The sequence below is a fragment of the Jaculus jaculus genome, chromosome 9, assembly GCF_020740685.1.
Source record: "Jaculus jaculus isolate mJacJac1 chromosome 9, mJacJac1.mat.Y.cur, whole genome shotgun sequence".
NCBI lineage: Eukaryota > Metazoa > Chordata > Mammalia > Rodentia > Dipodidae > Jaculus > Jaculus jaculus.
This window is the reverse complement of record NC_059110.1, coordinates 81,752,906-82,861,849: the sequence shown is the minus strand read 5'-3', so window position 1 is coordinate 82,861,849 and position 1,108,944 is coordinate 81,752,906. Positions and strand designations below refer to the sequence as shown.

The following is a 1,108,944-nucleotide window of genomic DNA, read 5'->3' as shown; positions in this document are numbered from 1 at the left end:
CTTTATGTCTCCTTTTTAACTTACTGGCCTCTGCTACTAAGTATTTTCATTCTCACGCCGAAGCCCAGTCATCTGTACCTAGGATCCACATATGAGAGAGAACATGTGGCGCTTGGCTTTCTGGGCCTGGGTTACCTGACTTAGTATACTACTTTCCAGGTCCATCCATTTTTCTGCAAATTTCATAACTTCATTTTTCTTTACTGCTGAGTAGAACTCCATTGTATAAATGTGCCACATCTTCATTATCCACTCATCTGTTGAGGGACATCTAGGCTGGTTCCATTTCCCAGCTATTATAAATTGAGCAGCAATAAACATGGTTGAGCATGTACTTCTAAGAAAATGAGATGAGTCCTTTGGATATATGCCTAGGAGTGCTATAGCTGGGTCATATGGTAGATCAATCTCTAGCTGTTTTAGGAACCTCCACACTGTTTTCCACAATGGCTGGACCAGATTGCATTCCCACCAGCAGTGCAGAAGGGTTCCTTTTTTTCCACATCCCTGCCAACATTTATGATCATTTGTTTTCATGATGGTGGCCAATCTGACAGGAGTGAGATGGAATCTCAATGTAGTTTTAATCTGCATTTCCCTGATGACTAGTGATGTAGAACATTTTTTAGATGCTTATATGCCATTCGTATTTCTTCCTTTGAGAACTCTCTATTTAGCTCCATAGCCCATTTTTTGATTGGCTTGTTTGATTCCTTATTATTTAACTTTTTGAGTTCTATGTATATCCTAGATATTAATCCTCTATCAGATATATAGCTGGCGAAGATTTTTTCCCATTCTGTAGGTTGCCTTTTTGCTTTTTTCACTGTGTCCTTTGCGGTGCAAAATCTTTGTAATTTCATTAGGTCCCAGTGGTTAATCTGTGGTTTTATTGCCTGAGCAATTGGGGTTGTATTCAGAAAGTCTTTGCCAAGACCAATATGTTGAAGGGTTTCCCTTACTTTTTCCTCTAGCAGTTTCAAAGTTTCCCGTCTGATGTTAAGGTCTTTAATCCATTTGGACTTAATTCTTGTGCATGGCGAGAGAGAAGAATCTATTTTCATCCTTCTGCAGATATTTATCCAGTTTTCAAAACACCATTTGCTGAAGAGGCTGTCTCTTCTCCAGTGAGTATTTTTGGCATTTTTATCGAATATCAGGTGGCTATAGCTACTTGGGCTTACATCTGGGTCCTCTATTCTGTTCCACTGATCTACATGTCTGTTTTTGTGCCAGTACCATGCTGTTTTTGTTACTATGGCTCTGTAGTATAGGTTAAAATCAGGTATGTTGATACCACCAGCCTCTTTTTTGTTGCTCAGTATTATTTTAGATATTCGAGGTTTTTTGTGATTCCAAATGAATTTTTGGATTGTTTTTTCTATTTCCATGAAGAAAGCCTTTGGAATTTTGATAGGGATTGCATTAAATGTGTAGATTGCTTTAGGTAAGATTGCCATTTTCACAATATTGATTCTTCCAATCCAGGAACAAGGGATGTTTCTCCACTTTCTAGTGTCTTCTGCAATTTCTCGTTTGAGTGTTTTAAAGTTCTCATTGTATAGATTCTTTACTTCCTTGGTTAGGTTTATTCCAAGGTATTTTATTTTTTTTGATGCAATTGTGAATGGGAGTGATTCTCTGATTTCATCCTCTGTGTGTTTGTTGTTAGCATATATGAAGGCTACTGATTTCTGTGTATTTATTTTGTATCCTGCTACATTGCTGTAGGTTTTGATCAGCTCTAACAGCTTGCTAGTAGAGTCTTTAGGGTCCTTTATGTATAGAATCATGTCATCTGCAAATAATGATAACTTGATTTCTTCCTTTCCAATTTGTATCCCTTTTATGTGTGTCTCTTGCCTTATTGCTATGGCTAAGACTTCCAAAACTATATTAAATAGAAGTGGGGACAGTGGACACCCTTGTCTTGTTCCTGATTTTAGTGGAAAAGCTTCCAGTTTTTCCCCATTTAATAATATGTTGGCTATAGGCTTGTCATAAATAGCCTTTATTATATTGAGATATGTTCCTTCTATTCCCAGTCTCTGTAGGACTTTTATCATGAAGGGATGTTGGATTTTGTCAAATGCTTTCTCTGCGTCTAATGAGATAATCATGTGATTTTTGTCCTTCAACCCGTTTATGTAATGTATTACATTTATAGATTTGCATATGTTGAACCATCCCTGCATCTCTGGGATAAAGCCTACTTGGTCAGGGTGAATGATCTTTTTGATATACTCTTGTATTCTGTTTGCCAATATTTTGTTGAGAATTTTTGCATCTATGTTCATGAGGGAGATTGGTCTGTAAGTTTCTTTTTTTGTTCTATCTTTGCCTGGTTTTGGTATCAGGGTGATGCTGGCCTCATAGAAGGAGTTTGGTAGAATTCCTTCTTTTTCTATTTCCTGGAAAAGCTTAAGAAGCAATGGTGTTAGCTCTTCCTTAAAAGTCTGGTAAAATTCAGCAGTGAATCCATCTGGGCCTGGGCTTTTTTTAGTTGGGAGATTATTGATAACTGTTTGGATCTCCATGTTTGTTATAGGTCTATTTAAGTGATTAATCTCATTTTGATTTAATTTAGGTAGGTCATATATATCAAGGAAATCATCCATTTCTTTCAGATTTTCATACTTTGTGGAGTATATGCTTTTATAGTATGTCCCTATGATTTTTTGAATTTCTCTGGAATCTGTTGTGATGTTACCTTGTTCATCTCTGGTTTTATTAATTTGTGTCTCTTCTCTCTTTCTTTTGGTCAGATTTGCTAAGGGTTTATCAATCTTGTTTATCCTTTCAAAGAACCAACTCTTTGTTTCATTGATTCTTTGGATTTTTTTTTTTTTTTTTTTTTGGTTTCTATTTCAGTAATTTCTGCCCTAATCTTTATTATTTCTTCCCGTCTACTGATTTTTGGTTTGCCTTGTTCTTCTTTTTCCAAGGCTTTAAGGCGAAGCATTAAGTCGTTTATTTGCGACCTTTCTAATTTCTTTTTTTTTTATTATTTTTTTTTATCTTTTATTTATTTATTTGAGAGCGACAGACACAGAGAGAAAGACAGATAGAGGGAGAGAGAGAGAATGGGCGCGGCAGGGCTTCCAGCCTCTGCAAACGAACTCCAGACACGTGTGCCCCCTTGTGCATCTGGCTAACGTGGGACCTGGGGAACCGAGCCTCGAACCGGGGTCCTTAGGCTTCACAGGCAAGTGCTTAACCGCTAAGCCATCTCTCCAGCCCTCTAATTTCTTAATATAGGCACTTACGGCTATAAATTTACCTCTTAGAACTGCCTTCATTGTGTCCCAGAGATTTTGGTATGTTGTGTTCTCATTATCATTTGACTCTATAAATTTTTTGATTTCCTTTTTGATTTCTTCATTGACCCACTCATCATTTAGTAGTGTATTGTTTAGTTTCCATGATTTTGTGTATGCTCTATAGGCTTTCTTGCTACTGATTTGTAGTTTAATTCCATTGTGGTCAGATAGAATGCAAGGAATTATTTAAATTTTCCTGAATTTGTTAAGATTTGCTTTGTGTCCTAATATATGGTCTATTTTAGAGAATGTTCTATGTGCTGCTGAAAAGAATGTATATTCTGCAGCCTTTGGATGAAATGTCCTGTATATATCTGTTAGGTCCATTCCTTCTATGACCTCATTTGGTCCAGATGCCTCTCTGTTTATTCTTTCCCTGGATGACCTGTCAATTGATGAGAGTGGGGTGTTAAAGTCACCCACCACCACTGTGTTTGGTGTTATCTGTGACCTTAGTTCTAATAGTGTTTGTTTGACAAATTTCGGAGCCCCCATGTTAGGTGCATATATGTTTAGGATTGTAATGTCCTCCTGTTGGAGTGTACCCTTAATCAATATAAAGTGACCTTCCTTATCTTTCTTGACTAACGTTGGACTAAAGTCTACCCTGTCTGATATTAGGATAGCAACCCCTGCTTGTTTTCTAGGCCCATTTGCTTGAAACACCGTCTTCCAACCTTTCACCCTAAGATAATGTCTATAATTCTGACTTGTTTTTCTTTATTATTTCTATTTCCCTATTTATGTCTTGTATTGCCTTCTTTATTTCATTAAATTGGTGTCCTGCCTCTTCTTTGATTCCTTTGATTTCCTCTTTGATTTCCTCTTTGATTTCTTCTTTGATTGTTTTCATGTGTTCTTTGACCTCTTTGAACATATTTATAATTATTCTTTTGAACTCTTTCTCAGGCATTTCCTCTAACTCTTTCTCACTGGAGGACATTTCTGATGCATTAATACTTTTAGGTGGATTTATATCATCTTGCTTTTTAGTGTTTCTTGTGTTATAATGCATATATTTTTGCATCTTGGATTAAGTTAATGCTTAGATTTTCTAGCTAGCTGTGTATTCTTAGCTGTATCAATTGATTTGATGTAATATATTTTCAGGGTAGGACCTTAAGGTGTTAGGTGTGGCTCTTAAGACTCTCAGAGTATCTACAAAGATGTTCTTAGGGGTTGAGTTTCCCTGCTATAGGAATATTCAAGCAGGCTGAGTGGAATAAAATACAGGTAGATTCTAAAATTTAACCAAACACTGTACACATTCAATCAAAAACAGCCCGAGTATGTATGCAAGAGTAGTTATTATAACGACCAGATCCTCTATCAACAAAGAGGTTAAGATTTCTGGTCTGTTGAGGGATCCAAGTCAGCTTGTGACCAAGTGAGACCCTTCCCTGGTGCAATCCCAATTACCTTGGATGATTTTGGTCTCAGTCAAGTTGCTGCCTGGGTCGTCGGGCTGCTGTTCTGATTTCTGGAGCTGGGCACTTGCTTTTCCTGCGGGGCAAACTGAGCCGCTGCTGCTGCCTCTGCTGCTGCTGTAGCTGCCACTGCTGGAGCCACCACTGCTGCTGAAGCTGCTGCTGCTGTGTCCACTGCAGCTGCTCGCCCTGAAGCTGCTGCTGCCACGTCTGCCGCTGCTGCCACTCCTGGGTCTGCTGCTGCTGGGGCCGCTGTTACTGGTGCTGGAGCCGCTGATGTTGCTGCCGAACTCTGCTCCTGCTTGGGCCCTGCTGTCAGCCCAAGTTGGCGTGGCCGGGTCCCGGGCCGCTGCTCTGTTCGCCGGAGCTGGGTTCAGGCGTTGGGGGAGGGGAGGGAGCCGCAGCTGCTCTGGTTCTCTTGCTGCTCCAAGCGTTCTTCTACCTCGCGGTCTGCTCCTCCACTGCTCGCTGCCGCTCTCCCCTCACGTGTCCCGAGTTGCGGAGAGCGCGGTGTGAGGGGAAAATCCCGCACCTGGCTTTTCCTGCGGCTCGAGCCGAGTCTGGCGGCTTTCTGGTGCGCCGCGACTTCGGCGGTTGGCCAAGCTGCCGGAGCCGCTTTTCCCGCCTGTGCAGGCTCTGGATGCTCTGGAACTCTTCTACTTCTCTGCTGCCACTTCAATTTCCTATACACCTCACTTTTTAGTAAAAGTGTGTATTTTGCTGAGTTTTTTTGGTCTTTTTCCCCCCTAGGCTGCTTTGGCGTGGTACCTACGCCGCCATCTTAACTGGAAGTCTCCTAATTTAATTATTTGAGAGAGAGAAAGAGGCAGAGAGATAGAGCACGCCAGGGCCTCCAGCCACTGCAAACGAACTCTAAGCGCATGCACTCCCTTGTGCATGTGGCTTATGTGGGTCCTAGAGAATTGAAACAAGGTCCTTTGGCTTTGCAGGCAAATGCCTTAACCGCTAAGCCATCTCTCCAGCCCCTAATGCATGCTTTTAATCGCAGCACTCTGGAGGCAGAGGTCGGAGGATCTCTGTGAGTTCTAGACCACCCTGAGATTGCATAGTGAATTCCCTTCTCAACTCCACTGCAAGGTCATGGATATACAGGCCATTTTGTGAATGGAAGAGTGCATTGTAAGGAGTCCTACCCTTCCTTTGGCTCTTACATTCTTTCCACCACCTCTTCCACAATGGACCCTGAGGCTTGGAAGGTGTGATAGAGATGTTTCAGTGCTAAGTACTCCTCTGTCACTTCTTTTCAGCACGATGGTACCTTCAAGATCCCTTGCCATCTGAAAAGAGAATTTTTTTAACCAAAAGTGAGAGTAGCATTAATATATGGTTATGAACATTAAGAGCAGTTTGGTAGGCATAATATGTACATTTAGGCAGAAACCATCAGTCGTTACACCCCCAGGACTCATGACTTCCCTGTCATAGGTTTTCAGGAGCAGACATATATTCCTGTGGAGTGGACCTCCACAAAGGATATGCACCGCCTTTGTACTGGCTCTCTCCAGGAAGTAACCAGATCTTGCCCTCTGGGAACATGTATCTAGTTTGGGAAACTACATTTACTCATTCACTCAATAAATATTGATTGACACCTGTTCCTGTCCTGAGTCTTTTTCTTGGCACTTGGGATCCAGAAGTGACAAAAGAAAACAAGATCCACAGGGAGTGGTGGTGCATGCCTTTAATCCCAGCACTCGGGAGGCAGTGGTAGGAGGATTGCCCTGGGTTCAAGGCCACCCTGAGACTACATAGTGAATTCCAGGTCAGCCTGAGCTAGAGTGAGACCCTACCTCGGAAAACCAAAAAAAGGAAACAAGATCCTCTGCCTTGCTGAGTAGAGGGAAACAATATAAACAGATGCTGGTGTGGTTTTTCTCAGTGACATGTGTAACGAGGGAGCTGAATTGGGTGACTGGACTTGGTGGGAGGCCTTTAGTCAGTGGTCACAGTCATGGCAGACCCTCGAAGGAAGCTATGTGTGTGGCCTGAAAGTCAGGAATTACTGCAAAGTAATTGATACAGGAGGATGACTGTTCTGGGTACAGGGGAAAATGCAAAAACACCAAACAATCAGCAGAATGCATGAGGCTCAGCTCCACCCTCCAGGTGCTCATGGAGAGAGCTTGTCCCTGCAAGAAACAGTCACTAGCAACTCCAAGTGACCGTGTGTGACTCAAGGATCGGTGCCAAGGAAGGTTTGAGGTTTGAGAAGGCGTGGGAGGCAATTTGAGCTAGGGAAACTCAGAGGCATGGGTGCCAGTCAGGTGCAGCTGAAGGCCTGCAGGTGACAGTGTATGGAAAATGATGTGGCCTAAGGTGGGGCTGAGCTCAGGGCCTGAGTGCCAAGCCACATACTCCGTTTCAGGAGCCAGGGAGCCATTCGAGGACTTTAAGGAACCTCCTAACTCCCTGCTTAGATTCAACTATAATGGGGATTTTGCCACAACTGCTGCTGCTTTTCTCTCCTGAAGAGCTTCAAAGCAGACATCAGGTGTGCCTCCGTGTCAGCAGCCAGAAACAGAGGTGTTCTGATAACTCCACAGCGCCATTGTCATAGTTAATGGGGTTCCTTCTTTCTCTTTTCTCTTCCTTCCCATCTTTCTTTTTTTCATATCTCACTCTTCCTCCCTCCATCTGTCATCTATTCCTTCTTGCCTCTCTTTTAATGCTGGGAATGGAACCTAGGGCCTCTTGCAGGTAGACAAGAGCTCTATCACTTTGCAATATATACATATATATATATGTATGTATATATATATATATGTGTGTGTGTATGTATATATATATACATATATATATACATATATATATATGTATGTGTGTATATATATATACATATATATATATATACACACACACTTTTTTTTTTTTTTCGAGGAAGGGTCCCACTCTGGCCTGGAATTCTCAGGCTGACCTGGAATTCACTCTGTAGTTTCAGGGTGGCCTCGAACTAACAGCAATCCTCCTACCTCTGCCTTCCTAGTGCTGGGATTAAAGGCATGCACCACCACACCTGGCTCTTTACATTTTTTTAATATTTTATTTTGTTTACTTATTTATTTTGAGAGAGAGAGAGAATGGGCGTGCCAGGGCCTCCAGCCACTGCAAACAAACTCCAGATGCATGTGCCCCCTTGTGCATCTGGCTTATGTGGGTCCTGGGGAATCAAACCTGGGTCCCTTGCCTTTGCAGGCAAGTGCCTTAACCACTAAGCCATCTCTCCAGCCCTGTCTTAATTTTTTTAAAATATATATTTACTTTTTATTAATTTGCAAGCAGAGAGAAAGAGAGACAATGGGCACGCCACTGCAGTGTTACTGCAAAAGAACACCAGATGAATGTTCCACATTATGCATCTAGCTTTATGTGGGTACTGGAGAATCAAACCTGCGTCATTATGCTTTGCAGGCAAGTGCCTTAACCACTTAGCCATCTCCTCAACCCTTTTTTCTTTTTTCTTTTTTTTCTTTTTTTTTTTTGTTGTTTTTCGAGGTAGGGTTTCACACTAGCCCAGGCTGACCTGGAATTTGTTATGTAGTCTCAGGGTGGCTTTGAAGTCATGGCGATCCTCCTACCTCTGCCTCCTGAGTGCTGTGATTAAAGGCATGTGCCACCACGCCTGGCTCTCAACCCTGTCTTTCTGTATTTTTAAATTATTATTTTATTTTATTTTTAATTTAATTTATTTTTTTGTGGTTTTTCAAGGTAGGGTCTCACTCTAGCCCAGGGTGACCTGGAATTCACTATGTAGTCTCAGGGTGGCCTTCAACTCACAGTGATCCTCCTACCTCCCCCTCCCAAGTGCTGGGATTAAAGGCATGTGCCACCACACACACATTATTATTTGACTTTTTGAGAGAGAGAGAGAATGGGCACACTAGGGCCTTTCAGCTACTGTGAACTCCAGATGTGTGCGCCCCCTTGTGCGCATGTGTGACATTGCATGCTTGCATCACGGCATCTAGCTATGTGAGGCCAGAAGATGTGAACATGCATTCTTAGGCTTCACTTTGTGCATCTGGCTTTATGTGGGTACTGGGGAATCAAACCTGGGTCAGTAGGCTTCACAGGCAAGCACTTTAACCACTAAGCCACTCTCCAGACCTTTTTAAAAAAAATTTTTTTTGAGGTAGGGTCTCACTCTAGCCCAGGCTGATCTGGAATTCACTATGTAGTCTCAGGGCAGCCTCAAACTCACAGTGACCATACTACCTCTGCCTCCTGAGTGCTGGGATTAAAGGCGTGTGCCACCATGCCTAGCTCACCTAAAACTGTTTTTATTGCCCAGGCTGGCCTTGAACGAAGAAGTGCTGGAATTATAAGACTCTAACCCTAATTTATTTATTTATTTATTTATTTCTCTCTCTCTCTCTCTCTTTCTCTGTTTGGTTTTGTTTGTTTGTTTGTTTTTCGAGGTAGGGTCTCACTCTAGCCCAGGTTAACCTGGAATTCACTATGTAGTTTCAGGGTGGCCTCCAACTCATAGCGATCCTTCTATCTCTCTGCCTCCCGAGTGCTCAGATCAAAGGCATGTGCCACCACACCCAGCTATTTTATTTTTTTAGTCCCACTTGGTTGTGTTACCCGAGTCTTGGAGGGGGTGATACAGGTGTCCCATATAGGACATAGCACTCTGCGGTCACTTATTCTCAGCATTTTGATTTGTTATTAGACTTTGCATTAACCACTGCTCCACATGGGGTGAGGGGGAACCTTTTCTGACCAAGGTTAAGAGCAACAGTAGTCTGTGGATATAAATAAAAATATTTAGAATGCAAGCCTCTTGGTTCTTAAAATGGTAACAGTGAAAAATGCCTGAATCACAGGCTTGCCAAAGACTCATCAGAAGCTCCAGGGTACCCAAAGCAGTGCTGCTTGGAGCATGGCACATTTCCATGCTACTCATATGGGGAAAGAGTGCTGTGAGGGAGGATGGCAGTATTGTCGAGAGCTATTTCTGGGGCTGGAGAGATGGATCAGCAGTTAAGGTACTTACTCGCAAAGTCCAAGGACCTGGGTTTGATTCCCCACTACCCACGTAAAGCCAGGTGCACAAAGTAGCACGTGAGTCTGGAGTTTGTGATGGCTAGAGGCCCTGGTGTGCCAATTCTCTTTCTCTCTCTCTTTTTAATTCTTTTTTTCAAGGTAGCATCTCACTCAGGCTGACCGGGAATTCACTATGTCATCTCAGGGTGGCCTTGAACTCATGATGATCCTCCTACCTCTGCCTCCCAAATGCTGGGATTAAAGGTGTGTGCCATCATGCCCAGCTCACTTTCCTTCTTTCTTTCTTTCTTTCTTTCTTTCTTTCTTTCTTTCTTTCTTTCTTTCTTTCTTTCTTTCTTTCTTTCCACTCGTCTTTTGGTGTGGTTTTTCAAGGTAGGGTCTTGCTCTAGCTCAGGCTGATCTGGAATTCACTATGTAGTCTCAGGGTGACCTAGAACACATGGCAATACCCCTACCTCTCTGCCTCCTGAGTGCTGAGATCAAGGGCATGTGCCATCACACCTGGTTCACTCTTTCTTAAATAAATAAATAAATAAATAAATAAATAAATAAATAAAAGCTATTTCTGCACATTCTGGCTTAAAGATGTGACTCTGCCATGTTGTGGCTTCGTGTGTGTGTGTGTGTGTGTGTGTGTGTGTGTGTGTGTGTATGTTTTCATGTGTGAATGAAGGCACATGTGTGCCACAGCACATGTGGAAGTCAGAGGATAAGTTCAGGTGTTCTTCCTCTTTGAACAACATTGCATTCACCAGCCTTTCTGGCCCATGAACTTCCAATGAATGTTCTAGTCCCTTCCTCCTTCTTGCCCTAAGCATGCTGTACGTGGATTCTGGGGATCTGAACTCACGTCCACACAGTGGCACAGCAAGCTGTTTATCCCCTGAGCCAGCTCCCCAGCCCTCACGCTCTTTCCTCAGATACAGAACGGCACTCCCTCTCTCCGACTTCATCTGTACCCCTGTCTCTCTTTTTAAAAATATTTTATTTATTTAGAAAGAGAGAGAGAGAAAGAGAGAGAGACAATGGGCACACTAGGGCCTCCAGCCACTGCAAACCAACTCCAGATGCATGCTCCCTCTTGTGCATCTGGTTAACGTGGGTCCTGGAGAATTGAACTTATGTCCTTTGGCTTTGCAGGTCAGCACCTTAACGGCTAAGCCATCCCTCCAGCCCCTCTGTCTCTATAGCAGCTCTTTGTCTTTCCCTCTCCTCTATAGGTTTGTGTGTTTGTCTTTTTGTTTGTTTTTTGTTTTTTTAAGTAGGGTCTCACTCTAGCTCAGGCTGACCTGGAATTCACTTTGTAGTCTCAGGGTGGCCTCGAACTCACAGCAATCCTCCTACCTCTGCCTCCTGAGTGCTGGGATGAAAGGTGTGCGCCCCCACAGCTAGCTTGTGTGCCTGTCTTGTCTGTCTGTCACCTCTCTCTCATCTGTCTTCTTCCATCTTTCTTAACCTCTATTTCTCTTACTTTTTTTTTTTTTTTTTCCTTCAGAGTAGGTCCTTGCTCTAGCCCAGGCTGACCTGGAATTCTCTATGCAGTCTCAGGGTGGTCTTGAACTCAAGGTGATCCTCCTACCTCTGCCTCCCGAATGCTGGGATTAAAGGCGTGCGCCACCACACAGGGCAAGCATGGGCTTTTTCCATCTGTGCAGCTCTCTGCCCTGCCTCCCATCCCTGGAGCCCCTCAGCATTGTGTCTGGGACCTCTGGCTCAGTCCCGCGACCTCCCCTGCTGGCCAGCCCTTTGTCACCATGCTGCGCTGTAACCCATCTCTGCTATCTGAGGGAGACTGTATTTCACTGTTTCCATCTTCTGCCCTCTCTTCCTGGCTGGTGAGAGCAGCTCTTCTCAGCTTGTCCTGTCTACTTCAGTTCTTCTCCATTTCTGCTGCTGCTGCTGCTGCTGCTGCTGTTGAGACAGGGTCTTGCTGTATAGTCCAGGCTGAGCTTGAACTCGTGATCCTCCTGCCTCAGCTTCTGGGAACACAGGCTCGTAGCACTATATGTGTGTCTGTGTCTTTGTGTAAATTTCATCCCCACAGTATATGCTGGGCAGCTATTTCATGCCAATGCCATCTGAGCCCCTTAGGGTATAATGATGACCAAAACAGGGCATGTGCCAGCCTTTAAGGAACATTCGCTCTGGTGGGGAGACACACCAGACAGAGAAGGGACTGGGGTTGGAGGTGGAGCTCAGTGGTAAAGTGCTTGCCCAGCATGCCTGAGGCTCACAGTTCCATCTCCAGGACCACAAAAAGAGAACAAACCAAACAGATAGGCAGGTGACCTTGCCCAGCTCATCCCACTGGACACAGGAGTCAGCCAGGCTTCAGGAAGGGACTTAGGGCTTGGGCCTGTGAGTACCAGCTGGCTCTGCCTGAGAGCTCCTGGCAATTCTGTCCCTAAATACAGTCCATCCCACTCAGGAACGACATTCAAGGGCTTAACCCATTTGCTCTCTAAACAGCATTCATTTTGAGCCAGGCTGGGGAAAACAGATGTAAAAAGAAAAAGGCTATAGTCCTGAAGGGTCCCAGTCTAGTGCTGGAGGGGAAATCAAGTAACATCTGTTGGAGCCAGGACACCAACCTTGGTGACTAGAGGCAGCAGGGGGAATCATACAGAGGGTTAAAACTGATTTGAGCAGCTATGATAGTCTCTAAAACAAAAAAAAAAAATTTTTTTTGAGCCAACATTTGAAAAGGAAGATATTTGATGTAAAACCCAGGATTTCCAGCTTCTTTTGCAAACAAAAATTCAGACCTATGCCCACCTCCCCAGGTTCCTCTCCATGTGGCATTAAGTGGCTGGAGCTGTGTCAAGGCTATCCCCCTGAGTGTAGCCTGTGATCTCTGGGTCCCTCCCACATCTTCCTGTACCCCTGACATGACATCTAAGGTCTAGCTTGTCCCAGATCTGGGGCTATGACTCTGCTTGTCCTGGAGGTGTTTTTCTATGCTGCTTCCATCAGATGTGGAGGAAAAGATGATACAGCAGAGGGATGTGGCCGTGCTTGGCCTTGGAGTTTGTGGCCAGTCCTTATATCCACCGGGCATCTCTGCTATGGGCACCACACAGTGGTGCATTACTTATCCCTTCCTGAGTAGCACCACCCTCACTGGCCATGGCTTCCAGGCCCCTTCCACGCCAGCAGTGTCAAGAGCCATGTTTCCAACAAGGATAGGGTTTCTGACTAAGAGACGTGTGATACAGAGAGAAAGAGACAAGTACTCTGGAAGAAGCTGTTCTTAGTCGTTCTCAGCATACATTTATTGAGTGTTCGCTGTGTGCCAAGGGGTGTGCCAGAGGCTAGGAACAGCAGAGGGCCGGGAAGAGCCTGCGTTAGATGCTGTGTTATCGGTGACACTAGGTGACCCTGGTGAACACAGAAATGGATTCACCCTCAGGCACCACCCTAAGACTTGGGCTGGGCCCTGGACCTTGCCTTCTTAGATGCTCCTTCGAGCAACAGATTTTTTTTTCTGTCTCCAGATGGCGCAGCACACAGGCCAGTCCCTACACGTTGCTCTAAGCACATATACACCCTGGCACACCTAGAACACATTTTGTATCTACACACACACACACACACACACACACACACACACACACACACGTGTCATCCAAGAGGCAGTGTGGAGGGTGCCATCCCAGGGGCTGGGATTTCAGTCATCACTATAAACAGGCCCATAGTTTAGAGATGACCCTGGCCAAGCCTCTTACCAAAATGTAAAAGACATAAAAGTGGGCAAGGGAAAAACGTCTTAAGGCTTTGCTGAGAGAAGGGTTCTGAGGGAAGTGGCGTCAGCAGCATACACCTTACCATCGTTACTTGGCCACAAGTCTGTGGATGTCCTGTCATGTGGGCGGGATGTCTCATTCCCTGTACTATCTGCTCTCTTCTAGAGTCACAAATATAAAGCCACTGTGGTTGAGCGTCTGCTAAGTGTCAGGTACACTACTCCTAGCTATGTCCGCATTTCAATCCTGAGAGGGCATGGCTGTCTCCATTCTCAGACAAGGAAACTGAGGCGCGAGACTTGCCCAAGGGCACCAAGAGAGTATGTGGTGGGGTCTCTAACCTTTGCTTTCCCCTCACTGTCTCCTCAGCATGGGGAGCTGAGGCCTCCTGAGAAGTCAAGGTCAGAGAGCCGCCCGTGATCCTGGTCGTGTGAATGACTAACATCAGAGGCCAAGGGGCACAGGTGGTGGCTCGGTGCTGATGGGGAGAAGCCAGAGCCTTGACACCGTCCTCACTGGGAATGCTGACTCCCCTGGACACTCAGGAAGTTCTGCCACACCATGGGGTTGGGAGTGAGGCAGACAGCACATTCTGACCCTTGACCCCTTACACCAGCAGAGGGCTTCAACTTGAGGATACACACACACACTTTGGGGGTCCCTGGGCTGCTACCCTCTCAAGCCCATACTCTATATTTGGAGAAAATGGTTCCCACCCTCAAGTTGAATCCTAGTAATTGGCACAGATAAGGCACCTCAGTGGCCCAAGAGCCCAGGAGAGCCCATTGTATTGCCCTTCACAGAGAGAGGGGTTGCTGCTCAGTTCTGTTGAGACTTTGCAATGCTCTCTGCAAGGGCCTCCTCATCACAATTGTCACAGCTTATCCCCATCCCTCACCAGCCACTCCAGCCTCTGTATCTGCTCACATTCACCCAGGCTGCATGCCTGAGACCCCAGCACTCAGGAAACTGAGGCAGGAGATAACAAGGCCAAGATGGTGCGAGCCAGTCTCAAATAAAACAAAAGACCTCCAAAACCTCTACTTAGCTGAAGTTTATGCGGCTTCCTGCGAGTCCTGACCATATGTCCACAGTATGGGAGATCATTTTCCGTGTCCATGGGGCCTGGGCTAGTGTGATGCCCTCCCTCTGCCTGGACCATATATGGCATGACAAGGGTTTGTGTAGAAGTTCTTTTGACCAAGATTATAGTGGGTGAGAGGTGAACTGGACCAAAGCAGGAAGGAACCCCAAGGGCGGGCATCTTGTTTTTGGCATTTGTGAGAGTTGGAAAGAGCTCTGTGAACAGGCCCCAGCAAGAGATGCAGGCAGAGACCAAGAGGACTTGAAGAAAGCCAACCACAGTGTCTAGACCACAGAAAATGGCTCCTGGCAGTGCCCGTCATTGCTAATTGAAACCACAGAGCCACGCATCACTTCCTGTTTCTTCCAACCCAGGAACATGAGGACAGGGTGGGAAGACAAGAAGGCCACTTGGTGGCCTCTGCCTGTGTCCAGCCAGTGCTCTTATCCCCACTTTCTGGGCACTCTGTGTGTGGTTGGGTGACCAGAAAATCACTCCCTCAAGTACCCATCAGCTGTGGACAGCTCACGCACACACCTGAGGAAGTCTTGGCTCCCAGGCATAGAGGTCACCCTGAGCTTGCTCCCCTGCCTCAGGCTGTTGCTGCCCTCCTGGAGGCCCAGAACCTCCTGGGTTGCTGCTCCCAGTGGAACGTTCTCACCTAGAGGCCTCGGATGCTTCAATGACTTCAGATCCACATGACAGTCCTGGTTCTTACTTTGGATGTTTTTCTACCTCTGTGAGCCTGTCTCCCCAACTATAATATAGGGTCGGAAGCTGGGTGTGGTAGCAAGCGCCTTTAATCCCAGCACTAGGGAGGAAGAAGTAGGAGGATCGCCGTGAGTTTGAGGCCAGCCTGAGACTCCATAGTGAATTCCAGGTCAGCCTGGGCTAGAGTGAGATCATACCTCAAAAATCCAAAACCAACAACAACACATAGCCTGTTAATGCTGTACCAAGTAAGGGCAGAATTATTAGGGAATCCCCCACTCACCCAGCTTGCCACACTCCTGTACCCTGCTCCCACTCCCATGCCTCTAATCCCCATGCATTCTTGGCCCTGGGCTGTTTTCCACACTCATGTCTAGTCTTCCAATCCCATGATCTTCCCTTACAGCGCCACACTCAAGGATTGTGGCCACGAGGACATGTTGGGGAAGGAGGGACAGGGACAGCACAGGCTATGTCTGACCAACCTGTGTATGTACCCAAAAAGGAAGGGGTTTTTCAAGCCAGTATTATCCTCAGAGTGCCCTTCTCTTCACCAGTGGACCTCAAACTCCGGGAGGCACCAGAATCAAGGCAGAGGTGAGACCTGGAGTCTTAACATGCCAGGAGCTTCTGCAGATGGCACTGGGTCGGCTGTGATGTGGGGGAGAGGTCGACCCAGCTTGAGACATGACTCAGCGGCATTCCACAACCTCGGGGATGTTTGAGACAGCATCTCACTGTAGTGAGCTCAGGCTCGCCTCAGGCCTGCCATCCCTTACCTCCTGAATGCTGGGATTACAGGTCTGTGCCACCATGCCAGGTTATGCCTAAATTCCCCCCCCCACCTTTTTTTTAAGGTAGGGTCTCACTCTAGTCCAGGCTAATCTGGAATTCATTATGTAGTCTCAGGGTGGCCTCAAACTCACGCTGACCCTCCTTGGCCCTGCCTCCTGAGTGCTGGGATTAAAGGCGTGCACCACCATGCCCGGTTTATGTCTAACTTTCTAAAGAACTACCAGATTCTTTGCCTTAGCAGCAATACCATTCCCGCCAGCAATGTAAGAGGCCTCCGATTTCCTCACATTTTATCGAACACTTGTGGTTTCTTTCTCTTTTTTGAGACAGGGTCTCATACAACTCAGACTTGTCTCGAGCTCACTATATAGCTAAGGATGACTTTGCATTTCTGCTCCCCTGGCTTCACCTCCCAAATGCTGGGGGGGGGGGTAGGTGTGGTGCTGGGGACCAAACCTAGGGCTTCAGGCATGATTGGCATGCACTCTGCCAAGAAATACTTCCCCGGCCCATTTTTGGGAACGGTCTCACTGCGAAGCCCGGCCTGGCCTCAATCTCGAGAGGCTCCTGCCTTTATCTACTGTGTCTCTTCTTGGAGAGCCACAGTGGTCATGGTCATGCGACGCGCTTGCTGTGAAGAAACTGGCCTGGCCTTAACTCGGATCTCTCACACTTGACAAAGCTTTCCAAACTAGAAGAACCATTAACATATCACAGACCAGTGTTCTAAGAAGTGGTTTGCAAAATGTTGATACAGTTCTTTGGGGGGGACTGAACCCAGGGCTTGCACTACTAAACATGAACTCTACCACTGAGCTGCGTTCCTTAGCTCATTATTTGGGGTTGTGATTTTAACATTTGAGCAGGCTGGGGCCTATGAGATTCCATGTGCCACTGTTAGTACTGAGCCTGAACTTTGCTTCTCTGCCTGTGTCCTACACCTTGCTGCTTGGCCTGTGCTTCTCCAGGGATTGCCCATGGCTTGCACTCAGGAAAAACCCTTGGTGTTGTGGGGAGGTGACAGGAAATCCGTATAGATGACACGAAGGGGCTAGCATTAGCCTGTTTGGCTGGGACAGACAGCAGGCTGGGGAGGGAGGGGGGGACAGCCCACACCTTTTCACAGCCCTATTTGGGGTGGTGGAGGATGGGAGGACATCAGATCTTTTCCTTGCTCATGCCCCTCCCTGGGCAGGTCACCCAGAGAGTTGGTGTGTACTCAAGCACAGCTGGGCTGGTCAGTGACAGAACATCTCGTCCTGACTCTTCCCGTTAAGCTCAAAACAAGCATATACAGTGGTCAACTGATATGCTAGGAGGGGCATCCCTTACCAGGAGGAAATGGATTTATTGCTTTATAAAAAGAAATCTCTGATAAATCTTAGGAGAAAAAAAACTACAGACTTAAAAATCAACTCACTTCTTGGCACCCCACATTTCTGGGGGCTGTCAAGATGGGTGTGTTGGTAAACCAGGCAGGTTCACCATGTGAACAGCTCCAGGACTCTGATGGAGTCCACCAGCAGAGGGCGCTGTGACTTCACGGCCCAACACACAAGCTCCCCACATGAACAAGGCTGGTACTTGGGTCCTAGGCCTTCTGTAGGCCTGGCTGGCTGCTGGCCTGGTCAGTGAGAATAAAGGCAGACTCTGGAGCCCACCCCCCCCGCCCAACATGTACACACACACACACACACACACACACACCCCTCAGTCACTCACCAGTTCACTTCCCTGCTTATGCCTGGACCTCCATGTCTGTCAGCCACAACCCTACTTCCAACCCACAAAATAGCTATGTGTGTAGGGAGTGGCCTCGTGGTGCCTCTTCCTCTCCCCTCAGGTTGCAGACTGGCCCGAGGGTGGCAGTGGACACATGCTCCTCTCACCCTGAGGGAGGCGGTGAGGGGCGACCCATCAGCCCTGTCCATGGCTCCTGAGGCTTTGTGTGACCATCTTGCCCTCCAAGCCTTTCCCAACCAGACCTGAGGGGCTTCTCCACAGGCCTTCAAAGACAGTACAGGCCACAGGGAGCTGGGATTACAAAGGGGTTAGCACCAACAACAGGAAGCGGGTCCTTCCTTCCTCAGGCAGCCGCAGACTGGACAGGGGAGGTAAGGGGCCAGGAGAGGGGGTGCAGACAGTGCAAGCCTTTGTCCTCAGGCAGGCGTGGTCAGTGGGCATGCAGCCAAGGGGCAGGTGGTGGTTGAGGGTGATGGCAGGCCCCCGTTTTGGCAAAAGGCAGAATCCAGACCTTTGAGAGAAAGAGCCTGCTTGCTGAGGGTGCCCTTGGCTCTTCTTATAGGCACCATGGAGACCCGAGACCCCACAGTCCTTTGGGGTCACAGCCAGGCCAGGGCAACCCGGCTTTCAACAGTGAAAATCACCCATCCGGGGCCCTCTCCTATCTGTCCACCCCAGAGCTCTGCAAAAGAAACAGGGCCTTGTGAGGAAGTGTGGGCTCCAGTGTGCTGAAGGAGAGGATCTTGGGGTGTGTGGGGTCCTCTGGGGTGGGGAAGAGGACATCAGCCAGTCACTGAAGCACGGGCAGAGGCCACAGCTCTGAGATGGTGACTACACGAAAGCCTCTCGGTTAGAGGAGCCATTGATCTTCAGGAAGAGCGTGTCGTCGTCCCTCTTCTGCTGCAGCTGCCTCTCCAGCTGGCGCCGGTAGCAGATCAGGTACAGCGGCAGGCAGAAGCCCAGCAAGCTCATGATGAGCAGACCCACGTTCACCTGGGGAGGTGGGGGAATGGCTGCTTACAAGGGGTGGGGACAGCAAACGCTACCCTGCCTTTACTACAGAGCCAGGCAACACCTTCCCACCCACTCAGGTTTGGGGAAAGGATGTGGTCATAGGAGGAGAGAGGGAAAAACTAAACAGTGAAGGTTCAAGAGGTCCCAGGGCCACCCTTCCACATTCCAGCACCTGAATTCCCCAGTTCTCCACAAGTCACTTGGCAGTCCTTGGGACAAGTCTGGTTGAGAATCTTGTTCTTTGGTAAAGACTGGGATTGACCCCAACACCAGACAGGCCATTTTTTTTTTCCCTTCAGTGTGGCCACCATTCACAAGGGACCCTTGGCTTGATCCTACCCAAAATTCCCACGCTGCCTGTTTTGGGGGCTCCACAGCCCTGGGTGAAGCCTCTAAGCTTCCTGGTGGCAGAATGGAGAGATTCTTCAACTGTTCTTACCCACAGAGGGTCTCCTTGGAGGGGACCCATCATGGCCAGAAACAGTGGCTGCTGCAGGAGAGCAAAGAGTGCACTGACCAGAGACTGCAGTCCAGTGAGGCTGCCGAACTGGGTGGAGGGGTACCTGTTGGGCAAGGAACATGGTCACAGGCAATTTCATTCACAGGCTCCCGAAACCCTGCCTTGACCTTGCCCAGGTGTACCAGTACCCATGGTTGCACCTTTGGTGCCTGAAGGGAAAGGTAGGAACAGACTGGGGTGCTGGATGGCCTCTGGGATATGCTCTGCTAAGGCCCCAGACTCTGGGGAGGGCCTCTCCTCACACCCAGATGCGCCTTGGGCCCATGGGTGTCTGGCCAAGCTGAGTGGAAAGCATGGTGCCAGCAGGAGTCTGCGGCTTGGGAAACGTGCCCAGGGAGCAGGTTGGAGGCTGGGTCATGCTCGGCTGTACCCTCCTCTGGAGAAGCATTGTGTAATCATGGAAACTCAGCATCACAGCCCTTGCCCGATTCCCTCACGCCCTGCCAGGGCAGCCACAACTTCCTCCAAGACTGGGGGGGGGGGAGGCGAGGAGGGGGACAGGCAGACCTGGGATGACCCTTGTGGGATGCTGCTGAAACAGCGAGGAATTTCTGGATTCAACCTCAAGTTTTGCTTCCCCAGAGCCAAAGGGGCATGGTGGCACACACCTTTAGTCCCAGCACTCGGGAGTCTGAGGTTGGAGGGCTGCCATGAGTTTGAGGCCAGCTGGGGCTGCACAGTGAGTTCCAGATCAGTTTGAGCTAGGGTGAGACCCTGCTTTGACATTAAAAAAAAGTAAAAAAAAAAAAAAAGAGCTTTTCTCATGGCCAAAGACAAAGTATGATGATGATGTTTGGGTTCTAGATTTTGGGCCAGGCTCTGGGCCAAAGAAGAACAGCTGTGTGGTCTCTTGGAAAAAGATGTAGGTTTCATTGTAGCTCAGGTTCAAGAAGGTTATGGCCACCCAGGCATGGTGGCATACATCTTTAATCCCAGCACTTGGGAGGCTGACATAGGAGACGAGCCATGAGTTAGAGGCCAACCTGGAGTTACAGAGTGAGTTCCAGGTCAGCCTGGGGTAGAGTGAGACCCTCCCCGCAAAACAAACAAACAGGGGCTGGAGAGATGGCTTAGCGGTTAAGGCACTTGCCTGTGAAGCCTAAGGACCCATGTTTGATTCTCCAAATCCCACCTAAGTCAGATGCATAAAAGTGAGGCAAGTGCACGGTTGTACATGCCCACTGGGTGGCGCAAGTGTCTCAAGTGCATTGCAGCGGCAGAGGCCCTGCCCCGCCAATTCTCTCTCTCTCTCTCTCTCTCTCTCTCTCTCTCTGTCTTTCTCTCTCTATCTCTAAGATAAAATAAAATAATCAAACGAAGATTATGGCCAGCAGTGGGCCCTTTAAGGACTGAAGTGAGGACAGCCTAGCATGCCTGGAATCAGTTATCCATGTCACTGCCCCTACTGAGAGCCATCTGAACTTTAATATTTAGTTCCAGACAGCCAGAACCCAACCCTGTTCCAGTGAGCAGCCAGGAGCAGGACCAGGACTTGATGAAGAGTAGCCCCTGGGGCCCTAAAGCACTGGCCTCAGCTGAGGGACTGACTTCGTGCTAAATGACGAGGCTTGTGGGCACCCAACTGTCCACCCACTGACCTACCTGCTGCCAGCTATGTGTGACTTTTTCTGACACAACCAGCAGAAACCCTGATACCTCTCCCCACCCCCGATGCAAGACTATGAACCATGCCAGGGTGGCCGGCCTAGCCTCAGGGTCTCAATCCCATCAGCAGCCTCCTCGGGCCAGATCTACCAGACCACCAGCAGCTTCCAGGACTTACACGGCCGCATATAGGCCCCCCACAGCAGAATGGATGAATCCTCGCACGATTGTGTGCAAGACGAAGGAGAAGATCTGAGGGAGGAAGGGAGAGAGAACAGGGCGTGAGCAATGAGCAAGAGGCCCCAGGGCCTCCCTCGGTCCCTGCCCTCTGCTTTTTTTGGTTTTCCGAGGTAGGGTTTCACGCTAGCCCAGGCTGACCTTGAGTTCACTATGTAGTCTCAGGGTGACCTTGAACTCATGGTGATCCTAACTCTGCTTTCAACCCTTTGCTTCTTAGGGTTGAACAGAAGAGCACAGGCAACCTGGAGTGAGCTCCCACCAGCTCTCCAGTGCAGACTGGTCAGTTTGCAGAAATTTTGTAACCAGTTGCTAAATAATTGTGTGGGTTTTTTTTTTTTTTTTTTTGGTTTTTCGAGGCAAGGTCTCACTCTAGCCCAGGCTGACCTGGAATTAACTATGTAGTCTCAAGGTGGCCTCGAACTCATGGTGATTCTCCTACCTCTGCCTCCTGAGTGCTGGGATTAAAGGCGTGTGCCACCAACGCCTGGCATAATAATTGTTATTAAACATTAAATTAAGCCAGGTGTAGTGGTGCATCCTTTAATCCCAGCACTCGGGAGGCAGAGGTAGGAGGATTGCCATGAGTTCTAGGCCACCCTGAGACTACATAGCGAATTTCTAGTCAGCCTGGGCTAGAGTGAGACCCTACCTCGAAAAACAAACAAAAAAATTAAATTTAAAAATAAAGATTAAATTAGGGGCTGGAGAGATTGCTCAGTGGTTAAGGTGCTTTCCTGCAAAGCCTAATGACCCAGGTTCAATTCCCTAGTACTCACATAAGCCAGATGCACAAGGTGGCACATGCATGTGGAGTTCATTTGCAGTGGCTAGAAATCTCAGAGCACCCATATACATATTCTCTCTTTGCTTGCAAATAAATTAATAGTAAAAATATTTATAAAAATAAAAAAAGAGGGCTGGTGAGATGGCTTAGTGGTTAAGTGCTTGCCTGTGAAACCTAAGGACCTTGGTTTGAGGCTCGATTCCCCAGGACCCACGTTAGCCAGATACACAAGGGGGCGCACGCGTCTGGAGTTGGTTTGCAGTGGCTAGAAGTCCTGGCGTGCTCTCTCTCTCTCTCTCTCTCTCTCTCTCTGTTGCTCTCAAATAAATAAAAATAAACAAAAAGTTTTAAAAGAAAGAAAGAAAGCTGGGGGTGGTCATGCACACCTTTAATCCCAGCAGCACTTGGGAGGCAGAGGTAGAAGGATGGCCATGAGTTCAAGGCCACCCTGAGACTACATAGTGAATTCCAGGAGAGCCTGAGATAGAGTGAAACCCTATTTCGAAAAACCAAAAAATAAAATAAATAAATAAATAAATAAAAGAGCTGGTGTGGTGGTACATACCTTTAATCCCAGAATTTGGGAGGCAGAGGTAGGAGGATCACCATGAGTTTGAGGCCACCCTGAGACTACATAGTGAATTCCAGGTCAGCCTGAGCTAGCGTGAGACCCTACCTCAGAAAACCAATACATAAATAAAAAAGATAAAATTATGTAACTACAACTAAGGTGACATTAAAATGAAGATAATGAGTATTCAAAATGCATTACTTCTGAATTTTTTCACTAGTTTTACTACTATCTGTGCTGCAAAGGGGTTTTCTCTATATTGTATATGTAAGGTAGAAGAGTGTGTTTCTCTCACACAACTCCATACTCAGTGACATTACATTGGGAGTTTGAAGTGAGCCAGGACAAATGCTACAAATCAGGGTTCCAGACCCTTCCATGCCCACCATAAGCCTATGAATAAATATATACATGTATACTAATACAGCACTGGGTTGGTGGCTATTAACTATAACCCAGTCTTCTCTGTTCATCTGAGGACCTTCTCAGAGGTCTCTTTGCCTCGGCACTCAGGCCCAAATGGCAGGTGACTGTCCTTACCTCTATAGCAAAGCTCCATCACAGGCTCTGGGACGCTCCATCCTGGGAAGGCCACTACTGGCAAGCTTAGCCAGCTCTGAAAAGCCCTTGTTAGTTAATAGTGCTTGAGAAGCACCAGCCATCCACTTTGCAACCCCAGGACCTTGTGTTCCTTTTATCCACGGTCTTGCCACCTTGCTTAGCAGCTAGGACCTGATCTCAGGAATGTGGGTGGCAGAAGGGGCCAGAGTTGCCCTTGGCAGGGTTGAAAGAGGGCTCTGCCCAAATACGCATACACATGTACACGTGGATTTGAACAGACTCCTTGGCTTCAAATCACTGTTGCCCTTTCACAACTTGTCCTTCAATAAGAATTCAGGCCAGACATGGTGGCACACGCCTTTAATCCTAGCACTTGGGGGGCAGAGGTAGGAGGAGTGCAGTGACTTTGAGGCCAACCTGAGATTACATAGTGAATTCCAGGTCAGGCTGGGCTAGAGCAAGACCCTACCTCAGAAAGAAAAAAAAAAAAAAAAAGATCTCAATAAGACAGAGTTGGATAAATAGCTTAGCAGTCATGGTGCCTGCCTGCAAAGCCCAAGGACCCAGGTTTGACTACCCAAAACCCATGTAAGCCAGATACATAAAGTGGCGCATGCATTTGGAGATTGTATGTAATGGCTAGAGGCTCTGGTGTGCCCATTCTCTCTCTCTCTCTCTCTGCCTCTTTCTCTCTTAAATAAAAAATTAATTAATTAAATATATTTTTTTAAAACAAAGAGGGCTGGAGACATGGCTTAGTGGTTAAGGCACTGGCCTGTGAAGCCTAAGGACCTATGTTCAACTCTCTAGATCCCATGTAAGCCAGACGTACAAGGTGACGCAAGCACAAGGTCACACGTGCACACAAGATGGTGCACACCTCTGGAGTTTGCAGTGGCTGGGCCCCTGGCATGCCAATTCTCTCTCTCTCTTACATGCGTGTGTACACATGCTCTCTCATAAAAATAAAAAAAAAATAGAATTCAATATGACAAAAAGTGACCAGGCACAGTGGTGCACACCTTTAATCCTGGCACTCAGGAGGCCGAGGTGGGAGGATCACTATGAGTTCAAGACCATCCTAGAGAATTCTAGGTCAGCCTGAGCTAGAGCAAGACCCCATCTCAAAAAAAAAACAAAAAGAAAAAAATACGACAAAAAGCAGATGGCTCCCTTCCACTGAGCACTGTGTCTTAATTGGACAAAATGGTCCGAGCAAGGGCCTGTGAGTCTATGCCACCTGGACCTGGTAAGAGTCTCCCATGGCTTACTCCGGTCTGCATGCCCAGTATCAGCAGGTACACTTGACAGTTCCAGTAGATGCGCACACCTGTGGGCTCAATGCAGTGCAACACCTGGCACCTTGTAAACACTACTGACTGCTAGAACATTTCACAGACCACAGGGTGGAGGCAGGCAGGTACAAAGTCGGCCTTGCTTACAATCTCTAACAAATCAGGTTTCCAAAAACTTCAGAAATCTTATACAAAACCAGGTAGGCGGGCTGGAGAGATAACTTAGTGGTTAAGTGCTTGCCTTTGAAGCCTAAGGACCCCAGTTCAAGGCTCGATTCCCCAGGACCCATGTTAGCCAGATGCACAAGGGGGCACAAGCATCTGGAGTTCATTTGCAGCGGCTGGAGGCCCTGGTGCGCCCAATCTCTTGTCTCTCTCTATATGCCTCTTTCTCTCTCTCTCTGTCTGTCGCTCTCAAATAAATAAATAAACCAAAAAAAAAAAATTAAAAAAGCAAACAAACAGGTAGGCATGGTGGTATATTCCCATAATTCCAGTATGGGAGGTCAGGGTTGGGAGATTGTGAATTTGAGGCCAGCTTAGTCTACATAGCAAGTTCCAAGACTGCCTGGGAAACATAGTGAGACCTTATATTCAAAAATAAAATATAGGGCTGGAGAGATGGCTTAGTGGTTAAGGCTCTTGCCTGAGAAGCCTAAGGACTCAAGTTGGGCTCCCTAGAACCCATGTAAGCCAGACACACAAGGCCACACATGCACACAAGGTAGCACATACATCTGGTGTTTAACTGCATTGGCTAGAGGCCCTGGCGCACAAATTCTCTTTCTCATAAAATAGCAAATAAACTAATAAATAAATAAAATATAAATAAGAAACCTTATATAAAGGAATTAGGCTTTTTTTTTTTTTTTTTGAGATAGGGTCTCATTCTAGCCCAGGCTACTAGAATTCACTATGTAGTCTCAGGCTGACCTTAAACTCATGGTGATCCTCCTACCTCTGCTTCCTGAGTGTTGGGATTAAAGGCATGCACCACCATACCTGGAGGAATTAGGCTTTTTTTTTTTTTTTTTAGAAGAAAGGTTCTTTATTTTTTGGGGGGGGGTCATTTTTATTTATTTATTCGAGAGCAACAGACAGAGAGAGAGAATGGGCGCGCCAGGGCCTCCAGCCACTGCAAACAAACTCCAGACCTGTGCACCCCTTGTGCATCTGGCTGACGTGGGTCCTGGGGAATCAAGCCTTGAACTGGGGTCCTTAGGCTTCACAGGCAAGCGCTTAACTGCTAAGCCATCTCTCCAGCCTGGAATTAGGCTTTTAAACCCAGATAAAATGCCATAATTATAGTCACACTCTGTTCTCTCCAGAGCAAAGGCCCTATGGACACTCTTGTGCCAGGGGCAAGATGTTCCCAAGATGTTCTCTCTTTTTTTTTTTTTAAATTTTAAATTTATTTATTTATTTATTTTTTAGTAGGAGCCCTGTTTTGAGACAGAATATCAAGTACTCAAAGTTGCTATGTAGCCAAAGATGGCCTTGAACTCCTGATCCTACTGTCTGCCTCCCAAGTGCTTGGATTACAGGCATGTACCACCAGGCCTGGCCTTGGCCAAATCTCGTTGGACATCAGATTCCAGATGTTTGGGAAAACGCTAAACAAGTAACCACACAGTTCCAGGAAGCAGACAATGGCAGTACTCATGGCATGCAAGGTGTCCAAAGGACCAAGAACAATGTGCCTTCATGAAGAACAGGTTTCACTCCTTCACCCTCCTGTGGAGCGTGAAGCCGGACACTCCCCACCCCATAAAGAACATAAATAATGGCAGCTGATTGGTTAAATTGAATGAATGAAGTCGCATTTTGTGTGGATGGCTTTAACACTACAATTTTTTGTTGTTGTTGTTTTGTTTTTCAAGGTAAAATCTAGCTTTAGTCCAGGCTGACCTGGAATTCACTAGGCTCAGGGTAGCTTTGAACTCACTACCACCTCTGCCTCCCAAATTCTGGGATTAAAGGCGGACGCCTCCACGACCGGCCCTAACACTGTACAATGCTGTATGGGGCGGATGCATGTTTGCATATGTGTGCAGGTCTATGTGCACATACATATGAAGATTGGAGCTGACTGTTTTCCTAAATCACTCTCCACCATATTTACTGAGACAAGGTCTCCTCACTTGAACCCAGAGCTCACCAATTCAGCAAGTCTAGCTGGCCAGCTTGTTCAATTTCCAAGCAGTGGCATTACTGTCACCACACTCATCTGGCAAACAGGGGTACTGAGGATCCAAACTCAGGTCCTCCCATTTGAATAGCAAGCCCTCTATCCACTGAACCAACTCCCCAGCCCGAGACACCCCATACTTTTTAGCATCTGAACACCCGTTAACCTTGTTCCATACTGCCCCTGGCCTCTTCCCTATCCCTACACCTACCTGCAGAGGCAGATTGGGAATGAGGCAGGTCACCCCAAAGCCCACCAGCAGCAAGTTTGTGAAGGCAAAGGCCCGTGTGGCATTGGTGACTTTCTGGATCTGCCTGTCACGCTTCTGTTTCTTTTCACCTCTGTGGGGAAAAAGTACACACAGAAGTTGGGGGGCTCCCTGGAGGAAGGGGGGCCCTCCCAAGAAGTCAGGCCTCAGGGGTCCCAGCACATGACCTGATTTGACCATCACAGGTTACCTGAGCACGTCTTAGAGGCTGTGTCAGGGCTAGAGCAGCCCAGGGACATTCCCTGGGCTGCCTTCTCAACTGAGCATGAGGTCACCTATGTGAACGGGCTGAGCACCTGGAAGATGGCCTCCACCCACCCACTGCTCTGTAAGGACTGAAAGAGCAGCACGTGCCCCAGTGAGAACACAGCAAAGTCCAATCTTGCAGGAAGCTGCTAACAAGCCAGATAATAAGCCAAATAAGACAGTGAGTGGATTTCCCCACGGGGGCAGGATAGGGTGAAGGGAATAAACACACAGCAGATGGAACCAGGATGGGCACAAACCATCTCTTGGCTGTTGGGCCTGACCTAGATAACAGAGTAGTCTCTGTAATCATCTCCTTGTGGAGGGACTAGTACCAATTCCAGTCGTACCACCCACACTGGCACCCCAGGGAGGATCACAGGTGAATGCCTCATGCTTGAAGGTGGGCAATGAGTCCTAAGCCCACTGCTTCCTAGCTATGTGGCCTCGGTCAGGTGACTCAAACACCTAGCTTCAGTCCCCTCATCTGGGAAATGGGCACAACACTGGTGTATACCACAGCACAGTGTCACAAGTACTGAGGTATTATGTGCTTGGCACTGGGCCTGATATAATAAATAACAGCTTATTATGTGAAGGTGGAGTCAGAAGATAGCATTTAATTCATTCTCTGATCTTAGAGCCCAGGCCTTCCATGAAGTAGGGCTCCAGCACCTTGTTTAATCCTCACAATTAACTTGTCTTTAATTCAGCTGGTTAGAGTGATTAGACCAGGTGCAATACACCCTGGAGGCAAGTGACTTCTAGGTGGTCCTAGAGTGAGCCTTGTGCGGAGATCTGAGCACCATCCTGGGGTCTTGATCTTTCCTTAGCTGTCTCTTCTGCTTTTGTCTCAGTGTCTTTCAACCTCTCATATTAGAGAATTTCCTTAAGGGGTGAGAGAAATATGTGCTGAGCTTCACAAATGAGACTGTCCCCTGCCACTTGCAAGGGTCCTGAGCACTCACATCTCCTGCTTTCTATAAAACTGAACCTGCCAACCCAGGCCTTGCCTAACATGCAATGCCACTCGGTTGTCTTTCTCCAGGGCCACGGCCTTGCCTACGCACTGGGTGGTGTCTTTCTCCTCCGGCTCCTCAGAGGTATCTTCGCACTCCTTCAGCCTCCAGTCCATGATGTAGCCGATGACAGGGGCTGTCAGCAGGCAGAGCAGCTGGAGTGCGCCAAAGATGGAGGTGTAAAGAGCGACTGGGGAGGAAAATGGCATGTCATGGAGGCTCCTGGCACAGAGCCCCAGAGAACAGCTTGGGTGTGATCTAAAAGTGTAGGTGCCAATAGGCCCTTTTGAGATTTGCATCAGAACCCCCTTGTCACTGTACATCTTGAGGGGAGCCCAGAGACCATAACCTCTGAAATCAAAGCTGGACCAAGGGGAAGGTCACCCAACTTTTTGTTCCAAATCCTCACTTCTTTCCCAGAAACAGCTAATGAAATGCAGTATGTCACAATGACTGACCCCCCCACCAGAAGTTCCAGGAAGTCACTCTGACTTAGGAACCACAACATTACCAATGCCCATGACTGAGGCTTTGTGTGTGTCCGGCCATTCCTTTTCTGCCTCTAGAAATATACCAGGAAGGCACCACTCACAGCTCTGAGGTAAGGGCCTTCCATCTTCACAAGGATTCAAAATTATGCTCCGGAGGGGGGGTGCTCAGAGAAAAATAGCTGAATGCTAAATGCCCCATCCTTACCCCCAGCAGTTTAGCCAAGAGGGATTTTGGAATTCAAGGTGAAAGTCTCTGGGCTGAATGGAGACTGGATACAAGAGGTGTTGCAATGCACTCTAACAACCCCTTGCTTACCCGTGGCCATCACTGCATCAAGAAAGCAGAGGTGGAAAAGCACAAAGGAGAGAGGTCAGCGGAAGAAAACGTACAGGCAGTTACAGGCAGGTGGGGGCAGGAGGAGGGCTAACTAGCTCAGCGACCCACGCATTCCATTCCCCACAAGCCCCTCTCAGAGCGCTCAGGGAGCCCGAGCCCGAGCCCGTGCCAGCACACAGGGCACATCTGAAAAAAGAGACAGCCCAGCCCCCTGTTGCTGTTTTCCTGGCTGCCGGTGCCTCGTCACAGGCAGGCTGGTGAGTCAGTCAGGCCTGTGGCCCTGGCCAGGCACCATGATGGGGAAGCGACATGCTGTGTGCAGTACAGAAGGCCTGGCAGAATCACAGTCCCCCACCACCATGTGGCCCTGAAGGGACACTGCTGTCACTGCTACCTCCTGCTGTGTACTCAAGACAGGAAAAGGTCAGTGGGTCTCCTCTAGACATCTGACCAAGCCATCTGATACTGCAGGTCTTCCCTGATAGCCAGAACTGGTTCTTTTCACCCCATTAGCTCCCTGACCACTAGCAGGCCACTTGGGGGGTGGGGCAGAGCCAGATCAGTGGACACTGAACACCGGAGCAGTGGCAGGCTGGGGAGACGGAGCTCCTGTCTACCTCAGACCAAGTTTCCTAGACTGGTCTCTCATGCGCGTGCACACATGCATCTCATATGCAGCCAGACCCAAAATCACAACCTTCCTACCTCAGCCTGCCTAGTACCTGTGATTACAGGCTTGTGCCATGGTATCCAGCTTAAACTTGATTGTCTTTTTTCTTTCTTTCTCTTTCTTTCTTTCTTTCCCCCCTCCCCCACCCTTTTTGGTTTTTCAAGGTAGGGTCTCACTCTAGCCTAGGCTGACCTGGAATTCAGGCTGACCTGGAATTCACTATGTTGTCTCAGGGTGGCCTTGAACTCATGGCGATCCTCCTACTTCTGCCTCCTCAGTGCTAGATTAAAAGCGTGTACCACCATGACCAGCTTAAACTTGATTTTCAAAGTAATAAAAATAAATTGTTGAAATAAATAAGAACATAAAAAGTTGAAAAAATTCCCCTTGGGCAGCAACAAAAGATTTTTTTATTTGAGTAAAAGACAAGATTGGGCTGGGCAGAGGTAGGAGGATCGCCATGAGTTGGAGGCCACCCCGAGACTAAACAGTGAATTCCAGGTCAGCCTGGGCCAGAGTGAAACCCTACTTGATAAAAAAAAAAAAAAAAAAAGACAAGATTAAGCTGGTTGTGGTAGCTCATGCCTGTAGTTCCAGCCCATGGGAGGTTGAGGCAAGAGTATCACCAGAAGTATTAGGCCAGATTGGCCTACCCAGCAAGTTCCAGGGAGGCTGAGGATTGCCATGAGTTTGAGGCCACCCTGAGATTACAAAGTGAAATCCAGGTCAGCCTGAGCTAGAGTAAAACCCTACCTCAAAAACCAAAAAAAGGTGTTTTCATGGGTAGGGCCGGACATGGCTCAGTGATTAAAGGCACCTGCAAAGCCTGATGATCTGGGTCTAATCCCTCAGAACCCACATAAACCAGATGCACAGAGCAGTACATGCACCTGGAGTTTGTTTGCGAAGGCAAGAGGCCCTACTGTGCCCATGCTGTATCTCTCTCCTCTCTCTCTGATTGTAAATAAATAAAATATCTAGGGCTGTAGAAATGATTTAGTGGCTAAGGTGCTTTCCAGCAAAGCCAAAGGACCTAGGTGTGATTCGCCAGTACCCACGTAAAGCCTGATGTACACGGTGGCGCATGCATGCATCAGGAGTTTGACTGCAGTGGCTGAAGGGCCTGGTGTACCCATTCTCTCTCTCTCTCTTTCTATCTGTCACTGTCTGTCTCACTCAAATAAATACTTTTTTAATTTTTTAAAAAAAAAACCTGGATGGTGGCATACACCTTTAATCCTAGCACTTGGGGAGGCAGAGGTAGGAGGATCGCTGTAAGTTCGAAGCCACTCTAAGGGTGACATAGTGAATTCCAGGTCAGCTTGGGCTAGGGCAAGACCCTACCTTGAAAAACAAAAACAAAACTAAACTAAAAAAATGAGTTTCACGGGTAGAAATTTGGGAAATATCACTAGACTAAATGAAGTTGAATAGGTCATTTTCTCCAATAGGGCCCCTGAGGCCTTTACTATGTCCATACCCACTATGTGTTTTTGTTCATGATATTCAGCATTTCTCTACTTTGCTTTCCTACCAAGGAGCCAGTATTACCTGGCTCACTACTACTTTTGTCCTTCAGTGAAAGCAGGTGCTCTTATCCCCGTGCAAAGCTGGTATTTGGCTCTTTGCAAAGCCCTATGGTATCTTCCTCTGGTAAAAACAAGTCAGCCAACAAAAGAAAGTTGCAGGCCAGGGAGGCTGCCAACAAAGAGGATTTGCCCAATGTGTTTGTCCCGCCTGTTTGCCCTCTCGCTCAGGGATGACTAAGGCTGACTCAGCCCAGGCCCTGGGGAAGTACTGACTTTCTCTGTCACAGCAAAGCTTCTCGCTCATCAGCTGAAGACCGGCTGCTGCTGTTTTCCTGTGGGTTATCAGTTCTGTTTCCCGGAGTGAACAAGTCTCAACTGGATTATGGGCTCCCGGGAACCTCTGCCTTTCCCGGTTCCAGGGGCGGGATGCAGGCTAGGTGGGCCCCATGCCCCAGAGCACTCTGATAAGACCGAGGTCCTTCCAGCAGCCCCCAGGGACTCCAGGTGCCAATCAGGGCTGTGCAGCACCCAGGTGGAGGCCTCTGCTCTGGGCGGTGTCTACGTTTACAGACAGCCCTCAGCCCTCCCCTCCAGCACTGGAAACATACACCCCACACCCTAAACACATGCAGCTATTTTAGTCCTTCCCTCCCTCCTCAGCCGGGAAACCCTGATGGGGACATGAAAGAACAGTCAGGCTGGCAGTGACCAAACAGTCCTAAGGAGCAAGCAGGGCCTCAGACACTGCCATTTCACAGCCCTGCTGTGACAGCTCAGCCTAACACCTTCCAGCCCTTGGCCAACAAGGCTTCACTAAGGTGTTTTGTTTGTTTGTTTTTCATTTTTCAAGGTAGGATCTCAATCTAGCCCAGGGTGATTTGGAATTCACTATGTTGTCTCCTCAGTGCTGGGATTAAAGGCATGTATCACCATGCCCAGAAAGACTATGGTTTTTGGTTTTCTTCTGTTTTGCTTGGGTTGGAATCACTAAGGAGATGGAAGTGACCGGGTCACCCTTTCTTGGAATAATGCACCAAGGCCCAGAGGACACTTACCTGTCTTCTGGTCACCGCTCACAAGGAATTCCAGGATGCTGTTCATGGCCCCCATGTAGAAGATGAGTCGCAGCTGTGTGACGCACATGGTGACCAGGCTGAGCAGCAGGATGGGGCTGAACACACTGTGCATGAACGAGGGGGCTGCTGTGGGGAGAAGGCGCAGGGCTCAGGACCAGGGGATGTGGCTCCCCATCATCCAGAGACCAGTGAGGATGAGGGAGGGAGGCATGAGGTGCTGACCCAACATTCCCTGCTGGAGGCAAGGCAGGAGCTGAGGAGGGGCCCAGGAGAGGTTCGTGGTGCAGCACCATCAGATTCCCTAACCTCTCTGAGCCATAGTGCGCTTGTATGTACAACTGGACCGCTGCCCCACCGCCCCTTTGGGATGGAGTGGGAATTCAGCGAGGCTGACTACACGGCCTGCCTCAGCCAACGATGCCCCAGTCAAGGGGGCACTGGGCTGCACGTGACATGCGACAAGGATGTCTCGGTGGACGTCTCAGGCCACATGGCAGGTACCTGCAGTGTCAGGCTGGCACTTCACCTCCAGGTCGACAGTGGACAGGCACAGCTTGTGGCCCTCCTGTAGAGCAGCTTGCTCCTTGGCACTCCTCATGGAGCTACCCACGCTCAGGCGGCGCCCCACTGTGGTCACCTGCTTGTAGAACTGCTTCCCTGTGATCTTGTGGTCAAAGCCAAGCCAGCTGAACTTGATCTTCACCCTGGAGGCCACAGGAGGGTGTCTGTTGGTGCTGCCTGGGTCCCCGGCTGGTTGAGGGTGGGGCAGAGAGCATGCCTACTTACGTGTAGTCCATGTCCTCCGGCCCTGGAAAGGGTTCCAGTGGCCAGTTGAAGAAACAGTTGAAGAAAACCAGCCCGGAGCAGCCGGCCCACACCACGAGGATGACAATGAAGGAAGCTCCCGCGTCGTAGATGAGCTGATAGATACAGGGGGTGATGAACAGGCAGAGTTAGTGGAGGAAGCCAGAGTGGACAATGGGCAAGGCATAGTTGGCAGACCTACTCCCACTGTGTACATGAGGAGGCACAGCCCTGTGAGACAGAAGATGGCGTAAACACAGAAACCATGCATTCCAGTAATCACAACTTCTCTGTCCCCAGTGTATTACTGGCTCCATATATACACAACTTGGCTCATGCCACTATCACTGTTACTTCTGACTGGCTCACAGTGACAAGCTCTGGCTGAGATTCTTCTTTTTTTTTAAGTTTTGTTACTTGTTTTTACTTTATTTTTATTTATTTATTTGACAGAGAGAGAGGGAGGGAGAAAGAGAGAGAGAGAATGGGTGCACCAGGGCTTCCAGCCTCTACAAACAAACTCCAGACACATGCGCCCCCTTGTGCATCTGCCTTATGTGGGTCCTAGGGAATCGAACCGAGGTCCTTTGGCTTTGCAGGCAAATACTTTAACTACTAAGCAATCTATCTAGCCCAGATCATTCTTTTTTGTTTTTTCTTGGTTGTTCTACACACAACTTTACTAGACAGTTCCTTTGGTGGATGAGGTGGGGTACTCAGCCAAGTGGCTACAGCTGGGTATTGTGCCCACTTCACACTTCAGCAGTAACTCAGCATGATATAGACTGTCCGCGGTCAGCGGGGCAGGAGCAGTCACTTCTCCAGGGGCGCATAGTTGAACAAGTTCTCAATCAGGCCCACGTGTGCAAGCAGCATGCAGCAACAGCAGTAACGCTTCAGGCCAAGCGCATCCAGGGCATCCCTTCCATGTGTTCGGCCTGCAGCAGCCCCAGGGAGGCCTCCCACTTGTTGCTGATGATCTTGCCACAAGTGAAGCAACGCACCCAGATCATTCCTTATTTTATCTTTTTCTTTCTGTTTTTGTCACTTGTTGTCCAGGCTGGCCTCAAACTTGTTATGTAGTAGCCAGCGTTAAACTCTTGATTCTCTTGCCTCGACTTTCAAAGTGCTAGAACTATAGATATGTACCACCATGCCCAGCCACCTTGCTTTCACCTACCTTCAGCCTAGCTCCTTAGGATAGGAACCTGCTAGCCTGGTCCACTGATGTTTTCCTAGGACCCTGAAGAGTATGACAGGGGCCCCAAAATGCTGAAGGTTTAAACAGACGAATATCTCTCTTTTTGATCCTCTGTGAAATGGGTGTGACACTGTCCTCACAGGGTGTTTTGGTGGGGTTAAGTAGATGTGATCCTTGAATGGGTATGACACTATTTTCACAAGATTTTTTTTTTTTTTTTTTTTGAGGTAGGGTCTCACTGTGGTCCAGGCTGACCTGGAATTAACCATGTACTCTCAGGGTGGCCTCAGACTCACTGCGATCCTTCTACCTCTGCCTCCCAAGTGCTGGGATTAAAGGCATGCGCCAGCATGCCTGGCTCACAAGATGTTTTTTGTTTGTTTTATTTTTATTTATTTATTTGCAAACAGAGACAGATAGAGAGAAGAGAGACAGAGAATGGGCACACCAGGGCCTCCAGCCACTGCAAACAAACTCCAGACACATATGCCCCTTGCGCAGCTGGCTTCCGTGGGTGCTGGGGAATCGAACCTGGGTCCTTTCGTTTTGCAGGCAAATGCCTTAAGTGCTAAGCCATCTCTCTAGTCCACAAGATGTTTTGATAGGGGTAAGTGGATGTAATCCTGAGAGAAGGCTGAATACCTGGCCTGGCAGGTGGGCAGCCTGCAGTACATATTAGCATGGACTGTCACATTTTTTTTTCTCTCCCTCTCCCTTCATGTACTTACTTATTTAATTCATTTGTGTGTGTGCACCAGAGTTTATTGCCACTGCAAACAAATGCCCATCCTGCTTACAAGATGTGTAGAGAACTGAACCTGGGATGGCAAGAATGCAAGCAGGTTCCTTACCAGCTGAGCCATCTTCCCAGAGCCCTGGCCCCTTCTTTTCTTGTTAGTACTGGGGATTGCATTTAGGGCCTCCTGCATGGTAGGCAAGCGTTTTACCAATGAACTATCTACCAGCACTTTAATTTTCTTCTACTCCTTCTAATTTATTTTTTATTATGAGACAGGGTCTTGCTAAGTTCCAGGGTACCCTTAAACTTGTTCTGAAGCCCAGACAGGCCTTGAACTTGCCACCTTCCTGCCTCAGCTTCCTGAGTAGCTGGGAATCCAGGCCTGTGCCACCAGCCAGGCTTGTCACCATTTCTTTCCAACACTTATGTGAGGGTCCCCAAAGCACTGGCACAGAGCTTCTCAGCTCCCTGGGGAGAAGGCCAGTACTTAGACACTGAAAAGATAAGAAACTTCTGGTTCCTGCACCCTCAGAAGCAAGAGAAAGTCCATAGGACGGCTGGCCAGAGCCTGCCACATGTGACTTCCTGTCCCCCCACACCGCTGAGAGCAACCCGGCCTTAGTGCTGGTGCCCCTGCTGACACCCCCACACCTCGGCAGCATTGGGGAGGGCACTGAGTCTGGTGGACTGGGAGGCACTCGCTTTCTCCTGCGCCCATGTGATTTCTACAGACTCAGAATCCTGCCTGGGAGGGAAACAGCTGAACCAACTTGGCCCATAGCAGACCTTTGGCTACCGGAGAACATGAGCCCAACAACAACAGGCGGGGGGCTCTCAGAACCGGAGGCGAGCTCACTCACCCTCTTTCCCTTCCCTACAAACATACTCGATCCCCTCACCCCACCACAGGTCCAGTGGTTTGCTTTTCATGCTTCTGTGGTGCCAGGTGCATCCTGCCCAGGTGGGAGGGGCAACAAGGAGCCATCCATAGCACCCACAATTCTCTCTTCAGAGATGTTACGGCAGCTTTGGCAGAAGCCTTTGCCCAGATGCCAGAACCAAGCTCATGTACAGGAAACTGCTGGCCGCACCCCTACCTTGATTCCCGGGAAGGTGACTGCTGAGGACGCATAGGATCCGATCATCAAGGCAATAAACGTGGACCGAAGGTCACCGAACATGTTGGGCAGCTAAGGGGATGGAAGGAGGAAATGTTGAGGTCACAGGTACGTCCACCTTTCCGACACTGCAACATGAGGTTGTCATCTACAAACTGTGAGCTAGAGTTGCAAAGAGAAAAATCACACACACACACACACACACAAATCTCATAATGTTTAAAGTATGTTTACCATCCCACACTGGGCTGCATTCATAAGCTATTTTCGGTTACACATGGCCCATGGGCCACGGGTTGGTTTCACCCGAGGGAGGAGGGAAGGGAAGGGAAGGGAATGGCCAGGCATTGTCAGACTTCACTCCTCACCTGTCTCTCCTCCAGTGCAATTCCCAAGGACGCAGTCCAGGCAATCACGACTGGCCACAACCCTTCCCTTCCTTCCCCAGACAAGGGTGGATGAGAATAAGGAACACAATGCACCTCGGGATGTAAAGAGATCCTGACTTTCTGGCACTCCTTCCCTCTCCTCTCCTGGCACAGGCCAGGGACCTTCCTGTCTTCGTGAAGCGCCACAAAGCAAAGCTGTGAGCCTCAGCACCCTTCAAAGGCAGAAAGTTTCTTTAAAAAAAAAAAGATTCTATTTGGGGAAAAGAGCATCATTTTATAAATAAAAATACCAATCCCAGAAGGAGCAGATGTCAGCAAAAGCTGCTTCTGGTTTTGAGAGTAGATTTTTAGAAGGTGCCAATCAGAGTTGTGATGAGACAGCCTTGGTTCCTGCCTCTGAATTTTAAGCACACGTAGAGGGTTCTCTCCCACTTGATAAACCACTTGCCTGTGAAGCCTAAGAACCCCTGGTTCGAGGCTTGATTCCCCAGGACCCATGTTAGCCAGATGCACAAGGGGGCGCATGCATCTGGAATTCGTCTACAGTGGCTGGAAGCCCTGGCATGCCCATTCTCTCCCTCTCTCTCTCTCTCTCTCTCTCTCTGCCTCTTTCTCTGTCGCTCTCAAATAAATAAATAAAAATAAAAACAAAATTAAAAAGTTAAGTACCCCATTTTGAAAATGGACAAAAGATCAGAACAGGGCTAGAGAGATGGCTCAGTGGTTAAAGCACTTGTCTATAAAGCTTAAGGACTTGAGTTCAATTCTCCAGTACCACCTAAAGCCAGCTGCACCAAGTGACACATGCATCTGGAGTTTGTTTGCAGCAGCTGGAGGCCCTGGTGCACCCACTCATTCTCTCTCTTACTCACCCTCTCCTCCTCCCTACCGCGCATGGTGGCACACACCTTTAATCCCAGCACTCAGAAGGCTGCAGTAGGAGGATCGCTGTGAGTTTGAGGCCTGCCTGAGACTACATAGTGCCTCTTTTTCTCTCTCAAATAAATAAAATATTTATTTTATTATTTTTTTTTTTGAAAGAGAGTGAGAAAGTGAGAGTGAGAAAGAATTGGCGTGCCAGGGCCTTAGCCTCTGCAAACAAACTCCAGACGCATGTGCCACCTTGCGCGTGTGTGCCATTTTGTGTGCATTTGCCACCTGCGTGCACGCATCACCTTATGCATCCGGCTTCTGTGGGCTCTGGGTAGCTGAACTTAGGTCCTTAGGCTTCGCAGGCAAGTGTGCCTTAACTGCTGAGCCATCTCTCCAGCCCAAAATATTTTAATCTTTTTGTAAATATTTTATTTTATTTATTTGACAGAGAAAGAGGCAGAGGGAGAGAGAATGGGTGTGCCAGGGCCTCCAGCCACTGCAAACAAACTCCAGACGCATGCGCCCCCACCCTTGTGCATCTGGCTAACGTGGGTCCTGGGGAATAGAACCAGGGTCCTTTGGTTTTGCAGGCATGCAAATACTTTAAATGCTAAGCCATCCCTCTAACAATATATATATATATTGTTATATATATATATAACATATGTACATATACATATATATGTATACATACACATACATATATATAATTTTGGTTTATTTTTACTTATTTATTTGAGAGTGACAGAGAAAGAAGCAGAGAGAGAGAAAGAATGGGTGTGCCAGGGCCTCCAGCCACTGCAAATGAACTCCAGATGCACGCACTACCTTGTGCATCTGGTTTACATGGGATCTGGGGAATCAAGCCTTCAACTGGGGTCCTTAGGCTTCACAGGCAAGCGTTTAACCACTAAGCCATTTCTCCAGCCCTTTATATTTTTTTAACAAGAGAAAGAGATCGGGAGAGAAAATTGGCAGGCCAGGGCCTCCAGTCACTATAATCGAACTCCATACGTGTGTATCACCTTGTGCACATGTACAACCTTGCACATGCATCACCTTGTGTGTCTGTCTTACATCGGATCTGGGGAGTCAAACATGGGTCCTTAAGCTTCACAGGCAAGCACCTTAACTGCTAAGGCATCACTCCAGCCTGAAAAGCCAAAGGACCCAGGGTTAATTCTTCAGGACACATGTAAGCCAGATGTACAAGTTGGCACATGTATCTGAGTTTGTTTGCAGTGGCTGGAGGCCCTGGTGCACCCATTTTCTCCCTTTCTCTCTCTCTCTGCCTCTCTCAAATAAATAAATATAAATAAAAATAAAATCGCAGCACTCAGGAGGCAGAGGTAGGAGGATCGCCATGAGTTCAAGGCCACCCTGAGATGACAGAGTTAATTCCAGGTCAGCCTGGACCAGAGTGAGACCCTACCTCGAAAAACCAAAAATAAATAAATAAATAAATAAATAAATAAATAAATAAATAAGAATATAAAAAACATGGGGGCCTGGAGGGATGGCTTAATGGTTAATGCAAAGCCAAAGGACCCAGGTTCAATTCCCCAGGACCCACCCACAGGGGTGCACCAGCTGGAGTTCACCTGCAGTGGCTGGAGACCCTGGCATGCTCTCTCTCTCTCTCTTTCTCTGTCAAATAAATAAATATATTTTTTAAAAAAAATATATGGGGGAGCCAGATGTAGTGGCACATGCCTTCAGTCCCATTACTCAGGAGGCAGAGGGTTGCTATGGGTTCAAAGCCAGCCTGGGTCTATAGAGTGAGTTCCAGGTTAGCCTGGGCTCCAGTGAAACCCTACCCCCCACCCCCGCAAAAAAAAAACAAAACAAAACAAGGGCAAGTCCATACTGATTAGTGGTGGCCAATGGCTATGGAACAAATAGGGAGCCAGTACCAGTGGGTACAAGGGTTCTGTTTGAAATGACATAGTTGATTGTATTGATGATTGTACAACCCTGGGACTACACTAAAACCCACTGAATGTACACACTTCAAGTTGAACTGAATGATACATGAATTATAAGCCTATAATGCTGTTAAATATGAGTAAGACTGTTTGGGGAATCACGGGACCAAAATGGAATGTGAATGAATCTATAGTGCATGTCCAACTAAGGCAAATGACATGAGGTCAGGCACACAAGATTTTCCCTGTCATTTTAGATTGCTTGGGGAAGGGTGGGAGCAAGGATAAGTGAGGGCACAAGAGACGAAGAAAATGTGATATGTTCGTATGAGCATCCGGGACTCTCCGTGCACCTGCCTCGAAGGTATGCTGTGGTTCAAGGACGTGCTCAATTCCCGAACTTGCATATTTGGGCTGTTCCGTGCTGGTTATACCAGCAAAGCAACCTTGTCAAAGAGGCATCCCTGGGGCCATATCTACCTCACGAAAAATCTGAAAATGATGTTGACATATGTAGGAATTGGGAAATGGTCCTGCTGAGGATTCCAGTCCAGCCAGCAACAGGTAAAGAAAGGAGAGAGGTCAGAGATGTCAGAAGAGCAGGTAAAGGCCAAGAGGCTGGTCTCCGTGCAGGGCCAAGCCAGGTAAACATGACTGCTCTTGAGAATGAACTGGTGTGCGCACAGCTATTGCTTCCTTGAGGCAAATTCCCCACATTAGAATCACCTCTGGGTAAAAATTTTTCAACAGGGCTAGAGCATGCTCTAGACAGACAGCTTGCTAGCCAGTCCTTTGCACTCTTTGGTCTTCATCTCAAGCCTGCTTCAACTCTCACCCAAGCTAGAGACCAGTGGACCGCTAGGGGCTTGAGGTAGACACACAGCCCCCCCCCCATCTCCGGAAGTCTCTTGCACTAGGCGCAGGACAAGGAAGAACAGCAACCTGAGAAGAACAAGTCACAGTCCCCCTGTCCATGGATGAGACCCTTTGCCCATGACCTGACAAATGCAGCGACTAGCCAGCTTCTCCCTTCCTTCAACATTCTGTTTTGGTTGCCACTTATTTATTTATTTTTGAGATGGGGATCTCACTGTGTAATCCAGGCTAGAGCTGAACTTGCAGACCTCAGTTTCCCATGCAGCTTCCTGTCTGCAACATTCTCATCAATGCCAAGAACATCATTGTCCCCACGTGTTCTTTTGGCCAGTAAAGCCATTCCTAGGATAGCAGAGCCCTAGGGCAATTTACATTAGATGTTGTATTTTATTTTGATTTTGTGTTTTGTTGTTTTGAGGTAGGGTCTCACTCTAGTGCAGGCTGACCTGGAATTCACTATGTACTCTCAGGATGGCCTTGAACTCATGGTGATCCTCCTACCTCTGCCCCTGTGAGTGATAGGATTAAAGGCATGCGCCACCACACCAGGCTCTAGATTATTTTTTTTCTGTTTTTTTAAAAATATTTTATTTTATTTATTTGACAAACAAAGAGGGAGAGTGGGGGAGAGAGAGAGTGCACACGCCAGAGCCTCCAGCCACTGCAAATGAACTCCAGATGTCTGCGACCCCTTGTGCATCTGGCTAACATGGATCCTGGGGAACCGAACCTGGGTCCTTAGGCTTCGCAGGCAAATGCCTTAACCACTAAGCCATCCCTCCAGCCCTCATCTCTCTTTTTTCTTTTTTTAATTTTTATTAGCATTTTCCATGATTATAAAAAAAATCCCATGATAATTCCCCCCCCCCAAACTTTCCCCTTTGAAATTCCATTCTCCATCATATTACCTCCCCATCACAATCATTGCACTTACATATATACAATATCAACCTATTAAGTACCCTCCTCCCTTCCTTTCTCTTCCCTTTATGTTTCCTTTTTAACTTACTGGCCTCTGCTACTAAGTATTTTCATTCTCACGCCAAAGCCCAATCATCTGTAGCTAGGATCCACATATGAGACAGATATGTGGTGCTTGGCTTTCTGGGCCTGGGTTACCTCACTTAGTATAATCCTTTCCAGGTCCATCCATTTTTCTGCAAATTTCTAGATGTTGTATTTTAAAGTACAAATACACACACACATTCCTTTGCAGTGGGTGTAGGCCCTGGCATGCCCATTCTCTCTCTATCTGCCTCTGTCTCTCTCAAATAAATAAACAAATACTTTTTGAAAAATAAAAGAGGGGCTGGAGAGATGGCTTAACAGTTAAGGCACTTGCCTGCAAAGCCTTAGGACCCAGGTTCAAGTCCCCAGTACCCATGTAAAGCCACATGTACAAGGTACCACATGCATCTGGAGTTTGTTTGCAGTGGGTAGAGGCCCTGCACATCCATTCTTTCTCTCATTCTCTTTCTCCCTCTTTCTCTCAAATAATAAAAAATAAATAATTTTTTTTAAATAAAAGAGCTGGGTATAGTGGCACTTGCCTTTAATACCAGCACTGAGGAGGCACAGGTAAGAGGTTTTCTGTGAGTTAGAGGCCACCCTGAGACTACATAGTGAATTCCAGGTCAGTCTGAGCTAGAGTGAGACCCTATATTGAAAAACCAAAAAAAAAAAAAAAAAAACCAACAACAACAACAAGAAAGAAAAAAAAACGTAAAAGAGGACTGGAGAGATGGCTTAGCGGTTAAGGCACTTGCCTGTGAAGCCTAAGGACCCATGTTCAACTCTCCAGATCCCACGTAAGCCAGACACACAAAGGTGAGGCAAGTGCAAGGTCTCATATGCTCACTAGGTGGCACAAGCATCTGGAGTTCTATTGCAGTGGCTGAGGCCCTGGCCCACCAATTCTTTCTCTAAAATGAAATTTAAAAAAACTATTTTTTGTTTAATTAAAAATAAAGTAGGGTGTGGTGGTATACCCCTTTAATCCCAGCACCTGAGAGGCAGAGGTAAGAGGTTTGCTGTGAGTTCGAGGCTACCCTGAGACTACTCCAGGTCAGCCTGGGCTACAGTGAGACCCTACCTTAACCCCCCCCCAAAAAAATAATAACAATAAAATAATTAAATAGGGCTGGAGGTATGTCTTAGTGGTTAAGGCACTTGCCTGTGAAGCTTGAGGACCCAGGTTCGATTCTCCAGGCCCCACATAAACCAGATGCACATGGTGGCACATGCATCTGGAGTTCAATTGCAGTGGCTAGAGGCCCTGGTGTACCCATTCTCGCTCTCTCTCTCTCTCTCTCTCTCTCTCTCCCTCTCTGTGTCTAATAATAAAAATAAAATCTTAATAAATAAACAAATCACTGGGCATGGTGGCGCATGCCTTTAATCCCAGAACTTGGGAGGCAGAGGTAGGAGAATCACCATGAGTTCAAAGCCACCCTGAGACTACCAAGTGAGTTCCAGGTCCGCTTGGGCTAGAGTGAGACTCTACCTTGAAAAACTAAAATAAATAAATAAATAAATAAGTAAGTAAGTAAAAGAGGAGCTGGGTGTGGCGACACACGCCTTTAATCCCAGCACGCAGGAGGCAGAGGTGGGAGGATTGGCATGAGTTCACAGCCACCCTAAGACTACATAGTGAATTCCAGGTCAGTCTGAGCTAGAAGGAGACCCTACCTCAAAAAAAAAAAAAAAAAGGTGAAAGAGGACTGGGGATATCCTCTCACAGCCTGGTGTGATATTTCAGTTTGGGCCCCAAGCCAGCTGCCCTTGCTATTCATATTCCTTTTTTTTTTTTTTTTGTTCCTGATATAGGGTCTTGCTGTAGTCCAGGCTGACCTGGAATTAATTTGGTAGTCTCAGGGAACCTTGAATTCACTGTGATCCTCCTACTTCTGCCTCCCAAGTGCTGGGATTAAAGGCATGCAACATCACATCCGGCTCCCTTCCATATTCTTTATAAAGCATCCTGTCTTGATTCCCACCCACTGGAGATTTCTTAAATCCCTTCAGATGCTCAATTTAGACTCATCCGCCTCTTACCTCTCCTACCCTTGGCTGACCTCCCCGTGATCCAGGGCCACACCACACAGCCATGTACATTTATTTGTCTGTGGATTCATCCTTGATTCTCCTCAGATCGGGGTCTCCCTCACTGGTCTGGCTGTCCCTCTTACTCCTCCTGCCTCGGCCTAGCCTGAGCTACACATTATGGGGCTGCTGAGAAGCAGTGAGGAGCAGACTGCCTTGGAGAGGCCTCCAGGGCATACTGGAGGGGAAGCCCTGCTGCCAAGTAGGAAGCTGGAGACGTGCAGCAGTAACAGATGCCAGGGAAGCACTCCACACAGGCTAGCTCCCGCCTCAACCACACTTAGGTGGGGCAGTGCGGGCCCCTCGCCTGGTTCTTGGGATTTTGTTTTTGTTTTGTTTTGTTTTGTTTTCATAGCCATTCTGCGGCCACTCTGCTAGGAAAAAATCTGCCCTGCTGGTTTGAAGCGCTGGACCTCCACGCAGGCCGTCCCTCACTCGGGGGAAGCCTGGGATGACTCACTGTCTCTCGGCCCCTTGGCGGTACCATAAACAGGCTGTACTGTGTAACATTCCCAGAGGGGAAAACAGCAGCTGCAGGCAGCTCCTCCCCTGGTGTTCAAGCTACTGGACGAGAGTCCCCAGAGGCCATAGCCCAAAACAGAGAGTTTCAACAGTCTCCTTTAGAAGACCCTAAGATGCCCAAAGGTGTGTGCCTCTCTCCCCAGGAGCTCCCAGGGCAGGCTATGTGAGGGGGGATGCGCACTAATGTTCCAAAAACCATCCTTCTGAGTGTGTCAGCCCTGTGGACACACCTTAGCCTTTGGGAGATGCCACACATAGCTTGGGTAGGCTCTGGAGCCAAGCAGTGGGTGGGGGCTAGCATTCTGGCTCAGTGGCCCCTTGCAGAGGGGATTCTCATCCTCAGGTAGCTGGTGTACACACCCAGAATTCTGAACAGCCTGTATAGAGCAGATCCAGGTACCAGTCTGGACAAGCAGATTCAGCAATGCTGGGCTGTTCCCTAATCCAAACACCTAGCGCCCCACAGCACATGTCACCCAGGAGAAGGTCCTTGTGGTCACCTTTCCGCTTCAGTGGTGAAGGGGTGGAGAGGGGGGGCTGCCTTCCCCAGCCACTTCCCTCCCCACCTGCCAGACTCAAGTCTCTGCTGATACACTTTCTGTCAATCTCTGCACATGTCACATGCTGAAGCAAATTCATGAGGTGGAACCCTCTGATGGCAAATGTTTCCCAAGCCAATGGCAGTCACCTGACTGCTGGGGGTTCCCAAGGCATAGACAGAAATAGTAGAAAACAGAGGCTGAGTGGGCTCCTGTGGGCAGCTAGGCAGTCCCTCCCCTGCCTACAGAATCAAGGTCTGCCGAGAAGGAATGCTGAACTCCCATGCCCTCACAGGCGGGGGCCACTGGCTTCCCTGCCCTTTCCTGAGGTTTTTAAGGATATTGTGCATCCTAGTCTCGAACTCTGATCCAACTCCCATGAGATCATTTCTCCCTCAGGTTTAAAGTCAATCTTCAATGAAATGGGAAAAGCCCACAAAGAAATTTTTCCTGAGGGAGCCTGGCAACATTTTGAAACCCCTTTTCTGTGAGGGTTTAAACTCAGAACTCCCCACCCTGCCCACCCTGACACGGGTCAGGGTAATGAAGTGGAAAAGATATGCTCACAATTTTGGCTGCATCTGCTCCCATCTCTAAGCAACCCAGGCCCTGGATTGTGGGGTGGCGGCCCAAAGACGCTGGCCGGTGTTTGTGCTCCGGCTGATGGAGCGAGTTAAAGGGCTGTACAAATGCAGGGCGTTGAGCAAACACACTAGAGTGTGCTGACCAGATGTCCAGTGGGAGGTTGAGGCTCCACACTTAGGGGAGCGTGACTGCACCCGTGGACTGGCCTGCCACCTCCCTCAGGGAGGCCCGGGCCTCGTGCTCTCGGGACCCGGCAGCCAGCCTTGGCTGCTAGGCAGCCCTCTAAACCTCCATGCTAGGGGGAAGAGTCAACCAGAGTGTAACCCCCACCCCACCCTGGCTCTGATGGGCTGGCTACAGGCCATGTCCTCCTGGACTCCTCTTGGAGAGGGCATTTTGCCAACTTGGGGCCTACTCGCCATCAATGGGGGTAACAACAGCCCACAATCCTGGTCTTCTTTAGATTACATCCCATGCCACACAAAACCCTCTGGGGGCTTCAGAAAGTCCCCAGATTAAGGTTTCTATACCAGCACATTCCTTCACATTCCCAGGTAATCAAGGAGCCTTTCTCTAAGGGCTGAAAGCAATTGTAGGAAATTTGATTTAGGGAGCTCTTAACAGTAACCCTGAAGACTCCTTTGTCCCCAAAATGAGAGCATGGGTGGGAGACACAAACAGAAAATGTCACTGCACTGCCAGCACTGCATCTCCAGAGCTGGTCCTGACAGTTCTGCTTTTTAAAGGCCTGGGCTGTGTCAGAACCAAATTCGGCTCTGCTCAGCAGAAGCCTTGGCCAACCCAAGGACATTGCCCAACAGCTCCAGCCTGTCCTCACTGACCTGCTTCCCATTTCCCTTTGGGTCTGTTCTTATGAGAGATCAGGCCCCAAGGGAAGCCTCACAGGACAGAGGGGTGTCCTAGAAGATCCCTTCAGCCTGGGGTTGTGTCTATGTGTGTATATGGAGATGACTTAAATAGTGATTCAGCAGCCTCTTGGAGCCTTTAAACCAAAGGTTGGCAAATGCTTTCTGTAAAGGGCCAGACAGTAAATATTTCAGGCTTTGTGAGCCATATGGTCTCTGTCACGACAGCCTGATGGCCACCATGGCACAAAAGCAACTACAGGCAACACGTGCTCAAACAGGCATGGTGAGGTTCCAGCAAAGCCTTGTTTACAAAAACAGACAAGGTCTGTTTTTGGCCCGGAGGTAGCAGTTTGCTGACCCCTAAGTTCTAGGTCCAAGAATGGAGATCTCAGAGGACAAGCATTCAGCATCCCTTATACAGATCCCTGTTAACCCATGCTTTCCATAATGATCAGAGGGGTTTATGGCCCATTCACCATCTGGCCTGGGCAACCTCTTTCCTTCTTTGAAGGAAAGCCAGGAGCTATCAGAAAGGTACACACACAAGTTGGAGAGATTGCTCAGTGGTTAAGGTGCTTGCCTGCAAAGCCCAAGGACCCAGGTTCTAGTCCCTAGGACCCACATAAGGCACAAGGTGGCACATGTGTCCAGAGTTCATTTGTAGTGGCTAGAGGCCCTGGAGTGCCCATTCTCTCTCTGTCTCTGTCTCTCTCTCTGTCTCTTTCTCTCTCTTTCTCAAACAAGGAAGGAAGGAAGGAAAGAAGGGAGGGAAGGATGGAGGGAGGGAGGGAAGAAGGGAGGGAGAAAAACACACACAAATCTGGGTATGAGGGCTCATGCCTTTAGTCCCAGCACTCCGGAGGCTGGGGTAGGAGGATCATTGTAAGTTCCAGGTCATCCCGGGCTAAAGTGAGACCTTGCCTCAAAGAAAAAAAAAAAAAAAGAGGGCTGGAGAGATGGCTTAGCAGTTAAGCGCTGGCCTGTGAAGCCTGAGGACGCCGGTTCGAGGCTCAGTTCCCCAGGACCCACGTTAGCCAGATGCACAAGGGGGCGCACGCATCTGGTGTTTGTTTACAGTGGCTGGAAGCCCTGGCGTGCCCATTCTCTCTCTGTCTCTCTTCTCTCTCTCTCTCTCTCTCTCTCTCTCTCTGTGCTTGCAAATAAATAAAATAAATAAATAAAATAGTCACTGCAGTTAAGAAAAAGGAATTTTTTTAAAAAAAGAAAAAAAAAAGGGAGAGAAAAGAAATGCTCACATACCCAAGAATGGTGAAAGCAATGAACACTCCCACAGGCAAACTCCGCTGAGCAGCACATATGAACTATTTGCATGGGGACTGGGCCCACAGATTTCTAAAATATATCCGTAAACCATGGAGAAACCTAAACACCCTACCAACACAGTCCTTACTCTCTCAGCAAGATTATTTGTATTCCAAAGAACACTTACAAAGCATGAAAAAAAAAAAAAAGATAAAGAACTCATAGAAAAATAGACACATGACACAAAGAAGCAATTCACAGAAGAGACACAAATGACCAGTAAGGAGGTGAGAGGCCAGGCATGGGGTGTGGAGTGCTAGGTCTGTGTGCCCAGCACTTGAGAGGTGGAAGCAGAAGGATCAGGAAGGTGTGGCCAACCTGGGCTATACATGGAGTTGGGAGCCAGCCTGGACTACTTGATACTCTGTCTCAAAATTAATCTCAGTACTCAGGAGGCAGGGGTAGGAGGATTGCTTTGAGTTCAAGGCCAACCTGAGACTACAGAGTGAATTCTAGGTCAGCCTGGATTTACAATGAGACACTACTTCACACACACACACACACACACACACGCACGCACGCACGCACGCACGCACAAAAGAGGTGAAGGGGGATGCTGTGTCTCACTCATGGTCATATTGGCTAATGTTTAAAAGATGCATGACATGGTCTTGGAGGGGGATGGAGAAAAAGGCACTTTCAGACATGTTGCTAGAACTGTATCAATAGCCTTTTTAGAAGACCACTCAACAATATATATTAAAATTTAAAACATGCTAATCCTGTGGCCCAGGAAGTCCACTTCCAGGAATTTATTTTACAGAAATACATGCACAGGGACGTTACCTTCAGCAACATTCATAAAGAGGAAAAGTTGGAAACCAACCCAATCATCCATTAGTAGGACATTAGTGAATAAATTATGATAAATCTATATCTTAGAGTAAGATGGAACTGTTTAATGAGGGCCACCACAAGAGTTTAAAATAAGAAGTATTGAGCCATCTCCCCAGACCAGTATTTTTTTGTTTTGTTTTGTTTTTGTTTTTCAAGGTAGGATCTTAATCTAACCCAGACTGAGCTGGAATTTACTATGTAGTCTCAGGATGGCCTAGAACTCAAGGCGATCCTCCTACTTCCGCCTCCTGAGTGTGGGGTTTAAAGGCATGTGCCACCATGTCCAGCTTTGTTTTTTTTTTTTTTTTTTTCAGCCTTGTTTTCTAATAATTAAAATATTTTTGGAAAGCCAGGTGTGGTGGCACACACCCTTAATCCCAGCACTCAGGAGGCAGAGGTAGGAGGATCACTGAGAGTTCGAGACCACCCCAAGACTACATAGTGAATTCCAGGTCAGCCTGAGCTAGAGTGAGACCCTACGTCAATAAACCAAAAAAAAATTTTTTTTTGGCCAGTTGTAGTGGTACACACCAATAGGAAATTGCTAAAGAGGTGGAGTGGCCTTAAACTCACAGTGATTCTTCTACCTCTGTCTCTCAAGTGCTGGAATTAAATGCATGTGCCACCACGCCCAGCTAAGCCTTTCTCTTTATTGTGTGTTTTTTGTTTTCTTTTTTTCCAGGGCCTTGCTGTGTAGCCCAGGCTGACCTCAAACTCATGATCCTCCTGTCTCAGCCTTTTAAGTGCTGGGGTTACAAATACATCATCACACATGGCTTATAAACTTGCTTAGAGGGACTCACTGTATGGGTTTTTTCTTTTACCTATCTATCTATTTATCTATCTATAAATATTTCATTTATTTATTTGAGAGAGAGAGAAAGAAAGAAGCAGATAGAGAGAGAAAATGGGCATGCCAGGGCCTTCTAGGCACTGCAAAGAAATTCCACATCCATGCGCTACCTTGTGCACCTGGCTTTATGTGGTTACTGGGGAACCAAACCTGGTCCTTTGGCTTTGTAGGCAAGCACCTTAGCCACTAAGCCATCTCTCCAGCACTTGGTTTTTTTTTTAAACAGATTTTTTTTGTTGTTTGTTTTATTTTATTTATTTATTTGAAAATGACAGAGAGAGAAAGAGGAAGAGAGAGACAGAGAGACAGACAGAAAGAGGGAGAATAGGCGTGCCAGGGCCTCCAGCCACTGCAAACAAACTCCAGACGCGTGTGGCCCCTTGTGCATCTGGCTAATGTGGGTCCTGGGGAATCGAGCCTCAAACCAGGGTCCTTAGGCTTCACAGGCAAGCACTTAACCACTAAGCCATCTCTCCAGCCCTGTTTTTTTTTTTTTCCCCCCCTTGGTTTTTCGAGGTAGGGTCTCACTCTAGCTCAGGCTGACCTGGAATTCACTCTGTAATCTCAGGGTGGCCTTAAACTCACGGCGATCCTCCTACCTCTGCCTCCCGAGTGCTGGGATTAAAGGCATGAGCTACCATGCCCAGCTTCCTGTTGTTTTTTTGATACAAGGTTTTATGTTCTCAAACTTACTATGTAACTGAGGCTGTTGTTAAACTCCTCGAGCTCCTGTCTCAACCATAAGGGATAGAACAAGCGTGTGCCTGTTCCTATATGCAACCATCTTGTTTTGCTTTGGTGTTTTTTGTTTGTTTTTTTTTCTTAAGACAAGGCCTCATACTATGGTGCAGGCTGGCAACCAACTCAGTAGCTGTTCTGATTCTGCCTCCCAAGTGCTGAGATTACAGGCATGGACCACCACATCCAGGATGGTCCACGGGGCCCTGTGTATACCAAGCAAGCACTCTGCCACCGAGCTCCTAGGCCCATATTTATCTTATGCTGTCTTAGGACATTCTGAAGCTTAAGTTCCTCAAGTCCTGACTATGTCATTCTTTCATCTCTGAAACAGAGACCTGCCCTAACAGAGACCCAGCATGACTAGAACAACGGTGGGGATGCCAGATTTTTATTTTTCATCTTGATGAAAGGGTTGGTGGTTTTCACGCTGTCCAAGAACAAACAGAACCACGCATGACTCCTGTTTCACAATGGACACAACCTAGTTTTGTGTGCTTTTGACAGTGTGAACATATTTCCACAGTTTCAACATTTGTTTTCCTCGGGGATTTTGAAAGAGGGAAATACATCTATTTTTTCTTTTAAATCTACCTGGTTAAAACAATAGAGAAAAATTGGGCAAGGTGGCATACCTTTAATCTTGGCAGTTGGGAGGCTGAGGTAGGAGAATCCATGCCCCAGCAGAAGTTAAGCACCCGAGCCCCAGATTTTGGTGTGCTGACTGCCCCTCAGACCCCCCCCCCCCATGCACACACACAGAGTATGCCGCATATACCACCTGGGCTGGGCTTTTCTCACTGAACACCGACTCTCCACGTGCATGGACCTGGGCCCAGACAGCTAGTCCCCCCCACAGGACAAAGCACAGGAAAGGGGAACAGTGGAAACATTGGAGCTGGCCTCTGCTCATGGCTTGCAGACAGGTCCCAAAGATGCCAGCACCTCTTTTACACTCTTTTACCAAAGAATCAAAAGTCCCCAGAGCCAAACAAAGGCCTCTCCACAGCACAGCTCCTGGCTCAAGGGCAGAAGGGGACACAATAAGCCGGAGCCACGCAAACAGTACCGTTAGGTATTGTATTCCAAAACCTCTTTCACAGGCAAACTGAGTCGGGGAGATTTCCCTGTTGGACGAGTCTCTGAATGACATCTTTCTAACCAGGCCTGTAGAGAGCTCCCTTCTTTCCTCTGCGGAAGATGTTTTGTTTTTTGTTTGTTTGTTTTGTTTTGTTTTCTTTCCGAGGCAGAGTCTCACTGTAGCCCAAGCTGACTGCAATTCACTATGTAGTCTCAGGGTGGCCTCGAACTCAAGGCTAATTTCCTACCTCTGCCTCCTCAGTGCTGGGATTAAAGGTGTGTGCTACCACACCCAGCTCTTTATTCCTTCCTTTAAAAATATTTTATTTATTTACTTATTTATTTCAGTGAGAAAGAGAAAGAGGCAGAGAGAGACAGAATGGTTGTGCCAGGGCCTCCAGCCACTGCAAAGTCCAGATGCATGTGTCACTTTGTGCATCGGGCTTACATGGGTACTAGGGAATCGAACCTGGGTCCTTATGCTTTGAAGGAAAGTACCTTAGCAGCTAAGCCATGTCTCTAGCCCTTTTATTCCTTCTTTAATGTTTTTCTGTCCATCACTTTCCTTCAGACTGCCCCCACCTCCAACCAAAAAAAGCCTATTTTGTGGCACTCTGGTTGTCCCAGAAGGCAGTACTCAACACCCCCAGGAAACAGTTCCTCCATCTCAGCCAGGCTGTCTACCAGTGCTCCTCTGAGTTTTTCTCTCTGTTCTGGCAATGGTCAGGTGATTCCAAGAGAGGTTTGGCTGGAGAGATGGCTCAGCAGTTAAGGCGTTAGCCTGCTAAGCCTGACGACCCAAGTTCATTCCTCAGTACCCATGTAAAAGTCAGACACACAAAGCGGTGCATACATCTGGAGTCTGTCTGCAGTGGCTGGAGGCCCTGGCACACCCATTCTCTCTGTCTTTTTTTTTTTCTTAAATCTCTCTCTCTGCCTACAAATAAGTAAATAAAAATATTAAAGAGAGAGAGAGGTTTGTCTGCTGGTTGCACTGTCAGCCAGATCTCCAATGGTGACAATGGCACAGAACAGAAAACAGGAGTGAGTCTTTTTCTCCCTGCTCCTGTCTTCCCTGCGTAACGAAGAAGCAAGATGCTTCATCAGGGCCAAAACCAAGGGCAGAGGCAGCAGCAAGTCACCTCAAGACCTGTGTCCTGCCTGCTATCAGGACCTACCAGATTGTCTCGGCTGCTAGGCCCACGACTGCACCCACAGCCGCTGCACTGCATGGCACATCTAAGCGTACACAATCAAATGGAAGGAAGGGAAAGAAGTGGAAACCAACAAAAGCTTCCTAAAATTGAAAAACAGATTACTTGGGCTGGAGGAATGGCTTAGTGGTTAAAGCACTTGCCTGCAAAGCCAAAGGACCCAGGTTTGAATCCCCAGGACCCATGTAAGCCAGAAGCACAAGGTGGCGCAGCATGCACCTGGAGTTCACTTACAGTAGCTAGAGGACTTGGTGTGTCCATTCTCTCCTTCTTCCTCTCTCTCAAATAAATAAATAAGTAAATAACATAGCCCATTCTCTCCCTCTACCCCTCAAATAAATAAATAACAAAAAAATTTTTAAAGCAATAGCAGATCACTCAACCAACGAAAGATACTCTTTAACATTCTCCATGCTTACTGTTAATGAGGTGAAGGTCATGCACATCCCACCAAAACCGTTCAGAGCCAGGGCGATGAAGATGAGCACAGAGAGAGCTGCGGGGAAACAGACATTTGTAAGCAGGGAACTCCACTGAGCTTCACGAAGGCCAGCTCTGGCCCAGTGTCCCAGACATAGCAGGCTACAGATAAAGTGGATATAGGACCCACCATCGAAGTTAGCACCTGACACCTGGGTAACAGCCTCTTCCTCAACTTCCTCCTCCTTCCTGCCTTGTGCAGTTTCATATAAAAGACACACACACACCCTCCTTTTCCTGCTAACCTAGCAGCAAAAGCAAGTGGCCCCCAAAAAGCTGTTCAAAGACATCAAAAACCTAGGCTCGCTGGGCATGTTGGCACACGCCTTTAATCCCAGCACTCAGGAGGCAGAGGTAGGAGGATCACCTCTGAAACCACATGGTAAATTCCAGGTTGGGTTGGGCTAGAGTGAGACCCTACCTAAAAAAAAAACAAACTAGGGCTGGAGAGATGGCTTAGCAGTTAAGACGTTTGCCTACAAAGCCTAAGAACTCATGTTCAAATCTCCAGGTCCCACATGGCCAGATGCACAGTAATGCAATCACACAATGCCACACGTGTGCATGTGTCTGGAGTTCGCAGCAAGCTGAAGGTCCTGGCGTGTCCATTCTCCCTAAGCTCCCCCTCAAACATAAAATTAAAATTAAAAAGAAAAAACTAGACTCAGGCTGGAAAGAGGGCTTAGTAGTTAAGGTACTTGCCTTAGAAGCCTAAGGACCCAGGTTCAATTCCCCAGAACCCATGTAAACCAGATACACAAGGTGATGCATGTGTCTGGAGATCATCTGCAGTGATTAGAGGTTCTGGTATGCCATTTTCTCTATCTATCTATCTACCTCTCTCTCAAGCAAATAAATAAAGTATTAAATAAAAAAAAATTAAAAAAAAACTAAGCCGGGTATGGTGGTGCACACCTTTAATCCCAGTACTTGAGAGGCAGAGGTAGGAGGATCACTGTGAGTTTGAGGCCACCCTGAGACTACATAGTGAATTCAAGGTCAGCCTAAGCTACAGTGAGACCCTACCTCAAAAAAAATAAAATAAAATAAAATAAAGCCAGGTATGGTGGCGCACGCCTTTAATCCCAGCACTCGGGAGGCAGAGGTAGGTGGATCGCCATGAGTTTGAAACCACCCTGAGACTCCATAGTGAATTCCAGGTCAGCCTGGGCTAGAATGAAACCCTACCTTGAAAAACCAAAAAATAAAAATTAAAAAAAAATAACTGGGCTCCTAACAATTAGTGGGTAGTCTTGGCTAAGATTTTGGTGAAACACATGTCTTATTTTAGTATTTGTTTTAAAAGCCCATCAATCAACAACTCCTTGGACAGGAATAGGGACCACATGATTTCCAAACTGTCCTTAAAGCTGTCTTAAGTTACCTTGAGGTCTGAGCTGAGCTGGATATGGTATGTCACATCGGTAGTTCCAGCCTTTGGGTTCAGGCAGGACAATCACCAATTTGAGGACAGTCTGGGCTACAAGGCAAGACCCTGTCTCAACAATCCAAGGACTAGCTACATCTAGGACACCTAGCTCAGTGGGAATGCTTGCTTAGCATGGGCAAGCCCTGGGCTGAATCCCTAGCACCACACACACACACACACACAAAGGAAGAGGGCCTGGCTTACTATTTCTATGCCATGAAGACTACATGGTAGCTGGCCTGGTTCTTTAAAGTTCATCTCTCAGAGTGGCATCAGTGAGGCTGCTGGGGACATGACATACCCTGGGAACTCCTCTTACATTTCTACTTGAGGTGATTATTCTTTCTTTTTTTTTGGGGGGGGGGGTTGAGGTAGGGTCTCACTCTAGCCCAGGCTGAACTGGAATTTCCCATGTAGTCTCAGGGTGGCCTCGAATTCAGGGTGATCCACCTACCTCCGAGTGCTGGGATAAAAGGTGTGTGCCACCATGCCTGACTTGAGGTGATTATTCTTATTAGCCGTGGATTTGAAAGTGTGAATCTTAGCCACGAGACCACCAGTGGCTGCTCGGGTCAGCCATGAGGGGGGAGTAGGAGCCCAACAGGTGTTGCCTGTTGAACAGGGGTACCAGGCCTGGCAGAGCACACAAGAGCAGGTGGGCCAGGGAACACCTCTGGGTGATGGACTTTTCCCCAGTCCCTGACAAAAGGGTAAGAGAAAAAGCATACTCACAGTTTGGGTTACTCGCTCCATATGCAATCAGCAAGCAGGAGACAGCAAAGCAGGCACTAAAACCAAGCAGAAGCGGGGTGCATCACTGACGGTCATGTGGCTCTCATGAGGGGGGTGCGCTGTGTACCACTTTAGAATATTCATAATCGTTACTTCCTTTAATAATTCTAAGGAGACCAGGAACATCCCTTGTGGAATGTACAAAATAATCCAGGAGGGTAATAAATGACTAGGAATTTTATTTTGGTGATGGGAATTGAACCCTGGACCTTTTGTATGCTAGGCACGTGCTCTACCACTGAGCTACATCCCAAGCTTAATTTGTTTTGGGAAAGGATCTCATGTAGTTTACTATGTAGCCAAATATGACCTTGAATTTCTGATCCTCCTGCCTCTGCTTCCTGAATGCTGACATTACAGATGAGTACCACCATACCTGTTTTATTCAGTGCAGGGGATTGAACCTGGGACTTTGTGCATGCTGGGCAGGCACTCTATCACCTGAGCTACACATCCCCACCTCACCTAGCCTCATTTTACACTTAAAAAAAATCTCAGCTGGGTGTGGTGGTACACGCCTTTAATCTCAGCAGTCTGGAAGCAGAGGTAGGAGGATCGCTGTGAGTTCGAGGCCACCCTGAGACTACATAGTGAATTCCAGGTCAGCCTGGGCTAGAGTGAGACCCTACCTTGACCCCCCCCCCAAAAAAAAGGCCAGTCTGTTGTTGGGCTTGCCTAAAAAAAAAAATTCATTCTTTTTAAGTAACTTTATTTATTCTTACTTTTTATTATTTGCAATGCTGGGGGATGGAATCCAGGGCCTTATACATGCTAGGCAAGCACTTTACCATTGAACTACATCCCCAGATCCTTTAATTTCTTATTACATGTATACATTTAACATTTTTTATTTATTTGAGAGAAAAGGAGGCAGGTAGAGAATGGGTGCACCAGGGCCTCCAGCCACTGCAAATGAACTCAAAAAATATGTGCCACCCCGTGCATATGGTGTACAGGGGTACTGAGGAAACTGAACCTGGGTACTTGGGCTTCGCAGGCAAGTGCCTTACCCGCTAAGGCATCTCTCCAGCCACATATATATTTTGTTTGTTTGTTTATAGAGGTAGGTCTCGGTCTAGCCCAAGCTGACCTGGAATTCACTCTGTATTCTCAGACTGGCCTTGGACTAACAGTGATCCTCCTACCTCTGCCTCCCAAGTGCTGGGATTAAAGGTATGTACAACCATGCCCAGCCCCTATTATTATACTTTTTAATGTGTACCCCAGACTGGCCTCTCACTCCTGATCCTTCTGCCCCTGCCTTTACAGCAATTTTCTACTGGCATGAACCACCACAACTGGTATATATAATGATATATATATTTGAAAATATGTTGGGCATGCTGGCTCACTCCTTTAATCCAAGCATTTAGGAGGCTGAGGTAGGAGGATCATTGTGAGTTTAAGGCCATCCTGAGACTACACAGTGAACACCAGGTCAACCTGGGCTCCAGTGAGACCCTACCTTGAAAAAACAACAAAAAATTAATAATGGAATATGTGGGCTGGGAGCATATAGCTCAATGCTAAAACATTTGCCCAGCAAAGTACAAACCCAGAAAGTTTGGTCCCCACAAAAGAAAGAAAGAAAAAAGGCAGGGAGGCATATACATATTAAGTTTACAATTGCATGCTCTGGTATATGTTCAGTCTTTTTGTTCTGGTGGAAGTGTAAGGCCAAACAGACACTGGAAACCAATGTTCTTAAAGACACGCAATTCCGGAGTCCCCCAGGTGGGCCTGCGCTTGTGTTACGCAGTAGGAGCTCCCTGTGAGGACGACCCAGCACCTGCTGATTCAGTGTGAGGCAGAGAGGGTGGGGACCCTGCCCTGGGAAGGCATTTGGAGAGCCCTTCAGTGCACCTGCTAGCACATTCCAGGATTGTCCTGTGTCTGCTAACCCTTTCCAGAACTCCTTGCATCAGGGAATGCAGCCCAGGGGGATCACCCGTCTTCACCCTGCCCTCAAGGACCTCGCACTGACCTGCCCAGCAGCCTGAGCTTCCTGGGACCGTACTTGTCCATGATGATGCCCAGGGGCAGGGTGATGGCACTGAGCAGGAAGGAGCCCACGGTGAACGCCAAATTTAGAATCTCCTCCTGGGCCTGGCAGGTGAGCCAACCATTCATCCAGCTCACCTGCTCGTGCTCGGACTCTGCGGCGCCCCCAACCGTGCCATTGGTGACATTCTCTGTGTGTAGAGAGGAAGAGAACATGGCAACATGGCAAGAATTCTCAAAGATCAGAAAGGCAGCTGCACCCTCAAAGTCACCCCGCTGGGAAAGTCAGAGTGGGCTTTGCCTCCTGAGGCGCTGATGTCCCACAGCAAGCTTGGCTGTCCATTTGACAGCAATAAATGCAGAGGTTCCAATAAAGGAAGGCAGGGTCTCACTTTAACCCAGGCTGACCTGGAACTCACTCGATAGCCCCAGGCTGGCCTTGAAGGCACAGTGATCCTCCTACCTCTGCCTCCTGAGTGCTGGAACTAAAGGCCTGCACCACCACACCCAGCAAGACATGTTTGCTCCTCAGAAAATGCAGTCTCGTCCATAATTTCACAGGCCCCATGTATCCTTTGACATACTTATGAGCACTAAGTTAGGATTGCCATTCCAACATGGTGTCACACATCTACGTGGAGGATCAGGAGTTCAAGGGCATCTTTTGCTATATAGTAAGTTTGAGGATAGCCTAGGCTACCTGAGATCCTGTGCTCCCCCCCAAAATATAAAGACTAGCTGGGCATGGGGCTCACACCCTTAATCCCAGAACTCCAGAGGTTGAGGTACCAGGATCACCATGAGTTTGAGGCCAGCCTGGATCTGTTTGTTTGTTTGTTTTCAAGGTAGGGTCTCACTGTAGCCCAGGCTGACCTGCAATTCACTATGTAGTCTCAGGGTGGCCTCAAACTCACGGCGATCCTCCTACCCCTGCCTCCCGATTGCTGGGATTAAAGGTGTGCACCTTTTTGTTTTTCTAGCAGTGTCAATCAGGCTGTCTTCTTCCACTTGTTGAGATACACCGTTGTTTTTCTTACTGGCCTCATTGTGTTGTTACCCTCTACCTTTCGTGAACAGGCCAGCACCTGGTATGTAAGCCATACATGCACTGTAATTTCAGCCTGAGGGTCCTCTCCATAGTGCAACCAGTATCAAAACCACACAAACTAGGCACGCATGCTGGGGCACACCTTTAATCCCAGCACTCAGGAGGCTGAGGTAGGAGGATCGCCATGAGTTCAAGTCCACCCTGAAACTACATAGTGAATTCCAGGTCAGCCTGGGCTAGAGCGAGACCCTACCCCGGGGAGGGGGGTAGAATGAATATATATATGGAGGGAAAGTGCTGTGACAACTGAGGGCTGGAGGAGAGGGACAAACTGTGAATGGGACTGAGGACTCTGGCCTTGATGGGACTGCTAGTTAGGAGCTGCTGACTAATTCTGTACAAGCAAACCAACTGATTAGACGTGGAGCATCAAGGAAGCTCTTCCTCCGATAACGGCCTGTCTCCCAACTGCAGCCTTCTGGCGCCAGCGCTGACAGCTAAGGTCTGTAAAGGCCTGCCCATGTCTCTCAGGGCTGCCCCAAGGTCACCCAGAAGAAAGCACTTGGGATGATTCATGCCATATGCCAACCTCTGGTCAATGAGCCCTGCAAGAGGCATGCTGAAATCATGTTGGCTGATCTGGGCCCCTGGGTTCTAATTTCAGTTTCTCTATTGTGTATCCTTGGGGAAAATGACTTGATCTTGCTGTACCTCAGTTTCCTTATCTATAAGAGGGACATAATGTAACAATACAGTATACCTCTAGAGCTTTGGGGAAGATCCAGGAGAAAATCCAGATAACATTCTAGAGCTTCCACAGGCACAGAAAGTGCTCCGTAAATAGTAACTATTGTTATTACCTTTATCATTCTTATTGAAGCTCAGGATGGGGGCAAGGATTTATCAGGATGGTAGCAGGGCTTGTCCTAGTGACAAGGAATACAATACTGATTCAGTGTGTGGCAGCAGGAGTATGTGTCTAGTCACCCGCCCGGCTCGGAGTTCTGGGGACAGGGAATGTGTTCTAGTTACTGTGTCCTCTACTTCAGTAGACCCTGGCCACGGTAGCTGTTTACTGTGTGAACAGAAACGATGAACTAGATCCCAGTGGTTAAAAAGATCAAGAGGGGAAAGGAAATGGGACTTGTAGAGCCACGCTGAAGACAGAAGGATCTGGAGGGATTAAAGCCACAAGATTAACTGCTGAAACCACGGAAACAAAACCTTCCAGGCCAGATTCCCACCCCAGCCACATTCGCTCACCTTTCTTTCTTTCTTTCTTCTTCTTTTTTTTTTTTTTTTTGTTTTGTTTTTTCGAGGTAGGGTCTCACTCTGGTGCAGGCTGACCTGGAATTCACTATGTAGTCTCAGGGTGGCCTAGAACTCTCGGCGATCCTCCTACCTCTGCCTCCTGAGTGCTGGAATTAAAGGCATGAGCCACCACGCCTGGCTCATTCTCTCACATTTCTACAAGTCCCTCACACTGGCAGCCAAAACACATGGCAACCAGGGTCCTGTGGGTCTGATTGGTCCCATGTGTTGCTGAGGCTGGCAGGTGTGGGCAGAGCCCATTCATGGGGAGCTAGTTTCAATGTCAGCCCTGCCACCAGCAACAGGAACTGCACCTGTGGTGAGGAACCTGACAATGACCATTTCCAGGTTGATGTACGTACATGAGCCAACCAGCACATGTGACAGAGTAAACAGGTGGAGGGAGGGCACTCCAGCCCGGCACAGCCAGCCTGTGAGATCTGATTACGGTCAGAGTCTGGAACCAGTCACTGCACGTGTGGACATGGAATGCCATGGGGAACAGGAGAGAAAGGAGGAATGGAGGGCGAGGAGCAGTGCCTCGAAGGAGAAGAACTCCCTCCTAAGGCCTTCAAAGTGCAACACAGCTGGATTTCTGAATCCATGGCTTCTTATCAAGAGACAGAAAAAAGTACCCACTCCACTGCCGTGGCATGGGCTGGGCTTGTGGCTCAGTGGTAGAGCATTCATCTAACATGAATCAGGCCCTGGGTTTGATCCCCAGCACTGCAGTGGGCAGAAAATTCCAAGATAGATATATATACATGCATGCTCAAGGCAGTCTCCCTGATATGGTAGAAGCAGGCACAGGCACAGGAACATCTGAAATGGTTTGAAGATCAGGTCACTCTATAACTGGAGAGGGGGCCTTGGAGGAGGGGGGCTGACGTGAAGGGGAGGGTGTTTTCCTCTTTCATCCTGTAGCTATTCCCAGGAGCAGGGATCTATACTTCAGGCCACCAGCCTCTGACTTGAAATCCTTCTGCCAATGGGACCATCTGGCCCTCTGCCCTCCTTTCAGGCAATAAGCAGCCGCTCTTATCTTCCTAGGGAGCAGTGTGAGTGTCCCTAGCTCCTGGAAGGAACTGAACCTTCAGTGAGTTGAGTTCTGTTGGCAGAAAATAGCCCCCATGAATCATTTTGGCCCCAGTAGATGCCCAAACAGTCACACCCGGGCTGCTCCCCTCCCTCTGCCCCCACCTGGCCATAGTGGGCCAGCGGGGAGACAAACAGGGAAGCACTTAGAAAGTGCCAAGCCCTGGGTGGACTCCACTCACAGTTTACAGCTCAGATTGGCCCGGCCCAGCCTGTCTGGGGTCTTACCTGCACCTGTTCATTAAACAGATGCCTCCGCAGTGGGCAGTCAGAGCGGCTTAGGGCCAGCCCAGCCAGTGAGGGCAAACCAAGAAGACAGGCAAGAAACTGGTATGGCCAGAGTCTGCTGAGAACAGGACTCCAGCTGCCAGGGCCAGAGCGGGAAGGGAGAACAATGCCCTGCACTGTTGGCCCCACTCAGAAGACTCACAAACAAAATCTTCACAAAGAAAGCAGGGCAGGAAGAGGGTGCTGTGACCCTACTCAAGGCTCCCCTCCGTCCCTCTGGGGAGACTAGGCAAACAAAGAGACTCAGGAGACTCCAGAAGAGCTCCCTAATGTGCTGAGAGAGCCAAGAGGTGAGAAGACCCTTCTCTGGCTGGCCACTGGGCTGAGCCTCTGCCAGGTGCCAACACCTGGCTGGCCCCGCTGAGGGCACCTGCCCCAGCATCTCCTCCCTCTCTCCCATCCTTACTCTATCCGGCAACAGGAAGCAGCATCTTGGTCCAGCAGGGGGGATGTGGGTAAGAGGTCAGCTCAGCCATGGAGCAAACAGGAGGCAGGCCACCGGGTCAGATCACAGCCTCCTTATGGAAGTCCCAGCAGCAGCAACAGCCTCCTGTTACTGTGCAGAATGCCTGGGCACAGTTGCCACTCTGCACACTGGGGTTCGATGCCTATCCCATTTAGTGACCTCTCACTGGGACCCCACACTCCACAGAACAGCATGAGGAGTTTCGGAGCAGGTAGATGGGTTGCCCGGGGGCTGAAGGAAGAGCTAGACTTGAACCCAGGAGGGCAGCACCCAAAAGTCTTGCTTCACCTTCGGGCTGGTGCTGCCCTCCTGGGTTACAGGCCATTGAAAGCTGGGAAGGTTAAAGCTGGGAAAAGGCTGACACACAGTGTTGGGGCAACACCAGTATCTCTTACTATTCCAGTGAGAATAGATTATTCCACAGCTCTCCCACAAGGTCCCTGAAAGCCAACTCAAACTAGACAGGACCCTCAAGGGGCACTAAGAAACCACAGGAGTATGGAGGAAAATTAGGTCATGAAATGAGGAGGAGGAAGGTAAAAGTGGAGATAACCCCAGGCATTCTTTTTTTAATAATGTTTTATTTATTTATCTATTTATTTATTTATGTGAGACAGAGAGAGAGAGGCAGATAGAGAGCAAGAAAAGGTGCACCAGGGCCTCCAGCCACTGCAAACATGCATGCACCACCTTGGGCATTTGGCTTATGTGGTACTGGGGAGTCAAACCTGGGTCCTTAGGCTTCACAGGCAAGTGTCTTAATTGCTAAGCCATTTCTCTAGACAAACCCCCTACATTTTTTAAATTTGCTTGCAAGGAGAAAGGGGCTGGAGAGATGGTTCAGTGGTTAAAAACACTTGCTTGCAAAGCTTAATGACCAGGTTTGACTCCTCAGTATCCACATAAAGCCAGATGCTCAAAGTGGTGCATGTATCTGATGTTCATTTGCAGCACAAGCTGGAGGCCCTGGTATGCCCATTCTCTCTGTCTTCTCCCTCTGTTTGCAAATACATAAGTTAAAAAAAAAATTGGGGCTGGGGAAATGGCTTAGTGGTTAAAGCATTTGCCTGTGAAGCCTAAGGACCCTGGTTCAATTCCCCAGGACTCACATACACGGGGGGGGGGGGGGCAATGCATCTGGGGTTTGTTTGCAATGGCTGGAAGCTCTGGCATGCCCATCTCTCTATCTGCCTCTCTCCAATATGTAAATAAAATATTTTTAAAAAAAGAAATATAAAACTAGCTGGGCGTGGTGGCACATGCTTTTAATCCCAGCACTCGGGAGGCATAGTTAGGAGGATTGTTGTGAGTTCAAGGCCACCCTGAGACTACATAGTGAATTCCAGGTCAGGCTGGGCTAGAGTGAGTGCTGGGATGACAAGTTTGCCCCACAGCACTGGCTTGTTTTTACTTCTTAAACCTACTTCGAAAATAAAAAGGTAGGGTCTCACTCTATAGCTCAGGCTGACCTGGAATTCTATGTAGTCTCAGGGTGGCCTTAAACTCATGGCAATTCCCCTACTGGGATAAAAGCTGTGCACCACTATCCCTGTCCTCCCCCTTTTAAAATTCTTTATATATATGTTTTTTGGGAGGGGGGTTCGAGGTAGGGTCTCACTATATAGCTCAGGCTGACCTGGAATTCACTATGTACTCTCAGGGTGGCCTCGAACTCACAGCGATCCTCCTACCTCTGCCTCCTGAGTGCTGGGCTAAAGGCGTGCGTCACCACACCTGGCAAATTTTGTATTTTTATTTATTTATTTATTTATTTCAGAAAGGGTGTTAGGAGAGAATGGGCATGCCAGAGCCTCTTGCAGCTGCTGAGAATGGTGCTACTTTTGTGTGTCTGGCTTTACATGGATACTGAGGAATCAAATGGAATCATTAGTTTTTGCAAGAAAGTACCTTTAACCATTGAGCCATCACCCCAGCCCAAGGGCATTTTTTTATTTTTGGTGACAAATCTTCAGGCTGTGTGCACCAGCCTTTAACCCTCCCACTCATTTTTATGTTTTGTTTTTTTTAACTCAAAATACACTGGGGGTGGGCTTCGGGTATGTACCTCAATGGTACAGTGATTGTCTGGTATGTGTGAAGTCCTGGGTTTGCTCCCTAGCACTGCAAAAATAAACTGATTAAAGAAGTAAAAACAAACCAGTGCTGTGGGGCAAACCTGTAATCCCAGCACTCAAGAGGCTGAGTCAGGAAGATCAAAAGTTCAAAGCCAGCCCGAGGTATAATAAGACCTGCCTGTCTCAAAACAAAGGCTGGAGAGATGGCTTTGCGGTTAAGGCACATGCCTGTGAAGCCTAAGGACCTCGGTTCAATTTTCCAGGTCCCACGTAAACCAGATATACATGGCGGCATATGCATCTGGAGTTTGTTTGCAGTGGCTAGAGGCTCTGGAGTGCCCATTCTTGCTCTCTCCCTCTCTCTGTCTCAAATAAATAAAAATAAAATATATTTTTTTAATTTTTTTAATTTATTTATTTGAGAGCGACAGACACAGAGAGAAAGACAGATAGAGGGAGAGAGAGAGAATGGGCGCGCCAGGGCTTCCAGCCTCTGCAAACGAACTCCAGATGCGTGCGCCCCCTTGTGCATCTGGCTAACGTGGGACCTGGGGAACCGAGCCTCGAACCAAGGTCCTTAGGCTTCATAGGCAAGCGCTTAACCGCTAAGCCATCTCTCCAGCCCAAAAATAAAATATTTTAAATAATAATAAAGTAGAACAAGCCAGGTGTGGTGGCACACGCCTTTGATCCCAGCACTGGGGATGATCGCTATGAGTTCATGTCTACCCTGAGACTACATAGTGAATTCCAGGTCAACCTGGGCTAGAGTGAGACTCTATCTTGGGGGAGGGGAGGGGAAGTAGAAACAATCTGAGCAATAAAATTGAAGGGTTGCCAGTCATGGTGGTATTGGTCTTTAAACCCGCCACTTAGGAGGCAAAGGTGTTCAAGGCCAGCCTGGGATCACAGAGCAACTTCCAGGTCAGCCTGGTCTAGAGTGAGACTGTACCTCGAAAGACCAAACAAACAAACAAAAAGTGAAAGGTTAAATTTTCAGATATGTCCACCCCAAGTTTATGGCTGTGGAAGGAGCCCATAAAAAGGGAGGGACTTGAAGGAGCAAGGAATTTTCTTGAATCTGGCTTGGCCCTACTTTTGAGAGGGCAGCAGCCTCTCTGGCCTCTAGAGACCCAGGGACCAGCTTCCTGCTATAGGGCATGCTCCCCACCACCATAGGCAAAGTGACCAGAGTGGTCAAGAACCCAGAACCAGAGTCTACCTTGGTGCTCATAGCCAGGCTGACCTCCAGCAGAGACCTTTGAAGATTTCCACCTTCACTGCTGTTTCCCCACCCACGCCCAGCATGTGGTAAGCCCTCAAGAGTTCACAAGAGCCTCTGAGAGGAGCACTGCGTTCTGCCTCCCTGGCTTCCTTCCTGCCTTCAGAATGAAATCTAGTCCTCCCCGCCTCTCACCCCACTGGAGTCCTTACCCTTCCCACCTTCCCAGCCATCTCCTGCTGTGCCAGCCCTTTCTTGCCTCTCCTGAGGGTGTGGCCGATTAACCTCTCCCATCCCTCCTCTCCCAGGCTTCTGCCTTAAATTCAGGAAGGCCTCCCACCTAGCCACAACCAAATCCCTTCTGCGGGTCTCGCTCCCAGCACCCTGCATTCCATGGAGTCTGTATGTGATGACTTGCTTGCTTGGCACCCCCAGTCCAGCACCTCAGTAAATGTTTCCTGAGTGTGCGGTTCTATCAAGAGGAAACAACATCCATGAGGTCATCCGCTCCCCAAGCTGACGCTGCCAATGTGGGCCTACGGGCCACAGAGAGGATGGAGAAAGAAGAAACAGGTCATGGGAGTGGGGGGCTACAGTAGCCATATGGAGAACAAAGACACAGCCTGGGAAGGCTCCATTCTTCCTAGGCTACCAAAAGTCCACACCAAAAGTCGAGGGAGGCATCCAGCCACAAACACAACAGGGAGGTATCCGGCAAAGCTCATGAAATGCCCAGTCCCAGCTCCCAAGCTGGTCCTGTCTGTTTGATGGGCAAAGTAAACAACGTTAAGGGACAACAGAGAAGCAAGGTAGGTCTTTACTTCTCCCATATCTCACCAGGCTGGAACTCCACATTATGTCTGCAACCAGATTCTGGCTGGAGTCCCAACAGAGTTCCCAGAACCTTTCAACAGGTTCAGGCAAATTTTCTTTAGAGAACAAACACAAGCATGAGTCTTAAAAGTAACAACAACAACAACAAAAAAAAAAAAGCCAAGAAATTGACATCCCCATCAACAGTACACTGGTCAGCTCTTTAAAAGTCTAATCCAATCAATTCAGCCACCCATCAAGTTTGCCAACATTAGCTCTAAGCACAAACCCTGACCCTAACTTTGCTGGGCACTCCCATTCAAAGGCAGTGCAAAAGTTTCTGGTCCCCAAAGACAACAGGTTACTTGGACTCCAAGAAACAAGGAGCCAGGGGGCCCAAGAGATAAGCTGTGTGGAATCAGCAGGCTTTCCCAGTGGGGATGCTGGGTCAGCAGGTTTGCCAGATACTGAGACTTAAGAGCAAAGGCTCGGGATAAGAAGTTGATGTTCAACCCACAACGCTGACCCTTCACCTTCACTTTGGTTTGTAGGAGTGACCTGTCAAGTCTCTCAAGGACTTAAATACCAACTCAGCGCGCTGTGTTGGCACAATCTCTGCACTCCTCCCACCCACAGGAAGGAAGAAACCAAGGTTGCAGTGGGAATGCAATGACCAGTTTCGTGATGCCCATTCCTCACAAGACATTATGCCAGTGGACAAACTGCAGAAAAATAAAACTAGGGCTGGAGAGCTGGGCGTGGTAGCACATGCCTTTAATCCCAGCACTTGGGAGGCAGAGGTAGGAGGATCACGGAGAGTTCGGGGCCACCTTGAGACTACATAGTGAGTTCCAGGTCAGCCTCAGCTGGAGTGAGACCCTACTTCCGAGAAAACAAAACAAAACAAAACAAACAAACAAACAAACAAAAACCTAGGACTGGAGAGATGGCTTAGCAATTAAGGTGTTTGCCTGTGAAGCCTCGGGACCCAGGTTCAATTCCCCAGAACCCACAAAAGCCAGATGCACAAGGTGGTACATGCATCTGGAGTTTGCAGTGGCTAGAGGCTCTGGCGTACCCATTCTCTCTATCTGCCTCTCTCCAATATATAAATAAAATATTTAAAAGAAAAGAAATCCAAAACTAGGTGGGCATGGTGGTGCACACCTTTAATCCCAGCACTCGGGAGGCAGAGATAGGAGGATTGCTGTGAGTTCAAGGCCACCCTGAGACTACATAATGAATTCCAGGTCACCCTGGGCTAGAGTGAAACCCTACTTGAAAAAAAAAAAAAATTTTTTTAAAGAACAAATGAAAATATATACCTACAATCTGATTCTCCTGGCAACACAGCAAGTCCCCCCCCCCCAAAAAAAATCTGACCACAGCAGTCTTCTGGTTTGTGTATTAGAAGGTTGGTCTGGGGATGATGACTTTTTTTTCCTCTCTTTTTTTCCTGCTTTTAAACCCTCTGAGTACCCCATAAGAGAGGAGAAGAAAAGACAAATACTCCAACCTGTTCCAGAAGAGTCATTCATTTCCTAACATGTCTAGGGCAAAACAGAAAGATTGTTTAGGGAACAAGGTCTGACTCTCCCATCTCTCAAAATTTCTTGCTGATGTGGAGGAAAGACCTGCCAAGAACCCTTAGGCTATTAGGAAATATTTTTTGAGTGCTAAAGGCTAAAGGTTGGTTATAAATGATACACTTTCTGTGTTCTCCCAAATGACCTCTACATTCCCTCCCTTTCTTCCAGTCTTAATCTCTCCTGCTAAGTCTGTGGTATACTGAGACACGCTGGAAACCTCTGGACAGATCAAAGAAAGAAAATAGGGTGAACTAGACTCAGGGCAGGAGCAGTGGGAGCTGGTCCAAAGCTTTCTCTTTCTGCTGAGTACCAGAGGCTGGGTATGGTGGCACGGGCCTATAATCCCAGCACTCAGAAAGATGAGAGGGGAGGATGGAGGATGGGCAGTAGAAGCAACCTGAGCAACATAGCAAAACTCCTCAAAATAAAACCAAAAGAACTACAGAAATAAAAGGCATGCTGGTGGTGAGTCGGGGAGTCAATTCTGGGCTATCTCCATCCATGGGACGGAAGCGCTAGAGAGAGATGACGTGAGTTCAACTATGATGCAGGCACTGATGAGGCAGGGTGAAGACAAAAAGCATTTCCTACCAAGGTTGCCTAAGCAGGAAGGTACAGGCTGGGAACTGCTTTGGCCGGGTGGGCTCACCCCACTGACCTGCAGGAACCAGATGGAAAGGTAGGGATAAGAGCAGACTTCAGGTAGCCAAGCATCCTCAGCCTACCTTCACTGATAGGGCAAGGATGAGGGAGAAAACCTGGCACCCTTTCCAGAACTGTTCCCCTTCCTATTCCTCCCCATGGGGCTTTTGGAAGGCCACTGGTATGTTCTCACATAGTTCATGGGAGGAAATGGCCTTTGGAGAATCATAAAAGCAGAAAAGAAAGAAAGAAAAAGAAAACAGATAAGAAATTGTATCCAGCAAGCCCTTGAGACTCCATAATGGCCTAGCTGAAAAACATGCAGATTCCAGATGAAACCATGGGTGGAGGCAAAGCCACTTCCTCTCTCTTGCTGCACCCGACTCTGAATCAAGAGTTCCTCTTTCTGACAACCAAGAAGCAACATGTTTACTGCAAGGCAAGCAATGTTGCAGGCCCTGGGGAGGCCAGGAGGCCAGCAATGTTCCTGGCTGATAGAAAAGAAAAGTCTCCTGTATGTGATGATGGCTGTATGTACCCGGAAAAGCTGAGTGAGGATCAAACAGGCCTTTTTACCCGGAGACACTGAGCAGTGAGGGGGCATCACTGACTTAAGTCTTCACCACCACCCGTTCTCTCCCAAAGCCCACTTCCAAGGAACCAGCCCCAAACCGAGGCGCCCATCTCACCTGGCTCTGTACACAGGTAGGAGTAAAAGCCCTCCGACTTAAGCATGATGAGCAGCGAGCCCCAGCCCAGGAGGACTGCCGAGAAGAGGAGGTTTTCCAACACAGCAGTGCAGGCCATCCACCAGCGGCGCCGATGGGCAGTGGCCAGGGTGGGCGCCATGGTGCGAGGCGGCCCGGCTCCGGCTCTGCAGCAGCCACCTGCGCACAGATCTCAGCGTCAGCACCGCTTCGGCCGCGGCCCGGACGGCTGCCCCGGCCGCTGCTAGCGCAGGGCGTCAAGCTTGTCACCTCTCCTTGGCCCGAGCTGTAGGTGCACGAAGCAAAGGAAGGAAGCCCTAGGCTTCCCCGGGATCTGAACCACCTCTGCTTGCTCGTACTGCTGTACTTCGGTCACGTTGGAGCCCACTGGCCGGGCAGATAGAATTTTTCCTCAGCTCACCCTCAGGTAAACTGAGTCATGGAAGCGCGAAGGGACTAATGCATGCTCAAGGACATGGACCTGATCATAAGCCCTAGCAGGACTGACATGGCTAGCTTGGGGGCTGGAAGGAAAGGCAGCTGGAGGTATGGCCACCTGGACAGAGACACACCTGAGGGCTGCCACTCCCAGGGACCCTGACAGTCCCCCCCCTCCCGCCCGCGCCCCAGACCCTTCCCCAGTGCCGGTTTCTTCAACCATAAGATCAGCGCACCGAGTCCCGGAACGGCCCGCCCACGGCGCGCTCATTGGCCCGACTGCACAGGAACCGCCGCGCCATTGGTCACTGTCTAGGTCGCTAGGCGCTGCGGCCACGCGAACCCCGCATGGGAGAGGCGAAGCCGGTTCAAACCGGCGGCGCGAGCCTGCAGCGCGACCCCCGACTCCTTGGGTTGTTATCCTCTACAATTAGCCCGTTTATAAGGAAGCAGACCCTCATCCCTCCGTCTCCCCAATTCCCTTCTCTATCCGTCATCTCCTCTGGCGGCTCCTCGTCTGTCCGGTGTCTTTCCTCTCATACTCAGACATCTCCCCTCTAAATTCCTTCTGGCTCGGAGCTGCGGTCCCCGCACCCACCCGGATCCCCGACATCCTGCTCACCCGGCTCTAACTGGTGTGTATCGGGCCCGCCCGGCGCCTTTTAGGTCCCCTTTATTTCCAGCTCTTTTATTCCGACCCTAAGATGAAAAACACTGCCGTCCGCTGATTGGCTGAGTGGGGGCTGGAAACAGACGTTGGCCAATCACCAGCCTCCCGCCCGCCCCCCGGCGAACAGAAGCCGGTTCCGGCCGGACTTGGAGACAAACAAGAGACTTGAGGGAGGGGGGGCGGGGGAGGGCAGCTGAGACTGGTCCCCTGCTTTACTGCCTTAAACTGGAGTTCCCCTCTGCAAGAAGCCCTGCGGGACATCACCCCATACCCTCTCCACGGCCCTGATCATTCGCGGGCTGGACGTTCCGGAGTCCCTCGGACTTCTGCTTAGCTTGCCCTGCAGTCCCTGTGCACACTCAGCTCGGCTCCAGCACTCTGCTCTTCTCCGGTTGGCGACTTAGACCCATTTATGTCCCTGTCCCCTGCCCTGCAGAGCCAGACCCGATACTCTGGCTCGGCGCGGATCATTCAGCTCTGGAAGCCCCCGTGACCTCCCCACGCAGCGCGGTCGTCCCCGCTTCCGCGGGCTCAGTTGCTCGTTCTTCACTCTCTGGCTCCCGCCGGCCCCCATCCAGGAGCTGTTTCCCCGACCGTGGTCCAGGCGAGGTGTACGCCATCCCCGCTTGCTTTCTTCACTCCTTATCCACTCACTGGTCCCTTCCCTTGCCCTTATGTGCCAACTCCTTGGCTCATGATCGATGTCACTTGAGGATCTGCAAGCAGGAGTTTGTAGTTTGTTCAATTTTAGGACGGGGCCTCTCCCCTGTGGTCCTTTATCCAAACTCCACCACCCCCATCCATTTTCCCTCTCTTCATGATAGTCCCCTTCCAGACTCGTTCTAAGACCGGTCATCTTAGTGTTCCCCTACCCTTTTCCCGTTCCCAAACGTCTTTCTCTTCCACGTGAGGGTTCTCTCTGCAAGGTGGTGGCCTGGACATCAAGCTGTTAAGTTGGCCTTCAGAGAAGGAGTCTAGAGCTCCGGCCTCCCTGTGTGGACCAGCCGAGCCGGACCTGACCTGAGCACCTGCCAGGGCAGGGGGCTGGAGGCCTGGCTACGTCTCCCTGGCCAGAGCCATCAGCCTATCCTCGGAAGACCTTTGGTGACCCCCAGATTCTGCATACTACTCCAGGTCCCTGGGAATCAAAGCACCCTGGCTCCATTTCCCTCTGTCTGTCCGAGTGCGCCCCCTGCTGCCCTGAACTGCTAGCTTTCCTGGGTGAGTCCTCTCCCAGACAGCTCTGCTGACAGTTTGGGGAGTCTGGATACCCACTGCGCAAAATCTCACCCACTCACCCAGGGTATGACCTGTCACGTGGCAAATATCCAGGCCTGTTCCCTAAGCCATCTGCTTGAGGATGCTCTCCTGGCCTCCCTAAAATAACGTTTTCTGCCTTAAAATTGCTCCCCCCATTCGCCTTCAGATAATGTGTTGAAGTTAGATACCGTGAGCCACCCAGTCAACAAAACCCAGCTAGATATCAGCTGTGATTCACTCTCCTTCACCTCATCCCGCCGTCCCAGTACCCCCATGAGTCCTGTCTATCGAATCTGTCCGTTTTTGTTGCTGGGACACAAGTATTCATCCAGGCCCCAATCTCTGCATGTCATACCCATCCTCCACCGCATCCCAGTGAGCTACGGGAAATGTAAACTTGACCTTGGTAAATCTGACCTCTGTTAAACTCTGCAGAAACTACGATTTGTGCTGGAAGATAAAGTTCAAATTCCCCAACATGACACACATGTTCCTACACGCCGACCTTTTTCCTCCCTCTGGAGGTGCTTGCCCTGCCTGCTCCTGGATGCTAGAAACACGTAGACCTGCCTGTGGTTCTTGTTCTCCTCACTCACCTGGAGTCTTTTCTTTTCTTCTTTTGGACAGCGCCTCCTCTGGAAAGCCTTCCCCAACCACCCTTCATAAAGCTCTTTGCCCATTTGTTTTTTCTTTTTCTTTTTTTGAGCGTCTCACTCTAGCTCAGGCTGACCTGGAATTCACTATGTAGTCTGTAGTCTCAGGGTGATCTCAAACTCATGGTGGATCCTTTTACCTCTGCGTCCCAACCATGCCCGGCTATCTATTTTTTTTTTTTTATTTGAGAGAGAGAGAGAGAAAGGCAGATAAAGAATGAGTGTGTCAGGGACTGGCAAATGAACTCCAGATGCATGCAGCACTTTGTTCATCTGGCTTATGTGGATACTGGGAATAAAACCAGGGTCTTAGGCCATCTCTCCAGCCCCCACTGATAATTCTTAATTTTCAAAATATTTTTAGGCTACAGAGATGGCTTAGTGGTTAAGGTGCTTGCCTGCAAAGCCAAAGGACCTGGGTTCAATTCCTGAGTACCCATGTAAAGCCAGACGCACAATGTGGCACATGCATCTGGAGTTTGCTTGCAGTGGCTGGAGGTTATGGTGTGCCCATTCTCTCTGTCTGTCTCCTATCTCTCTTTCTGGTTGCAAATAAATAGGTAAAAACTCCAAAATGAGTTATGGGGAAGATATTGAGTAAAGGAAAGGTGGAGGGACAGCTAATCAAAATCTAAGAGGATATAAATAAATCATATGGAAACCTACTTTTTTGGACAATGGAACAGTCAGGAGCCATAGCTTGTGGCTAGAAATTTTTCAGTGCCAGGGATGGGATATCTTCCAGTGAGTTGTTGGCTAGGGAGGTCCCTGATGCCCCCAAAACATTATAGGCCATTGTTGAGGCCCTTGGTTTCCCACCAGGAATAGATGGTAAGACCCTATTGCAGAAGACTTCATATACTTGGGCTGTAAGGCCACTGAGAAATCCTGCTGGAACTGAGTTGATAACCTCCTCCATGTAGACCAGCTGACAGAAAGCTGGAAGAAGCCATTCTGCATGCAGTTCAATGGGAGAGAGAGAAATCACCAGTGAAGATACTCAACGGTGGACATTGCAAGCCTTATATTTGGCCAGCCAGGCCAAATGCCCCAACGGGTGCAATAGTGGCACATCTGTCATGGTAGAAACCAACTGCCCTCTAACTGGACTGGAGGCCTGCTCCATGGGAGGGAATACATCCCTGATACTGAAAACTTAAAACAGGGATAGTCATGAGCCCTAGGGGTGTAATGTCTGCTGCTGTCTGGCTAAATGTATTACTATGTTTATCAAACTGCTCAGTAAGCATTTCCGTTAATGTTCACACCCTTATATTAATGCTACTCTCACTTTTGGTAGAGAATCTTCTCTTTTTGGATGGCAGTGACCTTGGGACGACTCAGAAGGTATCATGGTGATGGAAAGAAATGACCACAGTGCTCAGTACTGCAATATCCCTATCACACCTTCCAAGGCTCAGGGTCTAATGTGGAAGAGGTGTTGGAAAGAATGTAAGAGCCAAAGGAAGGTCAGGACTCCATACAACATGCTCCCTCCAGACACAAAATGGCCTGGATATCCATGGCCTCACAGTGCCTGACACTACCTGCATAAGACCATCATAAGAGGAGGAAAAGATCATGACATCAAAAGTAAAAGAGAGACTAATTGAGATGAGGAGGGGATATGATGGAGAATGGAGTTTCAAAGGGGAAAGTGGGGGAAGGGAGGGTATTACCATGGGGTATTTTTTATAATCATGGAAGTTGTTAATAATTTAAAAAAAAATGAAAAAAAAATTATTATACCAGGCATGGTGGTGTCCTAGCACTTGGGAGGCAGAGGTAGGAACATCACCATGAGGTCATGGCCACCCTGTGACTACAAAGTGAAGTCCAAGCCAGCCTGGGCTAGAGTGAGACCCTACATCAAAAAATAAAATAAAGGGCTGAAGAGATAGTTTAGCTGTTAAGGCACATGTCTGCAAAGCCTAAGTATCCTGGTTTGATTCTCCAAGTCCATGTAAACCAGATGCACATGGTGGTGCATGCATCTGGAGTTTGTTTGCAGTGGCTAGAGGCCCTAGAGAGCGCTCATTCCCTCTCTTGCTCCCTCTCTCTCTCTCTCTAATAAATAAATAAAAATTTAAAAAAATCTTTTAAAAAACAAAAAAATCATTTATAAGGAGAGAGAGATTGAGATTGGGCATGCCATTGCCTCTTATCCCTGCACATAAACTCCAGACACATGGGCCACTTTGTGCATCTGACTTTATATGGATCCTGAGAAAAGGAACCCAGGATGCTAGATTTTGTAACAAGCCCTGATTGTTGCTTTATGATGTGTATCTTTCCATTTTTTCCATTGACGATCAGCTCTGGGGGCAAGAATGTATCTTAGTCACATTTGTATAATCAGTCCTTCATACTGAAGTAACCCAGTGAGGTGGTGGCTCATACCTTTAGTCCCAGCACTTGGGAGGCTGGGGTAAGAGGATTAAAGAAAGTTCCAGGCCAACCTGGTTCTATGGGGTGAGTTCTGGGTCAGCTTGGGCTAGAGTGAGACCCTTTCTTGAAAAACTACATACATTAGCTGGGCATGGTGGTGCATGCCTTTAATCCCAGCACTTGGGAGGCAGAGGTAGGAGGAGCGCTGTGAGTTCAAGGCCACCCTGAGACTACATAGTTAATTCCAGGTCAGCTTGAGCCGGAGTGAGACCCTACCTCAAAAAACAAAAACAAAAAAGAAAAAAGAAAAAAACTACATACACTGGGTGCAGAATATGAACTAGTGGAATGAAAACATAGGTGAAAAATACAAGGTCATAAAATCCCAAGCTGTTAGAATGATAGCAGTACTAATGATTACCCTCTTTATATATTATTTATTTATTTATTTGACAGAGAAAGAGGGAAAGAGAATGGGTGCACTAGGGTTTCCAGCCACTGCAAACGAACTCCAGATGCGTGTGCCCCCTTGTGCACCTGGCTAATGTGGGTCCTGGGGAATTGAGCCTGGGTCTTTGGCTTTGCAGGCAAATGCCTTAACCGTTAAGCCATCCCTCCAGCCCTGATTACCCTCTTTTAAGAGCTAAACATTCACTAAACAGCATTTACTAGGTGTTTAACAGCTTTTTAAAATATATATATTTTGCTTTACATCTTTTGTGTCAATCTCTGCAACCACCCTGAAAATAGGAATTATCTTCATTTTCCAGCTGAAAAACCTGAGGCTTTAGGTAACCTTTCCAAAATCATGAAATGAGAAGTTATAGCTGGTCGTTGAACACAGATCAATGTGAATGAAACTCTTGGGTTTTTTGGGGGGAAGTGCAGAGGCTGTAACACCATGATCATTGACATAAAGAAAGAAATCAGATGTGGTAGTGTTTGCACCTGTAATTCCAGGGATCAGGAGTTCAAAGCCTAGTCTACATTGCAAGTTCTAGGAAAGCTTGAGTTACAAGAGTGAGACCATGTCTCAAAACATAAAAATAGCCAATTTTAAAAAAGAAATCGGGCCAGGCATGGTGGCACACGCCTTCAATCCCAGCACTCTGGAGGCAGAGGTAGGAAGATTACCGTGAGGTCGAGGGTCGAGGACACCCTGAGACAAATTCCAGGTCAGCCTGAGCTAGAGTGAGACCCTACCTCAAAAAAAAAGGGAGCTGTAGAGATTGCTGAGTGGTTAAAGCACTTGCCTATAAAGCCTAAGTACCTAGAATCAATTCCCCAGTACCCATGTAAGCCACATACACAGATGGCACATGTGTCTGGAGTTCATTTGCAGTAGCTACAGGCCCTGGCAGACCCAACCTCTCTACCTACCCACCCAATAAGTAAAGCTGGATGTGGTGGTGCACACCTTTAATCCAGGCACTTGGGAGGCAGAGGTAGGAGGATCACTGTGAGTTCAAGGCCACCCTGAGACTCCATAGGGAATTCCAGGTCAGCCTGGGCTAGAGTAAGACCCTACCTCGAAAAACCAAAAAATAAAATAAAATAAAGGCTGGAGAGATGGCTCTGCTGTTAAATGTGCTTGCTTGTTTGCCAAGCTTGAAAGCCTGACAACCCAGGTTCAATTCCTCAGTACCCACCTAAGGCCAGATATGCAGAGTGGCACATGTGTCTGGAGTTTGTTCATTTACAGTGACAGGAGGCCCTGGTGCACCCACACTTTCTGTCTCCTTCTTTGTCTTTCAAATAAATTTTAAAAATATAAGTGGAAAGCAATTGAGAAGACACCTCACATAGACCTCTGGCTACATACATGCACACACCCACAAAATACCTGCACCCCATGGTAGTTTGAAAGTATGTCCTTCCCCTGCCCTGCGCCCCCATAGACTCAGGGGTTTTATTAAAGCTTGTAACTTGGATTTCTAGCAATCTGGCTGGAAGAGGTGTTACTGGGGGTGCGGATCCTGGGTTCCAGCCCTAACGTGTGTTTGGGGGTGGATCTGAATCCCAGCCTGAAGGTGTAAGGGAGCAGTCTGGGCTCTGCCCACGTCCCTGCTGCTTTTGCTACCCTTGTGTGCATGCTTGTGGCTGGCTGGTCGTGGTTTCTCTGTTTGGATCTGTGAGAGGGGGCCAGCCTCTTCTGCCATTATGAAACTCCCCCTGGATCTGTAAGCTTCAAATAAATCCCTCCCATAAACTATTCTGTTTGGACATTCATCCCAGCGATGTGGAGCTGACTACAATAGCCCCCTACAGCCCCCCACCAAAAAAAAAGAAAACTGAATACACCCAGAACATTGTGGCTCACACTGTAATTCCAGTACTGTACTCAGAAGGCTGAGACAGGAGGATTGCCATGAGTTCCAGGCCAGCTTCAGCCTGGGTATAAGCAAGACCCAATCTCAAAACAAAATTGAAAATAACCAGATAATCTACAGAAAAAATGCAAATCTCTGATAAAAGTAGAGTCTTGCTCTAGCCCAGGCTGACCTCAAATTCACTATGTAGTCTCAGACTGATCTCAAACTCACAGCTATCCTCTTAGCTCTGCCTCCCAAGTGCTGGGATTAAAGGCGTGAGCCACCACACCTGGCTCTAAAACAACTGTTGTTGCTGTTGTATTTTTGAGGTAGGGTGTCACTCTAGCCCAGGCTGACCCGGAGTTCACTATGTAGTTTCAGGGTGGACTTGAATGATCCTCTTGCCTCTGCATCCTGGGTGCTGGGTTTAAAGGCGTGTGCCACCACACCAGCTTGAAAATTCTTTCTGGGATAGAGAGATGGCTTAGTGGTTAAGGTGCTGGTCTGCAAAGCCAAAGGTCCCAAGTTTGATTCCCCAGGACCCACATAAAACCAGATGTACAAGGTGGCACATGAGTCTGGAGTTTGTTTGCAGCAGCTAGAGGCCCTAATAAGTCCATTCTCTCCCTCTGTGCCTCTTTCTCTCTTTCTCCCTAATAAATAAATAATTTTTAAAATTATTTTTTCTTCCCTTTTTTGGTCCCGGAATTCAGTATGCAGTTTCAGGGTGGCCTCAAACTCATGGTGATCCTCCTACCTCTGCCTCCAAAGTGCACCTATGCCACTTTTTGTGTCAGGCTTTCTATGGGTGCTGGGAATTGTACCCGGGTGAGCAGGCTTTGCAAGAATGCCTTTAGCCACGGAGCCATCTCCCCAGTTCACATACTTAATATGTTTTTTTTTGTTGTTGTTGTTTTTCAAGGTAGGGTCTCACTCTAGCCCAGGCTGACCTGGAATTCACTATGGAGTCTCAGGGTGGCCTCGAACTCATGGCAATCCTCCTACCTCTGCTTCCCGAGTGCTGGGATTAAAGGCATGTGCCACCACACCTGGCAACATATCTAATATTCTTGAATAATATGATATTTAGCTGTGTGCAGTAGCCTATTAGAAACGTTTGTTTAGCTGAGCTTGCTGGCTCATACCTTTAATCCCAACACTCAGGAAGTAGCTGAGGTAAGAGGCCTGTTGTGAGTTCAAGGCTAGCCTAGGCTACAGAGTCAGTTCCAGGTCAGTCTGGGCAAGAGTGAGTGAGACCCTACCTTCAAAAACAAAAAGGAAAGCCGGAGTGGTGGCGCATGCCTTTAATCCCAGCACTTGGAGGCAGAGGTAGGAGGATCACCATGAGTGCCAGGCCACTCTGAGACACTATAGTGAATTCCAAGTCAGCCTGGGCTAGACTGAGACCCTACCTCAAAAATAAAAAAAGAAAAGAAAAGAAAAGAAAAGAAAAAGGAAGGAATGTTTGTTGAATCAATCTTTATCACACAACATTTAGGTTGTTTCCCATTTCAGAAAAGAAATTTTTTTTTTGCAAATTCAGGGAAGAACAGTATTAGGGCAGAATGGAGAACAAGAGAGAAAAAGTCCCTGCGGTAATCTCCTCCCCCTTTATGACCCCACCCTGCAGGGTCTTTGCCCAGGCCTTCCAGACCTCCCACCACCAGGGCCCGCCGCTAGCTGGCCTCTAACCTTTGCCTCTTCCCAGGCAGAGGCTTTACTCTTGGCCAGAGATCATTTCCCGGCACAAAGGACAACTTGATTCCGGGTAGCTTTGGTGTCCCCTCCCCACAACCCATCCATAGTCTTCCCACTCTCCAAGCTCACTCCTCAGGGCTGCGATCTGAGCATGACATTCTCATATACGGGCTCTTCCTGCCCCTCTTCAGCCTGCTTCTGGGGACCCCGTCCGGGGGAACTGTTCCTAGAGACGGGCTCCTGCACAGTCTCTAAGCTCTCAATGCCATCCCCCAGCCCCCTGGATGCTTCCTGTGCTGGCCTGGCCCCCGTGGACTCCATGGCACCAGGGGCTGAACTGGAGCTCTGGCTGGCAGAGCCACAGGACAGCCCAGGACTGCCCTGGTTCCGGCCGAGGGCACGGCGCAGAGGCTTAGGGATGGCAGTCTTGATCTTGGGCTCCGCCTGGTCTTTCTGGAAGTTGCCCAAACGGCGGAAGACAGAGCGGACAGGGCTCTCGGCCTTCTGTGGTCCCGCCAGCATGTAGATGGTGGCCACGGCGCCGGGGCTCTCCTGGAGGCTGCCGTCGGTGGTCTCCACGCGCCCCGCCGCTGCCGGGCCACCAGCCGGGAGTTGGTGGTGGCTGAGGACGGCGCCGTCCTCGGGGCTGGCAGCAGCAGAAGCCTCCTCTTCTGCTTTCGTTTGCTCGGGGTCTGTGGACTCCCCAGCGTCCTGGCCTTCAGGACGTGGCTGCACCCCCCTGGAGAGTCTCTTGGGCTTTCGAATAGGGCTGGAGAGCTCCCCAGGGCTTCCACAACTCTGCGGCGCAAACTTGGTACCTTCGGCGAAGGACACCGACGGCCGCTTGGCCCGGGCGAGGCTGGAGGTGCGCGGAATAGGGAAGGGTGTGGAGGCATCCTCTGGGGGCGGGAAAGGGCCTCCGGGCACGCTGGCCTCTGGCCGCTCTTCCTGGGCCACAGCGATCATCCCTGGCAGAGAAGTGGAAGAGCTGGGCTGCAGCGGGCAGGACCACTCCAATTCATCCTACCTGTAGCCCAGCTGTTTCCCGGAAGTCTCAAAATGGAGCAGGAAAAGAGTGAGAAGGCAGAGAGGCGGGGAGGGGCCAACTCAGAGGATACTACAAGGAGTAGATACCACTCTTCGCTTCGAGGGGCCGCTTTGAACCACTGCTACACTCCCACATGTGCCTTGCCTCGGGGCCTGTGTACACTGTTCCCTTTACTGAAAACACCATTGCTGGGCTAGAAAGATGGCTTAGCGGTTAAGGGCACTTGCCTGTAAAGTCTAAGGAACTAGCTTCAATTCCCCAGTACCCACGTAAGCCAGATGTACAAGATGGCACATGCATATGGAATTTGTTTGTAGTGGCTAGAGGCCCTGGTATGCCAATTCTGTTTTCTTCCTCTCCCCCCCACTTTTTCTCAAATAAACAATTTTTTTTTGTTTGTTTGTTTTTGTTTTTCAAGGTAGGTTGTCACTCTAGCCCAGGCTGACTTGGAATTCACTATGTAGTCTCAGGGTAATCCTGAACTCACGGCGATCCTCCTACCTCTGCCTCCTGAGTACTGGGATTAAAGGCATGCGCCACCGTGCCCGGCTAAATAAACAGTTTTTTAAAAACACACTATTGCCACATCCTAATTTCCCCTTGGCTAACTCTTACGTTGATTCTGCTAGACTCACCACAGCTATGATTAATGCAGACATATTCCCTGACTCTAGTCACCCTGGACGTGGCTAGATCATGAATTCAGCCCTCCTTCTACAACCTCCATCAAAGCACGAATCACTCTGGCCTTTACTGCCCTAATGACATATCTGCTTACTGCTCACAGACTACCAGCTTGGTGAGGACAGGAATTCTCTACTCTGTACTGTGTCTCTGGAGCCAGGGCAAGACAACGGCACAGGATAAGCGGCCGGCACACATTTCCTGAAGGAATACAGAAGGCAGTGAGGTGGGCAGGACCGCTTGGGCTAAATGGGCTGCTACAAGGTACCTTCCTGGGGTGGCATGAAGTAGGTGTGACCCTCATCCTCTGCTCCGGAGTCGGGATCAGAAGAGAAGGAGTCATCAGAGGCCCAGCCGGCAGAGGGTGGCTCGATGAAGCTGTGGTTGAAGGGGACTTCCGGGTCGTGGTGAGACACTGTGGGGGTTCCAGGTCATGTGCAGAGCTTCCCAGGAAGGCTTGCTCCCTCCCAGCCCCTGACCTCCAGTACCCCTTTACCTGTCACCCAGGGTAGCTTGTAGTTGCTGAGGGAGCCACAGGGCAGTGCTGAGCCCAGGCTTGTCAGTGCCCCCCAGACCTGCTGCTTCATCCTGGACAGGGCAGCTCCATCTCTTGCTGGCCTGAGGGGCGGGAGAGGGAGAGCGGTTTGTGCACAAGAAGCAAGGCCGCCTGTGTCAGCCTGGCAGGATGTGACAGGTGACTACATCTACTTCAATGCTTCAGTGGCTCAGTTTTTCGAGGTAGGGTCTCACTCTATTCTCAGGATGGCCTCGAACTCCCTGCAATCCTCCTACCTCTGCCTCCCAAGCGCTGGAATTAAAGGCGTGCACCACCATGCCTGGCTAGTATTTTTTATTTTATTTTATTTGCAAGGAGAGACAGAGAGAATGGGCGTGTCAGGGCCTCCTACCACTGAAGGCAAACTCTAGACGCATGTGCCACTTTGTGCATCTGGCTTTAGGTGGGTACTGGGGAATCAAACTCGGGTTGTCAGCCTTTACAGGCAAGCACTTTAACCACTAAGCCATCTCTCCAGCCCTCAGCATTATTATTTTTTTTTCATGGCGCTGAGGATTGAATCCAGGTCCTGGCACATGCTAGGTTGGTACTCTGTCACTAAGCCACAATCCAAGTCCATCAGTGGCTCCATATTGATGATGATGGGGGGGTGAAAGTAGAGTGCCCAGGATCTAAATCACAGACGCTATGTGGTTCTAGTCAGGCAAGCCTGGAAAGTACTTTGGCTCCAACTTAACTTCCTCAGGTCTCAGTTTTCTCGTTGATGAAATACAGACAAATCTTACCTATCACAGCACCTCACACAATACCTGGGACCAGTCAGGGGTTCCCCAAAATGTAGTTTTATGACTGTCAGCCTAGAAGAGTCTCAGGAAACCTACACTTATCCCAATTTTGTCTATCCTGATGCTGGAAGGGACCACTCCACTTGTCCCCATTCCTCTGACAGCCACTGGGCAAGTCGTTGTATCCCTGTGAGGACTGCTTCGCCCCTCTCAGGGTTTATGCCATGAGGCAGGGGCAACAGGATCGGTTGTCTGTGAACACCAGCAGCCCAGGAGGACTCATGTGCAGGACTGGGGCTTGAAGTTAAAGAGGGGGTGGAGCTGGGTGTGGCTGCATACACTGGTACCCCAGCACTCAGAAGACTGAGGAGGATCCCTACTTCCAGACCCTATCTCCAAAAAGAGGGTCTGGAGAGATGGCTCAGCAGTTAAGGTGCTTGACTGCAAAACCTAATGACCCCAGTTCAATCCCCCAGAACCCAAGTAAAACCAGATGCTCAAAGTGGTGTATGCGTTTAGAGTCTGATTGCGCCCATACTCTTTCTTTATTTTTTCTAAAAATATTTTTATTATTTATTTGAGAGAGAGAGAGAAAGAGAAAGGCAGATAGAGAGAAAGAGAAAATGGGCATGCCAGGGCCTATAGCCACTGCAAATGAACTCCAGATGCATGCACCCCCTTGTGCATCTGGCTTACATGGGCCTTGGGGAATCGAACTGGGGTCATTAGGCTTCGCAGGCGAATGCCTTAACCAGTAAGGCCCCACCTGTTCCCTTTCTAACTCACACACTCTCTCTGCTTGCAAATAAATAAATACAATCAAAAAAATATAATGCTGGGATGTAGCTCAGTGGTAGAACACTTGCTTTGCATGTCCAAGGACCTAGTTTTGATCCCAAGCAACAGAGGTGGTGGGAGGGAAGAGCACTGGACAGAGGCTAGAAAAATCCAGGTAGGGACTTTGTGTGAACCTCGACTAGCCAGGACACTATGAGTCTCAGTGTTCTCTGCAAATTGACGATGGCAGCCTTCTTCTTTTTAAGGTAGGGTCTCGCTCTAGCCCAGGCTGACCTGGAATTCACTATGTAGTCTCAGGGTGGCCTTGAACTCATGGCGATTCTCCTACCTCTGCCTCCTGAGTGCTGGGATCAAAGGGATGTGCCACCATTGCCTGGCTTTTTATTTATTTATTTATTTATTATTATTATTATTTTTTTTTTTTGGTATGCTGACAGTCTTCTCACAGCCACATTTCCTGTTCGCTTTTATAGGCTTACCCTTTCCTGGGCACATGAGGTCCGGTCTCCCCTCCCTGCTGACCTGTGCAGCTACTTCTCTGACCGCCAGCCTTGTAGGGCCTTGCTCAGAACTCAGCTCCTGCCACAGGTTTCACACTGCGTGGCCTGGTGCCCAGGGCCACTGCTCAAGCCCACGTGAGTCAGGAGCTTTCCCACAAAAGACTTCCAGAGAAGAATAGGTGACTCCAGGCCTCAGCACCTGCCAAGTACCTCTACTACTTGTGACAAGCGTGCAACAAGGCTAGCTCTTCCCCATCCCAAAAGGAACATAGGAAGCAGTGTCTAGCTGTTTACCTGTCCTTAGGGTGCAGTCGTGTGGCCCAGCGGCAGCAGGCACAGCAAGCAATGCCCAGGAGGAGCAACAGCACAGGTACCAGGATGCCCGCAATGAGAGCATTCTTACCATGGCGGCCTGGGGACGTAGATTATGGTCATGTATCAAAGGCCATTAGGACTCCCACATTTTTTTTTTTTCCAGGTATGGTCTCACTCTAGCTCAGGCTGACCTGAACTCACAGTAATCCTCCTACCTCTGCCTCCCGAGTGCGGGGATTAAAGGCGTGCGCCACCATGCCTATCTAGGACTCCCTCGTGTTACGTTTCATTTTTACCCCTATCTGCCTCCTCCCCAGAATCTTATACCTCCCCTTCCTTCAGTAGGCCTCTCTGTTGGATCATCCCCTTGGGTGACCCAGGGCCCACTCTATGCCTTGGGGCTGATTTCCAGGCCATGCTGGAGTCCAGTCCTGCCTGCTCATTTCCTGGCTCTCTCTGATTTCTCAGGATCAGAGCCTCTGTTACATCTTCAGGGGGCCCCAGAGCACCCCCACACAGTTCAGACATACAGGCATGTATCTCTGAAATGGACCCAGCTTCTCTTGTAGCTGAGGCCTCTCGATCCCATGGAAAAGGGCAGACTTTCCCCGCCTCCTCCTTCCATCTTACCCAGCTGACAGGCTCCAGACACAGGGTGGCACAGCCCCTCTGGACACTGGCAGGGGATAGAGCAGTTGTTTCCATGGAAGCCAGATGGGCAGGAGCTGTTGCAGCTAGGAGTAAAAAGAAAAGGTGGGCCAAAGGCCAGGTGAGAAAGGGGCACAGCAAGGGTCAGGCAGATTTCTAGACAGCTGTCCCACCCTGTGGCTGGTGGGCAACTTCCTTGGATGGTGCTCAGACAGACCCCTCTGACTTCTAAGCCACATTCTAAGTGTCTTGGAAGTGTCTGGGACAGTCTATCAATGTGGATACCTTGGGCAGGACCTCTGATGATCCTCATTGGCCTCGGCCTTGACCGGGAGGAAGCAAGGAGCACTGCATCCAGAGAGACGCTCTTAGGGCCTCGAGATCTGAGCCTGGCTTTGCCCTCTCTGGACCCCAGTTCCCTCCTCTGTGAAACAAGGTCTCCTCCCCTTGACACTGTGCTGTTCTCTAGAGGGGAGGCCTGCCTGGAGACAGTGACTGCTCCCTATCTGAGGACTAGAAGGACAACAGTGCGGTCTGGAACCCACCTCCTAAGTAAAGTCGCAATCTCGTCAGGAAGCCAGTCCTGTTTTCTATTTTTTTCTTCATGTCCCTTTTAAAAATTGTTCTATTTTTTCTTTCATTTTTTAAAAATCCTTGGGCTGGAGAGATGGCTTAGCAGTTAAGGTGCTTGCCTGTAAAGCCTAAGGACCCATGTTCGACTCTCCAAATCCCACGTAAGCCAGATGCACAGGTTGCACATGCCCAGTAGATGGTGCAAGCATCTGGAGTTCGATTACAGTGGCCGAGGCCCTGGTGTGCCAATTCTCTCCCTCTTTCTCTCTAAAATAATTTTTTAAAAATCCTTACTTATTTACTCTCCCCGCCCCAGGACCCAGTCCTCACCTAATCCCCCAGTAGCCGGCACTGCAGACGCAGTCCCCGGTCACAGCATCGCAGGTCCCCTGAACACAGGCAGGGCAGGTAGAGCTGCAGCCCTTCCCAAAGGTGCCAGAGGGGCAGAGGCTTTCACACCTGGGTGGAGTCAAGAGTCAGAGATGGGGAAGGCAGGAACACCCAGTCCCCAATGGGGTCCCTATAACTTCCCCTAGGCTCCTTGCCTGGGTACTCAAAGGGCCATTCCTTGCATTCCTCCAGGTGGCCTTGAAGCTGAAGCCAAACCCAGCAGGTGACAGACTACAGATCCCCGGGCAGGAGAAGAAAGAGGGCAGGGAGCCTAGGGGTGAGGGTCCTTTTCAGAGCCTTCTCAAGACCATCCCCCTCCCACCCCAGCATTCTGGGCAGGGGGCAGCCCCTGCACTGTGTAAACATGTACATTATGGCAAGGGCAGCTCCTCCAGGGGAACAGATGCGAGGAGGGTTCTAGCAGAAAAGTGTGCCCCAAGCAGGGCAGACCCTTACTTGTGTCCTATCCAGCCTGGGTCACAGTGCTGACAGTGTCCAGTTTCTGTGTGACAGGGCTCCCCAAGCCAGCAACGAGGGCACTCCTGGCTGCAGCTCTCACCAAAGGTGCCAGGTGGGCATGGCTGCTTGCATTGTGTCCCATTCCAGCCTGCTCTGCAGGCCTCACAGCTGCCTGTGACTGGAGAACATGTTGTATTCGGCTTGCAGTGGCCACAGCTGGTAAGAGAAGAGGTTCATGGGGGCACTGGGGCGAATGGAGTGTTACATCCTCCAATCTGGACACTGCCCAGTCAAGTCTTCAGGGCACTAGAGAACACTGGGGTCTCAGCTGGTCACTCAAGCTGAAGGCTCAGTTTCTCTGTGCTGTACAATGAGGAAGTTGGACAGATGATCTCTGAGGGCTCTCACAGGATGCCACCTTTCCATTCTGTACCCATGCTTTGTGACTCACCCTTCCCTGGGCTCCAGGAGCTACCAGCCCAGTCCAGGCAAACAAGCTAGCACCCATCCTCCACTTCCCTCCCACCCTCTTCACCTTGTCCCCATTCTCCCTTCAGTCCCATGCCATTCCCAAAAACAAGACTGGGTGGTTTGTCTCCTATTCCATAACAGGCAGAAGACAGTGACACGTGCCTGCATTAGAAGTTATCAGGAGGACTGGAGAGATGGCTCAGCAGTTAAGGTGCTTGCCTACAAAGTCTAAGGACCCAAGTTTGACTCCCCAGGACCCCAAGTAAAATTAGGTGCATAATGTGGTACATGTGCCTGGAATTCATTTGCAGTGGTTAGAGATCTTGGCATGCCCATTCTCTCTCTCTCCAAATGCCTCTTTCTCTCAAATAAATAAATAAATAAATAATATATTATATATAGAAGTTATCAGTAATCTGATAGCAGTCTGGGCAATGGCATCAAGATCTTATCTTTTTCTTCTTCTTCTTTTTTAATCTTATTTTATTTATTTGAAAGAGAGAGAAAGACAGAGGTGGGGGAGGGGGTGGAGAGAATGGTCATGCCAGGGCCTTCAGCCACTGTAAACAAACTCCAGATGCATGCACAACCTTGTGCATCTGGCTTACATGGGTCCTAGGGAATTGAACCTGGGTCCTCTGACTTCATAGGCAAATGCCTTAACCACTAAGCCATCACTCCAAACCTTTTTCTTTAAAAAAAAAAAAAATTTCAGTGGATAGGAATAGAGAGATGGCTCATGAGTTAAGGCACTTGGCTGAGAAGCCTAAAAACTCATGTTCGAATCTCTAGGTCCCAAGTAAGTCAGATGCACAGTGACGCAAACAAGCAATGTCGCATATGCACACAAGGGGCGCATGCTGAAGACCCTGGTGCATCCATTCTCTCTCTTTCTCTGCCTCTTTTTCGGTCAAAAATAAATTTTAAAAAACATTCAGTGGATAGCATGTGTGCATGTGCATAGGTTTGTATCCTGGTTTTTATGCGGGATTTGGGAATCCAAACTCAGGTTTTATCCACTGATCCATCTCCCCAGCCTTCAAGAATCTATCTCTTCTCAGCTGAGGTAGGAGGATCACCATGAGTTTGAGGCCACCTAGAGACTAAAAAGTGAATTCCAGGGCAGCCTGAGCAAGAGTGAGACCCTACCTTGAAAAAACAAAACAAAGAAAGAGCCAGGAGTGGTAGCACATGCTTTTAATCCTAGCATTTAGGAGGCAGAGGTAGGAGGACCCTGTGAGTTCAAGGCCAGCCTGAGATTACCTAGTGAATTCCAGGTCAGCCTGGGCTAGGGCAAGACCCTACCTTGAAAAACAAAAACAAAAGCAAGAGCCCAAAAAGTTCCAGGCAAGTTTGGGCCTTTTGGTTGAGTTCAAGGCTAGTCTGAGCTATATGATAGCAAAAATAAATTACCTTAATTTAGCTGATCCTGACCAATATTTAAATTTATTTATTATTTATTTGAGAGAGTGTGTGAGAGAGAAAGAGGCAGGTAGATAGAGAGAACAGGTGTGCCAGGGCCTGCCTCTAGCTACTGCAAACAAACTCCAGATGCATGTGCCACCTTGTGCATCTGGCTTTATGTGGGTATCGGGGAATAGAATCAGGGTCCTTAGGCTTTGCCGGCAAGCATTTTAACTGCTGTGCCATCACTTCAGCCCTTAATTTTTTTTCTTATTTATTATTTGAGAGAAAGAGACAGATATGGGGGAGGGGAGAGAGTGTACTGATCAGTATTCAGGAAAAAACAAAAACAAAAACAGAGCTACAGAAATGGCTTAGCAGTTAAGGAGGTTAACTGCAAAGCCAAAAGTCCCAGGTTCAATTCCCCAGGATCCACATAAGCCAGATGCACAAGGTGACACATGCATCTGGAGTTCATTTGCAGTGGCTGAAGGTCCTGGCACAAACACTCTCTCTCTCTCAAATAAATGAAATAAAATAAAATATTTTTATTATATTTTTATTAAAATTTTCAGAGAGAGAGAGAGAAAGAATGAGCACACCAGGGCCTCAGCCACTACAATCAAACTCCAGATGCTTTCGCCACCTAGTGGGCATGTGAGACCTTGCACTTGCCTCACCTTTGTGCTTCTGGCTTATGTGAGATCTGGAGAGTCGAATGTGGGTCCTTGTGCTTTGCAGGCAAGCACCTTAACTGCTAAACCATCTCTCCAGCCCACAAAAAAAATATTTTTTTAAATAAAGGAAATACTAGTGTGTATTCTTTGTGTGTATTAGTAAAAAATAAGTTTGTCTGGTTAAACTTTGATTTCAGTTACATCAAATATGTGTTACATGTGTAAAGTGGGGTGTAATTTCTTGCTGTGCATGGAGTTAGTCAATGGTTGAAAGTCACTGAGTGCTAAAGGGAACTTGCCATTCTTTTACTGTTTGCTCTTCCTTCTTTCCTTCTTCCTTACTTTCTTCCTTCTTTCCTTCTCTCCCTTCTTCCTTTTCTCCCTCTCTCTGCCTCTCTCTCTTTTTTTTTTTCAAGGTAGGATCTCACTCTAGCCCAGCTTGACCTGGAATCCACCAGGCACCCGTGGCTGCGTCGCAGCGTGGTGCGCTGCCATCCTCCACCCTCTTCCTCCCAGTGCTGGGATTAAGGCGTGCGCCACAACACCCGGCGCTCTCTCTCTTTCACAGTACTAGGGCCTCCTGCATGCTAGGTAAATGTTCTACTACTGAGGCACAGCCACAGTCCCACCCTTTTTCTAAGTATGGTTTGTTACTAATACTAGACAGGATCTCTCTAGGTAGCCCAGATTGGCCTCTCATTTGTAATCCTTCTGCCTCTGTCTCCCCAGTGCCGGGACAATGGTTTGGAACTTGTTACGTACACCAAACTGAGCCAGAATTTCCACCTCAGCCTTCCCAGTACTAGGTTTGCAGGCATGGCCACCACTGCTGGCTGGATAAGTGCTTTTTTTTCCCCCTCTTTTCTTTTTTCCTTTTTTCTCTTCTTTTATCTTTTTAGTACTTTTTAATACTAATGGATGAAAGGAGTAGGTGCACATAGACCAGGGGCATCGAGGTTTATGTTTTTTTCTTGTTCTTACATCCTTGCCTTGTGTATATTTTGGGGATAACACTGCAGTCCCTCCCCCCCCCACCTGTCTCACTGCATGCCCACCTCTGCCCATGGCTCCCCACCTCCTTCCATTTCCCAGGCAGCCTGCTCACCTTTCTCCACACTGTGCCCCATAGCGGCCAGGGCTGCAAGGCAGCTCGCAGCGGGGGCCCTGGAAGCCGGGTGGGCAGGTGCACTGGCCGGAGGCAATGCTGCAGTGGCCACGTACACACTCACACCTGTGCTGGCACTCACGCCCCCACCAGCCCTGCAGGCAGGTGCAGCGGCCTGAGTCCTGCACACAGGGCGACGTGTGACAGCTACAGCGGAAGCTGCAGCGGCGGCCCCACCAGCCTGGTGGGCATAGGCAGGCACCAGTGGCTGGGTTGCAGCGTGCTGCAGGGTTGCACTGGCAAGGACGGTGGCATGTGGACGACCACCAGCCCGGGTCACAGTGGCACGAGCCTGTCACTGGGTCGCAGCGCCCATGAGGGCCACAGGTGCACGTGAACTCACAGAGTCTGCCCCAGCGGTCAGGCTGGCACTGGCACACTCCCGTGGCTGGCTCACATTGGCCACGTGGATGGCAGGGACAGGTCTCTCGGCAGTCGGGGCCCCAGTACTGGCCAGGGCAGCCTGTGGGGGTGTGGTGGAGAGACAGAGAGAGAAGTGGGCGCAGGGTGCAGTACAGATCCTCACCCTGCCCCTTCCTCAAGGAAGAAAAGCATTCGGGCCCACCCTTCAAGAGCCCAGGACAGACTTGGGACATCTGGCAGCCTATCCTTCTGCACAGCTCATTTCCTGCCCCAGATTCACAATGACAAAACCCTGACAAAAACCTTGGCCCAGCCTCCCACTTCACACTCCAGAACACAGATCCTGAGTCAAACAAAGGTGTTCCCAGGGTCACACAGGTGGATGGGATTTCATTCCTGTCCCCCTCTGCTGAGCTGTCCCTGTCCCTGGATCACCATCACGTGTATGCTGACTTCCAGGGTAGCAGGAAAGTCCAGATTGCCCTGTACTCCCTGGCCAACCTGGGGATCCCTGGTGCCTGCCCACTCAGCCCTTTCGCTCCCACTCTTCCTTCTAGAAAGGTCAGAAAGCCTAGCTCCAAGCTCCATCCACCTTCCGTGTGCAAGGCAAATGTGGGGAAGCCCGAGGATGCAGCCAGCCTGTACACAGTGGTGATCACAGAACATAACTGAGACATTAAAAAGGTGCCTGGTAGCAGGGATTTTTGAATGTGGATGGAAAACAGAGAACTCAGCCTTTGCCAGGATGTACCACTTCCCACTTCTGAGCACCAATTTCCTCATTGAAGCTCAGCAGACTCCCAGCTCTGTCATCCTAAGGTGACATGCCTAGCCGCTTTGCCCACCTCCTCCCCCATGCCCAGTCCTGCCCAGCAATGTCCTATGGTTGAGACTCACGGGAGCTGCACTGGGCACCGAAGAATCCAGGTTTGCAGCGACAGAGGCCTGGTTTCACACACACCTCATCTTTCCCGCAGGCATCTGGCCCCTCACATATGGCTGAAAAACACCCCATCCACATGGAAAAGACTGGGACCCAAACAACTAGGGGATGCTCCTGTCCCAGGAATGTCACCCATTCCTGGGGCTCAGCACCCACGAAAGCCATCTTCTTAGGGCTGTGAGGTGTTAGGATGTACCCTGGTTCAGGGCTCAGGAGGGAAGAGAGGGCAGGAAGGGTTGTCACTGGGCCGTGCCCTTATTTCTCTTTGGCTGGGGATCTGCCCTGGCTACTTACGGATGGTACATTCTTGATTTTTCTGCCTCCAACCTGGGCAGCACTGGAGCTCAGAGGGGCTGTGGGGCAGAAAGGGGGTCAGCTAGGGGTAGCCCGGCCTCGAAGGATGGGTCACTCTGGCTGAGGAATGAGAGTCTTGCTCAGCACCATGGGGGGAGATCTAGCGCTGGTGTCACAGTCCATGGGAGACACGGCATCCATGTCCCCAATCCTTCTCCTTTCCTTCCCTGGCCTTTTTTTTTTTTTTTTTCCCAAGGTAGGGTCTCACTCTAGCCCAGGCTGACCTGGAATTCACTATGTAGTCTCAGGGTGCCTCGAACTCACAGCGATCCTCCTACCTCAGCCTCCAGAGTGCTGGGATGAAAGGTGTGCGCTACCACGCCCGGCTTCCTGGCCTTACCACCTGCCCTGATGGAACACTGTCACTATCAAGCTGTCCCCTCCCTTCAGACCCATGACCTCTTCCCACTAGTCAAGCACCATCTCCATCAGACTTCCATAAGACCCACCTGCTGCCTGGGCAGACATGCTGTCCATTGGGGTCCAGCTTGGACCCCCAGGTCCCCGGAGTCCAGAGCAGCAGCAGTGGAGGCAGCAGCCCCAGCCCCATGGCGGCCGTGGATAGGAAGGCCTGAGCTCATCTTCCCCCACAGCTCCCAACCCCCTCCCTGTTTCCTCCCAAGGCTTTTCCTGAGGAAACCAGGCTCGAGGGCGGGCTGCCATGAGGCACCTCCCTGAGAGGGAGGGCGGGTGCTCAGAAGGCCCAACACTGAGAAATGAAAGGAAAAGGAAGGCTGATGGGGAGGCCTAAGTGGGCTTATGGGGGGCTGGATACTGGAGCCAGGCAAAGGAGTGAAGAGTCCCCAGCCCAACCCCAGCTGCCCGAGGAGACCCTGTGAGGAGAGCTCAGTGTGCCTGTGCTCTGGAAGGGCTGCGAGGTTGCACAGACCACTGACAAGACAGACAGACAGAGAGCAGTTTGGGGGTTTAATGGGCAGTTGCTTTATTACATTGGCTTAGGGCAGCTGTACAAACCCCAGAGATGAAGGCGTCTCATCTTTTATCTCACAGATGGGGAAAGGAACTCAGAAAGGACATCTTTACCTCCTGCGGCTGCGAGGTCGTGGTACAGGGTTTCCTGAGGGGAGGCAGGCTGAAAACCTGCCTGCCAGGCCTGGTGCAGAGCTACGGGAAGCTTCATCCTCACTTGAAGTCACATTAACCACCCAGAGCCAGACCCCAAAGTCAAGCCTCTACAACAGCTGAGGCCTTTCGATCAAACTGTTCACTGAGAGCACAGAAGGCCCCATCAGGAGTTGGGGGCCGGAGGGCTGTCCACAGGCTCCAGGTAGGACTGCTGGGGGGCCTCCTCTCCTTCCCCTAGCTTGCTGGGAGTGGTGTTGCTGGTCTCTGCTTCTGAAGCCTCCGCTTGAGTCGGATACCACAAGCCAAAGCTGGAGGGAGAGCCAAGAGGGACTTTGCGCCAGGAAACAGAGGTGTCAGGGACATGGGCTAGAGGCAGGAAGTGGTAAGAAAGAGGATCCAGAGGAAAGAAAGGGCGGCATGAGGTCATGGGGAGCTGAAGGGGTCCAGGGCAGAGATGCAGCAGGGATGTTAGAACTCACAAGAGCAGGGTGAGAGGAACAGAGCAGGAAAGGTCAGCCTCTCCCCCAATGCCCCATCCCCACACTTCCCTCTCTCCAACATACAAACTTTGTATTCTGGACCCAGGAGCCGGGATGGAATCCTCTTCCTTATCACTGGACAGCACGAGCCATGAGCCATCCTCATCATCACTAAGACAGACAGAGGAGAAGTGAGCTAACCCAAGCACTGCTCATGTGGAGCCTTCTGCAGGGTCTTCAGAAGTATCAGGGTGATTGCAGAGCCCCCAGGGCTGGGAGGAGGGGAAACTGGGGAGACGAAGGACATCTTGAAGCAGACAGCAGGCCCCTAAAAAGGCTGCAGCCACAGCCTCACGCCTCTAGCCAACAGACCCAGCCAAGGAAGGAAGCCGAGAGATGAATGGGGAGAAGCAGCAGCGTCAGCAGCTTTTTGTAGCAGAATGTACAGTCGGTGTAGGACACGCAGGAAGAGTGAGAGCCAGAGGGAAGGGTGGCAGCTGGACAGCAGGCTCAGGGAGGTGACCACATGAGATCGAGAGATGCAGGGGGTGGCTAAGTTGGTTCACCAGGGTCAGCAGAAACTGGCTCAGTGGGTATGAAGGCAGGGTCTTACCTGCTTTCTTCTTCTTCTGGGGTCCCTAGCATCTTGGCTTTGATCTTCCTCCGCTGCTTCTTGACAGCCACCTTCATGGCTTCAAGCAGAAGCCCGGGGACCCTGTGATCCGTGAGCAGCTCCCTACAGGAGATGGGGAGGGGCAGGGAGAAAAAGCAGATGCCAACAATGTCTCAACCAAACACCTGAGCTCTGCTCACCCTGGAAACATCTGGACCACTCTACAACGCTAAAACCTCTGACTTTAGCTTTGTTGACCCCTCCTAGGACGACCTCCCTGTCTGCCGCTGGTGTAACCCTTTGTACTGCCCTGGTTGAGTGAAGTTCCAGGAGGGCAGGCCTATGGACTGCAGTGCCCAGGCATGCCTTGGCAAGTGTCACTGCTGATATATTAGTGACCCAAAGAATGAGGTGGGGTGACCGGAGGCCCCTGACTTCCCAGCCCCTTACCGTTGGAAGTAGGCCAACTCCTCCTTGAGCAGGAACACGTTGGCTTTGAGCTCATTGCGCCCCTGAATAATCTGCTCAAGCTCCTCCCGGCTGAAGCTGCACTGCTCTGACTCTGGGAGGCGCCCTAGCTGCGGCGGCGCATCCACCTGTGCAAGGTCATGGTGGGAGGGTAACCTCTTGGAGCTCCCCCCTAAATCCCAGCATCCCTGGGGAGAGGTGACTAGAACACAGGAGGAAGTGTCCGGGAGGGAAGTCTGGGGAACAAGGTGGCTACTCCAGTAGAAGACAGAACTAGTACTGCTGCAGCTAGCTGGGGGAAGGGGACTTAAGGCTGCCGGAGGGTCAAACTTGTATACAGCCTTCCACCGTACCAGCTATGCAGCCACCACACCCAGCCCAGTGTCCAGCAAGCGTCAGACTCTGAGTTCTGGGATGGATCTCCTCTCACCGGGTCGTCTGAGGTTGGAGGCTTGGGCCCCTGCCTCTGCTCTTCCGCTAGCCGGAGAGCGCTTTCCAGCGCCGTCCGGTGGTCCTTCTCGCGGTCCTCGGCCCCCCGCAGTTGGGTTTGTACTGCTGCCAGCTTGTGCCGCAGTTCCGCATTCACCAGCAGAAGGCGCTGCAGCTGCTCCTGCAACTGGGGGCGGGGCGAGAGAGCCGGTGGGCGGGGCTCCAAACCCGTCCCCGCCCCGCCCCGCCCCGCCGCCCGCCCTCACCGCTTCGGTCTCTTGGCTGCGTTGCAGCAGGTCTCGGCTGTGTGCCCGGAGCTCGTCTCGCTGCCTGTCGGTCACCTCCTTGAGCTGTCGCAGCAGCAGACGCTCCTCTGAGGAAGAGGCAGTCTGAGGAACGGCGGGGAGCAGGGGCTCCCGCCCGCCCCGGGACGCCGGGACTCACTCACCCCGCGGTGCGGAGCCCAGCTCCCTGCGAAGGCGCTCATTCTCCTCCCGCAGCCACCGCAGCTCCAGTTCGGCCTGCTGCGCGGACACTTGCAGCTGGGGAGGCCGGGGGACCCTGGGTCAGGGTGTGCCGGCCACGCGGGGCCAAGCGGAGGGGCCGGTGACTCACCGAGTCCGGAGCGGGCCCCACGGCCGCCTTTTCCAGGAGCTCCAGCGCCCGCACCACTAAGGGCACCAGCCCAGCCGCTGCCTCCGGCCCGAACCGGCGTGCCAGTTCTTGCAGCTCCGTGCCCAGGGCCCCCGCTAGGTGGTACACGAGTTCTGCGGCCGACCCTGAGACCATTGGAGGCCCCCGGCCCGATGGCCCAGGAGCCACCCTCCTGGGCTCCATTTTTGCTCCCAGAGGCCAAGGGCCACCCCACCCTCCACTAGGGCAGGAAAAAGCCAAACAGTTCCGGCCCAGGAAGTTTAGGGCCGTAAGGGGCGGAGTAGAAGAAACAAGGGAGGAGCTACTGTGGGGGAAGAGGGGACCAGTGCCCTAGGACCCTTTCGGCCTGGTCATGGTCACAGTCAACCTTCAAAGTCACTGGAAAGTCACCTGAAGCTCAGGGCTGTAAGTGGTCAGTTTGGGTGAACCCTCCCTTTAGCAATGGCTCCAGGCTCCACCCCGTCTGTAGTCCAAGGACTCCACGCAAGAGGTGCGATATTGAAGGTCAGTGAAGTGAGCAGTTTGCTCTACCAGGAATGACAAACCTTTTAAAGAGGGATAGGTAGGTGGTGGTGCACGCCTTTAATCCCAGCACTAGGAGGCAGAGGTAGGCGGATTGCCATGAGTTTGAGGCCACCCTGAGACTCCATAGTGAATTCCAGGTCAGCCTGGATTAGAGTGAGACCCTACCTCAAAAAACAAACAAAAAAAAGAGGGATAGGAGAGCCGGTGGTGGCACACGCCTTTAATCCCAGCATTTAGGAGGATCAACGTGAGTTCAAGGCCACCCTGAGACTAGAGTGAATTCCAGCCTGGGCTGGAGTGAAACCCTACAACACCTGCCCCCCCCCCCCCAAAGCTCTACAGCCACAGCTATGACCTGATCTCAGAACCCTGCATAAGTTATACCAAGTGATTTTGAAGATGAGACGTTCCCAAGTATTTGCAGGAGTAGTGTGGGAAAACTAACCCACCTCAATGAGAACCCTGAATCGGAAGAGGCCTCATACCCCCACAAGGCTGGGTCCAGTACCTTGCTATGAACTGTCCCAGGCCAGCCTCCCTGACCTTACCTACACCCAGAACTTGAGAGAAAGGCATGAAAAGCAAGGCTGGAGAGATGGCTTGAGCCTAAACACCCAGGTCTGATTCCCCAGTACCCACATAAGCCAGATGCACAAGGTGGGGCATGTATCTGGGTTTCATTTACAGTGGCTGGAGGCCCTGGTGCTTCCATTTTCTCTCTCTCTCTCTCAAATAAGTATCTTTTTTTTTTTTTTTTTTGAAGCATGAAAACACAAACTCCTGTTTATACAAAATTTATTAAGTTTGTTCAGGATCACAAGCTATCAACACAAGCACAAAACAAAAGGGGCCAAGCTGCTGAATGTCACCAGCTTGTCTGTGGGGAGAGAGTAAAAGGCTCCATCCAGCCTGGAGAGTCTGACACAGGAGGAAGCCGGGAGATAACTACGCATAGAGGTCTTCTCGGTCTGCAGAGTAGACCTCACCCTCCTGCAGCAGGGCAAAGTTGAGGAAGTGGGAAGGCCTATGCACCTCATGATAGAACTCTTTGGGATTGGCCAGCTGGAGCTCGTACTTCATGTTGGGATCATGGCGGACACCTTAGGAGAGAGGGAAACAGTGAAATGTGAGCAAAGGTCTGCCGGCCTTGTGCCCCTGGGCCATTTCCAGTATGGTTAGGCTCCAAGTGCTACAGGTGTTGACCTCACCTATCTCCAACTCCTCCACCCATGCCCCCTTCCTGTGTTGCCCTCACACAAAGCCCACTCACCCATAAAGTTGTAGTTCCAAGAGGACTGGGCAGGGACCATAAAGAATCCCAGGAAACGATCAGAGAGAAGCATCTGGACCCTCTCATAGTGTGAGGGTAGGTAACCTTTGGGGTTGTTGCCTTTGTCGGTATTCTGGCGACCCCACTCATAGCCACTGGGGGTCAGCTTGTAGGCTGTCAGGGTGCAGGAGCCTGGTGTGAAGCTGGGGGAGGGACGTACGGGTAAGTGTCAGGCACCACTCCAGGTCCTGGCTTGCAATGTCTGCCCACAACACTTCCTTTCCCCTAAGGTGCCCAGGCTCACCTGCAGGTGATGATGATGGTCTTCTCACCATCCCAAGAAGGGTTGTCAGCCATGATCTTGGCATGGGTGGTGACATCCTGGGGTGACAGCTGGGGGGACTCATTGGGCTGTGTGTGGATCCAACCTAAAGGTTCCATCTCCTATAGGCCAATGACAATAAAGAGCTGTTCAAGCTATGTGCAGACAGATCCGACGTAGGAGAGGAACACGCCTGCTTTCCCATCACCTCTGAGATGGCAAGAAATTGGACTCCCCAGCTGTGTTACTACCACTCACCTTGAGGTACTCATGCTGGGGCAGCTGGCTGGGCAGATGCACAGTCTGGTGAGTGCCCCACTGTGGCACCATCACAATACATCGGATCTCCTTCACCTGGGGATTATCTGGTGGACTCACCCCATACAGGTATCCTGCGATCTGAAAAGGTCAGGAGCTAGTCTTAGTACCATCCCAGAATCAATTTGTCTCTTTCCCTTCTCTCTGAACACAAAGTGAGGTTTCTCAAATATAGTCAAAACCACCTATAGCCCGGCATGGTGGCGCATGCTTTTATCACAGCACTTGGGAGGCAAAGGGAGGAGGATTGATGGCTGTGACTTCGAGGCCACCCTGAGATTAGTGAATTCCAGGACAGCCGGAGCTACAGTAAAATCCTACCTCAACAAACAAAACAAAACAAAACAACAACAACAAAACCCTGAGGTTAAGCCATCTGGGTGCTTATTCAAACTATTACCCACAGATTTCATCTCAGACTGTCCCCGTTATCAAACCTCCTGGCTGGGGTCCACAAGCTCCATGATGAGTTATTATACATAGTATAATATCCAGAAACAAACAGAAGTTTCACAAGCTGAATACATTGGGAAATTACCACCGTGTGGTATTTAACAAGTTTTTTTGTTTATAGGGCTGGTGAGATGGCTCAGTGGTTAATGACACTTGCTTGCAAAACCTTGTGGCCTGGGTTTGATTTGCCAGCACCTACATAAAGCCAGACAAAGTGGCCGATGCATATGGAGTTCATTTTCAGTGGTAGGAGGCCCTGGTACATCCAGTGTCTGTGCCTGCCTATGCCTTAAAGACTCCCCTCCTCCTGGCCCCCAGGTAGGGCGTCATTCTAGCTCAGGCTGACCTGGAATTCACTATGCAGTCTCAGGGTGACCTTGAACTTATGGCAATCCTCCTACCTCTCTGCCTGCCAAGTGCTGGGATTACAGGCATGTGCCACCACGCCCAGCTTTTTTAGAGTTTATTTCTACAAGTGTCCGAGGAAAGGAATCCTGCTTTCGTGCCTCAATAGCATAAAGTATACTTAATCACAAATTTGATACAGGCCATCTATTATAACATATGAATGTATTTCATACTCTCCCAAAAATTTCTAAGTCAATACTATATTTTCTTAATTACCGTAAGTTAATAAAATGTTCAATATCTCTTGACAGACAAAACCCTTCTTGCTGCTTTGTCTTTTTCAAGTTATTCATCTATGAATCTTGAAAGCAGAGTGTCAAGTCCCAGGGATGATCGGGTGAGTCTGGGCACACACTGTGGCTTCGTTGAGTGCTTACTCACCTGGGCACGGAGGTCAGATATGCAGATGAACTTCTTCAGCACATTCTTGGGGAGAATGTACGTATAACCAGTCTCCTTGATGTCATCAGATGAAACATAAATGTGATTGGTCCGCAGGTGCAGGTTAGCAGCAGAGATGGCCCTGGAAAATAGAGCGGAAATGCGATCATCTCTCAGGGAAATGTCCATAGGCCCTCATCCTGGTCTCTTGCCCATCACAGTACCTGACCCTCCATTCAGTCTTTGAAGAGAAGGTCTGGGTCTCGTAGTTGCTGGTGGTAGATGTTATGATCTCGTCACCATGCTTGTTGACAGTGCGAGTCTGAGTGGCAGTAAGCTGTGACTGCTCCTTGGTCTGCTTCTCAATCTCAGCGATCTGCTGCCGTTGCTGTGATGGTGCTGAAATCTCCATTCCTAGGATGATGTCTCGGATCTCTGACTGGGTCAGGGATGCCACGTTCACACTGTAGTGACACTGTGAGTTAAACAGGATTCTTCCTTCCCCCTTAATTAAGTCACTTTTGCCTTGATGACAAGGATATGACTGGGTAGACAGGGCAGCCCATACACTGTCCAGATAATCAAGTGACACTTCTCAGGAACACATACAGTAGGAATACATTCCATTCCCAGCAGCATGGTACAACGTACGTGCACACCTGTGGCTACATGAGACAATTTTTTTTTTGGTTTAGTCTTTCAAGGAAGGGTGTCACTTTAGCCCAGGTTGACCTGGAATTTACTATGTAGTCTCAGGATGGCCTTGAACTCATGGTGATTTCCTACCTCTGCTTCCTGAGTGCTTAAGACAATTAAATTTTTTTTTGTTTAATTTTATTTATTTGAGAGTGACAGAGGGACAGAGAGAAAGGCAGAGAGAAGAGAATGGGCACAACAGGGCCTCCAGCCACTGCAAACAAACTCCAGATGCATGTGCCCCCTTATGTATCTAGCTAATGTGTATCCTGAAGAATTGAGCCTCGAACCAGGGTCCTTAGGCTTCACAGGCAAGCGCTTAACCGCTAAGCCATATCTCCAGCCCAAGACAATTAAAAGAAATCTTTTTAACTTTTTTTTTTTTTTTTTCAAGGTAGGGTCTCATTCTAGCCCAGGCTAACCTGAAATTCACTCTTTATTCTCAGGGTGGCCTCAAACTCACAGCAATCCTCCTACCTCCTCATCCCAAGTGCTGGGACTAATAGTGTGCACCACCATGCCCAGCTTATTTTTATTTATTTATTTGAGAGAGAATAAAAGGCAGAGAGAGAGAGAATGGGTGTGCCAGGGCCTCCAGCCATTGCAAAGGAACTCCAGATACATGCACCCCCTTGTGCATCTGGCTTATGTGGGTCCTGGGGAATCGAATCAACGTCCTTTGGCTTTGCAGGCAAACGCCTTAACCACTAAGCTGTCTCTCCAGGGCCGCCCCCCCCCCCGAAACATCATGCTGGAGAGGTGGCTCAGCAGTTAAAGGCACTTGCTTGCAAAGCATGACAGACCAAGGTTCAAGTCCCTAGTACCCATATAATGCCAGAGGCACAAAGTGGTGCATGTATCTTGAGTTGGCATGCAGTGGCAGGGGGCTCTGGAGTGTCTCTTTCTCAAATAAATAAACAAATTTAAATTAAAACAACAAAAAGAGAGAGCCAAGAGGGATGGCACACACCTTTAATCCTAGCACTTGGAGGCAAAGGTAGAAAGACTGCTGAGAATTCAAGGCCAGTCTGGGACTATAGAGTGGGAACTAAAGAGTTCCAGGTGAGCCTGGCCTACAGTGAGGCCCTTCCTCGGAAAAGCATATACAAAATGGAAACCTCAAGCTGGGCATGGTAGCACATACCTATATTCCCAGCACTTGGGAGGCTAATACAAAGGCATTGTTGGGAATTCAAGGCCAGCCTAGGATATGATAAAACCCTGTCTGCACGTGTGTATACACACACACACACACACACACACACACACACACACACACGAGAAATGCCCTGTTCAAAATGTCAATAGTACCTCAAAAAAAAAAAAAAAGGCCAAAAGTGAGTCCAACCTCTCTTCCATAGGCATCTTTTTTTTTTTTTTTTTTTTTTGCGGGGGGTGGGATGGGGGGTGGGGGTTCAAGGTAAGGTCTCACTCTAGCCAAGAGTGACCTGGAATTCACTATGTAGTCTCAGGGTGGCCTCAAACTCATGGCGATCCTTCTACCTCTGCCTCCCAAGTGTGGTGCTGGAATTAAAGGTGTGTGCCACCACACCTGACTTTAGTATTTTATTTTATGAGACACACAGAGAGAATGGGTGTACCAGAGCCTTCAGCCACTGTACACGAAAACTCCAGACTCATGCACTATCTTGTGCATATGGCTTATGTGGGTTACTGGAGAATTAGAGGGAACTGAACCTAGGTCCTCAGGTTTCACAGGCAAATGTTTTATCTGCTAAGCCATCTCTCCAGTCCCTTCTTTTTTTTTTTTTAATATTTTTTTAAATTTTTTATTTATTTATTTGAGAGTGACAGACAGAGAGAGAAAGACAGATAGAGGGAGAGAGAGAGAATGGGCGCACCAGGGCTTCCAGCCTCTGCAAACGAATTCCAGACGCGTGCGCCCCCTTGTGCATCTGGCTAACGTGGGACCTGGGGAACCGAGCCTCGAACTGGGGTCCTTAGGCTTCACAGGCAAGCGCTTAACCGCTAAGCCATCACTCCAGCCCCAGTCCCTTCTTTTTATTTATTTTTATTTTCTTTGGTTTTTCAAGGTAGGGTCTTGCTCTAGCCCAGGCTGGCCTGGAACTTGCAGCAATCCTCCTACCTTTGCCTCCTGAGTGTGGGCATTAAAGGCATGCCCAACCATAAGCATCTCAAGACAATCTTTCTCTCCCTCTCTGTCTTTCATCTCATGTAGCTCATGATGGCCTCAAATTTGCTATGTAACTAAAGATGACCTTGAACAACTCCTTATGCACTTTCCTCTACCTTCTAGGTGCTGGGATTACAAGCCTGCACTACTACACCCAGCTAAGTTTCTTTTTTCGTTTTTCAAGGTAGGCTCACCAGCTCAGGCTGACCTGGAATTCACTATGTAGTCTCAGGATGGCCTCGAATTCATGGTGATTCTCTTACCTCTGCCTCGTGAATGTTGGGATTAAAGGCGTGTGCCACTGTTCTCAGCTTGACAAACTTCTAAGGCTAAAATGTTTCAACCCCATATACTGAGCCACTCACCCCCCCCCCCAACTCACTTGTTTTTCTTGCCATAGTCAGCTAAGATCAGATCCTTGAGCTGCACTTCCACCTTGATCCACTCCTCATCAGTCAGGGTGGGCCAAATGTGGTGGGGTTCTGTAATAGTAGTTTTGTCTGGCTTTAGAATCACCTTGGCCCGGTCATTGTTCACATGCAGGGCACGCAGAATCAGGATGAGACGGGAGAAAGCCTAGGAGATATGGAAGAGCAGGGAGAAATCAGCTGCTTCCAGATGTCCCCTTTTCTCTATGCTAGCCTTTCAAAAAACTCAAAAACTAATTTCATAAAGAGTTCCTGTTGCCCCATGCGGTTTGTGGGAAAGCTCAGGCACAGGATCTTTTCCTGACCCATACCGTGTAGGATGAGATCGTCTTGAGCCAGTCATCATACAAGTTGAAGAGAACCATCTGGGGCTCAGTGGCTTTGAGGATCAGATCCCCAAACTTTTCCACTTTGAGACAAGCCTGGAATGGGAGTTGGAGCTCTGATCCTTTGATCACAATGTTGGGAAAGTCCAGTAAATGTACCTAAAATGAGACAAGTCCAGGATTAGGAAAAAGACTAGAGGTCTCAGGCTCCCTTCCTTCTCCTTTACCCACTCTCTCTCTCTTACCTCCAGTGGATCCAGCATGCCCTTCCTGGTGACAATGATCTGCTTAGGCTGCTCCTCCACAGGCAGAGATCGGATCAAGGCAGCCACTTCTTCAGCTGTTTTCCACTTGGCCAACTAACAACCGAGAGAGAAAGAAATTGAGTCTACTCTCCCTGAGTAGCTAGAAGAAAAAATCCTACTTTTGAAATGAACTTCCTAATGAACATGTTGAATGTTACATTCAGGAGGAGAAGTGTCAAATAACCTGTGTAAGACAACATGTTTACATGCTTAACTGTGTGTTGCAAGTCAAACAAAAGAAATTAAGACTACTAGATAGTGAAAAGCTGCACAAGGGCTGCAGATATGGCTCAGAGGTTAAGGCACTTGCCTGATGGTCCAATGTTCCATCCCCAGTATCCATGTAAAGCCAGATGCATTAGGAGGTGCGTGTGACTGAGTTAAGTTTGCAGAGTCAAGAGGCCTTGATGTGCCCATTCTCTCTGCTTATAAATAAATAATAAAAGTGTCTTTTTAGGGGCTGGAGAGATGGCTTAATGGTTAAGGTAGTTGCCTGCCAAGCCTATGGACCTAAGTTCAATTCCCCAGTTCCCACGTAAGCCAGATACACATGGTGGTGCACCTATCTGGAGTTCATCTGCAGTGGCAAGAGGCCCTGACAGACACATTCTTTCTCTCTCTCTCTCAAGTAAATAACTAAAAAATATTTTTAGAAAAATATTTTTTTTTAAAAGCTGCAAAAGGAAATAAACATTAATAAACAAGACTAATGGGCTGGAGAGATGGCTTGGCGGTTAAGCGCTTGCCTGTCAAGCCTAAGGACCCTGGTTCGAGGCTTGATTCCCCAGGACCCATGTTAGCCAGATGCACAAGGGGTGCATCCGTCTGGAGTTCCTTCGCAGTGGCTAGAGGCCCTGGCGGGCCCATTCTCTCTCTCTCTCTATCTACCTACCTACCTACCTACCTATCTGCCTCTTTCTCTGTCTGTTGCTCTCAAATAAATAAATTTAAAAAAATAGATAAGACTAGTGAACAAAGGAAAGAGAGTTTATTCTAATTTTTTTAAGGTATGGTCTCACTCTAGCCCAGGCTGACCTGGAACTCACTGTAATCTAAGGGTGGCCTCCAACTCACAGCGATCCTCCTGCCTCTGCTTTCCCAGTACCGGAATTAAAGGTGTGTGCCAACATGTCTGGCTTTATTCTGATTTTTTTTTCCTTTGAGGTAGGGTCTCATTCTAGCCCAGGCTGATTTGGAATTCACTATGTGGTCTCAGGGTGGCCTCGAACTCAACAGTGATCCTTGTGTGTATCACCATGCCCAGCTTATTCTGATTAAAAAAATATATATACATACATACATACATACATACACGGCCAGGCATGTCTCTCCTCTCTCTGCTTGCAAATAAATTTAAAAAAAATTTTAGCCAGGCATGGTGGCACATGCCTTTAATCCCAGCACTCGGGAGGCAGAGATAGGAGGATCAGCCTGGGCTAGAGGGAGACCCTACCTTGAAAAACAAACAAACAAAAAGCTATAAATATAAAGAGGAACTGTAGTTGAGTATGCACAACTCAAGTTAGGGTCTATTAAACCAGTGTACTGGTTCCATTAAGAAAGATGACTTCTGGCGCTGGAGAGATGGCTTAGTGGTTAAGCACTTGCCTGTGAAGCCTAAGGACCTTGGTTCGAGGCTCGATTCCCCAGGACCCACATAAGCCAGATGCACAAGGTGGTGCATGCATTTGAAGTTCGTTTGCAGTGGGTGGAGGCAGTGATGCTCTCATTCTCTCTCTATATCTGCCTCTTTATCTCTCTCTCTGTCACTCTCAAATAAACAAACAAACAAACAAAGATGAAAGCCCAGCTAAAGGGTAAGAAAGGCTTTATACTCTCTTGGAGCTCCTAGAAGAGAATGCTGTCTTTCAATAGAAAGAGGAGGTATTTTCAAACAGAGAAAGAGAGAGAGAGAAAATGAATTGTCTTACTCTGTCCTTCCAAGAATGAGTGATAGCAAGGTTCTAAGGCATAATAACATTTAAATGCTAGCACTTAAGCTGCTCACCTGCCCCAAACGCTTTTGTCCAGCCCACACTGACGTGTGGATTATCTTGAGGAACAGCTGCCCTGTGCGCGGGTTGAAGATGAAGATAGCCCCATTGATGGGCTTGGTTGTCAAGTTCCCCTCAAAGGTCTAAAGAATGATTACATTAGTTAGCATGGCCTAGAAATAACCACTATGACTTCATCCCTCTGTGTGTGTGTAAAATGCATGTAATTGTCTTACCCTCCCAGAGGGGGACCCACATGCTCACACTGCTTCTAACACTCACCTTGTGGATAGTCACTCTGTAGACATTGGTGTCATCCACAAACCAAATAATCTGGTTGGAGAACAGTTCACCATAGTTCTGAGAAGACAAATAAGGCTCGGTAGGCTCAGATGAATAGAGCTGTAGCCCTTTGCGGATCCGTTCACGCAACACATATAAGGCAGGATTCGCCTTCATGATCTTGGCCATAGCCTGCTGTATAAGAGGCTTGCTGCCTGGGAACCAATTTCCATAAGCACTGTAAGGATAAAGGATAAAGGCTGAGAACTCCAAGAACAAGGCAAAGTACAACTCTATAAAGAAACTAAGAAGCGGGGCTGGAGAGATGGCCTGGTGGCTAAGGGCACTCACTTGCTTGCAACACCTGGTGGCCCAGGACTGATTCTCCAGTATCCATGTAAAGCCAGATACATTAAGTGGCATGTGCCTCTGGAGTTCATTTGCAGGAGTTCATTGGCAGGAGGCCCTAGCATGTCTACACTTTCTCTCAAAAAATAAAATAAGGGCTGGAGAGATGGCTTAGTGGTTAAGCACTTGCCTGTGAAGCCTAAGAACCCCGGTTCAAGGCTTGATTCCCTAAGATCCACGTTAGCCAGATGCATAAGGGGGGTGCACGCATCTGGAGTTCGTTTGTAGTGGCTGGAGGGCCTGGAGCACCCATTCTATTCTCTCTCTGCCTCTTTCTCTGTCGTTCTCAAGTAAATAAATAAAAAGAGGGCTGGCAAGATGGCTTAGTGGTTAAGGCACTTGCCTGCGAAGCCTAAGTATCCAGGTTAAATTCCCTATTACCCACATAAGCCAGATGCACAACGTGGTGTATGCATCCACAGTTTGTTTGCAGTGGCTAGAGGCCCTGGAGCATCCATTCTCTCTTTTGTAAAGAAATGAATAAATAAATAAAATATATTTTTAAAAAAGGGCTGGAGAGATGGCTTAGCAGTTAAGGTGCTTGCCTATGAAGCCTCAGGACCCAGATTCAATTCCCTAGTACCCACATAAACCAGATGCACAAGGTGGCACATGCATCTGGAGTTCATTTGCAGTGACTACAGGCCCTGGTACACCCATTCTTTTATCTGCCTCTTTCTCTCTCAAATAAATAAAGTATTAAACAAAAAGGAAGAGAAAAAAGAAAGAAACAAAGACTATAGGCCAGCTGACACAATAATCTGCTAATGTAATACACACTGAGAGAAGAGTCAGTGACCTGAGCAAACTGTCTGCATTAAAGTACAGGGCTAATGGAAAATACATGCTAAGACCTAACTCACCTGTGCAGGTTATAGGCCAGGTCAATGGCAATGAGCACACCTGTGGGCGAAGGGTAGATACTCATGTTGTCTGTGGTATAGTCCAGGAACTTGGCCCGGGCGTAGCGCTCAATATCATGAGAATCATAGTCTCCCCAGCGCAACTGGATGTCAATCCAATACTTCTGAGTAGTGGTACTGTCCATCACATCTCTAAAGATGGAGAGGTCAGGCTTTCAGAAAACCACAAGATAACCAATGTCCCCAGAATCATAAGAACTCCAAATCACTACACTTAAATCCCAAAACCATCTCCCCTGCCTATTCCAGATCAGTGAGACCCCTAAACCACCAGCTGAGGGGGCAGATGGGTTACACAGGAAACACAGGCTCGAAGTTTATAAGAAAGTCAGCAAGGAGCTAGGAATGGTGGCATGTATCTATAATCCAGCACTTGGGAAGATGAGGCAAGAGGATCTTAAGTTCCAAACCAGCTTAGGCTACATGGTATAGATCCTAATGTATTCAGAAAAATAAATAAATAAAAGGAGGCAAGGAGAATTAAGCAGTACTTCTAGAAGAACAATGAGAACTCCTAGATGCCTACAGCTGGGCTATAAAATGCTTACTTGGAGTCAGCCAGCAATGAGGGCCGGGAGACATTCCACTTATAGGACGCAAAGAGCAGTATATCTGCACAGGAAGAGTTCATCTTATAGGACTTCCGAGGGTGGATAGTCTCCTTTTGTACCGTCTCAATTTCCAGTGCATCCAGTTCCTGGTCAAAGACCTGAAGGTAAAGATAGAAGGGTTGTCACATGTTATGGAAACCCTCTTATGACGAGCTGGCAGGATTTATATGTGACAATAGGAGTCTCTTCCTCCCAGCTTCCATGCCTGATGAGACTGTGATCTCCTCACCCCTCAATCGTAACCCACCTGACACAAGTCCATCACAATGCTCTCATGGATCTTTTGCCACAAGTGAGCTCGGAATATCTGGATGAGAGAGATCTTCAGTGTGGGGATCTTGCCATGCATGAAAATCCCTGTCAAGTCCAGCTGCACCTGGAAGCCTACATACACCTGCCAGGAAAGAGAGGATGCTGGAACTTAGGACAACATGAAGGCAATGGAAATATTTTTCTCTTGGTTTTCATCCCATGTCTAAGAATCACACTTACATTGGCTCGATTGATGGTTGGGGACCACCAGAGAGTGAATCTACGATTGGGAATCTGGTTCAATCCTGACCGCTGAGCATTAGTTAGCTTCTTCCACTTCATCGATTCCTCAAAGCCACTGGCTTTCTCCCTAGGGAGAAGAAGAACAAATTGAGGTACTCTCCCGCCACCTCCAAGGCTGTCCTCCTGGGAGACAGCAGACCACAGAAACAGAAGTGATGTGCTCAGAGGATTGTACAGGTCTCAGTACAGAGCCTTACCAGAACAGACCCTCCCATGTAGGAAAGTAAGTGCCCTTGAAGAGTGTGTGTTCCAGAATGCCTTCCACACCACCCAGGGCCTGGATCATGTCTGTGCGATAGTTGTTTAGGTTCCAGAGTTTCCCATCATGCCGCTGATGTGTCCACCAGAAAGGGTTCTGCTTCAAAACCTAAAATGGTGAGGCAGGTATGAACAGGCTGCTGGGTACCTACTAACCCAGGTGCAGAGACTGCCAGATGCTGTCAGGTTAGGAGAAAGTCTCTTCACTACCTTCCACATACCTGGTACTGCTTGAAGTCAGTTCGGACACGCCAACCCTTATCATAAGCCAATGTATGGCGATCCTTCTGGAAGAGAGTGTTGATTCGAGGAATGCCACGATCCCATGAATCTTCTAGATCTTCTAAAGTCAGCCGTCTGCCCAGGAAAATATAGTCAACATACTTTCTCATGCAAAGAGAACATTCCTCACTGGTCAGGAATAGAACCTGTCTGATCTTAAAAACATGACCTCCACAAGATTCAGTGTTGTGCCCTAACCCCCTGATTAGTATGCCTTCCCAGATGCCCACCTGTTTTGAGCAATGGCCTCCTGTCTCTTGAGTGCATACTCAGCCCAGACCCTCTGAGAATCAATGAACTCGCTCTCCCATGGCTGTATGTAACGATACAGGTTGGGAATCAGCTGGTCCTCTTCATGACTCATTCCTGAACGAAAGTGTGTAATACCTACATCTGTTTGCTTGGACCACCTGTTTTGGGCAACCAAGATAAAAGAAAAAATTAAAATTGAAAGGATAAAATTACCCCCTTCCCTTAGGGTCTTAATAACCATGTAGCACTACAGATTGGCAATCAAGCCCTACCTGAGGTCAGACTGGGGAATGAGCACATGGCCCATCGAGAGCATGCCGAGTCCACCCAACTCCTTAGGGGTGTAGAATACGACAGGAGGGAATCGACTTGGCATCTTGGAATTCAGTCCAATCTTGATACGTGTCTGAATCTTGTTCTCACACTTTACCAGCAAGTCTAGGAGTTCCTGTGTGTTCACCACAGCCTCCCGAAAATATGTCATGAGGCCAATGAGTGCTGTATTCCACTTATTCACAATCTAAGGTTAGTGGGAAAGAGTAAATTCCAGATGAACAACATGGATAAGGAGACTTCTAATTATATTCCTAATACTCAAGAAGTAGAGCTGGAAGTGGTGACCCAGCACTTGGGAGGCAGAGGTAGGAGGATCACTATGACACTGTGAGTCTGAGGTCAGCCTGGGACTACAGAGTGAGTTCCAGGTCAGCCTGGGCTAGAGTGAGACCATGCCTTGAAAAAAATGAACAAACAAAAAATTAAACAAGGTGTGATGGCGTATACCTTTAATTCCAGCACTTGGGAGACAGAGGTAGGAGGATAGCAGTGAGCTCTAGGCCATCCAGAGACTATAGTGAATTTCAGGTCAGCCTGGGCTACAGTAAAACCCTACCTAAAAAAAAAAAAAAAAAAGGCTGGGCGTGATGGTGGTGCTCACTTTTTGTGTTTTTTTTTTTTAATTTTTAAATTTTTTATTTAATTTATTATTTAACTTTTAATTTTTAAATTTTTATTAACATTTTCCATGATTATAAAAAAAATCCCATGGTAATTCCCTCCCTCCCCACCCCCAAACTTTCCCCTTTGAAATTCCATTCTTCATCATATTACCTCCCCATTACAATCACTGTACTTAAATATATACAATATCAACCAGTTAGGGTCTCACTCTGGCCCAGGCTGACCTGAAATTCACTATGTAGTCTCAGGGTGGCCTTGAACTCACAGCGATCCTACCTCTGCCTCCCACCTTGAACTCAAGGTAATCCTCCTACCTGTGCCTCCCAAATGCTGGAATTAAAGGTGTGCTGGAAAGATGGCTCAGTGGTTAAGGTGTTTGTCTGCAAAGCCTAACAACCCAGGTTCAATTCCCTAGTACCTACATAAAGCCAGATGCAAAGTGGCACATGTATCTGGAGTTCATTTGCAGTGGCTAGAGGTCCTGGCATCCCCATTCATCCCCCCCCCCTTTTCTTGCAATAAATAAAGAGGATATTTAAAATAACTTTTATAAAAATTTATTTAATGACACAGAGAGGGAAACAGAGAGGGAGAAAGAATAGGCATACCAAGGCTTTTAGCCACTGCAAACAAACTCAGATGCATGTACCATCTGGTACATCTGGCTTAACATGGATATGGGGAATCAAACCTGGGTCCTTAGGATTTGCAGGAAAGCCCTTTTACCACTGAACCATCTCTCCAGCCCTTAAAGCACTCGAGAGGCAGAGGTAGGAGGATCGCTATGAGATCTAGGCCACCCTGAGAATACAGAGTAAATTCCAGGTCAGCCTGGACTAGAATGAGACCCTACCTTGAAAAACAAAAAACAACAAAAATTATTTATTTGCATACAGAGAGAAAAGAGACACAGAGAGATAATGGGCATACATACCAGGGCTTCTTGCCACTGCAAACAAACTCTAGATGCATCTGCTACTTTGTGTACATGGCTTTACTTGGGTACTGGGGAATCAAACCTGGGTGGTTAGGCTTTGCAGGCAGGTGCCTTAACTGCTGAGCCATCTCTCCAGCCCTGGAGCATGCCTTTAATTCCAGCACTTGGGAGGTTTTTTCTCCCTGCTTGGATCTGTGCTGGGGGTGGGGGTGGGGTAGACAACAGGGGGAGGGGATGACACTTCTTCTGCCATTATGGAACTTCCCCTGGATCTGCAAGCTTCAAATAAATCCCTTCCTCCCATAAACGGTACCTGGTTTGGAAGCTCATCCCAGTAACATGAAGCTGACTGCTACACTAACTGACCCTTGTCAAAGTCTCATTTAAACAGTCCAGACTTATTTAAATTATGACTAGAACTAAAGAGAATTGTTCTGTACTAGTCTGTGTACTGAAATACAGCTAAAGCAGCAATGATTCTAATAAAATGGGAAGGAAAGAAGAACAGAGTCTGGGCCTTAGCAGTAAAACATACCTATAGTCCCAGCCATCTGGCAAGCAGGAAGATTACCTAAGCCCAGAAGCTCAAGACCAGCCTAAGCAACAAACTGAAACATCTGTCTAAAAAAAATCAGAACACATGAGACCCTACCTTGAAAAACTAAAAATTGAAAAAAAAAAATCAGAATAGGTAGGAATATGGTTCAGTAGTGGAATGCTTGTCTAGCACATGCAAGGTCTTGAGTTCGATTCCCAGCATGGCAGAAACAACACAAAGGGAGCCAGACACCTACAGCCCTACAGAAGATTTTCCTCTTAACAACCAAGATTATTTTTGGGGGGGCGGGGGTGGTGGGTTTGCTCTAGCCCAGGCTGACCTATATTCTCAGGCTGGCCTCAAACTCATGCTGCTTCTCTTACCTCTGCCTCCCAAGTGCTAGAATTTCAGGTGGGTGCCACTTACACCCACCTTCCAAGATACCAGGGCCTCCAGCCACTGCAAAAAAAATGGCAGACCCATGTGCCACCTTGTACGTGTGGGATTATGTGGGTACTGGGGAACAAAACCTGTGTTAACTGCTAAGCCATCTTTCCAACCTGTCTTTTTTATTTTTATTTATTTGAGACACCAGGGCCTCTAAGCCACTGCAAACCAACTCCAGATGCATGTGCTACCTTGTATATCTGTAATTACATGGACACCAAGGAACAGCACTCAGGTCCTTAGGCTTTGCAGGCAAGCACCTTAACTGCTGAGCCATCTCCTCATCCCATAACCAAGATATTTTAAGTGGCCTTACTCTATACCACTTAAGGAATCTAATACTAAGCCGGGCGTGGTTGTGCATGCTTTTAATCCTAGCACTTGGGAAGCAGAGGTAGGAGGATCATCATGAGTTTGAGGCCATCCTGAGAGTACATAGTAAATTCTAGGTCAGCCTGTGCTAGAGCAAGACCCTACCATGAAAAACCAAATATATATATATTTTTATTATTATATATTTTATATTATTATATTTGTTTATAATTTATCTAATATAAATTATGTACGCATATAATATATATATATAATTTATATTAAATTTTTTTTTTCAAGGAGGGAGATAGAAAAATAGAGTGAGAGTGTTTCGGTGTACCAGAGCCTCTAGCTGAGGCAAACAAACTCCAGATGCTTGCAGACAAACACCTTAATCACTAAGCCATCCTTCCAGTCCCTCCACCTTTTTTTTTTTGAGACAGGAGGGTCTCTTACTGGCCTGGACCTTGCCAAGTAGGCTAGACTGGCTGGCTAGAAAGCCCAAATATTTAAGATCCTTTTTAAAATTATTTTTATTTATTTAAGAGATAAAGGGGGAAGAAAAGAGAGAGGGAGAGGAAGAGAAAATGGGCACGCAGGCCTCTAGCCCCTACAATGGAACTCCAGACATGTGCTACATGTGCTTCTGGCTTATGTGGGTACTAATGGGGTGATTCCTGGGTCCTTAAGCTTCAAAGGCAAGAGCCTTAACCATTAGGCCATCTTTCCAGTCCAAGATTCTGTTTAATTTCTCACCATGTATCTATTATTAACCTCGATCCAGCTGCTCTCCTCTGGGGCTCAGGCATGTCTTCCTCTACTTGCTCTTTACCCTGCCCCACGAACTCCCATGTCACTGCTCCAGCAGTGATCTTACTTCTCTGTGGCACTCTGGATGCTACTATCTCTTTCTTAATTTAATAACTCAACTTGTTCCTATTCTAAATACTTGCCTTGTGCTAGGTATGATGATCCACACCTATAGACCCAGCACTTGGGAAGGACAGATAACAGCTCAGACTAGCCCAGGTTACATGAGACCCTGTGTCAAAAAATAATATAGAAAGAACAAAAAACTGGCCTTGCTTTCATCTCCCACTAGGTGGCATCTAATCTAGTTCCTGCTCCATCACGGAGATAAGTGTAGTTGTTGTCTCCACTCACCTCCCTTCTGCTGCCATCTGGCTTCCATCCGTACTATTTCTGAAACAGCTCTAAGGTCACCAATGACGTCCTAATGGCCAACTCCAATGGCTACTATTCAGTCCTTATCTAACCGAAATGCTCTTAGGCAACAGAAGCTGTTAAGCACCTCCTCCAAATCCGGACATTTGTTCCTGGCAGCCCTGGCTCTTACTTCCCGACACTTTCCCATCAGGTCTCGTCCCACTGTATCTTGGTTTCCCAAGGCTCTAAATATGTCCCGCTATACCCTCTGAGGTGATCTTGCTTATTCTTGAGCTCTCTAATCTTTATGCTGACAGACTCCTAAGTCTACAGCTCTCCTCCTGCCCAACTGAGTGGTATGAGAAAATGTCTAAAGTCATTTTTGTTTGTTATAATTAGGGGATGTTACCGGCATTGGATGGATAGAAGTTAGGCATACTAACCACAATGTACATAGAAGCTCTCACAATAAAGCATCTGGCTCAAAATAACAACAATGAGGCTGGGTATGATGGCGCATGCCTGTAACCCTAGCATACGGGAAGCTAAGGTAGATGGAATGCCAGGAGTTTAAGGTTAGTCTGGGCTATAGGGTGAGTTCCAGGTCCATCTGGGCTAAAGCAAGATCCTGCATTGAAAAAAAACAAATAAAAATCAACAGTACCTTCCAAGGCTCAGAGTCTAATGCGGAAGAGGTGGCGGAAAGAATGTAAGAGCCAAAGGAAGGGTAGGACTCCTTACAACGTGCTCCTCCAGATACAAAATGGCCTGCATATCCATGACCTCACTGTGCCTGACACTACCTACACAAGACCATCATAAGAGGAGAAAAAGATCATGACATCAAAATAAAAGAGAGATTAACTGAGAGGGGGAGGGAATGTGATGGAGAATGGAGTTTCAAAGGGGAAAGTGGGGGGAGGGAGGGTATTACCATGGGACTTTTTAATAATCATGGAAGTTGCTAATAAAAATTTGAAAATTAAATTAAATTTAAAAAAAAGAAATCAATAGTAGGCTGGAGAGATGGCTTAGTGATTAAGGCACTTGCCTGTGAAGTCTAAGGACTCATGTTCAACTTTCCAAATCCCTCATAAGCAAGACACTAAAGGGTGAGGCAAACACAAGATTGCACATGCACACTAGGTGGTACAAGCATCTGGAGTTTGATCTCAGTAGCTAAGGGCCAATTCGCTCTCTCCATAATAAAAAGAAAAAAATCAACAGTGATGGAGGGAGAAGAGAGGAGGAATTTAGGGGATGGTATTGTATGTATGTAAGTAGATGAACAGATTACTGGGGGTGAAATGGCCTAAGTGAGGTCAGGAGAAGGGATTGAGTAAAGGAAGGGTGGGAGGAGGGTTAATCAAAATTTAAAGATACTACCAGGCGTGGTGGCACACGCCTTTAATCCCAGCATTCAGGAGGCAGAGGTAGGAGGATCACCAAGAGTTCAAGGCCACCCTGAGACTACATAGTGAATTCCAGGTCAGCCTGGACTATAGTGAGACCCTACCTCGAAAAACAAAACAAAACAAAAAAAAAATCTGAGATATTGTGAATAAGCCATATAGAAACCTACCTTTTGGTAATGGCACACCCAGCAGCCATAGACTTATTAGAAAAATTTCAGTGCCAGTGATGGGATACCTTCTGGTGAGATTTTGGCCAGGGAAGTCCCTAATATCCCCCAGACTTTGTAGGCCATTGCCAAGGCTCTTGGTTTTCCACCAGAAATAGATGGTTAAGACCCTACTGCTGAAGATTCCATATGCCTGGGTTGCAAGGTCACTGAGAAATCAAGCTGGAGTGGAGCTGAAAACCTCCTCTCTGTAGACCAGCTGACAGAAAGCTGGAAAAAGCTGCACTGCACACACTCTGACAGGAATGAGAAGTCATAAGTGGTAAAAACAGTGGACACTGTAAGCCTTAAGTTTGGCCGACTAGGCCAAATGACTGAATGGGTGCAATAGTGGCATGTTTGTTATGGGGAAAACCAACTGCTCTCTAATTGGACTGGTAGCCCACTCCATGGGAGGTACATGCCTGGTACTGAAACCCTATTCAAAAAAGCCTATGGCAGGAAAGGGAATGAGCCTGCTTTTGTCTGGCTAAATGCATATATTGTTCTCACCAAAATGCCTGGTAAGCATTTTACTTAACGTTTGTAACCATATATTAATGCTACTCTCATTTCCGGTTACAGAAGCTTCTCTTTTCAGATGGTGGTGACCACTGGGATGACTCAAAAGGCAACACAGTGCTGAGAAGAAGTGACAGAGGAGTATTCAGCACTGAAATATCTCTATTATACCTTCCAAGGTGGTGGAAAGAATGTAAGAGCAAAAGGAAGGGTAGGACTACTTACAATGCAATCATTCAGACAAAACTTGGCCTTGGTATCTGACCTTGTAGTGCCTAGCACCTACCTTCACAAGACCCTCATGATAGGAGTTTAAAGATGATGACATCAAAATAAGAGAGAGACTAATGGAGAGAGGGAGGAGATATGGAGAGTGGATTTGTGAAGGGGAAAGTGGAGGAGGAGAGACAATTATCATAGTTTTATTGTCTGTAATTATGGAAGCTGCCAATAAAAGAAAAAAAAAAGTTAAGAGCCAGGTATGGTGGACAAAGTCTTTAATCCCAGCACTTAGGAAGCAGAGATAGGAGGATTTCTGTGAGTTCAAGGCCACCCTGAGACTACATAGTGAATTCCAGGTCAGCCTGGGCTCCAGTGAGACCCTACCTTGGGGAAAAAAAAAATTAACAGTGACAATGCCCATGATGTCTCAGCTAGGTGACTTCATCATCCCCACCATATATAAACAAACAACTTGGCATGCCCACAGACCCAGGTACTCTAGAATATGAGGCAAGAGGACCACTTGAGACCAAGACCAGAGCCTGAGCAACAGAGCAAGACTCCATTTCAAAACAGGAGAAAAAGCCAAGCATGGCGGCACACACCCATAATCCCCACGCTCCAGGATTCCAGGCCAGCCTGAGCTACAGTGAGACCCTACCTTGGAAGAAAACAAAACAACAACAAGAAACAGGAACAGAAGCATTGCCACAAGTTCAAGGCCAGCCTGTTCTACATAGTGAGTTCCAGGCTAGCTAGCGCTGTCTCATTAACAAAACATCTTGAACTTCTTCCTATACCTTTGTAGTCAGTGGCTAGAAGATACCTATCTACTCACCCATGTTAAAACTAAATAGTAGGCTGCAGAGATGGCTTAGTGGTTAAGGCATTTGACTGCAAAGCCAAAGGACCTCAGTTTGATTCCCCAGGACCCACATAAGCTAGATTCACAAGGTGGCCTTTAGAGTTTGTTTGCAATGGCTGGAAGCCCTGGTGTGCCCATTCTCTCTCTCTCTCCCTCCCTCAAAAAAAAAAACTGATATACAAATAAAATTTTTAAAAGAGAGAGAGAGAGTGGGTGGGGAGGGAGGGAATTACCATGGAATTTTTTTTATAATCATGGAAAATGTTAATTAAAATTTAAAAATTTAAAAAAATAAAAAAGAGAGAGAGAGAGATGATGCAGTAGTCACTCCCATGCTTAAGACTAATAGGATTCTTTTCTTTTCTTTTTTTGGTTTTTCAAGGTAGGATCTCACTGTAGCCCAGGTTGACCTGGATTTTACTTTGTAGTCTCTCAGGGTGGCCTTGAACTCATGGAGATTCTCCTAGCTCTGCCTCCTGAGTGCTGGGATGAAATCATGTGTCACCACACCTGGAAGAATGTGAGGATATGAAAATCTGGAACACAGGAAAGCCTATTTCAAAACTAAAATAAAGGGGCTAGAAAGATGACTCAGAGTTAAAAGCACTTGTGTTCAAAGCCTTAAAGGCTTACAGCCTGTGTTTGATTCCAAAGTACCAGATACACAAAGTGGTGCATACACCTAGAATTTGTTTGCAGTGCTGAGAGGCACACAGGCTTGTGCTCTTGCTCACTTTCTCTCTCTACTTGCAAATAAATAAAATAGTTGAAAATAAAATAAAAGAAGCCGAGCATGGTGGTGCATGCCTTTAATCCCAGCACTTGGGAGGCAGAAGTAGAAGAACTGCCACAAATTCAAGGCCACTCTGAGACTACACAGTGAGTGCCAGGTCAGCCTGGGCTAGAGCAAGAGCCTACCTCAAAATAAATAAATAAATAAATAAATAAGTGAATAAAAAATAAAAGGCTGTGCCAGGCAAGGTGGCGCTTGCCTTTAATCCCAGCACTCAGGAGGCAGAGCTAGGAGAATCTCCATGAGTTCAAGGCTACCCTGGGATTAAAGTGAATTCCAGGTCAGCCTGGACTAGAGTGAGACCCTACCTCATAGAAACCAGAAAAAAATAAAAATAAATAAAATAAAAGGCTGGGCATGGTGGCACATGCCTTTAATCCCAGCACCCAGGAACACCACTGAGTTCAAGGACAGCCTGACACTACATAGTGAATTCTAGGGCAGTATGGGCTACAGGAAGATCCTACCTTGAAAAACCAAAATAAATAAAATAAAATTCCTAGCTGGGCATGCTGGCTCATGCCTTTAGTCCCAGAACGCAAGGAGACTCACTGTTTGAGGCTAGCCTGGTCAAAGAGTGAGTGCCTGGGCTAGAGAGAGACCTTACCACGAATGGAAAAGCAAAAACAGAGGGCTGGAGAAATGGCTTAGTGGTTAATGTGCTTGCCTGCGAAAGTTAAGGAGCCAGTTTCGATTCCTCAGTATGCACTTAAGCCAGGTGCACATGTTGGGGCGTGCACCTGGAGTTTGTGGTGGCCGAATGACAGCTGTGTAGTGGCTCACATCTGTAATCTTAGCAATGAGGAGGCTAGGGCAGGAGGATTACTGGAACTACCTAGCCATCCTTGGCTACAAGACCCTGTTGCAATTATAACTATCCCCACCCACACACAATATAAATGAGATATTCCACTGTAAAGAAATACACCAAATTAAAGAAAGAGAGATGACTTAGAGATTAAGGCACTTGCTTGCGAAGCCAAAGGACTCAGGTTCGATTCCCCAGTACCCACATAAGCCAGATGCACAAGGTGGTGCATGAATCTGGAATTTGATTGCAGTAGTCACAGGCCCCTGACATACTCTTTCTTTCATTCATTCTGTCTCTCAAATTAATCAATAAAATATAAAAAAAGAACTTTGGTTATAATATTTTATTTTTTTGGTTTCTCCAAGGTAGGGTCTCACTCTTAATCTAGGCTGACCTGGAATTCACTTTGTAGTCTCAGAGTGGCCTTGAACTCACAGAGATCTCCTACTTCTGCCTCCCGAGTGCAGTGATTGAAGGCAACCCTGGCACAACACAGCCGGAGTCAAGGCCACCCCTAAGACCACCACAGAGTGAATTCCAAATCAGCCTGATTACAATGAGACTCTACCTTGGGGGGAAAAAATGAGAGCAAGAAAGAACAGAATGTTTTAGACTAGAGAGATGGTTCAGTGCTTAGGTGTGCTTCCTGTGCAAGCATGAGTGCCTGGGGGATAGAGTTCAAATCTCCAGACCCCATATAAACCAGTTGGACATGGTCATTGTGCCTCTAGTCCAGCAAAGGAAGCAGAGACCTGAGAATCAACGGAACCCAGCAAGGTCTGGTAACAGTAAAAAGAGACCCCAGCCAGACATGGTGGTGAACACCTTTAATTCCAGCACTTGGGAGGCAGAGGTAGAAGGATCACCTTGAGTTCAAGGCCACCCTGAGACTTCAGGGTTAATTCCAGGTTAGCTTGGGCTAGAGCAAGACCATACCTCAAAAAAAAAAAAAAAAAAAAAAAAAAAAAAAAAAAACTAAATAGGTAAATAAAAAAGAGAGACTACAGTTTAAAAACAAGCCCAGAGAGAAGAGCGATGGAATACCCCAGGTTCTACCCAGACCACCTCAAGTGAGTGTAAACCCGCCACAGGCATGCCTTAAGCACATATACACATGCATAACATGCACACACTTATGCAATTTTTTTTAAAGCCATGTTTTAAATTTTTGTACTTGGCTGAAAATTCTTTACTCCAGGTCCATAAAATATCCAACTTCCTAATTACTCTAGTAAACCTTGTCTTCTTTTTTCTTTTATGAAAAAGCAAGATAGCAAGAGAGACAGAGAGAGAGAACTGGCATACCATGGCCTCCAGCCACTACAATTGAACTCCAGATGCGTGTGCCACGTCACCTTGTGCATCTAGCTTATGTGGGATCTGTAGAGTACAACATGGGTCCTTAGGCTTAACAGTCAAGCACCTTAATTGATAAGCCATCTCTACAGTCTGATTTTCTCTTTTTTAAAATTTGCTTATTTTTACTTCTTATTTGAGAGTGTCAGACAGACAGAAAGAGGCAGAGAGAGTGAGAGAGAATGGGTACACCAGAGTCTCCAGCCACTGCAAACCAACTCCAGACGTGTACGCCCCCTTGTGCATCTGGCTTACATAGGTCCTGGGGAATGGAGCCTTGAACTGGGGTCCTTAGGCTTCACAGGCAAACACTTAACTGCTAAGCCATCTCTCCAGCCCTGATTTTTTCTTTTTCTTTCTTTCTTTTTTTTTTTTTCAACGTAGGGTTTCATTCTAGCCCAGGCTGACCTGGAATTCACTATGTAGTCTCAGGGTGGCCTTGAACTCAGCATAATCCTCCTACCTCTGCCTCCCCAGTGCTGGGATTAAAGGCGTACACCACCATGCCTGGCTTCTTTTTTTTATTGCCACATGCATACCAAGCTAGTTACATCACCGCACCTCTGGCTAAACTATAATGCCCTTCTTCATCACTCATGCCAACATCATTTACACATTATTTCTGTTGTCTGGCCTAAATGTAAGATAGGAGGATTAACTTAAAAAGGGAAGTTTATTTCCTTCCTTGTGCTATTATATTCCAAAAAATGTGCCACAAGAAAATTGCAATAATACTAAGATAATAAAAAGCATCCTAACCAGGAACCTTAGATCTTCTAAACCTTGTAAATCCCTAAGAATACACAATTACAAACATTCAGATTATTCTTCCTCAATTCCAGCTGCCTTAGTTGAGCTTTCTGAAACAACTAAAGGGTAAAGAAACACAGCGGGGCTGGAGAGATGGCTTAGCGGTTAAGTGCTTGCCTATGAAGCCTAAGGACCCTAGTTCGAGGCTTGATTCCCCAGGACCCATGTCAGCCATATGCACATGGGGAAGTATGTGTCTGGAGTTCATTTGCAGTGGCTGGAGGCCTTGGAGCGCCCATTCTCTCTCTGTCTCTGTCTGTCTGTCTGTCGCTCTCAAATAAATAAATAAAAATGGACAAAAATTTTTTTAAAAAAGCCCAGAGAACTGTTTTTGATGATATGCTATCATACTGGCTAGAATATAAGCTATATGACTTAAATACTAAACCTAAAATGCTAAGGTAAAATGTAAAATTGGTGCTTTTTGTTCAAATAAAGGAATCCAACTTCTACTTTTGCCTTAACTTAGAAGTAACACAAATTCACAGATGCAGGCTGCTAAATTCCTCAAGAGAGTTTTCAGAAAATAAACCTACATTGATCTGACATTCTGAGCTACTGTCCCATAAAGTACAGAGATGAGTACACCAAGAAGAGTCGGGAAGGAGCTCAAACCAGAGGGAGAGTCCAAAGGGATGCAAGATGAGCACAGGATGTGAGGGAAACTGGGGCTTAGGCCTTACCTTGGTAAAGGTGGTAGAGCCAGAAGCCATCAGAATCTGACGCACGCGGTTGTGGAAGCGCTGCATTGACTCATCATCCACACGCAGAAAACACTGAGCTGTCCGCTCCTTAGTAACCTAAGCCACAAGGTCAAGGTCAGCTTGTGACACACTTCTACAGAAGCAAGGACAAACTTTGTAAGGCAGCTATGCTCACTATTACACCACCAATGCACACCAAGGACTATCTCTGATCACTAAGCTCTATCCACCCAACAAGGCTCAATGTGCTGCCAGTGAGAGGGTATACCTACGTTCCTCACCCCATTTATCCTGGAGCTACAGGGACAATGTTACTCCTTATGCCCCTCATAGGTTGTACCTCATTCTGTAGGTTCCAGACCCCGTCCTTGTGAGTGAATTCCTCATAGCTGGTACGGCATTTGGGCAGAATGCGGCACTCGAAGCCACACATGTTGAAGAGTAGGTTGGGGTTGTCTTTACTGTACACAGACACAAAGCTATTCTCCCACTGCACTGTAGTCACTGAGCGTGGCAGCCGGTTTTTGATGTCCCAGAACACTGCCCGACCCCTGTCCATAGAGAACATATATGTGGTCACATCACTGTGATAAAGACCCTTCCTTCCAAATTTCAGACAAGTGATTCCAACAGGGCTACCCTCCTCCCGCCCAGGACACAATGTCCTCAACGTTAATTACTTTTGGGTCCCCCAGGTTCCTATGGCCCCAACTCAGACTCACAAATTAACATCATGTTTCATGAGACGCATGCGGGCATCTCGGGGCCAACACTTCTTGTTGTTGTAGCCAACAATGTTTTCATTGTTGGGATCTGGGTGTTCTGTCAAGTAACGTTGGATCAGGTCCCGAGCCTCATCTGCTGTGAACCTACAGTAGAGAAAAGTACAATGCTGAGGCCCAAATTAGCTGCATAGGTACACTCCAGGCTTCATTTCCCTTTAAAATTCTAACCCAGGGGTTGGAGGGATGGCTCAGCGGTTAAGGCACTTGCCCACAAAGCCAAAGAACCCAGGATGGATTCCCCAAGACCCACATAAGCCAGATGCACAAGAGGGCAAATACATCTGGAGTTCATTTGCAGTGCCTGCAGGCCCTGACACACCCATTCTCTTTTTCTCTTGTCTACCTGCCTATTTCTCTCTCAAATAAATATTGAAAAACTAAATATTAACATTCAATTCCGCTGGGCATGGTGGCACACACCTTTAATCCGAGCACTTGGAAGGCAGAGGTAGGAGGATTGCCGTAAGTTAAAGGCCACCCTGAGTTGACATAGTGGATTCCAGGTCAGCCTGAGCTAGAGCAAAACCCTACCTTGAAAAAAAAAAAAAAATTCCAACCCAGCTATGAGTTAACTAAGCACAAGAGCTGCTGTCACAGGCAGGACATGCCTTAGGGCTATACAAGGCAAAGAATGCATCCAAGCCCCTACCTGAAGAAAATATGGATACGATCAATGTATCTACAGAAGAGACGGATGGGGTGTGCAGCCTCAGTGGCTATGTCCTGAAAGCTGAGAAAGTCATTCGGCATCTGAGGAGGCCCAGCCATCTCACTGGCCCGGTGCAATCCCAACACAAGCAAGTCCATCACCAAGCCATAATACTGCACAATGAACGAGGCAAACTGCAGGCCTCTGATGATCCCATATGAATTCGTATGGTTCATGTCCTAGAAAGAAAAACCCACAACTCTTAGCCATGGCCAAGGGTGGCGATGTCCCAGGATTCTCCAGGATCTAGCCTCTTCTACTCTTCCTTTAACAAATCCTAACTCAGAGGGCCGGACAACCCTATCCCTAACACAATTTCTTGCTAATATGCCCTTATAGAAGTACCTTATAGTTGATGACAACATTGTTCTTAGCTGTCATGTAGTCAGCAATGTTGTGGTCCACAATGAGTCGCAGCAGTCTGTTAAGCAGGGTCAAGTCAATCTTTTCATACATCTTCTCAAAGCGTGATTCCAGCATGACATTGCACTCACCTTCACTGGTCTCCCACACATCCTGCAGGTTATTGATGCCTAAAAAACAGGAAGAACAAGACCTCAGGAAATTAGAAATTTCCTTCCAGGACTAGAACTCACCAGCTATTTGAACATTCCAAACTCTAATCCCATTATCACCCATTAATTCACCCTGACTTCAGTATGTCAACTCTGCTCCACTTAACAATAATACTGTTAGATTGGAGTAAAAGAGTAAACCAGGGCTGGAGAGATGGCTTAGCAGCTAAGGAGCATGTCTGTGAAGTCTGAGGTCCCAGGTTTGATTACCCTGAGCCCAGATGAACATGGTGGCACATGGGTCTGGAGTTCATCTGCAGTGGCTAGAGGCTCTGGTACACCCAGTTTCTCTCATAAATAAATTATTTTTAAAAAGAGCCGTGTATGGTGGTGCACACCTTTAATCCCAAAACTCAGGAGGCAGAAGTAGGAGGATCACTGAGAGTTCAAAGCCACCCTGAGATTATGCAGTGAATTCCAGGTCAGCCTAGTGTTAGAGTAAGACCCTACCTTAAAAAAAAAAATTAATTTTCATCTATTTATTTGATAGAGAAAGAGAGAGAGAATGTGCATGGCAGGGCCTCCAGCCACCTTATGTACCACCTTATGCATCTGGCTAATGTGGGTCCTGGGCAACCGAACCTGGGTTCTTTGGCTTTGCAGGCAAACAACTTAACCGCTAAGCCATCCCTCCAATCCCCCACCCCAATTTTTTTTTGAGGTAGGGTTTCACTCTAGCCCAGGCTGACCTGGAATTCACTATGTAGTCTCAGGGTGGCTTCAAACTCATGGTGATACTACTACCTCTGCCTCCCAAGTACTGGGATTAAAGGCATGTGCCAACATCCTGGCTCTCAAAAAAATTCTTTTTTAAAGAGTAAATCATCAGGTGTGGTGACATATGCCTTCACCATTAATCCTAGCACTCAGGGGGTAGAGGTAGGAGGATGACCACGAGTTCCAGGCCACCCTAAGACCACATAGTGAATCCCAGGTCAGCCTGGGCTAGAGTGAGACCCTACAATGAAAAACCAAGAACAACAAAAACTTTTTTGATGTAGAACTCAATTTCCCCACCTTCTCAGGACAAATTCCAGCAAAATTTTACCTTGGCACCACTTGTAAACAAGCAGTGGGGGTGGTTCTGTGTCAGCAGGCTTGATCCACGGTGGGAAAAGACGGCGCTTGTCTGCTTCATACCACAGATACTGGTCCAGATAGGCATCAGTTATCTTCTCCAGTGGTTCCACATCATACACTGGCACTAGGTGGCTATAGAGATCCATAAACTCTATGCCCACCTATGGGATAAAGAAGCTGGCTCACATCCATCCATACACCACCTGAGACAACCTGGCACACTTGAGTGCCAAGAATGAGTAACAGAGACCAAAAGAAAACACGGAGGCTGGGCATGGTGGCTCACACCTTTAATCCCAGCACTCGAGTGGCAGCGGTAGGAGGACCGACAAGAGTTCCAGGCCACCCTGAGACTCCACAGTGAATTCCAGGTCAGCCTGAGCTAGAGTAAGACCCTACCTCGAAGAAAAAAAAAAGAAAAAAGAAAACTTGGGAGACATCTTACTCACCTCTTTAAAGGCTCTCTGTGTGAGCAGGTGACGCTTGATGCGGGACAAGGCCTCATGGGGGTTGTCATAGGCTTGCTCAATCAGGCCCAGCTCCTCTCTCTGAGACTGGTTTAACCTAGACTTCACGCTGACAAAATGACAGAAAAGGTGATGAGAAAAGAAAAAAATACACCAAACCCAGGAAAGACCAATTCCTTTGCCACTCTCACACCAGGAGCCCTTTCAGCCCACTACTTACCTATAAGCTTCCTTAAGGCGCTCCAAAGCTAAGATGAGCAATTTGGTGTCATGTTTGTAGGAGAGTGGGGGAAATGGGATGGGAGAGAATCTCCGGCTTTCCAACCAATGCACAGTAGTGGTATACACTGCCACAGCTTCCTCTGCTGTGATATAAGGCCCATCCTATAAAGCATAAGTGAAATTAAGTCTCCCACTCTAGACCAAACCCAGGACAAGGCAAGGTGCCAACTCCCACACCAAGCCCAGACCACTGTGCCCAACCTTCAGGTAATTGTGCTGCCGCTCCTGTTCTGCCTTCAGGTACAGACGGGTGAGGCGGCCCAGGTTCTTTTTACAAACAGTTTTGTCTACAGTGGCCCCACGGCGGATCCGTTCTCGGTTGTAGTGGGCAGTGTTGGTCCACCAATCTGCCTTAGCCTTCACATATCGAAGGATCATATTCTCTATAGGTGTTGGCAGCCCTGGAACCTGAAATTACAAGAGGCACAAGGAAAAAGTAATGGAAGGTGGAAAGCCCCCTAAAGTATGAGTGTGGTAATCCCAATCCTTAGAGCTGAAGAAAAGCCTACCTTCCACGGAATGTTGGCTTTCCAGCAGCGCCAGGCTTCACTGAGGTGCTGCAGAATTGTCCGGGCCTTGTTCTGTTTGATACCCTCAGGCATCATGTCCAGAATGTCATGCATCACAGCTGCCCGAAGTTCAAGATCAAAATGGGACTCCACTCGTTGCTTTGTTACTGTCTTTGCCACTCCCTTGGAGTGACGACCTAGAAATGAAGGGATGGACCAAAGTAATGACATCAATAAATAATAACCAAGTGTCCATAAGATCATACAGGAAAAGACAAGCTACCTCAGATATTCACAACCATACTTCTGAGGAACTTCTACTCCTATAAATGCACGATAGCCTCAAAAGTCAGAGAGAAGACCAGAAACAGAATACTGACCAGACTCATTTGAGAACTTAGAAGGAACCAGGAGAAAGGTGATTCCATGGTTCGAGATATAAGGACAAGGGGAATCACTCAAACAAAGGCAAGACACAGATAAGCATACATGATATACTTATATATTTTATTTATCCATTTATTTTGAGGTAGGATCTCATTATAACCCAGCTGACCTGGTCCTCAACTCTATTTCCAGGCTTATCTCAAACATAGCAATCCTCTTACTTCTGCCTCCCAAGTGAGGGGATTAAAGGCATGTGCCACCAGACCCAGCTCTTATTTATTTATTTAAGAAGGAGGGACGAAGAGAGAAGGGGACAGAGAGATAGAGAATGGAGCCGGGCATGGTGGTGCATGCCTTTAATCCCAGCACTCAGGAGGCAGAGGTAGGAGGATTGCCATAAGTTCAAGGCCACCCCGAGATGACAGATAATTCCAGGTCAACCTGGACCAAAGTGAGACCCTACCTCGAAAACCCCCCCCCCTAAAAAAAAAGAGAGAGAGAGAGAATGGGGGCACTAGGGCCTTTAGCCATTGCAAAGGAACTCCAAACGCATGCACCACCTTGTGCATCTGGCTAATGTGGGTCCTGGGGAATCGAACCTGGGTCCTGCTAAGCCACATCTCCAGCTGTGGTGGTTTGATTCAAGTGTCCCCAATAAACTTAGGTGTTCTGGATGTTAGGTTCCCCAGCTAATAGCAACTAGAAGTTGAAGCCTCCTGGAAGCAATGTATTGTTGGGGGTGAGCTTATGGATGTTATAACCAATTTCCCCATGCCAATGTTTGGCACACTCTCCTGTTGCTATTGTCCACCTTATGTTGGCCAGGAGTGATGTCCACCCTCTGCTTGTGCCATTGTTTTCCTCTGCCATCATGGAGCTTCCCCTCAAACCTATAAGCCAAGATAAACCGGTTTTTCCCAGAAGCTCTTCTTTTTTTTTTTTTAATTATTTAATTATTTATTTGAGAGCGACAGACACAGAGAGAAAGATAGAGGGCGCGCCAGGGCTTCCAGCCTCTGCAAACGAACTCCAGACGCATGCGCCCCCTTGTGCATCTGGCTAACGTGGGACCTGGGGAACCGAGCCTCGAACCGGGGTCCTTAGGCTTCACAGGCAAGCGCTTAACTGCTAAGCCATCTCTCCATCCCCAGAAGCTCTTCTTGCTTGGGTGATTTCTACCAGCAATGCAAAGTGGACTGCAACACCAGCCCTTTTAAAGTATTTTTAATACATTTAAAGTATTTTTAATACATTTTATTTATTTAATGACCTACTCTTGAAGATGAGACAAGTTGGACAATCAAACCCACTCACCTTCAAACTGCCGGGCCAGGAGGTTCCCCAGCCATCGCTCCAGCAATGGGGTAATTCCACGCATGAAAAACAGCCAAACTCGCCAGCCAGCAGCCCAGAAGCCACAGCCAGGACCCTTCCCTACAGGACCCTAAGAACCAAGTAAACATCAGTAACACAAGTTAGCAATTCATTTAGGGAACAATGGGAAACTGAATGTCGATGGAAAGGAGAAAAGTAATCACTCTGCGACCTCATAATCTAAGAACATAAGAGGAACTTCAAGGAAGAAACCAGAAAGTGAGTCTATGTGGACTTAAAGGTAGGTTTTGGGGAAAAGAGCTGACAACAATAATGACACATTCAGCTCTTCTCACCAACATAGATCCCTGAAAGCAGCTCTAACTACATGTTACAAATGAAAAAGCTAGGGCTGGGGAGATAGCTCAGCAGTCAAGGTGCTTGTCTGCAAGGCCTAAGGGTTTGCTTCCCAATACCCATGTAAAGCCAGATGCACAAAGGAATATGGCGTTTATGTGCCCTGGTGTGTGCATGCATTCTCTCTCACACACACGCTCTCTCTCCCTCCCTACTTGTCAATAAATGCAAAAAGAAAAAAAGAAAAGAAAAAGCCAGCCAGGCATGGTGGCACACACCTTTAAACCCCTTGGGAGGCAGAGGTAGGAGGATCACAGTGAGTTTAAGGCAACCTTGAGACTACTGATTGAATTACATGACAGCCCAGACTACAGAAAGACCCTACATCAAAAAACAAAACAAAACAAATTTAAAAGCTGAGACTGGAGAAATGGCTTAGTGGTTAAGATGCTTGCCTGCAAAGCCAAAGGACTCAGTTTTGATTCCTCAGGACTCACATAAGCCAGGTGCACAATTGAGGTGGTGCATGTCTCTGGAGTTCATTTGCAGTAGCTAGAGGCCCTGGCATGCCCTTTCTCTCATGTAAAGCCAGATGCACAAAGTGACATATGTGTCTAGAGTTCATTTGCAATGGCAAGAAGCCCTAAGTCCACCCATTCTGTCTCTGCTTGCAAATAAACAAAATAAAATATATATTTTAAAGTATGGATGGGGTGGCAGGAGATGGCTTAGCAGTTGAATAGGCACTTTCAGGCTGGAGAGATAGCTCAGCAGTTAACACATCTGCCTGCGAAGCCTAAAGACTCAGGCTTGATTCCCCAGAACAATGAAAGCCAGATACACAAGGTGGCACATTTGTTTGAAGTTTGTTTACAGTGACTAGAGGCCCTGGTGCACTCGTTATCTATCTACCTTTCTCTCTGTAATAAATAAATAAAACAACATTTTCTGTTGTTGCTCTTTGTGAGCTAGGGTCTCACTCTAGCCCAGGCTGACCTGGAATTCACTATGTAGTCTCAGGTGGCCTCAAACTCATGGAATCCTCCTACCTCTGCCTCCAAAGTACTGGGATTAAAGGCGTGTGCCACCACAGCCAGCACACAAAAAAAATTTTTTTAAGACATCTTTAATCCCAGCACTTGGGTGGCAGAAGGGGATCACTTTTGAATTCAAGGCCACCCTGAGAATACAGTAAATTCCAGGTCAGCCTGGATCAGAGTGAAACCCTACCTAAATAAAAAAAAGCACTTACTTGCAAAGCTTGTTGGTCCATGTTCAATTCCCAAGACACCATATGCAAAAAGCCATATGCAAAAAGGGGTACAAGCGCCTGGTGATCATTTGCAGAGATGAGACCCTGGTGTGCCCATGTATGCACACACACGTTAATGTGAACGCGTGCGCAATAAAAATTATTTAAAAAAGAAAAAAAAATTGAAAAGGCCGGGGCTGGAAAGATGGCTTAGAAGTTAAGCACTTGCCTGTGAAGCAAGGATCCCAGTTCAACGCTAGATTCCACAGAACCCACATAAGACAGATGCACAAGATGGAGCATGTGTCTGGAGTTCGTTTGCAATGGCTAGAGACACTATTTGCCCATTTTCTCTCTCCCTCTGTCACTCTCAAATAAATATAAACATACATACATACATAAAAACAAAATAAAAAAAATAATGGCCAGAAATAGTGGCACATGTCTTTAATTACAGCATTCTGGAAGCGGAGGTAGGATGATCACCATGAGTTCAAGGCCACTCTGAAACTGCATAGTGAATTCCAGGTCAGCCTAGGTTATAGTGAGACCCTACCTCGAAAAAAGAAAACAACAAAAAAAGCCAGGAGCAGGGCATGGTGGCACACACCTTTAATCCCACCACTTAGGAGGCAGAGGTAGGAGGATTGCAGTGTGTTCAAGGCCACCCTGAGACTACATAGTGAATTCTAGGACAGCCTGAGCTACATACAGTGAGACCCTATCTTGAAAAAACCGGGGGGGGGGGGGGGGCAGGCACGGTAGTGCATGCCTTTAATCCCAAAAATAAAGTAGCCAGGCGTGGTGGTGTACTCCTTTAATCCTAACTCTTGGGAGGCAGAGGTAGGAGGATAGCTGTGAGTTCAAGGCCACCCTGGGTTCAATTCCCCCATACCCACATTTCCCTTAAAAACTGAGTGTGGGGCTGGAGAAATGGCTTAGCGGTTAAGCACTTGCCTGTGAAGCCTAAGGACCCTGGTTGGAGGCTCAATTCCCCAGGACCCATGTTAGCCAGATGCACAAGGGGGCGCACGCGTCTGGAGTTTGTTTACAGTGGCTGGAAGCCCTGGCGCCCCCATATTCATTCTTTCTCTCTCTTTCCCTCCCTCTCTCTCTATGCGTGCGCGCCGTGTGTGTGTGTGTGTGTGTGTGTGTGTGTGTGTGTGTGTGTGTGTGTGTGTATGCCTCTTTCTCTGGCACTCTCAAATAAATAAAAATAAACAAAAAATTAAATAAAATAAAATTTTTAAAAATTGTGTGTACACATGATTTGCACAGGAAAAGGAATCTGAGAAAGTCATCAGTGGACAATGTCTCACCGTGTTGAAGCGGTAATAGATGAGATGTTTCAGGTCCTTGCACATGCGGATCTGTCGCATCAGCTTGTATTTATACCGATACATGCCCGTCAACTGCCCCACATGGGCAAATATATACTGCAATCCATCTGCCAGCTATAATACAATTACCATCAGATTTTGAGCTTGAGCCAACTCCATGGCTAACCAACTTCAGCCAGCCTCCCCACCCAGTCAGGGAAGCCTGGCCTCACCTGGAAAGCATCCACATTGCCCAAGCGATACTGCACATGACTATCCACAACCAGCTTGGTTAACCGTAGGACTTCCCTACACAGATGGAAAGCATTCCCAAAGCGTGATTTCTTTCTTTCCTAAAGATGCCAGGAACAGAAAGAGCATGAATAAGCAATAGTCTCCACAGAATATATGCCATAGTGTTATCACCCCCAAGCCCAGGAGAGCATGAGGCCCAATGCAGGCACCTTGGTGGTGAGCGTCTTGACAGGTTTGAGGTTGAAGTTATAGTCAAGGTGCAGGTAGTTGAGGTTTTTCCGGTGAATGAGAAGGTTGAGCATGTTGTAACCCTGGCGGCAAACCTGCAGTCCCACCTCCACCCAGTCTAGCTTTGTGGACTGAAAGAATTTGGTAGCTTTGAATGAGCGGAATAGATACCTAGGAGAACAAGGAGATAAGCTGAAGTTAGCATCCTGATTACTTTGGATCACAGGCCGTGGTGGGGTCCTATGGCACCTTACCTCTTCTTTTGGGCCTTAGGGGGCCGATGCTTCAGGGCATTCAGCACATAGTACTTAAGCAGCTTCTGGTAGGAGACTCGCACTTTCACAGGCTGCCCAGCAGGACAATGCTCTCGGTACCTAATTAAACAAGCCCATCAGAGGTTTGTCCATCTCTCCTTCCAGATACACTGGAAAAGGCTGTATGCTCACTTAGATAGAGCCTTTGCTCCTATATGTCCACTGACATCCTCCTAGGTGGGAATCTTACCAGTTCTTGACAAGGGGTATGTCCAGGGCCCGGCGGGTGCGACCAGAGCGTAGGTTGAAGGGTCGTGGGGCCCAAAGCAGGGCAATGCCATTAGCTGTATTGTCTGTATAGAGGGGTGTGTCCTTCAGGAAGGGCTCCACAAACTCTGGGAGCTCAAATTCCTCATCATCATCTGGCAACGGTTCCTGGCTCTGAAAAAAGAATTAACCCCCCGCACCCCACACACATAATGGTTCATCTCCAACTTAAGTGAGCACAAAGCTGAGCTGAAAAGGAAAGCCTGGGGACAGGCACAGTGGCTACAGATGCCATGGAAACTGGGCTGCCTGACAAGAAAAGCCCTAAAGGACCACAGCAAAGGAGCCAGGGGAGAGGAGAACAAAGCAGGGCCAATAAGAAAGCAAGTCTCCCTCCCAAAGGAGACCCAGTCTCAAGGGGAGAAGGAAATACTAGAATCACTTCATGACCCATCTCCAAAGATTGGGTTTAGGGAAGAAGGCCTATAATCCAGCACTTGGAAGGCTGAGACAGAAGGGCCAAGAGTTCAAGGCTAGCCTGGACATGTAACTAAAAGGCAGAACACTTACTTGGCTAGCATGCAAAAGGCTCAATCTTCAAGACCACAAAAAAGTAAAACTGTCATTTCTTCTCACCTTGACCGAGTGCCTATGGGAGATTGGGTTGATCAAAGGATCAAAGTAGAAAGCTGGCAAGTCAGGATCCTCAGTTTTGATGAATACAACATTAGGTGTGTGGTACCTGCAATGAAAGGAAGAGTCAATCACAGTTCTTTTACCCTGGTCCAACACACATACCAGCCTTTCCAACAGCCGTGTCCCAGCTCTCTCTCTCACCAGGTGAGGTGGACATGGTGTGGAAGATTGTTGTATAAGTAAGGGAAGGCAATCTTGTACTCAGTGCGAATGGGCTGACGGATGATGATCTTGTTAATATCATTGAATTCATTCCAGTCTTCATCCCTAGAATGCATAATAAAAGTTTAGCAGATTAGATTTAATCCTCCCAAGATAATATAAAAATCTATATTCTCTCCAACTTACTGTAGGTTGATGTCTCGAACAAGAGGTTCAAATTTGGGTCCTCCAGGAATGGCCATATTGAGAGCCTTAGAGGTAAAGAAGGCCTTCAAATCAAACAGATAGAAGTAGTTGTCATCTACCAAGTCTGTCAGAAGCTGATTGGCCAGGCGGTAGAGAGTAGACATCATAGGCAGTGTGAACTGCCAGCGCTGGTAAGTGGAGCCATTAACATACCTAGGGGAAAAAAAAAGAGAGGCCCACTTCAAGTAGGCATCTATGCTAGCTAAATCACCACCTACTACTGCTCTTGCAGAATTCTTTTTTTCCCCTCAAGACAGGGTCTTGCTGTAGCCCAGACTGGCCTGGAATTCACTATGTAGTCTCAGGCTGGCCTTGAACTCATGGCGATCCTACTACCTCTGCCTCCCAAGTCCTAAGAGTAAAGGTGTGCATCACCACACCTGGCCAGAAGTCTTGTTTCTAGAAATTTCACAAGAGTGAAAGTTGCACTTACTTCCTACTGTCTCTCAAAGGCTGGTGATCATAGAACCAGTCTAACACAGGGGCATCCTCCTCAGGGTCCAGCTCTAGCTGAATGGCTTCCAGTGGCTCCACATCTAAGATGTTGTCAGCATAGTCCAGGGGTGGTTCCTCGTCATCAAAAGGGGGGAAGCGCATCCTCTTGAAGTGCCTCCTGTCTCTCTTTTCTCGACGCATCATAATCCACATTGACCTAAAAGGCAAGAATGCCACACAACAGTTTCTACCCACTGATCCTCAGCCAACACCACCACTACCACACACCAAATTCCAACCCTTCTCACCCCCACTGGGAGATGTAGACTGGCTCAATGACCCAAGGAATCTCATTGACGAAGGAAATGGCTCCAGTGATGTGGTACAGCACAGGCACATCCCGAATCTGTTCCCACGGCATGGGCATGTTCTCCAGGAGCTTGAGGACCGCATGAGGCATGTATTTCAGCGCACTATCACATTAGCAAAAGAGATTAGAAATGACAAGGTCATCTATTATTTGCCCCATGCTGATAAGCCACATGGTTATCACTTCATGTTCCACAGAAAATCTGGCCTTATAGCCCTAATTCCCCAACTTACGTCACAGACCCTCTATGACCAGGAGCCAAGCCTCCTCACTGCCACCTACATCTTGTAACACTCTTTCCTCTTAAACGTCACAGCATCACAATGTTGGGATTCAGTCCTCCTGCCACTTTATTCTTATTTATTTAATTGTTTTTTCATTCTTTGGGGGAGGGTTTCACTCTAGCCCAGGCTGTCCTGGAATGCACTTTGTAGTCCCAAGGTGGCCTTGAACTTAGGGTAATTCTACTTCTGCCTTCCAAGTGCTAGAATTAAAGGTGTGTCCCACCTGAAATTCACTATGTAGTTTCAGGGTGGCCTTGAACTCACAGTGATCCTCCTACCTCTGCCTCCCAGGTGCTAGGATTAAAGGCATGTGTCACCACGCCTGGCTCTCTCTCTCTTTTTAAAATTTATTTACTGAGGGCTAAGAAGATGGCTCAGCTGTTAAAAGCATTTGCTTGTAAAGCCTGATGTCCTGGGTTCAATTCCAAGCCACCATGTAAAGCTGGATGCCAAAAGAAGCACAAGCATCTGATGTTCATTTGCAGCAGCAACAGGCACATACCCTCCCCCACTCCAAAGGGCTGCACATAAATAATTATGTTAAAAAAAAAAAAAGTAAGGGACTGGGAAGATGGTTCAGCAGTTAAAGGTACTTGCTTGAAAAGCCTGCTGGCCCAGGTTTAATTCTCAAACAAGCTACCTACTGTAAGCCAGTTACAAAAAGCAGCACAAATCAGACCTGGTGACACGTGCCTTTGATCCCAGCATTTAGGAGCAAAAGTAGGAGGATCACTGTAAGTTGTTTTAATACTTTTTATTTACTTATGAGAGAAAGAGGAAGAGGGAGGGAGGGAGGGAGGGAGAATGGGTTGCCAGGGTCTCCAGCCACTGCAAACGAACTCCAGATGCATATGTCACCTTGTGCATCTGGCTTATGTGGGACCTGGGGAATCAAACCGAGATCCTTTGGCTTTGCAGGCAACTGCTAAGCCATCTTCTCCAGCCCTACTGTGAGTTTTTTTTTTAAATTTTTTTTTTGTTTATTTTTATTTGAGAGCGACAGAGAAAGAGGGGGGGGGGAGAATGGGCGTGCCAGGGCCTCCAGCCACTGCAAATGAACTCCAAACATGTGAGCCCCCTTGTGCATCTAGCTAATGTAGGTCCTGGGGAATTGAGCCTTGAACCAGGGTCTTTAGGCTTCACAGGCAAGCTCTCAACCGCCAAGCCATCTCTCCAGCCCTCTACTGTGAGTTTTTTTGAGGTCAGCCAGGGACTACAGAGTAAGTTCCATGTTAGCCTGGGTTAGAGTAAGACCCTACCTTGAAAAGAACTTTAAAAAAAGTAGTAGTGTGGCCAGAGGCCCTGGTGGCATACACACACACACACACACACACACACAAATAAATTTCAAATAAATAAAGTTTGTTGGAGCCAGCGTGGTGGTGCATGCCTTTAATCCCAGCACTCAGGAGGCAGAGGTAGGAGAACTGCTATGAATTCGAGGCCACCCTGAGACTCCATAGTGAATTCCAGGTCAGCCTGGACTAGAGTAAGACTCTACCTTGAAAAACCAAATAAATAAATAAACAAATAGAAGTTTACAGATAGAGCTAAAGAGATGGCTTAGTAGTTAAGGCACTTGCTTAGGAAGCCTAAGAACCCAGGTTCAATTCCCCACTACCCATGTAAACCAGATGCACAAGGTAGCATATGTGTCTGGAGTTCATTTGCCGTAATTAGAGCCCATGGTGCGCCTGTTCTCCTTATCTACCTTTCTGTCTCTCTCTGTCAAATAAATAAATAAAAATAAAGTATTTTTTAAAAAAGAATATTTAAAGAAGATGAGTGTGGTGGTACACAACTTTAATCCCAGCACTTGGGAGGCAGAGGTTGGCAGATCACCTTAAGTTGAAGGACAGCCTGAGACTACATAATGAATTCCAAGTCAGCCTGGGCTACAGTGAGACCCTACCTCCAAAAAAACAAATGTGTATGTATGCATATTTGTGTTAGTACAGGCACAAATGCATGCAGGTGTGCATGCATGCACCTGTAGAGGCCAAAATTAAATGTGAGGCCCTAGATCACTCTCCCCTTTATTAAGTGAGGCAGGATCTCTTATTTAAACCCAGAACTCACCAAATTCTGCTAGTCTAGCTAGCCAACCTGCCCAGGAGATGCGTCTCCATTCTGCAGCACTAGGATTGTAGGTGGGCCACCACACCCACTCAGCTTCTGTATGGGTGCAGTGCACTTGGGCATTTTGTCCACTGAGCCATCGCCCCAACCCCATTAATTCAGCAGTTATCTTTGAAGACAGCTTCTAGGCTGCCTCACATTGTATTCCCTCTGCACCTTCCTGTAAATAGCAGTGAAATATTTCCTGTACTTTTCTGTGAGCCTCTCTCATCTATCATACCACTATTGTGTGGTCCAGAAAGGAACCATGTACTACTGTCTGTTCACAGCTAGAACCCAAGCACCAAGCCATTCTCAAAAATAATAAGAAGAAAAAGAAGAACTAACTTTTTTAAGGTTATTTATTTATTTAAGGTTATCTCACCCCATAGCTCAAGCTAGCCTCAAAGTTGTGATCCTTCTTACCTCCTCCATCCAAATGCTGTAAATGAACTCCAGACATATACATTACTTTGTGTATCTGGCTTTGCATGGGTCCTGCAGAATCAAATCTGAGCCATCAGGCCTTTACAAGCAAGTGCCTTAACCACTGATTCAAACCTCACAATTCTGAAAACTACAAAGTTAAAGGCATCCACAGTGCACATACATACCAATCTTGGCTTCTGACAGTTCAATTAACAGACACTTTGTGAAAGCACCAGCAGGACAAACTAAAGCAGTAAATGGCAAAACTGCAAAAATGTAAAGCTTATCATAGAATTCCAGCGGGTCTAGCCTTGCTCAGCCCTAGACAGGCTGCCAGAGAGTCATGTTTCCAAAATAATAGTGCATCTATTCCATAGGGCTGGAGAGATGGCTTAGCGGTTAAGGTGCTTGCCTGTGAAGCCTAAGGACCCAGGTTTGATTCCCCAGTACCCACATAAACCTGATACACAAAGTGGCACATATGTGTGGAGTTCATTGGCTGTGGCTAGAGGCCCTGACACACCCATTCTCTATCTGCCTCCACTCTCTCAAATAAACAAAATATTAAAAAAAAAAATAATGCATCTATTCCAAAACCATGACCTGAATAGAGGAGAGAGGCGGAACTCTACATGAAAATTATTCCAGAATGTGGCTTACCCCAAATAGACCCTTTTGTCATGGCGAAACTTTCTGTTGGTCATGTCTCCATGGTCTCGAATGATCTTCCTGACATGTTCTGGGGGCATGTCTTCTTTCTGAGCATCCACAAACCCAAATTTCCGCTTTTCTGCGTAGCGCTTGGCCTGCAACTGCTGCCATTTTCGAGCTACGAAGGCACCTCAGTTTAAGGGACTGCACAACCTTAGCCTAATTATCCCCAGCTTGCCCTAGGATAAGCTCCGTGACATGCTGTGCGGGGCAGAAGCTCTCTGTCATACCCTGTCATCTTACTCCCCCACCCAGGGCACAAACCCCTGCCTGACATTCGTTACAGATGTTCAGGGGTTTGTACCGGGAGTTGCGTCTCCACCACTATTATCCCACCCCGGCATCCGATCAGCTCCCGGAGGACCCAGTAAATAAACCAGGCTCGGTGGGGTTCACAGAGGAAGGAGGGCGGACGCGCACCCCCGCCCCGTGCCCCGGCCCGCGCGCCCCGCTTCCACTCCTTCCTCACCTTTCTCCTGCAGCTTCTCCTCCGACATGTAGTCCGGCAGCGGGGCTAGAGGGCCAGGCACCGGGTTGCCCGGCCCTCGGTAAGGAAATACTCCGGCCATGCCTGGAGGATCTGAGGAGCGGGAGAGAAAAGTGAACTGGCAAGGCCCAGGCCCACAAAAGGCAAGCTGGAACGCGTCCAGAGAGCGCAGGCCTGCAGTCCGGAGGAGGGCGGGCCGTGCAGCCCGACCCGACCCAACCCTTCGGAGCGCTCGGCCTGAGCCCACCGCGCCTCCCGCAGCCCGGGCTGGAAGGCCCAGCTACCCACCCAGCGGCCCCTCGCGCAGGCAGCAGCCTCCCAGGCGGCGTAATGGCGGCAAGCGTACGTCCGCTCCGCGTTCCCAGCTCCAGGAAGTGCGCAGCCGGGGTTCAGAAGTTCACCCAATAGACGCCGAGGAGCTCAGACGGATTAGCGAGGTCACCAATTAGAGCTGCTCGGTGCGCCGATGGGGCGGGCCTATTAGCAGAATAGACTTCAACGCGAGGGGGCGTGGTCAGGGTAGGCCCCGCCTCTGGCGCTTCTGAACCTGAACTAGAGGCTTCTTGGTGCACTCATCCTCTAATCGACTTATGGCTTACCTTGCAAGAAACCAAAGCCATCAGAATTATTTATGAGGGCTGGAGAGAGACTTAGCGGTTAAGGTGCTTGTCTGTGAAGCCTAAGGATCCAGGTTCGATTCCTCAGGTCCCACGTAAGCCAAAGCCACGTAAGCACAAGGTGGCCATGCATCTGCTGTTCGTTTACAGTGGCTGGAGGCTGAGGTAGGAGGTAGGAGGATGGCTGTGAATTTGAGGCCACGAATTCCAGGTCAGTCTGAGCTAGAATGAAGCCCTACCTCTTTTGTAAGGCTTTTGTAATGCCCCCTAATGGGTTCAGGAGCAAAGCATGTACGCTTGCATGCAAATCTGAGATTGCTAAATTCACTAATGGAGAGTTTGCCTATAACACGTGAGGCACCAAATTTGATGCGTTATGTCCATAAATAATGAAATGAAATAATTTTTGTGTGTGTTTGCATGCACATGATCACACCTGTGTGGGCATGAATGTGGAGGCCAGAGGGCAATGTCTATATAGCTCCTCATTTATTTATTTATTTATTTTGGGTTTTCAAGGTAGGGTCTCACTGTAGCCCAGGCTGACCTGGAATTCACTATGTAGTCTCAGGGTGGCCTTGAACTCACGGTGATCCTCCTACCTCTGCCTCCCAAGTGCTGGAATTAAAGGCATGCTCCACCAGCTCCACTTTATTTTTATGAGACAGGATTTCTCCCTGACCCAGAGCTCACTGATCCGGCTAGACAGACTAGCCTGCAAGCTCCATAGATCTTCTTGTCTGTGCTTCCTCAGCATATTACATGGGTTCCAGGGTTCCAAACTCAGATCCTCATGCTTTTGTGGCAAGCATTTTACCCACTCCAGAACCAAAATGAATTAAATTGTAAAAGTAAAAATCCTGCCTCAGGAACTGGGGAGATAGCTCAGTGGATAAAGCACTTGCCTTGAGACTGAGTACTTGAGTTCAAATTCTCAGCTCCCACGTTTAGGTCAAGTGTGGTGGTACATGCCTTTAATCCCAGCACCAAGGAGGCAGAAGTAGGAGGACTGCTGTGATTTCAAAGCTAGCCTGGAACTACACAGTTAGTTCCAGGTCAGCCTGGGCTAGAGTGAGACCCTACCTTGAAAAAAAAAAAAAAAAAAGCCAGGCATGTTGGCACAAGCCTTTAATCCCACTCAGGAGGCAGAGGTAGGATAATTGCCATGAGTTGTTCAAGGCTACCCTGAGACTACACAGTGAATTCCAAGTCAGCCTGGGCTAGAGCAACACCCTACCTAGAAAAACAAAAACAAAAAAAGAAAGAAAGAAAAGAAAATTTTAGGGCTGGAGAGATGGCTTAGTGGTTAAGGTGCTTGCCTGCAAAGCCAAAGGACCCAGGTTCAGTTCCCCAAGACCCACATAAGCCAGATGCACAAGGTGACACATGCATATGGAGTTCATTTGCTGTGGCTGGAGGCCCTTGTGTGTCTATTCTCTCCTTCTCTTTCTCTCTCTCTGAGTCTTTCTGTCTCTTAAATAAATAAATAAACAACAAAAAAATAATTAACAAAACAAAACTCGTCAATCTACTGGAGGACATCTATTCAAACTACCCCAAAGGATCACCATGAGTTTGAGGCCAGCCTAGGTCACAGAATGAGTTCCAGGTCAGCCTGGGCTACAGAGAGACCATGCCTTAAAACAAACAAAAAAAAAAAAAAAAAACAGGAAAGGAAAGAAAAGAATTTAGGAAAAATAATTTTTTTAAAAAAAGGGGGTTGAAGGGCTGGAGAGATGGCTTAGTGGTTAAGTGCTTGCCTGTGAAGCCTAAGGACCCTGGTTCAAGGCTCGGTTCCCCAGGTCCCACGTTAGCCAGATGCACAAGGGGGCGCACGCATCTGGAGTTCGTTTGCAGTGGCTGGAAGCCCTGGCGTGTCCATTCTCTCTCTCTCCCTCTATCTGTCTTTCTCCCTGTGTCTGTCACTCTCAAATAGATAAATAACAAATGAACAAAAAATATTTAAAAAAAAAAAAAAGGGGGTTGAAGCCGGGTGTGGTGGTGCACACCTTTAATCCCAGCCCTTAGGAGGCAGAGGTAGGAGGGTCGCTGTGAGTTCGAGGCCACCCTGACACTACGTAGTGAATCCAGGTCAGCCTGAACTAGAGTGAGACCCTACCTTGAAAAAACAAAAAAAGGAGGGGCATTGGGGCTGGAGAGGTGGCGTAGTGGTTAAGGCATTTGCCTGCAAAGCCAAAGGACCTTGGTTTAATTCCCTAGTACCCACATAAAGCCAGATGCACAAGGTGGCACATGTGTCTGGAGTTCATTTGAAGTGGCCATAAGCCTTGGCATGCTTTTTTTTTTTCCTCTCCCTCCTCTTAAATAAATTCCCTGATACCCCCCAAACATTACAGGCTGTTGTCAGGCTCTTGGTTTCCCACCAGGAATAGATAGTAAGACCCTATTGCTGAAGACTCTACATACTTTGGGCTGCAAGATCACTGAGAAATCAAGCTGGAGCTGAGTTGAAAATCTCCTCCCTGTAGACCAGCTGACAGAAAGCTGGAAAAAGATATGTTGCATGCAGCCCTATGGGAGAGAAAAGCCATCAGTGGAGATAAACAACAGTGGACACTGTAAGCCTTAAGATTGGTCAGCAAGGCCAAATGACGGAATGGGTACAATAGTGGCATGTCTATAATTGGGGGAACCAACCATTCTCTAACTGGAATAGAGGCCTGTTCCTGGGGAGGCAATACATGGCTGGTACTGAAAACCAAGTCAAAAGCTTATGATGAGGAGGTTATGAGTCCTAAGGTGTAACATCTGCTGGTATCTGGCTAAAGGCATATATTATATTCACCAAACTGCCCTGTAAGCCCTTTTTTTTTTTTTTAGTTTTTCGAGGTTTTTCTCACTCTGGCCCAGGCTGACCTGGAATTCACTATGTAGTCTCAGGGTGGCCTCGAACTCATGGTGATCCTGCTACCTCTGCCTCCCAAGTGCTGGGATTAAAGGCATGCACCACCACGCCCAGCAGTAAGCACTTTTCTTAATGTTCATATCCATACATTAATGCACCTCTCACTTTTGGTTAGAGAAGCTTCTTTTTTCAGATGGAAGTGACCTCTGGGATGACTCAAAAGGTACCATAGACAGGAAAGATGGCTCAGTGGTTTAGGTGCTTGCATGAATGCCTAATGACTTGGATTCAATTCCCCAGTACCCATGTAAAAGCAGATGCACAAAGTGGCACATGTGGCTGGAGGCAGAGGTAGGAGGATCACCGAGAGTTCGAGGCCACCCTGAGACTACATAGTGAATTCCAGGTCAGTCTGGGCTAGAACAAGATCCTACCTTGATTTAAAAAAAAAAAAAAGTAGGTTCACCAGTTAAGGCAACTGCCTGCAAAACCGAAAGACCAGGGTTTGATTCCTTAGTACCTATGTAAAGCCAGATGCACAAGATGGAACAATGTGTCTAGAGTTTGTTTGCAGTGGCTAGAGGCCCTGAAATGCTATTCTCTCTCTCTTTCTCTCATAAATGAAATGAAAAGAAACAAAACACAATAGAGGATTAAGTCTCTTTGGACTCTGTCATGTTGTAATACATCTATAAGAGAGAACTCTGAGGCTGGAGAGATTGCTTAGTGGTTAAGGTGCTTGCCTATGGAGCTGAAGGACCCAGGTTCAATTCCCCAGTATCCATGTAATCTGCACAAGGTGGCACATGCGTCTGGAGTTTGATTTCAGTGGCTAGAGGCCCTTGTGCCCATTCTCTCTCTCTTTCTCTCTCCCTCAAATAAGTAAATATTTAAAAAGAGAGAACTCTGTAATTTCTACTTTCAGAAGCTCTTCTAGCTTTCCTTCCTAGGGCTTAAAAATCTGTCATACATGACATCAACAGCACCTCCTAATTTTAAATTTTCCCTTGGGACATGTAATTAGTAATACTTCATATTACCTCAATAGAGAGGGAAGTCTCAAAAAAATATCAACACTCCCCAATTTTTATGGAGCCTTTACTCAAGAAGTAGCATTCTTTTTTTTTTTTTTTTTTTTCAAGGTAGGGTTTTGCTTTTTTTTTAGGCTAACCTGGAATTCACTTTGTAGTCAGGGTGTCCTCAAACTCATAGTGATCCTCCTACCTTTGCCTCCTGAGTGTCAGGATTAAAGGTGTGAGCCACCATGCCTAAGAAGTAGCATTCTTTTCCTTTGTCCATTATCCACAGGACAAATATGGAAGACTGAGCATGTATTGATAGAAATAAAGCTGAATGCTTTGGGACTGGGGATATGGCTCAGTTGGTAAAGTGCTCCCTTCACAAGCATGAAGATCTGAGTTCAGTTCCCACCACCCATGCACATAGTAATTTAATTGCATAGTAATTTATTAATTTGTAATAGGCATATGTTCTCTACCCAACAAAGCCCTTCTCTTCTGCTGGAATACAAAGACCTTATCAGCAAATTTCTTGGCAAACATGGAGCCAGTCTTAAGGTCCATTTCTCTGGCCATGGTAACTTCTAACAAGTACCAACCTAGTGACCAGACTCATGTTAAACATAGCCTCTGCCAAACCATTTTGTTAGTTGTTTGTTTTGCTTTTATAAAGCAGGGTCTCACTCTAACCTGAGACTCTATAGTCCAGGTTGGCCTTGAACTCACAGTGATCCTTCTACCTCAGCCTCCTGAGTGCTAGTATTATAGGCATGTGCACCACACTTGGCTTAAACCATGCAGTTTAAAATTTTGGGGGCTTGGAGAGATGCCTCAGTGATTAAAGGCACTTGTTTATAACACCTGACAGCCTGGGTTCAAACCCCAGTACACACGTGTAGTGTTTTGATTCAGGTATCCCCCATGAACTTATGTGTTCTGAATTCTAGGTCTTCAGCTAATGGCAATTTGGGAATTAAAGCCTCCTGGAGGCTGTGTATTGTTGGGGGTGGGCTTGTGGGTGTCATAGCCAGCTTCCCCATGCCAATATTTAGCACACTCTCCTGTTTCTGTTGTCCACCTGATGTTGGCCAAGAGGTGATGTCCACCATCTGCTCATGCCATTGTTTTCCCCTGCCATCATGGAGCTTCCTCTTGAGTCTGTAAGCCAAAATAAGCCCCCCCCCTTTTTTTCCCACAAGCTGCTCTTGGTCGGGCATTTTTTGCCGGCAAGGTGAACCTGATTGCAATACCATGTAATGCCAGGTGCACAAAGGGGCACATGCATCTGGAGTTTGTTTGCACTGACAAGAGGCCTTGGTATGCCCATACTCACTCTCACTCTCTCTGCTTGCAAGTAAATAATAAATAAAATATTTTCTAAAAAGTTGGAGAAGGAGGTTGGAGAGACAGCTAAGTGGTTAAGGCACATGCCTGCAAAGTCTGACAACTAGGGTTCAATTTTCCAGTACCCACATATAGCTGGATGCACAAAGGGGTGCATGCATCTGGCTAAAGGCCCTGGTGTATCCATTCTCTCCCTCTCTCCCTCTCTCTCTCTCTCTCTCTCTTTCTCTCTCTCTCTCTGTCTCTCTGTATGTCTTTGTTTGCAAGTAAATAGATAATATTTTTAAGGGCTGAAGAGATGACTTAGTGGTTAAGGTGTTTCCTACAAAGCCAAAGGACCCAAGTTCAATTTCCCAAGACCCATGTAAGACAGAAGCACATATGTCTGGAGTTTGTTTGTAGCAGCTGCAGGCTCTGATGTGCCCTTTTTTTTTTTCTCTCTCTCTCTAACCGCCTTTTTCTCTCTCTCAAATAATTAAATAAATAATTTAAAAACATTTTTTTAAGCTGGGTGTGGTGTTGCATGCCTTTAATCCCAGCACTCGGAAGGCAGAGGTGGGAGGATTGTTGAGAGTTCCAGAAAATTCTGAAACTGTATAGTAAATTACAGGTCACCCTGGGCTAGAGAAAGACCCTACCTCAAAGAATAATTGGGGGGCTGAAGAGATGGATTAGCAGTTAAGGCACTTGCCTGAAAAACCTAAGGATCCAGGTTTGATTCCCCAGGACCCAAATAAGCCAGATGCACAAGGTAGCATGTGTCTGGAGTTCATTTGCAGTGGTTGGAAGCCCTGGCATGTCCATACTCTCTCCCTGACTCTTTCTGTCTGCCCCTCTCTCTCTCATAAATAAAATGAGGGGATGAAGGAGAGGATCAGGTGGCAGGAGAATTAATCAAAACTTAAGATGTTATGAAAGAGCCATACTTTTACTAAAAATATATATGTCAAAAAAGAGCTGGGCACCATGGGATGTTGTTTACAATCATGGAAATTGTTAATAAAAATAATTAATAATAATAATAATAATAAATACATTAAAAAAGAGCCAGGTGTGGCGGCACACGCCTTTAACCCCAGCACTCAGGAGGCAGAGGTAGGAGGCCACTCTGAGATTACATAGTAAATTCCAGATCAGCCTGGGCTAGAGCAAGACCCTGCCTCAAACCCTCCCCCCCAAAAAAGAGAGCTTGGCCAGACATATCCTGTGAAGGTAGATAATGTTGTACCTAAAAGCCATAGATTCATATTAGGACACAAAGCAAATTTTAACAAATAGAGGAAAATTGAAATCCTTGCACTCTGTCTGATCACAATGAGATTAAACTATAAATCAGCAGCAAGAAAAGCTATAGCGTATATACAAAATCCAGGATACTAAACAATATACTACTAAATGATGAATGGGTCAATGAAATTAAGACAGAAATAAAAAAAATTCATAGAATCAGCTGGGTGTGGTAGTGCATGCCTTTAATACCAGCACTTGGGAGGCAGAGGTAGAAGGATCACCCTGAGTTTAAGGCCACCCTGAGGTTGAATTCCAGGTCAGCCTGAGCTAGTATGAAACTCTACCTCAAAAAAAAAAAAGAAAAGAAAAGAAATTAGAAAGGTCACAAGTAAACAACTTAATGCTTCACCTTAAGGCTTTGGAAAAAGAAAAGAAAAGCAAACCAAAAATCAGTAGATAGGAAGAAATAACCAATAATAGGGCAGAAGAGCCAGACATAGTGGTGCACACCTTTAATCCCAGCATTTGGGAGGCAGAGGTAGGAGGATCACTGTGAGTTTGAGGCTACCTTGAGACTACATAGTGAATTCCAGGTCAGCCTGAACTAGAGTGAAACCCTACCTCGAAAAACAACAACAAAAATATTGGCAAACAGAATACAATGATATATTAGAAAAGTCACTCACTCCAACCAAGTAGGCTTTATCCCAGAGAGGCAGGGATGGTTCAACATATGCAAATCAATAAATGTAATACATTATATAAATGGACTGAAGGACAAAAATTACATGATCTTCTCAGTAGATGCAGAAAAGGCATTTGACAAAAATCAACATCCCTTCATGATAAAAGTCCTACAGAAACTGGAAATAGAAGGAACATGTCTCAACATAATAAAGACTATGACAAACCTACAGCCAACATAATACTAAATGGAGGAAAACTTGAAACTTTTCCCACTAAAATCCAGAGCAAGACAAGGATGCCCACTGTTCCCACTTTTATTTAAAATAGTACTGAAAGTCTAAGCTATAGCAATAAGGCAAGAAACACACATAAAAGGGATACAAATTGGAAAGGAAGGGATCAAGTTATCATTATTTGCAGATGACATGATTCTATACATAAAGGACCCTAAAGACTCTACCAGCAAACGGTTAGAGCTGATAAACACCTATAGCCATGTAGCAGGATACAAAATAAACACTCAGAAATCAGTAGTCTTTCTATATGCTAACAACACACAGCAGATGAAATCAGAGAATCACTCCCATTCACAATTGCATCAAAAAATATAATAAGATGCTGTGCATACCTTTAATCCCAGCACTTGGGAGGATTGCTGTGAATGCAAGGCCACTCTGAAACTACATAGTGAATTCCAGGTCAGCCTGGGCTAGGGTGAGACCCTACCTCAACCCCCCCCCCAAAAATATATATATGTATATAATAAATCATAGTGTTGGGAAAAAGTGACAGGAATGCTCAGCACTGCAATATCTATATCACACCTTCCAAGGCTTAGGGTCTATTGCAGAAGAGGTGCTGGAAAGAAGGTAAGAGCCAAAGGAAGGGTAGGACGCCTTACAATGTGCTTCCCCCAGACACAAAATGGCCTGGATATCCATGACCTCACAGTGCCTGACACTACCTATACAAGACCATCATAATAGGAGGAAAAGATCATGACATCAAAATAAAAGAGAGACTGATTGAGAGGGTGTGGTGGTTTGATTCAGGTGTCCCCCATAAACTTAGGTGTTCTGAATGCTAGGTTCCCAGCTGATGGATATTTGGGGATTAATGCCTCCTGGAGGGAGTGTATTGTTGGGGGCGGGCTTAAGGGCTATATAGCCAGTTACCCCATGCCAGTGTTTGGCACACCCTCCTGTTGCTGTGGTCCATCTTCTGTTGGCCAGGGGGTGATGTCCATCCTCTGCTCATGCCATCGTTTTTTCCTGCCATCGTGGAGCTTCCCCTCGAGCCTGTAAGCCAAAATAAACCTCTTTTTCCCAGAAGCTGCTCTTGGTTGGGTGATTTCTACCAGCAATGTGAAGCAGACTGCAACAGTAAAGTGGTACTGAGGAGTGGGGTTGCTGCTAGACACCTGACTGTGTGGCTCTGGCCTTTTGGAGCTGATTTTCAAGAGTACTGTGAGAGGATTTGAAACCTTGGCCTAAGAGATGCCTTGCAGTGCTGTAAGTACAGCTTGATGGTCTATCCTGGTCAGAGCTGAAAGACCTGAAGAGCTGAAAGACCTGAAGGCAGTAAGAACTATGGACTGTGAGGTTTGGCTTATGAGAGTGAGAAAAAGCTTTGCCTGGACTGGGCTAGCAGTTTGTGTGAGAAGCTTGCTCTTATGCCCATGTCCTGAGAAATTGTGCAGGGTTGCTTTGCATAGAAATGAACTGGTGTGTGCAGAGGGATATGGCACAGAAAGAAAAATCTGGGTGAACTGCCACCCATTCAGCTGCAACTGAGAAATTACAACCTTTGAGACTGGGCTAGCTGACCTGCGCTGGGGCAACAGAAAGAATGTCGACTCTTTTGAAGGGGCCTGAGTGCTCAAGGAGTGTCCTGTTCTTCAAAGTCTGCTTTTTTTCCCCCCTGGATTAACAAATTGGCACCCTACCTGGTATTGTGGAGTATAAGAAATGCTGGAAAGAGGGTCATTGAGTTTGCAACACGGTCTTGTGTTTTGGAAATGGCAATGGGCAGTGTGAAGCAGATTTGCTGGTTGCCTGCATAGAGACCCCATGGGGCCATGAGGATGAACCGTGGTTTGCAGTGGAGACCCAGTGGAGATGCCGGGACCACGGGATGGCTGCCAAGGAGCTGCCGGTCCCGATGAAGTTTCCCAGGACTGTGAGTAGCCTAGCTGGAGGGGCGGAATTGGAATGCCAGAGACTTGTTCCTCGTTAGAATTATCGGACTTGAAGATTTGTCACTGGCTAGAGTTGCTGGACTTGAAGCTACAGAGTTTGATGTTTGCCCTGGTTGTTTTAAATCTTGTATTGGTTGAATGTTTCTTTGTTATGCCCAATGTCATCTTTTGCAGTGTGAATATTTATTCTGTGCCATTATGGGTTTTCTGAGGTTATATTTTGGTATTATGGCTCAGTTAAAAGATCTTGAACTATGGGGATGTATGAACATCATTGGAATTGATAAAAACTATGGGGACTTTTAAAGTCAGACTGAATGCATTATATTTTACATCATGTATGGGTATCAGTTTATGGGGGCCAGGGGCGGAATGTGGTGGTTTGATTCAGGTGTCCCCCATAAACTTAGGTGTTCTGAATGCTAGGTTCCCAGCTGATGGATATTTGGGAATTAATGCCTCCTGGAGGGAGTGTATTGTTGGGGGCGGGCTTAAGGGCTATATAGCCAGTTTCCCCATGCCAGTGTTTGGCACACCCTCCTGTTGCTGTGGTCCATCTTCTGTTGGCCAGGGGGTGATGTCCACCCTCTGCTCATGCCATCGTTTTTCCCTGCCATCGTGGAGCTTCCCCTCGAGCCTCTAAGTCAAAATAAATCTCTTTTTCCCAGAAGCTGCTCTTGGTTGGGTGATTTCTAACAGCAATGCGAACCGGACTGCAACAGAGGGGGAGAGGATATGATGGAGAATGGAGTTACAAAGGGGAAAGTGAGGGGAGGGAGGGCATTACCATGGGATATTGTTTACAATCATGGAAGTTGTTAATAAAAAAGAAACGAGTACAATGATTGTGATGGGGAGGTAATATGATAGAGAATGGAATTTCAAAGGGGAAAGTGTGGGGGGGAGGGAGGGAATTACCATGGGATATTTTTTTTTTAATCATGGAAAATGCTAATAAAAATTTAAAATAAAGAAACGAAAAGAAAAAAATATAATAACATACCTCGGAATAAACCTAACCAAGGAAGTGAAAGATCTCTATAATGAAAACTTTAAAACACTCTAGACTAGGAAATGGAAGGACATCCCATGTTCTTGGATTGGAAGTATCAATATTGTGAAAATAGAAATCTTACCAAAAAAAAAGAGAAATCTTACCAAAGCAATCTACATATTTAATGTGATCCCCATCAAAATTCAATGGCATTCTTTATGGAAATAGAAAAACAATCCTAAAATTCACTTGGAAGCATAAAAATATCCTTGAATATCTAAAATAATTTGAGCAACAAAAATAAAGCTGGTGGAATCACCATACCTGATTTCAACCTATATGACAGAACCATAGTAACAAAAATAGCACTGGCACAAAAACAGACATATAGATCAATGGAAAAGAATAGAGGACCCAGATGTAAGTCCAGGTAGTTACAGCCACCTGATATTTGACAAAAATGCCAAAAATACTCATTGGAGAAAAGACAGCCTCTGCAACAAATGGTGTTGGGAAAACTGTATGTCTATCTGTAGAAGGATGAAAATAGATCCTTATCTCTCTCCATGTATAAGAATTAAGTCCACACAGATCAGGGACCTTAGTATCAGACCTGAAACTCTAAAACTGCTAGAGGAAAAAATAGGGGAAACCCTTCACCATATTGGAATAGGCAAAAAATTTTTAAGTATAACCCTAGTTGCTCAGAAAATAAAACCACTGATCAACCGCTGGGACCTCATGAAATTACAAAGCTTTTATACAGCAAAGGACACTGAGTAGAGCAAAGTTTGGCAACCTACAGAATGGGAGAAAATCTTTGCTATACATCTGACAGAGGATTAATATCCAGAATATATAAGCAACTCAAAAAACTACATAATAAGAAATCAAGCCGGACGTGGTGGCACATACCTTTAATCCCAGCACTTGGGAGGCAGAAGTAGGAGGAGCACCATGAGTTTGAGGCCACCCTGAGATTTCATAGTGAATTCCATGTCAGCCTGAGCTAGAGTGAGACCATACCTCGAAAAACAAAACCAAAAATCAAAACAAAACAAAAGGGCTATGGAACTAAACCGAGAGTTCTCAAAAGAAGAAATACAGATGGCATATAAACATCTAAAAAAAAAAGTTCTAGGCCACTCTGAGACTATATAGTGAATTCCAGGTCAGCCTGGGCTACAGTGAGACCCTACTTTGAAAACAAAAATAAATAAATAAATAAAATTAAAATAAAAAAAAAAGTTCTACATCTTCAGCCATTAGGGAAATGCAAATTAAAACTACTTTGAGATTCCATCTCACTCCTGTCAGAAGGGCTACTATTATAAAAACAAATGACAATATATGCTGGCAAGGATGCAGAAAAAGAGGAACCCTTCTACACTGTTGGTGAGGATGCAATCTGGTCCAGCTATTGTGGAAATCTGTGTGAAGGTTCTTGAGACAGCTAAAAATAGATTTACCATATGATCCAGCTATAGTACTCCTAGGCATATATCCTAAAGACTCGTCTCACTACCTTAGAGATATTTGCTCAACCATGTTTATTACTGCTCTATTCACAATATCTAGGAAATGGAACCAGTCTAGATGTCCCTCAACTGATGAGTGGATAATGGAGATGTGGCACATTTATACAATGGAGTTCTACTCAGTGGTAAAGAAAAATGAAGTTATGAAATTTGCAGGAAAATAGATGGATCTGGAAAAGATTATACTTAGTGAGGTAACCCAGGTCCAGAAAGTCAAATGTCACATTTTCTCTCTCATATGTGGATCCTAGCTACAGATGATTGGACTTCTATGTGAGTTGGAATAAAACTCAGTAGTGGAGGTCAGTAAGCTAGAAAGGGGATATAAAGGGAATAGAAAGGGAGGGAGGGACTTAATAGGATGGGCTTATATATGTGTAAGTAGAACAGATTGCTGGGGATGGAAAACCCTAAGTGAGGTCAGGGGAAAAGATTAAGTAAAGGAAAGTTTGGAGAGGGCTAATCAAAATCTAAGAGAGTATAAATAAATCATATGGAAATCTACTTTTTTGGACAGTGGCACACCCAGAAGCCATAGATTTTTAATAGTTTTTCAGTGCCAGGGATGGGATACCTTCCAGTGAGTTGTTGGCCAGGGAGGTCCCTGATGCCTCCAAAACATTATAGGCTATTGTGAAGGCTCTTGGTTTCCCACCAAGAATAGATGGTAAGACCCTATTGCTGAAGATCCCACATGCTTGGGCTGCAAGTTCACTGAGAAATCCTGCTGGAGCTGAGCTGAAAATATCCTCCTTGTAGACCAGCTGATAGCTGGAAAAAGCTACCCTGCATGCAGTTCCATGGGGGAGGGAGAATTCAATAATGGAGATAACAAACAGTGGATACTGCAAGCCTTACCTTTGGCCAGCCAGGCCAAATGAGCCAACAGGTGCAATAGTGGCATGTCTGTTATGGGAGAAACCAACCATTTTCTAATTGAACTGCAGGCCCACTTCATGGGAGGGAATACATGCTTATTACTGAAAACCTATGATGGGGGAAGTCAGGAGCTCTAGGGGTATAAAGTCTGCTGGTGTCTGGCTAAATGTATATTCTATGCTCAGCAAACTGCCTGGTAAGCAGTTCTATTAATGTTCATACCCATTTATTAATGCTACTCTCACTTTTGGTTAGAGAAGCTTCTCTTTTCAGATGGTGGTGAGCTTGAGATGACTCAGAAGGTACCATAGTGCTGAGATAAAGTGACAGAGGAGTGCTCAGCACTGAAAAATCTCTATCACACCTTCCAAGGTTCAGGGTTCATTGAGGAAGAGGTAGCAGAAAGAACCAAAGGAAGGGTAGGACTGCTTACAATGAACTCTTCCAGACACAAAATGGCCTGCATATCCATGACCTCACAGTGCCTGGTACCACCTACACAAGACCATCATAATAGGAGGAAAAGATCATTACAGCAAAATAAAAGAGAGACTAATTGAGAGGGTGAGGGGATATGATGGAGAATAGACTTGTGAAAGGGAAAGTGGGGGAGGGGAGGGAATTATCATGGTTTATTGTTTATATATATAGAAGTTGTCAATAAAATAAAAAGAGGGGCTGGATCATCTACTACTGGAAGGCGCTATATGAGCTACCAGGGTAAAGTGGCCAATATCTGTCCAAGCAACTCAAAGTCTAAGCGACTCAGAAGCAAACAACCTGAGATGATGCTCACACAAGTGTATTAGTGACACACACCCATAGTAACCAGCTGCTCTTGGATTGACTAACAGAACCACTCAGTGGAAAGGAAGCCATATCTGGAACTGGGAAACAAGTCAGAATTATAACCAGATAATGATTCTGCTTTCCATTGTCAAACTCCCACTAACCTTGGACTATAAGAGGGTCTACACCCTTTGAATTCTCTCTGGATCAATAATAGTTAGCCCATTTAACCAGTGCTGACTTCATTCTCTGTTGGAGAATCAGGAGCTATACCTGTGGAGATACATGACCCAGCACACTCCACCCCAGCCCCAGCTGAAACCACAGAAGAATCAGGGAAATGAGCAAGAGTGCTGCTTTCTTAGTGAATCTGATATCAGCACAAGGGTGATGGAGAAAGATACTGAGGATACTCCTTACCTACCAAACCAGAGATCCAAAGGCTCCTAAGTGCCCATCATGGTAGTAGACTTACATGCTCCCAGCATGGCTCAGGGAATCTTGTAGAAGAGGGGGCAAAAAGAATGTTAGAGCCACAAGTTGGGACATTTTGCAGAGACATTGCCTCTCCCCTCCATAATGCATGACCCATAATCCCCATGGGGTTGACCTGCATCCCCAACAAGGAAGGCCTCTCCAGAAAAGGGGCAGGGAGGAGGGGAAGGATGGTACCAACATGTGTTGTTTACATACTAAATATGTCCATATCTAATAAAAAAAAAAAACACCACCACACCCAGCTCTTTAAAATTTTTGAAAATATTTATTTGTAAGCATAGAAAGATGGGGGTCTTGAAGCCGGTTGTGGTGGTGCACTCCTTGAATCCCAGCATTCAGCAGGCAGAGGTAGCAGGATTGCCCTGAGTTCAAGGCCATCCTGAGACTATATAGTAAACTCCTGGTCAGCCTGGGCTAGAGTGAGACCCTACCTCAACCGCCCTTTGAATTCTCTCTGGATCGATAATAGTTAGCCCATTTAACTGGTGCTGACTTCATTCTCTCAGAAAAAAAAAAAAAAATAGAGACAGACAGAGAGCTAGAGAGAGAACATGGGCACACCAGCACCCCTAGCTGTTGCAAATGAACTCCAGATGCATGACCCACCTTGTGCATCTGGCTTTATGTGGGTACCTCAGAATTGAACTCCAATCATTTGGCTTTTCAGGCAAGCACCTTAACTGCTGAGCCATCTCTCCAGCTCTCCCTCTTCTAAGTTCTCATATAGCCCAGGCTCCCCTTTAACTTGCTATGTAGTTGAAGCTGACCATGAATTTCTTTTTCCTGACTTTGAACTTCTATATCTTATTTTTATTTATTTATTTAAAAGAGGCAGAGACAGAGACACACACAGAGAATGGGTGTGCCAGGGCCTCCAGCTGCCGCACAGGCACTCCAGATGCATGCACCACTTTGTGTGTCTGGCTTACATGGGTCCTGGGGAATCGAACCTGGGTCCTTTGGCTTTACAGGCAAGTGCCTTAACTGCTCATCCATCTCTGCAGCCCACTGACTTTGAACTTCGAATCTTCCCGTTTCTACCTTTTTAGTGCCAGGATAACTGGTAAATTTATGTGATGCTGAAGATTGACCCCAGGCTTTGTGTATGATGGGCAAGCACTCTACCAACTGAGATGTATCCTCAGCCTTGTTTTTGTTTTGTTAAGGCAGGTCTCACGTGTCTCAGGCTCTAATCTCTACTTGTTATGTTTTCCCTTTGCTCCTGTTTTTGTGACTCTGTGATGGTGATCTCACGCAATCCCTCATTTTGTTCATGGTTCTGTTCTTTTTCTTTTCCTCACTCCATCTGTGTCTCCCTTTTCTTTGTTCCTTCCTTTGGATGCTATCTAATTGTTCCGACCGCCCTCCTTTTTCTCCCATTGATTTTCCTCATTGTCCCTGGCTTGCTCTTGTCTCGCTGTGCCTCTCTGATTGGGATTTCTCATCTTCCCACCAGCCTCTGCCTGTTGTTCCTGTCAGCCCCGTCTTTGTGTTATGCACAGCAGCTGCTTGTGTTTTCTTTCTGCCTGTCTCCAGCTTAAATAGTCCCTGCTTTTCTACCAGGGCATCTTTCCGTTGACTTCTTCCTTAGGGCCCTCGCTCTAATCCCTCTTCCCCATTTCCACCTCTCTTCTCACTCTGCTAATGTCTCCATCCACTACTATCACTCCCATCTTCCAGGTTTGCTTGTCACTCACTCTTTTTATAAACTTTTATTTATTTGAGAGAGTGAGAGAAAGAGAGAGAGAGAAAGAGAATGGGCATGTCAGGGCCTCTAGCTGCTTCAAGTCAACTCCAGACGCATGTGTCACCTTGTGCATCTGGCTTATGTAGGTACTGGGGAATCAAACCTAGGTCCTTAGGCTTCACAGGCAAGTGCCTTAACTGCTAAGCCATCACTCACTCTTAATATTTTTTTTATTTTATTTATTTATTTATTTGAGAGCGACAGACACAGAGAGAAAGACAGATAGAGGGAGAGAGAGAGAATGGGCGCGCCAGGGCTTCCAGCCTCTGCAAACGAACTCCAGACGCGTGCGCCCCCTTGTGCATCTGGCTAACGTGGGACCTGGGGAACCGAGCCTCGAACCGGGGTCCTTAGGCTTCACAGGCAAGCGCTTAACCGCTAAGCCATCTCTCCAGCCCTCACTCTTAATATTACACCGCATATACTAGCCATGATTACCAGCCACCACTGCAGTGCCTTTCTGGACCCCTTTAATTCCCATTTCTCTTGTCCTCTTTGTTTATGACCACTTACCAGTGCTGTGATTTGGATTCCTCTCAGCCTCTGTAACAGTCTTTCTCAATATTTCTGCCAAGGTCTTGCTCTCCCTCCCTTACCCTCAATCTCTCTTTGCGTCTATCTTCCTAATGCAACCAATCATCCTCTTTCCTTCTCTCCATCCCTGTATTTACCCACATCTGTCTCTGACATCCTCTTTGTCTTTCTTTCCCTCAGCTTCTTAGCAGTATTTTATTTTTATTTATTTCAGAGAGAGAGGCAGAGAGGGAGAGAGAGAATGGGCATGCCAGGGCCTCCAGCCACTGCTAATGAACTCCCGATGCATACACCCTCTTGTACATCTGGCTTATGTGGGTCCTGAGGAATCGAACCGGGGTCCTTTGGCTTTGCAAGCAAGTGCCTTAACCATTTAGCAGTATTTTTGTTGTTGTTGTTCATTTTTGAGGTAGGGTTTCACTCTAACCCAGGCTGACCTGGAAATCACTATGTAGTCTCAGGATGACCTCACAGCGATCCTCCTACCTTAGCCTCCCGAGTACTGGGATTAAAGGTGTGTGCCACCGTGACCACCCGGCTTAGCAGTATTTTTTAAGACCTTCCTGTCCCCTGGTTTTGTTCCTGTACCTTTTCTGTGGATGATTCACTCCCTGGCTCACTGTTTAGTCCAATAGCGATAATCTGCTCTACACTTCCCTGAACCTGAATGTTCTGACTGAGAAGGGAGAAAACTTGCACAGTAGGTGGAATGCAACAGACGCAGGGAAGACGGAGTTCCAGAAGAGGCTCAGTTAGTTGTCTTCATGTCTCTGTAGCCAAGAGGGAGGCTCCTTGCCTCGCTTCTGCTCTGCCTCTTCCCCATTCCTCAGTGAAATCCTAAACCTGGAAAGCTCCACTCCAGGCACCCACATTGGGTGCTGAGTCCCTTCTAAGGCTCTGGGTTTCAGTACTGTCCAAGAAAGACCAAGACAGACAGACATAGCCAGTGTTCATTCCCCTAAAAGTCTGTAATTTCTTTGAAAAGATCAGAAGATACACACATAAAAATTGAAATGGCTTTTCTTTCTTTCTTTTTAATTTTCAAGTTAGGGTGTCACTCTAGCCCAGGCTGGCCTGGAACTCACACTTATAGTTCCAGGCTGGCCTTGAACTCACAGCGATCCTCCTACCTCTGCCTCCCAAGTGCTGGGATTAAAGGTGTGAGCTACCATGCCTGGGCTGAAACAGCTTTTCACAGTACAGTAGAGCTAAGGACAAACTCAGTATCTGTAACATGGCTTTGAGGACAAGAAGTAGCAACAATTGCAGTGTCCTGGGTTATTCCGCCAGCTGGCAACTATCATGTCCATGCCTACTGGCAACAGATAATGGCACTTGTGCCCTCCTCTCACTGCCAGAATTGGTCTCCACTTGCCAGTGTTTGGCACATTCTTCTTCTGCTGATGTTGGCAGAGAGGTGATGTCCAGCCTCTGCTCAAGCCATGTTTCCCATCATGGCGCTTCCCCTCAAGTCTGTAAGCCAAAATGAACGCTTTTTTTTCCCCACAAGCTGCTCTTGGCTGGGTGTTTTCTTTTTCTTTCTTTTTTTTTTTTTTTTGGTGTTTCAAGGTAGGGCTTCATTCTAACCCAGGCTGACCTGGAATTCACTCTGTAGTCTCAGGGTATCCTTGAACTCAAGGCAATCCTACCTCTGCCTTCCAAGTGCTGGTATTAAAGGTATGTGAAAGGCATATGCCACCACGCCTAGCTCTTTTTGTTTTTGAGTTAGGGTCTCACTGTAGCTCAGGCTGACTTAGAATTCACTATGTAGTCTCAAGCTGGCCTTGAACTCAGCCTCCCAAAGGCTGGGATTAAAGGCATGCACCATCACGTCAGGCTTGATCAGGTGTTTTCTGCCAGCAATACAAAGCTGTAATACCTCCATTTCCTCATGCCAGTCAGACCTCTTCCAGGGCTGGCAAAGAGGAAATTGCCATCTCTCTAGCTCCTTTGACCGGAATCATCCTTGATGACAGGCTGGCCACCACAATATATCCTGGAACCCCGAGTCTCCTTGTGCCCAAGAATAGGTGAGTGGGGCCGAGGCTGTAAGACATCACTGACCAAAATGTGGAAACCTGTTGACATGCTCATGGCACCCACAGTGACCAGCCCAGCTCCACTAAGGATGATCAAAGCAAGAGGCAACTGATGGCGCTGCCTGAACAGCCACAGACTCATCCATCCCAGAGGTACCAGGCGGAAGAGGGCTAGGGTGGTCAGGGTGGCCCAGCTGGTCACCCTAAAGGCCAAGGATGGGGCCTGGTGGGAAAGCAGCAGCAGCTTCCGCAGGTGCAAGCAGATGGAGTTCAACTCCAGGAGCAGAGACACCATAGCGAAGCCCACGTAGTGGCCAGACAGAACGGCGATGCTAAGGCAGCTCACTACCTAGGAGTAAGGTTCAAGTTCAGAGGACCTTCCAGCACCTGTACCCATCATATTCTAGAACCTCTCAAGGATTTTATGAGACTCTCTCCAAACTGGACTTTTATGCTTATATCTGGGGGAGTGGGCTGCTGAGTAGCCTTGGCCCAGCAGCTGTCTTACCCTGGACTCAGCACCTTCCCCCCAACTTCCATTCCCGGGCTCTTGTGCTTCATCTTCATCCCCTCTACCAGAGTTCCTCCTCCCTCTCAGCAAAACTCCATCTGCCATGTTTCTGTGATCAGGTGGACACTTAGGGGGCATCTAAACTCCTTGGACATTTTTTTGCCCAGACTCCCAGATGTGGCCAGTAGTCAGCCCCTCCCCCAATAAAGCCTAAACCTGGGAGGACAGGGTTCCTGTTGGCTCTGTGGGAACCCTGAGGACAGAAGGCTGAAGAGTGGCTGGGGATTGAAGGTTGGACAGGCCTCTCCCTTAAGAAAGTCTCACCATTAAATGGTGAATGAGAAGGTCCCAGGTCTGGCCTAAGGTCTGATTCCACAGCATGTCAGTTCCATCGGCCAAGAAATAACCTGTGGGCATAGGGAAGAGGTGTCAGGGCTGGATAAGGTGGCACATGCCTTTAATCCCAGCAGTCAGTGAGGCAGAGGTAGAAGGATTGCCTTGAGTTCAAGGCCACCCTGAGACTCCATAGCGATTTCAGGTCAGCCTGGTCTAGATCAAGACCCTGACTCGAAGAAAAAAAAAAAAAGTGAAGAGGTGTCAGGTGCCCTCAGACCTGGTGCACAGCCCAGAGAATTTCAAGCCCCATGTTACCCCAGTTCTTTAGTTTCTCACAGTAAACCTCCAAAAACATTTGCTCAGAGGAGACCTGAAATTCCATGGCAAGGTTGCCCTCAAGTTCCCAGCCTTCCCTAAAGACTCACCCACAGATATTGCCACCAGTGCCAGTGCCCACGGTGGGTGGCCATGAATTGGGTCCATGGCCATCTGAGGATACAGCAACAGCCTGGGGAAAATGAGGGAGCTAAGGTCAGTTTCTCCAAAACTTAGGTCCATTTTACCACTCAGTAGACCCTCCCACCCATTTACACCCCATCCCAGTCAGTCTTTGAAGATCTGATCCTTGCCTCTATTCCAAAGGTGCCTGCCGGCTGTTCCAACCCCAGCCTTTCAAGCCCTCACCCTCACTCTCTCCCGTGCCTCTAGAACACACAGGCTCCGCACCCGAGCAGGGACCCTGCCCCTGTGAGCAGGCTGTGCATCAACGAGACGCAGATGTTCCGCCACTTCCAGCTGTCTCGAGCAGCAGATTCTGGGGTGGGCAGAAGCTGCAGTCCCCAGTGCAGCCCCCGAAACGCCACGAAGGAGGCGCCAGTCACGAGAAGTCCCGAGGGTGCCATGGTCCTGCCGGGACGAGGATACTTTGGTCTCCTGCAAGGTCTCGGTGGAGTAGGCAGTGTGGCATAAGGCTGTGTCCCGGGGCCCCTTGGCTTACCTGGTCTTCCTAACTTTCCCCGGCTTGTCCACGCCATCGCTCGGCTGGGCGGTGATTGGAGCAGCCCTGGAGCCACCGCCCATGGAGCCACAGCAACCCACAGAGTCCCGCCCCTGCCGGGAGAGAGGGGTCTGGGGGTTTTTGGGCACCAAGCCTGGCAACCGAGCTCAGGGGGCATTCCGGGACATCAGTAATTCTTCTCCAATTCCTTGTGTGCAGCACCCACCAGGGTTCCAGAAACAGGTCTAACTTAACAGTCTAAGCTTACCTGACCCGCCGGGGCTCCGCCCATTAACTTTCACCTTCTAGTCCCTGCTCCCTCCTCTCTCACCTACTTACTGGTCATCACTCCACAGCCATCCTCCACACAGCCTCGAAGCTAGAGGCAAAACCAACCCCCCGCTGTCCTGAACTTACCTGTGCAGGTGGGAGTAGGCGATGCCTCACTTCATTGGAGCCGCCCTTCTATTTCCTGATGTTTCCAGTCTTTGGCAGATAGAGCCTAAACCTGCAATTCCAGGACTTCTGCCCCTTACTTCCCACAGCAGATAGCCATTTTGGGGCAGTCCACTGGGAACCCCCTCCTCCACGCACTTGCTACCCCCACTCCCAGGAATTTTTCTGGTAGAAGAGCAAATTTGGCTGCCACTAATCTTGTATTCTCCCTAGGGCTTGATACCTACTGGGAGAGTAGTGGCCCATCTTTTCCAAACGGAGGGTAAGGAACAGGTCACCTCAAGGAAGGTGTAAACTCAGAATGAAAAAGTCTTTCCAGCACTAGGGCTGTTCTAGACCCCTTCAGCTCTGACGCTGTCTCCAACCCCTTAGCCCCTGAGGTTTCTATGATCGGCTTGCCTTCTCTAATCCAGGCTTCTTTAGTTGTCTAACAGCCAGCAAGTCAGAGACTGCTTCCTGTGTGCAGAGAGGGTGGGTGGCCCTGGCTACTCCTAAGTAAAGCTTACAGTGTAGCTGTGGTAGATTGCCCTCCTAGCTTGATTAAGACTCAGGGATTGAACCCCAGCACCACACCCACTAAGTTCATAAAACAATAATACCCTATGCAAACATTCACACCAAGGGCCTATGTGTCCCATCTTTCCACCCCTATTTCTCCAAAGTTTTAAAAAAATATATATATCAATCTTGGGCTGGAGAGATGGCTTAGCAATTAAGGAGCTTGCCTGCAAAACCAAAAGAACTGGGTTCTATTCCCTGGGACCCATGTAAGCCAGATGTACAAGGTGGTTCAAGAATTTGGAGTTTGTTTGCAGTGGCTGGAAGTCATGGCATGCCATTCTTTCTCTCTCTCTGCCTCTTTCAAATAAATCATTTCCATTTTTTTTATTTTAATTTTTTTGTTCATTATTTATTTATTTATTTTACAGTGACAGAGCGAGAAAGGCAGATAAAAAGAGAGAGAGAATGGGCGCACCAGGGCCCCCAGCCACTGCAAACTCACTCCAGACGTGTGCACCCCCTTGTGCATCTGGCTTACGTGGGACCTGGGGAATCGAGCCTCGAACCAAGGTCCTTAGGCTTCACAGGCATGCTCCTTAACCACTAATCCATCTCTCCAGCCCATTATTTCAATTTTAATCACAGTATTATAAATGCAATACACAATTATTGTAGAAAATGTGGAAACAACAGAAAAAGAGTATAATTACAATTGCTTTATTCCACCATTCAAGGATAACCAATATAAACATTTAATACATCTTCAGTATTTCTTTTAATACATGTATTAAGCTGGCTGTGGCGGCACACGCCTTATTTCTAGCATTTGGGAGGCAGAGGTAGCAGGATCACAATGACTTTGAGGCCACCCTGAGACTACATAGTGAATTCCAGGTCAGCCTGGGCTAGAGGGAGACTACCTCAAAAAAGCAAACCAAAAAAATGGTTGAGCAACTAAATCACAGCTGGGCGTGGTTGCTCATGCCCATAATCCTAGCACTGGAAAGGTTGAGATAAGAGTTCCAGGTCAGCCAAGTAAGCTTGGGTTAGAGGGAGACCCTGCCTCAAAAACAAACAAAACCTACCACACATTAAATCACAATGTGCCTTTTTTTTTTTTTTTTTTTTTGGCTGCTTCATGTGTGTATGTGTGGAGGCCACTAGAGAATGTCAGTATCCCCTTCCATTACTCATCATATTGCCTTGCCATGTGTCACTGATTCTGGAGTTTGCTGATTTTCATCTTCTGTTCTCCCTAGGACTGGGGTTACAGACATGTGTGGCTACACCCAGCTGTTTACATAGGTGTTAGGAAATCGAACTCAGGGTCACAGGCCCCCTTCAAGCCTTCATACTTACATAGGGAAGCACTCTTAATCTCTGAACCATCTCTCCAGCCTCACAAAATACTTTTTTTTTTGTTTGTTTTCTTTGAGGTAGGATCTCACTGTAGCCAGGATGACCTAGAACTCACTCAGTAGTCTCAGGGTGGCCTTGAACTCATGGCGATCCTCCTACCTCTGTCTCCCAAGTGAAGGGATTAAAGGCATGTACCACCACGCCTGGCTTAAATACACTCTTTATAACCTTCTTAATATTCAAAGAACATTCTTCTTCCTAGTCAAATTTTCTACACAGCAGTACCCCACCATCTGGATGGACATACAATAATTTACTTAAGCCAATCCCTTATTGCAAATTTTCTTAACCAGCAGAAAAGGAACAAATTTCCAACCAAATAGTTTCTTTCAGGCTAGAGATGGCTCAGCGGTTAAAGGCACTTGCTGGCAAATCTTGACGGCCTGGGTTCAATTCCCCAATCCCCATGTAAACCCAGCTACACAAAGTGGGGCATGCATCTGGAGTTTAATAGCAACAGGCCCTGCCATGCCCATTCTCTCTCTCCCTTTCTCCTTGCAAATAAATAAATTAAAATATTTTAGGTCTGGTGTGGTAGTACATGCCTTTAATCCCAGCACTTGGGAGGCTGAGGTCAGCCTGGGCTAGAGTGAGACCTTACCTTGGAAAAAAAAATTTTTTTTTTCAAGTAGTTGCTTTCCATTTTTCTCCACTGCAGCTCTGAGATGAACATTTTATAACTAAATCCATAAGATGAATTTCCAAGCACAGAATTACTACTAGGCCAAGAGACATGGAACCTCTCATGATGTTACATTAATACTGCCACACACAATGTATGGGACTAATCATTTGCCAAATTTAGGACTTATTTTTCCCTGTAATAGCATGGTAAGAGGAAAAATGCTTTCAGTGCTATATGGCTGCCTTTAATTACTAATGAATATTTTTTCTTTTTTTTTTTTAAGCATGATCTCATGTAGCTCAAGCTGGCCTCCACTGGCTATGTAGTTGAGGATGACCTTGAATTTCTGATTCTTCTGCTTCCAACCTCCCAAGTGCTGGAACACCACACCAGATTTTCATGCAGTGCTGGGGATTGAACCCAGAGATTCATAAAACACTCTACCAACTGAGCTACATTCCTAGCCAAGAATACTTTTTTCTCCCATAGTTTTACACTTCTACATTTCTCTTCGAATTTCCTGTGAATGTCCTTTTGCAGCTGGCTCATGCTCCTTGAAGTTGCTTATATGGAAATTACAGGGTAGAAAAGAGCTAGGAGGAAGAGGATGATACTTCACTGTGGTCCCATATCTCCAAAGGAGGCAGAGGGCTGGAGAGAAATGGTGAGGTGGCTGGAAGTTTGTCTTTGATGAAGGCCGGCTGTTCTCCCTCCTGATATGCTCCAGGATTTTATGGGCCTCTCTGCCCAATGACCAGATAAAGAGTCTGTGGCTCCCGGCCTGGTCTTTCACTGGTCTTCTGCCTCCTTCTGTGTTTCCAGGCTGCCCTTCCTTACCTCTGCTCCATGTTAGGTGAAGATATAGAGCCATGTGACCTGGTGCTGGAGGGACACACAGTGGCCAGTGAAAAGAGGAGGGGGAAAAAAAGGATGGACAGCAATTGTCCAGGGACAGAGCAGTCTTTGTTGCAGTGTATAAGTAGATAGCCTATCCACCCCCTGTCACAGTTCCTCCTACATACTATCCTCAGCTTAGGTTGAAGCAGAGCAGGATTCAATGATCTATCTACTTTTCCCTTTGTCTTTCAGTTTCTCAGAAATGGAGAGTAAGATAGAGCTCCCTGCATACCTCCACCCACCTGATAGAACAAATAACTTCCTGAACTTGGCCATTTTCTGTTAGGGAGTCTGGGTCAAGGCTTGACCCACATCTAAGCCAAGCCTAACCCTAGAGTAAGAATGGATCAAAAGCCTGGGGTGGCAGGTTTCTACTGCCTTATGTCCACAAGGGGCTCACATCCCATAGCCTATCTCCTCTGGTTGCTAGAAGAGACAATTTCCAGCCTGCACAGTCCTGAGCTGAGTCTCACAATCCTGAAAAGCAAAGCCAGAACACAAATGGCAGTGGTCACTAGAACCCCATTGGGGGCTACAGTCCTAATGTGGGTGGGGAGAAAGCCTTGGGCCACCCTTACATGATGAGAAATCTGTGTAGGACTGACCTATTAGCTCCTAGCATTGGTCTAACCCTGAGCCCCCAGCCTCAGGGCTACAATCGGGTATGAGGAACACCGTACATGAAGAGTTGCTCTGCTCACACCCACAGAGGTGTGAGTCAGTACAGGTGGATTTTTAGATTCCCTCCTGCATATCCATCTGTGGAGAAACAGACAGGGAGAAGGACCCCAAACAGGTAAGAACCCATAAGCTGAAAATCTACAGCAGTCTAAGACAGGGAAAAGGTAAGAGTAGTCAGGGAGGACTACTTGGACGGGAGTCTCAGTGCCACCTTTTCCCTGGAGAGTAGACTCACTTTTTCGGACCTCACCTGGAATGCAGGGAAGAATGGGAGATAAGGAAGGAAGGTCAAGGGGGAGACCTGGGAAAAGGGTAGACAAACTTTCCTTCTGTTTCTTCCTATTGCCACACAGAGACCAACTAACCTTGTGTAAGCTACAGCCACCTATTCCCCAATTCAACCAGTGTCTCTAATCAAAATCTTCTCTCTTGCTGGGCCAATGTGAGTGAAGCTTCTCCAGCCGAGGAGAATGAGCTACTACCCCGCCTGTTCAGACCTTCCCAGCTCCAGTTCTATCACCTTCCAGATGATAAGGAAAGATGTGACTCCTCCTCTTCCTCCTCGAAGCCAAGGGCAGAGGGCAACAGTTCTTCAACTGGCAGCTTTAGCTGGGTCAGGACATAAAGCTTGCCACTGAAGAACTACTGCGGCTCAGCCAGGTGAGGATGTGGGAGGCGCAGGTTCCTAAAGGGAAGGGGAAGAAAAAACAGAAAAGATCTTAGTAGATGGATCACAGGGATAATGTCCCACTGGCCACTGAAGCCCAGCTCTAGAGAACCTTTAACTGGGCCTGCAGAAGGAGCTCTTCAGAAAGAAACAAGAGGTGGATTTCAGTTTACTTCCCATGGCCCTCTTTACAGACCAGGAGGTACCAGAAATCTTTAGTAACTCCAAGCTCTATGGCATTCAGAGAAAGCAGGGTCTAAAACCCAGGTCCCAGGTGAGAAACTGGACTTCAGGTCTAGAAGTGAGTTCAGTGGTCTGCTCAACTGACTTGTTCCCATGGAATTCAGCTGGAAGAAGGGTTGGGGTGAGGGGGGGTTGACTGGGGAAGTGTGGAAGGGAGGAGGTCTAGAGTTTGGAAGAAGGTCAGTGGAGGCTCTGGGGAGTATGAGGGAAGGACAGCCGACCAAAAGTTGGGGAGGGGGGAGGTACAGGCAGGGTGGTTGGGCAGCTTCCTCAGGACTCTCAGATGCCAGGCATTCCGCTTGCACATTCCGGGTACATCTGGTATGAATTCCAGGCTGTCTGCCGGCCCCTCCAAGTCTGAACTTTGTTCCAAGTTCCAAGCCCCGCCCCCACAGTTCCAACGCATGAATCAGCAGGAAAAGCCGGGCCCTGCAGCATGGCCCAGGGAGGGGGCTGGGGGCGTGGCAGGTTTGAAGGCTGTATACTGGGGAGGGTCAGTTCTCCATTGACACTCAGTCCAAGTGCATGGACCATGCCAGACTGAGGGGCTAAGGGGATTTTGTTTTGGGATTTCTATATTCAGAGGGTTAGGGTGGGGTGGAGGGGTTTTCAAATTCTGAAAACCTCTTGGGAAGCATAAACTTTGTGCTATCTTCTTCCACCTAGGTGATCAGTCTAACTCTGTCCGTCTGCTCGAAATGGCTCTGGTCAGCCTACATGATTGAGCGGCTGCTCAGAGTTTGTGCCAAGCAGGTGCCCTTGGCCGCAGGGCGGGGTGGGTCCAGGGCACTGACCCTCTGACCAGCTGCTCCATCAACCCTCTGGCACCATGACAGCTTCTAGCCCAATCTGACAGCCAGGACAGGCCAAAAGAGTTGGGAGGTGGGAACTAGGGCCAGAGGGAGGTGGGGACGATAGCCTAGCCGGAGGCCATGGGGAGGGGCCAAGAGTTGGCTGGGAGGTGGGAAGAGAGGGAGCCCAGCGATGACTAAACCCAGGCGCCCCACCCAGCCAGTCCGCTTCCCAGGCGGTCAGGGCCAGGCTGGGGCTAGGGGCCTCACCACCCGACAGGCTGGGGGGAGGTGCAAAGGTGACCTTCTCTCTGTCCAAGACGGCCAGTTAGTGTGGGGGGGGAGGTGTTAAGAGTTTCCAGGCCCTCCTCCTGCCTGCTCCCCCCCCAGCCCCCGCCCAGCCGCGGTGAAACCCTAACCTTTGGGTTGCATAAGGCCCCCCGCACCGCCGCCCCCTACTCCTTTCCCCTCCCCCCTTACATAACATCCCCGGGAGGGAACGAGAGGAGGGACCGGCCCGCCCAGCGACCCCTTCCATGCCAGGGAACTGAACTGGCCCAGACCCAGTCAGCGCCGGCAGACGCAAAAGGCTCCCCACCAGCTCATTCGTCCAGATCCTCCCCAGGCCTCGTGGTCGGCTCCCATCACCTCGGACCAGAGGGCGTCGGGGTTAGCCGCCCCCGGCCCTCCAGTCCCTCATCTTTCCCCCAGCGACTCCGCCAGATCTTCCGCCACACTACTCCTATCCAGACTCTGTCCTTAAACCCTGACACATGGCTTCGGCTGATCCAAGCCCTTCCCGCCCCACACCCCGGTCCCGAGCCCCCCTGCCCTCGCCACCCCCTCCCCTCCCCCAGAAGGGCAGGGTGTGGTCGCCAGGACCCCACTTTCCCCCATCACCCCGTTCCCACGATTCCCCCTTGGATGACTAGCTTCCCAGAACACACCCACCTGGTTGCTGGGTGTGGGGCTTGCTGAGAGTAAGGGGAGCAAGCCACTACGTCCGCTCCCCACGGCCGGCGGCTCGGTCTCTTCCCAGCCGCCCAGCACACACCGGCTCCAGTCTCCGATCAGCTGGCGGCGTCGTGACGCACAAGCTGCGATCGCACTGGCCCTGACCAATCACTGCCCGCTGCTGGGCTGCGTGACCACACCCACTCGGAGGCGCCAGCACTTCTTTCCCTGCTCCCGCCCCTCCGGGCGTCTGGACTCGGATTGGCAAGAAGGCCACCTCCTTTGCTTGGAGGAGATGTGCTAAGCCACGCCCACCAACCCACCAGCTGGCCAATAGACGAAAAGGTGTGGCTAGCCCTCGGCGCGAGAGATTGGCTAAGGGGAGATCTGCGTCACACCCGAGTCTCGAGAGCAGGAGGAAGTGAAGGCGTGTGTTTTTGCAGTGCACACTGGTCAATGAAGTTCTCCACTTTCACACTCTCCCTCCCAGAATGCAGTGCGCTCTGTGAGTTGGCATTTTTAAACTGATAGCTGAATCCATCCCGGGGAAGTCCTTAAAGGGATACAGCCCCTCCTTTTTGGAGCCGGGACTGCTTCTTTTAGACAACCTCCAAACTGATTCGCTGGCCTCCTGAGCTCTCTAAGGAAAGGTGGAGCGGGCGAAGCAACAGGGAGTGAGAAGAATTAAAGATGGAAATCTTCCCCCGGGGCAGCAGGCTTCCGCTGGAGAACTCCCAAGGGTTTGGGGTGGGAGGTTGGGGAGGACTGCTCACCTCGCACAGCCCCAGCTTTCACTGGGATGGGGGTGCTGTCTAACCAAAAGTGTTTTCTATGTCCCAGTCGCAGAAGAGCTTCACAGCTTCTTGAGGGGAAATTTCCTTCCTAACAAAAGGCTCATAGCACAGCCCCTCTGCTGACAGTCGAAAGCGAACTCTGGTCAGAAATCAGGGGATAGGCCGTACCAAAGTGCAGCTGATCAGAAATCCCATCCTTTGATTAAACCCGTTCTGATTGTGTCGTCCCCCCCCGCCCCCCAGCGCTGGACTGACTCAGGCCTACTTAGGGAAGCGATTTCAAAGGTAGAGACCAATGAAGAGACTGCTCCTTCCCCCAGGGGCCAATCAGAGTCCTAGAGGGCGGGGGATGGGTAAAAACTGAAATGAACCCAATGACTTGGCAAAAGCCGCTGAATTGCGTATTTCAAGGGGCAAGCCTAGGACCACCTCATCACTTGTCCGCCCCCACCTCCATCACCAAAGAGAAACGCGTGGACTTTTTGCATAAGCTCCAAATCGAGAGTGAGGCCAACTGAGCCGAGAGAGGAACCTGCAGCGTGACATATTTCCCCCTGATAAATATGGGCCCCACTAGGGGATAGCTATGGTTCCTTCGAATTTCTCAGGTCTGCACTCAGAACCTTGTGCCTTTAAGGAGACTTCCTGCCATCCTCCTCAGTAACAGCTGATTGTTGAAAAGTGTGACCTCAGGGGACAAATCAGCTGTTACCACATCCTCCTTCTTGCTTCCCTTCTCCATCTCTCCTCCCCACCCCCACTACAGTGAGGGAAGGAAATGGAGTCCTAAGTGTGGGAGACAGCATGTATGATCTTTCCTCTTCTCCGTCACTTCTAGATTGTCGTGTGCTCCACCCCACCTCTATCTGCTCCTTGGTTCTTCAAAGATTCAGAGGAGATTGGAACCAGAGGTATTTCCTGTCAACACAGGCTTCTCAGGTCCGCCCTCTCCCTCACTGTTGGAGAGGCCCGTTATGGTGACCAGCTGGGTGCGTGGGTGTCCCCCTGAGAGGGTACAGAGTACCTGAGGTGCAGGCCTAAGCGGAGAGAAAAAGGGAGAAAGAAGGCAAACTTTGGAGCTTGGAGCCCTGTTTCTTAGGCCTGTATCAGTTGCACTGTTCTTTTTTTTTTTTTTTTTTTAATATTTATTTGGGAGAGAGAAGAGAAAAAGGCAGGTGGGGAGAGAGAGAGGGAGGGAGAGAGAAAGAGGGAGGGAGAGAGAATTGACACGCCAGGGCCTCTAGCCGCTGCAAACAAACTCCAGACGCCTGTGCCACCTAATGCATCTGGCTTTACGTGGGTCCTGGGGAATTGAACCTGGGTCCTTTGGCTTCTCAGGCAAGTGCCTTAAACACTAAGTCATAACTCCAGCCCTTAGTTGCACTATTCTTCCCCACACAGAGGTCTGCTAAGTAATGGGCTTTGCCCACTTACTCTACTTCTAACTTCTCAGGTGCCTCTCATCTTTTAACATCGCTGGCAAAGGTGCTAACTTTTTTTTTTGGGGGGGGATCTCCCTCTAGCCCGGGCTGAGCTGGAATCCACTATGCAGTCTCAGGGTGGCCTTGAACTTACGGCGATCCTCCTACCTCGCCTCCAAAGTAAGTGCTGGAAGCCCAGGCTCAGTGCTAACATTTTTATTGCCGAGGGACTGCAAGCAAAATACAGTGGCCCTAAAGGCCAGGGTCTTTTGTTAGGAAGTCAGGCAGAAAAACTCAGGTAAAATATATTGCCCCAACTCTGAGCTGGGAGTTAGGGTCACTTCAGGACAAGCCTAGTGTGAAGTCCCAGGATTGACTTGGCAGGGTTAGGGGAAATTGAGCAGGGCTCTAGCCAAGCTTGGAAGAAAGAGGAGTTTCAAGCAGCTGCCCCATTCTCCATTCTCCTTCGCATAGAAATCCTATTCCCTTCTCAGTCAGGGCTTTGGAGTGGCCCTTCTCCATTTTCTCCCACTTCCCTATCTTTCTGCCACCCCTTCCAGGCCCCAAGTACAAGGCTGGAGACTTGGATTACTCAACCTAAGCACTGTTGACTTTTTTTTTTTGAGATAGGGTTTCACTCTAGTCCAGGATGACCTGGAATTCACTATAGAGTCTCAGGTTGGTCTCCAATTCATGGTGATCCTCCTATCTTTGCCTCCCAAGTGCTGGGATTAAAGGCATGTGACACCATGCCTGACCTACTATTGACTTTTTTTTTTTTCAAGGTAGTGTCTCACTCTAGCCCAGGCTGACCTGAAATTCACTGTGGAGTCTCAGGGTGGCCTCGAACTCACAGCAATCCTCCTACCTCTGCCTCCCAAGTGCTGGGATTAAAGGTGTGCGCCACCACGCCCAGCTCCTACTGTTGACTTTTGAGCCAGAGAATTTCTTGGAGGGCTGCCCTGTGCACAGTAGGAAGTTTAATACCATCCTGGTCCTTGATGCCAGTAGCGCACACTCACAATTATACCAAACAAAAGTGTCCCCAAATGTCTGTTGGGGAGGGTCCATATCTACCCTAGGTGAGAACCACTGAGTTAGGCAAATTTGGATTCATTTTTGTATTAGTTGTGAGCTATTGGAAACAATTTTCCTCACCTAAAATATAGTGTGAAAAAAAATTCATCTTTTAAAAAATATAGCTTATTTCTTTATTTGAGGAGAGAAAGAGAGAGAGTGTGTGAGACAGAGAATGGGCACGCCAGGGCCTCCAGCCACTGCAAACGAACTCCAGACGCATGCACCTCCTTGTACATCTGGTTTATGTGGGTCCTGGGGAATGGAACTGGGGTCCTTTGGCTTTGCAGGCAAACGCCTTAACGGTTAAGTCATCTTCTCCAGTCCCAAATTCAGGTTTTCTTGTAGAGATTTAAAAAACTGAGAGCTGGGCTTGGTGGCACATACCTTTAATCCCAGCACTCAGGAGGCAGAGGTAGGAGGATCACTGTGAGTTTGAGGCCACCCTGAGACTACATAGTAAATTCCAGGTCAACCTGGGCTAGAGTGAGACCCTACCTTGAAAAACAAAAAAAAAAGCAACAACAACAACAAACTGGAAACCGCTTAGCATAGTACTTGGCCCACAGTTGGAGCACCCAATATTAGCTTCCTTTTTACTGACCTCACTTGGTATGGGATGACTGTCCCCAGGGCACCTATAGCCTCCCTATGACTATCTTTTCGAAACACAATTTTGAGATTGGCAAAAGGGAATTTGGTGTCCAATTCCCCAAAGCCTAAGGATATTTGAGTGGGATCCAGGAGCGCACATGTGGGATGAAGGAAAGGGAAATTAGGAGAACTGTCACACAGCATCATCATCGCTGTTATGTTGTGTGTGCTGTGCATGCAGGCATGTGATGTTCACTTTGTACATGTGCATGTGTCTGTGCGGGGGTGAGTGTACATTTGTGCACATGTCTGTAGAGGCCAGAGGACATCTCGGGTGGCATCATCAGGTACGAAGTCCATCTCTTTGAGACAGGATCTCTCACTAGCCTGGAGCTTACCCATTAGCCTTGGGGATCTGCCTGTCTTCAACTCCCTAGCACTGAGATTACAGGCTCCTGCCACCACACACAGCATTTTTATATAGGGACTGGGGAAAAAATAAGGGCTGGAGAGATGGCTCAGTGGTTAAGGTGCTTACCTGTGAAGCCTGAGGACCCAGGTTCGATTCCCCAGTACCCATGTAATCCAGATGAACAAGGTGCCACATGCATCTGGAATTCGTTTGCATTGACTGGAGGCCCTGGAATGCTCATTCTCTCTCTCTTTCTCTATCTGCCTCTCTATCACTCTTTCATATGAATACAAAAAATAAATTTAAAAAAATGAGGACTGGAGAGATGGTTTAGCAGTTAAGGCACTTGCCTGCGAAGCCTAAGGACCATGTTCAACTCTACAGATCCCATGTTAGCCAGACACACAAAGATGAGGCAAGACAAGGTAGCACATGCCCAGTCGGTGGCAAAAGAGTGTGGAGTTTGATCACAGTGACTGAAGCCCTGGCACACAAGTTCTCTACCTCTCCTCCTTCTCTGTCTCTCTCTCTTTTGCTCTCTCTAAAATAAGAAAAATTCTGAAAGAAATGAGCCAGATGTAGTGGCACACACCTTTAACTGCAACACTCAGGAGGCAGAGGTTGGAGGATTGCTTTGAGTTCGAGGCCACCCTGAGACTACACAGTGAATTGCAGGTCAGCCTGGGCTATATATAGTAAGACCCTACCTTGGGAAAAACAAACAAACAAACATATTTTAGGGCTGGAGCAGTTAAGGCACTTACCTGCAAAGCCTAAGGACCTGGGTCCTTATAAATAATAATATAATACAATAAAAATAAAAAAGATTTTAAAAACTTTTTTTTAATTTATGAGAGAAAGAGGCAGTTAGACAATGTTCATGCCAAAGCCTCCAACCACTGCAAATGAACTCCAGATGCATGCACCACCTTGTGCATCTGACTTTATGTGGGTCCTGGGGAATCAAACCCGGGTCCTTTGGCTTTGCAGGCATGTACATTAACTGCTGAGCTGTCTCTCCAGCCTCTCAGTTTTATTTTATTTTGTGTGATGAGATTTATTGAGTGAACATGATTGGTGAGGTTGGACAGTGGGAGCTCATGAATGCAGAGCATGTCACTTGTCGAGGGGACCACAATTAGGGATATGCTGACCCCACAGCCATCAGAGATGAGCCACTTCCCAGCTACCATATCTTCAAAGTCATCTGCACTGACTGACGAGGTGAAGCCCCGCTTCTTTGAGATGTGGATCTTCTGGAGGTCAACAAACTTGAACTTGGCTCTGCGCAGGGCCTCAATTGCCTGCTCTTTATTCTGCAGCTTGGTGTGGATGGGCCTGATAACCTGGCCCATATGAAGCCTGGCCACTGTGCCCTGGGGCTTCCCCAGAGCACCCTGCATACCTGCCTGGAGCCTAAATTGGGAGTAGTATGAGATCAGAAACATGGATATTCAGCTGGGCGTGGTGGCGCACGCCTTTAGTTCCAGCACTCGGGAGGCAGAGGTAGGAGGATTGCTGTGAGTTCGAGGCCACCCTGAGAATGCAGAGTGAATTCTGGGTCAGCCTGAGGTAGAGTGAGACCCTACCTTGAAAAACAAAAAACAAACAAACAAAAAACCCCCAAAATATGGATATTCATCAGAAAACTGTCTCAAAGGTCCCTTAGGGCAGTCAAAACCTAACAATGGTTTGAGTCCCAGTACCCATGTACAGCCAGATGCACAAAGTGGTACATGTGTCTGGAGTTCATCTGCAGCAGCTAGAGGCCCTAGCGTGCCTATTGTCTTTCTCTCTCTCCTTAGAAATAAGTAAATAAAAATATATTTTAAAAAGGTTACATACACTACCCAAGGAGGCTGCTGTTTGCAGCCATTGCACACCAAGTCACCATGAGTAAAGGAACCTGGTCAGCTTAATTGACTGCAGATATTTTATTTTTTGAGGTAGGGTGTCCCTCTAGCACAGGCTGACCTGGAATTCACTATGTACTTTCAGGGTGGCCTCAAACTCATGGCAATCTTCCTACCTCTGCCTCCCAAGTGCTGGGATTAAAGACAAAGGCATGTGCCACCACGCTCAGCTTTAATCCCAGCACTTGGGGCATATATATATATATATATATTCACCAACACAGACAGATAGATAGATAGATAGATAGATAGAATGATAGAGATAGAGAGAGAGGCCCCTGGTGGGCCTCTAGCCACTGCAAATGAACTCCAGATGCATACACCACATTGTATATTTGGCTTTACATGGGTACTGGAGAATTGAACACAGGCCATCAGGCATTGCAAGCAAACACATTAACCGCTGAACCATCTCTCCAGCCTATTTAAAAATTTTTAAAGTTTTTTAAAAATTTATTCTAGAGAGTCAGAGAAAGACACACGGAGAGAGGAAGAGACAGAGAGAATGAGCAAACCAGGGCCTCTAGCTACTGCAAACGAACTCCAGATATATGTACCACCTTGTGCATCTGACTTATTTGGGTCCTGGGGAATCAAACCAGGGTTATTTGGCTTTGCAGGCAAACACCTTAACTGCTAAGCCATCTCTCCAGCCCAGCCCATTTTTTAAAAAAGTGTTTATTTATTGATTGGAGAGAGAGAGGATAAGAGAATAGGCATGCCAAGGCCTCCTGCTTCTGCAAGATACATGTTTCACTTTGCGTGTATGGCTCTGTGAATACTTTGTGTTCTGGGGAATCAAGCCTGAGCCATCAGGCATTGTAAGCAAGTGCCTTTAACCCCAAAGCTATCTTCCAGCCTTTTTTTTTTTTTTTTTGAGATAAAGTCTCCCTGGAATTCAATCTAGTCTCAGGCTGGCCTCAAACTCATGGCAATCCTCCTACCTTTACCTCCAAGTGTTGAACTTAAAGGCATATACCACCATGCCCAGCCAGGCTTTTTATTAGTTTTAATATTTTTATTTATTTTCAAGGAGAGATAAAAATGAGACAAAATGGGCACTCCAGGGCCTCCTACTACTGCAAAGAACTCCAGACATATGTACCACTTTGTGCATCTGGCTTTACATGGGTACAGGTAATCAAATCCGGGGTGTCAGACTTTGCAAGCTGATGCTGAGCCATCTCTCCAGTCCCCTATTATTATTTTATTATTGGTAGTAATACTACTAGGAAATTGAATCTAAGACCTTCTGCATGTGGATACCCTCTATCACCGAGCTGTACCCCTCCCCACACTCTAAAGCATTATTTTTCAAGACATGCCTTGAAGAATCAGTCATCTTTTTTTTTTCCCTGAGGTAAGGTCTCACTTTAGCACAGGCTGACCTGGAATTCACTGCGTAGTCTCAGTGTAACCTCAAACCCCCTGTGATCCTCCTACCTCTGCTGGGATTAAAGGCATGGGACACCAAGCCTGGCTCATGTTTTTTTTTTTTTCTTTTTCTTTTGTTTTTGTGGGTTTTGTTTTGTTTTGAGTATTTCAGGTAGTCCAAGGCTTGCCTGCAACTCCGTATGTAGCTGAGGATTACTTTGAATTCATTATCCTCCTGTCCCCACCTCCCAGGCTTATAGGCATGTGCCACCACACCTGGTCTGTATGGTGTTGGGGATTGAACTCAGGGCTTTGTGCATGCTAGGCAGGCGTTCTAGCCACTGACCCACATCTCTGATTTGTGCATCAGAATAATCTAAGGTACTTGATAAAGTTCAGGTTCTTAAGTAACATTCCATATAGACTACTGAATCCTAAGTACACCCTAAACCAGACATGGTGGCACCTTTAATCCCAGCATTTGGGAGGCACAGGTAGGAGGACCTCTGTGAGTTCAAGGCCACCTTGAGACTAGTGAATTCCAGGTCAGCCTGGGCTAGAGCGAGACCCTACTTTGAAAAAACAAACAAAAAACAGTATACCCCAAAATTTGAAAATCCCTTCTGGGGGTTTTGGAGCTAGGGACTTAGTTCTGTGGTAGAACATTTACTTAACTACCATCACGAAGCACTGGGTTCAATTTCCTGGATCAAAAAAACCAAAAACATGTCTCTAGGGTTCATATAAAAGAAAGTGTGATGTCCTGAAATCTCAATGTACCAGGGAAGTTAAATTAGAAGCCGGGCGTGGTGGCGCACACGTTTAATCCCAGCGCTTGGGAGGCAGAGGTAGGAGGATCCTTGTGAGGTCAAGGCCACCCTGTGACTACATAGTGAATTCCAGGTCAGCCTGGGCTACAGCGAGACCCTACCTTGAAAAACAAAACAAAACAACAACAAAAAAGAAGTTAAGTTAGGTACATTCAAGGTCACTGCTGTAGTTCAAGATACCACCACTAGAGGGCAGAACGCACACAGAATTAAAGCAGGAAAAGGTAGTGCTTGCTCAGTCTAGATCAACTGAGACTGGAGCAATGACCACGTGGACTCTATTCTCTTGGTACTGAGAAGGTACTACCTCTTGACCATCTAAACCGGTTCAGAAGGACATGTAAGCGATACCTGTAATCTCAGCACTTGAGATGATTTTGTGTTCAAGGCCAGCCTGGACTACATAGACAGATTCTGACTCAAAAATATAAAAATAAATAAAATTTAAAAAAGGATTTAACCTAGGAAAGGGTGAAGAGTGCCAAGGGGCGGGGGGTGGGGGGGGATGAAAGAAAAGAAAAGAAAAAAAAAAAAAACTCTGTCTTCTGGTTTCAGATTCTCATACCAAATTTGGAGACTGGGAATTGTCACATGCCATTATTGTCACTATTGAAAAAACAATAGTGCACAGCTAATGAATGCAGAAACACTGGTTTTATTTGTTTATTTATATGAGAGAGATTGTTTGAGTCAGAGAGAAACAGAAAGTGATATCGACAGAGCGAAAGAGGAAAAAGAGGGGGTGAATATGGACATGCCAGGACCTCTAGCCACTGCAAACAAACTCCAGACACATGCACCACTTTGTGCATCTAGCTTTACGTGGATACTGGAGAATCAATTCCAGGCTGTCAGGATTTGCGAGCAAATGCCTTACCTGTGGAGCTATCTCTTCAGCCCTATTTCTTTTCTTTTTGTGTTTTGTGTTTTTTGAGGTAGAGCCTCCCCAGGGCTGGGATTAAAGGCGTACGCCACCATAACTGGCTTATTTATTTTAATTTTAATTTTTTTGATTTTGATTTGTTTTTGTTTTTTCAAGTAGGGTTTCACTATAGCTCAGGCTAACCTGGAATTCACTATATAGTCTCAGACTGGCCTTGAACTCATGGTAATCCTACCACCTCTGCCTCCCAAGTGCTGGAGTACTGGTATTAAAGGCATGCACCACCATGCCCACCTTGCTTATTTGTTTGTTTATCTATTTATTTATTTTTTGGTTTTTCGAGGTAGGGTCTCACTCTGGTCCAGGCTGACCTGGAATTAACTCTGTCATCTCAGGGTGGCCTTGAACTCATGGCAATCCTCCTACCTCTGCCTCCCGAGTACTGGGATTAAAGGCGTGTGCCACCACGCCCGGCTTTGTTTATTTATTATTATTATTACTATTTTGGTTTTTTAAAAAGTTTTTTTTTTTAATTTATTTGAGATCAACAGAGACAGAAAGAGGAGAGAGAGAGAGAAAGAGAGAGGGAGGGAGGGAAAGAGAATGGGCACACCAGGGCCTCCAGCAACTGAAAACAAACTCCAGACATGTTTCCCCCTTTGTGCATCTGGCTAACATGGGTCCTGGGGAATCAAGCCTCAAACCGGGGTCCTTAGGCTTCACAGGCAAGCACTTAATTGCTAAGCCATCTCTCCAGCCCTGTTTTGGTTTTTTGAGGTAGGGTCTCACTCTAGTTCAAGCTGACTTGGAATTCACTATGGAGTCTCAAGGTGGCCTCAAACTCATGGTGATCCTTCTACCTCTGCCTCCCAAGTGCTGGGATTAAAGGCGTGAGCCACCACACTTGGCTCAACCAATTTGTTTATTTATTTTTAAACAGGGTCTCATGTACTGTCCAGGCTGGCTTCAGACTGTGTAGCCAAAGATGATCTTGAGCTCCTGGTCCTCCTGCCTCAGCCTCCTGGGAGTACAGATGTGTTTCGCCGTGTCTGGCTTGAACACCTGAGATAGAGGCCTGAGAATGACTTTTTATTTTATTTTATTTTTGGTTTTTCATGGTAGGGTCTTATTCTAGCCTGGAATTCACTATGTAGTGTCAAGCTGACCTTAAACTCACTGTGATCCTCCTACTTCAACCTCCCAAATGCTGGGATTAACTTTTGGCTCAACTTTCTCACAGTTTCACACAAGACCTTGAACAAATTTACCAAAAGGTAGTAAATTAGCTTTCCCATCCTAAAAGAGGTATAAAAATTGAAGATAACCTTTTTTTTCTTCTTTCTTTCTTTCTTTTTTTTTTTTTTTTTGAGGTAGGGTCTCACTCTGGTCCAGCCTGACCTGGAATTAACTCTGTAGTCACAGAGTGGCCTTGAACTCAAGGGATCCTCCTACCTCTGCCTCCCAAGTGCTGGGATTAAAGGCGTGCGCCACCACACCTGGCACCTTTTTTTCTTTTTAATTTTTAAAAAAATTTTTTTTTGGTTTTTAGAGGTAGGGTCTCACTCTAGCCCAGGCTGACCTGGAATTCACTATGGAGTCTCAGGGTGGCCTTGAACTCACGGCAATCCTCTTACCTCTGCCTCCCGAGTGCTGGGATTAAAGGCATGTACAACCATGCCCGGCTTTCTTTTGATTTTTTAAAAAAATATGTTATTTATTTATTTGAGAGAGACAGAGAGAAAGATGTAGAGAAAGAGAGAGAGAATGGGCACACCAGGGCCTCCAGCCACTGCAAATGAACTCCAGACACATGTGTCTCCCTGTGCATCTGGCTAACGTGGGTACTGGGGTGCATCATATCCCCTCCCTCTCTCCATTAGTCTCTCTCTTATTTTGATGTCATCATCTTTTTCTCCTATTATGAGGATCTTGTGAAGGTATTGCTAGGTACTGTGAGGTCATCGATATCAAGGCCAATTTGCTAGGATTAAAGACGTTTGCCACCATGCCTGGCAATCAAAATATATTTTTATTTTTTTTGTTTATTTTTATTTATTTATTTGAGAGCAACAGACAGAGAGAGAAAGAAGCAGAGAGAGAGAGATAGAGAGAAAATGGGCATGTCAGGGCCTCCAGCCATTGCAAATGAACTCCAGATGCATGTGCCACCTTGTGCATCTGGCATGGGTCCTGGAGAATCAAGCATTGAACTGGGGTCTTTAGGCTTCACTGGCAAGCGCTTAACCACTAAACCATCTCTCCAGCCCCAAAATATTTTTTTCAAAAAACTTAAAATAGCCAGGCATGGTGACACATGTCTTTAATTCCAACACTTGGGAGGCAGAGGTAGGAGGATCGATGTGAGTTCAAGGCCACCTGGAGACTACATAGTGAATTCCAGGTCATCCTGGGCTAGAGTGATGAAACCCTACCTCGAAAAAAAAATTATACTAAGTTGGGTATAGTGGTGCACTTCTTTAATCACAGCACTCAGTAGGAGGATTGCTGTGACTTCAAGGTGAGCCTGAGACTACATAGTGAATTCCAGGTCAGCCTGGGCTAGAGTGAGACTTTACCTCAAAAAATATATTTATTTATTTGAGAGAGAGAAAAGAGAGAGAATGAGTCCACCAGGACCTCCTGCCACTGCAAAAGAACTCCAGATACAGGTACCACTTTGTGCATCTGGTTGTAAATGGCTATTGAAGGGCTGGAGAGATGGCTTAGTAGTTAAGGCACTTGCCTATGAAGCCTGAGGACTGAGGTTCATTTCCCCAGTACCAGCGTAAGCCAGATGCACAAGGTAGCACATGCACCTGAGTTTGTTTGCAGTTGCTGGAGGCCCTGGTGTGTCCATTCTCTCTCTCTCATAAACAAATTAAACAAATGGCTACTGAGGACTCAAACCCTGTCCATCAACCTTTTCAAGCAAGCATCTTTAACCACCAAGTCATCTCTCCAGCCCCCAAATAAACTTCAATGAACTCCAGATACATGCACCACCTTGTGCATCTTATGTGGGACCTGGGGAATTGAGCCTGGGTCCTTTGGCTTTACTAGCAAGTGCCTTAACCATTAAGCCATCTCTCCAGCCCATCTTTTCTTATTTTTTGAAGTAGTCTCATTCTAGCACACCTCTAATCCCAGCACTAGGGAGGCAGAGGTAGAAAGATTGTCATGATTTCAAGGCCACCCTGAGGTAGTAAATTCCAGGTCAACCTGGACTAGACTCTACCTTGAAAAAAAAAAAAAAAAAGAGAGAGAGAGAGAAAGAGAGAGAGAGAGAGAGAGAAAGAACAAAAGCAAACAAACAAATGAAAGCTGGAGAGATGGCTTAGTGATTAAGGCATTTGCCTGCAAAGCCAAAGGACCCAGGTTCAACTCCCCAGGACCCACGTGAGACAGATGCACAAGGTGGTACATGCATCTGGATTTCATTTGCAATGGCTGGAGGCCCTGGTGTGCCCATTCTCAATCTCTCTCTCTCTCTCTATCTCTTTCTACATCTCTCAAATAAATTAAAAAAAAAAATAATCGTAAAAGAAAGTGTATAAAGGGGGCTGGAGAGATGGCTTAGCGGTTAAGTGCTTGCCTGTGAAGCCTAAGGACCCTGGTTCGAGGCTGAATTCCCCAGGTCCCACGTTAGCCAGATGCACAAGGGGGCGCACGCATCTGGAGTTCGTTTGCAGTGGCTGGAAGCCCTGGCGCGCCCATTCTCTCTTTCTCCCTCTATCTGTCTTTCTCTCTGTGTTTGATGGTCTCAAATAAATAAATAAAAAATGAACAAAAAATATTTAAAAAAAAAAAAGAAAGTGTATAAAAAACCAAACAAACAAAAGGAGTGGTGGTGAAGATTAAACAAAACAAAATATGCAAAGTGCTTGGTAGGTTTCTAGCTCCATAACTGTGGGTTGTAAATTACAACTGTCCAAGATCATGTGGCTAAGCACATAAGGGGCTCCAGAAAGTTACTTATTTAATTAAAAAAAAAATTTTTTTAAGATAGGGTCTCCCTCTAGACCAGGCTGACCTGAAATTCACTATGTAGTCTCAGTGTGGCCTCAAACTCATAGAGATCCCTCTACTTTGGCCTCCAGAGTGCTGGGATTAAAGGCGTGCACTACAACACCTGGCCTTTTTAAATTTATTTATATGACAGAGCGAGAGAGAGAAAAAGGAAGAAATAAGCGGGGGGGGGGGGGGGGAGAAAGGAGGGAGGGAGGGAGAGAGAAAGAAAAATTACACTTTAAAATGGCTTGGGGGCTGGAGAGGTGGCTTAGCAGTTAAGCACCTGCCTGTGAAGCCTATGGACCCTGGTTCGAGGCTCAATTCCCCAGGACCCACGTTAGCCAGATGCACAAGGGGGCGCATGCGTCTGGAGTTCGTTTGCAGTGGCTGGAGGCCCTGGTGCGCCCATTCTCTCTCTCTCTCTCTGCCTCTTTCTTTCTGTCGCTTTCAAATAAATAAAAAAGTAAAAAAAAAAAAATTTAAATGGCTTGGAGTGTGGTGAGGGTGGAGCTAGAGAGATGGCTTAGCAGCTAAGTGTCCTTCCTGTACAAGAGTGAGGGCCTGAAACTGCTTGAGTTCAAATTTCCAGATGCCACGTAAATCAGCTGGGCATGGCCACAAGCACCTGTCATCCCAGTCCTGCAGAGGGCAGACACCCAACAATCAACAGAGCCCAGTAAGCTCTAAACAAGACCCTGGAGCAGTTCACCAGATGCTTCCCTTTGGCCTCCACAGTGACCCTGCCTGCCGCAGGCCGGTTTATGGGACACTGAAAGGGCACACACACATGAATTCACCACACACACACACACACACATTAAAAAAAGAAAGAAAGAAAACGTCAGGGGGAGGGCTGGAGAGATGGTTCAGCACTTAAGGCACTTGCCTGAAAAGCCTAATAACTAGAGTTTGATTTCCCAGTATCCACAATAAAGCCAAATATACAGTGGTGTATACACCTGAGTTCTTTTGCAGGGGCTGGAGGCCCTGGGATGCCCATTCTCTCTCTTTCTCTCCTACCTCTCTATGCTTGCAAATAAATAAAAATAGTAAAAAAAAAAAAAAAAATGTCAGGGGGAAGCTGGGCATGATGGCTCATGCCTATAATCACTTTGAGAGGCTGAGGTAATTGAGTCATCATCTTTTTTTTTTTTTTTTTTGGTTTTTCAAGATAGGATCTCACTCTAGCCCAGGCTGACCTGGAATTCACTATGGAGTCCCAGGGTGGCCTAACTCTTGGCGATCCTCCTACCTCTGCCTCCCGAGTGCTGGGATTAAAGATGTGTGCCACCACGCCCAGCAGGTCATCATCATTTTTAAGACCAGTCTGATCTATAGTGAGTTTAGGACAGCATGGGCTACTCAGTGAGACCCCATCTCAACAAAACCAAACTAAACAAACAAACAAAAGATGACATAGGAACCTTGTATGGCAGCACATGCCTATAATCCCTGCACTCAGGAGGCTGAGGCAGGAGGATGACTGTTAACACACCTTGCCTTTAGTTCTAGCACTCGGGAGGCAGAGGTAGGAGAATGCCCTGAGTTTGAGGCCATCCTGAGACTACAGAGTGAATTCCAGGTCAGCCTGGGCTAGAGTGAAACTCTACCTCAGAAAACAAACAAACAAAAAACTTAAAATAAGATTGGTATGGTGTCACGTGCCTTAAATCCCAGTGCTTGAGAAACAGAGGTAGGACGATCACCATGAGTTCAAGGTCAGCCTGGGCTATAGTGAGACCCTACCTCAAAAAAAAAAAAACAGGGCTGGAGAGATGGCTTATCTGTTAAGGTGTTTGCCTACAAAGCCAAAGTCCCAAATTTGATTCCCCAGGACCCACATAAGCCAGATGAACAAGGTGGCGCATGAATCTGGAATTCATTTGCAATGGCTAGAGGCTCTGGCACATCCATTCTCTATCTGCTTCTTTCCTTCTTTCTGAAATAAATAAATAAAATTTAAGAGAAAAAGAAAAACAAAAACAAAATGCTGGGCGTGGTGGTGGTGCACACCTTTAATCTCTACATTTGGGAGGCCAGGGTAGGAGGACTGCTGTGAGTTGAGGCCAGTCTAAGACTACAAAGTGAATTTCAGGTCAGCCCTGGGCTATAGTGAGACTTTACCTCAGAAAAACAAACAAACAAGAATGACACGGGTGGGCTGGAGGTTTAGCTCAACAAGGCCCAGGGTTCATTCTCCAGCACCATGGGAAACTAAACAACTAAAATGATGGTTAAACTATTCAGACAGTTACCTATGAGTTATCTGTCAGACAGATTGACAGGGAAAGGGATTCTAGTTGTTCTTAAGAAAGAAAAGGAAAGAAGGGAGGAAGAAAGAGAGAGATGGAGGGAGGGATGGAATAGAGCAGGGCATGATGTCGCATGCCTTTAATCACATCACTCGAGAGGCTGAGGTAAGAGTTTGAGGCCAGCCTGGGGCTACAGAGTGATTTCCAGGACAGCCGGGGCTGGGGTGAGACCCTGCCTCAGAGAACAACAGCAGCAAAAAGAACAGATAGACTGTTGTGATGAGACATATTGTTTTTTCTCATGTTTGTTTATTATTTTTTTTTTAATTTTAAGAGAGGGTCTCATCTAGGGTGGCCTTGAACTCATGGCAATCCTCCTACCTCTGTCTCCGAATGCTGGGATTAAAAGCATGTGGCACCACGCTTGGTTCTAGCCCTATTTTTGTGGTACTTAAAAAAAAAATTACTTTCTTTTTTTTGGGGGGCAAGGTTTTACTTTGTAGAAGGTTTGTGAAAATTGCTTTGTAGAGTATGTTGGCCTTGAACTTGCAGTGATCTGGTTTTGCCTCCTAAGTCTTTATTTTTTTAAAAGTGCTTTTAAGGCTTTCCACTTTTGCACAGAACTTTTGTACGACTCAAAAGCCAAACACAGGGCTGGGGAGATGGCTCAGCAGTTAAGGCTCTTGCCTGCAAAGCCTAAGGACCTGGGTTTGATTCCCCAGTGGCCAGGGAAAGCCAGATGCACAAAGTGGCACATGCATCTGGAGTTCATTTGCAGCAGTTGGAGGCTCTGGTGCACCCATTCCCCCCCCCTCCGCCTCCCTCTCTCTGCTTACAAACAAATAAATAAAAATATTGAGCCAGGCGTGGTGGAACATGCCTTTAATCCCAGCACTTGGGAGGCAGAGGTAGAAGGATCGCTGTGAGTTCGAGACCACCCCTAGACTATATAGTAAATTTCAGGTCAGCCTGGACTAGAATGAGACCCTACCTCAAAAACAAAAAGAAACAAACAAACAAACAAAATGGGCCGGAGAGATGGCTTAGCGGTTAAGGCACTTGCCTGTGAAGCCTAAGAACCCAGGTTCAATTCTCCAGGTCCCACGTAAGCCAGATACACATGGTGGCATATGCGTCTGGAGTTCGTTTGCAGTGGCTAGAGGCCCTGGCACACCCATTCTCTCCTTCCCTCCCTGTCTCTGTCTCTAATTAAAAAAAAAAAAAAAAAAAAAAAAGCCAAACACACACACGTATTTGTGGCAGAAGCAACTGCGGTTGGTTTCCGTTCCGTCCTGCTCAGCACCCTGCCCCCAGCCACAGTGCCATCTGCAAGGCTGAGCCACACTAGCTGGCTTTGCAGCACCCAGAAGAGCATTTCCTCCCAAGGATTCCAAACCCTCTTCACAGACTATTGGGAGGGCCAAGTGGTAAGTCACTGATGAGGTGCTGGGTGCAAATTTACACAAACCTCCTTGGTTTGCAAGGCACCATGGCAGCCCAGTTCTGAGTCCGGCTGTGCTGACCCTTGGCTTTAAAGGCGGGCATCTCTGAGCAGTCGCACTGGATCTGTGTCCTGGTGGGTGCAGGAGAAAGCAGGGAGGGGAGGAAGATCCAGTGGCCTGGGCAGGATCCCCTCGGGGCCTGGATGTAGCTAGATTCCCAGGGAGTGAGAGGAGCTGAGCTCGAGGAGGCCGGGCTCCAGGGAAGGGGGGGAAGGCGGGGTCTCTCGCAGGGCCCTTTCGAGCCACGTGCGGTTGTTTCCGTGTCTGGGCGATCACGTGACCCGCATCAGCTGACCCGTCACGGCGGAGTCCGGCGCTGGCGCCCCGCGCTCCTTGCCGCGCCGCGCCCGGAACGCAGGATCCAGCGGAGGGGTAAGAGCATCCCCGGCCCCCGCCGTCACCGTCACCCCAGCCACCTGCATCCCAGGCCCTGCCCCTCGCCTATCCCAACCCGCCCGGCCTGGCACCCCGGAAGCTCCCGCGAGGAAGGCTGTGGCCAGGCTGAGCCTCGCGCTGCCCCCGGGCGGCCCGGACCGGATGGCCCAAGGGAGCTGGGGGCGGGAAGCCGAGCTCAACGCCGGGGCCGCGGGCTGGTCCCCAGCCCCTAGCCCTGACATGGAGGAGCTGCTCCGGAGCGTGGAAAGGGACCTGAACATCGATGTCCGGCAGCTGGCCCCGGCTCCGGGGGGCACCCACGTGGTGGCCCTAGTCCCTGTGCGCTGGCTGGCCGGCCTCCGAGAACACCGGCTGGGACCCTGTCCCCGGGCCGAGGGCCTGGGCGAAGCGGAAGTCAAGACACTTTTGCAGCGCTCCGTGCAGAGGCTGCCCCCGGGCTGGACGCGCGTGGAGGTGCACGGGCTGCGGAAACGGAGACTGTCCTACCCGCTGGGCGGGGTCCCGCCTTTTGAGGAGGGGTCCTGTAGCCCTGAGACTGTCACTCGTTTCATGCAGGAGGTGGCTTCCCAGAACTACCGGAACCTGTGGCGCCATGCGTACCGCACTTATGGCCAGCCCTATAGCCATAGCCCTGCCCCCTCAGCTGTCCCTGCACTGGACTCAATAAGGCAGGCTCTGCAGAGGGTCTATGGTTGTTCCTTCCTGCCGGTGGGTGATGCCACCCAGTGCCCATCGTATGTCAGAGATGGGTCCTGCCCACCTCGGGGCAGCCCTGCCTGTCCCAGCCTTTTGCGGGCTGAAGCCCTGCTGGAGTCGCTGGAGATGTTGTATGTGGTACACCCTTATGTGCAGTTCTCCCTGCATGATGTGGTCACCTTCAGCCCTGCCAAGCTGACCAACAGCCAAGCCAAGGTGCTTTTCATTCTCTTTCGAGTGCTGAGGGCCATGGATGCCTGTCACCGCCAGGGCCTTGCCTGTGGGGCCCTGTCTTTGCACCACATTGCTGTGGATGAGAAGCTTTGCAGTGAGCTCCGGCTGGACCTGAGCGCTTATGAAATGCCCATCCCGGGTGACCACAAGGAGGATCCAGTACAGAGAGAGGAAATGGGCGTTACATCTGAACAGGAGGTGGCAGGGAGACCTGGGTGTTCCACCTGCCAAGAGGAGCTTAGGAGCCTAGTGCTAGACTGGGTTCATGGCCGGACCAGCAACTTCCACTACCTCATGCAGCTGAATCTCTTGGCAGGTCGGAGGCAGGGGGATCCCAACTATCACCCCGTGCTGCCCTGGGTGGTGGATTTTACCACGCCCCGTGGGCGCTTCCGAGACTTGAGGAAATCCAAGTTCCGTCTCAACAAGGGGGACAAGCAACTGGACTTCACCTATGAGATGACGAGGCAGGCGTTTGTAGCCGGGGGTGCGGGCAGTGGGGAGCCACCTCATGTTCCTCACCACATCTCAGATGTGCTCTCTGACATCACATACTATGTGTACAAGGCTCGTCGCACGCCTCGTTCGGTCCTCTGTGGACACGTGCGAGCGCAGTGGGAGCCCCACGAGTACCCTGCCACCATGGAGCGTATGCAGGCCTGGACCCCTGACGAGTGCATCCCCGAGTTCTACATGGATCCCTCTATCTTTTGCTCCATCCACCCTGACATGCCCGACCTGGATGTACCAGCCTGGTGCGGCTCTAATCAGGAGTTTGTGGCTGCCCATCGAGCACTGCTGGAGAGCCGAGAGGTGTCCCAGGACCTGCACCATTGGATTGACCTCACCTTTGGCTACAAACTCCAGGGCAAGGAGGCTGTGAAGGAGAAGAACGTATGTCTGCACCTGGTGGACGCCCACACTCATCTGACTAGCTATGGGGTGGTACAGCTTTTCGATCAGCCACACCCCCAGCGCCTGGCTGGGGCTCCTTCCCTTGCTCCTGAGCCTCCACTCATCCCCCGCCTGTTGGTCCAGACTGTCCAGGAGGCCACAGGCCGGGAAGATTTCCTAGGACAGCTCACAAACGGGGCGGGCAGACTGATTTTGGAGGCCACTCCATGTGAGGCCGGCTGGACCAGAGACAGGCCCATGGTAGGGGAAGATGACTTAGAACAGGCCACAGAAGCTCTGGACTCCATCCCCCTCCCTGGGAAAGCAGGTGAGCAGTTGGGCTCGTCCTCCAGTCAAGCTGCCCCTGGTCTCCTGTCTTTCTCAGCAGCCTCAGTCTCTCGATCAGGGCGCCGGAGCAAAGCTGCCGGCTCGGACCCTGCAGAGGGTGAAGAGGGGAAGATCATTCTTCCTGAGGGCTTCAGTCCTTTGCAGGCCCTGGAGGAGCTGGAGAAAATGGGCAACTTCCTGGCCAAAGGCCTAGGAGGCCCATTGGAGGTGCCCGAGCAGCCCCAGGCCCAGCCACCTGTGCAGCTGCAGGACTTCTTCGATCGGGACATGCAGGCGCTGGGCGTCCTGTTGGCTGAGATGGTGTTTGCCACGAGGGTCCGGACGTTGCCACCTCAGGCACCTTTGCGGCTACGCTTTGAAGCTGTTCAGAGTCTGTACGCGCGCCACACCAAGGAGGTCCCTGTGTCTTTGCAGCCTGTGCTGGATGTGCTGCTGCAGCTGAGCGCACCCGAAGGCCCCGTGGCAGTGAGGAAGGGCAGGCTGGGCCCACTGTTTGATTATAGGCCCATCTCTCAGGGATTGCCCCCTCCCTGCCCAGCCCAGCTTCTCAGCCCCTTCAGCTCTGTGGTACCCTTCCCTCCGTACTTCCCGGCCCTGCACAGGTTCATCCTCCTATACCAGGGGAGGCGCGTGGAGGATGAGGCGCAGGGACGGGAGCTGGTGTTCGCCCTGTGGCAACAGCTGGGTGCGGTGCTTAGTGACATTACTCCTGAGGGCCTGGAGATCCTGCTGCCCTTCGTGCTGTCGCTCATGTCTGAGGAGCACACGGCTGTGTACACAGCTTGGTACCTGTTTGAACCTGTTGCCAAGGCCCTGGGCCCCAAAAATGCCAACAAGTACCTCTTGAAGCCTCTCATCGGTGCCTATGAGAGCCCCTGCCGGCTACACGGCCGTTTCTACCTGTACACGGACTGTTTCGTAGCTCAGCTGATGGTGCGGCTGGGCTTGCAGGCTTTCCTCACCCACCTGCTGCCCCACGTCCTGCAGGTGCTGGCCGGGGTTGAGGCCTCTCAGGAGGAGAGCAAGGCCCTAGTTGGGGCCACCGAGGATGAGGAAAGTGAGCTCTCAGGGTCTGGGCCCAGCTCCTGCGCCTTTGGAGAGCAGATTCAGATGGATGGGGAGCCTGGTGCATCCTCAGGCCTGGGGCTCCCAGACTACACATCCGGTGTCAGCTTCCATGAGCAGGCCGACCTCCCTGACTCAGAGGACTTCCAGGCTGGGCTCTACGTGGCCGAGTCTCCACAGCCGCAGGAGGCTGAGGCTGTGAGCCTGGGCCAGCTGAGTGACAAGAGCAGCGCTAGCGAGGCCTCCCTGGGCGAGGAGCGGGGCGGGGATGACGGGGGTGTCCCCACGGACAAGAACAGCCTGAGGTCAGGCGACAGCAGCCAGGACTTGAAGCAGAGTGAGGGCTCAGAGGAGGAAGAGGAGGAGGATGAAGGCTGTGTGGTGTTAGAGGAGGAGGAAGGAGAGCAGGATGAGGTCACCGGGGCATCTGAGCTCACTCTGTCTGACACGGTGCTGTCCATGGAGACCGTTGTAGCTGGTGATGGTGGGAGAGACAGAGAGGAAGAAGAGGAGGAGCCTCTTCCTGAGCAGACAGAAGGCAAAGAACAGAAGATCCTCCTTGGTGAGTCCTCAGGCTTGGGGGTGTAGGTCAGCCCCTCCCCACTTCCCCCAGATCCACTGCTGCACAGATGGAGTTCAGGTCCAGGAGAGGAGAGGCCACACGGCGGACAGTCTTATAAAGTAATATGTTAATGCAAATGCATGAATGGAAAGTGAGGCTTAGATGCAGCTTTCAGGGGTCAGAGAAGGCAGCCTTGAAAGTGGGGACATTTTGGGCTGGTTGTAGCTCTGTGGTAGAGCTCTTGCCTAGTATGTTTGAACCCCTGGGTTCCCTCTTCAGTGCTATAAAGACAATTGAAAGAAAAACAAAAAAAGGAGAGAGGGAAGGAGTTCTGGGGAGATAGCTCAACAGTTAAAGGCCCTTACAAAGCCTGTCAGTGCAGATCTGGTTTCCCAACCACCTACATAAAGCCTGATGTGAAAAAATGGCACAGGTGTCTGGCATTCCATCTGCAGTGGAGCCCCCGGTGCAGCCATACCAACTCACACATACACACACGTGAATAAACGAGCAGATAACAGAAAGGGATAGTTAAAGATCAAGAAGGATGGGGAAAATATTCCAGGTAGCAGGAATGGTGGGGTGTGCAAGTCTGAGACTTTCATGCTTCCATTTGAGGCACAGTTTGCTTAGAGAGGAAGAATAGGTCCAAGAAGAAGTAGCTAGAGCCAAGCCCACATTGAGGATCTTGGGAAAATTCAGTGCAAAGGTAACCTTCCTACAGGTTGTGCCTGAGGAGCCTGCAATAGCCAGTCTTAGAAGTCCTGACTGGGGACCTCTGCCACTACTAAATGAAAGTGGGGGGTCGTATGGTCAGGCCCATTGGCAGAGCCAAGCCGAGGCCAGAGTTGGCTCAGTGGGGTGTGGTTCTGTGGGTGTGGTGGGAGGAGTGGTGAGCACTGTTATCTGATTAGCTCAGGGCCTGCTCCTGCCTTGCAGATACAGCCTGCAAGATGGTCCGATGGCTGTCTGCCAAGCTTGGCCCCACAGTGGCCTCTCGCCATGTGGCCCGGAACCTGTTACGCTTGCTGACGTCTTGTTATGTTGGTAAGGCCTGTGACCACTGCCAGAGACTAGGTCTCTTCCTCTCTGACACCCACCTTCAGCCTTCTTCAGGGCATCTTTCCCCACTTCCCTCATCCTCTGCCACTTTGTGGGCAGATCTTAGATCCCAGTCTGTAAGTTCTTTCCTTAGGTTGGGAACAAGGTGAGCCCCCAGCTAGAATGAGCAGGAGCTCCCCACAGTCCTAGACGATCACCCTCTCTCCTGCCCTCCACTAACGTCTCAAGGCTGCGGGCCCTTCCTTGGCAGGGCCTACTCGGCAGCAGTTCACAGTCAGCAGTGGTGAGAGTCCCCCACTGAGTGCTGGCAACATCTACCAGAAGAGGCCAGTGCTGGGCGACATCGTGTCAGGACCTGTACTCAGCTGCCTCCTCCACATAGCCCACCTGTATGGAGAGCCGGTTCTCACCTACCAGTACCTGCCCTATATCAGCTACCTGGTCAGTCACTGGTTTGGCAGGCCTGGAGTGGGGGGAGGCTGGGGACCCAAGGACTAGCCCAGGATTTCTGGGACTTCCCAAGGTCATGAGGTGGCCCTTATTTATTCTGTGGCCCCAGGTGGCCCCAGGGAGCAACTCCAGCCCCAGCCGACTGAACAGCCGCAAGGAGGCAGGGCTGCTGGCTGCGGTGACCCTGACTCAGAAGATCATTGTGTACCTCTCCGACACCACGCTCATGGACATCCTGCCCCGCGTCAGCCACGAGGTCCTGCTGCCTGTGCTTGGCTTCCTCACCTCCCTTGTCATAGGGTAGGTTTGGTAGGGGTGGGGAGAGAGGCCTGCCTGAGGGGCTCCCTAGGAGGAAAGTTCAGGGATAGGAGGAACACTGAGCTGTTTGTCAAGAGCCCTGGTTCTTGGCTAGGCATGTGGCTCAGTGATGCAGCACTTGCCTGGCATTCAAGAGGCTCTAGATTTAAACCCCAATACCTTAAAAAAAAAAAAAAAAAGTCCTGGTGTTCTGGTGCTGATCCTAACTCTGACTCAGCCACACTATTTTCTTGTGCCTCAGTTTCCGTCATCTGGTTTGTAGTGATTAGCCTGAGAGCTTCTTGCATTCGAAGTTCTTGGTAATCTGGTCAGATCTTTCAGAGATGGGCTTTGAGAGATCAGATCATGATTCTTTTTTTTTTTTTTTTTGAGGTAGGGTCTCACTGTAGCTCCGGTGACCTAGAATTCACTAGGTAGTCTCAGGGTGTCCCCAAACTCACAGTGATCTTCCTATCTCTGCCTCCCAAGTGCTGGGATTAAAGGCATGTGCCACCATGCCTAGCTTCATGAATCTTTTTTTTTAAATTTATTTATTTGCAAGGGGAGAAAGAGAGGAGAGAATGGGTATGCCAGGGCCTCCTGCCACTGCAGACAAACTCCATACACATGTACCACTTTGTGCATCTAGCTTTACATGGGCACTGGGGAATCAAACCTGGACTATCAGGCTTTGCAAGCAAATGCCTTTAATCGCTAAGGCATCTCTCCAGCCCGGAGCTCATGAATCTGTTCCTAGGTTCCCAAGTGGGGCCCAAGCCCGGACTGTCCTGTGTGTGAAGACCATCAGCCTCATCGCCCTCATCTGCCTGCGCATCGGACAGGAGATGGTCCAGCAGCACCTGAGCGAGCCTGTGGCCACCTTCTTTCAGATCTTCTCCCAGCTGCACGAGCTTCGGCAGCAGGTGGGCAGAGCATCCCGCCGGGGTGGCCTGGGCCAGGGTTGTGGACTTGCTGACTCCCCAGCTTCCTGCCTGTAGGATCTGCAGCTGGAGTCCCAGAGCTGTGATGAGAGCCAGTTGCCAGAGGCCACCTTCTCTGATGGGCAGCGGCTGCCGGTGGACCCCACCCTGCTGGATGAACTGCAGAAGGTGTTCACCCTGGAGATGGCATACACCATCTACGTGCCCTTCTCCTGCCTGTTGGGTACTGCCCCATGACGTTCCCTTGCACAGCCTTGCTGACTACATCTCTTCCCCAGGGAGGGCCCCATCTCCGACTCCAGAGTCAGCAGTGGGTTTTTCTTTATTTATTCACTTACTCATTCATTAGGTTTTTTTTTTTTTTCAGACAAGTCTTATGTAGCTCAGGCTAGCCTCAGACTTGCTACATAGTTGAGGATGATCTTTAATTTCTAATCCTCCTGCCCGTTTCTAAAGTGCTAGCTTGCCAGAGTATATCAACATACCTGGGATTGAATTCGGGAATTCATGCTTGCTAGGCAGGCATTCTCAATTGAGCTGCACCCCTAGCTCCCACTTTTTTTGAGACAAGATCTTGGGTAGCATTCTGTGTAGCTGAGTATAACCTTGTACTGCTGATTCTCCTGCCTCTCCCTTCTAAGTGCTGGGATTACAGACATGCACACATGCCCAGCTAACAATGAGGTTTTTGTTTGTCTGTTTTTTCGAGGTAGGGTAGGGTCTCACTTTGGCTCAGGCTGACCTGGAATTCACTATGTAGTCTCAGGGTGGCCTCAAACTCTCTGTGATCCTCCTATCTCTGCCTCCTGAGTACTGGGATTAAAGGCATGCACCACCACACCCGGCTCTAACAATGAGTTTTAAGCACAGGGTGTTTGGGGGGTTGAGGGTCAGATCTAATGGATATGGCTTTGGACTCCCAAGACCTAAGCCAGCAAGAGAGATGAGGAACTGGCCATAGCAGCTCTGGAGAAGGCAGGAAAGTTTGATAGTCTCAAGGAGCAATCTGCAAGGATGGATAATCTGCCATTTTTGTGGTGTCCCTTATGGGACAGACACTGTGCTGGCCTTTACCATGAATAGCATATGAGCAGCCCTGTGGCTGGATGTGTTATTTCTCCAACAGAGTTCCCAGCTCTGGGAGGCAAGGCATCATCTGTCTTATTCACTATTCTGTTTCTGATACTCAGCATGGTGCCCAGTGCAGAGGCCATGCCCATGTGTGCTACTGACCTGAAGGAATCCACATTTTATTGGGTAGGAAACTGAAGCTCAGAGACAAGGACTTAATTGCCCAGAGTGGCCCAGCCAGTTTCTTTCCTGGCTTCTGTGGTTCCTAAGCCCTTGGATGAATGGTAATAGCCACGTGCCATCATCCCTGATCTTAGGACTTTTCCCACTTCTGTTTAGGTGACATCATCCGGAAAATCATCCCCAACCATGAACTGGTTGGGGAACTGGCGGGGCTGTATCTGGAAAGCATCAGCCCGAGCGCTCGCGCCCCTGCCGGCATGGAACCCACCATGCTCAGCACCGGCCCTGAGTGGGATCCTCAGGGTGGGAGCTGTTCCCAGGATGATGGCCACTCAGGGACCTTTGGGAGTGTCCTGGTTGGAAATAGAATCCAGATCCCCAATGATCTTGAGCCTGAGGGCCCTGGGCCACTGGGCTCCACCTCTGGGGCGGGTGCTGGGGGTCTCAGCAGCCGGAGTGAGGACAATGCCCTGAAGAGGGAGCTGCCACGGAGTGCCCATGGGCTGAGCGGGAACTGGCTGGCATACTGGCAGTATGAGATTGGTGTGAGCCAGCAGGATGCCCACTTCCACTTCCACCAGATCCGCCTGCAAAGTTTTCCAGGCCACACAGGGGCTATCAAATGTGTGGCCCCCTTGAGCAGTGAGGACTTCTTCCTGAGTGGAAGCAAGGATCGTACTGTGCGCCTCTGGCCGCTATACAACTATGGGGATGGCACCAGCGAAACAGCTCCTCGCCTCATCTATGCCCAGCACCGGAAGAGTGTCTTCTACGTGGGCCAGCTTGAAGCCCCACAGTATGTAGTGAGCTGTGATGGGGCTGTGCACATCTGGGACCCCTTCACAGGTGAGTGGCCCTAGGTGAGGCTTGTTCTCCAGCAGCTAGACCATGCCTTGCTGGGCCACTCAGGTAGGGCCTTAGTGAGGGTTAATAATGGCGTGTTTTTTGGGAGAGATGTAATGATGCTGAGCACAGGAACAGCTAGGGCTTAGAATCCTTGAGACCTGAGTTTGAAACGTGCAAGAAGCCAGATGTGGTGTTGCACGCCTTAATCCTAGCACTTGGGAGGCAGAGGTAGGGAGATCACTGTAAAAAAGAAACATGCAAGTCACATTTGTTGCTGGGAGTATCTTGCGTTAGTCTGTAAAATGGGAATAAAAACTGGGTGTATGGGTTGGAGAGATGGCTTAGGAGTTAAGACGCCTGCAAAGCCAAAGGACCCTGGTTTGATTCCCCAGGACCCATGTAAGCCAGATGTACAGGGTGGCACATGCATCTGGAGTTCATTTGCAGGGCTACAGGCCCTAGCATGCCCATTCTCTATCTGCTTCTCTCTCTCTCTCAAAGAAATAAAATATTTATTAAAAATGGGTGTAGAAGATTATGCATGTAGGGGCTTGATTTCACAGGCAACATGTAGCAGATAAATGGCAAGTGGCTGCTTGATCATTTATTATAAGAAATATGGGGCTGGAGATAGGGCTTAGCAGTTAAGGTAGTTGCCTGCAAAGCCTGAGGACCCAGTTTCAATTCTCCAGGACCCAGGTAAGCCAGATGCAGAAGGTAGTGCATGCGTATGGAATTCGTTTGCAGTGGCTGAAGGCCCTAGTGCCGCCCATTCTCACTCTCTCTGTGTCTAAAATAAGTAAGTAAAATAGATAAATAAAAAAATGTAAAGAAAAAAAAAGTATTGTTGGAGAGGAGAAGGGAATGGAGTAACATTGAGGAGTTGGTGGTAGTGTCTGGTTAAGGGATGCTTGGTTGCTTTTTTTTTTTTAATTTGGTTTTTATTGACAACATCTATAGTTATAGAAAACAAACCATGATAATTTCCTCCCCTTCCTCACTTCCCCTTCACATATCCATCCATCATATCCCCTCCCTCTCTCAATTAGTCTGTCATATATATATATATATATATATATAATTTTTTTTTTTTTTTTCTTTCCGGGAATGCTTGCTTTATGTGGGTGGGAACCTGGCTTGGCTACAGAAGCAAGAACATGGGAGAGTCTAGAAACCTCCTTACCGTTTTCTGAGAGACCCTAGGGGAAAGAAGGCAGGTGTGGGTTAAGTCAGAGGACTTGAAATGGCCAGGGCTGTTTTGGTCAGCTGATGGTACCCTTTCTTCCTAGGGAAAACCCTTCGCACGGTAGAACCATCAGACAGCCGGGTGCCCCTGACTGCCGTGGCTGTCATGCCTGCCCCCCACACCAGCATCACCATGGCCAGCTCTGACTCTACCCTGCGCTTCGTGGACTGTAGGAAGCCTGGTCTGCAGGTCAGGGGTGGGCAGTTCCCCGGGCCTTAACCCGCATCTCTGGCAGTTGGCAAGGAGGACACTGTACAGTTGTGGCCCTGGGGTGGGGCTCTGGCCTGGGATGGTCTCAGATTCTGGGCTTTTTTCTTTCCCCTGGACGTAGCAGGAGGCCACGTGGGCTTGAGTGGGCCTGTGGGAGGGTGGCTGGCACGGGTAGGTGACACCTCAGCATAGTCTCCCTCTGCCTGCAGCACGAGTTCCGCCTGGGCGGCGGGCTGAACCCTGGCCTCGTCCGCTCCCTGGCAGTCAGCCCCAGTGGCCGTAGCGTTGTGGCTGGCTTCTCTTCAGGCTTCATGGTGCTCTTGGACACTCGTACAGGCCTGGTTCTACGTGGCTGGCCAGCCCACGAGGGGGACATTCTGCAGATCAAGGTAACAGACATGACCCCCCCTCCTGGCCCTCACGTCTGCTCACTGCCTGGGGGAGGACAGCCTTCAGCTGGTGTCCCTCACACCTGCTCAGGGACTGACAGCTGGGGAAGGGTGGCCCTTGTAGGCCAACTGGGGCGCCATCTGTGAAGTAGTTAGGCCAGGGGCGGGGACCAGGGACAGAACTGACCCCTGCTACACCACAGAGATGTTCTAATGAGTAACCCTTGTCCATATTTGTCTTGCTTGGAGGATCAGGGGTCGGGCCCTGTCCATGACCCAGTTCAGGTTAAATAAAGCTCAGCTGGGAGGCTGTTTACTGCCCCCAAACCACTGAGCAGAGTCCATACCCCCTGATGGGCTGCTCTGGTTGGATTAGAAACAGACCTGGGCATGGGAAACCTGTTCTAGTCTTCCCATTTTCTTTCTCCTCCTCCCTTCCCCCCAGGCAGTTACTTATTCCATCTCAGGCTGACCTGGAACTCACTCTGTAGCTCCAGGCTGTCCTCGAACTCAGGGCGATCCTCCTACTTCAGCCTCCGGAGTGCTGGGATTAAAGGTGGGCACCACCACACCCAGTTTAGTTCCTCATTTTCAATAGCAGGTGTCAAGGAGCTGCTCAGTTAGGTCTATGATGGGAGGATGGTGCTGCTTGTGGAAGATTTCTCCCGGTAATGTGTCCTCTCCTCCCCAGCGTGGGTGGAGGGCAAGGGGCATGTACTGCTGTTCCTGCCAAGGACAGGTTACCCTCAGTTCCCTCTCAAGCTCCAGTGGTCTCTGAGTTGCAAGTGTCTCTAAATTTTGACAGTCCAAGGAAGTGTCAGGAATGTTCTGGGGTCAGCCTCAGTGTTAATCCTGATTTAGCTCCTCTGAGCTTGTTTGCTCCTCTGTAAAATAGAGACAGTGGCAGCATCTTCCTCATAGACTTGTTAAAGATTAGATGTAAGCCAGGTGTAGTAGTGCACACCTTTAATCCCAGCATTCCGGAGGCAAGAGGTAAAAGGATCACTGAGAGTTCCAGGCCACTCTGAGACTACATAGTGAATTTCAGGTCAGCCTGAACTAGAGTGAGACCCTACCTTGAAAAAAAAAAAAAAAAGATTAGATGTGGTCATGCCCCAACACCATGTGGGTTTTATATATATATATGCTTATTTATTTATTTGAGAGAGAGTAGGTGTGTCAGGGTCTCTAACCACTGCAAACGAACTCCAGGCACATATGCCACCTTGTGCATCTGTCTTACGTGGGTCCTGGGGAATAGAACCTGGGTTCTTTGGCTTTGCAGGCAAGTTCCTTAGCCACTAAGCCATCCCTCCAAACCAGTAATTATATATTTTTTTCTTTCTTTTTTTTTTTTTTTTTCAGTTTTCTGAGGTAGGGTCTCACTCACTCAAGCTGACCTGGAATTCACTATGTTGTCTTAGGGTGGCCTCGAACTCACTGCAGTCCTCCTACTTCTGCCTCCCAAGTGCTGGGATTAAAGGCATGTGCCACCATGCCCAGTTCTTAGTTTTTTTTTTTTTTTGTTGTTGTTGTTTTGAGGTAGGGTCCTGCTCTAGTCCAGCCTGACCTGGGATTCACTGTGTAGTTTCAGGCTGGCCTGAAACTCACAGCGATCCTCCTACCTCTGCCTCCCAAGTGGTGGGATTAAAGGTGTATGCCACCATGCACAGCCTTGTTTGTTTTTTTTTTTTGGTGGTACTGGGCATTGAACCCAGAACCCTGTGCATGCTAGGCAAGCACTGTACCATTGATCTATATCCCCAGTCCCACCCTTTTTTAAACATTTTATTTATCTATTTTATTTATTTGAGACAGAGAGAGAGTGAGTAAGAATGGGTGAGCCAGGGCCTCCAGCCACTGCAAATGAACTCCAGACACATGTGCCACCATATACATCTGGCTTTCATAGGACCTGGAGAATCGAACCTGGGTCCTTAGGCTTCACAGGCATATGCCTTAACCTCTAAGCCATCTCTTCAGTCCCCTTTTAGGTTTTTTGAGACAATGTTTGACTGTGAAGCCCTAGCTGGCCTGGAACTTACTATGTAAACCTCAAACTTGCCTCCTGAATGCCAGGGTTACAAACATGCCACCCTGCCTGGCCAGTGATGGCTATGTTAATGATAAGACACCATCATCATATATCACGTGTCTGTTTACATGGTTAATAGGATGTGGCATTCTCAGTCTGTCTTCCCTGAGCAGTGTGGGAGAAAGGTTGCTCAGTGAGTAGACAGGATACCCTGAGCCCCCGCTGAAGCTCTTTCCCACCTTCCTCCCCCACCCCCGTCCACCACAGGCAATAGAGGGAAGCGTCTTGGTCAGCTCCTCCTCTGACCACTCCTTGACTGTGTGGAAGGAGCTGGAGCAGAAACCCACGCACCACTACAAGTCAGCATCCGACCCCATCCACACCTTCGACCTGTACGGCAGCGAAGTGGTCACTGGCACTGTAGCCAACAAGATTGGCGTCTGTTCCCTGCTTGACCCGCCCTCCCAGGCTACCACGAAGCTCAGTTCTGAGAACTTCCGTGGCACACTCACTAGCCTGGCCTTGCTGCCCACAAAACGTCACCTTCTACTGGGCTCAGACAATGGCATCATTCGCCTCCTGGCATAGGCCCTGATGGGAGCTGGCTGGGCAGGGATGACATGATATCCTTGGGTCTAGTCCCTTGCCTTTGATCCCCAAGTAGTTATCTCTCCAGCCAAGCCCCAAGACCTTGGGTACTCAAGTGGCCTGGTAGCTGGGATCTCCAGCCCCTGGATCCCCAAAGCAATGAGGGCTACCAGAGTAGTGTTGCTCATGGCCTGGGGAAATGTGGCTCCAGCAGAAGCAAGGAGAGGAAGAGAGGAGAGGTCACTGCCCCAACTCTGCAGAAAGGGGAGAGACAGGGGTGGGCCTTGCCTAGCTGAGCCCCTGGGGACTCTGCTTGCCCCTGTCCCCCAAAGATAGGTGGCCATGACCCAGCAGTTTAGGATGTCAGTGTCCACTCAATCAGGCCTTCCCAGTTTGAGACCAGGAGGGGGCAAAAGAGAGATGAGATGAGCTAGCTGGTTCCTACCAGGAGTGACTCCATGCCTTGCCTGGCCACCATAACCACAGTGTTTGTGCCTTGAGCTAAGGAGGCAGCCTTTGGGAGCAGTGCCCCTGAGGGGAGGGGGCCAGAAGAATCATTTTTGCATCTTGGGTCCCAGTCAGGGGACTTGGAGACCCCAGCATCTCTGAGTCTTCATCTGGAGCAGAAGTGAGATCTGCTCTGCTGCCTCCTTATCTATTTGCAATAGATGTAAATATGATCAATAAATCCTTTGGAAGAGCCATGGAGCTGAGAGGCTGTCTTGTCTTGTTTTGTTTTGAGACAAAGTCTTGCTATGGTGCCTAAGCTGGGCTCAAGTGATCCTCCTGCCGCAGCCTCCCAAGTACTTGGGGTTACAGGTATGTGTCACCAGTCCCAGCTTATGGGTTGTCATTTTGTTGTTTATGAGATAGTCTTGAGGCCTAAGCTGGCCTTGAGTAATTCAGTATACAGACTAGTCTTGAACTTGGGGTAGTCCTCCTGCCTTTGCCTCCATAGTGATAGGATTACAGGCATGAGCCATTGTGCTGTGTGCATGTATATATATGTGTGTGTGTGTGTGTGTGTGTGTTTGTACATGGGTCCATACGTGTGTGCATAAGTGTACATGTGGAGTCTCCAGGGCAACATGGAGGGGTGTTTCCCCTCTTACTTCCCATCTTGAGACAGGGTCTCTTCCTGAACCCAGAGCTGACCAATTTGGCTAAATAGGCTAGCCAGCCAGTCCGAGAAATCCTCTCCACCTCTCCAGCACTGGGATTACTGGTACATGCCACCCACTGTGCTTGGCATCTCACATAAGTGTTGGGGATTTGAACTCAGGTCTTCATGCTTGCAGGGCAAGCACTTTACCAACTGAGCCATCTCCCTAGTCCTCCTCCTCCTCCTCTTTTATTTTTTCCTTTTCTAGTAAGTCCCATGTAGCCTACGCTGGCCTCAAACTTGATGATAGGTCGCTGAAGTTGACCTTGAACTCCTAATCATGGAGTTCTTCACCTCCCGCGTGCTGGGATTGCACACGTGTCTGTGTCTTGATGGTAGCACGGGGGAGAGGCCGAAATTCAAGTTTCCAGGGCAGTGAGGAATGGGCTAAGAGCAGGGCGGGAGGCGGGGGGGGGGGGGGCAGTTTGACATTGCTCTCCAGGTGGCCCAGGGTACAGAACTTCTGGTTTGGGTAGCTTCTGGCCAGTTTTCAGAACCCTCACCCTTGGGGAGAATAAGCAGGCCCCTCCTGAAGAGGTGGGACCCAGGGAGAGCCTGCCTCTGCACCTGTCTCCACCCACTGCCCTGGGGCTCCGACTGGAGGTAGCCAACCAGAACCCCGGGCTGGTAAGGACGTTTTCTGCATCATCTGCAGCCTCCTCTTCCCTACCCTTGGGCAGCAGTTGGGGGAGGGAAGGGCTTTGGGAGAAGGAATCTGGATGTGACTATGGCCCAACTTTGGGCTCTTGGGCAGGTGACATAGCCTCCCTGAGCCTAATCGACCAGGGAATAGCCCCATCGTGTGGTGTTATTAGAAGGTTTGCCATGATGCTCAACCCCCTGTGTATCTTGTTTTTTTTTTTTTTTTTTTTTTTTTTTCCTGAGGTAGAGTCTCACTCTAGTCCAGGCTGGCCTGGAACTCACTATGTAGTCTCAGGGTGGCCTTGAACTCATGACGATCCTCCTACCTCTGCCTCCCGAGTGCTGGGATTAAAGGCGTGCACCACCACGCCCGGCCCCCTGTGCATCTTGGATCCATCCTCTTGGCTGGCCAGACCCAGCCTCCTCATATATCTGCCCTTGAAACAACCTTTTCCAGGCTCAGGTGGGACCCAAGTCCATGGGGGCTTTGGGTGGTCATTGTAAGATTAGAAGCCCTAGGGTTGGAGAGATGGCTTTGTGGTTAAGGTGTTTGCCTGCAAAGCCAAAAGACCTAGGTTCCATTCCCCAGGGCCCACGTAAGCCAGATGCACAAGGTTGTGCATGTGTCTGGAGTTCGCTTGTGGTGGCTGGAGGCCTTGGTACACCCATTCTCTCTCTCTCTCTCTGCACTCTTTCTCTCAAATAAAACATTTAAAAAAATATTAGAAGGCCTGATGGAAAAGGGGCTTCTGTATCAATGTTTAACCGGATGTGCGGGTCAATATTTACCAGCAGAGAAAGCAAGCTGAACAGAGGTTGGCTAGGAGCAAAGGTCCTGGTGGGAGGGGAGAGCTAGGCTGGCTGGCGGGGCTGGGTAGAGAGTGGGAAGCATCTAAGTGGGGCCAGAGGAACAGCGCGTGCCGCGGCAGGGAGCCTGCAGAGGTAGGATGGAGGGTGGTGCATTCTGCCTCTCAGCGGAGGAGGTGGGGAGTGGCCCACTCGGCTAAGAGGTCTGGGCTGAATTGAAGAAGGCCTGTAGCTTTATAGACCCCTGGCGTGGTGGTGAGCGGAGATGGGAGCGCAAGGAGGGATCCCTCAGAACCTCAGAACTAGAGGCCTTTTCTTGCCAGAAAGATTCAAATACTTACATTGGGGGCTGGGCCCTTAGCTAAGAACCCTTGTGTGTGATGAGGCTGATGGATCTTCCAGAAGAGTTGGCCCCTGCGGCAGGGTTGAGGCTCTAGACCAAGACCTTCCCATCCCCACACATCTGCCTGGCTTCCCCGAAAGCACCCTGGAGCAAAATAGGTTCAGAGTGGAGATGAGGCCTGTGGTTCCCGTAAGTCCAAAGGTGTTTGGACCAGAGTCATTCATTGGGCTTTGCTACTAGATCAACAAAGCAGGTTTCTGGCCGCCCTGCCAACCCTGCTCAGTGCGCACAGGCCTGTCCTCTCTTGTGGGCAGGGCCTGTCTTGCGTGAGAAAGGCTGATAAAACAGACAGCAGGTTGGAAGTGAGGTCTGGGATGGTAGCCTTTCCTGGAGGCTTGGCACTGAGTGCCAGGCACTATACTTGGCTTTTTTTCCTAGGTAGGAACTCACATTAGCCCAGGCTTACCTGGAATTTACTATGTAGTCTCAGGGTGGCTTTGAACTCACAGCAATCCTCCTACCTCTGCCTCTTGAGTGCTGGGATTGAAGGTGTGCACCACCATGCCCAGCACATACTTGGCTTTTAAAGAAAAAAAAAGTTTTTTTAATTTATTTGTAGAGAGGGAGGGAAAGAGAGTGAGTGCAAGAAAGAGAGAGAAAGAAAGAGAATGGACTTACCAGAGCCCAGTGCTGCTGCAAATGAACGCCAGACCCATGTATCACTTTTTGCATCTGCCTTTGCATGGGCACTAGGGAATTGCACCCAGGTTGTCAGACTTCACCAAGCAAGTGCCTTTAACTATCTCTTCAGCCCCCATACTTGGCTTTTAAATGGTAATCTTTTTTTTTAAAATTTTTATTTATTTATTTGAGAGCGACAGACACAGAGAGAAAGACAGGTAGAGGGGGAGAGAGAATGGGCGCGCCAGGGCTTCCAGCCTCTGCAAACGAACTCCAGACGCGTGCGCCCCCTTGTGCATCTGGCTAACGTGGGACCTGGGGAACCGAGCCTCGAACCGGGGTCCTTAGGCTTCACAGGCAAGCGCTTAACCGCTAAGCCATCTCTCCAGCCCCCATACTTGGCTTTTATACAGCTCTTATTTTGGTCTTTATAATCCAAGTGGGAGGAGGATGGATGTCTGCAAGATATTTTACAAGATCAGGCAAAGCCCAAGAGATGTCAAAGTCTGGCAGGAGGCAGAGCTTAGATTCAATCCAGATCTGATCCATAATAGAAGGCCTGGAAGAATGAGGACTAATAACCCCTGTTGATCAAAATGTCCTCACTGTATGAAATGTGAAAAATCAGAAAGTGTCAGGTGTGGTGGCGCATGCCTTTAATCCCAGCACTCGGGAAGCAGAGGTAGGAGGATCGCCGTGAGTTCAAGGCCACCCTGAGACTACACAGTGAATTTCAGGTCAGCCTGGGCTAGTATGAGACCCCACCTCAAAACACCCTCCCCAAAATCAGAAGCTACAAGGGTGCAAGTGGCGGGGAAATAAATCCCCCCACCCAGATTGAGAACCATGGCCGTGTTTTGAGTATGGGTCTTGGTTCTGCAGCTTGGAGGGGGCAGTGAACCCGTGAGTAGGAATCCATCGCCTGGTGTGAGACCAAGGTGGGAACTGAGTCTTCCTAACGCTTGGACGCAGGAACATGGCGCTGCTCCGGGGGCTCCTGGTGCTCAGCTTGTCCTGTCTGCAAGGCCCTTGCTCCATGGTGAGGCTGGGCTGAGGGCTGCGTGGGAAGAGAAGATGCTGGGGCAGGACAAGTGTGGGGGAGGCGAGCCGGGTGGAGGGGGAGGAGTGCTGGATCTCTGGAGGGCTTGGCTTTGAGGGGACTCCCCTGTCCTGTTTGCCTCTTCCTTAACAGTTCTCTCCTGTGGGCACCGTGGGGCTCCTGGGCCAGCAGGTATTGTGAAGAATGTTGGGGGGGGGGTGACCCAATGTCTCACCTGTGGCTTGGGAAGGGTGGGGACAAGCGGGAAGGGTTACTGTCCCATCCACTTCCTCCTTTCTGCAGCCAGTTATTGAGCAGACCCAGCAGAAGCTGAGCCCACTTGCCCTCCTCAAGTCGGGCAACCAGGTACAACCAGGTGGGGCTGGGGAAGAGTGGGCAGAGGGAAGAGGGCCAGTCACCAGGGGCCAGGGCACTTGGGGAAGTATGGCCGCGGGGCTGGGGCTCAGGGGTTCCCAAGGGGCCTTCAGCACAGGGCAGTGAGGATATTGAGATCCTGGCACTGACCCATCACCCCAGTGACCCCTGACCTGTGCTTCTAGGTGCTGAAAAGGTCTCCAGGAGACTGCAAGAGTACCCCGACTGCAGAGGAGACCCACAGGCTGGCCCGGGCCATGATGACTTTCACTGCCGATCTGGTCTCTAAGGTGGCCCGATCATCCACCAGCCCCAACCTCATCCTGTCACCTCTGAGTGTGGCCCTGGCACTGTCTCACTTGGCACTAGGTACTGCCGCAGCGCCTGTCTAGCAGAACTGGGAGGTCACCAGGCACCTGGTGCTGCAGAGGTTTGCTTTTGCAGTGGCCATTGCCTCTATCTGGGTCATGTGGACATTTGGTCAAATTCAGATGTCTGAGCTGTCACTAACTTCTGCGAGTCAGATTCTCAAGGGCATGGTCTGAGAATGTGCTTAGAGACAAGTGATTCCCCTCCACCCCCCGGAGGTAGGGTCTTGCTTTAGACCAGGCTGACCTGCAATTCACTCTGTAGTCCCAGGGTTGCCTCAAACTCACAGTGATCCTCCTACCTCTGCCTTCCAAGTGCTGGGACTAAAGGCATTTGCCACCATGTCCTGCTTTATGCAAAAGTTTGAATCCCCCACTGGACACGAGAGACTCACTGAGGGAAGCTAAGGTCCAGAGAATGAGGGTCCTTTGATTGAGGTGGGGACACCTAGCCTGTCAGCAGCAGAAATCAAAGCAGAACTCAGGGGCTGAAGATACAGCTCTGTTGATACAGAGTGCTTGCCTCACATGCATGAAGCCTTGAGTTCTATTCCCAGCACCACATAAACGAGACATCATGGGTGCAAGTCTGTACTTCTATTTATTTATTTATTTACTTAAGAGAGAAAAAAGGGGGGGGGGAGAGAGAGAGAATGGGCACACCAGGGCTTTCAGCTACTGCAAATGAGCTCAAGATGCATGTGCCATCTTGTGCATCTGGCTTACGTGAGTCCTGGGGAACCGAACCAAGGTCCTTTGCGTTTGCAGGCAAGTGCCTTAGCCACTAAACCATCTCTTCAGCCCCAGACTGTAATTCTAGTACTCAGAGAGGTAGGGGCAGAAGCTGGATGTGGTGGCACGTGCCTTTAATCCCAGCACTCAGGAGACAGAGGTAGGAGGATTGCTGTGAGTTCGAGGCCACTTGAGACTACATAGAGAATTCCAGGTCAGTTTGGGCTAGTGAGAGACCTTACCTTAAAAAAAAAAAAAAACAGGCAAAGAAGGTGAACTCTGGAATCCTGTCACTTAGTGCAGTGGGTGTGGAAGGAGCGCCATGGCTCGTGGGCCTGTCATCATGGGAATACAAGAAGGCTGGAGCAGACAGTGGGGAGGGAAAAACTCCTGGCCCGGCCTCAGCACACATGGTTCCTTTCAGGTGCTCAGAACCAAACGCTGCAGACCTTACAACAGGTGCTGCACATGAACTCTGAGGCCTGCCTTCCCCACCTCCTAAGCCACCTCAGCCAGAACCTGGGCTCTGGGACACTCCGACTGGCTGCCAGAATGTACCTGCAGAAAGGTAGGTGTCCATGTCAGAGAGCTTTCCAGGTAGTGCCCTCTGGCAGACAAGGCTGACCAAAAGGAGCTTGGTCTCAGGTAGCCAGGTAAAGCATTGGTGACTGTGGGTCCCTGATCTTGAGATCAATCTGTGGTTCTTTGTGTGCAGGATTTCCCATCAAAAAGGATTTCCTGGAACAATCAGAAAGACTTTTTGGTGCAAAGCCCATGAAACTGACAGGAAAGCAGGAGGAAGACCTCGCGAACATCAACCAATGGGTGAATGAGGCCACAGAGGGGAAGATTGAGGATTTCCTGTCTGAGCTTCCAGATAACACGGTGTTGCTTCTCCTCAATGCCATCCATTTTCAGGGTGTGTTCCTCTTCTCAATCCCTCACCCTGACACCCCTACCCTGCCTTGATGGCTGAGTGCAGGCTTTCTTCTGAGAGTACTGGGCTTCACGAAGCAGGAGGCTGGGTGTGTGAGGAGAGGGGCTAGGAGCTGGCTCTGAGGATGCTGAAGATAGAGTACTCCAGGAGGAAATGGGTTGCAAAGCCCCAGTGGAGGTTCCAGGGGAGGCATTGCAGGGGATGGAGAAACAAGCTAAGCTCCTCCTGGGAGACTGGTTTCTATTTCTCATCCCGTGAATGGGTTCTCTGTGGGATGGGTAAGAGGTTAGGCAGTCTCAAACTATGTGGCTTCTGCCCCCGCCTGGTCACAGGTTTCTGGAGGAGCAAGTTTGACCCAAGCCTCACCCAGCGAGACTCCTTCCACCTGGATGAGCAGTTCACGGTGCCAGTGGACATGATGCAAGCACACTCCTACCCTTTGCGCTGGTTCTTGCTGGAGCAGCCCGAGATACAGGTCACCCTGGGTTGCCCCAGAAGGCAGGACTTCGTCCCAGGAGGTGGGGGCAGGCTATGAAGCAGTGACAGTGGTAATGAGGGTGCACCATCTTTCTTGAATCATGTTCCTGGGGTAGGTAGCTCCAGAAGGCTCTACGATGGCTCCATCGCTGCTAAAGATTCTTTGAAGTTCGTTTACTCAAGGAAAATGTATTGGGCTCTACTATGTGCCAGATACTGTAGTGTTTTTTTTTTGTTTTTTTTGTTTTTTTTTTTTGAGACAGAGAAACAGGCAGGGGAAGAGAGAGAGAAAATGGGCATGCCAAGGGTCTCCAGCCACTGCAAATGAACTCCAGATGCATGTGCCCCCTTGTGCATCTTGCTTACATGGGTCCTGGGGAATTGAACCTGGGTCCTTTGGCTTTGCCATTTCTCCACCCTCCTTTTTTTTCTTTTTTAAATAATTTCCCCCAAATTGGGGGAAATTATTCCAGGCTGGAGAGATGGCTTAGTGGTTAAGGTGCTTGCTTACAAAGCCTAAGGACTCAGGTTTGATTTCCCAGTACCCACATAAGTCAGACACATGTGGTAGCACATGTGTCTGGTATTCTTTTGCAGTGGCTAGAGGCCCTGGTTGTCCCATTCTGTCTCTAAAATAAATAAATAAAAACAGATTTGGACTTCTGGTTAAGATGGTGGCATAGGTACCACGCCAAAGCAGCCTAGGGGAGAAAAAGCCAAAATAAATAAATAAATAAATAAATAAAGCAAGAACAAATAAAATAAACAAAAAACTCCTTTAAAGCCAGGTGTGGTGGCACATGCCTTTAATCCCAGCATTTGGAAGGCAGAAGTGGGAAGATCACCATGAGTTTGAGACACCTTGAAACTACATAGTGAATTCCAGGTCAGCCTGGGCTAGAACAAGACCCTACCTCAAAAAAACAAAGGAAAAAAAAATTAGTTATTTATTTATTTGGTTTTCTGAGGTAGGGTCTCGCTCTAGCTCAGGCTGACCTGGAATTCACTATGTAATCACAGGGTGACCTTGAACTCTCCACTATCCTACCCCTGCCTCCCAAATGCTGGGGTTAAAGGTGTGCGGCACCACGCCCGGCTAAAAAAATTTTTTTTAAAGTTATTTGAGAGAGTGAAAAAGAGGCAGAGAGGGCTGGAGAGATGGCTTAGTAGTTAACCGCTTGTCTGTGAAGCCAAAGGACCCCGGTTCAAGGCTTGATTCCCCAGGACCCATGTTAGCCAGATGCACAAGGGGGCGCACGAGTCTGGAATTCATTGGAGTGGCTGGAGGCCCTGGCGTGCCCATTCTCTCAATCTCTCCCTCTCTGCCTCTTTCTCACTTTGTTGCTCTCAAATAAATAAATAAACAAAAAAATTTTTTAAAACGCAGAGATGGGCTGAAGAGATGGCTTAGTGTTTTAAGCGCTTGCCTGTGAAGCCTAAGGACCCCGGTTCGAGGCTCAGTTCCCCAGGACCCATGTTAGCCAGATGCACAAAGTGGTGCACGCATCTGGAGTTCATTTGTAGTGGCTGGAGGCCCAGGTGTGCCCAATCTCTCTCTCTCTATCTGGCTCTTTCTCTCTGTCGGTCACTCTCAATTAAATAAATTAAATTAAATTAAATTAAATAAATAAAAATAAACAAACAAAAAGGCAGAGAGAGGGAGAGAGAAAGTGGGCATGCAGGGCATCCAGCCACTGCAAACAAACTCCAGACACATATGCCATCTTGTGCATCTGGCTTATGTGGGTCCTGGGGAATCGAGCCTGGGTCCTTTGGCTTTGTAGGCAAGTGCCTTAACCGTTAAGCCATATCTCCAGCCCTTTATTTATTATTTGAGAGAGAGACAGACAGACAGACAGACAGACAATGGGTGCACCAGGGTCTCCAGCCATTGCAAACAAACTCCAGATGCATGCGCCACCTATGCATCTGGCTTTCTTGGGTATTGGAGAATCGAACCTGGGTTTTAGGCTTCACAGGCAAATGCCTTAACTGCTAAGCCATCTCTGCAGCCCTAGTCTATATGTTTTAATATAGCATAGCAGAGACCAGGGCTCTGCTCTTAGAAGGGAAGAGGCACAATATCATGACCATTTCAGACAGTGACAAGTTCTATGAAGGGCCGCAGCGGGAGGGGGGAGATTACGTGTTAGTGACTGGGTCAGAGAGAATTCTTTGAAGAAGGGGACATTAAGCTGAGATCCACGTGACTTTTGGTGATGAGAGTTTATTACAAGGACGTGCAAGTTGTAGGGCACCATAGAGCCCACCCTGGAACTCACAGCCACTCTGGGTCTCAGCACTCCTCAGCCTGGGAGACTGGATCTGATCAGTCATGAAATCCTTCTAGAAAGATCTGAATGGGCTGGATATCTCAACAGCCTGTACAGAATGTGCTGATTGGGCTCAGTTCCGTGCCATTCTATCTCAGGTAAGGCCTCCCTTGCTTCTAACCTAAATGTGATCACTTGGCTGGGACACTGATCCCCTGGGTAGCAGCTATGGCTGTGGTAGATGTGATGGCTAGTTGTTTTTTTTTTTTTTAGTTTTGTTTTCTGAGGTATGTTCTCGCTCTAGCTCAGGGTGACCTGGAATTCACTATGTAGTCTTAGGGTGGCCTCAAACTCTCAGTGATCCTCTTACCTCTGCATCCCCAAGTGCTGGGGTTAATGGTGTGTGCTACCACGCCTGGCTTTTTTTTTTTTGGGGGGGGGGGTTACGGTAAGATCTCACTGTAGCTCAGACTGACCTGACCTAGATTTCTCAGGGTGACCTTGAACTCATGGTGATCCTCCTACCTCTGCTGGGATTAAAGGCGTGCACCACTATGCCCACCTATTTTTTTTTTTTTTTTTTTTTTTTTTTTTTTTTTTTCATAGTAGGGCTTCCCTCTAGCCCAGGTTGATGTGGAATTCACTCTATAGTCTCAGAATGGCCACGAACTCTCAGCGATCCTCATACCTCTGCCTCCCAAGTGCTGGGATTAAAGGTGTGTGCCATCATGCCTGGCTTTGTTTGATTTTTTTTTTAGATATTTAATTAATTTATTTGAGAAAGAGAGAGACATAGAGAGAGAAAATTAGCATGCTAGGGCCTCTAGGCACTGCAAACGAACTCCAGATGCATGTGCCACCTTGTGCATATGGCTTACATGGGTACTAGGGAATCAAACCTGGGTCCTTAAGTTTTGCAGGCAAGTGCTTTAACTGCCAAACCATTTCTCCAGCCCCTTGTTTGATTTATTTTGGGGGGTGGAGGTTTCAAGGTAGGGTCTCACTCTAACTCAGGCTGACCTGGAATTCACTATGTAGTCTCAGGGTGGCCTCGAACTCATGGAGATCCTCCTACTTCTGCCTCCTCAGTGCTGGCATTAAAGGTGTGCACCACCATGCCTGGCTCCCTTGTTTGATGTTTTTGAAAAATATTTTATTTATTTATTTTCATGCAGAGAGAGACAGAGAGAGGAAAGAGAGAGAGAGAGAGGCAAACACACACATACACACAGAATAGGCACTCCAGGGCCTCCAGCTACACTATAAATGAACTCCAGATGCATGCACCACCTTGTGCATCTGGCTTTCTGTGGGTACTGGGGAATCAAACCTGGGTCCTTAGGCTTCACAGTACCTAATCTGCTAAGCCGTTTCTCTAGCCCACCAGCCCTATCTTAATAAGACACCTGAAGCCGAGCATGGTGACACACACCTTTAATCCCAGCAAGCACTCGGGAGGCAGAGGTAGGAGGATTACCACGTGTTCAAGGCCACTCTGAGACTACATAGTGAATTCCAGGTCAGCCTGGGCTAAAGTGAGACTCTACTTTGAAAAAAAATAAATAAATAAAACACCTGAGTCCACGGGGCCATACATTCAAACCACCACACATGGAGAGCTGAGAGGCATCAAGCATTATGTCCTTCATTCACCTGTCAACATGCAAAGGGCAAGTGACGTGACTCCTTTTTACAAGTGAAGTGAAGGGGCAGTGAGAACATGCACACGCCTAATCAGGATGGGCTTGAACCCTAGACCCTCTGTCTCAGGAGCATTGCAGCACATGCTGGCCCAAACCCTGGTGAGACTTGGACGCTTCTTGGTTGCTCATGTTCTCCTCTCCTCTTATCTGTAGGTGGCTCATTTCCCCTTTAAGAACAACATGAGCTTTGTGGTCATGGTGCCCACTCACTTTGAATGGAACGTGTCCCAGGTTCTGGCCAACTTGAGCTGGGACACTCTGTACCAGCAGCCCTTACTGCGAGAGAAGCCCACCAAGGTGCGCTTGCCCAAGCTACATCTGAAACACCAGCTGGACTTAGTCGCTACCCTCAGCCAGCTGGGTAAGGAGGCTGGGTATGGGGTGGCCCCAGGTGGGCAGGGTGGGTGAGAATTCTCCAGCTGGCAGAGCTGAGTCAAGGGTGGCCCTGTATCCTGGATGAGAACATTTAATATGTTCCCCTAGACTTTCTGTCCTGGGTAGAACTGGGGTGACCAACTCCACAGCCTAAGACTGAGCAGTGCAAAAAGTCCTGGGTGAGGAGTGCAGTGTAAACCAAGTGTGGTGGTGCACGCCTTTAGTCCCAGCACTCGGGAGGCAGAGGTAGGAGGATCACTGTGAATTCGAGGCCACCCTGAGAAAACAGTGAATTCCAGGTCAGCCTCAGCTACAGTGAGACCTTACCTCAGAAAACCAAAAAAAAAAAAAAAAAAGAAAGAAAGAGTGCTGTGTGGGATCTGAGTCTTGCTGGCCACACACACGCAGGCTAGCCTGGAAGGGGGAAGAGGGAAGCTGGGGTATCGAGCTGTTATATAGACGCATCTGGAAGGAGAGTGACTCAGTGGGTAGAGTGCTTGCCTAGCAGGCACAAAGTCATACGTTGATGCCCAGCACCACATACACTGCGCATGGTGATGCCCACCTGAGATCCCAGCACTGAGGAGTTGAAGACAGGAGAATCAGAAGTTTAAGGTCATCCTCAACTGTATAGAAAGTTTGAGGCCAACAGGTATCCATGAGGCCTTGACTGACAAAAAAGAAAAGGGTTGAGCATGGTGGCAGTCGCCTTTAATCCCAGCACTTAGGAGTCTGAGGCTGAAGGGTCACAGTAAATTCAAGGACATTCTAGGGATATAGAGTGAATTCCAGGTCAGTCTAGGCTAGAGTGAGACCCTACCTTAAAAAAAATTCATTAAGCAACTTCTTTATTCCCAGGACTATAGTAAGTAGTGCTGGTACTTTACTGTATAGCTCTCACTTTATTTTATTTTAAAATATACTTATTTATTTGAGAGAGAGAGAGAGAAAGAAGAGAGAGAGAAAGAAAGAAAGACACAGAGAAAATGGACACGTTAGGGCCTCCAGCCCCTGTAGCCCCTGCAAACAAACTCCAGATGCATGTGTCCCCTGTGCATCTGGCTTACATGGGTCCTAGGGAGTCCTTTGGCTTTGCAGGCAAGTGCCTTAGCCACTAAGCCATCTCTCCAGCCCTAGAGCTCATTTTAATGGGTGGGCACATGAGGAATCAGTTACTTAAAATCCATCGTAAGTGTTGAGAGTGTCTCCAGCTCACCTAGGAAAATACTGAACAGGGACCGAGTCCGGACTCTGGGGCGGGGATTAGGGAAGGCTTCCTAGAGGAAACAGCGTCTAAGCTGAAACTCCAAGGTTCAGCAGGTGTTAAGCAGGAATCTGTGAGTTCAGGATGCCAGACAAGTCCAGGTATCCTGGGGGCAGTGCTGACCAGCCATCTGCTGCTCTGGGCAGGCCTGCAGGAGCTGTTTCAGGACCCAGACCTGCGTGGGATCTCTGACCAGAGGCTGGTGGTATCCAGTGTGCAGCACCAGTCCACCCTGGAGCTCAGTGAGGCCGGAGTGGAAGCGGCCGCAGCCACCAGCACGGCCATGACCCGCATGTCCCTCTCCTCTTTCAGCGTGAACCGCCCCTTTCTCTTCTTAGTAATGGAGGACACTGTAGGCCTGCCTCTGTTTGTGGGCAGTGTGAGGAACCCCAACCCAACTGCACAGCCCCAGCTTCAGGAGCAGCAAGATTCCCCTAACAACAGGGACTCCTTCCACAAGAAAAAAGCCTTTCTCCACAGAAACAAAGCCCTGGGCCCAGATTTGAAACTTGCATCACCCCTGGAGGAGGAGTACCCCCAGTTTAGCAGCCCCAAGTGAGGTGGGGCCTGTCTAGCAGCCTCCTGAGTCCTTGCCTGGAACAGCCTCTCAACTCCTGTGGCTTTTCCCAGCCAGCTTTGTGGGATGGGGCGGGGAGAGCCTGGGAAGGCAGCCTGGGAGGAGAGGAGACTTTCTCTTCCAGCAGCTCCCCGGGAATTGTGTGGGTGGGTGGGGCCAGGAGGAGGGCGGGCATCAGGAATCTTTACTTCTTCCAAAAGGGTTCAGGGTGTGTCCTTTTGGGGGCTGGGTGGCAGGGTGATTTCGGATCCAGTTTTGGCTAGAGGTAGGTTAGATGAGTCCTTAAATCTGCTGGATATCTCCACGTTTGTAGGCAGATGTGGGAGAGCCTACCTTTGGACATGTCCCCCGAACACCCGGCTGGGAAGGGGACAAACAGACACTAGTGGAGGGAGAGTGTTGTCCTGAGCTCAGACACTGTGCCAGCCTCTGGCCCTTGCTGGGCCTGCGTTCTTCCCCAGGGCTGGAGGTTGGCCTAACCTGACTCTAGATTATCACTTGCTAAGGACCTCCAGGCCTGCCCATATCCCACCGCCGCCGTCTCCCGCTGGTCCTTTGAGATGCCAACACTGCCAGGATAGCCCTCCTTCCTGTGTCCTGTTGTCTTCCTCTGCCAGGTAGCTCAGGGGCTAAGGCAAGGAAGGACCCCATTAGCTCCCTAAGGCTCTTTTGTAAAGTTTTTGTAGTGGCTTTTATGCCACCAGAATAAAGAATGAATGGGCCTGGAGGGTTTGACGTCACTGTTCTGGGCATGGTTGGGAGCAAGTGGGGGTGGCGGGGGGCAGCCACAGGGCAGACTACGCTGAACCCTCTCTGTGCCACGTTTGGTCTCTGGCCACTTGCCAGCCTTCTCTAGGGCCACCTCCATGCCAGCCTGGCTCAGCTCTTTGCTCTTCCTTCTCTGCATGCCTCAGGCAGCCAGCAACAAGGGCAGCTCAGAATAGCGCCAGCCTCCCAGTTTTTGAGAACTGGCAATTAGGTAGCTAGCTGAGTTTCTAATTACACCCCATCTGCTCTGTCACGAGCTGGCGCCTGCCAGCCGGGGGCAGGGTGACAGCTGGAGACTGGCAGAGGATTTGGGGGATCCAAGCTGGGGGTACCTTAATGTAGGGCAGACAGCCTTCTCTGGGAGAGCTCAGGAGCTGGGGGCAGCATGGATGTCCACAAGGGTGGGGAGGGGTTGGTCCTCTGAGTGTGGCACATGAATGCAGGGTGTCCATGTGGCAGCACCTACCTTGATCCCTGCTAAGCTGGCAGTGTAGGGGGGCATGACACATCAGAGGGTGAACATCCATGGTGTGGATGTTGAACAGTGAAGCAGGCAGGGCAGGGAAGGAAGGCCTTCCCAGAAAGTGACATCAGAGCAGGAGTTAAAGGAGTTGAAGGAGAGTACCTCAGAAGTCTCAGGAGTGTCCATGAAAGGTTCTAGGACCATGGGGATGACTTGGTCGTTGTTTGTCTATTTATTTATTTCATTTATTAGAGAAAGAGAGGGAGAGGCAGATAGAGGGAGAGTATGGGCGTGCCAGTGTCTCTAGCTGCTGCAAACAAACCCTAGACACATGCGCCACCTTGCATCTGGTTTACATGGGTCCTGGGGAATTGAACTTGGGTCCTGTGGCTTTGCAGGCAAACACCTTAACAGCTAATCCGTCTCTCCAGCCCCACCCCACCCCCGCTTTTAATATTTATTTATTTATTTGAGAGAGAGAAAGAGGGAGAGAATGGGCATGCCACGGTCTCCAGCCACTGCAAATGAACTCCAGATGCATGAGCCCCTGGTGCATCTGGCTTACATGGGACATGGAGAATTGAACTGGGATCCTTTGACTTTGTAGGCAAACGCCTTAACCGATAAGCCATCTCTCCAGGCCCAGACCTTTCAAAATATTTTATTTTTATTTATTCATTTGCAGAAAGAGAGAGGGAGAGAGAGAGAGAATGGGTGCCAGGACCTTCACCCACTGCACACGAACTCCAGACACATACCTCACCATGTGCATCCCCAGACCTTGTTAAACAAATATTTTAATTTCAGTGTGTGGTGCACACCTTTAATCGCGGCACTCAGGAGGTAGAGGTAGGTGGATTGCTGTGAGTTCAAGGCTACCCTGAGACTACATAGTGAATTTCAGGTCAGCCTGGGCTAGAAAGTGAGACCTTACCTTGAAAAAAAAAAAAAAAAATATATATATATATATATATATATATATTCCTTAACTGCTAAGCCATCTCTCCAGCCCCAGCCCCTTTTTAAATTTTTTGTTTGTTTGTTTTGAACTCATGGCAATCCTCCTGCCTCTGCCTCTCGAGGGCTGGGATTAAAGGCATGTGCCACCCCATGCCTGGCCTCCTTTTTGAATATTTTTATCTATTTATTTGCAAGCAGAAAGAGATAGAGAAGAGAGAGACGACCAAAAAAATGGGTGCTGCAGGGCCTCTAGCAGTTGCAAATGAATTTCAGATGCATGTGTCACTTTGTGCATCTGGCTTTATGTGAGTACTGGGGAATTGAACCCAGGTTGTTAGGCTTTGCAGACAAGTGCCTTAACTGCTGAGCCATCCCTGCAGCCCTTTTTTGTCGTTTGTTTGTTTTCAAGCTAGGGTCCCACTGTAGCCTGGCTGACCTGGAACTCACTATGTAGTTTCAGGGTGACCTCAAACTCATGGTGATCCAGTGATCCTCCTACCTTTGCCTCCCAAGTGCTGGGATTAAAGGTGTGTGCCACCATGCCTGGCTGTACCACTTTTTGTGTCTGACTTATGTAGGTGCTGGGGAATTGAACCCCGGGCCAGCAGATTTTGCAAGCAAGCACTTTTAGCCATTGAGCTATCTCTCTAGACCTGGAGGAAGACTCTTCTTAAGGTAATAATTTGAAAGGAGAGATGGCTGATGTAAGGAGCTGACTAGAAAGATGAGTGTCAAGGAAGAGGCAAGGGCCCTGAAACAGAAAAGGTTTGGGTCATTGGAGAAGCAGGAGGAAGGCTGTGTGACTCATGTGAGACAAGAAGAGACAACAAAGATGAAGCGGAAGTAGGTGGGGGCCAGCTCCGTGTGTCTTTTCAGGCCACAGCCAAATACAAAGGGAAGCTGAAGAAGGCTGTTCTACTTAAAAAATAAATTAACTGTAAAATGCAAAGTATCATAGTTATTCATAAGCTTAATGAATTTTTTTCAAGCACCAACTGCTTCTATACAACCAGTCCTAGAATAACCTCATTCTCCTACCTTCTGGTGACATTCATCTCCTCAGTGCCTTCCACCATTATTATTATTATTATTATTGTGGTAGGATCTCACTCTAGCCCAGGCTGACCTGGAATTCACTATATAGTTTAAAAAAAATTTTTTTGTTGTTGTTCATTTTTATTTATTTATTTGAGAGCGACAGAGAAAGAAAAAGAGAGAGAGAGACAGAATGGGCACAGCAGGGCCTCCAGCCACTGCAAACGAACTCCAGATGAGTGTGCCCCCTTGTGCATCTGGCTAACGTGGGTCCTGAAGAATCGAGCCTTGAACTGTGGTCCTTAGGCTTCACAGGCAAGCGCTTAACCGCTAAGCCATCTCTCCAGCCCTCACTATATAGTTTTACAAGGGTCCTAGGGAATCATTTGGCTTTGCAGGCAACTGCCTTAACCACTAAGCCATCTCTCCAGCTCTTGTTTATACATCTTTAATATCAAGGATGTGATTGAATATATTAGGCCAGGGATGAAAGTGTAGATTTTGGAGCAAAGAGATGCATAAAGTCATGAAATGAGCAGCTGGGTAGAATTCACGCTTAGCATGTGCAAGGTCCTGGGTTTCATCCCCAGTGCAGAAAGAAAAAAAAAATATTATTGAACTGGAGAAATCTCTCTCTTTATTTTTATTTTTCTGAGGTAGGGTCTCTACCCAAGGCTGACCTGGAATTCACTATGTAATCTCGGGGTGGCCTTGAACTCACAGTGATTCTCCTACCTCTGCCTCCCAAGTGCTGGAACTAAAGGTGTGTGCCACCATGCTCGGCAAAATCTCTTTTATGTGTTTATCTTTTTTTCTTCCAAACTTTTATTAACAACTTCCATTATTATAAAAAATAACCCATGGTAATACCCTCCCTCCCCCCACTTTCCCCTTTGAAATTCCATTCTCCATCATATCCCCTCCTCATCTCAATCAGTCTCTCTTTTATTTTGATGTCATGATCTTTTCCTCCTTTTATGATGGACTTGTGTAGGTAGTGTCAGGCGCTGTAAAGTCATGGATATCCAGGCCATTTTATGTCTGGAGGGAGCATGTTGTATGGAGTCCTACCCTTCCTTTGGCTCTTACATTCTTTCTGCCACCTCTTCTGCATTAGATGCTGAGCCTTGGAAAGTGTGATAGAGATATTGCAGTACTGAGCACTGCAGTCATTTCTTTCCATCACCATGATACCTTTTTGAGTCATCTCAAGGTCACTGCCATCTAAAAAGAGAAGATTCTCTACCAAAAGTGAGACTAGCATTAATATAAGGGTATGAACATTAACAGGAGTGCTTACTGGGCAGTTTGATAAGCATAGTATATACATTCAGCCAGACAGCAGCAGACATTACACCCCTAGGGCTCATGACTACCCCTGTTTTAAGTTTTCAGTATCAGGGATGTATTCCCTCCCATGGAGTGGACCACCAGTCCAGTTAGAGGGCATATGGTTTCCCCCCTAACAGGTGCCACTATTGCACCTGTTGGCTCATTTGGCCTGGCTGGCCAAATATAAGGTTTGCAGTGTCCACTATTGAGTATCTTCACTGGTGATATCTTTCTCCCATTGAACTGCATGCAGAATGGCTTCTTCCAGCTTTCTGTCAGCTGGTCTACATGGAGGAGGTTATCAGCTCAGTTCCAGCAGGATTTCTCAGTGGCCTTGCAGCCCAAGTATGTGGAGCCTTCAGCAATAGGGTCTTACCATCAATTCCTGGTGGGAAACCAAGGGCCTTGGCAATGGCCTATAATGTTTTGGGGGCATCAGGGACCTCCCTGGCCAACAACTCACTGGAGGATATCCCATGCCTGGCACTGAACATTTTCTAGCAACAATCTACAGCTTCTGAGTGTTTCATTGTCCAAAAAGTAGGATTCCATATGATTTATTTATATCCTCTTAGATTTTGATCAGCCCTCCCTCCACCTTTCCTTTACTTGATATCTTCCCCTGACCTCATTTTGGGCCTTTAAAAAAAAATAGTTTATTTATTTATTTGAAGGAAAGAAGCAGATAGAGAGAGAGAAAGAATGGGTGCACCAAGGCCTTTAGTAACTGCAAACTCCACTTGTATGCACCACCTTGTACATCTGGCTTTATGTGGTACTGGGGAACCAATCCTGGATCCTTAGGCTTTGCAGGCAAGCACCTTAACCACTAAACCATCTCTCTAGCCCTGGAGAAGTCTCTTAAGGGGTGATGACTGTTACTAGACAGAAAAAAATGGAGCTGGGGAGATGGCTCAGCAGTTAAAGATATTTACTTGCAAAATGTGTCAGCCTGGGGTTTGAATCCCTAGTACTCCCATAAAGGCAGACACACAAAGTGGCACATGCATTTGGATTTGTTTTCAGCAGCAAGAGGCCTTGGGACATCCATACTCACTCACTCTCTCTCTGTCTTTCTCTCCAACAAATAGTAAAATCTATTTGTCTGTACATTTATCTATCTATTTTTTTAAAGGTAAACTGGGCGTGGTGTTGCATGTCTTTAATCCCAGCACTCAGGAGGCAGAGGAAGGAGGATCACTGTGAGCTCAAGGTCACCCTGAGACTGCTTAGTGTATTCCAGGTCAGCCTGGGCTAGAGTGAGACCCTACCTTGAAAAGCCAAAACCAAACCAAACCAAACCAAGGGGGGGAAAAAAAATAAAGAAGAAGAAAAAAAGGTGTGCTTGATGTAGGGGAACAATGGAAGCTGTGAAAGGATTCCAAAGAGAGAGTGTCCACTCTGCTGCCTGCTGCTAAGAACAGAGGTTTCTGGTATGGGGTCAACACAAGGCCACTCCCGAGGTTTCAGAGGGAAGGTGAGGGTATGGGTGCATGGAGGTGGAGAAGAAATAAGAACTGAGTCTCTGGACACAAAAACAGACAGTCTTACCAGTGTGGCTGAGAAAACCCTTAGCTGTTAAGGCGCTTGCCTGCAAAGCCTAAGGACCTATTTTTTTGTTTGTTTTGTTTTTGGAGGTAATGTCTCACTCTGGTCCAGGCTGAGCTGGAATTCACTATGTAGTCTCAGGGTGGTCTTGAACTCACGGAGATCCTCCTACCTCTGCCTCCCAAGTGCTGGGATTAAAGGCGTGCACCACTGTGCTCAGCTGTCATCACTTTTTTTTTAATCCTTTCTTTCCAAGTAATCTCTCTTCTATTTTTAATTTTTTTTTGTTTTTATTTATTTATTTGAGAGCAACAGACAGAGAGAGAAAGAGGCAGATAGAGAGAGAGAATGGGCACGCCAGGGCCTCCAGCCACTGAAAACGAACTCCAGATACATGCACCTCCTTGTGCATCTGGCTAACGTGGGTCCTGGGGAATCGAGCCGCAAACCAGGGTCCTTAGGCTTCACAGGCAAGCGCTTAACCACTAAGCCATCTCTCCAGCCCTCTCTTCTATTTTGATGTCATAATTTTTTTTGTCTGTTTGTTTTTGAGGTAGTGTCTCGCTGTAGCCCAGGCTGACCTAGAATTCACTATATAGTCTCAGGGTGGCTTCGAACTCATGGCAATACTCCTACCTCTGTCTCTCAAGTTTGGGGATTAAAGACGCGTACCACCACGTCAGGAGATGTCATCATTTTTTATTTTTATTTTTTATTTTCTTTGGTTTTTTGAGGTAGGGTCTTGCTCTAGCCCAGACAGACCTGAAATTCACTATCTAGTCTCAGGGTAGCCTTGAACTCACAGCGATCCTCCTACCTCTGTCTCCTGAGTGCTGGGGATTAAAGGCGTGCACCACCGTGCTCAGCTGTCATCACTTTTTTTTTAACTCCTGTTATGCAGGTTTTGTGTAGGTAGCATCAGCCACTGTGAGGTCATGAATATCGAGGCCACTTTGTGTCTGAAAGACAGCATTGCAGCAGTCCTCCCCTTCCTTTCATTCTTACATTCTTTTATTTATTTATTTATTTATTTGGGAGCGACAGACACAGAGAGAAAGACAGATAGAGGGAGAGAGAGAGAGAGAGAATGGGCGCGCCAGGGCTTCCAGCCTCTGCAAACGAACTCCAGACGCGTGCGCCCCCTTGTGCATCTGGCTAACGTGGGACCTGGGGAACCGAGCCTCGAACCGGGGTCGTTAGGCTTCACAGGCAAGCGCTTAACCGCTAAGCCATCTCTCCAGCCCTCATTCTTACATTCTTTTTACCACCTCTTCTGCAATGGTCCCTGAGCCTTTAGTGCTAAACAATCCATTGTAATTTCTCAGCACTTTGGTGAGTTTTGAGTCTCACCAGTGGTCACCACCCTCTGAAAAGAGTAGCTTCTCCAACCAAAAGTGAGAGTAGCATTAATATATGGACATGAAGGTAAGTATTTAGAAGGCATTTTGGTGGGCATAATATATCCATTTAGCCAGACAACAGTAGTCATTTCCCTTAGGGCTTATGACCTTCTAAGCCATAGGGTTTTGATTAGGTTTTCATTGCCAGGCATTAATTCCCGCTTGTGGAGCAGGTCTCAAGTCTAATCGTTTCCCCCATAACAGATATGCCACTATTGCACCAGTTCGTACATTTAGCCTAGATGGCCAGTCGTCGAGCTTGCAGGGTCCACTGCTGGTTAAGACACTTGATGATTTCCCTTCCACAACAGGCTGCATAGGTCTTTCCAGCATCCTGACAGCTAGCCCACAGGGAGTTCCAGCTCAGCTCTACCTTCATTTCTCAGTGATCTGCAGCCCAAGCATGTGGAGTGTTCAACGATAGGGTGTTACCATCAAGTTCAAGGCAACAAGGAGCCTTGACAATGGCCTGTGATGTTTTAGGGGGCACCATGGGGCTTCCTGGCCAACAGCTCACTGGAAGGTATCCTACCCCTGGCACTGAAGTTGTTCAAATAACAATTTTGGTTTCTGGACACAACATTATACACTTGGCTATTACATGTGTTCTGGGGATCAAACTCAGTCCTCATGCGTGCAGGGTAAGCATTTTATGACCTGAACTTGTCCGCCTTTTTCTGAGGTCCACCACAGAGTTACACATGACTTTGACACTCTTTGCCACATCGTTCTTCAAAGTGGCCATGTTGCCATAAACCGCTAGTGCACAAGGTAGTCACATTGTCCCATTCTCAACAACACTTAGTATTGTCAAATATTTAAAGGTTGCCAATGTGAAGAGTATGAAACAGAATTTCCCATGCTTTTAATTTGCATCCTCCTGATGATCACTAATTGTAAATAAGCCTTTTTTTGTTTGTTTTTCTAGGTAGGTCTCACTCTAGCTCAGGCTGACCTGGAATTCACAATGTAGCATCAGGATGGCCTGGAACACATGGTGATCCACTTGATCCACTTACTTCTGCCTTTCATGTTCTGGAATTAAAGGCATGTGCTACCACACCCGGCATTAATCTTTTTTTTGGCAGTTCTGGGAATCAAACTAGAACCTTTTTATGTGCTTAGTGCTCTACTACTGAGTGATACTCCCAGCCCCATAAAATCTCTTTCTCTAAATGTATTGGCTATTTGGAATTCTATGAATTACCTGGGCCTGTTTTTCAGTTAAATTTTTTTTTAAATTTTCTGTATTTTTATTTATTTATTTGAGAATGAGAGAGAGGGAGAGAGAGAAAGAGAGAGAATGTGTGCGCCACGGCCTCCAGCCAATGCAAACAAACTGAAGATGCATGTCCCCCCTTGTGCATCTGGCTAATGTGGGTCCTGGGGAATCGAGACAGGGTTCTTAGACTTTGTGTGCAAGTGCTTAACCACTAAGCCATCTCTCTAGCTCTCTGTTGAATTTTTTGTTTTCACATTGACTAATAATGATTTTTTCTCTATATTTCCTTTCTTTCCTTTTTTTTTTTTTTTTTCAAGGTAGGGTCTCACTGTAGCCCAGGCTGACCTGGAATTCACTCTGTAGTCTCAGGGTGGCCTCGAGCTCCCAGCGATCCTCCTACCTCTGCCTCCTGAGTGCTGGGATTAAAGGTGTGCACCACCACGCCCGGCTGACTTTTATTCTTAAAGATTTTATATATTTATTTATTTGAGAGAGAAAGAGGCACAGAGAGAGAGAGACAGACAGACAGACAGACAGACAGAATGAGAGAGAATGGGCATGTCAGGGCTTCTACTCACTGCAAACAAACTCCAGATGCACGCACCTTGTGCATCTCTCTTATGTGGGTACTGGAGAATCAAGCCTGGGTCCTTAGACTTTGCAGGCAAATACCTTAACTGCTAAGCCATCTCTCCAGTCCTTATTTTATTTATTTTTGAGGTAGGGTCGTCCTCTAACCCAGGCTGACCTGGAATTCACTATGTCATCTCAGGGTGACCTTGAACTCTCAGCAATCCTTTTACCTCTGCCTCATGAATACTGGAATTAAAGATGTGTGCCACCATAACTGGTTTCTTAATTTTTTGTTTTGTTTTGTTTTTGAGACGAGGTTTCACTATGTAGTCCTGACTGGCCTGGAACTCACTCTGTAGCCTAGGCTGGTCTTTTTGTTGTTGTTGTTTATTTATTTATTTATCTGAGAGAGATCGAGAATGAAAGAGGCAGAGAGAGAGCCACTGCAAACGAACTCCAGATGCGTGCGCCCCCTTGTACATCTGGATAACGTGGGTCCTGGGGAAAGAAGCCTTGGACCGGGGTCCTTAGGCTTCACAGGCAAGTGCTTAACTGCTACGCCATCTCTCCAGCCCCCTAGGCTGGTCTTGAACTCACAGCGGTCCTGCTACCTAAGCTTCTTTGAGTGCTGGGATTAAAGATGTAACTCACCACACCACCCTTTAAAGAAAAGCACTATTTGTTTTTTGTTTTGCTCTGTTTTATTTTTCTTATTTTATTTTATTTATTTATTTATTTATTTTTTGTTTTTTCAAGGTAGGGTCTCACTTGGGTCCAGGCTGACCTGGAATTAACTCTGTAGTCTCAGGGTGGCCTTGAATTCATGGTGATCCTCCTACCTCTGCCTCCCGAGTGCTGGGATTAAAGGCGTGCGCCACCATGCCTGGCCTATTTTTCTTTTTTTTTAATAATTTAATTTAATTTAATTTAATTTAATTTATTTATTTGAGAGTGACAGAGAAACAGGCAGATAGAGAGAGAGAGAATGGGCACGCCAGGGCCTCCAGCCACTGCAGAGGAACTCCAGATGCATGTGCCCCCTTGTGCATCTGCCTAACATGGGTCCTGGGGAATTGAGCCTCGAACTGGGGTCCTTAGGCTTCACAGGCAAGCGCTTAACCACTAAGCAATCTCTCCAGCCCTCTGTTTTATTTTTCAAGGTAGGGTCTCACTCTAGCTCAGGCTGACCTGGAATTCAGTCTCAGGGTAGCCTTGAACTCATGGCAATCCTCCTACCTCTGCCTTCCAAATGCTGGGATTAAAGGCATGCACCACCACACCTGGCTTGCACTATTTGCTTTTTGAAAAAATATTTTATTGTCTGGGTATGGTGATGCACACCTTGAGAGGCAGAGGTAGGAGGATCTCTATGAGTTCGAGACCTCCCTGAGTCTACATAGTGAATTCCAGGTCAGCCTGGGTTAGAGCAAAACCCTACTTTGAAATATATATATATATATTTCATGGGCTTCTCTATATTCTCTCTATATCTATATCTATATCTATATCTATATCTATATCTATATCTATATCTATATCTATCTATCTATATATATCTATATCTATATCTATATCTATATCTATATATATCTATATCTATATCTATATCTATATATCTATATATATATATATAGAGAGAGAGAGAGAGAGAGAGAGAGAGAGAGAATGACAATGGGTGTGCCAGGGGCCTCTAGCCACTGCAAACAAACTCCAGATGCATGCACCACATTGTGCATCTGGTTTATGTGGGTACCGGGGAGTCAAACCTGGGTCCTTAGGCTTCGCAGGCAAGCTCCATAACTGCTAAGCCATCTCTCCAGCCCACTCTTTGCTTTTTCAAGCACAATGCTATCTCTAAAAGTCTACATAAGAAAGAGATTGTTGTAGTCAGGTTCATGGTTGCTGGGATGAACATCCAAACCAGATACAGTTCAGGCGAGGACAGAATTTATTTCAAGCTTCCAGATCGAGAGGGAAGTTCAATTTGTGATGGAAGAATCTGCTTCCATACATCCAAGCAGACAGAAAACATCACCAGCCAGCAAACACCAAGAGCAACAAGCACAAACCTGGCAGCAAGCAGCTGGGGGTGGCGGGACCCAGGCAGAATTCAAACCTCCCGCATAACTTTTGGCTGGAATTTAGATCCACCTTCAACACACCTTAGGACTGAATCCCAGGCTCCTCCACCTCCAGCCAGGCAGCTGGAGAGCTAGAGAGCTGAAGAGCTGGAGACTTTTTTTTTCTTTTTTTCCAAGATAGGGTCTCACTCTAGCTCAGGCTGACCTGGAATTCACTATGTAGTCTCAGGGTGGCATCGAACTCACAGTGATCCTCCTACCTCTGCCTCCCGAGTGCTGAGATTAAAGGTGCGTGCCACCATCCCCAGCTCTGGAGATGTTTTAATAGAATACCTGAGTCTATGGTGGACATACATTCAAACTACCATAGAGATTAATACCACCTGTCTGTAGAGAGTAGAACTGGATGATAGATCAGAGTGGAAGGAAGATCTTCATTCTTTATTGTTTATTGCTTTTGACTTGTGAATTATGTACAAAATACTTATTTAAAAATACATAAGTAGGGCTGGAGAGATGGCTTAGCAGTTAAGGCATTTGCCTGCAAAGCCAAAGGATCCTGGTTCTACTTTCCAGGACCTACGTTAGCCAGATGCAAAAGGGGGCACATGCATCTGGAGTTCATTTGCAGTGGCTGGAGTCCCTGGCACACCCATTCTCTCTCTTTCCCCCTCTTTCTCTCTCTCAAATAAATAAATGAAATGAAATAAATACATAAAAGCTGAGCACACTGGCAATACCTGTAGTCCTTTGTACTTGGGAGATCAGGGCAGAAGGATCCTGGAAGCCCATGAAATATAGACCGACTGGGACAATGTAGTGAGACCCCCATCGCAACAACAATAACAACAATAAAGAGATTAAGGGGCTGGAGAGATGGCCCCATGGTTAAGACACTTGCCTTAAAAGCCTAGTGAGGTCTAGAGAGATGGCTTAGTGGTTAAGTGCTTGCCTGTGAAGCCTAAGGACCACAGTTCGAGGCTCGATTCCCCAGGACCCACATAAGCTAGATGCACAAGGTGGTGCATACATCTGGAGTTTGTTTGCAGTAGTTGGAGGCTGTGGTGCACCCATTCTTTCTATCTGACTCTCTGTCTGTCTGTTGCTCTCAAGTAAATAAAAATCAACAACAACAAAAATATATATTTAAAAAAAAGCCTAACAACCTGGGTTTGATCTCCCAATACGCATGTGAGCCAGATGCACAAAGTGGCGTATGCGTTTGCAGTTCATTTATAGTAAGCAGAGGCCCTGGTACACATCCTCACACATTCACTCTCTGTATCGCTCTGCTTGCAAATAAATAAATAGTTTTTAAAAATAGATTAAATAGGTTGAGAATACAGCTTTGTAGTTGAACACTTGCCTATTATATACAAAGTCCTGGGTCAACCCTTAGTACAATAAAAAAAAAAAAGTTGACTCTGGCTCAGCCTGACCTGGAATTCACTATGTAGTCTCAGGGTGGCCTCAAACTCACAGCAATCCTCCTACCTGTGTCTCCTGAGTGCTGGGATTAAAGGCGAGTGCTATCATGCCTGGCAAGAACAAATTTTTTGTTGAAGTGTACTGACCTCTGACTTTTGCCACTCTCCTTCATATAAAGGTGAACCTTGCCCACTGGAAGTTTCCATCTGGGAACCAAGCTCTGCTCTCTGTGGCTGCTTTCAAAAGGGAACACTTTTAGGTCTCCTTAACTTTTCTTTCTTTCATTTTCTTTTTTCTTTTTTTTTTTTTGAGGTACGTTCTCACTCTAGCCCAGGCTGACCTGGAATTCACTATGTAGTTTTGGGCTGGCTTCAAACTCACAGTGATCCCTCCACCTCTGCCTCCCAAGTGCTGGAATTAAAAGCATGCGTCACCACGTCCAGCTTCTTCTCTTTTTTTAAATCGTTTTAGATTTTTTTTTATTGTTAGTGAATAGAAATAACATTAATTTTTATATATTGGTCTTGTACTTTGTGGTTTGTATACATGTGTGCATTATATACATAACATATTTGTGGGTGCAAATATAGTAGTTAGAATCTGAATACTTCTTCTTATATTTCTTTCTTTTTTTTTCTTTTAGTCCTTACTCATTTTTATTTTATTTTTTTGTTTGTTTTGTTTTTTTTCTCAATTTTTATTAACATTTTCCATGATTATAAAAAATATCCCATGGTAATGCCCTCTTTCCCCCCCCACTTTCTCCTTTGAAATTCCATTCTCCATCATATCCCCACCCCATCTCAATCAGTCTCTCTTTTACTTTTGATGTCATGATCTTTTCCTCCTCTTATGATGGTCTTGTGTAGGTAGTGTCAGGCACTGTGAGGTCATGGATATCCAGGCAATTTTATGTCTGGAGAGAGCACGTTGTAAGGAGTCCTACCCTTCCTTTGGCTCTTACACTCTTTCGGCCACCTCTTCCACATTAGACCCTGAGCCTTGGAAGGTGTGATCGAGATGTTACTCAGTACTCCAGTCACTTCTTTCCAGCACCATGATACCTTCTGAGTCATCCCAAGGTCACTGCCATCTGATAAGAGAAGATTCTCTACCCAAAGTGTTAATATAAGGGTATGAATATTAAGAGAAGTGCTTACTGGGCAGTTTGATAGGCATAGTATATACATTTATGCAGATATCAGTAGATGTTACACCCCTAGGGCTCATGACTACCCCTGCTTTAAGTTTTCAGTATCAGGGATGTGTTCCCTCCCATGGAGCAGGCCTTTAGTCCAATGGGAGGGCAGTTGGTTTCCACCATGATAGATGTACCACTATTGCACCCGTTGGCTCATTTGGCCTGGCTGGCCAATTATAAGGCTTGTAGTGTCCACTGTTTTTTGTTTTTTTTTTTTTGGTTTTTCAAGGTAGGGTCTCACTCTGGTCCAGGCTGACCTGGAATTAACTCTGTCATCTCAGGGTGGCCTTGAACTCATGGCAATCCTCCTACCTCTGCCTCCCGAGTGCTGGGATTAAAGGCGTGCGCCACCACGCCCGGCTGTAGTGTCCACTGTTGAGTATCTTCACTGGTGGTATCTCTTTCTCCCATTGAACTACATGTAGAATGGCTTCTTCCAGCTTTCTTTCAGCCCAACTTCTTTTTAATTTAATTACATTAATTTTTTAAAACAATTTTAATATTTATTTATTTATTGGAGAGAGAGAGAGAGAGAAAGAGAGAGGTAGAGAGAAAGAGTGAATGGGTGTGCCAGGGCCTTTAGCCACTGCAAACGAACTCCAGGTGCATGTGCCCTCTTGTGCATCTGGCTTATGTGGGTCTTGGAGAATCGAACCAGGGTCCTTAGGCTTTCTAGGCAAATGCCTTAACCACTAAGCCATTTCACCAGCCCCAGATTCTTCTTCTTTTTCTTCTTCTTTTTTTAAAAAAATATTTTTAGTATTCTTTTTAATTTTATTTTTTGATATATTTATTTATTTATTTTATTTGCAAGCAGAGAGACATAGAGAGAAGAGACAGAGAGAATGGGTGCACCAGGGACTCTAGCCACTGCAAATGAACTCCAGATGCATGTGCCACTTTGTGCATTTGGCTTTACATGTGTACTGGTGAATTGAACCTAGATCACTAGGCTTTGCAGGCAAGTGCCTTAATCGCTGAGCCATCTCTCCAGCCCTTTTAATAAATATTTTTATTATTTATTTATTTGCAAGGAGAGAGAGAGAGAGAGAATGGGCACATCAGGGCCTCTAGCCACTGCAAAGGAACTTCAGATGCATGTGCCACTTTGTGTATCTGGTTTTATGTGGGTAGTGGGGATTCAAATTTGGCTTGTTAGGTTTTGCAGGAAAGTTCCTTAATGGCTGAACCATCTCTCCAATTACCCCCCCCACACACATTTTTTTTTTTTTTAAATAAGGTATCATTCTAACCTAGGCTGACCTGAGATTCACTCTGTAATTCCAGGCTGACCTTGAAGTCACAGTGATCCTCTTACCTCAGCCTCCCAAGTGCTGGGATTAAAAGTTTTGGCAGATTTCTCTAAATTATTTATTTATTAGAGAGAGAGGGGGGCAGATAGAGTACAGAGAGAATGGGCATGCCAGGGCCTCTAACCCCTGCAAACAAACTCCAGACACATGTGCCACCATGTGCATCTGGCTCACATGGGTTCTGGGGAATTGAACCTTAGGCTTCATAGGCAACTGCTTTAACTGCTTAGTCATCTCCCCAGCCCTTATACTCTCTCTCTCTCTCTCTTTTTTTTTTTAATCTTATTTATTTGAGACAGAGAGAGAGAGAGAGAGAGAGAGAGAGAATGAGAATGACCCTTGTACCTCAGGAGTGTTGGAATTAAAAGTGTGTGAATCTGGGGCTGGAGAGATGGTTTTTGTGGTTAAGGTGCTTCCCTGGAAAGCCAAAGGACCAGGTTAGATTCCACAGGGCCCACATAAGCCAGATGCACAGGTGGCACATGCATCTAGAGTTCATCTGCAGTGCTAAAGGCCCTGGCATGCGCATGCCCATTTGCTCTATCTGCCTCTTTCTCTCTCTCAAATAAGCAAAAACAAAAATAAAAATAAAAAAATAAAGTGAAAATCTCAGTTTTTATGTGGGTTCTGGGAGCTGAACTCATATATGCATGACAAGTGCCTTAACTACTGAGCCATCTCCCCAAGTCTTTTCTTTCTGTTTAATTAATTGATGAAGTAATAATTTATTTTGGGGTTGGAGAGATGGGTCTGTGGTTATGTATGCTTCCTGCACAAGCATGAGAGGCCAGAGTGGGCCTGAACCCACCCAAGTTCCAATCTCCAAAACCCACGTAGACAGCTAGGAATGCCTATGCATGCCTGTAACCCCAGTCCCTCAGGGGAGCAGAGACCCAGGAATCACACCAGCTCTCACCAAAATAAATAAATAAATAAATAAATAAAAGGCAAGCTCTGGGATTAATAAGAGACTGGCTCAAACAAGATGAGGCTAAAGAGCAGTGGAGCTCTGGTCACCATAGGCCAGCCACAGGGGAGCGCATGGGGTGCTGCAAGGACGCATGCACATGCATAGACCACATACACTACAAGCAAAAAACAATTTACTTTTGACTATTTCATACATGTATGCAATGTATCTATTTTGTTTGTTTGTTTGTTTTTCGAGGGAGGGTCTCATTCTGGCTCAGGCTGACCTGGAATTCACTATGTAGTCTCAGGCTGGCCTTGAACTCACGTTGATCCTCCTACCTCTGCCTCCCGACTGCTGGGATTAAAGGCGTGCATCACCACGCCTGACCAATGTATCTATTTTTTATAGATTTCATTTAATTTATTTGAGAGAGAGAGAGAAAGGGGCATACCAGGGCCTCTAGCCACAGCAAATGAACTCCAGACACATGTGCCATCTTGTGCATCTTGCTTACTTGGTTACTGGGGAATCAAACCTGGGTCCTTAGTCTTTGAAGGCAAGCACCTTAACCACTAAGCAATCTCTCCACTCTAATGTATCTTTTAATTGTGTGTGTGGTGTCTGTGCACATGCATGTGCTCTTTGTGGTGCCCTATAAGCTCACCTGCAGCAGGGGTCACTTGCCTATGGTGGACAAGATGAATGTTGAGTGACCCTTTCTGTTGCCCTTCTGCTTGGTCTTGTTTTGAGCCAGAATCTTTCTTTTCTTTTCTTTTTTTTTTTCCCCCAAGGTAGGGTCTCACTCTCTTACCCAGGCTGACCTGGAATTCACTATGTAGTCTCAGGGTGGCTTTGAACTCATAGAGATCCACCTACCTCTGCCTCCCAAGTGCTGGAATTAAAGGCATGGGCCACCACACCTGGCCAGAATCTCTTTTTTAGAAATATATTTTATCTGGGCGTGGTGGTGTACGCCTTTAATCCCAGCACTCGGGAGGCAGAGGAAGGATCACTACAAGTTTGGGGCTACCCTGACACTACCTGTCTGTCTGTCTGTCTGTCTGTCTATCTACCTATCTATCTCTCTCTCTCTCTATATATATATATATATAGAGAGAGAGAGAGAGAGAGAGAGAAAGAGAGGGAATGGGCATGCCAGGGCTTCTAGCCACTGCAAATGAACTCCAGATGCATGTGCTACCTTGTGCGTCTGGTTTATGTGGGTCTTGGGGAATCAAACTGGGGTCCTTTAGCTTTTCAGGCAAATGCCTTAACCACTAGGCTATCTCTCCAGCCCTTCTATATTTATTTATTTATTGGAGAGAGACAGAAAAAAAAGAAAATGGGCACTCCAGGGTCAGCCACTGCAAAGGAACTCCAGATGCATGTATCACCTTGTACATCTGGTTTACATGGATATTGGGGAATTGAACCTAGATCCTTTGGCTTTGCAGGCAAGTAATTTAACCACTAAGCCATCTCTCCAGCCTCCTATAATTATACTTTTTTGAGGTAGGGTCTCTAGCTCAAGCTGCCTTGGAATTCACTGTGCAGTCTTAGGCTGGCCTCGAGCTTTCGGTGATCTTCCTACATCAGCCTCCTGAGTGCTGAGATTAAAGATATGTGCCACCACACCTGGCCCCTATAACATATTTTTGTTGTTTAATTTTTTAAATTTTAATTAATGAGGTAGGGTCTCTAGCCCAGTTTGATCTGGAACTCACTGTGTAGTCTCAGGGTAGCCTTAAACTCATAGTGACCCTCCTATGTCTGCTCCTGAGTGCTGGGATTAAAGGCATGTATCACCTTGCCTGACTCCCTATAATGTAAATTTTTTTCAAGGTAGGGTCTCACTCTAGCCCAGTTTGATATGGAATTCACTATGTAGTCTCAGGCTGGTCTCCAGGCTGGCCTCGAATTCATGGTGATCCTCCTAGGCCTCTGCCTCCCGAGTGTTGGGATTAAAGGTGTGTGCCACCATGTCTGACTATAATGTATTTTTAAAAATATTTTTTATTTTTATTTATTTATTTGAGAGAGAGATAGAAACAGGCAGTGCGGGGAGAGAGAGAGAGGGAGAGGGAGAGAATGGGTGCGCCAGGGCCTTTAGCTGCTGCAAAAGAACTCCAGATGCATGCACCACGTTGTGCATCTGGCAAATGTGGGTCCTGGGGAGTTGAACCTGGGTCATTTGGCTTTGCAGGCAAACGCCTTAACTGGTAAGCCATCTCTGCAGCCCTAATGTATTTTAAAAAATTATTACTTTTTATTTAAGGGAAGGAAAGAGTGTACTTATGTGAATTCCAGGGCCTCTTGCACTGCATACAAACTCCAGATGCAAGTGCCACAGTGCACATCTGGATTTATGTGGGTTATGGGGAATTGAACCTGGGTCTGCAGGCTTTGCAAGCAAGCACCTTTAACTGCCAAGCCATTCCCCCACCTTCCTATAATGTATTTTGATCACATTCACTCCCCATTACCCTCTTTTGTCCCACTACTGCTGAACCCCTTTTTCTCAACTAGCTCCCCCCTTTGATACATGTATGTCACATGTAGTTTAATTAGGAGGAAGTTATTTACCAGAGTGCAACTTCTCAGTGGCTACACCACTGAAGAAAATGTCTCCCCTGCCCCCAGCACATCCCTTCATTTTCCAGCCAAGGAGAGGAGAAAGCCATGGGTGTTATCAGAGCCAACAACCTGAAAGTGTCCCCACTCCACCTGCCTGCCTCCCAGCCCCTCCTCAACACTCATGCTCAGTCTCTTCTCTCAGGTGAGGCTGGCCTAGGTGCCCTCGGGCTTGGGCATCAAGCTGGGAGTCCCAGCTAGCAGAGACAAAGGCCAGGGACCCAAGGAAGATGGGAGACATGGTGGGTCTTAGGAATGTGCAATGGAAGGGCAGCAGCGAGTTAAAGTTAACACTACACAATGATGCAATCACAGAAACCAAATTGAGTGCAGGTTGCTTTAAGAAAGGAATAGCTGTAATCTGAAGCCGGCTGGACCGCTGGGTTAAGAAGCAGAAAAACAGCTGAACTGCTTACTGGAGCCCTTCTAAGTGCAGGCGGAGAGGGACCCAGGGAGTACAGCTGCCCCAACCGCAGGTAACACAGCTGTCGGGACGGCTGGCTTTGCTGGTCTGGGGAAGACCAGAAAAGCTTTCTGGGCTGGGGGTGCTGGGGGAGACAGAGTTACCTCGAAAGGAAGAAAAAAGAAGGGTACGAGGAGGTGGAGGCAGGGATATAAGAACCCCTACAGCTTGGGCACCAGAGGGAATGGATGCGAGAGAGGAAAGAGTCAATTGGGGGACCCTCAAACCCCACTGTAACAAGAGTCTAGAAGGACTATATTTGTTTTAAATTTATTAAATTTATTTATTTGCAAGGAGAGAGAGAGAGGGCCACTGCAAACATACTCCAGACACATGCACCACTTTGTGCATCTGGTTTTATGTGGGTACTGGGGAATTGAACCTTGGTCCTTTGGTTTTGCTGGCAAGTGCCTTAAGCACTAAAACCATCTTTCCAGCCCTGGAAGAACTTTTGAATGAAGTGAATGGGAAACAAGGCAGGGGGAAATGACAGACTGAGAAGAGAGCTAAGTTCTGGGGCTGAGCAATACCCTACTGGGGCTTGCAGCCCCCGAGGGCAGGGACGCCCAGGGGACTCACCAGGGCTGGTGAGGAGGTGGTCCTCCTGCAGCCCAGCCTGGGTTCACTGACTTAGTTTGCTGTTGCTTTTTTTTTTTTTTTTTTTTTACAACCAAAAGGAATTTCTAGCAGGCTGAGCCCTGCTTGAAGGCTGGGACGGGGGGGGAGGGGGGGGGGGGGGTGGGGGGGGCAGCTAGGTCCTCGGTCTAGCCCCCGCCCTCTGTGTTTTGCCAAATGAGCTGGGAGACAACTGAGGTCACCGCCCCTTGCAAACAATACGCACTACTTAGCCCAGCCAGGGTGTGGGGTTTGGGGGTCTTGGATCTCCTTCTGCACCCTCTCCCCTCCTCGAGGTAAGCCACAGAAGGGAGTTTGAGCCAAAGAGGCAGATTTTCTTTCTTCTTTTCTCTTTTGTTTTTCAAGGTAGAGTCTCACTCTAGCTCTGGCTGACCTGGAATTTACTGTGGAGTCTCAGGGTGGCCTCGAACTCACAGCGATCCTCCTACCTCTGCCTCCCAAGTGCTGGGATTAAAGGCGTGCGCCAACACACCTAGTTTCCTTCTATCTCTCTCTCTTTCTTTCCTCCTTCCTTCCTTCCTTTTTTTTTTTTTTTTTGTGTGTGTGTGTGCAGTCAAACCATTTTATTAGACTTAAGGCAGGGAAGGGCTGAAGAAATGAACAGAATCTTGTGTCCTTCGCAGGGCAAATCTCCAGGTTCCCCTTGTTGCTGAAAGTGAGGCAGGTTTTCTGAACCCTTATCAATGTCTGATTTTTAGCTATCTCCCAATTTTGCCCCAGTCTGGATTGGGGGACTAAGGAACTCCTGTCCCAGGGCTTGTCTTTCTGCTACTGGGAGGTACAGAGTTGGGGAGCCCTGAACGGGTTCTTAAGGTTCCAGAAAAAAAATGTTGTGTGGGGCTCATAGTATCACCATGGGTGGGTCAGAGGCGACTCCCGGAAACTTTTTCTGAACCAGAGGAAAGGGAGGTGCCCTCCCTGGTGCTGTTCACATGCCCACTGCCATGTGGCTTGAAGGCCCTGTGGTTCTTGGAGGAGGAGCGTCAGTGTTTGTCTCACAACTTGGTTTAATCTGAAACACATGTATTGGCTCACATTTATCCTCCCAGCCTGGCTGCAAGGTCACACCATCCCAGTCCCTGTGCCTCTAGATGTGAGGCAGAAAGGAAGGCTGACCTCCAAGTATGGGGAGCTCTCCACCTCTTCCCAGCTCCTCCCCCATCTGGTAGGCCAGAAGTCTGGGTTGGACACTGCCCTTTGGACAGGATGGCATCATTGTCCCTGTGCCCCTAGCCTGTCAATGGCTATCAGCCCAAGTGACCAACAGTTGCCTTGCATGGGGCACTGCATGTGGCCCACAGGGATCTCACTGCCCTCTCACTATCTACCCTGGTAGGGGGCTTGGATGTCTTCTCTTTCTTTATCCCTGTGGCTAGAGGTGGAGGTTTCAGACATAACACTACCTGTCCCAGTGTGTAGCTCTGGGCCAGTGTTGGACTCCTGTGCTTTCCCCTGCCTGCCCGGTCTCCTCTTCAGTCCTCAGCCTAGCCATGTGGTGACAAGACACAATCACGTGATCTGTGACTTAGATTCTCTAGGGACTCAAGATGGTCCCATCTGCAACTGCATTAGAATTTCCTTGCATAGGACACTAGGGTGACAGTCTCCTTCCTGCTCTCAGTTTCTACCCGGCCAGAGAGACCAGAGCAGATGGCTTTCCTCTGGCCTTGCTGGCTGTGCACCTCCATAAAGCAGCCTCCAGAGGCTCTGCTGAGGAAGGCTCCTGGCTGCTCTGGGTGGGGCTGGCATGCGAGATCTTGAGCCTCATCCCACTTGCTTTCCCGTTGTCTCTGGTACTTTCTCCGGGAGCCGCTGGGCAAGCATGTGCAACAGCCCCTGGCTGCAAACCCACGGGCTCTCAAGCTTCCACCCGGCATCCCCCAGAGATGTGGGTTTAGAAAGACAGCCAGGCCACTTCTGCTGCTGGTCAGCCATAAACTGAGTGAAGTCAGGGATCTTTTCTTTTGTTGCTTTTCATGCACCTCTGTGCTGCCTAGTGGATCATCATACTTAATTTAAGGACTTTAGCCAACAATGGCAAACCACACTCCTGACTGTTCTGATGTACTTTGTTCTGGGAAGTCAGAAGAGTTACTGGTGTGGAGGTGGGTAGGGGAGGGGCAGGGTATGTGTACAAAAAGTATAATAACGGAGCCCTGGAGTCCTTTGGGGGGGGGTATTGGAAAATGGAAGGAGGGCACACAGTCTAAAGGTTCTAGCTGATTCCTTTTCAACTATGGAACCAGGAGGCATGTGGGTAGATCTTACTTGTGAACCTCTCAACTGCCACCCTCCCCCCCACTGCCGTACCCTTAGACCCTGACTCCAGGGAGGCACGGAGCGGAGGACAATGCAGGACAACCTGGGGGCCTGGACCCAGGAAGGCTCTGGGGTTTAAGGGCTATTTTCCTGCTGGGAAATAGGAGAGGGAAGGGGACGTGGCTTCTTGAGGAGAGGCTGGGCCCTGTGATGCTGGCTGAAGGGGATGTGCTTGGCCCTGGAGTTATTTGAGTCTTTACTGGTCCCTGGTACTGTTGAGTGCTGCTAAGACATTATCTAGGTGAGTGTGGTGCTATACACCTGTAACCATATGGCTTCGGCAGGAAGATCACAAGTTCAAGGCTAGCCTAGGATATATAGTAAGACCCTGTCCCAAAAAATAGTTAGGCATGGTGGCTCACACCTATAATCCTAGCACTTGGGAAGTTGAGGTAGGAAAATTGCCATGAATTCAAGGCCAGTTTATGTTATTCTGGGCTAGAGTGAGACCCTACCTTGAAAAAATACATACATATTCTAAATTTTAATCCTTATAACATTAAGTAAGAATTACTTTAAAGGAGAAAATTGGGCTGGAAAGATGACTTAGTGGTTAAGGCACTTGCCTGAAAGCCAAAGGAGCCAGGTTTGATCCCTCAGGATCTACCTAAGGCAGATGCACAAGGTGGCACACGCATCTGGAGTTCATTTGCAGTGGCTAGAGGCCCTGGTGTACCCATTCTCTCTCTCTCTCTCTCTAAATAAAAAAAAACAAATATTTTGAAGGAGAAAATTTATCACCTAAGGAGTAATTAAGACCCAGAATAAGCCCAGCACAGTGACATAGCAATATTCAGGAGGCAGAGGTAGGAGGATCATTGTGAGATGAAGTCCAGCCTGGAAATATAAAGTGAATTCCAGGTTAGTCTGGGCTAGAGTGAGACCCTAACTTAATAAAACAAAACAAACAAACAAAAAAAGACCCAGAATCAAGATTTTTTTTTTTTTTTCGAGGTAGGATCTCACTCTAGCCCAGGCTGACCAGGACTTCACTATGTAGTCTCAGGGTGACCTCGAACTCATGGTGATCCTCCTACCTCTGCCTCCCGAGTGCTGGGATTAAAGGCATGTGCCACCACGCCTGGCTTTTTTAAGTTTTTAAAAAGATTTTTAAAAATTTATTTTATTTGCAAGCAGAGAGAGACAGAGAGGGAGAGAAAGAGAGAGAGAGCAAGTGAGCATAGGCATTCCAGGTCCTACAGCTGCTGAAAATGGACTTCAGATGCTTGCACCACTTTGTGCATCTGGCTTTATGTTGGTACTGGGGAATCAAACTCAGGTCATTAGGCTTTGCAGGCAAGTGCCTTAACCACTGAGCAATCTCTTCAGTTCCAGAATCAAGATTTAAACCCAGGTAGCCTGACCTTAGACTGTATCCTCCTAATCAAGAAGGGAATTGCTCTTGAAATTGAAATAAAGAGAATGAAGCCACGTGTGGTGGTGCATGCCTATAATCCTAGCCCTTGGGAGGCAAGGAGAGAGGTTTGATGATAACCTGGCCTATGTAGCAAGACTCCATCTCAAAAACCAAAGCAAAAGAAAACAAACAAATAGAAGAGAATGAGTTACAGGTTTCAGCCAGAGGAATTTCAAGAAGATTTAGATATATATTTTTTTTAAATTTCAAGTCAGGGTCTTTCCCTAGCTCTGGTTGATCTGGAACTCACTCTGTAGTTCCGGGCTGGCCTCAAACTCACTACAATCCTGCCTCAGCCTCCTGAGTGTTAAGACTAAAGGCATGCACCACTGTGCCTAGTTGAGTTAGAGAACTTTTCGGGGCTGTACCAGATGCTTATGTCCTGGGACTTTACAAAGGAGGCCTGGGCTCTGCCCTATCTCTTTTATGAGACAGGGCTCCAAATGCTATCAGATGAGCTGGCTGATGCCTGCAGAGAAAGGCCTTGGGATGCATCTGTGCTAGAGTGTGCTTCTTAGGGGCAGAGGAACCCAATGCTGGGTTCTCACTGCTCTGGAGCTTTGGGCTGGGAGGTTGACCTCTGCATAGGAAGTCACAGATGAGCCAGGCATGGTGGTGTATGCTTGTAATCTCTGCACTTGTGAGGCTGATGTAGAAGGGTCACTGTGAGTTTGAGGCCAGATTGAGACTACATAGTGAAGTTGACCACCTGGGTGAGAATGAGACCCTATCTCAGATGAAAACTCAGCTCATGGTACAGAGGCAAGTACAGGGTGGCAGGACATGATGGGAGGGAGTATCCTCAAGCCAAGAGTTCACTTCTAAGGCCCAGGGGGCTGGGGGGAAGGTACTTGCTCTGCCTATCTATTGCCCCTGTATATGGTTGTGTGGCCAAGGGGGGAGTGGGTGGCAGGCAAGGGGCATGGCCTTCCCCTCTTGTTTCTCTTGCAGCACCAGGATGCAGGCACTTGTGCTACTCCTCTGGACCGGAGCCCTGCTTGGGCACAGCAGCTGCCAGAGCGTTGCCAGCAGCCCTGAGGTCAGTGGGGGTGGGTAAGTGGGGCAGCAGCTGTTCCAGCCCTGCCGCAGCAGGCGGTGCAGGGGGACAGCACAGACAGCTGGCACCCGAGTTCCAGGCCAGGCTCCATTCCTGCAGGCCTCGGTTTCCCCAGCAGCAAGGCAGAGAAAGTGTCTCGTCTCCCCTTTCAGAAACAGAAGTGCCTCTGCTGTGTGATGGGGGTGGGAGTGTGAGAGCGGGAGGGACCGACACACAAAGGACCAGGCAGTCAGACACACCAACTAAAGCCCAGCTACTTAGCTTCTGAGTTTGAACTGTGGCTGTGTCTCTCACTGGCTTAGTGACCTCAGAAAAGTCTTCAAGTCCTTCTGGCTCCAGTCTCCGTTTCCTTACAGGGCCATGTGGCCGTTCATTTATTTCTTACCTACTGAACTCCTACCGTGTGTGTGTGTGTGTGTGTGTGTTGAATCAAACCCAGGCACGGTAGGCAGGTGCTATAGCACTGAGCCATGCCCCTACTCATGAACATTTACTGCGAGCATGGTGCGGGATGGTTTCTTTTGTGTGTCTGCATGTGTACGGGTGCATGTAGGGGTCTGAGGACCACCTTGACTGTCATTCCTTAGGTACAGGCTACATTTTTATTTATTTATTTATTTGTTTGTTTTTTTTAAAGGTAGGGTCTCACTCTAGCTGAGGCTGACCTCGAATTCACTATGTAGTCTCAGGGTGGCCTCGAACTCACAGTGATCCTCGTACCTCTGCCTCCCGAGTGCTGGGATTAAAGGCGTGTGACACCACACCTAGCTTGAATATTTTTTTTACATATTTAATTTATTTATTTGAGAGAGAGGGAGAGAGAAAGAGGCCGATAGATAGAGAAATAGAGAGAGAGAGAGACAGAGAGAGAGAGAGAGAGAGAGAGAGAGAGAGAAAGAGAGGGTGTACCAGGGCCTCTAGCTATTACAAATAAACTCCAGATGTATGCGTCACCTTGTGCATCTGGCTTACGTGGGTACTAGAGAATTGAACCTGGGTCCTTAGGCTTCACAGGCAAGCAGCTTAACTGCTAAGCCATCTCTCCAGCCCCAGGCTACCTTTTAAAAAAATATATATTTTTTTTATTGACAACTCTATACTTACAGATAACAAACCATGGTATTTCCCTCCCCTTCCCCACTTTTCCCTTCATAACTCTGCTCTCCATCATATCTCCTACTTCTTTCTATTAGTTTCTCTCTCTCTTTTTTTTTTTTTTTTTTTTTTTTGAGGTAGGTACTCACTCTGGCCCAGGCTGACCTGGAATTTACTATGTAGTCTCAGGGTGGCTTCAAACTCACGGCGATCCTCCTACCTCTGCCTCCCCAGTGCTGGGATTAAAGGTGTACGCCACCATGCCCGGCTATCTCTCTTTTAATTTGATGTCATCATCTTTTTCTCCTATTATGAGGGTCTTGTGAAGGTACTGGTAGGCATTGCAAGGTCATGGATATCAAGGCCAGTTTCTGTCTGGATGCATGTAAGGAGTCCTAATCTGCCTTTGGCTTTGACATTCTTTCCGCCACCCACAATGGACCCTGAGCCTTGGAGGGTGTGATAGAGATGTTCCAGTGCTGGACACTCCTCTGTCACTTCTCAGCACTATGCTGCTTTTTGGGTCATCCTAGTGGTCATCGGTCATCACCATCTGAAAAGAGAAGCTTCTCTAACTAGAAGTGAGAGTAGCATTAATACATGACTATGAACATTAAGTGTAGTGCTTACAGGGAAACTTGGTGAGAGTAATATATGTATTTATCCAGACAACAGCAGGCTTTATACCCCTAAGGCTCATGACCTCCGCTGCCATAGGCTTTTGATTAGGTTTTCAGGACCAGGCATTTATTCCCTCCCATAGAGTGGGCCTCCAGTCCAATTAGAGAGCAGTTGGTTTACCCCAGAGCAGACATGCCACTATTGCACTCATGCCTTAGCCACTGAGCCATCTCTTCAGCCCTATTTTTTTCCCCCCGAGGTAGGGTCTCCCTCTAGCTCAGGCTGACCTGGAACTCACTCTGTAGTCTCAGGCTGGCCTTAAACTCACAGTGATCCCCCTACCTCTGCTTCCTGAGTGCTGGGATTAAAGGCAAGTGCCATCATGCCTGGCCCACAAGTGTTTTTTTTTTTATTTAATTGTGTGTGTGTGTGTGTGTGTGTGTGTGTGTGAAAGAGAGGGTGTGCACATGGTGGTGCATGCTTTTAATCATAGCACTAGGGAGGCAGAGATAGGAGGATCTCTGTGAGTTCAAGGCCAGCCTGGGACTACATAGTGAATTCTAGGTCACCTTGGGCAAGAATGAGACCCTACCTCAAGACGAGAGAGAGAGAGAAAGAGCGTGTGTGCAAGTGTGCTTGTGTTCCTGTGTGTGAGTGGCATACAAGTGGAGGTCAGAGGACAATCTCTGTGTCAGTTTTCACCTCTTCCCCTTTGCAACAGGTTCTCCTGTTGCTTGGCATGGTGTATCCAGGCTAGCTGGCCTGCAAGCTTCCAGGGGTTCTCTTGTCTCTGCCTCCCATCTTGCCATAGAGGCTCTGTGATTACCGATGTGAGGTACTGTGTCTGGCTTTATGTGGGGTCTGGGGATCTGAACTCAGGTCCTCACGCTTGTGTAGCAAGCACTCTACCCACTAAGATATTTTCCCAGCTTGAGAGTGTTCAATGGAATCAGCCCTTCTGGGCTGTCTCTCCCCAGCAGAGAGCTCATGCGTCCATCACCAGGGAGATCACCAGGGAGGACAACCTCATTCCAAGCTTAGACTAAACGGCCCCCAGGGCCAGACGACAAGCCTACACTCAAAGCCAGGAGGCGACATCATTCACTCAACTTTCCCGCTGGTCCTTGTACTCTAACGCAGAGCTCTGCAGCCCCTGACAGCACGGGGGAGCCAGCGGAGGAGGAGGACCCCTTCTTCAAGGTCCCTGTGAACAAGCTGGCAGCCTCAGTCTCCAACTTTGGCTATGACCTGTACCGCACGAGATCCAGTGAAAGCCCCGCTGCCAACGTGCTGCTGTCCCCGCTCAGTGTGGCCACGGCGCTCTCTGCCCTTTCGCTGGGTGAGTGCCACTACAGAAGGCCCCAGGTTTTCTCTCTGCCCTAGGTGTCACCCAGGGGAGAAGGGAGATGGGGAAAATGGCCCAGGGAAGGGGTCCTGGCTGTGCATGGACCTACCACTTGTTGACATGGTGACTTCAACACTCATTCACTGGTTCCTGAAATGAGCTTAGTGTGTGCTTGCCATTTGCCCAGGTTCTGGGGGTATTGCCACAAGCAGGCCCAGGGTCCTCCCCAGAATACTATAGGTGAGTGACAGGAGATGTCTAAGGACTAGTGCCTCTCATCCTACCCTTCTCCCTTTGGCCTACTTCAGGAAAATGCCTAACAGTGCAGTCACTGTTTCTTTCAATATCCTCAAACCCTGCCAACCTGCAATGTCTGTATCACTGGCCTACTGAGGCTCTTAGAAGACCAAAAGGTCAAGGAGTATGGGACCTCTGTCCTGATATGGTCAATGGGCAGTTATCAAGGGGCTCAGCCTTTTTCTTTTTTAAATATTTTATTTATTTATGAGAGAGAGAGAGAGAGAGAGAGGGGGGGGGGAGGGAGGGAGGAAGGAAGGGAGAGAATGGACACACCAGAGCCTCTAGCTGCTGTAAACAAACTCTAGATGCATACACCACCTTGTGCATCTGACCTTACGTGGGTACTGGGGAATCAAACCTGGGTCTTATGGCTTTGCAGGTCAGTGCCTTAACTGTTGAGCCATCCCTCCAGGCCCCATCCTTTTCTTCCTGGCAGGCGCAGAACAGCGAACAGAATCCATCATTCACCGAGCTCTCTATTATGATCTGATCAGCAGCCCTGACATCCACAGCACCTACAAGGACCTCCTCACCACTGTCACCGCCCCGCAGAAGAACCTCAGGAGTGCTTCCCGGATTGTGTTTGAGAGGAGTCAGTTGACTTTTTTTTTTTTTTTTTAAGACAAGATCTATGTAGTCCAAGCTAGCCTCCAACGACAATCCTCCTGCTTCCACCTCCCAAGTATTGGGACTACAGGCATGTGCCACTGTGCCTGGCAGGCTGTTGCCTTCTAGCCTGGGTGGCTTGAGGCTGTGGGACTCTGCCCCACACTGGAGTTTCTATTTAAACAACAGATCATATGTGTACAAGCCAGGCCTGGCACTGGTTGGTACATGAGCTCAAAGAGGATCAGAAAGAGGAAGTGGGCTGTTGGACACAGAAGGAGGGTGTGGGGAGGGCCGCAATATGAAGAGGGCCAAAATGAGAGAAATACATTGTTCACTGTCCAGCGCCTGAGGGAAGCCAGCAGATGCCCCAGCAAGTCATGGGGCAATGCTAGGCAGGAAGTTGGGCCTGCTGAGTGGTGAACTGGGACCTAAGCCTGGCAGGCTTTCAGAGAGGGCACTGATTCTGTTCTCATACACTAACCTCCACTCCACATCTTCTCAGAGCTGCGTGTAAAGTCCAGTTTTGTGGCACCGCTGGAGAAATCATATGGGACCAGGCCCAGAATCCTCACTGGCAACCCTCGCGTGGACCTTCAGGAAATTAACAACTGGGTGCAGGCCCAGATGAAAGGAAGAATCGCCAGGTCCACAAGGGAAATGCCCAGTGACATCAGTGTCCTCCTCCTTGGTGTGGCTTACTTCAAGGGTGAGGGCTTCCCTACTTCTCTTTGGCCAAGGGTGGTCAACTGGTTTTGGAGGAGGGTCTGAGAACTGCACATGCTTGTAGAGGATCTGTTGATCATCTACTAAGTGTCTATGAAGTGTCTGATAAATGTCCAGAGTGTAAGAGCCTGACTGGGGCTGGATGGTTAGATTTCTGGCTTTTGAGTCAAACAAGGTCTAATCCTGGCTCTGCCTTTGTTAGTTGCAAGACCCCGTCAAAGACCCTGGCCTTGTTGCCTCATCTTTTTCTTCCCCCAAGGTAGGGTCTCCATTGTAGCCCAGACTGACCTGGGATTCATTTTGTAGTCTTAGGGTGGCCTTGAACTCATGGCAATCCTCCTACCTCTTTACCTCCCGAATGCTGAGATTTAATGCAGGCACCACCACACCCTGTTTCATCTTTTTTTTTTTTTGAGGTAGAGTCTCACTCTAGTCCAGGCTGACCTGGAATTCACTATATAGTTTCAGGGTGGCCTTGAACTTATGGTAGTCCTCCTACCTCTGCCTCCTGGTAGTCCTCCTACCTCTGCCTCCTGAGTGCTGGGATTAAAGGTGTGTGCCACCACACTTGGCTTGTTTCATCTCTTCAAAATTTTTTTGTTTTATTTTTATTTATTTGAGAGCATGAGAGAAAGAGAGAGAGAGAAAGAGAGAATGCACGCATCAGGGCTTCCAGCCCCTGCAAATGAACTCCAGATGCACGTGCCAACTTGTGCATCAGGCTTATGTAGGTACTGGGGAATGGAGCCTTGACTGAACCGGAGTCCTTAGGATTCACAGGCAAACATTTAACGGCTAAGCCATCTCTCCAGCCCCTTGTTTCACCTTTTAATATTTAAAAAAAAAAAAAACTTATTTGCAAATGAAGAGAGAGCGAGAGAGAGGAGAGAATGAGAATGGGCATACCAGGGCCTCTAGCTATTGCAAATGAACTTAACCATGAAACCACCTCTCCAGCCCTGATTAAAAACAATTGAGAGAGGGCTGGAGAGATGGCTTAGCGGTTAAGCGCTTGCCTGTGAAGCCTAAGGACCCCGGTTCGAGGTTCGGTTCCCCAGGTCCCACATTAGCCAGATGCACAAGGGGGCGCACGCATCTGGAGTTCGTTCGCAGAGGATGGAAGCCCTGGCATGCCCATTCCCTCTCTCTCCCTCTATCTGTCTTTCTCTGTCTGTCGCTCTCAAATAAATAAAAAAAAATTAAAAAAAAACTGAGAGAGAGAGAGAATGGGTATACCAGGGCCTTTAGCCTGGGCTTCAAACAAACTCCAGATGCATGTGCCACCTTGTGCAGCTGGCTTATGTAGGTCCTGAAGAATCGAGTCTGGGTCCTTTGGCTTTGTAGGCAAGTGACTTAACCACTAAACCATCTCTCCAGCCCTCTAGTTTTTTTTTTTTTTAAACAATTATTTATTATTTGAGAGAGAGAGAGAGAGAGAGAGAGAGAGAGAGAGAGAATGTGAATGTGTGCACCAGAGCCTCTAGCCACTACAAATGAACTCCAGTCGCCAAGTGCTACCTTGTGTATCTGGCTTACATGGGTACTGAGGAATTGAACTTGGGTCCTTAGGCTTCTTAGGTAAGCACCTTAACTGCTAATCCATCTCTCCAGTCCTCTTTTCTGGGGAAGTTTTCAAGGTAGGGTCTTGCTCTAGCCCAGGCTGACATGGAATTCACTATGTATTCTCAGGCTGGCCTTGAGCTCACAGGAATCCTCCTACCTTGGCCTCCAGAGTGCTGAGATTAGATGTGTGCATCACCACACCCAGTTTATCTTAAAATTTTTTTTTTCATTTATTTATTTGTAAGGGGAGAGACAGACAGAATAGGTATGCCAGGGCCCCTAGCCACTGCAACTGAACTCCAGATGCATGTGTCACCTTCTGAATCTGGCTTTACATGGGTACTAGGAATTGAACTGGGGTTGTTAGACTTTGTAGGCAAGTGCCTTAACAACTGAGCAATCTCTCCAGCCCCTTACTTTTTTTTTTTTTTTTTTTTGAGGTAGGTTCTCACTCTAGCCTAGGCTGACCTGGAATTCATTATGTAGTCTCAGGGTGGCCTTGAACTCACAGTGATCCACCTACTTCTGCCTCCAAGTACTGGGATTATAGGTGTGTGCCACCATGCCCGATTCCTTTTTCTTTTCTTTTTTTTAATGTTTTTATTTATTTGAGAGAGAAAGAGGCAGAGAAAGAAAAGGAGAGAAGTCGGGCATGGTGGTGCATGCCTTTAATCCCAGCACTCAGGAGGCAGAGGTAGGAGGATTGCTGTGAGTTCAAGGCCATCCTGGGACTACACAGTGGATTCCAGGTCAGCCTGGGAAAAAAAAAAAAAAAAAAAAAAACACCACCCCCAAACAAAAGGAAGGAGAGAGAGGTGGCGGGGGAGAATGGGCATGCCAGGGCTTCCAGCTGTTACAAATGAATTCCAGATGCATGTGCTACTTTGTGCATTGTATATGTGGGTCCTGAGGAATCAAACCTGGGTCCTTTGGCTTTGCAGGCAAGCACATTAATTGCTAAGCCATCATTCCAGCCTTACATTTTAATTAAAAAAAATATTTGTCAGGTGTAGTGGTGCATGCCTTTAATCCCAGCACTTGGGAGACAGAGGTAGGAGGGTTGCCATGTGTTGGAAGCCACCCTGAGACTACATAGTGAATTCCAGGTCAGCCTGGGCTAGAGTGAGAACCTACCTTGAAAAAATATATATGTATGTATGTATATGTATATGTGTATATGTGTATGTATGTATGTATGTGTGTGTGTGTATATGTGTGTGTGTGTATATATATATATGTATATATATATATATATATATTACTTGAGAGAGAGAGGGAGGGAGGGAGAGGGAGGGAGAGAATGGATGCACCAGGGCCTCTGGCCACTGGAAACAAACTCCAGATACATGTGCCACCTTGTGCATCTGGCTTATGTGGGTTCTGGAGAATTAAACCAGATCCCTCGGCTTCACAGGCAAGTGCCTTAACCATCAAGCCATCTCTCTAGGCCACCAGCCTTAAATTTTAAAAAATTATTTATTGTTTGAGAGCAAAAGTGTGTGTGTGTATGTGTGTGTGTGAGTGAGAGAGAGAGAAAATGGGTATGCTAGGGCCTCTAGACACTGTGAACAAACTCCAGACGCATGTGCCACCTTGTGCATCTTGCTTACGTAAGTACTGAGGGGTCAAACCTGGGTCCTTAGGCTTTGTAGGTAAGTGCCTTAACTGCTAAGCCGTCTCTCTAGCTCCCCCACCCCCTGCACCCTTTTCTGGGTTTTCAAGGTAGGGTTTTGTGTGAGCCCAGGCTGACCTGGAATTCACTATGTAGACTCAGGCTGGTCTTGAACTCAGCAATCCTCCTACCTCTGCCTCCTGAGTGCTGGGATTAAAGGCATATACCACCACACCCAGCCAGACCACCTTAAAAAAGTTATTTATTTGAAGGTGATAGAGAAAATATGAATGGGTGCACCAGGGCCTCTTGCCACTGCAAAAGGACTCCAGATGCCTGCACCAGTTTGTGCATCAGGCTTTATGTGGGTACTGGAGAATCAAACCCAGACCATCAAGCCTTGTAAGCAATTGTCTTAACTGCTGAGCCATCCCTCTAGCCTTGTTTCCTCATCTTTTTCTTATTTTTTAAATATTTTATTTTTATTTGAGAGCACGAGCGAACAAGATAGAATGGGAATGCCAGGGTCTCTAGCTGGTGCAAATTAACTCCAGATGCATGCACAACCTTGTACATCTGGCTTACATGGGTCCTGGGGAATCAAACCTGGGCCCTTTGGCTTTGCAGGCAAGTGTTTTAACCCCTAAGCTCTCGCTCCAGCCCAGTTTCCTCATCATTAATATAAGAACCACACATCAAATTCACAGGCCTTTTTTTTTTTTGGTTTTTTCGTGGTAGGGTCTCACTCTAGGCCAGGCTGACCTGGAATTCACTATAGAGTCTCAGGGTGGCCTCGAACTCACAGCAATCCTCCTACCTCTGCCTCCCCAGTGCTGGGATTAAAGGCGTGTGCCACTACGCCCGGCTATCACAGGCATTTTGTATAAGTCCTTTTGTTTTCACAGCAACCCAGTGTGTCCTATACCTGGGAAGACCCAGCAGGTGCTCAGTACACTGCTGTTATTTTTCTACCATTCTTCTAGGCAGGGGTAATGTGCTCAGAGATCATGCCATAGACCTTGTGTGACCTGCCCTATTCAGATAAGGGCTTAAGAGCAGGGAGGTGGTTTGAACAATTTCTCTCCTAAAATGCTGTGTCCATCTTACCAGGTGGCAGTAAGAGTGGACCCCTAAGCTTGGAAGAGACAAGACCAAGGGCTTTCTGCTCCAAGTGCTGTCCCCAGGGGGTGAATTGTAGGCCCAGGCCCAGCATATTACCTTAAGCAAAGGGGTTTGGTACTCCAGATGAGAAGCAACAAAGTTCATTTATTTACATGTGAGCTTGCTGGGGGAAGATAGAGTGCTGGACATACCATGGTCCGAACCAAATATGCTGAAATCCAGCAGCTTTTCCACGTGTCAATGTTACTGATAACCAAGGCTCTGGTAGCCAGTGGGTAATTTTCCACAATGTGTTTTGGAGACACAGCATGGTCCATCCACATCCTTTCTGGTGACTGCGGCTCAGGACCCTCCGTCTGTTTCATTCCAGGGCAGTGGGTAACGAAGTTTGACCCTAGAAAGACTTCCCTCCAGGATTTCCACTTGGATGAGGAAAGGACTGTGAGAGTCCCCATGATGTCAGACCCCAAGGCCATTTTACGCTATGGCTTGGATTCTGATCTTAACTGCAAGGTCTGTAGGGGTGGGTAGGTGGTGGGTGGTGGGAGAGGCCAGAGAGGCATAATGTAATATGGGAACAGAATGGCCTGTGAGAGGTAATGGCCACCTGAAGGTTGCTGCCTGTGTGACTGGGCAAGTTACTTACTAACAGTTCTGAGCCTTTCCTTAAAATGGGCTGAGGAGAGGCCATCAAAGTGTGTCCTCTCGGGGCATGTTATAAAGAGTAAGGTAATGAGAAATGGGCCCTCAAGATTTGGCAGAGTTGGGAATGGTGGCATACACCTGTAATCCCGGCGCTCAGGAGGCTGAGGCAGGCAGATCAAGAGCCCAGCCCAGGTTACATGATGAGAGAATCTCAAAAAATCAAAATGAAAGACTTGACACTTGCTGAGGATGTAGTTCAATGGTTGAGCATTTGCCTAGCATGAGCAAGGCCCTAGATTAAACCCCCAGTACTGCCAAAAATAAAAAACTTTTTTTTTTTTTTTTGAGGTAGGAACTCCCTCTAGCTCAGGCTGACCTGGAATTCACTATGTAGTCTCAGGGTGGCCTCAAACTCACAACGATCCTACTACCTCTGCCTCCCAAATGCTGGGATTAAAGGCATGAGCCATCACACCTACCTCAAATGTTGATTCATATTTTCTCCCCTCTTTCCCCATAGCTCAGGCTGACTTTGAACTCTATATAGCGGAGGATGACCTTGAATTCTGATCTTCCTGTCTCCATCTGGGATTATAGGCACGCACCACCATGCCCAGTTTATATGGTGACGGGGATTAAGCCCTTGGCTTCACGCATCACAGGCAGATACTCTATCAACGGAGCTACATTCCTAGCTCAGTATCTTTTCTTACAGCTTGTTAGAATTAAGAGCTAAAGTTTGAAAACCTGTCACAAACTCAAATGCTGACATCCTAAGGCTTTCAGTGTATCCTACTTCTAATTCTAAATCAGTAGTTCTTAACCCTTTTCAGGTTATAGTCTCTTTGAAAAAAGGACAAAAGTGCCATTTGTGTAACATGAGCACATTTCTGTATATGACTTCAGAGGGCTCTGGGGCCCCTAACCCTATTTGTCCCATGGGCTTTAAGAACCTCTGTTGAAAGGATCCATTTGTTGCTTCTGCCAAGCCCCCATTTCTGACCAGCGCTCTGCACAAGTAATCAGTGTAGCTTTGGCAGGAAACAGAGACCTAACATTTAATCCTAGCTCTTAGAGCCACAGGAGAGAGTTCTTTCAGCAGGTAATTTCATTGGTTATTATGGGGAGAAGAAAATAGCCTACTTTTTAAGGATCATCCAGAGGCAACTTGCCCCAGGCAGAAGTAACCTAGGGCAGAGTGTTACACAGGCCAGAGACTGGGGAACACAAGGCCCAGTCCCCAGCACAGGACAGGGGAAGGCAGCTCTAGGCTTTTGGGCTCAGAAGACCTAACCCACATGCTTCCTATCTGTTGTTTCAGATTGCCCAGCTGCCCTTGACCGGAAGTACGAGTATCATTTTCTTCCTGCCCCTGACGGTGACCCAGAACTTGACTATGATAGAAGAGAGCCTAACTTCTGAGTTCATTCATGACATAGACAGAGAACTAAAGACTATCCAGGCGGTTCTGACTATACCCAAGATGAAGCTGAGTTACGAAGGGGAAGTCACCAAGTCCCTGAAGGACATGAGTATGTTTGCAAGACCACTTTGCTCTTGGCATCTGGGGTGGGGTTGAGTCTTACAACCCAGGGGTCCCATGGTCTTGTGAGGTGGCCCTGGGTGTTTCCCCATAGTACTGGAGGAGACTGAACTGCCTTCCTAGCAGACTCCATGCTAGCTACATCTCATGTGTGGCAGCTTAGAACACTGCATCTCGGGACAGGTCTGTGGCCTCACGTGCTATGTGCTCTCGGGCAAGTCCCTCAGGCCTTTAGAAGCTCGGGGCTGTAAATACCCCCCAAAGGTCCAAGCAAGCTCTGCTCCTAGCTTGCTTGCTTTTTTTGAGAGTCCACATAGAGAAATCAGGATTAGGTTCTTTGTGTGTGTGGGATAAGGTGGGTTTTTAACAGGAATCTTTCTCCCTTTCTGCAGAGCTACAATCCTTGTTTGAGTCACCGGACTTCAGCAAGATCACAGGCAAACCTGTCAAGCTCACTCAAGTGGAACACAGGGCTGGCTTTGAGTGGACTGAGGAGGGGGCAGGAACCAGTCCAAGCCCAGGGCTCCAGCCTGTCCGCCTCACCTTCCCCCTAGACTACCACCTGAACCGACCTTTCATCTTTGTACTGAGGGACACAGACACAGGGGCACTTCTCTTCATAGGCAAAATTCTTGACCCCAGAGGCACTTAATGCTCCAGTTTAACAATGCAGTGCCCAAGAAGGAAGTCCTAAAGGGCAGGGGTGGCAAATTATGCATTTCAGGAAGGCTTCCCCTAGTTTCAATGTATCCTTTGCAATAAACCAACTTTTTCCTTAACATTTGCTGCTTTATTCCTCCTGTTTCAAGATATGCTAATTTTAAAATGAAGATAAATTGCCCTTTAAAATTTGTTGGTCCTATACTTATAGCCTAGCTCTATTTTTTTTTAATTTTTATTTATTTGAGAGCGACAGACACAAAGAGAAAGACAGAGGGAGAGAGAGAGAGAATGGGCATGCCAGGGCCTCCAGCCTCTGCAAACGAACTCCAGACGCGTGCACCCCCTTGTGCATCTGGCTAACGTGGGACCTGGGGAACCGAGCCTCGAACTGGGGTCCTTAGGCTTCACAGGCAAGCGCTTAACCACTAAGCCATCTCTCCAGCCCCCTAGCTCTATTTTTTGAATTTATTTATTTAAATTATTTATAGAGGGAAAGAGGAAGAAAGAGAGAGAGAGAGAGAGAGAGAGAGAGAGAGAGAGAATGGGCACATCAGGATCTCCGGCGACTGCAAATGAACTCCAGATGCATGTGCCACCTTGTGCATCTGGCTTATGTGGGCACTGGGGAATTGAGCCTTGAACTGGGGTCCTTAGGCTTCACAGGCATGCACTTAACCGCTAAGCCATCTGTCCAGCCCTAATTGTTTTTTATTAACAATGTCCATAATTGTAGATAAGAGCCCATGTAATTCCCTCCCTACCCTACTTTCCCCTTTGAAACTCCACTCTCCATCATACCCCTTCCCCCTCTCAGTCTGTCTGTCTTATTTTGATGTCACTTTTTCCTCCTATTATGGTTTTGTGTAGGTAGTGTCAGGCACTGTGAGGTCATGGATATCCAGGCCATTTTGTGTCTGGAGGAGCATGTTGTAAGGAGTCCTATGCTTCCTTTGGCTCTTACGTTCTTTCCACCACTTCTTTTGCAATGGACCCTGAGCCTTGGAAGGTGTGATAGAGATATTTCAGGGCTGATCACTCCTCTGTCATTTCTTCTCAGCACCATGGTGCCTTCTGACTCATCCCAAGGTCACCGCCATTTGAAAAGAGAAGCTCTAACCAAAAGTGAGAGTAGCATTAATATAAGCGTATGAATATTACAAGAAGTGCTTACAGGGCAGTTTGGTGAGCACAGTATATACATTTAGCCAGACAGCAGCAGACGTTACAGCCCTAGGGCTCATGACTATCCCTGTTGTAGGTTTTCAGTATCAGGGATGTATTCCCTCCCATGGAGCGGGCATCCAGTCCAATTAGAGAGTGGTGGGTTGCCATGATCATAAAGTGATCATATAGTACTCTGCGTCTGCGTTGTGAGAGTGGTTGGCTACTCCATTAACAGACATACCACTACTGCACCCTGGATGGCCAAATTTCAGGCTTGCAGTGTTCACTGTTGAGTATCTCCACTGGTGATTTCTCTCTCTCCATTGAATTGCATGTAGTGTAGTTTTTTCCAGCTATCTGTCAGCTGGTCTGTAAGAAAGAGGTTTTCAGTTCAGCTCCAGCAGGATTTCTCAGTGACTTTGCAGCCCAAGTATGTGGAGTCTTTGGCAATGGGGTCCTACCATCTATTCCTGCTGAGAAACCAAGAGCCTTAGCAATGACCTATAATGTTTTGGGGGCATTAGTGACTTCTCTGATAGCTCTATTTTCTTTTGAGGTAGGGTCTCACTCTAGTCCAGGCTGACCTAGAATTTAGTCTGTATCCCAGGCTGGCCTCAAACTCATGGCGACTCTCCTACCTCTGCCTCCAGAGTGCTGGGATTAAAGGCGTGTGCTACCATGCCCCGCCTGGCTCTTTTAAACTCTACTCTTTTTTACTCTAGCCCAGGCTGACCTAGAATTCACTATATAGTCTTAGGGTGGCCTGGAACTCACAGAGATGCTTCTGCCTCTGCCTCCCAAGTGCTGGGATTAAAAGCATGCACCACCACACCCATCTTAAACTCTACTCTTTAAAAAAAGATTTATTAGGGCTGGAGAAATGGCTTAGTGGTTAAGCGCATGCCTATGAAGGCTAAGGACCCTGGTTTGAGGCTCAATTCCCCAGGACCCACATTAGCCAGATGTACAAGGGGACGCATGCCCCCCGTTTGTAGTGACTGGAGGCACTGGCACACCCATTCTCTCTCTCTGCCTCTTTCTCTATCACTCTCAAATAAATAAATAGAAATAAAAAAATATTTATTAGAGACAGAGAGAGGGAGAGAGAGAATGGACATGCCAGGGCCTGTAGCTATTGCAAACGAACTCTAGATGCATGCACCATCATGTGCATCTGGCTCATGTGGGACCTGGAGAGTCGAACCTGGGTCCTTTGCAGATATGCTCCTTAACTGCTAAGCCATCTTTCCAGCCCTAAACTCTACTCTTTTTGAGACAGGGTTTCTTATTGGTCTAGAGCTCATCAGTTAGGCTAGAGTAGCTGGTCAATGAGCTCTAGGGATCCTCCTGTCTTTGCCTCCCCAGTGCTGGGATTACAAGTGCAGCCACCAAGCAGCACTTTATGTGGTACTGGGGATTGAATTCAGGCCCTGTGCTTGCAAGGCAAGTGCTTTGCCCACTGAGCTTTCTTCCTAGCCCCAATAATTCTTTTATAAAGCATTTAAAGGAAGCTTCAAAACATATATGAGCTGGATAGATTGCTAGTGGTTAAAGGTACTTGCCTGCAAAGCCTGATGGCCTGGGTTCTATTCCCCAGCATTGCTGTAAAGCCAGATGCACAAACTGGTGCATGTGTTGGATTTTGTTTGCACTGGCAGGATGCCCTGGTATGCATGCTCTCTCTGCTTCTGTCTGTCTCTCTCTTTCTCAAATAAGTATATATGGGATCTGCTATGTCAAATTCTAAAAAAATAACCTTTAGAGAAGAGTACTTATTTTACAAAGTTTAACAGGGCCTTTTTAATTTTACTTTTATTTTTTTGAGATAGGGTCTCAAGTCTAGCCCAGGCTGAACTGGAATTCACTATGTAGTCTAAGGCTGGCCTTGAACTCATACTGATCCTCCAATCTCTGCCTCTGAGTGTTGGGATTAAAGGCATGTGCCACCATGCCTGGCATAATAAAGCCTTTTCTAGGAATATGAAATCTGTCAAAAGTTTGGAATGGAATAATTATAGAATTGTCTGCAGGTTTTTTTGTTTTTTTTTTTTTCCTGAGAAAGCTTTACCAAAAAATCTTGCTGGTCACTCCCTTGCCACAATGAATTATTTACAGAGGCAGGGACCAAACTCTTCCCATTTCCATTCAATAAATGTTTGAATGTTAACTGTATTCCAAACACTCAACTTCCTGGAGATGCTGGCAGACATCTTCTAGTCTATTCATTCCCTAAATGTAATGCCATGGCAACCAATAGACATTTCTTAGGTATGACCTGGTGGGCAAGCTCTAAATAGCAGTGTATATAGACCTGGCATTCTTTCTCACTAACACATCCCCACTATTTGGTCACCAGTGATAATGATCAGACTCAAAACCCCACAGCTTTCTGATTGGGACAGGGGCAGGGCACACACACTGCTGCACATCCTCATGGGTGAGGAGAGCCATCCCCACCATCCTCTCTTCCCTTTGAAACCACAGTGATGCCCATCTCCTCGGCATTGGGGGAAGGCTACTGGGGATCAAAGTTAGGGCCTCACACACTCTACAGTGAGCAATATCCCCAACATCTAATCAGTATGTCTGCTGCCTCCTGGATCCTTCTCTGTACTCATGCCATCTATATTTTTCTTTATTTAAAAATATTTTATTATTTATTTGTGTGAGAGAGAGGTGGGTGGGGGAGAGAGAGAATGGGTATGCCAGGGCCTCTAGCTACTGCAAGTGAACTCCGGATGTATGCACCAGCATGTGCATCTGTCTTATGTGGGTCCTGTGGAATGGAACTTAGGTTCTTAGGCTTTGTGGAAAGCACCTTAATTGCTAATCCATCTCTCCAACCTTGCCTATATTACTTTTCTTTCTTTTTTTTTTTTTGAGGTAGGGTGTCACTCTAGACCAGGCTGACCTAGAACTCATAATGTAGTCTCAGAGTAGCCTCGGACTCACGGCAATTCTCCTACCTCTGCTTCCTGAGTGCTGGAATTAAAGGCATATGCCACCATGCCTGGCTTCGTCTATATTTCTTGCACAAACTTGAGGTGATCTGTCAGAAATAAGTAGTCTAAAGCTAGGTAGGCATGGTGGCACTTCCTTGTAAAGCTATGTGAACCTTGAGAGGCTGAGGCAGGAGGATGGGGAGTTTGAGGTCAGCCTGGGTTACATATTGAGACCCTATCAAAAGAAAGAAAGAAAGATGAAAGGAAGAACAAAAGGTCAGTAAGTCTATTTTCAGGTTTGCCAACAAACAGAACTCAGAAAGGAGGCATGTGTTATACAGTCATGATTTTATTAGTGTTTACACCACGAATCTGACAAGATGAGTTAATGGAAACCAGAGAATAAGGAGTGGAAGCTGAAAGGAAACATACCGAGTTGCCATCCCAGGAACAAACTGCCCAGCAATAAAGCGGCCCCGCATTTCTTGGTGTGCTGTCAAGTTCTGCTCCCCCAGTTTTAGTGAGGGATTTGAGGAAGCAGGGTACTCTAAGTGGAATGTGTGTCTCTTGGGGTAAAAGCCATAGTGATTTCTAGTAGCATAATTATTTTCCAAATACAATACTACAACTACTAGGAGTTTAAGTTCCCATTGGAGTGGTACATAGCACTTCATTACTACTAGAAACCATAGGAAATGTTCCATGGAAAATAGACTCTCATCATTTAGTGAAATGGAATCTAGAGCCAGGCATGGTGTGGCGCACGCCTTTAATTCCAGCACTCTGGAATCAGAGGTAGGAGGATCGTCATAAGTTTGAGGCCACCCTGAGACTACAGAGTGAATTCCAGGTCAGCCTGGACTAGAGTGAAACCCTGCCTCAAAAAACAAAAAAGGAATCTAGCCTAAACCCCAGGCTAGCATGCAGCCACCTGGAGAACAGCCTTCAGGTACTAGTTGCCAGTCTTCCCTGAGGACTGGAGTTTTTATTAGAGGACTGCTAACTACTTCAAGCAACATCCATCAGAACAGGTGCGTGTCTCTCCAGTAGTCATGGTTTGGAGTCCTTCTTGCTGTCACACACTAAGTTCGGGTCTGTGGGTCAGTCTTGCCCTTTGTGATGACAGATCATCATATAGGCTATACCAAAGGCCCCACAGGAATGGGTGGCAAGTCCAATAAACAGGATTTCATCTCCTGGAGCTCCTGGATCTCGTCGCTCTGAGGACCACAGTGTACCAAGAGGACCGTTTCTGCCTTCTCTATGGTGCTCAGAGCCTCAGGTACTGCAAACCTGAACCAAGGGAGGGAAGAGGGTTGTCAGTGCACTTGGCCAGTCAAGCAGATGTTCACTGAAGACCCACTCCCTTTGTGGAGGACACAATTTTAGGTTTAATCTTCAAAGACATTCTCATACCAATGCTCACCAATGACAATTTTCTTTCACAGTAGGGTCTAGCTCTAGCCCAGGCTGACCTGAAATTTACTATGAAGTTTCAGGGTAGCCTTGAACTCACAGTGATTGCTGGAATTAAAGGTGTGCACCAACACGCCCGGCTACCAATGACAATTTTATAAAGAACTACTGGAATTAGAGAATGTCCAAAGATCTCAGTGGCAAAAGTGGGTGAGGCATCAGCTTAACTTTGCTCTTGTTCTCTCCCCTTGCTTTCCCTTCTTTTCTTTCCTTCCATCCTTTCCCTCTTTTTCTCTCAGCAGGTTCTCATGTAGCCCAGGCTAGCTTCTATGTAGCTGAGGATGTCCTTAAATTTCTGATCCTCTCACCTCCACTTCCCGAGTGCTGGGATCACAGACATGTGCCACCATGCTCAGTTTATTTGTTCATTTTTTTGTATAGTGCTAGGGATGGAATCTAGTCTCTACTATTGAGCTACCACCCAGACCACTCCTTTAACCTTTAAAGCAGGGTTTTACTGACAAGTTGGGTAACTACTGTGGAGACTGTCCTTCATTCTACAGGAGGTTTAGAAATATGTCCAGTTGGCCTCTATTTTCTAGATGTTGGTAGCAACTGACGTCACAGCAATCAAAATTGTCTTCAGTCAGTATCACATGCCATCTGAAGGCAAAATCCATTCTGGTTGAAAACAACTGCTTTAAAAGGAATAGGATGCAAGCTGGGAAAAAGCAGAGCCCCTAGAGTTGAAGGTGCTGGAAATGAACACGCAGGGAGGTGTGATTAAGCAGACAGGAATGTGAGGGAATGTAGGCTAGAGGGTGGTGGCGCTGCTTGGCAAGCTCACTTTAGATCTACGAGCTTTCCCCACATCTCTGGAGGAAACTCTCATGCCAGGCCCAGCTCACTGGAGCATCTCAAGAAGGAGCCTTTCCAAGGACCCTGAAGTGCCAGAAATAGAACCCAGAGCCTTGTGTATGTTAGGCAAGCATCCTGCCTCTGAGCTACCTCACCAGCCCCTTTTGGGAGGAAATTCTAAAGCTTCAAGTCAGTCAGTGAAACAGAAGGCCAAGACCTGTCTTAAAGAGGAATAAAGAAGTTTCATCAGGCTTAAAAGCACATCGGAAAAAACCTCACACACAGCTGTACCTAGTGAAAAGAGGAACAGTATGTGCCCTGGCAAAGGGCTAGGAAAAGGGAGACATACCCATTGAATAAGATTTGGGCCAGTTTGAAGAGCTCATGGCCCATTTCAATACTGGATGGCCCATAGCGGGCCTCAACCACTTGGAGACTATTCTGCAGATGGGTGGCAGACCTTTGCCAGTCTCCTGCAAGAAAAGAAAATCTTATTCCAGACAAGAACCACAGTCAGCCATGGATGAATTCTCAGGAAGTGAAAGCAGCCTTGGTTTAGACAGAGAACCAAATAGATAAGGCAGAAAATGAAAACATGTCCGTACCTAAGGCAGCATAGGCTTGGGCCAAATCATCTTCTATTGCCCCCACCATGGTGTGCTCGGCAGACAGGAAGCTCTCAGCATCTTGACGGCACCCCAACAACTGTAGAATGGCTTGTTCTATGACTCAAAGGAAAAACACCTTACACAAACCCAGGCCTGGACGTGGGAACCCAGGTCTCAAGTTCTGTGCCAGCTGGGCTGATTGTGGAAGCTCCCTTGTCACCCTTGATTGTCACCGCCTCACAGCATGCTAATAGAGTTGTTGATTTCAGTAGAAAAAGGTGCCAGGTGATGCCACTCCACATTTACTCTGGGTCCCAACATCCATTTGCCAATATAGCCAACTCTACAGTCCACTTGTGGTCATGTTTCTACTTTCTTTTTGTCATTTTAAAAGATTTATTTTTATTTATTTATTTGTTACAGACAGAAAGAGGGAGAGAGAGAGAGAGTGAGCAAAAATGGGAGCTCCAGGGCCTCTAACCACTGCAAATGAACTCCAGATACATGTACCACCATGTGCATCTTGCTTATGTGGGACCTGGAGAATCAAACCTGGGCCCTTAGGCTTCTCAGGCATGCGCCTTAACTGCTAAGCCATCTCTCTCCAGCCCTATTTTCTTTTATTTTTTTTAAATTTATTTTTTGGGCTGGAGAGATAGCTTAGCGGTTAAGCACTTGCCTGTGAAGCCAAAGGACCACGGTTCGAGGCTCAAGTCCCCAGGACCCACATTAGCCAGATGCACAGGGGGTGCACATGTCTGGAGTTCGTTTGCAGGGCTGAAGCCCTGGCGTGCCCATTCTCTCTCTTTCTCTATCTGCCTCTTTCTCACTCTGTCTGTCGTTCTCAAATAAATAAAAAAAGTAACAAAAAAATTTATTTTTAATTGACATTGCTTTTTCAAGATAGGATCATATACAAAGCAAATGCTGGCCTCAAACTTCTGATCCTTTCCACATTCTGAGAGCTGGTATTACAGGCTTATATCACCATGCCTAGTCTTTTTTATTTATTTTTTTATTTTTTTATTTTCATGCCTAGTTTTATATGGTACTGGGAACAGAACCCAGGGTCTCCTGTGTGCTAGGCAGCACTCTCCAAACGGAGCTGAATCCTAGCTTCTGTGTCACATTTCTCTTACCTCGGAAATCTAGCCTAAAGCTCAACTTCCCAATCTAGGCTAAACAGGTTAAATACATTCACACATTGTCAAGGTCTACTTTTCAAGGGCAATGCCAACTTCCACAAATCCTTTTCTGAAAAGCTCTTTCTGGCATTCTACCACTGAGCCACACCTCCAATCCAAAGCAGGATCCATGGCTGCTTTCTAGAAGAGACTGGCTCTGATGAGGGCAGAACTACCACCCTAGGAAGTTAAGTCATTAGGCTGAGGAGTTAAAATAAATGACACTAAACTTGAAACTAGGCAAAGCTCATGGAAGTTAGATAACCCTTTGGTCATAAGGCAAAGTGGAACTTAGCTATCTGATGTCTCAGAGAGCAACAGCTCAAATCATCTGAACTTTTTCAAGGATTCCAGACTAACTGAGCTGGTTAGGGTTTGGTCTCACTGGTCTATATAGCCATCTTGTGGCTGGTTCTGGGATAATTAAATTCAATTCTTCAATTATTACTGAGTATTCCTGAGTGCATGATAGCACAATAAATAAAAGGGAAAAGGCTAGAGAGCCAAAGCAAGGAGTCAGTCTTACTTACCTAGGTTACCATTTCTGAGAAGCTTCTGGGCTAAGGCAACCTGCTGCTGAAGGTCCTGTAGGTGAGAGACTAGCTGGTCCCTGTGGAAGAACTTCATACAGGATCTGTTGCCACAGCTCAGCACATCATCTCCCTGTGGAAGTCAATTCTGTCTTTATTCCTAAACCAGTATTTCATGAGCTTATATTGTAGGAACACTGACCTGAAGGGGAAAAGACTCTGGCAATAATATAACGCAACTAAGGCTGAGTGAATTTGGTCTGATAGCAATTTTAATGAAAGGAGTAAATGATTCTGCCCAGAGATTTAATTTCTGGAACAGAATGGATGGAGTTTGTGATTCCTTTGCATCTTGACAGCCCCTCTCAGCTCTTTTTGAGTACAAGTTTTTGGATGGCAAACATAACTCCAATGGTTATAAAGAGAAAAGGCAAAAGAAAACCAATCTAAAAAGCTAGGTAAAGGCTGGGGAAATGGCTTAATGGCTAAAGGGGCTTGCTTGCAAAGCCTTGGTGTCATTTCCTAGCACCCATGTGAAGATGAACCCAAGATGGTGTGTGAATTTGGAATTTGTAGCATCAAGAGACTCTGACACGCACACATGTGCATGCATATGCACACACAATGGAGAGATGGCTTGGCAGTCAAGGCACTTTCCTGCAAAGCCTAATGACCTGGGTTTGATTCTCCCAGGTAAGCAAGATGTACTATGGCACATGTGTCTGGAGTTCTTTTCCACTGGCAGGAAGCTCTGGTGCACCCACACTCATTCTTCCTGTTAGGGTCTCTTTATCTCTCTCTTATGAATAATGAATTAAAAGCTGGGTGTGGTGACATTCTCCTTTAATTTAAAAAATTTCCAGCACTTGGGAGGAAAAGGTAAGAGGATCACTGGAAGTTTGAAGGCAGCCCTGGCTAGAGTGAGACCCTACCTAAAAATAATAAAATAAGAAGCCAGGCATGGTGGCGCACACCTTTTATCCCAGCACTCAGGAGGCAGAGGTAGGAGGATTGCTGTGAATTGGAGGTCACCCTGAGACTATGGAGCGAATTCCAGGTCAGCCTGGGCTAGAGCAAGACCCTACCTCAAAAAAACCAAAAAATAAAATAAAATAAAATAAAAAAAATAAAATAAGGGCTGGAGGGATGGCTTAGCGGTAAGGTGCTTGCCTATGAAGCCAAAGGACCCAGGTTCAATTCCCCAGGACCCATGTAAGCCAGATGTACAAGGTGGCAATGTGTCTGGAGTTTGTTTGCAGTGGCTGAAGGCCTTTGTGCAGCCATTCTTCCCCCCTCGCCCCCCCCAAAAATAAAAAGTTTTAAAAAATAAAATAAAATAAAGCTGGGTGTGGTAGCACATGCCTGTAATATCAGTACATGAGAACAGTTAAATGGATCACAAGTCTGAGGCCAATTCAGGCAACATAGTAAGCTCCAGATCAGCCTGAGTGACATATAGTGAGAAGAAACAAGAGAGAGAGAGAAAAAAAGAAAGCATAAAATCATTTTCAAGATATTTTATTTATTCATTTGTGTATATGTGGTGGTGGGGAGTTTGAGAATGAATATGGAAGTGCCAGGGCCTCTAGCCACTGCAAGCAAACTCCAGATGTATGCACTGCTTTGTGCATCTGGCTTTACATAGGTGCTGGGGAATTAAACCCAGGTTGTTTCTGTAGGCAAGCGTCTTAACCTCTGAGCCACCTCTCCAGCTCAATAAAATCATTTTATTAAGACTGTAGAAAGCGCCAGGTATGATGGCGCATGCCTTTAATCCCAGCACTTGGGAGGCAGAGGTAGGAGGATCACCATGACTTCAAGGCCACCTTGAGACTACATAGTAAATTCCAGGTCAGCCTGGGCTATAGGGAGACCCTGCCTTGAAAAACAAACAAAGAAACAAAAAGACTGTAGAAAGCCAGGAGTGGTCAGGCAGGTCTATAATTCCAGTTACTCAGGAGCCTGAGGCAGGAGGATCTTGATTTTGAGGCCAGCTTGGGTTTAGGCTATGAAGTGAGTTCAAGGGCTAGACTTGGCGTGTTTTTTCACTTATATGCAAAATATTACTAAATCCAACCTTACTCTGACAGTTTGTAAGGACAGATAATATGTGGGAATGATTTACTAAAATGGAAGTGATACTGCTACTCTTGGCCCTACAAGCCACTGATGGTTTCTCTTTCATTATTTATTTCCATGTGTGTGTGTGGGGGGGCGCACGTGCATGTTCACACACAGGCATTTGTAACATGGTGTGAGGTGTAGGCACACTCATGTGATGCTCTTTGTGGTGCTCCATATGCTTCCTGTGGTGGTCCGTGGGCTAGAGTGTCAAGTGTCCTGCTCCACTGCTCTTCCACCTGCTCTTATTTTGAAACAGTCTCTCTCTTTCCTGTTTCCAGAGCCTGTGGGATTTCATTGATTTTTCAGGTTTCTGCTCTCTGGCAGTACAGGGGTTATAAGCACACACGGCCATGTCCAGCTTTTTATGTGGGATTTGGAGATGTGAACTTGGGCAGACTCAGGGCCCCTCTGGTCTTCATGCTGGCACAGGAAGCACATTAACCTCTGAGCCATCTCTCCAGCCGATCCTCTTTAAAAGAAAACAAACAAAAAAACAGGGCTAGGCAGATGGCTTAGCAGCTAAAGTGCTTGCCTGCAAAGCCAAAGGACTTAGGTACAATTCCCCAGGACCCATGTAATAATAAATATTAATATTTAAAATTAAATAATTAAAATAAACAAACAAAACCAAAATATTTTTTAAAAAGTTCTCCTCATTTATTTGTTTGAGAAAGAGAGAGAGAGAGAGAGAGAATGAATGGGTGCACCAGGGCCTCTAGCCACTGTAAACAAACTTCAGATGCATGCATCACCTTGTACATCTGGCTTACGTGGGTCCTGGGGAATCAAACTTAGGTCCTTAGGCTTTGCAGGCTAGTGACTTAACCACTAAGCCATCTCTCCAGGCCTCTCCTTTTTTTTGTTTAAAATTTTTTTTATTGTTAAGCCAGGTGTAGTGGCGCATGCCTTTAATCCCATAATCCCATCATTTGGGAGGCAGAGGTAGGAGGATTGCTATGAGTTGAGGCTACCCTGAGACTACATAGTTAATTCCAGGTCAGCCTGGTTCAGAGTGAGACCCTACCTCGAAAAACCAAAAAAAAAAAAAAGAAAGAAAAAATTATTGTTTTATTTATTTATTAGATACAGAGGGAAAGAGAGAGAGAGAAAGAGAGAGAATGAGCACACCAGGGCCTCTAGCCACTGCAAAAAAACTCCAGATGCATGCGCCACAATGTGAATCTGGCTAACATGGGACCTGGAGAATTGAACCTGGGTCCTTAGGCTTCGTAGACAAGCACCTAAACCACTAAGCCATCTCTCCAGCCTCCCCCCTCCTTTTTTTCATACACACACACACACATACACACACACACACACACACACACACACAATTTGAGAGCTACAGACAGAGAGAAAGAGAGAGAAAGGGCACCCAGGGCCTCCAGCCACTGCAAATGAACTCCAGACACGTGCGCCCCCTTGTGCATCTGGCTAATGGGATCCTGGGGAATCGAGCCTCGAAATGCGGTCCTTAGACTTCACAGGCAAGCGCTTAACTGCTAAGCCATCTCTCCACCACCCCCCCTTTTTTAAAGGTAGGGGCTCACTCTATCCAAGACTGACCTGAACTCATTCAGTAGTCCATTCAGTAGTTGACCTTGAACTGACATTCCTCCTACCTCAGCCTCTTAAGGGCTGGAATTAAAGGCCTAAATCACCATAACCAGCTCTAATGGTTCCTTTTAATGACAAATAACATGGAGGCTGGATCACTGACCTAAGGGAACAGTTCAGAAGAGAAGGAGAAGAAAGTTCTTGCCTTTAATCTCAGCACTCCAGAGGGGGAGGTAGGAGGATCACCATGAGTTTGAGGTCTCCCTGGGCTAGACTGAGACCTTATCTTGAAAAAAGCCCAAATAAGCCAAATATAGAGATCTTCCAGCTCTGGAGACCCTCCTCCATGAGGAGTCTGTGTTCTCACTGCTTTTTTTTTAAAACTATAAAATTTTTAAACTTTTTTTTTTGAGGTAGGGTCTCACTCTAGCCCAGGCTGACCTGGAATTCACTGTGTAGTCTCAGGGCGGCCTCAAACTCACAGCAATCCTCTGACCTCTGCCTTCTGAGTGCTGGGATTAAAGGAGTGCGCCACCACAGCCGGCTTAAAATAAACTTCTCTGAACACTTAAAACACACACTCACACAAAGGAGAGGGGGAAGAAAGATTTACCTGCATGAGTGTTCTGCACTTGTTACAGCGGAAGGCATTCCACTTGGGCTCTGCAGCTGCTCTGAGCTCCTGAGAGTGACAGGCCACACAGCTGCAGTCAAAGAAGTACTGAGACCTCAGCTTCTGCCTCCTTTCTGCAACACCCATCCGGCTCTCCTGGGGTCCTGGGGAGGAGAGAGCGCTTGGAGCCGCTACTTACAGCAAGAGAGCCTGACCTTCTATACAAGCCTTGAGCTTGGCCAAGGGGCCCACATATCACGTGGCAGGTAATCTTTACTCATCTGTTGGTGTAACTGAGCTGGGATTGTGGCTTAGTGGTAGAACACTTACTTAGTATGTGTGAGGTTGGGTTTCATTCCCTAGTATTGCAAAACCAACAAAAGAAAACACTGGTGGAAGTGGATACTGAACTAAGCTTCTGAATTGCTGGGCAAGAAGGAAAAGAAGCTGGGAAGGTGGTTGTAGCCCATTTTCAGGAGAGGCAGTTTTCCTGGATTAAGCATTGAGAGACACTGTAGCTTAGTCACAACAGACTTCTTACCATGGCAGGAAGTGTAATGTCTAAGGATGCATTGCCTCTTCCAGGACACAAGCAGAGGACAGGTGGAGGCACCTGCTCCCTTACTCATTCCTGCTCACCCTGTCATTTGTGGGTGGAGAAGGGCAGGCCAGTGTTGAGGGGCTGGCTAACCGTAGCAGTGGAGAATCTCTTGCCCTCTTCTAATCTGCTGTGTTGCCCGGACGGTGGCGGCAGTGCTGGTGAAGGACACACTGGTGTTGGGGCTGCAGGAGTGGTTCAGGAGGCTGACAACGGGGAAGATGCCTGTGGCAAGGCGCACCTGCCTGCTGTTCGTAATGATGCTCTCTTTAGACCCTGAAAGCACAAGAACAGAAGGAAAAATGTAGCAGCACATTAGCCCTGTCTTGTCATCCAGCCCTCAGAAGATGAGCTGAGCAGCTGGGCCTGAAGCCCATCTGAGTCACGGCTCCACAGCCGGATCCAGTAGAAATGGGATGGAACATGACTCATAGCAAACGCTGGTCCCCAGGAAGCAAAGTGAATGAACACATGAAAAGTCCACTAGGACCTAACCATTATGTCTGTATGGTACCCAAAAATCCCAAGATCAGAATTTATAAAAAATAATCAAAAGGGATTATCAGTAGGGAGCTTTCTAGACAACTTCACAATGTTCATAAGGACACAGAAACAACAATACAAACTGAGATGACTTCCCAAAGGTTTTTAAGAGTCCAGGCACTTTTGTTTAACTGGTTTTTAGTTTGTTAATGGGACAAAATACTCTATACATGTGTATAAAAAGTCATTTCCTTACGCACACTTCTGCATTCTGCCTCTTGTCTAATCTTTGTAGAAAACCAGTCAGTCAGCAGTAGTTTTCATGCAAGCAAATTCTCTGGACTAGCTTTCCCCAAGGCAGTCTCCTGTCCCAAACAATCTCCTTGCAGCACAGTTAACCAGCAATTTAACTACACAACTGAAAATCTGGAAGGAAGAAAAAGGCCTCCAGGAGTAAGGCTGCTGTCCACCAGAGCTCAGCTTACAGACACCTGTGCACTCTTTGTACTCATGAGCAGGCCTCTGTTTGTGTTAGGTTTCTGTGACTATGATGAAAGATCTGAGCCCGGCGTGGTGGCGCACGCCTTTAATCTCAGCACCTGGGAGGCAGAGGTAGGAGGATTGCCATGAGTTTGAGGGCCCCCCCCCCCCGAGACTATATAGTGAATTCCAGGTCAGCCTGGGCTAGTGAGACCCAACCCTGAAAAACAAAACAAAAAAATGATCTGAGAAAATCAATGTAAAAAGAGGAAAGGTAAGCTGCATTCCTGTATCCTAGCACTTGGGAGGCTGGGGATAAAGTTCAAGGAATCAAGTTCAAGGCCAGTCTGGGCTAGCTAGCTGATAGGGGCTCAAAAATCAATCAAAAACAAATACAACAAAATAACAACAGAGGAGTAGGGAAGAAAAATTTATTTTAGTTCACAGTTCCAGAGGTTTCAGTGCAGGGTAACTTGGGCCTGTGGTGGGAAGAGACTGCTCACCTTGTGGAAACCAGGCAGCAAAGAGCGAGAGGGGCTGGAGAGATGTTGTAAGATTAACAGTATTTCCTACACCAGCATCAGGGCCTCAGGAGGTCTGAGACTGCCTGAGTTTGATTTCCCAGAATCTACATAAAATAGCTGGACATGGCCACACATACCTATCACCCTTGTCCCGTGGAGAGCAGAGACCATAGAATTGCTAGGGCTCTGGAAAACTGGATATTCCAGAATTAGTAAGAGACTCTGTAAACAAAGGGATGGACAGAAATGGAGGAGGGAGTGCTGGAGAGATGGCTTAGTGGTTAAGGTGCTTGTGTGTGAAGCCTAATGACTTACATTCTATTCTCCAAGTCCCATGTAAGCCAGACGCACATGTGCACAGTGGGCACACGTGTCTAGAGTTTGATTGTAGTGACTGGAGGCCCTGGCATGGCAATTCTCTCTCACATTAAAAAAAAGGCCAATCTGTTGGGCTTGACTCAAAAAGAAAGTAGGAAGGAAAGAAAGAAAGAGGAGGGACACCCAACACCCTCTTCTGGCCTCTGCACGCACATATAAAGGTGTGCACATGTGCATCCTCATGCACACATCACACACCATACCACACATGCAAGAAAAAATGAGGGAAAAGAGTAAATATCTGCCAGACATGGTGGTGCATGCCTTTAATCTCAGCACTCATGAGGCAGAGGTAGGATGATCGCCATGAGTTTGAGGCCAGCCTGAGACTACTTAGTGAATTCCAGGTCTACCTGGGCTACAGTGAGACCCTACTTCAAAAAACAAAAACCACAACAAAAAAAGAGTGAGGGTCCCAATATACCCTTCAACAAGTTTTCACTGGGCTCCGCTTCCCAGAGGTTCCATCATCTCCAAATAATGGTGCAGACTGGTAACCAAGGCTTAAGCAAATGGATCTGTGGGGGAAATTTAAGATCCAAACTATGACAGTTTGTTTCCTCTTTAGATACAATGCTAATTGCCTTAGTTGGTTATGCAGTTTCTCTGGCCACAAAAGCGCAGAAGAGGATGAGCGATGTGGGAAGAACAGGGTAAAGAAGGATGCAGAGATCTCTTATGAGTTTGGCAAACTAAAACATCAGTTCCACTCAAGTTGACCACACTTGTGACATTTCACTTAGCCAGAGGCTTCTAGAGGGACTGCATACCGACAAGGGGTTTCACAATAGCTATACCCACCACAGGTATAGCCATGGCATCTATAATCTCAGCCACCCAGCAAGGCCTATGTTCACAGCCTTGGTTTCAGTACGAGGAAAACCATGTTTCCAATAGCTGGGTGAAATACAAAAGATAGTGATACTTGAAGGGAAACATTCAGTTTTCTAAAAAAGAAAAATAAAATAGCACGACCATCAGATAATTGTGGTATCATGGTGCGTGTGCCAGGAATCTCAACAAATCATTTGCCAAAGAAATAACTAGTCTGGATACAAATGTAATGAATAAAGAAAATATCATGAACCACATGTGAAAATGTTCTCTAAAGGAAAAAATTAAATACAGGAATTATGTTGTCTCTCTGCAGACAATTCTATTATCCGTTGCTATGGGGGACAAGAACAGAACAAGTAAATACAATTCACTGGGAATCCAAATGACTCAATTTTACCCAATAACTCTACAAACTGTATTAAAATCTTTCACCAGAGCTTCTCCTAAGAGTTTAGCTGATTTCAGTCTCCCTCCCGCCACTTACAAGGTCCACCTTCTGGAATATGTGCTAATGAGCAGTGAAAATGCTAAAAGGTAGGCAGCAGGAAGGAGCCAGCACAGGGCATGAACAATTTGTAATCTGAATAATCAGCCTCTGCATAATTAAAAGTTGACTTGCATTCTCGACTACTGATAACTAGCAATCTGCATTAGAACAGTTGCTAAAATTTTCCCAGAAAAATGATCGCAACACAGTGAGTAATGTCAGCTCCGTGAATTATTTATAGATTATCCTCTAACAGAAGCAGGCTCAAGAACCAAGTGAAGTATTTGTGTCAGAGTTTAATGTCTAATTATTTTTTAAATTATTGATTTTGAAAAATTACTCAATATTTTGCATTAGTCAGCTATTATAACACAGAGAATATTATATATCCTATCAACCAAATTTAATGTGACATTTTGTATATAAAAATAAGAGTAATCAGGAAAAAAAAATAAGAGGAAAGCTGGGTGTGGTGGCTCATGCCTTTAATCAGCACTTGGGAGGCAGAAGTAGGAGGATTTCTGTGAGTTTGAGGCCACCCTGAGAATACATAGTTAATTCTAGTTCAGCCTGAGCTAGTGAGACACTACCTGGGGAAAAAAATAAGAGGGAGTGATTCTTTAGGAAAAGTACACCATACTCATATCCCTATTTCATTTAAAATAGGATTCAAGAGGGCTGGAGAGCTTGCTTAGTGGTTAAGGCGCTAGCCTGAGTAGTCTACTGACCCATGTCTAACTCCCCAGATCCCACATAGGCCAGACACACAAGGTGACACATGCACAAGGTCACATATGCGCACAAGGTGGCACATGCATCTGGAGTTCGATTACACTAGCTGGAAGCCCTGGTATGCCAATTTTCTCTCCCATTTAAAAAAAAAAGGCCAGTCTGTCTCAGGGGAACAAAAAAAGAAAAAGAATTCGAATAGTGGTTGGAAGATGGTTTAGCAGGTAAGGGGCTTGCACAGCAAGCACGAGGGCCTGAGAGGTCTTGATTTGCCAAGTTCAATTCCCCAGTACCACATAAACAGCTCGGGGTGGCCATGCGTACCTACAACTTCAGTCCTGCTGGGGGCAGAGACATGAGAATCACTGGGGCTCACTGGTAACCAAATCTGGCTGAAAACAGCAGCTCAGTGAGAGACTCCATCCTAAGAAAACAAGTGAGCAAGAGAGGACACCCAAAATTCTCCTCTTGCCTCTGTGTGAGCATGTGGGGTACACACACACATGTATGTATATACTATATGCCACACCCACCACACACATATAAAAAAAAAACAAAAAAACCAGGATTCAAGGAAAAGAAAACAACAGAAAGGTTTATTTACAGTGGGTGGAAGAGATTGCCCAGCAGTTAAGATGCTTGCCTGGAAGCCTAACCACCTGGGTTTGATTCTCCAATAATCATGTAAAGCTATATGCACAAAGTGGTGCATGCATCTGGAAGGTCCATTTTATCTGCCTTTTCTCTCTCTCTGCTTGCAGATAAATTAAAAATATTTATTTTTATTTTATTTTATCTTCGAGGTAGGTCTCACTGTGGCTCAGGCTGACCTGGAATTCACTATGTAGTCTCAGTATGGCCTAGAATTCATGGTGATCCTCCTACCTCTGCCTCCTGAGTGCTGGGATTAAAAGCATGTGCCACCACATCTGGCTCAGTAAAAATATTTTTAAAATATTTATTTATAGCACTTCTGGAATATAGCCTCTCTGGTATATATTTTGCAAAGTGAGAAATTTGTGCTTATGTCAAGTAACCAAGGACCCCAACAAAAGGCTGTTGAAAGTGAAAACAGAAGGCAGTGAATGAAGCTGCCCAAAGCCTGATTATAAAGGCTTGTTAAGACACGGTTCCAAATACAACCCAGATGAGGGACCTTCTGGCTGACAGAACCACACACGTAGGCAAAGGCCTGGAATGTCATCAGTGGCCAGGTCTATCCCTGGACATGGGAACCAGAGGAGTTTAAAAGAAACTTTGATTTAAGAGGCTTTATGCAAAGATAATAACATGCATTTTCATAAGTTTTGTCAAAGTCTATCCTAGCTAACACTTTAATCCCTCTTCTGTGCTACTAATGAAACAGCTGCTAATGAAATTCAATGAGAACTCCAAACTGTGAGATGTTGGAACCCCAAAGAAATAATAAAAAGGGATATAAAAAGATTAGAAATATGATCAAACTAAAACAAAATTAGAGTAAAAAAAAGTGCACATTGCTGGTGGCACATAACTGGTACAATTTACCTGGAGGGCAAATTTGCAATGTGTATCAGTGCCTTAAAAATGTTCACATAAAGATATTCTTGGATCTTGACTGTTTTATTATAAAAAAAAACTAATTAAAATTACAAAAAGAATACATAGTGGATATGGAAAAATTTTAAAACTGAAAAATCACAAAGACAATGACAGCCATCTATAATCCTGTCAGTCAGAGGAATATTTTGATGGACCATCTCTGTGGTCTCTTCTTAGTCTTTTTTTTTTTGAGACAGGGTCTCTCTACATAGCTCAGGCTGGCCTTGAACTTGCTATTCTCCTGTACCAGCCTCCTGAGTATTGAGATTTCAGGCATGATCTATCATACCTGGAATATATGGAAAATTTTAAATTTTTATTCATTTCCAAGGAAAGAGAGCACCAGGGCTAAAAAGCTGCTAGATGCATGGGCCACTTTGTGCATCTGGCTTTAAGCGGGCACTGGTGAATTGAACCTGGGTTGTTAGGCTTTGCAGGCAAGTGAGCTGAGCCACCCCTGTATACCCATATATGGAATTTTTAACATAATTAATGACATGGTACACATGGCGATTTGTAAGTTAGTTCTTTTCCTTTAGCCTGTTTTTGCTGTGGAATATCCTTATTTCTCTGTCAATTTGGATGGATAACTTTGCTGGTAAAATAATCTTGGTTGACAGTTATTACCTTTAAGAACTTAGAATACATCATTCCAAACCCTTCTTGCTTTTAAAGTTTATGTTGAGTAATCTGCTATTATCCTGATGGGCTTACCTTTGTATGTGACTTGATGTTTCTCTTTGCTTTCAATATACTTTCTTTGGCTTGTGTGTTTAGTAGTTTAATAATACAGTGAGAAAAGGTTCTTGTTTGATGTTCTAAAGGTTTCCTATATCTGTAATGGTCTCTCCCTATTTGGGGGGATTTTTCTTTTATGATTTTGTTGAAACTACGTACTATGCCTTTAGAGTGAAATTCTTCTCCTTGTACTATACCCCGAATTCTTTTTTTTTCAACTTTTTATTGCCAAATTCCAGAATTATAGACAATAAACCATGATTGTTCCCCCTCCCACTTACCTCTTCACAAATCCACTCCCTATCATATCTCCTCATTCTCTCAGTTAGTCTCTTTTATTTTGATATCATCATGTTTTCCCCCTATTATAAGGATTTTGTGAGGGTCGTGCTAGGCACTGTGAAGTCATGGACATCAAGGTCAATTTTTGTCTAAATGACTGCATTATAGACAGTCCTACTCTTCCTTTGCTTTTACATTCTTTCTCCACTTCTTCTGTAATGGACCCTGAGCCTTGGGAGTGTGACAGAGATGTTTCAGTGCTGGATATTCCTCTGTTACTTCTCAGCACTATGGTACCTTCTAGGTCATCCCAGTGGTCACCACCATCTGAAAAGAGAAGTTTCTCTAATGAAAAGTGAGTGTAGCATTACTCTAAGAGTATAACATATGAGTATGAATGTTAAGAAAACTGTTTACAGAGCAGTTCAGTGAGCATAATATATGTATTTAGCCCATGCATATTGTATTTTAACTTTTTGATTTTTGTTCCAGGCAGGGTCTCATTTTAGCCCAGGCTGGCCTCAAGCTCACAGCAATCCTACTTCTGCCTTGTGAGTGTCAGGATTAAAGGCATCTGCCACCATACCTAACTTTTTTTTGGTTTTCTGAGGTAGGGTCTCACTCTAGCTCAGGTTGACCTGGAACTCACTAAGTAGTCTCAGGGTGGCCTTGAATTCATGGCAATCCTCCTACCTCTGCTTCCCGAGTGCTGGGATTAAAGAAGTGTACCACCACGCCTGGTTTAACTTTTTTTTTTTTTTTGAGACACTGTTGTTATATAGCCCAAATTGACTTCAAACTCTCAATCTTCCTGTCTCAGCCTCCAGAGTGCTGGGATTACATCCAGTATACCACAATTGGCTTTAATTTTTTAAAGATTCTTTAAAATAAAAAAAATATTTATTTTTTTTTAAATTTATTTGACAGCGAAAGAGGGAGGGAAGAAGGGAGCCAGGGAGGGAGGGAGGGAGAGACAGAGGGAGAGAATGGGCACACCAGGGCCTCCAGCCACTTCAAACGAACTCCAGACACATGTGCCACCTTGTGCATCTGGCTCACGTGGGTCCTGGGGAATTGAACCAGACTCCTTTGGCTTCACAGACTGAATTCCAGGTCAGCCTGAGCTAGAATGAGACCCTACCTCGAAAAACCAAATAATAACAACAAAAATAATACAATCAAAAATATATGTATTTGTACTGGGTGTGGTGGCACATGTCTTTAATCCTAGCACTTGGGAGGCCTAGGTAGGAGAGTTCGAGGCCATCCCAAGACTACATAGTAAATTCCAGGTCAGCCTGGGCTAGAGTGAGACCCTACCTCAAAAAACAAAAACAAAATTTGCATTTATTAGAAAGAGACAGACAGATAGTGAGTGTATATGAGTGTGCCAGGGCCTCCTGCCATAGCAAATGAACTCCAGATACATGTGCCACTTCATATATTTGGCTTTATGTGAGTACTGGAGAATCAAACCCAGGACCATCAGAATTTGCAAACAAGTCTCTCCAGGCCTTTCTTTGTTGAGAAAAGACAGTATATAGCTCAGGCTGATTTCTATGTACATAGCAGAGGATGAACCCATGAGAGCTAATCCTATGAGTGCTTGGACGATAAGTGTATGCCACCATGCCCAATTTTAGGGTTATTTTTATTAAATTTACTGTGTACATGGTATGTGTTTATGTGTGTAAGTGCAGGTATGTACATGTGAAAGGCAATACTACCTTGCATTGGTTATTTTTGGTTGTTCCAGATAGAGTCTCACTCTAGCCAAGGCGGATCTGGAATTCACTCTGTAGTCTCAGGCTGGCCTTGAACTCATAGCAATCCTCCTACTTCTGCCTCTCAAGTGCTGGGATTAGAGTGAGCCATGTGCCCTGCTCCACTGGTTCTTGAATACTGGTGTCTCAGCCTCCCTTCTCACCATAGGTTCACTGGGATTACAGAAACTTAAAACAACAGTTTTCTGCCTTTCTGCTTTTTACATGGAATCTGAGGATTTGAACTCAGGTACTGTGATGGTTTGAAAATGTATGTCACCCATAGCCTGATTTTTTTTTTTTTTTTTCTTTTTCAAGGCAAGGTCTCGCTCTAGCCCAAACTGACTTGGAATTCACTATGTAGTCTCAGGGTGGCCTTGAACTCACAGCAATCCTCCTACCTCTGCCTCTCGAGTGCTGGGATTAAAAGTGTGTACCACCATGCCCAGCTTATTATTATTTTTAGTTATTTGAGAGAGAGAAAGAGGCACACACAGAGAGAGAATGGGTGCGCCAGGGCCTCCAGTCACTACATCTTCTGCATCTGGCTTACATGGGTCCAGGGGAATTGAAGCTTGGTCCTTTGGCTTTGCAGGGAAGTGTCTTAACTGCTAAGCCATCTCTCCAGCCCAGTATTTTTTTTTCCTCCGAGTAAGGGTCTCACTCTAGCCCAGGCTGATCTAGATTTCACTATGTAGTCTTAGGGTGGCCTTGAACTCATGGCGATCCTTCTACATCTACCTACCGAGTGCTGGGATTAAAGGTGTGCGCCATCATGCCTTGTTCCTGTTGTCTACATAAATTTCCACTTACCTTTTACTAGATATTTTGTGGGAAAACTATCTTGTTTGCTTTTTGAAACAGGGTCCTAGGTAGCCCAGGCTGTTCTTGAACTCACTATGAAACTAGGCTGTTCTTGAACTCCTGATCTTCCTGCCTCTAGCTCCCAAGTACTGGGATTTTAGATATGTACAATCATACCTGGCTATGATTTTTCATTTTTCCCAACATATACTTTGTGTGTGTGTAGACTATGTGTATGTGTGGCATATGCATGTTGTATGTAGATGTGTGTGCCTTGTGCATACATGTGCAAAGATCAGAACTTCAAGGTCATCCTCCTTGACATACATAGGAGTTTGAGGCTAGGCTGTGACACATGAAAGCAAAGATCAGAGAACTTTGGGTGCCTTTCTCTGTAGTTCCTTTATTTCCTTGAGATGAACTTTCTCCTCAACCCAGAGCTGCCAGTTTCGCTCTGGTCTCCACACCAGTAACTGACAGGTGTGGCCATGTCCAACTTCTACATGGGTATTAGGGAATCAAATTTGAGTGGTCACAGGCCCTCTCAGGTCCCGATGCTTGAGTAGCAAGCACTCTTACCTGCTGAGCCATCTCCCCAGTCCAACATGTGTAATGGTATCTTACGTGAAACTTTATTAGTACAATTTTATTTCACTCAGAAATAGATCCTGTGCATCCATCCCTGTAGAACTGCCATGTTCCTTTTGGAGACATAGTGCTTAGTGTATTGTTCTACCAGGGTTTGTAGTAATCATCCAACAGCTGGCTAGTTTCCCAGGAAGGCTGTGACAAGCAGGGCTTCAGTGAGCCCATCTTGTGTTCTAGCTGTGAAAGAGGCTCAGAGATGGGGCTGTCAGTGAAAGGACAAGGGCTATGGCATGTTCTTAGTAATTCATCATGGCCTCTTTCAAATATGTTTCACTGGATTTTCTTTCTTTTTGTTTTTTTAGGGTAGGGTCTCACTCTAACCCAGGTTGACCTGGCACTCTATAGTCCCAGGCTGGCCTTGAATTCACAGCAATCATCCTACCTCTACTTCCCGAGTGCTCAGATTAAAGGCCATGCCAGGCTTCTTTTTTTTTTTTTCTTTTGTTTTTTTTCAAGGTAGGGTCTTACTCTAGCTCTGGAATTCACCATGTAGTCTTAGGGTGGTCTCGAACTCAAGGTGCTCTTCCTACTTCTGCCTCCTGAGTGCTGGGATTGAAGGCAATCACCACCACACCTGGCTAAAAAATATTTTTATTTATTAGCAGGGAGAGGGAGAAGAAGAAGAGGAGGAGGAGGGAAGGAGGAGGAGAGAAAAGAAGAGACACAGAATGGGCATGCCAAGGTCTCCCGCAAACTAACTCCAGATGCATGAGCAACTTTGTGCTTCTGGCTTTATGTGGCTACTGGGGAATCAAACACGGGATTGTTAGGCTTTGCAGGTAAGCAACTTAACTATAGCACCATCTCTCCAGATTCTCCCCTTTTAAAATTTTACTTATTTGAATGAAGAAAGAGAAAGTGAGAGAGAGAAAGGGGCAGATAGAGAATGGGTGCACCAGGGCCTCCAGCCACTACAAACGAACTCCAGACACATATGCCTTGTGCATCTGGCATATGTGGATCCTGGGGAATCAAACCTGGGTTCTTTGGCTTTGCAGGCAAGTACCTTAACTGCTAAGCCATAGCTTCAGGCCACCCCCCTTTAAATAAGTATTCTTATTTATTTTTGGAGGGTGGTAGGAAGGAAAAAAGAGGAAGGAGGGAGGGAGAATGAACAGTCAGAGCCTCTTGCCACTACACATGAACTCCAGATGCATATGCCACTTTGTGCATCTGGGTTTACACAGATCCTGGGATGGCAGGCTCTGCAAACAAGCACTACTGAGCCCTCTCCCCAACCCATATTGGTTTCTTCTAGAATGTATTACATAGGATACAGATGAAGGGGTGCACAGCATAAGACATGGTAAGGGCTCTCAACTTCCAGGCCCTCCTGGGTATACCACTGAGAATCTCCATATGTTCAGCTATCCAAAAGTGCCTAACGTTTTTTGTTTGCTTGTTTTTTTCAAGGTAAGGTCTCACTCTAGCCCACGCTGACCTGGAATTCACTATGGAGTTTCAGGATGGCCTTGAATTCACTCCAATCCTCCTACCTCTGCCTCCCAAGTGCTAGGATTAAAGGCACCACACCTGGCTTTTCTTTTGACGTTCCTAACATTTTTTTTTTTTTTTTTTGAGACAGTCTTGCTATGTAGCTTAAGCTACTTTTGAACTTGCAAACCTTCTGCCTCCACCTCCCAATACTGGGATTACAAGTGTGCTACTACCATGATCAGCATAGAAGCTTCCAATTTTTTAAAAAAAGGTGTGTGTGTGTGTGTGTATGTGTGTGTGTGTGTGTGCACGTGCACACGTGCGCATGTGTGACACTCAGAGGACAGCCTCAAGTGTTGGTCCTTGCCTTCCACTTTGTTTGAGACGGGATACCTTGTTAACCACTGTGCTAGCCAGGATGGTTGGCCTGCATTTTTGTTTTTATTTTTTGATGCATGAATGTATGCATGTGTGTGTATGCGAAGCTTCTAATTTTTAGATATTTCACTTTCTAAAAAAATTTGGACTGGGTGTGGTGGCGCATGCCTTTAATCCCAGCACTGGGGAGGCAGGGGTAGGAGGATCACCATGAGTTTGAGGCCACCCTGAGGCTACACAGTGAATTCCAGGTCAGCCTGAACTACAGTGAGACCCTACCTCAAAAATCCAAAAAACAAAAACAAAAACAAAAACAAAAAACTGAGGGGCTGGAGGGGTTAAGGCACTTGCCTGCAAAGCCTAAGGGCCCATGTTCAGCTCCCCAGATACCATGTAAGCCAGATACACAAGGTGGCACGGTATGCACAAGGTGGCACACATGTCTGGAGTTCGATTACAGTGGCTGGAAGCCCTGGTGTGCCAATTTTGTCTCTCTCTCTCTCTCATTAAAAAAAAAAAGGCCAATTTATTGGGCTTGCCTCAACATTCCAGAGCCTCTTGGTGTAAACAAACTCCAGTCGTATGTGCCATTTTGTGCATCTGGCTTGATATGGGTGCTAGGGAATTGAAACAAGCCAGCAGACTTTGCAAACAAGCACCTTTAACCACTAAGCCCAGTCCAATTTATTTTTTGTATTATTTATTTATTTATTTCCAGGTCAGCCTGGGCTAGAGTGAGACCTTACCTCAAAAAAAGGGGGGGGGGGAGTGCTGGAGAGACTGCTTAGAAGTTAAGGCATTGTCTGCAAAGCCTAAGGATTCAGGTTCAATTGCCCAGTACTCATGTAAGCCAGATGCACATGGTGGCATATACATCTGGAGTTTGTCTGCAGTGGCTACAGGCCCTGGTGTACTCATTCTCTCTCTGTCTCTCTATCTGCCTCTTCCTCTCTCTCTCTCAAATACATGAATAAATAAATAAAATATCAAAAACAAACAAACAAACAAAAATCTGGGCATGGTGGCGCTCATCTTTAATCCTAGCACTGGGGAGGCAGAGGTAGGAGGATGGCTGTGAGTTCGAGGCCATCCTGAGACTAATAGTGCATTCCAGGTCAGCCTGGGCTAGAATGAGACCCTACCTTGAAAAAAAAAAATCCAAAAAAAACGAAATAAATTTCCTTTTTTTCCTTCCTAGTCTCAGGGTGGCCTCGAACTCACAGTGATTCTCTTACTTCTGTACTTCTGCCTCCCGAGTGCTGGGATTAAGGGTGTGCGCCACCATGACTGGCTTAAGTTTCCCTTTTTAATTTTTATTTATTTACAAGGAGAGAGAGAGAATGAATGAATGAGACTGGGCATGCTAGAGCCTAGTACCATGTTCTACTGCAAATGAAGTCCAGACACATGTACCACTCTGCAACGGTTTTACATGGGTACTGGAGAATCACACCTGGGCCATCAGGCCTTGCAAGCAAGCACCATGTACTACTGAGCCATTTCTCCAGCCAGGCTTTTTTTAATTTTTTATTTGAAATACAGAAAGGAGAGAGAATGAATGGTCAGGGTTTCTAGCCACTACAAAGGACCCCAGTTACATGTGCCACTTTGTGCATCTGGCTCTATATGGGTACTGGAGAATCAAACTTGGGTTGCTGGGCTTTGCAGGCAAATGCTTTAGCCACTGATCCATCTATCTCTCCAGCCAGTTTTTGTTTGATTTTTCGAGGTAAGGTCTCACTCTGGCCCAGGCTGACTTGGAATTCACTGTCTCTCAGGTTAGCCTCAATCTCATGGCGATCCTCCTACCTCTGCCTCCCGAGTGCTGGGATTAAAGGCATGTACACCACGTCCTTTTTTTTTTTAATGTGTGGTATGTGTGGTGTGTGCATATGCATGTGCTGTTTGGCCCCATGGGCTTGCCTGTGCAAGCCAGAGGAAAGCATACTCCTCCATCATTCATCTGCTTGTTTTGTCTTTTAATTACTAAGCCATATTTCCAACCCGCCATTCATTCATTCTTTTTAATATATTATTTATTTATTTATGAGAGAGAAACAGACAAATAGAGAGAATGGGCACGCCAGGGCCTCTAGCCACTGCACAGGAACTCCAGACACATGTGCCCCTTTGTGCATGTGGCTTACGTGAGTCCTGGGGAATCGAACCCAGGTGCTTAGGCTTTGCAGGCAAATGCCATAACCACTAAACCATTTCCCCAGTATACCCCCCTCATGGCCCCCCCCTTTTTTTTTGTTTTTTCAGGTAGGGTCTCACTCTAGCCCAGGCTGACCTGGAATTCACTCTGTAGTCTCAGGGTGACCTTGAATTCAAGGTGATTCTCCTATCTCTGCCTCCCGAGTGCTGGGTTTAAAGGTGTGCACCACCATGCCAGGCTTGCCATGAATTCTTTTACTGACTCCAGAGTTTGCTGTTCACAGGCCCCAGTGACTCTCCAGTCTGTGCTTCCTACAGGGCTCGTGTTACAGGAGTGTGTGGTCATGTTCAGCTGTTTAGTAGAGATTTGAACTTGGGCAGTCTCGGGCCCCCTCAGGCCCTCATGCTTGCATACAAAGCACATTAACTGCTATCTCTCCAGCCCTCCAGCCCATTTTCTGATAGGGTCCAGCTATGTAACCCAACCTAGTCTTTAACTTATGATCCTCCTGCTTCTACCTGCTGAGTACTGGGATTATACCACCATGCTGCTGCATGCTCGAAAAAATTATTGTAGCTTTATTGCTGTTATAAAATGTGATAATGCCAAAATCCTTCAATAGTCTTACAAAAAAAAAAAAAAAAAGCTATTTTCACCTACGTACCTCACATGAACTTTGGAATACTATCAGGTTTGCAGAAAAACCCAATTGTGATTTTGCTTCAAGTTGCATGACACTGACTAGGCTAATGGGGGAAAACTGCTGCTTTTACTGTTTCAGTCTTTCCAATAAGATGGCGTGGGGGCTGGGGCGATGGCTCAGTGGATAAATGCTCATCACACAGCTCTGAGTAGTTGAATTTCCTTCCCCACGGGCCCTGGAAGCTGTGGAAGGCTTCTGTAGCCTCAGTGTGCCTGCGGTGAGAAGGGAGGAGGAGGCAGAGAATCTCCCGAAGCTTGCGAACCAGGAGGTACCCAGCCTCAAAAGCAGGTGGAAGGTGAAGATGGGGCCAAGAGCTGTCTTCTGACCGCTGCATACACACTGCACCTTGGAATGTATGTGCCTATACTCACACATACTAAATAAAAATTTAAAATATTATTTGAAGCGTGGAGGCGCACGCCTTTAATCCCAGCACTTGGGAGGCTAAGGTAGAGCTAGAGGGAGAAGCAACCTCAAAAAACAAACAAACAAAAAAAAACCCAAAACTAACAAGAATATTCTTTGCAAATGTGTGTATGTGAGCATCAGGGTTTTTTTGTGAACAAATACCAGACAGGTGAACCACTGTTTTCATCTGGTTTTACATGGGTGCTGGGGAACTTAATTGAGGCCCACAGGATTTGCAAGTAAGTACCTTTAATGACTGAGCCATCTCCCCAGCCTAAATTTTTAGATTCACGCATTTTAAATATTCTATTTAGTTGTGTGTATGGGTGAGAGAGAGAATGGACATGCCAGGGCTTCCAGCCACAGCAAATGAACTCTAGACATATAGGTCACCTTGTACATCTGGCCTTACGTGGGTACTGGGGAATTGAACTGGGTCCTTTGGCTTTGTTGGCAAACGCCTTAAGTGCTAAGCTATCTCTTCAGCCCTACAATATTTTTTTTTTTTTAAGCAAAAGAGAGTCCTGGTATACTCATTCTCATTTTTTCCCCTTTCTCTAAAACAAGTTAAAAAATATTTTCTTGAGGTAGAGTCTCACTCTAGCCCCGACTGACTTAGAACTCACTCTGGATCACAGACTGTCCATGAACTCCCGGCACCACCCCACCTGGCTCTATGTTAATATTTTGATGGAATCCCCCCTCCCCCCAGATATCTCTTTCTAGTGGTAAATGGTATTAATCTTTTGGTGACTTTTCTCTCCTCCACACCACATACTTCCTTCTCTGGTGTTGGTTTTGTTTGCATGTTGCATGTGTGTGCGCTTGTGTATGCGTGTCCCTGTGCATGCGGGCACACGTCTTCCTAGTTGTTTTCCACGTTACTCCTTTAGACAAGGTCTGTCACTGAACCCAGAGTCCACTGACTCAGCTAGACAAGTTAGCCAGCAAGTCTTGGAGGGCCTCTTTTCTTGCCTCCCTGGCACTGGGATTGCAGGCCTACACTGCCATGCCCGGCATTTTACTTGGGTGCTGGGGATACAAACTCAGGTCTTCTGTTATAGAGCCATCTCCCTGGCTCTGTTAAATCATTGTGTGGTCCCTCCATACCATCGATTTCTCTTTTTTCTTCAGTACTAGGGAATGAACAGGGGTCCTTGTGCATGCTAGGAAAGTGCTCTACTACTGAGATACATCCCTAGTGCTCTTTGTAGAATCTCACTAAATTGCCTAGTTTGGCCCTGAACTCCCTGTGTAGTCCAGTCAATGCTTGATTCTGGGAGCCTCCTGCCACTCAGTCTCTTGAGTAGTTGGGATTATAGGCCTGTGCCACCAGGCTTGGCTACTGATTTCTTAATTAGTTTTATGAAATTTTTGTTTACCTGAGGAATTTATTAATTGCAGCCTGTGGACTAAATCCTGCTTGTTGCCTTTTTTTTTTTTTTTGTATAGTCCATGGTCTAATAATGAATTTTACACTTTTAGGTGTCTGAGAAAAAAAAAAAAAAAAGGGCTGGGGAGATGGCTTCGCGGTTTAAGCGCTTGCCTGTGAAGCCTAAGGACTCTGGTTCGAGGCTCTATTCCCCAGGACCCACATTAGCCAGATGCACAAGGGGGCGCATGCCTCTGGAGTTCGTTTGCAGTGGCTGAAGGCCCTGGCACGCCCATTCTCTCTATCTATCTGCCTCTTTCTATCTCTGTCTGTTGCTCTCAAATAAATAAATAAACAAAATAATTAAAAAAAAAAGAACCAAAAGAATAATTCTCCTCAATGTGCCAAGTTACAAAAAATCCTATTTCACTGTTTGTAATACATTTTTTTCTTTTTGGTTTTTTGAGGTAGGGTCCTGCTCTACCAAGGCTGACCTGGAATTCACTATGTAGTCTCAGGATGGCCTTGAACTCACAGGGATCCTCCTACCTCTGCCTCCAAGTGCTGGGATTACAGGCATATACCACCATGTCCAGTTGTAATAAATTTTTTAATGAATTAATATTTTTATTTATTTATTTGCAAGGAGAGAACACGCATGCATGGGGGGGGGAGAGAGAGAGAGAGGGAGGGAGGGAGGGAGAGAATGGGCACACTAGGGCCTTTAGCCACTGCAAACAAGCTCCAGACACGTGTGCCACTATGCCATCTCTCCAGCCCTATAATAAAGTTTTGTTGAAGCCCAGCCATGCTCACTTGTCTGTGTATTGTCCACAGCTGTTCTCATACTTCATGGCAGTGGAAGGTAACAGTTTGTAACAGAGACCCTGTGGCCTGAAAGATCTAAAATATTTACTATCTGGTGCCTTGCAGAAAGTTTCTGACTTCTGATTTATGGGATACAAGTTTTGATAGATGGACATATCTATTAAATCCCCTAGCTTATTATGCTATCTCCATTTCTAGATCCCTAATATATTTGATCAGTCAAAGTCAGAATGGTGTATTAAATTTTCTCACAACCACGAGTTTTTTCCAAGCTCCTCCTTGTGTACTTAAATATTTTTGTTTTATAGATACAATCTCTGTTTCTGAGAGCTAAGGCTGATAATATATTTCCGAGCAGAATGTCTCCTTTATAAAAATAAAATGCTTTCTTTGTTTTATTAGATATTTTACCTTGAGTTTTGTTATTTCATATTAATAACAATAGCCTGGGTTTACTTGTGATTCTTGATATATCTTGTCCAAATATTTTGTTATAGCAGTCACTTTTTAAAATTGAATATATAAAGACTAAATTTTTTGCTCTATTCTGAAAGACTCTACTTAATGAGAATTTATCCTATTTATATTTGCAATTATAAACTCATTTTAAAGAGCTTTTTAAAAAAGTTATTTGAGAGAACGAGGCAGAGGAAGAGAGAGAGAGAATGGGTGCACCAGGGCCTTTAGCCACTGCACATGAACTCCAGAAGCATGCACCACCTTTTGCACCTGGCTTATGTGGATCCTAGGGAATCAAACTGAGGTTCTCTGGTTTTGCAGGCAAGTGCCTTAAAAGCTGAGCCATCTCTCAAGCCCTATAGACTCATTTTAATTGCCTATCTTTTACTCTTTGAGGGAGATTCTAACCCATTTTAAAATTTACTAGTAGATGGCTTAGCAGTTAAGGCACTTGCCTGCAAAGCCTAAGGACCCAGGTTTGATTCCCTAGAACCCACATAAGCACATGGTGGCTAAGATTTCTGATTTTTTAAAAAGATATTTTATTTTACTTGGTGGGGAGAAAGAATGGGTGTGCTAGGCCTCCAGCCACTATAAATGAACACCAGACACATATGCCACCATGTGCCTCTGGCTTATATGGGTTCTGGGGAGTCAAACCTGGGTCCTTAGGCTTTGCAGGCAAGTGCCTTAACTTCTAAGTCATCTCTCCAGCTCCTGATGATTTTATTTTTAAATATTATTTATTTATTTATTGAGAGAGAAAGTGAGAGAGGCAGTGTGGTGGTTTGATTCAGGTGTCCCCCATAAACTTAGGTGTTCTGAATGCTAGGTTCCCAGCTGATGGATATTTGGGAAGTAAGGCCTCCTGGAGTCCTGGAGGGAGTGTATTGTTGGGGGTGGGCTTATGGGCTTTATAGCCAGTTTTCCCATGCCAATGTTTGGCACACCCTCCTGTTGCTGTGGTCCACCTTATGTTGGCCAGGGGGTGATGTCCATCCTCTGCTCATGCCATCGTTTTTCCCTGCCATCGTGGAACTTCCTCTCGAGCCTGTAAGCCAAAATAAATCTCTTTTTCCCAGAAGCTGCTCTTGGTTGGGTGATTTCTTCCAGCAATGTGAACCAGACTGCAACAGTAAAGTGGTACCGAGGAGTGGGATTGCTGCTAGACACCTGACTGTGTAGCTTTGGCCTTTTGGAGTTGATTTTCAAGAGGAACGTGGAAGGAGTTGCAACCTTGGCCTAAGAGATGCCTTGCAGTGCTGTAAGTATAGCTTGATGGACTATTCTGGTCTGAGCTGCAAGACCTGAATGCAGTAAGAACTATGGACTGTGAGGTTTGGCTTATGAGGGTGAGAAAGAGCTTTGCTTGGACTGGGCTAGCAGTCTGTGTGAGAAGCTTGCTCTTATGCCCATGTCCTGAGAAGATGTGCAGGGTTACTTTGCGTAGAAATGAACTGGTGTGAGCAGAGGAATATGGCACAGAAAGAAAAATCTTTGGGTGAACTGTTGCCCATTTAACTGCAATTGAGAGATTACAACCTTTGAGACTGGGCTAGCTGACCTGCGCTGGGGCAACAAGAAGAATGTAGACTCTTTTGAAAAGGCCTGGGTGCTCAAGGAGTGTCCTGTTCTTCAAAGTCTGCTTTATTCCCCCCTGGATTAACAAATTGGCACCCTACCTGGTATCGTGGAGTATAAGAAATGCTGGAAAGAGGGTCATTGAGTTTGCAACATGGTCTTGTGTTTTGGACATGGCCATGGGCAGTGTAAAGCGGGTTTGCTGGTTGCCTGCATAGAGACCCCATGGGGTCATGAGGATGAACTGTGGCTTGCAGCGGAGACCCAGTGGAGATGCTGGGACCATGAGATGGCTGCCAAGGACAGCTGCCGGCCCCGATGAAGTTTCCCAGGACTGTGAGTAGCCTAGCTGGAGGGGCGGAATTGGAATGCCAGAGACTTGTTCCTGGTTAGAATTATCAGACTTGAAGATTTGTCACAGGTTAGAGTTGCTGGACTTGAAGCTACAGAGTTTGATATTTGCCCTGGTTGTTTTAAATCTGGTATTGGTTGAATGTTTCTTTGCTATGCCCAATGCCATCTTTTGCAGTGTGAATATTTATTTTGTGCCATTATGGGTTTTTTGAGGTTGTTTTGGTATTATGGCTCAGTTAAAAGATCTTGGACTATGGGGATGTATGAACATCACTGGGACTGATAAAAACTATGGGGACTTTTAAAATGAGATGAATGCATTGCATTTTACATCATGTATGATTATCAGTTTATGGGGGCCAGGGGCGGAATGTGGTGGTTTGACTCAGGTGTCCCCCATAAACTTAGGTGTTCTGAATGCTAGGTTCCCAGCTGATGGATATTTGGGAAGTAATGCCTCCTGGAGGGAGTATACTGCTCTTGGTTGGGTGATTTCTACCAGCAATGTGAACTGGACTGCAACAGGCAGGTAGGGCGGGAGAGAGAATGGGCATACCAGGGCCTTCAACTGCTGCAAATGAACTTCAAACAAATGTGCTACCTTGTGCATCTGACTTATGTGGGTCCTAGGGAATTGAACCTGGGACCTGTGGCTTTGCAAGCAAGCCCCTTAACTGATAAGCCATCTCTCCATCCTCCCCCGCCCCCCCCTTTTTTGTTTTATTTTCCAAGGAAGGGTTTCATTCTAGCTCAGGCTGACCTGGAATTTGCTAGTCTCAGGCTAGCCTTGACTCACAGTGATCCTCCTATCTCTGCCTCCCAAGTACTGGGATTAAAGGCATGCACAATCACACCTGGCTTTCTAGCCTCCCTTTAAAAAATCTTATTTATTTATTTAGGAAGATAGGAAGAAAAAGAGAGAAGAGAGAGAGTTTTTTTTTTTTCAAGGCAGTCTCATTCTAGCCCAGGCTGACTTGGAACTCACTCTGTAGTCCAGGCTGGTCTTGATTACATAGAAATCCTCCAACCTCAGCCTCCACAGTGCCAGGGTTACAGGTATGAGCCACCATTTGTTAAAAATTCATTAACACAAGTTCCAGTTAAGATGGCAGCGTAGGAACCATGCCAAAGGAGCCTAGGGGAGAAAAAGCCAAAAAACAACAACAACAACAACAAAAAAAAACCCAGCAAAATACACTCGTCTACTAAAAAGTGAGGTGTATAAGAAATTACCAATGGCAGCAGAGAAGTAGGAGAGATCCAGAGCATCCAGAGCCCACACAGGCAGGCAGAAGGGGCTCCAGCAGTGGTGGCCCCAGGTCGGTGGAGCCACAGCTGCCAGGCTCGGCTTGATCTGCAGGAAAAGCCAGGTGAGGGGGATTTTCCATTCACATCAGAGCTCCTTGCAAACTCAAGAAATGTGAAAGTAGGACCACAGTGAACAAAGTAGAAGCAGATCATGAGGTAGAGGATCACGTGGACCAGCAGAAGAACTAGAACCACCATCCACAGCCATTCCACCCCCACCACCAGCGTAAGTACCAGAGACCTGGGGAAGGGAGCTCAATGAACCCAGCACCAGTGACCAGAGCAGTGACCCAGCTACCGAACCAGCCTACTTGAACCCACTGTGCACCAAAGAGGGACCCAAACAGGAGTGCAGCATAACTGAGACCAAAATTATCCCAAAAGGTAATTTTGGGCTTGTTATTTGTTGCAAACTTCCTGATTTGTAGTGGCTTTGTTTCCTATTCTGTTGTTCATTAGGGAAGGGTCTCACTTGGTCACAAGCGGACTTAGAACCCTCCACAGACCAGAAATCTTAACCTCCTAGTTGTCAGGATTAAGGGTGTGGGGCAACACACACCCTAAGGGATTGAGACTTTGTTAGAGAATCTGGTTGTCATAATATCTACTCTTGCATAATAAATACTCTGTGCTGGGCTGGAGAGATGGCTTAGTGGTTAAGCGCTGAGAGCTTTAAGTGCCTATATTAAGAAATTAGAAAGGTCGCAAGTAAACGACCTAATGCTTCACCTTAAAGCCTTGGAGAAAGAAGAACAAGGCAAACCGAAAACCAGTAAACAGGAAGAAATAATAAAGATTAGGGTAGAAATTACTGAAATAGAAACCAAAAAAAAAAAAAAAAAAAAAAAAAAAAATCCAAAGAATCAATGAAACAAAGAGTTGGTTCTTTGAAAGGATAAACAAGATTGATAAACCCTTAGCAAATCTGACCAAAAGAAAGACAGAAGAGGTACACATTAATAAAATTAGAGATGAAAAAGGCAGCATCACAACTGATATCAGAGAAATTCAAAAAATCAAAGGGACATATTATAAAAACATATACTCCACTAAGTATGAAAATCTGAAAGAAATGGATGATTTCCTTGATTTATATGACCTACCTAAATTAAATCAAGATGAAACTAATCACTTAAACAGACCTATACCAAGTATGGAGATCCAAGCAGTTACCAAAAATCACCCAACTAGGGCTGAAGAGATCACGTAGCAGTTAAGCACTTGCCTGTGAAGCCTAAGAACCCTGGTTAGCCAGATGCACAAGGGGGTTCACGTGTCTGGAGTTCATTTGCAGTGGCTGGAGGCCCTGGCATGCCCATTCTCTCTCTCTCTCTTTCCCTCTCTGTCTGTCTCTCTCAAATAAATAAATAAAAATAAACAAAAATTTTTAAAAAATCTCCCAACTAAAAAAAATCCAGGCCTAGATGGATTCACTGGTGAATTTTACCAGACCTTCAAGGAAGAACTAACACCATTGCTTCTTAAACTTTTCCATAAAATAGAAAAAGAAGGAATCCTACCAAACTCCTTCTACTAAGCCAGCATCACTGTGACCAAAACCAGGCAAAGATAGAGCAAAAAAAGAAAATTACAGACCATTCTCCCTCATGAATATAGATGCAAAAATTCTCAACAAATATTGGCAAACAGAATACAAGAATATATCAGAAAGATCATTCACCCAACCAAGCAGGCTTCACCCCAGAGATGCAGGGATGGTTCAACATATGCAATTCGATAAATTTAATGCATTATATAAATGAACTGAAGGACAAAAATCACATGATCACCTTATTAGATGTAGAGAAAACATCTGACAAAACCCAACATCCCTTCATGATAAAAGTCCTATAGAGACTGGGAACAGAAGGAACATATATCAATATAATAAAGGCTATTTATGACAAGCCTACAGCCAACATATTACTAAATAGGAAAAACTGAAAGCTTTTCCACTAAAATCAGGAACAGGACAAGTGTGTCCACTGTCCCCACTTTTATTTAATATAGTACTGATTCCCTCTCATGCCTATCAGATTGGCTACCATCATGAAAACAAATGACCATAAATGCTGGTGAGGATGTGGAAAAAGAGGAACCCTTCTACACTGTTGGTGGGAATGCAATCTGGTCCAGCCATTGTGGAAATCAATGTGGAGGTTCCTAAAACAGCTAAAGATTGATCTACCATATGACCCAGCTATAGCACTCCTAGGCATATATCCTAAGGACTCATCTCATTACCTTAGAGATACTTGCTCAACCATGTTTATCGCTGCTCAATTCACAATAGCTGGGAAATGGAAGCAGCTTAGATGTCCCTCAACTGCTGAGTGGATAATGAAGATATGGCACATTTATACAATGGAGTTCTACTCAGCGGTAAAGAAAAATGAAGATAGCCAGGTGTGGTGGCATACGCCTTTAGTCCCAGCACTCGGGAGGCAGAGGTAGGAAGATTGCCATGAGTTCAAGGCCACCCTGAGATTACAGAGTTAATTCCAGGTCAGCCTGGGCTAGAGTGAGACTCTACCTTGAAAAACCAAAAAAAAAAAAAAAAAAAAAAAAAGAAAGAAAGAAAAGAAAAAGAAAAATGAAATTTGTAGGAAAATGGATGAATGTGGAAAGGATTACAGTAAGTGAGGTAGCCCTGGCCCAGAAAGCCAAACGTCGCATGTTCTCTCTCATATGTGGATCCTAGCTACACATGACTGGACTTCTGTATGAGTAGGAAGAAAATTCAGTAGCAAGCTAGAAAAGATATATAAAGGAAAAGAGAAAGGAAGGTAGGATGGTATTGTATATAGGTAAGTAGAAGAATAGATTAATGGGGGTGAAAAAGCCTAAGTCAGGTCAAGGGAAGAGACTGAATAAAGTAAAGGTGGATGGAGGGCTAATCAAAATCTAAGAGGATATAAATAAATCATTTGGAAACCTACTTTTTTGGACAATGGAACACTCAGGAGCTGTAGATTGTTGGTAGAAAATTTTCAGGGCCAGGGATGGGATATCTTTCAGTGAGTTGCTGGCCAGGGAGGTTCCTGATGCCCCCAAAACAGTATAGGTCATTGCCGAGGCTCTTGGTTTCCCACCAGGAATACAAGGTAAGACCCTATTGCTGAAGACTCCACATACTTGGGCTGCAAGGCCACTGAGAAATCCTGCTTGAACTGAACTGATAACCTATTCCGTGTAGGCCAGCTGACAGAAAGCTGGAAGAAGCCACTTTGCATGCATTTCAATGGGAGAGAGAGAAATCACCAGTGGAGATACTCAACAGTGGACACTGAAAGTCTTAAATTTTGCCAGCTAGGCCAAATGAGCCAACGGGTAAAATAGTGGCATGTCTGTCATGGTGGAAACCAACTGCCTTCTAATTGGCCTGGCGGCCTGCTCCATGAGAGGGAATATATCCCTGATACTGAAAACTTAAAACAGGGGTAGTCATGAGCCCTAGGGGTGTAACGTCTGCTGCTGTCTGGCTAAATGTATATACTATGCTTATCAAACTGCCCAGTAAGCACTTCTCTTAATGTTCATACCCATATATTAATGCTACTCTCACTTTTGGTAAAGAACCTTCTCTTTTCAGATGGCAGTGACCTTGGGACGACTCAGAAGGCATCATAGTGCTGGAAAGAAATGACAGGAGTGCTCAGCACTGCAATATCTCTATCACACCTTCCAAGGCTCAGGGTCCATTGTGGAAGAGGTGGCAGAAAGAAGGTAAGAGTCAAAGGAAGGGTACGACTCCTTATAACTGGCTTCCCCCAGACACAAAATGGCCTGGACATCCATGACCTCACAATGCCTGACACTACCTACACAAGTCCATCATAATAGGAGGAAAAGACATGACATCAAAATAAAAGACTGATTGAGTGGGGATGGGGTTGTGATGGAGAATGGAGTTTCAAAGAGGAAAGTGGGGGGAGGGAGGCCATTACCATGGGATATTATTTACAATCATGAAAGTTATTAATTTAAAAAATGTATTATGTGCTATAAATTTTATGCATAATAAACTAAGTTATGGCCTATTATAAAAAAATTCATTAACACACAGTGAAAGCCCAGCATGGTGGTGCATACCTCTAATCCCAGCACTAAGTTGGAGGCAGGAGGATCATGAGTATTCCTTGGCTACATAAGGAAGTTTGAGGCCAGCCTAAGTTACATGACACTCTGCCTCAAACAGTCCTCCCACCCCCTGGAAAAAAATAAAATCACAAGAAAGCACCCAAACCAAACACATAGAACTGTAGAGTTAGGTAAGACAAAACTATGCATTCTACAGAAAAGAAAACTGAGGCATATTAAGATGAAATAATTCTCATCTAACTTAGACTGGCCTTGAATTCCTCATCCTCTTTTTTTTTTTTTTTTCTTTGAGGTAGGGTCTTGCTCTAGTCCAGGCTGACCTGGAATTTACTATGTAGTCTCAGGGTGTCCTCAAACTCACGGCGATCCTCCTACCTCTGCCTCCAAGTGCTGGGATCAAAGGCGTGCGCTCCTGGCTCCTGATCCTCTTCTTCATAAGTGCTAGGATTATAGGCATGTGTCCACAGTTTCTGAGTGGCACAACAATAACATAACTGTGTTTTCTCACCAGGTAACTGGTTTGTTTGAATGCTACTATTTTCCTTTACAGTTCTTTCTTCCCAGACATCAGCTCCAGTGAGAATGACATTAATATTGTAAGACAAAACCCAGGCTCCTCTCTTACCTGTGTGCTGCATGGACGTTATCGCCTGAGCATTGCACTGGAGCTGCAGCATGTGTCGCAGCATGGCCACTCCCCAGACTGTCAAATCTGCACACAACCCGGGGGTCGCTGCTCCTTTCAGCTTGGGGGGTGTCAAGCCCGTGCTGAGCACCCGAGGGCTACCTGTGTCGAGCTGCTTGCACAGGGCAAAGACACTGAGTGCACACAGGAATTTGTGCTCTGGCCTATGATTCTCAGTGTGGGGCAAAAGGTTGAAAACAGCATTGTAATTACTTTCGTATTTCCCATTAACATCACATCCGGGAATTAGGATCTCATCGCTTTTGCCACTCTCCTCACTTTCCCCCTGGCTGTAATTAGATGTCTTGACCAGGTTCTTGTTTTCAGGTAAGAAGTCCTTGTTACCAATCTCATCACGCAGCCTCCTTACGATTTTGTGAACATCCTCAAATCTAGCCAAAAGAGTCAATCTCAGGGCAACATGGCAAAAGACACCGAGCGTGAGCAGCAGCCCCCCCAGAGAGCACTCTGTGCCGTGGTAGCCCTCCCAGGCCTGCTGCATACACTCCTGGCTGCAATACTTTGCGTAGCTGCATCCGCTGCAGGGCACTGTGGCCAAAGTGTGCTTCAGACACCGGTGGCAGTGGAGGTCCCCAGTGGTAACTCTGGTATCCCACTTGCTTTCTAGGCTGTGATGCAGTGGTGGCATTTCTCCTGGGTCGAGGACACTGACAAAAGCATTTTCCTTCACCAGGAGTTCTCCTGGGAGAATATCTTTTGTGGCCACCAGACAGCGACCCTTTAGAGGGTCTGTGCACAAGCTGACAGAAGGTGCGGCATTGGAGACTTGTTTGCTCTCTTCCCCTAGGTCCATCTCCTCAAAGGCTTCGGTGAGAGCTGCCGGGAAGGGTTCTGGGAGCTTCTCCTTGTCTTGTACCTGCATTTTCAGATGACGGAGGGTTTTCTGCAGAATATGACAGGAGGCAGCTGCCGGGGCTGGTGTGGCAGCGAGGTTATTTTCAAGGTCACTGATGGTCTGATTTGCTTCCTGTAGTCTCCCCAGGCTGAACAGGCATTCTGCTTTACGCAACATCATTTTAGGCTGCAGTCTTTCTGGATACCCATGCATCTGCGCTCTGGTGATGTCTTTAAGACATATCTGAAAGCAAAGGAAATTCCAAGATGAGCCTAGGTTCCTACTTTTCACTGTATACTGAGAAAACTCTTCCACAAATCTATAGGGATGTAAAGGGCTATTAAAAGTGGAATAGGGGCTGGAGAGATGGCTTAGCGGTTAAGTGCTTGCCTGTGAAGCTTAAGAACCCCAGTTTGAGGCTCGGTTCCCCCAGGACCCACGTTAGCCAGATGCACAAGAGGGCGCACACAATGGAGTTCGTTTGCAGTGGCTGGAAGCCCTGGCGCACCCATTCTCTCTCTCTCTCTCTCTCTCTGTCTGTTGCTCTCAAATAGATAAATAAAAATAAACAAAAAAAAGTGGAATAGTTACAACCAAGAGCTTATGTCTTTAAATTACATTCTACTCTGTTTTTTTTTTTTTTTTTGAGGTAAGATCTCACTCTAGCCCAGGTTGACCTGGAATTCACTATGTAGTCTCAGGGTGCCCTGCAGTTCATGGTGATCCTCCTACCTCTGCCTCCCGAGTGGTGGGACTAAAGGTGTGCACCACCATTCCTGGCCCTGTAATCTTTTTTTTTTTTTTAATTTTTATTTGCATTTTCCATGATTATATAAAAAAAAATCCCATGGTAATTCCCTCCCTCCCCACTCCCCACACTTTCCCCTTTGAAATTCCATTCTCCATCATATTACCTCCCCATCACAATCATTTTTTTTTTTTAATATTTAACGGGGCTGGAAAGATGGCTTAGGAGTTATGACACTTGCCTGCAAAGCCAAAGGACCCAGGTTTAACTAGCCAGGACCCATGTAAACCAGATGCACACACAGGGTGCACGCATCTGGAGTTTGTTTGCAGTGGCTGGAGGCCCTGCTGTGCCTATTCTCTGTCTTTCTCTGTCTTTTTTCTATCTCTCTGCTTGCAATTAAAAGAAAAAAAAAAAAGCTGGAGCCAGGTGTGGTAGTGCAAGCCTTTCATCCCAGCACTTGGGAGGCAGAAGTAGGAGGACTGCTGTAAATTCGAGGCCACCCGGGGACTACATAGTGAATTCCAGGTCAGCCTGAGTTAGAGGGAGACCTTACCTTAAAAAACAAAACAAAACATAAGAATACTGGGCATGGTGGCACATGCCTTTAATCCCAGCACTCAGGAGGCAGAGGTAGGAGGATCTCTGTGAGTTTGAGGACACCCTGAGACTCCATAGTGAATTCCAGGTCAGCCTGGACTACAGCAAGTCTCTACCTCAAAAAACCAAAAAAATAATATTTATTTGAGAGGGGGGGAGGGGGAGGGGGAGGAAGACACAGACGCAGAGAGAGAAAGGATGAATGTCGGGAGCTGCAGCTGCTCTTTGACCGTGGGAACTGCAGCTGGTCTTGGGTCTCCAGGCACAAGAGGCCTTATTGTACGGCCTTGGTAAAGCAAACTTCAGACACAGAGGCATTAACGGCCTTGGTAGAGCAGACTTCAGACATGAAGGCATTGTTTTGAGAAAGTTTTATTTTCTGTATATAAGCTTGTGTCTGCCTGAATAAACTTGAGCCTTGATCAGAACTTGTCTTGGCTCCATTCCTTGTGTTCTTGTCTCAGGTTCATTCCCACTCCCTCCTTTGGGGTCTGTTTTGATTTGTGCCACAGGCCGGCACAGATGGTCATGCCAGGGGCTCTAGCAACTGCAAACAAACTCCAGATGCATGTGCCATTGTGCATCTGGGTTAATATAGATATTGGAGAATTGAACCCAGGTCATCAGGCATTGCAGGAAAGTGCCTTAACCACTGAGCCATCTCTCCAGCCCCATTATTATTATTATTTTTGTTTTTTGTTTTTTTTGAGGTAGGGTCTCACTCTGGTCCAGACTGACCTGGAATTAACTCTGTCATCTCAGGGTGGCCTTGAACTCATGGCAATCCTCCCACCTCTGCCTCCCGAGTGCTGGGATTAAAGGCGTGCGCCACCACGCCTGGCTCCGTAATTATTTTTTAAGGTTAAAAAAATACATACAAGGGCTGGAGAGATGGCATAGCAGTTAAGCGCTTGCCTGTGAAGCCAAAGGACCCCGGTTCGAGGCTCAATTCCCCAGGACCCATGTTAGCCAGATGCACAAAGGGGCGCATGCATCTGGAGTTCGTTTGCAGGGCTGAAGCCCTGGCGTGCCCATTCTCTCTCTCTCTCTCTCTCTCTCTCTCTCTCTCTCTCTCTCTCTGCCTCTTTCTCACTCTGTCTCTCGCTCTCAAGTAAATAAAAGTAACAAAAAAAAAATTTAAAAAACCATACAAAATTATAGGAAGTCAAGAGGGTAGACTCTGAAGTCATATGTGCCTCCAATTATGAATAAGAGATTGTGTGATCTTATGCAAACAACTTAATTTTTCAACCTTTCAGACTTTTCATTTGAAAAGTGTATAATCCCTCACACCATGCTATTATAAGGATGAAATAAAATTCCATATCCAAAGGGATGAAGGGAGCCCCAGGAGCATTGCATGTGCTCAATAAATGACCATCATTGTCAGAAGGAAAACCGAGAGTCAACATGGGGTTAAATGTTTTACAAACTATGCTAATCCCTGACCTTAGTAGTTTTGGATCTAGAGTTAGGTTTTACTTATTTATTTATTTCGAGAAAGGGTCTTACTATGTAGCTCTGACTGGCTTGGAACTTACTGATAGCCTAGGTGGACTTGAACTCATGGCAATCTTCTTCCCTCAACCTCCTATTGGGATTAGAGGTCACCATGCCTAACCAAAGTTAGATTCTTGCTATTCTCACTTCTTTTAAAACATAAGTGTAGGGCTGGAGAGATGGCTTAGCGGTTAAGTGCTTGCCTGTGAAGCCTAAGGACCCCGGTTCCAGGCTCGGTTCCCCAGGTCCCACGTTAGTCAGATGCACAAGGGGGCGCAAGCGTCTGGAGTTCGTTTGCAGAGGCTGGAAGCCCTGGCGCGCCCATTCTCTCTCTCTCCCTCTATCTGTCTTTCTCTCTGTGTCTGTCGCTCTCGAATAAATAAATAAATAAATTTAAAAAAATATGAGTGTATTTTTTAAGAGAATAATTGAAAATACAACATCCTTTAACTATTTTATTGTCTTAGTTTGTTTATATTTTTGCTTGTGTGTATAATGTTTGTGTGTTATATGCACATGTATATGCCTTGTGACATCCCACAAGGTTGTGTACAGTGGTAGAGTGGAATAACCCATGTCCCGCTCTGTCACTATTCCACCTGGTCTTATTTTGAACCAGTCTGTTTTACTCGTTCTGGATATTTTGAGGCTCTGATTATTTTTGGCTCTCTGCTCCCCAACTAAAGTGGGGTTATAGGCATTCATACATAGTCACTCCCAGCTGTGTTACATGGGCTCTGGACTGCTCTTCTCTTTTTTTTATCTGAGGGCAGTAGGTGTGAACACGTGACTGACAGCCCTTAGCTGTAGACGATGATTTGAATTTCTATAGAATGCTGAAGCGGATGTATTCATGGCATTTTAGAGCTTGTCCTTTGACTCCTCTATTACCACTTCAGAGACCTTATAGGTATCTTCCTAAAATGTAAGTCTGATGTTTGTCATTTCCTGTTTTAAACTGCACTGACAATATTTTCAACTTTTTTTCTGGCATGTGCGTATGCAGATTATGTGTTCCATGTGCCTGTATGAGGAGGCCAGAAGAGAACGTCTGGTGTGCTTCAATTATCACTCATTTGCATATTGCTTAAAGCAGGGTCTCTCCCTCCGTCCAGAGCTGCTGTCCATCAGTGACTCCAGTAATTCTCCAGCCTCTTCCTGCTCCCCTAGAGTGGAGATACAGATGTGTGTGGACATACCCAGTTAAAAAAATTTTTTTTCGAGGTAGGGTTTCATTCTAGCCCAAGCTGATGTGGAATTTGCTATGTAGTCTCAGGGTGGCCTTGAACTCAAGGCAATCTTCCTACTTCTGCCTCTCAAGTGCTGAGATTGAAGGCATGCAGCACCATGCCTGGCTAAAAAATTTTTACTTATTTATTTGTAAGCGGGGGGGGGGGCGGGGGGAGAGGGAGAGGGAATGAATGGGCCTCCAGCCATTGCAAACTCTGACACAAATGCCACTTTGTGCATTTGACTTTACATGGGCACCGGGGAATAAACCTTAGTCATTAGACTTTGCAGGCAACTATCTTAATTGTTAAAGTCATCTCTCCATCCCCCAGCTTTAAAAAATTTATTTATTTATTTGAGAGAGAGAGAGGCAAATAGAATGGGCACACCAGTGCCTTTAGCCACTGCAAATGAACTCCAGATGCACGCACCACCTTGTTGCATCTGGCTTATGTGGACCTTGGAGATTCAAACTTGGATCCTTTGGCTTTGCAAGCAAGTGCCTTAACCACTAAGCAGTCTCTCCCAGGCCTCCCCCTCGGCAGTTTTGTTAATGTGACTTCTGCGGAGTCACACTTAGCAGTCTCCATCCAGTCAGGCCTTCATGTTTAAGTAGCAAGTATAACTGCTGAGCTGTCTCCCCAAACCTCAACATATTTTTTTGTTGTTGCCACAAGTAAGGTATAAAAAGAAAGCCTCTCACATTAAGCCTACCTCATTCATAAGCACTTAAGGGTACTTCTTACTTTCATACCCACAATGCTTGCCAAGGGAGAGCTAGATACTACACGGATGATCTTACAAATGCTCTACTTACTTAGGAGAAGCAAACTAACAGTAAACAGCTGGACACATGTGGAATCTGAAGTACTATTAGCTACATCACCAGATGACCTGACACTGAGAACTGCTGACCTACTGGATACAGTTCACGCCTAGGCAGTGTGTGCTGTAACCTTTTCAAGGTCCCCTCTGATAGCTGAAATGAATCTGGAGAAAAAAAATCAGTTTGGGTTGCATTGCAATTAGTTTCGTGTTGCTAGCAAAAAAGCACCTAAGAGCACCTTATGGGAGGAAAGGGTTTATTTTGGCTTACAGATTCGAGGGGAAGTTCCATGATGGCAGGGGAAAATGTGGCATAAGCAGAGGCTGGACATCACCTCCTGGCCAACATCAACAGGAGAGTGTGCCTAACATTGGCAGGGGGAAGCTAGCTATAATACAAGTCCGGCCTCAACAACACATGGCCACCAGGAGGGCCCAATTCCAAAATTGCCACCAGCTGGGGACCTAGCATTTGGAACACATAAGTTTATGGGGGACATGTGAATCCAGCCACCACAGGTGGAAAGCAATGTATTTCCAATTCAACTAGTTTCAGTGTGTGAAGAAGGAAGGGCTCGTCCTCCAGTGAAGCCACAGGTGTGACACCGAGCACCCTGATACTCACCTCATACTGACCCAGATGGAAGAGGGCTGCAGAGCGATTGGCATAGCACAGTGAAATATCCTCAGTGTTAGGCCTTGAATGTGAAACTCCCTGAGAAACAATGAAAACACTGGTTGAAGGTAAAAATGGAAACCAGCGTCTCTAGTCTTTTCAGGTAACGGGGGCCTCCTGCTGAAGGCTACATGAAATTAGCAAAACTCTGGAACCTCTGGGTTCCAGCTGCTTCACTTTCATTTGTGATTAGCATGAGTGAGCAGCGAAGAACTGCTTGACCCTTTGAGTACAGCAGCACCAGACATAGTTCAACCACAAATAACCCCAGAGGGAAATGAAAGATGAGGAAAACACTCGCAATCTAAACTCTGCATGTAACATGCACTGGGAAATGGAGCAGTTCAGTGGTTGAGTACTTGCCTACCATTTACCAGGCCCTAGGTTTGAGCCCCAGCACAACACAAAAGTATGCAAGTAAATAAATAAATAAGAAAGAAAAACAAAAAAAGGTCTTCAAAGGTACCCTACATCTAGAAAATCTTGGTTTTCTTTTTTCTTTCTTTTTTTTTTTTGTTCATTTGCTTTTTTGAGGTAGGGTCTCACTCTAGGCCAGGCTGACCTGGTTCACCATGTATTCTTAGGCTGGCCTAGAACTCATGGCGATTCTCCTACCTCTGCCTCTGAGTGCTGAGATTAAAGGCACGGGCTACCATTCTTGGGTAAAATGGAAATTTTAAAAAATAAATGCTGGGACAAGTAGACATATTTTCCTTTCATGAAAAATTAAAAAGTTAGTTCAACTGATGAGTAAAACCCAAAGGGTTCATCTTTTGGGAGTGCTGAGGATTGAACCCAAGATCTAATACCTATTAAATACACGCTCTAAAGCCAGGCGCAGTGGCTCATAGCTAAAATCCCAGCACTCAGGAGACTGTAGTAGGACTGCGGTGATTTCAAGCCAGCTGGGCTACACAGCTCCAGTTCAGCCTGTGCTAGAATGAGACCCTGCCTCAAAAAAACACCTAAAAACCCAAATCCAGAAAAACGGAATACATGCTCTACTACTGAGCTACCTCATTGCTCCCAAAATGAATCAAACTTGTTTTTGGTTTTCCAAGGTAGGGTCTCACTGTAGTTAGTTCAGGCTGACCTGGAATTCCCGTATTTTGTTAGAATGGATGTTAACTAGTTCTTTCCTGGGAAACAATTCAGCATCAAGTATTAAAGGCCTTTAAAAAATTCTCTTGAGGGCTGGAGAGATGGCTTAGTGGTTAAGGCATTTACCTGCAAAGCCAAAGGACCCAGGTTCGACTCTCCAGGACCCACGTAAGCCAGATGCACAAGGGGGCACATGCATCTGGAGTTTGTTTACAATGGCTGGAGGCCCTGGCGTACCCATTCTCTTCTCTCTCTCTCAAATAAATAGACAAATAAAAATATTAAAAAATTATCTTGAGGGCTAGAGAGATGATTTAGCAGTTAAGGCACTTGCTGCAAAGCCAAAAGACCTAGGTTCAATTTCCCAGGACCCATGTAAGCCAGATCCACAAGGTGGAGTGTGTATCTGGACTTTGTTTGCAGGGCTGGAGGCCCTAGTGTGCCCATTCTCATTCTCTCTCTCTCTCTCTCTCTCTGCTTCTCTCAAATAAATAAATAAAATAAAATTCTCTTGACCCAGCAATTACCCTATTACTAATTTATCCTTAAAAAAAATCAATTGCACACAAATAATTACACAGGAAGATGCTTGTTATAGCATTATTATACCCCAAAATATGCTAACATTAGATGTTAAATTAAGTACATTCGTTCTCTGTAATGGAACACTAAGCCAGCCATAGCAAATCATGTTGTAGTGGAAAATTTAATAACATGAGAAAATGGGTACAATAAATTGTTGAAGGGAAAAGCAGGTTACAAAACAGTAAGTGCAGCATTATCCCAATTTTGTAAAAGAAAAACACATTTTCACAGGAAAAGGTCTGGCTGGATGGATATAAGCAAAAATGTTAACAGTACTTATCACTGGTTATAACTTTTTTTTTTACTCTTTACACTTTGCTATATTTTCCAAAGTAACATTTATTACATTTACTGACAAAACCAACAAATATTACTTTAAAAAAGAAAGGAAATAGCAGCTCTCTATAAAATTGCAAAGTACCATAATCACCAAAATACCAACTTCATGGAACAGGAAGTGCATCCCCTCTGCATCTAGAGCAAACCTTAATTTTCCCTCCGCCCCCCCGCCCCCAGGGCAAGAGAGCCTCACAGAGGCCAGGTGGTGTCAGAGTCTCTCTGGAGCTCACTTTTCCTCCCACATGTTCTCCTTGCACATCTTTTTATGTGATCACTTTACGATCTATGTATACAAGGCTGAGATTAGCAATCACCAAAGCTCACATTATTCCATCAAATACTTTGCACTATCAGGCTTTCATCAGTTTATAGAAGCTGCTGTTGTAGGTTTGCTTTTGGAAATTAAAAAAAAAAAATTTGTATTGATTTATTTGAGGGGGGGCATGGTCATGCCAGGGCCTCTTTCCACTGCAAGTGAACTCCAGGCGCATGTACCACTTTGTGCATCTGGCTTTATGTGGGTATGGGGAACAGCACCAGGGCCATCATGCTCTGCAAACAAGCAGCTTTAACTGCTGAGCCATCTCCTCAGCCCCAGTTTTTGGAAGATTAATTACAATCCTTTGAGTATTGGCTATTGGGTTTACCTGTTAAAGATTAAGAGTAAGGGCTGGAGAGAGAGATGGCTTAGTGGTTAAGGCGCTTGCCTGTGAAGCCAAAGAACCCCAGTTCAACTCTCCAGAACCCATGTAAGCCAGATGTACAAGGGGGTGCATGTGTCTGGAGTTCCTTTGCAGTGGCTGGAGGCCCTGGTGTGCCCATTCTCTTTCCCTCTCTCTCTGCCTACCCCCAAATAAATAAATAAAAATAAAGTCAAAAAAAAGTTTAAGAGTAGAGGTTCAATCTTCAAATTTAGACTTATTTTTTCCACCAGTGCTGGGACTCAAACCCTGTTAGGTAAGTGCTATACCACTGAATTACACCTTCTGCCACTTACACTCATTCTTTTTTTTTTTTTTTCCCACACAGGGTCTTACGTACCTAAAGCTAACTGACACTGTCCTTGAACTCCTGATCCTCCTCTAAAGAGCTGGGATTTCAGGAGTGTGCTACCATGCCTGGCTCAACTCTTTTTTTTTTTTTTTTCCTTGAGGTAGGGAGTTGCTCTAGCCCAGGCTGACCTGGAATTCATTATGGAGTCTCAGGGTGGCCTTGAATCATCCTACCTCTGCCTCCCAAGTGCTGGGATTAAAGGTGTGCGCCACCATGCCTGGCTTCAACTTATTCTTTGTTTTATTTTTTATGTTTATTTTTGTTTTTTTGAGGCAGGGTCTCTCTCTAGCCCAGGCTGGCCTGGAATTCACTTGGTAGTCTCAGTGTGGCCTTGAACTCACAGAGATCCTCCTCCCTCTGCCTCCTGTGTGCTGGGATTAAAGGTGTGCATGACCATGGCCAACCAATTTATTCTTTTAATCCATGAGATCATAGACCAAGGGACTGACATATTCATGTATCTCTCAAAAAGTTTTAGAAAGAGAGCCAGCTTGGTTTCCCACCAGTCATAGCTGGTAAGACCCTATAGCTGAAGACTCCAAGATCACTGAGAAATCCTGCTGGAGCTGAGCTGAAAACTTCCTCTATATAGAACAGCTGACAGAAAGCTGGGAAAAGCCACACTGCATGCAGTTCAATGGGAGAGAGAAAAATCACCAGTGGAGATACTCAATAATGGACACTGCAAGCCTTCAATTTGGCCAGCCAGGCCAAATGAGCCAACGGGTGCAATAGTGGCATGTCTGTTATGGGGGAAACCAACCGCTCTCTAATTGGACTGGAGGTCTGTTCCATGGGAGGGAATACAGCCCTGATACTGAAAACCTACAATGGGGTAGTCACGAGCCATAGGGATGTAACATATGCTGCTGTCTGGCTTAAATGTATACACTATGCTCACCAAACTGTCCAGTAAGCACTTCTCTTAATGTTCATGCCCATATATTAATATATTATTAATGCTACTCTCACTTTTGATTAGAGAAGCTTCTCTTTTCAGATGGCAGTGACCTTGGGATGACTCAGAAGGCACCACGGTGCTGAGAAGAAGTGACAGAGAAGTGCTCAGCAGTGAAATATCTCTATCACGATATCCAGGAGCTCGTAGTGCCTAACACTACCTACACAAGACCATCATAATAGGAGGAAAAGATGATGAAATCAAAGTAAAAGAGAGACTGACTGAGAGGGGGAAAGGTTTGATGGAGAGTGAAGTGTCAAAGGGGAAAGTGGGAGGAGGCGGGGAATTACCACGGGTTGTCTGCAAGTATGAAATTAGTCAATAAAACAACAAATTTAAAAAGGAAGAAAGAAAAAAAAAAAAAAGAGCAAGCCAGGTGTGGTGGTGTACACCAGCATTTGGGAGGCATAGGTAGGAGGATGGCTAATGAGTTTGAGGCCAGCCTGGAGCTAGAGTGAGTTCTAGGTCAGCCTGGGTTAGAGTGAGACCCTACCTTGAAAACAAAAACAAATAAACAAAAAAACAAGAAAAAAGACTGGTGTGTTGTTACACACCTTTAACCCCAGCATTCGGGAGGCAGAGGTAAGAAGATCACTGTTTGAGGCCACCCTGAGGCTACATAGTGAATTCTATGGTCGGCCTGGGCTACAGTGAGATCCTACCTCAAAAAACCAAGAGAAGGGGCTGGAGAAATGGCTTAGCAGTTAAGTGCTGGCCTGTGAAGCCTAAGGACCCCAGTTCAAGGCTCGATTCCCCAGGACCCACGTTAGCCAGATCCATAAGGGGGCACATGCATCTGGAGTTCATCTGCAGTGGCTGGAAGCCCTGGCGTGCCCATTCTCTCCCTCTCTCTCTGCTCCCCCTCTTGTTCTCAAATACATAAATAAATAAATATTAAAAAACATTAAAAAAAACAATAGAAAAAAAACAAGAAAAAAGTTATAAAATTATAGAAGGTATTCTATCAGAGGACTTTATTCCCATTTCTATTATGGAAGCAGGTCAATAATAATAGTAAGATTGTTTGGTGAGTGGCTGTGTATGGGCACATGTGCATACACAGCATATGGGGAGAGGTTGAGGACAACCTCCTCGGATGTCAGCAATCACTTAGCTTGTTCCTTGTTTTAAGGCAGGTTCTCTCATTCTTTACTGTTGTGTTTAACAGGTTAGCTGGCCAGAAAGCTTCTGAGAGATTCTTCCATTCCTGATTCCAATCTCCTCATAGGCACTAAGATTATAGCTATGTACTGTCCATCTTTATTTTATTTTTTTATTTTTATTTAAGTGAGAGAGACAGAAAGAGGCAGAGATAATGGGCATGCCAGGGCCTTCAGCTGCTGCAAGTGAACTCCAGATGCATATGCTACCTGCACGTCTGGCTTATATGGGCCGTGGGCAATTGCATTGCATCTAGCCCTATGGGAGACAGAAGTCATCAGTGGTGAAAACAGTGGACACTGGAAACCTCAAGTATGGCCAGACAGGCCAAATGTCTGAACGAGTGCAATAGTGATCTGTCTGCTTTGGTGGAAACCAACGGCTCTCTAATTGGACTGAAGGCACACTCTACGGGAGAGAATACATGCCTGGTACTGAAAACCTAATCAAAAGCCTATGGCAGGAGAGGTCATGAGCCTTAGAGGTATAAAGCCTACTCTTGTCTGGATAAATGCATATATTACTCTCACCAAATTGCCCTGAAATCACTACATTTAATGTTCATACTCATATATTAATGTTACTCTCACTTCTGGTTAGAGAAGCTTCTCTTTTCAGATGGCGATGACCACTGGGATGGCCCAAAAGGCAACATAGTGCTGAGAAGAAGGGATGGAAGAATATTCAGCACTGAAACATCTCACACCCTCCAAGGCTCAGGGTCCATTGCAGAAGAGGTGGTGGAAGGAATGTAAGAGCCAAAGGAAGAATACCACTTCCTACATACAACTGTCCAGACAAAATTTTGCCTCAATATCCATGACCTCACAGTGCCTAGCAATACCCACACAAGACCCTCACAATAGAAGAAAAAGACGATGACATCAAATTAAAAGAGAGACTAATGGACAGAGGGAGGGGATATGATGGAAAGCAGAGTTATGAAGGAGAAAGTTAGGGGGAAGGGAGGAGAGGGAGATACCATGGTTTGTTGTTTGTAAGTATAGAAGTTGTCAAAAAAAAATATATATATATATAATTTTTAAAAAGCTGGATGGGGCTGGTGAAATGGTTTAGCAGCTAAGCACTTGCCTGTGAAGCCTAAGGACCCTGGTTCAAGGCTCGATTCCCCAGGACCCACATTAGCCAGATGCACAAGGGGGCACACGTGTCTGGAGTTTGTTTGCAGAGGCTAGAGAGGCCCTGGCATGCCCATTCTCTCTCTGTATCTGCCTCTTTCTCTCTCTGTCTGTCACTCTCAAATAAATAAATAAAAATGAACAAAAAATAAATAAAGCTGGATGGGTGTTTGCAGTGGCAAGAGAGTTGGTGTCCTCTCTACCACATACAAATAAATAAATGAAATTTAAAAATAAAATCAAAATCAATACTTAAAAAAATCTCTTGACTGATTTTATAAGTTCACTGACCACCTTCAATATGTAGAATTCAACTTGTTTGTGGCTACACAGAAGTTCACCTAAGTCATTCTAGTTCAAGTCAACTCTGTAGCTATCTATCTGTTCTCTAAACCAAGAGCAACACGCTAGTGTTCTCATCAGTCATTCAGACAAAAATAGCATACAATTCAACGAGAGTGAGAAACCCAGCAGAGCAAAGCAAGGGGCTAATAAACCTGTTGTTACTAGGTATCTGAAGGAATATGGGAATAGAAGTTTCTGGGTGAAATTCAGGACGTGTGGACTATTCTTTGAGTATATAATCACCAACAAAATTCTACCTTATTTTCCAAATCCAATCCACAAATGACAGAGAAAAATAACACTGGCTATGAACTTTAGGGATATGAGGATCTTCTGAAGAAGTACGCCTGGCTTACCTTAGAGTACAGCACTGCGGCGTCCGTGTACTCCTTCTCCTGGAACTTTCTGTTTCCTTCTTCTCTGTAGAAAAGGGGAGCATCGTAGTCCTTTTTGACCAAGTAACTTCCAGAAAGTCTTTTTAAAACCATCTCATCCTTGGGTCTTTGTGAAGAGAAAGGAAAAAGGAAAGAAGCAGCAAACATTTATATTTTGAGAAAGGCTCTGAAGCATGCACCTGGAAGTCAGAACGCAGGCTGAGAACACGGGGGGGGGGGGGGGGGGGGGGGGGGCTGGCACGCACGCCCGGCTCTAAGGTTTCATTCTTTAGCTCCACTCACCTGCCAGTGAACCCTGGGATTATACATCATAAAGAAGCTTGGGTGTGGGGAATGATACAACACATGGTGTCTTTGTACCAGGAGTACTCCCCACTTATACTGTGCTAAAAATACTTAGGAGTTATGCATGATGGCACATGTCTATAAAACTAGCACACAGTTAATCTGAAATTCCAAGTGGACTGGCATAGCTATGAACAAAAAAGACTAAGGTATGGTTAGACTGCCAGGTATACAATGATTTAAAAAATATATATTTTGTTTGTTTTTTGAGGTAGGGTTTCACTGTAGCTCAGACTGACCTGAAATTCACTATGTAGTCTCAGGGTGGCCTCAAACTCACAGCAGTCCTCCTACCTCTGCCTCCCAAGTGCTGGGATAAAAGGCATGTACTGCTAAACCCTGCTAAAAATGCTCTTAAATTGGGCTTGGTGGTGCATGCCCATAATCCCAGCACTTGTGAGGTAGAAGAAGTAATCAGAAATTCAAGGTCAATTTTTATAAGTTTGAACAGAATGGGATACAGGAGACCTTGCCTAAGAAAAGAGAAAGAGGCGGGTGTGGTGGTGCACGCCTTTAATCGCAGCACCTGGGAGGCAGAGGTAGGAGGATTACCATGAGTTTGAGGCCACCCTGAGACTACATAGTGAATTCCAGGTCAGCCAGCCTGAGCTAGACAGCAAGGCCCTACCTTGAAAAACTAAAAAAAAAAAAAAAAAAAAAAAAGAGAGGGAGAAAGAGAAAAGAAAATCCTAGTTTTATTTATTTCTTCCACTAATCAATTAGAGAATGTAATTGGGGGGCTAAAGCCTTATATACAACAACAAAAAAAAAACCTTCAACAAATAAAAATAAATCTAGCAGGAAATGTGCAAGACCTATATAAAGGAAACTATAAAACTTTACTTAAGGACATAAAAGATACCCTAAATAAATGGCAAAACAACCCTTTGCTTGGATGAACAAATTTAATATTGTAAAAATGTCAACTCTCCATAAATGAATCTATAAATCTAACACAATCCCAATCAAAAACTAACAACATTTTTTACGGAACTTCACAAGCCAATTCCAAAGTTCACATAGGGGAAATGTACACAGTGTAGTAAATATGTTCTAGAAAAAGAAGATCACAGCTCTATTCAGAATGGTGCTTGGCCAAAGAGATATCAAAGTCACAGGTATGCTTGCATTTTCACATCTGAATGCCCCTTTCCCCTCCTGCTGGTAAATCTCAGTGGAGAAAGTGTCCCTAGGGTTGACCACAAGATGGTGTTAGGTTTGGGCTTTCCATACAGGCTTGGCCAATCGGAGAAGGTGCACATCTTTGAATGACAAGATATGTGATCTAAGGCTTTTCTACAACTTTTCACTGGAGCACTCCGGAAAAATGGCCTCTGTCCCTGGGTTTAGCAAGGTACCAGGGTGTGCCCAGGGCTGAGAATGGTTACAGTGTATATCAAGTGCAGACTATGAGAGATGAAGAAATATGAAGTCTGATGACATCCTGAGTCTCCAAATACATACACCCCAATCTGAAAACAGATCTGCTTTTGAAGACCTTAGTTTTACAGCTACAGATTTCAAATTTTAGCTGGGTTTCTGTTACTTGAAACGGAAAGAGTTCTAAGATGAATAAAGTCAAAATAATTTAAACCTTTGCGTTTGGCACAGACATAGAATTTAGAAGCAAATGTGTAGTAAACAAATTTAATTTTTGTTAAGTAAGGAATTTTGAAGAACTAGGGTCAGGATGGACCATTTAATAAATGCTATGGACAAACTGTCTATCTGGAAAGTTAGAATATTCCCTAACATCATACACAATACAAATAGTGAATCATAATACCACATTCTAAAACAGATGTAACTTAACAAGACCTCCTTCCTGCCTTTCTTCCTTCTTCCCTCCCTCCTTCCTTTCTTCATTTAGTTTGGACAACCATGTAAAAAGCTGAGCATGGTCTGGGCATAGTGGCGCACGCCTTTAATCCCAGCACTCAGGAGGCAGTGGTAGGAGGATCACTGTGAGTTGGAGGCCATCCTGAGACTACATAGTGAATTACAGGTCAGCCTGGGATAATGTGAGACTCCCCACTTCAAAAACAAAGAGGGCTGCAGAAATAGCTTAGCAGTTAAGGTGCTTGCCTGTGAAGCCTAAGAACCCAGGTTAGATTCCCCGGGACCCATGTAAGCCAGATGTACATTTGCAGTGGCTAGAGGCCCTGGTGTGCCCATTCTCTTTTAATCTCTGTCTCTCTCTCATAAATAAATAAATAAAAATAAAAAATATTTTAAAAGTTAAAGGTTATAAAAAAAAAACAAAGAGAAAAACAAAAAAGGTATATGGTAGGCTGGAGAGATGGCCCAGCAGTTAAGGCACTTGCCTGCAAAGCCTAAAGACCTAGGTTTGATTCCCTACTACCCAATGTAAAGCCAGATGTACAGATGTATCTGGAGTTCGTTTGTGGTTGCTAGAGGCCCTGGCTCACCCATTCTCTTGTCTTTCTCTTCTTGCAAATAAATAAATAAATAAATAAATTAAATAAATAAATAAATATTTTTAAAAAGGTTTTTGGCTGGGTGTGGTGGCACATGCCTTTAATCCCAGCATTTTGGAGGCAGAGGTAGGAGGATCGCTGTGAGTCTGAGGCCACCCTGAGACTACATAGTGAATTCCAGGTCAGCCTGGGCTACGGTGAGACCCTACCTTGAAAAAAAAAATCTAATCAAAACAAAACAAAAAAACAAGAGCCAAGTGTGGTGGTGCACGCCTCTAATCCCAACACTCATGAGGTAGAGATAGGAGGATTGCTGTGAGTTCAAGACCAGCCTGGAATGATAGAGCAAGTTCCAGGTTACCCTGGGCTAGAGTGAGACCCTACCTTGAAACAAACAAACAAATAAGCCAAAACAAACCAAAATCCCCCAGATGACAGATATGGCTGTATGAAAATCAAAACACACACAATGTATTAACTATCATACCATGCTACCCGAGGGAGATTGGTTCCAGGCCCCCAACTAAAATCTGCAAATACTCAAGTCCCTCATTTAATATGGTGCAGAATCTGCATGTAATTAATACATATCTTAATACTCAGGCATATTCCTTAAATCATCTCTGCATAACTTATGTAGATACATGTTGGGAGGCTGTTGGGGTCAAGCTCAGAGCCTTGCGTATGCTGGAGAAAAGCTCTACCACTGCCTATAACCCACCTTTTCTACACTACCCACAATACTTGTACAATGTAAGCACACGTAAATGGTTGTTACACTGCAATGTTCACAGACTAGTGACAACAAAAAAGCCCATGTTCAGGACAGATGTATCATAAGGCTACATATATATAGCACCAATGATACATACCAGATACAAAGGAAATCATGCTCAGACACTGAGGGCTGAATAGAGGTTCAAGATGTGTGCCATGATGGGAAGCTTCACCTGGTAGGTCTATATATCAGCCAAAAATGGGCAAAGGACACAAATAAGCAATTCAGAGAAGAAATACAAATGAAGTGCAACATCAGAAAAAGCACCACTTGGGCTGGAGAGATGGCTTAGTGGTTAAGCACTTGCCTGTGAAGCCTAAGGACCCTGGTTCGAGGCTCGATTCCCCAGGACCCACGTAAGCCAGATGTACAAGGGGGCGCATGCATCTGGAGTTCGTTTGCAGTGGCTGGACGCCCTGGTGCGCCCATTCTCTCTCTCTCTGCCTCTTTCTCTCTCTGTCACTCTCAAATAAATAAGTAAATAAAAATTAAAAAAAAGAAAAAGCACCATTCAACTAGTAATTATAAAACTGCAGATTAAACATGGGATTTATCATTGTTGTTCTTAAGGCTGGCAAAATTAAAGGCTTTCTTTGTTATTTTTTGTTCATTTTTGTGTGTGGTACTAGGGACTGAACCCAAGAACTACTGCATTTAATGCTGGTGAGGACATGGGAAAATGACTCTAATCTATTGTTCATAGTAAACTGGTAAGGCCTTCTGGGAGGCAATTAGACAGCATCTATTCATGTGAAGATGCTCATAATCATTGATGGAGCAATTCCTTGTCTAAGAGTCTATCTTAATTTCTTTTTTTTTTTCTCAATTTTTATTAACATTTTCCATGATTATAAAAAATATCCCATGGTAATACCCTCCCTTCCCCCCTCACTTTCCCCTTTGACATTCCATTCTCCATCCTATATCTTAATTTCTTAAATACGTTTTCAAAAACACACATAAGGATTGTTTACTACAACACTATTTGTAATAGTGAAACAAAACAAAACAACAAAAAAGAACTTCATTACCCATCACTGGGAAAGAGAACAACTAAATTGTAACATAATTATACTATTCTAGTGATATCACATGGCCGTTAAGAAAATGAAGATGAGATAGTGAGAAAACCTTGTAGAACAATGAGCATAGTATAATCTAACAAACAAAAGGAGATGTATTTATATTCAAATGTATGCAAATACACAAACGAGACTGGAAAGGTCTTTCACTGTTCCCCTTAGAGAAGAGTAAGGATATAGACCAGTCAACTGAAAGCTGGAAAAAGCTGCACTGCATCCAGCCCTATGGGAGACAGAGGTCATCAGCAGTGAAAACAGTGGACACTGCAAGCCTCAAGGTTGTCCAGACAGGCCAAATGACCAAACGGGTGCAATAGTGGCATGTCTGCTCTGGGAGAAACCAACTGCTCTCTAATTGGACTGTAGGCCTGCTCTATGGAAGGGAATATATGCCTGGTACTGAAAATCTAATCAAAAGCCAATGGCAGGGGAGGTCATGAGCCTTAGGGGTATAAAGCCTGCTCTTGTCTGGCTGAATGTATGTATTATTCTCACCAAACTGCCCTGTAACACCATACTTATTTTTTTGTTTGTTTGTTTGTTTATTTGACAGCGACAGAGAGAAGGAGGCAGAGAGAGACAGAGAGAGAGAATGGACACGCCAGAGCTTTCAGCCTCTGTAAACAAACTCCAGCTGCGTGTGTCCCCTTGTGCATCTAGCTAACGTGGGTCCTGGGGAATTGAGCCTCGAACTGGGGTCCTTAGGCTTCTCAGGCAAGTGCTTAACCATGAAGCCATCTCTCCAGCCCATTTTTTTGGTTTTGTGAGGTAGGGTCTCACTCCAGCCCAGACTGACCTGGAATTCACTATGGAGTCTCAGAGTGGCCTTGAACTCACAGTGATCCTCCTACCTCTGCCTCCCAAGTGCTGGGATTAAAGGCGTGCGCCACCACGCCCAGCTAATTTTTTTTTTTTTTTTGAGGTAAGGTTTTACTGTAGCCCAGGCTGACCTAGAATTTACTATTTAATCTCAGGATGGCCTTGAACTCATGGCGATCCTCCTACCTCTGCCTCCCAAGTGCTGGGATTAAAGGCATGTGCCACCACACCTGGCTTAATGTTTATATTCATATATTAATGCTACTCTCACGTTTAGTTAGAGAAGCTTCTTTTTTCAGATGGTGATGACCACTGAGATGACCCAAAAGGCAACACAGCTCTGAGAAGAAGGGACAGAAAAGTATCCAGCACTGACACATCTCTATCACATCTTCCAAGGTTCAGGGTCCATTGCAGAATAGGTGGCAGAAAGAATGTAAGAGCCAAAGAAAGGGTAGGACTCCTTACATCCAACTGTCCAGAGAGAAATTTGCTTCGATATCTGTGACCTCACAGTGCCTAGCAATACCTACACAACATCCTCATAATAGGAGAAAAAGATGATGACATCAAAATAAATGAGAGACTAATGGAGAGAGGAGGGGATATAATGAAGAGTGGAGTTGTGAAGGGGCAAGGGGGGGTTATCATGGTTTATTGTAAGTATAGAAGTTGTCAATAAAAAAATAAAATAAAAGAGGAAGGAGAAGCATGTTATGGTTTGGATATGAAATATCACTCCATATCTCATTAGCTGGAGACTCACATAAGGTTCAGAGGTAGGGCTTTCAGAAAGTGATCCAATCACAAGGACTCTGACCTAACCAATAGATTAATCCACTGATAGGGTGATGTGATGGCCTAACTGCCAGGAGGTCTATTTGGAGCAGGTTTGTCATTGGGGTGTGGCCTTGAAGGGTCTACCTTGTCCTTGGTTTCTCACTTTCTCTATATCCTGGCTGCTATGAGATTCTGATTTCCTGCAGACTCAAAGCAATGGAGCCACACAACCCTGTGACCATGGACTGAAATCTTCACTCATTAACCAAACAATCCCTTCCACCCTTAAGTTTTTTTTTCTTTCTTGTTTTGTTTTGTTTTCTTGTGTGTAGCATATTGCATGTGTATGTGCCCTTGTGGTGTCCTGTGCACGGCCTATGATGGGGGACATTCATTCGCCTACGGCGGCCGGAGTGGCAGTGTCCTGCTCCATTGTTCTTTTACCCATTCCTGTTTGAGCTGGAGTCTCTTACTGATCCCAGAGCTTGCCCTATTTTTCTGCAAGTTCCTGTGATTCTCCAGTCTCTTCTCCTCTCCCCTACAGGACTAAGGTTATAGGTGCATGTGGCCATGCCAAGATGCTTAATGTGGGTTTTGGAGATTCAAACTTGGGATGTATCAGCCCCCTCAGACTCTCATGTGTGTGCAGGAAGCACATTTAGCCACTGAGCCATCTCCCTGGCCCTGCCTTTAAATTGTATCAGGTATTTTGTTTGTCACAGTCATGAATGAAAGATACAGAAAACTGACTGCTGTGATTTTACCTGATGGCATGGTTCAGGAGACTTGGAACTGGTGTGGGGGTGGTATCTGGAAAAGTCTGTAGAAATAGGCTAGAGAAAGCCTTGAGTGCTATCAGCAGAGCTTAATGGACTATTCTAGTAGGAGCTCCGAAGACATTCTGTTGAAACAAATTCAGATAGTACAGACTATGCATATGAGGTTTCAGACAAATTAGTGTTACAATGTGGCAAAGGACTTATCTACATTTTTGTCCATGTCTAAGGTCTTGGTAGGAGGCTGAGATTTCTGGTGATGATTAATCAATCTGCTTGAGGGAAGTCAAGGCAGTCCAAAATTCAGGTTTCGCATGGGTACTGCTGCCTGTATTCAGCCAGGCTCACAGTGCGAAATATGAGCAAAGGAGCAGAAGAGATCAGAAACATTTGCAGTTTTGTCAAAAAGAAATCACATTAGTTATCTTTTGTGTTCTTCAGACCAAAGACATGACAGAAACAACTTAAGGGTGGGACGATTTATTTGGGCTTACAGTTTCAGGGAATTTTCATCCATAACAGCAGGGTGGAGCAGTTCTGTCCATGGTGGCAGAGTGCAGGAGTGTGTGAAAGAGGCAGCTGTTTATCATGGATCAAGAAATTAAGCCGGGCGTGCACGCCCTTAATCCCAGCACTCGAGAGGCAGAGGTAGGAGGATCACCATGAATTCAAGGCCACCCTAAGACTACATAGTGAATTCCAGGTCAGCCTGGGCTACAGTGAGACCCTACCTTCAAAAACAAAAACAAAAAAGAAAGAAGAAAGAAAGAAAAAAACAAAGAGATGGGCCAGAGGCTGGAGAGATGGCTTAGCAGTTGAGGTGTTTGCCTGCAAAGCTAAAGGACCCCGGTTTGATTCCCCAGGCCTCACATAAGCCAGATACACAAGGGGGCACATGCACCTGGAGTTTGTTTGCAGTGGCTGGAGACCCTGGTGTGCCCATTTTCTCCCTCTTTCTTCTCTCCTCCATGTCTCTTCCTCTTTCTCTCTCTTAAATACATAAGTAAGCTCATATATATACATACACACACACACATACACACACACACACACACACACACACCCCTACACACACACACACGAAATAGATTGGCTAGAAACAGGGGGTTTGAACTGTCACCCTTGAGGCTCACTCTTTTTTTTTTAAAAAAAAAAACTTTTTAAAGACTCAAAGGAAGTCTTTATTTATTTGCAAGCAGAGAAAGATGGGGGGGGGAGAGACAGAGAATGGGTGCACCAGGGCCTCCAGCTGCTGCAAATGAAATCCAGACACATATGCCACTTTGTGCATCTGACTTTACATGTGTACTAGGGAACTGAACCTGGGTTGTCAGGCTTTCCAGACAACCACCTTAACCACTGAGCCACCTCTCCAGCACTTCTACTCTTCTTTTATTTTTTTATTTTTTTTTAATTTTTTTTTGTTCATTTTTATTTATTTATTTGAGAGTGACAGAGAGAGAGAGTAAGAAGCAGAGAAAGAGAGAGAAGGGCGCGCCAGGGCCTCCAGCCACTGCAAACGAACTCCAGATGCTTGCGCCCCCTTGTGCATCTGGCTAACGTGGGTCCTGGGGAATCGAGCCTCGAACCGGGGTCCTTAGGCTTCACAGGCAAACGCCTAACCACCAAGCCATCTCTCCAGCCCCCTACTCTTCTTTTAAAAATATTTTATTTATTTGTTAGAGAGAGAGATAGAGACAGAGAGAGACAGAGTTTGGGTACACCGGGGCCCTTGGCCACTGCAAATGAATTCCAGATGCATGTGCCACCTTGTGATTCTGGCTTTACATGGGTACTGGGAAATCAAACCTGGGCTGTCAGGCTTTGCAAGCAAATGGAAGGCCCACCCTTAGCGATCTACTTCTACCAGCCAGGTCCGACCTCATAAATGAGAGACCAAGCATTCAAATCGCCAGACTGAGGGAAACATTTCAGAGTCAAACTACAAAAGGAGTATATTTCAAGCTCTGGACAAGAAGATTGTGGCTACTAACAAAGGTAAATGGCGCTAAAAAGAAATCAACGGCTAGGGGTGGTGGTGCTTTCCTAGAATCCCAGCTCTTGGCATTTTCTCTGTTTATAACTTTTGGCAGCTTGGATTTGATTTCCCTAGGTGTGACTTTACTTATACTGCTTTGGATTTACTGAGCTTCTGGAATTTGTGAACTAATATCTTTTTTTTTAAATCAATTTCAGAATTTTTTTTTTTTTTGTGGGAAAAAGAGGTTTATTTTGGCTTGTAGGCTCGAGGGGAAGCTCCACAATGGCAGGGAAAACAACTGCATGAGCAGAAGATGGACATCATCTCCTGGCCAACATAAGGTGGACAACAGTAACAGGAGAGTGTATCAAATACTGGCAAGGGGAAGCTGGCTATAACACCCAAAAGCCTGCCCCCAACAATACACCGCCTTCAGGCAGACCCAGCAGACAGATCTTGCCACCAGCTGAGGACCTAGCATTTGGAACACATAAATTTATGGGGGACACCTGAATCAAACCACCACATTCTGCCCCTGGCCTCTCCAAATTGATAATCATACATGACGTACAGTGCAATGCATTCACCCAACTTTAAAAGTCCCCATAGTTTTTAACAATCGTAGTGACGTTCAAACATTCCTATAGTTCAGGGTCTTTTAACTGAGCCAGAATCCCAAAAGATACCATAACGACACAGAATAAACACTCACACTGCAAAAGATGGTATTGGGCACAGCAAAGAAATATGCAACAGTACAAGATTGAAAACAAACAGGTAAAACATCCAACTCTGTTGCTCCAAGTCTCATAGCTCTAACAAGTGACAAGTCTCCAAACATTTCCAACCAGTGACAAGTCTCTGGAATTCCAACTGCACCCCTCCAGCTAGCCTACCCACAATCTTGGAAAACATCATCCCGTGCTGGCAGCTCTCCTTGGTGCTTGTCATCTCCATGGGGTCTCCACTGTGACCATGGCTTATCCACATACTCTACCAGGCCTCCACTCAGGTAATCCAACAAGCCTGCTTCACACACTGCCCATGGCTCAGAATATTTTTTGGAATATTACACCTTCCCTACCCTCTGTCTGCTTTCTTGAGACTCCAATTATAAGTATATTAGGACTGAAGAAATGGCTCAGCAGTTAAGGCGCTTGTCTGCAGAGCCTAATAACCCAAACTAGATTCCCCAGTGACCACATAAAGCCAGATGCACAGGGTAGTGCATGTGCCTGGACTTCATTTGCAGTGGCTAGAGGCCCTGGTACACCCATTCTCTCTTTCCCTCTAGGCTGGGTGTGGTGGTACATGCCTTTAAATCCCAGCACATGGGAGGCTGAGGTAGGAGGATCGCTGAGACTACATATATAGTGAATTCCAGGCCAGCCTGAGCTAGAGACCCTACCTCAAAAAACAAACAAACAAAAAAGTATGTTGGACTATTTGCTACACAAATCTTTATATATTGTGCCATTTCCCCCTTTTGGCTTTTCTTCCTGTTTTCATTTTATTCTGTTTTTCCTTCATATGTAAACTACTTTACTAATCCTATATTCTACCATTTTCAATTTGCTATCAATCTTAAATGATCAAAATACATTGTATACATGCATGAAATTGTCAAAAATAAAATAGGAAGAATGGAGCTGGAGAGATGGCTTAGTGGTTAAGCGCTAGTCTGTGAAGCTTAAGGACCCTGGTTTGAGGCTTGATTCCCCAAGGACCCATGTTAGCCAGATGCATAAAGGGGCACATGCATCTGGAGTCCGTTTACAGTGGCTGAAGGCCCTGGCGTGCTCTCTCTCTCTCTCTCTCTCTCTCTCTCTCTCTCTGTCACTTTCAAATAAATAAATAAGAATAAACAAAAAAAATTAAAAAAATAGGAAGAATGAGAAAATTAAAAATTTATATCCTATAAAAAATGAGGGCTGGAGAGATGGCTTAGCAGTTAAGTGCTTGCCTGTGAAGCCCAAGGACCCTGGTTCGAGGCTCGATTACCCAATACCCACGTAAGCAGATGCACAAGGGGGCGCACACTTCTGGAGTTCGTTTGCAGTGGCTGGAGGGCCTGCAGTGCCCATTCTCTCTCTCTGTCTCTCTCTCTGCCTCTCCCTCTCTGTGTCTGTCGCTCTTAAATAAATGAACAAAAACAATAAAAAAAAAATGAAATGAGCAGGGCATGGTGACACATGCCTTTAATCCCAGGACTTGGGAGGCAGAGGTAGAAGACTCAAGGCTAGTCCAAGACTACATAGTGAATTCCAGGTCAGCCTGGGCTAGAGCAGACCCCTACCTCAACTCTCCCCCCACCCCCAAAATGAAATGAGTTCCTAATTTCACTTACAGTATTTTTCAGTTCTTGAAAGTACATTTTGGGGTGGGGAGATGACTAAGTGGTTAAAGTCATTTGCTTGTAAAGTAGACCAGCCTAGGTTCAATTCCCCAGTAGCCATGTAAAGCCAGATAGATAGTGGCACATGTATCACCCAGAAACAGTCTCTCTCTCTCAAATAAATAAGTAAATAAATAATATTTAAAAGGTTTTTATAGCTGGTTGTGGTGGTGTACAACTTTAATCCCAACACTCAGGAGGACCACCAAGAGCTTAAGGCCACCCTGAGACTACATAGTGAATTTCAGGTCAGCCTGAGCTAATGTGAGACCCTACCTCAGGCGTGATGGCGCACACCTTTAATCCCAGCATTCAGGAGGCAGAGGTAGGAGGATCGCTGTGAGTTCGAAGCCACCCTGAGACTACATAGTTAATTCCAGGTCAACCTGGACCAGAAGACCCTACCTTCAAAAACCAAACAAAAAGTTTTTTTTTAATTAAAACTGAAAAGGAAGAAATAAAGTTATCATCATTTGAAGATGACATGATTCTATATATAAATGACCATAAAGACTCTACCAGCAAACTGTTAAAGCTGATAAACACCTACAGCCCATGTAGCAGGATATAAAATAAATACACAGAAAGCAGTAGCCTTCATATATGCTAACAACAAATATACAGAGGATGAAATCAGAGAATCACTCCCATTCACAATTGCATCAAAGAAAATAAAGTACCTTGGAATAAACCTAACCAAGGAAGTAAAGCATCCCTACAATGAAAACTATAAAACACTAAGCAAGAAATTGCAGAAGACACTAGGAAATGCAAAAACATCAAAAACATCCCTTGTTCCTAGATTGGAAGAATCAATATTGTGAAAATGGCAATATTACCAAAAGCAATCTACACATTTAATGCAATCCCCATCAAAATTCCAAAGGAATTCTTCATGGAAATATAAAACACAATCCAAAAATTCATTTGGAATCACAAAAAACCTCAAATATCTAAAATAATACTGACCAACAAAAATAAGGTGGGAGGTATCACCATACCTGATTTTAACCTATACTACAGAGCCATAGTAAAAAAATAAAAAAATAAAACCAGCATGGTACTGGCACAAAAGCAGATCTGTAGGTCAATGGAACAGAATACAGGACCCAGATATAAGTCCAGATAGCTATAGCCACTTGATATTTGATAAAAATGCCAAAAGTACTCATTAGAGAAAAGGCAGCCTCTTCAGCAAATGGTGCTGGGAAGAAAACTGGGTATGTATCTGTTGAAGGATGAAAATAGATTCTTCTCTCTCTCCATGCACAAGAATTAAATCCAAATGGACTAAAGACCTTAACATCAGACCTGAAACTCTGAAATTGCTAGAGGAAAAAGTAGGGGAAACCCTTCAACATATTGGTCTTGGCAAAGACTTTCTGAATATAACTCCAATTGCTCAGGCAATAAAACCACAGATTAACCACTGGGACCTCATGAAATTACAAAGATTTTGTACTGCAAAGGACGTTGAATAAAGCAAAACGACAACCTACAGAATGGGAAAAAACCTTTGCAAGCTATATTATCTGATAGAGGATTAATACTTAGGATATACAAAGAACTCAAAAAGTTAAATAATAAGTAGTCAAACAAGCCAATTAAAAAAATGGGCTATGGAGCTAAATAGAGAGTTCTTAAAAGAAGAAATATGGATGGCATATAAGCTTCTAAAAAAATGTTCTACATTCCTAGTCATCATGGAAATGCAGATCAAAACTACATTGAGATTCCATCTCACTCCTGTCAGATTGGCTACCATCATGAAAACAAACGATCATAAATGCTGGCAGGGATGTGGAAAAAGAGGAACCCTTCTACACTGTTGGTGGGAATGCAATCTGGTCCAGCCATTGTGGAAGTCAGTGTGGAGGTTCCCAAGACAGCTAAAGATTAATCTACCATACGAGCCAGCTATAGCACTCCCAGGCATATATCCTAAGGACTCATCTCATTTCCTTAGAAGTACATGCTCAACCATGTTTATTTGCACTCAATTCACAATAGCTGGGAAATGGAACCAGCCTAATGAAGATATGGCACATTTACACAATGGAGTTCTACTCAGCAGTAAAGAAAAATGAAGTTATGAAATTTGCAGGAAAATGGATGGACCTGGAAAGGATTATACTAAGTGAGGTAACACAGGCCCAGAAAGCCAAGCGCCACATGTTCTCTCTCATATGTGGATCCTAGCTACAGATGACTAGGCTTCTGCGTGAGAAGGAAAATACTTAGTAGCAGAGGCCAGTAAGTTAAAAAGGAGACATAAAGGGAAGAGAAAGGAAGGGAGGAGGGTACTTAATAGGGTGATACTGTATATATGTAAGTACAATGATTGTGATGGGGAGGTAATATGAAGGAGAATGGAATTTCAAAGGGGAAAGTGTCAGGGGGGAGGGAATTACCATGGGATTTTTTTTATAATCATGGAAAATGCTAATAAAATTTAAAAGAGAAAAAAAAGGAAAAAAAATAAATAAAAATTGAGAAAAAAAAAATTTTCTCATTCTCCCTGTGACCCAATGAGAAGGAGAGCCAAGAATAGAACCACCAGATAGTTAGAGCCTTTACCTGTGAAGGGTTCTGCTCCTAAATTCTGCTCTCATGTGGAAGATGTAGAGAAGCACCTCTGGCTGGGAAAGGGAAGCGGGCAGGATGGACATGCCTGTCTGCCTGTCATTTTCCTAGCACTGCTGTAACAAAGTGCCACAATTTGGGGATGTTAGAATAGAAATGTGCTGTCTCCTGGCCCTGGGTCTCAAGATGTCAGTAGTCACAGATGAGTCAAACTACGCGACGATGACCAATTGTGGGCTACATGAGGGCCTACACCTATTAAATCTTCTCTAACGTAACAATGATTATCCCATTTATCCAGCGCTGACTTCACTCTCCATTGGAGATTCTGCTTTCCTTTGTCAGATGGATGCAGAACCTGAGGAGAGAATCAGCCCATCATACCTTACCAGTACCCCAGCTGAAGTCATAGAGTAACTGGAGAAATTAGCAAGAGTGCTGCTTTCGTGGTGCACCTGGTACCAGCATAAGGGTGAAGGAGAGAGACACAGAGAACACTCAACTCCTACCAAACCAGATTTCCAGAGACAAAGAGGCTCCCAAGACCTCATCACTGAAACAAACCTGAAATGAAGCCAACATGGCTCAGGGAAATTCGTGGAAGAGGGGGGCAGAAAGATTGTTAGATCCACAAGGTGGGACATTATGCACGGAGACATGGCCTCTTACCCATAACTGATGGCTAACCCCACAATGCACAACCCACATTCCACAACGAGGAAGGTCCCTGTGGAGGAGGGAGGACAGGGGGAAGCTGACAATTGTACCAATATGGTTGTATATACACTGTGTACATAACTAATAAAAAATAAAAAATAGCCGGGCGTGGTGGCGCACGCCTTTAATCCCAGCACTCGGGAGGCAGAGGTAGGAGGATCGTCATGAGTTCAAGGCCACCCTGAGACTACAGTTAATTCCAGGTCAGCCTGGACCAGAGTGAGACCCAACCTCGAAAAACCAAAAAAAAAAAACCAAAAAAAAAAAAAACTTATTTGCCAGGAGTGGTAGTGCACACCTTTCATCCCAGCACTTGGGAGGCAGAAGTAGGAGAATTGCTGTAAGTTCAAGTTCAAGGCTGCCCTGAGACTACATAGTGAATTCCAGGTCAGCCTGGGCTAGAGTGAGAGTCTACTTTGAAAAACCAAAGAATATATATTATTTATTTATTTACTTATTTTCTGGGGAGGGGTGAATGAAAGAGGGAGGGAGAGACAGAAAGAGAGAGAATGGGCACACCAGGACCTCTAGCTACTGCAAATGAACTCCAGACGCATGTGCTATCTTGTGCATCTGTCTTATGTGAGTACTAGGGAATCAAACCTGGATCCTTAGATTTTGCAGGCAAGCACCTTAACCACTAAGCCATCTCTCCAGACCATTAAAAAAAGTATTTAGGGCTGTGAAGCCTAAGGACGCAGGTTCAATTCTCCAGGTCCCATGTAAGCCAGATGAATATGGTGGCACAAGCATGTTGAGTTCATTTGCAGTGGCTAAAGACCCTGGTGTGCCCATTCTCACTCTTTCTCCCCTCCCCATCTCTAAATAAATTAATAAAAATAAAATAATACCTTTTAAAAAGTATTTATTTATTTGACAGAGAGTAGGGGGGAGGCAAAGAGATTTTTTTAAAAAGAAAGGACACCTGTACATCTAGGGTAGGGCTAAGGATGTGGTTAAAAAAAAACTAACTAACTAACTAACTAACTATGGGCTAGAGAGATGGCTTAGCGGTTAAGGTGCTTACCTGTAAAGCCTAAGAACTCATGCTCGAATCTCCAGGTCCCAAGTAAGCCAGATGTACAAGGATGCAAGTATGCAATGTTGCACATGTGCACAAGGGGGCGCATGTGACTGGCGTTCATTTGCAGTGGGTGAAGGCCCTGGTGTGCCCATTCTCTCTCTCTTTCTCAAATTAAAAAAGAAAGAAAGAAAGAACATCTGGTCCTCACTACTGCTCTTTTTATAACTTTTTTTTTTTTTTTTTTTTTGTGGTAGGGTTTCACTCTAGTCCAGGCTGACCTGGAATTCACTGTGTAGTCTCAGGGTGGCCTCGGATTCTTGGCAATCCTCCTACCTCTGCCTCCCAAATGCTGGGATCAAAGGTGTGTGTCACCAAACCCGGCCTACTTTTCTTTTTAAAATTTATTTATTTATTTATTTGTTTTTGAGAGAGAAAGAGGCAGAGAGAGGGGGTGAAAGGAGGAAGAGGGGAAAGAAAGGGCATACCAAGGTCTCTCACCGCTGCAAACAAACCCCAGACGCATGTGCCCCCTTGTGCATCTGGCTTACATGGGTTCTTTGGCTTTGCAGACAAGCACCTTAACCGCTAAGCCATCTCTCCAGCCCTTTAAATTTTTGTTTAATAATTTTTTTAAATTTATTTTTAATTCATTTATTTCTTTGAGAGACAGAAAGAGCCAGAGAGAGACCTTGTTTACTTTTCAATCAATCAAAAGCCCCCCAAACCGCCAAGAATTCTGCTGGCTTTTGTTTCTTCCATAATGGTCCTTTCGCTGAGGCTCAGTCTGCAACTGACTGCAGGAAGGAAAGAGAATTTGTCTATCTAGTCCTTGTTGCCATATGATAGCTTTAAACATATGTTTATTATAGTACACATTTTTTTTAGTAGCCTGGGAGTGTAGCTTGCTGTAACCTATCATTCTTACCCAGAAGCAAAATTTCCACATGCAAAATCTGAAAGAAAACTAACATTCATAGTACTATAACAGACAAGACTTGAGAATGAGTTTAACGTGAGGTGTGAGGAGAAGACAAAGATCAGTTATGAGTCCCAAGTTTCTAGGTAGTAACTGGACAGATTTTGATGCTGTTCAGAAAGGGGTTCTATAAGATGATCTCACACAGGACGGGGGAATATCCTGAGTTTTGTTTTTCCTTTCTTCTTAATTTTATGAGGCAGGATCTCATGTAGTTCAGGATGGCCTTCAACTCACTATGTAGCTGAGGGTGACTTTGAACTTTTTATCCTCTTTCCTCTACCTTCTGAGTGCTGAGATTCCAGGTATGTGCCTCCATGCCTGGCTCATGAGCTTGTGTTTGTTTTTTTTTTTAAGTACAGAATGGCTCGTAGGCTTCTAATTTAGGAACTGAACCTTGGATAGTACAAGGCACTAAGATAGGGCCCACTGGAAGTTTGAAGGTAAGAAATTGAGGTTGCTTTTTAATATGTTGAATTTTAAGTATCTTTGAGATTTTCAAGTAGTTGGCTGGATTCAGAGATTTGAGTCTCAGAAGAGAGGTCTGGGCTAGAACTATATTTTCATAGTATATAGGAGGGAATTGATATCACAGGACTGAGTATGGTTACTCCAGTGGAGAATACACAGTGAAAAGAAGAGAGAGTCCAGGCTGGAATCTTAAGGAACTCCAGTATAAGTCTTAATCTTTAATTTATTCCTGTCAGTGTCCCAAAAGTTCAAATGATTTTTGATGATTATTACACTTTTCTGTTAGTAAATCACATTGGCAAAACTTTGCCTATCATCCCAAATTTCATCAACAGTTCCTCTGCAAAAGAAATCCACCAATCTGGTAGAGCTTTGACATTTTCCACAGTATTTTTCAAATTTCAGGTTTTGACTCAGTGAGTCATGAAATTAATTTGGTGGGTTTTGATTAGCATTTTTTAAATAAGGTAAGTAGAAGGCAAAACATCAAAGTACATCACATGCATTAAGCATTTGCACACGCTTGCTTGAAGAACTTACCCAGCTGTATAGCTTTAAATGCTACACACAACTCCCAAGTCTGTACCTCTATCCCAGGCCTCTCTCTGGAGCTCCAAACTCATTTAGATCCCTCCATGAACACATGAACTTCAAATAGAAGCCGTGATCTTTCTTCTTCTCACAGCATTGTCTGTAGCTTTCCCAGGTGATGGCAATGTCATCCTTCTGCCTTCAACTGTTTGTGCCCAAATCTCTAGTCACTTTTTTGTTTGTTTGTTTTTTCGAGGTAGGGTCTCACTCTAGCCCAGGCTGACCTGGAATTCACTATGTAGTCTCAGGGTGGCCTCGAACCCTCTGTGATCCTTTGCCTCCCAAGTTCTGGGCTTAAAGGTGTGTGCCACCACGCCTGGCCTTTTTTTGTTGTTGTTTGTTTTGTTTTCCGAGGTAGGGTCTCACTCTAGCCCAGGCTGACCTGCATTTCACTATGTAGTCTCAGGCTAGTCTCGAACGCATGGTGATCCTACCTCTGCCTCCTGAGTGCTGGGATTAAAGACATGCGCCACCACATCCGGCTTCCGGCTTTTGGGGGAGGCCTAGAGTCATTTTTGACATCTCACATTCTCTAATACAACCTAACTCATCTCAGGGCTGATATTAAATCTGCCTCAGGGGCTGAAGAGATGGTTTAGTGGTTAAGACTCTTGCCAGTGAAACTGAAGAACATGTTTGAATCTTCAGGTTCCACGAATGCCAGATGCAGTGAGGCAAGTGTGCTAATGCTGCACGTGTGCACAAGGGGGCGCACGTGTCTGGAGTGTGCTTGCAGCAGCTGAAGGCACAATTCTCTCTCAATAATAATAACAACAAATCTACCTCAGAATCTAAATGCTTCTTCCCATCCTCACCACACTCTTCCTGGTCTAAGTACCCTCTCCTCATCTCCCCTGGGAGAACGCACCTGCCCTATAGGCCTTCTCTGCTTCCACCCTGACTCCTCCTGCTGATCCTCCACACAGCAGGTATGATTTGTGCCAGCAGCTCTCCTCCAGCCCCTACTGCCCCTCTGACATTATTTCCTTTGGCTTTTCCTTGATTGACTCTGTTGAAATACACCAGCCCTTCTTGCTGTTGCTTAAGCTTGCAGGCATACTACCACATAAAGATGCTTTCCTGCTGGGCGTGGTGGCGCCTGTCTTTAATCCCAGCACTCGAGACAGAGGTAGGAAGATCCTGTGAATTTGGGGCCAGCCAAGATTCTTTCCTGAGGGTCTTTGTTATTTTTTTGTTCCAATTTTAACCTGTGCTTCAGAAGCAAGTACATGACTTTTTTTTTTTTTTTTTTTTTTTTGGTTTTTTGAGGTAGGGTCTCACTCTGGCCCAGGCTGACCTGGAATTCACTCAAACTCATGGCAATCTTCCTACCTCTGCCTCCCGAGTGCTGGGATTAAAGGTGTGCGCCACCACGCCTGGCAACTTTTTTTTTTTTAAATATTCTTATTTATTTATTTTGAGAGACAGAGAGACAGATAGAGAGAGAATGTCCATGCCAGGGCCTCTAGCCACTGCAAGCAAACTCCAGATGCTTGTGCCACCTTGTGCATCTTGTTTACGTGGATCCTGGGGAGTCAAACCTGGGTCCTTTGGCTTTGCAGGCAAGCGCCTTAACAGCTAAGTCATCTCTCCAGCCCGTAAATATACAACTTTTGTGCTCATGGATGCATTATAAGCTTCCAGCATAATGACTGGTACAAAACAGATGATCAATCATGTTCACTGAATAAATAAAACTTCATAGGCGATCTATAATGTTCAATGAATGAAACTATGGAATCCACTGTTTTCTATATATGTATCTACCAGGTTGTATTATACAATATATAGCTTCTTTTATTTATTTATTTAAGAGACAGTGAGAGAAAAGGAGGCAGATAGAAGGAGAATGGGCATGCTAAAGCCTCTAGCCACTACAAACAAACTCCAGATGCATGTGTCACCTTGTGTTTCTGGCTTTATGTGGGTACTGGAGAATTGAACTCAGGTCCTCAGACTTTGTAAGCAAGTGTCTTCATCCCTGTTTTTTTTTTTTTTTTTTTCCTTTTTCCCTTTTCTGTGTGTATGTGCACACGTGTGTGTGGTTTTTCAAGGTAGGGTCTCACTCTAGCTCAGGCTGACTTGGAATTCACTATATAGTCTCAGGGTGGCCTTGAACTCAAGGCGATTGTTGCAGTCAGGTTCTCATTACTAGTAGAAATTACCCAACCAAGAGCAGCTTGTGAGAAAAAGAGGCTTATTTTGGCTTATAGGCTCCACAATGGCAGGGGAAAACGATGACATGAGCAAAGGGTGGACATCACCCCCTGGCCCACATAAGGTAGACAATAGCAACAAGAGAGAGTGCTGAACACTGGCATGGGAAAATTGGCTATAACACCCACAAGCCCGCCCCCAACAATACACTGCCTCCAGGAGGCTTTAATTTCCAATTGCCATCAGCTGGGGAAACAAGCATACAGAACAACTAAGTGGCGGACACCTGAATCAAACCACCAAAGCGATCGTCCTATCTGTGTCTCCCAAGTGCTGGAATTAAAGGCATGTGCCACCATGCCCTGCTGCTGCTTTTTTTTTTTTTTTTTAAAGATTTTATTTTTATTTGTTTGAGACAGAGAGTGGGAGAACTCCAGAAGTATGTGCCACCATGTGCATCTGGCTTACATGGGACCTGGGGAATAGAACCTGGGTCCTCAGGCTTCGCAGGCATATACCTTAACCACTAAGCCAGCTCTCCAACTGTTCTGTGTTTTTTTTTTTTTTTTTTTTTTTTTTTTTTTTGAGGCAGGGACTCACTCTAGGAAAAGTTGACCTGGAACTTACTCTGTAGACCAGGCTGGCATCATACTCAAGGTGATCTTCCTACCTCAGCTTCCCGAGTGCTTGGATTAAAGGGTTGCACCACCACTCCTGGCTTATTTATTTTCATGTGTGTGTATATGGGCACATGAGTGACTTCTGCACTGCAACTGAACAACAGACACATGTGCCACTTTTTTTTATCTGGCTTTATGTAGGTCATGGGGAATTGAACCAGGGTCCGCAGCCTTTACCAGCAAGTACATCTGACCACTTAGCCATCTCCCCAGTCCTGAGATGTGTATTTTACTTAGGACTGTAGTCCATAGAATTTGAAAATTACTGAGGTTAGACTATGTGACCTTCAGGATCCTTTCCTTTTTTTTTTTTCTTCTTTTTTTTGTTGTTGTTGTTGCTATTTTTTCAAGGTAGGGTTTTGATCTAATTGAGGTTGACCTGGCAGTCAATATGTAGTTTCAGGCTGGCCTTGAACTCATGGCCATCCTCCTAACTCTGCCTGCCGTGTGCTAGGATTAAAGCACATGCCACCACACCTGGCTCCTTTCCAACTTTGAGCACTTCTGAATTTCTTTGGGCAGCTAGGTATGCTCCACAATATCCTTTAAGAGACAGCAAGGGGGCTGGAGAAATGGCTTAGTAGTTAAGTGCTTGCCTGTGAACCCTAAGGACCCTGGTTCAAGGCTCGATTCCCCAGGACCCAAATAAGCCAGATGCACATGCATCTGGAGTTCATTTGCAGTGGCTGAAGGCCCTGGTGTGCCCATTCTCTCTCTCCCTCTGCCTTTTTCTCTCTCTGTCTGTCTCAAATAAATAAAAATAAAAACAAAAATACTTTTAAAAAAAGAGACAGAAAGGCTTATAGTGTAGGGACTATAGCAAGGCAATGGATTATTGAACTATAAACACAGACATCAAAAGAACAAAATAGCCGTGCATGGCGGCACACTCCTTTAATCCCAGCACTCGGGAAACAGAAGTAGGATCACTGAGAGTTCGAGGCCAGCCTGGGAGTACACAGTGAATTCCAGGTCAGCCTGGACTAGAGTGAGACCCTACCTTGAAAAAAAAAAAAAAAAAAAAGAACAAAATAATCATGTCTACCTGTTCCATAAATAGACTAAGGGGAAAAACAGTGAAAACAGCAATAGCAAGAACAGCTAAATGCCTGAAAATATAAAAATCTGAAAAATCCAAAGTTAACCTTTCCATCTGTTGTTTCCTTCACATTGCTGGGGCAAAACACCTGACTAAAACCAGCCAAAACCTGGTGAGAGTTTATTTTGGCTTTCAGTCTCAAGGGGAAGCTTCATGATGGCAGGTAAAGAGACTGGACATCACATCTTGCCATGTAGGCTTATAACACCCCAAAGTCTGCCCCTACCAACACACCTCCTCCAGAAAAACTCCACCTCCCAGATTGCCATCAGCTGAGGACCAAGCATTGAAAACACATGAGTTTATGGGAGACATCCAATTCAAACCACCACACCATCAAAAAGGTACCACTTTAGATCAAATGACAAAAGAGAACATTTCTGAGATCAAGGTTTTCTCTAAAGTTCTCATTTACTTACTGAAGAAGGGAAGAAGTGTGAAGAAAGATATCACTCAAAGTTTCTGCGGTAGAAATTGTGACCTGAGTAGTCTTGGGGAGTAAAGACCATTTGTGAAGTACATAGTATTTCCATTCATCCGAAGGCAGATCCATGATACCCTAGATCTAAAAAGTGAGTAAGAAAACAAGAGATTCAGATTTCTCTGTCTCAATTCTAGATTTCATCCCAGCAAGTATGAAGCACTTAGAGTCAATTCTTGTAATCTTTTTTCTATGACTGTTTATGTGTTGAAGGATCTATATTCTGTCACATCCTGTCATTCAAAAATATTTACTGAGCCAGGTGTGGTGGTGCACATCTTTAATCCCAGACCTCAGGAGAATGAGGTAGGAGGATTGCCAAAAGTTCATGGCCAGCTTGGGGCTACAGAATGAGTTCCAGGTCAGCTGAAGTGAGACCTTGTCTCCAAAAAAATAAAAATTAAAAAAATTTAAAAAAAGAAAACTTATTGAAAGTCTTTGTTCCTAAAACTATGCTACATGGTGGCTATACAATCACAAATCAAACAGTAGTAAAGGGCTGGAGAGATGGCTTAGCAACTGAGGCACTTGCCTTCAAAGCCAAAGGACCCAGGTTCGATTCCCCAAGACCCACGTAAGCCAGAAGCACAAGGCTGCTCAAGCATCTGGAGTTAGTTTGCAGCAGCTAGAGGCCCTGGCCTGCCCATTCTCTCTCTGATAAATAAAAATAAAATGATAAAAAAAACTTTGAAAAAAGTAGTAAAGTTCTTCTAGACCTCCATCTATGTGAGTTGCTCAAGTCCTAGATTTTTCCTTTTCACTAATTCTAGCAACTATTAAGTACTGTTGAGTTTTCTGCGTCAGTCCCTACTTCATTCTCTCAGTTCATACCCTCACTTTGTCGTCCCAGAGTCAGAGCTGGTCTCCATATCCTCAGCCCATCATCCTCTAGGTGAGGTCTAATGTCAGTCTTCTGTCTTAAATTCATCAATGTTCCTCCTAGCATGTAGAGAAGCCCAGGACAAACCCATTATTATCTGATCCTGGTGTTCTTTTTTATTCTGCTCTTCCTCTGTATCCTTCCATACTGATTGTAGTCTTGGCTATTTCCAGCTTGCCTAACGATTGATTTCATTTCTCCATCTTTCCCGCTCTTGGCAGGTCTCAGATGGTGCAGGCTCTTGGACCTCACTAATGTAGCTGAGCATGACTTTGATTTATCAATCCACTGCTTCCACTTCCTGCGTGCACCACCAAGTCTAGCTCTCCAGTTGTTTTGTATAAGCCTTTCATGGTTTCAGGAACATTCCTCCCCTCACTTGGAGTTCACCTGGTAAATTCCTACACGTATTTTCTTAAATTTTCTATTTATTTATGAGAAGGAGAGAGAGAGAATGAGTGCGCCAGGGACTCAAGCCATCAAACAAAGTCCAGACATGCACTACCATGTGCATCTGGCTTACTTGGGTAATGGGGAATCGAACCTGGATCCTAACACCTCACAAGCAAGCGCCTTAACCGTTAAGCCATCTCTCCAGCCCTCTCCCTGCTTTTTCATCTGTGATTCCACCTGGGGCCTACACCACGTTTGGGTTTCTCACTGCAGAAACTCGGATCAGACTCTCCCGGTCTCGAGGGCAGGGGCTGGGTTTTATTTACCTTCCAAAGACCTCACAGTGCCAAGTTCAAGGCCTGGCACAGGCGGGGGGTAGGGGCACGCCCTGCGTTGATGAAGGAACCAGGTCGCTGCTCTGACTGTATACAACAGCAGCAGAGTTATCAGGGACCGGCTCCGACGGAAACCGGAGTCTCCATTCCGTCCTCTGCCAAAGGTGGGCTAGCTTCCGACAGCTGGCAGGGAGGGCTCCCGGAACTCGGCCGCGGCAGCCCCAGCCGCACGGGCGCACGGTTTGGCGCGCCGCTGGGCTCAAGCCCCGCCCCCAGGCCCCAGCCAACCTGCCACTGGGCCTTAGAGGCCGGCCTCGCGGCGGGTCACGTGACCCGACCGCCGCGCCCGGGCCAATGCGCTGGCGCCTGGGCGCCTGGGCCCGCCCCCGTGCCGCGCGCACGTCGGGGGCGGGAGTGGCGCGCGCAGCTTCCCGGGCCAATCGCTGAGCACCCCGCTGCAGCCCGGGCGGGAGCTGCGCGGAGGAAGGGCGCGAGCGCGGGAGTTAGTGCCTGCGGCCGAGCCATGGTGGGACACCTGAGCGAAGGGGCCATTGCGGTAAGGAGTGGCTGCAGCGGGGCCGGAGGTCCCCCGGGGAGGGAAGGGAGCCGCGGGCGATGGGCAGGACGTGGGGGAGGCGCCTGCGGGCGGTGGGAGCCGCCGGGGTCGAGGGGTTTGGGGGGTCCTCCGCTGTCCTCTCCAAATTCACTGGGCATTCTTCCCGTCCCCTCTGCCGTGCTTCTTTTACATAAAACAAAATAAAACCACCCTTCGCCACCTCCCCTCGGCGCCAGACTCTTCGCCCCGTCCACATCCAAACTTTCCACGAGTTGTGTCTTTTTCTCCTCTATTTCATTTTTTTTAGACATCCCTTTAACTCTCTTTAGTCCTTTCCAGTGAGACATCCCCATGGTCACAATAGCAAACGCTGACTATGGTCCCCAAGTCGCTACATCCGACATTTTTTCAGTTTTCACTTTACCTGAAATTTCCGCAGAGTTTGGGCCTGTTGATCATTATTTCCTTCCTTTCAATTTATGCTAGTCAGAAATAGAGTCATTCTGCCTGCATAGGGTAACATTCTGGCTGCCTAGCCTGTTGCCACTTGAAGTATATTTTATCTCCTCATAGAGTTCTTAAGGCCATCCACATTAGCACCATCATTTCTTTCCTGAAGGTCACTTCCACCTAACATAACCCTCTTCCCGTCATTCCTTCTTAAGTCTTTCCTTCTTACCAGCCCCCTTTTTCTTTTCTTTTTTTCCTTTCCTTTTCTTCACTTTCCTTTTCCCTTTCCAGCACACTCTTCCCTTTTTCGAGATCCTTGATCATTCTTTTCTTTTGTTTGATGGTGATTCTTCATGCCTTCCTCACAGGTTCACAGTGTTCAAAATCAGCCCAGTTGTGACTGACTGAATCCACTTGTTTTTGAGACCCTAATTCTTGTTTGTTCACTTACATGTATGACTTTGGGCTACAACCTAAACTTCTGTAAGACGAGGGTGTGATACCGAGTCCCTGCTGCATAGGATATGTTGGAGCACTGGGTTTCTACATTTTAAGTATTTAGCCTACTGCCTTATGCAGAGTAAATGCTCAGTGTGTATTTCCTATTAGTCATCATAGTGTAAATTTGCATATACTTGCTAATTTTATTAATACTACTTTCTGTCTCTCACTAGATTGTAAATTCCATGAGGCCTGCAATCATGTCTTTCCTCCCCCCCCCCAAGCATACCATCTCCAGTGATACCAGCAAGGCTGGCAAGTGTTAGGTGCCCAGTAAATGTTTGCTAATTGTATAAATAAATGATGCTGTGGAAAGAAAAGAACAGAGTTGTATGGAGGAAAAAAGGTAGCTTGGGGGAAAATAGGAAGAGAAAGAACAGTTGTCACAGTGGACATTTGAATAAATTAGGAATGTATAAATGCTAACACGTGTGTCCTGGGGAATCAAACCTGGGTCCTTTTGCTTTGCAGGCAAGCACCTAACCGCTAAGCCATCTCTCCAGCTCCAGTATTTTTTTTTTAAAAAAACAACAATGTTTATTTTATTTGAGAGAAGGGGAGAGAAAATGAGCATGCCAGGGTCTCCTGCTACTGCTAATGAACTCCAAATACATATGCTACTTTGTGCATGTGGTTTTTAGGGCCTTCAGGCTTTTGTAAGCAATCATCTTTAACCACCAAGCTGTCTCTCCACCCCCTGAAATTAGTATTTTTATTTTTCAAGGTAGGGTCTTGCTCTAGCCCAGCTGACCTGGAATTCACTCTAGTCTCAGGGTGGCCTTGAACTCACAGCAGTCCCCCTACCTCTTCCTCCCAAGTGCTGGGATTAAAGGTGTTTGCCCTACTGAAATTAGTGTTTTTGACAATTTCCAATGTTAGTACTTAAATTCACTGTAATGTGTATTTTTGATAATACCTCCATTTTATAGCAAAAGATGTTAAAATGCAGAGGCTGAATAACTTGTCCATGGGATGAGGCTTTGAATATGTATGCCCTTGATGGTTATATTTTGCTGTCTTGTGATTTTATTAGCACTGTCAGTTTGGAAGAGGTTGATTAGAGGGCTGGGCTCATTGGAAGAAGTGTTTGCCTTGCAAGCCTGAGTACCTGAGTTCAGATCCCAAACCCCATGTGAAAATCAGATGCTGTGGCTGGTTCCTGTAATCCCAGCATGCTTGTGGTGGGATGGGAAGTGGAAACAGAGTTTCCCGGTAGTTCCAGGACCAGCTAGGCTAGTGTGTGCAGGTGAACATCAGCAAGAATGAGAGACCCTGCTTCAAATGACATGCAAGGCAAGGACCATACCTGAAAGTTGTCCTTTGATCTCAACACTCATGTTGTACACATGACCTCCACACATGCACTTGTACACACATGCATCATACACTCACACCAAAAAATAAAACTTAAAAAAAATATATTAAGGTAGATGGCATTACTGAGGAATGGCACTCAAGGCTGTCCTCTGGTCTCCACATGCATGTGCATATATGTACAAGGGCACACATGCATATGTGCATACACGAATACACACACACACAAAAGAAAAACTTAACATTGGGCTGGAAATAATGGCTTAGTGGTTATGGCACTTGTCTGTGAAGCCTAAGGACCCAGGTTCGATTCCCCAGTACGCATGTAAGCCAGATGCACAAGGTGGTGCTGGGGTTTGTTTGCAGTGGCTGGAGGCCCTGGGGTGCCCATTCTTTGCATAAATGTATCTGCTTCTTCTCCCCCCTCAAGTAAATAAAAAATAAATAAAAACAACGAAGGATTATCTGCACGTGATTTTAAAATCAAATAGAACAGAAAAGTGCTTAGTGAAATTCTTGATCTTTTGGCCCACCTTGCCTAGTTTTTTTGATGAAACAGGATTTTACCATGGTAGCTCAGGCTGGCTTTGAACTCAAACACTCTGTTTAGAGCAGTCTGGCTTCCAAGTTATGGCACTCCTGCCTCAGCTTTCTAGGTGCTGAGATCAGAGGAATGAGCCACCATACCCCAGCCCTGAAACTACCTTTTTTTTTTTTTCCTTCCCCCTTGAGGTAGGGTTTCACTCTAGCTTAGGCTGACCTGGAATTCACTATGTAGTCTCAGGGTGTCCTCGAACTCACGGTGATCCTCCTACCTCTGCCTCCCAAATGTTGGGGCTAAAGGTGTGCACCACCACGCCTGGCTAACTTTTTTTGTAAAATATTTATTTGCAAGCAGAGAGGGGTTGAGAGACAGAATGAGAGAGAGGGAATGAGCATGTCAGGGCCTCTTGCTGCTGCAAACGATCTCCAGATACATATGTTACTTTGTGTGTGTGGCTTTACATAGGTATTGGACAATCAAACCCAGGTCATCAAGGTTTGCAAGCAAGTACCATAACTACTGAACCATCTCTCGAGCCACTTTGGTTTTTGTTTTTTTCTTTTCCAGCCACTTTCATTATTTTGGTGTGTATTTGTTTTCAAGGTAAGGTCTCACCCTAGACCAGGCTGACCTGTAATTCACTATGTAGACTCAGGCTGGCCTTGAACTCATGGCGATCCTCCTACCTCTGCCTCCCAAGTGCTGGGATTACAGGTGTGTGCCACCACGCCCAGCCTGAGATTCATTTTATCCAAGGTATTGTATGAAATTAATTCTAACACTCCCTTATCTCTTTGATTTATAAATAGTGATGACTGTTTTCATTGTAGATACTGAAAAAAAAATTGGGTTAGCTAAAGGATTGTCAGTTTTACTAATCTTCAAAGAACCAGTCTTTGCCCCCCCCCCATTAATTCATTTTGTTTAACTGATTTTTGCTTTAAAAAAATTTTGTTTGTTTATTTGAGAGTGACAGAGAGAGAAAGAGGCAAATGGGGGGGGGGGGGGAAGAATGGGCGCGCCAGGGCCTCTAGCCACTGCAAAAGAACTCCAGACGCGTGGGCCCCATTGTGCATATGGCTTATGTGGGTCCTGGGGATTTGAGCCTTGAACCAGTGTCCTTAGGCTTCACAGGCAAGTGCTTAACCGCTAAGCCATCTCTCCAGCCCTTTTTTAGCTTCTTATGGTAGAAACTTAAATCTTTGATATTGGACCTATTTTCTTCTCTGTAATCCCCCTCTGTCACTTTTGCTGCACCCTTTTTCATTCAACACTTGGGGGTTTTTAGAGATATGTTGCTTTATTTCCATATATTTGGGGTTTTCTAATTTAATTCTGGTGTGACCAGATAAATGTCCCTGTATGATTTCTGTCTTTAACCTTCACCGAATTCCTAGCATGTGGTCTATCTGGAGGCAAATGATCCAGATGCATGTATGAGTGTTTTCAGTAGTTGTTAAATGATGTTACTGGGTCAGATTAGTTGATGGTTCAAGTGTCCTATGTTCTTCATATATAATGCATGTGTGCGTGCATGCATACAAATATATGTGATGTTTTTATTTATTTCCCCTCTCAACTCCTGAGAGAATGCTGGAACCAATTGTAATTCTGTATTTGTCTATTTTTCCATTTAATTTTTTCAGTTTTTCTTTATGTATTTTGAGACTCTTAGTACTATGTTTTTACCTTGCTGTATTATTATTATTATTAAGTGTTTCTGTCTAGCAGTAAATATTTTTATTTATGTGAGTGAGAGAGAGGGGGAGAAAATGGACATGTCAGGTTCCCCTGTGGCTGTAAACCAAAGAAATAAACAAAAGGGTGGCCTTGAACTCACGGTGATCCTCCTACCTCTGCTGCTGGGATTAAAGGCGTGTGCCACCACACCTGGCTAACAAGCAACTACTTTTAACCACTGAGCCATCTCCCAGCCCACCTAGCTTTTCTCTTTTTTTTTTTCCCTTGGTTTTTCAAGGTAGGGTCTCACTCTAGCTCAGGCTGACCTGGAATTCACTATGTAGTCTCAGGGTGGCCTCGAACTCTTGGCGATTCTCCTGCCTCTGCCTCCCAAGTGCAAGTGCTGGGATTAAAGGCATGTGCCACCACGCCCAGCTCATAGCTTCTCTTTTAATAGTACATAATTGTTATCAAATTGTTGTTTCTTTTATTTTTCAAGGTAGGGTCTCACTCTAGCTCAGGCTGACCTGAAATTCACTATGTAGTCTCAGAGTGACCTTGAACTCATGTCAGCTGGGATTAAAGGCATGCACCACCACACCTGGCTTATTTTATTTTACTTTTTTTTTTTTTTTTTTTTGAGGTAAGGTCTCGCTTTAGCCTAGGCTGACCTGGAATTCTCTTAAGTAGTCTCAGGGTGGCCTCAAACTCACAGTGATCCTCAGCCTCTTGGGTGCTGGGATTAAAGGCATACAACTGTAGTTTTTTTTTGGCTTTTTGTGGTAGGGTCTCACTCTAGCCCAGGCTGACCTGGAATTCACTATGTAGTTTCAGGTTGGCCTTGAATTTAAGATAATCTTCCTACCTCTGCCTCCTGAGTTCTGGGATTAAAGGCGTGTGCTACCATGCCCGGTTGAATTGTAGTTTCTTGAAGTTTAGTTGGAATATAGAAATGTGTATTGATCCCTCTTGGATTAGAAATACTCTACCAACTGTGCTAAATCCCCAGCCATGTTTGTATACTTATAATGTTTTTAAACAGAGAGTGAGAGAGAATATGTGTATGTGTGTGGGCACACCAGAGCCCTTTCCACAGAAAGGAACTCCAGACACATGCACCACTCTGTGCATCTGGCCTTATGTGGGTGCTGGGGAATTGAACCAGGGCTGTCAGACTTTGCATGCAAGTGCCCCCACCCCCATTAAAATAGAAATAAAAGTTTACTCCGCATCCTAGGCTAACCTATCTTGAAGTGGAACTCATTTTGAAGCTCACACTGGCCTTGAACTTACAGGAATTCCTCCTGTCTCAGCTGTAATTCTAGTATTGGAATTATAGTTGTGAGCCACAATGCCTTTTGAACCTTGCTTTTTAAAAAATACATTTATTTGGGGCTGGAGAGATGGCTTAGTAGTTGAGACATTTGCCTGCAAAGCCAAAGGATCCCAGTTCGACTCTCCAGGACCCACATAAGCCAGATGCACAAGGGGACGCATGCATCTGGAGTTCGGTTGCAGTGGCTGGAGGCTCTGGCACGTTCATTCTTTCTTTTTCTCTCTCTGCCTCTTTATCATAAATAAATAAATAATATATATGTATACATGTGTGTGTGTATATATATATATATTTATGTGTGTGTGTATATATATATATGTATACACACACACACACACACACACATATATATATAAATAAATAAATAAAAGAGATTTTAAAAAATTTACTCAAAGCAAGGCTCAGGGCTGGAGAGATAGCTTAGCGGTTAAGGTGCTTGCCTGTGAAACCTAAGGACCCAGGTTTGATTCCCCAGTAGCTACTTAAGCCAGATGTAAAAGGTGGCATGTGCATTTGGAGTTTGTTTGCAGCATCTGGGGGTCCTGGTGCACCTATTCGCTCTACCTGCCTCTCCTCTCTTTTTCCCCCCTGCCTCCCTCTCTTTCAAAAAATTAAATATTTTAAAAATAATATCTTTATTTTTGTTTATTTATATGCACAGGCATGTGCACCATCTGTTCTTGCTGCTGCAAGCACCAGTTGCATATATCACTTAGCATTTGGCTTTACATGGGTGTTGGGAAATTGAATCCAGGCTAGCAGGCTTTGCAAGCAAGTGCCTTTAACCATAGCCATCTCCCCAGCCCCTTGAGTGAATCTTTTACCTAAGTAAGGCTCTGTGGTTATTTTTTAAATTATGAGTTATTAATTTGGGGGAATCACAAATTGTGGATTTTCTTTGAGGGAGATTGGGATCTAGGAAGGAAAGCTAGAACAGAGTCTACAGTCTTAAAAATGTGAGCAGTAGAATCTAGGAGCTTGTGTAGAGACAGGAGAAGTCAGCATGGCATCTGCTATGTGTTTTCAGAGAAGTTAGAGGACAAACAGTGTGGCTGAAGGAAAAAATGAGAGGGCAGCTATCAAAGCAGAGGCCAAGGGATTAAGAGGAGAAATGAGTAATTAAGAGAGTTATTCTCATGATTTCTCTGAGTTTAAAGAAATTACGCAGGTAATAATCCTAGGGTTGTTGAGAGCACTCAAGTGGTAGATCTTACACACACAGTAGATTCAGAAACCAGAGGAAAATCATGCATGTAATCAGAGAAAAGTTACCCTAAGCTATAAGGCAGAAAAGCCATCCAAACCAAGAAGCAGTTTTATCGGCTGCCCCTCCCTCCATCCAGTCTGGCTCACACATATCCCTGTGACCTGAATGAAGAGAGGTAGGCAGGCCAAGCCGAGCTGAGTTCGCCAGGAAGAAGACAGGAGCCTTTATAGGCAAGGGGCCATCCCACCCGGGCGGCCTGTCTAGGTAGCGTGCTACATTAGGCAGCAAGAGCGCCGTAGAGGTTAGACATGAGTTCCATTTCTGCTGTTCTTGTGTAGGGGCGAGATGGCATGCGGGATGGTATTTCTTGGTTCTGTCTGGACCTCAATCCCTTATTGAAACTGCCTGAAAAAGAAGCTAGCTGTACCCTGAGAATCCAGGTCAGCCTGAGCTAGAGTGAGACCCTATCTCGAAAAACCAAAAAAAAAAAGAAGAAGAAGCTATTTTTCTCCTGTCCTACTTCATTCCCCCATGCTAACATCCTGACTCCATAACTGCTGTTGGAGGGAACCCCATTGTACACTGCTCTAACTTCTTCAGGCTGAATGGGGCCATAGGATGCCTCAGAGGGAGGTGCTACTCTAGAGGCCCAAGAGAGAAACTGGAGAGCCAGCTGGATGTCTTGTTGCCATCTGTGTGTAGGTTTTTTCTTTGTCCCTGAAAACAAAGCCCTTAGAGCAACAAAAACAAACAGTTTGAGACAATAGGAAAAGGTATTATGTCATTGGAATAAGGCAGAAGTTTAAAGTGGAAGCTTGGCCAAGAAAATCAGGATCACTATTGGGAAACTTAACTGTTTGAAAAGAACTTTAAGTTTTTGTTACATTAAGAAGCCTCTTGATACTTGCCTGCAAAGCCTAAGGACTGGAGTTGCATTCCCCAGGACCCACCAAGATGTACAAGGTGGAACATGTCTGGAGTTTGTTTGCAATGGCCCTGGCACACCCATTCTCTCTCTCTCTCTCTCTCTCTCTCTCTCTCTCTCTCTCTCTCTCTCTCTCTCTCAAATAAATAAATAAATAAATAAATAAAATTTAAAAAATAAAGTCTCTTGATAGGAGCCTAGGTCTTTTTGTTTTTTGTTTTTTTTTGTTTTGTTTTGTTTTTGTTTTCCAAGGTAGGGTCTCCTTCCAGCCCAGGCTCACCTGGAATTCTGGAATTTACTATGTAGTCTCAGGGTGACCTTGAACGCACAGCAATCCTCATCCTACCACTGCCAAGTGCTGAGATTGAAGGCGTGCACCACTGCACTGGCTGGAGCCTAGGTCTTCTGATGAACCTGTGTAGGCTTGCCTGTCTTAGCTGGACTGATTTTTCCCTTAGTGGCCCAGACTTTAGAATTAATATTTATTTACACTAGAGGTAAACATAACATTGGCCCAGGGAGCCAGGAAAATGGAAATCTCTGATTTAGCTAGAAACTGAGTGGTTTTCTTTTTTTAATTGAGGTAGGGTTTCACTCTAGTCTAGGCTGACCTGGAATTCACCCTGTATTCTCAGGGTGGCCTCGAACTCACGGAGGTCCTCCTACCTCTGTCTCCTGAGTTCTGGGATTACAGGTATGCACCACCATGCCTGGCGCGTTTTACTTTTTTGTGGTGGTTTTGTTGAGACAGTCTCACCATGTAGCCTGGCTTGGCTGGCCTGGAACTTGCTATATAACCCAAGCTGATCTTGGTATTTAGGATTCTTCTGTTTCAGTCTCTTGAATTCTGGGATTACAGACATGTGCCAACATGCATGGCTATGTGTTATTTTTAGAAAGTATTTGTCATCTGGAAATATTGACTTAATGCATTTTGTAGATCTTCACATTTGATGTATTTCATTAAATCAAAAATTCACATTCATGTTGGAAATGGTGACACATGCCTGAAATACCAGCACTTTCGAGGCTAGGCATCAGGAACTTGAATTTAAGGCTAGGTTGACATACATAGAGCCATACTCTACCTCAAACAAACCAAAGCAAAAATAACAATTTTAAATTCACTAATACTAGCACTAATTTAATAACAACTCTTAAATATTGGGCTGCTTTAGAGTAGTGAATATGTGTTCAAGTTTGACAGGAAAACTGCTATTGATAACAAATATTGTTAACTTTCTTTGAAAATAAGAACTTCCATGATTTGTCCAATGATAAAATTTAAGACTCTGAATAGATTCTTGTGACAGTGTTTTCTTTAGTTTATTTGAAAGCCCAAACTAAAACTAATGTCAATTTTTGTGAATTGAGTGAATATTTTATAAGAATCTATTTTTTCCTCTCCTATAGGCCATAATGCAACAGGGAGATACATCCATAAAACCTATCCTCCAAGTCATTGTAAGTATCTAAATATGTGTCAAGCAAACCATTTTTAGACTCAGTTAAAATTACTAATTCCATTTGGTGAAAGCAGTTTTGTCTACTTCAGGAAATTATCTTTGAAATCACAAGAAAATAGGCCAGTCCACATTGTAACCCTGAGAAAGTAACCAGACCTTACAAAATATTTGAATTATGCTGCTAAAGTTGAGCATGGTTACCCATGCCTGTAATCCCAGCATTCCAAAAGCTGGAGCAGGAGCGGCGCAGACGCCGGGGGTTCAGAGGCGGCCTGTCCTCTTCCGAAGCTGCTAGATGACTAGCTGTGCACTGGACTGCCACTGCTCCTCTCTCAGCTCCCTGTCCTTAGCTCTTATCTCTTCAGGTCCCGCTTTATATTTGACCTCCAGAGAGATACATCTAACATGAACTTTTCTACTTATAAAATTCTTTAACTCATCCATCATTTAGAGCATTCTAAAGTTCATAGGAATTTCAAACAGGAGTAGAAGTGAGACTCCAGAGTCTGCGACTCCTGCTGTCCTAGGAGTGGAGATGCCTCGATTCCGCCCCTGGTCATCATGTCCACTGGCTTATCTCTCCTTCCATCTCTACCCTAACTAGAAGCTCCTGTAGGGCAAGGATTCTTTTTGCAGGCTTCTTGTGCGGTACTTTGCATATGTTAGGAGCCTTATATAAACATAATTTGGGGATGGATATAGAGATACAGGAGAGAGAACACAAAATTATTGCCAGTTCACTTGATATACAAATTATTTTTGGTTTGTTTTGTTTTTGAGACAGGATCTCACTTTAACTTAGACTGGCCTTGAGCTCACAGCAATCCTCCTACCTTAGCCTCCTGTGTGTTGGGATTAAAGGCGCGTACCACCATGCCCAGCTTATGTTTTAATAAGGCTGTAGAAAGAAGTTGGTTAGCAAATCATCAGACCCAGTGTTCTTTCATTTGTATTTAGATGTCAAGAGAATGGGGAGGCAGTTCATTTTGTGTAATAGCAAACCCACTCACCTTCCACATAGGTTTATTTACCCTTAGGGATTGGGCAGAGGACCAATCTAATGGCTAATGAATTAACTTTTTTCTAGAACATTCGCCCCATTACTACAGGGAATAGTCCACCGCGTTATCGACTGCTTATGAGTGATGGATTGAATACACTGTCCTGTGAGTATGATATATAAATCTAAAGACTTTGCATATTTAAATAATGAAAGCACACCTGCCACCTACTTAGCAGTGATTGGCCTCACGAAGTCCACATTTGCTTGGCTGTGTGCTTTGTTCAGCCTGAGTCACAGCTGGCAGAAAGCATTCTGACCATAGGCTGGACGTAGTGGAAAGCTGCCATTTGCCTTAATTAATTTTCTCTAACTGGTGCTCTTTGTTTTCTTTGATTAATTTCCCCAAGGACAGTATGGACACTAAGTGAATATGATGGGTTTGCTGTCCTAAACTTGCTTTTTTAGGGCTTTTATTTTTGTGTAAAGACAGGAGAGCATTTCCAGAATATTTCCAGAATATCTCTAGTCACAGTGTTAAAGACCTAGAAAAGATTTTCTTTTAGTCTTTTTCATTAAACCTGGATGACAATAAAAATATGATTTGGGACAAATGTGACACAAGCAGATTATACTGCTTTCCTCTATGGGCTGAGTAGTTTTACTTTAATATTTTATTTATTTATTTGGTAAATATAGAGCAGGGGGTAGGAAGGGAAAGAGGAGGAGGGAGGGAGGAAGGGAGGCAGATAGAATGGACGTGCCAGGACCTCTAGCTACTGCAAAGGATCTCTAGACACATGAGCCACCTTGTGCATCTGGCTTTATGTGGGTACTGAGGAATCAAACCTGGATTTTTGGGCTTTGCAGGTAAAGCGCCTTAACTGCTAAGCCATCTCCCCAGCCTAGTAGTTTTACTTTAAGTAGATGTATTTAATGATTTTTCTTTGTGATCAATTTTCTGATTCTTAAGACTGAAACATTCTGGTAGCTAAAATTATCTCTCTCTTTTCAGCTTTCATGTTGGCAACACAGTTGAACCCTCTTGTGGAGGGAGAACAATTGGCCAGCAACTGTGTTTGTCAGATCAATCGGTTTATTGTTAACACTCTGAAAGATGGAAGGTATGTGTTTTGTTTTCTGTTTATTTGTATTGTAAAGTGGGAACTCAGTTTTGAACAGAGAAATACATTGGATGTCAAAATTCAATTAGGAATTTTTAAAAAGCAAATTAAGTTTTCAACCAAGAATTTATAGCTAGTTGTTCTGAACTCAGGTGACTAAACGTTGCACCAAAGGAAAAGAGAGAGAGAAACCATTTGGAAATCCCACAAGAGATTAAAGCAGAGCACATGGCTATACTTGGCTCAAATTTTTCAGTACTATGTTTAGTATCTTAATGAAGAGGTCACTTACTATAACAAAAAGATATTTAATTATGTAATTGTGTTGTTCTTGCAGTCTTGAATCCTTCAGAGTAAATGTGATATTTAGCCGATGTAGAATATGTTAAGTACTTGCAAGATGTTATATGCCAGAAATACAACAGTGAACTGAGTTGTTATTCCTAGTGCTAAAAAAATGATTTCCTTAAAAAAAGAGAAGAGAAAAAGAAAAAAGTTAGGAGGAATTTTACATGCTATTTTTTTCATTTTTTAAAGCAATCTTTTTTTTTTTTTCTTTAAAGCCCTAAGATTTCTATATTTGTATTTATTTACTTGAGAGAGAGAGAGAATATGGACCTGCCAGGGCCTCTTGCCACTGCATATGATCCCCAGTCATGCCACTCTGAATATGGTTTTCCATGGGTACTGGGGAATTGAACCCAGACTGTCAGGCTTTGCAAGTAAGTGCCTTTAATCACTAAACCATCTCCCTAGCCCTCATTTAAAAAAAACAAAATGGGGTCTGCAAAGATGGCTTAGTGGTTAAGCGCTTTCCTGTGAAGCCTAAGGACCCCAGTTCAAGGCTCCATTCCCCAGGACCCACGTTAGCCAGATGCACAAGGGGGCGCACACATCTGGAGTTCATTGCAGTGGCTGGATGCCCTGGCGCATCCATTCTCTTTCTCTTTCACTCTCTGCCTCTTTCTGTCTGTAGCTCTCAAATAAATAAATAAAAATAAAAATAAAAAAATTGGGCTGGAGAGATGGCTTAGTGGTTAAGCACTTGCCTGTGAAGCCTAAGGACCCCAGTTCAAGGCTTGCTTCCCCAGGACCCACATTAGCCAGATGCACAAGGGGGCACACACATCTGGAGTTTGTTGTAGTGGCTGGAAGCTCTGGTGCGCCCATTCTCTCTTCCTCCCTCCCCCTCCCCCGCCTCTTTCTCTCTCTGTGTCACACAAATAAGTAAATAAAAATGAACAAAAAAAAATTCAATTGCAACATTCAGTGAAAACCCATGAGAAACAAATATGGTAAACATTCCCATATTCATCAATGTATGTTATATGATCTTTGTATTTCCAGATAGCTTTTTTCATTGATATTGATTGGATATATTTATTCTTTTAACCTTTAGCCTTTATTAATTTGGATGTCTTTTACAATATTTGGTCTAAGATTTATTTTAGTTTAGTTTAGTTTAGTTTAGTTTTTACCATAAGATCTTGCTCTAACCCAGGCTGACCTGGAATTCACTATGTAGTCTAAGGGTAGCCTCTAACTCATGGCAATCCTTCTACCTCCGCCTCCCGAGTGTGTGTTCATTTTTTGTGTGCTGAGGTTGGAACTCAGAGCCTCAGGTCTCTGCACACATTGTACCACCAAGCCGCGTCACCAGGTTTATTCTCGTGCTTTATAGTCAATAGTTAGGTTTCTCCATAGTTTTTAGCTTACCTTGTAAACTATTCTTGTTTTGTGGCTCAGTTTCAATTTACCTACAGTTAGAAACATCTTTTAGCCATTTTTTTTTTTTTTTTTTTATATAGAGTCTTGCTGTAGGCCAGACTGACCTGGAATTCACAATGTAGTCTCAGGGTGTCCTCAAACTCACAGTGATCCTCCTATCTCTGCCTCCCAGATGCTGGGATTAAAGATATGTGCCACCACACCCAGCTATCTTAGCCATTCATATAGGGAAAATTTGTGGATATAAAAGTGCTTATCTAAAACTGTTTATATTTGATTCTCAGTTAAACCAGTTGGATGTAGAATTCTAAGTTGACAGTTAAAATGATGTGTTCATGAAGACTGTGATACTGCTGATAAATGTGTAGTTAGGGACTGTGGAGAGATGGCTCAGCAGTTGAAGGTACTTGTTTGCAAAGGCTGCTAGCCCAGGTTACATTCCTCAGTACCCACATAAAGCCAGATGCACAAAATGGCATGTGCAGCTGGAGTCTATTTGCTGTGGCTAGAGGCCTTGCCTGATACTCACTCGCTCGCTCTTTATATTTCTCTCTCCTCTCTCTGCTTGCATTAAATGATAAATTTTTAAAAAGATAGGAAATGTATAGTAAAGCCAGTTCTTCAGTACGAGAATATAATGTACATGTACTCACAAAGTTATCTAGGTCAATTGCTCAATGTGGTCTTCTGGAACAATCGAGACATGGTGAGCCAGGTGTGGTGCACGCCTTTAAGCCCAGCCCTTGGGAGGCAGAGGTAGGAGGATCACTGAATAAGAGACCAGCCTTGAACTACAGAGTGAATTTCAAGTGAGCCTATGCTAGAATGAGACCCTACTTTGACAAAAAGAGAGACATGGTGAACATGAGCTATAGGAAGCTTTTGTTGTCTCTGAACATATCACTTTTCTAAGTCAAAGAAGTATATAGTAAAATAACAAAAATATAGTACTAGGGCTGGAGAGGTGGCTTAGCAGTTAAGACAGTTGCCTGCAAAGCCTAAGGAACCAGGTTCAACTCCCCAAAACCCATGTAAGCCAGATGCACATGGTAGTACATGGATCTGTAGTTAATTTGCAATGGTGAGAGGCCTTGGTCCACCCATATTTTCTCTCTCCCTTTCTCTATTAAATAATAACTAACTAAGTAAATAAAACTTTAAAAAACATAATACTAGCTGGGCAAGGTGGCACATGCCTTTAGTCCTAGCCCTCAAAAGGCTGAAGTAGGAAGATCTCTTGTGTGTTCCAGGCCAGCCTGGGCAAGAGTGAGACTGCCTCAAAACAAAACAAATAAACAGGGCTGGAGAGATAGCTTAGAGGTTCAGGTGCTTGCCTGCAAAGCCACAGGACCCAGGTTCGATTCTCTAGGACCTATGTAACATAAGCCAGTTGTACAAGGAGGCACATGCATCTGGAGTTCATTTGAGAGTTCAGGCTAGAGGTCCTGGTGTGCTCATTCTCTCTCTCTCTCTCAAATACATAAATAAAATAAAATATTTTTTAACTTAAAAAAAAAGAACCAGAAGATGTGTGTGTGTACATATACACATACATATGTACGAACAGTAGGTAATATTATGTATCTTACATGCATGGTAGTACAGTAGATTTGTTTATACCAAATCACCAAAGATCCTTAAGTAATAAGCTACTCTGTAATTTTATGACAGAATTTCTTTGATTGTTTTGTTTTGTTTTCCCAAGGTAGGGTCTTGCTCTAGTTCAGGCTGACCTGGTATTCATTTGTAGTCTCAGCATGACCTTGAACTCACAGTGATCCTCCTACCTCTGCCTCCCTAGTGCTGGGATTAAAGGCGTGCACCACCATGCCTGGCTGTGTATGATGTTTTTTGTTGACAAAAATGTCAGTATGCAATATAGAACTCTGCTTATTTTTTTTAAAGATTTTATTTATTTATTTATTTATTTGAGAGTGACAGACACAGAGAGAAGGACAGATAGAGGGAGAGAGAGAGAGAGAGAATGGGCGCGCCAGGGCTTCCAGCCTCTGCAAACAAACTCCAGACGCGTGCGCCCCCTCGTGCATCTGGCTAACGTGGGACCTGGGGAACCGAGCCTCGAACCGGGGTCCTTAGGCTTCACAGGCAAGCGTTTAACCGCTAAGCCATCTCTCCAGCCCTGACTCTGCTTATTTTTTATGAGATATAACAATATCTTTGCCATGGTAGGTTTTGCGTACTTGCTATAATGCCTTATGAGAATAAAGACTCCTGTATACCAGGCAAGTATTCTACTAATAAATTATATCCCTGCCCCTTTTCAAAAATTTATTTTGGGTTGGAGAGATGGCTTAGAGGTTAAAGTGCTTGCCTGAAAAGCCATAGGACCCAGGGTTTGATTCCCCAGGACCCACGTAAGCTAGATACGCAAAGTGGCACATGCGTCTAGAGTTTGTTTTCTGTGGCTAAAGGCCCTGGTGTGCCTATTCTCTCTACATATCTGCCTCGTTCTCTTTATCTCTTTCAAATAAATAAATCAATAAATAAATTCTTTTTCAAAAAAGTTTATTTTGAGGGCTGGAGAAGTGGGTTAGCAGTTAAGGTGCTTGCTTGCAAGGCCAAACAACCCAGGTTTGATTCCCCAGTACCCAAGTAAGCCAGATGCTCAAGATAGCACATGTGTCTGGAATTCATTTGCAGTGGCTAGAGGCATTGGCATGCCCATTCTCTCTGCCTTTCAAATAAATAAATAAATAAAAATATTTTTTAAAGTATTTTAAAATAATTTTATGTTGAGGGTTGGGGAGATGACTCAGCAGTTAAAGGTGCTTGCTTGCAAAGCCTGCTACTCAGGGTTTGATTCCTTTAGTATACGGATAAAGCCAGACTCACAAAGTGGCACATATTTCTGGAGTCTATTTGCAGCAATAAGGGTACACATATTCTCTTACTCTCTCCCTCCTCACCTTCTCAAATAAATCAAAAAATTTTTTTGGAATCAAGGTTTTGCTCTAGCTCAGCCTTGTCTGAAATTCACTATGTAATCTCAGGGTGGCTTCAAACTCCTACCTCTGCCTCCCAAGTACTGGGATTAAAGCCATGTGCCACCAAGTCCCACCTAAATATTTTTTGAAGTAGGGTCTCACTCTAACTTGGCTGACCTGGTCCTCACTCTTTAGTCATAGGCTGGCCTCAGACCCACAGTGATTCCTAGTCTTCTACCTCCTGAGCGCTGTGATTAATGGTGTGCACCACCATACCTGGCTTATTTTTGTTCTATATAGCATTTAGTTATTTAAAATTTTTACCAATGTTTCTTTAAATATATCTTCATCTGCTTTTTTAAAAATGTATGTACTACATATAATGTGGTGGTGTGGTAATGAGGTATATGCACGTGTACATGCAGATGTGTGGGCCTGTGCACCTGCGAAGACCAAAGGAGAATGTCAGATGCCCTCTATCATTCCTCCCCATGCTTCCTTGAGACTGTGTCTCTCTAAGGCAGAGCCATGCTTTTTTTCTTTTTTTTCCAAATCCTTGAGGCTGAGTATAATATTCTTTCTACAATCCAGCGAACATTTGCTTAAGCTTATCAGTAAATTTTCAAAAATGCATCTCTCTTCTGACAGGACCAATTCATATTTTTAAAAGCACAACCGACACATGAGGTCTTGTGCTCGTCTGTCATTTTCACGCCTGCCCAACAGCTCCGGGTCCACAGACCAGTTAGGGATAAACTAACCCCACTTCTGCTGAAGAGAATTCCTGGAAAAGCCTTGCATTCAAGACAAATCCTCACATCATCCTGGGGGAGAAGAGTATTCCAGAACATGGGGAGAGATTAAAAGAAATTGAATCTAAATTCTTCATTAGTTTTGTCCAGAGTGGCCTTGGTACCTCCTGCTGGACGACATCTGCAGACCTTTTGGCTCTTCTTTCTGGTGGCCTCACCTACAGGCTGTACAGGGGCTGAGTGGGCAACAGCCCTTAAAGCCGGGAGGGCTTCCTGCCACTCGGCCTCCATCTGAGCCCTGTAGTCCCCAAACATGGAGCGCATCAGCTGTCTCTTCGCGGGCAAAGGGGTTCTTTCACTGCGCAGGATTCGGATTGCCCCAGTAGCCTGCTCTTTCTGCTTAGCGGTGGGTTTCTGCATCTGGAGGCCCAGCTCCAGCTGCTCCACGCACCAGGCGAGCTTCCGGGCCAGCTGCTCCGCCCTTGCCTGGGCTTCCGCGCTGGGTGCAGATGCCTCTGCAGCGGGCATCTCCGAGGTCTTCCTGCCTCCATCAGCTACAGAGGCCAGAGCCATGCTTTTCATGAGCCCCTGTGATTCTGTTTCTTACAGGACAGACTATAGATGTGCATGGCCATACTAAGTTGATTAAATGGGTCCTGGGGAAATAGAACTCAGGCTCTCTCAGACTCTCCCTCCCCAGACTTTCATACTTACCATAAAGGCTCTTAACTGCTGAGGCAACTTCCCAGCCTTGTAGCTCTGTCTTTGAACATATACTTAATTTTTTCAGAGAATATGATTTTTTTTTTGTTATTTTTATTCTCTTTTCTAGAGAGTATGATTTTTATTTAAAGTGACACATAATGCTAGGACATGAAGCAGGAGGATTAGGTTTTTAAAAATTATTTATTGGGGGACTGGAGAGATGTCTTAGCGGTTAAACGCTTGCCTGTGAAGCCTAAGGACCCTGGTTCGAGGCTCGATTCCCCAGGACCTGCGTCAGCCAGATGCACAAGGGGGCGCATGCGTCTGGAGTTCATTCGCAGTGGCTGGAGGCCCTCTCTATCTGCCGCTCTTTCTGTCACTCTCAAATAAATAAATAAATAAATATAAAAAACATTTAACTTTTTAAAAATTTATTTATTTGAGAGTGACAGAGAGAGAGGCAAATAGAGAGACAGAGAGAGAATGGGCGCACCAGGGCCTCCAGCCACTGCCAGTGAACTCCAGACGCTTGCGCCCCCTTGTGCATCTGGCTGACACGGGTCCTGGGGTCCTTGGGCTTCACAGGCAAGCGCTTAACCGCCAAGCCATCTCTCCAGCACAACATTTAAGTTTTTTATTTATTTGAGAGAGAGAAAGAGAGAGAATGTGTGTGTGTGTGGGGGGGGGTGTCGGGGCTTTCTGATAATGCAAACAAACTCGAGCATTTATGCCACTTTGTGCACCTGGCATATTGTTAGTACTTGGGCTTGAACCCAGGCTGATAGGCTTTTCAAGCAAACACCTTTAACTGCTGAGCCATGTCCCCAGCCCCTATTTACTATTCACTTTTTAAAAGATGTATATTTAAAGTTTCATCTATCTATCTATATGTACGTACGTACATACATACATACATACATACATACATACATACATACATACATACATACATATATATATTTGGGGGGGGGAGAGGCGCGCCTTCAGCTGCTTGAAACGAACTCTGGACAATGAGCCACCTCCTGCATCTGGCTGATGTGGGTCCTGTAAATTCAAACTTGGTCTTTGGCTTTGTAGCAAACGTTTTAGCCACTCAGCCATTTCTTCAGCCCTTTATTTACTTTTGAGACTTGGTTTCATGTAGCCCAGACAGGCCTCGAACTCACTATGTAGTTAAAAATGACCTTGAGGGCTGTCATAATTCATCAGCCAGCACCACGAGGAAGTAAGCACAAAATGAGCCGCCAGCAGCAGGGACTCAGGCAGAGCTCAGACTACTCTGCATACCTTTGGACTAGATATCAGCGCCGCCCCCAGTGACACCTCTTCCAGCTAGGTGGCTGGCAATCCACATTACAAGCTTTATGTGTGTTGGGGGACATACATTCAAGCTATTACAGTAGGTGAGTACTTATCAACTGAGCCATATCCCCAGCTCCAGGGAAATTATAAGTTGGTGAGAATTTCAAATATGATGCCAACATGGACTCTGTAACAACATCCTGTTTCAGAAATAAAGTAGTATACAATATAATTAAGCAATAGTGAAAAATTATAAAGAAGGAACATAATTTCTTTAACCTGGAAATCAATAGTAGTATCGGTTAGTGAACACCATCCCAGATATCTCCATGCATGTTTATAAGTGACTGGTGGATAGCTAGAATTTTTTTTTTTTTTTTTTTTTTTGAGGCAGGGTCTCAGTTAATGCTAGGGTGACCTGCAACTCACTCTGTAGACCAGGCTGGCTTTGAACTCATGGCAATCCTTCCATTTCAACCTCTTGAATGCTAAGATTAAAGGCATGAGCTACCACACCCAACTGTAGAAATAATTTTGATAGCATATGATAATGCAAGTACTAATTTTTTACTCTCTTTCCTAAATTAGTCTAAAAGTTTGAGCAAGGTAATTTGCGTTCCAGAGATGGATGGTGGTGATAGATATGTCCTAGAAGTCATATTAGTTGTCAGAACCCAAGTAAGGTGAGGAGGGTTTATTTATTTATTCATTCATTCATTCTTATTTGTTTGGGGTTATTTGTGGGGGGAGGGGAGGGTCTTGCTCTAGGCTCAGGCTGACATGGAGTTCATATGTAGTCTCAGGGTGCCCTCAAACTCAGCATACTTATGCCCCCCCAAGTGCTGGAATTAAAGGTATGCGACACCATGCGTGGCATGGAGGAGGAGGGTAGTTTTTTAAGTGGCACAAAGTTTTGGGGCATGAGTGTGAATGGGATCGTGCGTGAGAGGGTGATGGCTGTGGTCTGGTGTAGGTCCTCAAAAGTCCAGGGCAAGCTTCTGTGTGTCTAAGCCCCGCAAGTGAGGAGGACATCTGGGGTGAGATGATTGGGAAGGCAGCCGCAAGTTGTTGAGACTTGAGTGTGGTGAGGATGAGGGAGAGGGAGGCCATGCAGAATAAGGAGGATGTCTGTATGTGGAGTGGCCACAGACAGCATGGAGTGCTGGGAGCCAGTCAGGGAGAGGACACTATTTTTTTTTTTGTTCATTTTTTATTTAGTTATTTGAGAGTGACAGACATAGAGAGAAAGACAGATAGAGGGAGAGAGAGAATGGGCGCGCCAGGGCTTCCAGCCACTGCAAACGAACTCCAGACGCGTGCGCCCCCTTGTGCATCTGGCTAACGTGGGACCTGGGGAACCGAGCCTCGAACCGGGGTCCTTAGGCTTCACAGGCAAGCGTTTAACCGCTAAGCCATCTCTCCAGCCCGAGAGGACACTATTGTTAATGAATGTTGGTGGCTTAGATGTTGGTGGTGGAGCCCAGTCATTGTGTGGCAGTGGAAAATGGTGACAGAGAATTGGTTACGTATGGGGGAATTTATGTAATCAAGAAATATATTAAGAATAATGGCTAATCAAGCCAGAAATCTGTGGTGTTGGTTTGGAGTTGGAGGTGTTAAAGTGAGACCTTTATTGTTTTCATTGTATAGATATAGCTGGGCATGATGGCTTATACCTTTAATACCAGCACTTGGGAAGCTGAGGTGGGAGGTTTACCATGAGTTCAAGGCCATGTGTTACAGAGTGAGTTCCAGGTCGGCCTGGAATAGAGTGAGACTGTGCCTCAAAAACAAATGAGTGTGGATGAAAGGGCATGTTGCTGTGGGCGCTGCATTCCCTGGGTCTGCCTCCTGAAAAGGCTTTGCAGCAATAGTGCAATAGCAGCCGCCAGCCCACGCGGCCCTGGAGTGGAGTGTCTGCGGTCTGTCTACAGCCGCAGAACCAGGGCTCCTGCAGGATGGCTTGCGGCAGGCTAGGAGAATCTTTTTTGGGGAGAGGGGGATTTATTTTATTTTTGACACAGGATCTGTGTAGCTCAGGCTGCCCTTAAACTTGCCACAGTCCTCTTGCTTCAATCTTTCAAGTACAGAATTATAGGTGTGAGCCCCTGTGCTCAGCTTGGGCTTAGAGTCCGTCTGTCTTTCTTTCTTTCTTTCTTTCTTTCTTTCTTTCTTTCTTTCTTTCTTTCTTTCTCTCTCTTTCTCTCTCTCTCTCACTCTCTCACTCTCTCACTCTCACTCTCACTCTCTCTCTTTCTTTCATGTTTAAAAACTCAGTGGTAAATAAGCCTTATTAGAAGAGAGATGGGGTCTTGTCAGGAGAAATTGGTTCTCATTAATATCTTCAAATTCCTGAATTAGTATAACTTAAAAATCGAAACAAGTAATTCAGAAGTCTAGCATGCATGAGTGAATGCATGGGGAAGCAGAAAGCTTTTTCTTATAACAAGATGCCATATAACCAACACAGGATGTATTTTGTAATTAGAAAATCATTTGGCAGCTGGTATAATTCACGGAAGAAGCACCAATAGGTTATTATTATTATTTTCTTTTGAGGTAGAGTCTTGCTTTAGCCTAGACTGACCTGGAACTCTGTAGTCCCAGGCTGACCTCAATTTCATGGTGAGCCTCCTACCTCTGTCTCCCAAGTGCAGAGATTAAAGGTGTGTGCCACCATGCTTGGTGCTATATCTGTTTTTCATGGTGGCTATAACAGGCTATCACAGCTTTGGTGGTTTAAGAATAACAGGAAGCTGGATGTGGTGGCCCACACCTCTAACCTCACCACTCTGGAACTGAAATAATGGTGTCACAAGGAGTTTGAAGCCAGCCTGGGGCACATGAGACCCTGCCTCAAAAAAACAAACAAGGGCATGGTGGCACATGCCTTTGATCCCAGCACTTGGGAGGCAGTGGTAGGAGGATCGCTGTTCAAGGCCATCCTGAGACTGCATGGTGAATTCCAGGTCAGTCTGAGCTACAGTGAAACCTTACCTTGAAAAACAGAAACAAAATAAGGGCTGGAGAGATGGCTCAGTGGTTAAGGCACTTACCTGCAAGGCCAAAGGACCAAAGTTGAATTCCCCAGTACCCACATAATGCCAGATATACAGGGTGGCACATATGTCTGGAATTTGCAGTTGCTAGAAGCCTTGGTCCACCTATACTCTTTCTGTCTGCCTCTTTCTCTCAACTAAGCAAGTAAATAAATAAATATTTCAAAAAAATAGCAATTTGGACTGGTAATAGCTCAGTGGTAGAGCATTTGCCTAGTTTGTACAAGGCCCTGGGTTTAATCTCCAGCACTAGGGAGAAAAAAAAAAAAAATCAGGAAATTGCTGAAAAATAAGAAACAGAAATTTATTCTGTGGCTGGGGACCAAAAGTTGAAGTCTGTCTCCGTGGGCTGAAACAGTGTCAGCTGAACTGTGCTCCTCCTGAGCCTCTTGGAAGAATTTGGTCCCTTGCTCTTTGGTTTCTAGAGGTGCCGGCAGCCCTTGACTATGGTTGCATCATTCCATCTATGCCTCCAGGGATCTTGCTGGCTTCTCCTTTTCTGTCTTTTTCAAACTGCCCTCAGTGGTTTTTTTTTTTGGGGGGGGGTTCAGTTTTTTGAGGTAGGCTGTCCTTCTAGCCCAAGCTGACCTGAAATTCACTATTCATTCTCAGGATGGCCTTGAACTCACTGTGATCCTCTTACTTCTGCCTCCCCACTGCTAGAGAGTGCCTGCCCCCCTCAGTTTTTGTTTTACAAGGTTACTTATGATTATACTGTGGTCCATCTATGATACTCTCCCCATTTAGTCCTTAAATGAATCAGATTTGCCAAGTCCATGTTTGCCATATATTCACAGGTTCCAGACATTAGGATGTGGATCTCTTGTAGAATTATTATTCTGCCTACAACAGGTACTAAAATAGTTTGCAAAAATTTGATGAGGAACAGGTTTTTTGTTTTTGGTTTTTTTGTTTTGTTTTGTTTTTTGTTTTTTGAGGTAGAGTTTCACTCTAGCTCAGGCTGACCTGGAATTCATTATGTAGTCTCATAGTCTCAGGTTGGTTTTAAACTCATGGTGATCCTCCTTCTGCCTTCCTAGTGCTGGGATTAAAGGCATGCGCCACCACGCCCTGAGAGGAGCAGGTTTTTTACTTGTAGGGGTAAAACTTATTTGCAACAGCATATTTATTTATTTATTTGCAAGCAGAGAGAGAGAGAAGAGAAACAGAATGGGTATACTAGGGCCTGTAGCCATTGCAAGCAAACTCCGGATGCATGTGCCACTTTGTGCATCTGGCATTTTGTGGGTACTGGGGATTGAATCTGCGTTGTTAGGCTTTGCAGGCAAGCACCTTAACCACCGAGCCATCTCTCCAGCCCCATAATTATTAATTATAAAATGAAAAGAGGTAACTTTGTAGGAGAGAGACCTGGAAAATCCTCCCACCTGAGTACTGAACATGGTCTGGCCCTGTTTACCTTCTGAGATCCGATGTGGTTGGGCTTGTTCAGGTGGTGTGGTCATGAATGACACCTGACAGTCTGAGCTGGTGAGCTTTGGCATGAGCTCATGTAAGTAATTAGATGAAGGGAATGGTGTCACTTGATAGGCTGTACAAGAGCATAGCATCATGTTCTTGCTAAGATGTTCAGTCATAGGGACATCTTGGTAAATTTTGAGATATTCTACAAAAGAACTGGCCTTTGATCTCCAAAGTCTCAAATATAAAAGTAAAGAAAAATGAAAAAGCTCCAGAGTGGTCTAAAGAGAGATGATGGTATATTGTGCCAAATGGACCTGGACTGGATTCTTTTGCTGTTAAGGACATCATTAAAACAGTTGGTGGGGGGCTGGAGAGATGACTTAGCACTCAAGGTGCTTGCCTACAAAGCCTAACGACCTAGGTTCAGTTTCCCAGTACCCGCGTAAACCAGATGCACAATGGTGGCATATACATCTGGAATTTGTTTGCAGTGGCTATTCTTTCTCTCTGTGTTTTTTTAAATTTTTCCTCTCTCAAATAAAATAAATAAAATATTTAAAAAGTTGATGGGACTAGAATGATGGCTCAGTGGTTAAAAGGAACTTCTGGCAATGCCTATAGACCCAGGTTCAGTTTCCCAGTGTCCATGTAAAGCCAGATGCACAAGGAGTTTGCAGTACTTAGAGGCCCTGGCACACTCATATTCATTCATTCTCTGTCTCTCCTTTTCTTGCAAATGAATAAAATGTATATTTTTTAAAGTTGATGGAGTCATGCATGGTGGTGCACACCTTTAATCCCAGCACTTGGGAGGCAGTGGTAAGACGATCGCCATGAGTTTGAGGCTACCCTGAGCATATGTAGTGAATTCTGGGCTGGCCTGGGCTACAGCAAGACCCTACTTTAAAAAAAAAATTTTATTAACAACTTCCATGATTATAAAAAATACCCCATGGTAATATCCTCCCTCCCCCCACTTTCCCCTTTGAAACTCCATCCTCCATCATACCCCCTCCCCATCTCAATCAGTCTCTCTTTTACTTTTGATGTCATGATCTTTTCCTTCGATTATGATGGTCTTGTGTAGGTAGTGTCAGGCACTGTGAGGTCATGGATATCCAGGCCATTTTGTGTCTGGGGGGAGCATATTGTATGGAGTTCTGCCCTTCCTTTGGCTCTTACATTCTTTCCACCACCTCTTCTGCATTAGACCCTAAGCCTTGGAAGGTGTGATAGAGATACTGCAATACTGAGCACTGCAGTCATTTCTTTCCATCACCATGATACCTTCTCAGTCATCCCAAGGTCACTGCCATCTGAAAAGAGAAGACTCTACCAAAAGTGAAAGTAGTGTTAGTGTAAGGGTGTGAACATTAACAAAAGTGCTTACTGGGCTGTTTGATAAGCATAGTATATACATTTGGCCAGACATCAGCAGACGTTACTCCCCTAGGGCTCATGACTACCCCTGTTTTAAGTTTTCAGTATCAGGGATGTATTCCCCCCCATGGAGCGGGCCTCCAGTCCAATTAGAGGGCAGTTGGTTCCCTCATATCAGACGTGCCACTATTGCACCCGTTGGGTCATTTGGCCTGGCTGGCCAAATATAAAGCTTGCAGTGTCCACTGTTGAGTATCTTCACTGGTGATTTCTCTTTCTCCCATTGAACTACATGCAGAATGGCTTCTTCCAACTTTCTGTCAGCTAAGACCCTACTTTAAATTTTTTTTTTTTTTTTTTATTGTTTAGAGAGAGAATTGGCATGGCAGGTTCTTAGCTATTGCCCTTGAACTCCAGACACTTTCACCACCTAGTGGGAATGTGCTACCTTGTGCTTGCATCACCTTTGTGCATCTGGCTTACATGGGATCTAGAGAGAGAGATCAATCCTGGGTCCTGAGGCTTCACAGGCAAGTGCCTTAACCACTAAGCCATCTCTCCATCCCCAAGACCCACTACTTTGAAAAACCCCCAAAAAAGTTGGTGGCATTTGACTGGGTTCTGTGGATTGGAGATGAAAGTATTATATAAATATTAATTCCTAGTATTGATGGCTGTGTTGTGATAGGTAGGAAATTGAACAAATTTTGAAATTTTCACACTATGTTGAGTTTTTTTTCTCAATTTTTATTAACATTTTCCATGATTATAAAAAATATCCCATGGTAGTACCTCCCGCCCCCCGCTTTCCCCTTTGAAATTCCATTCTCCATCATATCCCCTCCCCATCTCAATCAGTCTACTTACATATATACAATACCAACCTATTAAGTACCCTCCTCCCTTCCTTTCTCTTCCCTTTATATCTCCTTTTTAACTTACTGTCCTCTGCTACTGAGTTTTTTCCTTCTCACGCAGAAGCCCAATCATCTGTAGCTAGGATCCACATATGAGGGAGAACATGTGGCACTTGGCTTTCTGTGCCTGGGTTACCTCAGTGTAATCCTTTCCAGATTCATCCATTTCTGCAAATTTCATAACTTCATTTTTCTTTACCGCTGAGTAGAACTCCATTGTACAAATGTGCCACATCTTCATTATCCACTCATTAGTTGAGGGACATCTAGGCTGTATAAAATATGTGCCAGGGCGTGCGCACATCTGGAGTTCATTTGCAGTTGCTGGAAGGACGAGCACGCCAATTCCCTCTCTCTCTCCCTTCCTCCCTCTCTTTGTCGCTTTCAAAGAAATAAATAAAATTAAACAAAAAAAATAAAAAGAAATAGGCAGAGAGAGAGAGAATGGGCATGCCAGGGCCTCCAGCCATTGCAAATGAACTCCAGATGTATGTGCCCCCTTGTGCATCTGGCTTATGTGAGACCTGGAGAATCAAACCAGGGTCCTCAAGCTTCACAGGCAAATGCCTTAACCCCTAAGCCCTTTCCCCAGCCCTCTGGTGAGAATTTGAAGCTGAGTGTTCGGCTACATCAGAACTCATAAGTCCTCTGTGCATTGTCTACTTTTATAGATGTTCAAAATCATCCAGAATAAATATACTTAAAAAAGAATGAAAGGAAGCTAAGAGGATTATTTTTAAGGCAGGATTTATTATGTAAGAATAAAAGAATAGTTCAATATTAATCTGTTAAAATAATCCACAATCTTAAAGGATTAAAAACAATATGATTATATAAAGCTTGAGTAAAATCTTTTTTAAAAATATTCAAGAGCCATTTCTATAAAACCTTGAATAATGTAAGGATCTAAAATCAGTCCTGAACATGATAAAGCACATGTACTTACATGATAAATTATTTTGCACAATGAAATGAAAATCATTTCCATTACTATCATGGCCCAAAGAAGGCACTCTCTTACACCAATACTGTCAATATTGTTTTTGTTAGTATTGCTTTAATTGTGCTTGCTGATATAGCATCATTTAAAAGAAAATAAGAAGCCAAGCATGGTGGCATATGTCTTTAATCCCAGCACTCAGGAGGCAAAAGGAAAAGGATCACCGTGAATTCAAGGCCACCCTGAGACTACATAGTGAATTCCAGGTCAGCCTGGGCTAGAGTGAGATCCTACCTCAATAAACCAAATAAGTAAATAAATTAAATTAAATTAAAAGCTGGGCATGGTAGTGTGTGCCTTTAATCCCAGCATTTGGGAGGCAGAGAGAGTTCTAGGCCAGCCTGGGAATACAGAGTAAGTTCCAGGTCAGCCTGAGTTAGAGTGAGACTCTACCTCGAAAAAATAAAATAAACAAATAAATAATATAGGGTTACAGGGATGGCTCAGCAGTTAAGTGCACTTCCTGTACAAGCTTAAAGGCCTAAGAGGGCCCGAGACCACCCGAATTCAAACCTCCAGAACCCACAGAAAGAGCTGGGTATGATCGTATGCAGCTGTAACCCCAGTTCCACAGGGAAGCAGAGACATGGGAAGGTATAGTTCACAAAAATGACAGCAAGCTGGGATGAGTAAGAGACGCTGGCTCTTACTGGGTGGGCGGGAAAGCAGCAGAGCAGGACACCTGGCTTTCTGCTCCAGCCACAGGCCAGTGTGCCCCATCTGTGCAGAGCGCATAGGCACTGCAAGGACACACACGGGTCTGTAACCCCAGGGACTCAAGAGGCTGAGGTAGGATGATCACAAGTTCAAGGCCAGCCTGGGCAACTTAGTGAGGTTCTGCCTCAAAATAAAGTAAACTGAGAATTGGGGATGTAGCTCAGTGGTGGCAGAACACGTGCCTACCACTACCAGTACCACCCTCCCCCAAAAAAAAGGGGGCTAGGGAGGGAGATGACTGGACATGCAAACTGGAGGACCTGATCTCCTCTGAGTTCAATTCCTCAGCATCCATGATAATCAGCTGGGTGTAGCCATGCCTAGACTGGGGAATAGAGATTCCAGATAATAGCTGGGGTCTGTGAAAATGGCAGCTCTGGGTTCAGTCCAAGAAACATGAGGATGAGTGACAGAGTCAGACAACTGATAGTCTCCTCTGGCTCCCACGTGCGCACACCCTGCATGAACACACCTCTGTAGACACCACATATACTGCACATGATGGATAAGCAAAAGATATCTACACAAGGGAATAGTACAGGCACAAACAGCAATGAAGCCAAGTGTGGTGGCACACCCCTTTAAGCCCAGCACGCGGGAGGCAGAAGTAGGAGGATCGCTGTGAGTTCAAGGCCACCCTGAGACTACACAGTGAATCCCAGGTCAGCTTGGGCTACAGCAGGACCCTACCTAAAAAAAAAAAAAAATAGGGCTGGAGAGATGGCTTAGCGGTTAAGCGCTTGCCTGTGAAGCCTAAGGACCCCGGTTCGAGGCTCAGTTTCCCAGGTCCCACGTTAGCCAGATGCACAAGGGGGCGCACGCGTCTGGAGTTCGATTGCAGAGTCTGGAAGCCCTGGCGCGCCCATTCTCTCTCTCTTCCTCTATCTGTCTTTCTCTCTGTGTCTGTCGCTCTCAAATAAATAAATAAATAAAAATTTAAAAAAAAATTTAAAAAAATAATAAATAAATAAAGCAATGAAGTAGTGGTACCTATTCTACCCTGGATGAGTCTTGGAAAGCACTATGCTGAGTGGAAGAGAGCCGTCACAAAGGACCATATACTGTGATTCCATCGATACAAAAGCCCAGAGTAGACAGACCTAAGGAGACCAAACAGAGTAGTGGTTGTGAAGGACTGTGGAAGGCAGAAGATTTAAGGATGGTAGCTATAAGGCACCCAATTTCTTAGATCTTTTTCCTCCATCTGGTGCTAACGGTTGAACCTAGGGTCTTATGCACGCTAGGCAAGTATTTTATCACCAAGCTATATCCCCAGCCCAGGTATATGGGTTATTTATGTAATAAAATATTTAAAATTGTAGTAATAACTGTACAACTCTGTAAAAATGTTAAAAAGTTTTATAGGGCTAGAGAGATAGCTTAGCGGTTAAGATGCTTGCCTATAAAACCAAAGGACCCAGGTTTGATGCCTGAGACCCCTCAGGACCCACCTAAGACAGATGCACAAGGTGGCACATGCATGTGAAGTTTGTTTGCAGTGGCTAGAGGCCTTGGTGCACCCATTCTCTCTCTCTCTCTCTCAAATAAATAAATAAAATGTTAAAAAGTTGTACACTTTAAATTAATAAATTGTATGTAAATTAAGTATCAATAAAAAAGTCTCCCAAAACAAAAACTCTATGGCACTGACACAGAAACAGCCAGTCAGATCAGGAGAAAAGATGGAAATTCAAACTAGCTAACAGTCTCTACATCTGCTTTTGCCACCAACTTTCCATAAGTAAATTTTGGAAACTTTAAAAAATTTAAAAATAGGTCTGCAAATACAGCTCGGTTGGTAGAGTGCTTGTCTAGCACTCATGAAGCCTTGGTCTGATCCTCAGCACCACACATATATGCCCATATATATAATCCCATCACTCAGATGGAAACAGGATCAGAAGTTCAAGGTTACTGTCATTTACACAGCAAATGTACGGTCCACCTGGGAAGTATGAGTCTGTCTAAAACAAACAAGAGCAGCAAAAAAAAAAAAAGCAAAGAATGAAAACTCAAACTCCCCTGATGGAACTCCTATGGCCAGTGTTCAATTCCCCAGCCACCCACATAAAGCCGGACAGGTGTTTCATTCATTTCCAACAGCAAGAGACCCTGACATAGCCATACATAGACAAATAAGTAACAGTTTTAAAACCCAATGGCTCATCACACTCTGAATAAAAATCTAGGTTCCAAGAAGATGGAGAAGTGGAGAAAGGGTAAATGTGACCAACTAGGTTTGCATCTGCAAGCCAGACACAATAAGGGTTTGTAGTCCCAGCTGTCTTCTGGCAGATTGGGAAGTGGAGACAGGAGAGCTCCTACAGGATCCCAGGCCAGCTAACCTGGCACCGTGGTAAAGAGGAGACCTTGCCTCAGACAAGGTAAAAGGCCTCCAATGTGCTTTCCTGCGCACATATACAATGACGCACATGCACACACACACGTGTGCATGAAAACTACAGTCAACAAGTATAAGGAACTTCATCTCGCTAACAAGAAAGTATAAATTGAACTAAGATGACTGGGAATTAATACAAAGAACCAAGCCAAGTGTGGTGGTGCACACCTGTAATTTCAGGGCTCAGGAGGTTAAGGGAGGACTGTAATATCAACTTAGGCTAGCTACACAGCAAGGTTGGCCTGGGCTGCAGTGAGAACTTGTCTCGAAAATAAGCAATAATGGGCTGGAGAGATGGCATAGCGGTTAAGCGCTTGCCTGTGAAGCCTATGGATCCCGGTTCGAGGCTCGGTTCCTCAGGTCCCACATTAGCCAGATGCACAAGGGGGCGCTCACGTCTGGAGTTCGTTTGCAGTTGCTGGAAGCCCCGGCGTGCCCATTCTCTCTCTCACTCTCTATCTGCCTCTTTCTCTCTCTGTCACTCTCAAATAATCAAATAAATAAATTTTTAAAAAAAGAAAATAAGCAATAATAAGAGAAATAAAAATCTGGATGAGCACCTAAAAAGCAAGGAGTAGACATATTTACACACACAGACTCTCAGCAGAGGTAGGGAAGAACCATGCTAAAGTGTGAAATAAGGTAGAGCCATGAGAGTGGAACTGGATCCCTAACAGGAGAGTCTCAGCACGGGCTTTCCTCACCCCAGCAAAGCACCCACCCTCTTCCAAACCTTGTCTTAGAAGACAGATAGAAAGCAATGCTTATAGCACTCAAAGGTAGCCTGGAGTGGAAGATAAAAGGTCCCAAGTGGGAAAGCTGGCAAGAAAGTATGTCTAGCCTAGACTATGTCAGAGCAAATATGAAAAACTGTCCACATTAAGCACACACAAGATAAAAAGAATGGCAACAATTCAGCTTAATGTAATGAATGAAAGGAAGAAATCAGGAAAAAGACAAACCAGCCTAGAAGAAAGCACTAGCCAAGAGAGGAAGGGATACTTCCTCAAAGCTGATTCATAAAGTAAACATGACTATGAATTCAATAAAACAAGAGCCAAAAGATGAGCTGAAACAAAGGACAGAAGAGGGAGCTTGACAAGCCAAGAAAAACCCGCAACAAAAGTAACACCATAGCCGGGCGTGGTGGCACAGCCCTTTAATCGCAGCACTCGGGAGGCTGAGGTAGAGGATCTGAGTGCCAGGCCAGTCTGAGACAAGTGAATCCCAGGTCAGCCTCAGCTAGAGCAACGCTGTACCTAGAAAAAAAAATAAAAGGTGTTTTTTCAGTTTGTGTTAAGTCAGGTAAAAGCTTTTTTAAAAACTCAACATAGTGTGAAATTTTCAAAATTTGTTCAATTTCCTACCTATCACAACACAGCCATCAATATTAGGAATTAATATTTGTCTACTTTTGTCTCCAGTTCACAGAACCCAGTCAAAAAGTAGGGGAAACCCTTCAATGTTGGTCTTGGCAAAGACTTTCTGAATACAACCCCAATTGCTCAGGCAATAAAACCACAGGTTAATCCCTGGAACCTCATGAAATTACAAAGATTTTGCACTGCAAAGGACACAGTGAAAAAAGCAAAGAGGTAACCCACAGAATGGGAAAAAATCTTCGCCAGCTATATATCTGATAGAGGATTAATATCTAGGATATACAAAGAACTCAAAAGGTTAAATAACAAGGAATCAAACAAGCCAATCAAAAAATGGGCTATGGAGCTAAATAGAGCATTCTTAAAGGAAGAAGTACGAATGGCATATAAGCATCTAAAAAAATGTTCCACATCACTAGTCATCAGGGAAATGCAGATTAAAACTACATTGAGATTCCATCTCACTCCTGTCAGATTGGCCACCATCATGAAAACAAATGATCATAAATGTTGGTGGGGATGTGGAAAAAGAGGAACCCTTCTACACTGCTGGTGGGAATGCAATCTGGTCCAGCCATTGTGGAAATCAGTGTGGAGGTTCCTAAAGCAGGTAAAGATTGATTTACCATATGACCCAGCTATAGCACTCCTAGGCATATATTATCACCTGATATCCAGTTTTGCTCTAAAATTTTTATTTATTTATTGAGAGAGCGAGATACAGAAATAGGTAGTGAGAGAGAATAGATGCTCCAGGGCATCCAGCCACTGTAAACAAACTCTGGATGCATATTCCCTTTTGTGCATCTGTCTTACATAGGTCCTGGGGAGTTGAACCTGGGTCCTTTGGCTTTTCAGGCAAGTGCCTGTACTTCTAAGCCACCTCTCCAGCCCACTTCTCTGTAATTTTGAAGTAAATATCAGGCATTGTTTTCATCCAGAAATATTTTAGTGTTTGTATGTGTATGTATGCAGTATATATAGTGTGTATGTGTGGTGTGTGGAGGTGTACACGCCCTTGTGGTGCCCTGTGTGCTCTCTGCAGGCCCTGGGCTTTGCATGCCTGTAGTAGCTGGAATAGACAGTCGGTGTCCTGCTCCATATCTCCCTGCCTGCTCTTTGAGGTCGAATCTTACTGATCCTGAGCTCTGCTGATTCCCAGATCTCTGGTCCCCTGTGGGACTGGGGTTATAGGCAGGTGTGGCCACGCCCACTTTATGTAGGTCCTGGAGATCCAAATTTGGTGGTCTTAGGCCCTCATGCTTGGCACAGGAAGTGCACTTAACCACTGAGCCATCTTTCCAGTCTCAGTATATATTTTTTTATGCTAACTCTTTTTACCAAAAAAAGTACCATTTGTACTTAAAATAAATATACAATATTCAGTTTCCAACTATTCATATATAGATGTGTAAACATTTACATGTCTATGTGCGATTAAAAGTGCTTACTTGCAAAGCCTGCTGGTCTGAGTTCAGTTCCCTGGTACCCATGAAGTCAGGTGCACAGGCTGGTGCATATATCTGGAGTTCATTTGCAGTGGCAAGAATGGTGTACTATTTTCTCTGTGTCTCTCTGTCTTTCTCTGTTGGCAAATAAATGAAAATATTTAAAAAATTAAATTAGGGTAATGTTAAATAAGTGATAAACCTTTTATTTCCTGAAGACTCTGGGTAATTTTGAAAGGTAGTTCAATATTTACTATGCCTGTCAGATATCTGTTTTTATTTTATTTTATTTTATTTTTTTAATTTTTATTAACATTTTCCATGATTATAAAATATATCCCATGGTAATTCCCTCCCTCCTCACCCCCACACTTTCCCATTTGAAATTCCATTCTCCATCATATTACCTCCCCATTACAATCATTGTAATTACATATATACAATATCAACCTATTAAGTATCCTCCTCCCTTCCTTTCTCTACCCTTTATGTCTCCTTTTTAACTTACTGGCCTCTGCTACTAAGTATTTTCATTCTCACGCAGAAGCCCAGTCATCTGTAGCTAGGATCCACATATGAGAGAGAACATGTGGCGCTTGGCTTTCTGGGCCTGGGTTACCTGACTTAGTATACTACTTTCCAGGTCCATCCATTTTTCTGCAAATTTCATAACTTCATTTTTCTTTACCGCTGAGTAGAACTCCATTGTACAAATGTGCCACATCTTCATTATCCACTCATCTGTTGAGGGACATCTAGGCTGGTTCCATTTCCCAGCTATTATAAATTGAGCAGCAATAAACATAATTGAGCATGTACTTCTAAGGAAATGAGATGAGTCCTTTGGATATATGCCTAGGAGTGCTATAGCTGGGTCATATGGTAGATCAATCTCTAGCTGTTTTAGGAACCTGCACACTGTTTTCCACAATGGCTGGACCAGATTGCATTCCCACCAGCAGTGCAGAAGGGTTCCTTTTTTTCCACATCCCTGCCAACATTTATGATCATTTGTTTTCATGATGGTGGCCAATCTGAGAGGAGTGAGATGGAATCTCAATGTAGTTTTAATCTGCATTTCCCTGATGACTAGTGACGTAGAACATTTTTTTAGATGCTTATATGCCATTCGTATTTCTTCCTTTGAGAACTCTCTATTTAGCTCCATAGCCCATTTTTTTTAAAATTATTTATTTATTTATTTGAGAGCGACAGACACAGAGAGAAAGATAGATAGAGGGAGAGAGAGAGAATGGGCGTGCCAGGGCTTCCAGCCTCTGCAAACGAACTCCAGACGCGTGCGCCCCCTTGTGCATCTGGCTAACGTGGCACCTGGGGAACCGAGCCTCGAACCAGGGTCCTTAGGCTTCACAGGCAAGCGCTTAACCGCTAAGCCATCTCTCCAGCCCATAGCCCATTTTTTGATTGGCTTGTTTGATTCCTTATTATTTAACTTTTTGAGTTCTTTGTATATCCTAGATATTAATCCTCTATCAGATATATAGCTGGCGAAGATTTCTTCCCATTCTGTAGGTTGCCTCTTTGCTTTTTTCACTGTGTCCTTTGCGGTGCAAAATCTTTGTAATTTCATTAGGTCCCAGTGGTTAATCTGTGGTTTTATTGCCTGAGCAATTGGGGTTGTATTCAGAAAGTCTTTGCCAACACCAATATGTTGAAGGGTTTCCCCTACTTTTTCCTCTAGCAGTTTCAGAGTTTCCGGTCTGATGTTAAGGTCTTTAATCCATTTGGACTTAATTCTTATGCATGGCGAGAGAGAAGAATCTATTTTCATCCTTCTGCAGATATATATCCAGTTTTCAAAACACCATTTGCTGAAGAGGCTGTCTCTTCTCCAATGAGTATTTTTGGCATTTTTATCGAATATCAGGTGGCTATAGCTTCTTGGACTTACATCTGGGTCCTCTATTCTGTTCCACTGATCTACATGTCTGTTTTTGTGCCAGTACCATGCTGTTTTTGTTACTATGGCTCTGTAGTATAGGTTAAAATCAGGTATGGTGATACCACCAGCCTCTTATGTTGCTCAGTATTATTTTAGATATTCGAGGTTTTTGTGATTCCAAATGAATTTTTGGATTGTTTTTTCTATTTCCATGAAGAAAGCCTTTGGAATTTTGATAGGGATTGCATTAAATGTGTAGATTGCTTTAGGTAAGATTGCCATTTTCACAATATTGATTCTTTCAATCCAGGAACAAGGGATGTTTCTCCACTTTCTAGTGTCTTCTGCAATTTCTCGCTTGAGTGTTTTAAAGTTCTCATTGTATAGATTCTTTACTTCCTTGGTTAGGTTTATTCCAAGGTACTTTATTTTTTTTGATGCAATTGTGAATGGGAGTGATTCTCTGATTTCATCCTCTGTGTGTTTGTTGTTAGCATATATGAAGGCTACTGATTTCTGTGTATTTATTTTGTATCCTGCTACATGGCTGTAGGTTTTGATCAGCTCTAACAGCTTGCTAGTAGAGTCTTTAGGGTCCTTTATGTATAGAATCATGTCATCTGCAAATAATGATAACTTGATTTCTTCCTTTCCAATTTGTATCCCTTTTATGTGTGTCTCTTGCCTTATTGCTATGGCTAAGACTTCCAAAACTATATTAAATAGAAGTGGGTACAGTGGACACCCTTGTCTTGTTCCTGATTTTAGTGGGAAAGCTTCCAGTTTTTCCCCATTTAGTAATATGTTGGCTGTAGGCTTGTCATAAATAGCCTTTTTTTAAAAAAAATTTTTTTTTTTTTACATTTTATTTATTTATTTGAGAGCGACAGACACAGGGAGAAAGACAGATAGAGGGAGAGAGAGAGAATGGGCGCGCCAGGGCTTCCAGCCTCTGCAAACGAACTCCAGACGCATGCGCCCCCTTGTGCATCTGGCTAACGTGGGACCTGGGGAACCGAGCCTCGAACCGGGGTCCTTAGGCTTCACAGGCAAGCGCTTAACCGCTAAGCCATCTCTACAGCCCATAAATAGCCTTTTTTATATTGAGATATGTTCCTTCTATTCCCAGTCTCTGTAGGACTTTTATCATGAAGGGATGTTGGATTTTGTCAAATGCTTTCTCTGCGTCTAATGAGATGATCATGTGATTTTTTATTTTATTTTATTTTTTGAGGTATGGTCTCACTCTAGCCCAGGCTAACTTGGTATCCACTATGTAGTCTCAGGCTGGCCTTGAACTCAGAGCAGTCCTCCTACCTGTGCCTCCCAAGTGCTGGGATTAAAGGCGTGCACTGTTTTTTGTTTTTTTGTTTTTTGGGGTTTTTTTCAAAATTATTTATTTATTTATTTATTTGAGAGCGACAGACATAGAGAGAAAGACAGATAGAGGAAGAGAGAGAATGGGCGCGCCAGGGCTTCCAGCCTCTGCAAACGAACTCCAGACACGTGCGCCCCCCCCTTGTGCATCTGGCTAACGTGGGACCTGGGGAACCGAGCCTCGAATGGGGTCTTTAGGCTTCACAGGCAAGCGCTTAACCGCTAAGCCATCTCTCCAGCCCTTTTTTTGGTTTTTTTGAGACAGGGTCTCCTGTAGCTCAGGCTGGCTTGAACTCTCATCCTTGTGCTTCCATTGCCTGCTAAGTACGCCTGCAGATTACAGGCACAACCATACCCAGTTTTGTAGTTAGCTGTTCTAAAGTTTAGAGAGGGCTGGAGAGATGCCTTAGCGTTGAAGCGCTTGCCTGTGAAGCCTAAGGTCCCCAGTTCAAGGCTCAATTCCCCAGGACCCACGTTAGCCAGATGAACAATGGGGTCCACATTTCTGGAGGCCCTGGTGCACCTATTCTCTCTCTCTTTCTCTCTCGCATTCTTTCTGTCTCTGTCTGTCACTCGTAAATAAATAAATAAATAAAAATTAAATAAAAAGAAAGTTTAGAGAGACTTGATTAGATTCCCAGAAGAAAAAAGAGCTTATGAAGAGCTCCTGCCTGTGAGAAGGCAGGAGGGAGTAAAGCCCACCTAGAGACACAATATGGGGTCATTTATAGGTACTGAAAGTGGGCTGAGCTAACCAGCCCTAACACCTAGTTTTGGGGCTGAGCTAACCAGCCACAATGCCAAGTACAGTTTTAGTCCTTCCAGAAATCTTAATTCTAAGAAAGGGGAACTCCTTCTTAGAGAGCGGGAGCTCCTTGGGAATTCCTTTAAGGCAGCAAGAGATAAGGAAAAGCCAGATCCTTCTCTGACCTCTAACGAAGTGAAGACTGCAAGGGCAGCTCAAGTTCTTTCCCTGCTTGTCTTTTTGTGGGGCCTGGTCACCCATAGACTGCTTCAGTTCTCCTGAAGAAGTGACCCTAACTGCTGTTAGGGAGTTGGGGCAATGATGATGGATCTGTGTTCTTTGAGCTGAGTGGGGTCATCTGGTGTGATAGTTGAGAAACTTCTCCAGTGGTCCTATCTAAGGAATGCCAAGAATACAGGAAGACATTCCTGGATTTATGCAGTAAAGGTAATTTGTATCTAGTTTTCAGAAACAGACCATGTCAGGCTTACTTTATTGAAGTAGCATAACCCTGCCTGATAGGCTAACTCGTAAAGGTAGGACAGACTGATTGTAAACTGCAGACATGATCACGGCATTCTCCTTCCAGTACGTTTTGAACAATAGCTGTGCTCAGTGAGCATAAGGGAATGCTTGCCTTACTGGGGTTCCAGTCAAGTAGAAGGAGATGGTAGAACTAGCTCCAATTAACATGTAACTCAAAACTGAGAGAAGTGTTAGGAAAGAGAAATCATGGCTATAATAAAGAATGGGCAGGAGATGCCTTAAGGTGTCCCTTGCCTGGTATGGTGGCTTGCACCTTTAATCCTAGCAGAGGTAGCAGGATCACTGAATTTGATGCCAGCCTGGGACTACAGAGTGAGTTCAAGGCCTGGTCTAGAGTGAGACCCTACTTTGGGGATGGGGGGAATGTCTCTTGAAGTGATGTTTGAGACTTGAGATGTAGCTCACTTAGGTAGAGTACTTGCCTAACATACATAAGGCCCCTGGTTTGATTCCCAGCACTGAAAGGGGGGGGGAAGAGGTTTGAGATGAAAGCTAAAAAGTATTAAATGAAGCAGAATGAAAAAAAAAATACCACAGTGGAGGACCACGTGTAGGCCTTATAGCAGGAGAGAATAGCATATGCTAGGAAGTGAAAGGAAACAGCTGGACTAGAGGGCAGAGAGCTTGGCAAGGCCAGACAATATAAAGCCTCACTGGCATGTGTAAGGTCTCTTTGGAACGTCACTGAACGTTTTTTAGAAATCTTTGTGCATGTGAGAGAGAGCTGTATGTGTTTTCATTTGTGAGCATGGGCACACATGCCCATGTGGAGGTCAGAGGACAGCCTCGGGGGTTGGTCCTTGCCTTCCATCTCAAGGCAGTCTCTTGTTCACTACTGTATGTACAGGCTGGCCTGTGAACTTCAGGGAGGCCCTTGACTTAACTTGAGTTCTGGCTATCTGAATTCAAGTCCTCATGCTTATGTTGCAAGTGGTTTAACCACTGAGCATCTCCCCAGCCCTACCGAGAGCTTTCCGTTGCTTAAAGATGTGCCAGACGTCTGAGCTTTTAAAGATAAGTAATAATTGAAATTTTAAGTTTCTATTGTCATAATTGATTTTCACTCTGAACAAGTAATTGTTCAGATAAGTACATGCTTCTAAAAACAAATCTCTTTGTGCTACATACTCTGTGTCTAATAATCTAAATTATTGTCAGTGGCTCCATGAAGATAATGATATATAGCAAGTGTTTGTTACTTTAATTAAGAGATTAGATGGGAAATGGATACCTTATAGTCTTAAAAGCATTGATAATGGTGTATTGAAAGTCAAGGGAAATAGTTACATAGGAATTTATATGTTTCTCAAGTTATTTAACAATGAAAATTGTTGATTAAGAAAAATGGTTTTATCAAAATGATCGAGGAAACCCTTTTCAGTAGAGTGTCATCTGAAAGAACTCAGAATTTATTCTGACTTGTTTTCTGTTTGCCTGCTTTTGTAGGAGAGTAGTTATTTTGATGGACTTAGAAGTTTTGAAATCAGCTGAAGCGGTTGGAGTAAGGATTGGAAATCCAGTACCCTATAATGAAGGTAACATACGCTACATGTTTTTAACCTCAATTGAATACCACTTTATAGCCTCAGTATTTTTCCATTTGAAATGGTAGTTTTAGTAAAACAGTGATTTGAGAATTGGTCACTTCTTGTTTTTGTTTTTCTGGTTTTTTGAGGTAGGGTCTTCTTCTAGCGCAGGCTGACCTGGAATTCACTGTGTAGTCTCAGGCTGGCCTCAAACTCATAGCAATCCTCCTACCTCTGCCTCCTGAGTGCTGGGATTAAAAGTGTATGCCACCACATCCAGCCACTTTTTTTTTTTTTTCAAGGTAGGGTTTCACTGTAGACCAGGCTGACCTGGAATTCACTGTGGAGTCTCAAGGTGGCCTCGAACTCACGGCAATCCTACCTCTGCTTCCCAAGTGCTGGGATTAAAGGCGTGCGCCACCATGGCCAGCTTTTATTTTTTTTAATACCAAAGAAATTATGTATGATAGGCCAGGCATGGTGGTGCACACCTTTATTTCCAGCCCTCAGTAAGCAGAGGTAGGATCACTGTCCTTTCTCAAGGCCGTCCTGAGAGTACAGGTGAATTCCAGGTCAGCCTGCTCTAGAGGAAGACCCTACCTCAAAAAAAAGGGGTAAAAACAGATGCATGAATAGAGGGAGAAATTTGGGGGCTGAGGATGTGGCTCATTGGACAAAGCACTTTCTGCACGTGTAAGGACCAGAGTTGAGATCTCCAGAAAATGATGGGGTATATGTGGTGGCCACCTGTAATTCTGGCCTGCTGAAGGCAAAGATGGAATCTCCCAGGCAACCTGTCTAGCTAGACTAGCTGAATGGGTGAGCTGTGGGCTCAAGTGAGAAACCCTGCAGAGGAGAGCCGTGAGGGAGACACTCTTATGCAGCCTCTGTCCTCCACAGGCACAGCCCCTGCACGTGCACACACGGAAATGCACTAGTCCAGACTGCCTTCAAACCTAATGTTGACCTCGAACTCTTACCATCCTCTCTCCACCTCCTCAATACTAGGATTACTGGCATGGCAAAGTTGTTAATGATTTTTATTTTCCTGTGGGACACATAGAACAACTTGAAAGTTTTTTTAAAAACAGTATTTTTATTTGTGCCCTGGTGTTCTGCTTACTTGTTCTGTTGGTGGAAAGGATATTGGAACCACTTGACTATAATTTCAGGCTTCTCTGTTTCTCTGTATTTTGAAGCTGTTATTAAATGTGTGAATGTTGAGGGTTAGTATGTCCTTTTGATGTACTGACTCCTTTATCATTATGAAATGACTTTCTTTACCCCTGGCAAAATTTTGTTTTGAAGTAATGTAGCTTTGATAGTAATATAGCCACTTCACCTTTTCTAAATTAGTGTTAGCTTTTCACATACCTTTATTTTTTAATTTAGTTATGTCCTTAGCGCACTGTTGATTTGCATTTATTTTATTTTGTGTGTGTACAAGTGTATATGCGTGTTTCACGTATGTATGAGTGCACATATGTGCATGCCTATGGAGACCAGAGAACCTTGGATGCCATCACCTAGGATTGCTATCCACCTTTTAAGACAGGGTCCTTCACTGGCTAGGCTCTCTCTTGCCCCATACTTGAATGTTTTTGTTTTCTGAGGTAGGGTCTCACCCAGGCCGACCTGGCATTCACTATGTAGTCCAGGCTGGCCTTGAATTCACAGTGATCCTGCTACCTTGGCCTCCTGAGTGCTGGGATTAAAGGCATGCACACCACACCTGGCCAAAACTTGCATTTTGTATTGGCAGTGTATAGGTATATCTTACTTTTGTCCAATTTGATAAATTCTGCTTTTTCACTGAGAGGTTGAAACTATATATATTTAACATAACTGTTAATGTGTTTTAAGTCTATTTCTTTGGTGTCTTTTCTTTATTTTACTTCCTTCTTCCCTCCCTCCCTTTCTTTCCATACTGGGTATTTAACCCAAGGCTTCATGCATACTAGCCAAGACTCTACCACTGAGCTATATGCTTAGCTCTGGATTAATTTTTGAAATTTTGTATTAGCATATCCAATTATACTTAACAGGTTTTATTATAGTTTTTTTTATTTTTTATTTTTTAATTTTTATTAACATTTTCCATGATTATTAAAAAAAATCCCATAGTAATACCCTCCCTCCCCCCATCATTTTCCCCTTTGAAATTCCATTCTCCATTATATTACCTCCCCGTCTCAATCATTGTACTTACATATATACAATACCAACCTATTAAGTACCCTCCTCCCTTCCTTTCTCTTCCCTTTATATCTGTTTGTAGCTTACTGGCCTCTGCTGGTGAGTTTTTTCCTTCTCACCCAGAAGCCCAATCATCTGTAGCTAGGATCCACATATGAGAGAGAACATGTGGCGCTTGGCTTTCTGGGCCTGTGTTACCTCACTTAGTATAATCCTTTCCTTTTTCTGCAGATTTCATAACTTCATTTTTCTTTACCGTTGAGTAGAACTCCATTGTATAAATGTGCCACATCTTCGTTATCCACTCATCAGTTGAGGGACATCTCGGCTGGTTCCATTTCCCAGCTATTATAAATTGAGCAGCAATAAACATGGTTGAGCACGTACTTCTAAGGAAATGAGTCCTTAGGATATATGCCTAGGGGTGCTATAGCTGGGTCATATGGTAGGTCAATCTTTAGCTGTTTTAGGAACCTGCACACTGATTTCCACAATGGCTGGACCAGATTGCATTCCCACCAGCAGTGTAGAAGGGTTCCTCTTTTTCGACATCCCCACCAACATTTATGATTATTTGTTTTCATGATGGTGGCCAATCTGGCAGGAGTGAGATGGAACCTCAATGTAGTTTTAACTTGCATTTCCCTGATGACTAGTGACGTAGAACATTTTTTTAGATGCTTATATGCCATTCGTATTTCTTCCTTTGAGAATGCTCTATTTAGCTCCATAGCCCATTTTTTGATTGGCTTGTTTGATTCCTTGTTATTTAACCTTTTGAGTTCTTTGTATATCCTAGATATTAATCCTCTATCAGATATATAGCTGGCGAAGATTTTTTCCCATTCTGTAGGTTGCTTTTTCCACTGTGTCCTTTGCAGTGCAAAATCTTTGTAATTTCATGAGGTCCCAGGGATTAATCTGTGGTTTTATTGCCTGAGCAATTGGGGTTGTATTCAGAAAGTCTTTGCCAACACCAATATGTTGAAAGGCTTCCCCAACTTTTTCCTCTAGCAGTTTCAGAGTTTCAGGTCTGATGTTAAGGTCTTCAATCCATTTGGACTTAATTCTTGTGCGTGGCGAGAGAGAAGAATCTGTTTTCATCCTTCTGCAGATATATATCCAGTTTTCAAAACACCATTTGCTGAAGAGGCTGTCTTTTCTCCAATGAGTATTTTTGGCATTTTTATCGAATATCAGGTGGCTATAGCTACCTGGACTTATATCTGGGTCCTCTATTCTGTTCCACTGATCTACATGTCTGTTTTTGTGCCAGTATCATGCTGTTTTTGTTATTATGGCTCTGTAATATAGGTTAAAATCAGGTATGGTGATATCACCAGCCTTGTTTTTGTTGCTCAGTATTATTTTAGATATTCGAGGGTTTTTGTGATTCCAAATGAATTTTTGGATTGTTTTTTCAATTTCCATGAAGAATGCTTTTGGAATTTTGATAGAGATTGCATTAAATGTGTAGATTGCTTTAGGTAAGATTGCCATTTTCACAATGTTGATTCTTCCAATCCAGGAACAAGGGATGTTTCTCCACTTTCTAGTGTCTTCTGCAATTTCTCGCTTGAGTGTTTTAAAGTTCTCATTGTATAGATTCTTTACTTCCTTGGTTAGGTTTATTCCAAGGTACTTTATTTTTTTTGATGCAATTGTGAACGGGAGTGATTCTCTGATTGCATCCTCTGTGTGTTTATTGTTAGCATATATAAAGGCTGCTGATTTCTGTTTATTTTGTATCCTGCTACATGGCTGTAGGTTTTGATCAGCTCTAACAGTTTGCTAGTAGTCTTTAGGGTCCTTTATGTATAGGATCATGTCATCTGCAAATAATGATAACTTGATCTCTTCCTTTCCAATTTGTATCCCTTTTATGTGTGTCTCTTGCCTTATTGCTATGGCTAAGACTTCCAGAACTATATTAAATAAAAGTGGGGATAGTGGACACCCTTGTCTTGTTCCTGATTTTAGTGGAAAAGCTTCCAGTTTTTCCCATTTAGTATTATGTTGGCTGTAGGCTTGTCATAAATAGCTTTTATTATTATAGTTTTTTATGTGTGAGAGAGAATTGGCATGCCAGGTCCTCCAGCCACTACAGTCAACTCCAGACGTGAGCACCATCTTGTGCACATATGTGACCTTGCATGCTTGTGTCAACTTGAACATTTGGCTTACGTTGGATCTGGAGAGTTAAATATGAGTCGTTAGGCTTTGCAGAAAGCACCTTAACTGGTTCAGCTCTATTGTAGCATTTTAAATATTTTATTTATATTTATTGATTGATTTAACAGAGAGAAAGAGGCAGAGAGAGAGAGGATGGGTGTGCTAGGGTTTCCAGCCTCTGCAAAGAGACTCCAGACACATGCGCTACCTTGTATACATGGATTACGTGGGTTGTGGGAATCAAACCTGGGTCCTTTGGCTTTGCAGGCAAATGCCTTAACTGCTAAGCCATCTCTCCAGCCCCTATTATAGCATTAAATTTCATAGCCAGGCATGGTGGTATACACCTTTAATCCCAGCACTCAGGAAGCAGGGGTAAGAGGGTCACTCTGAGTTCAAGGCCACTCTGAGACTACATAGTGAATTGCAGGTCAGCCTGAGCTAGAGTGAGACCCTTCCTCAAAAAAACAAAATTAATTTAAAAATAATTATTTATTTACACGTGTGTGTGTATACGTCTACATGGGTACGTGGGCCAGGGCCTCTCACCACTGCAAGTGACTGCTAGATGCTTGCACTACTTTTTGCATCTGGCTTATGTGGGCGGCTGGAAACTGAGTGCAGGCACGCAGGCTGGCTTTGCGCTTTGACGGTGGAGCCATCTGTATGCATTGTTACATTCAATTTTTTATCTTTATATTTTATTCTTTTTGAATGTTTATCTATTTAGAGGACAGGTGTGCCCAAGACCTCTAGCCATTGCCAATGAACTCCATACTCAAGTGCTACCTTGGGCAACTTGGTTTATGTGGGTCCTGGTGAATCAAACCTGGGTCCTTAGGCTTTGCAGGCGGGCGCCTTAATGTCTAAGCCATCTCTCCAACCTTTATTGTTCTTTTTTCTGTTTGATTTGTTTTTGTTTTTTGAGGTAGGGTCTTGCTGTAGCCCAGGCTGACCTGGAATTACTGTGTAGTCTCTGGCTGGCCTCAAACTAGCAATCCTCCTCCTACCTCTGCCTCCCAAATCCTTGGATTAAAGGAATGCACTACCATGCCTGCCTATTTTATTCTTCATATATATATAATTTATTTATTTTTTAGAGAGAGAATTAGCCCGTCAGGACCTCAGCCACTCCATTTGAACACAAGATGCTTGCGCTACCTAGTGGACATGTGCTACCTTGCGCTTGCCTCAAGTAAAGCCAAATGCACTAGGTGGCACATGTGTGTGGAGTTTGTGTGCAATGGCTAGAGTCCTGGCATTCTAGTTCTTTCTATGTCTTCCTCTTTCTCAAATAACTACATTATTTTTTTAATGCATAAGGATGAGAAAAGATTTTGCTGTTTAGAATTATTTGCTATTGAATTTTATTGGGGTTTTGGGCTTTAAATATATATATTTGGGCTGGAGAGATAGCTTAGCAGTTAAGGGGTTTGCCTGTGAAGCCTAAGGACCCAGATCCACATAAGACAGACATACAAGGTGGTGCAAGTGTCTGGAGTTCAATTACAGTGGCCGGAGGCCCTGACGTGCCAGTTCTCTCTCTCGTTTTAGCATGCATATGTATGAATGTATATATTATATATATGTCATGCATGTATGTGTGTGTGCATATGTATTTAAGTATGCCATAACCTTGCCACTGCAAGTGGAATGCCTACTCCATATGCTTGCAACACTTTTTAGCTCTGGCTTTATGTGGGTGGCTGAGGAACCTGGGTGAGTGGGCTTTGCAAGCCATCTCCTAGCCCTGAATTTTATTGTTAACAGACCAATAACATTTTTTCTTGGGCCCACATGGAAATACGGTGACTATGCCTTACAGTGTATTTCACCATATCAATTGTTTTTAATTTTCCCATGAAGGCAAGGAGACTTTCACGTCAGTGGGCAGAAAACTAAAGTTAGATTTATATCATCCAGAACCTAATCCCAAATCTCTGATACATCATGAGACCAGTAAAATTAGTTAACTAGATCTAGCCCAGAAAGATATGAATTGCAGAATGTGCATTATGTTTCCACTGCTACATGAAACAAAGATACAGAAATAAAACGGCAAACACAGTTCATGCTTCATATACTACCAGATTGAATGGCTTTTATTGTCTCGTACTTACCACTATATTTCTGTCAGTATGTGTGTACATAACTTCTATGTGCCTGTACTGTTGCTAGTAATATTTTACATGGATTTAAGTATATTACATAATACTTAGCATATTAGCATTATTGTTGGTATTAGTTGGAATTATTGTTAGCCTGATTTTGCCTGTTTTTTGCCAACAAGACTAATAATTATATTGACTCTCTGTTCTTTGTAGTTGCTTGTAGAAGCTAATTTTTATGACTTTGTATATCCCAATGTATGTAAGTTAATTTTTCTTTCCCCATAGTTCAATAATAGATAACAGATAGCTCATAATAGATAATAAAAATGCCAGGTATGAGGAATCTGAATGTGCTATAAAATTTCCTTTTCCCTTCTGGCTCAGAACCAGTGTAGAGTCAAAATAGAGCTGGAGAGTTTAAGAATTATGGTCTTGGAGCCAGGTGTGGTGGCACATGCCTTTAATCCCAGCACTCAGGAGGCAGAGGTAGGAGGATCACCATGAGTTCAAGGCCACCCTGAGACTCCATGGTGAATTCCAGGTCAGCCTGGACTAGAGTGAAACCCTACCTCGAAAAGTTAAAAAAAAAAAGAAAGAAAGAAAGAAAAGAAAAGAATTAATGGCTTGGGGGCTGGAGAGATGGCTCAGCAGTTAAAGTGCTTGCCTACAAAGCCTAACGACTCAGGTTTGATTCCCCAGTACCCATGTAAAGCCAGATGCACAAAGTGGTGCGTGCATCAGCAGTTCATTTGCAGCAGCTAGAGGCCCTGCTGCACCCATATTTATTCATCCTCCCCCCAGACATGGTGGCGCACGCCTTTAGTGCAAGCACTGGGGAGGCAGAGGTAGGAGGATCACTATAAGTTTGAATCCAGCCTGAGATTACATAGTGAGTTCCAGGTCACTGGACTAGAGCAAGACCCTACCTCGAAAACCAGGGTGGGGGAAAGGTGTTAGTCCATTTTACTGGAATAGTTAGATTTGCAGGTGACACAGCACAGATAATCAGAAACTGAATTTCTGCATTACTGCTTCATTCTATCATTCTGGCTTTTAGAAAGACTTTAGCTATAGACTGATATGTTTCAGGTCTGGTATGGCAGCTGCTGTGTGGCAGTGCATTAATTGAAGGACAATTGTTGCTGTTTAGAATGCACCTGAATTCTTGCCATCTGTTTGGTTTGAGGCTGTCTCTTTGTCTCGTGCCACCTTTGCAAATGTAGTCCAAAGCAAAGGTTAAGGATTGATTACTCTATTAAATGGATTAGTAGCTTTTCCTAATTGCCAGATTTTATGTTCTATGTAATTAGAGTTATTGCTGCTGGGATTGTTTGCTTATAATTAAAAATAGTGAAGTGCATGGACTTGGATAACCCTGAGTTCAAGATTAGGTTCTCATGTTCAAATGTGGAATTTCTGTCTCCCAAGAGGAAATGTGACTTCACTTTGGTGCCAATGGACAGAAAATTCGACCTGTTCTACATAGGAGAAGTTTGGAATGCACTTAAATAACTGGTTTTTACACCTTGATTTTAAGGTGGAGAGAAATTGATCATGAATCTCTAATTTCAATCTCAAACCAGTAGGTGCTTAATATTTTTTATTTAATTAATACCCATTTGGATATCATGGGTTCTATTAATTACAGAATGAACTTAGGATCCCAGTCCATTGTCATCTTACTGTCCTTGGACTTTTCCAAGGTACAGTATGGGTTTTATGCAAAATTCCAAGCTACCATGTAACTTTTTTAAAATTGTAACTAGGAGGGGGGATAGTTCCGTGCCTTTTTAGTGTTGTCCATTGTGGTCCAGAAATGCCAAACCTTTTTAACAGTGGTACAACTTTGAGTCCTAAGCTTGGTGACTATGCAGGCTTGAGTTTCATGGCATTTCAATTTTGCCATTTATATAGGAGAGCTATTGTATGTGAAACAGCCCAGAATCGCAAATGTCACATGTAGATGATATAGTAACTTTAAAAAAATACCTGTATTGTATTTGAAGACTGCCATAAATTTAAAATTTAAACCTATGTATTTCAATTTGGTATGTTCAACAATAATGTAAAATCTTTTTTATATAATAGTGTAATCTCAGTTCAAAAGTTAAGTGAAAATATAAAACCCGAATGATTTCTATATATAGTAAATTGAACTGTAAAGGTAACTTGTGTGTGATTAAGTTTTGTGTACATTACATGTATTTTTTTTAAGAATCTATTAAAATCTGGGTATTACATGTAAAAAAAAAAAAGGATTAGGTTCTCTCTGTAAGAGTGTAGTATTGTCTCCATCGTGGTGCAGATGTTTGGTTACCAGAATCACATACAGAACCTGTAACCACTCAGAAAATACTGGTTTTAAGTAGAGACTTGCTAGATTAGATATATGCTCTATTAATAAGACTCAGGATTGTGTGTGTGTGTGTGTGTTGTTTGTTTTTTGAGGTAGGGTTTCACTCTACCCAGGCTGACCTAGAATTCATTATGTAGTCTCAGGGTGGCCTCACACTCAAAGCAGTCCCCCTACCTCTGCCTCCTGAGTGCTGGGATTAAAGGTGTGTGCCACCACGCCTGGTTTAAGATTCTGGATTGTGGGCTGGAGAGATGGCTTAGCGGTTAAGGCGTTTGCCTGCAAAGCCAAATGGTGTTGGTTCAGTTACCCATGATTCATGTAAGCCATATACACAAGGGGGTACATATGTCTGGAGTTCATTTACAGTGGCTGGAGGCCCGTCTCTCTCTCTCTTTCTCTCTCTCTCTCTCTCTCTCTCTCAAATAAATAATAAAATAAAGTTTAAAAAAAATAAGATTCTGGATTGTAAGGTTGTCATTGTACTATGTGCTATTGATATTATGAGAATTTAACTAAACAACATACATGTTAGAATAGAATACAAGTAAAATACACCCTCACGGCTGGAGAGATGGCTCAACAGTTAAGGCACTTGTCTGCAAAGCCTAATGACCCAATTTTGATAAATAAGTTATACACATACATAACATACACACACACTTAAATTTTCTTTTTCTTCTTTTTTCTGTGTGTGTGGGGGATTGGAGGTCTATGTTGCCTGTGCTAGCCTTGAATTCCTGGCTTCAAATGATTCCTTACTTTAACCCCCTTGAGTAGCTGTGACTTCAAGCACAGGCCATTGCACCAAAGAACTGTTCCCACTTCTGCCCATCCCTGGTTGTTTTCTACTTTATCTTTCTGTGAATTTGAAACTGAATGTGTGCTGCCAGTGCTGTCCAGTGACCATGTTTTATTCTGTTTGGCCAAATGTGTGTGCAGATAGTAGGCAGGATCCTGAGAATGGAGCTTCCTACTTCAGATGATTTTTAGACTGTAGACAAAAAAAGCGGAGAGGGTTTTTTTGTTTGTTTGTTTTGCTTTTGGTTTTTTGAGGTAGGGTCTCACTCTAGCTCAGGCTGACCTGGAATTCACTAGATAGTCTCAGGATGTCCTTGAACTCATGGCAATTCTCCTACCTCTGCCTCCCAAGTGCTGGGATTAAACGCGTGTGTCACCACGCCCAGTGACACACGCCCAGCAAGTTAGACTTTTGCTTTGAGAGCCATTCACAAAGATGAAATCAGATCCCATCCATTGGTGACATTAATCCTTTATTATTTTTTATTTATTTGAGACACACACAGAGAGAGAGAATGGGTGCGCCAGGGACCCTAGCCACTACAGACAAACTCCAGATGCATGTGTCACCACCTTGTGCATTTGACTTATATGGGTCCTGGGGAATTGAACCTGGGTCCTTTGGCCTTGCAAGCAAGCGCCTTAACTACGAAGCCGTTTCTCTAGCCCTATTATTATTGTGTATCAGAGAGAGAGAGAGAGAGAGAATTGGTACGCCAAGGCCTCCAACCACTACAAACTCGTGATACGTGTGCCACCACCTTGTGCATCTGGCTTATGTGGGTCCTGGGGAATTGAACCTGGGTCCTTAGGCTTTGCAGGCAAGTGCCTTAACTGCAAAGCCATCCCACTAGCCCTATTATTATTATTTATCAAAGAGAATTGGTACACCAGGGCCTCCAGCCACTACAATCGGACTCCAGATGTGTGTGTCATCTTGTGTGCATGTGCACTTGTGTCATCTGTGTGTCTGGCTTACATGGGACTTAGAGAGTCAAACATGGCTCCTGAGGCTTCACAGGCAAGCGCCTTACTCGCTAAGCCATTTCTCCAGCCCCCATTGGTGATTTTAAAGCACAAGGTGTGCATCTTACAATTGAAACCTTCTTCAGCTTTGTAAACATTTGTATAAAGGGTGAGGTGCAAATAAATACTTTTATGGCGTGGCATTTTCTTATTTTCTGCTTGAGCAACGTGTTCATTTCCATTCCTCTCCTTTTAATCTTCCTGTTTCTTTGACACAACTGCTTCTGAACTCCATTCTTGTCTCTCCCTGCTGTGACAGTTCACCAGCACCTCACAGTGCCTGAGACTCTTTCAACTCTTATTTTCCACCAACTGTCAGTTGCAAAATAAGGTTGCATTGTTTGAGAGGAAAGGGTACAATCCTTTGTGAATGTCTCCTTTTCCTTTGAAGCAGGAGCACTTGAGAGACAATTGAGCCGCTTTTAGGTTCTCCTTACCACCCAGCCCTCTTTTCTGATACATCCTGCCACAAACATACTGGTCTGTTGATGCCATCGATTTGTTGCCATGGAAATGGTGCTAGTGTCACAGATGCAGACCAGTGACTTGACTGCAGGTTCTTGTAGAAGTGGGCAAGGCTATAGGAGAACCTCGTGAAAATTGAATGCTATCAATTATAAGCGGGTGAAAGCTAAATGGTGCCAGTCTTTACTATATGAAAACAAAGAAGTGAGCCTCTTGCTAACTCAGGGCATAGAGTTGACAGTTGGATATCCCAGCATGAATTCTAACCTATAAGAACTAAAAGATGGATAGTTTCCCAGAGAATTTCTTCTGCTTGAGTTTAAATCTTTCAACTCAGTTTGCACTAAAATGGCCTTTCTGTTTTGATCTCCAGGACATGGGCAGCCGCAAACAGTTCCTTCCCCAGGCCCAGCAGCTGCTCCACAGGCCAGCAAGCCCCAGCCACAGAATGGAAGCTTGGGAATGGGTAAGATGCCACAGGAGGATATTAGTGGTGTCAGGATTTGAATAACGTTTTGAAGTTTAATCTGGAACTACAGGGAATTTTCAACATTCCCTTCATAGCAGAATTGCAAAGAAGAGTTCTCACAGTGATGAACTCTTAATGGTGTGTGGTTGTATCTCTAGTAGTTTCTCATGTGTATATTTTAGCCCTTGAGTTTTTGTGCATTTAGGTTCTCACCTTTTAACTATCTAGGATCCACTTATTAAATCTGGCTTGTCTCCAAGCTTTCCCACTTGGAGCTCCCATGGGTATTTATAATTTACCTGGTGACCGAGTGGTTTCTATTGGCTATAGTTCTGTTTCTCTGTCTTTTCGTTGCACTGTCTGTGCAGCAGATTTTGAGAGGCCTTGTGGAATGATTTTGTTGAGTTCCTGGCCTTTGTTTTAGGAATCAATATCATATCTATCTCATGCTTTCCTCCCTTCAATTCGAACTTTTCTTTCTTTCTTTTTTGATTTTTCAAGGTAGGGTTTCACTGTAGCTCAGGCTGACCTGGAATTCACTCTGTAGTTTCAGGCTGGCCTTTAACGCACATCAATCCTCCTATGTCTGCCTCCCAAGTGCTAGGATTAAAGGTATGCGCCAACATGCCTGGCTTCTACTTTCTATTTTTTGATGCAAGTTTCTAAAAAAGATGTGTGGTTAAAGGCATCACTAATGTTGCTGTGAATTTTGTAGGGCATATGGCTTTTGTTTTTATCCACCTGTAATATCTGTGACTCTTGTCACCTTCGTTACCTCCCCCCATAGGGCATCTACTTTACACAGCACTAACATTATGTCTTTTGAGAGAGTAGTGGGATAGAATGTCTAAAAGCCCCTTTCTTAGGTCAAAGTATAAGCACTGGATTATTTTTTCCTGTCCCTCCACAGATCTTCCTTTCCATTTATTTTTGCCTTTTTTTTTTTTTTTTTTGGTTTTACGAGGTAGGGTCTCACTCTGGTCCAGGCTGACCTGGAATTAACTCTGTCATCTCAGGGTGGCCTCGAACTCATGGTGATCCTCCTACCTCTGCCTCCCGAGTGCTGGGATTAAAGGTGTGCACCACCACGCCCGGCTTATTTTTGCCTTTTATTGAAATTTAGTTCTTTAAAAATTTTTATTAGCATTTTCCATGATTATAAAAAAAAAAATCCGGGCCTGGAGAGATGGCTTAGCAGTTAAGCGCTTGCCTGTGAAGCCTAAGGACCCCGGTTCGAGGCTCGGTTCCCCAGGTCCCACGTTAGCCAGATGCACAAGGGGGCGCACGCGTCTGGAGTTCGTTTGCAGAGGCTGGAAGCCCTGGCGCACCCATTCCCTCCCTCTCCCTCTATCTGTCTTTCTCTCTGTGTCTGTCGCTCTCAAATAAATAAATAAATACAATTTAAAAAAAAAAATCCCATGGTAATTCCCCCCCCCAATGAAATTTACTTTTGCAAGCAAATGCCTTTAATCACTGAGCCAACTATCTTCCCAGCTGAAACTAATTAATTAATTATTTTTATATTTTTGTTTTTTTGAGGTAGGGTCTCACTCAAGCCCAGGCTGACCTGGAATTCACTAGATAGTCTCAGGCTGTCCTCGAACTCACAGTGATTCTCCTGTCTTTGCCTCCCAAATATTGGAATTTTCTAAACTGAAGGATAGCTCCCCGACATTGGAAATGAAATGAATGCATGTTTTTGTGTGTGTACCACCAAGCAACTTCCCTGCTCTTAAAATCGTGTGTTCTATGTTCTGTGTATGAGGCACAAGCTCATTCCCAGCAGACTACCTGTTCTTACCTTACATCATCTTGAGCACTGTCACTGCTGGGGGGGGGGTACCTCTCCTGACTCGCTGGGCCACTCTCGTGTGCGTTTCTTACAAAGTGCTATACATACCTGGAATAGTGTGGTCAGGCTATGGAGACTCAGTAAATGGATCTTTTATCTTCAGTCAGATTCTAGCCTGAAGAAATGTTTTAGTAGAGAATGTAGAACAATACTGAAATCAGATTTTCTGAACTGGAAGTTGAAGCTTTACCGACAACTGTGTAAAGGATGTCATTGACCAAGAGTCTTAGATTCCTGCTCTTTCCATGTGGGGGGCAACCGTGTAGCTCGGAGAAAAGAGGCAGAGGGTCATAGTACGAGGCCACGCATGTGTATCTTGACCAAAAACTGATTTTACTCTTTGTTTCCAACTAAAAATTTCCCTGTAATGGGCTGGAGAGATGGCTTAGCGGTTGAGCGCTTGCCTGTAAAGCCTAAGGACCCCGGTTCAAGGCTCGGTTCCCCAGGTCCCACGTTAGCCAGATGCACAAGGGGGCGCACACGTCTGGAGTTTGTTTGCAGTGGCTGGAAGCCCTGGCGCGCCCATTCTCTCTCTCTCTCTCTTTCTCTCTGTGTCTGTCGCTCTCAAATAAATAAATAATTTTAAAAAAATTTCCCTGTAAATTTCATTCTAGACTTTTCCGTGCTGTGTCATTGTTTTGGGATTATACATTGGTGAGAGGTGTCCCTCGATGACATTTGCCTTTCTGGTCCCTCAGTTTGCTCAATCAAGAAAGTTGATTTTGGGCTGGGCATAATGACTCATGCCTTTAATCCCAGCACTTTGGAGGCAGAGAAAGGAGGATCGCTGTGAGTTTAAGGCCCCCCTGCGACTGCATAGTAAATTCCAGGTCAGCCTGAGCTAGAGTGAGACCTTACCTTTGTGAGGAGGGGGCTTACTATGAAAGTTAAACAGGAGCTGGGGAGATGGCTCCACTTGTAAAGCCTACTAGGCCCAGTTCATTTCTCTAGTACCCGTGTGAAGCCAGATGCACAAAGTGGTGCATGCATCTGGAGTTTGTTTGCAGCAGTAAGAAGCCCTGGCTGACTCATCCTCCTTCGCTCCTTTCTCTCTCTCTCTGTCCCTCCCTCCATGCTTATAAATAAATAAAAATTTTTTCAAGTTAAATTGAATGACTGCGGGGCTCCTCCCCAGCAGATAGGTAGTGCTGAGGAGGGCCAGGCCCGCTGGAGAAAAAAAACACTGAGTGGGGAGTGTTGTGGAAACAGGAACTTGCTTTATTGTTAAAAGCAGTTGCCTTGGGGATGAAGGCGGGGATTTTAGGATGAGGAAGAGGTAAGGGCCAATAGTAAACTGTGACTATTGAAATGATAATTCCCACTCCTGTGCAGAAGTAGGTCAGAAGCCATTAGGCATCTTGCTGAGTCCACAGGTCACCAAACTAGCAAGGCTCAGGAAGTTCCACTAGACCTCACGCCCGGGCCTCTCAAGGCACAACAAATGACTATCTTTTTTTGTGTTTGTACAGGTTCTTCTGTAGCTAAAGCTTATGGTGCCTCAAAGACCTTTGGAAAGCCTGGTGGAACTGGCCTGTTGCACCCTTCTGGTGGCACACAGACTAAAGTGGTACCGATCGCCAGCCTCACCCCTTACCAGTCCAAGTGAGTTGTTGCACTGAGTTGTTGACAGGTGCAGAATGCACTGAAATATGGTATAGGAAGTGATTGTGGGCTTCTGTATGGCTGCTGTGTGACTTGAGGGTCACCACACAGAATGCATCCCTTTTTTCTGAACTAGAGGAAGATGCACATTGTGACAGCCTTTAAACTTCAAAAAGAGTGGCAAAAATGCTTGATGCTTACAGAATCATTTGATAGTCTTGTGAATAAAAATGTTTGTGTAGAGCTGGAGAGATGCTTAGCGGTTAAGCGCTTGCCTGTGAAGCCTAAGGACCCCGGTTCGAGGCTCGGTTCCCCAGGTCCCACGTTAGCCAGATGCACAAGGGGGCGCATGCGTCTGGAGTTCATTTGCAGTGGCTGGAAGCCCTGGCGTGCCCATTCTCTCTCTCTCTCTCTCTCTCTCTCTCTCTCTCTCTCTCTCTCTCTCTCTCTCAGTCTCTCTCTCCTTCTCCTCTCTGTCACTCTCAAATAAATAAATTTTAAAAACAAATGTTTGTGTAGCCTGGAGGAGTGGTGCTCACCATTAAGGCAAAGGTGAGTAAGAGGATCACCGTGAGTTTGGAGCCACCCTGAGACCACATAGTTAATTCCATGTCAGCCTGAGCTACAGTGAGACCCTACTTTGGAAAAATAAAAAATGTTTGTGCTACTTCAGAAGGCATCTTAAGCGATTTTGGGTATAAAAATGGTTAATGTGACTTAATTTGGCCAAGTTTTTTATTTTTTTTAAGGTAAGGTCTCACTCTAGTTCAGACCTGGATTTCGCTATGTAGTCTCAGGGTGGCCTTGAGCTCATGGCGATTCTCCTACCTCTGCCTCCCAAGTACTGGGATTAAAGGCATGCACCACTATACCCAGTTCACAAGTATTTATTTTCTATTACTTTTTCACTAAAAATTAGTTGGAGGGGCTGGAGAGATGGCTTAGCAGTTAAGGCTTTTGCCTGCAAAGCCAAAGGACCCTGGTTCAATTCTCTAGGACCCACATAAGCCAGATGCACAAGGGGTGCATGCATCTGGAGTTTGTTTGCAGTGGCTGGAGGTCCTGGCACACCCATTCTCTCTCTCTTTCTCAGATAAATAAACAAGTAAATAATAAAAGATATTTTTAAAAAATAATTGCAGCAGTGAAAATTACTAAGTTCTCTCTTTTTTTTGACTTTTTTTTAGATGTGTTTTTATTTTTCTTCTTGTTAAAGTTACTTGTTAAAATAGGGAAGATAATTGCCCCAGTGGAACTATAAGTAAGAAAACTACTGATGCCCAGTCTTGCATTCAGGATGGTTCTGGGGCTCGATTATTTTGAATGGCCTCCATCAAAGGTCATACACTTAGATAAGTTCTCTTTTGGTGGCCAACAAACATCATGTGCTGTAGCCTTGTTTTCATATTTGACATGCATTAGAAATGAGACAAATTCATCGGTTATATCAGTGCCCATAATTGAAAATGGTTTAAAATATAATTACTGATGTAACTGCATTTAATTTTTTAAATTTTGCTTAGAACCTTCATTAAGCTGATATTGTTGCCTTGGTGATGGTTTTGGAGAAGGGAGCAAGTTTATAAGTTTGCTTATTTGACAGGAGAGTGAGTTAGTGTTGAATCACCATACATGTTTTATTGTTTGCTTATTCTGTAAACTGTCAAACCTGCATGTCATCTCAGGGGTTTAATTAGCCAGGTTAAAATACAGCTAACATTGACAAATAGAATGTGTGTAAGAGAAGAAAGGCCATAGGAATGTGGTTGGTTTTTTTTTTTTTTTTTTTTTACTTGATCTTTATTCTGGATCAGAAAGACTCCAACTGCTGTCACCTGTTTGGGTTTCAGGTGGACTATTTGTGCTCGTGTCACCAACAAAAGTCAGATCCGTACCTGGAGCAATTCCCGAGGGGAAGGGAAGCTTTTCTCTTTGGAACTTGTGGACGAAAGTGTGAGTATGCTAACTGGGGACCGAGGGTGCTGTGGTCCTAGAAGCAGGGTTCTGCTCCAAGGCCTGTGGGGTGGCAAATAACAGTAGGCCAAAAAGAAAATGATAAATTAAGTCTTGTGTCCTAAAGAAAAACGTTTGAGGCAGAAGAAATGAGTTTTCTAAACGTTTAAGTATCCTCATGGGCAGGGGAGCTGTAGAAGAAGCCCTGGGATGGTGCTGCCGTCGGAGGAGCAAAGCAGAGCTTTGGGCCCCCAGAAAGCAGGCAGCAGCCACTTGCACAGTGAACGGTTTGGGAAAATGTGTTTTGACCGTGTATGCTTTATTTATGCTGGAGGTGAGACGGAACATTCCCAAACTCTGCTCCTCTTATTCTTCTGTTCCGTGGTACACATTGCAAACGTTTAACTGTGGTGGCAGAATCAGCTCCAGAACCTAATGTTCTGCAAATTGTCAGTCTGATCTGCAGTTGGCTGAGATTTCAGCCATTTATTTAAGTTTCTTATCCATCTGTAACATATTGCCTCACAGAAAAGTAGAAGTGAAAATCGAATCATAGGCAAGTTGAAAGCATGACTTGTTCTAACATTCTGGGCAACAATTCCTGACGTGAAGTAACCGTCGTTGTCTAGGATGCAGGCGTGAGGAAGATTGCTGAGTCATCCCTGTTCAGTGTAGAGCTTTTTGTTTTGATTATCAGAATATTAAATTCCTCCTGATTCTGTTTTAAGGTTTTTAAAGTTTTATTTGTTTATTAGAGAGAAAGAGAATGGACATACTGGGGCCTTTAGCCTCTGGAAACGAACTCCAGATGCATGTGCCACCACGTGCTTATGTGGGTTCTGGGGAATCAATGGTTAGGCTTGGCAGGCCTAACCATTAAGCCATCTCTTCAGCCCTGTTTTAAGGGTTTTTTGTTTTGTTTTGTTTTGGTTTGGTTTTGTTTTTTGGAGGTAAGATCTCTCTTGCCCAGCTCAGGCGGGCTTGGAATTAATTCACTCTGTAGTCTCAGGATGGCCTTGAATTCACAGCGTTTCTCCTACCTCTGCCCCCTTAGTGCTAGGATTAAAGGTGTGCACCACCATGCCTGGCTTTAAGTTTTTATTTATTTATTTATTTATTTGGATTTTGGAGCTAGGGTCTTGCTGTAGCCCATGCTGACCTTGAATTCATTATGTAGTCTCAAGGTGGCCTCAAATGCACAGTGATCCTCCTACCTCTGCCTCCCCAGTGCTGGGGTTAAAGTCGTGTGCCACCACATCCAGCTTTGTTTTAAGTTTTTTGTTTGTTTGTTTTTTGGTTTTTCGAGGTAGGGTCTCACTCTAACTCAGGCTGATCTAGATTTCACTGTGTAGTCTCAGGGTGGCCTTGAATTTACAGTGATACTCCTACCTCTGCCTCCCAAGTGCTGGGATTAAAGGCATGTGCCACCACACCCGGCTGTTTTAAGTTTTTAACTTGAGGTAATTAAAGCCGAATTGTGAACTCAGCTGGTTGAACCTCTCTTGTTTTATCAGAGCTGATGGCTTGATATGTGACTACAAGATGTGGGCTTCTGGATATCTGTAGCCCTCTCAGGGTCTCTTTTGAGCTTTTGCTGCTGCTCTGAAGATGACATTTTGATGCCAAAGTGGCTGCTTTTCACCACACAATGTTGGTAGCAACCACACAGTTCTAATGTGCACTCACTTGCTTCTGCAGGGTGAAATCAGAGCGACTGCTTTCAATGAGCAAGTGGACAAGTTCTTCCCCCTTATCGAAGTGAACAAGGTAAGGTAGTGTGTTGACTTAGAAGTGACACCCTTGGGTGGTTCAGTGAGCCACATGGGGACTGGTTGTTTGTAGAATCACAATGTGGTGGGACAGGGGTTTTATGTCCAGTTTAGTGCATTTTCTGGCATTCCTTGGTTTGACCTCTTTTGCAGGTATATTATTTCTCAAAAGGCTCCCTGAAGATTGCTAACAAACAATTCTCAGCTGTTAAAAATGACTATGAGATGACCTTCAATAATGAGACTTCTGTCATGCCCTGTGAAGATGATCATCATTTACCTACAGTTCAGTTTGATTTTGTAGGGATTGGTGACCTAGAGAACAAGTCTAAAGACTCCCTTGTAGGTAAATCCAGTCTTGGGGATGGTTAGCTTTATTTTCAACTTAAAGAGATGTGTGAGGGCTGGAAAGATGGTTTCATGGTTAACACACTTGCCTATAAAGCCAAAGGACCCAGGTTCTGTTCCCCAGGACCCACATAAGCTCGATGCACAAGGTGGCATATGTGTCTGGAGTTCATTTACAGTGGTTGAAGGCCCTGGCATGCCCATTCTCTTGCTCTCTCTCTCTCTCTGCCTCTTTCTATCTGTCTCTCAAATAAATTTTAAAAAACAGAAAAAAAATTTAATTTTTTTAAAAGAGAGGTGTGTGACTGCCATGCTGGCCATTTTTGATCAGATTGTAAGAGGAGCCTTTACCTGTGCTGCTGACATTGTTGTCGTGTTTTAGACATCATTGGGATCTGCAAGAGCTACGAAGATGCCACTAAAATCACAGTGAAGTCCAACAACAGAGAGGTCGCTAAAAGAAACATCTATTTGATGGACATGTCGGGGAAAATGGTGACTGCCACTCTGTGGGGAGAAGACGTAAGTACTTGCATTGGGCAGAAGGCTCCATGGTGGGTTGTCTTGTCCTTCACAGGTGGCAGTGGGCTCTGCTGCCTAGCAATGACGTGAAGTCCATTATCTGTGTGAGATGTGCTGTGAAGCTCCTCCACCTCAAGGAGAGTAGAGATGGGGTGGTTTCCATGCAGCTCTGAGCAGGTTTTGTTGCACGAGGGGGGGTACATGGTGTGTATGTGCGTGTGGAGGCCAGAGGTCGGTGTCAGGTGCCCTCCTCTATCACTCTTCTACCTTATTTCCTTGAGACAGGGTCTCACGCTGAACCTGGAGTGTACCATTTTTCCCTTCGAGTGGCTGACCAGCAAGCCCCAGCAATCCCCGTCTGCACCTGCCTCAGTGCTGGAGTTCTAGGCATGCACATCAGAGGCTTTTTTAACTTAATTTTATTTTTTGTAGAGCCTCGCTTTGTAATCTCAGGCTAGCATTGTCTTGAACTCACAGAGATCTTCCTACCTCTGCCTCCCGAGTGCTGGGATAAAAGGTGTACACCACCACACCTTGCAGAGAGAGAGATAATGGGCACAACAGGGCCTTTAGCCTCTGCAAACAAACTCCAGATGCATGTGCCATTTTGTACATACAGTTTTACGTGGGTACTGGGGAATCAAACCTGGCTCGTTAGACTTTGCTGGCCTTTTTTTTGCCTTAACTGCTAAGCCATCTCTCCAGCTCCATGCCTAGCTTTTTAATGTGGGTGCTCAAGATTGAACACAGGTCCCCATGCTTGTGTAAGACCCTGGCGCTTTGAGCAGATTCTTGAGTGTGAGTCAATCTTAGTACATTCCAATATTGACTATGTTCACTCCACTATTAACAGGTTTTTTTTTTTTAAATGAGAGAATTGGCACACCAAGGCCTCTAGCCACTGCAGTCAAACTTTGGACTCGGGTGCCACCATGTGTGCGTGTGTGACCTTGCACACTTGTGTCACCTTGGGGGTCTGGCTTATATGGGATCTAGAGAGTCAAGCATGGGTCCTTAGGCTTTGCAGGCAAGCACCTTAACCACTAAGCCATCTCTCCATCCCTGTTTTCTTATTTTCTATAAAAATATCCTGTGAGTTCTACCAATGATACTTGTGGGTTTGGTGCTTGTTTTGCAGGCTGACAAGTTTGATGGTTCTAGACAGCCTGTGATGGCCATCAAAGGAGCCAGAGTTTCTGATTTTGGTGGAAGGAGCCTCTCTGTTCTCTCATCCAGCACTATCATTATGAATCCTGACATTCCCGAGGCCTATAAACTTCGTGGATGGTAGGTTTTGTAGGGTTCAACCAAGGGATTATTTGAGCCCAGGATTTGAGAAGAGTTGGTTACCATCAGCATGTGAGCTGTCTGCCAAGCAGAAGCCTTTGTTATTGGATGGAGCAGTTCCTATATTTCTTGGAGGCATATGCCTTTTGAGATGATGGTTTTAAAACCCTTAAACTGACAAACCCATAATCCCTTGACAAACTTGGACAGTCAGAGGAGGCAATTAGAATGTAAGTGCTGCATGCTGACCTCAATGCCACCAAAGCGGGCTGCAGCAGGCTTCAGCAGCTGTGTGCTGAAGTACTGTGCTGGGGGGCCGGGGGAGGCATCACTCTTGGGTTAGAGCCGTGGGTGTCTGGTTGGGGGGAGGGGGTGTGCTTTCTTATTCTGCTGAGCCTCTAGTGCTGGTCGCATCCTCTAGTGTGTATTCACTGGACTCTGATAAAGCGGGGTGGGAACAATGGGCTTTTTGTTGGCATTACATTGTTATTCCCAAAGCACTCAAGGGATGTGGAGAGCCTGTTCCAATTTCCTCACCATATCTAGCTTTTTAAGGCATTAAAAACTGTGCGTTAAAAACAGCACTTCAGCTAGAGACATGATGTGTAAGAATTGGTATGGTCAAGGAAAATACTTTAAGAAGCCCAGGCTTAAATAGTTTGTATAGCTGCAGTCACAAGATGTAGTATCTGGTTTCTGGTTGTCTGAGGGTTAAGTAACTTAAGAAACAACTCATGTTTCATACTCTTCATTTTTGCTTTAAAACTGAGTACACCAGTAGCAGTAGTATTTGCGTAGTTCCATAGACCATCTCCTGGGGTGTTATGTCACTTAGGCCATCCTCAAGCACAAGGTCCACATATCTGCGTCACTGTTCAGTAGCTGGCATTGCATTAAATGGTAGTACCTGTTAATAGTCTGGCCAGAAGCAACCAAGACTCTGGTTTATTCTTACTGCTTGATTTCTTCCACCTCCTCCCTGGCTCTGGAGCACAGCCCCAGGTTAATTGTGTGCCCAGCATTAAGGTGTTCCTATTTCCCTGTCAGTACCCGCGATCATAGGCAACATAAAAAGACATGCCTGCCTGTCCCCTGAACAAAATGACCTCGCATTGATTGGGAGGTTCAGTACACAGATCCCACCAGGCAAGGATTAGCAATGGTGAGATCTTGGCTTGGCTCTGACAAAGTAGAATTTTTATTGTCACAAGGGCTGCCTCTCTCTTTGCTCTGTTGACTCCTGATGAGCTGCCTTTGGTGGCAAATGTCTCCTTGGAGTTTTTAGAACCGTAAACCTGTGTAGCTAGTGGTGATGAGACGGATTTATGGGCCTTGCTGCACCTCTGCGACGGGTTTAGCTGCTCACCTGACAGTGAGAAGGCTCCTCTGCATCTTAGGGCAGCGTCGTCATGTAGACGGTCTCTTTAGGAGCCTACTCTATGTGTGGTTAGCTTTTAATTGTCTCTTGTGTGGTTGATGTTTGGTATGTTTATAATCTCAGGCTGACTGCTCTTTGCCACAAGTATGTTCCTAAGCCATCCCTGGCCTCCTCTCTCCTTCAGATCAGCTGAGAGATGGTCAAAAGTATAATTAATTTTTTTTATTAACAACTTCCATGATTATAAAAAATATCCCATGGTAATGCCCTCCCTCCCCCATTTCCCCCTTTGAAACTCAATTCTCCATCATATTTCCTCCCCCTCTCAATCAGTCTCTCTTTTTATTTTGATGTCATGATCTTTTCCTCCTGTTATGATGGTCTTGTGTAGGTAGTGTCAGGCACTGTGAGGTCATGGATACCCAGGCCATTTTGTGTCGGGGGGGGGGCATGTTGTAAGGAGTCCTACCCTTCCTTTGGTTCCTACATACTTTCCTCCACCTCTTCCACGTTAACCCTGAGCCTTGGAAGGTGTGATAGAGATATAGCAGTGCTGAGCATTCCAGTCATTCTTTCCAGTACTATGATGCCTTCTGAGTCATCTCAAGGTCACTGCTATCTGAAAAGAGAAGATTCTCTACCAAAAGTGAGAGTAGCATTATTATAAGGGTATAAACATTAAGAGAAGTGCTTACTGGGCAGTTTGATAAGCATAGTATATACATTTAGCCAGACATCAGCAGATGTTAGACTCCTAGGTCTCGTGACTACCCCTGTTTTAAGTTTTCAGTATCAGGCATATATTCCCTCCCATGGAGTGGACCTCCAGTCCAGTTAGAGGGCAGATGGTTTCGCCCATAACAGACATGCCACTATTGCACCTGTTGGCTCATTTGGCCTGGCTGGCCAAACATAATTCTTGCATTATCCGTTGTTGAGTATCTTCACTGGTGTTTTCTCTTTCTTCCATCGAACTGCATGCAGAATGGCTTCTTCCAGCTTTCTGTCAGCTGGTCTACATGGAGGAGGTTATCAGCTCAGTTCCAGCAGGATTTCTCAGTGGGCTTGCAGCCCAAGTATGTGGAGTCTTCAGCAATAAGGTCTTACCATCCATTCCTGGTGGGAAACCAAGGGCCTCAGCAATGGCCTGTAATGTTTTGAGGGCATCAGGGACTTCCCTGATCAACAGCTCACTGGAAGGTATCTTATCCTTGGCACTGAAATTTTTCTAGCAACAATCTATGGCTCCTGAGTGTTCCATTGTCCCAAAAAGTAGGATTCCATATGATTTATTTTTATCCTCTTAGATTTTGATTAGCCCTCCCTCCACCTTTCCTTTACCCAATCTCTTCCCCTGACCTCACTTTGGGCCTTTTCACCCCCATTAATCTATTCTTCTCCTTACATAAATACAATGCCATCCTATTAAGTACCCCACTTTTCTACGTTACTGGACTTTGCTACTGAGTTTTCTTCCTGCTCACACAAAAGTCCAGTCATCTGTAGCTAGGATCCACATATGAGAGAGAACATGCAATGTTTGGTTTTTCTGGGCCTGGGTTACCTCACTTAGTATAATCCTTTCCAGATCCATCCATTTTCCTGCAAATTTCATAACTTCATTTTTCTTTACCACTGAATAGAACTCCATTGTATAAATGTGCCACATCTTCATTATCCACTCATCTGTTGAGGGACATCTAGGCTGGTTCCATTTCCCAGCTATTGTGAATTGAGTGGCAATAAACATGGTTGAGCCCGTATCTCTAAGGTAATGAGAAGAGTCCTTAGGGTATATGCCTAGGAGTGATATAGCTGGGTCATATGGTAGATCTATTTTTAGCTGTTTTAGGAACCTCCACACTGATTTCCACAATGGCTGGGCCAGATTGCATTCCCATCAATAGGTAGAAGGGGTCCTTTTTTTCTGCACCCTTCATTTGTTTTCATGATGGTCCAATCTGACAGGAGTGAGATGAAATCACAATGTAGTTTTAATCTGCATTTCCCTGATGACTAGAGATGTAGAACATTTTTTTAGATGTTTATATGCCATCTGTATTTCTTCTTTTGAGAACTCTATTTAGTTCCATAGCCCATTTTTAATTGGTTTGATTTCTTCTTATTTAATTTTTTGAGTTCTTTGTATGTCCTAGATATTAATCCTCTATCAGATATATAGCTGGCAAAGATTTTTTTCCCATTCTGTAGGTTGCCTCTTTGCTTTATCACAGTGTCTTGCTGTACAAAATCTTTGTAATTTCAAGAGGTCCCAATGGTTAATCTTTGGTTTTATTGCCTGAGCAACTAGAGTTAGACTCAGAAAATCTTTGCCAAGACCAATATGTTTAATTGTTTCCCCTACTTTTTTCTCTAGCAGTTTCAGAGTTTCTAGTCTGATGTTAAGGTCTTTAATCTATATGGACTTAATTCTTGTGCATGGAGAGAGAGAAGAATCTATTTTCATCCTTCTACAGTTACATAATCCAGTTTTCCCAGCCCCGTTTGTTGAAGAGATCGTCTTCTCTCCAATGAGTAGTTTTGGCATTTTTATCTAATATCAGGTGGCTATAGCTACCTGGACTTACATCAGGGTCCTCTATTCTGTTCCATTGATCTACATGTCTGCTTTTATGCCAGTACCATGCTGTTTTTGTCACCATGGCTCTATAGTATAGTTAAAATCAGGTATGGTGATACCACCAGCCTTACTTTTGTTGCTCAGTATTGTTTTAGATATTTGAGATTTTTTGTGATTCCAAATGAATTTTTGGATTGTGTTTCCTATTTTTGTGAAGAATGCCATTGGAATTTTGATTGGGATTGCATTAAATGTGTAGGTTGCTTTTGGTAAGATTGCCATTTTCACAATATTGATTCTTCCAATCCAGGAACAAGGAATGTTTATCCACTTCCTAGTGTCTTCTGCAATTTCTCGTTTGAGTGTTTTAAAGTTTTCATTGTAGAGGTCCTTCACTTCCTTAGTTAGGTTTATTCCAAGGTATTTTATTTTATTTTGATGCAATTGTGAATGGGAGTGATTCTGTGATTTCATCCTCTGTGTTTGCTGTTAGCATATAGGCTACTGATTTCTGTGTATCTATTTTGTATCCTTCTGCATGGCTGTGGGTGTTTATCAGCTCTAACAGTTTGCTAGTAGCGTCTTTAGGGTTTTTATGTATAGAATCATGTCATCTGCAAATAATGATAACTTGATCTCTTCATTTCCAATTTGTATCCCTTTTATGTGTGTCTCTTGCCTTATTGCTATGGCTAAGACTTCCAGTACTATATTAAATAAAAGTGGGTACAGTGGACACCCTGTCTTCTTCCTGTATTTAGTAGAACAGTTTCCAGTTTTCCCCATTAAGTAATATGTTGGCTGTAGGCTTGTCATAGATAGCCTTTATTATGTTGAGATATGTTCCTTCTATTCCGAGTCTCTGTAGGACTTTTATCATGAAGGGATGTTGGGTTTTCTCAAATGTTTCCTCTGCATCTAATGAGATGATCATGTGATTTTTTTTTTGTCCTTCAGTTATTTTATATAATGCATTAAATTTATCAATTTGCATATATTGAACCATCCCTGCATCTCTGGGATAAAGCTTACTTGGTTGGGGTGAATTATCTTACTGATATATTCTTGTATTCTGTTTGCCAATATTTTGTTGAGAATTTTTGCATCTTTGTTCATGGGGGAGATTGATCTGTAATTTTCTTTTTTTGGTTCTATCTTTGCCTAGTTTTGGTATCAGGGTGATGCTGGCTTTATAGAAGGTGTTTGGTAGGATTCTTTCTTTTTCTATTTTATGGAAAAGCTTAAGCAATGGTGTTTTTCCCTGAAGGTCTGGTAAAATTCCCCAGTGAATCCATCTGGGCCTGGTCTTTTTTTAGTCGGGAGATTTTTGATAATTGCTTAGATCTCCATGCTTGTTATAGGTCTATTTAAGAGATTAATTTCATCTTGATTTAATTTATGTAGGTCATATAAATCAAGAAAATCATTTCTTTAGGATTTTCATGTTTGGTGGAGTATATGTTTTTATAGTATGTCCCTATAATTTTTTGAATTTCTCTGGTATCTGCTGTGATGTTGCCTTTTTCATCTCTAATTTTATTAATTTGTGTCTCTTCTCTCTTTCTTTTAGTCAGATTTGCTAAGGGTTTATCAATCTTGTTTATCCTTTCAAAGAACCAACTCTTTGTGTCATTGATTCTTTGGATTTTTTTTGGCTTAAAGTATAATTCATTTTAATAATAATTTAACACAAATCAATCTAGCTTTAATATTTGCATATGTAAAATCTCACCAAGAAAGCAGATAGTTCCTTCTGATGAACTACTTTGGGTTATGTAACCAGTTAGATTCTGTATTGGGCTTGAAAGGTTTTTCCATCACTTAAACATTTTTGGCTAACATGCTTAATTATTACATTTTTATTTATTAGAGAAGGAGAATGTGTGCCAGGGTCTTTAGCCACTGCAAACAAACTCCAGATGCATACGCCACCCTGGGTTTATATAGGTATTGGAGTGTTGAACCTGGATCCTTAGGCTTTGCAGGCAAGTGCCTTAAGCACTAAGCCATCTTTCCAGCCCTAAACAATACATTAAATATCCCTTTCTGGGGCTGGAGAGATGACTCAATGGTTAATGCAGTTAAAATACTTGTCTAATGACCCATTCAGTTCTCCAGTATCCACGTAAAGCCAGATGTACAAGGTGATACATCGTTTTCAGTGGTTGGAGGCTCTGGTGTGTCCTTCCTCTCTCTCTGTCTCTCTCTCTCTGTCTCTCTCTCTCTGTCTCTCTCTCTCTGTCTCTCTCTCTCTCTCTCTCTCTCTCACTGCTTGCAAATAAATAAAGTGTTTAAGTATCCCTTTCCATACTGACATGTGTCAGTGATGACAAAAACACAGCTGTTAACTGAGATGGGCATTTAAAGCCCAAACAACTATACCAGAGTTCTGCATTATTGGGGTATTTTTTGTTTGTTTATGTATTTATTTGAGAGAGAGCTAGAGCCCGTGCCAGGGCCTCTGGCTTACATTGGTACTGGGGAATCAAATCTGGGTCCTTCGGCTTCACAGGCAAGAAACTTAAGTCATCTCTCCAGCCCCTTTATTTGTTTGTTTTGGTTTGTTTGTTTGTTTGTTTTGTTTTGTCTGTGAGGTAGGGTCTCGCTTTAGCCCAGGCTGACCTGGAATTCACTATGTAGTCTCAAATTCATAGCAGTCCTCCTACCTCTACCTTCTGAGTGCTGGTATTAAATGTGTGTGCCACCACCTTGCTTTTTGTTGAGTTAATGTATTTTGGGCTCAGGCACAGTTTAAGAAATTGGTTTGTGGTACTTTGGCACTGTCTGTCTTGACCAGTGGTGTGCAGCAAAGCAAATGAAATGAAAAAGTAAAAATATGTGCTGGGCCTGGGGCACACGCCTTTAATTCCAGCACTGGGGAGGCAGAGGTAGGAGGATCACCGTGAGTTCAAGGTCACCCTCAGACTACATAGTGAATTCCAGGTCAGCCTGAGCCAGAGTGAGACTCTACCTAGAAGGATGAAAAGAAAAGAAAAAAAAAAGGTAAGAGCATGAGCATGTAGACTTCAGTAGACTAAGGTACAATAGAAGACACTAGCCAGCCCACATGGCCAGGACCCGTGTGAAAGTTGGTGGGGACAGAGAGCTTGTGTCTGGTATATTATAACTATTAGAACCTTGGAGAAGCTTGTAGAGTGCTTGCCATCATCACCTATTTCTTTCAGGTTCGACTCAGAAGGACAAGCCTTAGATGGTGTTTCCATCTCTGATCTTAAGAGTGGAGGAACAGGAGGGAGCAATACCAACTGGAAAACTCTGTATGAGGTTAAATCAGAGAACCTGGGCCAAGGTGACAAGGTATCCCATGTTCCCTTCTTTCTTCACAAAAGTACAGAAAGCACGAGAGGGTTGAGCTTTGAAATCTGCTCTGTTAATTCAGAACTGTCATTCTCACCTGGGCCTCTGCCCCGAGCACAGTGCCCAAGGGAATGTACCAGGGGTCCACACAATTGCTGTTTTAATGGTTTTCTCACAGTTTCTGTGCACTGGTTGAGAGTCAATGCCAGAGCAAAGAGGCTGTGCTCATGTTGAGGAGCGCTTGAGAAATTAGTCTGTCACCTTCGTGGGTTTATATGTAGCTCATGTGATTTCTGAAACTGCGGAATGAATGGTTCCCCTTCATCGCTTCGCAGGCATGGGAACTAGAATCCACGAAACACTCGTACGGGAGGGCGAACTTTGAGCTGCGTGTTCCATTCCTGAGTGTGAGCTTGGTGCTGTGAGTCTCACTGACGTCCTTTTCTCCTGCAGGCAGACTATTTTAGCTCAGTGGCAACTGTGGTGTATCTTCGAAAAGACAACTGTATGTACCAGGCCTGCCCAACTCAGGACTGCAATAAGAAAGTGATTGACCAGCAGAATGGGTTATACCGCTGTGAGAAGTGTGACCGGGAATTTCCCAATTTCAAATATCGCATGATTTTGTTAGTAAGTGAAATGTGTAGATGAATTCTGTGGGATTTATTGATTTGCTACCACATGCCAGGCACTGGACACAGACAGCAGAGCCAAGATGGTTCGTGATGGGGAGCTTGTGGATGAGTAAAGTGCTAAAGAGCCTGTTCCTGTTGTATAAATAAGGAAGCAAGGGCCTTTCACTCAGCTGAATAGCCATTACTTTCCTGCTCCTGAAAGCTTCTTGTATGCCTGAAAGTTACATTGAGACCCTCCCTCCGATATCAGTGCTCCGAGTACACTGTACAATTACAGTATTGACACTTGCCTCTGTTAGAAGGTAAATTAATTTGAAATAGCATTTCTGGGCTGTGATCGTATAGTGGTTAATACTTTGCGCTGTGAAGTAGCATTTCTGGGGAGCAGTAAGTGCACTTATACAGGTGGTGTTTCTTATGGACAGTCATTTCTCCATAGCAAAGCTGACATCACAGGAGTGTGTGCCCGTGTGGCTTATTGCTGTTTTGCATGGTTTTGGAGATGTTCTGTTTTGTTTCTGAGACAGAATCTCACAATATAGCCCAGGCTGCCTCAAACTTGTGGCAATCTTCTAGCCTCAAGTCTTCAGAGAGTTGGGATACAGGTGTGAGATACCATACCTACCTATTTCTTTGTATTTTAAAAGCCTATAAAGTGAAAGGTGTGCTTTTATGAAGAGATTAAAGTACAGGAAAGTGTGTGCTTTCATTTTATTAGAAGCTGACAGTCATATATCAGAAGCCTTAAAAATGATTCTATTTCTGGGCTGGAGGGATGGCAGTTAAGGTGTTTGCCTGCAAAACCTAAGGACCCAGGTTTGATTCCCCAGTACCCACATAAGCCGGATGCACAAGGTGACACATGGGTCTGGACTTTGTTTGCAGTGGCTGGAGGCCCTAATGGAGCCATTCTGTCCTCCTTTTCCCTTACTGTCTGGCAAATAAATAAGTAAAATATTTTTTTTTTAATTTGTTTCTATTTTCTGAGACATTGGCAACCTAGAAATAGTTTGTTCTAAGGAAATAGTAAAAGGCGTTACAGCTGTATAAAGTAGTCTGTTACACTGGTGTTTATATTGAGAAGTTGGATGCAAGTTTTGTCCTTCATATTCTACTAGATTGAATATTCATAGTAGGAACTATGAAGGCCTTAGAATTTACCACTTACTTTTTAACAGTTTCAGCAGTTAAAATGTTTGAAAACAGGAGCTGGAGAGATGGCTTAGTGGTTAAGCCTAAGAATCCCGGTTCGAGGCTCGCTTCCCCAGGACCCACGTTAGCCAGATGCACAAAGTGGCACATGCATCTGGAGTTCATTTGCAGTGGCTGGAGGCCCTGGCGCGCCCATTCTCCCTCCCTCCCTCTCTCTCTCTCTCTTTCTGTCGCTGTCAAGTAAACAAATAAAAATAAACAAAAATTAAAATTAAAAATATTTGAAAACAATCTGTAATGAAGACTGCTAAATGAAAAAAGCACATACTCAGGCATTATAATTGGAAAGAGGAAATGTGAAAGACTATCTTTTTTTGAACCAAAATTTCTTTGTGCAGAGTATTAAATACGATCTTGTTTCTAAAGTAAAATTATATATATGTATATACTTATACATATATATAATATAGTGGTACTCATGTGTGTTCAATCAAAGGCTATGCAATAATGAGAAACATTAATGAGACAAGTGAAGACATTTCTGCATTTCCATGTTTCTTTGAACATCAATAACCACCAATTTAGCCAATCATGTTAACAACTTTTTTTTTTTTTTTCAAGCTAGAGTCTCTAGCTCAGGCTGATCTTGAATTCACTATGTTGTCTCAGGGTGGCCTGGAACTCATGGCAATTCTCCTACCTCTGCCTGCTGAGTGCTGGGATTAAAGGTGTGTGCCACCATGCCTGGCTAACACACACCTTTAGTCCCAGCACTCGGGAGGCAGAGGTAGGAGGATTACTGTGAGTTCAAGGACACCCTGAGAACATAGTGAATTCCTGGTCAGCCTGGGCTAGAGAGAGAGCCTACCTCAAAAAAAAGAAAGAAAGAAAGAAAGTAAGTAAGTAAGTAAGTAAGTTAGTTTGAGTATCTCATATAATTCATTGGATGCTATACTAAAAGTGAAAGACAGGAAGGGTGATTGAGTGGCTGCACTTGTACATACATGGGGAAATTGTTACATCAAACCATCATAAATAGAATATTGTATGTAAATGTAATGTTAATGTTTCCCCTTAAAAATTATTTAAATAAAATAAATAATAAATTATTTTAATGAGTGGGATAAGTTAACCTCCATTTCCTTAATATGCCTTCCTTTTATTATTTCTTTGCTAAAATATATTGTGGGGGGGTTTGTTTGTTTTTCTAGGCAAATATTGCAGATTTTCAAGAGAATCAATGGGTGACTTGTTTCCAAGAGTCTGCAGAAGCTATCCTTGGACAGAACACTGCTTATCTCGGGGAATTAAAAGAGAAGGTCGGCGATGTAATAGTTCTCATGTTATATACCACTGAGCTCTGTTTTGCTGTTTAATGTTTGTTTTGTTTGTTGTGTTGATTGTTGTATATAATCTCTGATTATAGTGCCTGTTTAGAGCTCATCTTCCTTCTGTCCATTATGGATGCACTTAACATGAGGGAATGAGTCAAGGAGCATAAAAAGCTTTTGATACAGTGCATGCATATTATAAGCATTACAAGTCTGTTATTCACACATCAGAGCAGTGTGACTGCAATCACTCAAGATCAAGAATGTGTCTTCTGAAAAACCCCAAAGTCCAGATGTGCCTCTTTTTTGTTGTTGTGTTGTTTTTCAAAGTAGGCTCTTGTTGTAGCCCAGGTTGACCTAGAATTCACTGTGTAGCCTGGGGAAGTACTCATAGCGATCCTCCTACCTTTGCCTTCCAAGTGCTGGGATTAAAGACGTGTGTCACCTCGCCCAGCTGTCCTTTTTTTTTTTTTTTTTGTACTTTTTCTGGGGAGTTGCAGAATTGAGGATTGGTGCAACAGGGCCTCCAACCACTACAATCACATTCCAGATACGTGCACCACCATGTGCAACCTTGCTCACTTGCATCACCTTGTGCATCTGGCTTACATGGGACCTGGAGAGTCAAACATGGGTCCTTAGGTTTTGCAGGTAAGTGCTTTAACCGCTAAGCCATCTCTCCAGTCCTAGGTGTGCCTTTTTAACATAGTAAACACCTTCCAGGAAAGTTGAGTGAAATTTTGGGGTAAATGCATTTAGGAGGTGCTTGCTATTTCACGTGCTTCAGATTCAGTTCTTATGAAGTGACTGTTTCATAAGATAACTTCACTTGTGCATGGTGGTTCACACTTGTGGTTCCAAACAGAAGGATTACCCAGAGTTCAAGGCCAGCATGGTCTGTATTGTGAGATCAAAGCTACCATGGGGCTGGAGAGATGGCATAGCAGTTAAACTGCTTGCCTGTGAATTCTAAGGACCCAGGTTTGATTCCCCAGTACCCATGTAAACCAGTTGCATGAGCTGCGCATGTGTCTGGAGTTAGTTTGCAGTTGCCAGAGGCCCTGGTGTGCTCATAACTCTATCTTCCTCTTTCTCTCAAATAAATAAAAATAAAATACTTAATTTTTTGAAAAAGCTAACCAGGCGTGGTGGCACATGCCCTTAATCCCTGCACTTAGGAGGCAGAGGTAGGAGGATCGCCACTAGTTCTAGGCCACCCTGAGACTATTCCTGAGGGAATTCCAGGTCAGCCTGGACTAGAGTGAGATCCTACCTCGAAAAACAAAAACAAAAAAAAAAAAGCAATCCTGGATCATATAGCAAAGCCCTGTCACCAAAATAACTTTATTCATTTCACATTTACAAATCTGCATTCTAGATTTACATAGATTACATACTGTAGTGCAGAGAATAGAATACCAGTTATGCTAAACTTAAGAAAAATACTTGCTAAATTAAGACATTAAGCCTAAACTAGGTGTAGTGACACATATCTTTAATCCTAGTACTTAGGCTGTGGTAGGAGGATCACTGTGAGTTTGAAGTCAGTCTAGGCTACAGAGTGAGTTCCAGGTCAGCCTGGACTAAAGTGAGGCCCTACCTCAAAAAAACAAAACAGGGGCTGGAGAGATGTGTTAGCAGTTAAGGTGCTTACCTGCAAAGCCAAAGGACCCAGGTTTTATTCTCTAGGACCCACATAAACCAGATGCACAAGAAGCACACATATCTGGAGTTTGTTTTCAGAGGCTGGAGGCTCTGGCATGCCCATTTCCCTCCCTCTCTTTAATAAATTAAAATAAACACACAAAAAACAAACAAACAAACATAAAGAGGGTTGGAGAGATGGCTTAGCAGTTAAGGTGCTTGCCTGCAAAGCCAAAGGTCCCAAGCTCAATTCCCCAGGACCCATGTAAATGTGATGCACAAGGTGGAGCATGCGTCTGGAGTTTATTTGTAGCAGCTAGAAGGCCTGGTGTGCCCATTCTCTCGCTCTTGCTCTCTTTATGCCTGTTTTTCTCCCTCTCTCTCCAATAAATAAATAACAGAATATTAAAAAAAAAAAAAACACACATAAAGATTCAGAAGCTGTATTTTCTCTAGGCCATGAAATTTGGAATCCACCTAATATTACACACACACATACACACCTTTCCCAAATTGATTAGAACACTTGTAAAGGCCACAAAGAAAAGAATTTCCTGTTTGGTATATTTTTTCTGTTCTCAATTCTGTCTGTTTGCTTCTGCTTTAGCCTTCTTTTTGAATTATCCATAGATCTCTGAAGATGGTCCCAACAAGCCTTTTTATAGAAATAACTGGAATTGACTTTTTAAGTGTGGTAATATCTTTTATCTGTTTTGCCTGGTCCTCTATTTTCATATCAGATTTTAAGGCCCCTGGAAGCCTTTCAGGATTTTTTATGAGCTTATTCGATGTGACTGTTCTTACTACTGGTGAATGAGGACAAAACTCTCCCCTCAGGACCCTTGATGTTGTTGTAGTATGCTCCCATGCTTTCTCTAATCCTGAAGAGTAATGGTAACTGGTATAATTTTATGAAGATTTAATATGTTATTTTATTTATATGTTGAAAGACCATGGCTGAGAAGATGTCTCAGCAGTTAATGGCACTTGCTTGCAAAGCTGCTGGCCCAGGTTCATTTCCCCAGTACCCATGTAAAAAGCCTGATGTACAAAGTGGTACAAGTGTCTGGAGTTTGTTTGCAGCATCAATGGGCCCTGACACACTCATAATCTCTCAAATAAAAAGTCCAAAGAGGCACTTAGGAGGCAAAGGTAGGAGGATTGCTGTGAGTTCAAGGCCACCCTGAGGCTTACATAGTGAATTCCAGGTCAGCCTGAGCTCTTAGTCCAAAGAGTAACTTTTTGGGTTGGGGGGGCGGTAAGTAACATCTACCAAAAAAACCACATGATAAAGCCATTTTATGTTTCCTAATTCACAAAGGTACTTATATAAACTAATTTATATAAAGCTGTATGTTCATGTGATATTATGAGAGAGAAAATTTATGCACCAGGGCCTCCAGCTACTGCAGTCAAACTCCAGATGCATGTGTCACCTTGTGTGTCTGGCTTACATGAGATCTGAGGAGTTGAACATGGGTCCTTAGGCTTCACAGGCAAATGCCTTAACCACTAAGCCATCTCTCCAGCCCAGTTCCTGTGATTTTTATACAAAATGCATTCTATATCTGTTCATGGTGGTACAGGGCTGTAATTCCAGCCAGTCAGGAACCTGAGATAGGATCAAAAGTTCAAGACCAGCCTAGGCAATTTAGTGGGACCATATTTCAATTTTAAAAAGGACAAAAAGGGCCAAGGTTGTTAGCTCAGTAGCAGAGTATTTACCCAGCTTGCATGAAGCCCTAAGTTCAGTCTCCTGAAAAGTGCTGGAAAGGTATGCATTCTCATATCCCTCTCACTTGACCAGAGTTTTAAATATTTTAAAATGTATTTTATTTATTTGAAAGGGTGTGAGTGTCTACAGGCATGCAAGGGCCTCTAGTCACTGCAAACAACGCCAGATGCATACACTTTGGACATCTGGCTTTACTTGGGTGGTGGGGAATCAAACCTGGGCTGGCAGGCTTTGCAAGCAAGTGCCTTTAATCACTGAACAATCTTTCCAGCCCCATAGTTTGTTTGAAGGCTTAGTGGTTAAGGTGCTTACCTGCAAAGCCTAAGGACCCATGTTCGACTCTCCAGGTCCCACAGAAGCCCAGACACACAAGGTGACTGGTGCACACACCTGGAGTTCTGTTGCAGTGGCTGGAAGCCCTGGCATGCCAACTACCACTTTCTCTCTCTTTCTCTCTCCCTCCCTCCCGCACCCCCCCCCCCCGTTCTGAACTTTCCTTGACCCTTGCCCACTCCATGTGTCTTCTCTTGTTGCACAAGCAAATCTGTAGCTATAAATACAGAGGCTGAAATAATTGACTGTGATCAACTTGAACATTTTTTCTTTTTCCATTGTGACCATTGTGAAGTATTCAGTGACATTACATTCACATTGTCATCCGACTGTTACCATTGTCCATCTCTAGAACCTTTTCATTTTCCCAAGCTGAAGCTCAGTACCCACTTGAACAGTATAGCTTCTCATTCCTCCCTCCTCTCAGTACTGGCCACTCTGTTCTGCTTCTGTGAATTTGGTTATAGTCTGTTCTTTGTATCTTCAGATTCAACCAGTTATGAATCAGAAATATTGAAGGGATAAATTACACCTGTATTGACCATGTACAGATGGTTAGGGGGTTTTTTTGTTGTTGTTGTTTGTGTGGTCTTTTCAAAATAGGGTCTTTCTCTAGCCCAGGCTGACTTGGAAATCACTTTGCAGTCTCACACTTTTTTGAGGTAGGTCTTACTCTAGCCCAGGCTGACTTGGAACTCACTTGTAGTTTCAGGGTAGCTTTAAACTCAGAACGATCCTCCTACTTCTGCCTCCTTAGTGCTGGGATTAAAGGCATGCACCACCATGCCCAGCTCTCTTTAAAAAATATATATATTTAAGAGAGAGAGAAAGAAAGAGGCAGATAGGGAGAATGGATATGCCAGGGCCTTCAGCCACTGCAACAGACTCCAGAAGCATGTGCCACTTTGTGCCTCTGCCTTACATGGGTACTGGAGAATCGAACCTGGGTCCTTAGGCTTAACAGGTAAGCACCTTAACTGCTAAGCCATCACTCCAGCCCTGTTTGTTTGTTTTTTTTCTGAGTTTTTTTTTTAAGATTTATTTATTTATTTGACAGAGAGAATAGGTGCACCAGGTCCTCTAGCCACTGTAAACAAACTCCAGACACATGTGCTACCATGTGCATCTGGCTTACATGGGACCTGGAGAATCAAACCTGGGTCTTAAGGCTTTGTAGGCAAGCACCTTAACCACTGAGTCATCTGTCCAGCCTGAGGTTTTTTGTTGTTTTTTTTAAATATTTTTTGTTCATTTTTATTTATTTATTTGAAAGTGACAGAGAGAGGGAAAGACAGAGAGGGAATGGGCGCGCCAGGGCTTCCAGCCACTGCAAACGAACTCCAGACACGTGCTCCCTCTTGTGCATCTGGCTAACGTGGGTCCTGGGGAAACGAGCCTCGAACCAGGGTCCTTAGGCTTCAGGCAAGCACTTAACCACTAAGCCATCTCTCCAGCCCCTGAGATTTTTTTTTAATGTGGGTGTATACATGTGAGTGCAGGTGTGTATGGAGGCCAGAGGCTGACGTTGGGCATCCTCCCTTATTGCTCTCACTGAACCTGGAGCTCACCAGTTCAACTAAAAAAGGAAGCCATGCTCCTCCTTTATTGCTCTCACTGAACCTGGAGCTCACCAGTTCAGCTAAATAAGGAAGCCATGCAGCCTCTGTCTGCTTCCCCAGTGCTGGGACTACAGTAGCATAAGGCCACATACAGCATTTTAAAAAATTTTTTTCATTTTATTTTATTTATTTGAGAGAGAAAGGAAGAAGGAGAAAGAGAGAGAATAGGCCACTAGGGCCTTCAGTCCCTGCAAACAAACTCTAGGTACATGCACCACCTTGTGCTTCTGGCTTACATGGCTCCTGGAGAATCAAACCTGGGTCCTTTGGCTTTGCAGGCAAGCACCTTAACCACTAAGCCATTTCTCCAGCCTCACATACAGCATTTTACATGGGTGCAAGAGATTCAAACTCTGGTCCTTGTGCTTGCCCTAAACCTGTTGAGCCATCTTCCCAGTCTTAGATTTTTTTTTTTCATATCATTATTCACTAAACAAAGAGAAAGAAGGTTTACGGGTACATTGTGACCTTTTTCTGCTGCAAACAAACTCTATGTACCACTTTGTGCAACTTACAGTATTTACATTGTACTTGGTATTGTAAGTAACCTACAGATGAAGGTGTATGTATGTTCTGTGTAAACACTGCCGTTTTATATAAGGAATTTGAATGTCCTTGGATTTTGGTATCCACTGTGGGTGGGGGATTCTGGCACCAAACCAATCCTTTGCAAACACTGAAGAATTATACTTTAAAAGTCAAGTGGTTTAATTTAAAAAATACATTTTTTCATGTATGTAGGGGATGGGAAGCATGCCAAACAAATGTGTGTCCAGCTTTACATAGGTGGTTGGACAATTGAACCTAGGCCAGCAGGCTTTGTAAGTAGTCACCTTAAGCCACTGAACTGTCTCCTCAGTCCCTTGGTTTTGTTTTAACAGAGTTTTTGTTTGTTTGTTTTTGTTTGCTTGCTTGCTTTTTTGTTTTGCTTTGTCTTAATTTTACTGATTCATTTTAGGGGTGGAGAGGGAGAGAATGGACACAGCAGGGCCTCCAGCCACCACAAACTCGAGATGCATGCACCCCCTTGTGCATCTGGCTTACATGGGTCCTGGGGAATCGAACCAGGATTCTTAGCCTTCACAGGCACATGTCTTAACTGATAAGCCATCTCTCCAGTCCTTTTTTGTTTGTTTTTTTGAAGTGGGGTCTCAACTCTACTCCAGGCTGACCTGGAATTCACTATGGAGTCTCAGGGTGGCCTTGAACTCACGGTGATCCTCCTACCTCTGCCTCCCGAGAGCTGGGATTAAAGGCATGCGCCACCATGCCCGGCTTTTTTTTTAATTAATTTTTTTGTTTTATGTTTATTTATTTATTTGAAAGTGGCAGAGAGAGAGAGAGAGAGAGAATGGGCACGCCAGGGCCTCCAGCCACTGCAAACGAACTCCAGACGCCTGTGTGCCCTTGTGCATCTGGCTAACATGGGTCCTGGGGAATCGAGCCTCAAACTGGAGTCCTTAGGCTTCACAGGCAAGTGCTTAACCACTAAGCCATCTCTCCAGCCCAGCAGGTGTATTTTCAATACTCTTACAGGACATTGGAGAGATGGCTCAGCAGTTAAAAGGCACTTATCTACAAAGTCTCTTAGCCCAGGTTCAGTTCCGCAGTACCCACATAAAGCCAGAAGCACAAAGTAGCTCATGCATCTGGAGCTCAAATGTGGTGGCAAGAAGCCCCGGCCAGCCATGGTGGCACACTCCTTTAATCCCAGCACTTTGGAAGCAGAGGTAGGAGGATCACCGAGAGTTTCCAGGTCAGCCTGAACAACCATGAGTCGCTACCTTGAAAAAAAAAAAAAAAAACAGGCCCGCCATATCCGTTCTCTATTTGTCTCTGTCTGCTGGCAAATAAATAAAATAGAAGTGTATTTTAAAATAGTCATAGTCATTTTCAGTAGTTTCTATGTGTTGTTATTACAGAACGAGCAGGCATTTGAAGAAATTTTTCAGAATGCAAACTTTCGATCCTTCACATTCAAAATCAGGGTCAAACTGGAAAACTACAATGTAAGTAAGGGTTCTGCGGTGCAGCACAAGAGCGAGGGGTGGGCAGTGGCTGGTGGCCGCCCACAGAAGCACTTCCATATCAGTGCCCGCAAACTCCATACTGGTGCCGGGCATACTGTGTCCCTTCCTCATGGGATCTGTCTGCACTGAGGTGCCACTACCAACCCGTCTCAGATGTGGAAGTCGACTTAATGCTTCTGTGTCATGTCTGAACATCTAGGAGGGAAATGCTATATGGCCTTTTCCATTACCATCTGAGTGTGTGTGTGTGTGTGTGTGTGTGTGTGTGTGTGTGTGTGTACACAATGACAAAAAATGATGGTCTGTATAGTGGACTTGCATTTCCTATGAATTTAGGTTCCAAAAATCAGTATATGAAGCAAACTTCACATGTACTTAAAATTACCTTGAAAATTCTTTAAATTATCTATAATGTCGTATAGCTGTACAGTCATAATACGGCATGTCACTGCCGCACACCCTCACCTGATCCTACAGCACCCTGTCAGAACTGTTGTTTCTCACTCAGTCTTACTGAGGAAAGATGGAAGGGTGTAGGCACACAGAGAACACATCTGAGCCCTAAGTCATGTGCTAGCAAGTGGCAGAGCCAGTTTGCAACCTGGGTCTGACTCCCAAGCTCGGTTCTTAACACGCTTGTGGACCCCCGGCTGCTCAGCTCAGTGAGGACTGAGCAGGCAGAAGTCTGTGAGCACCTGGGTAAGGGTGGGCTGGATGTTGCCCTGTCCGCCGACACCTTCAGGTGCAGGGTCTGCATAGTTAGAATTATTATCAGACCTTTGTACCTGCTGACAGACGTGTTAGTTGTTAAGTAAGATGTCAGTGTGGTGGAGTGGCAGGGGGTCCGGTGGGTGAAAGGGGGTTTGGTGCCATGCTGTCCTGGGGTGGACAGGGATGTGAAGAGCAGGGCAGTCCCCTCTTCTGCTGCAGGTGCTTTTTCTTTGACTCGAGATGCTGGCTCAGAGTTGGGCACCTGGGGACCTGAGGGAAAGGGTCTGTGACGGGAGGTCTGGCCACTTTCCCAGCCACAGGTTTCTGGGCTCTTTCCCGCAGTACTTTATCTGTGGAAATTTCTAAAGTCTAGTTCTTCCTGCTGGGCTCACCAAAGCCACTGAAGCAAAGGAGGTTATCACCGCTGCCCCACGCCAGGCTCCATCACTCACAAACCGCTTTTCTGTCTTCAAAGGATGAGTCTCGAATTAAGGCCACTGTGATGGACGTGAAGCCTGTGGACTACAGGGACTATGGCAGAAGGCTGATCCAGAACATCAGGAAGAATGCGGCGATGTGAGGAGGTGGTGCTGGCTGCCGTCAGAAAATAAAGAGCTGAAATGGGATGGATTTCTTCCCACCCGTGTGACACCTAAACGACCCAGTGCGGAGCCTCTCAGGGTGGACTGGCCCCTCTTGGGACCCATTGGTGGGCAAAGGACGATGTGATCAGAGGACAGTGGTAGAAACCACTAGACCCAGGAGTCAATCTGGAGGGAGTATGATACCAAATCCCTTACTATCTTTTGTCAGATTTTTTATTAAGACTGTTATCTTTAAGCAGGAATTATGTCACAAATAATTGACCCTAACTCTAGGTGATGAGGTAAATTATGTAACCTGGGTTTTGCTTTTCCATGGTAACATTGTTACAACTTGGGTTCCTCCTGGGGGTGGGGAGGAGCGCAGGTGTTCAGGAGGAGTGTCCTCTGGGATTCAAAGGCTTGCTCTTTCCAGAGGTGCCACTTGGTTGGTAATGCTTGGAATGGCAATAGGGTAGAATTATTAATCAAAGGCCTTTCTTTTCTATCTGAAGACTGTTCTTCCTTCAGGGTTTAATAGATTTAATAGACTGAGTCAGATGGGTCTGATATTAATCAAAATTGTCTCTCTGAGGACGACTGATAAGCATTGACTTGCTGTCCCCTGGGGATATCCAGGCAACTACAAAGCATCACTCGAGTTTTCTCTTCAATTAATGTTGAATTTTGGTTGGCAAATGTACACTTTTTGTACCTGTACATATTTCTTGATTAAAGCTATGTTAAGTAGGAAGGGTTTTGAAAGGAGCAGCCCTTTGTTCCCTTGCTTTGTCTTAATAAACATATATATATGTACATATTCTTTGCTCCTGGATCCTACTTTATTTGAATGCAGAGGGTTCTTGTAACTAGAAAGCAATTAATTACTCCTCATAATAAATACTCACTTGGGGGAGATGTTAACTCATTACAAACTGGGAGATAAGGCTGAGGCCTGGAGATTATTCTTACTAATGGTTGCAACCCTGAAATGTATCCTTAAAAGAATGAAAACAAAAAAGAAAACTCCATTGTGCCCAAGAATGCTGGTGATTGGCACTTTGGGATTTTATTGATGTTTACGCAGCAGTCTAACATCAGCCAGGCTTTGAAATGTGTACAGACAGTGAGCAAGTAAGAAAACAGTCATTACGCTTCTGGGCTTTTCAGCCAGCAAGTGCACGATTGCTCTGTGTGTTCCTAATCATATTAATTATCTATCTGGTGGCTGCAACCCACTGCTTAGCATTTGCTGCACAGTGCTCCAAGTACCCAGGCAGTGTTGCAGTTCCCCACAGCTGCAGGCCTGGCTTTCAGTGTGTGCACGTATGCCATCTATAGAGGCTTTGTGGCAGCCTGTGTACTTTTTCTTGTTGTGGTGACAAGATACTTGACAAAAACCATGCAAGGAAGGAAGAAGGGGTTGTGTTGGCTCATCGTCTCAGTGTACAGTGCGTGACAGGGAGGAAGGTGTGGCAGAAACAGTGGCTCTGGCTGCAGCAGCAGGAGTGTGAGTCACATTGTGTCTGTAGTCAGGAAGCAGGGAGAGATGAATGCTGATGCTCAGCTTGCTTTCTCCTCTCTCTCTCTCTCGCTCTTGCTCTCTCTCTTATTAATTAATTTATTTATTTTGGTTTTTCAAGGTAGGGTCTCACTCTAGCCCAGGCTGACCTGGAATTCACTATGTAGTTTCAGGCTGGCCTCAAATTCAAGGTGATCCCCCTACTTCTACCTCTCGAGTGTTGGGATTAAAGGCGTGCGCCACCACACCCAGCACATGGGAAGGTGTCACCCACACTCAGTGTGAGTTTTGCCTTCTCAGTTGAGCTTTTGTAGAACCCCAGCACTCAGAAATGTACCCAAGGGGAAGCAGAGGTAGGAGGATCGCCAAGAGTTCGAGGCCACCCTGAGAATACATAGTGAATTCCAGGTCAGCCTGAGCTAGAGTGAGACCCTACCTTAGAAAACCAAAAAAGAAAAAAAAAAAAGAAGAAATGTACTCAAGGTGTGTCTTCCATCTCCTAGGTGATTCTAAGTCCAGTTGGGTTGACAGTGAGGATTAACCTAACCATCATACCAGACTATTGCACCCTCAGTTTGTTTTTGAAATAGGGTTTCGCTAATGTCATCCAGAGAGGCCTTTAAGCTTGAGATCCTTCTGCTTCTACCTTCTAAGTGCTGGGATTCCAGGCATGTACCTTGCTATTTTGGGAGGAACCAGCCCACCCTAGGTGGCATGGATGACTCCCATTGCTGAGAAGAGATGTCAGGGGACTTTGCAGGCTCACGAATGTGGAGACCACAGTCTTCCTTAAACTTGGAGTTGGGAATTGGACTGCACTAGATTCTCTGGCTGAAGCCTCCATGATTTTTTCAGAAGCTCTTTTCTGTCTGACCTTGCTTATAAAGCATTGACTAGAAAATTACAGTCTTCAGCACTGTTCCGGATTGACAAATTGTGGGTTGGCAATGGTGATCTAGCTTTCAATCCAGTAACCAGTCTTTTATATCTCCTCCTCCCAGCATTCCCTCTTCTCCTCAACGTGGGTCTGTCTGCCCAGTGAAGAGGATTGACCAGCAAAATACCAGGATGTGTCCTGAAATTGCTGGACCTATTCCCAGTTTCCCACTAGGCACTGTGATGAAAGCAACATACGCAGATGTGTTTAGAAGTCCAGGGAGAGGAGGGAGAAGGCTCCCTGGAGGGAGGATGCTTAGCCGATTTCCCTAAGAAACAATCACATCACCAGCTGAGCAGCCTCAGAATTGGCTCTACTGTTAGGCTTTTAAGAGATTTACATCCCAAAGGGTTGCCTAAGTAGATTCTGGCCCACTGTTTTTAGAATTCTCCTGAATATAGTTTTACCTCAGAAGGGTGTCCATGTTGTATTTTTTATCTGTCACAGATCAATGTGAGTACCATGATATCAGTGTTAAGCAATTAAAAAAAAATCACTTTGCCTTTATTTTAAATGGTTCTTGAGTTCCCTCCAGTCTCATTGTGTGACAGTAATCTGATTTCTGTCCATATTCTCAGTGTTTTATGCTTTCCATTAAAGTTTTGCTGATCTCTAGCATGCTCTTCTGACTTTTTTGAACTACTGGGTCAGAAGTGGTCCATCTTCAAAAAGTATAAATAATATTGATCGTGATATTTAATACACTAATGAAACCCATGGATATTGACTACATAATTAATATACTATCTAAAAGTGAAGTTTGGCAGCCCAGTATCTAAGGTTGATATTGACTTGTGTATCTCTGGCGATCTGCCTGCCCAGGCTTGATTTATAGAAAGTGCAGCAGGTTCCTTGGCCTCTCTTCCCACCTTGCACTTGTTAGAAGGCCACTCTTCCCCTAGCAGGTTGTTTCTTTGTGTCAAAGGCTGTTTTTCACTCTTTAATTTAGTTTCCATCTTTTTACATGGCTTGGTACCTTAGTTTTATAATCTACTCTGTAGATAGAATTCTGGCCTTTACAAACACCTTTGGAAATTATTGTTTTCTCAGAATGGAGTTCAGATGGTTTAACTTTATTTGTTCAAAGAAAAAAAAACCTAACCAAATGAGTTTATTATTAAGTTGATGTTAAGCACTGTTGCTGTTTGTTAAAGGAAAGGGCGTGATTCAACCCTCAGTCATTTCTTACACAATTAATCCACATTCATTGTTTAAAAGAAAATAGCTGGGGGCTGGGGAGATGGCTTAGTGGTTAAGGCACTTGCCTGCAAAGCCAAAGGACCTAGGTTCAATTCCCCAAGACCCAACATAAGTAAGATGCACAATGTGGCACATGCATCTGGAGTTTGAAGCAACTGGAAGCCCTGGCATGCCCATTCTCTTTCTCTGTCTCTGCTTCTCTCTCTCTCTCTCTCTCTCTCTTTCTCTCTCAAACAAATAAAAATATTCTTAAAATTTTATCTATTTGCAAGCAAAGAGAGAGAGAATGGGCACACCAGGCCCTCTAGCCATGGCAAACAAACCCCGGGTGCATGTGCCACCACCTTGTGCATGTGGCTTACATGGTTCCTGGAGAATCACGCCTTGGTCACTTGGCTCCACAGGCAAACGCCTTAACCACTAAGCCATTTCTCTAGCCCAAAATTTTTAAAAAATAAAAAGATTTTTTTAAAAAGCTGGGTGTGGTGGTACACACTTTTAATCCCAGCACTTGGTAAGCAGAGACAGGTGGATTGCTGCACCCTCTTATATAGTGACTTCCAGGTCAGCCTGGGTTACAGCAAGACCCTACCTCAATTTAAAAAACAAAAAAAAAGGTCTGCTGATAAGAAAAACTCAAATCAGGGCTGGAGGGATGGCTTAGTGGTTGAGGTGCTTGCCTGCAAAACCAAAGGACTTCCATTCGATTCCCCAGTACCCACGCAAGCCAGATGCACAAGATTATGCATGCATCTGGAGTTTGTTTGCAGTGGCTAGAAGCCCTGGCACACCCATTCTCTTTCTCTCTCTCTCTCTCACCTGGTCTCTTTCCCTCTCTTAAATTAATAAAAAAAAGAAAAGAAAAGAAAAACTCAAATCAATTGAGCCTGGTGGTACACTTCTATAATTCAAGCTATTAGGGAGTGTGAGGCAGGAGGATTGCAAGTTCGAGCTCATCCTGGGCAACTTACTGAGACCTTGAAATAAGCAATAAACAGAGGGCTCCAGATACAGCTCAGTGATAGAGTGCTTGCTGAGTATGTGCAAGGTTGTAGGCTCAATCTCCACTCCCACAGAAACAGAGGGGGGCACCCGTAATCCTAACAAGCAGCAGTGACCACTTGCTTAGCTGCCTTCCCACTTGCTGTGTAGAACTGTTTATAAATAGGGGCTGGGTGTGTGGGTGGTAGAGCATGCATGAGGGGTATGGGTGGCTTGGCATGCATGAGGCCCTGGGTTCCACTCCCAGGGCCATATCAAAGACAAAATGAGATCATTGCATATGTACCATTCTGCAACACCTAGCATTATAGGATAGACATCTTTTCTGTTTCAACAAAAGATGTACACTGCTTTAAGTGGTCTTGGCTATGTAGGTGTGTAAATTTATGGAGCTGAATCACCCTTGCCAGCTGCTTAGACTTCCTGGATTGTTTGCACAGACTCAGGTTCTACTTGACCTAGCACTTCTCTGTTAGGATCTCTAGTTGCTTTTCCATTGATAACTCCCCTTGCCCTGTGCAAGGGCTAGGAGGGAGGCCATGGGAATAGACCCTTGCAAGCAAGTCGGTTGATTCCTGCAGGGAGGATGAGGAAGGGGCTTGGGAGCCATTCATAGTTTCATCTGGCCTAGCCTTCAGATGGTGCTTATATCACCAAGAGGCCTAAGCCCTCATTTTCCACCATTGTGGCAGAAATGGCCTCCCAGGAACACATTTGACTTGCTTGAAGAACCAACCCAAAATCACCCTTGGTCCCAACCCTCGGGAGAGTGAGGTAGGAGGATTACCATGAGTTCAAGGTCAAGCCTGGGACTACAGAGTGAGTTTCAGGTCAGGCAAGGCTACAGTGAGACCCCTACAACCAAAAATAAAAAAAGCAAATCAACTCAATTCTTCTAAAGCTGATAATTACTCTTAAAACTTTGTTACAGGGCTGGAGAGATGGCTTAGCAGTTAAGCACTTGCCTGTGAAGCCTAAGGATCCCAGTTTGAGGCTCAATATCCCAGGAACCATGTTAGACAGAGCCACATGGTAGCACATGCATCTGGAGTTCATTTGCAGTGGCTGGAGGCCCTAGCACACCCATTCTCTTTCTCTCTCTGCCTCTTTCTCTATCTGTCGCTCTCAAATAAATAAAAAGAAAATATTTTTTTTTAATCCTTGTTATATTTGTGTTGGTGTTTAAAAGAGAGAGAATAGAGTGCGCCAGGACCTCTAGCCACTGCAAACGAACTCCAGACACATGCACACCACTCTGTGCATCTGGCTTTACATGGGTGTTGGAGAATTGGACCTGGACCTTCAGGCTCTTCAGCCAAGCACCTTAACCACCGAGCAATCTCTCAGGCTCCCTATCATGGTGGTTTTGATAAGTTATTGGGAAAAAGAATCAGTTGACTTCCTGGAACATCTTTTCTAGCCTTCTGCTGTGTGTGTGTGTGTGTGTGTGTGTGTGTGTGTGTATGTTCTAGGGATCAAATCCAAGGCCTCTCATCTACTAAGCATGTGATACCTTTTTTTTTTTTTTTTTTTTTTTGAGGTACGGTCTTTCTCTAGCCCAGGCTGACCTAGAATTCACTATGTAGTCTCAGGATAGCCTTGAGCTCATGGCAATCCACCTACTTCTGCCTCTCGAGTGCTGGGATTAAAGGTGCACGTCACGCCTGGCTTCTTTTTACCTTTTTGGAGACAGGATCTTGCTGTGTAACCTTGGCTGGCCAGGAATTGAAGCAATCATCGTGCCTTTGTCTCCCTACAGGTGTGTGTTACCACACCCATCTAAGAAAGGGTAACTGATCCCCAAGAACTGTAGTAGACAGAAAGATGACTGAGACGAGCGTTAGCAAAGACTTCACAAAGAATTGAGTTATCTGAGACATGTAGTGTAGCCTTGATTTAGGTCAAGGACTGTCTGTGCATGGAAGGGCACATGCCACACCTGATCAGTCACTATACTGGTCACTGACAGGAAGTTATGTGGATGCCATGTTAGGTAGAAGGCTCCCAAAATAGGTGGTTGCCTGTATGAATGTATTAACTGTCACCAGACCCCTAACTTGTCATGAGACTCTAGACTACCCACCTTGCCATTTTCAGTTTTTATTGCCAGCTTCTTCATGGCTATCACCTTGTAGACCTAATGCTTCCCCCCACCCTCAGCTGTTGATATATCCCAAAATGTATAATTTTCAAGAGAGCAATATATTTGTTCCAGTATCAAAAAGACCACATGAGAAACTTAATCCCACCTGCCTTGTGTGAAATATTTATGTCCAATTCCAAAGTGATCACGTAAACTTTTAATAATGGTGAGCCACTTATAAAATTGTACCTGCTCCCTAGTGTATTTCCCAGTTGGTAATTGGAAGCTTGTGCTGTCATTAAAAATGACAGCTTCCTCAGATAACGTGCTCAGTGCTTATAAAATGCAGATAACCCAGCCTATATTTAACTTGTGTGGTACAGCTTCCCTTCAATGGTTAGGTAACCAGGGGCTGGCGCCTGCTGAAGCAGGAGTGTTCGCTGCAGGGAGCCGCGGCGCTGTGCTCATGAATACCCTGCCCTGAACTGGAGCCAGAACAACCAGGGCTTTTTAAAAATAAGCCTCCATCGGACTCTCATCTCCTCTCACCATTGACACTGCTGTTCATGTTGAAGTTTATTTATATCTTCAGTCAGCCATGGTGCAGAGGTCATTTCTATTGGCCTAAAATTTTAGAAGCTTATAGGTTTGCCTAGGAAAGCTGATCTCCCCAGCACCTGGGCTTGCAATGCAGAGCTAGCCTTCTGCGAAAGTCACCCTGCTCCCATATCAGCCTTACTCCCCAGCCTCCTTATCTGCCATTTATTGAAAATCTGAATAGTTTGATAAGGCACATCTCCATAAAGGAGCACTCCTCTTTGAATGGCCTCTCTAGGCAGCAAGCATTCCATAAAGGAGCCACTAATTTTTTCTTTTTCTTTTTTTCAAGGTAGGGTCTCACTTTGGTTCAGGCTGACCTGGAATTAACTATGTATTCTCAGGGTGGCCTCAAACTCACATCAATCCTCCTACCTCTGCCTCCCAAGTGCTGGGAAAGGAAGGGGGCTTGTCTCACTTAGCCATGGTTTAGGAATCCAGCAGTCAATTTAGAATATGGTAGCAAAAAAAAAAAAAAAAGGAAGAGCTAGAATATAGTAGCATCCTTCCTTATAACCATGAAACCATTTCTTTTGTCTCATATCAGAGTCTGCTTAGCAATTAAGGAAGTTGGTATGTGTCTGCCCTTCCTGTCTTGCTCTCCATCTTTAAGAGAAAGATTTGTTCCCATGCTTTTTTTTTTTTTTTTTTTTTGCATGTGAAAATCATTATTAAAGTTACCCTTTAAGGATCAAACCCAAGCTGAGCCTTCCTGGTCAAAAGCTGAGCTGTGGGAAAGCAGGTCGATTTGCAGTGGAGGCACGCACAGGCTTTCCGGGAAGATGCCTGTCAGTCAAATGGGGCTCGCAGAGCGAGGGCCTGAGCGGGCTCTCCCCAGCTCCATCTGAGGGCGAATTGAAGGTGTTAGCAGGCTTAGGCGGGCAGCAGCCCTCACCAACGACGCGCTCGCACTGCCGCATGCTGCACGTGCTCTTAATAGAACCTTTAGCTCCTGGAGCCAAGTCTCATTTTGTGTGTGTTATTAAAGTGCGGGTGACTAGGAAAAAGCAGAGCCCTCTTAATTAGAGAGCGACATTCTTGCACAGTAGTAGTGTTCCGTTTGTGGCATAATTGTCACAGCAAATTACCAGTTAAGTTAAATATTGAGCTGGTAGCTCTCGCAGCTTCAATTATTTGCCTCCCCCCGCCCCCACCCCCTCTGCCCTCACCATCACCTGCTATCCTGCACTTCTCACTTGATCTTCTGCCAAGTGGTAGCTTTTAAGTGAGGCTTAGAGAAGATACACTTTACAGCAGGAGCAATAAATCTGGCTTTGGACAAGTTATAAGATGCCAGGAACATCTGAAGGAGGGTGGGTGCAATTTTTGCTCCGTGAATGGGGGTCAACGGGTCATCTAACTCCAACTATAAAACCACTTGGTCCGTCAGTATATCTAACCTAAGTGTCTCCAACATGAAAGCACTACTTTCAATGGCTCAAGAAATGCAAAGGAAACAGAAAACTTGGTCCCTTCTCTCAATTTTATTATTATTTTTATTATTATTGGCTTTTTTCAAGGTAGGGTCTCATTCTAGCCCAAGCTAACCTGGAATTCACTATGAGTTTCAGGGTGGCCTGGAACTCATAGCAATCTTCCTACCTCTGCCTCCCGAATGCTGGGATTAAAGGTGTGCACCACCATGCCTGGCACATTTACAATTATTATTTTATTTATTTATTATTACTAGCATTATTATTTATTGTTTCAAGGTAGGGTCTCACTTTAGCCCAGGCTGACTTGGAATTCATTATATACTCTCAGGGTGGCCTTGAACTCATGGCAATCCTCCTACCTCTGCCTCCTGAGTGCTGGGATTATGGCGTGTGCCCCCATACCCAGCTCACTTATTTTATTTATTTATTTATTTGAGAGAGGGCCTCCAGCCACCGTAACTCCACACACAAGCACCACCATGTGCATCTGGCTTTTGTAGGTCCTGGGGACTCGAACCTAGGTTCTTTGCAGGCAAGCGCCTTAACTGCTAAACCATTTCTCCATCCCAGAATATTTTTTATAAACAAGGCAAGTAATTCCAAGGAGGCTGACTACGTGGTGTAAGGGGAAAGACCAGTAAGGGGGAGTCGTGCAGCTTGTGAGCTGTCATCCTGAAGGTGCAAAATATGGGCGGGCAGGAAGAAAAGAAACGAGGGACTGTGCACTGTGTGGGAGAATGTAAGGTAGGCTCAGGTGATACCAGGGAAATTAGCTGGGTTTCTCAAGAGATAGATCTTTATAGAAAAATAATAAATGAGATGGTTGAACATCAGGAGAATGGCCTAGACCCTGATTTCCTTGGAGCTTATTACTTAAGCCCTGTGGAATGCAGGTCTTTGTGGTGTCCTTAGTTGTTCATTGACCTTTCGTTCCTCATGGAGCTGGTGTTCGAGCAATCCAGGTACACAGGAAGATTGCTCTGGTGCAGCCGCCTCAGCTTAGCCAACTGAATCGCAGAGGAAATCCTGCAGGGGATGTTATTGGAGTGTTGTACACTCAATTCCTCACAAGCTCCATGCTGGGCTGCTCATGTCCTTTGGACAAAGATAGACTAGCTCCCTCTCTTGTTGATGGAATGAAAATTCTCTGGCATTATGGCTCATGTGATAACTTTGGTGGCAGTGGTGTGGGGATAATGAAGAGTCTCTTAACAGCTCCGGCTAAACCCGGTAATGTCGCTCTGTCAAACTTCAGCTGATTGTGGGAATCTAACCTAGTTTTATATTCCTGAATGTCTGAAACCCGCTACGGTCATCTTCAAAGCTCTAATAAGGAGGCAGCCCTCATTCGTCTGTTTCCTGGAACATAATTATTATAAGCTGGTTCTCATTTCTTGATTTCAGAATTGTGCCTCTTTCAGTTGCAAGACCCCCAACCTGAGGTCAGTTTTCTTCCTTAGGCTTGGAAGTCAAAATGATTTCAGCCACATCACCCATCTCAGGCTCTTAGCCACCAATATGCTGGTTTAGCACCCCCAAAGGAAGCGAACTCATTTTACTCTGGAAAAGGGGAAATGAATTTGCTTCAGGAACTGCCTAGACCTAATTAGTCTGGAAGCAGGGTTTGTTGTATAGGGCGCATGTGCACATGCCTGGTTCTGTGTGTGTGTGTGTGTGTGTGTGTGTGTGTGTGTGTGTGTGTGTGTGCGCGTGTGTGTGTGTGCGCGCGCGCGCGCATGTGCACTCACACGTGTACCTCGGTTGCATATTTGCCGCTTGTTTGCTCAGCAATGATGGCTGGTCTACCGCTTTTCCACTTCTTAAGATGGCTGGTGGGCATGGCCACGATCCACACCCATAAAACCCCCACATTCACTCCCCAAATGGAGAAGTAACCTGGTGGGATATGACTGTCGAGAGAACTTTCCATAGGCGTGGATGAATCAAGAAACAGGGGGCATGTGCTGGGGCAGAGGAAGAGGAGTTGGGAATAAGGAGAAAAAGAATCAGTGGGGAGAGAGGACATCTTAACCTAAATTAAATAATGGAAATGACAATTAGGAGCAGCAGTAAGAGCAAATGATTCGGCAGCCAGAACCACAAGACCATGACAAATGACTCTCCTGGGAATGGGGCTACCTCCTCTCCTGGAAGTCAGGGAAGGGGTCTCTCTACTAACCAGGGGCAGGAGGCAGAGCCTGCGACTGCCTGATTTAGCCTGAAAGTTAAAATCGCTGGAGCAGTTTATAGAAACACCAGAATGAGCTGCAGTGCACAGTCAGTAGCAGAATCCAAAGATGATGGCATAAATGTTTCAAATGTGCTCAGGGTAATTAGTTTTGAATTACCATGTGCATATTTTAAACATTTAAATGATCATCCCAGGTTTTCGAAAACATATTCACGAGGAGGTCTGATGTCGCTCCCCCTCCCGGTGTGGCCTCCCCACAGGAGACAGCCGGGACGTGCTGGGATGGAGCCAGGTGAAGCAGAGCTGCTCTGCAGCTCCAGCAGGGAGAGGTGAGCTGAGAGAGAGGCGCTGAACCCCGGATAAAGGCAGATTAGGCCGCAGCCCCAGGTCCTGACTCAACTACTTGCCCTGAACGTCCCTTCCTCAAGCCAATGTCATCTGTGCCAGATTTTCAAAATGATTGGTTCCGCTTTTAAGTTTTCCGTTGTGCATGAAAAGGTAATTCCATTTTGAGTAGCTTCCTTCTCTCACCGTCTTCCTCTCACTTGTTTATTTTCTGAAGCCTCAGTCAGCTGGGAAAGTTGAAAAATGATTAACCAAGTAGGAACTGCGTTTGGTGTTTTAAGAGTGACCTTGTCCACCAGTCACTCAGGGCAAACTGCCTTAGCAACACCAGTCCTCCTGGTATTTGGTCAGCATGCAACCAGCAATTTCTAAAACCTCTAATTCTGGAAGCAGTGGAAAGGAATTCCACAGGAGTTGGGGGAAGAAGTGCCCTCCCTCCATATCTTACAAAGCCCCTTTCAGCCTTGGGAGAGAATGTTTAACGTCTGGTCTCTAACTTTATGTACCTGAATTTAGAACAGTTTTGGACATGCGGCCCTGCAGTCTTTTCTTCCTGTAATTCAACATTTCTCCAGCAGGTGGAGCTGGGAGATAAAAACTATGAGCGGGTGCCTGGTTGCTTTGAGTGGGAGCTATCTCTGCTGAGATCCTGATTGAATGAAAATTGTTCATTATGCAAACTGTCTGGTTCAGTACACAGAGGCAGCCCCCAGGCGCAAACCCCAAGTAGTTGCTTTTTCTCTCCCCAGATTAAAACATATGAACTGCTTTGATGTAATCTTATAACAAAGCCTAATAGAAATTTTATTTCTTCTGAAGTTGCCTGTCATTTCTTATTGCACCCCCTCTTCTGTCCTATTAATACCCTTACAGTCAAGGATATGCAGCTTTGAGTTTAGACCGTATTTGAGGATGAGAACATTGTGCTTTCCTCTGCAGTGGCTTGGGTTTTTTAACTACAGTTACACACACTGCTTGCAAGATGTTGAATCTCTTGGTTGTCTTCCCCCTCCCCTTGCTATTTATCATCTTAATGGAATGCTACAGAATATCACATTATGCAATGTGTTCAAATTGATGAATTATATTAGAAAAATATTAGATAGGAGTTCTTAATGGTAAGTGAGTTTTTGTAGACATATTTCCTCATTAGTAGATCAACTGCTTGCAGGGGAGAAATTGTAAGGATTTGGGAATAAAGTTATATTTATGACCTATTTGGCTAATTAAAATTAAAGCATAATTTTAGCATTAAGTTCCTGCAAGACTTTGCAGAGAGGGTGGAGAAAGAAACTTGCCCAAATCCAGTTACTTTTAAATGTCAGTTGCCATAACAACTTCACATGAGCCATATTTTTACTTGAAAATTCCTTTTAGGATTCGGTTGCTATAATAATTTGCCTCGGCTCTTTTTAGGAGGCATATTTTCCTATTTTCCTTTTGTGATCATTTCAAGGCTTTCATTACTGTAACAGAAATGACCGCGTAAACCTCAACTCTCCATTTTTCCATGCTCAGGAACAGAATGCTCTCCAAAATAGAAATATAGGCTACGAGAAATTCTTTTGCAGGGAGGACTCTCCAGGCCATGGGGAAAGGGTGAAGCTCTGGGATTCATTCCTATGGGTGCTAGAGTCCTCCGACAAGGATTTTTACGCCAACACTTTTTTTGTTTGTTTTTTGAGACAAGGCCTCACTATGTAGCTCAGGCTGGCCTTGAACTTGATGCAATCCCTTCAGCTCAGCTTCCAGAGTGCTGAGATTACAAACATGAGCCATCACCCCTGACCCAACAAAACACTTTGAAGCATGACGATTAGCTCTTCTTTGTGAACTTGTAGGGATTTTTGTTTATGGTGCTGCAGACTGTACCCAAGGCCTCATACATGCTCCACTTCTGAATTACATACTGACTTTGTGCTGTGTCCTGGGCATTTTGCATGAGGGAAGGACCAGTCTGCCCTTCTCAAAGAAGGATGAGTCCTCTCACAAGGCCCATAGGCATGTCGTTCAGTAGAGCCACTGGGGCTTGACGACTGAATGAAACAATCCCCCAAAGCATCTACTTACAAACAGTGTAGCGGCAGAGTCAAATACAGTGCCCTCTCTCTGTATGCGGATGTTAACCTTAATTCTTCAGACAATACAACCTCAGAGATGCACCTGTGACTAAGGTCTCTTCCAGTCACAGGCATACCAGAGGGGATGAGTAATGCCAGACATCCGCATCTCTCCCGGGCCAGCTCTCATTGCTGAGGGAAAGCTTGTGATCCCAAGGAAAAGGATTCACAAGTGGGAAGAACATTTAATTCCAAAAGGTTCCGTCTCCTGGGCTGAACTTGGCTCTTTCTGGTCTCTTGTGTGTCCCTGGTAGAAGTGGTAATCCAGCCTCCAGCTTTAGTGACACCCCAGCCCGTCATCTTGTTCCTACCATGGTCCCTTGTCTCTGTGTGTCTTTCCTCCTCCTTTCCCAACTATTTGGTGGGGTTTTGAGTGGTTTATTTATTTATTTATTGCATATGTGTGTGTATGTGTGTGCATACTTGTGAGCATGTGTGTGTGTGTGTGTGTAGGTCAGAGGACAACCTTAAATGTCATCCTCAGAACACCATTCACCTCCTTTGAGACTAGACCTCTCATTGGCCTGGAGCTAAACTAGCTAGCCATCAGGCTCCAGGGATCCTGCTGTCTCCACCTCCCAGCACCAGGACTATAGGTGTACACCACCAAGCCCAGCGTTTTACAAGGGTTTTGGGGATTGAACTCTGGTTCTCATGCTTGCAAGGCAAGCATTTTACCACCCAAGCTATCTCCCCAGCACCAGGTTTTTTTTTTTTTTTTTTTTTTGAGACAAGGTTTCAGGTATCCCAGACTGGGCTCAAACTCACTATGTAGCTGGTGGATGACCTTGAACTTCTGTTCCTCTACCACCTGAAAGAGGGGATTACAGGCATCCACCACCACAACCAGTTTATTGCAGTGCTGAAAATTGAACCGAGGTTTTCATGCAATGCTAGGCAAGCACTCAACCAAATGAACCACATCTCCAGCCATTGAGTGGCCATTTCTTTTCAAGACCAAAACTTGCAAAGGGTCAGTGAGAATCCCGTGAAGAGGTTAGTGGAGGAAAGAGGACACCTGACTGCTCTTCCACTCTTCCACTTCCCTCCTCAGGTCCCATGCTGGGAACCCGCTCCATCTCCTGACCTCCTCGCCTAGCCAGTGAGGATAACATCTGTCTTTTCACCTCAAGGGTGGGAGGGAAGATCAAACACAATAACTTGCGAGGAGAAAGCATGAAGCATTCTGTGGCAGTGTCAGGGATGCTAATCGCACCGGTGCCCCCTTACCTGCCGTTTCACCTTCTGTGCTCTCATTAGCCAAGGTCAACCGGAGTCTGAAAATATCAAATGACAAATTCCAGAAATAATGCACAAGTTTTAAGTTGCGCCCTGTTCTGAGGACTACTTGAAGGCAAGCACGCCCTGCTGTAACGTGATAGCTGAGCTGGCCACTGGCCGACGAGCAGGTGGGCAGCGTGTGCAGCGTGGACACGAGAGAGAAGGATGATTCACTTCCTCCCACAGGACGGAGCGGGCCACTGTCAGAGTTCATTATGTTGCTCTGAATGCTTTCCCTGGGACCAGTGACGAGGCCAGTAGCTGCCTCGTGCTATGTCACGATGCCTATGTCCTTTGCTTCATGTCATCATACGCAATGAGCCACCAAATCCTCTCATGCCGTTATAAGGAAAGATATGGGAAAAATAGGAGAGGCCATATATACATGACTTCTTTGTAGTTTTATATCACTATAACTGTCTTTATTTTGTTATAAGTTCCTCGTTGAATTTTATTATTGGTATGTATATATGTATAGGGGAAAAACAGTATATATATGCCTGATACTATCCAAGGTTCCAGGCATCCACGGAGGTCTTGGGACACATCTCCCATTCCCATAAGGGAGATGGCTACTGTATTTTCTCCTCTGGGCAAGAAGACTTTGGAGACTGGCGCTCACGTGGGAGAGGAATCTACCAGGCTAGAAACACGAGCTGCTCTTTTCAAATCTCGGCCCGGTGCCTGTGGAAGAGACTTTGATGAAGGTCTGTATCTGTTTGGGGATGTTCAACATTTTGATTGTTCTGTGCACGTCCAGTCCACTGAAATGTAATACTTGACATTTCTCGAGAACCAGTCATGTGTTTTGTTTTTTTTAAACCAAGTGTAACTGAACTATATGTTCAGAGAAATGGAAATAAAACACTGCTTGGTTTAGATACAAAACTGGCGTCTGCCTCATCCTCACCCTGCAGGCTCTGAGGACATCCAGCCTTTATGTGCATCCCAGCCTGTGGGGGGGAGGAGGAAGACTGTTCCTGTGCAGCAAGGAAGGGGGTGCAGGGGGGAGACAGCATGACAACTTCCCAGTCAGACAGATCTGAGTTCAACCCGGAGGAGTCCCAGGACATGAAAGCCCTGCAGAAAGCTCTCATTTGCCTGCCCTTAGCATTCACCTTCCAAGGGAGCTGGGGAGATAACTCAGTGGTTAAAGGTGCTTGTTTGCAAAGCCTGCTAGCCAGGGTTCAATTCCCCAGCCACCCACATCAAGCCAGAGGGGAAAGTGGTGCAATCTAGTGTTCCATCTGCAGTGGCAAGAGACCCTGGTGTGCCCACACACAAACACACACAGATGAAAAACAATTACTGGGCTGGAGAGATGGCTTAGTGCTTAAAGGCACTAGCCTGCAAAGCCTAAGATACAAGCTCAGGTCCGATTCCCCAGTACCCATATAAGCCAGAGCACAAGGTGGAACATGCATCTGGAGTTTGCTTGCATTGGCTGGAGGCCCTGGCATGCCAATTCTCTCTTTCTCTCCATCTCTCATTAAATAAAAATAAAATAAAGAAAAGCTATCAGTCTCATGGTGATCCCGCCTTCCATCAGCACCACCCCTCCCCGCTTGGGGTGCCTGTCTTCCCCATGGCGGAGCACCTGGTTTTGGACTTCACTTTCTCAGTGGTGTTAGTGATGGGTGAGGACGGCTGAAGCCGGGCTGGGCGGACCCTCGGACCTGGATAAGCTTCCAAGACCCTCCTGGTGTGCCAGGAATCAGGCCCGGGGTTGGGCCAGGCCCAGAGGTATGGGGGCTCTCCCCATGCCCTTCTCCTTATGAGCTCTGTGGCGGGATGGTGTACTGTGGACCTCAGGTTGGAGTGGGCCTGATGCCCCAGGTTGGCTTGGAAACTTTGCACCCCGAGGGCGAGGCAAGAGCCAGGGTAAACAGTAAGTCCGAGGGGCCTCCCCGGAGCCCTGCGCTCCCCACCCAGGTGCGGTGGAGGTGGAGAACCTGGAGCCAAACCTGGAGGAGTCCCGGGACATGAAAGCTCTGCAGAAAGAACTAGAACAATCTGCCAAGCTTCTGAAGCAGAAGAGGATCGCGCTGGGGTACACCCAGGCCGATGTGGGGCTCACCCGGGGGTTCCTTTTGGAAAGGTGATCAGCCAGACGGCCATCTCCCGTTTTGAAGTTCTGCTGCAGAAGAGGGTGGAGGAGGCTGACAAGGAAAACCTTCAGGAGACATGCACGGGGGAGACCTGGTGCAGACCCGGAAGAGAAAGCGAGCCGAGAACCTAGAGCCTAGAGAGCCCGCTTCTGCGGTGCCCGGGAGCCCGCTTCTCCGGTGCCCCGGAGCCCGCCCGGCAGCAGATCGGCCTCACTGCTCAGCAGCTGGGGCTGGAGGAGGATGTGCGCCCACTGTGGCTCTGCAGCAGGCGTCAGAAGGGCAAGCCATCAAGCAGTGACCATGCCCAGCGAGAAGAGTTCGAGGCCACAGGGTCTCCTTTTCCAGGGGTGGGCTGCATCCTTCCCTCTGGCCCTAGGGGCCCCCATTTTGGTACTCCTGGCTATGAGCACCCCACAATCTACGCCACTGTCCCTTTCCCAGAGGGTGAAACCTTCCCCTCTGTTCCTGTCACTGCCTGCTCTGGGTTCTTCCATGCATTCAAACTGAGGTGTCTGCCCTGCCCACAGATGGGGGAGCAGAGGGAGGAGGGAAGGAAAGGTAACCTAGGCTTTTAAAGGGATTGAGAGGGTGGGGACAGGAAGTTTAGAGGGAGGTGGTTGGAGGGAGAATGAAGTTTAAGGATGCTCTTGATTTTTTTTTTAATATTTTTTTGTTCATTTTTTATTTATTTATTTGAGAGCGACAGACACAGAAAGACAGATAGATGGAGAGAGAGAATGGGTGCGCCAGGGCTTCCAGCCACTGCAAACGAACTCCAGACGCGTGTGCCCCCTTGTGCATCTGGCTAACGTGGGACCTGGGGAACCGAGCCTCGAACCGGGGTCCTTAGGCTTCACAGGCAAGCACTTAACCGCTAAGTCCCCAAGTCACTCATTACTTTGTTTTTAAATAAAGCAGGCTGGGACACAGAAGAAAGAAAAGAAAACAAAAGAAAAGAAAAGGGAGAAAGAGAGAGGGAGGGAGGAAAGCTAGATATTACTTGTGTCTTTATTATTGATCCAAAAATCACGGTTACTTCATTGCTGGAAAATTCCCAGTGACATGTAGAGGATCCCGTGAGAGGTTGACTAGTCACACAAAGCCTTTGTCTTGGGAGCAGATCTCTAGGTAGCTTTGTTGTTACAGTGGGTTTGAATGGTGGCTTTTCCAAAACTATGTTTACCTAGGGGCCAAGGAGATTGTTCAGTGGTTAAATATGTATGTTTGCAAGCCTGATGACCTGAACTTGATTTTCCTTAGTACTCACATAAAGCCAGACACAAAGTGGCATACACATCTTTAATCCCAGAGTGTCTAGGGCAATAAAGGCTGAGCCAGGAGAATCTGGAAACTCACAATCAGCAGCAACAAGATTGGCTCTCTTTCAGGAGGGTGGAAGGAGGGGAGAAACACCCCAAGGTTGTCCTCTGGCCTCCACACACACGCACCCAGACACAGACACACACATATACATATAGATAATAAAAATAGAAAAATAGGGCTGGGGGAATGGCTTAGTGATTAAGGCACATGCCTGCAAAGCCAAAGGACCCAGGTTCAACTCCCCAGGAACCACATAAGCCAGATGCACAAGGTAGCACATGCATCTGGAGTTCATTTGCAGTGGTTGAAGCCCTGGAGCACCCATTCTCTCATTCCATCTATCTGCCTATTTCTCTCTCTCTGTCTCTCAAATAAATGAAAAAATTTTTAATAGAAAGATATTTCTAGGGCTGGAGAGATGGCTTAGCAGTTAAGCATTTGCCTGTGAAGCCTAAGGACCCCGGTTCGAGGCTCGATTTCCCAGGACCCACGTTAGCCAGATGCACAAGGGGTTGCATGCATCTGGAGTTTGTTTGCAGTGGCTGGAGGCCCTAGCATGCCCATTCTCTCTCCCTCTCTCTCCCTCTTTTTCTGTCTGTTGCTCTCAAATAGATTAAAAAAAAAAAAAAGTTCCACCTAGAACTTGTAAATATGATCTCACACGGAGAAGAGATCTCTGTTGATACAATTTGTTAAGGATGTCAAGTGTCCTTATGCAGGAACATGGACACACAGAAGGTGAGGCTGCGTCTCAAGCCAAGGACTGCCTGCAGCCACCAAAATCTAGGAGGAAGGCGTGGCACAGAGTCTCCTTGGAACTTCCAGAATGAACCAACCTTGCCATAACTTTGACCTCAGAATTCTGGTCCAGAGTGAATAGAATGAATTTCTATCATTTTTCACCACCTGGTTCATAGCTGTTTATCTGTGCAACTGCGCAAAACTCAGCCTGTCCTGCCATCTTGAATTTTCCCCAGCCAGGTCAGTGAGGGAAGCAAGACTCACTTGGGTTTCCATCACATTCGTCAGCATTTAAGATCCCTCGTTGCTGGGCTGGCTTGGAAAAACCATCACCACACTGCCCAGCACTTGCTCCTCTTTAACCCACAGGGCTTCCTGCTGCTGGCTTTCTTCCCTGTCAGGTACAACTGTATTATGTGCTTAGTGAGTTTTTTGTTGTTGTTGATTTTTATTTATTTATTTGAGATCAATAGACAGAGAGAGAAAGTGGCAGATAGGGAAACAGAATGGGTGCGCCAGGGCCTACAGCCACTGCAAACGGACTCCAGATGCATGTGCCATCTTTTGCATATGCCTCACGTGGGTCTTGGGGAAAGCCTCAAACCGGGGTCCTTAGTCTCCACAGGCAAGTGCTTAACTGCTAAGCCATCTCTCCAGCCCCTGTTTTTTTTTTTTTTTTAATCTTAATGATATCTTGGTCACAGCACCAAGGAATGTGAGGTGATCAGCACTAGACCCAGGTCCTATGTGGAAAAAATGCACATCACCCACAGAGAGAACATCTTTTAAACCACACTTCAACAAAGAGAGAAAAAATAAATTAAAAAAGAGACTCTTGGGCTGGAGAGATGGCTTAGTGGTTAAGGCATTTGCCTGAGAAGCCAAAGGACACAGGTTCAATTCCCCAGGACCCACGCAAGCCAGATGCACAACGGGTACATGCATCTGGAGTTCGTCTGCAGTGGCTAGAGGCCCTGGCGTGCCCATTCTGTCTGTCTGTCTCTCTTCTCTCTCTGCTTACAAATAAATAAATATTTTTAAAAGATACTTTCTTAATATATATATATAATTAAAGGACTGGAGCCAGGCATGGTGGCTCATGCCTTTAGTCCCACTCAGGAGGTAGAGGTAGGAGGATTGCTGTGAGTTTGAGGCCACCCTGAGACTACATAGTGAATTCCAGGTCAGCCTGGGCTACAGCAAGTCCCTACCTTGAAAAACCAAAGGGGGGTGCTGGAGAAGATGGCTTAGCAGTTAAGGTGTTTGCCTGCAAAGACAAAGGATCCCAGTTTGATTCCTCAGGACCCACATAAGCCAGATGCACAAGGGGGCGCATGCATCTGGAGTTTGTTTGCAGAGGCTGGAGGCCCTAGTGTGCCCATTCTCTCTCTCTCTCTCTCCCTCCTTCTCCCTCTTTCTCTCAAATAATTTAAAAAAAAATTTTTTTATAAAGAGTGGAATGTGGTGGTGTGTGCCTTTATTCCCAGCACTTGGGAGGCAGAGGTAGGCAGATCATGATAAGTCCGAGGCTGCCCCAAGACTACATAGTGAACTCCAGGTCAGCCTAGGTTAGAGTGAGACCCTACCTCAAAGAGAGAGAGAGAGAGCTGGGCATGATGGCACACACCTTTAACCCCAACACTTGGGAGGCAGAGATAGGAGGATTGCTATGAGTTTGAGGCCACCCTAACAGTACTTAGTGAGTTCCAGGTCAGCCTGGACTAGAGCAAGACCATATCTTGAAAAAAAAAAAAGAAAGAAAGAAAGAGAGAGAGAGAGAAAGAGAAAGTGGCAAAAAGCACATACAATCAACAACATTCAGCCACCAGCAATGAATTTAATCTGTTTGGACCTGGGCACAGCTGTTTTCTTTTCCTTCCCTCCATATCTAACTCTGAACCGTGGCGGCCAAGTGCCCATTGTCATTGGCGGTGACTTTTCATGTTAAAAGACACTTTCATGAGAGTTGGCACCATGTCCCGCACCTTGGTGGGTATTGTTCCCACAACAAAGTTTTTAGTTAACGAGTTTAAGGGGTTTTGATCTCAGAAGCACTGGTGAGATAAGCCGGCAGGACCCACAGTGGCGTGCCTTTGGAGACACGCATGAGCCAGCGCTGTTTTCCGGAGCTGCAGATCAGCCCAGGAGGGGCCTGGAGGCGGGCCCCATGGAGGGATGGGGATGCGGGGTGACCCCACCCCACCCTCTGCCACCCGCACACAGCTCCCTGCCTTCTCCGGGAAGGACGATGTAACCCCTGAGTGTGGAGCTTTGAGCTCTGGGGGGCCTGGTCCTGCTTTTCAGATGGAAGCCGCTCTTTTCCTGGGCAGCCCAGGATTAGCATGGAAATAGAGACATCATTCTTTAGGGACCTCTGCTGACATCTTCCTCATGCCTGAGTATTGGGGAATCAGTCCCTGGGCGGTGCTGTAAGGACGGACGATCCATTCATCCTGTCTCCTGGCAGGCGGCACCCAAGGAGCTCTTGTGCCGGGGGCCCTGTTGCCAGTGCCACACGCCGTAGCCATCACGGATTCTCCCAGCCGGGTTTGAATGCCTGAGGAGCAGCTTCGGATCTTCAAAACTAATAAGAACCTTTCAGGCCTTTTCCTTTCATTCTTCCCCCACTTCTTTTTTCTTTCATTTCTTTTAATATTATTTTCTGTGTAAGAGCACCAAAGTCTTGAATGCTGCTGAAAATAAAAGGGCTGTCAAATGCCAGAAAAGAAGGGAGAAAATCCAGTGCTGCCCCCAACAGCAATAACTGCACGGTGTGTCCCTGCCCTCCTCCAGCCCAGCAGGTGAGCCCTACCTGTGCCAGCCTAATTGCCACCCGTCCACAGCCCTGCATGGCAACAAAGAACTTGAGCACCGGGGCACTCTTTAGATGACGCAACATTTAAACAACATCCATTTACCTTTCATGCACTTCTGCTTCACTTCTTAATTACGGGCAGCATCTGATTTCCAAAGAAGCCTTTTACCTATGGAATTCATGTCCTCACCCTCCTGTGGAGAGGCTGAAACCTCATGTGTACAGTGGTTTTCCAGGACAGATGATGATGGGCAAGAAGGCTGTGATCTGCAAGGCTGGCAGAGGGCTGCTGTCTTCCTTTTCCGTGGACAGGCTGCATGCTTAATGGAGTCCCCAGCTATGGGGAGGGAGGGGGTGCTGTAGTGAAATGCAGGGAGCGGCGGCGTGAAGTGTAAATATGATGATTGTTGTCTCTTTCATGGGAGGTAAATAAATCAGTTCCATGTAGATTCGAGAGGTGGCTGTGAGGCTGTGTACTTACACGGGCATCACAAGCCTGGCCTCTTCAGAGTGCTTCAGACATTGATTCATTACGCCTTCTACCAGCCCATGGAGGGAGGGAGGGAAGAGGGAGAATTATTATCCCGGCTAGAAACCGAGGGACTGTGAGGTTAAGAGCAGTAAGTTGGGAGGCGAAGGCACAGCCCCAGCAGCCCATCCGGAGCTCCCGCCAGTAGATCATGCTCCACTTAGAAACGAGTAATTGTCAGGTAACCTATTTTTCAGGGTCTAATTTCAGCATATGAGGGCTTTGTCTCTTCTGTATCTGAAAAAAAATGTATGAGCTTACAGAGCAGGAAAATCATTACTTTAATCATGTACCATGCTTGTTTGGGAGCTAAAGGGTCCACGAGTGAGCAGGAGCGCCTCACCCACTACTCCCCAGCCCCTCCTGAATGGAGGACTTGTGTGGGAAATGCATTGTATCTGTGGAGTCATGAGGCCTATCGCTTTCCACTGGGTGCAGATATGGATTGGACACTGTTTCATCATGAAACATGTGTTGACCAAGTGTCCCGGGGAAAGAAGGGATCAGCAGAGGAGATGTGACCAAATGCTTCACTCATGGGTTCTGCTCAGCAGCAGGCGCTGGACAGTGGCGACACTGCTAAGGCTTGCAAATAGGTCAGAGACAGTTTCTGAACTTCACTCCAACTGTGTTTGTTCAGGTTTCGTTTTTTCAGAGTAGGGTCTCACTGTAGCCCAGGCTGACCTGGAATTCACTAGGTAGTCTCAGGGTGGCCTCGAACTCACAGAGATCCTCCTCCCTCTGCCTCCTGAGTGCTAGGATTAAAGGTGTGCCCAACCATTCCAACTATAGAATGAAGAAGCTGAGCTGTGTTAGAGCCCAGGAGGGTAGGTGGCACATGGCAATGATTTCTCTGCAGCATCCCTTCTGCATTGACAGTGTGGGGCTCTCCTCACCCCAAACCTTACAGCTCTCTGGGGCACCCGAGAATGGGAGGTGAGAGCAGGCAAGCCGCTACCAGAGCTCTGTCATGTGGGTTATCAAGGAGCCATTGAACAGGGGAAACTGCCTTCAGTATCCCCAAAGACTAATTTCCTCCAGCCCCAGCATGTGTGACAACCTCCAAGTCCCAAGTGCCAGGGTGGCTGTGCTCAGCGTCGCTCTGATGGCAAGCAAGGATGCCAATGCAGAACCTCCAGGTGCTCAGGAAAGAGAAGAGGTGCCTGAAATGCCGGGCTCCTTCCCCCAAGGAAGGCATATCTGGGCATACCTACCCGGGCACCGCTTCCCACTCCTTGCTGGTGGAGGAGAAGAGGAGGACCTGCCTGCTGGGCCTGAAGGCCACAGTCCCCCTCCCCCCGCATCAGTCTCAGCTGGATTGGGTGGGGCCTGTGGGGCCAGTAAAGGTACGCAGCACCCGCTCGCTCGCTCGGGGCCTCGCCACAGTATTTCCACTGACGCATGCTCCCTGCTTTTTCTATCCCTCCTCTTTCTTCTGTCCCTTCTCCTCCCCCTTCTCTCTCTTCCTCTTATTCTCACTCAGCCTCTCTGCTGAGTTCTGCATTGACATCAGCACTTCCAAAAACAACAACAAAGGGAAGTAGGTCACTGGCGGAGTGAGGCCGGAGCTGGCCCTGGGCGGCAGCGGCTGAGTCTGGGGTATAGCCCATCTCCTGTAGAGCAGAGGTGCCCCTCCAAAACTCCATGCTTACTGCCTTGCAAGGTTGCCTGGTTCCCCACCCCCATACACTCAGGAAGAGGCAGAGGCATGTGTGTGTGCCTATGTGTTGGCATGTTGGCTTGCAGGCAGGTCATGCTGGAGTTTCCACTCCAGTCCCTGTGGTCCCAGTATAGCATTGGGGGATCAAAAGACCTGGGGTGCATGCTGGGAATAGGAGACGGTCTACAGAAGCACATGTTCATTGACACACATGTGCACAGGCCCACAGCACCGTCTTCTCGCCTTGTTTCTCAGGGACTTCACGCAGAATATTGCCTCTGCTCTCTATGGCCATGGAACTCCCAGTTCTACTTGAAAGATTACCCAACACGCTAATTGGGACTCCTGCTATGATTAAAAAGAAATTTCCGATTAGAGCCACCATGCCATAGAGCTCAGGAAGAAAACAGCTCTTTAGAAACCCAGCAGGGGTACACTTCAGTGGTTTTTTTTTTTTTTTCCCTCTAACTTCGAAAGAAGTTGCTTCTTGCTGTTATTTTGCCCATGAGGAGACAAGTTCAGTCACCAGGTAAGGCCCAAAGCATAAAGAAAAGGGCATATTTGCCAAGAGATAAAACAGTAGCATTTCCCAGTGCTTTTTCACATGAGGACCATAATGGAGTTAGTTATATCTGCAAGGCTAGAGCCTGCCTTGCCAGCACCTTGGGCCCTCAGATTGGCAGGTGCCACGTTTGGCCTGGGTCGGCCTTCACCCAGGATAAAGCCATTCTGAGCAGCCAAGGGTGAGGAACACATTTCAATCCTGTTCCCTGAAGCGATTGGCTCCCAGCTCCTGCGATGCCCACAGGAGGCTGGGGGAGGGGAGGGCTACAGCTGTGGTCAGCAGGAGGCAGGCTCTTCCGAATGATCCACTCCCAGGGCTGAGGCCAGCACTTTCAGATCTCATGAGCTTGGGGAGGAAGGCCCCACACTGTATAGCTCCCCTGGGCATCTTACCTTTTAAAGCACCTCCAGTGTAAGTCCCTTCATCTTGTTTTCCAGAAGACCTCCAACACCCATCCCCATTGACATTGAACCCAAACCCTTCTAAAGGGGATCTATTTGACATTATGTAAATAAAGCATTTACTTAATATTAGATTCATGAAAAGACCCAAGAAAAGAACATCAGTGTTTGCTGATGGAAACCTATGGTTGTCCTTAAGGGTAATTGACTAGTTATTGAAGATAATTGTTTGCAAATAACGGAGGGGCGGGTAATAAAGAGGAAGGATAGGACAGAGGCAAGCAGCCCTAGGTTTGAATGAGGATGGGTAAGGTGAGGACGGATGGCATGGCCAACTCCCCCAACACCACCATGCATAGCATTTGGGATCACGCATGACGGTAACATTCCAGATATGATTTGGAAGGACCTTGGGTTGCCAGTGTTTTCTCTGGCCAACTAGAAGCCCTGGGAAATAGCACTCTGCCATGTACCAACACCATTAGTTTATGAAAGGATGTTCTTTTTAGAGCATCCCTCGCCAACAAAATAAAAAGATGCACTTTCAGAATAAGGGATTATCTTTAGATTGAATAAATTTGGCTTAATGAAAAGCCCACTGCATTAATGTTTCATCGCAAATCAGTTGAAATTACAATCACAGGCGCCCCTTGTCTGCAAATGAGTATTTGGAAAACACTGTTCCTGGGGCTCTGCTTCCCCGGGTTGCACGGCTTCTAGAAGGCAAGGGAAGCAGAGTGCCTGGGCTTCTGTTATCCTGCTGTCTTCAGGTTAACCTTTTCAATCCCACTCCCTCACCTAATTTCCCTTGTGTGGGACAGTGAGGAAGAGACTGATCTAAACCAAGCTGGAGCTGGGCATGGTAGTGCATGCTTGTATCCAGCACTTGGGAGGCTGAGGCAGGAGCATTGTGAGGTTGAGGGCAGCCTGAGCTGTGTACTGAGTTCAAGAAAAGTCTGGAGTACATACCTAGACTCCATCTCAGAAAAGAAAGAGGAGGAGGAGGCAGGGGGGAGGGGAGAGGAGAGGAAGGGCTATTTTTGCTACAGCCTTTGCTGCTCTTGATACTGATTTTGCTGTCAAGGATAAGCCACCCCAAAGGGCACAGCGCCACCTGTGTGTCAGGTGGAGATGTACAACCATGCCCAGAATTAGTGGAAAGGTAATTAATTTCAGAATATGATGAAAAGTTCTCTTGGGCACTGGAGAGATACCTTAGCCGTTAAGGCACTTGTCTGTGATGCCTAAGAACTCAGGTTCAATTCCCTGGAACCCACATAATCCAGATGCACAAGGTGTTGCATCACATTCTAGAAGGTTTCTGGATATCTACTCTTCCCTTATACTCTTCTCCTCCAGTGTTCCATTGGGACTCTGGAGAGATGGCTTAGTGGTTAAAGCGCTTGCCTGTGAAATCTAAGGACTCAGATTCGATTCTTCAGGTCCCAGGTAAACCAGATGCACAAAGGTGGCTCATGTGTCTGGAGTTTGTTTGCAGTGGCTAGAGACTCTGATGCACCCATTCTCTCTCTCTCTCTCTCTCTCTCTCTCTCTCTCTCTCTCTCTCTAATAAATAAATAAATAAGTTAAACATTTTTAATTTAATTTAAAAAAAGAACCCTGCCTGTGGATGAAGATGCAGCTCAAATAGTAGAGTGCTTGCTAGCATGCACAAAGCCCTGGATTGAATCCCCAGCACCAGACTCAAAAACAAAACAAGAGCTGGAGGAATGGCTTAGCGGTTAAGGCACTTGCCTGCAAAGCCAAAGAACCCAGGTTCGATTTCCCAAGCCCCACATAAACTAGATGCACAAAGTGGTGCATGCATCCATCTGGAGTTCATTTGTAGCAGCTGGAGGCTCTGATGCACCCATTCTCTCTCTCCATCAAATAAATAAATAAATTTGGGGGGTGGGTTTTCGAGGTAGGATATCACTCTAGTCCAGGCTGACCTGGAATTCACTATGTATTCTCAGGGTGGCATCAAACTCATGGTGATCCTCCTACCTCTGCCTCCCGAGTGCTAGAATTAAAGGCGTGCACCACCATGCCCGGCCTAAGAATAAAAATATTTTTAAAAAATCATAACAAAACCAGAGGTGGTGGCCCACACCTGTAATCCCAGCACTGAGGGTGGGTGAAGGCAAAAGGACCAGAAGTTCAAAGTCATCTTCAGCTTCATAGCCATTGAGAGAGAGAGAGCAAGAGCGAGTATGAGAGCTCCAGGGCCTCTTGCCTCTATAAATGAACTCCAGATGCGTGCACCACTTTGTGCATCTGACTTTACGTGGATGCTGGGGAACTGAACCCAGGCTGTCAGGCTTTGCAAGCAAGCACTTGAACTACTTGAGCCATCACTCCAGCCCAAGATTTTAATATAAGGAAACTTGACTAATATAAGGAAACCTGGCTCAATGCTCTTTGTGCTGCGTTTCCCCCCTAAGGCTGGGGATTGAACCCTGGGTAGTGAACATGCTACGCAAGCTCGCCAAGCACTGAACGAGATATCCCAGCCCTCTTCATTCTCCTCTCCTTCTGTGTGTGTATGGGTGCACCTGTGCCGTGCCGTGGAAGTCAGAGGACAACCTCAGGGTGTCAGTCCTCACCTTCCACCTTGTTTGAGACAGGATCCCTCTTGTTTTTTGCCACTGCAAATGCCAGACTAGCTGGCCATTAAGCTTTGGAATTTTCTGGATCTGCTTCTCATTGCTGTAGGTGTGCTAGGATTACACACATGTGCACGTGTGTGCATCTGGCTCTATGTGGGTTCTGGCAATCTAAACACTAGGCATCAGATTTCCTTCTTTTGTTCTTTCTTTCCCATTCTTTCTTTTATTACTACTACTACTAGTATTTGTTTTTCAAGGTAGGGTCTCACTCTAGCTCATGCTGACCTAGAATTCACTATGTAGTCCCACGGTGGCCTTGAACTCATGGCGGTCCTCCTACCTCTGCCTCCCAAGTGCTGGGATTAGAGGCATGTGCCACCACGCCTGACTCTTTTTTATATTTTATTTATTTATTTGCGATCAGAAAGAGATAGAGAGATGAGAGACAGACAGAGAATAGGCATGGCAGGATCTCCAGCTGCTGCAAACAAACTCCAGACACATGTGCTACATTCTGCATCTGGCTTTACGTGGGTCCTGGGTAATCGAATCTGGGTCCTTTGGCTTTGTAGGCAAGTGCCTTAACTGCTAAGTCATCCAGCCTTCTTTCTCTTTATTTTTCTTTTCTTTTCTTTTTTTTCGAGGTAGCCCACTCTAGCCCAAGCTGACCTGTAATTCACTATGTAGTCTCAGGATAGCCTTGAACTTGGTGATCCTCCTATGTCTGCCTCTGGAATGCTAGGATTAAAGGCATGAACCACCATGCCCAGCTTTGAAGGGACATTCATCTGGAAGGCAGCTAAGCTCACCACATACAACATGGCTGGCAGAGGGACCGTCATCTGTAGTGTGATGTGGAAGGGACAGAGAGGATGGCAGCAGGAGGGGGCAGTTTGTAGGTTTGGAGTTCACAGCCCCCGAGCCCTAACAGTTGGCAGCAACGGGGATTACACAGTAACTTCCAGAATGCCCAGGCTCCACCAAAGCCCTGCATTGCACACACTAAGACCCACCCAGAGCGGGACTAAGCCTCTCTCCTGGCCGGCTCTGGCCAGTCCATAAGGCACAGGTGACAGCGCCAGCCCTGGGGCCATCTCCTGGAAGAGAGGCAGGTGAGAACATTCAGAAGTCTGTGCCCTCTACAGCAAAGTGTCAGACGCTCGCTAAGCAGGCGGCACTTTAAATGACTCAGATAAAACAGTGAGAGACTCTCCTGGTGGCAGGCTTGTGAAATGAGGGGTCAAAGACCTCAGCGCCTCTGAGGCTCAGACGTCTGGATATAGAATAAAAACACCTGGGAGACCCCGGTGACCCTTTGTGAGGGGGAGAATGTCAATGTGTTCCAACTGGCTGAGGGAGCACAGAGCCTCAGGCCCTCACCGGACAGGAGCTGCATCACAGCCTCCTAGGAATTCTCTACTGCCTGGGAGTCAGAGAAATCCCTTCAGGGCCTAGGGTTAGTGGTAAACACTTTGGCTCAGTGCTCAGATCTAATCTGTCCTCTTATCATTAAGCACCCTGAGGATGGTTGCCTGCTTGTGAGGAGGTGGCACAAAGCCCCATCCTTTACCCATTCTGAGTGACATCTGTATGACAAATCCCTGTGCTCCTCTCCTAATGGCTATCCTTATATCTAATAAATGGGGATTCAGGGCTGAAGAGATAGCTTAGCAGTTAAACGCTTACCTGTGAAGCCTAAGGACCCTGGTTCGAGGCTCGATTCTCCAGGACCCACGTTAGCCAGATGTACAAGGGGGCACATGCATCTGGAGCTCATTTGCAGTGGCTGGAGGCCCTTGCACACCCATTCCCTCTCTCCCTTTGCCTCTTGCTCTCAAATAAATAAACAAAAAATAAAATAAAATAAATGGGGATCCAGTTTTCCACCAGCTACCTCCTCTGCTGGAAGGTAGCCTGCATGTCAGCAGCCTGCCTCATTCACTCAGGCAGCCCACAGCCTGGCTGGGACTTGTCACGTTGTTGGAGTTCAGAGCTGTTGACTATGTGAATGCCCCACACTTGGCTGCATGAGGGAGAATGGTAAGATGCCATGCCTGGCTAAGGTGTATGTGAAGTGCCTTTCCATGGTGCCCTCCTGTCTATCTGCTTCTCATTCACTGGCCACATGACTGCCCTGTGGAGCTGTGCCCTCTCTTCTCATGTGCCACTATGTGGGTATGCCCTTTGTGTCTTGCTCAGAGACCATCTCCCTGTGCCCATCCAGTACCCGCCCTCGACTGATTTGTCTTGTTAGCCCCCTGTCACTAAGAAAGTCTTCTGCGGTGACTGTCCCTGGACTCTGACTGGAATGGTGAGCAGCCACCTAGATGCTGCCATCACAGGACATTGTTGTCATGCCCGTGACTGACCTAAGAGCAGTGGGTAGGGGGAGGTGACACAGAGACACCAACGCCTCCTACATGTTTAGGTCCCTAGCCCTGCCACTGCCTTCGTCCTCCAAGCGGGTCTCCCGGGAAATGACACTTACAGAGATTGAAGAGTTTAATACATGTCTCGTTGCCTCTCTCTTCCGAGGCTTTCGGAGGGAGCAGCAGAAGCCGAGACTGGCAGGGGCTCCGAGCTGCCTGGGCAAAGGATCGTGGGGTGGCATGGTGCCTCAGCCAATTTGGAAAGCACAGTGACCTGAGCACATTTTGCAGCAGCAATGTCAAATTCTGCCGTTCAGGCATGCCATTAGTGTGCACGCTGCCACACAGAAACCAGTGACACAAAGGCACAGCCTTCTCCACCCTCCTGGTGCTTAGAAACTAACGGCTCTAATGAGAAATGAGAACTGAAAGGAGAGATGGGGGGCGGGCCAGAGCAGTGCAGGCTGGCGCTGTGTGTTGGAGGAGGTTGACCCACTTCTTTTGGAGGTAAGGGGCCCAATGAAATGTCACTTAAATTAGCCACCGCTCCCTACACTAGCTCTCCTTGTCCCCACCTCTCATTGCTCTGAGAGAGCCCAGTCAGTGTATGCCCTGCAGTTACTTTATTTTTTTCTCCTCCCCTGAGGCAACATTAGGCCCTTTGCCCACTGGACTTTTAAGGCTATAAACTACCCAGATTTTAGTAGTCTCCTCAAGATACAAGAGGCTAATGAGAGACAAAGAGAGAGAAGTATTCATCACTCAGGGCTTTCTTTTCTGGCTTTTTGGTTGTGCTGTGAGTTATTTAGCCAACAATAGGTGTTTATGTATATATTTTAGAGCTTGTATTTATTAACCGCCTGTAAAGGGGGAGGGAGACCTAGAGATTTATATGGGAGGTACAGTGAGTTAAAAGGGAAAATTAGAGGAGTACAAAGAGATAGGAGGGTTGAAGAGATGGCTTAGCGGTTAAGGCGTTTGCCTGCAAAGCCAAAGGACCCTCAGTTCGATTCCTCAGGAGCCACGTAAGCCAGATGCACAAGGGGGCGCATGCAGGACCCACGTAAGCCAGATGCATAAGGGGGCACGCACATACATCTGGAGTTCGTTTGCTATGGCTGGAGGCCCTGGCGCGCCCATTCTCTCTTTCTCTCCCTCTCTCCCTTTTTCTCTCTCTCCCTCTCAAATAAATAAATAAAAATAAAGTAGAAAAAATGCTTTAAAAAGATAGGAAGCATGGAATTATAAAGGATATTTTAATGCACAGTCAGAGATTGTTAAGATATTTTCCAAGTAGGCAGAAGGTAACAGAAAATTGGCCCATTATGAGCTGATAGTAGGGGATTGGTGACATGGATGCAGTAATGGCTGATGGGCTGAACTCCTGCTTAAAGAGAGGTGAAGTGAGGAAGATGGGCTGAGAGTTGCTGAGCTGAATACAGCCACAGCCAGGTCATGAGGCCTCAAAACAGGTGTTGGAGGTGACTCAGCAAAATGCACGCCAGCCCATACTTGATCAAAAAATGTACATATAAGCCAAGTGTGATGGCACATGTCTATAACTCCAGCACTTAGGAGACTGATGCAGGATGATTGTGAGTTTGAGGCCAGCCTGGGCTGTATGGAAAGATCCTGTGTCAAACCAAAGCAGCACACAAATAAGCCAGGCGTGTAGTATAGACCAGTAATCCCTGCATTTAGGAGGCAGAGGCCGGAGAAGGAGTTCAAAGCCAGCCTATGCCACGTAGTGAGTTTGAGAGCAGTCTGGGCTACACAAAAGACAGAAAAATATAGCCAGGTGTGGCAGCAAATGCTTTTAATCCCAGCATTTGGAAGGTAGAGGTAGGAGGATTACTGTGAGTTCGAGACCACAATGAGACTACATAATGACTACATAATGAATTTTAGGTTAGCTGGGCTAGAGAAAAACCCTACTTTACTCAAAAAACCAAAGGGAAAAAGGGAAGGAGAAAGAAAGAAAGAAAGAAAGAAAGAAAGAAAGAAAGAAAGAAAGAAAGAAAGAAGAAAAGAAAGAAAGAAGGAAGGAAAGAAAGAGCTGGAGAAATGGCTTAGCAATTAAGGTGCTTGCCTGCAAAGTCAAAGGACCCAAGTTTGCTTCCCCAGGAATCCCACATAAGCCAGATGCACATGCAACTGGAGTTCATTTGCAGTGGCTGGAGGCCCTGGTGCACCCATTTTCTCACTCTGCTAATCTCTCTCTCAAATAAATAAATAAATAAATAAAATACAAACAGAGAAAAACAAACACAAAGAAGTCTGGTTTCCTCCAGGTCAGTGTAGAGGATCCCCACAGCCCAGGTGGGGTCTGGCCCAAGAGGGGAACTTAGTACTAACTCAAGTGAGTATTTGTGGAGGATTCCCAACTCACTGTCTAGCTAACTGCCCCCGCCCCCCCCCTCCCAAGCCTGTCCTGATCCATGGAGATGCCTTCCTCGATCCTTCACTTCCTCAGACCTGCTCATAGGATCCAGGGCCCAACTGGCCATGAGGTTCCGGATGATTAGCTAGGGGAGGAACATTTGCTACTTGGGATTCTTCGTTCCCTGGTAGCAAAGATGCCTGCTGGGAGGACCCAGAAGCATGCCATTGCTAGTGATCCCCTGGAGCAGGGGCCTTGAGCAGCAGGTGTCTGGCCAGCTGAAGGTGGGGCTATGGGGATAGGAAAGCCAGGAATGCAGGCTGGAGAGACTAAACGTTATGCTTATGCGATCCATTCCGAGCTTGGAAGCAGCAGGTGTCTGGGAATGGGACTGTGGCCCAGGCAGATTTCCAGCGAGTGCTCCAGCTTGCTGGCATGAAAGGAGGATCTGGCTGAGCACAAGAGGCAAGTGGTGATGATGAAACCTACTGTTGAGGAACAGCGGCTGGGGTGCCTCGGAAAGCCACGTGCCCGCGGAAAGGCTGCGGGTGGGGAAGAGCCCAAGTGGGGAGCCACACATTTGCCCCACTTCAGGTCTTTGAGTGAGACCCTCTACCAAACCTCCCCCTTGCCAGCTTGTCTCCCAACATCCCAAGCAAACAGCATGCCTGTCCTTAATGTATGGTTGTTTGTACAGACCCCAGAGGCTGAGCTAGTGTGAGCCTCCAGCCTTTAGCCTGGAATCCTCCCCGCGTTCCTGCTTCCTGAGACCACGGCACTGTCTTCTCCTCCTGGGAGCCTGCTCTGACTCCCCAACCCCAGTTGAGACCTGTGTTTTAGACGCTAACATGGGCATCAGTTCTATACTGAGAATGCTTGTTTCCACAGCTGCGCTCCTCGCAGAGCCACGTCTTCTCATTGTTATGTCCCAGAGCCTGGACAACAGCTGGCACGTGGAGGCCTCTGACTAGTACTTGTTGAACGAACAACAACAGGGAGCTGGTTAAACTCTCGAGTCATGGGAGGAGCTTGCATGGAGACTCATGGGCAACCACGTCCCCAGCAGGGCAGGTTCTGTCCTCCTGGCACTCCAGAGTACAGGGCTGCCTGGTGGGAGACAGCAGAAGGGGAGGAGGAGGTCCCTCCTGGGGCTTGCTAAAAGTCCTGAGCAAAAATGGTAGACTGTTCTGTTCCTTACCAGGAACAGAAGGAGATGACCTCAGCCCCCTGGGGACGGACAGGACTCCACAGCATGCCCTGCTCTAAATGACACAGGGAAGTGGCTGGGTCTGGTGGAGACAGAGGCTCTGCTTTAGCCTCTGACGTGTCAACTTGTTTTATGTTTGGGACAATGGTGTCATTGCAAATGTGTAACATATGAGCTTCTGAGTGACAAATGATGTCACCCACAACAGAGCTGCCTTGTTCCTTCTACCTCCTAAGAGAGAAAGCTTCTAAAAATATACCTAGAGTCCTGGTCCCACTACCCAGCCTGCAATGACAGTTGGCAACTGAGATGGTACTAGGTGGACAGAGATGGAACATTTAGCAGACATTAGAGCTTCTCCTGCTGCCATTCTACTTCCACCTTACAGGACTTGCTAAGCCTCTTTAAAAAATTAATAAAGTAGTTAGACTTTTGATTTTCCCACGGAGGGCCTTGCTGCCTGAGGTTGGAAATGAAATCAACAATATAACAACCTTCTTGGATTCTAAGGGACAGCCAGGCCCTGGCACTGGCCTGGGTCAGAGCAGAGAAGGCCCAAGAAGACTTGTTCTGCAGCCACCAGACAGGGAATCTTGTATCAAAAACAATCCTCAGACCAGGCATGGTAGTGCACGCCTTTAATCCCAGCACTCGGGATGCAGAGGTAGGAGGATTGCTGTGAGTTCGAGGCCACCCTGAGACTTCATAGTGAAGTCCAGATCAGCCTGAGCTAGAATGAGACCCTACCTGGAAAAACAAAAAACAAAACAAAATCCTCAGCTCCTTATCTGGGAAACAGATTCTTTTCTGTGAAGCTAGAGAGGTGGACATAGCCTCCAGGCCCTTGCCCTCTGCTGTCCTGATCAGTCCCTGGGTTCTTGGAAAATGTTTGGAGCCCAGGAACTGGCTGTTCCTTCTCAGCAGCTGCCCAGCCTCCCTTCTCCCCACCCTAGAACTGCGGCTCTTGGGAACAGGCCGGGAAGAATCCAGGACCAATCTGCTCTGAGGAGAGACACAGAGATGGTGCCGACCCCGTGCAACCAGAATGTGGGAAATGAATCATGTTCTGTGCGGGTGAGGGAAGGACCATGGAAGAGAGAACAAGTGTGTGCGTGCATGCGTGTGTGTGTGTGTGTGTGTGTGTGTGTGAGTCAGTGTGCCCCTGATCCCTACAGTGCCTCTTGCCAACAAGTGTTCTGTGTTCTCAGAGCCAAGCTTGGCCAGGCTCGCCCACCCCACCAAAGCCCAAGATCTGCCACCCCATCAGGAATGCGGGGTTAGAAAATGAAAAACAGGGTTCTTGTCCAAGATAATTTTTTTAATGATTATTTTTCTCTCTTAATTGGATTCAGCGTTTCTTGCTTGTCACACGCAACCCTCTCTGGTAGGGAATTCAGGTTTGAGTAAAGCGCAAAAGACACGGTTACCTTCCAGGGACTCCTGGCTAACAGCCCCTCTTCCTGACTAGGCTTGCCCACTCCGTTCCCTGCATGGTGCCTGTCCAGGCTCCTGACCCCTGAGTCTGGCCCTCTAACCTCTGCCTGTCCCCCAAGGTGTTCCCCAGAACGGTCAGGAAGGATGGGGCCATAGTAACGCAGAAGTGCCTGAGATGGTTTCTGAAATGCCCTCATATTCATCTTCTGCTAAGGCCACCAGATGCTCCCTTCTGCCAAGCCACACAGGGCTCTCCCCGAGTCCCCAGCCAAAGGGCCAAAAAGACTCAAGTTGGAATTCTGTAGCTCAAAGCCTGGGCTCACGGTGTTCCTGGCCTGGCTAGCAAAAATGTAAGGATGATGCTCTTGTCCAACTCACTGGAATAACACTGTGGATACTGCCTTACCTGCTGGCTTAAAAGCCCCAAAGCTCCCTCCCCATCTTCACCTAGCTAGCCCCCAGCACCTGGCTCCTGACATCTAACAACCTGCTCCCCACTTCTCACCCTCACACACACAGCTTCTCCAGTAGGAGTGACAGGGTACTCCAGGGCGCCAGACGGGCATGTGCTGCATATCAAAACAAGGTGATGTTCTAAGTATCTAAGAATATTGGTCCCCTAAAGTGATTCTCACTGTATTTTCTCCTTAACTCTTCCCACTGACACCTTGCCAATGGCAAGCCCAGGGACTATTGTTGCTAGGTGGGATTATAGGCAAAAATCCCATAACTTTTCTCTCTCTAGAAGTCACCCATACAATCTTTAGTTCAGCAGATAGAAGTTTCCTGTATAGTTTATAAACATGGTAAGACATACAGTTTGGTAAGGAAGTGGGTTGAGGGAACCTGTGCATTTGTGTGTGTGTGTGTGTGTGTGTGTGTGTGTGTGTGTAGTGTGTATGTGTGTATGTATATATATATATTATATATATATATAAGTGGACATAAGTATAAAACTGCACCTTCTGTAAGAATCTCATTGCATGTAAAGTTCTAAATTTCAGCCTCTGATGATCTCTCCTTTGGTAATTGGTTCTTTGACCCCAGCAGGGTCTGCCAGGGTTGCCTGAGACATCAGGAATGAGAGGTGTTACCCCCAACGGTGGGACTGAAGGTGACACTGGGTTAGATTGGAACAGGTTGGCCTCAGGCAAGGCCAAGATGCCAACTGGTTGGGTGCTCCAAGATTGCAAGTCACCCCAGCCAGCTCTGGGAGAGCCTTGTTTGTTCCAAGTCCTGCTTCTTTCAAGAACGGTGGGGCCCTTCAGCCCCCTCCAAATGACCAGGATTCCACAGAGCCTGGCTCCTGGTAGGGGCACTTGTCCCATCACTGCTGCTGAAGGATTCACTTTATGTGCCTTTTACCACCGTGCTGGAGTGGATGTTGTCCATAGATGCTGGCAGGGGCCTGGCTGGGACAGCTGGGTGAGATGTGTCACCCCTCCCATCTAGGACTGTACACGTTGGGTTTATAATCCACCGGGTAGGGTCCAGACAGCAGCAGAAGGCTCCAAGCCTTTTTCTGAAACCCAGCAGATCCTGCACTTGTTAAAATAAAAAAATAAAGAAGGAGGAAAGCAATTCTGTTCCTTGCTGGACATATGGCAGTGCTGGGTGAGGGAGCCCTGGGTCCTCAGCGGAGAGTGATTGCCAGCCCCAGTACCCAGGCCAGGAGTGAGACCCCTAGGGGAGTGCCAGAGGAGGCCTGCTGCACCCCGCTGGGGGCACGGATGGGGGTCCTGCGGGCACACTTGCCCTTCCTCTTGGGCCGTACTGTGGGCATGATGTCAAAGCTGAACTTGTGCTGGTAGTCGGGGGCGTAGTCCTGCAGCTCAGGGGGCTGCTTCCCGCTGCTCGCCTTAGAGACCTGGTTGCGGTTCCTGTGGCTGGTGCAGTTCTTGCCGGGCTTCTTGTAGCCCGGCCTGGAGCCAGGCGGATGGCCGTGCGGGTGGCCCCGGTCCCTGGCAGGGCCATGCGGCGGGTGATGCTCTTTGCGGGCGGCCCTGTCGGTGGTGGTGAGCGTGTGCGACTTGATCTGGTGGGGAGACGCTGGCCCCGTGCAGTTCCGGAAGTCCTCGGCCCTCAGCAGCTTCAGGTCCTGGCCTTGCCGCGGCTCGGGGAAAGAGCAAGGGACGGCCGAGCTGGAGCCGCGGAAGCGCTGCAGCCATTCCCACAGGGAGCGCGCGCGGCAGCCGCAGTCCCAGGCGTTGCCATTGAGGCGGAGGAACTCCAGGGCCACCAGGGGGGCCAGGCAGTCACCCTGCAGTTCAGAGAGGCTGTTGTTGAAGAGAAAGAGGGTGGTTAGCCGGCGGAGGTCGTGGAAAGCCCTGTGGTGGACCCACTGCAACTGGTTTTCATGCAACAGCAGCCGGTCCAGGTTCACCAGGCCCCGGAAAGTTCCCTGGCCCAGGCTCCACAGCTTGTTGCCGTGCAGAAACAGGTGGCTGAGGTTGACCAGATCCACAAAGATGTCATCCTGCAGGTACTCGATGTGGTTGTCCTGCAGGTAGAGGTACTGCAGGCTGTGTAGACCCCCGAAGATGCCTGCGGGCAAGGCGCCCAAGCCGCACTTGTAGAGGTAGAGGGCGTGGAGCTTCACCAGGCCCTGGAAGGTCTCCGGTGCCAGCGTCCGCAGCTGCCGGTTGTCGCCAAGGTCCAGCTCCTCCAGATGCACAAAGCCCTCGAAGGTGTTGGGGTCGATGGAGGTGATGTTGTTGGAGTAGATCCACAGGGTGACCATGGCGGGGCTGAAGTGGCCCTGCTGAAGGAGGGTGATGCGGTTGTTCTGAAGGAAGACGCGCTCGCTGTCCTCAGGGATGCCCTCGGGGATGGCGGCAAAGTTGTGCGCCTGGCAGCTGACTGTCATAGGCGCTGGGTAGCACACACAGTCCCGAGGGCAGCTACCGCCCAGGGGCAGCTCCCCAGCCAGCAGCAGCAGCAGCAGTTCCACACAGCACCCTGGCAGGAAGAGAGACAGCACAGCCAGTCAGGGGCTGCCCCAGGAAGTGGAAGACAGATGGGGTACACAGGGCGGGATGGGGGGCTGGCATTTGGCTCTCCTGGCCCACTGCGATCATGCCTCTGTACTGCATTCAGGAGTCTCTTAGACAAGGAGGTAAAGGCCCCATCACCTCATGCTGTGCCCCTAGAGCCTCTAGGCACACCCCGAAAGATTGAGCTCCCCCTGCCCCTTGGACTTGGTTAGCCCTGCTGTGGGGAGGAATACACCCACGGACAAGGCCTCCAGCTCTGCCACTTGCTACCCATGCGTGTGCATGTGTGTGCGCATGGGCGTGTGTTTAAGGTGGGTCTCACTCTAACCCAGGCTGACTGGGAACTCACCGTAGCCCAAACCGGTCTTAAAGTCCCTTGTTCACTTTTTCTGTGCCGTCACAGTCAGTGATTCTAACAAAGGAGATACCCACGTGGACTCCTGAGCAAGCACTTTACTTAAGTGATTGCCTCAAACAAGGAAAGTACGGGTGCATGGCACGGAAGCACACCTCAAAAGATGCCTCCTCGTTGACCTTGTGTTCCATACTTCAAATACCAACACTCCCTCTGTGCCTCAGTTTCCTCATTCCTAAAATATGGCTCACTGAACCAAGCGGAGGCACAGAGAGCCCAAGACTGTGAGGGACGAGGGGAGGCCCCGGGGCTGTTGTCGGAAGCTGCTCTGGGGTTGGCGAAACTGGAAGACCAAGGCTGGCCCCCTCCAGTCCAGCTTCTGACCCTCTGCCCTCTCCCCACCGTGTTTGAGCTCCTAGGCTGTGGTTGCAAAACCATGCCTTGCCTCTTGACTGTCCAGAGCATTTCCTCTGCAGCTTCCCTCTAATTGGGCATTAATTAGGCATTCGTTAATGGACCCTTAAAATAATTTATTTTCAGATGTGTCCAGCCTGTGGTCGGGTAATAGCCCCACGCTCATTACTGGAGCAGCCTCATTATGGACTGTCATTACCTGCCTTTTTCCAGTGTCACAGCTGCCCCAAGTGGCCCAGGAGGCTGGCCGGAGAGGTGGAGACAGGCTCCAGGCCTATAGATGCCTACTCTGGAGGGCCAGGCAGCCATGAACCCCTTTGCCTGGGTTGGCCTCTTGCTGTTTCCCTTCTAGTTTGTTCAGCCAGGCCTCTTAGGAGAACCAGGGTGCCTGGGGCAGTTCAGCCAAGTCTTCTTGCTGCCAGCTGTGCCCAGGGCAAGTGGGACAAGAGAAGGCATCCTCTTAGCTACTCCTGGGCTGGCCACCTTCCCAACCAGGCTCCCAGACCTCCTGTTGCCCAGGCTCATTGACTGCCTAGGCTCCTGGCTGAGCAGGACTCACCTCTACTACCACCCACTCGTTCCCAATAGAAACAGCAAACAGTGTCGTAAGTGACAGCTCCCAGCTGTTGGGAGTTATGGGCTCCCAGAGAGTGGCAGCTGCTTCCCGTCCCCCTGTAATCACCCAGCTTCAACTAAATGTTTCTAGCACATAAAAATCATCTCACATAATTTAGTTTTTGCATAATTGGGTTCAGTTGCGATTGCAGAGCAATTATGACCTCGGTGGCGGTGGTGGCACAGCATCAGACCCTTTTTGAGCTGGGCCACACTCTGAACACCCTCTACAGTGCCTTCAGACACTCAGCCACTGGGCAGCCTGCAGGCCAGGCCGGGCCTGCAGTCGTCTCTGCCTCAGTTTCTCCCTCCAGAAGATGCCTAAGATCTAGATGCTCATTCTGCCAGCCCTCCCCCTTAGAGGCCTGAGTGTGGCCTACAGCCCCCACTGCCCACTTCTACTGTCCAGAGCCCCCAGCCCTACAGAGGGAGGCAGACACACAAGAGGCTGGGAGCCTGGGCACCAAATCCAACCAGCCGGAGGGGAGCCCATCCCTTGCCTTCAGCATTCACATTTCAGGCCTTGGGTGGGGGGGGGGGCTGACTCACACTAGCTTTACCTTCTATAGGTCCCCCTCCAATCTCCTCACTCAGCTTGAACCCCTCTCCCCTGCCCAGGCTGCTTTGGTCTCTTCCCAGTCACTGCCAGGAAGCCCAGACTCTAGGTTCAAGGGCATTCATGGTTGTCAGAATGCTTGTCCTACATCTCAGGCTGGAGGGGCCCCAGACAGCCTCTGCTGGGGGTCTTGCGCAGACAAAGCATTTCCTCTCTGCAGTCTGTAGATGCAGGGGGCGGGGTTGTAGCAGGCTTAGCAATAATACCACTTGACATTTGTACAGCTCATTGGAGTTTACGGAGTGCTTCTGCCTGCATCCCTCTGAGCCTCTGACCTGCCCTGTGCGGTGGGGCTGTGAGGTGAAGCTGCTCTCCCCACCCACTGTGACCACTTGTTCAGAAGCATCTGGGATCACGGGGAGAGATGCAGACAAAGCGCGGGCCTCCAGGGGATGCCCATGCTCAGGGGAAACTGGCCTCCCTTTAGGCAGCACAGCCAAACTGGCCCAGGCTTCAACTATGGCTCAGTAGCCAGTCGAGGAGTGCACTGGGGTAGGCGGCAGATGACAGGACAGGGTGAAGGCAGGAGGGGGCTTTTCTCTAGGAGAACAAGGGACCCCAGCTGACTTGGTGAAGGACTAGGTTCAGGTCCTCAGTTACCACAAGGACCACGTGAGACCATCACTTCCTTACACAGGCCAGAGCAGGGCAGGTTGCCCTCTGACCTTTGGGACTGCCCACATGCCAGGGCCCCACCAAAGCAGTCAGACCCTCTGTCCCTCCTCATGAGGGAGCCTCAGTCAAGTTTGCATCCATGCCCCTGAAAGCCAATAGTACGATTCCAAAACCTTGGGCTAGCTGTCTCAGGCAGCCCCGCCCACTTCTGGCACCCCGCGCCTAAGCCAGCAGGTACGTGGACGGGACTGTTTACCCTGCAGGTGTCTTCCCAGGGGGGCAGGCGCTGTGTCACCGGGGCTCCGCCAGTGCCCCTGCAGGAAGCCCTTGGGAGCCCCGCCCCCACCGGCTGCTTGATTAATGTACTAACAATGAGGCCAGAGCCTTCGCTGTGCATTTTCAGATTACAAATTAGCAGGAATCTGTCTCTGGAAGGACCCTAGCATCCCTCTTGGCGCCTCCTTAGAACCCGCCTGGGTGGGGCCGTGGTCCTGCCCGAGTGGGCTGAAGAGAGATGGCTAGCTTCCTGTCCCCTCCCCCGCCCCTGCAGGTTTGCCCTCTGCTGCTGTCAGCTCTGCTACTCCCAAACTCCCTGCCTCCCACGAGTCTGAGCTCCCCGCTTTACAGCCTCATTCATTCCTTCCTCTAGTCACATGGAATCCCCAGTCCGGGAGGGAGACTCGCAGGTGTCAGTGTGAGGAGGACCCAGCAATGAGCCTCAGGACAACTTGCAGGCCACAGTGCACAGGGTAGGTGCGTGTAAGAGGATACTGGTCAGGTAGCTTTGTTAGGCAGTCAGCTAGGAAAAGGCGCGCGAGAGAGAAATCTTAAAGGATGTCACACCACCGGTGTGCTGCAGAAGAACTGGAATCCAGTGTCTGCTCCGGTTTCATCCAATCAACTCTCTCTCACACTTTACCCAGGTGTGTGGGGACCCCTTTTCTGAGCCCAGGCCAAATGACTCTGGTACTGTATCCAGTTATCCCAAACTCTTCCAGAAAAAGTCCCCTGGTCCCAATAAGTAGAGACTTACTGGGGGACACCCTCTATCCTTTTCTGGCTTCTTGGCTGTTCACCTCTCCATGCCTGAGTCTGGGGGTCGGGTCCCATCGCCAGTAGGACCATGTAATTCCCACTCTGGTGGCCTGGCTACCAGAGTGGGAAATCATATATATATAATTTAATTTTTGAGAGAGAGAGAGAATGAGCATGCCAGGACCTTCAGCCTGCTGTGAATGAACTCCAGACATGTGCACCCCTTTGTGGCACATGTGCGACACTATGCACTTGTGTCATTGTGTGTCTGGCCACATGGGGCCTGGAGATTTAAACATGAGTTCTTAGGCTTTGCAGGCAAGCGCCTTAACTGCTAAGCCACCTCTCCAGCCCTAAATATTTTATTTTTAAAATTTATTTATTTATTTATTTATTTGGGAGCAATAGACAGAGAGAGAAAGAGGCAGAGAGAGAGAGAATGGGTACGTCAGGGCCTCCAGCCACTGCAAACGAACTCCAGATGCATGTGCCACTTTGTACATCTGGCTTACGTGGGTCCTGGGGAGTCAAGCCTTGAACCAGGGTCCTTAGGCATCACAGGCAAGTGCTTAACTGCTAAGCCATCCCTCCAGCCCCTAAATATTTTATTTTTTTTTATTTATTTGAGAGCAAAAGAGAGCGAAAGAAAGAAGAAAAGAAACATATATAGGGAGAATGGGTGCACTAGGACCTCCAGCCCTGCAACCAAGCTATAGACGTATGTGCCACATTGTACATGTGGCATACATGTATCCTGGGAAATCGAGCCTGGGTCCTTTGGCTTTGCAGGCAAGTGCCTTAACTGCTAAGCCATCTCTTCAGCCCAAAGAGCTTTTTTTTTTTTTTTTTAATATTCTTATGGCCTTTTGATTTATTTGTTTATGTTTTTAAAAATTATTTATTTATTATGGAGAAAGAGGCAGATATATAAAGAGAAAGAATGGGTACGCCAGGCCCTCTAGCCATTGTAAATGAACTCCAGATGCATACATGGGTCCTGGGGGCTTTTTAGGCAAGTACCTTAACTGCTAAGCCATCTCTCCAGCCCCTTTTGATTTTTTTTTTTTTTTTTTTTTTGGTTTTTCGAGGTAGGGTCTCACTCTGGTCCAGGCTGACCTGGAATTAACTCTGTAGTCTCAGGGTGGCCTTGAACTCACGGCGATCCTCCTACCTTTGCCTCCCGAGTGCTGGGATTAAAGGCGTGCGCCACCACACCCGGCTTCCCTTTTGATTTTTTAAATTAATTTATTTATTAGAGAAAAAGAGAGAGAATGGGTGTACCAAGGCCACTGGCCACTGCAAATGAACTCCAGAAGTATGTGCCATCATGTGCATCTGGCTTCTGTGGGACCTGGAGAATTGAACCTGGGTCCTCAGGCTTTTCAGGCATGCACCTTAACTGCTAAGCCAACTCTCCAGCCTCCCTTTTGATTTTTTTAAAGCATAAACCTTTTTAGAAAATCCCTTTTGTGGCCTGGCGTAGTGGCACACACATTTAATCTCAGCACTTGAGAGGCAGAGGTAAGAGGACTGCCATGAGTTTGAGGCCAGTCTGAGACTACATAGCGAATTCCAGGTCAGCCTGAGCTAGAGTGAAACGCTACCTTGAAGAAAAAAAAAAAAAATGCCGGGCATGGTGGCTCACACCTTTCATCCTAGCACTCCGGAGGTAGGAGTAGGAGGATTGCTGTGAGTTCAAGGCCAGCCTGAGACTGAGACTACATAGTGAATTCCAGGTAAGAATGGGCCAGAGCAAGACCCTACCTTGAAAAAATAAAAAATAAACTAAAACAAACAAACAAAAAAACCCTTTTGGAGCTGGAGAGATGGCTCAGTGGTTAAGGTGCTTGCCTGAAAAGCCTAAGGATCCTGGTTCCATTCCCCAGTACCCACTTAAAGCCAGATACACAAAGTGGTACATGCATCTGTAATTTGTTTGCAATGGCTAGAGGCACCCATTTTCTCTATCTGCCTCTCCCTTTCCCTCTCTCCATAAATAAATAAATGAAGAAAAAAGGAAAAATAAGAAAAGAAAACCCCTGTTCACGTTTTTTTTCCCAGGCCCAGACCACGTGGTAGATCCATTCCCCTGTCCTTGGTTTGAAAACTCTCCCTTATTCCCCTGACTCCCTTAAATAAATGTAATAGTTATAAAATTATCTTTCTCAGTCTATTTCAACTCTTTGTTAAAAACAGATTTTCTGATGGGGAGGTAATATGATGGAGAATGGAATTTCAAAGGAGAAAGTGGGGGGGTAGGGAGGGAATTAACGGGATTTTTTTAATAATCATGGAAAATGCTAATAAAAATTTAAAAAAAAAAACAGATTTACAAAAACAGGGTTTGGAGTTCAAGGACTTTCCCTGAACCCCCAAAACCCTATTACATCTGGACAGTGTGGGGAAAGTGGAAGGCCATGGTTACAGACGGCCCTGTGTCACGTGTCAACGTTGTTCTGCCCCTGATCCACTGAATGACACTGGCAGTTCCTCTACCCACTGGGAATATTTCTCTGTGAACCTGGGCTGACAGGTCCCTGCCCTGTGCAGCTGTCTTAGCACTTGGTGAGAGGACATACAGGTAAGGTCATCCTTCCTGCAAAGCCACACCCCCTCTGCTTGCCTGGGACCTTGAGGCAGAAATGAGCAGCCTGAGCATGAGCAGTCATTTCAGCCCGATGTGCTTAGGAATGTTCCCGTGGGGCCAGACCTGGTGGGATGGGTGGGAAGACAAAGGCAGCAGGTACAGCATGTGCAAAGGCACTGAGGTGGCATGCCCCTGTTTTTCCCCAGCCCCTCTAATGAGACAGAGCTCCCAAGGAGATTGTAACCTCAGCACAGCTAGGTGGGGGAAACCCAGGGAAGGGATGGCCAGAGACCTTGGGCACTGTGACCAGCATTGACAGAGCCTGTGTCTCAAATCTAGGCCAGGCAACCAGTGTGGCAGGGGCCCGGCAATTTCCTGACCCTGGAAGTAGGAAGAGAACTAACCAAGGAGGGCCTGGCTCTACCTGTGACCAGGTTCTTGACCTGGATTTCTCCCACCCTACACACAGCCCTGTGGAGTAGCACTGGGCACAGAGGAGGACACTAGGTACCCAGAGCATCAGAGCCTGGCCCAATGTATGGCTCGAGGGCAGGAGATAGGGTGGGCCTTACCCGGCTTCCTTTAGTCTAAGGCAAGGCAGCTTCAGCTGAGGTCTAGTTGGCCCTCTCAGGTCCCATGGTATCAGGATATTCACTTAACTTGCTGATGCTGAAAAGGTTCCCTTTTGGGGATTTGAGAGATGGCTTTGCAGTTAAGCACTTGCCTGTGGAGCCTAAGGACCCTGGTTCAAGGCTCAATTCCCTAGTACCCATGTAAGGCAGATGCACAAGGTGGTGCATGAATCTGGAGTTTGTTTACAGTGGCTGGAGGTCTTGGTGTGTCCATTTTCTCTCTCTCAATCTCCCTGCGTCTTTCTTTCTCTGTCTCTCTCACACAAATAAATAAAATAAACAAAAAATTAAAAAGAAAAATGTTCCCTTTTTGCGCCAGAGCAGAGACGATGCCATGGCCGGCTTCCTCAAGCCCCCCTCTCCCCAGGGCAGGTCAGTGGGACTGCCATGTGGCCAATCTCTCCTCTAGCCTGCAGCCCGCCCTCCCCTGTGCCCAGCTGGGCCAGATGCTCCTCTCTGTGCAATCAATGCTAACCGAATGCTCTCTGCCGGGTGGATGACGGCCTCAGGCCAGGCTGACTGCTCTCCCGGGGCTGCTGGCGCCTCAGGCCACTTGGCACTTGTGCCACTTATGTTCTAAGCACAGGCCCCTTCCTGGCTCAGCTCTGGAGACAAGGAAGTTGGCCAGGGCATACTTGGGCTCCTCTCATCAGCCGCCACTACTAGACACATGTGGTGGGGGCAAGACGACCAGCAGCAGCCTTCTGTTTGAGGCCCAGGGCCTCACTAAGAAGAGCACAGCTGTGGAGTCCAAGGCCTGGGTCCAACCCTCATTGCCTTGTGTGATGCTAAACGGGACCTTCATTTGCCTCATCTGTGCAATGGGATCACTAAAAGCTCCAGCCCGATCGCCGTGCGTCTCCCGACACCAACACCCCCTTGAGTAGCCTACAACTCAACTGTCCAATGTAACCCTCCCAAACCAAGCTCTGCTCTCCCTCCTCGACAGCCTCCTCCACCCACGTCTTCAACTCTGCCAAAGGTGGCCCCTTCTTAGTTGCTCGGGATAAACACTAGTGCCAGGATGGCTCTGCTCCTTAGCCCACGCCCACACCCTGGAAATCCTGTTGGCCCAACTTTAGAATTTATCCAGCATCCGTGTACTTCTCACAGCCATCACCATCATCACTCATCTAGACTGTTGCAATGGCCTCTTATAAGGTCCCCTCGCCCCCGTCCCGGCTCTTGTCCCTACATCTCCTCTAACAGCAGCCAGGGAGGCCCAGGAAACGTCTGCGTCACAACATGCTGCTCCTCCTCCATGCCAGCCCTCCATGACTTCCACCTCACCACAAGCACCTCCAAGTCCATACCACAGCCCAGACGCTCTGCCCCTCCCTGGCCACGGTAGTGCCGTTGTTGTCCCTCCACATGCCAGGACCTCTGCCTCTTTCTTGTATCTCTGGGTGTGCATGTGAGTGTGGGTGCATGCCATAGCGTGTATCTGGAGGTCAGAGGACAACTTTCAAGTCCCTCCTGTCCTGGCATTGTGCCTCACTTGATCTGGAACTGATGATGTTCACTGAGAGCTTCCGGGAAGTTCTCCTGTCTCCGCCTCCCATCTTGTGGTCAGCATGTGTACCACACAGTCATTTACTTGTTTGCTTTCTGTCTCCTGCAGTCCTGAAAAGTGTGCTCCCTGCGCACAGTAGGTGCTCAGTTCCAGTGATTGGGTAAGGGGAGCACCTTCCTAAGTGGTTGAGAGGATTAAGTTATGATTCTCAGAAAGTTCCAAGCTCAGAAGACCCTAGCCCCAGGGCGTGGCTTGTAGTGAGCACTCAGTAAACACAGTCTCCCAGAAGGGCTAGGAAGACAGCTCAGAGGACTTAGAACTCATGCAAAAATGCCCAACATGGTGGTGTGCGTTTGTAAACCCAGTAGAGGTAGGGAAAAGGAATCCCTGGAATTTGCTGGCCAGCCAACCTAGCCAATTGACAACTCCAGGCCATTGAAAGACCCCAATATATACATACATACATACATATATATACATATATATATGTGGAGATATATATATATATATATATATATATATATATATATATATATATATATGGTGTTTTATTTTTATTTATTTATTTATTTGACAGAGAGCAAGAGAGAGAGAATGGGCACATCAGGGCCTCCAGCCACTGCAAACTGTCACATGCGCCACCTTGTGCATCTGGCTAACATAGGTCCTGGGGAACCAAACCTGGGTCCTTTGACTTTGCAGGCAAATACCTTAGCTGCTAAGCCATCCCTCTAGCCCTTAAAATATTTATTTTCATTTATTTGAGAGAGAGAGAGAAAAAGAGGCAGCTAGAGAGAGAATAGGCATGCCAGGGCCTTCAGCCACTGCAAATGAATTCCAGATACATGTGCCACCTTGTGCATCTGGCTTGTGTGGGTCCTGGGAAATCAAACCTGGATCCTTTGGCTTTGCAGGCAAGCACCTTAGCTACTAAGCCATCCCTCCAGACCCCCAAAAGCCTTATTTTCAAAATTTATTTATTTATTTTTTTGTTTTTCAAGGTAGGGTCTTGCAGTAGCCCAGGCTGACCTAGAATTTACTATGTAGTCTCAGGGTGGCGTCAAATTCACAACGATCCTCCTACTTCAGCCTCCTGAGTGCTGGGATTAATGGCATGCTGCACCATACCCATTTTCCAAGACCCTATTTAACCTTTTTTTTTTTTTTTTTTGTTTTTCGAGGCAGGGTCTCACTCTGGCTCAGGCTGACCTGGAATTCACTATGTAGTCTCAGGGTGGCCTAGAACTCACGGCGATCCTCCTACCTCTGCCTCCCGAGTGCTGGGATTAAAGGCGTGCGCCACCATGTCCGGCTTTAACCTTTTTTTTTATTTTTAAAAAATATTTTATTTATTTATCTTTTTATTTATTTTATTTATTTGAGAGAGAGAGAGGGAATGGACATGTGAAGGCCTTCAGTCACTGCAAACGAACTCCAGACACATGCACAACTTTGTGAATCTGGCTTACGTGGGTCCTGGGGAATCAAACCTGGGTCCTTTGGCTTTGCAAGCAAATGCCTTAACCACTAAGCCATCTCTCTAGCCCCTTATTTATCTGTTTGAGACAGGAAGAGGCAGAGAGAGAGATTGAGAATGAGCACACCAGGGCCTCCAGCCACTGCAAACATGTACCACCTTGTGCATCTGGCTTTATATAAGTACTGGGGAATCAAACCTGGGTCATCAGGCTTTGTGGGCAAGCACCTTAACCACTGAGCAATCTCTCCAGCCCCTATCCACCTTCATATATATGTGTGTGTGTGTGTGTGTGTGTGTGTGTGTGTGTGTGCGCGTGCGTGTGTGTGTGTGTGTATGTATATATATATATATATATATATATATATATATATATATATATATATATATATATATTTATGGAGAAATCTCTGGGTGCAGGGAGAGGAGGGACCAAACAGGCAAACATTCATGTGTCCTGCTCATCATATCTTTTTTTTTCTCAATTTTTTTTTGTTTTTTTAAATTTTATTCTATTTTTTTTTAATTTTTTTTTTTTGTCCATTATTTATTTATTTATTTGAGAGCGACAGACATAGAGAGAAAGACAGATAGAGGGAGAGAGAGAATGGGCGCGCCAGGGCTTCCAGCCTCTGCAAACGAACTCCAGACGCGTGCGCCCCCTTGTGCATCTGGCTAACGTGGGACCTGGGGAACCGAGCCTCGAACCGGGGTTCTTAGGCTTCACAGGCAAGCGCTTAACCGCTAAGCCATCTCTCCAGCCCTTTTTCTCAATTTTTATTAACATTTTCCATGATTATAAGAAAATATCCCATTGCCCATCATATCTTGATGCAGTGCCTGCAGCCCAGGAGGCAGGCCTGGACCCAGCCAGAGTCTGTGTGTCACATGTGGATAGTTCATCATGTGTATATGTTATGCATGTCTGTGTGGACATGTAACATGCATGCCTGTGTGGAACACGTGCACACAGGGGCAGGTATATGGGCCAATGGCTGTGTTCGTGTTCATGGCATGTGTATGCACTTTAGTATACACATACAAGCACACATTTGTCTCTTGGGCCAGTGGATGATGGCCCAGGTATCCTTCTTCCTGCAATGTCCTTCAGAGAGCATAGCACCACCAGAGAGCAGCACCACATACCCTGGTGGGGTCTGAGATGTCCCCATCTTTTGCCGTCAGCCTGGGACCTCCTCCAACACTGCATTGTGTGCCCTGCCCAGTTCCTCGGGATGCTGGGCTCATGCTCGCCTAAGGAGAGGGCAGTTCCCTGTTGGAGCAACCTTTTGGCTTTCCTCTACCTGGGCTGATCCCCTAGAACAGGTCTAGCTGCCAGCTCTATGATAATAGGGCTGCCAACTTCTCACAGAGCCTCATAGGATCCCCACCCTTTGCCCATCAGGTGCACCACGTCCTTGCCATGAGGACTGTAGGTGGGGTGGGCTCTGCACCCAGGCACAGCATGGACTTGAGACCATCCCCAGTGGGAGGGAGCTCATTTCACCTGGGCCACCTTGGGCAGGCCATAAAAATCTGCTGAGGCCTTTGTCTGGAACGAGGCAGCGCTCCATGAGCCTGGCTGGGCACTGAGTATGGGCTGTATGGGAGGCCCAGCCTAAGAGGGATGATTATGTCACTGCTTATGTTAGCCAAGGGACCGCTCCCACGGCCTTGGCTTTTACCCCACCGCTCATTATGTTCCCAGCATCCTGGAAGACCAGATGCTGAGTGGGGTTTAATCCAGGGCAGAGGACTAGGTCAGGGGACAGGCACCTAGTTGTCCATTCTGTCCTCTCTCCCAGTCCATTATTTTTTTTTCAAATTTTTATTAACAACTTCCATGATTATAAAAAATATCCCATGGTAATACCCTCCCTCCCCCCACTTTCCCCTTTGAAACTCCATTCTCCATCATATCCCCTCCCCATCTCAATCAGTCTCTCTCTTATTTTGATGTCATGATCTTTTCCTCCTCTTATGATGGTCTTGTATAGGTAGTATCAGGTACTGTGAGGTCATGGATATCCAGGCCATTTTGTGTCTGGGGGTAGCATGTTGTAAGGAGTCCTACCCTTCCTTTGGCTCTTGCATTCTTCCCGCCACCTCTTCCGCAATGGACCTTGGAAGGTGTGATTGAGATATTACATTCCAGTCCATTATTCCCATCTGAGCCTGGTAGCTCTCTGCAGGAAGCCCCTTTGGTGGCTACAGTACCCGCCACCTCCAGCTCCTAACATGTGCCCTCATGTTATTCAAATCTGCTTCTTGGGCTGGAGAGATGGCTCAGAGGAGATGCCTACATGGGGTGCAGAGGACAGGAAGTAGGGGTTGGAAGGTCTACTAGACCCTAAGGGCCCAGGCCCTGGCCAGTCTGAGCAGCCATTGACACATGGACTGAGCCAACCCTTGGCTCCTTCTGGGTATTTCAAGTGTCCCTCGTTGTTGCATTTCATTGGTCAAAATCAAATGCAGGGCAAGTGTGGTGGCACACTCCCTTAACCCCAGCACTCGGGAGGCAGAGGTAGGAGGATCACTGTGAGTTCACGGCCATCCTGAGACTACAGAGTGAATTCCAGGTCAGCCTGGGCTAGAGTGAAAACCTACCTCAAAAAAAAAAAAAAAAAAAAATCAAGTTTAACCTGGCCTGCCATGTTAGGAGAAGGAGTCAGGTAGAAGGGAGAGTCTGTGGACATCCAGAGCCCACTCATGGCACAGGAAGTTTGATGTGAAGGAAATAGAGAAATAGGGCAGGACCTGCAGGGGCGTGGGCCAAGGGCAGCTAATATTTTTTTCTTCTTTTAAATTATAGTTTTTATCTTCAATTGCCACTTAGTAACTGTACATATTTATGGAGTACAGTGTGACATTTCAAAACATGTATACAATGTGTAATGATCAGATCAGGGCAATTAGCATACCCATCATCTCAAACATTCATCATTTCTTGGTGTTGGGAACATCCAAAATCCTCTACTAGCTTTAAAATAATTTTACAATTAATTGTCAACCACAGCTATCCTACTGTGCAGTAGAACATCAGAAGTTTTTCCTCTCCAACTGTACCCATTAACCATGCTCTCCACCCCCCACACCCACCCAGTGCTTGTTTTTTTTTTTTTTTTCTTGAAATGGAAGAAATAGAGCCTATGTGCATGCCAATGAGCATGATTCAGGGGAGATAGAGAGAGAGAAAGGACAGTAGGCAGGAAGGGGTAGAAGAGGCCCAGAGCTGAGAAGGAGTGCCTGCCTGCCCACTGTATGGGGGGACCACAGAACAGAGAGATGTGATGGAGTTAGCCTCAGACAACTTCTGTTTTCTTCATGAAGAAAGTGGGCTCCTTGGCTGAGCATGGAGATAGAGATGAGGGGGCAGTCCGAGGAGAAAGAGACGCTTGTAAGAAAGAATGATCCGTGTGTGGTGGTGAGCCCCAGTCACTCTGCAATGGAAGAGATATGCCAGGGGCTCCAGCCAGCCTGGTGGGGTGGGGGGGGGAGGGCTTCTCCAGCAACATTAACACTCAGATGAGGTAGGGGCAGGGAATGATCAGCCAGAGCTGGGGTTTCTATTGAATCCGCAGAATCAACGGACAGGAAGTTGAAGGCATTTGCAAGCACAGGTTTTTACTCTCACCGACCGGCCCCTGCCCAAATGCTCCGTCACTCCGGCTGGACTCGGTGCGGCGGCTTGTGCTATAGGACACATGACAACCAGGCTCTCCAGGCCTCAGATGCCATTCTCCTTTGACCAGCAGCAGAATCTCTTCCAACCCTGTGGAGCCCAGCAGAGTATCTCAGGTCTCTGGCCTCCAGTGCTTCGTAGTCCCCAGTGGCCCAAGTGCCATGCATTCTCCATGGACACACATTTGCCCATCCCCAGAACCCGGGGCCTGGGTGCACTGACCGAGGTCACACTTAGCTTGAGCTTCCGATGTGGGCCCTAAGCCTTCTTTTGACCCATCAGCTTTTCCTCATGCATCATTGTTTACTTTCATTTCATTTTGTATTTTAATATTTATTTATTTGAGAGAGAGAATGGGCACACCAGGGCCTTCAGCCACCTTCTGCATCTGGCTTACATGGGTCCTGGGGAATTGAACCAAGGTCCTTTGGCTTTGCAGGCAAGCACCTTAACCGCTAAGCCATCTCTCCAGCCCTACTTTCATTTTAAAATAATGCTTGCCAGTTGTGAGAAATGTGAAAAATATCGAAGTAAAAAGGAAGAAAAATCACTACATTCCCATTACCCTTGACAACCGTTGACAGGTTCTTGCTGTACCTTCTTTTCAATACTTCCTTCATTTATATAGGGCTGTATAAATTTAAATAAAAATTTTATTTAAAGAAATAAAATTGAGCTCATGCTTGTATATGCAGCTCTGTAGTCTGCATCATCTGCCTCCACCCCGACACTCTGTACTGAGGAAGCCGCACGGCCCCACAGGCAGAGCGGCCCTGCCCAGCACAGTGGTGAAATGAGCACTTATCAGTCCTCCCAGGGCCACACAGAACTGCACCTTGTAAAAGTGGAGAAAGGGGGCTGGAGATGGCTCAGTGGTTAAGGCGCTTGCCTACAAAGCCAAAGGACCCAGGTTCAATTCCCCAGGACCCATGTAAGCCAGACGGACAAGGTGGTGCATGCATCTAGAGTTTGTTTGCAGTGGCTAGATGTCCTGTTGTGTCCATTCTCTCTCTCTCTCTCTGTGTCTGTCTGCCTCCCTCTTCCTCTCTCTCCCTGTCTCTCTCTCCCTCCCTCCCTCCCTCCCCCCTCCCCCCCCCTCCCGTCTCTCTCTCGGAAGTGGTGTTGCATGCCTTTAATCCCAGCACTTGGGAAGCAGAGGTAGGAGGGTTGTTGTGAGTTTGAGGCCCATCTGAGACTACAGAGTGAGTTCCAGGTTAGCCTGGGGTAGAGCAAGACCCTACCTCACAAAACCAAATAAATAAATAAAGGTGGAGAATGGGTAAAGAAATGGCTTAGAAGTTAAGGTGCTTGCCTGCGAAGCCTTAAGGACCCAGGTTTGATTCCCCAGTATCTACATTAGCCAGATGCACATGGCGGTGCATGAGTCTGGAGTTCATTTGCAGTGGCTAGAAGCCCAGGAGCTCCCACACTCTATTTATTTATCTATTTATGAGAAACAGAGAGAGCTCTGTTTCTCATAAATAGATAAATAAAAATAAAATACTAAAAAACAAGGTAAATAAAAATAAAAACAAACAAGCAAGCAAAAATCATGGCAGAATGGTGGTTTACACAATTCTGTAATGCCAGCAAAACAAACAAAACAAAAAGAAAATCATGACAGAAAACAGTAAGATGTATTGGTCCACATGGGAGGGCGAGCTGATAGGAAGCTTGGGTCTGGGCTGAAGAAATATCACTGCATACTTGCCAGGGACTTTTGATTTACGATATCCTGTCAATATTGCCATTCTAACTTCTTTTTTTACCTCTTTCTTTCTTTCATTTTTTCGAGGTAGGGTTTCACTGTAGCTCAGATTGACCCGGAACTCACTATGTACTATCAGGGTGACCTTGAACTCATGGTGATCCTCCTACCTCTGCCTCCCAGGTGCTGGGATTAAAGGTGTGCACCACCACGCCTGGCTTCTTTTCTTTTTGAGGTAGGGTCTCACCATACCTCAGGCTAACTCTGTAGTTTTAGACTGGCCTTGAACTCACAGCAATCTTCCTGCCTCTGCTTTCTGAGTGCTAGGATTAAAGGCATGTGCCAGCATGCCTAGCTTTAAATTATTTATCTACTTATTTTAAATATTGTATTATTTATTTATTCATAAGTAGAGAGAGATAGAAGAGATTCTGACAGAATGTATCAGCCGGGCCTCCAGCTACTGCAGACTCCAGAGACACATGCCACTTGTGCATTTGATTTTACGTGGGTACTGGGGAAATGAACTCAGTTTGTTAAGCTCTACAAGAAAGTGCCTTAACTGCAGAGCCATCTCTCCAGCCCTTATTTATTATTAAATTGCTTTTTTGTTTCTTTTAAGACAGGGTCTCACTTAGCCCAGGCTAGTCTTGAACTTACTGTGTAGTAAAGGTAGATCTTGAATTCCTGATCCTCCTGCCTCTATTTTGTTCTATTAATTCCTTGAAATCAACAAACTTAATAAAACTGGAATGAATATTCTTGTGCACATAACTTTGTCCAAATTCCCAATCCCTTCCTTGTGACAAACTCATTGAGTTAAACTCCCCTTAATGAACACTGACCAGAAAATTTTAAAAAGTTGAGTTCAGAACCTTTAACCTTAAGTTTCATGTCCACAAAGTCTCTCCTACTATGGAGGCCTTCAGAAAGTCAACCCACCCTTTCCTCTGGTGTCTTCCCATCCAGACTAAGCTACACGGAGGAGACAAGACCTCTGTCTCAGTTGAAGAGAAGATTGTGGGCCAAAAAGGGGCCAACACGTGTCCAACCTTCTGTGTGTAAGACACACTCATCCTGGGGGCATTTACACACACTTGAATATTCTCCCCTAAATTATCATGGAGATATTCATATCTTCATTTTACTATTGAGAAAAATGAGGCTTGGGCTGGAGAGATAGCCTAGTGGTTAAGGTGCTCGCCTGCAAGGCCTTAGGACACACTTTTGACTCCCCAGATCCCACCTTAGCCAGACATACAAGGTGCCACCTTGTGTGCATGTGTCTGGAGTTCGATTGCAGTGGCTGGAGGCCCTGGCACACCAATTCTCTCTCTCTTTTGCTTCCTCACTCTCTCTTTTTCAGAAAGAAAGGAGGAAAGAAATAGAGAGAGCAAAAGAAAGAAAAGAAAAATGAGATTCAACAAACTACAAACATTTGCCTAAGGTGAGCGAGCCAGAGTCAGGTGTGGTGACACACACCTTTAATCCCAGCACTCATGAGGCTAAGGTAGGAGGATCACTGTGTGTTCCAGGCCAGCCTAGGACTACACAGTGAGTTCCAGGTCAGCTGAGCTAGAGTGACACCCTGTCTTGGGTGGGGGTGATGAGTGAGCCAGGATTCAAATAAAATGGATCTATATTATCTCAGGATGGGAGAAGAGACGTCTCTCTTTGGGGCCGTTGTTCACTCACAAACAGTCTTTGGCATCCCTCCTCCCAAGAGCTGTGCCTTTCTCCCTTGTCAATAACCTCTCCCTCCTCTCGGCTCCATTATTTATTTCCTCTCCTTGGACTTCTTGCTTAGGAGGCTGAGAAATGGACAAGGCAGATGGGGAAGGAAGTGGAAATTCTGTGTAATACCCTGTCTGTATCACAAAACTTGTCTTAAGTGCCAGCCCCAGGGATTTGCTGGAGTTGGTGCGACAGAGGTGGGGCTGAAGGTCAGATTAAATTGGACTAGTAACCCCCAGAGGGATACTTGAAAGAGCTTGCTAAAGAAAGCGTTTCCGGCAGGGACTCGAGGTGGCCGAGGCAGGCTGTGGGCTGCAGGCAGGCCGGCCGGCCAGGTCAAGCCTGCTTAGCAGGGCCCAGTGGTGACAGGTCTGGGTTCACAGGAAACTTGAAATCTTGCCTTTTTCTCCCAGTAATGAGTTGGTATAAAAATGGATCTTGAATAAAATTGTCTGCAGTTTTCAAATTTCAAACTGCATTAGTCAAAATATATCAAATTTCCATGTACTGGCTTACCACCTGCTCAGAATCGGATCCCTTTTCAGCTGGGATATATTGAAATATGAATCACCCCCTGAGAGGCAAAATGGAGCACAAGGGAGGGTAAGGCCCTCTTAGAACGTGCCAGTGGGGCTGCAATCTTGGGTTCTTCTGGGCTCCCCCATCTTCCACCCAACACTGACTTATTTCCTGGGTAGCCCAAGCCCTAGGACGTCTCCCTCAGTCTCTGATCCCTCACTCAAGCCCCTCCCTTCTGGGCAGTCAATGTCACAAAGGGCAGAAGATAAATTTTAAAAAATATTTTAATGTATTTATTTGCAAGAAAAAAGAGACTGGGCATGCTGGGGCCTCCAGCTGCTGCAAAAGAACTCCAGACACATGCACCATTTTGTGCATGTGGATTTATGTGGGTGCTGGGGAATCGAACCCAGTTGTTAGGCTTTGCAGGCCAACGCCTTAACTGCTGAGTTATCTCTCCAGCACAGAACAGAATCTTTTTGTGTCCTCGAGCGTTCTGTGAGCGCGTACTTTGTGCCGGACACTCAGACTCATCAGAAAGGCAGATCTATAGTCCTACAGCTATACCCATTGGTCACCGTTTGTCCTCATCTGTTCACCTTTCCTGTTTGTTTGTTACAGGGTCTCATGTAGCCCAGGCTGGCCTTCAACTCACGATGACCTTGACTCCTCCACGGTCCTGGGATTACAGGTGTACACCACTCACCATGTTTAGCTCCTGCTCACCCTCTTAAGTGAGGCATGCCTCTGCTGTCTCCTCCCATCTTGCTGGTTCCTGCTCCTTGATCATCTCTTCCTTCCTCTCATCCTACACGTTCCTATTCCTCTGGACTCACACCTGTAGTCACACCTATTCTAAAGTGAGCTCACCAGCTGTTTTCAATACCATCCCTCTAGGGGATGCATGCCTTAGTCATGAACTCACACCAGTCTACTTGACATTGCCACATGGATGCCCTCAGTGTTTTCCACACAAGCTTCCCCATCCAACACCTGACACTGTCATTCTTTTGTTGCTCAAGGTGAAAATGCAGAGGTAGAGCTGGGGAAGTGGCTCAGTTGGTGGAATGCTGGCTAGCATGCAAGAGACCCTAGGTTTGAGCCTCTCTACACTGGAGAAACTGGGCACTGTGGCAAGCCTGTAAGCCCAGCATGCAAGAGGTGGAAACAAGAGGATCAGAAATTCATGATCAGGGCTGGGGAGATGGCTTAGCGGTTAAGGAGCTTGCCTGCAAAGCCAAAGGATCATGGTTTGACTCTCCAGGACCCACATAAGCCATATGCACAAGGGGGCACATGCATCTAGAGTTAGTTTGCAGTGGCTGGAGGCCCTGGCGCACCCGTTCTGTCTTGCGCTCTCTCTCTCTCCCTCTTTATCTCAAAGAAAGAAAGAAAGAAAATATGTTTAAAAAAAAAAGAAATGGATGGTCAACACTGGGCCTGATGGTGCACACCCTTAACCCTAGCACTTGGGAGGCAGAGGTAGAAGGATCACCATTAATATTAGTTCAAGGCCACCTGAGACTACATAATGAATTCCAGGTCAGCTTGGACTAGAGGGAAACCCTACCTTGAAGAACCAAAAAAAAAAAAAAAAAAAAAAAACAAGAAAAAAGAAAAAAGAAAAGAAAAAGAAAGAAAGGAAGGAAGAAACATGATCAGGACTGGAGAGATGGCTTAGCAGTTAAAGGCATATGCCTGCAAAGTCAAAGGACCCACCATGTTTTGATTCTCCAGGACCCACATAAGCCAGATGCCCAAAGTAGCGCATGCATCTAGTTTGTTTGCAGTGGCTGGAGGCCCCGGCATACCCATTCTCTCTTTCTCTCTCTCTCAAATAAATAAATAAAAATAAAAATATTAAGGGCTGGAGGCATGGCTTAGTGGTCAAGGCATTTGCCTGCAAAGCCAAAGGACCCAGGTTTGATTCCCCAGGACCCAGATAAGCCAGATGCACAAGGTGGCACATGCATCTGGAGTTTGTAGCAGCTGGAGGTGCCCATTCTCCCCCCCCCCGTCTCTCACTCAATAAATAGATAAATAAAAAAATTAAAATAAGAGCCAGAGGTGGTGGCACACGCCTTTAATCCCAGCACTCAGGAGGCAGAGGTAGGAGAATCACCGTGAGTTCAAGGCCACCCTGAGACTACAGAGTGAATTCTAGGTCAGTCTGGGCTAGAGAGAAACCCTACCTCAAAAAACCAAAATAAATAAATAAGTAAAAGAAAATAAAATTAAAATATTTAAAAATAAAATGAATTTTGGTCTGGAGAGATGGCTTAATGGTTAAGACACTTGCCTGCAAAGACAAAGGACCCAAGTTCAATTCCCAGGACCCACATAAGACTGATGCACAAGGGGCGCATGTGTCTCAAGTTTGCTGGCAGTGGCTAGAAGCCCTGGCATGGCCATTCTCTCTCTCAAATAGTAAATAATAAAATCTTTTAGGAGCCGGGCATGGTGGCACATGCCTTTAATCCCAGCACTCAGGAGGCAGAGGTAGGAGGATCGCCATGAGTTCGAGGCCACCCTGGACTACAGAGTGATTTCCAGGTCAGTCTGAGCTAGAGTGAGACCCTACATCGAAAAAGAAAAAAAAAAATAATAATAAGAGTACTGGCTGTGGTGGCGCATGCCTTTAACCCCAGCATTCCAGAGGTACAGTGTTGCAGTCAGTTTCACATTGCAGGCAGAAATCACCCGACCAAGAGAAACTTTTGGGTAAAAAGGGTTTATTTTGGCTTATAGACTTGAGGGGAAGCCTCATGATGGCAGGGCAAATGATGGCATGAGCAGAGGGTAGACATCACTCCCTGGCCAACATCAGGTGGACAACAGGAACAGGAGAGTGTGCCAAACACTGGCAAGGGGGCACTGGCTATAATACACATAAGCTCACCCCCAACAATACACTCCCTCCATGAGGCATTAATTCCCAAATCTCCATCAGCTAGGAACCTAGCATTCAGAACACTGAAGTTCATGGGGACACTTGAATCAAACCATCACATAAGGTAGGAGCATTACTATGAGTTTGAGGCCAACCTGAGACTACATAGCGACTTCCAGGCTGCCCTGGGCTAGAGAAAGACCCCATCTTGAAAAACCAAAATAATAATAATAATAAAGAGCTGGGCATGGTGGCATATGCCTTTAATCCCAGTTTATCCTCAAAAACAAAAACAAAAACAAAACAAACAAAAAAAAAAACAAGCCAGGTGTGGTATGAGCCTTTTATCCCAGCACTTGGGAGGCTGAGGCAGGAGGATCGCTGTGAGTTTCAGGCCAGTTTGAGATTACATAGTGAATTCCAGCTGGGCTACATCCTACCTTGAAAAAAGTAACTAAATAAATAAAATAAAATAGTAAAGGCAGGGGATGTGGGTCAGTGATAGAGAGTGTGGACGGCCTTGGATTTGATCTCCAGCACTGCAAAAACAAAACATGGCAGGCTGGAGAGATGCCTTAGAGATTAAGGCACTTGCCTATGAAACCTAAGGACCCAGGTTCAATTCACCAGGATCCATGTAAGCCAGATGCACAAGGTGGCACATGCTTCTAGAGTTCGTTTGCAGCGGCTGGAGGCACTGGTACACCAATTCTCTCTACCTCTTTCTCTCTATCTATCTCCCTCAAATAAATAAAAAGTTAAAAACAGACAAACAAGCCAAAAGAAGGGTAAGACTCCTTACAATGCACTCTTCCAGACACAAAATGGCCTGGATATCTATGACCTCTTAGTGCCTGACACTACCTACACAAGACCATCATGATAGGAGGAAAAAATAATGACATCAAATTAAGAGACTAATTGAGAGAGGCAAGGGAGATGATGGACAGTGGAGCTGCAAAGGGCAAGCAGGGAGGGAGGAGGGAATTATGATGGTTTATTGTCTATAATTATGGAGTTGTCAATAAAATAAAATAAAAAACAGGGGACTAGAAATACTGGCTTAGTGGTTAAGGCACTTACTTGGGAAGCCTAAGGACCCAGGTTCTATCTCTCAGTACCTATATGCACAAGGTGGCACATGCATCTGGAGGTTGGTAGTGACTGGAGGGCCTGGCATGCTTATTCTCTCTCTCTCTCTCTCAAACTAATAAATAAAAACAAGGGCTGTAGAGATGGCTTAGCGATTAAGTGCTTGCCTGTAAAGCCTAAGGACCCCGGTTCAAGGCTTGATTCTCCAGGACCCACGTTAGCCAGATGCACAAGGGGGCGCACGCATCTGGAGTTCGTTTGCAGTGGCCAGAGGCCCTGGCGCGCCCAGTCTGTCTCTCTCTATCTGCCTTTCTCTCTCTGTGTCCATCGCTTTCAAATAAATAGAAATAAACAACAACAAAAAAAAAATTTAAAAAAAAATAAATAAATAAAAACAAACAGAAAGTACAATCATGTTACTTTCTTGCTTGTTATCTTCTGGAGGCTTCCCTTTGTATCAAAGTAGGACGCGACCCTTTATCATTCCACAGTGTCCCCATGGCCTGTCCAGCCACCTCTCCAGCACCGTCCTGGATCACCTTCCCCATCACTAGCCATACCAGCCTCTAGGCCACAACAAGCTCATTCTGCCTCAGAGGTTGTCCTTTATGGAAAAAGTCCACAAATACTACAACTAAGTACTATGAAATTTACTGTTTGAAAGCATATACTTCAGTGGCCTGTGATATAGTCCCGATGCTGTGACAACCACCACCTCTCTCTAGTTCCAGCACATTTTTATCATCCCAAAGGGAGACTCTATGCCCATTAACAGTCACCCCCTTCCTTCCTCCCCAGTTCCTGGCAACCCCGAATCTCCTTTAGTCTCTGTGAATTTGCCTGTTCTGGATAGCTCAATCAGAATCACATGCTGTTTGCCTCCGAGTCTTAGCACTGGCTGTTCCCACACGGTCACTCGATCCTGGTGGGGCCTCTCTGCAAGACCGAGTCCTTCTCCGCAGTCATCTCAGATGAGGCATCGCTACATCGCTGCCCTGTCTGCCGACGCCCCCCTCCTGCCCCCGCCACTCACTGGGGATTTCATCAGAGCCCTGCTCCACTTATTTCCCCTTCAGCATGCCACACTCCCCAGGAGTGTTTTGTTTAATCATTTGCATGTGTTTATTGTTTTTTCCCTCTCAGCTTGTTCCCTGTGATATCTCCTCCCAGTGCCAGGCACCTGGGAGGCCTTCAACCATTTTTGGTGAGCTGAATGAGCCAATACACTCTCGGGCACTCTGGATGGAGCCATCGCCAACGCTACGGAAGCACAGGTGAGATGGACCTGGAGGGCAGAAGAACAGCAAGGAGAGTCCTCTCGGAGGGAAAGGGAGCTTGAGTGGTGTTCCCCGAGGACCGGGAAGAGCATTCTACGGAGAAGGACCTGCATGGGCAAAATTCCAGAGACCAGACAGAGAATGTCCCTTAGGAGTCATAGGATGTCTTCCTGAGTTCCACTTCCTGTCCCCAATGTTTCACTCACCTTCTGCAAAAGGGAGGTGACATGTATGTCTCAGAGCTCAGTTGAAGGAAAACATAAGGTACAGAGGAACGAGAACAGAGTGTCTTTTGTTTGCTTCTTTGCTCTCGAAGTCCTCCTACCCAGGTTCTAGCATGTGTAGGTACCTCACAGACACAAAGAAAAACAGACTAGTGCCCAGGGCTCTGATTTTGCATCCTTTTGCAGCCAGCTTGGTGAGAGATGGGAAGGCAAGCAGGGGAGGAGGATGCATATTACTGGCAACTATATTTTAAGCGTCATGGGAAGGCCCGATTCCCTGAGTTCTTTTCCTTGGAGGCAGGCAGGGTCCGGATGGACTTAGTCCCTCCCCTACTCCCATCACTTCCCTTATCTTTCCAGACTGAGCTACCAGATCCTCTGGGCACTGGGCTGTCTGAGTCCACAGTCCTTCATTCCTCCTGATTGAATCAGGCCCAGCTGGTCCAGGCCCTGTGGCTCTGGGAGTCCAGCCGAGCTCCCAGGAGGGAAGGTCCTTCCCCAAAGCCAGGAGGCTCAGGAGGATAAATTCAATTGTGCACAAGGCGGGAGCCATTAACCTGTCTGTGGACTGAAGCATCTCCCCCCACCCCACCCGTCTGTTCCCTTTTGCTGGTAGAGCTGTCCTGGCCACCTCTGTGGAATCCCTGCCACTTCCCAGGTTCCTGCTGCCTCTAGTCGCACCCCTCCTCCCTCTCCTCTCTGAGACCCATGGCTCTCATCACCCCAGCCCCCAGAACCAAAGGGGACCTTGAGATGAAGAAAAGCAAGCCCATAGGGAATTGGCTTAACCTTAGAGGCTCTCGGCCCTGCACATCTCTCAAGCTTCAGGTATGATCTCATGAGCAAGAGGTCCTAGATATGGGTGGAAACATTTCAACAGAGAATTCTGGGGTCTTGAGCACTCAGCACATGGTCTAGAGCTGTGCTGCTTAGGATAATTTTTTTTTTTTTGGGGGGGGTTTAGAGGTAGGGCCTCACTCTAGCTCAGGCAGACCTGGAATTCACTATGTAGTCTCAGGGTAGCCTTGAACTCATGGCAATCCTCCTACTCTGCCTCCTGAGTGCTGGGATTAAAGGTGTGCACCACCATGCCCGGCTCCACTTAGGATAATTGAGATGTGGTTATCTCACAGATTCATATGAAAAAGAATGCAAAATGCTTCATGAATACCTTTGATATTGATTACATGGCTAGCTAATGTTTTAATATATCAGAATATATATATATATACATAAAATTTTTTATCACAGAGAGAGCAAGTGTGGGGGGGAGACAGAACTGGCATGCCAGGGTCTCCAGCCACTGTAACTGAACTCCAAATACAGGTGTCATCTTGTCACATGGGTGACATTGCACACGTGCATCACATTGTGTGTCTGGCTGACGTGGGACCTGGAGAGTTGAACATGAGTCCTTGGGCTTCACAGGCAAGCACCTTAACTGCTAAGCCATCTCTCCAGCCCAAATTATATATATTAATTTCAAGATATTTGTGTACCAGGCCTGGTGGCACATGCCTTTAATCCCAGCACTTGGGAGGCAGACGTAAGAGGATCACCATGAGTTTGAGGCCACCCTGAGACTACACAGTGAATTCCAGGTCAGCCTGGGCCACAGTGAGATCCTACTTCAAAAAACAAAAATATAAAAAGACACATTATTTCCAAAATTGGACACAGCACTAAGCTTTGGGCCTATTCTGCCACTGTACAAACTACAGATGCCTGCTCAATAGCTGAGAGGCACACTTCAGTATGTATGAAAAGTGAATAAAAATCCACATAAAACAAATATTCAAATAGTTTCCATAGGAACACAGATAAGTGTGACCCCAGCTCCTAGCCTTCCACACTGCTGCACTGGTGCCCGTCCTGCTCTTACAAAGACATTTCAAGACCAGCAGTCATGGAGCTGAATGGTCCCCCCAGATCCCTTAATTCAAGCTAAACTTGCAGTTAACAGCTACAAGAATGGTATGTACACATCGATACCAGCAGAGACATGTGTTTCTAAATTACTTTCACCTGTTGCTTTGTGCCTTCCTAATGTAGCTACTAGTACGTTCAAAGCACGTGCCGCTGGCCTTCCTGTTGGACAGAAGTGGTCCTGAGTGAGGGACGTGGGTTCTGGCAGCTCGCTCCTTGCTCTTTGGGGGGGACGGTAGGGAGAGATGAGTGGGGCCCTCTAAGGGTGCTGCTCGAAGGAAGCCAGTCCTGGACGCCCTTCTACATGAGCACTTGAAAGTCACGGAGGCTAGGCCCTGAGGCTGGGCCAGGAAGGGCCGTGGCCTGGAGCCAAAAGGCTTTGCTGTCAGTCCCTCCTTCCTCTAACAGGCAGTGGACCACCGGGAACTACAGATTCTGCCACGGGCAGGGGAGACCCAGGGGCCACTTTCGTGACTGGCGCTGTCATGGGGGGCAGCAGGGACCTGTCCAGGAGGTGCCTCTGAGCAGAGAGCAAACAGAACCCCAGGAAAGCCAGCGTGGTAGATTCTGTCAGGAACGCTGCAGGGCTGAGGAGAGGGAGGAAGAGAGAAAAGGAAGGAAGACAGGCCTGGAAGATGGGTGCCGCTCAGTAGTAGAATGCTTGCCTGGCAAGCAAGGCTCTGGGATCGTCACCAGAGAGGAAGGGTGGGGGGGTACATCTAGGTGCGCTGGAAGTCCAGAACCTCCTGCTGAGGCGCGTAGACAGGGAAGCTGCTGGGGTAGCAGCTCCCCACGGCAGTGGGGAGCTCTGGATAGCGCCATATGGGAACAAACTGGTAGTCTAATGGAAAAGGAGGGGCTGTCCTGGGACTTCTGGGCAGTCCAGGCTAGGGCCACAACCGGCCTTTCTATCGTCCCTTGCCTGATACTTCCGGGAGCCTCTGACAGGTATCCACCATGGGGGGGTAAGTGGGCAGGGAACTGAGCGGGTTCAGAGAGGCATCCGCCCAGGATAGATTGGACCTGGGCTTCTTCCAGAGCTGGCATCCGAGTGCGCCCAGGCCAGCGCTTTGTGCTCACCCCTAGGCCCTTGCTCTCAGCCCTGCCTCACAGGCAAGTGGGGGTCCTCTGCCCCAGGAGCATCCATTCTCATCTGGGCTGGGCTTAGCAATGACCACTTGCCTAGATGAAAGACTATCGCTCCTGCCTGCTCCTTGCCCAGAAAGGAGTGACTTGCTCACTTTCCCCGCTTCAAAGCCAAAGACAGCCTTTCAAGCTCTTCCCTCCAGCTCGCACCTTCCACTCGAGGATGGCCGGCTCGCTTATGCAGCCCAGATCATGCACGGCTGCGAGGCTAATGAATGATCTGCGCTTCCGCTCAGGTCAGCGGCCCCCACCAACCTCCTCGGTCCCCTTCTTGATGGCTCATTATTCCAACATTCCCAGGAGATGGATGGAATTTTCTCCACCATCACCTAATTACATTCCAACTCAACATGAAGCTGAAGCGGTGACATGTGTCCAAGCCACACTCAATTCCCAGTAAGCCCGAGAATGCTCACACAGAGGGTGTGAACGGGGATGTTTTAGTCTTGAAGTATGTACTACCTGAGGAGGCTCTGAAATGAGCCGCCCTCTCCTGTCAGGAGCAAACCCTACCTGGGAAATGGAAGGAATGGGGGACTGAAGATGCTGCAAAGGGGCAGGTGGGGGATGTGGGAAGAACATTTCCTGTCATAGCGGGGGGGGGGGGGCGGGAGGTTCTGATGGGATCTAAGGAGTGCTCCAACATCTCAGTGCAGGGGACCCCAGACTGGACTCTTTCTCCATGCTCAGTAGAGTGTCTCAGTGTATTCCCAGCCCAAGAGAGTCCCTGTGATGGGGGACTGCAAGCTGCCTTTGGTCCTGTCTGTGTGGCCCTAAGACTTGGGGACTTCACCTACCCACAAGTACAGCCAAGGGACACTAATGCTGGATGGGAGAGGACAAGACAGTTCTCTTCCCTGTGGTTCTTGTTAGTTCACACAGTGATGGGAACTAGAGCTCATGCAGGTTCCAGGGTCATTTTAACTGGTCCCAGAATTCTAGAACCCCAGCACTATACAGCTTTCCCTTGCTCCTTCTATCCCCTGGGCTGATCCGTATCCCTTCTCTTTCCTTCAGCTCCTCACTCGTCTCTCTCAGACCCAGAAGTCTCATGTTCACCTCTTCACCTCTCATCTGAAGGTCTCAGTTCACATGTTTATAACTAGAGTCAATCAAGCAGGGGAAGAGAAAGGGTAAGGTGGACAGGTAAGATGATGCAGGTGGCAACCTGGAGGCAAGATCATCAAAGGTCCTGCATTACAGTCACTGCTGCCCTGAAGGAAGGGTGGGCTTGAGTTATCAGGTTTTTGGATTTTGCCAGAGGCAGGGATTCCAGATTTTCACATGCAATTGGTTGGTACCATATTCAACAAACAAAATTGTGTGGGCGATGAATTTGAGGTCACCCTGAGACTACATAGTGAATTCTAGGTCGGCCTGGACTAGAGTGAGGCCCTACCTCGAAAAACCAAAAAAAGAAAAATAAATAAATAAAATACTACGTGGGGGAGCTGGAGATGGTACAACAGTTAAAAGCACTTGCTTGCATGGTCTGGTTTTAATTAAACCCACGTAAAGCCCGATGCACAAAATGCTACGGGAACTTCCAGGTAAGGCGGCCAACTAGCAGCTGCTTGTGTGAAAGCAGGGGAAGGAGAGTGAATAAGAAAACAGAAGTCATCCTAAAGAAATACAGGGAAAACTTCAGAAATCCATAAAGAAGCCGGGTGTGGCGGCGCACGTCTTTAATCCCAGCACTCAGGAGGCACAGGTAGGAGGATCACTGTTGAGTTCAAGGCCACCCTGAGACTACATAGAGAATTCCAGATCAGCCTGAGATGAGACCCTAACTCAAAACACACACACACACACACACACACACACGTGTGGACACACCACCACTCCACCTGCAGCCTGGATTCTGCCAGAAGCCGTGGCTGCTGACAGCTGCTGGCACTGTCTACTGTGCCCCCTGGCTCACTTGGCACCTTAAGTTCCCTGCCCGCCAGCCATGGCTCCCGCTGCAGGTAGACACACCCAAGTCTCTCAAATGGACAATAAAGCCCTGCCTAACTGAATACCCCTAGCCAACGACCTCTCTCCACCCTTCACAGGAAAGCTTTGTGAAACATCTGTCTTTGAGGAGCAAGTCGGCTTCATATCCCCTCTTTCTTGAAGCTTTGCTCCCGGGACTCCACCCCCTTCTCACATAGGAACCCCTGCCAGTGTCCAAACCCAGCATTTTCAGTCTCCACTTTGCAACTGTCCCTGGGAGCAAGCGCCTCCCTGCCGCCCCGAAGTCTCCTTGGCACACTACTCTTCTGGATAGACTCAGCTTTTCTGGGCACTCCTTCTCAGATGTCCCCACCCCTGGGGGACAGGGGTGAGAGACACTAGTCCCTATACTGATGTGGATGACTTCAAATTCATCATTTTAGCCCTCTCCTAGCTCCAAATCCATACTAGCAATGCTTTTTGTTCGTTCGTTTGTTTCACAAGGTAGGGTTTTGCTGTAGCCCAGGCTGACCTGGAATTCACTATGTAGTCTCAGGTTGGTCTCGAACTCATAGCAATCCACCTACCTCTGCCTCCCGAGTGCTGGGATTAAAGCTGTGTGCCACCACGCCCATCTCTATCAATGCTTTCTCCATGTGTTGTGTCGAGTCTCCCTGCCTCTTGCCTAAAAACAAAGTCACCTTTCTGGGTCACCAGTAGCTCAGTCTGTTAGAAACCTAGGACTCTGCATTGTCCCAGTCCCCAGAGTCTAGGTTACCAATCTGGTACCTTGTACTTCCAAAACTTTTTCCTGTTGTTGCTGCCTCCTTACCTGCCTCCTGTCTTCACTCCATTCCACCTTCTCCATCTAAGAAGTTACTCTAAAACTCAGCTATGATGACATCACTCTGAATCTATGCAGCCGTCCTTTCAGGAGCATGTGTGACCCACAGCCCAGTGTCCTGGCCTCTTCCATGTTCGCTCCCATCTCCACACTGGGGCCATGCTATCCCTTCCACTTGGGATACCTCTCCTTCCCTCATCCACCTGGCCAATTCCCACCTATTCATTAAATTTGGCCCAGGCCAAAGAGTGCTGTCCTCCTTCCGGGCTTAACCCATAACGGTGTGTTCATTCAACATGGCCTCAGAATTGTCAGTCTGTGTGTAGGCATCCACAGCTGCCCAAGAGACTAAATAGACAAATGAACAGTGCCAGACCACATGTAAAGATAGAGCTCGGACCCACAGTGTGCTGCAACCATCCCACTCTGCATAGTAACCAACCCAGGAAGCCAGCCTGCTCTCCACAACCTACAACCTGACCACCGTGTCTAGAGAGAGATCCAGAAAGCCAAACAGCAGCCCACCTCACAGTCAGCTTGAAATGGCGAGGTCATGACCAGCATCCTTAATTTTTGCTGTTTTGTTTTGAGGCAGGTCTCACTCAAGCCCAGACCCACCTTGAACTTACACTGTAGCCCAGGCAGGCCTCAAGCTCACAGTGGTCCTCCTACACTCAGCCTCTCCAGTATTGAGATTAAAGGTATGAGCCGCTATGCCTAAAAGTTTTCTTAATTTCTTTTTTGTTTGTTGTTGTTGTTTTTGTTTGTTGAGATAGGGTCTCACTCTAGCTCAGGCTGACCTGGAATTCACTATGTAGTCTCAGGGTAGCCTCGAACTCACGGTAATCCTCCTACTTCTGCCTTCCAAGTGCTGGGATTAGAGGTGTGTGCCACAATGCCAGCTTCCTTAATTTTTATTTTATTTTTTATTTCCTTATTTGAAAGAGAAAGAGAGTAAGTATGGACATACCAGGGCTTCCTGCCATTGCAAACGAATTCCAGACATATGTGCCACTTAGTATATCTCACTTTAAGAGAGCATTGGGCAGTCAAATCCAGTCCATCAGGCTTTACAAGCAAGTGCCTTTAACCGCTGAACAATCTCTCCAGCCCAAGTTTCCTTTATTTAAAAAGTTTTTTAAAAAATATTATTTATTTATTTATTTGCAAGCAGAGATAGAAGAGAGACAAACAAGGCTGGAGAGATGGCTTAGTGGTTAAGGTGTTTGACTGCAAAGCCTAAGGACCCAGGTTCAATTCTCCAGGTCCCATGTAAACCAGCTGTACAAGGTGGAGCGTGCATCTGGAGTTCCTTTGTGGTGGCTGGAGGCCCTGGTGTGCCCCCCCAATAAATAAATAAAAATAAAATCCTTTTTAAAAAGCAGAGCTCTTGCTTTTGCGGGTCTGGGTTAGTTCCCAGGAGAGCAGGTTGGTGCGTAAATGGCATTGGCCTCACGTTCTCTTTCAAGCATGCCCACTTGTCCTCCTGCTTTCTGCCATGGTGAAGCAGCGCGAAGCCTCACGGGAAGCCTCAGAGGGCCAATGGTATTACACTTCCCAGTCCCTAGAATCATGAGCCAAAATAAACCTATTTCCTTCATAAATTAACCAGTCTTGGGTAGTCTGTTATAGAAATTGAAAAAATGGCCAGGTGTGGTGGTGCACACCTTTAATCCCAGCATTTGGGAGGCAGAGGTAGGAGGATCACTGTGAGTTCAAGGCCACCCTGAGACTACATAGTGAATTCCAGGTCAGCCTGGGCTAGAGTGAGACCCTACCTCAAAAAAAAAAAAAAATGCCGGGCGTGGTGGCGCGCGCCTTTAATCCCAGCACTCGGGAGGCAGAGGTAGGAGGATCGCCGTGAGTTCAAGGCCACCCTGAGACTACAGAGTTAATTCCAGGTCAGCCTGGACCAGAGTGAGACCCTATCTCGAAAAACCAAAAAAAAAAAAAAAAAAAAAAACAAGGGCTGGAATGATGTGGATGGAATGATGATGGCTTAGTGGTTAAGGCATTTGCATGCAAAGCCAAAGGATCTGGGTTCGATTCTCCAGGTCCTATGTAAGCCAGATGCACAAGGGGGTGCATGCATCTGGAGTTCGTTTGCAGTGACTGGAGGCTCTGACACGCCTATTTTCTCCCTCTCTCTTTCGCTTTCTCTCTGCCTCTTTCTTGCTGTCAAATAAATAACTAAAATATATTGAAAATAAAAAAAATGGGGCTGTAAAGATGGTTTAGCAGTTAAGGCACAAGGTTATACATGCATCTGAAGTTGGTTTGCAATGGCTGAAGACCCTCTGGCACCCATTCTCTCTCTTTCTCTCAAATAAATAAATAAATAAAATATCTTTAAATTAAAAAATAAATAGAAAAAGTGGACTAAGATAGGACTTAAAACAAAACCAGTTCATTAACTTACGGCTCTACTGGTCAAATAGACTCAGCAGGATAGCTCTGTCCCCAGTGGGGATGGGTGTCTCACATGGTTGCAGTCAGAAGAGTGAAGTCACCTGGGGACTAAATTAAGATGCTGGACCTCAGAGCTTCTTTCGTCCTCTCCCGGGGCCACTGGCTTCTCCTCTCAAGGTGGTATCTCTTTTAAAGTAGCTCACTCTTTTTCAGGGTCTCCCAGTCCCCCAAACAACATAAGCAAGACTGCTAGCATTATTTTTTTGAGACAGGAACTCATATAGACCAGGTTGGCCCTCAACTCCATTTGTAGCCAGAGCTGGCCTTGAACACCTGATCCTCCTTCCTCCACCTCCTGAATACTGAGATTACAGATATTCAACACTATACCCAGTTTAACATAAGTGAGGTTGTCAGCCTTTATAAGGGTTAGAGCCAGAACTGTCACAAACTGCCACTGCACTCTACAAGCTATATCCAGTTTCAGAGCCAGGTGACTTCACTCTTCTGACTGCAACCTATAATTCCAGCACTTTTGGGAGGTGGAGGTAGGAGGGTCAGGGGTTGGAGGCCAGCCTAGATTACATGAGATATTGTTTCAAAAGACAAACCTGGTCAACAGCAACAAAGCCCACAAAAAAGGTCTGGAGAGACGGCTTAGCAGTTAAGGTGCAAAGACAAAGGACCCAGATTCAATTCCCCAGGACCATGTAAGGTGGCACATGTGTCTGGAGTTCATTTGTAGCGACTAAAGGCCCTAGCATGCCTATTCTATCTCTGTATCTCCCTCTCCCCCTCTCTCTCAAATAAATAACAATAAAATATTTTTTAAAAAAGAAGAAGGCTGGAGGGATGGCTTAGTGGTTAAGGCATTTGCCAACAAAGCCAAAGGACCCAGGTTCGATTCCCCACGACCCACTTTAGCCCGATGCACTAGGGGGCTTATGTGTCTGGAGTTCGCAGTGACCAGAGGTTCTGGTGCGCCCATTCTCTCTCTCCTTCTTTCTCTATCAAATAAATAAATAACTTTTTTTTTAAAAGAAGAAGAAGATCGAGAGAGAAAGAACCCCAAAACACACAACCAGCCAGGCGTGGTGGTGCACATCTGTAATTCCAGCACTCGCAAGGCAGAGGTAGGAGAATCACCATGAGTTCAAGGTCAACCTGAAACTACATTATCAGCCTGGGTTGAACGAGACCCTACCTTGAAAAGCCAAAATTAAAATAAATAAATAAATAAAAACACACAACCAACCAAACAAAAAAGAATAAATAAATTTTCAGACACAGTCCAAACTGGACATGGGAAGGAGCATCATAACAACGTAAGCAGCAACAGGGTGGGGCCATCTTTGGAGACCAGCCACCCCCCATCTCTTCCCATTGATGCTGTGATCTTGACTCTGTGCCCTCAGCGCCTGGCAGGGGTCCTGACCGAGTGGTGCTCAGTGATGCTTAAAAGCCATGGGAATGGATGAGAGGTGGCACAGCCGACAGATGGACAGGAGGGCTCCACGCAGGCTTCTGTGCCGGCAGCCCCGCCACCACGTGTAGTTCACACAAACACTGCTCTTTGCTGCTGAAAGCTCCTCTATTTTTAAACCTCTCAAGCAGCAAGTGGTGCTTAACATTTCTTGAATCAGGGACCCCTTAAGGAATCTCATGGCAGCTGTAGAAGACCCCTCCCTCCCTAGGGAAATGCTACCATAGCCACACAGTTCTGCAGCAGGTTCATGACCGATGCCCTTCCCTGAGCCCTTACTGATCTGTTACTGCGATAGCATACTACCCCCTTAGCGCCACTCAAGAGATGGACATTCAGGAGTAACTAGAAAGTGGCAGGACTTGGACTCTGAGAAGGCAGGTTTGGGAATAAAGTCCAGATTGTTTTGACCACAGTACCACATGATGTGGGGGGGGGGGGCCTGGATGTTCTGAGGTGTGACATCCAGGTTAAAGAACTCCTTCTCAGGAAACCTAGTGCGGTGGCACACGTTTAATCCCAGCACTGGGGAGGCAGCGGAGGAGGATCGCTGTTAGTTCAAGGCCATACTGAGACTACATAGTGAATTCCAGGTCAGCCTGGGCTAGGGTGAGACCCTATCTCAAAAAAACCAATAATAATAATAATAATGCAAAAATAATTCCAGTTGGATCAGGGTACAATAACTCACACCTGCAATCCCACTCAATAGCTCTCAGAAGGCTAATATAGGATTGCCATGCATCCAGACCAGCTTGTGAGCCGCAATGTAAGACTCTCTCTCTCTCTCCCTTCCTCTCTTTCTCTCTCTCACACACATATTGCAAGTTCCAGGCATGACTGGGCTACAATGTGAATTCAAGACCACCCCCAGCAACTTAATGAGAACCTCTGTCAAAAATACAAAAAATAAGCCGGGCGTGGTGGCGCACGCCTTTAATCCCAGCACTCGGGAGGCAGAGGTAGGAGGATCTCCGAGAGTTCGAGGCCACCCTGAGACTACATAGTGAATTCCAGGTCAGCCTGAGCCAGAGTGAGATCCTACCTTGAAAAACCAAAAAAAAAAAAAATAGGGCTGGAGAGATGGCTTAATGGTTAAACTCTTGCCTGTGAAGCCTAAGGACCTTGGTTCGAGGCTCGGTTCCCCAGGTCCCACGTTAGCCAGATGCACAAGGGGGCGCACACGTCTGGAGTTCGTTTGCAGAGGCTGGAAGCCCTGGCGTGCCCATTCTTTCTCTCTCCCTCTATCTGTCCTTCTCTCTGTGTCTGTCACTCTCAAATAAATAAATAAATACATAAAAAAGGAAAATATTACTTTAAAAAATAGCCGGGCGTGGTAGTGCATGCCTTTAATCCCAGCACATGAGAGGCAGAAGTAGGAGGATGGCTGTGAGTTCAAGGCCAGCCTGAGACTACATAGTGAATTCCAGGTCAGCTTGGGCTAGAGTAAGACCCTATCTCAAAAAAAAAAAAAAAAAAAAAAAAAATTGCAAAATAGAGCTGGGTGTGGTGGTGCACTCCTTGAATCCCAGCACTCAGGAGGCAGAGGTAGGAGTATCGTCGTGAGTTTGAACCCACCCTGAAACTGTATAATGAATTCCAGGTCAGCCGGGGCCAGAGACAAACCCTACCTCAAAAAACAAAACACAAAATCGGGCTGGAGAGATGGCTTAGCGGTTAAGGAGCTTGCCTGCAAAGCCTAAGGACCCTGGTTCGATTCCCCAGTACCCATATAAGCCAGATACACAAGGTTGTGCATGTGTCTGGAGTTCATTTGCAGCAGCTGGAGGCCCTGGTGCACCCATTCTCTCTTTCTGTCTGCCTCTCTCTCTCTCTCTCTCTCTCTCATAAATAAATAAAAATAGAAATATATTTTAAAATGCAAAATAGAAAAAATAAGGCGAGGGCTATAGCTCAGATCTCTCTGCATCTCAAGATTCCACTTCCTGGTCTAAATACCCTGCCTGACAGCAAGGACCTGAGGATACCCACATGCCCAATGGTACAGAGCACACCACACCGTCCCCTCACCTGGCCACATGCCCTTCTCACCTTGAAGCTCTTCCTCTGAACTGCCACGTCTTCTCCCCTCCCTAAGTTCAAGGCTTCCTTCTCCCTGAAGCCTTCTCTAGCCCTACACCGCCTCACGGCAGCTTCTACTTGTCCCTTCTCCTGGTAGGACTCCCATCTCCTGAGTGCTAACTTCCCACCTACACTATGGGCCCCTTGGGAGCTGCCAGTCTTTCTCACCTTCCCAGGCAAGCGCTGGTACCCACACTAACACTGCGGGAACCTGCCCGGCTCCTGTGCTATCCTGTCTCTGGTGCCTGAATCTTCAGTCCCAAACCTGAATGGGTTCCAGTATGGGCGGGCCACAGAGGGGCTGGCAGGGCCAGACTTGTCCCCTTTATGTAGGGAAGCAGCAGCTGAGATGCAGCTGCCTCACTGGGATAGCTTGTGTCATCTGTCTGCTTTTTGTGGCATTCTCAGAAAATATCATGTCATACAAAAGCTGTGCCTGTTTTGTTTCCCTACAACAATAAAGACTTGACAAAGAATGTGCTAGTATCTGTAGGATAGAAAGTTTCTATAGGAAATCATAGGACACAAGAAATACCAGCTTTTCTTTCCTTTTTTCTTTTTTTGGTTTTTCAAGGTACGGTCTCTAGCCCAGGCTGACTTGGAATTCACTATGTAGTCTCGTGGTGGCCTTGAACTCACAGCAATCCTTCTGCCTCTGCCTCCCGAGTGAGCTGGGATTAAAGGTGTGAGCCACCACGCCCAGCCTTAAAAATTTTTAATAGAGAATGGGCATGGCAGGGCCTCTAGCCACAGGAAACAAACTCCAGACACATGCACCCCCTTGTGCATCTGGCTTACACAGGACCTGGGGAATTGATGTTGGGTCCTTAGGTTTCGCAGGTAAACCTTAACTGCTAAGCCATCTCTCCTGCCCAATATTGGGCCATCCAGTCAATGGTGCTCAGCTTATGGTCAGGAAATCAGAAAGCTAGGTGAAAAACTGCCATGGTTCCAAGGACAGAGGTCTCAAGCAGTCCTCCTCCATCATTTCTGAGGGCTGGCCCCAGCCCCTCAAAAACTCAACGTAAGGGTCACCATTGCTGTCCTACAGGTCCTGGACCAAGCGCTTTGCATACAATACTACGTTTAGGTCTCTCTACTACCACACTCGCCCAGTGCCTTACAGTAAATCTCCAGGCCTGGTGTGGTTGCACATACCTGTTATCCCAGCACTCAGGCTGAAGCAGGATGGGCAGCTGTACAGTGAGTGAGTTCCTGCACAGCCTGGAGTATAGCATGAGACCCTCTTTCAAAAAGCCAACCAATCAAACAAATGAACAAAACCCTTCCACTGCAGAGATGAAAGCACCAAAGCTCAGATGCAGATGATGATTAGAACCACTGTGTCAGGGAGGTGTTATTAAGACATTTGAGGATAATTTAATGAAAGGACAACTAATTGACATGGGTGTGGGCAGGTAGTCTGGGGGTATAACTCAGTGGCAGAGCAGTTGCTTCGCATGTGAGAGACCCTTGGTTCAAAAAAAAAAAAGGATTTAGGGCTGGAGAGATGGCTTAGCGGTTAAGCACTTGCCTGTGAAGCCTAAGGACCCCAGTTCGAGGCTCAGTTCCCCAGGTCCCACGTTAGCCAGATGCACAAAGGGGCGCACGCGTCTGGAGTTCGTTTGCAGAGGCTGGAAGCTCTGGCGCGCCCATTCTCTCTCTCTCCCTCTATCTGTCTTTCTGTGTCTGTTTCTCTCAAATAAATAAATAAATAATTTTTTAAAAATTAAAAAAAAAAAAGGATTTAAAAATCAGGTATGGAGGTGGGTGTGGCAGTGCAAGCCTTTAATCCCAGCACTTGGGAAACAGAGGTAGAAGAATCGCTGTGAGTTTGAGGTCAACCTGGGCTGGGCTGGAGTAAAACCCCACCTCAGAAAAGGGGGGGGGGGCTGGAGGGATGGGTTATCAGTTAAGGTGTGTGCCTGCAAAGCCAAAGGACCCAGGTTCCATTCCCCAGGACTCATATAACATAGATGCACAAGGTGGCACAGGCATCTGGAGTTCATTTGCAGTGGCTGGAGGACCTGGCGTGCCCATTTCTCTCTGTCTCTCTTCACTCTCTCTGACTCTCTCAAATAAATAAAACTTTAAAAAAAAAAAAGGAAAAATTAGGCCTGGTGCTGTGGCGCACACCTTTAATCCCAGACTCGTGAGGCAGCAGCATGCACTGTGGGCTACAGAGTGAGTTCCAGGTCAGCCTGAGCTAGAGCGAGTCCCTACCTTAAAAAAAGAACAAGGTGGGGGAGGTAAGCTGAGTCCTGGATTCCTCCTGTCTCTGCTTCTGGGCTGCCCCACGGACCAAGCTGCTCCCACTACCATGCTTTTGCCAGTGTGATTGACTCTATTCTTCGGAACTCTGAGCCAAAATAAGCACTTCCTCCTTTGGGTTGCTTTTTGTCAGCCTTTCTGTTGCAGCAATGAGAAAACTAACACACCTGGGGTCCCTCACCACCCTGAGTGCTGGCACCCCTTCTCCAAGCTCTGCAATCTAACGCCCGCCCTGCTTCCTACACACTTCCGATTCCAAAAATGGACTTTCCACTTCTTTGAGAAGACACGTTGCAGGAGGTTGAGGAAGCTGTGGTTGTACAATTAACCCAAAGCCTCTCATTAGCATCTTGGCCTAAAAGGCCCCAAACACCCACACAGAAATCACCCTGACTGGCTTCCAGCATGGGGTGGAGAGTTTCAGCAAAGATGTGGGCTGATGCTCAATCTGCAGTTCAGGGCATCAGCAGAGAGCCCAGCTCCTTTGGGGACAAGGGGATTAGGCTGGACCCCTGTGACAGGAGCTCACAGTGAGCTAACACCACATCATCTCAGCGAACCTTATGCCATTTGCAGATTTATTAAATCGAGAGCCAATTCGTGTCACAGTTTCTTTCAAACAGCTCTACCTTGCAGGTGTGCAAAATTTATTTGAGATAAAGAAAACTATTATGGAGAGAGAGAACACACAATCTTCAAAGCCCACCTCTGAGACCAGGAAGAAATAAAAACAGTAGCCCGTACAAATGTGCAATTAAGTTTCCAAATACTTGGGAGCCATGAGAAACATCATCCCCGCAGAGAGCAGGTCTTTAAGGCAATTTTCTTGAACTCTATTCAGCACTCACTCAAAATGCCTTTTAAAAATAACATATGATTTTCCTCCCTCTCCAAATTCACCCTTGTTCTTGCTCTACCAGGCAAGAATAAGCCAGCTCTGGAGCGAGAGAAATGGAGTGGCTCATTTTGATAGGGGATGATGGACTGTGTTTCCAGGAAGGCAGATAATAAAGTCAAACAAACATCTCTGCTCAGTGGTACAGGAGTCTTGCTGGGCTGTGGGGAGGCCAAGGGGTCTTTGCCTACTTGGACAACACCATGGCTAAAGTTGGCTCTAGGAAGCTATCTGCCTACAGCCTGGGCTGGGCTTAACAAATGCCCAGTCTCCCCAGGTGGAGATTTGGTTCCCTGCAAGAAGGAGAAGGCTCAGTTCCGCTGTAAGATTTGCTAAGAATGAAAGGCTCTCCTCTCTGCATGAGGTTGAATGAGCTACAAAGAGGCGTAAGAGAGTGTAGTGTCGGCTCTGAGGAGGGAGATGGGGCCCACATCCCAGCCCCGCCACGCTGCCGCAGGAACTGAGCAGGTAGCTTAGCTTTCCTAAACCTTAGCTCTTGTGCTGCTGGGAAGCTGTGTGGTTTAGCTGCAAGAGCAGCTAGTGGGCTATCTCCTTTATCTTTCCTTCTTCCTTCCTTCTTTCCCTTCTTTTCTTTTTTCCTTTCTTTCTTTTTCCTTTTCTTTTTGAGGTAGGGTCTCACTTTAGTCCAGGCTGACCTGGAATTCACTATGTAGTCTCAGGGGGGCCTTGAACTCATGGCAATCCTCCTACCTCTGCCACCCGGGAGCTGGGATTAAAAGCATGTGCCACCACGCCCGGCTGGCATAGTGGGCTATCTTCTTTAAGGGCAGGCACAAACCACTGTAGGTAGGACTCATGTCACTGTCCCAGTTGTGAATTGGCTACCCTCTAGCAGCTGGGGCTGACACCATGCATTGAGACAACACCAGTCATGGTTGGGAGCCCAGCCTTTGGATCGGAGTGATTTAGCGTTTATGTGCCCTTGGACATGGCCCTTTAAGTCTCTGACCATTACATTTTCCGATCTGCAAAATGGGAGCACTAATGATATAAGATTTAATGAGCTAATCTATATAAAGTGCTTAGCTGGTGCCTGGCCCATCGTTAAGTGCAAATGTGCAATACGCAATTATTTTGTTATCATCATAGCTCCCTTAGATTGGCCTCCATGTGCTAAAATTTAATAAGGTTTTGTTTCGTTGTATTTATTTTTGCAGTTACTTTCTATTTATGGCAAGTAATACTGAGTCTCCATTTACAGAAGTGTTATCAAATTTCCTTTTAGATACATTTATTTAAGCTAAAGTGGGTCAATCTACAGAGAAAACAGAAAGTGAAAAAATAGTGCAGGTGCTACACAGATGGGTGAGACACTGGGAAGGTGTGAGTCGGAGACTAAAATTTGGGGGAGCACACAGATAATAACCAGTGTACAATGCCAGAAGCAGACCCCTCCCCTAGCCACAATAAGGTGCTTCTGAGGCCAGCAACTGTGATCTTAACACTGGTTGACCTTGTGCCTGCCTTTCCCCACCTTCAGGGGCTGTTTCTTGGATCCACCATCTTGTCTGAGGCAGAAATCCTCAGATCCCCTGAGGATGACTTACTCAAAATGAGAGACCTGTGAAGGGCTCTCCAAGCCCCCTGCCTGCCGGAGACCCAGCAGCTAACACAGGCACTCCAGTCCCGAGGCGGGTGTGGCTTGAGCTGTGGAGATGGGTGCTGGGAACAAGGGACTGGGGGGGTGGGGTGAGGTTTCTGGGGAGGGAAACCAATTGCAATCTTGTACAACTTCTAAGGAGAGACTCTGAACATGCAGGAAATAAAAACACCCTCCTGGCTCTCGCCAAGGTGTTACAACTCAGTCCCTGTTGCCAGGCAACCATGCAGGTGCACGATAGGACAAGCAGAGCTCCTGCAGAACCAACCAGCGCCCTCCCGGCCAGCACAGGTAAGGAGGGGGGCGCCGGCCTGCATCCTGCGTCTGGCCCCTCCTCCTGTCCTCTCCCAGAGCAAGGAGCCGCGTTGCCTCTGGGAGCAGCTGCTGGGCTCCGCTGAGCTGCATTTAATCCCACCATTACCCCTGCTTCCTCTGCCGCCTCCAGGCGTTGGTTTATGGGCTATGAAATCAGTGGCCAAGAACCCTGACCTGGTGGAATCAGCCTTCCAGCTTCCACCCTACTCCTGCCCAAATCCAGGACGGCAGAGCACCCTAAGAATGGGGACAGGTGGCACCTTCCTTTCTATGATCTGGGCTTCCCTTTGGCACAAAAATGCATTCATTCTCCAGTCCCCAGTGGAGATGCTAATGGAGCATCCTGGGAGAGATCTGTTGGACTCCTGGGTACCAGTCCAAGTGGAAGGATCCAGGTGGATTCTGCAAGGGGCCTCCCAGCAACAGCAGCCAGGCATAGCAGCTCAGACTATTCCATTGAATTTCAGCTAGCCCCTTAACCTATCAGTTTGCTCAGGAAATGGGAACCACTTTATATGTCTGCTGTGAAGACTTAGAACATTTAACATAGCACAAATACTTTACTCTCCATTCGTATCAGCTAAACAGGTCCATTGGGATGTGAAAGCTGTGGCCCCAGGGCACAAGCCACCTATAGTCACTGGGGAGATTCCTGAAGGGTTAATGAACCACTGGCCTGGGACCACTGACCTCAGTAGACCATAAAACTTTCTGGGAGCTGGGTTGCACGCCTTTAATCCCAGCACTCAGGAGGCAGAGGAAGGAGGATTGCCATGAGTTTGAAGCCATCCTGAGACTACATAGTAAATTCCAAGTCAGCCTGGGCTAGAGAGAGAGACCCTACCTCAAAAAAGAAATCAAGATGAATAAGCCATATGGAAACCTACCTTTTTGGATAATGGCACACCTGGAAGCCACAGACTGTTACTGAAAAATGTGAGTGCCAGAGATGGGATACCTTCCAGTGAGTTGTTGGCCAGGGAGCTCTCTGATGCCCCCAAAACATTTAGAGGCCCTTGCCAAGGCTCTTGGTTTCTCACTAGAAATAGATGGTAAGACCCTATTGCTGAAGACTCCGCATATTTAGGCTACAAAATCATTGAGAAATCAAGCTGAAGCTGAGCTGAAAACCTCCTCCATATAGACCAGGCTGACAGAAAGCTGGAAAAAGCCACATAGCATGCAGCCCTATGGGAGACAGAAGTCATCAACAGTGAAAACAGTGGACACTGTAAGCCTTAAGCTTGGCCAGACAGGCCAAATGACCGAGTGGGTGCAATAGTGGCATGTCTGTTATGAGGGAGACCAACTGCTCTCTAATTGGACTAGAGGCCCACTCCATGGGAGGCAATACATGCCTGGTACTGAAAACCTAATCAAAAGCCTATGGCAGGGGAGCCTAGGAACGTAACAACTGCTCTAGTCTGGCTAACTACATATATTATGCTCACCAAAGTGTCCTGTAAGCACTTTACTTAACATTCATACCCATAGATCAATGCTACTCTCACTTTCGGTTACAGAAGCTTCTCTTTTCAGATGGTGGTGACCACTGGGATGACTCAAAAGGCAACACAGTGCTGAGAAGAAGTGACAGAGGAGTAATCAGCACTGAAATATCTCTATCATATCTTCCAAGGCTCAGAGTCCATTGTGGAAGAGGTGACAGACAGAATGTAAGAGCAATCGTTCACACAGAAATTGGCCTCAATATCCACGACCTCACAGTGCCTTCACATGGCCTTCATAATAGGAGGAAAAGATGATGACATCAAAATAAAAGAGACACTCGGGAGGCAGAGGTAGGAGGATCACCATGAGTTCGAGGCCACCCTGAGACTACATAGTGAATTCCAGGTCAGCCTGGACTAGAGTGAGACCCTACCTAAATAAATAAATAAATAATAAATGAGAGACTAATGGAGAGAAGGAGGAGATGTGATGGAGAGTGGATTTGTGAAGGGGAAAGAAGGGGAGAGGAGGAAATTATCATGGTTTATTGTCTATAATTATGGAAGTTTACAATAAAAAAGCTAAAAAAAAAAGAGTTATCAGGCCACCTGGACAGGCAATTAGTAAACAAAAGAAAATAAATGCCTTACCTTCCCCCCTTCATCTCTCCCAAAGATCCCCCCCATTCCTCACCCTAAATATCTCTGCTCTCTCCCACATTCAAACATAGCAGAGCAGAGGAGAACATGGCAACTTCACCCTGGGAAAGCTCCTGTCCCTCCAATAAAGTGTAGTCTGGGCTGGGCATGGTGGCACATGCCTTTAATCCCAGCACTCGGGAGGCAGAGAGGTAGGAGGATCGCTGTGAGTTCAAGGCCACTCTGAGACTACATAGTGAATTCCAGGTCAGCCTGGGCTAAAGTGAGACTCTACCTCGGAAAACAAAACAAACAAACAATAGTCTGGGCTGTCTTGCTTTCTCTCTTGTATTTCTTACATTGCTGTATTCAGTTCCGAATTCTAACAATTCCCAGTCAGATCACCATGTGTCCCAAGCTCTCTGCCCCTCTCTTCCAGCAAGCTATGCAGGTGTGACCCCTGCATTTGCTGTCCCTGGCACATTTACAGCAAGAGGAGATGGGCAGTGTGGACACTCACAGGTACTTCCTGACACATTCCCTCCTCTCTAAAGAGCTGTTCTCCTAGGAGGCTTCAATAGCTGGCATTAAGACCCCCACTTTCCTAGGACAATTGCCACTTACTCACAAAGCAAGGCCAGCCACAGCATCCCCTCCCCGCTGGATATAGGTGGGAATAGGCCAGTCAACTCCAGTGCTGTCCAGTGGGCAGCCCTTCTTTTTAGGGAGCACTCCTCCCCCTCTTCTCCCCCTATATTTCCACTTCTCACCAGGTAGGTAGACTAAGTATGAAAGTGCTTATTTGGGAAGAATAAAGACTGTGAAGGAAAGAGGTCAACAACAGTGAACCTCTTGCCCGCCCCCCAGCAGATTACACTGTTAGTTTGAGAGGTGCTTCAAAATCCCTGCACTTCAAAACCAAGATAGGTTGCCAGGCATGGTGGCACATGTCTTTAATCCCAGCACTCGGGAGGCAGAGGTAGGAGGATCACCTACCTCAAAAACAAAACAAAACAAAAAGAAGGTGCTGGAGAAGATGACTTAGTAGTTAAGGCATTTGTCTGCAAAACCAAAGGACCCAGGTTCAATTGCCCAGGACCCTTGTAAGCCAGATGCACAAGGAGGTGCATGCATCTACAGTTTGTTTGCAGTGGCTGGAGGCCTTGGTGCACCCATTCTCTCTCTCTACTTCTTTCTCTCAAATAAATAAAATACATTTAAAAAATAAAAAAATACATTAAATTAAAAATCCCTGCACTTCAAATCCTCTTGGCACACATATAGGTTTCAATTTTGTGGAATCCTGGGCAGGCTTTGACATTGATGTCTGCATGGGCTTTAAAGCTTCTGCTTGACAAGGACAAGCAGGCACCTTAACGTGTAGGCCACGGCACTGCCCTCTGCTTTGAGTGTCTGGCTTTTCCTCTCGTTTCTTTTCAGTTTTCTATACATTTCAAATTTTCTATAAATGACATGTGTTACTTTTATAGTTTTAAAAATGCCAGGCATGGTGGCGCATGCCTTTAATCCCAGCACTCGGGCGGCAGAGGTAGGAGGATCATTGTGAGTTTGAGGTCACCCTGAGACTACATGGTGATTCCAGGTCAGCCCAGGCTAGAGTGAGACCCTATCTCGAAAAAAATAGGTAAAAAGAGGCCGGGGATACCATTCAGTGGCTAAAGGCACTTACTTGAAAAGCTTGCCAGCCTGGGTTCAACACCACAGCACCCACGTACGAGCAAACACCAACATGCAGCAACAAACGTCCTTGGAATACCTACACACACACATACGCACGCACGCGCACACACACCCCCTTGTAAAAATTAACATTGTAAAAAAAAAAAAAAAAAGGAGGGTTGCAGAGCTGGTTAGGTGGTTAAGGTGCTTGCCAATGAAGCCTAAGGATCCAGGTTCAAGTCTCCAGATCCCATATAAGACAGATACACATGATGGCACATGCATCTGGAGTTCATTTGCAGTGGCTGGAGGCCCTGGGGCAACCATTCTCTCTCTCTAATAAATAAATAAAAATAAAATATTTTTTAGAAAAGGAGAAGTCGGGTGTGATGGCATATGCCTTTAATCCTAGGACTCAGGAGGCAGAGGTAGGAGGATCACCATGAGTTCAACATTACCCTGAGACTACATATTGAATTCCAGGTCACCTGGGCTAGAGTGAGACCCTATCTCAAAAAACTCAAAAAAAAAAAAAAAAAAAAGCCAGGTATAGTGGCACCCACCTTTAACCCTAGCACTTGGGAGGCAGAGGTAGGAGGATCGCTGTGAGTTAAAAGCCACCCTGAGACTACATAGTTAATTCCAGGTCAGCCTGGGCTAGAGTGAGATTCTACCTCAAAAAACCAAATAATAAATAAATAAATAAAAACAAAAGGAGACAGACAGAGGAACAATGGAGCAAGATACCTGACATTCCTCTCTGGCCACCAGCCACCATAGTGTGTCACATGGGCACACACACATGCATACACCACACACACATACCACATTGCACACACATACCACCAGCCACCATAGTGTGTCACATGGGCACACACACATGCATGCACCACACACACATACCACATTGCACACACATACAAGCCAAAACAAAAAATAAAAAAAAAAGGGGGGGCTAGAGAGAAGGCTTAGTGATTAAGGCACATGGCTGCGAAGCCTAAGGACCCAGGTTTCATTCTCCAGGTCCCACGTAAGCCAGATGCACATGCATCTGGAGCTCTCTCTGTCTCTAATAAATAATTTTAAAACATAAAAAATGAAATGGGGTATGGTGGCTCACACCTTTCATCCTGGTAATCAGGAGGCTGAGGTAGGAGGATCACCCATGGGTTCAAGGCCAGCTTGGGTTATTATAGAATGGTTTCCAGGTCAGCCTGGGCTGCAGTGAGATGTGCATCAAAATACCAAAAGAAGGGCTGGGAAGATAGCTCAGTGGTCAAAGGCACTTACTCACATAGCCTGCTGGCCTGGGTTCAATTGCCCAGTCCCATGTAAAGACAGATGCACAAGGTGGCATATGCATCTAGAGTTTGTTGGCAGCTGCTGGAGGCCCTGGCACACTCATCCCCTCTCTGTCTTTGTCTCTCTCTGCTTGCAAATCAATCAATATATATGTATATTTTAATGGTAGTGTCTTACTCTAGCTCAGGCTGGCCTAAACTCACAGAGATCCATCTCTGCCTTCCAAATTCTGAGATTAAAGCGTGTATCATCACGCCTGACTATATATACATTTTTTAATACCCCAAAAAAAAAATTAGGACTGGTGATGTAACTCAGTAAGTGCTGCTTAGCATGCACAAAGCCATGGGTTCAATCCTCCCCACCCCTACAACATATAAACTGGGCCAGCACGCACACACACACACACACACACACACACACACCTGTAATTCCCAGCCCTTGAGAGGTAGAGGGAGGAAGATCACAGGGACAAGGATCTTCTCTGCTACATACAGAGTTTGAAGCCAGCTTGGGACACCTGAGAACCTGTCTTAAAACAAACAAACAAACAAGTGAAAATAAGCAAAAAGAAAAAGGTTAATTAGTCGGCCAGCTCAGCAACCATTTAAATCCTTATCAGAAGCAGAACAGGGTTTCCCAGGGAACTAGAACTTGCCCCTTCCCTAGCTTCTTCCTGGACCCACGCTGGCACTGATGGAACAAAGCACTCTACGTGCGTCCCATGTGACCTCCTCAGCAGGGAGTGGCTGGGTGCATCATGGGCGGCAAAAGACCAGCAGCTTCCTGGGGGCCTTCCACCAGGGCGCCATGAAGACAGCGCCTTCTTACAAGGCCTAGCAGCAAAGGCCACTGCTGTCAGCTTAGTCCTCCCGAGGCTTTAGCCTCATTTGCAACCTGGCTGACCAGAACCTATCCCAACTCAGGCATTACTCTGGGAGCTCTGTCCATGTCTTATCGACCACTCCATTTCCAAGGAAGCTCTAGAACTTTAGAGAAAATGAGGCTCTACAAGATACAAGAAGAGGAGGGGGCGGGGAAGATGACTCAGCAGTTAAAGGCACTTGCTTATAAAACTTAATGGTCTGGGTTCAATTTCCAAGGTACCCACCCGAAAAGCAGCACAAGCATCTGGTGTTCACTTGTAGTGGCAAGAGGCCATGGTATGCTAGCGTGCACACACATACAAACACATATAAAAATTGAAACAATGATTTTTTTTTAAAGGGCTGGGTTTGGGGTCAAGGAGATGGCTCAACGGTTAAGGGTACTTTCTTGCAAATCCTGCAGGCCTGGGTTCAATGCCCCAGTAGCCATATAAAGCCAAATGCACAAAGTGATGCATGCATCTGGAATGTATGTGTGTGTATATTATACTGGCTTTTTCTCTTTTTTTAAAATTAATGGCTTATTCATGTGGTGTCACACTCCTTTAATCCTAGCACTCAGAAGGCAGAGGTAGGAAGGATCTCAGTGGGTTCGAGGCCAATCTGAGACTACATAGTGAATTCCAGGTCAGCCAGGGCTAGAAGGAGACCCTATCTCAAAAAAGAGAAAGAGAGAGAGAGAGGGAAGGTCAGTAGTGGTGGCACATGCCTTAAATCCCAGCACTTGACAGGCAGAGGTAGGAAGATTACTGTGAATAAGTTCGAGGTCAGCCTGGGACTGCAGAGTGAGTGACAAGTCAACTTGAGCTAGAGTAAGACCCTAACTTGGAGTGCGGGATTGGAGAAGGAAGAGCTGGGAAGACAGGAGATGGCTCAGTGGTTAAAGGCCCTGCCTTGTAAAGCCTGCAGGCCTGGGTTCAATTCCCCAATACCCATGTAAAACCAGATGCAAAAATTGGGCATCCATCTGGCATTTGTTTGTAGTATCAAGAGGCCCTGGCATATCCATATGCACACACATACAAATAAATTTTAAGATAGTTTTTAAAAAGATATCAGAAAGCTGGGTGTGGTGGTGCACGCCTTTAATCCTAGCACTTGGGAGGCAGAGAGGTAGGAGGATCACCATGAGTTAGAGGCCACTCTGAGACTACATAGTAAATTCCAGATCAGCCTGAGCTAGAGTGAAACCCTACCTTGAAAAAAAAAAAAAGAAGACAAAGATATCAGAAAGCCAGGTGTGGTGGCGCACACCTTTAATCCCAGCACTTGGAAGGCAGAGGTAGAAGGATCACTGAGTTCGAGGCCAGCCTGAGACCATATATATATATATATATGTATGTATGTATATTTACACACACACACACACACACACACACACACACACACACACACACACACATATATATGTGGTGAATATCAGGTTAGCCTGGACTGGGCTAGAGCAAGACACTACCTTGAAAAAAGAAACAAAGATACCAGAGCCAAACATGGTAATGCATGCCTTTAATCTCAGCATTTAGGAGGCAGATGTAGGATAATTACTGTAAACTTAAGGCCAAGTAAGTGAGGTGTATTTTTTTTTTTGTTTTGTTTTGTTTTTTGAGGTAGGTTTTGCTCTAGCTAGGTAACCTGGAGTTTACTATGTAGTCTCAGGGTGGCCTTGAACTCACAATGATACTCCTACCTCTGCCTCCTAAGTGCTGGGATTAAAGGCGTGCATCTCCACGTCTGGCCCAAGTAAGCACTTTTAACTATAGCTATCGCCTCCGTTCCCTAATAACCCTTTTCCTTTCTTTTTTTTTATGAATTTTTTTAATTTTAATTTTATTTTATTTTCACAATTTTTATTAACATTTTCCATGATTCTAAAAATATCCCATGGTAATACCCTCCCTCCCCTCCACACACTTTCCCCTTTGAAATTCCATTCTCCATCATATTACCTCCCCATCTCAATCATTGTCCTTTCTTTTTTCTTTTTTTTTTTTTTTGGTTTTATTTGAGGTAGGATCACTCTAGCCCAGGCTGACCTGGAACTCACTATGTAGTCTCAAGCTGGTCTTGAATGCACAGTGATCCTCCTACCTCTGCCTCCCAAGTGCTGGGATTAAAGATGTGTGACACTACACCTGGCTCCCCTTTTCTTTTTTTTTTTTCTTTTTTATTTATTTGAGAGCAACAGAGAGAGAAAGAGGCAGATAGAGAGAGAGAGGGAGAATGGGCGCGCCAGGGCCTCCAGCCACTGCAAACGAACTCCAGATGCATGCACCCCTTTGTGCATCTGGCTAACGTGGGTCCTGGGGAATGGAGCCTTAGGTCCTTAGGCTTCACAGGCAAGCGCTTAACTGCTAAGCCATCTCTCCATCCCCCCTTTTCTTTTTTAAAAAATATTTTTCAAATACATTTTTTAAGGCCAGGGGTGGTGGCACATGCCTTTAATCCCAGCATTTGGGAGGCAGAAGTAGGAGGTCAGCCTGAGCTAGAGTGAAATGCTACCTCGAAAAACAAAAAACAAAAAAGAAAATAATATATATGCAAGTGAGAGAGAAAGACATAAAGAGAGAGAAAAAAAAAAAACACATGAGCATGCCAGGGCCTCCACCCAATGCAGATGAACTCCTGTGCGCCATCTTGTGAATCTGGCTTATGTGGGTACTGGGAATTGAACATGGGTCCTTAGGTTTCACAGGCAAGAACCTGAACCACTAAGCCATCTTTCCAGCCCCATCATCTTTTTTCTAGATTGCATACTTGAAGCCACATGAGCTCCAAGTAGGAAGTGGCAGAGTTTGAGCCAGATCAGACCTTTGTCTCAGCTTCCTGCTTATGACAATGTCTTTCTCACTATCACATCCCTAGTTCAGTACCTGGCACACAGCTGCCACCCAATAAACATCAAACGAACTAAGGCAAGGAAGGAGATAGCTTCTATATCCCCGCCCTCCAGCTGCCATTGGACTTGTCTAAAGCCCAGGGCTGGACACATTCAGCTCATCTGGGCAGAAGCTATGGGAAGGACGGTGTCACAGACACACAGCCCCACCTTGGACGGCCTGCAGGAGGTCCTCTGTTTCTGCGCACAGAGGTAGACGCAGCCCACAGACCAGCCCTGAAAGTGCATCAAGGGTCAGCCACTGGCTAAATCAGGGGAAGGGGGAAGAAGGTAGATCCGGAGGAGACAAAGTGAAAGGCCAGGGAGAAGCAGTGACAGGTCACACTGTTCACCTGTGTGTGCGGGGTCCCCTTGCTGTGAGCTCCTTGAGAAAGAGCTGCTCTTCATAGGGCTTCATTTTTATTTATTTGTTTATTTTGTTTTTTTCAAGGTAAAGTTTTGCTCTAGCCCAGGCTGACCTGGAATTCACTCTGTAGTCTCAGGGTGACCTCGAACTCAGCATCCTCCTACCTCTGTCTCCCGAGTGCTAGGATTAAAGGTGTGTCCCATCATACCTGGCCAAGAATATATTTTTTTTCCCAAGGTAGGATCTCACTCTGGTCCAGGCTGACCTAGAATTAACTATGTAGTCTCAGGGTGGCCTCGAACTCTCGGTGATCCTCCTACGTCTGCCTCCCAAGGGCTGGGATTAAAGGCGTGCGCCACCATGCCCGGCTAAGAAAATTTTAAACTTCTTTGAATGGAGGATTCTTAGCTGGGCCTGGTCCTTGTAATCCCAGGACTCGTGAGATAGGTAGAGGAAGATCAGGACAAGGCTGAAGCTAGCCTCGTCTACACAGCAAGTTCCTGCTTCAATCTCACCACATGTCATAAAGAAACAGTGAATGAAGCCTCGGGACGAAGGCTCTGGAGGCATTCCTGCAATGCCTCTGCGCACGGAACAGTGTCCGTTTTTTCAGGGAACTGTGGATGCCTGAAGCTGACCAAGTGGCCCTGTGGGAGCTCCAGACGCCCGGTCGAGGCCCGGCGGTGGTGGCAGCGGGGAGGGGACGGACCGTGGGTGACAGTCGTGAGACAAGCAGCCTCGAAACTTCAAAGTCTTTTCACTTCCCCAAACCTCCACAGAGCTTTGCGTTAGGTGTTCTCTAAATTCCTTCCAACCCTGGAATTCTGATGATTTCTTTGGCTTTCATCTTCTGTGGGCCTGAGCGCTCCCCCAGGCCTGTGGGAAAATCAGGGGAAAGGGAGCCTGTGTGTGCTGAACACCTATTAAGTGCAGCACACATTTGTCAGACTTGCTATTCAATTTTCCCAGCAGCCTTACGGGGCAAGTAGCCTTTGCTCCCTTTTACAGATCAAAAATTTTGCCCTTCAGTGAAGGTGCATGGTAAGTGGAGGGACCTGGACTTGAACGAGGGTCTGTCGAACCGCACAAGCTAGGATCTAGGTGCTCGCTCCCCTGCGTGTCGGCCCCACAGCACTGACGCTCGCCTTCTCACACCCACTGTCAACTCGCCCTTGAAAACATGGCTCTGCCTCCACCTCCTGTCCTCAAGCCACTCGTCTCCAACTCTGTCTCCAGGGCCTGCTAGCCACCTGGCAGATGGGAAACGAAGACCCCGTTCCCATCCATCTGGATCAAATTCCATTGATCCTAGCTCCTTCTGGGGCCACTGGCCCATTGGGGGGGACAATTAATGGCTGTGGCTGATTACGGGACACTTATGCATGGAGCAGCGTAAGCTAGGTTTGTGTTCCCAGCTTAAAAGCCCAGATTAATCGCCCTGGGCTGGTTCTGTCACACACAGGGATATATTTTCTTCTTGGAATTTACAAGTAGTTCCATCTGAGAAATAAACAACCAGAGATAAAAATTACATTGTCACAGTGCAGGTGTGATAGATGTAGGAAGCAAGCTGCCTTGGTCACCGAGGAGGCACTCTGCCGGCAGAATCCACCAAATGAGACCGGGAGGAGCCCCCAGGTAAGGGGAATGAGATGCTGATGGGATCTCCCCCACTCAGGAAGCAGGGAATCTCTGCAGTTTACATTTCATCACTGTAAATCACAGGGTTCCCAGGTCCGCCTCCAGAGCCAGGGTGAGGGGTGATTGACAGAAGACCTCCTTGACAGCACCGCCTCTCAGCTGCAGGGACCCTGGCCTGCCCGGAAAACACAGCTGAGGAGCAGGAGGTCCCTTGACTGTAGCCTTGGCAGCTCTCTCTGTCTACCTGCAGAAGAAAACCATCCCTGGGGGCTGGAGAGAAGGATCAGTGGTTAAGGTACTTTCCTGCAAAGCCTAATGACCAGCGTTCAATTTCCCAGTAAAGCCAGATGCACAAAGTGGCACATGCATCTGGAGTTCCTTTGCATTGACTAGAGGCCTGGTACACCCATTCTCTCTCTCTCTCTCTCTATGCAAATAAATAAATAAAAATTTAAAAGTAGGCTAGAAAGATTGCTCAGCGGTTAATGCACTTGGCTCAGTGAGTGGTTAAGGTGCTTGCCTGGAAAGCCTAATGACCCACATGAAGCCAGATGCACAAAGTGGCCCATACATCTGGAGTTCATTTGCAGCAGCTGAAGGCCCTAGCGCACCCATTCTGTCTGTCTGTCTCTCTTCTCTGTATCTCTCTCTGCTTGCAAAGAAAGAAAGAAAAGAAATGAAAGAGAGGGGGGGAGAAAGAAAGAGAGAGAGAGAGAGAGAGAGAGAGAGAAAGGAAAGGAAAAGAAAAGAAAAGAAAAGAAAAGAAAAGAAAAGAAAAAGAAAAGAAAAGAAAAGAAAAGAAAAGAAAAGAAAAGAAAAGAAAAGAAAAGAAAATCAACCAGGGGAAGGCTACAGGAAGACCAGAGATAATAAGAGTAACAATAATGAACATTTGTTAAGCACTTACTGAGTGTTCAGCACCATGTGAAGAATTCAACAAGAATTAGCCTACAGTTTGGAGCGATGGTTTAGCAAATAAGGCACTTGCCTGCAAAGCCAAAGGACCCAGGTTCGATTCCCCAGCACCCGCATAAATCCAGATGCACAAGGTGGAGCAAGTGTTGAGTTCATTTGCAGTGGCCAGAGGCCTTGACATGCTCATTCTCTCCTCTACCTGCCACTTTCTCTTTCTCAAATGAATTAATAATAATAAAAAAAAGAATTAGCTTGCATTAATTCTCATGACAGCCTTACAAAGAAGGTAGGATTATTACCTGCACCTTTTTACTGGTGTGTGTGTGTGTGCATAGTATATGCATGTATATGTGGACATGTCCTGAACGCACACATGCAGAGGCCATATGAGGATGTGAGGTGTCCTCCTCTGTCACTCTTCTGACTTATTTCCTTGACACAGGGTCTCTCACTGAAACTGGAACTCCCTGTTTTTTTCAATTAGACTGGTTTGGTCAGCAAGCCCTAGTGGTCTGGTTTCTGCTACCCCTCCCTCCCACTCAGGTTACAAGCATGCCTGGTCATACACAGCTTTTTACATTGGTGCTGAGGGATAGAACTCAGGTCCTCAGCCCCCACTCCCTTTTTGTCTGAGATAGGGTCTCCCTCTGGCTCAGGCTGACTTGAAACTAACTATGTAGTCTCAGGGTGGCCTGGAACTCTAACCATCCTCCTATGTCTGCCTCCCTAGTGTAGGGCTTTTTTTTTTTTTTTTGTGGGTTTTTTTTTTTTTTTTTCTTTTTTGAGACAGGATCTCATGTAGCCAAGGTTGACCTCAAACTTGCTATGCAATGAGGATGACCTTGCACTGATCCTCCTGTTTCTACCTCTCAAGTGCTGGGATCACAGGCATGCAACATCATGCCTGCTGATTTACAGAGAACAAAACTAAAACTCAAAGACGATAAGTGACTTGTAAGAGGTTTCTGGGGCTGAACTGAGTGGTGGCTCCCAAAAATATTGGTCCACATCCAAATTCCTAGATCCTGAGAAGTTAACATTATTTAGAAAAATGGTCTTTACTAAAGAATCTTCTCTTTTCAGATGGCAGTGACCTTGGGATGACTCAGAAGGCATCATGGTGCTGGAAAGAAGTGACCAGAGTGCTCAGTACTGCAATATCTCTATCACACTTCCCAAGGCTCAGGGTCTATTGAGGAAGAGGTGGCGGAAAGAATGTAAGAGCCGAAGGAAGGGTAGGACTCCTTACAATGTGCTCCCCCAGACACAAAATGGCCTGGATACCCATGACCTCACAGTGCCTGACACTACCTACACAAGATGATCATAATAGGAGGAAAAGATCATGACATCAAAATAAAAGAGAGACTGATTGAGATAGGGAGAATGGAGTTTCAAAGGGGAAAATGAGGGGAGGGAGGGTAATACCATGCAATATTTTTTATAATCATGGAAGTTATTAGTAAAAAAAAAATCGGGAGAAAAAAAAGAAAAAGGGTCTTTACAGATATAATTAAGAATCTTGAGAGAGCTGGGTGTGGTGGCGCACACCTTTGATCCCAGGACTCAGGAGGCAGGAAGCAGAGTTAGGAGGCTTGCCATGAGCTCGAGGCCAGCCTGAGACTACATTGAAAAACCAGAAAAAGAAGAATCTTGAGAGAGAGCATACTGGATTCCCTAAATGAGCCGTACATGTAATGGCAAATGTTCCTATAAAAGACAGAAAAAACTGGGTATGGTGATGCACGCCCTTACTCCCAGCACTTAGGAGACTAAGGTAGGAGGATCACTGTGAGTTCTAGGCCAGCCTGGGACTAGAGTAAGACCCTACCTCCAAGAACAAAAAGAAACAAATGAAAGATGGGCGAGAAGACAGAGGAAAGCCATGGGAAGACAGAAGCAGGGGCTGGAGCAACACAGGGAATGCAAATGACCACCAGGAGCTAGAAGAGGCAGGAGCAGCTTGTCCCCAGTGTCTGCAGAGAGGGCACAGCCTGCAGTGTGATTTCAGATGTCTGTCCTCCAGGACAGTGAAAGAATAAATCTCTGTGGTCTTGAACCACCGAGTTTGAGGTGATTTACAGCAGCCCTAGGAAACTACTAGAATCCCACTAACGAATGGCAGAACAGGGCTCTGGCAGTCTGACCCCGGACCTGGGCTCTAGCTGCCGTGTGAAGCTGCCATTCTGACTCCGCTGTGACTTTGCTATGTGACCTTGTAGAAGTCACAGGCTCAGCTCTCTAATCTGCTAAAGGAGGAGTGTGGACAAAATCAGCGTGTGACTCCAGGGCTGCCTCACCACAGACGAGAGGGGTTCTGAGTAGCACTGCTGGAGGGAACAAAGGCTTAGCAAGCTTCCTGGAGACTATGATTCGTGTGGAGCTTTGGCCCAAATAATATCCCCCTCCTTTAAAAAGATATTTTAAAGCCAGGCGTGGTGGTGCACACCTTGAATCCCAGCGCTCAGGAGGCAGGGGTAGGAGGATCGCCATGAGTTTGAGGCTGGCCTGAGACTACATAGTGAATTCCAGGCCAGCTTGGGCTAGAGTGAGACTCTACCTAAACATATACAATTTATTTGCAAGCAAAGAAAAAGAGGGAATCGGTGCACCAAAGCCTCCCTCCACTGCAAACAAACTCCAGATACATGTACCACTTTGTGCATATGGCTTTATGTGGGTACTGGGGAATTGAACCCAGGCCATCAGATTTTGCAAGCAAGTACCTTTAATCACTAAACCACCTCTCAGTCCTCCTGCCCCCCAAGGCAGGGTATCACTCTAACCCAGGCTAACCTGGGACTCTGTAGCCTAGGCTGGCCTTGTACTCATAAAGAGCCTCCTATTTCAGCTACCTGAGTGTTGGGTTTAAAGGCGTGAGAAACCACACCTGGCTCACCATATGCTTTGATGGAACCTCCTCATGGGATGTCCCATGCGGACCTCATGGTCTGGTTCAGATCCCAGCATGAGCCAATGACTGTCGTCTCACAACTTTGACTCAAACTGTTTCTTTCTGGGACGAGGAAGAATGGCAATGTGAGGCTGCTTCAGCAAGCTGAGAAGAATGCCAACTCCCCGGAAGTTAAGCCATGATGTGAAGGAGAAGAAACCAGGTCCTGTCAGGGTGTGGTGGAAACCTACAATCCCAGCACTCTGGATGCTGAGGCAGGAGGATCTTGAGTCCCAGGCCATACTGCATAGTGAGACCCTGTCTAAAACAAAGATCCTGGCGCTCAAGGTGGGAAGTTGAGGTAGCAAGACCTTGTCTCAAAACAACATAAAAAGACGGAAGCACATGCCAATAAGACAGGCTCACTGGTCAGCCAGTCTGACCAAAACAACATCTCCAGGTTCAAGAGACTTGGTTTCAAGGGGAAAAAAACATGCAGAAAGTAGAGGAGGACACCTAGTATTCTCCTCTGGCCTTTGCATGCATGAGCACAGGGTATACAAGCATGCACACACATGCATACAACACACACACCAAGAAAAGAAAGGAGGAAAAAAGAGGGGAAAGGAGGGAAGAAGGAAGAAAGGAAAAGAAAGAAAACAAGGAAAGTAAAAAAGAAGAAAGGAAGGAAAGAAGAAAACAGAGAGAGGGAGAAAGGAGGGAAGGAAGGAAGGAAAGGAAAGGAGAAAGAGAGCCACCCAACAAGTCCTGGTGGCAGTGTGTAATCAAGTTGCACCTGAGAGCTGGAGGGATGGCTTAGTGGTTAAGGCGCTTGCCTACAAAGCCCAGGTTCAATTCCCCAGCACCCACATTAGCCAGATGTACAAGGGGGCACATGTGCCTGGGGTTTGTCTGCAGTGGCTGGAGGCCCTGGTGTGCCCATTCTCTTTCTCTGAAATAAATAAAATAAAAAGTTGTACCTGAGGATGAACTTTTACTTCCAAAAGCCCATGAGATTCCTTTTTGTTCTAACAGTTTTGACTTCTTTTCTTTAAAAAAAAAAAAAGGCCAGGCATGGTGGCACACACCTTTAATCCCAGCACTGGGGAGGTAGAAAAATTGCCATGAGTTCAAAGCCACCCTGACACTACATAGTGAATTCCAGGTCAGCCTGAGATAGAGTGGGACCCTACCTCAGAAAAACAAAACAAAACAAAAATTATTTTAAGCCAGGAATGGTAGCACATGCCTTTAATCGCTGTACTCGGGAGGCAGAGGTAGGAGGATTGCTGTGAGTTTGAGGCCACCCTGAGACTACAGAGTGAATCACAGGTCAGCCTGGGTTAGAGTGAGATCCTACTCAAAAAAAAACAAACAAAAAATATTTTATTTATTTATTAGAGAGAGAGAGAGAGAATGGGTATTCCAGGGCCTCTAGCCACTGCAAACTCCAAACTCCAGCGCATGCATGACCATGTGCATCTGGCTTATGTGGGTTCTGGGGAGTCGAGCCTGGGTTCTTAGGGTTGGTAGGCAAGCACCTTAACCACTAAGCCAGCTCTCTTTTTCTTTTTTCTTTTCTTTTCGTGTGTGTGTGTGTGTGTGTGTGTGTTATCTGCATGTGTATAAGCACATGCAGATGTGTGAGTGGGTGCACATGTCTGGAGGCCAGAGGACGACCTTGGGTGCTATCCTGAGGAATGCAATCCACCTTCTTGAAACAGGATCCCTCCTTGGTCTGAGGCTCGCCATTTAGGCTAGACTGGCTGGTTGTGGAGCTCTAGGGAATCTACCTGTCTTTGCCTCCCCATTGTTGGAATTACAGGTGTGAGCTGCCACTCCTGACGTGGGTACTAGAGACCAAACTCAGGTCCTCAAGCTTGCAAGACACATCTATTGATCTAACTGAGCTATCTCCCCAATACCCTCCTTTATTTATTTATTTTTTGTTTGTTTGTTTGTTTTTTCGAGGTCAGATTTCACTGTAGCCCAGGCTGACCTGGGATTCACTATGCAGTCTCAGGCTGGCCTTGAACTCATGGTGGTCCTCCTAACTCTGCCTCCAGAGTGCTGGGATTAAAGGTGTGTGCCACCACACCCGGGTCTTTTCTTTTTTCTTTGCTTTTCTTTCTTTCTTGTTTTCTTTATTTTTTGGTGTGTGTATTTTAATGTTTGTGAGTGTGGGTGCTTACATGCCATGGCATAAATGTGGAGGTCAGAGGGCAACTTTGGGTCATCAACTTGTACCTTGTTTGAGGCACAGCCCTTCATTGTTTACTGCTGAGTTTGTTGGGATACCTGGCCATGAGCTTCTAGGAGATTCTCCCATCTCTGTTTCCCTTCTTCTTCTTGTAGGGCCCTGGGATTACAGATGTTTGCCCTATAGCATCTGACTTTACAGGAGTTCTGAGCAGCGAGTACTTTACCTGTCTACTGAGCCATCTTCCCAGTCCTCTCTGAGACAGGGTCTACTGGACCTCAACAAACTCAACATGCAACTGAGGATGACCTTAAACTCTTGAGAGCCTGCCTTCAGCTCCGGGTGCTGAGATTACAGGTACCAGTTACCGTGCCATGCTTACTTTGGAGCTCTGTCATTTTTAACCTGAACAGGGCCTCTATTTCCTTTCCTTTCCTTCTTTCTTTCTTTTTCTTCTTCTTTATTATTATATATACTTTTCTAGACAAGGTTGCCATATATAGCTCAGGTTGATCTAGAGCTCACCACATAGCCTAGGATGGCCTAAAAAAATCAGGATCCTTCTGTTTTGGCCTCAAGTGTGCTGGGATTATAGGCATAGACCACCATGCTCAGTCACGCTGGGCCATTTTCAAAGAATTCTTCTAGCTCTGAAGCTACATAACCCAGGGCCAGAAAATCATAGTAGGCGTAGATGCCTGTGGTGCCGATGCGGGTTCTAAGGCATGCACACATGCATACTTTCCATGCAGGATCTCCCATCGTCTCTGACTAGAGATCAGTTAGCTCCCCCTCCTCATGATGCGGATCATCTCCCTTGAGAGGCAGCTGGCATGCTCACCAGGATGCCTCAGCACTGGGGAGCGTACCTGGCACCTGGCCAGGACTATTAACTGTTTGCTAAGTCAGTGAACAAATGAATGAATGCTGAATGCTGTCAGCACATATAACTGGGGGGGGGGGGGTCTGAGCATCTCTAGTGGGCTCAGGACCACCTCCCAAGGAAGTATCTATCACTTGAGGCAGACTGAATAGAAGGAATTACCCAGGTCGGGGCAGGTGCCTTGTAGACATCACAGTCTTCATGTTGGGAACTCTTAAGTGTGTGCAGGGAGACTGATTCTGTGAAAAACAGAAAGGTGATCAGCCAACAGGAAGAAAAGTGGTGTAGGTGAGGAAGGAGGGAGATAGGCAAGGGCTAGCTAGACCTCTTTTTAAAATTTTTTTGTTGTTCATTTTTATTTATTTATTTGAGAGTGACAGAGAGAGAGAGAGAGAAAGAGAGAGAGAAAGAGAGAGAGAATGGGCACGCCAGAGCCTCCAGCCACTGCAAACGAACTCCAGATGCGTGTGCCCCCTTGTGCATCTGGCTAACGTGGGTCCTGGGGAATCGAGCCTCGAACCGGGGTGGTTAGGCTTCACAGGCAAGCGCTTAAACGCTAAGCCATCTCTCCGGCCCATAAACCTCTTGAGATCTTAAAAGACCTGTTAAAAATGAGGACTGAGGGGATAGAGAGATGGCTTAGCAGTTAAGGCACTTGCCTGCAAAGCCAAAGGACCTCCTTTCAATTCCCCAGGACCCACGTTAGCCAGATGCACAAGGGGGCGCACGCGTCTGGAGTTGGTTTGCAGTGGCTAGAAGCCCTGGCGCGCCCACTCTCCTCTCTTTCTCTCTGCCTCTTTCTCTCTGCCTGTCGCTCTCAAATAAATAAATAAAAATAAACAAAAAAAATTAAAATAAGGACTGAGAGCCGGGCATGGTGGTGTATGCCTTTAATCCTAGTACTCAGGAGGCAGAGGTAGGAGGATTGCTGTGAGTTCAAGGCCAGCTTGAGACTACACAGTGAATTCCAGGTCAGCCTGGGCTGTTGGTAGAGGGCTGGAGAGATGCCTCAGTGGTTAAGGCACTAGCCTGCAAAGTCTAATAACCCCAGTTCAATTCCCCAGTACCCATTTAAAGCCAGATGCACAAAGTGGCACAAGCATCTGGAGTTTGTTTGCAGTGGCTAGAAGCCCTGGCATGCCCATTCTCTGTGTCTCTCTTCTTTCTCTCTGTGCTTGCAAATTAATCAATCAATAAATAAACCATTTATTTTTATTTATTTATTTATCTAGACAAGCCCAACAGACTGGCCTTTTTATGAGAGAGAGAACAATTGACACACTGGGGCCTCCAGCCACTGCAATCGAACTCCAGATGGGTGTGTCACTTTGTGCATTTGGCTTATGTGGGATTTGGGGAGTCAAACATGGTCCTTAGGCTTCATAGGCAAGCACCTTAACTGCTAAGCCATCTCTCCAGCCCATAAATAATAGTTTTAAAAAATGAGGATTGAGGGCTGAAGAGATAACTTAGTGGTTAAGGAGCTTGCCTGCAAAGCCAAAGGGCCTAGGTTTGATTCCCCAGAGCCCATGTAAAGCCAAATGCAAACAGTGCACATGCACCTGGAATTCATTTGTAGAGGCTAGAGGTGTACCCATACTTTCTCTCTCTCTAAATAAATAATAAAAAAAGAGGACTGAGGCCTGGAGAGATGGCTCAGCAGTTAAGGCATTTGCCTGCAAAGCCTAAAGACCCAGGTTCAATTCCCCAGTACCCATGTAAAGCCAGATGCACAAAGTAGCACATGCATCTGGAGTTCCTTTGCAGTGGCTAAAAGACCTGATGTGCCTATTCTCTCTCTCTATCTCCTCTTGGAAATAAATAAAATATTTTTTAAAAATTAAAAATGAGGACTGAGTTGAGCTGGGTATAGTGGCACATGCCTTTAACTTCAGAACTTGGAAAGCTGAGGTAAGAGGATCATCCATGAGTTCGAGGCCACCTGAGACTACATAGCAAATTTCAGGTCAGGCTTGACTGAGACCCTAACTCAACCCCCACACACAAAAAAAAGAATAAGGTCTGAGCCAACCATGCTAATATTCAGCTATAATCCTAGCACTTGGGAAGTTGAGACAGGGGAATGGTGAGTTTAAGTCTAGCCTGAGCAAGACCTTGTCTTGTCTCAATAAACAGGCAAATGTAATCTAAGAACTGTGGGCAGCTGGGCATGGTGGCACACACTTTTAATCCCAGCACTTGAGAGGCAGAGGTAGGAAGATCTCTGTGAATTTGAGGCCACCTTGAAACCACATAGTGAATTTGAGGTTAGCCTGGGCTCGAGTGGGACCCTACTTTGGAAAAAAACAAAAACAAACCAAAAAGAACTGTGAGAAGCACTAAAAGCTTATAAGCATCTAGTGTTATGATCAGATGATGTTCCTAACATCTCCTAACTACAGTGAGGACACTGGAGGCCAAAGAAGCAAGCACCTTGAACACCAATTAGAAGGCTACTGCCATGTTGCAAGCAAGAGACATAGCCCCAGGTCTTAGCAGGCACCAATGGGACATGCACAGGAAGGGGACAGATTCAGACAATGTGCATCTGCAGGTGACAAAGGCCATTGGTAGACAATGACAAGGGAGAGGATGAATCAGTGGATGCTCTTCATGGAGCAAACCAGATTCCTCCCCGTCCTAGATTTGGACACTTCTATTAATGTGGTCAAAAATTATAGATGCTTTTTTTTTTTGGAAGGCACATCAAACTTTCTGACTCACTGTGCTTGCAGGCAAATGTTTCCTCATCATAATAACCCTTACTGGGACAAGAAGTCTCTACTGTGAGCACACAGAGATTGGAGCCCGTGCCAAGTGGTTGCATCACAGCCTAAAGAAAGCATTTCCAGGACAGCTGAGGCTCCAGAAGCATGGGGCGGGATGTATTTCAAGGAGAAGGATAAGGTAGTCATGGGCAAGGGGCACACAAGCTTTCCTTCTTCCAAGCTAATTAATTTTCATCCCCCTCTCACCTTTTTGGGTTTTTGAAAAAACTACTTTATTATTTATTTATTTGAGAGAAAGAGAAAGAGGAAGGTAGAGAGAGAATGGGTGCGCCAGGGCCACTGTAAATGAACTCCAGACATATGTGCTACCTTGTGCATCTGGCTTACTTGGGAACTGGGGAATCAAACCTGGATTCTTTGACTTTGTCAGCAGGCACCTTAACTACTAAGCCATCTCTCCAGCCCTATCTCTTTTCGATTTTTCGAGGTAGGGTCTTGCTCTAGCCCAGGCTGACCTGGAATTCACTGTGTAGCCTCAGGGTGGCCTTGAACTCACTTTGATCCTCCCACCTTTGCTGGGATTAAAGGTATGCACCACCACGCCTGGCTCACCTTTTTGTTTTTTTAAGACACTTTCTCTTTCTGTAGCTGATGCTGGTCCCAGACTCCTGATGGTCCTCCTGCTTCACTCTCCCTAGTGCTTGGGTGTGTGACCCACCAAGCCAGACACCGGCTAGCGAATTTTTTGTTGTTTGTTTGCTTTTGGTTTTCCAAGGTAGGGCCTCACTCTAGCTCAGGCTGACCTGGAATTCACAATGTAGTCTCAGGGTGGCCTCGAACTCTCGGTGACCCTCCTACCTCTGCCTCCTGAGTGCTGGGATTAAAGGTATGCACCATGTTCACTAGCTAATGCATTTAAAAAAAAAATTATTTGCAAGCAGAGAGAGGAGAGACAGAGAAGAGAGACGGAGAGAGAATGGGCGTGTCAGGGCCTGTTAGACAACACATTTTTGAGACCCAGAAAGAAATAAAACTTATTCCAGCACTTGGGAGAAGCAGGACAATAAGGAAATTAAGAGGTTAAGGTTGTTTTGTTTTTGTTTTTCACTCTAGCCCAAGTTGACCTGGAATTCACTAGTTTCAGGTTACCTCAAACTCACAGAGATTCTACCACCTTGGCCTTCCAAGTGCTGAGATTAAAGGTGTGTGCCACCACGCCCAACTCAAGGTCATTCTTGACACAGCAAGTTCAATACCAACATGGTCTACATGAGATCCTGTCTCCAAACACATTAAACAAAAACAAAGAGAAAGAAAGAAAGAAAGAAAGAAAGAAAGAAAGAAAGAAAGAAAGAAAGAAAGAAAGAAAGAAAGAAAGAAAGAAGGAAGAAAGGAAGGAAAGGGGGGAAGGGTGGGCTGGGAAGATTGCTTAGTGGTTGAAGACACTTGCTTGCAAACCTGCCAACCCAGGTTCAATTCACAAGCAATGACCCATGTAAATTGGATGCAAAAAGTGGCCCAAGGGGGCTGGAGAGATGGTTCAGCGGTTAAGCCACTTGACAGCAAAGCCAAAGAATGCAGGTTCAGTTCCCCAGCACCCACATAAAGCCAGATGCACAAGGTGATGTCTGGAGTTCTTTCGCAGTGGCTAGAGGCCCTAGCACGCCTATTCTTCCTATTTGTCTCTTTCTCTCTCTCTCTCTCAAATAAATAAATAAAATATTTTAAAATATGTTTAATTAAAGGCATGCACCACCACACCTGGCAATAATTTTTTTTCTTTTTAATTAGGGCTTGGGAGTGTAGTTGTAACCAAAAACTGGTAGAATACATGCTTAACATGCATAAAGTCTTGGGTTCAATCCTCAGGGGTGGGAGGAAAGCTTCCTGGACAGTTGTTTTCTGGTCATCATGAACACCCACATGCAATAACAGGCAAGTCATTGGCATACTTAGCGCAGGGTTCCATATCTTGATTTACAAGTTCTTACAATAAGAAACCAATGAACTAATAGAAACAAGGAAGGGAAGGAAAGAGAGAGAGAATAGGAAAGAAAGGAGACAAGGAACTTTTAGAAGCAGGGTCTTACTTTGTAACCTAGACTGGCCTCGAACTCACCATTCTCCTACCTCCACCTCCCAGTGTTAGGATTACAGATGTGAGCCACTATGCGGGCCTTCAGACACTCTCGAGTCAGACTATTTCCACAGCTGGACCTTTCTTCTATCTGTGGCACTGTCCTGTTGTTTGCTAATGTGGCTCTGAGCTGTTTCCAGAAGAGGAGATAGTTTGCACCCAGCCGCCTGTCTTCTTTCTTCCTGGCTCAGATTGATTGCCCCCTGGTGACGTGCAGCCACCTGGAATGAAGGGTCCCAGCCACACGCAGGGGAAGAGCTCCTCTCCGGGTTGAGAGAGAGCCAACCTGCGCGGGATTTGGAGGCCTGACCTTGGCCAATTAGTATCTTGCTTGGTGTAACCAACCAAGTCACAGATCCAATTGGATTCAGCAAACATTTATCGAGCACCACGGTGCCAGGTGGTTTCTGTCCGTTCTCTGAGTGCAGTGAAGCTCGTCTCTGCAGATTAGAGTTATTTGTCTTTCAAGGCAAACAAACAAACAAAAAAAAGGTAGGTTTTAAGTACCTGTAAGAGGCAGTAATGGATGCTTTGGGGAGGGGGTGGGCATGGGCTAGGTCAGAGAGAGAGAAGCTGAAAAATGACCTGTGAGTCAGGGTAGTCAGGGTAGCAGTGCCTGGCCAGAGACGGGGAAGAAAAAGTGGACTGAGAAGCCAGAAGAAGCCTGGGGACCTTTTTATTTTCTTTTAAAGCCCCTACCACTTTCTTTTTAATCGGAAAGATAATACATGCACATAGTAAAGAAGCTTTTTATAAAGGAGCACAAAAGGGTGTACAGTGAAAAGTACGTCTCCTTTCCTCTCAGCCTCCAGCCCTCAGAGTCGTTCTTCAGAGGCATCCCACTGTTAACAGTTTCCTTTTGTGTCTTTCCAGAAATTTCCTATCACGTACAAGTAAATCTTTCTTTTTAAAGCTCGAATGGTATCACAGTGTATTACCCTGCTTTCCACCTAGCAGTGCATCTTGGCACCCAGCCCACATCAGTGCAGAGCCACCCATTCTTTGGAGTGGAGAATCCCAGTGCAAGGAGGTGCTGCGTTTTAACCAATCGATCCCCTGCTGATGAGCACTCAGGTTGTTTCCAGTGGCTGCTGTGACGAGCGAGCAACAGTACTATTCACGCTCACTTCTGCCCACAGGTGCGAGGGTGTCCCCAAGACACATTCCTGGTACATTTAGAGCTGCAGCTGTGACTGTGTCTCCAGGACAAGAGTTGGTGTGTACTAAGCCCCCAGTCACCCTTCTTTGACCACTCAGGACCCCTGTTCCCTTGCTGACCGCATTACAGCAAGCGCCTGGGATGCATGCAGGGAGAAGTGCTTTCCTGGACTAAGAGGAAGCCAAGTTGTGTAGTTGGAGGTCCAATTAGGACGAAGAGGACACAGATAACCCCCAAGTTGGAGCTAAGAGCATACATGAAGAGGGATCGAAGTTTAATTATACAATCAATGCCTGGCACATGATAAATGTTCCATCATCATGGGCTCTTGTTGGTAGTATCATTGCAATTATGACCCAGAAGAAGCCCCACCTTGCCAGGGACTAGGAAAGCTCCCAGGGCTGGACTTGGCTGTCCAAGTGTCCAGTTACTGCACAGGTACAGAACCAAGAGCCTGCTCAGCGCTGGGTGATGGACGGGCGCTGAGACAGTCAGTTCCCACTTATCACAGCTTGGCATCTGGAACTCCCGGGCCTTGCCAGTACCTAATAAACACCATACTTCATGCCTTGCCATTGTCCCCCACGCTTTCCCTGATGCCTGCCGACAGCGGCTGCCACTGCACACAGTCAGCAGTTCACTCTAACGCTTGTGTCTTGGTGACCTGCTTTTTTCTTTAGTGAATGCAGCCTAACTGATGTTATCATGACATAATGAAAGTACAGTTGTGTGTTACTGGAGGTAGGAAAGAGTAGGGTAAGGCTATCAAAATTATATATCCAAAGAAAACAATGAAGCCAGGTGGAATGGTTCACATCTATAGCCCTAGCATTTGGGAGGCACATGCAAGAAGATAGTGAGTTCAAGACCAGCATGGGCTACATAGCAAGACCCTGCCTTGAAATAAATAAATAAATGAATAACCTTCACTTTGGGAATCAGTCAGACCTGGGTTCAAATTCTGTACCTGACATAGCTATGTAACCTTGGGAAGTCATTTACCTTCTTCCAGCCTTAATTTTGTCACCTGTTAAGTGAACTAAGAGCTTGTTCTAATAGGATTACAGTAGGGAGTAAGCAAGATAATGGATTATTTATGAATTTTTTTATAGATGGGCCTTATTCCAAAAGTGATTTCAGCCAGCTGCCATAATGTATGTAAAGTGCCTGGCACATAGTAGCAACTCAATAAAGCATCCATTTCCTTCTCCTGCACTTCTGTCGGAGCGCCCACTTCAGACCCTAGCACCATGTCACAATGATGCTGTCACTTCAAACACTTCTGGAACTTCCTTGTGAGAAAACTGACTCAATTCTTTTTGTTTTGTTTTGTTTTGTTTTTTGAGGTAGGGTCTCACTGTAGCCCAGGCTGACCTGGAATTCACTCTGTAGTCTCAGGGTAGCCTCGAACTCATGGTGATCCTCCTACCTCTGCCTCCCCAGTGCTGGGATTAAAGATGTGCGCCACCACGCCCGGCCCATGGCTCGTTCTGAATCAAAACAATTTTCAGAAATCCCAACAACAGAAGCAAATCACATCCGGCAAATTGTCCATCCCCTTTATTCACAACACACAGCTTCAAATTACTTTTGGCCTTTTGAAAAAAAAAAAAAAAAAATCAAACCCACCCTCAAAGGTCAAGGTTTTACCACTGCCGAGGCTATTTAAGAGGAAAATGCTGAGAGATCTGAAGCAATTTCGGAAGAACGTGTCAACTCTTGAGCAAGCTTAACAGAACTGGAAGAAGAGCAGCCCAACCCCCAAGCCCCACTAGTCCTTCGAGCCAGCCCGTTCTTTGGGACACTCACCTTCCACTCTTTGCCCCTCCCTTTTTATTGGCAATTAAGAAAATTTTTATTGAGAAGTGAAAGTAAAAAGTGCCCTGCAGCTAGGTGTGGTGGCCTAATTCTTTAACCCCAGCACTCAGGAGGCAGAGGTAGAGGATTGCAGTGAGTTCAAAGCCACCCTGAGACTACATAGTGAATTCCAGGTCATCCTAGGATAGAAACCAAAAAACAAAAAGCAAAACAAAACAAAACAAAATGTGCCCTGCAGTTGGCAGGGGTCCCAAAGGGTTTGCCCTATTCTGCTTTTATTTATTTATTTGAGAGAGACAAGAGTCAGACAGAGGGAGAGAGAAAGAGTGAATAGGCCCGCCAGGGCCTCCAGCCACTGCAAACAAACTCCAGACACATGTGCCATCTTGTGCATTTGGCTTATATGGGTCCTGGGGAATTGAACCTAGGTCCTTTGGCTTTGCAGGCAAATGCTTTAACCCCTAAGCCATCTCTCCAGCCCTTTTAAAATATTTTGTTCTTATTTATTTATTAGAAAAAGAGAGAGCGGGCTGGAGAGATGGCTTAGCGGTTAAGCGCTTGCCTGTAAAGTCTAAGGACCCCAGTTCGAGGCTCAATTCCCCAGTACCCATGTTAGCCAGATGCACGAGGGGTCGCACGCATCTGGAGTTTGTTTGCAGTGGCTGGAGGCCCTGGAGTGCCCATTCTCAACCTCTCTCTATATCTATCTATCTATCTATCTATCTATCTATCTATCTGTCATTCTCAAATAAATAAAAATGAACAAAAAATTAAAAAGAAAAAAGGAAAGAAAAAGAGAGAGTGAGAGAATAGACATGGCAGGGCCTCCAGTCACTACAAACAAGCTCCAGATGCATGTACCACCATGTGCATCTGGCTTATGTGAGTACTGGGGAATTGAACTTGGGTCCTTAGGCTTTGCAGCCAAGCACCTTAGCCACTAAGCTATCTCTCTAGCCCCCATTGTACTTTAATTTTTAGAGAGAGAAAGAATTGGGCCTCAGCCACTGAAAGCTAACTCCAAAAGCTTATGCCACCTAGTGCCTCACCTTTGTGCGTTTGGTTTACTGGGCATCTGGAGAGTAGAACATGGGTCCTTGGGCTTTCCAGGCAAGTGCCTTAACAGCTAAGCCATCTCTCTAACCCCCATTCTACTTTTTTAAGGGGCAAAATGCACCACACTGCACCCAGCTTTCACTGTGTGTGTCTAGTCTTCATGCTGGGAGACTAGGGAGGAGCCTTTGAGAAGTGTGTGCCCTGGGGCAACTCAAGACAGTGGGCATCGGGGCAAGATGCCCAGTTGAAAACAGTGTCAGAGATGGAGGATTGTGTGGCCATCCCTCCTCTTGTGGGGATGGTGAGAAAAGAGCCCATGGATTTGGGACCACAGATGGGGTACCTTGGGGAGCAGTGTCTCCCCTTGCCTGAGCCCATTGTCTCCTTGAGACCGCCTTACTATGTTCCCCAGGCTAGTCTCAAATTCCAGGGCTCAGCTGCTGCTCCTGCCTCAGTCTCCCAAATGGCCCTGAGCACATTTTGTAATAATAGATAGGAAACTCCCAGTAGAAGTCTACTGGTCCCCTCAGAGGGCAAAAGCAGGTATGCTAACCAGAGCTTGAATATCCTTAGCGTCATACCAGATACATTAAAGGTGGGGTGGCCAAGGGCCCACTCTACCCTCCTGGCCAGGTTGGGAGCTTGTTACTCCCCAGTCCCAATCTGGGAGAAGTCCCCATTCATACCTAATTTCCCAGAGGCCCAAATACAGTGAGGTCAAGTGAAAAAACCCTGGGTTTCATAGTCAGCAATGCTGGATTCAGAGCCCAGCTCAGTTTGGCTTGATGACACACTCCTGTAATTCCGGCATTTGCGAAGAGACAGGAGGGTCAGGAGTTCAAGGCTAGCCTGAGCTACATTAGACCCTCTCTCAGAACAGCAATATAACAAAAAAAAAAAAAAACCCTAAAAAAATCCAATCTCAGTAACCTCATACTACACAAGCCGACCCTGCTGCCTCCCTCCGGCAAGCCTCAGTTTCTTCCTCTAAGAAACAGGAATGGAATACCTACTTAGGGGAGGAATGGCCGAAACAAGGCTGTTACATTGTAATGGTTAACCTTTCTCTTTCCTGTGAGGAAATGCCCGATAGAAGCAACGTAACAGAAGGGCTTCTCTGGGCTCAGGTTTAGGAAGAGCAGAAAGGCATGGGAGTGAAGTGTCCGGCAGTCGGATGCATGGTGTCCTCAGTCACAAAGCCTTAGAGGTGAGTGCTGCGGCGGAGCTTGCTTTCTCCCTTTTTCTTTTTTTATTACTTCAATCTGGGACCCCAGTTCATGGATGGTATCACCCACACTCAGGGTGGGTCTTCCCTTCTCAGTTAAACCACTCTGGAAAGACCCTTACATATGTAGCCAGAGGTGTATTTCCTAGGTGATTCCAGATTACCCATCATAAATAAATTAAAGGATTCTCCGCCCCCTCCCCCCTGCCAAAGATGGCAGCCAATATCCCCAAGGTGGGGGGAGGCAGGTCCCACATGTGGACCATGTGGTTCTTCTGCTATTGAAGGAAGTCTGGGACCTGCTCCAAGCCCTGGGGACGCAGGAAGTCCCTGAAGCCCTGGAGCAGCTGAGCTCTAACTGCAACTGGAGAGAGGAGGGGAAGGCCTAGCACTGGCTCTGTGGGGTCTCTCGCTCTCCCTCCTGCAGGCTATCTCATAGGCAAGGGCCTCTTGTCGCAGGACGTCCCCCACCTGTGGGAGCTAATAAAGCATAAAAGCACACTGACCCTCAACACCAAAGAGTCCTCCGTGCGTTACCATCCTATTCAGATGGCTTGCTGTAAGATCTAGTCAGTTCAAGAGAAACAAGTCCTTATCCTCCTGCTAATTAGTTCAAATCGATTGACCTTACAAGTGAGTCTAATGGATAACTGGTAAGAGTCCGCCAGCATGCCAAGCAGCCCATGCTCTTAACTAGCTGTCATTTAAGCACCTGAGCAAGGCACATTAACCCAAATTTCTCAGAACACATTCAAATAGGCTGTAGAGCCCTATCTCCACGGTTGAGCTGAACCAATTGCTGGGTCTATGGTCCTGCTTAAAGGCCCTGGTGCTGTGAGGTTGGGGGGGATAACACTAGAGCAAATTCCTTAGGGCAAGACAGGGCACTGAGGCTGTGACAAGAGTCTCTGGGACCTGCCCTGTGTGATCTGTGCTGGCTCACACAGCCCACAGGACAAGGGGCTGAAATCCCAGAGCCGGCAGAGGAGCAGCAGGAAGGCAATTTTCCTGGTCCTCAGGATCTGGCTTCCCCTTGTCCTGTGCTCTGCATCTTCACTCAGCCATTTCCCAGCAAAGCTGGAATCTGCCTCATCAAAGCCATCTCTGAGGCTGGGTCACCTCTCGCTTCAAGTGAGAGCTGATGTTCAGCCAGTGTCTGAAATGGAAACCCATACAGACAGCAAATACCAGAACATGGCCAGAAAATCTTGCCAGGGTATGGGGAACAGCGGTTCTCCCCGGTGGTCCCCTGGGGAGAGCTGGCTGCTGGCCAGAAATGTCTCCTGGCACCTCAGGGGGACCGCCAGCCACCCCTAGCTTTTTCTCTGTTCTATTAATAAACCTCAGCTGAGATCTTTCAGAGCCCCTTCCTCAGGGTTTGATCCGTGTTGCTTTGCCTTATCAGCCCAGCTTTTCACAAGCACTTAAATTCATGAGAAAAGGGAAAAAGTGAAATCAGATAGAAATGCAGGTCTGTTTGCTGTTTTCTCCAATGAAATGGTTCTGAGTAAACAGCAGACGCCTTTGATGAAATCCCAGCAGGCTTAAACAATAAAGCTGGTTACAAACTCAATCTGGCGGAGATATCAGATCTGAAATTGTTACAAAAAAACATGTCAACATTTTCTAATGCTTCTAAAAAAAATTCTTGGGATGCCCACCATAGAATTTGGGTCAGGGAAATGGGACAGGACCACCCCAAGACCTCTGCTCAGGTCCCCATCACTTTGTACACCAAGAGCCCAGGAGCAAGCTGCTCCTGGCAGAACCCTGCCAATTTCAGGGGTGTAAATGTCCACTTCACAGGCATTGCCTAGGCTAGGCAGGGGACCAGCCTACCTCATGTGCGTCACTGCACCATCCTGACTACACCATCCTCCACCAACCTCCATACTTCCACCTTTAACTCCCTACCTTCCTCTCCCCACCCTGCTACCAGTGTAAGCTTTTAAAAATGTAAATCAGATCATGTCATTCCTTTGCTTAAAACTCTGATGCCATCACACAGCACTCAGAATAAAATCCACGTTCCCCGTAGCCTACAAAGTCCTAAGGGACATGTGAGACTGCCTGCTTCTTCCCCAACTCACTTCATTCGGCCTCCCAGGCCCTTCTTCCCCATCCTAGAGCACACCAGTTTCTTTCCTGCCTCTGGATCTTTGTACTTGCTGTAAAAATTGCCAGGGATGATTTTATCTCAATCCACTGTTACCCATCAGGTCTCTAACCACCACAGCAAATGGTGTCCTTTCCCCGGCCAAAGCACAATATCGTATTACACTTTTACTCTCTGAACTAAATACAACTGTGGCTGAAATCATCTTTGGTGTCTACTTAACTGTTGGTCTCCAGAAAGCAGCCTGTCTGCAACCTGGACTTGTGTGTCTCCTGCCTGGCAGCCTATGCCTGGCACACAGTAGGTGTTCAGTGCTGCCTCGATGAAGAAGTAGCAAGATCAGCTCTCTAGGCTAAGGTCTAGGATATAAGCCAGCCTTGCCAGTCTCTGTCCATGCGTATCCCATCCCTGGATGCCCACTCAAAAGCCCTCGTCAGGGGCTGAAGAGATGGCTCAGCGGTTAAGCGCTTGCCTGTGAAGCCTAAGGACCCAGGTTCGAGACTTGATTCCCCAGGACCCACGTCAGCCAGATGCACAAGGGGGCGCACACGCCTGGAGTTCGTTTACAGTGGCTGGAGGCCTGGTGCACCCATATTCATTCTCGCTCGCTCGCTCTCTCTGCTTCTTTCTTTCTCTGTCGTTCTCAAATAAATAAACAAAATTTTTAAGAAAAAAACCCTCGTCGGGGCTGGAGAGATGTCTTATCGGTTAAGGCACTGCCTGCAAAGCCAAAGGACCTAGGTTCAATTCCCCAGGACCCATTTTAGCCAGATGCACAAGGGGCCCATGAGTCTGGTGTTCGTTTGCAGTGGGTGGAGGCCCTGGTGTGCCCATTCTCTCTCTGTCTCTCGTCTCGCTTGCTCTCGCTCTCTCTGCTTACAAATAAATAAAAATTACTTTTAAAAAAATAAAAAAATAAAAGCCCTCCTCATTAGGCTACTGGGCCTTGGAGATGAGTTCTGGCTTAGGCGGGGTGGGGTCACCAGCTAGGCCTGGGCCTCCTCCCCACTCTCTTTCCAAGTCCCTTCCAAACTGCTCACTGGCGGCCTCCTAGCTTGGAAGTGGCAGGGGCGCGCCAGTGGAGGTTTCGTCCCAGGACTTCTTGGAAAAGCATGGGTCTCGGTTGGGCTCTGGGGGTCCTGACAGCGGCATCCTCAGGCCACGGGGCACCCGCCCCCTCCCGGGGCCACCATCGATCGCTGCCGTTCCCGGCCTCATTACGGAGCAGTGCAGCCGGGGCTGGCAGAGGAGCCAGACGGCTGCGGAGGGGGCGGGGAGGCCTCCTTGGCTCCCTGGCCCGTATTAAATATTTACTATGTTTTGTTTGGCCTTTGGGGGAGGGGCGGGGAGGGCTGCCGCATCGATCCCGAGCTGCTGGGCGAGGCCGGGCGAGGCCCTGGGGCGAGGGCGGTGCCCAAGGCCGAGCGTCCCGCCCGCGACGGTGCCCTGCACCGCCGCGCTTCCCTCCACCCCCGGACGAGCCCGGCAGAGCTGGGTTGCGGCGCCCCCGGGGTGCCCTGGGACTGCGGACCCTCCCACCCCACTCCCGAGTCCCAACCCGGTGCCCGCCTCCCCCGGGACCAGCTGAGCCGCAGCACGAGCCGAATCTCACTGGATCCCAGCAGCAGTCACGAGAGAGACCCTGACAGATGTGGAATCTGAGACAGAGACAGAGATGGGCTCCAGAGATCTGCTCACCAAGGTCGCCCGGGCCACTTTCCTACTAGAGGAGGCCGTGCTGGGGTGCGGTACCCCACCAGGCCCGGTGAGCAGCAGAGAAATGGGGAATGGATGTTGGTTGGCGCACGGGGCTCAGAGTGCTCTAAAACTGCCTGATGGGTGTGTCCTCAACCTCCCAGGCCCGTTACACACCGTGTCTCGGGCAAATGCGTAGGCATCCGGGAGAGACGCTTCCAGATGCACACTCCGCACACCCTCCTCCTCCCTCCACACACAATTAGGTGGAAAGACAGTCACCCTAGAGAACTACTCACATCCTATTCCCCACATTAGGCATACACTTGCCCAGCCTTGACCCCCATTTCTGTACACATGTGTCTATACATGTACACATGAAGGAACGTCTGTCCTACCCCACTGAGCACCTACCTATGTGTATAAACACGTACAAGCCAAACGCGGTGGCTCACACCTGTAATCCCAACACCCAGGATTCAGAGACAGGAGGATCACTAGGTGGAGGCCAGCCTGGGCTACATAGCCACACCTTGTCTCAAACCCCACAAATAAAAACCCATACACACTCAGAATTGCCCTGTCCCTATATCTGTGTGGGTATATACTAGCACACATTTACACACCAAGCATAGTAAGACCACCTTTGCTCCTGCACATGGTGGTGTATGCACAGGCATACAGAACTCCATCTCTCTTCTCCCTACACATTTGTGCATACACACTGACATGCCTATCCCTACCCTATACATGTGTACACACACACACACACACACACACACACACACACACACACACACTGACTGCAGGCGGCTGGGGAAGAGCTGCAGCCTCCAGCCCTGCTTCCTATTTAAAGAGAAGTGTTGCTAGAAAAGGAACAAAAGCAAAGCCAGCTATAAATAGCCACCTGCCTCCTGCTTTTCCTGCCCTCAGGCCTGGCCTTGCCTCCTCTCTCCTGCCTAGGGCCCAGAGCAGTGATGGCAAAGCCTGGGAGTGGGCAGTGGGGCCCTGGAGGCCAGGCGGCCAACCACAGAGCACTGGAACAGGCTAGGAGCATTGGGCCTGGGTGGGCACAGGGACACAGCTCTAGGCCACCTGCAGCTAGTGAGTCCTGGGTGTGTGTGCCCAGCATGGAGGGAGGGAGGCCGCCTGGGCCAGGGCTGCTGCCTCAGCAGAACTGGAAGGCTGGCAGCTGTGGTGGGAGGAAGGCAGATCTGCCAAGCCACTGCTGCCCTGGTGCTGCCTTCCAGGCCAGGCCTTTCTGGGTTAGTTCCTGCATGGCTCCTGGAACCAGAACCAGAAATGCTGATAAAAGGGGCACGGGGCTGGACAGGGTGGTACATGCCTGAGGCATGAGGATTACCATGAGTTTGAGGCCAGCCTGGGCTAGAGTGTGAAACTAGAGGAAAAGAAAGAGAACACTGGGTGTGTACCTATAATCCCAATACCTAGGGGATGGAGTCAGGAAGATTAGAATTCCAATGCCAGTCTCAGCTACATAGTGGGTTCTAGGACAGCCTAGACTATATGAGATCATGTCTCAAAAAAAGTCAAAAACAGGGCTGGGCGTGGTGGCGCACAGCTTTAATCCCAGCACTCAGGAGACAGATGTAGGAGGATCACTGTGAGTTCGAGGCCACCCTGAGGCTATATATAGTGAGTTACAGGTCATCCTGGGCTGGAGTAAGTCCCTTACCTCAATAAAACAAAACAAAACAAAAAAAGTCAAGAATAAAAGAGAAGCAACCTAGGACATGAGAAAGTGTCAGGCCAGGAGGGCAGAGGGACAGGAGTCTGCTGTGGGTTCTACTCCACCACCTGCACATTCCTACAGCCTTGAGCCAAGTCCTAACCACACCACCCAGCCTCAGGCTCAAACCCCTCTTGGAGGAGTGCTGGAATGGAGCATGACAAAGGCCTGGCAGACCCTTGGAAATGCGACTGGCCAAGGGATGAAAGACTTTGAAAGGCTGCCCTCTAAATGCGAGACTTCCATAAAAAAATAATAATAAATAAGAATGCATAATTTGTTCTTCATTTACTGTGTGCCAGACACTGGATTAGCTTCACCGTATTTTTTTTAATTTTTTTAAAATTTTTATTTATTTGAGAGCGACAGACACAGAGAGAAAGACAGATGGAGAGAGAAAGAATGGGCGCGCCAGGGCTTCCAGCCTCTGCAAACAAACTCCAGACACGTGCGCCCCCTTGTGCATCTGGCTAACGAGGGACCTGGGAAACCGAGCCTCGAACTGGGGTCCTTAGGCTTCACAGGCAAGTGCTTAACCGCTAAGCCATCTCTCCAGCCCAGCTTCACCATATTTTAAAATTATTTGTGGGCATGTCACCCACGCGTGTGCATGCGCATGTGTATATGTGTCCGTGTGGGCACGTGCAAGCTCCTATGTGGTCAGATGACAACTTTGGGGTTGGTCCTCTTCGTTGTTCCGCCTCATTTGAGGCAGAGCCACTGTCCATGTCACCCTGTTGTTTGTAGTGAATTTCCCGGAAATTCCCCCGTCTTCACCTCCCATCTCAGTTGTCAAAGTGCTTGGATTACACAAACAGCTTCTGGCTTTTTTTTGTTTTTCAAGGTAGGGCTTCACTCTAGCCCAGGGTGACCTGGAATTCACTATGTAGTCTCAGGCTGGCCTGGGACTCACAGCAATCCTCCTCCCGGTCTCCTGAGTACTGGGATTAAAGGCGTGCATGGGGGCTGGAGGAATGGCTTAGTGGTTAAGGTGCTTGCCTGCAAAGCCAAAGGACCCAGGTTTGACTCCCTAGGACCCATGTAAGCCAGATGCACAAGAGGTACATGCATCTGGAGTTTGTTTGCAGTGGCTAGACCCCCCCCCCATTCTCTCTCTCTCTCTCTGTGCCTGCCTATTTCTGTATCTCTCTCTTAAATTAAAAAAAAAAAAAAAAAGGCATGCACCACCACACCCTGTGCAGCTTCTGGCTTTTTTAAAGTGGGTTCTGAGGATTGAACTTGAGTACTCAAGCCTGAGTGGTGAGCATTTTATCCACTGAGCCATCTCCCCAACCTTATTCTGCCCTATTTGATCCCCCTAGGGATGAGGCTCAAGGGCTCACTCAAAGATTACACAGACCCCCTAAAGCGTAAAGATGGCGTGCAAAGTGGAGACTGGGGGAGTTTGTTTCTCGGGTTAGCTTTTGTGGCCAGTAGAGTCCTGGCGTGAGCTCAGCCGCTGCATCTAGGCTAGCCCAGGAAGGATGGGATGCAGGGTCCACACCTGGTTCTGTTCTAGAAGGCGGTCCACCCCCTCAGTCCCTGGTTCTCTGAGGAGCCTTTCCACTCCAGCCCTGGGGGAGGGGAGGAAGGGAGGAGAGGGCTCAGGCAGACCTACTTCCAAGGCTTTAATCCTTTTTGCTTAAAGGATTCTTTTTTTTTTTTTTTTTGCTTGGGGAAGACTTGGTCTGATCAGAGGAGAGACGCAGGGAGCTGACAAGCTTCGGAGGATGGAGGGTGGTGAGGAGAAAGAAATACATATTTATTACCCTCAATTATTAAAAAATAGATAGTACCAGATCTTAGGTCCTGGCAGACACTGCAGCATTTGTTCAAGGACTATTTTCTTTCCTTTTTAAAAAATTTTTTTTATTAATTCTGTTGAGATTGTAACATGGTTAGCTTATTAGTAAAATACCTTGGCCAGTTCCCAGCGGGGCAGATCAGCCAGCTAGCTACTAGTGAGGTATACAGGGCCATGACCTTACAGAGGAGGACCCATATCCCAATTCAGCAAAGAGAGGAGGGGGGCAGGGGGGGTGCCTATGCTCTCATTTTGGTCTCCTCAGCTGTTTCTATGCCTGGCTGCTCTCTGGGAACAAATCTCTCACCATTAAGAGGACTTTCCACAGGATCACTGCTGTTTTCAAAGAGTGGGGAGAAAGGAATCAATGGTTCCCAAACAGCTCTTAGCTGGGCTTCACCAGGGGCACTACCAACGCCCAGGACATACCCTTTTCCAGAAACTACTGGCCTATTCAGGGAGCAAGGCATGAATGCAGTGTAGAGATGCCAGGGTACCTGAAAATGTCTGGAGGCTCACTGATGCCTGACCCTTGCAGTCGGCCAGACAGGTCTCTTTGCTGTGGACCCCACAGTAGGGCAAGGTGAAGTTCAAATGAAGAAGAGTGAGGAAAAGGAACAAAGAGGGTAGCCCACCGAGAAGCAAACTGTGCCATTCTCTGTGGTACCCGAAGTCTCCACAGGTCCTGACACACAGTGGGCCTCAGTGCCATAACTGCTGAGTAATTCAGGGATGACACCAAATAGAGAATAGCAGCAGGGACCAGCAAGACCCTGCTGCTTGCCAGGAAGGCACTTTGCTTCAAGTCCTCTTTGCCACCAACTCCCAAAACCCAAGAGGAAGGGGGCATTAGCATCATCATTTCCTTTCTTTTTCTTTTTTCTTTTTTTTGTAAGAGAGGATCTCATGCATCCCAGGCTGACTTCTAACTTGTGCCTCCACCTCCCCAGTACTGGGATCACACAAGTGTGTGCTTCCATCATGCCTGATGTTAGCCCCACTTTTCAGATGGTGAGAACAGGGCACAGGAGCATTTGGCTCAGGTCAGGCCACTGGTGACAAAATGGGGACCTGATTCCCACCCATCTGGTTCTGCAGCCCTAGCGCCTGGCTTGATCTATGGAGCTCATAGGAGAACTCGGCAGGCTAGATGTCAGGTCCAGAGAATCACACAGGAAGCAATGTCCATCTCATTTGTCCTCAGCACTGAAGGAATGGGCCAGGGCTGGATTCCTTTCCTTTTATTTTTTAAATATTTCATTTATTTATTTATTTGAGAGAGAGAATGGATGCACCAGGACTTCTAGCCACTGCAAATAAACTCTGGATGTGTGTGCTACCTTGTGCATCTGGCTTTACGTGGGTACTGGAGAATAGAACCTGGGTCCTTTGCCTTTGTCGGCAAGTGCCTTAACCACAAAGCCATCTTCGACCCTGGGTTCCCTTTTCTGATCAGGAACCCTGATTCAGAGAGAAGAGGCAGCTAGGAAGTCAGGGCAAAGGCCCACAGTTAACAAGTCCTTCAATCCCATCTCATGTGTACAAGCAACTTAACCATGCAAGGACACTTTCCACGGCACTCTTCATGCAGCATTATGAGCTTTTTCCTGTCCCTGACAAAGAAGGTGGAGAGCTCAGATCAGAGTCAGAGACTCTTCCTCCAAGCAGGGGTTCCCTCCTCACGAGGTGACCTGTCTCCGCAGAGCCTGAGATTCCCGTCCCTCGGCAGCACTGGCACAGGTCTATCCTGGCCACTCCTGAGACTCAGCTCTAGATGACAGGTGGCAAAACTTCAAAGGGCCAGTGGCTGGCAGGAGGAAGATGGCACAGGAATTCTGTAGAGATGGAAGTTACCACAGCTACTACTGATCTTGATGGCAGGCTCCCTGGGCGCCTGTTCTGGGTCAGGCCAGAACTTTATAGGAGACATCTCCTTTGATCTTCCCAGTCCTGTGAGATTGGAACGGTCACAAACCCCGTTTCACAGGTGAAGGAACTCAAGTCCAAGAAACAAGGGAACATGTAGAATTTGAGCGTGGCTATTCAGTACTTAATCACTGGGCCCAGACACTGCTGGCTTGGCCGCTGACCCTCCCTCCTCAGCCAGGAGCACAGCTGGGGAGGCCACCAAGGAGGATTTGGGAGAGGCTACAGGGGCCAAGCAAGAATGTGTTATGTTACCAGCCTGCCTGTTTTGAGTGAGCATCCTGACTGAGTGCTGTCAATGCTGTGTGACACAGAGCAAGTCTTCCCACAGCTCTCTGAACATCCGTCTTCTCAGCTGAGTGATCAGCCCCCTTTAGCACCAAATTTCAAAAAGAATCTACAAATCTCTCAAATCCCTGTTGTAAACCAGATGTGAAGGACACGCCTCATACCTAACCCTCAGGACTTTTCTAGTGTCACAGGTCACTCCATCTCAAAGACAACCAATGTGCTGTAATCCTCTCCTTTGGTTTCCCCACAGCCTGCTTCACTGGAGACCAAGGCCATGTTTGAAGCCCCAACAGGCATGTACATACACACACACACACTCACACATGGTCTCTCCTCTCTGATTGTTGGATGGCTTTGGGGCCTGTTGGTGGGGCCAATAACGAATGTCACCAACCTTTCATGATGGCCTCCACCCACTTAGCTCTCAGCAGAAGCCTTGAATCCTTCTCCCTTCCCGCCTCCCTTCTTACAGGACATAAAGCACAAGGGTCAAGGCTGCCAGATATTTCTAAAAGTGGTTTTGCCAATCTGAGGGGACTTTACATTGTTACATTATGGAGCATTTTGTAAACATTAAAACTAAGGCATAGTCAGTCAGTCATGGTGGCACATGCCTTTAATCACAGCACTCAGGAGACAGAGGTAGGAGGATCACCTTGAATTTGAGGCCACCTGAGACTACATAGTGAATTCCAGGTCAGTCTGGGCTAGAGTGAGACCCTACCTCAAAAAAACAAAAACAGGGCTGGAGAGATGGCTTAGCAGTTAAGCGCTTGCCTGTGAAGCCTAAGGACCCTGGTTCAAGGCTCAGTTCCCCAGGTCCCACATTAGCCAGATGCACAAGGGGGCGCACGCGTCTGGAGTTTGTGTGCAGTGGCTGGAAGCCCTGGCGCACCCATTCTCTCTCTCTCCCTCTATCTGTCTTTCTCTCTATATCTGTCACTCTCAAATAAATAAATAAAAAATGAACAACAACAAAAAAAAATTTAAAAAAAGAAAAAACAAAACTAAGGCTTAGCCAGGTGTGGTGAGCCAGCACTCAGAAGGCAGAGGTAGGAGGATCACCTTGATTTTGAGGCCACCTGAGACTACATAGTGAATTCCAGGTCACCCTGGGCTAGACCCGACCTTGAAAAACAAAATAAAACAACAACAAAAAAACTAAGGCTTTATGACCCCACAGTGAATACTATATCCCTACTGTGGATGACCTCCAGGGTCACAGGAACAGGGGTGAGGGGATAAAAGTCTGTTATAATTTATGTAAAACAAAATTAAGGCTTTGGGATTAGGGATGTGACTCAGTTGGTAGAGCACGTGCCTAGCATGTGCAAAGCCCTGGGTTTCATCCCAACCCGGGAGTTCCATCCCCAGCATCAAATAAAACTGGGTGTAACAGGAATAGATGGTAAGACCCTATTGCTGAAGACTCCACATACTTGGGCTGCAAGGCCACTGAGAAATCCTGCTGGAACTGAGCTGATAACCTCCTCCATGTAGACTAGCTGACAGAAAGCTGGAAGAAGCCATTCTGCATGCAGGTCAATGGGAGAGAGAGAAATCACCAGTGAAGATACTCAACAGTGGACACTGCAAGCCTTATAATTGGCCAGCCAGGCCAAATGAGACAAGGGTGCAACAGTGGCACTTCTGTCATGGTGGAAACCAACTGCCCTCTAATTGGACTGGAGGCCTGTTCCATGGGGGGAACTACATCCCTGATACTGAAAACTTAAAACAGGGGTAGTCATGAGCCCTAGGGGTGTAACATCTGCTGCTGTCTGGCTAAATGTATATACTATGCTTATCAAACTGCCCAGTAAGCACTTCTCTTAATGTTCATACCCTTATATTAACACTACTCTCACTTTGGGTAGAGAATCTTCTCTTTTCAGATGGCAGTGACCTTGGGATGACTCAGAAGGCTCAGGGTTTATTGTGGAAGAGGTGGCAGAAAGAATGTAAGAGTCGAAGGAAGGGTAGGACTCCTTACAATGTGCTCCCCCCAGACACAAAATGGCCTGGATATCAATGACCTCACAGTGCCTGACACTCCCTTCACAAAACCATCATAATAGGAGGAAAAGATCATGACATCAAAATAAAAGAGACTAATTGAGATGGGGAGGGGATAAGATAGAAAATGGAGTTTCAAAGAGGAAAGTGGAGGGAGGGAGGGTATTACCATGGGATTTTTTTTTATAATCATGGAAGTTGTTAATAAAAAAATTTTTTTGAGGGCTGGAGAGATGGCTTAATGGTTAAGCGCTTGCCTGTGAAGCCTAAGGACCCTGGTTCGAGGCTTGATTCCCCAGGACCCACTTTAGCCAGATGCACAAGGGGGCGCACGCGTCTGGTGTTCGTTTGCAGTGGCTGGAGGCCCTGGCGCGCCCATTCTCTCTCTATCTGTCTCTTTCTCTCTCTGTGTCTGTTGCTCTCAAATAAATAAACAAAAATTAAAAAAATTTTTTTTGAAAAAACAAAAAACTGGGTGTAAGCCGGATGTGGTGGCGCACACCTTCAATGGCAGCACTTGGGAAGCAGAGGTAGGTGGATCTCTATGAGTTCAAGGCCACCCTGAGACTGCATAGTTAATTCTAGGTCAGCCTGGATCAGAGAAAGATCCTACCTTAAAAAACAAAAACGAAAACTGGGTGTGCCTATAATCCCAGGACTAGGGAGGTACAGACAGGAATATCAGAGGTTCAAGGTCATCCTCAGCTACATAGTGAGAATGAGGACAGTCTGGGGATACATGAGACCCTATCTCAGAAAATAAGAGAAAAAAAAAAAAGCAAAACTAATGGTTTAGTGAGCATGGTAGCATATAACTATAATCCTGTACTTGGGAGGCTAAGGCAAGAGTTCAAGGCCAGCCAAAGCTACGTACCGTTATTTGTAATACCTTCTCACAAATAAATAAAGAAACAAAACAGAACAATACAAAAGCTAAGACTTAGCTGAGCATGGTGTCACATGGCTGTGGTCCCAGCTACTCAGGAAACTGAAGCAGAAAGATAACCTGAGCCAAGAAATCCCAGGCTCGTCTGGGCAACGTAGGGAGACCCTCCTCTTAAAACAAAAGCAAACAAAGCCCCGAGGCTCAGCGTTGCTGACACGGAAAGGTGCTGGGGACACACACAGTTGGTTAGGAGACAGGCACGTTTACAGGGCTGCAGGAGAGGAGTGGTGGAGCTGAGCTGTACTCACTGTTTAGACCGTGAGATTATAGGGATTTTCCTCTTTCTGCCAGCCTATGGCTTTCCAGTGCTTTCTGCCATTGGTATGCATGATTTGGCACATTAAAAAATTACGCTAGCTTAGTGGTTAAGCGCTTGCCTGTGAAGCCTAAGAACCCTGGTTCGAGGCTCGGTTCCCCAGGTCCCACGTTAGCCAGATGCACAAGGAGGCGCACGCGTCTGGAGTTCGTTTGCAGAGGCTGGAAGCCCTGGCGCGCCCATTCTCTCTCTCTCCCTCTATCTGTCTTTCTCTCTGTGTTTGTTGCTCTCAAATAAATAAATAAAAAATTTAAAAAAAAATTACGCAGGGGGCTGGAGAGATGGCTTAGTAGTCAAGGCATTTGCCTGCAAAGCCAAAGGACCTTGGTTCAATTCCCTAGGACCCACGTTAGACAGATGCACAAGGTGGCTCATATGTCTGGAGTTCGTTTGCAGCGGCTGGAGGCCCTGGTGCATGCATTGTCTGTCTGTCTGTCTGTCTGTCTGTCTCTCTCTCTCTCTCTCTCTCTGTCAAATAAATAAATAATAAATAAAATACTTTTAAAAAATTACTCTAGGATTAGATAGAATGCTTAGTGTTTAGGCACTTACCTGCGAAGCCTAAGGACCAGTTTCGATTTCCCAGAACCCACATAAGCCAGATGCACATGGTGCATGTGTCTGGAGTTCCTTTATAGTGGCTAGAGGCCCTGGAGCACCCTTTTATTTTCTCTCTCTCTCTCTCTCTCTCTCACACACACACACACACATAAATAAATGGGGAAAAAATACTCTGGGGCTGGAGAAATGGCTTGTGGTTAAGGTGCTTGCCTACAAAGCCAAAGGACCCAGGGGGCTGGAGAGATGGTTTAGTGGTTAAGCACTTGCCTGTAAAGCCTAAGGACCCTGGTTTGAGGCTCGATTCATTCCCCAGGACCCACATAAGCCAGATGCACAAGGTTTGCAGTGGCTGGAGGCCCTGGTGCGCCCATTCTCTCTCTGTGTCTCTCTCCCTCTTTTTCTCTGTCACTCTCAAATAAATAAATAAATAAAAAGGACCCAAGTTCTATTCCTCAGGACCCATATAAGCCATATGCTCAAGGTGACACATGCCTTTCAAATTTATTTGCAGCAGCTGGAGACCCTGGCACTCTCATTCTCTCTCTCTTTTTCAAATAATTTTTAAATAAATTTTTACTTATTTATTTGAAAAATGGGTGGGCAGAGAGAAAGCATAAGAAAGATAGAGAATAGGTGTGCCAGGGACTCCAGACAATGCTAACAAACCCAAATGCACGTGACACTTTGTGCATCTGGCTTATGGGGGTGCTGGGGAGTTGAGCCTGGGTTATTTGGCTTTGCAGGCAAGCGCCTTAACCCCTAAGCCATCTCTCTAGCCCTCAAATAAATAAACTTTTTAAAGTCACTCTAGCCACACGTGGTGGTGAATGCCTTTAATTCCAACATTTGGTAGGCAGAGGTAGGAGGATTGCTGTTGAGTTCGAGGCCAGCCTGAGACTACATAGTGAATTCCAGGTCAGCCTGGACTAAAATGAGACCCTACCTGAAAAAACCAAAAATGATGATACTACTACTAATAATAATAATGATAATAACTACTCTGGCTCTCTCTCCTTGCTGCCACTGCACGGAAGTGGAGGCTCTAGGGCTTTCAAGATTGGGCTTCACCAGTAAGCAGGTAACCCGCCACCATGCCAAGGATGGCATTGCTGCTGGAGGTGTGATGGACATGAACACTGTTTTGCAAAAAGTGAAGAGCACCCTCATCCACAATGACCTAGCTTGTGAATTCGTGAAGTCAAAAAAGCCTTACACAAGGGCCTAGCCCCATCTCTGTGTGCTTGCTCCCAGCAGTGATGAGCTGGTGGAGGCCCTTTGTACTGGGCACCAAAGCAGTCTAATTAAGGTTGATGACCACATGAAGCTAGGGGAGTAGGGAGGCCTCTGCAAAATTCATTGAGATTTTGGAAAAACCCCACAAAGTGGTTGGTTGCAGTTGTGTAGTCATTAAGGACTATGGCAAGGAATTCCAGGACAAGGATGTCATCCAAGAGTACTTCAAATGCAAGAAATGAACAAATAAAAATATGGCTCTAAAAAAAACAAAAAGGGAGAGGGGCTGGAGAGGTGGCTGAGTGGTTAGGCGCTTGCCTGTGAAGCCTAAGGACCCCGGTTCGAGGCTTGATTCCCCAGGACCCACATAAACCAGATGCACAAGGTGACGCCTGCATCTGGAGTTCATTTGCAGTGACTAGAGGCCCTGGTGCACCCATATTCATTCTCTCTCTCTCTCTCTCTCTCTCTCTCTCTCTCTCTCTCTCTCTTTCTCTCTCAATCTTATTCTCCCTTCATCTTTCTCTCAAATAAACAAATAAAAATTAAACAAAAAAAAAAAAAAGGAGAGCCGGCATGGTGGCACATGCTTTTAATCCCAGAATTTGGGAGGCAGAGATATTAGGATTGCGGTGAGTTGGAAGCCACCCTGAGACTACAGAGTGAATTCCAGGCCAGCCTGAGCTACCTGGAAAAACCAAAAAAGACCAAAAAAAAAAAAAAAAATCACCCTGAAACAAAATAACAAAAACCAACAGTTCTTAGATAAATATTTGTCAAATGGAGAGAAGCCCCTGTGTGCCTTGTGGCTGGCAAGGTGAGAGTAGTCCAGCTCACACACCATAGATAATCTGTAGAATGTCACAATCTGTCACATGGCCTGACATGCATGAGCCATGGCCCGGCTGGCTTGACTGGGCTCTTCTTTCTGAGAAATACAGCTAGGAACACCAAAAACAGAACACAAGGCAGTGTTTTGTGGGAGAAGACACAGAGCAAGACACAGGTGGCTGTACTGAGCCACCTGCAAGGTGACAGACAGTCCGGGGATGTGGAAGGCTGGTAGAGGCAGCAGAGCTAAGTGAGTAGAGAAGAGGCCAGGAGGGGAGCTGCAGAGGCTGTGCTCTGAGCACCTCCTTTCTGGGTGTTTGCAGGGAGCGCCTCCCCCACCTTCACTCATTTCCTTGTAACACTCCCTCCCCCACTTCCAATGCAGCTCTCTTAAATCTCTGCAATTAATTGTGTACAAAAAGGCAGGAGCACCAACCTCTCAAGAGCCATGGACCAGTTATAGGAAGATAAAAACCACTACCAAGGGCTGGAGAGATGGCTTAGTGGTTAAGTGCTTGCCTGTGAAGCCGAAGGAACCCGGTTCGAGGCTCGACTACCCAGGACCCATGTTAGCCAGATGCACAAGGGGGCGCATGCATCTGGAGTTTGCAGTGGCTGGAGGTCCTGGCGTGCCCATTCTCTCTATCTCTCTTCTCTATCTCTTTCTCTCTGTGTGCTTGCAAATAAAATAAAATAAAATAAAGTAAAATAAAATAAAATAAAATAAAATAAAATAAAACACTACCAAGCCAGGCATGATGGTACATGCCTTTAATCCCAGCACTTGGGAGGCAGAGGTAGGAGGATCACCATGAGTTCGAAACAGCCTGAGACTACAGAGTGAATTCCAGGTCAGCCTGAGCTAGAGTGAAACCCTACTTCAAAAAAAAAAAAAAAAAAAGAAAAAGAAAAAAAACACTACCACTGGGCTTGAGAAATGGCATGGGTTTAGCAGCAAAGCCAAAGGACCCAGGTTTAATACCCCAGTACCCACTTCAAGCCCAATGCACAAGATGGTGCATGTGTCTGGAGTTCATCTGCAGAGGTTGGAGGCCCTGGTGTGTCCATTCTCTCTGTCTCGCAAATAAATAAGAGAATAAAAAATTTTAAAAATGAAAATAAAAAACTACCCCAACAAGCCATCAGTCCCCCACCCCAAGCCAGTGGCTACCCCATGATCCAATCTGGTGATAAAACGTGTCCATTAGCAGCCTTCTGTTTATGGTCCTGAGCACTGCCCACCTCTCTGCCTCTGCTCAGAATTTCTATTGAAACCACAGGCCTGGGCAGAAACTGGGGAGCCCTCCTGCCAGGCAAGGCAGGCCAGGAACAGTTCAAAGGAGCAGGTCAAGTCCACAGATGGGAGAGAAGACAAAAGTGGAGTCTTCTCACGCCAGGCATCAGCCGAGCTCAGCTTCGACGAGCCATTTTACCTCCTCGTGTTTGGTCCAGCCTCATATAAACCGTGCACATCTCTGAAGCCCAGAGTGCCCGCCAGAGGGTTTCGTTTGCCACGGAATCAATAGTACAAATTTTGTTTCTTAAAAATCTGCCAAGTCCAAACCTAAACTCTCCAAATGAGAGTGTTGTGTTTTTCTTTACCCCCACGCAGAGCCTGCCTGCTGGCCGCCTCGGTGGTCTTCACGGCGGTCTCGCTGTGCCTGGGGAAGCCTGGAAGAGCCGCTGCAGCCCGGGCCTGCCCTGCTCTAGCCTCTACTTCTCTGGCTTGGAGCTAACCAGACCCAGCTTTCCTGCTTTCCGGGGACACGGTGCAAGGAACACAGTGGGACTCCCTGCACAGACCCTCCTCTCAAAAAAAAATCCTCCTGGCTCCTGGGAATTTCTTTTTTCTCTAAAAAGCTCTAAATTTATCCAGGTGTATATAGCCCCAGCTACTCCCGAGGCTGCAGCAGTATGACGGCTTGAATGCAGGAGTTCAAGGCCAGCCTGGGTAACATACTGAGACCTCGTCCTGGGGCCGGAGAGAGGGCTCAGTAGGTAATGGTGCTTGCTGGCAAAGCCTTGCAGTCTAGGTTCGATCCCACTGTACCCACGTGAAGCCAAGTTTAGGAAGTGCACTCATACAAAAAGAGATGTCCCAAATAAACAAAACAAAACCTCCAGTTTTTCAGCTTAATTTTATAGTAACAGAACAATTTAAGCATCACATTTTCATACCGAGTCTCTTGTATTTGAACCTCTGTGTAGAATCACTCAGTCAACATTTATTAGCCAATAATCTCGCAGAGACATGCATTTGTTTGTAGATTCAACACAATTTACTGTATGCCATTGAGCTACATTTTATTTGGTGGCAGATGCTGTTTTAGTCAGGTTCTACAGGAAACAGACAGCACCCTAGACTGAGTAGTCTGATGAATATGCGCGTGTAAGGTAGACACAGGGAGTCAAGAACCCTTAACATTGAGGCTAAAGGAAGGGAGGAAGGGGAAGAAGATCTTACTGAACTCGGGAAGAGCTGAGGAGTGGTGCTGGCAGGAGCTGGCAGCCGGGGCCTGCCCACAGTCCGAGTTTGTACCATTTAGTCACACTGCAGCCTCCCTTCCAACCCTTCCTTCGCTTGAGGCTTTCTCTAGCAACATTGCTGGCTCTGCTCACCTGAGAGCAGGCCAAAAGTACCTGGAATTAAAACCTCCACAGGAGCCAGGCTTGGCTAGTGCCTGGTGGGAGGTGCAGTCTAAATATGCCAGCTCATTCCCTCGCCCCCTCCAGGCCGCCTAATAGAGGTACCCCAAAGTCCCTTAGTCGGCTTCAGTGCTGTGCCCACTGTGGGAAGCTGTGTGACAGGAACCCTTTTTGGCTTGTTGCCTTCTCTGTATCAGTTCTCCATTTGCCTCCTGGCACTTCCTAATATTGCTTCCCAAATACACTACTTGCCTAAATCTGTGATGCAGGCTGCACTTCTGGGGACATCTGTGGGAGGGGTACAGAGAGCCCATGGTGGCTCACCTCTGCTTGAACCAAACTGGAAACAAGAGGGCATGAGAGCCCATTGTTGAACTTGGACAGGGTGGAGAATGGGCTTAGAGGACAACTGGGGAAGTGGTGGTAACCAGCCTCCTCGCTAAACGGAAACTAGCACTGGCAGGGAAGGCAGATGACACAAAAGTAATTGCAGTTAAGTGGAGTGAGTATCGTGACAGGGAGGCCCAGGACGTCGCCCTTAGTTCAGGAATGGATCCCCCAGAGGAGGCAGGGTGTAAACTGCCACCTGAATAGAAGTGATAGGGAAGAGGTAACAAGGAGTATTCTGGGCAGATGTGCTTGTGCAAATCCTTAGAAATGGGAGAGAACATGATTCAGTGGCATGGAAAGAAGCTGAGTAGAACTGGAGCTTAGAGTTCAAAGCAGGGAGTGGAGAGAGGGAAAGGAAGTGTGGGTGGGGCAAGGTGGGAGGGAGAGGGTCAACCAGGCCTTCTAGTTCCTGGGCTGGGAGATGCATGAAAGATCGATGATACCAGACATCAAGATGAAGAGGAAGGAGCAGCTTGCTGAGAGCCAAGGGCAGCAGTGGGGGTACAGCTGTGGGCACCCTAGACTTGAGGGGCCAGGGAGGCAACAAGTTGGAAGAATTGGGTTTCAGATGGCTGTGGATATCAGAAATAGCATCTCGGGCTGGAGAGATGGCTCAGCGCTTAAGGTGCTTACCTACCTGCAAAGCCTAAGGACCCAGGTTCGATTTCCCAGTATCCACCTAAGCTAGATGCAAAAGGTAGCACATGTGTCTGGAGTTTGTTTGCAGTGGCTGAAGGCCATGGAGCACCCACTTTCTCTCTGTGCATAACATATGTGTGTGTGTGTGTGTGTGTAAAATATGCCTCTTCTTTCAAATAATCACTTTTTTTTTTAAGCAGCAGCGAGCTGGGCGTGGTGGCACACGGCTTTAACCTCAGCACTTGGGAGGCAGAGGTAGGAGAATTGCTGTGAGTTCAAGGCCACCCTGAGACTACATATAGCCTGGACTAGAGTGAAACCCTACCTCAAAAAAAAAAAAAAATTAAATTAAAGCACAAAAAAAAAAAAGAAAATACCTGTGATGGTTTGATTCAGGTGTCCCCCATAAACTTAAGTGTTCTGAGTGCTAGGTTCCCAGCTGATGGAGATTTGGGAATTAACACCTCCTGGAGGTAGTGTATTTTGGGGGTGGGCTTATGGGTGTTATAGCCAGTTTCCCTTTGCCAGTGTTTGGCACACTCTTCTGTTGCTATTGTCCACCTTATGTTGGCCAGTGGGTGATCTGCTCATGCCATCATTTTCCCTGCCATTGTGGAGCTTCCCCTCGAGCCTGTAAGCCAAAATAAACCTCCTTTTTTCCAGAAGCTGCTCTTGGTTGGGTGATTTCTACCAGCAATGCAAACTGGACTGCAACAATGGCCATTACAGCCACAGGCATGTTGAGGCCCCTAGAGCAGTATAGGGAGACAGGGTCCAGGTACTTCCCAGGGAGGTTCCACATTGGAGAATGGCAGGAAAGATGAAGCTGGAAAAGCAGGCCAGGAGGAGCTGCTACGAGAGGGCTCAGTCCCGGGATGCAGCCATCAGGGAAGTCAGTGGAACCAGTCCCACCAACTGATCCAAGGGCCACCAGTAGGCCCAGTTGAGAAGGAAAGTGCTGGATCAAACCGGAGGGACCACAGAGGAGTGAGGGGGGAAGCTGAAAGTCTAGCTCGTAGGAGTGTAAGGTAGGCGGAAGCAGAGAGGCTGCTTGGAGGGACAAGCCTTTCTGGGACTCCGGGAGGAAAGAGGGAGAGGTGACCTGTCACCAGGGTGCCAAGTGAGAAGAGGAAGCAAGCCACCCATGCCCAGCCAGCACTCAAACCCTGGGCTTCAAAGTCAGGTAGTGTGATCTTGCTGACACACTAGTACCCTTCCAGTGTGCACTGCCTTACTGGAAGGGACCACAGGGGAACTCAAGTCTCTAAACTAGAGGGGGCAGCCAGGGTGGCAGTGGGCCAAAGGAGGAAGCTCCTCCCCCAGCTCTGACCAGAGCTCCCACCCTAATGAGCATTTATGTGTTGCATGTCCTGGGCTCTGGCACTGGGGAACATTTGAAGAAAGAAACAGCTCTGCTGCTGAAAAGCATTTCGAAGATAAATCTAATCACATCGCAAACTGAGGCTCAAAGAGGAGGAGGTGTGTTCAGGGTCCCAGTAAATCAGCCACAGAGATGGTACTTAACCCAGTTCTAGGACTCCATCTCTGAGGTCCTTTCTGTGACCTCACTGTACCCCCAAAAGAAAAGGGTACCAGCAAGGCCAAAGCCAAGGTTGCCGCAGGGCTGTGTGTGGTCAAAGAGCCCAGCAAGGAACAGGGAGACAGAAAGTAAACACACAGCATGTTGCATGCAGCACATGCCAGCGAGACTCCCTGGCAGGCTAGCAGCTGCCTGCGGTGCAAGGGCGGAGCCTCTCTCCTCCAGTATCCCGCAGGCTCAGGCTGCCCCACACTGGCTACTGAGTGACCTCCCCCTGTCCTGTCTCCCCTGAGGCTGGCCAGCCTCAGTCCCTGGCACATCTCACCACATGCTCTTTCCCCCCACCCCCCGACCTGTTCAGACAAGCCCATGAATAGAACATTAAAGGCAAAACCTTCTAAAAGAAAAAGCAGCTCCCTGGTAGGAGTCGTCCCACTAAATGTCAAATGCAGAGCAAGGCTTCCTGCCTTGTGTGCTTCTCGCTAATGGAGGCACCTTGGCCTCCCTATCCCATCATCTAGTCTCCCTATAAATAAATCATCGTAAGAAGAATGCCAATTTTCCCCCAAGGGCCTCATGAATCTCTGTACATAAGCCTATGTAAAGGCCTTCTTTACTATCGGTTGGCTCAGGAGCCCAGAGAGAGATGCTAAAATCTACCCTGATGACTTGGAGGCAGAAACAAACTTTCATGCCACTTGCATAGGCTGAGAGTTGGGAGTCCGGTTTTCCTCCTGACTCAGAGAAGACTTTGGTCTATTTCCTGCACACTAATGTTATTGTCACCATGATGCTACTACTACCCTCTGGAATGGAGCCAGAAAGCTGCCAAGAGGCCCCATCTCTGGGGGCCGCAGTGGTCTGCCTTCTGGCAGACATGTGATGAGTCGTGCCCACCCACTCGCTTCGAGGGTGAGCCACATGCCCACTCAGCAAGCTTCGTGCCCAATATGTGGTGCACATAGTGCTGGCCTACCCACTCCTGAGGCCCCCCAACCAAGTGGCTCACCATCCTGCCATGGCACCAAGCCAGGGTAGTGGATGGAGGACGTGGGTGCCAACATCTGCTCCAGTGTGCTCAGAAGCATAGCATGGAAACCTGTTACATGTTTGCCAGGTGTGTTTCTGCATGTGTGTGTGTGTGTGTGTGTGTGTGTGTGCGCGCGCGCGCGCGCGCGCGCATGGGCGCATGCGCACACACACACATACCACAATACCTTGTGCCAATCCCATTTGCTGTGCCAGCACAGAGGCCCCCGAGTGACTCTCATGAGTTGATAGCAGGGATTGTTTGCAGTCTCTTCTCCAAACTTCACTGACTGATGAGACAGTAATCACAGGCTCGGGAGCACCCACAGTACTTGTTAGATCAGACATCGTCTTACTGCCATGTAAGAAACTCACTCCAAAGTGGAATTCTGCTCTTGCCAACCTCACGATCAGCTAGACTCCCTGCCTCACTGTATGTGGGACTCTGCCATAGCTGGGAGGGCACAAGAGAAGCTCCGACTCTTGCAGGTACCATCCTGACTGCCAGGATAGGGCTGGGCCATGGGAGGCAGAAGGCAGTTACAGGTGGAAGGTTTTGCCTCATCCAGCTTGTCAGCTGCTATTGCCCACCCCAGTAGCATGTAGCTCCCCAGGCCACTCACCAACCAGCATGGAGTGTGGCTGTGTTGGACAGTCCAGGTCAGCCTAGAATGGAGTCTTGAGAGAACAGCCTGTGGGGAAGGCTGACTCCATATAGACTGCAGCTCCCAAATCAGCCACGGCCTTTGTCAGGGCTATGAAAGCAGACCAGAGAGCTCCTGGCTAACTGCTCCATCTCTGCCAACGATGTAGCAGCACAGGTGAGGAGTGTGGCCGCCCACACTGGAGTGGGAGAGAGTAGAAGACGGGACATGACACAGCGGCTCAGGACTCTGGGTCTCAGCCAGGAAGCCTCCCGGGTGATGCGGGAAGGGGGTACACGGAAACTACCAGGACACAAATGATTCAGCAGCATCAAGCAAAACAAATGTCACAGAAATCAACACAGATGGGCATGTGAGACAATGAAGCTTAGGGGTTGAGAGTGGAGAGAGATACAGTGTGGGCTCTGCAGACAGGCTTGGGGCTGCAGCCTGATGCATCAGTGTGCAAGCTGGGGAACCCAGGACAATGTGCACCCAAGCAAGCTAGGAGGAATAATCCACTCCCTGCTGCCCATTTACAGCTGGTATCCATAACTCCTCCAGTCGGTCCCCTCCAAGCATGCTCTATGAGATCCAAGGCAGTTTGCCTCAGTCTAGTGATGGTCACTAAGCCAACCATTCCTCCTTGCCTTGCTCATCAATATCTAAGAAGGCCCTTGTACTGGGGCCCTTAGCCTTGGAGCTGATGACTCCTGAGGCCCTTAATGTTAGGGCCCTCTGCCCAAAGTCTTATCCCTAACTCACTTTCTCCCTCTCTCTCCCTCTCCCTCCCTCCCTCCCCCCCCCTCTTTCTTTTTCCATGCTTCTAGGGATAGGACCCATGTGCATGCTAGGCAAGTGGTCTTCCACTGAGCTATATTCCCAGACCGTGACATATTTTTTAAATATTTTATTTTTATTTATTTATTAGAGTGAGAGAGAGAGGGAGAGAAAGAGAGTGAGAATGGGAATGCCAGTGAACCCCAGATACATGCACGACCATGTGCATCTGGCTTATGTGGGACCTGGAGAATTGAACCTGGGTCTTTAGGCTTCGCAGTCAAGCGCCTTAACTGCTAAGCCATCTCTCCAGCCCAGACCTTGATATTTTTGTGACAGGGTTTCACTATATGATCCATACTAGTCTCAAACTCATTTTTTAAATTTATTTATTTATTTATTTATTTATTTATTTATTTATTTATTTAAGAGAGAGAAGGAAGCAGATAGAGAAAGAAAGAATAAGCACACCAAGGCCTCCAGCCACTGCAAATGAATTCCAGATACATGTGCCAGCTTGTGCATCTGGCTTATGTGGGTCCTGGGGAATCAATCCTGGGTCCTTTGGCTCCGTAGGCAAGCACTGTAACCACTAAGCCATCTCTCCAGCCCTCAAGCTCCATTTTTAAAAATATTTTTTATTTACTTATTTATTTGAAAGAAGAGAAAGAGACAGACAAGCAGAGAGAATGGGCATGCCAGGGCCTCTTGCCACTGCAAACAAACTCCAGACATATGTGGCACTTTGTACATCTGGCTTTATGTGGGTACTGGGGAATTGAACCCAGGATGTCAGGTTTTGCATGTGCTTTTAACCACTGAGCCATCTCTCCAACCCTGGTCTCAAACTGGATTACAAGCATATGCTTCCATATCCTGCTCCCTGACTCACTTCTGCACATGGTGGCCTGGCCATCGCATCCCAGGGAAAGGGCTGCTTCCGGCACTCAGCACTGAGGTCCTGCCTTCTGCCGTCCCTGGAGGCTTTGTTCCTGTTTCGCCAGCTATTTTGCTTCCTCGGCCATCTGTTCCCTCCCTGTCATCTCCTCTCCGCTTTAACCTTAACCACTACTTCACTACAGATGGTACCAAACAGACCCGCTTTTGACATCTTTCAAGATGCCTGCTCCCTCCTCAACTTATCAGCACGAGCTCCTCTTCCTCAGGCCCCATCCCAAAGATGTGGCCAGAGCTTTGAGGTGGATGCACTCCATAAGCCTCCCCCTTATTTAGGCTCTATCTGTTGTCAACCCTGCCCCAAGTCAAGGGGACACCTATCCCATCCCCTGCCTTTCCTTTTTCCTACTGAGACTTCCTTTTGTCACATGTGGACAAGAACCACTCTTGGCTCAAAATACACATCTGCTCTGGACCTTTCTCTGGTCTCCATGGCAGTGCTGAATGCTGGAGCTGGAGCTGGGGCAGAGTTCAGGATATCTGGGGCTCATTCCTATAGTGGAGGAACCAGTGCCCTTGCTGAGAGTTTGAGCCCTGGACAGTTTCCCTCTAGAAAATGGACCTGGGGGCTGGGGAGATGGCTCAATGGCTAAAGGCACTTGCTTGCAAAAGCTGCTGGCCCTGGGTTCAATTCCCCAGCACTCACAAAAAGCTGAAAGGGCATTTGTATGCAGCAGCAAGGAACCTTGCTGTACACACACACACACACACACACACACACACACACACACACAGACGCGCGCGCAAATAAATTCTCAAGGAAAAGAGGGCTGGAGAGTTGGTTAGCAGTTAAAGGTGCTTGTTTATAAAGCCTGCTACCAAGCCAGGCATGGTTTAATCCCAGTACTAGGGAGTCAGAGGTAAGAGGATGGCAGAGTTCAAGGGTATCCTGAGACTACATAGTGAATTCCAGATCAGCCTGAGTTAGTGTGAAACACTACCTTGTAAAACAAACAAACCAATAAAAAAACCTGCTACCCAGGTTTGATTCCCCAGTAGCCATGTAAAGCCAGATGTACAAAGTGGCATATGCATCTAGAGCTCTTTTGCAGTGGCAAGAAGCCCTGGCCCACCCACTGTCAGTCTGTGTATTTCTCTGTCTCTCTCAAATAAGTTTTTTGGTTTTTTTCACTCTAGTCCAGGCTGACATGGAATTCACTATGTCATCTCAGGATGGCCTCGAACTCATGGCAATCCTCCTACCTCTGTCTCCTGAGTGCTGGAATTAAAGGCATGTGCCACCACTCCGGGCTCTTAAAGTATTTTTTTAAAGTGCCTTTTCTACTTTTAAAAATATTTTTAGGGATGGAGAGATGACTTAGTGGTTAAGGCATTTGCCTGCAAAGCCAAAGGATCCAGGTTCAATTCTCCAGATGGTGCACACACACCTTTAATTCCAGCACTCAGGAGGCAGAGGTAGGAGGATTGCCATGACTTCGAGGCCACCCTGAGACTAGTGAATTCCAGGTCAGCCTGAGCTAGAGTGAGACCCCACCTCAAAAAAAAAAGAACACTTTATTGCAAGTAGAGAGAGTGTAGACACACGAGGACCTCTTACTATTGCAAACAAGCTTGGGATGCATGTGCCACTTTGCCCATCTGACTTCCAGGAATAGAACCTAGGCCAGCAAGCTTTGCAAGCAAGCATCTTTAACCACTGTGCCATCTCCCCAGCTCAAGAAACACTAAAAAAAATGAGAGATGGCGCAGTGGTTAAAGTGTTTGCTTGCAAATCCTGCCAGCCTGGGTTCACTAAAAGAAAACGGACCTGAAGACTGGTAAGGAACTGTGAGCTCGCAGGGAGCATGGTGTGCTGCTGTCCCTTGCCTTTGTTCTGGCTGCTGAAAAGAACATGCACACATGGGCTTTACTTAGCAAGTACCCCTCCTCTCTGCTGGGGTGTCCCCTAAAATTCCTCCTCTTCATTTCACTTTCCTGCAAGCAAGCCCGTTTAACCACTGAGCCATCTTCCCAGGCCCAGTTTTGCTGTTCTGGAGTAAGGACTAGGAGCCGTGAGGAGAGAGGAAGCTCTCTACTGATGAAGGAAGCATTTTGGTGAGGTTTGGTTCCACCAGGCTGCCTTCCTATGTTGGGACATAAACAGGCTGGGGAGTCTGAGAGCCCACTTCAGTGTCTAAATCTGGGCTAAAAAGCCTGATATCTCAGCCCTCTTGAGAAAAGATCTCATGTTTCCTCTCTAAACTTTCTCCACAGTAGACAGAGTATCTTGGTTATCTGTCCCTCCTCTCCACTGGAGCTAAGTTAGGCCATATTGGCCACCATGCTGAGTCCTGGTTGCCCTCAAAGAGGTACAGAGAAGAGGCCTGCCACAGAGAGATGCAGCCATCACCTAGGGAACCTCTAGATGAAATCTACCAGCCACCTGATAGCACCATGTGCCTTTTCTCCTTCTGATTCCTTTCTTCCCACAGAGTAGAAGCCCAATTCAACTACCAAGCCAGCCTATCTGGCTATGGAAACCAAAAGCACAAAATACATCTTACTGGGTTACAGGACTTAATCTAGCACTTGCTGAATTATTCAGGGATGGCATTAACTTATAAATGAGTGTGTTTGACTGATTTTGTGGTTGATGTACAGATAAATTCTAATGAAAGACAGCTACAAGATTTTAAATTATTAATTAGACTGCCACTTAACAAAGCCTATTTGGCACTCTATTTCCTTGCTTAACAAGACAAAAACTTTAAGGAAAGATTTTGTATTGGCCCAGAGGCTCTTGATTTACATTCTGTTTTTATAGCTCTAAAAATGAAAACCATAGATCCTGCCCCGAAGCAAACTATTCTGGCACGGCTAAACCCCCAGCAGGCTGCCCTACCCTTTCTGCATGGCGGTGGATGGCTCAGGGCCTCACTTCCCTGTTGTCGCTCATGTCTCTTGACCAGAAGCTTGCTTTTTATATCCCTGCTTCTGCTAGGGTAGGCGAGGAGATAGAAACGCAGGCAGGGCCAGCTGCACAAGCCTTCAGATACCGGCACTGTCAGCAGTTAGATCCCACTGGGGCTGTTCTGGCTCAGAGGTAGTGGCCAGGGGAGTCCATTTATTGAGAGATAAGGGCAGTACCCCCAACGCCCCAAAATGGCCTGCCAGGGATGGCTTTTTTTTTTTTTTCCAAGGGAGGGTCTCACTCTAGCCCAGGCTGACCTGGAATTCACTATGTAGTGTCAGGGTGGCCTTTAACTAACGGTGATCCTCCTACTTCTGCTGAGATTAAAGGCATGTGCTACCACACCCAGTTTAAGGGATGGCTTTTTTAAGACAAGCAAAAGACAGAGAGATGGCTGTTATGGCTCAAAGCCTACTCCTTTCCTCAGGAAGGATACTTTCTTCCTCCTTCAAACCATTTTCCAAATTATAAACTATTAAATTCACTCAAGTCCAGGGCTCTGCATTCGATAAGCAACAGCCATCTCATCTCAACCCATCCTGTAACACTGCTGTTTAGAGCCTTTGGGAACAACTCTTAAAAACAGAAACTTCAATGGCCACTTCCCTTGGCAGTAGCCCGAGGCGTACTTTTGGCTTCCAACACACACCTAAAACCCACACAGAGAATCCAAGTGTCCTCTACATGTGTGCAGAAGAGAGAAATCTAAGGTATCAGATCACGGACTCAGAGAGAAAACTGCTCTAAAAGGACCAAAACAAAAAAAGAATTTGCCCACACAATGTCCCAGCGCAGGCTCTAGGCCATCCAAGCCCAGACAGTGTTTCTCAGCTCTGCTTCCCTCAGGCTAATCCAAATGCAAACCAGCACTGGTGGAACCTCTCTTGCTAACCTCTCCCTAGCAGGAAGGGAAAAACAGCCTAAGTGGCAAACACACACACACACACACACACGCACACACACACACACACACACGCACGCACGCACGCCTTACGTGACTACCAAGCCTCCAGTGGCTACCTCTTCACAAGGGTAGGAAGTCTTTCCCCAGGGAGTACTCCCAGAATGCACTGGGCTTATCTAGGGTTGGGCCTTTGGTTAGCAAAGATACCAGAAAAAAGGTCCTGGAGACTGCTGGTGCCTCCCTGGACATCTAAACCATGTAAATAATGTGTTGTGGGTGCTTTGCGGCTCACTTTTAACTGTAAACTGACAAGAGACCAAAGACCAAAAGGGAAATGAGGTGTCAGTTCCCTATTACCTCCACCTCAGAGCTCCAGCCCAGATGTAGTGGGCCTTTAAAAACTGCCTAGGAAGTCTCTCCCATTGAGGCAAATTTGTATGTTCCAGGCCCTAGCTGCTCACACGTGGCCTGTCTTCTGCTCTGCGAAGAAGTACCTTTTCTGTGCAGAGGTACTGGCCAGCACTGGCTCTGAGGCTAGAAGGACTTTCTATGCCTTTCTGCAGGGAAAGAACTGGGGTGTATCTCCAACGACTGCAGACAGTTTTCCCACACCACCGAGAAAAGCGGTTTCCATGCACTGCACTGGCCCACGTGGAAGGCACAAGTCACATCCAAGTTTGGGACTACTACCCTACGGGGCAACTTTGCCTCCGCGGTGGGGGGGGGGGGTCGGGGGCGACGTGGGACCACCACTCAGCCTTCCCTGACCCCAGAGAAGGCGTGGCTTCCTCACCCACCGGTCTGACCTGCTTATCTGGGTCTCCTCTCCAATCTCCCCATATCTGCTTCTCTCCCAGCATCTCGCAGCTTGGCTTCCCCTACCCCCGCCCAACCCCCCTACACACCTCCGCCACCTCCCCCTGCCCGTTTTCTCCTTCCCCATCCTGCTGTGAGGTCAGAATCCTGTGCTTACGACACCTCGGTCTGTTGCCATGGAAACAAGGGCGGATTAAGGCTGGAGCGCGGAGCGCAGGGATCAGGCCCCTCCGCTACCTGAGCTCCCGCCTCCGAGGGCTCCCGCCGGGCCCGAGCTGCCAGCGGCGGGCACCGCGGCTCGTCCGCCGCCAGGCCGAGGACAGGCACGAGTGTGGGGGTGGGGTCCCCTGTGGGACGCCACCACCTGCCGGTTGGGACAAGGGAGGGAAGAGAGGCCCATGCAGAGGCAGGCGGGAGCAGCGGGTGGCGGGACCGCGGGCTCTCGGCGTGGTCACTGCCCTTCCTGGGCCCCGAGGGACAGCACCCCGCGCGGCCACCACGTGGGGGCGCGGTAGGACTTCCCCGGCGCCGGCGCCAACTTTGCCGCGCTCGGGCTGCCTGGGAGTCGGGGTGGAGGTGGTCGCCGGCCAGCTCTCCTCCTCAAGTTGAGCCCGGCACCGGCCGCGTACACACGGCTGGCATGGCCTTCGCCATCGCGTCCCTCTGATCAAGAAAGTTTGAGGAACCAGACTTCTGGCGCTTGCCACTTCCCACCCTCGGTGGCTGGTTGCTCAGAACCTGTCCCTTGGGGGATAAAGCAGGAATGCTGGGAAGCTGTCCGCGTCCCGGCTGCGCCTTCGGAGCTAGGGTGCGCGGAGAGCGCCGGAGCTGCGCGGGGAACTGACCGCTGGCTACACCTGACCGCGGGTGGGACCTGGACGGGCAGTAGCCAGGGGCGGGTGCCCGCGCTGAGGATGGATGGAGCCTGCAAGTGCAAAACTTTATAATGGCAAAGCAAAGGTCCCGGGAGGCCAGCTCCTTTAAATAAATACACACATTTAAAAAAAAAAAAAAAAGCCCGAGGCTTCTCACTCTCTCGGGCTGACTGACCCCTCGAGCCAGACCCTGGCCTGGTCCCTCGAACCATCGAGCAAAACCTGTGTCTCCCAACAGGCCACTGACGGGAGCAGGGCTCGGGCGGCAGCCTCTCATCGGGTTCGTCTAACAAAGCCAGCTAGCTCGCTGGAGGCTGCTTCCGGGATCCAGATCCCAGACGCCCCGGAGGGCTGCCGGGCTCGTGGCTCTGCCCCGTGCGCATCCAACTCCAACTTGCCCCCCGCGGTTCCAACTCACCTTTGCGAAGCATGTTGGCCTCTGGGCTGCCGCTCCGAGGTCGGCCTAGGCGCGCTCCCTCTCGGGGTCCAGATTCAAATCCCTGGGCGCCAGCTGCAGCTAATCCGAGCGCGTCGAGGCGGAGGCAAGCCTGGGATCCACTTGTGCCCGGCGGCCCGGCCCCGCAGGGGCATGATGAGCCCAAGCCTCGCGCCGAGGGCACCGGCGCCGGCTAGCAACCGCGGCGCTGCCAAACAACCCCGTGCACTCGCTTAAGCCCCGGGGCGAGCGGCTGGCTCCGTGGAGCCGGCGGCCTGCTTCTGTCGCCCCAAGCACTTTGCAGGCGGTTTTGAGGGGGGACACCGCCCCCCCCCCGCCGGTCGTCCAGCCGCGGCCCCCTCCTCTCCGCCCCCTCGGGCAGCGGCCGCCGGGGCTGCTGCACAAGGGGCGCTCGCCCGCTCGCACAGCCCAGCTCCGGGGAAAGCGCCCGGCGCGCGTTTGCAGGACCGAGCGAGCGGCGGAGCGGGGCGCCTCCCTTCCTCCACCCCCCCCTCGGCTTCCCCCACCTCTCCTTCTCCTCCCTCCTTCCTTCCCTCCCTCGCTCGCTCTCGAGCTCCCTCCCTCCCGCTCCCCGCCCCCGCTCACGGAGCGCCTCCCATACAAAATTTATGAAAGTGCTCTCAGCTCGCGGTGCGGAGCGCCGTCCTATTCCCAGGGTAGCGGCGCTCAGCCGTGCGGCGCCGCCTCCCAAGGTGTTTTCGCCGCACCCGCCCTCGGGGACGATTTTCGGCCGGTATCTGTTCAAGTACCTGCTCCGGTCCCCGGCGGGCCCGTCGGACCACTCCAATCGTCCTGCCCGGCCCCGTAGGCTCCTCGGAGCCCGCACCCGCAGCCCAGCCCCCGCCGGCTCGCCCTTCGCGGCTGGAGGTCATCGGGAGAGGTGGCTGGAAGCGTGCGCCTGCCCAGAGACTCCATCACAAGTCCGCACCCCGGTCCCGTCTCCCGCCCTGGCCAGCACCCCTTCCTCCTCCGAGGCTCGACGGCTGTTCCTTGCCCAGGGCAGCTCCGGTGAACTAGCCGTCCCCCCCTCCCCGCCCTCCATCCCGCGTCCCAGGACACCCTGCTCTTTTGGGGGAAGAGATGCGGGGCCGCAAGCACTCGGGGAGGTCCGGTTGCAAATCCCATAATGAAGAACCATTGCGAGGTTCAGGTGGGCTATCTTCGCCTGGGGGAGGGGACGGGGCGCTGATTCCCCACCGGGTCTACTCAGACCCTGCCAGTCCGGGGATTCTCGGGACATAAAGAAGGAGGCACCTCCTTGGCAAAGCGGGTGCGTTAGGGGCCTCCTGGCTGATTGTAGAGAAGGTTCAAGCTGGTGAAGATCCTGGATGGAGGCAGGCACCCCCTACTGGCCTAGAATAAGAAGGATTCTAAGAGAGGAAAAAGCGGACCAGGTCACTCGTTGAACACACTGTGAGTTTAACATATGTGCTGCACTCTGTGGAAATTCAGCCAGTGGGGAAAAAAAGACAAGGGTCCTGTATTCGTGGAGTTTCCATTCTAATAGGATCAAATGAGGAAAGCCCTCGTGAGATGATGGTGCCTGGAAGAAAAACAAGATGTTACTCTGTAACTGACTTGGGGTGGGGCAGGCGCAGAGCTGTTAGGAGTAGTTAGTTGCCTTCTAAGCAGAGATCTAACACAAGTCCTCCTTGGGCCCGGTGCGGTGGCCCATACCTTTAATCCCAGCACTCTGGAGGCTGAGATAGGAGGAGGATCAAGGTGAATTTCAGGCCAGCCTGGGCTACAGAATGAGTTCCAGGTCTGCCTGGGCTATAGTGAGACCCTGCCTAAAAAAAAAAAAAACCTCGGTGTGGTGGCACACGCCTTTAATCCCAGCCCTCAGGAGGCAGAAGTAGGAGGATCTCTGTGAGTTCGAGGCCTGAGACTACAGAGTGAATTCCAGGTCAGCCAGGGCTAGAGCAATACCATATATTGAAAAAAAAAAAAAAAACCAGAGAGAAAACAAGGGCTGGAGATATTGCTCAATGGTTAACGACCAGAGTTGGAGTCCCCAGTACCTACATAAAGCCAGATGCACAAAGTGGCACATACATCTGGAGTTTGTTTGCAGAAACTGGAGGCCCTGGTGTGCCCATTTTCTCTCTCTCTCCTTGCAAATACATAAATCAAATATTGAAAAGGGACAGGAGAAATGGCTTAGCTGTTAAGGCACTTGCCTGCAAAGCTGAAGGACCCAGGTTCAATTCCCCAATACCCATGTAAGCCAGATGCACAAGGTGACACATGTGTCTGGAGTTTGTTTGCAGCAGCTGTAGGCCCTGATGCACCCATCCTATCTGCCTCTTTCTTTCTCCCCACTCTCTCAAATAAATAAAAGAAAATAATTTTAAAAGATTTTAAAATATTGAGCCAGGCGTGGTGCCACATGCCTTTAATCCCAGCACTGGAGAGGCAGACATAGGAGGATCACCATGAGTTTGAGGCAACTCCGAGACTACATAGTGAATTCCGGGTCAGTCTTGGCTAGAGTGAGACTCTACCTAGAAACAATTTAAAAATAAAAAACATAAGGCCATTATCATACACGTACTCTCACAGGCACTCAATGACCCAGAGGCTCCAGCTTTGAGCTAAGGACAGAAATATCAGGATTTCTAGAAACTGACATCTTGGGAGAAGAAAGAACACAAAGCAATCTTCAAATGTGACAATTTCCAGAAGGTGGGAAGGGACTCCATTAGCTCTGTAAAGGTCTAGAGAATAAACAGAAAGCCAGGCTTGGTGGTGCATACTTCTAGTGCCAGCACTTGGGAGGCAGTGGTAGGAGGATCGCTGAGAGTTTGAGGCCAGCCTGAGACTATATAGTGAATTCCAGGTCAGCCTGAACTAGAGTGAGACCCTACCTCAAAAACAAAACAAAACAAAAATAATCAAGAAAAGTGTACTGAAGAGGTTCCCTTGAGAATCGAGCCCATCAGGCTGAGGGGCAAGGTACCCAGGAAGGATAGAGTTGAAGGTCAGAAGTAATTTTGTTTTGGAACATTCCTCAGCTTAGTTCGGGTTCCTCTTGGTTGGAAATACAAAGTGAGGCATTCTTTCCTTAGTCTCCATTAACCTCAACCCTGCACAGACCTCACATTCTCCTGAGTTCTGTCAGGCAGATTCCAGAGGTAAACTCTAGGATACCGAAAGCTTTCGAGATCCTTCATAAAACTAAGGCCCAGAGAGGTTGAACAGCTGTTAGTGGTGTCCCATGACTTTAATCCCAGCACTTGGGAGGCTAAGGTAGGAGGATCACTATAAGTTACAGGTCAGCCTGGACTACAAAGCGAGTTGCAGGTCAGCTTGGGTTAGAGTGAGACCTTACCTCAAAATATCAGGGCTAGAGGGATGGCTTAGCAGTTAAGGTACTTTCCTGAGAAGCCTAAGGACTCATGTTTGATCCTTAGTACCCATGTAACCCAGATGCACAAGGTGACATATGCACCTTGCAGTGGCTAGAGACCCTGGCACACCCATTCGCTCTCTATCTGCCCCCCCCATAAATAAAACAGAGAGGTTAAATAACTTGCTCAACAGCACACAGCAGATCAGTGATAAAGTGAGCTATCTATGCTGATCTTTTTTCCACCTTCCAAAGCCGCCTCTCCATGACCCCCTAGCCCCACAAACTCTAGCATAGTAGGCAAAGTTGGGCGGCATGAGTGTCAGAAGCAGTTATTTTGGGCTTCAGGAAAGCTGGGTGCTGACTTGGAGTCCAGCCAGGGGGTGGGGGTGGCTGTAGGCAGTGTTTTATGGTGTCATGTGGGTGGGGGTACACTGAGCCTGACTTCTTGTCAGGCAGTAATTACTCAGATTTCTGAGTAACTCAGGAAGGGAGACCCCACGGACAGATGGAGGTACCTTCAGTCTAAGCTGAGTGACAACTCTGTGTTCTGCCCTGCAGAGTCTTGTGGATATTCTCATATCTTTTTTACCCTGTGGTTCCCCTAGTCATCATCTGACTCTCTAAAGGGGGTGGGGGCTGCCTATTCAGCACAGGAACATGCTTCAGTGTTAGAAGAGGGTGGGGCTCACTTTGGACCCAGCTGTTGATGAGGAAGCTCCCAGAAGCCACTGCTCTATTGGTCCCCATCTTCCTTCCTTGGAATTTGAAACTAAAGACAAGAACTGAGGCTGCACAAGGGCAAGTTGGGCCTTGGTGTGCCAAGAGGTCAGGGTGGATCCTGGAATTTAGATCTTGCACATTGGTGGAGGGATCCAGAGAAGCTGGAAGAGATGGGAAGCCAAGGCTAGACTTTAGTTTATTTATTTGAGAGAGCTAGAGAGAAAGAAACAGAGAAAGAGAGAGAGAAAGAGAATGAGCGGGCCAGGGCCTCCAGCCAATGCATACTCCAGACACATGCACCACCTTGTGCATCTGGCTTATGTGGGTTCTGGGGAATTGAACGGAGATTTCAGGCAAATGCCTAAACCACTAAGCCATCTCTGCAGCCCAAGGCTAGACTTTTTTTTTAAATTTTATTTATTTATTTATTTATTTATTTATTTACTTATTTGAGAGCGACAGAGAGAGAGAGAGAGAGAGAGGGAGAGAATGGGCGCGCCACGGCTTCCAGCCACTGCAAACGAACTCCAGACGCCTGCGCCCCCTTGTGCATCTGGCTAACGTGGGACCTGGGGAACTGAGCCTCGAACCGGGGTCCTTAGGCTTCACAGGCAAGAGCTTAACCGCTAAGCCATCTCTCCAGCCCCCAAGGCTAGACTTTTATTAAGATGAGAGGGTGGGGCTGGAGAGATGGTTTACAGGTTAAGTCACTTGCCAGAGGAGCCTAAGAACCAAGATTCAACTCCTCAGTACCCATGTAAACACAAGGTGAGCTTGTTTGCAGTGGCTGGAGGTCCCCTGACATGCCCATTCTCTCTCTCTCTTCTTCCCTCTCCTTTCAAATAAATAAATATTTTTTTAAAGATGAGAGGGTAAAAGCCGTGCATGGTGGCGCATGCCTTTAATCCAAGCATTTGGGAGGCAGAGGTACAAGGATTGCCGTGAGTTTGAGGCCACTCTGAAACTACATAGTGAATTCCAGGTCATCCTGGGCTAGAGTGAGACCCTATCTGGAAAAAAAAAAAAAAAAAAAAAGATGAGAGGGTGTTCCTGGAACCCATACTTGCCACATTCTGGGTCAAGCTGTGTCTATCCTGAAAGTGCCCGGGTCTGAGGGGCAGAGTACCCACTCTTTCTGCTCCACCCCTTTGCTCACCACCAGCCTACCTAGCAATCCCTTTTCTCTGGGCAGCCTCCCTGGCAAGGTCTGTCTCTAGCTGCTTGTTTCCACTTCTTCCTGCACCTTAATTGGGGGTTTCCAAGCAGGGAGGGCCTCCAGGAGAGCCTGCGGCCACAAAGCCGCCTTAAGGGGTCAGCTGTGCTCACAGTATCACTGCAGGGAGGCGAGGATGGTGCCTGGGGGGCTGGGGTCCAACAGCCCTGGGGACCACTGCTCCAAGGGGCAGACTTTGCTGAGTGCCAGTCCTGCTGCTGCTTTGTTCTTCCAAAGGTCAAGGCTGTCTTACTGGCTGCTTTGCCTTCTCTTTGGCATCCCGGGAGGGTTGTCCACTGGTAGGAGAAAGGCTCTCTAGGCCTGAGGTACAGTCTAGGCAGAGCAAAGGCTGGCCAGGATCCAAGAGGTTTAGGGAATGGAGACCCCAGGCTGCTCCATCCTTCCACGAAAGCACCTCAGTGTCTGGCCTCCCCTGGAGAAGCAGCAAGCCTTCCACAGGATGGTGTTCTGAATCCCACACCAAATTCTCAACTTGGAGCTGGACTGCCAGGAACTGCAACTTGCTGAAACAGTAGAGTCCTCTAAGGTAGTCAATGTCCTGCTGATAGACTACAGCCTTCCAGGAGGGGGTGAGGATGGGACGCAGCAAAAAGATCTATTGGTGCTTGCCCTTCCTAGACTCTGCCAGAAGTGGAGCAGGCATATAGCGGAGGGAGGGAGAATTCGCTCGTCTGGGAGGACCAGCTTCCAGAGAGGCAGGCCAAGAAGAGTGGACGACAAGGTCTTTCACCAGGCACCTGCTGTAGCTGGGGACCACTAGGGGACACTGAGAGTCCAGATCTTTGAGACAGAAAGGGGTGTACTATAGCCCCGCCCCCATCTCCTTTCTAGTCTCCTCCCAGCGAGAATCTCCGCCCCTCGCTGGCCGCTCGGCGATCGACCGTCAGGGCTGAGCTCTCAGCGATCTTCCAGTGCTGTCTTTTTGGTCCCCACGTGGGCGAGGAGGGAGATGGCGCTGGTTATGTCGGAGGCCGTGAAGCCAGGCAGCGGAATCGGCCCTGGCAGAGGTGGGTGCGGACCCGGGCCAGCCGCCTTTCGCTCGGAGACCCCGGAGTGTCCGCCGGCAGTTACTGGTTCTGGGCCCCGGTCTGTATAGCCCAAGGAGTGCTTTTCGGGGAGATGTGTTTTTCAGGTGCACGTGTCTGCTGGGCATACTGATGCAAGCAGACGATGGCATCATCCGCAGTGTGAAGGAGGAGGCGCCTTCTGGCCTAGGGAACTTCTTGAATTGCTAAAGTTAGCATCTCCACACCCCAGAGACCACGAGGGACTTGGGCCTGTGTGCAGAGGCTCATCTCTACTGGACCCGAGGAGACCCATCTTGTCCACAGCCATTGAATCAACTGACCACAATCCCTACAGTATAAATGTTCATATTTGGTCTCAGGGCCCTAGCTTGCCAGGCTAGTGACCCCCTACACCCCTCTGTTCCTCCTACATACACCGTGCGTTAATCACAGGTTTGGGAGGGTCCCTCCTATTGTAGAGGCCCTAGCAGAAGTTCTGGTACATAGATGGCTCAATAATCAGTCATTGAATAAAGGAATTTCTTGCTCTTTCACATTTCCAAATCGTGTGGCTCCTAAACAGATACACAGAGGTCTAGCTAAACTGTCATAGAGGGCCGGATGTCCAGTTTAAGGGGTGCAGCCTAACTGAAGAGCTACACTGCTCTCCCCTAAAAGGCAAGGTCCCTTTTACTGTCTTAACTGTATGTATGTACATCAACTTTATTGTTTTCATTTGTTCTTCTTTTCTGAGACAGGGGCTTACTCTAGCCCAGGCTGACTTGGAATACACTCTGTAGTCTCATGCTGTTTTTATCTTTACTTTCTGGGGTGAAGATAGAGAGGAACTTGCCAAATATGGTGTTTATTTCCCTTTATTTAAAAATATAGTGGGTCAGCGGTGAAGGCACTTGCCTGCAAAGTCTAATAACCTGGCTTTTATTTCCCAGTACTCACATAAAGCCAGATGCAAAGTGGCACATGCATCTGGACTTGGTTTGCAGAGGCTACAGACCTATGCATACACATGTACACACACACTTGCAAATAAATAAAATAATTTTTAAGTTATGTGATTCAGGCTGACCTGGAATTCACTGTTCACCTCAAACTCACCATGCTCTTTTTACCTCTGCCTCCCAAATGCTGGGATTAAAGGCCTTGTGCCACCATGCTCAGCTTGTGTGTGTGTGTGTGTGTGTGTGTGTGTGTGTGTGTGTGTGTTTATTTTTATTTATTTATTTATTTTGAGGCTGTGTTTCTCTTTGTGGCCCAGGTTGGCCTCAAACATGGTAGTCCTACCTTAACCTCCCAAGTGCTGGTATGATAGGCATGAGCTACCATGCCAAATATTTTTGCTTTGTTTTGATTTTTCAAGGTAGGGTCTCACTCTGGTCAAGCTGACCTGGAATTCACGATGAAGTCTTAGGGTGGCCTTGAAGTCACAGTGATCCTCACCTTGGCTTCCCAAGTGCTGGGATTAAAGGTATCTGTCACCATGCCTGGCCCCAAGTACATTTTGTTGTTGGTACCCTGTAGGGTTTGAACCCAAGCCTTGTGCATGCTAGGCAAGCACTTTGCCACCAAGCTACATTCACCCTCAGCCCCGTTATTTTTCACTTATTTTAGTTTTTCGAGGTAGGGTATTGCCGCTAGCCCAGGCTGACCATGTAGTCTCAGGCTGGCCTCAAACTCACTTTGACCCTCTACCTCAAACTACTGAGTGCTGGGATTAAAGATGTGTGCCACCACACCTGGGTGGGTTTTTTTTTTTTTCTTTTGTTTTGTTTTGTTTTTTGAAGTAGGGTCTCACTCTGGCCTAGACTGACTTTTTTTTTTTTGAAGTAGGGTTTTGCTGTAGCCCATGATAACCTGGAATTCACTATGGAGTCTCGGGGTGGCCTCGAACTCATGGTGATCCCAAGTGCCTTTAATCCCAAATCCTGGTTTAAAAACATGTGTCACCATGGCTGGCTTAAAAAAAATTTTTTTTTCAAGGTAGGGTCTCCCCCTAGTCCAGGCTGACCTGGCATTCAGTATGTAGTCTTAGGCTGCCTCAAATTCAGTGATCCTCCTACCCAAGGGCTGAGATTAAAAGTGTGTGTTGGGGCTGAGGACATGGCCTAGTGGTTAAGGTGCTTGCCTGCAAAGCCAAGAGATCTAGGTTCGCTTTCCAGGACCCATGTAAGCCAGATGCAGAAGGTGGCGCATGTGTCTGGAGTTCTTTTGCAGCAGCTGGAGGTCCTGGCATGCCCATTCTCTCTTTCTGTCTGCTTCTCTCTCTCAAATAAAAATATTTTTTTAAAAAGCATGAATCATCACACCCAGCTGGACTTAAACTCTTTAAAAAAATATATTTTACTGATTTACTCATTTACAAGAGAGAAAGAGAATGGGCATGCTAGCGCCTCCAGCCACTTCAAATGAACTCTAGATGCATGTGCCTCCTTGTACATCTGGCTTACATGGGTCCTGGAGAATTGAATCGGGAACCTTTGGCTTTGCAGGCAAATGCCTTACCTGATAGGCCATCTCTCCAGCCTTATACTCTTGAACCTCTTGCTTCAGCTTCCTGAATGCTGGCATGGCAGGTATGTGCCTCCATGCCCAGCTTTATTGTTCTTTTACACAAGAGGGGAGAATGGAGGATTAGCCAGTATAGGCCTAGTCAGTGGAGACTTTAGTTGTGTGGCTAGAGATTTGTTCCCCTTAGCCGCTCAGTCATTGGGTGTCATTTCTACTGAACGAAGAGGTGAGCTTGAGCCACACTCCATTCAAAATTGCCAATATGGGCTGGAGAGATGGCTTAGTGGTTAAGCGCTTGCCTGTGAAGCCTAAGGACCCCGGTTCGAGGCTCGGTTCCCCAGGTCCCACGTTAGCCAGATGCACAAGGGGGCGCATGTGTCTGGAGTTCGTTTGCAGAGGCTGGAAGCCCTGGCGCGCCCATTCTCTCTCTCTCCCTCTATCTGTCTTTCTCTGTCGCTCTCAAATAAATAAATAAATAAATAAAATTAAAAAAAAATTGCCAATACTCTCACAGTGAGGAAGCTAATTATGCAGATCTTCTGATTTAATGGGCTGACTCTACCCACGGGGTGAATTCAGTAGGGGGAAAAGCTGGGCTGGGCTGATGGCTTAATTGGGTCTAGCTTTTGTGTGGTCTAGTCCAGAGATGGACTGCAGCCTTACATTGTTCCAGGTCGGACCTCGCGTGGCCGATTGGCCAATCAGATTCCCCCTGAGATCCTGAACAACCCTCAGCTTCAGGCAGCCATCCAAGCCCTGCCTTCTAACTACAACTTTGAGATCCCCAAGACCATCTGGAGGATCCAACAAGCCCAAGCTGAGAAGGGTGAGCGCCCCCCAACATTTAGCTGGGTTGGGGTGCAGAGGTTGTCCCCATCCTGGCCTCTGCTAGCCCTCTGCCTTTCATGTCTGCTTTGTCTTGCAGTGGCCTTGCAAATGCCAGAAGGCCTCCTCCTCTTTGCCTGCACCATTGTGGATATCTTGGAAAGGTGAGGCTTGGGCACTGAAGAGCAATGAGCCAAGATCTTCCTTTGATCATTATAGTCCCAAGTATTGGCATCATTTCTTGCTTCTGGACATCTGCCTACACCTTACCCCTCCTACAGTTGCATGCACACAGAGGGAACAACTCAAAACCAAAGTCTCAGCTGCTGAGAGCCTAGCTTGTCCATGTTAACTTGCCCCTTTGCAACTAGGGCAAGGAGAAGAAATGAATTCTAGCCTGTAGGCCCAGAGCAGGTGCTAGGACCTGGGAGAAACCTAAGAAAACTGAAAAGTTGACCCTGAATTGGGCTTGAGGGGTCTGGCTGTTGGCCCGATGGTAGGGTGAGAGAACTGGGGGTATACATTTTGTTTTTCTCAGTCACATTTGGGAGGAGTGGGAGAGGATAGCAGGGGAGAGGAATGGCCTAGGGAAAGGGATTCAGTTTCTCTACCCACTTCTAGTATCTTCAAGACAATGAGCCATCCCTGGGGGTGGGGATTGATGAGTGCTAGCCATCTGGAGCTAGCCTGGGCACCCGGAGGGGGAATGGATGAAGGGAGGTCTTCTGGTGCTGGGAACCTCCTACTTCCCTGCTGCTGCCCTCCCCCTACACCTTGCTCTCCCTTCCAACTGCCAGAGACCCACTTCCCTGCTCCCACCCTCTTGCCCCTTGGGAATGCTTTCTGGGGCTCAGGCCAATTTGCATACATTTTAATCTATAAAAAATTAAGTGCTCTGGCTGACTCAGAGCCTGGGCTGTATTCTAAGAGCTGAACAATCTGCTTCTGCACGTAGCCTGATTTGGGGGAAGGGGTAGGAGGGGGGGCTAACTGGCAGCAGCTCAGCTTCTCCCCCACACCCCAGGGGAATAAATGGGAAACCCAGTCGCTGAGCCAGGATCTGCACCCCCAGGTGTAATCTCTTTCAAGGAAGAGTTTGGCCTCCTGCCCCATCCCAGTGGCGAGTTCAGGGGATGCAGGGTCTTTCCCACCCATCCCACCTCCTTGTGATTCAGGCCTGGTGCCAGATCTTATGGCAATGTGCTGGCCAGAGCCCACTCTTCCTGATGCATGAGAAGTGTGGGTGGTACCATGTGCTATGGAGAAGCAATGCATGGGTCTTCCTATCCTGGGTACCAGAGCCTTGCCTATGGGTAGGGAGGTAAAGGGTCTGCACAGGAGGAAGGCTGTGTGTATCCATCCATACATGCCCATGCACACAATGCCAGAGCATGGGATTAAGAGAGTCTTTGAGCATGTGCGTGCACATGCCTACTGTCCTGGGGGCGTGAGTTAGAGCTCAGGGTTCTGTGTTGGTCTCCATGCATGCCTGGCCAAGAATTGTGGGGAGAGGGGACCCTCTTGTAGTCTGAGCCTGGGCAGAGGAGTCAGAGTGCTGCAGGCACAGCCTCATGCAGCAACTGTTTCAGAAGTTGCTGCCAGGCCCGAGGGAGGTGGTAGATACACTCCTCCTACTCCTGGCTGGCAGCTGCCAACCCAAGGAATAGGATGTAGGGAGAGAGGAGCTGCTGGGTCCTAAGACACCTCCAGAATTAGGGCTATCTCCAAGTCCTTGTGTGGTGAGCCCACCGTTCTCTACTTCTACAGGTTCACAGAGGCCCAAGTGATGGTGATGGGGGATGTGACCTATGGGGCTTGCTGTGTGGATGACTTCACTGCACGGGCTCTGGGAGCAGACTTCTTGGTCCACTACGGCCACAGCTGCCTGGGTATCGTTGGCCAGGACACCTGGCTACTGATAGGGAGGAGGGCTGCATGCTAATGTCTATCACACGCTCTTGTCCTGCTTGCCAGCACTAGGTCTCTCCTGGCTTCTCGGGTGGCCTTAGCCCTCCTGCTCTGCAAGCTGTCTCTTTCCTTGGATTTGGTCTTGGAAACCATGTTACTATCCCAAGTGTGGGTATTATTGTTTGTTTGGTTCTTGAGACAGTGTCTCTCACTGTGGCCCAGGCTGGTCTGGAACTATGTAGCCTCATCTAGACTTGAACTCACAGCAGTCCTTCTGCCCCCAGGCTCCCATGTGCTGGTATTACAGGTGTGAGCTACCGTGCCTGCATATAGTGGTGTTTGAAAGGCTGCTAGTGTGGAATAGTCTAGGTCCTGGGGTTGAGTGACAAAAGAGCTTTAGAGGACCTGTGACCCTCTCTCTTCCCCTACCCCCTTATTCTTCCCGTAGGCTGAAGCCACCTGTTGTGGCTACTCAGAGATTGGGGCTAGGCCAGGCCTCTGCCCCTCCTGCCTGCCAAAGAAGTTTCTTGAACTCTTTTCCACTAGTTCCAATGGACACATCAGTCCAAGACTTCCGAGTACTGTATGTCTTTGTGGACATTCGAATAGACACTGCCCACCTCCTGGACTCTGTCCGCCTCACCTTTCCCCCAGGCAGTGCCCTTGCTCTGGTCAGCACCATTCAGTTTGTGTCAACGTTGCAGGTAAGTGGACTGAAGTTCCCAGCATTCCATGGGGCAGTCTACTCCAGGTTGTCCCTGATCCCCCGGCCACTTGCTTCCCTTCCTTCATTATTCCTTATAGGCAGCTGCTCAGGAGCTGAAAGCTGAGTACTGTGTGAGTGTCCCACAGTGCAAGCCCCTGTCCCCTGGGGAGATCCTAGGCTGCACGTCCCCTCGCCTACCAAAAGAAGCAGAAGCCATCGTGTAAGTTAAAAATAGAGACCGTACTATGGAGACATACATCCAGCTGGGCTGTAGTCCCAGTACTTGGGAGGCAGAGGTAGGATTTTCATGAGTTTGAGGCCACCTTGAGCCTACATAGTGAATTCCAGGTCAACCTGAGCTAGAGTGAGACCCTACCTCAAAAAACAAACAAACAAAAACAAAACAAAATCCAGAGAAGGAGCCTGAGACTCACGACACAGGGAAGAAAACTGAGCTTTAGAAAGCTCCTAAAGTGTGTGCTCAAGGTCACCCTGCAAGGTGGGAACCAAACATGGACTAGACTTCAGGTTTACTGGTTCTCTTTCCAGTGCTCTGTCCTCCATCTGGAATTCTCTGCCTAGGATAGGGACAGAAATCAGAGGGCTTCATGAGGGGATAAGGAAGGCTGGGCTAGAAATGGAGGGAATATAATTGGAGAAGATGGATGGGCACGCCCAGGCTGCAGCCCCATTAATTTAGCATTCAGACAGCTAACAAGCAGGAGCAGCGTGTCTCCTGCCGCCTAATTATTTTAGGTAATGGAAATGCTTAATGTTGTGTGAATGCAGCCAGCTTCAGAGCCAACAGCTCCTTCGGCTGGGGAGGGGAGCCTGTTACCAGCTAATAGCAGGGGAAGAAGGAGGGGCACTCAGTGATGCAGCCCTACCCTAGGAGCACTGAGTGCTCGTCCCACAAGTTTTTCTCACCCACATAGGACACCCCTGCCCTAGACTGTCCCATATACAATTCTTCTGCAACCCAGACCTGGAAGCCCTGCTCCTTGAGTATTCCCTATGTGCCTCATAACCCTGAGTTCATAGACACCTATCCTTGGGTCTTCCAGGTATGTGTTGAGGATACCGTAGGGTTTGCCATTCACCAAAAAGAGGTGTAGTAGTGTAGTTTCAGAGAGAGAGAAACAGCTGCCATGAGTAGATTATCTGGAGTCTCTAGGGCCTAGAAAGGTACTGTGAGAGACAGCATCACCAAAGGCATGTTTGGTGCAGACTCGTCGTTAAGCAGTGTCTGGGACTTAATGCCAGATTTAACAGCTGTGTAGCTTTCAGCAATTATCTTCTATAAAATGAAGATACTATAGGTGTCTCAAGTACTTAGGTCCTTAGACTATAACTTAAGCACAAGTCCAGATAAACAGTAGCTGTTTTTACAACTTGGTACTAGACCTACAGCTGATTTGGACTGAATACCCTGCGTATGCCCTGGAACCTCATTTGGAATACAGTTAACCTGAACACGTCTCGCATCTCTATTGAGCCCAACAAAGGAGAATCTGCTCCCCAAATTAGGCCATCTAGAGCCCAGGTGGCCTTAACATGGCCTTGACAGCTCCTTTACTCATCCCTCAGAAGGCTGGGCAGGCAGGTCTTTGACTGCATTTCACAGCCGGAAAAGTCTCACAGGCACCCAAGTCAAGCTTCTTACGTTAATGTGAGGCTTCATGCAGTGAACCTGTCCTAGTTTTCAGAGTCAGCAACAAATACAGTGAGAGCTCAGTATTCTCAGCCTCGAAGCCAGAGTGCGTCTGCTGTCCCACATCAAGCTTACATACATCCTCTTCCTCCTTATAGGTATCTTGGAGATGGGCGCTTCCATCTGGAGTCTGTCATGATTGCCAACCCCAATGTCCCTGCTTACCGGTATGGGCTGGGCAGCCTTGGCGGGGTGGGAGTCTCTGTCCTGAAGGCCTTTCATAGACCCAACTGCCCTCATCCGTTGGCCCTAAGGGGCCGAACACTTGATCCTGCATCTGGACTTTAGATCCAGGGCTGCTGTTGCCTACCTGGGATTCACACCAAGTTCCTAAAGTGTTCAGCTCTTGGTCATCCTAGCTGCAGGTCTGATCTCCTCAGTGACAATCCTCATTCCTGTCTGGGGTCTCTGATTTCTTAATGAACTGCTTGCTTGAGGACTGTGTCAGGAAGCCACATATAGCAAAGTCCTGGGAGTAGCTATCACAGTGACCCTGGCAGCTTCTTTGCAGGTATGACCCATACAGCAAAGTCCTATCCAGAGAGCACTATGACCACCAGCGCATGCAGGCCGCTCGCCAGGAAGCTATAGCCACCGCCCGCTCAGCCAAGTCCTGGGGCCTTATTCTGGGCACTTTGGGCCGCCAAGGAAGTCCCAAAATCCTGGAGGTGAGAGGCCAGATGGAGGACTGACTGGAGAGCAGCTAGGGAACTCAGAAGGCCAAGCAGCTTTGAAAATGGTGACCTCAGCTCGGCTTACCTCTCCCAACAGCACCTGGAATCTCGGCTCCGAGCCTTGGGTCTTCCCTTCATAAGGCTGCTGCTCTCTGAGATCTTCCCCAGCAAGCTCAGTCTACTTCCTGAGGTGGATGTGTGAGTTTCCCCATCTTACCTACATAGCTTGCCTGGATAAGAAAGCATAGAAGCTGAGTCCTGCTCACCTTGAAGGCTACAGTCAGTGGGGCTTACATATATGGTCATAAATACAATTCTTTCTTTCCCTCTTCCTTTGGGAAAAAAAAAAAAAAAAGACAGCAAGAACATAAGGGCACCAGGGCCTCTAGCCACAGCAGGTGGATTCCAGACACATGTGCCACTTTGTGCATCTGGTTTTACATGGGTACTAGGTAATTGAACCCAGGCCATCAGGCTTTGAAAGCAAGTGTCTTTAGCTGCTGAGGCATCTCCCCAACTTCCTTTCCCTCCCTCCCTTCTTCCCTTCCTTCCTATCTTTTTTGAGACAGTCTCATGTAGCCCAGGCTGGCTTCAACTCCATTTATAGCCAAGGATGACCATGACCAGTTGTTGGGATTACAGGCTTTTTTTTATCATGTCTGCCTCATGGTCACCAAATTTTAATGCTTACCAAGCACCCAGTAGGGGCATATGCTTTGTGTGGCCTGAAGACTCAAAGGCAATGGCAACATCACAGTACTGGTGAGGCGGGTCTGAAGACAGGACTGCTGGAGCTTCCTGGAAAAGGGGGAACTCCATGTTGTGAGGACCTGTCTCAAGGAAATAAGGCTGAACAGCAATAGAGGACAACAGACATCTTCCTTTGACCTGCACATCATGTGAACACAGGGCCCGTGCATGCAGGCATACACATGCATACATCAGTACACAGCACGCATACTGTACACACACCAAAAATAAATATTCTGAACAAACCCTGTTGATAAATGGGTATGTTGGGACACATGTTACTCAGTGTGGTGCCCAGAGAGATGGCTGCCACCTTTATGTCTTTCCTGACTTCTCTTCCCAGGTGGGTGCAGGTGGCATGTCCACGCCTCTCCATTGACTGGGGTGCAGCTTTCCCCAAGCCACTGCTGACATCCTATGAGGTAACACCAAGTTTTGAAAACCTGAGTGGGTGGGCTTTCTGCCTTCTATCAAGAGAGGCCTCTAGGGTAGCAGGATGGGTGATCAAACATAGTCATATATTCTGAGGTCACACTTGTCTTGAAGCCTCAGCTAAGCCTGTATAGCTTTTTTCTAAGCTTGAAAGAGGGTGTACACGTGAATGTGCACACAGTGGGGTGCATTCAAACGTAGTGGCCCAGTGGCTGGGTAGGAACATCTGCTGTCCTGCCCCACTGGAAGCTCTGCTGACATTCTAGTTTGAGCAGCTTGCCATTTTTTTCCCTTTCACATCTCTGCTTCCCTTCTGAGCTGGGGTTACAGGTGTGCAGGGGCACATCCAGCTGTTTACCTGGGTCCTCATGCTTGTGCCGGAAGCATACTTGACCACTGAGCCATTTCTCTAGCCAACTATTTCCCCCAATCCCCTCCTCCAGGTAAGGTCTCACTCCAGCCCAGGCTGACCTGATCTCGAACTCACAGCGATCCTCTTGCTTCTGCCTCTCTAGTGCTGGGACTAAAGGTATGCGTCCCTACGTCAGGCTCTCTTTTTGTTTTTTAAATTATTTTATTTTTTGTTTTTTTGAAGTAAAGTCTCACTCTAGCCCAGGCTGACGTACAATTCACTATGTAGTCTCAGAGTGGCCTCGAACTCATGGCGATCCTCCTACCTCTGCCTCCCAAGTGCTGGGATTAAAGGCATGCGCCACCATGCCTGGCCTTACATTTTTTATTTTTGAGGCTTGGTTCCAGGTAGCCAAGGCTGACCTAGAGCTCTCCATCAACCTGCCTCAACCTCCACACTGGGAGGCATGAGCCAGCTACACCTGGCTCGCTGTGCAGCTTTGTGCGCGTCCCTTCCACTCCCAGTTCCTTTCTGTACTATGCGGATAATACACATCCTTCATAGACCCGGGTGAGGATCGAAGTCGATAATCCTGGGGAAAGAAATGATGGCGTGTTACCGACCTGTTTTTCTCCCTTAGGCGGCTGTAGCCATTAGGGACATTGACTGGCAGCAGCCCTACCCCATGGACTACTACGCAGGCAGCTCCTTAGGGCCGTGGACGGTGAACCACGGGCGGGAGCGAGCGTCGCCGGGCCCGCGCCCGCCGCAGTCGGGGAAGGTAGGAGGGCTCGGAGAGGGGGAGGCGGCCCCGGCGACGTGGGCCCAGCGGCGGTCCGTGATGCGTCTGCCATCTCAGGTGCCCCTCGGGGCCTCCGGCGCCGCTCCAGCCGCCGCGTGCGAGGGTTGCAGCTGCAGAGCCCCAGAGGTGGCCCCGGAGGCTCCGTGAGGCCCGGGACTCGCAGGTACCCGCCGCCCCTGTGCCTCCGCCCCACCCTTCCCCTTGCTCGCCCGAGCGCCCGCCCCTTCGGGGCCCGCCGTCGGGCGCTGCCACCTGGGGGCGGGCCGCTCGCGCTCCCACTTCCGCCCGCGGGAGGCCGCTTCCGCCGCCTCCGCGCGCCGCCCGCCGCATGGCCGCCCGCCCGCCCCTGCGGGTCCTGTGCCTGGCCGGCTTCCGGCAGAGCGAGCGGGGCTTCCGCGAGAAGACCGGCGCGCTGAGGAAGGCGCTGCGGGGCCGCGCCGAGCTGCTGTGCCTCAGCGGCCCTCACCCGGTCCCCGCGGGCGCGGGTGAGCCAGGCCTGCTCGGGAAAACGCCCGTCCCGCCGCTGCCCGACCCCCGCAGCGTACCTCCACCGGTGCCCGCGCCGCGCGTGTCCAGTTCGTACCCGGCCCCTTCCTTCCCGAGCTCTGCGCCCCTCCTCACCCTTCTCTCCTCTCTTGCAGGGCCCTGCCCTCCGGAAGAGCAGCCTCGAGGCTGGTGGTTCTCTGAGGAGGCCGACGTTTTCTCTGCCCTGCAAGAGCCCGCCGTGTGCCGAGGGCTGGAAGAAGCGCTGGGGACGGTGGCCCGGGCGATGGACCAGTGGGGGCCTTTCGACGGACTTCTTGGCTTCAGCCAGGGGGCTGCACTAGCAGCCCTTGTGTGCGCCCTGGGTCAAGCCGGCGATCCCCGCTTCCCCCTGCCGCGATTTGTCATCCTTGTTTCTGGTTTCTGTCCACGGGGCCTTGGCCTCAAGGAACCCATCCTGAAGAGCCCCTTGTCACTGCCATCACTCCATGTTTTTGGGGACACTGATCGTGTCATCCCTTCTCAAGAGAGTATGCAGTTGGCTAGCCAGTTCCCTGAAGCCATCACCCTCACTCATCCTGGTGGACACTTCATTCCAGCAGCTGCACCCCAACGCCAGGCCTATCTCAAGTTCTTGGACCAGTTTGCAGAGTGAAAAATCCACACACATACACGATGGGGCAACGTCCTCCCTGTTTTTTCCCCACCCTGGGGCCGCCACTGCAATGCTTTCAACCATGACCACCTGATGACCGTCAATTCTCAGGACTGTACACAGGAGAAAAGGGGAGCCTTACCGGACTTTGATACTGAAATGTGAAAAAGGCCAGAAAGCCCTTGAGGGGAAGGTAATGGGAAAGCGTGAGCCGGCACCACTATGGCTGCTGTACAATAAAGCAGTGGTTTGTAATGCGCCTTTTTCCTGATACACAACGCCCCTGGCCAGCACCAAGTGGGGAGATACTTGAAGTTGTGAACCTGTAGAGCAATTTTTTTTTTTTTTTTTTTTTTTGGTAGGGTCTCACTCTACCAAAATTCCAGGCTGACCTGGAGTTCACTTTGGAGTCTCAGGGTGGCCACGAACTCACGGCGATCCTCCTACCTCTGCCTCCCGAGTGCTGGGATTAAAGGTGAGCACCACCATGCCCAGCTGTCTAGAGCAAATTTTTGGTGAAAGTGTTGTCCTAAATTGAAGAAGCAGAGGCCTTTGGTAAGCTGATTTACATCTGAGGAGGTTGGGGAAGAGAAACGCCTAGCTGTGCTGATCTTAACCTTCCTCCATCCAGGTTCCTGACACAATGTTGGGAGCTGGTCTTACCTCAGTCCCTGGCCACACACTGCTCTCCCTACCCCCACCCAGCCATAACTGCCCTATACCCTCTAAGCTATAAAGCTTGAATACCAGACATTGGATGGAGGCCAGAGACAGCATCAATAAACTGCCTCTTCCTAATGACCCCATCAGCAAGGTTTCTGAGATTAATATTATTCATAATTGATGATGCGAATTATCACTGTAGTAACTACTACCAGAGTCTACACAGCCTGGCAGGTTTGCACTTGGGAGATACATTTAGTTCAGCCACTTTTAAGAATTACCCACTGTAGAGCTGGAGAGATGGCTTAGCAGTTAAGGAACTTGCCTGCAAAGCCAAAGGACACAGGTTCGACTTCCCAGGTCCTAAGTAAGCCAGATACACAAGGGGGCGCACACATCTGGAGTTCATTTGCAGTGGTTGGAGGCCCCTGGCTTGCCCATTCTCTCTCTCTACCTGCCTATTTCTGTATTTCTCAAATTAATAAATAAAAATATTTAAAACAATAATTACCCACTCTAGCCAGGCTTGGTGGAGCATTCCTTTAATCCCATCACTCCAGAGGTAGGAGGATCACCTTGAGTTCCTACATAGTGAGTTCCAGGTCAGCCTGGGCTAGAGTGAGACCCTATCTCAAAAAAACTTTAAAAAATTACCCACTCTAGAGTTCCTTTGTGGTAATGGAAGCCCTGGTGCTTCCACTCTCTCTCAAATAAATAAATATTTTGGGAAAAAAATCCCCACTCTAGCCTTTTTCCTCAGCACCCATATTGCTTGCTTTCTTTTAAAATGATGTGTTTGAGCCGGGCGTGGTGGCTCACACCTTTAATCTCAGCACTCGGGAGGCAGAAGTAGGAGGATCACCGTGGGTTCGAGGCTATCCTGAGACTCCATAGTGAATTCCAGGTCAGCCTGGGCTAGAGTGAGACCCTACCTCAAAAACACAAAAAAATAAAATAAAAATAGAATGTAAAACGATGTGTTTATTTGAGAGAGTAGGTTGGCAGAGAGAGGATGGGTGCATGCCAGGGCCTCTAGCCACTACAAAGGAACTCCAGATCCATGGGCCACCTTATACATACGGGAATTGAACCTGGGTTCTTAGGCTTCACAGGCAAGCGCCTTACCTGCTAAGCCATCTCTGCAGCCCCCATACTGCTTTCTTAAAGACTTCTTTCCTGCCTCTATAGATAGAAAACTGGTCCTTGAGCTGGAGAGATGGCTTAGCGGTTAAGCGCTTGCCTGTGAAGCCTAAGGACCCCAGTTCGAGGCTCGGTTCCCCAGGTCCCACGTTAACCAGATGCACAAGGGGGCGCACGCGTCTGGAGTTCGTTTGCAGAGGCTGGAAGCCCTGGCGCGCCCATTCTCTCTCCCTCTATCTGTCTTTCTCCCTGTGTCTGTCGCTCTCAAATAAATAAATTTAAAAAAAAATTAAAAAAAAAAAAAAAAGAAAACTGGTCCTTTATAGAACTTCACAACACAATCCTCAGCCATAGTGTTTCCAGGGAGCTTAGTGACTGAGCAGGAGTTAGGGTTAGCACTTAGAATTCTGACAAGTCACATCCCTTATGTTACCCAGCTTGAGGCTTCTCATCACAGACGGAAGCCGTTCAAGATAGACTGGAATTACTACCAGAGACCCAGTTTATTGGACTTGAACCTATAAAACTTTTTGGGGTGGGTTAAGAACTTGGCCTCTGCCTTACACTTAAAAAGGATTTCTTCCTTGGCAAAAAGGAGACTGCAAGCCAGGCATGGTAGCTCATGCCTTTATTCTCAGCATTCGGGAGGCAGAAGTAGGAGTATCATCATGAGTTTGAGGCTTCCCTGAGACTACATAGTGAATTCCAGGTCAGCCTGAGCTAGAGCGAGACCCAACTTGAAAAATCCAAGAGGCGGGGGGGGGGGGGGGGGGGGGGGGGGGAAGACTCCAACTGACTGAATCACTCCTCTTAAACCTGTTGGGTTTGGCCCATTGGGATTTCTGACTTTTCTGTCACATCTGTCAGCTGGGCCCCAGATGGGGAGGGAGGGTGACTGTCACACCCCAGCTGCTGCTTCATGGGATTCTGTGAGGCATAAAGAAAGAGCCATGAAGAGAGAATGGATTTAAAGGGGGAAGTGGCCAGGGCAGACCCTTTCTAGGTAAACATGCTCATGTTTGGGATGAGGTTCCTCCTGAGGATCAGGATGGCCAGGTTAATAGCTCCCAAAAAGTGGTATATCACCTCCCATCTTGTTTAACATAGTACTCCAACACCTGGCCCCCCAACCATCCATGCACAGATTCCATGGACCATTAGGAGCATCTATTGAGGTTTGGGTTCCTGTGGCCAACAGGCCTACTTGACAATGGGACAAACCACCCCTGGTCATCCCTGATCTAAGTATTATTTGAAAACCACTGCCTTGGATAGAGAAAAGCCTCTGGTTGTGGAGCATGGTGGCAACATGCCTTTCATCCCATTACTCTGGAGGCTGAGGTAAAAGGATCACTGAGTTTGAGTCCACCCTGAGACTACATAGGAAATTTCAGATCAGCCTGGGCTAGAATGAGACCTTACCTCAAAAAACCTACACAAAAAGAAAGAAAAGCTTCTAGTAAATAGGTGTTTTTAGGAAAGAGCCCTTCATATGACTCACAACCCTCAATGGAGGGAAGGCAAGGTCCTCTGAAGAATCACTGTCCTATTATTTTCAATTGGGGGGGGGGTTGAGGTAGGGTCTCACTCTGGCCCCATGCTGTTCTTGAACTAACAGGGATCCTTCTACCTCTGTCTCCCAAGTGCTGGGACTAAAGGTGTTTGCACCACCACCGCTGGCTAATATTTTCAATTTGTAGCTAAGGCAAATGAGGCCTAGAAGCTAGAGGTAACATTTAGTACTAACTGTATTCCAGACATTGTGACAAGCAAGCAGCCTTACCATTGTCTAATTTCTGGTATTGAAGTACAGGGCATGCTAAGCATTGAGCTCCATGCCCAGCCCCCTTTATTGTCTGTAATTTATGTACTGTTATTAACCTAGTAACTCAATTTTACAATAAGGTGTCATGCATGGGCTAAGTAACTTACCCACAGCTACATGATTCAGATCCAAGAACTCACATTTTTGCTTGGTATTGCCATTCTTTCCCCTCCCTCCCTCCTCTCCCCCACCCTTCTCTCTTTTGAGACAGCAGTCTCACAAAGTTGCCCCAACTGGCTTGGAACTTCCGGGGTCCAGTGCTTCTCTTGTCTCATCCTCCTGGGTAGTTGAGATTACAGATGTACAGCACCACATCAGGTTGTAGTCATTGTTTCTCTGCTGACCTGTGGAAGATAAGCAAAACCACTGTTCACTTCTTGGACTGAATATCCTGCCTGAGCCTCAGTTTCCCAATCCATAAAATATGTGGGTGGGAGAAGCACAGAATGATTTCTGAGACACTAAGCAATTACAACACTGTACAGTCAGCCCTATGGCTCTGTGCCTTTGCCCACATTCTTCACAGGGGTTCAATTTGCAAACAACTTGGCCTCTTTTCAGAACATCCCCACCTTTCTTTTTTTTTTTTTTTTAAATTTTTATTTATTTATTTGAGAGCGACAGACACGGAGAGAAAGACAGATAGAGAGAGAGAGAGTATGGGCGTGCCAGGGCTTCCAGCCTCTGCAAACGAACTCCAGACGCGTGCGCCCCCTTGTGCATCTGGCTAACGTGGGACCTGGGGAACCGAGCCTCGAACCGGGGTCCTTAGGCTTCACAGGCAAGCGCTTAACCACTAAGCCATCTCTCCAGCCCCATCCCCACCTTTCTTGACTACACTTTGGGTTCCTAGAGTTTTGGGGAGAGTCCCCTAGCAAAGAGCCCTTCAGCCCCAGCCCCCAGCATCTGCCTGAGTGCCCAGAGCTGGGGATCTCCTAAGGACCTCCACTCACAATCATGTGTACAGCCTAATGAATGTATAAGATCAAAATAGCATTTTGTAACCAGGCGTGGTGGTACACACCTTTAATCACAGCACTTACTTGGAAGGCAGAGGGAGGAGGATTGCTGTGAGTTCAAGGCCACCCTGAGACTACATAGTTAATTCCAGGTCAGCCTGAGCTACAGTGAGACCCTACCTGGAAAGGAAAACAAAAAAACCATTTTGAATGGAATTTCAAAGGGGAAAGTGTGGGTGGGGGGAGGGAGGGAATTACCATGGGATTTTTTTTTTTATAATCATGGAAAATGCTAATAAAAATTTTTAAAAAAACATAAAAATAAATAAATAAAAGAAAGATTGATTGAGAGGGAGAAGGGATATGATGGAGAATGGAGGTTCAAAGGGGAAAGTGAGGGGAGGGAGGGCATTACCATGGGATATTGTTTATAATTATAGAAGGTGATAATAAATTTTTTTTTTTTTTTTTTTTTTTTTGGTTTTTCGAGTTAGGGTCTCACTCTGGCTCAGGCTGACCTGGAATTCACTATGTAGTCTCAGGGTGGCCTTGAACTCTCGGCGATCCTCCTACCTCTGCCTCCCGAGTGCTGGGATTAAAGGCGTGCGCCACCACGCCTGGCTTTAAAAATTTTTTAATGTAAAAAAAAATTTTGATGTTTTTCAAAGGTTTTCACTTCCTAGTTGATCCTCACAATAGACTTGCCAAGAAGGATTATCATTCCATCATATAGAAGAGTCAGAAGCAGCCAGGCATGATGGTGCACGCCTTTAATCCCAGGACTCAGGAGGCACAGGTAGGAGGATCATCATGAATTCAAGGCCACCATGAGACTACATATTGAATTCCAGGTCAGCCTGGGCTAGAATAAGACCGTACATAAAATAAAATAAAATATAATAAAATAAAATTTAGGGCTGGAGAGCTGGCTTAGCAGTTAAGGTGCTTGCCTGTGAAGCCTAAGGACCCACGTTCAATGCCCCAGCACCCACATAAGCGAGATGCAAAGGTGGTGCATGTGTCTGGAATTTGTTTGCAGTGGCTAAAGGCCCTGGTGTGCCCATTCTCCCTCTATTTATCTATCTGCTCCCTCTCTCAAATAAATAAATAAATTTGAAAACAGCAGCATCAGAAGCAAAACATGACCACTCTAACCACTGGGTAAAGCTGGGAAGATAGATGCTTGTGCTCCCCATTGTACCATTCCCACCTGCACGTGTAAGCTCTCCCAGAGACGGCCACTGGAACCCACAATCATGTACTGCAGCCTAAGACCTTAGGATCCTGAGCAGAGTGTGGTGTGTTATGGAATTAGCTGAAAAGCCAGCACAGGAAGCCTGGCGTGGTGGTGCATGCCTTTAATCCCAGCACTTGGGAGGCAAAGGCAGGAGGATCACTATGAGTTCAAGGCCACCCTGAGACTACATAGTGAATTCCAGGTCAGCCTGGGCTAGGAGGAAAACCTACCTCGAAAAACCAAAAAACAAAACAAACAATAAACAAACAGCTCAGGCTCTTAGAATTGATTTAGATGGAGAATGTGGAGATGAAAAAACAAACAAACAAACAAAAAAACCAAACTTGGATCAATGGGTGTTGAGGTGTAATAGCCACTCCCCAACACTATCCGTGACCATCCCTCTATTACTCTCTGCCACCCTCAGTTTGCAAAAACAGGACCATACACTTTGGGGGGGGGGGTGAGGTAAGGTCTCACCTTAGCCCAGACTGACCTGGAATTAACTCTGTAGTCGCAGGGTGGCCTCAAACTCACGGCGATCCTCCGACCTCTGCCTCCCGAGTGCTGGGATTAAAGGCGTATGCCACTATGGCGGGCTCATACACAATTTTTTTTTTTTTTTTTTTTTTTGTAGAGATCATTGCTCACACTTCCCAGACAGAACCTGTAGGGAAAATAGGAGAAAGGCAAATTGGAACTCAGCGCCTAGAGCCAGACTAAGGTGAGAATGCTAATAGGTGCAATGCTTTTAAAGACCCGGTAAACTTCACTGCCCTACCACCTTCTTGTGAGTTAAGGACCTTTCTTACCATCCTTCAAAGACAAGGAGAAAACTTAGGGGAGTCTGTGGCTGTAATCGGGAAACAGATTCAAGTTTGCTCTGTGCCCTCTACCTGCTGTGGCTCCTACCCCAGGAGGCAAACAGCGTTCTTTCACAATCTCTGGTCCTAGCAGCGCCCGCCCCTCCACAATCACCACCACCACAGTGATGAGTCACACAGAAGCAGCCCGTTCTCTTGTCGCCCCTCCAGCGGTACCTCGACTGGGACAACAGGACAGTCAACCGAGGCAGGCGCCCTGATATTCCGTGGACCGTGCTTCCTCCGTGTCCACGAGGATGGCAGCCGACTTTCCGGGTGGGGGGTCGGCCTCCCAGACTCACCGCGCACACCTCCTGGCGCCGGACCCGCCTCCTTTCGCTCAGCGTCTCCCCCATCCCCGGCCTGGCGGGCGGGCAGAAAGGCGGCGGCGTGGTGCGGCGCGTGGGCGTACTGCGGGGCGACCATGGCTGTAGACTGTTACCTCCGGTTCCCACAGTAACAATCGAAAGCCACGGTTGCCCTGGAGACGCGGGGGCGGGGCGCGCCGCTGACGGCACCGCGGCAGCTCAGGGCAGGCTGACGTCAGCACCGCGGGAGGACGGGAGGGCGGCGCGGGGGCCGTGGCAGCGGGCGTGGGGGGCCAGCGCCCGTCACTGCCTGGGGGGGGTGCACCTGAACCGGACAGCCCGAGGGGAGGGGAGGCGCTCGCGCTGCATCAGCACCGCGGACAGCGGCAGCGTGCAGGGAGAGGGGCCCCGGGGCGCGGTGGGTGGCCGGGGTCCACGGTCCTGGGGCCGGGGCTGGGCCAGGCGTCGGTGGCCGTGACTGGAGACTGTTACTGAGGGTGGCCCGGGCAGTAAGCAGTCTAGAGCCAAGGTGCCGGCGCGCTGCCCGGGCAACGGGGATGTCGCCCGCGCTCTTCCTTCCCCTACGTCTCCCATCCCCTTCTGGGTTCCCAGAGCTCCTGGACGGGCATGCGATCTCTGACGTCAGAGTTCTGTGACGTCAAAGATGTGCAGAGGGGAGGCATTTCCGGCGGTGGGGGAGGGGGCGGTGGGGGTGGGGCGGGGCGGCCGGGCCGAGGCCCCGCCCCGCCTGGTCCTGAGAGGACAGCTCCTCTCTCTTTGGAAGAGGGAAGTCGCGGGTGCAGTGCTGGGACAGCCGGGCGTGACGGGACGGGCATGGGGTGGGGGGTGGCTCCCGGGCAGGCATGCTGGGCAAGAGTCCTGAGAGCCCGCAGCCAGGGCTTGAGAGCGGGTGGCACTTTGTCGCCGGCGCCCCCCCCCCCCCCGCTTAGTCGGGGGCAGCTAGGCTGAGTCACTGCGCTGTGGGAAGGGGGACAAAACGAGGGGGGGCGGCGTCTCCCGGGACGCCAGCATCTTGTTTGTCCCCACTTTCTCAGGAAGATGGTGGTGCGGGAGCCCTCAGGGAGTTGAGGGGTGGGTCTGTCCTCTGCTCGGTGCTCTTCCAAAGTGGCTGCGTCTTCAAAGGTCTGGGCTCCTGGCAGGTGCTGACCCGTGTCATCAGCCTCTGGTTTTGGCTCCACCAGCTGAAGAAACAACAACAACAAAAAACCAAAAAAACAAAAACCCTCGTTCCCTGTCGCCCACCGCTGTCCCCTTCCGCACTCGGGAGCGACCCTCCCGTCCGCCGCCCGCTGGCCAGTCCCCCTTACCTGGCGGCCGCTCGCCTCCCGCAGCCGGGCCGGCGCCCGCGCGGCTTTTATAGGCGCGCGTAGTACTCGTGCGGCGGCTCATTCATGCGGCCGCGGCTCCTACACACTGACGCGCTGCCGACGTCAGCGGGGAATTTAGGAAACGGGAAAAGGGACTATTTATAGTGGCAAGGCGGGGGGGTGGGGGAACGGAGCGACAGCGAGCTGGGAGCGGGAGGAGGGTGTTCACGGAAGCAGGATCGAGTAAAGGGAGCACACCAGCCCTATCTTGGCTTCCAAGGGGTTAACTTTCCGGAACTGCGGGCCAGGCCGGGGCCGGGGGAGGATGGTGCGAGGAGGGCGAGGCCCTATTACATGTTTATTCACTTTCCCCTTCCGGAGCTCTGGGACTCCTGGAGAATCAACCCTGCCTTGCCTGGCCCTCGGGGGTCTTCACTCCGTAGTCCCCAAACTCCCCTCTTCAGTTCCTAGACCAGACAGCTCTGTGACGTCACATTCCACATGACCACTGTGGTGTGGTAACTGTCTCCTAGGGGGATCTAGGAAAGGAAGCTGGACTCAGCTTAGGGGTTCTAGGTTGCACCCAGAGCTGTGGCTCTGGGAGCTGAAGAGCCCAGGAGGCTTGGAAGGATTTCGCATGACTGGGTTAGAAAGAGAAGGTACTCGTTTGCAGTTGTCAACCAGAAGGCAGGCAAAGAAGTTGAGGAGTAGTTGTGTATGAGAAAAGCGACAGGAGCAGCAGGCAAAAGGAAAGGCAGCCTGACAAGCAGAGAGGAGGACAGGTTGGCAGTGCCCAGCACTGGCAATCAGGGGCTACCTCAGGGCTTCTTGGAGTAGGCACTCGCAGAGCTCATGGGAGAGTGGAGACCAAAGGCTCAGCAGCTCGGCAGAGAGGGTGTCTGGGACCACTACACTGAAGAGTTAGGTCTGCTGAGGATCAGCGGTGGCCAGAAGAGCCCATGCCATGTGGGGCAAAGTTCAGTACAGTAGCCAGGAAATCAACAGCCCAGCTCCAGCCAAATGGGGCCGTGTGTTCAAGAGCGAAGCTGGTCGGGAGCAGGGAAGACGTTGCACCAGGCTGACCCGTGGCACTGAGGAAGGAGGAAAAAGTGGTGGAGTGATGAGTGGAGTCCACAGTCGGGGGCCCTGACCGAGGTTGCTGACCAAGGAGGGGTCAGGGCTTTAAAGCCCCCCCTCTAGAAATCTATAGATCTATACAATGAGAACAAGGCTAGTGTGAGTTAACTAGGTTATGGTCCTGGGGCAAGTGTTGAATGATCAAAAAGACCTTGTGCACAAAGTCTCCCGGGATGGGTCAGCAGTGGACAGACTCCAAAGACATCAAGTGTATTTTTTGTTTGTTTGTTTGGTTTTGGAGGTAGGGTCTCTCACTAGCCCAGGCTGACCTGGAATCCACTATGTAGTCTCAGCGTGGCCTCGAACTCACTGCGATCCTCCTACCTCTACCTCTCAAGTGCTGGGATTAAAGACTTGCGCCACCATGCCAAACTCAAGCGGACTGTTTTCCATGTTCAAATGACCTAACCTCAATAAAAGGAGAAAAGATTAAAGTTACAGACAAGATCAGAGACGTCCTGTTTACCCTTTGGTATTTGGCCTCCTAGATGGTGTTTTATTGTCACAACCTTTATCTATAGCAGTTTTACCTTCCTACGTAGGAGAACTCTTATACATCTGCCAAAGCCCAGCCCCACGAGTCTTTCTGATGCATGTTCTCATCATTCCCCAAAACCCCGTACAATCTTCTACTTCAGTCCCTGGCCAGCCTTTGGCAGAGATGTCGGTCCACTTTTCCAGGAGGGGGGCTGTGTAGTCCACCGTTTTCATCTTTGGTATCTCAGTGGTTGTTTGGTTAGTAAGGTAGAGAGGGTCAGAGGAGTAAGTGGTTAAGATGAATCCGGAGTATGCGGCGTAAAATGTGGGAGGCAGACCCAAGACAAGCAAGGGTCAGGTGGACTTGCTTGGACCAGAAGCCTGTGCCTATCAAGCACAGAAGTCTTGAAGCCTCCTGCGGAGCAATCGGAGCCTCTGGAGGGCGCCCAAGACCTTGGTGTCCTCGGTACAGCTAGTCGCCCGGCAGGCAGCCTCGGGCCGGCGGAGTGACTCAGCCTCTACCTTTAGCGGGGGTGTGGGGGCTCGAGGACAGCGCAGGGGGCGGCGAGCACGCTCCCCGCCCGGCCCGCGGCTCGGAACTGTTGCTAAGCTCTCCAAGGCCTCGGAGAGACTGGATCCCCGCGAACCTCCTCGGTTACCATAGCAACACGGCGCCCGAACCTCTCAGGCTCGGCCGCTAAGCTAGGCGTAACCAATCAGAAGCTGCGGGCGGTCTCGGGGACACCCCCCACCCCGCAACACACACCGCGTGTAGGCGGGGGTCAGGAGGTGCGGGGAGAAGGCGGAGCGTGCGCCACCGAGCCGTGGGGCTTGCAACAGTCCCAATGCCTCCGCCCCAGACGCTTCCGGCGTAGTGGGCTAGCACCCTCGAGCCAATGCCGGTCTCCTCCCTCTCAGAAGAGACGCCATTCTCTAGCATCGAGCCTTCATGTGGCATGGAGGACCTTTTTGGAGGGCGGGAGGAGATGGGTCCCAAGCCACCTGTTATGTTTCTCGAATGGGTGGGTTGGACAAAAAGTCACCAGTCACCATGTTCCCCCGAACAGCTAGCACGGTGTTCAGCCATTTCCAGTCGAATATTCGAGGGTCCCTCTGGAGCTCAACATGTTCGGCGTGGGTTTTTTTTTTTTTGTTTTTTTTTTTGTAACATCTCTGTCCAGGGTGACGGAGGGCTCTAAATGGCCTGGTCCCAGGGAGCTGAGACTCAAGGAGGGGGCGGAGTGTTTGGGTAAATATGCGCACCAGCAAGTGTCACCGCCTGGACAGGGTCTAGGTGCCACCGGATTTATGCTGCTCATAGATATCGCATCATATATGGGTGAGAATGGGCGTGTTCTTTGGGGTTTGACTCCAAGTGGACAGTCAATCCGTGAATACCTAAGAAAGGTCCCTCGAGATCTCATTTAGGAATACTTCCCTCCCTCTTACCATCTATCGTTTCTAAAGTGCACACTTCCACCATCTTTTTTTTTTTTTTTGAGGTAGGGTCTCACTCTAGCCCAGGCTGACCTGTAATTCACTATGTAGTCTCAGGGTGGCCTGGAACTCATGGTGATTCTCCTGCCTCTGCCTCCCGAGTGCTGGGATTAAAGGCGTGCGCCACCACGCCCGGCTGTGTATATATATATATACATTGGAAATAGGGTTTATGTAGCTGAGGCTGACCTTGAACCCCTGATCCTCTTGCCTCCACCTCTTATGTGCCACCAAAATTCCTGGCTTCCGAGTCCACTGTTTGAAGGCAGGACTTTTCCAGACTTGGGCCTGTGTACATAGAAATATGTACTCGGGAGCACTCAGCTCAAAACTCCGGGATTTTTGGGACTTGCAGGTCCAGAATCTGGGTCCCCAGGTGGGGTACATCTGGAAGCGTGAACCTGCACAGAGGGCCCCAGCTCAGCTCCGCATCTGTGAAGGCTCCAGCCCAGGTGCGCGCCAGCGAGGTTGCCGCGCGGCCGCGCACATTCTCCCTTGGCCGCAAGGTGGCGCCGTCGCCGCAGCAGCGCTCGCCGGTCCGGGCCGCTCCAGATAAGAGTGTGCGGAAAGCGCGGCGGGGCTGAGACGCGACCAGGACGCGGGGAGGACGGACCAGCAGGACAGACCGACCGGGGGCCTGGCGGGCGGAGGGCAGCGCAGCGCAGCCACGTCCCCCCTGGATCCGCCGGCAGCCGGGTCCGGGGCTTCCGACATGCTCCCCAGGTGGGTCCTCGAGCAGGCGACAGGGAGGGAGGGACAAGGGACTCCGGACAAGTCTGGTCCTCGGGCGCATCCTCTGGGAGCGGGCGCTCCCATCGCGGCGGGCGTGCAGGGCTCTGGGGGTCTTCCCTAAAGGACTCCGGACTGCCGGACCGCTGCTCCGCGCCGGGTTCACGGCGGGGTCAGCGGGCCCGGGGCCGGCTCTGCCCGCCCGCACATGGGCTGAAGAGAGGGGAAGGGAAGGGGAGCTGGCGGGCGGGGCTGGCAGGGGCGCTGCCCTGGCACAGCTCGGCGCCTGGCAGCGGGGCGGGTGGGGCGCGGGCTAGGAGCTGCCACCGCCGCGGGGAGGGAAGCCCGGCCGCTGCCCGGCCGCAGGTAACGGGCCGCGAGGCCCTGCGGGCCAGGCGGGGAATAAGGGTGAGCAGGCGGGCAGGGGAGGTCAGGACTTGGCTCGGGCCCCGCGGCCGCCTGGTTGCTGGAATTGGGGACCAAAAGGAAAAGCCGGGAGCCGGAGGAGGCTGGGACTGGCGCGCTCCCCACCCCGCTCAGTCTGAAGTTGGGAAAGTTTTCCCAAGTTTGGGGCGGCAGATTTTCAGGGGAGAATGGGCCTAGGGGAGCTGGGGAGGGAGGCGCCCGGTCGGTGGTGGATGTGGAGCGGAGGCCGGGGCTGGGGCCGGAGCGCGGGTGGGGCGCAGGCCGGGGTCAGGGCCGCAAACCGGCTGTGCGCCGTGCCCGCCCGGGGCGCTGCCCCCTCCCTCCCTTGGGAGCTGCGTGGCTCCCCCCTCCCCCCCACCTGCTTCCTGCCTCAGCCTCCTGCCCTGATATAACGCCCTCCCCGCGCCTGGGCCCGGCCTTCGCGCTCTGCCCGCCACGGCGGCCGCTGTCTCCTCTCCCCGTGCCGCTGCCGCGGGCCCAAACGAGGGCCTGACAGCCTCCGGCCAGGGCGGCGCCTCGGTGGGCACCACGCTCCCGTCCTCCCTATCATCTACCCCAACTGGGGCAACTTCTCCCGAGGCGGGAGGCGCTTCTTACTCAGCTCCCTTTCTCCCCCTCACTTGAGCAAACTTCTCGGCCTTGAATGACTTTTCTTGAAGCGGACATTTTACTTAAGTCGGGTAAACTGTCTCCGAAAGGGTCACTTCACCTGAACAGTTTTCTCCTTGGAAGTCTCCAGCACCCAGCTCGAGTGCCCTACGGTGTCTGGGCCTGGGGCACATAGGCCAGCCTGGCCTCCTCTCCATCCGCAGACGTTCTCCAGCTCTTCTGCTGGTGTGGGGCCAGGAGGCCTAGGCTCCCACTCTCACAGGCCCTTGATTCTCCTCTGCCAGTGCCTAGGCCGAGGTGCTCCATGCTCAGCTGAGGGGAAGGAAGGGGAAGTGGAGGGGAGAAGTGCCGAGCGAGCTGGGTACAGGCAGCCAGGACGCTGCGTGGCTCTTACCCAGCTGGTGTTTGTCCCCCACAGGAGAGTGTGCTGGGCAGACGATGCTGGACACGATGGAGGCGCCGGGCCACTCGAGGCAGCTGCTGTTGCAGCTCAACAATCAGCGCACCAAGGGCTTCTTGTGCGACGTGATCATCGTGGTGCAAAACGCCCTCTTCCGCGCGCACAAGAATGTGCTGGCAGCCAGCAGCGCCTACCTCAAGTCTTTGGTGGTGCATGACAACCTGCTAAACCTGGACCATGACATGGTGAGCCCGGCCGTGTTCCGCCTGGTGCTGGATTTCATCTACACCGGCCGCCTGGCTGACGGAGCAGAGGCAGCGGCAGCGGCAGCGGTGGCCCCTGGGGCCGAGCCGAGTCTGGGCGCCGTGCTGGCCGCCGCCAGCTACCTGCAGATCCCTGACCTCGTGGCTCTGTGCAAGAAGCGCCTCAAGCGCCACGGCAAGTACTGCCACCTGCGCGGAGGCGGCAGCGGCGGCGGCGGCTACGCGCCCTTCGGACGGCCTGGCCGAGGCCTCAGGGCCGCTACGCCCGTCATCCAGGCCTGCTACTCATCCCCGGCCGGGCCTCCGCCGCCGCCCACCGCGGAGCCGCCGTCAGGCCCGGAGGCCGCGGTCAACACGCACTGCGCGGAGCTGTACGCCTCGGGCCCGGGCCCAGCAACCTCACTTTGTGCCCCGGAGCGCCGCTGCTCTCCGCTCTGCGGTCTGGACCTGTCTAAGAAGAGCCCACCAGGTTCTTCGGCTCCCGAGCGACCTCTGAGTGAACGCGAGCTGCCCCCGCGCCCAGACAGCCCGCCCAGCGCGGGTCCGGCCTCCTACAAGGAGCCGCCGCTCGCCCTGCCGCCCTTGCCGCCGCTGCCCTTCCAAAAGCTGGAGGAGTCCGCGCCCACTCCAGATCCATTTCGCGGCGGCAGCAGCAGTCCGGGACCCGAGCCCCCCGGCCGCCCCGACGGGTCCAGCCTCCTCTACCGCTGGATGAAACACGAGCCGGGCCTGGGTAGCTACGGCGATGAGCTGGGCCGGGATCGCGGATCCCCAGGCGAGAGATGCGAGGAACGTGGCGGGGACCCGGTCGCCTCACCCGGGGGTCCCCCACTCGGCCTGGTGCCACCCCCACGCTACCCAGGCAGCCTGGACGGGCCAGGCACAGGTGCCGACGGCGATGACTACAAGAGCAGCAGCGAGGAAACTGGCAGCAGCGAGGATCCCAGCCCACCTGGCGGCCACCTCGAGGGCTATCCATGCCCACACTTGGCCTATGGAGAGCCTGAGACCTTCGGTGACAATCTGTACGTGTGCATCCCGTGTGGCAAAGGTTTCCCCAGCTCGGAACAGCTGAATGCGCATGTGGAGGCTCACGTGGAGGAAGAGGAGGCGCTGTATGGTAGGGGCGAGGCGGCTGAGGTCGCTGCCGGAGCTGCTGGCCTCGGGCCCCCTTTTGGCGGAGGTGGGGACAAGGTCGCTGGGCCCCCGGGCAGCTTGGGAGAGCTGCTTCGGCCGTATCGCTGCGCATCCTGCGACAAGAGCTACAAGGACCCGGCCACGCTGAGGCAGCATGAGAAGACGCACTGGCTCACGCGGCCCTATCCTTGCACCATCTGCGGGAAGAAGTTCACGCAGCGCGGCACCATGACACGCCACATGCGCAGCCACTTAGGCCTGAAGCCCTTCGCGTGCGACGCGTGCGGCATGCGCTTCACGCGCCAGTACCGCCTCACAGAGCACATGCGCATCCACTCGGGGGAGAAACCCTACGAGTGCCAGGTGTGTGGTGGCAAGTTTGCACAGCAACGCAACCTCATCAGCCACATGAAGATGCATGCCGTAGGTGGCGCGGCCGGGGCGGCCGGGGCGCTGGCAGGTCTCGGGGGTCTACCCGGCGTCCCCGGCCCCGATGGCAAGGGCAAACTCGACTTTCCCGAGGGCGTCTTTGCTGTGGCCCGTCTCACCGCTGAACAGCTGAGCCTGAAGCAGCAGGACAAGGCGGCTGCAGCCGAACTGCTGGCACAGACCACGCACTTCCTGCACGACCCCAAGGTGGCGCTCGAGAGCCTCTACCCGCTGGCCAAGTTCACCGCGGAGCTGGGCCTCAGCCCCGACAAGGCGGCCGAGGTGCTGAGCCAGGGCGCTCACCTGGCTGCGGGACCCGACGGCCGGACCATCGACCGTTTCTCTCCCACCTAGAGCGCCCCTCGCCCGTGCGGCCTCGCGACCCGGCTTGTACTGGGGAGCGGCGGCCCCACCAATCCGCGGCCTCACCTGGCCTCACTGCTTTGTGCCTTAGCCCGGGGATGCGAGAGGGGGGGAAATCCCGGGACGGGGGAGGGATAGGGAAGGGGAGATTTATATTTTTGATATCAGCTTTGACCAAAGGAGACCCCCGGCCCCTCTTCCTGTGGTTCGGTGGCCCCCTCTTCCGGCTCCGTGCTTTTGGGGGAGAGGGTGTCACTGTCTGGGCGCTCCCAGCCCTACCTCCGGCCCTTGCGACCACACCCATTCTCACTGTGAAATCTCCCCGCTGGGGTCGGAGGTCAGGCACAGCTGGGGAGAGGGGAGGGGACTGAGCCGGCCCAAGGCCTCCCCCTTCGGCCTCTGCCCGCCCGGGACTGATAATGTGAAGTTCCTCATTTTGCACAAGTGGCACTAGCCCCAGGGCCAACCCTTCCCTCCATCACCAGGGTGGGCAGTTTTGGAGCCAGGGCTAACGGTCCTGGCCCACCTGTCTCCACTCCCACGGTGTCCCCTTCCCTCCCTGGGGTCCCGGACTATATTTATTGCATGCGCCCCCAGGTGGCCCCCATCCTGAGCCCAGCCTTAGCTGGCTTGGAACGAGGTCTCCCTAGCTCCCATTCTCTTCCTTTGTATATCTTCTACCTTGTACACAGGCTCTTCCAGAGCCGCTTCCATTTTCTATACTCGAACCAAACAGCAATAAAGCAGTAACCAAGGTCCCTAACCCTGTAGCTGTCTTGTGCCCCTGATCAGGGTGGGTGGCAGGGCCCCAGCACACAGGTGTACAGGCTTTGACCTGCCTCCCCCTTCCCTGATCCCAAGAAAACAGACCAACAGGAGATGAAGTGTGTTTCACAACTAAAAATTTATTTAAGGAAACAAAAGCAGAGCTTCAAGTGGGACAGAAAGAAGGGGCTTTCTCCTCACCCTGCCACTGGCTTCACAGCCAGGAGGTGGATCTCAAAGGAGAGGGACCCCATCCTATACCAAAACAAGTTTGTCTTTTGATTTCTTAGTCCCTGGGGACTCACGTGCTCAAACTACTGTCCTGGGCTTTCCTGCACCCTCCTGGCACAGTCCTGATCCCAGGGAAGGTAGAGGACCCTCTGCAGGCAGGCGGGACAGGAACAGTGGCCCAGTGGTCCCATCAAGATTTACCTCTGCAGGAGTTTCTGACTTATCTCTCAGTCCCCCTTCACTCATGATGGTAGGCTGGAGGAATTCTTTGCTAGTAGGAACCTCCTAAGTGAGGCTGTGAACAGTGGTACAAGGTAAAGGAGCAGCAAAAGACTTAAAGGGGCCCATGTCCATTCTAGTAAACACTCCAGTGTGGGCAGTTCTCCAAAGCACAGGGCTCACTCAACCTTCAGGATGACCTGCACCAGCTTGGAAAGCTTTATTTGCTTCCTGCCACAGGTGGAGCAGAGGAAGAAGATTCAGAATGAGAAGCCCCACAATAAGGAACTGAGGTGAAGCTGAGGGGCCTTGAGAGTGTGAAAGGAACAATCAGAAAGAGAAGGAAGTTAAGGGGATATTGATGGCAAGAGTGTACCAGAGCACAGGGTCAAGGATGTACAGGTGAAGGCCATCCAGGAAGCATGGGGCTGAGATCAGATGTCCCTTCACTCTAGACCCATGGCTAGTCAAGGAGAACACAAAGGGCAAAGTGTAAGAGATGTACAATGATGTGGACAGGAAGAGAACAGCAGGGTGTGTGTGTGTGTGTGTGTGTGTTCAAAGTAGAGGACCAGGGCTGCTGTCAGGGACAGCAGGGTCCACAGGGGATCCAGGCCTCAGGGAGATGGAGACACCCTGGACACTCTTCAAGACAGTCAAAGCCTCTCAGTCACCTTCAAAACCGAAGTTATTTAAAAAGAGGCCTGTGATTTCACCTGCATCTGATGGAAACTCTAGAATCACTGCTTCATTGCCACTAGAGAAAGTGTCCAGATCCCTGGGTGAGCAAGCCTCTCCTCAGCCCTGGAACTAGACAGGAGGGAAAAAGACTGAGTGGTCAGTGGCCTATCTGGCTTGTCCACCTGCTGTCATTACAGCCAGTTACCTCCCTGCTTAATCGTGGCAGCCCAGGAGGGTCCCAGCAGCTTCCACCCGACCCTTGGGGGAGAGGGCTCTGTGAGGAGCAGTTCCCCACAGCACGGCCATGGTGTGGGTTGGAAGAGGATGGTTTATTGCCTGGGTGGATTGGTAGCTCAGGTACGTAGACATCTTCTGTGCTACACTGGGCACCTGGTGGCCTCTCAGGAATGGTTCCATGGGCTGGGCCCCACTGTGGCCCCCTCAGCCCACCTGGGCCCATGTGAGGAAGGCTGGGATATCCCTCACAGGCACATTCCTTGTCAGTGCCTTCACACGCAGATTCCGGTCATCAGTCAGTAGCACCACCTCCCGCAGCAGGCGGATTGGCTCCTCTGTTGGTACAGAAAGCAGAAGGCTCCACTGAGGACCTTTCTATTCTAAAGGGAATGTGGTCTTTTCCTGCTGACAGATGCAGTAACCCTCCCCTGCTGCTTATGGGGGCCATGATAGGCCAGGACTGTACTTGACTTTGGACCCCTGCCTCACCTGCACAGGACTCTCTTCTGCTTTGTGCCTAAGAGTACTGGCCTTCACATACCTGTCTCTCAGAACTCTGAACTAATTGCCATCTACTCCTGACTACAGTGCTGGTCCTAGACTCCTAATAACTCTCTTTTTTGCACATTCTTTTTTTCTAGGTCTAGGAGGTCAAAGTTTATGACTCAAAGATAGAAAACCAAAGGTGAACAAAAAGAGGATGCAGGGCTCATGGGTATGAAGACAGGGTTTAGCTTAAGGGAGATCTCAGGGGAGATGGACAAAGGTTCCTGGCAGAGCTGTGCCAAAGAGACCCTGTGGCTATAGCCAGATATTTTTCTCTATTAAACAAAAGTCATCTACATAAATCTATACTGTACTAATCTGTACTAAGGTTAAGAAGGAAAAGCAGTCAGGACTGTCCTCCCGGTTGTCTTGCAGTTCTGTGTATCTGTCTAGATTGCTTTATAAGTTTTATAAAGTTTTATACATTTATAAGTATGTGTGTCTATGTATGTATAAATATATACATGTACCTACTTATAAATGTACATCACATATATATATATGTGTGTGTATATACACACACACACACACACACACATACATACATACACATACACACATCCATATAGATCTTTTTTCCTACAATATTGAACTCTGACTAGTTATACTTTATTCAAATTTTATATACTTAAAACATCCTTCTATAATCAGCACAGAAAGATTTCATCATTTTAGGTAACTTCTTTTTTTCCTTCCTGAGGTCAGGTCTCATTCTAGCTCAGGCTGACCTGGACTTCACTATGTAGTCTCAGAGTGACCTCAAACTCATGGAGATCCTCCTATCTCTGCCTCCCGAATGCTGGGATTAAAGGTGTGTGCCACCATGCCTTGCTTCATTTTAGATAACTTTTTCATCAACCAAATCTTCACTATCTCTCCCCCTCTCTGACTGCCATACTGGAGAAAACATAAAAGTGGAGTCAAGCAATCACAAAAGTGACAACCCCACCCCTGGGCATGCTTACTTGGGTGTCAGGTCCACTCCTTAGCCCTAGGCTGGGCATTTCCTGGTGGAAGTCTGGCAGAAGGCAAGGCACAGGAAATGTCCTGTGGTGGTCATAGACTGTGTAAGTTGGCAGGGACGAGGAGAATGCAAACATCTTTGTCTGACCTGAGTGGTTTAGGGCTTGTCAGTTCCAGCAGGGAGGGTAAGAACTGGCTTTCAGCCTAAGGAGCAATTTGGGGATGGAGGAGGAAGATGTCTGAAGGGCTGATGGTGGTGAGAGAAAAGGAGAGGAGGGAGGAAGGTGTGAAGGAGAAAGGGAGCTATGGTGGGCAGAGCAAAGAAGGTGGCTCATGGGGAAAAAAATAGAGGCCTAAGATCCCTCCACTGCCTGGGCCTGAAGTAAGAGTGTGGGGTGGTAGTGTGCAGTGTTACATGGGGTTCCCTACCCCCGGCCTCAGACCAGGAGAGTCAAAGGCCTTAGGTCAGCCAATGAAGGCCCAGCATTGTTGGCAGGGGTCTGCAGGGGTTTCTGTGGATACTTTGAGACATTTTTAACAATAAACATCCTCTGTTTTGACACTGGTAACTTCACTTTGTTAGAAACCAGAGACTGTCATCTTGTCAGACCCCATCCGCCATAATCCACATGATTTTAAAATTCAACATCGTTTACACATAAACATTTGGTGATGGTTTCTCTGTGAATCTGACAAGTTAATCTGCTAAGAATTCACACTGACAAATGGGGTTTGATTACACCAGCCGTTGCTGATGTAATTTTGATAGGGGCGGTCCCCAGGATGGCAGTGAGTTCCTGTAGGCTGTTTGGGGTAAAGTGCAGGAGGGATATGGAGAGACTAGAGACTAGTAGGACCCAAGCCCAAATGCATCTGTGCTAAGAAAGTCTTGAGGCCTAGGAGCATGAGGCCTAGCCACACTTCCTCACAAGGCCTTCTGCAATTCTGCTTGCCACTCCTTCAGGAGGCACCCTTCTACAAAGCTGCCTTGGGGCAAAGCACAAGCTCTTGTTTGGGCCAGCCAGAATTAAAAAAAAATTTTTTTAGTTTTTCAAGGTAGGGTCTTGCTCTAGCCCAGGCTGACCTGGAATTCACTGTGGAGTCTCACGGTGGCCTTGAACTCAGAATCCCAAGTGCTGGGATTAAAGGCATGCACCACCACACCCGGCTTCAGAATTCTTACTTTAACATCAACTGAACATTTCCAATGTGACCCTGTGGCAAGACCCCTTTGAGGAACAGCAGTTATAGACTCCTGACTAGCCTCTGGTATGAAGACTCAGATAGGAGAGGTCTGCACTTCTGTTGGGGAGGAGGTGGGAGAGAAGCAACCTCTAGAATCACCTTGAGCCAGGGCTAGAGACATGCACAGAGGTGATGGAGGCATGAAACAAAAGAATAGAAAATGACAAGACTACATATGTATTGCTAGAAACTTGATGAGAATTACCAACTTAGTAGATGATAATGAGCTAGGAGGTGCTAGGAATTCCTTCCAAAAGGAAAAAAAGGTGGGAACTCCTGGTAATGAGGAACAGAATCATCTGTATGTCACTGGCCCTGTGGGCTATGCAGAGAGCTCAGGGTGATGTGGTCATTAAGATGCCTGAAAGAGAACTCAGGAGTGACCCAAAGGTGAAATTCTGCTCACCAAAAATTTCTTGAAAACTGGACTATGCGCTTAGTCCTCAAGCTTTCCCTGACCTCCAATTCCAACTTGCCTATATAATGCTATAGCTCACAGCAAAAGACCCTGGGAAGAAAGACCCTGGCTGGGGAGGTACCTCCCCCTGGGCCTGATACAGATTCCTCCATTCAGGGATGCATTGACAGGGATAGGAAGGTAAGCATAACCAAGAACAGGAACATGCCCACACTATAGGCCCTGCTCCTCAGGGATACCGAAGGCTGGGCTCAGGAGACCATGGCCACAGCAAGCTACACTGAATCATAAAAGACATTCTTGCTGTCAAAGGGAACTCACTGAGGACCCAAGAAAGGAAATAGATGCAGACTGTGTGGGAAAGTTCACTGTCTACAACTACACTCCCTGGCCTAGGTTCATTCCTAGTTGGCTCTAGATCACCTGACATTCTCTGAGGATGGAGGAGCTATAACTGGAGGTATGATCTCTAGCAGGAGTGCTATAGGTCCTGTGTGGACTTCCCAGGTCAGAGTCACCTTTCTTAGGGGTGTGGATAGACTGGATGAAGTGGGGCAGGGGAATGGATGATCCCAGGGGGAGGCCAAGCTGTACCTTTGCTGGTGGGCATGAAGTCCTTTGCCTTGTCTTTGCAGTAGTGGAGGCAGCAGGAAAGTATCAGGTCATCATTGTTACCCTGGAGGAAGACAGTGTGAGAAGCACCACTGGGCAGGAGGGGGCGCCATGTGGAGGACGCAGAGGTACTTCCAGGGCCATGTCCTGGAGTCCCTTTCAGACATGCTTTGGCTCTGCCTAGCTGAATCTTAACTGTGCTGAGTGATCTAGGGGATAAGGAACTCCCTCCTCCTGGGCCTTGATGGTGGCTGTCCCCTCAGCTGCTTAGGCTGACAGGTCTTCTGTTAGTCCCTCCTTCCTGGAAAAACTCTGCTTTAGTTTCCCTTCACCCTGGGAGTCTCACCAGCTGGCCAGTGATGTCCTCGCTGCGGAAGGCAATGGATTCAAGTTCGTTGCCACGGCTGGTCAAGGCCCGTAGGCAAGAGTCCCGACTCTCAAATCGCCGCTCAAGGAACTCAATGGACTTCCGGGCTTTTTCTTGTACCACACGGGCATAGCCCCCAGCCCGGTGGTCTGTCTCTTGCCCCTTAGCCAGGCCATCCAGCTCATTGATCACTGATGAGACAGAATCCACACGGTATCAGCCTCACACCACTCTCAGCTTCTTCTTACTCACTTTCCCAACCAGCCCCTTCAAAGACCACAGAGGCCACCTTCTTTCTCTACATGAATCTTCCAGTGAAGCTAGGGCAAGAGGGGCAGTTAAGGTAAGAGACCCTAACCCCTTTCTGCTTGTTCCCCTTGGCCTCATCCTCCTCCTGGGAGAAATTTACAGAGAATATTGCACAGATTTTCAGGAGTTGCTATGTTCAGAATAACAAACCTGGCCCCTCTACTGAATTCCTTAGCTATAGGATAAAATTAAAAGCATATCCTGAGAGAGGCGAGGGTATGTACAGCTAGCGAGAAAGTAAGGTGTCCTTCCTCAGCTACTTGGGCTCCAACTGCAGCAGTCCAAGAGGGCAGTGTTCTACACCCTGCTCTGGCAGAGTACAGGAATGTTACCATGGAAAAACGTCAGTCAGCCTCACTGAAAAGGCTCTGGTATTTCACAAAACCATAACCTTGGCACATTACCTCCTTGATACTACACGTGTGTGTGTGTGTGTGTGTGTGTATACACACACGCGCTGTGTGTGTGTGTCTGTCTGTCTTTGTGTCTGGGACATGGCTTCATTTTCTGGTGAAGATTCTTTCCAAAATTCCAGCCAAAAGCCTGAGGTCAAGTGGGAAATATGCACTCCTTGGGGGCTCAGGGAGAGTTTGGGGTCTGAGGCCTCTCCTTAGTACAATGATTCATGGCTTGGGGAGTCGGCATGAGCATGCTGTTCCATGGTGAGCCTGGCACTCATTGTCTGGGTATTCAGAAATGCTTTCTGGAAAGTGCCCACGTGGGAAACACACACACACACACACACACACACACACACACACACACACACACACACACGGCCCATGCCTTTACAACATAAGGCTGCAGGGTCCATGTGTGTGGCTGAGGCTGGGGAGTAGTGGTGGATGCGTGGATGGTACAGCAAACAGAACATCAAACAGGAAAAACTGGTATTCTATCCCAAAATCTGCTTTCCTGCTTCCAAACTAAACAGGCTTCAAAGGGGAAGCTTGTTTGTGCTCCTGCACCAGGCGGGACTTCTCAAAGCTGGGGTCAGACCTAAGGAGCACAGAGCAGGTTAAAGAGCACAAGAAACAAGCAGGAAAGGCTGTCAGCTTAACCCTTTACTGCTCTGGATATAGGGCAGGAGTCCACTAAGGAACGCATGAGTCAACTGGAGCTGCCCTTACACCCCTGAGCGTGTAGGGACCCATGCAGCTAAAGAACCTGGCCCATGAGATTGTAATATAGTTGTCAGTTCCCAGCAACCTTTGGGGGTCATCAACTTTGATCTCCATGTATCCTCTAGTTTTCTTGTTTTTGGCCCCACCTCACCAAAATCTAGATTTCCCTAATGAACCATAAATTTGCCAGGTGTGTTGCTCTACTCCTTTAATCCCAGCACTCAAGAGGCTAAAGTAGTAGGATTGTTGTGAGTTCAAGGCCAGCCTGGAGCTATAGGGTAAGTTCCAGGTCAGCCTGGGCTTGATGAAATCTTGTCTTGGGGAAAAAGCAAACAAACAAACAAATTCTCAGGGTGAAATGCCATAACTGTCTTTCACTGAGTCTCTTAATAGCAAGGAGAATGAGTACATGCACAGCGAGTGCTGGTGACAAGGAACCTTGCTAGCCTGGGAAGGTTGGGAAAGTATCTAAGGCACCTTGTCAGCCTTTGGGAGCACCCCTGGGATGCTAGTGAGCTTTCTTGGTCATATCATTTCCTGCCACTTAGCATGAGTAACCAATCCATTTTCTTTTCCCTGAAAACCTCCTGGGAGGAAAACAGAGACATACCCATCTCAGGAACAGAAACCCATCTCAGGACCCAGAAAGGCAAGCGGGAAGCCCAGGACAATGTAGTGGTAGTGGTTTTGCTTCTGTGCCTTATGACAGAAGTTGCTCTTCTTTTGAAGTAAAGAAAACCTTCCCTTAGGTCTAAGGGCCCGGGTTTAAGAGGTTCTGTCCAGGCCACATGGGGTGGGGGAAGGAAGACGGGGAGGGTGGAGGGAGGAGGGCTGCTTCAGTGCCAACATTCTCAGGTGGTGCTAACGTGTTTCCCACAACCCCCCAGGGTTCTACAGGCTCTGCAGGGGCGGATGTTTCCTGCCCTTTGTTTCCACCCCCATCTGGCACTAAGACACTTGGGATTGGGAGGGAAGGCCCAATGGAACATCTTGGCATGTATGTCAGAGGTGGCTTGGCAGGCAGACTGCCAGTCTGGTGGCTTTTCCAGAGGATAGGGCTCCCAAACTTCATGTGGCTGCTGAGAGAGGAACACTAAAAAGCCTGGGCTTCACAATCATCTCCCAGACCTTTTGCCTCCATGGTACAGCCATCAGCTATATTAGCTATTTCGGCTGTATTTGATAGGAGCCCAGAGACTAAAAGCATACCCTGAGGCTGACCCATCACAGAACTAAGGGTGCCCAGATAGTCCCTCACAGGCATCCTAGTTGGGAAAAGCAAGCTTGCCAGACCCTGAAATGCTCATCCATCACTAGCACCAATGGTCAGTGCCCAAATGGTAGGGATCTACAGGCCTGAGTCAACGGCTTGCACTGGAGGGTTCATGTCAGCCTGGCCTTAGGGTGACATTAGCCAGAAGAATGCTACCTCGAACCAACAGAATGATCATGAAAAGCTACAAGACAATCAGACCAAAGGCATCTAACCACTTCAAAATCCTCCCAGCCTCCCTGCCAGACCACCCAGCAGCACTGCCGTTATCTGCCAGGGCTGAGTGTTTACCAATAACGGGAACCAGCTTTGCTGTTTTACTGCAAGCTTTATAAGGATAAAAACAAGGGCTGGGCTCATGCAGCCGCTGGTTGCTGGGACACAGGAGTCCATTTGCTCTAGAAGTTTAAGCCATGGATCAGCCATAATAATTTGAACTGCTTTGATTATTAAACAATTTTCCTTGCCCCACACATTCCCTACTTCCTTGCAAATCCAGTCTTACACACACACAGCAGGGTCTGCCTGCTTGGCCCCAGCATGGGGTATATATGGAGAGGGGCTGCAAACATACAGGGCTGCTCTGCCCTCCCACTTCAGCTCACCGATGAGGGGCACCACCAGGATGTATTTCCTGCTCTCCAGCAGCCGCACCAGACTGGCCAGGTGGTCAATGAAGCCATTGGTGTCTGGTACGAGGAACAAAGGTCTGATCTCCAGCTCCATCTGCCTCATCTGGCTCTGGTCCTCAAGAACAGCCTACAGAGACACAGAATGTGAGGGATGGAGAGTGAGCAGGCAAGTAGGAGGGTGAGCCAGGGCCCTGACTCGACAGTGTGTCAGCATCCTGCCCCCACACACCTCCCCTCTAGAGGTGCAGCCATTCCATCAGGCCTGAGGGACAGATCCATGGGTTAAAAAAAAAGTAGCGCAATCAAAATCAACATAGACCAAATGGCCCAGGGATGAGGCATCATTTAACCCTGCCCATGACTGAGAAAGAACCCTGGCTGTATTAAAAATAATGAGCTTCTGAAAGTAGGACCTCTCTTCCCTCCCTCTTTCTCTCTCTTCCTAGGGTCTCATGTAGTTCAGGCTGGCTTCAAACTTGCTCTGTGTCCAAAAATGAGCTTGAATTTCTGATTCTTCTGCCTCTACCTCTCAAGGGTTGGAACTCAGATGTATAACACCATGCCCACTTTTATCCTATACTAGGAATTAACCTAGGGCTTCCTAGGCAAGCACTCCACCAAGTGAGCTATATCCCTAGCCTCAGAATTTGTTATTCCAATCTACTTTACTGTGCACCTCAACCATCCCACCCATTCATACAAAAGCCCAATGAAGTTAAACTCACTGCTAAAAGGCTATAGAAAAAAAAAGTGGATATTGACAAATCACTATTAATGAGTCTCCTACGGTACTGAGAGATTTGTGCGCAAAGGGAAATGCCCAGCATGACCACAACTGCTACTACTTCTCTTGCTTGGCACAGTGGTTCCTAACTGTTGGTCTTTTCTGCTCTACTTTCATCTTTGCCATAACTCTGTATATGCAATACTATCACTGACTTCATTTCCCACTCCCCCTTTAAATTGATTTCATTTAAGTCACTACTGTTTGCTTAGGTTCTTCAGCACTGAGTAACCTAGTCATATCCTGGTGCAAACTAAAGCATTCCACCATAGGCACTCAACAGTCCTCTGAAGTGCTACCAGTGGAACTGTGCACTAACCACTCTACTCCCTCAGAAGCCCGTGGGCCAGGGGTTTTCTGTGCCATGGGAGTCTCAGAAGTTCCATGTACAACTGCAAAAGCTCACTGTCCTCAAGTCTGTCTAACACTTGTGGCAGTGGCCCGCTGAGATAGGCTTGGGTATGTCTGTCACTACAGAGCATGGTCATTATTGTGCTGCTTCCTGTTCTGCAGGCCACAGTCAGCAAGTGAACTGATCTGCTGGTACCTGCAGACACAGCATGCTCCCTGTACAGGGAGCCAGCTGGCACCAATAGGAATCTCAAAGGGCAGTGAGTAGGTCTCAGTCTCCCTCACTCCCTCTCATGGCCTTCTGAAACATAGCAACTTCAGAGACATCAATGCAGTCACAGGGTATGAGAAATGTATGTGCGTGCCAATTGAGATGGGACTCAAGGTGCTGGGCCTAGCCACCAACAGTCAGTGAGGAGGTTGCTCAGGCTTTGGTAACAGTGACAGTAAAACTGAAAGGGCATGCTTTCAAATGACGGGGGTGGTTTCTCCATGACCTGCCAAGGACCTCTCTCTATGAGTAAGTTGTTGCTGCCACTGCCACCACAGTTGGTAAAGGCACAGGCCACAGGCTGCTGGCAGCATGAGAAATGTGGCTGAGAAGCTCAGTCTGCTGAAATCTTCTCATTGATTTCACCTCACAAGGGAAAAGTATGATTGCTGCTGGTCACCTTCCAAAGGGACTTGGGTCATGCCCTTCACCAGAGAACTCCCAACAAGAGAGTGATAATACATTTTACCCATCTTGATTTGGGCATTTTATAAGAACAGGAAATGGTCTTGCTCAGGTTCAGTAAACACCTTGATGCCCTTCCTCCCTATGCAGACCAGCAGTAACCTTTCTCTTCTTAGACTTGTTTTCCCTGTAGCTCTTTTCACTGCTAAAAATATATTCCTAGTAGGGCTGGGGAAATGGCTTAGTGGTTAAGGCGTTTGCCTGCGAAGCCAAAGGACCCAGGTTTGATTCCCCAGGACTCACGTAAGCCAGATGCACAAGGGGCACATGCATCTGGAGTTCGTTTGCAATGGCTAGAGGCCTTGGCATCCCCATTCTATCTCTGTCTCTGCTTGCAAATAAATAAATATTTTTTTTAAAAAAAGAAATATATTCTTAGTAGCTTGAGCCCCAAATCTTTGCCTGTTTTGGAGAAGGGACAAGATATAGGGTAGGGGATGTTGGCACCTATGTGACAGGGGCCTGGGTCCTAAGTGAGCAGAACACTTGTGCCACCCCTTCCACATACCTGTTTTCCTGCTTTAAGAAACAACATGCAGGGGCTGGAGAGATGGCTTAGCGGTTAAGCGCTTGCCTGTGAAGCCTAAGGATCCTGGTTCGAGGCTTGATTCCCCAGGACCCACGTTAGCCAGATGCACAAGGGGGCACATGCGTCTGGAGTTTGTTTGCAGTGGCTGGAGGCCCTGGTGCACCCATTCTCTTTCTCTCTCTCTCTGTCACTGTCAAATAAATTAAAAAAAAAAAAAAAAAAAAAAAGAAAGAAAGAAACAACATGCAGCCCTGGTTTGACTCCATCAAGGAAATCACTGTCTGCCATTTTTCACCCTGCATAAGTACTGACCTCCTAAGACCTGTATCATTCTACCTGTATATGATGGCAGTAAGCAAGAGGGCCTTTACACCAGGCAGCCAAGGAAGCAAGTCTACCTGGTGTTTGATGACAGGACAAAAGCAAAATCTAGAAGCAGAGCTCAGGAAAGTTCTATTCTCCCTAGACTCTTGGAATTCTGGCTGGTGGCCAGAATGGTGACCTGTCCACAGCATCATAGGAAGGTGGCAGCTGGTTCCTTGACAGTGGGGTAGGGCAAAGCTGTATGAGGGTGGCCAAAGTTGGGCTGCCCTCATCCGGTCCCAGGGACGCTTGCAGACGACTTCCCTTAACCTGGCTCTGCCCAGTGAGTCACCACATAACTGCTTCCTGTTCCCCACATGCCCTCAGGAGATTAGACAAGGTTACTGCCTCTTCTTCTGGGGTACTAGTGAGCCTTGTGGGGGGTCATACCTGGGTCATAAGATTAGCTCAGTACCCATACAACGAATGGCAGACCAAGAAGGGTTTAGGAGTCAGGCACTCTTCTATGGGTGTCTGTGTTTCCACCCCTTCTGAATGGCACTGTGTGTATGTGTTTGTGTGAGTGTTTAGCATTTGCCCTCCCAACTTTTCCAGATTTTACCCGTCAGATTCCTGGCAGCTATGTGCGGCGCCTGTGCCGGCCGTCACGTCCCATTCTGATCTCTGGGTCGCACGGTGAGAGAAGGACACAGGATGCGCAGGGAGTGAAAAAGTGATGTCGATGGGGAGAGTGCCAAGTCCCCACTCACAGCCATGGGACGCTTGGGGAGAGGGGGAAGCATGCTGCTGTGGAGTTCAGAGGCCGGTAGTGAGATTTATTTTTCTTATATGAGTAAAAAGCTGCAGAAGCCCCTAGTGGGGGTGAGGGGGGCACAATTGGAATGCTGAGATTCAGACAGACTGCCCTGGCCTGAAGTCAAGTGTGCTGACCCGGAAGGAGAGTTCCTTAAGAACCTCTGACTGCAGTTAAGCCTGAGCCACACTCTGATCCTTGACAGTACATCAGGAGCCTGAAGAAAGTATGGGCACTCCCAGCCTAGAGTGGTGGCACACATTTATAATCTTACCACTTGGGAGGTAGAGGAAGAAGGATCAGGAGTTCAAATTCATCTTGGCTACATAATGAATTTGAGGCCAGTTTGGACTACATGAGACCCTGTCTCAAAAAGAAAATATAAATACCTCCCCCCAAACAAGAAAGAAACAAAAAAAGATTTAGGGCTGGAGAGATGGTTCAGCAATTAAAGGAGCTTCCTTGAAAAGCTTGATGGGTTCAATTCCCCAATATCCATGTAAAGTCAGATGCACAAAGTGGCACATGTGTCTGAAATGTGTTTGAAGTGGCAGGAGGTTCTGATATGTCTATATTTTCACTCTCTGCCTGTCTGTCTCTTTCCATAAGTTCAAGGTCACAACATAGCATGACTCTTTTTAAAAAATATTTATTGGGCTGGAGAGATGGCTTAGTGGTTAAGCGCTTGCCTGTGAAGCCTAAGGACCCCGGTTTGAGGCTCGGTTCCCCAGGTCCCACGTTAGCCAGATGCACAAGGGGGCACACGCGTCTGGAGTTCCTTTGCAGTGGCTGGAAGCCCTGGTGTGCCCATTCTCTCTCTCCCTCTACCTGTCTTTCTCTCTGTATCTGTCGCTCTCAAATAAATAAAAATTAAAAAAAATATTTGGCCAGATGTGGTGGCACATGCCTTTAATCCCAGCACTAGGGAGGCAGAGGTAGGAGGATCTTTGTGAGTTCAAGGCCACCCTGGGACTACATAGTGAATTTCCGGTCAGCCTGGACTGTAGTGAGATCCTACCTTGAAAAAACAAAACAAAATTTATTTGCAGAGAGTGAGAATGAGAGAGTATGGGCACATCAGGATCTCTAGCTATCGCAAACAAACTCCAGATGCATGTGCCACTTTGTGCATCTGGCTTATATGGATACTGGGGCATCGAATCCAAACCATGGGGTTTTGCAAGCAAGCACCTTTAATTGCTGAGCCATCTCTCCAGCCCCAATACTGTCTTTTTATTTTTAATAATTTTATTTATTTAAGCGAGAAAGAGGCCGGGCGTGGTGGCGCATGCCTTTAATTCCAGTACTTGGGAGGCAGAGGTAGGAGGATCACCATGAGTTTGAGGCCTAAGACTACATAGTGAATTCCAGGTCAGCCTGGACTAGAGTGAAACCCTACCTCAAGAAAACAAAACAAAACAAAACGAGAGAGAGAGAGAGAGAGCAGGCCAGGCAAAGTGGTATAGGTCTTTAATCCCAGCACTTGAGAGGCTGAGGTAGGAGTATTGCCATGAATTTGGGGCCAGCCTGAGACTACATAGTGAATTCCAGGTCAACGTGGGCTAGAATGAGACCCTACCTCAAAAGCACACAAAAAACAAAAACACACAAAAAAGGGCTGGAGAGATGGCCTAGTGGTCAAGGCATTTGCCTGGAAAGCCTACGGACCCGGATCCAATTTTCCAGTACCCACATAAAGCCAGATGCACAGGGGGGCACATGCATCTGGAGCTCATTTATAGTGGTTGGAGACCCTGGCACACCTATTCTCATTCTGTCTCTTTTCTCTTTCTGTTTGCAAATAAATTTAAAGAGAGAAAGAGACTGAATGTTTGAGAGTGAGTATGGGCACCCAAGGGCCTCCTGCCCCAGTAAACTTAACTCCAGATGTGTGTACTACTTACTGCATCTGGCTTTATGTGGATACTGGGGAATCGAACCCAGGTCATTAGGCTCTGGAGGCAAGCACCTTAACCACTGAGAAATATCTTCAGTCCCCAAGACTTTTTTTTTTTCCTTGAGGTCGGGTTTCACTCTAGCCCAGGCTAACCTGGAATTCAATATGTAGTCTCAGGGTGGCCTTGAACTCATGGCAATCCTCCTACCTCTACCTCCTGAGTGCTGGGATTAAAGGTGTGTGCCACCATGATGGGCAAGACTGTCTTTTAAAAGAAAAGAAAAGAAAGACAGAGGGCTGGATAAATGGCTTAGTGGTTAAAGCGCTTGTCTGCAAAGCCTAAGGAGCCATGCAAACCAGATGCACAAGGTGGCGCACATGTTTGGAGTTTGTTTGCAGTGGCTGAAGGCCCTGGAGTGCCAATTCTCTCTCTGCCTCTTTCTGTCCCATATAAATAAATAAGTAAATATAAAAATTTGGAAGCCACCCCAGACTATATATAATTCTGTCTCAAAAACCAAAACCAAAACCAAGCCAGACATGGTGGTACATGCCTTTAATCCCAGCACTCAGGAGGCAGAGATAGGATCATGATGAATTTGAGGACACCCTGAGACTACATAGTGAATTCCAGGTCAATATGAGCTACACTGAGACCCTATCTCAAAAAACAAAAAATTAAAAAATAAAATAAATTAAAAATAAAGATTTGGGCTGGAAGGATGGCTTAGTGGTTAGGGCACTTGCCCATGAAGCCTAAGGATCCAGGTTCGATTCCCCAGTGTCCACATAAGCCAGAGGCACAAAGTGGCGCATGCTTCTGGAGTTTTTTGCAGTGGCTAGAGGCCCTGATATGCCCATTCTCTCTGTCGGTCTCTCTTCTATCTCTCTGTCTCTCTCCCTCTCTCTTTTTCCCTCCCAAGGTAGGGTTTACCCCCGCAGCCCAGGCTGGCCTAGAATTCACTCTATAGTCTCAGGGTAATCTCAAACTCACACTGCTCCTCCTACCTCTGCCTCCTGAGTGCTGGGATTAAAGGCTATCACCACACCCAGCTAACTCTCTCTTTGATTGCAAATGAGCAAATCAATTTAAATAAAAATTTAAAAATAGCTGGGCATGGTAGTGCATGCCTTTAATCCCAGCATTCCAGAGGCAGAGATAGGAGGATTACCACAAATTTGAGGCAACCCTAGGACTACATAGTGAATTCTAGGTCAACCTGAGCTAGAGTGAGACCCTACCTCAAAAAAATAAAAAAAATTTAAAAAGGCCAGCCAGGCCAAATGAGCTAACGGGTACAATAGTGGCATGTCTGTTATGGGGGAAACTGCCCACTACTTGGACTGGAGGCCTGCTCCATGGGAGGGAATACATCCCTGATGTTGAAAACCTACAACAGGGGCAGTCATGAGCCCTAAGGGTGGAATGTCTGCTGCTGTCTGGCTGAACGTATATACTATACTCAACAAACGACCCAGTAAGCACTTCTCTTAATGTTCATATCCATATATTAATGCTATTCTCACTTTTGGTAGAGAACCTTCTCTTTTCAGATGGCAGTGACCTTGGTATGACTCAGGAGGCAACATGGTGCTGAGAAGTGACAGAGGAGTGCTTAGCACTGAAACATCTCTATCACACCTTCCAACGCTCAGGGTCCATTACAGAAGAGGTGGTGGGAAGAATGCAAGGGCCAAAGGAAAGGTAGACTCCTTACAAAATGCTCTTCCAGACAAAAATTTCCTGGATATCCATGACCTCAAAGTGCCTGACACTACCTACACAAGACCATCATAATAGGAGGAAAAGATGATGACATCAAAATAAAAGAGAGCTAGGTGTGGTGGTACACACCTTTAATCCCAGCACCCGGGTGGCAGAGGTAGGAGGATCACTGTGAGCTCAAGGCCACCCTGAGACTACATAGTGAATTCCAGGTTAGGCTGGGCTACAGTGACACCCTACCTTGAAAAACCAAAAATAAAAAATAAAAATAATAAATAAATAAAATAAAATAAAATAAAATAAAATAAAATAAAATAAAATAAAATAAAATAGAGCTGGGCATGGTGGCACACGCCTTTAATCCCAGCACTTGGGAGGCAGAGGTAGGAGGATCACTGTGAGCTCAAGGCCACCCTGAGACTACATAATGAATTCCAGGTCAGCCTGGGCTAGACTGAGACTCTACCTCAAAAAACCAAAACTGTAAATAATAATAAAAATAAATAAATAAATGAGACTGATTGAGGGGGGAGGGGATTGATGGAGAGTGGAGTTTCAAAGGGGAAAGTAGGGGGAGGGAGGGAATTACCATGGGATATTGTTTATAATTATGGAAGTTGTCAATAAAAGTTAATTAATTAAAAAAATTTTTAAAGTAATAAATAAATAAATAAATAACAGGGCTGAGAAGGCCATTCAGTGGTTAAAGGTGTCTGCTTGTAAAGGCTGCAAGCCTTGAGTTTGATTCCCCAGCACCCACATGTGTCTGGAATTTTTTTGCAGTGGCAAGAGGCCCTAGTGTGCCTACGTACACTTTCTTTTTCTCTCTCTCAAAATAAATAAAAACTTTTTTTGTTTGTCTTTTCAAGGTAGAATCTTGCTCTAGCCCAGGCTGACCTGGAATTTACTATGTCATCTCAGAAAATAGCCTTGAACTCATGGTGATCCTCCTACCTCTGCTGAGTGCCACCATGCCTGGCTAATAAATAAGAATATTTTTAAAATATTTAAAAATATAAAAGCAAAAGAGACTCATGGTACTACTCATCTTGAGTATTTAAAAATTATTTTTGTTTATTTTTATTTATCTATTTGAGAGAGTCAGAGAGAGAGAGAAAGAATGGGTGCACCAGGGACACTGAAGGGGCTCTACCGGTGCAAACCACTGCAAACAAACACTAGATGTATATGTCCCCTTGTGCATCTGGCTTTCATAGGTCCTGGGGAATCGAGCCTCCAACTGGAGTCTATAGGCTTCACAGGCAAGCACTTAACTGTTAAGCCATCTCTCCAGCCCATCATCTTCAGTATTTTTGAAGGTAGTCTCACTACATTGCCCATGCTGGCCTCAAATTCATGATCCTCTCGCTTCAGCCTCCTTGGTAGTGGGAATAACAGGTGCACATCAATGTGACTAATGATTCTACTGATTTTTTTTTTGATATTTATTTATTTGAGAGAGAGAGAGAGAGAGAGAGAGAGACTGGCATGCCAAGGCCTCCAGCCACTGCAAACGAACTTCAGATGTGTGTGCCCCCTTGTGCACCTGGCTAATGTGTGTTGCGGGGAATCAAGCCTTGAACTGGGGTCCTTAGGCTTCATAGGTAAGCACTTCACTGCTAAGCCATCTCTCCAGCCCAATTCTACTGATTTTTAAAAACTATCCAGGGGCTGAAGAGATGGCTTAGTGGTTAAGGTGGTTGCCTGTGAAGCCTAAGGACCCAGGTTCGATTCCCCAGCACCCACGTAAGCCAGATGCACAAGGTGGTATATACGTCTGGAGTTTGTTTACAGTGGCTAGAGACCCTGGTGCATCCATTCTCTCTATATAAAAAAGAAAAAAAAAAAAGTCAGGTGTGGTGGTGCATGCCTTTAATCTCAGTGCTCATGAAGCAGAGGTAGGAGGATCGCCATGAGTTCAAGGCCATCCTGAGATTACATAGTTAATTCTAGGTCAACCTGGGCCACAGTAAAACCCTATTTTGAAAAACAACAACAATAAAAAATTATTTAAAATAAAATAAAGAATAAAAGGGAAAAAATAAGACTGGGCATGGTGGTGTACTCCTTTAATCCTAGTACTCAGGAGGAAGAGGTAGGAGGATTGCTGTGCGTTTGAGGCCACCCTGAGACTACACAGTGAATTCCAGGTCAGCCTGAGCTAGAGTGAGACCCTACTTCATAAAACAAAACAACAACAACAAAAAATTAAGACTACCTATTTGCTTTTGTGTGTGTAGGGTGGTGGGTGGGTACTAGGGCCTCACTAGTGCTAAGTAAGTAATCTATGACTGAGTTATGTCCTCAGCTCCTGTTTTGTTTTATTTTATTTTATTTTATTTTTCTAGGTAGGGTCCCACTCCTCTAGCCCAGAATGAACTAGAATTCCCTATGTAGTTTCAGGATGGCCTTGAACTCACAATGATCCTTCTATTCCTACCTCTGCCTTCTGAGTGCTGAGATTAAAGGCATGCACCACCATGCCCAGCTTTGTTTTCTCTTTTCTTTCTTTCTTTCTTTTTTTTTTCGAGGTAGGGTCTCACTCTGGTCCAGACTGACCTGTATGTAGTCTCAGGGTGGCCTTAAACTCATGGCAGTCCTACCTCTGCCTCCCGAGTGCTGGGATTAAAGGCATGTGCCACTGTGACTGGCTTTGTATTTTCTTTTTTGAGACAGGGTCACCTAAACCTCATGCTCACCTTATACTTGTTATACAGCTGAGGTTGACTTAGAGCTCCAGATCTTTCTGCCTCTACCTCCCAAGTGCTGGATATATCACTATACCTGTACACCTGGCCTTACTTTTTTTTTTTTTTTTTTTTCCAGACAAAGTCTTGCTAAGATGCTCAAACTGGCCTTGAACTTGTGATTCTCTTTCCTTAGCCTCCCGGGTATGTGAGATATCATCAGGTTCAAGTCTGGCTTGTAGCACAAGACTAACTTGTTTAGCATTACTTACTGTTTTATGAGGATAGATCTTATTTTCAAACTCGACCATCAGGCACTCAAGAAGAATTGGCTATTTTTATTGTACTGAACAGAGCTGGCTTTTTTTTTTTCTTTTTCTTTTTTTAGGGTCTCTGTTGATTTTAAGATCTTTGTGCTCAAGTGCTCATTCACCTCAGCCTCATAGTAATTGGGACTACGGGTATACCACACTTAGTAGAGGGCTTAGCCTCAGAATAGCTGGGACTACAGGTATACCACTACTCAGCATAGGGATTACTACAGAAGCACAATGAGTTCAATCACATAGTCTTAGCATTGAAGAGCACCTGACTGGATTTTAGTGGACAACTTTCATTCATAAAGAGCCAAAGTAGTATGCCCTTTTTTATTATTATTATTTTGAGAGAAAGAGAGAGAGAAAGAGGAGAGAGAGAATGGGTATGCCAGGGCCTTCAGCTACTGCAGATGAACTCCAAATGCATGTGCTACCTTGTGCATCTGGCTTATATGGGTCCTGGGGAATTGAACCTGGGTCCTTCAGCTTTGCAGGCAAGCTCCTTACCCACAAAACCATCTTTCCAGGTGATTATTTTAAAATATTTATTTGAGCTGGGCGTGGTAGCGCATGCCTTTAATCCCAGCACTCGGGAGGCAGAGGTAGGAGGATCACCATGAATTCAAGGCCACCCTGAGACTACATAGTGAGTTGTTCCAGGTCAGCCTGGACTAGAGTGAGACCCTACCTTGAAAAACAAAACAAAACAAGACAAACCTAAAATTATTTGAAAGAGAAATAGGCAGGTAGAGTGACAGAGAGAGAGAGAGAAAGGGAGGGAGGGAGGGAGGGAGGGAAGGAGGGAGGGAATGGGTGCACCATGTCCTCCAGCCACTGCATCTGGCTTATGTGGGTCTTGAGGAACTGAATCTGGGTCCTTTGGCTTTGCAGGCAAGTGCCTTGACTGCTAAGCCATGTATCCAGCCTATATGCCCTTTCTTGTAAAGAGGGAGGGAGAAAAGCTAAGCATGACACTTCTGAGCTTGCTACAAGGGGCAGCCTAAGGGTGTCTCAGCCAAATGCTTGACCATGCTGTGGAAGGACAGAGGATGCTGCTGGAGCCAACAAGGCAAGAGCAGCTAGAGCAAACTGGAGGTCCAGTATCATGGTGTGCAGAGAAGCTAGAGTGGAGCTGGGCGGTGCCCAACTCCATAAGCTGATGTGCTTTCCTGCCCTGGTGTGAACGTGCCCCTGGCCTGGTAGTGTACTGGCTCCCACCCTGCCTCCGACAGCTAGGAGCCAGGGTTGAGTGTCTGTCTTCCGCTAGCTTCCATACAGGTGTGGGGGACTCAGTGCATACCGCATTGTTCCACAATGCCCCCCCCCCACACACAGCTGGGTGGCAGTGTGAATGGACTGTGGCTATATTTAGAATGAAACTCCTGGGGCTACCACAAAGGAGTGACTGCATCTTCAGGAGGGTGGGTGGGCGGGAAGGGGACAGGGGAGTTAAGCTATTTTTAGAACACATGTCATTGCTGGCCACAGAGCAAGACTGTGGCCATAATGCAGAGAGAAAACAATAGCTGTGGCCAGAGGAAGAGCCTGTTATGTTTCAGGTGGGATGTTTGCAACTGCTCAGGAAACCTGACCCCACCCGACAGCAGCACAAATCACAGCCGAGCTTCATGGAGGCAGGGAGGAGGTGGGGGATTCGCAGGGCCAGGGCCAGTATGAGGTGCCAAGAGGCCACACCTCATGCCTGGAGGAGGATTTTCAGTGACTGCTTGGCTGTGGGGGCCTGCTTAGGAATGAAACACGTCTGACCAACTTCTCAGACAAGCCATGTACTCTGCGATGGTCTCTGGACACCTCCCAAGAATGGCAGTGGAAATGAAAAGAACTCAGGCAGAAAGCAGCAAGGTGGACAGGCAAGCCCAGCCTAGTAGGAAGCACTGTCTCAGGGTACAAGGCAAAGCCTGGGCTGAACCACAGTGTGGCCTCAAAGCCTTGGGTGGGCGGATTTGGCGCCCCCTACACGAAGGGGCCTGTCTGGGTGCTGCAGCTCAAGTTCCAGCTGCACCGGCCCTGAGAGTTCCCCACACCCCTTTTCTGACCTCCAGTCGGCCCCACTCACCAGCCTCTGTGCAGCACCGGAAGCAGGGAGGGTCAGGCTGCAGAAGGAGGTCAAGCCTCACCTCCCCCATCTCCACAGATGAGCTGAGGCCTAAAGGTCTAGGTGGGAGCTGGGAAATAGAGGTGCAGTTACAACCCCAGATCTCACTTGGACTTTATAGTCATCCTGGGGGCCAGGGGAATTTTGTTCAATCCCATCTTCATATCCCTTTCCCCAAACATGTGTGGTTCCTGTTTTGCAGCATCTGTAAAAGGCGCTGGGAGCTGGGGACCTGCCTTACACCTCTCGGTTAACACCCTGGAGACTGATGGAGTTCAGAGCAGTATAATTTACAGCCCATCTCTCCAATCTTAATTCACTGTTGCTTTCTTCCTTATTGTATTAGTGTGACCCAGGTACCTGCCAACAATAATGGCCTCTCTAGCTAGGAGCCTCTCCCCCACTCCCTGGACAATTTATACCTTTTACTTGGGATTTTCCCCCTTACATTAAACAAAAAGAGGAAAAATAGAGAAGGTTAACATGGGTTTGGAGCACTAAAGCCCCGTGGTTCTGGGCAGGGAGCCAATGGCCCGAGGGCACACACATGTGTGTACTCTCCCAGAAGGGCCTTCACCGGCCCTGTTTTACAGCCACCTCGGCACAGACTCCAGGGTTCACGCATATGGCCAGACAGATGTGTCTGGCTTACATTCAAGGCTGGAAAATGAAGAATTATGGAAGTGAAGGGCCCCGGGCATTAAGGGGGGGGGTGGAGTAAGGGGGAGAATTTTTCCTCTGCTGAGAAATTCTCCTGTGGCTATGAGGCAGGAGGAAAGAGGCTGACAGGAGGTAGGGACTCCAGCAATGTTGCATGTGGGGCCTATTCTTAAAGGGGCCACCGCAGTCCATGCTCTGTGCAGGTTGGTAGTGGGGAGAATGGTGCTCTTGGACATGGCTAGCCAGTCATGAAGTCAGGTCAAACATTAGGCCTCCATTTTTTTTTGTTGTTGTTGTTTAAAGGTAGGTCTCATTCTAGCCCAGGCTGATCTATTATTAGTCTCAGGGTGGCCTTGAAACTCACCTCCTACCTCTGTCTCCTGAGTGCTGGGAATAAAGGTGTGCGCCATCACACCCGCTGCCTCCATTTTTCTTTCCAAGGTAGGGGCTTCCTCTAGCCCAGGGTGGCCTGGAATTCACTCTGTAGTCTCAGGGTGGCTTCAAACTCATGGTGATCCTCTTACCTCTGCGACCCAAGTGCTAAAATTAAAGGCGTGTGCCACCACGGCCAGCCTGCCTCCATTTTTTTTCTTTAGGACTGCTTGGTGCTGGGTAGCCTGTTCTGTCCAGAGCTGGATCCACATAGCATCCTCTCTTTCTCTGTCTATTTTTGTGTCTCTCTACAAGGTCTATAGTCCAAGTGATATGCCTAAAACTTGCTGCACAACCCAGGCTAGCTTTGAACTAGAAATATTCCTGCCTCAACCTTCCAAGCTCTGAGTTCACAACGGGGGAAACAGACCAAGAAATAACTACAATATGATATAATATGAGCCTTGACAGCAGTTCCACAAATAAAGTATAAATCAATGTTGCAGAAAACCTGAGCAGAAAGATGAAATCCTCCGGTGGGCTATCAGGAAAGGCTTCATCGAGGAGGCAGAGATTCTTTCAGGAAGGAAGCAGGAATTGAATATGCACAGGTAACAGAAAATGTAGAACAGGCCTGGCCTGGTGGCACACGCCTTTAATCCCAGCACTTGGGAGGCAGAGGTAGGAAGGGTACCATGAGTTCAGGCCACCCTGACACTACATGGTGAATTACAGGTCAACCTGGGCCAGCATGAGAACCTACATGGAAAAACTGAGGGGAAAAAAAAAAAAGGCTAGTGAGATGGCTTAGTGGTTAAGGCAGTTGCCTGCGAAGCCAATGGGCCCAGGTTCGATTCTCTAGGCCCCAGGTAAGCTGGATGCACAAGGGGCGCATGTGTCTGGAGTTCATTTATAGTGGTATCTACTGCTTTCTCTCTCTCCCTTTCTCTCAAATAAATAAAAATAAAAACATTAAAAAAATAAAGAAAATGTAGAGCAAAAAAAAGGACACTCTGGATTCTGGGACTGCATCAACAAATATTCAAGAGCAAAAAAGGACCAAGTGGGCATAGGAGATGTGAGTAAAGAGGAAGATTTGTGCTACAGTTCAGGTAGGAGGGCTTTAGTGGCTGGACAAGCCGTTCTATACTGTTGCTCACTCTGATTCTACAAAGAAACTGATATGTGCTATGACATGTTCATTTCAAAGATGCAAAAACAGAGCTGGGCATAGTGGCACATGCCTTTAATCCCAGCACTTGGGAGGCAGAGGTGGGAGGATTGCTGTGAGTTCAAGGCCACCCTGAAACTACATAGCCTGGACTAGAGTAAGATCCTACCTTGGAAGAAAAAAAAAAAAAGATGCAGAAACCTCTGATACTTTGCCCAGTGGCTCATAGGGAAGTGTGGTAAGGTTAGAAAAACATACTGGGAGCTGATCAGAAAGCCTAAAATGCCCTAAGAAGGAACTGACTTTATTTCACTACCCAAGCAAAGGTACTGATGATTTCTGCACTAGTAGCAGTAAGGTGAATCAGGAGCCTGGCAGGAGCCTGGTACCCACACTGATTACTACATAATTATAGAAGAGGCCATTCACAGATTATAAAGTCAATGACACCCTTGGAGCTGTGTAGTATAGGGGACCTTGATCACTATGGTTCAGCAAGCCCTGAACTAAGATAGCAGTGGCCAGAGGGATAAAGAGAAGAGGAGGGGGTTAATGAACAGATTAACATCTGGTAGAAAAGTAGATAGTATGAAAAAAGGATAGGATGGACTTTAAGATGATGTTCTACCTAATACCATTTATGAAGTCGACCAAAAATATCTGCTAAATACTCAGTTTGCCGAGACTAAAAAGTAACAAAAAGGATAGAGAAGGTTAAAAAAAAAAAAAAAAAAAAAAAAAGAATGGTAGTAAGGAAGCCTAGGAAGGTAAGACTGATCAGCTAGGAAGATAAGGGTTCATTCATCTGTGCTAAAGGGAAGCTAGAGGAAGGACAGTTGAAGGCCTAAAGCTACAGAAAAGTCAACTATGATAAGGACTAAAGTAGGGCAGGTTTTTTTTTTGAGACTGCATTTCAGGTAGCATAGGCTGGTCTCAAATTTACTTTGTATTTGAGGATGGGAGGCTGACCTTGAACTCCTGATCCTCTTGCCTCTACCTCCCATGTGCTGGGATTACAGGTACACCCCACCATGCCCAGCATGAATTATGTTGGGTAATGATAGGTCCTTGGCAAATTCTGATCCAAGTTTTTGTAGCAGCTTAGTTGAGAGTTGAGAGACAGTCCAGGAAGACAGATGGTAAGGAAAAACGTGACAGTGAATCTAGTTTTTTGGGCCACACATACCCATGGAAAGACTAGCAGGTGGACACGTTATAGCAGACAGGCTTGTGGAGATACTGCATACTGGATCCCAGTGGCAACAGGGAATGAAGGACTGATTCCAATTGCTGTCATTCCCCTTTCTGAGGCAGGATGATAAAATAGTCTCAGATATGGCTAAGTGGTTAAAGGTAATTGCTTAAAAGCCTGGGTTTGAAAAAGCCAGGTGACACAACTGGCACATGTGTCTGGAGTTTGTGTGCCAAGGCAGGAGGTCCTGGTATGTGCTCTTTCTCTCTCATACACACACACAAATAAATACATTTTGCCAGGCATGGTGGCGCACGCCTTTAATCCCAACACTTGGGAGGCAGAGGTAGGAGGATCACCGAGAGCTCAAGACCACCCTGAGACTACAAAGTGAGTTCCAGGTCAGCCTGGGCTACAGTGAGACTTTACCTCAAAAAACTGATAAATAAATAATTTTTTTTAAATAAATAAATTTTAACAAATATTGATCAAGGGACCATTTGTTAAGCACTTTGGGAGCAGTGACTCATGCAGGGTTCACGGTGACAATAAGAGGTAAATACTACTACTACCACTTTCACTTTGTAGATAAAAAATTAGGCTCACCTAGGGCTGTAACGTCTGCTGGTACCTGGCTAAATGTACATATTATGCTTATCAAACTGCCCAGTAAGCACTTCTCTTAATGTTCATACCCATATATTAATGCTACTCTCACTTTTGGTAGAGAATCTTGTCTTTTCAGATGGCAGTAACCTTGGGATGACTCAGAAGGTATCATTGTGATAGAAAGAAATGACCACGGTGCTCAGTACTGCTATCTCTATCACACCTTCCAAGGCTCAGAGTCTAATGTGGAAGAGGTGTCGGAAAGAATGTAAGAGCCAAAGGAAGGGCAGGACTCCATACAACATGCTCCTTCCAGACACAAAATGGCCTGGATATCCATGGCCTCACAGTGCCTGACACTACCTGCATAAGACCATCATAAGAGGAAGAAAAGATGATGACATCAAAAGCAAAAGAGAGACTGATTGAGATGGGGAGGGGTTATGATGGAGAATGGAGTTTCAAAGTGGTAAGTGGGGGGAGGGAAGATTATATCATGGGGTATATTTTATAATCATGGAAGTTGTTAAGAAAATAAATAAATTAAAAAAAATAGAAATTAGGCTCAACCAGGTGTGGTGGCTCAGCCTTTAATCTCAGAGTTAGGAGGACTGCCATGAGTTCAAGGCCACCCTGAGACTACATAGTGAACTCCAGGTCAGCCTAGGCTAGAGCAAGACCCTACCTTGAAAAACACTAAAAAGAAATTAGGCTCTGAGAAGTTAAATGTCACATGGTTAGTTAAGTGGCAGAGTCTGCATTGTATCAGGTTTGCCTGACTTCCTGCATTAAACCAAACCCAGAAGAGTAGCTGAAGAGAGGGCAAAAGACAGACATCCCTAGAGAGGTCAAGCAGAGTGGCTCAATGTTTTCTCATACACACAGTCTATAAAGGGGGAGTATGACTGCTCCCCTGCCTGCTCTGACCCCAGATTAGGAGAAGTAGGTATACAGTGCAAGGGAACAGACTTGGGGAAGCCACAGAGAAAAACTTGTTGGAAGTGAAGGCCTGGGTCCCTGATGGAGATTAGGTAGCTTCCCTCTGGTAGGATGTGGAGAGTACACTGAGTGGAGGGCTCTCCCATCACACTGGGAACCCAGATAAACAGCCTGAAGCTCTAGTATCCTTACTCCACCAAAAGGGGTGCTATCCATGAGCAACATACATATGGGGCAGAGGGACTCTGAGACCCTTAAAAATTGTTTAAGTTACTGCATATATGTGGTATCATTGCCAAAGCTTCACTGGGAGAAATGTGCTCCTCAGACACTGAGAGGATTTTGCCCCTGCCTTAGAGCTCACAATGAGGGAGAAGCCAGGCAGTAAACCGTCCAAATGCAGAGGTGGAGTATAACAACAGGACAATATCAGATCTTTTCTAAGGGTCTTGCTTGTCTCTACTCCCTGCCCACATCCTCTCATGATCTACACAACCATGTTCCTGATGGGAGCCACTCTTCCCAGGTGGCTTTACCTGGATCTTTTCCTGACGACGCTGTTGCTCAGCTATCTTCCTGGCTAGCGCCAGCTTCTTGGCCCGAAGTTCCCTGATGTCATCCTCGCCTCCACTGCCTTCAGCCTCTGAATCTTCTTCAAAGTCTTCAATCACCACATCTTCCTCCTTTTGGTGATGGTGCAGATCGAGGGAGAGAAGAGTGTGTGAGCTATGGCACTTAATGAATCTACCCTGTGTCTTGTCAGCCTCCACTGCATGCTAATGGGGACCATTCCTTGCTAACCAGCCAGTTAATACGAGCTTTCCTTGCTTAGGAGAGGAGGCTGACGAGAGGTGTCAGTCACTCTTCCCCTCAACTGCTTCTGTTTATGTCCTTTTATTTTTTTAAAAAAATTTATTTATTTATTTTAAGAGTGAGCGAGAGAGAATATGGATGTACCAGGGCCTCTAGCCACTGCAAACAAACTTTAGATACATGCATCCTCTTGTGCATCTATCTGGCTTACCTGGGTACTGGGGAAATCAAACCTCAGTCCTTTGGCTTAGCAGGCAGGCACCTTAACCACTAAGCCATCTCCCCAGCCCTTCTTTTTTGTTTTTTTGAGGTAGGGTCTCACACTAGCCTGGGCTGATCTTGAACTCATAGCAATTCTTCCAAGTTCTGGGATTAAAGGCATGTGCCATCACACTTGGCTACCCTCTCTTTTTCTTCTTTTAATTTTTGGGGTATGTGTGCAGGTGCATTGGCCCTATGCATATGCAGTACAGGCCAGAGGAAACCATCAGATGTCTTCCTCTATCACTCTTCTGCTCTATTTCTCTGAGACAAAGTCTCTTACTGAACCTGGAGCTCCACAGTTTTGGTTAGGCTGGCTGAGCAAGGAGCCCCAGTAATCCTTCTATCTCTGTTCCCCTTAGCACTTGGGTCAAGGAATGTGCTGCCATGCCTGGTCTGTTCATGTGGGTGGTAGGGAATGAACTCAGGTCCCTGTGCTTGAATAGGCAAGTGTTCTTACCTGCTGAGTCATCTTCCCAGTCCTAGGGTTTGTTTCTTTTTTTTTGGGGGGGGGGTCACTCTAGCCTAGGCTGACCTGCAATTCACTATGTAGTCTCAGGGTGACCTCTAACTCTTGGTGAGTACTACCTTTGCCTCCCAAGTGCTGGGATTAGGGCTGGAGAGATGGTTTAGTGGTTAAGCACTTGCCTGTGAAGCCTAAGGATCCCGGTCTGAGGCTTGGTTCCCCAGTGCCCACATAAACCAGATGCACAAGGTGGCACATGCATCTGGACTTCATTTGCAGTAGCTAGAGGCCCTGGTGTACCTGTTCTCTCTCTCTCTTTCTGTGTTTCTTTCTCTGTCTGTCTCTCTCAAATAAATAAATTAAATAAAAATACAAACTAAAAAAACCCAAATGCTGGGAGTAAAGGTATGCATCACCACCAAGCCTGGCTTTTTTTTTTTTTTCTTTTCTTTTCTTGTTTTTTTGAGGTAGGGTCTCATTCTAGCCCAAGCTGACCTGAAACTCATGTAGTCTCAGGCTGTCTTCAAATGCACAGTCATCCTCCTACCTCTGCCTCCTGAGTGCTGGGATTAAAGGTGTGGGCTACCACACTTGGCCCAGGGCTCTTTTGTCACAGTAATACCTCACAACCATACGTGTATGCTTGCATACTTATTCTCACCACTCATTCTCACCCTTGTACACACTCATAAAAATAAATCTTGGACCTACTTACTTTTTGAAATTACAGATGACTCAAGGGATAGTTATGGTACTTGCCTGCAAAGCCAAAGGACCCAGGTTCAATTCCCCAGGATCCACGTAAATCAGATGCACAAGGGGCACATGCATTTGGAGTTTGTTTGCAGTGGCTGGAGGCCCTAGCATGCCCATTCTCTCTCTCTCTCTCTCTGCTTGCAAATAAATAAATAATACATAAATAAATAAATTAATTAATTAAATCTAATTCATAACAAGTACCTGATAAAAAGCAACTCTGGCCAACATGTGGGAGTCAGGCAAGGAAGCTCCCTGCCCCAGACAGCATCAGGAGCAGATGCTGTAGCTCTATAGACCTTGTCCTGGCTCCTTTTTAAGAACACAGCCTGGTGGTGTGGGGACTGCTGGGCCCCATAACAGGAATTCACATGACATGGCCTTGCTCAGCTTCTCTCCCCAGGGCCTAGGCAGAGTAGGAGGTGGCTGGTCAGCTTGAAAAGCCTCCTGCCAAGCTGGCAGAGCCTTCCCCAGGGATGGCACTTCCCTGCTTACAGCCTTAGCTCTCAGCAGCCACCACTCCCCGGGTGGTCTCAGCTCCATTCCTTTCTCTGTCACTTTTGGCCTTGGTCAGTGGAGAACACACAGCTGCCTAAGAGGGCTTCCTTTGAGGGACAGGGTTAGTAAGGATTCATGGGAAGTGATTCAACAGAAGACTAGTACTTTTGATAACTACTACATTGACAGCTACCATCTATCCTCAATGTTTCTTAGGGGACAGGCACTTAACCTATGTGTTTTTCATACATCAAGTCATGTCATCTTCATAATGGCATGTGAAAATGCTGCTTTACTATCCCTACTTTATAAATGATATTTAGACTAAAATAGCCTGCTCAAGGTCACAGAAGTAGCAGGAAATAGCAGGGATTAAAATCCAGGTGAGGTAGTAGGGAGATGGTTGCTTGCAAAGCCAGGCTTCAATTCCCCAGCCTCCCATATAAAGTCAGGTGGGCATTCATTTGTAGCAGCAAGAGAACCTTAGTGTGCCCACATGTGCATGCACACGCATGCATGTGTGCTTACACACACACACACAGAAATAAGCAATTTTTTTAAATCAAGTGAGCTAGGTATGTTAATGCACGCCTCTAATCCTAGCACTTGGGAGGCAGAGGTAGGAGGATCCCAGCTTGAGTCCAGCCTGTAATTACAGAGTAAGTTTTAGGTCAGCCTGGGCTACATTGAGACCCTACACAAGGAAAAAAAATTCCAAGTGAATCTGATTCTCAGGAGTCTGTGCCCTTACCAACCATAATGAATAAACCTGCAGGCTTGGGGCTCTGATTGAGAGCAAGCTCAGATCCAGCCCTTAAGCAACTCAGCTTTGTCAGGCCTGGACCTGTTTGTACTGACTGCTCTCATCTAACTGGGATTTTTCTTGGAGGAAGGTTAGTATATGTAGATGGGTGATAGGAAGCAAGGCAAGATGGATAGTTGTGACAGCCTAAGAACTAGATCTTGTCCTGTTTCAAAGAAGGATGTCTGAAGAATCTCCCCACCTCTTCCTGTCAGCCTCAGTAACTCAGTCTTGCAGTTTGAGAAAAAGAAGATAGCTAAGGATGGGCTCTGCCACTGTCCCAAGAGGTGTGAGGAACTGTTCACAGGTACCATTCATCCATCAATCCCTGGCCATGGGAAGGAGGAAGAATGCACATTCACTTCCTTGCTTATGGGGTTAACCTGGACAAGAGTAAGTGGAACAGGATGGCTGCTGGCCTGTGGAGCAACAGTTGGCCCTGCCTGCTCTGACCAGGGATGCAAAGGTTATCATGGGCCTGAAGTGAGCTGGACTGAGGTCAAAAGAGGGTCAGAGAAGCTTGTCTGAGGTTTGCTCAGCTCTCATAGCAAACAAGGAAGTGAAGGGTTATGAAATTACACAGACCAGGGTAAGTAGGGTTTCCCAGGGACCACTCACATAAAGGAACCTAGAAGGCTTGTGGGAAAAGGAAGAAGTGGGTAGCTTCACATGGGTCACAAACCTTTGCCTGCTCAATAAGCTTCAGAAGAAGAGTGAGAGAGCGTGGCACCAGAGAGCTGGTCTGCTCCTTCTCAAAGGGAAGAAGGTCCTCTTTGCCTAACTGGGCTTGTGCTCAGGCCCCACTGGTCCAGAAACAACTCATAGCCAGCCCGAGGAACTGTCCTACTCACTCTCCACTGCTTGCCTTAGCCTTTTAGTGTGAGTGAGATAAAGGACAGAGGCACAGCCACCATGCCCCGGACAAGGACACTCCAATGACTTTTGCAACTCTACTACCTCCTCCCATGCTGACAGCTCATTCTTTCCCGTTATTCCCTATCCAGGTTTCATCTGGAGAGTCTGGAATAATGGGCTCAACTATATCCCTGGAACCACCTCTGTCCTGGAAGCTGAGCCCTGTGTCATCAGGCATGGGGTGGGGTTCTTCAGCTATCCTAATGAAGCTGGGCCAAGACTCTGCTGCTCTGTAGACTCTGTTCCAAAGGTGGCCACTCTATCACTGCCTAAGATCCCAAATGACAGCGTCCAGCTGACATCTGGCTTCCTTGGCCTGTTGCTGATTTCATCCCTGCACCCCACCCTGCTCCACCGGGCGCTAGAGACTGCTGCGGGCCAAATGACTGTGTTGGCCTATGGGTGACCTGGCCTCTGGCTAGAATTGCTTCCTTCCCTTCCTTCAGTCCCATGTTCTTTGTACTACGACCCCCATATTTAACACTGTGAGGTAAAAAGAAGGAAAGTCGTGAGCTGTGTGCATGTGCCCAACCAGTCCCTCACACCCAGACACACAGCAGGGAGGCTGGCAGTGGTGTTAAATGCACACAAGCTCCACTGCCACCACACAGCCGTATCTACTCAGAGCCCATCTCCCACAGGAGAGCTGGCAGTGCTGTTCACTGATATGACACATAAGCTGGGCACACACACACACATCAATGGTCATCCTCTGACAGACACATATAAGCACCACTGGACAACTGCCAGTAAGGTCTGCAGGGATGAGGGGCAGGGGGTGTGCACACACACAAGGTCTGGAGTGAAGCAAGGGCTACAAGAACAACCAAGGGCAAACAAACAAGAGGAGAATTCCTTAATCACATCAGGATGTGCAGGAGGGAGGGAGGGAACTAGAGAGGGAGGGCAGGCTGGGGGAGGGCTGATTTTCCACAAGGGGCCAGCAATGTCAGCTCTTCCTGTACGTGCGCTGGAGGCTGGAGTTCAGGCCTGTGCTGCGCTGAGCTCCGCAAATCTATAAACTTGATCCTCAGTCTGAACCCTAACACCCCTCCCCTCTCTACTCCCTTTCCTAAGCCTCCAGAGCTGCACATTATTAAACTCTTTCTTTCCCTCCCTTCTCCTCCAATGCAACATTAAAAAGAAGCATCTGGAACTCGTAGCAGAGTGAGATGGAGGCATTGGGGTGGACTGGCAGGAAGGGGCACCAGCAGAGTGCACTCTTGAGAAGCTGGCTGTCATGTCAATACTGACACTGCTCTAAGAGGTTATAAATAATCCTGAGGTGAAGCTACAGCCTGGGCAGGGCGGGGGTGGGCAGTTGGGAAGGGAGCCTTCCCTCTGCCACAACGGGCTCTTCCCGCATAGTACCTCATCTTCCAGTTGTTTTCCCTCTTGGCTTCCCATTTCCTTTCCCATGGTGTCTGGGACGGGTGCCACTGACACATATTTTCCACCCTTGAATGCCAGCAGAGGCTCTTCTTGTCCACAAAGGGCTTCCAGAAAATACTTCAGCACTGTGACCCTTTTGCAGTCGGCTGCAATAACCTACAGGGCGAGAGGGAGAGAAGGAAAATAGCATTTTCTGAAAAGGAAAATGAAGATGAGACACTGTTGGCTGCAGGGCAAAAAAAGTGTGTCAAAGTTATTGGGAAGGGAGGCAGTGTGAGCAACAGGAGTGTGTGTGTATGGAGGCAAGCGAGGGCAAAGGATCAAGGTCTTCTGGAGGAAGGAAGTCACCAGGGTCTTGCCTTAGGTCATCCCTGGGACAGCAGACACCCTCAGGAACAATGCCAGGTGCCCTTGGGGCTCATGATTTTCCTTTACTAAAGTCTTAACATTAAAGAAAAAAAAGAATATACTAAGTTCTTCTAAGTTTGGAATAGAATTCATGGGAGTGGAACATAGCACACTGGCTCTCATAGGCAAAGTTTCCTGGTTCCCCTAGCCACCTATCTTCAGATTCCCTCCAGGAGAATTTGCAACCTGAATGACTGAAGCTTTCTTGGCTGTTTCATTTCAGCCAGGTCATTCTGAGCTTCTCTGAGTGGTTCATGATGCACATAAGAGGTTCTCATGTGTAAGACACTGGGGAAGGCATGAAATGATGAGGAGAGGGGTGGAGAGAGTGAATGTGAATGTTTTACCAAAGCTATGTCCTCTAGGACATACACATACCAGTTGCTCCCATGTAGCCACAAGAACACACACACTGGTGCTATCAAGAGATATTGTGTTGGGGGGTGGGGAGGGAGGGAATTACCATGGGATTTTTTTTATAATCATGGAAAATGCTAATAAAAACTTTAAAAAAAATAAAATACAAAAAAAAAAAAGATGTTGTGGCTGGGCATGGTGGCACATGCTTTTAATCCCAGGATTTGCAGAATAATCCTTGTGAGTGTGAGGCCAGTCTGGGACTACAGAGTGTTTCAGGTCAGCCTGGGGTAGAGTGAGATCCTACCTCAAAAAATCCAAAATGAGGGCTGGAGAGATGGCTTAGTGGTTAGGCACTTGCCTGTGAAGCCTAAGGACCCCGGTTCGAGGCTCGATTCCCCAGGACCCACATTAGCCAGATGCACAAGGGGGCACACGCATCTGGAGTTCGTTTGCAGTGGCTGGAGGCCCTGGTGTGCCCATTCTCTCTCTCTCTGTCTGTCGCTATCAAATAAATACATAAAAATAAACAACAAAAAAAATTTAAAAAAAAAATCCAAAATGAGCCAGGCATGGTGGTGCATGCCTTTAATCCCAGCACTTGGAAGGCAGAGGTGGGAAGATTGCTATGAGTTCGAGGCCACCCTGAGACTACACAGTGAATTCTAGGTCGGCCTGGGCTACAGTGAGACATTACCTTTAAAAACAAAAAACCAAAAAAAAAACAAAACCAAAATGAGGACTGGAGAGATGGCTTAGCAGTTAAGGCGCTTGCCTATAAAGCCTAAAGACCCAAATTTGATTCCCCAGTATCCACATAAACAAGACACAAGATGATGCAGATGCACAAGATGGTGCATGCATCTAGAGTTCGTTTGCAGTGGCTAGAAGCCCTGGTGTGCCTATTCTCTTTCTTTCTATCTGCCCCTTTCTCTCGCTCATCAATAAATAAATAAAATTTAAAAATCCAAAGGGGGTAGAGGGAGGTATTGTGATTTATTTAGCTGAGATGAAATGTATATTGAGCAACTGTCAAATTAGTGTCTCAGATGAAGTATCCAGTTACGTACTCTAGAGTATGCCTGTAAGACCACATAGATATGTTTTGACCTCCAACCCCACCTGTGTTGCTTGCACCCTCCTCCATTCTTGCCATTTGATGCCCTCTCTAGCCTACTGGGGCCCTATCCTGCTTAGTGGCAGGATGCTCACCAAGGAAGAGGGTCCTGCTTGATGTACAGCTCAGAAGCGCATTCTACAGAGGAAGCATAACACAATGGCCAGATGTGTCACCAGGAGTAGCTCCTTCATCACTGGTGAGCCAGGCCACACTGGATGCCCAGACTCATTTTTATGTTTCTCATTCTGAATATGATAGGACTAAGATATAGAAAGCAAGCAGTGAAGGACTGACTGGTTGTCCATCATTTTACACTTGTTCATCTAGACTGCAAGCCCTCTAGTGGCAAAGATTAGATTTCATATTTTCACCCTTCAGTGGACATAAAACAGCTCACAGTAATAAAATGGCAGGCATAAACTCTGGAAGCAGGTGATATAGACATGACCCATGTCCTCGAAGACAAGGTGGAAATGAGTACCACTCTGCCAGGTAGCTGACCAGGGCAAATGCAGCACACATAAGTCACCTGTGTGCTTCAAGAATCCATTGTCTGCCATTTTCTTCTCCATCTATCGCTCACCCATGGCCACATTAACCTGAGATTTCAGCCTACATGACAAGTACCTGACCTCTACCACCTGAGATGCTAACTTAGAAAGTCCGCTATTCTGAGGCTTAGAAAAAGTAGAGCCTCTTGTGCTTAGGGTGTTGATCCCAAGTACTTTCCAAAAAGAGAAAATGGCCTTGCCTTGGGTTAGGGCAGGTAACCATGGTTCCATCGCGTGTATTCAAACATGTGATGAGGAAGGCTAGAAATACAGAAGCAGGGGCTAAAAAGCATTAAAGAAGAGACGAAATGAGTAATAGCCTGGCAGGCAGCACGCACAGTGGCCTCCCTGCATCCCCAGCCTCTCACTTGCAGAGGAAACTTCTGCATTTCCACAAGACTGCCAGTTTCCTCTCTGTGGTCTAATTTTAACCACCTTGTCGTTACAGAGTGTGTCAGCCATCTGACCCCATTATGACCTCCAACCTTATGCCCCAGCTACTGCTTGTACTATGGAGAATTATGTAATGGGTCCAGGACTTTCCTTTCTGGCATGAGGCTGCTGCCACTGAAGGGGGAGGAGGTGGGTGTGGAGGGATGAGAAGGCAAGTAGCTTGCAATGCTCCTTGGTTCACCTGGGTGGGAAGAAAGTCTTCCCTGTTGAGCATGCAGCAGAAACCTGCCCAGGAGAGGATAGAGTGCTGTGCTGTATGCCCACACAAGCAGGCAGAAGCACCATTGCCATCAAGGCCTGTATTAGGTACATGGCTCAGGAAGACAGTGCGGCTCCTGGCCGAAAGAGAGAAAGGCCACATATGTGGACGTGAGACTCCTGGAGATGGGGATTTCCAGAGCACAGCAGGAGCCTGGGGTGCAGACATCCTGAGCCTGCCCATAGCACATCCTTAGAGATTTAGTGGGAACTGTCTATCATGTGAACAGACAAGTGAAAAGGAGGTCCGACCCTACTCCAGTTTTCATTTCCATGCCATTTAGAATGAACTTGATTTCCCTTTTTGTCTAGTATGAATATCAGCCCTTGCTTTAGTGCTGGGCATGGTGGCGTACACCTTAAGTCCCAGCACTGGGGAAGCTGAGGTAGTAGGATCACTATGGGTTCAAGGCCAGCTGGGGCTACCAGAATGAGTTCTAGGTCAGTGTGGGCTAGACTGAGACCCTACCTCAAAAGCCTAAACAAAACAAACAAAACTCCACCAAAAAAAAAAAACAAAACCCCACCAAAACAAATACAAAAATTTTGGTCTTAGCACAATGACACTATTGTCTGATTCTGACCAATACAGAGCTTTGGTCTACTGAGGATTTCCACGTTGGTGTTAAGAGAGACAACTTAGTTTTCTGGAAAAGGCTCATCCTCTCCTTTGAAATCCAACCAGCAGGGAGAAGAGCCAAAGTTGGGTAGCTTCTTCAGGTTTCTCAAACGCAATGCGGCACTAACAAATGCAGTATTCAAAAGGAGGCAGAACGCCCAGGGCTTGCCCAAAGATGCGGGGAATCTGTTTCCAGCCTATCTGTGTTAACACTCTACCTTAGGTAGGAGCAACAATCCTACTATGGAAAAGATCACAACTCTCTTGACCATGGAGTGTTAGAAGAGGCTTGTGGGAATATTTTCCTATAACAAAATAACAAGACAGTTTAATATACTTAGTAAGGGTTACATAATGACAAAGAAAAGCCTTACAAACCAGTTGCAAAAAGCAAACTCCAAGATCACCTTTGCAGGAATTCCTGATTGGAACAGGGCTAAATAAATCTTAGGTTCTTCCTGCTTGGAAAAGAAGTTCAATGAAGTTTATAACACAGTCCCCACAATAATTGTTTATGAGCACATTTTCCCCTTTTGTATCAATGAAAAGCAGAGGATGAGGGCTGGTGAGATGACTTAGCGGTTAAGCGCTTGCCTGTGAAGGCTAAGGACTACAGTTCAAGGCTCGATTCCCCAGGACTCACATTAGCCAGATGCACAAGGGGGCGAATGTGTCTGGAGCTCGTTTGCAGTGGCTGGAGGACCTGGCACACACATTTTTTCTCTCTATCTGCCTCTTTCTGTCTGTTGCCCTCAAATAAATAAATACAAATAAATGAAAAGCAGAGGATGTAAATGGTATGTATGTCCACTGCAGCTTGTACACACTCTACAAATATTTCAGAAAAGAAAGATGAGTAGGAGCAGTTTCCTTCTGGGCTGTGTGTGATGCACAGGGCCAGAGTGGAGCTAGACATGGGTAAAGGGCTGCTGGCTTGAGAATACCTGGACCTTCTCAGTGTACCTTCTCAGAGGCTCTTCTGGAAGAAGACTCACTTTATGAGGCTGTCAAGCACTCCAAAGTTAATAGATAAAGCATCTCACATGAGTCATTTCATCTTTGAACAGAAAACTGGGGCTTTAGGTCAGGGAAGAGTTGAAAGAAAGGCATCCAAAGAAAGCCCCTTTCTCTTCCTCTGAAAACTATCTGAGACAACTTGCCCGATCATTAGCAGGAACTGAAACCTTGAGCTTCAGGGCTCCACTTATCACCCCATAGGGTCCACACGCAAAGAACCAAGTAGAAAGGAAAACTGAAAGCTCCATGTGGAGAGGCCATATCAACAGTCCTGTCCCTGGCTCAATTCCTTAATGAGATAACATGGGCAGGCAGAGAAAAGCAGAAGAAACTTCTAGAATGACAGAGGAGAAAGGTAGTCTTCTGGTCTGGGGTATCATAGGTGGGGAGGTAGATAAGCAAGAATGGTGAAAACTGGTAGATTATTTGCCACAGCTAGCCACTCAACAGCCTCAACAGCAAGTCCACACAGGAGCAGAGAAGATCTACACTATTTTATGGAAGGTGGGAGACAGTGAGAAAGAAAAGGAGTCAAGCACCAAGCACCACATAGTGATGTCAGCTGTGTTCCAAGATGCAATACCTCACAGAAGCCTTAGGAAAGAGAGAAAATACCAAATCTAGCCAGGGAGTAAGAGGAGGGGTTGGAAAGCTGAATCAGGCTTTGGGCACAAACTAGGGAATGCGGGACTCAACAGCATTTTTACTGGGTCCCTGTTTTCTCTAAATAAGACTCTTGGAAAGCACATGTACCACAACAGCTAGTCGTTTGTCAAGATTCTTTGTTTGAGGGAATCAGAACTTAAACTTGTACTATCAGCCAGTTCTTTTTTCTGGTCTTAAAAAGTCCAGCTTGCCACTGCTCCTCTGGTTAAAGGGAAAAATCACATGGGTTTTCCCCTTGCAAACTCAAGTTTACAGGTTGTTTTTCTTGTTTCTCTAAATGGAGCCAATTATTCTCACATTTGTTGAAACCTTCAATCAAACTTTATAGCTTGTTAATTTTACAGAATGTCCTCAGAGCAAATAAGATGCAGACAGGAAAAGTGAAGTCTTGCTAAGATTATTAAGAAACCTTAAAATAGCCTCCAAATCTACTAGCATGGCTGGTAAAATATAGGCTGCTTGGCGGCTCCTGAGGTCAATTAACAATGAGTTAATATCATCTTTAATGAGCCAAACTCACACTATTTGTGTTTTCACAAGCCAAGAACTTCTAACTATGCACAGTTCACACTCACAGGAGAATGAGGGTGGGAAGCACAATTCTGTAGCAGCCAAGGGTGGGTCAGCCTGAGAAGGGGTCTGCCAATGAAAATTCAGACACAAGGAATAAAGAATACCACACAGGGAATCCTCTGGAGCTGGGAGGACAGAGGAAATGGTTTATTCACATTCCTAAGGGGAGGGACTTCCTGGCAGGGAGCAGACTCCAGAGGCAGGAGGGAAACTGGCCACCGGATGGACAATCACTCTTAGGACTGGGAGACACATATTCATAAAGTAGCTGAATTAGAGCAAGCAAGTATGAAACAGAGAAGGATCTGGGGTCAGAGAAAAAAGGAAGAAGTTGTGCTTGGGATGAATGACCAAGGGGACAGAGGGAAAAACCAATCAACCAACCAGCCCAACCATGGGTCCAATACCAGATGCATCTCCTGATGACTGTGAACATACACAGTGTCGAAGGGATCAGCTCAAATGGTCATGGTTTTCTATCTCTGCTGAAGCATGGACACATTTCTATGAACTATGCCAAGTGTAAGTCACTTTCTCTGTCACTTCTCACCTATAATTGGCCTATGTTAGCTGAGGGGGTTAATGGGCACAAGACTAAATACGAAGAGCACTGGTCACACCATCCCATGAGATGAGTCCCATCAGTTGCTTTCTTCTCCGAGGAGGCAAGACGAGCTACAGCCAATCAGCTGGCCCTGCAAAGACGCTGGTTCTCCCTACCATATCCACCTTAGGTGCATGAATACAGACACCAGCAGCAGTTTCTGAAAGACAGACTGGTAAGAAGTGATAAGTGGTTAGCTGAAAGGACCTGAGGAGGTTATGATAACAGTGTTATTAAAGATTCCAGAAGATATGGGGTGCTTGGCTATTTGGAAGTAGTTAAATTCCCTACCTATTCTAGCTATATGTCTATAGACAAGTTAACCTCTCAGATCCCCAATCTGTCCAAGATTTAGAAGACATAATGTATATCAAACATTTAGAGAGATGCCTGGGCCTAGTAAGTGATCAATAAATGAATTATTGGTAGGTGGTTCTCCCTCTGTTCTTCTTCTTCTTCTTTTTTTTTTTTTTTTTTTGGTTTTTCAAGTAGGGTCTCGCTGTAGCCCAGGCTGACATGGAATTCACTATGTAGTCTCAGGGTGGCCTCGAACTCAGAGAAAAAAGGAAGAAGTTGCGCTTGGGATGAATGACCAAGGGGACAGAGGTCCTCCTACCTCTGCTTCCCGAGTGCTGGGATTAAAGGCGCATACCATGCACAGCTCCTCTGCTTCATTCTGTTTAGAGGTGCCTAACACTACTAGGACGTTTGGAAGCCATATGCTGGCAAGGTGGGGAGCATGAAGGTGGCATACATTTTAGGACTGGGAAGCAGTCTGGAGTGCTTACTTGGATACTGACAGTACTAAAACCCTTTATTCAGGCGTAAGGCTAGACTCAGGCTACTGAGCAAGTCACTTGGTGAAGGGAGGGAAGGCAGGCTTGGCCTTTCTCTTTCCCTTTTCTTTTCCTAGTCTTCAAAGGTTCATGGACCTCACCAAAGGCATACATGCATTCCACAGGACTCTGAAGAGGTCCCAGAGAACCGGGCAGATAGGCCACTATTGTACATATTACTAGAAATAAAATCCTGCAGTAGATCAAAATTGCCTTGTCTACCTAGTCACTTCATGGTGAGGTGATGGGTGGTAGATTTGCCTTTTAAAAAAAAAATTATTTGAGAGCAACACAGAGAGAAAGAGCCAGAGTGAGGGGCGGGGGGAGGGAGGGAAGGAGGGAGAGATTGGGCAAGTCAGGGCCTCCAGCCACTGCAAACAAGCTCCAGATGCATGTGCCACCTTGTGTACCTGGCTTACGTGGGTCCTGGGGACTTGAGCCTCGAACTAGGGTCCTTAGGCTTCACAGGCAAGCACTTAACCACTAAGCCATCTCTCCAGCCTTTTTTTTGGTTTTTCAAGGTAGGGTCTTGCTCTAGCCCAGGCTGATCTGGAATTCACTATATAGTCTCAGGCTTAAACTCATGGCAATCCTCCTACCTTTGCCTCCCAAGTGCTGGGATTAAAGGTGTGCACCGCCACATCTGGCTATATTTACCTTTATTAATGATATATTCCTTCAATAAAACTCAGTGGGATCCTTAGCCCAGGTATAACAAATACAGGACTAATGATGAGGCAATCTCCACAGGGGTATTTTATTTTTATTTTTTATTTTAAAAATAGTTTATTTATTTATTCATTTATTTGAGAGAGAAAGGAAGAGGGAGGGAGGGAGGGAGGGAAAGAGAGAGAATGGGCTAGGACCTCCAGCCATTGCAAACGAACTCCAGATGCATGCACCACCTTGTGCGTATGGCTTATGTGGGTTCTGGGGAATGGAACTGGAGTCCTTAGGCTTTGCAGGCAAGTGCCTTAACTGCTAAGCCATTCCTCCAGCCCTCTGGGGTGTTTTAACCAATCTGAACTTCCTGAATTTGTACATTATGAACAAAGCCAACTAGGAGTCTGATCTTCCCTAGCAAAGGGCAGCTTACTCTTTGTGAACTGTTCACCCATGGAAAGAGGAAAGAGACTATTCTATCCTTTAAGAGCTTGGAGTTCTGCAGTTCCAACAAGGTACACTCTCATCAGTGAGGGCACCGCAGACCGCAAGCTATAGGCAGCAGTAGCTTGGGCTGCAGTCCAAGCATGCTTCCCCTGAAGTGCTCAAGAGCAGCCACCCACATTGGCAGGGGTTGGGGCGGATACTGGCACTGCCAACACAAGCCTTTCAAGTCTGGCTGCCTTCAACTGATCTGAAACCTGGAATACTGGCACTAAGGCCCTCACTAACTGAACCAGCAGGGGAGGCTACAAGCTCAGCCCCTGGGGATGAAAGTCCTCATCTGTCTTAGTCTGCAAATATCCACACAATTTGTTTCCACACTGACATTCAGTTCTGAGCCAGATCACTGAATTTAGATCACTGGGATTTAGTCACCCTGAGCCACATTCTTATTTGCCTTCCAGACAGGCAGGCCCAGGAGGCCACCTCTTCAGTTTGTATTTAGGCTCTTTCATCAAATCTATTTCTAGTATTATTTATTTGGTGTGAGCAGAGTGCCCTTTTTGAGTCATCTGCTGCACGTGACAACATATTTAGGCAACATTCAATTTGCAAATATTTATAAAGTGCCCACTATGTGTGCAAGGCACAGATAGACCTGGGAATTGAACAAAGAACACAAAATCCCTGTTCTAGTGAGGGTTGGGTGGGACACATTCATACCAGGTAGATCACGAGACTACTGTATCAAGAGGGCAACAGAGGCTTGACCTCATTACCTAAAGTACTCTGGAAGGCAAAATTCTGCCCCACCCCAGGCAGGGTCCAGGCTGACCTGGAACTCACTCTGTGGCCCCAGGCTGGCCTTGAACTCACAGCAATACTATCTCAGCCTCTAGGACTAAAGGTGTGTGCCACCACACCCCTCTATGGAAGGTAAAATTTTTATTCCTTTCTCAGGGGAGGAGGAAGAGAAAAAAGCTCTTTGCAGAAACTAGCACACTGCTTCTTTAATGCATTCCAGGCTGATCAGTACTAAGGAGTCAAGACTGACCTTCCTTGGGCTGAACCTTTCTGTAAAATGCATGTCAAGCTCTCCTGATTCTCTGCTGTGTGCAATTATGATCTCCACTCTGGTCACTACAGTGCTTCTGGCTGTTGCTTCCTAACCCTTGTCTGCTATGCCCACTCTGACTTTGCAAACATTATAGATGATTCCCCCAGGCTATAGTGACTTTGTCTTTATACAGTCACTTCAATCCTTTACCTTCTTTTATTTATTTTTTTAAGGTTGGGCGTGGTGGCACACGCCTTTAATTCCAGCACTGGAGAGGCTGAGGTAGGAGGATTACCGTGAGTAAGAGGCAACCCTGAGACATTGTAGTGAATTCCAGGTCAGTCTGTGCTAGAGAGAGACCCTACCTCAAAAAAGCAAGACCAGCTGGGCGTGGTGGCGCATACTTTTAATCCCAGCACTCAGGAGGCAGAGGTAGGAGGATCACCGTGAGTTTGAGGCCACCCAGAGACTACATACTGTGTTCTAGGTCAGCCTGGGCTACAGTGAGACCCTACCTCAAAAAACAAAACAAACCAACCAACCAACCAACCAAAACAAAAGTTTTATTTTTTGAGGTAGGGTCTCGGTGTAACCCAGGCTGACCTGGAATTCACTACAGCCTTGAACTCACAGCAATCCTCCTACCATAGCCTCTTAAGTGCTGGGATTAAAGACGTGCTACTATGCCTGGCTTTTACCTTATTTTGAACTTGATAAAATTTCTTAAAATATTTGGATTTATTTGGGAGAGAAAGAGAAGAAGCGATTGCAACTGTAAATGATATCCAGGTGCAGGTGCAATTTTGCACATCTAGCTTTATGTGGGTACTGGGGAATCAAACCCAGGCTAGCAGGGTTTGCAAATGTCATCTCTTCAGCCCATAAGTTTGGTAAAAATTTCTTCCTTCCTCCCCTCCTCTCTCCCTTCTCCTTCTCTCTCTCCTGGGTCTCACTATATAGCCCAGATTGGTCTTGAACTCATGTTTTGTTCTGGCTCAGCTTTCTAAGGGCTGGGATTACAGGAATGGACTACCATACCTGCAGTAATCAAAATAAGTCTTTCTTTGACTGGAGAGATGGCTCAGTAGTTAAGGAGCTTGTCTGCAAAGCTTAATGACCAATATTTTATTCCTCAGTACTCATGTAAAGCCAGATGCACAATGTGGCACATGCATCTAGAGTTCTTTTGTAGCAGCTGGAGGCCCTAGCACACACATTCTCTCTCTCTCTCTCCTCTCTTTCTCTGCTTGCAAATAAACAAAAGTATTCAAAAATAAAGGCTGGAGACATGGCTTAGCAGTTAAGGCACTTGCTTGTGAAGCCTAGGAACCCAGATTCGATTACTGCATACCCACATAAGCCAGATGCACGTGGTGGCACATGCATGTGGAGTTCATTTGTAGTGGCTAGAGGCCCTGGTGTGCTTGTTCTCTCCCTCTATCTGACTCAGCTCTCTCCCTCTCTCAAATAAATAAAGAAAACTAAAATATTTTAATATTTTAATTTATTTATTTGACAGAGAAAGAGGGAGAAAGAGAGAGAGAATGGGTGTGCTAGGGCCTCCAGCCACTGCAGATGAACTCTAGATGCATGCGCCCCTTTGTACATCTGGCTAACGTGGGTCCTGAGGAATCAAACTTCTACTAAAAAATAAAAGTGCATGATAAATTATCAACCATAGCAGAGAAGTAGGAGAGGTCCAGAGCATCTAGAAACCACAGAAGCAGGCAGAAGCGGCTACAGCAGCGGAGGCACCAGGTCCAGGCTGCCAGGTTCAGCCTGAGCTGCAGAAAAACCCAGGTGAGGGGATTTTCCACTCATAGCAGCCTCCTCGAAAACTCAAGTAGCGTGAAGGGAGGATGGCAGGGACCAGCAGGGAGGCTCATGAGGGAGAGGACCATGAGGACCAGTGGGAGAACTTCAGCCACCATCCACAGCCTCACCTCTCCCCACCGCCAGTGCAAGCGACAGCAAGCACCAGAGACCTGGGGAAGGAAATTCACCTACACAGCACTGGCACAGGCTATCAGAGTAGTGACTCATTGACCCACTCAGCCTACCTGAGCCCACAGCGCAGCAGAGGGATCAAAGAGGACACACAGCATAGCTGAGACCAAAGCCATCCCAAAAGGTAACTGGGCTTACACCAGGTCAGAACCTGCCAAATAAGCCTGGTATATAGGCTTGAATTGGAAGTGCTAATTGCACCTTCCATGTCAGGGTAAATTATATGTTAAATCTGATGGGTGGTTGGATTTGCCATTCTTTTTTTTGTTGTTGTTGTTGTTGCATCTGACTTCTGTATGTATTAAGGAATTAACTTTGATCCTTGGATTTTCCAGGCAAATTCCTTAAACACTATGCCATCTCTCCAGCCCAAGAATGTTTTTTAAAACTGGTAAATGGGATGGCTATGAGGTCTGAGGCACTTGTCTGTAAATGTAACGTCTGGCAGTCTGGGTTGATTCCCCAGTACCCAGAACAGCCCGATGCATCAAGTGGTGCATACTCCTGAAGTTGTAAGCATTCTTCTCTAGAATCTGGTTGAGTATCTGTTCTTTCCGTATGATTTGATGTAATACATTACATGGTGTGACAAAAGTGTCAGAGATCCAATTTTCTGATGGAGACAGGTTTCGTGTTCAGGCGAGGGCATCTGAAGACAGTTGCAATGCTATGCTATTTTCTTTCTTCAGGTGGGTCAAGAATACCCTATTTTCAAGCCATCCTGGCCTTCGCCCACGTGCTCTGCTCGGGAGCTCCTCCGGACGCTGCCTTGGATTTGCCATTCTTAAATAAGGTGTATTTTGGGCTTGTCAGTTGTTGCTCCCTGGTTTATACTACCTTTGTCTACTCTTCTGTCCTTTGTTGGATAAGGGTATCAATCAGTCACAAGCTGACCTTGGAACCCTCTACAGACCAGAAATGTTAGCCTCCCGGTTGACAGGATTCAGGGTGTGGGACAACACACATCCTTAGGGACTTTGACTTTGTTACAGGATCTGTTTGTCGTAATACCTGCTCTTGCATAAATACTCTGTGCTGTTTTTCATTGAATTTATACATTGTTTAGTTAAATTTTAGAATTTGCCTATATCTTGTTCCACCCAGCCTACTAGAATGCTCTCATAGCGGGCAAACCCAACACCTACGGTCAGTTTTGTGGTTATTATGAGAGTCTTAAGAGCCACACCTAGCACCTTAAGCTCCTACCCTAAAGATATATAACATCAGATTGACTGATATATCTAATAATACTGTAGATAAGAAACTCAAGCATTAAATTAATCCAAGATGCAAAAATATCTACATTATTATACAAGAAATACACACAAAAAAAATCAAGACAATATAAATCTACCAAAAAGTATAAACCCATCAGAAATGACCTCCAGTGAGACTGATTTAGAGGAAATGCCTGAGAAAAATTTCAAAAGAATGATTACAAATATGTTCAAAGAAATTAAAGAGGAAATCAAAGGAATGAAAGAAGACACAGGAAACCAATTTAATGGAATAAGGAGGTCAATATAAGACATGAATAAGGAAATAGAAATAATAAAGAAAAAAATCAGTCAGAAATACTAACAATGAAAAACTCTGTAGAAAATCTCACCAGTAGATTGGATGAAGGAGAGGACAGAATATCTAAACTAGAAGAGTAGGTGGCAGATCTAATACAGTCCAATAAAGAGAAAGGCAAACTAGGGCTGGAGAGATGGCTTAGCAGTTAAGCGCTTGCCTGTGAAGCCTAAGGACCCCAGTTTGAGGCTCGATTCCCTAGGACCCACATTAGCCAGATGCTCAAGGGGGTGTACAGGTCTGGAGTTCATTTGTAGTGCCTGGAGGCCCTGGCGCACCCATTCTCTCTTTCTCTCTCTCTGCCTCTTTCTCTCTCTGTCGCTCTCAAATAAATAAATAAAAATAAAAAAAAAAGAAAGACAAACTAATAGGAAAGTATGAATGAGAATTTCAAGATATTTGGGACACTATGAAAAGATCAAACATAAGAATTCAGGGTATAGTAGAAGGTATGGTAGGTGTTTTTAACAAAAATCATAGGGAAAAAGATACCAATGGAAATATATGAATCCTTTAGAACATCAAACAGATAAAACCTAGAAAGAACCTCTTCTCACCATATTAAACTACCAAACATACAAACCAAAGAAAATATATTGAAAGCATTTAGAGAGAAAAATCAAGTCACATATAAAGGCAAGCCCATCAGGATCACAGCAGATTACTCAATACAAACTTTAAAAAGCCAGAAGGGGGACTGGAGGGATGGCTTAGCAGTTAAGGCGTTTGCCTGCAAAGCCAAAGGACCCAGGGTTGATTCCCCAGGGCCCATGTTAGCTAGATCCACAAGGGGGTGCATGCACCTGGAGTTCGTCTGAAGTAGCTGGGGGCCCTAGCGTGCCCATTCTCTTTCTCTCCCTCTTTCTCTGTCCTAAGGGGGGAAAAAAAGCCAGAAGGTCTTGGAATGATGTATTCCAAGTTCTGAAAGATAACTGTCAACCAAGGTTACTTTATCCTGCAAAGCTATCCATTCGGAGAGAGAAATAAGGACATACCACAACAAAAGTAGGCTAAAGGAATATCTGAAGGCAAAACCAGCTCTACAGAAAATACTTGAAAGGGGGCTGAAGGGATGGTTTAGCAGTTAAGGCATTTGCCTGCAAAGCCAAAAGACCCAGGTTCAATTCCCCAGGACCCACATTAGCCAGTTGCACAAGGGGGTGCATGCATCTGGAGTTCGTTTGCAGTGGCTGAAGGCCCTGGCATGCCCATTTTCTCTCTCTCTCTCCCCCTCTTTCCTGTCAAATAAATGAAACAAAATACATTTTTAAATTTTTTTGTTTATTTTTATGTATTTATTTGATAGCGACAGACAGAGGCAGAGAGAGAGAAAGAGAGAGAGAGAATATGGGCGCGCCAGGGTCTCCAGCCACTGCAAACAAACTTCAGACACATGCGCCCCCTTGTGCATCTGGCTAACGTGGGTCCTGGGGAATCAAGCCTCAAACCGGGGTCCTTAGGCTTCACAGGCAAGTGCTTAACCGCTAAGCCATATCTCCAGCCCGAAACAAAATATTTTTTTAAAAAAGAAAATACTTGAAAGGATCCTCCAGGCTGAAGGGAAAGAAAAGCACACATATAGGAACCTGGAAAAAACAAACCATACTCAAATACTAGTTAATACAAGAAAGCAAAGGTAAAGCTGGAAGAACTACAAAACAAGAAAGATGGCAAAAATAAATACACAGCTTTCAATAATAACTCTTGGACTTGACTAAGTGGTTAAGGTGTTTGCCTGCAAAGCCAAAGGATCCCGGTTCAACACTCCAGGACCTACATACGCCAGATGCACAAGGGGGCTCATGTGTCTGGAGTTTGTTTGCAGTGGCTGGAGGCCCTGGCTTGCCCATTCTCCCTTTCTCTCTCTCCCCCTTTCTCTCAAATAAACAAACAAACAAACAAACAAATAAAAATACATTAAAAATAATAATAACTCTTAATATCAACAGCCTCAATGCCCCAACCAAAAGACATGGGTTTGCAGACTGGGTTAAAAAAAACAGGATCCTTCAATGTCTTGCCTCCAAAAACTCACCTTTCTACAAAGATGGACACTATCTTAGGGTAAAAGGTTGGAAAATGGTGTTTCAAGAAAATGGGCCTAAAAAACAAGCAGGGGTTGCTATCTCCTATCTGACAGGGTAGACTTCAGACCAATATTAGTTATGAAAGATATGGAGGTTCACTTTATATTGATTAAAGGCACACTCCAACAGGAGGACATTATAATCCTAAACATATATGCACCTAACATGGGGGATCTCAACTTCATAAAACAAATGCTATTAAAACTAAGGTCATAGATAACACAAAACACAGTGGTAGTGGTGACTTCAACACCCCACTCTCATAAACTGACAGGTCATCCTGGCAAAAAATAAGCAGAGATGCATCTAGACTAAATAAGGTCATAGAACAAATGGACCTAATAGATATATATAGGACATTTCACCCAAATGATGCGGAATACACATTCTTTTTAACAGCACATGGAACATTCTCTAAAATAGACCATATATTAGGACACAAAGCAAACCTTAACAAATACAGGGTAAATGAAATAATTCCTTGCACTCTATCTGATCACAATGGGATCAAACTACAAATCAATAGCAAGAAAAGCGATAGAGGGGCTGGAGAGATGGCTTAGCAGTTAAGGTGCTTGCTTGAGAAGCCAAAAGATCCAGGTTCGATTCCCCAGTACCCACGTAAGCCAGATGCACAAGGGGATGCATGCATCTGGAATTCGTTTGCAGCGGCTAGAGGCCCTGGCGCACCCATTCTCCCTCTATCTTCTATCTCTTCCTCTATGCTTGCAAATAAATAAAATAAATAAAAAAAAAAAGAAAAGCTATAGAGCATACACAAAATCATGGCAACTAAACAATACACTGCGAAATGATGAATGGGTTGATAAAAAAATCAAGAAGGAAATAAAAAAATTCATAGTATCAGCCGGGCATGGTGGCATATGCCTTTAATCCCAGCACTTGGGAGGAGGAGAAGGATTGCCATGAGGTACAGGCCTCCTTCAGATGACATAGTGAATTCCAGGTCAGCCTGAGCTAGTGTGAAACCATACCTTGAAAAACCAAAAAAAAAAAAAAAAAAAAAAAAAATCATAGAATCAGAGTTGAGCATGATGGTGCATGCCTTTAATCCCAGCACTTGGGAGGCAAGGATTATCATGAGTTCGAGGCCACCCTGAGATCACATAGTAAATTCCAGGTCAGCCTGAGCTGTACCCTACCTCGAAAAACCAAAAAACACAAGAAAGAAATCAAGAAGGAATTCACAAAATTCATAGAGTCAAATGATAATGAAAACACAACATACCAAAAAACCTTTGGGACACAATGAAGGCAGTCCAAAGAAGGAAATTTATAGCTTTAAGTGCCTATATTAAAAAATTAGAAAGGTCACAAGTAATCAACTTAATGCTTAACCTTATGGCTTGGAAAAAGAAGAAGAAAGTAAAACAAAAACAGGAGATGGGAAGAAATAATAAAGATTAGATTAGCTGGGCGTGGTGGCGCACGCCTTTAATCCCAGCATTAGGGAGGCAGAGGTAGGAGGATCGCCATGAGTTCGAGGCCACCCTGAGACTACATAGTGAATTACAGGTCAGCCTGGACTACAGTGAGACCCTACCTCAAAAAAAAAAAAAAAAAAGATTAGGGCATAAATTAATGAAATAAAAACAACAACAACAACAAAAAACCAATCCAAATCTCAATGAAACAGAGTTGGTTCTTTGAAAGGATAAACAAGATTGATAAACTCTTAGCAAACTTGACCAAAAGAAAGAGATGAAAATGGCAGCATCATAGCAGATACCAGAGAAATTTAAAAAATCATAAGGACATACTGTAAGAACATATACTCCACTAAGTATGAACATCTGAAAGAAATGGATTATTTCCTTGATTTATATGACCTACCTAAATTAAATCAAGATGAGATTAATCACTTAAATAGACCTATAACAAGTATGGAGATCCAAGAAGTTCTGAAAAGAAATCTCCCAATGAAAAAAAGTCCAGGCTCAGATGGATTCATTGCTGAATTTTAACAGACCTTTATGGAAGAACTAACACCAGTGCTTCTCAAACTTTCCCATAAAATAGAAAAGGAAGGAATCCTACCAAACTCCTTCTACAAAGCCAGCATCACCCTGATACCAAAACCAGACAAAGATGGAACCATAAAAGAAAATTACAGACCAATCTTCCTCATGAACATAGATGCAAAAATTCTCAACAAAATATTGGCAAACAGAATACAAGAATATATTAGAAAGATCATTCACCCCAACCAAGCAGGCTTTATCCCAGAGATGCAGGGATGGTTCAAATACACAAATCGATAATGTAATGCATTACATATATGGACTGAAGGACAAAAATCCCAGGATCATCTCATTAGATGCAGAGAAAGCATTTGACAAAATCCAACATCCATTCATGATAAAAGTCCTACAGAGACTGGGAATAGAAGGAACATATCTAAACATAATAAAGGCTATTTATGACAAGCCTACAGCCAACATGAATGGAGAAAAACTGGAAGCTTTTCCACTAAAATCAGGAACAAGACAAGGGTGTCCACTGTCCACATCTTAATATAGTACTGGAAGTCTTAGCCATAGCAATAAGGCAAGAGACACACATAAAAGGGATACAAATTGGAAAGGAAGAGGTCAAGTTATCATTATTTGCAGATGACATAATTCTATACATAAAGGACACCAGAGACTACCAGCAAACTGTTAGAGCTGATAAACACCTATAGCTATGTAGTAGGATACAAAATAAACACACAAAAATCAGTAGCCTTCCTATATGCTAACAACACACAGAGGATGAAATCAGAGAATCACTCCCATTCACAATTGCATTAAAAAAAAACAAAAAACCAAAGTACCTTGGAATAAACCTAATCAAGGAGGTGAAGGATCTCTACAATGAAAACTTTAAAACACTCAAGCGAGAAATTGCAGAAGACACTAGTAAATGGAAAGCCATCCCTTGTTCTTTGATTGGAAGAATCAATATTGTGAAAATGTCAATCTTACCAAAAGTAATCTACACATTTAATGCAATCCCCATCAAAATTCCAATGGCAGCAGGGCGTGGAAGCACATGCCTTTAATCACAGCACTCAAGAGGCAAAGACAGGAGGAACACTGTGAGTTTGAGGCCTCCTTAAGACTATACAGTTTATTCCAGGTCAGCCTGAGCTAGAGTGAAACCCCACCTCAAAAACAAAAACAAAAAACAACAATAAAAAAAAAAAAATCCAATGGCATCCTTCACAGAAATAGAAAAAAAAAAATCCAAAAATTCATTTGGAAGCACAATAAACCTCAAATACCAAAACAATTTTGAGCAACAAAAATAAGGCAGGTATCATCATACCTGATTTTAATCTATATTTCAGAGCCATAGTGTTGCAGTCAGGCTTATATTGCTGGCAGAAATCACCCAACCAAGAGCAGCTTTTTGGGGGAAGAAAAAGGGGTGTTTATTTTGGCTTGCAGGTTCGAGGGGACACTCCATGATGGCAGGGAAAATGATGGCATGAACAAAGGGTGGACATCACCCCCTGGCCAACATACAATGGACAATAGCAACAGGAGACTGTCAAACACTGGCAAGGGGGAGCTGGCTATAACACCCATAAACCCACCCCCAACAATACACTGCCTCCAAAAGGTGTTAATTCCCAAAACTCCATCAGCTGGGAACCTAGCATTCAGAACACCAAGTTTATGGGGAACACCTTAATCAAACCACTACATATAGTAACAAAAACAGCATGGTACTGACACAAAAACAGACATGTAGATCAATGGTACAGAACAGAGGACCCAGATGTAAGTCTGGGTAGCTATAGCCACCTGATCTTTGACAAAAATGCTGAGATAGCTAAAAATAGATCTACCAGATGACCCCAGCACATATCTTAAGGGCTTGTCTCACTACTTTAGAGATACTTGGTCAACCATGTTTACTGCTGTTCTATTCACAATAGCTAGGAAATGGAACCAGCCTAGATGTCCCTCAACTGATGAGTGGATAATGAACATGTGGCACATTTACATAATGGAGTTCTACTCAGTGGTAAAGAAAAATGAAGTTGTGAAAGCCGGGCATGGTGGTGCACGCCTTTAATCCCAGCACTACATAGTGAATTGCAGGTCAGTCTAGACTAGAATGAAACCTTACCTCGAAAAACCAAAAAAATAAAAAAAAATTTAAAAAAAAATAAAAAGAAAAAAAGAAAGAAAGAAAAAGAAAAATGGAGTTAACCCAGGCCCAGAAAGCCAAACATCACATGTTCTCTCTCACATGTGGATCCTAGCTACAAATGACTACACTTCTATGTGAATAGGAATAAAACTCAGTAGCAGAGGCCAGTAAGCTAAAAGGAGATATAAAGGGAACAGAAAGGGAGGGATGGGGGACTTAATAGGATGGTATTGTATATATTACGTAGAAGAATAGATTAATGGGGGTGAAAAGGCCTAAGTGAGATCAGGGGAAGACATTGAGTGCTTAGGCTTCACAGGCAAGTGCCTTGACCGCTAAGTCATCTCTCCAACCATCTTTCTTTTATCTTTTGAAATTCTCTATGTAGTCTCAGGGTGGCCTCAAACTCACTGCGATCCACCTAGCTCTGCCTCCCAAATGCTGGAATTAAAAACATGTGCCACAACACCAGCTTCCTCTTTTCTTTTGGTGATGCTAGAGATGGAACTTAGCAATCACGCACACCAGACCAAGCAGACACTGTGCTACAGAGCTACATGCCTAGCTGGCGCCCCCTCTTTTTTTTTTTTTTTTTTTTGAGGCAGTCACTATGTTGTTCTGGCTAGCTTCCTGGGCTCAAGAAATCCTTCCTGCTTTAGTATCCTGAGTAACTGGGATTACCACTATGCCTGGCTCATATCTAACTTTTTTCTTTTTTGCACTTTTAGGATCCTGGTTGTCCTTAGCACTAAAGATAGCAGTTACTATTACATCTAGATAATAAATATGAGGAAACTGAAATTCAGCTAAATGAAATGATATGTTCAGCAGAGCTAAGATCTGACAACTAATTTTCTAGTCCAAGGCTCCTGCCATGCCACCAGAGCCGTCTTCCTGGGAGAGTGTCAATGGGCCTCCCAGAGTACAACAAAACTGCTGCGTGCTCCACTCACCCTCAACAACTATAACTGGTACTCTGTGAATGGCTAATACGTGCCAGGCACTGTGCCAAACGCTTTACCCAAACCGACTCAATCTGCACAACAACCTCATAAAGTAGGGACCTCACTATTCAGTAATACATATGTGGAAATCCAGGCCCAGAGAAGTGAATTGCTCAAGGTGATACATCTAGTGAGTGGAGGGGCTGAAATTTGCCCCAGCTCTCAATGGTAAGTATGAGGCAGGACCCTTACAATTTCTGCAAGGGGAAAGCTATGAACCAGTATGGGGATTCACAGGAGGAGGAGGCAAAGGGACAGTTGACTGTTTTTGATTCCTTCCCTTTCCTCTCATCCCTTCCCCTCTCTTCTTTTGAAACGAGGTTTAGTTATGTAGTCTAGAATGGTCTTGAACTCAAGATTCTCCTGTTTTAGCCTTCCAAATTTCCAAAAGCTGGGATTATAGATGTGCACTTATCAGGCCCAGCCACAAATGCTGAAGTTTTTTTTTTTTTTTGAGACTTAACTATCAGGCTTGGGATACTTCTTCTAGGAAGCTGACATGCCACAGGAGGGCTGGGGAAAGCAGGGAAAGACATTAATGTTCTCCTAACTTATGTGAACCTGGGCATATTACTGAACCCTTTGTTAGCAAAATACTGATGATTCTGAAAATCAATTTCCATTCCTTTTATCTTTTTTTGAGAGCAATAGACAGAAAGAGAAAGAGGCAGAGAGAGAGAGAGAATAGGCACACCAGGGTCTCCAGCCACTGCAAACAAACTCCAGACGCATGCACCACCTTGTGAATCTGGCTTACATGGGTCCTTGGGAATCAAGGCTCGAAGCAGGGTCCTTAGGCTTCACAGGCAAGTGCTTAACTGCTAAGCCATCTCTCCAGCCCCCTTTTATCTTATTTTTTTTAAACTTTTTATTTGTTTGAGAGTGACAGAAAGTGGCAGAGAGAGAATGAGAATGCCAGGGCCTTCAGCCACTGCAAACAAACTCCAGACACGTATGCCACCTTGTACATCAGGCTTATGTGGGTCCTGGAAAATCGAACCTGGGTTCTTTGGCTTTTCAGGCAAGCACCTTAATTGCTAAGCCATCTCTCCAGCCCTTCCATTTCTTTTATGAAAGAACATTTTTATTACGGCCAAGCATGGTGGATCACATCTTGTACACCTGGCACAGGGGAATCTGAGGCAAGAGTTGGCTCATGCCTTTATTTATTTATTTTGTTTATTTATTTATTTGAGAGTGACAGAGAAAGAGGCAGATAGAGATAGAGAGAGTGAGAATGGGCGTGCCAGGGCCTCCAGCCACTGCAAACAAACTCCAGACACGTGCACCCCTTTGTGCATCTGGCTAATGTGGGTCCTGGGGAATTGAGCCTCGAACTGGGGTCCTTAGGCTTCACAGGCAAGCATTTAACCGCTAAGCCATCTCTCTAGCCCGGCTCATGCCTTTAAACCCATCACTCAGAGGCTAAGGTAGAAGGACTGTTGTTGAGTTCCAGGCCAGCCTGGGCTATGGTGAGACACTGCCTCAAAAAAAAAAAAAAAAAAGAATCACCAGGAGTTCAAGACCAGTGAATACTACATAGTGAATTCTCAGCCAGGTGGGCTAGAGTAAGATCTTGTTTCCAAAAATTTCCATCAATCAATCAAATTGTAAATTGACAATTGTGTGTATTTATGGGGTACAAAGTGATGTTACGATGTAAGACCACAATGTAATTCAATCAAGCTAATTAATTAACAGCCATCACCTCAAATGCTTGCTGTTTCTTATGGTTAGAATTTTAGTCTCAGCAATTGTAAGATGTACCCCATGTTAGTGTTAACTATAGCCACCATGCTATGTGGATCTCAAAAACAAAAACACAACTCAATCAAACAAGCAAAACCTCCATGCTCCATATATTCTTTTCACTTCAGAATTTGTAGCCTTTGATCATTAACTTTCCACTGCCTCTAGTCTCCACAATCTCTGAAAATGACCACTGTATTATATCTTTGAGACTACTCGTTCTTTTTTATTTTGTTTATTTAATTATTCTTCTTCGAGGTAGAGTCTTACTCTAGCCCAGACTGATCTGGAACTCACTCTAGCCCTGAGCTGGCCTCGAATCCATAGTGATCCTACATTAGTGCTAGGAGTGAAGGTGTGTTTTATGATTTAATCTATTTTTATTTTTATTTATTTATCTGAGAGTGACAGGCAGAGAGAAAAAGATGCAGACAGATAGAGAATGGGCACACCAGGGCCTCCAGCCACTGCAAATAAACTCCAGATGCATGCACCACCTTGTACATCTGTCTTATGTGGGTCCTGGGGAATTAAGCTTTGAACCAGGGTCTTTAGGCTTCACAGGCAAACGCCTAATGGCTAAGCCATCTCTCCAGCCCCTAATTTACTTTTTTTAAAGAGAGGGGGAGGGAGGGAGAGAGAATTGGCATGCCAGGGCCTCATACACTGAAATTGAAGCCAGACACTTGCACCACCTAGTGGGCACATGCAACCTTGAGCTTGCCTCACCTTTGTGTGTCTGGCTTACCTGGATAGACAAACATGGGTCCTTGGGATTTGCAGGCAAGTGCCTTAACCACTAAACCATCTCTCAAGCCCTGTTTCATATTTTTAAAAATTATGCTGGGGCTTGAACCTATGGCTTTACACAAACTAGGGCTAGGCAAGTGTTGTACTGAGCTATATCCTAGCCCAATTCTACTGTTTAATATTCCACATGTAAGTGAGAACATGTGAAATTTGTCTTTCTGTGCCTCAACCTATAATGCTTTCCATCCAGTTCCACCCATGCTACAAATAATATTTTCTTCTTTAAGTGTATTACACTGTGTATGTACACCACATTTTTCTTTATCCACTCATCTGTTAATAGACACTTAGACTGACTCTGTAACTTGGAAAATTATGAGATGTTATAATGAACATGGGAATAAAGATACCTTTTCAACAAATGAGTTTCAAATCTTTTGGGTTAAGTACTCAGGAGTGGGATTGATGAACATCTCTTTCTATTTTTTTCTTTTCTTTTTTTTGAGGTAGTGTCTTGCTCTAGTCCAGGCAACCAGGAATTCACTATGTAGTCTCAGGGTGGCCTCAAACTCATGGCAATCCTTCTACCTCTGCCTCCCAATTGCTAGGATTAAAGGCATGCACCACCACACCAGCTCTCTTTCTATTCTTTTTTTTTAAATTAAAAAAAATATATATTTATTTGAAAAAGAGAGAGGCAGATAGATATATAATGGGCACACCAGGGCCTCTAGCTGCTGCAAATGAACTCCAGATGCATGCACCGCTTTATGCATCTGGCTTATGTGGGCCCTGGGAAGTCAAACCCTGGGTCCTTTGGCTTTGTAGGCAAGCACTTTACCCACCAACCCATTTCTCCAGCCCATCTCTTTCTATTCTTAAAGGTCTCTATGATTCAAAATAGTTATTTTGGAAAGGAGGAAAGGAAAGACAGTTCTGCCACTGAGTTGATGCTAAACTTGGTTATCAGAGAAGACAGTGCCAAGAGTTGGTCTTGATCCTTTGTAAGGGTTGAAGATTCAGAATTTGAACTAACAATGAGAAGTTGGAGATAATTCTGATAGAAAAAAGGTGGTTCAGGTTCTTCTCATATGATAAGCTACTCAGGAAGATGTGGAGAGTTTGAAGGTATTATTAAGCATTAAGTTTCCCTCTGGCCAGAAAAGAGGAAGGAACAGCAGACCAGTTTATAATGCTCCACAGCGGAAAATTTCTATTGGTGTCCAAACTAATTTTTGGCTTTCTGTGAGTCTTGGAAAGACTTATACTGATGTTTTAATCACCTGTTTAGTGTTCTGGATGCTCTTGTCAGCAGCCTCACTGAGCTTGCTCCAGGAGGCAAAAAGGAGCTGCTGGCTCATGTACCGTGTGCTTGTGAGAGCCGTTTCTTTCCCATGGCTGTCTCCAACACCTCACAGATCCTTCTGGGCCACTGGAGGGTTTAAGCCAAACCTGTGATCCTTATGGGACTCTCTGAGACTAACTTCTCACCAGATCTGAAGTCAGAAGGGATCCCTTATGAAGAAGCAAGGTGGAGATCAGACTGTCAGCAACAGAGGCAGCACAGAGGTTGAAATAGGCCTGTCTTCTACAGCAATCACCATAAATCTCTGAAGCTTTCCAATATTTATCATGCAAAAAGGCCTTACATGTCCCCACATGTGACAATACTGAAGAGATTTAGAGAGGAGTTCTTATCATATGTAAGAAGGACACTGAGATGTTCACAATAGTGGTAGGTACAAGTCAGGATTTCACTCCCCCTACACTTGTCATTGGCCACAGGTTTCTTTGTTTTGTTTTGTTTTTTGAGGAAGGATCTCACTATAGCCCAGGCTAACCTGGAATTCACTATGTAGTCTCAGGTGGCCTCAAACTCACAGTGATCCTCCTACCTCTGCCCCCAAGTGTGGCGTGTACCACCATGGCCAGCTAGTCAGTTTCCTGGTGGCTACAATAACTCACTTTACTGAAAAAGCTGTGTATAGACATGGTAAGTGAAGCTTCTGGGCACTATGCTATTCCATCAGATTATCACAGCAATCCTGTGATAAAGAAGAAAAGGAAGCCAGGTTTGGTGGCACATGCCTTTGATTCCAGCACTCAGGAAACTGAGGTAGGAGGATCCCAGTAAGTGTGAGACCAGCCTGGGCTATAGAGTGAGTTCTAGGTCAGCCTGTGGGTTAGAGTGAGACCCTACCTCTTGAAAGAAAGAAAGAGAGAGAGGGAGGGAGGGAGGGAGAGAAGAGAGAACTGCAGAGAAAATGAGTAACATCCTGGTCAATGACAAAGTGGGAACCTGGATTTGAACCCTGAGTTTTCTTACTCCAAAGCCTGTGGCCTCTGAGGAAGGTAACTGTACTTCAACAAAGGGCAATAGTACACTTTTGGGAAAAGGAACTGCTTCAAATCCTCAATTAAAGGATATAACCCCTGCCAAAATCACCCAGGGCAAAATGAAGACTTTTGACTAATTTGGATTTAGATGAACAAAACCTGAATGAGTCCTTGGCTAAGCTACAGACAAAAAGAGAAAAACTAAGATTAAGAACTTTTCAATTGGGCATGGTGGTGCACACCTTTAATCCTAGCACTCAGAGGCAGAGATAGGAGAACTGCTGTGAGTTCAAGGCCACCCTGAGGCTACAGAGTGAATTTCAGGTCAGCCTGGGCCAGAGTAAGATCCTACCTGGAAAAGAAAAAGTTCAAGGGGGCTGGGGGGATGGCTCTCAGTAGTTAAAGACACTGGCCTGCAAAGTCTTAACAGCTTAGGTTCAATTCCCCAGTCACTGTGTAATGGCAGGTGCATAAAGAGTCACATGTGTCTGGAGTTCATTTGCAATGGCAAGAGGCCCTGGTATACTCATTCCTCTCCCCACTCTCTAATACATAGTAAAAAACAATACTTCTGGGGCTGGAGAGATAGCTCAGCCATTAAGGCACTTGCCTGAAAAGCCTAATGACCTGGAATTGATTTTCCTAGTACCCATGTAAAGCCAGATGCACAAGGTGGTGCATGCATCTAGAGTTTGTTTGCAGTGGCTAGAGGCCCTGGCATGTCCATTCTCTTTCTCTGTCTCTGCTTGCAAATAAGCAAGCAAATAAATAAATAAATAAATAAATAAATATAAAAATAAAAAAATAAAAACTTCTCAGAGTATCTGTCTTTAAGAGAGTTTTATAAGCGGGGTATGGTGGCGCAAGCCTTTTTAATCCCAGCACTCAGGAGGCAGAAGTGGGAGGATTGTCGTGAGTTCGGGCCAGCCTGAGACTACCTAGTGAATTCCAGGTCAGCCTGAGCTAGAGTGAGACCCTACCTCCAAAATAAAAAAGAAAGAGTTTTATAATTCAGTTTAATTTCATTTTTCTGCACAGAGTATAGCAAGACTTCTCTGGTAGTTGATGAACTTAGTGAATATAAGAAACCCCAAGGCATGGTGATACATGTCTTTAATCTCAGCACTTGGGAGGCAGAGAAAGGTGGATTGCTATGAGTTTGAAGCCACCCTGAGACACTACGTAATGAAATCAGATCAGCCTGGACTAGAGTGAACCCCTACCTTGAAAAACCAAAAAAAAAAAAAAAAAAAAAAAAAAAAAGGTTGAATCATTGGAGGAGTTTCTCTTTTGGCTTGGAATGATTATTAGAGAAAGAAAGAAAATGGGCATGTTAGGGCCTCTAGCCATTGTAAACGAACTCCAGACACATGTACCACCATGTACATCTGGCTTATATAGGTACTGGGAAATCAAACCTGGGTCCTTAGGCTTCACAAGCAAGTGTATTAACTGCTAAACCATCTTTCCAGCCCAGGGTTGTTTCTCATCTGTCAAACCTTGATCTTGGAGCAAAGTTTGAAGGAGAAGAAAAACCAACAGTTTGCTTCTAAGGATGTACCTCAAAGCACATACTTAACATGTGTGAGACCCTAGATTCAATCCTTAGCGCCAAAAATAGATAAATAAAACAAAAATAAGTAACTTCTCAGGAGAAATATCAGACTTAGGGAGGAGATACTGGTTTCTGTTTCTCTCTTTAAAATATTTATTTATTAGCAAGAGAGAGAAAGAGGAAGAGAGAAAGAGAGAAACTAGACCTAGTGGCGCATGCCTTTAATCCCAGCACTCGGGAGGCAGAGGTAGGAGGATCACTGTGAGTCTGAGGCCGCCCTAAGATTACATAGTAAATTCAAGGCCTGGGCTAGAGTGAGATCCTACCTCATAAATCAAGAGAGAGAGAGAATGGGCGTGCCAGGGCCTCTAGCTATGGAAAACGAACTTCAGATGCATGCATCACCTTGTGCATCTGGCTTATATGGGTACTAGGGAACTGAACCTGACAAGCCTTAACCACTAAGCCACCTTTCCAGCCCTCTTTTTTTTTTTTTCTTTTTGGAGGTAAGTCTCATGTATCCTAGGCTGGTCAAACCTGCTATGTGGCCAAAAATGATCCTGAACTTGTGATTCTCCTGCTTCCACCTTCTGGAATTACAGGTATGTGCTACCATGCCTGGTTTATGCACTGCTAGGGAGCAAACTCAGGGTTTGTGTATATTAGGCAAGCACTCTACCAGTTGAGCTATGTCCCAGCTCTGAGATGCTGATTTATTTATTTATTAAATATTTTACTTGTTTTTATTTGAGAGAAAGAGGGAGAGAAGGAGGGAGGGAGGGAGGGAGAGAGAGAGAGAGTGAGAAAATGGGTGTGCCAGGGCCACCAGCCACTGTAAACGAACTCCAGACACGTGTGCCCCCTTGTGCATCTGGCTAAAATGGGTCCTGGGGAATTGAACCAGGGTCTTTTGGCTTTGCAGGCAAACGCCTTAACTGCTAAGCCATCCCTCTGGCCCAATGCTGATTTATTTTATTCTTTATTTTTCTTGTTCCTTTCATCTTGCTTTTTAAAAAAATATTTTATATATTTATTTGCATGCAGAGAGAGAGAGAGAGAGAGAGAGAGGAAGAGAGAGAGAGAGAGAGAAGGGAGGAATATGAATAGGTGCAGCAGGGCTTCTAGCCACTATAAACAAACTCCAGATGCATGTGCCACTTTGTGCATCTGGCTTATGTGGGTACTGGGGAATTGAACCTGGGTTGTTAGGCTTTACAGGCAAGCACTTTAATTGCTGAATCATCTAATCCTTATTTTGCTTTCTTTTTGATGGATTGTACCTCTATTTTTGATTTATACTTTATAGGGGCTGGATGATGGCTCGGTGGTTAAAGGTACTTGCTTGCTAAGCTTGATAGTCTGGGTTCAATTCCCCAGTAAGTATGTACAGCCAGATGCAGAAAATGGCATATGCATCTGCAGTTCATTTGGAGTAGCAAAAGGCCCTAGCATGCCCATTCTCACTTTTTCTCTGCTTGTAAATAAAAAAACAACAATAAATTTTAAGGGCTAGAGAGATGGCTTAGCAGTTAAGGCACTTACCTGTAAAACCTAAGGATCTAGGTTCCCCAGTACCCATGTAAGCTAGTTGCAAAAGGTCTGGAGTTTGTTTGTAGTGGCTAGAGGCCCTGTTGTGCCCATTCTCTCTTTCTAAAATAAATAAATAAATATTTTTAAAAATATTAAAAGGGAGCTGGGCATGGTGGCACATGCCTTTCATCCCAGCACTCAGGAGGCAGAGGTTAGGAGGATTGCCATGAGTTGGAGGCCACCCTGAGACTGCATAGTGAATTCCAGGTCAGCCTGAACTAGAATAACACCCTACTTCAAAAACAAACAAAAAAATTTTAAGTTATTTGTATTTTGTCTTGGATGTGTATGTATTTGTGGTGTATGTGCATGTGGAGGCCAGAGTTCAATGACAGGTATCTTTCTCAACAAGGTCTTTGACTGAACATGGTACTGATTTAGCTATAGTAGCTAGCTAACAAGTACTAGGAAACTTTTTGTCTCCATCTCCCCAGAAAAGGGATTATAGGTACACACAATCATGCTAGCTTTTATAGGGGTGCTGGGGACCCAAATTCAGGTCATCATGCTTGTGCAGCAAGCTATTCACCCAATAAGCATCTCTCTAGCCCTGAGATACTGATTTCTGACTGGGACTTCAGATCATTTCCCTTCCTATCCCACCCTTTCTATCTTTTCTCTACTGGGGAAGCTTCTTTAACTGTTTGTTCTCTGGAGAGTGAACTTCCTTTGGCCAGATCACTGGGCATGCCATTGTGCCCTGTCCTATTACACCAGAGTTCAAGCAAATAAGCTGCCAACATGACCTTTAATGGTTGAAGGTTGGGGGAGGCAGGGTCCTTTAAGGGAACTCTGCCTACTGAGCAAGAGACTCAGTAACAGTGAAAGGATACACTGCCCTTCCTTGGAGGGCTTAGAGGAATCTACTTACAAAGACTAGATAGGAAATAATAATAAGAGAAAGAGAGACACTGATTAGAGTTGTTTCAAGTTCCACAGGAACAACTCTATGAGGAGAAGTCAAGCTGTCTTATGAGGGCAAAATAAACTAGACCCATGTGACTATGACAGAAGGAAGGAGAGTGCTGGGAAAATAAAAGACAACCAATACTTATAGACGATTGCACATATGAGGGAGTGTTGGAGGAAAGTGTTCCAAAGCTGATGACAAGGCACACAGGAAGCCTCCATGGCCTTGCTGACAGGAAAGGAACAGCAAAATTCTGGGTCTTGTCTCTGCAGGATTTCCAATAGGCATCTGAAGTTAACCCTAACCCCTTCCCTAGAGTGTGCTGACAGCTGGGAATATTGCCCTTCAGGTCAGGCAGGGCAGGGATCTAAACCTCACAGGAGTTCACGAAGTGGTTCAATAAGGAAGGACTCAAACCACGAGCCCAAATACAAATGGGACTCCATTTCCTGTGGGTTTCTATGCTATAAAAAGTAGAGGAGAATCGCCAACTACAAAGTGCTCTCACTGTCTTCTGTGGAAAATGGAGTATGCAATGTAGCTAGTTCCAGGTTCTGACTTGTAAATCTAAGTGAGAACTAGCTGTTAGCTGTAAGAGGTTTAGAGTGCTAAAGTGGACCCTTCCCCCACACCTGCCAGCCTTTCTGCTCCTTGTCTATGGACTTCTATGGAACTGATGACAAAGTTGTCTTGAGTCACCACAGCAAGAGCAGTCTCAGACTTTGGCAGCTCCTCCTGGACCTCAGTTCACTATGCTGTGTTCTTGAACAGCTCTGATGGAACAAGCCATCTGTGAGGGTTATTTAACTTGGAGCAGGAAGAGGGTGAGGATGTGGAAAAAATAAACTGAGCAGCCAAAGGATGGGGCCAGAGAGAGGAGGCAGGTGGCATGTTCATGGGACTGTGTGCCAGGACTGAGTGGGGTGGGACTGCAGAAAGGAATGGTGCCGAAAGGACGCCAGCATGAGAAGGGCCGGAACGCCCACAAAAGCACAGATTCATTCCAAAGTGGTGTTTGGTTCTTTTTTCAAGGGCTCACAAGCCCTTTCTTGGCAAGTTCCCATTTCTAGGAAAATCCTGGAATGATCTGATTGTAGTACACCTGTCTTGCCTTCTGAAAAGCTACTTATGCCCTGCCTACTTTCTTCCTGGACCTGAATTGTGAGCTACAAAGTAAATCTAATAGGTTTTTGACATTCAAAGCTAAAAGGGTAGACAGTGAAAAAGGTGGAAGATCTAGGGCATTTGCAGGAAGTATAGAAAATAGCAACCAAACTGAGGGTGATCTGGGAAGATCATATGGGAATATGGTGGTGTATGACAGTATTGAATGTAACCCACACTGGTCTAGAACCTGCTGTGGAGCTGAAGATTACCTTGAACTCCTTCCTGATCCTCCTGCTTCTAGTTCTTGAGGGCTGGAATTACAGACAGGTGTGTACCATTAGATCCACTTTCTTCTTCTATTTTTTTTTTCTTGGCAGACTCTTGTTATGTAGCCAGGGCTGGCCTTGCCTCAGCCTCTGAGTGATGGGGTTTTAGGCATGTATCACTATGCCAGACCTATCATTCTCACTTCATAGAAAGCAAACTCAAACACAGAGAGAATAAATGAATTATATGGAGTATTTTTTTTTCCTTTTGTGTGTTGCAAAAGTGTGTGTGTGTGTGTGTGTGTGTGTGTGTGTGTGTGTGTGTGTGCGCGCACACGCCAGATGTCTATGTCAGGGATCTTCCATTATCACAATAGAATCTCTCACTGAGACCCAGAATACAGTGATTTAACTAAACAAACCAGGGATCCTCCTGTCTCTGCCTTCCAAGTTCTGGGTTACAGGCATGTGCCACTATGCTTGGCATTTTACAAGTACACTGAGGATTCAAACTCAGGTCCTTCTTGATTATGTGGCAAGTGCTCAGAGTGGCCTCGAACTCATGGTGATCCTCCTAGCTCTGCCTCCTGAGTGCTGGGACTAAAGGTGTGCACCACCACTCCTGGCCTGGAGTTTTCTTTCTTTTTTGAGGTAAGGTCTCACTTTATCCCAGGCTGACCTGGAATTCACTCTGTAGTTTGAGGCTGTCCTTGAACTCACAGTGATCCTCCTACCTCTGCCTCCCGAGTGCCGGGTATGGTGGCACACGCCTATAATCCCAAGTGCCTGGGCTAGAGAGAGACCCTATAATGAAAAGCCAAAAAGATGTATCTATACGTATATACATAGTCATATTCATTCCACTTATGAAAACTGTTAATAAAAAGTTTTTTTTGGGAAAAAAAGTTTTAAGGTTATCCTGAGTTGCATACAAGAGGCCCAGCCAGCCTGGGATACCAAAATCCTGTCTTAAAGTAAAACAGAAACAAAAACAAAAACAGGGTATGGTGATTCATGTCTTTAATCTCATAATTTGGCTGAGTTAAGAGGATCACCTTGAGTTCCAGATAAGTCTAGGTGACAGAGAGACCCTGCCTCACACACACACAAAAAAGAAATTAAAAAAAAAAAAAAAAGGACATAGGAGAAAGCTCAATTCTACTAGTAATACTCAAGTCCAGTAGGCTGGGGAGTGGTTGGCATTAGTTGAATCCTTACTAGAAAGAATCTCAAATGACAAAGGCTGGATTGGCACTCAGTGGTTAAAGGCATTTGCTTGTAAGTCTATTGGCCCAAGTTTTTTTGTTTTTTTGTTTTTTGGTTCTTCAAGGTATGGTCTCACTCTAGCCCAGGCTGACCTGGAATTCATATGGAGTGTCAGGGTGGCCTCAAACTCACAGCAATCCTCCTACCTCTGCCTCCTGAGTGCTGGGACTAAAGGCATGCACCACCATGCCCAGCTGGCCCAAGTTTTTAATTAATTAATTTTAAACATATTTCGTATTGGTCATATTCCCATTGGGTTAAAGTCTTATGTTCCCTCTTCCCCACCCCCATTCCACTTAAAGCCCCTTTCCATGGGGTTATCAGTATTCACTGTAGGGTCATGAATGCAATAGTCAGTCTCTGTGAGGATAATGCCTCAGGATACTCCCCCTCACCCTGTGGTTCTTATAATCCTTCTACCCCCTCTTCCACAATGTCTCCTGAGCCTTGAAGGGTGTGTTATAAGTCTTCTTTAATGTAGAGCCCTTAGCAACCTCTGATTATCTGCTTTGATGAGTTCTGAGTCTCCAAAGCATCTACTGCCATTTACCTGGAGGAAGTTCTTAGGTTGGCAGTGAGACCAGCACTCATATTCAATCCACCACTTCCACGGGTTCTTGCTAGTAAATCCCAGTGCCAGAACTGTGTTACCCTCATGTGAGTGTTGGTCAGGGGCCGCCACATGAGGCACCCAAAACAATGCGGCTACCCCCATGTGAGTGTTGGTCAGGGGCTGCCACATGAAGCACCCAAAACAATGCAGGGCATTACTACCAGATTTAATGGTAAAACCTTATTGCTGAAGACACTACAGCTTGCAGTTGCAGGACATGAAGGAATCATGCTGGAACTGAGATGGAAGCCATCTCCCCACTGGCTAGCCCTCATAGTGCTGCAAAGTGCTATAGGAGCTGCTGGGAGATAATGGTAACCAATAACATTATCATGTAGGGATCCTACAAGCTACAAAATCAACCAGCCAAGCAAGATGTACATACCTGTGCAACAGTGGCACACAGGCTATGGGGGTAATAAGCTACTCTCTGATTGGATGCAAGACCCTCCTCTCAGTAGGAAGGAATTCATACCTAGTATTGATAGCCAAGTCAGAAGCTTATGGCTTAGAAGGTCATAAACCCTAGAGGGAAGCTTCCACTGTTCTTTGGCTAAAAAGACAGGGTATGCCCATTGGAAAGGCTTCTAAATATCTATGCTTATCCCTCCTGATCCATGCTGCTCTCACTCTTGGTTAGAGAATCTGCTCTTTACAAGTGTCAGCAAACACTGGTGAGACCCAGGTTCATCAATATAACAAGAAAAGAACGCTGACTGTCTAGCATGAGATGAGTTATCTCTATCACTGTCTACGAGGGCCCTAGTGAAAGTGTTCTCCTCAGGGCCTATATGAAGCCAGATGCAAAGTGGGGAATGTGTCTGTAATACTAATGCCTATAGCAATTGCAAGTTGAGCCAGGTCAATCTGGGAGCTTTGCACGCAGCAGAAACAATCAGGAAGACGCAGTCTCAAAGGAGAGGAGAAATACTCTGAGGAAGTATATACCACACACACACCCAAGTAAATAAACAGTTTTAAAAGGATGCACAGAGGGGATACATTTACATGTCAGAAAAGCATGTAAAAAGTGTATATATGTATGCTCTAGTTTGCATGTTACCAAGAAAGGAATTCCACACCAGAGAAACCAACATCTGGAGGATATTCAATAAATACAAAGGCCAGAAACAAACTAGGGAAGGTTATTTTTGCATATATGTGTGTGGTACAGGTGCACATATGCATGTTCATACATGTGTGTGCATGCACTTTGTTTGAACTGTAAAAAATGAAACTGCTTTATCTTGGAGTGTAAGTCTGATACTATGGAAAGAGGTGCTATGTATCTGAAGGCTTCTCTACTGCCTTTAGTGCCCATCTCCTTAGCAAGGACTACAAAGCTGTCAAAGCACAGAAAGGAAATATTTCAAATGTTTTTCATGTGGATCCCACAGCCTAAGGTTCTACTGTGTAAGTTGAGTTGGGTATAATTTCATCTTCTCTAGACAATACTTTCTAAACATTGTATTTCACTGGTCACATTCAATAAATATTCGTTAAGCACCTGGTGTGGTGTGGCAGGTTCTATTCAAGGCACTAGAGATACAACAGTGAATAAAATAGTGTTCTTGCCTTCCTAGAACTTAACAATCTTTTATTTATTTATTTATTTATTTATTTATTTATTTTTGTCTTTTTTCAAGGTAGGGTCTCACTCTAGCCCAGGTCGACCTGGCACTCACTCTGTAGTCCCAGGCTGGCCTTAAGCTCACAAGGATCCTCCTTCCTCTGCCTCCCAAGTGCTATGATTAAGAGCATGTGCCACTATGCCCTACTGAACTTAACATTCTTGTCAGATTGAGAATCAAATATGCAGACAGAGGTGGGAAGTACTGCAAAATAAACAAACAAATAAAGCACATTAAAAGGGACAAGTAACAGAAACAGTATCGGTATTTGTATAAGATGGATGTGGAAAGGTTCTTCATGTTGGTGACTTCTGATCAGACTTGAAGGAATAAGATACAAAACAGTGGGGATCTCAGAATGGGCTTCCTGGGTAGGTAACACTAGAGTGTCAGGGAGTCCACATTGTGAGTTATACAAAGAAGGAAGGAAAATTGGTTTTCTAGTGCAGTTTGGGGATTGGAATTCATGTAGTTTGCATGCCCTCCATGAAGTTTCTGGAAAGCTTCCACCACAGATGAGCGTTTTATGTTAAATTTTAAGTTTGACCACAAATATTTAAACTTCCCTGGATCACAAATACAGTATCTTCTCTGTGGTTTAGCTGGCACCAAGTACATTTTAACAAATCTCTCTCTATATGTCTGTCTATTATTTAAATTTCTTACAGAAGTGCCAAGGTCTCTGGTTGTGTTTTACCCCCTGTCCACTCCATACTGGCAGGTATGAACTTTGATTAGGGTTTATTTTGGGAAAAGGAGACATCTTTATTATTAAAGCTTAAGATCTCTGTTTTCTTTAATGTTTGTAGAGTATGTGTGTGCAGATGTATGCACCAAATGTGTGAGCTTACTTCTGTATACTTTCTTGAGGTGGGATCTTACCCTCAACCTGAGTACAACCATAATCTGTCACCATGCTCCAGCAATAGTGATAATGTTCCAGTTCTCCAGTTTCTATCACCCATGGCCCCAGCCTGGGGTTAGAGACCTGCATGGCCATGCCCAGCCTTTAAAAAAAAAAAACCCACATGGGCTCAGGGAGTAGAACTTGACCTTCTCTGGCTCAAGAGGCCCAGGCCCTCATGCTTAAGCAGTAAGGACTTTTTTCTTTTGGTTTTTCGAGGTAGGGTTTCACTCTAACCCAGGCTGACCTCAAACTCATGGGGTTCCTTCTACCTCTCCCTCTAGAGTGCTGGGATTAAAGGCGTGTGCCACCATGCCTGGCTAAATGTATCTCTTAAAAAATTATTTTTACATCTGGGTGTGGTGGCACACGCCTTTAATCCCAGCCCTTGGGAGGCAGAGGTAAGAAGATTGCCATGAGTTCGAGGCCACCCTGAGACGCCATAGTGAATTCCAGGTCAGCCTGGGCTAGAGTGAGACCCTACCTCGAAACCCCCCCTCCAAATATTTTTATTTGTGTGTGTATAGGTGTGCCAGGGTCTCTTGCCACTGTAAAGGAATGTCTGTCTAGCTTTAGGGGCTATATGTAGGTGGCTGGGGAGTTGAAACTGGGCTGGCAGGCTTTGTAAGCAAGTGATATTAAAAGCTGAGCCATCTCCCTAGCCCCTAAATATATCATATATTTGTTTGCATGGGTGTGTATAGGTGTGCCAGAGCCTCTTGCCACGGCAAATGAACACCAGATGCTTGTGCTACTTTTTGCATCTAGCTTAAATGGGTGGTTTGGGAATTAAACCTAGACTGGCAAATGTTGCAAACAAGCACTTTAAAATGCTGAGCCACTCTTCCCAGCCACTTTATATTTTTCAGGCAGGGTCTTCCTGTGTAGCTCAGACTGACCTAGAATGCACTCTAGGTCAAGCTGGCCTCAAGGTAATAGTAATTCTCCTAGCTCAGTCTTCTGAGTCCTGAGATTAAAGGTGTAGGGCATCATGCCCAGATTAAAAAAAAAAATTAAATTTTTACTTATCTATTGAGAAAGAGAGAAAACGAATGAATATGGGTGCACCAGGGCCTCCAGCCACTGTGAAATTCCAGACACATATACCACCATGTACATATGGCTTACATGGGTTCTGGAAGTCAACCCTGGGTCCTTAGGTTTTGCAGATAAGCAAGTACCTTAATTGCTAAGCCAGCTCTTCAGCATTATTTTTTTAAAATTCATGCCCAGATTAAAAATAGTTTTTTTGTTTTTTTCAAGGTAGGGTCTTACTTTAGCCCAGGCTGGCCTCAAATTCATGGTGATCCTCCTACCTCTGCCTCCCAAGTGCTGGGATTCAAGGTGTGGGACACCTCAACCAGCCTTAAAATTTTTGAGACAGGGTCTCACTCTGTAGCCTAGGCTGGCCTTGAAGTAGTGGTAATCTTCCAGCTTTGGCCTCCTGAATGCTATGACCACAGGTGTGAGCCACCAAAATAACTGAATATTCACATTAAAAAGCAACAAAGGGGCTGAAGAGATGGATTAGTGGTTAAGGCACATGCCTGCAAAGCCTAAGGACCCAGGTTTGATTTTCCAGGTCCCACGTAAACCAGATACACATGGTAGCACATGCATCTGTTCGTTTGCAGTGACTAGAGGCCCTGGTGTGCCCATTCTGTCTCTTTCTTCCTCTCTCTCTCTCTCTCTCTCTCTCTCTCTCTCTGCATCCATCTGTTTCTAATAAATAAATAATAAATAAATCTTAAAAAAAAAAAAAGCAACAAGCCAGGCATGATTGTGCACACCTTTAACTCCAGCACTCAGGAGGCAGAGGTAGGAGGATTGCCATGAGTTCAAGACCACCCTGAGACTACATAGTAAATTTCAGGTCAGCCTGGGCTAGAGGGAGACCCTACCTCAAAACAACAAAAAACAAAAAACAAAAAACAAACAAACAAAAGCAACAAAGAGCCAGGCATGGTGTATCTTGAGGCTACCTACCTGGAAAAACCAAAAATAAATAAACAAATAAATAAATAGTAACAAAAGTCAGGAGAGATGGCTTAATAGTTAAGGTGCTTACCTGTGAAGCCAAAGTCGAACATGGGTCCATGGGTCCTTAAGCTTCACAGGCAAGTGCTGTAACCAGCTAAGCCATCTCTCTAGCCCTGCAAATATCACACTAAAAAAAAAAAAAAAAAAAAAAAAATGCAAGCCTTAAGTTGGGCTAGCCAGGTCAAATGAACCAACGGGTACAATAGTGTCATGTCTGTTATGGGGGATATCAACAGCTCTCTAATTAAACTGGAAGCTTGCTCCTTAGGGGGGGAATACATGCCTGATACTGAAAACCTATGACTGGGAAGTGGTGAGCCCTATGGGTATAATGCCTGCAGGTGTCTGGCTAAATACATATATTATGCTCACCAAACTTCCCGGTAAGCACTTTTCTTAATATTCACACCCATATAATAATGCCACTCTTATTTTTGGTTAGAGAAGGTTCTGTTTTCAGATGGTGGTGAGCTTTGGGATGACTCAAAAGGCAACATAGTGTTAAGAAGAAGAGACAGAGGAGTGATTAGCACTGAAACTTCTCTATCATACCTTCCAAGGCTCAGGGTCCATTGTGGAAGAGGTGGTGGGAAGAATGAAAGAGGCAAAGGAAGGGTAAGACTCATTACAATGCACTCTTCCAGACACAAAATGGCCTGGATATCCAGGACCTTGCAGTGCCTGGCACTACCTACATAGGACCATCATAATAGGAAGAAAAGATGACATCAAAATAAAAGAGAGACTGACTGAGAGGGGGAGAGCATATGATAGAGAGTGTAGTTGTGAAAGGGAAAGTGGGGAGAGGGAATTATTATGGTTTATTGTCTAGAATTATGGAAGTTGTCAATAAAAAATTCTCAATTATTTACTTGAGAGAAAGAGGAAGAGGGCTGGAGAGATGGCATAGCAGTTAAGGCGCTTATCTGTGAAGCCTAAGGACCCAGGTTCGATTCCCTAGTATCCACGTAAGCCAGATGCATAAGGTGGCACATGCATCTGAAGTTCATGTACAGTGGCTGAAGGTCCTGGCACATCCATTCTTTATTTCTCTGAAATACATAAATAAAAATTAAAAAAAAAAGAAGAGGAAGAGACAAAGAGTATATGAGTGCAACAAGACCACTTGCCATTGCAAACAAACTCCAGATACATGCACTACTTTGTGCATCTTGCTTTACATGGGCACTGAGGAATTGAACTCAGGCTAGCACGGTTTGTAAGCTAACACCCTGAACCACTGAGCCATCTCTTCCACTCCAAACTATCATTTTGATGAGACTGTCAACAGTCAGATGCTATACCAATTTTCAGCCAGAGATCTTTGTGGAATCTAAATTAGAGTCTGGAGATTGCCCAGTCTATGGTCTGCAATGCTGATGGCCACCACCCTCATGACATAACAAATGGCATCAACAGTGGTGCAATGGAATGCCCAACTCATTACATACAAGGGAAAATATTTCAATAAAGGATCATCTGATAACCATAAAAATAATGAAGAAAATGGAATAATTTTTTTTAAGTGTTAGGGATGGAACTCAGAGCCTTAAGCATTCTAGGCCAGGGCTCTACCACTGAGCTACATCCCTGAGGAATTAAGAAATTAATATTTTTTGTTTGCTTTTTCAAGGTATAGTCTCATTCGAGCCCAGGCTGACCAGGAACTCACTCTTGACTGTTTTTCATAAATAAGTAAATAAATTAAATATATATATATTTTGGGTTTTCGAGATAGGGTCTCACCCTAGTCCAGGCTGACGTGGATGGAATTCACTGTGCTTTCTCAGGGTGGCCTTGAAGTCATGGTAATCCTCATACATCTGCATGCGCCACCATGCCCGGCTAAATTTTTTTTTTTAAAGAATGACTTTCATAATCCAGATTGTATATTTTTTACTTATTGGCAGTACTGGGGACTGAACCCAGGACCTCATGCTTGCTGGCCAAGGACCTACCTCTGAGCCATATCCCCAATCCTAGAGTAGCTTTCAATGTCTCAATCTCATTTCCCTTCCAGTGATTCTACAGGAATGACTCATGAAAAAGATGATCATGTTTGAGAAACTGAGGAATTCTCTACAAGATAAACTATAGATGGAATTAGAATGAGGAAAAATACAACTGGTAGTCAATCCTTTTCAGACATGTTAAGAATGCAGATAAGGGAAAAAAAAGTGCAAATAAGGCCTGAGCAGCAGCAACCCACTAATAATACCCTCACTTGGAACAACTAGATCAAGAGCCAAAGTGAGCTGCGATATAGTTAGATGGGTTTCATAATAGCTTTCAGAAGAAACTTCTCAGCTGCTAGTTACAATAAATGTAGGGAGTTCCATGAGGCAGAAGAAAGACAAAGCTAAGGTTGGCTTCTAACAAAGGCAAAATACACACACACAGAGAGAGAGAGAGAGAGAGGGAGGGAGGGAGGGAGAAAGAGGGAGGGAGAGAGAGGGAGGGAGAGAGAGGGAGGGAGAGAGAGAACAAGAAGTCAAGTTGAACTGGGCATGGTGGCATACACTTTTAATCCCAGCACTTGGGAAGCAAAGGTGGGAGGACACCATGAATTCAAGGCCACTCTGAGATGACATGGAAAATTCAGGTAGCCGAGGCTACAGCAACAGCTTTACCTTGAATCCCCCTCAACAAAGAATAGTAAGCTGAGAAACTCAGACTCTCTAACAGAGGCTTTCACTTTAGCTGCTTGTCATAGTTGTAGCTGACCCTGCTTTCCTACTTACTCTCCTATAACAGAGTTCACCTCTAATAGTGTAAGTCAAATATTCCTCTTTCCCTTTACATGCATCTAAAAATCTTAAGATCCATCTATTTTCATTTTATTTTATTTTATGTTTTTCTAGATAGGGTCTCACTCTAGCCTAGGCTGACCTGGAATTCACTATGTATTCTTAGGGTGGCCTCAAACTCACAGCGATCCTCCTACCTGTGCCTCCTGAGTGCTGGGATTAAAGGCGTGCACCACCTTCATGCCCAGCTGAACCATCTAAATTCTCAAATCAAATATAGACTGGTCACTAATCTCAGGCTGGAGAGATGGGTTAGCAGTTAAGGAGTTTGCCTGCAAAACCAAAGAATCCATGTTCAATTCCTCAGGACCCACATAAGCCAGATGTACAAGGTGGCGAATGCTTCTGGAGTTCATTTATACTGGCTGAAGGCCCTGACACGCCCATATTCTTCCTTCCCTCTCCCCTCCCTCCTTCCCTTCCTTCTTCCCTTCCTCCCTCCCTCCCCTCCTGCCTCTTTCTCTCTCAAAATAATTTTTAAAAATCTCAAAAAATACTAAATATAGCCAGGTGGGTAGCACATGCCTTTAATCCCAGCACTCAGGAGGCAGAGGTAGGAGGATCACCTTGAGTTCAAGGCCAGCTTGAGACTAGATAGTGAATTCCAGGTCAGACTAGGCTAGAGCAAGACCCTACCTCAAAAAAAAAAAAAAAATCTCAACACATGAAAAGGCATATAAGGGGATGGGGAAATGGCTCAGTGGTTAAAGGCACTCATTTGCAAAGCCTACAGGCTCAGGTTCAATTCCCCAGTGCCCACATAAAGCCACTTGCACAACATGGCGCATAGGTCTGTAGTTTGTTTGCAGTGGCAGTAGGCCTTTGCATGCTCATTCATTCTCTTTCTGTCCTTTAAGTAAATATATATAAAGCCAGGCAGGGTTAGAGATGGTTTAGCGCTTAAGGAGTTTGCCTGTGAAGTCTAAGGACTCAGATTTTACTTTTCAGATCCCACATTAGCCAGACACACAAACATGAGGCAAATGCGAGGGTGCATATGCCCACTTAGGTGGTTCAAGGGTCTGGAGTTTGATTTCAGTGGCTGAGACCCTGGTGTGCCAAATCTCTCTCTTTCTCCTACTCTCTCTAAAAATAAAAAACAAATAAATAAATTAAATTTTTAAAAAGCCAGAGCTAGGCGTGGTGATGCATGCCTTTAATCCCAGCATTTGGGAGGCAGAGGTAGGAGGATCCCCATGAGTTCAAGGCCACCCTGAGACTCCATAGTGAATTCCAAGTCAGCCTGGGCTAGAGTGAAACCCTAACTCAAAAAACCAAAACAAACAAACAAACAAAGCAAAAATAAATAAATAAAGCAACAGGCAGGTGGGCATGGTGGCACATGTCTTTAATCCTAGCACTCGTGAGGCAAAGGTAGTAGGATCACCATGAGCTCAAGGCCACCCTGAGACTACATAATGAATTCCAGGTCAGCCTGCACTAGTGTGAGATCTACCTCGAAAAACCAAAAAATAAAAAAGGCTGGGTATGTTAGCACATGCCTCTAATCCCAGCACTCAGGAGGCACAGGTAGGAGGATTGCTGTGAGTTCAAGGCTACCCTGAGACTACAGAGTGAATTCCAGGTCAGCCTAGACTAGTGTGAAACCCTACCTCTAAAAACCTCCTCCATATAGACCAGGTGACAGAAAGCTGGGAAAAGCATGCAGTCCAATGGGAGAGAGAGAAATCACCAGTGAAGATACTCAAAAGTGAACCTTAGATTTGGCCAGCCAGACCAAATGAACCAATGGGTGCAATAGTGGCACGTCTATCATGGTGGAAACCAACTGCCCTCTCATTGGACTGGAGGCCTGCTCCATGGGAGGGAATACAACCCTGATACTGAAAACCTACAACAGGGGTAGCCATGAGCCCTAGGGGTATAAGGTATGCTGCTGCCTGACTAAATGTATATACTATGCTCATCAAACTGCCCTGTAAATACTTCTCTTAATGTTCATACCCATATATTAATACTACTCTCACTTTTGGTTAGAGAAGCTTTTCTTTTCAGATGGCAGTGACCTTGGGATGACTCAGAAGGCACCATGGTGCTGAGAAGTGATAGAGGAGCGCTCAGCACTGAAGTATCTCTGCAAACGAACTCCAGACGCGTGCGCCCCCTTGTGCATCTGGCTAATGTGGGACCTGGGGAACCGAGCCTCGAGCTGGGGTCCTTAGGCTTCACAGGCAAGCGCTTAACCACTAAGCCATCTCTCCAGCTCCTGAAATATCTCTATCTCACCTTCCAAGGCTCAGGGTCCATTGTGGAAGAGGTGCTGGAAAGAATGTAAGAACCAAAGAAAGGGTAGGACACCTTACAATGTGCCCCTCCAGACATAAAATGGCGTGGATGTCCATGACCTCATAGTGCCTACAAAAGACCATCATAATAGGAGGAAAAGATGATGACATCAAAATAAAAGACAGACTGACTGAGAGGGGGAGGGATATAATGGAGAGTGGAGTCTTAAAGGGGAAAGTGGGGGGAGGGAGGGAATTACCATGGGATATTGTTTACAATCATGGAAGTTGTCAATAGAAAATAAATTAATTTAAAAAAAAAAGAAAAAGAAAGGGAGAGAGGAAGGCAGGCAGGCAGAGGTAGGAGGATCACCATGAGTTCAAGTCGAGACCACCCTGATACTACACAGTGAATTCTAGGTTAGACAGGAAAACAAACAAAAAAGATACACATACAATCAGTAAGCATCGTGAATATTAAAAAATAAGCAAAAGATTTTTAGGGTTGGAGAGATGGCTTAGTGGTTAAGGCACTTGCTTGCCAAGCCTAAGGACCTATATTCGACTCTCCAGATCCAATGTGAGATGCACAAAGGTGAGGCAAGCTCAAGGTTGCACATGCCTGCTAGGTGGCGCAAATGTCTGGCATTCAATCACAGTGGCTGAGGCCCTGGCATGCCAATTCTCCCTCTCTCTCTCTCTCTCTCTCTAAAAAAATATAAATTAATAAATTTATTTAAATATATTTACTTGTGAGCAGAGAGAACTATTGAGAGAGAATGGGTGCATCAAGACCCCTTGCCACTGCAAACCAACATACATGTGACATTTTGTGCATCTGGCTTTACATGGGTACTGGGGAATCAAATATAGGCTGGCTTTTGAAGCAAGGGACTCCAACTGCTCAGTATCTCCCCAGGCTAGAAACTTAATTTTATTTTATTTTTTGTTTTTATTTATTTATTTATTTATTTGAGAGCGACAGACACAGAGAGAAAGACAGATAGAGGGAGAGAGAAAGAATGGGCGCACCAGGGCTTCCAGCCTCTGCAAACGAACTCCAGACGCATGCGCCCCCTTGTGCATCTGGCTAACGTGGGACCTGGGGAGCTGAGCCTCAAACCGGGGTCCTTAGGCTTCATAGGCAAGCGCTTAACCGCTAAGCCATCTCTCCAGCCCATATTTTTTGGTTTTTCAAGGTAGGATCTTGCTCTAGCCCAGGCTGACTGGAATTCACTAGGTAGTCTCAGGGTGGCCTCGAATTCAAAGTGGTCCTCCTACCTCTGCCTCCCAAGTGCTAAGATTAAAGGCATGTGCCACCATGCCTGGCTTTGTTATTGTTTTTTGAGGTGAGGTCTTGCTCTAGCCCAGGCTGAATTAATTATGTAGTCTCAGGTTGGCCTGGAATTTACAGCAATCCTCCTACCTTGACCTCTTAAATTCTGGGATTAAAGGTGTGTGCCACCATGCCTGGCAGCTCAGAAACTTTTAAATTAATACTCGATAAGAACAGTAATAGGGACTGGAGACATGGCTGAGTACTTAAGGCACTTGTCTGAGATGCCTAAAGATCCAAGTTTGACTTCCTAGTACCTACATAAAATCAGATACCTAAGGTGAGGCATGTGTCTAGAGTATGTTTACAGTTGTTAGAGGTCCTGGCGTGTCCATTCTCTATCTCAAATAAATAAATAATAAAATAATATAAAAACCAGTAATGGTACAAGGGACAGATAGACCACTGCAGCCGAACAGTCTAGAAAGACAGACTCACCTATATATATATAATTATCTGAGGACTAGAGAGATGGTTTAACAGTTAGGGTGCTTTCCTGCGAAGCCAAAGGACTCAGGTTCGATTCCCTAGTAACCATGTAAGCCAGATACACAAGGAGGCACATACATCTGAAGTTCGTTTGCAATAGCTAGAAGGCCCTGGTGCACCCCTTCTCTCTCTGCCTGTCTCCTCTATATATATCTCTCTCTGCTTGCAAATAAATAAAATTTAATTAAAAATATATAATTATCTGATTTATAAGGGACCACTGTAGTTTAGTGTGGAAAAACTGGTCTTTTAATAAGTGGTGCTGAGTGAACTGAATAATGAAAAAAAAAAACCTGCCTGTCTCATAATTTTAATAACTAATAATATAACTTCTCTCTTTTTATATGTTTTTGAAGCAGGGTCACTACCTCAGGCTAAAGTGGAATTCACTCCCTAGCCCAGACTGGCCTTGAACTCACAGGGATCCTCCTACCTTAGCTTCCAGAGTGCTGGGATTATAGGTGTGCCACTATGCATTGCTTTGTTTGTTTTGTTTTGTTTTGTTTTTTTGTTTGATTTTTCTAGGTAGGGTCTCACTCTAGGCCAGGCTGACCTGGAATTCACTATGTAGTCTCAGGGTGGCCTCAAACTCACGGTGATTCTCCTACGTCTACCTCCTAAGTGCTGGAACTAAAGGTATGTGCCGCCATGCCTGGCTGTTTTTATTTGAGAAAGAAAGAGTGAGAGAATGGTTGCTCCAGGGCCTCCAGCCACTGCAATGAAGAATTCCAGATGCATGTGCCACTTTGTGTATCTGGCATTATGTGGGTACTAGGGAATCAAACCAGGGTCCTTAGACTTTGCAGGCAAACTTTTTAACTGGAGCCATTTCTCTAGCACCTTTTCTTTGTTGTGATTTTTGGAGGTAGGGTTTCACTCTAGTCTAGGCTGACCGGGAATTCGCTATGTATTTTCAGGTTGGCCTTGAACTCATGGTGATCCTCCTACCTATGCCTCCCGAGTGCTGGGATTAAAGGTGTGCACCACCAGTCTCGTTTACTGTTCTGTTTTTTAATGCTTCTTGAAGAATGAGCTGGGCATGGTGGTTCATGTCTTTAATCCCAGCACTTGGGAGGCACAGGTAGGACTGCCATGAGTTCTAGGTCACCCTGTGATTACATAATGAATTTTAGGTCAGCCTGGGCTAGAGCAAGACCCTACCTTGAAACCTTATCCCCCCAAAATTTCTTGAAGATATAAAATAATATATTCCCAATGTTGGAGGAAGTAATGTTTACTTTTTATTAAAAATGCATATTGCACATGTACATGTGTGTGTGTGTGAAGGCCAGAGGACAAACTTGTTTGTCATCCTTAGGAATGTCTTCCACCTTTTTTGAGATAGCATCTCTTACTGGTCTAGAGCTCACCGATTAGGCTTGACTGGATAGACAGTGAGAACCAAGGATCTTTTTGTCTCTACCTCCCCAGCACTGGGATTATAGGTGGTTGCCTCCACTCCCAGCATTTCCCTTAGGTTCTAGGGAGTGTATAGCAAGTACTGTACCAATGATCCTGAGGCAATTTTTCTTAAATGAGACACCAAAAGTAGTAGCTAGTTAGGTGCGGTGGTATGAGCCTGTAGTGTCAGCATGTAAGGACACTATAGTAGGAGGTGGCTTGAATCTAGAAGTCTGAGCCCAGCCTGAGTAACTCAACCAGATTTAGGCTTCCCAGTACCAGGGCTGGAGAGATGGTTAAGTGGTTAAGGCGCTTGCCTGAAAAGCCTAAGGACCCAAGGATTCCCCAGTCCTCATGTAAAGCCAGATGTACAAGGTGGTACATGCACCTGGAGTTTGTTTGCAAAGGCTAGAGGCCCTGGTGCACCCATTCTCTTTTTCTGCTGGGCATGGTGGTACAACCTTTAATCTCAGTACTCGGGAGACAGAGGTAGGAGGATTATTATGAGTTTGAGGCCAGTCTGAGACTACATAGTGAATTCCAAGCAAGACTCTCTCTTGAAAAACAAAAAATCAAACAAAAAGAAAAAAAAAAAAAGACAGATTACACCTTAATAAATAAGGTAAAAATCAGGAGGGGGGGGGCTTATAAATAATAGGGAGGGAGGGAGGCCTGTTTTTTAGTGTACTACTTACTATTTTACTTCAGATAGTATTATTAGTAGCTACTAGTAAATTGTCCAAGTTCCTGAAAATTAATTCCTTTCTTATGCTCCTGTAAGCAACCCTAAATAAATTTATCATGGTTATTTGGGTCACCAACAAAGACATGAAACACTCAGGAGGCAGAGGTAGGAGGATCACTGTGAGTGTGAGGCCACCCTGAGACTACATAGTGATTTCCAGGTCAGCCTGGGCTACAGTGAGACCCTACCTCAAAAAACCAAAAATAACAACAAAAAAGACATGAAAAAATGGAAAAAGGGGATCAGTGGGAGGAGGACTATGGGACAAGAGAGGGTAATATGGGTGACTATGATCAAAATACATAATATACAGGTGTGAAACTGTCAAAATGAAACCCAGTATTATGTATAATTGATATATGGTAATATAAAAAAGTAAAAATTATGGGCTGGAGAGATGGCTTAGTGGTTAAGCACTTGCCTGTGAAGCCTAAGGACCCTGTTTGAGGCTCAATTCCCCAGGACCCACATTAGCCAGATGTACAAGGGGGCATACGCATCTGGAGTTCGTTTGTAGTGGCTGGAGGCCCTGGCGCGCCCATTCTCTCTCTCTCTCTGTTGCTCTCAAATAAATAAATAAAAATAAACAGAAAAATTAAAAGAGTAAAAATTAGTATTTGCTTTGACAACACATATACTAAAATTGGAACAACACAGAGAAGATCAGCAAGGCCCCTCTACAAGGATGAGATGCAAATTTATGAAGTTTTGCATATTTTGAGGACCTTGAAATGGGCACAGTGGGTGGAATGGGGAATGGTATGGGAAGTGGCATGTCTGAGTCCTAGAATAGTGTTTTGCTGTTATTAATGAACTGTGACATGAAGCTTATGGCAGGGTTCCTCACCAATAACTTCACAGAAGTCAGGTGAAGAAAATGAAGAAAAGGCTAGCTGATGCTTAGATATATCACTATAACCATCAGTTGACAATATATAATGGTTTACTGCCAGCATTTGTCCACGCCTACAGATGATTATATGTATATACAAATATATAATATATTAATACATACTGTATATAAATACATACATTAGAAACATTTTTGAGGTAGGGTCTCGTTCTATCCCACACTGACCTCTGCATTCTCAGGGTGGCCTCGAATTCACAGTGATTCTCCTACCTTTGCCTCCCGAGTGCTGGGATTAAAGGCATGTGTCACCTCCCCCGGCTTTAATTTTATATTTTTGAATAAAAACACATTTGGCCAGGCATGGTGGTGTACGCCTTAATCCAAGCACTCAGAAGGCAGAGATTAAAAGGATTGCAGTGAATTTGAGGCTAGCCTGTAACTACATAGTGAATTCCAGGTCAGCCTGGGCTAGACCAAGACACTACCTCCAAAACTCAAAAAGAAAAAAAAAAACCCAAAAAACATTGGTACGTTCCTGATACTGGGTGAAAGAGTGGTATACCAATGTACTGTTTCCAACTTAAATCATTTCTACTAGAAGTTTGTTCAAGTCAGGATTTCAGTGCTTACCATCACCAGATAAGAAGTTCAGAAGCAGCCTTTCTATAGAGAGTTAGAATAATTGTGTACAAAAAAGTGGGCTATTCTTTCTCTCCCTCCTTCTCTCCTTGCAAACAAATAAATAATGTGGTTTTTTTTTTTTTTTTTTTTTTTTTTAATAGCCAGGCATGGTGACACATGCCTTTAATCCCAGCATTTGTAAGGCAGAGGTAGGAGGTAGGAGGAACGCTGTGAATTTGAAGCCACCCTGACACTACATAGTGAATTCCAGGTCAGCCTGGGCAGTGAGACCCTACTTCAAAAAAAAATTGTTCATAGGGGAAAGTGCGGGGGAGGGGGGGGAGGGAGGGAATTACCATGGGATTTTTTTAATAATCATGGAAAATGCTAATAAAAATTTTTAAAAAATTGTTTTTTAGAGCCGAGCATGGTAGTGCATGCCTTTAATCCCAGCACTCAGGAGGCAGAGGTAGGAGGATCGCTGTGAGTTCAAGGCCACCCTGAGAATACACAGTGAGTTCCAGGTCAGCCTGGACCCTACCTTGAAAAACAACAACAACAAAAAAAAAAGAAAACCAGAAAAAATCAAAACTAAATAAATAAACTAAACTAAAAAATTTTTTTAAGAAAGGGAGGTAGGCTAGCCAGGTATGGTGGCAGATGCTTCTAATCCCAGCACTAGGGAGGCAAAGGTAAAAGGATTACTATGAGTTCAAGGCCATCCTGAGACTACATAGTACGTTTCAGGTCAGCCTGGGCTAGAGACAGACCCTACCTCAAAAAAAAAAAAAAAAAAAAAATCAAAACAACAACAACAAAACCAAAAAACAGGAAGGCGGGGGAAGAGCTCTAGAGATGGCTTAGCGGTTAAGACACTTGCCTGGGAAGCCAGGTTCGATTCCCCAGTACCCATGTAAGCCAGATGTACACAGTGGCATATGGGTCTTGAGTTCTTTGCAGTGGCTAGAGGCCCTGGTGCACCCATTCATTCTCACTCTCTTTCTATCTAAAATAAGTAAAATAAAAAAGCAGGACTGGAGAGATGGCTCAGCAGTTAAGGCACTTCCCTGCAAAGCCTAATAACACCAGTTCAATTCCTCAGTACCCATGTAAAGCCAGATGCACAAAGTAGTACTTGCATCTAGAGCTAATCTGCAGTGGCTGGAGGCCCTGGTACGTCCATTCTCTCTCTCCCTCCCTCCCTCCTTCTTTGCAAATAAAATAAACAAATAAAGAAATAAATAATTTTTTTTTTAATTAAGCTGAGCTGGGCGTAATGGTGCACACCCTTAATCTGAGCACTCTGGAGGCAGAGATAGGAGGACTGCTGTGAGTCTGAGGCCACCCTGAACTGAGGCTACATAGTGAATTCCAAGTCAGCTTGGATTAGAGTGAAACTCTAACTTGAAAAAGGAAAAAAAAAAAAAAAAAAAAAAAGTTGTTAAGATGGACTCAGGAGACAGAGGAAGAGGATCACTGAATTTGAGGCCAGTCTGGTCTACATAATGAGTAGCAGCAGAAGGCATGGTAGCCCAATAATCTCAGCACTGGGGAGGCTGTGTGAGTCCAAGGCCAGCCTGGAGCTTGAGACTGAGTGCCAGGTCAGCCTGGGCTACATTGAGACCCTACCTCATAAAACAATGTGAGTAGGAGGTCACTCAGGGCTACGTGGCAAGATCCTGCCTCAAAAGAAAAAATTTTTTTCTGAGTTCTTATCATACACCCAACATGGCACTTGGCACCATGCCTAATTTGTATACATAAACATCGTAAAACTTCTAGAAGGGTATAGACCAAAATGATAATACTGGTCATTTCTTGGTGCAAGGCATACTTGTTTACTTCCTTTTACAAAATTTTTCTACAATATCATTTACTGAGCTATATTTTTATTTTCTCTTTCTTAAAGCCAATAAACACTACAATACAATGAAAATCAAGAAACAGTTCATGGGTAACAAGCTTTTACAAAATGAGCTGTTTCTTTTAGAGGCAAAAATAAATAAAATTTTGTTTCCAAAAGAGTAAAAAAAAAAAAAAAAAAAAAAAGTGGGCTGGAGAGATGGCTTAGCGGTTAAGCGCTTGCCTGTGAAGCCTAAGGACCCCGGTTCGAGGCTCGGTTCCCCAGGTCCCACGTTAGCCAGATGCACAAGGGGGCGCACGCGGCTGGAGTTCATTTGCAGAGGCTGGAAGCCCTGGCGCGCCCATTCTCTCTCTCCCTCTATCTGTCTTTCTCTCTGTGTCTGTCGCTCTCAAATAAATAAATAAATAAAAATTAAAAAAAAAAAGTTAAACTGGGCGTGGTAGTGCATGTCTTGAATTCCCGCACTTCCACTTTGTAGGCAGAGGTAGGATCACTGTGAGCTTGAGGCCAGGCTGAGACTACATAGTGAGTGTCAGGTTAGCCTAGGCTAGAATGAGACCCTACTTCAAAGAAAAAAAAAGAAAAGAAAAATTTAAATAATAGAGCCAGGTATGGAGACGCACACCTTTAATCCCAGTACTAGGGAGGCAGAAATAGCAGGATCACTGTAAGTTCGAGGCCACCCTGAGACTACAGAGTGAATTCCAGGTCAGCCTGAGCTAGAGTGAAACCCTACCTCAAAAAAATAAATTAGAGCAAAGAGGTAAACACCAGGGTGACTGCATTTCAATCTATATTAGGCAGTCAGTCACATAGAGAAAAGTGGGGAAAAGACAGAGGATGCAGTAGTAGTAAGCAGCAGTTAAATAAAACAGAAAGATGAACTAGTGAAATAAATGTCTTGGAGCTTTTCCTACAGTAGAAAAAAATGCATACAGATAAAAATAATGGGGAGGGAGGGGGAGAAAAGATAAAGGCTTCAGTCTGAGTGGCAGAATAGAAATTTCCTCCATGTGACTCCAAGCATGAGAAGAGTCAAGGAGATAGAGACTATATTCAGAGAAGAAAACCAGAATAAGACCACTGGGAACTATTAAGGTAACAGGACAACTAAAAAGGATGGAAAGAAAGAAAAGGTACTGCACAGAAAAGAAAGGAACAGTCTATAGGTCCAACTCTGATCAAGGTCATCTCAAGCCACAACCACAAGGTAAGTTAGGAAATGCTGGTGATAAGAGAATAGCAGTTCAAAATTGCAACAAAGCCCCACAGTTCTCACAAGCTTTATATCCAATATGGAGATTTGGTCTGCCAATTAATCCTACCTGGCCTCCAGAACTGTCACACAGCTGTATGTGGTTTGAGGCAGGACTGAGAGCACTCTTCTTGGGTCCAGTGGATAGTTCAATTTATGGAGCCTTCTCCCTTCCCGTAAGGTGGTTTACGGGTGAGTCTGAAAATACTGAGACCAGCAAAGTGTCTAGATCCCTTAGTTCTTCCCATCTAGTGCAGAACTCAGTGCTTTGTTTGCTAACCAAACTCTGACATACTCAGAGGGGTCTATGGAGTGAGTGGTAACCTGCCTGGCACACAACCCACAAAGCTCATTGGAGGCAGCTCACTGGGCTCTAGGTATGCAAAGGGAAGCTAAAGTGAAGGAGGTCCTAACTGCTGACAACATAACCTTGACTAGCCTGGTCCTCACCTCACATACAGCACTAACTAGTACGGTGAGAACATAGGAATGACCAGACTCCAGCCAAAACCAACTACACTTCAAAAAGCCAGTAATATTTCAGTATGAGAAGAAACTTCTCCAATTCTTTGTTCATTTCTTTTTTTCCCTTTCCCCTTTTCCCTCTCTCCATTCCTTCTTTTGTGGTTGGAATTGAATCCATGCTAAGCAAGTACTCTACCACTGAGCTAAATCTCCAACCCTTTTTTTCCTCCACTATTTATTTACTTATTTGGTTCTTTTAGGTAGGTTCTTGCTCTAGCTCAGACTGACCTGGAATTCACTATGTAGTCTCAGGGTGGCCTTGAACTCACTGTGATCCTTCTACCTCTGCCTACTGAGTGCTGGGATTAAAGGTGTGTGCCACCACAACCAGCCTTAAAAAAATTTTTTTTTGGTATATTTTTATTTATTTATTTGAAAACAATGGACAGAAAGAGAGAGAAAAAGGTAGAGAGAGAGAGGGAGAATGGGCACACACACCAGGGCCTCCAGCCACTGCAAACGAACTCCAGACTCATGTGCCCCCTTGTGCATGTGGCTAACTAACATGGGTCCTGAGAAATCGAGCCTCAAACTGGGATCCTTAGGCTTCACAAGCAAGTGTTTAACTGCTAAGCCATCTCTCCAGGCCCCTAAAAAATATTTTTATTTAATTAAATTATTTGAGAGTGACAGAAAGAGGCAGAGAGAGAGAGAATGGGTGGGACAGGACCTCTAGCACAGCAAAGAAACTCCAGAAACATGTGCCACCTTGTGTATCTGGCTATACATGGGTACTAGGGAATCAAACCTGGGTCTTTAGGCTTTGCAAGCAAGTGCTTTAACCACCAAGCCATCTCTCCAGCCCTTAAAAAATATATTTTAAAAATATTTTTTAATTTTTATTTACTTATTTATTAGAGACAGAAAGAGGAGGAGAGAAAGAGAGAATGGGCACGACAGGGCCTACAGCCACTGCAAACGAACTCCAGATGCATGTGCTACCATGTGCATCTGGCTTTCATGGGACCTGCAGAATCAAACCTGGGTCCTTAGGCTTTGCAGGCATGCACCTTAACCACCAAGCCATCTCTCCAGCCCTCAGGCTAGTCTTAAACTCAGCATTCTCCTCTCCCTCCCATGTTCTGGGGTTACAGGTATATGCCACCATTTCCAGCAATTAAAATATTTTTTAAGGGCCGGAAAGATGGCTTGGTGGTTAAGGCACATCATGCCTGCAAAGCCTAAGGACCTAGGTTCGATTCTCCAAGTCCCATGTAAGCCAGATGCACAAGGTTGCACATCCATCTGGAGTTCGTTTGCAGTGTCTAGAAGCCCTGGCACGCCCATTCCCACACTCTTTCCCCACCTCTCTCTCTGACTACAATAAATAAATAAAACTAAAAAAAAAAAAAAAAAAAAAAAAAAGACCAGCTTGAGGCTACATAGTAAATTCCAGGTCAGCCTTGATTAGAGTGAGACCCTACCTCAACCTTCCCCCACATAAAAAAGAAAGAAAGAAGGAAAAATGTGCCTCTATCCTGCCTCTTCACTAATACTGCCAGGCATTAGTTGTTAGGGGGATAAGTTAACAGGAAAACAGTGCTCATATGGTGGCTTTGCCACGTAAAAGTCTTTGGCAGTCTGCTTCATAACAATGACTCTCCTGCAATATTCCAAAGTCTCTCTAATAGCTAGAGATGAGCCGGGCGTGGTGGTGCACACCTTTAATCCCAACACTGGGGAGGCAGAGGTAGGAGGATCATGGTGAGTTTGAAACCACCCTGAGACTACATAGTGAATTCCAAGTCAGAATGGACTAGAGTGAAACCCTACCTTGAAAAACCAAAATAAATAAGTAAAAGCTAGAGATGTTGAAAATGTAGAGTCAGTTTTAATACTTAGGAGTCAGGACCGGGAAGAAGAGATACACATTTGGCTCTGGCAGTGGATGGGGAAGGAGTAATATCAAAAGTAACTGAAATGGCCTGTCACAGCTCAGGATCTAGTAGTTCTGTCTGGAGCAATTAACAATTTCACCAGAGGGACTAGCCAGAACAGCAGAAATGTGTCCAGTAAACAGTGAATGCCCTGATCTTAGACAACTTGAAACCCACAGTAGGATGCTAAGTACATAAGGGCCCTTCATCTTTGCCATTCAGGGAAGAAATAGAAAAAGAAGGTGGTCCTGACACCTACAATGAGAGAGGCAGCGGGGTGCCAATCTCTGCAAATGTTAGTTTCTCCCTATGGGGTGATAGCCAGATTTGCTTAAACACGAAGAAATCAAGTCAACCAACACTAAACAATGCCACCGCATAAAGCTGGCTGTTATACCACAGCCCTGAAGGTATGAGGAGCTCTGGCGTGTTTGGCTGCTGCCACAAGAACCACATTGGCTAAGGACTTCCCCAAGCCTGGGTGGGAAGCTCATCACTGACTCTGGCCACACACATGAGCTCAGTCGGCACCTCTGTCAGTGGCAAACAGCTGCTGAGAAGGGAACAGTAGACTCTGAAGTACTGTGTACTATACAGTAAAATCTCCCACATTAGGAGACTAGATAATATTTTTTATTGTTTTTATTTTTATTTTATGCATTTGAAAGTGACAGAGAGAGAAAGAAGCAGATAGAGAATGAGAGAGAGAATGGGTGCGCCAGGGCCTCCAGCCACTGCAAACGAACTCCAGATGCGTGCGACCCCTGTGCATTTAGCTAACGTGGGTCCTGGGGAATTGAACCTTGACCCGGGGTCCATAGGCATCACAGGCAAGCGCTTAACTGCTAAGCCATCTCTCCAACCCAAGACTAGATAATATTAACAGGGACCATATGACATTAAATCTCAGGAAAGTACCAGGCAAAAGGCCGTGCAAGGGCAGAAGGCAAGTAAGCAGCTCAAGTGTCTAACCAAAGTTGACTACACATGCTAGACTTGAGGTGACAACTGACTGCAAACAACTTTATTAACCAGTTTGAAGCCCACTCCCTAACTGAGGGACTTGAACCTTGCACCTTCCACCTCTATGTCTGTGAGCACATTGTACTTGGAAGGGGACCAGACAGGGAATTAGAACCCACAGTGTGCCTAAAGGGAAAGTTCAGCTCTTGTTCACAAGGTTCTTCTCCAGGGAAGAGCACAAGAGAGAGTTTTAACAAGGCTTTTTGCCCTGAAACTGTACCAAAATTAAGCCCAGCAGAACAATAAGGGTGTGGATCTCTGATGGAGTCCAGAGGAGGAGTCTATGTGTATGTGTGTCTGTGTTTGTATTTTTATTTTGGAAGGGGGGTTGCCAATCCATTTTACTTCATTTGTGCTTATAGATGGTTTATAATCATTTCCTGAAAACCCAGTAGGAAGAGAGTGGTATTTACTCACCCCACCCTCCATCTAACTGTCTCAACAATCCAAATAATGTGCTTTAAACCGAGAAGAAGCCAGCTTTGTGCCTTTGGCAGCAATGAAGGCCAGACATTACCAGCACTCCTGTGAACAGCTCAAGGCTCCACCCAAAGCTGACTGCACATGCTGAAATTCAAGAGGAATATCATTCCAGTACAGCAAACCAGAGAGAGGGGAGAGCTGAGGAGGTTGGGTGGAGTAGCTGGGACACTTCTTAGTTCTGACACCAGAACACCCAAGTGGTTAGTTAGTACAGGCGTTTTGGTAGAATGGCGACAGATGAACTACAGTGTGGGAAAACCCAAACGCTGTAATAAAGAGGTAATCTCTGCATAGAGAGAGAGAGAATGAGGCTAGGGTGTAGGCCCCAGTATAGTAGGTGAAGAAGTCATTTTTAGTGAACTGACTAGTTGCTAGGTTGGGCTGGGCTAATACAATTCTGAAAAGAAAACCTGACAGAGGAGAATGATTATGGGGAGACCATAAACACAAGTTCCATTGTGGTCTAAAGTGCACTGGAGGGCTTCTGGGCAGAAGAGTCATAGGCAGCATTAATACAAAACACAACAAATCTGGCAGCCCAAGGCCAAAGGCACCTTTAACCTTCTGGGTTCAATAGCCTCTGGGGTCTAAGACTCCCATTTTATTTGTTAAGTTTTCCTGTTTACTCTGAGAAGTTATACAGATCTCCCTTGGGAATCTTTCTTTGGGGGGGGGGTTTGAGGTAGGGTCTCACTCTGGTCCAGGCTGACCTGGAATTAACTCTGTCATCTCAGGGTGGCCTTGAACTCATGGCAATCCTCCTACCTCTGCCTCCCGAGTGCTGGGATTAAAGGTGTGCGCCACCACGCCCAGCTTGGGAATCTTTTTTTTTTTTCTTCGAGGTAGGGTTTCACTCTAGCTCAGGTTGACCTGGATCTCACTAAGTAGTTTCAGGGCGGCCTCGAACTCATGGCAATCCTCCTACTTCTGCCTCCTGGGATTAAAGGCATGCACCACCACGCCCGGCTCCCTTGGGAATTTTTAGAGACAGTCTAGAGAGGGGAGCAGTAGAAACACTGTGCTGAGCAGTATTAGAGAGTCCTAATGCATTTACAATTAATTAAAAAACAAACAAACAAACTTTGGTGGACTGGAGAGGTAGTTTAGTGGTTAAGGCAATGGCCTCAAAGCCTAAGGACCTAGTTTTAATTCCCCAGTACCCATCTAAGCCAGGCACATGGTGTCACATGCATTGGAAGTTCATCTGCATTGGCTAGAGGCCCTGGTGCACCCATCTTCTCTCCTCTCTCTTTAATAGATGAATAAATAATTTAAAAAAACTTTGGGGCTGGAAAGATGCTTAATGGTTAAGGCGCTTGCCTGTGAAGCCAAAGAACCCAGGTTCAATTTCTCAGTGCCCACATAAGCCAGATGCACAAGGTGACACATGCATCTAGAATTTGTTTGCACTGATTAGAGGCCCTGGCATGTCCATTGCCTCTCTCCTTCTCTATCTGCTTCTTTTCCTTCTATCTCTTTTAAATAAATAAAATATATTAAAAAAAAAAAAAACTTTTGCCAGGAGTACTTGGTTTCCTGGCCTTTAATCTCAGCACTCAGGAGGCAGAGGTAGGAGGATTGCCATGAGTTCGAGGCCTGGGCTAGAGTGAGACCCTACCTCAAAAAACAAAACAATAACAAACAAAAAATAAATAAATAGGAGCCGGAGAGATGGCTTAGGGATTAAGGCATTTGCATATAAATCCAAAGGATCCCGGTTCAAATCTCTAGGACCCACATAAACCAGATGCACAAGGGGGCACATATGTCTGGAGTTCATTTGCAATGACTGGAGACCCTGGCACGCCTATTCTCTCTCTCCCTCTCTCTTTCTCTGTCAAATAAATAAATAAAATATTAAAAAATAAATAAATAAATAAGAATACCTTTTGGTAGTGCTGAGTCCATGCTAGGCAAAGCTAAATGACCCAGGCTTCCTTTTGGTTGCCACTGCTGTTACAGGTTTCTTGTTTGTTCTTGAGACAGGGTCTAGTTAGACTTAATTTTTCTTTTTCCTTGTTTTTTTTTGGGGGGGGTGGGTGTTGCAGTCCGGTTCGCATTGCTGGTAGAAATCACCCAACCAAGAGTAGCTTCTGGGAAAAAGATTTATTTTGGCTTACAGGCTCGAGGGGAAGCTTCACGATGGCAGGGGAAAATGATGGCATGAGCAGAAGGTGGACATCACCCCCTGGCCAACATAAGATGGACCACAGCAACAGGAGGGTGTGCCAAACACTGGCATGGGGAAACTGGCTTTAATACCCATAAGCCGGCCCCCAACAATACACTCCCTCCAGGAGGCGTTAATTCCCAAATATCCATCAGCTGGGAACCTAGCATTCAGAACACCTAAGTTTATGGGGGACACCTGAATCAAACCACCACAGTGGGTTTTTGAGGTAGGGTGCTGGGATTTTTAAAGGTGTGCACCACCATGCCCAGCTTTTCCCCCCTCCCCCGAGGTAGGGTCTCACTTTAGCTTAGGCTGACCTGGAATTCACTACGTAGTCTCAGGGTAGCCTTGAACTCACGGTGATCTTCCTACCTCTGCCTCCCAAGTGCTGGCATTAAAGGTGTGAGCCACCACACCTGGCTTTCTGGCTTTAAAAATATATATTTTATTTCATTTATTGGTGGGGGGGAGATAGAGAATGGGTGTGCCAGGGCCTTTAGCCACTGCAAACAAACTCCAGACACATATGCCATGTTGTGCATCTGGCTTATGTGGGTACTGGGGAATCAAACCTGTGTCTTTAGGCTTTGCAGTGCCTTAACCACTAAGCAATCTCTCCAGTCCTTTCTTTTTCTTTTTCAACATATGGTCTCACTCTAGTCCAGGCTGATCTGGAACTCACAGAGATCCTCCTTATCTCAGCCTCCCCATGCTAGTGTTAAAGGCAGGTACTACCATTCTAGGTGCAGAATTAATATTTTTTTTATTATTTATTTATTTATTTTTTATTTTATTTTATTTTTGTTTTTTCAAGTAAGGGTCTCACTCTAGTCCAGGCTGACCTGGAATTCACTCTGTAGTCTCAGGGTGGCCTTGAACTCATGGCAATCCTCCTACCTCTGCCTCCCAAGTGCTGGGATTACAGGCGTGCACCACCACGCCCAGGTTTTTTTTTATTATTTAATAATTTATTTATCTGAGAGCAAGATAAGAGGCAGAGAGACAGGATAGGTGCACCAGGGCCTTCAGCCACTGCAAACAAACTCTAGACTCATGCTCCACCTTGTGCATATGGCTTATGCAGATCCTGGGGAACTGAACCAAGGACCTCTGGCATTGAAGGCAAGTGCCTTAACTGCTAAGCCATCTCTCCAGCCCTTGTTGTTATTTTTTTCGAGGTAGGATCTCACTTCAGCCCAGGCTGACCTGGTGCTCACTGTAGTCCCAGGTTGGCCTTGAAAGAGCAATCCTCCTCCTACTGCCTCCTGAGTTATGTGATTAAAGGTGTGTGCCACCACACTCAGCACAATTAGTATTTTTTATTTATTTTTATTTTTTATTTATTTATTTGAGAGCAACAGACACAGAGAGAAAGACAGATAGAGGGAGAGAGAGAGAATGGGCGCGCCAGGGCTTCCAGCCTCTGCAAACGAACTCCAGACGCGTGCGCCCCCTTGTGCATCTGGCTAATGTGGGACCTGGGGAACCGAGCCTCGAACTGGGGTCCTTAGGCTTCACAGGCAAGCGCTTAACCGCTAAGCCATCTCTCCAGCCCAATAAATAAAAATATTTTTAAAATAGTTAGTGAATCAGGGAGTGAGTGTGTTTGCTCCCTATCACTGAACGAGTTGTTATCAAGGTCCGTGTCATTCAGTTACATTTGCAGGTGTCTTGCATCCTAAGGAAACCCCAGAAGTCTTCCTATTCAAGGGACACGGATCACCATACAGCTTTCTTATTGTTTTGTAGGCAAAACGAGTGCTTCATTGAAAGTCTTTTTCCCATGAGCTCTAGTATTTTCTTAAGATAAGATTTTTTTTTAAATTTATTTATTTGAGAGCGACAGACACAGAGAGAAAGACAGATAGAGGGAGAGAGAGAGAATGGGCACGCCAGGGCTTCCAGCCTCTGCAAACGAACTCCAGACGCGTGCGCCCCCTTGTGCATCTGGCTAATGTGGGACCTGGGGAACCGAGCCTCGAACCGGGGTCCTTAGGCTTCATAGGCAAGCGCTTAACCGCTAAGCCATCTCTCCAGGCCAAGATAAGATTTTTTTATTTAAATATTTTATTTATTTATTAGAGACCAAAGGAGGGAGAATGGGCACATCAGGGCCTCTAGCCACTGCAAACGAACTCCAGATGCATATGCCATCATATGCATCTGGCTTATGTGGGACCTGAAGAATTAAACTTGAGTCCCTAGGCTTTGCAGGCAAGCATTTTAACCACTAAGCCATTTCTCCAGCCCAGAGTTTAAATATATATATTATAATACATATAAGATATGTAATAATATATTATATGTGATATATGTAAGTTTTATATATATGTGTATGTATGTATGTATGTATGTGTATGTATATGTATGTGTGTATGTATATGTGTGTGTATATATATATTTGTTTTAGTTTTTCGAGATAGGCTCTCACTCTGGCCCAGGCTGACCTAGAATTCACTGTGTAGTCTCAGGGTGGCCTCAAACTCATGGCAATCCTCCTACCTCTGCCTCCTGAGTGCTGGGACTAAAGCTGAATGCCACCATGCCTGGCTAGAATTAATATTTTTAAGATTACAATATTGTTAAGATGATAACAGTATACAAAAATCACAAACACACACACACACAAACACATGCCCACCCGCCCACCCACCTTTAATCCCAGCACTGGGGAGGCAGAGTTAGGAGGATCACTATGATTTCAAGGCCAGTCTGGGACAACACAGTGAGTTCCAGATCAGCCTGAACTAGAGAGAGACCCTACTTCTATCCTTTCATAAAAGCTATTTTTAAGTGTGTATTGTTGTTAACTAGTCACCATGCAGTATGCTAGATCACCAGAAATGATTCCTTCTGTTTAACTAAAAACTTTCACCAGGACCTCTCCCTTTGATGGAAATGTTCTATACCCAAGCTTGACAACACAGGACCATTTAGTCTTATGTGGTAACTAAACATTTCAAATGTGGCTTGTATGAATGAAGAACAAAATATTATTATTTTTTTGTTTTAAAGGTTTTATTTATGTATTTATAAGCGGGGTGGGGAGAATAAGAAGACATATGAATGACAACTGACATGCCAGGGCCTCTTGCCACTGCAAATAGTACTCCAGACACATGTGTCCCCCTCCTTCTTCTTCTTTTTTTTTTTTTTTTGTACATATGGCTTTAAATGGGTACAAACCTTTAACCTCTGAACCATCTCTCTAGCCCTTAAATTTTATTTGATTTTTTTTGTTTTATTTTCTTGTGACATTGGAAGAAGGAAACTGGGCCTTATGCATGCAAGGCAAGCATACTCTACACATGGAGCTATATCCCCAGCCCAACTGATTTAATTCAAAACAAGCAAAAGCGCTTAGTGATTGTTATGGCTATTCACAGTCAGCCACAGAGTAAGTGTTAAGAAAGAAAAGCAAGGGGCTGGAGAGATGACTCAGTGGTTAAGGCACTTGCCTCTAAAACCTAACAACCCGAGTACAGTTCCCCAGCACCCACATAAAGCCAATGCACAAAGTGGCACAAGGGATGGAGTTCATTTGCCGTGGCTAAAGGCCCTGGCATGTCCATTCTCTCTCTCTCCCTCTATTTGCTTCTTTTTCTTTCTCACATAAATAAATAAAATATAAAGAATTGTTGGACAGGGGCTGGAGAGATGGCTTAGTGGTTAAGGCATTTGCCTACAAAGCTAAAGGACCTCAGTTGGATTCCCCAGGACCCATGTAAGCCAGATGCACAAGGTGGCACATGAGTCTGGAGTTTATTTGTAGTGGCTAGAAGCCCTGATGCATCCATTCTCTTTCTCTTTCTCTCTGTTTTGCTCTGCTTCTTTCCCTCTCTTAAATAATAAATAAATAACTAAAGTGTTAGCTGGTGTGGTGGTACATGCCTTTAATCCCAGCACTCGGGAGGCAGAGGTAGGAGGATCGCTGTGAGTTCAAGGCCAGCCTGAGACTACATAGTGAATTCAAGTGAACTAAAGTGAGACCCTACCTCAAAAAAAAAAGTTAAAAACCAGAAAAAGAAGCAAGTGACTGGAGAGACTGCTCAGTGGTTAAGATGCTTGCCTGCAAAGCCTAAAGACCCAGGTTCAATTCTCCACTATCCACGTAAAGCCAGATATATAAAGAGGCACATACATCTGGAGCTTGTTTGCAGTGGCAGCTGGAGTCCCTGAAGCACACATTCTCTTCTCTATATCTCTCTCTGCTTACAAATAAATAAATAAAATATTTACCAAAAAAAAAAAAAAAAGAAAAGAAAGAAAGAGAGGGGCTGGAGAGATGGCTTAGCGGTTAAGGTGTTTGCCTGCAAAGCCAAAGGATTCTGGTTTAATTCTCTAGGACCCATGTAAGTCAGATGCACAAGGGGGTGCATGCATATGGAGTTCCTTTGCAGTGGCTAGAGGGCTGGGCATGCCCATTCTCTCTCCCCCACTTTCTCTCTCAAACAAATAAATAAATTATATATACATATTTACTTTTTATTTGTTTATTCATTTGACAGAGAAAGAGGGAGAGAGAAAGAAAAAGAGAAAGGATGAATGGGCATGTCAGGTCCTCCAGCCACTGCAAACGAACTCCAGACGGGTGTGCACCCTAGTGAATTTGGCTAACATGGGTCCTGGGAAATCAAACTTAGGTCCTTTGGCTTTGCAGGCAAATACCTTAACCACTAAGCAATCCCTCCAGCCCTATAAATAAATTTTTTTTAAAAAAAGAATCTGGTAAAAGAAAGAAAGAAAGAGAGAGAGGGAGGGAGGGAGGGAGGGAAGGAAGGGAGGAAGGGAGGAAGGGAGGAAGGGAGGGCAGGCTAGAGAGATGGCTTAGTGATTAAGGCGCTTGCCTGTAAAGCCTAAGGATCCAGGTTAGATTCCCCAGTACCCACATAAGCCAGATGCACAAGGTGGTACATGCATCTGGAGTTCACTTGCAGTGGCTAGTGGCCCTGAAGCACCTATTACCTCTCTCTCTCTCTCTCTCCATATATACTGTACTCTTTTTCTCTCTCTCTCTCAAATAAATAAATAAATAAATAAATAAATTTTTAAAAAGAAAGAAGCATATATATATATATGTGTGTGTGTGTGTGTGTATATATATATATATATATATATATAAATATATATATATTTGTTCTCTCTCATATGGAGATCCTAGCTATAGATGATTGGACTTCTGTATGAGTAGGAAGAAAACTCAGTAGAAGAGGCCAGTAAGCGAGAAAAGAGATATAAAGGGAAAAGTAAGGAAGGGAGGGATGTAGTTAATAGGATGGTATTGTATATATGTAAGTAGAAAAATAGATTAATGGGGGTGAAAAGGCCTAAGTGAGGTCAGGGGAAGAGACTGAGTAAAGGAAACCTGCTTTTTTGGACAACTGAACACACAGGAGCCATAGATTGTTACTAGAAAATTTTCAGTGCTAGGGATGGGATACCTTCTAGTGAGTTGTTGGCCAGGGAGGTCCCTGATGTCTCCAAAACATTACAGGTCATTGGCAAGGCCCTTGGTTTCCCACCAGGAATAGATGGTAAGACCCTATTGCTGAAGACTCCACATACTTGGGCTGCAAGGCCACTGTGAAATCCTGCTGGAACTGAGATGATAACCTCCTCCATGTTGACAGCTGACAGAAAGCTATGCTGCATACAGTTCAATGAGAGAGAGAGAAAAATCACCAGTGAAAATACTCATAAGTGGACACTGCAAGCCTTAAATTTGGCCAGCCAGGCCAAATGAGCCAATGAGTGCAATAGTGGCATGTCTGTTATGGGAAAAACAAATGCCCTCTAATTGGACTGGAGGTCAATTCCATGGGAGGGAATACATGCCTGATACTGAAAACCTATGACAGGGGTTGTCATGAGCCCTAGGGGTGTAATATCTGCTGGTGTCTGGCTAAATGTATACACTATGCTCACCAAACTGCCTGGTAAGCACTTCTCTGAAGTTTATACATATACATATACATATACATATACATATACATATACATATACATATACATATACATACACACACACATACATACACACACACACACACACACACACACACACATATATAGTTTTTGTTTTTTGAGGTAGGGTCTCACTCTAGTCCAGGCTGACCTGGAATTCACTATGTAGTCTCAGGGTGGCCTCAAACTCACAGTGATCCTCCTACCTCTGCCTCCTGAACTCTGGGATTAAAGGCATGTGCTACCACGCCCGGCTTCATACCCATGTATTTCTGCTACTCTCACTTTTGGTAGAGAACCTTCTCTTTTCAGATAGCAGTGACCTTGGGGTGACTCAGAAGGCATCATGGTGCTGGGAAGAAGTGACAGAGGAGTGCTCAGCACTGCAATATCTCTATCACACCTTCCAAGGCTCAGGGTCTATTGTGGAAGAGGTGGCCGAAAGAATGTAAGAGCCAAAGGAAGGGTAGGATTCCTTATAATGTGCTCTTCCAGACACAAAATGGCCTGGATATCCATGACCTCACAGTGCCTGACACTACCTACACAAGAACATCATAATAGGAGGTAAAAGATCATGACATCGAAGTAAAAGAGAGACTGGGATGGGGAGGGGATATGATGGAGAATGGAGTTTCAAAAAGGAAAGCGGGCGGTGGGGGAAGAGAGGGCATTACCATGGGATATTGGTTGTTAATAAGAAATAAATTTAAAAATATATATGTATATATATTTTTTCCTCCGCGTCCCCCCCCACCACCACCGAGGTAGAGTCTTACTCTAGCTCAGGCTGACCTGGAATCTCAGGGTGGCCTTGAACTCACAGTGATCCTCCTACCTCTACCTCCCGAATGCTGGGATTAAAGGTGTGCACCACCACACTGGGGAGAAGAAGCATGTTAATTGTCATTTCTTCATTTGTAACTCATGTCTTCTTCTCAATATTCTATGTCAAACTGATTCTTCCTGTGTCCTCCTAAGGTGACCCTAAATCCTAGAAAAGTCTACATTTCTTTGCTTAAAATCTGAATTTGATCTACTTCTTTCCAAAGTAACAGGTACCTTGCCCAAACCCTTGGTCAGACAGAATTCCTTGGGGCAAATTTTAAACCTACCAGGATAAATGGATTTATGAAATCCATTAAAAAATGCATCAAAGATGATTTAATTCTTTTTTTTTTTAAGGTAGCGTCTCATTCTAGCTCAGGCTAACATGGAATTCATTATGTAGTCTCAGGGTGGCCTCGAAATCACAGTGATCCTCCTACCTCTGCCTCCCAAGTGCTGGGATTAAAGGCGTGTGCCACCATGCCCAGCTATTTATATTTATTTATTTTTATTCATTTATGAGAGAGAGAGAGAGAGAGAGAGAGAGAGAGAGATTGATTTGAGTATGCCAGGAGGACCATGAGCTGCTGCAAATGAACTCCAGATGTATGTGCCATCTTGTGCAAATGGTTTATATGGGTCCTTGGGAATTGAACCTGGGTCCTTTGGCTTTGCAGGCAAATACCTTAACTGCTAAGCTAAAGATGACTTAATTCTTGAAAAGGCCAGCCTAGTTGGCTTTTTGGTTTGAAGCCACTTGAGATTCCATTATTTTTTATTTATTTTTAAGCTAGGGTCTTGCACTAGCCCAGGGTGACCTGGAATTCACTGTGTAGTCCCAAGTAGGCTAGCTTCAAATTCATAGTAATACCCTACTTTAGCTTCTTAAGTGCTAGGATTAAGGGCATGTGTCACCATGCTGAACTCAATTGCTTTTATGGGGGGGAGAGGGGTCCTGAGGTAGGGTCTTGCTCTAGCCCAGGTTGATCTGGAATTCACTATGGAGTCTTAGGGTGGACATATGAGGACTGGAGAGATGACTCAGCACTTAAGGCACTTGCCTGCCCAGCCTAATGACCCAGATTCGATTCCCCAGTACCCACATAAAGCCAGATACACAAAGTGGCACATGCATCTGGAGTTTGTTTGCAGTGGCTAGAAGCCTTGTCTGTCTCTTTTTTCTCTCTCTCTGCTTGCAAGTAAATAAAAATTTTACTGGGTGTGGTGGTACACACCTTTAATCCCAGCACTCAGGAGGCAGAGGTAGGATGATCACTGTGAGTTTAAGGCCAGCTGAGACTACATAGTGAGTTCTAGGTGAGCCTGGGCTATATTGAGACCCTACCTCAAAAAGCAAACCCCCCCAAAAATTTTTGTTTATTTACTTGCAAGCACAGAGATACAGATTGGAGGGGGTAATGAATGAATATGGGCACACTGCAAACAAATCCCAGACATTGTGCATCTGGCTCTATGTGGGTACTAAGGAATCAAACTTAGGTCGTTAGGCTTTGCAAGCAAGCAAGCACCTTAATCACTAAGCCATCTCTCCAGCCCTCATATGTCTTTTTTTATTAAATAAAACAAGAGGAAAGTCACATGTGGTGGCATATGCCTTTAATCCTAGCACTTGGGAGGCAGAGGTAGGAGGATCTCCATGAGTTCGAGGCCACCCTGAGACTACATAGTGAATTCCAGGTCAGCCTGGACTAGAGTAAAACCCTAGTTCAATAAAATAAAATAAAATAAAATGAGAAACAGGCATGATTTGCTTATGAGAGAGAAATCTAGAAGAAATGGCCTGAATCATGGTAATTGATCATAAGAGCTTCTTGAAAGTATAAACAAACCTGGCTAAATTAAATAACAAATCAGTCTGGCTTGTTGGCACATGCCAACAATCAGGTGGCCAAGGATCTCAAGACCTAGGCTAGCTTGAGCTCTATAGTGAGACTCTGTTTATAAATAAATAAACAAAAGTAAGCATCTCACTAATTGGAGGTTTAGATTTATGATGATGCTTGGCTAACAATGTATAGCCAAGCATGGTTGTACATGCTTTTAATCCCAGCACCTGGAGGAAGAGGTAGGAGGATTACCATGAGTTCAAGGCCAGCCTGGGACTACACAGTAAGTTCCAGATCCATCCGGACTCCCATGCCTAAGTAAGACCATGCCTTAAAAAAAAAAAAAAAGCAACAATAACAAAAGAAGCCAGGCGTGGTGGCACATGCCTTTAATTCTAGCACTTGGGAGGCAGAGGTAAAAGGATTGCCAAGAGTTCAATGCCAGTTTAAGACTATAGCGAATTCCAGGTCAGCCTGAGCTAGAGTGAGATCCTATCTTGAAAAACCAAAAACAAACAGACAAACAAAAAACAATGTATACTTTGGGAGCCTGTAAATTTAAGGCCAGTCTGGGGCTGCAGAGTGAATTTCAAGTCAGCCTAGTCTAGAATGAAACTTTGCCTGGGTGGGAGGTAGTGACTCACTTTAGCACAGACAGACCTGGAATTAATTTGTAGTCCCAGGCTGGCCTCGAACTCACAGCAATTCTGGGAGAATTCAGATTAAAGGTGTGGGCTAACCACACTTATCTAAGATCCATGTATTTCAGTTCAAAAGTAAGCCATTCTATCCCCCCCCTCTTTTTTTTTTTTTTTTTCTTTCTTCGAGGTAGGGTCTCATTCTAGCTCAGGCTGACCTGGAATTCACTGTGTAGTCTTCAGGGTGACCTTGAACTCATGGCAATCCTCCTATTTCTGCCTCCTGAGTGCTGAGATTAAAGGTATGTGCCACCATGCCTTGTTTTTTTTTTTTTGCTTCTTTGTGACAGGGTCTCATGTAACTAAGGCTAACCCTGAATTCCTGATCCTTCTGCCTCTACCTCCCTAGTGCTGGGATTACAAGTATAACCACCAACAATAGCAAGCTAGGCAATGACTCTTATGTTTCTACTCTTAGACCAACTGACAGGTAGATAAGAGAAAAGCTGCCTCATGAGGTCACCAAAGGTGGTGATATATAGAAATGTTTCCTCGCTTAAAGGACTTAAGCAGAACAAACCTTCTGACCCTGATGACCCTCTAAGGCTGCTATTCAGATACTCATGTTTTGGATGTGAGCAAAAGTGTAATTCCTTCAAAAACTCCTTGATGTGACTCCAAGAAATGATGTGCCAATGCTTGCTGTAGTTCTCCTCAGAGGCATAGTAGTATGACCTCCAAATGCAAACTGGCTTACTCATTACAGCTGTCAAGTTTCTTGGGTGAGAGTTTAAAAGAAAAGGTATCTCCTCCTAAATGAGCCAAGGAATATGAACAAACCTAATTGAGAAGATGGAACAAAGGACACCTAGAGGATGACTTCCATGAGCAGAAGGTGCCATGGGATTCAATCTACTCAGAATGTGATGGGAAATAGAAGCCTGGGGCTTTGACACATCTCTGCTGGCATCTGACCAAGGTAATGGATTTTGGCACACCTCCACTGCATGCTGGTTTAAGTATTTACTGATCTTAGTGTAGAATACAAAAGTCTCCTGCCCTTCCAAGTCAAGTCTCCATTGTCTCTTGGGCAGGATTATCCATAAACCATGTCACTCAGCTATGGCTCATTGTTCTTACTCATCTGCTCTCATTAGATGTGTAGCACCACACCAGACACTTGGGGTAGTCAATTAGAAATCTCAGGAAACTCTCAATCTAATGTTCAGTGTGTAGTCTTAAGGGATGCAGAAAAAAAGTGGTGAGAGATGACCCTGGAGAACTGTGTTCACAAGTAAAAAATGTGTGGTAATTCTTAGGGTTGGTATACCACAGCATGGCAATAGTTCCTTAGCAAGAGGTGGTAAACAAAAACTTTGGAATATGAGAAGAGAAAAATGTGGAGTAACTGGCAAATGGGCAGAGCATGGTGGCACAGGCCTTTAATCTCAGCATTCTCGGGGGCCAAGGTAGGAGGATTGCTGTGAGTTCAAGACCAACCTGAAACTACACAGTGATTCCAGGTCAGCTTGGACTATAGAGACCCTACCTAGAAAAATCAAAAAACAAACAAAGAACCTGATAATGGCGGAGATGAGTAAAAATAACAGAATGGAAGCTTAGATTCTTTAAATATAAAAGTTAAGGAAACCAGGACTGAAAATTCAAACATGCCTAGATTAGGGAGTCTGTCCCCATCCCATCTACAGGAAGTTTATCCCTAACATCTAAATAGTCATGTTTTAAAATCAACAAGTTTGCTGGTTTTCAGCTGCCACTGACCGGAACCCCCCAGTGGCTCTGGCCCACAGTGTAGGCAGATTGTGCCCAGCAGGACTAGATGGAAGACATGCAGCCGGAAGCCAGCCAGCCAGCCAGCCAGCCAGATTCCTCTCTATTTCAGGAGTTTGAGCAAAATGCTACCCCGACAGTAGTAGACCAGATGCTTTAACCCTAGTAGCACAGGGCTGTACCATAGGCCCTAGTGGTCCCCGACCCAAGGGGACTCCCAGAATGAGAACGGAAGCTTCCCAGCAAGTTCAGGACGACCTTTGGTGTCCTTCCCACTTCCCTCCCTGTTGCATATTCATGTCCACAGCTATTTATTTTTAAATTTGATGTAATTATCTCCTAGAAATTATTGTATGCAGCCTTTTTGGATCTAAAGCAATTAAGTAAAGATAAATTTCTTTCATGGAACAAGCTGTCAAAGGATGAAGCAATTTCATTCCCCATTTGAAGTGGAAGCTTTGGGTCAGGCATGGTTTATTTGAAACAATGCCATCACCTAAAGCTGCTGATCTTATCTCTAACTCAGTTCTCCATTTCAAACTGCTGGAGATTCATAGCGTGGCACTGCCTGAAGTTATGACATCTGGCTCAAGGCCAGTGAAGGAACAAGCCAATCCTTCTTCTAGATTTCATGTAAAAGAAGACAAAAATCATATTAAAAGAACAAGCTGACATATGTGAAGTCTGTTAAACTCTAAAGAGGAGGAGGTATTCCCAAGACATTGAGTGTGACTAAAGAGGTACCCTAGTCAAGGGGAAGTAGTGGAAAAGCAGGGAAGAATGCACTTCAGAGGGTGCAGAGTTAAAAACATTCCTAAGGGGCTGGAGAGATGGCTTAGCGGTTAAGCGCTTGCCTGTGAAGCCTAAGGACCCCGGTTCGAGGCTCGGTTCCCCAGGTCCCACGTTAGCCAGATGCACAAGGGGGCGCACGCGTCTGGAGTTCGTTTGCAGAGGCTGGAAGCCCTGGCGCGCCCATTCTCTCTCTCTCCCTATATCTGTCTTTCTCTCTGTGTCTGTCGCTCTCAAATAAATAAATAAATTAAAAAAAAAAAAAAACATTCCTAAGAACCAGATTTTTCTCTTCTGGAAGACACCACACCAAAAGAAAAACAAAACAAAACAAAACAAACAAAAAACCCTCAAAAAACACTAAACCAATGGGGCTTATCTCACCCAACAACCTGATAGATGAAATTCTAATACCAGCACTACAGGGCAGTGTATGAGATTTGGTGGATTTATTTACTGCTGACCTGGAATTCACTATGTAGTCTCAGGGTGGCCTTAAACTAATGGTGATCCTCCTACCTCTGCCACCATGTCTGGCTTAATATGTATTTATTTGAGAGACAGAAAGAGGCAGACAAAAAGAGAATGAGTAAAGACATGACAGTTCATCTACCACTGCAAACGAACTCCAGATGCATGTACAACTTTATACATCTGGCTTTATGTGGTTACTGGGAAACCAAATCCAGTCTTGGTAAGCATGTGCCTTTAACCACTGAGCAATCTTTCCAGCCCCTTTATTTTTAATTTTGCTTTTGGTTTGTTTCTTTTCCAGGTAAGGTCTCTAGCACAGGCTATCCTGGAACTCTTGTCTGTGGTCCCACAGTGGCCTCAAACTCAAAGTGATCCTCCTACCTCTGCCTCCCAAGTGCTAGGAAAGAATGGGCATGCCAGGGCTTCCAGCTACTGCAAATGACCACCAGATGCATGCCCCACTTTGTGTGTCTGGCTTTATGTGGGCACTGGGTAATTGAACCCAGGTAATTAGGCTTTGCAGGTAAGTATCTTAACTGCTGAACCATCTCTCCAGCCCAGGAAGAACCTTTTAATATGTGATTGTCAGGCTGCAGAGATGACTCAGTGGTTAAGGAGCTTGCCTATGAAGCCAAAGGACCCAGGTTCAATTCCCCAGAACCCACCAGATGCACATGGTGGCGCATGCATCTGGAATTCATTTGCAGTGGTTAGAGACCCTTGCATGCCAATTCTCTCTCTCTCTCAAATAAATAAATTAATAAAATATTTAATTAATATGTGGGACTGGAGAGATGGCTTAGTGGTTAATGCACTTGCCTGCAAAGTCAAAGAACCCATGTTTGATTCCCCAGGACCAACATAAGTCAGATGCACAAGGTAGCATATGCATTTGGAGTTTATTTGCAGTACTGAAGGTTCTAGTGTGCCTATTCTCTCCCCTTCTCTTTCTCAAATAAATAAATAAAACTGAAGGTTCTAGTGTGCCCATTCTCTCCCTTTCTCTTTCTCAAATAAATAAATAAATAAAAATAAAATATTTAAAAATATTTAATATGTGATTGTGTTATGACAGAGAAAACGCTGGGGATGATCTAAAAAAAAGCTAATGGGGCGGGAGAGATGGCTTAGTGGCTAAGGCACTTGCCTGTAAAGCCAAAAAACCTTGGTTTGATTCCCCAGAACCTACATAAGCCAGATACACAAGGTGGCGCACACATCTGGAGTTCGTTTGCAATGGCAGGAGGCCCTGGTGCTCCCATTTTCCCCCTCAATTAAGTACAATAAATAAATAATTCTTTTTTAAAAAGCTACTGTAGACTTTTAATAAAAATTCTTTTTAAAAAATACTTTATTTGCTGGGCGTGGTGGTGCATGCCTTTAATCCCAGCACTTGGGAGGCAGAGGTAGGGGGATTGCCGTGAGATTGAGGCCACCCTGAGACTCCCTAGTGAATTCCAGGTCAGCCTGGACTACAGTGAGACCCTACCTCAAAAAAAAAAAAGTACTTTATTTATTTATTTGAAAGAGAGAAAGAGGCAGACAGAGAATGGGTGTACCAGGGCCTAACGCGTCTAGCCACTGCAAATAAACTCCAGGCACGTGTCACTTTGTGTATCTGGCTTTATGCTGGTACTGGGGAATCGAATCTGGGTCCTTTGGCCTTGCAGGCAAGTACCTTAACTGCTAAGCCATCTCTCCATCCCAATAAAGACTTTTTTTTTTTTTTTGATTTTTTGAGGTAGGGTCTCACTCTAGCCCAGGCTGACCTGGAATTAACTATGGAGTCTCAAGGTGGCCTTGAACTCATGGCAATCCTTCTACCTCTGCCTGCTGAGTGCTGGGACTAAAGGCATGCGCCACCATGCCAAGCTTTGTTTTTAACATTTTAATTTTATCTTAATTTATTTAATCTAAAATGAGAGGGGGAGAGAGAGAGAGAGAGAATTGGTGTGCTAGGGCCTTCAGCCACTGCAAACCAACTCCAGATGCATGTAACACCTTGTATATCTGGCTTACATGAGTCCTGGGAAATCAAACCTGGGTTCTTTTGACTTAATCGCTAAGCCTTATCTCCAGCCCTGTATTTTACATTTTATTATTTAGAGAGAAAGCAGCAAATAGAGAGAATGGGCACCAGGGTCTCCAGTTACTGCAAACTCCAGGCACATGCATCACCTTGTGCATCTGGCTTTACGTGGGTACTGGGGAATGGATCCTGGGTTCTTTGGCTTTGCTGGCAAGCATCTTAATTGTTAAACCATCTGTCCAGCCCATTATTTCCTTAAAAAAAAAAAAAATATATATATATATATATAATGTATGGCTGGAGAGATGTCTTAGTGGTTAAGCACTTGCCCATGAAGCCTAAGGACCCTCTTTCGAGGCTTGATTCCCCAGGACCCACGTTAGCCAGATGCACAAGGGGGTGTATGTGTCTGGAGTTCGTTTGCAGTGGCTGGAGGCCCTGGTGTGCCCATTCTCTCTGTCTCTCTCTTTTTCTCTCCCTTTGTCACTCTCAAATAAATAAGTAAAAATAAGCAAGAATATATATCTATATCTATATCTATATCTCTATCTCTATCTATCTATCTATCTATCTATCTATCTATCTATCTATCTATCTATCTATATATATTTATATATATTTCCCCCCCCATCCCCCGAGGTAGGGTCTCACTCTAGCTCAGGCTGACCTGGAATTCACTATGTAGTCTCAGGGTGGCCTTGGACTCACGGTGATTCTCCTACCTCTGCCTCCTGAGTGCTGGGATTAAAGGCATGTGCCACCACGCCCAGCTTTTAAAAATATTTTTATTAAAAAATATTTTTAGGGCCTGGAGAGATGGCTTAGCAGCTAAGGCACTTGCCTGTGAAGCCAGAGGACCTAGATTCAATTTCCCAGTACCCATACAAGCCAGATGCACAAAGGGGCACATGCATTGGACTTTGCAGTGGCTAGAGGCTCTGGCATGCCTATTCTGTCTCTCCTTTCTCTCTTTCTTTCTGCTTGCAAATAAATAAATTAATTAAAAAATTAGCTGGGCATGTTGGCACATATCTGTAGTTCCAGCACTTGTGAGTAGGAGTATCACTGTGAGTTTGAGACCAGACTGAGACTACATAGTAAATTCCAGGTCAGCCTGGGCTAGAGTGAGACCCTATCACAAAAATCGAACCCCCCCCCAAATTATTTATTTATTTGGGAACATGGGTAGACAGGCTTTGTAAGCAACTGCCTCAATAGTTGAGCCATCTTTCCAGCCCAAGCATAGTATTTATTTGAAAGAGAGAGAGAGAGAAAGAGAGAGAGAGAGGAGTGCTAGAGCTAGAAACTATGCACACAAAAGAAAATGGTTACACCACATGGGCACTGGAGAATCAAACCTGGGTAGCCAGATTTTGCAAGCCCCAGCCCCCAGACTCTGATTTTTTTCTCTCACTCTGATATTTTTTAAGGGGTCACACAACTTTACTGTAACGAGTCAAATTCAATTTTATAATTACTATCACTGCTCACCATTCCCTTTTGCATCTGGGGCAGTTTTCCTAAAATATGTACTTTGCCCAACTGTACTGGCACATGCTTTTTTTAAAAAAAATTTATTAATTAGTTTTGTATTCAGCAAATACAGTCAGTTTGGTACCATTATTAGGCTTATCCGTGACCTACCCCCTCCCTTAGCCCCTCCTTGTTGAGGCATATGGATCATGCATTGTGTGGTACATGCTTTTAATTCCAGTTTCCAGGCCAGCTTGGGCTAGAGTGAGACCTTGACTCAAGAACTCCCCCCCACAACCAAACACACACATACACACACAAACCCCATGCTGGGCATGTTGGCACATGCCTTTAATCCTAGCACTTGGGAGGTAGAGGTAGGAGGATCACTATGAGTTCGAGGCCAGCCTGAGACTACATAATAAGTTCCAGGTCAGCCTGGGCTAGAAGGAGACCCTACCTCGCAAAACAAAACAGAACAAAAAGACAAGAACTTTGAGTAGAAAGAACTTTCTCAAGGAACGATATTTGGTAATTTCTTTTTCAATAGCACTGGGAATTAAACGTAGGGCTTTATGTATGTCAGGCAAGCACTCTTCCACAAAGCTACATTTCCAGCCTAGGACTTTCAGTAATAGTAAATGTCCCCACTTCTTGTTTTGAAATGTCTTCAGAAAACCAAAGCACATGTAACAAAAGGTATCAGATTTATTGAACTTTATCAAAGTTAAAAACTTCAGGGGCCAGTCTGGAGTTTGTTTGCTGTTGGCGTGCCCATTTCCATGCTCTCTCTCTTTCTGTCTCTCTCAAGTAAATAAATAAAAATAAAATATTTTTAAAACTATTTTGAGGGCTGGAGATATTGCTCAGTGGTTAAGGTGACTGCCTGAAAAGCCTAATGACTTGAGTTCCATTTCTCAGGACCTGGGTTTGATTCCCCAGTACCCACATATAGCTAGTTGCACAAGGCGGCACATGCATCTGGAGTTCATTTGCAGCAGCTGGAGTCCCTGGTGCACCCATTCTCTCTGTTTTCTGTCTCTTTGTGCTTGCAAATAAAAATATATTTTAAAAAAAACTTCAGGGGATAGGCATTGTGGCTCATGCCTTTAATCTCAGTGCTCAGGAGGCAGAGGTAGGAGGATCTCCATGAGTTCGAGGACACCCTGAGACTACATAGTAAATTCCAAGTCAGCCTGAGCTAGACTGAGGCTCTACCTCTTAAAGCCAAAAAAACACAAACAAACAAACAAACAAAAACTTCAGGGGCTGGAAAGATGGCCCAGTGGTTAAAGGTGCTTGCTTGCAAATCCTGACTGCCTGGGTTTCACTCCACAAACAGTCAGGTAAAGCCGGATGCATGGTGCCCCATGCATCTGTGATGCCAAGGAGCCTGCAGCAATAGGCAGCTAGGCTGATCAGTGCAGTCTGGCAGTACATTACAGAAGCAAGAGACCTTGTGTCAAAGAAGGTGGAGCACAGGACACCTCAAAGTTGTCCTTTGAACTCCACATGGGTATCACGGCATTCAGACACACACACACACACACACACACACACACACCTTTTCATTTTAAACTAGCATGCCTATAATCCCAGCACTTGGGAGGTCCAAAGCAAGAGGATTCCAATTTTGAGCTAACCTGGGTTACAAAAGCTATCTCTTTTTCTCCTCCCCCCCACCAAGGTAGGGTCTCACTCTAGCCCAGGCTGACCTGGAATTCACTATCTCAGGATGTCCTGGAAAACACAGTGATCCCCTTACCTCTGCCTCACAAATGCTGGGATGAAAGGCGTGCACCACCATGCCAAAACTTGTTTTACTTTTTTTTTTTTTTTTGGTTTTCCAAGGTAGGGTCTCACTCTGGCCCAGGCTGACCTGGAATTCATTATGTAATTTCAGGGTGGCCTGGAACTCAAGATGATCCTCCTACCTCTGCCTCCCGAGTGCTGGGATTAAAGGTGTGCGCCACCACGCCCGGCTCTTGTTCTGTTTTATTATATCATTATAGAGATAGTCTATGTAAACCAGGTATGGTGACGCACACCTTTAATCCCAGCACTCGGGAGGCAGAGGTAGGAGGATCGCTATGAGTTCGAGGCCACCCTGAGACTCCATAGTGAATTCCAGGTCAGCCTGGGCTAGAGTGAGACCCTACCTTGAAAAAGAAAAAAAAATAAAAATAAAAATAAATTAAGAAAAAAAACAGAACAAGAAAACTAAATAGTTTTTCAAAGAAGACACACAAATAGCCAATAAACACATGAAGAGATAGTCAGCACCATTAGTTGTTGAGAAATGCAAGCCAAAACCCACAATGTGATACCATTTCATAACATGAGAATGACTATAATAAATTAAAAAAAAAAAAAAAGCTGGCGTGGTGGCACACACCTTTAATCCCAGGAGGCAGAGGTAGGAGGATTGCCATGAGTTTGGGGCCACCCTGCGACTACATAGTGAATTCCAGGTCAGCCTGAGCTCTATCTAGCCCTAGGTAAACCCTACCTTAAAAAACCAAAAGCCATGTGTCTAGAGTTTGTTTGCTGTGGCTGGAGGCTCTGGTGTATCAAGACTCTCTCTCTCTTTGTCCCTCTCTCTCTGACTCTCTCAAATAAATAAAAACTTTAAAAAAAAATCAAAAGCCACAAATAAATAAATTAAGTAAAATAATTTTAAAAAGATAATGGGAGCCGGGCACGGTGGCGCACACACCTTTAATCCCAGCACTTGGGAGGCAGAGGTAGCAGACTGCCATGAGTTCAAGGCCACCCTGAGACTACATAGTGAATTCCAAGTCAGCTTGGGCTAGAGTAAGACCCTACCTCAAAAAAACAAAAAACAAACAAACAAAAACAAAACAATAACAACAAAAAGATAATGGGGGCTGGAGAAATGGCTCCACGGTTAAAGGCAAAAGTCTGATGGTCTGGGTTTGACTCCTCAGTTCCCTTGTAAAGCGAGATGTACAAAGTGGTGCATGCATCTGGAGTTTGCATATAGTGGCAAGAGGTCCTGGCACGTCCATTTTACTCTCTTTCTCTCCCTTTACAAATAAATATTTTTTTAAATAAAAAAAGTAGATAACAAATGGTGATGAAGACATCGGAAAATTGAACCCTATGTATTGGCTGTTAACAAGAATGTAAAATTTCAGCCGGACATGGTGGTACACGCCTTTAATCCTAGCACTTGGGAGGCAGAGGTAGGAGGATTGCTGTGAGTTTGAGGCCACCCTGAGATTACATAGTGAATTCCAGGTCAGCCTGAGCTAGAGTGAGACCCTACCTTGAAAAACCAAAAAAAAAAAAAAAAAAAAAGAGAGAGAATGTAAAATTTCACAGCTGTTTGTAAAACAGTCTAGTCTAGAAATTCCTGACAAAGTTAAACATGGGAGTTTTCATATGATCAAACAATTTCATTTTTAGGTATACACACAAGAGAAATAAAACCATGTCCTCACAAAATTTGTACACAAATGTTCATAGCAAAATTATTCACACTAGCCACAAAGTTGAAACAACCCAAGTCCATTAACTGATGAACAAACAAAACACAGAATTTCCACACCATGGAGTATTATTCAGCCACAAAAGAGGTGAAACACTGATGCATACAACATAATGAGCCTTGAAAACACTATGCATGGGAAGAAGCCAGACCCAAGGGACACATAATCATATGATTCCACTTACAGGAAATGTCCAAACGAGGCATCCAAAGAATCTCAAAGTAGACCAGTGGTTGTTGGAAGCTAAGAGAGAACACGAAGAAAACACATATGCATGCACCCACCCACCCAGTTTTTCTTTTGATATAAGATGCATATGAATGTGTGATTTCATATGTGTTAGGTACAGGTATAAGCCTGCCATGGTGTAAGTGTAGAGGTCAGAGGACAACTTTTTTTATTTTATTTTTTATTTATTTATTTGAGAGGAACAGCGAGAGAGAGAGCGAGCGAGAGAGAGAGAGAGAGAGAGAGAGAGAGAGAGAGACACAGAATGGGCGTGTCAGGACTTCTAGCCACTGCAAACGAACTCAGACACGTGCGCCCCCTTGTGCATCTGGTTAACGTGGGTCCTGGAGAATTGAGCCTCGAACTGGGGTCCTTAGGCTTCACAGGCAAGCACTTAACCGCTAAGCCATCTCTCCAACCTGCAGAGGACAACTTTTAGGTGTCAGTCCTTGCTTTCCACCTTGTTTGAGGCAGGGTCTCTGGTTGTTCACCATTGCCATCTACCAGGCTAGCTGGTTCATGAGCTTCTGCAAAATTCTTCTGTTTCTACTTCCCATCTAGCTTGAAGGCATGCTAGGATTACAGAAGTGCACCATAGTTTATGGCTCCCCCCCCCCTGCTCCCCCCACCTTGAGGTAGGGTTTCACTCTAACCCAGGCTGACCTGGAATTAGTCTCAGGGTGACCTTGAACTCACAGCAATCCTCCTACTTCCGCCTCCTGAATATTGGGATTAAAGGTGTGTGCCACCATGCATAGCTGCTTATGGCTTTTATGTGGTGTCTGGGGAATTGAAATCAGGTATTCATGCTTGCATAGCAAGTGCTTCACTCAGTGAGCCAACTCCCCAGCCCAATATGTTTTGAGATGATAAAAATAGTCTAGAACTAGTGGTGATTGCTGTTGTATTACATCACAAATGGACCAGAACTATTGAATTGTATATTTCAAAAGAGTGAGACTTACGGGAGCTATCTTTTTTTTTTTTGTTTGTTTGTTTTGTTTTGTTTTTCGAGGTAGGGTCTCCTGGAATTCACTATGTAGTCTCAGGGTGACCTCAAACTCACGGTGATCCTTCAACCTCTGCCTTCCTACTGCTGGGATTAAAGGCATGCGCCACCACACCTGGCTAATTCATCATTAAAGCTGTTAATGAAACAAAGGGGGGGGGGGGGCTTGGGGGATGGATCAGTGGCATAAGAGTACTTCCTGCATAAGTGTGAGGGCCTGATGTACTCCGAGTTCAATTCCCCAGCACCCATACAAATAGCTGAGCATGGTCACTCACACCTATTAATCTCAGTGAGCTTGGCTCTGTTCAGCTAGTCTGGCCAAAAAAACCCAGCAGTTTGGGATCAGTGAGACTGCCTCATGAAAATGAATGGGTGAGCAATTGAGGAGGGACACCTGATATGGTCCTCTGGATTCCCCATATGCATCTGTACACACATGTGTACACAGCACAGACATACCACCACACACACAAACTACAAACATGCATGCACAAAAATGAAAGAAAGTGGATAACAATATGTTTTCTCTTTTCTCCTCCCCTCCCTCCCAGGTTTTACCATTTCTCTGGCAGTCCTAGAACTTGCTGTGATTCTTCTGCCTCTGCCACTGAGTGCTGTGATTCTAACTAAGCATGTGCCATCACATCTGCCTTTTTCCTTTTATTTTTCAGTTAGTAAAACAATGACATGTATCTTTTATGCTAAGGGTTTTTTTTTGTTGGTTTGTGTAGAGTATGTAAGTGGCATGGTGAATGCATGCAGATGGACATGCCCTATGTGTGTGCATGTGTATAGTATGTATGTGGTGTAGTGTGTGCATGTGTAGGCCAGAGGAGGACATCTTATTGCCCATCATTGTACGTCCTTGAGACGAGGGTCTCTGCCTCAACCAGGAGCTGCTATCCATCACTGAGCCCCAGTGCTTCATGGTCTCTGCCCCTTGCAGACTGGGGTTACTGACGTGCATGGCCATGTACAGCCTTTTACATGGGTGCTAGGGAGTAACATCTGGTGGTCTCTGGCCTGAGAGGCCCTCATATTTAAGCAGTAAATGCTTTTAAACACTGAATCATCTTCCCAACCTAGAACTCCCCCCCCCCCAAATTAGGGTCTCATTCTAGTCCAGACTGACCTAGAATTCACTATGTGGTCTCAGGGTGGTCTCGAATTCACAGCAATCCTCTTACCATGGCCTCATGAGTGCTGGGATTAAAGGTATGTGCCACCATGCCCATCCCAGCATAGATTTTAAAAAAAATTTTGCGTGCGTGCATGCGTGTGTGTGTGTAGAGATAGAATGGATGCATCAGGGCCTCCAGCCACTACAAATGAACTCCGAATGCACGCACCACCTTGTGCATCTGGCTTGTGTGAGTACTGGGGAATCAAGCCTTGAACTGAGATCCTCAGGCTTTACAGGCAAGTGCTTAACTGTTAAACCATCTCTCCAGCCCCAGCTTAGATATTTTAAAAAATATATTATTTATTTAATTGAAAGACAGAAAGAGACAGAGAGAGAGAGAGAGAGAGAGAGAGAAAGAAAATAGGCATGCCAGGGCATCCAGCCACTGCAAATGAACTCCAGATACATGTGGCCCCTCGTGCATCTGGCTTACGTGGGTCCTGAATAATCAAACCGAGGTCCTTTGGCTTTGCAGGCAAATGCCTTAACTACTAAGCCTACTAAGCCATCTCTCCAGCACCCCCAACATAGATTTGTTTGTTTGTTTTTTCGAGGTAGAGTCTCACTCTAGCTCAGGCTGACTTGGAAGGAATGCATTCTATAGTCTCAGGGTGGCCTTGAACTCTCAGTGATCCTCCCACCCCTGCCTCCTGAGAGTGCTAGGATTAAAGGCATGCACCACCATGCCTGGCTTCCCAGCCTAGATTTTTTTTTTTTTTTTTTTTTTTTTTTTTTACTTTTTGAGGTAGGGTCTCACTCTAGTCCAGGCTGACCTGGAATTTACTATGTAGTCTCAGGGTGGCCTCGAACTCACTGCGATCCTCCTCCCTCTGCCTCCCGAGTGCTGGGATTAAAGGCGTGTGCCACCATACCCAGTTTACCAGCCTAAACTTAATATATATATATATATATTTGAGAGACAGAGACAGAAAGAGAATGAAAGAATGAATATGGGTGCACCAGGGCCTCCAGACACATTGCAAATGAACTCCGGACAGATGCACCACCTTGTGCATCTGACCCATATGCGTCCTGGGGAATCAAACCTAGGTCCTTAGGCTTTGCAGGCAAGCACCTTAATTGCTAAGCCATCTCTCCAGCCCTAGAATTATTTTATTTTTTTGCTTTCTGAGGCAGAATCTCACTCTAGCCCAGGCTGACCTGGAATTCACTACATAGTCTCAGGGTGGCCTCGAACTGTCAGCATTCCTCCTACCTCTGCCTCCCGTGTGCTGGGATTAAAGGTGTGCACCACCCTAAAATATCCTTTTAGTATCAGGCTTTTTTTTTTTTTGGGGGGGGGGTCATTTTTCTTTCTTTATTTGAGAGTGACAGAGAGAGAGGGAGAGAAAGAGACAGACAGAAAGGGAATGGGCGTGCCAGGGCTTCCAGCCAATGCAAACGAACTCCAGATGTATGCGCCCCCTTGTGCATCTGCCTAACGTGGGACCTGGGGAACCGAGCCTCAAACCGGGGTCCTTAGGCTTCACAGGCAAGCGTTTAACCGCTAAGCCATCTCTCCAGCCCAGTATCAGGCTTTTGTTGCTTTGTCTGTTTTTGAAAAAGTCTCACTGTGTGACCCAGGGTGGCTCAAACTCTCCATTCTCCTGCTTTGGTCTCGTGAATGCTGGGATTATAGGCATGTATTACCATGCTTGAGGTATGACAATAGAGATCAGTACACACACACACACACACACACACACACACGGGGAGGGGAAGGAGGAGAGAGAAAGAGAAGAGAAAAAAAGGTATTAAACTATTGCCACAATTATGACAGGGAACATATCTAACACCTCCAAAATTTTCTTCATGCCTCTACAATTCATTCCTCTTTCCACTCCAATCTCAAGTAACCACTGTTCTACTGTGTCACTACAGATTCCTTTTAAAATATAATGCACCAGGTCAGCCTGAGCTACAGAGAGACCCTATCTTGAATTCCCCTCCTCCCAAATACAATGGAGGGCTGGAGAGATGGCTTAGCCAGCAGTTAAGGCACTTGCCTGTGAAGTCTAATGACCTGGGTTTGATTCTCCAGTACCCACATAAAGCCAGATGTACAAAGTGGTGCATGCATCTGGAGTTTATTGGCAGCGACTGGGAAGCCCTGGTATGCCACTCTCTCTGTCTGTCTCTCTTTTTTCTCTTTGATTACAAATAAATACAAAGGGGCTGGAGAGATGCTTAGCAGTTATGGCACTTGCATACAAAGCCAACGGACTCAGGTTCAATTTCCCAGGACCCACGTAAACCAGATGCACAAGGGGGCACATACATCTGAGGTTCATTTGCAGCAGCTGGAGGCCCTGGTGCACCCATATTTTCTCTCTCTCCCAAATAAATACAATATATAAGAAGAGAGAGAGAGAATGGGTGCACCAGGGTCTCCAGCTACTGCAAACAAACTCCAGGTGCATGTGCCCCCTTGTACATCTGGCTTACATGGGTCCTGGAGAATTGAACCTGGATCATTTGGCTTTGCGGGCAAATACCTTAACTGCTAAGCTGTCTCTCCAACCTTTTCTCTTTCTTTCTCTTCTTCTCAAATAAATAACATGTAAATAACTATATAATATATAATAAAAATAAATAACAAATAAATACATTAATTTTTTTTTATTTTAACATTTTATTGTTTGTTTGTTTGAGACAGGGAAAGAGGCAGAGTGAGAGAGAGAATGGGTATGCCAGGGCTTCCAGCCACTGCAAACATCTCTAGATGCATATGCCACCTTGTGCATCTGGCTTACATGGTCCTGGGGAATCAAACCAAGATCCTTTGACTTTGCAGGCAAGGGCCTTAACTGCTAAGCAATCTCTCCAGCCCCATTAAAATATTTTTATAAGTACAACAGAATCACACAATATATATTCTTTTTGGCCTGATTTCTTTAAATCATAATGATTTTTAGATTAGACTAATAGCTTACCTGATTTTTTTTTTTTTGGTTTTTGTTTTTTGAGGTAGGGTTTCACTCTAGCCCAGGATGACCTCAAATGCACTATGTAGTCTCAGGGTGACCTCAAATTCACGGAGATCCTCCTACTTCTGCCTCCCAAGTGCTGAGATTAAAGGCATGCATCACCACATCCAGCACAACTTACTCCTTTAAAAAAATATTATTTTTTCATTTGCAAGTAGAGAGAGAGATAAAGAGATAGAGACAATAGGTGTGCCAGGGTCTCCAGCCACTGCAAATGAATTCCAGATGCATGTGACACTCTGTGCATCTGGTTCCATATGGGTACAGCAGAATCAGACCAAAGTCATTAGGCTTTGCAGGCAGGTGTCTTAACCACTAAGCGATCTCTCCAGACCTGCTTATTCCCTTTTACTGCTGAGTAGAATTCCATGGCGTGATAAACTACAGTTTGTTGAACCATTCACTTGTTGATAGTCATTTGAGCTGTTTCCAGTTTGGGGCTATTAAAAATAGAGTGATACAAACATTTTTGTATAAGATTTTGTGCAAACATATGGTTTTGTTTCTTGCTACCCTTGCCTTAAAAGATAGTTTTGCTGGGAATGACAAGTATTTTTTCTCAGCATATTAAATAATACAGGCTTACTTCCATGGACCTTTCTCCATGAGAGTTCTTTGTGGCCTGAGCTGAAGCTGGATTTCTCTAGAGAAGATTCTTCTCTGCTTCTGCCAGTCATCCTGGTATACTATATAGAAAAGGTCATTTCAAACTCTATGTTCAAGGTGCTTCAAAGTACATAAGCAGCATTGAGATCTAACATCACAAAACAAAACCCTAAGCCGGGCGTGGTGGCCCACACCTTTACTCCCAGCACTCAGAAGGCAAAGGTAGAGGATGGCAATGAGTTCAAGGATGCTCTGAGACTACCAAGTGAATTCCAGGTCAGCCTGAGCTAGACTGAGACCCTACCTCAAAAAACCAAAAATAAAATTAAATTAAAATTAAATACACCCTAAAATAAAATAAAACAACAACAAAAAGAAAATAAATAAAAAACCCTCACAGAATTGCTGAGTGTAGTGGCACACATATCTAATCCCCACACTTGGTAGGTGGAGGTAGCCAGATCAAGGTTGAGTTCAAGACCAGCCTGGAACTACACAGTGAGTTCCAGGTCAACATGAGCTACAGTGAGACCCTACCTCAAGAACACCAAGACAATCTGGGCATAGTGAAGCACGCCTTTAAACCCAGTACATGAGAGGCAAAGGTAGGAGGATTACCTTGAGTTCAAGGCCAGCCTGGAACTATTGAGTAGTTCCAGGTTGGCTTAGGGTAGGTAAGACCCTATCTCTCAAAAAAAAAAAAAAAAAAAAAGTGAGGTCAGGGGAAGAAATTGAGTAAAGGAAAGGTGGAGGGAGGGCTAATCAAAATCTAAGAGGATGTAAATAAATCATATAAAAACCTACTTTTTTGGACAATGGAACACTCAGGAGCCATAGATTGTTACTAGAAAATTTTCAGTGCCTTCCAGTGAGTTGTTGGCCAGGGAGGTCCCTGATCCACCCAAAATGTTACAGGCCATTGGCAAGGCCCTTGGTTTCCCACCAAGAATAGATGGTAAGACCCTATTGCTGAAGACTCCACATACTTGGGCTGCAAGGCCACTGAGAAATCCTGTTGGAACTGAGCTAATAACTTCCTCCATGCAGAACAGCTGACAAAAAGCTGGAAGAAGCCGTTCTGCATCCAGTTGAATGGGAGAGAAATCACCAATGAAGATACTCAACAGTGGACACTGCAAGCCTTATATTTGGCCAGCCAGGCCAAATGAGCCAATGGGTACAATAATAACATGTCTGACATGGTGGAAACCAACTGCCCTCTAATTGGACTGGAGGCCCACTCCATGGAGGGAATACATCCCTGATACTGAAAACCTACAACAGGGATAATCATGAGCCCTAGGAGTGTAACATCTGTTGCTGTCTGGCTAAATGTATATACTATGCTCATCAAACTGTCCAGTAAGCACTTCTCTTAAGTTTCATGCCCATATATTAATGCTACTCTTACTTTTGGTAGAAAACCTTCACTTTTTAGATGGCAGTGACCTTGAGATGACTCAGAAGGCATCATGGTGCCGGGAAGAAGTGACAGAGGAGTGCTCAGTACTGAAATATCTCTATCACACCTTCCAAGACTCAAGGTCCATTGTGGAAGAGGTGGCAGAAAGAATGTATGAGCCAAAGGAAGGGTAGGACTCCTTACAACATGTTCCCCCCAGACACAAAATGGTCTGGATATCCATGACCTTACTCACAGTGCCTGACACTACCTACATAAGACCATCATAATAGGAGGAAAAGATCATGGCATCAAAATAAAAAAGAGGGAGAAAGGGGATATGATGGAGAATGGAGTTTGGAGTTTCAAAGGGGAAAGTGGGGGGAGGGAGGGCATTACCATGGAACATTGTTTACCATCATGGAAGTTGATAATACAAAAAAAAAAAAAAAAAAAAAAAAAAAAAAAAAAAGCTGGGTGTGGTGGTGCATGCTTTTAATCTCGGCACTTGGGAGGCAGAGGTAGGATGATCGCCTTGAGTTGGAGGCCACCCTGAGACTAATCCAGGTCAGCTTGGGCTACAGCAAGACCCTACTTCAAAACAAACAAAACAGAACAAAAAATCCAAAACAAAAACCTATACAAGGGTTATCTTATGTCAAAAATCCTCACAGTGAGATGTATTGCTCAATTGCCCTCATGGTGAGAGTCTAACCCTATTTGGAATCACTGCATTAAATAGGGCCTGTGATATGATTCTTCGCTTGGTGGATGCCATAGTTACCTTCACAATGCTGGGACATAACAACTAACCAAAGCAGCTGATGGGAGGATAGTTTTTATTTTGGCATATAGTCTCAAGGGGAAACTTCATGATGGCAGGGTATTGCAGTCAGGTTCGCAATGCAGGCAGAAATCACCCAACCAAGAGCAGCTTGTGAGAAAAAAGAGGTTTATTTTGGCTTACAGGCTCAAGGGGGAAACTTCACAATGGCAGGGGAATACGATGGTATGCGCCTGTCCCCAACAATGCACTGCCTCCAAGAGGTGCCAATTCCCAAATCTCCATCAGCTGGGCACCTAGCATTCAGAACACCTAAGTTTATGGGGGCACCTGAATCAAACCACCACACAGGGGAAAGGATGGCATAAGCAGGGGCTGGACATCACTAGTGACACAGCAGGTGGAAAACAGCAGGACAGTGAGCTGAACTAACACTGGCAAGCTAGGGCTAATAATAAACTTCAAGATCCACCCTCAGCAATGCACCTCTTCCAGTAAGGGTCAGCCTCCCAAGTTGCCATCAGCTAGGGACCAAACATTCAAATCACATGGGTTTATTGGAGGGGCATCTGATTCAAATAATCACAGTGGGTCTCATGCTATATGCCTATTCCCTATACCCCAAGAATTTTTTCAAGTGTAAGCTCATGGTTTCCAGAAGTTGACAGGAATCACCAGGGCGAGCCAGCTCCGGCACTCCAGTCACTTCTAAAGAATCTCATTTTAGGGGCTGAAGAGATCAGCAAGTTAGAGCACTTGCTGCATGAGGATGAGGGCCTGAGACCACCTGAGATAGATTCTCAAGCACCCATGTGAACAGGTGAGTGTGTCCACATATGCCTGTAACCCAGTCCTGTGGGGAGCAGAGGGTTAAGAATTGTTGGGCTTGCTGGGCATGGTGGTGCATGCCTTTAATCCCAGCACTTGGGGAGGCAGAGGTAGGAGACTGAGTTGGAGGCCATCCTGAGAATACAGAGTGAATTCCAGGTCAGCCTGGGCTAGAGGAAGACCATACCTCTAAACCCACTCTCCAAAAGAAAAAAAAAATTGTTGGGCTTGTGAAAACAACTCCAGAATCAACAAGAGACTCTGACTGAAGGAAACATGTACAAGAGTGATGAAAGCAAATACCTAATATTTTCCTCTGGCCTCAGTGTGCAAAAAGCACACGCATGGGCACACACATACACCGCATCATATACACCACCAGAAGAAGAATCTTATTTTCATTTACTTCTTAAGATCTAAGCTGGTAGTGATGGCTAATACCTATAATCCCATCATTTCAAAGTCTGAGGCAGGAGGATTGTCATGAGTTCAAGGCAAGTGAAACTGTGTCTCAAAAACAAAACATGCCTGGTGTGGTGGCACACACCTTTAATCTCAGCACTTGGAAGGTCAAGGTAGGAGGACGGCTGTGAGTTCCAGACCAGCTAGAGACTACATAGTGAATTTCAGGTCAGTCTAGGCTGGAGTGAGACCCTATCTCAAAAAACAAAACAAGGGCTGGAGAGATGGCTTAATGGTTAAGCGCTTGCCTGTGAAGCCTAAGGACCCCGGTTCGAGGCTCAGTTCCCCAGGTCCCACATTAGCCAGATGCACAAGGGGGCGCATGCATCTGGAGTTCGTTTGCAGAGGCTGGAAGCCCTGGCGTGCCCATTCTCCCTCTCTCCCTCTATCTGTCTTTCTCTCTGTGTCTGTTGCTCTCAAATGAATAAATAAATAATTTTAAAAAAAAGAAACCAAACCAAACCAAACAAAAAACCCAAGACAAAACAAACAAACAAAAACCCAAACCAAAACAAACAAAAAAAAAAACAACAAAAACACACAAGCAAAATGAAATCAATAGACTCTGCTAAGAATTCATTATTTATGGTCAGCATTTTAGTTGTGTCAATAAAGAGGATCTTCAGAGTAATCCAACCATGTTAGTAAATATCAAAGACCTCATTAAGCATTCCTCTCCTCTCTTCTTCCCTCCCTTCCTTCCTTTTTCAAGGTAGAGTCTCGTTCTAGCCTAGGCTGACCTGGAATTCACTATTCACTATAAGGTTAAGGGTGGCCTTGAACGCAAGGAGATCCTCCCACCTCTGCCTCCTGAGTGCTGGCATTAAAGGTGCGTGCCACCATGCCTGGTCCCTTTAAGCTTGTTATGTCTTAAATTTTTTTGTGTAAAATTAGGGAAATTAGAGTAGATTCTGTGTGTGCGTGTGCATGTGTGCGTGCAGTATGTATGGTGTGCTGTCTATGTGTGGTATATGCATATATGTGTAGATGCATGGTATCCTGTGTTACGTGCATGTGGAGACCAGAGGTAGGGTATCTTTCTCTATCACTCATCCACAGGTTTCCTTGAAACAGAGCCTCTCACTGATCCTAGAGCTTTTTTTCACCAGCCTTGGAAGCTGTTGAGACTCTGCTCTCCACAGGACTTGGAGTTGGTTACAGATGTTTGTAGCTACATCCAGCTGTTTAGTGGGTGCTGAGAAGAATCAAACTAGGGCCATCTTAGACTTTCTCAGGCCTCATGTTTATGTAGTAAGTGCTCTTAACTACTAAGGCACCACTCCATTCTAAGTAGGTTCTTTTCTTTGAAAACACTTTTAATTTATTTGAAAAGCAATACATCATTTATCACCATATGTAGATTTAGCAACTTTTAAAAACTTTTCTTTGAGGTAGAGTTTCACTCTAGCCAAAGCTGGCCTGTAACACACTTTGTAGTTCCAGGCTGGCCTCGAACTCATAGCAATTCTCCTACCTCTGCCTACTGAGTGCTGAGTTAAAGGTGTACACCTCCACACCTGGTTGATCTTTCTTGAGATAAGAAAATATGTTCCTAGTGGTTTGGGCTGTAGATTTGGGAACCAAACAGTCCTGTATTTAAAATTTTTGTTTGTTTGTTTGTTTGTTTGTTTGAGGTAGGGCCTCCCTCTAGCCCAGGCTGACCAGAATTCACTATGTAGTTTCAGGCTAGCCTTGAACTCATGTAGATTCTCCTACCTCTGCCTCCTGAGTGCTGGAATTAAAGGTGTCTGACATCATGCCAGGCCCTGCATTTAACTTTTAATAGTACTACTCAGTAAACATGACTTTGCACAAGTCACCCTAAAACCTTTACTTTCCTCATTCTATAAATTGGCATAGTATTGCCACATCTTCCCAGGATCATTGTGAAGATAAAAGGAAATAATCTGGAACTAAAAGTAGCTCAATAGTAGAGTGTAGAGGGTACACCTAGCATGCGTGAGGTTCTAGTACTATTAGGAGATAGGGGAATATAAGCCAAGCCTACCTTTCTTTTTCTTAATAAACTATCTCTTTTGCCATACCTTAAAACAAACACCTACTCCTTTCTTGCTATGAAAAAGAACTGAAGTCTGGAGGGCTAAGTGGTTAAAGACACTGGCTTGCAAAGCCTGCCTGCTTAGGGTGAATTCTCCAGCATCCATGAAAGCCAGATGCAGAAAGTGGCTCATATTTCTGGAGCTCATTTGTAGTAGCAAGACACCCTTGGAGTATCAATACACAATCATATATATAAATTTAAAAAGAAAGAAAGGAAGAATGAAAGACAAAATCTTGCTGAAGTCCTCCATTTTCTTCCAAAAATTTCAAAAAGGAGCCAGGTGTGGTGGCACAAGCCTTTAATCCCAGCACTCGGGAGGCAGACGTAGGAGGATTACCATGAGTTTGAGGCCACCCTGAGACGACATAGTGAATTCCAGGTCAGCCTGGGCCAGAGTGAGATCCTTTCTCGAAAAACCCATAAATAAATAAATAAATATAATAATAATAATAATAAAATTTCAAAAATAATGCAGGTGGCATACTTCGGATCAACAGACATAAGGAAGAAACTTCTTCCCTGATGGCCCATTCTGAACTCAAGTAGGAGTGTACGTGCTAAGACAGTAATGAAGGGTACACCCATTTTGACGTTTAAATCAGTGCAGTTTCAAACTCTATTTGTACATGTGTATACATTTTTCAAGGTAGGGTCTCACTCTAGTCCAGGCTGACCTGGAACTCATTCTGTAGCTCCAGGCTAGCCTCTAACGCATGGTGATCCTTCTTTCTCAGCCTTCTGAATGCTAGGATTAAAGGTGTGTGCCACCATGCCCAGCTAGATTTGAAGTTTCTACATCTGTTCCTGAGGAGATTGACAATGCTTATTCTAAATCTTAAATATATTTTATATCTATTAGGTCTTTTAGTCATTTGTATTATTTTATTTATTTAGGAGAGATAAGAAGCAGATAGAGAGAGAAAAGGTGCACCTAGGTGCACCAGGGCCTCTAGCCCTGGAAACAAACTCTAGACACATGTGCCAACTTGTGCACATGGCTTATGTGGGACCTAGGAAATCAAACTTGGGTTCTTTGGCTTTGCAGGCAAGTGCCCTAACCACAAAGCCATCTCTCCAGTCCTTCTTCTTCTTTCTTTCTTTTTCTTTTTCTTTTCTTTTCTTTTTTTTTTTTTTTTTTTTTTGAGGTAGGGTTTTGCTCTAGCCCAGGCTGACCTGGAATTCAGTATGTAGTCCTAGGCTGGCCTCAAACACATATCAATCCTCCTCCTTTGCCTCCCAAGTGCTGGGATTAAAGGTGTTCACCACCACACCTGGCTTTAATTTTTTTTTTTTAAAGGTAGGGTCTCACTCTAGCCTAGGCTGACATGGAACTCACTATGTAGTTCCAGGCTAGCCTCAAACTCAGAGAAATTCCTGCCTCTGCCTGCCAAGTGCTGGAATTAAAGGTATGTTCAAACACACCTGGTTTCTCTAAGTCATATGGATGCTACCTTCTCCCTTAATTCTTTTTTCAGTTTTCTTTTCTGATGTAAAAAAATAACAAAATGAAGTGTACAGAAAATATGATTAAATGATATAAAGCAATGTATGGGGAAGCTCACAATCCCAATGGACAATGATAATAAAAACATGGAAGCAAAACTTGCTGAAGTGTGTGAAAAGCAGGAATGTGGGTGCTTGACACAAAGTAGCAAGTACCTGTTATATTTCATAAAATACTTTTTATGCAAGTGATGAGACTAAGACATCTAAATCCTAAACAACCTTGTGGTCATGCTGCAGGAGAAAGTCATATGAAAGATTTGACCGCTGACTTAATTCAGAAAAGACAACCCTATTCTTGGAGATGAAATATAAATAGTAGGTAAACTGTGCTTTGTCCACTCACTTATCAAAGAATCCTACAGTCTTTGGACTGAGACAGAAAGATTATAGATTTGTCTTGTCTTCAGGTTTGATGAAAAAATTCATCAACAGTAAAAGATGAGATATTATCTATATTGCATTTTCATAAAATGTTTACAGGGTACTTTCACAAGCCTGCTCTCCTTTTATCCTTATAAATAGCTCTTTGAGGGGCTAGGGAAATGGCTCAGCAGTTAACTGCACTTGCTTACAAAGCCTGCTGGTTTAGGTTCAGTTTCCCAGCTACCCACATACATTCTTACAGTGGCAAGAGATCCTGGCATGCTATACATACATGTGCAAATAAATAAAGAAAATGAAACTGGGTGTGATGGTGCATGCCTTTAACCCTAGCACTTGGGAGGCAGAGGGAGGAGGATCACTGTGAGTTTGAAGCCAGCCAGGAACTACAGAATGAATTCCAGGTCGGCCTGGGTTAGAGTAAGACCCTGCCTCAAAAATACTAATTAAAATAATAATAATAATAATAATAATAATAATAATAATAATAAAACACCAGGCTGAAGAACTGGCTTAGCTGTTAAGGCACTTGCCTGCGAAGCCCAAGGACCCAGGTTAGATTCCCCGGAACCCATGTAAGCCAGATGCACAAGGTGGTACATGCGTCTGGAGTTCATTTGCAGTGGCTGGAGACCTTGGCATGCCCATTCTCTTTCTTGAAAATAAATAAATAAATAATAAAAGACCCAGAAACTTAAAAAAAAATACATAAATAAACAAATGCATGTATGTCAGATAAACAGCTCTTTGAACTGGGCAAGACAGTTATAGCTTTTATTTATTTATTTATTTATTTATTTATTTATTTATTTATTTATTTAAGGTTGGCTCTCCCTCTAGCCCAGGCTGACCAAGAATTCACTATGCAGTCTCAGGGTGGCCTCAAACTCACGGCAATCCTCCTACCTTTGCATCCCAAGTGCTGGGATTAAAGGTGCATGCCACCACATGCGGCTTCATTGTTTTGCTGAAAAAGATATGACCCTGCATGGTGGTGCATGCCTTTAATCCCAGCACTTGGGAGGCAGAGGTAGGAGCATCACTGTGAGTTTGAGGCCACCCTGAGACTACGTAGTGAATTCCAAGTCAGCCTGGGTTAGATTGAGACCCTACCTCAAAACTGCCCCCACAAAGAGAGAAAGAGAGAGAGAGAGAGAGAGAGAGAGAGAGAGAGAGAGAGAGAGAGGGAGGGAGGGAGAGGGAGGGAGAGAGATGTAGCATAGCCTGGTGTGGTGGTGTATACCAGCAATTTGGGGGCTGAGGTAGAAGAATCACCATGAGTTTGAGGCCAGCCTGGGGCTAGAGTGAGACTGCCTTGGGGAAAAAAAAAAAAAGTTATGGGTCTGGGGAGAGGGCTTAATGGTTAAAGGTGCTTGCCTGCAAAGTTCCCTAGTCCAATTTCCCAGCACCCATGTAAAGCCAGATGGAAAACATGGCACAAGTATCTGGTATCTGTTTGCAGCATCAAGAGACCCTGGTACATACGCCCTCCACATGTAAATAAACAAACATATTTTAAAATGGTTAAGATAATACATTGAATGTTAAATGTTTCACCACAATAGAAGATAGAATGAATATACTTTATAGAGTTATACCACCTACAGGAAACTTCCTTTACCTGCTAGTGCCTCACCCTCTTGAACTGCCAGGCATCTGCCACCCTGAGACTACGTAGTTAATTCCAGGTCAGCCTGGACCAGAGTGAGACTTTATCTCGAAAAACAAACAAACAAACAAACAAAACAAAGGAGCAAAGGCAGAGCTGGGCGTGGTGGCACACTCCTTTAATCCCTTTTCTCGGGAAGCAGAGGTAAGAGTATCATGAGTTTGAGGCCACCCTGAGACTACATAGTGAATTCCAGGTCAGCCTGAGCCAGAGTGAGACCCTACCTTGAAAAGCAAAAAACAAAACAACAACAACAACAAAAAGGTGGGGCCAAAAAGACAGCTTTGTTTAGCACAATTAATGAGCTCCAGGTTCGATGACAGACTCTCAAAAAGAAAGGTGGGAATTAGGGAGATGGCTCAGCTGGGCCAGGTTTAACTCCTCAGTACCCACATAAAACCAGATGCAAAAAGTGGCACATATACTTGGAATTTGTTTGCAGTGTCAAGAGGCCCTGACAAGCACACACACTCTCTTCCCCCTTCTCTCTTACACACACACACACACACACACACACACACACACACACACACACAGCAAAAGTAAGGTAGAGAATGACTGAGGATGGTACTTGATGTTGATTTCTGGCCTCCACATTCATGCATACTCATATATACAGTCACACACACCTAAGTCAATAGCAATGTCTACCATTTAATTTCTATGTTCACACAGGACTATAATGTTCTCATAGAGAAGACTCTTGCTTAAGTTTTGTAATTCTGAAGGCTTCTGCTTGTTCTTTAATTAACCTGAGGGCTAGAAGGGATATAGACTGGATTTGTAGAAAAATCTTCTTTGGCTTACTATATTCATAGTTTAGACAAGCAGGGGTATCCAGCCTTTTTTTTTTTTTTTTTTTTTTTTTAAGGTTTAGAGAGACATTATTAGATTAAGAAAAGGAAAGAGCTCCTGCTGCCGAGAAAGCACAAGCAGGGTAAAGCCCAGAGTACAGAGAGCTCCTGCCCATGAGAGGGTAGGAAGGGTAAACATTTTGACACTGTGATATAATGCTGTCTTCTACAAATGTGCTAGGCTATATTTGTAGCTATTCTGGCATACATATGGCCTGTGGACCACAGTTGGACATGCTTGTTTAGAGTATCAAGGGCCTAATAGCAATGTATTGGACAGATGTTGTTAATATACAATGTGTTCACTGATATCTCTAAAAACCCAGTTATGTCCCCATATAGTCAGAAGCTTATTTTGCCATAGTCCTTCAATGCCATTGAAGTAATCACATATAATTCTGATGGCCATCTTGAGCTACTCTTTTTATTATAATTATTTTTAAAAAGGATATTTATTTCAGAGAGAGAGAAAAAAAAAGGGAAAGGGAAAGAGAAAGATAAATAGAAAGAGAGAGTGGACATGCCAGGGCCTCTTGCGACCACAAAGGAATGTGGGAGGCATGTGCATCTGGTTTTACATGGGTACTGGGGAATTAAACCTGGGTCAGCAGGCTTTGCAAGCAAATGCTTTTAACCACTGAGCCATCTCCCAGCACCATCTTTAGCTATTCTGTGTGTTGTACTTTATATGTTGGTCCCTGTGTTAGACAAAGGCAAATCATGAAAGCCTTCTTTCCTATATGTCTAAAAAGACATGTGTTGAGAAGTTGAAAATGAATGTCATTCTAGTTAGGATATTAATAGTTATAACTTATTCTGAGCTTTGACATACCCTTTACCCCAACTCTCAGGTCCAGATCTTACTTGAGTATGGAGGAAGATTTTTTTCTTTTTCAGTATTCATAACCCAGCTGTGACACTTCCTTCCACCTCTACCTGTACATCTGTTTCCTACAGAGTGCTGCTCCCTCAAGTGAGATGTGTGAAACTTCTGTAGATGCTAGGGAACAAGATGGAACAAAAATGCTTCACACCTGGCTCCCAAATTACAGGAACGCTGGATTGGGGCCAATATAAGCTGGCACAGCACCAGTTGAAATGGACATCAATTAAGGAGCCTGTCATCTTTCAAGACTACAGTGTCTTTTTTCACTCTTCAATCTGCAATGTTCCACAAACCAGCCACTGCACCACTGGGAGGATTTTCCAGATGGGATCATTTTCCTAAGATTCTTCTTTTGCCAATTTATAGCAAAACTTGTTTTAAACCCCTCCTGTTTTTAAAGCAATATGATCATTATACATTATAGTTCTATCTTCAACTGAATTTGTCTTTAATAAAAAGATTAAATTTGAATCTTCATGAAAAGATAGCTTAAAGCCTGCCTAAAAGTTGTGGCTTTGTTTATAAAAGACAATCAAGTAACTCAGATTTGTGAAGGGTCAGAAATTCTTCTCTGTACACATCACTCCTACTGGGGTCAGAAGCCAGAGAGCCTTGACCAGATGCTATTATCCTGGAGAAATGGACAGACCTCTAGTACTTAAGCAGGCTTCCTCTGACCATCACAGGCAGTATTAATTAGGAAGAAACAGAAACTCTGCTAATATTTAGACAGTGGCAAATGCTGTTTAAGAACACCTCAATGGGAACCAGCAATTAAAAAGTGAGTGGCACAAGGCATGGTAGTTCATACCTACAATCCTAGCACTCAGTTGGATGAGGCAGGAGGATCAAGCTGGAGGCCAGCTTGGACTTCATAGTGAGACATTGTCTCAAACAAATAAAAAAGCAACGAAATTCCACACAATATCTTCTCTTGGCTTTTGTTTAATGAAGCAGGACAATTTCTATGTTGTACCTAAGTGGGCTGCCCTGTGAAAAGAATTCCACAGAACATGAAAGAGCCTCATGATAACTGAATATCTCATCCACATTTAATGTATACTCTGAGAACTGAATTCCACTGCCTCAGGGGGCTGTCTAGTGCTGCCAATTTGTTCTTATGGCAGAACCCTGTGTGGCAGAGTCCTAACTAGGCTCTGCCGTTGCTTGTTTCAAAGAGTCCAGCTAAGGATGAAAGCAGCTCTCCAAAGCAGGTGGCTCCCTGGAAGCTACCACTTCAGGGCTTATTAGTGATTACTTATCAAAACCAACTTTGCTCTGGGACATACTCTGGGCAAGGAACTGGCCTATTTTGCTAGAGTTCTCCAGAGCTGAGGAAGCCTTAGTTTGGAGTGATAGGAGAGACCAGTTGAAGTTAAGGGCCCAGAATCAATATCAGAAGTAAGGGACATGAGAGAAGGAAGGAGCTGAGAAAAGCTTTAGATATGTATCTGCAAAACTCATATTTGGCTTACCCTTCCCCTTTCTTTTATTTTAAATAAAACAGTTTCAAAAAGGGTGGTTCTCACTTGTTTCTGCTGAGTTAGGGCTCAATTTCCTTACTTTCCTCTACCAACAGCCTGAAACTTCTCTGGCTATTAGCATTTAGTTGGTCAAAACTTAAGTCTCTGAAGTACAAATGCCACGGATTGGAGCAAAAGTTTGCAATATATATGACAAAAGAAAACAATCTAATTTTTTTTTTTTTTTTTGAGACCAGGTCTTATGTAGCTCAGGCTGGTCTTGAACTCCTGATCTCCCAAGTGCTGGAATTATAGGTATAAGCCACTAGACCTGGTCACTAACAATCTAATTTAAAAACAGGCAAAGGGGGCTAGAGGGATGGCTTAGTGGTTAAGGCATTTGGCTGCAAAGCCAAAGGACCCAGGTTTGATTCCCCAGGACCCCCATTAGACAGATGCACAAAGGGATGATGCATCTGGAGTTCATCTGCAATAGCTGGAGGCCCTGGCATGCCCATTCTTTCTCTGTCAAATAAAAAAATAAAAAATAAAAATATTTTTTAAAATAGGGAAAAGGTGCTGGAGAGATGGCTTAGTAATTAAGCGCTTGCCTGTGAAGCCTACGGACCCTAGTTCAAGGCTCGATTCCCCAGGACCCACATAAGCCAGATGCACAAGGTGGCGCATGCATCTGGAGTTCGTTTGCAATGGATGAAAGCCCTGGCGTGCCCATTCTCTCTCTCTCTCTCTCTGTGTGTGCTTCTTTCTCTGTCTGTCTGTTGCTCTCAAATAAATAAATAAATAATAAACAAAATTTTTTTTTTTAAATAGGCAAAAGAAGAGCAAGCTCCAGCAATTCTCTGGTCCATTCTTCTTCTTCTTATTATTATTGTTTTTTCAAAGTAGGGTCTCTCTCTAGTCCAGGCTGACCTGGAATTCACTATGTAGCCTCAGGGTAGCCTTAAACTCATGGTGATCCTCCTACATCTACCTCCAGAGTGCTGGGGTTAAAGGCATGCACCACCATGCTCAGGACCTCCTCCATTCTTTTTTTTACTTTATTTTTATTTATTTATTAGAGAGAGGGAGAGAGAAAGAGAGAATGGGTACACCAGGGCCTTTAGCCACTGCAAATTACAGATGCATGCAACACCATTTGCATCTGGCTTATGTGGATTCTGGAGAGTCGAACATGGGTCCTTGGGCTTCATAGGCAAGTGCGTTAACCACTACGCCATCTCTCCAGCCTGCCCTCCCTCCCCTCACCCCACTTTTTATGATTTTTTAGAGGGAGCGTCTCACTCTAGCATAGGCTGACCTGGAATTCATTCTGTAGTCCCAGTGGCCTCAAACTCATAGTGATCGTCCTACTTTTTGCCTCCTGAGTGCTAGAATTAAAGGCATTCACCACCATGCTAAATTTAAATTGTGCTGATGGTTACCAAACTGTTAGTCATAGCTATTAATCAGGGCTGGGGAAATGGCTCAGTGGTTAAAGGTGCTTGTCTGTTAAAGCTGCCTCACTGAGTTCCATTCCCCACAGCCCACCACAGAAAGCCAGATACAAAGTGGATGCATCTATAATCCCAACTCCAATATGCCTATAGCAATGGGAGATGGGGCCAGAAGAATCCAGAAGCTCTAAGGTCAGCTATACTGGCACATATACAATGTCTAAAACAACAAGGAAGACTTGATCTCAAGCAAGGTGGAAAGAGAAGGCAAACATTTTGAAGCTGTCCTCAGAATTCCACACATGCATTATGGCATGTGCATGTCCATACACATACACATATACACACACTAAAAAAATTAAAAATCAAGGCTGAGGAGATGGTTCAATGGATAAAGGGCCTTGCATGGCCCGCTGACCTGGTTTCAATTCCCTAGTGCCCATGTAAATAAAGCCCTGACACACCCATACTCTCTCACACAAATACATAACTAAAATTTTAAAAATAAAATAATAAATCGATTTATTTTAGGTCTCTGAAGAAAAGGTGTCCCTGGGGAAAGAATCCCTGGTGAAAGAGGTAAGAGGACACTGGCTCATTCTGTGAATGGAGACTACTTGGGATTACATACAACTGGAGTGTAACAGGGCTGAGACTTCTTCCTACTTTCATTCTGAAATTAGAGGCAACAGTAAAACAAATTCAGATTTCTGTAGGAATAAAAAAGCTGTAGGTACTTTGTGCCCCACACCTTCATTGTTGTGGAGACAAAACAACCCTCATAATGCAGATAAAAAGATACCAAGTCCCAGCCTGGCTTTCCTCCTCCCTTTTCATTTCCTGTTTCTTTTGGGCAGCCATCTCTGTTTTACAAACAGCAAAATGTATGCAAGTTGAAATCACAGGGGAAATCAGAGATTTAGGTAAACTGGGGGCCTTTTGGACTGAATAGGTTAATATGCATGAAGTCTAATAAAAATAAATCATCAAACACATTTTTTATAATAAACCAATACCTGCTAACCACTCACTGATGAAAAGTACACTTGAAGAATCTCTGTTGTGCTTTTGTTTGTTTGTTTCCAGACAGGGTCTCACTCTAGGCCAAGCTGACCTGGAGTTTACAGAGATCCTCCTACCTCTGTCTCCCAAGTGCTGGGATTAAAGGCAAGCACCACCATGCCTGGCTTCTGCCATGTTTATTATTATTTTTTCAATTATTTGAGAGTGAGTGAGAGAGAGGTGGGGGTGGGGTGGGGGGAGAAAATAGGCACACCAGGGCTTTCAGCCACTGCAAACAAAATCCAGACACATGCGTCACCGTGTGCATCTGGCTATGTGGATCCTGGGGAATCAAACCTGGGTCCTTTAGCTTTGCAGGCAAGCACCTTAACTCCTAATCCATCTCTACAGCCCTGTCATATTTTAAAAACATATTTTATTAACTTATTTGCAAGCAGAGAGGGAGGGAGACAGAATGGACATGCTAGGTCCTGTTACCACTACAAACTCCACATGCATGCAGTACATTATGCATCTGGCTTTATGTAGGTACTAAGGAATCAAACCCAACCCAACAGGCTTTGCAAGAAGGGCCTTTAATTGTTGACCATTTCCCCACCTCCATAACGTGCCCCCCCCCCCACTTCTTTTCTTTAAGACAGGGTCTCGTGTAGCACATATTGGCTGCAAACTCACTATGTAGCAGAGGTTGGCCTTGAAATACTGATCCTTTTGCCTCTACTTCCTAAGTGGTAGGATTATAGGTGTGTGCTACCATGCCTGGCTAATGTTTCTTTTAAATGTCATTATTATCTAATGAATGACAGGGATGGGCACTTCCAAAGTTCAATAATTTGAAAGAAAAATATGCTACTTATAGTGAGGTCATATAGCCATGGGGAATAGCAGGCTGCATGGATGAAGATGTATACAAGAGCAGTCAGTACATGGAGAGCTGAAAGCCTATAGCTTGAGACAAAGAACATCTTCCCATTCCCATGGTAGTGGATGATCATTATACTTCTGCCTCATAGTAGAGTCCACCCATCACTTCCTGGGTGCTTTAACAGATAGGAAGGAAATACTTGAAAAATCCAAGGTAGAAACTCAGATCACACCTTCAAGAGCACAAGCATGCAAGCATTTGCACAATACAAATATAAAGAAAAGGCCTTTTCATTTTTAATGGAGGAAGTTGCTATGTCTACCCCCATAAGCAAAAGTATTAATCATCCCCCGTCTGGTTTTAATCCATATGCTCCTGATCCTGTATCTTAATGCACTGTTATCAGGGAAAGGCACATTTCTATTGCTTCTCAGCCTTTTGGCTAAGATCAAGTGAAAAGATCATTTCTGCTCAATCTTACCACCGAAAACTTGAACATGTGAAAACCATACTGATGAAGTATCTTCTTGGGGACTGAGAAAACTCAGAGTTAAACTGCTGCTTTCTTATTGTCCCCTCTCCCTTTAAATGATAAACAAATGTGAATTTCAGAGGTTCTGGAGGGAAAAAGAAAAAAAAGAAACAGCTCAAGTTACATGTCCTTTCATATCTTGGAGTGATACTATCCTCAGGGAAATTAGCACTTTCCCTTCTGTGTTTCCCAAAAGGGATCCAGCAAAAAAACCTGACTGACATCACACTGTCAGATGCAAGCCTGGGCACCCAGGTGCATCCCTTACAAGCATTCACAAATGAAATGGCAAGCCCAAACAGCAAACTTTCTTTCATTTCCAATCTTCTGGTTTGTGTTTTGTTAGTAGTAAAAACAGGCTGAAAAAGTGTCTGTATGAGTCTAAGCCTGCTTTTCTCACTGTCTGTGCTGGAGACCCTTACCTCTCCTCAGGCTATAGCCACCCAATGCCCATATGTGCCTGTGGCCCTTCAAAGTCATTAGTCACCACCCTTTTAGCCTCACTCTAAAATACGCATGGGGCCACCCATGACACACAAACTCTGGCAAGATTAGAACATAGCAAGAGCAGAAGAAACCACAATACGCCCGAGACTCCCAGGAGAACAATGACTAGTGCTGGTAGGGAACAGACTGACAGACAGAGCAGACAGACTCTAACCAGGCCTCTCTCTGTTTTTGATGCAACACAAATGTTTTCCATTAGAAGTTCCTTGTCCCACAAACACTCATACATGCGGCTATGAAATCCACATACTTAACTTCTGCTTCTTTGGCAGTCTGATCCAACTAGCTCTCCTATTCCTCTGGAACAGAGCTAAGATGAGAGTTTATAGATTCCAGTGTCACCAGCACAAAGGTAAGTAGAAGAGGACTGCTTGCAATGTACATGAGTTTGAATAACAGGGCTAAATAGCAAGGGGGAAAATAAGAACTTCCCTTTTGCCAACACGAGTTCTATCTAGCTCTCTATCTTACTTGGTGGCACCTATGCTTCCAGCTTAGTTTGACTTTACTTTCTAGCAATACCTGCAGCTAATCTGCATCAGAGGAGTTGGTCAATATTAGAAGTAAAACAGGTTAAAACAACAACAAGAAAAGGGACTGGAGAGATGACTTAGTGGTTAAAGCACTTGACTGCAAAGCTTAAGGACCCAGGTTCGGTTCTTCACAGTACATAAGCCAGATGTAAAAGGGGCACATGCATCTGGAGTTTGTTTGCAGTAGCTAGAGGCACACATTCTCTATCTGCCTCTCTCAAACAAACAAACACACAACAACAACACTCATGCTGATTAGTTACCCATATTTCAAACACTCAGAATCAGTGAACAGCGCTCTCATGAGAAGAAACTGTTAGCAGCCCCTCCTCCTACCACAGGGAAACACATTCTAGTCATTTCTAGTCAAAGTCAAAAACACATGGATATTTAATCCCTCAAAAAGGCCAGGCATGGTGGCACATGCCTTTATACCTAGCACTGGGGAGACAGAGGTAGGAGGGGTTATCATGATTTCGAGACCACCCTGAGACTACATGGTAAATTCTAGGTCAGCCTGGGCTAGAGTAAGTGACACTCTACCTCAAATAAACAAACAAACAAACAAACAAACAAACAAACAAGCCAGCCATAATGGTGTATGCCTTTAATTCCAACACTCAGGAGGATCTTGTGAGTTCAAGGCCAGCCTAAGAATACATAGTGAATTCTAGGTCAGCCTGAGCTATAGTGAGACCTTACCTCAAAAAACAAAACAAAAGCCAGGTGTGGTGGCCACGCCTTTAATCCCAGCACTTGGGAGGCAGAGGTAGGAGGATAGCCATGAGTTTGAGGCCACCTTGAGACTGCATAGTTAATTCCAGGTCAGCCTGGGCTAGAGTGAGACCCTACCATGAAAAACCAAAAAAAAAGGGGGGGATAATTAATTCATAAAAATAATGAAAACAAGGAAAAAAATGTTATTTTTAAAAAATGAAATGGAAATCCTCTATTCTGACAGTTTTGGAGTTCCCTAATTGTACAAGAGCAAAGGACACCCCGATGTGTATGCCTTGTTAAGCAATTGCTGAGCCTACACTCATTGTGCAATTCCACCCTTCCAAAGCTTTTTGCTGCACATATGCAAGCCACGTTTTCCTATGCATTTTAAAATTAAGAACAGTTTCTCATTTTTCTCTCCTTAACTTGTGGAGGTGCATAAAACAATAATAATAATAAGGCTTTTACATAGTTTCATCTGATTACTTCTGAGTTAATAGACATTTGAATTTATTTTTCTGCAGCTAAAGATTTTTTTTTTTCTGTCATTGACAACAATGATGCTATGGACAAAAACAGTTTACAGAAACATCAAACACTCAAAAGCCTTTGTTCTAAATGACTGTTCTAGGATATATGCAGCGGTTGAAAATGGCAGTTCCCATCCTATCCCACCCCTCACCCCGAGATAAGAGTCGCACCTGGAACTCATTCTGTAATCCCATCCCAGGCTGGCCTCAAACTCACAGCAATCCTCCTACCTCAGCCTACCAGGTGCTGGGATTAAAGGTTTGCCCTACCATGCCCCAGTCCCCTGTCCCACCCTCCAGGCATTTCCCAGTTTATATGCAAAATTCCAATGCAAGCCTGGATAGTCACAGTGAACTTTGTTCTTAAATTTTATTTATTTATTCATGAGAGAGAGAGAGAATGGGCACGCCAGAGCTCTAGCCAATGCAAATGAACTCCAGATGCATGAGTCACCTTGTGCATCTGGTTTACCTAGGTACAGGGGAATCAAACCAGGGTTGACTGGCTTTCCAGCAAGCACCTTAACCATCTCTCCAGCCCTGTTTGTTTTGTGGTTTTTACTTTTTCCCCTGAGGCAGGGTTTCCTTCTAGCCCAGGCTGACCTGGAATTCATTATGCAGTCTCAGGGTGGCCTCCAATTTATGGCAATCCTCCTACCTCTGCTTCCCAAGTGCGGGATTAAAGGCATGCACGACCACGCCCATTTGGACTTTGCTAATCACAAACTTACTTTTTTTTGTTGTTTATTTTTTATTTACTTGAGAGTGATAGAGAGAGAAAGAGGCAGATAGATAGAGAATGGGCATGCTAGGGCCTCCAGCCACCTTGTGCATCTGGCTTACATGGGTCCTGGAGAATCAAGCCTTGAACCAGGGTCCTTAAGCTTCATAGGCAAATGCTTAACCACTAAGCCATCTCTCCAGCCCACAAACTTACTTATAAACAAAACAAAGCATCAACAACAAACAAACTTATTTGTTGAGAAAAAGAGGCAGAAAGAGAGAGAATAGGTGCACCAAGGCCTTCAGCCACTGCAAATGAACTTCAGATGCATGCACCACCTTGTACATCTGGCTTACATGGGTCCTGGAGAACTGAACCTGGGTCCTTTGGTTTCACAGGCAAGTGTCTCAACCACTAAGCCATCTCTCCTGCCCACAAACTTTCTTTTTAGAGAAATCAAGGCAAACTGGGTCTGAAGAGATGGTTGAGCAGTTAAGTTTTCCTGTGAAGCCTAAGGACCCCAGTTAAAGGCTTGATTCCTCAGGATCCATGTAAGCCGGATGCACAAGGTGGCACATACATCTGGAGTTCATTTGCAGTGGCTGGAAGGTCTGGAGCACCCATTCTCTATCTATCTATCTGCCTAATTCTCTCTGCCTGTCACTCTCAAATAAATAAATAAATAAATAGATAGATAAATAGATAGATAATTTTAAAAAGGCATGTGCCACCATGCCTGGCTAATAGTAAAAAACAAACAAACAAACAAAAAACAAAAACTTAGGGCTGGAGAGATGGTTTAGCAGTTAAGTGCTTGCCTGTGAAACCTAAGGACCCCAGTTTAAGGCTTGATTCCCCAGGTCCCACATTAGCCAGATGCACAAGAGGGCGCACGTGTCTAGAGTTCATTTGCACTCTTTCTCTCTGCCTCTTTCGCTGTCTGTCATTGTCAAAATAAAAATAAACAAATTTTAAAAAAGTTTAAAAAAAAGAAATCAAGGTAAATAAATAGCAAGGAACAACAATTGGTATATATAAGAATGAAACAACAGGGCTGGAGGGATGGCTTAGCAGTTAAGGCATTTGCCTGCTAAGCCAAAGGACCCAGGTTTGATTCCCTAGGACCCAACCCACATTAGCCAGATGTACAAGGGGGCGCACATGACTGGAGTTCATTTGCAGTGGCTGGAGGCCGTAGCACGCCCATTTTCTCTCTCTCTCTCCCCCTTTCTCTGTCAAATAAAATCAACAGCAAAAAAGAATGAAGCAACAATTTTTTTTTTTTGTTTTGTTTTTCGAGGCAGGGTCTCACTCTAGCTCAGACTGACCTGGAATTCACTATGTAGCCTCAGGGTGGCCTCAAACTCATGGTGATCCTCTTACCTCTGCCTCCTGAGTGCTGGGATTAAAGCTGTGCACCACCACACCTGGCGCAACAGTAATTAAAAAAGAAAGAAAGAAAGAAATCCAAGCCGTGGGGGCGCACAGCTTTAATTCCAGCACTCAGGAGGCAGAGGTAGAAGGATTGCTGAGAGTTCGAGGCCAACCTGAGACTGCATAGTGAATTCCAGGTCAGCCTGGGCTAGAGTGAGATGTTACTTTAAAGAAAATAAAATTTAAGCCACATAAGAAACACAAATTTTCCTGTATAAAAAAGCCTTAAATTGAACACTGGTAGGAAAATGTAAAGAAATTTTTAAAAAAGGGCCAGGCATGGTGGCGTACACCTTTAGTCCCAGCACTCAGGAGGCAGAGGTAAGAGGATTGCCATGAGTTCGAGGCCACCCTGAGACTATATAGTGCATTCCAGGTCAGCCTGGACTAGAGTGAAACCCTACCTCAAAAAAAAAAAAAAAAAAAAAAAAAAAAAGGTTTATAAAAACAAGCTACTTCCCAGGAGAAAATATTTGGTATAAACAGAAGCCATCTATTAATAATAATAATGCTATAAAATGTACAAGAGTGCCAGATGTGGTGGTACATGCCTTAAATCCCAACATTCAAGAGGCAGAGGTAGAAGGGTAGCTGTGAGTTCAAGGCCACCCTGGGACTACAGAGTGAGTACCAGGCTAGGCTAAAATGAAACCCTACCTTGAAACACCCCCCACAAAAAAATGAAAAGAAAAAATGCCCAAGATATATATTCAGATAATAGATCTTGTCTTCTACTAATAAACAAATGGCACTTGAAATTATACATACATATATACAGAAAGTAATAGATTTTTAAAATGTTTTTTTAAATTTGTTTATTATTTATTTATTTATTTGAGAGCAACAGAGAGAGAAAGAGGCAGAGAGACAGACAGACAGACAGACAGAAGGAGAATGGGCATTCTAGGGCCTCCAGCCACTGCAAACGAATTCCAGATGCTTGCACCCCCTTGTGCATCTGGCTAAAGTGGGTCCTGGGGAATGGAGCCTGGAACCTGGGTCCTTAGACTTCACAGGCAAGAGCTTAACCGCTAAGCCATCTCTCCAGCCCGAGTAATAGATTTTTAACAAATACTTAGAGTAGCAGATATTTAAAATACTGATAATAATACTGATAGTGTTGGTGAGTAGAAGGAGACACTTAATATACTGCTAGTGGGAGTGTAAATTGGTATGAACACTATGGAGGATAATATGGCAGTATTTGCCAAAATAGTAAATAAAATAGTATCCTTGGACAAATACAATTTCACTTTTAGGCTCTAAGCTATACAGAAACAGTTCCATATGTGCAAAAGGATTTCAGTCTAAGAAAGTACATTCCAGTACTGTTTGTAATAACAAAAACTGGACCAAACTAAATATCAATTAATAAATGAATTACATCATATATATAATATCTATGTAATGTAATATGAAACAGTACAATAGAAAATGATTTGGATTTATAAGTACTTACTTAAAGAGTTCCAAGATAGATTAAGTAAGCATAAAAAAAAAAGTATATGGAAGGCTGGAGAGATGGCTCAGAGGTTAAGGCACTTGCCTGCAATGTGTAATGACCCAAGTTCTATTCCTTGGTACCCATATAAAGCTAGATGCACAAAGTGGAACATGCATCTGGAGTTCGTTTGCAGTGGCTGGAGGTCCTGGTGAGCCTATTTTCTGTCTGTCCATCTGCTTCTACTTGCAAATCAAAAAATAGAAGTTTTTTTTTTTTTTTTTTAAATAAGGGAGGGACTTGACAGGCATGGTAGGGCTTGCCTTTAATTCCAGCACTCAGAGAGCAGAGGTAGGAGGATTGCAATGAGTTAGAGGCCAGCCTGAGACTACAAAGTGAGTTCCAGGTTAGCCTAAGATAGGGTAAGTCCCTACCTCAAAACTGTCCCCCTCCAAAAAAAAAAATACTGAAGAAAAGCTACTTTTGTTTTGTTTTGAAGATATGGTCTTGCTCTAGCCCAGGCTGACCTGGAATTCACTATGGAGTCTCAGGGTGGCCTCAGACTCATAGGGATTCTCCTACCTCTGCCACCCAAATGCTGGGATTAAAATTGTGCATCACCACACTGGGCCCTCTCATAACTTCTACTTTTCCTCTTTTTTTGGTTTTTCGAGGTAGGATCTCACTCTAGCCCAGGCTGACCTGGAATTCACTATGTCGATGCAGGGTGGCTTCAAACTCACAGCAGTCCTCCTACCTCTGCCTCCCAGTGCTGGGATTAAAGGCGTGTGCCACCACGCCCGGCTTGCAAACACTTTTTAAAAATTTATTTATTTATTTATTTGAGATTGACAGAGAGAGAAAGAGAGAGAGAGAGGGAGAGAATGGGCATGCCAGGGCTTCCAGCCACTGCAAATGAACTCCAGACATGTGAGCCCCCTTTGCATCTGGCTAACATGGGTCCTGGGGAATCAAGCCTTGAACCAGGGTCCTTAGGCTTCACAGGCAAGTGCTTAACCACTATAGTAGCCATCTCTCCAGCCCCTTGCAAGCACTTGAAAAAATTTTTTTAAGGCAGGCATGGTAGGAGGATTGCCATGAGTTCAAGGCCACTCTGAGACTATACACATAGTGAAACCTTACCTCAAGATTTTAAAAAAATTTTTATTTATGTATTTGAGAGAGAAAAACAAAACAAAACAAAACAAAACAAAACAAAACAAAACAAAACAAAACAAAACGAGTATGCCAGGACCTCTAGCCATTGCAAACAAATTCCAGGCACATGCACCACCTTGTGTATGTGGCTTATGTAGGTCCTGGGGAATTGAAACTGAGTCCTTTGGCTTTGCAGGCAAGCGCCATAACTGCTAAACTCTCTCTCCATCCAGGAGCAAGTACCTTTAAGTACTGAGCCATTTTTCCAGGCCCTAGTCCCCCCAAACTTTTCTTGAGATAGGTAGGGTCTTACTATGTAGATCAGGCTGGCTTCAATTTTTGCATTCCTTCTAAATGCTGGAATTAGAGCTATGTACTATCACGCACAGCACAAAAATATAGCCTTAATGAGTAACTACAGGAAATGACAGTAAAGAAGAGGAAACAAGCCGGGCATGGTGGCACACATCTTTAATCCCAGCACTCAGGAGGCAGAGGTAGGAGGATCATTGTGAGTTTGAGGTCACCCTGAGATTACGTAGTGAATTCCAAGTCAGCCTGGACTAGAGTGAGACCCTACCTTGAAAAAACCACACACAAAAGCGAAAATTAGGGCTTGGGAGATGGCTCAATGGTTAAAGGTACCTGCTTTCAAAGCCTGCCAACCAGCCTGGGTTCAATTTCCCAGTCCTTTACATAAAGCTAGAGAGGATTTGACTGCAGAGGTGTACACACACAAGTGAATTTTAGAAAATTTTAAAGAAGAGACTGAGTTAGGAGGACTACTGTGAGTTCAAGGCCAGCCTGGAGCTATAGAGTTAACATACTATATACTCAACATATTTTGGCTAAATCTGTTCTAGTCACTTCCCAATATATTTCTATAAAGCTGTTAAGTTTTCAACAAGAAAATGCATGTACAGAGCTTATTACCAGTGCTTGGAACATCATCAATGATTGCAAAAGCTAACTTCAACATAATTAATACAGCAGAAAGGACGTACTTTTGTGTATTGAGTTTGCTTTCAAGATGGCTACCACGGGGCTGACATTTCAGCTCAGTGGCAGAGAACTTGCCTAACGATATGTGAGACCCTGGGTTTGATCCTCAGCCCCACCATGACCCTGACCCAAAAATAATTTTCTCTTTTTTTTTTTTGGTTTGTTGAGACAGGGTCTTGGCCTCATATTTGCTAGAAGTATCATACTTGCTACAGGTATCAGCTGGCCTTCAACTTGCAGCGATCTTCCTATTGGGATTACAATTGTGACCCACTGAGCCCAGCTATCCTACTGTGGTTAGTCTATTTTACAAAGTATGCTAACATTACAAAATGTTCAGCAAATCATAGAGACTAAGTGTAAAAGAGTTTACCAAGGCAATCCTTCTTGCAGTGTACACAATAATGATGTTCAAAAACCCAATAAGTCATGCAGTAATGGGTTCTGTTTAACACTACTTATTTTTTTTTATCTCATTATTATTTTATTGGTGGTAGTTGTTGGTTTTTTTGAATTCCTGATCCTCCTGCCTTTGCCTCCCAAGTGAGATCACAGGTGAGTACCACCATGCCCAACTTGAACAGGAATCTTTTATTTTAACCAGGTGCTGAAAAGACTTAGCCTGAATGCTAACTTGCATCAAGCTTAGTTAGGAGTGTGTCAGAGAATCATATAACACTACTTATTTTATGACAATTTTTTCACTAAATAATCCATAACTCATAGAACTAGAATTTCATACATACTTGGGAAACACAATGATGTGTTCATATCAAATCCATACTCATAAAGCAGCACTCTCTTTGGAATAGTACCTGCTTAAGAAAAGAGCAAGTAGTATTCATGGCTTACAGGCTTAAATCAACAGATGTTACTACTCACACCTTTATACACGCCACAAGTTGTCTCCCAAACTAGAATATCTGCCTTATATGCTTATATGTCTGGAATTTCATGTTGTGTGGGCAATACATACTCTGTACATATCTGTTGAATAAGCATCCAGGTTGGAACACCCATATGACTAATTTCAACCAGTAATGAAATTACTAATATTGTGGCAACTGAGTCCTTAAGATTTTTTTTTTCCAAGGTAGGTCTCAGTCTAGCCCAGGCTGACCTGGAATTCACTGTTAGTCTCAGGGTGGCCTCAAACTCATGGCAATCCTCCTACCTCTGCCTTCTGAGTGCTGGGATTAAAGGCGTGTGCCACCACACCCGGCTTTTATTTCTTTATTTTATTTTATTTATTTTAGATTTTTGAGGTAGGGTCTTGCTCTAACCCAGACTGACCTAGAATAATTCACAATGTAGTCTCAGGGTGGTCTTCAATTCACAGCGATCCTCCTACCTCTGCCTCCTGAATGCTGGGACCAAAGGCATGTGCCACCATGCCGGGCCTCTCCTTGAGATATTTTACATTTCACAGTAATGACCACTAGAGGCTTGAGAGAACACTGATCAGATTTCTAAAAGGACAAGAGTTAGAAAAGATGACCTCTTATGAGTTTAAGTAAGCCATATGAGTTTATCATCATCTGTTATTTTTCTCGAGCCTCAGGCTCCTCTTCTATAAATATTAAGTACTATAGCAGACTTACTATAAGGAAGAACCCTTTCAAGAACTGATACATGACCGATGATTTAGTTTTCCTTACCATAGAGAGTAATAAAGCAGAGTAAAAGAAAAAGAAGGCAGCACACACTCTGTATGAGGTTGTGGTGGTTCAAATGTGAATATATGCCCCACAGCCTGAGGTATATATTTGATTAAGCTTGTAATTCAAGTGCTCACTTTGGCAGCACATATACTAAAATTGGAACAATACAGAGAAGATAAGCTTGTAATTTAAATATCCAGCAGCCTGCTGGAGGCGGGGTCACGGGGGGCAAATCTTTTAGTCCAGCCCTAAGATGTGTAGAGCCCTAAACTGTGTTTGAGCTCTGCTGCTGGTTTTTTCTCTTCTGGATACATGCTGGAGTGAGCCAGCTTCTTCTGCCCTGATGGAACATCCCCTGGATTCTGTAAGCCTGAAATAAACCCTTTCCTCCCATAAGCTGCTTCTGGTTGGATGTTAGTCCTAGCAATGAAAAGGTAACTGCAACAGAGGTAGTCCAGGAAAGTTTCTCCAACAGGTGACAACTATAAGCAAGTGATAGAGGCTGGGCGTACCAGTACAAACCTTTAATCCTAGTCCTTGGGAGGCAGAGGTAGGAGGATTAGTGATTCAAGGCCAACCTGGAACTACAGAGTAAATTCTAGTTCATCCTGGGTTACAGCAAAACCCTACCTTGAAAACAAAAAAAAACAGAATAAACAAACAAAAACAAGGGCTGGAGAGATGGTTTAGTGGTTAAAGCACATGCCTGCAAAGCCTGAGAACCCAGGTTTGATTCTCCAGGCCCCACATAAGCTAAATGCACATGGTGGTGCATGCACCTGGAGTTTGTTTGCAGTGGCTAGAGGCCCTGGTGCACCCATTCTCACTCACTCTCTCTGTATCCAATAAATAAATTAAACCTTAAAAAGGGGGGGGGGAAGGGCTGGAGAGATGGCTTTGCGGTTAAGCGCTTGCCTGTGAAGCCTAAGGACCCCAGTTCGAGGCTTGGTTCCCCAGGACCCATGTAAGCCAGATGCACAAGGGGGCGCACACATCTGGAGTTTGTCTGCAGTGGCTGGAGGCCCTAGCATGCCCATTCTCTCTCTCTCTCTCTGCCTCTTCCTGTCTGTTGCTCTCAAATAAATAAATTTTTAAAAATCCTGGTTTGTATGGTGTGACTTGAACATGTTACCTAACCTCAATCTCTGTCTGAATCAAGCAATAATAACGCCTATCCCTTATCCTCAATGTGGGCAGTAACTTGGCTCATATGTAAAACACCTAAAGTGAGTATTAGTACAGATTAAAAAAAAAAAAAAAAAAGAGTATCAATACAGGGCTGGAGAGATGGCTCAGCAGTTAAAGGTGCAAAGCCAGTCAGCATGGGTTTGATTCCCCAGTACCCACATAAAACTAGATGTATAAAGTGGCACAGGAGATGTTTTGCAGGAGTCCCTGGTCTGCCCAATACTCATTCTCTCTCTGCTTACAAATAAATAAGTAAAAATATTTTTAAAAAAATCAATGATCAAAGTACAACATGAGCATAGCATTCTGAGGATGAGGAAGGCAGAGCTGAAGTTAAAGAGTTAACAGGTCAAAGCCCGGCGTAGTGGCACACATTTTTAATCCCAGCACTTGGGAGGCAGAAGTAAGAGGATTACCTTGAGTTCAAGGCCATCCTGAGACTACATAGTGAATTCTAGGTCAGCCTGGACTAGAGTGAAACCCTTCCTTGGGAAAAAAAAAAGTTAATAGGTTGGAAGTGTGATCAGATTATGCCTCCATCATCAAAGCTTTGACTTTTAGTTCAAGAATAGCTATTGGAGGGTTCTAATGAGAGAACTGATACGATTTCCTAACCTTTTTTTGTTTGTTTTTTCAAGGTAGGGTCTTGTTATAGCCCAGGCTGAAACAGAATTAGTCTCAGGCTGGCCTAGAATTCAGGCCACCATGCCCAGCTTTTATTTATTTTTAATATTTATTTGCATGTGAAAGAGACAGAGAGAAAACAAATATAGACTGGGCATGCCAGCGCCTCCAGTCTCTGCAAACAAACTCTAGATGCATGCACCACTTTGTGCATGTGGCTTTATGTGGGTGCTGGAGAATCGAACCTGGATCCTCAGGCTTTGTATGCAAGCACCTTAACCAGAAAGACATCTCTCCAACCCCTGGTTTTTATTTTTGTAGTGAGGAGGTTCAAATCCATAGCCCCACATACGCTAGCCAAACTCGGCTACTGAGCTACATTACCAGCTTTTTCCCCCACTCATTTTTTGCTTGTGTTGTAGATGTGTGTTGTATGCATGTGTATGTGCCCTTGCAGCAGAGAGAGGTGCTTGCAGTGGCCAGAGTAAAATGTTGGGTGTCTTGCTTCACCACTCTCCCACTGACTCCTTTTTTTAAAATTTGTCTTTGTTATTTCCCACTTACACATTTATTAATCTGATTTCATTTATAAAGTTTTCCCACTTTAGGGATAGAGAGATAGCCTAGCGGTTAAGCACTTGCCTATGAAGCCTAAGGACCCTAGTTCAAGGCTCGATTCCCCAGGACCCACATTAGCCAGATGCTCAAGGAGAAGCACATGTCTGAAGTTCGTTTGCAGTGGCTGGAAGCCCTGGCACACCCATTCTCTCCCTCCCTCCCTTTCTGTCTGTTGCTCTCAAATAAATAAGTAAAAAAAAAAAAAAAAAAAGTTTTCCCACTTTAGAGCAATATTTTCTTCTTTCTTTCTTTCTTTCTTTCTTTCTTTCTTTCTTTCTTTCTTTCTTCCTTTCTTTCTTTCTTTCTTTTTTTTTTTTTAGCTTTTTGAGGTAGGGTCTCACTCTAGACCAGGCTGACCTGGAATTCACTATGTAGTCTCAGGCTGGCCTCAAACTAACGGCAATCCTCCTACCTCTGCCTCCGGAGTGCTGGGATTAAAGGTGTGCACCACCACGCCCGGCATTTTTTTTGTTTTGTTGAGGTATGGTCTCACTTTAACCCAGGCTGACCTGGAATTCACTATGTAGTCATGTAAACTCAGGGTAGCCTCAAACTCACAGTGATCCTCCTACCTCCTGAGTGCTGGAATTAAAGGTGTGTGCCACCATGCCTGGCTTGTTTTTTCCTTTTTTTCCTTCCTCCCTGGGTCTCTTGGGCTTTGCAGGCAAGTGCCTTGACCTCTAAGCCATTTCTCCAGCCCAGCCCTATATTTTTTGAAGAGTATGGTTGTATAGATTATATTTATACTTAAATAAAGACATATAGGATTAGACAAATAACTGCAACATTACCAATGGATAGAGGAATTATGAATATTTTTCTTCTTGTTATTTTAAAATTTTTATTTGTGTGTGTATGCCATGTGCATGTATATAGAGATCAAAGGACAATATCAACGTGTCTGTGCTCCACCTTCTTTGAGATAGGGTCTTACTGCTGCAAACAAACTGCCAGATTGCAAAGGAATATCAGACTAGCAGGTCCAGATTCAGATTCTTTTGGCTCAGCATCCTACTGTTACAGGTGCTTTGGAAGGCAGCTGTGCTCACTACTATATTACCAATACTGCACCCATAGGTGCTTTGGGATCACAGATGCATGTGCTACTTTGCATCTGACTTTACATGGGTGCCAGGGAATGGAATCCATGCCAGCAGATTAACTCAAGACTCATGCGTTTTTATTTTTTCAAGGTTGGGTCTCACTCTGGTCCAGGCTGACCTGGAATTCACTATGTAGTCTCAGGGTGGCCTCGAACTCATGGTGATCCTCCTACCTCTGCCTCCTGAATGCTGGGATTAAAGGCGTGTGCCACCACGCCCGGCATTCATGTGCTACTTTTTGCATCTGACTTTACCTGGGTACTGGATAATCAAACCTAGGCCAGTGAGCTTTGCCAGCAAGTACCTTTAAGGAAACATTGAGGTACCTCCCCAGAACCCAAAATTTTGTTCTTTTATTATTAGAGTGTGTGTATTTTCTATGCATGTGGAGGCCAGGTCAATGTTGGGCGTCTTCTTTATCACTCTCACTGTATTCTTTCAGACAGAGCTCAGTGACTTGGCCAGTGTACCTCAGAAATTCTCTGTCTCTGCTTCAGTAATGATGAGATTACAGGCAGGCAACACCTTAGGTCCTTGGGGTCAAACTTAGTCCTCATACCTGCAGCATTAGCATGTTATATACTAAACCATCTCTCTAGCTCCCAATATTTCTTCTTCTTATCTGTTTTCCAAATTTTCTGCAACAAGTAAATACTTCTCTATATTAAGAACAAGTTTATAAAATTGTACACTCAATATAAAATCTCTCAGCTGGGTATGGTGTGCACGCTTTAATCCCAGTACTTGTGAGACAGAGGTAGGAGGACGGCTGTGAGTTTGAGACTAGCCTGAGACTACACAGTAAGTTCTAGGTCAGTCTCAGCCTGGGCTAGAGTGAGACCCTAACTTAACATTCCCTCCCCCACCAAAAATCCCCCAAACCAGGAACAAAACAAAACAAACAAACAAAAAACCCTCTCATACTTGTGTGCTCACTTAGGTAGCACATGCACTAAAACCTCCCATATTTACAGCTCATGTATGGAATTCAGGGTTTTTATTCCCCCAGTGCTGAATCCAGGGTTTTGAGCATGTTAGGAAAGTACACTATCACTAAGCCATATCCAAAACCAGAGAATTTAGTTTTTACTGACTTTTGTTTAAACATTTTATTTTTATCTTTTTATGAGAGAGAGAAAGAGAGAGAGAGAATATGAATTACCACATCAAGGCCTCTAGCAACTGCAATCAAACTCCAGATGCATGCCTCACCTTGTGCACATGCCCCTGTGCATTTGGCTTACATGGGTTGTGGGGAGTTGAATCTGGGATTTAGGCGTCACAGGCAAGTGCCTTAATCACTAAGCCACCTCTCCATCCTTTTACTGAGCTTTAAAAATGAATTTTACTTATTTACTTATGTATTTATTTGCAAGGGGAGAGAGAAAGAGAGAAAAATGGGTGTACCAGGACCTCTAGTCACTGCAAACAAACTCCAGATGCAGGTACCACTTTGTGCATCTGGATTTACATGGGTACTTGGGAACCAAACCTGGCTTTGCAGATAAGTGCCTTAACCACTGATCAATCTTTCCAGCCCTTTCCTGACAAAAAAGAAAAAGAAAAAAATCAGCCAGGTGTGGTGGCACATGCCTTTACTCCCAGCACTCAGGAGTCAGAGGTAGGAGAAATGCCATGAGTTTGAGGCCACCCTGAGACTACATAGTGAATTCCAGGTCAGCGTGGGCTAGAGCGACAGCCTACCTTAACAAACAAAACAAAACAAAACAAACAAACACAAAAACCTACCTCTGTTTCTAATATGTACTTCATCTGGGTCAAAACACTTCTTTCTGCTAGATGTGAATGGTGGTAAATACCTGTAATGCCAACAAAACTCAGTAGCAGAGGCCAGTAAGCTAGACAGTAGATATAAAGGGAACAAAAAGGGAGGGCCACTTAATAGGATGGTATTGTATATATGTAAGTAGAAGAACAGATTAATGGGAATGAAACAGCCTAAGTGAGGTCAGGGGAAGAGACTGAATAAAGGGAAGGTGGAGGGAGGACTAATCAAAATAAGAGGATATAAATTATAAATAAGTCATACGGAAAACTTCTTTTTTTTGGACAATGGAACACACAGGAGCCATAGATTATTACTAGAAAATTTTCAGTGCCAGGGATGGGATACCTTCCAGTGAGTTGTTGGCCAGGGAGGTCCCTGATGTCCCCCCTCCCAAACATTACAGGTCATTGCCAAGGCTCTTTGTTTCCTACCAGGCATAGATGGTAAGACCCTATTCCTGAAGACTCCACATACTTGGGCTGCAAGGCCACTGAAAAACCATGCTGGAGCTGAGCTGAAAACCTCCTCTATGTAAACCAGCTGAAAGAAAGCGGATAAAGCCATGCTGCATGTAGTTCAATGGGAGAGAGAGAGGAAATTGCCAGTGAAAATACCCAACAGTGGACACTAAAAGCATTATATTTCGCCAGCCAGGCCAAATGAGCCAATGGGTACAGCAGTAGCACATATGTTATTGGGGAAACCAACCACCCTCTAATGTGACTGGAGGCCTGCTCCATGGAAGGAATACATCCCTGATACTGAAAACCGATGATAGGGGCACTGATGAGCCCTAGGGGTATAACATCTGCCGCTGTCTGGCTAGAAGTATATACTATGCTCACCCAAATGCCCTGTAAGTACTTTCCTTTTTTTAATATTTGTTCATTTTTTATTTATTTGAGAGTGACAGACACAGAGAGAAAGACAGATAGAGGAGAGAGAGAGAATGGGCGCGCCAGGGCTTCCAGCCACTGCAAACGAACTCCACACGTGTGCGCCCCTTGTGCATCTGGCAAATGTGGAACCTGGGGAACCGAGCCTCGAACCAGGGTCCTTAGGCTTCACAGGCAAGCACTTAACCGCTAAGCCATCTCTCCAGCCCTGTAAGTACTTTTCTTAATGTTCATACCCATGTATTAATACTACTCTCAGTTTTGGTTAGAGAAGCTTCTCTTTTCAGATGGCAATGACCTTGGGATGACTCAGAAACACCATGGTGCTGTAAATAAGTGACAGAGGAGTGCTCAGCACTGAAATATCTCTATCACACCTTCCAAGGCTCAGGGTCCATTTTGGAAGAGGTGGTGGAAAGAATGTAAGAGCCAAAGGAAGGGTAGGACTCCTTACAGCGTGCTCCTCAAGACACAAATGGCCTGTATATCCATGACCTCACAGTGCCTGACACTACCTACACAAGACCATCATAACAGGAAGAAAAGATCATGACATCAAAATAAAAGAGAGACTGATTGAGAGGGGGAGGGGATATGATGGAGAGTGGAGTTTCAAAGGGGAAAGTGGGGGGGGGGAGGAATTATCATGGTATATTGTTTACAATTATGGACATTATCAATAAAACAAAAGACAAGCTGGGCATGGTGGCATATGCCTTTAATCCCAGCACTTGGGAGGCAGAGGTAGGAGGATCACCGTGAGTTTGAGGCTACCCTGAGACTGCACAGTGAATTCCAGGTCAACCTGAGCTAGGGTGAGACCCTACCTCGAAACAACAACAACAACAACAACAACAGCAAAAAGACAGCCCTGAAAAAATTAAATAAAATAAAAAATTAAAAATAAATCTCCTAATAAATAAATAAATAAGTAAATAAATCTCCTACCTTCCAGTGAGTTGTTGACCAGGAAGGTCCCTGATGCCCCCTAAACATTACAGGCCATTGCTGAGGCCCTTGGTTTCCCACCAGGAATAGATGGTAAGACCCTATTGCTGAAGACTCCTCATACTTGGGCTGCAAGGCCACTGAGAAATCCTGCTGAAACTGAGCTGATAACCTCCTCCATGTAGACCAGCTAACAGAAAGCTGGAAGAAGCCACTCTGCATGCAGTTCAATGGGAGAAAGGGAAAACATCAGTGTCGATATTCAACAGTGGAAATTCAAAGCTTTATATTTGGCCAGCCAGGCCAAACGAGCCTGCAATAGTGGCACATCTGTCATGGCAGAAACCAACTGCCCTCTGATTTGGACTGGAGGTCTCCTCCATGGGAGGCAATACATCCCTGATACTGAAAACTTAAAACGGGGGTAGTCATGAGTCCTAGGGGTGTAACATCAGCTGCTGCCTGGCTAAATGTATATATTATGCTTATCGAACTGCCCAGTAAGCACTTCTCTTAATGTTCATACCCTTATATTAAAGCTACTCTCACTTTTGGTAGAGAATCTTCTCTTTTCAGATGGCAGTGACCTTGGGATGACTCAGAAGGCACTATGGTGCTGGAAAGAAGTCAGTACCTGGTCAGTACTGCAACATCTCTATCACACCTTCCAAGGCTCAGGGTCTAATGCAGAAGAGATGGCGGAAAGAATGTAAGAGCCAAAGGAAGGGTAGGACTCCTTACAACGTGCTTTCCCCAGACACAAAATGGCCTGGATTATCCACGACCTCACAGTGCCTAACACTACCTACACAAGACCATCATTACAGGAGGAAAAGATCATGACATCAAAATAAAAAAGAGACTGATTGAGATGGAGAGGGGATATGATGGAGAGTGGAGTTTCACAGGGGAAAGTTGGGGGAGAGAGGGTATTACCATGGGATTTTTTTTTTTTTTTTTTTTGGTTTTTCAAGGTAGGGTCTCACTCTAGCTCAGGCTGACCTGGAATTCACTATGGAGTCTCAGGGTGGTCTCAAACTCATGGTGATCCTCCTACCTCTGCCTCCCGAGTGCTGGGATTAAAGGTGTGTGCCACCACGCCTGGCTACCATGGGATATTTTTTATAATCATGGAAGTTGTCAATAAAAATTTAAAAAAAAATCTCCCTGTTTCTAATATGTACTTCATGTGGGTCAAAACACTTCTTGCTGCTGGATGTGAAATGGTGGTAAATTACTTGTAATGCCAACACTTGGGAAGTGGAGGCAGGAGGATCAACAGTTCAAGGCCAGCCTGGGCTATATGAGACCCTGTCTCAAACACACACGCTTTTACCAGAGACGCCATTTGTGGACTGCTCCCCAAAGGACTCTCCTTCAGAAGGATGTGATGTTAAAGACTTCAGAAAAGCCAGGCAAAAGGTGCCCCTCAGCACAAAAGACTGCTCCCAAGGTCTGTGACTGCTAAGTCTCCAGCAGACTGCTACATGAGAAGAAAAATGGAGCAGCCCAGACTGCCCTGTTCTCCACCTGGCTGAAGATCCCACTGTTAAGCAGACATTAGAAGTTCCACAGTCCCTACCAGGGCAACAGGGAATGGGCTTTGTTTTCTATAAACATAAAGACAAGAAAAAAAGGCTAAAACAGTCCTTAGAGGGAAGAAAATAGAAACCAGGCAGTGGGGAATGCTTCATATTCCTAAAAGCTTTTTTTGTAAGTTAACACATGGTGTCTGCTTCTCTCTAGTCACCTATTTATCACTCTCCTCCTTACAGAAGGGAAAAAGCCCTGGCTGTTTTCCTAGTGCAGAGTTTTGTGGCTGGGGAAGGAGGGAGAGGAAAGGAAGGAGGGGACTTTAAGCATGATGCAAACCATTTGGAGCTGAGTGAGAGCACTGCCAACACAAGCTGCACTATTTAAACAAGTGAGGAAATGATCGTATATACAACATGCCAGCGAGTGCGCGCATACACGTGTACGCGCACCCCCCTCAAAGGAAGTCGAGAGGGCTTTTTTCAAGACACAGAGCTGGATGTCAGCGGCTAAAAGGTCGGTATTTTCCCTTAACACCCTTCTCAATGACTTAATCATGTTCCGTTTTCACAGAAAACTTCCCAAGAATAAAAGTCTGGAGAATTAAGAGAAGGGATGAATGGGAAAGGACATTTGGCCCAGGGCTGACCTTATCCGAGGTTTTCTCCACGTAGCAGGGGTCCTGAGGAGCAGCGAGCAAGGGGACAAAGCCAGAGAGAAGCCGATCTTCTTCCAGGATAAGAAGGGTGAGGTCATCATCCGGGTCCTTGTACAGTGGCACCTCAGACTGATTCACGGCAGTCAGTATGTTACAGAAATCAGCCAGTGTTGACCAGACATCTATAGCAATCCTGTGAGAACAGAAAAGAAAAACAGCTCTAAAGAGGTACCAATGAAAGTACTCAGCATTTGGGACAGAAAGGTACTTGCAGCAAAGGTTGTCAGGCTAGTGACTGCCAAGAAATCATATCAGAAATGCTACAATATGAAGTTGTGCCCATGGCAACCATCTAGGGGGTATGTGTCCCTCTACATAAAGCTGAAACTGAGAAGGGGTAGTTTTAAACCTAACCAGAGAAGAAAAACAATTTTGAGTGAGGTGTGGTGGCACACACCTTTAATCCCAGCACTTGGGAGGCAGGGATAGGAAGATTGTCATGAGTTTGAGGCTCCCCCCCGCCCCCCTGAGACTACATAGTGAATTCCAGGTCAGTCTAGGCAAGACCCAACCTCAAAAAATTTAAAAAATTAATTGAAAAGAATTTTGAGAATCAGTTACCTAATGTGGGTCCTATCCATTTTCCAAACAGTGTACTGAGATATTTACTCAAATACTTTAGATGACTAAAGCTGCTCCTAGAATTAAAACGGGGGTAGTCATGAGCCCTAGGGGTGTAACATCGGCTGCTGTCTGGCTAAATGTATATATTATGCTTATCGAACTGCCCAGTAAGCACTTCTCTTAATGTTCATACCCTTACATTAAAGCTACTCTCACTCCTGCACAAGTATATAATACACAGACAGCAACAGAACACTAGCTTCCTTATTATACCAGCCTCAGACACATGGGATCTGGTCATACTGTACAGTTATGTGGGTCCTCCCCAGCCCCAATGCTTTAGATTTCTTCCCTGGACTACAGAGATGGGTCACTGGCTAAGAGGACTTGCTTTAAAGCCTGACAGCCCAGGTTCAATTCTCCAGTACTCACATAAAGCCAGATGCACAAAGTGGCACATGTGTCTGGAGTTCATTTGCAAAGGCAAGAGGCCCTGACATGCCCAGAATAAATATTTTCCCCTATACCCCATCTCTTTAACTGCAAATAAATAAAAACATTAAAATAGAACTTTCAGCTAGGCATGGTGGCACACTCCTTTAATCCCAGCACTCAGGAGGCAGAGGTAGGAGGATCGCCATGAGTTCAAGGCCAGTTCAAAACAATATAGTGAATTCTAGGTCAGCCTGAGCTAGAGTGAAACGCTGCCTTGAAAACCAAAAAAATAATAAACAATTCTTCCCTATACATAAACAGTAAAACAAATACAGACCCAAGAAAACCTCATTCCTGGTTTGCCAAGATCCTCCCAGGGGAAGGTAAAGCCTATCACGGATTTTAGCAGGTAAGTCACTATCAGTGATATTCTGGCTGTCTCAGACCTTCTTTCTGTCACTTGTACATTAGACTTAGTATGACTAACCACTCTGGGACTGTCCCTGTTTTAGCACTGAATACATCATTTTTCCCAAGTCCCCTAGACCTATCCAAACCAAGATGAAGATGGCTAATTCACACTGATGGCATATGACCAAGTTCTGGTTGGACCTGAGAAGAACCTTGAAATTAAAACTCCAAGATGGGCTGGAGAGATGGCTTAAGGTGCTTGCCTGCAATGCCAAAAGACCCAGGTTCAATTCCCCAGGACCCACATAAGGCAGATGCACATTGGTGGCAGGCATTAGGAGTTCATTTGCAGTGGCTGGAGGCCCTGGTGCTCTCGCTCTCTCTCTCTCTCTCTCATAAATAAATAAAAAATAAAATATTTTTTAAAACTCCAAGGTAGTTGGGTGTGGTGCACAAGCCTTTAATCCCAGCACTAGAAAGGCTGAGACAGGAGGATTTCTGTGAGCTTGAGGCCAGCTTGAGACTACATAGTGAATTCCAGGTAAGCATGGGTTAGAGCTATTTGAGAAAACCAAAACCAAAACCAAAAAACAAATCAAACAAAAAACTCTAAGGCAGGGCTGGAGAAATGGCTCAGTGGTTAAGGCGCTTACTTGCAAAGCCAACTCCTCACATAAAGCCAGATGCACAAAGTGATGCATGCATCTGGAGTTCCTTTACAGTGGCAAGAGGCCCTGGCACACCCATTCTCTCTTTCTCTTTTTCTTGCAAACAGATAAATAAAATACAAAAAAGGAAAACTCCAAGGCAGAATTATAAAAATAAGGTTCACCAGGTATGTACACCTTTAATTTCAGCACTGGGGAGGCAGAAGTAGGACGATCTTTGTAAATTTGAGGCCAGCTTGAAACTGTATAGTGAATTCCAGATCAGCCTGGTGTAGAGTGAGACCCTACCTTGAAAAACAAAAAGCCAAAAAACGAACAAACAAAAGAAATCCCAAAACCCAACCAACTAACCATAGTGATGCAAGCCTTTAATCCCAGCACTTAGGAGGCAGAAATAGTAGGGCTGAAGTGGGTTCGAGGCCACCCTGAGATTACATAGTAAATTCCAGGTCAGCAACAGCAAGACCTGACCTCAACCACCTCCCTCCCCCTGCCAATTTTTTTTTTTTTTTTTGGTATCACCTTGAATCCCACCACTCAGGAGGCAGAGGTAGGAGGATTTCTGTGAGTTCGAGGCCACCCTGAGACTACATAGTTAATTCCAGGTCAGCCTGGGTCAGAGTGAGACCATACCTCTAATTAAAAAAAAAAAATAGAAAGAAAGATGAATATGATGGTGAGAGTAAAATGAACCTTCTTTTTATATTTTATATTTCTTGGTGTTTGGTTCTTCAAGATAGGATTTTAATGTAGCCCAGGCTCACCTAGAAGTCACTATGTAGTCCCAGACTAGTCTAAAATTCACAGCGGTCCTCCTACCTCTGCCTCTTGAGCGCTGGGATTAAAGGCGTGTGCCACCACGGCCAGTCTTTTTTTTTTTTCCCTGATTTTTTTCTGAGGCACTCTAGCTCAGGCTGACCTGGAATTCACTCTGTAATCTCAGGGTGGTGTCGACTCATGGAGATCCTCCTACTTCTGCCTCCTGAGTGCTGGGATTAAAAGCGTGTGCCACCACTTGACTGCTTTTGAAAATATTTTTTTTCATTTACTTGAGAGCAGAGGGGGTGCGAGGAGAGTGTACAGGTATGTCAGGGCCTCCTGATGCTGCAAACCAACTTCAGACACATGTTCTACTTTGTGCATCTGGCTCTATGTGTGCACTGGGGAATCAAACCCAGGCTGTGAGGCTCTGCAAGCAAGTGCCTTTAAACTGCTGAGCCATCTCCCCAGCCCTATATTCATATTTCTTTTTTTTTTTAAAGATTTTTAAAGGTATTTTTTGTTGTTGTTTATTTTTATTTATTTGAGAGTGACAAAGAGAGAAAGAGGCAGAGAGAGAGAAAGAGAGAGAATGGGCACACCAGGGCTTCCAGCCACTGCAAATGAACTCCAGTTGCATGCGCTCCCTTGTGCATCTAGCTAACGTGGGTCCTGGGGAGTAGAGCCTCGAACCAGGGTCCTTAGGCTTCACAGGGATGCGCTTAATCGCTAAGCCATCTCTCCAGCCCTATATTCATATTTCTATCTGGTGCTAAGAATGCATCAAACTTCTTTTTTTTTTTTAAATTTTTTTTGGTTTATTTTTATTTATTTATTTGAGAGCAACAGAGAAAGAGGCAGAGAGAGAGAGAGAATGGGCACGCCAGGGCCTCCAGCCACTGCAGATGAATTCCAGACACATGCGACCCTTGTGCATCTGGCTAACGTGGGTCCTGGGGAATCGAGCCTCGAACCGGGGTCCTTAGGCTTCACAGGCAAGCGCTTAACTGCTAAGCCATCTCTCCAGCCCACATCAAACTTCTTTTTGCCTGTCTAGAATACCTCAAGTTATGATCAGATGAAATGCCTGCCAAGTCTACAGACTTGGCTTTTTCTTCCAGAGACGCCCCTAACTGGGAGTCTGGAACAGGATCCCTAATGGAGGTAAGAGTTAATCCACAAGGAGTGGAATGGGGCTGGAGAAATGGCTTAGCTGTTAAATGCACACACTGTGCAAGCATGAGAGCTTGAGGAGGACTGACCGAGTGCTCGAGTTGAATCCCCAAAGACCCACATAAATAGGTGGGCATGGCTACATGTATCTGCAATCCCAGTCCCACAGAGGAAGAGAGACCTGAGAATCACCAGAGCTCACAAAAACAACAGCAAAACAAGCTCTGGGATCAGTAAGAGACACCAGCTCAAGTAAGAGCAGGTAGATGAGTGATAGTGCAGGACACCCAGTGTTTTGCTCCAGCCACTGCAGGTGAGCTCATGGGTCACAACATGGACACATGCATGTGCGTATTCTACACACACCATATCCCCATACACACAACAACAAGAGAAAAAACACACACACAAAGGAAGAGAGCTATAGGAGAATTGTAAGAAAAGCTTCACAGCTAGGTGTGGTGACACACGGGAGGCTAAGGTAGGTTGATCACTGTGAATTTGTCAAAGCCAGACAAACCCTGCCTCAATAAGAGAAACTTTCACAACTAGTTTCAAGAGATAGAGTGACTATGCATGGTGGTGCACGCCTTTAATCCCAGCACTTGGGAGGCAAAGGTAGGAGATTGCTGTGAGTTTGAGGCCGCTCTGAGACTACATAGTGAATTCCAGATCAGCCTGGGCTAGAGCGAAACCCTACTTTGGGAAATAAGAGAGAGAGAGAGAGCACACAAGTGAGTGAGAGCAAGATAAGAGTGGCAAGAGACAAGAAGCAAAGAAAGTTTTAAGAATCATCCTGAAATCTCCCCAGGGGTACTGTGCATGAGTCTACCTGGTAGGAAGGGGATTCAGACCTAAGCAACTCATTTCTTCTGGAGACTGGAAACCTTAAGAGAGATGGCAGAGAAGAGTACAATCAAGGAATGTAACAATGAAAATGATACTACAGGAGAAAAAAAAAAGAGACTACAGGAGAATAGGGAGAGGTTTGGGGACTCCTTCACTCCAGGTGGAAGGAGGCTGCACTGGTTTATTTACTATAATCACTGCACTAGGAAAAGGCAATGAAATGAAACATCTTGTTTTCAAGAGCGTCCTGGGAACCAGGCGGAACACAGCCCCATTAATCACACAACGGCACATAATCAACACACGTGTACTGCAGAAGTAACTTGATTCACAGGCTTTGCCCAGGAAAAAGGACATGTTTGAGAAGAATCACCGGAGGGACAAGCTTTATAAAGCCTCTCTCTACACAGACACCAAGAAGCAGACTCATTCACAAAGCTCCATCTTTTGGCTCAGCTGGGTTTGGCTGTCAGAAATGTTTAAATATGGAAAAAAATAAACAGTTGCAACACGTTTCTGTGCAGAAATCTGCCTGAACCCCTTTGTGATGTAATGGGAAATGCAGCATTCAGGCTACCAGCTGTAGAATAAACAGAACTTTGAGGGTTAAAAGGAACTGAACTTTCCACGACCCCATCTGCAGAGAAGAAAATAATAAGAGGAATGATGCACTGCCCCACAGCTCTGATAGTTTATCCTCCAGTCCGGCTGCAGAGACAAGCACCGGATGTGATAGGGCTGCTCAGGGCTGCCTCTGAGGTTAGAGCTGCCCATGGGAGACGCACAGGGAGGCTCTTCCAGTTCCCTGCTTCCTCCCCCAGTGCCCTGTTGGCCACTTGAGCCCACTGCCTGAGTCTGATCCCACAGCTCTGGTGAGCTTTGGCCAATAGACATTGCATGGCTGCAGAGCAGCAATTTGGAAAATAAACAGGAAAGACGCCAGTGTGAAGGAAGAAGGTGAAAAGTCTCCCATCTGAATTCTTGGCTTGGGGACCCTGGTTGGTGATGTACAGGTCAGGGCTGCTTTAGGACACAGTTGGAGATTAGGGTGGAGGTGTGGGCAGCAGCATCCCTAGCCAGAAGAAGGCAGCAGAAAATCACCAAAGCTGCCACAGTGGGAGGCCCCATATTCCTCTCTCATCCTCCCACCCTTACCATCTTGGATCCAATACGAAAAAATATGTGGTACCATGTGGTTTTCATTATCATGCTCTCCTGTCCCCTAAGGCTCAGATAACCAAAACTGACTCCTCCCAGAGACTGCTGGCCACCACCAGAGACCCCTGCCCACATCTTTCTTTTGCCCATTACCACCCACCTTGTGCCAAAACCCTACGACTCATTGTAAAAATAAGATGGATCAGAGTTCCTATCCTACTGTTGATTTTTTTTTTTTTTTTTTTTGAGGTAGAGTCTCACTCTAGCCCAGACTGACCTGGAATTTACTATATAGTCTCAGGGTAGCCTCGAACTCACAGTGATTCTACTATCTCTGCCTCCCAAGTACTGGGATTAAAGGCGTGCACCACCATACCCAGCCCTAAGTGTTAATTTTTGTAAGACAATAGCTGGTGCCAAAAATATATATATATAGGAAGTGCCCTGAGTTCCCAAGTCAGAAATATAAAAGTAGTCCAAGGGTCAAGTTAGACTGATCAGAACCAAGGTGATACATAAATGCTTCAATGAAAGGTCACTTCTGTCCTGGTCAATTCAGCCTGGACTCTGTAATTTCAGACAGCTGCTTTATTCTATATTTCAGTGAGATAGCAAAGCTCCCTTCTTGATCATCTGCTAATCTCTTAGTGAATACTACAGATACTAACACAACTGTCAGTACTCATTGGCCTATTAGTGATTCCTTACAGGGATATGGGAAGCTGAGAGAGGTGCTCCAAAAACTTAGGTGAGATCCCTCATCTCAAAACTGACACCTAGAAGGTTAGTTGAAGAACGCAAAATCAAATTCTTGTGGCCCTAAGCTTTAAGCATCTCCCAATCATCTGGCAGTGCTTGGAAAATGACTTCCCAGGTTTTTCTGGTAATCTCCAATCTCCTTTGATTCTAAATGGACACTTGAGAATACTATGGACTCAAGTTACCCACCTCTTTCTTTTTCTTTTAGAGACAGGGCTTCACTCTATAGTCTAAACTATCTTGGAACTTATCATGGTAGCCTAGACTGGCCTCAAATTCAGTGATGCTCCTGCCTCAGCTTTCTGAGTGCTAGGATAACAGATATTTTGCCCTTATGCTTGGCTCACTCAACTCCTGGCTTTCGAGCTACACTTATATTTTGGGGACACGCCCAAAGCCCACAAAATTCCACTTAAGTTGGGTATACTCTTTACCAAGCAGACACAAGCAGCTAGTGAATATGAAACTGTGTTCAATAAACCCATTTATGGGCTCCCAGAGTGGTGGCAAGGGAGTCTCTCAACAGCTGGAGTGTGATTAGTGTGCAGAGATCAGCAATTGCAGGGTGACCCACTGGCCCAACCCCACAGAGCACACCACACACCAGGAAAGCAGACTCCTGGCTAGAGTCTGAATTCCAGATTCTAGCCTGGGACAGACCAGCAATGACTAGTTAGAGGTATGTACTTAGAACCAAGGTTCACTCACTTCCCTACAGACATGCATTCACTTACTCCACCAGGAAGAAAAAAAAAAATAAGAGTTAATTTACTTTTTATTGCCTCAGAATTCCAAGGTTTAATGTAGCTGTCAGTTTGAGTGCAGTGCAGCTGTTGGCCGATACAATGCAGCCCAGGCCAGCCCAGGTGACTGGGGAAACACATTTCACAGAAATGAACCAACACACACTCTTAGTTGGTTGTTTAGGGGATATTGACTTGGGGAATCAGATTAACCCTTCAGCCTGAGGTTAGCTCTGCAAATAGTATTAGAAAAGTTGTTCAGTCTTGGGAACTGAGACGACCTGCTCTCATGTAGGCCAGTAGGTTTCTGTGCTTCTAAAATTCTAGAGTTCTCTCCTAGGAGATGCTACACAATTACAACATGTCCTAGAAGATTAAGGTATGAGATATGTGAGTATGCTATGCCAGATCTGCCAAAAGAGTCAGGTAAGACTGTTCTAAAAACTCCCAACTAGGATGGGGCTAAGGGAGGGGCAATAGTTTGGAATGCTCTGACAAGAGCTCAGTCACTTTCTGAAAATACTACAGAGGACGAAGTACTCACACAATCCTTCATATTTTTTTGCTGGGGGAACAGACTCACTGGTGATTAATATCAAGTACAATGACCCCATGTTACAAGCCTGCAGGGGCCTGTGGAGGTGGCCATTTCCTGTGTAATACCAGCTTGTTTAAACACTAACATTCAAACTCCACAGCTGCAGAACAAACCCGGAAAGAGTTGAGTGAGAAGAAGCCCTGCATTGTGTTTCAGAGTTATGGAAGATCAGAGAAGTAGTACAGATGGGAAAGGAGTTGGATTTTTGGTTCCTGGGGTGAGGAGGTCTGAAAATATAGCTAAGATGGCACAGAAAGTAGGCGCAAGGAAGCTGAAAGAGAGAAAGCTTACTTAGTACAGACACAAAAAGGAATGATAACAGGCAGAGTAAATGCTCTAAGATGTACTGTATCTGCTGCTTTTTAAACCCAATTTCATTTTGGAAGCCCACAGCTTTCCAACTCACTGGTTCTGTGGCCAATGTAAGCCCAGGGTTGCCTTACAGCACTTCTCACTCAACTGCAGAAAATGGCAGGGTGTGAGCAGCTACTAGTTCAAATGGACCTAAATGAAACAAACTTGGTAGAGTTAAAATACTAATAGTAGTAATTGGGCTTAAAATGACTTATCAGGGTCTGTAAAAAGCCAGGATGCCATGCCAACCCTGTTTGCAATGAGATGAGGATCAGTACTAGGTACTGTAATATGCCCAGATAGAGCAGGAATGGTAAGAAACCAGCCTATGTAGTCCTCTCTCTGAGATACAGGAACTACAAAAAGTGTGTTTTCTAGACGCTTTTGTGATGCAAAGAAGTTAGAGATCACTGTTCTAGGGGTTAAGACAGGCAAGACACCACACCATCCTCTAAGAGTAAGAGATATTTACTGAGTGAACATAAAGAACATGGGATCTAGTTGAAGATTATCCCTTTAGCAACTCTAGTTCATACAAATCAGTCAACTTGGGCCTTTGAGAAAGTATCCAACCCTAAATCAATTTTATCCAACAGAGCAAATCATATACTGAAGCTCAATCATTATATACTACAGCAAGGACACAAACTTCCCTGCTATAAGCAATGCATTTAGAGTCCTATAGCCAGTGAAAGGTCACTGTAACCTCATTTCAGGATTTCTTTTTCTCCCTCCCTCTCTCCCCCTGTTTGTTTTTTAAAGTAAGGTCTCACTGTAGCTCAGGATGATCTGGGATTCACAGTCTCAAGGTGGCCTCAAACTCATGGCAATCCTCCTATCTCTGCCTCCCAGTTGCTGGGATTAAAGGCATGTGCCACCACGCCTGGCTCATTTCAAGATTTCTCAAGTACCTAAGTACCTCTCCCATGTCCCCTCTTCAGATTCTAGGTCAGAGCCTTATTGATTTCACTTCTCTCAAGCCATGCTAATACATACAGTCTCTGTCACACCACTATGGTGTGTTAAAACCATCAGCACTGTGTTTTGGGAAAAAGCAGCCCCTAGGGAATCTTGACATCTCCACGGCATGAGTGGAGTCCTCGGCAGCCTCCCTGGTGCGGATTCTCACGGTTCCTGCCTCTCCAAACTTTTAGCTGTAACCACTCCAACACGTCTTCTCAGCTTAGCACACACTGGACCCAAATAACCTTGGCCCAGAGCTGGAAAGTCCTCTCCCTGGGGTCAGCTGCTGTACCCTGTTGGGGTCAGATTGGAACCTTAGGCCAACACCCCTTCCTCTCATAAGGAGTCCTGTGGGAGGAGTGGGGAGGGGACAAAGACTCCTGCCGTGGGAGAGATCACGTGTGCCCCACACTCAGAACTTAGAGGAAGAGGAACCCCCTGGTGCCAGGCTATAGTGCTGACGCCCCAAACTGGAGCCAGGGAGACTGGGTGGGGAGCCAGGGTAGCAAAGGGGCTTCCCACAGTCACCACCACTTCCTTCAGGGAAGTGCTGATGGATTATTACTTAGTGACCTCCTAAAAATGCCCTTTTGGGAAGACGTATTAAGTGACCTTGAAAGGGTGCCGATTAGATTTGGGAATTAGGCCTTGTTTCAGAACTGCCCTTATGGAAGTGAGTGAACTAGGTAGCTTTTTAACTCAGAATGCCTGTATCATCTGCAAGGTCAACATATGTGGGTTCCCTGCAGAATGTAGCTTACCGATTACTCCCTACGCATCCCTATTTCTCCCTATATGATGGTGTCTCAGAGGGCTCCCTAAGAGTATTTTCCAGCATGCTCTGCAAACTATATAAGACAAGCAATGGAAAAGCAGCAAGTCCAGGAATTTCTAGATTTTTTTAAACAGCACTCCAATCCAACAGTGTGATAAATGCATCCGAGCTACAATTAGGAAGATATATAGCATCAGAATGCGAAGGGTCTGGGCAGCCTGGTGAAACGCGGGCTCTCCAGAGCCCCAGCAATGTTTCCCATTATGTAACCCTGGTCATGGGCAGACAGCCAGACTCCAAATGAAAAAGAGACTCTGGCTTGGCACTGGTTCTATTTTCCTATCCTCATTCGAGGTCAGCGCAGTGTCATACAGCTGCAGAGAAAGCTCTGGGGATTAAACCTGGGAAAGCCTCCAAGACCAGGACCTGGGTTCAAGTACCAGCTGAAAGCAATAAACCAACTGCCACAGCTGGGCTAGGTTTGGATGTTCTCAAAGTCCCCTGACTCTTTCACTTACTGAGAACTAGAGATCAAGATGAGGGAAGCTTTGGCTTCAGCCAAGACTGAGAAATGAGGTAGGTTGTCTCACTTGCCTGGATCTGCCCAAGGTACTGGGATGCAAGGAATTCCTCTGCTTAGGTTCATGGAAGCCCTCTACTCTATTCTTCTCCCTTCACTGATATTAACACCTTTCCTCATGTTCACTTGATAAAGTAGGGAGCAGCTGCCTCTAGCATCACAGGAGACCTGGTATGAAAGCACTCAAAACTGAGCTAGCTGATGCATAAAGTATATGGGCCCTCCAAACATTGCAGTCTGTTTTTAAAAAGGCCAAAGCAGCTGGGAGTGGTGGTGCATGCCTTTAATCCCAGCACTTGGGAGGCAGAGGTAGAAGGATCACTATGAGTTCGAGGCCACCCTGAGATTACATAGTGATTTCCAGGTCCACCCGAGCTAGAGTGAAACCCTACCTCAAAAAACTAAAAATAAATAAATAAATAAAGGCCAAAGCATTATATACCTTTTATTTCTTGGTTTTTCAAGGTAGGGTTTTGTTCGAGCCCATGCTGACCTGGGATTCACTATGTAGTCTCAGGGTGGCCTTGAATTCATGGCACTCTTCCTACCTCGGCTCCCAAAGCCTGGGAATTCAATATGTAGTCTCCGGGTGGGTGACCTCAAACTCACAGCAATCCTCCTACCTCTGCCTCCCAAGTGCTGCGATTAAAGGTGTGCACCATCATGCCTGGCTATCCTGTTTTTTGTTTTCTGTTTTTTTTCTTTCTCAGTTTTTCAAGGTAGGGTCTCACTCTAGCTCAGGCTGACCTGGAATTCACTATGTAGTCTCAGGGTGGCCTCGAACTCACAGCAATCCTTCTACCTCTGTCTCCCAAGTGTTGGTATTAAAGGCATGCGTCACCACACCTGGCTACAGTCTTTTTACAGTGGATAGGGAGGCCACTTTCCATACCCTGCTCCAATATTTTGCATCAAAAACCTCTTGGGATATAAAGCTCCTATCACAATTTCTAAGAGATACAATGTGAAGTCAACTTACATGCTGATTCCAGCACACAGACCTAAGTGCTACTGTGAGGGAATAAACAAGTGGCCCTGCAATTCTTTCCTTATCCACTCTTCAACGCCAATGATATTCTGTCACCATCATCTCCATGCTCCATATAAGCCTACTAGTAAAAGTAGATTTGACTAGAAAGAATAGGAACATGGGTAAAAAGGAGAGAAACAAAAAAGACCATCATGAGGGCCATGATTCAATTCCCTAGGACCCATGTAAAACCAGATGCACAAAGTGGCACATGCATCTGGAGTTTGTTTGCAATGGCAGGAGGTCCTGCTGTGTCCATTCCCCCCACCCCGGATCTCCAATCTGCTTCTTTCTCTCCAAGAACAGTGCTAGAGAGACGGCTCAGTGGTTAAGGCACTTACTTGCAAAAGCCTGATGGCTTGGGTTCAATTCCCCAGTACACATATAAAGCCAGATGCACAAAGCAGTGCATGCAAGTGGAGTTCATTTGTAGGGGCTAGAGGCCCTGGCAAGTCAATTCTTCCTCCCTTCCTATTTCCCTCTCTCTTTGCAAATAAATAAATAAATAAAATTAAAAAAACAGGTCTGGAGAGATGGCTTAGCAGTTCAGGCATTTGCCTGTGAAGCCTAAGGACCTAGGTTCAATTTCCCAGTACCCATGTAAGACAGACACAAGGTAGTACATGTATCTGGAGTTCATCTGCAGTGGACATTCTCTCTATCTGTCTCTTTCTTTCTCTCATAAACAAACAAACAAACATTGCTTACCACAAACAGAAGCTTTTAAAAAATATTAAAAACAAAACAAGGCCAGGCATGGCCCATGCCTTTAATCCCAGCACTTGGGAGGCAGAGGTAGGAGGATCGCTGTGAGTTCAATGCCACCCTGAGACTACACAGTGAATTCCAGGTCAACCTGGGCTAGAATGAGACCCTACCTCAAAAACAAAACAAACCAAGAACAAAGGCAGGTAAGGACCAATGAAAATATGCACAGGAGAGGTGATAAGTGGAAGCCATTTCCTTCCTGTTCCCTTGAGAGCAATCCTAAAACTTTTTTTTTTGAGGTAGGGTCTCACTCTAGCCCAGGCTGACCTGGAATTTACTATGCAGTCTCAGGGTGGCCTCAAGCTCACAGCAATCCTCCTTACCTGTGCCTTCCGAGTGCTGGGATTAAAGGTATGCACCACCATGCCCGGCTAATTTTTTTTTAAGATTTACTTTTTAAAAAAATTATTTATTTATTTATTTGACAGAGAAAGAGGGAGAGGGAGAGAGAGAGAAACAGAATGGGCACTCCAGGGCTTTCAGCCACTGTAACTGAACTCCAGACACTTGCGCCCCCTTGTTCAACTGGCTAACATGGGTCCTGGGGAACAGAACCTGGGTCCTTTGGCTTTGTAGGCAAATGCTTTCACCGCTAAGCTATTCCTCCAGCCCTTAAAGTTTTATTTTTGGGCTGGAGACATGGCTCAGCGATTAAGGCCTATGCCTACAAAGCCAAAGGATCCAGATGCACAAGGGGCACACGCGTCTGGAATTCATTTAGAGTGGCTGGAGACCCTAGTGCACCCATTCTCTCTCTCCCTCTCAAATAAATAAAAAATATTAAAAAAGATTTTTTTTTGTTGTTTACTTTTATTTACTTATTTGAGAGCAACAGACAGACAGAATAAGAGGGAGAGAGAGAGAGAGAGAGAATGGGCATGCCAGGGCCTTTAGCCACTGCAAACAAACTCCAGAGGCACATGCCACCTTGTACATCTGGAGTGGGTCCTGGGGAATCGATCCTTGAACCAGGATTCTTAGGCTTCACAGGCAAGCGCTTAACGGCTAAGCCATCTCTCCACCCCAAAAGCTGTATTTTTAAAATTTATTTATTAGAGGCAGAGAGAGGGAGGGAGAATGAGAGAATGGGCATGCCAGGGCCTCCAGCCACTGAAAATGAACTCCAGATGTGTGTGCCACCATGTGCATCTGGCTTACGTGGGACCTGGAGAATTGAACCTGGGTTCCATAGGCTTCGCAGGCATGCACTTTAACCACTAAGCTATCTCTCTAGCAATCCTCTAATATTTTTATCTACATTAAAAATATTTTATTATTTATTTTTGGGGGGAGCAGAGAGGGAGAGAGAGAGAGAATGGGCACACCAGGGCCTCTAGCCACTGCAATAGAACTCCAGACATGTACCACGTTGTGCATCTGGCTTACATGGATTCTGGGGAGTCGAACCTGGATTCCACAGGCTTCACAGGCAAGTGCCTTAACCACTAAGCCATCTCTCCAGCACCCACCCCCCCCTTTTTTTTTTTTTTTACTTATTTGAGAGACAGAGTAAAAGGCAAATAGATGAGAGAGTGGGCACAGCAGGGCTTCCAGCCACTGCAAACAAATTCCAGACACCTGCGCCACCTTGTGCATCTGGCTTACGTGGGTTCTGGGAAAATCAAACCTGGGTCCTTTGGCTTTGCAGGCAAACACCTCAACCACTAAGCCATCTCTCCAGCCCCCTAAACCTTTTGAAATTAAGATCAGCAACAAAGAACTTCCCAGTTCCTATACAGAACCTTCTGGTGTATGTTATTCCCTATGAACTTTAAAGGTTCCATAGAAGCCAGGTGTGCTGACGTTCCTGTAGTCCCAGCAGGTTGGAGGCTGAAGCAAGATTGCCCCAAGTTTGAAGACAGCCTGGGCTACAAAGTAAGTTCTAGGCCAACTGAAGCTACAGAATAAAAACTGGTCTCAAGCCATGTATGGTGGCGCATGCCTTTAATCCCAGCACTTCTGAAGCAGAGGTAGGAAGGTCACCCATGAATTTGAGGCCAGCCTGAGACTGCATAGTGATTTACAGGTCAGCCTGGGCTAAAGTTAAACCCTACCTTGAAAAACAAAACAAAAACAAACAAACAAAAATTCCTATGTCAAAACACAAAGATCTGGGCATGGTGGCACTTGCCTTTAATCCCAGTGCTTATACAAGGCAGAGATAGGAGGATTAGTTTGAAGCCAGCCTGGGACTATGGTGTGAGATCCAGGTCAGCCTGGGCTACAGTGACACCCTAACTCAAAAGATAAAATAAAAAAGACTGGATGGGCTGCAGAGATGGCTTAGCGGTTAACACACTTACCTATGAAGCCTAAGGACTCATGTTCAACTCTCTAGGTCCCATGTAAGCCAGACACACAATGTGAAGCAAGTGTGCAAGGTCACATATGCACACAAAATTGTGCATGTCTCTGGAGTTTGATTACAGTGGTTGGAGGCTCTGGCACGCCAATTCTCATTCTCTCTCTGATTAAAAAAAAATAAAAAGGCTGGAGAAATGGTTCAGCAGTTAAGGCACTTTGCCAGCAAAGCCTAATGACCTGAGTTCAATTTCCCAGTACCAACATAAAGCCAGATGCATAAAGTGGCACATGTGTATCGAGTTCTTCTGCAGTGGCTAGAGGCCCTGGCATGCCCATTCTCTCTCTCTCTCTCCTCTTCTGTCTTCTCTGCTTATAAAAATTTTAAAAGATTTTTAAAAAGGCTGGAGAGATGGCTTAGCAGTTAAGGTGCTTGCCTGTGAAGCCTAAGGACCTAGGTTCGATTCTCCAGGTCCCACATAAGCCAGATGCACAAGGTGGCACATGTGTCTGGAGTTCATTTGCAGTGGCTAGAGGCCCTGGCATTCCCATTCTCTCTCCTCTTTCTCCCTCTCTCTCTCTGTCTCAAATAAAAATAAACAAAAATAATTTAAAAAATTATTCCACAGTATGGGCTGGAGGGATGGCTTAATGGTTAAGGCATTTGCCTATAAAGCCAAAGAAAGGAGCCTGGTTCGATTCCCCAGGACCCATATAAATCAGATGCACAGGGGGCACATGCCTCTGGAGTTCGTTTGCAGTGGCTGGAGGCCCTGGTGTACCCATTCTCCCTATCAAATTAAAAAAAAAAAAACTTAAAAGAAATAAATAAATAAATAATTATTCCACAGTATGGACGGGAGATCAGTGGGTACAAGATATAAGTTGAAAAGCACAGAACCACCATACCATGACAATACTCTGAAAGTATATAGGTAGTTACCTATAAGAAAAACTATAAAGGAAGGAGGTAAAATTCTTATCCCACCTTTCCAGTGTTCAGATCTGAAGGCTAGGAGGTGGAACTATCCTCAATTTTCACTCAGACCAAGCTGCTCTGCTGAACATAATCTACACAAAACCATGCCTTGTGGTCAGTCCAAGGGACAGCAAAGCACTTCTTTATGCTTTATCTTGCATTCCAAAGGCACCCAGCTGCTGGTCCTATATATATAGATAGATACTATCCAAAGGGACCTAACTTCTGACCACAATGACTTCTTTGCTGCCCAGACTAGGTTCAGGAGAGAATAAGCATCCAAAAGTACCAACACCTACTTACTAGGCAGTCAGATTCAATACATTATTGGGTCAAGTTTTCTTTCTCTATGAAGAAAAGTTTTAAGAAATGATGCAAACATGATTCATGTAGTCCACCCCCATCTAAGCCTGCTAGGGAAGGCTGCTAGGAAGACTGAAGCTTAGATCTTGTGCCCAGCTGCAGATTGAGTCCTTGCCCAAAGATGGGCAGCAAGTTACAGAGCCGGCAATGGGCCATTTGCTAGAGTATCCAAAGAAAAAACAGACTCACTACCTCAAACGAGGCCCAGCACTTCCTGTGTGAGCTTCCCATTTCCACAGCCAAATAAAAGCCTAAGAAAGTGAGGGAGAATGGATGAAAGGACAAGAGCTGCAGAAGAGAGTTAACAAATCTGGTGGCCCAGGACATGGGTGGATCATAGCTAAGTTGCAATGTGGGGTGACTCAGGAAGGCTCAAACAGATGGTTTACCTCTCTATCCCTGAAAGGAAAGTACACACAATGGTCCCCTGCACATGCTCAGAAATAGTGGCTTAGATACTTGGAAAGCTGAGTCGTTTCCTAGATTTTCCTTTCCAAAACTGCAAATTGTTTAGTCCATATTACAGATCAACAACCTGAAAAGTTTGAAACCACACATGCTGACTGTTTGGGAATCACTGCTAGGAAACAGCTTCCCTAGCCAGCAAGTCCGTTAGTTCTTTTGTGTAACCCAGGTGCCCAACTCAGGGCTCAACCCTGGCTCAAGAGGCCTTAGTCTGGAGCATATTTTAGAAACCTAGGAGGACTCTCAGAAAGGATGTGAACTGGCTGATGCAATGAAGATTGTCCACAGTTAAGAGCTAGAGCTAAGGAAGGACTGGAGAGTGGGATTAATAACCCAGGGGTGCACCTCTTGGGAGACAGGTACAAGGAAACAATTTGGAAAGAAAGTAGGGGAAGAGTTGGACTACATAGCCCACACAGAAAGTTCAGTAAGTGCTTAGCAAAATTCAGCAACAGCCTTCCCAAACATCAAGGAGGTACACATGCCTAGCCCTCAATCCACAGAAACTCTCTCATTTTCTAGCAGTAGCCCAAGTCTCCACATTCTACCCACTAGTTTTTCCTCTCATAGAGAAAAGCCTTGGACAAGGATGGTGAAGTACTGGAAATGTACACTTGCTCTGAAACACACAACACAGAGCCAAAAGGAGCTTTCAGTGTACAAACCTGCTAGAGCACAATGCACAGAATGGGGATGGAACAGAGGGGTAGTGCTCAGAAAGAAAGTGGTGGTACTGAGAGAGAGCCAGAGAGAAGAAGTACAAAGGAAGAGGGAAGGGCAGGAAAGAGGAAGGAGTGCAGAAGGGAGAGAGACACAGAAAGTCAACAGAGCTAACAGAGATGGCACCTACAAGTATACAGACACTATGGTGTAAATGTGAACACAAAGAGAAGAGTGCAAGAGTCAGTGTGTCTTCTTTGTAATGGTCTCTATAGTCAGGATTTTAGGCACTGTGTACCTTTTGTATTGGCTTTGAAGTAACCATTCAGCTCTGTTGCTGTAGTGTGAAAACAGCCACAGACCATAAGTGAATTTTTAAATAAGAATGGCTGTGTTCCTACACAATGTTACTGTGAAATCTGACTTTAATATAATGTTCATGAGTCTAAAATAATATTCATTTGATTTTTTTTCCCACTATTTAAAACATACCATTCTTGGCTGGTGGGACAGTTTACTTACCTCTGATATAGTCATACACACACTCAGCAAAAGGAGACAAGAGAAAGGTGGAGAAAAGTTGGAGCGTGGGATGGGGAGATGGCTCAGTGGCTAAAGGGGCTTGTTTGCAAAGCCTGCTGCCCCAAGTGGAGTCCCCAATAGCCACATAAAGTCAGATGCACAAGATGACACATGTATCTGGAGTTCATTTGCAGTGCCAAAGGACCCTGACACATCCATACACATCTACCACCCCCTACACACATAAGCTCTCTCAAATAAATAACCATATATATGGAAAAGCTAAAGGTTGGGATGGCTCAGCAGTTAAAAGCACTTGCTTCAAAGACTGCCAGCCTGGGTTTGATTCCCCAGCATCTGCTTAGAGCACAAAGTAAATGCACAAAAGTGATATGTGCAACTGGAGTTTGCAGTGACAAGAGGCCCTCTTTCCATTCATTCTCTCTCTCATTCCTTGCAAATAAATAAAAATATTAAAAAAACAAAAAGGTGTTACAGGCAGGGTGTGGGAGCGCATGCCTTCAATCCCTCCTGAGTGCACTTGGGAGGCAGAGGTAGGAGGACTGCTGTGAGTTCAAGGCCACCCTGAGACTACATAGTGAATTCCAGGTCAGCCTGAACTAGAATGAGACCCTACCTTGACAAAACAAAAACAACAATAACAAAAAAAGAAGCTGGTACAGGGATGGAGAAATAGCATGCTCATTGTATTTCTCTCTCATAAATAAATAATATATATTTTTTAATTCTAAAAAAGGGGGGTCCTGGAGAGATGCTCATTGGTTAAGACACTTGCCTGCAAAGCCTAGTGACCTGGGTTTGATTCTCCAGTAGCCACGTCAAGCTGGATGTACAAAGTGGTGTATGCATCTGGAGTTTGTCTGCAGCAGCTTACGCGCCCTGGTGTACCCATTCTCACTCATTCTCTCTCTCTCTGCTTGCAAATAAATAAATAAAATATATTAAAAAATGGTTATGGCTGGGCGTAGTGGTGCACGCCTTTAATCCCAGCACTCGGGAGGCAGAGGTAGGAGGATTGCCATGAGTTCAAGGCCACCCTGAGACTACAGAGTTAATTCCAGGTTAGCCTGGACCAGAATGAGACCCTACCTCAAAAAACAAACAAACAAAAAAAAAAATGGTTATGGGCTGGAGGGATGGTGTAGCAGTTAAGGCATTTGCCTGCAAAGCCAAAGGACCCAGGTTCAATTCCCCAGGACCCACATTAGCCAGATGCACAAGCAGGTGCATGTGTCTGGGGTTCATTTGCAGTGGCTGGAGGCCCTGGTGTGCCCATTCTTTCTCTCTCTCTTTCCCCCTCTTTCTGTATCAAATAAATAAAAAATGGTTATGATGGTAAATGCTGCTGTTTTCCTGTCATTTTAAAAAGAAATAACAGGGCTGGAGAGATGGCTTAGTGGTTAAGCGCTTGCCTGTGAAGCCTAAAGACCCCGGTTCGAGGCTCGGTTCCCCAGGTCCCACGTTAGCCAGATGGGGGCGCACGCATCTGGAGTTCGTTTGCAGAGGCTGGAAGCCCTGGCGCGCCCATTCTCTCTCTCTCCCGCTATCTGTCTTTCTCTCTGTGTCTGTCGCTCTCAAATAAATAAATAAATAAAATTTAAAAAAAAAAAAAGAAATAACAGAGGTAGGAGGATCACTGTGAGTTCAAGGTCAGCCTGGGCTAAAGTAAGACCCTACTTGGAAAAAAAAACTAAAAAAAGAAAGAAGCCAGGCTAAGGAGATGGCTCAGCACTTAAAAGTGTTTGCTTGCAAAGCCTTACGGCCTGGGTTCAATTCCCCAGTACCCATGTAAAGCCAGATGTACAAAGTGGCACCTACATCTGGAGTTCATTTGCAGTGGCACTAGGCACTGGCATGCCTTATTCATTCATTTTCTCTCACTCCAAATAAACAAACATTTATTTTTTTAAGAAAGAAAACGGACTTGGTGGCGCATGCCTTTAATCCCAGCACTTGAGAGGAAGGGTGGGGGGGGATCGCCGTGAGTTTGAGGACACCCTAAGACTACATAGTGAATTCCAGGGCAGACTGAGCCAGATAAACCCAACCTCAAAACACACACACAAAAAAAAAAAGAAAGAAAGAAAGAAAGAAAGAAAGAATCACACTAACATACAAATAGATCTACGCAGGCCAGATTCAGGCAAAACCATGTACTCCCAGATCAACACACCCTATCCCAACAAATACCCTGAGAGAGTGACACACAGAGACAGCGGTGAGAGCAAGGGGGAGACAGGGAATGAGTGAACAACAAAGAGAGATGTGTACCTACTCACACATCATGATGGAAGGTGAGAACACAGTACAGAAGACTAAGCATACACAGAAGTGAAAGTTACAGAGAAAAACTAAGAAGGAAAGAAAAAGTTTCTTATACACTCGAACACACATCCACACTCTAGGGGCAGCTGTAGAGATGGTAAGCGTGAACAGTATGAAGTGAAGCTCGGAGAGCAAGAACAAGGACAAGGATCAAGACAGAGAGCCCTGGGACAAGAGGAAAGGGTATGGTTTGAGAAGAAGAGGAAAAAAGATAAGAGAACAGGCCAAAATAACCTAAAACACCAAAGGACTAGGAAGGTGTTTAAGGCACAGAAAAAACAAAGTTCAAATGAGGAAGAATGGAAACATGCAAGCTGGGGCAGGAGGAAGCAAAGATGACAAAAGGAAATGATTCGTTTGGGGGGGGGGTTAGAAGTGGGTCTTGGCTGCAAGGTAAAAGCAATAGGCAGGCCAACTCACTGTGAGGGCAGATCCAGAGATGTGGGTGGTGGATTCCAAGTGTCTGGATAGCCAAGCATCCAGTCTGACCAGACTTTCACACTGGGAAGCAGTTCTTTCAGGTCCGGGACGAAGGAAGACACTTTGATGTCATCTTGGTCGTCTTGGTCCTCAGGAGAGGACAACTGAGCTGCAGAGGAAGAGTGAGAACTGGGCCTATGTCTGCTATAGCCCCTGAATAAGGCCTGGGGTATTGGGACAGTAACAAGCACTTAAGGAAAGGGAGACCAAGTCCTCAGGAAGCTGGCTCAGAAAACAAGTGCCAGTACCTAAGTGGACTCTGAAAAGTAGGACACAGAGAACCAGGGCACCGAGTTTGTCCCTGGAGGTGGTTCTCTGTGCTTCACCTGAGCCCAGCTGAAGTCTCTACTCTCCTCTAACTGCTAACTCACTCTTTTATTTTTCTTTTGAAGTAGGGTCTCACTCTAGCCCAGGCTGACCTGGAACTCTAGCTCTAGGCTAGCCTGAACTCGCAGCAACCCCACCCACTACCTCTGCCTCCCAAGTAGCATTCCTTTAACAGAGTGCTGAGATGGCACTAGAGTTCCTGCCAAAACTACATAATCTGAATTGAAGCACAAGGAAACATCAGAGAAATCCAAATTGTGTTGACATTCTACAAAATAAATGTTTTATATTTTTCAAAAATGTCAAGGTCATGAAGGACAAAGAAAAAAAAAAACCAAAAAACAAAGCCAGGCATGATGGCACACACCTTTAATCTCACCATTCCAGAGGCAGAGGTAGGAGAAGCTCCATGAGTTTGAGGCTACCTGAGACTACATAATGAATTCCAGGTCAGCCTGAGCTAGACCCTACCTGAAAAACAAAACAAAACAAAAACCACAAAAAAACAAAGACGTAACATCTAGGGGGCTGGAAAGATGGCTTAGCAGTTGAGGCATTTGCCTGTGAAGCCAAAGGACCCCGGTTCTACTCTCCAGGACCCAAATAAGCCAGATGCACAGGCAGGCGCATGCATGTGGTGTTCGTTTGCAGGGGCTGGAGGTCTCAGCATGCCCATTCTCTCCCTAGCCCCCTCTCTGTCTGCCTCTTTCTCTCTCAAATAATTAAATAAAATATATTAAAAAAAAAAAAGAAAAGAAAAGAGGTAGCATCTAGATGCAATGTATCCTGTATTGGATCCTAGGGCAGAAAAAAAAACTTAAAAAAATGACTTTTATTTATCTATTTATTTATTTGAGAGAAAGAAAGAGGCGGGTAGAGAAAAAGAGAGAGAATGGGTACCACCATGCCTGATGAACCTTTTTTCTTGTGTAAAATAAACATTAGAGTTGGGTATGGTTGTATATGTCTGTAATCCCAGTACTTGAGAGGCTAAAGCAGGAGAATTTTATTTGGAAGTTAGCATAGGCTACACAGTGAGTTTAAAACCAGGCTGAGCTACATAACAAAACTTTTTTAGGCATGGAGACTCAATAACAGTTTTATTTTTATTTTATTTTATTTTATTTTTTGTTTTTTTTTGAGGTAGGGTCTCACTCTAGCCTCAGGCTGACCTGGAATTCACTATAGAGTCTCAGGGTGGCCTCGAACTCACGGCAATCCTCCTACCTCTGCCTCCCGGGTGCTGGGATTAAAGGCATGCGCCACCACACCTGGCTTATTTTTTTTTTTCAATAACAGTTCTATATCAATGTTGATTTCCTGATTTTTTAAACATAGGTGGAAAGATTTATTATTTTAGTTTTTTATTTGCAAGCAGTAAGAAAGAGATAGAGCAGACAGAGAGAGAATGGGCACACCAGGGCCTCCAGCTACTGCAAACGAACTCCAGACACATGCGCCCCCTTGTGCAACTGGCTTACATGGGTACTGGGGAATTGAACCTGGGTCCTTTGGCATTAAAGGTAAGCGCCTTAACTGCTAAGCCATCTCTCCAGCCCTGATCTCCTGATTTTTATCATTGTTTTTGTTTGTTGCTTTGTTGAGAATTTAACGTAGGACCTTGAAAGCACTTTATCACTGAGCTATATCCTCAGCCCCAATTCTGGTAACTTTTTTTTTTTTTTTTTTCCGAGGTAGGGTCTCACTCTATCTAGCTCAGGCTGACCTGAACTCATGGCAATCCTCCTACCTCTGCCTCCCGAGAGCTGGGATTAAAGGCATGTGCCACCACACCTGGCATTCTGATAACTTTTAAGAGAATGTCCTTGAAGCTGGGGAGTAACATGCACTTTACTTTTTTGTTTTGTTTTGTTTTCAAGGTAGAGTCTCACTCTAGCCCAGGCTGATCTGGAATTTACTCTGTAGCCTCAGGGTGGTCTTGAACTCACAGTGATCCTCCTACCTCTGCCTCCTGAGTGCTGGGATTGAAGGCATGCAGCACCACACCTGGCACATCCAGTTATTCTTAAAAATGTTTTGTCATTTGCAAAGCTGGTGTGGCAGGGGTAATCAATACTATTAGAGAATCAGAGAAGAATGTGTGACCTTAATCCTATCTTCCTTGCCTTTAAGGGCACCTAGAATTCTAAAGGTAACTCAAAGGATATGGTATAATATCTCAACCCAAGGGTTAATAGGACCTGATCAGCCCAGTAAGCCTCCTAAAATGGTTGGTCCCCCCAGTGGTTATGGCACCCACCATGTACTGAAGAGGGACATAGATATAAAAAAGCGTAAAAATATCAACTATAAATAAAAAAGAGAAGCTTGTTTAATGCTGCATGGCACTGGGTAGATGGGGGCTTTTGAAAGATGCAAGGATAGATGCTCAGTTACAGCTATATTCCTAAGCACTAAAGGAGAATAAGTAACTGATCCACAGAGGAAGGCTGAGAGAACGTCAGACTGCAGACAGACATGGCACTAGTTAAGGTGGCAACAGGAAGAGGGGCATGCTGGGAGGAGGAAGACTGATGAACAGAGGGAGAAGAAACTGAGAAGGCAGCCCAGCACTTTGAGGTTTATCAGAGCAGGACTGGGCAGCTGGAAAGCCCACTGGTCACCGGCCCTCCTACTTACCTTTGGCAGACTCCTGAAGCAAGCAGGTGCAGCGCTGCACCAGTAGAGAAAACATGGCCAAGCCCAGGGATGCAGCTTGTTCCTGGATCACAGAGCGACACTCCTCGGAGAAACAATCTAAGGAGAGGCAGAGGAAACCCCATCATACCCCAGGGGAAAAGGACCTCTTTCTACCTTAAGAGGGATGTCTCCCTGGCCAAGTTGCTGAGCTTCCTTTTCCTCACCTACCTCAAGGTGAGCAAAATGTGTTCAAGTTGCATTAAACCTTGGATTTTACTGATAGTGTAAAAGCTATAATCACAAGAGCTTACTTCCTTAGACCAATTTCTAATGTATGGGTAGCAGGAGCACAATTAACAGATTTAAAATTTTTATTATTTGTGTGTGTGTGTGTGTGTCACGGCAGCCGTGTTCATGCCATGGCACATATGTGGAGGTCAAAGGACAACTTCTGGGGCAGCCCCCACCTTAACACATCATTTGTGGCAGGGCTTTTCTCTCTGAATCTCACTCTGATGCTGTTCTGTGCTGCAGTCACCATAAGCTTCTGGGAAATTCTGTCCCTGCCTCCTATCTCACCATCAACATACTGGGATTATAAAAGCCTCTTTCTGTGGGATCTGGGGAGAACTGAACTCAGGTACTAAGGCATGAGTGATGAATGCTTCATCCAATGAGTCGTATCTCCTCAGCCACCAAACTATCTTGGGAGGATGGCTCAGTGGACAAAGTGGTTGCCATACAAACATGATGACTTGAGTTTGGATCCCCAGAACCCAAGAAAGCCAGTCACTGCAGCTAGCGTCTGCAATCCCACAATACTTACAGCAAGATGAGAGGCAGAACTGGGAGAATCTGGCAGAAGCTCATTGGCCAGCTAGTCTGTTGAACAAGATTCTGCCTCAAACCAAGTGAAAAGCAAGGACTGGTACCCAAAGGTTGTCTTATGACCTCCACACATGTATTGTGGCTTTGTTTATTTGTTTGTCGAGGTAGGGTCTCATTCTAGCTCAGGCTGACCTGGAATTCACTACGTAGTCTCAGGGTGGCCTCAAACTCACAGCAATCCTCCTACCTCTGCCTCCCAAGTGCTGGGATTAAAGGCTTGTGCCACCACGCCCGGCTTATTGTGGCATTTCTGTGCCCACACTCACACACATGAACATGCACACACACATATCCCATACCCATATGTACACCTTTTGAATTACCAACCTTTGGTTCTACTCCTACCTCTCCTATGCTCCTCCTCCTAAGAGTAACCTGTTTTTACTGAATGCATTTTGTTTTTTAGAGGTAGGATTTTGCTCTAGCCCAGGCTGACCTGGAATCCACAATGTAGTCTCAGGGTGGCCTTGAACTCAAGACAATCCTCCTACCTCTTCCTCCCAAGTGCTGGGATTAAAGGTGTGTGCCACCATGCTTGGCTCAGAATGCATTAATTTTTTTTACTCCCCCTACATGTCTATGTATGTGTGTGTGTGTTATGCATACATGTGTATATATGCTTTCAGGTATGAGAGGGCATGTGTATGTGTGTGGAGACAACCTCAGGTGTCATATCCTCAGTGACATCATCTACATCCTTTTTTAAAAAATATTTTATTTATTTATTTATTTATTTGAGATAGGGAAAGAGGCCAAGTGAGAGAGAAAGAGAGAGAGAGGGAGGGAGGGAGGGAAGGAAGGGAAGATGGGTGTGCCAGGGTTTCCAGCCACTGTAAACAACTCCAGATGCATGCACCACGTTGTTCATCTGGCTTATGGGGGTCCTGAGGAATCAAACCTGGGTCCTTTGACTTTACAGGTAAGTGCCTTAATTGCTAAGCCATCTCTCCAGCCCGCATCCATCTCCTTGGCTACAAAGGCTAGCCAGCTGGTTCCAAGGATCTACCTGTCTTTGCCTCCTACACCAGGACTATAGGCACATGCCACGATACTAGGCATTTACATGGCTTGGGGATTGAATTCAGGTCCTCATGTTAATGAGTTAGGCTCTTTACCAACTAAGCTATCTCTAGCTCATGAATGAGGTGATTTTATAGAAAATAATGTCTGGCACATAATAAAATATATCCATTTAATCAGTGTTAGGCTTTTGTTTGTTTGTTTGTTTGTTTTTCGAGGCAGGGTCTCACTCTGGCTCAGGCTGACCTGGAATTCACTATGTAGTCTCAGGCTGGCCTTGAACTCAGCGATCCTCCTACCTCTGCCTCCCGAGTGCTGGGATTAAAGGCGTGCGCCACCATACCCAGCTAGGCTTTTTTTTTTTAATATTCCCCTAGGACTAAAAAGTAAATATGACTCCCAATACCAGCATCCTCCAATCTACCCTTTTTCAGAAGCTTCAAGTCACTGAGAGGAACCACACTCTTGATGGACAGTTAGGTTTTGTGGGAACACATAACACACTTCCACATCCCTTCCTGTACCTACTCATCAGTGGCCTTCTCAAGAGCCATTTCTTTGAATTTGAAGGGAATCAAGGACACACAGAAGACAGCATTCCAACATTTAGCTTCAGAGGAGGAGATACCCAACATCCATAGGGAGATGGAGACAAACTCACAGCAATACTCCCACCTCAACCTCCTGAGAGCTGGAATTTAAAGTGTGGGCCATCACACATGGCTTTAAATATATTTATAATTTATTTATTTTAAAAAGTCCTGAAAGTTGCTGGGCATGGTGGTGCATGCCTTTAATCCCAGCACTCACGAGGCAGAGGTAGAAGGAGCCCCAAGAGTTCAAGACCACCCTGAGACTACATAGTGAATTCCAGGTCAGCCTCGGCTAGAGTGAGACTGTACCTCAAGGACTGCCCCGCCCCCACCAAAAAGTTCTGGAAGTGAGGAGCAGGCTGCTGCTCAAAAGGATCCATGAATAGCATCTAACACATGAATAGTCTCAGGGGAGCTATCCTTCTATTGTGACTGACTTTTCTGCCAGCCTTCCCAATATCCATTGCTCACAAATATCATCCTTTTCAATTCAGCTGTGGCAGGCAGTAAGGAAGTGATAATAATTCATGAGATTAGACATATTAAGACTTGGTCTTCTGGTAAGACTCTAACCCTTTGGTAAAATGCAGAACATAAGTATATTAGAACCACAAGGTGGGAGAGTATAAGTCATCACAAGAAAAGTGAGGATGTTTCTCCCTTTTCCAGCCACAAAGAGCAGCACTGTCAGTTCCACCCCATCTGAGTACAGGTCCCTGCCAGCCACTACCAGCAGCCTGCCTCTAATTAGCAACAAAGCCCACAATGGCAATAAATAAATGCAGAACAGAGGAAGCTGGGATAGAATGAATGGAGGCCACATTCTGAAAGTTGACACACTTGAATATATTAGTACCCCTTCATCAACTGGGCATCTTAAGCAGAAGCTACCTGCAAACAAGGTGTATGCCTTTAATTCCAGCAGAGACAGAGGTAGGGCTGGAGAAATGGCTTAGCAATTAAGGCACTTGCCTGTGAAGCCTAAAGGACCCAGGTTAGATTCTCCAGTATCCATGTAAGCCAGATGCACAAGGTGGTGCAGCCATTCACTTACTCACTCTCTATCTGCCTCTCTCAAATAAATAAATTAAAATTTTTAAATAGTTTTTGTGAAAGTTATTTTTCTCTGCCCCATTTTCCCCTCCAACCTCCCCCCCCCAAGGTAGGGTCTCACTCTAGCCCAGGCTTACCTGGCTCACTCTGTAGTCCCATACTGGCCTCAACCTCATAGAAATCCTCCTACCTGTCTTTACAGCCTTTGCAAGGCCCATTTTTATCTTTATCATAGAAATTTCAGATTAGCCTGTTTTTAAGAGTTCAGGGGTGGGAGCTACACACAATAGAAAGAATGAATTGCTTAAAACCAATGTATCTGTGGCCTTTGGATGATTCCTGCAATAAGGTGTGGGACTAGGTAGGACAGCAACAATGGGAACTTCTGGTATAGACCTGAAAAGGCTCAATTACCTCTCAGAGTAGCAGCCTGAAGGCAGCTCTGAAGCAGCTTTGCATCATGACCCCCGGGAAAGTTCCAGGGTACTGCCTGCTCATGAGGGTGGTCCAATTGGTAGGGAAGTACAAACCAGGACACTGCCCTGATTACGCAGATATTATAAGCTATCCCCTAGAACAACTAGGTGTGGGTCAGCCATAGACTGGTCATGCTATCTGGAACACTTTCTAGAAGGTCTGCTCCATTCCATGGCTCAGTGGCACCACAAGACATACTAAACAAATACAATGTGCTAGGTATAGTGCAGAACACAGTGGAGAAATAAGTCATAGTCTCCTATAACCACAGGTCTTTTTAGTACACTGAAGATCATTTACCCAAGTAATCAGGGCAACTATAACCCTATATACTGCAAGTGAAAAATGTATTAAGGACATAGTATCTTTAGAGTATGTTCTTGGTCTCATAAAATACTATCCTTGAGACCAGTTCACCCTAATGTAAGTAGGAAGCAATATAGCATCTAGAGTTCCAGCACCTACCTACTTTAGATTTAGGAAACTAGCCCTAGTCTGATGAACATCCATATATATCCCTGGACTTGGGCTGGGTCAGGCCAACAAGTGATGTGGGGTGGAGAGGAAAAGGCATTGTTTGCCTTGGTATTTGCCTGGGTTCCTCTGGCTTTGTGTCAGGTAGCAGGAGCCTGACATGAGCTGAGGAACTCATTAACATTATGAAATAGCCTTTCCCCTTCTTTTCAAAAGCAGGGTTGCTCAAGGTTTTAGAGGGATGGTTTTTGCTAAGGATGTCAGATGGAAGTATTTCTTACCAAGAGAGTCACCTGAGGTCTACATTTCCCCTTCCCACAAGTGGGCAAGTGACCATACCTCCCAGTACTTTTGAGGCCAAATATCTGCTCAAGCAGAAATATTCTTCTTGTTCCTATGTAACAAGGAGACTTTTTCATTTTTCTGAAAACATATTCATGGAAAACATAAACCAACTGTCGTCAAAGTTGTATGAAATCAGGAAATGGGGCGGCTGGGAGAAGGCTGCCATGTGGCCGGATGTTATGTATTTCTAATTAGTGCTATACATCTTTCAACAGCAAGTGTCCTTCTGCTGGGAAACACAACACACTGCCCTTGTTATTGTAACTGTCAGAGAAGTGCTTAAACAGATAATCTCCAGGAAAAGTGATAAACACGTCCCCTCTCCCACCAGTGTGTGCGCGATGGTGCTGCCAAAGCAAAGCTGTGCTTGATGGCTCCAGGATGGCAAAGCATCCTCCTGCAGGAAATGGGAGTGAGGCAGGAGGGGTGGGGAGGGAAGGCCGGGAGCAGAGCAGAGGCCGGCCCACCTGCCTGAACCAGCCAAGGACAGTGATTCAGAACCATTGCTTTTGATCAATTCCTGGGACGGGGTACCAAGTTTTTATACGGGAGAGATTTGGAGAAAACCCCTAATTAGTGAGATGAGGTTTGACTGGTCACAGAAAAATCTGGCAACACTGTAACTAGAGACTTCCCATGGTGCACACAGCCAGTTTCCTAGCAAGAGAATGAAAAGAGTAATGAAGGGAAAACTCAGGATGAGTGACACGTAAGTCAGCTACTCTGACAGCAGTGGGAAGGCTTCAAAAGGTACTGAGGTCCTCTAGCCATTCTATCACATAAAAGCAACTATTTGGTTGGCTGCTTCAATAATAAAGAAAGAAAAATGTAGATTCCCTCCCCACCCTCTTCTCTCAGAGAGGAAATGGTCTGCCACCTCCAAACTAGCACCACCTGGAGGCGATTTGTTGGCTCTTATCTTTTAGACAAGGGCTGCTTTTCTCATGAGTCAGTCACCAGTCAAGTACAGGGCTGGAATAGTTCCTGAGCAACCCACCTAAACCTCCTTGTATACAGGAAGTGGACAGAGAGAAAGATAGAGAATCTCTCAGTTCCTGTTGCTTGAGCTACAGAGTTCTCAGTGGCAGCTGCTGACTAAAGAAAGGGAGGAGGTAGTCACTGCACAGCAACCAGACAAGAGCAAAATCTCAATTCAAAAGCAGAGATGTTCATGCCTTTGGGGCATTTTATTCCCCAAGGAGTAGAATGAGTCAGAAGAATAAAGCACTAATACACCCAAGCAAAATACTCATGCCTAATAGTGGAACTAGTTGGGTATAAGGCAAGCCACAACATATTCCTGGACAGGGTATAATCAAGAGACATGGAAAGGGATGTTTTCTCTTTTAGAGGTTTTACTGTCATACTTGATGCTCCTTTTTGATCTTCAAAGATTGTTAAACTTTAGCTTCTTCTACAGCCCTTCTCAAAGTGGGAAGACGTAAGGGGAAAGAACATCCAAAGTCCCCACCAATGACCTCTCCCATTACTTCCAAAGGCATGTATTTAGAACTATAATTATAGGAGCTAGAAAGGAAAATAGGATCCTGCCCATGAGATGACAATCCAATGTGGAAGACAAGTCACAAGGAATAAGACAATATGATAATTTCTATTCCCAAAATGAAATCATTTCACTTACTATCTACCAGAGAAGGATTCATGGAAGAGGTCATTTATGAGCTAGGCTGCAAGATAGGAATACTGACAGAACTGGCAAATGCAGGAAGGACTATGTACGTTACATGAAGGATGCAGGTCAACATGCACACTTCAGCTTCAAAGTCTGCCTATTATATGGCGAAGGGAGGTCCACAAAAGGGTCTACAATGCTGAACAAGGAGTGCAGACTTGGCCTCAATGGACAGTGAGGGGTAGTAGTCTATGAAGATTAATCTACTTAGGGGAGAGAAAGGGAATTACCATGGGTTATTGTCTATAATTATGGAAGTTGTCAATAAAAAATAAATTTAATTTTAAAAAGATTAGCCTACTTAAGCACTTAGGAGCATAGCTCACTGGGAGAATGCTTGTCTATCATGTAGGAGACCCTAGGTTTGATCCCTAGCAACACACACACATACACACACATACATCTAGTTACTGTAAGGTTCAAGATTTGAAAATATAAAATGTTTAGAATAGGTTATGGCAGCTGGAAAAGGGTAATTGGGAGGGAAAACAGTTGGAAAGCTAACAGGGCACAACTTTATCTGAATTAAGAGAAATTATATGGCTGCAGTGTGAAGAGGTATGACTATAACCCCAGTACTTTCAAAGTGGAGACAGGAATATCAAGAATTCAAGGTCATCCTCACCTACATAGTAAGTTGGAGGAAAGCCTGGATTACATGAAATCCTGTCTCAAAAAAACCATACCTCCCGGGCTGTAGAGATGGTTTAGTGGTTAAGTGCTTGTCTGTGAAGTCTAAGGACCCCCAGTTCGAGGCTCGGTTCCCCAGGATCCATGTTAGCCAGATGCACAAGGGGTGCATGCATCTGGAGTTCATTTGCAGTGGCTGGAGGCCCTGTTGTGCCCATTCTCTCTCTATATATATATCTGCCTCTTTCTCTGTCTGGTGCTCTCAAATAAATAAATAAAAATGAACAAAAAAATTTAAAAACCACACCTCCCAAAAGAAGAAGGAAATTAAATGTAAAACACTCATCAATTTTATAACACCAAGTAAATAAAATACACAAATATGAAAAATCTTCCAGTTAGAAATGAAAGTAAAGTGAAAAGAAGTGATGTTGGGAAGAGAAGGGAAAGAGAAAGGGGCGGGGAAGGGAAGAGAAAAAGCAGGGAAAGGGTTACTGTGTTGAATAGCCAAGGGCTATCACTGTAATACTCTCTTTGGGTTCCAGAAGATAAAGAAAATGTAAGAAGGGTAAACCCACCAAAGGAGATCCAAGACGCAGAAACCAAGGATTGCAGAACACCTGGAGACCTAAGAATAAGGAAGTATGTATGAAGAGTCTCCTGGCTCCTGCCCACTTGGCTCTGGGCCAAGTCTGGTCTTGGCAGAACAAAGACACTTCAGGGGGTCAAAAACACTTGAAGAAGATCTTGCATGAGTAGGCCTGGGAAGTCTGAATTGGCTATCCCTGTGGAAGTCATTAGATATTCAGCACTTCATTTGTTTCCAATTCTTATAGGAGTATAGCCCTAAGCTATACAGTGAGAGGCTCCTCTCTGACGTAATCAGGAAGCAGCTGCAAAATTAAGGAATCCCTCATGACATCATAAAAAGGGTCCATGGTTTACTGGGGAAAGTATAAAAATTAATTACATATTCCCATGACTCCTTTCCCCTGAATCTGCATATAGCCCCTTCTACCCTCACACATTCTCTCATCAACATCATCCAGAACCCACTTCTATGAACAGGGTACAAAAGAGCTAACAAAACCAAAATGGAAAAGTCCTCTGATGCACACACTGTCTGTCCTATGTATTTGGAACTTAACAAGCAATAAATTGTCCTAGAATCTTTACATATGTGGTATGTTTCTCCAATAAAATTATATGCCCCTTGAGGGTAAGAGATATGTCAAGGTTTTATACCATTGAAAATTAGAACCATGAAGAGGTTCAAGAAATGTTTGCTGCTCATAATAGTAGGCACACTTGCCTCTGTCACTTGTGGGTCCTAACTATACATGGCACGACTCTTCTGCAGCTAGAAGAAATGTTTAAGATATAGTGAGACATGCAGTAGGCACAGCAGACTCACATATATAATCTCAAAGTTTTACTAAGGATGTACACCACAGGTATTACTCCTCCTACTTGATATAAGAAACAGACTCAAATGACTTATCCAAAGACACAAAGATAACAATTGCCAAAGCTGGGACTTCAGCTCATCTATCTGCTCTTAAGCCCATATTATGACTGATACAGAATAGGAGCATAGTAGCTTTTTGTACGCCAGAGACAGAGGCCCAAGGAGACGCCACCTTGCCTGCCCTGGCAAGACTAGAACCTGTGTCTGACCCAGTCTCACTCAAGATGGCTGCAAGCAGCAACTCAGCAATGCTTCTTGCTTCTTCTTCCAAGTTTTCCTGGGATTACCATACTTGTGGGCTGACGCCTCCTGAGTCGGCCTCCAACCACCTCCAATCATGTCTCTTCCTTACACACCTAAATCTGATGGCGAGGCTCATTCTAATGGGACATTTGATCCATTAATGGCCTGGCATGTAGGTGTAAATCTCACTCTCTCAGTCTCCTTGCCCTTGGCTCTGCTGGTCCTTGCTTACTGGTAAACTCTCCCCCTTCCGAGCCAGGCTGGGAGGGGGGAGGATTTCTTTTAGCCTGGGCATTTTCCTTCCTGCTTTCCACATAGGTTTTTTTTTTCTGGGTGTTTTCTTGTACTGCTACATGTATGATCTCTCTTTAAAGTCCAAACCCTTTACTATCTCTTAATCCTCTCTGACTTCTCTGATCCCCTATATGAGGGGATCTTGTGGCTTGGGCTCTCGCTTTGCTTTCCACAAGTGCAGGAGCCCCTTCTTCTGAGGTTTCTTCTCTAAAGGTGTTTGTGAAGGAAATTTTCTCCATCTCTCTCCCCCTTTCAAGGCAGGCTAGGGGAAGAACTTCTTTTGCCTTGGACTTCTCTGTTAGCCTTCCCTAACCATCCCTAAAATAACTATCATAATTTGTAATTTACCCTTCTAGTCTGCATTTTCAGTACTTTGCTACTTTGGACAAGGACCCAAAAGATGGGCCTGGGATCTCCTGCATCTTTATGGAACTTGATCCCTCCCTGAATTCAGACTCAAGCTTCACGCTCCAACTGTACCATGCTTTTTCCTTTACAATACACACAAAAGCCCTATACTACTCCAACCACAGTTCTACATGAAGTTTTTAGATAATGGCAGTATACAAATCAAAATTATAATACCAGCCAGGCATGGTGGTATACACCTTTAGTCCCAGCACGTGGGAGGTGGAAGTAAGAGGACTGCCATAAGTTTGAGGCTAACCTGGGACTACACAGTGAGTTCAAGGTTAGCCTGGGCTATAGTCAGACCCTACTTTGAAACAAACAAACAAAAGAAACACACCATTTACTGGCCATTTGTGTTGATGCATGCCTTTAATATTTGTACTCAGGAGGCTGAGGTAAGAGGACTGCTGTGAGTTCAAGGACAGCTTGGGCTATAGTGTGAGCTCAAGGTCAGCCTTAGCTAGAGTGAGCCCCTGTTTAAAAAAAAAAAAAAAAGCTGTGGAAGGTGACACATACCTTTAATTCCAGCACTTGGGAGGCAGAAGTAGGAGGATTGCCATGAGTTCAGCCTGAGACTACATAGTGAATTCCAGTCCATCTGGGGCTCAAGGGAGACCCTACCATGAAAAACTAAAAGAAAAAAAAAATATAATCATGGAATCTATCAAATCAATAAAAAGTTTAAAAAGATACTATTTATAAAAAAATGAAATACTTAATAATAAAACATGTACAGGGCTGGAGAGATGGCTTAATGGTTAAGGCATTTGTGTGCAAAGCCAAAGGACCCAGGCTCACTTCTCCAGGACTCACATAAGAAAAGCACAAGGTGACACACACATCTGGAGTTCATTTGCAGTGGCTGGAGGCCCTGGTGAACCCATTCTCTCTTTCAAATCTGTAAACATGGACATGGGCTAGAGAGATGGCTTAGCAGTTAAGGCACTTGACTGCTAAGCCTAAGGACCCAGGTTTGATTTCCTAGTACCCACATAAGCCAGATGCACAAGGTGGTGCATGTGTCTGGAGTTTGTTGCAGTGGCTGTAGGCCCACACACACCATTCTCTGTCTCTTTCTCTCTCAAATAAATAAAATAGAAAGAAAAAGGAAGAAAGATGACAATGACTAGCTGGGAAGGGAAAAAGGGACTGTTGGGAGGGAATTATGATCATGGTATACTGTTTATATTTACAGAAGTTGTGAATAAAAAGGTGTTAAAAAGTTTAAAAGAAAAAGCCAGGTATGCCTTTAATCCCAGCACCTGAGAGGCAGAGGTACAAGGATTGTTGTGAGCTCAAGAGCGGGACTACAGGCTGAATCCCAGATCAGCCTGGATTAGAGTCCCTACCTTAAAAAACAACAACAAAAAAGTAAAAACCTTTAATGCCAGCACTTGGGAGGCAGAGGTAGGAGGATCACCATGAATTCGAGGCAACCCTGAGATGACATAGTGAATTCCAGGTCAGTGTGGGCTAGAGTGAGACTCTACCCCGAAAACTCGAAAAAAAAAAAATACCATATACAATAAAATAAAACAGAATACTTAGGTATAATGAAACATGTGCAGCAGCTGTACAGCACTTTACCCTGAAAATTACAAAATGCTAATAAAAGTAAACAAGATGATCTAGATAACTGAAATAGTTACCATGTCCATGGACTGGAAGACTCACATTGCAAAGATATCAATTCTCCCCTAAGAGATTTGTAGCTTCATTCATTCAGTGTATGTATGTGTATGAAAGGGTCTCTTTTTAAAAATAATTTTTTTTAAGGCAAAAGCTCAATAGACTGGATTTTTATGGTTTTTGTTGTTCATTTTTATTTGTTTATTTGAGAGCGACAGAGCGAAAGAGGCAGATAGAGAGAGAGAGAGAGAATGGGCATGCCAGGGCCTCCAGCCACTGCAAACGAACTCCAGACACACATGCATCCCCTTGTGTATCTGGCTAACATGGGTTCTGGGGAATCGAGCTTTGAACCAGGGTTCTTAGGCTTCATAGGCAAGTGCTTAACCACTAAGCCATCACTCCAGCCCTGGCCTTATTTTTTTTTAATGCAAGAGTGAGAGAGACAAAAAGTGAGAGACAGAGCTGATGTGCCAGGGCCTCTGCCACTGAAATAGAACTCCAGATGTGAGTGTCATCTTGTGCAAATGCACAACCTCATGCACTTGTGTCATTTTGTGCATCTGATTTACATGGGACCTGGAGAGTCTAACACGAGTCCTTTGGCTTCACAGGCAAGTGCCTTAACTGCTAAGCCATCACTCCAGCTCTGAAAGAGTCTCTTGCTTAACCATCTCCCTGGAACTCTCTCTCCCTACCCATTTTTTGTTTTTCAAGGTAGGGTCTCACTCTAGCCCAGACTAACCTGAAATTTACTATGTAGTCTCAGGTTGGACTTGAACTCATGGTGATACTCCTACCTTGCCTGCCTCCCAATCCTTGGAAGGAACAGACACAAAATGGCATTTATTTGCAGTAGCAAGAGAGCTGGTATCCAAAGAAGGTAGAAGAGCACAGATACCTCAAGATTGCTCTCCACATGTGTACTGTGGAATTCACATGCCCCCAGGCACATGAACAATTTTTCTTTATTTAAAAAAATTAATTTATTTGAGAAAGAGGGAGAGAGAGAGAGAGAGAGAGAGAGAGAGAGAGAAGAGAGAATGGGCACACCAGGGCCTTTAGCCACTGCAAACAAACTCCAGATGTATGTGCCATCTTGTGCATCTGGCTTATGTAGTTCCTGGGGATTGAGCCTGGGTCCTTTGGCTTTGCAGGCAAGTGCCTTAACCACTAAGCCATCCCTTCAGCCCATCAATTCTTTCTTAAAAAAATATTAAATACTGGGCCAGAGAGATAGCTTATCAGTTAAGGTACTTGACTACAAAGCCTAATAAACCAGGTTCAATTTACCATCACCCACATAAAGCCAGATGCACAAAGTGGCGCAAGCATCTGGAGTTTGTTTGCAGCACCTAGACACGCTGGCTCACCCATATTCTCTCCATTCTCTCTCTCTCTCTGCTTGCAAATAAATAAGTAAGTAGTATTTTTAAAAAAAAGAAAAGAAAAAGAAGCCATATACTTATTAAATGGGGGAAAGATACAAGTAGATATTTCACCAAAAATTTATATAAATGGGAAGTATAGATGTTCAATATCACTGGTCACAGATGAAAATTAAAACAAGATATTATACTATACACATCAAAATGACTAAAATAAGGATGAGCATGGTGATCCATGCCTTTAATCCCAGCACTTGAGAGGCAGAGGTAGAAAGAAGGATCACCACAAGTTTGAAGCCACCCTGGGACTACATAGTGAATTCCAGGTCAGCCTGAGCTACAGTGAAGCCCTACCTCAAAAAGGCGGGGGGGGGGGGGGGAAGCTGGAGAGATGACTTAGTGGTTAAGGCCCTTGCCTAAAAAGACAAAGGACCCAGGTTCGATTCCCCAGGACCTATGTAAACCAGATGCACAAGAGGACACAAGCATCTGGAGTTCATTTGCAGTGGCTGCAGGCCCTGGCATGCCCTTCCCCCCCCTCAAATAAATAAATAAAATAAATTAAAAAAAAGACTAAAATAAAAATAGAAATCAGGTGTGGTGGTGCATGCCTTTAATCCTAGCCTTCAGGAGGCAGAGGTAGGAGGATTGCCATGCATTTGAGACCACCCTGAGACTAATGCCAGGTCAGCTTGAGCTACAGTGAGACTAAAATAAAAATAGAGCATCAAATTGTTGGATGCAGAGAAATGATATAAAATCAAGCAGTTATGCAGAATTATAGTTTGGCAGTTTCTTCCAAAACTGAAAACATACTTATATAATACTTAGTAATTCAATATTTGGGCTTTACCTCAAAGAAATGGAAACTTTAGCGTACCCAAAAAACATGTACACAAATATTCTTACAGTTTTACTCCTAACAGTCTAAATTAAAAATAACCTAAACTGTAAGACCCTATTGGTAAAGACTCCACATACTTGGGCTGCAAGGCCACTGAGAAATCCTGCTGAAACTGAGCTAATAACTTCCTCCATGCAGACCAGCTGACAGAAAGTTGGAAGAAGCCATCTGCATGCAGTTCAATAGGAGAGAGAGAAATCACCAGTGAAGACACTCAACAGTGGACACTCAAAGCCTTATATTTGGCCAGCGAGGCCAAATGAGCCAATGGGTACAATAGTGGCACGTCTGTCATGGCAGAAACCAACTGCCCTCTAATTGGACTGGAGGCCTGCTCCATGGGAGGGAATACATCCCTGATACTGAAAACTTAAAACAGGGGAAGTCATGATCCTGGGGGTGTAACGTCTGCTGATGTCTGGCTAAATGTATATACTATGCTTATCAAACTGCCCAGTAAGCACTTCTCTTAAGGTTCATACCCTTATATTAATATTACTCTCACTTTTGGTAGAGAATCTTCTTTTTTCAGATGGCAGTGACCTTGGGATGACTCAGAAGGCATCATGGCGCTGGAAAGAAGTGACCGGATGCTCAGTTCTACAATATCTCTATCACACCTTCCAAGGCTCAGGGTCTAACGCAGAAGAGGTGGCGGAAAGAATGTAAGAGCCAAAGAAAGGGTAGGACTCCTTACAACGTGCTTTCCCCAGATACAAAATGGCCTGAATATCGATGAGCCCACAGTGCCTGACACTACCTGCACAAGACCATCATAATAGGAGGAAAAGATCATGATATCAAAATAAAAGAGAGACTGATTGAGAAGGGGAGGGGATATGCTGGAGAATGGAGTTTCAAAAGGGAAAGTAGCGGGGAGGGAGGGTATTACCATGGGAGATTTTTTATAATCATGGAAGTTGTTAATTAAAAAAAAAAAGCAAAAAGGAAACATCTTTGGCAGGGGCAGAAGGCCCTGGTGCACTCACGCTCACTCTTCTCTCTCTGCTGCCTCTTACTTACTGTCTGTTTCCCTCTCTCAAATAAAAATATATTCAAATAAGGAAAAAAAAATTGAAAAAGAATAACCTAACTGGGTAGCTAGGTATGGTGGTTCATGCCTTTAATTCCAACACTCAGGAGGCTGAGGTAGAAGGACAGGTCATGAGATGAGTTTGAGAATAGTCTAGGCTAAAGTGAGATCCTGTCTCAAAACATTTTTTTTCCCTGTCTAAATACAAATGGTTAAAGAAACAGTGGAATATCCATACCAAAGCGTACTACTCAGCAATAAAAATTAGCTGACCTATGCAACAAGTTGGACAGAACTTCATGTTTAATTAAAAAGCCATTTTTGTTGGGTATGGTGGCACATGCCTTTAACCCCAGAACCTGGGAGGCAGAGGTAGGAGGATTGCTGTGAGATCCTGAGACTATAGAGTGAATTCCAGGTCAGCCTGGGCTAGAGTGAGACCCTACCTGGAAAAAACAAAACAAACAAACAAAAACAGCCATTTTGGGGGATGGAGAGATGGCTTAGCAGTTAAGGAACTTGCCTAAATAGCCAAAGGACCTAGGCTCAGTTCCCCAGGACCCATGTAAGACAGATACACAAGGTGGTACATGTGTCTACAGTTTGTTTGCAGAGACTAGAGGCCCTGGAATGCCCATTCTCTCTCTCAAATAAATAAATAATATCTATCTATCTATCTATCTATCTATTTATTTATTTATTTATTTAATTTATTTATTTATTCTGAGAGTGACAGAGAGAGGGGGGGCAGACAGATAGAAAATGGGCGTGCCAGGGCCTCCAGCCACTACAAACGAATTCCATCCAGATGCATGTGCCACCTTGTGCATCTGGCTAATGTGGGTCTTGGGGAATTGAGCCTCGAACCGTGGTCCTTAGGCTTCACAGGCAAGCGCCTACCCACTAAGCCATCTCTCCTGCCCAAAATATATATTTTTAAATGCGGGCTACAGAGATGGCTTAGTGGTTAAGGTGCTTGCCTGCAAAGCCTAAGGACAGGTTTGATTCCCTAGTACCCATGTAAGCCAGATGCACATGGTGGCACATGCATCTGAAGTCTGTTTGTAGTCTGCTTCTTTCTCTCTCTCAAATAAATAAAATTAAAGGCCAGGTATGGTGGCACATGCCTTTAATCCCAGTACTCCAGAGACAGAGGTAGGAGGATTGCCTTGAATTCAAGGCCACCTTGAGACTACATAATGAATTCCAGGGCCACATCGAGACCCACCTTGAAAAACCACACACACACACACATAAAAGCTTATTTCAAAAGGAGAAACACAATTCCACATATACCTTATTAAAATAATTATAGAGAGGAAAATCAAATAACTGGTTGTAATAAGTTAGGCTTTGGGGCAGTATGAAAAAAGAGGAATCTTAAAACAATAAATAAGATAGACATATTAAAATAACTCTGTATATCAACTGTGAGGTACTTATAAATGAAGCTACAGGTGTGATAAAATCACATAGAATGATATGCAAATGCATGTGCTTACATGCACATGCAAAGACATACAAATATACAAATGTAAACACAAATGGAAGCTAAATAAAATCTGTAGATTATCCTAGGATCAATTTAACAATGTTGATATTAAATAGTGTGCATTAGCAAAACAGGAAAGATTGGTACATGGAATCTCTTTGTAGTTTAAATATTTGTATTTTGTTATTTGCATGCATATGTGTTTATATGGGTATGTCAGGGTCTTTTGTCATTTCAAGTGAACATGCTGCATATATTACTTTCCTCTTTTTCTTTTTCTTCTTCTTTTTTTTTTTTTTTTGAGGTAGAGTTTTACTCTCATCCAAGCTGACCTGGAATTCACTATGCCGTTTTAGGATGGCCTTGAACTCATGGTAATCCTCCTACCTATGCCTCCAAATGTTGGGATTAAAGATGTGTGCCACCATGCCTGAATGCATGTATTACTTTCTATCCAGCTTTTATCTGGGTGTTGGGGAATCAAACCTGGGCCGACAGGCTTTGCAAGCCAAGTGTCTTTAACTGCTGAGTCATCTCCCTGGCCCTCCTTGTACATTAAAAAACATTTTTTAAAGTTTATTTATTAGAGTCAGAGAGGGAGAAAGAATGGGCACGCCAGGGCTTCTAGCCACTGCAAACGAATTCCAGATGCATGTGCCACCACGTGCATCTGGCTTATGTGGGACCTGGAGAGTCGAACCTGGGTCTTTAGGCTTCACAGGCAAGCACCTTAACTGCTAAGCCATCTCTCCAGCCCTTTGTACATTTTCAAAATTAAATTAAATTAATTTATTTATTTATTACTTTTGGTTTTTTGAGGTAGGGTTTCACTTTAGCCTAGGCTGACTTGGAATTCACTATGTAGTCTTAGGGTAGCCTTGAACTCTCAGTGATCCTCTCCTACCTATTGAGTGCTGCTGGTTTATTTATTATTTATTATTATTAACAACATATTTTGTATGGATACATCATATGCTGATACCCTCTTTTCCCTTATCTCTGCCCCCATTCTGCTGGGACCTTCCTTAGTGGGGTTGCAAGTATTGCCCATGGGATTGTGGGATATGCATTGTGGGAACAGCAGACAGTTTGTGGGGGGAGGCAATGTTTCTGGGCATGATGTCTCAACCTGTGGCTCTTACAATCTTTCTGTCCCCTCTTCTGCAAAATTCCCTGAACCATGGTAGGTGTGTTTGAAGTGTATTTCAGTGATGAGCTCTTAGGAGTCTCTGGAACTCTGCTTCGGTAAGTTTTAAAAACTATAACTATTTCTAACTAAAAAGTTTCAAACAAGCTAGGTGTGATGGCGCATGCCTTTAATCCCAATGCCTTAACCACTGAACCATCTCTCCACTCCACTTTCTCCCTCTCTCTCTCTCTCTCTCTTTTTTTTTTTAGAGGTAGGATCTCACTGTAACCCAGGCTGACCTGGAATTCACTATGTAGTCTCAGGCTGGCCTCAAACTCAAAGTGATTCTTCTACCTCAGCCTCCAGAGTGCTGGAATTCAAGTCATGTATCACCATACCACCACACCTGGCCCAATTTCTCTTTCAAAAAAAAAATTTTTTTTTATTTGAGTGAGAGAGTAAGAGTACCAAGGCCTTTGCTGCAGCAAATGAATCCCAGGTGCATGTACAATTTTGTGCGCCTGGCCTTATGTGGGTACTGGAGATTTGAACTTGAGCCAGCAGACTTGCTGTTAGAGATGCCTAGGCCTCCTGGTCCTTATATCTGGACTGAAAAAACTGCATGGTGATATATACTTTTAATCCCACTTGAGGCAGGAGGATTGCCTGGGGCTATAGAGTAAGTTCCAAGTCAGCATAGACTAAAGTGAGACCCTAACTCAGGAAAAAAATCAAAACAAAACATGAACTAGGAAGATAGCAGTTTGCGCTTGCTTGCAAAGTCTGATAGACAGACTATGTTTGAGTCCCCAGTATTCACATAAAGCCAGATGCACAAAGGAACACAAGCACCTGGAATCCTTTTGCAGTGGCAAGAGGCACTGGATCCCTCATTCTTTCTCTCTCTCTGCTTGCAAAAAGATAAAAATAAAATAAATTAAAATAACAATAACAAAAAATAAAAACTGCCAGGGTCAACCAAAAGGAAATTAAAATAAAAGGGAAAGTTCACTGCAGCCAGAACTGATACCTCAGAAGAAGGAATACAGCAAGAGTGCTTCATCAGCAAAGCTATGACTCATCAGGTAAGGTAAATCCATGTCAAGCACCACAAGATGAAGGTAATGAGAAAGTGAAGAAAGGTGGAAAAAAAAAAAAAAAGAAAGAAAGAAACATGACAAAAACAAGAATTGTAGAAGCCGAGTGAGTTGTTCAAACAGGTTCTTGTCTCTCAAAAAATAAGTAGAAGGGCAAATCTTTTTTTTTTCCCTTCTTTTTTAAAATTTTTTTAAATTTTTATTACCATTTTCCATGATTATAAAAAAATCCTGTGTTAATTCCCTCCCCCCCCACTTTCTCCTTTGAAATTCCATTCTCCATCATATTACCTCCCCATAACAATTATTGTACTTACATATATACAATATCCACCTATTAAGTACCCTCCTCCCTTCCTTTCTCTGCAGAAGGGCAAATCTAAACCAATGCTATGTACTCTTCAACAAAGGTAGTGAGGGAAAAAAAAACACACTTAAAACATAAGTCTCAGCACTATTTTCTTCTTTTGCTGTTTGTTTGTTGGGTTGGTTGGTTTTTCAGGTAGGGTCTTACTCTAGCCCAGGCTGACCTGGAATTCACTATAAAGTCTCAGGGTGGCCTCAAACTCACGGCCATCCTCCTACCTCTGCCTCCTGAGTGCTGGGATTAAAGGCATGTGCCACTACACCTGGCTTCAGCACTATTTTCTTTATAAATGAAGCTGCTTATGCATTTTCAGTGTCTCCCCCCGCCCAAGGTAAGGTCTTGCATTAGCTCAGGCTGACCTAGAATATACTATGTAGTCTTAGGGCTGGCCCCAAACACACAGTGATCCTCATACCTCGGCCTCCTGAGCCCAGCACAATGTTTCTTAGTATCTGATTAATGATCAAAAAAAAACCACTGAAGCTGGAGAGATGGCTTAGCAGTTAAGGTGTACTTGCCTGTGAGGCCTTAAGGACCTAGGTTCGATTCCTCAGTACCCATGTAAAAGCCAAATGCACAAGGTGGCATGTATCTAGAGTTTGTCTGTAGTGGCTTGAGGCCCTGGGGTGCCCATTTCTCTATCTGCCTCTTTCTCTTTCTTCTCTCAAATAAATAAATGAATAAAATATTAGAAAAAGGGAACTGGAGAGATGGTTTAGCAGTTAAGGCTCATGCCTGTTTTTTATTTAATTTTTGTTTAATTTTATTTATTTATTTGAGAGTGACAGACAGAGAGAGAAAGAGGCAGACAGAGAGAGAGAATGGGCGCGCTAGGGCCTCCAGCCACTGCAAACGAACTCCAGACGCATGCACCCCTTGTGCATCTGGCTAACGTGGGTCCTGGGGAATCGAGCCTTGAACCAGGGTCCTTAGGCTTCATAGACAAGCGTTTAACCGCTAAGCCATCTCTCCAGCCTGGCTCATGCCTGTTAAGCCTAAGGACCCCAGTTCAATTCTCCAAGTCCCACGTAAGCCAGATGCACAAGGTAGCACAGGCATCTGGAGTTTGTTTGCAGTGGCTGGGGACCCTGGCATGCCCATTCTCACTCTCTCTCTCCTCCTCCTCTGTCTCTAGTAAATAAATAAAAATAAAATCTTAAAACAATATGAGAAAAAAAAGGGCAAGGCATGGTGGCATATGCCTTTAATCAGCACTTGGGAGGCAGAGGTAGGAGGATTGCTTTGAGTTTGAGGCTTGCCTGGGACTAGAGAGGGTTCTAGGTCAGCCGAGGGCTAGAGTGAAACCCTACCTCGACAAAAAAAAAAAAAAAAAAAAAAAAAAAAAAGGCTATGCCTGAGGGGATTGGAAACTAACACCATTACCTGGATAAATGGATATATTATGATATTATGATGACAAAATTGCCCTCTAAACACTTATGTTTATATACACATATTAATGCTACTCTCACTTTTGGTTAGAGAAGCTTCTCTTTTTTCATACCAATGGGGAGACTCAAAAATGGCCAAAGTGCTGAGAAGAGAGTGAAGTGTTCACTTTGTGTATCTGGCTTTCCATGGGTACTGGGGAACTGAACTTGGGTTATTAGGCTTTGCAGGGAAGTGCCTTAACCTCTAAGCCCTATCACCAGCTCCATTTTGGTTTACTTGAGATGGGGTCTCCCTGTGCAGCTCAGACTGGCCATGAAGTCTCTCTATCCTTTATATCACTTCCTTTATATCAGGCTTTAATGCCAAGATGGACAAAGACCATTTCTGACCAGAAGGAAAACTTAACACACTCCTGAATGAGTGCTTTATTTATTTACTTACTTACGTGGTTATTTGACAGAGAGAAAAAGTGGGTAAAGAGAAAGAAAGGGCACGCCAGGGCCTCCATCCACTGCAAACGAACTCCAGACCCATGCACCCCCTTGTGCATCTGGCTAACGTGGGTCCTGGGGAACTGAACCTGGGTCCTTTGGCTTTGCAGGCAAATGCCTTAACTGCTAAGCCATCCCTCCAGCCCCAGTGCTTAATTTTTTTTTTTTCCCCCAGAAAAAATAGCCATGCAGTTTGAGTGACAGTATTCTTGTAACTTTCTGGAAAATAAATGAGTAAGCCAAAACACTGGCCATTTTCACCTGAGGTATATCTCTGAATCAGTGTTTTTTGTTTGTTTGTTTTGGTGTTGAAGATTGAACCCAGAGCCTGAGTGTTCTACCACTAAATAAGCTAACTCTCCAGGGATTCTCTGGATTAATATTTTTTATTTATTTGAGAAAGACAAGAGAGAGAAAATGGGTACACTAGGGCTTCCTGCCAATACAAACTCCAGATGCATATGTCACTTTGTGTATCTGGATTTATGAGGGTACTGGGGAATCAAATCCAGGTGCATAGGCTTTGCAAGCAAGCACCTTTAACTGGTGATCCATCTCCCTGTCCTGGATCAACTTTTTGTCAGCCAGAAGTTTTTGCCTGACTCTAGGGTCATTCAAATATATGTTTCCTCTTAGATAAGCATAGCTGTTCACAGTAGACTGGTATACTGGCACATTGGCACAAGACCAGTCTGTTAGTAAGAGGGCCCTCTAGGAGGTCATTTGGAAGACGTACAAGCAGATTTTATAGAACAGAACTTCTGTTTACCAGAGGCTTTACAAACTTTGCCTCTCTCCCATCATTTAGGTGAAGCAAATGCTTGGGAGTACAAAAAAGCAGCTCTTAACTGTACCAGGTACATAAGCCTGTGGATTCCCATACAGCAATCTTGAGTGTCCTGTGTCAAATGTTATTTCTGAGGTCTGGGGAGATGGTCATACAACCATGAGGACTTGAGTTTGGATCCCTAGCCCTCATGTAAATAAATTGGGCACAATAGCACATGCCTCATACCTCATGCCTGAAATTCCAGTGCTAGGGAAAAGGAGATAGGAGAATCCCTGGAGCTTTCTGAATACTAGTCTAGGCATTCAGACAGCACTGGGCTCAAGTGCAAAACCCTGTCTTAAGAAAATAAGGTGGAAAGCCGGGTGTGGTGGCGCACGACTTTAATCCCAGCATTTGTGAGGCAGAGGTAGGAGGATCGCCGTAAGTTCGAGGCCACCCTAAGACTACATAGTGAATTCCAGGTCAGCCTGGGCTAGAGTGAGACCCTACCTCAAAAAAAAGAAAGAAAAGAAAAGAAAAGAAAAGAAAAGAAAAGAAAAGAAAAGAAAAGAAGGTGGAGGGGCTAGGGAGATGGCTCAGTGGTTAAAGGTGCTTGCTTGTAAGCCTGCTGGCCCAAGTTCTATTTGCTAGCACCCATGTAAAGGTGTCTGCAAAGTGACACATGTGTCTGTAATCCTTACCCACCCACAACAACGTGAGACAAAACTAGACACTCATGAGCAGGAACAAGAAGTACACTGTCTCAAGAAGGCAGAAGGAAAGCCAGGTATGGCAGTGCATACCTTTAATCCCAGCACTCTGGAGGCAGAGGTAGGAGGATCACAGTGTGTTGGAGGCCAGTCTGGGACAACAGAGAGTGAGTACCGAGTCAGCCTGGGCTAGAGTGAGATCTTACCAAGAAAAAACAAACAAACAAAAAAGGCAGAAGGAGAGGAGAAACACACAGTCTTTGTTCTCTCCTTTAACCTCCAAATGCATATCATGGTATGTATGCATTCATATACACAGAGATACATGTGCACATAAATTAAAAAAAAAAAAGTAGGCTGGGCATGGTAGGAGGATCACTGTGAGTTTGAGGCCAGCCTGAGACTACACAGTGAATTCCAGATCAGCCTAGGCAAGACTGAGAACCTACCTAGAAAAACAAAAACAAAAGCAAAAACAGAGAGAGAGAAAGAAAAGATAAAAATTAAAAAGTCAGAGTGCAATAGAGGAAAATATCTGATATCAACCTTTGGCCTCCACATGCATGTGCATGGATGTACACCCACACTCATAGGAACATACATATGCACATGCATGCACAAAACACACACATGCACACAAAGAAGTTATCTAGTTATCTCAGGTTATACAGCAGCAGAGGTGTGAAAGAGGCTTCCTAAAAGGTACAATCATGGGCCATCTCAGAAGGACCTCTTTACTATAACAGTAAGGAACAAATAAAAACCCTTCTAATAGAGCAGAGAAAGACTTGACACCTGATGTAGACAAACAGTTTGAAACTCACTTCTGAGGATACAAAGTTTCAGAAATATTTTGGTTCCATAGTAAAAGCTAGTGAGAGACAATGTCTACAGACATCCTGATTCAGAGACAGCTCCTTTGATAAGGCAGGCAGAGGAGAAAAGAAGTGCTCAACTTCCATCTTAACAGATTAACTCGTTTCCTTCCTTTTTATGGTTTCCTCAAGGATTTCAAAAAGAGTATGACAGAGCAGCTGGGTGCTGTCTGTGATCCCAGCACTGGGAGGCAAAGGCAGGAGAATAAGAACTTTAAGGTCATAGTCAGTTTTAATCCTGCCTGGGGTGATTGATACCTTGCTAAGAAAGAAAGAGGGAAAGAAACAAAGAAAGACAGAAAAAAATGAGGAAAGAGAGAAAGAATAAAGAGGACTGGACAGATGGCTTAGAGGTTAAGGGGCTTGCCTGTGAAGCCTAATGCCTGCCTCTCTCTAATAAATACAAAGAAGAAAATATATAAATAAGTAAATAAATATCTCAGCCAGGCGGTGGTGGTACATGCCTTTAATTCCAGCACTTGGGAGGCAGAGGTAGGAGAATCTCCAAGAGTTCAAGGCCACCCTGAGACTACATAGTGATTCCAGGTCAGCCTGGGCTAGGGTGAGACCTTACCTTGAAAAACTAAAATAAGTAAATAAATAAATAAATTTTTTAAAAATCTGAGAGTATTTTTAAAAATTTTAATTATTTTCTTTATTTATTGGGAGGACAGATAGAGAATAGTGGGCACACTATGATCTCTAGCCACTGCAGATGAACTCCAGACGCTTGAGCCACCTTGTGAATCTAGCTTATGTGGGTCCTAGGGAATTGAACCTGGGCCTTTAGGCTTTGCAGGCAAGTGCTTTAACTGCTAAGCCATCTCTCCAACCCCAATAGAGTTTTTGTCCATTTTTTATTTATTTATTTGAGAGCGACAGACACAGAGAGAAAGACAGATAGAGGGAGAGAGAGAGAATGGGCGCACCAGGGCTTCCAGCCTCTGCAAACGAACTCCAGACACATGCGCCCCCTTGTGCATCTGGCTAACATGGGACCTGGGGAACCGAACCTCGAACCGGGGTCCTTAGGCTTCACAGGCAAGCGCTTAACCGCTAAGCCATCTCTCCAGCCCCCCAATAGAGTTTTTAAACAATGCAAAAAAAAAAAATTCTCAGGTATTTTGGAGAGGTATATGGTTCACACAGGGTTTCTTAGAAGGCTGCTGGCATATAAACTGTTTCAGGAAGCTGGTACAATGCAGAGATTACAGCCATTGCTCTTTGTTTTTATTGTTGTCGCTGTTTTCTTTTTCTTAAAGCCATCCAACTGAAGGCTGAGTATTGATAAATGAGACTAATGATAAGGCTTAATTTATTTATTTATTTATTTGAGAGTGACAGACAGAGAGAGAAAGAGGGGGAGAGAGAGAGAGAAAGAGAGAGAGAGAGAGAGAGAGAGAGAGAGAGAGGGAGGGAGAGAATGGGCACGTAAGGGCCTCCTGCCACTGCAAACGAACTCCAGACACATGCGCCCCCTTGTGCATCTGGCTAACGTGGGTCCTGGGGAATTGAGCCTTTAACTGGGGTTCTTAGGCTTCACAGGCAAGCGCTTAACCACTAAGCCATCTCTCCAGCCCCATTAATTCTTTTTTATTTATTTATTTATTTAGTTTTTCAGGGTAGGGTCTCACTTTAGCCCAGACTGACCTGGAATTCACTCTGTAGTCTCAGGCTAGCCTTGAACTTACGACGTTCCTCCTACCTCTGCCTCCCAAGTGCTGGAATTAAAGGCATGCACTACCACACCTGGCTTTTATAATTCTTTTAAAAAATATTTTATCTATCTATTTATTTATTTATTTATTTATTTATGAGAGAGAGAGAATGGGAATGCCAGGGCCTCCAGCCACTGCCAAAGAACTCCAGATGCATGTGCCACCTTGTGCATCTGGCTTATGTGGGTTCTGGAGAATCGAACCAGTATCCTTTGGCTTTGCAGGCAAACATCTTAACTTCTAAGCCATCTCTCCAGCCTAAGGCTTAATTCTTTTTACTTTTTAAAATATTTATTTGAAATACATAGAGAGAGTAAGAGATTGAGAGACAGAAAGAGAACAGGTATGCCAGGGCATATAGCCACTGCAAATGAACTCCAGATATGTGCACCTGGCTTTATGTGGGTATTGGGGAATTGAACCTGGGTCCTTAGGCTTTATAGATAAGTGTCTTAACTGCTAAGCCATCCCTCCAGCCCAAGGCTTAATTCTTTTTTTTTTTTAATTTATTTATCTATTAGTAAGGAAAGAGAGAGAAGGGAGAGAGGGAGGGAATGAAAATGAATGAATATGGGTACACCAGGGCTTCTAGCTACTGCAAACAAACTCCGGATGCATGCACCACTGTGCACCTGGATTTATGTGTGTACTGAGGAATTGAACCTGAGTTGTTAAGCACTGCACCCCTTTAGCTGCTGAGCTATCTCTCCAGCCCATTAAGCTTAATACTTTGGTAGATTCCTTATGAATATCCCAATCTCCCCATTCATCTGGCTATGCTCCAGCAACTTAGCCTAAAAAATAGTTCCTGAGAATTTCACAATATATCACCAGTGCCCATACCTTTCTTTTTAAATTATCTGGAAGAGAGAAGGAAAGAGACAGAGAGAGAGAAGGGGGTGGCGAGAATGGGTGCATTAGGGCCTCTAGCTGCTACAACGAACGTCAGATGCATGTGCCACCTTGTGCATCTGGATTATATTGGTTCTGGGGAACTGAATCTAGGTTCTTTGGCATTGAAGGCAAGTGCCTTAACTGCTAAGCCATCTCTCCAGCTCTCTTTTTTGCTTGTTTGTCTTTGAGGTAGGTTCTCGCTTCAGCCCAGGCTGACCTGGAATTCTCTATGTAGTCCCAGGCTCACAGAGACCCTCCTACCTCTGCCTCCAAAGTGCTAGGATTAAAGGTGTGTGCCACCATGCCTGGTTCTTCTTTCCCTCACCCCCCAACGTGGGTCTCACTCTAGCCGAGGATGACCTAGAATTGATGGGATCACTGACCAAGTGATGGGGTGCTTGGTTTCTGCTTGCTTGGCTTCTTTCTTTCTTTCATTTGTTTTTCAAGGTAGGTCTCACTGTGACTCAGAATGACCTAGTATTCACTATGTAGTCTCAGCATGGCCTCGAACTCATGGCAATCCTCCTACCTTTGCCTCCTGAGTGCTGGGATTAAAGGCATGTGCCACCACGCCCAGCAGCTTCTGCCTTTCTTTCTTTTAAAATATTCTTTTTTTTCTACTTACTTATTAGAAACAGACACAAAGGGAAAATGGGTGCATCAGGGCCCCCAGCCACTGCAAACAAACTCCAAATGCATGCGCCACCTTGTGCATCTGACTTACGTGGGACCTGGAGAACTGAACCTGGATCCTTAGGTTTCATAGGCAAGTGCCTTAACTGCTCCAGCCCCCATGCCTTTCTTAAAAGGGTCTAATATCAAAATATAGTGAGACCCTACTTTAAAAAAAAAGCTGGAGAGATGGCTCAACAGTTAAGACACTTGCTTGCAAAGCCTAACAATGCAGGTTTGATTCCCCAGTACCCACATAAAACCAGATGCACAAAGTGGCATATGCATATGGAGTTCATTTCCAGTGGCCAGAGGCCCTAGAATGCTATTCATTCTCTCTCTCTTTCTCTCTGCTTGCAAGTAAATAAATACAACTTTTTCAAAAATTAAAAAAAAAAAACCATGGTAAATGACCAGAGTCAAGATAAAAAAAAATTAAAGATTGAACCAACCTCCACATTCCTGAGTGATCACTCACCCATACTCACTCTTCAGGGCTTACCTCCTGACTCTGTTATCTAAGTTCTTCCTTTAAGACCCAAAATATATCATCAAATCTAGCCGGGCATGGTGGCACCTTTAATCCCAGCAGCTGGGAGACAGAGGTAGAAGGATCGCCATGAGTTTGAGGCCACCCTGAGACTACATAGTGAATTCCAGGTCAGCCCGAGCTAGAGTGAAACTTTATCTTGGGGGAGGGGGAGACTCAAGGGGCACATAGTACAAAACTGCCCTAGCACAGGATTTACAATACATGAAAATTAGAATAGCCTATACTAGACTAGTAATCCCAGTAGATCAGGGTAGATAGTTCAAGGATCTAGTAACATTCAGATCCTTAACTACAATTTCTTGCCACCAGGGGGGAGCTAATCAGTTCAAAGTGGTACATCACATAATTCTGGACCAATTCATTCAAAGTCAGTATTTACTAAGCACTTCCTACATACCAAGTCTCATAGCATACATTAGGTTTTCAAAGATGGATCAGACATGAATTGGACTCAAAGAAGCGGAAAGTCTAGTAGGACTCAGGCATGCAGCTAACTATGAATCAGAGAAACTGAAAAATATCTTGAGAGAAAGAAAATGAGGCTGGAGAGATGGCTTAGTGGTTAAGCGCTTGCCTGTGAAGCCTAAGGACCCTGGTTCAAGGCTTGTTTCCCAGGACCCACGTAAGCCAGATGCACAAGGTGGCACATGCATCTGGAGTTCGTTTGCAGTGGCTGGAAGCCCTGGTGCGCCCATTCTGTCTCTCTCTTTCTGTCACTCTCAAATAAATAAATAAAAATAAAAGAAAGAAAATGTGTGAAATTTTACAAATGAGGAAATTCACTGCTGTGTTTTGGATAGGAAAAGACTGCAAATAACTTTACTGTCAATGACTAGAGGACTACTTAAATAAATTATGGAATGTGCATACAGCAAAATAGATAGCCATTAAAAAGAGGGCTGGCCGGAGTAAGTTGAAAAGGAGACATAAAGGGTGGAGAAAGGAAGGGAGGAGGATACTTAATAGGTTGATATTGTATATATGTAATTACAATGATTGTAATGGGGAGGTAATATGATGGAGAATGGAATTTCAAACGGGAAAGTGTGGGGGAGGGGAGGGAGGGAATTACCATGGGATATATTTTATAATCATGAAAAATGTTAATAAAAATAAAAAAAAAAAAAAAAGAGGGCAGGCCGGGCGTGGTGGCGCATGCCTTTAACCCCAGCACTCGGGAGGCAGAGGTAGGAGGATCGCCGAGAGTTCGGGGCCACCCTGAGACTACATAGTGAATTCCAAGTCAGCCTGAGCCACAGTGAGACCCTACCTCGAAAAATCAAAAAAAAAAAAAAAAAAAAAAAAGAGGGCTGAAGCCGGGCGTGGTGGCGCATGCCTTTGATCCCAGCCCTGGGGAGGCAGAAGTAGAAGGATCGCCATGAGTTCAAGGACACCCTGAGACTCCATAGTGAATTCCAGGTTAGCCTGAGCTAGTGAGACCCTACCTCGGAAAACAACAACAACAACGAAATAAATAAAATAAAAAGAGGGCTGAAGAGACAGCTTAGAGATTAAAGCACTTGCCTGCCAAACCTAAGAACTCATGTTTGAATCTCTAGCTCCCACATAAGTCAGATGCATAGTGACACAAGAGTGCAATGTCACACATGCACACAAAAGGTGCACATGTCTAGAGTTCATTCAGAGTGGCTGAAGGCCCTGATGCAGCCATTCTTTCTCTCTCTCAAAAATAAATTAATTAAAATAAAAAAAGAGGGCTGGAGCCGGGTGAGGTGGTGCACCCCTTTAATCACAGCACTCCGGAGGCAGCAGGAGAATCACCACGAGTTCAAGGCCATCCTGAGACTGCATAGTGAATTCCAGGTCAGCTTGAGCTAGAGTGAGACCCCCTCAAAAAACCAAAAAGGAGGGCTGGAGAGATGGTTTAGTACTTAGGGTACTTGCCTATAAAGCCTAAGGACCATGTCTGAAGGGCCCATATTTGAATTTCCAGACCCCATGTAAGCCATACATACAAAGTGCTGAAAGCATGCAAGGTTGCACATGTACACAACATGGTGCACACGTTTGTAGTTTGACTCCAGTGGTTAGAGTCCCTGGAGTGCCGATTCTCTCTCTCTCCCTCTCAAAATAAGAATAATTAAAATAAAATATAAAATATATTTTTTAGGACTGGAGAGACAGCTCAGCCGTTATAAGCACTGGCTTGCAAAGCATGATGGCTCAAGTTTGATTCCCTAGTTTCTAAAACTAGGAAATAAATAAAGTCTTGGCTGTAATAAACAAAGCCAGATCCACAAAGTGTTGTATGAATCTTGAGTTCATTTGCAATGGTGAGAAGACCTGACCCACCTATTCCTTGCTTTCAATCTCTCTCTCCCCTTGCAAATAAATAAAATTATTTAAGAATGAATACATACATACATACATATATATATACATATATATGTGTGTATGTGTGTGTGTGTTTGTTTTTTGATGTAGGGTCTCACCCTAGCCCAGGCTGACCTGGAATGCACTATGTAGTCTCAGGATAGCCTTGAACTCATGGCAGTCCTCCTACCTCTGCCTCCCAAGTGCTGGGATTAAAGGCATGCACCACCATGCCTAGCTCAAGAATTATATATTTTTTAAAGGGTAACTTTTTATACATCACACTGATTTGAATGTTAATAAATGAGTTCTTCTTAGCAGTGACACTATAAAGAAAATAAAACCAGATATGGTGGCACAGACCTATACATATGCCAGCACTCAGGCAGTAAAGGAAGGAGGATCAGAAGTTCAAGGTCATCTTTGAGTACATAGCAAGTTCCAGGCTATCCTGAGCTACATGAGACCCAATTCAGGAGGGAGGGAGGGAGGAAAGGGGAGGGAAGACATAATGAACCACACAAATAAGTGTTATTTGATCACCAGTCCTGGCTCTAAGAAACAAAAAGAGTTTAACTTCTGTGAGTAGAAATTTACCTTCTGTTCCTGTGCCCAACACAACAATATGATACTCTTCACTGACTCACTGGCTTTCCCTGTTATTTTGTGTGTGTGTGTGTGTGTGTGTGTGTGTGTAGGTGTGGGTGTGGCTGGGGATCTCCACATCTACATCTGCCCCAACTCAGTCTACCTGACAGGGAATTCAAGGCCAAAGCATTAAATGCCACAAATTTCCCAAGAGCCAGTATGGTTGCATTTCTTGTAGAGATCTGAAAACCTGTTGAGGTTCCAAAAGTCAGCACCAACTTCAAATCTGATCAGCATCTCTGTAACTTACCATTACCATACAGCTGAATAAAATATTTTTTCATAAATTTAATGCCAGCGTGTCTGTGTTTGGAAACTTTGAAAATACATGTTGTATGGTTTACTGCACTGGAAAAGGTGCCAACAGAGTTTCAAAGGAAGGGAAGTGTATAACTGTTTCCTTTCAAATGCATTTTCCAATGGGATCCATTCAGGGAAAAGGCTGGAACTAACTAAAACATTATTAAAAACTGTTATGGAGAGAGACAGGGAGATGGAAAAAGATAAACCCCAAAAAGCAAAATATATAACTAAGAGTGAGACAAGCATACAAGGAGAAAGAAAGGAAATCTGGGCAAAGAGACAGGTTGGATAGGGAATGGGGTGCGATGGAGTTTTGTCTGGCACTTGCTGTTCATGGTTTCATATTGTAGCAGATCAATCGATCAGGACTGCAGCGCTGCTGGCCCAGTGGCACAAGACAAACCACGAAGTTGGCTTCAAGTTCAGGACTTACGAACTGCTGACCTTCAGTTTTCAAACCAAAAATATTCTTTGGGAAATAGTAATACCAAGTTCAGTCTAACCAGCCAAGCAAAAACAAGGATTACTAACCTGAAGTAACACCCTATTCAGTTACATCAGGCACCAAGCCTTTGCGGGCATCAATCAGGAAGTCTGTCAACCAGAACTATACCCTACCACACCAACTCTAGGTTCTGACTCAACCAAGAAGGCAATGATAACCAGAAATACTACAACAAATGAGATGGTGTTTGGTAGTTGGCTTAATCAGGATCAACTGAAGCACACTGCCAGAGATACAGCAATTTCTTCTGAGGTCACATGTGCATGACTCCAGTGGAATCTGCATGCAATGCCTAGGGCGGAGTTTGGCACTACCCCACAAAGCCATTACATCTCTACACATACACTTAAAAAGAACAGTTTTTAGAGGGCTTTTTTTGTTTGTTTGTTTGTTAAATACATCAAAGCTAGGATGATGCAAAATGTATCACCTAAACTGAGATCCTCCTGAGCTAGGAAAGTGTGCTGTTCAGAAACAAGGTCTATTCTCAGGGCAAATCATAACTTATACCCTAGTTAGTCTAAGCCATAGTAGTTTTTTGGCATTATGAAATCATAGCTCAGAAGAATCTTTTTTAAAGGGAAGAACAGAACTGCTCTTGATCAGTGCCAAGTACTTTCTTTTTGAGTTCCTCCAATGGAGAGGTAAACAAATCAATTAAGCTAAGTACAAAAACTAACAAGAGAGACTGAGCTGACAATTGGGATTCTGAAGCTCAAAATTCCAGGCAGCAGCTTCAGGGAAAGGGGAAATACGGCACAGATAGGGCTGTTGAGGTAGTTCCAAAGCCTCCCAGTGCTAGGCTACTTTTGCCTCAGCCAGCTTCGAACATTAGAGTGTAGGGTGGACAGACCTTGGAGCAAGCTCACGGAGTTCCAGGACATCACTTCTGAGGGTGTAATAGCCATGGGGCTGTAGCACACATGCTGAAGAATGAGGGAAAACAGAGACAAAAGAATGAGGATGCACTGCCAGTTTCAATGGTGCAGCTTTTATTTTCAAATGCTTATCAAGCTGAGAGAGAGCAGAGTTCTTGGAAAACAAGGTTTCCTTTTTTCCAGTGCCAGTGTAAAACACCCTCAAGGACGGGCACTGCACAGACTGTAACAACAAGGAACGTGGCTCCACATCCTCCCTGCAGTATAGTCTGCCACGGGTCCCACACTGCTCTGATTTCCGCTCAGCTGAAAACTCCAAGTAACCAGCCCACTGCCTCTGTTAAAAACTACTTTTTAAAAAAAATCTCCAAACTGGCTATGTTAGAATTATAGCCCATTATACACCAAATCTCTTCATGAATAAATGAAATTTGTAAGAAGTTTAATTACTACTTTTACTAAAGTGTTTGGGGATCAAGAACAGGAAGGAAGCTGGAGGCTTAACCAGTTGTCTGCTAGGGAGTAAGAAAGAGAGACTGGGAAAAGACTTACAATCACCAGTAGGAAAAAAAAAAGCAAGGTGCTGAAGTAAACCTCAAGAGGCCCTATCCAGTAAGAAACAAAACGGGGCTGGAGAGATGGCTTAGCGGTTAAGCGCTTGCCTGTGAAGCCTAAGGACCCCGGTTCGAGGCTTGGTTCCCCAGGTTCCATGTTAGCCAGATGCACAAGGGGGCGCACGCACCTGGAGTTCGTTTGCAGAGGCTTGAAAGCCCTGGCACGCCCATTCTGTCTCTCTCCCGCTATCTGTCTTTCTCTCTGTGTCTATCGCTCTCAAATAAATAAATAAATAATTTAAAAAAAAAAATGGAACCAACCCTATTTTTTTTTTTCCTGATCAGTTCCACAAGGATCTATGGCATGATGAGAGGCTTGTCAAGAGTCATAATAGGCCTGGCCAGGCGTTGTGGCACATGCTTTTAATCCCAGCACTTGAGTGGCAGAAGTAGGAGGATTGCTGAGAGTTCGAGGCCATTCTGAGACTACATTGTGAATTCCAGGTCAGAGCTTGGGCTATATTGAGACCCGACCTTGAAGGGGGGAAAAAAAAAGAATTGTTACATAGGTCTGTGGTGCCCATTCCTTACCTCAGCATTAAAAAACCAAAAAAGGCAGGCATGGTGGTACATGCCTTTAATCTCAGCATTTGGGAGGCAGAGGTAGGAGGATAGCCATGAGTTTGAGGGCACCCTGAGACTAGTGAATTCTAGGTCAGCCTGAGCTAGAGACCATACCTCAGAAAACCAAAAAACAAACCAAACCAAACCAAATAACCCACTATTGGACTATTAGATCTGGGCATGGTGGCACACACCTTTAATCCTAGCACTTAGGAAGCAGAGGTAGGAGGATCACTGTGAATTCGAGTCCATCCTGAGACTACATAGCAAATTTCAAGTCAACCTGGGCTAGAGTGAGACCCTACCTCAAAAAACCATCCTGAGACTACATAGCAAATTTCAAGTCAACCTGGGCTAGAGTGAGACCCTACCTCAAAAAACCAAAAAAAAAAAAAAAGCCAAAAAAACTATTGTCCAAGACAGATGGATCTTAAGCTCTCAGCAGAGGGCCAGAGAGTCTGACCAGTAAGAAAACAAGTAACTAATATTTTTTTTAAAATTTTTATTAGCATTTTACATGATTATAAAAAAAATCCCGGGCTGGAGAGATGGCTTAGCGGTTAAGCGCTTGCCTGTGAAGCCTAAGGACCCCGGTTCGAGGCTCGGTTCTCCAGGTCCCACGTTAGCCAGATGCACAAGGGGGCGCACGCGTCTGGAGTTCGTTTGCAGAGGCTGGAAGCCCTGGCGCGCCCATTCTCTCTCTCCCTCTATCTGTCTTTCTCTCTGTGTCCGTCGCTCTCAAATAAATAAATAAAAAATTAAAAAAAAAAAAAAATCCCATGGTAATTCCCTCCCTCCCCCCAAGTAACTAATCTTTCTACCCATTCCCAACCCCTGTCCAGGCCCACAAAAGAAAAACAAACAACAAAAACAGGCAAATTACACAAGATGTATATCATGAAGATGAGGTGGACTGCAACTTCTGGGCTGGCTATGGCATAAAGCACATCTAAGAACACTAATCACAATGCAGGAAATACAGTCACAGGATAAGCCAGTCAGTCCCTCACTTAAAGCAGGTGCTGAGAAGTCTGATTAGAAACTAGCAGCCAACAGTGACATGCTCATTTATAATAAAGACTACTTATTAGGGCTGGAGAGATGGCTCAACAGTTGAGGTGTTGTTGCCTTCAAGGTACCCACATAGAGCCAGATGCACAGTGGTACATGCATTTGGAGTTTGCTTGCAGCAGTTGGAGGCCCTGGTATGCCCATTCTCTCTCTCTCTCTCTGCTTGCAAATAAATAGATTGAGAATGTGAAAAATTGTACCTATTAAATAAACTTGCCTAAATCTTTATGCAAAAAGTTATGACAAAATATGGCTGTCATTTTTTCCCCACTCCTCAGTACTAAGGATTGAACTTAGAGCCTCACCCATACTAAGCAAAATATTTATTAAGAACTACATCCCTCCGTCTATAGCCATACCACCCTGAATGTACCCGGTCTCATCTAAACTATATCCCCAGTCCAAGACTATCATTCATAATTGTTCACATAGAATTTTCCTTAAAAAATCCTACCTGCCTCTTAGTTTTTTGCTAAATGTTATTTCTCCTCCAGGGCAAGTGAAAAACCAACCACTGTCAAAGTGTCTGTCAGTGTCAGTGTCAGTGTCTGTCTGTCTGTCTCTCTCTCTCATAAAGAAACTGGTTAGGAAAACCTGTTATGGCAGGTGAATTAACCCCGTGGTAGATCCCCCTCTGGGGATGACCAGACTGGAACACAGTAATCCACAGAGGCAGAGAGTCTGCAGTCACTCTCTGCATGCCACATGTCTAACCCTATGAACTAAGGAATGCTCTCAACAGAGAAAACACAGCAGCAAATGCTGCGATACCAAAGCCACAACTCCATGGGTCCCTGGAGCCTCTCAAACTAAGCTGCCAGCTAGGGAGCTAACACTAGCTTTGGATGAAATGCAGCTCTGGTAGAGTAATTAATTTTTTTCTTAACTAGGATTACATTAATTTTCAAGGACTAATGGAGTCCAGCTGTAATGGGAAGAGCGGCTGCTGATGCACAAAGGCACTTGTGCGTACATTATAAACACACACACTCACACACACAGAGAGACCTATAAAAAGGATCCACTATAACAGGATATTTTTAGTTTCTACAATGCTGCACTAAAAATACAGCCGGCTGATACATCATGGCAGAACTATTTTCTCGCTGTCCCTTCAGGAACAGTTTAAAACATTTATTTTTGTTTCCTTTTGCGATGGTCAGAGTAGAGAGAGAAAATAGCAACTCATTGATAAGAGGAAACGAGAGAGACATGAAAAATTGAAAACTACCTAAAAACTCATGGAGAGGTTTATTTTATTAGTTCTTAATAAATATCTTGCAGATTTCCTCAGGAAATACACCAGATCACATGTAAAATAGTTTGATACTGATGTCAACTGCATCAACATATGAAGTCTATTAGGATGAAGCCGCAGCAGGGTGATCAGCGTGCTGAAAAACTCCACAGTACTGGGGGGGGGGGAGGGATCTCACGGCCTTCCAAATTCTTCGAGAGGTAAAAAAGTCAGCCAAGACGCAGAGAGAGAAGGGGGGGGGGGGGGAGAGAAAAAAAAAAGATCCCACATCCTGCTTTCAGCTGCCAGCAATGTGAAGTGCCCAGAGATTAATTCTACGTCTGGCCTGGAAATGGGACTTTAAAGCATGAGGGAGGGAAGGCTGGGGGTGGGGGGGCAGAGAGGCTGAGGAGGAAAGAGGAGGGCAGGCTAACTGAGGCTGGCAGCAGGCCACCAACCCCCTCCCCAGCCATGTTTCAATGTAGACAGAAGTAAACCCCAATAGACAGCAGCGCCGCAGCCTGCCAGGGCCTTACACCAGCTGCAGCGCATCTCGCTTTCTCCACTCAACCCCAAGTGCAGATGTTCCCCACAGCCTCACTTCCGCTAGACTTTCTTTTAAAGAAACAGCACACATATGTAGAAGGACTTCTGCCCCTTCTCAACAAAACTACCTTTTAGGGGCCCAGAGTATGGTTAAAGCTCTTGAGCAGCTATCAATCTCTACAGTTAGAAGATCTGCCTCACTCTCTTCACAGGACATCCTAGGCTAAAAGAGAATTGGATAATAAAGGAATATCTTGGTGGAGAGGGGGAGGAATCTCTTCTTTTTGGGGGTGAAAATGGTGCTGAGAATTGAGCCTAAGGCAATGCACGTACAAGGCTAGTTCTCTAGTACTGAACTATATCCCCAGCCCAAGGAAGTTTTTGCAAATTTGGCTTTCTATTCTCTTCAAAGGTGAGAGAGCTAAGAAAGGGAAAGAGAATAAACTGAGGTTCTTCATTTTGGTTTCTCAAAGCAGTCTACTGCAGAATGACCAGCCTAAGGGATCTTTCTCTTTCTTTCTCTCTTTGTTTTTCAAGGTAGTGTCTCATTCTAGCCAAAGCTGACCTGTAATTCACTATGTAGTCTCAGGGTGACTTTGAACTCACAGCGGTCCTCCTACCTCTGCCTCCCGAGTGCTGGGATTAAAGGTGTGTGCTACCATGCCCAGCAACTTAAGGGGTTTTTGTTTTGTTTTGCTCAGACAGTCTCACTCTAGCCCAGGTTGACATGGAACCTGAAGACCAGGTTTGCCAACAATTCACAGCAATCTTCCTACCTCAGCCTCCCCCAAACCCAAGACTTTTTACCCAAAAATGTAGAAGCACTTCTCACATTCTATAAGAGAACAAATTATTCAATCAATTAGTGAAGAAACAGGCTGGGCGTGGGGGTGTATGCCTTTAATTCCAGCACTTGGAAGGCCAAGGTAGGAGGAGTATCTCCATGAGTTCAAGGCCAGCCTAGGTCTATATCATAAGTTCCAGGTCAGCCTGGGCTATAGTAGAGACCCTACCTTGAAAAAAAAGGAAAGAAAAAAAGAAAGAAATGGATAACCACAAAAGTCAGCTATACTCTTTCATCCCTGAAGTAGCAAGCAAACAAAGCTATTCATCTACATACCCAACTCAATTTGATCCCAGCTGGCATGCTTTCACTTGAAGTGAAAGTTTAATTCTGATAATGTAGTGCCATGACAGCTCCAACTTCACCTCAAAGTAACATGAAGCCAGGCGTGTGATGCACGCCTTTAATCCCAGCACTCGGAAGGCAGAGGTAGGAGGATTGCTGTGAGTTCGAGGCCACCCTGAGACTACATAGTGAATTCCAGGTCAGCCAGGGCTAGAGTGAGAACCTACCTTGAAAAACCAAAAAAAAAAAAAAAAAAAAAAAAGTAATATAAAAAATAGGAACTTTTGTATCTGAAGCAATAGATCTAATCTCATAGCATGTTTTAGTAAGTAAAGCATGTAGGGTCTTCAGAATGCTAAGGCAAGATAATTACAAGTTCCAGGCCAAACTCAGTTGCATATACATAGCAAGACCCTATCATGAAATGAATGAACGATAGTCAAACATGTAAGGTTCTGCAAATTTCTTCCAACTGGATAAAATTGGATACCAACACATACTGCTAGGAATTTCCACCAGCTGATGGAAATAAAAATACATTTGCAAAGTTGAAAATGAAATTACACTTGTGGAGCTAGTTAGAAACTTCTCTAGTAGAGAGATCTTTATAAGCTTAAGAAGATGGGTGTGGTGGCTCAAGCATTTAATCCTAGCACTCAGGAGGCTGAGCTAGGAGGAATGAGTTTGAGGCCAGCCTGGCTAAATATGGCCCCACCTCAAAAGAAGTTGGGGAGAGGTCATAAAGATGGAGTTTGTTTGCAGTGGTCAGAGGTTCTGGTGTCCCATTCTGTCTCTCTTCTCTCTATGCTAAAAAAAAATTAATTAATTAATTAATTAAAAAAATAAGGCAGGGCTGGAGAGATGGCTTAGTGGTTAAGCGCTTGCCTGTGAAGCCTAAGGACCCCAGTTCGAGGCTCGATTCCCCAGGACCCACGTTAGCCAGATGCACAAGGGGGCGCACATGTCTGGAGTTCATTTGCAGTGGCTGGAAGCCCTAGTGTGCCCATTCTCATTCTCTGCCTCTCTTTCTCTCTCTCTTGTTCTCTGTCACTCTCAATTAAATAAATAAAAATCAACAAAAATTAAAAAAAATAAGGCATACTGAACTTTGTCCTTTTTTAGTGCATGTGTGTGTATGTACATATTTGTATGGGTACAGGTTAGCACATGTGAGTGTGTATGTGTTTGTATGTGTGTGAAGATACAGGGCAAGTTTAGGCTGCTATTCTCAAGAATATCACCCAGCTTTTTCTGAGACAAGTCTCTTACTGTCCTGTAGAGTTCATCAATTAGGCAAAACTGGCTGGCCAGTAAGCTTCAGGTATCTTCCTGTTTCTGCCTCCTCAATGCTGTAATCACAGGCACATGTCACCAAGCTTGGAAATTTTACATGAGTACTAAGGATCTAACTCAGGTCCTCATGTTTGCAAGGCAAGCACTTTATCAACTGAGCTATCTCCCCAGCCAAGTTTGGTATTTTATTACAAAACTAAGTATCAGCTAGGTGTAGTGATACATGTCTGTACTCCCAACACTATGGAGGTTGAAGTAGGAGGATACAGAGTTCAAAGGCAGCCTGAGCTACATAGCAATACCCTGTCACAAAACAAAAGTTAATACTCTTACTAAGTGGACCACCTATCATGTTGCCTAGTATTGAGTCTAAATAGTTAAGGGGTTGGAGAGATGGTTCCAATGGTAAGATGTTGGGTGCAGAAACATAGGGATATGAATTCAGATCCCTAGTGCCCATACAAAACAAGCTGGCATGGTGGTGTATGAATGTAATATTAGTACTGGGAAAGAAGAGACAGAAGAATCCCTGGTGCTTGCTTGTCTAGCTTATTTGGTGAGCTATAGGTTCAGTGAGAGATTCTATCTCAAGAAAATAAGGTAGAGAATGATAGAGAAAGACACTTGACATCAACCTCTGGCCTTCATACACAAATAAGTATGTTCTCGGGCTGGAGAGATGGCTTAGCAATTAAGCGGTTCAAGGCTTGATTCCCTAGGACCCACGTTAACCAGATGCCCAAGGGGGCGCATGCATCTGGAGTTCGTTTGCAGTGGCTGGAGGCCCTGGAGTGCCCATTCTCTCTCTCTCTTCTCTCTCTCTGCCTCTTTCTCTGTCACTCTCACATAAATAAATAAAAATAAACAAAAAAATTTAAACAATTAAAAAAGTATGTTCTCAAATGCATAAACATATATCACATCACACACACATATACATCCAAAAATAAAAAGTACTTGAAAACTTATGTCTACATAATAACCTGTACAAAGATGCTGATACTAACTTTATTCATAACTGCCAAAACTTGGAAACAACCACACCATCTTTCAGGAGAAAAATGGATAAACTGTAGCACTCCAAACAATGGATATTATGCACTGCAAACACACATGAGCTACTGAGCTGGGAGTGAGTTCAGTGATAAAATGCTTGCCTAGCATACATGAAACCCTGGGTTTGAACCTAGCACCTTAGGAAAACAAAGAAATGAGCCATCAATTCCTGAAAAGACTTTTTTTTTTTTTTTTTTTTTTTTTTTTTAGGTAGGGTCTCACTGTAGCCCAGGCCAACCTGGAATTCACTAAGGAGTCTCAGGGTGGCCTCAAACTCACGGTGATCCTCCTACCTCTGCCTCCCGAGTGCTGAGATTAAAGGCGTGCGCCACCACGCCCGGCTTCTGAAAAGACTTTAAGAAGTTTTTAGAAGAACTTTAAATGTATACTAATAAGTGAAAGAAGTTGGTCTAAAAGGGATACATGCTGTATGATTTTGTCTAGAAAAGACAAAACTAGATAGAGCAAACAGGTTAATGGCTGCCAGGAGTCAAAGGGGAGGTAAAGATGAAAAGACAGCACAAAGAGTATTTTTAGATCAGTGAGACTAATTTGTATTACTATCATGGTGGATACATGTCATTACATATTTTTCAAAACTCATACAATATACAGTCAACTCTAGTGTAAGTTATGGCCTCTGTGTGAATAGGTTCACTGAAAGTTAGTACATATAACAACTCTAATGTGGGATGTTGGATAATGGAGGAAGAGGTGGGGAGGGGATGGGAGTATGTTGGAATTTTCTATATTTTAATTTTACTATGAACCTAAAACCACTCTAAAACATAAGTTATTTTTAAAGAAAAGACAGATTTTCTCCTATCACATATTCAACAAAAATGTGCATGCCTACTTTAGGAAGACTATACATATTTAAAGCACAGGGAAAAAGCCAGAAACCTTGGGGCGAGGAAGAGGACCCAGTGGTTAAATGCCTGCTTGCAAAGCCTGCAAACCCAGATTTGATTCTGCAGTACCCACATAAAGCCAGATGCTCAAAGTGGCACAAGCATCTCAAGTTTGCATGCCATGGCAAGAGGTCCAGATGTGTATATGAGCTCTCTCCCTCTCTCTTTTCCATCCCACCTCCCTGCAAATAAATAAAACATTTCTTTTGTTTGTTTGGTTTTTCGAAGTAGGGTCTGGCCCTAGCCTGGGTTGACCTGGAGTTCACTCTGTAGTCTCAGGATGGTCTTAAACTCACAGTGATCCTCCTACCTCTGCCTCCCAAGTGCTGGGATTAAAGACGTGTGCCACCACGCCCAGCAATAAAACATTTTTTTAAAAGAGATAGAAGCTATGGCAGGCATCTATAATCCCAGCACACTGATATTGACAGCAAGATGGGAGGTAAAGACAGGAGAATTTTCCAGAGGCTTGTGGAAAGCATAGCAAAAAAGAGCAAAATAAGAGTGAGGGACTAGGGAGATGGCTCAGCAGTTAAAGTGCTTTTTTGCAAAGCCTGATGGATGGCCTGGGTTTGATTCCCCAGTACCCATGTAAAGCCAGATGCACAGAGTTACACATGCATCTGGAATTTGTGTGCTATAACAAGAGGCCTGGTATGCCCATGCTCGCTCTGTCTTCCACCTCATCACAAATCAATCCATCCATCCATCCAGGGCTGGAGAGATGGCTTAGTGGTTAAAGTGTTTGCCTACGAAGCCAAAAGACCCAGGTTCAAGTCCCCAGACACTACATAAGCAAGATGCACAAGCTGGCATATGCATCTGGAGTTCATTCGCAGTGGCTGGAGACCCTGGAGTGCCCATTCTTTTTTTCTCTCTTCCTCTCTCTCAAGTAAATAAACAAACAAACAAATAAATAAAATGTTTAAAAATTATTTAGGGCTGGAGAGATACCTTAGCGGTTATGGCATTCGCTTGTCAAGGCTGAAGACCCACGTTTGACTCTCCATATAAGATGACACAAGCACGCAACACATGCGCTCGTGTCTAGAATTTGATTATGGTGACTGGAAGCCCTGACATGACAGTTTTCTCTCTCTCTCCCTCTCACTCTTGCATTTAAAAAAAGGCCAGTCTGTTGGGCTTGCCTCAAAAAGAAAAAAGTAATTTGCCAGGTGTGGTGGTGCATGCCTTTAATCCCAGCACTTAGGAGGTAGAGGAAGGAGGATCACTATAAGTTCAAGGCCAGCCTGAGACTACAATAGTGAATTCCAGGCTGGCTGGGGATAGACCAAGACCCTACCTGGAAATCACCCCCAAAAAACAAATAAATAATTTAATTTGCATAAACAGGACAGAGATAGGTTAAAAGTAGAAATATGACAAATGAGCATAGAAGTAGTAAAAGTACCTATGTGTAGGGAAAAAGGACAGAGAATAAAAGATTAAAATTTTAGATCAGAAAAGACAGTACACCTATGCTACTCTAAAGAAATTTTGGAAAAAAAATGAAAAAAACATTTAAATAAATGAAAAAAAATAAAAACTTAAATAAATGAAAAAAAAAAGAAAGAAATTTTGTTATTTTGTTTTCCAAAGACTCCAGGATTAATAGTAAATAGCAAAGCACATTTAATGTATTTTGTTTTGTTTTATATTTTGAGGTAGGGTTTCACTCTAGCCCAGGCTGACCTGGAATTTACTCTGTATTCTCAGGCTGGCCTTGAACTCATAGCTATCCTCCTACCTCTGCCTCCCGAGTGCTGAGATTAAAGATGTGCACCAACACACTTTACTACACTTAATGCATCTTAATTTAATGTCAGATAACAAAACATACATTGGAAAATTGCATTTTCAGGAAAGTCACTTTAACAAAAAAAAAAATAAGAAAGGACAGTAAGATTATTAATAGTCACCCGATGAACCAAATACTATGTCCTTTATTGCTTAGACCAACTTGCTGATAAACATTTCTTTGATTTGAACCTTAGTTAACACATGTTCATTGAAAACTTATAATAAGCCAGACATTTTTCTAGATGTTCACAAGACAGGTTAAAGATCTCCAAATATAAGGCACTTACATTATTCTTGTTCTTGCATAATAGTAGAGAAAAGTAAACAAACATATACACAGTAACTCATAAATTACTGAGTTCTTGGGAATGAATGAGCAGGATAGGAAGATCAGGAGTACAGGGCGGGAGCACAGTACAGCAGTGTTAGACAGGAGCAGCTGGGGCAGTCCTCACAGAGGTAACATTAAGCAGAGGTGAGTTCATCGTGCAGACAGCAAGACATACAACATTTCAAGCAGGGAAAGCAATTAATGCAAAAGCCCTAGCTATGGGCTGGAGAGATGGGCCAGCAGTTACATGTGCTTTCTGTGTAAGCATGAGGGCCTGGAACACCAGTTTGACCACTTAGATGCCCATGTAAACAGTTGGGTGTGGCCACAAATGTCTATAACCCCAGACCTATGGGGAGTAGAGACCAGAGAATTGTGGGATTCACTAATATAACAATAATAATTATTATTATATAAAATATGTAATAAATAAATAAGCAAGTTGGGTGTGGTGGCACATACCTTTAATCCCAACACTCAGGAGGCTGAGGTAGAAGTATTGCTATTGAGTTAGAGGCCAGCCTGAAGTAGAGCAAAACCTTACCTTGAAAATAACAAAAGTAAAAATAAAAGATAAGCTCTGGAATCAGCAAGAGACTCCATCTAAAGGAATATAGGTGGGTGAGTTATGGAAGGAGACACACAATACTCTCCTCTGACCTCTTTTTACATGTGTAACCACTACTTACACCACATATATATACATACTACACACATGCAAGAAAAGAAAACAGAAAAAAAAAAAAAAAGCCTAAAGATAGAAGAGTCAACTCAACAGAAGGCCTGCAGAGGCCAGTGTGGCTGAAGCAGAATAATAAGTAAACCAGGGGACACAAGCAATGAATGAGATCAAAGATGTACCAGGGGAAAGGAAGAGAAGTCCACACATAGGAAGGCCTCGTAAATGCTGTGGTTTTTACAGTGAGTGCAACGGGAAGACAGTGGAACTTTTTTTTTTTGTTGTTTTTTGAGGTAGGGTCTCACTCTAGCCCAGGCTGACTTGGAATTCACTCTGTAGTCTCAGGGTGTCCTCCAACTCATGGTGATCCTCCTACCTCTGCCTCCCAGTGTTGGGATTAAAGGTGTGCACCACCACGCCTTGCAAGACAGTGGAACTTTTAAGTGACTTGATCTGTTTTAAAAAGAATCATGGAAGCCGGGTGTGGTGGCGCACACCTTTAATCCCAACACTGGGAGGCAGAGGTAGGAGGACTGCCGCGAGTTTGAGACCACCCTGAGACTACTGAGTGAATTCCAGGTCAGCCTGGGCTAGAGTGAGACCCTACCTCGGAAAAAAAAAAAAAAAAGAATCATGGCTTTACAGGAGGAGGAATGTGTATTTAGAAAGGAAAGTGAAGGCAGAGCAGTAAGAGATCATTTAAGAGTTTCATAATTTCCTAGACTTTTCCTCTCCAATTAAAAATAAGTTTTGGGACTGGAGAGATTACTTAGCAGTTGTTTGTGAAACCTAAGCACCCAGGTTCAATTCCTCAGGACCCACATAAGCCAGATGCACATGGTGACCTCTGGAGGTCATATGCAATGGCTGGAGGTCCTGGTGCACCCATTCTCTGCCTCCTTCCCTCTCTTTCTTCTCTCTCAAATAAAAATAAAAAATAAGTTTTGGGGGCTGGAGAGATGGCTTAGTGGTTAAAGCACTTGCCTGCAAAGCCAAAGGACTCAGGTTCAATTCCCCAGACCCCACATAAGCCAGATATATAAGGTGGCACATGCATCTGAAATTCATTTGCAGGGCTGGAAGCCCAGGCATGCCCATTCTCTCTCTCTTTCTCCTTCTCCCTCTGAAATAAGTAAATAAAATATTTTAAAAAGTTAAGTTTGAGAACTAGAGAGATGACTTAGTGGTTAAAGGCTCAGGCTCTTGCTTGCAAAACCTGAAGGCCTGGGTTCAATTCCCCAGTACCCTTTTAAAACAAGCAGATGTACAAAGTGGTACATGGCTCTGGAGTTCATTTCCAATGGTAGGAGGCCCTGGCATACTCACTCACTTTTTCCTCTCTCCCCCCTCCTTCCCTCTTAAAAATATTTTAAAAATAGCTTTAAGCAGGGCGTTGTGGCACTCTGGAGACAGAGGTAGAAGGATCATCATGAGTTCAAGGTAGCCTGGGCCAGAGTGAGACTCTACCTCGAAAAAAAAAAATAAATAAATAAAATAAAACAAAAATAAAAATAAAAATAAAAAATAAGCTTTAACCACATTGGGTATTCAGACCATGTTTGCAAAGAGGGTTTCTCTCTTCCACTGAGGCATCCTGAAGGATGTGGCAATGGCTCGAGAGTGTATTCTTTTTTTTTTTTTTAATGTTTATTATTATTTATTTACTTGACAGAGAAAGAGGGAGAGAGAGAGAATGGATGCACCAGGGTCTCCAGCCACTGGAAACAAACTCCAGACGCATGTGCCCCCTTGTGCATCTGGCTAACATGGGTCCTGGGGGATCGAACCTGGGTCCTTTGGCTTTGCAGGCAAATGCCTTAACTGCTAAGCCATCCCTCCAGCCTTTTTTTTTTTTAAATGTTTACTATTATTTATTTATTTGACCCGAGAGTATATTCTTAGCAGGCATCTCACAAGCAAGGATCACCAAACATTTCCCAGTGCTCAATGCCCTGACACTAATTCTGGGCATCACCCTTTCTTAGGGGAGAGGTGAAAAGAGGTTATGCAGAATAGACAGTGATAACAGGGTGACATCACAGATGTGCCTCACAGAAGTCCCCAGTGGGTTCAGCTCATAATCACTCTACGGTGATTTACTCTACCCTATGATCGCCAGCTGGAGAAGAGAAGAAAATGCTGACACAGCCTTCAGCTTTGGGCAGGCATTACTAGATCTTTCTCCCTCCAGTCCCTTGCCAGCCCCTTCTCTCTTTCAACCACTGATCCTTGTCTCAGAAGCCAAAGTGTGAACAGCACGTGTTTGGATTTCACAAAGCTGCCCGCCAGTTGGAAATTCCCTGCAGCGTGTCAATTGCTGCATCTGTTGTTGGCACTTGGGGTAAGGAATCACACAGGCATTTTCTGAACATAAGCTTCAAAATGGGAGTACTATATCTGAGGAGAAGGCCTAACCAAGCTAGAAAGCTCCAATTACTATAAATACATCCCCAAATATATGACAGTCTGCCTTCTGAGAAGGAAACAGACATGTAAGCACCCAAACAGCTCTAAGAACCACAGCAGCCAAGAACAAAGGGCATGGAGTACCCTGAGTAATAGAAAAAGTTTTATGGGCCAACAGAGTTCACCAGATATGTAACGGAATATGGCTGAAACAAGAGAAAACTCTTTTCCAGATCATTAGCTCACATTCTTCTGGCAGTAAGTGGTATCACTTGAGTTTCAGGTTTCTCCTCACATTAATTTCTTAAGCCTCCCACCCCCCCTCACTAATTAGCTATGTGAGCAAGTATCCTATACATTAAACACTTTTGGAAAGAACTGTAAAATGGGAGTCTGATGATACCATCTACCTCAAGATAAGGTTATAAATGGGCAGTAGCTAGGAAAGGAGCTAATTTTTGCAGAGGAAAATATATGACCTTGGCCTCTCGATACTGATGCTCCAGTCACAGTGCTCACAAGTAGAGCTGAGGAAACAAAAGCTTGAATCTAATGGTAAAAAGTAAAACAGACAGGCATGGTGGCTCATGTTGTGATCCCAGCAATCATGAGGCTGAGGTAGAAGGACTACCATGAGTTTGAGGCAAGTCTGGGCATTAATAAACTAGCACAATAAGATGGAACCTGTCAGTGAAGGGTTGGGTAAAGGGAAGTGTGGCAATATAGCTAGCCTTTACCTTTAAAAAAATTTGCCACTTGATGAACTTGAACTTTGGTTTACAAAGTTTTGCAGGTATGGCCACCATAAGAGGAAGCTGAAATTGTCCATGAAACCAGATTCCTACAAGTCTACTTGTAAAGCACACTGCTTCAGACTGTAGTCTTGAAAATAACCATGATTAATATATTTCAAAGACATAAAAAAAAGACAAGCTCACAGATAGGCACAGGGAACAAAAAGCCTTAGAGAAAGTCAAACTAGAGTTGGGAAGCTGGCTAAGATGTTAAAGGCACTTTCTGGTAACGCCTGATGGCTTGTGTTCTATTCCCTAGTACCCATGTAGAAGCCTTGGTGCTTCTAATTCTCTCTCTCTCTCAGATAAGTAAAAATATTTTTTAAAAAGTCAAAATACAGAGCTGGAGAGATGGCACATTGCTAACAAAGCCTAACAACCTGGGTTTCATTCCCCAGTACCCACATAAAGCCAGATACATAAAGTGATGCATGCATCTGGAGTTCATTTACAACAGCTTGAGGCCCTGGCGTGTCCATTCTCTCTCTGTCTCTCTTCTATCTCTCTCGGTTTACAAATAAATAAAAATATTTTAAAAAGTCAAAATACAGCCAGGAGTGGTGGGGGGGGGGTGCACACTTTAATCCCAGCACTTGGGAGGCAGAGGTAGGAGGATTACTTTAAGTTTGAGAGCAGCCTGGTATTACAGAGTGAGTTCCATGTCAGCCCGGGCTAGAGTGAGACCTTAACTCAAAAAAAAAAAAAAAAAAGTTTTTTAAAAAGTCAAAAGAGATGGCTCAGCAGTAAGGTGCTTGCCTGCAAAGTTTAATGACCTGGGTTTCATTCCCCAGTATCCACACAAAGCCAGATGCACAAGGTGGCACATGCATCTAGACTTTGTTTGCAGTAGGTAGAGGTCCTGGTGCACCCATTCTCTCTTTCAAATACATAGATAATCCATGTCTTTAGTTCCAGCACTTGAGAAGCAGAAGTAGAATGATCACTGTGAGCTGGAGGCCAGCCTGGAACTACAGAGTGAGTTCCAGGTCAGCCTGGGCTACAGTGGGACTCTACCTCAAAAAGGAAAAGAAAAAAAAAAAAAAGCTATTTTGATGATAATATCATAAAGACAAACCAGGGAATATGGCCCAATGGTACAGCTCTTGCCTAGGAAGCTAGAATGTAACAAGGCCTTGGGTTGAATCCCTAACACTGCCAAAAATAAAGATGAGGACAGGAGAGATGGCTCAGCAATTAAAGGCACTTGCTTGCAAAGCCTGACTGCCTAGGTTTGATTCCCCAGTACCCTTGTAAAGCCAGATACACAAAGTAGGACATAAGTCTGGAGTTTGCTTGCACTGGCAGGAGAACCCTGATGTGCCCACTCTATATCTATCTTTCTCTCTTTCAAATAAATAAAAAGTATTTAAAAAATTTAGTAGCACTGGATGGATGGCTCAGTAGTTAAGGCACCTGCCTGCAGAACCCAGCAACCCTGGGTTTGATATCCCCAGTACCCATGTATAGCCAGATGCATAAAGTGGCACATCCATCTGGTGTTCATTTGCAGCAGCTAGAGGCCCACCCATTCTGTCACTCTCTTCTCTCTGTATGTGCTTGCAAATAACTAAATAAAAATTTAAACCAAAAGAAAAAGTAGCTAGGTATGGTGGTGCTCACCTTTAATCCCAGCACTTGGGAGGCAGGGGTAGGAGAAGTGCCGTGAGTTTGAGGCTACCTTGGGACTACAGAGTGAATTCCTGGTCAGCCTGGGCTAGAGGGAAGCCCTACCTCAAAAACAAAATAAATAAATTAAAAAAATAATTTAAAAAAATTTTAGGAGCCAGGCGAGGTGGCACCTTTAATCCACTTGGGAGGCAAAGGTAGGAGGATAGCTGTGAGTTTGAGGTCAGCCTGAGACTACATAGTGAATTCCAAGTCAGCCTGGGCTAGAAATGAGACCCTATCTCAAAAAAATATTTTTAGGGGCTGAAGAGATGGCTCAGTGGTAAAGGTACTTGTCTGTGAAGCCTTAAGGACCCCAGTTCGATTCTCCAGTACTCACATAAAGCCACATGGGTCTAGAGTTCATTTGCAATAGCTAGAGGCCTTGGTGTGCCCATTCTCACACATACACCTCCTCTCTCTGCCTCTTTTGCTCTCTCTCAAATAAAGAAATAAACTTTTAAAAGAGAGAGAGAGAGGGCTGGAGAGATGGCTTAGCGGTTAGCGCTTGCCTGTGAAGCCTGAGGACCCCGGTTTGAGGCCTCAATTCCCCAGGACCCATGTTAGCCCGATGAACAAGGGGTCACACACATCTGGAGTTTGCAGTGGCTGGAGACCCTGGCGTGTTCATTCTATCTTTTTCTCTCTCTGTCGCTTTCAAATAAATAAATAAAAATAAACAAAAAAATTTTTTTTTTGATTTTTCGAGGTAGGGTCTCACTCTAGCCCAGGCTGACCTGGAATTCACTATGGAGTCTCAGGGTGGCCTCGAACTCATGGCAATCCTCCTACCTCTGCCTCCCGAATGCTGGGATTAAAGGCGTGCACCACCACACCCGGCTTCAAAAAAAATTTTTTTTAAATATATTTTTTTAAAGTTTTATTTATTTATTTACTTATTTGAGAGCGACAGGCACAGAGAGAAAGACAGATAGAGGGAGAGAGAGAGAATGGGCGCGCCAGGGCTTCCAGCCTCTGCAAACGAACTCCAGACGCGTGCGCCCCCTTGTGCATCTGGCTAACGTGGGACCTGGGGAACTGAGCCTCGAACCGGGGTCCTTAGGCTTCACAGGCAAGCGCTTAACCGCTAGGCCATCTCTCCAGCCCCCAGCTTCAAAAATTTTTTTTAAAAAGAGAGAAAAAATGTTTTATATTTCTTCTTTCTTTCTTTTTGGTTTTGTTATCTTTTTGTCTTTTTCCAGGCAGGGTCTCACTCTAACCCAGGCTGACCTGGCATTCACTCTGTAGTCCCAGGCTGGCCCCGAACTCAGAGTGATCCTCCAACTCTGTGTCCTAAGTGCTGGGACTAAAGGTGTGCACCACCATGCCTGGCTCATATTGTTTTCTGTACAAATGATATATCCACCTTTCCTCAGCCCTCCCAAAAGCAGTCTCTTTTCTAAATTACATATAAAGATTTTTTTCTGAAAAGCAACAGGGGCTGGAGAGCTGGCTCAGCAGTTAAAGGCACTTGCTTGCACAGCCTGCAGGCCAGGGTTTGATTCCCAGGTCACAACCTTTAAAAACTCCAATTTCTGCTAGGGATGGCAGTTTACAACTTTAATCCTAACACTCCAGAGGCTAAGGTAGGAAGATTGTGAATTAGAGGACAACCTGTACTACAGAGTGAGTTCCAGGACAGGTTGGGTTACATTGAGATCCAGCCATAAAAAATTAAAACCAGCTGGGCGTGGTGGCACACGCCTTTAATCCCAGCACTTGGGAGGCAGAGGTAGGAGGATCGCTGTGAGTTCGAGGCCACCCTGAGACACCATAGTGAATTCCAGGTCAGCCTGGGCTAGAGTGAGACCCTACCTCGAAAAAAAAATAAAATAAAACCAGGGCTAGAGGGATGGCTTAGTGGTTAAGGCACTTGCCTGCAAAAGCCAAAGGACCCAGGTTTAGTTCCCCAGGACCCATGTTAGCCAGATGCACAAGGGGGTGCACATGTCTGGTGTTTGTTTGCAAGGCTGGAAACCCTGGCGTGCCCATTCTTTTGCTCTCTCTGACTCTAATAACTAAATAAAAATTTAAAAAATTAAAATAAATTACATTAAAGAAAACTAAATCCAAAACCAAACAAACAGGAAAAACTATAATTTTATTCTTATGTCTTCCAGAGAGAGTACATACCTGGCCTATACTTAGGTCCAGCCCACCCTCTGCGTCCAAGATAGACACTTAGAATGTTACTCATTAGAGCAAAAGTTCCTTTCTTTTTTCATTTTTCTTTTAAAAAAAGAAACTTACTTGAGGCCGGTTGTGGTGGCACACATCTTTAATCCCAGCACTTGAGAGGCAGAGGTAGGAGGATCACCGTGAGTTCAAGACCACCCTGAGACTACATAGTGAATTCCAGGTCAGCCTGGGCTAGAGTGAGACTCTATCTCAAAAAACAAACAAACAAACAAACAAAAAACAACAGAAAAAAATTTACTTGAGAGTAGTTGGGGGGGAATGGGCATGCCAGGGTCTCCAGATGCATGTGCCACTCTGTGCATCTGGCATTATGTAGGCACTGGGGAATTGAACCTAGACCATCAGACTTTGCAAGCAAGTGCCCTTAACTGCTGAGCCATCTCCCAGGCTCGATCCTTTTTAAAATTTATTTGTAAGCTGGGGGGTGGGGAGGGAGGGAGAAGAGAGAATGACAAAAAGAGAATGGGCATGCCAGGGCCTCTAGGAGCTGCAAATGAACTTCAGATGCATGTGCCATTTTGTGCTTTACCTGGGTACTGGGGAATTGAACCCAGGTCATTAGGCTATGCAGGCAATCTCTCCAGTCCACTTTCTGCATGTACCATGCTAATCTTCTCTGTATTGTTCCAATTTGAGTACATGTGCTGCCAAAGCAAACATTTGTTTATTTATGTGTGTATGGGGGCATGTGTAATGGCACACATGGGGAAGCCAGAGGATAACCCTGAGGTGCTTGTGCTCTTCTTCCCTCTTCCATGAGACAGTGTCTCAGTCTAGCTGACCCTAGAGCTTCCAATTCTCCTGGCTCCACCTTCCATTACCATAGGCATGTTAGGATCACAGACAAGTACTACACTTTAGTTCTTGCAGTGACTAGATACCCTGGTGCACTCATTCACACACACACTCTCCTTGCAAATAAATAAAAATATTTTCTAAAGTTTAAAAAATAAAAAGCTTGGAAAGCCGGGTGTGGCGGCGCACGCCTTTAATCCCAGCACTCAGGAGGTAGAGGTAGGAGGATCACCGTGAGTTTGAGGCCACCCTGAGACTCCATAGTGAATTCCAGGTCAGCCTGGGCTAGAGTGAGACCTTACCTCGAAACCCCCCCCCCCAAAAAAAAGCTTGGAAAAATGTAGCTCTGGAAGTCCTACTGCCAAAACTCTCCCAAACAGTATTCCTACTTCATAAGTAGTTCATTCACACAGAGGAAAATATCAAATTGAAAAGCAATAAAATGGCAACAGGGTACTGGGGAGATGGTTCAGTGCTTAGAAGTGCTCGCTATAAAAGCCTGACCACTGGAGTTCAGACACACAGAACCCACACAAAAGCTGAACACAAGTAGCACACTTGTCTCTAATCCCAAAGGCACCTACAGCAATGAAAGACAAAGTCAAGAGAGTCTCAAAGCTATTCTTCTTCACAGGTGAAAACAAGAAAGATTCTGTCTCCAACAAGGTGAAAAGCAAGGAATGACACCTGGAAGTTTCCTCTGACATCCATGTGTGCACCATGACACAAGCTTGCACACACACACATATACACAAAAGCAACAAAAATTAAATATACGACTCAACATAATTACTGGGCTACAATGGGATATGGCACCTCTGTACTCCACTTCAAACTAGTCAAGGATACCAAACCACATTGCTGTCTTCAGGAAAACAAAAATCATTTCTTCAACCAATATGCTAAGAGTTTCATTAGAAAGACTGACTGTTTTCATTTCTCTAACTTTTTACCACCACTTCTCTATTCTCAGCCTAAAGTAGTAGAGTCATCCTAAAAATAAGAAAGACCCTGAAATTCAGAGTTGGAAAGAAAGATGTGTCCCTAGAATATTGAGGAAAGAAGTTTGGCTGGGCACGGTGGTACACACCTTTAATCCCAGCACTTGGGAGGTAGAGGTAGGAGGATTGTTGAGAGTTCGAGGCCAGTCTGAGACTACATAGTGAATTGCAGGTCAGCCTGAGATAGCACGAGAGCCTACCTCGAACCACCCTCCAAAAAAGAAGCCTTTCCGATGGTGACAACCTCTCTGCGAGAACATGTCTCTAGCCAAGGATCTCCTTTACCCCTCTCCAGAAGAGAAGAAGAAACACAAGAAGTGCCTGGCGCAGAGCCCCAATTCCTACTTCATGGACGTGAAATGCCCAGGATGCTATAAGATCACTGTGGTCTTTAGCCATGCACAAACGATAGTTTTGTGTGTAGGCTGCTCCACTGTCCTCTGCCAGCCTGCAGGAGGAAAAGCAAGGCTTCCAAAAGGATGCTCATTTAGGAGGAAGCAGCACTCATGGCAGACTGATCAAGATGAGTTGGAAATGATCCCTCCCCCCAAAAAAACAGAAGAGGAGGAGGAGGAGGAAGAAGAGGAGGAGGAGGAAGTTTGGCTAAGCAGCCTGTTGATGGTCCTGTCCCTCACAGGTACAGGGGACAAAACTTACTGATGCAGCCTATTCTGGCCTGCCTTTCCAGGTCCCATGTACTTCTCACAAAATTTGTTGACACCACTAGTCCTTTCTCCTCTGTTAATTTAATCTAACTTGAGGAGTCCTGAAAACCTTATGCAGAAAGTGCCCAAAGACTTCAACCATCAGGGAAACAGAAGGAGGAATGAGGGGCAATTCACACACCTAAACTCAAGCCTAAACACTAATGAAAGGTAGACTTCTTAGTGTTCTGTAAGCAGATTGAGCACTTCATATATTTTGCTTGAGTCAGACACTCTGAAATGACTCTATGCAAGGGAGCAAACAGATTTTCTTAAGATTTCTAGGGAGGGAAGACAAATTCTAATGGTGAACTTTTTTGTTTATTTGTTGTTTTTCGAGGTAGAATCTCACTCTAGCCCATGCTGACCTGGAATTTTAGTCTCAGGTTGGCCTCGAACTCAGCAATCCTCCTACCTCAGCCTCCCAAATACTGGCATTAAAATGTGCACCACCACGCCTGACCTGATGGTAAACTTTTAACTCTGGTTTACTCCTATACATAACAATGGCATAAAGACATTTATATCTACAGGCTAAAGCTGTCAGTGCAGGTCTATAGCTGTAGTCTCTATCCCTCCTGAGATGCACATGTGGCACTCCCTCTGTCTCTTACAATTCAGAAAGAATAATATCATAAAAGCATATGCCAGCAAGGTGTGGTGGCACATGCCTTTAATCCCAGTACTGGGGTGTGGGGAGGGGGAGGCATAGGTAGGAGGATCGCTGTGAGTTCAAGGCTACCCTGAGACTACATAGTGAATTCCAGGTCAGCTTGGGCTAGAGTGAGACCCTACCTCAGAAAAACAAAACATTACAAAAAATATAATAAAAGTATATACATGGGGCTGGAGAGATGGCTTAGCAATTAAGGTGCTTGCCTGCAAAGCCAAAGGACCCAGGTTCAATTCCCCAGTACTCACATAAAAGCTAGATGCAGAAGGTGGTACATGCATCTGGAGCTTGATTGCAGTTGCTTGAGGCCCTAGTGCATCCATTCACATTCATTCACTCATATTCTCTCTCAATATTGTTTCAAAAAACAGAAACCAGGCTGGGTGTGGTAGCACACATGTTTAATTCCAGCACTGAGGAGGCTGAGGTAGGAGGATTGCTGTGAATTTGAGGCCAGCCTGGAACTACAGAGTGAGTTCCAGGTCACCCAGGGCTAGAGAGACCCTACTTCAAAAAACCAAAGGGAGGAAAAAAAAGAAGAAGAAGAAAGAAAACAAAATGAAACAAAAGCAAATGCACATTAAGAGTCTCAGGGGCGCTCTTTTGCTGTTTCTAGGGTTTTCTGCAAGGGTGAAATGGAGATATGCTCTATGAACTGGTAGAGGGGGAAAAAGAAAAGGCCAGAGCCTAGAAAAGGGAAGTTATTCCAGTGGTGGCCAATGAGTAACATTCAATGATTTATAGGAAATATAATCCAATAATACAGTAAAATAAAACAATGTGTGCCTGAGATGGTTTTGATTCCAAAAATTATAAACCATATTTTTAAAGAAGAGAGGAGGAGACAAAGGGAAGGCCAGATTGGAGCAAATTGGGCACAGATGGGAGATGCAGAGGTTTTAGTGATGCCCTACTACAAATATTGCTTCAATTATTCATCTTCAAGAAATTAGTCTTATTTCCTTAAATTACAGAATTAAAAAGAAATTAAAGTTCTTAGAGTACTTGTGGTTTAGATCAACAGTTCACCCTCTAGCCTCACATCAGCCAATCAGATGGCTACTGAAGTGGTAAATACTAGAACTAGTGGAAAAGGACCTTTCTCCGCTCAGGCTCAAAATACTGTAAAGAGATTACCAACAGTGATGACATTCTGGGAACCACCTATTTAGCCACCAGCTTTGGACTCAGGCCAGGTAAGGAACACAACTTTCCTAAACTGTGGCCTTCCTCATTCACACATCCAACAAAAGTACCTAAGAAATGTCAGACCTGTGTCAGGATCCTCAAACATCCTAGTCTTAGCCTCAAATGTATGTCTCTATTCATCTCAACAGAAAGTATCAGGATCCCTCTGGAGTAAGATTTTACATGATAGAGGAAACAAAACTATCCCTACCATCAGCCCTGAACCCAGGAGTTTTATGCTCCCTGATGAGGCTTGAAAGCTTAGTTGGCTAAATGATGTGGCAGAACTTGACTTACTTCCCCTGGTGTGTGGGAAGGGGGATGAATTTGATCTCAGAGGCTCTGCCTCATAAATGAGGCTATCTCCAGAAAAATTCCTGGATCTGTAGGTGTAGTATAAGGGTAGAGCATTAGCCTAGCATGTACAAAGTCCTGGGTTCGATATCCAGCACTGAAAAATAAGAAAAAAAGGAGAAAAGCAAAAGGAAAACAAAATCCTAACCTAGGGAAAGATGCTATTTTCTCTATCATCTCAGCTTTTCCCTCAATTTTGCCTTCTGCAGCAGCCAAAGCTTATATATGGTCCACAATGAAAGCAGATTTAAAAGGTAATTTTGAAAATTGAAAAAGCACATGGAAATATTAGCAGCCATATGATTGTCACCCCTGGCTACTGAAAGTACAGAGAGAAGAAGAGAGTTACTAAAAGAGTAGCACTGAACACACACACAAAGTGATTCATAACAGTATTATAACATTAGAGATATCAGCAAAGAATATATGTGTTGTTGTTTTCTTTTGAGGCAAACCCAACATGCTGATGATTTTTTTCAGTTTCTTTGACATATATTAATTTTATTTACTTATTTGAGAGAGGGAAAGAGGCAGAGAAAGAGAGAGAGAATGGGCACACCAGGGCTTCCAGCCACTGTAAATGAACTTCAGATGCATGCGCTGCCTTGTGCATCTGGCTTACATGGGTCCCAAGGAATCAAACCAAGGTCCTTTAGCTTTGCAGGCAAGTGCCTTAACCACTCAGCAGTCTCTCCAGCCTGTTTTTTAGTTTTTATTAAGATAAATGAAGAGGCAAATATAGAGAATGGGCATGCTAGGGCCTCTAGCCACTGCAAAAGAAATCCAGATACATGTGCCACCTTGTGCTTCTGTCTTACATGGGTCCTGGGAAATGGAACTGAGATCCTTTGGCTTTGCAGGTGAATGCCTTAACTGCTAAGCCATCTTTCCAGCCCCCGCCCCCCTTTCTATGCAAGAGATTGAAAGAGAAAGGGAGAGAATTGGCACGCAAGGCCTCCATCCAGTGTAATCGAACGCCAGACATGTATGCCACCTTGTGAGCAAGTGTGACCTTGCACACCTGGTTTATGTGGGACCTGGGGAGTCAACCATGAGTCCTTAGGGTTTGCAGGTAAGTGCCTTCACCACTAAGCCACCTCTCCAGCCTAAGAATATACTTTTAAAATAAGGACTTCTCTGTTCTCCAGTCATATTCTTTTTTAAAAAATTTATTTATGGGCTGGAGAGATGGCTTAGCAGTTAAGGCATTCACCTACAAAGCCAAAGGACTCGCATTCAATTCCCTAGGACCCATGTTAGCCAGATGCACAAGGGGGTGCATGCATCTGGAGTTTGTTTGCAGTGGCTGGAGGCCCTGATGCACCCATTCTCTCTCTCTCTCTCTGTCTCCCCTTCTCTCCCTCTTTTGCTGTCAAATGAATAAATAAAAATAAAATATATTTTTAAAAAAATTTATTTATGAATTGACAACTTCCATAATTATAGACAGTAACTCATGGTAATTCCCTTCCTCCTCCCACTTTCCCCTTTGCAACTCCACTCTCCATCATATCCCTTCCAATCATATTCTTAACACCATATCTATAGGGAAAAATCAGGAACAGATTGAGTGGATCTAACTGCTTTGTGGCCCACAAGATCACCTCTGCTTCAGGCTGGAATGCTCTCCTCCACAGAGTACAGGAACTGACATATGCAAACACCCACCCAGAAGGACACATCCAAGAGGGAATGGCAAGAAAAATGATGGCCCAGATGTTCTTTAGCTTGCAACAACTGCCAAATCACCATAGACCCCAAGCACCTGGGAGGGCTAGGCAGTATCAGGCCTTGCTTCCTAGTTTCAGACAGCCAGGGACCTGTGGCTTGGGTGGCAACTCTGACAGCCTGCAGACTAGCCCACAGAGAAACCTTTAGAAGGGCACCGGCTGACACCACTTGGGGGCTGAACATGCAGAGCTGATTTATCACTTCCTTACTCATAAAAATGTGATTCAAACTGCTGCTGATTAGTGAAGGATTTAAATCTTTACCCTCTCCCCAACCCCCTTCCCTCTCCACCCCCAGCACAGATGCTGCTACTCAGCCACAACACCCCCTTCTTGCCACTGTCCGTGCAAGCACAGCACAGGGGCCCAGAGAAGATGACTCATGTGCTGGGAAATGGAAAAGTGCATCTTCCCACCAACCAGGCCTGCTGAGTGCTCTGCTCACCCCTCTCCCAATGGCAGCCCACACAGTGGGGTCTGGACAGCCGCCTCAGCTGCACACCGGGTACTTGGCAGCATGTCCACAGAGCTCTGTGTCCTAGTTGAGTGTTATATCCTGTGGCCTGGGTTGTTTTTCCCTGAACCACCCTTAGAGCTTGTGACCACCTCAGCTTAGGCTCTTCTTGCCTCATGGAGGTGAGAGCCAGGGCAAAGCCAGTTCAAAGAGTAGGGTCACAGGCTTTTATTTGTCACTCTAGAATAGAGGATCCTCCTTATAACCAACCGCAGAAAAGCCCTAGAAAAATACCTTGGCCTCAAATGGAGAACCATGTATTTCCTTCTTTCTCTGTACTCACCTTCCTTTTACCCAAATTTTCTTAACCTTTACTTAACAACAGCTAAAGAAAAGGAGTCACTGGTGGCCTAATAAGTCCTATGGAAGGCCCAGGATTCTTTCCCATGAAACAGAACTGCTAAAAACATGATTCACAGGCAAGTGCTGTAGGCCCTTTATATTCACACCTATTCATCTGATGCTGAACAATGTGCCACACAGTTCTGTGATAGGCAGTCACCCAATTGGTGGGTGGTTTGGGTAGAAGAGAAGAAAATAAATAGCAGAGCAACCCTGGAGGCCCAATTTCCAGAAACCAGTAAGCTTCCTTCTTGGAAGTAGAATCTCCCTCTGCTTTTGGCCTTTACAACTTCAACAGGACAGCACTTTACAAACTTTATTTCCTCTTTCCTGGAAGCCAGGGCTGCCTCTCAGGACCCTATACCACCTTGAAGCCCCATTTTAACAACCATCTGAAGAATAATTAGGTAAGTTGAAAAGGGTTTCTAAGCCTCTGCATCTTGCCTTCTGCTGGGAATTATAAATGTTGTAGCAGGCAGCCCAAGAGAAAAAAAGATTTCCAGGATTCAGATGTGATTGAAAACCCAGGCAGACTAGCTAAGGACCTCTCCAAATCCCAGGAGAAGCTATGTTTCCCGGGAAAGTGTGGCATGCTCACTCATCAGAAGTTCCCCACCACCACTGAGTTGAGCATACATCCCAAATATAAATAAGAAGGGAAATAAATCAACTTCAGGGTGAAAGAAATTTCTGAGAAAAGGTACAACAAAAGAGCCAGTGGTACTGTGTCCAGAAACACGAGATCTGCTTTACAACGGTCTCCATGGAGGATTCCCACTTCCTGGCACTTTAGATAATAATCTGACACACACTCTCTGTCAGTCCTCTGAAATCATTCTCTGGCATCAAGCTGCAAAGAAACAATGCAAAATAATGTCACCCTATCCCACCTATTTTCATCAAGTCAAACTACATCATCTTTACCTAAATGAAATGGAGAAAAAAAGATGCTAAAACATCCCTCAAATATGACCTGGTCACCAGAAAAATTTAAAACCTGCCCTTCTCTCCCTTTCACGTCCCATTCCACACCAAAAATAAAAACAAAAATAAAAAGCCCAAAAGGATATTCAGAAAAGCATGTCAAAATGCACACCAGTACACTAGCCTAATTCTGGGCCTGGTAGTCTCTGTGTTTTCAAATTTGAGTCACCAAAGCTCATCAATTCTCTGTTCTGAACTCTCTGGCAGGCTCCCACAAGGGATCTCCCATAGGGAACTAAGACTTTTCCATATTGAACAAACAGGGTACATGAGTCCAGAAACAGCAATTCCCAACCCCTGCCAAGCGTATGGTCTCTGCAATGAAACATTTCAGCAATGCCTGCCCCTTGGGAGAAGTTCTGGGCCTGCTGCTTCCAAGAGGCCTTGCTGCTGCCTTTAGCATAGCCAGATGTGCAACAGCATTTCTGGGTTTGCAAATTAATCTCTATACTCATGACTTCTATCCCACCCAAGAACTACAGCATCTTATAAAAATCAGTAAGGAAACTAAAGATATGGGAATTAATAGTGGGGAAGTGTGTGTGTGTGTGTGTGTGTGTGTGTGTGTGTGTGTGTGTGTGTGTGTTTTGGGGCAGTGATAAGGTAGCATAGAAAAAAGAGACTGATCTGCCTAGATGGAGGAACTGGACCTTCCTTACCTTTCAACTGGGAGTTATGCACAGCAAACATGTTGATGGTCATTAGCTGCAGCATTCGAGTACTTCCAATAGGAGATGGACTATGTTGCAGCAACACCTGGAACTCCTTGAGGACTTTTTCAGCCACTGCAGGGAATGACTCCATTCTGCAGATACAGGGAGCCATTAGTGAGGTATGTCCACAAGAGCACTCAAAGACCACCCCCCACCCAGCAAGCAGACAACTAATGCATATGAAGCTTCTTTGCTACTTCCATAAATCTCCTGGTACCATACATTTTTGCCTAGGTTGAAAAAAAAAATCAAGTGTTCAGGGTTTGGAGTTGAAAGCCACTCAAATATTAGATAAACAGTTATAAGTTATTATGTTTTGGCATGCTATTTTATTTTTAAATCATTTGTTTATTATTTTGGATTTTTTTTTTTAAGGTAGGGTCTCACTCTAGTTCAGGCTTACCTGGAATTTACTATGTAGTCTCAGGCTGGCCTCCAACTCACAGTGATCCTGTACCTCAGCCTCCCAAGTGCTAAAATTGAAGGTGTGTGCCACCAAGCCAGGAAAGATTCTTTATTTTTTTCTTTTTAATAGTCCTTTGTTGTTGTTTTATGGAGGTAGGGTCTCACTCTAGCCCAGGCAGACCTAGAACTCTGTAGACCCAGGCTGGCCTTGAACTCACAGTGATCCTCCTACCTCTGCCTCATGAGTGCTGTGATTAAAGGTGTGTGACACCATAACCAGCTCTTTTTTTTTTTAATTTTTAGAGTGGGGGAGGAAAGATAGAGAACTGGCATGCCAGGTCCTCAGCCATTGCAATCAAACTCCAGATACTTGCACCACCTAGTGGGCATGTGAGACCTTGCACTTGCCTCACCTTTGTGTGTCTGGCTAATGTGGGATCTGGAGAGTAGAACATGGGTCATTAGGCTTCACAGGCAAACTCCTTAACCACTAAGCCTTCTTTCTAGCCCCTGTTTTTTTTGTGTTTTTGTCTTTTTTTTGTTGTTGTTTTTTGTTTTTTTGAGACAGGGTCTTGCTCTAGCTTGGGCTGACCTAGAATTCACTGTGTACTCTCAGAGTAGCCTCAAACTCCCAGGGATCTTCCTACCTCTGCCTCCCGAGTGCTGGGATTAAAGGCATGCACCACCATGCCTAGCTTCCCTCTTTCTTTAAAAAAATATTTTATTTATTTATTTGACAGAGAAAGTGGGGGAGAGAGAGAGATAGAGACAGAGACACAGACAGACAGAAAATGGGCATGCCAGGGCTTCCAGCCACTGCAAACAAACTCCAGACACATGCGCCCCCTTGTGTATCTGGCTAACGTGGGTCCTGGAGAATCAAACCTGGGTCCTTTGGCTTTGCAGGCAAACACCTTAACCACTAAGCCATACCTCCATCCCCCCCTCTTTTTTTTTTTTTTAAAGGATTCTTTACTGAAAGAATTACTTTAAGAAACCAGACATGGGCAAGGAATGGTTACACATGCCGGTAATACCAGCACATGGGATTCTGAGACAAGAAAATCTGTAGTACAAGTTCAGTCTAAACTGCGGAGGAGGATCTGGGGAGATGGCTCAGTAGTTAAGGTGCTTGCCTATATAGCCTAACAACTTGGGTTTGATTCCCTAGTACCCACATAAAACCAGATGTACAGGGTGGCACATGCATCTGAAGTGTGCTATCACACCCAATGAATAAATTATTTTTTAAAGGAGGAAGAGAAAGGAAGGGGAAAGAAGAGGTAGAAAGGGGAAGAGATGGGAGAAGGGGAAGAAAAAGGAGAAAGAGGAAAGAGGAGAGGGAAAAAAGAAAAGAAAAGAAAAGAAACCAGACATAGTTCTACCTTCTTAGGGATTATCACGCTACTTATCCCATCTAAGGATCCTGAATTCCCCTTGAAGAACCAGACGCAGACCTAAGGACTCAATGATCCATTTCAGCCTTTCCTATGTGGCTATTCTTCCTCTCACAAGCCTGTGTTCATCAGGGTCTGTATGTTTTCAGGCCAGTGGAAATACAATGCTCTGGCCAACTGCCACTCCCAATACAGGAAGAGCCTGTAATGTAGGGAGGCAAAAATCCAGTCAGTGACCTAAGGCTCCTAAAGAGAGGTCATTCAAACCAATGCTTGCCAAATGTGGCCACTGGATCCTAAACAGTGGTGCATGCCTGGAGCTCCTTTGGCAACAGAAATAAACCACAGCTAGACTCCTCTGAAATAAAAACTAAATTCAAACTTGGTGCTAGAGAGAGAAACCAGGCACATGGGCCTTAGTGCCATGCCCAACAATTCGTGGTCAGTAAAGTACCTTTTATCCATCCCACCCCCAAATCAAACTGTTTCTGGTGCACAAGGGATGGGGTGAAGTGGGGAACAGCTTTAGTCTGGATTAATTAATAGCTTCTAGAAAGCCACAAGGCAGGGACTCCTCAAAAACACACAAAACAGCTTAAAATTCTAGAAAAAGGTGCTGGAGCATCCTGCCCAGGTTAGAAAAGCCCAGAGCTTTATGGAATTACGGCAATCCTCATTACTTGCCTTTGGGTGGCAACTCCTATTGCTGACCCTCTGATGTCCAAGTCATGCTGCAGCTATGGGTCAATTATAGTTTACATTCCAGTTTCTCTCTGCTAAGCTGTTCTCATTTTCACTGGCACAAAACATGCTATGCATTTGTTTCCTGCCCCCAAATGCCATTTCAAATACCTCCCACAAAACAAAACAAAACAAAACAAAAATCTTTCTTCCTCTACAAAGTTTCAGAGCTGCTGAACTCTTGAGAGAGACTTGGAATGGCAGACAGTGATATGTTTGCAGCTGGACTGGATCCATTTTCCCCGTGGGCTATAACAAAGGTTTCATTTTAAATCCTGACACTGTGCAGCACTCTCTGGTTGGAGGTGGAAAGGGGGGCTAGCACTTCTCATTATGAGAAGAGCAGAGTTCACTGTGCTTGAAAAGCAGCCACACTGGGCAAGTTTCAGGGCCATGTGTCTGCGTGTTGAAAGGAAGGAGAAAGCCAGCACAGGACAGAAGTGTCACGTGGGACAGTCTTGCTTCTAAGTCATGTCTTAGGAAGCCTCTTCCCTCGAGTGGGAACTTAAACAGATCTATTAACAAACACTCCAGGGGTCAGCCTAAAGTCTCTGATAACAGGTCAAATGTCTACATTTTCTTTTTTGAAAAAGCTGTTTTTAAAAGAAAATTTTCCTTTTACCTTTCAAGAGATATGTGATTTAATATATCAAATGGGTAAGGATATAGATTAACTTCACAAGCGAAATGTAAGAGAATACAGACCTAATCAGAAAAAAAAAATTAGTTTTGTTAGGCAATAGCTGAGGAAAACAGAATTAAAGTTCTCCTCTCCAGGACTCAATAATGAGGCTTCTGATTTCTGGTTTTGTAAACAAAGCTCCTGCCTGATTTTGGATTTATTTATTTATTTATTTATTTATTTATTTATTTATTTGCAAGGAGGGGGGATCCCAGGGCCTCTTACCACTACAAACTAACTCCAGATTCATATGCCACCTTGTGCATCTGGCTTTATATGGGTACTGAGGAAATGAACCCGAACCATCAGATGATAAGTAATTTATGTTAAAAAAAAATCTAAGGGCCAGAGAGATGGCTTAGTGGTTAAGGTGATTGCCTGACGAACCTAAAGACTCATGTTCAACTCTCCAGGTCCCACGTACGCCAGACACACCAACTAACACAAATGTGCACGGTCACACATGCACACAAGGGGGCACATGTGTCTGGAGTTTGACTGTAGTTAGGCTGGAGGCTCTGGCACACCAATTCTCTATTTCTCTCTGACATACACACACATTAAAAAAAAAAAAAAAAATAAGAGGAAAGAGGCCAGTCTGTTGGGCCTGCATAAAAAAAAAAATTTTTTTTTTAAAGCACAAAGCTAGACTCGTGATTGTGCATGCCTATAAACTCAGCACGAAATAGGCTGAGAGAGGAGGATAGTCTGTTTGAGGCCAGCTGGACTATTACATAGTGATACTCTGTCTCAGAGCAAAACCAAACAAAATAATAAATTTTACAAATGCATATATAAGTATATGAATGTAGTTAAAGGTCTTGAAGAACACATATGCTGATGTCTAGTGTTATCTCTTTTGAAGGGCACAGGGGACTAGAACAGAGTTGAAAGAAATTTTAACTTTAGCTGTAAAGTTATTTTGTTAAGCATTTTAGGATACTACTATGTCCTAATTATAACATTTAAAGCAAGGGGGGAAAAGCCACAGGAGCAACAATAAGAAGGAAGAAAAGGAATACAGAAAATATCAGGAAATGGTCATTTACAATAGCGAAAAATTAGTAACAAACTAAAGTGCTCAATACCAAATGATTGAGGGCACATCTTAGAGCCAGGCATAGTAATGCATACTTGTAATTCTAGCACTAGGGAACATGGGAGGCTCAGGCGGGACTACCAGGAGATTAAGGCCACTCTGAGATTAAGGCCACTCTGAGTAACAGAGTGAATTCCAGATCAGCCTGGATTACAATGTGAAATTCTGTCATAAAAATGGCGGGGGGAGGGGGCGGGAGCTAGGGAGATTGCTCAGTGGTTAGGAGCACTTGCTACTTAAACATAAGGGCCTCTTGGGACAGAGGTCACCAAGTTCAACACCCCAGAACCCACATAAAAATGCGGCCAGGGCCAAGTACAGTGGCACACAACACAACTTTAATTCCAGCACTCAGGAGGCAGAGGTAGGAGTATCCCTTTGAGCATGAGGCCAGCCTGGGACTATAGAGCAAGTTCCAGATCAGCCTGGGCTAGAATGAAACTCTGCCTCAAAGGAAAAAAAATAAAAGATAGGCATGACTGTGCATGCCTGTAACCCCAGTCCATGGGGCAGGGAGTGGATGGGGGAATTCCTGGGACTGGCTGACAGACAGCATCTCCATGTTGAGGGAGAAATACACTCTTAAAGAAAGGAAGACACTCATGATCAGTAAGTACGCACACATGCCAGGGGCACAAGTATCTGTACACACAACTGCATATACCCACTCCTCGCCTTCCCCACACACAAGGGGCTGGAGAGATGGCTCAGCAGTTAAAGTACTTGCCTGCAAAGTCTAAAGACCCCAGTTCGATTCCCCAGTACCCATGTAAAGCCAGTTGTACAAATTGGTGCATGCATCTGGAATTTGATTTCCCAGGATCCACATAAGTCAGATGCACAAGGGGGTGCACATGTCTGTAGTTCATTTACAGTGGCTGGAGGCCTTGGTGTGCCCATTCTCTCTCTCTCTCTTTCTCCGTCCCTCTTTCTTTCTCTGTCAAATAAATAAATAATTTTTTTTAAAGCAAATCTAGCTGGGCATGGTGGCACATACCTTTAATCCCAGTACTCGGGAGGGAGAGGTAGGAGGATGGCCATGAGTTCAAGGCCACCCTAACACTACATAGTGAATTCCAGGTCAGCCTGTGCTAGAGTGAGACCCTACCTCAAAGAAAAAAAAAAAAAAAAATTCCACATCAAATGTTGTTTTAAAGACAATACTAAATTTTGTGACCACATGGAGGAAGTTTCCATATGTATTAAATGAAAATAGTTTTAAAAAGCTGAGCGTGGTGGCACATGCCTTTAATCCCAGCACTCGGGAGGCAGAGATAAGAGGATTACTGTGAGTTCGAGGCCACCCTGAGACTCCATAGTGAATTCCAGGTCAGCCTGGGCTAGAGTGAGACCCTAGCTCGTAAAACCAAAATAAATAAACAAATAAAGGAAAATAGTTTTAAAGTAATTTAATAGGATTGCTTTTATAATACATATGAAAAATGACCCCTAAAATACACACCAATGTTAAAAGGGTAGTAAGAATATAAGTAACTTTAGGGCTGGAGAGATGGCTTAGCGGTTAAGCGCTTGCCTGTGAGGCCTACGAACACCGGTTCGAGGCTCGATTCCCCAGGTCCCACGTTAGCCAGATGCACAAGGGGGCGCACATGTCTGGAGTTCGTTTGCAGTGGCTGGAGGCCCTGGTGCGCCCATTCTCTCTCTCTCCCTGTTTGCCTCTTTCTCTCTCTGTCTGTCCCTTTTGAATAAATAAATAAAAATAAACAAAATTAAAATACTTAAAAAAGAGAATATAAGTAACTTTGTATCTCTTCTTTATTTATTTACTTGCAAGACAGAAAAAGAGAAAGAAAAAGAGCAGGCACAGTCATGACAGGACCTTGTCACTGCAAACGAACTCCAGACACATGTGCCACTTTATGATTCTGATTTTACATGGGTACTAGGGAACTGAACCTGAGCCGAAAGGATTTGCAAGCAAGCACCTTTAACTGCTGAGCCATTTCCCTATCCTGTATTGTTTTGCTGAGTTCTCCACATATTTTACAATGAACAATGCTGTGTAAGAACAAATATTTAAAGACGATCATAAATTTGAAAAATAAATCAAGACACAAACATTGTATTTTAAAAAATTCAAAGTCCAAGCCAGGCATGGTAGCACAGGCCTTTAATCCTAATACTTGCAGGCAGTGGTAGGAGGATCGTCGTGAGTTCAAGGCCACCCTGAGACTACATAGTGAATCCAGGTCAGCTTGAACTAGAGGGAGACCCTACCTCAAAAACAAAAACAAAAACAAAAAAAAAAAAAATCAAAGCCCCAAATAAATATATCAATATTCGAATTCTAAGACTTTGAAGCTATGCAAATAGTATGACAAGGCAAACCAGTAAAATCTAAAGTGGTAACTTTAGCCAAGGCAATAATTAGAAGCAAAATTATTCCGGTTATCACAAATCAAGAGTCTCCAGGCTGCCAATCTCCAGACCTCTCAGCAGAGGCCAAGTGTAGGTCTGATCTGCCTCTCCTCAGGAAATCATGTGCCTATCAGAAATCTCCTGCACTCCAGACAGATTCCTCTTCCTAAATCCAAGATGACTGTCCCTCACAAGAGCCAGACGTGATGTCTTGTAAATCAACCTCTAGAGATACCTGTCTCATTTGAATGGCAGTTTCAAGAAATCAATCTTACAGTTAACAATGAGACCTAGACTCAAGAATGACTCAGACAATGATTAACAGGGCAGGACTCAAACCCTCAGATGCTGAGAAACATAACGGGACTAGACAACATTCTCTGTAGAAAAGAATGAGGCTTCCTAACTTTTCCCAACTTAATTCTTAAAAACCAGGAGCAACCAAGGAGAAAAAATTAAACAAAACCAAAACAATTAAGCTGTGTCGTAGGGTAGAAATGAGAGAAAACATCATAAGGACTAGAATGGGCATGAGAAATAAACAACCGATAAGAAAACTGAAGCCTGCAAATGCTGTGACTTGTTTACTCTGGAGATCTTTCAACTAGTGTGCGGGGAAAACACTTTTTGGCACTCAAGGTTATTAAAATGTCTTATCTTGGGCTGGGGAGGTAGCTCAGTAGTTAAAGACACTTGCTTGTAAAGCCTGAAGACCCAAGTTTGATTCCCTAGTACCCATGTAAAGCCAGATGCACAAAGTGGCTCTTGTGGGCTCATTCTCTCTCTCCAATAAAGAAAGAAAGAATAGCCTTTATTCCCAACACTCAGGAGGCAGAGGTAGATGAATTATTGTGAGTTTGAGGCTACCCTGAGACTACATAGTAAATTCCAGGTCAGCTTGGGCTACAGCAAGACCCTACCTGGGGGGGTGGGGGGGAAGACAAAAGAAAGAGAAAGAATGAAGGAGGAGTGCCAGGGCTCTTTTGGAAAGGAAGGCAGGACTGTGATGTGCCTTCAGCTGCTCTCCATTACAGTCTTATCAGATTTAATTCATTTTCAGTGCCTCCCACATTTCACATCTTCTTGGTAATTAGGCAACAATCCACGATATTATGTATAACTTGGGCTCATTGTTTTTCTAAATTTACTCTATTTTTTATTGACAATTTCCATAATTATAGACAATAAAATATGGTAATTCCCTTGCCTCTCGTTTTCTTCTTCACATCTCCACTTGCTATCGTATCCCCTCTCCCTCTCAATCAGTATCTCTTCTTTTTGATGTCATCATCTTTTCTTTCTATTATGAGGGTCTATGTAAGTAGTGCCAGGCACTGCAAGGTCCTGGATATCCAGGCCATTTTATGTCTGGAATAGTGCATTATAAGGAGTCCTATACTTCCTTTGGCTCTTACATTCTTTCTACCACCTCTTCCACAATGGACCCCGAGCCTTGGAAGGTCTATTTATTTTGTTGTTGTTGTGTTTGTTTTTCAAGGTAGGGACTCACTCTAGCCCAGGCTGATATGGAATTTACTATGTCATCTCAGGATGGCCTTGAACTCACAGTAATCCTCCTACCTCTGCCCCCAAATGTTGATATTAAAGGAATGTACCATCACACCAGCCAACTCAGCTCAAAATCAAATCTTTATTTTTAGAACTGTATAAATGTGATCCAAATGTGTCCATCATTAGCTTTTCCAAAAGAAACATGCTAGAAATTTTATTTTATTTATTTATTTCAGAGAGAGACAGAATAGGTATGCCAGGGCCTCCAGCCATTACAATCAAACTCCAGATGCCATGTGCCACCCTGTTCATACAGCTTTACATAAGTACTGGGGAGTAGAACCTGAGTCCTTTGGCTTTGCTGGCAAGCACCTTAACTGCTGAGCCATCTCTCCAGGCCAACTGTGTCTTTTTTTTTTTTAATGCATCTGACTTACATGGGTCTTGAGGAATCGAATCTAGGTCCTTCGGTTTTGCAGGCAAACACCTTAACCACTAAACCATTTCTCTAGCCCCAAATAATTTTGTATTTTTAAAATATTTTTTAAAATATTCTTTATTAATTTATGTATTTATTTGACAGAGAAAGAGGGAGGGAGGGAGAGAGAGAGAGAGAATGATTGGGTGTGCCAGGGCCTCCTGAAACCGCAAATGAACTCCAGACACATGCGCCCTCTTGTGCATCGGGCTAATGTGGGTCCTGGGGAATCAAATCTGGGTCCTTTGGTTTTGCAGGCATACACTTCACTTTAACCACTAAGCCATCCCTCTTGCCCTTAGTCTGAATTTTTAAAAATAAATTTTGTAATTTTGTTTCTCTCTCTCTCTCTCTCTCACTTTTTTTTTTCTTTTGAGGTAGGGTTTCTCTGTAGCCAAAGCTAACCTGGAACTCACAGCAACCCTCCTACCTCTGCCTCCTGAGTACCGGGATTAAAGGCATGCACCATCATGCCCAGCCCAACTTTGTCTTTAAATTTTTTTTTTCATTTGTTTATTTAAAAGCAAAGAGAGATAGAGAGAAGAGAGACAGGGAGGGAGAGAAATAAAACAAATGAATGGGCGCACCAGGGACTCCAGCCACTGCAAACAAACTCCAGATACATGCATCATTTTTTGGATCTGGCTTTATGTGAGTACCTGACTTTGTAGGCAAGCACTTTAACCACTGAACTCCAGTCCCCAACTTTGTCCTTTTTTGGGGGGGGCAGGGGTTGGCTGTTAAAAAAATATTTATTTATTTGTGAGAGAGGGAAAGTGGCAGATAGAGAGAATGGGTACACAAGGGCCTCTAGCCTATGTAAACAAACTCTGGACACATGAGCCACCTTGTGCATCTGGCTTAGATGGGTACTGGGGAATCGAATTTGAGTCCTTAGACATTATAGACAAGCATTTTAACCACTAAGCCATCTCTGCAGCCCATTTGGTTTGGATTTTCTTCTTTTCTTTCTTTCTTTCTTTTTTTTTTTTTTTTTTTTTTTTTGAGGAAGGGTCTCACTTTAGCCCAGGCTGACCTTAAATTCATATGTAGTCTGAGGCTAGGCTGGCCTTGAACTCACAGCAATTCTCCTACCCCTGCCTCCTGAGTGCTGGGATTCAAGGTGTGTGATACCATACCCAGCCAACTTTGTCTTTTTGACAACAGAATGTTATATGTAAGAATAACAGAGACCTTGAAAAAAATTGGTCCACAGTAAACTATTTCTGACAAATCAGATAATGGATCCCTTTTTAAAGGCCTCTAGGAAAATAAATTCCCAAATACTTTCTCTGCATGATTCACTCATTCAATCATCTTCTCTCATTGACCGTCCCCCCCCCCCCACATTACTTTACACCTACCTACTGTCATCTATTTCACTTACTGTTATCCTATAAAAAGCAATCTAGGGGGTGCTGGACAGATGGCTTAGCGGTTAAGGTGCATGCCTGTGAAGCCTAAGGACCCAGGTTCGATTCTCCAGATCCCACGTAAGCCAGATGCTTATGGTGGTGCATGCATCTGGAGTTCATTTGAAGTGGCTAGAGGCCCTGGTATGCCCATTTTCACTTTGTCTCCCTCTTTCTTTCTGTCTCTAATAAATAAATAAAAATATAATCTTTAAAAATATCAATCTGGGGGCTGGAGAGATGGCTTAGTGGTTAAGGTACTTTCTGGCAAAGCCAAAGAACCAAGGTTTGATTCCCCAGCACCCATATGAAGGTAGATAGATGCACAAGGTGGCACATGCATCTGGAGTTTGTGTGCAGTAGCTAGAGCCCTGGCATGCCTGTTCTATCTGCCTCTTTCTCTATCTCTTTCAAATAAACAAATAAAAAATTATTTTAAAAAATCAAGCTGAGGACAGGTGTGGTGGCACACACCTTTAATTCCAGCACCCAGGAGGATCACTGTGAGGCTGAGGCCAGCCTAAGACTACATAGTAAATTCCAGGTCAGCTTGGGCTGTAATGAGACCCTACCTTGAAGAACCAAAAGAAAAAAGAAAATCATTTTGGTATCCGGTTATGACTTTTATATTTAAACATAGGTAAAGGGCACCCTGCCACTGTCTCTGAATAAGCATTTGTTTACAATAGTAGGTTGGTTTCTTTTGTTGTTGCTGTTGTTTTAAAAATATTTATTTATTTGCAAGCAGAGCGAAGAGAATGGGCATGCCAGGGCCTCTGTCCACTGCAAATGAACTCCAGACATTTATGCCCCTTGTGCATCTGGCTTACATGGGTCCTGGAGATTCAAACCTGGGTCCTTTGGCTTCGCAGGCAAATGCCTTGACCATGAAACCCTCTCTCCAGCCCTTGTTTCATTTCTTAAAGATATTTTCTCCTAAATCTCATTTTCTAGCTTTTTGTTTGTTTGTTTTGTTTTTCAAGGTAGGGTTTCTCTCTAGCCCAGGCTGACCTGAAATCTACTCTGTAGTCTCAGGGGGAATGGGCATGCCAGTATCTCCTGCTGCTGCAAACAAATTTCAGGTGCATGTGCCATTTTGTGTATCTGGCTTACATGGGTACTGGGGAATCGAACTTGGGTCTTTAGGCTTCACAGGCATGCACCTTAACCGCTAAGCCATCTTTCCAGCACCTCCAGATTGCTTTTTATAGGATAACAGTAAGTGAAATCAGTGACAGTAGGTAGGTGTAAGGTAATGTGGGGGGGGGGGATGATCAATGAGAGACCATTTTCCAGCTTTTTAATCATTATGGTGTCTTCCCCAAACTTGTTCCAAAATATCTATGTTTAAAAGTGAGAACTTTCCTCAAAAAGCCAAAAAAAAAGGTGAGAATTTTAAGAACAGAATAAAATTACAATTAGCACTTAACCTGGTAAAAATATATCCTAAATAATTGTATATACTAAAACCGCACTTTCAGTTCCAAAAGTCTCCAACAGAGTTAGAAACACCTAAACCAGTGTTCTCAATGAGAAGCACTTGTGTGCTCCTCCAGGGAAACTTGTACATATTTTTACTTTAAGATGATGCATGTAAGTAAGTGCCAGGTGGTGGGATGAGGCCAGGATACTCCTAAACATCCTGGAACACAGACCAGCCCCTAACAAAGTATTCACCTCAAAATGTCAATAATACTAAGGATGGAGTACTTTGACTTACAGCAATGTGGAACAGGAAAATGCAAAGAACAAACATAAGAGCAAAAAAGACGGAGCCTAGTGTGGTAGTCATTGCTGTAATCCCAGCACTTGGGAGGTAAAGGCAGAAAGATCAGAAGTTTAGGTTAGTTTGGACTACATAATGCCTTTTCTCAAAAGAAAAAAAAAAAAACCTTCAAAATATAAAAAGAAAAGGGGGTGGAGAAAAGAGGGAAAAAGAGAAAATATTGAAAAGGTAATAAGAAAAATATGAAAAACTGAGAACTAAAAGGGTAAAAGAGGTAAGAAATAGAATGCCAACAGAAGGTGTAGCACAACAGTATTTCCTTCTATGATGTGTTATTTCATAAGTCAGCACTGAACATATTACATACCTTTGTTAACTGCACTACTGATGAGCTTGGCTCTATAAAAACCCTACTAGAAAACCAGATGCTTCTATCTGACCTTGCACAATTCATCTTTTCTGTTTTTTTTTTTTTTTTTTTTTTTTTTTTTTGGTTTTTCGAGGTAGGGTCTCACTCTGGTCCAGGCTGACCTGGAATTAACTCTGTAGTCTCAGGGTGGCCTTGAACTCATGGCGATCCTCCTACCTCTGCCTCCCGAGTGCTGGGATTAAAGGCGTGCACCACCACGCCTGGCTCTTTTCTGGTTTTTTGAGATAGGGTCTCGCTCTAGCCCAGGCTAACACAAAATTCACTATGTAGTCTCAGGGTGACCTCGAACTCAGGGTGATCTTCCTACCTCTGCCTCCCCAGTGCTGGGATTACAGGCATGCACACCATGCCTAGCATCACCTATGTCTTACAATCGTTCAGCAATTAACTGAGCACATATTATGCTGATGGCAGTAGGGAGAAGGTGGTAGCTCCTGATAAAAGTAGTTAATTTTTCCCAACTAAATTCCCTCACATATATGGATAGAGATTCTTATCTTTTGGCACTTCTCCAATTTCCCAAGTCATTTAAAAATCTAAACTCAGTACTTGGGAGGCACAGGTAGGAGGATCGCTATGAGTTCGAGGCTACCCTGAGACTACATAGTGAATTCCAGGTAAGACTAAGCTACCCTTGAAATGGCCATTACTGTCACTCTTGTCCAGGGTGATACCTAATGAATACAACTTCTACTTCACCATCCCGTCCACAGGGATTCTTCAAGCAAGAGAAAGCCTTTCAGCATCTCAAATGAGTCAAATACAAAAGTATGTAGAAACTGACTAATTCCTATTCCCCCTAAAGAAACCTAGAGTATTTTGGATAAACTTACAAGCTTATGACAGAAGTGAAAGGGAAACACTGTAACTGATTTATAATATAAAACAAATCACCTTAAAGAGTTGTTCACAACAATTCAGAAAACATTAGACTACAGTAGAAATCCAAGTGTGGGGACTGGAGAGATGTCTCAGAGTTAAAAAGCACTTGGCTATAAAAAGCCTGATGTCCCGAGTTCAGTTCCCCAATACCCACGTAAAGCCAGATGCACAAAGTGGCATGTGTCCGAAGTTCATTTGCAGTGGCAAAAGGTCCTGGCATGCCCATTCTCATTTTCCCTCTGTTCTTGCAAATAAATAAATAAATGCACACATACACACACACACATTTCATACACACATACACACATATATATGAAATCCAAGTATGGTGGTATATATCTGTAATCCTAGCACTTGGGAGGCTGAGACCAGTGGATCACTAGGTCTTGTTTTTTTCTTTGCGTGTGTGATGATGCACATGCGTGGAGGCAAGGAGAATGTCAGATGTCCTCTTATAGCTCATCAGTGTTATTTCCTTGAAATAAAGTAGTCTTGACTTCAATCCAGAATTGCTTTTTGTCAGTGAGCTCTGACCATTCACCAGTCTCCACTCCCTTACCCCCACGTGGACAGGTATTATAGACATGTGAAGACTTTTCACATGCATTCTGGGGAGTGGAATTTAGCAGTCTCTGGCATAAGAGGCCCTCGTGCTTAAGCATAAGCACTCATGCCACTGAGCCACCTCCCCAGCCTGGACCTACGTTCTAAATTTTAAACCAGCCTGAGCTGGGTAGACTTAATCTCAAAAACAGGGCTGGAGGGACAGACAGCCTAGCAGTTAAGGCATTTCCCTGCAAAACCAGAGGACTCATGTTCAATTCCCCAGGACCCACGTTAGCCAGATGCACAAAGGGGTGCACGTGTCTGGAGTTCGTTTGCAGTGGCTGGAGGCCTTGGTGTGCCCTTTCTCTCTCTCCCTCTTTCTCTGTCAAATAAATAAATAAATAAAAATAAAATATTAAAAAAAATACAACAGAAGACCTGCATGGAAGGACTTCTATTTTTTTTTTTTTTTTTCGAGGTAGGGTCTTGCTCTAAACCAGGCTGATCTGGAATTCACTATGTAATCTCAGGGTGGCCTCAAACTCACAGCGATCCACCTACCTCTGCCTCCCATGTGCTGGGATTAAAGACGTGCACCACCATACCGGCAATCCTTCTTTTTTTTGCCCAAAAAGAAACTACATAGAAGTATTCAGCAAACATCTTGATGTGAGGGCATTGTTAGGCATTTGTCTAATGAGCTTTATTCTGTCAGGAAGAACTCTCTGATCAACAAATGAATATTCAAAACTAATCTTCAACTGAAGAAGATGGGTCAGCGATTATGGCACTTGCCTGCAAAGCCAAAGGACCCAGGTTTGATTCCCCAGGACCCATGTTAGCCAGATGCATAAGGTGGCACATGTATCTGGAGTTCGTTTGCAATGGCTAAAGGCCCTGGTGCGCCCATTCTCTCTCTCTCTATCCACCTCTTTCTCTACCTTTCTATCTTAAGTAAATAAATTACTTTAAAAAAAACCCACTAAATTTATGCTGGGCATGATGGTGCACGCCTTTAATCCCAGCACTTGGGAGGCAGAGGTAGGAGGCTCACCATGAGTTCAAGGCCACCCTGAAACTCCATAGTGAATTCCAGGTCGGCCTGGGCTAGAGTGAGACCACCTCGAAAAACCAAACCAAAACAAAACAAAAACTAAATTTCATTCCAGGGTTTTTGGGGGAAGGGGGAATAAAGTTTTATATATACCACCTTAAATATTTATGTGTAAATCCATGGTGGATGTACCATGAAGCAGTCTTGTATTTACTGAAAGCAACAATATGGAACATAGGCCAACAGTGCAGAGGAAGGATTAACAGGTCAGAAGAACACAGAAGAAAGCAAGTATTGCTCATTTTGGGGGGAGGAATCAGTGGACGATTTTCTCCCAAGTCACTGGCAGCTGTACCCAGGAATGTGGCATGACTGCCTCCAGGAGCTCACTAGGGGTTGAACAAGAAGACAGGCAATAGAAATAAGGGAAACCTGGGGCTGGGTAGAAAAAGACTGAATTTTAAAAAGAAGTTTTAGTAAAGGTAGAGAAAGAAGAGACAGAGATTTGTTTCCCAAACTAAATCAGCAGATGATAAATGAGAGTGAAGGAAAGAGAAGGTGGAGGCCTCTAAGAATTCACACCCTGTGCCCTCAGTTACAAACACAAGCTAGTTGCTAACAATATTAAATTCCAAAATGACTTGTAATGTAGGAAAATAAAATAAACATCCTGCACACTTACCCAATCCGGGTAAACAGCTTCCCATGGGCATGGAGAAAACTGAGGATGAACCTTTTGTTCAGCTGCATGGGAAAAAGGGAGAGGAGAAAACAATTAAACTTTCCCCAGTTTCCTGTTACTGAATAGAGTCCCCAGTGACACAATAACCTGGCCAGGGTCTAAAGGGGTGGGCACTGAGGATGGGAACCAAATGGACATGCCCAAACTCTCACATAGACCCAGGGCACATGCCCAACAGCTGCTGCTCAGCTAAGCCAAGACAGCAGCAGGCTCAGTGAACAGACAGCACCCTCTGCTGGTAGTGGTGCTTGTGTACAGAAAGTGAAGCAATGAATCTGAACTCCGCAGGAGATGCCTGCAGCTCTCTGGGATCTAGAAGCCATCTCTAGCTCCATAATAATGGAAATGAAATTCTGACAGAAGCAGGAAAACAGAGACTTTGGAGAAAACCCTGATCCCAATTATGAACCTTTTTTGGTTTGTTTCTTTGAAGTAGGGTTTCGCTCTAGTCCAGGCTGACCTGCAATTCACTATATTGTCTCAGGACGGCCTCAAATTCACAGTGATTCTCCTGCTTCTGCTTTCTTAGTGCTGGGATTAAAGGCATGAAATAGCAAGCCTGGCCTAATTATGAACTATCTTTGTACCCATTCAGGAAAGAACAGCTCTTCTTTGAAACCTAGGACACAGTAACTCAACACTGACCAGCTCATCAAATTATACTTCACCACCCTTTAAAACTGGAGTTCAGGGTTGGGTGATGGCTTAGCAGTTAACGGTGCTGTCTTGCAAAGGCTACTGACCTGAGTTGGCCCTGAATCAATTCCCCAGTACCTATATAAAGCCATGATACACAAAGAAACAAATGCATCTGGAATTCCTTGGCAGTGGCAAATAAGTAAAACTATATATACTTTTTAAAAACTAGAGTTCATGGTTTGAGGCTCGATTCCCCAGGACTCACGTAAGCAAGATGCACAAGGGGGCGCAAGTGTCTGGGGTTCGTTTGCAGTGACTGGAGGCCCTGGTGCGCCCATATTCTCTCTCTTTCTCTCTTTTTTCTCTGATGCTATTAAATAAAATTTAAAAAAAAAAACTGGAGTTCAGTTCTAGGTCTGAGCCTTAAAATTTAACTGTCTGAGCTGGGCCTAGTGGTATTCACACCTGTAATCTCAGCACTTGGGAGGGAGAGGTATGAAGATGGCTATGAGTTCAAAGCTAGCCTGAAACTACGGAGTAAGTTCCAGGTAAGCCTGGACTACAGTGAGATGCTACCTCAAAAAATAAAAAATAAACAAAAGAGAGAGAGAGTTTGGGCAGAGGTACCCTGTGGAGGCAGATGATGCTATGCCCATAAGCTATAGATTGTTATTAGAAAAAATTCAGTACCGGGGTACATCTTTACAGCCCTTGTCTCCTTATCTTGACAACTGAGTCAGGCCTAAGGCCACTGGGCTCCATCAACAAAAGGGAAAGGTGAAAAATTGCTGCAAAAATCAATTGCAATGGTTATGCCAAAATTAGCAGCAAACCTCTGGAATGCTGTATACAATGGCTAATGCCTATGATCCCAGCACTCAAGAGGCTGGGGTATAAGGATCACCCTGAGTATGAGGACAGACTAGGCTACAGAGTGAGTTCCGGGTCAGTCTATGAGACCAGGCCTCAAAAAAACAAAACACAACACCAAAAACAGAAAAGGCGGGGTGTGGTGGCACACACCTTTAATCCCAGCACTAGGGAGGCAGAGATAGGAGGATCATTGTGAGTTTGAGGCCACCCTGAGAGTACATAGCGAATGCCAGGTCAGTCATCCTTGGCTAGAGTGAGACTCAACCTCAAAGAAAACAAAAAGAAAAAACAATACAGAAAAGGCAAAAGAAAAACAAACCCCAGACTCAAATCAGAGTGCAGGAGACATTGAGGGCTGGCAGGATGGCTCAGCAGTTACAGCATTTGCCTACAAAGCCAAAGGACCCAGGTTCGACTCCCAAGGACCCACATTAGCCAGATGCACAAGAGGGCGCATGCATCTGGACTTCATTTGCAGTGGCTGGAGGCCATGGAATGCCCAGTCTTTCTCCCCCTTCTCTCTTTCTCTGTCAAATAAATAAATTAATAATAATAATAATAAAAGAGGAGAGTGAAAAACAGATGTGTTTAAATTTGACCTCTGCCATATACCTGTTGTGGGTTCAAAAGCAACAGATCTACCCTTCCTTAGTTCCTTCCCTCCTCCTCTTCCTTAAATCAGGTTCTTGCTATGTGGCCTATTTGCAATCCACCTAAATCTACCTTGGTGCTGGGATTATGGGCACATACAACAACTTTTTTTTTTTTTTTTTTTTGGTTTTCCGAGGTAGGGTCTCACTGTAGCCCAGGCTGACCTGGAATTCACTCTGTGGTCTCAGGGTGGCCTTGAACTCACAACAATCCTCCTACCTCTGCCTCCCGAGTGCTGGGATTAAAGGTGTGCGCCACCACACCCGGCTTAACCCAAGATGACCTGGAACTCACTCTGTCATCCCTGGCTAGCCTCAAACTCATGCAAATCCTCCTATCTCAGTCTCCTAAATGCTAAAACTAAAGGTATATACCACTTTGCTCTGCTAACACTTTACTTCTTACAACTTTTCAACAGGTATAAAATTATTTCAAATAGAAGGACAAAAATATAGACTCTCTATTCCTATTTTAATATTTTATTTATTTACTCATTTGCTTATGAGAGAGAGAGAGAGGAAGAGGCAGTAGAGAATAAGCATGCCAGGGCCTCTAGCCACTGCAAACAAACTACAGATGCATGCTCTCCAGCCCTTTGTTCCCTTTTTTGGGGGGGGGGTGAGGTAAGGTCTTGCATCTAGGCTGACCTGGAATTTACTACGTAGTCTCAGGCTGGCCTCAAACTCACAGTGATCCTCCTACGTCTACCTTCAAGAGCGCTGGGATTAAAGGCGAGCACCACCATGACTGGCCTCCATTCCTGTTCTAACAGTTATCCCCTTAATCACCACTTTTTTTTTCTTTTTCTTTTTCTTTTTTTTCTTTCTTTTTTTGGTTTCTCGAGGTAGGGTCTCACTCTAGCCCAGGCCGACCTGGAATTCATTATGGAGTCTCAGGGTGGCCTCGAACTCACGGCGATCCTCCTACCTCTGCCTCCCGAGTGCTGGGATTAAAGGCGTGCGCCACCACGCCCGGCTTCCCTTAATCACCACTTTTAACCAAGAGGAATCCTTTATAAATTGCATATGTGTGTGTGTGTGTGTGTGTGTGTGTGTGTGTGTGTGTGTGTGTCTGTGTAGAATGCTTTGGTAAGAACAGAATGATACTTATCTACTTCATTCTAGCTTAATACCATCCCTTTCAACCCCAAAATTTCAGCAGCTTGAAATGGCAGAATTAGAAACAGAATCCAGATCTTTAGACTCAAATACAGTTTTCTTAATCTAAGGAAAAGAGCTAGTGACCTGATTAAATGAAGAATTAAGGAAGAAATGAGAACAGGCCAAGCATGGTGGCACATGTCTTTAATCCCAGCACTTGGGAGGCAGAGGTAGGAGGATTGCCACGGGTTCAAGGCCACCATGAGCATACACAGTAAATTCCAGGCCAGCCTGGCCTACAGTGAGACCCTAACTCAAAAAACAAACGAACAACAAAAAAAGCATTTAGCCAGCTAATAAAAATATTTTTTAAGGGATGGAGAGATAGCTTAGTGGTTAAGCACTTGCCTGTGACACCCAAGGACCCTGGTTCGAGGGTATCCACGTAAGCCAGATGCACAAGGTGGTGCGTGCATCTAGAGTTCATTTACAGTGGCTGGAGGCCCTGGTGTGCCCATTCGCTTTCCCTCTGCCTCTTTCTCTCTCTGTCTGTTGCTCTCAAATAAATAAAAAAATAAAATAAATAAAAATATTTTTCTAAAAATAATTTTTAAACAAGTTTGAAAAAAGCATCCTAGGCCAGGCAGGGTGGCACACACCTTTAATCCAGCACTACTAAGGAGGCGGGGGTAGAAGGATCGCTGTGAGTTTAGGCTGCCCTGAGACTACATAGTGAATTCCATGTCAGCCTGGGCTAGACTGAGACCCTACCTTGAAAAATCAAAAAAAAAAAAAAAAAAAAGCTTCTTAGGTATACAACTCAGAAAGTATGTTGGCATTATACAAAGTCTGTCTCCTTAGTTGAGATGCAAAACCAATTCACCTCTAAGCTTACCCAAGACAGACACTAATGGTGGACAGGTAGGTCTCCAGAATGAAGCTTTTTTTGAACAGCTCAACTATAAAACAGAATTTCTACTACTAACATTAAGTACAATATAAGCTGGGAGTGGTGGCTCATTTCTAAAATCCTAGCATGGTTGGAAGTCTGAGGTGGGAGGATCATCATAAATTGGAAGCTAGCCTAGGCTACAGAATGATTCCACAATAGAATTTGTTTGTAGTGGCATTAGGCCCTAGTATGCCCATATTCCTTGTTTCTGTCTGCCTGTAAGAAAGAAAACTAGGGCTGGAGAGATGGCCTACCGGTTAAGCGCTTGCCTGTGAAGCCTAAGGACCCCGGTTCGAGGCTCGGTTCCCCAGGTCCCACGTTAGCCAGATGCACAAGGGGGCGCATGCGTCTGGAGTTCGTTTGCGGAGGCTGGAAGCCCTGGCACGCCCATTCTCTCTCTCTCCCTCTATCTGTCTTTCTCTCTGTGTCTGTCGCTCTCAAATAAATAAATAAATAATTTTTAAAAAAAAGAAAGAAAACTAGATTGACAAAAAACTACTTCTTAATGCCCTTGAAACAATGGCTCTCACCCTTACACTAGTAATTTACTACAGTCTCAACATAAAGTCCTATAAAGCAGTAAAACAATCCATTTACTATTACTTCATTATCTCTTCTAGTTAGAGTCAGCAGGCTAGAATTATACTGGGCTAACTGTCAAATCAGCAGTCAATTTCAGAAAAAACTCAGCCAGCAAGGACATGACTAGATTTCAGGAGGGAACTGTGTACAGGTATAAGGAAAAGATGAGCTGGGTATGGTGAAGCACACTTGTAATTCCAGCACTTAAGAGGCAGACACAGGGGCTGGAGGGCTAGCTTAGCAGTTGAGGCATTTGCCTGCAAAGCCAAAGGACCTTGGTTTGATTCCCTGGGACCCACATGAGCCAGATGCACCAAGGGGTACCACGCATCTAGAGTTCATTAGCAGTGACTGGAGGCCCTGGCACACCCAGTCTCTTTTTCTCTCTCTCTCCCTCTTTCTCTGTCAAATAAATAAAAATATTTTTAAAAAAAGAGGTGGAGAGAGGAGTATCAGGATTTCAAGGTGATCCTTGGTTACACAGCAAGTCTGCCCCCAAGCTGAAATGGAACTAACTTACTGTGTCATCCCTGGATACATTGTTGTAATGCCTAAAAAAAAAAAATACTAAAGAAAATTTCGTGTCATGAAAGTTATATAAAGTGAAACTAGAGAAATTGCCCAGTGGTTAAGGCAATTGCCTGTAAAACCAAAAGACCAGGGTTTGATTCCCCAGCACCCATGTAAAACCAGAAGCACAAGGTGGTGGTGCATGCATCTGGAGTTTGCAGTGGCTTACGGGCCTTGGTGCACCCATTCTCTCTCCCCTTTTCTCTCTCTCTCAAGAAAGAAAAAAAAAGTTTAAAAATGAAAATTAAAGAAAATTACATACAGTTAAAATTTCAGAGCTGGGTGTAATAGTGTATGCCTGTAATGCCAGTACTTGGGAGGCTAAGGCAGAAGTGCAAGTACAAAACCTGCATAAACTACAGGGCAAGATCCTGTCTCAAAAAATAGGGCTGGGTGTGGTGGCACACACTTTTAATCCCACTTGGGAGGCAGAGGTAGGAAGAATGCTGTGAGTTCAAGGACCCCTTGAGACTACACAGTGACTTCCAGGTCAGCCTGAGCTAGAGCGAGACTCTACCTCAGGGAAAAAAAAAAAAAAAAAAAAAAGGAAAAAATAAATAAGGGGGCTGGAGAGATGTCTCAGTGGTTAAGGAGTTTACCTGTGAAGCCAAAGGACCCAGGTTTGATTCCCTAGCACCCACATAAAACAGATGTACAAGGGGCACATGTGTCTGGAGCTCATTTGCAGTGGTTACAGGCCCTCTCTCCCTTCACGCTCTCTCTGCCTCTGCTTGCAAATAAATAAATAAAAATTTAAAAAATAAATAAGGGCTTGGGCTGGAGAGGTGGCTTAGCAGTTAAGGCACTTGGCCTGCAAAGTCAAAGGACCCTGGTTTGATTCTCCGGGACCCACGTGAGCCAGATGCACAAGGGGGTGCACGCATCTGGAGTTCATTAGCAGTGGCTGGAGGCCCTGGCATGCCCATTCTCTCTCTCTCTCTCTCTCTCCCCTCTGCCTATTTTTCTCTATCTCAAATAGATAAAGAAAAATAAGATATTTTTTTTAAAAAGAGCTGAGCATGGTAGTGCGCGCCTTTAATCCCAGTACTCAGAAGGCAGAGGCAGGAGGATTGCCATGAGTTCAAAGCCACCAGACTAAATAGTGAATTCCAGGTCACCGTGGGCTAGAGTGAGATCCTACCTGGGGGGGGGGGGGAGAGAAAGAGGCAAATAGAGAGAGAATGGGTGGGCGTGCCAGGGCCTCCAGACACTGCTAATGAACTCCAAATGTGTGTGTCCCTTTGTGCATCTGGCTTACATGGGTACTGGGGAATCAAACCTGGGTCCTTTGGCTTTGCAGACAAGTGCTTTAACCATTAAGCCATCTCTTCTGCCCCATCTATCTGCCTCTTTCTGTCTCCATCTCTCTCTCTAATGAAAAAAAAGTTTTAAAATAAAATAAAATAGGGCTGGAGAGATGGCTTAGTGGTTGAGTGCTTGCCTGTGAAGTCTAAAGACTCTGGTTCAAGGCTCGATTCCCCACATAAGCCAGATGCACAAGGGGATGCATGCATCTGGAGTTTGTTTGCCTCTTTCTCCATCTGCAGAGGTAGGAGGATCACCATGAGTTCAAGCCACCCTGAGACTACACAGTGAATTCCAGGTTAGCCTGAGCTAGAGCGAAACCCTACCTCAACAAAAAGAAAAGAAAGAAAAAATCCAAGTGGAAGGAGAGTAGCATTATTCTGAGATTGTCATCTAACCACTATATGCAGGCTGCATGCCCTGGCACATACATGCCCACATGCACTAGTCTTATATATATGCTTATATATACATACATATATAAGCATTCATCCAGGGCTGGAGAGATGGCTTAGCGGTTAAGCGCTTGCCTGTGAAGCCTAAGGACCCCAGTTCAGGTTCGATTCTCCAGGACCCACGTTAGCCAGCCTGGCCTACATAATGACTTCCAGGCCAGTGGGATACAAAGTATGACCCTGTCTCAATAAATGACTGAATGAACAAATTAATAAATGAGTGAATAAACCCACAACTAAAGTTCCTTTGAAACACAACCACACTGAATTGCATTTGTTTACATATTGTCTGTGGCTACTTTCCCCAACAAAGGCAGAGCTAAATAGATACAGTAGAAGAGTAGATGGCCCACAAAGCCAACGTTCTATCTGATTCTGTACATAAAAAAAAAAAAAAAAAAAAAATCCACTGATACCTGAACTAAAACATCCACAACAGTAGACTGGTTTCTCAAACAATTTTTCTACAAACACAACAGTTGAGGGCTATCACACTTATACTGGAAGCATGAATGATTCTCATGAGCTAAGAAGTAAAGACAGTTAAATGAGAAGTGTGGCCCCCAGAATATTCTAAGACAACCCACCTCTCATCACTTCAGGAAAACTTACCATTTACATCATGCCTTCCAATAGTAAAAACACACAAATATATGAATCTAAATACAACCCTTCTTGCCAGCTTTTGTGAAAGTATCATCAGTACAAATGACCCCACATGCCAACAACTGGAGCTCTCAAAGTATTTAGACTCCAATACTCCAAAGGGCTCTTGGGTTTCTACCTTAGAAACTACTACAGGGCAAAGTGACAGGGGAGAAGAGAGCACACTAAAGCCCACTGAGGGTTTTACTTGGGCCCAATGCTTCCTGAACATCTAAAACACGCCTACATCAAGGGAAGGTACCAGGTTAAGATTTATGAGTTTCTTGTACTGTAAGCCTGAAAATCTATAGCAACCTAGTCAAAAGGACCACAATCTTAGAATCTCAAGGCATCTAGAAAAGAAAGTTCAGCCAAAGGGCAACACTGACTGGCTCACTTTCTAAATGACTCTTCTTTCTGACTCATCTCTCTCAATGCCTGGGAACTCTCATGCCCATCAACTCATAGTAGGGAAGCTGAGACACTGGTGCTCCTAATCTCTGATCAGGTGAGCAACCAGAAAACAGATGTCCACGGGTACACACACAAGCCCAACCCCATCTTATAAAAGAATACAGTCACAGGGTTACATAAGAAAAATGGCAAATACCTTCCCACACTGTCAACACATTCATTAAATTCACTCACTCAACGGAAATTCACCAGGCACCTTCTATGCATAAACACTGTAGACAAACTGTGAACACGGCAAGAATTATCCATGCTCTGTAGGTGACACAATCAAAGTGCTACAATCGGGTAAGGACAGGATACTATACATATAAACAGCAGAGGCATCAAGAAAATTCTCTCAGAAGGTACCTTGAGATGAAGTATGAAGCTTGAGAAAAGTAGCTGGGATAAGTGGTTTTGCTTCAATGTGTCACAAGCAAAAGAAATAGCATGAGTGATGGTTCCAAGTGTGACACTGTATGTTGGCATGACTAGATGACTGATTCTACAGGAGGAAGGAGGTTGGACAGGCAAGCAGGACCAAGTTACAGTCCTAAGAGTTTGTCCTCATTTTGTGTAGCAAGCACTCTTACCCACTGAACCATCTCCTCAGCCCAAAGAGTTTGATCTTAATTAGAGCCAGTGAAGGATCTTGAACAGGTAAGTGACATAAGCAAAGCTATGTTTTGTTTGTTTTTGAGGCACAGGTTGACCTGCTCCTCATTTTTAACCCTAGGCCATCCTCACACAGACACAGATCATAACAACTACTTCCTATATTTTCTCACAGCATCTCCAAAGTAGACTCCGAGCATGTGACTAATAATGCATGGTGAACAAATAGTCTTTCACATGTGGCTGCTCTGCATTCAGCTTTGCTGACACAACCCATCCTTTGGTAACAAAGAACTGCTTGCTGTACCCTCGGCTTAGAGTCTTCCTGTACAATTCTTTTTTTTTTTTTTTTTTAATCTAGTAAAATCTCATGTTTCCTCATTGAAGCCTTTCTTAACCCTCTCCCTTTCAAGATAGGCCCTGCAGGTGCTGATATAAAGAACAAATCCTAAAAGAAATCTGCATACAAATCTACCAGTGGCCCAGGTTTCATTCACTGAGAGAGCAATTTAAGAAAGTAAAGTGGTAAAGGGCTTGCTCTGCAAGCATAAGGACTTGAGTTCAACCTGCGGTACCCATGTAAATGTTGAACAACCTTTCTGTAACCCTAGAGCTGGGGCAGAAACAGAAGAATCTCTAGGGTTCACTGGCCAGGTAATCTAGCCAATCAGTGAACTCAGGGTAATGAGAGACACAGTATTAAAAAGACCTTGTTGGGCTGCAGAGATGGCTTAGCGGTTAAACGCTTGCCTGTGAAGCCAAAGGACTCCAGTTCGAGGCTCGGTTCCCCAGGTCCCACGTTAGCCAGATGCACAAGGGGGCGCACGCATCTGGAGTTCGTTTGCAGAGGCTGGAAGCCCTGGCGCGCCCATTCTCTCTCTCTCCCTCTATCTGTCCTTCTCTCTGTGTCTGTCACTCTCAAATAAATTAAAAAAAAAAAAAAAAGACCTTGTCATCCTTTAATCTCAGCACTATGGAGGTAAAGGTAGGAGGCCCCCCTGAGACTACATAGTGAATTCCAGGTCAGTCTGGACTAGAGTGAAACCCTACCTCAAAAAACCAAACAACAAAAAGACCCTGTCATGGAACTGGGGAGATGGCTCAGTTTTTGAAGACATGTGCTTGCAAAGCCTAAAGGCCTGGGTTCAATTTCCCAGTACCCACGTAAAACCAGATGCACAAAGTAACACATGTGTTTGGAGTTCCTTTGCGGTGGCACTTGGCCCTGGTGTATTCATTCTCATTCATTCCCTCAACCCCTCTCTCTACTTGCAAACAAATAAATGAAAAAAATTTTTTTTGTTTTTTTGAGGTAGGATTTCACTCTATCCCAGGGTGGCCTGGAATTCATTATGTAGTCTCAGGCTAGCCTCAAACTCAGGGCAATCCTACTACCTCTGCCTCCCGGGTGCTGAGATTAAAGGTGTGCATCACCACACCCGGCAAATAAAGTTTTTAAAGACCCAGTAACACCCAAGTATAACACCCAAGACTGTCCACTAGCCTCCACATGTATACACATGAAAAAAAGGAAAGTAGATTATTTCCAATCCAGATAATGCTTTGCAAATTGATAAAATCACTTATGTGCACTGTTGACTCTAAGAAAATATCAGAAGAAATAAAAGGGAGCCAAGTGTGGTGGTACACATTGGTAATCCCAGCAATTCAGAGAGGCAGAAAGATCAAGAGGTTCAAGGTCATACTTGATTAAATAAGTTCAAGGCCAGCATGGGCTATAGGAGACCCTGTGAAAGAGACAGAGACAGAAACATGGAAAGAAACAGAAAAGAAAGAAAAAAGTGAATAAAAATTCATTTTCTACAGCAACAAAAAACTAATAAAATTCTAACATTTTTCTGGATAAATCCACAATATGCTGGCAAGTAAGGAAAAAAGTTTTCAAGAGTTAAAGAATCTAAATGGGCTGGGGATATGGCTCAGTGTTTAAAGGTGCTTGCTTGCAAAGCCTGCTGGCCCAGGTTCGATTCCTCAGCACCCACATAAAGCCAGATGACTGAAGTGGTACACGAGCCTAGAGTTCGTTTGCAGTAGCAAGAGACCCTGGTACAGGTAAATCTATGCCCATATTCATACTCTCTCTCAAATAAATAAGAATTTTTTAAAAAATATAAGTATATGCACATACTTTCATCAGGGGACTGGATACAAGTCAGAAAATAAAATCTATAAACATAATCTCAGCCTACTTATCTACTTATCTAGCTCAATCCAGGAAAACCCCTGCCTCTCTCAGGAAAGAGAGAGCAAGAACTAATCTCAAAACTAAATTAGAACAAAACTTCAGTTTAAGGCAGAAAAATAATTTCATTAACTAGTCTGCTGTGGGCACCAAAAAGCAAATAACTAGCATACAAGCACTGGCAATCTCATGTGAGCTTCAGATTTAAACAAGACACCAAATAAGGGAAGGACTCTGGCCCATCAACTCCCAGGAAAAGTGTTTCAAGTTAAAAATGGCTATTCAGGTTTGGATATGAACTTCTGTATCTGCTCTATATCAACAGAGGCAACTCTACCTCACTGGCAGCTAACTCAGAAAGAGAAGAAAATTTAGAATAAAAAGAATACACAAGAACAAAATATGGTCTGGTAGAGCCTGCCATTTCACTTATGTCAAAGACAAGCTGCAAACATGGGAATACAGAATTTCGGGGACTCCACATCTGACCTGAATGAGCATGCATAGTAGCAGGCAGGCCATGATGTCACTCTCCCTGCTAATAACCAGATAATTCAAGATTAAGGCCAAAAAGCATAGCACAGTTGTATGAGACTCACTTATGCTGTGATTAGAAGCAAGATCTGTTTCTAGCTAGTTTGGGTGTTTGTTTTGTTTTGGGTTTTCTTTTGTAGTTTTGTATTTGTTTTTGTTTCCTTTGTCAGTCTTATCTTTTCTGTGCAACTTACCAGACCCAAACTATCAATTAATAAAAATTCACAGAATACACCTCTGAAAATCTCCCCCTCCCATCCTCTTTTTTCTCCCTCTCCCTTTTCTCTTTCCTTATCCGTGCTAGGTAAGCACTCTGTCCCAGCCCTCCATTTGTTATCTTAGATTTAGTTCTTCCTGTTCAATCTGTAATGCTCTGTCCCTGTCATTGTTACCATTAATATTAACAAACAGGGCTGGAGAAATGACTTAGTGGTTAAGGCACTTGCCTGCAAAGCCAAAGGATCCAAGTTCAATTCCCCAGGACCTACATAAGCCACATAAAATGGTGCATTTGTCTGGAATCTATTTTCAGTGGCTACAGGCCCTGACACGGCCATTCTCTCCCTTTCTATCTGCTTCTTTCTCCTTCTCTCTCAAATAAATAAGCTTTGTTTTTTTTTTAAAAAAAAGAAACATTTAAGAGGAAAGAAAAGAATGATCTAACTTAAAAAAAAATCATAAGGATACTTAGTGACAATTTATCAACTACATGACACTGACATCTATATTTTATCACACATTAAAGTGTAATTTTTAAAAATATATTTTATTTATTTGAGAGAGACAGACAGACAGAATGGGCATGCCAGGGCCTCCAGCCACTGCAAATGAACTCCAGATGCATGCACCCCTTTGTGCATCTAGCTTATGTGGGTCCTGGAGAACCGAACTGGGATCCTTTGGCTTTGCAGGCAAGTGCCTTAACAGCTAAGACAGCTAAACCATCTCTCCAGCCCCCAAGTGTATTTTTTTTTTAATTACAACAATCTCTTCTGTTGTTCTACAAAAAATTTCTATTCTAACAGTCAATATCCTTTGCCCCATATATCCTAAACCCACAACAACATTCTTTTTGAGTATTTTTATTTATTGATATGCAAGGGTGGAGAGAATGAGCACAACAGGGCCTCTTGTTACAGTAAACAAACTCTTGATGCATGCACCAGTTTGTGCATCTTGCTTCACGTGGGTACTGGGGAATTGAACCCAGGTCAGCTAGCTTTGCAGAAATACTTCTGACTACTGGGCCATTCTTCCAGCCCCCCAACAAGATTCTGACTCTGAAGTGATAGAAATCAAAGTGACTAAGCTAAAGTTTGGAGCATCACTTAGGTGCAGAAAGCTATACTAGGTGCTAAATACAAACCTCTTCCTACTTTACAAATGCAGAAACCATGAAAAAGATTTAAAAAAAATTATTCATAGAAACAAAAAGAAATTAAGGAATACATTCCAGAAGATCTGACTCCTTGTTGGCATTGATCTTGAGGGATAGTGTCTCAGGACATGTACCAAGGCTATCTATTAGTTTCTTATTCAGTCTTCTGTCATATGTCACTTGTATTTTAAAAGCAATTTTGTTTTACAGATCTGTCCAGAAGTCTAAAGGAAAACGTGCCAAAGAAATTCCTCTGAGAGAATGTCAACTGCTTCACCAGTTTGCTATACAAATTAGGACCTAAAATCTCAGAGATTTGTGGTATAAGTCAGTGTAAAATCTCATTAGACTGAATAAGATTTTAGTATCTTTACCAAGAAACATACCAGAAAAGTGAAAATATATAGAGAGTTTTATCCCAACTTTTTTTCCCTTATGCTTCAGTATATGCAGACCTACTATGCATGTAAAGGCAAAAATAGGACTTATTGCCAATGGTTACAACACAAAACATAACTTATTCCTAAGCCAAGCTAGGTTTGGCTCAGAAAGCTTCTCAAAATGATGGAAGGCATGACTTCACGGTGAGTCAACCTTAGCTAATGCATAAAAGAGAGAACAACTATTTGAAGGATTCACTCCTAAGACTGGGCCAAGTCAATCTCTGTTGTGATGGCTCCTTCAGTTCCAAAGGAGTTAAGTAACTGGACTATAACCATGTAGACTTCCATGCCATGATTCAAATATTCCAATCACAGACTCTTGGCTAGAAATCCAAAAAGCAACCACTCCTTACAGGTTTTTTTTCCATGGGGGGCAGCAGTTGGGATAAGGGGATATTGGAGTGTGAATCCAGAGACTCATGCATGCTAGACAAGTGCTTTTACCACCAAGCTACACAGACAACATCTTTTCTTCAGATAAGGTCTTACTATGTAGCCGAATAGCCTGAACTTGAAATTTGCCTGCTCCCAAGTAACTAAGATTATATAGGTTTGTACCACCATCTTAGGCTTCTGTGCAGTTTTTAATCATTCCATGTTTTTATTTAGATTGTCCTTTACTGTCACATGTACCTAAAGAGCTTCTTCCATCCTTAAACACTAAGGACACAGACTATCTTCCTAGTTAGTAGCTTTCCCTGATTGCAGAATTACTCTTTCTTCTTCTGCTGGGCATGCTGGCACACGCCTTTAGTACCAGCACTTGGAGGCAGAGTTAGGAGGATGACCATGAGTTCCAGGCCTCCCTGAGACTCCATAGTGAATTCTAGGTCAGCCTGGGCTAGAGACCCTACCTCAAATAAAAAAACAAAAACAAAAACAGAATTACTCTTTTCTTCTCTTATGCTACCTCAATAACAATGTCCCTATTTACATTATTACATGTGTAGCATTTATTTATAGATCCATTTCTCTGATTATACTGTGCCTCTAAGAGAAGGACTAACATCATTTACCTTTCTATATGCAGTTCTTAGAATAACAGCATCTAAAGGCACTCACTTAAAATTTATGGAAATTACCTGAATGGAGGTAGAGAAAATTGATTTTTCTTCAGTGACTACTGGCAGACCTAAGAAGAATTTTTATAACTGGATAAGCAGATGAAAACAAATGTCCATATAAAACTGTGAAGGCAGTTATTCAAAACAACTTTAAAAAGTATCTACTGTTCCAGAAGATGAAAGAAGGAAGGAAGAAAGGGGAATGGAAAGAGGGAGGAAAGGAAGCCAGTGAGGAGAAAAGAAGAAACAGATGTCACTGGTGGTAAGGTTATAACAAAAAATACATGCAGGTAAATTTTTTATATCTATTAGATGAAGTTAAAAGTTTGGCAATGTTTTCTGTAATGATTAAAATATAGCATACTCTTGAATAACAAGTTTATAAATGTCCATGAGGATTTTGAAAAATTTAAAACACTACACTACCTTTAGCACTGAAAACAAGAATCTCTCTCATGGATTTCCACAGATGAAAAAGTATTATTTGGGGGCTGGAGAGATGGCTTAGCTGTTAAGGTACTTGCCCGCAAAGACTAAAGACCCAGATTCAATTCCCCAAAACCCATGTAGGCCAAATGCACAAAGTTCGCAGTGGCTAGAGGCCCTGATGTGCCCTTTCTCTCTCTCTCTCTCAAATAAATAAATAAATAAATATATATATATATATATATATATATATATATATATATATACACACATTTATATTTATATATTTATATTTGTTGTTGTTGTTGTTTCCTGAGGTAGGGTCTCACTCTAGTTCAGGTTCACCTATAGTATCAGGGTGGCCTCGAACTCTGGGCGATCCTCCTACCTCCGCCCTCCCCCCCCCCCGCCCCGAGTGCTAGGATTAAAGGCCTGCACCACCACGCCCAGCTAAATAACTTTTTGGTTTTTTTTTTTTTAAGTATTATTTGGGGCTGGAGAGATGGATTAGTGGTTAAGGCACTTGCCTACAAAGCCTAGGGATACAGGTTGGATTCCCCAAGACCCATGTAAGCCAGATGCACATGGTGGTGTATACATCTGGGGTTTGTCTGCAATGGCTAGAGGCCCTATCATGCCCATTCTCTATCTACCCCCCAAAAGAAAGAAAAAATTTAAAAACTGTTTAAAAATGTATTATTTGTCATAATATAGTCCAGTTGTATACAAATCAGTAAAACTAACACAACTAGTAACCATCATGTTACATAGCTCTGTGATGGTTCTGGGCAAGAATGATAGCAATGTCTAGTGGTTCCAATATGAGATGTTTAATAAATTTTGGATCAATAGATGAAGACAATTCAAAAGATCATGGAAGTTTCTGAAAACACAAGGGTCCCCTACATGGGAAAAGATAGCTTTTTTTTTTTTTTTTTTTTGGTTTTTTGAGGCAGGCTCTTACTCTAGCTCAGGCTGACCTGACCTGGAATTCATTATCTACTCTCAGGCTGGCCTCGAACTCAGGCGATCCTCCTACCTCTGCCTCCCAAGTGCTGGGATTAAAGGCATGCGACACCACACCCGACTTAAAGATGGTATTGTTAATTCCTTCTGCTCTATAGTCTAGGCAATGAACGAACTGAGCAGTAACTTCAATACCAAATATTTATGAGTAAAGTAAAAAGCTTTCCAAAAGAGGGAAAAACCCAGGGTATCCCTGAGGAGCAAAAACACAGTCCACAGATGGGGGATGACCACAAGCCAAGAAAACAACTATTTCATATTCTGGTTTTTTTCTTTTTCTTTTTTTTAAGAGAGAGCAAGACTAGGAGTGAGAATATGAGACAGAATTGGCGCACCAGGGCCTCAGCCACTAAAACTGAACTCTAGACGCTTGCGCCACCTTTGTGCATCTGGCTGACATGAAACTGGAGAGAGATTGAACATGGGTCCCTCAGGCTTCATAGGCAGGCGCCTTGATCGCTAAGCCATCTCTCCAGCCTTATTTCATATTCTTTATCTTAGCTGAGGTATATCATACAAGATGACAATTCTGGAACCTTCAGAGCAGGAAAGGATTACAAAACAACAGAAGTACGGATTTATCTCCCCAAGAGTATGGTCAGAAACTAAAAACAATATAAGAAATTATAAGAAAGTCAAAATGGGGGAAAAGGTCAGCAGAATCTCTCATCTCTTACCACAGGCAGTGTTACTATACAGTGAGCTGCTCTCACAGAAATGTCACCTCACTATTCTTTTCCTGCAGCTATAGAATGATAGTGACCTAGTATTTGGGACTCACTGAAATTTGGAAGGCTCTTCACAGACTAGAAGCTGGGTCCTAAGGGACAATCTATAGTACACCCTCACATATATTCCAGCTGGCTGCAACTCAGCAGCTGATTGCTCCCTTGTCTAACTTGGTAAGGAGCCAAAGGAGGACTTTTCTCAGTCAATTCTCCCAGGCTGGAAAATTCTCTAAAAAGTTCTGGCTTAAGTCTGAATATCAGGTTATTCATGAAATGCCAAAAGTGTATCTTTACATTGGCTTTGAACAATTCTCTCAAGTATACCACACAGATTCCCACAACCTCAATATCTTCTAGACATTAAGGCCAAGGATGGCAACTTCTCAAATAGAAAGAAACATGCTCAAAGTATGAGCAGCATCAAAACAAGCTTTTCAGGCAGGAGAGATGGCCTGGAGGTTAAAGTGCTTGCCTGTGAAGCCTAAGGACCCAGGTTCAATTCTCCAGTACCCACATAAGCCAGATGCACAAGGTAGCACATGTGTCTGGAGTTCATTTGCAGTGGTTAGAAGCCCTGGCGTGTCCATTCTCTCTCCCTTTCTATTTGTGTCTCTCTCTCTCTCTCTCTCTCTCAAATACATACATACGTACTAACATACATACATACATACATATGTAAATATTTTCAAAAACAAATTTTTCATAAATTATAAATCAATCTCACTTAAAATTGTCATATGGAAAACACACTCAATAAACACATACTTAAATCCTTTTATTCAGTCAGGTATGGTGGCACACACCTTTAATCCCAGCATTTGGGAGGCTGAGATAGAAAGACTGCCAAGAGTTTGAGGCCAGTCTGAGATAACACAGTGAATTCTAGGTCAGCCTGGGCTACAGTAAGACCCTACCTTGTACAGAACCTTTTATTCTACTCTTCTGAACATTCCTCTTTCCACTAGGTACTCAAGTTCTCTCTTAGTATTGTTGACTTATGCTATGAAGTACCAATCCCAAGTCTTGTTCTCTGAGAGGAAATGAAGAAAGAAACCTTAAAGTATTTTTGACCTCATCAAGCTCATATATATATGTGTGTGTGTGTGTGCGTGCGCGCGTGTGTGTGTGTGTGTATGTGCGCATGTGTATAAAGTTTATTTATTTATTTATTTATGAGACTCAGAGAGAGACAAACAAACTCAACGCATGCGCCACTTTGTGCATCTGGCTTACATGGGTTCTGGGGAAATCAAACCTGGGTCCTTTGGCTTTCCAGGAAAATGCCTTAACTGCTAAGCCATGCCTCCAGCTATCATCAAGCTCTTTAATTGGTGGTTCTCAATTAGAATAGCACCACTCCTCCAGAGAATGTTTGGAAATGTGTGTAGGCCCCTATTGGCATCTAGTGGGCGGTGCAAAGAATTCTAGCCATCTCATAGTGGCAAGTATGCAAAATGAATTGTCTGTTCAAAAAGATGCTAATACCCTCACTCAGTGTCCTCAGTACTAACTGCCTTCATACTTCCCAGCTTCTAAAGCACTAGTGGTCAAACTTTTTCAGTAGATGGCCAGAAACTAACTAGGCTTTGTCAGGTTTCTGCCACAATCCTTTATGTTTTTAAACAATTCTATGTAACAAAAAAAGGGGGGGGATCTGGATGGTTTAGCAGTTAAGGTGTTTGCCTGCAAAGCCAAAGGACCCAGGTTTGATCCCTCATGACCCACGTTCAACAGATGCACAAGGGGGTGCATGTGCCTGGAGTTCGTTTGCAGTGGCTAGAGGCCCTGGCCCACCCATTCTCTCTCCCTTCCCCTCTTTCTTTGTCAAATAAATAAAAATATTTTTTTCTAGTGACAAGTTTTTTTTCTCAAAATATTATTAACATTTTCCATGATTATAAAAAATATCCCATGGTAATATCCTCCCCCCCCAACTTTCCCCTTTGAAATTCCATTCTCCATCATATTACCTCCCCATCTCAATAATACTACTTCCATATATACAATACCAACCTATTAAGTACCCTCCTCCCTTCCTTTCTCTTCCCTTTATATCTCCATTTTAACTTACTGGCCTCTGCTACTGAGTTTTTTCCTTCTCATGCAGAAGCCCAATCATCTGCAGCTAGGATCCACATATGACGGAGAACATGTGGCGCTTGGCTTTCTGGGCCTGGGTTACCTCACTTAGTATAATCCTTTCCAGATCCATCCATTTTTCTGCAAATTTCATAACTTCATTTTTCTTTACCGCTGAGTAGAACTCCATTGTATAAATGTGCCACATCTTCACTATCCACTCATCAGTTGAGGGACATCTAGGCTGGTTCCATTTCCCAGCTATTATAAATTGAGCAGCAATAAACATGGTTGAGCACTTACTTCTAAGGAAATGAGATGAGTCCTTAGGATATATGCCTAGGAGTGCTATAGCTGGGTCATATGGTATATCAATCTTTAGCTGTTTTAGGAACCCCCACACTGATTTCCACAATGGCTGAACCAGATTTCATTCCCACCAACAGTGTAGAAGGGTTCCTCTTTTTCCACATCCCCGCCAAAATTTATGATCATTTGTTTTCATGATGGTAGCCAATCTGACAGGAGTGAGATAGAATCTCAATGTAGTTTTAATCTGCATTTCCCTGTTGACTAGTGACGTAGAACATTTTTTTAGATGCTTATATGCCATTCATATTTCTTCCTCTGAGAACTCTCTATTTAGCTCCATAGCCCATTTTTTGATTGGCTTGTTTGATTCCTAAAAATAAAATATTTTTAAAAAGAAACAAGCCAGATGTTGGCACACGCCTTTAATCCCAGCAGAGGTAAGAGGATTGCCGTGAGTTCAAGACCACCTGAGACTAGTGAATTCCAGGTTAGCCTAAGCTAGAGTGAGATCCTACCTCAGAAAACAAATAAACAAACAATAATTAATTAATTAATTAAATTAGAAAACAAACCAAAACAGGGCCAAGGCTGAGGTTGGAGGACCACTGTGAGTTCAAGGCCAGTCTGAGACTACGTTATGAATTACAGGTCAACCTGGGCTACAGCAAGACCTCAGGAAAATAAAAACAAAATAAAAGACCTAAGACTTCAGGAGTATGTTTGACTTCTAATTTAATTAATATAGTTCTCCAATCATGCTCCTTTCTGAAAAATATTTTAATTTATTTACTTATTTCAGGGGGGTATGAGGCAGAGGGGGGGAGAGGAGAGAATTGGCATACCAGGGCCTCTAGCCACTGCCAATGAACTCCAGACACATGTACCACCTTGTGCATCTGCCTTATATGAGTACTGGGGAATCAAACATGGGTTCTTTGGCTTTGCAGGCAAATACCTCAACTGTTAAGCCATCTCTCCAGCCCCTGGTTGTGTCATTTCTTTTGAATGTTATTTTCAAACACAACCCTGGAAGCATACACAATTCCTTTTCCTTCTTTCTAAAGAACTTATAAGTAATATATGTGCTATGTATCCACTCAAAAAACTCTTTACAATTATTGCTATTGACACTAAACCAAACCCTGGAAATTCTGACTGGTATCTGGGTCCTGTCTTTCCGGATAGTAACTAAAGGTCACGTGGGATGGAAAGAGGCTGTGGGTAACACAGAATACACACATGCACGCGAACAGGATATGTTGGTAATCTGGCTTCCTGAGACCTGGTGAGTTGTGAGTTCTCATCAACCCCCTGGAGAAGATAAAAAACATAGTAGGGAAACTCTAGATTTTTTTTTGAAGTATCCATTCTTAGATTTATGTCTACTGCAGAATGGGAAAGTACACCTTTTCCTCCCCTGCATTTTACTTGTCTAAAATACAAAAACAAAATTAAAATAAAATACAAAACCAACAAAATGAACAGAGTAAGCATCTTAAGAGCTTCTTCCTGCGATGCAAGCTCATGTCTACAGTGTGGCTTATGTCACGTCTCAAGCCCAGAAAGATTCAGAGTGTGGTTTTAGTGCTTAACCAGACTTGAATGCAACCTGGCACTCTGTTCCTGCCTCCACAGAACTTTAGAGAAAGAAACCAACCTCACAGCTAGAAATGAAGAGCCAGGATAAAAATAAAGCCCAGAAGTGGTTTGGTGACTGAGGTCATACAGGGTGCTAAAGGTCTGAAGGTACGGTCAGTGTGCTCTGAGAAACTTCTACTCATTGCCAACCACAGAGAACCAAAGACTTCAGCTCTAGTATGCAGCACAGTGCAGGCAAGCAGCCTCAGTCCGTGTCTGTTAGAGGCTACTCCTCACCGCATATTTCTCATTAACTGAAAACCCAAGTCCTAATTCTGGTTTTTGGCATAATTGAACTAAGCTGTTCCTTATGGCCTATGAAAATCAAACAGCATGGGGCTTCCTCCTGTACCACATATTGCCTAATCTCAGTTCACAGAAGCATGCTTAAAAATAACTTCCAGGCATAGTGACGCATACCTTTAATCCCAGCACTCGGGAGGCAGAGGTAGGAGGATTGCCCTGAGTTCAAGGCCACCCTGAGACTACATAGCAAATTCCAGGTCATCCTGAGCTAGAGTGAGACCCTACCTTGAAAAACAAAGCAAAACAAAAAAAAAGAGTTGGAGAGATGGCTTAATGGTTAAGGCATTTGCCTGAAAAGCTAAAGGACCCAGGTTCAATTCCCCAGGACCTACATAAGCCAGATACACAAGGTGGTGCATGCATCTGGAGTTCATTTGCAGCGGATAAAGGTCTTGGTATACCCATTCTCTCTGCCTCTCTCACCCAAATAAATAAAAATAAAAATAAATAATAAAAATGTAATGGTTCATGAATTTGCCTGTCATCTTTGCAGAACTGTCATGCTGGGTGGAGAAATGGCTTAGCAGTTAAAGTGCTTGTCTGCAAAGCCAAAGGACTTGGGTTCAATTCCACAGTATCCACATAAAGCAAGATAGATGTACAAGGTGGCACATGAGTCTGGAGTTTGTTCATTGCAGTGGCTACAGGCCCTGGTGTGCCTATTCTCTCTCTCTTCACAGACTCTTTCTCTCTCTAATAAGAGAGAATTTGTTCCATCATGACAAGTGACACATATTTTGTGCTTGTTTATGATGTTTGATTTTGTTAACAATAAACTCAGGTGAGCAGGCATTGATGGCACAGACCTACAATCCCAACAATCAAGAGGCTGGGGCATGGGGCAGTCAAGAGTTCAAGACCAGCCTGAACTATAAGGACCTTGTCTCAAAAAGACAAAAAGGGGATTGGGAAGATGGCCCAGTTGGTAAAGTGTCTGCTGTGCAAGCATGAGAACCTGAGTTCAGATCCCCAGTAGCCATATAAAGGCTGGGCATAATGGTGCATGCTTATAGGCCCAGTACTGGGGAGGTAGAACCAGGAGGATATCTGGGCTTGCTGTCTTGTCTAGCTGATGATCTCTGCACTCAAAAACTTGTCTCAAAAACTAAGGTACAGCCGGACGTGGTGGCGCATACCTTTAATCCCAGTACTCCGGAGCAGAGGTAGGAGGATTGCCATGAGTTCAAAGCCACCCTGAGACTCCATAGTAAATTCCAGGTCAGCCTGGGCTGGAGTGAGATCCTACCTCGAAAAACCAAAAACCAAAAAAAAAAACAAAAAAAAACCCAAAAAACAACTAAGGTACAGAGCTGGTCCTGGTTATAATTTATTTATTTTGTTGTTGTTATTGTTTTTTGTTTTTCAAGGTAGGTTCTTACTCTAGCCCAGGTTGACCTGGAATTCACTATGTAGTCTCAGGCTGCCCTCAAACTCACAACAAGCCTCTTACCTGTGCCTCCTGAGCACTGGGATTAAACGTATGAGCCACCATGCCTGGCTCAGATGTGTCACATTTTAAAAAATACTTATTTATTGAAGAGAGAAAAAAATGGCAAATAGAAAGAGAAAATGTGTATACCAGGGCCTCCAGAAACTGCAAAAACATGCACCACTTTGTTCATCTGGTTTATGTGGGGACTTGGGAATCGAACCTGGGTCCTTAGGCTTCACAAGCAAGTGCCTTAATTGCTAAGCCATCCCTCCAGCCCAGATGTGTCTTATTTATAGAATGTACATATTTACTGAGAATTTAACATGCATGAAACTGTACAACTGCCTTTAATTAGGCTTCTTACTTTTTTAATGTTTCTACTTATTTATTTGCAAAGGGGGAGAATGGGCACACCAAGGCCTCTAGCCACAGCAAACTAACTAAAGATACATATGCCACCATATGCATCTGGCTTTACATGGGTTCTGGGGAATCGAACGTCGGTCCTTAGGCTTAGCAGGCAAGCACCTTAACCACTAAGCCTTATCTCCAACCTGGTTTGTATCTTTTTTTACTATCATTAAATAAGTAATCCTGGACTACAGTGAGACCCTGCCTCAAAAACACACTAAAAAAAGTACATATTCTGGGACTGGGCATAATGGCACACACCTTTAATCCCAGCACTTGAGAGGCAGAGGTAGGAAGATCACTATGAGTTCAAGGCCAGTCTGGGACTACAGAGGGAGTTCCAGGTCGGCCTGGGTTAGAGTGAGATCCTACAGGAAAATTAAGAAGAAAGAGGGACTGGAGAGATGGCTCAGGGTTAAGGTGCTTGCCTGCAAAGCCTAACAACCCAGGTTCAATTCCCCAGTACCCACATAAAGACAGACACACTAAGTGGCACATACAATTGGCATTCATTTGCGGTCTCTGGAGGCCCTAGCACACCCATTCTCTGTCTGTATGTCTTCTATCTCTTTCTAGTTGCAAATAAATAGGTAAAAATATTTTTAAAAATATTTCTAGGGCTAGAGATATGGTTTGGTGATTAAGGTACTTGAGTGAGAAGCCTAAGGACCCAGGGTTAACTCCCCAATACCCACGTAAGCCAGATGCACAAGGTGACACGTGTTGTTTGGATTTTGTTTGCAGTGAATGGCGGTCCTAGTGCACCCATTCTCCCTCTCCATCTGCCTTTTCCCCCTCTCTCTCTTTCAATTTAATTCATTAATTAATAATTTAAAAGAAAATTTCTGCTGGGCATGGTGGCATATGCCTTTAATCCCAGCACTTGGGAGGCAGAGGTAGGAGGATCACCATGAGATTGAGGCCACCCTGAGTGAGACCCTTACCTCGAAAAACCAAAAAATATATTCTTTGCTCTTAAAAAAAAAAAAAAAAGCAGCCGGGTGTGGTTGTGTACACATCTTTAATCCCACCACTTGGGAGGCAGAGGTAGGGGGATCACCATGAGTTCAAGGCCACCCTGAGATTACATAGTGAATTCCAGAGTGAGACCCTACCTTGAGGAAAAAAAAAAAAAAGCTGGACTGGAGAGATGGCTTAGCAGTTAAGGCCACTGCCTGCAAAACCAAAAGACCCAGGTTCAATTCCCCAGGACCCACGTAAGCCAGATTCACAAAGTGGCACAAGCATCTGGAGTTCATTTGTAGTGACTATAGGCCTTGGCATACCCATTTTCTTTTCTCTCTCTCTCTGCCTTTTTCTCTGTCTCTTAAATGAAATAAACATTAAAAAGAATTTTAAAGCTGGGCATGGACGTGGTGGTGCACGCCTTTAATCCCAACACTTGGGAGGCAGAGGTCAGAGGATCGTGTTGAGTTCGAGGCCACCCTGAGACTCCATAGTGAATTCCAGGTCAGCCTGGGCTAGAGTGAGACCCTACCTCAAAAACAACAACAACAAAAAGAATTTTTAAAAGAGCTATTTCAGAGTTAGAGGGTAGCTCAGTTACAGGGCATGTCCACGAACCCTTTGTTCAACCACCGCAAATCTGCAAATATATTTACCAGATCTTTCAGTTTGTCCATGAAGGTAGGAATACAGGTAACTTTCACTTTTAATCTACATATATATTTTTATCTGATTTAGACACAATGACTTGCTATCACTTAGGTGATACAAAATACTCCCTGAAAAACATAAATTAATTGAGCTCTGTGGTTAAAGATGTTGGCTCTGTAAGACTGCTCACCAGAGTTCAGATCCCCAGTATATATACAAAGCCAGATGCAAAATGGGAAATGGATCTGTAATCTCTAATCTATAATGCCTACAGAAACCAAAGGCAGAGATAGGAGAATCTTGAGGCTTGTAGGCCAGCTGGTCTGACCTTCCACGCAGCAAATAACAAGAGAAACCCTGTCTCAAAAATAAGGAAAAGGGGCTGGAGAGATGGCTCAATAGTTAAATACACTTCCTATGCAAGCATGAGGGCCTGAAACTGCCAAAGTCAAGTCTTTGAACGCCATGCAAGCAGCCTGACATGGACACATGTACCTATTACCCCAGTCTTGTAGGAAAGCAGAGACCTGAGAATCATTAAGTCCAGCAAACTCTGGAATCAGTAGCCTCTAGCTGAAAACAAGATCAGGCAGAAGAGCGATGAAATAGAACATCCTAAGTTCTACTCCAGCCCACCCACCCCTCTCTCCTTCCCTCCCTCTTTCTCTGTCAAATAAAATATTTTTTTAAAAGTAGGCTTGCCAGGCATGGTGCACACACCTTTAATCCCAGCACTCAGAAGGCCAAATAAGGAGGACTGCTGTGAGTTCAAGGCCAGCCTGAGACTACATAGGGAATTTCAGGTCAACCTGAGCTAAAGCCAGACCTTACCTGGGGGAGGGGGGATTGGGGATGAGGAAACCAAAAACTAAAAAAAAAAAAAAAAAAAAAAAATGTAGGCTTGAGAAAAACTAGAAATAAATGGAGAAGTACCACAAGGAACTTGTTTCCACAGTGTAGATTACTGAAAACAAGCACAGTTTGGATTAGGTGATAGCAATGAGAATAGAGAGAGGTACATAGCTTCAAACTGCTTAAAATAAAGATTATTAGCTGGGGAGATGGATCAGTTGATACAGTGGTAGCTGCACAAACATGAAGAGCTGAGTTCATATCTCCAGCACCCAAATATATTTGGGCATGGGCGGGAGTGATGGCTCAGTGGTTAAATGTGGTTGTTTGTAAGACCTGGTGGTCCAGGAAGGTCTTCAGGCTATCTTTCCATATTCAATAAAAGACTGTCTCAAAAAATAAGGTAAAGTGACTAGAGAGATGGTTCAGTGGTTAAGGTCCTTGCCTACAAAGCCTAATGACAGGGACTCAATACCCCAGTACCCATGTAAAGCCAGATGCACAAAGTAGCACATGCATCTGGAGTTCATTGGTAGTAGCTACAGGTCCTAGTATGCCCATTTATTCTCCCTCTCTGTGTTTGCAAATAAAATATTTAATATTTTATTCTTACTTATTTATTTGAGAAAGGCAGACAGAGAAACAGAGTGAGAGAGAGAGGGAGAAAATGGGCATGCCAGGGCCTGCAAATAAACTCCAGATGCATGTGCCACCTTGTGCATCTGGCTTACATGGGTCCTGGGAAATTGAACCATGATCCTTTGGCTTTGCAGGCAAATGCCTTAACTGCTAAGCCATCTCTCCAGCCACAAATAAATTGTTTAAAACTTAAAAAATTAGTCTGGGGCTGGAGAGATGGCCTAGCAGTTGAGTGCTTGCCTGTGAAGCCTAAAGACCTCGGTCCGAAGCTCGATTCCCCAGGACACACGTTAGCGTCTGGAGTTCATTTGCAGTGGCTGGAGACTCTGGCGTGCCCATTCTCTCTCTCCCTCTCTGCCTCTTTCTTTCTCTGTCTGTCACTTTCAAATAAATAAATGAAAATAAACAAAAAAATTGGGCTGGAGAGATGGCTTAGTGGTTAAGGCACTTGCCTGTGAAGCTTAAGAACTCATGTTCAAATCTTCAGGTCCCACTTAGCAAGACGCAGTGATGCCAAGAATGCAATGTTGCACATATGCCACACACATCTGGAATTCATTCACAGAGGGCTGAAGGTCCTAGCTTGCCCATTCTCTTTCTCTCTCTCAAAAAAAAAAATTATAAAATTGCTGGCCATGGTGGTACACACCTTTAATCCCAGCATTCAAGAGGCAGAGGTGGTAGGATCACTGTGAGTTCAAAGCCACAATGAGACTACATAGTGAATTCCAAGCTAGCCTGAGCTAGAGTGAGATCCTACCTCCAAAAAAATAAAAATAAAAAACAAAAGCCAGGAATGGTGGCACATGCCTTCAATCTCAGCACTCAGGAGGCAGAGGCAGGAGGATCACCATGAGTTAGAGGCCATCGTGAGACTAGATAGTGAATTCCAGGTCAGCCTGGACTAGAGTGTGACCCTACCTTGAAAAACCAAAAAAAATTAAAATAAAAAGTAAGACAGAGACCAACTAAAGAAGATACCTGATATCAACCTCTGGCATTCACACACATGCCAACACACACACACACACACAAACACACACACACACACACACACACACACGTACAACCACACACATACACATATGCACAAAAATAATAAGCAGCACTTGGTATTGATTCAATGTGCAAACTCAAAAAAAAAGTGGTAAATGATGGCTCAAATCTCTAGCCTGAGCTCATTCCATACCTGTCTCCAGCCTTATTGAACTAAGTACTTCCATTCTTTAAGCCTCCAAACTGCTTCAAAACTCTCGTGCCTCAGTGCAGAAATGATTTCACATTTTATTTTTAGCTGCTAAATGCTATTTCACCCCCACCTTCCCTAAGCATGCCAAGATTAGGTACTCTATCTGCTCCTATAGATGCTCATATTTTCTTTGTCACAACTCTGTGACAAAATTGCACTGCACTGCACAGATGCTGCTTAACCATGGGCATATTTTCTAAGAAGAGCACTGTAAGGGAATTTCAACAACATAGAAACACCACAGGACAACCTTAAAGGACAACCATTGTGTATGTTGTTCATCAACAAGTATCAAAGCATGGCACCTGACTATATTTATGTTTCTGCCTTTCCCCTGACCAGTGCTTCTGAGGTTAAAGGTAACTTCTGGTTGCGTGACTCTTTGTATATTAAATACCTACTTCTCATGAAGCTGTATTTTTTCCTATGAACAGAAGAAGGAAGCTAAGGGCTGGAGAGATGGAAGGCACTTGCCTGTGAAGCATAACAACTGGGGATCAATTACCCAGTACCCATATAAAGAAGGATGCACAAAGGGACGCAAGCATCTGGAGTTCATTTACAGTGGCTAGAGGACCCAGTAAACCCATTTTCTCTGACTCTCCTCTCTCTCTCAATCTCTCTCTCTATTTGCTTGAAAATAAATAAATAAATAAATGCAAGATGAGCTCTTAGGACCTATTGTAAGGAAGGAAAAAAGTATGCAAGCTGACTGGGTCCTGAGAATGAGGTAAAACAGTGATGTGGTTTCCATGCTAGATATGAGAGTTATCAAACTGCATACTTCTTCCTAATAAGTTCTAGCAGTCTAGAAAGGAAAACTCATACATAGACATAAATTTTCTAAAAATTAAAGAAAAAAAAAAAAAAGAAGGCTGGGGAATTGGCTTAATTGATCAAAAATGTGCTACACAAGCTCAACTGTTAGACCCCACATAAAAGCCCACATAAAAGCCATACACTGTGGTGGGTAGCAGTAATCCCAGTGAGACTATAGCATAAAGAAAGTCAGAGACAGGAGAATTTCCTGGAAGTTTGTGGGCACACTTGCCTGGTGAACAAAGCTGTGAACAAATGTAATCCTCACACTCAGGAGGTAGAGAGGCATGAGGATTATGAGTTCCAGGTCATTCTTGGCTATATAGAAAATTTGAGACCAGCCGGGTGTGGTGGCACACGCCTTTAATCCCAGTACTTGGGAGGCAGAGGTAGGAGGATCGCCGTGAGTTCAAGGCCACCCTGAGACTACATAGTTAATTCTAGGTCAGCCTGGGCCAGAGTGAGACCCTACCTCGAAAAAAACTAAAAAAAAAAAAAAAAAAAAAAGAAAAAAGAAAAAAAAATTGAGACCAGACTAGGCTACATGAAATCCTGTCTCAAAACAAAACACACACACACACACACACACACACACACACACAAAAGACAAAAATAGGCTGGTACAATGCCCCATGCCTTTAATTCCAGCACTGGGCTAAAGTGAAACCCTACATTGATAAAACAAAAACAAGAATAACAACAACAATTTAAAAGACAAAAGCAATTAAGTTAATGGGAACAATGACATCTCACTCGCTGAAAATGTTTTCCCTGATACACACATTGAAAATATTTTTTCCTCATACACATAATAAAAACAAACCTACATACTCGTTACATTTTTTGGTGATATTAAAAATGAAACCCAGGGCCTTGTGTGTGTACACACATTACTTAAAATGTAAATAAATAAAATATCTAATGGAAGAGAGAGCTCTATAAAAGATGTTATAGCCTCTGTAAGAGATACTCCCCAATCTTGAAGCCAATGTCAAAGAAAGTCACAAAATCTTTTCTCAAATTGTCCTTTGCTTTCATTTTTCAACTTGGATAAGTATAGTCCTGTCTAAAAAGACAATTTATCACTTTTTCAAACAGACTTGGAGTATGGGCTATAATAACCAAACTAGCAGAGTCAGCAGTGATTCCAACACTTCAGGAACCCAAACCACCCTGACATATTGCTATAACACATGCTAATAGGGAGCCCCATGTACACTAAATAGGAAGTTGGTAGTTTTATTTACAATCAGCGATTGCTTTCCAAGTCATCTACAAAATACCCTAGAGACTAGGAAGGAAATAGTATGCTGAATGGAAACTTTAAACCCCATATGAACTAGGTATAGTAGTTCATGCCTGCAATTCTAGCACTCAACAGGCTGAGACAGGAGGATTGTCATGCATTACAGGGCAGGCTAAGCTATAGTGTAAGGCATTACCTAAAAAAAAAAAAAACAAGCTGGGGGGCTAGAGAGATGGCTTAGCAGTTAAGGTGCTTGCCTGCAAAGCCTAAGGATGCACGTCTGATTCTGCAGGTCCCATGTAAGCAAGGCATACAAGGTGATGCACAAGGGGGCGCATGTATCTGGAGTTCATTTGCAGTGGCTGGAGGCTCTGGTGTGCCTATTCTCTCTCTCTGATAAATAAATAAATATAGTAAAAAAAAAAAATAGACATCGTGGTATGCACCTATAACCCCAACACTTCAGATATGGAGGTAGGAGGATCAGGAGTCCATGGCTTGCCTAGGCTTCATGATGCTTCGTCTCAAAACAAATAAACAAACAAAGAACAACAAAAAAACAGAAAGAAAAAAAAAAAAACACCTCAAAAGGGGGCTGGAAAAATGGCTAAGTGGTTAAAGGTGCTTGCTCACAGCCTGCTGACCCAGGTTCAATTTCCCACATAAAACCAGATGCACAAAGCAGTCCATATGTCAAAAGAAAAGTTTTCCTATCCCACTATTTTTCATTGGTTCTTAGCAGACAACCATGCTTCAAACTTTGTTAGTTTTTTGTTTGTTGAGTTTTTTCTGAGGTAGGGTCTCCCTCTAGTCCAGCCTGGCCTTGAACTCACAGTGCTCCTCCTAATTCTGCCTCCCAAGTGCTGAGATTAAAGGCCTGTGCTACCATACCCTGCTTAATTTTTAAAAGTCATACTTAAGTTCCCTCTCCCGCATTCCTTTATTTTTGTCTTCCTTCCTTCCTGCCTCCCTTCCTCCTTCCCCCCTTCCCCCCTCTCCTTCCCTTCCTCCCTCCCTCCCGCCCGCACTCGCTTACTCTCTCTCTCTCTCTCTCTTTTTCTCTTTCTTTCTTGAGGTAGGGTCTTGCTCTAGTCCAGGCTTTCCTGGAATCCACTATGTAATCTAAAGGTAGCCTTGAACTCACAGCAATCCTGCTCCTTCTGCCTTCCAAGTGCTGAGATTAAAGGCATGTACCACCATGTCTGGTTCTATTCCTTTATTTGCTTTATAGCAGAGAGTATATGGCTGCACCAGAGCCTCTTGCCGCTGTAGACACATGAATCACTTTGTGCATCTGGCTTTACATGGGTACTGGGGAACTGAACCTTGGTCAACAGGCTTTGCAAGCAAGCACCTCCAACCTCTGAGCCATCTACCAAGCCCTATTCTTGTGGGCTTTTTTTGTTTGTTTGTTTTGTTTTTTGAGCATGGTCTCACATTGTAGCTCAGGCTAGCCTGGAATTTACTATGTAGCTTAGACTGGCCTTTAAGTTTCTGGCAAGCCTCCTACCTCAGCCTCCTAAGTGCTGGGATTATAGGCATAACCTTCCATACTTGGCTCCAGTTTCTAAAACCAGAAACCGACACATTATTCTTTTTATTTATTTATTTTGGTTTTTCAAGGTAGGGTCTTCCTCTAGCCAAAGTTGACCTGGAATTCACTACACAGTCTCAGGCTAGCCTTGAACTCATGGAGATCCTCCTACCTCTGCCTCCCATGTGCTGGGATTAAAGGAGTGTGCCACTAGATCCAGCTGGACTACATGTTATTCTTGACTCTCGCTTCTTCATTTTCAATCAAGTCCTTTGGATTCCACTTTATTTATGTTCATGGCTCCCCATCTCCAAAGCTGCATCTTAGTTCAAATCCTTTTATATCTTATTTGGATTCTACTCAATGCATAATGAACCTGGCTCCTGAAGTTATCCTCATGGTCTCTCCCTAACCTCAGGTCTTTGCGTACCATATTCCCTTTGCCTAGGATGAACTTTTAACATTCTCCTTTCCTTTCTTCTCTAGATAACTTCTATATAAATACATTTAAGAATACATTTAAGATTTTTGTTTATTTATTAGAGACAGGGAGAGGGAGAGAGAAAGAGGGAGAGGATGGGCAGGCCAGGATCTCGAACCACCGCAAATGAACTCCAAACACATGCACCACCATGTGCATGTGGCTTATGTGGGACCTGGAGAATAGAACCCGGGTCCTTAGGCTTCGCAGGCATACGCCTTAACTGCTAAGCCATCTCTCCAGCCCTCTCTAGCTAACTTCGATTCATTCTTTACACTTCAATTGACTACTCTGGGCCTAGTGCCATGTGTCAGAACATTGGGTATATATCACAAAACAAAATTCATTACATTAGGGCTAGAGAGATGGCCTAGCAGTTAAGGCATTTGCTTGCAAAGCCTAACAACCTGGGTTTGATTCCCAAGTACCCACATAAAGCCAGATGAACAAAATGGTACATGCATCTAGAGTTTATGTGCAGTGGCTGGAGGCCCTGGCCCACTCATTCTCTGTCTTCTATCTCTCTATTTGTAAATAAATAAACTTAAAAATATTATTAACACTATAGTTTGACTACCTGCTTACTCTTCTGTTTCTTCTACTAAAATACTCTGCTGAGAGCAAGAGGAGATTGTATTTACTGTATCTTTTGTGCCCAGCATACTATAAGTACTCAGTAACTATTTAGTAAGTAAATGAAGAGACAAAATCTTCTATTCAGGCCTGTGATCTTTTTACTGTATTTCTCCTGGCTTTGGAGATGTCGTCCCAAAATTCCTAAGCAAATACCTCATAAAAGGCTATCATAAATGAGACTAACCAACGTGTCCATGCTACTTTAGTTCATACGCTAAATATAAGGCAAACAACAACAAAAATATTAAGTACAAAAAACCAAGACAGGGTTGAAGAGATGGCTAAGCAGTTCAGGGTGCCCCCTACACAATCATGAGAGCTAGAGGGGAGTCTGACACCACTGAGTTCCGTTCCCAGAATCCATGTAAATAGTTAGGCATGGCCACACACACCTGTAACTCCAGTCCTGTGGGGAGCTGAGACCAGAGAGTTGCTGGGCTTTGTGAAACTGCCAAAACTCTAGAACCAGTGAAGAGACTTCAGCTCAAGGAAACAAGCAGAAGAGCAATGCAGAGGGACACCTTCACTCCCACACACATATACATGCCAAACATAGCACATCGCACCTCCTCCTCCTCCTACACACACACACACACACACACACACACACACACACACACACACCACGCGTACATGCACCAAAATCCTAGAGAAACTTCGTATGTCATTTTGATGGTGCCCAATTGAAAACAGCAAACAATTCTATTTACTATAGTGCCACTTAGTGGTGAAAGAGGGGAGCACATAATAAATGACTTGTGGTGAAGCCCAGGAGGACATTAGGTAACCTAAAGTGGGTAGTGTTTTCTGGAATAAGTGGGAAGTTGCTGGGTATGGTAGCACACACCTAGAGGTCAGCTTGGCCTCCACAGCAAGTTACAGACCACCCTGGACTACAGATGACACTTTAAAGGGGACCCAGGCTTACTGAGCTACTCTGGCTCACTGCATTACTCTCAGGAACTTACATCACTAGGACTTAGGCTGCCCAGCCCATTCTCCTGCTCAGAATCCTTCCCAGATTCAGTGCCTTGGGAGGCTCGGGAATGAGATGGATGAATCCATATCTCTAGGCGAGTGGTATCATCACCAACATGCCGGAAAGTTGATTTCTTTCCTTTCCGCCACCTATCAGGGCTCAGCTCAAATTCCTCATGTTGCTTTTTTTCCATCTGTTCAGCCTGTAAAACATACAAATATACAAGCTCATTCTCTTGGGATTCAGCAAACGAGAGAAGTCCTTCCTTATCTGTGTTAGTTGTCTAAAGACCATAGAAAAAAGTAAAGACTTTACCATAGTACCAAAGTGGCAGAGCATCAGATGCTTTATCTCATACAATTACTAAATTCTGTGAACTAGATATTGTGGAACATGCACACCCCAGCTGAGGACATGGCTCAGCAGTTAAAGGTGCTTGCTTGGAACATGTATACCCAAGGGCACTGAAAGCTTCTCCTAAATATCAACTTCACTCTACACAGCAGCTGACTAGTATCCCATCAGCACAGCCCAATGGGACCCACTTGAGGACATCATTAGTCATTCCTCTGAGAATACTTAGGCACATGGGGAAATTCATTCTTGTAGGAAGTAATGACTCCACCTCAATCCCACTCACCTTTCGTTTGGTCTCTTCAAACAAGCTCATGAGGCTTTCCTTGGCAGTCAGGATAGGGTTGCTGGCTGCTAAACTGCGCATATAGTAATATACAGCATCAAGCTTCCTCCTCTGTGGATAGACACTAGAGTCAGTCAATCAATTTCTGTTTTCTTTTCTTCCTTTTCCCCTTCTCCTTCCCTCCCCTTTCTCTTTCCCTTCTCTTCCTTTCACTTTGTTGTTGTTGTTTGTTAGCACACTTATGAGTGAGTGTTGTTGTTTCGGCTTTTTGAGGTCGATTAAATAAAGTCTTTTAAATTTATTTGTCAGAGACAGAAAAAGGGATTAGAGAGAAAGAGAATGGGCATGCCAGGGCCTCTAGCCACTACAAACAAACTCCAGACACATATGCCACCTTGTGCATTTGGCTTATGTGGGACCTGGAGAATTGAACCTCTGTCCTTAAGATTTGCAGGCAACTATCTTAACCACTGTGCCATCTTGCCAGCCCTGCGGTACAGTCTTGCTCTATCCCAGGCTGATCTGAAATTCACTATGTAGTCTTAGGATGGCCTTGAACTCAACCTATTACCTCTGCCTCCCTAGTGCTGGGATTAGAGACATGCGTGATCATGCCTAGCTCCCTTTCATTTTAAAAAACATTTTATTTTTATTTATTTGACGGGGGGGGGGGGGGCGGGGGCGGTGGAGAGCGGGTGCAAATGGGCGCACCAGGGCCTCCAGCCATTATAGACAAACTTCAGATGCATGCACCCCCTGTGCATCTGGCTAATGTGGGTACTGGGGAATTGAACCTAAGTCCTTTGGCTTTGTAGGCAAATGCCTTAACCGCTAAACCATCCCTCCAACTCCCTTTCTTTTTTTATATAAGGGATTGAAACTAGGACCATTTTTGTTGTTTTTTTCTAAGTTACGGTCTTGCTCTAGCCCAGGCTGAGCTCTCACAGATTACATTCTGATTTTTTTTTAAATTTAATTTATTAGTTTTCTTTTCAGTAAATACAGGCAGTTTGGTACCATTATACATTCTGATTTTTATCTTCCTTCATATATGCATGTCTATTCATGTGTGGACAAAGATCCTCCAACCTCAGCCTTCTAAGTGCTACTGCACCCAGCTTCCTTCCAGTTTCATGAGATAGGGTCTCTTATATTGCTGCCACTTGCAAACTTCCAGATTTTCCTGAATCTGCTTGTCATTGCTGTAGACATATGGAGATTACAGATGTGTGCACCATTTTGTGTCCAGCTTTATGTAGATGTAGAAGAGGACTGAACGAACACAGGTTGGCAAGCACCTTTAACCAATGAGCAATCTCTCTAACCCAAGAGTTTTGGTTTTCCTGTTTTTGGTTTGTTGAAGGTAGAGTCTCACTCTAGCCCAGGCTGACCTGGAATTCATTATGTAGTCTCAGATTGGCCTCAAACTTACAGGTACCCTAATATCTCTGTCTCCTGAGTTCTGGTATCAAAGGCATGTGCCACTAGCCCAAGAAATTTGAGTGAATAGGGGTAGTTAAAGACCCAGGTCCTAAGGTCAAATACCTGAGTATGGATTTGATCTTGCAATTAGAAGGTTTAGTTAACCAAAAGGGCTTTCTTTCCTTATTGTCAAAAATCAAAAATTGTTAGTTGGGTGTGGTGGCACACACTTTTAATCCTAGCACTTGGGAGGCAGAGGTTCAAGAGGATCACTGTGAGTTCAAGGCCACCCTGAGACTATATAGTGAATTCCAGGCCAGCCTGAGCTACAGTGAAACACTACCTCAAAAAAAATAACAAAACAGGGCTGGAGGGATGGCTTAGTGGTTAAGGTGTTTGCCTGCAAGGCCCAAGGACATAGGTTCGATTCCCTAGGACCTATGTTAGCCAGATGCACAAGGAGGCGCATGCGTCTGGAGTTGGTTTGCAGTGGCTGGAGGCCCTGGAGCGCCCATCCTCTCACTCTCTCCCCCTCTCTCCCTTTCTCTGTCAAGTAAATAAATAATAAAATAAAGTAAAATATAACAAAACTATTACACACACACACACACACACACACACACACACATTTTAATCACCAAGAGTTTGAGGCCACCCTAAAGTTACATAGTGAATTCCAGGTCAGCCTGAGCTACAGTGAGACCCTACCTCAAAAAAAAAAAAAAAAAAAAAAGAAAGAAAGAAAAGTGGCTTCTGGGCTGGAGAGATACTTTAGCAGTTAAGGTGCTTGCCTGCAAAGCCTAAGAACCCATGTACGACTCTCCAGATCCCACATATGCCAGACCCACAAAGGTGAGATAGTATAAGGTCTCACATGTCCAATAGGTAGCTCAAGTGACTAACTGGAGTTTGAATGCAATGGCTGAGACCCTGGTGTGCCAATTCTCTTTCTGTGTCTCTCTCTCTAAAATAATAATAATAATAATAAATGTGTCTTCTACAAATATAAAACTATTATAAGCCAGGCATGGTAGTGCATACCTTTAATCGCAACACTGGAGAGACTGAGCCGGATCTTTGACCCCAGCATTCTGAGGCAGAATAGAAATGAGTTTGAGGCCAGACTGGATACATAAAACACTGCAGTAAGCCAAGCATGGTAGCTCACACCTTTAATCCCAGCAGTTGGGAGGCAGAGGTAAGAAGATCACAGTGAGTTTCAGACCAGCTTGAGACTCCATATTGCATTCCAGATCAGCCTGGGCTAGAGTGAACTCCTACCTTGAAAAACCAAAAAACAACAACAAAAAAAAAGATGGAGAGATGGCTCAGTGGTTAAAGCACTTGACTGCATGGCTTAAGAATCCAGGTTCGATTCTCCAGTACCCACGTAAAGCCAAATGGACAAGGTGGTCCATGCATCTGGAGTTCTTTTGTTGCAGTGGCTAGAGGTCCTAGCATACCAACTCGTAATTTAATAAATAAAATGAAAATTTAAAAACAAAAAAGTAGTTTGCTTTTAGTTTTGTTTATTGCCTAAATATTTTTATCTATTTATTTGAGAAAGAGGGTGAGCATGGGTGAGCCAGAGCCTCCTGCTACAGCAAATAAATTCTAGACATATACGCCACTTTTGGGAATCTACCTTTATGTGGGTACTGAAAAATCAAAATCAGGCCATCAGGCTTTGCAAGCAAGTACCTTTAACCATTCAGCCATCTCTCCAGCACCTCGTTTCTTTTTAAAGTAACAAAAATGTCATAGACCTAGAAAGAAGTGAGAGTTAATTACATTTTCTTATTAAGAAGAAACATCACCAAGTATAGTGGTGTCCGTTTAATCCCAGCACTTGAGAGGCAGAGGCTGGAAGAGCACTATGAGTTTAAGGCAGCCTGGAACTATAAGGTGAGTTCCAGGTCAGCCTGGACTAGAGTGAGACCCTAAACCCAGTAATCAGGAGGCAGAGATAGTTGGATCATTGTGAGTTTGAGGCCAGCTTGAAACTACAAAGTGAATTCCAGGTTATCCTGGGATAAAGTAAGACCCTACCTTGGGGGGGGGGGAGCGGGAAGAGCTAGAGAGATGGCTCAGTGGTTAAGGTGCTTGCCTGCAAAGCCTAAGGACCCAAGTTTGACTCCCCAGTGCTCACATAAAGCCACATGCACAAGGTGGTGCATGCATATGTTCTTGGTTTGCAGTGGCTGGAGGCCCTGGCATACCCATTTTGTTTCTCTCTCTTCTATCTGCTTACTAGTAAATATTAAGTATTAAATATTAAAATTAGTAAATATTAAAAAGAAAAGCTAGGAAAAAAGATGAAAACTGAGAAAGAAAGCTATTGCAGTTAACTTCCTGTTGATGGCAGAAAGCATCCAACCAAAAGCAGCTTGTGGAAAGAATGAATTTATTTTGGTTTACAGACTCAAAGGGAAGCTCCATAATGGTAGGAGAAAATGTCGCATGAGGAGAAGCTGGACATCACCACCCGGCCAACATCAGGTGGAAAATAGCAGCAGGAGAGTGTACGAAACACTGCCAAGAGGAAGCTGGTCACAACACTCATAAGCCCACTCCAACAATACACTGTCTCCAGGAGACTCCAACTCCAAATTGCCATCAGCTGGGGACCTACCATTCAGAACACTTAAGTTTACTGGGAACACCTGAATCAAACCACCACAAAGATAAAATTTGGAAAATAAAGGTGGAAGTGAACAAGGAAAAAGTGGAGACAAAATATCACCCAGAGAAGTGGGAATACAAGCTCAAACACTCCTTACAAAAAGAAGAGAAACAAGGCTAGAGACATGGCTCAGGGGTTAAGGCACTTGCCTGCAAAGCCTAACAACCCAAGTTTGATTCCCCAGTATCCTCATAATGCCAGATGCAGAAAGTGGTGCAGTGCTTCTGGAGTTTGTTCAGAGTAGCTAGAGGACATGGCATGCCCATTCTCTCTCTCTCCCTGCTTGCAAGTAAATAAATAAAAAAATATTAAATATTTTTAAGAAAGAAAATGCCAAGCGTAGTGGTATACACTTTTAATTATAGCACTTGGGAGGCCAAGGCAGGAGGATCACCATGAGCTTGAGGTCAGCCTGGGCTAAAGTAAGACCCTCCCTCAAAAAAAAAGAAGAAAAGCCGGGCATGGTAGTTTATTCCTACAATCCCAACATTAGGGAAACTGAAGCAGGAGAATTGCCTCAAATTTAAGGTCAGTCAAGAATATGCTACATAGTGAGCTCCAGGCCACCCTGGGCTATTATGCCCTGTCTCAAAAACCACCAAGTCCCTCCAAACATTAAATAGCCTTGATATCCATGACCTCATAGTGCCTGACACTACCAACACAAGACCATCATAAGAGGAGGGAAAGATCACAACATCAAAATAAAAGAGGGACTTATTGAGATGGAGAGGGGATATGATGGAGAATGGAATTTCAAAGGGGAAAGTGGGGAGAGGGAGGGTATTACCATGGGATATTTTTTATAATCAGGCTGGGCTGGGCTGGGCTATAAAAAGTGACAGGTTTCTGGCATTTGTTTGCAGTGGCAAGAGACCCAGGCTTGTTCACACACTCATACAAACACACACATGTGAAAATAGAAATGTAAAATAAAACGACCACCAAAAAAACAAAAAGGGGGGCTGGAGACATGGCTTAGGGACTAAGGTACTTGCCTACAAAGCCTAAGGACACAGGTTCGATTACCTAGTGCCTAAGTAAACCAGATGCACAAGGTGGTACATGTGTCTGTAGTTCGTTTGCAGTGGCTAGAGGCCCTAGCATGCCCATTTTCTCTATCTGCCTCTTTCTCTCTCACATAAGTAAATAAAATATTTGTAAAAAAACAAAAAAACATTTAAAGCCGGGCATGGTGGTACATGCCTTCAATCCCGCACTTGGGAGGCAGAGGTAGGAGGATTGCCATGAGTTCAAGGCCACTCTGAGACTACATCATGAATTCCAGGTTGGCCTGAGCTAAAGCGAGACCCTATCTTGGAAAAACAAAAATTAAAAATAAATTAAGGGCTGAAGAAATGGCTTAGTGGTTAAGGTGCTTGCCTGCAAAGCCAAAGGACCCATGTTTGACTCTCCAAGTCCCACGTAAGCCAGCCACACAAAGTGATACAAGCATGCAAGGTCACACACACACATAAGGCAGCACACATCTGGAGTTTGACTGCAATGACTAGAGGCCCTGACATGCCAATTTTCAGTCTCTCTCGCTCTCTCATAAATTTTTTAAAAAATAAAATAAAGTAAAAAGGCCCGAGTGTGTACAATGGCAAGAGTCTCCCCCCCCCACATGCAAATATATAAATAAATAAATTTAAAAGCCCAAATTTAGGTTAGATGTGAGTAATGTCACATGCCTATAATCCCAATACTTGAAAGGATTACAATTTCAAGGCCAGCTTGGCCTACAAAGTAAGAACCTGTTTCAAAATAAAAATAAAATAGCTGGGCTGGAGAGATGGCTTAGTGGTTAAGCGCTTGCTTGTGAAGCCTAAGGACCTTGGTTTGAGGCTCGATTCCCCAGGACCCATGTTAGCCAGACGCACAGGGGGTGCATGTGTCTAGAGTTCGTTTGCAGTGACTAGACGCCCTGGTGCACCCATTCTCTCTCTCTGTCTGTCACTCACAAATAAATGAATAAAAATGAAAAATAAAAAATAAAAAAGCCACCAGATGTGGTGGCCCCAGCCTTTAATCCCAACACTAAGGAGGTAGGAGGATTGTTGTAAGTTTGAGGCCAGCCTGAGATTACACAGTCAATTCCAGGTCAGCCTAAACTAGAGCAAGACCCTACCTTGAAAAACCAAAATAAATAAAAATAAATAAATAAAACAAAGCCCTATTTTTCAGAAACTCCAGTGTGATATTACACACATTTGTAATCCTAGCATTTAGAAGGCTATGGCAAGGATGATCACAAATTTAAAGCCCACCTAGAATATACAGCAAAGCTCTATCTCAAAGAAAAAGAAAAATGGGGGCTGGGAAGATAACCCAGCTGTTAAAAGGACTTGATACTCAAATATAGGACCTGAATTCAATCTCCAGCACCCACATAAAAAGTTGGATATGGCCAAGCATGCCTGTAATCCCAGTGAGGTGTGGGATGAAGAAAGAGAGACAGAAGAATAGCTAAGGCTTGCAAGTCAATCAGACAAACCCAAAAACTGTAGCTCTAGCTGGGCATGGTGGCACATGTCTTTTAATCCCAGCACTCAGGAGGCAGAGGCAGTAGGATGGCCAAGAGTTCAAGGCCACCCTGAAACTACATAGTGAATTCCAGGCCAGCCTAGGCTAGAGTGAGACCCTACCTTGAAGAAAAAAAAAAAAAAAAAAAAACTTTAGCTCCAGGTCCAGTGAGAGACTCCATCTTAAGAAACCAAACAGAAATAGTAGTAGAGGTGGGGGCTGGAGGGATGGCTTAGCGGTTAAGGTGTTTGCCTGCAAAGTCAGAGGGCCCAGGTTTGATTCCCCAGGACCCACGTTAGCCATATGCACAAGGGGGTGCATGCATCTGGAATTCATTTGCAGTGGCTAGGGGCCCTGGTGTGCCCATTCTCTCCCCCCCTCTTTCTCTGTCAAATAAATAAATAAATATAAAATATTTTTAAAAAAGAGTAGTAGAGGTAGATACTCAACATTCTCCTCTGGCCTTCACACAGTACACACGGGGCACATACATGCACATACAGGATAGACATGTGTATGTGCATGTGCACACAAAGGGAAGCTGCCTTTAAACACAGAATTTAAAATCTGACCACAGATTTCTTACCGTATACACTGCCAGTAAAGCCAACTGATTATATGGACGTCCATTCTTGGGAGCAATGTGCTGGGCTTTCAAGTACCAACTAGAATATAAAAACATTAAAAAAAAAAAGAAAGAAAGAAAGAAAAAGAAATTAAGCCAGGCACTGTGGTTCATACCTTTTATTCCAGCATTCAGAAGGCAGAGGCAGGATGATCACCATGAGTTCAAGGTCAGCTTGGGACTACAGAGTGAGTGCCAGGTTAGCCTAGGCTAGACTGAGACCCTACCTCAAAAAAAAAAAAAAAAAAAAAAGAAAAGAAAATATAAATTATAGCTGCATACCAACCCCGAAGTAATGCTGATAACCCTTCTACATAAGTCACAAACTGGAAGTTACCTTACTAAAGAGACCAACAGGGACCCTGAAGAGCATTCATATGGGAAGAAGCCCAAGTGGTCAATTGTTTCATAGGGCTTCAGTTAATGCAACAAAGGGAAGAGGAAAATGAACTGAGAGACAAAGTACCTGCGTGCTTTCCCATAGTTTGCCGTATCATTGGCTTGCTCCCGATATCTAGATATATCGCCTTGGCAAATCATACATCGTTGGGCACTTATCAAAGCGTATTTTACCTTCAGAAGAAACAACCAGTTAATAGGACTCAAAAAACATTAAATTCAACCCCAAGAGGAAAAGGAATGGAGTCAAAATGGCAGGGTAGTATGATAAAGCATTAATAGTCCTCAACAAAGTATTGTTTGCAACCTTGACACAGCCAACATCATGATACAAGATCTGTTGAGAAAATATTACTAAAGGGCCAGGCGTGGTGGCACACACCTTTAATCCCAGCACTCGGGAGGCAGAGGTAGGAGGATCGCTGTGAGTTCAAGGCCACCCTGAGACTACATAGTGAATTCCAGGACAGCCTGAGCCAGAGTGAGACCCTGCCTCGAAAAACCAAAAAAAAAAAAAAAAAAAAGAAAATATTACTAAAGGGATTGACAGTGGTAATTCTTTTTTTTTTAAATTTTTTTTAATTAATTAATTTATTTGAGAGTGACAGACACAGAGAGAAAGACAGATAGAGGGAGAGAGAGAGAATGGGCGTGCCAGGGCTTCCAGCCTCTGCAAACGAACTCCAGACACGTGTGCCCCCTTGTGCATCTGGCTAACGTGGGACCTGGGGAACCGAGCCTCGAACCGGGGTCCTTAGGCTTCACAGGCAAGCGCTTAACCGCTAAGCCATCTCTCCAGCCCGACAGTGGTAATTCTTATTTCAATTTCCAGGCAAATGGAAAAGACATTCAGAAACTAGGAGTCAGGCAACCTGTGTGATCTCAATAAAACCTTCAGGACAACTAAGACTAGTTTTTTTCATCTGTGTTTAAAAATATATTTTCTAGAGGACTGCAGAGATAACTTAGTAAATTGCCTGCCATGCAACCATGAAGACTAGAGATCGGTCCATAGTACCCAGCCAGTCTAGTCTAATCAGTGAATTCCAGTTCAATTACAAACGCTGCCACAAAAAAAGGAGGAGAGCATTTCTGAGGATGGTACCCAAGGTTGTCCTCTGGCCTCAACATGCATACATGCACCCCACACATGTGTATGTCCATACACATATAAACACATTTCATATTCTACAGAGCAACAGAAAGGAATGAATGTAAAATTACATTAAAACTATGAATTGAAGCCAGGTATGGTGATATATGCCTTTAATCCCAGCATTTGAGAGGCAGAGATAGGTGGATTGCTGAATTTGAGGCCAGGTTAAGATCACATAATGAATTCCAGGTCAGCCTGGGCTAGAGCAAGACCTTCAGTCTCTCATTAAAACAAGGGTCAGGCATACAGCTCAGTAGTACAGTGCTTGTCTAGCATGTGCAGGGTGTTAGGTTCAATTCTACTGCAGCACAATTAACATCAGGCGAGGCACAGTGGCACACCCCTTTAATCCCAGCACTCAGGAGCCAGAGTTAGAAGGATCACCATGAATTTGAGGCTACCCTGAGACTATAGTGAATTCTAGCTCAGCCTGAGCTAGAGGGAGACCCTAACTTGGGGAAAACAAAGACACAAAAAGTAAAAACAACAACAAAATAAAAACCCTAACTCTCAGTAGGTCATAGTGGCACACACTTATAATCCCAGCATTATGGAAGATGAAGCAAGAGGATCTCAAGTTCAAGCCCATACTAAAATATATAGCAAATCATATTTCAGAAATATCAAAACATTGGGCATGGAAGCACACACCTATAATTCCAGCACTAGAAAAGCAAAGGCTGAAGCTTTTAACTCCAGAACTTGGGAGGCAGAGGCAGGAGGATAACCGTGAGTTCGAGGCCACCCTGAGACTGCATAGTAAATTCCAGGTCAGCCTGGGCTAGAGCAAGACCCTACTGAAAAAAGAAAAAAAAAAAAAGCTGGAGAATAACAAGACTACAAGTTCAAGGCCTGGTCTACATAGTGAGTTCCAGGGTTACACAGCAAGACTGTCTCAAAAAGAAAAGAAAGGAGAGAAGAGGAGAAGGAAAGGAAAAGAGAAAATAAAAGAAGAAAAGCTGGATATATTGGCACGTTTTGTTACCCATTAATAACCAGCACTCAGGAGGCCGAGCTAGGATGATCACTGTGATATCTTGGTCAGCCTGGGCTACAGTGAGACCCTACCTTGAAAAAGAACAAAAACCTGCTGTCAGGGCATGGTGGCACACACCTTTAATCCTAGCACTCGGGAGGCAGAGGTAAAAGGATCACTGTGAGTTTGAGGCCAGCCTGAGACTATTTACTGAATTTCACATCAGCCTGAACTAGTGAGACTCTATCTCAAAGCAAAACAAAATTCTGGGTCTGGAAAGATGGCTCAGCGGTTTAGGTACTTACTTGCAAAGCCTAAAGGCCTGGGTTCAATTCCCCAGTACCCACGTAAAGCCAGATGCGCAGAGTGGCACATGGATCTGAAGTTCATTTGCAGTGGCAGGAGGCCATAGCACATCTCTTATCTCTTAGTCTGTCTCTCTTCTTGAAAATAAATAAATTTCCCTTACCAGGCTACAGAGATGGCTTAGTGATTGAAGGCACTTGCTTGCAAAGCCTGCAGACCTGTTTTCAAATTCTTAGTACCCACGTAAAGCCAGATGCACAAACTGGCACATGTGTCTGGAGATTGTTTGCAGCAGCAAGAGACTCTGGCACACCCATTCTCTCCCTCCTCTTCCACAAATTAAATTTTTTTTTTTTTTTTGAGGTAGGGTCTTACTCTAGCCCAGGCTGACCTAGAATTCACTATGTAGTCTCAGGGTGACCTCAAACTCATGGCAATCATCTTACATCTGCCTCCTGAGTGCTGGGATTAAAGGTGCACCACCACGGCCAGCTTTAAAAAAATTTTAAGTTTTTATTTAGCTGGGAGTGGTGGAGCACACCTATAATCCCAGCACTCAGGAGGTGAAGGCAGAAAGACAAGGAGTTTAAGGACAGCCTTAGCTACAAGGTGAGTTCTAGATTAGCCTTGCCTACACGAGGCCCTGTCGACGAGAAAAAGGAAGAGAGGGAGGGAGGGAGGATAGGCATACATGTGCACACATAAACACCCCTGAACACCTCACTTACAATCATTTGCTTTGGCCACAAATTGGAAGATGATTTCCAATCTCAGCTCTCACCCAAATGAGCCAGCAATTCATTTCTACCTCCTCGTTTGCTTGCTTCTTTTGTTTGTTTGTTTTTTGTAGTTGTTATTTATGAGATAGGGTCTTGTTACTAGCTCTGTCTGGCTATCAATGTGCAACACTCTTCCTGCTTCAACCTTTCAAGTGTTGGTTGGGATTATACATGTGGGCACCACATACAGCTTTCTAATTTTTTTTAAGATTTATTTATTTATTTATTTATTTAAAAGCAGACACAGAGAGAGAGAGAGTGAGAGAGAGAGAGAGAGAGAAAGGGCGTGCCAGGGCCTCTAGCCACTGCAAATAAACTCCAAATGCATGTGCCACTTACATGGCATCTGGCTTTATGTGGGTACTGGGGAATTGAACCTGGATCATTAGGCTTAGCAGGCAAGTGCCTTAACTGCTGAGCCATCTCTTCAGCTTTCTAATATATACTTTCTTTTTAACTTACTATGCTTTCCTCCTTAATCTGGGCCTATAACCTCACTCCCCTAGCTCCATTTTTTACTTAATTCCAATCCAAACTAACCAATTTGGCCATGTTTTATGGCTCACACCTTTAATCCCAGCAATCAGTGGTGAAGATAAGAGGATTTCAGTGATTCAGCCTGGGCTACACAGTGAGTTTCAGGTCATCCTGGGCTACAGTGAGGCTTAAAAAAGCAGACAATAACAAAACTCACCAATTTGTTAAAATGAGTGGCTCTAAGCCAGGCATGGTGGTGCACGCCTTTAATCCCAGCACTCCAGAGGCAGAGGTAGGAGGATTGCCATGAGTTTGAGAGCGCTGAGACTACATAGTGAATTTCAGGTCAGCCTAGGCCAGAGCGAGACCCTACCTCCAAAAAAAAAAAAGTGGCTTGAAGAATAAATCTATTACCATGTGCTGTAAAAATCAACCGATGGGGGCTGAAGAGATGGCTTGGCGGTTAAGCGCTTGCCTGTGAAGCCTAAGGACCCCAGTTCAAGGCTCAGTTCCCCAGGACCCACGTTAGCCAGATGCACAAGGGGGCGCACGAATCTGGAGTTCATTTGCAGTGGCTGGAGGCCCTGGCGTGCCCATTCTCTCTCTCTCTATCTGCCTCTTTCTCTCTCTCTGTCTGTCGCTCTCAAATAAAGAAAAGTTAAAAAAAAAATTTTAAAAATAAATCAACCAATGGTTCTTCAATGCTTACAGAACAAAGCCCAAACTCTTCAATATAGCATCTAACAGTTTGTGATCTGGTCACTTCCTACTTCATTAGCTTTAGCTACTAAAATAACCTTACTCCATATTACCAACACCAGCAGACAGAATTTCTTACAACTCTCAAGAACACCTGGTTCTCTCTCACCATGTCCACCTTCTAAATTACCTTTCCATCTTTCAACCTCCTAGCTACGTTCAAGATTCAGGCTGGTTGGGGATGTATCTCAGTGGATACAGCTCTTGCCTAGCTTTCATGAGGCTGAGCTCAATCTCCAGAACAGCAAAATATAAAAACAAAAACAAAGACTGAGCCAGATGTGGTGGCGCATGCCTTTACTCCCAGCACTCAGGAGGCAGAGGTAGAAGGATAGCCACGAGTTCAAGGCCACCCTGAGACTACATAGTGACTTCTAGGTCAGTCTGGGCTAGAGTGAAATCCCACCTAGAAAACCAAATACAAACAAACAAAAAAAGACTGAGTTTGAGAGCCTCTGAAAAGTCTTCCTGGAACCAACCAAGCCTGAGTCAACTAGCTTTCCTTCAAGCCTCTTAACCATTCTATATGCTTTTTAAAAATTTATTTTGACAGAAAGAGGCAGAGAGAGAAGGGGCATGCCAAGGCCTTCAGCAGCCACAAACTCCAGACACTTGTGCCCCTTTGTGTGCATGTGTGACACTGCACACTTGCGTCACTGCTTCTGGCTTAAGTGGGACCAGGAGATTCAAACATGGGTTCTTAGGCTTTACAGGCAAGTGCCTTAACTGCTAAGCTATCTCTCCGGCCCCTATATACTTTTAAAATATTTTATTTATTCATTGGGCGGGCGGGGGGGAGAGATAGAGAGAGAATGGGTGCACCAGGGCCTCCAGCCACTGCAAATGAACTCCAGACATGTGCTACCTTGTGCATCTGGTTTATGTGGGTTCTGGGAAATCGAACCTGGGTCCTTAGGCTTAGCAGACAAGTGCCTCAGTCACTAAGCCATCTCTCCAGCCCCATTCTATACTTCTTATGGTGCTTAGTTTTCTTTTTTTGAGGGATGACCTCACTCTATATAGTTCAGACTGTCTTAGAACTCACTATATAGCCCAGATTGGTCTCAAACTTGTGGCAAATGTCCTGTTTCAGCTTTCCAAGTGCTGAGATTACAGGCATGACCTACCACACTCAACCCACCACAGTGTTTATGACATTACCATGTTTTTTTAAACAATGTTTTTATATTTATTTAATTCTGTGTAGATACATGCATGCCACAGAGCACGTGCTGAGGTCAGAGGCCAATTTTTGGGTCATTCTTCTGCCTTTTCACCTGTTGACCAGTGTTTCTTGCTCTGGATTCTCCTGCTGTTCTTTGCTGTGCTTGCCACAAACTTCCAGGAAATTTTCCCATTTCCATCCCTCATGACAAAGCCCAATAGGGCTTCTGGGTTTTTACATGGGGTCGAGGGATCAGACTCAGGTATACAAACTTGAGTGATAAGCACTTGATCCTCTGAGCCATCTTCACTTCAACTTTTTGGTTGTTTGTTTGTTTTGTCAGGCAGGTGTCACTCTACGCTAAGATGACTTGGAACTCACTACATAGATGAAGCTGGCCTCAAATTAAACTCCTGATTCTCTTGCTCCCACCTCCCAAATGCTGGGATTACAAGGCAGATGTTACAACCAGCTTATAACTGTTTCATCTGTTTGTTCCCTTACTACACTCTTTCACTCTTATACTCTCAAAATCCACCAGAATAGTGCCTAGAACATAACTAGTACTATATCTATGATGACAAAATGGATGAATATATTTAAACCAAGGAAAGAAACTGACTTACTGTCTTCCATAATGGCTTGCTGCGAATGGCAAGACCATCCATGTAATCCTCCAGTTTAAACTTGTAAGTAACTTGTAGCTTCTGAAGCAAACTATCAAAGAAGTCACTGCCCTATAAAGAGAAAAAGAAAAATTGAGAAAATTGAATCTACTTACCAGAAACAGGGGTAAATGACTTTCTCAGTTTTCCCAGTGTTCCGACATACTATGTAAAAGGAGGCACACAAAGTAAGCAATTAGAGGCCACCAAGACAACACAAGACCAATTCATAGTATAAGTCTCTCCATGGTTTTAAAGATAATGATCACTCCTTTTTTTCCTCTCCCTCTCTCAAAGCAGGCCATGACACTCACAAAGTTTTTTTTTGTTTGTTTGTTTTTAGTAAGTTTTTATTTTTTGTTTTTCAAGGTAGGGTCTCACTCTAGCCCATGCTGACGTGGAATTCACTATGTAGTTTCAGGGTGTCCTCAAACTCATAGTGATCTTCCTACCTCTGCCTTGTGAGTGCTGGGATTTAAGGCATGTGCCACTATGCCTGGCCTTGTAAATTTTTTAGTGTGCATGTATGCCAGGTCTACTGCCACTAAAAATAAATACCTGTCTGGCTTTATGTGGGTGGCTAAGGAACTGAACCCAGGCAAGCAAGGCTTTGCAAGCAAGCACCTTTAACCACTGAGCCATTCCCCCCAGACCCTCAGAAAGCTTTTAAGCCCAAAAGTGACTGAGAGCATAGTCATCATCCTAAGGACATAACAAGAGCAAGTCAGCTCTAAATATAAAGAAAGTGTCAGGTGTTTTGTCAATGTTTGGTTCTAAAACAGTATCTCAGGCAGTAGAAACCCACCAGAACTACAGGATGCTGCAGTCTTTATCCTGAGAACAAAAAAATAATAGTTTACCTCATCCAAGAGCTCCAAGAGTCTGTTCCGAATCTGTTCTGGGTTCTCAATATTTGGATCCTTGAGAAGCTGCCTGAACTTCTCAATCACCTGATAGAAAGCATTCTTCCACAGAATCTGATCCACATTCTGATTATCAGAGAATTCGATATCTAACAGAATACAGCGCTCATACAGCTGCAGCAGTTCAGTTCTGGAATAAAATACATGTACCTTCTAGCTCCAGATATATCACAGGAAAGGCTAGACCCAAGAGTTGACCTTCCTGAAAATTAACCACCTCTCTTCACAAGAAATGCTAAGTGTATTCTAGTATACTATTCAAACTGATTTCTACTCTGTACAACAGAATGTCATTCCAAAGACAGTTATCCCTAGTAAAATAACATTTCCCAACATGTGCACATCTGAATTCAACAGCTTAAGTTGAATTTTCATTCCAAGTTATATGATGTTCATTTCTTGGCATTCTGAAAATTCTTTCCTTTCCAAGGGTCTATGCTCCCTTAAAACATTTTTTCTCAGCTGGGCATGGTGGCACACACCTTTAATCCCAGCATTCAGGAGGCAAAGGTAGGAGAATCACTATGAGTTTGAGGCCACCCTGAGATTACATAGTGAATTCTAGGTCAGCCTGAGCTAGAGTGAGACCCTACATCGGGGAAAAAAATTCTCTTAAAGTAAGAAGCACATTCATTTCTTCTAAGACTAGGAATAAAACTTCTATTCTTTTTCTAACTGTCCATTCCTTATAAGTCAAGGCAAGTATGGCTCAATGGTAGAACACTTAGCCCAGCATATAAAAGGCCCTTGGGGTTGAGCCACAGGAGGCTATCCACCTTCAGCTTGACTTTATTTCCCTCTAACCAAAACCACAGGACAGAACACACCATACCTGAGCTGAGCCATCTTCTCCATGCCTTCAGTACTGATGCGGTCCCTAGAGAGCAGGTTGCTGAGCTGCAGTTCCTGGTTGTCAGCCACTCGGAGAAGCCTATGTAGCTCCTGCTGCTGCATGTTCCTCACATGCTGCTCTATCTCTTCAGGACTCATGGTGCTGGCAGGGAGAGGGCTACATACATACTGTCCTGAGGGGGTTGTGTAGCCTGGGTAGTAAGGCCCTGGATACACACTATTTGCAGGGCCCACAGGGTATTGTAGAGGACTATACCCTGTATAGGGATACTGGGAGGCAGTGCCTGGTGTCCGAGGGTAATAATAGGGGTTGTCAGAGTTTTGAAATTTATAGTAAGATGCTTGGGCCTGACGTGAGTCACTCCAAGATGTAGGGCTGACTTCATCATCAGTGTCCAAAAAATGTAGCTGGGGTGTCTGGCTCTTTAAAGCAGGTTTCTGATCAGGATTGTTTGGGTCCCACAGTCGGCGAGTGGTACCCCCTCGGCCCCAACTTCGAGATCCTTTATTACCAGATCCAAATAGAAGTCGAGGTCCCAAAGGTGTAGACTCTGGAGAACCTGCTGAATTAACAGACAGGGCAGTATGTGCAGGCAGAATCAGAATGCCACGACCACGACTCTTAAGTTCTTGTTTTGGGTTTTTGAACTCTTGCTTCTCAGAGCCTTTGCCTCCACTGCTTAAGCCTTTGTCAGGCTTTATTCCACCCATATTTTCTTTGGCTGATCTCACCATGGGGGCATCTTTATTCATGGTTTCTGCATCAAAAGTGACATGAAGGGAGCCTCGATTTTCTTTACCATTGCTTTTCTGTTCACTCTCTCCATGGCCGGACCAGTTTCCTTCTAAATGCTTCTTCCTTTCTGAGCTCCTCCTTGATCCTACATCAGGCTCATCAATTCTGTCCTCATCAAAGGAATCAGTGGAGGACATAGACACCTGCTTCTTCAGTCTCGGCCTCTCCTTGATCCGATCCTGGCGCCGACGTCGACATCCATTATCAGTCAGGTCAGCACTGTTGTTGCTACCAGCTGAGCTGGTACTGCATGTTCGATAGCGGTTCCTTCGTTTGTCTGAGCGAGAGTAGCGCTTTGCAGAACCTGGCTTTCCCTGGGAAGGGTCATCATCATTCCCTTTCATTGTCCCTTCCCGCTTTTCAACCTTTTTTCCTTTTTCTCCCCTTGCAGTCCTTACTCGGTCATTATTCTGGTTCTTTTCTGCCTCAGTTTTATCTAGTTTATTCATGACTTCCTCTTTTACAACTTTTCCCTTACAGTCATCATCCTCTATCCTCAACTGTTCCACCTGGTTGAGGATTTCTTCCTCATCCATGTGGCCAGCTGACTCTTTAGTAATAGTCTGTAAACGCCGTCCAGGCTGGTAGATTTGAAGGTCTGGTTTCTTTGTCCTCTTGATAATTCTAAGACTTCGATCCTCTAGTCCAACAGTCTTAGGAAATACTTCTGGCGCCTGATTATTTTCTGGGTCTACAGGACCATTTTGCTGTTGGTGGTCCAGTTCCCTGCAGACACCTTTATTAAGCATTGTACCATTTCCAGCAGAAGAATCTCTGTCGTTCACAGTTTCATCCTTAAATTCCTCACTCCCACAAGGCTCTTTGATTTTGCTTCTGTTCCTTAGTCGAGAAAGACCAGGTTTATAGATTTCCAAATCTGGGCGCCTGTTATCTTTGCGCTGCCTGGGCTCCTTTAATTCCTTCATGTTTTCTATTATTAAGAAAGTTAAGGAGGAAAAGGTAACAGGAAAAAAAAATGAAGGAGGGGGAAATTGTCATTCTGGTTAAGTAAAAGAAAATTTGAGTAAGAATTACACATCCAGGGCTGGAGAGATGGCTTAGCGGTTAAGTGCTTGCCTGTGAAGCCTAAGTACCTCGGTTCTCCAGGACCCACATAGGCCAGATACACAAGGAAGCACACACATCTGGAATTTGTTTGCAGTGGCTGGAGGCCCTAGCATGTCCATTCTTTCTCTATCTGCCTCTTTCTCTGTCTGTCACTCTCAAATAAATAAATAAAAATAGACAAAAATAAATTTTAAAAAAGAATTATACATCCAAATGCTAATACTGATGGACAGGAATGAATATTTCTACAAAAGCAGAAATTCTGGGTCTATAATATTTGTTCAACAACCTGCAAGGGTAAGAACCTGACTGTGTTACAACCTCTGAGGCTGTAAAAATGGGAGGGAAAAAAAAAATCTACATTTTCTTGAGTTACCAAAGTCATATTCAGCTACCTTGGGGGGAAAAAAAAGTCTGATGTGGTGGCACACACCTTTAATCCCAGCACTTGGGAGGTAGAAGTAGGAGGATCACAGTGAGTCAAGGCCACCCTGAGACTACATTGTGGATTCTAGGTCAGCCTGAACTACAGTGAGACCCTACCTCGAAAAATAAATAAAAATTAAAAAAGAAGAAAAAGAAAAAATCCAAAGTCATATTCAGATCCCAAGACCCCAAACTACCTCATTATTTTTTAGAATAAAAATATCTCTCTAAAGTGTCTGCCATGAAACTATTCTGTTCACAAAGCCCTTGAATCTTTTTGTTGTTTTTATTTTCTTACTTTCTTTTCCCCCCCTCAAGATAGGGTCTCACTTCAGCCCAAGCTGACCTGGAAGTCACTCTGTAGTCACAGGCTGGCCTTGAACTCACAGCAATCCTAACTCTACTTTCCAAGTTCTGTGACTAAAAGTTTGCATGCGCTACCACACCTAACTCATTTTTTTTCCCCTTGAGACACTATGTAGCATAAACAGGTCTCAAATTCACAACCCTCTGCTTCCGCCTCCTGAGTACTGGGATTGCCGGTATGTGTAACCACACCTGGCTCAGTCTTTTCTTCTGCATCTAACATTTCTCTCTCTCTTTTTCTTTTTTTTTTTTTCAAGGTAGGGTTTCACTCTAGCCCAGGCTGACTTGGAATTCACCAAGGAGTCTCAGGGTGGCCTTGAACTCACAATGATCCTCTCATGTCTGCCTCCCAAGTGCTGGGATTAAAGGAATGTGCCACCACACCTGGCTTGCATTTAACATTTTTCTAGGATGGCTAAGCTATTTTCCCATATTAAGAGGTGACTGGAAGTGTAGCTCAGTAGTATAGCATTTGCCTGGCATACAGGAGACCCCTGCAATCAATTTTCAGCACTATATAAACAAACACATTTTCCACTTACAGATTTATATACATATATTATATATAGTATACATATATGTATATTATTATATGCATATAATATATACATATAATATATTACATATTACATGTGACATATTTACTATTTATACTTACTATATTATATGGTGGTTGGGAGAATGGGAAAAGAGAAGTACACATAACCCACAGTCCTAGACAAAAGCTTTGCAACTCCAGTCTGTAAACATAACCTAGACAAATACTTCTTTTTTTTTTTTTTAGGATAGAAAGTTTTTGTTGTTGTTGTTATTTTTATTTATTTATTTGAGAGCGACAGACAGAGAAAGAGGCAGATATATACAGAGAATGGGCACACCAGGGCCTCCAGCCACTGCAAATGAACTCCCTTTGCATGCGCCCCCTTGTGCATCTGGCTAACGTGGGTCCTGGGGAATCAAACCTGAACCCGGGTCCTTACACTTCATAGGCAAGTGCTTAACGGCTAAGCCATCTCTCCAGCCCAACAAATACTTCTTTAGGATACCAATTCCCCAATTACATACTTCCTATTAAAACAAACAGGAAGCAGTTCCTTCTACATTCTTCACCTCTACTCATCCTCACCAACCCTTTAACAGTAGCCAGCTGAGTCATTTCAAGAAAATACTGCTCAGACTGCCATCATTAGAATACTAAGAGTAACTGCAACTATGATGATAGAACATGAGAAGAAAAAAGTTCCACAGAGGAGTGTCCCCTAGACAATGATGAAAGAACTGTGACATGCACTCAAAGAATCAAGGACCAGTATAGGGGTAGACAGCGGGCATGGAGGCCCATGCCTTTAACCCCAGCGTTCAGGAGACGGTATGAAAGGAGCATCAGTTAGTAAACTAATTAGTGTAGATAAAATGAGGCACTCACCTAGCAATGATGACATCACTGTGGCAACCAGAGGACACAGCCAGCTGTGCATTGATATGCAAATGAGCTAACCCCTAAGGTGGTTTTCAGGACTGTGGATGAGGACTGGAGAAGAGTATAAAAACCAACAAAAAGCTGAAGAAGCTGTCACTCAACCCAGAGAGACAGACTCCCAGTCACTGTCGATGTTGATACCCACCACAGGACCCAAGCAGGCCATGGGAGCCCCAGATGGAGTTGGCTGACTGACAGAGAAGAACGGCTGGTCCAACACTGCTCACCAACCAAGTGTCCTGCAGGTGAGCTGCCTCAGGGCTAGGCTATAGTTGAGAGGATGGGAGAAGAGAGAACTTGACCTAACTAACTTGTGTCTGCAGTGAACAAAGTGTGGCAATTGAACTAACATAGTCACTTCTCGTCAACTTAATTACTTAATTAACACAGTGGTAAGAAGATCCCTATGAGCTTGAAATCACCCTGAGACTACATAGGGAATTCCAGGTCAGCCTGGGTTAGAGCAAGACTACCTCAAAAAATAAAATAAAATGAAATAATTTTAAAAAAAGAATACAAGAGTATCAACCCAACCCAGTATATTTTCTCAAAGTCTGTATAATTAAAGTTGTATGGAGGGCTGGAGGGATAACTTAGCGGTTAAGGTGCTTGCCTGCAAAGCCAAAGGACCCAGGTTCAATTCCCCAGGACCCACATAAGCCAGATGCAAAAGGGGGTGCATGCATCTGGAGTTCGTATGCAGTGGCTAGAGGCCCTGGCATGCCCATTTTTTTCTCTTTCTCTTTCCCTGCCTTTTCCTGTATCTATCTTTCAAATAAATAAATAAAAATAAAACATTTAAAGTTGCATCGAATGATGTAACTAATAAGCAGTAAAGTCCAAATTATGATGATTAAAAAAAACACCAAGCCAAATGTGGTGGTGCAAAACTATAATCCCAGCACTTGGGAGGCAGAAAGCAGAAGGATCATGAGTGCAAGTTCATCCTTGGCTACAAAGAGTTTGAGACTAACCGGAGAGAGTGTATGTATGTGGGAGGGGGGGAGTGTGTGTGTGTGTGTGTCTGTGTGTGTGTCCCTATTGCAAAACACCAAAGTAAAAAATAATTTTAGGGCTGAGAAATGGCTTAGTGGTGAAGGTGCTTGCCTGCAAAACTAAAGGACCAAGGTTTGATTCACCAGGACCCAAGGACCCACATAAACTAGATGCACAAGGTGGTGTATGCAACTGGAGTTTGCTTGCAGCAGCTACAAGACCTAGTATGCCCATATTTTTTTCTTCTCTCTCTCTCCCGCTTCCCCTCTCAAAAAAATAAAAATTTTAAAGATAACAATTTTTTAAAAAAGGAACAAAGCCGGGCGTGGTGGCGCACGCCTTTAATCCCAGCACTCGGGAGGCAGAGGTAGGAGGATCGCCGAGAGTTCTAGGCCACCCTGAGACTACATAGTGAATTCCAGGTCAGCCTGAGCCAGAGTGAGACCCTACCTCGAAAAACCAAAAAAAAAAATAAAAATAAAAATAAAAAAGGAATAAGAGTACTGGACTTTTGGTTGATTTTTTAAAAAAGATTTTATTTATTTGAGAGACAGAGAGACAGAGAGAGAGGGAGGGAGAGAGAGAATATGAATGGCCGCGCCACAGCCTCCAGCCACTGCAAACAAACTCCAGATGCATGTGCCACCTTGTGCATCTGGCTTATGTGGGTACTGGGGAACTGAACCTGGGTCCTTGGCTTTTTAGGCACTTAACTGTTAAGCCATCTCACCAGCCCCTGATTGGTTTTTACTGGACTTTCTAGACTCCATGAATTTACTGAATGATAGATTTTTTTTTAAATACATTTTAAAAAACTTATTTGAGAGTGACGGAGTCTCAGGGTGGCCTGGAACTCACGGCAATCCTCCTAGCAATCCTCCTACCTCTGCCTCCCGAGTGTTGAGATTAAAGGTGTGCGCCACCACGCCCAACCCCTTCTTTTGTTTTGAGGTAAGGTCTCAGTCTAGGCCAAGATGACCTGGAATTCATTATGTAGTCCCAGGGTGGCCTTGAACTCACAGCAATTCTCCTACCTACCACTGCTTTCCAAGTGCTGGTTTTTGTAAGTGTCTGTTGTCTTCATTAAGACTACTACAAGTGCCAGGTGTGGTGGTGCACGCCTTTAATCCCAGCACTTGGGAGGCAGGAGTAGGAGGACCACCATGAGTTCCAGGCCACCCTGAGACCACACAGTGAATTCCGAGTCAGCCTGAGCTGGAGTGAAACCCTTGAGGGTTGTGGGGAACCATTGTACTGTATAGCACTATAAACACAAACACAAATATGTTGATAGCAGTTATCACATGCTCCAGCATCTACACACAATTTTTTGGAAGGCAGGAAAAAAGTGAAGTGTTTTTTTTTTTTTAATTTCTTTTATTTATTTGAGAGACCAGAGAAGATCAGAGAGAGAAGGAAAGAATGGGCTGCCAGGTCCTCCTGCCACAGCAAACGGGCTCCAGATGGATGTCCCACCTTATGCATCTGGCTCAAGTGGCACCTGGGGCATTGGATCTGAGTCCTGTTAGCTTTGCTGGCAAATGCCTTAACCGCTAAACCATCTTTACAGCCCCAAAGTGAAGTTAAGGTACTACTTGGAAGCTGAGAGTGGTGGCACACCCTGCAATCCGAGCACTTGAAGGGGTGACATAGGAGGATTATCCCAAATTCAAAACTAGCCTATGTACTGGAATATTAAGTACATTGGCACTTGACCAGAAGTGTCATCAGGCCATATCAAAGCAGGCTGGGCCTGGTGCTACACACCTTTAATCCCAGCATTTGGGAGGCAGAGATAGGAGGATCAACATGAGTTCGAGGCCACCCTGAGACTACGTAGTTAATTCCAAAGGTCAACCTGGGACTTTACCTCGAAAAAACCACAAAACATAACAGACCACCCCCCCCAAAAAAAAACACAACACTGCTCGGGCATTTTCAGAAGTTTAGACTCTACCAAATATGAAAAAGATGAAAGTTTCACCTCAGCACCCTCAAAAACAACTTTGTAACTGACGTTTGGAGACCTCTACTTTCTAGAGCACATGTAGACAACAGCCTGATTAATCAAATTACATTGACCAACTGAAACCAACCACGCACCTCTAGCTACAGACACTAGAGAAGACAACTATTATAAACTACACATTCTACACAACGACACGGGCTAAAAATAGAAAGGGAGGTTAGACTCCATAATTTTTCTTGGAGCAAGCGTTCTCTGATCAAAACTGCTCCCACATACACGCCAGAGGCCGACCCAGGAAGGAGGCAGCTCGGAGGTACAGGATCCCTCCAGTGGCGTAGCTTTAGAAGCCAGCCTGGGGCGGAGGGGGGGGCGGTGAGCAAGGAAATCTCAGCCCGCGTAGGCTTCCTCCTCCATTTCCTCCGCTCCTCCTCTCCCAGGCCAAGCTAAGGTCCCGCACAGGAAAGATTCTTTACGGAACCGTGCGCCTCGGGGCCTCCGCCAGACACCAGCCAGTCTCTCTCAGGACTGGGGCTCCTGGGCTGGTGTGGAGGACGGAGCCCGGGGGAACAGTCATCGCGGTAAGAAAGAGGACGGAGGAGGGAACTCGGACTGGGTTTCCGGGGCGGCGAACCCACGGCGGCCAGCAGGACGCCCGACTGGCTGTGGGAGGGAAGAAGGGGCGGGGGCTCGAGAGCGCCGCCGACGGGGCGGGGAGGAAGTAGAGGAGGAGAGGGAGGCGGGGCGGGCAGGCCCGGCCCAGGAGCTGGGCGGCGCAACTCACCTCTGCTCCCGGCCTGCGGAGCCAGGGTGGCCAGGATCCCTCGCAGTTCCGACGCGGAGATCCGCACACGCTCCAAGCCCTCCGCCATCTTCGCGGCGGCTGCTACAGCTGCAGCGACTCGGCCACCGCCGCGCGCAGCCAGGAAACCACGACGGACGGGCGGGCGGCGCGCGCTCTCCCACTCCCACCCTTTGCCCCACCCCCTTCTGCTTGCCCTACCCCGAACGACGGTGGCCGCACTGGGAGGAAAAGCTGCGAACGCACGTTCTGAAGGGGCTGTGCCAGAGCGTCGGCTCTGGCCGCCCGGGCGGCCGCTGCGCGTGCGCAGAGGTGTAGTTCTGAAAGGTGCGCGGAAGCTGGAGGTGCGGACGCTGGGCCCTAGAAAGGAGGTGAGAGGTGGGGTGAGGTTGGGTCGGGGCTCGGGCGCCCCAGATTCGGGGGAGCTTTCGTGGCTATGTCTGCGGGTGTTGTCGTGGTGTCCACCGAGAACATTTGTTGGCCTGGTGATCGAGTTATTGGAAGCACCAACACTCCGGTCTCGTCCTGTCATTCTAGGCCCCAGGTGCCCTACCACGGGCCCGGATTGCGGAGTTTGAAGATCTTCTAACAGTGGTTATGATGCCCATTCTTTTTGTTTTCTTTTGTTTTTGGTTTTCCGAGGTAGGTTCTCACTTTAGCAGAGGCAGACCTGGAATTCACTCTGTAGTCTTAGGGTGGCCTCGAACTCACGGCGATCCTCTTACCTCTGCCTCCCAAGTGCTGAGATTAAAGGCGTGTGCCACCACGCCTGGCTATGATACCCATTCCTAAGATAAACTGAGTCTCAGAAAACAAGTCAGTACATAATTGAATAGCAGGAGACAATCAGATTTTTCTTTTTTTTCTTTTTTCTTTTCGAGGTAGGGTCTCACTCTACCCCAGGCTGACCTGGAATTCACTCTGTAGTTTCAGGGTGGACTCGAACTCACCGCGATCCTCCTACCTCTGCCTCCCGAGTGCTGGGATTAAAGGCGTGCGCCACCACGCCCGGCAGATTTTTCTTTTTTAATGTTTCATTTATTTACAAGGAGGGAGAGGCACGTGCGCCAGGGCCTCGAGCCACTCACAGCAAATGAACCTCTTTCTGCATCTAGCTATATGTGGGTACCGAGAAGTCGGTCGTTAGGTTTTGCAGGCTCTCTCCAGCCCCCAGTCTTTTCCTTTAGGACAAATTTATCCCAAAGCGTCCTGACTAAAAAAATATGACATACAGTCTCCTTGGCTCTTGCTGAGGGAAGGAGTTGTGTGCACCTAAAACAGGAGGAATAATCAGTCGATCTAGGAATTGCTTTTTATGTTTTTTATTGTTGTTTTTCGAAGTAGGGTCTTACTCTAGCCCAGGCTGACCTGGAATTCATTTTGTAGTCTTAGGGTGGCCTTGAACTCATAGTGATCCTCCTACTTCTGCCTTGAAAGTGCTGGGATTAAAGGCATGTGCCACCACGTCAGGCTGATCTGGAAATTTCTTTTTTTTTTCTTAGTTCATAATTTTTAAAAATATTTTTATTTATTTGAGAGAGGGAAAGAGGCAGAGAAAGAGAATGAGTGTGCCAGGGCTTCCAGCTGCTGCAAAGGAACACCAGTTACTTGTGCATCTGGCTTATGGAGGTCCTGGGGAATTGAACCTGAGTCCTTTGGCTTTATAGGAAAGTGCCTTAACAGTTAAGCCATCCCTCCACCCCTGAATTTTCTGAATTTTTTAAAACAATTCTCTGGATCTCAGGTGGGTCCCCCCCCACACACCTTTAAAAAGCAAGAAAATTATTCCACTTTCATATTGAAATTTTAGAAGACATAACATCAATTTAAGAAGGAAAATAATTTGAAACAAAAACCTTAGGATAAACACAGCATCAGGCTTTCATTTGCACTGCTGACATACCCTGGAATGCCCATACACACATGCAAATACATTTTGTTTGTTTTTTCCATTTTTTTAAAGATAAGGTCTTATTCTAGGCCAGTATGACTTGGAATCCACTTGGTTAACCCAGGCTGGTCTCAAACTCACAGTGATCCTTCTACCTCTGCCTCCCAAGTGTTGGGATTAAAGGCATACACCATCATGTCCTGCAGGGAAAAAGTTTTTGGTTTTCGGTGTAGGGTCTCACTCTAGCCCATATGAACCTGGAAATTGACTATGTTCAGGGTATCTTCAAACTCACAGTGATCCCTCCTGCCTCTGCCTCACTTGAATGTTGGGATTAAAGATATGTGTCACCACAACCTGCTGAAAAAAAAATTTTTTTTAGAGCTGGGCATGGTGGTGCATGCCTTTAATCCCAGTACTCAGGAGCCAGAAGTAGAAAGATCACCATGAGTTTTGAGGCAACCATGAGACTACATAGTGAATTCCAGGTCAGCCAGAGATACAGTGAGACCCTACCTGGTGTGGGAGGTGGGGGAGGGAAATTAATTGGTATGCATCTGTAGAACCCAGGTATATGAAAAAATGAGGCAGGCAAGAAGATAAGTTGGACACAGGAGTTTGAAGTCTAAAAATAAATAATTTTTTTAAAAAGCAAAAGGGCTAAGGAGATGACCCAGTGATTAAAGGTGCTTGTGTACAAAGCTTGCCAGCCCAAGGTCAATTCATTAGTAACCTCAAAACCAAATGGACAAAGTGGTGCATGCATTTGGAGTTCATTTACATTGGCAAGAGGCCCTAATGTGTTCATATTGTCTGCCTCTCTGTCTCTCTTTCAAATATATAAAAATATTTTTAATTAAAATAAATAAAATATTCTAGGTATGGAGGCTCATAGTGAGTTCAAGGCCAGCCTGGTGCCTATAGAGTAGAGCAAGTTTTAGGTCAGCCTGGGCTAGAATGAGACCCTACCTTGAAAAAAAAAAAAGAAAAGAAAAGGAAAGAAAGAAAGGAATGCTAACAACTTGGATTTTTTTCCCTAAGATTTTATATATATGCAGAGAGAGAGGGAGTATCATGGATTCTTTACAAATTAAAGTTATGAAAACATTGCATAGCATAAATCATGGTGTATCTTGAAAGAAATTTTGTAGCATTTGTGCTTTTAGTATTTAAAGCTAGTAAGATCAATGGTCAACAAAGGTAGAAAAAGACTATGGGAAATAAAAAACAAAATTGGAATGTACTTTGGGGCTGGCATGGTGGCACACACCTTTAATCCCAGCACTCAGGAGGCACAGGTAGGAGGATCGCCATGAATTCAAGGCCACCCTGAGACTACAGAGTGAATTCCAGGTCAGCCTGAGATAGAGTGAGACCCTACCTCGAATAAAAAAAAAAAAAGAAAGAAAAAGAAATGTGCTTTAAATAAATTGAGCTTACTTTTCAGAATAGATACTGAAGTAGACACATTTTTCTAGGAAAAAATATAATCTTCGATGCTTCATAAGCAATTCAAATCTAGTTCAAATCTCTGATTTTCCTCAAATACTTGTCTCTTCGTTAGTCATAAATCTCAAATACAGCTGGGTGTGGTGACACATGCCTATAATGCCAGGACTTGGAGGATAAGGCAGGAAAATCCTGATTTTGAAGCTATCCCAGGCTACATATGAAAAAAGCCTATCCCAGAAAATTACACAGATTGAGAGCAACAGTGCTAGGAATGTAGTTCAGTTGGTAGTGTCCATGTAACAAACCCCTGGGTTCAGTGCCCAGCACTGCATAAGACCAGATGTAGCATGCATTCCTCTAATCTCAGCACTAACTCAGGACGTAGAGGCATGAAGATCAGAAGCTTAAGGTCATTCTTAGCTACATGCAGAGTTTGAAGCTATCTTAGACAACTTGGTAAGAGCCTTGGGAAGGCAGCGGTAGGAGGATCACTGTCAGTTTGAGGCCTCCCTGAGACTACAAAGTGAATCCCAGGTCAGCCTGGGCTACAGCAAGACCCTACCTTGAAAGAAAGAAAAAGAGAGAGAGAAAGGAAGAAAAGAAAGAAAGGGAAAGGAAAGAAGAAAGAGAGAAAACAAAAAAATAGAAAAGAGTTGGGGATAGGTCACATATGGAGACTCGTGCCTGTAATCCCAGCACTTGGGAGGATGGGTTAGGGTAAAACCTTGCTTCAAAAAAGAAGCCTGGTCTTCTGGTTAAGATGGCGGCGTAGGGACCACGCCAAAGCAGACTACGGGAAAAAAGCCAAAAGAAACCTCAGCAAAATACACACTTTTACTAAAAAGTGATGTGTATAGGAAATTGAAATGGCAGCAGAGAAGTAGGAGAGATCCAGAGCCCACACGGGCCAGCAGAAGCAGCTCCGGCAGGTCCACGGACTGCGGTGCCTCCGCCAGGCTCGGCTTGAGCCACAGGAAAAGCCAGGTGAAGGGAGTTGCCACTCACACTGGAGCTCTCCACAAAGTCAAGAAACGTGAAGGGAGAACAGCAGTGAACAAAGGAGGAACAGATCACAAGGTAGAAGAACACATGGAACAGCGAGAGAACTAGAGCAGCATTAGCAGCCTCCCCTCCCCCACTGCCAGTGCCCAGCTCCAGTGAACAGAGCAGCAGTCCAAGGACTCAGCCACAGCACCTGGCCAAGCCAATTTGAACTGACAGCCAGACCCAGGCAGGAGCAGAGGTAACTGGGCTTACACCAGGGAAGGGTTTCACCTGGTCACAAGCTGACTTGGAACACTCAACAGATCAGAAATCTTAACCTCCTTGTCAGGATTAAGGGTCTGTGGGTGGGGACCCTAAGGGACAGTTGGAGGATCTGGTTGTCATAATACCTACTCTTGGATAAATACTCTGAGCTGTTTTTCATTGAAAGTATACATTGTTTAGTTAAATTTTAGAAACTGTCTGTGTTTGCTTCCACTCAGCCTACTTGAATACTCTCATAGCAGGCAAACCCAATACCTAGGGTCACTTTTGTAGATACTCTGAGAGTCTTGAGAGCCACACCTAACACCTTAAGCTCCTACCCTGAAGTTATATAACATCAGATTGACTGATACATCTAATAAATACCCAGCTAACTAGAAAATCCAATCATTAAATAATCCAGGATGCAAAAATATATACATTTTAACACAAGAAACACCAAAAATCAAGACAATATAAATCCATCAAAAAGTATTGCATCAGAAATGACCTCCAGTGAGAACAAGTTAGAGAAATGTCTGAGAAAGATTTCAAAAGAATAATTACAAATATGTTCAAAGAAATCAAAGGAATGAAAGAGGAAATCAAAGGAATCAAAGAAAACACAGGACACCAATTTAATGAAATAAAGAGTTCAAAACTAGATATAAGTAAGGAAATAGAAATAATAAAGAGAAGCCAGTCAGAATTACTAGCAATGAAGAATACAGTTAATGAAATAAAAAACTGTAGAAAATCTCACCAGTAGAATGGATGAAGGAGAGGACAGAATGTCTAAGCTAGAAGACCAGGTGGCAGATCTAATACAGTCCAACAAAGAGAAAGACTAATAGAAAAGTATGAATGGGAATTTCAAGATATTCAGGATAGTATGAAAAGATCAAACATAAGAATTCAGGGCATAGTAGAAGGAGAAGAATTTCACTCCAGAGGCATAGTAGGCATCTTCAGCAAAATCACAGAAGAAAACTTCCCCCAAATTGGGAAAGAGGTGCCAATGCAGATATAGGAATCCTTTGGAACACCAGCCAGACAAAACCCGGAAAGAACTTCTCCTCACCATATTATAATCAAACTACCAAACACACAAACCAAAGAAAAAATATTGAAAGCAGTTAAGAGAGAAAAATCAAGCTACCTACAAAGGCAAGCCTTTCAGGATTACAGCTGATTACTCAATAAACTTTAAAAGCCAAAAGGGTGTGGAGTGATGTATTCCAAGTTCTGAAGCATAACAACTGTCGAGCGACGTTACTTTATCCTGCAAAACTTTCACTCAAATATAAGGAGAAATAAGGACATTCCATGACAGAAGCAAGCTAAAGGAATATTTGAAGACAAAACCAGCTCTACAGAAAATAATTGAAAGAATCCTCCATGCTGAAGGAAAAGAAAAGCACACGTATAAGGATCTGAGAAAAAAAAACAAACAATACTCAAATACTAGTTAATACAAGAGAGCAAAGGACTACAAAAAAGAAGCCTGGTGTGGTAGTGCATGCCTTTAAGTCCCAGTAATCAGGAGGCAGAGGTAGGAGGATTACCATGAATTTGAGGCCACTTTGATCCAGGTCAGCCTTGGCTGCAGCAAGACCCTACCTCAAAACAATGAAAGGGAAGTGGGGCAAAGGCCGCTTAGTGGTAAAGCACTTGCCTAGCATATGCAGAACCCTGGGTTCAACCTCCAGTACTGCAAACAAAAATAAGCTTTCAGAGGCTGGAGGGATGGCTTGGCAGTTAAGGCATTTGCCTGCAAAGCCAAGGGACCCAGGTTCAATTCCCCAGGACCCACATTAGCCAGATGCATAAGGGAGTGCACGCATCTGGAGTTCGTTTGCAGTGGCTGGAGGACCTGGCACATTCATTTTCTCTCCTCCTTTCTCTGTCAAATAAATAAATAAAAATAAATGAACAAATTTTAAAAAATAATATTTTAGGGCTGGAGAGATGCCTTAGTGGTTAAGGGACTTGCCTGCAAAGCCAAGGGACCAAGATTCTATTCCCCAGGACCCACGTAAGCTAGATGCACAAGGTGGCACATGCATCTGGAGTTTATTTGCTGTGGCTGGAAGCCCTGGCGTGCCCACAATTTCTTTCCCTTTTGAATAAATAAATAAAAATAAAACTTTTTTTTAAAAAAGAAGATTTCAGAAAATTGTACCACCATCTGGTTCAAAAACCAGGGGTTATCCTTAACATCTCCATCACTCTCCACGTTCAATCCTTTATCAATATATGAGCTAAGATGGAATCATCTATCCAGCATTCTCCCTTTTTCATTTGAAAGTTGTCCTTCACCCCTACTCAGAGTTTATTTCTTTTTACTTTTCTTCTTCTTTCCTCCATCATGGTTTCCTTTTTTTGTAGCTATTTTCCATCTGAAGCAGAAAATTGAGCTAGTTATTTTGCTCATTTCAACTCCTTGTTCCATCCCTACTCCCTTAGGTAGTGACTCTAATGTGTTTGATATATGTCTTTAAATATACATATATCTTTATATATGATGTTTTGTGTTTGTGTTTTAATCTACATAATTGATAATGTGTTATAGATCTCATTTTGTTTCTTTTTCATGTTTCTATAAATACTTCTGACTGTTACATAGTATGTCTTAAATGACCTCACACCCTTGACCACTGGTCCTGGGCCAAGATGGGCCAGAGTCCTTACCCAGCATTTTTTGAACTGAAACCGAGAAAGAAAATCCCTCTCCAGTATGGAAGCCATAAAATGTAAAACACAGGAGCTGTCAGCAGCCATGTGTCCTGCACGATGGAACCAGCTGGTCTGCAGTGAAAGAAGCGCATGCCAAGCTCAGAGGTGAGAAACAAGCATGAAAGCTATGAGTCCCTGGTTACAGCTGGTCCTGAAGCTCCACATTCCTGCCCTTTATGCTTTGGTCAACTATTCTTTGGATTCTATGAGCCAATGAATATGGACACTTTCATCCTTTGCTTAAGTTACTTCAAATTCAGGTTCTAAGCCAGGCACACGCCTTTAATCCCAGCACTCCGGAGGCAGAGGTAGGAGGATCGCTGTGAGTTCGAGGCCACCATAAGACTACACAGGGAGTTCCAGGTCAGCCTGGGCTAGAACGAGACCCTACCTGGAAAAAAAAAAAATTGAGGTTCTAAACATGCTCCATGGCACAATCGATTAGCGTGGGGTACTTATACAAATTAGGGTTCTATCACTTGCAACTAAAATACTTAATTACAACCTATTTCTTTTTGTGTTTGCTTTAATTTTGGTGAAAAAAATGCACATAAGGTTAACTATTTTAAACATTTTAAGTGTATTTTTAAATATTTATTTATTTTACTTATTTATTTGAGAGAAAGAGAGAGATACAGAAATAGGCAGGTAGAGAGAGAGAGAGAAAGAATGGGCACACCAGGGCCTCCAGCCACTGCATATGAACTCCATGTGCATGGGCCCCCTTGTGCATTTGGCTTATGTGGGTCCTGGAGATGTATTTTTTTAGTTAAATGAATTCTTATTGTTGTCCAACTAAATTCCAGAACCTTGACAATTAAACAACTCTTCATTCCCCCCAAATCCTAACCCCTTAGTAACTACTCTTCTATGAATTTGACTACTATAACTATAGGTGCCTCACATAATTTGTATCATGTAGTATGTATCTTTTTTGTGACTGGCTTATTTCACTTAACATAATGTCCTCAGTGTTCATCTGTTTAGCGCATGTCACAATTTCTTCCTTAAGTATTCAATTTTATATATATATCACATGTATAGACATTCTTGTGTTAATGGACAGACACTTTTTTTTTTTTTTTTTTAGGTCGATTTCAGTAGTTTATTTTGAAGACAAAGCAGGGCAAGAGATGGCCATGCTTCCCGCCCCACTGGGCTCAGGGTCAGACCTGGGAAGGTGACGCAGATAGATCAGGTCCATCGTTCAGGTCATGTAAACATGGTTAGTCCTGGGGCCCTCAATTTCCAAGAGTCCTTCCCCCAAGCTCCCACCTGGCAGTGCTGCTGCCCCCCACCACCACCACCAGTGTCTTCCATCTAACTGGACCTAAGGACGACTTGCAGGCCTAGGTCTCTTTGCAAACTGAGCTGTTACCTTAAGACACAAGATTGTCTTCAAGGGTCCTGGGCTGCTTGTCCAGGACTCTACACCCTTCAGGTTGGAGGAAGTGCAAGTGTCCCTTACTTCAGCCTTGGGGCCAGCTGCTGGTTTGCCTGCTGCTGTGGTGACAGGGTGAGACTGGGGTAGGACATAGGTCCCACACAGGATGGCCTTGTGATGAATGCAGTAGGCTGTGCCATGAGTGGCACATGTGGACAGGATGGGCCTTGTGGACAGCCTCCTCCCACCTAAAGAGGGGCCCAGGCGGCCACAATGCCCAGTGAAGGTTCCTCCACAGTCCTCATCCTGGATGACGTCATGGAGAAGCAGGGGTCCTTCTGGGCTGGAGGTCTAGGCCAGCCCTTCGGGTCTCTGGTCTCAGCCACCCAAGAGAGGTGAGGAGATGGAAGTCTGAAGATTTGTGGAATGATCTGCCCAAAATCCCAGCACAAACTTTTGGCACCAGCAGACTCAGCCCTGGGCTTCCACCAAGGTAGTCTTCCTCCTTGTCCCTGGGAGGAACATGAAGGAGGAGATGGCATGGCCTGGTGCACTTTGAGAAGCCAGTACAGAGTGGCTTTGGCTAACCCACAGGAAGCTTCCTCTCCCATTCCTTTCATGGAAGGTGGTCTCAACCCACACCCCCAGCACGGAGCTCCCTAGGGTGATCCACTGCTCTCTGGCTTTGGAGAGCAAGGGTTGGCCCTACATGTGGGGGACAGGAGTTCACCTCAGAGGAGACAAGAGGAGGGAAAAGGAAGAAGGGAGAGGTCCAGGGATGGCAGGAAGAAGGGGAACTGGTCCTTCTCTCAGCTGCTGAGCCACAATAGCCTAGCCAGGAATGGGTTTCCTTCCAAGGAATGAAGAGTTGTTTAATTGTCAAGAAGCCTGGTCCACAGCAGCCACAGAGACAGACATAGATGTGCACACACACTCGTGTGACAACCACATGCACACATACACCCCCCCCCACACCTCACATTCAGACCTAGTGTTGAGAACACAAGCATGTGTAAAGTCAGTGAGGAGGTCTGAACAGCAGGAACCAGGCCAGATGCCCCTTGTCCTTGAGGCCGGACCACTTGGTGCTGTTTCATCTTCCTCCCTCGTTCCAATCATCACATCAGAAAATCAAGTTAGAAATTAAAACATAGAAGCGTCAGGTCATTGGGAATTCTTAGCAGCATCGCCGGTGGGAGCTGCTAGCCCAGCGGGTGTGCTCTGTGCTGCATGCCGCCCCTCTGGGTCCTGGGCTCTGTGGCTACTGTGAGGAGGCTTTGGTGGCCAGGGAGGCCACACAGTGCTGCTGAGAGCTGGGTGACACGCCAGCGGTGCAGCCAAGTCTCTGGTGTGGCAGCTTGGTCGAGCCACTGGCACCCAGGCTGCCTGAATCAGCCTCTGTCTTCCAGGGCGCGTCCTGGCCCTTCAAGCTGCTGCAGCAGCCGGGGCTGGCGCTGCATGTCCGTCCGTCAGCCGGGCTGCCTGCCTGCTCCACTGGAAGCCGGCTGTGCCTCAGTGGGGCCACGTCCCCCACGCAGCCACGCCTGTGCTCTGGCCCTGTAGGATGGTAGCAATGTGGTTCAGGGGGTCTGTGAAGAAATCACGCCCTCGTAGCCTGGAAAAGCATTGACATCAATGACAGCATGCTGCCCTGTCTGGTTGTTGGCTCTCAGATGACCTCGTCACTTGGCCTCTCAAACACGCCCTCAATCTTGTTCAGCTCAGTGAGGACTGATGACGATTCTGGCTTCGACACGTTGTGGCTGTTGAAGTAGATTCCCGGTCTGATGTGCCAGTGGAGAAGTTCTTTAGCGAGGGCCTCTGGACCACCGTGTACAACTCGCCCACCACAAACACCTTGTACAGCACAGCATTGTGGTTGATGAAGTTCTGGACCACACAGGGGGGCTCGATGGCGCTCAGACCCTCCTTGTTGAAGATGATGGCCATGTCATGAGAGTTGGTGCCATGAGCCACTCTGGTTTTGCAAATGAAGGGGAAGGCCAGACCGGTCTGCTCCAGCAGCCGCATGGTGTCTCCACACAGGCTCCTGAGCTCCATGAAGGGCGGTGAGCAGATCCTGTCATCTTTCATGTAGGCCTCGATCTTACGGATGAGCTCATAGGACTTGGAGCGGTTGAGCAAGGTCCTGATGGCAGGGAGGGGGTCCAGGATGATGGTCTTGGGGTGGGCGTCTATGTACTCCTGGAATTAACTATGTAGTCTCAGGGTAGCCTTGAACTCATGACATTCCTCCTACCTCTGCTTCCCAAGTGCTGGGATTAAAGGTATGCACCACCATGCCTGGAACCTGTGTACCAGCTCCAAGGACTGGCTGTCGTTCTGGTCGGCCTCAAGGATGATATCGGTCAGCTTGTGAATGATGACATCCAGGGGGCCCTGCTCCTCGATGGGCCTGCTGAGGTTCAGCTCCAAGACCTCGATCCCTCGCTTCCTGCACAGCTCGGCGAAGGCCTGGAAATTGAGCTTCTTGATTTTCTTCTCGCTCAGCCAGTAGCCAACTCTCTTCCCTTTGAGAAAGGTCTGCATCTTCCTCCTCGGGCGGGGGCACAGCCTGGGTCCCACGGAGGAGATCGCCCGCAGGCCGAGTGCGTGCGGGGCCGGCGCGCCACGAGCCGCGAGCGTGCGGACACCTCCTCCCTCCGGCGGCGGCGTCCCGCCGAGCGGCTCCGGCGCGCGGGCCCGCCGCTTCTGCCCCATCGCGTCCTCGCGGAGAGAAACCCGGCGGCGACGCCCCCCACAACCCCACTCCGCCCGCCCGCTGCGCGGGCAGCCGGGCGCCGCAGGAAACGCCGATCGGACAGACACTTTTTGCTGTGATGAATGATGCAGCTATGGACATGAATGTACAAACGTCTCTGACAAGATCCTGTTAGATCTGCATTGGGTAGTGGAAATGCTGAGTCATAATTCTATGCCCAATATGATGAGGAACCAGGATAGTGTTTGCCACAGCACCTGCATTATTTTACAGTCTGAACAATAAGGTACAAGGTTTCTTCTAAATTCATCTCAACATGCTTTTTTTTGAGATAGGGTTTCACTCTAGTCAAGGCTGACCCAGAATTCACCATGTAGTCTCAGGGTGGCCTCAAACTCATGGTGATCCTCCTACCTCTGCCTCCTGATTGCTGGAATTAAAAGCATGCACCACCACACCCAGCTGTTTTATTATTATTATTATTATTATTATTATTATTATAAGAGAGTGAGAGGTATGGATAAAGAGTCAGAGAATGGGCATGCCAGGGCCTCTAGCCACTGTTTGAGTTTTCCATGAAAACTATAACAGATTTTGAACTATTCATTCAAGCAACTTCACAACAATATTAGAAAAGTAGCAGTGCCAAGAGATGAATGGTGAGTGGAAGAGTAAGCTTTAGATTCAGTAAGCACAAGAAAATTTGCCTGAACTTCAAGTCCCTCTGTAGAGATACTGACATTCCAGTGATGGAGACAAGTTTCTCATAGCACCACAGGCCCCAGGTCTATTCTTGGGTGTTCTAAGTTTTCAGCCTTTTCAGTAAACACATTTTCTCAGTCTTTTTTTTTTTTTTTTTTTTACTTTCTTTTTTTTGCATGTATTTTGGGGGAGCAGTTGCAAGGGAGGTGAGATAGGGTGTCACTCTAGCCCAAGCTGGCTTGGAACTCAGAATTCCTCCGACCTCAGCCTCTGAAGTACCAGGATTAAAGGTGTGGGCCACCACACCCGGCTTTAACCTTTTTCTTACTCCCGGGTTTCAGAACCATGTGTGATCAGTACTGCATCTCCTTTGCTGATGTTGAAAGAGCTCATGTCAACATTCGAGATTCTATCCAGCTCACACCAGTGCTAACAAGCTCCATTTTGAATCAAGTATCAGGGCGCAGTCTTTTCTTCAAATGTGAACTCTTCCAGAAAACAGGATCTTTTAAGGTAAAAATGCCTTTTGTCAGTATATCATGTATGTTTCAAACCCCTTCACTTGATTCTCCTGACCAGCAGATGAGGTAGAAGTGAACTATCTGTGCACAGTTGGGAGTTTGCAGAATTTTCCTTTCAAGTCCTAGCTAGTTACCTAACATAGTGTTGACACTTTCCCTACAATCTGAAAATCCCTTATAATTTATTGTCCAAATAGTTGCTCAAACTAAGACAAATTTGAGAACCAAAGAATTTCTAAAGATTAAACCAAGGCAGTAAGTTAAGCACAGTGGCATGCACCAGCTACTTACAGACTGAGTAGATCATTTGCAGGGTGTGGTGGCTCACACCTTTAATCTCAGCACTTGGGAGACAGAGTTAGGAGAACTGCTGTGAGTTCAAGACCAGCCTGGGACTACAGAATGAGTTCTTGCCTGGGCTAAAGTGAGACCCTACCTTGAGAAAAAAAAAATTTAAGCCAGGTGTGGTGGTGCATGCATTTAATCCTAGCACTCAGTAGGCAGAGGTAGAAGGATCGCTGTGAGTTCCAGGCTATCCAGGGCTAGTATGAGACCCTATCTCAAAAAAAGAGTAGATTCTTATCATGGCGGGGAAAGCATGGCAAGAGCAGAAAACTGGCCTCACATCACATCAGCAAGGAATTAAAGCATTAGGGAGGCTGAGCTGTAACACCTAAAGGCCCATTAGCAGTGATAAACTTCCTCTTTCAAGACTCCACCTCCTAAAGGTTCCCCAACCTGCCCCAATAGCATTACCAACTAGGATTCTGTCAGTTAGGGGACATTTGACATTCAAACTACCACAAGGGCTGGAGACACAGCCTTAAAAACCAAAGCAACAAAAGAGCATAATGATTAAATAGTAGCAGATAAGCCAGGAATGGTAGTGCACACTTTTAATCCCAGCACTAGGGAGGCTGGATTGGATGATCACTGTGAGTTTGAGGGTAGCCTAAAACTAGAGTGAATTACAGTTCAACCTGGACAAGAGCAAATATCCTACCTCAAAAAATAAAACAAAAGGGGGGGGGGGTTGGAGAGAGAGCCTATTAGCAATATACTTGTGCCATCTTGTGTGCATGTGCAACCTGTGTGCATGCATTACCTTGCACATCTGGCTTACATGGAGTTCTATGGAGCCCAACTGGGTCCTTAGGCTTTGCAGGCAAATGCCTTAACTGCTAAGCCAGCTCTCCAGCACCCTGTTACTTTTCTAAAAATATTGTGTGGCTGGAGAGATGGCTCAACTAAGGTGTTTGCCAGCAAAGCCAAAGGACCCAGGTTCTATTTATCAGTACCCACAAGTCTAGATGCACAAAGTAGCACATGTTGTCTATAGTTTGTTTGCAGTGTCTGTGGGCCTTGGTGTGCCCATATTCTCTCTCAAATAAAACAGAAAAAAGCAACAGGTGCTAGGGAAATAACCCAGTGGTTAAAAGCATACGTGATACTGCTCAGCCTCCCCAGTGCAATGATTAAAGGTGTTTGAAGCAATGTCCTTTCCCAGGCAGACCTGGAACTCTCTAACCCCAAACTGGCCTTTAACTCACTTCAGTCCTCCTACCTCAGCCTCATGAGTGCTGGAATTAAAAATGTATGCCACTACATCCAGCTTTCCCTTTTATCTTATTAATACCTTATTTCTATTATATTTTTTTCCTGTTTACATAGACAAACGCTATTATTACAACTGCATAAAATACTTTCCCTTTTTTTCTTTTTTTTTGAGGTAGGGTTTCGCTCTAGTTCAGGGTGAACTTGAACTCACAGCAATCCTAACTCTGCCTTCCAAGTGCTAGGATTAAAGGCATGTGCTACCCCGCCCAGCTAATATTTTTCCTTTAAAAAGATTATTTTTATTTATTTAGAGAATGAGGCAGAGGGCTGGAGAGATGGCTTAGTGGTTAAGGTGCATGCCTGTGAAGCCTAAGGACCCAGGTTTGATTCTCCATGTCCCATCTAAGCCCCAGATGCTCATGCGTCTGGAGTTCGTTTGCAGTGGCTAGAGGCCCTGGTGTGCCCATTCTCTCTCCCCTAGTCTGTCTCTAATAAATAAATATAAAAAAACCTTAAAAAAAATATATAGAAAGAGGTAGAGACGGGGGGAGGGGACCTGTGCTACTTCACCTACCTCTTTTTTGTTTTAAAGATTTATTTATTTTCATTTATTTATTAGAGACAGAGGAGTGGGAGGGAGAGTGAGAATGGGCGTGCCAGGGCCTCTAGCCACTGCAAACAAACTACAGACACATGTGCTACCGTGTGCATCTGGCTTACGTGGGTCCTGGAGAACTGACTAGGTCCTTAGGCTTCTCAGGCAAGTGCCTTAAGCCATCTCTCCATCCCTAGCTCTTTTTAAAATACATATATACAGGGCTGGAGAGATGTCTTAGTAATTAAAGTATTTGCCTATGAAGCCAAAGGATCCAAGTTTGATTCCCCAGGATCCACATAAGCCAGATGCACAAGGTGGTGCATGTGTCTGGAGGCCCTGATGTGCCCATTCGTATTCTCTCCCTCCCTCTCTCTACATCTTCCTCTTTCTCTCAGATATGTGCTTCTTCACACACACACACACACACATATTTACAGCCAGGCGTGGTTACGTATGCCTTTAATGCCAGCACGTGGGAGGCAGTGGTAGGAGGTTCGCCGTGAGTTTGAAGCCACCCTGAGACTACTTAGTGAATTCCAGGTCTGCCTAGGCTACAGTGAGACGCTACCTCGAAAAACCAAAACATGTATGTATGTATGTATATGTATATATACTTGGAAGCTGAGAAAGAAGAGAGAGAATAGGTGCACCAGAGCCTCTGAAAATGAACTCCATCCAGATACATGAACCATTTTGTGTATTTGTGGGTACTGGAGAATTGAATCCAGATAGTTAGGCTTTCCAGGCAAGTGCCTTTATCACTAAGCCAACTTTCAGCTTTTTCAAATGTTTATGTGGGTACTAGGGATTGGACTCAAGTCCTCATGCTTTCAAGGCAAGCACTTCACCAGGTGAGATATCTATCTGTTCAACCCTCCCAGATTGTTTAGTATATAATAAAGTGCTATAGACTGCAGGGGTGTCTAGCATTTTGACATTGCAATATTAAGTTGTCATCTGCAGTTATTCTGGTAGTGTGGTCAGTGTCCCACAGGTTGAACACACCTGGTAGAGGTTTATTGCCTAGAAGCATAAGCTACATCACATAGCCTAGATAAACAGTAGGCTGTTTGTGTTAAGTACTCTACAGTGCCAAAAAAGCGAAACAGTCTTAGAACATTTTCTGATTGTAAAGTGATACACAAGTGTACATGAATACCATCTCTCTTCTAGATTCGTGGTGCCCTGAATGCTGTGAGACGCTTAATTCCTGACATTTCAGAAGGGAAACCCAAAGCTGTTGTTACTCATAGCAGTGGCAACCATGGCCAAGCTCTCACCTATGCTGCCAAATTGGAAGGTACTTCATTTCTCAGATACGGGGTAGGATCATGAAAGAGAAGTGGAAAAGAATCCTTAATTTTAGCAACAAATGATAGCTGTAAGAAGTAAATTCCTTTTTATTTTTGGTCTGGTCTCAGGATGGCTTCAAATTAACAGTGATCCTCTTAGCTCTGCCTCCTGGAATTGAAAGCATGCTACCACCATACCCTGCAGGAAGTAAATTTCTACAGAAGTCCCTATCTGATTATAAGCAAAATGAGCATAAATTTCTATTCGTGGTTTTTTTTTTTCAAGGTAGAATCTTGGTATAGACCAGGCTGACCTGGAATTCACTATGTCATCTGTTGCAGTCCGGTTCACATTGCTGGTAGAAATCACCCAACCAAGAGTAGCTTCTGGGAAAAAGAGATTTATTTTGGCTCACAGGCTTGAGGGGAAGCTTCACGATGGCAGGGGAAAATGATGGCATGAGCAGAGGGTGGACATCACCCCCTGGCAAACATAAGATGGACCACAGCAACAGGAGGGTGTGCCAAACACTGGCAAGGGGAAACTGGCTATAAAGCCCATAAGCCCGCCCCCAACAATACACTCCCTCCAGGAGGCATTAATTCCCAAATATCCATCAGCTGGGAACCTAGCATTCAGAACACCTAAGTTTATGGGGGACACCTGAATCAAACCACCACATCATCTCAGGGTGGCCTCAAACTCAGGGCAATCCTCCTGCCTCTGCCTTCTGAGTGCTGGGATTAAAGAGTGCCACCACGCCCAGAAAATTTCTATTCTTAATCTGTATAATAATTTGTTTTCCTCTCCCAGGGATTCCTGCTTATATTGTGGTGCCCCGAACGGCTCCAAACTGTAAGAAACTGGCAATACAGGCCTACGGAGCTTCTATTGTCTACTGTGAACACAGTGATGAGGTAAGGAGGATGGCTTAACAGTTAAGGCACTTGCCTGCAAAGCCAAAGGACCCAGGCTCAATTCCCCAGGACCCAGATAAGCCAGATGCGCATGGCATATTTCTGCAGTGGCTGGGTGCCCTGGTGTGCCCATTCTGTCTTTCTGAAATAAATAATACTTTTAAAAATTTTTTGGCAACTTCCATACTTATATAAGACAATAAAATAAACCATAATTCCCTCCATTTTCCCCTTCACAAAGCTACTCGCCACCATATCCTCTCCCCTTCACGGTTAGTCCCTCTTTTATTTCCATTTTTAATTTTTGGGGGTTTTCGAGGTAGGATCTCATTCTGATCCAGGCTGACCTGGAATTCACTACGTAGTCTCAGAGTGACCCCAAACTCACGAACTCTGCCTCCTGAGTGCTGGAATTAAAAGCGTGCACCACCATGCCCGGCAGTCCCTCTTATGTTGATGTCTATCCAAGCCGTTTTGTGTCTGGATGATTGTATTGTAAGCAGTTTTACCCTTCCTTTGGCTCTTATATTCTTCCTGCACTTCTGCAATGGGCCCCTTAGCTTTGGAAGGTATAATAGGGTTGTCTCAGTGCTGTCACTTCTCAGCACTATGGCACCTTTTGATTCATCCCAGTAGTCACCACCATCTGAAAAGAGAAGCTTCTCTAAACAAGAGTAAGAGTAGCATTAATACATGGGTATAAACATGAAGAAAAGAGCTTACAGGGAAGTTTGTTGAGCATAACAGATGCACTTAGCCAGTCACCAGCCGGCATTACACTCCTAAGACTCATGATCTCCCCTATCATAGGTTTTCAGTTTCAGGCATGTACTCCCTACTGTGGAGCTGGCCTACAATTCCAATTACAGAGTGGCTGGAAAAAAAAAATAATTTGGAGGGGGGGGTTGATTTTTTTTTTTTTTTTTTTTTTTTTGAGGTAAGGTCTTGTTGCAGCCCAGGCTGACCTGAAATTCACTATGTAGCCTCAAACTCACAGCAATCCTCCTACCTCTGCCTCCCAAAGTGCTGGGATTAAAGGCATGCACCACCACACCTGGAATTTTTTTTGTTTCTTTGAGGTAGGGACTCACTATAACTCAGGCTCACCTGGAATTCACTATGTAGTCTCAGGGTGGCCTCGAACTCATGGCCGTCCTCCTACCTCTGCCTTCCAAGTGCTGGGATTAACCACCAACCAGCACACCTGGCTGGAAAAACTTTATTTAATTTTTGTTTTTTAGCAGAGAGAGAGAAAGAGAATTAATGGGTATGCCAGGGCCTATTGCCACTGCAGATGAATTCCAGGTGCATGTGCCTTTGTGTATCTGGTTTAACATGGGTACTAGGATAACTGAACCCAGGCCATCAAGCTTTGTAAGCAAGCAGCTTTTAATTGCTAAACCATCTCCCCAGCCTTCTGATCTTCCTCCCATTCTAGTCTTCTTCATTTCAGTAAATAGCAATTTATACTTCCAGTTGCTCAAGCCAGACCCTACCTCAGAAAAAAAAGTAGGTGGACTGCCCCATCTACATGTACCAGTCAGTAAATTTCTCAAAAACTATTTCTACAATTCAGTTATTATTAGATCCACTATGCAGTCTCAAGCTGGCCTCAAACTCAGTGATCCTACCTCGCTCTCCTGTGTGCTGGGATTAAAGGTGAGCCACTATGCCCAGCCCTTCAGTTCAGCCTAACTGGTCTAATTTCTGCCTCAACATCCTAATATGTCTTCCATAGGAACCAGAACTATCCGGCTAGAACTTGCCACTCCAATCCTCTTATTTTTCACTTCATGTATAATGTAAATTAAGGTTTTGGGGGGGTTTGTTTTGGTGATGGATATAGAACCTACAGCCTTATACCCAGGAACAGTCACTATACCACCCTGCCAACCAAAGTTCTTAAAAAATCACCCAGGGCCTGGATCAACTACCCCATTCCTTTCTCCATCTCTCTTTATGTATTTATTTTTTTAGTGTGGGGTGAGGGAAGTACCTGGAACTTGCTTGCCACAAACTCAGTGAGATTAAAGGAGTGTACCACCACAGTATGGCTGGCTTTCCCATTGCTATTTTACTGACCTTGTCTACCGCCGACTACACCCCCTCCTCCAGCATTCCCTCCCAGTCACACTAACATCTTAGCAGCTCCTCAGAAAGGCACTTAACTGTTACCACATCCTTGGAACATTCTAGAGATCCACAGCTTGTTCATGATTATCTGGAACTTACACAAAATAAATTATTCTACTTTCTTCCAAAGCACTCAAACATAGCATACATTTACTTATACCCCACCCCTAAACCTTGAGGGCAGGGTGTTTGGTTAGTGCTGTACCTATCCTTAGGATCTCAATTGTGAAAAATAGTAAATTGTCTTTTTTAAGTGTGAATGACTAAATCATACTCTTTTAGTCTCGAGAAAAGGTTACAAAAAGAATTTTGGAAGAAACAGAAGGCATCATGGTACATCCCAATCAGGAGCCTGCAGTGATCGCTGGACAAGGAACAATTGCTCTGGAAGTGCTGAACCAGGTAAAACATACTTCTTCCCACTCAGCTACTGATAAAGATGTTTTGCTTCAGTGATTTTATACATGCACATACAACTTCTTATCCATTGGCTGATTTCTATTTCACATATTTTTACTGAAGGTTCCCTTCCTGGATGCATTGGTGGTACCAGTAGGGGGAGGAGGAATGGTTGCTGGAATAGCAATCACAATAAAGGTGAGCAAGCCACTTCTAAAAGAGGGAAACAGGGACAGATTTCCATGATGTTCATTGTGGGTATTTGTTCAGAATTCCTCCCTATCATCTCTGGAACTTCTCTGCCTCTCTGTCTTCTTCACCTACAACTTTACAGCATAAAAGCAGTTACAATGAGTGACAACCTCAGTCCTTCGCTGAATCTATCTCACCAAGCAGTAGAGTTGGGCCGGAGAGATGGCTTAGCGGTAAAGTGCTTGCCTGTGAAGCCTGACCTTGGTTCGAGGCTCGATTCCCCAGGACCCACGTAAGCCAGATGCACAAGGGATCGCACGCATCTGAAGTTCATTTGCAGTGGCTGGAGGCCCTGGCACGCCCTTTCTCTTTCTACATATCTGCCTCTTTGTCTGTCTCTGTCAAGTAAATAAATAAACATAAACCCCAAAAAAAAAAAAAAAAAAACCAGTAGAACCATTTGTGATCCAGGCAACTAACGGGTCAGTATTAGACATAAAATTTATTTATAAAGTGCTTCAAAATCATCATTTCCATTAATATTTATCAAGCAGAAGACTAAGCTCACAAATGAGATACCTGTTATGCCTACTATTGTTTTAGGCATGTCATCAAAGGTTGTTAGTTGTAAGGTGTCTAATATTCCTCTTTCCAGGCCATGAAACCCAGTGTGAAAGTATATGCTGCTGAACCCCGGAATGCAGATGATTGCTACCAATCCAAACTAAAAGGACAACTGACCCCTAATCTTCATCCTCCAGAAACCATTGCAGATGGTGTCAGATCCAGCATTGGCTTAAACACATGGCCTATTATAAGAGACCTTGTGGATGATGTCTTCACTGTCACAGAGGATGAGATTAAGGTAAAGCTCCAACAGGAAAATAACAGTAGTCCAACTTTATGGCAAAAGAACTTTCATTTATCAATAGAACTTGACTCACAAGGATCTAAGTGATTTCATGACACATGGAGGGAACCTTCAGATGTATTATCACTAACTTTTGACAGTAGTGATTGCAATGAACATTATATATGTGTCTCACTAGCCTCATGTAGCCTTTAGAATTACATCACTAAAGCTGGGTGTGGTGGTACAACACCTTTAATCCCAGCATTTGGGAGGTTAAGATAGGATTGCTGTGAGTTCCAAATCAGCCTGGGACACAGTTAATGCCAGGTCATCTTGGGCTAGATTAAGACCTTGCCTCAAAAATAAGAATTAAGCCAGGCGTGGTGGCACATGCCTTTAATCCCAGCACTCAGGAGACAAGAGGTAGGAGGACCTTGAGATTGAGGCCACCCTGAGACTACATAGTGAATGCCAGGTCAGCCTGGGCCAGAGAGAGACCCTAACTCAAAAAAACAAAAACCAAAAAAAAGAATTACCTTAGTAGAACCTTCTTCCATTTCCTCTTTCCTAATCTGTACTACCATTTGTACCAACAGCGTGCGACCCAGCTGGTGTGGGAGAGAATGAAACTACTCATTGAACCCACTGCTGGTGTTGGAGTGGCTGCTGTGCTGTCTCAGAATTTTCAAACTGTTTCTCCAGAAGTGAAAAACATCTGTGTTGTGCTCAGTGGTGGAAATGTAGACTTAACCTCCCTAACTTGGGTAAAGCAGGCTGAAAAGTCGATTTCTGTTTAATTTATGTAAAAGAAAGAGATGGGATTCACTGTTCCAGTATACACGAAAAATTTTCCCATATATCATAGTTTTTGGTCTAAGTAATAGTATAAAAAGATCTCCCCCCCCAAAAAAAAAAATCTCAGTACTTGTTAATGCCAAGATTAGATTTTTCTAAGTGGCCAGCATTAGGCTAAAGTAGAAAACACAAACTGTCTAATTACAATCAGAAGGCTCCCACTGCTTGAGTGCTGACTGGCAGCAGTTAAAACAGAATCCCATTTAATCCACTATTCCACATCCATTTCAGGTACTATTGAAGCCTCATTTTTCACCCAAGGTATTGGTTCTGGTACATGAGGATCATAAGTCCATTTGGGAAAAACCCGTTTATAGAGGTTCATTAGTACCGTGTCCTGAGATTTTAGCTTCCCATCAAAACTGCACTTCATGTGTCCATGGGTACCTAGAATGAAAACAGCAAGTTGGTAAAACTAAAGTAGAAAATCAGGGATGGAGAGGTGGTTCAGTGATTACGATGTCTGCAAAGCCTAAGGACCTAAGTTCCATTCATTCCCCATTACTCAAAAGTGGTGCATGCATCTGGAATTCATTTGCAACAGCTAGAAGAGGCCCTGGCATACCCATTTAATCCCAGTACTTCAGAAGCAGAGGTAAGAGGATCACTGTTTGAGGCCAACCTGGGACTACAGAGTGAGTTCTTGTCAGCCTGGGCTACAGTGAGACCCTACCTCAGAAAATAAAGAAAAATTTTAAAGCAGTGAACTGAAACCCAAGTGTCATTTGGTAGCACTGGGGGAAATCAAGATACGGTTCCAAATCCCACATTCTCTTACCTAAAGGTTCCTTGATGTGTCCCCTACGGCCCCATTTTGTTCTGAGTTCCACTGGTTTAAACCACATCACATCCTCTTAAAGAGAAGACAAAAATGAAACATTTACCCACAAAAAGTAAATCCAATCTTCCCACCACAAAGGCGATCCAACTCTTCCCCTCCTTCACACCTACCTCTGTTAAAGAACATGTAACGCACCACTGCCATCTTGGTAAAAATTTTAAAGGGATGACCACTCAGAACAACTCTCTTGATGACCATTCTGTCTGGATCCACTGACAGAAGATGGCCTGTCGCAACGAGGCTGTGCATTCCTGAGGAAAGGAAAGCAACTGTTGAGCATATATATGCCAAAACATTCACTTGTTGCTCTAATCCATTTTAAAGACCTTTACAAGCTTTTCTTGGAGAAACTGTAAAATAGCAATGCACTACACTACCCTCCTGAGCCCACAGAAAGACCACTAAAAGATAATTCTTGTTGGACCAGTCCTCAAAACTCACTTTAAATATAATCCTCTGAGTAGTGTTTATTAAGGTTTGCAACTAAGATAAAAACCAGTTTATCACCCCTGGCTTAGACGCTGTGAAGCTGTAACTGACACTTTGAAAACTGTCACAACTCTCTACATACCATGAGACTCCCAAGTCTAAATACAGAAAACAGTGATAATCCTATTATGTATCTGCAGGCTTATTCACTCTTGTGAATTGCACTTACCATTGCTCTTCTGCTTGAAAAGCAGCACAGCTGCAGGTGGAAAAGTGATTGGAGCATACACTGTCACCACTAAGGCAGCATCAGCAGTGAGGAATCTCTGAAATTTATGTTTATCCGCTTCCATAGTAAGTCAAAAAGGAAAGAAACATTTGAGAAAAACACAAGCAACCCAGAGGCCTAAGAAAAGCTGTATTACTGCTAACCCTGTTTTTTGTGGTGTTTGATGCAAGGTGTCACTTTAAACCAGGCTGACCTTTGCAACCCAGCCTGGCCTCAAGCTCAGTGGTTTTGTTTCACTGTGCTTGAAAAGTGCTAGAATTAAAAGGTGTGAGCCACCATGCCCAGCTTTTCTTTACTTATAGTTATTTGAGAGAGAAAGACACATACACCGCTGGAGAGAGTATGGACACACCTCATGCCCCTGCAAGCCAACTCCACATGCAGGTACTACTTTGTGAATCTTATTTACAAGTGTACTGGGGAACTGAACCAAGGCATTAGGCTTTGCAAGCGAGTGCCTTTAACTGCTGTGCCATCTCTGCAGCCCTGACGCTGCCAGCTCTTCAAATGGAGATCAAACCCAGGGCCTTGCCCATGATGGGCAAATGCTCAACCATTGATCAACATTACATTCCTAGCCCACCATAACTCTTAAACCAAAAGCAATTTGTGTTTGTTTTTTGAGACAGAGTCTATTGTAGCTCAGGCTGGCTTCAAACTAGCTATGGACAACCTTAAATTTCTGATCTCTACCCCGTCCTCCACACCTCTACCTCACAAGTGCTAGGAATAACACCCATGCCATCTCTAGTTTATTATTATTACGTATCTTTGAGAGAGAGAAAGAGAATGGGCACACGAGGGCTTTTTAGACACTGTGAATGAACTTCAGATGCATGCACCCACCTGTGCACATGTGCGACATTGTGCGCTTGCATCACCATGTCTCGCTATGTGGGAACTGGAGATTCGAACATGTGTTCTTAGCCTTCACAGGCAAGCACTTTAACCACTAAGCCATCTCTCCAGCCCAGGTCTAGTGTTTATCCCACTAACTCTATGATTCAGACTAAATTTGGGGTTGATAAAGTTCTCTAGATGAAGCAAGATGTAGTAGTACACACCTTTAGTCCCAGCACGCAGGAGACTGAGGTAGGAGGATTACCATGTACCTGGGGCTACAAAGTGAGTTCCAAGGCAGCCTGGGCTAGAGTAAGGCCTGATCTCAAAGCAAGTGACCAAACAGCAACAACAAAGTCAGGATTGTGTTTCAACAGGCTTTGTTTACAAAACAGGCAGGACAGATCTGGCCCAAAAATTACTTTGCTTAATTTTGACTGTAATTGTAAAGTTAGAATAAAATGTATTTTAAGGGGAAAAAAGAAGGAAACAAAATCATTTATAAGACATAACTGGTGAGAATAAAAGTTATCTAAAGCACCATTAATGTTGTCTTCTCTTTCTCCTATTGTTGAAAGCTGTGTGAGCTATTCAAAAGCCTCAAAATATTAAGCAATGATATTCCTAACATGTAGTAGCACAATCTTTTTGCTGCAAAAATGTCCAAGGTCATTACTGCTCAAACTCAGTCTCTTTTCTTTTTCTTTCTCCTTATTCTAGTTTTTAAAAATATTTTATTTTTCTGGGCTGGAGAGATGGCTTAGCGGTTAAGTGCTTGCCTGTGAAGCCTAAGGACCCCAGTTCGAGGCTCGGTTCCCCAGGTCCCACGTTAGCCAGATGCACAAGGGGGCGCATGCGTCTGGAGTTCGTTTGCAGAGGCTGGAAGCCCTGGTGTGCCCATTCTCTCTCTCTCCCTCTATCTGTCTTTCTGTGTCTGTCGCTCTCAAATAAATAAAAAATTTAAAAAAATATATTTTATTTTTCTACATTTGAGAGAGGGAAATAGGCAAAGGGAGAGGAGAGAGAAAATATCTGTGCCAGGGCATCCAGTCACTGTAAACGAACTCCAGATGCATGCACCTCCTTGTGCATCTGGCTTACATGGATTCTGGGGAATCAAATCTGTGTCCTTTGACTTCACAAGCAAGCACCTTAAACACTAAGCTATTTCTACAGCCCTTTTATTGGCTTCTTGAGGAAGGGTTTTGCTCTAGCTCAGGCTGACCTGCAGTCCACTATGTAGTCTTAGGGTGGTCTCGAACTCATAGGATTAAAAGTTATGAGCTACCATGCCAAGCCAAACTCAGTCTCAACATCTCAAAACCCATACCTTCTTTACCTAAGTGTGGGACACACTAAGGTTCCAACCCTTCATCCACACTGCCAGTAGTTCAGAGACATCAAGGCTTACACATTTTCACTTTCTTGCTTAAGTTTTTTCAAGTTAGGGTCACTAGTCTAGGTTGACCTGGCACTCAACTATGTAATCCCAGGCTGACCTCAAACTCACAGTGAACCTCCTACCTCTGCCTCCCAAGTGCTGGGACTAAAGTCATGCACTGTCATATCTGGCCAAGGCTTACACATTGTGACCCACCCTTTTTATAAAGCTACCCACTCTGATTTAAAATCTAGAAGACGGTTGTGGTGGTGTATGCCTTTGATCCTGGCACTTGGGAGGCAGAGGTAGGAAGACTGCTGTGAGTTCAAAGCCAGCCTGAGACTACCAAGTTAATTCCAAGTCAGCCCGGGCTAGAATATGACCCTACCTTGAAACAACAACAAAAAGCCTGTCCTGGGAGATGGCTTAATCATTAAGGCACTTGCTTACAAAGCCAAAGGACTTAAGTTCAATTTCCCAAGACCCATGTAAGCCAGATGTACAAGGTGGCACATGTGTCTAGAGTTTGCAGTGGATGGAGACCCTGGCATGCCAACTCTCTTTTCCTCTTTCTATCTGTCTCTTTCTCTCTCTCTCAAATAAATAAATAAAAAACCTATAGAACAAATACTCTGGAATACTCATGGCAGAGAAACCTCAGTATCACACAGAGTTGCATCACTGGGATGCTTCAGACAGGTTCAGACATTTTGCATAACAACATCATTGGCTCCTAAGCCAGAGTACTAGATATACCTCTAACCCAGAGACCTAAGGATTTCAAACCATATTTTGTCTTTGGCCAAATGGCACAATCTCAAAAGACAGTACATGGACAAGAACCCAGAAGCAGCCAGGCATGGTGGTGAATGCCTTTAATCCCAGCACTTGGAAGGCAGAGGTAGGAGGATTGCTGTGAGTTTGAGGCCACTATGAGACTACATAGTGAACTGCAGGTCAGCCTGGGGTAGAGTGAGCCTCTAACTCAAAAAATAAAAATTTTAAAAAAAGGCTAGGTATGGTGGTGCATCCCTTTAATCCCAGCACTTGGGAGGCAGAGGTAGGAGGATTGCCATGAGTTTGAGGCCACCCTGAGACTCCATAGTGAATTCCAGGTCAGCCTGGGCTAGTGTAAGACCCTACCTCGAAAACCAAAGGAAAAAAAAAGGGGGGGGGGCTTGAGAGATGGCTTACCAGTTAAAGGCACTTGCCTGCAAAACCTAAGGTCTCAGGTTCAATTCCCCAGGACCTACAGATGCACCTGGAGTTCAGTTGCAGTGGCTAAAGGCCCTGGTATACCCTTTTTTTTTTCTCTCTCTCTCTCTGTGCCTCTTTCTCAAATAAAATAAAATATTAAATTTAAAATGCAGAAGCTTTCCCACTACTGACCCGCAGTGTGCTGAGAGAATAAAGGAGATGCTCGGAACCGCCTGAATCCACAATGGAAGATCAACTCCTCTTTGGCTTTCACAGGCTCAGCATTGCCAGGGTTTCGACTCACCACCATGTTCAAAACTGACATCTGAGGACCAATTAAGGGGGGAAAAAAAACCCTTCACTGTCTAGAAATATGTCTAACCAGAAAGAAGGCAAGACAGACAAATATCAGATTCACTCTAAGAACTGTGAAAATTGTCACAATGTAGATAAAGGGACAGTTATCCATTTTATCCTCCAATAACTAGCCTTGCAGGGAACATAGGCCTGATCCAAGCTTTCATGCTTAAGTCTATGCTAACTTGCCTTTCCACATACCTCATAAAGTGCTCAACCAGAACAACCAATGGCCTACACATTAGTTGCTAACCTATACTTTGAAAACCACATTCAAGCCTCTGCCTCAGCCCTTACACCAATCAAAGGCCAAAGGCCATAACCAGCCCTGAAATGTGCATGACTACTGGCCATCTGTCAAAAACAAATTTTATTTTAAAAATTGTCAGGCTCGCCGGGCGTGGTGGCACATGCCTTTAATCCCAGCACTTGGGAGGCAGAGGTAGGAGGATTACCATGAGTTACAGGCCACCCTGAGACTACATAGTGAATTCCAGGTCAGCCTGGGATAGAGTGAAGCCCTACCCTGAAAAACAAAAACAAAAATAAAATTGTCGGGCGGGAGAAGTGGCTTAATGCTTAAGGTGAATGCCTGCAAATCAAATGACCAGGTTCAATTCCCCAGAACCCACATAAGCACAGGGTGGTGCATGCATCTAGAGTTCATTTGCAGCAGCTGGAGGCCCTGATGTACCCATTCTCTATTTGCCTCTTTCTCTCTGAAATAAATGAATAAAAATAAAATATTTTTAAAAAACAGGCTTGGTGGGACACGCCTTTAATCCCAGATCTTGACAGAGGTGGGAGGACTGCTATTAGTTCAAGGCCACCCTAAGACTACATGGTAAATTCCAGGTCAGCCTGAGCTAGAGTGACACCCTACCTTGAAAAACAGGAAAAAGAAAGAAAAAGCTGACCTTTTCCAGATCTAAATAAACATTGTTATCTTAGAGAAGTCTCAGAACCACAAATACTGCATCACCTAGATGCTTCAGACAGGTTCAGACATTTCGGGCGTAACCATCATTGACTTCCCTATTGTTCTTTGATTCCTAAAATCTCAAAGTAGAATCTTTGAACATCCCAAATGCTTTGCAAAGATTTTCACCATTTTCCACTTCCCACAAAACATTGGATTTACCTTCTGTTCATAAGGTAGCAAAGAAAATACAATCAAGGGTGCTCCTTGTCTGAAATACTCAATTACTGAGACAGGGACTTCAGAGACATGAATTGTGACATACCACCCAACCTGCCAGAGGGAAGCAGAAAACAATCACAGGTTATGGTTACCCTTAATGCCCCATAATGAAACATTTCTCAAAATGTTTAGTGTAGTCTCCTAGAGTACCTACCTAGAGTAGGCTACCTTAAAACAACCCTCCCCTTACCTTCAAGATTGCCTTTCACAGATGTTTTACTACCCAGATTCAACTTTTCTGATACTTTTTTGTTCCCAACATCACTGTTACTAACGATCTGGTAACTCCCTCCCCCAACTCAGCTGCAGGGTAGCATGAAGACAGATGAGGTGACCACTGCCATACCTAAAGTAGTATACTGGAACATGGTGGTTTCCAACACACAAATTACAAGATGGACAGGAAAGCCAGGTGTGCTGGCATAGGCCTTTAATCCCAGCACTTGGGAGGCTGCAGCAGAGGATCACTGTGAGTTTGAGGTCAGCCTAGGACTACAAAGTGAGTTCCAGACTAACCTGTGCTAGAGAGAGACCCTACCTTCAAAACAAATAAGCAGATGATTGGAATTCAGGTACCTCAGCACCTTCAGCTCCATCTTCCTCAACCTCTTTAAAGATATTTTTTCTAGTATTGGTGAAATTCTGAAATTGAAAGATCCGAGCATAATCTCGTGGAAGGTTTTCTTTAGGATCCCAAGGAGATGTCCGGAAGCTCTTGAGGCCTCTGTATTTTTGGAATCTAGAATATAGAATACTTAAATTAAAATCCTAGTATGAGTGCTGGAGAGATGGCACAGCAGTTAAAGCATTTGCCTGCAGAGCCAAAGGATCCCAGTTCGATTGTCCAGGACCCACATAAGCCAGAGCACAAGGTAGCGCATGCTTGTCCAGGACCCACGTAAGCCAGAGCACAAGGTAGTGCATGCGTCTGATGTTCCTAGCAGTGGCTAGACGCACTGGTGGGCCCATTCTCTATCTCTTTTTCTCAAATACGTAAAATATATTTTTAAAAAATCCTAGCATGGGGCTATAGAGATGACTTAGGAGCTAAGAAGCTTGCCTCCAAAGCCTAAGAACTAATATTCAAATCTCCAGGTCCCAGTGACCAGTGGCACGGTGACAACAGAACACAGTGTCGCACAAGCACATAAGGGACACATATATCTGGAATTCGGTCACAGCACCTGAAGGCCTAGTGCGCTCATTCTCTCTCAAAAAAAAAAAAAAAAAAGTAAAAATAAACAATTTTTTAAAAATCTTGCTTTTGTGGCTCATCCTCCTGCACTTGGAAGTCTGAGGTAGGAGGATTGCTGTGAGTTCATCAGCCTGGGCTACAGAACTCCAAGTCAGCCTAGGAAGGAACAGGGGAGAATATGAGGAATTTAAGAAATTCATAAGTTGCTACATGACTTTCATATATATATAAGTTAGTATATCACTTATAAAAAATATTAAAGTTCCAGCTTAAAAGAACTCCAGGGTCTGGGGATGGCTAAGTGACTAAGGAGCATGTCTGCAAAGCCAAAGGACATTGATTCAATTCCCCAGGACCCAGGTAAACCAGATGCACAAGAGGGCATATTCATTTTGCAGTGGCTGGAGACCCTGGTATGCCCATTCTCTCTTCCTCTCTTTGCCTCTCTCTCTCTCTCAAATCAAGTAATAAAAATAAATAAATATAATAAATAAAAAGCCAGGTGTGGTGGCACATGATTAAAGGCAGAATAGGAGGGCTCCAGCTGTGAGTTCAGGCCACCTGGAGACAAAATATTGAAATCCAGGTGACACTGAACTAGAGTGAGACTTACTACACCAGGAAAAAAAAAAAATTCCAGGTGTGGTGGTTCACGCCTTTAATCCCAGCATTGGGGAGGCAGTGATAGGAGGATTGCCAAGAGTTCAAGGCCATCCTGAGACTACATAGTAAATTCCCGGTCAACCTGGACCAGAGTGAGACCCAACCTAGGAGACAGGGGGAAAGGCCAAGATATCCATGACCTGTCAGTGCCTGTCACTACCTACACAAGACCATCATAATAATAAAAAAAGATGATGACATCAAAATATAAGAGACTGACTGAGAGGGGAGAAGGGTATGATGGAGAGTGGAGTTGCAAAGGGGAAGGTGGGGGAGGGAGGAATTACCATGGGTTATTGTCTATAATTATGAAAGTTGTCAATAAAAGAAAATTTTGTTAAAAACTCTATCTTGGGAAGTAGTTCAGTGGTAGAATGCTTGCCCAGTACCCAATCACAAGCCCTGAGTTCAATTCCCAGCACAGGAAAAATAACCTATATACAACAACAAGTCAAGCTCTATGATATACACCTGTAGTGCCAGCACTCAGGAGGGTCAGGCAGGAGGTCTGTGAGTTCATACCAGCTTCACCTAGGTAGCAACACCCTATTTGAAAAATCTAAAGGCTGAGCATTGTGACTCATGCCTTTAACCCCAGTACTTGAGAGGCAGAGGTAGGAGGACTGCTGTGAGTTTGAGGCCACCCTGAGACTACAAAGTAAATTCCAGGTTATGAATAAATGAATAAAGAAAATTATTTGGAAAAGAAGAAAAAGAAACTTGTTAGGGTAGACTAATTGAAAAGAAGAGGATTCAATGGAGGGCGGATTTAGTAGGAGCACAATGGGGATGGTGGGAAGAAACTGTCATGGTTTATGAAAGTTGTCAACAAAAATTTTAAAAAGGGCTGGAATCCGGGTGTGGTGGTGCATGCCTTTACTCCCAGCACTCAGGAAGCAGAGGTAGGAGAATCACAGTGAGTTTAAAGCAACCCTGAGGGGAAAAAAAAAGGGGGGGGGGACGGAGAGATGGCTTAGTGGTTAAGATGCTTGCCTTCGAAGCCTAAGAAGGCTTGTTCCAATCTCCAGGTGCCATGTAGCCAGACACAAAAGTGACACAAGATTGCAATATCATACATGCACACAAGGGGGCACACGCATCTGGAGTTCATTCACAGTGGTTGTAAGGCCCTGGTGCACCCATTCTTTCTCTCAAAAATAATTAGCCAGGGGGACTTCCAGTTGAGATGGTGGTTTAGGAACCACACCAAAGCAGCCTAGGGGAGAAAAAGAAAAAACCCAGCAAAATACACTCTTCTACTAAAACTTGAAGGTTTTCCACTAAAATCAGGAACAAGACAATGGTGGCCACTATCCCCACTTTTATTTAATATAGTACTGGAAGTCTCAGCCACAGCAATAAGGCAAGAGGAAAGGAAGGTCAAGGTATCCTTATTTGAAGATGACAGGATTCTGTCCATAAAAGACCCTAAACACTCTACCAGCAATGTTAGAGCTGATAAACACCTATAACCATGTAGCAGGATACAAAATAAAAAGAGGATGAAATTAGAGAATTACTCCCACTCACAATTTCATCAAAGAAAATAAAGTACCTGGTAATAAACCTAACCAAGGAAGTGAAGGATCTTTACAATGAAAACTTTGGAACACTCAAGTGAGAAATTGCAGAAGACACCAGGAAATGGAAAGACATACCTTGTTCTTGGATTGGAAGAATAAATATTGTGAAAATGGCAATCTTAGCAAAAGCAATCTACACATTTAATGTAATCCCCATCAAAATCCCAAAATTCCAATGGCATTCTTCACGGAAATAAAAAAATCAATCCAGGGCTGGAGAGATGGTTTAGTGGTTAAGTGCTTGCCTGTGAAGCCTAAGGACCCCGGTTCAAGGCTCCATTCCCCAGAGCCCACGTTACCAGATGAACAGTCGCATGCATTTGGAGTTCATTTGCAATGGCTGGAAGCCCTGGTGCACCCATTCTCTCTCTCTCTGCCTCCTTCGCTCTCTGTCTGTCACTCACAAATAAATAAAAATTAAAAAAAAAGAATCAATCCAAAAATTCATTTATAAGCACAAAAACCTCGAATATCTAAAACAATACTGAGCAACAAAAATAAGGCTAGTGGTATTACTATACCTGATTTTAACCTATACTACAGAGCCACAGTAAAAAAAACAGCATGGTACTGGCACAAAAGCAGACATGTAGATCAATGGAACAGAACAGAGGACCCAGATATAAGCCCAGGTAGCTATAGCCACTTGATATTTGACAAAAATACTCATTGGAGAAAAGAGAGCCTCTTCAGCAAATGGTGCTGGGAAAACTGGATATGTATCTGTAGAAAGATGAAAATAGATCCTAACTCTCTACATGCTCAAGAATTAAGTCCAAATAGATCAAAGAGCTTAATATCAGACCTAAAACTCTGAAACTGCCTGAGGAAAAAGTAGGGGAAACTCTTCAACATATTGGTCTTGGCAAAGATTTTCTGAATATAACCCCAACTGCTCAGGCAATAAACCACAGATTAACCACTGGGACCTCATGAAATAACAAAGCTTTTGTACAGCAAAGGACACTGTGAATAGAGCAAAGAGGCAACCTACAGAATGGGAGACAAATCTCTGCCAGTGATATATCTGACAGAGGATTAACCCAGGATGTACAAAGAACTCAAAAAGCTAAATAATAAGAAATCAAGCCAATTAAAAATAGGTTATAGAACTACAGAGTTCTCAAAGGAAGAAATACAAATGGCATATTAGCATCTAAAAAAAAGATCGACATCCCTAGTCATCAAGGAAATGCAGATTAAAACTACGTTGAAGCTGGGCGTAGTGGCGCATGCCTTTAATCCCAGCACTCGGGAGGATTGCCATGAGTTCAAGGCCACCCTGAGATGACAGAGTTAATTCCAGGTCGGCCTGGAACAGAGTGAGACTCTACCTTGAAAGACCAAAAAAAAAAAAAAAGTAAAAAAAAAAAACTACGTTGAGATTCCATCTCACTCCTGTCAGATTGGCTACCATCATGAAAACAAATGACCATAAATGCTGGCGAGGATGGAGGAAAAGAGCAACCCTTCTATACTGTGGTGGGAATGCAATCTGGTCCAGCCATCGTGGAAATCAGTGTGGACGTTCTTGAGACAGCTAAAAATATATCTACCATATGACCCAGCTGTAAGTACTCCTAGGCATATATCCTAAGGACTCATCTCACTACCTTGGAGTTTCAAAGGGGAAAGTGGGGAGAGGGAGGGAATTACCATGGGATATAGTTTTACAACCATGGAAGTTGTTAAGTTTAAAAAATAAAAAAAAAATTTTAAAGACTAAATAATTGGCCAACTTGCTCAACCACGTTTAATGCTGCTCAATTTATAATAGCTGGGAAATGGAACCAGCCTAGATGTCCCTCAACTAATGAGTGGATAATGAAGCTATGGCACATTTATACAATGGAGTTCTACTCAGCAGTACAGACAAATGCAGATATGAAATTTGCAGGAAAATGGATGGATCTGGAAAGGATTATACTAAGTGAGGTAACCCAGGCCCAGAAAGCAAAGCATTGCATGTGCTCTCATATGTGGATCCTAGCTACAGATGATTGGACTTCTGTGTAAGTAGGAAGAAAACTCAGTAGTATAGGCCAGTAAGCTAGAAAGGAGATATAAAAGGAATAAAAAGGAAGGGATAGGGGGTCTTATTATGATGGTATTCTATATATGTAAGTAGAAGAACAGATTAATGGGGGTGAAAAGGCCTAATGAGGGTCCACTGCAGAAGAGGGGGCTGAAAAAATGTAAGAGCCAAAGGAAGGGTAAGACTCCTTACAATGAGCCCCTCCAGACACAAAATGGACTGTATAACCATGACCTCACAGTGCCTGACACAAGTTCCTTACACAAGACCATCATAATAGGAGGAAAAGATGATGACATCAAAATAAAAGGGACTGATTGAGAAGGGGAGGGGATATGATGGACAGTGGAGTTTCGAAGGGGAAAGTGGGGAGAGGGAGGGAATTACCATGGGATATTGTTTTACAATCATGGAAGTTGTTAAGTTTAAAAAATAAATAAAAAAATTTTAAAGAATAAATAATTGGCCAGGGCTGCAAAGATGGCTTAGTAATTAAGGCGTTTGCCTGCGAAGCCAAAGGATCCCAGTTCGATTCTCCAGGACCCAGGTAAGCCATATGCACGAGGGGTCACGTGTGTCTAGAGTTCATTTGCAGTGGCTGGAGGCCTTGGTGCACCATTCTTTCTCCCACCCCCAAGAAATAAATAAAGCCAGGCATGGTGGTACATGCCTTTAATCCCAGCACTTGGGAGGCTGAGGTAGGAGGATCACTGTGCATTCAAGGCCACTCTCAGATATAGGCTGAATTCTAAGTTACCCTGGCCTAAAGGGAGACCCTACCTTGAAAAATAAATAACAAAAGTTTAAAAATAATGGGGGGTGAGTGGAGAAATGGTTTAATGTTTAAGGCTCTTGCTTACCAAGTCTAAGGATCAATGTTGAATTCTCCAGTAAAAAGTTTTCACTTAGCTGGGCATGGTGGCTAACACCTTTAATATCACCACTGAAGAGGTAGAGGTAAATCACCCACATAGTGATTTCCAGGTTACCTTGGGCTAGAACAAAACTCTACCTCAAAAACACACACATACAGCCAATCATGGTGGTGCACGCCTTTAATCCCAGCACTTGAGAAGCAGAGGTAGGAGAATCGCCATGAGTTTGAGGCCACCCTGAAGACCCTACCTCAAAAAAGAAAAAACAACAACAACAAAAAGCCAAAAACACCACACACAAAAATTTTAGTAATAAAGGAAAAGTTCTGGCTTTGACTTTTCAGTCTTAGAAAAGCTCCCTGATAATCTCCAAACATTCTATACTTCCACTGAATAGTTACTCTTGAAGGAAGTGTTTGCTAATTAACCTTCATTTTTTTAGGGTCTGGTAGGTCTATAGAACAATCTAGAACTTGATTATATGTTAAAGTTTCCAATGTGTGTTGCCTTGCCAAATACAATGTTAGCACTTCAGGACCAAGTGTGGTGGTACATGCCTTTAAACCCAGCACTCTTTCCAGCAGAGGTAGGAAGATCTCTGTGTGGGGCTGGAGTGATGGCTTAACTGTTAAGGCTCTTGCCTGCAAAGCCTAAATACCTGAGTTCAATTCCCCACTATCCACATAAAGTCAGTTGCATAAAATGGCACATGCATATGGAGTTCATTTGCACTGGCTCAAGACCCTGACATGCCCATTCTCCCCACACCCCTGCTTACAAGTAAGTATTTTTTAAAAAAGCTGGGGGGGGGGAGTTGCTGAGAAAATGGCTTAGCAGTTAAGGCGTTTGCATGCAAAGCCTAAGGACCCTGGTTCGATTCCCCAGGACCCACGTAAGCCAGATGCACAAGGGGGCACATGCGTCTGGAGTTCATTTGCAGCGGCTAGAGGCCCTAACATGGTCATTCTCTCTTTCTGTGTACCTCTTCTTCTCTCAAATAAATAAATAAATAAATAAATAAATAAATACTAAACAACAACAACAAAATACCCCTCTGAGTACAAGGACAGCCTAGGCTAGAGTAAGACCCTATCTCAGATACTTCAAGGGCAGGGACAATGTGATATTTTGTTTATATCGTGCCAACACAGTTCTATGCCACATAAGTTTAAATAAAAGCATGTTTTAGTGCGACAGTAGCACACCTGACTCCAGAAATTTAAATAAAAATTTGTTGTTTGAGCTCAGACTCCTTGACAAACCTAATTCTAGCCGCCACATCACGGGGGGTATCCATTTCATCTGGAAACATTTCTTGCAGTCTTTCTTCTTTATATTTCTCCAACATTTTCTGCTCAGCTTCTTCATCCAGTTGCTCATCATAGAGGTCATCATGCACAGACTCCCCTACAGTCATAGTTTCATACTCCTCCTCTTTTCCACTGCTCTCATCCTATAAAATAAGGGGTTGTAACTATGGTGGCACATGCTTCTAGCACTTGGGTGGCTGGGGCAGAAAAACCAATAATAATGCTGAGAAAATAAGTAGATAAATAAAATAAAAAGGGGCTGGGGAATTGACTCATTGCCTAGCTTACATGAAGTCCTGGGTTCAATCTCCAGCACTGTACAAACCCAATTTGACGTGCCTGGAATCCCAGTCCCTGGGAGGAGGCAGGGGAGAAGTCCAGTTCATCCTTAACTATATAGAGGTTAAGGCTAGCCTGGGTCACATAAGACCTTGTATGAAAAAAAAAACCTTAGGGCTAGAGAGATGGCTTAGCAGTTAATGTGTGCTTGCCCATGAAGCCTAAGGACCCAGTTTCAATTCCCCAGTACCCATATAAGCCAGATTCACCAGGTAGCACATGCACCTGGAATTTGTTTGCAGTAGCTGGAGGCCCCAATACATCCATTCTCTCTCAAATAAATAGGGGCTGGAGAGATGGCTTAGCAGGTAAGGCATTCACCTACAAAGCCAAAGGATCCCGGTTCAATTCTCCAGGACCTACATAAGCCAGATGCACAAGGGGGTGCATGCATCTGGAGTTCGTTTGCAGTGGCTAGAGGCCCTGGAGCGCCCATTCTCTCTGTCTCTTTCTCTCTTGCTCTCTCAAATAAATAATAATAAAGATCAATCAACAAATATAATTTTAAAACCAAAATTTAACGCCATGTGTGGTAGCATACACCTTTAACCCCAGCACTGAGGCCAGAGAAAGGAGGAGAGTGAGTTCTAGGTCAGCCTGGGTTAGAGTGAGACCCTACCTTAAAAAAACAGACACAATGGGCTGGAGAGATGGCTTAGCAGTTAAGGCATTTGCCTGCAAAGCCTAAGGACCCAGGTTTGATTCACCAGGACCCACTTTAGCCAGATGCACAAGGGGGCTCATGTGTCTGAAGTTTGTTTGCAGTGGCTAGAGGCCCTGGCATGCCCATTCTCTTTCCCTCCCCCCATTTTTTGTCAAATAAATAAATAAATAAAAATAAAATATTAGCCAGGCGTGGTGGCGCACGCCTTTAATCCCAGCACTTGGGAGGCAGAGGTAGGAGGATCACTGAGAGTTTGAGGCCACCCTGAGACTACATAGTGAATTCCAGGTCAGCCTGAGCCAGAGTGAGACCCTACCTCAAAAAACCAAAAATAAAATAAAATATTAAACACACACACACACAAAACCCTTAAATAAAAGGACTGGAGAGATGGCTCAGCAGTTAAAGGTGGTTTCTTACAAAGCCTAATGACCTGGGTTTGATTCTCCAGTACCCATGTAAACTGAGACGCATGCACCTGGAGTTGGTATGCAGTGGCAGGAGGCCCTGGAGAACCCACCCTCACTTCCTCTATCTGCTTCTTCCTCTGTGTCTCTCTCAAATAAGTAAAATATTTAAAAGAAAAAACAGGTGTGGTGGGGCACAACTTTTATCTCAGCAGGCGGAAAACAGAGGTAGGAGAATCACTGTTTGAGGCCAGCCTGGGACGACATACCAAGTATCACATCAGCCTGAGTTAAAGTGAGAAATTACCTCAAAAAGCAAACTGTCATTCTCCAGAATTACAACCATGTTTAAGCACCTGACTACATACAACCCTTAAGGTCAGGGCTATACAGTGCCTTGTTTATGAAGCCACATAAGTTGTCCAGTGGCCCATTCTCTTACTTGAGAGTCCTCCTCTTCCATAAAATCCTCATGCTGTATATTGTCATATTCATCTCCTTCCCCACTACTTTCATCACCTTCATCCAAAATCCATTCAGCCTGGTAATTGGATGTTCCTTTCGGGACCTTCTTTACCACCTTGGAACTTTGCTTTAAGAAGTCTGCAAAAGCACAAATAAATTAGTTTGTTATGCATCTCCTTTCCCCTTGGAAATGTTTGAATGCAGAATGGAAGATATGGCTATCAACTTGAGAAGCAAGCAGATACCTGAGTAGATCAGACTACTTTCAAATTTAATTGTGCTCTCTTATTCTTAATAACACTGAACACAGCTAAATAAACTTGCAGTGGATCTAAGGTTGTTATATATTATTTTTTTAAAAACTAAGTAGTTCTCAGAAATAAAGCAAAGCTATACTCAGTGTTTGCTTAGTGCAATCATAGCATTTAGGAGTACAGGAGGTAACAAGAACTTCCTATCACCCCCACCCACTTTATGAGCACAAGCAACTACCAGGTAAGGAGCTAGAAAGAATACAGATGAGATGAGCAACACCAACCATTTGCCTCATTCAGCTCCTCCTCAGTGGGCCAGGTCTGTTCTCCTTCCATTGGATCTGGGATAACCTCTGTTTGTAAAGACTCTTGTCTATCAGGGTCTGCCTTCATGAGGACCTTAAGGTCTTCTTCCATATCAGTCACAGCATCTGCAGCAACAACCTGAAAACCAAGTCTAGTAAATCTACCACAGTAACTATAATTATCCAAAAGTTATCAGTCTTTATTTAGATGAATAAAACAGAAAGTCAAAATGTCAAAGTTTTCAAATGGCAAGCAGACACACCCAGAGAGGGACAATATGAATGAGAAAAGGCTTGCCAGGGCTATCAGCCTCTGCAACCAAACTCCAGATGCATGTGCCACTTTGTGCATCTGGCTTTACATGGGTACTGGGGAAATGAACTAGGGTCCTTATGCTTTACAGGCAAGTGCCTTAACCTCCTGCCCTTCCCACCATTTGAACTCTACATCCCCTGCTTTAGCTCCTAAAGCCTTTCCTAATCCTGCTCATTATACTCCAGGCTCCCAATCAAGCTGCTTTCTTCAGAAATCCACTGTTCGGGCTGGAAAGATGGCTTAGCAGTTAAGGTGCTTGTCTGAAAAGCCAAAGGACCCAGGTTCGATTCTATTCTCTCCCTCCCCCTATTTCTGTATCTCTCTTTCAGATAAATAAATAATAAATATATATGTATATATAAAACAAAGAAAAAGAAATCCACTGTTTGCCAGGCGTGGCAGCACACGCCTTAAATCCCAGCACTTGGGAGGCAGAGGTAGGAGGATTACTGTGATTCAAGGCCACCCTGAGACAACATAGTGAATTCCAGGTCAGCCTGGGCTAGAGTGAAAAAAAAAAAGAAATCCTGTTCCACCATTGCACCTAAGTTCATATTGTCTCTAACATTTCTCACCTCTGTTCAACTCATAAATCATACTCATTTCCACACTTGATTCAACTAGGTAGCTTGTCAGTACACTTTCTCAACTTCTACAATAAGCACATGCCTTAACTATATGCTATTGCAATCTTTATACACAAACACTTGCTAATGTGTGTAAAACAAGTAAATTATTTCAGGGACGTGGCCATGTTTTGTGCCTTCTACAAACACAGAGCCAAGTGTAGTACAGGGTTATGAGAAAGTGATGGAGAGCCGGGCGTGGTGGTGCACACCTTTAATCCCAGCACTCGGGAGGCAGAGGTAAGAGGATTGCCGAGAGTTCGAGGCCACCCTGAGACTACATAGTGAATTCCAGGTCAGCCTAAGTCAGAGTGAGACCCTACCTCAAAAAAAAAAAAAAAAAAAGAGAGAGAAAGAAAGTGATGGATAAGGTGGGCATGGTGGTATACACCTTTAATCCCAGCACTCAGTGATTCCAGGTCAGCCTGAGCTAGAGTGAAACCCTACCTCAAAAACAAAACAAATTAAAAACAAAGTGCTGAGACCATAAATACAACTTATCAACGTATTTGTAGTTGACTATTCCCTTACTTTCAAATTAGCAGTATCCTCATTGCCTAAGTGGAAACTACCTTTTGTGAAACAAGTTTTCATCCTATGCCAACTTAAATATGAATTGATAATAAATTTTTCTTTTTTGTTTGAGGTAGGGTCTCACTGTAGGCTAGGCTGACCTGGAATTCACTATGTAGTGTCATGGTGGCCTCGAACTCACAGCAATCCTCCTACCTCTGCCTCCTGAGTGCTGGGATTAAAGACATGTGCCACCACGCCCAGCTATAATAAACATTTTTTTGAGGTAGGGTCTCACTCTATTCCACGCTGACCTGGAATTCACTATGAAGTCTCAAGATGGCCTCAAACTCAAGGTGTTCCTCCTACCTCTGCCTCCCAAGTGCTGGGGTTAAAGGCGTGCAACATCATGCCCAGCTTAATACTTTCTTTTTCGCGGAAGTAGGGTCTCATTCTAGCCCAGGCTGACATGTAATTCACTAAGTAGTCTCAGGGCGGCCTTGAACTCATGGTGATCCTCCTACCTCTGCCTCCTTAGTGTTGGAATTAAAGGTGTGCACCACCACGCCTAGCTAATAAATACTTTTTAAGAGCATCAATTTTAGCTGGTGGTGATGCATGCCTTTAATCACAGCAGAGGTAGGAGGATTACCTTGAGTTCAAGGCCACCCTGAGACTACACAGTGAATCTAGGTCAGCCTGGGCTAGAGGGAGACCATACCTTGAAAAGGCAAAAAACAAAAAACCAAGTACACCAATCTTGCCAGACATAGTGAAGCATGCCTTTAATCCTAGCACTCAGGAGCTGGTTGAGGTGAGAAGGCTGTGAGACACCAGCCTGGGGTTACAGTATAAGTTCCAGCCCAGCCAGGGCTATTTCCAATACAAAACAAAACAACAAGAATAGATAAATCTTGGGCTAGGAGTGTACTTTAGTAACAGTACCTGGCATGCACAAGGCCCTGGACTATGAAAAAAAATGGAAGGGCTGGAGAAATGGCTTAGCCATTGAGGCATTTGCCTGCAAAGCCAAAGGATTCCGGTTCCACTCTCCAGGGCCCACGTTAGCCAGATGCACAAGGGGCGCACGCATCTGGAGTTCATTTGCAGCGGATGGAAGCCCTGGTGTGCTCATTCCCTCCCTCTCTCAAATAGTAAGTAAATAAAAATAGAAAAAAAGGGGCTGGAGAGATGGCTTAGCAGTTAAGCGCTTGCCTGTGAAGCCTAAGGACCCCAGTTCGAGGCTCAATTCCCCAGGACCCATGTTATGATGCACAAGGGGCCACACCCATTCTCTCTCTCTCTCTCCATCTGCCTTTCTCTCTCTCTGTCACTCTCAAATAAATAAAAATGAACAAAAAAATTTTAAAAAATAGGGAAAAAAAGGGAAGGAAACCCCGAAGTCTACCAACATTATACTCTTACCTCCATTGCCATGGTTGGTTCCTTTGAAGATTTACTCACTGTAGGATTTAAAGAGAAAGGGTCCATGGGAGCATCTATTTGTTTAATTTGGAAATCACCATGTCCAACAATATGCAGCAGTCTATTTACATTCAGAGTCCTTCCACGAACGTAGCCTGAGATTTTCAAGGTGCCCACTAAGTTACTCTCTTCACCAGGTACAAAATCAGCAACATGAGCAAACAAGTAGGCCCGCCGATCTCGAAAAGCAAGATGCCTTTGCTTTTGGTTAGCCAACTGCCTGAGCAATACCCCTGCTTCCTGTTGGGTATCTAGTAAGAGGAGTTTGTCTTCAGGAAAGCGTTTCTCCACAGCTTTACTTAGCTTCTTTCTGACATCTACTTGCTTCTTTGGTGGGAGGGCAGAAAGCCCCCGAACAGCTAGTGCTATAAATAAAACAGAAAGGCTTGGTAACGTAACTGCTTCACCACATGGAAATCCTGTAGTTTACAAACCACCCAACAGCTCTATCCTCATCCCAGAGATCAACAGGAAAGTCAACATTTAACTGACCCTAAAGAAATACCATAATGAGGCCAAGTGTGGTGGAACACGCCTTTAATCCCAACACTTGGGAAACACAGGTAGGAGTATCACTGTGAGTTCAAGGCCACCCTAAGACTATATAGTTAATTTCAGGTCAGCCTGAGCTACAATGAAACCCTACCTTGAAAAGCAAAAAAGGAAGAAAAAAAAATCTCAGTTATCACAATGAGGCACTTCTTATTTTTCTTCTTCTAGACAGCCCAGAAATAAAAACACAAAAATTATGTTTAATTTTAACATTTTCTTTTCTTTCTTTCTTCCTTTTTTTTTTTTTTTGGTTTTTTGAGGTAAGGTCTCACTCTGGTCCAGGCTGACCTGGAATTAACTCTGTAGTCTCAGAGTGGCCTTGAACTCATGGCGATCCTCCTACCTCTGCCTCCCAAGTGCTGGGACTAAAGGCGTGCGCCACCACGCCCGGCAATTTTAACATTTTCATTGCACCAACAGTGATGTTCAATCCACAGCTTGTATTGCCAAATCAAATGTGAAGCCCAGTGCCTGGAGAAACATAGGTACACTTTCTTCCCTGGCCTCTAATATCCATCAAACTCACTTACTATAGGTTGGAAGGCCCTGAGCAAAGAGGCAGGAGAGGCAATAATCCCCAGTGCTGTCCCAGCCTTCTAATGGATCAAGAAGGAAAAGGATGGTATCAGCAACTTTAGCCAAGTCTAACACAGTATGCAGATCCCCTGGAAACAGAAGGCACAGTAAGGTAGCAGGTACATTATGCTCAATATTACAACTACTACTACAAAAATAAATAAGTAAATAAATAAATAAAAGAACAACTACTATACATTAACAAAAGAAAAATCTTGTATGTTCTAACCTGGTCTTGCAGACGTGAAAAAACACCTGTGTTTCAAACGAGGACACAGCAGCATGAAGCTATGTGTGCTTCCCCTTTCATTCAAGTGCACTGTTCCCAAGTCTTCATCCTGAAGCAGTCTAAAGGCTTCGGGCAAGGAAATCCTGCTGTGCAGAGGCACCACAAGCACTTGATGAGGAGGCCCATCCTTCCTTCCCAGCTGTCTCTTCTCTGCCAGAACCTGAGAATAGAAACGTTCAGAGAACATCTGTTCCAGTATTGCATTTTCAAAGGTACAGATGCCTTGTGAAAGACAGTACATATGTATGTCAGGCGGTGTGGATGGGAATTCAGAACAAAGTAAAGAATGTTCTGGCTCCAATAGGGCTTAGTGTCACCCACCTTTAATGCCAGAACTCGGGAAGCAGAGGTAGGAGCATCGCTGTGAGTCCGAGGCCAGCCTGGGACTACATAGTGAGTTCCAGGTCATCCTGGACTAGAATGAGTCTCTACTTCGAGAAAAAAAATACACTAGCTTGAGTCTGGACCTGCAGGCCTGACATATGTCCTAGATTATTCGTTATCCCCAACCCCTACGAGGGTCCAATTTTCTCGGCGCTACCCCTCTAGAATAGTGGAGAAGCTGCACCCATTTCCCAACCCACTCCTCTCACCGCCTCCTTCTTCTGCTTTCGGAGCTGATTGGCGCGATGCCTCTGGTCTAATCGGCTAAGATGTTTTCTCACCCTCTTGCACAGGACTTTCAGTTCTACGCGACCTGGAAGGCAGATCAGAAAGGGGTGTTATAACCAACCAGATGACCGACGAGGGTTCTCTCCTCTGTCCTGCTGAAAAAGGACCTTGCGCTTGGGTCCTGGCTCGAGTCCCTAGCTTAAGTCTAGGCATGCAGAAAAGCTGCCAGTATCAACCAAACAGTCCTTTTTCCTGCCCTGTCTTTTCACCTTTGTTATCCCGCTGCGCCGACCCTCGACCACGATGCCGCCCGCCTTTATGAGCTTTGTTCTGCTGCTTAAGCGGGCCGCAGCGATGGGCCGCCATGGCTAGGCCCACGTGCACCAAATCACGCTACTTCCGGGTGTCGCCGGGTGTTTCCGGCCCCTGTCCTTGGGCGGGGCTCCCGCGCGCTCTCGCGACGTTTTCCTCCTCCAGCCCGTGCGCGCCGGCCGCTGGAGTGGCAGAAGAGCCGTCGTGGGAATTTTTCCCACGCTGCAGCCGGCCATGTGGGCTTTAAAACGCCCTGTGTGGGGTCTCCGGGCCGTCTTGTTCCCCTGTCTTTTTGTACATATTTTTTTGCACTGTAAAGTTGCATCATTCCTTTCGTGCGGGAAACCTTCGTCTCTAGGGCTGGCATGCGGCTCTTGAGAATCATGGCTCTTATAAAGTAGTAGTGCTCTTTGTCGCCGAGCAACCTTTTCTTTCGGTCAGTACCCTTTTCATTTCCACGTGAAAGGCGCTTCTCACCCTCACCGGCTTGCCCGTCCCTGATAACTCCAACTCGTGGCCCATTTTCCTGGCAAGCTTCCAGATGTACCACTGGGGACGTGGAAACCCCGAGGACAGCGAGGGCTCCCTCCTACCTCCCTAAAACCAGTAGGGCGGGTTCCCACAGCTGTTCCCCACAGTCTTTGCAATCGAGAGCGACGGCTGGCTGCGAGATTCGGAGGAGCAATGGGACCGACCGGGCGACAACCGTTGGCATCCCGCGGGCAGTTGGAATCAAAGGGTCTCCAAATGCCCGGGCCCTGCCTCCCAGCGGCCTGTCCAGTAGGGAGAACAAGAAGAAAGAGGCCGGGAGTTTCTAGCTTGGCCTTCCACCCGAAGCCAGCACCTCTCCAGGGTCCGCTGGGCGCGCGGCGGCGCTGGGGGTGGGCTCGGCGGCGCTCACAAAGCAGGTTCGCGCCCTCGGGGCGGGAGCAGGCCCGTTGCCGTGGCAACGGTTCCGGAGGCGCGCGCGCCGGGGTCCAGCGCCTGACGTCTGTGCGGGGCTCGGAAGATGGCTGCGGAGCCGAGCACCGGGCAGTGGCTGCTGCTGCGGCGGCGGCGGCGACGGGCGGGGAGCGCAGCGGGCGGGGGCTCCGCCTTGCGCGTGGGGCGCTGAGCGGAGCGTCACGGAGGAGGCGGCGAGGGCGCGCGCGGGGGGCCTGGGGGGGACGCTTGGCGTGGTCGTCTCCCCGCCACCCGCCGCACCATGGGCAGCGCTGAGGACGCAGTCAAAGAGAAATTGCTGTGGAACGTGAAAAGAGAGGTAAAGTCCCGGGCAAAGGACCCCAGGCGCGCTCCCCGAGGAAGGAGCCCCGGGCGACCCGCGAGGGCCGGGCGGCTCGGAGGCGGGGCCCTGCGCGGGCCGTCACTCGCGACCCTCGCGGAACCAGGCAGCGCCCCACGGTCCCAGGGGCCAGGCTGGCGCCCCGAGACTTGTTTGCTTCGCGGTCCTTGCAGCTCCCGCCGCGTGACGGCAGCGGCGCCGAGACCGAGGTCGGGGGATGGGTGGTGGCGGCGATTTCTGGAGAACCCGAGCTACCCAAGGGCTGCTTGGGGAGGGGGCGGAGCCCCTGGGGGCCGCCGGCAGCTTCCAGACCGTGACTTGGGGGGAAGCTTACTCCCCGGTATCCCACACCCCCCTCCGGTAGTCTTATGGCAACTGAGTCGTGGCTGCTGGAGTGTTCGCCGCACACCTCACGCCCTCCACGCCCACCTTCTTCCCCAGGAACCTGTTTTATTTTTTTTTTTTAATGGTTTTTAAGAGTCGGATTCTCCCCCACCCCCATATTTTGAGGGAAATGCTCTCTAAAGAAACAAGAGGTGGCTTATTAATCCCCTTTAGCTTGACCCTGCTCAAAAGCTCATTTCGGTTTGGGGGGGGGGCCCTTATGAATGACTCACCAGCGTGTGAGAGAAAGCTCAAGCCTGCACTGTGCATGGAAATGAATGAGGCCTCCTTCCGCAGCCTGCCTCTCAGTAGCTGGGTCTCCCAGATGTGAGGACTCCGTGAGGGCAGGGAACCTGTCCGCTTTGTTTACTTTGCTCCATGTATGGTCCATGTATGTTGACTTTGGGAACTGTGACGTCTTAGTAGGTAAGCATGAACTTTAGAATAGTCTAGCTAGTTCTATGTGACCTTGAGTAACTTATCTAAAACTCTTTGAGCCCTGATTTCTTCATCTCTTTTTAAAACAGGCATAATGCAATTTATTGGCCCCTTTAACCTTTCGTGGAGTTTCAGGATTTGAGAAGTTTGGGTTCTCATAAAATCCTGCATTAATTGTGACCCGGCTGCTAAACTCTAACGTTTATTCCCTTTCCTCTCCGGGGCGGAGATGTAAGTTGAAGCCATCGCCTTTCTGCCTTGTGTGAGCCACTTCATTGTGCTTTTGCTGTGAAGTGGCCAGGTGAAGGTTTCCTAAGCCAGGGGTCTATCAAATCAATAAAAAGCCTCAGTCTTGTCCTTCCCCAAGGAAGAGAAATCGCAGGGATTGACCCCTGGAAGAAAGCACTCTAATGACAAACTTTCAGGAATAGTATAAACAAATGCAGGAAAGCAGCTATGTCTGTATTAGCAGATGTTACTAGAATTGGTGTAACCCAAATTTGAAAATTAATCAGGCATATTGGGAAATATTTCTTTTTAATTAGTTTTAATCTTATTTATTTATCTGTGTGTGTATGGGATGGTACATGTATAGTTTTGGGTGTTGGCCCTCTCTTTTCACCTCCTTTGAGAAAGGGTCTCTGGTTGTTTTGCAGCTGGAAAGGCCAGTTATTATTACAGAAACGTACCACTTTGACTCTGGCTTTAACTAAGTGCTAGGAATTGAACTAGAGTTTGCCTTTAACCACTGAGCTATATTTTCCCAGCGTGGAAAACTCAAGAACATGATTTTCTTCCCAGCACTTAGAAGATTGTACTGTGTTATTTCAAGAACAGATCCTTTTCAAACTGGGCCACAACTTGTCTTCCTGACAAAGGTTGATCTTCTCTGAACCCTGGGTATTTCCTGCTTCAGTGCTGGGTTTGCAGAAAACTATATCCTTTTCTTTCCTATAAAAAGAGACCACTGGGGCTAGGGAGATGGCTCAGCTGTTAAGAGTGCTTGCTGCTTGGGCTGGAGAGATGGCTTAGTGGTTAAGGTGTTTGCCTGCAAAGCCAAAGGATCCAGTTTGATTCTCCAGGACCCACGTAAGCCAGATGCACAAGGGGGCACATGCATCTGGAGTTCGTTTGCAGTGGCTAGAGGCCCTGGCGCATTCTCGCCCTCCCTCTCCCCCCCCCCCTTTCTCTCTCTCAAATTAATTAATTAATTAATTATATTTTTTTAAAAAAAGAGTGCCTGCTGCTTATGCATAAGGGAAGAAGGTGTCTTGAGTTAGAGACCACCAAGTTCAAATACTTAGCGCCATCTATATAGCTGGGCATGTCCATACATCTCTGTAAGCCCAGTGGGTACAATGGGTGGAACTGGGCAATCTCTAGGGCTTGCTAGCTGCTGGCAGCAGCTCCAGGTTGAGAGAGAGAGAGAGAGAGACCTCATCTATATACTTAGATAAGTGATAAGAGGACAACCTGCTTGAAGCAGGTATTACTGTGGCCTCTGCATGCATGGAACTGTGTGTGCACATCTACACACACACATGTATACACTATACCCACCAACACATACATACACATATGTGCATGGTACAAAAATAAATAAAGAGACTACCAGGATAGGCAAGACTGGCCTTTCACAGAGAACCTCTGATATAATTCTTTTTTTTTTAATTTTTTTTTGTTCATTTTTTATTTATTTATTTGAGAGCGACAGACATAGAGGGAAAGACAGAGGGAGAGAAAGAGAATGGGCGCGCCAGGGCTTCCAGCCACTGCAAACGAACTCCAGACGCGTGCGCCCCCTTGTGCATCTGGCTAACGTGGGACCTGGGGAACCGAGCCTTGAACCAGGGGGCCTTAGGCTTCACAGGCAAGCGCTTTAACCGCTAAGCCATCTCTCCAGCCCATAATTCTAAGAGCATCAGTAGGTCCTTCTAATTCAAATATATGCCCCTTCAGCTGCTTCAGATGCCTATAGATCTGTAATTATGACATTATGATTATGTTCTCTTTAATACAAGCATCTCTTAAGTGTTGCAGTTAGGTTCGTATTGCTGACAGAAAATAACCAATAGCAGTTTGTGGGGGAAGGGAAAAGGTTTATTTTGGGGCTGGAGGGATGGCTTAATGGTTAAGGCGTTTGCCTGCAAAGCCAAAGGACCCAGGTTCGATTCCCCAGGACCCACGTTATCCAGATGCACAAGGGGGCACATGTGTCTGGAGTTCACTTGCAGTGGCTGGAGGCCCTGGCATGCCCATTCTCTCTCCCTCTTTCTCTGTCAAATAAATATAAATAAAATATTTTTTAAAAAAAGGTTTAATTTGGCTTACAGACTGGAGGGGAAGCTCCATAATGCAGGGGAAATGATGGCATGAGCAGAGGGTGACATCACCTCCTGACCAATATCAGGTGGACAACATCAACAGGAGAGTGTGCCAAACACTGGCAAGAGAAAGCTGGCTAACACCCATAAGCCTGCCCCCAACAATACACTGTCTCCAGGAAGTGTTAATTCCCAAATCTCCATCAGCTGAGAGCCTAGCATTCAGAACACCTAAATTTACAGAGGACACCTGAATCAGACTACCACAGGAAGTAATCTAGGAGCTTTTAGTAGTTTGGAGTACAAGAATCGATCTGATCTGATCCCCATGCTCCTAACCACTAGCCATGAGCAAGCAGTTCCAGCAGGAAGAAGCCATCAGGCCTTTCCTTTCTTCCTCGGGCTTTGGATGCTATTCCATTCTCTGATAGCATGGTACTTGGTGAGTGAGAGTCTTGGAGCCAGGAGCCAGGGCAGCATTAGGACACTGCATGTCTGTCCAAAGAATGATAAGCACTAATGCTGGGCATAGTGTCATGAGCCTGTAATCCCAGCACTCCAAAGGCTAACAGGAGAAATGCTTCAAGTTTGAAGCCAGGCTAGGCCACCTAGTGAATTTGAGACCAGCCTAAACTACATAGTAAGACCCTGTCTCAAAAAAGAAAGAAGGGTGCCATGGTGGCACACTTGGGAGGCAGAAGTAGGAGGATCGCTGTGACTCCAGGTAAATTCCAGGTTCCAGGTCAGCTTGGGCTAAAGTGAGACTCTACCTTGAAAAAAGAAAGAAAGAAAAGAAAAATAAAGAAAGAAAGGCTGGAGAAATAGTTTTGTGGTTAAGGCACTTGTCTGTGAAGTCAAAGGACCCAGGTTCGATTTCCCAGTACTCACATAAGCCAGATGCACAAGGTGACACATGTGTCTGAAATTTCTTTGCAGTAGCTGGAGGCCCTGGCATGACCATTCTCTTTCTCTCTCTGTCTCTAGAAAATAAGAAATAAAATATTAAAAGTTTAAAAACAGAGAAGCCAGGCGTGGTGTCGCATGCCTTTAATCTCACCACTCAGGAGGCTGTGGTAGGAGGATTGCCATGAGTTCAAGACCACCCTGAGACTACATAGTGGATTCCAGGTCAGCCTGAGCTAGAGTGAGACCTTACCTCAAAAAAAAAAAAGTTTAAGACAGAAAGAAGAAAAGAGAGAGATGAAAAAAATAAGGATTGGCTCTGCTGCCAGGGTTTGCTTTTCCTGTAGGCTTTCACACTGGGGTGAAGAAATCCATCTGTGTGATTCCCAGTGGGTAGTCTCTGTTTCCTGGCAAATTCCTCATGGATATCAACAGTGCTAGGCTTATATGTTGAGAGCAACTGGAACTTCATACACTGCTGGTGGGAGCAGAAATTAGTACAGCCACTTTGTAGAGCATTTTGGCAACGTCTACTAAAGCAAAATGTATACATCAGAAATTTCTTGCCTAGAAATATCAATTTTAAAAATCCAGCACATATGTTCACCAAAAGACATGTCCAGAATGTTCATACTATTCATAACAACTCCAAACTGGAAAGTATCCAAATGCCAGTCGGTTGTTATATTCACACAATTGAGAATGAACAATCTTCAACTATACACAACAGGAACAAATCTCTCACATAGGCAAGCAAATGAAATCAGTCACAAAATGCTGCTGCACACTGTTATTTTATGTGTAAAAAAATACGAAACCCTGTGAAACTAACCAGACTGCCCTCAAATTTATAGCAATCCTCTGCCTCAGGCTGGGATTACAAGTGTGCACCACCATGCATGCCCGTCTTATAAGTGATAAATAAATATAACTTATTTGCAAGCAGAGAGAGAGAAAAGAGAGACAGACAGACAGACAGACAGAATGGGCATGCCAGGTCCTCCAGCCACTGCAAATGAACTCTAGATGCATGCACCATACTTGGGTATTGCTGAATCAAACCTGGGTCATCCAGCCTTTGCAGGCAAGCACCTTGACTACTGAGCCATCTTTTTTTTTTTTTTTTTTTTTTTTTTTTTTTTTTTTGAGGCAGGGTCTTGCTCTAGTCCAGGCTGAACTGGAACTCACTATATAGTCTCAGGGTAGCCTTGAATTCACAGTGATCCTCCTACCTCTGCCTCCCTAGTGCTGGGATTAAAGGTGTGCACCACCATGCCTGCCCTTTGGAAGCTTTTACATCCAGAGAAGAACTCAAAACATCAGGATCCTGGAACCGAGATAGAAAGAATGAGAGATGATGAGGCATAACCTAACTTCAGAAAATGGAGAAAAAATTAGAAGCAGATTGTTTATCTGCAGCTTGTTCTGAAACAGTCTGTTTCTAAAGGACAGTGTGTGTATACAGAAGCCCTTCTCCAGCTGACTGCAGATGAGCAAATGACCTCCCAACCCTGTTCTCCAAGGCAGGGCACTTTCATTTGCCCTAGAACCTCTGTACGGATTGCTTGGGGATTTTGACATCTCCCTGCCTGGTTCCCTCTCATAAAAGCTTAGAGCAGGTAGCATTAAGGAAAATTTGCTCTAGTGCCCCTCCCATCCTTTATCTCCACAAGTGTCTTTAAAACCTAGGCCACCAAGCTATTTACCTTCCTGGAGACTTTCTTTCTTTTTTTTTTTTTTTAATTTCCTCAAAGTAGGCTCTCACTCTAGCCCAGGCTGACCTGGATTTCACTATATAGTCTCAGGGTGGTCTTGAACTCTCGACAGTCCTCCTACCCCTTCCTCCCTAGTGCTGGAATTAAAGGTGTGTGTCACCACTCCTGGCCAGAGACTTTTTTTCTTAATGTTTGTGTTTTTCTTTTTATTTTGGTGCTGGAAATTAAACCTAGAGCCTTATATATATACATGCAGAACACTGAACTGCACGTACCTTAACCCCCGTTAATCTTTTGCTTAGGAAAATAAAAATAATGATACTGGGGGCTGGAAGTTATGGCTTAGCAGCTAAAACTGCTTGTTTGCAAATTTGACAGGCTGAGTTTGATTCCCCAATACCCACTTAAAGCCAGATGCAGAGAGTGGCAGCTGTGTCTGGAGTTCATTTGCAGTGGCAGGAGGCATTGTTATGCCCATTCTCTCTTTCTCAAATACATTAATAAAAATATGGGATTAATAAATTAGTTTATAAATTAATTAAATTAAAAATTAAGTTATAAATTTATTAATTTATAAATTAGTTAAATTAATAAAAATAAGTTAAGGTGCTTACCTGCAAAGCCAAAGGACACAGGTTCAGTTCCCCAGGACCCACATAAACCAGATGCACAGGAGGCACACACATCTGGAGTTCATTTGCAGAGCTAGAGGCCCTCGTGTACCCATTCTCTCTCTCTCTCTCTCTCTCTCTCTCTCTCTCTCTCTCTCTACTTGCTTATTTCACTCTCAAATAAATAAATAAAAATAAAATCTAGAAATATTTTTATAAAGTAATGATGCAAATCTGAGGATGTACTTCAGTGGTAGAGTGCTTGACTAACATGGCCCCGTGTTCAATTAACAGCACTGCAAAAGCATTAAATAAATAAAAATGATGGGGCTGGGCATGATGGCACATACCTTTAATCCCAGCATTTGGGAGGCTGAGGTAGGAGGATTGCTGTGAGTTCTAGGCCAGCCTGAGACTACATAGTGAATTATAGCTCAACCTGGGCTAGAGTGAGACCCTATTGCCAATATATATATATATATATATTGCACACACACACACATACATACATACATACATACATACACACATGTATATATATGGCTAGAAAGATGGCTCAGTGGTTAAGGTGCTTCCCTGCAAAGCCTAATCACCTGGGTTCAATTTCCCCAGTTCCCATGTAATACCAGGTACACAAAGTGACACATGCATCTGAAGTTCATTTGAAGAAGCTAGAGGCCCTGGCACACCCATTCTCTCAATATCTGTCTGTCTGTCTGTCTGTCTCTCTCTGCTTGCAAATAAGTAAATTTTAAAAAATTAAAAAGCTGGGCATGATGGTATAATTTAATCCCATTAATCAGGAGGAAGAGGTAGGAGTATCGCTCTAAGTTTGAGGCCATTCTGAGACTACATAGTGAGCTCCAGGTCAGCCTGGGCTAGAGTGAGACTACCTCAGAAAACCAAAAAAAAAAAGTTTAAAAAAGTAACAGTGATACCCATTTATCTGCAGGTGAAACAAATCATGGAGGAGGCTGTCACCAGGAAGTTTGTGCATGAAGATAGCAGCCACATCATTGCACTTTGTGGTGAGTGGATAACTCAGGGATGAAGGGAAGTGGGTGTACAACTGAGGACAATTTATTAGGGCCAGGGAAGCTGAAGTCCTCTAGTTTCATAGTTCTCAAATCAGCCCAAATGCTTTTGAAATCTCCCTTAGCCCTATCTTGGACTTTCATGATCAGGATCTCCTGTTTGCAAGAATCCCTGTAATTTTTGTTTCCTTAGACAATAGTTTTTAAATGTTATAATGCAGCAAATTTGCCTGAGAGCTATTTAAAATATTCCTAGCCATGCCTGATGGCCCAAACTTGTATTCCCAGCTATTCAGAAAGCTAAGGCAGGAGCATTGAAACAAGACCTGCCATGGCTACAGGGTGTTCATGACCAACCTGGGAAACAGTGAGAATTTACTTTATAATAATGTGTGTGTGTGTGTGTGTGTGTGTGTGTGTGTGTGTGTGTGTGTGTATGTATGTATGTATGTATGTATGTATGTATTGCCCAGTGGTATTTATCTGGTATTCACGAGGCCCTGGATTCATTCCACAGTACCATAAAATAAAAACACATTTCTCATCCCAGCCCTAGAATTTCTGATTCTAATTAGGTCTGGACTGGGTCCAAAAAATATGGATTCTTTTTACTGTTTTTTTAAGATAAATATTTGTGTATTTATTTATTTGAGACAGAGAGACAGGCAGATAGAGAATGGGTACACCAGGGCCTCCTGCCACTGCAAATGAACTCCAGTCCCATGCACCACTTAGTGCATCTGGCTGTCTGTGAGTACTAGAGAATTGAACCCAAGCCATTGCAAGCAAGCACCTTTAACCACTGAGCCATCTCTTCAGCCCCTTTTTATTATTTTTGTGCCTATGTTGCTTATGTATGTTGGCATGTTTGTGTTTGTGACAGTGTATATACATGTCAAGTCCACAGGACAACCTTGGGTGTCATCCTCAAGAACAGCATCTGCCTCCCTTGAAACCAGGTCTCTAGTTGCCTTGGAGCTCACCAATTAGGCTAAACCAGCCTATAGCCAGTAATCCCTAAAGATCCTTCTGTCTTTGCCTCCCAGGCACTGGGATTACAAGTGCATGCCACCAAGCTGGGCATTTTTACGTGGGTACTGAGGATTGCACTCAGGTTCTTATGCTTTTGAGGCAAGTACTTTACCAGCTGCACCATCTCCCTAGCCCCAAGAGAGTTGGGTTTGTTTTTGGTTTTGTTTTCTTTTCCAAGGTAGGGTTTTACTCTAGCTCAGTCTGACCTGGAATTTACTGTGTATTCTCAGGGTGGCCTCAAACTCACAGTGATCCTCCTGCCCGTGCCTCCTGAGTGCTGGGATTAAAGGCGTGCACCACCATGCCCAGAAAGAGTGTGGATTTTTTTTTTTGTCCATTTTTTATTTATTTTTTGCTTTTTCTTTTTTTGGTTTTCCGAGGTAGGGTCTCACTCTGGTCCAGGCTGACCCGGAATTCACTATGGAGTCTCAGGGTGGCCTAGAACTCGCAGCAATTCTCGTACCTCTGCCTTCCGAGTGCTGGGATTAAAGGCATGCGCCACCACGCCCGGCTCCATTTTTTATTTATTTATTTGAGAGCAACAGACACAGAGAGAAAGACAGAGGGAGAGAGAGAGAATGGGAGTGCCAGGGCTTCCAGCCACTGCAAACAAACTCCAGATGCGTGCACCCCCTTGTGTATCTGGCTAACGTGGGAACTGGGGAACCAAGCCTCGAACCGGGATCCGTAGGCTTCACAGGCAAGCGCTTAACGGCTAAGCCATTTCTCCAGCCCAAGAGTCTGGATTTTTAACAGGTCACAAATGAGGCTGATCTTGGTGGCTCAGGGCCCACACTTTGAGAACCATTGCCCTAGGAAGTTTGGGTTTTGGAAGCACTCTGATTAATATGTCTTTTAACTTTGGAAAAGGATTAGTACTATCTGGATACTTTCTGCTTGCTTCATTATATTAATTTATGCACTTGGTTGGATGCAAAAGAGCATGAACATGGGCTAGGAGGAATAGCCAAAGTCTTCCAGACACAGGAGAAAGACACATGGAAGGCTGATATCCGTAACATACCATTACTTCTTTCTCAATGTGAAGATTTTTACCTTTGTATGAAGAAGGTTATAAACTTGATCATTCTCTACCACCACCAAAGAGGGAGCATGGACAGTCCAAACACATACTAGCATGCACTCAGAAGAGACTTAAAAAAATAATTATTTATTTGGGCTGGAGAGATGGTTTAGTGGTTAAGCACTTGCATGTGAAGCCTAAGGACCCCAGTTCAAGGCTCAATTCCCCAGGACTCATGTTAGCCAAATGCACAAGGGGGCGCACACGTCTGGAATTCACTTGCAGCGGCACACCCATATTCTCTCTCTCTCTCTCTCTCTCTCTCTCTCTCTCTCTCTCTGCCTCTTTCTCTCTCTGTCTCTCTCAAATAAATGAATAAACAAAAAAAGTTTAAAAAATAAAAATAAATTTTACTTATTTATTTGGGAGACAGAGAGAAAGGGGCAGATAAAGAGAGAAAAAATGTGTGCGCCAAGGCCTCTAGCTGTTATAAACGAACTCCAGATGCATGGACCACGTTGTGCATCTGGCTTACATGGGTTCTGGAGAATCAAACCTGGGTCATTTGGCTTTATAAGGAAGCACCTTAACTGCTAAGCCATCCCACTAGCCTGGGACTTTTTTATTGACAACTTTCATATTATATAGATAATAAAATAAACATTGATAATTCCCTCCCCCACTTTCCCCTTCACAAAGCTACCCACCATCATATCCTGTCCCCCTCACAATTAGTCTCTCTTTTATTTTGATGTCATCATCTTTTCCTCCTGTTATGAGGGTCTTATGTACATAATCCCAGGGACTGAGAGGGAATGGATATCCAAGTCATTTTGTGTGTGGATGATTGCATTGTAAGTATTTCTACCCTTCCTTTGGCTCATATTCTTTCCACCACCTCTTCCACAATGGACCCTGAGCCTTGGAAAATGAGCTAGAGCTAGAGCTACTCTCTAACCAAGCTACTCTCTAAACAAAAGTGAGAGTAGCATTAATATATAGGTATGAATATTAAGAAGAGAAAAAACATATAAAGAGAGATAATATATATAATAATATATACATTAAGCCAGACAAGAGCAGGCACTAGTCCTCTAGGGCTCATTATCTCCCCAGCCATAGGTTTTTGACTAGGTTTTCAGTACCAGGCATGTATTCCCTCCTGTGGAGCAGGCCTCCAGTTCAATTAGAGAGCAGTTGGTTTCTCCATAGCAGACATGCCATTATTACATCCGTTGGCTTATTTGGCCTCACTGACCAAACTTAAGGCTTGCAATATCCACTGTTGTTTATCATCGCTGATGACTTCTCTCTCTCTTATAGTGCTACATGCAACATAGCTTTTTCTAGCATTCTGCCAGCCAGTCCACAGGGAGGAAGTTTTTAGCTTGGCACCTGAAGCCCAAGCCTGTGGAGTGTTCAGCAATATGGTCTTACCATCTATTTCTGGTGGGAAATCAAAAGCCTCGGCAATGGCCTATAATATTTTAGGGACATCAGGGACCTTAATGGCCAGTAACTCACTGGCAGGTATCTCATCCTTGGCACTGAAATTTTTCTTATAACAGTCTATAGCTTCTGAGTGTGCCATTATCCAAAAAAGTAGGTTTCCATAGGGCTGGAGGGATGGCTTAGCAGTTAAGGCATTTGCCTTCAAATCCAAAGGACCCCAGTTTGATTCCCCAGGACCCACGTAAACTAGATGCACAAGGTTGTGGCACATGCATCTGGAATTCGTTTGTAGTAGCTGGAGGCCCTGATATGCCCAGTATCTCTATCTCTGTGTGTGTCTCTCAATAAATAAATAAATAAACTTTCTTTTTTAAACATAGGTTTACATATGGCTTATTTATAACATTTTAAAATTTGGTAGTCAGATGTGGTGGCATACACCTTTAATCCCAGTACTTGGAAGGTAGAGGTAAGAGGATCACTGTGACTTCGAGGCCACCCTGAGACTATATAGTGAATTCCAGGTCAGTCTGAGCTAGAGTGAAACCCTACCTCAAAGAAAAAAAAATTTTTTTATTATGTCTCCTCCATCCCTTCCTTTACTCAATCTCTTTTCCTGACCTCACTTAGGCCATTGCACCCCCAGTAACCTGTATATATATATATATATATATGTACATATATATACACATACATACATACATACATACACACACACAATACCCTCCCCTCTCCTCCCTCTTATAATCATATATATATATACACATACATACATACATACATACATACACACACACATACATACATACACACACACACACACAATACCCTCCCCTCTCCTCCCTCTTAAAATCGCTGTGAGTTTAAGGCCAGCCTGAGACTACATAATAAATTGCAGGTCAGCCTGAGCTACAGTGTGACCCTAACTTGAAAGGAAAAAAATAGGAGAAGGAAAATGGAAAAGAAAAAGTATGGGAGCTAAAGAGATGGTTTAACAGTTAAAGCATTTGCTGGCAGAGCCACAGTACCCAGGTTTGATTTCCCAGTACCCACAGAACACCAGATGTACAATATGGCACATGCATCTGGAGTATGTTTGCGGTGGCTAGAGACCCTGGCATGCTCATTCTCTCTTTCCTTCTCTCTCTCTCTTTCCCTTCCTCCTTTTGTTCCTCAAATGAATAAATAAATTATTTTTTTAAAGATACAGCATATTTGTTTGTTGTTGCTGTTTTTTCAAGTTAGGGTCTCACTCTAGCTCAGGCTAACCTGGGATTCACTATGTAGTCTCAGGGTGGCCTTGAACTCATTGTGATCCTCCTACCTCTGCCTCCCGAGTGCTGGGATTAAAGGTGTGTGTCACCATGCCTGACTAAATTTTTTTTTAAGAGATGATATAGTGATTCTCTAGTCTGTAACCTGTTCTTGTCTCCTCTCAGCAGAACCCATGCTCTGGGGAAAAAGCATACTGGTCTCAGAATAAGTAGCTTAGAAGCAGATTGAAATTATATTCCTTTCCACCTGAGTTATGGCCCCTTGATGTGGGCCTGTTCTGTCATTACCAGAAGGACTCTGGGGGTGGACCAGTTATGAGTGGCTTGGCACTAGGTTTTGTCAAAGCACACAAGCACTACAGAAAACAAAATCAAACAGTGAAAACAGCTTGTGCATGGGTGCCTTGTGTGGGTAGCCATGGCATGGAAGAATGGGGGGGCAAGGGACTGGAGGAAGATGAACAGGAGAGAAGCTGCAAATGTCCCACATTCAGTCTGTTTAGGTGAGAAACAAGTGTTAGCTCTTCTGCAATGAGTCCAGGACCCTCCCACCCACTGGAAACAGCAGAGCTCCTTCCTAAAGCTCAAAGCACTATTTTCATCAGACAGCAATGTCACATTCAAAAGGAACAAATGAATTTTCTACTTTCATCCATTGTCTTATTTTTTTTTCCTTTATGGTTTTTCGAGGTAGGGTCTCACCCTAGTCCAGGCTGACCTGGAATTCACTATGTAGTCTCAGACTGGCCTCAAACTTACAGCAATCTTCCTACCTCTCCTTCTCCAGTGCTGGGATTAAAGGTGTACACCACCACCAAGGTCCTCAAGTTTCCAGGGTTTTAAATTCAGTCTAGGAGTAAGCAGAGCTCTGTTCTCTAAAAGTGCCTAAGATCCACTAGTGTATATATCAGTGCTTATAGGGACAGACAAAAAGCTGGCCAGATGTGAGACAGCAGACGGGTATAGACTAAGGTGACCTGGATTGTACTTTTCTCATTGAACTCCTATAGGAATGCTGGCCCAGGCTTCCTATGGCCCACAGTTTAATTTTAGGAGAAACTAACTGGGTTCTTAATCTTTATAGGCAAATGCCTTAGCTGTTAAGCCATCTTTCCAGCCCATTTTAAAACACATTTTTTTAAAGGAAAAAAAAAAATTTTTTTTTCCAAGGTAGAGTCTCACTCTAGCCCAGGCTGACCTGGAATTCACTATGTAGTTCAGGCTGGCCTTGAACTCACAGTGATCCTCCTAGCTCTACCTTCCTGTTGTGGTGGTTTGATTCAGGTGTCCCCCATAAACTTAGGTGGTCTGAATGTGAGGTTCCTAGCTGATAGAGATTTGGGAATTAACACCTCCTGGAAGCATTGTTGGGGTTGGGCTTATGGGTATTATAGCCATTGACCCCTTGCCAGTTTTGGTATACTCTCCTGATGCTGTTGTCCACCTACTGTTGGCCAGGGGGTGATGTCCACCCTCTGCTCAGGCCATCATTTTCCATACAATCATGGAACTTCCCCTCTAGTCTGCAAGCCAAAATAAACACTTTTTTTTTTTCCCCAAAAGCTGTCTTAGTCGGGTGATTTCTGCCAGCAATGCAAATCTGACTGGTGCTGGGATTAAAGCCGTGCGCCACCACACCAGGCTTAATTTTTTTTTAATTTTTATTTATTTGAGAGACAGAGAGAGTGTGAGGTAGGGTCTCACTGGAGTGCAAACTGACCTGGAACTCAACTCTGTAGCCCCAGGCTGGCCTCTTAACTCATGGCCGTCCTCCTACCTCTGCCTCCTGAGTGCTGAGATTCTTTTTATTACTAGTATTCTTTTTAAAATTTTTTTTTTTATTTCTTTGAAAAAGAGAGATGGAAACACTACTCAACTGTCAAGACACTTGTCTGCAAAGCCTAAGGACCTGGGTTTGATTCCCCAGTACCCACATAAAGCCAGAAGCACAAGGTGGTGCATGCAGTGTTCATTTGCAATGGCTAGTGGCCCTGGAGCACCCATTCTCTCCCTCCCCCCCCCCCTTGTAGATAAGTTAACTGAATATTAAAACAAAAAAGTGTGGGCACCCCAGGGCCTCTTGCCACTGCACATGAACTCTAGATACATGCACTACATTGTATACCTTGCTTTACATGTGTACTATTAGGCTTTGCAAGCAAGCGTCTTTAACTCTAACTCTATGGCTTTTTAATATTTTTGTTTGTTTGTTTGTTTTCAAGGTAGGGTCTTGCTCTAGCCCAGGCTGACCTGGAATTCACTATGTAGTCTCAGGGTGGCCTTGAACTCACAGCAGTCCTCTTACCACTGCCTCCTGAGTGCTGGGAATAAAGGCACACACCACCACACCTGGCTTAGTTTTTTTTTTTTTTTTTTTTTTTAAATTTATTTCAGAGAGAGAGAGACAGACAGGGAGAGAGAGAAAGCAAATGGGTATGCCAGGGTCTCCAGCTGCTGCAAACAAATTCCAGAAGCATGTGCCACCTTGTGCATCTGGCTTATGTGGGTCCTGGGGATTCGAACCTGGGTCCTTTGTCTGCAGGCAAGTGTCTTAACCGCTAAGACATCTCTCTAGTCCACCCTATGGCTTTTTAGATTCTACTACAGTAGTCTCCCTCAACCCTTGGAAAAGTGCTCAGAAATGCATTTTTATTTCTTTTTTTATTATTATTTATTTATTTATTGGTTTTTCAAGGTAGAGTCTCGCTGTAACTAGGCTGACCTGGAATTCACTGTGTAGTATCATGGTGGCCTCCAACTCACAGATCCTCCTACCTCTGCCTCCCGGGTGCTGGGATTAAATGTGTGCGCCACCATGCCCAGCTAGAAATGCATTTTTAGTCTAAATCAAATCCAGACTTCTACTGGGTCTTGCTTTTTATCCTAGCCTCATCTAGAATTCAGCTTTGTTCTGGGAGGATTGGGACTATAATATAATGAGATATCATAGACCCAATGAAGGTTTAGGAGATTGGTCTAACCTGGTCTAGCTGGAACAACCCCATTTCCTAGAGCAAAGCTGCTGCTGCTTTTTTTTTTTTTTTTTTGAGGTAAGTTTTCATCTTGCCCAGGCTGACTTGGAACTCTGTAGTCTCAGACTAGCCTTAAATCTCACCAATCATCCTCCTACCTCAGCCTCCTGGGTGCTGGGATTAAAGGCGTGTACCACCATACCCAGCTGAACAAAGTTTCTTAAACCTTTTCTATTCATGACCCCCTTCTTGCTTGAGAAATTTTTCCATAACTTCAGGTATATAAATATAAGACAGATATGTAGAGAGCATTGTGGTTCATACCTTTAATCCCAACCCTCAGGAGGCAGAGGTAGGAGGATCACCATGAGTTCTAGGTCAGCCTGGGACTACGGAGTGAATTACAGGTTAGCCTGTGTTACAGTGAGACCTTACCTTGAAAAACCAAAAAGAAAGCTTCTCTGTGAGGCAAGTCTAGCTCCAGGGAAGGGAAGGATCCTTTACAGGGCTGTTCCTTCTGCTACAGAACTTGCTGAGGTTGCTGCTCATCTGTATCCACCTCCATCCCCACCCCCAGGTCAGGGCATCTTTGCTATGTGACTGCCCCTCATGCTAACAGAAGGTAGAGCTTGGAGAGTAGACTCAACATCACCAATGCAGGCCTAGAGAGATGGCTTAGTGGTTAAGGTGCTTTCCAGCAAAGCCAAAAGACCCAGGTACAATTCCCTAGTACCTACACAAAGCCAGATGCACAAGGTGGCACATGTGTCTGCAGTTCAGTTGCAGTGGCTAGAGGCCCTGACATGCCCATTCTCTCTCTTTCTCTGCTTCTCTGTATGTGTGTGTGTGTGTGTGTGTGTATGTATGTATGTATATATATATACATATACACACATATATACACACATACATACACTTTTTGTTTTTTTCAAGGTAGGGTCTTGTTCTAGCCCAGGCTGACCTGGAATTCACTATGTAGTCTCAAGGTGGCCTCAAACTCAGCGATCCTCCTACCTCTGCCTCCCAATGCTAGAATTAAAGGCATGCACCACCACGCCTGGTTTAAATAAAATATCTTTTTCAAAATCACCACTGTAGCCATGTGTGGTAGTGCACACCTTTTTTTTTTGTTTTTTTCAAATTTTTATTAACAACTTCCATGATTATAAAAAATACCCCATGGTAATACCCTTCCCTCCCCCTACTTTCCCCTTTGAAACTCCATTCTCCATCATATCCCCTCCTCATCTCAATCAGTCTCTTTTATTTTGATGTCATGATCGTTTCCTCCTATTATGACAGTCTTGTGTAGGTAGTGTCAGGCACTGTGAGGTCATGGATATCCAGGCCATTTTATGTCTGGGGGGGAACACATTGTAAGGAGTCCAACCCTTCCTTTGGTCTTACATTCTTTCTGCCACCTCTTCCACAATGGACCCTGAGCCTTGGAAGGTGGTGCATACCTTTTTTGTTGTTGTTGTTTGGTTAGGTTTTTTTTTTTTTTTTTTTTAATGTGTAAGTTTTGTAATATTTTATTTGTATTTATTTATTTATTTATTTATTTGAGAGAGAAAGAGAGGATGAGCATATCAGGGCCTCCAGCTGTTGCACATGAACTCCAGATGCATGTGTCCCCTTGTGCATCTGGCCTACATGGGTCCTGAGGAGTTGAACCTGGGTCATCTGGCTTTGCAGGTAAGCGCCTTAACTGCCAAGTCATCTCTCCAGCCCCTAAAATTTTTTTAACTTGTGTTTTTTTATTGACAGTTTCCATAACAAATTGTAAACAATATCCCATGGTAATTCCCTCCCTCCCCCCCCCACTTTCCCCTTTGAGACTCCACTCTCCATCATCATATCCCCTCCCCCTCTCAATCAATCTCTCTTTTTTAAAAAATATTTTATTTTTTATTTATTTGACAGAGAGAAAGATGGAGAGAGAAAGAGAGAGAATGGGCATGCCAGGACCTACAGCCACTACAAACAAACTCCAGACACAGGCTGTACCTTGTGCATCTGGCTAGCTTGGGTTGTGAGAAATTGAACCTGGGTCCTTTGGCTTTGCAGGCAAATGCCTTAACTGCTAAGCCATCCCTCCAGCCCAAGTCTCTCTTTTATTTTGATGTCATCATTGTTTCCTCCTGTAATGATGGTCTTGTGTAGGTAGTGTCAGACACTGCAAGGTCATGAATATCCAGTCCATTTTGTTGTAAGGAGCCCTACCCTTCCTTTGGCTCTCACACTGGCCAAATTTAAGGCTTACAGTGTCCACTGTTAAGTATCTCCCCTGGTGATTTCTCTCTCTCTCTCTCCTATTGAACTGCATACAGCGTAGCTTTTTCCAGCTTTCTTTCAGCTGGTCTACATGGAGCAGGTGGCTGTAGCCACCTGGACTTACATCTGTATCCTCTATTCTGTATCATTGATCTACATGTCTGTTTTGTGCGAGTACCATGCTGTTTTTATTACTATAGTTCTGTAATATAGGTTAGAATCAGGTATGGTGATACCACCAGCCTTATTTTTGTTGCTCAAAATTGTTTTAGATATTCGAGGTTTTTGTGCTTCCAAATGAATTTTTGGATTGTTTTTTGTATTTCCATGAAGAATACCATTGGAATTTTGATGGGGATTGCATTAAATGTGTAGATTGCTTTTGGTAAGATTGCCATTTTCACATTATTGATTCTTCCGATCCAAGAACAAGGTATATCTTTTCATTTCCTAGTGTCTTCTACAATTTCTATCTTGTGTTTTAAAGTTTTCACTGTAGAGATCCTTCACTTGGTGGCACACATCTTTCATCCCAGCACTCAGGAGGCAGAGGTAGGAGGATTGCTGTGAGCTTAAGGCCACTCTCAATCTACATAGTGAATTCCAGGTCAGCCTGGGCTAGAGTGAGACCTTACAAAGCAAAAGAAAAGGGGTCTTTATACCTTTTTTTATATACTTTTTTATATTAAAATGACATGTCAGGTTTGAATTTGCAAAACCAAAATATGGTCTTTGCTGTGTGGGGTTTTTTGTTTGTTTGGTTTTGTTTTTTACTGAAGATTGAACCCAGACCTTGTGCAGGCTAAAAAGGAGCTCTGTCACTGAAGTATCTATCCCTTCCAGCCTGGCCCTTGAAGTTTTAAATGTTTGTATGGGGGGCGCGGGGGCACATGTGCTCCAGTACAGGTGGAGATCAGAGGGTGATGTAAAGGTGTCTATGCTCCATTTTCTTTAAGACAGGTTCTCTTGCTACTGAAAACAGACAGCCAGGCTGCAAACTGTCAGACCACCTGCTCCATGAGCTTTGGATTCTCCTGGCTCCACCTCTCATTGTCCTAGGCTTTTAGGATCACAGATACATGTTCCACTTTGCATCCAGCTTTACATGGGTACTGGGCTAATGAATTTGGGTCATTAGGCTCTGCAAGCAAACACTTTTAACCACTGAATCATCTCCCCAGACCCTGAAATTTTAAATTTGAATGTAAAGACCTGCTGTTGAAGCTGGGTGAGGTGGATCATGCCTGTAATCCCAGGATTTGGAGGTAGAGGAAGGGGGATCAGAAGCTCAAAGTCATCCTCAACTGTGAGTGCTACCTGAGGCTCTCCTGTCTCAAACAATAGCAAAAAGACCTTTAGTCCCAGCACTGGGAGGCTGAGGTAGGAGAATCACTTTTGAGTTCTATAGTCTGGGGCTACAGGGTAAGTTCCAGATCATCCTGAACAAAAGTGAGACCCTACCTTGGGGGAAAAAAAATTCTGGGATTAATCTCCAGTGAATCAAATTCAATGTTTTCCTTCTCTAATCATCACCCCATCACACCCACTGGCTGCTATCTCCTGACATCCCTTCCCATAGAAGAGAAGTCTTATGGGTAGCATTCAAAGTAAAACAGGAAATTGTCCCAAGTTCTGTTTTTGAATCATGAAGTAGTAATGCATATGCTCAAACACAGTTGTTCTTTTACCATCAAGGAATGTGTGGTAATCCAGTTAATTTAGATATCAAACCCACAAAGCCATGTTTCTGTGCCCTCCCTTCTGGCTCAGATCTGGGAGTGTGCTTGCACAGTATTTCTTTTACTTTTTCTGGTACTAGAGTTTTGGTTTTTGTGTTTTTTCTTGTTCTTTTTTGACTTTTTTGACTGTGCTAGGGATTGAACTCAGGGCATGAGGCATGCTAGTCAAGTGTTCTGTTACTAAGTTATACCTGTGTATCTTTTTTTGGAGGCAGTTTCTCTAGAACCTGAGTTTTGGGATTATAGGCTTCTGGCCTCCTAGGGCAGATTCTCAGGCTCAGTGTTCTCATGTCACCAGCAGCCTGTCTCCTCGCCAGCTTCCTTGCCCTCTTGTGCAGATAGGTCAGCCTGGGGTTTCTTGAGACCGAGGATGAGCTGTACTGGGAGCTGGAGAAGGGGTCTGTAAAGCTAGGAATAACATGGGGGCTTTATTGACCAGTTCCCTGTTGCTAAGCAGCTTTCATTAGCCAGGAAGGTTGGCCCTGCAGTGAGCTCCTTCTGGGAGGGGCAAGGAGATGCCAGTGAGCTGGGAAAGCAGCAGGTGCGCTGGGAGGTTGCGTTACGCCTGGGACGTTGCTGCCAGAGGTGTTCCAGCACAGCCTGCAACTCCCACTCCCGCAGTTTCCAGCCTGTCTCTCTTCAGCAAAAGGGATTCCTTGTACTCACCTGCACCCAGTGAACAGCTTGTTCTCAGACTCTCTAGTTTCTGCTTTCCATCCAGAAATGATCAAGTAGGAAGGAAAGCTGTCCAAAGGAGCTGGTTCCCCTCCCCATTCTGAGGCATGGACGACAGTATGTGGTTCTGTCTTCTGCTGTCTTCATTCAGAGTCTTTAGAGTCCTAAGTTCACATGCTGTAACTCATAGCTAGTTACTCGTCTCTGAGCCTGTCCCCAAAAGGTAGATATGAGTGCTGAAAGTGCCATGCAGGCCTGGGGGTCAAGGGTTAGCTCAGTAGTAGAGCTCTTGCTTAGCACGTGCAAGGATCTCAGTTCCACACTTAGCATTGGAAATTAAAAAGAAAAATACATAAATCGGGCTGGAGAGATGGCTTACCAGTTAAGGCACTTGCCTGCAAAGCCTAAGGACTCAGGTTCAATTCTCCAGGTCCCATGTAAGCCAGATGCACATGGTGGCACATGCGTCTGGAGTTCATTTGCAGTGGCTAGAGGCCCTAGCGTGCCCATTGTCTCTCTATCTCCTCCCTCTTACCCCCTCCAACCCCTCTCTCTGTCTCAAGTAAATTTTAAAAAATCTTAAAATAATACATAAATAAAAGAGTAATTCAGATAAACCATACAGCATGGAGTCAGGTATGTAGTATGTGTTCAGTAACTAACTTTCTTTTTTTTTTTTTTTTTTTGGTTTTTTGAGGTAGGGTCTTACTCTGGTCCAGGCTGACCTGGAATTAACTATGTAATCTCAGGGGGTCTTGAACTCATGGCGATCCTCGATCCTCCTACCTCTGCTTCCCAAGTGCTGGGATTAAAGGCGTGCACCACCATTCTTTTTTTTTTTTTTTTTTTGCAAGTTTTATATAGCTTAGGGTGGCATCTAATTTGATATGTATCAAGGTATGATCTTGAAATTTTTAAATTCATTTGTAAGGAGAGAGAGAGACAGAATGAGAGACATGAAATGGGCACACCAGGGCCTCCTACCACTGCAAATGAATTCCAGATGCATGTGCCACTTTGTGCATCTGGCTTCATGTGGGTCCTGGGAAATCAAACTTGGGCTGTCAGGCTTTGCTAGCAAGTAGCTTGAACTGCTCAGCTGTCTCTCCAGCACCTAACCTTAAACTTCTTATTCTCTTGCCTCCAGCTCCCGAGTGCAGAAATTATAGGGGTACCCCACCACACACAACTAAGTTTTACTTTTTTTTCCCCCCTAACGTATGGTCTCATTCTCACCCAGGCTGACCTGGAATTCACTTTGTAGTCACAGGGTAGCCTCAAACTCTCAGCAATCCTCCTACCCTCGGCCTCCCAAGTGCTGGGATTATAGGCATGCATCACCATGCCCAGCCTCTATTTTTTTTTGAAACTTCCCTCTAAAGCCTCAAACATAGTCCGGGATTCACTCTGGATTCAGAATTTACACTTCTGAGAATCTGGAACATTTTTTTTTTTTTTTTGCAATCAATAGTTTATCACAAAATGAACAATTTCAATTTTTAGACATACAATTGCTTTTCTCCATACTTAAATCAGAAGGGAATAAACAGAATTTTATCCAAACTTTACAAGTATCATTTACATTTAGCCTGAGAGTAAGCATGAGTTCAACCTGAAGTTAAGACTCCAGTGCCTGAACAGTTAAGCATCTGAAAATACAGCGAAGAATGACACACCTCATACAACACGAAACACTGAAGTGACGTCCCGTGGTGAACAGCGACACAAATGGACCTACAATTCGCTCTGTTCCATGTGATCTTTGCTTTCTGTTCCCTTAACTTTCCTGGGTCCTCAAGGTCGACCCCACCCTCCTCAGCCCTATCTCACAGGATCCCCAGAGCCTAAAAATGCCCACGTTAAAAATGACAAAAATAATCTGCAAATGACAATTGACGAAGGTACACCCAATTGCAGAAAAAGTTTAATACTACTTTAGCAGCTGTTCTGGGTGACAGTTAAAAATGACACCCAGTCCTTCTGTTTGCCACGGATGTGGAGACATGTGGCAGCTGTTTATTACGTTTATAAGTGTCAGTAAGTGTAATAAAATATAAAATACAGAGTATCTCTTTTGCAGATATTAAGTCTCTGAATGTATCATTCATCCTTTGGTTTCAAGCCCATACAGTGCACTCGTATTACACTGTACACTTAGCAGTGAGAACGCTGCCCATCTGCTGGGGAAGGAGGCGTGCCGTGGAATACCAAAGCACTACACTACATTACAGAAAGGGAATGCTGCAGCAAAAATACTTCCTGAACATACATATGTGTGTGTGTGTGTGTGTATTGTACACTGTGTAAACAGACATTCTGAATAAGAATAAACACAGGTCAAAATCCTGTTCCTTTCTCAACAGTCCACACCGAGGATGTGTGTCATTGACAATGGAGCCTCTTCTTAGATATATATGTGCTTAGATATCTTGGAAATGAGGAATTCGTACATTCATTTGCTAACGGTCTGTTCTCTGCTAGGTTGGCTGGCTGTTACAAACACGGAACACAGAACTGTTTGAGTCCCTGCCTCTCATTTAATACTAGTTAATATATAAGCAGTTCATCTTTATCTTTAATGGTCCTTGAAAATAGATTAAGTGAAGCAATGAATTTCAAAATTTGTGCAGGGGAAACTAGTTAACAATTTGTTTCCAATAAGGCTAGTAGCAAAATGCCCACGACAAAGTCAGTCCAAGCTAGTAGTAAACCCGATTTAGCAGGCTGAGTCCAGGCTGAAGTTCAGTCATTCTAGGTCCTATATTACTGTGCAAATCTATAATTTCCTGTGGAAAAGAGAGCGCTGGCAGCATCAAAGCCCTGCAATTAGAGAGTGAATACAGATTAGGTATTGAAATGCAGAGAAACTTTATGAAGAAATTTGAATGTCTTAATGATGGCGCCATAGTGATGGTGTCAAAATTCCCTTAATGAATCAGAAACCAAGACAATGGGCTAGTCAATAATGTTCTGAGTCAAAAGCCCAAATTTGAAGCAAGTGGTAAACACAGAAAAACAAAGATGCATTTTCTACCATGATTCTATGCATGAATTTCAAGTTTTATGTTAACATTCTAAACCAGCAGTAGCCCCTCTGCAAGGAAAGGTTAGTCATGACTGCCCATCCCTTTTCAAAGCTTCCAGTCTCTGAAGCAGCGCATTTCCAAATGCGTCTCAGTACGCAGGGCTGAGCGTGTCCAACAAGGAGTAGACGGTTTCGTAATAGGGAGTCTGCAAGTGATCATCCACCTGGTCGAAAGCGTAACCTACCACCCTAAGCCCTGCTTCTGTGAGCTCCAGGCAGTATCTGCTCCTTTCCTTGGTTTCCACATTGATGTAGGCTACGTCGTCTGCACAGCGCAGGCTTTTCGAGCGCAGGCTTTTCGAGACAAACATGTTGTTAACAGCAAAGAGAACATCGTTCACGACTGCTTCGGCTTCTAGCCTCATGTCCTTCATATCTGTTCCTTCAAACCCATTGAGCTCTGAGCTGTCTTCAAATCCTGACATACTGCTTAGCTCCATGGGATTATAGTCTGTTTCCATTCTGCGCATGCCCTTCGTCGTCCTCTTCCTCCTCCCGTGGTGACAGAAACCAACCCCAGAATCTGGAACATTTGAACAACCAGGGAAGTTTGAATTCTGAGAACTCATTTAGGAAATTTAATCATATTAGTTATTATGAGGGCTGGACATGATGTCACATACTTGTAATCCCAGTATTCAGGAGACAGAGACCTGAGGATTGTTACAAATTTGAAGTTAGCCTGGTTTATATAGCAAATTCTAAGTCAACCAGGGTTACATAGCAAGATGTTGGCTCCAAAAAAGAGAGAGAGAGAGAATGTGATTGTTAATTTTGTGGGTATAATAAAAGTTATATATACATGAGTCTAAATGTTTAAAAGTTGCTTCAAAAATAGCCAGGTGAGGGGCTGGAGAGATGGCTTGGCAGTTAAGGTGCTTGCCTGCAAAGCCAAAGGTCCTAGGTTTGATTCCCCAGGACCCACATAAAGCCAGATGCACAAGGTGATACATATGTCTGGAGTTTGTTTGCAGTAGCTAGAGACCCTGGCACACCCATTCTCTTTCTCTCTCTGTCTCTCAAATATCTCTGTCTTGGGCTGGAGAGATGGCTTAGCCATTAAGGTGTTTGCCTACAAAGCCAAAGGACCCAGGTTCAACTCCCCAGGACCCACATAAACCAGCACAAGGGGGCACATGCATCTAGAATTCATTTGCAGTGGCTGGAGGCCCTGAGTGTCATTCTCTATGTGCCTCTTTCTCTGTCCTTCCCTCCCTCCCTCCCTCTCTCTCTCTCTCTCTCTCTCTCTCTCTCAAATAAGTAACTAAATAACTAAATAATAAAAATATTTTTAAAAATCTCTGTTTCTCAAATAAATAAATAAGATATATTTTAAAAAATAGAGCCAGGCATAGTGGCACATGCCTTTAATCCCAGCATCCAGGAGGCAGAGGTAGGAGGAACACTGTGAGTTTAAGGTCACCCTGAGACTAAATAGAGAATTCCAGGTTAGCCTAGGCTAGAGCAAAACCCTACCGTGGGGGAGGAAACAGGCATATCAGCTATGGTGGTACACACCTTTAATCCTAGCACTTGGGAGGCTGAGGTAGGAAGATCACCATGAGCCATGAGTTCCAGGCTACCCTGAGACTACATATATCTAGCCTGAGCTAGAGTGAGACCCTACCTCAAAAAAGGGGGGAAGGGGAGCTGGAGATATGGCTTAGTGGTTAAGGCCTTTGTCTGCAAAGCCAAAGAACCCAGGTTCAATTCCCCAGGACCCATATAACCCATGCATCTGGAGCACGTTTGCAGTGGCTGGAGGCCCTGGCATGCCCATTCATTCTCTCTCTCTTTCTCTCTGCCTCTTTCTCTCTCTCAAATAAATAAATATATTTTTTAAAAAGAAAAGTATAGTAGGATAGTGGCACAGGAAAGTTTTCCCTTGGGGAGACACAAACATCTTCACTCCAGATAGGGCTCAGATGACAGGCCAAAGTATGCCTGCACCAATACTAGTTTGGTGAACCAATGTGTTTATTGGGATTACTTATAGAGCATGAAGAGGGGTTATTTACAAAGCATAGAGCCCCCAAAGCAGCCACTTTGGAGCTACCTGTGTCAAGGTTTCTTCCTTCAGCTGCAGGGGGTGAGGTCGTATAGAGCCTGGGGACCCCAGAACAGCCACACCACAACTTCCCCCATGACTGCTGTTAGTAAGGTCCTTGTCCCTGTCCAGGAGTCTGGAGACCCCAGAGCAGCACTTGAGTAGGGTTCACTATGTTGTGACCACCCCTGCGGTTGTACCTCCCTACATGGGGAATGGGAGATGGAGGATTCAGGGCCACAGAAAATGGTGTTTGTTCTTCTTTTTAAATTAGAGATATTGGGACTAGAGAGATGGCCTGGCAATTTAAATGCTTGCCTGCAAAGCCTAAGGACCCAGGTTTGAGTCCCCAGTGCCCACATAATCCAGATAGAGTGGCACATATGTCTGGAGTTGGTTTGCAGTGGCTGGAGGCCCTAGTGCGTCCATTCTCGATCAATCTCTCTCTCTCTCTCATAAATAAAAAAGAAAAAATTCAAAACTATTGAGCTTTCTGGGCATGGTGGCACATGCCTTTAATCCCAGCACTCAGGAGGCAGAGGTTAGAAGAACCACTGTGAGTTTGAGGCCATCCTGAGACTACATAGTGAATTCCAGGTCAGCCTTGGCTAATGTGAAACCCTACCTCAAAAGAAAAAACTTTTGAACTATTAAAAAAAGAGAAATTATAAAATGTTTATATTCAAATGAGAAGAAATATCTAATACAGAAAAAATGAAGCTATAGGAAAGAGAAGAGATGCAGTAATGTCCTGAAAAGGTAAGGGGCAGCCAAGCATGGTAGCACACGCTTTTAATCCCAGCACCCAGGAGGTAGAGGTAGGAGGATCACCATGAGTTGGGGGTCAGCCTGGACTAGTGCCAGACTACTTCAAAACAAACAAACAAAAAAAGATGAGGAGCTGGGCTCCAACATGCAAGTGGCAGAGCATGGTGGGTGTACATATGTGCTGAGAGTGATGAAGCCTTTGGTATCTTTGCATGAGCCGTCGCATTTCAGCATCCAACCCCCACTGACATGGGACCTAACATTTTTCCTAACTGTAGATAAAGCTCAGAGAGCTTTAGTAATTTGCCCAAAGTCAAACAGCTAACAAAGAGAGGAGCCAGTGATTGAGCCCACACTGTCTTTGTCCAAAGTCTGTGCTTCTCAGGGATTAGTGTACACATGAGGCTACGGAAGAGTGGCATCTGGAGGATTTGGAACTCCAGATGTGGAGGAGTTGTCCTCATGAAGACTAGGCAGCATTCATCTAACAGGACTCATGGGGGCTGGAAGTACAGCTCAGCAGTAGAGCACTTACCTAGGATGCACAAGGGTCCCCTGCAGGGTAAATTAGAAAATGGGTGCATGAGGCATGAATCTCATTTCCCTCATCCTGGGTCTAGAAAAACAGGGCAAAATTTGCTTTTCCCAATCAGAATCTGAATGGGAATGTTGCTTGCTTATTTGGGAAATTGAGCAAAGCTGAATGCCCCCAGAGATGAAGTAATCAGTATTGCCTTGCAGGCTGGGAGAAAAGGCATCCTAGTTAAGCATATAAAGTGTTTGTTGTGAGTGGGGGCAGCCACTACCAGACAGATCCTAGGGACAAATTGGCAGTGGGGATGTAGTAGAGTGGGCCATGATGCCTGGGAAAGTGTCTGCTCCTCACCTCACTTGGAGCAAATCCCTGACTTCCTCTGGCAATAGGGGAAAGATGTCTTTCCCTAAGTTTCTACCTGTAAAGAACCTATTTTCTTCCCATTCTTTTCTAACCAGGCTGCTCCTCCTGGTGATCTTGGGCCCACTAATCAGGGGCCTGAACCAGTAGCCCTATAGCCTTTAGCTCTGAGTACTGCCCCACCCCCCCAGCTCCAGGGCCAAACTGGAACACCTGTCACCTGTGGCTGCCTGCTCTACCCACGCCTTCCTCTTGTGGGTTCTCTATGGCAACTACAACCCAACTTCCCCACTGCACAGATGGCAACTGGGAGTAACAGGGAAACTGAGCCAGAGGTGGGGGAACCAGCCACATTTGCCACACCTGCTCTCCCATTTCCAACCCCTCCTGACTTGGGCCCAGCTTCATGTCATGTGTGCTGGGCTCCAGTACTTCAATCAAACTGGGATAGCCCCCCCTTTTTTTTTTTTAATTTTTATTTATTTGAGAGCGACAGACACAGAGAGAAAGACAGAGGGAGAGAGAGAGAATGGGCGCACCAGGGCTTCCAGCCACTGCAAACGAACTCCAGACGCGTGCGCCCCCTTGTGCATCTGGCTAATGTGGGACCTGGGGAACCGAGCCTCGAACCGGGGTCCTTAGGCTTCACAGGCAAGTGCTTAACCGCTAAGCCATCTCTCCAGCCCCAAACTGGGATAGCTCTTTGACAGCCATACAGTGAGTCCCGCTGTTACCAGGCCAGTCAGGGGATGGATTTGTTCTGGACTCTTGGCTGCCAAGCACAGCATTAAATATGGGTGGAAGTCAAGGTGAAATGAGGGGATCCTCCCATACTCTGCCTTGTTTCTGAGGCCCCGTTCCCAGCCTCTACCATAGCTTTAGTTCATTTTTTAAAAATATTTGGTATTTACTTCTTTGCAAGTAACAGACAGAGAAAGAGACAGAGAGAGAGAGGATGGGTGCCCCAGGGCCTCCAGCCACTGCAGATGAACTTCAGACGCATGTGCCCCCCTGTGCATCTGGCTAATATGGGTCCTAGGAAATCGAGTGTCGAACCAGGGTCCTTAGTTCACAGGCAAGTGCTTAACCGCTAAGCCATCTCTCCAGCCCTATTTATTTATTTGAGAATGACAGAAAGAGAGCGAAGCTAATAGAGAATGGGCGCACCAGGGCCTCCAGCCACTGTAAACGAACTCCAGACCTGTGCGCCCCCTTGTGCATCTGGCTAACGTAGGTCCTGGGGAGTCAAGCCTCCAAGTGGGGTCCTTAAGCTTCCCAGGCAAGTGCTTAATCGCTAAGTCATTTCTCCAGCCCTCTTTAGTTCATTTTTGTGAGCTCCTGAGGCATTTAGGCTTAGGCTTGTCATAGCCCATAGAATTGATTATCTGGTCCTTGCTCAGGTCAGGTTACCTGATATTGCCCTAAGTAGTGCTGGCTGTACATAAGTCTATTTGCTGAAGAAACAGGTTAAAAAAAAAAAAAAACTGAGGGTAATTGTGGACACACTAAGCCGTTTGAGGTTGGTGAGTTAAGTCCTCGAGTTGGGGAGAATGTCTGGCATTCTCTCATGATGGGAACCCTTGACAGTCATCCCCTTGATTACTGTACTTATTATTTTGTGGGTTTTTTTTTTGTTATTTATTTATTTTATTTGTTTATTTATTTATTTTGGTTATTCAAGGTAGGGTCTCACTTCAGCTCAGGCTGACCTGGAATTCACTGTGTAGAATGAGGGTGGTCTCAAACTCATGGAGATCGTCTACCTCTGCCTCCTAAGTGCTAGGATTAAAGGTGTGCACCACCACTCCCAGCTTACACTTATTATTTTGAACTTCTTCTAAAATCAAATTTAGGGCTGTAGAGATGGCTCAGTAATTAAAGGCACTTACTCACAAAACCTTCCAGGCCAGGTTTGATTTCCCAGTACCCACCAGATGCACAAAGTGGCATATATATCAAGAATTCATTTGCAAGGGCAAGAGGTCCCTGGCACACCCATTCATTCTCTCTCCTCACAAATAAATCAATGAAGGGCTGGAGATATGGCTCAGTGGTTAAGGTTCTTACCTACAGAGCCTTACAACCTGGCTCAGTTCCCTAGTACCCAAGTAAAGCCAGATGCACAAAGTAGCACATGCATCTGGAGTTCATTTGCAGCAGCTAGAGGCATTGGTATGCTCTGTCTTTCTCTGCTTGCAAATAAATAAAAATATTTTTAAAAAGATAAAATAGAGCTAGAGAGATGACTTAGCAGTTAAAGTGCTTGCCTGTAAAGCCAAAGGATCCAGGTTCAATTCCCCAGGACCCATGTAAGCCATATACACAAGGTGGCACATGTATTGAGTTTGTTTGCAGTGTCTGTAGGCCCTGTCACACCCGTTCTCTCTCTTTCTCTATCAGCCTCTCTCTCTAAAATAAATTAAAATATAAAAGATGGGATGCCTGGCATGGTGGCACACGCCTTTAATCCCAGCACTTGGGAAAGAGGCAGGAGGATCACTGTGAGTTCAAGGCCACCCTGAGACTACATAGTGAATTCCAGGTCAGCCTGGGCTACAGTGAGTCCCTACCTTGAAAAACCAAAATAGAAAAAAAGGGGGGGCCTGGAGAGATGCATTAGTGGCTAAGGCACTTGCCTGCAAAATCTAAGGACCCCTGTTCTACTCTCCAGATCCCATATTAGCCAGACGCACAAAGGTGAGGCAAGGTTACACATGCCCGCTAGGTGGTATAAGTGTATGGAGTTTAATTTCAGTGGCTGAGGCCCTCGCACACAAATTGTTTCTTTCTCCTGTCTCTCTCTTGCTCTCTCTAAAATATAATAAAAGATAGAGCTAGGGAAGTGGCTTAGCAGTTAAGGCATTTGCCTACAAAGCCTAAGGACCCCGGTTCGATTCCCCAGGACACACATAAGCCAGTTGCACAAGGGGGCACATGCATCTGGAATTTGTTTGTGGTGGCTGGAGGCCCTGGTGTGCCCATCTTCTGTTTCTGCCTCTTCCCCTCTCTTAAATAAATTATTTTTTTAAGATAAAATAAATAAATGACAATTTAAAAAAATCAAAACTGGGGCTGGAGAGATGGCTTAACGGTTAAGGCTGCAAAGCCTAAGAATGCATGATTAAATCTCCAGGTCCTACATAGCCAGACACAAAAGTGACATAAGCATGCATTGTCACACATGCACACTAGGGGGCACACGTGTTTGGAGTTTGTTCACAGTGGCCAAAAGGCCCTGGTGTGCTCATTCTGTCTCTCTCTGTTTCTCAAAAATTTTTTAAATTATTTATTTATTTGAGAGAGAGAAAGAGGGAGAGCGAGAGAAAGAAAGAAAGAGAATGGGCGCGCCAGGGCTTCCAGCCACTGAAAACAAACTCCAGATGTGTGCATCCCCTTGTGCATCTGGCTTATGTGGGTCCTGGGGAATCGAACCAAGGTTCTGTGGCTTTTCAGGCAAGCACCTTAACCACTAAGCCATCGCTCCAGCCCTGTTTCTCAAAATTTTTTTAAAAAGCTGGGCATGGTGGGTCACACCTTTAATCCCAGCACTTGGGAGGCAGAGATAGAAGGATTGCCATGGGTTCGAGGCCCCCCTGTGACTAGAGTGAATTCCAAGTCAGCCTGGGCTAGAATGAGACTCTAACTCAAAAAATTAAAAATAAAAACTTTGTACTGCATGTGGTGTGGCATGCACCACTAATCCCAGCATTTAGGAGGCAGAGGTAGGAGGATTGCTGCGAGTTTGAGACCATCCTGAGAGTACCTAGCAAATTCCAGGCTAGCCAGGGCTAGAGCAAGACCTTACCTCAAAAAAAAAAAACCTATATGAAAGTGTACTCCTTAGTATCTTACTCTTTTCCCTATTCCCATTCACCCACTTCCCTTCTGTTTACCAGTTTCTACACAGGTCACTTTTTTTGTGTAAGACTCATCTAGTTTTTATTTTTATTTTTCAATGTAGGGTCTCGCTCTAGCCCAGACTGACCTGGAATTTACTATGTAGTCAGGGTGGCCTTGAACTCAGGTGGTCCTCCTAAGTCTGCTCATGACACCATACCTGGATTAGTTTTTTGTTTGTTTGTTTTTTGTTTTTGAGGTAGGGTCTCACTCTTGCTTAGGCTAACCTAGAATGCACTATGTAGTCTCAGGGTGGCCTCGAACTCATAATGATCCTCCTACCTCTGCCTCCCAAGTGCTGGAATTAGAGGCGTGCACCACCACACCCAGCTTGCAGTGGACTTTTTAATTACAAAAGAGTGGCAGGAGCTAGGTGGGATGACTCACATCTGTAACCCCAGCATTCAGGAAGCTCATGCAGGAGGATTGCCATGAGTCTAAGGCCAGCCTGGGCTACATGGTGAGTTCTAGGTCTACCTGGACTTCAGTGTGAAACCCTGTCTCAATAAAAAAAAAAAAAAAGGTGGGGGGAGAGGCAGGGACAGGGGATGAAGTAAGGTTACAATCTTTTTTTTTTTTTTTTGAAGTAGGGTATCACTAGCCCAGGCTAAACTGGAATTCATTAAGTAGTCTCAGGGCAGCCTTGAACTCATGGCAATCCTCCTACCTCTTGCCTCCCAAGTGCTGGGATTAAAGGCGTGCCCCACCACAACTGGTTCTCTCTCTTTTTCTTTTTTTTCTAAATTGAGTCACCCTAGCCAAGGCCAGTCTTGGACTCATGGCAATCCTTCTGCCTCAGCCTTCTGATAGGATTATTATTAGCCTGAGCTAGGGTGAGACCCTATCTGGGGGGGTGGGGAGCCACTGCAGTCATCCTTTCATGTGGCTTATTTTTGGAAAGCAAAATCCCTAATCCCTAGAGAGCATCTCGTGATTTTTTTCAGAGTTGCACAGTGTTCTCCTATGTGAATCTTATTTTTTTTTTAATTGTTTTATTTATTTGAGAGCGACAGATACAGCGAGAAAGACAGATAGAGGGAGAGAGAGAATGGGCGCGCCAGGGCTTCCCGCCTCTGAAAACGAACTCCAGATGCGTGCGCCCCCTTGTGCATCTGGCTAACGTGGGACCTGGGGAACCGAGCCTCGAACCGGGGTCCTTAGGCTTCACAGGCAAGCGCTTAACCGCTAAGCCATCTCTCCAGCCCTGAATCTATCTTATTTACTTAACCTGATCCCTATTGATGGACATATGAGTGGTTTCTACTTCTTTGCTATTATAACTAGCTGTGCACTTAGCATCTCTCCGTTGGAAAGATTCCAGAAGATGGGTTGCTTGGTCCAAGGTTATCTGCACATTGATTGATTGTGCCAAGTTGCTAAATAGTCAAATCAAGTAGTTCTCCCATCAACAGTATACTAGAAGTATACTTAACTTTCTGTGTCCTTTCCATCTCAGTCTCCCTAGTGTTTATACTCAATAGCCCAAGCAGCCTTGAACTTGCAGTTCTGCTGTTTCATTATCCTGAGTAGCAGGGATTGTAGGCTTGTGTCACCAGGCCTGGCCTGATGTCTCTACTCTAAACTGGACCACTTAGAATGGTTAGCTCAGCACCTGAAGGGTTGGGACAGAAGTCCTCTAAGATTCCGTTAACATTGTGGGCTCCAGCCCCCCACGTAGCATTTGTTTAATTCTCTAACCTAATTGGCTTGTGGAATACATCATGCTGATAAGTTCAGGGACTATAGACTCCAGCCTTTCCCTGAGAAGATGGCACCAGACATTTCACAGGGAAATAGGATATTCACGGCCAAGTGCCAGAATTAAATTTGATCATGTTCCTGCCACTGAGAACTGCACTTCCTTGAGCTTTCCTGTCAGTATCTTGGAATGGATGACAATGGAGAAGGTACCCTGGGCTCATCTGGCCAAAACTATAAAGGCCACTAGAAGACTAGTATTGGCAGTGTGAGAATCACGCTTGTTATATCATGTTTCTTTCTAACTTTGTTTTGATTCATTTGCCCAACTCTTTCTACCCTAAACAGTGTTGACTTTCATGAACTAGCACATGTTTTCCTCATATGATGTCAGGGCTGTCATGTTCATCCATATGATGTAGGGACCTCCCAGGAGAAGCTTAGTGCCTTATGGACACCTGCAGAGCCTTTACCTGCAGTTCTAGTGGCAGAGCTGGTACAGAAAGAGGAGTAAGGTTCTGCCTAATGGGCCTTCTATTGAGAGAAGAAATTGAGTATTACAGTCCCCAACTCAGATCTGTCTGTGAAAGGTCTTTGCTGGCAAACAAATTCAGAATACATTATGCATTATTACCAGTGGGTCTTCAAAATGATGTTGGGTTTTTGCTTAACTTAAAAGTCTCAGAGCAAGCCTGGCATGGTGCATTAATCCCAGCACTTGGGAGGCAGAGGTAGGATCACCGTGAGTTTGATCACCTGATATTACATAGTGAATTCCAGGTCAGCCTGAAGTAGAGTGAGACCCTACCTCAAAAAAAAACCAAAAACAAACAAACAAAAAGTCTCAGAGCAAAGGGTTTTAATTGTTTTTCAGGGGTGGGAGCAATCAGGTATTCTCTTTTAGAAGATGAAAGCCATGGGTTCCCTATGGAGGGGTTGCAGAGAGGGAATCTAAGCATTATAGAACATACCAACAATTTGCATGCAAATTATACATAATTTCAGGGTGCTTTTGGAGCCCAAAAAACTCATCCACAAGTCCCCTTACCATAGTAATTCTGTTATCATTATTTTGCCTTCATACTGCACACAGTGACAATTTTGTCACATTTTCTGGGGTTTGTGAAGGATACTACAGTGAGAATAGGAAAAGACACTGGTTTTACCAGTCACTGATGAAGGAGTATGTGGAACTAGGCCAACAACACCTGGCCTAACAGATCCCTGGGAACGTGGAGGGTGAGAGGGATTCTCCTTACCCAGACAGCCTGGCTCCTTGCCTGGATTTCCCAGAAGGAGCTCAGGAGCTGTGGGGTGAACAAGGGGCTGGGCGTGATGTTTGGGCTTCCCTCAGCATTCCCTCCTTGCAGTAATTGCTAAGGACTGCCTCTGCTTGCTCTCAAGAGAACCCATGCCTGTGCTGAGAGGCTGCTGCAAGGGCGGGTGAGGCCAAGTGAGCTAGCCATTCCCCAGCTCCCAGTCTGGCTGCATTTGCAGTAGCCTAGGGAAGGTGGGAAGGCTAATGACTCATTTTCCCTGCAATTAGTCACATCATCGAGGCACATGATTCCCTGGTGCCACCTGCTGCCACTTTGGCTCTGTTCATTGTGGCTTCTCTTCCCATCTAGACAAAACATAGACCTGTAGCTATGAAAGTCTGGGACAGAAGTCACTCACCTGGACACCCCAGTATCACACCAGACTAAGGAACATGTGAACCCTGAAGCTAAAGATTCCCCCCTGTGCTTTATACATGTGTGATATGCAGATTACCTGTTTCCAAACACATGCACATACTGGGAAAGAAAGTTCTCCAAGGCTTGAACAGGCTCCACCTGTTCAAGTAGGCTCTCAAGAGCAAGGAACCTACCTACCCCACCCCTAAGAACTATCACTGAGCTAGCTAGCCATCCTCTAGATGGGCCCCCCAGGACCTCTCTTCCATTCTCATTCTCTCTCTCTCTCCCCCCTCTCTTTCTCAAATAAATACATTTTGCTTTTGTTTTTGTTTCTAGACCAGGTTGACCTGAAATTCACTATGTAGTCTCAGGGTGGCCTTGAATTCACAGCAATCCTCCTACCTCTGCTTCCCAAGTGCTGGGATTAAAGGTGTGTGCCACCATACCCAGCAAATAAAATATTTTTGTATAGATTGTTTTATTTACTTATTTATGAGAAGGACAGAGAGAATTGGTATCCCAGAGCCTCTAGCCACTATAAACAACTATAAACACCAGATGCATGTGCCACCATGTATATCTGGCTTATGTGGGTTCTGGGGAATTGAACCTGGGTCCTTAGTCTTCACAGACAAGTATCTTAACTGCTAAACCATCTCTCCAGCCCTAAATAAAATATTTTTTTAAAGAAATTAAAGGGTAAGTCAGGTATGATGGTGTACACCTTTAATCCCAGAACTTCAGAGGCAGAGGTAGGAGGGTCACCATGAGTTCAAGGCCAGCATGGGACTACAGAGTGAGTTCCACATCAGCATGGGCTAGAGTGAGACCCTACCTAAAAATCTGAGTTAAGTTTTATATCCTGACAGAATCCATGTGTAAGAGAGCATTACCTCCAGGTGGCCAGTGATCTCCTCCGATGCATCCAGGTCCTGCCTGCCACATGGTTCTTACACTCACTGAACTGGGAGGAGAGTCAGGAATGGACATGGAGTCTGTGCTTCCCAAGACCCAGATCCTGGGTAAAGGATTCAGATATCATCTCATAAGACATGTCACACCAATCCTAAGTTAGAAGTCTTCCCCACTAGACAGATCATAAAATTTTCATTTATTTATTTGCACATGTGTATAAGCAAGAGTCTCTTGATGCTACAAACAAATGCTTGACTGGCCTCACATGATGGAATGGGAATTGAACCCCAGGCCAGCAGTTCAGTCTCTTTAACTGCTGAGCCATTTCCCCAGCCCCTGCACAAATCATAAAACTGAGGTCTCAAGCTTGCAGTCACTCTAGAAGCAGTGAATCCACATTAATTTCAGGCCTTGTTCTATCTACTTCTCTGCCCCCGGCAGGGACTTCTTAGTTTGGCCTTAGTAATTGTAGCAGACAGCTTCAGGTTTACTGAGACGAACTTCCAGACCAGGCACAGTTATGGAGGAAAGGATATTTATTGAAGCTTACAGATCCAGGGGAAGCTCGATAATGGCAGAAGAAGCTGGTCTGCCTTCACAGGACCAAGCAGAGAGAGAAGCACAAGCCTAAAAGCCACACAGCACAGCACACTTCAGGAACTCCAGCTGGGCAACTTTGCATATCTTTAGATTGAATCTCAAACCCACCACCACACCTTAAGATCTGCCCAGTGACACCGCCTCCAGCCAGGTGGCTGCAGATGCAAACTGCAAACTAATAAAACACTGAATATATTGGGGGCCATCTATTCAAACTACCACAGTAATGGATAAGCCTTCCCTAGAATACACACATACCAACATTTTTACATTAACACAGGCCAAAAGCACCTCTCTGTCCTCCGCTGCCACATCCTCTTTCTTTCATGTGGGGTCTGTGATAAGTAGGATCCAAGGGAAGGGAGATGTGTAGCCTCTGAAAATAAGAAAGAATGAAGGGGGCTGGAGAGATGGCTTAGCAGTTAAGACATTTGCCTGCAAAAACTGAGGACCTGAGTTTAGTTTCCCAGTACCTGTATAAAGCCAGATGCACAAAAGGACACATGCATCTGGAGTTCTTTGCAGCAGCTAGAGGCCCTGACATGCCCATACTATCTATATTTATGTTTTTCTGCTTGAAAATAAAATAATAATGGAAGCAAGAAATCTCTCTCTCAGCTACTGTGCTCATCAATAATCCAGAGGCCGTGGTCAGGTCTGGTCTCTGCATAGGCTTCATCAATATTTTAACTTCTCTAGAGCCCTCTCCTTAGCAACCATGTCACCATGCTCTCCAAGAGGGTTTCTGGGCCATGTGTCTCTGTGTCCCCTTTCTGTAGGTGCTCTCCCTGCTTGCCCTCATGGTCAGGTGGAGTTCATGCCAACCCCAGTGGGCAGCTTTGTTCCGTGCAGTCCACCAGGGACCATGTGGCGCTACATGCAGGAAGCATGTACTCAACAGCAGTGTTAGAGAGGAGCAGCCTGGCATGTCACACCCAGCCTGGACTGGGCTAGAGGCACAAAATGAGAAGGTCTGGAAGGAGGTCAGGGTGTGTCTTTCTGGCCTACCCCTAGTTCCAGCAGTGGTTACAGTTTGTCTTGATCTCTGCCTCTCCATAGGCACGAGCAAGAGGAATGTCCTTTCTTTTACCCAAGCTCATGGGCTATTTCCCTTTGCGTCCCAGGTGCAGTAGAGGCTTGCCTTCTGCATCAGCTGAGACGCCGTGCTGCTGGCTTCCTGCGCAGTGACAAGATGGCAGCCCTGTTCACCAAAGTGGGGAAGACATGCCCAGTGGCTGGGGAGATTTGCCACAAGGTGCAGGAGCTGCAACAGCAAGCAGAGGGCAGGTAAGCCCTGAGCCAGCCGCTCTCGAGGCCTGTTCTGCCCTGTCCTTGGTATGGCTGCTTCCTGGGCTCCCTGGCCCCTGTCTTCCAGAGATTCTTTGGTGAAGCCTGAGAGTGGGGTTAGCCTGTTGCTCAGTGCCCTAATCCCCTTCATTAACTTCCTATTGCAACCTAGGGAGTCTGACCTCCCATCTAGTGACACTAGTTCCCACTCCTAGTGCCACCAACCTGGGAACTATGTTTCTGAAGCTCTCCCTTTTTTTCTGCAGGAAACCCTTGGGAGGCAGTCAGGAGGCCCTGCGGAGACAGGGCTCAACCAGTGGGAAGGCTCTATCCCTCAGCCCACAGGCCTTGAAACACATATGGGTACGCACAGCACTCATCGAGAAAGTTCTGGACAGGGTTGTGCAGTACCTGGCCGAAAACTGCAGGTGACTGTCTGATCCCCCAGTTGGCTCCTCCCACCTCATGCACAGGCCCTCAGTCCCACCCCTCTTCATGTTTAACGGTTCATAGAAGGCTGAAGTCATGCCTCCAGCCCACTTTTAGCACCCCCAAAGCATAGACATCTGGGTTCTGTGGCCATGTCTCTCTCCCTGGTAAGCTGGACCACTCTGGTCTGAATCCAGGATCCCTGGCAGTCACCCACTCTGTATCTCCTCTTGGCAGCAAGTACTATGAAAAGGAAGCATTGCTGGCAGACCCTGTGTTTGGCCCAATCCTGGCCTCTCTTCTAGGTGAGCCTAAGAACTTGGAGGCCTGTGCTGAGTCAATGGGGTGAGGAACAATTGGTAAGGGAGCCCTTTCTAAGTTAACTATTCCTGTCTCCACAGTGGGGCCCTGTGCCTTGGAATACACAAAGCTCAAGACAGCTGATCACTACTGGACAGACCCCTCTGCTGATGAGCTGGTCCAGAGGCATCGTATCCGAGGTCCTCCCAGTCGCCAGGACTCTCCTGCAAAGCGCCCTGCCCTGGGGGTGAGCATCTTTTCCCCTGCCTCTTGTACTCATTCAAAATACACCCATGGCTCCCCAAGATGGTGCCCACCTCAGGAGAGCCTCTTGCTCACCCTAGAATTTGCATAAGTGCCAGTAGCTCTTGTTGGCCCTTGTCTGGAGAGCAGAGGGTGGCTGAGAGCAAACCAGAGGCTGGAAGGGGTCAGGAGAGAGAGTTGGCATTGTAGCCTGGGGTCCTTCAGTCTTGAGGCTGATTCCTAACGTGAGGTGATAGAAGAGCTGAGCCATGTCTTTCCTGGCAGATTCGGAAGCGGCACTCTAGTGGCAGTGCATCAGAGGACCGGCTAGCTGCCTGTGCCCGTGAGTATGTAGAGTCCCTACATCAGAACTCAAGAACACGGCTACTCTATGGCAAGAACAACGTGCTGGTACAGCCGGTAGGAAGGCTTAAAATGCCACCACTCCTCCCCTTAGCCCTTCTTCAGAAGGTTCCAGAACCAGAAGCTTCCATCTAGTTTCTTTCTTAAGGAACTAAAGGCAGAGAGAAGGGAATACCGCCCTACCCCCACCTTACTGTGTCATATGACTCACACCCAGCTTGGAGTTGGCAGGAGTCAAGGATGACATCTGCCTTGGCTAACCGTGAACCAGGCTGTCCAGAGTCAGGATGATAGCCAGCAGGCAGGATGAATGCCCACCATGGGTGTGGCTGGCCACGGACACACCTGGCACCCAGAAGGCTGACAGAGTCAATGACACCAGGCCAGCCAAGAAAAAGAAATGCCCATGTGCCTTGCTTCTGCCCAGCCTCCAGCCCAGGACCTCATACTGACCTGACCTGCTCCCACCCTATGGATTACTTCCCGTGGATCACTTCCAGAAGTCTCTCAACTCCTTGCCTCTGTCTTCTGGTGTGTCTCCTCCCTATAGAAGGAAGACATGGAGGCTGTGCCTGGCTACCTCTCCCTGCACCAGTCTTCAGAAAGCCTGACTCTGAAATGGACCCCCAACCAGCTCATGAATGGAACTCTGGGGGATACTGAGCTGGAAAAGAGGTGGGAGCTTTGGCATTGCTCCAAGGAGGCAGGAAAGGGAGTGGGCCCCCCAGCAATGGGATAAGAAACTCAGCCCATCTTATTCCTTATCCCAGTGCTAAAAGTTGTAGAAAGACCGGCTACCTGGAGTAGTTCACAGGTCTGCTAAGACGCAGTCATTCCTGGCCATGGAGAGGTTTTCCTCACCAGTGCTAGGCAGCTAAGACTGCTAAGCTCTTACAGCATGGATCTTGGAGGGACAAGGTTGGTTGATGTCACTGTTGGGCTGTAAACACCCTGTCATAAGGGTAGTGGAACCAGGTGACAAGGAAGGCAGGGTGACAGATCTTGGGACACAGTAACACCAATCTGGTTTCTTTGCAGTGTTTACTGGGACTATGCCCTGGTGGTACCCTTCAGTCAGATTGTCTGCATCCACTGCCATCAGCAAAGTGAGTCTGCTTGTCTGGAACACAGGTGGGGAGGGCACATTCCTTCTCCTTGTCATGTGCTATGCATGGCCCATCAGACTTCTGTTCCTCCTGCGGTCCCTGTTTTTACCTACTTAATTTTTAGTGCTGAGGATTAAACCCTGAGCCTTCTGCATACTAAGCACTTGTTCTACCACTGAGCCAAATCCCAGGCCTCCCCACTGCTAAGCTCTGTGCCATGAGGACAGCATGGGCCTTGGGGGACAAGGGTGGTTGAGGTCACTGCTGGCCTATTAATGTAACTATTAATGAGGCTCCCAAGCCACACTCCAGCCTGACTGTCCTCCTCCTATATAGCCTGGGAAACCTGACCAAAGGGGCCCAGGTAATGGATGAAGAGGTCTCACAAAGGGCCCCATCCTTATTTGCTCATGGTTATCCCTGCAGAGAGTGGTGGCACACTCGTGCTGGTGAGCCAGGATGGCATTCAGAGGCCACCACTGCACTTCCCACAGGGAGGACACCTACTGTCCTTTCTGTCCTGTCTGGAGAATGGACTGCTGCCTCGAGGACAACTTGAGCCGCCACTATGGAGTCAGCAGGGGAAGGTACCTTGGCAGAGGAGGCTCTGGGTACAGGGCTGGCTAAAGGCTTCTCCCTTCCCTTACCACATAGAGTTCTCAGAAGCAACTCTGGGCTGGACTCTGCCCTGCACAGGCTGACCCTCCTTCCATCCCTCCTTAGGGCAAGGTGTTCCCCAAGCTACGGAAACGCAGCAGCATACGGTCTATGGATGTGGAGGAGCTAGGCATGGGTCGGGCCACAGACTACGTGTTCCGGATCATCTATCCTGGGCACAGGCACGAGCACAGTGAGTATCACAAACTTCTCCGTGGAGGATACTTGGGAGACAAAGCACTGGATCATGCAGGACGGCAGCAGGAAGAGCCCACTAGCCAGGCTCGGCTAAGGCAAAAGATTTATCACTCAGCTCTCTGCTGACCATACATAGATCATTCCTGGGAAAGCTTACCTCTGTTCCACACAGCTGCCTTCTCTGCCTCTTTACCCCGAGGCCCTCAGCTCCACTTAAGTGTCGCTATGTAAGATTCTTAGTTATTTTTGTTTTAATGCTGTGCCCCAGGGACTAGAATGAAAAAGTAGTGAATTCGCCATCCCTTTTTAGGCCAAAACAAAAGGTGGGAACCTCTCCATCCCTCTTTAGCCCATCATACAACCTTGACAAAGTGGTGTAGGCATAGGATCCATGCTTCTTTTTGGACAGTGCAATGTTCACTGACTCCTTTAGAGGCAGACTGTCCTGAAGCCAGCTCTTAATATGAGGAGCTTTGGCAGAAACAGGTTGCATTGGAAGAGGGTGAGACCTGGACTTTGGACTTGGAGGGTTGGGGACCTGAAGATGGCTGGAGGGTCCTTAGGGGTTAAGAGCCCTACCCTACCCCATGCCATACACCTGGGTCTGAGGAGTCTAATAGCAGCAGCAGAGTTCTCGCTGTGGTCAGAGTGTTCCTGCTACCTATGGCTTTCCCTGGACCAGACTTGTGTTTCTTAAAGATGAGATTGGGGAATTTGATAGTCCTTGCTGCCAGACAACCTCTCCCTGCATTTTCTAACTTGTGCCAAAAAGTTGTCAGCATGTATCTGTGGTAATGGGTAGATGGCCCAGCCTTCATATGGATAGTTGCAGCACAAGTCATCCCAATAGGCTTAGAGGACACTGACTTAAGGGGACCCATTCCTCCCAGGCATACCTGCAAGGAGGCAGCCAGAACATATTAGCAACATTGACATTTCATCTCAGGCTGTTGCTTGGTTAGATATTTCAGTGTGTGCATCCCTCCTTCAATCTGTGACATTTCCCTCTCTGGTCACACCACTGAAAGGACTACTTTATTCCCCAGAGGGCAAGCCAGGGCACCAGGTGCTAAAACTCAGCTGAGTGCTTCTAGCTTCTTGAGGGTAGTTCTGAGAAACCCTGGGTGGAGAAGGTTGAATCTACAGTTTGAAAAGGGGGTTGGGGTTCACATTATCTTCAGATTCAGTCCAACTGACCATGGCAGGAGCTAAGGAATGACCAGGACCCGTCTGCCAGCAGTCCTGACCAGCCTCAGCCAGAGCCAGTGAGCACCTCGCCTGTCCCAAACAGTCCCTGTCACACACACACCATCAGCTTTCTCTTCTGTCCCTTCTAGAGAGGGCCTCCATTCAGTGGAGCTCTGTAGAGGCCCTCTGCCCCCACTTCTTTCCTACTTTCCTAATGACCACTAGAAGCCTCCCAGCCACCCCCCCCAATCTTTGCCCTGCAGGTTCAAGGTGATCTAATCCACCATGCCACTCACCTCAAGGAGGGATTAGGGTCCTCATGCCTCTGCCTCTCTCGCTATTCTCTTCGAGCAGTCACTATTAACTACCACCACCTAGCGGCCAGCCGTGCGGCCTCGGTGGACGATGAGGAGGAAGAGGAGGATAAACTACACGCGATGCTGTCAATGATCTGCTCGCGGAACCTCACAGCTCCCAATCCGATGAAAGGTTTTTATCCCTCCCTCTCCCTAACTCACCTCAGCCTCAACCCCACCCCCTCCGGGCCTACCTGCCACCCACTGCAGGGGCTCAAACAGCAGTGTTGGCATTAGGGGACTTGCACCCCATTTCTCTATCAGCAGGTGGCAGATCAGGGAGGACATAAAGAGACCAGATAGGTGCTGGCAAGAAGAGGGGATATGAGAGAAAGTGGCACTAGATGTGGGGAGGGAACTTCATGCTAAGAAGGCAGAAGAGCCATTAAGGGGAAGGGCTGGCTACCTGATGACACCTTGCAGGCCTGGATGACTCAGAGCCCCTCACTATTCCTGGCAGTCATGCTGGCAAATACCACACAGTGGTCTCTCTCTTTATTTGCTGCTGACTAAAAAGGACAGTGTTGGCCTGTGTTTCTGACTACTGCCTTAACAGACAAGGTAGAGGTGCTATGCCCTTCTTGGGGCATAAGTAGGGGCTGAACAGGTTAGGTAAGGGCTACTTAGAAGAGATTCTAGGGCTTAGTCTTCTCAGCAGGCCTGAGGACTCCAGCAGATGTGGCCTGATGCTTAAGCATGAATCTAGAAACGTCTGTCATAGGATGTGTGGAAATTGGCACAGGCTTATGGCTGCAGCATGAATTCCTGCCTCATGTGCCCCAGGTTCACAGTATGGGTTGAGCAAGTGTCTCACCATCTCCAAGTTCAGTTTCTTCACTGGTGCTGGATGCTGTGCCAATGATGTCACCCAGGTGTGTTCCCACACACCTGGTGCTTTAAATCCAGTTTTTAAAGTCTTCTTCCTTAGAAATGACATGGCACAGCACCCACCTCTCCTCAGTGTTTCTCTGCCCATCATCTTTTGTAGTACAGAGCTTGCTTGGTGAGAGGGATCCCTACTTTTTTATAAAGCCATTAACAGGGGCCTTGGGAGGGCTAGGCAGGCAGAGGCCAAAGCCATCTTGGACATTAGGGAGTTTTCCTGTTCCCACAGTTTCCATGCCACAGAATTAATTGCTTCTTCCATTCCCCAGGCCTGCAGAGGGCTCTAAAACATAACCCCCCTATGCTTCTACCAAGGTCTGTTAGGAGTACAGTTCCGCAGCCACTTTGCCAGAGCTCCTTGCCCATTGCTCAGAACACACTGAGCTCCTCAGCCAACTTCTTTCACAGGCCTGCCTTCCCTCCCATCCCTGTGAAGCGTCTGCACATATACCTGCCCTCTGGCTCCTTGTGTTATGTACTTGGGAGCCACTGCTCACCTTGAATAGGTTACCAGACGTTGAATAGATTGGGAAAGTGAAGCTCTGAGGGGGCCAAAGAAACCTTTCTTGTCCCACAAACTGCCAATCACACTTGGAGGCTAGAAGATCCCAGCAGAGCCATCCTAGAAATTGTCAATAGAAAGCCTGCTGACTGCTGGACATGGTGGTACTTGCCTATAATCCCAGCACTCAGAGCTGGAGGTGAAGGAAGGAGGACCAGAAATTGGCTACATAGACCAACCTGAGTTACATGAGACCTTGCCTGTAGAAACCAGAGAGAAAGACCAGTCGTGGTGGTGCATGCCTTTCATTTAGCACTCAGGAGGCAGAGATAGGAGGTTCGACATGAGTTCAAGGCCACCATGAGACTACATAGTAGATCAGTGGTCAGCTTGGAATAGAGTGAGACCCTACCTTGAAACACCAAAAAAAGGTAAAATAATTTAAAAAAAAAATAGGAAGAGGTAGGATCACCATTAGTTCAAGGCCACCCTGAGAATACATAGTGAATTCTAGGTCAGCCTGGGCTAGAGCAAGACTCTACCTTGAAACCCCCCCCCCCGAAAAAAAAAAAAAAAAAAACCAGGGAGAAAAGAAAGCCTTCTGACTAGTCTTGGGTCTCAAGATGCCAAGATCAGACAGCCTTCCAAACCCCTGGAGTCCAGAAGCCTTGGGATTGGTCTAGACTTTCTATTGTGGGATCCATGGGCTAGACCAAGCTACTATGTAGCCTCTGCCCAATACTTGGGGAAAGGGTTTAGTATGAGACTAGAATCCATATGGGGATGGGGAATAGCCATGAGGGTGGGGGAGCCCTCATCTATACTCCAGTCCATAATGACAACACTGTTGAGTCCAATCTGCTAGCCATTGCTTTTCAGGCCTGCAACATGCTTGACTTGTGCATGTGACTCAAGTGGCGGGTTGGCCAGGTCTCCTCCCCACTCCCTCTGTTTCCCGCTGCCTCCCCACAGAGCAGAGATGCTGTTCACTCTAATTCTGCTCCAGGCCAGGCACCTTTCACTCGGAGTCCTAGGGGCTGTGGGGTTCACCCACCCTGATTGTTTCTCTTATACTTTCCTCATGCTCAGAGGAGAGAGTCAGAGTCAAAGCTGACCCAGCATACCCCCTTCCAGCCTGTGCCCTTACCCAGTCTCACCAGAGCTCCAGTTGTCTGCACTGGGTTGTTGCAGTGCGCAATGCTGGCTGGTTCAGCTCCTTCCTGGAGAATTAAGGTGAAGAGCATTGTCCCAGGAGACTTGCCTTGGTTGGGCCCAGCTTTCTGGGCATGAGCTTGTTTCCCTCTGTGTCCATCCTCTGTACCTGTTGCCATCCCTGCCTGCTCTCCTGCTGCCTGCTGCCTGCCTGGCTGGGCTGCCACCCTCTGCCCCTGGCTCTTCCCATAACTAGCTTTTCCTACCTGTTGCAGGGGCATAAGCTGGGCTCTCATCCCACCCCACCTGCACTTGTCCCCTCTTGCTCTTCTTCCCAGTCTTGGGCATGGCTTGCAATCCCTCACTCCCAGAGCCGCAGCCCCTCTCACCTGGTATAATCCCTTAATTTGCCTCCTAGTAGAGCTGAAGGGCCAGATACCAACACAGTCCTGGCCATGGGTCTTATAGGGAGGGGGTAAACAAGTTAGGGCAGCCCTTCAGGGGACTAGAGGGAAATCAGCTCATCCCTCCCCACCAAGGCACACTAAAAGCTGAAGTCTGGCTCCCCCAAAAATCAGTCCTAGGCCTGGTCCAGACCACGGTGAGCCAGACCCTCTTGCAAATCAGTGAGAAAACTAGTGCTAAGAGGACCTCAGCTCACATGGCTCTCTCCTTGTTCTCCACTCCTTCTGCACTCTCCCTCCTCTGTGGTGTGTGTCATCTTAGTCCTTTTACTCCCTGCCCTCCCTGTTTCAACTCTATGGTTCCCTGGACCTGCCAGTGTCCTGCCCTTCTCAGCACCTAGAAACTCTCAAGGGTGTTGATTCATTTCTCTTTGGACCAGCAGGGATCACTGAGACAACTCCATCTACAATGGTGTAAATGTGTCTGAGGAACGGGGGCTGCACCTGTGCATGATCAGCCATGACTAGGGTGTTGGATGACTGGGCCTGTGTGCCCAGTCAGCACTTCCATCCCCACAGACCCTGGCATCTCTGGGAAATTTGTCCTCCCTTGCAGCTCACAGGAGAACCACCATGCTAACTATAGTCAGACTACATCTCAAGGGTACCTGGGCAGGGAGCCCTACTTGGCCATTGGCCACCAGATCTAGAACCCCTTGGAAGGACAAGGCAAGTAGAACAGGTGGCTTAGGGATTTCTCAGGGAATTTGATTAGTGGAGACTTCCCACAGGCTTCCACATGACTTCCTGAGCATCTCAGAGTTTGCCAAAAAGAGTCAGGCTGAGTCCTTAAAGCCCTGCTCATTGGCAGCATTTCAGGAAGCTGAGGCCTTTGCCCTTGCTTCTCTTTCCTTCTTGTCTCTCTGGGAAAATAAGTGTCTGCTGGTGGTAGGTGGAGGTGGTATACACAGTCAGCCACATGACTCAGTCCAAGGATTCTGTCACACACAGATAGACACCCTGCGCCCCTCTCTAGGCTCAAGGAAGTCTGGGCAATGTCAGGTGCCTTCTTCATAGTTTTCATCTCTGCTTTCAACAAGGCAGGCACCATCCTGTGGTTTTCTACAAGTGGGTGACTTTGTCTGCAGCTCTGGGCACAGGTGGGCATGCTGCAGGGTGTTTGGGGAAAAGGGCCTGCCAGGCACTGACCATGGCCCTTTCCTGCCCTCAGATGCTGGTGATATGATTGAGATGCAGGGCTTCGGGCCCAGCCTAGCAGCCTGGCATCTGGAGCCCCTATGTGGCCAAGGCTCCTCCTGCCTTTCCTGCTCCTCCAGCAGCTCCCCATATGCAACCCCCCACCACTGCAACTGCATTCCTGACCGGTGAGTGGGCAGGCCTGGAATACCTACTCCCATTAGTGTATCCATCCCTGTGTGTCCTTACCTCACAGGCTGTCACCCACATGACAGAGTGGCCTGTGAGTTTGGACAGATCTGTGTTCAGATCTCATGCTATCCCAGCAAGCTACTGAGTCTCTATGAGTCTGTCTCTAAACCTCATTTTCAACCCCTGTACATTGGAGGTGATACCAGCTGCTTCCTAAGGACCATTTAAGAATGTTCAAGGTTGTGACTGCACATAATCAGCTCACCTTTCCAAAGTGGACATAGGTCTGATGTCAGGCTGTGTCAGAGGATAGTTGGCACATCTCTGGCACCTGCCATGGGTGGGAGCAGCTCTATGTGAGGCTGTTGGCTGGGTGCTCTCCTTCACTTGCCACTTCATTTCTAATTTCTTACTGCTGGGGACTCAGGTGTCTCTCCATTTTCACATGAGGAAACTAAGAGTCACTTGGGTATCTGAGGCCTGGGTATTTGGGACACACACATGGCCTCCAGCAACAATATCAGGCAAATACTTAACCACTGAGCCATCTCTCCAGCCCTGCAGCAGCAAAATCAAAGATTACTGGCAGGGAGGGGGAGCCCACTGGTATGCTGCCTACACCGTCCCAAGCACCTTACGTACCCCTTAAGCCACAATGTCTGTCCTTATCTTCCTCTCTCCAGTGGGCCATGACCCTGTGCTCTCTAAGCCAGGTTGTTTCCACAGGTTGCCCCTCAGACTACTGTGTGAGAGCATGAAGAGGCAGATTGTGTCCCGGGCCTTCTATGGCTGTGAGTGTTGTAAGGTGGAGTTTTGAGGGGCTGGGGCATGGTAAGGCATCTCAGTCACAATTCCCTCTTGCCCACTGCAGGGCTGGCCTACTGTCGCCACCTGTCCACAGTGCGGACCCACCTGTCAGCACTGGTGCATCACAACATTATCCCACCTGACAGGCCCCCTGGGGCCTCAGGAGGACTCACCAAGGATGTGTGGAGCAAGTATCAGAAGGACAAAAAGGTACAAGCTCAAGTTTTGGAGCCAGAGCCTGACTGAGTTGAGGGCTCAGGTAGATAGGCATTGTGGAAAGCTGTTTACTCTAGGAGCAGTTTTTGCACTGATTGGGCTTGCAGAGTAAAACACAGGGAATAGGACCGACAGGCCAGAACTGGTGGTCATGAAGTGACTTCATCACCACAGAATGTGTAGCTGAGTCTAGACTGGGAATCCCGTCGGCTTCCACATTGCTCGGAGGCATCAGACACATCTTTGCCTCTCTCTGGGCTGTTTCCTGCCCCTGTGAGGAAGGAGTGAGACTAGATCTTGTCTAGCCATAGCCAAGGCACAGGGGGTCATGGCTGCCCCAAACAGGGTTTGTCTGTTACCAAGAGCCACTGAAGCCCCAGCCCGGGCCCAGCTTGTCCATGGGATGGGGCTCAGTTGCTGGGCCACAGTGACTGTGGAGGCTGCATAGTCTTTACCTGCTCTGTCCTCAGAACTACAAGGAGCTGGAGCTGCTGCGACAGGTGTACTATGGGGGTGTAGAACACGAGATCCGCAAGGATGTCTGGCCTTTCCTGCTTGGCCACTACAAATTTGGCATGTGCAAGAAGGAGATGGACCAGGTAAGGGGAGCTTGCTCCCTATAGGGCCAAGAACAGTTGTGCCAAGGGAGGGACCTTGGGAGCCTCAGCCCCTTGCTGGCAGGAAAGAAACAGCAAGGGAAGACCATAGCAGGGCAGGCCTGTGGCCCTCACCCGAGGCCCTGCTCTAGTTCCCAGCTGTCTTAGCCTCTGAGTCTCTGGGCCAAAGGTCCACTATCTGCCCGGCCTTGAGGAGGAGCCCTAGGGCCCCTCCCCATGGTCACGGTGTGGTCTGAGCACAGGTGGATGCAGAAGTGGCAGCCAAGTACCAGCAGGTATTGGCAGAGTGGAAGGCCTGCGAGGTGGTGGTGAGGCAGCGGGAGCGGGAGGCACACCCAGCCACGCTCACCAAGTTCTCCTCGGGCAGCAGCATCGACAGCCACGTGCAGCACCTTGCGCATCGGGATTCCACCATCAGCAATGATGTGAGCCAGATGAAGGGCAAGGGGTTTTCTGGGGAGGGCTCCCACCAGCCTTTTCTGCACAGGGGTCGTCCTAAGCACCAGGCAAGCCTCTAACACCAGGATCGGATCCTGGGCAGAAGGCTTAATTTATCAGTGTCTGTTTTTCTTCAGCTAAAAATGGCAACTGCTGCTCTGTAGCCAACTTCTCTGGGTGACACAGGGCTAGAAGGAGATAGTGTTTTGTATTATGTTTCCACAGATCATCAGGGAAGGGTGGTCTTTTAAGATTTAGGGAGGCTCCTTCTTCCTTGTAGAGAATGTTAGGCTAGCCATATGCACCCTGGGTTCCATTACTGGATCCACTACTGCTGAGAGCAATCTCTGAGCAAGAAGGTCCCATCTCTGGCCTCACTTTCTATCCTCCTTTATCATGCCTCTGCTTGTGGAGCCTTTGTAGAGAGCAGTTGTGGTTGAGGGCTAAGGAGCACTTAGAGCCCCCTGGCAAGAGCCTCTCTCCATTGCAATGTCTTCTATTGCCTTGGGTGTAACTGTGTCAAGCTAGTTCAGAGCATTTTTTGGTGGATAGATCTGCACTTCACTTCTCTTTTAAAGTATATTTTTTATTATTTATTTGTAAGCACAGAGAAAGAGAGGGTGGGGGAGAGAATGGAAATGCCAGGGCCTCTCACCATTGCAAACAAACACCAGATGCAATACTCTGTGCATTTGGCTGTAGGTGGGTACTGGGGAATCAAATCCCAGGATGTCAAGCTTCGCAAGCAAACACCTTGAGCCACTGAGCCATCTCTCCAGTCCACGGCTTCACTTTTCTTGCTCCAATCAACATCTAAGTTGTTTCTCCTCTTCCTTCTCCTCCTTGATTTTCTTTTTAAAATTAGAAACAGGGTTTCACTTTATAGCCCAGCTGGCCTTGAACTCTTAATGCTCCAGGCTTAGCCTTCCAAATGCTGGGATTATAGGCATGTACCACCATACCTCACTTAAGTTTCTACTGTCTTTATTATTTGGTTTTTTGAAATAAAAGCTGACCTGGAGTTCATTATGGGGTCTCAGGCTGGCCTTGAACTCACAGTGATCCTCCTACCTCTGCCTTCTAAGTGCTGGGATTAAAGGCATGCATCACTATGCATGGCTTAAATTTCTTTTGTAAGGACACTTTTATCAATTTATGTTTCTTTTTTTTTTTAAATTGCATCTTTCCAAAGTATAATGACATTTTCTGTTTCCATAGACCAGTAGGGAAAAATGCCATGATGAAACCCATTGTTTTGTTTGCTTACCTTAAACCTTAAAAAAAAACAACTCAGGGGCTGGAGAGAAGCAGTTAAGGAACTTGCCTGCAATGTCTAACAATCCAGGTTCAATTCCCTAGTACCTACGTAAAGCCAGATGCACAAAGTGGAGCATACATCTGGGTGCATTAGCGATGGCTAGAGACTCTGCCTCACCCATACATGTTCATATTCTCCCTCTCTCTTTGTCTCTCTCTCTCTCTGCTTGCAAATAAATTTTTTTTAAAAATTAAATCAATATAAAAAAGCTAGGTGTAGGGCTGGAGAGATGGCTTAGCGGTTAAGCGCTTGCCTGTGAAGCCTAAGGACCCCGGTTCAAGGCTCGGTTCCCCAGGTCCCACGTTAGCCAGATGCACAAGGGGGCACACGCGTCTGGAGTTCGTTTGCAGTGGCTGGAAGCCCTGGCGCGCCCATTCTATCTCTCTCCCTCTGTCTTTCTCCCTGTGTCTGTCGCTCTCAAATAAATAATGAACAAAAAAATATATATATATAAAAAAAAGCTAGGTGTAGTGGCACAGGCTGTAAGCCCAGCATTCTGGAGGTGGAGGCAGAAAGATCAGGAATGAGTGGGTTTGAGACCAGCTGGGCTACATGAGCATGTCTCAAAAAAGATTAGGAAAAAAGCAAGATGAAAGCCAGGTGTGGTGGCGCACAACTTTAGTCCCAGCACCCAGGAGGCAGAGGTAGGGGGATCACTGTGAATTTGAGGCCAGCCTGAGACTATAGAGTGAGTTCAAGGTCAGCCTGGGCTAGAGTTTTATTTTGAAAACAACAAAAGTAAGATAAGAAATTATTTCTTTAGATGATGTATAGTCTCGTTACTTTTTTGGGGGGGTAAGGGGTTCAAGGTAGGGTCTCACTCTAGTACAGGCTGACCTGGAATTTACTATGTAGTCTCAGGGTGGCCTTGAACTCTCAGTGATCCTCCTACCTCTGCCTCCCGAGTGCTGGGATTAAACTCATGTGCCACCATGCCCAGGTTAGTCTCCTTACTTTTGATAGTCACTTGCTAATATTAACAGAAAACACGTTGGAACAAGACTTAAATATAACTAACAATACCTTGTTCACAAGCATATTCTCTTTTCTGACTTTGGCTTTTGTAAAAACCTGAGTCTGAGCCCAGTGTGGTAGAGACTGCAGTATTAGTAATCTTAGCAATTAGGAGGCCAAGGCAGGAGAATCAGAAGTCTGAGGCCAGTCTAGTCTGTATAGCAAGATTGGGGGGGGGGGGGGAATTGCTTCATAATTGTGACCTTCCCCACTCCTTCAACCTTTGTTTTTGTTTTTGTTTTTGTTTTTGTTTTTCGAGGTAGGGTCTCACTGTAGCTCAGGCTGACCTGGAATTAACTATGTAGTCTCAGGATGGCCTTGAATTCACGGTGATCCTCCTACCTCTGCCTCCCGGGTGCTGGGATTAAAGGCATACACCACCACACCCGGCCTAAGCTTCTTTTTTTGAATAATTGTTATTACAATGAACTTTACAGCATGGGCATATTACATATTGGTTTCTTCAAGCTGCTTGTCCAGAACGAATACTGTTAGCTTCCCTTTTCCTAAATACTGCAATTAGAAAAAGAGCCAAAGCACTCCACATTTGTTTAGTTTTCCCTGCGACTTGTCCATGATAGTGGGCTACTTGTTTTTAGTAGAGTGTTTCACTTCTTGCCTCTAACAAACTAAGTAGGTACAGCTAGCTACACAAGCTTCCTGTCTTGTCATGCTCAACATTCACTATCATAAATAGACTTTACTTTTCCTAAAGCCCCAAACCTGTCTTCCCCCATTTTATCCCCGCAGCCATATCTAGATACTAGGGCAGCTCTCCTGACTCCTGTATGACTTAGCTCAAACTGGCCATCCATTGAGAGTCAAGCCTCCCCTTTCTTCCTACAGCAGCCCCAGGAAATCCTGGAGCACAGCCCACAATCCAGGTTTATCTTCATTTGTCCAGAGCCTTAGTTCTTTCACTTGATTGGCTGGATCAGAAGCTGGCCGGGTGACCAGAGAATGTGGTGTTGGGGCTTGTGGGTGGGAAAGGCTTCTCCATTCAGGCAACTTTCTGACCCTGGGAGAAGGGGGCTTGCAGGAAGACCCTGAAGTGCAGGGTGTACTCTCCATCTATCTGTTCAATCTCCTCAGGTATTTATCTCTGTGGATGACCTGGAGCCCCCAGGGCCCCAGAATCCTGAAGATTCCAGACCAAAGCAGGAACAGGAACCAGGAGTTGGAACTCCAGGCACCGCCATGGTGGAGCAGCAGCTGTCAGTGGAGTTTGACTCTCCAGACTCAGGGCTGCCTTCCTCTCGCAATTACTCCGTGGCTTCAGGCATCCAGTCCAGCCTAGATGAGGGACAGAGCGTGGGTTTTGAAGAGGATGGTGGTGAAGAAGGTTCTGATAGGCTGGCCACTGTACCCCACACTTTCTCCGAACCCCAGGATCCCAGCCAGGGGAAGGTTGTACAGGACAGTGAGCTGGAAGCAGGGGAGGATCATACGTCTGTGTGTACTGCAGCTTATACGGTACGTGAACACTCCCCTGTGCTTCCTGGCACTGCTCCCTGTGGTATCTGGCACTCCAACACTAGGGGACTTCAGGGGAGGAGGGTGGGTGGTCTGCCTAACCTAGAAGAAAATTCTCAGCTTATCTCAGCATCACCAAGAAGACTGTGTTCTCAGAGCTCTGGGGTCCCTGTTAGCAAACCACCTCCTGCCCCAACCTGGGAGGGGTTGGCCAGCCTCACTTCTAAGGGCCACCCACTCTTCCAGATAGAATTACTGGACACTGTGGCCTTAAATCTGCACCGCATAGACAAGGATGTGCAGAGATGTGACCGCAACTACTGGTACTTCACGCCCACCAACCTCGAGAGACTCAGAGACATCATGTGCAGGTACCATTGTGGGGCAGGCTGGGAAGAGGAGGTAGGGACCCCCACTCATGCCCCAGGTATACCTATTGCTCTGTGAAAAGTCCAGTAGATACTCTGCTCCTTTCCCTGTGTTCATGTCACACCTGGTAGATACGCTGTCCCTGCATGCGCCACTGCATTCCCAGAGTTACTTCAGATCTCCTGGAAGGCCACACTTCAGGAGGCGTTACCTATTTTTACTCCTTGGAACCTTATACCAAGTTGGAATGGTCTCTTCTATTTAAAATGTGTGTGTGTGTGTGTGTGTATCTATATCTATATAATTTTTTATTTGCAAGTGGAGAGAGAAATACAGAGAAGAGAAGCAGACAGAATAGACATGCTAGGGCCTCCAGCCACTGCAAATGAACTCCAGAAGCATGAGCCACTTTGTGTATCTGCTTATGTGGGTACTGGGGAATCGAGCCTCAGTCCTTAGGCTTTTCAGGCAAGCACCTTAACCACTAAGCCATCACTCCATCCCTATTCTTCTCTTTCTTAATTTTTATTTATTTATTTATTTGAGAGCGACAGACACAGAGAGAAAGACAGATAGACGGAGAGAGAGAATGGGCGCGCCAGGGCTTCCAGCCTCTGCAAACAAACTCCAGATGCGTGCACCCCCTTGTGCATCTGGCTAACGTGGGACCTGGGGAACCGCGCCTCGAACTGGGGTCCTTAGGCTTCACAGGCAAGCGCTTAACCGCTAAGCCATCTCTCCAGCCCTATTCTTCTCTTTCTTGCTTGCTTTTTCTTTGTTTTTTGAGGTAGGGCTTCACTCTAGCTCAGGGTGGCCTTGAACTAATGGTGATCCTCCTATGCCCAGCTGAAAGAAGTTTTTGCCTTTTTTTTTTTTTTTTTTTTAAAGAAGAGGACCTGGGCAGAGTGGTGCACACCTTTAGTCCCTGCACTTGGGAGGCAGAGTTAGGAGGATCGCCATGAGTTGGAAGCCACCCTGAGACTGTATAGTGAATTCCAGATCAGCCTAAGCTAGAGTGAAACCCTACCTTGAAAAAATAAAAGTTAAAACAGAAAGCTGGGCATGGTGGTGCATGCCTTTAATCCCAGCACTTGGGAGGCAGAGGTAGGAGTATCACTGTGAATTCTAGGTCAGCCTGGGCTAGACCTGGAATTCACAATGATATTCCTAGAACTCAAAAAAAAAAAAACAAAAATATATAAAAAAAATTAAAAATAAACAAATATTTTTTGCCAGGCTTGATGGTGCTGCATGCCTTTAATCTCAGAATTTGGGAGGCTGGGGTAGGAGGATCACTATGAATTCACGGCCAGCCTGAGACTACATAGTGAGTTCTTACCTCAAAAAAATTAGTTATTTACTTGAGAGAGAGGCAGAGAGAGAAAGATGCACCAGAACCTCCTGCCACTGTAGATGAACTTTTGATATATGCACTATTTCATCGAATCGAACACAGGCTGTCAGGCTTTGCATGCACATGCCTTTAACTGCTGGGCCATCTCTCCAGCCCATGTTGTCTCCTTCTTGAGTATCTGAATGGAGAGCTTTGGGGTCCAGAGTTCCCACTGCCTCTCTGGGTAGAGCCCAGAGTAAGTGCTTTAGGCTGACCTGTGGGGAGCAGGCAGTTCTGGGGGCTGTGTACTCAGCAATCCCCAAGAGGAGGAAAGGATTGAACAAGCTACATTGACCATCCCTGCATTCCAGCTACGTGTGGGAGCACCTGGACGTGGGCTATGTGCAGGGCATGTGCGATCTGCTGGCACCTCTCCTGGTCATCCTCGACAACGGTGAGGGATGGGGGACATGGGGTAACAAAATAGAGAAAGGAAAAGATGGCTAGGTTTGAAAGGTTGGGGTCACTCACCTGCCTCGGGTGTCATGGACCCCCCCATCTCATTGTAGACCAGCTGGCCTACAGCTGCTTCAGCCACCTCATGAAAAGGATGAGCCGGAACTTCCCCAACGGGGGCGCCATGGACACCCACTTTGCCAACATGCGCTCCCTGATCCAGGTTAGTTTTGCAGCTGCCCATGGCCCCAACTGGGAAGTGCTGGGTTTGTCCGTTAGTCACAAGGAGGTCAGAAATGTCCTTCACATGTAAATTTAATTTCCTTCATTTTGAATATTCACTTGTTCATTCATTCAGAGATATGGTCTCACTATGTAGACCAGGCTGGCTTCACACTTGTAATCCTCTGCCTCTGCCTCTACCTCCTAACAGCTGAAATTACAGTCATGAGCCACCATACCCAACAGAATTTCCTTCATTAAAAAAAAAAAAAAAGCGGGCCATGGTGGTGCATGCCTTTTAATCCCAGCACTTGGGAGGCAGACATAGGAGGATCGCTGTGAGTTTGAGACCATCCTGGGACTACAGAGTGAATGCCAGGCCAGTCTGGGCTAGAGACCCTTCCTTGAAAAAACAAAACAACAACAAAAGTAGCTAGGGGTCTAGAGAGATAGCTTAGCAGTTCAGGTGCTTGCCTGCAAAGCCTAATGACCTGGGTTCTATTCCACAATACCCACATAAAGCCAGATTCATTCACAAAGTGGTACATGCATCTGGAGTTTGTTTGCAGTGCCTGGAGGCTCTGCTGTACCAATTCTGTCTATCCCTCTATCTCTCTCTCCTTGCAAATAAATTATATATATTTGTTGTTTTGTTTTTCCAAGGTAGGGTCTCACCCTAGTCCAGGCTGACCTGGAACTCACTGTGTGGTCTCTGGGTAAGTTTAAAGTCACAGCAATCCTCTTACCTCTGCCTCACAAGCACTGGAATTAAAGGCATGCACCATCATGCTCAGTGGATTTTTTTAAATCTTTTTATTTTATTTTAAAAAGATTTTTAAAAATATCTTATTTTTATTTATTTGACAGAGAGAGAGGGAGGGAGGGAGAGAGAGAGGGATAGAAAGGAACGGAGAGAATGGGCGCACCAGGGCTTCAGTCACTGAAAATGAACTCCAGATATGTATACCCCTTGGGCATCTGGCATACATGGATCCTGGGGAATTAATCCTTGGTCCTTTGCCTTTGCAGGCAAATGCCTTAACTGCTAAGCCATCCCTGCAGCCAAAATCTTTTTATTTTATTTATTAGAGAGATTGAGGCAGATAGAAAGAGAATGGGCACACCAGGACCTTCAGCCACTGCAAATGAACTCCAGATGCATGCACCACCTTGTGCTTCTGACTTATGTGGGTCCTGGGGAATCAAACCCGTGTCCTTTGGCTTTGCAGGCAAGTGCCTTAACATCTAAGCCATTTCTCCAGCCCTGTTTTTTTTAAGATTTTATTTTTATTTATTAGAAACAGAGAAAGGGAGAGAGAGTCAGAATGGGCGCGCAAGGCCCTCTAGCCATTACAAATGAACTCCAGACAAATGCGCCACCATGTGCATCTGGCTTATATGGGACCTGGAGAATCAAACTGGGGTCCTTAGGATTCACAGGCACACGCCTTAACTGCTAAGCCATCTCTCCAGCTCCCTCTTTTTTATTTATTTATTTTTTTCAGTTTTTCAAGGTAGGGTTTCCCTCTAGCCCAGACTAACCTGGAATTCATGATGATGTCTCAGGGTGCCCTGGAACTCACAGCAGTCTACCTCCCTCTGCCTCCCACATGCTACGATTAAAGGTGTGCACCACCACGCCCAGATTATTTATTTAATTTTTAGAGAGAGTGAGTGAATTGGCATGCCCAGCCTTAGCCACTACAATTGAACTCTAGATGCTTGCACCGTCTAGTGCCCATGTGAAACCTTGTGCTTGCATCACCTTTGTGCATCTTGCATTCATGGGCTCTGGAGAGAGATTGAACATGAGTCCTTAGGATTTGCAGGCAAACACCTTAAGCTATCTCTCCAACCCTAAAATATTTAAAAATAAATATATAAATAGGGGCTGGGGAGATGGCTCAGTGATTAAGGTGCTTGCTTGCAAAACCTAAGGACCTGAGTTCAGTTCCCCAGTACCCACATAAAGCAAGATACACAAAGTGGCACATGGGTCTGGAATTTGTTTGCAGTGGCTAGAGGCCCTGGTGCACCCATTTTCTCTCTCTCTCATTCACTTTCAAGTAAATAAAATAGCTGGGCTTAGTGCCTTTAGTCCCAGCACTTGGGAGGCAAAGGTAGGAGGATCACAGTTTGAGGCCACCCTGAAAATACAGAGTGAATTCCAGATCAGCGTGGGCTAGAGTGAGACCCTACCTCGAACCCCCCCCAAAAATATACATATATATTTAAATATAAATGCATAATATATACATACATGCTAAATGTAAAGGTCTGAAGTTATAGCTTAGTGGTAGCTTATGTGTAAATCCTGGGTTCCAGTCCTAGTACCACATAGAAGTGATAAAAGGTGATGCACACCTTTAATCCCACCACTCAGGAGGCTGAGGTAGGGAGGATTGCTGTGAGTTGAAGGCCAACCTGAGACTAAATTCCAGTTCAGCCTGGGCTAGAACAAGACCCTGCCTCAAAAAAACAACAACAAAAAATTAAAATTGAGAAGCTTGCATTTGTATGGTCTGGTGAGTATTGAGGTTGGTGATGAAATCAAGCACTCAAACTGGTCTAAATCTAAAAAAATAACAAAAGGCAACCCAGAGAAATAGGTAGGGTAGCAAAATGTGACCTCCCTCCCCAACCCAAAGAGTGGTGAAGGGGATAAGGGTACAATACAGAAGAGGGGCTGAAGGAGATCCTGGATATGGCAGATGAGGGGCCAAGGCAGCTCAGGTCAGTGTCCCTTCCTCTCCCCCTTGAGATCCTGGACTCCGAGCTGTTTGAGCTGATGCATCAGAATGGAGATTACACCCACTTCTACTTTTGTTACCGCTGGTTCCTACTGGATTTTAAGAGAGGTAAGAAGTGAGTTTGATGAGGTAAAATATGCCTGTAATTCCAATACTCCAGATGCTGAGGCAAGAAGGTTGCTGGGAGTTCAAGGCCAATCTGAACTACATAGCAAGACCCTGTCTCAAAAAGGGAAAAAAGAGGCAGAAGAAGGTGGGATTGTGAGGCAGGGGTCAGGGACAGTGGGTGAGGCCATTTTCCCTAAATCAGTGGTTCCCGTACCTTTACCTGGTCACCTCGTTCTCTATCCCTGATGATGCCAGGCTTGTTTGGCTCTATAGCACCAGTTGGGCTCCCAATCTTCCCTGAGCACTAAAAATGAAGAAGTCTACAGAGATGACCAAAGAGAAAGGCAGGGCCTTAGTTTGGGGTACAGAGCCCCCAGTCTCAAACCAGGCCATGTTCAGTGGTGGAGAATCCAAGCTACTGGAACTCTTGACTCCCACCTGACTCCATCCAGAGGCTTGTGGGTGGCCAGGGCAGCCAGGCTCAATCTTAGCTCCAGCCCTATGCCTGGGATGGCAACCACTGGCACCTTACTGTCCCCAGAGCTGCTGTACGAGGATGTGTTTGCTGTGTGGGAGGTGATTTGGGCGGCCAGGCACATCTCATCGGAGCACTTTGTCCTGTTCATCGCCCTGGCCCTGGTCGAGGCCTACCGAGAGATTATCCGTGACAACAACATGGACTTCACTGACATCATCAAGTTCTTCAATGGTATGAGCTTGTACAGCTAGTCAGGCTGACATGCAGGGGCATGGGACCTCCACTTGTAGTCTGGGTCCCTTTCCCATAGGTAGATTTCAAGAATGCAGCAAACAGAAACCAAACCACCCACTGCCCTCTCTCCAGGCCTCCCCACAATTATCTGTTTCCTCCAGAGCGGGCTGAACATCATGACGCCCGGGAGATCCTGCGCATTGCCCGAGACCTCGTTCACAAGGTGCAGATGCTCATAGAGAACAAGTGAGAGCTGGAGCCAGAGGCAGCAGCATGGGGAACTTGGGCAGCCCCTAAGCTCCAGTGGGGAGAGGCAGGACATCGCAGCCCAGACTGCCTCAACCCCTGCCAACCCTGCCCACCCAGCTGCATTCCTAACAAAGTGATTGTGAGCCTGGGATCCGACTGTGGGCAGTGCTGGCCCTGAAGGGCAAGTCAGGGCCAGGATGGAGGGGTCAGCCTCAGGGAGCAAATGCCTCGGAGGACACCTATTGTGTTCACCTCTCAAAATACCTGGAAACAGCCCTACTGCCATTTGCAGTCTCAGCCTGGCCTATTCACCAATGCCTAGGGCCCTGTACGGTTAGTGGGAGCTACAGTGGCCTGGGCCCCATCCTAGGAAGAGATGCTTGGAGCAAAGGGCTCTGTGCTATCTTTCCTGAGACCCTTTGCAATCTGATCAGCTGAGCATTCAGGCATGTGTCCTGGGAGCAGGAGACCTGGGATACATTCTAAGCCCTCCTAAGACTCTGGGGTAAACATGGGCCCTGGATGGGGGAGCAGCCCACTTCAGCAGCACTGCCATTGCCTCTGGCTACCTGAGTAGCCCCATGCACTACCCCACACTGCCCAGTGCATCCACTAGGTCTGTACAGTGTCACTCCCACCATCCTGCCCTTGCCATATGCACCAGACACATCCCTGAGACTACATAAATGACACTCTAGCCAGCTGGATGATGTAGGATGAGGTGGGAACCCCACCTTTGCAGAGAAACCCAGGGTGATTCTGTAGATGAACCTGTCACAGTCTCTTCTCGAGGACAGGCCACTAGCTTGGTGCAGCCAGTTACCTGTCCCAGGCTTCTGCTGAATGCCTGGGGCTAAGGGAGATGGAAGTGCCTGGGTCTCCCCAGTTTGTCCTTGGTGAGAAGCAAGGCTAGCTTCTACATGTTTGTCGGGTTGCTGAGAGGCCTAGGGACCCAGAAAGCCCCCTGGAGCTGCACTTGTAGGGGTGTCAGTAAAGGCCAACCCTTGAATTGAGGCCGAGGCATGTTGCTTCCTTTGTCATCCCATATCCCCCAATCTTCAAGCACATACAATCTGGGTTGGCCCTGGGACTTGCTTGGCTCCTGCCCAGAAGTCACCAAGGTTTACAGGCTTGCTGCATTTGAGAAACATGAGAGCAGGACTTCGCATCCAACATAGCCTTCCCCATCCTGCCTGGCCCCTGGCACTGCACGGCCTGTGTGGGGCCAGTCCACCCCCATTACCCATCTACCCTTGTCCATGATTCTTTGGCCTCCACCAAGCACGGGTGGCCAACACGTGTGCCTGCCTTAGTGACTTAGTGGTTTTGTGAAAAGCAGAGTGTGTACGTAAAAATTTTTTTGGGGGGGAGGGGGGCTCAGAAACTATACTCTTAAGTGTAACCAACCAATCAATAAACAACATTTGGCAACGCTTGAGGCTTTGGACACTGCTTGTGGGAACAATACTGGATACAGTGACCATATACTGGGAGTCCCATATGCTTCACAGTCCTATAATAAAGTGTATCAACACCCAAAGGCAAGAATGGTAAAAGAAGCCAGGTGTGGTGGTGCACACCTTTGATCCCAGCACTCAGGAGGCAGAGGTAGGAGGATTGCCATGAGTTCGAGGCCACCCTGAGAGTAGTGAATTCCAGGTCAACTTGAACTAGAGCAAGGCCCTACCTTGAAAAGAAAAAGGCCCCATGGTTGGTCAGGGAGATGGGGGTGATGCATAGGAGTACTCAGAGTGCTCTGTACAACCTCACCTGAGGTTCTACGGGTTGACTGGTGACATCCAATCCATGGGTGAGTGCAGTTCCCTGACCTGCCCTTTGTTCCTACCTGTCTGTCCCTCCCCCAGCCTATTGTAGGAACTGGACCTTGATAGGGAATGATAGGAACCTCCAGACCCCTTAGCCACAGGAAGGCCTGCCCCTCTGTCTATGGTTCCTCCACACTGAGTATATTTTTAGGTGACTGGAACAGTAGGGTCTGTCACCAACTCAGAGCCAAAGATGGTAGCAGGGTGGCCCAAGTTGTTAAGACAGTACACAGACAAGTGGCCAGACCTGCACCCAACATGCCACCCACCGCCAAAACAAACTGTTGACATGTAGATCTTGTGCCTGGAAATTTGATAACCCCTCATGAACACACCCCTGCTCCAAGTTGGTTCTATGTCCTGGAGGAATTCCTTGTGCTGTGACCACCTTCACCAAAGGTCTGTGTAGACCATTGCCTGGGAGTAGCCTGGCTCTTTCATAACCCACACCCCATGCTCCACACAGGCAGCTGCCTAGGCTTCAAGTGCAATAGGTAATTCTGCAGCCAAAACGCTTATGTGGAAGGTGGGGGGGGGGCACTTCCATCACCCTCCACAGGCCTCCTGCAGGCTCTAGCTGCCTTGCTAGGCAAGTGTGGAGTACAGGGTGGGGAGCAGCTTGCAACCCTTGAAGGTGTAGCCCTAGCCCGCTGATGATACTGCCAAAGCAGATGCTTCATCCCGTCCCCAGTGTGGGGCACAGTATCATCAGGATGGAGTGACCCTAGTCCATCCTTCCTCCTTCAGAGGCCTAATGAGACCGAACTGCTCCCCTACCTACCAGCAGAGGGAGCCCACATCTCACACAAGAGCCTGGGCAGTGGGAAGACTAGGATTGACATTTCTTGGCTCTGGCCCTTTCATAAAACAAATAAAAGAACAAGACTCTGGAACACTTGTGGCCACTACTCTCTTCCTGAAAGACACCCCCTCTCGGGAAGGGCAGCAGTTCACCTGCTGGAGCTGAGGGTCGAGAAGCCTGTGTCAGGCCCCAGTGCCTGCACCCTTGGTTTCCCACCACTTGCTCCCAAGACCACTTGTCAAGAACTGGGCTGGGGAGAGAAAATGTAGCTATGGAGCTAAGAATCTTCTGTTTCCAGCTAAGATCATGGCTCCCTGATCCAACTTTATAAGACCACTGGGATGACCCCTGCCTTCCCATTCTGCCCCTGGCATGCCAGATCAAGGATGGCAATTTCTAGGGAAAGGATTTTACTGAGCTAAAAAATCTGGGTGAGGTCCTAGGCAACTATTTGACCATAATTAAATCACTTGGCCACCTCAAACCTGTTTCCTTATCTGCTCAAATGGGCTAGCTCATGGCTTATTTACTTCACTGGACTGAAGAAAGATGAAACCAAGATAATGTTTAAAAAAAAATGGTTTGAGGAAGTAGAAAGCACTGCATAAACAACACAAGGAAGACAAGGATCATAGCTGGAGCTCAAATCTTTTCCAAATGTGTCTGGCTTTCTCCCCCAAACATCCCAGGATAAAGACAGGCCCTACCTGCTCTGCTGGGTGGTTGCCTTTAGTCTGGGCTTTACTATGTAGCTCAGGTTAGCCAACTCTCCACCCTTCTACCTCAGCCTTCAGTGTGCCCCCACTGCCTCTCCCCAGATCTTCACCTGCAGGGCTCCGGCTCCAGTAAAAAAAAAAAAAAAAAAAGAGTCACAGGCTGCAGGTGGCAGCTCTACCTCCGGTTTCAGTGCAGGTTTATTTCAGTTTTATGTTTTATTCCAGGCAAGTGCTTATTACATGGATAGTATTCATGTCTCAATACCTAAAGTCTTGGAGCATGAACAACCACTAGAATACAGTTCAATAGTAAAAATACAATATGTACAAAATTAGGATTTTTGTAGGTCTTTTTTTATCCCACACAGCAGATATATCCAAACACATAAAAATCTCTATGGTCTGGGGTCGCTACAGTTCATATTTCAGGAAACAGAGACACAGTGACCAGAGTCCTCACTGTAAACAAGGGCCACCTCTTTGGGGGTTGGGGTTGGGACCCTGGGAAGGGAGAAGCAGCTGTTCCCAGAGAGCAGGGCCTACTGCGACCCAACTACCCTCTAGGCACTCCCTGCCCTTCTTTGGCCCCCAAGGACCACTCTCCCCCTCTCCCCGAGGTAAAGGTCCCAGCCAGTGAGCCACTCCAAATAGCAAAGAGAAAACACGCATGAGAGGTAAGGTGTGTGTGTGTCCCAGGCTGGAAGGGCTAGGGAGGGAAGGGCCAGGCGGTCCCACAGGGGTGAGGACAGATGTGGTCCTATCAGCTCTCAAAGGGGAGATGCCCAAGGACGGGCTAGGAGGTGGCTGCCCACTTGGGCACACGTCACAGCGTTCACAAACGACAACAAAAACAATAGCAACAACACCCATCATCACCAGTCTGGACATAGTCATTCGGCACTAGATCTGGAGGACCCCGCTGGGGGCAGGAGGGGTGGGGAGATGATGAGGTATTTGTGCAGGCCTGAGGGCAATGGCCAACACAATGGTTTGAACTCTGGAACTGGCCTCAAGATTGGGAAGGAGGAGATGGGGGGAGGGGGAAGGTTCACCAAAGTGATCGGACTGCCAGCACCAGGCTCTGCTCTTTCATTGTTACAATGGAGCGGAGGGCGAAGCTGGCCCCAAGCCAGGGGATGGGTAGAGGTGGCTGGAGCCCCAGGAAGGCAGCCGGCTTGTGGGGTGGGATTGCTGAGCTGGGCAGAGACCTGGTCCTCGCTGCACTTTCACCACCTCAGGAGACAAGTCTGTGCCCTGGAAGGTTTCCAGGGCCAGGAAGACCTGGGAGCTCTGAGGCATCTGAGGAGTCTTTATTTCCAGGGGGAAGGAATTCAAGACCTTTGCTGGCCTTGGTGCTCTGCCCACAGTATCCTTCCAGGGATCCTGAGCGCTCCCTTCTGGTCCCCTCACCTGCCTGGCCCCCCAGTGCAAACTTCACACATAGGGACACTTGCTTTCTGCTCCACACTGAAAGGCCATTGGTGAGTGTGTCCAGTGGGGAGCTGAATGTGCACACGTGCGTGTAACTGAGTGTCTGACACAAGGCCACTTTGTAATAAATATCCACATAGAAAGAGAAGCCAAAGCAATCTGCCATACCAGAGTCAAGGGACACAGTACCCTCACTCCTCTCAACCCAAGCTCAGCTCTGTCCTTGGCCCAATAGAAGCCCTTTCTGCAGGGAAGATGGTGGTGCACAGTAGCACCCATTTGGAAGGGGCCTCAGAAGTGCCACTGCAGAGATGGGAGGTCTCGGGAGAGGTGGCAGGCAGAGGTGGGAGCAGAAGCAGCGCTCCTCTATAGTGGCAAGCCCCAATTCTGGCCCAGACCTCTTGTCCATTGGCCCTAAGGGCCTAACTGGGGAAAGGTTCAGGGCTTTGGCCAAGCCCCTGGACTTCAGCTTCCTGATGCCTCAGCAAGTGTGGTGTCTGCATGCCTAAAGCAGACCAGCTTCTGGTCCATGTCTCCCAAGCCGCAGGCAGAACCCAAACCCAGAGTTCTGGGAAAGTGCACTGCTCTGCGTAGAGCAAGGAACCAGGGCAGTGAGTGTCAAGTCCAAGGATGGGACCAAACCAAGAACAGCTCTCCTCCCTCCGAGGCAAGGCCCAGGCTACCGGAACCAGGGTGGGAGGCAGGATTGCTAAGCTGGACCCCTTCTAGCCTCAACCTCAGACTGCTCTCCAGAGAGGTCAGGAGCCCAGTATCGGGTGGAAAAAAGCTTGGCAACAACTTGAGTTTTACTGGTGGTAAAGACTCACTTTAAATAGTTTCTACAATAACCAATCACAGTGACTGCAAGTGGGTAAAAGAGGGCCCCAAGTGCAGGCATCTATCTACCTGTCTGGGCCTGATCCGTCATCCAGAGCAGGGCTCCTCTCAGCTTCTGCTCCCTGCCTTTCTGGGCCATGGATTCAGTTCTGCCTCCACTTCCCCTCCAGAGGACACTGAGGCTGGGGAAGGGAGGCCAGGGTGCTCAGCCACCTCCCCAGACAGAGCAACAGCAGCAGCAGTGCAGGAAGGTGGGCAGGGAAGAGAGAAGCCAGAGAACACAAGCCACAGTCCAGATGTCAAGGGGCAGGGTGCGGGAGCAAGGCGGCACTGGAGCCGATACCAGCTGGACAGGCAGAGCATCCAACAGAGTGCCCTCGTCAGTCTCTACCAGGTCCTCGTGCACCCAACTCCCCTGGCTCAGAGTCTCTGTACCTTTCTCCTAGGAAGCCTGGGGGTGGCATGGGTGGGGTGGGCCTGGGCCTGGCTGGAATGTGTGGAGCTGGTGGGTGGGAGAGGGGCAAGTAGGTCCCCTTTCCCTGCCCCCACTGGGGGCCTGAGTGGCCTCATCCTCAAGCCAGCTTGAGAGTGCTGACCGGGAAGGAGGGCATGGTGACCATGGTCACAGGGTTGAGCACTGTTTGGCCCACCAGCTGAGGGTGGTGTACCACCTGGGCTCCCACAGCTGGCTTTGCCATAACAGTGGCTGGGGTCCCCAGCCCAGCTGTGCCATTCACTTGCTGGTGCGAGAGGGTATGGGCAATGTGGCTCACTGCCACAGGCTGGCTCACAGCCACAGGCTGAGGGTACAGGGGCAGTTGGGAGCCGAGGTGGGCCACATGGTTGAGGGTGGCAGGATGCACTGTGATGTGGCCAATGGGGGGCGTGGCAGGTGCCAGCTGCACAGCAGGGCTGGGGGCTGAGGGGGCGATGTGGGCAATGTGCTTGCCACCCGGCCCCTGGAGAACATGGTTCACAGTCTGAATGACTGAGGCGTGGGTGGTGGCTGTGTGGGTGATCACTGTGGAGCCACCCCCGGCTGTGGCCACCAGATGAGCTGGAGCTGGCACTAGCGTCTGGGCAGGGGTTGCTGGTGGGGGAGGAGGGGCAGGTAGAGGGGTCTTCTGCTGTGGCGACTGCTGTTGCACAGGGAGGTGAGCAGGAGACAGGGCCACTGGGTGGGGATGAGGAGGCAGAGGTGCGGGGGCAGTGCTGGGGGGTGGCAGAGTAGATTTTAGCAGCTCCGGTGGGGGCCGATGGTTCAGTTTGGGTGGGCCCAGGCCTGCCCGGTCTTCCTCCATATCCTCGTCTATGTTGTCCTCACCCTCTGTAGGGGAACACAGGGCAGGGTTTGCAGGTCAGAAAAGCTTGAGAGACAAGTGGTTGGGGGCACAGATGCCCCTGGAAGTTTGAGGATATGATGGGCTTAGGATAGAGGCCACCTCATCTAACAGTCAAAAACCTGCTCAGGGAAGCTGGGGACAACCTTTGTGGGTAGTGGAACCAGCCCAGGGGCTGGAGCTCACCAGAGGCTGTGGAGGTGGAAGCCTGGTCGTCCTCAGGCTGTCCCGTCTGCCGGAGCACACGGTCAATCTCCAGCACGTCCATCCACTGGCTCAGCTCATGCTTGAGCTCTGCTAGCCGTTGCTGCGTGGCGATTTTTTCTCGTGCCAGTCGCTCCATTTCATGTTCATACTCCTTCTCCTTCCTCTTCAGAGACTGGAGACAGGGCAAGGGACAGCAGGATACCCTGAGCAATGTAGTCATGGGCCCACAGCACCTCAAAACCTCTCCACATCTGCCAGCCCACAGGGACAATCTGCAGTGACCAGGGCAGCTGGAGACCACGCCTGCCTCCTGCTCTACTCTTTTGCCCCAACACGGCTCAGCATGCCAGGTACTAGGAGTTCCTGAGCAGGCACCAATAAAAGCAAGCATAGATCTAAGTGTGGGGGCCCTTACCCACCCCAACCTTGATCTGGTCCAGAGGTACTTCCCAGCCCCTCTTCCCATCTCCTGCTCTCACTGTCTCTATCACAATTCATCTCGTTCTGCTTAATCATGATTCTGCAGGTACCCTCCTTGGAACCCATTCCCTAAAGAACCCCAGATGCTACCTATGCTTTCACTTGTCCCCTTGGTAACTTTGTCCTTGGAGGGTGACCAGCTAGACGGTGACAGCACTCTCCCAACCAGAAGGCTTGGCTCTGTAGCTCCCCCCAAGCCTCTTGACTGTTCTGCAGGACATTGATGCTGCCTCTTCATCTCACTGCTCCTCACCCAGGACTGCCCATGGCCTTCTAGACTCCCTAGGCTACTGAATCCCCAAACCCTGCAATATGTCTCACTGGCCAACAAATATTCTTGGGGAGCTCCACAGCACCCCAACTGACTGCATACCCCTGGAGGGACTTCTGTCCTCATCTCAGATTCCAAACTAGCCATTCCACATAACATGAACAAGAGAAGCTTTCTTAGCCCAGTGTCTCTCCTCTCAAGACCTTCCACACTGGGACTTTACCCTAGTCTACAGCCTCCGCAGTTCCCTTTGTACATGTTATTAGCAGCTCCAAAGGCCAGCTCATGTCCACTTCTCCACTGCCTTCTAAAGGGCCTATTAAATGGCCTCTGGACTCTAGACACTTGAGCCCAACACTTCAATGTCTCCTGGCCTAGGCATATCAAGATTTCTGTGTCCATTAGTCAAGGCAGACACCTTGCTGCCTCCCAAATCCATTTTTCAACCTGGTCCTGAGCACCTAGCTTCCAAGGCACACAGGTCATATCCAACTGTAGAAACCACAGCTCTTCATACACCAGGCCAACCCACTTGTCTTAGTTTTCCTCGCTGAACCCTGTGAGCCCTGATGCTCATACACAGATCCGTACATGTTCATCCTCAGGTTTTTCTTGCTCCAAAACTACACCAGAGTCCCCCACCTCCTCCACTGTTGCAAGACCTTCCCTGGAATACTCTTCCCTGCTTCATAGCCTTTCTCAGCACCCCTACAATACATCTGAGCACTGAATAAGAGACTGTGAGATTGGACTTCATTAACCTGGCTCCCATAACCACTGAAATACTTCATATGTCTGTTTCAACATGCACTGTCCCTGCCCAAACTGCAAGGGATAATACGAACTATTCCATAGTTAATTCATGTTCTAACCCTACCAGTAGCCAGGAAGTTGGCAGTGTGCTTAGTCAGTCCCTAGAGAAAGATCTGTAAGCATACTATTTACAACCTTCCCCACATTTGTTCCATTCTCCCCTCTGTCACAGAGAGAATCAGTAAACCCAGAAAACTCCCCTCGCCCACCTGCTTCCATTCCTTAGAGACATGCACAGCTTTTCCTGTGGGGTATGACAAAACCTTTAACCCCACCTGTTGCTGTACCTACTTCCCCACACTCCTTCCCCAAGCTCGATTCTGACTGTAGTGAGTGATGCTTTGAGCTGTGTCTTGGAACACATGCCCATATCATACTGGCCCAGAACACACAGCCTCCTCTACCATCTTGGCTTTGATTTAACCTGTTTCTTCCCATATTTCTGCTAGAAACAGAAAGACCTACCCTCCCCTCTCCACACTAACACACATGCAAACACGCCCATACCACATCTAATGTGGCCTCTCACCTGGCTCTGTCCCTGAGGGCTGGACATGACATCAGAGGAGGCCACATCAACCACAGGCCCATGGTGACTCAGCCCTCACTTGAACCTGGGGGCTGGAGGCTGGAAGCACCATCCTGAACTCTATCTCCTGCTTGCAGAGAGGCTAGACTTCTGGGTCAGGGAGAGAAAGTGTCAGAGGCCAAAACCTCCTCTTCTCACCTAGCCCAGTTACCCACAAGCCCACCAGGCTCCTGGAAAGTTTCCTTGGGGTTCAAAGTTAAGTCCACACTGCTTTGTTATTTATTTATTATTATTTTTGTGATGCTATCAAGCCCACAACCTCTCACAGGCTAAGCAAGCACTCCACTGAGCTATACCCTCAATCCACATGGCTTCATTTTAAACCCACTTCCTTTGTGACCACCTGGATGCTCACCTACTTTTCCTGACTCTCTACATTTGACTGTGGCTTTCTCATCAAGTATTTTCCCTGCAAGCAGCTTCGGAGTCCATCTAGGGCTTACAGCCTCCTGCTCTGGGCACACTATCAAGGTTCTAGGTCTACACAGCCGCACTGCTTTTTCCAGGACCAACTTTCAGTGCCTGCTGTGCCTCTCTGCGTGGCAACCCTCCTACCATCTTTTGCTTAAAAAAGAAAAAGAGAAGCATCCTTCTCCCTTCTGTTGGATAAATACTGAAATATGAAGGGTTTCCTCTCCCTCATTGCTTCATTCACTCTAATACATCTGGCAGGTCTTCTCAAATGCCCTCTCCCTGGAATAGATCCCGTCACCCTTGTGCCTATTGTGCCCTCACTGCGCCATCCTTGGCATGTTCACATTCAAATCCACACCGGACCAAACCTACCAGCAGAGCCCACCCTTTTTTCTTTGCTCTCCAGTGTACTCAGAAGACCCAGGACTTCACTACAAGGAATGAATTGACAAGTGACCTAGGTTTTCTGAGATGTGTGAGATTTCCATTTCTGTTTCTACTTCCCAACACCAAGACAAAAGCATTAATTAGGGATAGCCTGGGATTCCTCCCACTTCCTAGTCAGTGAAGGCGCGGCTCGAGGGAGCTTCATTCTGCTGCTTCTACCGAGTCTTTCTCAAATTACTGTCAAACCCACACTTCATGCAAAACTCCCTATTCCAAGTATGTATATGCAAAGAGCTTGGGCTGAAGAGATGGCTTAGTGATTTAATACTCTTGCTGCAAGCCTGACGACCCAGGGTCGAATCCCCAGCACCTACTTAAAACCAGATGCACAAAGTGGTGCATGCACCTAGAGTTCGTTTGCATTGGCCAGAGGCCCTGTGCCCATTCTCTTTCTCTCCCTCCCTGCTTGCAAATATAATTTTTTTTTAAAAAAAAGAACTTGCCTTCTTACAGCTCCCACTTCTAGGTAACAATTCCTATGACGCTTACAGCGCTGCGAATTATTTGCACCAATCATTTTCAAATTTTCTAACATTTCTATGGCGCTATTACTTTTTCCCACTTAACATAACCAAAAAGAGGAGGAAGCTGATATTTATAGAAAATATCACAGACTACTGACAAGGACTTGCTACGAAGCCACATAGCTAAAGACAATAAATGACCTCTAAGCCTAAATTCAGCAAAACTACTGTCTGGCCTGGCTTTTCACAGCCTACGCGGCCCCTAGGGCCCCAGGCGAGGACCCTCCCCTTCGGAGCACGCGCGCACCCACGCGGCCGGCTTTGCTGCGTCACTCCCCGCGGCCGCGCCCGCTCACAGCGCCGCCAAGCCCCGCCCCTCCCAGCTGCCGGGAAGCGACCTGGAAGAGCGCCCGGCTCCCCCTCGCGCGCGGGACGGCGCCCCCTCAGGCTTCTTCGGGGTCGTGACCCTGCTCGTGGCCGCCCCCTCCCACGGAGGTCGTGACGACACCAGGCGGCCCAGAGCATCCCGAGCGGGCCGATGGGGAGACCCCGAGGCTCACCCTGCCCCACGCACGCCAAGTCCCGCCCGTCTCCGCGGCCGCGCGCCCCATCCCCCGCCGCCTCCCGCGCACGCCGAGCACTCCCGCCGCCGGTTTCCAGGGAAACGGAAACTCCAGGCCGTCATGGCAACTGTCATATCGGGCAGCTCCTCACTACTGCAGAGGGCTCCACAGGAAGAGAACGCGCGGCCACGACAGGGGCCCCTAGAGAAGAGCACCCCCTTTCTCCGCCGGCCGGGGCCGTGCAGTTAATGTTCCGTGACCCTGGGGCCGGGCAGGCGGACTCGCCCTCCGCGTCCACGTCCCCGCGCTAGACACAGCCACCCGGCCTGACCCCGGGCCCGCTCCGTGTCCTTGTCACGCGGGGCACCGGCACCGGGCTTAGCGCCACCCCCACCTGCCGCGCGGGCCGCGCGCACACGACGCGCCGCGGGGGAGGGGAAGGCAGGGGAGCGGGCGGCACCGCCCTCCCTCCCGCGCACGCGCGCGCCCTTCGCCCGCCCCCTCCCGGGCTGGGAGCCCCGCTGACGTCAGCCGGGCCATGTGCTCAGCGCCCGCGTGGAGGCGGCGGCGCAGCCGGCGCGCGGAGGGCGGGGCGAGCTGGCGGCGGCCGGCGGGCTGGCGGGAGGGAGGGAGGCGGGAGCGCGCCGCGCCGGAGCGGGAGGAAGCTGGCGCTGCGGACGGGTCGGCACCGCCCGCCCCGGCCCAGCCTCCCTCCTCCGTACCTGGATGTACCGCAGCGCGGTCCGCAGCACACTCAGATTCGAAGTCTTCTTGTCGTCCACGTTGGGAATGTTGCGCTTCAGGGTCTCAAAGCATTCCTTCAGATGGGCCCTCCTGGGGAGAGGGAGCGAGCCTTGTCAGCTAGCGCCAGAGGGGGACGGGGCTGGGGCTGGGGGCGCGAAGGCAAAGCCCAAAGGAAGCTTTGGGGGAACCACGGGTAGGTGAGACCGAGGAGGGGAAGGGAGCGCCAAGAGTCACACTCGCACGCACACACACCTGTTTTTCTCCAATTTGTTGTGGACTTCTCTGGTTCCGATCCTGAAACCCAGACAGACAGGAGTCTCAGGGAGGGGAGCCCTAATAGGCAGCCTTCCTGATCACCCGCCAAGTGCCACAGCCTTTTGGCCCCCAACATTCTATAAGTGGGAGGTGTGTGTCCTGTACTGAACCTACCCATGCACTGGAGGGTGCATGTACGCCCAAACTCCACAATCCCTGGACCCCTCCATCCTATCCACCTGAGACCAGGGATCCTGGGACTCAGAAGCAGGCAGGTGACTCTGGGGTCCCATATGCAGTACTCTCCAAAGGCCTGGAAAGGCCATAAACCCCAGTGTGGGTCAGGTTAACACCAAAGCGTGAACGCAGCAGAAGGCAGTGGCCATTCATTCAGAAGACAGTGCTTTAATCCCAGAAGGGCCAGCTGGGGAGGGTACCTTTTCTTACACACACAGCCCAAAGTGAATGGTTGTCTATCCCACCCACCCTGCTCCCATGTCCCACTCACCCCCCAGGCCTCTTCTTCTGTTCACTGGATTTGGCTTCTTCAGCTGGTGCCAACTTCAGGGTCCCAAGGGTGGGTGGGGGTGGCTGCTGAGGGGCCAGCTGAGGCTGGACACCAGGGTGTGGTGCTATGGTCAGGATGGGTGTAGGGAGGGGCTGCAGAGGCTTGGGGCTGCCCGTGGGTGCAATGGTGGTCTTCGATTCAGGCAGTAAGGGAGCAGGGGTGGGCACCTGTGGCCTGGTGGGCAGGGGGGGTGGCTCCTTAATGCTGAGTCCAGGGGTGCTGACCAGGGCTGGCTGGCGAGGTGCCAGAGGCAGAGGCTGGGCAGCAGGGGGCATTGGTGGTGGTGGGGGGAGTGGTTGGGGAGGGCTGGTCACTACAGGAATAGGAATGACAGTCAATGGAGCAGGGGTAGCAAGCGGTGGGGGGGGTGCTGGCGGTGGTGCCGGTGGTGACAGAGGCAAGGGTGGCGCCTTGATGTGGGGTTCCTCCACAGGCAGGGCATGGGCCAGCCTGGCCAGGCTACTGGCCTTCTTCTGCTCCTGCTCCCGCTCCAAGCGAAGGCGTTCCTGCTCCTCTAAGTAGAGAGAACACACAGGGATCTCAGCAAATCCCAGGGTCTGGACCCCTGCTTCTGACTCCATCCCACTCAGTTCTCGGTGACCCCGCGGACCAGCCTAAGACGCCATACATACCCAAGCATGCCCAACTAAGCAGCGCTGAAGTCTTGCTGGAAACACAGCATTGAATAGAGAAAGCAGGTCTGGTGGTCCCTGCCACGGGGGTGCTCACAACCTGAGGCAGGATGTGGAGCAAAAACGCACACACTGGGCTGGGGGAAGGCAGGAGTGCATGTGAGAGGAAGCAGGTGATCAACAGAGGGTAGCCAGGGGGACAGAGATGAGATGTGCAGAGGAACAGATGAGGAGGTCAGAGAGCTGGCTAGAGGCCAGGCCACCAAAAAAACGTGCTCAGGCAGGCCAGCACAGAATAGAGGGGGAATCAGCTCCTGAAAAACCCTTTCCATAGTATTTACTGAGCACCTGCTAGACGGTAGGCAGTTTGTTTCACAGATGCAACAAATGAACAGAGCCAAAATGATTTGTCAGTCACACAGCAGGTCCCCTGACACCTAGCCAGATGTCTTGTACTGTTGTCAATAATGTAAATTCACTAAGTGTCTTCTCACAATCACATCCCCAATCTCCCAAGAGACCCATGTCACAGAGACATCACCTTTACCTCATGAGGAAATGGCCCAGGACTTTGGATTCCCAGGTTAGGGCCCAAGACCTCTATTTTCCCCAGGAAGCATTTTATTTATTTTTTTGAGGCAGGACCCAAGGCTGACCTGGAACTCACCCTGTAGCCCCAGGCTGGCCTCGAACTCAAGGCGATCCTCTTACCTCAGGGACTAAAGGCAAGCACCAGCATGACTGGCAGTATGCTGATTATTCTGTCAGGACTCATTTCTCTCAAATCTCCCGTTGTTCATCCGCTCCATACCCCTCCCCCACCGAATAGGCACAGTAGCAGAAAGGTGAGAAGCAGGCGTTCTGGTGGAAGCTGGGCAGGGCCACAGCACTCAGGCCCCCTTCAAGATCATTTCCTTCAGCTTCTTTGCTGAAAGAACAGCAGGAAAGTGAGACCTGCTCATGGCCTGTCTGAAAACAGGCCTCATCTCCCCACTGTTCAGTCCTCTCCCAAGGCCCACCATTAGGTTCCAAGATTACACCGCTGGGTCTCCACCCCTTGGTCAGTGAGGAGACCTTCCTCCAGCAGAATCCACCACTCAGCTGAGAACACAGAGGTAGCCACACCCTCCCTAGGGAGGAGGAGTGCAACCTCCCTTGAGTCTTTCCAGCTCAGAGGCCCCAGGGCCCTTTGGTCAGTAAAACCTTGAGAGAAAGCGGTCCCCTTCCAGCTCTACCAGAGGAGGAAGAGACCAAAGAGGAAGCAGAGAAGTGCTGGGAGGGAAACGGGAGTTCTGGGGCCTCTTCCTAGCTCTCCTGCTCTTCAGGAAGGGGAGCTGCCCAACAGAGCATGATAGCTGTAATGAGAGGGGGACTTGTTCCCCCAAGCCTCTCTCCTGGTCAGCATGGCTTAGGTCACAGCCTCACAGAAGACCAGCTCCCCATGCTTCAGCTTCCCACAAACCACACTGGCAAAGAAGTCTACAGAGTTCCAACAGTAGCTAATCCTGGGGCATCCCTGGCCCACACAATTTGAGCCCCCACCTCCATTCTTTTGACTGACAAAAGACCCAAACTTTCACTAGCCTTGGGACAAGTACCCTACTTTGCACAGGTAAGAGGGACAGACAAGGCCCCAAGGGCAGGTGCTCTGATGACAAACATTTTATTTTAAAGTATGTCCAAACCTTTAGGAAATGGCAACATCCTTCTCCCCTACTCTCTCTTCCAGTGCCACCACCCCGCAATGTCACACAGGTGCCAGGCAGGACCCAGGTGTGTGTCAAAACTCCATCACACCTGTCCTGGTATGATAACCTTAACTGAAGAAGGCCAGCCCAGGTCAGAGACAGCCGATCAAAGCTTCCTACTTCTTCTCCCTGGCTAACTTACCCCCCCACCTTCCCCCCCCCCCACCAAGGTAGGGGCTCACTCTAGCCCAGGATGACCTGGAACTCATGGTGTTCCTCCTACCTCTGCCTCCTGAGTGCTGGGATTAAAGGTGTGCGCCACCACAACTTTCATAGGAACTTTCAAAGAAGGTTCTGCACCCATAGCTGTTCTCTCACTCAAATCATGCTCTCACACCTTTCCCTGACACTGGCCAGAAGGAATTTAGCATAATCTGGGTTCAGAGAGTATGGACCATAAGTTGCCTACAACCTTCCAAGCTACTTTGGCCCAGGGATTCTGCAAACACAAACCTAAAGGTTGAGGGGTCCACATTCCATGGCCTCAAAATATGCACAGAAATTCTATCCTTCTACATGCTACCAGGTAGGTAGCTTGGCAGAGAGTGGTCAGGTGCCTCTGGACATGATAGCTAGCTCCCTCTTGCCAAGGTAGAGTCCAGCTCAAGTCACCTTCACCAATGCTGGGAAAACCCAGGACGGGTCCTGCTGCTGAGCACCAAAACAGTCTTGTCTTTTCCTCTCTTCTCTCACAATCACTCACATATGCACACATCCTCGGGTTCATCCTGTGTGCAAAGTGTCTGGTTTAGGCCAGGAAACCTGGCCTTGAAGTGGAAGAGCCAGTGATCAAGAGGATCCCTATTCAGAGCTGGTCATCAGCAAACACTCCAGAAGAGCAGTTCTGGTCAGCAGGCTCATGTCCCACACCCTCTTCTCTCCCATTCTTCCCGCTCCAGGTCAGAGAAGAGAACCTCAGGAGGAGAAGACAGTGAATTGTGGAGATTAACTGGCTAGAACCAGGTCTGGCATCTCTACACATAAGTTCTTGGAGCATATTTAGCTTTCCAGCACTCACTCTCCAAAACTCTCTGATCCAGCACCAAAAAGCTGTGACCCAGGATCCGAACTTGGCTTGCCCCCAGTTTTTACCACTTGGGTGAGGGGCAGGGTTCTGCAGCTTCTTAGAGGAGTTTTTTCCCAGGTTCCTTTGCAAAGTTGCATCCATTATCCCCACCATCTTACTGGCCAGTTCTGGGCTTTATTGAGCAAAGGTAGGAAGGATGGCAGTGAGGATCTTCTTCCCTTTCCCAGCAAGCCTTGGGCTAAGGTTAGGGAGAAATGAGGGTTCCCTGGAGGTAACAGCTCCGTCAATCCTGTTCACCTCTAGCACAGAGCACAGTACATACACAGCGATGCAAGTGGCACTCCTGAGTGGCATTGTGTTGGCGGAAGCAGTATGTGACTCAGTCTCTCCAAACCCTATGCACGATCCTCCTCCCTACCGCTGGGCTCTTCATACCAGACCTTCTGGCTAACCACTACCACTGTCCATTGCCTGAGCCTGAAGTGGTCCACAAAGACATGGGGAGGGACGTGCGGGCTTAAGTCCCGGCCTATCAGTCTTTCAAAACCCAAGAATCTGTGTCCCAAATATCTCCAGTGACTCTTGACCTTGACAGGCTTGTAGGTCTGAGCAGGCCTGCGGACCCGCAGCTCCCCCGCCCCAGTCCGCCCGCCGTGGCGGCTGCATAAGCTGCAGGCGCGCGCGCGCACGCACACAACACACACTACTACCTCCTGCATGACTCATCATTGAAGCAACAATGGCAGAGAAAAAGAAAGGAGGGCGAAGCACCTTCTTCACCACAATCAAGCCGGCCGAAGGGTTCTGGGGGACTCAGGAGTCCCCAGGAACTGCACACAAATCATTCCAGGTCTGAGGCCCTCGCAGCAGTCTGAAAGCGGAGGTGTTTCTCTTTCTACAAGCTAAGCGACATTCAGAGGATGGGACCACCAAGGGCGGGCGGGGACAGGACCATAAAAGCCTCATCTCTTTCCCCTGAAAGCGCACCAAAGTTTGCCCTTCTCAAGCTGGCTCATTCCAGTGTGGCCTAGGTTTTGCCAGGAGGGCCCGGGGAGACCTTTTTTCTAGTTTTTTTAAGAGGTGGGGGGCAGTGGAGACACGAGTTTTAAACGCCTTGTAACCACGACATTCTGAGGGTTTCCTACGCCTCGGGATCAAGATCAAGGAGGTTCGGGTAAGAACCCAGAGGGGAGCGAGGCTCCTCCTCCACAGGGCAAAGGCTCTTCCTAAGAGAAGCCCAGTAATCCCGACCAGGGCCCAACCGGTGCAAGGCCCCCAACCAGCCCCGCCCCGGCCACGCCCCCGGCCGAGCGCGAGGCCGCTAGGAGGGGCTTGGCCGCGCCGTCCCCAGCGGGAGTGTCCCCCGTGCACGTGGTCGGGGGCGGGGCCCATCCACGTCACCACCCGGTGTAACCAACTGGCTTGGGACGCAGGCACACGCAACATTCCAGCCCAGAGCGGGTTTGGAACGCGCAGACACGCCACATTCCACACCGGCTAAAGCGGGGCACAGCGAAAGGGGTTCTCGGGGTTGCCCCCAGCGGCCCGCGGGACTCTAGCGTACACCCGGTCAGTCCGGCTCTCACCCAAACCTGTGACGCGCGACCCAGCCCAGTTCAGGGAGGCGGGGTCAGGCGGGGCTGGCCAGGATCATAAGACACGCGATGTCATTTCATTCTGCAAAGGCCGCCTCCGCCCCAAGCGGCGCGTAGATCTGCTGGGAGTGCTCCCCGCACCCTCCTACCGAGGCCAGGGAAGCCAGGGAGCTGCTCCGCGTAGAGTAATCCCTACCCCCACCCCGTTACGCACACGCCCACTCTTGTGCTGTACACACGCCCCGTGTACACGTCCGTTCATCCTCTCCCCAAGGCTCCTAGTCACACATCCCTGTGCACACACGCACACAAGGGTGGGTTTGCCACCCCCATGCACATCATCCTTTACCCCATCCCCTGGTTCACACGTCCTCGGCCCAGGGTGCCACCGGCCCACATGAAAGGAGCCCCCCACTGAAGGGGCACCAGGCAGGTCGGGTGGTGCCGGCAAAAGCTGGGTCCCTCGCTGCATGTTAATGAGTTCATTATTTTCACTACCCGCATCACTCTTCCGGGGCGGCGGCTCTTGCGGGGAGCCCTGAGCTGCCGAGTTTTTTAGGCCGTCCGGGAGAAGGGCCTTCTACGGTTTCCCATGGGTTCGGGAGCTGGGGTCACGAACCTCCCCTTGCCCAGTGCCCTAGGGGCCCAGCCCGGCCGCTCACCACGTGCTCTCTGTTGTTGCTGTGCTTGCCATTCCAGGAAGCGGGCCGCCTCCAGTAGCGTCTCTATGCTCATCGCGCCGAGAGCGGCCGGGGGCGCGCCGGGGCCGAGTCTGCGGCCCGCAAGCCAGGCACAGGTCAGGCTGGCGGGCGGGCAGGAGGAAGGGATCACCTCCGGGGGGCGACAGGGCTGGGCGGCGCAGCGCACTCCTCAGGAAAGGACGGGGGAGCACGAGAAGAAAAATCTGTGTCTCCCCCGAATATTTGCAAAATATAAATTTGCAAATGTAAAAAAAAAATTGATGCAAGAAAAAAAAAGGCGGCACTGCCTTCCTCTTTCCCCTCCCTCTCTTCCTCCCTTCTGATGCCTCCCGCCCCGCGGCCCCCGGGAGTCCCGCCGACAAGAAAGGGCTTTGCAACAAGATGGCGAGGAGGCACCGACACACACAACAAGGGAAGGAGCCGCGCTGCCCCCGGCCGCCGCCCCCGCTACTACACCGGGGCCGCAGCCAAAGCCCGGACCGGAGCCCCCGCCCGCAGGGCCGCGGCGTCTCGCGGAGGGGCGGGGTCGCGCCAGATGGCCCCGCCCACCGCTGACGGCGCGCGCACACGTGGCCTGGGCGGGAGGGGGAGCAGATGGAGCTAGGTTCGCGCGCGGCATTTCCGCTTTCCCGCCTCGACCCTCCTGGATTGGCAGCCACAAGTAGAAGTACGAGTGCGTGTCCGGTCGTTCACGACCGAGTCTGTTCAGCTGGAGGGAAGGGTGGAAAGTTCAAGTCTTAGGTGAGCCGAAACAGGAACATCACAGGTCAGGGAAACCCACGACCCGACTGGGATCTCCGCTTCCCACCCATAAGCAGCCTAGATTCGGCAACTGCCGGGCTGTCGCAATTCCCCCGGGGTCCGCCTCTGGGCGGAGCCGACTGACGTTAGCAGGCTGACGAGGACGGAGCGAGCGGACAGGCGATCCGGTTCCGTAGTTTGTCTCTGTTCCTCCCCCCGCAGTGCGTTCGCATCCTATTAGGCTACGTCACCGGGCCGCGGGCCAATGGGCGGGCAGGACAACACGGCATGGAGCAGCTCCACATGGACACCCCGCGCCGCCAGCCTTCGGTTTAAAGGGCCCGTGCCTGCAGGGTCAGTTTAGCGACCGTGGATGGGGCCCCCGGGGTGACGTTGAGTGTACTACCTAAAGGGGAATCTCGCAGTCATGCCTTGACCTACCTTCTACTTTTTACCACCCTTCCATTAAAAATCAAGTCCTAATCTTTGTTTGCCTTAAGTTCTTGTTTTTGTCCACCAGTATCTGATGTGGGTGGAGAGTTGGACTAGGCCACCCCACGGAACACCCTTTGCTTTGAGGCCCAGGCCACAGTGGTCAAGGCGAAGCGTCCACAGCAGGATAAGGAGGCGTGGCCCAAATCGGGAACAACAACGTGGAGGGCGGAAGCCAGGCCCTCCCCTTGGCCGGGTGACCCTGGCTGCTGGCCGGGCGCGGCCTCTGGTTTGAACCGTGCTCTCCCGGAGGCGCACTCTTACTGGCCGTAGTTCTTAAGGGCACCCTGCATACAATCAGAAAGTTAGACCTTTGGGCTGACTTGTCCAGCCTCAGAGATAAAGAAACTGAGGCCGAAGAGGAAGTAACTTGTCTAAAACTATTCCAGCTGCTCCTTGCTACCTGAGGTGAATTTATCTCATAGATCACAAGCAACTCTTTGAAGACAGCTCTGAGGCAAGCCTCCTTTTCCCGTCTAGTCAGGAAAAAGCCAAAGGCTGGCTACCAAACTTCTGGGTAGGAAGGGGTCTGAACACTTGAAATACTGATTGGGGCAACAAATTTCCTGGGCCAGAAACCCTATCCTGCCCTATAGTGGTGACCACACAATCCCCACTGGTACAGATACCTGCTGGCTGAAGGCATATTTGGGGCGGCACTCTGGGACATACCCAGTTCTATTGTTCCAGTGCTAGTCACAGGACATAACCTCAGAGTCTCAAGCCTCTTTAGTGGCCATGGCAGTGTTTTCAGGACTTAAAAAGTAGATACTGGACTTAACACTATGCCAGAAAGCAAACCATTATGAGGTCCACAGAGGCAGGTCGTCCATCCATCCCACCCACAATATTCCCTCAATTCCAGGTGATGCCTAGTTCAATAACCAGCTGGAGAACATCCAGGAGTAGAGAGAACTAGTATAAATGCTTGTTGGTTTTGTTTCTTCCCTTTGAGGGCATCAAAGTGCATTCTAGAGAAAGAACCTACATAGGAGATCCTGGAAATCAAGAGCCTTGTGAATGGGGGCCCCAACCTTGACACTGAATGCCCTAGTATGTGTAGTTGAACATCAAGTAGTCATTCCATACACAAATGTCTGGGCATCATTGACTGTGCTCATGGAAAATGAGTAAAGGAGATTAGAACACAACTCACTTCTCCACAGAATGAGGTCCCCTTTCCTACAAAGATTACATGGATGCTGGCCCCAACCTTGCTTCCTTTAAGGCATCTACCACCTGTTTTGGGTGTGGCTGGACCTGGCCCACTCTGTAACTAGAAAAAATTGTTGAGGTAGGAGCCAGAGAGGTGGCATAGGCCCTCTAATCCCAGCACTTGGGAGCCTGAGGTAGGAAGACTGCTGTGACTTCGAGGCTGGCTGGGTAGAGTGACTTTGCCTTTGGTGGGGGTAAGAAATGGAGGCAGGAGGAGGGAAACTAAATAGTACATGCCACTAACCTGAGATGCTACTGATTAGTAATCATATTTTTTCATGGAGTCAGTCTCACAGCTTTCAGTTCAGAGCGGTGTCCAGTTTATCCCTCTCTTCCTTCCTCAGGTAGCCATGGTACTCATACAGCTCTAGGATCTCTTCTAGAGGCTTAAGTCCAGCTACTACTCTTGGAAGGGACCAGCTCTACACCAGTAAGAAGACACCTTTCTGAGGTGCTTCAGAAGCAGGAGGTAAGTGAGACAAATCCGGACAAATGAGTGCCTCTCCCTTGCCCCCAATACTCCACCTGCTTCAGAGCTTAGCAGAGATGCTTGCTATTTAAAACAAACAGCCTTGCTGGCTTCACATGATCATCTGTTTATTTGGGTCAAATGGGGACAGCAGCCAGAGGATGTGAGGCAAGAGCAAGGTTTAGACAGCAGACTTTCGGTGGGCCTGTCGGGAGCCTAAAACTGTCCAACTAGACTATCAATCACTGTTTCTCCCAGCTGGAAAATAAGACAGTGGGGCTGGAGAACACCTTTTAAAGAGGGGAATGTAAGTAGAGGGGATGAATAGGATGGCTATTTAACATTTCAGCCTCAGCTTCCTGCTCCAAGGGAGGTGGAGCCAGGGAAAAGCTGGCAAGTATATTCACTCGAGAGAGAGATGTCTTTGATGTTTCAATATAAAGTTTAGCCGGTTTTGGGAAATGATCTCACAGCCAGCAGTGTCTAAACAGTTGTTCCTCAACTTATGGCAACTAGATGCTCAGAGTATCTGGGAAAGGAGAAAGGAGAAAGTAGAAAGTAGCTGTATGCTCTTTCTCTTGGGAAATAAGAGATCTATTCCCAACTTCTTCCTCTTGTCTTGTGCACGTCAATACCTAATCCACACCCTATTAGATTAAAAAAAAATTAATTTAGGAGACCCGCTCCATGGGAGGGAATACATCCCTGATATTGAAAATTTAAAGCAAGTAGTCATGAGCCCTAGGGGTATAACTTCTGCTGCTGTCTGGCTAAATGTATATACTATGCTCACCAAACTGCCCAATGTTCATACCCAAGTATTAATGCTACTCTCACTTTTGGTTAGAGAACCTTCTCTTTTCAGATGGCAGTGACCTTGGGATGACTCAGAAGGCATCATGGTGCTGAGAAGTGACAGAGTACTCAGCACTGCAATATCTCTATCACATCTTCCAAGGCTCAGGGTCTATTGCCAAAGAGGTGACAGAAAGAATATAAGAGCCAAAGGAAGGGTAGGCCTCGTTACAATGTGCTCCTCCAGACACAAAATGGCCTGGATATCCATGACCTCACAGTGCCTAACACTACCTAAACAAGACCATCAAAACAGGAGGAAAAATCATGACATCAAAATAAAATTGAGACTGATTGAGAGGGGGAGGGGAGGGGATAGGATGGAGTGAAGTTTCAAAGGGGAAAGTGGGGGGAGGGAGGGAATTACCATGGGATATTGTTTACAATCATGGAAGTTGTCAATAATTTTTTTAAATTTACTTGGAAGCAGAGAGGCAGGGAGAATGTGCATGCCAGGGCCTCCAGCCACTGCAAACTCATTCCAGATGTATGCACAACTTTGTTTATCTGGCTTAAAATGGGCACTAGGGAAGTGAACCTAGGTGGTTAGGAATGCAAGTAAGAGCCTTAACCACTGGGCCATCTCTCCAACCTCTCCCCTAATTTTTACAAAATATGCAGAGCCAGGGCTAGAGAGATGGCTTAGCAGTTAAGGCATTTACCTGCGAAGCCAAACGTCCCAGATTCAATTCTCCAGGACCCACATAAGCCATATGCACAAGGGGCACATGCATCTGGAGTTCATTTGCAGTAGCTAGAGGCCCTGGAACACCCATTCTCTGTCTGCCTCTTTTCTATCTCTCTCTGTTGCAATCTTTTTTGGAGGGGGGCTTTTCGAGGTAGGGTTTCACTCTAGTCCAGGCTGACCTGGAATTCATTATGTAGTTTCAGGGTAGCCTCGAACTCTCGGTGATCCTCCTACCTCTGCCTCCCCAGTGCTGGGATTAAAGGCAATACAAATACAATTCCAAATGTGTAAAATCACTTTGTTAACCCCTTCCAAGAGATGAGATAGGGGGACAGGTGAGAAACTGAACATATATATTGCACATAGTCACACCAGTTCCTAGAAGATGCCCAACCCTTCATGCTTGATTTCTCTTTGAGATAGGGTCTCACTCTACCCCAGGCTGACCTGGAATTCACTATGTAGTCTCAGGGTGGCCTCGAACTCACAGCAGTCCTCCTTCCTCTCTCTCCTGAGTGCTGGGATTTATTTCAGAGACAGAGAGCAAGAGTGGGAACACCATGGCCTCCTGCCACTGCAAATGAACTCCTGATGCATGTGCCACCTTGTGCATCTGGCTTTTACATGGGTACAGGGAAATCAAACCAGGGTCCTTAGGCTTCACAGGCAAGCGCCATAACCTCTAAGCCATCTCTTCAACCCAAATGTTTAATTAATAAAAAAAAAATTTAAGTGAGCCAGGATGGGTATAGTGGCACACACCTTTAATCCCAACACTTTAGAGGCAGAGGTAGGAGGACTGTCATGAGTTTGAGACCACCCTGAGACTCCATAGTGAATTCCAGGTGAGCCTGGGCTAAAACAAAACCCTACCTTGAAAAACCAAAAGAAAACAAAAAGAGCTGGGTGTGGTGGTGCACGCCTTTAATCCCAATACTAAGTAAACTAAGGCAGGAGGGTGGCCTTGAAAAGCCAAACTGTGCAATAGATCGAAAGCCTCTCTCCAAGACAAATCAAGTGGGTTAAGGGCTAGGTTAGCCACTGAGCCCAGTTCCTGACAACCCTGTCAGAATGACCAGGATTTTGAACTACTGTAACAAAGGCATCATACAGGGCATCCAGAGTCATCAGTTAAGTGTGCTTCCCACAGGAGTGTTTACCTCCCTCCCCTCCCTCTTCAGGACCCACCAAATAGGTATAATTGACTTCCACCTTCTGGCCCAAGTACTTCTTTTCACCACCACACTCAAGCTGGAAGACTTGAAATCCCTAAGAAAATGTGACTTATTTGAGGGTCACCACACTGCCAACTTGAGATGTGGTCTGGTCTTCCCTGGGCAAGTACAGTCAGTGTGGCACGCAGAATTCCTGCAAGCCCTTCAGAAGTGGGTGAAGATGGGAGCTCCTTGGCTCCATGCTAAACAAGAATATAATCATTAACTTTGCTAAATCCTGCTCCAAAAACAAGCTTGGACTGTCAAAGAGAATGGTCCAGGAACTTTATGACCTGCAGGCAGTACTGCCTCAGGCCCACTGTGAGGAGAACCTCTCCTCTCACTGGGCCTGGGAAGGGGACAGCCTTTTCTCTGGGTACCAACCCTGGGAATGGACAGTGAGTAATATTGCAGTTCAGAAGCAAAAGGGAGGAGCCGAGTATTAGGTTTCTCTGAGAAACCAGAGGAAGCCAGGCTGTGCAGCTATATAGGTGGGGCTGTAGATGCCAGTGGGTAGAAGAATCTGATCCAGTAGAAAGGTGCAGGGAAGGATGAGGACTTCGCATATTCCTTTGAAGGAAAGAGGAGGTGGCTTTCCCAGAGTCAGTTAATGCAGGTCAAGGGAGTAGGTTTGGGCAGGGTTACGAATAAGAGAGGAGTCGTCATGTAGTGTAAGTCAAGCCTGCTGGATCATAGCGGGGTGGGGAAGCACTGTGGAGATGTGTTCAAGATAGGGAAGGCTTCACCCAAGGGAAAGGGCTGGAATGCAATACACGTTCTGTGGAAAGGTTTACTGCCTCACCTACCCAAAGTTCACACCTAAACGTCAGGCTGTAAGATCAAGTCTCCAAAGAAATATTTGTTTCAGAAACGTGCATGCAATGCAGGCCACTGACTGACAGGCTAGGAGCAAATTCCAGAAAGCCAACTCCATATACAGGATCCCCTACCAAAGTCTCAGAGCCCTTGAGGAGAGTCTCCACCTGGAAGTGCTTGGAGCAGTCTTCAGAGACTAGGGGACACATGCCAACTTGAACCCCTCCCCACTTACAGGCTGGGGCTGGGAGAGTACAACTCCATCTCCTAGCCTGCCTATGCCGTCTCCATCAGACACTAAATGGGAGTGCTGGAGATCACCAGCCGCCTCTGTAGTTACTCTACGCTAACTCTGCAAACTGGCTAAACAAGGGTTCTTAAAATGCTCACCAATACTGAATGGAAAAAAAAAAAAAAACAAACAAACTAAAAATAGCCATAATAAAATATAGGTATTAGAGCTGAAGAGATGGCTTAGCTATTAAGGTGCTTGCCAGCAAAGCCAAAGGACCCAAGTTTGATTCCCCAGTACCCAAAAAAAGCCAGAACACGTGGCTGGTAAAAATGAACATAAAATAAAAAGTTTAGAGAACAAGTGTATGAAACTAATTTAACCAGTTGTGCTCCCCTTCCTTTTTTAAATCAGCCTCCTAGTGCTATCAAAGGTGTGGTAAAAACAGGCACTCAGGGAGGCGTTAACCTGCCTAAGAACACACTGGCAATGTCAGAAAAGCCTGCCTCAGGGCTAGAGAGATAGTTTAAGGATTAAGGTGTTTGCCTGCAAAGCCTAAGGACCCAGGTTATACTCCCCAGAACCCACATAAGCCAGACACAGAAGGTAGTACATGTGTCTGGAGTTATATCGCAGTGGCTAAAGGCCCTGGCACACCAACTCTCTCCCCCCACCCCATAAAAAAGAAAAGCCTGCCTCAGTAACTCTTATGCAAACATCTTAAAACAAGAAAAACGTGGAGCCTGGAGAAATTACTCAGCAGTTAAATGCACTTACTTGCAAAGCCTGATGGCAGGTTTGACTCCCCAGTACTCAAAGCCAAATGCACAAAGTAATGCATACATCTGGAGTCTGTCTGCAGTGACCGGAGTCCTTTGTGTCCCCATTCCCTCCCTCCCTATCTCTGCTTGCAAATAAATTATAATATTGAAAGAAAAAAGAAAAAGCTGGTAGTGATAGTGCATGTCTTTAATCCTAGCACTCAGGAAGCAGAGGATTGCTGAATTCAAGGCTGCCCTGAAGACTATATAGTAAATTCCAGGTCAGCCTGGACTAAATTGAGACCTTACCTCAAAAAAAAAAAAAAAAAAAAAAAAAGGTAACTAGCTCTCTGAAGCAATGCCCACAATATATTATAGCATATGAAGAAAGCAAGAAGCAAGTATTTTTCTCTCTTTAAAAAAATTTTTTTTCAAGTTTTTTTGAGGTAGGATCTCACTCTAGCCCAGGCTGACCTGGAATTTACTATGTAGTCTCAGGCTGGCCTTGAACTCACAGCGATCCTCCTAACTCTGCCTCCCCAATGCTGGGATTAAAGGTGTGTGCCACCACACCAGGCTGGCAATTTTTTTAACATTTAAAAAAAAATTATTTCCAAGGAGAGAGAGAATGGGTATGCTAGGGCCACTGCAAACGAACTCCAATCTCTCCAACCTAACAGCAAGGTTCTTAATACACAAGAACACCAATAGTGGCTATCTTTGGGCCATGTGATTACAGGCAGTTTTTGTTGTTTTGGTTTTATTTATACTTTCTTTGGGAGAGAGAATGAGAATGGGTGCACCAGGGCCTCCAGCCACTGCACACCACTTTGTACATCTGCCTTGCATGACGTCCCGGGGAATCAAACCTGGGTCTTTAGGCTTCACAGACAAGTGCTTTAACTGCTAAGCCATCTCTCCAGTCCATTTTGGTTTTTTGAGGTAGGGTGTTGCTCTAGCACAGGCTGGCCTCAAACCTCACTGTAATCCTCCAACCTCAGCCTCCCAAGTGCTAGGATTAAAGGTGTGTACCACCATGCCCAGCACAGGTAATTTTTATTTTCATAACTTTTCTGAACTATCTAGCAGTCTTATAATCAGAAAAAGTTATATTTTACTAAATGAAAAAGGCTATAAAAATGTAATATATCCCCACATTTGTTATTTAAAGTACATATATATACAGAATACTAAGACAGCAAAATGTAAAATAATTTCATTTGGGCAGTGAACTTATAGCTTTTTATTCATTATTTTCAAAATTTACATGAAATGCATTATATTTGTAAAATGAAATCATTGAAGGACTGGGGATGTAGCTCAGTGGGGAAAAAAAACTTGCCTAGCCCTATGCAAGGTTCTGGGAGTGGGTGGGAAGGGACTCCTTAAAGGGGAAAGGTTGGCCTTACTGTATTCAGGGACATCCTAGTGTTTGTTTTCTTCTTTTTCTTATCCACATGCCCCACCCCAAATACCTAAATCTGCTCTTGCTGCATACTTACTCTGAAGCTTACCAGAAATCATCAAGACTCATTACTAGTGCTAGAGTAAGACATTTAACGCTGGTTGGTAGAGGAGCAGCAAAGGTTCTCATCTGGGCAGCTGGATGCATGATGATGGAGAATACAGGAGGATGAGCATACAGCTGATGTTGACACAAGATGTTGAGTGCTGGATATGTGGATGCTAAAAGTTCAGGACAGGCCTGGATTTGAGCATACTGCATGTGTGTGAAGTCACAGGAGTGGATGATATTAGCCATAAATGAGAAAAGCACAAACAAGATTTATGGTTAGAATCCTTGGGATTTTCCCTTACAAGGTGGGAAAAGTCCTACAAGTGAAGGGCAGGCAGCAGCAAACTTCAGAGGCTTAGGTTGACGAGTTAGGAAAGGGAGAGGAAGCAATGCTTCTAGCTAGCATGAAGTGGTACAAGAGGTCACACACTTGTTTCACCATGTTTTGTTTTGTATTTTAAATGTAATAGTGAATTTCAGGATTTACGTTTAAGTATATTTCATACAAAGCTGGAATGTAGCTACCCTCAAGATAATCAATAACATGGTACATATCTTAGTATAGCAGTACTCAGCAGTGGCTGAATAAAAGCTACTCTCTGCTAGTTAGGGCTGGAACTCTCTCCTTTCTTGCCTAGCTCCTGCACCGTACATGAGGCAATGTTTCCTAGTGAATGAAGGAGTCCAGAGCTAAGTCCTGGCCAGAGTTTGGTTATTTGGTTCATAAAGCCCTACAACACACCCACATTTGGCCCTGAAGTCAGGAATCCTGAGCAACCTGTGTCCAAGTAAGGATCCTATGTCAGACCAGACTGTGACTCGCCCTCTCCTGGCAGGAGACACCAGGCCTCAGCTTGGCCACAGTCCCTGGAAGGTCCCACTCAGCAGAGCTCTCAGGGTAGCTTGCTCTTTTTGGACAGTTACAACACAAGCTGCCAACTCCCTGGGGGCCAACTAGCTGCTATATCCAGCCAAGTCCTCCAGCTGGGAATTCCTGGCTTTCCTTCTAGACTTCCAGGCCATTCTCTCTCAAGGGTCCACCAGATGGCAGACAGCCTCTGCAGTTCAGCCCTACAGAGCCTCACCTACCTACCTGGGAAATGAACTTGATTTTGACAACACTACCTCTCTTAGCAAGTTCAAAATACACATTGATTTTGTGTTGGCTTTGTGTATGAACTATCTGAAGCTGTCTTATTTAAAAAGAACTCAGACCTCCTTTCATTATTATACAATTATGTATTGTCAGACAGTCATTATCTAATTATCAGTTATTGCACATTGATTTTGGCCCAACATGTGCTTTCACCAGACTTTTTTTTTTTTTTTGATTTTTCGCCAGACATTTTGTTTTGTGGTTTCATTAACTACTTAATTATCTGCACTATTGCAAAATATAAGCTTCCTGTGAAGATTTGGTGGCATAAATTAAGAACTAATTACAAGTAATTTCACTTACTAAATCTCACTCATTGATTATATAGAAAAGAAAATGTGATTAAAAGTGCTGTACCTAGCTGGGCGTGGTGGCACACACCTTTAATCCCAGCACTTGGGAGGCAGAGGTAGGAGAATCACCAGGAGTTCAAGACCACCCTGAGACTACATAGTGAATTCCAGGTCAGCCTGAGCTACAGTGAGACCCTACCTCGGAAAAAAAAAAATGCTGTTCGTAAAGTTACCCCGTTTTTTCTTTTCCTTGGAGGACAGCTCTTACTGATTTGGAACTCACTCTGTTAGCCCAGGTTAGCCTATCTCAAACTCAGCCTCCCCAGTTCTGAGATTATTGAGATTATAGACATGGGCCATCACACCTAGCTGAAGGCATGTTTTTTTGTTTTTTGTTTTTTTTTGTTTTGTTTTCTGTCTTACCTTTGTGGTATAATTGACGTCTCCTGTTGTGAGTCAAATAGATCTGGAAATATTCCTACATGTCAGAAAAAATTTTTTTAAATATTTTCTTCAGGACTGGAGAGAGGGCTCAGCAGTTAATTTGAAAAGCCTACTAGGCCAGGTTTGATTCCCTAGTACCCACATAGAGCCAGATGTACAAGGTGGCACATGCATCTGCAGTTCTGCAGTGGCAAGAAGCCCTGGCATGCCCTCTCCCCCCCCCACCTCTAGTAGATAAATAAAAGTTTATTTATTTGCTAGTACAGGGAGGGAGAGGAGAGTAAGTATGGGTGCCCCAGAGCCTTTTGCCACTGCAAATAACTCCAGGTATGTGTGCCACTTTGTGCATCTGGCTTTATGTGGGTACTGGTGATTTGAACCCCAACCATCAGGCTTTGAAAGCAAGTGACTTTAACCACTGACCCATTTCTTCAGTCCAGAAAATTTTTAGATTTGGCACAAGGACCCACTCTTGGCTTGTTTAAAGTCCTATTTCTGACGGGCATGCACGTTTTTAATCCCAGCACTTGGGAAGCTGAGGTAGGAAGATTACCCTGAGTTTGAGGCCACACTGAGGCTACATAGTGAACTCCAGGTCCGCATGGGCTAGATCAAGACCCTACCTCAAAAACCAAAACAAGGGCTGGAGAGATGGCTTAGCGGTTAAGCGCTTGCCTGTGAAGCCTAAGGACCCCGGTTCGAGGCTCGGTTCCCCAGGTCCCACGTTAGCCAGATGCACAAGGGGGCACACGCGTCTGGAGTTCGTTTGCAGAGGCTGGAAGCCCTGGCATGCCCATTCTCTCTCTCCCTCTATCTGTCTTTCTCTCTGTGTCTGTCGCTCTCAAATAAATAAATAAATAAATAAAAGGAGAAAAATGATGATTTCACTTTAAAAAAAGGGGGGGGGGAACAACCAATTATTAGTTCCCTAGGTAATTGTTATAGACTCAGTTTACTCATTTGAGACCAGAACTCCATAATGAGGAAAGAGGACAAGCTGCCAACTTTGCTTCCCTAGGTGTTGAGCCCTCCTCTTACTGGCAACCTGGTCTCACTTGGTGGAACAAGAAGCTCCATATGAGGCAGCCAAGGCCAAGTCAGTAGGCCCTGCCCTATGTAAGGAGTGAAACTGCACTGCGAACCCAAGCTTATGGATGTCAAATCTGTGCTCTCCTATGTATTTCCCAGGAATGAATGGGAAAGTACCTCGGATTTATACATGGTTTGCCCTCTTTAGAGCTGCACAACCAAGCCATTTCTGTCAACTGCAACTGCACTTCCTGCTTCCATTTATTTTCCTTCCTAAGTAGCACCTGTGATCCAATACTTATTTAGTAGATAGAGAAAGCCTCCAGCCACTGCAAAAGAACTCCAATAGAATGTGCCGCTTTATGCAAACGCCTTAACCACTAAGCCATCTCTCCAACCTTAATACTTATTTAAAAAGAGCTTAGAGCTGGGCACGGTGGCACACACCTTTAATCCCAGCACTCGGGAGACAGAGGTAGGAGGATCGCTGTGAGTTCCAGGCCACCCTGAGACTACATAGTGAATTCTAGGTCAGCCTGGATTAGACCTTACTTTGTAAAAGGGGGGTAGGGGGAGCTCAGAGGGCAAGGTGGTACATACCTTTAATCCCAGTACTTGGGAGGCAGAGGTAAAAGGATCACTGTGAGTTCGAGGCCAGCCTGAATTCTAGGTCAGCCTGAGCTCAAATGAGACCCTGCCTCAAAGAAAAAGAAAAAAAATGCTTAGAGGGGGCTGAAGAGATTGCTCAGCAGTTAAGGCACTTGCCTGACACGCCTAACAACTGGGGTTCAATTCCCCAGTGTCCACTTAAAGCCAAATGCACAAAGTGATGCATGTATCTGGAGTTTGGCAGTTTGTTTGCAGTGGCTGGAGGCTGGTATGCCCATTCTCTCCTTGCAAAAAAAGGAAAATGAGCTTAGAAGCCCTAAGGTTTCTGCTTGGACTGACAGGCACACTGGCGACACCTCAAAGGGCATCTGGAGACACAAGGTCTTCACTCAGTCACAACATAGTTTCCTGGAGTAAAAGCACAGCCTTCCAAAAGGCAGCATTAGCTGTTATAACCAGCAATTAAAGAAATAAAGTGTTGTTTTAGTCATTTGGGTGAGTCACGGCAGAGGGTCTTTGCAGAACAGAGCAGGAACTCAGGCTTGTATGAGTCTGTGCTGCTAGAAGGTGCCTGAGCAGTGCACTTTATATTGCAAGTGTGCTGGCTCAGGGAATGGCTGGGATGATTTGAAAGGTTTAAAACCATCAATGTCTTCCTCCAGGAGACAAATGCCAATTCATTCTATTAATGAATGTGATAGGACTTAACTGAGGTTATGCCAACTCAGTAGCCCAAATCTCCTGAGCTCCAAATTCCTGACCTGGAATTCTCTATGTAGTCTCAGGATGGCCTCAAACTCAGCCATCCTCCTACCTCTGCCTCCTGGGTGCTGGTATTAAAGGCCTGTGCCACCACACCCAGCTCAGTGTCATGAATACTAAAAAAACAAACTCAGGTCTGGAGAGATGGCTTAGCCATTAAGGAGTTGCCTGCTCATAGTGGTTCGTGTGACTGGAGTTCATTTGTAGTGGCTAGAGGCTCTGGGGTGCTCTTTCTCTCATGAATAAATAATTAAAAGAAACAAGCAAAGCTAAATTACCAATATACAAAATACAGGGCCCTCACAACTTGCCCATATGAATACCTCATTACAAACATGTTTAGTCTTTGAACCAGATAAACTAAACTCAAAGCAAGGTCACGGGAAGAACATTAAAAACCATTTTTCCAGGGCTGGAGGGATGGCTTAGTAGTTAAGGCACTTGCAAGCAAAGACAAAGGTCCCAGGTTTGATTCCCTAGGATCCACCTTAGCCAGATGCATAAGGGAGCACACGCATCTGGAGGCCCTAGCATGTCCATTCTCTCTCCCCCTCTTCCTCTATCAAATACATAACTAAAAATAAAATACTTAAAAAAATTTATCGGGCTGGAGAGATGGTTTAGCGGTTAAGGTGCATGCCTGTAAAGCCTAAGGACCCAGATTTGATTCCACCCACATAACCCAGAAGCACAAGGTGGTGCATAAGTCTAGAGTTCGTTCACAGTGGCTGGAGGCCATAGCAGCCCATTCTCTCTCTCAATCTGCCTCTCTCTCTCTCTCAAATATTTAAAAAAAAATTTTTTTCAAAAAAGGTGTGCACCATTAAAAGAAAATCACTTTTTGGCACACGCCTTTAATCCCAGTATTCGGGAGGCAGACATAGGAGGATTGCCATGAGTTCAAGGCCACCGTAAGACTATACAGTGAATTGCAGGTCAGCCTGGGCTAGTGAGACCCTACCTCGAAAACATAAAAAAATTACATCTTAAACTAGGCATGGTGCCCACCGCCTGAGCCCAGCTACAGGGAACAGAGCAGCATCCCGGGACCCGGCCACGCCAACTTGAGCTGACAGCGGGACCCAAGCAGGAGCAGAGTTCGGCAGCAACATCGGCAGCTCCGGAACCGGTACCAGCAGCCCCAGCAGCAGCAGACCCAGGAGCGTCAGCAGCGGCGGACCCAGGAGTGGCAACAACAGCAGACCCAAAAGCAGCAGCAGTTCCAGCAGCAGGGGTGCTGATCTGCAGGGCCACAGTTGCCAGGCTTGGTTTGCCCCGCAGGAAAAGCCAGTGCCCAGCTCCAGAAATCAGAACAGCAGCCCGACGACCCAGGCAGCAACTTGACTGAGACCAAAATCATCCAAGGTAACTGGGATTGCACCAGGGAAGGGTCTCACTTGGTCACAAGCTGACTGGGATCCCTCAACAGACCAGAAATCTTAACCTCTGTGTTGATAGAGGATCTGGTTGTTATAATAACTACTCTGGCATACATACTTGGGGCTGTTTTTGACTGAATGGGTACAGTGTTTAGTTAACTTTTAGAATCTACCAGTGTTTTATTCTACTCAGCCTACTTGAATACTCCCATAGCAGGGAAACTCAACCCCTAGGAGCACCTTTGTAGATACTCTCAGAGTCTTAAGAGCCACATCTAACACCTTAAGCTCCTACCCTGAAAATATATAACATTAAACTAGGCATGGTGCATGGTGGCATACAATGATATTCCAGCACTCAGGGGTGAGGATCAGAAGTTCAAGGTCATCTTCTGGCACATATCAAATTTGAGGCCAGCCTAGGACTACATGAGAGGCCATCTCAAAACAAAATAACCATTTCCTTCTGGCTCTCTAGTTCACTAGTCCTAGAACATAAATTTTTTTGTTTATTTATTTATTTGAGAGTGACAGACAGAGAAAGAGGCAGTTAGAGAGATAGAGAATGAGTGCGCCAGGGCTTCAGAACATAAATTTTTTTGAGAAGTGACTAAATATTCTCTCTCTGATATCCCATTAACCATAAAAAAAAAAAATGGATACATTCAGGCGTGTTGGCCCATGCCTTTAATCCCAGGGAGGGAGAGGTAGTAGGACTGTTCTGAGTTCAAGGCCATCCTGGGGCTACATAGTGAATTCCAGATCAGCCTGGGCTAGAGTGAGACCCTACCTCCCTACCTTTAAAAAAAAGGATACAAGCCGGGCGTGGTGGCGCATGCCTTTAATCCCAGCACTCGGGAGACAGAGGTAGGAGGATTGCCATGAGTTCGAGGCCACCCTGAGATGACATAGTGAATCCCAGGTCAGCCTGAGCTACAGTGAGACCCTACCTCAAAAAACCAAAAAAAAAAAAAAAAAAAAGATACAGCCAGGCAAGGTGGTGCATGCTTTTAATCCCAGCTCTCTTAGGAGGCAGAGGTAGAACTGCTGTAAGTTCAAGGCCAACCTATCATTATAAAGTTAATTCCAGGTCAGCCTGGGCTAGAGTGAGACCTTACCTCAAAAAAACCAATAAAATAAAATAAATGGATCCAAATAGGGGGCCCAATTAGAGTTCATTCTAGAGTAGATATATGGAAAAATAGTCAATTGAGACTATTAAAAAAAATCGAAGCCAGGTATGTTGTGCACACCTTTAGTCCCTGCACTTGGAAGGCAGAGGATTGTTGAGAGTTCGAGGCCATCCTGACTGAGATGACTACATACTAAGTTCCAGGTCAGCCTGGGCTAGAGTTAGACTCTACTTCAAACACCAAAAACAGCTCTAGGGTCAAAGGTGTGCACCACCATGCCCAGCTTGTTTTGTTTTGTTTCAAGGAAGGGTCTCACTTTAACCCAGGCTGACCTGGAACTTACTCTGTAGTACCAGTATGGCTTTGAACTCATGATGATCCTCCTACTTCTGTACCCTAAATGCTGGGATTAAAGGTGTGGACCACCATGTCTGGCTTACTTTTCTATTTTTTTGTTCCAAAGGGGATGATAGTTTATTTTGGAGCCAACCATGAATGATCATGGTCCAGGAACATGGTCTGGTTTATGTGGGTACTGGGGAATTGAACCTGGGTCCTTAGGCTTCACAGGCAAGCACCTTAACCACTATACCATCTCTGCAGTCCTCATGAAGTTTTTATAGTTACTGAACAACAGATCATAAACCAAGGCACTTTTCAAATACATTAAGGGAAACATCAGGTAGGCAAACAAAGTGGTCAATCTCTGCTATAGACTTCAGATGGTATCTGTGTCGGTGGAAACTAGTGGACAGTTAATACATTCCAAAATGGTTTCACCTAATCACTTGACAGTCATAAGGATGTTAAGTCAGACAGAGGTAGAGAATACTTGACTAGTAAGGGGCTAAACATAGCCCAAGATACGGTGGCGCACAACCTTTGGGAAAAGGCGCACAAACTTTGGGAGGCAAAGGTAGGAGGTTTATTGTGAGTTCAAGGCCACCCTGAATTCCAGGTCAGTCTGAGCTAGAGTGAGACCCTACCTTGATTTAAAAAAAAAAAAAAAAAAGTAGCCCCAAATAAACTGGCTTTGAATCTGTAACATTCCCATCTTTTTTTTAAGATTTAGAGAGACTTTATTATAGTAAGAAAAGGACAGGGAGAAAGTATAGAGCATTCCTGTCCATGAGAATGCATACATTAAAAATTTAATTTTTGGGTCTGGAGAAACAGCTTAGTGGATAAGGGACGTTTGCCTGCAAAGCCTAATGACGACTCAGGTTCAATTCTCCAGAACCCACATAAGACAGATGCACCTGGTGGCACATGCATTTGGAGTTTGTTTGCAGTGGCTATATGTCCTGGTGTGCCCATTCTCTCTCTCTCTTCAATAAATAAATAAATAAATGAAAAAACTTAAATTAATTTTAAGTGTAATATTTTATGTTTACTTAAAAAACTTATCTGAGCCAGGCATGGTGGTGCATACCTTTAATCCTAGCACTTGGGAGGCAGAGGTAGGAGGACTGCCATTATTTTGAGGCCACCCTGAGAATACATAGTGAATTCCAGGTCAGCCTGAGCTAGCTAGAGTGAAACCCTACCTTGAAAAACAAAAACAAAAAAGATAACTACTTATATGAATAAAAATTGATACTTCAAGGAAATTCTGGTCTTACAGTCTTACATCCATTCCTACATTAACATTAGGGAGCTTGATACAAGGACTGAAAGTGCCCCCATGTGGCTCCGGGGAAAAGTGCAACAGGCTGCAAGTTAAGAATAGGAGCTCTAGCAGCCAACCAGGAATTCCCAATTCTCTAGACTTTCTCCCTCATTTTCCTGTGCTCCCACCACACCCCAAACCCAGGCAAGCCTTTAACTTGCTATGCAGCCAAGTCTAGCTCTGAACTTCATCTCCAAAGTGCTGAGATTCCAGGTAGCCTACACCATAGCAGGCAGAGTGCTTGCCTATATCAGTGAATACCAAGCATGCACAAAACCTTTGAGTTCCATCCCCAGCACAGCATAAAACTAGGTGGAGTGGTGAATGCCTGTAATCCCAGCACTCACAAGGTGAAGGCTGGATATCAGGACAGTTCAATGTCAGCTTCAGCTACATAGCATCTTAGGGGGAGGGGAGGAAGGGTTTAACTTTTTTTTCTTTCCTAGGCAGGGTTTCACCAACCAAGGCTGACCTGGAAGTCACATCAACCCTCTTACCTCTCTGCCTTCCAATACTGGAATTAAAGGTGTGCACCAACATGCAGGATTTTATCCCCACACATTATGAAATTTAATTATTCCTGTCAGGCCTTAGAAAGTTTGATTTTCACCAAGAAAAGAGGGTTTTTTTGGGGGGAGGGGTGGGTGGAGTTGTGGTATGGTCTCGCTCTAAGCCCAGGTTGACCTGGAACTCATATTGATTCTCCTACCTGTTATCCAAGTGCTGGGATTAAAGGTGTGTGCCATGATGCTTGGTGGTTTCTATTTTATTCGGCTTTTTGTTTGTTTGTTTTTTATTGTTTTTGTTTTTTTTGAGGTAGGGTCTCGCTCTAGCCCAGGCTGACCTAGAATTTTCTATGTAGTATCAGGGTGGCCTCGAACTCACAGAGATCCTCCTACCTTTGCCTCCCAAGGGTTGGGATTAAAGGCATGAGCCACTACACCCAGCTGTTTGTTTGTTTAATTTTAAATATACACTAAAGTAATCAGTATGAACCCTTAAGATTAACAGAAACTCTACCTCAGAGTTGCCAACCTGCCAGAAAAGTACAGCCCAACTCTGATGCGGGAATAGTCAAGCAATGCTGTCGGGGCAAAGGAACCAAACTGACAGAACTAAAGCTGATTCCACAGAACAAAAGCAACCATAGTTTGTCTTGGGAAACACACTCAGCTTCTGTTTCCATTGTATCTATCAAAAAATCAGAAGGCAATTCTAAGGACCAAAATAGAACTCAAGATATACGAAGATTTAATTTCATACCAACCCACCAACACCAACATGAAGTTGACCACCAGACACTTAAGGAGAATGTCACTCACACCAAATTCTTAAAGAGTTCCTATTCTTTATACCAGAGGAATATGCTATCATACAATTATGAAGTCTGACATAATGAGAACATTTTTAAATGTCCCTTTATCGTGTTTTTAATGTCCTCTCATTAGAAAGTTTAAGAAATAAAACTCTAAGAGAAGGAAATAACATCAAAATATAAAGAAGGCACTCATAGCTCTAGTTTTTCAGACTCTGGACAACACTCTTGTCACATTCTATTTCAGTTCTAGAATCATTAACCTCATCCTTGACATCAAACCTTCTCCAGAAAGTAAAACATATACACACAAAGATACAACTTTTGTGTTTCCAGCTACAGAGTGTTCTCTGTGAATCTGTTAGAACTAGACTTGAACAAAGGCCAATTACAATATTACAAATGGGCAAGGAATTGAAAATAAATACACAGCTGCCAAAACGGAAAAATACTTACATGGTATTAAATTGTAAAACCATGTAACATAAAATCAAATATATGCATAAATATAATCAAACTTACCTCCCTAACTCACACACATTATCTACAGATAGACTGGAGGAAACAGATGCTGATAGTGTTTCTGAGATTTTAGGTAATTTGGGGGTTCTTCTGTTGTTTTATTTGATTATAATGATGAGGATAGAACCCAAAGGCTAGGAGATGCTTAGTGAGTACCCTATGACTAAGTCTCCAGTCTGTTCTCCTTTTTCTAAATATTTGCACATGTGTGGGGCAGGGGGAATGGGCAGGCCTCTTGATATTCAAACAAACACCAGATGCTTGTACCAGTTTTTGCATCCAGCTTATGTGGATGGCTTGGGACTTGAACTTAGGCCAGAGACCTTCTGCAAGCAAGCACCTTTAACTGGTAAACCATCATCTCAGCCCTCCATCCCTTTTTTCCTAATCTTTACTACTTTTATAATGAAACGAACAATATTTATTGATTACTCTTGTAATGAATAGCTGCCACTTAACTCCAGTATCCTAAGAAACTAGGTTTGGGTCCTGCATCTAATTCAAATTAAGAACAGCACAATGGTGTGGGCCATTGCTGCCAAAAATTATGGGATATGGGGAAGCCAAGGCCCTTGATTGAACTGGGCAGTGATTGTGACCCTGGGCATTACCATAGCCACCTCTTAAAAGGGTGGCTTAAAAGTCAGGCATGGTAATACACACTACCATCCAGCACTTGGGAGGCTGAGGTAGGAGGATCTACACGAGTTCCAGATCAGCTTGGGTTAGAGTGAGACCCTGCCTCAGAAACAAAACAAAATAAAGTAAAAACTGGCTTAATAACTTAGTACCAGTTTTTTTTTTTTCTTTTGCTACCAAAGGGTTCTGACACTAGATTCAAAGATTTTTGTCTAAATAAAACCCTAGGTTGCTACTGAAAAGTCAAGGACAAGTTACTCAGACACTAAAAACACAAGACTTCCTTTAGAAGTGTCTGCAGAACCCTAGTATTCCTATTAAAAAGGTGTTTTAGACAGGCATACCCCAACCTCAGCATTCCCAATGGAGAAGATAAGCAGACAGTGGATGACAAAGGAAGACACAAAAAAGCAGGATTTGGCCAGTAACAAATCACCTGTCAACATACAAGACCTGTGCCTCTTCCTTTCCTGAGGTGCTGGAGATAAAGGCCAGGGCCTCACGTGCTAGGTGAGTGCTCTACCACTACTTCCAGCCCCAGGTGAGGCCTGCTTAAGCTACTTGTTACACAGAATATTTTCACGCTTCTTTATGCCTGCCATCAGCCACTTACCCACTCAAGCCAAGAAAAAACTCCCAATCCAGGATTCAGACAGGATTGACAATTTTAAATTGAGTATTTTTATATTAAAAACAAAACATATTCCACTTCACAAGTTGGAAAAAACAATCTTACAGCAGTACAATTGCCACAAAATAGTACTTTCAATGGGGAAGGGGTATGGGTCCATTTTGCTGTGTCTCACCCATATCTTAAAGTTTTGCTTACCTAATTCTGCTTCTGAGATGGACATCAGAACAGCCTTGAGTCAGGAGTGTGCTCTTCCTCACACTGGCCCTTGTCCATGGCTCTAAGAGTTCTCTCCCTGACTATCCAGCCACATACTCTGAGGCCAGTTCCTTTCTGGGGACTGGGTTGATCAACGATACCCAATAGAGACAGGTTAAGTCTTAAAGGAGTCTAAAAAAGAACTCCAGGCCTCTGCTCAGCTGTACTGCCTCTGATGGAGGACGAGTCCTAACCCTAACCTCCTCACCATGCAACACTGGGTAAGAGACCCATGATGCCCTAGGCAACATTGACCCAGATAGATGCCACAACCTCTGGTCTCAGAGCATCACCCTTAAGCTAGGTGACGACCTTGAGTTAGCTTTAATTTCCTCCTGAGTTTACCAATGGCTTTTTGTTGTTGCTGATAACCTTAACTCCTTCTCCTGAATTCATCCTACTATACTACAACTTCAAGCAACTTTAAAAGGGGGTGGAGTTTGGGGCTTATTTATTAGTTTGGATTCACTTCTGCTTCTGTTTCCTTTTTTCTCTTTTCTTCTCTTTCATTTTGAGACAGCATCTCACTATGTAGCTCAGGCTGGCCTTGAACTTACAGCAATCTTCCAGCCTTGACCTTGAGCACCGGTAGTACAAACAGCCACCATGGCCAACTGAGTTTTTGCTTTTTAAGATGATTCTATTACTGGAACAATGTTGAATTCCTGTTGCTGCCTCACAGAAGCTTCCAAAGCAAAAAGGTTGAGATTTTTTTTTTTTCTGATACTAGGAATTGAACCCAGGGCCTCCTGTATGCCAAGCACACACACTGCCACTGAGCTACACTGCCAGCCCTGTATAGACATTTTTCTGACTGTGAACAAAGTTCAGGGTTAACTAGCAACAAGCCTAAAAATTTGGTTACGTATGTAGGTACAAAGCTGGTTCATCAGATCCCTGTTCTGGCCCTCAACCCAATGCATTTCAACCAAGGCATCATCCACTTCCTTCTTAACATTGATCAAACACTTGAACAGGTACTGTCCAGCCATTCCTTGCAGGTGCTTCCCCTTCTCAGCCACTGAGTGGCTGAACTGCTCAGAAGCTTCTCCATCCTGGGCTCCATTGCTAGAACCTTTACAATTTTCCATGCTGTCCATCCCTCCTGTTTCCTCATTCCTTTCATCCTCCATAGCTTCCGGGGTTTCTTCTTGGGACAGTAATTCCTGGCTTGGGCACTGGCTGCCTACAGTGACAGATTCGCCTTCAAGCACAGTAGGCCCACACAAGGTGCTCTCCTGGGGACTCTGGGCCACACCTTGGCTACCACTCAACTCTTTGGGAGTGGCCTTTTTCTCCTCCAAGGCTTGGATGACATCCTCAGGAGCTCGAGGAACCTCCCTCAGTTGTCTTACTCGCTCTCTTTTCTTTCGCCTTAGATGAATCCAAGAATTTTCGATGGCTGTCAGGAAAAGACTAACTTCCTCTTTTCCACAGGGAACTCGTTTATGCTGGACCTGTGTGGACAAAAAGCAGATTTAAAAAAAAATTATTTATTTATTTTGAGAGAGAGAGAGAGACAGAGACAGAGGGAGGGAGGGAGGGAAAGAGAGAATAGACAAGCCAGGGCCCCCAGTCAATGCAAAAGAACTCCAGATACATGCACCACCTGTGCACCTGGCTTACAGTGGGTCCTGGGGAAATGAACCCTAGGTCCTTTGGCTTGGCAGGCATGTGCCTTAATCGCTAAGCCATTTCTGCAGCCCAAAATATCAGAATTTTACAGAAAATCCCCTGTCTCGTTTTGCTAAAGCCCTTTTTTTGTTCTTCTTGTTATTTTTGTTTTTCAAAGTAGGGCCTCATTCCAGCCCAGGCTAGCCTGGAATTCACTATATAGTCTCAGGCTGGCCTCGAACTGACAGAGATCCTCCTACCTTGGCCTCCTCCCAAGTGCTAGGATTAAAGGTGTGTACCACCATGCCCCATTAAAGTTGTTTTTTTTTTTTTTTAAGAGAAAACAAATTGTTATGGGTAAGTACTTCAGCAATGTACATATACCTTCAGATCAGTGAGAATTTTTTCTATCCATGTTGTCACAACTACTATGCCTTCCAGTGTTTCGGAACCTAAAGCCGATGCTTTGAGGGATAATTCCTTCATCACAGATTCCAACACTATAAATGTAATGGGTTTCCTTGGCTTCTCTAGTTTTCTGCGTTTACTTGGAGGTGACTAAAAGAAAAAAAAAAGGCATGGAGAAAAAATTTATTCAAATAATTAAATTCCATGCATTGTCATGGACAACACACCTAGGAAAACTTCCCAAATCTCAGAGCATGAAAAACACAAAGGTCTTTGCGTATGTCATTTTCAACACTTAAAACATCACTGCAAGACAGCTTGGCTACCTCTTCATTTTACAATTTACAGTGGTAAACTAAGACACAGGGTATGTCATCACAGCTCAGGGTGACAACACTGGTAATGACAGAATTGGGAGTCAAACTCCAAATCCAAGTCTTTCAAACCATACCATCCAGTCTGGTTCTGGCCACTGGTATGGAGCCTCTCCCAGTACTTAGTGGCTCTTCTATCCTCTGTGCCCCAAGTTACTTATTTCAGGACCATTCAAGGACTCTGCAGTACTGTGCTCTTCCTCCATAAAGGGCTACCTAGTGATGTAGTTGAGTGGTATAGTACCTGCCGACACACTCAAGATCCTGAGTTTTAATCCCAGCATCTTAAAAAGAAAAAAAAAAAAACCTGCAAAGCATAAAACATCAACATGCAGTTTGAGTTTAAACTTTCGGAGACAAGCAAGTTGTAAGAGTTTATGCTAGAAATAACCAGAGCCACTGAGATCATTGGGAGAAAAGGCTGAGGTCAGGGTCAAGCCAGGCAGTTTCACACTGCTTCTCAGCTGTGGTCGGAAGACAGAAGTACTAATGACAACCTGAAATTTGAAAGCTGGGGCCATGAAAATACAAACTGCCATCAAACTTTCTAGCTCAAGCTTAGGAGGTGGATTACATCCTACCCACTAGAGGGACTCAAGTTCCATTTTAATAATTTAACAACAAAAAAGGCATTGCTGTACTTAAGAAACACTTGAACTTGACAAAATCACTAAGGACAAAATAAACAGGAAAAGCTAGCAAGGATGTGCACAAGTTCAGCTAGCTCCAATTACTTGGTGAAGTCTTGTGGTAATTAACCATCAACACCCACATCCCACAAGCAGAAAACGGTGTATTCTACATGCCAGGAAACATGTCAGGTCAATATTAGAAATCTGTTTTTCTTTCCTTTTTGTTCCTTAATTTATTTGGAGAAAGCGGCAGGGAGAACAAGAGAACAAAAAGAAAGGAAGGGACAGAAGAGAGAGAAAAGGAAGGGAGGGAGGAGGGGAAGGAGCCAGGGCATGGTGGCACATGCCTTTATTCCTAGCACTTGGAAGGCAGATGTAGTAGAAGGATCACTGTGAGTTTGAGGCCAGCCTGGGATTACAGAGCGAGTTCCAGGTCAGCCTTGGCTAGAGCAAGACCCTACCACGAAGTACCAAATTAGAAAAGGGGAGGTGGGAGGGGAGAAGAGGGTAAGTGTATATTGGTGCACCAGGTCCTCTTGCCACAGCAAACAAACTCCAGGCACATGTGTCATTTTGTGCATAACTTTCTGAAAGTATCAGGGAACTGAACCTAGTACAAAGACTAGCAGGCTTTGCAAACAAGCACCTTTAACTGCTGAGTCATCTCCCCAGTGCCGTTTCTCTCTGTCTTATGATCTTTTCAAGGCAGGGTCTCACTCTAGCCCAGGCTGATCTGGAACTCACTGTGTAGCCCCAGGCTGGCAATCCTCCTACCTCTATCACCCAAGTGAAGAAACTAAAGGTGTGTGCCCCTACTATGCCAGATTTATATATAACTTTTTTTTTTCTTTGTAAGGAAGCCCCTTTAACTGTTGAGTCATCTCCCCGTTTATTAAAAAAAAAAAAAAAAATCCAACTAAACTTACTTTTTTTCTGGTTTTTTGAGGTAGAGTCTCACTCTAGCCCAGGCTGACCTGGAATTCACTATGGAGTCTCAGGGTGGCGTCAAACTCATGGTAATCCACCTACCTCCACCTTCCAAGTGCTGGAATTAAAGGTGTGCACCACCACGCCTGGCCTTTTTCAGTTTTTCAAGGTAATGTCTCGCTGTAGCCCAAACTAACCTAGATTTCTCTATGCAGTCTCAGAGTGGCTTCGAACTCACAGGCAATCCTCTTACCTCTGCCTCCCCAGTGCTGGGATTAAAGGCATGTGCTACCACCCCCTGCTCAAAAAGCAAAACAAAAACCTGAACTTTCTAAATATACATCTGTGCAAAAAGAAAATGAAGGTAATTAACTGTCTCAAGTTGATAAACCAAGCAATAAAGATAAAAACATGTATGTTTTCATCTATAGCAACATTTTCTGTGATGGAAATGTTATGGGTCTACATTATCTGGTTATAGTAGCCTCTAGCTAAGTAGCTAGTAAAACATGTGAAACAGAGCTGGAGAGATGGCTTAGAGTTAAGGCACCTGCCTGCAAAGCCAAAGGATCCAAGTTCAATTTCCCAGGACCCGCATAAGCCATTCACAAGGTGGTACATGTGTCTTGGGGTTCATTTGCAGTGGCTAGAAGCTCTGGTGTAACCATTCTCTACCCCTCTCTTCTCTGTGCCTCTTTCTCTCCCAAATATATAAATAAATAAATAAAAATAAAGTATTTTAAAAAATTGAAAGAGTGACTAATGAACTGAATTTTAATTCAATTCTGACTTAAAAATCACTACCCCCGGGCTGGAGAGATGGCTTAGTGGTTAAGCGTTTGCCTGTGGAGCCTAAGGACCCCGGTTTGAGGCTCGGTTCCCCAGGTCCCACGTTAGCCAGATGCACAAGGGGGCGCACGCGTCTGGAGTTCGTTTGCAGAGGCTGGAAGCCCTGGCGCGCCCATTCTCTCTCTCCCTCTATCTGTCTTTCTCTCTGTGTCTGTCGCTCTCAAATTAAAAAAAAAAAATCACTACCTCCCTCCCCCATAGGGGCTCACTCACCCAGGCTAACCTGAAACTCATCCTGTAGTCACAGGCTGGCCATGAGTTCACAGTGAGTGCTGGGATTAAACCTATGTGCCCCCACACCTTGCTACTTTCTTTCTTTTTTTCCTGAGGTAGGGTCTTACTGAAGCCCAGGCTGACCTGGAATTCACTATGTTCACTATGTAGTCTCCAGGTGGCCTTGAGCTCATGGCATGCACCACCACAACTGGCCCTATTTTCCTTTTCTTGTCTGCTCTTGTCCCTACCATTCATTTAAGCACTTATTCACATGCAATTCTGAAGCAGTTGTTTCAGATGTGTTTTTTCCAATAAAACTAATCAACCTAGGGAAGTGAAAAAGTGAAGATTATACTTTGACTCTTCTCAAAAGCTCAGCTTCGTCAACATCAACGCACATGGTTATTATATTCTCAGCACTTTATAGGCAGAGGCAGGAGGATCACTTTGAATTCAAGCCCATCTTGAGACTACATAGTAAAGTCCAAGTCAGTTTGGATTAGAGTGAAACCCTACCTTGAAAAAAAAAACCAAATTGGTAATAGCAGATCAGATCAAAGAATGAGCCTAGAGATGGCTCAGCAGTTAAAGGCACTTGCTTGCAAAACCTGAGAGCCCGGGTTTGATTTCCTAATACCCAGATTCACAAAGTGGTGTATGTGGCTGGAGCTCATTGGCAGAGACCTTGGTGCACCCATATTCAAGACCCTCCCCGCCTCTCTCTCTACAAATCAACCCCATCTTTTCTTTTTTCTTTTTTTTTTTTTTGAGGCGAGCCCAACATACTTGCTTTAAAAAAGAAAAAAACTTTTATTTGTTTGAGAGTGAGGGAAAGAGGTAGATAGAGAATGAAAAAGAATAGATATGCCAGTGCCTTCAGTTGCTGCAAACACTCCCAGATGTATGCACCACCTTGTACATCTAGCTTACATGGGTCCTGGGGAAACACAATTGGGTCCTTTGGCTTCACAAGCAAGCACCTTAACTGCTAAGCCTACTCCAGCCCCCTCATTATTTAATTTATTTAAATTTTTGTTCATTTTTATTTATTTGAGAGCGGAAGACAGAGAGAGAGAGGCAGAGAGAGAGAGAGAGAAAGGGCACGCCAGAACCTCTAGCCACTGCAAACGAACTCCAGATGTGTGCATCCCCTTGTGCATCTGGCTAATGTGGGTCCTGGGGAATTGAGCCTCGACCCGAGGTCCTTAGGCTTCTCAGGCAAGTACTTAACCTCTAAGCCATCTCTCCAGCCCTATTTATTTATTTTTTAATGAGAAAGAGAGAGACAGAATTGGCATTGTAGCCATTGTAGTCAAACTTCGGTGCTTGCGACACCTTGTGCATATGTGCAAACTTGCATCACATCGTGCTTCTGGCTTACATGGGATCTGCAGAGTTGAATATAAGTCCTTAGGCTTTGTAGTCAAATGCCTTAACCACTAAGCAACCTCTCCAGCCCCCACCCCATCTTTTAAAAAAAATACTTTAATTTTAATTTTATTTATTTAAGAGAGAGAAAGAGGGAGAGAGGGAGAGAAAATGGGCACACCAGGGCCTCCAGCCACTGCAAACTAACTCCAGATGCATGTGCCCCCTTGTGTATCTGGGCTTACGTGGGTCCTGGAGAATCGAACTGGGATCCTTTGGCTTTGCAAGGAAAACGCCTTAACTGCTAAGCCATCTGTCCAGCTCCCCCCACACTCCATCTTTTAACAAATGTCAAACCAGTGCAAAGCTGCACTATTATTTTGAGCAATTAGAAAACTAGGACAAAGAGGCTAGGTTTTTTAAGGATTCTATAAAGAATAGGCCTCACAGTATATTCATCATCAGTCAGAAATGATGGGGCAAAAATGCTACCAACACTAGGACTTTTCTTGCTTTGTCTTTTTGTTGCTAAAATAAATCTAAAACAGCAGCAGTGGGCTTAGTATAAGCACTCAAACCACCAGTGAATTAGAAATTCCCAGCATTCACCATCAACAGAAACGAGTCAGTAGGACTGAGATAAGTGAAAACAGAAGTTGCCATAGTAACATGCACATCTACCCTAAAATGGCAAGGGTGGGTGGGGGTGGGGAAGTAGGTCAATATTTCTGCTTAACTAGCTCTATTCCTTGGTTTCCTCTCCTTGACTCCTCCATCCCCATTTACAACAGAAGCCAGAGACGAAAGCAGGTGAAGTTTTAAAAAAGGCTTAGTAGTGAGAAAGGAAACCAAGAGGAAGGCCAAACCAAATCTCACAAGTAACCTGGGACTAACCCCAGGGAAAGCAGTCATTGAACAAGGGTGCCAGTGCTAAGAAACTGTTGCTGGGTTACTACAAATCAGAAATAGCCATTTTTTTCCCCTAGCAGTCTAAGTGCATTTAATGGAACACTTGGGAATTCATTAACAGCTTAGGGATAGAGGTGGTGGTGGAAAGGGAGCAATACTCTAGCATGGGAGGAATATGAAACCCTCAGTGAGAGACTTTTTTTTTTTTTTTTTTTTTTTGGTTTTCTGAGGTAGGGTCTCACTGTAGCCCAGGCTGACCTGGAATTCACTATGGAGTCTCAGGGTGGCCTCAAACTCACGGCGATCCTCCTACCTCTGCCTCCCGAGTGCTGGGATTAAAGGCGTGCGCCAAAGAGAGACATTCTTTGATGGTTGGAAACTATGAAAATGATTACAGGATACTCTAAAAGGAAGACTCATAGGTACCTTTTCAAAATAAGCTGATTTTGCTCACATATACACATAATGCCCTTTCACAGTGGAATCTGCAATGACTTCCATGTCTAAGAGAGCAAGGGGAAATATCTCTGAGCTGGTATGGAATGTCAGAGTCCATTATCAAGTCTTCTAGCTGTGGTGCCAAGAAATGTAGGCAACAGGCTAAACAGAAAGCTCTTGACCAGGTGCTGCTCCAATTTCCCACAGCTGTTTGTATCTGCACAAGAACTTGGAGGCTGGAGAGATGGCTTAGCGGTAAAGCGCTTGCCTGTGAAGCCTCAGGACCCCAGTTCGAGGCTCGATTTCCCAGAGCTCATGTTAGCCAGGTGCACAAGGGGGCGCACGCATCTGGAGTTCGTTTGCAGTGGCTGGAAGCACTGGCGCGCCCATTCTCTCTCTCTCTCTCTCTCTGTCACTCTCAAATAAAGAAAGAAAGAAAGAAACAAACAAACAACAACAAAAGAATAACTTGGGGCATTTGCTAATGACTGTAACCATCGGTGTGAAAGTCCTAGTATTCCCCTGCACAGTCCAGAAGCTGGTCTAGGCTTCCCCAAGAAAGGCCATTCAAATGAAGGTCATTTCAATCCTTCAGCACATCCAGTGGCAGACTGGACAAAGGACAAGCTCAGTCCCAAACTGGAGCTCATGTTCCAGACAGAAGGGAGCACCCACAAACTATCTCCAGTGCTTCCACATATACCATTACACTGTCCTACACAAGCAGACAAGCAGCACCTAAGAAAGCTTTAGAGACCAAGAATGGCCAAGTTCTTGGAAAAGGAGCCCCAGAACAAGCCCTGCTGTATGGAGACTTGTGGAGCTGGTACGAGCCTCCATAAATATTATGGAAAGAAGCATACACTGAGTAGCTGACCATCAGCTCTGGCCAAGAAGCAGGCAACCACTCTTGGAGGGAAGGGTGAGAACCAACACATGCTGCTGCATCACAACCTCCCAGTGTCACCCAGGAAACCATCCAGTCTAGCTAAATTGGTTTTTGTTTATATTTATTTTGGTTTTAAGAGGTAGGGTCTTGCTCTAGTCCAGGCTAGCCTGGAATTCACTATGTAGTCTCTGGGTGGCCTCTAACAGCAATCCTCTGCCTCCCAATTTTATTTTTCATTTGAGACAGTCTTAATTATATAGGCCAGAATGACCTGGAACTTTGTATGTTCTTGAATTAGCCTTGTGAGTGCTGAGATTATAGGTATGTGCTACCACATTCAGTTTCACAGCCTTTTCCCTGTACATACAATACAGAAGACAGAGATATTTAGGAACAAATAATTTTCTTAACTTTTTTGGGGTTTTTGTTTGTTTGTTTTGTTTTGTTTTTGTTGTTTTTTTGAGGTAGAGTCTCATTCTAACTCAAGCTGACCTGGAATTCACTATGTAGTCTCAGGGTGGCCTCTAACTCATGGCAATTCTCCTACCTCTGCCTCCTGATTGCTGGGATTAAAACCATGAGCCACCATGCGGAGTTTCATTTTCTTAATTCTTTTTTTTTTTTTTTTTTTTTGAGGTAGGGTCTCACTGTATGGAATTCAATATGTAGTCTCAGGGTAGCTTTGGACTCCTGGCAATCCTCCTACCTCTGCCTCCTGAGTCCTGGGGTTAAAGGCATGCGCCACCACATCCAGCTAATTTTCTTAATTCTTATTCCAGAGAATAACAATGCATACAATAAAAAGTAAAGAAAATAAGATAAACCAGGTGTGGTGACGCATGCCTTTAATCCCAGAACTCAAGAGGCAGAGGTAGAAGAATCACCGATGAGTCTGAGGACATCATGAGATTACACAGTAAATTTCAGGTCAGTCTGAGCTAGAGTAAAACCCTACCTTGCTCCCTCCCCTTACTTGTATTCCCTCTCCCTCTCTTTTTTAAAGAGACTCTCCCTCCACAGCCTAAGCTGGTCTCAAATTCATGGTTCTCCTGCCCTTGCTTCCTAAGTACTAGAGTTTCAGGCAGGTAGCACCCCACCCCACTTTCAGTGGTAATCTTTTTATTTTTCATTTATTTTTTCCCCCCAATGGTCATCTTAAAAGATGAGTCAGGACTCAAAGAATGGATCCCTAAGTGTTACATATCAAAAGGCTGCAACATAGAGATGGTATATGGATCCGGGTACCGTATTTGATTAAAATGCTCGAGGCCTTGGGTCAAGCTTCAGCATTGAGAAAAAAAATAGTAAGAGGAAAAAAAAAATGGTTGCAACCAAAATGGCAACTGCTCAGTTCCTCAGGAGGGAGTTTCCCCTAGGAAAATAGCACTGTCAAAGGCAAAGAAACAGACTGCAATGTTGATTCCACCACAATAATACACATTTCAAGTGTTTCTACAGGCATATGACCTGCATTTATAATCCCCAAAAGACATGTTTCTGTCTAATGAGTAAGAATTGCTGTGTAGCATAACCTACAAAGGAAGGCTCTAGCTACCAATCAGCTAGTACTCTGTCTTGTTTAAAACCACTTTCCATTTTATCACACACATTTGGGGACAAACTTCAAGGAAATAAGACGATGCAGACTTACTTTATTTCTGATGTACTAAAACCCAACATGAGCTGATATTTGGAGACACTAAAGCAAAGTCTTTACTTACTGGAACTGTGACATCATCATAAAAACTCCAAGCTAAGGCCCATCTCATGGTCCGACCTTGACAGAATTCAGTGAAGGTGACTTTAGGAACCTGAAACCAACAAACACAACATCTCAAAGTGTTTTTTTCTTTTTTCTTTTTTTTTTTTTTTTTGGTTTTTCGAGGTAGGGTCTCACTCTAGCCCAGGCTGACCTGGAATTCACTATGGAGTCTCAGGGTGGCCTCGAACTCATGGCAATCCTCCTACCTCTGCCTCCCGAGTGCTGGGATTAAAGGCGTGAGCCAACACGCCCGGCTTCAAACAAAGTTTTTGATTAGATGGTTGTTTTCCTCCCTCCCTCCCTCCCTTCCTTCCTTCCCTCCTTCCCTCCTTCCCTCCCTCCCTCCTTTCTTTCTTTCTTTCTTTCTTTCTTTCTTTCTTTCTTTTTTTGATTTTTTGAGGTAGGGCTCACTCTAGCCCAGGCTGACCTGGAATGCACTATGTAGTCTCAGGATAGCCTCGAACTCACAGCGATCCTCCTACCTCTGCCTCCCGAGTGCTGGGATTAAAAGCATGTGCCACCACGGCTGGCTCAATAGATGGCTATTTTCTTATTTTACACAGGATCTATGCTGTCCTGCATGTCCTCAAATCTGTGATCTTTTGCCTCAGCTTCCCAAGTGCTAGGAGTGTGTGTAAGTCATACACTGCTTTTAAAAACCTACATTTGAGCCGGGTGTGGTGGCACATGCCTTTAATCCCAGCATTTAGGAGGCAGAGGTAGGAGGATCCCTGTGAGTTTGAGGCCATCCTGAGACTCCATAGTGCATTCCAGGTCAGCCTGGGCTAGAGTGAGACCCTACCTCCAAAAACAAACAAACAACAACAAAAAAAAAAAACCTACATTTTTTGTTGTTCATTTAGTATTTTTGGAATGGGGGAATGAATCCAGGACCTGTGCATGCTAGGCAAGTACTTTATTGCTGAGCCACTCCTAGGTCTTTTTTTTTAAATTTTATATATATATATAATTTTTTTTTTTTTTGATTTTATGTGGTAGGGTCTCACTGTTAAGCCCAAGCTGGCCTGGAATTCACTATGTAGTATCAGGCTGGCCTCAAACTTACTGTGATCCTCCTACCTCTGCCTCCTAAATGCTAGGATTAAAGACATGTGTCACCATACGAGGCAAAATTTTTAGTTACTTGAGACAGAATAGGTATGCCAAAGGCTCCTGCTGTTACAAAAAACTCCACATGCACATGCCACTTGATGCTTCTGGCTTTAGGTGGGTACCAGGGAACTGATTCATGACCAGCAGGCTTTGCAAGCAAGAGCCTTTAATCACTGGGCCATATCCACAGCACCCCCTTTTTAGCTTTTTTCAATAAAACCACAGTTTGACATCAGAAAATGTGTTAAAACATAAACATATACTTCGTGTTTGACATACACCTAAAGTGTAAGTATACATAAAATGATGCTTTCTCTTGAAACTGCATTTATGAAATGTATACTTTACTTTAAATACTCTGCACTTAATCTGCTTGTTGCATCTATTAAATATATTAAATTCTATAATGCAACAGAACATTCTCTGCATATGAAATTCAAATTAAATGAACAAGAGATGGCTTACTTCATTTATTTTTTGTACAACTTGTATACTACATGTTGGCTCAGCTCCCCATATAAAATGTTAGCTCTTTTTTCTTTTTTTTTTTTTTTTTGTTTTTTGATTTTTGAGTAGGGTCTCGCTAAAGCCAGGCTGACCTGAAATTCACTAGGTATTCTTAGGGTGGCCTCGAACTCACAGAGATCCTCCAATTTCTGCCTACCAAGTGCTGGGATTAAAGGCATGCACCACCAAACCTAGCTCAATTTTTTTTTTTTTTGTTTTGTTTTAAGGTATGGTCTCGCTCTAACCAGAGTGACCTAGAACTCACTATGTAGTCTCAGGGTCCCTGAACTCATGGTGATCCTACCTTTGCCTCCCAAGTGCTGGGATTAAAGGCGTGTTCCACCATGCCCAGCTAACAATTTTGTTATTGTTGTTCTTGTTAATTTATTTCTATTGGGCTGGAGAGATGGCTTAGCAGTTAAGGCATTTGCCTGAAAGGCCTAATACCCTGGGCTCGATTCCACAGTAAGCACACCAGGATGGTTAGTTCTTTTTTATTTGACGATGTTCATAAACTAGTGCAGTAAGAGTGCTGTTTTGATAAGAACATGAGGTATGAAAGTGGTTCAGACCAGAGGTCATACAGATCATACAAGACAGCAAAGAAAACACTAAATAAAAATATATAAAGATGGTGGTACACACCTTTAATACCAACATTTGGGAGACAGAGGTAGGAGGACTGCCATGAGTTCAAGGCCACCCTGAGACCACATAGTGAATTCCAGGTCAGCCTGGACTACAGAGTGAGACCCTACCTTGAAGAAAAAAACAAAAGCAAAGAATGCGCATTATAAAACAAAACAAAACTTGATTGCACAGCATTGGGTCTTTGATTACAAAGTAGGATGAACGACTTCACAGCTTTTTAGCTTTTTATTTTTTTTAAATACTTTATTAGGGTGCACCAGGACCTCCAGCCGCTGCAAACGAATGCCAGATTCATGTATCACCTTGTGTATCTGGCTTACATGGGTACTGGGAAACCAAACCTGGGTCCATAGGCTTTGTTGGCAAGCACCTTAACCACTAAGCCATTTCTCCTGCCTGAGCTTTTTACTTTTGAATATTTTATTCATTTACTTTGAGAGAGAGAGACGAAATGGGAATGCCAAGGTCTCCAGCTACTGCAAACTCCAGATGCATGTGCCACCTTGTGTATCTGGCGTACATGGGTACTGGGGAATCAAACCTGGGTCCTTAGGCTTGTCAAGCAAGTGCCTTAACCACTACGCCATCCTCTAGCCTTTGTTTTTTTTCAAGGGTCTAACTCTAACCCAGCTGACCTGGAATTCACTAGGTAGTCTCAGAGTGGTCTCAAACCCCTGGGAATTCTCGTACCTCTTGTCTTCCAAGTGCTGGGATTAAAAAGGCTTGTGCCACCACTTTTTTTGTTTGTTTTGTTTTGTTTTTTCAAGGTAGGTTCTCACTCTAGCCCAGGCTGTCCTGGAACTCACTATGTAGTCTCAGGGTGGCCTTGAACTTATGGTGATCCTCCTACCTCTGCCTCCCAAGTGCTGGGATAAAAGGCATGAACCAAGCCCAAGTTAAAATATTTTTAAAAGCCTTCCAAAATACTTTACTTTTAGGGTGTAAAAGTAATACTATTCCCCATTAGCACCAAAAAAACCCACATACACATGAGTGACAATGACAAAGCCTTACCCCTTGGATGCGAAGCTCTTCTTTCAGTGGAGCCAGACTGCATTTTTTTCCCAGCATACAGCTGTACCACCTTGAGAAAAAAAATGAAACCACATAGTGTATTTATTTTGCAAGTTAACAAGATGAGAAAGGTAGCATACAAATACTGAGTTAAGGTACAAGTGATAGTAACTAAAACTGTACATAATGTATTCAAAGAGCGAGTCTAGTGATGGCACACAAGCTTAAAGCAACTCTCAAACCACTTTAGCTTTCCAGTGTTTTCAAGGCTCTATGTACTTGGAAAGCAAATGAAGGAGACAGATTTTATCTGTCACAATAATGAAGGCCACTTCATCTGGGGGCAGACATGTCAGTAAATAACTACGAAATGGTGAATAAATACCCCAACACCAGACTAAGAAAACTTACTAACTCCTGCCTGAACTTATATTATAAGACTGACTTACAAATGGCTTAAGGATAGATATGGCATTAGACTTGGATCAGATCATAAAATTAATTTGTCCTATAGTAAAGATCTAGAGAGAGAATTATGGAGAAGATGGGATTAACTTGTTAAAAGGTCAAAAGGGGGCTGGAGAGATGGCTTAGCAGTTAAGGGGCTTACCTGCGAAGCCTAAGGACCCATGTTTGATCTCTCTACAGATCCCAGGTAAGCCACAAAGGTGAGGCAAGTGCAAGGTCACACATGCCCACTGGGTGGTACAAGCATCTGGCATTTGACTGCAGTGGCTGAGGCACTGGCAATGCCAATTCTCTGTCTCTCTCTAAAATAAAATAAAATAAAAATAGGCTGGGCATGGTGGTGCACGCCTTTAATCACAGCACCTGGGAGGCAGAAGTAGAAAGATTGCCAAGGTCACCCTGAGCCTATATAGTAAATTCCAGGTCAGCCTGGGCTAGAGTGAGACCCTACCTTGAAAGACCAAAAAAGAAAGAGAAAAAGCTAATTAAGTATAAAATGTATATAGGACTTGGTTTCAGATGAAGAAGCATTAACTAGAATGGGAACAATCTTTCTTTCCATTGTAAATAATTAAGAAACTGAAGAAAATGTAAGAAACAACTATTTTTTAGGCACTGCAAGACAAACAAGAAAAGAGTTTTATATTTGCCAGAGTTTAAATTGTTAAAAGCCAATTTCTAGCTGCAATGCAAGGGAAAAAACCCAAAGAGATGGGCATGGTGGCACATGCCTTTAATTCCAGCACCTGGGAAGCAGAGTAGGAGGATTGCTGTGAATTTGAAGTCAAGCCAGCCTGGGACTGGAGCAGAGCAAGTGCCAGGTCAACTTGGGTTAGAATGATAGCCTACCTTCAAAAAACCAAAAAGGTAAAAGAAAAAGAAAAACCAAAGAGCTCAACAGTCTTGCTGAGTTAATGTGAGTATGATAGTAGGTTCAGAGAGGGTGAAGTACTTATGATCTGCAAAGCAAATTTACAGAACAAATTACACACAAGAATAAATACAACAGCTAGGTCTGGACACACACTCCTATATCCCCAGTCCTTCAGGGGAGCAGACGGTCAAGAATCTTTGAAACTCTGACAAGCTCTGGTAAAAGGAGACAGCAGCTCAAAACAAGACCAGGTGAGCTGCCCTTGCATTTGAAAGTGATCGTGGGATGCCAATGCCCTAGTCACTAAGCCTGCAGGGACAGGATGTAGAAAGCCTTTCCCCATGTTTGGAAGGTCCCCTCCTGTCCTTGCAACCCTTGGTGAGTTCCTACAACACCTTCTCACCTGTCTGATGCCTCCTGCTACCTGACATCCTCCAGTTCGAATGGAAGTCTAGGCCTGACCTCCAGAACATGGGTTAGTGTGCCTGAAGTGACAGTCTCCTCCTTACAGAAGCCTTACGTGGTTCTGTCCACACCCTCAGCCACTCACCTTTGTACTAATCAGACCCTGTGAAAACCATTGCATGGTTCAACTCTGAGTGCTCTTGGTAGTAGTCATGAGAACAGTGGCTTCCTCGTGTGTCTAGCTGTGTGCTATCTACCAGAGGTCAGGATTCTACTGTAAGGCTACAGGATTCATCGCCCTGTGTAGTACTGAGGTACATACTGAGTGAACAACCCACAAGGTGGTTTTGCTGTTTCTACCAAATAGCCCACTTCTATTGGTGTGGGCTTTAGTTGGCATCTGGGGATGGGTTTTCCTTCCAGCCATGGGTTATTGCCTACAATTATGGAATTTCTCAAAAAAAAAAAAAAAAGGAAGGAAGAATGAATGAAAACACACACACACACACACACACACACACACACACACAAGACCAGACAGAAGAGCAATGGAGCAATTAACTTGACCTCCAAAAGTGAGTGTCCTATGTCTGAGGCAAGCATAGTGGGTGCTACAAAGGCATATACACATGTACGTGCTATGTGTGTGGTATGCACACACACTCACAGGCAAAAACTTTTTTTTTTTTTTTTTTTTTTTTGGTTTTACAAGGTAGGGTCTCACTCTAGCTCAAGCTAACCTGGAATTCACTATGGAGTCTCAGGGTGGCCTCAAATTCATGGCAATCCTCCTACCCCTGCCTCCTGAGTGCTGGGATTAAAGGTGTACGCCACCATACCCGGCTAAGCAAAAATATTTTTAAAAGTTTAAAAGGCAGGGGCTGGGGCTAGACAGATGCAGCAGCACTTAAGGTGTTTGCCTGCAAAGCCTAATGACCCAGGTTCGATTTTTCCCAGTACCCACGTAAAGCCAGATGCAAAGTGACACATACATCTGGAATTTGTAGCAGCCAGAGACCCTATCACATCCATTCCCTGACCCCTTGCAAATAAATATTAAAAAAAAAAAAAAAAAAAAGATTTAAAAGTAAAGGAAGCCAAGTATGGTGGCAAGTATCTTTAGTGCCAGAACTGGGGAGACAGCGGTAGGAGGATCTCTGAGCATTAAAAGCCTAGAGGCCCTGGCACAGCCTCTTAATAAAATAATAATGATAATAGTAATAATAATCCTGCGCTGGAGAAATTGCCTGGAGGTTAAGGCACTTGCCTACAAAGCCAAAGGGTCCCAGTTCCAATCCTTAGGACCCATGTAAGCCAGATGCACAGGGTGGCACATGTGTCTGGAGTTTGTTTGCAGAAGCTAAAGGCCCTGGCGTGCCTATTCTCTCTGTCTTTTTTTTTTTTTTAATTTTTTATTTATTTATTTGAGAGTGACAGACACAGAGAGAAAGACAGACAGAGGGAGAGAGAGAGAATGGGTGCGCCAGGGCTTCCAGCCACTGCAAACGAACTCCAGACGCGTGCGCCCCCCTGTGCATCTGGCCAACGTGGGACCTGGGGAACCGAGCCTCGAACCGGGGTCCTTAGGCTTCACAGGCAAGCACTTAACCGCTAAGCCATCTCTCCAGCCCCTCTCTGTCTTTTTTTTATTTCTTCTTCTCTCTCTCAATAAAAATAAATAAATCCTGGGCTGGAGAGATGGCTCACCTGTTAAAAACACTTGCTTGGAAAGCCTGAGAGCCGAGTTCATTTCCCCAGTACTCACATAAAGCCAGATGCACCAAGTAGTTCATACATCTAGTTTATTTGTAGTCGCAGGAAGCCCTGGTGTATCCATACTCACTCTCTGTCTGCCTTTTTATCTATTTCACTCTCTGTCAAATAAATATACAAAAATAATTTTTTGAAAAATTCTGTTTCTGGGCTGGAGTGATGGCATAGTGTTTAAGGTGCTTGCCTGCAAAGATAAGGACCCAGGTTCAATTCCCCACTGCCCACATAATGCTAGATACACAAGGTGGCACATACACATCTGGAGTTCTTTTGCAGTGGATGGAGACCATGACCCATGACACACCCATTCTTTATCTGCCCCTCTTTTTTCATCTCAACTCTCAAATAAATAAATTAAATTTTCTCTCTCTCTCTCTCAAATAAATAAAAATGAACAAAAAACTTATTTAAAGGGCTGGAGAGATGGCTTAGCAGTTAAGCACTTGCCTGTAAAGCCTAAGGATACTGGTTCAAGGCTCGATTCTCCAGGACCCATGTTAGCCAGATGCATAAGGGGGCTGGAAGTTTGCAGTGGCTGGAAGCCCTGGCACGCCCATTCTCTCTCTCTCAAATAAATAAATAAAAATGAATAAATTAAATATATATTTTTAAAATTCTGATTCTAACTATATTTAAAAGCAACTACCTACTAAACCCTAGCTACTCTGAACAGGTATCTTGTGACAACTAATCAAAGTGAAAGTAGAAAAAAAAAGGAACAAAAGTAAGACCTAGTTACCCAAGAGACTTTGAACTCATTATGCTATTTTAATGATGAAAAATAGCACTCAACTCATTACAGCTTTTAGGGGTTCCTCTGAGACAGTGAATTTCAAGAAAACTATCTTGAAATAACTTCAAACCTACCAGATTAGTACAAATGACTCTAGTATATCCTTGATTTGTCAATTAACAAGTTCTAACATTTGCTTTATTTGTGCATATTTCTCTAAGCTATTTATTTAAGAGGCAGAAAAGAGAGGAGAGGGAGAAAATGGGCAGAACAGGGCCTCCAGCCACTGCAAAGTCTAGATGCATGTGCCACCTTGTACATCTGGCTTACATAGGAGTTGGGGAACTGAACCTGGGTCCTTAGGCTTCTCAGACAAGTGGCTTATCAGCTAAGCCATCTCTCCAGCACTCTCAGCTATTTTTTTGAAAATATATTCATGTTTTTACTTGATATTTGATAAATATATGTGACAGAGAAGGAGAATATGGGTTCAAGAAGACTTCCTGCCACTGCAAATGAACTCCAGATGCATATGCCATGATTTTGTACTTCTGGCTTTATGTGGGTTCTGGGGAACTGAACCCAGGTTGTCAGGCTTTGAATGAAAGTCACTTTAACCACTGAGTCATCTTTCAACCCTTTCTAAGCTATATGAGAAGCAGATACAAAATCATTATGCCCCTTAAACCCGAACAATTTAGCATACAAACCTTAAAAGCAAAAGCATTCTTGCTCAGCCTTTAATATCAGCACTCGGGAGGCAGAGGAAGGAGGATTGCCATGAGTTCAAGGCCACTCTGAGACTACATAGTGAATTCCAGGTCAGCCTGGGCTAGAGGGAGACCCTACCTCAAAAAACAAAAGAAAAAAAAAAGGTATTATTTTTGGTAAACACAGAACAATTATCAAAAAGTGAGAAAAGGCTGAGAAAATACAGAGAGAGAGAGAGAGAGAGGAGAGAGAGAGAGGGAGGGAGGGAGGGAGGGGGAGAGGGAGGGGGGAGAGAAGGGGGGGCAGACATGGTGGAATAGGCCTTTAATTCCAGAACAAAGGAGGCGGAAATAGGAGGATCATTGTGAGTTTGAGGCCAGAATAGACCCTGTCAAGAAGGGAGGAGGGAAGGATGGATGGATGAGAGAAAGGCATATGAGAGAAAAAGTAAAGAAGGGATGGAGGAGGGCAGACTGCATTGTAGAAAGCTTCCCCAAGGCAGTGAATAATTTGCTTTCAGACACCCTAGTGCATGCCAGACATATTTGTTGATTTTAACTCTCTTCTCAGTGGTTGGCAAAATGCTTGCCCATCATGCACAAAGCCATAGGCCTGATCTTCACCTTTGCATAAACTGGGCTTGGTGATGTATGCCTTTAACTCCAGCCAGAAGCACATGGTTGTGGCAAGCGAACCTGACTCAGAAAGTGGAGTATAGATAGCCTCCAAATTGTCCTGATTTCCACATACATGACACATCTCTGACTACTCATGCATGCGTGCGCACACACACACACATGCAAAATAAATAAAACAAATGAACAAGCAACAACAAAGACTAGATTCTTCTGTTCATGGTTATAACCATCTGACTGGAAGTGCCTATCAAACCATCTGATACTTGCATCCCAGGTCTTGGAACAAACCTCTCTGCATTCTCTAACTTTCTGAAGATGTGGTGCATTGTTTCTAAGAGATAACAAAACTAGAGGTAACTAATATTATTTAACACTTTCACAGCACTTTTCAGTCTTAGAGCACATTAACATGATGTTTTACTTCATTCTCTTAGTTGCAAAAGGTATTATCCTAAACTCACAAAGAAGGGTCTCCCTCTAGCTCAGGTTGACCTAGAATTCACTATGTAGTCTCAGGGTAGCCTTGAACTCACAGTGAGCCTCCTACCTCTCCCTCCCAATTGCTGCGATTAAAGGCATGCACCACAATGCCCAACTAGAAGCTTATCCTTTTATAAAGGCACATAAAAAACTCCATGGCATTCCCACCAGGAATAGATGGTAAGGCCCTACTGCTGAAGACTCCATATACTTGAGCTGCAAGGTCACGGAGAAATCCTGCTGAGGCTGAGCTAAAAACCTCTTCCATGTAGACCAGTTGACAGAAAGCAGGAAAATGCTACAATGCATGCAGTTCAATGGGAGGGAAATTACCAGTAGAGATACTCAACAGTGGACACTGCAAGCCTTAAATTTGGCCAGCCAGGCCAAGTGAGCCAACAGGTGCAATAGTGGCATGTCTGTTATGGGGGAAAGCCAACTGCTCTCTAATTGAACTGGAGGCCCGCTCTGTGGAAGGAAATACATCCAATACTGAAAACCTACAACAGGGGTAGCCATGAGGCTAATGGTGTAATATCTACTGGTGTCCAGCTAAATACATATACTATGCTCACCAAACTGCCTGGTAAGCACGTCTCTTAATGTTCATACCCATATATTAATGCTACTCTCACTTTTGGATAGAGAACCTTCTCTTTTCAGATGGCAATGACTTTGTGAAGTCATTTGTGAAGTCAGAAGGCACCATGGTGTGAGAAGAAGTGACAAGAGTGTTTAACAATTAAATATCTCTGTCACACCTTCCAAGGCTCAGGGTCCATTGCAGAAGAGATGGCAGAAAGAATGTCCAAAGGAAGGGTAGGACTCTTTACAACGTGCTCCTCCAGACACAAAATGGCCTGGATATCCATGACCTCACAGTGCCTGACACTACTTACACAAGACAATCATAACAGGAGGAAAAGATCATGACATCAAAATAAAAGAGACACAGATTGACAGGGGGAAAGGATATGATGGAGTGTGGAGTTTAAAAGGGGAAAGAGAGAGGGAGGGAGGAAATTACCATGGAATATTGTTTACAGTTATGGAAGTTGTCAATTAAAAAAAATAAACTTCAGGGCAGGGGCTGAGGAAATGGCTTAGTGGCTAAGGTGTTTGCCTGCAAAGCCTAAGGACTCAGGTGTAATTCCCCAGGACCCACATAAGCCAGCTGCACAAGGGGGAACATCCACCTGGAGTGGCTTAAGGACCTAGCATGCCCATTTTCTATGTTCCTCTTCCCTCTCTCTCAAATAAATCTTTTTAAAAATCCTTCTTTTTTTTTTTTTCAGGTAGAGTCTCACTCTCTACTCCAGGCTGACCTGGAATTCACTATGTAGTCTTAGGGTGGCCTCAAACGCTCAGCAATTTTCCTACCTCTGCCTTCTGATTATTGGGATTAAATGCCTGCACCACCACACCTGGCTTTTTCAAATAAATATATATATCTTTTAATTTAAAACAAAAAGGGCTGGAGAGATGGCTTAGCAGTTAAGGCATTTGACTGTGAAGCCTAAGGACCAAGGTTCGATTCTCCAGGTGCCATATAAGCCAGATACACATGGAGGCACATGCATGTGGAGTTCATTTGCAGTGACTAAAGGCCCTGGCACGCCCATTCTCCCTCTCTCTAATAAATAAATACATAAAATAAAATCTTAAAAAAAAAAACTTCATGGTAGAACCAAATCATCTCTCAGCAGGATCATTACCTCAAAGCTAGTAAAGAAAGTGGGGATTGGAGAGAAGTGTGTTTCCTACAAAAGCACAAATGTTGCAGTCAGGTTCTCACTGCTGGCAGAAAAAAACAGAACAATGGGCTGGAGAGATGTCTTAGCAGTTAAGGCACTTGCCTGCAATGCCAAAGGACCACAGTTCAATTCCTCAGTACCCACATAACCAGATGCACAAGGTGGCTTACAGTGGCTGAAAGCTCCGTCTCCCTCTTTCCCACTGCCTCTTTCCCTCTCTCAAATACATAGATTAACTAACTTAAATATTAAAAAAGAAAAAAAGATTTGGCCAGCCAGGCCAAATGAGCCAACAGGTACAATAGTGGCACGTTTGTCATGGTGGAAACCAACTGCCCTCTAATTAGATTGGAGGCCTGCTCCATGGGAGGGAATACATCCCTGATATTGAAAACTTAAAATGGGTAGTCATGAGCCATAGGGAACAACTGTTGTTAAAACTGTCTGACTAAATGTATATGCTATGCTTATCAAACTGCCCATTAAGCACTTCTCTTAATGTTCATACCCTTATATTAATGCTATTCTCACTTTTGGTAGAGAACCTTCTCTTTCAGATGGCAGTGACCTTGGGATGACTCAGAAGGCATCATGGTGCTGGGAAGATGTGACAGGAATGCTCAGCACTGCAATATCTCTATCACACCTTCCAAGGCTCAGGGTCTATTGTGGAAGACATGGAAGAAAGAATGTAAGAGCCAAAAGAAGAGTAGGACTCCTTACAACGTGCTCCTCCAGACACAAATTGGCCTGGATATCCATGACCTCACAGTGCCTGACACTACCTACACAAGACCATCATAATAGGAGGAAAAGATGATGACATCAAAATAAAATAGAAACTTATTGAGACGGGGAGGGATATGATGGAGAATGGAGTTTCACAGGGGAAAGTGAGGGGGTATTACCATGGAATATTTTTAATGATCATGGAAGTTGTTAATTAAAAAAAAATTTTTTGAAAAGAAAAAAAAAAGGAGGTTGGGCATGGTGGCACATGCTTTTAATCCCAGCACTCAAGAGGAAGAGGTAGGGCCGGGCGTGGTGGCGCACACCTTTAATCCCAGCACTCGGGAGGCAGAGGTAGGAGGATTGCCGTGAGTTCGAGGCCACCCTGAGACTCCATAGTGAATTCCAGGTCAGCCTGGGCTGGAGTAAGACCCTACCTGGAAAAAAAAAAGAGGAAGAGGTAGGAAGATCACTATGAGTTTGAGGCCACCCTGAGACTACAGAGTGAATTCCAGGTCAGCCTGAGCTAAAGTGAAACCCTACCTTGGGGAGAAAAAAAGGACGGAGAGACGGTTTAGCGGTTAAGGCGCTTGCTTGCAAAGGCTCCCGACATGGGTTTGATTCCCCAGTACCCACATAAAGCCAGATGTGCAAAGTGGCATGTGCACCTGGATTCTGTCTGCAGCTGCTGGAGGCCCTGTCACACCCATTCTCTCTGGCAGACTCTCTTCTCTCTCTGCTTGCAAGTAAGTAGAAGTAAATAATTTTTTTAAAAAAGGGAGTGTACAGCTCCAAATATGCCATTTATGCCTCTGAAGCAAGGTTTGCCTGAAGCTACACCTGCCCTTCTCTTAGGCCATTTTGCAGCTTGGGGCTATATCCCGTGTTCTATATAATGTAGTCCCATGTTAAGATGCCAGGGTGAAAATGTCCCCATAGCCTCAGGGGTTTGTGATTGAGTTTCTGCTTGGTCCCCAGCTAAGGGAGCATTTGAGGGTCGCAGTTTTGCTGGAAGAGGTATATTGATGGGAGCAGACCTATTGTGCATTCAGAGCTGCTCAGCCTTGGCGCTCTCTCTCTCCTGTGGATTTGTGGTGGTGTGAGCCTGCCACTCTTCTCCACTGTGGGGAAGCTTCGGGTTGAGACTATAAGCCTAAATAAATCCTTTCCTCCCATGGGAAAAGGAAAAAAAAAAAAAAACACCAGAACAAGAGCAGCTCATGGGAAAAGAGGGTTTGTGTTGGTTTACAAGCCAGAGGGGAAGCTCCATGATGGCAGGGGAAAACAACAGCATGAGCAGAGAGTAGACATCAAATGCTGGCAAGAGGAAACTGGCTATAACACCCTTATGCCTACCCACAACAATACACTCCAGGAGGCGTTAATTTCCAAATTACTATCACCTAGGAACTTAGCATTCAGACTACCTAAGTTTATGGGGAACAACATGGATCAAACCACCACAATGAAGGCCTAAAGGTCTGAGACCAACTGAGTTCCAATCTACAGACCTATGACACATAAACTTTACCTTCCAAGTGCCTTCCATTTGCGAATCCCTTTAGTATACAAAACAAAGTAGTAATTGGGCATGACTTAAGTGAGACAGGAATCTGACATCTTGGTGCCATCCTGAAACAAACTTAACACATTTGACTTATAGGATCAAGATTCTGTTCCCCACCCCAAGGTAGGGTCTCACTCTAGCTCAGGCTGACCTGGAATTCACTATGTAGTCTCAAGGTGGTCTTGAACTCATAGCGATCCTCCTACCTCTGCCTCCCGAGTGCTGGGATTAAAGGCATAAACCATTGCATCTGGCTAAGATTTTTTTTTTTTCTTTTGGTTTTTTGAGGTAGGGTCGCACTCTAGCCCAGGCAGACCTGGAATTCACTATGTAGTCTTAGGGTGGCCTTGAACTCATAGCGATCCCCCTACCTATGCCTCCCAAGTGCTGGGATTAAAGCTGTGCACCACCATGCCTAGCTAAGATTTTCTTTTTTAAAATGGTTTTTTGCTTTTTGCACATAAGGTCTCATATAGCCAAAGCTAGCCTTAAATTCTGATACTCCTGCCTATGCTATTATGCCTAGGTAAAATACTTTGTTGTTGTTTTTCAAGGTATGGTCTCACTCTAGCCCAGGCTGATACTGAACTCACAGAAAACCTCCCAGGTGCTGGGATTAAAAGAATAAGCCACCACACCTGATTAAGATATAAATTTTCTTTACTTTTTAAAAATTATTTTTATTAATTTATTTATAAATGATGGAGGGAAGGAGAGAAAGAACAAATATGAATGTGCACAACAGGGCTTCTGACTTCTGCAAATAAATCCAGACACACGTGTCACTTTGTGCATTTGGTTTTATATATACTGGGGAATCAAACCAAGGTTCAACCCTGGTTAGCAGGCTTTTCAAGCAAGGACCTTTAACTGATGAGCCATTACCCTAGCCCTCTCAAAAAACATGACATCAAAACAAGAGAGAGACTGATTGAGAGGGGGTGGGGATATGATGGAGAGTGTAGATTTTCATAGGGGAAAGTGGGGGAGGGAGGGAATTACCATGGAATATTGTTTACAATCATGGAAGTTGTCAATAAATCAAAAAAAAAAAAAAAAAGCCAGGCATGGTAGTACATGCCTTTAATCCCAGCACTAAGGAGGCAAAGGTAGGAGGATAGCCAAGAGTTCCAGGCCACTCTTAAGATGCATGCGCCCCCTTGTGCATCTGACTAATGTGGGTCCTGCGGAATCAAACCTGGGTCCTTTGGCTTTGCAGGCAAATGCCTTAACTGCTAAGCCATCCCTCCAGCCCTTTTATAATCTTTTTCTTTGTTGTTGTTTATTTTATTTATTTATTTGAGAGCGACAGAGAGAGAAAGAGGCAGATAGAGAGAGAGAGAGAGAATGGGCGTGGAAGGGCCTCCAACCATTGCAAATGAACTCCAGACGCATGGGCCCCTTGTACATCTGGCTAACGTGGGTCCTGGGGAATCGAGCCTCAAACCGGGGTCCTTAGACTTCACAGGCAAGCGCTTAACCGCTAAGCCATCTCTCCAGCCCATAATCTTTTTTATATTAGAAAAAATTACTTATTTGGCTGAGAGAGGGAAGGGAGGCAGAGAGGGTATGGCTGCACCAGGGCCCTACAAAGGAACTCTACACATACACTACTTTGTGCACGTGCGACCTTGCGCATTCATCACCTCTGCCCTGGCTTACATGGGATCTGGGGAGAAAAATGGATCTTTAGGCATCACAGGCAAGCGCGCCTTAGGCACTAAGCCACCTCTCCAGGCTCATAAAATTATTTTTGAAGTTCAAATGAGGACTTTAATATTTAAGATTTTATTAATATTAAATTTTATTATTTATTTATTTTATTTTTAAAAATTTTATTAATATTAAAAGAAAGAAAGAAAAAAAAACTGGGCTGAAGAGATGGCTTAGCAGTTAAGACACTGGCCTGCAAAGCCAAGGACCCAGGTCCGATTCCCCAGCACCCACAAAAAGCCCAATGCACAAGGTGGCCAATGTATCTGGTGCACACATTCTCTATCTACCTCTGGCAAGTCTGGCAGCCCAGGTTCAATTCCCTAGTACCCATGTGGAGCCAGATGCACAACATAGCATATGTGTAGAGTTCCTTTGTAGGGCCCTGATGCAACCATACCCACCCTCTCTCTCTCTCTCTCTCTCTCTCTTCCCTTTCTCAGCCAAATCAATAATTTTGTTCATTTTTATATTTACTTATTTGAGAGTGACAGAGCAAGAAAGGCAGATAGAGAGAGAGAATGAGCGTACCAAGGCTTCCAGCCACTGCAAACTCCAGACACGTGCGCCCCCTTGTGCATCTGGTTAACGTGGGTCCTGGGGAATTGAGCCTCGAACCAGGGTTCTCAGGCTTCACAGGCAAGCTAAGCCATCTCTCTCAAGTAATTTTTTTAATAAAAAAAGATTATAAAAGGGCTGGAGGGATGGCTTTGCAGTTAAGATGTTTGCCTGCAAAGACAAAGGACCAGGTTTGATTCCCCAGGGCCAACATTAGCCAAATGCACAAGTGGGCACAGGAGTCTGGAATTCATCTGTAGTGGCTGGAAGCCCTGGCATGCCCATTCTCTCCCCCCTCCCTCTCTCTTTCTCTGTCAAATAAATAAAATAAAAATAAATAAATAAAATTTTGTTTTGTTTTTCAAGTTAGGGTCTCACTGTAGCTCAGACTGACCTGGAATTCACTATGTAGTCTCAGGTTGGTCTTGAACTCATGCAATCCTCCTACCTCTTCCTCCCAAGTGCTGGGATTAAAGGCGTGTGCCACCACGCCCAGCTAATAAAATATATTTTAAAAAAAAATAGGGCTGGAGAGATGGCTTAGTAGTTAAGGTGTTTGCCTACAAAGCCAAAGGATCCAGGTCCGAATCTCCAGGGCCCACATAAGCCAGATGCACAAGGGAGCACATGCACCTGGAGTTCGTTTGCAGTGGCTAGAGGCTCTGGTGCACCTATTCTGTCTCTCTCTCCCCCTCTTTCTCAAATAAATTATACATGTACATATATATAAAGATAAAAAAGAAAAATGTACCCTAGAAAAACAATCCTCTCAAAAGCCAACAGATAGGGGCTGGAGAGATGGCTTAGTGGTTAAGGCATATGCCTATGAAGCCTAAGGATCCAGGTTCAATTCCTCAGTCCCCATATAAGCCAGATGCACAAGGTGTTATATGCATCCTGAGTTTTTTTGCAGTGGCTGGAGGCCCTGGTGTGCCCATTCTCTCCCTCCCTCCCTCTCTCTGCATCTCTTTGAAGATAAATAAAATTATTTTTTTTTAAAAGTCAACAGATAAGTAACATTTGGATTTAATGTATAATTTTTCTCAGAGGCTAACCATTCAATAATCAAACTGCTTTCCATAAACATTTAAATAAATTCAAAACTGCCAAACCGGGACACATACTGATTTGAATTTATAAAAATTTATAAAAATCTTCCCATATATGTCAAAGCTAAATCTCAGGAGATATATATAGATGCCTAAGCAGTTAAGGCACTTGCCTGCAAAGCCTAAGGACCCATGTTCAGTTCCCCAGTACCCACATAAGCCAGATACACAGGGTGGCAAATATGTCTGGACTTAAGTTTACAATGGCCAAGGGCCCTGGCATGCCAATTCATTCTCTCTCTCTCTCAAATAAATAAATAAGATATTTTAAAAAAAAAGAGAGAAAGAAAGAAAGGAAAACATGTGGAGGATACAATGTCCAGCTAGACAAGCTGTCCTTTGGAGTATTCTAATGCTGCTTTATGACAGATGCATTGTCCAAAGCAATTAGCTTTTAAAACAGTACAGCCATAACCGGTTTCTGAAGGTGGTTGGAGATCTCTGCTCCCCTTCATTAGGCTTCTTGACAGTTCAATGTCCTCACATCTGTCACTGTTTTGGAGAGCAATTCCAAGAATGTAAATTGTTTCAAGGACTAGGAAATAAATTTATTCTGGTTCACAGGACAGTTTTGAACCCATGTGTTTTCTAATCAAAAGCCATATTTGAATCAGTTTTGGTACATCACAGGACCATACTACTGGGAGCAATGCAATCATATGGTATTTTCCTTCAGTCTATCAATGTAGATAACTACAAGAAAGTCACATCAGTCTGATTGAAAGGGGGAAGGGATATGATGGAGAGAGAAGTTTCAAAGGGGAAAGTAGAGGGAGGGAGGGAACTACCATGGGATATTGTTGACAATTATGGAAGATGTCAATAAAAAAATTAAATTAAAAAAAAAGAAACACATCAATTAAAGACATGGGAACATCCCTAGAAACAGGGTCTCTACAGTTTTGGATCCACTTTTGTTTAATACTTTAGTCTTCAATATTTAATTTTCTTCTAAGTGACACCGTTTCTTTGGTTATTGCACAAGGGGAAAATATACTGCAATGACCCACTTACCTTAATCTTTTTTTAAGTTGTAAACTGTCATGGATAATCCTTTTCACAAACTCTAGTTCACCTCCTTCTGCCATTATTTCTGTGATGCCTCCTGTATTTACAGAACTAGGTGGAGGTCTTCGAGGATTCCGAGAATTTACCCCCTGGAGAACAACAACAAAAAACAGTAAAAACTTTATACCTTCAGAACTAAGTCTGAGTGTGATGTACTTATTAGTAAGACTGTTTAAATATAATTTTACTTTATAAATATTGTATAAAAATTTTTTAAATATCTAAAAATCAGGGGCTGCTGGGCGTGGTGGTGCACGCCTTTAATCCCAGCACTTGGGAGGCAGAGGTAGAGAATCGCCGTAAATTCAAGGCCACCCTAAGACTAACATAGAGAATTCCAGGTCAGCCTGGGCTAGAGTGAGACCCTACCTCGGGGAAAAAAATCAATAAATAAATTTAATTTACAGAATAAGTAATAACCAGGGGCTAGAGAGATGGGTCAGTGATTAGGATGCTTAACTGCAAAGCCTAAGGACCCAGGTTCAATACCCCAGTACCCACGTAAAGCCAGATGCACAACGTGGCGCATGCTTCTGGAGTTCATTTGCAGTGGCTAGAGGCTCTGACACACCAATTCTTTCTATGTATCTGCCTCTTTCTCCTTCTCAAATAAATAAAATATTGGAAAAGAATCATATAGTCATTTGGGGCTGTAGCTCAGAGGTAAAGCACTTGCCTAGCATGCGCAAGAACCTGAGAATTAAATATAAAAAATGTTTACCTTTTTATATAGCCCAATCTGTTGCTTTTCCTTTATGCTTTCTGTCTTGATAACATGGCACAGGAAATCTACCCAAAGATTAAATAAATATTTACTTATGTTTTCTTCTAGTATGGTTATGGTTGTGTTTTTACATTTAAATACTTAACCTATCCTTATGGTACTTCATATGCAAAAGTAACTCAAAATGCATTAACAATCTAAATTTAACAACTAAAACTATAAAATTCACAGAAGAAAACATAAAAGTAAATCTTCATTAACTTGGATTAGCCAATGATCTTTTAGATATGCAAAAAGCATAAAATAGATAAATTATATTACATCAAAACCAAAAAAAAAAAATCTTCATTGTAGAAGACACCTTCAAGAAAGCAAAGATAGCTGGGGGTAGAACACAAGCCTTTAATATCAGCACTTAAGGGGAAGAGGTAGAGGATTGTGAGTGAGGCCAGCCTGGGAGTACAGAGTGAGTTCCAGGTCAGCCTGGGCTACAGTGAGACTTTACCTCAATAAAAGGGGAGAGAGGATGGAGAGATGGCTCAGTAGTTAAGGCGTGTGACTGCAAAGCCTAAGGACTGGGGTTTGATTCCCCAGTATCCATGTAAAGCCAGATGCATAAGGTGGTGCATGTATCTGGAGTTTGTTTGCAGTGGTTAGTGGCCCCAGCCCACCCATTCATTCCCCCTCACCCTGCTTCTCATTCCTTGCAAATAAATAAAAATTTAGCTGGGCATTATGGCACACATCTTTATTCCCAGCACTTGGGAGGAGGATCACCATGAGTGAGGCCACTCTGAGACTACATAGTGAATTCCAGGTTAGCCTGGGCTAGAGCAAGACCCTACCTCAAAAAAACAAAACAGGGCTAGAGAGATGGCTTAGCAATAAGGTGCTTGCCTGTGAAGCCTAAGGACTGATGTTCAATTTCTCTCTAGATCCCACATAAGGCAGATACATAAAATGTGAGACAAGTGCAAGGCTACACATACCCACTTGGTGGCACAAGTGTCTAGAGTTCAATTGCAGTGGCTGAGACCCTGGCACACCAATTCTCTCTTCTAAAAAAAAAAAATAATAATAATAATAAATGGCTAAGTGTGGTTGCACATACCTTTCAAATATAAAGAAAGCAGGGGAATAGTCTAGGCAGAAGCACCCAGTTGGGATGGAGAAAACTACCCTAAAACTGTAAGCTTTTGCTGGTACATCCCACTGCCAGATATGGGTGACCCACAGTGAGTTCTTGGTCATGTAGGCCCATGAGGCCTCAAAACAAAGTAGGCTACTGCCAAAGCATTTAGTTATCCACTAGATCCAAATGGTAAGACCTACCAAAAACAACACAGGCTGCAGTCACAGGACATTGAGATATTATGTTGGAAGTAAGATGGAAGCCAGCTAGCTTTCAGTAAGTGCTAGAAAATGCTATGCAAGCTGCATGTGGATAATGCTTATCAATAGTTTTAACAAACAGTGTATCCTGCAAGCTACAAAATCAACCAGCCAAGGAAGATGTACACATGTGCAATAGTGGAAACAGGCTATGGGGGCATTCAACTACTCTCTGATTGGATGAAGTCTGCTCAGTAGGAGGAAACTGATATCTGGAGCTGAGAAGCAGAACAGAAGTCTATGGCTTGGAAAGTCGCAGACCTACAAGGAAGCTTCTGCTATTTATGTGGCTAAAAGGAGAGGGCATGCCCATCCAAAAGTCTTCTAAATGTCTATGCTTATCCCCTCTGATGCATGCTGTCCTTACTCTTGGCTAGATAATCTACTTTTTATTTTATTTTATTTTATTTATTCATTTGCAAGCAGAGAAAGACAGAGAGAGACAAATAGACAATGGGCACACCAGGGCATAGTGCCACTGCAAACGAACTACAGATGCACGCGCCACTTTGTGCATCTGGATTTATGTGAGTACTTGGGGAATCAAACCCAGATCCTTAGGTTTTGCAGGCAAGTACCTTAACTGCTCAGCCATCTGCTCAGCCCAATGATCTGCTTTTTTAAAATAGCAGAAAATACTGCGATGACCTAGAACACAACAGTATGACAAGAAAAGAAAGCTAACTACAAAGTGGAGGCATAAATATAAATTCTGAAGCTGGGCGTGGTGGCTCACGCCTTTAATCCCAGCACTTGGGAGGCAGAGGTAGGAAGATTGCCGTGAGTTCGAGGCCATCCTGAGACTACATAGTGAATTCCAGGACAGCCTGGGCCAGAGTGAGACCCTACCTTGAAAAAACAAAAAAAAAAAAAAAGGAATGCTGCTCTCACTTCTAGCCTAAGAATCTCCTTTAGGGAGATGCTGGTAGACACTGAAGACCTCAAAACTGATCAAAGCAGAAAAACAAAATCTGCAGAGAGCTCAACACTAAAGGAGACTTATACCACATCTTCCAAGGTTCAGGGAATATTGCAGAGGAGTGTGGAAAGAATGTAAGACCCACAGGGTAGAAAGATATATTCTGAGGAATTATCCCCACCATAGAAACAGATTGTTGCAACATTACCCCAGAGTGAATACCAATAATCACACTGAGAAGCCTCAGTACGAAGGGGGAAGGGGTGAAGAATATAAAAGTGTAACCTGCTGGGAATGTGACCAATATGCAACATGTTTATACAGTCAAGTTCTCAATTAAAAAAAAAAAAAAAAAAAAAAAAAAAAAAAAAAAGATTAAAGCCAGGCATACACCTTTAGTCCCAGCACTGAGGACACAGAGGTAAAAGGATTACATAGTGAACTTCAGATCAGCTTGGACTAGGGCAGGACACTGTCTCTAAAAACAAAACAACAACAGGGCTGGAGAGATGGCTTAGTGGTTAAGGCATTTGCCTGCAAAGCCAAAGGTCCTAGGTTTGATTCTCCAGGTCCCATGTAAGCCAGACACACATGGCAGCACATGTGTCTGGAGTTCATCTGCAGACACATCTGGCTAGAGGCCCTAACATACCCATTCATATTCTCCCCCCCCCCCTCTCTCTCTCTTCCCCTCTCTCCCTCCCTCTAATAAATAAGCAAATAAAAAAACAACAACAACAAAGTTGAAAATTGGACCCTCATACACTGAATGGCTCTTCAACCAATTAAACAGAGCTATAAGAGCAAACATCCCTACTCCTGGTTATATACCCAAAATAAACTAAATTCTGTGCCCAAAGACAGTTGTGCATGAATGCTTAACAGAACTATTCCTAAGAACCCAAAAGCGGGGGGGTTGGAGAGAGGGCTCAGCAATTAAAGGAGCTTGATTGCAAATGTGATGGCCAGGATTCAATTCCCAGTACACACATAAAGCCAGATGCACTAAGTAGCACATGAGACTATGAATTCCAGGTCAGTATAGGCTAAAGCAAGACCCTACCTTGAAAAACAAAAGAAAACAAATATATAAGGATAGCATATCATAATATTGAAGTGTTTTCATAAGACTTGATTGTTACTGTAACTTGTTATAAGTTTAATGAAACTTGTACAAGTTAATAGTTTCAAACAAACAAACAAAAAAGAGCTGGGTGTGGTGGCACATGCCTTTAATCCCAGCACTTGGGAGGCAAAGGGAGGAGGACTGTCATGAGTTCATGAGTTCCATACCACCCTGAGACTACATAGTTAGTTCCAGGTCAGCCTAGGCTAGAGTGAAACCCAACCTCAAAAATTGAAATAAGTAAATAAATAAATAAAGTCTTTCATCCTGAAAAAAAGATACTCAGAGTTCTAGTGCTGATAATGCACAGACCTTTAATCCCAGCACTTGGGAGGCTGAAGTGGGAGGATCATTGTGAGTTCAAGGACAGCCTGAGAATACATAGTGAATTCCAGGTCATTTTGGGCTAGACAAAGACCCTATTTCAAAAAAAAAAACAACCTCTTATAAAATAGTTATTTTTGTCATAAATCTGAATTAAAAGCTATAATGTTAATTTCTTTGTTTTTTGGTTGTTGTTTTTCAAAATAGTCTTGCTGGAGAGACCCCCCCCCACCTTGAAAAACCACAAAAAAAAAAAAAAAAGAAAAATGTATATTTATTTGAGAGGGGGAAAAAAATAGGGTTGTGAGGTATCTACACTGCAAACAAACTCACCTTTACCTCTAAGCCATCTCTCCAGCCCTAAAATGTTAATTTCTTAAATCATGCTTCACTTAATGCTCTAATCAGGAATGTTGATATTGATCATGAATTTCTGTTCAACTTTACCAAAATATTTAATTCATCTGGATCTTGTTATGAGCCAGGTAAACAGTACTTCCAGGGTATCAGACCCATTCTCAAAGTAATGTATTTTTTCAAAAGCTTGATGCATACATACCCCTCAACTCCTATGACTACTTTTCATTATTCACAGAAGGTTCTCTAGATAGCATTTCATAGCACTGAACTTTTTTTTTTTTTCAAGGTAGGGCACCACTCTAGCTCAGGCTTATCTGGAATTCACTCTGTAGTCTCAGGGTGGCCTTGAACTCATGGCAATCCTCCCACCTCTGCCTCCCAAGTGCTGGGATTTAAAGGCATGCACCACCATGACAGGCTAGCACTGAACTTATACACTGGGTTTTGTTGTAATGGCAACAGTGGTAAGTGCTAAGTGACTAAACTCAGGCCTTGTGCATGCTCAGCAAGTTCCCTACCAACTATCCCCAGCCTTTTTTTTTTTTTTTCTTTTAATATTGAAACGGGGTCTATGTTGTCTAAACAGGCTTTGAACTCACTCTGAACCCAGACTAGCGTGAACTTGCAATTATCCTGCCCCAGGCTCCTGAGTTCTTAAAATTCAGAAATATTTGTATTAGTGCTTTTTTGTTGTTGTAGTTTGTTTGTTTGTTTTGTTTTGTTTTTTCAAGATAGGGTCTCACTTTATTCCAGGCTGACCAGGAATTCACTATGTAGTCTCAGGCTGCCCTTGAACTCACAGCAATTCTCCTGCCCCTGCCTCCCGAGTGCTGGGACTAAAGGCATTACCACATCTGGGTCATGTTAGTAATTTTTAGCAATATGTTTCTTTCAATACCCACAAATCAAAACATATTCTTCACCATTTGGCCATTTATATATTATCAAGTGACAGGTGAAAACAAGAAGAGTGATTGGCAGGGGCAGGGAACTATTGTCTATAGTTATGGAAGTTGTCAAAAATAAAATAAGTAAAAGAAGAGTGATTTTATTCCTGAGTTGGGAAGCTCAGTACAGAAGTGGACCATCACTTATCTTGGTTCAATGATTGGGGAAAAAATGACTATCTCCTTACCCTACTGTGCTCTAAATATTCCTTCACCCCAAGCAAACTGCCTGAAAATAAAAATAAACTAGGACCAGGACAGAGCCAAGAGAATCTGGAAAACAAAAGATACTGTGAATTCCTTGACCCAATGATTTCTGAAACCTAAACTACTACTAGACTTCTCAGCTTTGAGAGCAAATGAATGTTCTTTTGTTAACTCACTCTGAACTGGGCGCTGAGGTAGTTCAGAAAACAGTGTCCTAGCTGATATGGTTTCTAACATAAAATTTGCCCTTTCCTCTTATCTCTACAAATGAGAAAAATTTAAACCAGTATTCCATAAATTTAAAGGAAAAAGTATTTTACCTTAGCTTCCAACTGGTTGGCAAAAAATGGAGGGTTGCACATGCAAAAGTCATAGACTATCTCAGATTCTTCCTTAAGAGCATCCATCAGGAGTGTCTTCTGTGGCACCTTAACCACTGGGAGGAAAAGTAGGAACTGTTAATTCTGTGATCATTTTAAAATATGTACACAAAGCCAGGTGTGGTGGCATGCTTGGGAGACAGAGGTAGGAGGATCTCCATGAGTTCGAGGCCATCCTGAGACTATCTAGCGAATTCCAGATCAGCCTGGGCTTGAGTGAGACCCTACCTCAAAATAACAAACAACAACAACAAAAAAAAAGCTTAAAAATATGTACACAAAACAATATACAGAACAAAAGGTGGCTGACAAAAAGGAATACATGTACCAAGATTTCTTGATAGTACTCCCTTTAACAGGCAGATTTGGGGGGCTCAAGAGATCCAGTCAGCAGTTAAGGTGTTTGCCTGCAAAGTCTAACAACCTGGGTTCAATTTTCCATAATACCCACATAAAGCCAGATGCACAAAGTAGTGCATACATCTGGAATTCACTTGCAGCAGCTTGAGGTCCTGGTGTGTGCCCATTCCCGCCATGTAGCTGTCTCCTTGAAAATAATTATATTTTTTCAAAATAGAGGGGGCTGGGCTGGAGAGATAGCTTAGTAGCCAAGGCACTTGCCTGCAAAGCCTAAGCACCAGGTTCAATTCTCCAGAACCCTCATAAGGCAAAAACATAAGGTGGCACATCCATCTGGAGTTCATTTGCAGTGGCTGGAGCCATGAGGTGCCCATTCTCTCTATCTGCCTCCTCTTCTCTCTCTCAAATAAATTAAATGTATATTTTATTTATTTATTACAGACAGAGAAAAGGATGCAGAGACAAAGAGTGAGAATGGGCACACCAGGGCTTCTAGCCACTGCAAACGAACTCCAGATGCATATGCTACCATGTGCCTCTGGCTTACATGGAACCTGGAGAACCAAACCTGGGTCCTTAGACTTCACAGGCAAGTGCCTTAAATGCTAAGCCATCTCTCCAGCCCTAAATAAAATATGTTTTAAAAATAGAGAGGGCTAAGCCGGGCATGGTGGCGCATGCCTTTAAACCCAGCAGAGCTAGGAGGATCACTGTGAGTTCAAGGCCACCCCGAAAACGCTGATTGAATTCCAGGTCAGCCTGGGCCAGAATGAGACCCTATCTCAGGAAAAAAATAAATAAAAATAGAGGGCTGATTGGTTAAGATGCTTGCCTGCACAGCCTAAAGATCTGGGGTTGATTCCCCAGACTCTGTTGTACCCATATTCAATCTCTCTTCTCTTTCTGCTTGCAAATAAATTTAAAAGATTATTTTTGTTTTTTTTAAGTAGGAATTCAGTGTCAGGGTGGCCTCAAACTCAAGGCAATCCTCCTACCTCAATCTCCTAAATGCTGGGGCTAAAAACGTGCACCACCACAAACAACAAAATTTTTTTTCCCTTGGGTGGGGGGGAGGGGGAAGGGGCAGATTAACAAAAAAATTTTTTTTTACCCTTAAGTGTATAGAATACCACAGCAATAATAAAAAGACTTTTTCCTTACTCTTTCTCTTGAATACTTGCTCTAGGAAGTACAAACAACATATTATAAAGATGCTTGTGTTCCCCTGGAGATCTAAGTAGTAACTTAAGACTTCCTTCAGCTGCCATGCCAGTAAGTCATTTTGAAAGTAAATCACTGTCGTCATCAATCTTTCATCTGACAGCTATAGCCAGAAACTGGAATAGGGGCTAGAGAGATGGCTTAGCATTTAAAGCCTTGCCTGCAAAGCCAGAAGACCCAGGCTCAATTCCCCAGGAGCCACGTAAGCCAGATGCACAAGGTGGCCCATGCATCTGGAGTTTATTGCCAGTGGCTGGAGGTCCTGCTGCAGCCATTCATTCTTGCTCCCTCCCCCACCAATGCCGCCCCGCCAATAAATAAATTAAAATGAGGCCGAACATGGTGGTGCACCCCTTTAATCCCAGCACTCAGGAGGCAGAGGTAGGAGAATCGCCTTGAGTTCAAGGTCACCCTAAGACTATATACTGAATTCCAGGTCAGCCTGGGCTAGAGCAAGACCATACCTTAAAAAAGAGAGAGAGATGGCTCAGCCTGCAAAGCCTAAGGACCCTGGTTTGATTTTTCCAGTACCCACGTAAAGCTAGATGCACAAGATGGAACATGCATCTGAAATTTCTTTGCAGGGGCTAAAGGCCCCGGCACACCCATATTCATTCTCATATTCTCTGTCTCTCTATGTGTGTGTGTGTGATTCCTTCTTTCATGAATAATAAATGAATTATAATAAAATAAAAAGAATCACTTGGGACACAGGCGTGGTGGCTCAGGTCTTTAATCCCAGCACTCAGGAGGCACAGGTAGAAGGATCGCCATAAGTTAGAGGCCACCCTGAGAAAACATAGTGAATTCCAGGTCAGCCTGAGCTAGAGATACCTCGAGAAAAAAAAATCACTTGGGCTGGGGAGATGGCTCAGCAATTAAAGGCACTTTAAAGCAATTAAAGGCTTTAGTTGCTTGCACAACCTACCAGCCTGGGTTCAATTCAAAAATACCCATGTAAAGCTAGATGCACCAAGTGTTCCATGCACCTGGAGTTTATCTGCCCTAATGTGCTCATTCTCTATCTCCCCCCACCTATGTTGTAAATAAATAAGGAATTTTTTGTTTGTTTTGTTTTCGAAGGCATGGTCACCTCCTATCTATGCCTCCTGAGTGCTGGAATTAAAGGTATGTACCACCAACCTGGCATAAAGTGTTTTTTTTAAAGGAATTTTTAACTGGGTATAGTGGCACACACTTTATTCCCAGCACTCGGGAGGCAGAGGTAGGAGGATCATCGTGAGTTCAAGGCCACCCTGAGATTATTACATCATGAATTCCAGGTTAGCCTAAGCTAGTGAGAACCTACCTTGAAAAACCAAAAAAATAAAAGGACTTTAAAGAAATATATATTTATTAATTGGGAATGGGTATCCAGGACCTCCAGCCATTGCAAACATACTCCAGTCGCATGTACCATCTTGTGCATCTGACTCATGTGGATACTAGCAAATCAAACCTAGGTCCTTAGGGTTCACAGACAAGTGCTTTAGCCACTAAGCCATCTCTCCAGCCCTATAAAGTGTTTCACATACAATTTTATATTTTTTGTTATTGTTGTTTTGAAGTAGGGTTTTGCTCTACCCAAGGCTGACCTGGAATTCCTTGGGTAGTCTCAGGGCAGGCTTGATCTCATAGCTATCCTACCTTTGCTTCCCAAGTACTGGTATTAAAGGTATGCACCACCATGACCAGCTTAATTTATTTTTTTATTTAGATGTTTGCTATCTCTTTAGAAAAGAAATATGAGAGCTGGAGGGATGGCTTAGTGTTTAAAGGCATTTGCCTGCAAAGTCAAAGGACCTACGTTCAATTCTCCAGGACCCATATAAGCCAGATGCACTAGGGAGTGCATGTGCCTGGAGTTTGTTTGCAGCAGCTGAAAGTCCTAGAGCCCATTCTCTCTCTCTCTCAAATAAATAAATAAAATATTTTCTAAAAAAAGAAATATACTGAAAACCTACAAAAGAGGTAGTCATGAGCCCTAGGGGTATAACGTTTGCTTTCTGGATAAATGTATATACTATGCTCATCAAACTGCCCAGTACGCACTTCTCTTAATATTCATACCCATATATTAATGCTACTCTCACTTTTGGTAGAGATTCTTCTCTTTTCAGATGGCAGAGACCTTGGGACAACTCAGAAGCTATCATGGTGTTGGAAAGAATTGACTGGAGTGCTCAGTACTGCAATATCTCTATCACACCTTCCAAGGCTCAGGGTCTAATGTGGAAGAGGTGGCGGAAAGAATGTAAGAGGAAGGGTAGAACTCCTTACAACGTGCTCCCTCCAGACATAGAATGGCCTGGATATCTATGACCTCACAGTGCCTGACACTACCTACATAAGACCATCATAAGAGAAGGAAAGGATCATGACATCAGAATAAAAGAGAGAATGAGCTGGGTGTGGTGGCTCACACCTTTAATCCCAGCACTCAGGAGGCAGAGGTAGGAGGATTGCTATGAGTTCCAAGGCCACCCTGAGACAACCTAGTGAATTCCAGACCAGCCTATGCTACAGTGAGACCCTACCTCAAAAAGAACCAAAAATAAAATCCAGAACGAGAAATCTACGTCAAATGAAGTGGGCAGATGAGAACCGACCCACAAGTTGGTCCTTTGACCTCCACACAAATGAACCCACTCAAAAGTGCACACACAAATTTTTAAAAGAAAGTAGCAGCACACACAGCAGAGCACCAGTGATGACAGGGGCAGCAGAGTCACAGTAGCAGCAACAGCTGAGAAAACAGCAATGTTGCTTGGGCCTGAGGTTTCTGGGACAGTCAGTGAGCAGCACTTCCTTTTTGTCTGACATCTTAGCGAAGCCGCAGTGGTCCCACAGCTCTCCGAACTTCACCCTGCCACCCAAAGATGACAAGGAGAAGAAAGACACTAACACAGCTAAGAAAGACAAAGACCCAGTCAACAAGTCTGAGGGCAAGGCCAAAAAGAAGTGGTCCAAAGGCAAAGTTCAAGACAAGCTCAAGAACCTAATCCTATTTGACAAAGCTACTTAGGACAAACTCTGTAAGGGAGTTCCCAACTATAAGCTTATTAGCCCTGCTGTGGTCTCTGAGAGACTGCAGATCTGCAGTTCCCTGGCCAGGGCAGCCCTTCAGGAGCTCCTTAGTAAAGGACTTACCAAATTGGTTTCAAAGCACAGAGCTCAAATGATTCACGACAGAAATACCAAGAATGGAGATGCCCCTGATGCTGATGAAGATTTATGAACAGGATCAACTCAACTGACTGTATATTTGGAAAAATAAAATTTCATTAAGTCAAACAAACAAAAAAAAAAAAAAACAGAAAAGGAAGAAAGAAAGAAAAGAAAACAGCAAGACAGCCAGCTGCTTGGTAGCTGAAGAAAGAGGACAACAGGCAGACTTGAGGCTGAAAAAGGAAACCTCCAAACAAGCACTCAAGAATCCTAACTTTTGGGCTGGAGAGATGGCTTAGCAGTTAAGCGCTTGTCTGTGAAGCCTAAGGACCTCGGTGTGAGGCTCAATTCCCCAGTACCCATGTAAGCCAGATTCACAAGAGGGTGCATGCATCTGGAGTTCGTTTGCAGTGGCTGGAAGCCCTGGTGTGCCCATTCTTTTTCTATCTACCTACCTCTTTCTTTGTCTGTCACTCTCAAATAAATAAATAAATCCTAACTTTTGGGCTGGAGAGATGACTTAACAGTTAAAGTGCTTGCCTGCAAAGCCAAAAGACCCAGGTTCAATTCCCCAGGACTCAATAAGCCAGATGCACAAGGTAGTCCAATTGTGTCTGGAGTTCATTTGCAGTGGCTAGAGACCTTGGAGCACCCATTTTCTCTCTGTATCTACCTCTTTCTCTCTCAAATAAATAAATAATTTTTCTAAAAAAAATTTTTTTTAATCCTAACTTTTGGGCTGGAGATGGCTTAGTGGTTAAGATGCTTGCCCACAAATCCTATGGACCCAGGTTCAATTCCCTAATATCCACAAAAGCCAGATGCACAAGGTGGGGCATGTGTATGTAGTTCATTTGCAGTGGCTAGAGGACCTGGTGTGCCCATTCCCTAACTACCTGTCTCTTTTTCTCACATAAATAAGTAAAATATTTAATTTTTTTAAAAAAGCTTGGCGTGGTGGCGCATGCCTTTAATTCCAGCACTTGGGAGGCAGAGGTAGGAGGATTGCTGAGAGTTTGAGTCTACCCTGAGACTACATAATGAATTCCAAATCAGCCTGGACTAGAGCAAGACCCTACTTTGAAAAAATAAATAAATAAATAGGGGGAGTTGAGCATATCTGAAGTAAAGGGGTATACAGGAAAACTATGGACCAGCCATTGTGAACTGCTCTATAAAATAAAGTCCATTAAAATCTACAAAACATGATGATGCACACCTTTAATTCTGTTGGACATAGGCAGGGCCCTGGGTTAAAAAAAAAAAAACCTAAGCTGTCTGACACAAAGGCCCCAAGCTATGGAGGGGCAGCAGCAGCCTGAACCACCACTCATATCTCAGGACAGATGGGCAGTGGAGTTCCTCCCCCCATGCTCAGGGGTTGCAGTGAGCCCGGATCCTCCCCCCATTCTTGGGGGTCACAGTGATCTGGGACAAAATCTGACCCCAAGAATGGCAGGCAGGAAGTCCACTCCCGTTCTAAGCACGGGATACCTGGACATTCAGATAAGATGTAGGCTTTGCCTATAACCTTGTGGCCTTTGGCCAGTAGCCTAGGAAACTCCTTATATAGTATCAGCCAGCACCTTTGCACAGCTCCTCCCCCTGCCATTGCTTAAATGCTGAAATGAATATCCCCATATGCTAATTAAGCATCAGCAAGCAACCTTGTACATCCAACCCCTTAGGACCCTTTTCCCACCCTCAACTGCTTATTATAAACCCATTTGCCTGACAATAAACCAAGAGCTGTTCACAGAAACTCTCCCGAGAGTGATTCTCGCAGCCTCACCACCAGGCTGCCTAGGTGCCTTCAGGGACCACAGCTGGCCCGTAGGGAGGACCCAGGAACCCACATAATTCCAGCACTTGGGAGACAGAGATAGGAAGATTTCCATGAGTTGGAGGCCACCCTGAGACTACGTAGTGAATTCCAGGTCAGCCTGAACTAGAGTGAAACCCTATTTCAAAAAAAACAAAAAGGAAAAAAAACAAAAAAAATCTATGAAACAAAAGCATTCAAGGGCATATTATATTCTTTGAGCTATTCTGGCACCAAAACATCAAGACCAGGCTGGGCGTGGCGGCGCACGCCTTTAATCCCAGCACTTGGGAGGCAGAGGCAGGAGGATTGCAGTGAGTTCAAGGCCACCCTGAGACTACATGGTGAATTCCAGGTCAGCCTGAGCTACAAGAGTGAGACCCTACCTTGGGGGGGAGGGGGAAGCCAATTATAATGTGCCCAATTTTTAAACATTATCAACGTCTGGTATATATATTTAAACAAAAGATAATGAGAAACTAAACTTGAAAGGTAATAAACAAAGCCTGAAGAGATATTATAGTCTGTGGAACTAACCTTTTATGAGATCAGATAAATTATTTTGCTCCACATTTTTCTTGGCATAATTGTAACACATATCATCCACTTCTGTTGCAAGAAAATACCAGCCATTTAGGGTTGCTCCAAGTAAGGGATAGATGCAGGACGCCCCAGTGCCTAGGAAAATGAAAATCCAGAACATATACTACACATGAGAAGGAAAGAATTAGGATAATGAAAACACTATTCTTCAGAAGTTTGGCTTTCAGCTTTAATCACAAACTAGGGTATTCTGTGGCTGCTGGGTTCCCTAGTTTTTTCATATATGTGAACATTATCAAGTAAGTACAGACAAGGATAAAAACCTTACTGCCTGGGCTGGAGATAGCTCAGCAGTTAAGGTGGTTGCCTGCAATGCCTAACAACCTAAGTTCGATTCCCCAATACCCATATAAAGCCAGATGCACAAAGTGGTGCATTTACCTGGAGTTCATTTGCAGTGGCTATAGGCCCTAGCGTGCCCATTCATTCATTCACTGCCTCCCCCCTCACATTCTTCCTCTCTCTCCTTGAAAAGAAAAAAAAAAAACCTTACTGTCTGCTTTTATATGCTGCATATCAAATGAAGGACACATAACTGAAGACCTAGGAATATATAACTAATTAGCTAACAATAGTCAAAAAATTAAATTTGCCAGGTGTGGTGGCACACTCCTTTAATCTCAGCACTCAGGAGGCAGAGGTAGGAGGATCACTATGAATTCAAGGCCACCCTGAGACTCCATAGTGAATCCAGGTCAGCCAGGGCTAGAGAGACCCTACCTCGAAAAACCAAAACCAGGTTAAAGTTACGGGGCTGAAGAGATGGCTTAGCAGTTAAGGTATTTGCCTATGAAGCCCATGTTGCACTCTCCAGAGTCTACTAGGCAGCACAAGCATCTGTAGTTCGATTGAGAGGCTGAGGCCCTGGCACACCAGTTCTCTTTCTCAATTTTTTTTTTTTTTTAAATGTGGCCCAGCCTGGTGGTGCATGCCTTTAATCTCATCAATCAGGAAGCAAAGGTAGGAGGATCACCAAGAATCCCAGCCTGAGACTACACAGTAAATCCAGGTCTGCCGGGCTAGAGTGAGACCCTACCTCAGGAAAAAAAAAAAAAAAATTAAATTTATGGCCAGGCGTGGTGGTACACACCTTTAATCCAAGTACTCAAGAAGCTGAGAAAGGAAGATCATAAAAGTTGGAGGCCAGCCTGGGACTGCAGAGTGAATGCCAAGTCAGCCTGTGGTAGAGTGAGACTATACATGGAAAAAAAAAACAATAAATAAATAAATATTTTAAATGCTTATAAAATTTTGATCAATTGTTGTTATGGAGGAAGGGTCTCGCTATAATCCAGATGGACCTGGAACTCACTCTATAGTCCCAGGCTGGCCTGGAACTCAGTGCAATCCTCCTACCTCTGCCTCTTGAGTGCTAAGATAAAAGTTGTACACAATACCCCGCTATAAAATGCTTATAAAATTTAAATTCAAGATGGAGAAATGGCTTAGAAGTTAAGGCGCTTGCATATAAAACCAAAGGACCTAGATTAGATTCCCCAGGAGCCATGTAAACCAGATGTACAAGGTAGCACTTGCATCTGGAGTTTGCTTGCAGTGGCTGAAGAACCTGGCACACCCATTCTCTGTCTGAAATAAATAAATGAATAAATAATATTGAAATTGTAATTACTTACTACAATGCTATTTGTTAAAACATTATAGTAGTATCTTTTTTTTTTCCCAAAGTAAGCTCTCACTCTCGTGCAAGCTGGCCTCAAACTCAAAGCAATCCTCCTACCTCAGCCTCCCAAATGCTGGGACTACAGGTATGAGTCATCATGCACAGCTCAGTAGTAGGCCTCTAGCTGCTGCAGACAAACTCCAGATGCATGTGCCTGGGGAATAAAACCTGGGTCCTGGGCTAGAGATGGCTTAGTAATTAAGGCACTTGCCTACAAAACCAAAGGACCCAAGTTTCATTCCCCAGGACCCACATGAGCCAAATGCACAAGGTGGCACACACATCTGGAATTCATTTACAGTAGCTGGATGCCCTGGCGTGCCCCCCCCCCAAATAAATAAGTATTTAAAAACAAAAATGGGCGTGGTGGCGCACGCCTTTAACCCCAGCAATTGGGAGGCAGAGGTAGGAGGATTGTAGTGAGTTTGAGGCCACCCTAAGACTACATAATGAATTTCAGGTCAGCCTGGGCTACAGTGAAACCCTATCTTGAGAAACCAAAACACCTGGGTACTTTGGCAATGCAGTTGACTTAACCACTAAGGCATCTTTCCAGCCCTCAGCAGTACTTTTTTTTTCTTTTTCTTTCTTTGTTTATTTTTTTGTTTTTATTTTGTTTCATTCTAGTAGAACCATTTTTAAAAATTATTTTTCATTTATTTACAAGCAGAGAGAGACAGAAAGACTGAATAGGCATGCCAGGGCCTCCAGCTATGGCAAACAGACTCCAGAAGTATGCACCACTTTGTGTATCTGGCTATACAACAGTACTGGGGAATCGAGCCTGGTCATTAAGCTTTACAGGCAGGCACCTTAAGTGCTGAGCCCAATAGTACCTTTCTAAAAATAAATTATCTGGCCCTGGAGTGATGGTTCAGTGGTTAAAGATTAGTACTTGCAAAGTGTGATGTGATGGCCTATGGGTGATTCCCCATTACCCACATAAAGCCAGATACACAAAAAGGCACATGTGTATGGAGTTCCTTTGCAGTGACAGGAAGCCCTGACATGTATGCTCGCACATTATCTCTCTCCTCTCGTTTGTGAATATGAATAAATATATTTTAAAATTTACTTATGCATGTGAGTGTCTGTATAGGTGTGCCAGAATCATTTGCTACTGCTAATGAATGCCTGTCCAGCTTTATATGGGTAGCTGGGTAACTGAAACTAGACCAGCAGGCTTTGTACGCAAGCACCTTTAATTGCTAAACCATCTTCCCCAGACCCATACTAATCAAATCAATTAAGATGGACATAATAGTACATACCTGTAATTCCAACACTTGACTTGGAAAGCTGAGACAAGAGGATTGAGAATTTGAGGCCATCCTTGGCTACATCTACATAGTGAGACCCTTTATCTAAAGAAATGAAAAGGACTGGGGAGATGGCTTAGTGGTTAAGGAGCTTGCCTGCAAAGCCAAAGGACCCAGGTTAAATTACCCAGGACCCACATTAACCAGATGCACAAAGGGAGCACATGTCTGGTGATCGTTTGCAGTGGCTGGAAACCCTGGCACACCCATTCTCTCTCTCTCCCTCCCCCACCTGACTCTAATAAATAAAATTTTATATATATAGAAAAGAAAAAAGGGAAAAGACAGCAATCCAAAAAACAAAAAAACCTGCCAGAGGGATGGCTTAGCAGTTAAGGCACTTGCCTGCAAAGCCTAAGAACCTGGGCTCGAGTCTCCAGGTCCCATGTAAGCCAGACACACAAGGTGAGGCAAGAGCACAAGGTCATTACATATGTTCAAGGTGGTGAATTAAGTCTGGACTTCAATTGCAATGGCTGGAGGCCCTGGTTTGCCAAATCTCTCTCTCACACACACACAAAGAAATTACCACCCCCACCAAGAAAAAAAAGATCCACATATTTTTCTCTAAAACCAGGAGGAGAAAAAACATAATTTTTATGGCATTCCATGGCCCAATTTTGCATAATTTTGCAGAATGTCAGAATCACCACAGGTTCAAGGGACATATTCAGGATCCAATGCTCCAAGCAAGTAACACTGTGCAATAACTTAGGGTTTGGTCCTAAATCTGCATAGAGAACTACTAGCCCTGAACTGCTCTACAGCAAACACAAATAATTCCTTTGCTACCAGTGACTACTACCCTTGTCCAATTAGATCATGGTGAGTATATCTGAGAGGAGAAAAGCCAGGATTTCTCCTAAAAGGCCTACAGCATTCAGCCTAGACCAGCCATTTCAGAGCTGCTTTCCCCTGACCACATACTGGTTTTAGTCAAGCCCTGAGGATCTGGCAGGATGGCATAGTGTCTGGAGATGCTTCTAACACAGAGGAAGGAAGCCAGCTCATCTTACTGCTTCCACATGAGGTATTTATCCCAAAGGCTAGGAAAAGAAAACCCAGACCAGTGGCCACAACATTCACCCCTTCAACAGCCACAGTGATTGCTGTCCGAGTTTCCTGGTCCTGGTGCTGCTAAAAGAACACCTCCTTTGGGGATTTGTGAGTTGGGATGGGAAGAGGAATAAGGGTTTCTCAGGTTCCTCCAGAATCAACAACTGTTTAGTGCTGCTAGACATTCCAGTGAGCCAGTGCCATTTAGAATGAGAAAATTTAAGTAGTATTTTCAGCTTTGTAGGAAGAAAGAAAAATCCAAACCAGATCCCAGGCCCCTTTGAATCATATAACTGCTCTATCTTTATAATTCAATTTTACTTCAAAGAAAAATTTAAGAAGCTGGGAATGGTGGTGCACATCTTTTACTCCAGCACTGGGGAGGCAGAGGTAGGAGGATCACTGTGAGTATGGTCATGAACAACAACAACAACAAAAATTCAGTATGACGACTACTACATTAATTAGGTAATATAGTATCTTAAATTAATCAGTAGATTATACTAAATAGGTAAGAGTAGATAATGCTCAACACACAGACATCATGCAGGTGAAGTGAGGAGCTAAGCAACAAGGGCCTCCCTTTCACTCAGCATTTCTCTTCCTGATACTAGTAGAGATTTGCATGTAAATGGCCCCATAGCCTCAAGTTTGGTTTGGTTTTAAGATAAGGACTTGGTCTAGCAAAGGCTGACCTGGAATTCACTCATCACAGTTCTTTTTTTTTAATTTTTCTTTTCTTTTATTTATTTATTTATTAGAGACAGAGAGAGAAAGAAAGAGGGAGAGGAGGAGAGAGACTATGTAGTGAATTCCAGGTCAGCCTGGACTAGAGTGAAACCCTACCTTGAAAAAAAAGAATTGGGCTGGAGAAATGGCTTAGCAGTTAAAGCATTTGCCTGCTAAGCCAAAGGATCCCAGTTCAATTCTCCAGGACCCATGTAAGCCAGATGCACAAGGAGGTGGCATGCATCTGGAGTTTGTTTGCAGTGGCTACAGGACCAGGCGCAAATGCTCTTTCTCCTCCTCTGCCTTTCTCTCTCTCAACTAAATAACCAAAACAGTGTGTGTGTGTGTGTGTGTGTGTGTGTGTATTTAATTAAAACAGGGGCTGAAGAGATGACTAAGCAGTTAAGGTGCTTGCCTATGAAGCTAAAGGACCCAGGTTTGATTCTCCAGTACCCACATAAACCAGATGCACAAAGTGTCACATGCGTCTGGAGTTCATTTGCAGTGGCTGGAGACCCTAGCATGCCCATCCTCCCCCTCCCTCTCTCTCTCTCTCTCTGGAGTGCCCATCCATCCTCCCTCCCTCCCTCCTTCTCTCCCTCCTTCCCTCCCCCCCCCCTTGGATACTTAATAAAAAAAATTAAAACAAAAAGGAGCACTTACCTACAATGTAATAAATGCAGTTTGTAAAAGACCTTCCCCTACCCCACCCAAAGTTCCTCAAATCTGAAGACCAAGAAACTTACATTCTAATCTCCTCAAAAAGTTGAATGACATTTTAAGTAGGTAATAATTTCTAGTGATAAATAAAAGTTGAAAGTATGTAACAGAATTAGAGCAAACTGATGGAGTCAGGGGGAACAATTTATATAAAACCCTAATTAGAATGATTATGATTTCAGCAACTATTGTCCCTCATGAAGAGCTAAAGTCTATTAATCTCCTATATCCCCAAATGGTATTTTAGAGGAGTTGGGGCATACTTAAAATCAAATTAGCACCAAATAGACTGAGTTCTTCTCTTCTCTTCCTCCTATTTTCCCCCTCCCTCTTACAATTCTCCCTGCTTCCCTCTGTTCCCTTTGTTCTTTCTTTTCTTTTTGACAGGCTCTCACTACATAGACCAGGCCAGTCTTGAACTAATGGTACAGAATTGCCTGAAACTTACCATCTTCCTGCCTATATCCCTTAAGTAGTGGGATTATAAGCATCTACATCCACACTTGGCTTGTTGAGTTTGTTTAAGCTTACTAAAATCTATCAGCCAGTCTTCTGCAATGAATATAAAAAGGTGAGAGCTTCAGGTCAACTCCCTTGTGTTCTCATAGCATATAAAGTGCTCAGAATTTTGTTTTGTGTTGTTTTTTAAGGTAGGGTCTCACTCTAGCTTGGGCTGACCTGGAATAATTCACCATGTAGTCTCAGGGAGGCCTCAAACTCATGGCAATCCTTCTACCTCTGGGATTAAAGGCATGCACCACCATGCCCAGCTGCTCAAAATTTGGATGCTAAAAGAATAATGCAGGACAGGAGAGATATCTTAGCAGTTAAGGCATTTGCCTGCAAAGCCAAAGGGCCCATTGGTTCCACAGCCACATGAAGCCAGATACACAAAGTGGCGTATACATCTTGAGTACATATGCAGTGGCTAGAGGCCCTGGCACCCACATTCTTTTTCTTTCTCTCTCTCTCCTCTCAAATAAATAACAAAATTAAAAAAAAAAATAGTTCATTTTCCTAGCACCATTCAACAAATCAGGCTACAGATATAGCTCAGTTGGTGGAGTGCTTTCCTAGCATGAATGAAGTCTTGTGTTTGATCAACACCAAATAAACTTGGTGTGGTGGAGCATATGCCTGTATTTCAAGGTCATTCTTCACCACTACATGGTGAGTTCCAGGCTAGCCTGAGTTATGTAAGACAGTCTCATTCATAAATAAATAAATAGGGGAAAGGGGGACTAGGGAGATAGTTTAGTGGATAAAGCACTTGTGAACAGACTAGAGTTCAGATGTTCAGCACCCACATAAATTCCAGGTGGGTAGTCACAGCCTATCTGTAAAGCCAAGTGCTCAGAGGCAAGAGAAAGAAGTTCCCTGGGTCAAGCTTGGTAGCTAGACAGCGGACAACCTCTGGATTTAAGTGAGAGGCCTTGCCTCAATAAATTAAGAGAAGAGGGGCTGGGGAATTGGCTTAACAGTTAAATTAAGCTGCTTGATTAAAAGCCTGCTAGACCAGGTTTCAATTCCCCAACACCCACATATAGCCAGATGCAAAGTGGTACTTGAGCCTGAGATCCCAGTTTGCCTACAATTAAGAAACTCCAAAGCTCCAGACCAGACTCATCTGCAGCAAAAGACCTGGTGACACATGCCTTTAATCCCACCCAACATTTGGGAGGCTGAGGTAGGAAGAGCGCAGAGAGTTTGAGATCAGCCTGAGACTAATTCCAGGTCAGCCTCCTGGGCTAGAGCAAGACCCTACCTCAAAAAAAAAAAAAAAAAAAAAAACACCTCTATAATCCAGGTTCAATTCCCCCAGTACCCATGTAAAACGCATGCATCAGGAGTTTGTTTACAGTGGCTAGAGACCCTAATGTGCCCATTCTCTCTCCCTGAGATTACTACCACAAAAAAATAAAAATAAAAAAGAGAAAGGTCAGACAAGATGGCACATGCCTTCAATTCCAGCACTGGGGAAGCATTTTTCTATAATTTAATAACTAATTGCTACTGACTATACTGTATTCAGACACAAGGAGCCAGAACTACTTAATCTTTCCTATAGATTAGTAAAGGCCAAAGGATTAAAAGTTAACTGGGCATGGTGGTGTACAACTTTAATTGCCAACACTTAGGAAACAGAGGCAGGAGGATTATGTGAGTTCAAGGCTAGCTTGAGACCCCACCTTGAAAAAGCAAACCAAAACAGACAAAAAACAAACCACTGGCTATAACAAACCATTAAGAGACTATTCAAATCCCTCTCTAATGGTCCTCTTATACTTTAGTTTGTGTGTATTTTCTGAAGCAAGGTCTCAAATAGCCTAGGAGGCAGTCAACAATGTCCTTAAACTCCTTGTCTGGGATTACAGGCATACACCACCATGATTAGCTCCCTTATACATTCATATCACATGCCCTGGCTTTATGTCCTGTAGCTCTACTTACTTACTTCACCAAATGAATAAAACTGGACAGCCTTCTATTCAAGCCTGACCACAGCTAGCTCTGAAGACCAGACAGATCAGGTACATTCAGAGCTGTATGGTCATGAACAACAACAACAACAAAAATTCAGTATGACGACTACTACATTAATTAGGTAATATAGTATCTTAAATTAATCAGTAGATTATACTAAATAGGTAAGAGTAGATAATGCTCAACACACAGACATCATGCAGGTGAAGTGAGGAGCTAAGCAACAAGGGCCTCCCTTTCACTCAGCATTTCTCTTCCTGATACTAGTAGAGATTTGCATGTAAATGGCCCCATAGCCTCAAGTTTGGTTTGGTTTTAAGATAAGGACTTGGTCTAGCAAAGGCTGACCTGGAATTCACTCATCACAGTTCTTTTTTTTTAATTTTTCTTTTCTTTTATTTATTTATTTATTAGAGACAGAGAGAGAAAGAAAGAGGGAGAGGAAGAGAGAGAGGGAGAGAACTGGCACCTCCAGCCACTGAAAACAAACTCCAGATGCATGTGCCAGTTTGTGCATCTGGCTTACGTGGGACCTGGGGAATCGAACCTGGGTCCTTAGGCTTCACAGGCAAGTGACTTAACAGCTAAGCCATCTCTCCAGCCCTGACAAGAACGAGTTTCAAGTTCATGGGTGCAAACCTCATGCCAATGCAGCTCCTGGGTCCATTTCTGAAGGGCCTGTATATATGTAAGGATCGATGCTATCCTTGCTCTTCTTGCAAGCAGGTGGCACCACAGCAGACGGAAACCAGTTGATGAAACATACAAATCACAAGGGCCACAGCTTCCCCCACCCCAGTCTCTGTACTGCCAGAGCAGTTCATCTTGCTCAGACAAGATGGGTGCTGGTCAATAAATAACTTATCTTTAGATCCTGAAATGAAACTCAGGAAAGTGATGCATTGACACTCTTGAAGAAACCCAGAAAATGAGACTATTTGGGGTGAAAATAATTTTCTGCTACAAATCAATTTCTGTTTTCTATGTGTATATTGATACAGCAGGAGAAAATGCTCCTAGTTATTTCCTTTTATCTTGTCTGCCCTGTAGGTTTTTTTTTAAATTTATTTTATTTATATTTATTTATTTGATAGAGAAAGAGGGAGAGAGAGAATGGGCAGGCCAGGGCCTCCAGCCACTGCAAATGAACTCCAGACATGTGTACCCCTTGTGCATCTGGCTAACATGGGTCCTGGGGAATTGAACCTGAGTCCTTTGGCTTTGCAGTCAAACACCTTAACCGCTAAGCAATCCCTCCAGCCCTCATCACAGGATTTTTGTTGTTGTTATTGCTGTTGTTTTTGGTTTTTCCAGGTAGAGTTTTACTCTAGCCCCTGCTGGAGGTGTGTCACTGGGGATCAGATCTTGAGTCCAGCCCCAAGATGTGTGTTCAGTCAACTTGGCTGCTCTCTCTCTTATGTATGTATGATGAAGTCAGTCAGCTTCTTCTACCATAATTAAACTTCCCCTGAAATCTATTAGCCTGAAATAAACCTTTTCTTCCAATAAGGTGCTTCTAGTGCAGTATTTGTCCCAGCAAAGTGGAGGTAACTATATCAATACCCCCACAATATCTCCTCTGAAGAAAAGTCCAGGAAGAACAAACAAAAAATACTAGTTATCTGTGGCCAGCTTCTTTCACAAAACAAACACTCAATAGAGTTGCTTATAAGCAATTTAATCTTGCAAAAGTTATGAAATTTACTTTTACCCAAAAAAAGATCAAATTAAAACAAATGAAAAAAGCTGAGAGAGGGAGGGAATTATCATGGGATATATTTTATAATCATGGAAAATGTTAATAAAAATTAAAAAAAAAAAAAAAAGCTGAGAGCCGGGCGTGGTGACGCACACCTTTAATCCCAGCACTCGAGAGGCAGAGATAGGAGGATCACTGTGAGTTCGAGGCCACCCTGAGACTTCATAGTGAATTCCAGGTCAGCCTGGGCTAGATTGAGACCTTACCTTGAAAAATCCACCAAAAAAAAAAAAAAGCTTGGCATGCTGGAGCACACCTTTGATCCCAGCACTCGGGAGGCAAAGGTAGGAAGATCACCCTAAATTCAAGGCCACCCTAAGACTACATAGTGAATTCCAGGTCAGCCTGGGCTGGAGTGAAACCCTACCTCAAAAAAAGGTGGGGGGTGGAGGGTAGGTGGAGAAATGACTTAGAGGTTAAGGCACTTGCCTACAAAGCCAAAGGACCCAGGTTCAACTACCCAGTACCCACATAAGCCAGATGCAGAAGGGAGTGCACACATCTGGAGTTCGTTAGCAGTGGCTGGTGGCCCTGGCACACTCATTCTCTCTTTTTCTCTCTCTCCCCTACCTCCTATTTCTCACTCTCTCAAATAAATAAAATATTTAATAAATAAATATTTTTTTAAAAAAACTACATACCTATGTCAATTCCTCTTCGGAGAGTACTTTTGTCAGAATCCTGGTGACCGATCAGATCTTCCACCCAGTGAATATAGTTAAGTCTCAAGGGAACTGTGGGAATTAGTCTCTCCAGTGGAATATCAATACAAAGTCCAAAGTCTTCCTTTAAGAGAGTACAAGTCAGAGCTCTGACTGCTTCAGGGTCTTTAAAATTAAGACTGAAGGTACAAGAAAAAAAGGCATGATGATTAGCAAGATTTACTAGTTGTACAATCCCTATAGCCATCTGGCACTCCCCAAATGTCCAGTGCAATTTCTAAACAGCCATGAATAGTAATATTCAATATTCAGCACAGTGTTATACACACATGGGTGTTTAATACATTCACAACATATGAAAAGCAGCATTATTTTCCACTAGAAACACTGTTTATCCACAAATGATAACTAGAGATAAAAAATACCCACACCCTCCACAGTTTAGGGACCACTGCAAAACAGGTGGCTGAAAGAACGTAAGAGCCCGGGCTGGAAACATGGCTCAGTGGTTAAGGCACTCACCAGCAATGCCCAACAACCCCAATTCAATTTCCCAGTACTTACATGAAGCCAGATACACAAAGTGGTGCATGCATCTGGAGTTCGTTTGCAGTAGCTGGTGGCCCTGGCGCACCCATTCTCTCTCCTTGAAAATAATTTAAAGAGAGAGACAGAGCCAAGCAGCAGGCTTGGTGGCGCACGCCTTTAATCCAAACACTCAAGAGACAGAAGTAGGAGGATAGCAGAGAGTTCAAGGCCACCCTGAGATTACATAGGGAATTCCAAGTCAGCCTGAGCTAGAGTGAAAGCCTAGCTCCAGGGGCGGGGGAGGAAAGAAAGAAACCATGGGTTATGGCACATGCCTTTATTTTTTTTATTATTTTTTTTTATTTATTTATTTGAGAGCGACAGACACAGAGAGAAAGACAGATAGAGGAAGAGAGAGAGAATGGGTACGCCAGGGCTTCCAGCCTCTGCAAACGAACTCCAGATGCGTGCGCCCCCTTGTGCATCTGGCTAACATGGGAACTGGGGAACCGAGCCTCAAACCGGGGTCCTTAGGCTTCACAGGCAAGCGCTTAACCACTAAGCCATCTCTCCAGCCCGGCACATGCCTTTAATCCCAGCACTTAGGAGCCAAAAGTAGGAAGATCACCACTGTGAGTTATAGGGCAGCCTGGGACTACATAGTAAATTCCAGGCCAACCTAGGCTAGAGTGAAAAACTAAAAAATAAACAGATGGTAAGAGCCAAAGGAAAGGAAGGATTACTTTGCAATATTGCCTTCCAAACACAAAATGGCCACGGCACTCATGACCTCACAGTGGTTGGGATACCTACTCAAGACCTGATTAATAGGAAGGGGTTAAAATCACCAGTGGTGCAAGCCTTGAATCCCAGCACTCAGGAGGCAGAGGCAGGAGGAACACTCTCAATTCAAGGCCACCCTGAAACTACATAGTGAATTCCAGGTCAGCCTGGTCTACAGTGAGACCCTATTTAAAAAAAAAAAAAGACCAGGGACTAATTGGGAAGCGATTTGGGGGGTGGGGTCGGCAACTAGACAAGGGAGAACAAAACAGGATCACTGGAGGGAATTATGATCATGATACATCATATATACCTATGGAGACCCTCAGCCAAACCTAGGTGTATCTCTTCAACCAGCTTACCCTAAAGCATAATTGGATACTGCACAGCCTTATAGTGGCTCCTCTGCTCTGCCTTAACCATCCTCAGGACCTCCACCCCAGCCATTCCAACCACTAGGCAGCTTTATAATAACCAGAGCTTCTCCCAAGCCTTTAACCAAATGAAATAAAAATCTTGTGCAGCAACTCAAAAAAAAAGGAAGAGAGGAAAAATTATTCTCACTCTCAAAAAAGTAATTTTTTTTGAAAATCATACCAAGATCATAATCTATGTTAAGAATTCAGGATACTGGGGACTGGGGAAATGGCTTAGCAGTTATGACATTGGCCTGCAAAGCCTAAGGACCCAGATTCAATTTCCCAGGACACACATAAGCCAGATGCACAAGGGGGCACACGTGTCTGGAGTTCATATGTAGTGGCTGGAGGCCCTAGCGTGCCCATTCTTTCTCTATTTTTCTCTCATAAATAAATAAATAGAATATAGGTTTGTTTTTTTTTTTTTGGTTTTACAATGTAGGGTCTCGCTCTAGCTCAGGCTGACCTGGAATTTACTATGTAATCTCAGGGTGGCCACGAACTCACAGTGATCCTCCTACCTCTGCCTCCCAAGTGCTGGGATTAAAGGCGTGCGCCACCACACCCAGCACTAAAATATTTTTTAAAAAAGAATTCAGGATATTCATGACCTCACAGTAACTGAAGCTACTACACAAGATCTGAATAATAGGATAAAAATTGATGGCATCTAAACAGAAGAGAGGGGGCAAAAAGGAAATAAAAGAATAAAGAAACCAGGCGTGGTGGCACATACCTTTAATCACAGGGCTCAGGAGGCAGAGGTAGGAGGACTGCTGTGAGTTTTGAGGCCACCCTGAGACTACATAGTGAATTCCAGGTCAGCCTGGGCTAGAGCAAGACCCTACCTCGAAAAACCAAAATAAAAATAAAGATGGTTGGGCATGGTGATGCACGCCTTTAATCCCAGCACTCAGGAAGCAGAGGTAGGGGAATTGCCACCCCAATACTCACGTAAACCAAGATGTGCAAAGTGGTGCATGCAATTGGAGTTCGCATTCAGCAGCAGCAAAAGGCCCTGGCACATACATTTTCTACTTTCAAATAAACAAATATTAAAATAAGTACTTATATATGTGTGTAGATAGATAAAGACAGACAGACAGACAGACAGACAGACAGACAGACAGACCGAACCTGGAGATGGTTCTATGCAGGCAAGAGCTCAGCAGGCCATACATGCCCATAACCCTGGACCTAGGAAGGACAGAGGGACGATTGCTGGGGCTTGGTCATGAACTAGTCTAACTGAAAGAGCAATTTCTGGGTTCAAAGACTCTGTCTCAAGGAAGTAAGGCAGAAGAATGACAGAGGACACCAGATGTCCTCCTCTGGCCTCCCCACATGTGTGCATAGGTTGTGTAACTCTGCACATACACATGCATACATCACACTAGACATGTAAAACCATACACACCAAAATAAATTTTACACACACACAGACACCATATATTCACACAAGTTTGAGGATGTACTCAGTAGTAAAACACTTGCCCAGTGTGCATGGAGGCCTTGGTTTGAGCCACAGAAGACTAAAAATGAAATATAAAAATAAAAAATAAGGGCTGGAGAGATGGCTTAGCGGTTAAGCACTTGCCTGTGAAGCCTAAGGACCCCAGTTCGAGGCTCGGTTCCCCAGGTCCCACGTTAGCCAGATGCACAAGGGGGCGCACGTGTCTGGAGTTCGTTTGCAGAGGCTGGAAGCCCTGGCGCGCCCATTCTCTCCCTCTCCCTCTATCTGTCTTTCTCTCTGTGTCTATCGCTCTCAAATAAATAAATAAATAGCTTTAAAAAATTCTAAAAAATAAATAAATAAATAAAAAATAAGGGGCTGGAGAGATGGCTTAGCGGTTAAATGCTTGCCTATGAAGCCTAAGTACCCCGGTTGAAGGCTCGATTCCCCAGGACCCATGTTAGCCAGATGCACAAGGGGGCGCATGTGTCTGGAGTTCGTTTGCAGTGGCTGGAGGCCTTGTGCGCCCGTTCTTCCTCCTTCCTTCCCTCCCTCCCTCCCTCCCTCCCTCCCTCCCTCCCTCTCTCTCTCTCTCTCTCTCTGCCTCTTTCTCTATCTGTTGCTCTTAAATAAATAAATAAAAAATAAAATATAAGAAAAAAATAAGGTATGGCCGGACATGAGAGCACACATCTTAAATTCCAGCACTAAGGAGGTAGAGGCAGGAGAATACTTACAAATTCAAATCCAACCTGGTCCAAACAATGAGTTCTAGGATAGCCAAGGTTACAGAGAGATCCTCCCCCCCAACCCCCCCTAAAAAAAATTAGGGCTAGAGAGATGGCTTAGCAGTTAAGGCACTAACCTGCAAAGCCTAAGGACACAGGGACAAAGGTTCTATTCCCCAGTACCCACATAAACCAGATACACAAGGTGGCACATATGTCTGGAGTTAGTCTGCAGTGGCTGGAGGTCCTAGTGCAATCATTCTATTTGCCTCTTTCTCTGTGTCCCTCTCTCAAATAAAAAAATACAATATTTTTTTTACAATTAACAAGGCGCAGAGGAGATGGCCAGCTTGGAATCATTCCCCAGCCAATCACATAAAGCTGAACCCCAAAACCAGTACAAATGTCTGGCTTGTGTCTGCATTAACAAGAGTTTCTGGAATGCGCGCGTGTGTGTGTGTGCGCGCGCACACACACACACACACACACACAAACCCCTCTCTAATAAATAAAAATTTTATTTAAAAAAATGATGGTGCTGGGCATGGTGGCGCACGCCTTTAATCCCAGCACTTGGGAGGCAGAGGCAGGAGGATCACTGTGAGTTCAAGGACACCCTGAGACTACATAGTGAATTGCAGGTCAGCCTGGGCTAGAGTGAGACCCTACCTCAAAAAAACGGAAAAAAAAAAAAAAGATGACAGGCATGGTGGTGCACACCTTTAATCCTAGCACTCCGGAGGCAGAGGTACAAGGGATCACCATGAGTTTGAGGTCACCTTGAGAATACATAATGAATTCCAGGTCAGCCTGGACTAGAGTGAGATCCTACTTTGAAAAAATTTATTTAGGGTAGGAAAGATGGCTTAGTAGTTATGGTGCTTGCCTGCAAAGCTTAAGGACCCATGTTTGATCTCTCTCCAGATCCCATGTAAGCCAGACACACAAGGTGATACAAGTGCAAGTTCGCACATGCACACAAGATGGCATACGTATCTGGAATTTGATTGCAGTGACTGGAGGCCCTGGCATGTCAATTTTCTCCCTGTCTTTCATGCATGCACTCTCTCACACACAAAAAAATTTAAAAAAAAAAAAAAAGTATTTAGGGGCTAGCCAGGCACAGTAGCACATGCCTTTAATTCCAGGAAGGCTGAGGTAGAAGGATCACCAAGAGTTCAAGTCCACCCTGAGACTACATAGTGAATTCTAGGTCAGTCTGGGCTAGAGTGAGACCCTACCTTGAAAAAACAAAAAAAGGTGGGGCTGGGGGTGGCTAAAGAGATGGTTTAGTGGTTAAAGTGCTTGCCTGCAAAGCCAAAGGAACCAGGTTCAATTCCCCATGACCCACATAAGCCAGATGCACAAGGTGGCACAAGTGTCTGGAGTTCATTTGCAGTGGCTAGAGGCCCTGGCGTGCCCATTCTTCCCTCCTCCACCCAACCCCTCCCTCTCTCCCCCTCTCCCTCCCTCTCTCTCTCTCTCTCTCTCTCTCTCTCTCTCTCTCCCCCCTCTCTCTCCCCCTCACTCTCAAATAAATAAATTAATTAAAAGCAGATTGACTTGGCTAGTTACTTCCCTTTCTCTAGGAAGAAAGTTAAAACTTGTAGGTGAGATTAAAAAAGAAACACTAAAGGATGTCTCAGAAGCAGAGAAGTTGGTAGAACATTTGTCTAACATAGACAAAAACCTGGGTTCACTTCCCAGCCCTGAATAAACTAGACATGTTAACACGGGCCTATAACCGTACAACTCAGGAGGCAGGAGGATCATAAATTCAAGGTCACCCTCAGCTACATAGGGAATTTGAGGCCAACCTGGGACATACAATATCCTATCTCAAGAAATAAGCACACACTCACCATGATGAACTATAAGCACACATTTTATTAATGAGGAACTATAATCTGGGACATTCAAATCCTGAACACAGGCAAGATCTTTTTTATTTTCATTTCCAAGATCACAGAGGCCTGGGAACTAAAATTAGATCTCAGGTGGAAATTAGCAATTTATTCATTCCATCAGTCTTTGTTGTTTAACACATCCTACTGTCAACAGACTTCTGCCTCATTTCTCCAAAGTGATTCCTTCTCTGCTACAGATGAATACTGTATTACCATTACAGATGCACTATGATTGATCTAAAAAAATCATTCTCATACAGAAGCTGAACCTGATGTTTATCAACAAACACCAAAGTCTGTCATTCTCATGCAGCACTAAAAATGGTAGTCAGTTAGGAAGACATCCTTTCAATGCCAGTCTTTGGTTTAAAAAACAAACCAGCCAGACATGGTGGCCCACATCTTTAATCCCAGCACTTGGGAGGCAGAGGTAGGAGGATCACCATGAGTTCGAGGCCACCCTGAAACCACATAGTGAATTCCAGGTCAGCCTGGGCCAGAGTGAGACCCTACCTCAAAAACCAAAAAAACTTCCTTTAAAAACAAACCAATTTAGCTGGGTGTGGTGGCACACGCCTTTAATCCCAGCACTAAGAGGCAGAGGTAGGAGGATTGCTGTGAGTTCAAGGCCACAACGAGGCTCCATAACGAATTCCAGGTCAGCCTGGGCTAGAGTGAGACCCTACCTTGAAAAAAAAAAAAAATTTTAAGCCAGGCATGGTGGCCCACACCTTTAATCCCAGCACTGGGGAGACAGAGGTAGAAGGATCGCCATGAGTTTGAGACCACACAATGAATTCCAGCCAGGTCAGACTGAGCTAGAGTAAGACCCTACCTCGAAAAAAAAAAAAAAAAAAAGAAACACCAATTTAAGTGTCACAGTACCTTCACACTCAACTGACAGTATACACATAAAGTGCAGGCTGCTGCTATGGAGCTGGTTATTGCCAAAAAGCACAAACTACAATCTAATTACAATGGTATGATAGAATAACAAGGTAGTGACAGGCACAAGAAAGGAGGAGAAATACTATATCCACTATACTGAAGACCTCAACCATACCAGGCTAACCCCATATGAATATCTACTCTTAAGTTTCTATAATATGCTAATCACTGTATTTGCATTATCATTAAACTTTAATTGACAGGGACACATACATACTTTCACCCTTTTGGTGAAGAGGACCAATCTCTATAAAACTAAGACAATTATCGAAAACTTCATAGTTGCTAAGTGGCACCCTTTAAGACTAGTACTTAGGATAATTGGCTTAGAAGTACCTCCTCTTTTTTTTTTTTTTTTTTTTGAGGGAGGTTTCCAAGGTAGGGTCTCACTCTAGCTCAGGCAGACCTGAAATTCACTGTGTAGTCTCAGGGTGGCCTCAAATTCATGGCGATCCTCCTACCCCTGCTTCCCAAGTGCTGGGATTAAAGGCATGTGCCACCACACCAGGCCCTAAAATAAAATAAATCTTTTTTTAAAAAGTTAATTTTTTTTTGTTTTTGTTTGTTTTTCGAGGTAGGGTCTCACTCTGGTCCAGGCTGACCTGGAATTAACTCTGTCATCTCAGGGTGGCCTTGAACTCATGACAATCCTCCTACCTCTGCCTCCGAGTGCTGGGATTAAAGGCGTGCGGCACCACGCCCGGCAAGAAAGTTAATTTATTTGAGAGCGACAGACAGAGAAAGAGGAAGAGATAGAGAGAGAGAATGGGCATGCCAGGGCCTCTAGCCACTGCAAACGAACTCCAAACGCATGTGCCACTTGTGCATCTGGCTTACATGGGTACTGGGGAATTGAGCCTTGAACCAAGGTCCTTAGGCTTCACAGGTAAGCACTTAACTGCTAAGCTATCTCTCCAGCCCAAAATTAACTCTTTAAATTACACTTAACATACTGGTCTTGGGAGATGGCTAAGTGATTAAAAGGCTTTCAAGCAAAGCCTGATGGCCCACGTTTGATTCCTTAGTTACTCATGTAAAGCCAGATGCTCAAATATGTGCAGCAGCAAGAGGCCCTTCTTTACCCATGCTCCATGGCCCCTGCCTCTCCTCCCTCTTACAGATAAAATAAATAAATAAAATGCTAAAAAACAGCAACAACAACAACAAAAAAGAGCTTGGTGTGGTGGTGCACCTCTTAAACCCAGCACTTGGGAAGCAGAGGTAGGAGGATCGCCATGAATTCAAGGCCACCCTGAGACTACTGAGTGATTTCCAGGTCAGCCTGGGCTAGAGCAAGACCATACCTCAAAAAAAGGGGGGGGCTGGAGAGATGGCTTAGCAGTTAAGTACTTGCCTGTGAAGCCTAAGGACCCCAGTTCGAGGCTCAATTCCCCAGTATCCACATACACATTTGCAGTGGCTAGAGGTCCTGGTATGTCCATTCTCTCCCTCCCTCTCTCTCTCTTTCAAATAAGTAAATTAAAAAAAAAAAAAGGGCAGGCATCTCAGTGATACACACCTATAATCCCACAGATCAGGAGGCAAAAGTAGGAGGATCACTGTGAATCTGAAGCCAGCCTAAAACTACAGAGTAAGTTCCAGGTCAGCCTGGGCTAGCATGTGACCCTATTTAAAAAAAAGGGGGGGCCCTTTCTGTGTCTCCCCAAAGCTCAGGCACTGAATGGGCCTACCTTCCTAGTTATAGTCTTGTCCCTGTGAGAAACTATGTCTTTTCCCTGTCCTGGAAGAGAACAGATAACTGATTTCCATTCTTTTCACTCTGCTTTAAAATTCTCTTTTTAAATATGGGATGGTGGGCCTGGTTTGTTCCAGCAAAGCTGCAGCCCTGGGCCTGAGGTGAGTGTGGAAGGTGCTGAGGTACAGGGAAGAGTCTGATAGTGAATGTGTGTCCCCTGCCTCTCAATTCAGCTGAGCTGCTTTCTCACAATCTACCCTTCAGAGATTCTCTGCTTGTGCTTATATAGGTGCAAGGACATTAGTTCCAAAAGTTACGAAGGGCTGCTAAGCTGCCCAGTCCTTTTTGCGTGGGCAGGGCTCTTCCTATTGTGCCTTCCCCGGGTGCCTGTTCTAGCTGAGCCCTGTTCGTTCCAGCCTTCATTCTTCCTGGCTGGTTCTCTTCCTCTCCAGGACCATGTGAGACTAGGGGAGTAGGTGTTGCTGTCATTTGATTTGCCAGCCTGTTTCCAGTAACAGGAGTGAGTGAGACCCTCAGACCTGAACTCTGGAGATCTCATTCACAAAGGTTCTGAATACTAAGGCTTTAAAAATAAGCCACAGGCTGGAGGGATGGCTTAGCAGTTAAGGCATTTGTCTGCAAAGCCAAAGGAACCCGGGTTTGATTCCCCGGGACCCACATAAGCCAGATGCACAAGGGGATGCACATGCCTGGAGTTCATATGCAGTAGCTGGAGCCCTGGTGCACCCACTCCCCCACCTTTCTCTCTGTTAAATAAAGAAATAAAAATAAAAATATTTTTAAAAAATAAGTCACAATTAGCCAGGCGTGGGTGCACACCTTTAATCCCAGCACTTGGGAGGCAGAAGTTGGCAGATCGCTGTGAGTTAGGCCACCCTGAGAATACAGAGTCAATTCCAGTTCAGCCTGGGCTAGAGTGACACCCTACCTTGAAAAACCAAAATAAATAAATAAGAGTATGCCACAAAATGGGAGTTTATCTCTAGAGTGGAAAACAAAAACGTAAGCACTACTGTAATTGGGACCACAAGGGGGTCCCCAAAAAGGAGCCCACTTCAACATCACTGTCTTAACCAGGGCCTCCCCCAGGGCTGGGTAAGTTTCTCTCTTACCTCTTTCTGGGTGGGAGTTCCTGTTCCTGTCTCAATTTTCCCTAGAGGCAAGTGTTCTAGAACATTAGTGAATTGCTTCAGTGCAGTCATTGCCCACTCAGGACTCATACGAATTATCCTTTTAAGTTTCCACACATTAAGTCAAGCCTCAAGAAAGCCAGGTGTGGAGCTCAATGTTCTGAGTGGTAGCTGGCTGCTGGCACCTCTCTAGCATTGTGCCATGTTCCTTCCTTGTGCCAAAATTGTGAGGATTTCTCTTTCTTTTTGGTGACACAGAAGTAAATGTGCGGTCACTGCAGGTGACAGGAAGGCTCCAGGTGCTAGCCAGGACCACCAGCTTCTGAAAGAACATGGGAGTTTGGCTGAGGCTGCAGGGTCAGGCCTTGTGCTTTTCTTCTATCCTAACATTGCAGGAGAGGCCCTTGACCAACTTTATCTGTCCTTTGGAGCCAAACTTTTCTAACTAAGCAATAAGAAGCTCAAAGCTGATGGAGTTTCAAGAATTCTTTCCGCTGTCCTTTGAATTTCCACGTATTTTTCCTTGTGGAGGAAGAGCCTGTGCCCACACCCCAGTTTGGTCAGGCTTGCCCTAGTGCTTGGAGTGTGACCTGTGACTAAAATCTCGGGCGGCTTGGTGGGAGTGGCCCTGCTGCTTCCACATGAAGTCCCCGCATTATAGGCCGTGCTGTCATCAGAACCCTGCTTGCCACTTGCAGTTTTCTACAGAGGTGCCATTCCCACTCCCCTTTTTCCAAACCCAAACAGGGTCTTTCCATGCAGACCAGAGTCAGCAGAAAATCAACACTTGCTGTCCACTTACTAGTTTAACTGTCTTATGGACAAGTGATGTTTGCAAAACTTGCTCCTCAGAGGAATCCAGCACATACACTTTTGAAGGAAAGACTGAGGGAGTAAATTCACCCCAGCCTGTTTACACGGCTTGTCACCAGCTCTCTCCATTTCAGATTGGTCTTTGGGAATCAGTAGGCCACAAAGCCTGGTGTCAGCACCAACTTAAGCCATGCCAGGAATTTGTCCACCTGCCAGGTTCAGTTCTTTAAGGTGCCTCTTCAGGGACACAGTGTGTCTCTCTGATTGGGCTTCTAAGTCAAAAGCCTGATGTTTGTGTCCCTCTTATAGGGGGAGCTTTGGACACAGGACTAGCTTTGTAAAGGGCCAGGTAAGGGTTTCTACTCTGCATATTGTAGAGGGGACACTACAGGCCCGTGAGTCCCTTACTACAGAGGTTGAGTGAACCTGATTTTCAATTAACCTGGAACCTTCTGTTTAGCCCCCTCCTGTCTCCCAAAGATTTTTTTTTAACAGTGTACACCTCCCCAACCCCAGCTGGTAAAGTGCTGAGTAGCTTCTTTGTACTAAAAGCATGGGAGTGTCTCAAGGAAGTTATTCCCTGGGAAATGGATCCCATGCTATTGCGCTGTCCCTGCCCTGCTCCTTAGGCTTCAGTACCAGACAGGCCCACACATGGTTTCTACACCCAGTGGCTCATCCCAGCAAAGTGAGGATGTGAAGCCTTATTTGCCCCTTCGAGCTTTTATTTGGCTTCTTAACAATGGCTGTTCTTCAGTCACTGTTTTTGTAAGTGGGGGCTTAATTTTGTCTTTTTTTATTAATCTTTATATTTAGTTATTTACTTATTTGAGAGAGAAAGAGGCAGAGAGAAGGCAAGAGAAAATGGGCACATCAGGGCCTCCTGCCACAGCAAACAAACTCCAGATGCATGCACCCCCTTGTGCATCTGGCTTACATGGGTCCTGGAGAGTCGAACCGGGTTCCTTTGGCTTTGCAGGCAAACACCTTAACTGCAAAGCCATCTCTCCAGCCCTATCTTTTTCTTTTTGACAGGGTCTCATGTACCCCAGGCTGTTCTCGAACTTGCTATGTAGTCTAAGATGGCCTTAAACCTTTGATCCTCTCCCCTCCAACCTCCTGAGTGCTGGAATTACAGGTATGTGCCACCACACAGACGATGCGGTACTAGGAATGAAACCCAGGGCTTCCTTCATGCTAGCTAGGCAAGCCATCTACCAATTGAGCTACATCCTCAGCCCCTTGTTTATTTTTTTAAACACCAGTAAATGTATTCAACCAGGGGAGAAAGAGGAGGCCAGAGGCCTGGCTAGCTGCCTCACTCGTATAATGTGGAGCCTGAAGACTTACGGCCAAGATGGCGACCGCCTAGCTGCACTCCAGATACCAGGGAGAAAAAGATAGATGCAGATCCTATGAGAGCTGCCCCAACATACCTCAAAAGGGGCCCAACTGAAACTAAGGACAATTGGTGAAACAAGCAAGGGTGATGTTTTCCTGTGAACTGGACACCAGCACAAAGGGGAAGGAGACCAACGCAGAGAAAAATCAACTCCTACCAAATCAGAGAGCCAGAGCCTCAGATGCCCCCAACACCTCAGCACTGAAGCAGACCAAAAATGAACCCAACATGGCTCAGGGAAATTTTGCAGAAGAGGGGGCGGAAAGAATGTCAGAGTCACATGTTGGGTCATGATTTGCAGACATTTAACATACCAATAACTGGGGACTAACCCCACAGTGCACGACCCATTTACATCAACAAGGAGGGTCTAATGGGAGGGGGTAGATCATAGATGAGCCTAAACAATGGTACCAAACTGCCTGTATTTGATGAAAAGAAAACTAATAAATCAAATTAAAAGAATAAAATAAAATAAAATATGTAGTAATAAAAAAAATGTGGAGCCTGCCTCAGGAGCAGCTCCTCCCCCTTAGTGCTGGTGCACGTCTTTGCTGGTAAGTCCCCTATGTTTGCCCATTCCCCCTTTCAAGATGCCATTTGGAGGGGAGGGGCCTGCTTCCCACTGTGACTAGGCTATGGAAATCTGACTACTTCATGATTTTGATAAATTTGTTGTATTCAAAAACTTGAAATGGAGCTAGAGAGAAGATTAGTGGTTAAGGCACGTGCCTGCGAAGCCTAAGGACCCAGGTTCAGTTCTCCAGGTCCCACATGGGCCAGATGCAAATGGTGGCACATGCTTCTGGAGTTCATTTGCAGTGGCTAATAGCCCTGGCACACCCATTCTTACTCTCTCTCTCCTTCTTCCCTCTCTGTCTCGAATAAATAAATTTTAAAAATCTTTTATTAAAAAAACTTGAGCCGGGCGTGGTGGCGCACGCCTTTAATCCCAGTACTCAGGAGGCAGAGGTAGGAGGATCTCTGAGAGTTCGAGCCCACCCTGAGACTACAGAGTGAATTTCAGGTCAGCCTGAGCCACAGTGAGACCCTACCTTGAAAAACCAAAAAAAAAAAAAAAAAAAAAAAAACTTGAAATGTAGGATAACATTAAGTGTTTATATTTTTGGAATATTTGTACAACAATTAATAAAAGCCAGTTTAATAACTTAAAAAAAAAAAGCAGTAAAGTTGTTTGCCTACAAAGCCAAAGGACCCAGGCTTGATTCTCCAGGACCCACGTAAACCATGTGCACAAGGTAGCTCATGCATCTACAGTTCATTTGCAACATGCCCATTCTCTACCTCACTCTCTCTCAAATGAATAAAACAGAAACCGGGTATGGTGGCACACACCTTTACACCCAGCACTGGGGAGGCAGAGGTAGGAGAACTGCAGTGAGTTCAAGGCCAACCTGAGACAACATAATGAATTCCAGGTCAATCTGAGGTAGTGTGAGACCCCCCCTACCTTGAGACCATGAGTTTGAGGCCACCCTACATAGTGAATTCCAGGTCAGCCTGGGCCAGAATGAGACCTTACCTTGAGGGGGGAAAAAAAAAAAGCAACCTAATAGGCTGGAGAGATGGCTTAGAGGTTAATGCACTTGCTTATGAAACCTACGGACACAAGTTCAATTCCCCAGAATCTACATAAGCCAGATGCAAATGGTGGCACGTGCCTATGGAGTATGTTTCCAGTGGCTGGAGGTCTAGGTGTGCCCATGTTCACTCACTCTCTCTAATAAATAAATAAATTATTTAAAAATAAAACAACAGGGGGCTGGAGAGATGGCTTAGCGGTTAAGCGCTTGCCTGTGAAGCCTAAGGACCCCGGTTCGAGACTCGGCTCCCCAGGTCCCACGTTAGCCAGATGCACAAGGGGGCGCATGCGTCTGGAGTTCGTTTGCAGTGGCTGGAAGCCCTGGAGCGCCCATTCTCTCTCTCTCTCCCTCTATCTGTCTTTCTCTCTGTGTCTGTCACTCTCAAATAAATAAATAAAAAATGAACAAAAAATATTTAAAAAAAATAAAATAAAACAACAGGAACAGGAGTGTGTGTCAAACACTGGCAAGGGGACACTGGTTATAATACCCATCAGCCCACGCCCAACAAAACACTGCCTCTAGAAGGCGTTAATTCCCAAATCTCCATCAGCTAGGAACCTAACATTCAGAACACCTAAGTTCATGGGGGCACCTGAATCAAACCACCACACCAAGCATGGTGGCACACACCTTTAATACCAGCTCTAGTAAGGCAGAGGTAGGAGGATCACCATGAGATAAAAGCCACCCTGAGGCCACACAGTGAATATCAGGTCAGCCTGGGCTAAAGTGAGACCCTACCTTGAAAACCAAAAAACAGCCAGGTGTAGTGGCACACACCTTTCATCCTAGCACTTGTGAGGAAGAGGTAGGACGATTGCTGAGTTTGAGGCCACCCTGAGACTACATAGTGAATGCCAGGGTCAGCTTGAGCTAAAGTGAGACTCTTCCTCAAAGAAAAAGAAAAAGAAAAAAAAAAAAAACACTGAGATCCAGAGAGTGGTTTGTCCAAGGTCACAAGAGAAATAGGGGAATGACATTCAGGTCTTTTACCATTCAGCCTGCTTCCCAATACATTATGTCCTTTGAGACCACACGACAATTGATATAGCATCAAGAACTTTTCATGTGTTACCTACCTTACTCTTCCATTCAGATTGATCTGAACATGCTGCTTAAAATCTGGATATTTCGATGCCAGATATGCAAAATCAGGAGGTTTGTCTTTGTATCTATTTCTTGCATGCATTGATTTACTCAGAGCCATCTTAAAAGAAAGAGAAAAATTAGCATATTAAGTTTATGTTTTATTTGTGGGTTGTCTAAGGTAGGGTCTCATTGTATCCCCAACTGACCTGGAACTCACTCTGTAACCCATGCTGGTCACAGAGATCCAACTACTTGAGCCTCCCTAGTGCTGGGATTAAAGGCATGAGCCACCATGCTCAACTCAACATATTTAGCTTCAAATGTACTTCGGGGGGGATGGAGAGATGACTTACTGGTTTAGGCACTTGCCTGCGAAGCCTAAGGACCCAGGTCTGACTCCCCAAAACCCACGTAAGACAGATGCACAAGGTGGTGCATGCGCCTGGAATTTATTTGCAGAGGCTGGAATGTGCCCATTCTCCTCTGTCTGTCTCTCTCTCTGTCTTCCTCTCCTAAATAAATAAATAAAATATTTTTTTCAAACAGTACTCCTGCCAAACATGGAGATCCACACCTATAGTCACAACATTCAGAGAAGAATAAGGACAAGGCCAAGAGGCCAGAAGTGGTGACACACACCTTTAATCCCAGTACTTGGGAGACAGAGGTAGGAGGATGACTGTGAGTTCGAGGCCACCTTGAGACTACACAGTGAATTCCACGTCAGCCTGGGTAGAGTGAGACCCTATCGAAAAGGGAGGGGAGGGGAGGGGAGAGGAGCGGAGGGGAGGGGAAGGGAGGGAAAGGAAGAGATGAGGAGAGAAGAGCAGAAAGGAAAGGAAAAGAAAAGTAAAAAAAGACATAGGCCAGTAAACTAGAAAGGAGATATAAAAGGAATAGAAAGGGAGGGAAGGGGGACTTAATAAGATGGTATTGTATATATGTAAGTAAAACAATAGATTAATGGGGATGAAAAGGTCTAAGTGAGGTCAGGAGAAGAGACTGAGTAAAAGAAAGATGGAGGGAAGGCTAATCAAAATCTAAGAGTATATAAATAAGTCATACAGAAACCTACTTTTTTTTGGACAATGGAACACACAGGAGCCACAGATTGTACTAGAAAATTTTCAGTGCCAGAGATGAGATGCCTTCCAGTGAGTGGTTGGCTAGGGAGGTCCCTGATGCCCCAAAAACATTACAGGCCATTGTCGAGGCCCTTGGTTTCCCACCAGGAATAGATGATAAGACCCTACTGCTGAAGACTCCATATACTTGGGCTGCAAGGTCACTGAGAAATCCTGCTGGAACTGAGCTGATTACCTCTTCCATGTAGAACAACTGACAGAAAGCTGGAAAAAGCCATTCTGCATGCAGTTTAATGGCACAGACAGAAATCACCAGTGAAGATAACCAACAGTGGACACTGCAAGGCTTATAATTGGCCAGCCAGGCCAAATGAGCCAACAGATGCAATAGTGGCATGTCTGTTATAGGGAAAGGAAACCAACAGCCCTCTAATTTGACTGGAGGCCCACTCCATGGGAGGGAATATATCCCTAATACTGAAAACCTACAACAGGGGTAGTCGTAATTTCTAAGGGTGTGACATCTGCTGCTGTCTGGCTAAAAGTATATACTATGCTCATCAAACTGCCCAGTAAGCACTTCTCTTAATGTTCATACCCATATATTAATGCTATTCTCATTTTTGGTTCAAGAACCTTCTCTTTTCAAATAGCAGTAACCTTGAGATGACTCAGAAGGCACCATGGTGCTGGGAAGCAGTGACAGAGGAGTGCTCAGCACAGAAATATCTCAGTCACTCCTTCCATGGCTCAGGGTCCATTGCAGAAGACGTGGAAGAAAGAATGTAAGAGCCAAAGGAAGGGTACGACTCTACATTGTGCTCCTCCAGACACAAAATGGCCTGGATATCCATGACCTTGCAGTGCCTGACACTACCTACACAAGACCATCATAATAGGAGGAAAAGATGATGACATCAAAATAAAAGAGACTGACTGAGAGGGGGAGAAGATATGATGGAGAGTGGAGTTTCAAAGGCGAAAGTGAGCAGCAGAGGGAGAGAATTACCATGTCAAAAAAAATTTTTTAATTATTTTTTAAAAAGAAAACAGGGGGCTGGAGAGATGGCTTAGTGGTTAAGCACTTGCCTGTGAAGCCTAAGGACCCCGGGTCAAGGCTCAATTCTCCAGGACCCACGTTAGCCAGATGCACAAGGGGGCGCACGCGTCTGGAGTTCGTTTGCAGTGGCTGGAGGCCATGGCGCACCCATTCTCTCTCTCTCTATCTGCCTCTTTCTGTCTCTGTCACTCTCAAATAAATAAAAATGAACAACAAAACAAAAATTAAAAAAAAAAAAGAAAGAAAACAGGGTTGGAAAGATGACTTAGTGATTAAGGCACTTGTCTATGAAACCTAAGAAACCAGAATAAGCTTCCCAGAACTCCTGTAAGCCAGATGCACAAGGTGACACCTGCTCACAAGGTGGCACACACTTCTGGAGTTTGTTTGTAGTGACTAAGGCTCTAGCACACCAATTTTCTCTCTCCCTCTCACAGAAAAAAAAAGAAAGAAAAAAAATAAAAAGAAGAAAAAAGAAAGAGGAAGGAAGAAAGGAGAAAGAAAGAAGAAAAGCCAGGCATGATGGTGCACACTTTTAACCCCGGCACTCAGGAGGTAGAGGTAGGACTGTCATGAATTCGAGACCACCAAGACTACATACTGAATTTACAGGTTAGCCTGGGCCAGCACAAGACCCTACCTCAAAAAACCAAAACAGAAGGGAGGAGAGGAGAGTAAGAGGAAAAGAGGGAAAGAAAAATAGCTAGAGAGATGGCGCTGTAGGTAAAAGGGCTTGCTATACAAGCATGAGGACTGGGACCTGAGTATGAAACCTCTATTACACACAGAAAGCACCAGGCATAGCCGGGCATGGTGGCGCACGCCTTTAATCCCAGCCCTTGGGAGGTAGAGGTAGGAGGACTGCCATGAGTTCAAGGCCATCCTGAGACAACATAGTGAATTCCAGGGCAGCCTGAGCTACAGTGAGACTCTACCTCGAAAAACCAAAACCAAAACCAAACAAAAAAGAAAACACCAGGCCTGGTGATGTGGTGATGTGCACTGGTAGTATTTTATTTATTCACAGGACTAAGGTTGGAAATGGAATACGTGGAGTTCTTTGGATAGTCTAACTGAATTGGTGACCTCTAGAATCAGTACAAGACCCTGTCTCAAAAATGGGCAGGCAACAGGTGCAATAGTGGCACATCTATCATGGTGGGAACCAACTTCCCTCTAACTGGACTGGAGGCCCACTCCATGGGAGGGAATACATCCCTGACACTGAAAACTTAAAACAGGGGTAGTCATGAGCCCTAGGGGTGTAACATCTGCTGATATCTGGATAAATGTATATACTATGCTTATCAAACTGCCCAGTAAGCACTTCTCTTTATATTCATACCTTATAATAATGCTACTCTCACTTTTGGTAGAGAATCTTCTCTTTTCAGATGGCAGTGACCTTGGGATGACTCAGAAGGTATCATAGTGCTGGAAAGAAGTGACTGGAGTACTGAGTAATATCTCAGTCACACCGTTCCATGGCTCAGGGTCTAATGCGGAAGAGGTTGCGGAAAGAATTAAGAGCCAAAGGAAGGGTAGGACTCCTTACAACATGCTCCTCCAGACACAAAATGGCCTGCATATCTATAACCTCACAGTACCTGACACTACCTACACAAGACCATCATAAGAGGAGGAAAGGGTAATGACATCAAAATAAAAGAGAGACTGATGGAGATGGGGAGGGGATATGATGGAGAATGGAATTTAAAAAAGGAAAGTGGGGGGAGGGCATTACTATAGGATATTTTTAATAATCATGGAAGATGTTAATAAAAATTGAAAAAAAAAACTCTACAAAAAAAAGAACAACAATGGGGCACTCAAGACCTCTAGTCACTGCAAACGTACTCCAGATGCTTGCACCACTTTGTGCATCTAGCTTTATATTGGTACAGAGAAATTGAACTTGGGTTATTAAGTTTTTTTTTGCAGGCAAGCTCCTTGACTGCTGAGCCATCTCTCCAGCCCTTGTTTTTTAAGTTTTGTTTTGTTTTGTTTTTCAAGGTAGGGTCTCACTCTAGCCCTACCTTGGAAAAAAAAAAAAAAAAAAACCTTACAAACACACCAAAGAGCTGGGCATGGTGGTACATGCCTTTAATCCCAGCACTCAAAAGGCAGAGGTCACCAAACAGCTCTGTAAGCACTTCTCTTAATGTTCATACCCATATATTAGTGTTACTCTCACTATTAGGTTAGGGGAAACTTCATTTTTCAGATAGCAGTGACCTTGGGATGACTTAGAAGACACAATAGTGAGAAGAAGTGACAGAGGAGTGCTCAGCACTGAAATAACTATCACACCTTCCAAGGCTCAGGGTCCATTTTGGAAAAGGTGACAAAAAGAATTTAAGAGCCAAAGAAAGAGCAGGACTGCTCACAATGCAATCTTCCAGACACAAAATGGCCTGGATACCCATGGCCTCACAGTGCAGATGCACAAGGAGGCACACGTGTCTGGAGTTCATTTGCAGTGGCGAGAGGCCCTAGTGTGCCCATTCTCTCTCTCTGCCTCTCCCTCTCAAATAAATAAATAATTTTTTTTTTTTTTTTTTTTAAGTTTGAGCTTGGCATAGTGGTGCATGCCTTTAGTCCCAGCCCACTGTAGGCTGAGGTAGGAGGATCACCATAAGTTCAAGGCCACCCCGAGAATATAAAGTGAATTCCAGGTCAGCCTGGCCTAGAGCAACATCTTACCTCAAAAAACCAAAAAAAAAAAAGTTTGAAAACAGTTCACTATACACCAGGTTTTTTAAAATTTTAGTTACTTATATATTTGAGAAAGAGGCAGAGAGAGAGAGAAAGAGAGTGATCTCTCCAATCCTACCAGTTTTAATTTTCTGTATACATACCTCTTGCAGACCAAATTGGGAAAGAGCAGAGCATTAAATTAGGGCAGGTACTACTCTAGCATTTAAGACACACTGCCATACATTAAGGAAATTACTAAAGGCAACATACGTAACAACATTATATTCTGAACATACATGGAACAAGTGTAATTAAAGACTTGGCAAATCCAGCTCATTTTCTACATTACTTTTGGTCAGAACAAATGCACAGAATTTCAATGAAGTCATTTCTTTGCTCACTTTTCTCCAGATGCACAAGGTGGTCCATGTGTCTGGAGTTCATTTGCAGGGGCTAGAGGTCCTCGTGCACCCATTATCTACCTTTCTCTCTCTCTCAAATAAAAACAAACTAAAATAAAAAAACTTTTCACTAGGGATTAAGCCTAGAGCCTCACACATGCTAAGCACATGCTGTACTGAGTTACTGTATCTCAGATTAACTAACTGCCTAATACAAAAGCACTGGGCTTTTAGGTAAATGTATGGCACTTTTCCAAATTAGTACTGTCACTCCTGCCCTTTCCAACCTAGTCTACTTTCCTGGCTTAATCTGTAGGAGTCAGATTAGCCTCTTTGCTGTGCTGTAATCAAGTGTGCCACACTCAAGCTTTAGAGCTTCTGCACTTGCTTTTCTGTGTTTTTTTTTTTTTGGTTTATTGAAGTAGTGTCTCACATTAGCCCAGACTAACCTGGAATTCACTATGCAGTCTTAGGCTGGCCTCAAACTCAGTGATTCGCTTACCTCTGCATCCCAAGGGCTAGGATTAAAGGCATGTGTTACCATACCAAGTTTAAGATTTTTCTTGAGGAATGGCTTAGCAGTTAAGGCATTTGCGTGCAAAGCCTAAGGATCCAGGTTCGATTCCCCAGGACCCATGTTAGCCAGATGCACATGGGGTGCCCGGATCTGGAGTTCATTTGCAATAGCTGGATGCCCTGGCATGTCCACATGCCCATTCTGTCTCTGCTATCTCACCATCTTTCTCCGTCAAATAAATAAATAAAAATAAAAAATATATAAAAAGGCTTTTCTTTATTTATTTGCAAGGAGAGAAAAAGAACACAGGCATGAGAATGAGAACAGATGTGTCAGGGCCCCTAGCCACTGCAAACTCCAGATGCATGTGCCACTTTGTGCATCTGGCTTTATGTGGTCTTAGGGAATTGAACCTAGGTCATTAGGTATTACAGGCAAATGGCTTAACTGCTGAAACATCTCTCCAGCCTCCTAGATAAAACTGAAAAAGTTCTGTTTTGTTATCTGCTATATTTATTCTGTGTTCTGGTTTCAGTTCTGTTCTTTTGAAATAGTCTCTCACTATAGCCCAGGTTGACATGGAATTTATCTGTAGTCCCAAGATGTCCTCAAACTCACAGCAATACTCCTACCTCTGCCTCCCCAGTGCTGGGATTAAAGGCATTTTATTTACAAGTGCAGAGAGAGGGAGAGAAAATAGGCAGGCCAGTTCCTCCTGCCATTGCCAACTCCACTGTGTGCATCTGGCTTTACATGGGTACTAAGAAATCAAACTCAGGCCATCAGGATCCACAAGCAAGCACCTTTAACACGAGCCATCTCTTCTGCCCCGTATATTTTTTTTCTTTTGTTTTATCGTTGTTGGTTTTTCAAGGTAAGGTCTCACTCCAGCCCAGGCTGACCTGGAATTCACCTTGTATTCTCAGGGTGGCCTTGAACTCACAGGGATCCTACCTCTGCCTCCCAAGTGCTGGGATTAAAGGTGTCCACCACCACACCCAGCTTTAATTGTGAGTTTCAATATAAGACTGGTAGAGAATTCAGCAAAAGACACTCACACCAATGCAGAGCTGGCCATTTGTCCAGGGGATCACGATCAGGGATATATTTAACACCACAGCCACAGAAGATGAGCCACTTCTCAGCTACCATACCTTCAACTTCATCTGTACTGAGCTTGGTGAAGCCCCACTTCTTTGTGATGTGGGCCTTCTGGCAACCAGGAAACTTGAACTTGGGTCTGTGCAGGGCCTCAATCACATGCTCCTTAAGATTCAGGTAGGGTCTCACTCTAGACCAGGCTGACCTGGAATTCACTACATAGTCTCAGGGTGGCCTCAAACACATGGCGATCTTCCCACTTCTGCCTCCCAAGTGCTGGGATTAGAGGCATGCGCCACCATGCCTGGCCACAAGCTCCTTATTCTGCAGCCTGACAAAGATAGACATGATTACCTGGCCAATATGAACCCTGGCTATTGGGCTTCCCAAAGGCACCCCATATACCTGTCTGGAGCCTAGACTGGGGATAGCATGAGAACAGAAATATGGACATCCACCAGAAGATGTCTCCAACATCCCTTAGGGCAACTTATACAAGAAACAGGCTACATACACTACCCAAGGAGGCTGCTGTTTGCAGCCACTGCACACCTGGTCCCCATGAGGAAAGGAACACTGACAGCTTAATTGGTTGCAGATTGTCTTTACTTTTGGACAAGGTCTCATGTAGACCAGGCTGGCCTTGAAAGCCTGAGTCTTCTGCCTCCACCTCATGCAAGTGTTGGGGTTTCATGAGTGTGTGATCTTAAAGGCCTTGTACTTGTTGCTATTCACTCTACATGGATTGTTCTTCCCCTGAAATACAAACACACTGAAGGTACTCTCGTTCTTTGGTCATATGTCACCTTATTAAGATTTTTCCTGGGGCCTGAAGAGACAGTCCTGTGGTTAAAGGGGACTGCTTCCAAAGCCTGTCAGGCTGAGTCAAATTCCCCAACTACACACACGTAGCCTAAGACTAGATAGTGAATTCCAGGTCAACCTGCGCTAGAGCAAGACTATACCTCATTAAAAAAAGGGGGAGAGGAGCTGGAGAAATGGTTTAGCGGTTAAGGCACATGCCTGCGAAGCCTAAGGACCCAGGTTCAATTCTCTAGGTCCCACGGAAGCCAGATGCACAAGGTGGCACATGCATCTAGAGTTCCTTTGCAGTAGCTGGAGGCCTTGGTGCACCCATTCTCACTCTCTCTCCCTCTCCCCCTCTCTGTCTCAAATAAATAAATAAAATAGATAAACAAAATGTTTAAAAAAATTTAGGGCTGCAGAGATGGCTTAGCAGTTAAGGCACATGCTTGTGAAGCCTAACGACCCAGGTTCAATTCTCCAGGTCCCATGTAAGCCAGATAGATGCACATGGTGGCACATGCATCTGGAGTTCATTTGCAGTAGCTAGAGGCCCTGGCGTGCCCATCCCCCCCTCTAATAAATAAACAAACCTTTAAAAAAAAAAAAGAAGGCCCAAGACAGTCATGACGGCGCACACCTTTAATCCCAGCACTCGGGAGGCAGAGGTAGGAGAATTGCCGTGAGTTTGAGGCCACCCTGAGAATGCAGAGTGAATTCCAGGTCAGCCTGAGCTAGCTTGGTGGTGGAGCACACCTTTAATCCCAGCACTCAAGAGGCAGAGGTAGGAGCATTGGGTTAGAGGCCTCCCTGATGCTACATAGTGAGTTCCAGGTAAGCATGGGCTAGAGTGAAACCCTTCCTTAAAAAACAAACAAGATGGCTTAGTGGCTAAGGCACTTGACTGCAGAGCCTAACAACTAGGGTTAGATTCCTCAGTACCCATGTAAAGCCAGATGCATAAAGTAGTAAATGCATCTGGAGTTAGTTTGTAGTGGCTAGAGGCCCTGGCAAACCCATTCTCTCTATCTGCTTGCAAATAATTTCTTTTTAAAACTATGAGCCACCATATCCGACAGACATTTCACATTTGGAGGGAGGGCCATGACAGGGTTTGAGGCAGGGTCTCATTCTAACCCAGGCTGAGTTGGAATTCAATCAGTAGCCTTAGGCTGGCCTTAAACTCACAGTAATTCTCTTATTAAGCTGGAACTTTAAAGGCATGAGCCACCACATCCAGCTCAATTTTTTTTAAAGATTTAGAGAGACTTTATTAGATTAACAGAAGGAAGTAGGGCTGGAGAAATGGCTTAGTGGTTAAGGCACTTGTCTGCAAAGCCAAAGGACCCAGGTTCAATTCCCCAGGACCCACATAATCCAAACATGCACGGTGGCACTTGCATCTGTAATTCGTCCACAGTGGCTGGAGGCCCCAGCACACCCATTTTCTCCCTCCCTCCCTCTCTCTCTCTCTCTCCCACTTCTGTCTCTCTCAAAGAAATAATAAAAATATTAGCCAGAGAGGTAGGAAAATCGCCATGAGAGCACCCTGAGACTACATAGTGAATTCCAGGTCCGCCTGGACTAGAGTGAGACCCTACCTCAAAAGACAGAGAGAGAGAGAGGGAGGGAGGGAGGGAAGGAGGGAGGGAAGTATAGCTATAAAGAGGTCCTGCCAGAAGACAGGAGAAGTGAAGCCCACAGCTCTATTTTTTTAATGGTTTATTTACTTAGTTATTTGCAAGCAGAGAGAGATTAAAAGAGAGAGAGAGAGAGAGAGAGACAGATGGACCCACCAGGGCCTCTAGCCACTAAAAACAAACTCCTGATGCATGTGCCACTTTGTGCATGTGGCTTTATGTGGGCATTGGGGAATCAAACCCAGGTGGTTAGTCTTTGCAAGCAAATGCCTTAACTGCTGGCCAATTTCTCCAGCCTCTCAGCTCTATTTTTAACTAATTTCAAAAAACCTTCCTTGCCAAGCCTGGTGGTGCATGCCTTTAATCCCAGCACTTGGGAGGCAAAGACAGGAGGACCACTGTGAGTTCAAGGTCAGCCTGGGACTTCAGAATGAATTCCAAGTTACTCTGGGCTGGAGTGAGACCCTACCTCAAAGAATCAAAAAAAAAAAGGTCGTGAGGGATGGCTTAGTGAATAAAGCACTCACCTGCAAAACCAAAGGACCCAGTTCAATTCTCCAGGACCCACATAAGCCAGATGCACAAGTTGCTTGCATGCTTCTGGAGTTCATTTGCAGCAACTGAATGGCCTGGCACATCCAATCTCTCTATCTGCCTCTCTCTCTCATAAATAAAATAATTAAAAAAAAAAAAAAAGGATAACAAGCCGGGCGTGGTGACGCACACCTTTAAAATCTCAGCACTTGGGAGACAGAGGTAGGTGGACTGCCATGAGTTTGAGTCCAGCCTGAGACTACAGAGTGAATTCCAGGTCAGCCTGAGCTAGTGAGACCCTTACCTTGAAAAACTAAAGAAAAGAAAAAGAAAAAATAAACAAGTTTCCTTGCCAGTAAGCTTCAAGGAGGAAAAATATTTGTTCACTAAGACATCCCAACACCAAAAATAGGACCGCCAAAACGAAGTACTCAATTAGATTGAAAGCTCTTAAGAGTGGGCTGGGATGGTGACAGCATTAGCCTAGCTAGCAGGAGGCCCCCGGTGTTGAATCCCAGCACAAGAGGGATTTTAAAAAGCATTATAAAGCACTTCACTGTTATTAAGCCACTGAACGCACTCTCATTATGAACTGGCAGTCATCTTAAGCCACACGTTTCGACCTTCCATCTTTATCATTTCCACATTTCCTTGGTTCTTCACGACCCTTAACTCTTTCAGCTACCATTTCTCCTAATAGATAAACCTGTTACTCGTCTATTGGGCTTTCAGAATGTGGAGCTCCTCCACAGACCCTTCCACCTCGACTCCAACCTCCCCTTTCCCACCCGCCTTCCCTGTCCCGCTTCTAACAGGTCCCCGGCTCTTGCACTCCGTCCAACATCTTAGCCACTCTGGTTTTCCCGCCTCCGTTCTCCATCTCTCTCAACATCAACTCGGAGGTAATGAGGGGGATCGCCCACTTCAGTCCTTCAACTCCTCCTACCTGCTCACCCCCAAGACCGCAGCCGCGCGCGCACCCTGAAACCAAGCATCCCAGGAACCAAAAACCCCACAACCACAACGAGGAAGCCACCGACCCACGGGTTGAGTGACCCACAACTGCAACCAGCACAAGGATGACCCACCTGTAAGGCCCACGTTCCCACTTGATAGCGTGTTTGAAACTTTAAACCACGCACTGCGCGAAGCTCCTAGAAACGCAGGTGTTACGCTGCCAGCGCGCCGCCATCTTGTGAAACCAAGATGCCTGGTGATTGGAGGAGTCAATCTCGCGAGATCTTCGTAGGCTGGCCTGAAGAAAGAGGATTGTGTCGCGATACCTGGAATCTGGAGCTCCTTTTAACTAGAAGGTGGGGGCGTGGTAGCAAGTAGAGTCCTTTTTAGTGTGAAGTATAGTGTGCTTACTATAGAAGTTTTTGATTGGTTTGGCTTTGTTTAAGATGTTTTGTAATACAAGAGCTTTACTGTAGCCCAGGATACCCAGGAAACCCAGGAATTATCTAGAACACACTAGGCTCGTAGCAGTCCTGCCTCAGCATCTCGAGTGTGAGGAGAAACAAAGAGTAACCTACCAGGCAGGCTAGGAACTTTTTGGTCTTTTCGAGGTAGGGTCTCACTCTAGCCCAGGCTGACCTGGAATTCACTAAACAGTCTCAGTGTTACCTTGAACCCATGGCAATCCTCCTACCTTTGCCTCTGTAGTGCTGGGATTAAAGTTGTGGGCCACCACCCCCGATTTTAAAACTTAAAAAAAAAAATTTTGGGACTGGAGAGATGGCATAGTGGTTAAGGTGCATTCCTGCGACGCCTAAGGACCCAGGTTCTATTCCACAGGTCCCATGTAGCCAGATGCACAAAGTGGCGCATGCTTCTGGAGATCCTCGCAGTGGCTAGAGGCCCTGGCATGCCATTTTTTTGGTTTTCCGACATAGGGTCTCACGCTTGCTCAGACTGACCTAGAATTCACTCTGTAGTCTTCAGGGTGGCCTCGAACTCTCAGCGATCCTCCTACCTCTGCCTCCCAAGTATTGGGAGTAAAGGCATGCACCATCACACCCGACTTTTTTTGGGGGGGGGGAGGGAGAGCATGTCCATTTTCACACACTCTCACCATCTGTCTCTAATAAATAAATAAAAATAAATTTAAGCTGGGCGTGGTGTCAAGCACCTTTACTCCCAGCACTTGGGAGGCAGAGGTAGGAGGATTGAGTTTAAGGCCTCGCTGAGACTACATAGTGAAATCAAAGTCAGGCTGGACTAGAGCAAAACCCAATGTCAAAATAAATAAATAAATAATTTTTAAAAAGTTTTTTTTCAAGGTAGGGTGTTACTCTAGTCCAGGCTGACCTGGAAGTCACTATGTAGTCTCAGGGTGGCCTCGAACTCACTGCCTCACAAGTGCTGCGATTAAAGGGGTGCACCACCATGCCCATGTAAATAATTTTTTTTTTTTCATTTGCACACATAGATGGGGATGGCACCAGGGACTATTGCCACTGCAAATAAACACCACCAGGGCCACTTTTTGCCTCCAGTTTACATGGGTGGTTTGGAAATTGAACCCTGTCTAGGAGACTTTGCAACCAAGCATCTTCTCAAGCCCCTAAATTTTGGGGGGGTTGCTGGAGAGATGGCTTAGCAGTTAAGGCACATGTCTACAAAGCCTAAGGACCCAGGATCGATCCTCCATGTCCCACTTAAGCCAGATGCACATGGTGGCATAAGCATCTGGAGTTCATTTGCAGTGGTTAGAGGCTCTGGTCTGCCCATGCTCTCCCCCACCCACCCCTCTCTCTCTCTTTCTCTCTCTCTCTCTCTCTCTGTTTCTCTCTGTGTGTCTGATAAATAAATAAAAGTAAATCTAAAAAAATAATATTTTTGTTTGCAACCAGAGAGAGAGATGATAGAGACACAGAGAATGGTTGCGCCTGGGCCTCCAGCTGCTACAAACTCCAGAAGCATGCCCTTCTTTTTGCATCTGGCTTTCTGTGGGTGCTGTCAGTAAACTTTGCAGGCAAGCGCCTTAACTGCTGAGCCATCTCTCCAGCCTTTAAAATAACATTCTGACCCCAACCCACACTTACTGTATTGTAATATGTAGGGTTGAGTGGGAAATATGAGACAGGGAGAGTTTCAGGTTTGATGACAGGCAATAAATCTTTCTTTAAAAAAAAAAATATATTGTTGAGAGAGGAAAAGGTGAGCCTCAGAGCCACTTGTCATTGCAAACACACTGCCTTCACTTGGGTACTATGGAACTGAATCCCAGGCTGGCATCTTTTTTTGTGTTTGGTTGGAGATAGATAGATAGATAGATACTTTTTTTTTTTTTTTTTTTTTTTTTTGGTTTTTCAAGGTAGGGTCGCACTCTAGCAGCTCAGGCTGACCTGAAATTCACTATGGAGACTCAGGGTGGCCTCAAACTCACAGTGAACCTCCTACCTCTGTCTCCTGAGTGTGAGAGTAAAGGTGTGCACCACCACATTGGCTTTTTTTTTTTATTTTTTGAGGTAGTGTCTAGCTCTAGCCCAGGCTGACCTAAAATTCACGACATAATCTCAGGGTAGCCTCCAACTCATGGCAATCCGCCTCTGCCTCTCCAGTGCTAGGATTAAAAGGCATATACCACCACTGTGGCACATCTAACTGCTGAGCCAACTTCTCAGTTTGCAATTACCAGATCTCTATGCAATGCCATATTTAACCATCACAGATAAACGTGAGGTAGCAAGAAAATACTAGGCACTTAAAAACTGTTTGTGGTAAAAGTAACTAAAAGCAGGATAAAATCCTGGTTTGTGAGCTGGAGAGATGGCTCAGTGGTTGAAGGTGCTTGCTTGCACAGCCTGCCAGTCTGGATTCAATTCCCCAGTACCAATGTACCAGATGCACAAAGTGGTGCATGCATCTAGAGTTATTTGCAAGCAGGGCATGGTGGCACACACCTTTAGTCCCAGCACTTGGGAGGTAGACGTAGGCAGATTCCTGTGAGTTCAAGGCCACCCTGAGACACAGTGAATTCCACGTCAGCCTGAACTAGAGTGAAACACTACCTTGACAAAAATAAAAGAAATATTTTTTTTAGAAAACAGGGCTGGACCTCCTCCATGTAGACCATCTGACAGAAAGCTGCAAGAAGCCATTCTACATGTAGTTCAATGGGAGAATGAGATACCACCAGTGAAGATACTCAACAGTGGACACTGCAAACCTTATAATTGGCCAGCCAGCCCAAATGAGCCAACGGGTGCAATAGTGGCATGTCTGTCATGGTGAAAACCAATTGCCCTCCAATTGGACTGGAGGCCCACTCCATGGGGGGGAATATATCCCTGATACTGAAAACTTAAAACAGGGGTAGTCATGAGCCCTAGGGGTGTAACATCTGCTGATGTCTGGAAAAATGGATATACTATGCTTATCAAACTGCCCAGTAAGCACTTCTCTTAATATTTATACCCTTATATTAATGCTACTCTCACTTTGGGTAGAGAATCTTCTCTTTTCAGATGGCAGTGACTTTAGGATGACTCAGAAGGTATCATAGTGCTGGAAAGAAGTGACTGGAGTAGTGAGTACAATCTCAATCACACCATCCAAGGCTCAGGGTCTAATGAGAAAGAGGTGGCGGAAAGAATGTAAGAGCCAAAGGAAGGGTAGGACTCCTTACAATGTGCTCCCTCCAGACAAAATGGCCTACATATCCATGACCTCATAGTGCCTGACACTACCTACACAAGACCATCATAAGAGGAAGAAAAGACCATGACATCAAAATAAAAGAGAGACTGATTGAGATGGGGAGGGGATATGATGGAGAATGGAATTTCAAAGGGGAAAGTGGGGGGGGGGAAGAGGGTGGGTATTACCATGGAATACTTTTTTTATTCATGGAAAATGTTAATAAAAATTGAGAAAAAAATAAATAAAAATGAAATAATTTTTAAAAAGGGCTGGACATATTCTCTCTCATGTGTGGATCCTAGCTACAGATGACTGGGCTTCTACGTGAGAACGAAAATACTTAGTAGCAGAGGCCAGTAAGTTAAAAAGGAGACATAAAGGGAAGAGAAAGGAAGGGAGGAGGGTACTTAATAGGTTAATATTGTATATATGTAAGTACAATGATTGTGATGGGGAGGTAATATGATGGAGAATGGAATTTCAAAGGAGAAAGTGTGGGGGGAGGGAGGGAGTTAACATGGGATTTTTTTATAATCATGGAAAATGCTAATAAAATTTTTTTTTAAAAAAAAAAGGGCTGGAATAATGGCTTAGAGGTTAAGGCATTTGCCTGCAAAGCCAAAAGACCACAATTTGATTCCCCAGGACCCATGTTAGCCAGATGCACAAGGAGGCACACGAATCTGGAGTAACTTTGGCATGGCTAGAGGCCCCAGCTCACCCATTCTTTCTGTCTCTCTATGTCAAATAAAGAAATATAAAATATTAAAAATAAATAAATAAAAATAATTTTTAAATTAAAGTTATGTGCTGGGCATGGAAAGGATTATAGTGAGTGAGGTAACTCAGGCCTAGAAAGCCATATATCGCATGTTCCCGCTCATATAGGGGTCCTAGCTACAAATGATTAGACTTCTGTGTCAGGAGGAAGAAAACTCAGTAGGCAGTAAGCTAGAAAAGATATAAAGGGAAAAGAAAGGAAGGTATGGAGGTACTTAATAGGTTGGTATTGTACATGTGTAAGTAGAACACTAGATTAATGGAGGTGAAAAGGCCTAAATGAGGTCAGGGGAAGAGATTGAGTAAAGGAAAGGTGGAGGGAGGGCTAATCAAAATCTAAGAGGATGTAAATAAATCATATGGAAACCCACCTTTTTGGACAATGGAACATTCAGGAGCCATAGATTGTTACTACAAAATGTTTAGTGCCAGGGATGTTATACCTTCCAGTGAGCTGTTGGCCAGGGAGGTCTCTGATGACCCAAAAACATTACAGGCTATTGCCAAGGCCCTTGGCTTCCTACCAGGAATAGATGGTAAGACCCTATTACTGAAGACTCCACATACTTTAGCTACAAGGCCACTGAGAAATCCTTCTGGAACTGAGCTGATAACATCCTCCATGTAGATCAGCTGACTGGAATCTGGAAGAAGACATTCTGTATGTAGTTCAATGGGAGAGACAGAAATCACCAATGAAGATATACAACAGTGGACACTGCAAGCCTTATATTTCGCCATCCAGACCAAATGAGCCAATGAGTGCAATAGTGGCATATTTGTCATGGGAAAACAATTGCCCTCTAATTGGACTGAAGGCCTGCTCTATGGAAGGGAATACATCTCTGATACTGAAAACCTACAACGGGGTAGTCATGAGCCCTAGGGGTGTAATGTCCGCTGCTGTCTGGCTAAATGTATATACTGTGTTTATCAAACTGCCCAGTAAGCACTTCTCTTAATGTTCATACCCATATTTTAATGCTACTCTCACGTTGGGTAGAGAATATTCTCTTTTCAGATGGCAGTGACCTTGGGATGACTCAGAAGGCACCATGGTGCTGGGAAGAAGTGACAGAGGAGTGCTCAGCACTGTAATATGTCTATCACACCTTCCAAGGGTCAGGGTCCATTGCAAAAGAGGTGGTGGAAAGAATGTAAGAGGCAAAGGATGGGTAGGACTCCTTACAATATGCTCCTCCAGACACAATATGGCCTGGATATCTATGACCTAACAGTGCCTGACACTACCTACATGAGACTATTATAATAGGAAGAAAAGATCATGACATCAAAATAAAAGAGAGACTGATTGAGAGGGAGAGGGTATATGATGGGGAATGGAGTTTCAAAGGGCAAACTTGGGGGAGCGATGGTATTACCATGAGATATTATTTACAATCATGGAAGTTGTTAATAAAAAATAAATTAATAAAAATCTAAAATAACATATGTAAGAAAGTATGAAAATCTGAAATAAATGGATGATTTCCTTGATTCATATGACCTACATAAATTAAATCAAGATGAGATTAATCACTTAAATAGACCTATAACACATATGGAGATCCAAGTAGTTATCAACAATCTCCCCCCTGCCAAAAAAAAATCCAGGCCCAAATGGATTCACTGGGGAATTTTACCAGACTTTCAGGGAAGAACTAACACCATTGCTTCTTAAACTTTTCCATAAAATAGAAAAGGAAGGAATCCTACCAAACTTCTTCTATGAAGGCAGTATCACCCTGATACAAAAACAGGCAAAGATTAAAAAAAAAAGAAAAAAGAAAATTACAGACCAATCTCCTTCATGAACATAGATGCAAAAATTCTCAACAAAATATTGACAAACAGAATACAAGAATATATCAGAAAGATCATTCACCCCAACCAAGTAGGCCTTATCCCAGAGATGCAGGGATGGTTCAACATATGCAAATTGATAAATGAAATACATGCCATAAATGGACTGAAGGACAAAAAAAATCACATGATAATCTCATTAGATACAGAAAAAACATTTGACAAAATTCAACATTCCTTCATGACAAAAATCTTACAGAGACTGGGAATAAAAGGAATATATCTCAACATAATAAAGGCTATTTATGACAAGCCTACAGCCAACATATTACTAAATGGGAAAAAACCTGGAAGCTTTTCCACTAAAATCAGGAACAAGACAAGGGTGTCCACTGTCCCCACTTTTATTTAATATAGTTTTGGAAGTCTTAGCCATAACAACAAGGCAAGAGATATACATAAAAAGGATACAAATTGTAAAGGAGGAGATGAAGTGATAATTATTTGCAGATGACATGATTCTATACATAAAAGACCCTAAAGACTCTACCAGCAAACTGTTAGAGCTGATAAACACCTATAGCCATGTAGCAGGATACAAAATAAATACACAAAATCAGTAGCTTTCCTATATGCTAACAACAAACACACAGAGGATGAAATCAGAGAATCACTCCCATTAACAACTGCATTAAAAAACAAATAAATAAATAAATAAAATACCTTGGAATAAGCCTAACTAAGGAAGTGAAGGATCTCTACAATGAAAACTTTAAAACACTCAAGAGAAAAATTGAGGAAGACACTAGGAAATGGAAAGATATCCCTAGCTCTTTTTTTAAAAATCTTATTTTATTTTTTCTCAAATGTTTAAAACATTTTCCATGATTATAAAAAATATCCCATGGTAATACCCTCCCCCCCCCGCTCTCCCCTTTGAAATTCCATTCTCTATCATATCCCCTCCCAATCTCAATAAGTCTCTCTATTTTGATGTTGTGATCTTTCCCTCCTCTTATGATGGTCTTGTGTAGGTAGTGTCAGGCGCTATGAGGTCATTAATATTGAGGCCATTTTGTGTCTGGAGGGAGGACGTTGTAAGGAGTCCTACCCTTCCTTTGACTCTTACATTCTTTCTGCCACCACTTCGGCATTAGACCCTGAGCCTTGGAAGATGTGATCGAGATGTTTCTCAGTACTCTAGTCACTTCTTTCCAGCACCATGATACCTTCAGAGTCATCCCAAGGTCACTACCATCTGAAAAGAGAAGATTCTCTACACAAAGTGAGAGTAGCATTAATATAAGGGTATGCATATTAAGAGAAGTGCTTACTGGGCAGTTTGATAAGCATAGTATATATACTTACCAGACATCAGCAGATGTTACACCTAGTTCTTGTATTGGTAGAATCAATATTATAAAATGGCAATCCAAAAGCAATCTACAATTTAATGCAATCCCCATCAAAATTCCAAAAGCATTCTTCATGGAAATGGAAAATCTAAAAATTTGTTTGGAATCACAAAAATCTTGAATATCTAAAACAATACTGAGCAACAAAAATAAGGCTGGTGGTATCACCATACCTGATTTTAACCTATACTACAGAGCCATACTAACAAAAACAGCATGGTACTGGCACAAACTCAGACATGTAGATCAATGGAACAGAATAGAGAACCCAGATGTAAGTCCAGGTAGCTATAGCCACCTGATATTTGACAAAAATGCCAAAAATACTCATTGGAGAAAAGACAGCCTCTTCAGTAAATGGTGCTGGGAAAAGTGGATATGTATCTGTAGAAGGATGAAAGTAGATCCTTTTCTCCATGCACAAGAATTAAGTCCAAATGGATTAAAGACCTTAACAGCAGACCTAAAACTCTGGAACTGTTAGAGGAAAAATTAGGGGAAACCCTTCAACATATTGGTCTTGGCAAAGATTTTCTGAATATAACTACAATTGCTCAGGCCTAAAGTGAGGCAAGGGAAAGGGTAAAGGAAAGGTGGAGACAGGGCTAATCAAAATCTAAAAGGATATAAATAAATCATATGGAAACCTACTGTTTTGGACAATGGAACACTCAGGAGCCATAGATTGTTGCTAGAAATTTTTCAGTATCAGAGATGGGATACCTTCCAGTGAGTTGTTGGCCAGGGAGGTCCCTGATACCCCCAAAACATTACAGGCCATTGCCAAGGCCCTTAGTTTCCCACCAGGAATAGATGGTAAGACCCTATTACTGAAGACTTCGCATACTTGGGCTGCAAGGCCACTGAGAAATCCTTCTGGAACTGAGCTGATAACCTTCTCCATGTAGACCAGCTGACAGAAAGCTGGAAAAAGCCATTCTGCATGTAGTACAATGGGAGAAAGAGAAATCACCAGTAAAGATACCCAACAGTGGACACTGCAAGCTTTATATTTTGCCAGCCAGGACAAATGAGCCAATGGGTGCAATAGTGGCACATCTGTCATGGGGGAAACCAACTGCCCTCTAATTGGACTGAAGGCCCGCTCTATGGGAGGGAATACATCCCTAATACTGAAAACTTAAAGCAGGGGTAGTCATGAGCCCTGGGGTTGTAACATCTGCTGCTGTCTGGCTAAATGTATATACTATGTTCATCAAACTTCCAAGTAAGCACTTCTCTTAATGCCACTCTCGCTCTTGTTTAGAGAACCTTCTCTTTTCAGATGGCAGTGACATTGGGATGACTCAGAAGGCATCATAGTTCTGGGAAGAAGTGACAGAAGAGTGCTCAGCACTGCAATATGTCTATCACACCTTCCAAGGCTCAGGGTCCATTGTGGAAAAGGTGGCAGAAAGAATGAAAGAGCCAAAGGAAGGGTAGGACTCCTTACCATGTGTTCATCCAGACACAAAATGGCCTGGATATCCATGACCTCACAGTGCCTGACACTTCCTACACAAGACCATCATAATAGGAAAAGATCATGACCTCAATATAAAAGAGAGACTGATTGAGAGGAGGAGGGATGTGGTGGTTTGATTCAGGTGTCCCCCATAAACTTAGGTGTTCTGAATGCAAGGTTCCCAGTTAATGGAGACTGGGTACTAATGCCTTCTGCAGGGAGTATATTGTTGTGAGCAGGCTTATGGGTGTTATAGCCAGTTTCTCCATGCCAGTGTTTGGCACACTCTCCTGTTGCTATTGTCTACTTTATGTTGGCCAGGGGGTGATATCCACCCTCTGCTCATGCCATCAGTTTTCCCTTGCCATTATGGAGCTTCCCCTCAAGACTGTAAGCCAAAATAAACCTCTTTTTCCCACAGGCTGCTCTTAATTGGGTGATTTCTACCAGCAATGCGAACCTAACTGCAACAATAAAATGGTACTTTGGAGTGGGATTGCTCCTAGACACCTGACTATGTGGCTTTGGCCTTTTGGAGCTGATTTTCAAAAGGAATGTGGAAGGATTTGAAACCTTGGCCTAAGAGACGCCTGGAAGTGCTGTAAGTATAGCTTGATGGACTATTCTGACCAGAGTTGAAAGGCCTGAATGCAGTAAGAACTATGGACTGTGAGGTTTGGCTTATGAGGCTGAGAAAGAGGTTTGTTTAGACTGGGCTAGCAGTTTGTGGGAGAAGCTTGCTGTTATGCCCCTGTTCTGAGAACTTGTGCAGGGATGCTTTGCGTAGAAATGGACTGGTTTGAGCAGAGAGATATGACATAGGAAAAAAATCTTTGGGTGAACTATTGCCCATTCAGCTGCAATTGAGAGATTACAACCTTTGAGACAGGGCTAGCTGAACTGGGACAACAGGAGGAATGTAGGCTCAAGGGGCCTGAGTGCTCAAGGACTGACCTGTTCTTCAAAGTCTGCTTCATTCCCCCCTGGATTAACAAATTGGCACCCTACCTGGTATTCTGGAGCATAAGAAATGCAGGAAAGAGAGGTTCATTGAGTTTGCAACACAGTCTTGTGTTTTGAAAATGGCCATGGGCAGTGTGAGGCAGGTTTGTTGGATGCCTGCATGGAGACCCCATGGAGCCATGAGGATGAACCGTGGCTTGCGGTGGAGACCCAGTGGAAATGATGGGACCACGAGATGGCTGCTAAGGAAAGCTGCCAGCCCTGACCAAGTTTTCCAGGACTGTGAATAGCCTAGCTGGAGGAGCAGAATTGGAATGCCAAACTTATTGCTGGTTAGAATTATTGAACTTGGAGATTTGTCACTGACCAGAGTTGTTGGACTTGAAGTTACAAAGTTTGATGTTTGCCCTGTTTGTTTTAAATCTTGTATTGGTTGAATATTTCTTTGCTATGCCCAATGCCATCTTTTGCAGTATGTGTATTTATTCTGTGCCATTATGGGATTTTTGAGGGGTTTTTTGTATTATGGCTCAGTTAAAAGATCTTGGACTATGCGGATGTATGAACATCACTGGAATTCATAAAAACAATGGGGACTTTTAAGTTGGACTGAACACATTATACTTTAAATCATGTATGGTTATGAAGGCCAGGGGAGGGATGTGGTGGTTTGATTCAGGTGTCCTCCATAAACTTGGGTGTTCTGAATGCTAGGTTCCCACCTGATGGAGATTTGGGAATTAACACCTTCTGAAGACAGTGTATTATTAAGGGTGGGCTTATGGGTGTGATAGCCAGTTTCCCCATGCCAGTGTTTGGCACACTCTCCTGTTACTATTGTCCACCATAAGTTGGCCAGGGGGTGATGTCCACCCTCTGCTCATGCCATTATTTTCCCTGCCATCGTGGAGCTTCCCCTTGAGCTTGTAACCCAAAATAAATCTCTTTTTCCTACAAGCTGCTCTTAGTTGGGTGATTTCTACCAGTGACACAAAACAGACTGCAACAAGGGGATATGATGGAGAATGGAGTTTCAAAGGGGATAGTGGGGGGAGGGAGTGCATTACCATGGGATATTGTATATAATCATGGAAGTTGTTAATAAATAAAAAGAAATTAGAGAGTTCACAAATAAACATTTTAATGCCTCACCTTAAGGCCTTGGGAAAATAAGAGCAAGGCAAACCAAAAGTCAATCGATGACAAGAAATCATAAAGATTAAGGCAGAAATTAATGAAATAGAAACCAAGAAAGCAATCCAAAGAATCAACAAAAAAAAAAGTTGGTTCTTTGAAAGGATAAACAAGATTGATAAACCCTTAGCAAATTTGAACAGAAAAAAGAGAGAAGAGACAAAAATTAATGAAATTAGAGATAAAAAAGGCACTATTACAACAGATACCAAAGAAATTCAGACAATTATAAGGACATACTTCAAGAATATACATGCCTCTAAGTTTGAAAATATGAAAGAAATGGATGATTTCCTTGATTCATATGACCTACCAAAATTAAATCAAGATGAGATGAACCATTTAAGTAGACCTATAGCAAGTACAGAGATCCAAGCAGTTGTAAAAAGTCTCCCAACTAAAGAAAGTCCAAGTCCAGATGGAGTCACTGGTGAATTTTACCACACCTTCATGGAAGAATTAACACCAATACTTCTCAAACTTTTCCAAAAACTAGAAAAGGAAGGACTTCTACCAAACACCTTCTATGAAGCCAGCATCACCCTCATACCAAACCAGGCAATGATGGAACATAAAATGAAAATTACAGGCCAATCTCCCTCATGAACATAAATGCAAAAATTCTCAACAAAATATTGGCAAACAGAATACAAGAATATATCAAAAATATTATTCACCCTGACCAAGTATGCTATATCCCAGGGATGCAGGAATGGTTCAACATATGTAAATCAATAAATGTAATACATCATATAAATGGTCTGAAGGGCAAAAAAAAAAATCACATGATCATCTCAATAGATGCAGAAAAGGCATTCGACAAAATCCAACATCCTTTCATGGTAAAAGTATTAGAGAAGCTGGGAATAGAAGGAACATATCTGGGCTGGAGAGATGGCTTAGTGGTTAAGCACTTGCCTGTGAAGCCTAAGGACCCCAGTTCAAGGCTCAATTCCCCAGGACCCACGTTAGCCAAATGCACAAGGGGGCGCATGCATCTGGAATTCGTCTGCAGTGGCTGGAAGCCCTGGTGCACCCATTCTCTCTCTCTCTCTCTACATCTTTTCTGTCTGTCATTTTCAAATAAATAAATAAAAATAAACCAAAACAAAAAATAAAAATAAATAAATAAATCCCCATAGTAAAAAAAAGGAACATATCTCAACATAATAAAAGCTATTTATGACAAGCCTACAGCAAACATAATACTAAATGATGAAAAACTCGAATTTTTCCATTAAATTCAGGAACAAGGGTTTCCACTGTCCCCATTTTTATTTAATATAGTACTGGAAGTCTTAGTCATAGCAATAAGGCAAGAGATACCCATAAAAGGGATACAAATTGGAAAGGAAGAGATCAAATTATCACTATTTTCAGAGGATATGATTCTATACATAAAAGACCCTAAAGACTCTACCAGCAAACTGTTAGAGCTGATAAACTCTTTTAACAACGTAGCAGGATACAAAATAAATACACAAAAATCAGTATCTTTCCTATATACTAACAACAAACATGTGGAGAATGAAAACAGGGAATCTCTCTCATTCACAATTGTCTTTAAAAAATAAAGTACCTTGGAATAAACTTAACTAAGGAAGTGAAGTATCTCTACAATGAGAACTTTAAGACACTCAAGTGAGAAATTGCAGAAGACACAAAGAAATGGAAAGACATCCCATGTTCTTGGATTGGAAGAATCAATATGTGAAAATGTCAATCTTACCAAAAGCAATCTACACATTTGATGCATTCCCCATTAAAATTCCTATGGCATTCTTCACAGGAATATAAAAAGCAATCCTAAAATTCATCTGGAAGCACAAAAAACCTTGAGTAGCCAAAATGATTTTGAGCAACAAAAATAAGACTGAGAGAAGGTATCATAGTGCTGGAAAGAAGTGAGTGGAGTACTGAGTAACATCTCAATCACACCTTCCCAGGCTCAGGGTCTAATGCGGAAGAGTGGCGGAAAGAATGTAAGAGCCAAAGGAAGGGTAAGACTCCTTACAACGTGCTCCCCCAGACACGAAATGGCCTGCATATCCTTGACCTCACAGTGCCTGACACTACCTACACAAGACCTTCATAAGAGGAGGAAAAGACCATGACATCAAAATAAAAGAGAGTCTGATTGAGATGGGGAGGGGATATGATGGAGAATGAAATTTCAAAGGGGGAAGAGGGAGGGTATTACCATGTAATATTTTTTATAATTACGGAAAATGTTAATAAAAATTGAGAAAAAAAATAAGGCTGAGAATATCACCATACACAAGTTTAAAGCCATAGTAACAAAAACAGCATGGTATTGGCACAAAGACAGACATGTAGATCAATGGAACAGAATAGAGACCCAGATGTTAATCCAGGCAGCTACAGCCATCTGATTTTTGACAAAAATGCTAAAAATACTCATTGGATAAAAGACAGCCTCTTCAACAAGTGGTGCTGGGAAAACTGGATATCTATATGTAGAGACATAAAAGTAGAACCTTGTCTTTCTCCATGTACAAGAATCAAATCCAAGTGTATCAAGGACCTTAATATCAGACCTGAAACTCTGAAATTGCTAGAGGAAAATATAGGGGAAAGCTGGGCATGGTGGCGCATGCCTTTAATCCCAGCACTCGGGAGGCAGAGGTAGGAGGATCACCGTGAATTTGAGGCCAGCATGAGACTACACAGTGAATTCTAGGTCAGCCTGGACTAGACTGAGACCCTAACTTGAAAAACCAATAATAATAATAATAATAATAATAATAATGATGATGATGATGATGATGATGATGATGATGTAGGGGATACCCTTCAACATATCGGCATAGGTAATGACTATCTGAATATAACTCCAATTGCCACTAATCAACTACTGAGATCTCATGAAATTACAAAGCTTTTGTACAGCAAAGGACACTGTGAATAGAGCAAAGAGACAACTTACAGAATGTGAGAAAATCTTTGCCAGCTACTCATCTGACAGAGGATTAATATCCATAATATACAAAGAACTCAAAAAAAAAGAACAATAAGAAATCAAACAAGGGCTGGAGACATGGCTTAGTGGTTAAGCACTTGCCTGTGAAGCCTTAGGCCCCTGGTTTGAGGCTCAATTCCCCAGGACCCACGTTAGCCAGATACAAGGGGGCGCACACATCTGGAGTTTGTTTGCAGTGGCTGGAGGCCCTGGCACACCCATTCTCTCGCTCTTTCCCTCTCTCTGTCTGTTGCTCTCAAATAAATAACATAAATAGATAGATAAATCTATTAAAGAAATCAAACAAACCAATCAAAAAATGGGCTTTGCTGGGCGTGGTGGCTCACTCCTTTAATCCCAGCACTCGGGAGGCAGAGGTACGATGATCACTGTGAGTTTGAGGCCACCCTGAGACTCCATAGTGAATTCCAGGTCAGCCTGGGCTAGAGTGAGACCCTACCTCGAAAAGCCAAAAAAAAAAAAAAAGGACTTTGGCAGTGTTGCAGTCCGGTTCGCATTGCTGGTAGAAATCACCTAATCAAGAGTAGCTTCTGGGAAAAAGAGGTTTATTTTGGCTTAGAGGCTCGAGGGGAAGCTTCATGATGGCAGGGGAAAACGATGGCATGAGCAGAAGGTGGACATCACCCCCTGGCCAACATAAGATGGACCACAGCAACAGGAGGGTGTGCCAAACACTGGCATGGGGAAACTGGCTATAAAGCCCATGAGCCCGCCCCCAACAACACACTCCCTCCAGGAGGCATTAATTCCCAAATATCCATCAGCTGGGAACCTAGCATTCAGAACACTTAAGTTTATGGGGGACACCTGAATCAAACCACCACAGGCAGTAAACACTTCTCTTAATGTTCATACCCAAATATTAATGCTACTCTCACTTTTGGTAGAAACCTTCTCTTTTCAGATGGCAGTGACCTTGGGATGACTCAGAAGGCATCATGGTGCTGGGAAGAAGTAACAGGAGTGCTCAGCACTGCAATAACTCTATCACCTTCCAAGGCTCAGGGTCTATTGCTGAAGAGGTGGCAGAAAGAATGTAAGAGCCAAAGGGTAGGACTCCTTACAACATGCTCCCCCAGTCACAAAATGGCCTGGATATCCATGAGCTCAGAGTGCCTGACACTTCCTACACAAGACCATCATAATAGGAGGAAAAGATCATGACATCGAAATAAGAGAGAGACTGATTGAGATGGGGAGGGGATATGATGGAGAATGGAGTTTCAAAGGGGAAAGTCAGGGGAGGGAGAGCATTAGCATGGGATATTGTTTACAATCTTGGAAGTTGTTAACAAAAAAAATTAGTAATTTAAAAATAATAAAAATAAATAAATAAAGTTAAAATGGGCTATGGAACTAAATAGAGTGTTCTCATCAGAAGA

The 1,108,944-nt window shown here is 45.7% G+C and overlaps 22 protein-coding genes, 2 long non-coding RNA genes, 5 other non-coding genes and 7 pseudogenes across 46 annotated transcripts; 14 read left to right on the top strand and 22 right to left on the bottom strand.

The window, feature by feature from the left end:
* Nucleotides 1-13,025: 13,025 nt before the first annotated feature.
* Nucleotides 13,026-68,950, bottom strand: Slc43a2 (solute carrier family 43 member 2). 3 transcript variants are annotated; one of them, XM_012950993.2, is made up of 15 exons: nt 68,871-68,950; nt 67,793-67,990; nt 56,538-56,745; nt 54,494-54,549; nt 52,272-52,348; nt 36,107-36,199; nt 33,052-33,185; nt 32,767-32,969; nt 32,245-32,391; nt 28,970-28,981; nt 28,214-28,352; nt 26,841-26,970; nt 21,169-21,242; nt 19,305-19,428; nt 13,026-18,844 (listed from the first exon to the last, which is right to left on the bottom strand). In XM_012950993.2, the coding sequence occupies exons 2-15, from the start codon at nt 67,950-67,952 to the stop codon at nt 18,683-18,685; spliced, it is 1,719 nt and encodes a 572-aa protein (XP_012806447.1). In that variant the 5' UTR covers nt 67,953-67,990; nt 68,871-68,950; the 3' UTR covers nt 13,026-18,682. The 3 variants fall into 3 exon arrangements, with proteins under 3 accessions (XP_012806447.1, XP_045014168.1, XP_045014169.1); XM_045158233.1 differs by lacking the exon at nt 68,871-68,950 and having other exon boundaries at nt 32,245-32,388; XM_045158234.1 differs by lacking the exons at nt 28,970-28,981; nt 68,871-68,950 and having other exon boundaries at nt 67,793-67,986.
* Nucleotides 33,883-34,082, bottom strand: LOC105944722 (annotated as a pseudogene).
* An 8,043-nt stretch (nt 68,951-76,993) lies between the features above and the next one.
* Nucleotides 76,994-89,910, bottom strand: Scarf1 (scavenger receptor class F member 1). Its single transcript, XM_004667855.2, has 11 exons — nt 89,773-89,910; nt 89,264-89,322; nt 88,924-89,025; nt 87,604-88,126; nt 83,944-84,162; nt 83,428-83,556; nt 82,507-82,610; nt 81,856-81,973; nt 79,458-79,579; nt 79,230-79,376; nt 76,994-78,197 (listed from the first exon to the last, which is right to left on the bottom strand). The coding sequence occupies exons 1-11, from the start codon at nt 89,871-89,873 to the stop codon at nt 77,362-77,364; spliced, it is 2,460 nt and encodes an 819-aa protein (XP_004667912.2). The 5' UTR covers nt 89,874-89,910; the 3' UTR covers nt 76,994-77,361.
* A 331-nt stretch (nt 89,911-90,241) lies between these two features.
* Nucleotides 90,242-93,385, bottom strand: LOC101596360 (Rab interacting lysosomal protein). 2 transcript variants are annotated; one of them, XM_045159298.1, is made up of 8 exons: nt 93,014-93,385; nt 92,847-92,940; nt 92,665-92,771; nt 92,400-92,585; nt 91,952-92,097; nt 91,502-91,624; nt 90,977-91,059; nt 90,242-90,717 (listed from the first exon to the last, which is right to left on the bottom strand). In XM_045159298.1, the coding sequence occupies exons 1-8, from the start codon at nt 93,233-93,235 to the stop codon at nt 90,644-90,646; spliced, it is 1,035 nt and encodes a 344-aa protein (XP_045015233.1). In that variant the 5' UTR covers nt 93,236-93,385; the 3' UTR covers nt 90,242-90,643. The 2 variants fall into 2 exon arrangements, with proteins under 2 accessions (XP_045015233.1, XP_004667911.2); XM_004667854.2 differs by having other exon boundaries at nt 90,973-91,059; nt 93,014-93,379.
* Nucleotides 93,386-94,355: 970 nt separating this feature from the next.
* Nucleotides 94,356-134,592, bottom strand: Prpf8 (pre-mRNA processing factor 8). Its single transcript, XM_004667853.3, has 43 exons — nt 134,536-134,592; nt 134,230-134,340; nt 133,710-133,878; nt 130,157-130,321; nt 129,847-130,065; nt 129,354-129,566; nt 129,147-129,272; nt 128,946-129,051; nt 128,293-128,483; nt 128,043-128,162; nt 127,770-127,959; nt 127,539-127,658; nt 127,306-127,440; nt 124,378-124,507; nt 122,677-122,873; nt 122,369-122,575; nt 122,106-122,269; nt 121,868-121,994; nt 121,387-121,579; nt 120,109-120,296; nt 119,704-119,942; nt 118,992-119,138; nt 118,610-118,820; nt 118,249-118,365; nt 106,477-106,724; nt 106,183-106,362; nt 105,892-106,027; nt 105,610-105,779; nt 105,350-105,479; nt 105,105-105,251; nt 104,795-104,955; nt 104,187-104,378; nt 102,916-103,153; nt 102,648-102,776; nt 100,580-100,693; nt 100,320-100,493; nt 99,963-100,156; nt 96,954-97,193; nt 96,730-96,871; nt 95,428-95,568; nt 95,152-95,291; nt 94,848-95,050; nt 94,356-94,677 (listed from the first exon to the last, which is right to left on the bottom strand). The coding sequence occupies exons 2-43, from the start codon at nt 134,327-134,329 to the stop codon at nt 94,523-94,525; spliced, it is 7,008 nt and encodes a 2,335-aa protein (XP_004667910.1). The 5' UTR covers nt 134,330-134,340; nt 134,536-134,592; the 3' UTR covers nt 94,356-94,522.
* An 18,363-nt stretch (nt 134,593-152,955) lies between these two features.
* Tlcd2 (TLC domain containing 2) lies at nt 152,956-155,245 on the bottom strand. Its single transcript, XM_004667788.2, has 5 exons — nt 155,070-155,245; nt 154,799-154,978; nt 154,498-154,580; nt 154,061-154,143; nt 152,956-153,574 (listed from the first exon to the last, which is right to left on the bottom strand). The coding sequence occupies exons 1-5, from the start codon at nt 155,150-155,152 to the stop codon at nt 153,128-153,130; spliced, it is 876 nt and encodes a 291-aa protein (XP_004667845.2). The 5' UTR covers nt 155,153-155,245; the 3' UTR covers nt 152,956-153,127.
* Nucleotides 155,246-159,040: 3,795 nt separating this feature from the next.
* On the bottom strand, nt 159,041-162,424 carry LOC123463424. The gene is made up of 2 exons (XR_006638928.1): nt 162,301-162,424; nt 159,041-160,333 (listed from the first exon to the last, which is right to left on the bottom strand). It is a non-coding gene; the product is annotated as an uncharacterized LOC123463424 (long non-coding RNA).
* A 6,000-nt stretch (nt 162,425-168,424) lies between these two features.
* Nucleotides 168,425-168,530, bottom strand: LOC123463833 (annotated as a pseudogene).
* A 10,647-nt stretch (nt 168,531-179,177) lies between these two features.
* Wdr81 (WD repeat domain 81) lies at nt 179,178-193,584 on the top strand. 2 transcript variants are annotated; one of them, XM_004667852.3, is made up of 10 exons: nt 179,180-183,558; nt 184,498-184,605; nt 184,871-185,061; nt 185,180-185,370; nt 186,125-186,290; nt 186,366-186,531; nt 187,719-188,408; nt 189,698-189,843; nt 190,074-190,253; nt 192,556-193,584. In XM_004667852.3, exons 1-10 carry the CDS (start codon nt 179,901-179,903, stop codon nt 192,874-192,876), a joined length of 5,817 nt encoding a protein of 1,938 aa, XP_004667909.2. In that variant the 5' UTR covers nt 179,180-179,900; the 3' UTR covers nt 192,877-193,584. The 2 variants fall into 2 exon arrangements, with proteins under 2 accessions (XP_045014053.1, XP_004667909.2); XM_045158118.1 differs by lacking the exons at nt 189,698-189,843; nt 190,074-190,253; nt 192,556-193,584 and having other exon boundaries at nt 179,178-183,558; nt 186,366-186,476; nt 187,719-188,178.
* A 1,916-nt stretch (nt 193,585-195,500) lies between these two features.
* On the top strand, nt 195,501-207,353 carry Serpinf2 (serpin family F member 2). Of its 2 annotated transcripts, none has more exons than XM_045158119.1 (10): nt 195,501-195,622; nt 197,394-197,550; nt 197,704-197,742; nt 197,854-197,916; nt 198,111-198,294; nt 199,450-199,593; nt 199,741-199,944; nt 200,295-200,437; nt 204,569-204,776; nt 206,201-207,353. In XM_045158119.1, exons 2-10 carry the CDS (start codon nt 197,488-197,490, stop codon nt 206,611-206,613), a joined length of 1,461 nt encoding a protein of 486 aa, XP_045014054.1. In that variant the 5' UTR covers nt 195,501-195,622; nt 197,394-197,487; the 3' UTR covers nt 206,614-207,353. The 2 variants fall into 2 exon arrangements, with proteins under 2 accessions (XP_045014054.1, XP_045014055.1); XM_045158120.1 differs by having other exon boundaries at nt 195,587-195,622; nt 197,484-197,550.
* An 18,484-nt stretch (nt 207,354-225,837) lies between these two features.
* Nucleotides 225,838-243,348, top strand: Serpinf1 (serpin family F member 1). The gene is made up of 8 exons (XM_045158579.1): nt 225,838-225,975; nt 231,286-231,373; nt 234,248-234,446; nt 235,189-235,344; nt 235,864-236,067; nt 240,752-240,894; nt 242,348-242,558; nt 242,962-243,348. The coding sequence occupies exons 2-8, from the start codon at nt 231,293-231,295 to the stop codon at nt 243,219-243,221; spliced, it is 1,254 nt and encodes a 417-aa protein (XP_045014514.1). The 5' UTR covers nt 225,838-225,975; nt 231,286-231,292; the 3' UTR covers nt 243,222-243,348.
* Nucleotides 243,349-247,671: 4,323 nt separating this feature from the next.
* On the bottom strand, nt 247,672-319,868 carry Smyd4 (SET and MYND domain containing 4). Of its 3 annotated transcripts, none has more exons than XM_045159266.1 (11): nt 319,619-319,868; nt 317,958-318,103; nt 295,808-295,952; nt 288,717-288,806; nt 282,273-283,431; nt 256,920-257,102; nt 256,229-256,392; nt 251,935-252,067; nt 250,218-250,340; nt 249,962-250,085; nt 247,672-248,631 (listed from the first exon to the last, which is right to left on the bottom strand). In XM_045159266.1, exons 2-11 carry the CDS (start codon nt 318,089-318,091, stop codon nt 248,478-248,480), a joined length of 2,409 nt encoding a protein of 802 aa, XP_045015201.1. In that variant the 5' UTR covers nt 318,092-318,103; nt 319,619-319,868; the 3' UTR covers nt 247,672-248,477. The 3 variants fall into 3 exon arrangements, with proteins under 3 accessions (XP_045015201.1, XP_004667907.2, XP_045015202.1); XM_004667850.2 differs by having other exon boundaries at nt 250,218-250,334; XM_045159267.1 differs by lacking the exons at nt 247,672-248,631; nt 249,962-250,085; nt 250,218-250,340; nt 251,935-252,067 and adding an exon at nt 253,603-254,527.
* A 206-nt stretch (nt 319,869-320,074) lies between these two features.
* Nucleotides 320,075-399,782, top strand: Rpa1 (replication protein A1). Its single transcript, XM_004667849.3, has 17 exons — nt 320,075-320,183; nt 329,554-329,604; nt 330,694-330,772; nt 331,622-331,730; nt 358,909-358,997; nt 370,486-370,578; nt 373,903-374,035; nt 375,886-375,988; nt 377,687-377,755; nt 377,911-378,103; nt 378,488-378,627; nt 379,766-379,914; nt 387,059-387,191; nt 387,645-387,821; nt 390,190-390,297; nt 397,563-397,649; nt 398,857-399,782. The coding sequence occupies exons 1-17, from the start codon at nt 320,151-320,153 to the stop codon at nt 398,959-398,961; spliced, it is 1,851 nt and encodes a 616-aa protein (XP_004667906.1). The 5' UTR covers nt 320,075-320,150; the 3' UTR covers nt 398,962-399,782.
* On the bottom strand, nt 336,958-337,728 carry LOC123463381 (UPF0488 protein C8orf33 homolog). Its single transcript, XM_045158380.1, has one exon. The coding sequence runs from the start codon at nt 337,726-337,728 to the stop codon at nt 337,264-337,266; it is 465 nt and encodes a 154-aa protein (XP_045014315.1). The 3' UTR covers nt 336,958-337,263.
* A 14,560-nt stretch (nt 399,783-414,342) lies between the features above and the next one.
* Nucleotides 414,343-534,801, bottom strand: Rtn4rl1 (reticulon 4 receptor like 1). Of its 3 annotated transcripts, XR_006638951.1 has the most exons (4): nt 534,614-534,801; nt 434,780-436,775; nt 420,767-421,429; nt 420,487-420,541 (listed from the first exon to the last, which is right to left on the bottom strand). XR_006638951.1 is itself a non-coding variant. In XM_045159193.1 (2 exons), exons 1-2 carry the CDS (start codon nt 534,624-534,626, stop codon nt 435,451-435,453), a joined length of 1,338 nt encoding a protein of 445 aa, XP_045015128.1. In that variant the 5' UTR covers nt 534,627-534,801; the 3' UTR covers nt 433,687-435,450. The 3 variants fall into 3 exon arrangements, 1 of the variants encoding a protein (XP_045015128.1); XR_006638952.1 differs by lacking the exons at nt 420,487-420,541; nt 420,767-421,429 and adding an exon at nt 414,343-414,360; XM_045159193.1 differs by lacking the exons at nt 420,487-420,541; nt 420,767-421,429 and having other exon boundaries at nt 433,687-436,775.
* LOC101599111 lies at nt 415,262-416,291 on the top strand (annotated as a pseudogene).
* LOC101598519 lies at nt 519,100-519,490 on the top strand (annotated as a pseudogene).
* A 6,096-nt stretch (nt 534,802-540,897) lies between the features above and the next one.
* On the top strand, nt 540,898-551,798 carry Dph1 (diphthamide biosynthesis 1). Its single transcript, XM_004667785.3, has 11 exons — nt 540,898-540,965; nt 544,165-544,317; nt 544,417-544,480; nt 546,084-546,205; nt 546,771-546,928; nt 547,029-547,150; nt 548,740-548,808; nt 549,153-549,309; nt 549,413-549,513; nt 550,409-550,487; nt 551,490-551,798. The coding sequence occupies exons 1-11, from the start codon at nt 540,908-540,910 to the stop codon at nt 551,796-551,798; spliced, it is 1,392 nt and encodes a 463-aa protein (XP_004667842.2). The 5' UTR covers nt 540,898-540,907.
* Nucleotides 551,799-551,979: 181 nt separating this feature from the next.
* Nucleotides 551,980-553,044, top strand: Ovca2 (OVCA2 serine hydrolase domain containing). The gene is made up of 2 exons (XM_004667784.2): nt 551,980-552,136; nt 552,293-553,044. The coding sequence occupies exons 1-2, from the start codon at nt 551,980-551,982 to the stop codon at nt 552,787-552,789; spliced, it is 654 nt and encodes a 217-aa protein (XP_004667841.2). The 3' UTR covers nt 552,790-553,044.
* A 3,338-nt stretch (nt 553,045-556,382) lies between these two features.
* LOC123463494 lies at nt 556,383-559,170 on the bottom strand. The gene is made up of 2 exons (XR_006638971.1): nt 559,110-559,170; nt 556,383-556,761 (listed from the first exon to the last, which is right to left on the bottom strand). It is a non-coding gene; the product is annotated as an uncharacterized LOC123463494 (long non-coding RNA).
* Nucleotides 559,171-564,819: 5,649 nt separating this feature from the next.
* On the top strand, nt 564,820-569,342 carry Hic1 (HIC ZBTB transcriptional repressor 1). Its single transcript, XM_004667848.3, has 2 exons — nt 564,820-564,946; nt 566,406-569,342. The coding sequence occupies exon 2, from the start codon at nt 566,426-566,428 to the stop codon at nt 568,568-568,570; it is 2,145 nt and encodes a 714-aa protein (XP_004667905.1). The 5' UTR covers nt 564,820-564,946; nt 566,406-566,425; the 3' UTR covers nt 568,571-569,342.
* Nucleotides 569,343-569,464: 122 nt separating this feature from the next.
* Nucleotides 569,465-873,934, bottom strand: Smg6 (SMG6 nonsense mediated mRNA decay factor). 3 transcript variants are annotated; one of them, XM_045158342.1, is made up of 21 exons: nt 873,265-873,549; nt 870,169-870,289; nt 869,970-870,074; nt 865,868-867,614; nt 864,973-865,165; nt 864,074-864,184; nt 857,897-858,003; nt 857,392-857,470; nt 850,175-850,285; nt 849,524-849,736; nt 816,603-816,664; nt 801,124-801,269; nt 742,515-742,631; nt 739,488-739,656; nt 718,776-718,977; nt 601,287-601,463; nt 595,941-596,087; nt 578,175-578,328; nt 574,843-575,054; nt 574,479-574,560; nt 569,465-571,047 (listed from the first exon to the last, which is right to left on the bottom strand). In XM_045158342.1, exons 3-21 carry the CDS (start codon nt 870,019-870,021, stop codon nt 570,917-570,919), a joined length of 4,212 nt encoding a protein of 1,403 aa, XP_045014277.1. In that variant the 5' UTR covers nt 870,022-870,074; nt 870,169-870,289; nt 873,265-873,549; the 3' UTR covers nt 569,465-570,916. The 3 variants fall into 3 exon arrangements, with proteins under 3 accessions (XP_045014277.1, XP_004667902.2, XP_045014278.1); XM_004667845.2 differs by lacking the exons at nt 869,970-870,074; nt 870,169-870,289; nt 873,265-873,549 and adding an exon at nt 873,770-873,934; XM_045158343.1 differs by lacking the exons at nt 870,169-870,289; nt 873,265-873,549 and having other exon boundaries at nt 869,970-870,098.
* LOC123463757 lies at nt 648,126-648,232 on the top strand. Its single transcript, XR_006639144.1, has one exon. It is a non-coding gene; the product is annotated as a U6 spliceosomal RNA (small nuclear RNA).
* Nucleotides 792,741-792,835, bottom strand: LOC123463814 (annotated as a pseudogene).
* Srr (serine racemase) lies at nt 873,443-895,795 on the top strand. 6 transcript variants are annotated; one of them, XM_045158346.1, is made up of 9 exons: nt 873,443-873,566; nt 881,005-881,219; nt 886,264-886,435; nt 889,772-889,898; nt 890,705-890,808; nt 893,224-893,343; nt 893,464-893,538; nt 894,188-894,397; nt 894,982-895,795. In XM_045158346.1, exons 2-9 carry the CDS (start codon nt 881,116-881,118, stop codon nt 895,180-895,182), a joined length of 1,113 nt encoding a protein of 370 aa, XP_045014281.1. In that variant the 5' UTR covers nt 873,443-873,566; nt 881,005-881,115; the 3' UTR covers nt 895,183-895,795. The 6 variants fall into 6 exon arrangements, with proteins under 6 accessions (XP_045014281.1, XP_045014286.1, XP_045014284.1 ...); XM_004667846.3 differs by lacking the exon at nt 873,443-873,566 and adding an exon at nt 874,011-874,158; XM_045158347.1 differs by lacking the exon at nt 873,443-873,566 and adding an exon at nt 874,414-874,429.
* Nucleotides 883,595-885,069, bottom strand: LOC101593844 (annotated as a pseudogene).
* Tsr1 (TSR1 ribosome maturation factor) lies at nt 895,311-917,262 on the bottom strand. Its single transcript, XM_045158345.1, has 15 exons — nt 917,109-917,262; nt 916,821-916,924; nt 916,168-916,387; nt 915,893-916,027; nt 914,751-915,175; nt 911,850-912,009; nt 911,289-911,449; nt 909,389-909,579; nt 902,352-902,514; nt 901,716-901,826; nt 900,410-900,542; nt 896,740-896,856; nt 896,192-896,332; nt 896,019-896,093; nt 895,311-895,627 (listed from the first exon to the last, which is right to left on the bottom strand). Exons 1-15 carry the CDS (start codon nt 917,203-917,205, stop codon nt 895,452-895,454), a joined length of 2,409 nt encoding a protein of 802 aa, XP_045014280.1. The 5' UTR covers nt 917,206-917,262; the 3' UTR covers nt 895,311-895,451.
* Nucleotides 899,665-899,758, bottom strand: LOC123463882. Its single transcript, XR_006639252.1, has one exon. It is a non-coding gene; the product is annotated as a small nucleolar RNA SNORD91 family (small nucleolar RNA).
* On the bottom strand, nt 901,520-901,612 carry LOC123463883. The gene has a single exon (XR_006639253.1). It is a non-coding gene; the product is annotated as a small nucleolar RNA SNORD91 family (small nucleolar RNA).
* A 1,029-nt stretch (nt 917,263-918,291) lies between the features above and the next one.
* Nucleotides 918,292-977,845, top strand: Sgsm2 (small G protein signaling modulator 2). 2 transcript variants are annotated; one of them, XM_004667841.2, is made up of 24 exons: nt 918,292-918,412; nt 925,761-925,836; nt 954,993-955,155; nt 955,422-955,583; nt 955,822-955,889; nt 955,986-956,131; nt 956,413-956,547; nt 957,041-957,165; nt 957,529-957,596; nt 958,023-958,183; nt 958,320-958,446; nt 959,994-960,128; nt 964,170-964,323; nt 965,054-965,118; nt 965,199-965,344; nt 965,821-965,949; nt 966,210-966,392; nt 969,830-970,210; nt 970,457-970,581; nt 972,284-972,366; nt 972,482-972,591; nt 975,352-975,448; nt 975,990-976,157; nt 976,322-977,845. In XM_004667841.2, the coding sequence occupies exons 1-24, from the start codon at nt 918,356-918,358 to the stop codon at nt 976,408-976,410; spliced, it is 3,153 nt and encodes a 1,050-aa protein (XP_004667898.1). In that variant the 5' UTR covers nt 918,292-918,355; the 3' UTR covers nt 976,411-977,845. The 2 variants fall into 2 exon arrangements, with proteins under 2 accessions (XP_004667898.1, XP_004667899.1); XM_004667842.2 differs by lacking the exon at nt 959,994-960,128.
* On the bottom strand, nt 941,322-941,831 carry LOC101617157 (GSK3B-interacting protein-like). Its single transcript, XM_045158352.1, has one exon. The coding sequence runs from the start codon at nt 941,828-941,830 to the stop codon at nt 941,459-941,461; it is 372 nt and encodes a 123-aa protein (XP_045014287.1). The 5' UTR covers nt 941,831; the 3' UTR covers nt 941,322-941,458.
* A 2,088-nt stretch (nt 977,846-979,933) lies between the features above and the next one.
* Nucleotides 979,934-995,236, bottom strand: Mnt (MAX network transcriptional repressor). The gene is made up of 6 exons (XM_004667840.2): nt 994,841-995,236; nt 989,117-989,690; nt 988,606-988,647; nt 988,332-988,443; nt 983,548-983,740; nt 979,934-983,348 (listed from the first exon to the last, which is right to left on the bottom strand). The coding sequence occupies exons 1-6, from the start codon at nt 994,911-994,913 to the stop codon at nt 982,594-982,596; spliced, it is 1,749 nt and encodes a 582-aa protein (XP_004667897.1). The 5' UTR covers nt 994,914-995,236; the 3' UTR covers nt 979,934-982,593.
* A 20,250-nt stretch (nt 995,237-1,015,486) lies between these two features.
* Mettl16 (methyltransferase 16, N6-methyladenosine) lies at nt 1,015,487-1,093,507 on the bottom strand. Its single transcript, XM_045159484.1, has 10 exons — nt 1,093,383-1,093,507; nt 1,082,446-1,082,573; nt 1,067,911-1,068,110; nt 1,057,456-1,057,596; nt 1,050,288-1,050,403; nt 1,043,915-1,044,057; nt 1,029,389-1,029,458; nt 1,026,063-1,026,152; nt 1,017,716-1,017,889; nt 1,015,487-1,017,174 (listed from the first exon to the last, which is right to left on the bottom strand). Exons 2-10 carry the CDS (start codon nt 1,082,571-1,082,573, stop codon nt 1,016,551-1,016,553), a joined length of 1,686 nt encoding a protein of 561 aa, XP_045015419.1. The 5' UTR covers nt 1,093,383-1,093,507; the 3' UTR covers nt 1,015,487-1,016,550.
* LOC123463821 lies at nt 1,030,991-1,031,121 on the top strand. Its single transcript, XR_006639196.1, has one exon. It is a non-coding gene; the product is annotated as a small nucleolar RNA SNORA71 (small nucleolar RNA).
* LOC105944714 lies at nt 1,054,513-1,055,166 on the top strand (annotated as a pseudogene).
* On the bottom strand, nt 1,089,779-1,089,914 carry LOC123463831. Its single transcript, XR_006639204.1, has one exon. It is a non-coding gene; the product is annotated as a small nucleolar RNA SNORA70 (small nucleolar RNA).
* Nucleotides 1,093,508-1,108,944: the final 15,437 nt, after the last annotated feature.

Bases quoted from the DNA above. Each gene is read 5' to 3' on its own strand.
- Sgsm2 (XM_004667841.2), top strand. From the start codon at position 918,356: ATGGGCAGCGCTGAGGACGCAGTCAAAGAGAAATTGCTGTGGAACGTG. The intron at 956,548-957,040 runs GTAGGAAGGCTT...TCCTCCCTATAG, and splicing joins ACAACGTGCTGGTACAGCCG to AAGGAAGACATGGAGGCTGT. The intron at 965,345-965,820 runs GTACAAGCTCAA...CTCTGTCCTCAG, and splicing joins AGTATCAGAAGGACAAAAAG to AACTACAAGGAGCTGGAGCT.
- LOC101596360 (XM_004667854.2), bottom strand. From the start codon at position 93,235: ATGGAGCCCAGGAGGGTGGCTCCTGGGCCATCGGGCCGGGGGCCTCCA. The intron at 91,060-91,501 runs GTAAGACCCTGC...TGTCTGTCTTAG, and splicing joins CCAGAAGAAGAAGAAAGCAG to TGATGATGAGGATGGCTCAT. The intron at 90,718-90,972 runs GTATGTTGGAGA...CTCTCCCTCCAG, and splicing joins GGGTCCAGAATACAAAGTTT to CTTTGGCTTGTGGTATCCGA.
- Slc43a2 (XM_012950993.2), bottom strand. From the start codon at position 67,952: ATGGCGCCCACCCTGGCCACTGCCCATCGGCGCCGCTGGTGGATGGCC. The intron at 33,186-36,106 runs GTAGGGGTGCGG...TGTATCTATCAG, and splicing joins TCACCTTCCCGGGAATCAAG to CTCATCTACGACGCGGGAGC. The intron at 21,243-26,840 runs GTAGGTGTAGGG...TTCCTCCCTCAG, and splicing joins TTCCCAATCTGCCTCTGCAG to ATCTTCTCCTTCGTCTTGCA.
- Tsr1 (XM_045158345.1), bottom strand. From the start codon at position 917,205: ATGGCGGCCCATCGCTGCGGCCCGCTTAAGCAGCAGAACAAAGCTCAT. The intron at 915,176-915,892 runs GTAAGTGAGTTT...TTTTATTTATAG, and splicing joins TCAGGGCCTTCCAACCTATA to CACTAGCTGTTCGGGGGCTT. The intron at 909,580-911,288 runs GTAAGAGAATGG...CTTATTTTATAG, and splicing joins TGGAAGAGGAGGACTCTCAA to GATGAGAGCAGTGGAAAAGA.
- Smg6 (XM_004667845.2), bottom strand. From the start codon at position 873,857: ATGGCGGAGGGCTTGGAGCGTGTGCGGATCTCCGCGTCGGAACTGCGA. The intron at 850,286-857,391 runs GTAAGAAATCTG...GTCTATCCACAG, and splicing joins CTTTACTGGCAGTGTATACG to AGGAGGAAGCTTGATGCTGT. The intron at 574,561-574,842 runs GTGAGACTCCCA...GTCTTCCTCCAG, and splicing joins AGGACATCACTGGCCAGCTG to GGTAACAATGATGACCTGAT.
- Ovca2 (XM_004667784.2), top strand. From the start codon at position 551,980: ATGGCCGCCCGCCCGCCCCTGCGGGTCCTGTGCCTGGCCGGCTTCCGG. The intron at 552,137-552,292 runs GTGAGCCAGGCC...CCTCTCTTGCAG, and splicing joins CCCGGTCCCCGCGGGCGCGG to GGCCCTGCCCTCCGGAAGAG.
- Serpinf1 (XM_045158579.1), top strand. From the start codon at position 231,293: ATGCAGGCACTTGTGCTACTCCTCTGGACCGGAGCCCTGCTTGGGCAC. The intron at 234,447-235,188 runs GTGAGTGCCACT...TCTTCCTGGCAG, and splicing joins GCTCTCTGCCCTTTCGCTGG to GCGCAGAACAGCGAACAGAA. The intron at 240,895-242,347 runs GTCTGTAGGGGT...CTGTTGTTTCAG, and splicing joins ATTCTGATCTTAACTGCAAG to ATTGCCCAGCTGCCCTTGAC.
- LOC101617157 (XM_045158352.1), bottom strand. From the start codon at position 941,830: ATGGAAACAGACTATAATCCCATGGAGCTAAGCAGTATGTCAGGATTT.
- Hic1 (XM_004667848.3), top strand. From the start codon at position 566,426: ATGCTGGACACGATGGAGGCGCCGGGCCACTCGAGGCAGCTGCTGTTG.
- Mnt (XM_004667840.2), bottom strand. From the start codon at position 994,913: ATGAGCATAGAGACGCTACTGGAGGCGGCCCGCTTCCTGGAATGGCAA. The intron at 989,691-994,840 runs GTGAGCGGCCGG...CTCTCTACTTAG, and splicing joins GCAACAACAGAGAGCACGTG to AGGAGCAGGAACGCCTTCGC. The intron at 983,741-988,331 runs GTACGGAGGAGG...CCCTGTCTCCAG, and splicing joins CCGCGCTGCGGTACATCCAG to TCTCTGAAGAGGAAGGAGAA.
- Dph1 (XM_004667785.3), top strand. From the start codon at position 540,908: ATGGCGCTGGTTATGTCGGAGGCCGTGAAGCCAGGCAGCGGAATCGGC. The intron at 547,151-548,739 runs GTAAGTTAAAAA...TCCTCCTTATAG, and splicing joins AAAGAAGCAGAAGCCATCGT to GTATCTTGGAGATGGGCGCT. The intron at 550,488-551,489 runs GTAACACCAAGT...TTTCTCCCTTAG, and splicing joins CACTGCTGACATCCTATGAG to GCGGCTGTAGCCATTAGGGA.
- Smyd4 (XM_045159266.1), bottom strand. From the start codon at position 318,091: ATGGATCTGCCTTCGGATGAATGGAAATACTATGTACTTCACAAATGG. The intron at 295,953-317,957 runs GTAAGTAAATGA...CTCTTCACAAAG, and splicing joins CACACTTCTTCCCTTCTTCA to ACCCAAGGATGAGATGGTTT. The intron at 288,807-295,807 runs GTAAGCCAGGCG...ATTGTTTCTCAG, and splicing joins CCGCAGTGCTGTACTCTAAG to GGAGTTTCACATTCAAGGCC.
- Rpa1 (XM_004667849.3), top strand. From the start codon at position 320,151: ATGGTGGGACACCTGAGCGAAGGGGCCATTGCG. The intron at 358,998-370,485 runs GTAACATACGCT...TTTGATCTCCAG, and splicing joins TCCAGTACCCTATAATGAAG to GACATGGGCAGCCGCAAACA. The intron at 390,298-397,562 runs GTCGGCGATGTA...TTGTTATTACAG, and splicing joins TCGGGGAATTAAAAGAGAAG to AACGAGCAGGCATTTGAAGA.
- Mettl16 (XM_045159484.1), bottom strand. From the start codon at position 1,082,573: ATGGCTCTGAGTAAATCAATGCATGCAAGAAATAGATACAAAGACAAA. The intron at 1,057,597-1,067,910 runs GTATGTAGTTTT...TCATTTTCCTAG, and splicing joins CCGAAGAGGAATTGACATAG to GCACTGGGGCGTCCTGCATC. The intron at 1,029,459-1,043,914 runs GTAAGTGGGTCA...TTTTTTCTCAAG, and splicing joins CAACTTAAAAAAAGATTAAG to GTGGTACAGCTGTATGCTGG.
- Tlcd2 (XM_004667788.2), bottom strand. From the start codon at position 155,152: ATGGGCGGTGGCTCCAGGGCTGCTCCAATCACCGCCCAGCCGAGCGAT. The intron at 154,979-155,069 runs GTAAGCCAAGGG...TCGTCCCGGCAG, and splicing joins GGGAAAGTTAGGAAGACCAG to GACCATGGCACCCTCGGGAC. The intron at 154,581-154,798 runs GTGCGGAGCCTG...CATTTTCCCCAG, and splicing joins GGGGCAGGGTCCCTGCTCGG to GCTGTTGCTGTATCCTCAGA.
- LOC123463381 (XM_045158380.1), bottom strand. From the start codon at position 337,728: ATGGCTCTGGCCTCTGTAGCTGATGGAGGCAGGAAGACCTCGGAGATG.
- Serpinf2 (XM_045158119.1), top strand. From the start codon at position 197,488: ATGGCGCTGCTCCGGGGGCTCCTGGTGCTCAGCTTGTCCTGTCTGCAA. The intron at 199,594-199,740 runs GTAGGTGTCCAT...CTTTGTGTGCAG, and splicing joins CAGAATGTACCTGCAGAAAG to GATTTCCCATCAAAAAGGAT. The intron at 199,945-200,294 runs GTGTGTTCCTCT...GCCTGGTCACAG, and splicing joins CAATGCCATCCATTTTCAGG to GTTTCTGGAGGAGCAAGTTT.
- Scarf1 (XM_004667855.2), bottom strand. From the start codon at position 89,873: ATGGGGCTGGGGCTGCTGCCTCCACTGCTGCTGCTCTGGACTCCGGGG. The intron at 82,611-83,427 runs GTGAGGACTGGG...TTTTACTCCTAG, and splicing joins GCCGGCTACTGGGGGATTAG to CTGCAACAGCTCCTGCCCAT. The intron at 78,198-79,229 runs GTACCTTGTAGC...CTTCTCTGCCAG, and splicing joins CTTCATGCCACCCCAGGAAG to GGATGATCGCTGTGGCCCAG.
- Prpf8 (XM_004667853.3), bottom strand. From the start codon at position 134,329: ATGGCCGGAGTATTTCCTTACCGAGGGCCGGGCAACCCGGTGCCTGGC. The intron at 106,725-118,248 runs GTAAGGCCTAAG...CACTAACCTTAG, and splicing joins GCTCTACCACCTTTACCAAG to ATTGTGAATAAGTGGAATAC. The intron at 104,956-105,104 runs GTGGGTTACGAT...CTTTACCTTCAG, and splicing joins TTGTGATGGACTTGTGTCAG to GTCTTTGACCAGGAACTGGA.
- Wdr81 (XM_004667852.3), top strand. From the start codon at position 179,901: ATGGCCCAAGGGAGCTGGGGGCGGGAAGCCGAGCTCAACGCCGGGGCC. The intron at 185,062-185,179 runs GTCAGTCACTGG...CTGTGGCCCCAG, and splicing joins TGCCCTATATCAGCTACCTG to GTGGCCCCAGGGAGCAACTC. The intron at 186,532-187,718 runs GTACTGCCCCAT...ACTTCTGTTTAG, and splicing joins GCCCTTCTCCTGCCTGTTGG to GTGACATCATCCGGAAAATC.
- Srr (XM_045158346.1), top strand. From the start codon at position 881,116: ATGGAAGCCATAAAATGTAAAACACAGGAGCTGTCAGCAGCCATGTGT. The intron at 881,220-886,263 runs GTGAGAAACAAG...CCCGGGTTTCAG, and splicing joins AGCGCATGCCAAGCTCAGAG to AACCATGTGTGATCAGTACT. The intron at 889,899-890,704 runs GTACTTCATTTC...TTCCTCTCCCAG, and splicing joins CTATGCTGCCAAATTGGAAG to GGATTCCTGCTTATATTGTG.